This window comes from Schistocerca americana, chromosome 3, assembly GCF_021461395.2.
Source record: "Schistocerca americana isolate TAMUIC-IGC-003095 chromosome 3, iqSchAmer2.1, whole genome shotgun sequence".
In the NCBI taxonomy this organism is placed as follows: Eukaryota; Metazoa; Arthropoda; class Insecta; order Orthoptera; family Acrididae; genus Schistocerca; species Schistocerca americana.
This window is the reverse complement of record NC_060121.1, coordinates 872,171,703-873,325,135: the sequence shown is the minus strand read 5'-3', so window position 1 is coordinate 873,325,135 and position 1,153,433 is coordinate 872,171,703. Positions and strand designations below refer to the sequence as shown.

The following is a 1,153,433-nucleotide window of genomic DNA, read 5'->3' as shown; positions in this document are numbered from 1 at the left end:
GGACGTTTCCGGAATGAGATTTTCACTCTGCAGCGGAGTGTGCGCTGATATGAAACTTCCTGGCAGGTGAAAACTGTGTGCCGGACCGAGACTCGAACTCGGGACCTTTGCCTTTCGCGGGCAAGTCCTCTACCAACAAGTCGAATCTATGCCACGTAGAACTGCCTCTGTATTGTGTTCGAAACGCTATGAAACATCTGACCACAATATTCGGCTCACAGTGTGATTGGCAGGCAGTCAAAGAAGGTGCCGTACATCTGGCGAGAACGTGCTTGACAACCTCAATAACAAAAAATTCAAATGGCTCTGAGCACTATGCGACTTAACTTCTGAGGTCATCAGTCGCCTAGAACTTAGAACTAATTAAATCTAACTAATCTAAGGACATCACACACATCCATGCCCGAGGCAGGATTCGAACCTGAGACCGTAGCGGTCGCTCGGCCTCAAGAACAGGAGCTACCTGTGTAGTCCAGCGCCTATGCATCTGCCCCATACGCTCCGAGCTGATGACATACGACAGGTTTGGCCTCTTAGCCGCTGCGCTTTGACACTGAGTACTGACGTTACCGAGATGTCATCCCCATTCAGAACTGCAACTAGCAGCATTGCTCGACCCCGGCGACGTGCAGGCGAACGTTTTCTTGTCTTTCTCTTTTTTCTTCTCGCGCTCTATTCGTGAATGAAGCGAGAAAAGTCCTAGTACTTCACATAATTAAGGAATAAACTCTGCCGCACACTTCACAGCGATTCGCAGTGTGTAAATGGAAAGTGTAAATGCAAACGCTCTAGGTAAGGCACATAGATCGTTACTCTCAAGAATGCGACCGCCCGCGCTGCAGTACTGTTTCCTGCAGCTTATTCGCATCGTAACGATGACGAGACGGAGAGGAAGCACAGGTGGGGTGACGCAGTGTTCAGGGAACCGGACTGCTGCTTCGTTGGAGATCAGAGCACGAAGTTAAGCATCTCTTCTTCACTTGAGGCAGATGCCGGAACGGTTCCTTGAAGAAGGTACAGTGGAATTCGCTCCCCAACCTTATTCATCAGAGCTGGCCTCGATACTCTAATAACCTCGATGTCGGCATGACGTTAATCCAAAACCAGCGGTACAACACGCGCACCCAACAAGATTATCGGCAATTTGGCCGATGGAGGCATCTGTGACAAAAGAGATAGAATGACAGCGTTCACTTTTTATTGATTTCTCGTCGCTGCCAAGATTAACTAACAGACAACAGAGTACGCTGCTTCAGACCGTCCACGTCCACGTGAGTTGGTCAGTGCCGAACCATAACCTCCGAGTTCCAGACCGTTTTACTTATCGACGCGTTAGGCGCACTTCGGTGTCTGATAGCCTAAGGTGGTGGCGAAGGGAAAGCTCCCAACGCCAGGCAACGTTTTTGGATTTCAATCGATCCGTCCATCCCATTCGGGCACTTTTTCGAGCTGTAGTAGAGCCGTTCTTCCGGAGCACCAGTCTACCGCCAGCCAGGCAGACGCAGACGTAGACGGCCCCGGCGCCTCCTCGCTGCGGCTAGTGGGCACACTCTACGCGCCTCGCCTCGGCAGCTGCAGTTTGCTCGGAGCTCGGCTGTACCCGGAGAACAAGCAAACCCACTCCCGAATACCCCTAGGGCCGCTTTTTTTATTACTATTATCGCCGGTGGCCCCTCTTTCTCCTAATACTCGTTCCTTTTTATTTCAGTTTTTCCCTTTGTGCGTCCGTCCGCTGCAGTCGGGCGCGAGAGCTGCATAGCTAAGTTAACGGCGCTTTGTGCACGGCGGCCGTGGTGGGGACAAAGGCGGCGGCGGGCGCGCTAGTCCGCCCGCTCTCTCCTCTCCGCGCCGACGTCTACGCCGAGTCTTGCCGGCCTATTTGCATAGCGGACCGGCTCTCTAGCTTTGGCTGGAACCAGTTGTCGGCCGGCCCGGGCGGACGCCTTATTTTTGCAAAAGTTTCGCGACCGGCACCGGCGCGGCTGCAACATTTCGGCCGTTCGGTCAGCAGAGGGATGGGAAGGGGGGGAGGCGAGGCAGTTGCTAGGAGACGAGCTGCACCTCCCCACCCCCAAAACGCCTCCCTCCCCTCGACGCCGTGTTACTACTGCCTTATGGAGCGGCGAGCCGCGAGGCCACGGGTTCGAGCCCCGGTCTGGCTGACCTCTTGGCGTCCTCTGCCTTCTTTGTCGCCGCCCGGGCCGAGGTGTCCTGTCCTGTTCGGGGAAGGGCGAGGCTCTGATGCGTCCGTCCGGTCCATTGAAAAAGAACGATGGATTAGTAACGTTTCACTTGCCGTTGACCAACAGGTTACTACGCAGTTATAAACAGAGCGCAAACTCGGCCTGCTTAATGACTCGACCACATCCATTTCAAAGGAACCACCGCCTCGGGGGTAGCTTATCTAGAGCAACCGTAGAAAACGTGAATCTGAATGGCGGTTTGATTCCCCATCCATACGTCTCCACTATGATGTGTGCCCTGCCACTATGTCCTCCACCTCATCATATTGTACGTGAAAAATAGCTCGAGGCCCATTACCTATTGTGACACTTTTCGTTTTCAGTTTTTATAACTTTTCTCTCTCCAGTCATCAGTCCTCTGACTGGTTTCACGCAGTCCGGCCGGCTGCTATTTCTTCTCCTGTGCCAAACTCTTCATTTCAAAAAATGACTCTGAGCAATATGAGAGTTAACATCTGAGGTCATCTGCCCCCTAGAACTTAGAACTACTTAAACCTAACTAACTTAAGGACATCAAACACATCCATGCCCGAGGGAGGATTCGAACCTGCGAACGTAGCGGTCGCGCGGTTCCAGACTGGAGCGCCTAGAACCGCTCGGCCACTCAGGCCGGCTCTTCATCGCAGAACAGCCCCTACACCCACAACAACTTTTTCTCTCTCCTGCTCCCTCTACTTCTACAGAAGTTATTCTAGTAAAGTATATCACATCGTCGTGTCCCTTTTTCCACTAAGTGCTTGCCACATATTCCTAACGTTGTTTCTTCGTTTACCAAAGTACCACTCACTGATTCTACGGACCGTATAGATTACATTTTCTCGCATTTATATCACCGAGCTCTTTCATGCATGTCTCACCACGACTCGGCTGCGGTGTAGTCCACTTAGTCAGTGGCGGCCAATTCGTTTATCGAGCATTTGGAAACAAAGGTGCTGGACTTCGCATCTCGTAAACATAAGGTGTGGTAGAGGTTCGTCGACAGCACCTTCGTCGTGTGGAGCCATACTGACGAACAGCTCTGAGACTTCCTAAGACATCTGAACAGCCTACACGCCGACTTAAAATTTACTAAGGAGGTAGAAGAAGACAAACAGTGTTCTTTTCTAGATGCGCTGGTTACGAGAGATGGTGAGAACCTGGTACATAGAGTGTATGGAAAACCGACACACCGACCGATGCCTGCAAGAACTTTCGAAACACCACCAGAGCCTGAAAAGAGATATGATTAATTCGCTCTTAACGCACATAAGATGAGTATGTGAGCCGCAGTAAATTGGACGCCAGATGCAACACGTGGAATGCGTTCTGAGCAGCAACGTACACTCCACCAGTTGGAAGAGAAGTGACACGGAATCAAACACTCGGCAAAGTGGTGCGTCGGAAGAAGAAATATCTGTTATGGCCTTTTCTTGCCACACATCTCCAGGGTGGCGGGCAGAATATGTTGAATGAGCTTGTTTTGTATCAGTTCCTCCTCTTTATTTGTAATATCATACATAAGAAACTAAAGATTTGGTGTTTTCTGTTTGAGCAATCGTTGATGTAAGTTTCTAAAACCTGCGTCTGAAGTTTAGAATATTAACTAGACAAAACTAACTAGCGAAAGCTTTAATTCGTTTTTCTACTACCACTCTCTCTTCCGTCAGTGCTTTTCAATTTCATTAATATAAAGGGCTTATTTCAATAGTGTTACAAGTCCATTTTTGTTCATTGTCAGATACAGAGTCCTTTAGTTAAATGAACGCTGAAAAATCTGCCGTTGAGATACCAGAAATATTTAAGCATATGGCTTCTTGATAGAGATGAACCTTTCTTTCTGTTTGCTTGGATCAATAATTTCAGAAGCATTATAGGCAGAAAAGTGGAGGTAATGGACTTGTACCACTATTGAAATAAGCCCTTCATATGACAGTGATGCTGGGGGAATTGTAATAATAAGAACATGTGTTACAATTTGTGATTTCGGAGAAGACAGCAGGTACGGTCCGCAATAATGTTCACGAAGTCTACAGCCGTGACAGTACTTTCGATTACTGCCACAGGTCCCCCGTGAGTCCAGGCGAATGCCCCCCCCCCCCCCCCCCCCTAACGTAACGCCGCCCACCACTGGCTTGCGTTCGTGAAGTGGTGCGTAGCCTGCACGACAGTGCATACGGACGCGACCATAGATCTGGTGTAAATACCGTAAAAATGTCACTGAAGAATAACAGAAATCATCCGACCACGTTTTCATGGAATAATGGTCCAGTCGAAATGTTTCCGTGCCCACTGAAATCGCAATTGACGGTTGCGTCTGCTGCGGACTTCCATATTCCGCAATGTGCGCTGAATGAACGGTGCGCCACACCTGCCCCGGCCTTGTACTCCGTCATCAGATCTACCACAGACCACCATCCACCCCGCCTTCCAGAGCGGGTGACCGACCTGAAGGCACAGTGTGCTGAGGCCGGTATTACACTATCAAATTTCTTTGTCAAAGATTTGATCAAACATATGATCAAATATTCCGTCAAATATATTTAACAAGGATCTTTGACGTGGTGCTAGAAAGGGTATTACTCTGTCATCATATTTTTTGTCAAAGTTCAAGACGGCTGACAAAAACAACTTGTTATTAACCGCAGCAATTGCATGTACCACAATTGCACTGTGTGCACATGCGGAAAAGAAACGGGAAAAAAAGGAAACGTACCTGGGTGAAGCCGTGGGTTTTACGACGACACGATAAAAGCATTCAACAAAACTTGTTACGTGAGCTTATAGTGGAGGACGTCAAGTGGTACATCAATTACTTGAGAATGGATGAGCATACATTTCTATATGCGCTCAGTGAAGTGTATCCTCATATCACAAAGCACAATATTCACTTAAGAACTGCTACATCTGCAAAAGACAGCCTTACTGTAACACTCCGATTCCTTGCTACAGGGGAGGGTTAGGTTAGGTTAGGTCAGGTCTCCAATCTTCTTAATCTATTTTTGTATTCAGGGTGCCTCACGTTGTAAAGGGCCTCTTCAGCTTCATACATCTCTATTAATTTTGTAGTTGTCGGTACACACCAATTGTATTTACCGACAATGTTTAGAAAAACACTACAGTTGACAGAACGCTACAGCGATGCTACAGCTCCACGTGGTAACATATCACATTGCAGTGAACAGAAGACAAGTGACTTCTTTGTACAAATCTACAGCGAGGCCCTAGATTTGATCAAATGTTGGACGACATTTGACAAGTTCCCTATTACACCATCAAATATCTTTGACAAAGATATTTGACAAAGATATTCGACAAAGAAATTTGATAGTGTAATACCGGCCTAACACCCTGTCGCCAATTCGTGGTCTCACCATCCTTCAGCCACTATCTAAGCACGCTCACGACATTAGCACTCGAGCAATACAACAGCTTCGCCTTTCCAAAGTGCTCGTTCCCTAGAGGCGCCCCGTAACAGTCACTTGCCAGTGGATATCAGCCCACACCGTTGCTAGAAAGATATCTCGTCCGTCTCTGTTATGTTTATATACTTCCATTAACGTATCTCTCAAGTGATGAGAAGTCGTCATAATGTTTTGGCTGAACAGATTACACTAGGAGTACTGTGTAAGGGAAAGACAGTCACCTTCCTGTAATCAAAGTTATTTTGTTATATTTTTCCAGCCAATGTTTTTATTTATTTGATCGTGGCCCGTAAATATACAGTAAAAACTTTTCGCTCCATTGCGATCGAAATTTAAGCTGCTGACAATCTATTTCTTGCAGCTAATGTGTCACAGTTCGATACATACATCGGTCGACAGTACGTAACTTAATGCGAATAAAAGTCGATTTTAATTAGATGGTTCCTCCTGATTGGCCAGTTAAGTTACATACTCACATACTTTGATGCTGTACATTCAGGTGGCTCAGACTTCACATCCAGAACAGAAGGATTCGATACCGACCGGAAGGCAGTGACGCGTTGAGTCGCCACACGTGTGTAAAGTGCTCGTCTACACATAGTACAAGGAGAACAAAAAGACAAAGAACAGCTCCGATACTCTCATACACCAGAATCTGATGAGCACTAACCGCGTCAAATCCAGATTACCACAGAAGCACTATAGAAGAATGCTTGAAGATGTGGGCAATATCTAAACCTAGAAATCGTACAGTTGTTACTGACCAGACTTAACGATGGAAGGCTTCTACTTCAGTAGGCCGGGAGTAGACAGATGCGGGAAGATGACTATAATAAGATGGCTGTGGACAGCTGCAGTTCGTGGAATACCTGCTGGGATGCGACGTATGTGGACTGGGCAAGCATCTGTGAGTGCTGCACACCTGCCTAAGTGCAGCTATTTCTTAAACTATGTATTTCACACTTTGTGAACTACATGTAAGCTTTATGTATTAAGGATCGATTAAATAACGGAAAGATCTAATGTAGCTGTTAGGGCTGTGGACGCGTTTTTGGATTGTCACTCTGATTTGGGTCACTTCTCGTTTCCTCGACCACTTCCGGTCCGCACCGGCGAGCCTAATGTTGAGATCGGAGGGGCACGTCAAGTCACAACCTGAAACCGCGCTCTACAGTCGCTAACGCACGCTCTAGTGCTGCGGGGCTCCGCTTGAAAGGAGCTGCTTCGTATGCTGGCTATGGAACAAAGCTTGGTCAACAGTGCTGAACCATCGATGTGAGCTAGCTGTAAGCGCAGAATTCTTTATCACCCCGCCGTACGACAGAGCTCTGATTAAATCCGAAACCCAACTCGAGTGTTTCACGTGGTGAAGACATATGACACTGCTAACGATGAGCCATCCGTCACATGGGGCATTCAGCTCAATGCTCCTCCTCTTTTCAGTTCTCATGAGTAACACGATCGGTACAATTAAAAAAACTGACAATTGGCAACAATCAGACGATGAAAACAACAAAAATATTTCTCACCTCGGCAGCTAAACTCTTAGATGAGGTCTCTACCAATAACGCCACACAAGTAATTTTATTGTGTAAGTGTGAATGTGCACGTAAGTGTGTGGAGGGAGGTATGACGCTCTGCAGGGCGACAGATCCGCCTTACAGCTCCCGCCCCCCCCCCCCCCCCACCCAGCGGGCTGCAGCTGGTGACGGATTCTCACCTGTGGGACCTCTTGACAGAGTGGCGCCATTTAACTCGCACTGGCCGTCTCCGTCACGTTAGTGCGCAGGCCAGTGGCAAGCCGACGTATGCAGGGGAAACGGTGTGGATGTTTCGAGAACATATTGCGTGCACGATGAGAAGTGAATAAATCTTCAAGCACAGTAACCTGACCCGAGAATCTAACATTAATAAAAGTACGTAAGAGCGCAGTAAAGCATACTGTGCCAAAAACAAAAGCTTTACTTCGTAATGTATAACACACAGCTCACTACAAGGAGGCAAGCAGTAAGCGTTGGAATAAGACGGCCCATTTGTGTGGTAGTTTCAAATTAATTTTGGTAGAGCGGAAAGGGGTAAGCAAGTAACGGCGCGTAATAAGCTGGCTTCAAGTAGTAAGCAAACAGCTGTTGAATTGAAAAGACAGTATGTAACAACCCATTGGAGCACTTAACCTACTAACCACGAAATGTGTCAGCAACTGGCATGCTGACTGATTGCAGTAAGTTGGCTGACCGCTATGTACTGAGTACAAATAGTACCCTCTGCAGCTAAACTCCACCAGCCATCTTACGTGGTGTGGCGCAATGTTGCGTGTCGTGTAGTCGTTGTTGCGATGGCTTTTTGTCACTCGTTTACTCGACGTCGCAAGCTGTGTTATTTACGTCTTGCGCTCGCTAATACCGCACAAGGCGGGTGCTTCGTTTTCTGCATTAAATTTAAGAGGCTCTGGACAGCCAAGAAACAGAAGATATTACGGCGCACACCGAGAAACAAACACAGTAAAATGAGCCAAACGCACAAAGTGGAGCTGAGGGAAAAAATCACGATCCATCTCGAACAGTACTTCGCCACGAGTGCAGTGCGCGCACCCTTACCCACTCTCTTGAAATTTTTTCCTTACTAGACCGGCTGTATCCTATTCAACTCAAGTCGCTAAACTGTCAAGAGGTTCGCGCATTAGTCAAGGTTAAAGTAATGCACTGCATTGCTTTGTTAATGACAGTCAACCGTCCTTGAAAAGACCAAGACGAGCGTGCTGCATACTGAAGTGCTAATTACGCTCTTTATTTTGATATGTCAACATGATCGATTGATACGGTAGACACATGAAGCCATAAATTACGTTGTGTCTGGAGATAAAATTTATTTTAACGAATGTACCTATTAGCCTCCACTCGATAAAAACGTCGTCGTCGTATAATGTCAGGGATTACGCTGTAGCATTAAAGGTCCATCCCTTTGGAAACCTCCTCCCTATTACATTACCCCTTAATTTTATGAGAGAAACTGAAAAATTGGGACAGAATAAAAAAAATCATTTCAAGACACACGAAACGATTGATATTCAGATTCAGAGGAAACGATGGGTAGAAAAACAAGATTCCTTCTCAATGGTAAAGTACTTAGACATTTCGAGAGGAAACTTGTCTCGCTTTTTAACGCAGTTTGGATGGTTGCGCTGACGTCTAGTGCTGTTTACCGCCGCTCCGACTCTGAGCTGGAGCACGAGATGACCGGGGCGAAACTTTTCTCCAGCCTTCTGACAGGTCTGACACGGCCCACCAGGATTTTCTCTTCAGCTAGCACCTACAACCAACGTTCTCGATCATTTGTTGGGTTTATTCAAGTTTCCGTCTTCCCGTACAACTTTTGCACTCTACGATTTCCGCTAATACTATTGGAATTTATTATTACTATTGGAAGTTATCTTTATTCTGAACTACCACGTCTGAAAAAAGCGCTTTGCAGTTTTGCAGTTTTCCCACAGTAAACGATTATTTCTTCTCTTGGTGAAGAATCTCTCCCTTTCCAATGCTTATCTACTAATGTCCTTCAGCTATTATTTTGCTTCCGAGGTAGATGAACTGTTTCACATCGCCTACTAACAAGGGAACCTACCCATCGCACCCCCCTCAGATTTAGTTATAAGTTGGCACAGTGGATAGGCCTTGAAAAACTGGATCCAGATCAATCGAGAAAACAGGAAGAAGTTGTGTGGAACTATGAAAAAATAAGCAAAATATACAAACTGAGTAGTCAATGGGCAACATATGCAACATCAAGGAGAATAAGAGCTCAAGAGCGCCGTGGTCCCGTGGTTAGCGTGAGCGGCTGTGGAACGAGAAGTTCTTGGTTCAAGTCGTCCACCGACTGAAAAGTTTAATTTTTTTTATTTTCAGACAATTATTATCTGTCCGTCCGTCCGTCCGATGCAAGGTAACTGCGCCGTAGTATGGGGACGCCACACCTAAACAAACATCGAAACACACGACGTCAGTCGACTACAGCGCACGGAAGAGAGAGTATTCCTGCTAACGAGGCTCCCTGGCTGGCAGTTGACTGTTCACTACTTTGGACGAGAGTGCATTAAATACGTGAGATGTATTCCGTGGGCAATATGAATCCAGCAAATATAGCTCGGGCCTTCCATAACAATCGCACGATTTTGCGGTGCGGTCGCAAAACACAGGCGCTAAACTTATTACAGTGAACAGAGACGTCAGTGAACGAACGGACAGATTATAACTCTGCGAAAATAAAGAAAGTAAAATTTTCACTCGAGGGAAGACTTGAACCAAGGACCTCTAGTTCCACAGTGCGTCACGCTGACCACGGGACCACGGCACTCTTACGCTCTTAGAGTCCTTGGTGTTGCCTATCTTTCACATGGACTACTAAGTTTGTATATTTTGCTTACTTTTTTCCATAGTACCACACAACTTCTTCTTGTTTTCTCGATTGATCTGTGTTCAGTTTTTCAAGGCCTATCCACTGTGCCAACTTATAACTAAATCTGAGGAGGGTGCGATGGGGAGGTTCCCTTGTAAGTGTTCCCCAAATTTGATGTTGGCCACTAACCTCATTTCTACCCCTACTCGTACTGTTGTCTTTCTTCGGTTTAGCCTCAGACCGTGTCCTGTCCCGCGTAGATTGTTCGCTCAATTCAGAGGGTCCTGTAATTTTTCCTCAGTTTCACAGGGGTAGCAGTCCCGTCAGTGAGTCTTATTATTACTAGTATGTTTTCAACCAGAGCTGTAATCGCTATTCTGAACCTGAGGAACTACGGGAAGGGTAATAGCGTGTCGCCTCGCTGAAGATCTCGGAATTCGCCTCAAGTGCGTGGGAGCATCGGAAATGGCGTGGACTGGGCTGGAATTCTGTCGCTCGCTTGTAGCACACGCGTTTCAGTCCTCGGCTGCTGCGTCACTCCATTCGCTTAGTCACGGTAGCAGATTCGCTTCCTTTCTACTCATGTGGTTACTGCACTTCGTAATCGGGGAAGGTCTGTTTTTTGTTACGAAATTAATTTTGAATTGCTCTCATTGATAATACTTTTCTTTTAGTCTGTTTTACAATTTTCACTAAAAATTGTCACGATATTTCATTGATCGCTAATCAGATATGCTTATTCGAAGAAGAGAAACAATCTGAACCGACGAGTGCTTGCGATTTCCAATGCAATTCGAAGTGCAGAGACGCACTCGCGAAAATTGGGACGTGTCACAGTTAACTGGACTCACTGCTTCCAGATAAGGAAGCAACGGACAGGAACGAATGCTGCAGGCGGTGAGAAGTTCAAATGGCTTTGAGCACTATGAGACTTAACTTTTAAGGTCATCAGTCCCCTATAACTTGAAACTACTTAAACCTAACTAACCTAAGTACATCACACACATCCATGCCCGAGGCAGGATTCGAACCTGCGACCGTAGCGGTCGCGCGGTTCCAGACTGAAGCGCCTAGAACCCCTCGGCCCACCCCATCTTTCACACAAGTTGTGCCATAAAGATTGGTTCACACTAATTCGATTCATTACGTCCTCATCAGTTACGCGATCTACGCATCTAATCTTTTGCATTCTACAAATTAAAAGATTCTCTTCTCTTCTTGTCTGTTTCCATTTATAATCATGTCCCATTTCCACAGCTACTACCATCGGCCATATTCCTACAAAAGACTTCATAACAGTTAAATTTACATTAGATATTAAAGTACGCCTTTCAGAAACACATTGTTGCTATTACGAGTCTCAGTTTTACATCCTCTTTACTCCTGCCTACATCAGTTATTTTACTACCGAAATTGTAAAACTCATCAATTACTTTAAGGGCCTCATTTCCAAATCTGATTCCTTTAGCAATGTCTGATTTAAATGAATTACATACCATATTACCCGTGTTTTAGTTTCTTGATATTCATCTTACAACTTCTTTTCAAGACGCTGTCCATTCTCTTCTACGGCTCTTCGAAGTCCCTTGCCGTCTTTGAAAGAATTACAATAATGTCGGAAACCTTAGAAAGATTTTATTTCTTCTCCCTGAACTTAAAATTCCCCGTGCGAATTTCTCCTTGGTTTTCTTTACTGCTTCCTCAATGCAAAGAGGGATTAATATAAGGGTTGCACTACAGCCCTGTTCTCACTCCCCTCTAAACTACTGCCCCCAACCCCTCCCTCGATTACCTTCCACTCTTATAATTCTTGTCTGATTTCTGTACAAACTATAGAGAACCTTCAGCCCCGCGTGTATCTAATTCCTTTTACCTTCAGAATTGGAAACATTATATTCTAGTTAACAGTTTCAAAGTTTTCTTCTAAATCTACAAATGCTATAAATATGAGTTTTGTTCTTTTCAGTTTTATCAACTAAGGTAAGTCTTAGGGTCAGTATTGCCTCGTGTGTTTGCACATTTCTTCGGAATCCGTATTGAAGTCTCTCCAGGCGTAGTAGCGACAAGTTCTTAATCTGCGTCTGCATCAATACCCTGCAAACCAGAGTGAAGTGCATCACGAAGGGTACTGCCGACTGTACCAGTTTTCTCCATTCCATTCGCGTGTGGATCGCGGGAAGAATGACTAAATTTCTTTTACTTTACGCCTGTGGTCACAAATTTTTTCGTCATCAGACTACCGGTTTAGGTCTATGATGACCATCTTAAGATCTGCAGCAAAATATGGGAAAAACAGAAATACGCGAGCAGATTGTCTACAGCTTAAAACAGTAAAAGAGATCACAATGAAAAGTATTACTGACATACATGTGCATTTGTGCGATTTAAATATGAAGAGACTCTAACATTCTGCGTGGTGTCTGTCTGTTCTAAGTCGTGTCTCCCTACCACTTTCGCGCAACGACGCTCTGAGCGTATTTTTGGGGGAATTGGCTAGTTTGAACCTGGGACCTGTTGCTGGTATGGAGACGCCAGACCACACATGACATGTGGAGTTCAGTGAGACTAGCGATGATATAACCAAATACTTAATGATTTCAGCGTCAGCTCCACTGCACTCCCTGTAAAAGGATATTAATACTAACTAAATTTAGTGGAAGTGGTTCAAGGCTTTCCTATTTTTAGTTAGCTGGTAAAATAACGTCGACAAAGCAGTTAAGTTTACCATTGGAAATTTTATTCTACTCACAAAACATTGTTTATAAATTGCACTATTGATAAAAGGAAATATTTTAATACAGGATGATAAAAACCAACTGCGTTCAACAAAAATGTGAACGAATATTCCCTGAGTGGGTTTCCAAGTTCTACAATGGATCGAAGGATGACTTATGCCATATCACATCTATAATCTAGGTTTAAATTAAGTTTCACAAAAGAGAAAACTATCAAAATGGTCTACAGTGACCCTCAATTATCTTTACTTATCTAACTTGTCGTAAATTACAGTGGCTGATGTGGCTTCTCAATAATTATATAACAGAAAAATCATCGCGTTTCAGATTTTAACTTACGTAGCAAATGTGAATACCATGAGCTTCAATTGACAGTCGACACTAGTATTACGTAAAAAGGGGATGTAACAAATGAGACTTCTGCAGTTCTGAGTGAAGCCTTGTGCGCTCAAAAATGCGGCATCGCGTGCGTTCATTTCCTTGTCGGTGTTTGTCAGGGGGCGGCGGCCGGCGCAGCTCCATACAGCTCGCAGTCTCGGAAGCAACTCTCTCCTAACTTCTCCTTACTACAATTTACCGAAGTTGGTTTAAAGAAAAACTAGTTTGCAACGTAACAGAGACGCGAAAAAGTCTCACGCTAAAACTTGCAGCTGGTGTGGCTCTTTTAGTGTTATCGTCAGATCTACACTGTTCTTCTGGAGGGCTCTATCTTTTAACATGGGCGGGGGGAGGGGGGGGGGGGTAGTCCTGGCAGTTACTTTTCGTGGTGGGGCAATGTTTTTAACGTTTGCAACGTAACAGAGACGCGAAAAAGTCTCACGATAAAACTTGCGGCTGGTGTGGCCCTTTTAGTGTTATCGTAAGATCTATACTGTTCTTCTGGAGGTTAGCTGGCGACGTGGGTGTCCGTCCCTTATCGTAGGGCCTTCTAGCTTAACACGGTTCTGCCCTCGGCTTCTGCTCTCGTTTCTCCCCTCGGAACTGCGTCTGTCTCACGGTGGGAAGGTATGACATGCATTTAGGCAGTCTTGTGTTAGTCTGTGGTATTCCATTTGCTCACTCGTTACTCGTATTACTTTGGTTAATTTAATGTCACGATTTATTCGGAGCTATATGACATACTACTGGATTTGCTTATCATGTCAGGATTTTCACGGAAGGTGTTGGATTTGCCTGACACCTTACAAGACATACCTGTTTATGTCGTAATACACAGGAGCCATAGTGGCATCGTCAAATGCTAAACATAAAATCAGCACCAGCATCGTCAAATACATATAAATGACAGTATATACAAGAATCACCTTGTCAGCCGCACGACTGCACCAAACAGATTGCTGTACAGAAGTCACAAAATGTTTTTGCTGCAAGCTCGCCAGATGTCGCTACTGTAGGCGTTCACACATTCTTCAATGATTAGTTAGTGCTAACGGAGGGCGCTGATTACGTTAGACAGTCTGTCTTCATTCACTGGGCTTCTTTAGCTGTTTGTTCTGTAATTTTTATATTATTCTGTGTATTCTGAAGGCTGTTTATTGTTTATCTCATTATCTGTAATAGCCCCACTTGAGCGTAAGTCAATTTCTGTCTATTAACTTTTTCCTTTTTAACAATCTAACTTTTGTCCTCTTTTATTTAATTGCTTTTAATTACTGTTTTGCCTCTTACACTTTAAAAGCCCATTACAGACTTTACTTGTTGTATCCCTCTATATTTTACATTTTAAAGTTAATAATTGAAGAATATGTGTAGAGCTACAGCAGCGCCGCTTGCAGTGGCCGCGTGGTTAGAAGGCGGCCATGTCACGGATTGCGCGGCCCCTCCCGCCGGAGGTTCGAGTCTTCCCTCGGATATGGGTGTGTGTGTGTGTTGTTCTTAGCGTAAGTTAGTTTAAGTAGTGTGTAAGACTAGGGACCGATGCCCTCAGCAGTTTGGTCCGTTAGTAATTCACACACATTTCCTACAGTAGCAACATCTGGCGAATTTAGCAACACAAACATTTTGTGGCTAGTATGCTGTAGGTTGTTGTGAACGGTAGTGCTGCTGACAAGATGACTCTTGCATACACTATTATTTATAAATGTTGGACGATTGTGGCTCTGATTTTGTGTTTTAGCATTTGACGATGCCACTATGGCTCCAGTATATTACATGTTTTTATAAAACAGGTATGCCTCTTCACATTTGAAGCACACAAATGCACATGTTTGTCAGTAATACTTTACATTATGGTCTACTTTTGTTTTAAGCTGTAGATAAACTGCTAGTTTTTTGTATTTTTCCCATATTTTGCTGCAGATCTGTCGATGGCCTTTATAGACCGAAACCGGTAGCCTGATGATGAAAAACTTGTGACCATAGACCTGAAGTAAAGGAAATTTATTCTATATTCGGGTCACTGTCGTAGCTTGTGGAAGAATGATTGCTTGAACGCTGCAGTTAGTGTAATCAATGACTACGCCTGATGCTAAGCAAAGCGTCCTAGTTAGCAGCGGTCATCACTCGGTTAAGCAGATTTCCACGCCCATAGGAAGGCGCTGAGCAGTTCCGACGGCGGCGGCCAAATGTGGAGGGAACTGCCGCGTTAATCCCAGCATCGGAAAACCTGCCCCGCGGCTAGTCGTCCGGTTAACACACAACCTGTCACCCGTTAGTCGGTCAGCCAACATCGCAGCACTAGCCTCACCTTAATCTGTGGCCGAATCAGATACGTTTGTCTTTCTGTGCTGTAATCACCGTAGATGAGAACAACCCGCTTTTATTGGTCACATTTTCCATTTGTTTTCTGGATTGGAAAAAAATGTACTGTTAACTGTCTCGTTTCTATAGCAACCAGTTCAATGTGTGTTGCTATAAACTACGCCTAGGGTTTTGCTTTCGGGTGCAATGATGAATAATGCGTACGTCCAGGTCACAGTTGGGGTTTCTTAAGGGTTCCGAGGTAGAGAAAGCTATTTACGCGTACAGTAAGAATGTACTTAATTCAGTAGATAACAAATTAGAGACTAGTGGCATTTTCTGTGACCTGTCAGGAGCCTTTGACTGCGTGAATCACACTTTCTCTTAAGTGAATCAGAATGTTATGGTGCAACCGGCATTGCTGCGAAATAGTTGGAGTCTTATCTAACTAACAGGAAACAAAGGGTGTCGTTGCGAAATACTTGTGCAGTAAGAAGTCGGTCTTCATCTGATTGGGAATTAGTTACATGTCGTGTTTCTGAAGGTTCCATCTTGGGTCCGTTGCTTTGTCGTGCGTACATGAATGACCTCTCGTCTGTTACGTTGCCAGACGCTGTGTTTTGTTTGCAGATGCTAAAACCTTGCAATAATTAGCAAATCAAGCACAGATTTAGAAATGGCTGCCAATCAAATTTTCACTTACATTAATAAATGGTTTAAAACTAATTCACTGCCATTAAACTTTGAAAAGTCTCACTATACGCAGGTCCGAATCTGTAGGAGATTTCCTTCCAGAATGTGTATAACATACGAAGACATGAAGATCGAAGAGATTGACAGTGCTAAATTTCTGGGATTGCAACTTGATAATAAATATAGGCCACAAAAAAAAAAGTTTCAAATGGCTCTGCGCACAATGGGACTTAACATCTGAGGTCATCAGTCCCCTAGAACTTAGAGCTACTTAAAACTAACCTAAGGACATCACACACATTCATGCCCGAGGCAGGATTCGATCCTGCGACCGTAGCGGTGGCGCGGTTCAAGACTGAAGCACATAGAACCGCTCGGCCACACCGGCCGGCTATAGGTGACAAGGGCATACCACAGAATTGCTGAACCGTCTAAATAAATCTGTATTTGCAATGAGAATGATAACAGATATAGGAGGTGTAAATATAAAAAAACTTTACTTTCATTCTATTATGTCATACGCTTATCATATTCTGGGGTAACTCGTCAGACCGGGCAAAAGTTTTTATTATGTAAAAGCGTGTAATAAGACTCATTTGTGGTGTAAATTCAAGAACACCATGTAGAAACCCGTTCAAGGAATTGGGTACTCTAACCACTGCTTTTCAGTATATTTATTCCTTAGCGAAATTTGTTGCAAGTAATATATCTCTATTTCCAACCAATTGCTTAATACATAGTATCAGTATTAGGAGTAACAGCAATCTACATAAAGACCGAAAATCACTTACCTTGGTCCAGACAGGTGTCCAGTATTCAAGAGCACACATTTTAAACAAATTGCCAGCCACCATCAAAATTTGGTTTCAGATAAAGTGCAGTTGAAACAGAGTTTGAAAGACTTTTTGCTAGGCAACTCCTCCTGCTCTACAGATGAATATCTTAACGGGGATTGTTAGACCGGCTTAAGTAAAAGTGACTGTCAGATTTCAGTTTTGACAGCTCTTGGTCACAACAGCCATGATTAAGTATTTTGTTAAGTTTATTAAAAGTGCGTAACTTAACTGAAAGTGTATTAATTCTTTAAATGTTAGCAGTTCCAGTTTACTGTAATGTGTTCACCTATTTTGACAATCTCCTGACAAATGATCATGGTAGTAAGTATTATATTCAAATACTTTGTGTTTCTTATGTTATACTTTCTGACCTGTTCGATGCCTACGAGAATCATCTCATGTTCGTGTCTATGGAATGAAAATAGCATCTAATCTACCCTATGGTTGTCCGAGAAAACACGATTCTTTAAAATTAACTCCGTAAAATTGCAATGTTTGCTCTTGTGCTCTATCGATAGTCATACTGTAAGCTAAAATTATTGGAAATTGGAGGCTTTTAAAGTGGAAAGGTAAAATTAATTGGACGAATTTAGGAATTATGTTGGCAAGTTTACGCCTTCGTCTCGCTTTCTCATAATTTCAATGTATGTAAACACTTGTCCTTCCCCTGGTATCAGTCTGTATTCGTTGATTTCTTTCTTGGACTGCGTCATTTCTTTTTTCTAAAATTGTTCACTTACACAATCATTCCTTGTTTACGTAGTTTCTGTATATATATGTAGGTACAATTTCGTGATGAGTCGTTCCTCTTTCTGTAGCAGAATAACACCACATTCATTAAGATGGTTTTGCCGGCGTGTGGATGAATGGGATACGTGGCGTCCCTAAGTCGTGTTCTAGAACATTCGAGAATATTCTAAAAATTTGAAAACATTCGTTAACATTCGAGAATAACCGTAAAAGCTCGAGAGCATTGTAGAACAATCTAGAACTTTTTTTCTTCGAAAAACACGTAGAAGTGGCATGCAAGGAGTTGTCCAAGTATAAATAAACTCACTCATTATTGGGTTTTATTTGTTGAAACTTATTTGGGATAGCGAACAAAGCATGTGGTTGGCCGGGGCTCGAAGCCGCAGCATTGCTCTTTCGGGCAAGAGCTCCTGGAAGAAGGAATGATGCTGAGAAATGGCCAGTCAGCTGCATACTCAAACATTCATTCCAAAAACAGTTCCCCGAGCTGCAGCTGCGCCACTTCTCCGCAGAACCCATTCTGCCAGGAGCACTATCAACAGGCCCGCAAGCTACGAATGAAACCTCGTGTGAAGTCTAGGAAGTAGGAAGGAAGTCCCGATAGAAGGGAAGCTCCGAGGACGGTCGCGATAACACAAAAATGGTTCAAATGGATCTGAGCACTATGGGACTTAACTTCTGAGGTCATCAGTCCCCTAGAACTTAGAACTACTTAAACCTAACTAACCTAAGGACATCACATCCATGCCCGAGGCATGATTCGAACCTGCGACCGTAGCGTCGCTCGGTTCCAGACTGTAGCACCTAGAACCGCTCGACCACCCCGGCCGGCCGCGATAACACAGCCGGTACCAACCAGCATTGTACGTGGAAGGCGAGGTAAGGGGTTCGAGTCGCGAGTCCCGACGACAGGCATCTTCCACGCACCCAGTAGTGACTTCCAGAGTACGGAAGCGGACGGCGGGGAGACGCAGTGTCGTGGGAGCAGCACTCGAAGGCGTAAGGCGAGACGGGCTGCAGGCAGCTCGGTGCAGCGGAATATGCGACTCAGCGACTCGTTGCATTGTGTGGAAAAGTGCGCCGGTCGCACACAAGAGGCGCGTGCCTAGCTGCTGCCGGGCCAGCGCGTGCTGCTGCTTGCCACACATTCCGCGGAGTCCCTCGACCACTGTGCTCCCTCTCCGGGTTACCGTCCTCGCCCGCCACGATTCTTAACCAACGATCCTGCCGTCTCCGAACACTCAGTTTATCTACATCTACACATACAGTCCACAAGCTACCTAGTGGTGCGTGCGGAGGCTACCTCTGGAACCACTATCTTCCCACCCCCACCCCCCCACCCCCCGTGTGTTCAATTCCCGAATGGTGCGTAGGAAGAAAGACTGTCTATAAACTTCCGTAAGGGCTCCGATTTGTCTGGTTTTGTCACTGTGTCCACTTCGCGAGACATATCTGCGAAGAAGTAATACCTGCCAACGTAATAACCTTCTCCGTGATTCACAACGCATCTCTTAAAGCGACTGCCACGGGAGTTGTCCATTAGTCCATTAATCTCCGTGTAGCACTCTCGCCGAATAAACAATCCCCTGACGAAACGTGTCGCTCTTCGATGTATCTGCGCTGTCTGCTCTGTTAATCCCATTTGGCATGGGTCCCTGATGAACAATATTCAAGGATCGGTCGAAAAACCGTTTTGTAAGCCCTTTCTTTCGAGGATGAATTACATTTCGTAACACTGTAGCAACGAATCTCAAACCGGCATCAACATCTACATGGATACTGTGCAAATTACATGTAAGTGCCTGGCAGAGGGTTCATCGAACCACTTTCACAGTTCTATGTTATTGCAAACCACCTTCACAATTCTGTTATTCCAATCTCGTATAGCGCGTGGAAACACCTATATCTTTCTGTACGACCTCTGATTTGCCTTATTTTACCGTGGTGATCGTTCCTCCCTATGTAGGTCGGTGTCAACAAAATGTTGTCGCATTCGGAGGAGAAACTTGCTGATTGAAATTTCGTGAGAAGATTCCGTCGCAACGAAAAACGCCTTTCTTTTAATTATTTCCAGCCCAAATCCTGTATAATTTCTGTGGCACTCTCTCCCATATTTCGCGATAATACAAAACGTGCTGCCTTTCTTTGAACATTTTCGATGTACTCCGTTAATCCTGTCTGATAAGGATCCTACACCGCGCAGCAGTATTCTAAAAATTAGTAGGTCTGTTACATTTTCTAAGTGCCCTGCCAATAAAACGCAGTCTTTGATTAGCCTTCCCCACAACATTTTCTATGTGTTCCTTCCAATTTAAGTTGTTCGCAACTGTAATACCTAGGTATTTAGTTGAATTTACGGCTTTTATATTAGACTGATTTATCGTGTAAACGAAGTATAACGAGTTCCTTTCAGCACTCGTGTGGATGACCTCACACTTTTCGTTATTTTGGGTCAATTGCCACTTTTCGCACCATTCAGATATCTTTTCTAAATCGGTTTGCAGTTTGTTTTGATCTTCTGATAAATTTATTAGTCGGTAAACGACAGCGTCATCTGCAAACAACCGAAAACGGCTTCTCATATTGTCTCCCAAGTCGTTTATATAGATAAGTAACAGCAAAGGGCCTATAACACTGCCTTGGGGAACGCCAGAAATCACTTCTGTTTTACTCGATGATTTTCCGTCAGTTACTACGTACAAACTGTGACCTCTCTGACGGGAAATCACAAATCCAGTCACATAACTGAGACGGTATTCCATAAGCACGCAATTTCACTACGAATCGCTTGTGTGGTACAGTGTCAAAAGCCTTCCGGAAATCCAGAAATACGGAATATATATGAAATCCCTTGTCAATAGCACTCAAAACTTCATGTGAATGCCGGCGGGTGTGACCGAGCGAGTCTAGGCGCTTCAGTCTGGAACCGCGCGACCACTACGGTAGCAGGTTCGAATCTTGCCTCGGGCATGGATGTGTGTGATGTCCTTAGGTTAGTTAGTTTTAATTAGTTCTAAGTTCTAGGCGACTGATGACCTCAGAAGTTAAGTCGCATAGTGCTCAGAGCCATTTGAACCATATCTTCCCACCGCAACATTCCTCGCCACAGTGGTTACCTCCGGCTGTTACCGTTGGCATAGCTCAAGAAAAGTTGGACGGACTACAGTTCATCATACGAACATACTGTAGATCTGAATCACGCATCAGTCTACGTTTCAGGACTAGACGGTGACTGAGATATCTATGGCACAGCGAAAAAAATGTTCAAATGGCTCTAAGCGCTACGGGACTTACATCTGAGGTCATCAATCCCCTAGACTTAGAACTACTTAAACCTGACGTAACCTAATGACATCACACACATCCATGCCCGAGGCAGGATTCGAATCTGCGACCGTAGCAGCAGCGCGGTTCCAGACTGAGGCGCCTAGAACCGCTCGGCCACAGCGGCCGGGTAGCACAGTGAGCGGCGATGAACTCCACTCAGTAGTTTCTGTTGCCAGTTACGGGCAAGTGTCCCGGTAATGTCATTGCCGCGTCCTACGCGTCCCGCACATTACGTATTGTTAAGACTGCTTTCGACAATGCTAAATGTATACGTAGTAGTTACGTCTACCGGAATTTAAGTGGCACACCTTGTGAGTAGCGGCAACTTGTGCGATCTGAAAAGCAATTATAGTGGGACTAGTGTGTTTTGTGACTATAGTTCCTTAGTGGTAGATATAGTGTATTCCTTAGTGGTAGATATAGTGTATTTAACAGTGAGTATTTGACGTAATTAAAATAGCCTTAAAGAGAAATCCAGTGTAAATTTTTACTCAGAACCCATGCTCTTAATACTATTAACTGCCATAACTTTGATTTGCAATTACATCCCTCTTGTTTGGATGTGTGTAAATATGGAAAAAGAAACGGAACATAGTGAGTGCAGAAATTTTAAAGAGCAATGTGGACATCAACATTTCGTGACTGAGGCAAGTAACAAGGCAATGCTTGTAATCCGCAATGAAACTATGAGGGTTGGAACTTTAATAGTGGCAACTATTTATTTGCAGCTCGTACAAAATAGAAACGTAATTCAAAGTTTTACTGACCTTCAAAGTAGTAACCAGCATTGTGTATAACCCGTTGCCACCAGCGATGTGGAAGTCGTAGGATATTCTTACAAGGGAACCTCCCCATCGCACCCCCCTCAGATTTAGTTGTAAGTTAGCACAGTGGATAGGCCTTGAAAAACTGAACATAGGTCAATCGAGAAAACAGGAAGAAGTTGTGTGGAACTATGAAAAAAAATAAGCAAAATATACAAACTGAGTAGTCCATGGGAAAGATAGGCAACATCAGGGATAATGTGAGCTCAGGCGCGCCGTGGTCCCGTGGTTAGCGTGAGCAGCTGCGGAACGAGAGGTCCTTGATTCAAGTCTTCCCTCAAGTTTTCTTCATTTTTGCAAAGTTATGATCTGTCCGTTCGTTCATTGACATCTCTGTTCACTGTAATACGTTTAGTGTCTGTGTTTTGCGACGCACCGCAAAAGCGTGCTATTAGTAGACGAAAGGACGTGCCTCTCCAATGGGAACCGAAAACATTTGATCACAAGGTCATAGGTCAACCGATTCCTCCATAGGAAAACACGTCTGATATATTCTATACGACACTGGTGACGGCATGTGCGACACATGACAGGAATATGTTGTCGACGCACCTAACTTGTACACTTGGCGAATGGGTAAAAAGGTTTTCTTGTGGATGTGATAATCACTCCCAAAAAAGTGATGAAAACATAAGAGTTTGTCACATAAACTGCAACAAATGAATGCAACAGTTTCACAGTCGCACAGTTTTCCCTGAGCTCTGTCAAAACATATGTTTTTAACGTTTTCAAATTTTTCTGTGTGTAGACCGTCAAATCCTGCATATGTCCAAGCAAATCTGAACATGTCCTGGAATTTTGGAGAGCGAAGTTGATTATGTGTGAGTGCTTCAACTTTGATAACTGACACACGATCACGTAAACAATACTGCTCTGTGTACCCGTGCAGCTTCGCAAAATCATAGAATGTTTTCACAAAGTATTTCACTTGCCGAAAACCAAACATCTAACGGTTGTACAACAGGTGTACAACCTGGAGGAATGGTAATCACGTCTACTCCCACAGTAAAATTGTATAATGCCTGATCTTTCTGTCCTGTATATCTGTCAAGGAGTAAGGCAAAATCTTTGTCCTCGTAAGGAGCAATCACACGTTCATTAAAGTCGTCCACTAGTCTTTTCTCCGTTTTTCCTGACGCACTGCAGTTCACAATGACATTCGGCGGACAGATAATAACTGTCTGAAAATAAAAAAAATTAACTTTTACTCGAGGGAAAACTTGAACAAAGAACATCTCGTTCCGCAGCTGCTCACGCTAACCACGGGACCACGGCGGTCCCGAGCTCAAAGTATCACAGATGTTGTCTATCTTGCGCATGGACTACTCAGTTTGTATATTTTGCTTATTTTTTTCATAGTTCCGCACAACTTCTTCCTGTTTTCTCGATTTATCTGTGTTCAGTTTTTCAAGGCCTCCATTGTGCCAACTGAGAACTAAATCTGAGGGGGGTGCGATGGGGAGGTTCCCTCGTTAGCAGTGCCAGTTGTGTTGACGGTTGGAGCGGCGCCGTCTATTGCTCGATGCATTTGTAGCAGTTCTGAAGCGAATGCCGCGAAGTGTTTCCTTCAGTTTAGAAATCGAGTTGAACTTCCAAGGACTTAAGACAGGGGAGTGCAGTAGGTGGTATAGCACTTAGCAGCCCCATCAGTCGAACAAATCAGTAACAGCTTGCACTGTACGTGCTTGAGCATTGTCCTGCAAAATGGTCAGGTCCTGCAGAAAGTGTCATCACTTCCGTCTCTATGCTGTACATTTTTGGAACACAACCTACGACCAGCTTAGAGACAGAAGTGATGACACTTTCTGCAGGACGTGACATCATTTTGCAGGACAATGCACAAGCACGTACAGTGCTATACCAACTACTGCACTCCTCTGACTTAAACCCTCGTGAGTTCAACTCGATTTCTAAACTGAAGGAAACACTTCACGTCATTCGCTTCAGAACTGCTACAAATTCATCGGGCAATTGACCGCGCCGCTCGAACTGTCGATACAACTGGCACTGCTAAGAGTATCCTACGACTTCCACATCGCTGGCACGTGTTATACACAATGCTGGTGACTACTTTGAAGGCCAGTAAAACTTTGAAACACGTATCTATTTTGTATGAACTGTAAATAAGTAGTTGCCAATGTTAAATTTCCGCCGTCCGCTGTGACCGAGCGGTTCTAGGCCTTTCAGTCTGGAACAGCGCTGTTGCTACGGTCGCAGGTTCGAATCCTGCCTCGGGCATGGCTGTGTGTGATGTCCTTAGGTTAGTTAGGTTTAAGTAGGTTAGTTCTAGGGGACTGATGACCTCAGATGTTAAGTCCCATAGTGCTCAGAGCCATCTTTGAAAGAAGAGAACGTTACGCGTTTAACGTCCCATTACCGACGACGTCATTATAGCAGAGCATAAGCTCGGGTCACGGAAGGATGACGAAGGAAGTGAGTGGCTCGAAGACTTCTTAAGTAACAGAACAGTGTGTCGTCCTCGACGGTGTTCGTCAAAGACGAGGGCGTAGTCAGGCGTGTCCCAGGGAAGTGTGATAGGACCCCTACTTTCTTCATACGTAAATGATTTGGAGGGCAGAAATCTGTGGCTCTTTGCTGATGGTGCTGCTGTGTACAGCATTATCACGTGGTGTACGGGAAGGTGTTGAAGATAAGTCATTGTAGAAGGATACAAGATGACTTAGACAAAATTACTAGTTGGTATGATGAATGACAGCTGGTTCTAAATGTAGAAAGTTATTCCGGATGAATAGGAAAAACAAACCCGTAATGTTTGGATACAGCATTAGTAGTGATCTACTTGACACAGTCTCGTCGTTTAAATATCTGGGCGTAACGTAGCAAAGCGATATGAAATGGAACGAGCATGCGATCATTGTGGTGGGAAAGGCGAATGGGTGACTTCAGTTTATTGGGGGAATTTCGGGAAAGTGTGGTTCACGGTGGTGCGACCCGCTCTTGAGTACTGCTCGTGTGGTTGGGATCCGCAACATGTCGGACTGAAGAAAGACATCGAAGCAATTCAGAGGTAGGCTACTAGGTTTCTTACGTATAGGTTCGAACAACATGCAACTGTTACGGAGATGCCGGCCGGTGTGGCAGAGCGGTTCTAGGCGCTTCAGTCTGGAACCGCGCGACCACTACGGTCGCAGGTTCGAATCCTCCCTCGGGCATGGATGTGCGTGATGTCCTTAGGTTAGTTAGGTTTAAGTAGTTCTGAGTACTAGGGGACTGATGACCTCAGATGTTAAGTCCCATAGAGCTCAGGGCCATTTTTTTTGTTACGGAGATGCTTCGGGAACTCAAATGCGAATCTCTGGAAGGAAGGCAAGTCCTTCTTGAGGAACACCGCTGAGAAAATTTGGAGAACCGGGATTTGGGGCTGACTGCAGAATACATTTACTGCCGCCAACATACATTTCGCTTAAGAACCACGAAGACAAGATACGAGAAATTAGGGCTCATACGGAGACAGTCGGTTTTCCCTCGCTCTGTTTGCGAGTGGAACAGGAGGGAAATGACCAGCGGTGGTGCAGGGTATTCTCCGTCTCTTACAGTACGGTGGATTGTGGAGTGTGTATGCAGATGTAAAGCAAGCGACTACGTCCTTTTCGAAGTAATCAGCCCAAGATTTTCCTTATGCAAATCACGCAGAAACGAAATGTGCATGGGAACTGAATAACTGGCTCCAGCGTCTTACCATTGCCTGAGCCACATGCTTGGTTTTTGAATTCGGTATTCAATATAACACCAGTGTCGGAAAGTAATTAATCTGCGGCTCATACGCAAACAGAATGGAGGCTACCGGATACAAAATACTAACTAGAATATTATCGCAGTCAGTGAAACAATTGGGTTTTCGGCACAACTCGCTAATAAACATCACTCTCGGTGATACATAAAAGCTTTTTTATTTGCCTTCTTGTTCCACCGCTACCATGCAGCACTATACAGAAATAAATGAGACTTACACGGCCCTGAAAAGGCTCGAAAATTAGTTTATTGGAATAAGCAAATATTTCAAAAACTGACTGGTTGAAGTTATGTGTTGCCGGCCGTTGTGACCGAGCGGTTCTAGGCGCTTCAGTCTGGAACCGCGCGACCGCTACGGTCGCAGGTTCGAATCCTGCCTCGGGCATGGATGTGTGTGATGTCTTTAGGTTAGTTAGGTTTAAGTAGTTAGTTCTAGGGGACTGATGACCTCAGATGATAAGTCCCATAGTCCTTGGAGCCATTTGAACCATTTTTGAACTAAAGTTTCAAACTGTGTATATGTCTTGAGGCAGGTAACTCACGGGCATGCAGATTACCCACGTTATAATCGTCCAGTATTTGAGAATGAAAGCACGTGGCGATTTGCAACAAACTTTGCATATAATTTCAAAGCTTTTCTAAATTTCGTCTCGCGTTCACGCATCAACTCGTTTGTAATCACAAATAGGAAGCCGTTTTATAGATGTTGTAAGAGGTCCATAACTAAGGAATTTATTGCTAGCACAATCGAGCAGATGTAACCTCGATGGATTGCTCACGCGCTGCCTGTGATATGTAAGCTACAGTAGAATCGCAGACCAGAGAGCAGTGTCGGCAGCAGTAGAAGTAATTATACTACATCGCTCAGGCAACGCCATCGTTCCCCACGATCGGCCTTGGTAATTCCATACAGGACACAAGTGCTCTCTGTGAGCTATACAACTAGACAACCGTTCTCTATGAGCGATCTGACCCAACCGCCCGACTGCGAGCTACTAGTGCTGCCGACACTGCTCTTGGGTCTGCGATACTATTGTGGCTTATATATCGCAGGCAGTGCGTGAGCAATCCATCGAAGTTACATCTGCTCGATTGTGCTAGCAATAAATTCCTTAGTCATGGACCTCTTACAATGTGGGCTCGATTCTTTAAAGTACCGAAGGTTTGGTGATAGCTTACATAACGGGCCTTGTCCTAAGTCTCTGTAGTGGGTTGTACGTTATCTGAATGTCTTAATGTTACCCGGAACAGTTCGTAGATATTTTACATTGCTTCCCACTAGCAATACACTGTTGTCGAGTGACTATGGGTCAATCGCCACGCTCGATATTTCCTATGGGAATGTTCCCTTGTTGAAGATATACTACAAAAGCTGAGTAAAATATGACTTTCATAATATAAGCCTTGTAGCCTACGCTGTCTCTGTAAGTATAGTCAACAGACACCACATCCAAGAAGAACGAGATGAGAAGACGACCCTAGGCAGCGAGAACGAAACCCAACAGCCCTACTAGTCGTCTGGTCCAGTGTGGGAACAGTTAAGAGATGGCGTCACAAGCGTTCAGAATAAGAAGAACGAGGAGAGTGTCAGTGGAAGATAAGTGATACGCCCCGATCCGTCGCCGTGACGTCTGGAGGAAGCAAAACACTGCTGCACCTGACCTGGTAGAGAGCGTACAGAGAAACATTCCGACAGTAGTAAAGTGTACTCGTACGTGCCCTTGGTAGGCAACAGAGAAGAGAAATTAAGTGCAGCTGCATAGGAGATTACTCTACTGAGCTCTTCTCTGAGAGACATTGACCCTAACATTACCATAAGTCATCGTAGTAGAAATGTAACTATTAGTGTTTGTAACACACGTTTAAGCAGTGGTAGTTTCTGTACAAAAATCGAGGCGATAGTTGTCATAGGGCCTTCTTACATTTGTAATAGCTGTGTTGTTATTATATTACGTCTACAACTTTGCTTCCGCCGTTTTGCAATAGACGGCAGTAGCGGCAAGTGGGGTTCAGGTGGTTGGTCATAGGCGTAATACAATAAGCTTAGGCATCTGTAAACATAACACCATAAAAATATTCGTCGATTTGTGATTGCATCATAAGGCTATTCTCGATTAAGTACGTCAACTTACGTACCCATTTCTCGCCATTTTCGGGAAGTTTTAATTTTCTGCTTTAACATGAAGAAATCTGCGGCTGTGGCACTTAAAATGGTGGGTACGACCAATGGTGAGGGAACTATTAGTGGAAGACCGTGCAGAGAATGTTTTCAACGCCTTAAGAACAGTGATTTTGAAGTCGAAGACCGGCATGTCGGTAGAAGATAGAAAGTTTTCGTACCTACTGAAACGGACGAAGACAGTCACAGGATATCATTATCGAAAGCAATTGATGCGTTCGAGCCCAGCACTGAAACACAAACGGCCACAATACATCACACAACACCCAGTCATCACGAGGCAGAGAAAATCCCTGACCCCGCCGGGAATCGAACCCGGGAACCCGGGCGCGGGAAGCGAGAACGCTACCGCACGACCACGAGCTGCGGACCCACCTTTTTCGATCGGTGGCATACAGTCTGGCTGACCAGCGCTTCCGGTCATATGAACAAGTGCAAAACTGAATCGATTCATGGATCCCCACAATAGACGCCCAGTTCTTCCGCCACGGGATTCGTATGCTGTCCGAAAGATGGGAGAATGTAGTGGCCAGCGATGGGCAATACTATGAATCATAATTCATAAATGAGTTTTTCACAATGAAGCCCCGTACTTCGAGAAAAAAACGGCGGAAGCAAAGCTGTAGACCTAGTAGTAATATATGCAGCGCTTATAGCGACAGATGTTAAAGATAATTGTAAAATTTCTTGAAAAAGATTGAAATAATGAAAACCTATGACTCTTCTTTCTTGTCACAGTTAAGGCACGTCCGATTCAGCCAGGAGAAAGGTGCCATAGGATAACGACACGTACAGCAGCGTTTAGGCACCACCACTGCAGCAAAAACAGACAAGTAAAAGGAAAAGGACTATGCCAGATACTATAAAAATAAATTATTGCTATAATATTTCACTGAAATGTAATCTGATACACAACGGTGCAATGTTGTGTGTAGTAAGTGGACTGGAATGAAAAAATAGAAACGAATAAATAAAGTTTAGTCGAGTGCTATTGGACCTTGCTGATAACTAGTTCTTCCCTCCTAATAGACACGTAAACACAAACCACGACCGCAAGTTAAAAGGAGAAAATCCTGCAAATCGACATAACACCAAGAAATTTGTATTTCGAGAAGGAATTCGTTATCATATGAACAAGTGCAAAACTGAATCGATTCATGGATCCCCACAATAGACGCCCAGTTCTTCCGCCACGGGATATTCATCGTGAAACCTTGTAAACGAACATGCCGTTGCTACAGTAACAGACGCTTTATTACTGTGCGGACTATTGACGAATGGCTGAGCAACATATGGAAACCAGCGACTCCCATAAGCAGTTAACCACTCCAGTTAACCGTCGGATTCACTTTTTGCTCGCTCCTTATCGTCGTACAACACAGTTCTGGTCCACTGCGACACTACGTACCCCTTCTGACTGCCACACAGCACATAATACAGCCGTAATTCTCTGCCGCTAGTATGGCCGCTCCTTCAAGAACTTGTCCTAAATCAAAACAACTTCCGTTGGTTTCTCTCTCTCTCTCTCTCTCTCTCTCTCTCTCTCTCTCTCTGTGTGTGTGTGTGTGTGTGTGTGTGTGTGTGTGTGTGTGTGTGTGTGTGTCTGCACTTTGTTTACAAAGACTCTCGTAAAGATAGCTTCAGCGGGCGATAAGAATACCTCCAAGTGCTGTCATCTTCCAAATATACAGCGGGCGTCAAAGAACACGTTCTCACAAATCGACAGTGATGTGACAGACGCTGAGGCCTAACAAAAGAAGAGAGAACAAGAATGGGAAAACTTTATTTCACAAACCACCCTCTCCGTATATTTCCTCGTTGCACAGCGCGGACTGCTGTTGGCTGCGGAGTGAAGAGTTCAGCATTCAAACAACGCTCGTGCAAGAGGCATCATATATCCGACAGGCTGATTCCCCTAATTGTTATTGTCGTCATGACTAAAACACCTAACTTCATATCGAGGTTTAGTGCGCTTTTTGTCTGGCCGTGGTCCCAATCCAGTGAGTTTGCATCAAATGGGACAAAGGCCTATCCAGGCCGGCGAAAGTGTGCAGAGAAGGCCACACCAGAACGTGTTATTTTCGGTTGGCCAGTATACACACGAGTTGCCTCGGATGAGAGGCAAAACGTTAACACCAATAATGTGAATCTCAACTATAGAGATATTTAACATCATTAACTGACAAAACATCATTCCGTGTTCAGCTTTCCTTTTGTCCTTGTGATAATTACCTGTAACAAATTATGATAACAGGCAGTGGTTTCGCTGACAGTAACCACTGCCTAAGCCCCCGCAGTTAGGAACGGGCACTGAACCCTTCAAGTCTTACTAGGAGGCGGTCAGCCGATTCTAGAAATTATAACTGTAATTGTAAACCGAACCCACTGCACCATTAAAGTTATTATATTCTTATATTGTAATATTCAGTTTGTAAGGTCTGGTCTTTGTTAACTAGTTAACGGACAATTATGTACCTGTAACATGTTAAAAGAAAAATGGTTGTTTTGTCCATATAACACAGTAGGCTGTACCAGAACTCGTGCACAGTTTTGCCCTTTACATTCCTACACTTTTTATCTGTGAGTGATGAAATATAAGGTTTATAGTTTATATCTTCGTTGCGTATTTTATTATCCTTGTGTTTTTCATGTGCTTATATATTCGAGTAAGAGATCGCACCTCTTTGGGAAACCAACCTTAGTACAGCTATATGGTTCAAATGGCACTGAGCACTATGGGACTTAACATCTGAGGTAATCAGTCCCCTAGAGTTTAGAACTACTTAAACCTAACTAACCTAAGGACATCACACACATCCATGCCCGAGGCAGGATTCGAACCTGCGACAGTAGCGGTTGCGCGGTTCCAGACTGAAGCGCCTAGAACCGCTCGGTCACAGCGGCCGGCAGTACAGCTATGAAACAACTTTCAGAGGAGAGCAATAAAATAATAATTTCGTCGTTGCCAAAGTGTCTTTACTTCAACGAAGTTTTAAAATGATAATAAGTAGTGCAACAGTATTTTTTCGAACTACGAAACACAGCATGGTCAAATATTGTGTTGTGGAACTAGTTTCGCATTAGTACTAATATTCAGTTTATCAGAAATACAAGGTTTATGGACTGCAAGAAATCAAGTACTGACAGATACCCACGTACGACATACACGCAAAGTACATTAAAGTGCGATTTATTAAATGAATATATTGAATCTTATAATTTTCGATGGCGTCTTCTAATAGTTCATTTTTGGTTGACATCATAGCAACGCATAAGCAACTAATACAGAACTGATATCCTACGTCCCTGGGCAAATTGCACGATACCTGGACCCTAATAATAAATATTTCCTACAAGAACCTGTAATGAGAGAAACTGTACACGGTTGAATAACAAATACACTGTTTTCTCTGTTGATTGTTGTCAGTAGAACAAAAACAGTGTACTTGTTACTCAACCTTAAATATGCAATTCTTTTATCAAGAATTAACGGAAGAATCCATAAATATATAGATTCATACCAGTGTTTGAACTTAATATGGTGCATCAGACTCGTAGGAGCGACTTTAAGGCTAGATCGGTAGAAAAGTCACTTAGGAACAAAGAAAAAGTCTTGCTACTAGGGGGCAGTCACGGGAGAGATGTAGGTCAATTGCTACAAATAAAATTAGGCGTAGAATAGCAAGTCACAAGTATCGTGAAACCTAGCGCTGAGCTTAGCCATTGAGAGATAATGTAGGCGCTTTGTGCAGAGATTTTAATGGCGAGGATAAGGTACTTATTGTAGGAGGAGCAGGAAACAGCCTGGTGAACAACTTAGAATATAGCATTAAAGGTGGCCTGGAGCAAATTCGAGCAGCAACAGCACACACTCGTGTGGGGTTTCTCGAAGTTTTGCAGTGACGTGACCAGCCCTGGGATAACAAGGCTGTTAATCGTGTGAACAATGAGCTGATAGAGTTGCTTTTGACGGAAAAAAAATCTCGTATCTGTGCCGTGTCTGTTGATGCGACTGGGAGATAGAAATACACTAATCGTGGCCTGCAACTAAAGAAAGGGGGAGGAAAGATTAGCTGAGCATCTTGCAGAAAGTGTACGGGAAGCGACAAGCACACAAGAAGAAATCCCTCTAATTATTGAAACCAAAGGGGCACATTATTCAGTCTACAGTCAGGATTCAGAGAGAGAGTACTGGAAGATATTAGAGCAGTACAAGACCATAATAGGTGTAACAATTTCCAGAGAAATAAAATTAATTTGTTTCATCGGAACATCAGATGGTTGAAAAACAAGACACACTACTGGCCATTAAAATTGCTATACCAAGAAGAAATGCAGATGATAAACGGGTATTCATTGGACAAATATATTATACTAGAACTGACATGTGACTAAATTTTCACGCAATTTGGGTCCATAGATCCCGAGAAATCAGTACCCAGAACAACCACCTCTGGCCGTAATAACGGCCTTGATACACCTGGGCATTGAGTCAAACAGAGCTTAGATGGCGTGTACAGGTACAACTGCCCATGCAGCTTCAATATGATACCATTTTTCATCAAGAGTAGTGACTGGCATATTGTAACGAGCCAGTTGCTCGGCCACCATTGACCAGACGTTTTCAATTGGTGAGAGATCTGGAGAATGTGCTGGCCAGGGCAGCAGTCGAACATTTTCTGTATCCAGGAAGGCCCGTACAGGACCTGCAACATGCGATCGTGCATTATCCTGCTGAAATGTAGGGTTTCGCAGGGATCGAATGAAGTGTAGAGCCACGAGTCGTAACACATGTGAAATGTAACGTCCACTGTTCAAAGTGCCGTCAATGCGAACAAGAAGTGACCGAGGCGTGTAACCAATGGCCATACCAGCACGCCGGGTGATACGCCAGTATGGCGACGACGAATACAGGCTTCCAATGTGCGTTCACTGCGATGTCGCCAAACACGGATACGACCATCATGATGCTGTAAACAGAACCTGGATTCATCCGAAAAAATGACGTTTTGCCATTCGTGCACCCAGGTTCGTCGTTGAGCACACCATCGCAGGCGCTCCTGTCTGTGATGCAGCATCAAGAGTAACCGCGGCCATGGTCTCCAAGCTGATAGTCCATGCCGCTGCAAACGTCGTCGAACTGTTCGTGCAGATGGTTGTTGTCTTGCAAACATCCCCATCTGTTGACTCAGGGATCGAGACGTGGCTGCACGATCCGTTGCAGCCATGCAGATAAGATGCCTGTCATCTCGACCGCTAGTGATACGAGGCCGTTGGGATCCAACAGTCATTGGATCTCGACCAACGCGAGCAGCAATGTCGCGATACGATAAACTGCAATCGCGATAGGCTACAATCCGACCTTTATCAAAGTCGGAAACGCGATGGTACGCATTTCTCCTCCTTACACGAGGCATCACAACAACGTTTCACTAGGCAACGTCGGACAACTGCTGTTTGTGTATGAGAAATCGGTTGGAAACTTTCCTCATGTCAGCACGTTGTAGGTGTCGCCACCGGCGCCAACCTTTTGTGAGTGCTATGAAATGTTAATCATTTGCATATCACAGCATCTTCTTCCTGTCGATTAAATTTCGCGTATGTAGCACGTCATCTTCGTGGTGTAGGAATGGCTTTTTTCTGCACTGAAAACAAATTCACATAAGGATGAAATTTTAATCAAACATCCCACAGGATTTAGCAGCAGGTACCGCGATCAGCCGCACGCTCTACTTAAGCAGGCCCCAGCTGTGTCCTACTGCAAGCATGAGGTAAGCGTCACCTGTCCATACTTGCGATTGCGATACTCTGTCGACTCAAGAAAAGATCGTTGTGTTGTGATGTCTTCTGAAAAGAGATTCCTAGAGGGCACACCAGGACTCTCTGCCACCTAGACTGTAACGACTGTGTCCGCAGACACACCGCTACACCCTAACAGAGCTCTGCGTCTCACCTTGCAGCAGATGATATAACGTGTTTTGACACAACTGCCCTCCATAGAAAACATCGCATCGCCGCCACGTACTCGCAGAACCATTCACTATTTCATTTTCAGCAGAACATCTTGCCTGGTCACACTTCCACACTGCCGTACGCAGCATCTCCAGTATTACAGCGTCAAATCAAAACACAATAACACCCGGAGTGAAACAGAGACTTTCCTTACTCTCCTCACCTCCACATTCCTACACCTGAGTTGGAACAGCCTTAGTAGTAATGATAAAACGTTCCCTTGAGTTCAATAAATTCCATTCGGCAGCCTACACAGAGCTGACCATCAGGTCTCCAATCGTTACGCTGCAGGTGACCTACAAGAGAACCAACATCATAATCTAGTATAACATACACGTCACAACGCTCATATTGCAAATGATCGCCAGTTGATCATCTTATTTAGTAACACTGTAAGTAGGCTTTTCAGGTTTTTATGTTGGTAACGCCACGTAGTGCTCTGTACGAAAATCGCTGACTGCGCTGTGTGCAGTCTGTGACTGGTTGGACTCATTGTTGGAATATTTGCTTGCGTAGTGTTGGACTGTTGGATGTGAACGCGCGTAGCGTTGTGTGGTTGGAGGTGAGCCGCCAGCAGTGGTGGATGTGAGGAGAGAGATGCCAGAGTTTTGAGCGGACGCTCTGAACGTGTGTCCGTCAGAAAAAGGAAATTTGTGTAATTGTAAGTCACTATATACTTTTGAACGCAGTGCCTTCAGTAGATGGAATCTTTTATTTATCTGGCAGTATTGGCGCTCGCTGTATTCCAGTAGTTCGAGTAACGAAGATTTTCGTGAGGTAAGTGATTCATGAAAGGTATAGGTTATTGTTAGTCAGGGCCATTCTTTTGTACGGATTATTGAAAGTCAGATTGCGTTGCGCTAAAAATATTATGTGTCAGTTTAGTGATGATCAGAATAAATAAAGAGAAAACTGTTTGAGTACGTTGAGTTTTACTCAGCTATCTTTGTATCAAATAACGTAGAAGTTCACTAGCACAGTCATTCATAATTTTTCTAAGGGTACGTTTCAACATGATCTACGTTTCCTTCTCGTAATTCTGTTTTTAACTACACAATTGTGGAAGGAAACCTGTACGGTTGAAATGCGGTCAAACCGCTGACACCACTTCCCCAAAACGGTTTGTTGGAATGTCAAATAATAATAATAATTATAATAGTAATAAGATGAAACGTTAACCTTTTTCTGTCCCCACAGGTTTCTCGGTTTGAGGGACCCTGAATGACGACAGTTTTCCAAACGTTAGTCCTTGACAGCACGAACAAACTGGAAGATGCAAGCATTTCTAAGTACTCCTTAGAGCCGTGTCATCTTTGACAGGACTAACCTGGCTGGCTGGCGTAACAAATCCTTAACATGAAATCTGTTTTGAAATTTTTAGAGACGTAACCAGCACAATGAAGGAACGATACTGAGCAACAGTCTTCTCCAAATGGTTCAAACTGAAGACTCGACGGAGTTGCTTACGAGAATATCCGATCTGTTAAAACATTCAGTGGCTCTACTTTGCGTGTTGTTCCATCACTTTCAGTTATGTCTTACGTCTTGGGGCGCTCCAGTCGCGGAAGGGGCTGTACGTCGTATAACAAGTTTGCGATACACGATATTTTGTACAGTGCCCTCGCTGTTTTTGTGGAAGAGCGCGTGAAAAAGAGAGCTTTGTCACCTCTTATTTTCCTGCTTAAACGTAATGTTCAGATACAATAAACAACTTTAAAAAAGAGATTTGAGTATTTACTACACGCAGCCTCGCCCATAAATGTGTCTTTAGAAATAAGTTGAGCTCGATGTTACTCTCTGAGTTTCCCACTCTCGAAATCGTGTAGTGATACATTCCCCAAAGCGACTCCGTCGGCGTACTCAGACAAGACATACTTTCTCCGCATTTACACGTGGCGACATCTGCGAGCGGCATTGGCAAAGGTGCATGCGCCCGGCGCCCAGACATAGCGGCTTAGGGGGCGTCTTTGATGTGGCGTCAGGGGGAGGACACAAAGAACGGAGTGTTCTGCGGTCGTCCTGGACCATGAACTCAGGCTGCACGAAGACGGGAAGGAAATCGGCCTCGTCCTTTTCGGCGCACTGTCTCGGAATACGCCTCAAAAAGTTCAGGAGCACCACGGGAAACCTCAGTCTAGGTGGTCAGAGGGGGATCTGAACAGCCGTACAGAGCACACAGTCTTATTCGCCACATCCGATGATTGCTGAGCGAGATGTAGCATCGTCTGGCAGCAGGTCCGACACGAATAAACGCACAATTACACCAGGAAAACCTAATCTAAGAATGAATTCGCCAGCAGAGGACGAGCCGGAAACTTGTTGAAAAGTTGCTTCAAGAAAATCGTTCGTAATCTGAGAAGATTTCATCAATGAAGTACGCCGAAGAACCACTCACCATAGTAAGTTAAACAGCTTGTAAGCTGACTAGTTGAAGGCGTATTATGTACGGGATTCACGATTAGAGAGCAGCACTGAGTCTCACAGAGAGCGGGAATGAAGGCTGGTGGTGGGGTGCTACGTGAGAGAGGTACAAGTTGACGACTTTTTCGCTGTTTTCCGTAAGCAGCGGGTTGGCAGGTTCAACGTCACACCCTCCTCCCTCCTGTCACTGCACCGCTGCCCGCAACAAGGCGTATACAGCTGTCTACCACGACGCGCGCACCTGACACGCAGTGGTGAGACTGGGAGGAGTTGGCGGCAGGCCACGCCAGCCGAGAGCGGAGACAGGTTGTCCACGAGGTCCACTGGCGACTGGGGCAGACACGCGTGCGCGCACGCACACGCACACACGTGACAAGAGACACGCGGAAATCGCGGACAGGGAGACCTGAAGAGAGAGAGAGAGAGATGGACAGAGGGGGAGGGAGGCGGCCAGCCAGCTTCCCGTGTCACCATTCCAGTTCCGGAGTTCCAGCGCCGACCAGGGTCCGCTCCAGGCAGCTGCTCGCACGCACCACAAGACAACACCGGTTGTACCCCATTAAGGCACGCTCTAGTTCAACCTCTCTTTCCCGTCGTAAGTTAGGCCGGTATCACACTATCAAATTTCTTTGTCAAATATCTTTGTCCAATATCTTTGTCAAAGATATTTGATGGTGTAATAGGGAACTTTGTCAAATGTCGTCCAATATTTGATCAAATCTAGGGCCTCGCTGTAGATTTGATCAAAGAAGTCGCTTGTCTTCTGTTCAATGCAATGTGATATGTTACCACATGGAGCGCTAGCATCGCTGCAGCATTCTGTCATCTGTAGTATTTTTATAAACTTTTCCGGTAAATACAATTGGTGTGTGCCGACAACTACAAAATTAATAAAAACGTATGAAGCTGATGAGGCGCTTTACAACGTGAGGCACGCTGAATACAAAAATAGATTAAGAAGATTGGAGACCTGACCTAACCTAACCTAACCTAACCTAACCTAACCCTCTCCTGTAGCAAGGAATCGGAGTGTTACAGTGAGCCTGTCTTCCGCAAATGTAGCAGTTCTTAAGTGAATATTGTGCTTTGTGATATGAGGATACACTTCATTGAGCACATACAGAAATGTATGCTCATCCATTCTTAAGTAATTGATGTACGCCTTGACGTCCTCCACTATAAGCTCACGCAACAAGTTTTGTTGAGTGCTTTTATCGTGTCGTCGTAAAACCCACGGCTTCACCCAGGTATGTTTCCTTTTTTTTCCCTCGCTTCCCCTCCGCATGTGCACACAGTGCAATTGTGGTACATGCAACTGCTGCAGTTAATAACAAGTTGTTGTTGTCAGCCATCTTGAACTTTGATGAAAAATATGATGACAGTGTAATACCCCTTCTAGCACCACGTCAAAGATCTTTGTCAAATGTATTTGACGGAATATTTGATCACATATTTGATCAAATCTTTGACAATGAAATTTGATAGTGTAATACCGGCCTTAGACAGATACGAAGCACGAGGTCAGTCTCTGTCAATATGTTACTCATAATCTAGACTAGTGAATGCATTTCCAAAACAGATTTGCACAACTAAAGGGAACGTGATCACAAAATTTCTGACATACGGCAGGGTCCTAAATATGTAATTATAAATATCCTGATATACGTAAAATGGAAGTAAGAAGTCGTGAGACAGTATAGTTAGAAATATTTCAAAGCGACGATGCACGTATTGCATGAGGTGCTTCAAGAGCTGTAAGTTACATCTACGGGTCCGGCATAAAAAACTCCCCGATTACAAAGTAACGTGCAGCGGACAGTAGAAGGAGCAGAGTGGTGGGGGGCGCGTCGTTAAGTAGCTGCCTACGTGCCGTTTTCAGTGTACCCCATGGCGTGGTCTGGTGAACATCGTGCCTTCGTAGTGGAAGATTTTATTCAAAATGGCGAATCGCCTATTAATACTCAACGTGCTTTTCGCGTTCGCTTTGCGCTCGGACGACGGGACCCTGTTCCCGATAAGAAAACAATTTATTCTTGGGTTGCTAACTTTCGTGAGACAGGTTCCGCATTAAAAAGGAAACCACCTGGACGACCACGGACTGCAACAGGCTCCGGAAATGTTGATGCAGTTAGAGCTTCAGTTCAACAATCTCCTCGACGATCCGCTAAAAAGCATGCGGCAGCATTACGGATATCTGATCGAAGTGTGAGAAGAATCTTGCATCGAGATCTTAAAATGCATCCTTACAAAATTGTAACTACGCAGGAACTGAGTGAACGAGACTGTGGTGTCCGTGTAAGTTTGTGCCAAGACCTTCTTCGGAACATTTGTCCCAACGATATTGTGATTTTTTCTGATGAAGCACACTTTCACCTTCCCGGAACAGTGAACAGCCAAAATTGCAGGTACTGGTGTGAACACAATCCCCAAGAACTTCATCAACGACCACTTCATAGCCCTAAAGTAACAGTATGGTGTGCTGTTTACAATTCCGGAGTGATCGATCCTTACTTTTTCGAAGAAAATGACAGGAATTTAACCGTCAACAGTGAACGCTATTGTGCCATGCTCTGCGACTTTCTCCAACCGCAACTAAGGGAGCTTTTTGGTGAAATAGAGAACGTGTGGTTCCAGCAAGATGGTGCTACAGCCCACACAGCGCGGCAGTCACTGGCATTGGTGAAGGAAATGTTTCCTGGACATGTGATCTCGTTGCGTGGAGACATTGGCTGGCCCCCACGATCGCCGGACTTAACGCCCTGTGATTTCTTTCTTTGGGGCTATTTAAAAGCAAAAGTTTATGAACAACGTCCACAATCTTTACGAGCCCTGAAAGAAGCAATTACACAAGAGGTTGAAGCTATTCCACCTGAAATGACTCAAAGAGTAATGAATAACTTCAGGGAAAGACTCAAACAGTGTGTCGACAGTGCAGGAAGCCATTTAAGGGATGTTTTATTTAAAAAGTAAGACCATAAGAGTATTTTCTAAAATGGCATAATATGTACTTTTATTTAGTATAAATAAAATTGTTCTACCTTATTTGGTTTTGTTTTTATTAGCTTTCCTTAAAGGGGAGGTTTTTCTCCCGGACCTTGTACATTTATCCTCTGCACGCCACCTTACGGATTTTTCTGCCGGCATCACCGTCGTATCCCCAGTTAGATGTGGTGAGCAGACCAGCTGTAGATAAGCCTTAGTATCAGCTCTAATTTCTCTCATTTGCCACTCGCCTTCATTTTACGTTGCCCGACTCTTGTCGAATGAATGCTCTCTGATACTTATAACGCTTACCATTCCGAGACGCACAGCGCCAGTCTTGGTAGCGTCTGCCACTGGAGTTTAATGAGGCTCTCCGTAAGGCTCTCGTGCCTGCTAACCGAACCGGAGACGAGACACTCCGCTATTCTCTGTTTCTCGCCTGTGTCCTCCACTATCTCTAAATCGTATAGGTCCCACACTGACCAGGATTACTCTAGAATCGGTCGAACGAGTGCTTCGCAAGTCATATCATTCACGGAAGAGATATTTTACAACTAGTCTCTAATTCTATTATTAGTTTAATACCATTTCGCAATAAGTCGCTCCAGATGATTACTCCTATGCATTGATACTGTTCCAGTAATGTATCATCAGTGGTGTTACCCAGAAGTGAGGCGACTTTTGACGTAGTGCAGTTGTGACGAATGCATTACCCCTGGTCACTTGCCAGTCGTTGAACGAGTCACCGATGGTCCTGGCAGCAGCTGTGTGGAGGTCTTCAAGAGGGTCGGCGGTGGACGGCGGCCTGCATCTCGCGTTACAGGGGCCTGTAGGGTCAAAGTCCTGACACTTCTCTGGCCAGGCCACATCTTCATCGAGCAGCGACTATTATCAGCCATAAGGATCAACTCTGGGCCCACACTGTCGCTGGTGTGGTTGCAGTAGCACGTCTCTACAGCTCTGGCTGTTGAAAGTATAGTAGCTCCCCGTCGCCCTAACTAGGAGTTGCATTGAAGGCACTAGCAGTTTCACTGGCCCCCACTTCCCCACTATGCTAATCTGCAGTGTGAATCACTGTCCAGTTTAAAGTGACCTTAATTTATTGTTCTGCTAAGTGGATTATGAACCCCTGGGGATAATCTGTCTTCCAGAGAAACAACCCGCACCTCCCCCTCTCCATTCACTGCACACCTCCCAGCCCTCTCCCCTTTCTCTCACAGATACAAGCAAACTTTCAATGCCAAATTAATTGACTAATTAATTAAATCGATAAATTAATAACTCCTCTCCTCTGGGAAAAACCACAGCCCTCCCCTCCCCATCTGGAACTTTGCCGGAAAAGTACTCAGTCTGTGCTGGAGACGAAGGATATCATGACAGGAAATTCAGACACATTGCAAAGGGTATACTGCTTGTTTATAAAATTCGATTTGCACGAGTTTGTATCTCTATTTTGCGAGAAAAGCTCGCATCCAGCAACTACGTGACCTAATTACGTAATTACACTGCTGCAGATTGGAGGTGTCGTCTTGTTGGAAAATTTTCATGTGTGTGCTCACATTGACTTTCAGGGATCGACTGAGCTATGTACAATACCACCTCCAGAGGACATCACACCCCTACACACTCACGCCCTCTTTCTCCAACCTTCCCAGAAAGATTGGCGAAAAGAAGGCTCACTCTGGCTCCCTCTGTGCAGAAGAGGAAGGATCTCACGACACAAAATTCAAATCAAAGTCAATAATATATTGCATTTATATGATCAGTTTGCAAGAGATAGGGCTGACCCACTTGGGCAGAGTAATGTCTGCACCCCCACCCCACTTCCCATGACATAATGACTGTAATCATTAGGGAATAGAATGAAGTGCAGCATAGTAGCTACCACTTGGGGTCTCCTGTGGGAGTGTCTATCGTCAGGGTGCCAGTACGAAGGTCAAAACCACCCAATGTTATAATTACAGATCACTTTACTAAATACGACTGACCACGGACCCGATATAGGCCGCCTTTGATCTTGCAGCCCAAAACCAATTCCACCGGACATAGATCCCTCAGTTTAAAAAAGCCACTTTACCCAATCTGAGGCAGGGGTATTGTTGACCATACACCTCGAATTTCTAACATGAATTGTTATTTCTCCCTTTCACATGCGAGTTATTTTCGAAGACGAACAAATTGAGGCTTGCATGCGTTTTCACATCACTAAAAATTTGTTATGAAAACCCTGTAACAGTATGACATAGGCTATATTTCCTCTAAGTATTCTTCATCAGGTAAAAAAATCTGTTCTGATGTGCTTAGCATCCTGCTTTACAGGACTAGAATATTAAACTCATTTTGGCTCATGACGTAGTGCTAAGATCTACCTCTGCCACAGGATGTAAATCAGGCTTATATTATGTATCATTTTATAAATTTGATAATACATCTGTTTTTATTATGATGGTCATATCTCTCTGTGTAGATGGGAGAATAAAATTTCGTTAAAGATATCGCCACAACGAAAAAAACACCTGACTGCCGTTTCCACTCCTGAATCATATCCATGGTACCCTAGCCATCACTTCCACCCACCGGGTCGCACGTCATTGATGCCAAATTGATAGGTTAATTAATTAAATTGATCGAGAGAGTTACTTCTCATGGAAAGTAATTTTTTCTCAGCAGTCGGAGCATACTCACCAGGTAGCTGAAATGGTAATCCCTGGAGGGAAGACGATGTTCTTTTCGAGGAACACTATTGAGAACCGATATTTTAAGCTGACCAGAAAGATCCTACTGCCGCAAAATACATTTCAGGTAAGGACCGCACTATTGAAAACATTATCGCAATGACTATGTTATTGCCATCCTCCATAGAAGCTGTCTTGAGTCTACAGGGACACAGAGAGTTGCTGATATTATGCATGTTAAAAACTATATATGCTTTATAAACTGAGGTGTGGTATTGGTTCCAAATGAAATGGTCTTCCTCACGAATACCAAGACATTCAATATAGACCGTGATCGTGGGGTGTGTATTAACAGACCAAAAGTGCTAGTGTGTAAGCTCATCACCCTTATCACCAAATTTAGAAAGTGATTCGGCTAAGGAAAGTGGTATTAAGCCGATATCTGCAACTCCTTCTTGACACTGCTAGATATCTCCCATGCTAACAACAATGTTTGTAACACATTCTATCTTCATACAGAGATGATGTGCTATATTAGGAAGTGTAGATCTTTGGTGTGACGTCATAAGCGAGTGACTGCGTGTGAGATCGCTCTCTAAGTTTTCATATATTTTTAGGTTTCAGATACATATTTTAACGGTTTTTGTGATAATATTTACTATATAAGTGACGTATTAGTGGTTTCTTCATTCACCTCTGCCTTTCTTGTGTTGTGACCCGATATTTGTGAGTGTTTCGTATCGAGCAACTTAAGCTCTTGCCTGTGTTTACATTCCGCGCTGACCAGCTGTAGCTGTAGCGGCGCATCGAAAGCTAAGTACTAATTAATTGTTTGTGTATAGTGGTTTATTTAGGAACTTCAGTAGTCTTCAACCGGTGTTCTTGGTGTTTTCTGGTGAAATAATTTCAGAAGAACCTTTTGGGAACTGTTTTCAGTTTCGTTACTGTGTCATTAGACGTTTGATTCTCTTTCTGTATTAGTCTTTTGGGAACTGTTTTCAGTTTCGTTACTGTGTCATTAGACGTTTGATTCTCTTTCTGTATTAGTCTTTTGTTATATTCACATATGTTGTTTATTAATACTGTTAATAATAGTAGTTACTTCCCTTGTAGAGTAAGTTTGTGATTATTGTAGTCAGGTTTTTAACATCTTCTTATTGTAGTAGCGGAACTTAGAAAAAGTAAAATTTTACCATGAGTGAGAAGTGTGGGCTTTGCCGTAGGTTCGTGAGTAGTGGTTCAAAAAAATGGCTCTGAGCACTATGGGACTCAACTGCTGTGGTCATAAGTCCCCTAGAACTTAGAACTACTTAAACCTAACTAACCTAAGGACAGCACACAACACCCAGCCATCACGAGGCAGAGAAAATCCCTGACCCCGCCGGGAATCGAACCCGGGAACCCGGGCGTGGGAACGTGAGTAGTGGATTGCAGTGTGAGACTTGTTCGAAGTATTTTCACTGGGGGGAATGCAGTGGGGTAGCCAGTGGGCATTCTGGTGAGATCCTCTCCTGGAACTGCAGGTTATGTAGCAAGAGTAAGTTGATAGAGGAGCAGGAGCGTAAGATCTGTGCCCTTCACGTGCAGTTGAAAAACGCACAGGAGGAGCTAGATAGGATGAGGATGGAGAAGGGGGTTGGGGAATGGGAGCTGGCTGTTGGCAAGAGATCTGCTAGGAGAAGAAGATTTTCAGATAGTTTTACTATTGGTGTTTACAATAGATATGACCAACTGTCAGAGTCTAGTGGAGAGGAATCTCTAGTAGCTGTAGGTGTAGGAAGTATGCAGCAGACCTCAGTAGTTACTGTGCCTAGAACAGTTGCAAAGTCGAAGAGGAAGAAGAAGGTTCTGCTGTTAGGTAGTTCTCATGGCAGAGGTGTAGGCCAGCAGTTGGAGGAAGTGCTGGGGAGTGAGTACCAGGTCACCAGCATTGTGAAGCCTAATGCAGGGTTGGCTCAGGTGACTGTTAACATAGGGGGGTTATGTAGGGATTTTACTAAAGAGGATCAGGTAGTGATTGTGGGTGGGGCTGGTAATAGTATTGGTAGGGATGGGGAGTATAACAGTGACCTGGAAAAGATAGCCACTCAGACTGGCAACACGAATGTGCATTTCGTGGAACTGTTTCAGCGTCACGATCTGCCTCATCTTAATACAGCCGTCAGGCGTAATAACATGAGACTTGGGGGTGCGCTGATGACAGAAAGCATGGGTCACATTTCAGTGGTGTCGGTGGAGTCTATGAGCAGGACGGGTTTCACTAGACATGGCCTGCACCTCAACAGGTATGGGAAGGGGAGGTTGGCAAAGCTTATAGGTGACAGCATAGGTGGGGTTGGTGGGATCACTCATGGGAAAATTCCTGCAGTAGTGGGTGTTAGAGCTGCACCTTTTTTAGATTGAAGTCAGCTGATAGGTATTCCTGCTTAAGGGAAGTCTCTCTAACAAGGGAATCACTTTTGACAAAGCTTAGGTATCCGAGTAATGAGGGAATTAGTATATTTCATCAAAATATACAAGGTATTAGAGATAAAGTTAGTGAACTGCCTATTGATGTTGACTCTGAAATTATTGGTATATCTGAACACTTCTTAAATAAGGAGATAATTCAGAGGCTTCCTTTACCAGGATACAGGTTGGCTGGCAGCTTTTCGAGGAGCTCTTTGCGGTGTGGGGGAGTAGCCATGTATGTGAAAAACGGCATCCCATTTGAGTCAACTGATGTTTCAAAGTACTGCACTGAAAAGGTGTTTGAATGTTGTGCAGGTGTGGTTAAATTTAACGGAGCTAAACTTCTAACTGTTGTTATTTATAGATCCCCAGACTCCGATTTCACGACATTTTTGTTAAAGCTAGAGGAGGTTCTTGGTTCACTTTATAGGAAATACAAAAAGTTAGTTATATGTGGTGACTTCAATATTAATTATATAAGTGATTGTGCAAGGAAGAGGATGCTGGTAGACGTCTTTAATTCATATAATCTTATGCAAACCGTATTCTTTCCAACGAGAGTGCAAGGGAACAGTAGAAAAACCATAGACAACATTTTTGTTCATTCCTCATTACTAGAAGGGCATTCTGTTAGCAAAAAGGTGAGTGGCCTTTCAGATCATGATGCACAAATTTTAACTTTAAAAGATTTTTGTGCTGCAACACGTGTTAAATATAGTCATCAGCTGTTCAGGAAAGCTGATCCAGTTGCTGTAGAGACCTTTGTAAACCTTATAAAGGAACAAGAGTGGCAAGATGTTTATAGCGCTGATACAGTAGACGATAAATATAATGCTTTTCTCAAGACTTTTCTTATGCTCTTTGAAAGTTGCGTTCCGTTAGAACGTTTAAAACAGGGTACTAGCACAAACAGGCAGCCTGGGTGGCTGACTAAAGGGATAAGAATATCTTGTAGAACAAAGTGGCAATTATATGAAAACATTAGAAACAGTCAAAATCTAAATGCAGCAGCCCATTACAAACAGTATTGTAAGGTGCCTAAAATGTTATTAGGAAGGCAAAAAGTATGTGGTATGCAGATAGAATAGCTAAGTCTCAGGATAAAATTAAAACTATATGGTCAGTCGTAAAGGAAGTTGCTGGTCTGCAGAGACAGGTCGAGGATATAGAATCAGTGCGTAGTGGGAATGTCCGTGTTACTGATAAGTCGCATATATGTACAGTATTTAATAATCACTTTCTGAATATAGCAGGTGAACTAAATAGAAACCTAGTCCCAACAGGGAATCATATAGCGCTCTTAGAAAAAAGTGTTCCGAGACTGTTACCTGAAATGCTCCTCCATGATACTCACAAGAGGGAGATTCAGTTAATAATTAAATCACTAAAGACCAAGAACTCTCATGGATATGACGGGGTATCTAACAGAATACTGAAGTATTGTTCTATGTATGTTAGTCCAGTTCTCAGCCATATCTGTAACTTTTCCTTTAGGAGTGGTCGGTTTCCTGGCCGTTTAAAGTACTCGGTAGTGAAGCCACTTTATAAAAGGGGAGACATTGATAATGTTGACAATTTTAGACCTATTTCTATGCCATCGGTGTTTGCTAAAGTTATCGAGAAGGTTGTATATACAAGGTTACTGGAGCATTTAAATTCACATAATTTGCTGTCGAATGTTCAGTTTTGTTTTAGAAATGGTTTAACAACTGTAAATGCTATATTCTCTTTTCTCTATGAGGTTTTGGACGGATTAAATAAAAGGTTGCGAACGCTAGCTGTTTTCTTTGATTTAACGAAGGCTTTTGACTGTGTTGACCACAAAATATTACTGCAGAAGTTGGAACATTATGGAGTAATCTTAGCAGTAGCCCAAACTCTTTTAAGTCTAAACTGAAGAGTTTCCTCATGGCTCACTCCTTCTATTCTGTCGAGGAGCTCCTGGAAGAGCTAAAAAATTAAGCAAATTCCAGTGTTACATTGTTGATTTTCTTCATTTAAACTTACGACTTGTCACCTGAATATGGTTTTTTATATTTCATTTTATCTGTTTCTAATATCGTGCTATAATTCCATGTATTGACTCGTTCCATGACCATGGAGACTTCTCCTTAATTTGGTCGCACGGAACAATAAATAAATAAATAAATAAAAAACTTAAAAACTACAATGCTAGATGGAGATTGTAAGAAATGTATAAAACCCTAGGACCAACACACTGGCTTTTTAGACCTGTAGTGTTACGCTTTCTAGTAGAAATGCTGTCTGCAGTTTTGAATCAGTTCTCTCCATTCGACCACATACTTTCGTTGGATTCTATGGAGATGTCTTTATGATTACAGCTACTAGTGAGTCTTATCTCGAAACTAGTCACCTTTTTGGAACCTATCTACTAAGCACCACACATAGCAAAACTCCAGCATGGTTTTAGACAGCCCATCTGCATCTTGTAACTGTTTTTCAGTCTCTGCCCCTTCCTCCCTGCAGTTTTGTCCATGTGATTGCTCGAATTTAAGTTGGAACTGAGCGGAAGTCAGAGAGTGCTATATCTTAGACGCAGATCCCACAGAGAAACAGGGTCAGCTGAGTTAATGCAACAGGACCGTCTTTTGACCTCTCGGCAGAAATGGTGACTTGTTGTCATAGCCCCTCCACCTATGTACAATGTGTGTGGCCAGCGCCAAATGGAGCTTTCTCTTGCAACATGAGGCAGTATAAAAAACAATATGAGCAGTTACAATGATGTTTGCTGTTGGGATAATTAGGAGGACTCCACATCATACGGGACGATGATTTCGCTACTGCATTGTGGTGCACCTCCAAACTACGTACACGTACTGCAGGCCGAAGGAGACCTGAATCCCTCAGGATGCATTCATGTTCGTCACACTAACGATTTTCTTTATCATCACTACTTTGTACCATCCAAGAGAAAAAAATCACGAACTATAAAAACTCTGCTCACGTCACCAAGTAGGGAACTTGATAAGGTATTACTGCATCCCTCTATTCGAATACGTTGAAAACAAATACCATATGTGATGGTCCTATTAAATATACAGGTATTGGTCCACTGGAGCAGGTAGCCAGTAATCGAAGTCGCTTGCATAGACCAATGTGAAGTTTCGTCACCCGTACTGTTGGAGGACCAATCCTACAAACTGTCAGTTTGCAAGAGAGGAGCCATCTGTCGTACTTTCATAAGCAGTCTGATACAATGTTTTTTCTGCTGCAACACACCCGAGCAGTATATGACAACAACTTTGTACACTGTCACACATTCTGTTTTTCTACTACACCTCTAAGGTCTGTGTCAGGTACTTAACTGATATTAATAAATTTTGATCCATTGGCTCTCACAGAAAGCTGGACATTGCATGGTGTAAACTATGCTGCTCCCACAATACACAGAATGAAATGAAAGACAGAGGCGATGTTTTGTGGAATACATCACAAAATATGGAAACTGAAAGAGTAAGCAGCATTATGGGGAGTTTCCAAAGAGCTGTCTGAATGTGATGACCTCTACATTTAATCTCATCTTTCATAGTGACTTGGTAGCAGATGTCTAGGTGTTCCATTTTGAAGAGACCAAGAGCTTTGATTCCTTATATTGCAGTCATGTTCACAATCACAGCTTTGGTGGTGGCCATCGCCCAGACGGTGTTGCTTCCACCAGGACTCCCACAAACTCAAACAAGTGGTGTCAGTCGATCATTACATGGTAATCAACAGCATACCAGTGGACAGATGGGATGAAAAAAAGACACCATCGATATGGGACAATGTACTGTAATAAGCACCACAGATGATAGTGTGATCAATCTTAGCAATTTTAACATAATTTCAACACTGATCACTAACACGGCAGTATGCTTCTCAATTTCTATATCATTGCTAAATCAACCATTCACTCCTTGGTGTGTACCATATATTAGATTGCAAATGTAGATAGATGACTGCACAGTGCATCCATTCACAGTTAATTCTCAAACAAAGTACATACCAGGCTGCGTTCTGTACTGATGAAATTGGGTTACTACATATTTCTAGCACTTCGATCATAGTCTGTAATTTACGATTGCGATTGCCCATCTTTCTCTATTTGGATGGGAGTCTGAGTTTTCTCGCATTCTCAGGATAATGTTGGAGATTGAAAGATCTCCCCACATCATCTTTGACCAACCCTTCCTACTGCACTGTTGCCGATTTAATTTACAGCTGACCAAAAGTAGGAAGGTACTATACCCACAACATGCCACAACTCTTGAAGGAACAGAGCAGCTGAGTTCATAACTGCTGTTCAGTGAAGACTATAGTCCTATAGTCATGTGGAGTGCAATGCTCTTAATACTCTAATGTAGGACATATACACCCAACATCTGACCTACATACATCCTGTAAAAGTTCTCTATCCCACTCACTACAGTGACTAACTTTAACATGATGAAACTACTTCCCTCTACACCATAGAAAGACACAGATTCTTCGTGATACATATACAACATAGCTTTTTGGATAACCCACTTTTCACATTTGATTATGGTTTAGAAAATATACTATGCTCTCATCAGCCCTATGAAATGATCATCAGCAACGGAAAATGCCCCTCATAAGGAAATAGACAAACGCATAGCAGCAATGTGTAACATATGAAGTTACATGCTGTGCTGCACTTCTCTGTAAAGAAGATAACTGTCAAGCAAAAGTATACATGGGGTTTGCAGTACCTCAAAAACATGGTGTCACTAACTTTGAATCACTGCAGATATGAAACTAAAGAATCGATTTATGTCCAAGATGTGGCAGAGAAATGGGACCTTCACCGAGAGAAAGGTGTTGAAATAGGTTTTTCCATCGATGGACATGATTATGACATATGTTCCAAGCCGTCTTCTCACTGTGACATAGAGATGTTTGCTGTTAACGATTGCACGTAGATAGCACTTTGAGTCACTCACAGGACACACACCTGTATGTTTAATAGGACCATCAATAATATCAGCATAGATGGATGTGGTAATATCTTATCGAGTTCCCTACTGGGTGATGTTAGTGGAGCTTTTTTAGTTTGTAATTTTTCTCTGTTGGATGGTACCAATTGACAAAGATAGAGAAAATCGCTAATGTGACAGACATCAAAGCATCGTGAGGGACGCAGGTCTCCTTCAGACTGCAGTACCTGTATGTAGTTTGGAGATGCATCGTAATGCAGTAACAAAATCCTCGTCTTTCTTTCAGTTCCTGTATTATGTGGACTCCTCCTAATTTTCCCAATAAGGAACACCATTGTAACTGCTCATGCTGTCGTTTCTCCTACTTCGTGTTGCAGAAGAAAGCTCCTTTTGGTGCTGGCCTTACACATTGTACATAGTTGGTGGCGCTATGACAACATGTTTTCATTTCCGCCCAGTGGTCAAAACATGGTCCTCTCACATTAACTCAGCTTGCCCTGTTTCTCCAAGGATGCAGAAGGTCTTAGATACAGCATTCTCCAACTTCCACTCGGTTCTGACTTAAACTGGAACGATCACATGCACAAAGCTGCAGGGCAAGTTGGGCAGAGACTGAGGAACAGTTACAAGATTTAGAGGAACTGTCTAAAATCACAATGGAGTTTTGCTACATGGGGTCATCCGAAAAAGATGCCTCCTTTTGAGATATGAGAGTGACACAAATATGATTCACCAGTGGCTGTAATCATTAGACGACATCTCCATAGGATCCAAAGAAAGTATGTAGTTAAATGGAAAGACTTGGTTCCAAATCACAAACAACATTTCCACCAGAAAGCATAACAGTATAGATCTGAAAAGCCAGTGGATTTTGTACATTTCTTATGACCACAATCTAGCTTTGCACTTTTTAAGTGATTCCTCATATAGCACACCATCTACTGTATGTGATCATTCTCAGTCAACCATCATCTTCCCTCACCTATAAGCCCGTGGATATGTCACAGAACCTCTGTTACACTGTCTACCTGGTATCACGATTGAATGTGTTACAAATACTGTTTGTTAACATGGGAGATATCTAGCAGCGGCAAGAGGTAGTTGCAAATATCGGCTTAATACCATGTTTCTTAGCGGAATCACTTTCTAAATTCGGTGATAAGGGTGATTTTATTATGAGCTTACACCACTGGTAATTTTTTTTTTTAATGAGGTGGAGCCCCTCCACGCCCACACCGGCATGATGGCACACAAAAGGTCTACTGCCATCTCTGCATAAGGGTTAGTATTCACTAAAGTGAGGTGTCGCAGGATGTGGGTACTGCGATGTTTGCGTACGTCTGGTTAGGGTTAACCATTAATACGCGCTCATCTGGAGATAGATTGGTCGAAATCGGACGAAGGGTAGCGGTTTGAAGGGCAGAGGAAAAAAAGTGCCAAGGTGAGAGCCAAGGGAAAAAACCTCTGCGATAGTTAGGTCGGGTGGTAAGAGCAGTAGCGGTTGTCTTGCTGCCTGCGATAGGTCGTGCAAGGATAGGCTTTGTTAGTAGTGGGTATCATGCCTGTCGACACCTTGACGTTGTGTGTTTGTGCTGCTCGGCGGCTGGCGCTGGGTGCTGGTACAGAGTCCTCGTTCAGCGTCAGCAACCTGCAACAGTTAGGTTTATTATCGATCTTGTGTCCGATAGGTCATATACCGGAAGTACAGTGGGAGGGAATGTTGGCAGATTGTTTGTGCGTCTGTGGGCGAGCTCGTCGGTGTCCCTGCTGTGGCCTGCTGGTCGGCTCTAATAGCAGCTGGTAGTTGCCAATCAGTGTTGCTGATATGCAGGGGCTAGCCGACGTTTGTCGCTGTTTGCGTACGTTGGTTTACCATAGGTGGCTATGCCCTAGCTAGCAGTGTCTTTGGCCGCTTGTGCCACTGGAAATGTGCACCCGCACTTTTGGTCTGTTAATACACATCCCGTGATTACCAACTACGTCCAACATCACAGTATTTGCGTGGAAGACCCCTTCATTCAGAAGCAATACCATACCTCGATGTATAAAGCATATATACTTTTTAACATGCATGTCAGCAACTCTTGTGTCTGCCTGTAGAATCAAAACAGCGTTTAGGGAGGATGATAGTAATACAGTCATTGTCACCATGTTTGTAATGGCAGGGTCCTTACATGAAATGTATGTTGATGGTGCGAGAACCCTTCTGCAGTCAGCTTAAAATATCGGTTCTCAATAGTGTTTCTCGACAAGCACATAGTCTTCCCTCCAGGGGTTACCATTTCAGCTACCTGGGAAATGTACCCCGATCGCTGGAAAAAAAATTACTTACCATGTGAACTGACTCTCATGATCAACTTAACTAATTAACCTATCAATTTGGGATGAATGATGTGCAGGTTGGCGGGTGGCGGTGATGGCAAGGGCACCAAGGATATGATTCATGACTGGGAGTGGTAATCAGGCATTTTTTCATTGCGGCTATATCTTTTAACAAAATTTCAGTAGTGCACGTGCTCAGGGAGAGACGACCATCGCAATAAAATCAAAAATATTACCGAATTTATAAAGTGATATGTGGTATAAACCTGATATAACAACATCTCTGTGCTGTTACCTTAAGAGACTTTATATGTTGCGTAGCTTATGGTTACTTTAAAAGAGAGCTTGAGAGTGAGGTGGCGTCCTGTGACAGAGGTGGATCTTAGCACTCCATGAGCCAAAATGAGTTCAATATTCAAGTCCTGTGACGCATGACATAACAGATATTAAGCCGATTAGAACAGATTTTTTTACCTGATGGAGAATGCTTAGAGGAAATATAGCTTATGCCATACTGTTACAGGGTTTTCACAACAAGTAACGAAATTTTAGTGATGTGAAAACGCGTGTATGTTCCAATTTCTTCTGTCTTCGAATATAACTCACATAAAAGGGAGAAATCCACAATTCACGTGAGAACTTCGAGTGTATGGTCAACAACATCCCTGTTTCGGATTGGGTAAAGTGGATTTTTTAAATTGGGGGTCTATGTCAGGTGGAATTGGTTAGAGCTACTATGTACATCCAAGCTGCAGCTGTTTATTTCACAGGACACTATGACTGGTGGCAGGAGTAGCCGTGAGGCTTCAGCGACTGGAAGTTGCAGATTAACTCAGTCTGTGACAAGTGGTTGGGTACAAAGAATGTATTGACCTGTCTGATCTCGCCCATGGCAGATGGAGCTGGCGAACTGACCAGTGTGCTGGGTGAGCGGCGACATAAGTGAACGTGTGTGTTGCATGAGAAGATTTCATGAGACAGGAGTGCCCACTGGATGAGTATTCCCCCGTGTGAATTGATTGGTTGGCTGGTTGATGACAATAAACTCTGATCTCTGATCGTTCAGCACAGCAGGCATGTGGGTGCTAGGGGACGGATGTGCAGATGCTGGAATGGCCAGCATGGGTGCTGGTTTCTCCCGGCCAGTGCAGACGAGGCTACTTTGCAGTCAGCAGATGGCGCCCCTTTGCGATTGTGAGTTTGTGGATGGGTAGGATTTTTCTTCCATTAGATACATTGCGGTGGAGAAAGGACATACAAGCCCTTGAATATGTTTACCACTACGATCTATATGTGGCGGAAATTTCATTACTTGATTTGCACAATGCTTGCATGTGATACTCAAATGTTGAAAATCTCTTTTATTATGAAGGAGGATCGTCATAAGGTGGAGGTGAGTGTTTTAAGTGATCTACTTGACTCCTGTAAATTGTTATACCATTAATTTGGTAGGGTAGTGCAAATGGATTATTTCACTCTGCTTTTGATATCGAAACTGCGACAGTTCTCCCTTTGTCTCCAACATTAGCCAATACAAACGTAGTAATCTGAGGAGAGATGAGTGTTTGGAGACATTGTTTCACACAGACAAACAGGGAATGGCCTCTGAAGAGAGACAGAGACAGGAAGCGAGTCTGGAATTTCTTGATCAATAGAATGCCACCACTTGGTGCTTTGTTTGGGGGCACGAGATCAAAGGAGACCTGTATCCTGTCCTTGGTCGGTGGTATTTAGTAAAGTGATCTGTAATTATGACAATGGGCGCTTTTGACCTTCGTAGCGGCGCCTTGACGATGGACACACACTTGGGAGACCCCAAACGGTAGCTATTATATTGCACTTCATTCCGTTCCTCAGTAATTACAGATAATAAGTCATGGGAAGCGGGGCTGGGTGATGCAGACAATAGCTCTACCCAAGTGGGGAAGCCCTGTCTCTTGCTATCTGATTAAATAGAGAATATGCATGTAATATTGACATTGACTTGAATGTCATGTTGTGAGATCCTTTCTCTCCAGCACAGAGTGGTTCTTTTTCGCATCTATTATTTTCTGGGAGGGGTGGGGAAGAAGGGGGTGAGGAGTGGGGTGTGTGACGTCGTCTGTGGTATTGCTGACTAGCTCATTCGATCCCTGGCATGTCAAGGTGACCACACACAAGAACATTTTCCAACAAGACAACACCTCCAATCTTCAGCTGTGTAATTACGTAATTAGGACATGTAGTTACTGTATGTGAGCTTTTCTCACTGAATAAAAGAAAGCTCCAAGCCTTGTGAATCGAATTTTATAAATAAACAGTATATCATTCTGTGATTTCTCAGAGGGGATGGGTTAATTAATTGATCGATTTAATTAGTTGGTCAATTAATTTGATATCAAAAGTTTGGGTTGGGGTAGGTTGTGGAGGGGGAGGGGGAGATTTGGGGTGTTTCTCAGGAGGATTACCCCCAGGGGAGTCATAAACCACTTAGCAGAACAATAAAATAAATAAATCACATTTGTTCCTGAATGTATGGTTGCCCTTGAAAATATGCAACCTGCACTAACAATATGGCCCAGAAGATAGTTTGTCCCACTACTCAGGAGATACTTTGAACTGCATTCTGGGGAAGACAGTGGCTGAAACAACGACCCTTCATGGCTGCAGCATGTCTCGACTTTTTAACATAAATTATCGCTACATTTAAAAAAGCAACTTTTTACTGAACTGCTCTTTTCAAAAGTGCTCGAATGCTTTTAAAAAGTATGGAGCCTTTCTGTATCTCTCTAACTGTAAGGTAGTCAACTATATGACAAAATACTCATCCCTTCCTTTACTGTGATTTGCTGACAATCTGCCTTCGATAGGTTGGTCCATATGTGAAATATTAAGGCTGTACATGTCGCCGCACAGGGCGTTTCAGGCGAAATAATAAATATCGTAATTGATAATAAATTTTGTAGGTGATAGTAGGGACTAATCCGAATTAAACATTCCATTTTACATGTATCCAATTTTTGTAGATTACAGAGATACAGCTATTAAAGCTTAGCCTAAACACTCATACAACATGTTAAGCAAACGCAAATTATGAAGTTCAAAGATGATTTTGATAATTTCTACTCTTACGTCAATGCACTTTCCCGTTCTCTTGCCAGCACCTGGTGCAGCTCATCTGAGGTCTTCTTCACGTTCCCTTATGAGGCAGCACTGTTAGTAAATCGAACCGTGAATTCAACTCTTGTGTTTACTTTTTATTTGTAGACTTGCGTTCTAACCACACCCACTTGTAAAGGGGGAACGATTCTGTGACCTTGGTGCTATCTTTCGAAGAATATTAGGTTTAGACCATGGGTCAGCAGACGACTAGAATTAGCAGAGGTTCCCTGACGCAGGAAGCACATATCCATCCGTGTAGTCAAAGGAACTTCTTCCGGTAATACCTGAAACTCGTTTCCAAGAAAAGTCGAGACAGAGAGGCCCTGTAAGATGGTAGTGTAACACAACAGGGAGAGCCAGCCGACTGCCTTACCACACCAAGCATTTACGGAGAATCGATTTTGAAAACTGTCTTTGGAAAGGCATGTTGGTTTCCTTCAGAGAGCCGATGTTAGTGACAAGTGTTGCTGACACCGTCACGAGTGAACGTGGCTTCATCAGTAAACAATGTTAACGGGATTACTCGGCGATTTACAACTAGCCAACGACAAAATTCCAATTGCCTACCTTCATCTGCTTCTCGAAAATACTGAATCAGCTATAAATGGTAAACGAAAAAGCCGTGTATACTTGAAAATAAGTTTCCCCTGTCGACTGTGGGCAGAATTGTGTGGTGTGGGCGAAAGACGACACGGTAGGTGAACGCGCACGTGCAAGACACCAATACACCATTGGGTAGAGATCGACCGCGATCAAGCAGATGGCGCTGTCGCAGTGCCTGCGTAAAGCGGAGACCAGCCACTCAGTCTTTTCCCGGAGCTATGGAGAGAAGGTGCGTTTTGGAGTCGTGGTCAAAGGCCAAAGTTATCCGTTATCAATGAGCATGTGGAGTATCAGGCATAACCGCCTTGTTGAGGTGTATGGGTCAGGTGTGATGTCGAGACAGATGGTGTGGAGGTGGTGCCAGCAGTTTAGTGATGGCCGTCAGCAAGTGCAGGACATACCGAGACCTGGACGGACGTGCACGGACACTACAGATACAAATGTCAGGATTAAAGCGAGCCGACATATCACCATCGATGGAGTAGCGGCAGAACTTGGAATCGGACATGTGCGAACTCACAAGACTATCCACGACATTCTTCATTACAGGAAGGTATCAGCACGGTGGGTGCCCCGCCAACTGACCCCGACACGCATGGAACAACGCATGGCGTTCAGCCCGGGACAGCTCGTGCGTTACCATGAATCAGGCAATGACCTTCTGTTTCTGATTGTGACGGGAGATGAAATGTGGGTCCACCATTACACGCCTGAATCGAAGGCCGCATCCATGGAGTGGAAGCATCCGTCATCACCTGTCCGAAAGAAGTTCAAAAGCACTCCGTCTGTAGACAAAGTGCTACTCACGGTTTTCTGGCGTTTTCTGGGACGCCAAAGGAGTTTTGCTGCTGGACTTTCTGGAGGACGCAACCATCAATGCTGCACGGTACTGTGCCACTCTGTCGAAATTGAAAGAGGTGATTTGGAAAAAGCGGCCTGGCCTTCTCAGATCTGGCGTTCTGCTGTTGGATGACAACGCAAAACCATATTCCAACTCTTGGTTCGGAGCGCCTACACCATCCGCCTTACAGTCCGGATCTCGCACCAAGTGACTTCCATCCGTTTCCTGCTTTGAAGAAGACTCTCGGCGGAAGGCGCTTTAGCAGCAATGCTGACGTCAAACAAGCCGTTCAACGACCGAGCGAGGTGGCGCAGCGGTTAGACACTGCACTCGCATTCGGAAGGACGACGGTTCAATCCCGCGTCCGGCCATCCTGATTTATGTTTTCCGTGATTTCCCTAAATCACTCCAGGCAAATGCCGGGATGGTTCCTCCGAAAGGGCACGGCCGACTTCCTTCCCCTTCCTTCCCTATTCCGATGAGACCGATGACCACGCTGTCTGGTCTCCTTCCCCAAACCAACCAACCAACCAACCAAGCCGTTCAACGCTTCTTCCGTATGCAACGCCCTGATTTTTTCTGGAAGGCTTTTTGAAGCTTAAAGCGGCTTGACAAATGTCTCAATGAACTTGGAAATGATATACAAAAATAAGGATATGTCTTATCTTTAATGTCTCATTCTCTTTTTTTTTCCCTTTCACACACAACTCTGACCACAGTCGACAGGGGAAACTTATTTTCCAACTCCCCCTGGTAGAAATAGTGTCTTCTACACTGAGGTGACAAAAGTCATGGGATACCTCCTAATATCCAGAATGAGATTTTCACTCTGCAGCGGAGTGTGCGCTGATATGAAACTTCCTGGCGGATTAAAACTGTGTGCCCGACCGAGACTCGAACTCGGGACCTTTGCCTTTCGCGGCAACTGTTCTAGAGCCCGCGAAAGGCAAAGGTCCCGAGTTCGAGTCTCGGTCGGGCACACAGTTTTAATCTGCCAGGAAGTTTCACCTCCTAATATCGTCTCGCACCTCCTTTTGCCCGGTGTAGTTCAGCAACTCGCCGTGGCATGGACTCAACAAGTCATTGGAGATCCCCTTCAGTAATAGAGTCATGCTGCCCCTATAGCCGTCGACAATTGCAGAAATGTTTCCAGTGCAGGATGTTGTCCACAAAGTGTCCCATCGATTATGTCCGAAAAATGTTCGATGGAATTGGTGTTGGGCGATCTGGGTGGCCAAATCATTCGCTCGAATTGTCCAGAATATTCTTCAGACCGATCGAGAACAACTGTGGGCCGTCGACAAGGCGCATTGTCACCCATAAAAATTCTATCGTTGTTTGAATAGTATTGGTTAAAAACAGTCTTGGTTGCAATTTTAGTTTTTTATTTGTCAACGAGACGTTTCGCCTTATTTAGGCATCTTCAGGTTATCTTTTCTAGATGGACGCGAGAGGCACCAAGATCTGCATAACGCGTTCCCGTTCACAGGAGCGAGTAACAGAATAAGATGGGGACTCAGGTCGTAAGCATATGTCTATGAATGGCTGCAAATGGTCTTTAAGGAGCCTAACCTAACCATTTCGAGACAATGTTGGGTTCAGTAGGACCAGATAACCCAGTCCATTTCATATAAACACAGCCCACATCATTATGGAACCACCACCAGCTTGCCCAGTGCCTTGTTGACAACTTGAGTCCACAGATTCATGGGGTCTGCGCCACACTCTAAACCTTCTATGAGCTACTATCAACTGAAATCAGGACTTATCTCACCAGTCCACTGTTTTCGTATCGTCCAACCGATATAGAACGGGCTCAGGAGAGGCGCTGCGGGCAATGTCGTGCTGTCGTCAAAGATACTGCCACAGCCCAGAATGCCAAATTTCGCAGCACTGTCCTAACGGGCATCTTCGTCGAACGTCCCACTTTGATTTCTGCAGTTTTTTCACGCAGAGTTGCTTCCCCTGTTAACACTGACAACTCTATGCAAATGCCGCTGCTCCCGGCCGTTAAGTGGGGGCCGTCCGCCGCTGAACTTCCCATAGTAGCAGGTGATGCCTAAAATTTGGTGTCTGGAAGCACTCTTGACTCTGCAGATCGCGGAATATTGAATTCCCTAAGAATTTCCGAAATGGAATTCTCATGCGTGTAGCTCCAACTACCATTCCGCGTTAAAACTTTTTAATCATCATCATGTGGCCATGATCACGTCAGAAAACGTTTCACATAAATCACCGGCCTACGAATGACAGCTCCGCCAACGCGGAACTACTGCGATCTGTATATGGAGTTTTGTCACCCCAGGGTGCTTTGTTCACTTTCTGTTAATTGCACTTTGAGATGCGACTGATGGGCGCTGCACCATAGTCGTGCAGGGACTACTGAATCTGGTTATCCGCTGTTAGGAAGTAGTCTACCGTGCTCTCTACAAGCAGCAGCAGTATTTCCATTTTAAAGCCAGTACACAAATACCACGTCGGTATACTCCGCCCTTGTAAATACGTGCTGCATGCTTAAACGATACAGTACAATTGGTCGGCAAATGAAAATCACAACTGGAAACTTCAAAACAAATCTGACAATCGATGCGAAATGGAAACTTATGTCTGCAAGCAGCTGTGTATCTGCAATTAATATAAAATGAACACGAACACATTCAGTGCGGAATATTTTATTAGAATTTGTGTATACGAGCACCTGCCAAAATATTTACTGTGCACTAATGTATCAGTCCCTCACTGTGTAGTCCGAGCGAGCTCTTTCAGATCTGACCTATTTCAGACTTGGCAGCTTTCCATTCGAATTCCATGCAAGCCGGAACTGCAGCAACTCAGGGAAACATCCCAAAAACCTTGCTCTAAATCGAGAATTGAACTATTTTTATTTCTGGAACAATGTTGTCAATAAGTGCGTCTCACTTAACTGAAAATGTGAAATACTCGGCCGCCCACGGTAGCCGAACAGTTCCAGGCGCTTCAAAAAATGGTTCAAATGGCTCTGAGCACTATGGGACTTAACATCTGAGATCATCAGTCCCCTAGAACTTAGAACTACTTAAACCTAACTAACCTAAGGACATCACACACATCCATGCCCGAGACAGGATTCGAACCTGCGCTCGTAGCGGTCGCGCGGCTCCAGACTGTAGCGCCTACAACCGCTCGTCCACACAGGCCGGCCTCTAGGCGCTTCATTCCGGAACCGCGCGACTGCTACGTTCGCAGGTTCGAATCCTGCCTCGGGCATGGATGTGTGTGATGTCCTTAGGTTAATTAGGCTTAAGTAGTTCTATGTTCTAGGGGACTGATGACCTCAGATGTTAAGTCCCATAGTGCTCAGAGCCATTTGAACCATTTTTTGAAGCGCCTGGAACTGTTCGGCTACCGTGGGCGGCCGAGTATTTCACATTTTCAGTTAAGTGAGACGCACACAACACACAAATCGTTATTGACAACATTGTTCCAGAAATAAAAAAAGTCCCATAGTGCTTAGAGTCATTTGATTTTTTTTAAATACTCGCGGCAATTCGTTTACTGTTTAGAAAAGAAGCGAAAGCAGTTACAGTTCATTGGCTGGTTAGTGAAGTTTATTGGAAGAACACTATGAGCGACGGAAAGGTAAGAAAATAGAGGATTTAAATATGACCGTACTAATGTTCACGATCAAATGCGTCCCGGCGTCAATCTGTATTTGTCGGTGACCCATTGCAGAAAGTTGCGCGGAAGTTCAATAGAACACGCGCTTCACCATTCGTTCTCATGTAATGAGTTTTCTCAGCCATGAAGAATCTCTTTGTGAATCTAGTGCAGAAAATTTAAAATAACGTAGTTGCGTTCGGCCCAGGTACCAAGAATGCTACTGAAGTGCACAAAACCAGCCGAGTGAGCGGCGCATTGCTCTCGTGTGAGCGATTCCGTGACGGAGATGGCGGGCCGCGTGCTTCTCCCTGCTGCTCCCGGCCAGCGCCACAGTGGCAGTGACGTCCGAACGGCCGTTCGGCGGTGCTTCACAAACCGGGCGGCCCATTTTTATGAGAGTGTAATTCCGGTATCGGTTCTTCGTTTTGATAAGTTTCATAATGTTGGTGAAACTCGTATTGGAAAGCAGATTTTCGTGTAAGAAGAAAATTGTTTTAATAATTTGATTGTTCCCGTTTAATATGAAATCGTTATACAAAAACTGAGATGTTGTCGATGTTTCAGTCCGAAGACTGATTTGACGCAGCTCTACACACCTGTCTCTCTTGCGCGAGCCTCTTCGTCTCTCTGAACAATGTGGTTAAGGCAGTGGTCAGCCGGTTCAAATGGCTCTGAGCACTATGGGACTTAACAGCTGAGGTCATCAGTCCCCTAGAACTTAGAACTGCTTAAACCTAACTAACCTAAGGACATCACACACAGCCATGCCCGAGGCAGGATTCGAACCTGCGACCGTAGCGGTCGCGCGGTTCCAGGCTGAAGTGCCCGGCCGGTGTGGCCGACCTGGTCAGCCATAGCACTCGCACTCGGGAGAACGGCGGTTCAGATACCCGTCCGGCCATCCACATTTAAGTTTCCCGCGATTTCCCTACATCGCAGACGCCGCGGTGGATCCTTTGGAAAGAACACGGACGATTGCATTCCTTATCCTCTCGTAATCCCAGCTTGTGCTCCGACTATAACGACCTCGATGTCCGCGGGAGGTTAAACCCTAACTTCCTTGTAAATAGACTTCACGGGTTTGCCGCCGGACGACGTTGTGCAAATTCCATAATATTAACTCACGACAAGAAAATTAAAAGACTTCTTCGGTAACAGACCCGTCATAACTTTGGTCTAGTACAGTTTTTCAGTGAGTGGCCGCAGTGTTAGTAGACATAGCGTACGGCGCACGCGCAAGAGGGCTGCTCTGTTATTTTCGGCAGAGGGCGTTTTAGTATGGCGACAACTATCTGCAGATCATTGCGCATGCTTGATTTTCGCGCCTGCGCATTCTTCATGCGCGTGTTCTATATACAGGACGTCGACATATGGATATCGTCAGTTGGACCTAGCCACGAGCAAGGTTGAACCACTTCGAAGAAGCATCAACGCCAGGCTGATGCGTCACCGCCTGCAATCGGCTTGCGGCGTCCTTGGGGCTTGGGCCACCAAATGGCGGCTCAAGTCAACGCAGCCAAAAGTCTGGCGGTGATCTTCACCAGAAAGAAGATTCCTGTCGACTTCCAGCCACTCAGCATCATGGGAGGCCCCATGCCATGGTCGAGCACCGGACGCTACCTAGGCGTCACTCTGGACCGGCGCCTCACGCGGAAGGCGCACATTGGGGAAGTAAGAGGTAAAGCGCTTGGCAGATTGCGCTTGTTGTACCCCTTACTCAACCCAGCGACGACCCTGCCCCCACACTGTGGCATAACTTTGCACCTGACATTCATCAGGCCTGTGTTAGAGTACGCTGCTGTGGTGCGGGGCAACGCTGCCGACTCGTCCATCGCCAGGCTGCAGACGGTCCAGAACAAGGCGCTTAGGTTAGCGCTTCACCTGCCACGAGACTTCAGCACCTGAGAACTCCACAGAGTAGCAGGAGTCCCGCTGCTCGAGCACCGATTCCGGCAGGCGGCGCATCGTTTTTACGCGGCCGCCCGGTTGTCAGAGAACGAGCTTATTCGCAACTTGGGACACCAAGTGCACAGGCGCCCGTCTACAAGGTGGCCAGACCTGTTGCTGGAGTGAAGACACGCCGCAACACGAGCCAGATGCAGTAAAAAAGAAGAAACGCAACAGTGCGGAAGATTCCGAGAGGACTACTAGAAACTCACGCAGGCAGAAGTAGGAAAGTCGTGATCCGCTCACCCTACAACACACCGGAGTACGAAGCTCCGTGCAATTGCGTAGCGTAGCGTAACCACTTGAAGATGTCGGACAATTGCTCCGGGGAAATATTGTGGAAATTTGCACGTCGTGTTGTTGTTGTGGTCTTCAGTCCAGAGACTGGTTTGATGAAACTCTCCATGCTACTCTATCCTGTGCAAGCTTCATCTCCCAATACCTAATGCAACCTACATCCTTCTTAATCTGTTTGGTGTATTCATCTCTTGGTCTCCCTCTACGATTTTTACCCTCCACGCTGCCCTCCCGTACTAAATTGGTGATTCCTTGATGCCTCACAATATGTCCTGCCAACCGATCCCTTCTTCTGGTCAAGCCGGCCGCGGTGGTCTCGCGGTTCTAGGCGCGCAGTCCGGAACCGCGCGACTGCTACGGTCGCAGGTTCGAATCCTGCCTCGGGCATGGATGTGTGTGATGTCCTTAGGTTACTTAGATTTAAGTAGTTCTAAGTTCTAGGGGACTGATGACCACAGATGTTAAGTCCCATAGTGCTCAGAGCCATTTGAACCATTTGAATCTTCTGGTCAAGTTGTGCCACAAATTTCTCTTCAATTCTATTCAATATCCCCACATTAGTTATGTGATCTAACCACCTAATCTTCAGCATTCTTCTGTAGCACCACATTCCGAAAGCTTTTATTCTCTTCTTGTCTAAACCATTTATCGTCCACGTTTCACTTCCATACATGGCTACACTCCATACAAATACTTTCAGAAACGACTTCCTGACACTTAAATCTATACTCGATGTTAACAAAATTCTCTTCTTCAGAAACGCTTTCCTTGCCATTGCCAGTCTACATTTTATATCCTCTCTACTTCGACCATCATCAGTTATTTTGCTCCCCAAATAGCAAAACTCCTTTACTACTTTAAGTGTCTCATTTCCTAATCTAATTCCCTCAGCATCACCCGACTTAATTCGACTACATTCCATTATTCTCGTTTTGCTTTTGTTGATGTTCATCTTATGTCCTCCCTTCAAGATACTGTCCATTCCGTTCAGCTGCTCTTCCAGATCCTTTGCTGTCTCTGACAGAATTACAATGTCATCGGCGAACCTCAAAGTTTTTATTTCTTCTCCATGGACTTTAATACCTACTCAGAATTTTCTTTTGTTTCCTTTACTGCTTGCTCAGTATACAGAATGAATAACATTGAGGGTAGGCTACAGCCCTCTTTCACTCCCTTCCCAACCACTGCTTCCCTTTCATGCCCCTCGACTCTTATAACTGCCATCTGATTTCTGTACAAATTTTAAATAGCCTTTCGCTCCTTGTATTTTACCCCTGCCACCTTCCGAATTTGAAAGAGAATCATCCAGCGGCTAACCCGTGAAGACTATTTACAACATATCCGCCGGGAAAGCTTGAACAGTCATACGTAATTTCGTTGTTTACCTCTACATAACTGCTGCGCAACCTGCATACATTTTCACCTACATACTGTTTACAAGGCTCGATCTCCTTCTACAATTATCTCTCTTTTCCCCGCCCCCTCCGTCCACCACTTCTCTCCATTACCAAACTGACGATTGGTCGATATCTGAGGATGTGTGCTATCAAAAATACTCCTCGTATAGCTGGGAGCTACATATTCACACTCATTATTTCCTTCATAAGAAACACGCTTTTTTCGCTACGAACGCGTCTCCGCTTCTTCAGACAACGGAGGGCGCAAAGTGCTTTCTGGTGTTGCTGGAGAAATTCGGCACTTATATTTAGAAGTGCAGAAAACAGTTACAGAAAAGCTCCCAACTGATGGCTCTCAGTAACATAGCCTACCTTCTGGAGCGTTATGTTCACACTACAAAGTTTCCGTTCGTAGAGGAGAGAAGGTGCTATAGAACTGGTTCGCGGTCGCCGTGAACCGACTTGCCGGTAATCTGACCGGTTGGCCGCAGTCGGCGGGTCGACAGTAAGTGTGTCAGCAGGGCGCGTCTGCCGTCGTGTCGGAGGTCAAGGCCGTGCCGGTTCGAATTTCCCGCCACTGTGTTGGACTGAGGTCGCCTCCACTGCCCGGCAGCCGAGGTTCGCAGCGTGAATTTGAGGTTGAGGTTGACGTTGAGGTTGAGGCTGCGCCGGTCGCCGCTGGCCGTTGCGTTGCAACGCACGGATCCGCGTCACTCAGGAGCTGCAGTGGCCGGACAAAGCCGCGGCCTGGAGGGGAGGTACGGGAGAGGGGAGCTCTGGAATCTGAGTGCTGGACCGGGGCCTGCAGCAGGTCCAGGTCTGGACAGGGCTGGGTGGGAGGGGGGGGGGGGGGCAGATTTGTGGCCGTCCTGCACCCGACCCCACCTCGCGCTGCCATCTCCGCCGCGATTTCAGGTGTCGTAAACTTGGCGGCTGCGTGGGAATGCGGCTGACCGCCAAATAAGAAAAACCTGACGCACCATCATCGCCCGCCACATTTCGTTTTCCACGTCTCCAGCAGCAGTCCGCCAGTCACTGTCAAGTACGCGATCTGATATAATTCTACTCAACTCGCCGCTCTTTTCATAAATCCGAGAGCGACTGCGACAAGTGGATCTGTTCGAAAATACATAGTTTCACGCGAAAACTGCTTTGTCAGTTCTAACCCAAACTCTACGTATTATAGGCTATTTCCGATGTAACACTTTCGACTACTACACAAAATTCCTTCAAATTATCCGTCCCCCTCCATACCAATCTCCATCAGCTTCCTTGTCCGCCCCCGGTAGCTGAATGGTCAGCGTGACGGACTGTCAATCCTCTGGGCACGGGGTCGATGAATTTTCTCCGACCAGGGACTGTGTTGTGTTGCCCTCATCATCATCCTATCATCCTTATCGCTCATCAACTGCAGGTCGCCGAAGTGGCGTCAAATTGAAAGACCAGCCATACGATTAAATAAATAAAATTAGCTACTTTCGTGTGGTTACAGTTTTCCTATTAGGTTTCTGTTTTAGAAACTGTCCCAGAATTAATTAACATGGTCTAGAAATTATAACCACGTCGTATTCGCAAAGAAGAAACACGTTTCGTGGGAGATGATACACTACTGGCCATTAAAATTGCTACGCCAAGAAGAAATTGCAGATGATAAACAGGTATTAATTGGACAAATATATTATACTAGAACTGACATGTGATTTACATTTTCGAACAATTTGGGTGCATAGATCCTGATAAATCAGTACACAGAACAACCAACTCTGGCCATAATAACGGCCTTGATACGCCTGGGCATTGCGTCAAATAGAGCTTGGATGGCGTGTACAGGTACAGCTGCTCATGCAGCTTCAACACGATACCACAGTTCATCAAGAGTAGTGACTGGCGTATTGTGACGAGCCAGTTGCTCGGCCACCACTGACCAGACGTTTTCAATTGGTGAAAGATCTGCCCAGGGCAGCAGTCGAACATTTTCTGTATCCAGAAAGGCCCGTACACGACCTGCAACATGCGATCGTGCATTATCCTGCTGAAATGTAGGGTTTCGAGGGATCGAATGAAATGTAGAGCCACGGGTCGTAACACATCTGAAATGTAACGTCCACTGTTCAAAAGTGCCGTCAATGCGAACAAGAGGTGACCGAGACGTGTAACCAATGGCACCCCATACCATCACGCCGGGTGATACGCCAGTATGGCGATGACGAATACACGCTTCCAATGTGTGTTCACTGCGATGACGTTTTGCCATTCGTGCACCCAGGTTCGTCGTTGAGTACACCATCGCAGGCGCTCCTGTCTGTGATGCAGCGTCAAGCGTAACCGCAGCCATGGTCTCCGAGCTGATAGTCCATGCTGCTACAAACGTCGTCGAACTGTTCGTGCAGATGGTTGTTGTCTTGCAAACGTCCCCATCTTCTGACACAGGGATCGAGACGTAGCTGCACGATCCGTTACAGCCATGCGGATAAGATGCCTTTCATCTCGGCTGCTAGTGATACGAAGCCGTTGTGATCCAGCACGGCGTTCCGTATTACCCTCCTGAACCCACCGATTCCATATTCTGCTAACAGTCATTGGATCTCGACCAACGGGAGCAGCAATGTCGCGATACGATAAACCGCAATCACGATAGGCTACAATCCGACTTTATCAAAGTCGGAAACGTGATGGTACGCATTTCTCCTCCTTACACGAGGCATCACAACAACGTTTCACCAGACAACGCTGGTCAACTGCTTTTTGTGTATGAGAAATCGGTTGGAAACTTTCCTCGTGTCAGCACGTTGTAGGTGTCGCCACCAGCGCCAACTTTGTGTGAATGCTCTTGAAAGCTAATCATATGCATATCACAGCGTCTTCTTCCTGTCGGTTAAATTTTGCGTTTGTAGTTTGTCATCTTCGTGGTGTAGCGATTTTAATGGCCAGTAGGGTACATTCCCTCTGCCACGCTTGAAAGTGTGATATCTTATCGCCACTCATCTTAATTTTCAGACTCTTCTAAAAAAGTCTTTTGAAACAATCGGTGTATTTCAATCTAAGCAAGAGATGAAAATATCTTGAGTATGATACTTAAGTCTCATTTAAAGACAATGTTTTATTTACAAACAGGAACCTCAGAAAGTAAGTTACACGTTATTATGGCAGGCCAAGTAGCTTTCATTGAATGCTGCACTACACTTCGAAGTGACACGCGCACGTGGCATTGCTTTACACTATATCAGGTCTGATCAAAAAATCCCGGAACGTTCACAATTTCGCGTCAATGGTGCGTTGGAGCGAAATGAGGCTGGCATCCCTCCACACGCCCGTATTTAATGTGTAACTGTCGAAAGTTTCGTAGTTATATGTCTGCTACTGTTCAGTGGTCTATTGAGTAGAACGTTGTGTGGCACAGTTTGCAAATTCCGAGACGACAGAGTTAGAGGAGCAACGCATCTGCATTAAATTTTCCGCGAAACTCAAGAAAACCTATACAGAGACATACCAAATGATGTAGAAACAGTGATGAGTGCCCAAGCCGTGCTCGTTGTTACGAGTCGTTCACACTGTTTAAAAATGGCCGGACGAAAGCTAAAAATGACCCTCGTTCAGGACGCCCTTCAACGTCTACCGACGACGCTCATGTCAGAAGCGTAAATGGTGCCGTGAGTACTTATTGAAGTCTGATTTTCCCAGAGACTGCAGAAGAATGTAACGTTTCAGTTAGACCATTTCATGAAAAAACTTACATGGATATGGTGTCTGTTCTATCGGACATGTCCGAAAGAACACACACCATATCCATGTAAGTAAATAGTTCTGGCCATACCGGCCATGACCTTCTTCTTCTGTGCGGATGCACGCATATTCCCCGAACACTTACGGGACTTGGTAAGAATGTCTTCCACGAGTAATGAGTGTGTTGGGGTGGGACACTACGAATGTAGTGTGTGAACATACAAGGTGAGAATGTGGGTCTCGCGGGAGGCGTGCGCGAGATAGTCCCTGCAGTCACGCTATCCTCTGTGCCCTCGGTGGCTCCAAGAACGTCTACCATGTAAGCAGGAGATCCCGGGTTCGAGTCCCGTTGGCAGCTGAAGTATTAATATAATTCTTATTTCATGAAAACGTGAGAAGGAAACGACCTGAAATGTGGTGAGACAATTGATGGGTCTTACATCATGATAACGCACGCGCACATACATCTACATTTATACTCCGCAAGTCACCCAACGGTGTGCTCACTTCACGCGCCACTTGTCATTACCTCCCTTTCCTGTTCCAGTCGCGTATGGTTCGCGGGAAGAACGACTGCCGGAAAGCCTCCGTGCGCCCTCGAATCTCTCTAATTTTACATTCTGATCTTCTCGGGAGGTATAAGTAGGGGGAAGCAATATATTCGATACCTCATCCAGAAACGCACCCTCTCGAAACCTGGACAGCATGCTACACCGCGATGCAGAGCGCCTCTCTTGCAGAGTCTGCCATTGAGTTTGCTAAACATCTCCGTAACGCTATCACGCTTACCAAATAACCCTGTGACAAAACGCGCCGCTCTTCTTTGAATCTTCTCTATCTCCTCCGTCAACTCAACCTGGTACGGATCCCACATTGATGAGCAATACTCAAGTACAGGTCGAACGAATGTTTTGTAAGCCACCTCCTTCGTTGATGGACTACATTTTCGAAGGACTCTCCCAATGAACCTCAACCTGGTACCCGCCTTACCAACAATTAATTTTATATGATCATTCCGCTTCAAATCGTTCCGTACGCATACTCAAAGATATTTTACAGAAGTAACTGCTACCATTGTTTGTTCCGTTATCATATAATCATACAGTAAAGGATCCTTCTTTCTATGTATTCGCAATACATTACATTTGTCTATGTTAAGGGTCAGTTGCCAGTCCCTGCACCAAGTGCCTATCCGCTGCAGATCTTCCTGCATTTCGCTGCAATTTTCTAATGCTGCAACTTCTCTGTATACTACAGCATCATCCGCGAAAAGCCGCATGGAACTTCCGACACTATCTACTAGGTCATTTACATACATTGTGAAAAGCAATGGTCCCATAACACTCCCCTGTGGCACGCCAGAGGTTACTTTAACGTCTGTAGACGTCTCCCCATTGATAACAACATGCTGTGTTCTGTTTGCTAAAAACTCTTCAATCCAGCCACACAGCTGTTCTGATATTCCGTAGGCGCTTACTTTGTTTATCAGGCGACAGTGCGGAACTGTATCGAACGCCTTCCGGAAGCCAAGGATAACGGCTTCTACCTGGGAGCCTGTATCTAATATTTTCTGGGTCTCATGAACAAATAAAGCGAGTTGGGTCTCACACGATCGCTGTTTCCGGAATACATGTTGATTCCTACAGAGTAGTAGATTCTGGGTTTCCAGAAATGACATGATACGAGAGCAAAAACATGTTCTAAAATTCTACAACAGATCGATGTCAGAGATATAGATACATCCGTGTTGGTGCGTGACTATTGCACGAAAAACGAAATCACTGTGCTGCCTCAACCTCCGTACTCTCCAGACGTGTGTCATCTGCAGACTTTTTTTATTTCTAAATTTGGAAACCCCGTTGAAAGGACGAAGATTTGCAACGATGGACGAGATAAAAGAAAAATCGCAGACGGCACTTGGCGCGATCAAGCAAGAGGCTTCCGGGATTGGAAACGGCGTTGGAAGCGGTGTATCAACTGTGGAGGAGGCTATTTCCAAGGAGACCATGCACAATAAGTAAAAGGTAAGCGAAGAAAAATTTTGTGGACAATGTTAAGGAATTTTTTGAACAGATATCGTAGATAGTCAGCAAGCCTCTGTGAAGAACGGTCGGAATGCTCTGACGGTCATTCAGTTCGACGACGTTTCAGTTCCGCTCCTCGGACGCGCAGCCTCCGGCGGACTGCTTCGCGGACAACCTCATTGTTGGAAAATATCTTTTCTCTCAGGTATTCTCTCAGCTTGCCGAAAACTGCAAACTCCGTTTAACAAAATCTAGACTTCCCTTTCAGCACAGGCCACGACTATGCGGGTTCGGTCAAACTGCGGGCACCCCTTCGCTACGGCTGGACGGGAATGTGGACGTGGGCTACATGCCACTAGATTTTTGCGGCGAATCCCTGTGTAGTTTACGTTCCGCCCACACGAAACGTACCGCCACGCGTCCTTCACCTTTTGAACACGTTCCCAGCTGCCGTGCCATTTCATTCGCATACTACGAGGCACCTGTTACCCGTACCGCAGCAGAACTCTGTCTGTACGCAGGAAACTTGGAATATGAACCCTCTTCTGACAACGCGCCACTAATGTTTTGCAATAGTCTTGCTCTGGGACGAAAAGTGTAACTTACTTCCTGAAGCCCCAACGTGTTAATTAGTTAAAACATCGATAACTTTCGCAACACTTTGCTAAGTTGATGCTGTAGTCTACATGAAAGTAGTATCACACGAAAGTTGTGAACAAATCAATAAGGATTTGCAGAAAATAAATGCGTGGTGTAATGGCTGGCAGTTATCTGTCAATATTAGTAAGTGTAACCTACTGCGTATAACAAGGCGAAAATCCCCATTAATGTATGAGTACAAAATAAATGATCAGTCTTTGGAAGCGGTAACATCAGTCAAGTATCTGGGTGTGACTATTCGAAATGATCTCAAATGGAATGATCAGATTACACAAGTAACGGGTAAGGCGAACTCTAGATTGCGGTTTATTGGTAGAATCCTGAACCGATGCAGTCCTTCAACAAAGGAAATAGCTTACAGTACGTTAGTTCGTCCAGTCTTATTGTTCGTCTGTATGGGACCCTTAGCAGTTGGGTCTGATTCAAGATATTGAGAAGGTCCAAAGAAGAGCGGCAAGATTACCCACCGCGAGAGTGTTACAAATCTCATAGAAAGTTTGAAGTGGGACACACTTGCAGATTGACGAAGCGCTAAACGAAGGGGCTGCTCACTAAATTCCGAAATCCAATCTTCACCGAGGATGTAGAGCATATATTATTACCACCAACTTTCAAATCGCATAATGATCATAATTCAAAGATAAGGGAAATAAGAGCTCGTACTGAGGCGTTCAGACAGTCGTTCCTCCCTCGCGCGATCCGCGAGTGGAACAGAGGGGGGGAAATACGACTTTGGCGCGAATTGTGCCCTACGCCACAATGTTTTGTTAAATTCCAACTACATAGCGAGAAATGACCAGCGTAATACACTACTGACCATTAAAATTGGTACACCACGAAGATGACGTGCTACAGACGTGAAATTTAACCGACAGGAAGAAGATGTTGTGATAAGCAAATGATTAGCTTTTCAGAGCATTCACACAAGGTTGGCGCCGGTGGCGACACCTACACCGTGCTGACATGAGCAAAGTTTCCAACCGATATCTCATACACAAAGAGCAGCTGTGCTGAAACGTAGTTGTGATGCCTCGTGTCAGGAGAAGAAATGCGTACCATCACGTTTCCGGCTTTGAAAGGGTCGGATTCTAGCCTATCGCGATTGCGGTTTATCGTATCGCGACATTGCTGCTCGCGTTGGTCGAGATCCAATGACTGTTGGCAGAATATGGAATCAAAAATGGTTCAAATGGCTCTGGGCACTATGGGACAACTTCTGAGGTCATCAGTCCCCTAGAACTTACAACTACTTAAACTTAACTAACCCAACAACATCACATACACCTATTCCCAAGGCAGGATTCGAACCTGCGACCGTAGCGGTCGCGCGGTTCCAGACTGTAGCGCCTAGAACCGCTCGGCCACCACGGCCGGCAGAATATGGAATCGGTGAGTTCAGGAGGGTAATACGGAACGCCGTGCTGGATCCCAACGGCCTCGTATCACTAGCAGTCGAGATGACAGGCCATCTTATCCGCATAGATGTAACGGATCGTGCAGCCACGTCTCGATCCCTGAGTCAACAGATGGGGACGTTTGCAAGACAACAACCATATGCACGAACAGTTCGACGACGTTTGCAGCAGCATGGACTACCAGCTCGGAGACCGTGGCTGCGGTTACCCTTGACGCTGCATCACAGAAAGGAGCGCCTGCGATGGTGTACTCAACGACGAACCTGGGTGCACGAATGGCAAAACGTCATTTTTTCGGATGAATCCAGGTTCTGTTTACAGCATCATGATGCGGACACCTCTTGTTCGCATTGACGGCACTTTGAACAGTGGACGTTACATTTCAGATGTGTTACAACCCGTGGCGCTACCCTTCATTCGATCCCTGCGAAACCCTACATTTCAGCAGGATAATGCACGGCCGCATGCTGGAGGTCCCGTACGGGCCTCTCTGGATACATAAAATGTTCGACAGCTGCCCTGGCCAGCACATTCTCCAGATCTCTCACCAATTGAAAACGTCTGGACAATGGTGGCGGAGCAACTGGCTCGTCACAATACGCCAGTCACTACTCTTGATGAACTGTGGTATCGTGTTGAAGCTGCATGGGCAGCTGTACCTGTACACACCATCCAAGCTCTGTTTGACTCAATGCCCAGGCGTATCAAGGTGGTTATTACGGCCAGAGGTGGTTGATCTGGGTACTGATTTCTCAGGGTCTATACGCCCAAGTTGCTTGAAAATGTAATCACATGTCAGTTCTAGTATAACATATTTGTTCAATGAATACCCGTTTATCATCTGCATTTCTTCTTGTTGTAGCGATTTTAATGGCCAGGAGTGTAAAATAAGAGGAATCAGAGCTCTCACAGAACGATATACGTGTTTAGTTTTTGCGCGAGCAATTTGAGAATGGGACGGTCGATAAATAGTTTGGAAGTGGTTCTGTGAAGGTTTTGCCAAGCACTTAATTGTGAGCTCCTATCTAGTGATGCAGTGGATGTAGAAGAATAATAACGAACTAATTTATACGTTATTCCTCGTTATTTACAAAGTTAAAAGACACCTAATTACGAAGCCAGGGGCCTGTAAATCCGGACAACAAACGACTACAAGGTACGTATATCCACGAGAGTTGTGGATTTGGTAATGTTCCTTATTAGCCAGGGCTCATTTAAAATAAACTATCAGTAGGTCTCAGTGACAGAGAACAGTTTCCATTTACGTATATACATGGTGTCTCAGGAGGAATGAGGTGACAGTACAGACTAATTCGAACAAAGCGTTTCGTATAACTGTGTCCAGAGATACAGCCGATTAAAGAGATAAGGTTTCATTTCGCATATTGGTACTCTAGTTATTATAGTTTTATTTATCGGCGGAAATTTTTGTTTTGAAGTTCCGAAATCGTGCCTAAGTTAATAATGTAAATGTGTGACTAGGGCCTCCCGTCGGGTAGACCGTTCGACGGGTGCAAGTCTTTAGATTTGACTCCACTTCGGCGACTGGCGTGTGGATGGGGATGAAATGATGATGATTAGGAGAATACGACACCCAGTCCCTGAGCGGAGAAAAATCTCCGACCCAGCCGGGAATCGAACCCAGGCCCCTTCGGATTAACATTCTGTCGTGCCGACCACTCTTTCTTTTTATCTCCTTATGTTCGCTTTCGTTCGTTGCATCTGCTCGGGGCCGACGTCGCAAGACACCCGTTTCAGTTCGTCGTTGATCCACTAACCCAGTTTTTTTTATTACAGAGGGCAGCTAACCCTCTGACCGAACACGCTGAGCTACCGTGCCGGCGACCACTCAGTTACCGGTGGCGAACGTGGCTAAGTTTATGTAACTGAAATTTTCTAGTGTGACTATGATTGCGGTTTGTAATGCAGTTCTACTGTACCATTAAAGCGTGCTGCACGTATTTTCTAATAGAGAATATGCCGTTTCTTCTACACGTATAGGTGTTCCACAAACAGGAATGTGTCGCACATTGAGTATGCACGAACTGTTTGCTTACCACTCATAGCGGATTCAATACCTCTGAGAAGGAATTGAAGGTAGGCAATTGAAACTCGACGTTGACTAACAGTATATCACCGAGTAATCACATCATTACCGTTTACCGGTGGAGTCACTTCCACTGATGGCGGTATCAGTAACACTCGTAACTCATCACACCGCTGGTGCGACGAAAGCCAATACGACTCCGTCGAGACGCGTGTTCAAGAGCTCTCCTCTGAGGTGAGCGTGCGGTGCGGTGTGCTCTGCTGTGATAGCCTGTGCTGGCCGCTGGTGGCCGAGCGGTTCTGGCGCTACAGTCTTGAACCGCGCGACCGCTACGGTCGCAGGTTCGAATCCTGCCTCGGGCATGGATGTGTGTGTTGTCCTTAGGTTAGTTAGGTTTAAATCGTTCTAAGTTCTAGGGGACTTATGACCTCAGCAGTTGAGTCCCATAGTGCTCAGAGCCATTTGAACCATTTTTTGTGATAGCCTGTAGTGCCGGCTTAACGGCGCCCCATTATATCTAGCTTCCAGCATTACTGGGAGAGATTCCTTTTGTTACCATGAAGCATGCTGGGGCGTCTGCAAGTTCTGATCACAGGTAACGAATCATGTCAACCTAACATTCCCCGGAAAATGGTCACTGGAAACTTGCACAGGTCACACCAACATTCAAGAAAGGAAGTAGAAGTAATCCACTAAATTAGAGGCCCATATCATTAACGTCAATATGAAGCACAATTTTAATACAATACTGTGTTCGAACATTATGAATTATCTCGAAGAGAACGATCTATTAATACACAGTCAACGCTGATTTAGAAAACATCTTTCTTGTAAAACATAACTAGCTCTTTATTCACACAAAGTGTTGAGTGGTATTGACAAGGAATTTCAAATTGATTCCGTGTTTTCAGATTTCCCGAAGGCTTTTGGCACTGTACTACACAAGCGGCTTGTAGTGAAATTGCGTGTTTATGGGGTAACGTCTCAGTTATGTGGCTCGATTCGTGATTTCCTGTCAGAGGTCACAGTTCGTAGTTAAAAAAAATGGTTCAAATGGCTCTGAGCACTATGGGACTCAACTTCTGAGGTCATTAGTCCCCTAGAACTTAGAACTACTTAAACCTAACTAACCTAAGGACATCACACACATCCATGCCCGAGGCAGGATACGAACCTGTGACCGTAGCGGTCTCGCGGTTCCAGACTGTAGCGCCTAAAACCGCACGGCCACTTTGGCCGGCGCAGTTCGTCTGGCGTTCCCAGAGGTAGTATTAGAGGCTATATGCTGTTCCTCATCTACACTCCTGGAAATGGAAAAAAGAACACATTGACACCGGTGTGTCAGACCCACCATACTTGCTCCGGACACTGCGAGAGGGCTGTACAAGCAATGATCACACGCACGGCACAGCGGACACACCAGGAACCGCGGTGTTGGCCGTCGAATGGCGCTAGCTGCGCAGCATTTGTGCACCGCCCCCGTCAGTGTCAGCCAGTTTGCCGTGGCATACGGAGCTCCATCGCAGTCTTTAACACTGGTAGCATGCCGCGACAGCGTGGACGTGAACCGTATGTGCAGTTGACGGACTTTGAGCGAGGGCGTATAGTGGGCATGCGGGAGGCCGGGTGGACGTACCGCCGAATTGCTCAACACGTGGGGCGTGAGGTCTCCACAGTACATCGATGTTGTCGCCAGTGGTCGGCGGAAGGTGCACGTGCCCGTCGACCTGGGACCGGACCGCAGCGACGCACGGATGCACGCCAAGACCGTAGGATCCTACGCAGTGCCGTAGGGGACCGCACCGCCACTTCCCAGCAAATTAGGGACACTGTTGCTCCTGGGGTATCGGCGAGGACCATTCGCAACCGTCTCCATGAAGCTGGGCTACGGTCCCGCACACCGTTAGGCCGTCTTCCGCTCACGCCCCAACATCGTGCAGCCCGCCTCCAGTGGTGTCGCGACAGGCGTGAATGGAGGGACGAATGGAGACGTGTCGTCTTCAGCGATGAGAGTCGCTTCTGCCTTGGTGCCAATGATGGTCGTATGCGTGTTTGGCGCCGTGCAGGTGAGCGCCACAATCAGGACTGCATACGACCGAGGCACACAGGGCCAACACCCGGCATCATGGTGTGGGGAGCGATCTCCTACACTGGCCGTACACCACTGGTGATCGTCGAGGGGACACTGAATAGCGCACGGTACATCCAAACCGTCATCGAACCCATCGTTCTACCATTCCTAGACCGGCAAGGGAACTTGCTGTTCCAACAGGACAATGCACGTCCGCATGTATCCCGTGCCACCCAACGTGCTCTAGAAGGTGTAGGTCAACTACCCTGGCCAGCAAGATCTCCGGATCTGTCCCCCATTGAGCATGTTTGGCACTGGATGAAGCGTCGTCTCACGCGGTCTGCACGTCCAGCACGAACGCTGGTCCAACTGAGGCGCCAAGTGGAAATGGCCTGGCAAGCCGTTCCACAGGACTACATCCAGCATCTCTACGATCGTCTCCATGGGAGAATAGCAGCCTGCATTGCTGCGAAAGGTGGATATATACTGTACTAGTGCCGACATTGTGCATGCTCTGTTGCCTGTGTCTGTGTGCCTGTGGTTGTGTCAGTGTGATCATGTGATGTATCTGACCCCAGGAATGTGTCAATAAAGTTTCCCCTTCCTGGAACAATGAATTCACGGTGTTCTTATTTCAATTTCCAGGAGTGTATATAAACGATTTAGGAGACAATATGAGCAGCCGTATTAGGTTGTTCACAGATGCCGCTGTCGTTTATCGAGTATTAATGTCATCAGAAGATCGAAACAAATTGCAGAAAGATTTACAAAAGATATACGTATGGTGCGAAAATTGGCAATTGACGCTAATTAACGAAAAATGTGAGGTCATCCACATGAATGTTAAAAGGAATGCCTTGAAATGTCGCGTGACTAGGGCCTCCCGTCGGGATGACCGTTCGCCGAGTGTAAGTCTTTCGATTTGAAGGAATCCGTTAAACTTCGGTTACACGATAAATCAGTCAAATCTAAAGGCCGCAAGTTCAACTAAATACTTAAGAATTACATTTACGAACAACATAAATTGGAAGGAACACATAGAAAATGTTGTGGAGAAGGCTAACCAAAGAATGCGTTTTATTGGCAGGACAATTTGAAGATGTAACTGATCTACTAAGGAGACTGCCTACACTTCGCTTGTCCGTCCTCTTTTAGAATACTGATGCGCGGTGTGGGATCCTTACCAGATAGGATTGACGGAGTACATCGGAAAAGTTCAAAGAAGGGCAGCACGTTTTGTATTATCGCGAAATAGGGGAGAGAGTGTCACTGAAATGATACAGGATTTGGGGTGGACATCATTAAAACAAAGGAGTTTCTCGTTGCGGATAAATCTCACGAAATTACAATCACCAACTTTCTCCTCCGAATGCGAAAATATTTTGTTGACATCAACCTACATAGGGAGAAACGATCACAATGATAGAATAATGGAAATCAGAGCTCGTACGGAAAGATAAAGGTATTCGTTCTTTCCGCGCGCTATTCGAGATTGGAATAATAGAGAACTATGAAGGTGGTTCGATGTGCCATTTCCAGGCACTTAAATGTGATTTGCAGAGTATCCATGTAGATGCAGATGTAGATGTAGATGAACATAATCCGTTAGGACAGTGCTGCGAAATTTGGTGTTAATGGGCTGCGGAAACGGACGACCGACACGAGTTGCTATGCAGACAGCTCATCGCCCCCTGCGCCCCCCCTGGGCTCGTGACCATATCGGTTGGACCCTAGACGACTGGAAAACCGTGGCCTTGCTAGATTTCAGTTGGTAGAAGCTGATGGTGAGTTTCGAGTCTGGCACAGACTCCACGAAGCCATGGATTCTGTATCTCAACAAAGCACTGTGCAAGCTGGTGGTGGCTCCATAATGATGTGGCCTCTGTTTATGTGGAATGGACAGGGTTCTCTGGTCCCACTGAACCGATCATTGACTCGAAATGGTCATGTTAGGCTGCTTGAACGCCATCTGCATGTCACCTGTCCATAATTGTTCGCCGGCCGGTGTGGCCGTGCGGTTCTAAGCGCGTCAGTTTGGAACCGCGTGACCGCTACGGTCGCAGGTTCGAATCCTGCCTCGGGCATGGATGTGTGTGATGTCCTTAGGTTAGTTAGGTTTAAGTAGTTCTAAGTTCTAGGGGACTGATGACCTCAGTAGTTAAGTCCCATAGTGCTCAGAACCATTTGAACCATAATTGTTCGCGATTGGTCTGAAGAACATTCTGGACAATCGGAGCGAGTCAATTGGCCCCCCAGACCGCCCAATACGAATCCCATTGAACACTTATAGGACATAATCGAGAGGTCAGTTAGTGCACGAAATCCGTACCGGAAACACTTTTGCAATCGTCGATGGTTGTAGAGGCAGCGTGGCTCAGTATTTCTGCAGGGGACTTCCAACGACTTGTTGAGTCTATGCCACATCGAGTTGCCGAACTACACCGGGGCAAAAGGATATGCGAGACGATATTAGGAAGTACCCAATAACGTTTGTCACAATATTATGGTTGGTTCAAATGGCTCTGAACACTATGGGACTCAACTGCTGAGGTCATTAGTCCCCTAGAACTCAGAACTAGTTAAACCTAACTAACCTAAGGACATCACAAACATCGATGCCCGAGGCAGGATTCGAACCTGCGACCGTAGCGGTCTTTCGGTTCCAGACTGCAGCGCCTTTAACCGCACGGCCACTTCGGCCGGCTCACAACCTGACTGCAATCGTAAGCTTTACGAGGGTTAAGTAATCGACGGTTAATATCCTCAACTGCTTAAAGAGGTGCCTGGAAGATGTACACGTGTCAAACGGACACATAATTCGAATTACTTTTTTGTGCAATAAATACTTTTCTCCTAAGGAGTTGCACCAGAATATTATTCTGGAAGATATCACTGAATGACAAGGTGCAAAATACATCAGCTTACAGTCTCCTGTATCCCCGAAGCTGGCAATTATTCTTACGGCAAAAGTAGCAGAACTTAAACGTCGTGGCAGATGTACCATATTGTTTTTGCAGTTTAAGTTGCTATGAACGCTGATATAGCTAAATGTGCAGTGTTCAGATGTTTAGAGACGAACCCATTTAATGAATGCGCGCCAGATATCAGCTCGTCCATTCTGTGCTTGCCCTTGCTTTTTTAAGCTTTTTATGCGACTATGGCTGCGTGTCTCCCACGCCTAACTACTCCTGTTCTGTACGAAAAAAAAAAAATACCTGGGACAATTTGTGGAAACTATGAGCTGCGGTAAGCGAAACGTTTGTCGTTATCGGAATGGGAACTGAAGACAGGTTTGCGTATAGATAAGCGGAGTACGCGATTGTCTTGTGGAGCACGTGGCCTCACTAAACTAACCTTGTTACGGGCGATAGTTGGGGACAGCTGTTCAGGAGAGGACTGATAACGGATAACGTTACTGAAGAACTAGCGCCCGTCATTCGGTTGTTGACATTTGTCAGACCGGAAGGCGGGGAATCGCTGCTTGGAGACCTTGAAAACCAAACTATAAGTTACTTTTCGATACTCACGGAAAGCGCCATGTTTTCTGCGACAGCGCCATCTCAGTACCGTTGCATGCAAACTGTTGTCGATGTTCGAGCTGATACGAACTGATGTTCCGTTTTAGTCTTGTCTCTGCTATCCGCTGTAAAACTGTTGTGAAATAACATTTTACTTTATCGAATTATCAGGAACAAAAACCCACGCCTAAAACCCTGGAATATACTGTTTGTGGTCAAATGAATGAATCCTCGTGCAGATCCAACTTCTACGACAAATATCAATCCTTCTTTATTTTCTTATTTTTATAGGATATCATAAACGTTGCACAAATTAACATAACTCATGGCCTGGAATATGCCGTAGACAACCGCTAGGCGACCATACTGAGACTAGTATGAGCATAACATCTGATCCAGTCAACTTTGACATACTGCCCATAAAAATGCTGACAGATGAAAGTTCCAGACAGGGCTTTGAAGTGCTGTGGAAGGCACTTGAGACCATAAGCAGCGTGTTATCTGTGGCAATAAAAAGTCGTCTCTCACTCCTCGGGCCACTAATGTTCACCATTTGTGTCACGTCAGTTCCGCTCGCCTGTAAATTTCTATGCTGACGTCTAACATCATCCAAGAGCCGGACCTGTAGCTCGTCCAGATGAATGATCATCTTTGTTTACTGCTCAGATGGTTGCCAAATATTGCTCTTAAACTACCGGATGATCAGAAAGTCAGTATAAATTTGAAAACTTAATAAACCACGGAATAATGTAGATAGAGAGGTAAAAATTGACACACATGATTGGAATGACATGGGGTTTTACTAGAACCACCCCATATTGCTAGACGCGTGAGAGATCTCTTGCGCGCGTCGTTTGGTGATGATCGTGTGCTCAGCCGCCACTTTCGTCATGCTTGGCCTCCCAGGTCCCCAGTCCTCAGTCCGTGCGATTATTGACTTTGGGGTTACCTGAAGTCGCAAGTGTATCGTGATCGACCGACATCTCTAGGGATGCTGAAAGACAACATCCGACGCCAATGTCTCACCATAACTCCCGACATGGTTTACAGTGCTGTTCACAACATTATTCCTCGACTACAGCTATTGTTGAGGAATCATGGTGGTCATATTGAGCATTTCCTGTAAAGAACATCATCTTTGCTTTGTCTTACTTTGTTATGCTAATTATTGTTATTCTGATCAGGTGATGCGCTATCTGTCGGACATTTTTTGAACTTTTGTATTTTTTTGGTTCTAATAAAACCCCATGTCATTCCAAGCATGTGTGTCAATTTGTACCTCTCTATCTACATTATTCCGTGATTTATTCAGTTTTCAAATTTATACTGACTTTTTGATCACCCGGTATATGCAGTAAAGACCCAAGTAATTTTAGCGTCCCATCAAGAATTAATCAAATCTGAATTTCTATTCTTCTTGACGGTATTCCAACGACATATCAGAAAACGGGGAATGGTTTAAATGGCTCTGAGCACTATGGGACTTAACTGCTGTGGTCATCAGTCCCCTAGAACTTAGAACTATTTAAACCTAACTAACCTAAGGACATCACACACATCCATGCCCGAGGCAGGATTCGAACCTGCGACCGTAGCAGTCGCGTGGTTCCGGACTGAGTGCCTTAACCGCGAGGCCACCGCGGCCGAAAACGGGGAAGATCTTGGGTGTAACTTCGGATGGGCACCTGAAATGGGCGAAAAATACTATCGCCATCTGTTGGAAGACTTCCATTTGCCTCTATACCCTTCAGAAGTTACGGAAAATCTTTCCATAGACTGTGAAACGGAAGCCTTAGCAGTCACCCGTTTTGCCGAACCCCCACTACTCCGATGTACTTGGCGCAGGTAGCGGACTGTTAGAAGTAACCACGAACGCTTTTGTGGATTACACGAGGAACATCCCTCAGCCGAATCCATGAAAACTGCGCCCAATGAAATTTACGCCCAGCCAGAAATCTGTGAAATCTGCGCCCAATACCTGGTCCCTTTGTGTCACGGCTTACCTGCGCCGAGACTGTCGTAATTACTCTACCTGATTGCCAACCGCAGCCGAGCTACACCCCGATAGTCCTCCTCTACCACTGTGTGAACAAACACCTTACCACCGCTCTACCCGTCGTAGAGTTGACATCGTGCGACTTGTGTATTTCTGTCACAATAGTTCCGATATGGAAATTCAACGACCGTTCGCGGTCACTCATGTTGCCGCTGTGAAGATTATTTTGGAACGAAAGGAGATGGGACTGTGACGTGGCGCTGATCAAGACAGAAAACAAACTACTGCCGAGGAATGCTTAAAACCAACCATTCGACGGTGCTTTGTTTACTCGAGTGTCAAAGTGGAGCTCCGTTGGAAGTAAGAAAGACTTTGAACCAGGCAAAGAAAAGGGCACGCGAGCAAGAGACTTCTATTTCAAAAATATATTGGAAGGAGCTGGGTTGCCTGCATAATCGATGTTATGATTTTGCCACTGAAATGGCAGAGAATCAAGTAACCAAGGGAACTTTATACTACCAGCGGGCAAAATCACAAGGAAATGAGAGAGATCCGCAGACAACAGAAGAAACTAACCTCAAAGCATAATTACTAGCTATGAATTATGGAAGCACTTTTCTGTTAAGCGACGACAAATTACGAAAAAGGATAATAGCTTTTAGCGGAAGAGCAGAGAGAGAGGCTCTAAGAAGTCAAATGGCTCTGAGCACTATGAGACTTAACATCTGAGGTCATCAGTCCCCTAGAACTTAGAACTAGTTAAACCTAACTAACCTAAGGACATCACACACATCCATGCCCGAGGCAGGATTCGAACCTGCGACCGTAGCGGTCACGCGGTTCCAAACTGCAGCGCCTAGAACCGCACGGCCACTTCTCCCGGCCCTGTAAGAAGTAAACAAGACATTTTTATGGATGGTACGTTCAAGTGCTGTAACATACAGTTGTTTTTGCAAAATATACACCATTAACACCGACTTTGGGAGTACAAATAATGAGATAATCATGTGTCCAGTTGCCTTTACATTACAGCCAAATTAAAGAAAATATACATACATCCATTTTTTTCCGAAATTTGATGGAAACGTGCAAATGTAGCCGTAGATCTCGAATCAGCAGCGATTTCTGCGATGGACGTTGTACTACCGACAACCGAAGTGCATGGATGTAGTTTCCACATGAAAAAGTCTCTCTGGAGAAAAGTGCAAGATCTAGTACTGACTTTCATGAATACAAAGAAAAGGAAGAAGCAGGGTAACAAATTCGCTTGTGTGCTGAGCAGGCGTTTCTATGGCCTGAAGATGTATGCGGTGGCTGGCTCGAGATACATGCACACGCACCGGATATCCCCAGACTTTCTGAATTTTTTTAATAGTTTGTAAATAGACGATTGGAAAACGACCAACGATGTTGAAGGCGGGCACTACAAAAGTAATAACATAATTGCTAAACCAAATCCTAAAATCAATGACGTTATTAGGTGTACGGAAAGAGAAGCAGAAAATTCAGCGTGAACGTTAATGAGGGCAGAGTTGAGTATTGAAGGTAAACGAAAAAAACACTGGAAGGTTGGAAAAAATAATAAAACAGTACGAAGAAGATTGTAAGATCATTACTTGCTTGGAGGCTCTCTTCTATCTACCGAAGCTTGACTAAATTTATCAGAAGACGTATACAGCTAGAAAAATGCGAAAATTTTAAATACGAACTTATAAATAAAAAATTTAAAGCAGTGTATCGATGATGCTTATAAGCTGATTTTAAGCATGCCTAAATAACAATAATTTACTTTTGCCATTTAGCCAGTCCAAAGCCTGGATAAAGTGTGGTGGAAATCTATTTTTGAGTACCTGGGCTCAATTCTATGGCCGATCATACCGAGATCGGTTTCCCGTGGTTTCTGAGATCATTCAACGCAAATGCTGGGGTGGTTCTCTAAGGAGGCCGTGGTTGCTTCCTCCTCCTCCTCTTGTAACGCCAAACCTAAGCGAAAGCTAAGCCTCTAACAATAATAACAGTCGACGCGACGTAAAACACCAATCGGAAAATCTGTTTTCCATTGGTTGTTATGACGATGATTGAAGATATAGTGAGCTAAAGTTAAACCTATCAGTGGAATGTAATCTTTGTTTCTGTGAGTGAAATCGTTATTCACTTTATAAAGCTTCTAAGATACACATACACAATTTAATAAGGTAAAGATTAGACTCAAAAATATTTAAATAATATTGAATGCCTTGGCGACATCTGCTGTGATCAATTTCGAACATGTGCAGAACTGTACAACGATTTTCCTATGTGGTTACCTACACAGCATTTTACTCTGGTTCAGACAGACGTTTACGCAGTGGCGTAGCTAGGTGGTCTGGTGCAGGCGCCGGCCGCGGTGGTCTCGCGGTTAAGGCGCTCCGTCCGGAACCGCGCGACTGCTACGGTCGCAGGTTCGAATCCTGCCTCGGGCATGGATGTGTGTGATGTCCTAAGGTTAGTTAGGTTTAAGTAGTTCTAAGTTCTAGGGGACTGATGACCACAGAAGTTAAGTCCCATAGTGCTCAGAGCCATCTGGTGCAGGCTTTTAATTTGTCAGCCCCTTCAACCCCCCAAACTGTTAACTTCACAAAAGCATAAAATACAACATTATTTGTGTGTAGGTTTTTCTTTTCATATGTGTGATTAAGTAATTGATGTTGACTACTTCGCAAACAAAGTAAAACGCATTAAAACACACACACACACACACACACACACACACACACACACAGCTTAACTTATTGTTAAGGAAGCAGAACAAATAACTGAAGATCTCCTTAGTCAAAACCTGCCTACGACGTAGCTTCGAATTTCTTCCCTCTTTTTAGGCTGTAAATTTTGAAACTTCCTCATCAATATCGATAGCTTTAGCTAGCCCTTTTTTTGAGTAACTGTAAATTAGATAGTCTTCCTTGGCTCACAGTGGCCCCAAGGTAACCCTTAATTAATTTAACTTCTGAAAAAATAATTGTCTTACATAACACTATCGAGACAAACTTAGTTAAGAAAAATCTTAGCGCCAAAATAAAGTTGGGAATAGTTTCGGAAAAAATCTTTTTAGTCGTGAAATTTGTGCAAGAAACCGTCTCCAGCAATCTCATGATAATTGTATAATCGTGAGAAGTTTCGTTTCAGATGTTTTAATCAAATGACTCGGCAGGAGGAGCTGCAACGAATTGACGCATGTTGCAGGGAATGGCAATTGAATCTCAATGTAGACAAGTGTAATGTGCTGCGAATACATAGAAAGAAAGATCCTTAATTATTTAGCTACAATATCGGAGGTCAGCAACTGGAAGCAGTTAATTCTATAAACTATCTGGGAGTACGCATTAGGAGTGGTTTAAAATGGAATGACCATATAAAATTAATCGTCGGTAAAGCAGATGCCAGACTGAGATTCATTGGAAGAATCCTAAGGAAATGCACTCCGAAAACAAAGGAAGTATGTTACAGTACACTTGTTCGCCCACTGCTTGAATACTGCTCGCCGGTGTGGGATCCGTACCAGGTAGGGTTGATAGAAGAGGTAGAGAAGATCCAACGGGGAGCAGCGCGCTTCCTTACAGGATCATTTAGTAATCGCGAAAGCGTTACGGAGATGAGAGATAAACTCCAGTGGAAGACTCTACAAGAGAGACGCTCAGTAGCTCGGTACAGGCTTTTGTTGAAGTTTCGAGTACATACCTTCACGGAGGAGTCAAGCAGTATATTGCACCCTCCTATGCATATTTCGCGAAGAGACCATGAGGATAAAATTAGGGAGATTAGAGCCCACACAGAGGCATACCGACAATCTTTCTTTCCACGAACAATACGAGACTGGAATAGAAGGGAGAACCGATAGAGGTACTCAAGGTACCCTCCGCCTCGCGCTTGCGGAGTATGGATGTAGATGTAGACCTGAAAGAGCATCTGGTATACTGGTACGTTCCACGGTTTTGCAACGTGTATCGACGTCCCAGTTCGCAGCCTTCTGTGTAGTACGGCTTGAAAATGCGAGCTCGGAAACCACTAGGTAGCGCCCTTGTGCTCTTCTATTCGCCAGGCGAAGGGATTAGTGGACCCTTCCTCGACCCTTTCCGGGCGCAAATTTCAGTGGACCCTTCCTCGACCTGACCACGCCGGAGCTTCACACGCCCGCTTAGCCACACAGTTTACGAGACTAAACGCACGCCGCGCCTGCTTCATCGTCTTCTCAGCGCGCAGCAGACCCAGTGTCTCGCATTGGACATAGGCACTCAGCGTCCCCGTGGTGACTGCTACACGAAGCCTCCCCTACCCAGTATCGCAGCTGCTCTGCTGTTGGCCTCCCTGTATATAGTACGAGGTAGTTCTGGTTCGTAACATTTTATGTTTCTTTTCGAATTTTGTTTCGTATGGCATCTCTATTGCCTACTGAAGTAACTCAGTTAACTTGAAAGCATTGTAATCAAATTGTGTCCAAAGCGTAGCGATAATGAGGAACAAGAACGTATTTCCTGAGCAGAACATCGGACCAAACGATAAAGGAATCGTATGGGATGTCAGGTGTCTGAAGCGCGGTTTCATATTTGAAGTGATCACAGACTAGTAAGATGTACAGAAATAACATTTACAAAGCCGGATAGAAAGAAATTTTAGGCGGGAAATGAGAATTGTAGATTGTGTGGGTTTAGATGAATAGGACAATTTTTTGACAAAGATACTTAGACAAGCATCTAAAGAAGTCGAAGGTACGAAGAAGGTAACTATTAATTGGATAAAGAGACGTGGAAGCAAACGATAGTAGGAACACGATGGGATAGTATTAACTAAAGAAAACTATCCCGAAACGTCTTCAAGAGGATGACAGAAAATACGGTGAGTTTTGGTGAGAAAAGCTAGTGAAAACGATAAGAGTGCGAAGGAGACAAAACAGCAACTTATTTAGGGTAATTATCACATTTAATTTGTGAAGGTGGCAAATAACTTCTATCGGAGTCAACAGTTTCTAAAGAACATAAATATTTGCACAGCTCAAGAAATGAATCAGAAGCACAGATAGCAAATTGCGTTAACAATACCATTCTGGAAGTAACTCCAGGTAAGATGTTATAGCCATTTCAGACACAGGAAATTATGGTGTTTCGGTGGAAATGTTAATTAGGTAATTGACATTGTTCGCTGATATTAGTAACTTTCTGTGTTTATCAACATTTTGCTTGTAGGCTGGAGCTGCATGCCAATCGTAAGGTAAATGATTTAATCCTCCACACCACCTTCATCTTCTTCAGAATGTGATCCGTTATAGTTGACCTAGTGTAGCTGAACAGTCCGGAATATTCACTGGTTCCTTATCTCAAAATACTCAGTTTTGGATCGCCTACTGTGTGTACGACGTTGATTCCGGACAACTGGGGCCCTATACACGTCAACGGTACCTGCAGCTTCCAATGGAGTTCATCAGAAGTAAAACAGGTGCCAGACAGACAAATCCCGCATCAATAAAACTACTGTCAGCAAGGTCACAGAACGTTTTCAGATCCTTGCACTGTGAAAGCGAACAAATTTGAACGACCTCAGTTTTCATTGTGTCGTTGCAATGTCTGGGTCTCAACACAGCAAGTTTGAAAATAGACTCGAAAACTAATTATAATCAACTGTTTTATGTCCGGACCTGGTAGCTGAGTGGTGCCGGCACGGTAGCTCGGCGTGTTGGTCAGAGGAGGGCTGCGTGCTCTCTGTAATAAAAAAAAAAAACTGAGTCAAGGAATCAACGATCAACTTGAACGGATATCTTGTGACGTCCGCCCAGACCAAACGCAACGAACTATATGGAACAAAAATAAAAAAAAGTGTTCAGCGCGACAGAATGTCAATCGTAAGTGCCCGGGTTCGATTCCCGGCTGGGTCGGAGATTTTCTCCGCTCGGGTACTGGGAGTTGTGTTGTCCTCATCATCATCATAACTTCATCCCCATCGACGCGCAAGTCACCGAAGTGGCGTCAAATCGAAAGACTTGCGCGACTGAGTGAGTTGTTTTATGCAGATTGCCTGAAAGCAATGCAAGTGTTTTCGTAAATATCATTGAAGAAAAAGTTTTTGATCGAATGAGCTACTCGACTGCCTGGGCCCACCGTCAGATGCAGGGGGAAATCGCTGCCAGAGTCACAGGCTTGCTTTAAATGTTCGTTAATTTGTAACCGAGATTAACGCGCGCAGACAAGTAATTCTTCCAACGCTCGATATCTGAGTGGAACGGGAACAGGCCGCAAGACGCGGTACCCTGGCTATATCTCCTGTGGCTAGCAGAGTGTTGATTTGCATGCGTTGCACGAAGATGTCCCCTTGTTGTCCGTTGCGGAACTCTCCCTTCGAATGCTGCCCAATCGGCAGCCTGTGTCCGCCTGGTCAGTGAGTCGGCCGAGACTGCAGCAGCAGGTGTTGACGGGGAGAGGGAGGGGGGGGGGGGAGGGAGAGAGAGAGAGAGAGAGAGAGAGAGAGAGAGAGAGAGAGAGAGAGAGAGAGAGAGAGAGAGGAGACGCGTTTCGCAGGTCGGGAGCGGGCGGCAGTGCAGGATGGGGCAGGGCAGGGCAGGGCAGGGCAAGGAGGGCGGTGGGGCGACTCGCGCCGCATTCCTGCGCCTGCCTTCTTTTTGGCGTCTGGCTCGTCGCGGCCCGGGCCACCACACCACCGCACGCCACACGGCGTGAGGTGGCCACCCCTCACCCTCCCAGTCTGGCCGCGCCGCCTGCCCCGTTGCCACATCTGGTGGGACAGCAGCAGCTCCGCTGTAGATGCAGCCGCACACACGCACATATAGTCGCACAATTTTCGGTCGTACCACAGTCTAACATATAACAGTCGCAACACTCACTGCTGTAAAAGTTGTTACCGTTTGACAGATGGAGCGACACTCGCGCTCCAAGCGGCGAGTGAGATGAACGTCAGACGCGTCGTAAGCAAAATGTTTGTTTTGCAACCATTTCCTACGTAATTTACGAAATATTTGTGTTATTTTCTTGCCTCCAAAGGTTTGTGTAGTATCAGAAGGCATATACGTTACTAAAAATGATTGTAAAATAAGCGCAAGTATGGACAAAAACATGGATTGATTGGCAAGCTACAACACATCCGTGAAGAAACATTTGTGACGTTGGATAGAATTGCACCTTACCTCGTCGATATCAAAAGAATATAAACACACAGATTCACACGTAAGAAGCACAGACATGTACCTCTACATGCAAAAGCGATCGACAGCTCATTTATCGTTCTGTAGGCATACTGTGTTTGTCATAGTCGCCTGTTGCCCCAAGTACGGCCTTCATCGTTATGGACAAGCAACTGCCAAATACTGGGAGAAATATGTTGAAAACATTATAATGAGCTGATTACATTACATTTCACTCAAAACCAAATATCTGAATAATTTTCAAACGATCTGTCAGTGAACAAGGTGCCAACAAAATGTCTTCATAGGAAGGAAGCAACGAAAATTAAGTGACTAACAACAGAAGTGAATGAAATACATACCAAAGAAATCAGCAGCCCAAATGAGCCAACTTCTTCAGTTTCTTATTTGCTTTCTTGTTGTTAGAAACTATGTCTTGATACCAGTAAATATCGGGATCCTACAGTCTTCAACATTCGTTTGTCGTTGTTCACTTGATCCTTCTGATACAGTTTCTGTAGCTGTCTGTTGGCACTTTCCTTGTCCCGTAATAGTTTTGCTCGAAGTCTAGCGATCTGCACATTCTGACAGTTCACACGCTTTTGTAAGACACGAATAACTGCACTTAATCAAACCACTTCATTGTCAAAGCATGTCTGTGTTGACGATTCTCACGAATTTGGCACTGATACATGGACAGTTGAACTGGCTGCTTCTGTGTCATAGGACTGTTTTACAGCTTTAGATGGATTGTCGAATCTTTGTGGCAGTTTCCTCTTCATCGTCAGTTGAGGTTGCTTATTTGGGATGTCAAACAGTGTGGGTACTGCATTCCACACGAGTTTATTATTGTCTGCGTTCATGAACTGGTTTTGTTCGAAATGTAGCGAAGAAACCTAATATTATTATACAGGTAAACACGGTCTTTTTTCATAAGGTCTTCTCGTCTGCTACTAACTAACCATTTTCTGCTCCTAAAACGAAACATTAATCATTAATACACATGTAGTTTGCGAGTGAATCCTGGCGATACAGTTTAGTAACATGATGGTATGTACCTCTCAGGATCCTTAGGAAACGTAAAAAAGACAGCTGTGGTGTCTTCTTCCTATTGTTGCTGCAATTTATTGCGCTACAAACGCTCTAGCTTGTAAAAACCATTGTACAAATCAAAATAAACAACCACTATTCGCTTTCACGATCTCGTTATTTAGGGTCAACTGCCGCTTTTCGCACCATTCAGATATTTTTTCTAAATCGTTTTGCAGTTTGTTTTGATCTTCTGATGACTATTAGTCGATAAACGATAGCGTCATCTGCAAAAACCGAAGACGACTGCTCAGATTGTCTCCCAAATCGTTTATATAGATAAGGAACAGCAAAGGGCCTATAACACTACCTTGGGGAACGCCTGAAATCACTTCTGTTTTACTCGATGACTTTCCGTCTATTACTACGAACTGAGACCTCTATGACAGGAAATCGCAAATCCATTCACATAACTGAGACGATATTCCATATGCACGTAATTTCACTACGAACCGCTTGTGTGGTACAGTGTCAAAACCCTTCCGGATATCCAGGGATACGGAATCGATCTGAAATCCCTTGTCAATAGCACTCAGCACTCCATGTGAATAAAGAGCTAGTTGTGTTTCACAGGAACAGGTCCGACTGTGTTAGAAACCTGCGTAGTACCTATCTTTAAATCACTTTCTAGGCCACTGCCTAGCGAAACCATTACAGAAGAGGAACAGGAACACAGAATCAATGCACCGACGCCCCCGATTAATCCCCTCCGCTGTCATATCGTACGCGTCAACAACAATTAAATTAAACTACGTAAGTTTTTAGCAGCACATCCATTGTTTCAGTTTAGCTTTCTATTTACTTGTACACAGTTGAACGTGTTTACGACGTGTACTGTCTCCATGCCGCCCGAAGAAAGAAACGTCGATTCGTGGATAGCTGACCGTACTGGGACAGTTACGTATGACGGAATTGTTTTATATTGTCGCGTTTGCGAGAAAAACGTGTCGTGCAAAAAGAAGTTTCAAATAGACCAGCATCTCAAGACAAGTCTTCATATCTCAGGAATGCAGAAGAAAGGACATCGAGAACGACTTCTGACAACAAGTCCCAGTAGCAGGGATTTGTCCAAATATAACCAAAAAAGTCAGTTTATCATGGATCTATGTGAAGCAATATTTCTCTTCACAAACGTATAAACCGTATCCTCAAAGACTTCCTGCGCAAATATTGCTTAAATCAAAATATACCAGACGGCTCAACATTGCGTAAAAATCACAAACCGACAATTTACGTAAAGCCTGCCGCTGTGGCCGAGCGGTTCTAGGCGTTTGAGTCCGGAACCGCGCTGCTGCTACGGTCGCAGGTTCGAATCCTGCTTCGGGTCTGGATGTGTGTGATGCCCTTAGGTTGGTTAGGTTTTAGTAGTTCTAAGTCTAGGGGACTGATGACCTCAGATGTTAAGTCCCATAGTGCTCTGAGCTATTTGAACCAATTTACGTAAATGTTTTGGATGAAATACGCAATGAACTCGAGGACAGCGTTATCTGTTGACGAAGCTACAGAGACTTGTGGCCGTTACATTGCAAATTTAATTGTTGGTGCTTTAAAAAAAGAGGCTTCTTCCTCCTATTTAGCGGCCTGCAAAGAACTTGAAAAAGTAAATCATTCTACGATCGTCAGATTTGCGAATGGGAGTATTAGAAAAATATTTCCAGTGTCTTCTGCAGATGAAAGGGTTTTTGTGTTTATTTCAGATGCTTCTACCTTTATGATGAGAGCAGGAAAAGCCCTCCGAGTATTTTATCCGAATTTTATTCGTGTGACGTGCTTTGCTCATGGAGTACATCGCCTGCTGTAGAAGTACGTTCCACGTATGTGAATGTAAATAAACTAATTTCATCCATAAAGAAAGTGTTTCTGAAGGGTCCTGCTCGCATCAGGACCTAGAGAGAAAAACTAGCAAATGTGCCTTGCCTCCCGAACCAGTGGTAACTCGTTGGGGTACTTGGGTCGAAGCTGTGTTGTTTTACAATGAGCATTTCGAGGCCATTAGAGGGGTAGTAAACGACTTAGTGCAGAGGCTTTGGCAGTTTGCCAGTGCAAGGAAGCTTTTAATGATTCCTGTATTAAAAAATACATGGCTGTAATTAGCACTAATTTTTCCCATATATCTGGAAGTACTAAAAAGCTTGAAACTCAGTGTCTGAAGATGGCCTTGTAAGCTGAAAATCGGTTAATACAATAAAAATGAATACTGTAGAACAAAAGCAAACTGGTGCTTTTAATTTATGATAATGTTGTTCTAACAAGAACCGACGGAAGATTCTGTTAACTTGAATCTCAAGGTTTGGCGTTGAATGAATCTATTCAGTTAATGAATAAAATTATTCTAGTGAACTCCTCATTGCCGGAGAAAACTCGCAAGAAAACTTGAAGAAAACTTTGAAAACGTTTTAAACAATAACACAGGCTTTGAACCCTTGTGCCAAATTGATAGTTTTATTAATGGGATGGGGGAACTTTTACCAGAAACAATAAGTGCCAACATAGCACCCAAATTCAAATACTCCTAAATAGTTCATGTAGAACGGTCCTTCGCTACTTATAAAAATGTTTTGTGTGATCGAAGACACAATCTTACTACCGAACATTTGGAACAGTACTTGTTCTTTTATGTTTATAATAGTACTAAAATGTAAACTAAATTGTATATGATGCTTTGGTCCAATAGTATTAGTTAAAATTTAATGCTGAGCAAAAAAGTTCATCATTGTATGTTGTTTTTTAAATAAAATATTACGGAGTTTTTTGAGCGTCCCCCTCTGCGTGTGATATATCTCGAAATGGGATGCTGTATATATCGATTGTTTCGCTGCGACTCATTCGCATCGCATCCGCTTGTTACCGACAACAATAGTAAAGAAGGAACAATTCCTGAAACACGGCATGCGTCCCCATTTTGCCAATTTGTAGAAAATAATGCCAGAAAAGCCCCCTTCCTAAACTCTACCATAAAGCATCCAGAAAATGATACCAGCGTCCTAAATGTACCGATTTCTCGCGTGGCCGGCACCCTTCCTCCTAACTGATATGCACAGGTTCGACTTTGAGATATACTGCACGCAGTAACTACTATGTTTTTTTTTATTATTTGCACTTGCGTATTTCGACACTTTTCATGCATTTTTAAGCATTTTTCATGCATAATTAGCATATTTTAAGGTTTTTATGATACATATAATCCGGTCTCTCTAAGAACTATCAAATGTCTCAATACGGTAATAATAATTTTCATCGGTGCTAGGTACATCGCTTTACGCTAAGTAACTGGAATTTGGAGAAAGAGCAGCATTTCTTCTTCTTGTCCGCCAGCCTCTCACAGATTACGCGTATCGACCTGTTTTGGCCTCATTACCAGCTTTTAATTGGCCGTCCTACGTCACTACTTCCTTTAGATTTCTATTGTAGAGCGATCTTTGAAACCCTTCCTTTATCATTTTCGATTTCGTCGTTTACTACAATAATGTTTAGTTGTTCTCTAAGATTTTGGTTAGCAGTCCTGTCCAACGAATTACAACCTTTGACTACCCATGAAAGATTCCTGTCCACTTCACGACCAAGGTTTCATTGCCGTACAGATGAAGACATACAACCATCACGTATAGAATTTCATTTTCGTGAAACATGGAGTATTTTTTTAATATTCTGCTTACTGTCCCACACACTCAGATATCTCTGTTATTCAGTATCAGGACGCTTGTTTTCGTTATGGCCCCATAGGCAATTCAAATCCTGAACTTATTCCAAAGTCTGATAATAAGATACAGTTTAGCTTCGCACTGGGTATTTCCCGTGGAATGCTATCATCTTTTATTTATTATTGTCTGTCTAAAAAAAGATAGATAAATTTAAATGTTAGACAGTCTTTTCTGAAGATATTTGTCTGGAGTGAAGCATTTTTTGGAAGTCAAATGTGTGAATAATCCGTTCAGCCAATAAAAGAAAGTTTTAAGGTGTGGCGCTAAATGCGTAGATCGTTTGAGGAGACGCTGACCGAATAGCTGAAAATACAAGTTAGTGGCGCAACCTGACTAAAAGAAAGAATTAGTTGATGGGATACACCCTGAAACATCAAGGAATCATCCATTTGATGACGGAAAAAAGTGGGCGACGGGCAAAAATTTTACAGGGAACATCATCCCTTAGACGAGTAAGCAGGAGCAAATGGTTCAAATGCCTCTGAGCACTATGGGACTTAACTTCTGAGGTCATCAGTCCCCTAGAACTTAGAACTACTTAAACATAACTAACCTAAGGACATCACACACATCCATGCCCAAGGCAGCATTCGAACCTGCGACCGTGGCGGTCGCGCGGTTCCAGACTGTAGCGCCTAGAACCGCTCTGCCACTCCGGCCTGCGGAGCAAATGGTTGTAGGTTACAGCAGTTATGAATGTATAAAGAAATTTGTACATTATAGACCAATGCTGACAGTTCCATCACACCACTCTTTGAACTGAAGACAACAACGTGGTTTCAAAAGGATTCAGCTGAAAATTTGACAACTGATATAAGAGTTGTTGTACCAACAGACTGTGACAACATAGACAGCGTTATAGCCTACTTGATATAAAATCGATGTGTCCACTCAAGGTTATCTTCTGTATTTCGCTCAGCTCTGCGTCACTGAACACAGATGTTCGTAGAATGGCTCTGCGAGCATCTAGCTGGAGATGGGAGAGCAGGAGGGGTAGGGTGCTGTTTCTTCCAGCAGTTTCCGCTTCCCTTCGAGAAAGTCGGTCCTTTCATTACTTTTCCCTTAGAGCGCGGCCTTTCCTTTATGCTTCGCCCAATTCAGCTTTTCGTGGTTTGTCGGCTGCACAAGTGTTGCACAAGCAGCAGGTATGCTCTGCCTGATACTGTGTGGAATGTTTTCTACCGCTGGTGAGGCCGCGAGCTCTTACACACGGGCAATACAAAAGAATCCTCCGTTATATGCATTTTCTAATAGTCCGAAATACCTCGCCGTTATTAAGACGCTACCTTTCGTGCCACACTATTGTCGGTAAGTTAGCTGAAACGTATAGAAAATGATATAGTGAAATTACACTACTGGCCATTAAAATTGCTACACCACGAAGATTACGCGCTACAGACGCGAAATTTAACCGACAGGAAGAAGATACTGTGATACGCAAATGATTAGCTTCTCAGAGCATTCACAAAAGGTTGGCGCCGATGGTGACACCTACAACGTGCTGACATGAGGAAAGTTTCCAACCGATTTCTCATACACAAACAGCAGTTGACCGGCGTTGACTGGTGAAACGTTGTAGTGATGCCTCGTGTAAGGAGGTGAAATGCGTACCATCACGTTTCCGACTTTGGTAAAGGTCGGATTCTAGCGTATCGCGATTGCGGTTTATCGTATCGCGACATTGCTGCTCGCGTTGGTCGAGATCCAACGACCGTTAGCAGAATATGGAGTCGGTGGGTTCAGGAGGGTAATACGGAACGCCGTGTTGGATCCCAACGACCTCGTATCACTAGCAGTCGAGATGACAGGCATCTTATCCGCATGGCTGAAACGGATCATGCAGCCACGTCTCGATTCCTGAGCCAACAGATGGGGGACGTTTGCAAGACAACAACCATCTGCACGAACAGTTGGACGACGTTTGCAGCAGAACGGACTATCAGCTCGGAGACCATGGCTGCGGTTACCCTTGACGCTGCATCACAGACAGGAGCGCCTGCGATGGTGTACTCAACGACGAACCTGGATGCACGAATGGCAAAACGTCATTTTTCCGGATGAATCCATGTTGTGTCTATAGCATCATGATGGTCGTATCCGTATTTGGCGACATCGCGGTGAACGCACATTAGAAGCGTGTATACGTCATTGCCATTCTGGCGTATCACCCAGCGTGATGGTATCGGGTGCCATTGGTTACACGTCTCGGTCACCCCTTGTTCGCATTGACGGCACTTTGAACAGTGGACGTTACATTTCAGATGTGTTGCGACCCGTGGCTCTACCCTACATTCGATCCCTGCGAAACCCTACATTTCAGCACGATAAATCACGACCGCATGTTGCAGGTCTTGTACGGGCCTTTCTGGACACAGAAAATGTTCGACTGCTGCCCTGGCCAGCACATTCTCCAGATCTCTCACCAATTGAAAACGTCTGGTAAATGGTGGCCGAGCAACTGGTTCGTCATAATACGCCAGTCACTACTCTTGATGAATTGTGGTATCGTGTTGAAACTGTATGGGCAGCTGTACCTGTACACGCCATTCAAGCTCTGTTTGACTGAATGCCCAGGCGTAACAAGGCCGTTATTACAGCCGGAGGTGGTTGTTCTGGGTACTGATTTCTCAGGATCTATGCACCCCAACTGCGTGAAAATGTAATCACATGTCAGTTTTAGTATAATATATTTGTCCAATGAATACCCGTTTATCATCTGCATTTCTTCTTGGTGTAATGGCCAGTAGTGTATTAATGATCCGCAGTGAAACATTCGGAGGTCGCATAACCCCCCCGTCCTCACTCTCAGCACATGATGTCAGCCCGTGTCGCCCGTGCTCGTACATGCGACGTATTCTAGAGCGTAGTGTACTGCTGCTCCTGCAGCTGGATTCATAATAATACGCTGAAGTGCCAAATAAACTGGTATGGGCATGGGTATTCAAATACAGAGATAACTAAACAGGGAGAATACGGCGCTGCGGTCGGCAACGCCTGTATAAGACATGCGTCTGGTGTCGTTGTTAGATCGGTTACTGCTGCTACAATGGCAGGTTATCAAGATTTAAGTGAGTTTGAACGTCGTGTTATAGTCGGCGTACGAGCGATGGGCACAGCATCTCCGAGGCTGCGATGAAGTGGGGATTTTGTCGTACGAACAATTCACGAGTGTACCGTGAATATCAGGTAGCCGGTAACACATCAAATCTCCGATATCGCTGCGGCCGGGAACGGGACCAACAACGACTGAAGAGAATCGTTCAACGTGACAGAAGTGCAACCCTTCCGCAAGTTGATGCAGATTTCAATGCTGGGCCAACAACAAGTGTCAACGTGCGAACCATTCAACGAAAAATCATCGACATGGGCTTTCGGAGCCGAAGGCCTACTCGTGTAACCTGGATGAGTGCACCACACAAAGCTTTACGCCCCGCCTATTTTTTTTTTTTTTTTGGCCTGTCAACTGACTGGAAACATGCTGCTGGTGGCACGAGTCTCGCTTCAAATTGTATCGAGCGGATGGACGTTTATGGGTATGGAGACAACCTCATGAATCCATGGACACTCCATTTCAGCAGGGACTGTTCAAGCAGGTGGAGGCTCTGTAATGGTGTGAGGCGTGTGCAAGTGGAGTGATATGGGATCCCTGATAGGTGTAGGTACGACTCTGACAGGTGACACGTACGTTAACATCCTGTCTGATCACCTGCGTCCATTGTGGATTCTGACGGACTTGTGCAATTCCAGTAGGACAATGCGACACCCCACATTTCCAGAAGTGCTACAGATTGGCTCCTGGAATACTCTTCTGAGTTCAAACACCTCCGCCAGCCACCAAACGTACCAGGCATGAACATTATTGAGCATATCAGGGATGCCTTGCAACGTGCTGTTCAGACGAGAGCTTCACCCCCCTCGTACTCTTACGGATTTATGAGCAGCCCACTAGGATTCATGGTGTCAGTTCCCTCCAGCACTACTTCAGTCGAGTCCATGCCACGTCGTGTTGCGCCACTTCTGCGTGCTCGCGGGGGCTCTACACGATATTGTGCAGGTGTACCAGTTTCTCTGGTGGTGGTGGTTGTTGGGATGTTTAGGGGGAGTTTCTCTGGCTCTTCACTGTAAGAGAGATCAGGGCGCAGCTTAACCACGTAGCTGGCCTTAAATGGCGCGTCAGTGGAACAAAAAGTGCTGATAGACGACGGGGGAGGTGACATCGTTACGAAGTATATTACAATGGAACACCTACAGCCGTTCTTATTTATTATACGGCTATCAGTTTCGGTACTTCAGTACACCATTTTCAGGTCTTAAATGACGCTGACGAGGTCGACACTAGTGGCATACACGATTCATTAGTGACCAACATCTGTGAAGTAGTTTTCGCAGACTACGCATAAGAACGATGTTGTGCCTCCAACCGAAGAGTGTTGGCCACTGATTAATCGCGTGAACAGCCGAAGCCCCTTCGTCCAATCAAAAGGATGGACATACAAAAACTCGTTACGAAATGCAGAGGGGCTGGAAGACGATCAGTGCTTGGGGCAAAGACCACCCTCAACCGGACCGGCCGTGACGGAGCGTGCGTCAGTACAAGACGACGCGGCGCGGCCAGAACGCACGCACTGCCGGCGACGTGCGGCGCGCGGGACACGCTAAGCGACGCTCAATCGGCGGCTTCAGTCGCGCATAAACTGGAGGACGCAGTTGGATTTTCTGCTCCGCTCCACTACCGTATCGGTCTAAACAGGGGTCGCTTTGACCCACGACGCAGTGTTGGACTTCTTCCTGCTCCAGTGTCAATAAGCAAAGCCTCGCACCAAACCAACAGCTTTCGGAAAGATTCCCAGATCCGATCACCGCCACAGACTGGCTTCTGCCAACTTCCACCGATAAAAATAGAAATGAGCGTATGGCATACTTGGCCGGAGGAGGAGGAGGAGGAGATTAGTGTTTAACGTCCCGTCGACAACGAGGTCATTAGAGACAGAGCACAAGCTCGGATTAGGGAAGGATGGGGAAGGAAATCGGCCGTGCCCTTTCGAAGGAACCATCCCGGCATTTGCCTGAAGTGATCTAGGGAAATCACGGAAAACTTAAATCAGGATGGCCGGACGCGGGATTGAACCGTCGTCCTCCCGAATGCGAGTCCAGTGTGCTAACCACTGCGCCACCTCGCTCGGTCATACTTGGCCGGGGGGATGAGGATGAAATGATGATGAGAACAACACAACATCCAGCCCATGAGCGGAGAAATCTCCAACCCAGTCGGGAATCGAACCCGGGCCCTTCTTGCATGGGAGGCGAACACGTTACCACCCAGCTAAGCAGGCGGACATCTTCCACCGATAATCTCCGCATAACAAAACAGCAATACAGTTCGCAATACGGAAAAAGTAGCACAGAATTATCACTCTCAGACTTCCACGGAGACAAATAACCTCCAATCCACCAGAGACACCGAGATCCGTCTGCCCGCCGCCCAGTTGAGGCAACACTTGCCCGGAAAGCGTGGTCGTCAGGTCTGTATTGAGGCGAGAAAGTTAATTGGCTTGATTTTCGACCTCAGATCGTTATGAGACGCGAGTGACTGAAAATACCTGTGCCGTTGCGGGAAAACAGCTGAGTATATGAACGAATCACTCGAAATGAACATACTCCTACCTAGTATGTGCTGTTGACATAACATGCAAGCTGAAACAAGTAGAGTACTATTCTGAAAGCGGATTTTTTTTACATGACATTACGTTGCATACAGATTTAGTAATGTCTTAGTGGTGTCATAAATTGTTTACAATGTTTCCAATTTGTTAACAACAAATCTGCATATTTTTGATTCCCGTAAATAGATATTTGTAAAATGAACTCGTATGTTACTACTGTAATTAAGTGTCTATACCGGCGTCATTTGTTAAATAAAATTTTGTAAAAATAAAAGTGGACGAGCCCTGACTAACACCAAAGAAACGAGGATCGCCAATAGGTCCCGGTCGTTTTTCTTTCCTGTCTCGTATTCCAACTTTCGCATCTGGCAGTGATTTACTAAAACCAATGATGCCAAACTGTGCTCTGGACCAGAGTCCCTCCCCTACAATTAAAACGAAGGCGTAAGCATACAACGTTCAATACGACCGTATTCAGGAAATCATTGGCTGCAGTGTTCAAACGAACCTTCGCATTCACAACACCCTGGCTTTAACGCTATAAGGACTACGATGCACCGCACCTGGAGCATAAAGCCTGCCAGAAAGACAGCACGCTTCTCAGTAGAAAGTCAAATAACATAGGCAACACCTGGTCATGATATGGGTACAGCATTCCTTTACTCGATATGTTTTTGTTGATTTGTTCATTTTGTTCCACAGCTTCTGTAGACTTTACAGTTGTATTATACGACACTGTAAGCTGACAACTTAATTATTCTCCAATGTGCGAACTGCTTTGTCCAAAGACCATTATTCAGCATCTGCTGTAGAAACGTCACGAATAGAGAAAAATTCCTGCTCAAAATGATACTTCAAAATTATAGGAACAATTTTAACAAATTCGGCTAACCGCAATAAGAGTTACACATACACGTCAAAAAAGAACCCATTTTCAGTAAATATAATATTTATAAATGCCTTTTATCCATCAAGAGGTAGGTGTATTGAGTGTCAATTACGGACAACCGTCAAGGAACACCTAATATAGCGGCAAAGAATAATCGTTAGCGTAAAACACCCAACGAGGAATTGCCGTACTCCTAGTTCTAATTAATTGGAATGACTAACATTACCTTTATAACAATTCCGCAAATTTTGAGTGTTTTGGTTTTGAGATTGATTTGTTCGTTCAAAATGGAATTTGGTTATTTAGCATAACGTGAAACAATTTTCAGTTGTACATGGTAAGACAGCATATTTTGTTTTTGTTATTATTAACGCCGTTTCTCCCCTAGTTGCATTCTGTATTTTTCTTATCTCTCTACATTTCACTAAATGTTTAAGGATTGTGTCCATTATCCACGGCCATGTACCTCAACATATTCAGTTCTGTTTGGATGTTCTTACCAGCGGATTAACGGCTCTTTTACGTATTGTGGGATGATATGAGTTATTATTCTCTTAGACCTGTTAGGCTTTCGGAGAACATTAAATGTACGAGTTTTACTGTTAGTAGTACGACGCAGGAATAAGCGAGCGAGCAACCGCCCAATAAGAACGAGCCGCACGTGTGTTGGCGGAGTTGAAGCAGACCCTGAGAGATGTCCGTAGCCCTGAGTACTGTCAACCACATATCGTCAGGCACGGTTTCGTGGACTGCTCCGAAACCAGACTCCGGCAGCATAACCAGTGCTGCTCTCGATTTGACAAAAATGAAACGCTTCTATTTACTAGGTCACCGACGCAGGCAGGTACGAATAAAGAGAAGCTAAACTCAGTTGCGTAACTGTAAAAAAGTTTTTCTGACATCGGAAGCTCAGTGGACTACTCATTCCCATGTTCTTGTGGGTTTTAAATGAACAACAGCAACAGCAACACATAATAAAACCGATTGGTCGCAATTACAGCACGTAAACAGAATTTTTGTTTGCCAAGTTAAACGTAAAGGCTACAAAAATGGATGACACAGCAGCCGCGCAACGGCAGTATGACTTCACTTTATTCAGCCACTAGTTTCCATAGCTGTCTCGTATGTTCAGTCCTATTAACGCAACAAACTGTTTTAAAAACTACGTATTTCATAATATCTAAAGACATATGGATAGGTTGGTTGCCAGGTTGTATAAGTCACAAAAACTGAAAAATAGTCTGGCATCAGTCATCATCACCAGGTAGGCAGTCTTTGAATCCGACAAGTGGCGTGGTCCTAGTTCAATAGCTTGCTCACAGAGAGCGCTGAATCTTGTCACACTGAACGAAGCTGCTGGGAGCCTCGGCAATCGAAGGATGTACGTCCATATGCTCATGGGATCAGGTTGCCACCACCGCCTGACACCGTTCACATTTTCCGACATTTAAAGAACTTCAAGAGTGTGTCACGCAGACGGGAAAAAATGTTGCTGAAAATGCATCGTATCAAGTACGATAAAGCGGATGGAACCTCTGTTCTTTTATAAGTAAATCCGGAATGATGTTGAATTCCAGGAGATTGACCTGAGTTAAGAGCGTGCTTCTGAAAGCAGCGCTAGGCACCTGAAAATGCGGCTTTACTCGGCGTCATTTGCAACCAGCTTCCCCGATGGAATATTTGTCACAGAAGCAAAGAAAAAAAGAAAAAAAGTGCGTCCGACCTATCGCACTTTATACCGGATTGCCAGCATCATTTCTTTCTAGGTTTCCTGTAGGGTCCTGGCGACGTTTCGGGTGATAACCGTTTTCTACGTCGTAAATGTCCATCCCTGGTAGCTGAGTGATCAGTCTGCCTTCGGCAGGGCAACAGAGCGGACGCGTACGTGTTGACTTCGTGCGGCGCGCGAGCTCGCCTTGTTTACTTTCCGACGGCCGTTGCTTAAGTGCCGGCTTACCTTGTACGATCCATGGCGAACCGTTACCGTAAATCAACACTCCGATTTACTTTCTGCAACGATTATGCCCGACCCAAAGCACTTGAGGTGGAGCGTTTTCTGCGAGAGGAAGTGAAGATCTCGGCGACCGATATTATAGGCATACATTTGTCCATCGTGAGCAGCACGGTCTATGTGAAAATCATTAACGACGCGGCGTGCGAACGCATACTACGTGAGACCAAACAGGGGCTCCGCTTCTGTCACGCTGATGGCAATGTGGGAGAGGTAACCGTCGACCACGCAGGCTTAGGTATGCGAACGATACGCATTTTCGAATTGCCATTCGAACTTCCAGCTGAGGAAGTCGTCGCGGCACTACGCCCATACGGCACAGTCCACGGCCACACTGCGGAGAAGTGGACACAGTTTCGGACGTATCCTGTCCTAAACGGGGTCCGACAAGTCACCATAGATCTCCGAAGCCACGTCCCGTCCTACTTACAGATCGGCGGATGCCGTGCCATAATTATATACGATGGCCAGCCTCGGACCTGTTCCGGGTGCGGCAAAGAAGGCCACCTTAGATCCGAATGCCTACAACGGCGTATTACGCAACTTCCAGCTGCCGAAAAACCACCCACGTCGCAACCTACAGTGCTACCGGTGACCTATGCCGCTGCTCTGGCTTCTCCTACCACTTTGCAACGTCGCCCGGTCACCACAAACGACGCCACCAACGAGCCCGACCAGACACTGACGGAGAGCGCCTCGGACGACCCGCCGCCTCGGCCGGCCATTGACGCCGCTCCGAAGATGCCGACGCAACCAGACGCTGACCCTGATCTCGGAAACACGATGGAGATCGACTCGCTCATCGTTCCTACAGCGGCCTTTCTGCCAGAACGACGTGACTCCCTTCCGTCGTCGGACACGGAGGGTCGCACAAGGAAACAACGTTCCCCGAAACGTCGCAAGCGAAGACGTCGCACCGTTTCCGGCCAAGAAGAAACGTTACAAGTCGAGGAGGACGTACCCGTCGACCAGCACGAAGCCTCAGAACCCGCTACTGCTGACGAAGACGTCATGAGCGCGGAGACATCTATCGGTGTGCCTGCGCCCCGTGCTGACGCTGAACTAAATCATGAACGTCTCACAGGCGACACGACACCACGCACAATTACAACATCTTCTGAAGACAAAATGGACGATACACCAGTTTCCGCTTCCACGGCGTGGCACGAGGAGGAGGTCACGGAGCAGGAGCCGTTACGGGACCCTGCGCCGTCACGGCCGCACCACTAATCATACTCTCCCCAGACTCCCCTGCGGCCTAGCGGGATAACGTTCCGCTGCGACGCCCACACCCTTGCGCGGACGGCGGAGTGGACCAGCCACCAGCAATCCGACACCAGGCCTACCGGATAGCAACCATCAACACCAACAACATCCGTTCCAGGGTGAAAATCCGCCTTATGCAGGAGATGTTCTGGGCTTCGGATATTGATTTCGCCCTTCTGCAGGAAGTTCACTTGGCTAGTCTCCCGGATATTAATGGCTATACCGCCCACGCCTCCGCGAGTGATCCTATGGGCCGCGGGGTGGCCATCTACGTCCGCCACGGGATTTCTGTGACCGATGTCGCCTTCCTTCCATCAGCTCGGGGCATGGCACTCACTGCCATGGGGACACGCATCATTAATGTCTACGCTCCCTCAGGCACCGACCGACGGCATGAAAGAGCCCAGTTTTATTCCGAGGAAATCGCTCCCCTGTTTTTAGGGCGATATGACCATTGCCTACTAGGAGGTGACTTTAACAGCGTTCTGCATCCTAAAGATCAGATTCCCCACTATACTACATGCCAGGAGCTACGTATAGTGGTGCGAGACCTCCTGCTTCACGATACCTGGGAAGTACAACACGGCGACCTTCCTGGCCATACCTTTCTTACAAGTCATTCCGCAAGCCGACTAGACAGGATATATGTCTCACAAACTCTTAGATCTGCGATACGGGGCGCCGAACGCTGGCCGCTGGCCTTTTCCGACCATTGCGCTTACATCTGTACGGTCCTCCTTCCGCCGCAATCAGTATGGCGCAGCCGTGCGCCATGGAAACTCAATACCTCACACTTGCATGACCAGGCGTGTCGCCAACAAGTCACTGACACGTGGACAGCCTGCGAACGACGCCTTCCCCGCTACCGCTCGACATTGACATGGTGGTTGGACTGCGCCAAGCCGGCGATCCGGAGGACACTGATGAGATACGGGAAGGACATGGCCGACTGGCATCGCACCACTGTTGACTTCTATTACGCGATTCTCCGAGATCTGGATGCTCAACCGCTAACCCCGGACAACCAGTTGGAACGGCAAAGAACTAAGGCGAAGATAATTGCGCTGGCACGCCGGAAATTGCAAGGGGTCGTGATACGGACGCGGCGCCACGATCACGCGGATTTAGAAATTCCATCCATGCATGATATAGTGTCCGACAACCGAAGGCGTCGTCGGCAGATCATCAGCACTTTGACAACGCCTCATGGAACGCAGGTGACCACTCAGAATGACATCGTCCGCGCATTCGTCGAGCACTACCGTCGTAATTATAGTGATGACGACGCTGAAACTGCAGCAGACGACTCCATTTTGAATTACGTCACGCGCACCCTCCCCCACACGGAGGCGGATGCTTTGACAGTGGCGGTCACGCTAGACGAAGTCAACAACGCAATCGCCAAAGGTGCAGTCAACAGATCGCCCGGCATTGACGGCTTACCGATTGAGTTTTACCGTACCTTTCGGGACCTCATGGCCCCACGGTGGACGACTATGTATCAAGAACTGATAACATCTGACCAAGCAATCCCACCCGCCTTTGCTGAGGGCATCATTATACCAGTCCACAAACCAGCCCGTGGTTCGATGGTCACGAGTTACAGACCGCTCACCCTCCTCAATGCCGATTACAAGATTTTCGCGCGCTTACTGGCAATGCGGCTCCGAACTACTCTCCCTCATATCCTTTCGCCAGAACAAACGACGCCTGGCGGACAGATTAACATACAGACTGCCACAGGGGAATGCCGCGACTTAATTGCGATAGCGGCGGCCTGCAGGCTCCGGGCAGCGGTCGTCGCTATAGACTTCGACAGCGCCTTCGATAAAGTGCGTCATCGTTTCCTGTTTTCGGTGGCAGCCCGAATGGGCATCCCCCCTCCGTTTCTCGACGTCATCCGGCGTCTTTACGACAGTGCCAGTTCACGTGTCCAAGTCAATGGACGTATAGCAGGGCCGGTACCTATCTGCCGTTCGATACGGCAGGGGTGCCCCCTCTCTACCCTCCTGTATGCTATTGCCCTTGAGCCCCTTATTGGGGGCTTGACGACCAAGCTTTCTGGCCTCACCCTACGCCAACACACTTTTCGCTGTCGGGCATATGCTGATGACCTCCTCCTCCTCATTCGCTCCGGCTCTGAGATTCGGGATGTCCTCGACTTGATTACCCGTTATGGGGCTGCCGCTGGCAGTGCCATGAATGTCGCCAAATCTTCTGCAATGCACATTGGACGAGGCCTCCAGGAGGGTGAAGTGGCACCACTGCCGCTTGTGCGGACTTTCCGGTACCTGGGCATTACCTTTACCCCCACGATCACACGCACGGCGGCAACGAATTTCCGTCGCCTGTTACACGTCATCCGCAACGACGTCCGCCAGAACCTCTTGCGCCGCCAGGACACACTTCAAAGGGTTGCGTTTATTAATCTTTATGTGGCATCAAAATTGGTTCACATCGCGCCAGTTCTCCCTCTGCCAACTGCAATTGGGCGCAACCTTCAGGCGGCTTTTGGCTATTACCTCACGGCTGGTTCAATGTTTAAAGTCCGTTATGAGACACTTACCCTGCCCACACGGTATGGTGGCGTCGGGCTCGTCAATGTCCGTATGCGATCTGCAGCCTTGTACATGAGTACCATGACAAAACAGTGGATGGGCCAGGGTACATCTCTAACACGCAGCTTGCTTGAGGTCCTCCTACCAGCTTCCACCTCACCACCAGTGTCTGTCGGCCATATCGTGCCTCATTTGTCCCATCTTTCGACCTTTTTCGTCGACTACAGTTATATACATACCAGTCTCCCAGATACACGCCCACCTAGGACTAAGGATTTTTACAGCCTGTTGCTGCGCTGAGTTCCCCGGAATGTGATGGAGACCAAACACCCCTCCATTCAGTGGCCCATAGTGTGGACTACCGTCCACCAGCCCTTCCTCCCTACGAACGTCCGGGCGCTGTGGTATCACATAGTCAACAGGAAATTTGCCACGAAGCAGCGCCTGCACAACATTGGCTTGTCAGAATCCCCTCTTTGTCTCCTTTGCCAGCAACTGGACACTGATGAACACCGTCTGACATGCGCCGCATCGCAAGATGTATGGCGCTTCGTGCAGCAAATCATTGCCTGCTATCTCCGGGTGCCACCCGACACAGTCGAGCCTCGAATGTTTCTATACCCGGAGGACCGACATTTTCCCGCCGCCAAATGTCATGCTATTACGTGGGTCAAAGGGTGGGCGGTCGCTTATCTCTTTAATGAGGGACCTAAATCCCGCCTCGACTTCTGGACCTATTTACGAACAGCCCATGCAGCTCTCGAAAACACGCCACGTTACCGAACATTATTTGCTAACTATCTTCGAGCGGTCCTTGTTAGACCTCCACTGAGTTGGGGGGTGCCTGGCACAGAGGGCACCCACCCCTCCTCCCCCGGTGGTGTCTGAGTTTCAACCGCCTACGATCTATTCTACTTCTGACCTCCGCGGATGGGAGAGCGCGTCGCAGATTGCGCGGATTTTATTTCTTTTTGCTTTTCCTTTTTCCTTTCTTTTTCTTTACCTAGAATTTATATTTCTTTTATCTTTCGCATATGTGTTCCCATAATTTCGTGCTATTAGTGAATATTACAAAAACACATGCAAATAAATAAATAACAACGCCTTCCACTACTGTTGATTCCTGTTTCTCCCACTTCCCTAAGCACCACAGGCTCGGTGGTGGTGCGGGGGACACTGTGGCCAGGCCTCAGGTTTCGACCCCTGCCCACTTTGCCCCCCGAGCCCCCACCGGTCCACTAAAAAAAAAAAAAAAAAAAAAAAAGATGGTAGAGCACTTGCCTGCGAAAGGCGAAGTTCCCGAGTTCGAGTCTCGGTCGGGCACACTGTTTTAATCTGCCAGGAAGTTTCATATCAGCGCAAAAAAAAAAAAAAAAAAAAAAAAAAAAAAAAAAAAAAAAAGAAGTGATCAGCGCGACGGAATGTCAATCCTAAGGGCCCGGGTTCGATTCCCGGCGGGGTCGGAGATTTTATCCGCTTAGGGACTGGGCGTTGTGTTGTCCTAATCATCGCCGGCCGCGGTGGTCTCGCGGTTAAGGCGCTCAGTCCGGAACCGCGCGACTGCTACGGTCGCAGGTTCGAATCCTGCCTCGGGCATGGATGTGTGTGATGTCCTTAGGTTAGTTAGGTTTAAGTAGTTCTAAGTTCTAGGGGACTGATGACCACAGAAGTTAAGTCCCATAGTGCTCAGAGCCATTTGAACCATTTTTTTTGTCCTAATCATCATCCTTTCATCCCCATCAACGCGCAAGTCGCCGAAGTGACGTTAAATCGGGAGGCCCTAGTCACACGACATTTACATTTCTACCTCGTAAATTATAAAAGTTCAAGGTCATGCCGTTCAATGTCGGAGCGTAATTTCAGTCAACAAATATGTCAGAGACAAAAGGAGGATGTATACCCAATAAACAGCGGTACCGTGGGGTACAATGTTTGTACATCAACAGTCACCAAAAGGTTAAAAATAACAAGAGAACATACTGAGGCTCTTGGTGAGGAACCAAGTATTGGCTAGAAGCTGAGAATGGGCGCAAAAGGGTTGGGAAGGGAACTGGTGTGGTGAGAAGGGGGAGAGGGAACATGGGGGGCAGACGAGGGGGGCCGTGAAGGAGAAAACCGCCAAAGTAATAACCCCTACACAACCCCACGTCATGTAGTCCCCAGTAATAGGCAAATGATTTGAAGTCATCCTCAACAGACTCTTACAACAATACGCAGAATATCAAAAAATACAAGCCGAATTCCGAATGCAGCAATCAACCACAGAGCCAATTTTAAGGATTTGCAAGAGTATAACGAAGGTAGTAAGCATTACAACCGCGCATCAGCGATATGTTTAGATACAGAAAAAGTTTTTGATGGAGTCTGACATCCAGGCCTACATAACAAACTGAAGACCTATGGCATCCCTCTCCATCTTATACAGCTATTGAGAACCATCCTAGACAGCAGACATACACAACAGTATTGGTAGACGGTAAATTATCAGACATCTTCATCCCAGAAGCAGGGCTGTCCCAGGGAGCTTTATCGTTACCTTCGCTATAAAGCGGATATACTCCGTGACAAGGTGGCATGAAGACCTAGCATTGTACGCTGATGACATAGTATACTGATCTCAAGGAAAGACAAAAATGAACTGCAACACACAAACATGCAGTACATAACCAAATTAGAAATGGTTTAGCAAATGTCTATTCCATACGATAGAAACATTTCAGCGGCAGCAATCACTACAAAACGTAAAATTGAGACTCTGCGAACAAGGAACCGCGCCCGAAAACGAATGCCACTTAGACGGCACTATAAAAAAGCCAGAAGTCGACTTGGAAGAATAAAAATCATAAAAGAACTGATAAACGGGGCCTCGAGCTACAAGCTAGTGCACACATACAAAACACTAGTCAGATCTTTACTTGAATATGCAGCACCTGTATGGATGACAAACCAGTACCAAACAAGCAGAATCGTAAGCATAGAAAGGACAACCCTAGGAGTAGCCACAAGATCCAGCTCAAGAACAATAAACAAAGACATCTACGACATAGCAGATATACCACTACAATATATTCTCGTCGAGCTAACAAGCAAAATCATCAGAACCTTCAGCTTCCCCAAGTTCCAATATCTATGCCCTCCACACACGACAGTGCAGTGGATCAGAGCCACAGAAGAAAATGAAAACCCAGTAGACCTACGAACTGGACCTACCAACAACATCAATCATTTACTAATCTAAGAAAGAGAAAGAACCAAAACAAAAGTACACGGTATGAAGAAAATAAAAACTATTTGCCGCAAGAAATACTAGAAAACAAACAGAAAGGCATCAAGAAAAGAATAACAATAAACCACAAGAAAAACAAGAATACAAATGAAAAAGGAACAGAATTCAATGATCTCCTCACACAAAAACAAGAAAACTGGTACTGCAAATCAAATTAGACAAAGAAAGAAACGAAAAGCAGTAAGCAGAATCAAACATAACGCAACAAACCGTAGCAGAAAGGAATAAAATAAAGTGAAAAGATTTCTAAAGAACCAAGCAAAATGGAAATAATTCCCCTTCCCCAAAAACAGAATAACGAAAGGATGTAGCGACGTGAAGTACAGGGACCCATGGAAGACGGACCTCAACTTGTCCGGTAAGTATAAGGCATCATTTATATACGCCAAATTACAGAGCTTTACTTTTCTCTGTGGTGGACGTAGGTACAAAATGGTTCAAATGGCTCTAAGCACTATGGGACTTAACACCTGAGGTCCCCTAGACTTAGAACTACTTAAACCTACATCACATAACATCCATGCCCGAAACAGGATTCGAACCTGCGACCGTAGCAGCAGCACGGTTCCGGACTGAAGCGCCTAGAACCGTTCGACCACACCGGCTGGCAGACGAAGGTACAAATGGCTCTGAGCACTGTGGGACTTAACATCTATGGTCATCAGTCCCCTAGAACTGAGAACTACTTAAACATAACTAACCTAAAGACGTCACAGAACATCCAGTCATCACGAGGCAGAGAAAATCCCTGACACCGCCGGGAATCGAACCCGGGCGCGGGAAGCGAGAACGCTACCGCACGACCACGAGCTGCGGACTGACGTAGGTACACAACACGCTTAATGAGTCATGGCACATCTCAGTGCGACTACATTACGTAAGTTTCTGTTGTCAAGTTTCTACAGACGTTAGTTATGTAGTCTTTGTTCACTCTCTGTAACACAGAATAGGCTCATGAAGTAACAATGCTATCAAAATTTGTCGAATAAAAGTAGAATCAAACTGTAGACGCAAAAGCTGTGCCGCGTCATCTACACAAAACATGTTTGAGCTTTTGTGTTGAATATTTGTATGTCATGTAGGGTGATTCTGACTAACGTTTAAACATCCCAAAGCGACGCAGATGAAGCTGAGAAAAGTAATTTAAGACAAATGGGGCCGCAAATGTCGGGAAATGCCTCCAAAATGGGTGAACAACGTTGAACATGTGACTTCACCCAGATGACGTACCTCACTCCACCTGTAGCGACTGGACTTGACCCTACTCGCTGGTGGGGGACAGTGCTACACATTGCTCTGCTGGGTTGGTCTGTTTTCGTAGTCTTGTATTACCAATACCGCGAGCGCTACTGCTTCAGTCGGATAGTGCAAAAACGAAAACAGAGCAGCCTAGCTCAGAGTGATGTGTAGCCACTGCTGCCTCCCGGCAAAGGTGCGATCGACAAGCCGAAGTGCTGCACTAGTGGAAAGGTATGTCATCCAGTGGCGTCAAATGTTCCACTTTTCTTATCGACTTTTGGGAGATTTCCCGACATTTGCTCCCCCATCTGTTTTGTATTAAATTTTCGATCTCAGCGTCATCTACAGGGTTATTACAAATGATTGAAGTGATTTCACAGCTCTACAATAACTTTATTATTTGAGATATTTTCACAATGCTTTGCACACACATACACAAACTCAAAAAGTTTTTTTAGGCATTCACAAATGTTCGATATGTGCCCCTTTAGTGATTCGGCAGACATCAAGCCGATAATCAAGTTCCTCCCACACTCGGCGCAGCATGTCCCCATCAATGAGTTCGAAAGCATCGTTGATGCGAGCTCGCAGTTCTGGCACGTTTCTTGGTAGAGGCGGTTTAAACACTGAATCTTTCACATAACCCCACAGAAAGAAATCGCATGGGGTTAAGTCGGGAGAGCGTGGAGGCCATGACATGAATTGCTGATCATGATCTCCACCACGACCGATCCATCGGTTTTCCAATCTCCTGTTTAAGAAATGCCGAACATCATGATGGAAGTGCGGTGGAGCACCATCCTGCTGAAAGATGAAGTCGGCGCTGTCGGTCTCCAGTTGTGGCATGAGCCAATTTTCCAGCATGTCCAGATACACGTGTCCTGTAACGTTTTTTTCGCAGAAGAAAAAGGGGTCGTAAACTTTAAACCGTGAGACTGCACAAAACACGTTAACTTTTGGTGAATTGCGAATTTGCTGCACGAATGGGTGAGGATTCTCTACCGCCCAGATTCGCACATTGTGTCTGTTCACTTCACCATTAAGAAAAAATGTTGCTTCATCACTGAAAACAAGTTTCGCACTGAACGCATCCTCTTCCATGAGCTGTTGCAACCGCGCCGAAAATTCAAAGCGTTTGACTTTGTCATCGGGTGTCAGGGCTTGTAGCAATTGTAAACGGTAAGGCTTCTGCTTTAGCCTTTTCAGTAAGATTTTCCAAACCGTCGGCTGTGGTACGTTTAGCTCCCTGCTTGCTTTATTCGTCGACTTCCCCGGGCTACGCGTGAAACTTGCCCGCACGCGTTCAACCGTTTCTTCGCTCACTGCAGGCCGACCCGTTGATTTCCCCTTACAGAGGCATCCAGAAGCTTTAAACTGCGCATACCATCGCCGAATGGAGTTAGCAGTTGGTGGATCTTTGTTGAAATTCGTCCTGGAGTGTCGTTGCACTGTTATAACTGACTGATGTGAGTGCATTTCAAGCACGACATATGGTTTCTCGGCTCCTGTCGCCATTTTGTCTCACTGCGCTCTCGAGCGCTCTGGCGGCAGAAACCTGAAGTGCGGCTTCAGCCGAACAAAACTTTATGAGTTTTTCAACGTATCTGTAGTGTGTCGTGACCATATGTCAATGAATGGAGCTACAGTGAATTTATGAAATCGCTTCAATCATTTGTAATAGCCCTGTATCTCTCTTCAGCGGTTTTTAAACTTAAATAAGAATCACCCTGCATGTTAAATCGAATGGCTATAATGTATCATTTTAAAGTGACATATTCACAACTTCCGGGATAGTATGATGTCACAATCCCAACGGCTACATGCTTGTGAAGGTTCCTGGAAGTAAACAACATATGATGATCGGCATGCTAGTACTTAAAACATGACTAGTAGCACAGTGAAAAGATGCTGGAAAATTACAAACGTACCGGTCAGAGTATTCACACGAATCTTCCTAGAGCGAATACTCGACTGTAAAATAAATTTGATGACAATGGGAAACTGCCGAAATTTCGTTGTAACGCACTGTAGCAGTTTAATGCCTGCCATCTGAAGACAAACAGGTTAAGCCTCAGTTTTGAAAACCAAAACAAAACAAAAAAAATACGATAAAGAACAATGGCTAGTTGTATTTATTTCCAGTAAGAGACAAACTATTTTCAAACAGCTACGACTGGGATGTCGAGTTCCACAAGCACGTACAGAGAAGTGGTCCTTACACGGTTAGGTATAAGACACTCCCCGTTACATACTCTGTTGAGGCTGCACTTCTGTATGAAAGCTCTCCAATGTATTTGGCTACTCCCTGTATAACGACTACAGCGTTCACGAGATGGCTACTGAAATACAGAAACAACGTGAATACTCAATCATATGACTCACTCGCGCACTCAGAGCAGCAACTCGAGGCAAATACTACAACAGGCTGCTTTGTTCCGCTGCAAAGACTGTAGCGCCGGTTGGCCAAAAAATTCGAATGTCCAAATCCTCTGTGTCTTGTCGATCTAAAAATATCCACCCTGTGATAGCGGTATAATGCTCCGAACTGCGCAGTGGGAAGATCGAGCCGTTACAGTTATCTGCGTTTTTCAGTTGATTTTCGTGACGGCGACGGTTATGCCCGACCTAAAATGTCAGCGTTTAACGGTGACACGTCTGCCCCAAACTTGGAGCCGAACCTTGACCCGTGTTAGCCGAGGTTCGTTTGAGCAGTTACCAGACAGCGACAGACAACAGGCTGTGCTGCGCATGCGTAGCTACGATGACGTAGGCAGCCCGTGCTTTGTGCTTGCACTGCTCATACGCTTTTCGTCGCATTTCTGGTGGAATTTATTGTGTGGTGGGGCATCACGTGACCATGTGCAGCCCTGCGGCATGTTGTTGAGAGGACATACAGAGTTTTACTTACAAGGGAACCTCCCCATCGCACCCCCCCTCAGGTTTAGTTATAAGTTGGCACAGTGGATAGGCCTTGAAAAACTGAACACAGATCAATCGAGAAAACAGGAAGAAGTTGTGTGGAACTATGAAAAAAGTTAGTAAAATATACAAACTGAATAGTCCATGTCGAAGATAGGCAACATCAAGGTCCCGTGGTTAGCGTGAATAGCTGCGGAATGGGAGGTCCTTGGTTCAAGTCTTCCCTCGACTGAAAATTTTACTTTCTTTATTTTCGCAAAGTTATGCTCTGTCCCTTCGTTCATTGACGTCTCTGTTCACTGTAAAGTTTATTGTCTGTGTTTTGCGACCGCACCGCAAAACCGTGCGATTCCAATGGGAATCGAAAACATTTGATCGCGAGGTCATAGGTCAACCGATTCCTCCACAGGAAAACACATATTCTATACGACATTGGTGACGGCATGTGCGTCACATGACAGGAATATGTTGTCGACCCACCTAACTTGTACACTTAGCGAATGGGTAAAAAGATTCTTCTACCTTGCCCGATTTAGGTTTTCTTGTGGATGTGATAATCACTCCCAAAAAAGTGATGAAAACATAAGAGTTTGTCACATAAACTGAAAATAAAAAATTAAACTTTTCACTCGAGGGAAGACTTGAACCTAGGGCATCTCGTTCCATAGCTGCTCCCGCTAACCACGGGACCACGGCGCTCCTTGACTCCCATTGTCCTTGATGTGGCCTATGTTGCCATGGACTACTCAGTTTGTATATTTTACTAATTTTTTTCATAGTTCCACACAACTTCTTCCTGTTTTCTCGATTGATCTGTGTTCAGTTTTTCAAGGCCTATCCACTGTGCCAACTTATAACTAAATCTGAGGGCAGCAGTTTTATCATATCCCACCCAGATAAAGGATGCAAATAAGTAAGCGTTTCTTGGCAAAATATTATTTCAAAATTAGACTTCACAGCTCGAAGTACCATAACATTTTGCTAAGGGGTTACTTCGATAATTTTTTTTTTTTAATTCGTACTCTGCAATACTGTTATGTAGCATTTCCAACAGGTTTACATGTACACAGCATTGCAAAAATCTAGTAGGATGGAATACAAATCAAATTTGTTGGAAAAAAAACAGTTTCTTGTGTAGCTTACACCGGAATAAAGGACAATAAATGCCATGACTATTTCAAAATGTGTAAAAAATTAACAAGGTTGTCTGTGAGGCAAAGAAACTGTACAAATATAAAGCCATAAATATGAAGCTATGTGGGGAGTTAAAACGATAAAACACGGTATGCTGCCAGTCTATAATTTAGCATAGAATGGCATTCTATAAATTTAAGACGTAAACACAAATTAAGAAATAACTTCAGGCCTAGAGGACGTACTAGAAAAGTACTTGTTTTCGAAAAACACTTTCACAGAAGCAGATTTGTAAAATTCTGCTACAGCTGTCATTCTATTTGAAACAAAATATTTAGTTCAAAACTACTGACCAAATTTGCCTACTTAGTCAGCTTCAAGTAAATGTTTACATATGTTCGTACGTATATAGCATTAAGAGATCTTACGGTGTCATAAAAGGAACAGAACATCAAAGACTAAGCCAGGCAGCATTGGAATTTCATAAACCATACTAAGATGCCTCATTCCGCTCTAATTGCACATTTCTATGTCCAGATGGACTCTGAAATACCTGATATTCAGCTTTTCTTGTGGTTTTCGTGACGTCAGTTTTCTTGGAGGTCCAGTACCGTATTCTCATGTTTGGTTCTTTATTATGGTTTAATGTCATTCTTCCCAGAAAATGAAAATTTACACTTGAAATTGAAAGAAGTTGAAAGTAGCCGATAGTGCGGAATGAAACACTTCGTTTCAAATAAACTAACTGCCTCAGCGGAAAAAAATTAATACTAGCAAATTTGTCTATAAAACAGACAGAAATAGCTTCATTAAGACATTAATCGTTGATTGCTAATAACGTGGAAATAATATAAAAACAGAAAATTGAAACTACTAACTTATTTCGGTCTTTCGTGGTTATTAGAATGTATATTAATTCACTTGATGGCTCCCGGCCACAGAAATCTGTTTTGATTTCATTTGACGTGGGAGCTGTAAACGAAAAGACCAGCAATATTAGGAAGACACTAAACATATGCACGGGACACATGGGGCAGGACTCCCCACTATAACTCAGCTTGCTCTGCGCATGCGCGAATCTGGCAGCTTGGGCGAGCCAGAAAATTTTTTTCGGGTAGCATCTGGCTACTTGCTGCTACTGCTCATACGGCAAACAGCCACGTTTCAAGTAGCCAGAAGCGGGAGGAAGGCACTGCTCCTACGCGAATTCAGCTCTGCGCATGCGCACAAGCCCGCTGGCAACTGCTCATACAGGACTCTTACCTCGTGCGTAGCTAGGAGTTGGAGCACTCTTCTCGATGCGGACGTGGGCCAGGTGGTGCGAACACTGACGACGGGGGGAAGAAATCCTCTAGCGCAGGTAGACGGGCTGGGGCTTTGTGTAGCGGCTCCCTCTGCCCCACCCTGTCGGAAAAACCCCGAAAATAGGAGAGCGCGTCACTATAACATTCTTCTGGCTTGTGGACTGCAACGTGTTCTAAAAGATCGAACCAGAGGTTTGGAGGCCTCAATCACGATGTTTCAAATTGCGTTTACGCGGCTCGTACTTAGGCTAGGCGCAAATTGAGAAGCGTATAGCACGTGTGACGTGACACGACACTACAGCGCGACACGCACGTGCCGCACGGGTCGCGCGGGTCCAGCGCATATTGCGACGCGTACACCATACTTCGCACGCGCCGACTGGCGACGCTCTGCGCTGACTGAACCGAAGCGCGCGCAACATATTTTTCTCAAACGATTTTACAGAAACTATTCCCTGAAAATATATGATTTTTACCTTACTCGTAGCGTTATATGTCAGCTTCGTGACGAAGTGCCCATCACCTCGCTAATGACCATTCTTATTGAGATGTACACATTTTAGTAAGACACTACGCAAAGCTCAAAAAGTTTGCAAAGAAAATTAGTGATCGCTATGATTTTGCATTTGGTGCGTATTACACCATATGTTGCTGCATATGAAATTTAGCTAACATGCTGAATTTTTGTTTAGACTTGGGAGGATCTCTATCTGCCTCCGATCTCGAGAAAATGGATCCCATGTAGCGCGCTCACTTCCCATCTCACGCCCGCGAGAATGAAATACTCGAAACATCTCTCGTATCTCGTAAACCGCTCGAGACATCGAAACGACAGTTTGGCGAATGATAGCACACAAGGAGGAGAGTGCTTTGCCAATTACTTAACACACGGAACTTTCTTATCAATGGCGATATATCACTACTTATACTTCTTTTTTTATTCATTTCACTTCAGTGACTGTAATTTTTTTAAGAGTTATCGAGAGCTAGCGAAACAAGAGCTTCCTAGTATGAAAATAAACATGAAATTTATTCTTTTATGTTACTGCAAACCGATACAATCAGGTTTTTCGTAAGCTATTCAGCTCTGTGATTGCTAATTACTTGTTTAATGAGGCCCTCCGTTTCGGAATTCTGTCTCAATAGCTGCTGTGAGATGAGTTTGGCAAATTACATTGTGACAAAGGAAGTACAATTAAACCTGTCACCAAGAGAAATGTGGCCTTTACTCATAAATGGTGATGCTTCTTCGAATGAGAAAAGGTTAACAACTCACACAAAAACAGATTGGCAATTCTGTTGGATTTTGGTGGAATCCCCGTAAAACATCGTGTTTTTAGTACTGAGCGACTGGAATGGAAATCTAGCAAAGGATTTTATTCCCTCTCTTGATCTGAGCAGTATTAATACAATGACGAGCGTTCCTTCAGGCGGAATGATAGGCACATGCCAGATACTGTTTACTCACCTAGGGCTTGCCAAACTGACAATGCGTGATCGCGAATAAAATAGTTGTTATTGAGAAAAATAAACAATTGATATGTCGCACAACACAATGGACAGTGTATTGTCAGCAGCGAAGGATAATGCGCGCGACAGGAATGCACAAGCTAGCCATGTGTGCCTTGTGAGATGGAGTTCGAAAAACATTGTCATGAGAGTAGATCTCCCTTTGTCAGCAGCACATTTCAACAAATTAAATATATGTAATCATAACACTCTTTTAGGATATTCCTACTTTCGTAATAATACCGACCATTTTCTTCATTTGTGTAGCCTCTTGTTGTATAATTAGTTTATTAATGCTGATGATGTCCATGCAACAATTGAAATGCTTTTTCTCATCACGGCGAACCAATTAAAACATTGTTATTTGTGACTGGTTTTCGACTGTTTCTACCTTGCAGGGGAAATATGTTGTTCACATGCATGTAGTACAATGTGTCGTATTACATTATTATATCCATATCAGAGTAATCACAGTGAAACTTCTATACTTCAGATCTTGGACGCTTTTTACCAGAAGCACAAAGGGATCACACCTGTGGAGATTATCCCTTTCTAAATTTTTGTAACAGATCGTACAGATACGCTAGCTTACTAGGCAGCGAGAAGATAACCTTGCTTTACTTTCCTGCCTTGATTCTTAATCACATGATTTTATAATATTCCCTGCTTCCTTATTCACTACCCTCTGTCCATTCTTGCGATCTGAAAACATCACGGAGGCATATGGTGCAATTCCAGCGGCCAATGGCTCATCAGTTACTGAAGTATACATTTTTCTTGACAGAAGAAAAACAAAACAAAACTATGCAGATATACATAACAGAAAAGTATAACGTGCTAACGAAGAAAGTTGGAGCGTTTAAATGGCGAAAAACGAAACACTACCCAAAGGCAATAAAATTCAGTACACAGTAAGGCAAAATTTATCGTATGGGCAATGTTACCACTGCTCATATGAGCCGTTCCGATGTGAGCACATGGCCGGGCTACTTTTCCGCTCCCCGCCTCAACTTTCCCACGGTGCCAGCGAGGCAAGCGCGACGCGCGGCGCGAGGAACTGTGCCTCAACCATAGAGTTGGGCAACACGATTCTTTTTCCCGATTCGATTCCTACGATTCAATCTCACATTGCGAATCGATTACTACGATTCGTTCACGATTCTTCCACGATTCATTCTAGTCTTCGATGGCACGATTCTTACGGAATGCAAAAAATTCTACATCTTACTCACAGATGGCAGGACATGTCTAAAATTGTCAATGGGGTTAGAATCGAACTGTGTGATGATGAGATATGCCACAAATAGTTTATTTATGAGTAAACATGCAAATGACGTTGCAAGTGTGATTCTCGATTTATACGTGTAATGCCTTAATTGTTGAAAGGTCACGTTTGATTTGATTGCATCTATTGTTTTATTTCAGTATGCCAGAAAAGAGGCGTCGATTTGTGCGGAAGATGGTGCAAAATTACGTGGTATGCCAGTTTGGTTGTGTGGCTTGAACGTATTTAACTACAGACCTCTGTCTTATAGTAACAAAATCTAGCAGTGAGGCAGACGTGGTTTGCCTCATATCATCCTAAGTTTTCCTCTGCTAAATGTCTTTCCAAGTCCACATCACCCTTGTAATTCATAACGCAGCTAACAGCCCTCCCACACAGCAAATTTAGCTTAACTTTCATTTCTTCTAAATACAAAGTATAGGTATTTTGCTTTTAATTTGTCTGAGAACTTGCCGCTGTCACTGCTATTTACGTAAGAAGACGACATACTTCTAAACAATAGGATTCAATCATATACCGCGACGTTACTTCACTAACATTTAACATGAATCTGAACACGGTAACATTCGAAAACTAGAATTTTAAAGACGGTATTACACGGCGATCCGTCAAGAAAGGTATTGGTTAGAGAGCTTATACTCGCTCTGTAATATTGGTCTAGTGCGACAGCCATTTAGTGGCGGCACTTGTGGAACTAACAGAATTAGCAAATTAGCAGTGAAGTAATGTCGCTGTATACGATTGTATCCTACACTTTAGAAGTATGTCGTCTTCTCACATAAATAGTAGTGGCAGAAGCAAGTTCTCAGACAAATTAAAAGCAAAATACCTATGCTTTGTATTTCGACGAAACAAAAAGTTAAGCTACATTTGCAGTGTGTGAGGGCTGACAGTTGCTTTATTGTGAAATATAAGGTGCTGTGGAATTGGAAAGAGCACAGAAAAACGTAGGATGATATGAATCCGCCCATGTGCACTATATAGGGATAGTAAATGGGAAATGCCTTTACGCTCGTTCCCGTCAGCCACCGCCAAATGTCAGCTTGGTTTTCACGAGTAATATTACGGCCCACGAACTTCGTTTGTTCGTTCCGAGCTTCCTTTGTTCACACGCATCCTCCACTTGACTGCCACCTGGCGGTCGTAATCATTCGGCACGATTCGGAAGTTGCCTTCGAAGCATAGCGTACTAAGAATCGATGAATCGTTGGAACTTGGAATCGTCACGACTCGGAAACACGCAATCGTTCTTACGATTCTTTTGAACGACGATTCGTCCGTATCACGATTCGATTCTTACGACTCTTTGTTTAGAGTCGTTCAAATGAACGACTCATTCACGAATCGCCACAACTCTACTCAACCACAACGCCGCGCGACCTGGCGCAGGCGCGCGTCGCGTCCCAGTCGCGTTGCGTCTCAATTTGCGCCTAGCCTTACGGTAACGTTTGACCGCAATATTTTTGCCGTTAACGTTGCTGCAACGTGACTGGAGTACACGGCAATAGTGCTGGTGGCTCTCGCTTGTACCTGCCGAGGCACGGCCGACTTGTCGCCGGAGTTTTACACCAAGAGTGCAGAAGAATTGGTGCGCCCGAGCCGTATCTGCCTCTGTCCTTGTCTGCGAACGCTTCCCTCTGATTGCCCAGCCTAGCTTCTTCATTCTCAGTTCTACAGCGCTGTAGTGCAAAGTTACGTCGTCATACTGGCGAAACAGTATTTACCGAGTGAGTCCGAAAGATAGCGAGCGTACATATAAGCACTCGATTTGTTGTCTAGGGAAACGTCGATGTGGGCAAACGAGAGAACCATGTATTTCATAAATGCGATACGTACATCTATGACCGTAGTTGTGGAACACAGAAGGTAATACATGTAATATATACGTAGACCGCAGTGTGAGTATCTACACTCCTGGAAATTGAAATAAGAACACCGTGAATTCATTGTCCCAGGAAGGGGAAACTTTATTGACACATTCCTGGGGTCAGATACATCACATGATCACACTGACAGAACCACAGGCACATAGACACAGGCAACAGAGCATGCACAATGTCGGCACTAGAACAGTGTATATCCACCTTTCGCAGCAATGCAGGCTGCTATTCTCCCATGGAGACGATCGTAGAGATGCTGGATGTAGTCCTGAGGAACGGCTTGCCATGCCATTTCCACCTGGCGCCTCAGTTGGACCAGCGTTCGTGCTGGACGTGCAGACCGCGTGAGACGACGCTTCATCCAGTCCCAAACATGCTCAATGGGGGACAGATCCGGAGATCTTGCTGGCCAGGGTAGTTGACTTACACCTTCTAGAGCACGTTGGGTGGCACGGGATACATGCGGACGTGCATTGTCCTGTTGGAACAGCAAGTTCCCTTGCCGGTCTAGGAATGGTAGAACGATGGGTTCGATGACGGTTTGGATGTACCGTGCACTATTCAGTGTCCCCTCGACGATCACCAGTGGTGTACGCCCAGTGTAGGAGATCGCTCCCCACACCATGATGCCGGGTGTTGGCCCTGTGTGCCTCGGTCGTATGCAGTCCTGATTGTGGCGCTCACCTGCACGGCGCCAAACACGCATACGACCATCATTGGCACCAAGGCAGAAGCGACTCTCATCGCTGAAGACGACACGTCTCCATTCGTCCCTCCATTCACGCCTGTCGCGACACCACTGGAGGCGGGCTGCACGATGTTGGGGCGTGAGCGGAAGACGGCCTAACGGTGTGCGGGACCGTAGCCCAGCTTCATGGAGACGGTTGCGAATGGTCCTCGCCGATACCCCAGGAGCAACAGTGTCCCTAATTTGCTGGGAAGTGGCGGTGCGGTCCCCTATGGCACTGCGTAGGATCCTACGGTCTTGGCGTGCATCCGTGCGTCGCTGCGGTCCGGTCCCAGGTCGACGGGCACGTGCACCTTCCGCCGACCACTGGCGACAACATCGATGTACTGTGGAGACCTCACGCCCCACGTGTTGAGCAATTCGGCGGTACGTCCACCCGGCCTCCCGCATGCCCACTATACGCCCTCGCTCAAAGTCCGTCAACTGCACATACGATTCACGTCCACGCTGTCGCGGTATGCTACCAGTGTTAAAGACTGCGATGGAGCTCCGTATGCCACGGCAAACTGGCTGAAACTGACGGCGGCGGTGCACAAATGCTGCGCAGCTAGCGCCATTCGACCGCCAACACCGCGGTTCCTGGTGTGTCCGCTGTGCCGTGCGTGTGATCATTGCTTGTACAGCCCTCTCGCAGTGTCCGGAGCAAGTATGGTGGGTCTGACACACCGGTGTCAATGTGTTCTTTTTTCCATTTCCAGGAGTGTATATTCTTGTTACAATCGTCGTAACAGATCCGAAGTGGTGAGTCATAACTGTATTTAAATAGCTTCCTAACACTTAGTAAACTTTTTTGAAATTCATCACGTTTGTTTCCGTGATCATGGGTAGCAACTTGCTAAAATGTCCCTTTTTTTTTTTTTCAAACAGTCTCTGTATACAACACTCTTCCTGTCCCATAACTCTGGTCGTAGATGTATAGAGTTTACTGATTTCACAGTTCTCCCGCTGTGCTGGTGAACTAAAGTGACATATTAAAATAAACTTTCCATTGTTATTTCAAACTACCTTTCTGAACTCCTTGAGACCTTCTACCGAAACATTTTAAACATCTGGTACCAAGAGCTGTATCTATTGTAAGTGTACTTGAAAGGGATACATCACAGTTTTGTATGGATCACCAGTGGCCAAAAACTGAAGGGCGATCTACAATCAGATTGTAACTTATACAGTCTTTTATATTGGTATTCGTCTTACCAAACTGCTTTTGCGTTGTATTCGAAACTGTGTTTCCACATTCTGGAAAATATATGTATATCCAGCATCAGTTCGCGATACGTCCGAAGCAGCTCGTTTACTTTAAAAGAATCTCGTCAACACAGGCTGGTCCTGTCCTTTCTCACTAATTTTCTTCACCTTGTGGAATGCAAATGTAGTAGCCCCGCCCTCGCTTCAACTAGCTCACTTTTGTCCATTTCGCGGCCATACTGTGGTCCGCGTAAACACCTGCGGCACGGAAATGTATTGCCGCAGTCACAGTGACCGACGATGTCGCCAAACATATGGCTGCAATTCGAATGGCCCCAATGACGGTTCTCGAAGTTTTATAAACAGGTCCTCACGACATATATGGCGTCTTTCTGCCATTTTTTTATTTCTCGACATCTCTGTCTCATTGTCCGCCTGATTAGCTGAGTGGTTACGCGCTTGCCTCCCCTGCAGCGTGCTCGGGTTCGATTCCCGGCCGGGTTGGAGATTTTCTCCGCTCGTCGTCCTCGATCACTTCATCCTCACTGAGACTGAAGTCGCCCAACGTGGCCGTGGCGGCACCTGAAATCAGACATGCGACCCTGCGGCCAGACTTCTCCGGTTGGGGCCTTCCGGCCAACAATGACTGACACACAATCGTTTTCTCTGAAAACTCTCTCGCCAGTCGAACAGGACGGCGACCAGTCCCACAGCCTTCCTTTGTATACGCCGCAAGTCCTCTGCTAATCTGACTTCACACAGTACACAAATGTGGATCGAACAAGTGTTTTGTATGCAGTCTCTTTTGTACAGTAGATTTTTCACCCTTAGCAACATCTCGAAAATCACTACGCATTCCGAAAAATGCGGTCAAATATTACTAACAATCAAGGTTATAAGAGTTAGCGATTCTCATCGCCTACCATATGCTGTCAACACCAACGATAACCAATTACGAACAGCTAAATGCAACAAAAGAGCCACGTACACAGTAAGTGGAATTTTGCCTTTCTCGCGGCTAATTGCATCGTCTTCTAAACACCCTCGATTGCAACTGATACTACCCGCTAAGCTATTAACACTTACACCTACATGATTATTCTGCAATTCACAATTAAGTGCCTGACAGAGAGTACATCGGATCACCTTCATGTTGCGTCTCTACCGTTCCACTCTGGAAATGCACGCGGGAAAAATGAACACTTGAAACTTACCGTGCGAGCTCTGATTTTTCATATTTTACGACGACGTTGATTCATCCCTATGTAGCTGGGCGTCAACAAAATATTTTCACACTGTGTGGAGAAAGTTGGCGATTGAAATAACGCGAAAAGGTCTCTTCGCATCGAGGAACGCCTTTGTTTTAATGATTGCCACCCCATTTTGCGATCACGTACGCTTCGCCCTTTCCCCTGTTCCGCGGTAATACGTATACCATGAACAGTTACAATCCTATTATATTCGCACGGAGCGCATTAGATATTACTTCATATCTTCGGTAGTAGCTACTGTGTCGAAAGGAGACTATCGAAACCTGAATATGCAGAAAATGTTACATCCGCCACCACTAGCTAGATGTAGTTACAGTTAGCAAGCCGTATATGGCGTGTGGAGGTAAGGTCAGATTGAATCGGTACATTTCCACTTCCATTCCGCCCTTCCAGAAGAAAAGAAGGTACATCCTAGATGACGGGCGGGGACAAATGTTAGTGTAGCTTTCCTTAGTTTACAGACGTGGCCAGTACACGAGGTAGACGGAGAACGGCTCTCGGCGCGCCTCAGCAACGTGTGTGTCCCGGAAGTTACGTGGCGTGGCGCGGTGGTCCGCGCGCTGATAGGAGCCAAGTTTACACGACGACACTAGTTGCAGCCATTTGCGCTACCGGCCACTGCGCATGCGTGCCGCGCGTTCGTGCAACTCGTTGGTGAAACTAAACACTTTCGGCGTGTTCCAACTTTGGCGACACTAGTTGCATGAGTTTTTAGGTTATGTGTGTTTGCAGCTGTAGACAAACTGATATATGAAGTGGGGAACTGAGAATAATGTTCGATTTTTGGATATCCATGCTTTGATAGGTGTTTGTGGGATTTCAGTGATGCTGATTACCAGAATAAGCGACATATTGCTGCCGCTGAGACCGTCGTGTGCGCTCATAACATAGATGGTTTGACAATACCTTAGCTGCAGGGCAAAATTTATTGAGTTAGGAGCACATATACAACTGAATTAAGAAAAATACAAGCAAATGTAATTCTAGCTGTGTGGTCTACAAGACTAAAATCCCATCGTTTGAGTTGGCAAGCTCATTGTTAAGGAATATTGGTGACGGGAGGGAAGGTAATACAAATTCAAGAAGCTGCATTCTTTATTCAATATTCATCTATTTAAAACGTCGCTGCAGTGCTCTCCGTTCACATATGTTAGGATTTTGAAGTATTGCCACTGTACAGATCTATATTCTTAATGCGGCCTGCTTCGAATAATTATTGTTGTTAATGTTAATAATTATTACTGTTAATGTTAATAATTATTGGTGTTAATGAAATAGCGTCATCACCAACAAGAACCATATCATGCCGAGTGTTCTCGATTGTAATGCGCGCAATATGATATGTAATTTCAGTTCTGGCGACGGTACTTCATGCATTACAGTGCCATTATTCCTTATTGCATAATTAACTCTATTTAGAACAAACAAACAGTTCTGGTGACATTCTAACAAGGGAACCTCCCCATCGCAACCCCCTCAGATTTAGTTACAAATTGACACAGTGGATAGGCCTTGAAAAACTGAACACAGATCAATCGAGACAACAGGAAGAAGTTGTGTGGAACTATGAAAAAATAAGCAAAATATACAAACTGAGTAGTTTATGTGCAAGATATGCAACGTCAATGAGTATCTGAGTGTATGAGCGCCGTGGTCCCGTGGTTAGAGTGAGCAGCTGCAGAATGAGAGGTCCTTGGTTCTAGTCTTCACTCGAGTGAAAATTTTACTTTCTTTAGTTTCGCAAAGTTATGATCTGTCCGTTCGTTCATTGACGTCCCTGTTCACTGCAATAAGTTTAGTGTCTGTGTTTTGCGACCGCACCGCAAAACCGTGCGATTAGTAGACGAAAGGACGTGCCTCTCCAATAGGAACCGAAAACATTTGATCGCAAGGTCATAGGTCAACCGATTCCTTCACAGGAAAACACGTCTGATATATTCTATACGGCATGTGCGTCACATGACAGGAATACGTTGTCGACCCACCTAACTTGCACACTTGGCGAATAGGTAAAAAGATTCTTCTACCTTGCCCGATTTAGGTTTTCTTGTTCATGTGATAATCACTCCCAAAAAAGTGATGAAAACATAAGAGTTTGTCACATAAACTGCAACAAATGAATGCAACAGTTTCACAGTCGCACAGTTTTCCCTGTGCTCTGTCAAAACATATGTTTTTTACGTTTTCAAATGTTTCCGTGTGTAGACCGTCAAATCCTGCATATGTCCAAGCAAATCTGAACATGTCCTGGAATTTTGGAGAGCGAAGTTGATTATGTGTGAGTGCCAGAACTTTGATAACTGTCTGAAAATAAAAAAATTAAACTTTTCACTCGAGAGAAGACTTGAACCAAGGACTTCTCGTTCCGCAGCTTCTCACGGTAACCACGGGACCACGCCGCTCGCAAGCTCACAGTCTCCTTGATGTTGCCTACCTTACGCATGAACTACTCAGTTTGTATATTTTGCTTATTTTTTCATAGTTCCACATAACTTCTTCCTGTTTTCTCGATTGATCTGTGTTCAGTTTTTCAAGGCCTATCCCTGTGCCAACTTATAACTAAATCTGAGGGGGGTGCGATGGGGAGGTTCCCTTGTAAGATAATTAAAAGAACTTCTTGGATCTTCCGTTATAAATTATTTCAGCAGTGACGCTGAGAAACCGAGCTGGTATTGCCAGAACTATATACTTGTATGGATTTGGTATCTGTTCTTTCGGACATGTCTTACGGGACTTGGTAAGAATGTCTTGCACGAGTAATGAGTGTGTTGGGTAGGGACACTACGAATGTAGTATGTGGACGTAAGAGGTAAGAATGTGGGACTAGCTGGAGGCGTGCGCGAGATAGTCCCTGCAGTGGCGATATCCTCTGTGCTCTTGGTGGATCAGATGAATAGAGCGTCTGCCATGTAAGCAGTAGATCCCGGGTTCGAGTCCCGGGCGGGGCATACATTTTCACCTGTCCCCGTTGATGTATATCAACGCTTGTTTGCAGCTGAAGGTATTAATATAATTCTAATTTCGTTCTAGACGGCTGCAGGTCATCAGTGGTGTCCGAAAGAACAGACACCATATCCATATAAGTTAAACAAATGGTTCAAATGGCTCTGAACACTATGGGACATAACATCTGAGGTTATCAGTCCCCTAGAACTTAGAACTACTTAAACCTAACTAACCTAAGGACATCACATACATCCATGCCCGAGGCAGGATTCGAACCTGCGACCGTAGCAGTCGTGCGGTTCCGGATTAAAGCGCCTAGAACCCCTCGGCCAAAGCGGCCGGCTGATTGTTAAACCGTACAGCTGTTTCGGAGGTAATCCTCTACATATTTGGCAGTGGCGAATGAATCCACAAACTGATCAGTAAATCTAAAAGCAATTGCACTTCGTGGAGTTTGCTTTTGTCTACGTTCAGCAGCAAGTCATTGCAGTTACAGCATAAGATGTTTCTCCTACAATGCGCCACACCATATCGAAACAAAGAATGAAAGTACATAGTCAGAAAGTGCAGGTGCATTTGGGTGGCCCACGGAAATTGCTTTTTGGCGACAATATAGAACAGGAACTTCGCCGAACACACAGATTACAGCGACGCATTCGGCGGTACTGTTCGGCAATGACTGCGGCAATACGTTTCCGAGCCACAGGTGTTTACAGGGGCCACAATACGGCCACTAAATGGACGAAAGCGAGCTAGTAGTGGAAGTGAGCGCGGCGGCTCCACCGCATTTGCATTCCACACGGAGAAAAAGCGAGAAAAGAGAAATCGGGATTTGTGGATGTGTTCTTTCCGAAGTGAGCAAGCCAACTCGTGAACAAGCCTTTTCCAGAATGTCCAACCACGATTTTCAATACATCACAAAAGCAGCTCGAAAAAAATGGCTTTGAGTACTATGGGACTTAACATCTTAGGTCATCAGTCCCCCAGAACTTAGAACTACTTAAACCTAACTAACCTAAAGACATCACACACATCCATGCCCGAGGCAGGATTCGAACCTGCGACCGTAGCGGTAGTGCGGTTCCAGACTGTAGCGCCTAGAACCGCTCGGCCACCCCGGCCGGCAAAGCAGCTCGTCCGAGAATTTGTAAGACCAATATCAATGTACAGCAGTTACGACCAGATTGGCCATTACCCTTCACTACTTGACTGTCCATGATTCATACAGTAGTCTGAAGTAACTGATGTATTTCTCACCGATATGCATCTCGGTCTCAGTAATTGCCAGCGTAACAATCGAATGTTTACATTATTTTACTTTCGATCACCACCGCAATAGAGCTACGAGTTTCGTACAGGCGATACACCTGCTACCCCAGTTACGGGACGGAAAAAGTAGTTACCACGACGTAACAAACAAAATACAGTTGGCGAACTGTTGCTCACAAAAACGGCAACTGGTAACTAAGCTTCAGAAAAGTTCGCAAGTCTTCAGAATCTATACTGAATACAATTACAGCTTGATGCTGCACACTTTCTACTACGGCCGTAGTAGCCACAACCATTTTTTTTCAGATAGTGGCCTGTGTATGCATTAATTCCTGTGTTCCAAAGCTCAGCCGAAGGTGCACGTATCAGGCTGTTCTCTGGTTTTTGCACTTATAAATTCCTGTAGACCACAAATCTAGTGCCTGTACGAGGGGCGTTTGAAAAGTCCGTGCAAAGACCGAGAGTTGGCACCACCGGTACGTATCGAGGTCATGTTTAGTTAGTAGCATCTTTGGAAAGAACGCACACCAAGTTTCAGCCATATTGGTCTATTTCTTTGTGTTTGGCATTCGTGTGAATCAAGGAAGTCGAGTGATTGTCAAAAAATGGACGAAAAATTAATTTGTGTGGTGATTGAATATTACTTTATGAAAGGCAAAACGTCTCAGGAGACTAAAGAGAAGCTTGAGAAAAATTGCGGTGACTCTACACCTTCGATTAGAACAGTTTATAAGTGGTTCCAAAATTTTCGGAGTGGCCATGTGGGCACAAGTGATGCTGAACGTTCTGGACGCCCTGTGGAGGTCGCGGCTCCAGAAATCATTGATAAAGTCCATGATAAGGTGATGGATGACAGAAGAGTTATGGTGCGTGAGATTGATAGTGCTGTGGGCATCTCGAATGAACAGGTACATAATATTTTGCATAAACATTTGGACATGAGAAAGCTATCCGCAAGATGAGTTCCGCGATTGCTCACGCTTGACCAAAAATGGAATCGTGTGAAGTGTTGCAAGGATAGTTTGCAGCAATTCAGGAAGAATCCGCAGGACTTTAAGCGTCGTTTCATCACTGTGGATGAAACATGGATACATTACTATACTCCTGAGACCAAACAACAATCTAAACAATGGGCTGCCACGGGAGAATCTGCACCAAAAAAGGCGAAGGCCATTCCTTCGGCCGGAAAGGTTATGGCGACTGTCTTTTGGGATTCGCAAGGGCTAATCCTCATCAACTATCTGGAAAAGGGTAAAACTAAAAAAGCTTTGCCCAACCACGTAAGTAGTTTTTATTTTTGCACGGACTTTTCAAACGACCCTCGTACGTATGCGCGTCGTCTTCCGAAGACGACAGAGGCTTGTATGACTCCGCCGTTCCATTCTCGGTGGAGTACACGGACAGCCGCAACTACCTGCAACAGCTACTTTGTCAGCAACATTCCAGGGCATACGAAAATACTGCCGCACATTGCAATGATGTTCACGGCGGCACTACTGCTGCCACACACTGCCGCAAAAAAAAAGGACGATGTAAACGCACTTTAAGAAGACAATATTGCGCAAGTTACAAACAGCACACACAGAGTACTTCTGGGAAAACCAATCGCCAGATACGGAAATGACTTTCACAAACGTACAAAATCAGCCGCAGTGCCACAGTCTGTCAGTAACGAATATTAGCGTCTCAGGTTCTGTCGACGATGAAGTGGTTAGGGACGGGGTATAAGCTCACATTCGACAAGGATTGTCCTTTTTAAAGGCACCGTCTCGACATTTGTCTCGAGTGATTAAACCACGCAAAACGTAAATCTGGATGGCCAGACTGGGATTCGAACAGCAGCCTGTTCTGCCGAATGCGAATCCAGTTTCCTACCGCTCGGTCTGCGAGTAAAAGCGAGCGCCATTATTCAGCGGACAAGGTCAGAGAATTTGCTTCTTAGCTAGAGAAGAGACGGTGTGCGGACATTTGCCACGCCGGACATTCGCCACGATTTTACCTGCTCCGAAGGGTTGGGTCCCTTCTCTCCTCCTCATCCTCCCCCTCCTTCCCCTCCCCGTCGCTTACTGAGCCTTTCCGCTGGTTTACTTATCATAGAACCAGAATATCTTTGGATTTTCCGCCACATGTCTAGAGAGAGTTTCGTTGTGGAAACTATTAAGTGCATCTCGCATTGAAATCCGCACCAAATTTCGAGCCTCAGTAAAACTTCGCCAGTCTTGGAGATTTTGCGTTCGTCTAAATTATACTTGCTTTTTTCGGTGCTCCTGCAGCAGCTTTCTGTCGTGTTTTGTGTACCATGGGAATCAGTTCCGTCTCTTATTTATTTAGTGTGAATCTCTGGAGTGCTGTTGATACTATTTCTTTGAACTTAAGCCACATATGGTCTTCACTTACATAGTTTGGAAGGATTCTCTTAGAAAGACGTCAACCGAATTTTTAGATGCTTTTATAAATAGATATATTTCGCGTTTAGTTTTGGGGAATTTCTTTGTTACGGAATTGAGCCTCGCTACGACTGTGTGTTCACTAATCCCTGTGTCCGTCGTGATGCTCAGGATTATTTGTTGCTAAGGGGTCAAGTGTGTTTTCGTAACGATTTACAATTTAATGGGCTCGTGAACTAATTCTGCAAAATAATTAAAAAAACATTTAGAAGAATTACGGAAGTTGTTTTCTATCTACAATAGGGTCTGAAAATGTATTTTGTCGACATACGGAAGGTAAATTGAAGTCACTGCCAACTATAATTGTATGAGTAGGGTACTTATTTGTGATGAGACCTCTGCCCATACTAAGTCACAGGAACTATCTGTTTCAATGTCGCTTGTGAGCCGGAACACACATTACATTATTTTTGTGCTTCTTGTTTCTGTTGTAGTGCAGATCATTACAATTACGGCTTTTCCCTCCAAAACCTAGGATGCTTTCTCTGTGAGCCTGTAAATACCAGAGCTAAACAATGTAGAACAACAACGTACGTTACAAGCATAGCATTCTGTATTACTTCATTCCCTTATTTCTAACATTTTAAAATTGTACGTCGACTTAAGATGGCATGTCAATCATGTCTTCTTTCCTTGTTGTCTTTTGGGCATGCAGTTGTAGTAATTAAAGTAGGCACAAATGCAGAGATTAAAAAAGAAATGATTAGCGTACATTCGCATTCTCTTTACATCGTTCCTTTCTTGTTGCTCCCATGACGATGGACTGTTTCTATCGCAATCAGTCCGTGAAAGGAAGCTACCGTATAGACAGAGGAATCTATATTTATACTTGGCAGAACTAATTACATACTGACATAATCGTCGGTACTGCTTTCGTTTCTCAAGAGTTATAAATATTTCGATTTCGGAAAGGAAGCTCTGTATTTGGCCCAGATGTCGAAGAAGAGGTTGTATCGAGTAAGATGTGGAGACGGCGGTTTGAAAGCGGACAGAAGTAGTACGAGGAAGGGCGTCCCTTATCTGAGGAATCGCTACCTGGCGAAGGGGCAAGTGTGGCAAATATCCGGCGTGGCAAATGTCCGGCATTCGAAGAGACATCGCGAGAACTTTGGCGAAAGTGAAGTACGAAATATGTTTTATCAAGGAGATAAGACAGTCTGCAAATGATTTTGTTCGTAGCTGTAGTTCAGCAGCTGGAAAATATTTCAGGAAAGGTAAAAAGTCAGTCCTCGAGTGCACAAGATAACCTGTATATAGTTCACTCTAATGAATTCAACAGTTCAAACTGTCTTCTTCAGAAGTCAAACAGGCTCAAATCAGTGGTGAGCCAACGTCAAAATGAGGATCACCCTCTTTGGCGCAAAACGGCAGTCTTTCACACTATGATTTGCTGCATGTTTCAGGTACCTCTTACTCCCTCTGTTACTGCCACAGAGCTCCAACAGCCTGAAGCGCGTTGTTGTCTACAACGGGTATTCGGCTGGTCTTCTGCAAAAACTATATAACGCTGAAACTAGTAAGCACGTCAGTTCATCTTTACTTAATGAAGATGGTGTCACTGGAAAAAGAAATTATACAGTTCCTTTCCTTGGGGAATCTTCATATTGAACTGCCCAGTTGTTAAGAAGATATGACCTCAATGTGGCGTTTTCCACTAATACTGACACTAAGCTGCTTTTTACGCATAACGAGAGTCTTCAACCAACAACTATCTCAAATCTAGGATATATAAAATTCGTTGCAGTATGTGCCAGAGCTTTTATAAAGCACAAAGAGGGAGAGTTTTTAAAACGTGTTTTCGTGAGCGCTTACTCAACGAAGACGGTTAGAATCCTTGTAAGTCAACTTTCGCAGAACATCTTAAAATAAAATAAAAAACACGCTTACTGCCCCGTCATCTTTACTCGATATGGAAATTTTGCACGTAGTCGACAAAGAATGGCAAATGAATCTTTTATAAGAAACTGAAGTTTATAAACATTTTCGCCGTAACTCTAAGGACATGCTGAATGATAAACTTGCACTACAAAGAATAGTTTTTTGATTGTATAGCTTCCCTGTGAAATGATTTACAGTGACATAGTTGACGTCCAACTCTTGTTTATCTGTTTACATTTTCGGAATTGGTTGTTTCACAGATTGTAAAATAACTTTATTTTATTGTTTTATTGTTCAATATGTACTAGTGCCTTTACGTAACACAGTCTTAGATTGTTTGCAGATGATGTTGTCATTTACCGTCTTGTAAAGTCATCAGATGATCAAAATGACTTGCAAAATGATTTAGGTAAGATATCTGTATGGTGCGAAAAGTAGCAATTGACCCTGAAGAAAGAAAAGTGTGAAGTTATTCACATGAGTACTAAAAGAAATCAGCTAAATTTCGATTACGCGATAAGTCACACAAATCTGAGGGCTGTAAATTCAACTAAATACTTAGGGATTACAATTACAGGTAACCTAAATAGGAACGTTCACACAGATAATATTGTGGGTAGAGCAGACCAAAGACTGCGATTCATTGGCACGACACTTAGAAGGTGCAACAGGTCTACTAAAGAGACTGCTTACACTACGCTTGTCCGCCCTATTCTGGAGTATTGCTGTGCGGTGTGGGATCCGCATCAGGTGGGACTGACGGATGACATCGAAAAAGTACAAAGAAGGGCAGCTCGTTTTGTATTATCGCGAAATAGGGAAGATAGTGTCACAGACATGATACGTCAATTGGAGTGGCAATCATTAAAACAAAGGCTTTTTTAGTTGCGACAGTATCTTCTCACGAAATTTCAAACAGCCGTTTTCTCCTCCGATTGCGAAAACATTCTGTTGGCACCCACCTACATAGAGAGAAATTATTATCACGATAAAATAAGAAAAATCAGGGCTCGCACAGAAAAATTTAAGTGCTCGTTTTCCCGCGTGCCGTTCGAGAGTGGAACGGTAGAGAGACAGCATGAAGGTGGTTCATTGAACCCTCTGCCAGGCACTTTATTGTGAATAGGAGAGTAATCATGTGGATGTAGATGTAGAATCTTTTTTTTTTCCTGTTTTTACTTTCTGACGATGTCTGCTTAGTATAGCCACGAACTGTGTAACTGTCACACACTGACTTATTAAACCGCCTACTAAGGTTTGGTAGCTTCCACACACTAAGTTATACTAAGCATGTATCAGGTTGGTGCATAAGTTCGTAGTGTTTTTGTTTTGTGTGTTGATATTCCGGTTGCTATGGGTTTTATTATTGATTGTCACTTTTTATTTGTAGTTAACTCCTGCTATTTGAGTTTTTATATCGTCATTTTGTCATTTACAGACAATGAATGGAATTGTGGACGATAGAAAATGAAGTGCCAAGTGGAGAAATCGGAACAGTTGCGACATATTCTTCTGATCGAGTTCAGTAGAGGGGTGGCATCAGCAGAGACAGCCAGAAAACATTTGCGTAGTGTATGGGGATAATGCTATTGGACAGAGCATCACACACAAATGCTTTCCTCGTTTCAAGCGGGATGATTTTGACATTAGTGACTCTCCACAATTGAGGAAGACCGTCGGGATTTTATGGAGATCGTTCAAAAGCATTAATTCACAATGATCCTCGTCAGTATGCTCGAGAACTGGCACATTTGATGAACTGTAATGATTCCACCATCGTGCTGCATTTACACGCAGTGGGGAAAGTTTAAAAATCGGTTGTATGGGTACCACATGGTCTAAGCCGTCCGCTCCGATAGCTGGGTGATTGTCCGCCTCCGTAGCGTAGCAGTAGCGTTTCCCCCTACCACGCAGAGGGCTCGGGTTCGATTTCTGGCAGGCGACTGGGTGTTGTGTGTCCTTCATCATCATTTTTCGGTAGCTCAGCGTGTTCGGTCAGAGGGTTAACTAGCCTCTGTAATAAAAAACTGAGTCAACGGCTCAACACTGAACTAGCACGGATGTCATGGGACATCCGCAACGAACAACATCGAAAAAAAAGTGGTCAGCGTGACGGATTGCCGTCCTGCGGGCCCGGGTTCGATTCCCGGCTGGGTCGGGGATTTTCTCCGCTCAGGGAGTGGATGTTGTGCTATCTTCATCATATTTTCATCCCCATCCGGCGCGCAGGTCGCCCAATGTGGCGTCGAATGTAATAAGACCTGCACCAAGGCGGCCGGACCTGCACCGCAAGTCCCGGCCAATGACGCCAAACGCTCATTTCCATTTCCATTTCTCTGCTTGCTCGTCAGCAAGTGGTTCGTGAACGACCCCGACCATTCTTGTTTTATGTTGTTAATGGTGACGAGAAAAGGTGTCTTTATGCTAACATAAGGAAAAGAATGGAGTGGTTGACCCGAAACAAGCCAGCAGCTTCCCGTACGAAGACCAGCTCTGGTCCACAAAAGATAGTGTTATGCATCTCGCGGATCAGCGACGGTCTGGTGTACTACGAATTGCTCCGCCGGAATGTAACCATCACTGCTGACATTTATTGTCCACAACTGAGACATCTTGCAGACGCTGTCCCAGAAAACGACCAGGAAGACTGCCTGAAGTGATGCTACTCCACGATAACGTTTGCCCACACTCTGCTAGACTGACAAAAAATACTATATAGGACTTCGATCTGGAAGTCATTACGCACCCGCTTTATTCACATCACCTTACGCTCTCAAATTTTCATCTTTTCCGTTCTCTATCGAACAACCTTCATGGAACTTCCTCTGCGCACCGTACATTCGAGTTCTTCGCCTAAAAAGCACGTGATTTCTGCAGTGCAAATGATTCAAATGGCTCTGAGCACTATGGGACTTAACATATGAGATCATCAGTTCCCTAGAACTTAGAACGACTTAAACCTAACTAACCTAAGGACATCACACACATCCATGCCCGAGGAAGGATTCGAACCTGCTACTGTAGCGGTCACGCAGTTCCAGACTGAAGCTACTAGAACCTCTCGGCCACAGAGACCGGCTTTCTACAGTTGCGGAATCGAAAAGTTACCCTAGCGCTGGCAGACTGCTGAAAATAGTGAATGAGAATATATTACTGACAACTACAATCTCCGTTGTGTGTATCTGTCGCACGCCTTCGGGTGGGCGGCGTCCACTGCCTGCTATCGAAACTCTAATGCAACTCACTCGCTTGTTTCCTGATAACGCGCGTCCGAAGGCCGGCCTTCCTTTGTTTGGTTCCCTTTACATAGGAATGATATTATTTTTTATGTGTCTGCTTAGCACTTGCTTCATTGTTTATTGTCTGTGTAAATGCTTTTGTTCATAATTTTATATGGTTTTACGAGGTTTAATGCCTACTTGCGCTTCAACTGTTGCAGACTTTGTTACAGTTTGTATGTACACTAGCTCTCCCACTTTGCATATAGCTGTGTTCCGTGCTCTTCGTATCACCAATATGGGCCGGCCCGTGTGGCCGTGCGGTTCTAGGCGCTTCAGTCTGGAACCGCGTGACCGCTACGGTCGCAGGTTCGAATCCTGCCTCGGGCATGGATGTGTGTGATGTCCTTAGGTTAGTTAGGTTTAAGTAGTTCTAAGTTCTAGGGGACTGATGACCACAGATGTTAAGTCCGATAGTGCTCAGAGCCATTTGCACCATCACCAGTATGTTTACTGGCTTTCGTCGCGATACTATGAGCTATTTGGGATTTGACAATTCGTTGCTTGCTACTTACCGCAAGTATCATAAATTTTTACCGACGTCACTCTATTTTTTTCTTTATTCTGTAGCAGGGGAATGGCTCTCAAGCTTAGCTATTTTATATTTGTTTCAACTAACCTGTTGTATTTCTACTGTTCAATCGTTGTACGTACTTCCTTTACGCAACGTGGATCTGCTAAAACTTGCACTACAAATATTGTGGAAATTGAAAGTGCTATTGATGTGCGGTTTTCACAGAATGGACTGGTTGTCAGGGCTCGTATTGGTAGCCAATAAAGAGATTGTAATAATACTTAGAAAGTGTATTTTTTGTGCAAATGTACTTTTTTAAGTGGAACAATGCCCATTAACATTAACAGACTAAAAGTACGGTAAATTAGAATGTCAGTGGTGCTTGTTGCACGATTCTAGTGCGAGTCATTTACGAGATAACATATTTTGAAAAGTTTCCGCACCCACACTTGTTTGTACCATTCAACGTGCATAGTTGCTAAGTACGATTTTGTTATGCTTGCAAACAGTGTGCTTGTGTGTTCCTCGAGTGCACTGCGACTTGCTACTCAGTTAGTGTGTGACAGTCCAAACAGTGGGTCGCGAGTGGATGATGGGATTTACCAACGCAGAAAAAGCCGAAATACTCTTGGTGTACGGAGAGTGTAGGAAGAATTCAGTTCGTTCTTGTACGGTGTATGCTGCAAGATATCCCAACTGGCGTCAACCATCTTGACCGTCAATTATCAACTTCTTCACCCAGTTACGTGGAAGTGGTAACGTAACAACTAGAGAACGTAACAGAATGAAACAAGCGACGACAGAAGAGGGGGAAATTAATAAGCTTTTGCTGTTGTAGTTGAATCGCACGTCAGCTCCAGCACAGTTGCTCGAGGAACTGACATGAGTCAGGCAAGTGTCCTACGAATTCTCCATCGACATAAGTTGCACCCCTACCAGATATCTTTCCATCAAGAGCTGCATGGAAAGGATTATGAGAATCCTTTTAACTTCTGTAATTGGGCATCAAGGCAGGATACTCTGGAAGTTTGATGTATATTGTTTAGAGACGAGGCCACATTTACCAATAATGGTCAGGTAAACCGCGGAAACATGCACTACTGGTCTGTTGACAATTCCCGTTATCTTCGTCAGCTGAAGCGTCAGCGTCCATGGAGTAAACTTATGGTGCAGGATAGTGAACCATCAGCTCATATGACCATTTTTCGTAGCCAGAACATTGAACGTGCACAAATATCGCAGCCTCCTAAGAGACTCTGTTCCACGAATGCTAAAAGACCTTCCTCTGCAGACTAGGAGCAACCTGTGGTACCACCAACATGATGGCTGGTTCAGATGGTTCAAATGGCTCTGAGCACTGTGGGACTTAACATCTGAGGTCATCAGTCCCCTAGAACTTAGAACTACTTAAACCTAACTAACCTAAGGACATCACACACATCCATGTCAGAGGCAGGATTCGAACCTGCGACCGTAGCGGTCACGCGGTTCCAGACTGAAGCGCCTAGAACCGCACGGCCACATCGGCCGGCCCATACTGGTGATACGAAGAGCACTGAACACACCTATATGCAAAGTGGGAGAGCTAGTGTACATACAAACTGTAACAAAGCAGGCACATAACCAGGCTAAAAATAGGCGGTCCAACAACTTAAGCAACATGGACCAAGGGGATAATTTGATTTCGAATATTAACCTGTCGGACGGTTTCCAAAATGCATTGGGAAATACTTCAGAGGAAATGCAAAGCAGGTCGAATGGGCTCACAGCAGAGCCAGGAATTAATTTGCCTCCAACTAACCAAATTGATTTGGCAGAACTCATAAAAGCCTTATTGCATCAAAATAAAGAACATGCAGAGAAATCAGAAAAATTGTTCCGAGAACAAAAAGAATCATCCAAAAAATCAATCCGAGAGCTAGGCGAACAAATGACGCAGAAATCTGAAAAATTGATCCGCTAGCTAGGCGAACAAATAGACGAAAAACTAGTCCAGCAGACAAATAAAGTCGACAAGTCGATGCAGAGAGTGTCCGATCATATCTCACAAAGAAAAAACAATCTGGCAAGTGAAATAAAAAGTGATATTATGCAAGAATTAGGCCGTACATTTGAACAAATCGATGATCGTCTGCTAGCCTTAGAACAGGGCAAGCGGAGTCGCGATGCGGAATCGAAAGAGAGCGAGGAACAGCTACTTAGGAATTTCCAAGTGCTGAGAGAAGAATGCCAAAGGCAATACCAGCAGGTACTCTCCAGGGTCCAGGAGGCGGAAACGCATTGTCCCGCGTCCGTTAGCAACACAGTAGCGGACAACAGTCAAGCGATTCACGCACTCGAACAGCAAATAGAACAACTGAAGCAGACTGGGGCGGAGGACAACAGACAAATACATGATAAGATTGCAGCATTAGCGGACATCGTAGGCATGATGAAGGTGACGGAGAGCGATAACAATACTACACCGGTAGCGGTCGTAGAGACCGAAGAAGTGCATTCGCTTCTTAGATTTCAGAAGGGACAGTTCGAAGTGAACAGGCGGCACAAAGCTGTAACAGGCGAATTACAAGAACGCGTGGCGCATCTGGAAAGCCGCATGGGGTGTTATTCTGAACTCGTCTATAGCACTAAAAATAGCTGTACGAACAGTGCAGAGAGGGACTCCAGTCACGAGGGAGATTTAGACGACAGGGAAGAATGTATTTTGAGGGGCAGACATGAGAAAAATAGACGCATTCAAGGGCCTCACCAGGAGGAAATGCGGGGATTTGATTTCAAACATTTCCTTACGGTGAGAAAGTTTGAGATATTCCGAAATTCGCAAAAAGGAATACATCCACGAGCATGGGTCGAGCAATTTGAGTTCTGTCTTCCCCCGACTGGGCAACTTCACATAAGATAGAATATACACTCCTGGAAATTGAAATAAGAACACCGTGAATTCATTGTCCCAGGAAGGGGAAACTTTATTGACACATTCCTGGGGTCAGATACATCACATGATCACACAGACAGAACCACAGGCACATAGACACAGGCAACAGAGCATGCACAATGTCGGCACTAGTACAGTGTATATCCACCTTTCGCAGCAATGCAGGCTGCTATTCTCCCATGGAGACGATCGTAGAGATGCTGGATGTAGTCCTGTGGAACGGCTTGCCATGCCATTTCCACCTGGCGCCTCAGTTGGACCAGCGTTCGTGCTGGACGTGCAGACCGCGTGAGACGACGCTTCATCCAGTCCCAAACATGCTCAATGGGGGACAGATCCGGAGATCTTGCTGGCCAGGGTAGTTGACTTACACCTTCTAGAGCACGTTGGGTGGCACGGGATACATGCGGACGTGCATTGTCCTGTTGGAACAGCAAGTTCCCTTGCCGGTCTAGGAATGGTAGAACGATGGGTTCGATGACGGTTTGGATGTACCGTGCACTATTCAGTGTCCCCTCGACGATCACCAGTGGTGTACGCCCAGTGTAGGAGATCGCTCCCCACACCATGATGCCGGGTGTTGGCCTTGTGTGCCTCGGTCGTATGCAGTCCTGATTGTGGCGCTCACCTGCACGGCGCCAAACACGCATACGACCATCATTGGCACCAAGGCAGAAGCGACTCTCATCGCTGAAGACGACACGTCTCCATTCGTCCCTCCATTCACGCCTGTCGCGACACCACTGGAAGCGGGCTGTACGATGTTGGGGCGTGAGCGGAAGACGGCCTAACGGTGTGCGGGACCGTAGCCCAGCTTCATGGAGACGGTTGCGAATGGTCCTCGCCGATACCCCAGAAGCAACAGTGTCCCTAATTTGCTGGGAAGTGGTGGTGCGGTCCCCTACGGCACTGCGTAGGATCCTACAGTCTTGGCGTGCATCCGTGCGTCGCTGCGGTCCGGTCCCAGGTCGACGGGCACGTGCGCCTTCCGCCGACCACTGGCGACAACATCGATGTACTGTGGAGACCTCACGCCCCACGTGTTGAGCAATTCGGCGGTACGTCCACCCGGCCTCCCGCATGCCCACTATACGCCCTCGCTCAAAGTCCGTCAACTGCACATACGGTTCACGTCCACGCTGTCGCGGCATGCTACTAGTGTTAAAGACTGCGATGGAGCTCCGTATGCCACGGCAAACTGGCTGACACTGACGGCGGCGGTGCACAAATGCTGCGCAGCTAGCGCCATTCGACGGCCAACACCGCGGTTCCTGGTGTGTCCGCTGTGCCGTGCGTGTGATCATTGCTTGTACAGCCCTCTCGCAGTGTCCGGAGCAAGTATGGTGGGTCTGACACACCGGTGTCAATGTGTTCTTTTTTCCATTTCCAGGAGTGTATGTGTGGCTATTTGGAAGGCGAACCGGCGATTCGCATGAGGTCGGCAGCGCGTCACTGCACCCCACTCGGGAGTTTCGACAAGCCTTTCTGTCCGCCTATTGGTCGAAAGCGGCACAAGATAGGGTCAAGCATGGCATAATTATGCTGCCAAATTTGAACCAGTCTGGTTTCGGCAGCCCAGCACGCCTATTCGACCACATGCTGCAGGCAAATCAATTTCTATACGACCCATACGGGCCTGCGGAACTAATTAGGATATGCATCACCAAATTGCCGATGCACTTGCGCCACGTCATTCTTGCGGGACGATGCTAAGAGGACGTGGAAACGTTTAAGACACTTCTCCAAGAGTTGGAATATAATACAGCAGAATGCCCGCCTAAACAGGCACAAAGTTATTACGGGGCACAGCAGCGCGATCGCAGTCGTGGCCGTAGTACTAATCAACGGCGTGGCTGGTCGTCGCGACGCGAACGGAACAATAATCGGAACCGGCCGTATAGAAACTGGGGTAACACTCGCGAGCACAGGTGGAACAACGGAAATGATCGAGGACGTGGACAAGATCGTGAACGCTACAGGTACGGCAACCAGAATCGATACTATGATGAACACGGTGGGAATAGGATTGTAGGCGGAGCACCACATGATATTGGAATTCGGCCGGCCAACCCTAGACATAATCCAGCAAATGGAAATGAACAAAATCGGCAATGACAAATGATCAGCGTAGAAGGCGCCCAATCGGAACAAATGAGCGACATTGTAAATGAGTACGTAGGGTATATAGATAGGACAGTGAGGAGTAGAGAGGACAGTGAGGAGAAAAAATTGATTAGTTTACATTTGTGACATATGCATTTTGAATAATATGTCGGTAAAAATAATGATAAAGATGTTTCTATGTGATTGGTCGAAGTGATGTTTTTCTTTTTTTTTTCTTTCCTTGTGGAATTAGGATTGTTGGTTCAAATGTGAAGATAAAAGGTTTCTTTGTGAACGAGTGAAATGCTGTTTATGGTTTTTTTGTGTAAATTGAAAGGAGTAGCTCCTGAGGGAAGCAAGATCTGTGTTGAATTAATGCAAAACTCAGGGGAATATCCGATCTGTGGGTATTATGCGTCTGGCAAACCCAGGTCCCCAGCTGTTAGTAGCCTTGTTTCAGATTTTCTGCTTTCAGTGCTACTATCTATCTATTACTATTCTATATCTGTCAGTATAAATGAGGATCTCTTACTATGGGATGCGTGCTGTATGAATATTTTAAGATAGGAGAACTCTGAGAAAGGAATGAGTAAGTTTGGAATCTTGAAAACAGGATGCGATAATACGATTGTTTAAGCAATGGCTTCCCAATATATGCTAATATGTTAATATTGATGATATACGTCTTTTTTGTTCTTTATAGCTGAGTACGTAAAGTGCTGTCTGTGGATTTCGTAAGTAGATTGATTCCCTTCAAGTTGAAAGAAGAGTTGTGGTTTGTGTAATATACGTGGCTCTGAAATAGTATTATGGAAGTCAAATGACGAGCAGTTTTCCAGCAAATGGAGAATGTAACGGAAATATGAATCCTTTTTGTAGTCTTAACTGATGTTGAGCCAGAGCCTGAAAAATTATTCTGCTTTAATACTTGTCCTAGAAAAGTGACGTTCATGTGTTTTGCTGATGCTGTGAGCATTACAGCTTACTGTTTTCGCTGGTGCAGGATGCACTGCAGCCTATATGAGTTGAACTGAAGAAATGTCCCTCTTGAAGGTAGAGGAAGATTAAATAATTTTCATTGTGGGACCGAAGGAAAGCTTGGTTTAAGGTAATAAGGATGAAGCAAAATATTTGTCATTTAAACTACAGGAGGATTCGGATCTTTTGTGTCAGTTGTAAGTTCAATAGGATGTTAAGATGAAACTGTTTTACAGAATAGAGGAGACCACAATTTTGCCATTCATGAGAAATGAATCAAGAATAACCATCACAGGCGAAATAACGGATTTGGAGGTGAAAGGCAACTTAAAGAAGGGACGAAATTGGAGCAAAATGGGTAAGAAAATGTAGTATAACCTGGATGACGAAAATATTTTACCCTTCTCAGAGTCATCTGTGTGATTAATTCTTGTGATAACGTAATCTTACATGAAATTGTCTTACTGTTTTATGTATGAACATATGAGTATCATAAATGTATAATTGCGAGTCTCTTATCAGATGTGTCAACTGGTATAAATGTTTTGGCGTGTAAATAACCATTGTTCTTTTTACTGTGTATGTTTAAGGAAAGTTTCTCCATATTTATCATGCGACAAGACATATGCCGCGAGCGTCAGGGAGAGGACGAATTAGAACAATGTTGTAGTGGTATAAACACTGAAGTAGCATTGAAGTAGCTTGTTGGATTAACTAGTAGTGGATTGAAGTAAAATTTTGAGTAATTCATGTTTATGGGTAGTTAGTTTGTAGAATAGGCAACAGGTGTGCATGTGTGTGTGTAAATAACGTGTGAACCCTATGCTGTCCTGACCTATACTTGCACAAGGCATAATCCTATTCATTTTAGTGAATTAGCAAGTAGCATTTGATTTATTAAAACGCAAGTGAACCACGTTAGTGATGTGGATTTAGATATAATATTGTCAGTTAATTTAATTTTTATTTTTATACTGTCAAGTCATTTCACTTTTATTTTTTATATGGTCAAGTCATTTAACTTTTATTTTTATATTGTCGATTCATCTAACTTTTTTATTTAAAAAAAATTAAGTCTCACTTTTTTCTTCAAAATTGTGAAACACAATACTGAGTGTTATTATGTATGACATTTTGTAATCACACAACTATGATGAACAATTTCTGTGAATGCAGTTGAGAACGTGAAAGCGAACCGGCTAAACTCTTACGAGACAGTGGGAGCAGCGAGGAGGAGGACTAGTTGTAAACAGGCTGGTTTCCCAGCAGGACACACTGTCAACCGGGCCACTTCGGGAGCTCGGTCGACAACAAAAGAAGGGTACACGGCAAACACTTTCCCTTGCACCCAGAGCTAATGGCTGGCCCCACCAGTGCGACCCTTCGTGGAGGCGATGACCTGAGATGGCCGAGCGGTCCACCGCGCGGAAATCCATCTGCTGGCAACGCACCACATGCACGCAACCGTGACAAGATGGCCACGGTGAAACGACAGAAGACAGGGGATAATGGGGTGTGGAGCCTTTTGACAGGTACTGTCCAGAGAAAATTGCAGACGTCAACGACGACTATCAACATTTCCTGACGGATGCCCACTGTCAAGCGACAGTAAATCATAGTTCGATGTTCTCTGGTCGCTAAGGGTGGCACAAAGAAGAGCCATTAAGTGTCATTCTTGCCCAGGAACATCAACCTGGCGAGTCAAACGAGGATACCGCACAAATTGGACAACACAAACACGCAATCAAATCGAGATGTACACTAAGAGAAACTTCATGAGAGGGCAGAGACGGTGGGATTGCACGCAACAGATGGACAAAAAATCCCTAATGACAGCTGCGGCGACAATCCCCCCCCCCCTCCCCCCTTCTTATATTGTGCCTCAGAACAGTGGAACTACTGAGTGTGCCAGTGAACAGTGATTATACAGCTCTTAGTTCAATGTATATACGTGTGTTCTTTCAGATAAACTTTGACTCGTGTGTTTTGCAGGTGTTCTACTAATTGTTTTTTTAGACTTTGACTCTTGTATTTTGCAGGTGTTCTATTTATTGTTGTTTCTTTAGACGTTGACTATTGAACTTTCGGTGCTGTTTTATTTATCAATGTTTGTTTTTGTGTGATGTATTAGATTTGTGAATTTTTGTTTCGTAAATTAATTCCTGTGGCATTGCTTCGTTTATCCATCAGATAGCTATTCATTCTCATTGGACTGTGATCGATTAGCCTTTGCATGGGGAATATTTATAGTGAGGAACCCCATAAGGGTAACAATCACATAATGAATTGTAGTTTCGGTATAACGACACAATGATCATTGTTTGCTAACTAACTGAAATATAGTAGAGTGATTAAATTAGTGCCACAAATTATTAGTTTAATAAGATTTAGAATTTTTTTGCGATAACCACTTTGTAAAACATGTTTTTTCTCTTATCTTTTTTTGCTTTTGTGGATTGTGCATTGTAATGTTCTGCTTTATAATACTGATATTATTTTCATGTTTTTTTTTAAATTGCTGTGGCACCTTTGCTATTTTCCTGTTATCAGTTGGTTCTTGCAATGAGCAAATGCTGGTGAACTCCATAAGGGTAACAACCAGAAATTGTTTTCATATTAATGACATAGGAACCATTGTTTTTACTTGCTGACCGAATTAGGTCTACACTACCTTTTAAATAGGTGTCACAGATTGTTTTTTTCTTTAAAATTGGTGGATTGTAAAGATATGTTGAAATTATTGTGTTTTAGCAAGTAGCTGGTGACCTTTTGCCTTTTCTTTACATTTTTGGTTTAAGTTGGGTGTGAGAAGCCTGCTTGGGAATGTCCTAGCATGGCCAGAAAATTCCCTGCACAGTCTTTTCCCGGAGCGTTGGGGTTATGAAAGGCCTCTGTTGGATTCCTTTCATGTTAATTTCTTAAATCTGTTGTCATTTACGGCATAAATTCCTCTTCTAAATTTACTGTGGTGTTTCTGACTATCTGGGAGGAGACTGAGCAGTGAAACGTGTTACTTTTACACATAAACAAGAACGATCTGTCACAGTACTACACTTTAAAACACAGTTTATATGTAATTCATGTCACACAGTCTCATACGGAACCTACATCCGCTTTCTTTTATATACTGTATATGATAAGATACTGTCATACCCCTTCCCTTCTGTGTGAAAGAATGAATGAGCAAATGTATTTCTAGTTGCATGCTTGATGGTAGCAGACAAGCATGACTGCTAGAGAACAGTAGGACCAACGTCGTAACAGGTAGCTATGCTTCCTAGAAGCAAAGAGGTTTCTATTCTTAGTATGGTCCTGTCCGTCCCTTGTCATGTTGGTATAGGAAGCCGCCTCTCTGGTCACTTCCGTTTGTATTTGTGAGGCACCCCTCACGAGGGACACACGGCAGTCTGTCTGCGGCGAGCGTCTGAAGTGGTAAGATCTCCGGCTAAGCGCATGTCTGCTAAGTCCGTAGGACAATGGATTTCTTAAGTTCAGCCTTACTGAAAATTTAATCACCTTTATTTCAGGTTTAGCTCTAAAATATCTAATGTTATCTTAAATTGCAACGCAGTGTAATTTGAATGTGAAGTTCAGAATATCTTCCGGTAGTTGCTTTGTCACTACTTTGTGAGTAAAGTGGAACCACGTGTTGATCAGTAACTCTAACTAAGATCATCAATCTTAAATGCGAATGTGCGTGAGATTATATCATTTCGTCTTGACAATATTTTTCAATATAGCAACTTTTCTTTATGTTCAACCCATGTGAGGTGTACTTTGTGAGACCAGTACCACGTGCTTATACAATTGTTTGACCCATCAGGTTAATAGTAAGACGATAGTAACCAGTTCGAGGCTTTTCTTTTGTAAATTGCGTTTCGATGTAATTTATTTTAACTATCAAAATTATTGTGGAGTTACACTCTTTGTGTAAACCAAGTTGACCACGTGAAGCATGTGGTGTAAGCGTCAAAGTAGCCCCCAGCTATTCTGTTCGGGAAGATTTCACAGAGAGTTACTATGAATTTAGTATACCACTGTGCGGTAATTTCATGACAGACAGGATTGCGCTACGAACGTAACTTCTTTGGGTGAAAATTGAATCGGTTGGTTGTGGTTAATTTCCTCTTGCATATGTTTCAACGTTCTTCGTGTGTTATTTTATGAATGCAGTGTTGTATGTAGTCTCTCAATTTTGGCTCCCTATTTGATGTGTTCCGTAAGATTACAAACTCACATTTACACAATCCTAAATAAGGCACCAGTTTGGTTATGAATCAAGTTTGATATGCTGAAATTTTAACGGAACAATGATCAATATTAAAATAAATGTCCAAATATAAACTGATTTATTTCTTTTTATTTAAATTGTCTTATATATATATATATATATATATATATATATATATATATATATATATATATATATATATATATATATAATCACCGGTTATCGTAAGATGAGTACCAAAAGATTAGAATTAATGTTAGTCTGGTTGGGAATTTGGTAAGCTAGACTGGATACCTGGTGAAACAGTTGCGCAGTAATGCAAGGTTAACTTCCTCAGATAGCTCACAGCTTTTAACCCACTGTTTAACAACATTACATTTGGAACCAAACAGTACACATGTAGGAATGTTTTACAATGTTTTATAACAACCCACTGATGATGGTGATATCTGTCGCTGAAACTAGTTTGAGAATAAATACAATCCCATATTGTTGAGGTAGCATTGTTTTAAACAAGATGGCCTTGTACTCGGAACGCTGGAGGCTCTGGCCATCCTGATTTAGATTTTCCATGGGTTCCCTAAATTATTTCAGGCAAATGGCGGAGTAGTTCCTATTATAAGGCTCGTCTTTGTCTTGCTAGACCCGTGAGTATGCAAATGTATATGTGAACTACGTGTATGTGTGAACTACTTTATTTTGTTGTTTTTAAATTGCAGTACCAGACATATTCAATGTCCTTGTAAAAGAAATCTACCGATTAATAAAACTACTAACGTAGCCGGTCAGCCTAAATAACGGAACTCAGGCGTTTCCATTGGCCGTTTCCCGCTAACGCTAATTGCAGTTAAAGCACGGTGTTGCTCTCTACCATGGCTTGTAGGCATTCAGAAGTTTCTTTGCGACGGGAGACGAAAAACACCGGCCATTAGGGGAAAATTACTTACCCTTGAAACCAGTCCAGTTGGCTCTGACGACAGCCCTTTTAGGAGGATTGGGGGTAACGACCCATCAAGTTCTGGCCAAATAAATTCCCCTCTCCCTGCAAACGGAAACTTGAAGTGGCGACCACGACTAGTAAGCAACTGAGGCCAGCAAGTGGTACGTCGAGTGCTGTCGAACCACTGTGATGGGTGTTTGTTTTCACTCGACACGATAGCGGAAAACCTCCCCTTGTATTTGACAAGGGATTTCAGATCGATTCCGTAGTTCTGGATTTCCGGAAGGCTTTTGACGCTGTACCACACGAGCGGCTTGTAGTGAAATTGCGTGCTTATGGAATATCGTCTCTGCTATGGGACTGGATTTGTGGTTTCCTGTCAGAGAGGTCACAGTTCGTAGTAACCGACGGAAAGTCATCGAGTAAAACAGAAGTGATTTCTGGCGTTCCCCAAGGTAGTATTATAGACCCTATATAAACGATTTGGGAGACAATCTGAGCAGCCGTCTTAGGTTATTTGCAGTTGACGCTGTCGTTTATCGACGAATCAAGTAATCAGAAGATCAAAACAAATTGCGAAACGATTTAGAAAAGATATTCGTATGGTGCGAAAATTGACAATTGATCCTAAGTAATGAAAAGTGGGAAGTCATCCACGAGAGTGCTAAAAGGCATCTGTTAAATTTCGGTTACACCATAAATCAGTCAAATGTAAAGGCCGTAAATTCAACTAAATACATAGGAATTACAATTACGAACAACTTAAATTGGAACAAACACATAGAATATATTGTGGGGAAGGCTAACCAAAGGCTGCGTTTTACTGGTAGGACACTTAGAAAACGTAACAGATCTACTAAGGAGACTGCCTACACTACGCTTGTCCGTCTTCTTTTAGAATACTGCTACGTGATGTGGTATCCTTACCCGATAGGACTGACGGAGTACATCGAAAAAGTTCAAAGAAGGGCAGCACGTTCTGTATTATCGCGAAATATGGGAGAGAGTGTCACTGAAATCGTACAGGGATTGGGCTGGACGTAATTAAAAGAAAGGCGTTTTTCTTTGCGACGGAATCTTCTCACGGAATTCCAATCATCAACTTTCTCCTCCGAATGCGAAAATATTTTGTTGACACCGACCTACATAGGGAGAAACGATCACCACGATAAAATAAGGGAAATCAGAGCTTGTACGGAAAGATATAGGGGTTCGTTCTTTCTGCGTGCTATACGAGGTTGGAATAATAGAGAATTGTGAAGGTGGTTCGATGAAACCTCTGCCAGGCACTTAAATGTGATTTGCAGAGTATCCATGTAGATGTAGATGTAGATCGTTTTCAGCTACCTAAAGTCAGGCAAAATTAATCATACCAACTAGGGCGCAACCATGTCGCTTCTTCGTTCAGGGAACAGTTTCACAGCGAAACAAGAAAATGCTTTTCTCATAAAAATACGGCAACATCAGAGCTAGAAATGCACAATACGTAGACATGTGGCTTACATATAGTTCTGTGTCATCGCAATAGCAGCGTGTACCATCGAAATATCAGTCGTATCTTAAACGTAACTCCAGCTTCGAATTATGGAGTGTAGGACTGCGGCTCGTCGACGAATTGTAAAAATAATATTCCAACAGCCGTTATTTTTATAACTTTTTATTCAGGCTACCAGTTTTGACTCCTCAATAGTCATCCTCAGGCGTTGTAACATGCAGGACAAAAAGCATACATAACAGGGTTCCAATATTTGCGCCTGGTTTCCACAGAAGACTTCACGAGCAAAGTGTCTGTTTCATCTCAGCCGGAGCACTTCGAAGGGCTTGACGAATGCGTGTATATCAAAAGAACTTAGAGACGTGATAATCTCTACGAAATGAGAAAACATCAAAATGTACAGAGCTAGCTAAACATTAGATACAATGAATGAACCTAACGAAAAAAAAAAAAAACCAGAGAAAAAGAAAATGATGAGGTCGGGCATCCAGAAGATCGCAGTACTCACAGCTTTCGTACATCTAGGGTTAAATACCAACGGCGTTTCAGAAAACGTGAGAAACACGTTGCAGTAGGATTTTGGAGCATACACTTGCTCTAACATAATGAATCACCTTGAAGAAAATGACTTATTGATACATAACCGAAACGGATTCAGAAAATATCGTTCTTGTGCAACGCAGCTAGTTCTTTATTCCCATGAAGTAATGAGTGCTGTCGACAAGGGACCTCAGATCGATTCCATATTCCTGGATTTCCAGAGGGTTTTTGATACCGTTCCTCACAAGCGACTATTAATCAAATTGCGTGCATATGGAGTATCGTCTTAGTTGTGCGACTGTATTCGTGATTTCCTCTCAGAGAGGTCACAGTTCGTAGTGATAGACGGTAAATCAACGAGTAGAACAGAAGTGCCGCCCGGGGAGGCCGAGCGGTTCTAGGCGCTACAGTTGCAGGTTGCAGGTTCGAATCCTGCCTCGGGCATGGATGTGTGTGATGTCCTTACGTTAGATAGGTTTAAGTAGTTCTAAGTTCTAGGGGACTGATGACCTCAGATGTTAAGTCCCATAGTACTCAGAGCCATTTGAACCATTTGAAGAACAGAAGTGATATCTGGCGTTCTGCAAGGTAGTGTCATACGCCCTCTGCTGTTCCTGATTTACATGAATGATCTAGGTGATAATCTGAGCAGCCCCCTTAGTTTGTTTACAGATGAAAATGTAATTTACCGTCTAGTAAAATCATCAGACGATCAATTCCAATTACAAAATAATCTAGAGATAATTTCTGTACGGTGCGGAAAGGGGCAATTGGCATGAAACAAAGAAAAGTGCGAGGTCATCAACATGGGTACTAAGAGAAATCCGATAAATTTTGGGTATACGATAAATCGCACAAATCTAAGGGCTGTTAATTCGGCTAAATACCTCAGAATTACAGTTACGAGCAACTTAAATTGAAAAGACAACATAGATAATATTGTGGGGAAGGCGAAACAAAGACTGCGCTGTGTTGGCAGAACACTAAGAAGATGCGACAAACCCTCTAAAGAGACAGCCTACATTACACTTGTCCGCCCTCTGCTGGAATATTGCTGCGCGATGTGTGATCTTTACCAGGTAGGATTGACGGAGGACATCGAAAAAGTGCAAAAAAGGGCAGTTCATTTCGTGTTATCACGCAGTAGGGGTGAGAGTGTCACTGATATGATACACGAGATGGGGTGACAGTCACTGAAACAAAGGCGGTTTTCTTTGCGGCGAGATCTATTTACGAAATTTCAATCACCAACTTTCTCTTCCGAATTCGAAAATATTTTGTTGACATCCACCTACGTAGGGTGAAATGATCATCATAATAAAATACGTGAAATCAGAGTTCGAACGGAAAGATTTAGGTGTTACTTTCTCCCACGAGCCATTCGAGAGTGGAACTGTAGAGAAGTACACTACTGGCCATTAAAATTGCTACACCAAGAAGAAATGCATATGATAAACGGGTATTCATTGGACAAATATAGTATACTAGAACTGACATGTGATTACATTTTCACGCAATTTGGGTGCATAGATCCTGAGAAATCAGTACCCAGAACAACCACCTCTGGCCGTATTAACGGCCTTGATACGCCTGGACATTGAGTCAAACAGAGCTTGGATGGCGTGTACAGGTACAGCTGCCCATGCAGCTTCGACACGATACCACAGTTCATCAAGAGTAGTGACTGGCGTATTGTGACGAGCCAGTTTCTCAGCCACCACTGACCAGACGTTTTCAGTTGGTGAGAGATCTGGAGAATGTGCTGGCCAGGGCAGCAGTAGAACATTTTATGTATCGAGGAAGGCCCGTGCGGGACCTGCAGCATGCTGTCTTGCATTATCCTGCTGAAATGTAGGGATTCGCAGGGTTCGAATGAAGGGTAGAGCGACATCTGAAATGTAACGTCCACTGTTCAAAGTGCCGTCAATGTGAACAAGAGGTGACTGAGACGTGTAACCAATGGCACCCCATACCATCACGCCGGGTGATACGCCAGTATGGCGATGACGAATACACGCCTCCAATGTGCGTTCATCGCGATGTCGCCAAACACGGATGCGACAATCATGATGCTGTAAACGGAACCTGGATTCGTCCCAAACAATGACATTTTGCCATTAGTGCACCCAGGTTCGTCGTTGAGTACACCATCGCAGGCGCTCCTGTTTGTGATGCAGCGTCAGGGGTAACCGCAGCCATGGTCTCCGAGCTGATAGTCCATGCTGCTGCAAACATCGTCGAACGGTTCGTGCAGATGGTTGTTGCCTTGAAAACGTACCCATCTGTTGACTCAGGGATCGAGACGTGGCTGCACGATCCGTTAGAGCCATGCGGATAAGGTGCCTGTCATCTCGACTGCTAGTGATACGAGGCCGTTGGGATCCAGCACGGCGTTCCGTATTACCCTCCTGAACCCACGGATTCCATATTCTGCTAACAGTCTTGGATCTCGACCAACGGGAGCAACAATGTCGCGATTCGATAAACCGCAATCGCGATAGGCTACAATCCGACCTTTATCAAAGTCGTAAACGTGATGGTACGCATTTCTCCTCCTTACACGAGGCATCACAACAACGTTTCACCAGGCAACGCCGGTCAACTACTGTTTGTGTATGAGAAATCGGTTGGAAACTTTCCTCATGTCAGCACGTTGTAGGTGTCGCCACCGGCGCCAGCCTTGCGTGAATGCTCTGAAAACCAAATCATTTGCATATCACAGCATCTTCTTGCGGTCGGTTAAATTTCGAGTCAGTAGCGTCATCTTCGTGGTGTAGCAATTTTAATAGCCAGTAGTGTAGTATGAAAATAGTTCGATGCGCCCTCTGCCAAGCATTTAAGTGTGAATTGCAGAGTAACCATGTAGATGTAGATGTAGACACAAAGAGATGACAAAATTAATGCGACTTCAGCCGGAGTCAGTAAACGATGGCGCTTATATTAAGAAACATGTTCTCTGACGACGTGCTGGACTGGTTATGAGAGAACGAGGTGGTCACTTATGTGGGTCCAGCGTGGTTCGCCTCCCCACCCTCTCTCAGGGTTTATTGTCGTCCCCCTAAAACCCAGAGGTGAGTGCTGAGGCGGCCCCTAACACAAGGGGCTATCCTCGCCTAAACTGACCTGCACCTGATGGCCTCAATGTGAACTCTTCTAGGGGTCGCGCCGGCCGGAGTGGCCTAGCGGTTAAAGGCGCTACAGTCTGGAACCGCACGGCCGCTACGGTCGCAGGTTCGAATCCTGCCTCGGGCATGGATGTGTGTGATGTCCTTAGGTTAGTTAGGTTTAAGTAGTTCTAAGTTGTAGGGGACTTATGACCACAGCCGTTGAGTCCCATAGCGCTCAGAGCCATTTGAACCATTGTTTGTTGACTCGGGCGATGTCTAATCCGGTACGGGTTTTTTCATTGTCTTTGGAACCATGTTGCTTATATCGTGGCGAAGGACAAATCTTTCAGAAAGCAACAGGACGGCCATTAATTACATGTATCTGTCGACTTGTGTGGCAACTGCCAACAGAGGTGCATTTGACTGTCCAGTTAGACAGCTTCCTGGTCGCTGCACGCTCATCGTCAGGTTGTGGGTACTGGCAGACACTTCGAATTGTGTACCACGAGCAGCCAGCCGCTGGATTGTGTTGGCTTGTAAATAGTTGGATTTAGGTAGGTCCTATTGAATTATGTACATAAATAAATATAAGGTTGTTAGTTTATTACACGTTTTACAGTAGCAGAAGTTGTGACTACGGCACTTTAAAATGATCCACTATGTACAACAAAGGAACAATAGCACATGCACGTGGTTTAAAGTGTAGCAGTATAGCTTGCATACAATCAGTTTAAGGGGAAAACGTAGTATTAAAATCCGTCTTTGCCTTTATGTCACCGTCATTTCACAGCTTTATCGCCAGATCAAATGCTGACATCGGAATGAAGTAATCTTGCGGATGTTTAGACACATTGTAAATAAACAACATAGAATGCGTCAGGCCGGCCGCTGTGGCCGAGCGGTTTTAGGCGCTTCAGTCTGGTACCGCGCAATCGCTACTGTCGCAGGTTCGAATCCTGCCTCGGGCATGGATGTGTGTGATGTCCTTAGGTTAGTTAGGTTTAAGTAGTTCTAAGTTCCAGGGGCTGATGACCTCAGAAGTTAAGTCCCATAGTGCTCAGAGCCATTTGAAGCATTTTAGAATGCGTCAATTCGGTGGTACATGTCTCAACACTGTACTGCATTCAAGCCAATGTAAAAACATTTGACAACAGTCGCCCACGCTACAGATGTAATATTTTGTATTAAAAATTTCTTTAAAGTTTAATGTGTAACAATTTTGTAGGAGGAAAATAAACAAACTCACTGAAGATGGCACAAAAAGTGCTGAACCATGTGTGGGTGAAAACGAGTGGGTGAAAACGAATCTACGAAGGTTTCTTGCATAAGGCGGAATTCCTCTCCAGTCTCTAATCACAATGAAGGTCCTTACATAACAACAGAAACTGTGACATCGAAATGTACGCTGGCATTGCAAAAACGTTGTAAGAGAGATGGGCGGACTTCATCACTAAAGTGTCCGCCCCCGGTAACTGAATGGTCAGCGTGACGGGTTGTCAATCCTCTGGACCCAGGTTCGATTCCCGGCTAGGTCGGGGAATTTTCTCCGCCCAGGAACTGGGTGTTGTGCTGTCGTCATCATCATCCTCATCGACTGCAGGTCGCCGAAATGGCGTCAAATTGAAAGTCCAGCACCCGGCAAACGGGGGGCCCTAGCCATACGACCATTTTTTTTTTTTAAAAAAAACTTTATTTTCCGTTTCTTCGGCCTTCTCATTTTGCCAGGGACAGCAAGTTTGGTTAACAAGTGAAACGGCAGCGTCGGTGCCGTTTCATAAGATTCGTCACTTAACGCTTCCGATCCTGTTATTAGCAAGTGAATCACTCTCCTTTATAGTAGTGACGAGCCTCTGGTGGAAGGATGCACAGGAAACTGTGTTTAATTCTTACGAAATGGTACCTATTTGATCCACATACCTTCCTGTGTACCCTTCTGAGTCACTGAACGAATGGATGAAGCTGTTTTAAAAATTGCGTGGTGGAGCATACAGCCGACCTCTGTATGACTGAGCCTTGCCATCGAAACAGTATTTTGGCAGTCCGATAACAGTGAACATAGGGCGAGCCAGCTATCTACCGTTCCCTCCAAGTGCCCACGTGCTGTAGTTGGAACTGCTTCGTGATACTGTGCACCCGTCCACTTGGGCAGCCCAAATTCGCTAACGGCCAAACGTTCAAATGTGTGTGAAATTTTATGGGGCTTAACTGCTAAGGTCATCAGTCCCTAAGCTTACACACTACTTAACCTAAATTATCCTAAGGATAAACACAAACACCCATGCCCGAGGGAGGACTCGAACCTCCGCCGGGACCAGCCGCATAGTCCATGACTGCAGCGCCTGCGACCGCTCGGCTAATCCCGTGCGGCCGCTAACGGTCAGACACTCTGCTTCTGGGAGACATGAGTATAAGACCGTGCACCAAGTCTCCGTTATTTTGTACTCAGCGGGTAAAAATATGTTCCCTATTCTAATACAAGAAATTACAGAGAGAACGCGTACCAATACGCTTAAACAAACCTTTCTCATTTTTAATTTACAGATTGTGTAATGCACTTTTGTCACTGCGGTACTTGGCCGGTAACATGTTTGTGTTCTCCCCGTTCACCCTCCAGTGGCTTTATCAAAGTACCGTAGCATGTCTATTTCTGAGAGTTTGTGTGTACGATCCCTATAATCCTTGTTTCCATAAAATACTCCAAGTCGCCAAATCACTTGAGGCTAACCTTTTCTGTAACAACATCCCATGTCTGCAATCGCGGTCTATTAACTATCTTTGTTAATAGTGTATTTATATGTCGAAGACATTTCCATCTTTCCGTTCTGAACATTTGTGACAATTTCTTGCTTTTATTGTAAATAAACTGTCACCCAGTAATACTAGGATTTGTAACCCTTCATCTCGGATATTTACAAATTACACATTTGCTTATTTAGATGTAGAGTATAAGAAATTCTGAAAATTTTTTGGTCTCGGACAAAAATTTTCTTTTATACTGAATTTTCACTGTAGTGATGTTTGATAATTTGGCTATGCAAGAATGGTCATATAAAGTGGTACTCATCGGTACGCACGTGACATTATGTTCCAAAACAAAACGCATGAAATCGGGATTTTTGCGAAGCTCATACTTCGGGATCTGTTAGTGACATGAAGGCACGGTCACATGTTTTGCGACGGCCAGTGTGGCCGAGCGGTTCTAGGCGGTTCAGGTTGGAACCGCGCGACCGCTACAGTCGCAGGTTCGAAACCTGCCTCGGGCATGGATGTGTGTGATGTCCTTAGGTTAGTTAGGTTTAAGTAGTTCTAAGTTCTAGGGGACTGACGACCTCAGATATTAAGTCCCATAGCGCTCAGTGCCATTCACATGTTTTGCATACCCGAGGGCTATGGACCATTGTCTTACCGTAACTAGCCTGCAGTACAGGGTCAAAGTTTCAATATTACACTTTCTCCAGCTTAGGCAAACAGAGCAAATCGGTTGATTCTTTTTGCATAGGTGTGGCGTACGGTTCGCCTATAGAGGCTTTTGAAGGCACCATTTAATTCACGTGCAGTAGACAGATAATAACGACACGGCTTGTCGCATGGTAGATAAGAAAGGCGTGGCTTGTCACATGATAAGAGGAGCAGGAGGAGGAGGGCGTGGCTACCGCCATCTTACATTGTGACTTCATTGCCCCTGTATGTAGAGAAGCCCCTGCCCCTGTATATAGACAACCTGATAGAAGGTCAAATTGCACAAGAATGCTCATAGATATACTACTTAAACAAAGTATTATTATCATCATGGCAAAATATTTTAGAGATTTTATTCTGTTGTTGTTATTAGAATCGTAGTCATCTGAGAAGAGGCAGGAGAGAGTGCGAGGGAAGATGGGAAGGGGACAAGTAATAATAAACTATGACCATACTTCGGATCTGAGCCTGTGCATTTTGGGAACTGATAACAAGGCCGGGCGGTGTGGCCGTGCGGTTCTAGGCGCTTCAGTCCGGATCCGCGCTGCTGCAACGGTCGCAGGTTCGAATCCTGCCTCGGACATGGATGTATGTGATGTCCTTAGGTAAGTTAGATTTAAGTAGTTCTAAGTCTAGGGGACTGATGACCTCAGATGTTAAGTTCCATAGTGCTCGGGCCATTTGAACCATTTGGAACTGACAGCAAGGTTACGAGAAAAATCAGAATGTTGGTCGTGGAATACAGAGATAAAGACCGGCGCTCGAAGACTGGCGGTGAGCGCAAAGCAAGGGCGGCTGCGAGCCGCCTCAGTGTGTGTGTGTGTGTGTGTGTGTGTGTGTGTGTGTGTGGATGGCGGGGGGTGCGAGCTATACAAAGGCCCCTCTCTCTACCTGCGCCACTCCCTCGCCCTACCTGCATCTGCAGCAGACAGATTTCTGAATTTCTGCCGTCCCTCACACAACAAGGTTCGCTGAGCTACGTATTTACCATAACCCAGTACCGCCAAACAATGCCAAAGGTCGTGATTTTCTCATGTTCAGAGTTATTCTCGTCTCCAGTCGCACTATTAATAGACTCTGTCCGCAGGGTATTTCAAAATTATGTCGAATATTTTACAATAATATATAATAAGCTCAGAGAAGTGGACAAATAGATATAACGGTTTGGGAAGAACATTTCAGCAACATTCCCAACATAGTTAAAACCAACGCCGCATATGAACCGATCAGTATGTAGACAGACCTAGCGCCGGCCGGTGTGGCCGAACGGTTCTAGGCGCTTCAGTCTGGAACCGCGTGACAGCTAGGGTCGCAGGTTCGAATCCTGCCTCGGGCATGGATGTGTGTGATGTCCTTAGGTTAGTTAGGTTTAAGTAGTTCTAAGTTCTAGGGGACTGATGACCTCTGAAGTTAAGTCCCATAGTGCTCAGAGCCATTTGAACAGACCTATCGGAAACTAACCCCTTCACGAAGGAAGAGGTACACGAGATAATAACATCTCTAAAACACAATATGGCTCCAGGCCCCGACGGAATATGTAATGAACATATCAAAGGTTCATCTAGTCTACTACTCTAACCAATAACAGATATATTAAACTTATGTCTACAAGAGGGCAACATACCATAAATATGGAAGACGTCGACAATTATGACGCTATTTAAGGGGAAAGGCAATCAAATGGATCCGAACTCCTACTGGGGAATTGCTATGGAAAAGTTACGATACTAACAAGCGTTATCACAAAGCGAATTTCTGAAGACGTAGACCAGAAAATCCCGGAAGAACAATTCGGATTCCGGAATGGCAGGAGCACTTTACACGCCATTAGCAACCTAATAGATGACATAGCGGACGCATTAAGATATCCCCAAGGAAAATTTCACGCAGTCTTCGTAGATTATACAAAGACCTTCCATAAACTAAACTGGCCCATACTACGTGGTCATCGGATCGATCTCCAGACTCAACCTGCAAAGAGCAACTAACCAACTCGAGAAGTGGGCGCAGGAGAACAAAATGGAAATTAACACGGGAAAAACCGTAAAGATGACATTTCGCAACGAAGGTCGAGAAGCTGCGTAGGACAGAATATATCTTGGGACGGAACCTCTTATGATAGTCAGTAGCTTCAAATATCTGGTACTGACTGTGCAAACCACTGCCAGATCATTCCGAATGCATGTAAAATCTCGAGCAGTAGCTACCACAAAAGCCATGTTTGACGTCAGGGCAATATCCAGACTGTCAGTGAAAACAGCCATGGGTTTGTTCGCAGCAAAAATAGTTCCCATCGCAACCTATGGAATAGATCTCATTTGGGAAAAGTTGAGTCTAAAATACCTAAGGACTCTGGAAGCAGTTAAATCATGCTTCTTGAAAGTCGCCCTAGGTGTTTCACGACCCCGGCAGCAACTGTGTGTGTCAATTGTTCGAGCAACCCTGTGACCGTTACCTTGTGACCAGCTGTAAAAAACGAGTTAAATCACTGGTAGAAGTCGTAAATAATAAACTACGTGAACATTGAAATGTGCGAACAAGATGTGATATCACAAAGCTATTTAATTTATGTAACTTATGCACAGCCTGTGCGCATTTATTCTAATAACAATAATACTCCGTAATATAGACCAACAACCGGCTACCATTTGCATTCAGATCATTTTATTATAAAGAAAATCACTGTTACTGGTGTGAAAGTCGGGTTTTCTCGGCGTGACTGGTTAATGGCGAGTCTCACGTATTCAGCCGATTGTTGTTTCCATTTTATTCAAAATATAACGACGAACGACCCAGCCGTCTTGTTCAGGTGCTGCGAGTTGTGCTGTGTGGCCGCGGTGCATTGTTGGTCTCCTGCCGCATTTAACAGCTCAGTTCGACTCTGAATGGTTAGAGGGCATTAGTTAATGAAAAATGTACTCCAACACGTTAGACATCGTACTACGAGTAACTTTCGATCGGCCTATAGACGCCTGGTCATGTTGGAATATCTTTCTTGGATGTGGGTGGAATTATGCTTTGTTTCCATTGAGTGAGGTAAGTACCACCAACGAGAGATAGGCTGAAGAGTCTGTAAGACCTGGAATAATGATATCGGCAATGTTTTAAATATCTTTAATTATAGTCAATGATCAGAGACAAGTGTGACTATATTATTACCTCCTGCCTAAGAAGTGATTCTCAAGACTTCCTTCTGGGATGCGTGTACATCAACATGCTTCAACAAAAACGGCTTTCTCAATAAAATTCTTTTGGGCTGTTGACCGCATTGTCCGACGCTGAGCGCAGCAGAAAGCCCCGACGAAAGCCACTGTAATAATGGCCGGAACGACAGATAATTTTGTATTTCGACACTATGGTCAACAGTCCAGAGGAATTTTATTCGCAGTGACCACGGCCGTGGAGGCCAAGGCTTACAAAAACGGATTTGTCGCGAAGGTACTAATTCGTGGCTGATTATTTATTGCGTCTTGAGGGCTTACTTCTTTTGGAAAAAATGTACGTTAATAAACTTAATACGTCTGCAGAGACTTGAAACACAGCATCAGATTTTGTTTTTCTTATGCTGAAGCTGCGCAGAATTTTCGGCAGTGCTCCACCATTCGACTCGCTATTTACAATTGGAGGGGTACCGGTATACCTGATGTGATTGCACACGTTTTGCTTCAGTTTGCGCTCAGCAACTTCTTTCGAAGACGTTTCTGCACGTGCAGCCCAAATCTCAGTATGTTCGTCCAGGAAGACTCCACAACGCGTCAAAATTTTTCAGTGTCGATATGAAACATACAGCATATTTTCCCTTAAATTCCTCCCGTACGAAGACCGCCGCATATTCTAGAACGAAGCGACGTTCGGCAGCTATCGGTGTATATGAGTATAATACGGTGTTACATATCCTGACGGAAGCTAATTGTAGTGTCAAATGGTTCAAATGGCTCTGAGCACTATGGGACTTAACATCTGTGGTCATCAGTCCCCTAGAACTTAGAACTACTTAAACCTATCTAACCTACGGACATCACACACATCAATGCCCGAGGCAGGATTCGAACCTGCGACCGTAGCGGTCACGCGGTTCCAGACTGACGCGCCTAGAACCGCACGGCCACTCCGGCCGGCCAATTGTAGTGTCAATGCACCTTTAAGGTAGTGAGAAACCCAAAGCATTCACAAATTGTGGGGTACCCATTCATTTATATTTTCTCGTATGTTCTTTAAATGCGTTATTTTACTTTCACAGTATGTTAATGTAACGATTAACAAAATTTTGTTTAACTACTTTACGTAGTAACAGCTGCTAGGCAAACTGACTTTTGAACCGTTGTCTGCGCAACCTAGTCAACTTTACTCAGCAACACTGCCTGTCGCAGTTGTCTTTTATTCGATCAATTCAAATAGCAATGAAAAAACATTGTTCACATTGTTCTCTGCTTCCCTGCCTACTTCGTTCGTGTACGCACTGGAGCTGACAAAGTGACCGTACTGCTGCCACCCTTGTGTTCACTAAGTGGGAGGAGTATGGCGAGCACTGTTCCAGATTTTTGAGATCGTTCGAATTCCCGTCAAACAGAAGTGACAATAAGTAGCGCGCTGTCGCGTCAGTGACTAATACAGGGTGCCTCAAAACAGATTATAAACTATTAGAGCTCACGTTAAAAAAGCAAAATGCGTCAAACTACAAACGTATAAAGTTCAGAACTCTGTGCAGAACGAAATTTCGCAACACACTCCTTATCTCCGTGCAGAACTGTAAAACGTCTCTACGCAGTGGTTGGGAGACCTCAGTCTACGTCGTGATTAGTGATGGAAGCTGGAAATGTAATATTGCAGCACTCGGCGCGGAAGACCGAGAACACTGGTGTGTCTGAGTTAGTGAGAGATTAAAGTGTGCACGAAGGAAACATGAAACAGGATCGCAAAAACAACACACCAGTCAGCTAGATTATCACTAACGGTAACTGAAACGATTAGCTGTTAGACATTGAAAGTCTTGTGGTTGTTAGAATCTTTCGCTGAGTGGTGAGTAGTTTTTGGTGCACTGATGTACCAATTTTTAGGCGAATTGTGTTAAAAGTGTAGAGCAAATATCTATGTCGCTAATTTTGTGGCATGACTTCTAATAATGCACAGCAGATTGTACTGGAACAGAATATATAAACAAACTTCTTGATAATGTCTATTACGCCTAATGTATTGTTCAGACGTTCTAAACTAACACAGCATTCTATGTCAGTGTACCAAGGTTTTAAAAATACAGCATAATCACTAGCAGTATTGTAAATTACAATGTAAAATTGCTACCGGTTAATTCTCCCTCTTATTCTGTCCTCAAACAAAAAAGCGCTGTGCCACCAGTTTGAAAAGAAAAACATTATTAATACTTCCCTGTTTGTGAAATTTACAAGACTAAGACGCTAACTGCGTCTGAATTGGATTCGATTCATTGTGGTGTGGAAGTACTCACGCTTCCATCAAAGCGTCCAAACGTAATGAAAACAGGCAACCAGGGGTATACCTCTCTACAAAGGATCAACAGCTATTGCTACAGGGCCATCAAGAACAACAGAAAGCTAATACAGCCTAGATGTATGAAGTAACAAAACATGTCAAACCACAGCACCCTTATTTGATTTTAGTATTTACGGAATATGACTTCAATTCTGTGTTTAGCCTCAGTCTCCACTGTGAGCAAACAGCTTTGCTATTACCACAATAAATCACCAAGAACACTCCAGAGTCATTCACGTGGGTGCAGAAACCCAAAACCCATAGATAATTGATACGCACACAGAGGTGAATATGAAGGGCTTATTTCAATAGTGGTACAAGTCCACCACTATGAAATAAGCCCTTCATACGTAACTGTCATTCTGTTGTTACTTGTGCACTGTAGTCAGTAAACCTGAAATATGTTAAAATTCATTGACAGTGACGTAATCAAGCTTTTATTTTAGAGTATTATCATTTTCAGATTTTATTTATTTTATATATTTTCGTATTTTGGATAAGCATCTAATTTGATTGCATTATTGATAACAATGAGCAGTAAGATTTTACTTATATATATTGTCAGTACTTTGAGCTGCACGGGGAAAGAATGTAGTGCGTTAAACACTTTGTATTTCACTTCACACATGGCTCGTTTAAGAATGACAAAATTATTGAGTGTATACCATTAATGATCGTTATTTTCTATAAAACGTCAATTTTATTACTTTTCTCCAGGGTTTCAGAATCTACATTGCACCTTAATAATTATTTCATAGTAGGAATAAACAAATTCCGACGTCACAGTGTACGCTACGACGTAAATTTAAGCTGCTCACCTCCCATGTTGATAACCAAGGATGGCGAGTCGCAGGACTCTTGATATTAGGAAGCGGCATACATCTTGAATTTAACATAAAAGCAGATCTACCGATTAACTGAATAATTTATCAGATAATTACGATTTCACCAAAACGAAGTTCTTCTTCGAAAATTCGTTCCTGTTAAGTTCGTAGAAGTTTGCACAAGATAACTGGTCACGAAAGTTGTACTGCTGGGCGTAGAGTAAATATCAGGAATAACACAGCACCCACTGTTATATTCGGAGCAACATTACGAAATTTATTGAATGAAAAATCCGCACCCTGGAGGAAGTCGGCCTTACGAACTGTCCGGGTGAATTCTAGTGTCCGATTAAAGCCGTCGGCTTTGGTAAATGACGTCATACCTAAGGCAAAAACTTTACATAGAGCGACCTTTGAAAGTAACTGATCATACTCGTAAACGAACGAATGTAGCATACGATAGAGCATAGATCATATGTAACGTAGACCGCGCATGTCCCTATGTCTTTCATGTAAAGGCTTGAAACCAACATCTAAGTCACGTGGTTCGGGTCGGAAAGCCGAGTTCCTGTCTTTATGCGCTGTGTGAAGTGGAGCAGACACGTTACAGTTTTCTCCTATTTACAGTTGAAATCAAGCATTGATTTGGACAATTCAACGACTGTAGCACTAATGTTACACATGCAATAGTGCAGTTAACATAGTTTCTCCGAAATTCCTGATAATAAAGCAATGGTTGTCGTTTCTACACGGGGTCAAGAAGAAACGTATTGACAGTTCTTTTTAACAAACGACAGAATAATTGTTGTTTAGTGAATAATCTTTTTTGGCACTGTGAATTCTCGTAGTTCACCACTTCCACAGGAGTGGAAGACAATATAATAATTCCGCACGGAATATTAGACTTCAGACGATTGCACAAGAATGTATGTGAAATGTTATATGCTTCTGTAAGAAAGGAAATTCGTTTATGTGCATAATGTCAGGTATTTACACAAAATAAGCGCATATATTTTCTGACTTTTTCTCAATCTAGTACAGATACTGAAATGACATCAAGATAGGAAGCGGAATACATTACAAAACGTTGATCATACTTGTGAAGTGAGTTAGATATTAAGAATATGTAGCCTTAAAATCTTAGTCAATCATCAAGTTTTGCATGCAGGGACCAACAGCCATCCTAACTTTCGACTCATGGAAATAACCTCAACAAGTATTTTGAAATAGTTCCCTTTCACAATTGAGATTTCCATCCGTTTGTGAAGTGTGTAGGGTTAAATCAAGACTTCTCTGGGCATATATTCACTGAAGAACGGTAATTTTGTTGCTTGTAAACATAGCTATCAGTACGTTTCACCTAGCCACATGTAAAAACGATAATCATCGCATTAATGTTAGGAATTTCGGAGAAATCAGATTAACTGCACTACTACATGTGTAATAGCAATGAGGCAAATTATATTCTTGTTAAAATCAGTGCTTCATTTCAGTTACAAATGGGAAAAACTATGTCAGCTCCAACCCACACAGTGCGTAATAACAGAAACTCGGCGTCCTGCCCCGAGTCACGTGACTTATATGTTGGTATCAGTGTAATGACGTCACGCGCAGTCTATGTTATCTGAGGTCGGTGCGATAAAATTATAGTAACAGTTCACATGATTAATTACTTAGCCACGAATTTTATCGAAGATAATTGGAAGCAAGAAAAACAAATAAGAACAGAAAATGAGAAATGTACTTGTTTGAAATAAAATGTTATCGTACTTTATGCGAGTAAGAAAAACACAGAGAACTTTTAAATCCATTATAGTATAGCGCACGATAAAGTAACATAGCGAAATATCGTTAATAGTTAATAATGTGTAGTATCCTTAACAAATAGTTCTATTTTACCGCAGTATCGCTCCAACCAGCCAGCATATTTTAATGCGGACTGTCTCCATTACATCATACAGTCAATTGCAGCATCTGACTTGACTATGACCATCTTTGTTGCTTCCAGTCATCAGAAAAGTTTGTACTTGGAAACCAATTCACTTTCCGTAGGCTTTCTTGCACAAAAGAAACGTTTTTCTCACAACGTTTAACAGAGCTGTGCAATCATCACTAATCCACAGTAACAACGACGGTGCGCAGCAAGAAAAACAGAATGCTGCTGTCAGTTTAACTTTCATTTGTTTTACTCTGCGAGGTTGACTATGGCTGTATGATGTAGCCATGGATGTAGCAGCGCGAAGACAAAGATAAAAAAATAGTGACAGATTCTTCTTGGGCTAAATTCACAGTTTACATTACATTATTTTGATACAAACATCTACAAAGCTCAATTGACAAACACAGTTTCAGATTAACAAAAAAAATTGATTAACTTGCAATATTTTCTTTTAACCTATTATGCAGAAATCTACACTTGTCTCTTTTACACTGAATTGTATGATGGACTTTACGTCAAATTACGTACAAACACAGATTGTGCCTGATGGAGGATACAAATTAGAATGGTTGATATTTGAATTGCCCGTTACGTTACACAGGAATCAATCGCATTATACACTGTACTGACGCTCAGAACGAAGCATGTTCCCTCTAAAATATACAAGAAAATCTGTTCCGTGTCATTCATAGGATTTCAGACGTGGAAAAGTGCCTAAAGGTCGTGAGATGGAGTCGAGGACGGAACAATAGTAAGAAATATCTGAATATCTCAAGATCTGGTGCAGCGTCTTCAAAAATTATTTTCTTGTGGATAAAAACTGTATACTAGTATTGTCACGCGTTTTTTATATTGCTTACTTGATACAAATAATTTGCAGGATGTGTTGATAATGGTTAAGCTTTGTATTAATATTTGCACGACGTAGCCCGTTAGATTTCAGCACAGCGAAAAAACAAAAGTAGTTTGGAGGCGCAGTCGACAGATGATAAGCTACTACACGACGCCAGCATACGGTTCGAATTCTACTTTTGGCAATTATTTTTGTTTTACTGCTTTAGTTTATTTTCGCTAGAGAAAACGCCAAATTAACTGGATGAACAGTTTATGGCACTCAATAAGATATTTTCTTCTCTCAATAGCGCTCATTATCATTTAATAACATACCCAGAGACCTTCCGCTCAAATAACCATCTGTATCCTGCAAGGAATGCAGTCTGCGAGGAGAGCAATACCAAATCATTTTCTGCCACCTACTCCTATGGAGCTAGGGCGACGTTCCAAAAAGTCATCGTAGTGTCAACGCATTTTTTTTTTCGCGTTGTCCGTTGCGCCTCCACCCACACGCTTTCAGTAGGCCAGTCCAGAAGAGGAAACTCGTTCTGTTTTTGCAAACCACTCCTGCACCACAGCTGAAGTGGATTGGAGACTGACGCTCATCGAAACAGATTAATCCCTCAGGACATAGTTCTCGCAAAGTTCGAATCGTAACATTACCCATAATATCAGTATACTGAGTAGCATCAAGTCGGACATCTATCTCCACGAGAACACATCCAGCAGCGAAATGCAACAGACTGACGGCCAGATGAAGACTGAAGCGCCAAGGAAACTGCTATAGGCACGCGTTTTCAAATAGAGAGATATGTAAACAGACAGAATATGTCGATGCGGTCGGCAACGCCTATATAAGACAAGTGTCTCGCGCAGTTGTTACATCGGTTACTGCTGCTATAATTGCAGGTTATCAAGATTTAGGTGAGTTTGAACGTGGTGTTACAGTCAACGCACGAGCAATGGGACACAGCATTTCCGAGACAGCGATGAGGTGGGGATTTTCCATATGAACATGAATATCAGGAATCCGGTATAACATCAAATCTCCGACATTGCTGCGGCTGGAAATGGATCCCACAAGAACGGGACCTACGACGACTGAAGACAATCGTTGAGTCTGACAGAAGTGCAACCCTTCCGCAAATTGCTGCAAATTTCAATTCTGGCCATCAACAAGTGTCATCGATATGGACTTTCCGAGCTGAAGGCCTGCTCGTGTACCCTTGATGACTGCACGGCACTAAGCTTCATTCCTCTCCTGAGCCCATCAACGCCGACCTTGGCTGTTGATGACTGAAAACATGTTTTCAATTTGTATCAAGCGGAAGGACGTTTACGGGTGTGGATACAACCTCACGAATCCTTAGACCCTTCATGTCAGCAGGGGACTGTTCAAGCTGGTGGAGGTCTGTAATGGTGTGTGGCATGTGCAGTTGGAGTGGTATGGGACCCCTGATACATCTAGATATGAATCTGACAGATGACACGTACGTAAGTATCGTGTCTGATCACCTGCATCCATTCATGTCCATTGTCCATTCCAACAGACTTGAGCAGTTCCAACAGGACAATACGACACCCCACACGTCAGTGGTGGAACAAGGAGAGCATTGTCCCACTGTGTCATCTAAGATGGTAGCAGTGATGTCAGCTGGTGACGCGAGTACCGTTATCCGAGATGGTGGCCGTGATGTCAGCTGATAACGCGAGTATTGTTATCCAAGATGGCGGCTTTTGGCGGGAAATTGAATTATGTTCTTCTACATGTTCCCCCTTTCTGATTTTTTTATGATGGTGTGTCATCCTCTTGGAAAATGGGCGGGAATTTCGAATTTTCGAAGGAATTTTGCTCTAAGAGCTTACTCCTAAAGCTGAGGGGAGTTAGTATGGGGGGAATTTCGAATTTTGGAGGGAATTTTGCTCTAAGAGGTTACTCCTGCAGCTGCGGGGAGTTATAATGGTGTTGCCCCTACTAGAGACTGCTCATGATGTCATTCAATTCGAATATAATTTGTTTAAATTTGTATAAATTTGTTGTAATTTGTTTAGATTTATTATCTAACTACAGCATTATTAGCTTAGTTTGGTGTTACCACCACAAGAGGCTGAGATATCAATGCTTGTTGAGCTGTCGGTGTGGAAGGAGCATGAGGAAATGCTGATTCCAGACAGCGCGAGTTTTAATAGCTGTATTATATGCACTCATTCAGCCGAGGAGTGCATCCACAGCTCACTGCATGAAGAATGGAAGTGATCATTAATGCCTGAAGATGTGAAGAGGAAGAATGCAGTCCTGCAAATAAATGCCTTGCATTAAAAATGCATTACACAATGTATGGAAACATCTGCCTCTTCTGGAATTGTCTGTCATTTCTAAAACCTGCATATAAGCTCCCACCACGCAAGAGACAACGGCCTCTGATCCACCAGACCAAAGATATGACCTAGTTCGCGAGTTCACTTCTAGAGGGCGCCATGATAGGTTACGCGATTGGCTACACGTGATTTTATACAACCCAGTAATTGCTAAGGGGTGTCATGCGTCTTTCACTGATATTAAACACTCACTAACCTTTTTGGTGGGTCGAAAGATTGTTTCAACTTGAAACTGGGAACTTGGCCCAGTTCTGGCCAAGTTTCAAGTTGAAACAATCTTTAGACTCACCAAGAAGGTTAGTTGTAAATGTAGAAGTTACAAAATTATTGTCCTCACTGTAACCAAGTGAAAGCTGTTCTTCTTTTGTGACTCTTTCGTTTTGTCCTTTCTGTTTTGGTTTACAGACATTATTTTGTAAGGAAAATGTATGCCATTTACTGAAAAGAACGCTGTTCAGAAGCTCCTACTCATTTGTTTGTGACACATTGCGGCAGGTTTCTGATGTACTGTACTTTGCAGTGAACCAGTGACCGCCATGAGACCAGTAAATAAAATAATAAATCTTACCCGAAAGTAAACACAAGTGCCTAATACAATGAAAAAAAAAAATACAGCCTGCCACACGTAAGACTCGAACTCTGAGCCCCACGTGCTGAAGTCGAGCATGTAGGTCCACAGCCATACCATCGTGAATACTTCACTTTGGTTGGGGTGATCCGTGTGACAGATCGATAGGCTAGACTGCTACATATGCGGTGATGTACGTAATCTGGTGATGTCACATATATTTGTCATACACTTTTGGGGTATTCTCAGACATTTGCAACCCCATGTGTCTCATATTACATTACTTGTTTCAACATCATTCATGTCGCTTCGAAGGTCTTTAAACGTTCTTAAGAATCACCCTGTATAAAAATATATTCATTTTGTAGTTAGTGTTTTTTCATCTTTACATAAATGTTTCTGTTAACCGGTGAGAGCTGATGATCTAAGCTGTTGTTGTGGTCATCAGTCCAAAGGGTTTGATGCAATCTGACTGTCTTCTGTGTTCAAGTCATGGTCTCTCTCTACAAATTGTACCTCCCACTCTTCCCTCACTTGCCTCCATCACCAAATTATGATTTGTTGATGCCTCAGGATCTGTCCTGTCAAACGATCCCTTCTGTTAGGTTGTTACATAAATTTCTTTTCACCCCAACAGATTCAGTAACTTCTCATTATTTTGTCAATGGAGTCATCTGCTCTTCAGCATTTCTTGTACCACCACTGTTAAAAACATTTGTTCCTCATGTTGTCTGAACTGTTTATTGTCGACATTCTAGACAAAAACTTTCAGAAACTAATTCCTAATATTTAGCTTTACATTCAACATTAACAGATTTATCTTTTTTGGAAAGGTTTTTTTTTGTTATTGTGGGCTTGTGTGTTATATCCTCTCTCTTTCGCTATCATTAGTTATTTTGGTGCCCAAATATTGAACTACAGTAGATCTACAGTAAAATGTATGTTCTGAACCAATGTGAACAAAAAGCAAATACTCAATGTTTTTTCGCCATAAAAAACTATATTATCTCGACTACAGTGTTTGAATCCTAGTCAGATAAAAACTAATATTTAACAAAATAAATTTAGTCAGTTAAAATTTAATAGTTAACTAAATAAATTGATTCTACTAAAGTTTAAAAATGGAAGAATTCCAAAACTTATTCAGATTCAATAACATGAATCAAATGATCTTTAATATGTTTTTTAACTCGATAGATAAATTTTAAATCAATAATTTACTCCAGTTTATCATCTTCTGAAAATATGTTAGTAATAGATTTTGTAAAAGTAATTTTAAATTTAGTATCTAAAATTAACAAAACCTTTTGACCATATTTAATTCCTGAAAGTTCACTTTTTGATGTATTGTAACATCTATTTTTTTAATTCTGTTAATCTAGTAAACCCTTCTACATTACCATTAGTAAAACTATTAGTAATAGATTATCAGTGCTATCGCTTTGGTAATTTTCCCTGCATTATTTATATATAAAAATTTAGATTTCAAAAAATTAAACTTTTGCAATTGAAAAGACACAAAGATGAATCAACAGGTGCAATTCAACCGTAAACGTGTTAATTTTTAAAAATATAATTTTTTTATATAAATAAAACAAAAAATTCACGTACCAACACATATTTATAAATTACAAGACTTACATAATTTTTGCAAAACAAATAAACCAAAAGGTTTCTTGAAATTAAATTTAGATAAATGTCAATGGTTTAAGACATAAAATTATAAAATAACTTGAAAACATTTGGCAACAAAGAATTAAAAATAACATTCTAATCATAATAATCGAGGATTAATTGACCTTATTGAAAATTCAGGGGCCAATATTAATAATAACGGTAACAATGATAATGGATTGAGAAATAAAACCTTAAAACAACTTAATGCAATCTGTAAAACGACAAATTTAGAAAGATAAACTAAACTTACAAGGGAATGGTCCTGTAAGACATGTTGAAACATACCCTGAAATTTTTTACACAGGAAGAAGACACCGAAAGTAAGGCACTGTCAAAATTTTTGGGAGCTAAGAGGCACTGCAAATATTAAAAAATAGCTGAAACTTGCCAAATTCTACGAAACTGGGCCCCCTGAATTGCATCTGACATGAACTCTGCTAATTTGCAGGCTTCGTCAACCTGACTATGCAGGTTCAAGTAATCGTACAGAGTAAGAAGTCACAAAATTATCAAGTTTACATCATGTAAATGTGCAGAGCAGCTGTCAGTGATAGACAGTGCTATACAGAAATTTGTAGCTGACATAAAGACGAAACTTGCTGTTATCCCCGCAAACTCTGTTTATACTGCTGATGAGTCAGGTTTCGTAAACGAAATACATGCACACCACTCATTATTATTTTGGGGTTGAAAATAGACAGAATTGGTTGCCCAATCAATGAATGCAATGACACACTTATATTCGATAATACCCATGACAAGTGTGAGAGTTGTTTATTGTTTCTGCAGTTGTATATCTGTCTTCAATAACTGCAAGGCAAATTAAGACAAAAAACAAAAAATGTACAGTTTAGGTGCAAAAATCTTGTAATCGACACATCAAAATCTGGAAGAATGGAAAAGAATAATTTTCAACATTTTGTTCGAACAGTATTCCTTCCAGCTGCAAGACCTAATTCATTACATTTGTTGGACTTATGGTCTGGATATAACGATGCCTCAGTTTTTCTGGAGGAGACGAAAAATCTATACATTTAATGTGGATTCCGCCTGGAACTGTTATTGCAATTGAACGTATCGAATTTTTTCGACAATTGAAAGCATTTTTCAGGAAATTAGCTGACAATATAATTTCTGATACCTTTCTCTAATTTTAGGTGTATCAGTGCAACAGTATTCTTAAGCTGCAGTCATTTGTTCATTACCAGTTTCTTGGCCATGCTTTACGAATTTGATCAAATATGTCTGGTATGCAGCAAAATATGGAAAACAATGGCCAGGACCATTTACGTCTCCATCCCAGCCCTGTCTAAACAAAACTACTCCTTAGTGCAAAGTGCCTGACTGCATCAATTTTTCCTTTGTCCGGTGTGCCTGGTGCATGAAAAATGGTTGTTTTTGTTATTCAATAGACACTTTGCACTTTTGTGATGACTATAGGGAATAAACAGAGAACTGTTTCACTAACAGTTAAATATGCAACATTCAAACATTATTATAAGGAGTGGCCTACAGGAATTGTTATAGAATTTAGTACTGCAAGACTCATTTCATTTCAACAAATTACAAGTCCTTGTTGATGGAAGTCGTCAGTCACATCAAACACTGCCGCAGTTTTATTTAAGCCAGGTTTTCACCAGAGAAAACAAGCTAACAAGCATGACTGAAAGGGAATTCTGCCTGGTGTACCTGGTACACCACTTGCAGGCCTTTCAACTTCCCCAGTTATGTAATAGGAAAATGGAGACCTGCAGTTTAACGTGAAGTCTGAATCACATGTCTTTCACAGGTTTTCCTACATCTGTGATAAGTGAATGCTTGCTTAAAATCATAGTGAAAAAGATGTAGTGTGAACAGGTTTTGATCCCATGCTCTCTAGAATACGAAGTGTGCTCTTTGCCACTAGACCATTTTTGTTTTTTTAAAAAAAAACAAATAGAATATGATCATTAGACCTTACATACTTATTGGAAACACTAGCTGTGTCACGTCTTTGGATGATGCTTGACATCGGTACTTAGTGTTCTGTTTATAAATTTCCCCTCAATGGTAATGAGCAGCCAGGCAAAAATGGCATACAAGGAAAATTTTGGACCAGTGCGAAGGAGAGATGGAGATACAACTCTGTGTGAAGTGCATGATCCATACAAATCGATACACTCAAATTCTTTCTTCCTGCGCCATTTTGCATTGTGTGTCAAGAACAGTGCACAATTGTTTTCAGTGAATAGCAATCCTGTATGCCAAATATTAGATACAATAACGAGAAACTAATAACACAGCATTCATAGGCAATGTCCGCCACCTTGTATTCCCTTCCGTTCCCTCTAATATAAACAATTCTACCCATATACAAGCGAATGACAAGCGAATAGTAGTCAAATTTTTGCAAATGCTCTTTTGCACATGTTTGCTTCCATTCGCTCTATTTTAAACCAAGCTTTAGGTGTTTAAAACTGGTGTCTGTGAACTCCAGGTAATTCTGCTATGTGGCGCTGCTTGAGTGACTCGCCGAGTCGCGCGCTAGGCGGGCAGGGCTGTACAAAACGTTCTCATAAGCTCCTCTTCATGCTGCAAAGATGTGTAACTTCAACATTTTTTACAAAATACTTGCAGTGCTTCTTAGCAGGTAAAATTTTTGCAGTGCATTGCTTTCATTGTCTTCTTCCTGTGGAAAAATTTCAAGGTAGGTTTCGACATATCTTATTGGACCATTCCCTTGTTAGCAAAGAAGTAATCAAACTTATCGAAAAACCTGAGGGTAATATTAATAACATCGATGTTATTGTTGTTGTTGTTGTCTTCAGTCCTGAGACTGGTTTGATGCAGCTCTCCATGCTACTCTATCCTGTGCAAGCTTCTTCATGTCCCAGTACCTACTGCAACCTACATCCTTCTGAATCTGTTTAGTGTATTCATCTGTTGGTCTCCCTCTACGATTTTTACCCTCCACGCTGCACTCCAATACTAAACTGGTGATCCCTTGATGCCTCAGAACATGTCCTACCAACCGATCCCTTCTTCTAGTCAAGTTATGCCACAAACTCCTCTTCTCCCCAATCCTATTCAGTACCTCCTCATTAGTTATGTGATCTACCCATCTAATCTTCAGCATTCTTCTGTAGCACCACATTTCGAAAGCTTCTATTCTCTATTTGTCCAAACTATTTATCGTTCGTGTTTCACTTCCATACATGGCTACACTCCATACAAATACTTTCAGAAACGACTTCCTGACACTTAAATCTATACTCGATGTTAACAAATTTCTCTTCTTCAGAAATGCTTTCCTTGCCATTGCCAGTCTACATTTTATATCCTCTCTACTTCGACAATCATCAGTTATTTTGCTCCCCAAATAGCAAAATTCCTTTACTACTTTAAGTTTCTCATTTCCTAATCTAATTCCCTCAGCATCACCCAACTTAATTCGACTACATTCCATGATCCTCATTTTGCTTTTGTTGATGTTCATCTTATATCCTCCTTTCAAGACACTGTCCATTCCGTTCAGCTGCTCTTCCAAGTCCTTTGCTGTCTCTGACAGAATTATAATGTCATCGGCGAATCTCAACGTTTTTATTTCTTCTCCATGGACTTTAATACCTACTCCGAATTTTTCTTTTGTTTCCTTTACTGCTTGCTCAATATACAGATTGAACAACATCGGGGACAGGCTAAAACACTGTCTCACTCCTTTCCCAACAGCTGCTTCCCTTTCATGCCCCTCGACTCTTATAACTGCAGTCTGGTTTCTGTACAAATTGTAAATAGCCTTTCGCTCCCTGTATTTTACCTGTGCCACCTTTAGAATATGAAAGAGAGTATTCCAGTCAACATTGTCAAAAGCTTTCTCTAAGTCTACAAATGCTAGAAATGTAGGTTTGCCTTTCCTTAATCTATTTTCTAAGATAAGTTGTAGGGTCAGTATTGCCTCAAGTGTTCCAACATTTCTGTGGAATCCAAACTAATCTTCGACGAGGTCGGCCTCTACCATTTTTTCCATTCGTCTGTAAAGAATTTGCATTAGTATTTTGCCGCTGTGACTTATTAAACTGATAGTTCGGTAATTTTCACATCTGTTAACACCTGCTTTCTTTGGGATTGGAATTATTATATTCTTCTTGAAGTCTGAGGGTATTTCGCCTGTCTCATACATCATGCTCACCAGATGGTAGAGTTTTGTCAGGACTGGCTCTCCCAAGGCCGTCAGTAGTTCCAATGGTATGTTGTCTACTCCCGGGGCCTTGTTTCGACTCAGGTCTTTCAGTGCTGTGTCAAACTCTTCACGCAATATCGTATCTCCCATTTCATCTTCATTTACATCCTCTTCCATTTCCATAATATTGTCCTCAAGTACATCACCCTTGTAAACACCCTCTATATACTCCTACCACCTATCTGCTTTCCTTTCTTTGCTTAGAACTGGGTTTCCATCTGAGCTCTTGATATTCATACAAGTGGCTCTCTTTTCTCCAAAGTTCTCGTTAATTTTCCTGTAGGCAGTATCTATCTTACCCCTAGTGAGATAAGACTCTACATCCTTACATTTGTCCTCTAGCCATCCCTGCTTAGCCATTTTGTATTCCCTTTTGCCTGCTTCATTTACTGCATTTTTATATTTTCGCCTTTCATCAATTAAATTCAGTATCTCTTCTGTTACCCAAGGATTTCTATTAGCCCTCGTCTTTTTACCTAGTTGATCCTCTGCTGCCTTCACTATTTCATTCCTCAAAGCTACCCATTCTTCTTCTACTGTATTTCTTTCCCCCATTCCTGTCAATTGTTCCCTTATGCTCTCCCTGAAACTCTGTACAACCTCTAGTTTAGTTAGTTTATGCAGGTTCCATCTCCTTAAATTCCCACCTATTTGCAGTTTCTTCAGTTTTAATCTACAGTTCATAACCAGTAGATTGTGGTCAGACTCCACATCTGCCCCTGGAAATGTCTTACAATTTAAAACCTGATCCCTAAATCTCTGTCTTATCATTATATAATCTATGTGATACCTTCCAGTATCTCCAGGATTCTTCCATGTATATAATATCGATAATGAATTAAAAATAAAACTACTTTAGAACTTCTGGTAGATACATATGAAGAAATTCTATACAATGCCTATCAGAAAAATTATTCTGGTTATAACTTTCTAATTCTTGATGAGAATAATAACTTATGAAATTAATAATGCTGATGATATTTTAGAGCCGCAAGAATATTTTAATCATATTAAAGAAGAAGTAATCATTAAATTTTAGAATATTTGAATTAAAGGAAATCGGTTGAAGTTAATATTAAGTTTTATTGCATTTTTAGAAACAAGAAGAAATGAAGTAATTTAATTTTAAAAACAGTAACGATGTTTTATTAACAACGATAGGCTTAGAAGTCTATACCAAAGATCAACAAATAAAGTACTGATAGAAATGGAGAAAACAGTAAGAAAAAAATTTGGTGCCTTTATATTCTATAAATAATTTAGAATTATGTGTTAATAGGCACAATCCGATTTTTGGTTCTTCATGTATTGAGTTACAAAGTAATTAAAGACAAAAAAGCTATGATTAAATGTAAATATTTATCAAAAATATTTTCTTTACTCCATAAAATCGGCTTTATATCTTGCAAAACATCATGTTGAATGGATTAATAATTATAAAATATTGGATTAGAAATAGATGAAATTTTTAAAAAAGAAAAAATTAATTTCCCCAGGGAGTTAACAAATATTCCAAAATTTGAAAAACTCAAATAGTTCCATCAATGCTTACGCTTATGATGAAAAACTTATTGTATGTCTTCTTTAGCATACAAAAAAGAAGAAGAACATATTAATTTTCTTTCATCTGAGATGAGAATAATTCTCATTAGTGTTAGATGACAGATTTATCTAGATTAATTAGATTACAATCAACTAGACACACAGAAAAATTTCATCCTTGTAATAAATGTTTAAAATTTTTTATTCACAAGGAAAATTAGGCAATCATGAAAACGATTGTAAAGAATATGAAGAAGCAAAAATAAACATGCCTTATAAAGGTGAAAAAGTAAATTTAAAAATTCTAATATTTTATTACATATATCTTTAGCAATGTATACTGATTCTGAATCCTTTTTAAAAGATGTTAACACTTGTCAACCAAAATCCTGAAGAAGCTAATGTTAATAAATATAAAAAATTGCCATTACCTTTCAGATATTATATAAGATATTCTTATAGTCATTATAATCCACATATAATGTATACTGGTAATGATGCCTCACAAAAATTTGTTGAAATGTTTAAACAGGATACTATAAAAATTAAAGCCTTAAATGAAAAAAATGCTCCACTAAGAATGACTAATGAAGATATAAATTTCAAAAATGTAGACCTTGTTTTACTTGTGAAGAAAATTTACAACTGGAGAAAAAAGTAAGAGGTCATTGCCATTTAATGTGTAAATATTGAGGAACTGTGCATGAAAAATGGCATCTTAACTATCAAAAACTTCCACTTACTCCAGTTAGTATTCGAAATTTAGCAAATTATGACTATTCTGAATAGTGAACAAAAAGATATTTATTGTAGTAAAGTAGTTGAATTTGGATTAACTTTTAAATTTATGTCATGAAGTATGGATAAATTGCCCACAAATTTAAAAAAAGAAAAATTAAGGCAAATAAAATTGCCTGGAAAAGAAAGTTTTTGTTCAAAAGTTAATAAATTTCATCTAGAAACTAAATACCATCTCTATGTGAAATATAAAAATTTAGGTGAATATACAAAATTAGATAATACATCTGGTGTTTTAATATTAGCAGGTAGTTTCGAAAATTATGTAGATACTTGCATCAAATCTTAAAAATCGATTCAGCTTAGTATTATACTGCTTCAAGTTTATCATGGAACACCATGTTGAAAATGACAAAATTCAACTGGAAGTATTAAACATTTATCGTATTTCTTTACTTACTGTAAAAGGAATTTGAGAAGGTATTTGCTAAAGTATTCAAAGACACGTTAAAGCTAATAATAAATATATGAAAAATTTTGATCTGGGAAATGAATGACATTATTCAGCACATTTGTATGCAAACAATTTGTATGATTGGGCTATGTCTGAATTTTTATCATATAAATTTTCCAAGTGGTTAGATCCAATAAATTGTAATGTCAAAAAACACCGCAAACACTATCCAAGTATAAATTTATGAATTATTTTAGAATTCAGTTTAGAAGATTCAAAAGAATTACGGAATATTTCGCAAAGATTTACCTTTAGCCACAGAAGAAGGAAATAAATTATATACAACATTAAATAATAAATAAAAATATTCCCGGGGCAGGAAACAATGGATACTAGGAATGAAGAATCAGGTGGGAGAACATCTAAACACAAGAGAGGATATAATCGAATCAGCAACAGAATTCTATAAAACAATGTACGCAAGTTCTCTATCAAACAAAGCCATAGACCGCAACCCTGTCGATCCAGATCTAAACATCTTCATCTACATCTACATCCATACTTCGCAAGCCACCTGACGGCGTGTGGCGGAGGGTACCTTGAGTACCTCTATCGGTTCTCCCTTCTATTCCAGTCTTGTATTATTCGTGGAACGAAGGATTGTCGGTATGCCTCTGTGTGGGCTCTAATCTCTCCGATTTTATCCTCATGGTCTCTTTGCGTGATATACCTTGGAGGGAGCAATATGCTGCTTGACTCCTTGGTGAAGGTATGTTCTCGAAACTTCAACAAAAGGCCGTACTGAGCTACTGAGCGTCTCTCCTGCAGAGTCTTCCACTGGAGTTTATCTGTCATCTCTGTAACGCTTTCACGATTACTAAATGATCCTGTAACAAAGCGTGCTGCTCTCCATTGGATCTTTTCTATCTCTTCTATCAACCCTATCTGGTACGGATTCCACACTGGTCGGCAGTATTCAAGCAGTGGGCGAACAAGTGTATTGTAACCTACTTCCTTTGTTTTCGTATTGCATTTCCTTAGGATTCTTCCAATGAATCTCAGTCTGGTATCTGCTGTACCGACGATCAACTTTATATGATCATTCCATTTTAAATCACTCCTAATGCGTACTCCCAGATAATTTATGGAATTAACTGCTTCCAGTTGCTGACCTGCTATATTGTAGCTAAATGATAAGGGATCTTTCTTTCTATGTATTCGCAGCACATTACATTTGTCTACATTGAGATTCAATTGCCATTCCCTGCACCATGTGTCAGTTCGCTGCAGATCCTGTTGCATTTCAGTACAATTTTCCATTGTTACAACCTCTCGATATGCCACAGCATCATCCGCAAAAAGCCTCAGTGAACTTCCGATGTTATCCACAAGGTCATTTATGTATTTTGCGAATAGCAACGATCCTACGACACTCCCCTGTGGCACACCTGAAATCACTCTTACTTCGGAAGACTTCTCTCCATTGAGAATGACATGCTGCGTTCTGTTATCTAGGAACTCTTCAATCCAATCACACAATTGGTCTGATAGTCCATATGCTCTCACTTTGTTCATTAAGCGACTGTGGGGAACTGTATCGAACGCCTTGCGAAAGTCAAGAAACACGGCATCTACCTGGGAACTCGTGTCTAATGCCCTCTGAGTCTCGTGGACGAATAGCGCGAGCTGGATTTCACACGATCGTGTTTTTCGAAACGCACGCTGGTTCCTACATCGTAGATTTCTAGTCTCCAGAAAAGTCATTATACTCGAACATAATACGTGTTCCAAAATTCTACAACTGATCGACGTTAGAGATATAGGTCTATAGTTCTGCACATCTGTTCGACATCCCATCCTGAAAACGGGGATGACCTGTGCCCGTTTCCAATCCTTTGGAACGCTACGCTCTTCTAGAGACCTACGGTATGCTGCTGCAAAATGTGTAAAAGTGTGTAAAATCGAACTAGTATCCCATCAGGTCCAGCGGCCTTTCCTCATTCGAGCGATATTAATTGTTTCTCTATCCCTCTCTCGTCTATTTCTATATCTACCATTTTGTCATCTGTGCGACTATCAAGAGAAGAAACAACAGTGCAGTCTTCCTCTGTGAAACAGCTTTGGAAAAGGACATTTTTTATTGCGGCCTTTAGTCTGTCATCCTCTGTTTCAGTACCATTTTGGTCACAGAGTGTCTGGACATTTTGTTTTGATCCACCTACCGCTTTGACATAAGACCAAAATTTCTTAGGATTTTCTGCCAAGTCAGTACATAGAACGTTACTTCAAATTCATTGAATGTCTCTCGCATAACCCTCCTCACCTTACATTTCGCTTCCTGTAATTTTTGTTTGTCTGCAACGCTTTGACTATATTTATGTTTGCTGTGAAGTTCTTTTTGCTTCTGCAGCAGTTTTCTAACTCGGTTGTTGTACCACAGTGGCTCTTTTACATCTCTTACGATCTTGCTTGGCACATACTCACCACTCAAACCTTACCTGCTATAATACACAGCGAGGTTAGAGCAACCATCACTGAATTGAAAAATGGAGTCACATGGGGAAGACAACATGTACAATGAGCTCTTAAAAGAAGACCAGGATCTCCTTACACCAATCGTCACAATAGTGTTCAACAAAATCATACAAACAGAAGACATTCCCGATCAGTGGAAAACATGTACAGTTGTTCTTTTGCTCAAAAACGGTACAAAATATGACTTGAACAATTATAGACCCATAAGCCTGATGTCTAACCTATATAAACTGTTCACAAAAATTCTAATATTTTATTTTCAAACTACTAATATCACACACATAACTATGGAAGATTCTCTACCTTTGCCAAAATCCGACACCCAGCCTTTACGAAATTTATCTGATAGAACTCCCATGCAGCACCTTCATTTAACTAGAGACAAAATGATTTCTTCGATGCAAGCTCAGTTCGATTGTTTATTTCAGTTCTTAGGTGAAATGCAAAAACAAAATAATGAACATTTAGATGAAAACTCCACTCGTTTTGATGTACAATCCATTCGTTTTGACGACCTTAAAAACACTTACAAAGCAGTTTCATGAACATAATGATAAATATACTAAAAATCATGAGTCTCTTATGGAACGTTTTGATGCACAGGCTGCTCATTTGGAAGAGCTTAATCACAAATTCGAAGACCACAAAAATTTTTGGTGCGCTCTGTGACAATCAGAGCACTCTCTGATGAATTAAAAGACAGCCACAAAACTTTAAGATCCCGTATAAATGACATTACAACAGAGGTTACCAATGTCACATCTCGTTTAAGCGAACTAACTACATCTGATAACAACCCTAATCAATGTGTGCCAGACAGAGAAACAGCCATTTTTGAACAACTTAATACCATTTCTGAAAATCAATGGCAAGACAAAGCAATACTTATGGCTAAAATTAAAGTCGAAACCCAATGAAATTGTTGTTACTCTGAAAAAGAAAATGCATAGTCATGCTGTACAGTTACTGTCACTTAAAGATGATGCTACCAAAATTCACGAACAATACGACATCTGAAAGCTGAATATAATGAGCTCGCCGACACAGTAGCACAATTAAAATTAAATCGTGATAATCACTGCGAAGGTACACAACCGGTAAACATTGCTGACACTGAAGAATTTCAGTCACTTGAAAACTTTCGACAGGGACAGATGCAAATTAATCATGAAATGAAACAGGAGCTTAATAAATTTAATGCTCACTTATCTGACAATTATAATGATTCCATTTCTCAGGACTGCTCACACAACTTTCCCACACATTGTATCGATCAGAATATAGAACATTCTTCGCAACCTCAACTTACTGAACTGGTCAGAGAAAGAGACTTTTTGCAATCACATCACAACTTTCGCACATTTTTCAGTCTAAAGCATTCTTTTGATAATTTTAGAACCAATGAATTTGTTACAGGCATTTTGTATCCGTCATGAAATTCAAGATATATCACAATGGTCCTAACTGTCCGCATCCCTTGGACTGGATTCAGCAATTTACTTTTTCTTTGCCTCTAAACTGGCCTGTCTCTCATAAATTAGAATTTATTTGTAGCTTTTTGGAAGTTGAACCGTCAACTAGAATGCGATCTCTTGCATGCCAATGTTTTGCAGCTGAGGAATTTCAAAGCACTTTCCTCACAGCATACTGGTCTGATGCAACACAGCGTGCTGTGAAAGACAAATTGATAAATTCACTGAACGCCAACAACTCGAATTTTGAAAAGTTAACATAATACTTTCAATACATGATACAATAAAAGCAGCATTCACTTGAGCCATTCAGCCTATCAGGATGTCTAGTTTTCTGCCTTTTGGTTGGATGTGTAGGCTGCTGATACTTGTGTTGTTAACATGGTGTTTTGTTTCATGCAGGTGGGTGGCTATAGCTAATGTGTGGCATTTTTTGTTTTTTAGTGATGCCATGTGTTCTTTGAATCTAATCTCAAATGATCCACCTGTCTGACCTATGTAGAAGCAGTCACAGTCCAAACATTCAATTTTGTACACACCTGTGTGTTGAAGTGTGCTTATGTTATTGGGTAACTTCTGTCGAATCTTGTTGTCTGTGGTAAAGGATATGCTTATGCCTTTTTGTTTGAAGACATTGGCAGTCTGATATGAAATACTACCTAAAAAAAGGGATTGTGTGGAAGATGTTATTTCCTTTTTGTTTTTTGTATTGTGATTGATTTGCCGTTATTGAGTGTTTTAGGGTGTCTACTGTTATAAACATTTGCAATATCTGTTTGTTTTATTATTTCAATTTCTTGTTCACATTTGTCTTCAGAGACTGGTAGTTGGGTAGCTCTATTGATCATGCACCGAAATGCTACCATTTTGTGGGCTGTGGGGTGACAAGAGGAGTTATGGATTGTAGTATGTGTTGTGGTAGGCTTCGTATAAATTTCAAACTGATGACTATTATTCTTTATTCTAATGGTAAGGTCTAATAAATTTATACTGTCATCTGTTTGGTGTTCAACTGTGAATTTTATGTTTTCATGGGAGTTGTTGAATAACTGGTTCAACTCACTAATGTCATCTTTCGTCCCTTTGATTAAAATGATGGTATCATCTACATATCAGTGCTAGTAGATGACATTTTTGAGGAGGTAGTGATGGAATTCAGGATTTTATCTTCAAAGTTACTTATAAATATTTGAGGTATCAGTCCGGATAGATTCGAGCCCATTGTCAGGCCATCTGTTTGTTTGTAAATTTTACTGTTAAATTTAAAATAGTTGTGTGAAAGTTTGAATTCAAGCAGGTCCATTAGTTCAGTGATGTGAGTTGAAGGGATTTTTTTTGTGTTTTTGTAGGTTTTCATTGATTATCTGTAGTGTGGGACCTGTTGGGACAGAGGAATAAATGTTTTGTATGTCCAATGAGGTAAGTGTGGCCCCATCAGGTACTTCTATGTTTTTGACATCTTGTGTAAATTCTGTAGTATTTTTAGTGTTCTCTAATTATTGAATGTGTATGCTTCTGTGAGAATTTTGAAGAGTATTTTGTTGAGTTTGATGTTGGACTGTTCCTACAGTTCACTATAGGTATGATGGGGGTTCCATTTTTGTTTACCTTTGGTTGTGATCTAAGACAAGGTGGTTGTGGGCTCATTGTTACAATGCTTCTTGCTTCTTGGATGGTGAGTAGAAAGTTGATGTTGTTTGAAATGTGTTTAATCTCTTTTTGTATTCTGGCAGTTGGATCTTTATGTATTTCTGTTATGTTGTTGGTTTCGAAGAAGTCAACAGTTTTTTGTATGTATGTTGCTCTGTTCATTACAACAGTTGTGTTACCCTTGTCAGCTTTTACAGTTACTGAATTATTCATGTTTAATTTAGTCTTAATGGTATGTGTAAGGGCTTCTTCTCTTTTCTTGTATGCTGGGAATAGTTCTGCAATTTCCTTCTCAATAATTTCGTTAATATTGTGGCAGGCTGCTGTTCTGTCATTTTGCGATGGTTGAGATCTGTGTGATACTAGTGATGAGTTTTTTTGGTTCTTTTGGTCCAGTGGACCATGCACGTTGTGTTTTAAACCTTTGCAGATTAGTGCCTCTTCTTCTGCAGTAAATATTTTGTTCGCATTGTTGAGAAAAGGTGTGTAGAATGTGTGTTTCCTTTAGCTGTTTTGGTTCAGTTTGGGAGGTAACTGTTGTTTTATAAGATTGGCTAGTGTTGCCTTCTAAGTACCTTTCTTTTTCTGTACAATGAACTTCGTGTAATTTCTGACCTTTTCGGTTATGGAATCATATTCTAGTCTATGAAGCAACTATCCCAACTGTAATTCTACATTATACAGCAGTGTGTTGAACATTTGTTTTTTAGTGTAAAGTTCTTTCACTTTTCTTTCAGTTCGTTTTTCACCCAGAATTTTTGTGCGTTTTCCAATGTTTTCTTTGCAGTTGTCGTGTTTGTTTTTATGTCAGTCTTGACATAATTTGAAGTGACGTTAATTTTTAGACATTTTCTATTGAAGTGAATATGCTGTGTACTGGGAGATGAAGAAGCTTGCACAGGATAGAGTAGCATGGAGAGCTGCATCAAACCAGTCTCAGGACTGAAGACCACAACAACAACATGCTGTGTTGTCATTGCGAGCCATGTATGGAAGTGAAACATGGACGGTAAATAGTTTGGACAAGAAGAGAATAGAAGCTTTCGAAATGTGGTGCTACAGAAGAATGCTGAAGATTAGATGGGTAGATCACATAACTAATGAGGAGGTACTGAATAGGATTGGGGAGAAGAGGAGTTTGTGGCACAACTTGACCAGAAGAAGGGATCGGTTGGTAGGACATGTTCTAAGGCGTCAAGGGATCACCAATTTAGTATTGGAGGGCAGCGTGGAGGGTAAAAATCATAGGGGGAGACCAAGAGATGAATACACTAAACGGATTCAGAAGGATGTATGTTGCAGTAGGTACTGGGAGATGAAGAAGCTTGCACAGGATAGAGTAGCATGGAGAGCTGCATCAAACCAGTCTCAGGACTGAAGACCACAACAACAACATGCTGTGTTGTCATTGCGAGCTTTTATGAACTGTTTTTGTACTCGAAAATAGCCTTGGTTACTTGACTGGGCAGATTAACTTTAAATGCGAACATTTAGGTGAGGCTTTACCGTGACTGTTATTGACATTAAATGAAACAACAAGTTTACTGTTACCAGTCACTGTATATTTATCTCCACGACACGTTTCAAAGGTTTAAACCTCCATAATCAGGTGGATTTACATTTGTTAGTATGCCATGTGTGTGTGTTGCGTTACAATTTTTTTGGAGGAACTTGTGGCACTGTCTAGTGGACAAATGAAACACTAGCTCAGAACATGGTTTTGGGTTTTGTTTTGACCAAAAATTAAACGTATATCTGACATAAAATAAGTAAGATAGAGTACCTCCAGAATTCACAGGTTCCTTTCACTGTCGTAACACATCACATGTATACTGTCGTATTCTGTAAACAAATATGTCATCTGGAAAAAGAATATAAACTGTAACAACATTACTATGGAATAAATTTTTTAAAGGGATTTGGAGATATTTGTTTTGAGGTATCGAATACATGCGTTGGAATAAATACTTCAGGTGGTACATAAATCCGTTTTGACAAGTTAAAGTAGCTTAAACTTCATACTTGTTTATACAATCAAGTAAATATTACAAACTTTAAGTACAACAATCATATTGGCTACAGTGGTAAAATAATACACAAACGCTTTGTAAGGTTTGCTCCTATACAATCACTCTTTCCGCTTTCTCTTACTCTCCCTCTGCCTCCAGCCTTTCATATCTATCTGTGAACGGCAGCCAAAATTATTATTCATCTATTCTTCTGAAGTACAAATTATGTCAGAAACCCAAGACAACAACATCTTTCTTTTATGCTCAGTTGTATCCGATCATCCCTGTGAAATTACATCATGTGGTAGCTATTGACTTATATGGTCCTATTGTTACCAGCAGAAAAGGCTTCTCTTATATTTTCGTAGATGTAGAGCCCATGACGAAATTTGTTTCATTCACACCTTTGCATAAAGCTACTGGCAAAACTATGTCTGCCGTCTTTGTTAAGAATTTTTTAACAGAAGTTGGTGACGTTGACAAGGTCATTTCAGACAAAGGTCCGCAATTTATATCAATTTACTGGACTCGCACTCTCTCGAGCAGTAAAATCAACCCATTTACGATCCCCTCTATAATGCATCTTCAAATTCAGCTGAATGCATTGTGAAAGAGATAGGTAAACTATGCAGAATGTACTGCCACAAGAAACACAGAGAATGGGACAAATGCATTTACACATTTCAGGATGTTATCAACTCTATTCCCAACTCTTCTACCTTACTTTCTCCGTACCTTGTACTGAAAAACAAAGTACCACCAGACAGAATCAAAGAACTTGCAGCGATACCTAAGACACATTACTTATGACACCATCAAATTGTGGAAGTAGCTTTATGAAACATCAAACAAACTGCAGAAAAAGAGGATTCAGTGCCAGCAGCCTTCCAGACTCAAATGAACATTTCAGATAGGTCAAAAAGTTCTCGTCAGATCACACAGTAAATAGTAAGTGTTCAGCATTTGGTCATGTGGCAGACACCTTAGCAGATCATATACCATGGTTTTGCATCTGATGAATTTTCAAAGTCTGTACTAATGCAGTTTTAACAGGTCTTACCAGGTTGAGAATAGGTCAGGATCTGCCTTTGTCAGCTATTGGTATGATGTTTATGATACTCTGTTGGTATTTCTAGTATTACATAAAGTCTTTATGATGTATTTCTTTTGAAGATATTATATTAATGAGAGACTGTGTAGATGATGATGATATTTTCTTGGGATTTTGTGATGATGCTTTTTTTCCCTGGTATAGAAGGTAGAGATTAGAGTTACTTTTTAAGTGATTTGCTGCTTTGCTAGACTTGATTTCTTTTTCTCTTTGGTGATTTATGGTTGGATACCTAAATTCTTGTTGCCTGATGATTACTCTTTTTCTGCTATGTGATAATATTTATATGGTCAAGTCTGACATATATTCATTATTCTGGCCGAGTTCTTCTTGTTGCTAAGTTGACTGATGCATGACGAATGACTTCAAATTACTTCTTTCCACAGGTACAATAGGCCTAGTGCACTATGCAAACCTTCTTTTTTTCTCCTCATGTTCTATTTATTCCCGTAATTAGTGGACCTCTTTTTTTCCCTTGTGTGTGTTTGCTCAGAAGAGATAGTTAGCCTAGTTATTAGTATAAATATTTTTTATGGTAACAGAGAGATGTTCTAAAAATCACATAGAAAGTGTCTTGTCATAAAGCAACTATGGTATAGAAGGTAGAGATTAGAGTTACTTTTTAAGTGATTTGCTGCTTTGCTAGACTTGATTTCTTTTTCTCTTTGGTGATTTATGGTTGGATACCTAAATTCTTGTTGCCTGATGATTACTCTTTTTCTGCTATGTGATAATATTTATATGGTCAAGTCTGACATATATTCATTATTCTGGCCGAGTTCTTCTTGTTGCTAAGTTGACTGATGCATGACGAATGACTTCAAATTACTTCTTTCCACAGGTACAATAGGCCTAGTGCACTATGCAAACCTTCTTTTTTTCTCCTCATGTTCTATTTATTCCCGTAATTAGTGGACCTCTTTTTTTCCCTTGTGTGTGTTTGCTCAGAAGAGATAGTTAGCCTAGTTATTAGTATAAATATTTTTTATGGTAACAGAGAGATGTTCTAAAAATCACATAGAAAGTGTCTTGTCATAAAGCAACTATGTTTGCACACTTCTCTGTACGTATACAACAACTATTTTATTGAACTGTGTTACTCATGCTACCGAATGTGACATACTTTGCTCTTGATAATGGGGTGTTCCTATGCCATTTGTCTGTACTATGACATATTGGACTTTATGTGTACTTTTTTCTTGGTGCTATTGCTACCTTGATTATTTGCTTAATTTTAAGCAATTTTGTCAGTGTTCAGATATACTGTATTCTGGTATTTTTTTCTCATTTTGTTTCTCAATGTAATATGCCACTAGTTCACCATTGTATTTCATTGCCTGGACGTACCCTTGTGTTTTATGTGAAGCTTTTGTATTTTATCTGCTCTTTGCACAGATATTGAAGTATTTTCATTGGGAACCACTTTTAGCTCTCATATTTTATTTGATTATACCCAGGCTTGTAATCAGCCTGTACTGCACATCAGACTATACATACTGTGGATGTCTCATGGACACATGTTCGTAATGAGTGGTTAGGTTCTTGCTACAGTATGGATGGACTTTTTTTTTAATGGATGATCCAACCAAGTATGTTCGATTTGCAATTAACAGAGACCTCATTGCACCTGTCGAGTTCTCTGTGTTGATACAGTAATTTGCAGCTTAAACACAATGGTAAACAAGACACAACAGTACTTCAATGCATTATCCAGATTTGAACAGAATAGAGGTAAGGTGAAAAGATTTTTTATTTATTGATCAGGGTCAACTTATGTTTTTCAGGTACTGTTTTTGTGATCAAATTTTGCGAAGCCAATTACTCCATGTTTCAAGGCCAACTTAATTATTCAGCCAATTTATACTGTTCAAAATTCTTGTAGTCAGACTGCCAACTTTTACAGTATGAAAGGCTTCCCTTTTCATTATGACAATTAATTAGTTTGCTTTCACAATACTACAGTTGATATATTATTACAGCTCAGGCATACAGTCAGAAACAGAGTACATCAGTCCATATTTTTATTATTTAAAAAGTTTCACTATTTAATTGTTCATTATTTTGTTTAATTTTAATAGATTTCTGTTTAGTGTTGCCCCTATGTGACAAGTATAATCAGTGCTGAAGTTATTCATTTATGTAGATTAAAAAGTAATAAAGAATTTTATAAGCCCCAGCCATCCTCATCGAATTCGTAACCTATTCCAAATTTTCGTTTTCCATACATTATTCATCTAACTACTGTTGATACTAATTTCTCACCAAATGAATTCTTCTTTCTTTTGCTGTTAACTGAAGTTCTTTATCAGCATCATGTCTTCTTTTCTAAATGTTAATTATCTCTATAAGCAATATTGAGTTTTTTACAAGCTTTGTCTGATGGATTAATTCCTTGGTCACCTCTAGATAATTTTTCTTCTAATTTTGCTCCAGGTCCACAATAATTATAAACAGGGAAATGTATTTCAAGAGACAATTTATTAATTAAAGTATTAATTTATCCTTTTCCATATGTTTCCAATTCCCAAAACGAGTGAGGAAGGTATTTAAAAATTTACAGAAATATTGAATTCTTTCCAGATTATTAATAACAAAATCATTGAATTTATTTATTAAAAGTTTTGTTATTATAATTTTTCATTGTAATAATTTTTATTATCAGATAACTTTTCACTGTGAATTACTACCAGTCTATTGATTAATTGATGTACATCATTCATCCAAACATATTCAATTGGTTATTCCTTATATTTTTAATTGATTCTCTGCCTGTCCTTTTATCTGCATTCTGATTACTTTTTTATCTCATTCCACAAAGGACCCCTTTACATAACCAATTTATATCACTATTATCCTATTATTATCACCTTCATATTACTTGAAAAATTATTTTCTGTTCATTGCTATTTCTTTCAGTATCATACAATTTTGTTTTGTTAAAAGGTTTCACAATCCACCTTTAGCGAGGTACATTTGTCTTTAATAACTGATCATCACAATCAAATGTAACCGTTTTAATTCCAACAAAACAATCATTTTCACAGAGCTAATTCCAAATATGGTTTCTTTAGCACTCATGAGATATTTCCTTGAATTTTACCCAATATGTTAATATAGCAAGGAATCTTTTAATTACTCTTTTCTCATCATTTTTCTTTTTCCTGTTATTGAGTTTCTCCTAATTTATTTTTCAAATGTCTCTTAGTCAGAAATGGTATGAATCATAATCATCTATTGAAAATAAAGTTTCTCAAATGAAGTTTCCAATGGTGTTTTCAGAATAGGAAACATATCATCATAATTTTCATAGCTATAAGGATCCATTTGTTTTTCAACTTACCTGTTTTCTTCAATTGCTTGTAACACATTATTGCCATGTCCTTCAATTCCTTGTTTAATTTATTTTATTGCATAACAACAGGTTTTCCTTTTTTTCATATTCCATTCTAGGTTGTTTTTTCCATTTTTTTAATTCTTGATTTACTTTTCTGTTTAGTTTATCTTTTTTAACAATCTCTGGGTCATACTTTGTAAACATTTACTTAGGATAAAAAACAATAAACATTTACATTTACATTCTTGTTTAATTTTCTTGTTTCATTTTTATATTTAATGTTAAATGTTCCTATTCATTGTTAATGTTCGAAATTTGTTTTTCAGAAAATTCTTATTCTTTTCTCTGTACTTACTTTTATTAATTTTTCTTTTCATATCTATTGTAATACAACGGAATTCATCATTATTTCAACATTTGCTACAAATACTTTAAAATCACCAAATTTTAAATTACCTCCAAGAAATTCATGATAAATATGATTTAAATTTGTGTCGTCCTGTCTACAATTATTTCTTACAGGTGTTTAGGTTTTTTAAGTACATTTTGATGAAATAAAAAATATATGCCTTTATGTCTTCCCCAACTAATATATTGTATAACTACATCTTGATTTTCAAGAATGATATCTTAAAAAAACTGAATTATCTGCACATTCACCTAATGGAATGATTTTCTCGCTATTTTCAATAAAAGTTTCAGTCTTCTCATTATGTTTATCTTTAATTTTTTGTACCTTTCATAAATTTTTGATATTTTGGTTGTTGTAATTTGTAGAATAAACAAACAAATGATTAATTTTATTCCAATTCAACCAATCCAGAGGTAAAGCATAATTATCGATCATTAACGTCGTTTTGCCACATCCAGTTGAACCACTTACTGAATTTCGAATAGAATTTCACAAAAGCTTACTTCGCATATTTTTCGGATTCTTCTCTGGAATTCTTATTTTTGGTTCCCAATATGTCATTCATTTATGTAATTTTTTATTAATAATAGATGAGTAGATTATTTCAATTAAGGGGTAACTCATACAGTTCCTATAAGAAATACTTATAAAACTATAGCAGTAGTTGCCTTTTATGCTACTTTTTAACTCTGAATATTACACTGAAAAATAATGAAGTATATACTGATGGGGAATTAATAGAAATTACTGTCAGACAATATAGCTTGAAAAACTACAAAAAATTTATTCATTCAAAAAAGCTTAGAATATATATTAAAGCAGATGAGATTTCAAACACAGTTATTATGAGAATGATGTGAAATTATTCATCAATAAAAAAGATAATATTGGAAGTGAGTTAGGACTCAGAAACAAAATTTCTGAGATCAACCAAAAAACTATTACTAATGTTTTTCCTAAACTTATTCCATTTGAATTAAAAAATATAAATTTTAATCTAGCTGACGGAATATTTGTTGAACATACTGATCATTTACATTGAGAAACAAATATTATTGCCTCATTTAAGCCAAATGCAGTATTTGTAGGACAAATAATTTATGAGCCACATTATACTATAAATGTTCCACTTTTAATACTATACAGGATATAAAAAGTGCCATACATTTTGAAAATAGTAATTTGATTGACTTCAATGATGCAGATGTATCACTTGTATTTTAAAAATGTCTTAATACATTTTCTCGTTTATAAATGAATAATATTGAAGGTTATTAGTATTTACCAGACTAAAAACAATTTAATTCTTACCAACAAAGAAATGTAGATTAATATAAATATTGGAGACAGATGGATTCATTCTAATCATACATACTTTATAAGAATTTCAGTATTATTGAAGCTGACGGTATAGATTATCCAACATACAATGGAAAATCCAATAAAAAGTCAAGTAACAATTATGCAGCAAAACTGTTTGAAGTTATCAGAATTAAAGAGGAAACAATATTTTGTCTAGAAAAGAACATCTATTTATTTCCTCACCAACTCTTGTTTGGTAAATTTCGTCTCTAGCCAACAAATTAACTATGGAATGTTAAATTTTTAAGAATGGAAAAACAAAAAGTTAAAAAGGTTAAATACTTTATCTGTTAGAATTATTTGGTGAGTGTTTTTAAAGATTTTAAATAAAGAATTTAGGAAGGAGATTTAACAGTAATTTTTACTTGGAGTTCGAGTTCTGTAGATTCTCTTCTTAGATAGCCCAATAAAAATGATACAGACATCAAAATAAGGGATGCAGTTCAAAAGAAGGTAAAACTGTTGTGGAATCGATGGAAATTCGTGTTCCAGTCGTTAAATACGAGCTGGTATATTCGCTTGGACTAGAAGAGGAAAGCCTAAAAATTCCAAAAATTCCCGTATCTTACTCTGACTCACGAGGCATAGAGATTGTATGGTTAAATGGAAAGAAAAAGTTTAAACTAGATATCACTAATCATTATAGTTCTGCCAAATTTGATATAGCTTACTTTAATTTCATTGTATTCCAAACAAACCAAAACAGTAATCAGCTAACTGAATCCTCTTTATTTGATCATTTTAAATTACAAAATAACAATATAAAAATGGAAGAAATGAAGTTTTTCTTCAATAATTATGGAATATAGATCAACCAAGCAACCTTCTAAAAGCTTACAGCACTTTTGGACATTTTAAAAGAGTAACACAATTAAATAGCGATGTTGCTGTAGATCTATTCAATTTCATAGAAGATTATTTGTTCTATATTATAAATATGAATCGAGGAACGAATGTTTCAACCACACAAAAAACAATGATGAATTTATCTGCTACTTTTAACGATAATATTCCTAATAATACACTTGCATATGTAATTATGTATGGTTAAAAGAGTTTAACTTACAATTCAGAACATAGAATTTTTAATTATAATAACTTTGGGTGTTTGACAGGGATAGTCTTGCCCTTTTTGAGAATAAATTTAACCAAATAAATATATTTTGTTAAATATCAGATATTAATCAGATAAATTTATTTTGATAAATACTAAATTTTACCTGATTGGGCTTCAAGAAACTGTGGTCGAGAAAATGTAGTTTTTATGCTGAAAAAATATTAGATGCTTGCTTTTTGTTCACATTGGTCCAGAACATACATATCAGATCTACTAACTTCTTTTAAAGACTTATCTCCTAATCTAATTTCCTCAGCATCACCCATCTTGATTCGGCTGCAACTCATTTCACTTGTTTCACTTTTGTTGATGTTCATCTTATAGCCTCTTTTCAGATACGCTATCCATTTCGTTAAACTGCTCTTCCAAGTTTCTGACAGCACTACGATGTCCAAAATTTCGAAGACTTTTTTTGTCCTCATTGAACTATAATTCCGTTTCCAAATTACTACTTTATCTCCTTCACAACTTGCTCAGCGTACATACTGAATAACATTTGGGACTGGCTATAAATCCTGCATCGTCCCTTTGCAACTACTGCTTCCTTTTTCATATCCTTGCTAGCACCAAAATTTCAAAGACTACAGTCCATTGCCTATAGTAGTGCGTTGTATTCCTCAGATTTCAGTACAAAATATTGTTTTTATAATTACACGTAAATCTTTGGCGTGCAGTATATTTCACTTATCGAGTCAAATTCGGTATCGTAACGGTGCTGTCACGGCGGTATCGGCATTACTGTTCACCTGCATCTCCATACCGAGCGAGCTGCCGCAGTGGTTAGCGGACTGGAGACGTATTCGAGGTTCAGATTTCCCGCAAAGTCCCTAAATCGCTCCAGGCAAATGCCCGGATGGTTCCTTTGAAACGGCACGAATTATTTCCTTTCTCGTCCTTTGATCTTGTGCTCCATCTCTAATGTCCGCGCTGCCGACTGGACGTTAAATTCTTGATCTTCCCTCCTTGTTATATCTCCGTGACTAAACCTGATTAATCAATGTGTCGATTATTTTCGCCTGTAAGCAGGATTGAGTAGGATGCTTCAAGGCACACTTTACTGAAAGAGGTCGTTTCTCATCGTTCCCCACGTCAGAAGAGGTCGTTTCTCATCGTTCCCCACGTCAGATGATCTCTTGGGCGACGGCCATTATGACCGAGAGGTTCTAGGCGCTTCAGTCAGGAACCGCGCGACTGCCGCGGTTGCAGGTTCGACTCCTGCCTCGGGCAGGGATGTGTGTGATGTCCTTAGGTTTAAGTAGTTCTAAGTTCTAGGGGACTGATGACCTCAGATGTTAAGTCCCATAGTGCTCAGAGCCATTTGAACCATCTCTTGGGCAGGCTAGGTGTACTGGTACTGGATCTTTCCTAGGCTTGACTAATTGAGGACGTCAGTCGTAAACGTAAACTGACCTCAGCGTCTGTGTCATTCCTGACGCTACTCCAGCGCAGTTGTGTAACGATACGTATGATTTGACTGTGATATTGCCAAAGAATCCACCCGAGAATACATTTTAAATGACTGGGTGAGAGCTAGAAATATAAACCTTTTTTACTGGACGGGGGTTTCGACCCCACTCTTCCGAAAAGCGAGTCCGAAGTCTTAACCGCGGCAACTCCTCGCTCGTTAAGATTGTTTGACTGACGGCGGTGTGTCACAGAAGAGGCGAAAATTCTGATTGGACAATACTGGAAAAAAGCCGACCGCGTTCCTGCGGAAATCTTCTTGCTAAACTGGAAGACCTCGTTCAAGAAGGAACATTGGGATATGTTGCAGGCGCGATCATACCTCTCGGAGAGGGATCGCGGAAGATAAGACGAAACCAGTGGTAGGTCCCGCTGACGTTTCACAAACGTGCTTTCCACGGCCCATCCGTTAATGACCGCCAAGAGATAGCGTGACAGCGATTACGTAACCAGAGACAAGGTCGACCTCACTGATAAAATGGAACACGGGAGAACAAATCACCTCTCATAGGATATGAAGACCGTTCGCATTCAGCGTATAGTGACAGAAAACACCGTTTGCTTCACTGTAGTTATTGTTCTGATTATTGGTTCTATCTTATGGACAGATCATCTTCAGATCTAAAACTAATGCTACAATGCACAGTTTGTTTACACATTCGTATGTATCGGCTAAATGTACATTTAACTGAGAGTACGGTGTATCTTACACTACTGCACTGCCTACATCCGTTTGTTTCCGTCAGCGGGACACCCTCAACTGGTTCCCATGGCATATTATATTACTTATGGTTTTATCTAAGGAAGTGTAAAATCATCATGCATGTGGTATTCTGACCAGCTTTTTTGCAGTACGTGCAGTGCTCAGGATTCTATACCAATAAAGCGTTCTAAAAGGATACTAGATTCGCAAATATAGAAGATCGCCTCCTGCTTCACTGTCGATGTCAGGTAATCAGTATATTTAATTGATTTTACATGTGTTTTCCTTAGTTTCCGTTCTATCTCAGTTTAGCTCTCGTACCACGATGTTTGTATGTTAGCTCTGCACATTCTACGTCTACGTCTACGTGATTACTCTGCTATTCACAATAAAGTGCCTGGCAGAGGGTTCTATGAACCACCTTCAAGCTGTCTCTCTACCGTTCCACTCTGGAACGGCCCGCGGGAAAAACGAGCACGTGAATTTTTCTGTGCGAACCCTGATTTCTCTTATTTTATCGTGATGATCATTTCTCCCTAAGTAGGTGGTTGCCAACAGAATGTTTTCGCAATCGGAGGAGAAAACTGATGATTGAAATTTCATGAGAAGATCCTGTTGCAACGAAAAACGCCTTTGTTTGCCACTCCAATTCACGTATCATGTCTGTGACACTATCTCCCCTATTTCGCGATAATACAAAACGAACTGCCCTTCTTTGTACTTTTTCGATGTCATCCGTCAGTCTCACCTGATGCGGATCCCACACCGCACAGCAATATTCCAGAATAGGGTGGACAAGCGTGGTGTAAACAGTCTCTTTAGTAGACCTGTTGCACCTTCTAAGTGTCCTGCCAATGAATCGCAGGCTTTCGTTTGCTCTACCCACAATATTATCTATGTGATCGTTCCAGTTTAGGTTATTTGTAATTGTAATCCCTAAGTATTTAGTTGAGTTTGCAGCCTTCAGATTTGTGTGACTTATAGCGTAATCGAAATTTAGCTGATTTCTTTTCACGTAAATGTTTAACAATCGAGTTTTGTATTTTTACGTCAGGCGCAATGCGTTCACAGCGGGTTTCGTAAACTTGTTTTCGTTGTGTGAGAGGTCCCACTCTTGCTGATACGTTCATCGCTAAACATATCCGGCTGTTGATGAGTAAAACAATGGTTCGGGTATATGGTATGTGTGAATGCGATGTCATTTAGGTGGTGACGTACAGGGGATGGACAAAAATTTGGAAGCACCACAAACATAACGTATTACCGCGCATGATACCGAGTGGGAAACCCGTTGGCATTCAAAACAGCTTCCAGTCGTCTGAGAATGGTGCAGACCATTATTCCTGCAAAATAGTGGGAAGTTCAGGTACTGATGATCGATGTGGATAGCGATCTCCTAAATACTGTGATCTGTTGACCAGGGGAAATGCGACAATTCATCCTCGTGCTCACATGACGATGCGAGCTGTGTGTACAGGAATGGAAGAAGAGAGGGGCTGTCGCCTTGGAACACAGTATCGAAGTTAGGAAAAAGACACTGTGCCGTAGGGTGGACCTGATCAAGCAAAATGTTGAAATAATCCTTACCAGTAATGCGATCTTGCAGAGTAACCACATGGCTCACGGAATAGCACGATATGGCTGTCCAAATAATCATTGAGCCGCTGCCATGTTTCACTCGTGGGACGTAACTCAGACAGAAGGTGGAAAGAGTGCGAAACAAGACTTATCCGACCAACGACCAACTTTCTTGCATTGCTTCATGCTCCGTGTTTCACGGCCCCGGTACCACGTTTTCCTATTACAGGTGTCGGCATCACTCATGAGTCATTTTGGAATTCCAACTCGCCTTGAAATTCTCTGCTTCTGGTACTCCGTTCGTGTTGATCTGGCGCTGACAGGGTTCGGGAGTGACATGTGTTGCAGTCGTCCTCTTATTTTTCGTCTCCATTCTCTTCAATGACCGTTCGTCACCCCCACTCAACACATACTTCCGTCAGCGTAGTGACTTGGCTAATGATGTTTTTCCGCTTTCCCTGTGTGCGGTATAACTCTTGGATACGGTGTTTCTTGAAACACAAAACACTTTGGCTACCGTGGTCCCGGAAGCAACCGTCCTACGAGTACCAACCTTTTCCCCGCTTCAGAATTTACTTAGCTGCGACGTAACACACTCACAAATACACAGAACACTGCTGTGGTCACGACTGACACTTGCAACATATTCATGACCTTTCACGGGTGGCGTTCGTGATCACATACGCTGCAGGTAGGTTCGAGCATGGGTTTCTCTCAGTATTTCCATAATTTTGTCTAAACCCTGTATGTCAAAAGTGTGCATTAGTTTCAAGTCGACTGTTACGTCATCAACTACGACACTAGGTACAAAATACAGGGTGGTCCATTGATCGTGACCGGGTCAAATATCTCACGAAATAGGCGTCAAATGAAAAAACTACAAAGAACGAAACTTGTCTAGCTTGAAGGGGGAAGCCAGATGGCGCTACAGTTGGCCCGCTAGATGGCTCTGCTTTAGGTCAAACGGATATCAACTGCGTTTTTTTTAAAAAGGAACCCCCATTTTTATTACATATTAGTGTAGTACGCAAAGAAATATGAATGTTTTAATTGGACGACTTTTTTCGATTTGTGATAGATGACGCTGTAATAGTCACAAACATATGGCTCTCACTTTTAGACAAACAATTGGTAACAGGTAGGTTTAAATTAAAATACAGAACGTAGGTACGTTTGAACATTTTATTTCAGTTGTTCCTATGTGATACATGAACCTTTGTGAACTTATAATTTCTGAGAACGCACGCAGTTACAGCGTCATTACCTGTAAATACCACATTAATGTAATAAATGCTCAAAATGATGTCCGTCAACCTCAATGCATTTGGCAATACGTGTAACGACATTCCTCTCAATAGCGAGTAGTTCGCCTTCCGTAATGTTCGCACATGCATTGACAATGCGCTGACGCATATTGTCAGGCGTTGTCGGTGGATCACGGTAGTAAATATCCTTCAACTTTCTCCACAGAAAGAAATCCGGGGACGTCAGATCCGGTGAACGTGCGGGCCATGGTATGGTTCTTCGACGACCAATCCACCTGTCATGAAATATGCTAATCAATACCGCTTCAACCGCACACGAGCTATGTGCCGGTCATCCATCATGTTGGAAGCACATCGCCAGTCTGTCATGCAGTGAAACATCTTGTAGTAACATCGGTAGAACATTACGTAGGAAATCAGCATACATTGCACCATTTAGATTGCCATCGATAAAATGGGGGCTAATTATCCTTCCTCCCATAACGCCGCACCGTACATTAACTTGCCAAAGTCGCTGATGTTCCACTTGTCGCAGCCATCGTGGATTATCCGTCGCCCAATAGTGCATATTATGCCGGTTTACGTTACCGCTGTTGGTGAATGACGCTTCGTCGCTAAATAGAACGCGTGGAAAAAATCTGCCATCGTCCCGTAATTTCTCTTGTGCCCAGTGGCAGAACTGTACACGACGTTCAAAGTCGTCGCCATGCAATTCCTGGTGCATAGTAATATGGTACGGGTGCAATCGATGTTGATGTAGCACTCTCAACACCGACGTTTTTGAGATTCCCGATTCTCGCGCAGTTTGTCTGCTACTGACGTGCGGATTAACCACGACAGCAGCTAAAACACCTACTTTGGCATCATCATTTGTTGCAGGTCATGGTTAACGTTTCACATGTGGCTGAACACTTCCTGTTTCCTTAAATAACGTAACTATCTGGTGAACGGTCCGGACACTTGGATGATGTCGTCCAGGACAAAGAGCAGCATACATAGCACACGCCCGTTGGGCATTTTGATTACAATAGCCATACATCAACACGATATCGACATTTTCTGCAATTGGTAAACGGTCCATTTTAACACGGGTAATGTATCACGAAGCAAATACCGTCCGCACTGGCGGAATGTTACGTGATACCACGTACTTATACGTTTGTGACTATTACAGCGCCATCTATCACAAAGCGAAAAAAGTGGCCCAACTAAAACATTCATATTTCTTTACGTACTACACGAATATGTAATAAAAATAGGGGTTCCTATTTAAAAAAACGCAGTTGATATCCGTTTGACCTACGGCAGCGTCATCCAGCGGGCCAACCATAGCGCCATCTGGTTTCCCCCTTCAAGCTAGAAGAGTTTCGCTCTTTGTAATTTTTTCGTTTGATGCTTATTTCGTGAGATATTTGGCCCGGTCACGATCAATGGACCACCCTGTATAAGCGCAGAAACTCAGTCTTCCTGTAACACCCGTCGCAGAGTACTACGTACTGGTAAATCACTTCTTAATGGGCACACGTCGTACGGCTGGTAATATACAGAAATTAAACCGTACGAGCTTGCAACTGTACTCGGGCTCGTTCGCTATTTTACACGTGGCTCATCTGCAAAGGGGTATGGTAGTGAACGGTTGCATTTGCGCCCCTAATACTGAGTCATATATTGGCTAGCCTTTGAACAGCAGTGAATTGAATACACAATTGTCTATACCACAACCTTGCGCAAAATGAGGTACACTATACGAGTTCGAATTGAAACGTATATATATATACACTCCTGGAAATGGAAAAAAGAACACATTGACACCGGTGTGTCAGACCCACCATACTTGCTCCGGACACTGCGAGAGGGCTGTACAAGCAATGATCACACGCACGGCACAGCGGACACACCAGGAACCGCGGTGTTGGCCGTCGAATGGCGCTAGCTGCGCAGCATTTGTGCACCGCCGCCGTCAGTGTCAGCCAGTTTGCCGTGGCATACGGAGCTCCATCGCAGTCTTTAACACTGGTAGCATGCCGCGACAGCGTGGACGTGAACCGTATGTGCAGTTGACGGACTTTGAGCGAGGGCGTATAGTGGGCATGCGGGAGGCCGGGTGGACGTACCGCCGAATTGCTCAACACGTGGGGCGTGAGGTCTCCACAGTACATCGATGTTGTCGCCAGTGGTCGGCGGAAGGTGCACGTGCCCGTCGACCTGGGACCGGACCGCAGCGACGCACGGATGCACGCCAAGACCGTAGGATCCTACGCAGTGCCCTAGGGGACCGCACCGCCACTTCCCAGCAAATTAGGGACACTGTTGCTCCTGGGGTATCGGCGAGGACCATTCGCAACCGTCTCCATGAAGCTGGGCTACGGTCCCGCACACCGTTAGGCCGTCTTCCGCTCACGCCCCAACATCGTGCAGCCCGCCTCCAGTGGTGTCGCGACAGGCGTGAATGGAGGGACGAATGGAGACGTGTCGTCTTCAGTGATGAGAGTCGCTTCTGCCTTGGTGCCAATGATGGTCGTATGCGTGTTTGGCGCCGTGCAGGTGAGCGCCACAATCAGGACTGCATACGACCGAGGCACACAGGGCCAACACCCGGCATCATGGTGTGGGGAGCGATCTCCTACACTGGCCGTACACCACTGGTGATCGTCGAGGGGACACTGAATAGTGCACGGTACATCCAAACCGTCATCGAACCCATCGTTCTACCATTCCTAGACCGGCAAGGGAACTTGCTGTTCCAACAGGACAATGCACGTCCGCATGTATCCCGTGCCACCCAACGTGCTCTAGAAGGTGTAAGTCAACTACCCTGGCCAGCAATATCTCCGGATCTGTCCCCCATTGAGCATGTCCCTTCCTGGGACAATTAATTCACGGTGTTCTTATTTCAATTTCCAGGAATATATATATATATATATATATATATATATATATATATATATATATATATATATATATATATATATATAAACTTCTAACTTTGTGGCCATGCATATTAAAGTTCACAAATAAATCCGACTCGGATAAATAATAATCGGTGCAATTCGTACACATGGTTTATTGTCTCACACCTACGCACTTTCACGTTGTTCTTTCAGAGTTTATTCGCATAATGGCGTCCATGCTTACACTCGCGGCAACTTGCCGCTCCGAACTTACCACCACAATGGACAATGACCAAAGACCGCATTTTCCAGCTCATATTCCCGGTCCTGAGACGGGTCACGTGACACTACTTTAATAAAAATAATTCCTAAACATGGCCACAATTCATTTACAATTTTTATAAGAGTTAAATACTTAAACCTAAATACATTATATAATTTTACGCACATTTATCACCACATAATTTTATAATTCGTTGCAATTGAAAAAACAAAACACTATGCAACTGAACTAAGAACGCTCATCAAAACACAAAAGAAGTAATTTCATGTCCATTTTGCATTACACTATTTTCACTCTGCATTTAATACATAATTTTATTCTTAAGCACGGAAAATTAAAATCAGAACTAATTTATGACATGCTATCAAATTTACCTAACTAGGAATAACTCCGTGTTCTGGCACAGTTTCATTCTCTCCCTTCATTTAATGACGACTTTGCACGAAATATGAGACATACAAATACTTGTCTGGCACTACAAAACGGTGCCTTCATAATAAAATAATGACTTACTTTGCTGCTGTTCTAAACATCTTTATAACTTAATTCTACTATGAAATATTTTGATTAAAGTACACCAGCCCAACATATTTATGCTGCAACTTGGGAGAGCTCCTTTTCACATGACTTCTATTTCAATGACCCAAGGACAAGCGCACCCTACATTATTTACTTAAGTGCAAAGTTATGTAATAATTATATGCAATTATGTAACCAAGCAATTCAAACAATCTGAAACTGTTGAATGTTGCCTTCTCTTTATCGTGGAAAGATGAGTCTATAAATATATTGACTTCTCTTTGTGCTTTTCACATCCCATCCGTTTTTCCATAGTTGATATTTCCATTGCCAGCAAAGCTGTGTATGGCCAAAGTATCCCCCGTTACCTTACAAGGTAAGACGATGATTCGTATTTGAGAGGATAGTGGTTCAAGTCCCATTCCAGGCATCCGGATGTATCTTTTGCGTGGCTTCCCTAAATAGCTTAAGGCGAATGCCAGGGTGGTTCATTTGGAAAGGACACGACCAATTGTTTCCCCGTTCTTCGCCAATACGAGCTTGCGCTCCGTCTATAAAGACATCATCGTCGTCTGGACATTTATAATCTAATCGTCCTTCCTTCCTTTCTTTATACAAATTTCAAAAATTGTAAACTTACCTATTTGCTAATCCTTTCATAAATTAATCCGATACATGGATTTTGGAAAGAACACTGCTCGTAAGTAATCTAAAGATTTGCTATTGGAACAGAAATGTAATTCTTCGTCTGGTCTCAAGAAGTGTATTTTTGGAAGAAAGCTTATGGACGCTTAGAAGCTTCCCCGGTGGTTTTCTAATGCGGGAACTACCTGCAATTGATTTCTACCACGGAATGACCCTTGACACAGATCACCCTTAAGGTATGCTGCTGCAACCTGTGTCACGGGACTATCTAAACGCGTATTAATGATGTGTGGCCCCAGTAGTGAACCCTAAGTAGGTAAACTCGTCAAAAACAATACATAACATCAAATATACCGCAGAAAAGAAAACAAGAATTACTAAAGGTACAAGGTACGAGGGCTGTTCGCAAAGTAAGATACGATCGATCGCGAAATGAAAAGCACAGTGAAAATAAAATTTTTTTATTCCACACAGTTAGCCACACCTCCCAGCTACCTCTCTAAATAGTTTCCGCTCCGACTTAGACATTTGCCGTGGCGTTGTACAAACTTTTCAGTACCCTTGGCACAGAAAGCAGCCGCCTGTTCTTCCCGCCAATTCTCTACGCTGGTCTGCCTTTCGTTCTTTGTGCAAAAATGTCTTCGTAGCCAGCGGTTCATGTGAGCAGAGATGAACAACGGAGGGAGCCAGTTAATGGCTGTATTGTGGGTGATCAAACACTTCCCATCGAAAACGCTGCAGAAGCGTATTCACTGCGCCTGCATAATACGGCTGAAAATTATCATGACGTTTATGTTATGTGGGCTGCATAGCTTCAGGCGAACTTTCTCACCAGATCCATATACTTCGTGGGAGACACTGTCGTTTTAGGTATTTCTACGTGATCACTTTTCGATCTGAACTGAAAAGAGCGACGTGACACTAAAGACACTTCCCAACACATCTGTGCAAAGTTCCAAAGCATTTTCGCAGTGGTTTTCCATTTCGTTCCTAATCGGACCTTAGTTTCCGAATACGCCTCGTATATTCTCTACTGAAATGAGAAAAATTATTCATGGAAATGACGGATTTATTAAAAAATGTGTATGGAGTGTGGGTGATCAAACATAATATTATAAAAAGCAGATATAATTACAACAGCTATAAAGGACAATGATATAAGTAAGAAGCAAAGTTGACGGGAAGGGTTGGAATTCTCTGTGCAAAACCTCCCTCTTTGAGTAAGAACATTAACGGTGTCTGACTGATTCTGTCGTAAGTGATACCGATTCTGAACCGTTAAACTATATAGCTTGCTACATGCATTACTTGAACATCTGCTGCTGCGAATCAAAAGAACTCATCGGAGAGGGTGTAAAGCACCTCGGAATATTTCCTCTGTGTCGGAGCTGCAGAGATGTTCACCACAGACAACTGCCCGTCACGAGTGAACCCCGTCTCTGGTGCTGGAACTCTGCGACCAGGGCGTCCGAGATCAGACCTGAACGCTGGACTCCGTCTCGATCGCCACCCTTGGGCTAACTCTCTGATCTTCTCACCACACTGTCCCCACATGAACTATCTGAAACATTCTCCAAGAGAACTTCCTGCCCCAGAAACGCTCCACGTGGATAACTTCGAAAAATTATGTAAACTGCATGTGGCAGGATTTCTTCATGCCAATCACGTTATTATATATCAGTGCACAGCTTCCCTCAAGGAGAAAGGCAAAAGTCATTCTTACAAGAGCGTGGTTTGCCGTCAGAGATCAGTGATGGCTTCCAGGAAATAGTTTGGTGTGGTAACCTGTGGGACGGAGGCGCCGTCTTCTTGTCCAGCCCACTGAAAGAAATATTGGTATTCTCTATTTATCAGCGGAATCAGGAACTATGATTATAAATGAAAGCTGGCCCACAAAATACCTGCGAATTCCGAACAAGTTTTTTCTCCTGGCAGGGAACTATATGCAGGGTGCCAGACCATCGTGGGACAAGACTCCTATGGCTGGCATCTGGAACAGTGCAGAGCAGTGCTTCATCAGCAGGACGCCGCATGTGACTGACTTGAGTTACCAGCGACACGGATATTCCGCTCACCTCACCCGTAACGTGGAAGTGTCGACTGGCCCCCACGCCAGTCACGGCACTGAACCTGCAGGCCAGCCCAGCCTGGTGCTTCCACCCTCCCAGAAGTGTAAGGAGGCCCTGCGGTCACTCTCTCAGCTGCATGTCTCTTCCCACACAGCGCCAACACAAACAGTTCTCAACATTTTGATCAACAGGGAGAAACACCTGTCACCTCTAATTGCCCTGTGCAACTACACTGAAGCGCCACATAAACTGGAACAGACATGCGTATTCAAATACAAAGATATGTAAACAGGCAGAACACGGCGCTGCGCCGCGCGGGGTTAGCCGAGCTGTCTATGGCGCTGCAGTAATGGACTGTGCGGCTGGTCCCGGCGGAGGTTCGAGTGCTCCCTCGGGCATTGGTGTGTGTGTTTGTCCTTAGGATAGTTTAGGTTAAGTAGTGTGTCAGCTTTGGGACTGATGACCTTAGCAGTTAAGTCCCATAAGATTTCACCCACATTTGAATATTTGAACAATACGGCGCTGCGGTCGGCAACGCCTTAACAAGACATCGAGTGTCTGGCGCAGTTGTTAGGTCGGTTACTGCTGCTACAATGGCAGTGAGTTTGAACGTGGTGTTATAGTCGGCGCACGAGCGATGGGACACAGCATCTCCAAGGCAGCGATGAAGTGGGGATTTTCCCGTACGACGAATTCACGACTCTATCGCGAATATCAGGAATCGGTAAAACGTCAAATCTCCGATATCGCTGCGGCCGGAAAAAGATCCTACAAGAATTGGACCAACGACGACTGAAGACAATCTTTCAACGTAACAGAAGTGCAACCCTTCCGCAAACTACTGTAGATTTCAATGTTCGGCCATCAACAAGTGCAAACCATTCATCTATATGGGCTTTCGGAGCCGAAGGCCCACTCGTGTAGGCTTTGACTGCACGACACGAAGCTTTACGCCTCGCCTGGGCCCGTCAACACCGACATTGGACTGTTGATGACTGGATACATGATGCATGGTCGGACGAGTCTCATTTCAGACTGCACCGAGCGGATGGACGCGTACGGGTATGGAGACAACCTCATGAATCCATGGACCTTGCATGTCAGCAAGGGACTGTTCAAGCTGCTGGAGGCTCTGTAATGGTGTGGGATGTGTGCAGTTCTAGTGATACTGTAACGTTGCTATAATTTCGCACCTTACAAGCACTCGTCTACATACTTTACCGTGATTTACAACCGCAATTAGGTATCATTTGATAGGTTGTATATCGTATATACGAATATTTAAAGAAGACTGACATTGTCACGTACACCTTGTAAATAGTTGTTAATGCTTATTGCATGAAAGGTGACGGAGTGTCTATATTATCAAACGGCGTAATGAATGATTGCCGCCGGCCGCGGTGGCCGTGCGATTCTAGGCGCGTCAGTCCGGAACCGTGTGACTGCTACGGTCGCAGGTTCGAATCCTGCCTCGGGCATGGATGTGTGTGATGTGCTTAGGTTAGTTAGGTTTAAATAGTTCTAAGTTCTAGGGGACTGATGACCTCAGATGTTAAGTCCCATAGTGCTCAGAGCCATTTGCACCATTTGAATGATTGCCTATACTAGTAGAGGTTGGAACGCCAGTGGAAATGAAACGGTAGGCGTAAGTCAAGCCCTGGGTGGAAAAGCCCGCACAGGTGTGATGGTCCTTCTTCACACATGAAGTGCCAAGACGGACGGTCTGGGCACCTGAGCGTGGAAGCACTCTGCCTATACTCACTTTGAGATGTTTTCTGAACTCCGTCCCTGTGGCTGGGAGTTCGCGTTTCTCAGAACAGAGAGAGGAGTAAACATTAGAGTATACTAGTCAGAGGACCGCCTTCTGCCGTCCTAGTGTTTGAAAGAGTTTGTTTTGTGGCTACAGTTCTTCCATCGTCGCAGACGTGTATGAGAACCATCACTCCGACGCACCGGACGTAGTACATACGGTGATATTGCTTATTGCTTCGGCTTATTAGGGCTATAAAGCTAAACAGCTGTGATCACTTAAATTTTATTTCCATTGAGGTTGCACACCACCGTAGATCATATTTGAAAGTAGTGTCTTCTAGTGTTTGGTACGTAGATGATGTCAATGTTCATGCGTTATTTATATTAGATCGCGTAGCCATAAAGAGAGGCAGATTTGGGCAATTGATCAATCGTATTAGTTACGAAATTCATTTGTATCTCTTTATGTCCATTGGACATTGATATATAAACATTTGTAAGGAAGGGGGTTTAATCTACAATAAATGTATAGGCGGAAATAGGAGTTATCATTTGGTAGTCGGAAACAGGAGTTATCATTTGGTAGTTACTAGTTCCCTTAATCATTCATTTATGTTTATGTTGTAATTTATATGTCAAAGAGCAAGAAGGAGATAATCACAATTAAGAGATCCTAAGATATGCTAGTCAAACAGGGCCAAATCTTCATTTTTGCGTTCAGTATTTCCGTTGCACACATTCATTTTACACCCGCCTGGAGTAGCATTTTGGAATATGTGACCCTTGATGCGTCTAGATACGACTCTTGACAGGTGACACGTACGTAAGCATTCTGTCTGATCACACGCATCCATTCATGTCCATTGTGCATTCCGATAAACTTGCGCAATTTCAGCAGGACAATGCGACACCACACTCGCCAAGAATTGCTACAGAGTGGCACCAGGAACACTCTTGTGAGTTCAGACACTTACGCTGGGCGCCAAACTCCCCAGACATGAACATTATTGAGCATAAGTGGAATGCCTTGCAACGTGCTGTTCAGCAGAGATCTCCACCCTCTCGTGCCCTTACGGATATATGGACAGCCCTGCAGGACTCTTGGTGTCAATTCCCTCCAGCACTACTTCAGATACTAGTCGAGTCCATGGCACGTCGTGGTTCAAATGGCTCTGACAAGGGAACATCCCCATCGCACCCCCCTCAGATTTAGTTATAAGTTGGCACAGTGGATAGGCCTTGAAAAACTGAACACAGATCAATCGAGAAAACAGGAAGAAGTTGTGTGGAACTATGAAAAAATAAGCAAAATATACAAACTGGGTCGTCCACGTGTAAGATAGGCACTATTAAGGGGAACGTGAGGCGAGGAGCGCCGTGGTCCCGTGGTTAGCATGAACAGCTGCGGAACGAGAGGTCTTTAGTTCAAGTCTGCCCTCGACTCAAAATTTTGCTTTCTTTATTTTCGCAAAGTTATGATCCGTCCGTTCGTTCATTGACGTCTCTGTTCACTGCAATAAGTTTGGTGTCTGTGTTTTGCGACCGCACCGCAAAACCGTGCGATTAGTTGACGAAAGGACGTGCCTCTCCAATGGGAACCGAAAACATTTGATCGCAAGGTCATAGGTCAACCGATTCCTCCACAGGAAAACACGTCTGATATATTCTATACGACACTGTTGACAGCATGTGCGTCACATGACAGGAATATGTTGTCGACCCACCTAACTAGTACACTTGGCGAATGGGAAAAAAGATTCTTCTACCTTGCCCGATTTAGGGTTTCTTGTGGATGTAATAATCACTCCAAAAAAAGTGATGAAAACATAAGAGTTTGTCACATAAACTGAAAATAAAATGTTAAAATTTTCGGTCGAGGGAAGATTTGGACTTTTCTTTTTTTTTTTTTTTTTTTGTAACCAAAGACCTCTCGTTCCGCAGCTGTTCACACTAACCACGGGACCACTGCGCTCCTCATCTCACAGTTCCCTTAATATTGCCTATATTACACATGGACGACCCAGTTTGTATATTTTGCTTATTTTTTCACAGTTCCACACAACTTCTTCCTGTTTTCTCGATCGATCTGTGTTCAGTTTTTCAAGGCCTATCCACTGTGCCAACTTATAACTAAATCTGAGGGGGGTGCGATGGGGAGGTTCCCTTGTGAGCACTATGGTACTTAACATGTGAGGTCATCAGTCCCCTAGAACTTAGAACTACTTAAACCTAACTAACCTAAGGACAACACACACATCCATGCCGGAGGCAGGATTCGAATCCGCGACCGTAGCGGTCGCGCGGTTCCAGACTGTAGCGCCTAGAACCGCTCGGCCAGCTCGGCCGGCGGCACGTCGTGCTGCGGCACTTCTGCGTACTCGCGGGGATCCTTCACGATATTAGGAAGGTGTAGCAGTTTCTTTGGCTCTTCATTGTAGATACCAAAGCAAGCAGTACGCAGTCACTGTCGACCCCTCTTTACTGATTGTCGTAACAGCCAAAGTGCCTTCCTGTTTACATGATAGTGCATTAAACGAACTCAATTAATAAAAAAAATTATAAGAGGCAAGCGCACAGTTCTTGCCGTCTTTCAAGCTTAGTTTGCATTATGAAGTTCTTAGTACTACAGATTTCAGTACTGATTTCATCTTGGATAGAAATGATCGCGGGCTCTTAGTCACCGCTGTCTACCTTAAGACTTATTTCCACAGTAATGAGAGCAAAGACAGCAACAAGTATAGAAAGATACAGACCAACGGCAGTTGATAATTTATCCGTCTTTCCTGAAATGGTAGTAACCGTGCAATAAATGACGGTCTTGGCTTGATGACCACACTGCAGCCATAAAACACTTCCATCAGTTGCTTAGCTAATAAAGGAAGAAGTACAGCTACTGACTTTAAAAACTGTGATTCATTTACACTATTCAGAGAGAATTTGCTGTACGTACATGTTGAGTGGTTCACCAAGGGCTCACAGCAGTTGAGAACTTTAATTACTTCCTAAAAATTATTCTCAGAGCTTTAAGAATCTAGTTTTTCTTTACATGACACGGCCTGTTGCATTACAATCCGAAATCTGGGATGAAAATATCCTATGCCAGGAAGACATAAAGTAGCTGCCGAGAATTCTTCCGGGTTGTATGTTCGTGGTCCATGGAACTCTTGTATCCCTGACGTTTCGTCCAAAGCTACGTTGGACATCTTTGGAGGTGCTCCTGGTAGTGCTGAGCCTTGCCGACTGACGAGTCGGACGTCGAAGAGCGGCCGAAATACCGTGGAAAGTGGGCGTGGTCTGGATTTCACGTTATAGCAGAGATGAACCTTGTGAAGGATAAAATATAACTATCGATCATAGTACGTCAAAGATAAAAACTTCTCATCGATTCTGTAGCGCCACTGTCCATATATCGCTGAGTTCATAGCTACTTCATTTCTGTTAAAATTATCACCATGTTTATATATTTCGATGGCTACTCTAGATAGCCGTGGATAATAGTTCGTCATAGTACATAAAACTTTAGTTTCCGAAAAGTTCACTACGTGATCACCCGATCGAAGAGCATGTTCCACCACGGTTGACTTGTCTGTTTTCCCTAGTCGGCAAAGACTTTTATGTACCTTCAACCGTGTATTCACACTACTCTTTGTAGTTCCAGTGTAGACCCTACCACATGTACACGGAATCTTGTATACACCACTTGCAGACAGAGGGGGCCGTTTATCCTTAACGGAACGAAGTACTTGGCCCATTTTCTTAGATGGTCTGAAAATCGGTCGAACGTTATGATTCCTTAAAATCTTGCCGATTTGATCCGTTACTTTTTTGACGAAAGGTAGAGAAACCGTGTTCTTCTATCGCTGTGCTCTATCGTTGTCCTTAGACCATCTGTTATTCGGTCGCAAAACTCTATTTCCTTACTAGAGTACCCATGAAACTTCCTGACAGATTAAAACAGTGTGCCAGTCCGAGAGTCTAACTCGGGACCTTTGCCTTTCGCGGGCAAGTGCTCTACCAATCGAGCTACCCAAGCACGACTCACAACCCGTCCTCACGGCTTCAATTCTGCTAAAGTGCGCGTCATATATCTTGGCGGCCGAGTTTAGGTTCGTTCTGCGCATCTCACGTCACAAAACACAGTCAGCCAATGAACAGAGAACGACGTTGCCAGATCTCGACAGCAGTGCAGAGCACGGACGAGTGTCTTCAGTTTTGGAAACGTTCAGTCATAAATAAAGTAATAGAACAAAAGCAATGCCTTGATAGCAGACTTTCTTTTACAGAAAGTTTGGAAAAAGCATTCTTTATACCAATTGCTTCATATTCTATTAATTAATTAAACCAAACAAGCAATAAGACTCCTAATTCAGGCTATAGCAAGGAAAGGTGTTTGTTTCAATCTCACGAACTGCTTTTTCGCAATAAAGAACAGCGGTAATTGTTTATTTCCTATTGTACTTCGACGAAGCGTGAGTAATTCATAGTCATACCAACAGTGTCATAAGTAGCTGCGTGAGGTGTTAGAGTCGTTATGGAGTAACACTGTTCAATGAGCTGAGGTAGCGGAACGGTTAAGGTGTTAGGCTGCCAAGTGAAAGGTTATGAATTCAAACCTTGTGCGGTGCTTAATATTTTCTTTATTTAAAAACAATATTGGAGTGCCTTACTTCACGAATTTTATTCGTTTGAATGAAATTTCTAGTGCTTTGCCTCTTCATTAACTTTTTCGCTGCTGCAGACACGTGCTCCCCGCATTCCGCGCTGTGCGCGATTTTGTCATCACTGCACTTCTCGCCTGTGCAGACACATGGTGTTCCCACTGCTTTGACACACTTATCATTCGATTTCACAAAAACTATTTGGCCAAAAAATTTGATTTTTACACGTGTTCTTGCCTGATACCTTCCCCCCATAAATGACTTAATTTTGTTTTGACGTGCAGCATTAAATGTAGTAAACCATTGCACGAAATTTTGAAGAGTTTGCAGAGGTAAAAGTCCATAGCGTATACTTTCTGTATGGTCGATTTTAGTTGCCACAATGTTGAGAATGAAATGTGGACAAGATACCTAAATCTCATATAATATTTACTGTATAACAATATCTCATTTAATTTAAGTACCACATGGGTGTCGTATGTAATATTGAGAAATATTCCGTCTTTCACGACTGTAATAAAAGTTTTATATACACACGGCGCGTTTGGCTTTATTTTAAAGCACTTCCATCATACACAATGGTATTCATGTTCTATTTCTTGTTTTTGTTCCACAGTCGCAGTTTTACCAATGGTATTGAAATATATCCCTCTTCTGCAACTGTAATAAGCGACTTATTTAGACCTGACGCGTTTCTCTCTTTTGAAGCATCATAAGAGGACTGTATTTTGTGTCCTCCATTGCCAAGTCACCTTTCGTAGTTTTGTGCTGCGGTAGCACAATATTCAACGTTTGTGTTGGCTCATCAGTGTTTTAGCAAATAAATGCTGTTTGTGTGTGCCACACACAAAATTATATTTGACATAGCTCTGAGCACTTCACTGACAGACGGTATATTCAAGTCCTAATGTTTTTGTAAGTCCACAGTTTTGATTAATGTATTTTGTCTACTTCCTTTTGATTGATTGAAGCGCTTTAAAATAAAGCCAAACGTGCCCAGTGTAAGTAAAACTTTTGTTACAGTCGCGAAAGGTGGAATATTTCTCAATATTACATACGACACTTATGTGGTACTTAAATTAAATGAAATATATGGGTATCTTGTCCACATTTCATTCTCAACATTGTGGCAACTAAAGTCGACCATACGGAAAGTATACTCTATGGACTTTTACCTCTGCAAACTCTTCAAAATTTCGTGCAAAGGTTTACTATATTTAATGCTGCATAATAACTGCGTTGAACATCGAAACAAAATTAAGTCATTTATGGGGGGAAGGTATCAGTCAAGAAGATACGTAAAAATCTAATTTTTGAGCCAAATAGTTTTTGTGGAATCGAATGATAAAGAGTGTCAAAGCAGTCGGAACACCGTGTGTCTGCACAGGCGAGCAGTGCAGTGATGACAAAATCGCGGACAGCGCGGAATGCAGGGAGCACGTCTTTGTAGCAGCGAAAGGGTTAATGCGGCCGTGGTGGCTTTACTTCATGAACTGCGTGCTCCCCCCTACACGTAAGCTTGCGAACTATGCTATACTATGGCGCTGCTTCTATTGGCGCGTGCGTCGTGTGCAACTGTCAACGCAGCAATCTCCAGCGTCTAGGCGGGCATGCGCGAGCCGCCAAGATAAAAGAATTGAACTATAGTACCTCGTCTCCTACCTTCCAAACTTCACAAAACAAAGGTCACGAGTTCGAGTCTCGGTCCAGCACACAGTTTTAATCTGTCAGGAAGTTTCATATCAGCGCACACTGCGCTGCAGAGTGAAAATCTCATTCTAGATTACCCATTCTTCTCCAAAGCCTGTTTTAGATGTTTTAAGGGGCTCCAGAAAGGCTCAAAATCATGAAAAGTTCAATTTTTACTTTTTTGCGTTTTCTGAATCTGCAGACTATTACCTTTTAATAGATATATAATTTATTCAATTCCGAAGACTACAACTATTTTTAAATTTTTTTTGAAATGTGTTCTACATGGGCGTGACCCACTGTGGCGCTGTTAAACTGCTGTCAAATGGTGTTATTATTAACGTCCGTGTTCATCAGGTACATTTTAGTGATGTGAGATAAAGTATGTGTTGTGGCTAACCTGTGATGGTTCAATATATATCGCTGGTGTGATTGTCGATTGTTTCATGTTTATTTACTCTGTCGTTATCTCGAAAATATTCGTAATTAATTCTGTTTCTTGAGTCTCTGTTTTGTTGAAGTATAATAATGATTAAAAGTAAAGTTATTAGAAATCCTCTGAAGGCTTTTAAGAAAAGGAGAAATGTTGGAAAGCCAAAGGTATGCGTTATTACTGTAAACAATAAAGACGATAACCAAGTGAGTGAACCTAACCTCTCAAGTACACCTGCCCATAGCAGTCAAAGTGGGAAAGAAAATACTTCACAGAAGAAGCTTGGTTCAATGAGTGAAAACTATGAATGTTTTATGGACGAATCGGATGTGAATGAAATATTTGATATGTCGGTTCTCAAAGGAATTTTTTCAAAGTGTGTAAGATGTATTCATTGTAGTGAAGTTGGTCTGGAACTCTCCATAATAAAGCACGTAGGACTTGCTAGTGAAATACAACTGAAATGTGATAAGTGTTCATACATGATCACCTTTTGGAACAGTGTTGCAGTAACTGCAACTGAAGAAAATGGTAGCAAAATCTACGAACACAACAACGAGCGATGCTTGCTTTAGACAAGGAACGCCTTCGGGCTGCAGACAGGGCTGTAAAGAGTTTAGAAATGCAATCAAGAGTAAACAGGAGGAGGAACAAAGGAAGCTGGAGGAGGGGTTTGCAGAGGATGAAGATAATCCATCCTATGGACCTGGAATGCACTAAAACGTTAATCCAATCTTTGTCGCTCGATTCCCAAAACTTTTATTTTCTCATACTAATTACATGTTTTCTAAGGATCTTCCAATCATATTTGTTTCAAACTTTCAGTAAATGTTACACAGTACCTTCTGCATAATTTAACACAGCCTTTTTCCAAAAAACTGTATATTTTTGAATATATAAATAAAAAATTGCAAAAAAATGTTGTGACTTTTCATTAAAATTGAAAAAAAATCATCTTTAATAACTGAACTAAAATTTTGTAAAGTCCCTGTGTTAAGTTGTAGCCCATATTCCAATAAATAATCTGTAAAAAGTTCAACTTCCTACCTCAAATACTTTGTGAGGAAAGATGTAATTTATAAGCGCTATTTTAACATTGCAAGTATAGGGCGTTCCGGAGCCCCTTAACTCGGCGTCCAGGTATTTCGGCGCACAAATCCTGTTAGCTCTGTCCACTCGATTTGTAATTACACCTCTTTTTTGTTGTGGATGATGATAGGAATCCTTATGCAAGTATCTGGCGATGTGTGTAACCTTCCGAAAGACTTTAAGTTTCGAGCTGCCATCTAATTCCTCTAAAGCTTTTTTTGCCATGTGACCAAACCACAAATGTATCATCCACGTATCGATACCATCGACATGGTTTCTTATTCCCTCCGTGGACCACGGGCATACGACCCGGAAGAATTCTCGGCAGCTGAAACATCCGGTCGTGAAAGCCTTCATTGTATGATTAGACACAATGTAATTCGATATCCAGTTACATAATGTTTTCAGGTATTGATTATTTTCGTGACCATTAATGGATATATCGAGATCTAACCAATGGTTAAAGGTGTGCTGCAATATTCTTCACCGTAGTGTCAACAAAGGAAAAACCATTCACTAACCACAGAAAAGAAAATTCCAACAACAAGAAAAAGGCAATTAAGAGCGTTATTAACATGACGGTAGTAGTAGCTGAACACATGATGTTCAAAAATGTTCAAATGTGTGTGAAATCTTATGAGACTTAATTGCTACCGTCATCAGTCCCTACGCTTACACACTACTTAATCTAAATTATCCTAAGGACAAACACACACACCCATGCCTGAGGGAGGACTCGAACCTCCGCCGGGACCAGCCGCACAGTCCATGACTGCAGCGCCCTAGACCGCTCGGCTAACCCCACGCGGCGAACACATGATGTTAAGTCACGTTATTGTCACTAAGTTGAATGGCTTATTCCTACTGAAAACAAAAGAGTAAATAATAAGCCATCGAAACCCTATCCATTAAACTTAGTTGCTGACATAGTACTGTCCACCAGCAGAGAGTTTTACCAAATAAACTGTCATATAGGTCACAAAACTCATTAAGTCACTGAAAAATAGCAAATCCACAAATCTCTCAGATTTTCGCGACGCGACTGAGTAACAGTGTTCGGCCGGCTTATTGTTCCCATATTCTGCTACGCCCTGTGATGACTTTTGTTTTCCGGGGCTCGCACTGATATTGCACGAAACATACACTGTGGCCATTAAAATTGCTACACCAAGAAGAAATGCAGATGATAAACGGGTATTCTTTGGACAAATATATTATACTGGAACTGACATGTGATTACATTTTCACGCAATTTGGGTGCATAGATCCTGAGAAATCAGTACCCAGAATAACCACCTCTGGCCGTAATAACGGCCTTGATACGTCTGGGCATTGAGACAAACAGAGCTTGGATAGCGTGTACAGGTACAGCTGCCCATGCAGCTTCAACACGGTACCACAGTTCATCAAGAGTAGTGACTGGCATATTGTGACGAGCCAGTTGCTTGGCTACAATCGACCAGACGTTTTCAATTGGTGAGAGATCTGGAGAATGTGCTGGCCATGGCAGCAGTCGAACATTTTCTATATCCAGAAAGGCCCGTACAGGACCTGTAACATGCGATCGTGCATTATCCTGCTAAAATGTAGGGTTTCGCAGGGATCGAATGAAGGGTAGAGCGACAGGTCGTAACATATCTGAAATGTAACGTCCACTGTTCTAAGTGCCGTCAATGCGAATAAGAGGTGACCGAGTCCTTTAACCAATGGCACCCCATACCATCACGCCGGGTGATACGCCAGTATGGCGATGATGAATACACGCTTCCAATGTGCGTTCACCGCGATGTCGCCAAACACGAATGCGACCATCATGATGCTGTAAACAGAACCTGGATTCATCCGAAAAAATGACGTTTTGTCATTCGTGCACCCAGGTTCGTCGTTGAGTACACCATCGCAGGCGTTCCTGTCTGTGATGCAGCGTCAAAGGTAACCCCAGCCACTGTCTCCGAGCTGATAGTCCATGCTGCTGCAGACGTCGTCGAACTGTTCGTGCAGATGGTTGTTGTCTTGCAATTGTCCCAGTCTGTTGACTCACGGATCGAGACGTGGGTGCACGATCCGTTACAGTCATGCCCGTCATCTCGACTGCTAGTAATACGAGGCCGTTGGGATCCAGCACGGCGTTCCGTATTACCCTCCTGATCCACCGATTCCATATTCTGCAAACAGTCATTGGATCTCGACCAACGCGAGCAGCAATGTCACGATACGATAAACCGCAATCGCGATAGGCTACAATCCGTCCTTTATCAAAGTCGGAAACGTGATGGCACGCATTTCTGCTCCTTACACGAGGCACCACAACAACGTTTCACCAGGCAACGCCGGTCAACTGCTGTTTGTGTATGAGAAATCGGTTTGAAACTTTCCTCATGTCAGCACGTTGTAGGTGTCGCCACCGCCGCCAACCTTGTGTGAATGCTCTGAAAAGCTAATCATTTGCATATCACAGCATCTTCTTCCTGTCGGTTAAATTTCGCGTCTGTAGCACATCATCTTCGTGGTGTAGCAATTTTAATGGCCAGTAGCATAGATTTTCTGTCGTCGTCAAATCCGCTGGATGAGCCTTTAATAGAGTGAGTGCCAGAACCCAATCGTTATTTAAATTATTAGGTTATGTGGCACCATTATTTCGACAGACCCCATAATTACGCTGCCCCAGAAACCTCTCTGCTGGTCTCACTGTATTTCGTTTCATGATTGTATTCGAGGCAGTGCTGGGCGGCAACTGACCTGCTTGGGTGTTGCAGTCTGTTATGTTGCTCATGTCTCTTGCGTCTTTCTTCGACTTTTCATATAAACACCCTACTTTCGGTGACTTTTTTTATTATTATTTTTGGATCGTCACTAGTCTGACTGGTTTGATGCGGCCCGCAGTGCCTACCCCTTCATCTCAGAGTAGCACTTGGAACCTGTGCCTTTAATTAATTGCTGGGTGTACAGTTTTTACCTTCTGCAGCTCCCTCTAGTACCACGGAACTTATTTTCTGATGTCCTAACTTATATCATACTGTCCTTTCTTCTTGTCTGTGTTGTCCATATACTTCTTTCCCTGCCAGTTCTGCGGTGAACCTCCTTGTTCATTACCGTATCATCATGGCCTTTTCAGTAACCTTAGCAAACACCAATGGCATAGAAATACGTCTAAAATTGTCTACATTATCCCTTTCCCCGTTTTTATAAAGCAGCTTTACTACTGAGTACATTAATCATTCCAGAAACTGACCATTCCTAAAGGAAAAATTACGAATATGGCTAGGTACAGGTCTAACATGTGTAGCACATTACTTCAGGTTTCTGCTAGATGCTCCACCATATCTATGAGTAGTCCTTAGTCTTCAGTGACTTAATTATTGACTCAATCTCCCCCTTGTCAGTATCACGGAGGCGTATTTTAGATATCAGTCTCGGAAAGCCATTTCCCAAGAGAGTTATTTGATTTCCTGTAGAAACTAAGTTTTTATTTAACTCACCAACTATATTCAGAACGTGATTGTTAAATACTGTACATAAATGTGACTTATCAGTAACAGACATATTTTTACTGTGTACTGACTTTATATCCTAGACCTTGTATTGCTGACCAGAAGCATTCTTCACGACTGACCATATGCTTCTAATTGTATCTGTGAATTAACTGTTCTAATTGCGTACGACATACTCTTTGCCTTCCTAATAATATTTTTGAGCACCTTACAGTACTGTTTGTAATGGGAGTGTAGCTTGATTGTGGCTACTTCTAACATTCTGCGTGATATCCTTATCCCACTAGTCAGCCACCAGGCTGCCTTTCATTGCTAGCATCCTGTTTTGAACGTTCTAATGGAAAGCAACTTTCGAAGAGCATGAGAAATGTATTAAAGAAAGGATTATATTTGTCATCTGTGTTACGAACACTATAAACTTCCTGAAAAAAACTCTGGCTTTTCTACATAGTTTGTATTGACACATAACATTTGTTCGAGTACAAAAACCTTCCAATGTTTAAAATATGTGCGTTATGGTCTGAATGGCCATTCACCATTTCATTAACAGAATGCCCATCTACTATTAAAGAATGAATAAAAATATTGTTTGCGGTTGTGGAACTGTTCATCTTCCAACATCCTTTGTCTTGCGCAGTCACATAGAAAATTATATAGAACTCACCACATACAACTAACTTTTGATACTACTAATAAAGTGAGCCAATAACCCTCTCGAGCTTGAGCGGAAATATTCTGAAGTACGAGCCAGGGGACTTGTATAACTATAACTAAAAGTTTAGTTTCACTAATTATAATTGCCCCTGCGCAACATTCAAATGCCTCTTCAGTGCAGAGCCTTGAGACATCTACGGCCTAAAATGGAATACTGTTTTTTATGTACATGGCCACTTTCCCTCTCCGCAAACAACTCCTTGAAAAACAGCCATCTAATCCGTATCCTGGTGAAGGAATTCTCTGAATCGTCACATTATTTAAGTGGTGCTGTGATATACCAGTAATGTCAGAGTCAACGTCTATATGCAGTTCACTAACTTTATCTCTAATACCTGTTATATTTTGATGAAATATGCCAATTCCTTCACTTTTTGGATACCTGACCTTCTTTGAAGGTAGTTCCTTTATTAGAGAGACCTCCTTTAAGCAGGGATACCTATCACCTGACATCAGTCTAAAAACAGGTGCAGCTGTAACACTAACTACTACAGGAATTTTCCCGTGAGTAATCCCACCACCCACTACACTGACATCTATAAGGTTTGCCAGCCTCCCTTTCTCATACCTACTGAGTTGCAGGCCATGCCTAGTGAAACCCGATCTATTGAGAGACTCAACTGGCACCACTGAGATGTGAATCATGCCCTCTGCCGCCAGTGCCTTCTCCAGCCCCATATTAACACGCCTGACAGCAGCATTCAGATGAGGCCGATCATGACGTGAAACAGTTGCACGAAGTCATACAATGAAGGCTGTCACGACCGGATGGTACTGTTGTTGATAATTCTTCCAGGTCCATGGAATACTTCTATTCCTAACGTTTCGTCCAATACTACGTTGGACATCCTCAGAGGTATGACTGGTCCTGTTGAGTCCTGCCGACTGACGAAGTGTGGGCCCTTGCACGTGTGCTCATAGCGCTGATAGGTGGGACGACACCAGCCAATGTGTCCACAGACTGGTTCATTACCCCTGATCTTCAAACACAACCCCGACCAAGACGTAACGCCATGGTGTGGCTCTTGGGCCACACCATTTTCACGATCTACGACCTCTCCCTCACCGATGCTGTCTCTTTCATGGACTACCTGTGGAGCCAGCATCGCGTGGCGGAATCTGCTCGAAACTATACGACCACTTTTGCCCGGTTTTTGAAAGTTGCAATGATCCATGGATGTCAAACGGTGTTCCAGGTTGCCTAGGGCACCTTGTCAAGGCATTGCCTGGGCTTGCCCCTGGTTCTTTGCACCAATCTTTGACTTGACTCACCTCAGATTCGCAATTGGAACAATTATTGCAAAACACTTTATTGGAAAATTAGGAATCACGCAATCAATCTTAGGAGCTTATTCCTTCGTTAATTCTCTGGGCGATGGGATTATCTCGCCAGTTTCATTTTCACTTGTGTGTGCTGCCGTCCCTGTTTTTAATTTCCTTTCATTTCTATCTTTCTTTCATTCTTCCTTTTAGTTCTCAAATCACTATTTCTTCACACCTGCAGAGCGAGGTGTCTTTCTGCGTCAAGTGTCGTCGCCCGTTGCGGCATAGCAGAGTATGCCCCTCGTTTTTAATTTCGTTCCTGGCAACAAGTCTTGCAACTCAATGCACCCTGCTGTACGTGCTGCGTCGACACTCTAGGATGGCGGCAACTTTGGAGAGGACAAGGTAGGGCTGTAGGGGAGGAAGGAGGCCCAAAAAAAAAAAAAAAGTCGGGCGTCGGAGAGCGGCCTAAATACCGAGGAAAGCGGGCGTGGTCTAGCTTGCCACATAGTAGCAGAGAGAAAACTAGTCAACGATAAAATGTGACTATCGATAATAGTCCGTCATAGATAAAAATCACTTATCGATTCTGTAACGCCACTGTCCATATCTCGCTTAATTTCAAGGCATCTTCTTTTCTATTAAAATTATCTTCATGTTTATAAATTTCAATAGCCTCCCTTTACGGTCGGGGTTAATAGTTCGTGGTAGCACTTAAAACTGTAGTTTCAGAAAACTTAACTACATGGTCACCGGACTGAAGTGCATGTTCCGCAACGGCCGATTTATCTATTTTACCCAGTCGGCAAAGACTTTTATGCTCCTTTACCGTCGTATTCACACTTCTTTTCGTAGTACCGATATAGAACTTGCCACAGGTACAGGGAATTTTATACACACCGCTAGATGATAATGGTGGCCTTCTATCTTTAACAGAACGAAGTACTTGTCCTATTTTTCTGATAGGTTTGAATACCGGTTTCACTTTATGTTACAGGAAAATTTTGCCGATTTGATCTGTAACCTACTAATGAAAGGTAAAGACACCGTGTTCTTCCATTGTTGTGTACCATCCTTGTTCTTTGGCCTGCTGTAATTAGGTCTTAAAACTCTATTAATTTCTTTGTTTGAGTACCCATTCTTTTAGAAGGCCTGTTTCAGACGATTCAGTGTCGTATGCAGATGTTCCGGCGTGCAAACGTAGTATTGGACGAAACGTTAGAAATAGAGGAATTCCATGGACCACGGCCATATAACCCGGAAGAATTATCAACAGTTGCACGAAGTGCACACGAGTGCCACCAGTGTAAGTAGCTGTCTTTACCAGGTCCCACCTACACATACTCGCCGTCCCTATCTAGACTATTCCCAGCTCCACACACAATCACTACGTGATCCTGTACCATGAAATTCCTACATAACTCCCCTAACTTAACAGTCAACCTGAGCCAACCGTGCACTAGGCTTTACAATGGTGGTGACCGGGTACTTACTCCCCTACACTTCCTGCAACTGCTGGCCCACACCTCTCTCATGTGTATAACTTAACAACAGAACCTTCTTTTTTCTAAAATTTCTAGCTGATTTAGGATCCTTAACGACTCAGAGCTGTTGCCTGCTTCTACACCTACAGCTACAAGAGGCTCCTGTCCACTAAACTCTGAAAGCTGGTCAGATATACTGGTGATACGCAAAGTACAACTGCCTGAATATCTCTTCCTCCTATCCTCCTAGCGGCCTTCTGACCATGTGCCGGTTCCCAGCATTTCATTTTACGTAATTTGCTGTCATTTGTTGAGTTTGGTTTTTGAAGTGGTTTAAAAACTGAAAATGCTTTTCTCTTTGAGGTGCTGGATGGATTACACAAAGAGTTTCGAACGCTAGGCACCTTTTTTGATTTAACTACAGCGTTCGATCGTATTGATCACAAAATATTGCTCCAGGAGTTGGACCATTACGAAATACGGGGAGCATCTCACAACTGGTCCACCTCTTACTTTAAGAAGAGACATCAAAAGGTCGTTCTTCACAATGCTGAGGATGACTATGATGTTTGGTCCGAATGGGGCGTGGTTAAATGGGGGGGGGGGGGAGGGTGCATTAGGGATCAGTGATGGGGCCACTCCTGTTCCTTGTTTATATAAATGCCTTGCATTGTATTACAGACGATTCTAAAATATTTCTGCTTGCTGATCACACTAGCTTGGTAGTAAAGGGTTGTATCGTTCCCTGGCAGCACACACACTGTTAATAAACTGAAATGACGTTTAATTGTACTATGTACGCCGCTATGAAGCAATTCGTATGTACTGTAATTGTTTAACAAAAAATATTATTTAATTTTGTATAAAGGACGTTTGTTATTATTGTAATATTTTCTGTAATAATATTCTCGATGTATTTATGATTGTAATATTTCTATACTCATAATGTAATTACGAAAAATGTTAATATCTGCGATGAAAAAATGTAAAATATAGCCACAGAGGAAAATAATGTTGTAAGATTACAAACAGATATTAATAGTCAGCAATAGTATAAATAGCACTACATAATGTGCATTCTTTGTCGTCTTCCTCGAGAGCTGAGAGAGAGAGGAACCTGTGACGTAGCATTATATGCATGAGTAGACTTCTTTTGTCTGTATCTGTCTTTAGCCGCCATTGGAGGAGAAATTATAAAGGTGTGTAATTTTAATTATTGTTGTGGTCTAAATACATTATAATTTATCAAAATTGTGTATTACTAATGTAAATTAGCTTGCCCATGTCATCTATAATATTTCTTTAAAGAATTTTCAGCACTTTTAGCGATTATCGTTGGTGTTGCTGGGCTGTGCCTCGACCGAACGATTTGCAGCGGCGGCACATTTAAAAAATTGTTCCGCTATAAAATTAACCAAACCCGTAAATCGGGAGCAGGTAAAATTAGCAGTGAATTACGAAATATTTTTCTTTTACAGCGATCCTGAGGCTGACTGAATTTATTACTGGTTTTACATTTGTGCATTCATAGGCGGATAATTAACGTTGATGTTGTTAATCTGTTGGTTCTTTCAATTTCTAAAGCAAATAACTTAAACGTATAGTGAAGTGTGTTTTGTTAATGATAATTAAACGTTCAGGTCGGCTTGGCAATATTTAACCATTTTATGCTAACAGTCTTGTGTTCCATAGCTAACGCCGGGAAAGAATTCAGTAAATATTTAAAAACCCACTGCATTTAGAAAATGTGTGCCAAGGCCGAAATACGTAAAAAATTTAATTTAAATAATTTTCAAATTCATAAATGTTATTAATCAGTTAGTTTGAATTTATCAGCATGAGAGGGTTGCTAAAGTTCACGTAATTTTAAATGTGCTCAATTCTGTCTAAATGAATTTTTATTACTACACGTAAAAAAAAGGGTTCTACAACAAAGTTCGTACAGAAAGAGTAAATAACAAAAATATTTAAAGCCATTTCTTCCCCATTTTCATCCATTCATTATATATATATATATATATATATATATATATATATATATATATATATATATATATATATATTTCATTAAAGGGTGTTGTCCATGGGTGTGCAGTCCATGACCTAAGTTCATCGCTTGTAGAAAATAAAATAACGCTAAATCACTATAAGACACAGTTTTTACAGTTTCTAACACATGAGTCAACAAAACCAGCCGTTTTAATTCGCAGACTGGCCGTGCGATTAGTGAGAGTGAACAGTTAAAATTTCTATGTGTTCAGATAGACAGTAAATTGTCATGGAAAGCCCATGTTTAGGATCTTTTTCAAAATCTTAATGTTACCATTTTTGGTATTAGAAGAGATTCTGAAGTAAGTGATAGTTCGACACGAAAAGTATTCTACCCTGCTTATTTTCATTCGTTTATGACGTGTGGTAACGTATTTTGGGATAAGTCCTCCCATTCTCAAAGGATATTTTTGGCTCAGAAACAGGCAATAAGTGGTGTAATTTCCCGAACTTCTTGTCGACCCCTGTTCATTAGGCCGGCCGGTGTGGCCGAGCGGCTCTAGGCGCTTCAGTCTGGAACCGTACGACCGCTACGGTCGCAGGTTCGAATCCTGCCTCTAGCATGGATGTGTGTGATGTCCTTAGGTTAGTTAGGTTTAAGTAGTTCTAAGTTCTAGGGGACTGATGACCACAGATGTTGAGTCCCATAGTGCTTAGAGCCATCTGAACCATTTGAACCTGTTCATTAGTCTGGGTATTCTGACATTGGCCACTGAATATATTTATTCTTTAATAATGTTTCTTGTTAACAATATCATCGTATTCCCTAGAATTAGCACCTTTCACTCAAATAATACTACGCAGAAATCCAATTTGCACTTGAATCGCCCCTCCTTGACTCTTGTGTAGAAAGGTGTGCAGTATTCTGCTGCATCAATTTTCAGTAAGCTAATACAAGAAATCTAAATCTTAGCAGTAATCCACGCGCTTTCAAATCCACAGTGAAAAGTTTCCTCATGGGTCATTCCGTATATTCAGTCGAGGGGTTCCTTGAAAAATAAAGCTGTGTGTTAAATTGTTGATTACATTTATGTAAACCTATTTCTTGTCGTTTTTTAGGATTCATAAACATTTTATTTTGTCTGTCATAATTTTTCTGTTGCAATTTCATGTACCGACACGTTCCATGACCACGGAGATTTGCTCCTTAAGTAGGTCCTACGGAACTAAACTTGTAGAACACAATACAATAATTTTGTTACTGATATCCTTTAACCTTGAATTTTAATTCCATATTCGAACCTTTCTTTTATTTCAATCATTGCTTCCTCGATGTTTATATTGAACATCCTTTTTAAGCCGAACACTTTGTTCGTCGTCTGTAAGTTCCCTGTCTTTCAGAATTATGAACATCTTGCCCACTTTACATTATCGAACGCTGTTTTCATGTCGGCAAAACCTATGAACGTGTCTTGATTTTTCTTCAGCCTTACTTACTTTACCGACCGCAATGTCAGAACTGCCTCTCTGCTGCCTTTTTTCTTTCCCAAAACCAATCTGATCGTCATCTAACAGATTCTCAGTTCTGTTTTCCATTCTTCCGTATTTTATTCTCGTCAACAATTTGGGTGCATGAGCTGTTAAGCTGATACTGCGATAATTATCGCACGTGTCGGCTCTTGCAGTCTGGGGAACTGTATGGACGACGTTCTTCCGAAAGTCAGACAGTATGTCTCTAGACTCATACATTCTACTCATCGACGTGGATGGTCGTTTTGTTACCACTTCGTCAAATGATTTTAGCAACTCCGGTGGAATGTTATCTATCCCTTCTGCCTTATCTGATTTTAAGTCCTCCAAAGCTCTTCTAAATTCTTATTCTAATACTGGGTCCCCTACTTCTTCCCTATAGATCCCTGTTTCTTCTTGTACCACGTCTTCAGATAAGTCCTCTTCCTCCTAGAGGCTCTCAGTGTATGTGCCCTTTCCACCTATCCGCTCTCTCCTCTGCACTGAACAGTGGAATTCACATTGCACTCTTTCTACTACCGCCCTTGCTTTTGATTTCACCGAAGGTAGTTATGACTTTGCTACGTGCGGAGTCAGTCCTTCCCACACAATTATTTCTTTTTTGATTTCGCCACTTTTTTACGAAGCCATTTCGCCTTAGCTTTCCTGCACTTCCGATTTATTTCATCCGTATATGACTAGTATTTCTATATTCTTGAATTTCGCTAAACATCTTTGCACTTCTTCATTTCGTCGATCAAGTGAAGTATTCCTTTTGTTATGCATAGTTTCTCCGCAGTCATCTTTCTTGTTCCAATGTTTCTCTTTCCACCATTGTCCTTTTCAGAGACGTCCATTCCTCTTCAACTGAACTGCCTAGTGAGTTGTTCATTATCGCACTATCTACAGCCTCAAAGAACATCAACTATCTTTTCATTCCATAATACTTCCGTACCCTACTTCTTTGCCCATTCATTCTTTATGACTGGTCTCTTAATCTGCAGCCTGGTATTTGTCAATACTAAATTGCGACCTAAATCTGTATCTGCTTCTGGGCACGCCTTACAATCCAATATCTGATTTCATAATTCGTGTCTGACCATGATGTAATGTAACAGAAATCTTCATGCATCTCCCGGGCGTTTCCAAGTATACCGCATCCTCTTGTGATTCTTGAACTGAGTATTCGCTGTTACTAGCTGTACACGTCACCATATGACTTTACTGGTGTATAAAGTCATATGACAACGTGTACTGCTGCGAGTTTGTTGGGTTGTAACTCACGCAAATGCACTGAAGATGGCTATTTATAGCTGAAATCTGGATACGGAAGAATAATAAAAAACGAGTGGGATAGCGATTCTATTTTTTGCTGTTGTTCTGTCCTTCTTTATAAAAGGAGTATGACTTATACCTAAAAGCTAGCAGTCTGGAGCTTTCAATGTCGCGAGTCTATCCGCAATAGTGTTTTAATGCAGTACGGGCTCGTAGCTTTGGAGCCGGTGGCGGTGACAGCCGCTTGTAACTCGACGTGATTCACTCGCTCCTGTCGCTAGCACGGCCGTGGGAAGTGCTACTTGTGTCAGTTCCAGCGACAGAATATTCAAGCCCCTAAGAACGTAAATAAACGATACTAAATATTACTCAATTTTGATATAACTTAATATGTAGCCTTTTGTTATTAAGAAGAAGCTGGTTGCAAAATCTCAGCTTTCTGGCTGAGATATTTTTAAAATTAGAGAAAATTACCTATAATACCAAAAACCGACAGTTAGGGAATTAAATTCAGTTAGGAACTATAATGGTTTATCTTTTGGTATTATTTGAAAACATAAACAGAACTCTCAGTGTGCAGAATAATTAATTGAGATTTTCATGTTAAAACTTTAATTTTCAATTTCGTAACATAAAATTCAGACAAAATTATTATTTGTGCCTTATGTCGTTCTGGGAGTAAATGAGAGTGAGTGAGAGTGTGTATGTGGGACATACGTTAAATTTCAAGATTAATTTTATGTAATGCATTATGCAATCATAGCGCGGGAAAGATGTTTGTACCCACATTGCTGATGACGTATGTCCAAGCGTACTTGTTTTTGTAAGAAGTAGCCAGAATAGTTATTTGTAGAGTGATGTTTTCCTAACTTGTCGAAGTGATGCCAATGAATCTGATGTAGTGATTGGTTCAGAACAGTTTAGGCGCGAATATGATCTTGAAAAATTGATCTAATTGGCTGTTCATTTGATCAACCAGTCAGAGTGTAGTCTTTCCCGCGCTCTGTCAAGTAGTATATGCGCTGTGAGGAAAGGCATTGGGAGAGTCGTGGTCTAGCTTTTGGGACTCGCAAGGTCATGTTAAATGTGTAAGATGAAGAAACGTTCGGTCCTTCGCTTTCAGATGGATTTTTAATGGTCGCTTATATTGCTACGAACATTTCGTAAAAGTTTGAGGGTCGTGGGATATTTTGTTCGGGAGATATACGCGTGTGACTTGTTCGACTTAGAAAATTCCGCGTGGCGATGTTCTGTGTTCTACTACAGAACATATTTGGAGAGCAATCTTTGTGAAAGAAATCCACTGAATGACTTATGTAAGGAATCAACGTTATGTGTAGTAAGTGACTGTATATTCGCTTGATCGTTCTCGGAATGGACTTAGGAGAATTCTGCTGCTTTATGTGTGACATAAACTGGGAACTTATAATAGCAGTTTTGCATACTAAATGTGGGCTGATGACACAAGTTTAAGCAAAGAAAATAAAACCTACTTTTACCAGATTTCCGAACGTTCAATGAAGATCAGGACTCCGTTTTCTACCCGAAAATTTATTATGAATATTTACAGGAACAATCATATTGAGATTTACGCGGCCTCAGTAATTGTAGATGTTAGGTGCTGTTTTCATCAACGCTGCTGTTTCATCACCTTGTAAGTATCTACGTTGCAGAGTGAGGGGACACTGAGCAAACGCCGATCTGAGGTAGGTGAATATCAATTTGCAGCTTGCTTCAGTGACAGTGAAACTCAGAGACAGTTCCGTCGCAAGCTTATGCTGTACGGAAAGGTCGTGCACTTACATGTTCAGTAATATGACAGTTGCATAACGACAGTTTTAGATGCAGATTATGAAATTACGATCCGCAATCAATATCTACTGTGCTGACGATTTCAGTTGAACGATTTCAAGAGGCGTGCTTTAAAAATTTGAGATTATTTTTCTGACAAACAGGAATATTAAAGGAGCTAGTTAGCAGTTCAACTGATTAATTAGTATCAGACGAATGCAATAGGTGTTGGTATGAGAGTACGCAAACAATGAGACCTTATGACATTTATTGCTCATATGACTTATGTACCACATCTTGAACTTCTGGTACGATAAACCAGGAAGTTCAGGAATATGATAGTCATTGACACAAATGGAATCACACTATTTGCAAAAAATTGGTGGTGGAGAGCACACCGCACTACTGACAAAAACAGAACGCATATTTCAAATATGAACAGGAAAAGCTATACGTGATAGTCAGTTGGAGTCTTAATCATGTGTAATAGTTAGGAGAAACAATTATTTGTTTTCTGCTAAATAGTAGGGCCGCGTACAGAGCAGACTGTTTTGCACACACTAAAGTTACGAAACGTGTATTCGTATCCTGATATAGGCCACACTAAACTTCGACCATAAGGTTCAATGTAAAAGAAAGTGACATAAATTCGCTTAAATAAATCAAAATGTAGACGAAATCAATAATCAAAACGCTCTCACAATGTTTTGAACAACGAGGGGGACGTGAATAGGCTGACCTACCGTCCGTGATTCACTTCACGAAGGAAGGAGCATCAATTCACTTAATTAATACTGAATTTAGATGAAATCGATCTACAAAATAGTTCTGTAGTGTCACAATCATTAAACAGCGCTGCAGAGGGCAACTGCACCGGTGTGCAGTCCCGAGCGCCGCCAGAGAAGAGGCAGCGACCCCGCCCTCTCCCACCTGGCAGTTCCCGCCTCGTGAGATTATACGGTTAACATATTGTTGGGAACTTTGGCAGAAAAAGGCTTCTACAGACTCAAAAACTTGTCTGGTTAAGGTGTGTGTGCAAACACGAAAGAAACGATACCCTACGAAGTTCCGTTTCAAAACCGGCGGAATTGCTTCAAATCGCTAAGACAGGAACTCAACTGTTATTATCAGAATGGCACTAAAAAAATAAAAAAGGGGTCAACAAACCTGCAAGTCTACCAAATGTTAGCCACTTCTCCACAATGTGAATTTCCTCCGTCCTTTCGAGTCTCGGGAAGCTCAATGCTGCTCGAGTTACGTCAGCACGCTGGTGGCCAAGGTGTTTCAGAACAGCAGATAGAACAGATGCACCACCATGTTTGGTATTACAACCAAACTGTTCAAAACGTGTTTAGCTGTTTAGCACTACCCTCGTGACTTGTACAGATAGTACTTTTTATGGGAAACCTCTTTGTGAGTACTCTTTTAGCCACAGGAATTTGTTACATATAGGTACCTGTGTGATGCAGGCAAAAATGCTACATTCTCTCACTGGAGTTGGGTAGAGCTAACACAAATTTCCATTACCAAAATGGTCGAGCGATTCTAGGCGCTTCAGTCCAGAACCGCGCTGCTGCTACGGTCGCAGGTTCGAATCCTGCCTCGGGGATGGATGTGTGTGATGTCCTTAGGTTAGTTAGGATTAAGTAGTTCTACGCTCTAGGGGACTGATGACCTCAGATGTTAAGTCCCATTGTGCTCAGAGCCATTTGAACCATTACCAAAACAGCCAGAACTGTTACTACATCAAAGAAACTCACTTCACTTGCGAATATCACGTGCTCCACGATAGAAGACCTTCTTCTCTTTAAAGGTACGAGATGGTGCACGACTGACGAAGTGTGGCCTGACCGACCACACGTTGCGTGACAGAGGACCCTACCCATCAAAACTCAGTCATTAGGTCGAAACACCAACCAGGAACCATCACGTGTTCGCACGTACGCTACTCTATGTTGCGTTCGTAAAAAAAAAAAGTATACCGCCCACTTCTAGTGAGCCGTTTCACACGGTAGGCGGGAAGCAACTGGTTGGGATACCTTGCGGCGTGAGTCCGGTCGATCGGGCTGGGTACCTGTTGACACTCGGAGCGCGTCGTCGCGTTACACGCTGGATAACCGCTGACGGTCCCCCCCCCCCTCCCCCCCTCCCCCCCCCCCTCCCCCCCCCCCCCACCACCACCACGAGTGGAAAGGCCTGGACAGCAGCGTCTCCACCAGCTTCTGGGAAGCAGGATACGAGCTTGTTGCAACCCACGGCCTGGAGGAGCACCGTCTAGAATATTACTGGAAATTGGCGGCAACACCTTATTGGACAAAACTGCTGAGGTCATCGGTCCCTAAGCTTACACACTACTTAAACTAACTTACGCTAAGGACAACACACACACCCATGCCCGAGGGAGGACTCGAACCTCCGACGGCGGGAGCCGCGCGGACCGTGGCAAGGCGCCTGAGACCGCGCAGCTTGAATTACTCCGCAATAGATTTTGAACTGATAGGTATGCAAGGATGTGTAATTTCTAGCAGACAGTTTCTACACTACTGGCCATTAAAATTGCTACACCAGGAAGAAATGCAGATGATAAACGGGTATTCATTGGACAAATATTTTATACTAGAACTGACATGGGATTACATTTTCGCGCAATTTGGGTGCATAGATCCTGAGAAATCAGCACCCAGAACAACCACCACTGGCCGTAATAACAGCCTTAATACGCCTGGGCATTGAGTCAAACAGAGCTTGGATGGCGTGTACAGGTACAGCTGCCCATGCAGCTTCAACACGATACCACAGTTCATCAAGAGTAGTGACAGGAGTATTGTGACGAGCCAATTGCTCGGCCACCATTGACCAGACGTTTTCACTTGGTGAGATATCTGGGGAATGTGCTGGCTAGGGCAGTAGTCGAACATTTTCTGTATCCAGAAAGCCCCATATAGGACCTGCAACATGAGGTCGTGCATTATCCTGCTGAAGCGTAGGGTTTCGCAGGGATCGAATGAAGGGTAGAGCCACGGGTCGTAACACATCTGAAATGTAACGTCCACTGTTCAAAGTGCCGTCAATGGGAACAAGAGGTGACTGAGACGTGTAACCAATGGCACCCCATACCATCACGCCGGGTGATACGCCAGTATGGCGATGACGAATACACGATTCCAATGTGCGTTCACCGCGATATCGCCAAACACTGATGCGACCATCATGACGCTGTAAACATAACCTGGATTCATCCGAAAAAATGACGTTTTGCCATTCGTGCACCCAGATTCGTCGTTGAGTACACCATCGCAGGCGCTCCTGTCTGTGATGCAGCGTCAAGGATAACCGCAACCATGGTCTCCGAGCTGATAGTCCGTGCTGTTGCAAACGTCTTCTAACTGTTCGTGCGGATGGTTGTTGTCCTGCAAACGTCCCCATCTGTTGATTCAGGGATCGAGACGTGGCTGCACGATCCGTTACAGCCGTGCGGATAAGATGCCTGTCATCTCGACTGCTAGTGATACGAGGCCGTTGGGATCCAGCACGGCGTTCCGTATTACACTCCTGAACCCACCGATTCCATATTCTGCTAACAGTCATTGGATCTCGACCAACGCGAGCAGCAATGTCGCAATACGATAAACCGCATTCGCGATAGGATACAATCCGACCTTTATCAAAGTCGGAAACGTGATGGTACGCATTTCTGCTCCTTACACGGGGCATCACAACAACGTTTCTCCAGGCAACGCCGGTCAACTGCTGTTTGTGTATGAGAAATCGGTTTGAAACTTTCCTCATGTGAGTACGTTGTAGGTGTCGCCAACGGCGCCAACCTTGTGTGAATGCTCTGAAAAGGTAATCATTTGCATATCACAGCATCTTCTTCCTGTCGGTTAAATTTCGCGTCTGTAGCACGTCATCTTCGTGGTGTAGCAATTTATAATGGCTAGTAGTGTATTTGTTGTTGTTTCATTTACAGTAAAGTTATTTTTTGGTTTCATAAGCCTTATTTCTTCATCCCATGCTCCCGTTAAATAAAAGGTCACTCACGAATGGAGAGATACAGGTGACACATAAGTATTTTATCAGTACTTTACATTGGGAGTATCAAAAGTGCTAGCTAGTACCCTCGCTTATGGCGCTCCAGATGTAACTTTTTATTTCTGTTCAGTCTATGGGGAACTGCGTTACTTTTTTAAAAGAAAATCATTGAACGAGTCGCTTATCACTGAAGACTGTCTGCACTGTCCTGTGTAGGGTTGTCAGCACCCGCGTGGCGCAGTGGCGAACGCTGCCGTAAATCTAAGAGTAGCAGGTGCAAAAGCAATTGTGGTTTGCGCGGATTCGTTTCTAAGTGGCCGAGTTTGATGAGAGTGTTTTTAATTCGAGTGCTAGACATACTGTTTAAATGATGCACATTTCGACTGCAGGTGCACAAGTGGTACAACTCTTCTGGAAATCTGTGGCGTAGGTGGGGCGCGACCGCCGGTTAGTGTGACCCATTCCAGAGTACTGCTCTAGCGTTCGAAGTTCTTTTCAAGTGGGCCTGACAGCAAATATCGAACGGATTTAGAGCCACGCTGGCAGAATCGTAAGGGTCCTATATAGCGTATGCGTTAGTGTTACGTAAATGCTGGGGAAACGCAAATGTAACATTTGAAAGTAAGATGAATCTTTTCTTGAGGAAGTCCAATGGTAAATTTAAAGAACCGCTGGTCTGGAAAGTCGACACGAAATCCCAGCCACCACGATCGAATGTCGGGTTAGGGGTCACGAAAATAAGATGAGAGGTATCAGAGGACATGCTGTGGCTTACCGGCGGGTACTTTCCACCGCTCCACACGCGAATGGAATGCTGCTGATATTCCCTGGTAGTGCTACGAAGGCTGTAAAGTGGAGTGACTGCAGAGTGACGGCTCCCTCGTCCCCGTAGACAAGTGCGTGCCTGCATGGCTGCCGCGGAGGCCCCTCTCTGTTTTCACCGGGCAAAACAGTTCATGACGTGCGGGAGGTGTGCCTCCGCACACACGCACACACACGCACGGTGCGTTGCAGCTTCTTTAATCGCAGTGTAACGATAAGATTATACTTGCCGCAGTGCGTGCTCTTTTCGCCTGTGTAGATCACGTCCGATGTTGTTCTGCTCCAGTGGTTGTAACAGTCTGTTAGCACACCCGTCGTGGGCTTCCGCGAGATGCGCGCTGGTCCTATGTGGACTGACAAAAGCCTCAGGCAGCATTGCACACTACTAAATTCACTCTACCCTGACACAGATCAGTCTAGCATTCAACATATTAACGTTGCTACGTTTTATCGTTGATACGCCCGCTAAACCCGATGGGCAGAACAGGTAATTAGGATTGTGGAAAGGGCCAAATAAGGTTGGGGTCAATTTCACGTTCTAATTGTAATTTAATAACACTTTTACAACCAAAGCGGCACATAGCCGGACCTTTACCGAATGCAACTCTTTCACGGCTGAAGGCCTCCAAACAAGAAATCTTAACAAATCAACAAGATAACCATCCAATTGAGATAGCAATAAAATAATTACAAAAAACAAACATCGCAGCAAAGTAGATAGAACAAAAATTTGCAAGGTGCAATACAAATGGCTGAAGGCCACAATTAAGCTCAAAATTTAAGACTTTTAAAGGCAGAAGTCCACAATGTTTAAAAACAAGAAATCTTAAAAATCAACAAGATAAAAATGCAATTAAAGAGACAAATAAAATAAAAACAAAAATATGCCACGGCTAAGTGGAAAGCCTCAAGGCAAAGCAGACAGAACAAACATATGCAAGGTACAATACCAATGGCTGAAGGCCACAATTAAGTTCCAAAAATTGTAAAAGATATTACCATAATCTTATAAGGGCAGAAGACCGCAATGTTAAAGCTTGAAAGATAAATTTAAGAATTAATTTTGCAAAATTTTGAAGACAAAACGAAAATAACCATAAGCCTTAAATTTTAAGCAGCTGAAAACAGATAATTAAATACCGGCGGCACTCAGAAGCCTCCAGGGAGGTCGGTCTGCCCTCGTTCACTTAGGCGAGACAGGTGGTGGGTCCAACTACACTTGATGCGTCAGAACCCAACCAGGGGACAGACACGGACCGACCGACACAACGACTTGCTTCCCATCAATCAGTACATGAGAACTCAAACAGAAAAGGTTACAAACGTGATAAGCCACAATGGAGTATGTATTAGCAGTCAAAATTACACACCATGTTGGACAGTGACAACAGGTGAGGGAAGGATACTGCCTGAAATTACGTTAGTGGCCAGGGAAGGTAACCGGAACACTAACGGCCACAAGGCAGAAAATTCCACCGGCGTACTCGAATTGTAGTCAACCAAAATACTTAATTGCGCCGCATGGCGGCTAAATTTCGCAGTAGAAACACTCGGTGTTGCTCACAGGAAAATCTCCCCAACAGCAAACCACTGAAACAAACCACCACAATGAGATTTTCACTCTGCAGCGGAGTGTGCGCTGATATGAAACTTCCTGGCAGATTAAAACTGTGTGCCCGACCGAGACTTGAACTCGGGACCTTTGCCTTTCGCGGGCAAGTGCTCTACCATCTGAGCTAAAGTTTGGAAGGTAGGAGACGAGATACTGGCAGAAGTAAAGCTGTGAGTACCGGGCGTGAGTCGTGCTTCGGTAGCTCAGATGGTAGAGCACTTGCCCGCGAAAGGCAAAGGTCCCGAGTTCGAGTCTCGGTCGCGCACACAGTTTTAATCTGCCAGGAAGTTTCAAACCACCACAACATGAATGGACATGGCTTGGGTAGTTGAAACCACTACTCAACTTTGACGTCCCGGGTCGGTGAACCACGAAGCTCGTAGCGATCGGACAGCTCCACACACGCTCCGACACTGCGCAGGGGCTGCCAGCGGACCCAGCCGACTCCACCGCGCGGAGATAACTTAAGCTCGTTCGCAACAACCGACCAACTGCCTGCAGACCCCTTTGCCGGAAACTATATGAACCCAAACCAAAGATTGTACACGGCGCAAATATCGATACACATAACTGCTGCCATACGTAGAACGCAGAAGAACCACGACGTAACCGCAACAAGGGCGGGAAACCAAATACAGATAGACAGCGAAGTTCACGAAAACGCATTTTTGGGAGTGAGCACAGCTCAATCGTATTTCTTGTAAATACGCACATTGGACCAAAAAACAGTCACGCTAGTTTGGCATAGCACCACCTCTAGTCAAGATGATCGTTTCAATTCGTCAGCATCCTCAGGAGTAAGCTGCGCACACAGCGGGTGAAACACCTCACAGGGCCGCCAGGGCACGTCGCATCGTTCGAAAAGAAGTGAAATCGCAACTGGTCGGACGAACAGCCCCTGTCCAGTTTATGTCTTGTTTGGTCCACTGAAGGCGTGCAGCGCCACGTGCCGCTGCTGTGACGAATTGCCTTTTGCGACGTACACGACTCCAGGGTCAGTTGCATGCAGATCCTCTTGCAGTGTTCACTCGGAAGATGGCTGAGATCTTTTTCCGACCACTATGCTTCAGCCGTGTTAACGATGGTGTGAGGTTTACACATTCCTTGTAGACACCTTGAACATTCCGCATCGATGCACCAAAAAATCGTACACCTTCATTCCCGGTGTGGTCAAGCGCATGTCCAAGTACAACAGCTCCTTTCTGCGATTTTTTTTATGTCGATCTGTCTTAATGCGCTGATTCCATACAACCGACTGGTATACTGTGTATACACACTGCAATGGAGGATCGCGTCACCGCTTATTACCAGTTCTACACTATACGCGAGATGCACACAGGTGTTGTGTGGATACGGACTGCCCCAGGTAACGTTATAGGTTATAGAATTCCTTCTACCGGGGCAGCGTTCGGTCCAGTACTGACCACAGCCGTTAAAGTGGCTGCGTCGGCCGAAAGGTGACCACGTTAACGACCGAGCTCGGTGCTAGGTCCAGCCGTGTTTGGGTACAGGGCATTTTGTAACCTGTAACGTTGTCTGAAACTTTCCACGTCCACATCAGAATTTTGTCCATCTCCCAGAATGTTACATGTCTTCAGTCCGTGAGATTACACCCACCCGATTTCCACACACCCATCCCCTCCCACCCCGTCCCATCCCCACCCCCCTCCCACTGCTCATGCGACTGGTGAATTCGTTACGAACGATGTGACTCACATTTTGTCCCAGGAACTTACACGAATAACGTCAAATGGTTAGGCCTCAGATGTACATATTTCTTCATATTCTCAGACGGATGTTGCATAATAGTCATAATTTCTGTACGCATTTTGCGAGGTGCCGGGGCTAGCAGTGTATTTAATACTAAATTCTTCTACAATCTTCATATATAAATGATGCTCTAAGCCCCCACTTATTCTAACTTCAACTTTTGCTGTTCCACATGGATTAAAAAGAAACGCGAACTGACTGTAATCGACCCTGCAAGTGGAGTAGAAAAGAGTTTGGCACCTGCAATAATTTAATTTGATAAATAAGTTAAATAAAGGAAAGTTTCATTAACGTAGTGAGAAATGAAAGGTTTGCTCTACCGATTAACAGAATGAAAGTTCTGTCCAAAATAACAATTTGATTTATTACGAATAAACTCAAAATAATAAACAAAACACATGAAACATTTACAATACAGCAAATTGGATCAAATTGGATACTCAAATAAATGGTGTGAAGGTGAAGTTGTCCATAAACTAGATTGTGACATTTATGACGAAGTGGTATGTGGAGCCAATTCCTTGCAACTCAAATTTTAAGAGAAACACACAGCCAACCCAACATTAATTGCTGCTACAGTAGTGAGAACTCAGACAATGAACACCCAAGACAGAACAAAGTTAGAAAAGACGAACAGGTACGCTCTGCTGAGCTCCATCACCTAGCAAAATTCCCTAAGCTGCCGGTGCTGCGGACATACATTACCAAGCTGTCTTCTTAACTGCAAGAACACGATCTGGCATACCGGAAGCGATGGCTGGTTGCTTCGACGTCCCGTCGTGGTGACGATAATGTCGTGAGTATAGCCCGAAACAAATTATCCTGGTCTGGTTGTTCCAGACTAAAAACTTCCTAGCAATACGAATGCGCCTCTGAGGGAGACGAAGAAGGCTCGCCACACAATCACTGACAGTACAGTGATTGATTTTAACGAGCGAAGTCACACAGTAACTCTGATACAGTCAACTTCAGCCAAAACTGCCTAAGACAGACAACATAGGCCTCTTGTACGCAGAACGCTGAATTGCCAACTGTACTCGGAAAGTTACGTTGAAGTCGAAACTTCAGCAACTTCGTCAAAAAGTTACAATTAAATAAAAGTATATTAGACAGCCAACAGAAGGCAGGCTGTCCAGAGCAGCGAGAGCTCAGTCTTGTAACCTACTCGGACCGAAAGGCGAGAGCCGACCCTCTCAAGAGCGCCCGTACAAGCCGAACACAGAACATTCCCGCCCCCACGACAGTGGCCGTGGTTAACTGTTCCAATCAGCAACTCGAAAACCGGCGTGGAATTCCACTCTATTGCCGAAGCACTACCATTCCACCAATGGAGATTCTTGGCGCTAATTTCTGCGCCGATTTTGCTACGTCACGGAGCTATGCCCTGAGCAAGCCAATCACAGTTACAATTTTCCATACAACGCGGGAATTTGCCCGCCCAGACTCCCTGGGAACACAAGTCATTCCCCTGCCTCGTTGGTAGCCCGCCAGAAAGTGTGTTCGCTAAGTTTCTGCGAAGTAACGGAATCTCTAGCCCAGCAGCTCCTTCAGGCCCCTGCGGGCGTGTCTCCGCCGCTATTATGACAATGTCGGCGTCTGGAAAGCATTCACTTGACTCCCTCACACCCGTTAGCTTAACCCTTTGAAGATCAGCAGAGCCCGCCTGTCACCGGACCACCCGGGTGGCGAGAGACGCTGCGTGGGAAGTCCGCGTGTGAAGGAATAGCAACTTTTCACCCCATGCAATTAGAGAGGAAAATCGAATTACTCAGAGTAAGATAGAAATATGAGAGGGGGCTTCTGCCACCTCTCAATTTCTGTCTTTGTAAAGTGTGGTGGCACCTACATGACGAAATTCCCTTTTCATTCGGCGACAAGTTTTGGCGATCTTACCCACAGACTACTTTGTACCTAACAGCTTTTCGCTTGTTGTTGCAGTCTTCGGTAGGAAGATGGGTCTGATGCAGCTCTCCATGCTAGCCTATCCGGTTCGAGCCCCTTCCTTGCTCTGCAGCTACTGCAGCCTATATCCGTCTAGGCCCACTTACTGTACTCAGCTCTTTGTCTCCCTCAACAACGCGCGTTCCTCCCGTCTCCTCCCCCAAAAATTCAGCCATTATCAAATTAACTGTTTCGTGTTGCCTTAGGATGTGTCCATCGCCTAATCCCTTCTTTTACTCAACTTGTACCGTAAATCTCTTTTCCCCCCTTTTCGATTTATCACCTCTTCATTACTTGTGCCATGTACCCGTGTAATCTTCATCATTTCTCTGTAGCACCACATTTCAAAAGCCTCTATCGTCATCTAGTTTCTATTGTTTTTCGCCCATCTTAAGATAATCTTTCCTGCACTTAAATGCATATTTCACGGTGATACTTTTCTATTTTTCAGAAAAGATCAGACAGTAATATGCTTTCGTCACAAAAATGTTAGTCTTGGGTCCATCTTCTGATGTGAAATCATGACACTAATGATATTCAAAGCTTGACTCGTCGAAAAGTAACACAATTATAAATCGTAAAATTATACAGTGCACTGTCCAAATACCAATATCCGTTATACAAGAATTTTTTTGAATGTGAATTATATAGTTTTTGGATATTTCGAATCTTTTTAACTTTTCGACGAATCCTGTACAATTTCGGTTCTGCACTATTTAGCTAAATCATGGAACAGACAATGTTTCCTATACAAAACGCTTTACTGGGATAAATTTTAACAAAGAGATCTGGGTTTTGTTTATGGAACACAGTTGACCACCACCACTGACTGTTGTCTGTTTGTCATCTTTGGAACAAACTCGCCGGCCGAAGTGGCCGTGCGGTTAAAGGCGCTGCAGTCTGGAACCGCAAGACCGCTACTGTCGCAGGTTCGAATCCTGCCTCGGGCATGGATGTTTGTGATATCCTTAGGTTAGTTAGGTTTAAGTAGTTCTAAGTTCTAGGGGACTAATGACTTCAGCAGTTGAGTCCCATAGTGCTCAGAGCCATTTGAACCATTTTTTTTGAACAAATTCGGATCAGTTTTCGAAGTGCTGCGGTACGTCTAAAACAAATGACGTTCTGATACCTTCTACAATACGTGCACTTTTATCTCTCAGTTTTTTTTATTATTACTACAACGATAATCGGTTTTGTTCAGTTGCAGAACAACGTCAGATGGTAGTATAGCCGCAAAGCAGTCGGTGACTTTCAGATGTTGCCTGCAGCACGGATGACTCACCACGTCACCTAAATTCATCCAGTGACTCAGGTTTATTAGAGACTGCGCGAGAAAAATAACTAGTTACTCTGCAATTACTGCATTCTGAATTTTTCAGCAACTGATCGAAACCGCTTGTCATTGTAACGAATGAAGAGAAGTGCGACTTTGGACCGCAATGAGACACGTCGGTAACTCGGCTGCCACGGCTCTGTCTCTCCTTCAGAGCGTTAAGCCTCCACAGAATTATTTTCCGATAGTGGTTTGCAGTGTCGTCTAACTACAGCTGATTCAGAGTTTATTGAAGTGGTGTAGCGCCGGTGGAGCAGTAAAGAAAGACGTTAGTCGCATGGAAATGGAACTGGCTGGAAGGTGCAGCAAGACAGTTCAGGTCTCTGTCCCCCTCCCCTCCCCCCCCCCCCCCCCCCCTCACACCCTACTCCGCAACGGAAGAATTTTCTGCCCTTTGGAAGCATGACACTGTCGTCTCTTAAGTTTTTATTATTTATTTTATTTTACACGTCTAGTTCCGTAGGACCAAATCGAGGAGCAATTCCCCAAGGTCATGGAACGGGCCAATACATGAAACTACAACATAAAAGCAGTAACAGATAAAATAAAATGTTTATGAATCCAAAGAAAGACAAGCTGTAAGTTTATGTAAACGCAGTCAAAAATATAACACAGGAATCATCTTCATTTGTCAAAGACAGAATAGAAGGAGTGAGGCATGAGGAAACTCTTCAGGTTTGATTTGAAAGCGCCATTTGTTGTAGACAGTCTGATAACTGCAGGGAGAATGTTGGCAGTGCATTTTTGTGTTATTGAGAAAATTATAGAATTCCTTGTGCTTTCATTTTTTTAAGTCATTACTGCTATAACCGGTTTGATCGGTTTGATCCTGTCTTGTAACTTTCCGTCTCTTGTGCTAATCTTTTCATTTCTGCATAACTACTAGACTCAACATATTCAATTCTATTCTGAACTAGATTTTTTCTCTGCCCCTACTGTTTCTTCCAGCACCGGGTCAGTAATTCCTGCACGCCGTAATAGGTGCCCAATTAACGTGTCCTTTCTTCTCACAATGGTCTCCCATAGACTTCTCTCCTTATCTTTTTATCACTTCATCATTTCGTATTTTATCTATACACTTCATTATTTACGTTCTCACGAGCAGAACCTGCGAGGCTATGTGGATGTACCAGCGTCAGCAGCGATACATAGCCTCTACATACATCTACACCATACTCCGCAAGCCACATAATGGTGGCTGATCCCTCCAACCCTGTTCCACTCGCAAATAGTGTGTGGGAAGAATGATTGTCGGTAAGCCTCTGTACTAGCTATAATTTCTCGAATTTTCTCCTAGTGGTCAATACGCGACATGTATGTGGGGGGAAGTAATATGTTGTCTGACTCCTCCTGAAAAGTGCTGTCCCGAAATTTCAATAGTAAATCTTTCCGTGGTGGACAACGTCTCTCTTGTAACGTGTGCCAGTGGAGTTTGTTTAGCAACTCCGTAACGCTCTTTCGTCAACTAAACGATCCCGCGACGAAACGCGCCGCTCTTCGTTGGATCTTCTCTATCTTCTCTATCAGTCCTACCTGATAGGGTCCCAAATAGATGAACAATACTCAACAATCGGGCGAACAAGCGACTTATGAGGCACTTCTTTCGTGAATGAGTTACATTTGCTTAAGGTTCTTCCGAAGACCCTGAGTCTGGTATATGCTTTTCCCACTGTCTGTTTTAGGGTAAGCCAGGGTGATATGGTGAATCGGGTGAAATGGTGAATTGCTTTAATTCTTTACTGGTTAAGCAGATGTCTCTCTATGTCTGCATGCCAACAGTCTCTGATCATCTGTGCAATGTGCACGTGTTGAAAACCAGCTCCGTTTTAAAAACTGTAAGTACTTTGTACAAAACTGTTTTCGATGCTAAATAATTTTTATATGCTGCTTCCATTTGTAGATGTTACTTTAGGTAGCGTAACCCGTGGGGTATTTTTTGATATATTCTGCCTTCTTAGACTGCTTATGTACTACATAACCTAGAAATCGTTGCGACTAGTGTTTTGAACTTCTTGCCGTGCTATTCACCGTTTCATCCATAGCAAATGGGAGAAATGGTGAACTCGGGCAGGGGTGATACGGTGAAGGACTTCTCTTATGAGTAAAGTGGAAAGCTTTTATTTAGGTCCATCCCAACCAGGGTTTTTGACAAGTCATGAAATGTCAGCGTTTCCTATCCCGTGCGAGAGTTGTATTCTGTTTTATCCGGCATCTCAATACAATCATTAATTTAAAAATTAGTTTTTATGTGATTTTTTTGCGAGTGCAGTTTGGTTTGTCAGTGATTAAAAAAGTAAACGTTGCAACTACCACCATTGTTTCAGGCAAAGATGACTACATTTTACGAAAGACAGAAAGGATCCAGCCTTGCTGATTGGACAGAGGAGCAACTTAACGATGCCGTAAAAGCGGTGCAAAATGGAATGAGCCTGAATAAAGCCTCAAAGGAATTTCACGTTCCATGGTCAACGCTGAAGAGACGATTAGCAAACGGGTGCTGTACTAACACAAGAATGTGAGAAAAAGTTGGTAAAACATATCATAAAATTACAAAACTTCGGATTTGCACCGACAAGGACAGAAGTAGGTACCATGGCATATACACTAGCTGAGAAATATAACCAACATCACAAATTTAACAGAGAAAAGGAAATTGCAGGAATGGACTGGCTAATTTATTCTTAAAACGAAATCCGGAACTCTCAATCCGCAAATCGGAAGGAGTTTCACAAGCACGGACAAGGGGTTTAAGTACGAAAAACGTTTCAGACTACTTTTCATTGCTGCAGAACATCTTGGTAGGGCATAAGCTCCTTGATAAACCGGGAAATATATTCAACGTAGATGAGTCCGGACTTCAGCTGAATAATAGACTAGGTTACGTGTTGGCAGCAAAGGGGTCTAAGATTGTTCCAGCGATAACATCCGGTGAAAAGGGTGAAACCATATCTGTAATCGCTTGCTGCAATGGAGAGGGCATGTTTTTACCCCCGGCTTGTGTTTTGAAGGGAAAAAACGAAAAGACCGAGTACAAGGACTGTATGCTGCCGGGTTCCACGATTTTCATGTCACAAAAGTCGGCGTACGTAACAACTGATATTTTTCTTCTGTGGCTAAGGAACCATTTTGCACCGAGGAAGCCTCAAGGAACAGTCGTGCTTATTTTCGATGGACATAGCTCTCACTGCAGCAGCGTGGATACATTAGAGTTTGCAGAAGAAAAATACATAATTTTGCTCTGTCTGCCTGACCACACCACACACTATCTGCAGCCGCTAGACAGAGCATTTTTTAAAGCTCTGAAATCCTATTATTACAATGCTTGCAATTCGTAGATTAAAATGTACCCAAATAGAAAAATTTCCAGACTAGTGTTCGGAGGACTGCTTACAAAGGCATGGGTACAAGCAGCTACGACAGAGAACGCAATATCAGGGTTCAGAGGCACAGGAATCATCCCGTTTAATCCTGTTGTCACCCCCGAATACGCGTTTTTAACATCAACTTCAGATCAACATCAGGAAAACAACAAACAACATGAAAGCAGACGTACTTCACTTCGACCAACTTGTTCGCACGGGCAGGAGATACCTAATCCCTCGGAAGAAGCAACTGCAGACGTAGATAACGACCAGGGACTTGAATACATACAAGCTTCACCACAACAGGGCTGTTCGCAACGGGCGGAAAATCCACAGGAAAACATGCAGTTTTCATCAGAAGCAACAGATATGACCTCGACCGTGGCAACAGAAGAATCTCAAATAACCCCTGGCAAACTCTTGGACCATATTTCGCCGATACCTATCCTAGATAAAGTTGCATCTGCAAGGAAGAAATCCAGAGCTTTTGCTGAGGTTTTGACTTCTCCAGAAAACATCGACAACCTGCGAAACAGAAAACGACCAAATGAGTCAGTGAAGAGTAGAGCAAATGCTAAAAAGAGGACCAAAGGAGAAACCGTAACCAAAGAAAAAACCGTAACCAAAGGCAAAACCGTAACCAAAGGAAAAACCGTAACCAAAGAGACCACCAAAGGAATTATCAAAAAGAAGCCGCCTAAGAAACGAAAAGCGTCTACCACCGACACCGAATCCGACTCGTCGCTGGATATCCAATTGCAAGACGATGATGACGACGCGGATGATGGAGAGTGTTGTTGTGTAGGGTGCAGTGAACTCTACAGTTGCACTAAAAGGATGTGGATTGGATCAAATGTATTAGCTACCAACGTTGGCTGCATGAAGACTGTTCAAAGTATGAATCTATGTGTGACGTATGTGGCAAAAAGCAGGGGAAATAAGTTCACCTTTTCACCCAAAGGGCATTCGCCATTTCACACATATGTTGTTGATGGTCTGGTCTTCAGTCCTGAGACTGGTTTGATGCAGCTCTAAATGCTACTCTATCCTGTGCAAGCTTCTTCAACTCCCAGTACTGCAGCCTACATCCCTCTGAATCTGCTTAGTGTATTCATCTTTTGGTCTCCCTCTATGATTTCTACCCTCCACGCTGCGCTCCAATACTATATTGGTGATCCCTTGATACCTCAGAAAATGTCCTACCAACCGATCCCTTCTTCTAGTCAAGTTGTGCCACAAACTCCTCTTCTCCCCAATCCTATTCAGTACCTCCTCATTAGTTATGTGATCCACCCATCTAATCTTCAGCATTCTTCTGTAGCACCACATTTCGAAAACTTCTATTCTCTTCTTGTCCAAACTAGTTATCGTCCATGTTTCACTTCCATACATGGCTACACTCCATACATATACTTTCATAAACGACTTCCTGACACTTAAATCTATACTCGATGTTAACAAATTTCTCTTCTTCAGAAATGCTTTCCTTGCCATTGCCAGTCTACATTTTATATCCTCTCTACTTCGACCATCATCAGTTATTTTGCTCCCCAAATAGCAAAACTCCTTTACTACTTTAAGTGTCTCATTTTCTAATCTAATTCCCTCAGCATCACACGATTAATTCGACTACATTCCATTATCCTCGTTTTGCTTTTGTTGATGTTCATTTTATATCCTCCTTTGAAGACACTGTCCATTCCGTTCAACTGCTCTTTCAAGTCCTTTGCTGTCTCTGACAGAATTACAATGTCATCGGCGAACCTCAAAGTTTCTATTTCTTCTCCATGGATTTTAATACCTACTCCGAATATTTCTTTTGTTTCCTTTACTGCTTGCTTAATATACAGATTGAACAACATCGGGGAGAGGCTACAACCGTGTCTCACTCCCTTCCCAACCACTGCTTCCCTTTCATCTCCCTCGATTCTTATAACTGCCATCTGGTTTCTGTACAAATTGTAAATAGCCTTTCGCTCCCTGTGTTTTACCCCTACCACCTACAGAATTTGAAAGAGAGTATTCCAGTCAACATTGTCAAAAGCTTTCTCTAAGTCTACAAATGCTAGAAATGTAGGTTTGCCTTTTCTTAATCTAGCTTCTAAAATAAGTCGTAGGGTCAGTATTGCCTCACGTGTTCCCATATTTCTACAGAATCCAAATTGATATTCCCCAAGGTCGGCTTCTACTAGTTTTTCCATTCGTCTGTAAAGAATTCGCGTTAGTATTTTGCAGCCGTCACTTATTAAACTGATAGTTCGGTAATTTTCACATCTGTCAACGCCTGCTTTCTTTGGGATTGGAATTATTATATTCTTCTTGAAGTATGAGGGTATTTCGCCTGTCTCATACATTTTGCTCACCAGATGATAGAGTTTTGCCAGGACTGGCTCTCCCGAGGCTGTCAGTAGTTCTGATGGAATGTTGTCTACTCCCGGGGCCTTGTTTCGACTCAGGCCTTTCAGTGCTCTATCAAACTCGTCACGCAGTATCATATCCCCCATTTCATCTTCATCTACATCCTCTTCCATTTCTATAACATTGCCCTCATGTATATCGTCCTTGTATAGACCCTCTATATACTCCTTCCACCGCCGCCCGATGTGGCCGTGCGGTTCTAGGCGCTTCAGTCTGGAACCGCGTCACCGCTACGGTCGCGGGTTCGAATCCTGCCTCGGGCATGGATGTGTGTGTTGTCCTTAGGTTAGTTAGGTTTAAGTAGTTCTAAGTTCTAGGGGACTGATGACCACAGATGTTAAGTCCCATAGTGCTCAGAGCCATTTTTTTACTCCTTCCATCTTTCTGCTTTCCCTTCTTTGCTAAGAACTGGGTTCCCATCTGAGCTCTTGATATTCATACAAGTCGTTCTCTTTTCTCCGAAAGTCACTTTAATTTTCCTGTAGGCAGTATCTATCTTACCTCCAATGAGATAAGCCTCTACATCCTTGCATTTGTCCTTTACCCAGGCCTGCTTAGCCATTTTGCACTTCCTGTCGATCTCATTTTTGAGACGTTTGAATTTCTTTTTGCCTGCTTCATTTACTGCATTTTTATATTTTCTCTTTTCGTCAATTAAATTCAATATTTCTTCTGTCACCCAAGGATTTCTACTAGCCCTCGTCTTTTTACCTACTTGATCGTCTGCTGCCTTCACTACTTCATCCCTCAAAGCTACCCGTTCTTCTTCTACTGTATTTCTTTCCCCCATTCTTGTCAATGTTTCCCTTATGCTTTCCCTAAAACTCTGTACAACCTCCTTAAATTCCCACCTTTTTGCAGTTTCTTCAGTTTTAATCTACAGTTTATAACCAAAAGATTGTGGTCAGAGTCCACATCTGCCCCTGGAAATGTCTTACAATTTAAAACCTGGTTCCTAAATCTCTGTCTTACCATTATATAATCTATCTGATACCTTTTAGTATCTCGAGGCTTCTTCCATTTATACAACCTTCTTTTATGATTCTTGAACCAAGTGTTAGCTATGATGTGCTCTGTGCAAAATTCCACCAGGCGGATTCCTCTTTCATTTCTTACCCCCAATCCATATTCACCTACTATGTTTCCTTCTCTCCCTTTTCCTACTACCGAATTCCAGTCACCCATGACTATTAAATTTTCGTCTTCCTTCACTATCTGATTAATTTCTTTTATTTCATCATACATTTCTTCAATTTCTTCGTCATCTGCAGAGCTAGTTGGCATATAGACTTGTACTACTGTTGTAGGCATGGGCTTCGTGTCTATCTTGGCCACAACAATGCGTTCGCTGTGCTGTTTGTAGTAGCTTACTCGCATTCCTATTGTTTTATTCATTATTAAACCTACTCCTGCATTACCCCTATTTGATTTTGTATTTATAACCCTGTATTCACCTGACCAAAAGTCTTGTTCCTCCTGCCACCGAACTTCACTAATTCCTACTATATCCAACTTTCCCTTTTTAAATTTTCTAACCTACCTGCCCGATTTAGGGATCTGACATTCCACGCTCCGATCTATAGAATGGCAGTGTTCTTTCTCCTGATAACGACGTCCTCCTGAGTAGTCCCCGCCCGGACATCCGAATGGGGGACTATTTTACCTCCGGAATATTTTACCCAAGAGGACACCGTCATCATTTATTCACAAAGTGAAGCTGCATGCCCTCGGGAAAGATTATGGCCGTAGTTTCCCCTTGCTTTCAGCCGTTCGCAGTACCAGCACAGCAAGGCCGTTTTGGTTAGTGTTACAGGGCCAGATCAGTCAATCATCCAGACTGTTGCCCCTGCAACTACTGAAAAGGCTGCTGCCCCTCTTCACACATATACATGGCTGAAATGGTGAAATTGATAAAAAGAAGTATTTTTTTTAACTTTTGTTGTGCCTTAAAGAGGGTGTGGTACTGTTAATGTATTACTTATGTATTTTGTGAAAGGAGAGTGTTTTTATTTTGTTTAAATAAACAATTTCTTGTCTTTCACGAGGCCCAAATTTTTTGTTCACCATATCATCTTGATTTATCCCATATGATCATTCTACTTAAGGTCGCTCAGGATAGTTACTCCTAGCTATTTTACGGCAGACGCTGTCTCCAGCTGTTTGTGATCAATAGTATAGCTGAACAGTAGTGGATTTCTTTTCCTATGTATGGGCTATATGTTACATTTATTTACGTTCGGGGTCAACTGCCAGAGCCTGCATCAATCATGAATTCTCTCCAGGTGGTTCTGCAAATTCTTACTATCTTCTGGCGTTGCTACTTTGGTATCGTCAACTGTATCATCTGCGAATAGTCTTAAAGAGCATCCGACGCTCTCTACTGGATCATTTATATATATATATATATATATATATATATATATATATATATATATATATATATATTGTAAACAGCAACGGTCATATCGCACTTCCCTCTTTCACCGAGACACTGTTTCCAGATCAGGCAGCCGGCCGGTGTAGCCGTGCGGTTCTAGGCGCTTCAGTCTGGAAGCGCGCGACCGCTACGGTCGCAGGTTCGAATCCTGCCTCGGGCATTGATGTGTGTGATGTCCTTAGGTTAGTTAGGTTTAAGTAGTTCTATGTTCTAGGGGACTGATGACCATACATGTTAAGTCCCACAGTGCCTTTGAGCCATTTGAGCCAGATCTGGCACTTAATTCAGACACAGTCGGACGAGCAGCCGCGGCACGCCATCACCTGCTGTGCCCCTGCTACCGGCTACATTCCCATAATGCAGATCTCTTGCCTCGCACACGGACAGGATTCGAACCGGCTACCCGCGCGTCGAGCGTCAGCGACCTCAGACACAGAGTCTGTCGCTGGGGCAGCGACTGCCCGCGTTCTCCAGCTGGTTGATATGTAAATGTCGTCGCCTTCGCCAGTGAGGAGGGAACGACAGCTGCAGGCTCGCAAACACTGCCGGGCGGAAGCGACTCAGGTGTCTCGTCAGTGGATCTCCTGAGTACGGGATTCTTCTACAAGTCCTTATTATGTCTCCATGCTCGTCATCAAATGTGGAGTGCCTAGGAATCCTTCATACTCGGTTCGCTAGGCACCCAAATCAAACAAGTCGTATTAATGAGTTTTATTACAAAAAAAGATACAATACTTAACTTTGACAACTCACCGATCTGTCTCAAGCAAAGGGCGATATTCGAAATAGGCACTCTTCTTCAGTATAGACAATCTCAAGCTTGAGCGACATAGAGAATACAAGCGAAGTAAGTAGAGTCGACGGTCCTACACAAGTCGCTAACCTTGAAGCTGCTATTGAACTGGGCCGCGACCAGTCGGGCACGGCGTTATGTCTTCACACAGGGGACGCTGCTGTCGCGTTGTCATCCTGGAAAGAGGTCGGTCAGCGTGCGATTGGCTGGCGTCTTCTCACAGCCATGTCTTTTCTATTGTTCTCCACTGGCGTACCGACGCTTGACTTTACGCCGTAACAATCCTTTCTCTTCTTCTTCATGTACCCTGATCGCTCTTCCAAATGTAGGCAAGTTCTCGGGTGAGTACGTTTGTGTGTTCTGCAATTGTGAAGAGTACAACAGCTCTACGTATGTTTTTGGATAGGGTCCGTCTTTAGAAACATGTTTCACTGCAGTTGTAGCATCTTCAGTGGGCTTTAATTTTATGTCTGTTAAAGATAAAGAAGGTTCTTTCTGTTTGTATACATGTTGCTATTAGTTTTTAAGTCGTAATTACAGATATTTTAAAAAACACATAAAATTATGAATTCATACCTTTTTACCACATGGTGTGGTTTTTCTGATGTATTGTGTTTCTACAGTGACTGTTTTGTTCCACAGTTTGTCATTTGCAATCACTTACACCTTAAAGTAGATAAAGTGGTTGCAGATGACAAACAGTGTTATTTGCAACCACGTACACCCTAAAGTAGATAAAGTGGTTGTAGATGACAAACTGTGGAACAAAACAGTCACTGTAGAAACACAATGCATCATAAAAACTACACCATGTGGTAAAAAGGTATGAATTCATATTTTTATATGTTTTTTCAAATATCTGTAATTACGATTTAAAAACTAACAGTTATATGTATATAAACAGTAAAGAACATTCTTTATCTTTAACAGCCATAAAATAAAAGCCCACTGAAGATGCTGCAACTGCAGTGAAACATGTTTGAGATAAAAAAACAAAATTATGCCTTGCTAAAGGCGGACCCTATCCAAAAACATACGTATTGTTAAAGCAAACACGGAAAACACTACTTCAGCGCCAAGATGATTATTAGTACAACAGCTGTTTTAATTGCTGCTCATGTGTTCGTATTAAGAGGCAGAGTGCACAGATTTATTTCAGTTTCCATCAAGCATCCCGGTAAATTTAATCACTTACTAATTATAACCGATTGGATTTTTGCTCTTCAGGGCAAAGGGCACTGATCTGAAACTGACTGGTAGTCAAAAACGGTATACTGAACCGGGACTCCAACTTGGGACCTTTTGCTTCTGCAGACAAGTACTCTACAGACTGAGCTGTCCAGACACGACTCACAATCCGCCCTCACAGAAGTATTGGCGGCATTAAACATTTGAGTACGGGCCATGAGTCATGCTTGGGTAACTCAGTGGGTAAAACACTTATCCGCGAAATGGACACCTCCCAGGTTCGAGTCGCGGTCTGGAACATAGTTTAAATCTAACAGAAATTTCTCTTATCTCGTAGTTTGGCAAGATTCTGGAAGACTGCAGCAAAGAATTCTCGTGGAAGCTGTCGCATGAGATGAGTGGCCTTTGGGGTCATGGCCTTATCGTGTTCAAAGTCCCATTTACTCAGGCTGTTTTTTTGAGGCCTCAAACAGATGTCACTGGGAGCCGAGTCGGTATTGTGCTTTCTATGTTCCAAACACTGCCACTGAAATGCCCGGAATGACGCCTGCGTCGGCCTGGCTGCGTGGCGTCACCCGGGGTGGTGCCAATCCAGGCGCACTGCCCGCCGCTCCCCTCGCACAGCGGTGTTCGGCATGCAGGGTGCGTCACACCGCGAGGCTGGCATCCCGGCACTGCACGGGTGAGCCACAGACAGCACTGTCGCTACCTGCTCAGTAGCGGGTTTGCTCGACGTCTGGAACGCGATGCTGCAGCGATCCTGCGTGGTACGCGTTTGACAAGTCCTTGGTAGGTTTCCGGAAGTATGTGGCATCATATATCTGTAGACAGGTCACCAAGTTCCCGTAAATTACGAAGAGGTGGTTTTTGGGTGTGCAAATGCCACCTGATAGCGTCCTAGATATGTTACATCGGATTCAGCTGTGCCGGATTTGGAGGTCGAGACAACACCGTAGTCGACTATCATGTTCATCAGATCAACGTAGCACGATTCTGGCCTTGTGACATAGATAATTATTTAATAGAATTGCAGCCAAATAGCCATATACAGTTAATTTGCTTAACATTTTACATTTACATTTTATATTTTTGCATATTCATTTATCGATTTCACTCTTTTACTGCACAGTTCTATGTGATATCGTTCACAGGCTTCGTTACACAGTTCACATACACATGTTGTGGTTGGGTCGTGATAAGCTTTGTTTTTGCAAATTAGATGATGAAAGCCGTGAATAGAAAGTCTAGTTACGAAATGTCGCAGCTCGAAGTTTGGTGCTGTCCATGAGCGGTTCGTCATTACTTCGGTGCCATAGAACTCCGGCCATACTTTTCCTCGTTTGTCCTCCATGATCTTCAGTTGATTTCTGGAAGCCCTAGTGTGTGGCATCATATATCGAAGTTTGATCTCTTCAATTAGGAATCTCTCTCTCGCTAACAGGTACACTAGTCTAGATCTTGTTGTCTTTGAGAAACCTAGTGCTCTTTTTAGATAAGTCGATTTTACCTTTTCTAGTGTTTATAGATTTTTTTCTGTCAGGTGGTCCCATATAACCTCCATCCCATAGGCCAGGATTGGCAAGATTTTTCGTTGAATAATTTCATGGCTGTTTCTAGACTGAGTAAGCAGATGTTTTTGATTTCCTGTATTGCTATTATTGCTTGGGCTGCACGTTCTGTTGTATGTTTTGTGAAAAATTTGGCTGTTGGTTGCAATGTCACCCCTATGTATTTAAAGTCTGATGAGATTTTTATTTCTTGTCCTCTGATGTCGATTTCCGCATTCTTGGGCGTTTTGCCTCCTTTTCTGAAAATCACAATTTCTGTCTTTGTTATGTTTATGTGTAGTTTGTGTTCACTGCACCATTTGTCTATTTTCTCAATGATTTTCTGCAGCTTCTGTACATCTGTTGAACCTACGGCTATGTCGTTAGCGTATGCATATACATATACATCTTCTTCATTTTCTCCAATTCGGAGTACTTCTTCAGTGGCAAGAATGTACAGCAAAGGGCTCATTGGGTCACCCTGCAAGACTCCGTTTGATTGCAGAATGAGGTTCGAAAAAGAGAGGTTGTCTGATATTGTGATTAAGTTGTATTCGTGGATTGACTTGATTATTTTTGCCCATACGCTATCTTCTCCCGCAGATAATTGTCGTGCTGCGAGGTGCCACCTCTGCTTGAAGGGAAGCAGGCGATCCGGAATAACATTCACGTAGTCCGCAGCTTTCATGGTGCCTCCGACCACTCACACAGATCGGATGGAAGCCCAGAGCATAATACTGCCCCCATCTGCCTATCTCTCTGGCATGGTGCATGTTTTGAGCAGCCGTTCGCCGGAATGATGGCATTTCCGTATACGATCATCGACCAGGTGTAACAAGAAATGATGTCCGTACCACCAGGGGACGCGTTCAGATTGACCCACAGTCCGATGTCGATGACAACTGCATTCGTGACTGTCGATGTCATTGGATCAGCATGAGAACACGTCGGGCTCGCCTGCTATGGCACCCCATGTTCAATGAAGTGTGCCGAAATGTGTGTCTCAACACACTTGTGCCTACACCAGCGTTGAACTACGCCGCCAGATCTGCCACAGATCACTGCCTATCGCATTTTATAACGCACGCAAGCCTCCAACCTGTACGGTTTGTATTCAGATGTGGACGTCCAACATTTTGTGACGTAATCGGCGTTTCATCGACCTTCAGCGACATGTTGTAGATACTGACGATACCAGCACGGGAACAGCCGACCATCTTCGTCGTGTCAGAGAACCTCGCTCCCAGCCTCCAGGCCATGACTATCTGCCCTCTCTCAAAGTCGCATATGTCAGTACATTTCCCCATTTGCATCTCTCATCGTGTCCGTAACTCGTGGTCTCGCGGTAGCGTTCTCGCTTCCCGAGCACGGGGTCCCGGGTTCGATTCCCGGCGGAGTCAAGGATTTTCACCAGCCTCGAGATGACTGGGTGTTGTTGTGTCGTCTTCATCATCATCATTCATCCCCACTACGGTCGGAGGAAGGCAATGGCAAACCACCTCCGCTAGGACCTTATCTCCCGCATCGTCCCCAATGCTCTGTCGAGGAGTATGGGACTTCATCATCATCTCTCATCGTCGCCAGAATGATTCCCCATTCCTCTCTGCTCTGTTTACATACTTTCCTTACCGCATCACCTGCCCACAGCGTCCCCATTGTCTCCTAGTGGGCAGTGCTCCTAATGTTTTGGCTCATCAGTGCAAGACATACCCTCTATCTCCCAAAATCACCTTTTCCTTGCAAACCGATAGAATCGCCTGGAATTTTTTCCTTCCTCTTCTGAGTAGTAGGAATGCTTCCATGGCATAGAGAATCATTTCGACTGGCCGGCCGGAGTGGCCGTGCGGTTCTAGCCGCTACAATCTGGAACCGAGCGACCGCTACGGTCGCAGGTTCGAATCCTGCCTCGGGCGTGGATGTGTGTGATGTCCTTAGGTTAGTTAGGTTTAAGTAGTTCTCAGTTCTAGGCGACTGATGACCTCAGAAGTTAAGTCGCATAGTGGTCAGAGCCATTTGAACCATTTTTTCGACTGAGGCGCACCTATAATGATCCGAATTAATCTATCAGCGTAATTCACGAAGTACTGCTTGGAGAGGCCTATTCCGTTGCGTTTATGTTCCAGAGTCAATTGTTGGGGAGTCAAATGCACAAACTCTACGAAAATTCAACTGATTTGGAATTACGTTGTACACACTTATGTGGAAACAAGTCAGGGCACGTGACACATCATCAATTCTCACAAGACGGTCTTCATGGACCATTCCTTCGAGATTTTGCAATGTGGTACCAATATAAAACTTCATGGAGCTACCAGGATGCTCTCAGTTTGTAATTCTTTTACTTCTTTTGTTGTTCTGCTGGATCCAGCTGAACACAGCGTGGGGTGTGGGTTGAGCATTTGGAACATCCCTGAGATGCTACGAGATTGGAAACCAGTTGTCTATACAGTGAACCAATCATTTAAATAACTTGAAATTAAATAAATATTCCTACGGCTGGACCCCTAACACACATTATTAAATACATCAACAAATTAAATAAACATATATCAAAGGAATAGCAACAAAAGTAGGCCAGTAGCCTAATGTCTCTGTGCTTTCTAAAACACAGTAAATATCTAACCAATTTCTTCAGGAATAATATATATCAGATATAAACAAAGATATAGATGAATAAATATATTTATAAGCATGCTGCTACCGTTTTCTCGTGTAACTGTGGAGTACTTAAGGGTTGACGCGATTGATAGTAATTGGCCAATTTGACCTCCAATAACTCATGTACTATTCAAGTTATATGCCTGTAATTTATTCCAATTTAGGTTCACACTAATAGCTTTCTAAAGACACATCGATCGACGAAATCGGACAAAGCATGTAGATTCTGGAAATTCGTTGCTGGGTGTTACTTGTATAATTTACTGTCAGATACTAAACTTTAAACTAATAAAGATATTGAAAATCTGATTACACCATCAGAATTGTCGTGCAAATAATAGTAATGTACATGTTTCTTTTTGAGGTATCATGATTCATCTGGCTACTACTAATTTCTGTATGAACTGTGAAATGTCTGCCATGATGGTTTCACAAAGTCCGCCATCTTTGGCACTCCCGGTGTGTCTCCTTCATCGATGCAGCGTCACCATGGAATTCCCAGCCACGCGGCTGGACCCCTCTTGCTTCGGCCAGTCTGGCACCACGTGGTCGGCCTGCCGAGTGGCCCTCGCCGCCGAACTGCCCGTGCGGCCACACTAACTCCGAACTTAGAATATTTTCAGGTTGCCGAAACTCGCCTGTTACCTCACAAAGTGTTGTTTGCTTTCCTCTTCAAAATATAACTGGTTCTGTCACCGCCAGAATCGCAGTAGCCAACCGCAGTACACATTCTGAGTTTTCACCAATGAGAAGTTTATAATAACGACAAAAATTTCTCTTCTTCTAATAAAATCTAAATGTCGTGTGATTATGGACTCCCGTTAGGTAGACATTTCGCCGGGTGCGAGTCTTTCGATTTGATGCCACTTTAACGGCTTGCACGTCGAGGGGGATGATATGATGATGATTAGGACAACACAACACCCAGTCCCTGAGCAGAGAAAATCTTCGACCCAGGCATAAATGGATCCCAGGCGCTTAGGACTGACATTCTGTCATGCTGACCACTGAGCTACCGGGGGCGGACTCTTCTTCTAGTGAAACTGGCTTGGTTAACCAACAGTACTCAGTTCTCTCTCAGATTTGCGCAGAAGACAAATCCGCTCCAACTATGTGTGTGTTTTCACCCATCCTTCAATGAAAACTGTCCCACTTGTGCACTCACAAGCTTTCATCCCTGTTACCAAAATAATTACTATGAACCTGTTGGGGGCTTCCTTTAAAACATCTACATCTGTGACCTTCTCTGGCCCACATGACTGTCTCCCAAACTGCTTTTCTAAATGGCATTCCTTAAGCTCCTCGCTTTTCGAAAGTTCACCGTGTGCTGTGCACTTTCCCTCGGCCTGCCGCCCCCTTGCCGACCTCCTGGTCTTTCCTCGCCTGTCAAGGAAACAGCACTCTGTTCCCAGCCCGCACCTACCTGACTCCTGGCTTTCAGCAGAAATATTATTATTGTCTGCGTGCCACACTCCTCTTTGGGGTCCTTGTACATTCTCATAGCTCTCTGGTCATTTGAAGTTGCAGTAAAACACAAGGACAGGTCACTGTGCAGGGTTAAATAAAAGATAACAACTTATATCTTAGATTTAACCGTGTGCATATTTTCATGCAGAATTAAAAAATTGAATGCATTTGGTATCCTCATCTCAATAATGGTTCATTAGAAAGGTTATGGAACTGTTTTGGAAAGACTGTACTGTAGCAATAACTTTCTGTGAAACAACACACAGGGCACACGTTCCAGACGGAACGACCTCTGTCTCCAGGCCCACAAAACGTGGACAGCTGTGTGCTGTGCTGATCGAGTGCACTCTTCCACCCTGCACAGCCCACGTTCACCAACTGTTGGCCACTGTTATTGACTCTCTTCCGCCCGACGTATACGTCCATATTCGTCCATCCTTTGATACATGAGATATAACAACTTCTTGTTTTCTATTTAATTGGATAAAACTTAGGGCTTTAAACAATTTTTGGATGTGGATTAATGCACTGTAGCAGTACTGTTATGCTACGACAGTATTGTTATACTGGATGAGCGGTTGCAACCAATGGTGATGCAAGGATTGCAGGTGAAGTCAACCAGGACGGCAGTGCGTGGTGGAAGGTTGTTTGCACCGATTCTAGACGTTTCCTTTCCTGTTCCATCTGTAAATGGACTGAGAGAAAGCTGATTATTATATGCATCTTTATGACCCCTAATCTCCTTTACTTTGCCCTTATAGTCTTCAGGCGAAATGAACTTTGGAGCCAGTAGAATAGTTCTGCAGTGTGTCGCATATGTTGGCTCCCTAATTTTTCACAGCAGCGTTTCGCGAAAATAACGTTTTATTCCCTGCTAGTATTCCTACGTAAGCCGACAGAGTACTTCCGCAAGTCTCTCGCACTGCTCAACCAGACCTGTAACACATCTAGCAGCACGCCTCTTGACTGCTTCGACGTCTTCGCTGAATACAACCTGGTGACGAGTCCAAACGCTGGACCAATACAAATGAGTGAATCGCACGAGCATTCTTCAGGGGCTGTCCTTGACCGTGAGGCGAAAGAAACGCTGTATCATTGTGAGAGGCACAGAGGCGAGCGAGTGCGCCGGGGCTTACCCCAGATCACTGCTACCAGCTACATGTCATCATAATGCACCTGTGCTCAACATAAAAAGGATTGGACCATAATCTGAGACTGAAATTAAAAATTAAAATAACTTTACAACACCGTCAGTGTATGCTTCAGTATATTAATGTTAACACTGTAAGGTCGCAGAATGGTCAAATGAATATACACACATAAAAAGAAGTTTTGCATCACCCCGGTTCCCAGAACTCCTGAAGATAGACGTTGACTGTGGGTATTGTATCACAGACACGGTCCCTTTGACTGTTCAGAGATGTCACTAAAACCGCCCAAAGATGTAAACAACCATGCATGAGCAGCGCCTATTAGACGGATGGGGTCCGATAGCCGATCAGTTCCAGTCATTCAACCAGGAAGGAGGTACATGGCTCATGTTGTCTGTAGTTCAACCATGCCTAAACGGTCAATACCGCGGTTCGATTGCGTCCGTATTGTTACTTTGTGCCAGGAAGGGCTCTCAACAAGGGAAGTGTCCAGGCGTCTCGGGGTGAACCAAAGCGATGTAGTTCGGACATGGAGGACATACAGAGAGAAAGGAACTGTCGATGACATGCCTCACTCAAGCTACACAAAGGCTACTACTGCAGTGGATGACCGCTACCTACGGATTATGGCTCGGAGGAACCCTGACAGCAACGCCACCATGTTGAATAATGCTTTTCGTGCAGCCACAGGACGTCGTATTACGACTCAAACTGTGCGCAATAGGCTGCATGATGCGCAACTTCACTCCCGACGTCCATAGCGAGGTTCATCTTTGCAACCACGAGACCATGCAGCGCGGTACGGATGGACCCAACAACATACCGAACGGAGAGCTCAGCATTGGCATCACGTTCTCTTCAACGATGGGTGTCGCATATGCCTTCAACCAGACAATCGTCGGAGACGTGTTTGGAGGCAACTTGGTCAGGCTGAACGTCTTAGACACAGTGTCCAGCGAGTGCAGCAAGGTAAAGGTTCCCTGATGTTTTGGGGTGGCATTATGTGGGCCCGACGTACGCCGCTGGTGGACATGGAAGGCGCCGTAATGGCTGTACGATACATGAATGCCACTCTCCGACCGATAGTGCAATCATATCGGCAGTATATTGGCGTGGCATTCGTCTTCATGGACGACAATACGCGTCCCCATCGTGCACATCTTGTGAATGACTTCCTTCAGGATAACAACATCGCTCGACTAGAGTGGCCAGCATGTTCTCCAGACATGCCTGGGACAGATTGAAAACGGCTGTTTATGGACTAGACCCACCAACCACTCTGAGAGATCTACGCCGAATCACCGTTGAGGAGTGGGACAATCTGGACCAACAGTGCCTTGATGAACTTGTGGATAGTATGCCACAACGAATAAAGGCATGCAACAATGCTAGAGGACGTGCTGCTGGGTATTAGAGGTACCGGTGTGTACAGCAATCCGGACCGCCACCTCTGAAGGTCTCACTGTATGGTGGTACAACATGCAATGTGTGGTTTTCATGAGCAATAAAAACGGCGGAAATGATGTTTATGTTGATCTCTATTCCAATCTTCTGTACAGGTTCGGGAACTCTTGGAACCGAGGTGATGCAATACTTTTTTTATGTGTATCAGGTAAAATATATGAACTTAAGAAAAAAATAAGTGGCGCTGAAAAATAAGACTACAAAACTAAAAATTGATCAGAATATGCAAAAATGTATGCCACAATCAGAAGTTATAAGTCTCAGCTTGATCAGAGCAATGATTTGGTTAAAACTGGCGTTTTTACGAAAAATTGAAGGTGCTGAATATGAGGCTCGGAAAGATGACAGTTCATCTGTAACCTCAGTTCGATGTAAAAACCTTATACATGTGACACCAATAAGCTACCTCTATTACTTTTCAAGTTATTTACTGAAAACCGAACTTGGAACGAAAATGTCATCATTTGTAATAGTTTAACTATCATTTGTGTTTGTAAATAGAAAGTTCTACATACAACACTCGATTACATTTATGCTATAACACAGAAGTGCCAAGTTTTAAGTCTATATTGTAACTAATAATAATTACAAGGTATCTTAAAGATGCAGTTCAGAGTTAATGTTCTACTGTAGGTTCCGTTCTAAAAATTCTAGCCGGAAAAATTTAAATGCAGTAACTAAAGGAAACTTAACTCTGTTTATACAAAAATTTAGAAGACTGTAAAACTGTTAAACGACAGAAATATTAATTAATACGTGTCCGAGAAACGGGCCATTTTGATGCTGCTACCGGTGCCTAAGGCGGATGATAGCAGGTGGTCCGTTTGGCGGTCTGCTGCGCCCTTGTAAAGTACGGCCACAGAGGCAACAGTAAGGAGACACTTCGCATCGAAATATCAAAGTGTCCGCGCCAATCAAGTGCCCGCGTGCGTTGGAGCTTGGATGACTTCAAAGGTGGGAAAACCCGAATACGTTTTCAGTAAAAGGAGGAAGTGAACTCGAGAGGACTGTACAGCGTCCTGGATCGCTTAGATGCCACGGAAATAGCTATTTGTGCGCCACGTGTAATTCTGACGAAACCACGTGGCAAGTGGCGAGATTATTTTCCACTTTTAAGGCAAGCAGTTAACTTTTGGTGAGTAGAAGCCTGGCCGATAGACCAGTTTACTTGGAATTTCCCACAGAGGTCGCCTCTGAACTGTTAATAGTGCTGTTTCGCATTATTATTATTACTAGGGGATTGCGAAGTGTAGATCAAAATGGTTCAAATGGCTCTGAGCACTATGGGACTCAACTGCTGAGGTCATTAGTCCCCTAGAACTTAGAACTAGTTAAACCTAACTAACCTAAGGACATCACAAACATCCATGCCCGAGGCAGGATTCGAACCTGCGACCGGAGCGGTCTTGCGGTTCCAGACTGCAGCGCCTTTAACCGCACGGCCACTTCGGCCGGCGAAGTGTAGATCACCTCCCCGATGGCGCACCCTGGACAATGCTGTGTCATGACTCAGTGGCGAAGAATCTGCCAGAAACGGCGTCCGAACGCACGGTGCCTCCCGGTCCAACAAAGGCGAACGAGAAGCAGGAGAGCCCGCTCCGGCGGGAAATAGCGGAACATTAAGAGATTATGTACATACCATCTCAATATAGGAGGAAGGAAACGGAAGGAGAAATCCTGGAAAAAATCTTAGAAAGGGGAGGAGTAAATGTAGTATTTTTACAAGAAACCCGTATCACGAATGAAACGATTTCGAAACTTTAAATCTCTGATTTTACTTTGGTTGAATATAAGGGATATGACAAACATGGCCTAGCAGCCCTGGTCCAACAAAATCGTACAGGAAATGTGAATACAGACCTAGAACAACCAGTAGGTGCCATAGGAATCAAAGTGAAAGAACTAACTCTTTGAAATGTGTAAAAATCTCTATCTGAACTTTGGCCACTGGAGATACTGCCAAAAGCCGAACACCCAACTGTGTAAGCAGGCGATTTCATTTCGCATCACACTGAATGGGGTTATTCAGAGTGCAATACAGAAGGTGAAAGACTGAGTAACTGGACTGAGGGGAAAGATCTCCACCTTCTGTACGACCCAAAGACTGAGCGACCTTTTCATCAGGAGCATGGTGGTCACAACCAACACCCGACTTGACCTTCATTACAGGGGGAGCAATAGGAGACGTGCTCCATGCGGAAGGAAGGGTATTACCGAAGTTCTCTAGAAGCCAACACCGACCTGTGATCGTCGAAGTGTGACTGTCAATTCCTGTCATACAAAGCCCTCCAATCCCACGATGGAATATAAAACAGGCTGACTGGGAGACATTTAGAACTCTCACAGAGAGAACAGTGAACCGTATCCCTCCCCTACCAGAGAACTATGAGCTGCTCACTATTCTGATATGTAAATCGGCACTGAAAAGTATTCCACGCGGTGCGAGGAAAAAATATATTTCGTGCTGGGCGATAGAGTGTGAATCGTTATTGGAAGAATACAAGGAGACGGAACGAACAACTGGTTCAAACAATGAACTAAGAACGCAGGTGTAGATGGATGGAAACGATGGAGAGCATGGATTTCACCCATTCTAGCCGCAAGAGCTGGAGTCTGCTAACAAGGGAACATCCCCATCGCACCCCCCTCAGATTTAGCTATAAGTTTGCACACTGGATAGGCCTTGAAAAACTGAACACAGATCAGTCGAGAAAACAGGAAGAAGTTGCGTGGAACTATGAAAAAAAAAAAGCAAAATAAAACTGAGTAGTCCATGCAGAACACAGGCAACATCAGGGATAGTGTGAGCTCAGGAGCGCCGTGGTCGCGTGGTTAGCGTGAGCAGCTGCGGGACGAGAGGTCCTTGGTTCAAGTCTTCCCTCGAGTGAATAGTTTAATTTTTTATTTTCATACAATCAACACCACACGGGACCACGGCGCTCCTGAGCTCACACTATCCTTGATGTTGCCTATCTTGTGCATGGACTACTCAGTTTGTATATTTTGCTTATTTTTTTCACAGTTCCACACAACTTCTTCCTGTTTTCTCGATTGATCTGTGTTCAGTTTCTCAAGGCCTATCCACTGTGCCAACTTATAACTAAATCTGAGGGGGCTGCGACGGGGAGGTTCCCTTGTAAGTACGTTAACATCAAGTAAAGCAACGGGTATAGGGCATATCCCTGCAGAGCTCCTACAAAATAGTGGGAACAACATCAAAAGCAAATTATTTACTGTGGTGTCTAAGTGTTATGAAGTGGGTGTCACCATTTAACTTCACAAAAAATGGAACTACCGCATTACGGTTGGTTGACTGATTTGGGGGAGAGGGGACCAAACGGCGGTCCCATCGGATTATCGAAGGAGTTCCGCCGTGCCCTATCAAAGGAACCATCACAGCATTTCCCTGAAGCGATTTAGGGAAATCACGGAAAACCTAAATCAGGATGGCCGGGCGCGGGTTTGAAACGTTGTCCTCTCAACTGCGAGTCCAGTGTCCTAAGCACTGCACCACCTCGCTCGCTTGCATTACGCAAGAGGGCAAACGCAAAGGACTGTACAGATCATAGAACACAACCTGTTCTATCACATCCACCAAAAATATTACCACCAATAGTTGAAAGACAGGATTAAACAGAAAATAGACTGGAATGTAGCCAGTGATCAGTTTGGCTTCAGATCACGGAAAGGAACGAGAGAAGCTTACTGGCATCATGTCAGATTTTTAAAAGAAGTATAGAAGTAAACAGAGAAACATGAACAGCATTTAATGTTTTAGAAAAGTTATTTGATATAGTTAACTGAAAGTTATTATTTGAAGAAATGCAAGAACTGGTACTCGAGTATCTTGAGTATACAATTAATCCAGATTACTCTCGAGTATATGCAATTATCAGAGTATTGAACTGGACATTAACGATAGCAACTGAGATGTGGAGTAAGACAGGGATGCCCTCTATCACTTAAGTTATCAATATTTTCATGGAGAAGGCAATAACAACTATGAAAGAAGAGAAATCTGGAGTCAAAATTAATGCTACTTATATTCACTGTGTCTGATTTAACGATGACTTTAGAATAGTGGCAGACTCAGAACTGAATAAAACCCTAAAGGTTCTAAATCAAGGGATAAAAAACTAAAAGTACCACGACGAAAACAAAAGTAATTGATATAGGGAAGAAAGAAGATGGCGTTAAGACTGACATAAAAATAGGCAGTGAGCGACTAGAGGTAGTTGCCGATTTCCACTATCTCGGTAACCTTGTGGAGGAAAACAGTATCTCAAGGAAATCAAGAGAGGAATTAGCACTGGCCAAGAGGGCCTTCCGAAATAAGAAGAACCATTTACTGAAGAGGCACTTCATCTTCCACACTACGAGAAGGTTTGTAAAGACCTATATGTGGTGTGTCCTGACATACTGGAGTGAGATCGCCCCGAAGCTGCGAAACTGACGTTCTGGAAGAGAACATCAAGAATGCGAGGTAACTGCGCCGTAGTATGGGGACGCTACACCTAAACAAACATCGAAACACCTAAATCGGGCGAGGTAGAAGAATCTTTTTTCCCATTCGCCAAGTGTACAAGTTAGGTTTGTCGACAACATATTCCTGTCATGTGACGCACGTGCCGTCACCAGTGTCGTATAGAACATATCAGACGTGTTTTCCTGTGGAGGAATCGGTTGACCTATGACCTTGCGATCAAATGATTTCGGTTCCCAGTGGAGAGGCACGTTCTTTCGTCAACTAATCGCACGGTTTTGCGGTGCGGTCGCAAAACACAGACACTGAACTTATTACAGTGGACAGAGACATCAATGAACGAACGGACACATCATAAATTTGCGAAAATAAAGAAAGTAAATTTTTCACTCGAGGGTCCTGAGCTCATATTATCCTTGATGTTGCATATCTTGCGCATGGACTACTCAGTTTGTATATTTTGCTTATTTTTTTCATAGTTCCTCACAACTTCTTCCTGTTTTCTCGATTGATCTGTGTTCAGTTTTTCAAGGCCTATCGACTGTGCCAACTTGTAACTAAATCTGAGGGGGGTGCGATGGGGAGGTTCCCTTGTTAGTGGAAGGAAGAACTCTTCTTTTGTTATCTGTGGCCTCTTATTGTTTTCATCAATTAGTTTTTCAAAATCAAATGGTTCTGAGCACTATGGGACTTAACATCTATGGTCATCAGTCCCCTACAACTTAGAACTACTTAAACCTAACCAACCGAAGGACATCACACAACACCCAGTAATCACGAGGCAGAGAAAATTCCTGACCCCGCCGGGAATCGAACCCGGGAACCCCAGCGCGGGAAGCGAGAACGCTACCACACGACCACGAGCTGTGGACAATTAGTTTTTCATCTACAATTAACCCACTGAAACTTCTAATTCCAGCACTTCTGTATAGGTCTTCTAGATACTCTTTATATCTGTCACTTACATCTTCTTGTGTCAAATAGCAGCTTTCGGTTTTATCTCTCACTGTGTTACTCTTGATTCTCTCTCTGCGTTGCAACAGTTTAATCTTGGAGTGTGATTCATCCTGTACCCCATATTTAAAACCATCCACTAGTTCTTTACTTATTTTTCCAGCCATTTCTCTTTCTCTAAAAGACACATTGTTGTTATCTTGTTTTTGATTGCTTTATATTGATCACGGTTATTTCTTTTAGTACGTTCCTTTTGTCAGTGAGTTCCAGTATTTACGTGGTAATCCAGGACTTGCTTACCAGGATCCTCATACGTATGTGGCTGCATTCGTTACGTTTGACTTGATAACATTCCAACTGCTTCCTTCCCTGTCTGATTACGTTCACACACATTTAAAGCACGTTGTCGCTCGTCACACCAAACAGAAATTCAGTCCAAATCCCCCCTTCAGTTACTCAACGACAAAATGGCGTCATCATCCAACAGTCTCAGGTTGGTTTGTGCCCAGGGATGACTGCAGCGGTCCTCTCACACTTGCCGACGTCAGCCTTGTCCGTGTTGGACACGCACAGTACAGGACGACGTACATCTACATCTACACTCCGCAAGCCACCCAACGGTGTGTGGCGGAGGGCACTTTACGTGCCACTGTCATTACCTCCTTTTTCTGTTCTAGTCGGGTACGGTTCGCGGGAAGAACGACTGCCGGAAAGCCTCTGTGTGCGCTCGAATCTCTCTAATTTTACATTCGTGATCTCCTCGGGAGGTATAAGTAGGGGGAAGTAATATATTCGAAACCTCATCCAGAAACGCACCCTCTCGAAACCTGACGAGCAAGCTACACCGCGATGCAGAGCGCCTCTCTTGCAGAGTCTGCCATTGAGTTTGCTAAACATCTTCGTAACGCTATCACTGTTACCAAATAACCCTGTGACGAAAAGCGCCGCTCTTCTATGGATCTTCTCTATCTCCTCCGTCAACCCGATCTGGTACGGATCCCACACTGATGAGCAATACTCAAGTATAGGTCGAACGAGTGTTTTGTAAGCCACCTCCTTTGTTGATGGACTACATTTTCTAAGGACTTTCCCAATGAATCTCAACCTGGTACCCGCCTTACCAACAATTAATTTTATATGATCATTCCACTTCAAATCGTTCTGCACGTATACTCCCAGATATTTTACAGAAGTAACTGCTACCAGTGTTTGTTCCGCTATCATATAATCACACAATAAAGGATCCTTCTTTCTATGTATTCGCAATACATTACATTTGTCTATGTTAAGGGTCAGTTGCCACTCCCTGCGCCAAGTGCCTATCCACTGCAGATCTTCCTGCATTTCGCTGCAATTTTCTAATGCTGCAACTTCTCTGTATACTACAGCATCATCCGCGAAAAGCCGCATGGAACTTCCGACACTATCTACTAGGTCATTTATATATATTGTGAAAAGCAATGGTCCCATAACACTCCCCTGTGGCACGCCAGAGGTTACTTTAACGTCTGTAGACGTCTCTCCATTGATAACAACATGCTGTGTTCTGTTTGCTAAAAACTTTTCAATCCAGCCACACAGCTCTTGCGATCACTTAGAAGACAGAGCTGCAGCTGATTTCAGCGTTTCACCCATACAGCTTCAGCGAGTGCACCTGCGGACGTACGAATTTGCGGCCACTATGCGTGGGATAACCACGAGGGTGCTCCAACTGTCATACGAAATTGCACCCCCAGACCGTAACTCCAAGTGGTCGGTTACATACCCTCAATTGGCCTCCTTCTGACCAACACACGGCCATCACTGGCAGAACCAGCGTTTATCAGAAAACACAGCAGACCCCCACTCTGCCCTCCAATGAGTTTGACACCACTGAAGTCCCAAATGGCTGTCGTTTGGGGCCAGTGGAATGCACGCTACAGGGCGTCTGGCTCAGAGCTGTCCTTGTGTAACCTCCCCCTCACTTATCGACCTTAATGACAGTGAAAAATTAAACCGCGTGCACCTAAAAAGCAATCGTCACTGAAGTTAATTTGTCGGCAAAGAGGGAGGAAAGGGTTACATCTAAATGAAAGGAAAAATGCAAATGAAATTGGTGGAAATTAATTTTGAGAAAAGGGGTAAAGTAAATAAAGAAAGTGAATGTGCGGTCGTTACGTTAGCAATTAATTGGCGTTCATTAGGTATTTGAGGTTTGGGGAAAATTACGGTCGCCAGTCCCATGGACAACTACTATAATAACTGAAAATGAAAGATTAATGCACATATATTTAGCACTAAAAGCGTGGCAACTGAAGGTTGACACGTGTTGTGTGAAAACTGAATGTTTGTCAGAAGTAATAAATCTCGCTACACTCTGACTTAATTTAGCAAAAGAATGAATAAAACCGGAAAATTGAAAGTTAATTTAGTGACTGAAATTAATAGTGAACTTTGTTTCTGAAGCACTACGAAATTGAATAAAATAAGGTTAGTCTTGGGCTACCTCAACAATCATTTCAAAAGCTACTTGAATCTACGCAATTTAGAAATAAGTGATTTAACTTTGAACTTGAATTAAATGATTCTGGACAATTAACAATAGTAAAATTTAGTACGTACCAAGCTGAGCTGCAGTCACAGGTAAGCTAAAATATGGTAGCAAAACTCGCACTCTTAATTTGTGCTCGTGTAATCTAAATATTGTAGCCAGCTATGAATACTTTAACTGAACTTTGAAATTAAAGCAGTGAAATCGAATTATATTACTTTAATGCTGGCGTTTGAATTTCAACGACACTCGGGTTCATTCCGGAAAGGAAGGGACCCTGCTTGGTAATGCAATTGGGAGAATGAGCAACAAAGAATCATGCTAAGTTGCTGTTCAAATGGTTCAAATGGCTCTGAGCACTATGGGACTTAACATCTATGGTCATCAGTCCCCTAGAACTTAGAACTACTTAAACCTAACTAACCTAAGGACAGCACACAACACCCAGTCATCACGAGGCAGAGAAATTCCCTGATCCCGCCGGGAATCGAACCCGGGAACCCGACCGTGGGAAGCGAGAACGCTACCGCACGACCACGAGCTGCGGACTAAGTTGCTGTAATGACGTGAGGCAAATGGAACAATTTTAAAAGCTGAGGTCTGCCATACAGTTCTAAAACTTTACGTGCTTCCAGTCTTGCTTGTTGGTTGATTGAAGGTTTGAAGTCGTCGGTCGAGGAGGTGGCGACAGTCACTCGTTGTCGACAGTCGCTGTTGCAGAAGCTGGATGCTGGCGCGCCTCCTTCTCGACACTGTCACCAGGCGGAACGGGCTCTTGATGTGCACCAGCTAATCCTTCCCGTCCGCGACACCGTGCCAGAAACTAACATAGCAGGCCGAGCGCAATTACATGCTGACAAATCCCGAAAGCGCGGCAACTCGCGGGAGCGTCACACAACACACCTGCTCCACCGCCCTCCTCCAGCCAGACTCCGCTCTGCCCGCGCTCCACGCGGCAGAGTTAACACTACCAAAGATCCTAAACACTTTGGTTCTCCACACGACCTATCGATGTAGTCGTTCGATAGCATAGTTTTCCCTAGGCCAGACCCAGCGTAAAAATACAAATAATATTTACAAAACAAACCATTATACATCGACATAAATGCATATATATACAAATAGTAAAACAAATACAATATACAAAGACACAGGAACGTCATATCTTCAGGTAACAAAATAAGGAAAAAAATTTATAGTACAATAGATGGAAATAGGAGGATATGCATTTCCGGCGTTACACCTGAAGTAACCGATTTGTAACGGTTTGTTGTGTCTCTGTGGTGCCAACTACTGTTCAAACTGCCGGTGCAGATGCAGTACGATGCGCCAGAGCCATACGCCGAAAACAATGGTCTTCCTTCAAGTGGCCGTCTGGAGCCCGGTCTTCTTGCGACCGTACATTCTCGTGACCGCCGTTGCCAGCAGTCATGTACAGTGGCTACATTCCTGCCAAGTCTTTCTGCAACATCGCAGAAGGAACATCCAGCTTCTGTTGCCTCTATTGCACGACCTCCTTCAAACTCAGTGAGGTGATTATAATTGTGTCTTTGTCGCCTTAAAGGTATTCCTGACTAACATCACCTCACCACGTCCAGTCTCAAAGCTAACTGAGGCTCACGACAGCTACAGGGTGTGTTTAAAGAAAAACCTGATTTGTATCCTCGTAGTGGCGCTATTAGCGCCACTCTTATGCGGCTGGGTGAAATTTGAAGAGACACCATCTATCAGTTGTAGAAACACGCCTACCAAATTTGGGTTACGTCGTACAACTCCTTATTTGTGGTGACGTTGATGTTTGGTTTGTGGGGTGCCCAGCTGCGAAGTCATAAGGGCCCGCACAAAGTCCCAATCTTCACACAGCCCAATGTAGCCACTTTCCCGATGGAGATGAAATGCTGAGGACAACACAAACACCTAGCGCTCGGGCAGAGAAAACCCCCAACCCGGACGGAAATCGAACCTGGTACCCGGTGATCCAGAGGCAGCAACGCCAGCCACTAGACCACGAGCTGCGGACTCCTTCTTGGTGTTATTCCATTTTGAAATGGCAGAATTCACATTTTTTGTGCTGAACCGTTTCCTAAAATTACAAAAATTACTTCGAAAAAAATAGATTTTTCTTAATGTGAAAAACGGTTCCAAGGGACAACGTGGTGAAGTACCTACAAAAATTATTTACATATTTAATCAGCTCAGGTTAGCGCATTTAGGTCCTGTCTCATATCGAACTTTTCTTTTTTGCATCGAAGTAATTTAAGAAATAATAATAATTTTGATGAGAGACAGTAATAGAACAGTATTAATAGTGTGTAGAGAGGATGTGCGGAAACAGTACTAAGAATGAAGTTAATACAAGCAGTGGTACTAGTACTGCTTCTACTGCAGCCTCTCTAAGAGTAAAAACAATAATTATAGTGATACTAGCACATGCAAATTGTGCTTATGGATATACATAATTTTTTTCTAACATGACGAGTTCTGAGGGAAAGAAATGTAGGTAGACAGCACCAGCTAAGAGCATTGGGAAATGGGGAAGATCTGCCTGGAAGGACGAATGGAAAGGAGTAACGACTGCGTACGGGGACAGAGGCAGACATAACTGTCGCTTCAGAAGATATGTCATTACCTGTCTTCTGAAGCTGGAGATGTTATTCAGTTCTCTAATAAAACGCGGAAGATTATTCCAATGTTGGGTTCCTGCAACTAGCTTCGAGGAAGCGGCTCAGTGATGGACTGGGGCAGAAAGGGTATTGCTCTGTAGGGAACGAGCATTTCTGCCTTGTTGTTCAGGGAAGAGCGTTAAGGTCTAGGAGAGATGTGGGGGCAGCGAACGTTGATAAGACAATAGAGGAGGCAGAACGTATGGAAATCTCTGCGCCCGTCTGCTCGTAGCCACTATAGCTCTGCATTTGACGGTGACCGTATTCATATAAGTACCGGGTGATCAAAAAGTCAGTATAAATTTGAAAACTGAATAAATCACGGAATAATGTAGATAAAGAGGTACAAATTGACACACACGCTTGGAATGACATGGGGTTTTATTAGAACCAAAAAAATTCAAAAGTTCAAAAATGCCCGACAGATGGTGCTTCATCTGATCAGAATAGCAATAATTAGCATAACAAAGTAAGACAAAGCAAAGATGATGTTCTTTACGGGAAATGTTCAATATGTCCACCATCATTCCTCAACAATAGCTGTAGTCGAGGAATAATGTTGTGAACAGCACTGTAAAGCATGTCCGCAGAATAATACAGCGTCTGCCATGAATGCGGCAGATCCCGGGTTCGAGTCCCGGTTGGGGCACACATTTTCACCTGTTCCAGTTGATATATATAAACGCCCGTTAGCAGCTGAAGGTATTAATATCATTCTAATTTCGTTCTAGACAGCTGCAGGTCATCAATGGTGTCTGTGCGAAAGAGCAGACACCATATTCATATAAGTATAATGTGGAGAATGTCTCGTTCGAGAAACGGAAATTTTCACTGAAACCACTGAAGAGAAGGTTCAGTACGAACTAAAATGTGCGCTACTGATACCCAGGGCAGAAAAAGAGCTGTCAATACGGCAGAAGCTGCTGAGTGTACAGGGGCTACAAAACTATGTAAACACTAAAATCACAACATATTAGTATGCCTAACACGGTGTAGGAAGCCCGTTGGAATTCGAAATACACTACTGGCCATTAAAATTGCTGCACCGAGAAGAAATACAGATGATAAACGGGTATTCATTGGACAAATAAATTATACTAGAACTGACATGTGATTACATTTTCACGCAATTTGGGTGCATAGATCCTGAGAAATCAGTACCCAGAACAACCACCTCTGGCCGTAATAACGGCCTTGATACGCCTGGGCATTGAGTCAAACACAGCTTGGATGGCGTGTACAGGTACAGCTGCCCATGCAGCTCAACACGATATCACAGTTCATCAAGAGTGGTGACTGGCGTATTGTGACGAGCCATTTGCTCGTCCACCATTGACCAGACGTTTTCAATTGGTGAGAGATGTGGAGAATGTACTAGCCACAGCAGCAGAAAGGCCAGGGAAGCAGTCGAACATTTTCTGTATCCAGAAAGGCCCGTACAGGACCTGCAACATGCGGTCGTGCGTTATCCTGCTGAAATGTAGGGTTTTGCAGGGATCGAATGAAGGGTAGAGTCACAGGTCGCAACACATCTGAAATGTAACGCCCACTGTTCAAAGTGCCGTCAATGCGAGCAAGAGGTGACCGAGACGTGTAACCAATGGCACCCCATACCACCACGCCGGGTGATACGCCAGTATGGCGATGACGAATACACACTTCAATGTGCGTTCACCTCAATATCGCCAATCACGGATGCGACCACCATGGTGCTGTAAACAAAACCTCGACTCATCCGAAAAAATGACGTTTTGCCATTCGTGCACGCAGGTTCGTCGTTGAGTACACCATCGCAGGCGCTCCTGTCTGTGATGCAGCGTCAAGGGTAACCGCAGCCATGGTTTCCGAGCTGATAGTCCATGCTGCTGCAAACATCGTCGAACTGTTCGTGCAGATGGTTGTTGTCTTGCAAACGTCCACATCTGTTGACTCAGGGATCGAGACGTGGCTGCACGGTCCGTTACGGCCATGCGGATAAGATGCCTGTCATCTCGACTGCTAGTGATACGAGGCCGTTGGGATCCAGCACGGCGTTCCGTATTACCCTCCTGAACCCACCGATTGCATATCCTGCTAACAGTCATTGGATCTCGTCCAACGCGAACAGCGATATCGCGATACGATAAACCGCAATTGCGATAGGCTACAATCCGACCTTTAGCAAAGTCGGAAACGTGATGGTACGCATTTCTCCTCCTTACACGAGGCATCACAATAACGTTTCACCAGGCAACGCCGGTCAACTGCTGTTTGTTGCATGAGAAATCGGTTGGAAACTTTCCTCACGTCGGCACGTTGTCGGTGTCGCCACCGGCGCCAACCTTGTGTGAATGCCTCGAAAAGCTTATCATTTGAATATCACAGCATCTTCTTCCTGTCAGTTAAATTTCGCGTCTGTAACACGTCATCTTCGTGGTGTAGGAAGTTTAATGGCCAGTAGTGTAGCTTCCAGTCGTCTCGTAATGGATAAATACAGGTCATATATCGGTTGCAAGTGAATCATATACTACTTTTCCTGCACAATAGTGACAAGTTCGAGTAACGATGATGGAAGAGGATAGCGATCGAGCACCTTTCTCTCCAAAGAAGACCACAAACGCTCAGTATTGAAGACCACAAAGGCTCAGCATTGCTGAGATATGATGACCAGGGGAGATTCGACACTTCTCCCGGTTCTCAGAGAACCAGTCCTGTATAATGGTAGCTGTGCGTAACGGGTGCCCTGTCATCTTGGAAAACACAGTCGCCATTTGGGAACAAAAACCGTACCATGGGATGGACGTGATTAGCTAAAATGGTCACATAGTCGGTGGTAGTAATGAGACGACACAGAGCGCCCATGAGGACCACGGAATATCACGATATAGCTGCTCAAATAACCACCGAATTATCTTCGTATTGCGCTCTCGGGGCTTATACTCGGCCAGAAAAACACTAAACTAAACACGACCCGAACAGGCCATGAAGGGCCAACGATACCGACCGGCCGCCGTGTCATCCTCAGTCCGCAGGCGACACTGGATGCGGATATGAAGGGGGGCATGTGGTCAGCACACCGCTCTCCCGGCCGAATGTCAGTTTACGAGAGCGGAGTCGCTACTTCTTAATCAAGAAGCTTCTCAGTTTGACTCACAAGGGCTGAGTGCACGCCGCTTGGCCACAGCGCTAGGCAGATCGTATGGTCACCCATCCAAGTGCTAGCCCAGCCCGTCAGCGCTTAACTTCGGTGGTCTGACGGGAACCGGTGTTACCCCTTCGTTACTCGGCCAGAAATTGGAAAGAATGTGGAACAAGACCAAATGACTTTCTTGGATTGTGCCACAGGTCAGGCTTTATGGCTTAGGCGCTACGTTTTCGTGTTACGGCCATTTGCATCACTGGTGAGTGGTTTTGGAATTGCTGCTTGCGCTGCAATTCCCTGCTTGCGGAGTTGCCTTGGTGTTGTTGTGGTGCTGGCAGTGTTCATGAGTCCAAATTTAAATGGCTCTAAGCACTATGAGACTTAACATCTGAGGTCATCAGTCTCCTAGACTTAGAACTACGTAAACCTAACTAACCTAAGGACATCACACACATCCATACCCGAGGCAGGATTCGAACCTGCAACCGTAGCAACAGCGTGGTTCCGGACTGAAGCGCCTAGAACCACTCGATCACAGCGGCCGGCTGTTCGTGAGTGCAGTATTCAGTTTTGTAGTGGCTTTTGCACCTGTCGTCCTTTTATTTTTCGATACAATTCTCTTTAATGACCGTCTGTCACGACCCCTCAACACACACTTCCGTCCTCATTTCGGCTTGGCGGGTGGCGTTCTTCCGCATTCCCCTGTATGCGGTATAAATCGTCGATATGCGTATTGGGACACCAAAAACTTCGACTACCTTGGTTACCTAAACACCCAACATAGACGCACCAACAATTTGGCCACGTTTGAATTCACTTAGCTCCGACGTAATGGACTCACAACTGCACAGAATGCCGTTCTGACCGTGTCTGACACTTGGAAGGTTTTGACGACATTGCACAGGTGACGTTGGCTGCCACATACAACAACGCAAGCATCAGGGTAGGCCGGCACCTCCATATATATTCGAGCATGCATTTCTCGCTGTGTTTTCGTATTTTTGTCTCCAGCCCTTTTTCCACTTCTTCTGCAACTGTGGCAGAAAACTGATGACCAATGTTTGTTATCGGATATTGTAGTGAGGTTTCTCTGTGAGGATAATGGCGACAGCTCTACAACTGAGGGTCTTTTTGTCGCTCAGCTCCTTGTGAGGTGAAGCTGGGTAGTCCCCCCGCCCCGTCCAGCCGGCTTCTTGGCGGTCCTGCCAGGCCAGGCTGGCGGCGGTGTGCGGGACGCGAGACTCGGTGCTGAACGTCTGTCAGTTTTCTGTACTGCTAAGTTATTAAAAACCGGCCTCCATAGGAGTCGCCAGTCTTGCACTGACCCTGGAGAGGGGGTTAAACTTTTCAGTGCCCCAAAACCACTTACAAGTGTCCTATAGCTACAGAGTCGTTTTCAGAAAGATCCCGTGTTCAACGAGTGGGCTGAAAATGAACACAGCTAACTGTCAGGACAGCGCCTTGTGGTGCTTTTTTTTTTTTTAAATTGTATTTTGATCAAATTGTTATTCTCTTGTGAAGATTCAGAAATCAGTTGTTGTGAGTTTTGCACCACTTCTTGGCGGGAAGAGCAAAGACTTTTCAAAAAACTTAAGTACTGTAAGTTATAGTTTATCTATATTTCACCTGAAATCGTTTGCAGAAGGCGTAGCGTTCTCAAGATTAAGAACGCAGTTCGCATTGCCACTTAATTTATTTGTGTCGTGATCATATTCGATCACGACCGGATATGAGACATAGCAACTACGAACAGAGAAACCTAAGGGACCAGACAGAACTGGAAATTTTCTTTGCTATACTACACCACACATTAAAAGAAGTTGGATTTAAATCACTAACAAGGTAAATAGCAATGCGTCTTCTGCCTTAACTATGACGTTTGCCGACATGCAGTCGGTCCCTGGTAGCTGTATGAAAACTATAAAAACACCGTTATTTCTGTTGCTATTAATAGGAGATGGATAGCATAGAAATACTTTAAGTAATAAGCAGGCACGACAGCATTTGAGAGCACAATAACCAATTTAATTACCTTAGTCAGTATTTCTAAGAATAGGCTCCGTACATTTCAATTTTATATCTTGCTGGCTGTTTCTTTAAATAAAGTCCTTTAACATTTTCGACATTTCATCTTAGCTGCACACATAAATTCTTACATAGCACTGCACAATAGTAATATTTTATAATAACTAATTGGTGATTGCGGACCACGCCATATACGCGTCCGCCGTCTTTAAAAAATATCACGACTGTGTTAACAGAAGAGGATTACAATTCTTCAGCTGTCAAAAAATAAGAAACACAAAATATCTCTATCGATACAATTTATGAACAATTCGTATTCCGCACCGTGGCGCGTAAGGCATTCTTTGAAATATCAGGTGGTCGCTGCCCAGCGACGATCTGAGAAATTTTTACACAGATGGGTTTTATGAACCTGCATGGTTAGATTATCGAATGTAAGTTTATTTAAGCTGTCGAGGCAGATACTAATATTACAACCTGAAGCTAGTTCCCGGCCACCTCCGCCGATAATGTCCACATCGAGAAGACACGATGGGAATTCCAAACGAGTGTGTCAAAAGGTGCATAAGAACACGACAGTTCACGTCTTCATTCAAGCAAATGTAATTTATTGACCTGACTTAGACATTGTGAAGTCGCCTCTTTCATTCAACACCACCTCTAACTCCACTCTTTCGTATGCTTTATGCACTTATCCACTATACTGGGCTATAAAATCAGAAGTAACCTATCAGAGCTCCACGCTAACCTATGGGAAATCAGTTTCCGAGTCTTTTAACCATTTCAGACTGCCTGATCGAGTTTATTGGTAACTGAAGATGAGTCACTCCCGAATGGATGCACACGACTCTCTCAAGACGTCGCCTCCGCTCCAAACAGCCTACGCCTTGCCTTCGACACCCAGGAGCGCTGCAGGCTGCCTCTTACATTCTCTGAGCTCCGAGACACTCCACGACAGTGTTTCTACATTGAAGTGTCGAAGACTCAAGCGTAAGGAAGCCATTTCCAGTGGTCGTTCCCTGTTCCCACCAGTAGCACGCTTCTAGAAAGTAATGCTTCTCTCAAGTTTATTTCCAACATGTGCTGGAAAACACCAGCAAGTCACTAACCAATAGACAGCCAGCTAGGTTCCGACTACGAATAGCTTCAGGTGGATTAATTTGGAAATTTGTGGTAAGGTCTTATGGGACCAAACTGCTGAGGTCATTGGTCCCTAAGCCTACACACTACTTAATCTAACTTAAACTAACTTACGCTACGGACAACACATACGCCCACGCCCGAGGGAGGACTCGAACCTCCGATGGGGGGAGACGCACGGATCGTGACAGGGTGCCTCAGGTGACGCGGCTGCACCGCGCGTCTCAGGTGGATTACGGGAAGACGCAACCATGAACTCCAGCCTGGACAAATCCCCTGACATCAGGTTCCGGAAACTGCCTGTAGGTCACTAGCGCGATGCAGTGGATTGGCTAGGAATGATATATACAAATATTAAAACCTATAATCATCTCTCACACTCTTTCACAGTGGGAAAGTAAACACAAATGTCCATAAATTCCATAGCACAATACGACTGTATTTCTCTCCTCCTCTTGGTTCAATGGCCATTAATCAAATTTTTAATGGAGCAGGGTTTCTATAAAACACATTAAGCAAACGTATCACACTACTGGCCATTAAAATTGCTACAACAAGAAGAAATGCAGATGATAAACGGGAATTTCTTGGAGAAATATATTATACTAGAACTGACATGTGATTACATTTTCACGCAATTTGGTTGCATAGATCCTGAGAAATCAGTACCCAGAACAACCACCTCTGGCCGTAATAACGGCCTTGATACGCCTGGCCATTAAGTCAAACAGAGCTTGGATGGCGTGTACAGGTACAGCTGCCCATGCAGCTTCAACACGATACCCCGGTTCATCAAGAGTAGTGACTGGCGTATTGTGACGAGCCAGTTGCTCGGCCACCATTGACCATACGTTTTCAATTGGTGAGAGATCTGGAGAATGTGCTGGCCAGGACAGCAGTCGAACATTTCCTGTACCCAGAAAGGCCCGTACAGGACCTGCAACATGCGGTCGTGCGCTATCCTGCTGAAATGTAGGGTTTCGCAGGGATCGAATGAAGGGTAGAGCCACGTGTCGTAACACATCTGATATGTAACGTCCACTGTTCAAAGTGCCGTCAATCCGAACAAGAGGTGACCGAAACGTGTAACCAATGGCACCCCATACCATCCCGCCGGGTGATACGCCAGTATGGCGATGACGAATACACGCTTCCAATGTACGTTCACAGAGATGTCGACAAACACGGATGCGACCATGATGATGCCGTAAAGAGAACCTGGATTCATTCGAAAAAAATGACGTTTTTTCATTCGTGCACGCAGGTTCGTCTTTGAGTACGCCATCGCAGTTGCTCCTCTCTCTGATGCAGCGTCAAGGGTAACCGCAGCCATGGTCTCCGAGCTGATAGTCCATGCCACTGCAAACGTCGTCGAACTGTTCGTGCAGATGGTTGTTGCCTTGCAAATGTCCCCATCTGTTGACTCAGGAATCGAGACGTAGCTGCACGATCCGTTACAGCCATGCGGATAAGACGCCTGTCATCTCGCCTGTTGGTGATACGAGGCCGTTGGGATCCAGCACGGCGTTCCGTATTATCGTCCTGAAGCCACCAGTTCCATATTCTGCTAACACGTCATCTTCCTTGTGTACCAATTTTAATGGCCAGTAGCGTAACCGCAAAGCGTCAGTGTTACTGATTATTTCAGTGCCTAAAAAAAATGAGACTCCAGAGGGACTGTGTTCCGTGGCAGCAGGGTGTAATATGTGCATAGAGGAGGATTGTAGTATTTGTGATTCATTTATCAGAATCATCGGCGATTAGATAGCGCTCATTAGATCTTTCTGGGCACCTTCTGTTTTGGTTCTGCTGGCAACCACTGTGCTTAATTTACAAGTGGACAGTGTTTTCAGCAGTCATTCTTGAGTACAACCTTGCCACATCGACGACGAAGTACTCCTGTTGAACAGTTTCAGCCATTCGAACGGCATCGGATTTTGGGCCTGCGGGAAGCTTGATCGGCGTATTGACCGACTGCTGCTAATGTTGAGCACAATGTATCGGTTGTGTTGTAACACTGAAAATGCACCATCCAAAATTTGCGCCGTTTAATATCCATTGATAACTTGCACTGTACTTTTGATTCTGAAGCTGTAAGCTCTATTACAGAAACTACACTCCTGGAAATTGAAATAAGAACACCGTGAATTCATTGTCCCAGGAAGGGGAAACTTTATTGACACATTCCTGGGGTCAGATACATCACATGATCACACTGACAGAACCACAGGCACATAGACACAGGCAACAGAGCATGCACAATGTCGGCACTAGTACAGTGTATATCCACCTTTCGCAGCAATGCAGGCTGCTATTCTCCCATGGAGACGATCGTAGAGATGCTGGATGTAGTCCTGTGGAACGGCTTGCCATGCCATTTCCACCTGGCGCCTCAGTTGGACCAGCGTTCGTGCTGGACGTGCAGACCGCGTGAGACGACGCTTCATCCAGTCCCAAACATGCTCAACGGGGGACAGATCCGGAGATCTTGCTGGCCAGGGTAGTTGACTTACACCTTCTAGAGCACGTTGGGTGGCACGGGATACATGCGGACGTGCATTGTCCTGTTGGAATAGCAAGTTCCCTTGCCGGTCTAGGAATGGTAGAACGATGGGTTCGATGACGGTTTGGCTGTACCGTGCACTATTCAGTGTTCCCTCGACGATCACCAGTGGTGTACGGCCAGTGTAGGAGATCGCTCCCCACACCATGATGCCGGGTGTTGGCCCTGTGTGCCTCGGTCGTATGCATTCCTGATTGTGGCGCTCACCTGCACGGCGCCAAACACGCATACGACCATCATTGGCACCAAGGCAGAAGCGACTCTCATCGCTGAAGACGACACGTCTCCATTCGTCCCTCCAATCACGCCTGTCGCGACACCACTGGAGGCGGGCTGCACGATGTTGGGGCGTGAGCGGAAGACGGCCTAACGGTGTGCGGGACCGTAGCCCAGCTTCATGGAGACGGTTGCGAATGGTCCTCGCCGATACCCCAGGAGCAACAGTGTCCCTAATTTGCTGGGAAGTGGCGGTGCGGTCCCCTACGGCACTGCGTAGGATCCTACGGTCTTGGCGTGCATCCGTGCGTCGCTGCGGTCCGGTCCCAGGTCGACGGGCACGTGCACCTTCCGCCGACCACTGGCGACAACATCGATGTACTGTGGAGACCTCACGCCCCACGTGTTGAGCAATTGGGCGGTACGTCCACCCGGCCTCCCGCATGCCCACTATACGCCCTCGCTCAAAGTCCGTCAACTGCACATACGGTTCACGTCCACGCTGTCGCGGCATGCTACGAGTGTAAAAGACTGCGATGGAGCTCCGTATGCCACGACAAACTGGCTGACACTGACGGCGGCGGTGCACAAATGCTGCGCAGCTAGCGCCATTCGAGGGCCAACACCGCGGTTCCTGGTGTGTCCGCTGTGCCGTGCGTGTGATCATTGCTTGTACAGCCCTCTCGCAGTGTCCGGAGCAAGTATGGTGGGTCTGACACACCGGTGTCAATGTGTTCTTTTTTCCACTTCCAGGAGTGTATATTTAATACGTAATCTATGTACTAGTGTATTTAATTGTGACTGTATATAATTGATTGTAATTATGATGAAAATATTTTAAATTGCTACGTAACAGCCAAGGGAACTGTATCGATAGCAACCACAAAATGGCAGTAGCTGTGCTCAAATGGTTCAAATGGCTCTGAGCACTATGGGACTTAGCATCTGAGGTCATCAGTCCCCTAGACTTAGAACTACTTAAACTTAACTAACCTAAGGACGTCACACACATCCATGCCAGAGGCAGGAATCGAACCTGCGACCGTAGCAGCAGCGCGTTTCCGAACTGAGGCGCCTAGAATCGCTCGTCCACAACGGCCGGCTAGTAGCTGTGCCGTTGTTTGCTTATGGAGAGTCTCTGTAGCGTTGCGAGCAGACAGGAGGCAGAGCAGCTTGACTCATGGAACAGTGCGGAAGTGTTCGTTGGGCGCTCCCGCCGCCGCGGTGTGCAGCTATGACAGCGCCAGCGTGGACGCGCCTGATTCGCTGACCCGCGCGTATTGAGAACACGTTAGGAGTGGACAGGCGGAGGAAGCTGCAGTTCCAACTGTTGCCTGTCCCATAATTATCCGTGGCTCTGGAGATAACTCGGCGTTCTCATCGAACAGGAGCAGCAGCAACAACGGCAGCTCAGCATTGTCGTCGACTACATTCTTCGTCGTCCGCACAGCTACAACATGGTAAGACTGTTAAGGCATTGCCGAGCATCATTACTTTAAAATAGTATGAATAACTTGAATAATAACTTGCAGTAGTTAAAATATGTGTGGCACCTGTATTGTCATTGTCCTCTTAGACACTATTACCAACCAGGGTCCCTTTCCTTTCCCTGTAATCACCGAGTGTCGTAAGAATATGAAAAGTGATTAACAAAGAGGATGAATCGAGACATTAATCGTTCTCCGAGGCCTGCAGGAACCATTGCCGAATTGCAGAAAAACGCGCAAGATGGTTGCGACAATGTCACTGGATCTCATTCGGCGCCTTTATGATCGTTTGGGTGCGGGGATACTTGCTTGCGTTGAGGCGTCAAGGGGGGGGGGGGGGCGTGGAAATACTTTGTATTTTGTTGCGACTGTCTGGGGACCCTGTACTGGGACAAATGTATTTAATCTAGTCCGAGCCAGCCGCTGTGGCCGAGGGGTTCTAGGTGCTTCAGTGCGGAACCGCGCGACTGCTACGGTCGCAGGTTCGAATCCTGCCTCGGGCATGGATGTGTGTGATGTCCTTAGTTTAGTTAGGTTTTTAGATTTAAAATTACAATGAAATGAACACCCTTAGCTGCTTACAGGCGTTGACATACGTCAACGGGGACAGATGAAAATGTGTGCCCCGACCTCGGTGGCTCAGATGGATAGAGCGTCTGCCATGTAAGCAGGAGATCCCGGGTTCGAGTCCCGGTCGGGGCACACTTTTTCATCTGTCCCCGTTGACGTATGTCAACGCCTGTAAGCAGCGAAGGGTGTTCATTTCATGGTAATTTCAGACATGTCCGAAAGAACAGATACCATCTTAGTATGTATATATAGTTAAGGCTCACGGGCCACTTGACCATCTTCTTCTTCTGTGCGAATGCACAAACAGTGCCCGAACTCTTACGGGAATCGGCAACGCGCCGCGAGTAATGAGTATAATGGGCTGGGCACTGCGAATGTAGTGCGGGACAATACGTTGAGAAGGTGGGTTTCGCGGGAGGCGTGCCAGGGATAAATCCCTGCAGTTGCGCCATCCTCTGTGTCCTCGGTGGCTCAGATGGATAGAGCGTCTGCCATGTAAGCAGGAGATCCCGGGTTCGAGTCCCGGTCGGGGCACACATTTTCACCTGTCCCCGTTGACGTATGTCAACGCCTGTAAGCAGCGAAGGGTGTTCATTTCACTGTAATTTCATTCTAACGAGCTGCATGGTCACCGATGGTATCTGTTTTTTCAGAAAAACAGATACCATCTTCGTATATGTATAGTTAGGTTTAAGTGGTTCTACGTTCTAGGGGACTGATGACCTCAGATGTTAAGTCCCATAGTGCTCAGAGCCATTTGAACCATCTGGTCCGAATGTGTTACCATATACTCGTACAGTGATGGACGACACGTGACCTCACCTGTCAATGAGACGACGTTCTCTTCAAATGTGTTTTTTTTTCGCTTCAGTGTGGCTACAGGTTAACAGTTTTTGAAGCAGGTGATTTAACTCGTTCCTGCTACATGTTGTAATCTGTAATCCTCCTTCTTGCTCCAGAAGTAATTTAAACAAAAGTAATTTAGTCATATAAATGCGTTGCTATTGAGAAACGGTAAGAAAACAGTGCCCACGCCACTGAGGTGGACCTCGACAAAGTAGCGTGTGACTGAGACTGTGGTTGCAGCCAGGCGTCCCCCCACGAGAAGAAGGCTGACTGGACAACTGCGTCCAGTCTCCGGACCTGCTGGAGCTCCGCCGGACAGACAGCTGCCCAGCGCGGCTGGACACGTCGGTCGGACCAGATTGCGGTGACCCAGCGCAGGGCACGGTAGGGCAGGGCAGGGCAGGCGTCGCCACGCGACACACTCGGCGACTGGGTCCGGCTGACCGCGCCACGCGACTCACCCCGCCCCGCCTCGGGACCCGCTGCCGTTCTCAGGGCCGCTCATCGACACCGGCACTCGTCTGTCACAGGTGGTCGTCCCCACTAGTTTCTCGGCGACAAGACTGCGAGTCTTGTGGGTGCCACCTGCTGCGCTATTTGGCGGCTGAGTGATGAAAGCGACGTACTCCCTACAAAAAGTCGGAATGTCACGATTAAGGAAATAGCAATAACAGTAGAGTTTATTAGCCCTCAGAGTTAGGTTCTTCGTGGATATTGTTGACAAAGCCACACTACTGAGGACTAAAAGAACACGGAAAGCGTATTCCAAGCATTTCAACACATCGACATTTATCTAATCGAGAAAATTCCTTCAAAAATGTAACTCTTCAGGCTTTCCCGGCGATCTAATGACATCTTGGGTTGTCGGGTGTTCTGCCGGATATCAGCGTCGTACTTGCACGATATTTCGGTCACGTAGCTCGAGACCTTCATCAGGTGCGACCTGAGACTGCTCCTCGAGTGTTTTTTTTTTTTTTTTTTTTTTTTTTTTTTTTTTTTTTTTTTTTTTTTTTTTTTTTTTTTTGCACTTTTCATTCCCTTCTCGGATGGAGAAGGGCGGGCTGTTATAGAGCATGCGTTGTACTCTTTTCAGCCATGGGTTTTTGTAATTCTGTTTGGTCACCATTTATTATTTTTCTTGCTGGGGTGCGGGGAAGGGGGTGGATATCTCCCAATTGGGAATTTATTTGCAGGAGTTTGTAGGGGACAGTTCCGGTATTTACCTTAGCGGCCAAGGAAAACCTGCAAAACCCGGCCAGAACTGCTTGTCTTGCCTTCTCTTTATTTTCCGTGTTGCCAGTGTTGACGCTGGCGTTCACGGCGGGCAGTGGCGGCTTCGCGTCTCCTGTCACGCTCCGCCTCTTGCTCCTCTCTCTGTCTTCTGTACTGCTCGTTCAGGGCTTCCTCCTTTCTTCTTCTGAGCTCCCTGCTTTGCAGGAAGCTCATCTGGTGCACGTCTCTTGGGCTGGCGTCGTCCAGGCGTTCGCTGTCCACCAGTTCCGCGTGGTGGTTGACGAACTCCTTGGTTTGGACGCTTGAGTCCTGTCGTTCAACCGCTTCTCCCTTGCCTTCTAACGAGGCCTGTGCGGCTCGACTAATTGTCATCTTCTTAGGCCAGGCCGTTTGTGTGGCCTGGTCGCGACTGGGCTGTGCTGCTGTTGCTGCCATCCTGTCGTCTTGGTGCTGCGCTTCCTTCTTGTTGGTGTTACGGCTAAGGGATTCACGTAGAGTGAGGCAGGCGGCCTCCATCTCCGCATGGAGAACCATGCGGAACCGAGCTTCCGCCTCCTGGAGGGCCGACTCGATGTCAGGACCGGCTGTCGTCGCCGTCTTCCCACTCGCTGCGTCGCGCCGCCGCCTCCCTCCTCCGCCCTTGCCACAGGCGGCGGGGGGAGGCGGCCGCACGTGAGCGGTGGCCGCCGTCGAATCACCTCCGGGCGCCGCCGTTGTTCCCGCGGCGTGGATCTGGTCCAGTATTTATGCCTATGGACTTCCCCCTCCACCAACGGCTGCAGGCGCTTCCTCTGTGGTCCGCGCCCATTCCCTGTGACCTGCTGGAGCGTTGCTGCTCCGTTTTCCGTCCGCTGCGGTTCTAGGTGTTCCCTCTGCGGTCCGCGCCCACCAAACCCGCTCCTGGGGGTTTCATCTACGGTCTGGGGTACCAGGCGTTCCCCCTGCGGTCCGCGCCCGCTCACCACGACCTGTTGGAGCGTTGCCGCTCCGTTTTTCATCTGCTGCGGCTCTGGATGTTCCCTCTGCGGTCCGCGCCCACCAGTCCCACTTCTGGGTGTTCCACCTTCGGTCTGGTGCTCCTGGCAGTCCGTCAGGGGCTCGTTTACCATCTCCATGTCTCTGGTTCTTCTGTTTGTGTAGTGTTGCAGCTGGCCCCGTTGCTCCTTTAACAATTCCAGAGCCGGATCCCAGGCTCTGCTTAGCTGGTACCCTGTGTCACGATTCATAAGATCGTCAGCCATTTTAATCTCAATCGATTCTCTTATGACACTGTCCCAAACTCTGGGTGTTTGTGCTAGAATCTTGGTATCCTCAAACTTCATGGCATGATCTAGCTCTAGACAGTGTTCAGCAATGGCTGACTTAGTCACCTGTCTTAATCTAGTGTGCCTCTGATGTTCTTTGCACCTGATCTCCACAGTTCTTGTCGTCTGGCCAATGTAGGACATGCCACATTGGCAAGGTATATTGTAAATCCCTGGTTTTCGTAACCCCAGGTCGTCTTTGACACTCCCCAGCAGTCCCCCGATCTTGTTGGATGGACAGAAAACACACTTGATATTGTGTTTACGCAGGATCCTACTGATTCTGGCAGAAATAGAGCCAGCATAGGGCAGATATGCCACCTTCCTTGCTTCATCTTGGTCTTCTTCAGGAACCTGTGGTATAGTGGCTGGTCGGAGTGCCCTCTCAATTTGTCTGTCCATGTATCCATTCTTGGAGAAAACTGTTTTGAGACGTTCTATCTCTATGGGTAGATTCTCTTGGTCTGATAGGGGTTCTGAAGACTTTGGTCCACAGAGCACGTGCCCTATCAGACCAAGAGAATCTACCCATAGAGATAGAACGTCTCAAAACAGTTTTCTCCAAGAATTACTTTTGTAAGTAATTTATTCGGCGTGTCCCTGGTTTCACAATTCTACTCATTAATAAAGCAAAGAAATAGAAAAAAGGAAACATAATCAGATTGTCTTCAATGAGTCGCAGTACGGCCCTTTCCCATTCGGGTGTGCGGCGTCTGCTTAGAGCGCCACAGTCACGCATGCTGACGGTGAAGGTACCGCTTTCACGAAGTCGCTGCGTAATTGTGGCGAAAATGGTAGGCAATGGAGTCGGACGTTGTGGATGAAGATCTTCATAAAGGCGACAGCAGCTCTTCCATTACCGTGAGCTTCGCGATACAGAAGGATTCTCCAAACGTTACTCAACAATGTTGCTCCAACACTCTCAGGTACGTGATTGAGGCTCAAACCAGGTCAGAGAGGTAGACAAGCGTCAAATACATCAGCCGATCTGACGTAAGAACCCCCCCCCCTCCCCACACCATGAATACTCTTTTGCATACCTACGTACCAATATGTTTTCAAACGGCTGTACTACGGAACAGAGGTTCCAGTTCAAAATATTGTCTACTCAGTCCCCTTTACAAGTGCTAGAAGTATGTAAGGGGAATTATAGAGCACCTTGTAGCGAGTTTTGGGCAAAGAAAATTTAAGGATAATAGAGCCAAAAAAAGGAAGATCTGATTGGGAAGAAGGATTACAAGAGTAACGAGTACGTACACGAAAGATGGCGATCATTATTACTGCTTCACCAAATATGCCATTAACTATCTTCTGAAGCTAGAGATGTCATTCAGTTCTCTAATGTAATGCCGGTGATTATTCCAGAGTCGGGTTCCTGCTACCGAAAAGGAGTTCGAGAAATCTCCGCACTTGTCTGCACGCAGCCGGGACAGCTGTGCATATGGTGATGAAATACGAGAGATGCCCAGAAAGTAATGCAGCGCTTATTTTTCTTCAAGAATTCTTTATTGAACACAATGAGAATTACACGCACAAAAAATGGTGTTTTATCTACACACCCTATTTTTCCACGTAATCTCCATCCCGTTCTATGCCCTGTCGGTACCAATCCTTGTCCTGGTGGCGGAGCCAGTGCTTCACTGTGTGAATCACCTCTTCGTCGTCCTCTAAATGTCTTGCACGAATGGCTTCCTTTAATGGCGAATGACAACATCAGCTCGCTGCAACATGTCAGGTGTGACAGCCGTGGATGGTCTCCCCGACCGCTGCAAACCGTGGAGCTCTGCCGAACCGCCTTCTGATGGCCTCACCCTCCGTGCCCAGCGACTAGGTGTGCTTCTGTCGACAGCAGATGCTCCATAGACTTTGCACAAGCGTTTGTGAATATTCCCCTCAGTTTCTTTCTCTGGAGTGCGACATGTAATGACGGCGCGTTGCTTGTAACGTACATCACCAACAGACGCCATTTTGAAACTGTCCTGCATCTACGCTATCTGTCGAAAGTGCCGGAAACTTGGCGCGCTCACTCAGGAGACTTCACATAATACATACGTAACGTTTCGCATTCGTACCATTGTTTTTCTGGGAAAAAAATGCGGTGCATTTCTTTCTGGGCAACCTTCGAATGATCAAAGAGTCTAACATCAAGGACTCAACGAACACAGGCATTCGTAACCAGTTCCAGACGCCATGAGCTTGCCTGAGAACTGCCTTATAGGTTGAAATCGCTGTAATCAATAGTTGGAAGTATTAATTTTTTTACAAGTTTCTTTTTCCGGCCAGGAGGGAAGACATTTTTATATCTTTGTAGGGAATGGAGAGATGCTGAGGCCTTCTTGCGTATTGCAATTACGTGCTCACTCCAATTTAGCTTTTCATCTACTATTACTCCTAGAGTCTTGCTCTTTACTGCGGGAGAGAAGGTGATATTGGTCTCATTTAGAGTTGAAGATGGTAGGGATTCCCGTTATTTCGGGATAATGAGCCTAGAATGATCAACTAATACCGCTCTAATTTTTGGTGGGTTGAGCTTTAACCCTGTAGCCTGCGCTCATTTTGATAGCGCACATGCACTGCACTTGGCGAGAAATTTAGGCTGCTAAGTTTGGCAAGTGAATGTATCCACACCGAGATTCGGGTCATCTGTTATCTTTATTAAGGCGGAAGTTGTGCTGCGATATTTACAGACACCTGGTTGGCATTCGTGTAGAAGGTTGTTTGTGGTTACATAGTCTGTCAGCTGTATATTCTCAGGTGCTGGAGAGTGCAGGAAGAATGTAAATAGGTAGTCAGGTAGTCAGGTAGTCGGTAGTCAAAATGGTTCAAATGGCTCTGAGCACTATGGGACTCAACTGCTGAGGTCATTAGTCCCCTAGAACTTAGAACTAGTTAAACCTAACTAACCTAAGGACATCACAAACATCCATGCCCGAGGCAGGATTCGAACCTGCGACCGTAGCGGTCTCGCGGTTCCAGAATGCAGCGCCTTTAACCGCACGGCCACTTCGGCCGGCAGTCGGTAGTCAGGGGGTGCTGTGGCAACGTTCTTTTTAGGTAGTGGCTTAACCAGTCACTGTTTCCAGGCCTCAGGAAAAACACTTGTGGTTAAGGAATGGATGAAGATATCTGTTATAGTGCGCAGTAGTGGGTCAATAATAAGTTATATCATTTGGACTGTGATGCCGTCGTGTCCAGTACATGCCGATCTGATACACATGATGGCCTTTTCGACGGAATTGTAAGCAAAATGCTTTTGATAGAATTTTTCGTCGCTACTGTCGTTTATCCTCATGTATCTGTGTTTCGTTTGAGGTTCAGTTGTGGTCGTAGGTAGTGATATGTACCGGTTGTTCTTCAGTTGCGAGTTCAGGTAAACGAAAAGCGTCTGAAGTCGCGGTATGTCGCCAGTTCTGCTTTCTTTCTGGGACATTCTAACGAGTGCGCCATGGAAATTATGTAATAGGCGGACATGCCACGTACAGATATTTGAGAGGTGTGAGTTACTCTGTTTTGGGAATTTAATTGCAAATGTATATATGGGCGTGTGACTATCGTACGTATGATGGGTAGGAAAAAGATGAAACAGCGACACGTTTGAAGACGAAAGCATCCGCTTAAATTTCACTCTGGAAGGACACGTTTGAAGAAGAAGGCATCCGTTTAAATTTCACGCTGGAAGGACTACTGTACAGAACATTTTTGTTTGTGACACCATGTACAGTTACATGCTCGTGTGTCAATCAAGATTTGAAACAGCAGCTTCGAAGCTGGTAAACCTGCCTACTATAGTAGAGGACACACATCAGGCACTTTCTGTTTCTGATCTCTGTGAATACGCATTCCACTTGTTTACCTTCATTATTGTTCTATGTGTGTAGCACAGCAGGTGATAAATCAGAGCGTATGTACGCCCCTACTCCATCCCCTCGTCTGTTACATTTGTCGTTACTTAGAAACATGTAGCCGTCTGTATTGACCGAACTTGTGGGAATGCTTTTTTGTGAACAGTGTCGGCTTTTCATTTGTCCAGATATTGCAAAACCTAAATAACTTTTCGGTTTTCGAATTTGGTCTGTTTTGTGTGACTCATAGAGAAAAAATATATTGCGGACACAAAGCAATAAATAAAGTAAGGTTCAAAATGGTTCAAATGGCTCTGAGCACTATGGGACTTAACATCTATGGTCATCAGTCCCCTAGAACTTAGAACTACTTAAACCTAACTAACCTATGGACATCACACACATCCATGCCCGAGGCAGGATTCGAACCTGCGACTGTAGCAGTCGCGCAGTTGCGGACTGAAGCGTCTAGAATATTCCGCAACCCACCATATTGTTAACAGCGGAGGGTACCTTGTACCACTAGTCATTTCCTTTCCTGTTTCCCTTGCGAGTAGAGTGAGGGAAAAAACAACCGTCTACAGATCTTCGTATGAGCCCTAATGTTTCTTATCTTTTTGGCTCTCAACGCAAAATGTAGGTTGACGACAGCAGAATCGTTCTGAAGTCATCCTCGAATGAAGGTTCTCTAAATTTACTCAGTAGTACCTCACGAAAAGAACGTCGTCTTCCTTTCAGGGATTCCCATTTGTGTTCCCGAAGCATCTCCGCAATATCTGCATACTGATACTGATCGAACCTACCGGTAACAAATTTAGCAGCCGGCCACTGAATGACCTAGATGTCTTCCTTTAATCCGACCGGCTGAGTATCCCACACACTCGAGCAGTACTCAAGAAAGGGACGCACCAGTGTCCTACACGCGATATCCTTTACAGATAGGGAGTGCTCCCCTGAAATTCTCCCAATAAACCGAAGTCGACCGTACGGCTTCTCTACTGCTGTCCTTACGTGCTCGTTCCGTTTCACAGCTCTTTGCAACTTTACGTGCAGATATTTAATCGAGGTGACTGTGTCAAGCACTAGACAACTAAAGCTGGATTCGAATATTACGGGATTATTTTTCCTACTCATGTGCACCAGCTTACATTTTTCTACGTTTAGAGCAAGCTATCATTCATTACACCAACTAAAAATTTCGCCTAAATCGTCTTGTTTCGTCCTACAGCCTCTCAACGACGACATATTCCTGTACATCAGGTCGTCATCAGCAAACAGCCGCAGACTGCTGCTCAGTACTATGATGCGAGTCGGTGTCCGCTACGTTCTGAGGAGCGAAATGCTGTGTCCTCGTTGATAATGATATTAGGTTGGTGCATAAGTTCATAAAGATTTCCCATGAGTTTAGCAAACACCACAGATACACATAACAGAGACTTTATTCATCAACAATATATACACTTAAAGAGGCAAAGAAACTGGTATACCCGCCTAATATCGTGTAGGGCCCCCACGAGTACGCAGAAGTGCCGCAACACGATGTGGCATGGATTCGCCTAAAGTCTGAAGTAGTGCTGGAGGGAACTGACACCATGAACCCTGCAGGGCTGTCCATAAATTCGTAACAGTACGAGGAGGTGGAGATCTCTTCTGAACAGCACGTTGCAAGGCATCCCGGGTATGCTCAGCAATGTTCATGTTTGGGGAGTTTGGTGGCCAGCGGAAGTGTTTATATTAGAAGTGTTTCTGGAGCCACTCTGTAGCAATTCTGTATGTGTGAGGTGTCAAATTGTCCTGCTGGAGCTGCCCAAGTCCGTCGGAATGCACAGTGGACATGAATGGATGTAGGAGATGATAGAGGACGCTTACGTACGTGTCACCTGTCAGAGTCGTATCTAGACGTATCAGGGGTCCCGTATCACTCCACCTGCACACGCCGCACACCATTACAGGGCCTCCACCAGCTTGCACAGCCCTACTCCCATGCGCGCCTCATGGATTCGTGAGGTTGTCTCCATACACGTACAAGCCGTTCCGCTCGGTACAATTTGAAACGAAACTCAGTGTTGACGGGTCCAGGCGAGGCGTAAAGCTTTGTGTCGTGCAGTCATCAAGCGTACAACAGTGGGCCTAAGGCTCCGAAAGCCTATATAGATGAAGTTTCGTTGAATGGTTCGCACGCTGACACTTGTTGACGGCTCAGCACTGAAATCTGCAGCAATTTGCGGTAGTGTTGCACTCCTGTCACGTTGTACGATTCTCTTCTGTCGTCGTTGGCCCCGCTCTTGCAGGATCATTTTCCAGTCGCAGCGATGTCGGAGATTTGATGTTTTATCGGATTCTCGATACTCACGGAACACTCTTGAAATGGTCGTACGGGAAAATCACCACTTAATCGCTACCTCGGAGATGCTGTGTCCCATCGCTCGTACGCCGACTATAACACGACGGTCATGCTCACTAAAATCTTGATAATCTGCCATTGTAGCAGCAGTAACAGATCCCACAACTACACCAGAGACTTGTTGTCTTACATAGGCGTTGCCGACGGCAGTCCCGTATTCTGCCTGTTTACATACTCTGTATTTGAATAATCATGCTTATACCAGTTTCTTTGTCGCTTCAGTCTATATTCTCCTTCATTATTTACAACAAACAGTCTGTCAACATGGGGGGAACTTTTCGATTTCCCGACTGTAAAAATCAAGAGCTTTTGAGGCGAAGAACTCTCGTCGGATCAAGTTAGGCACCCATTTTCATCCGGAAGGGAAGTTTCTAGAAGGTTTTTCGATGATGATGATGATGAGTCCCATAATTCTTTACAGAGCGTAGGGGAGCGACGCGGGAGACCCGCGCGGCCTTACTAGGCAAGGTCCTAGTGGAGGTGGTTTGCCATTGCTTTCCTCCGACCGTAATGGGGATGAATGATGATGATGAAGACGACATAACAACACCCAGTCATCTCGAGGCAGGAAAAATCCCTGACCCCGCCGGGAATCGAACCCGGGACCCCGTGCTCGGCAAGCGAGACCACGAGCTTTTCGATAGAAAGCGGAAAAGGTGAAAATCTGAGGGCGCAGTATCAGGTGGATAAGGTAGGTATGGAGTGACTTCCCAACCCAGCTCCCGTACAATGTTTTTTGTCAGTCTAAGAGGAGTTCTCGTGGAGTAGCATCACTTCACGCTGTCTTCCTGGTTTTTATTTTTTTAATTTTTTTTTAACCCAAGATCTTTATTAGTGTTCTTGAAAATTACGTATTGGACATTTCTTTTATGAAATTAATGTTTTAATGTTCTTTGCAACTGTGCTTCACATATAGGCACTAATAGAAAATGTGACAATACATTGGTGCTTTACACAAAATATTACATGTTAAAATTTAACAGTCATATATTCAGTAACCCATGGTTTATCTCTTTCGCCATATGGTGTAGGTGGAACATCGAATGGTAGAGGAAATGAAGGTGCTGATCTATTCCCCAGAGTATTACCAACACGAAACTCTGACTTCCCAATCAGTAATTGTGGCAGAAACAGTACACCCAGTTCATAGGACATAATGTAGTGCCCAGAACCAGATGTCTTTCCTTTGCTGGCCATACCCCAAGCTGCTTTTGACAAGTTGGCACTGCTCAAATGAAACCAAGCTAGGCTGGTCCAGTCTGGTGATGCTCGGCCATATGTCTTGATATGTGGCATAGCCTCTGAACGGTAGCGGCTGTCACTCTTCCATTCATGTAGGTATCCTGTAAACCAAGCCTGCTTCCCATGAGTTCTTACGGAATATGGTAGACAGTCACCACCCAAAAGACCATGTATACTTTGGGCCACATTACGAAAACAGGGATAGATCACTTTCACTGATGGCTGCTGTGAGAGGGGCTGCTTGTTGACGGACTGAGCGAGACTAGCTCGAAATTCTCCACACATCCAGGAATCTGGAGTTGTGCCTAGGCTGCCAATAGAGGAACACTGGAAGAATAGAGGCCACCACGTACTTGGAACCTCAGCAAAGCGCTTAAGGTGGGCTGCCATTCGACGGTGACCCCATCTATCTACATCTGCTCCACGATGTGTCCCTAGCACAGAGCCCACAAGACAAACTCTGAGTTTGGAGAAATCGGCACAACGTATTCTTGTAATCCATTCCTGCAGAACTGGCATCTGGTAGGCGGATAGATATCGCATCAAGTCAGCACGGAATTCTGTTATTGAGTCGCCCGCTTTAGTGTCTGCATTCAGTGGAATCCTTGGACATCTTGGACTTACCCATAACCCTTGAGTTCTGTTCTCGAAGTCAGATGCAATGAGGTTAGCTGTACTGCTAACAACTCTCACACTGTCATCATCATAACAGAAGATGGACATTTTCGTGTGATGATGTCCAAATGCATGTCCTGGCTTTACTCGATAACCCTTCACATTATCTGGGATGCTCTTGCACTTTTTGAAATCATCACCATCATCTTCATAAAGAATGAGTAACGGTTTTTTCTTGTAGCTATGGGAGTCATACTGCTCCAACAGCCATTCCAGTTCAACCATAAAATTCACTTCCAATGATGCTTTCAATTCACCAAGCGAAGGATGTAGTAAATCAGCAAATGTAATCGATGTCATCTCTGAATGAGTTGGCCTAGAATCGAGCTCTGTTGTAAGGAAAAAATTATACGGCGTACCAGCTGCTAGCTTCTCCAGTACATTGTCACTGACTGGTACCACTGATGAGATGTTGTCCCATTGTTCCTTGATCTTCCTTTTCATCTCCAAGCGGGATTCCTTACTCGGTCTCTCAGCACCTTTATCATGTGTTGCTTGGTTATTTGAATAATTACTTGAAGAGGATGCTTCCGAAACACGTTCTTTCAATTTTTCTGTGGATGTCTTCTGTTGGACATTCCTCTTAGATTCTCTGGAATCTGAACTGGAAGTTCTCGATCCAACAGATGTACTTGGGCTATTTACTGTTGTATGAGCTTGTTTCTTAGGAGCTTGAGATTACTTGTAGACATCCCTCATAAATGTGCTGGAACTAGCAGCTTCCTGCACTGCAGGTTTATTTTTAGGCACATTCCCTTTTCCTTTTATTCCATTTTTGGCATTAAGGTCCTGTAGTATCATCAACTGTGCCAAAACAATGGATGGTGTAGTCTTTGGCTTATAATCTGGAGGCAGTTTAGGTTCTGCATCTTCTTGTTGCTCTAGTAGCTTATCCAAGAGAGGGTGCTCATACTCTGAGAAATGATTTGGATTTCTTCTGTAGCAACTTTCACCAAAAGTACATGCCCTTGACTTTTTTTGTGGCACTGGGCTTGAACTGGCACTCCCACTATCGTAAGGCCGTTTTTGTGCAGAACTTGATGAAGACATGTCCAATGACGTGATTACTTGCTGGAACCACAAAACGTTCTGACGACCACCTGAGCAATGTTTATTGTAAACATAATTTTTTGAAGTCCTTTCTTTTACTTCTCACGGCGCATTTTACAGCTCCAGCCGGATGAATGCACAAAGATCTGTATTGTTTGATGCTTTACTTGAGAGAAACACATCACTTACATTGCACGCTGCTCCATTTGATCTTTTGACTGCGTCTGCAAGACGTCTCAGTTGTTGACAATAAATGTAGTAATGGCTACAGATCGTGGAAGCAATTTGTAGTGAATCTCACCTTCCCTCTTCCACCAGATGCATAATAGTATCTTTTATAGATGCGCACAGGTCTTTGTATGGACAACTGCTGGTTTTTTTGGGCTGAACCATTCCTTTCTTTTCCTTATGCTAGCATCGAGACACTATTTCTTGTTATCAATAACGGTACAGGATAGGAACAGTAGTAGTTGCTCACGAGCCAATTTGAAGATGAGCAAACAGAGATGCTTTTATGGTCACCCGCTGATTTTTGTGATTTAGCCTTAGAGCATGGGGTAAACAATACACGCGATTTTTGAGGGTTCCCACTGCATGTAAATGTAGGGTGTTCGCAGTGATGACCATTGGTATCAATGCAGTGCTGCAATCTTCTTATCATGGACTGAGTTGTATTCCTTATCACATCGGCACTTATTTAAGCACATGCTCTGACAATTCTCTCTCGCATATCTTCAGGTGTAGTTGAAACGTCTTTATAGACAATGTATTTTACGAATCCCTACAAGAAAAAATCCAGAGGCGTGAAGTCTGGCGAACGAGCCGGCCACGACACATCTATTCCGCGTCCAATCCAACGATTTGGGAATTGTCTCTGCAACTCATTCCTAGATATCAGCGAAAAATGTGTCGTGTTGATACCACATTCTGTTCTTTTCTCCTAAAGACATTTCTTCCAATTAGTTCTAATGTTTCTTGCAGGAATGTAGTGTACTTCCTACCATTAAGATTTCCTTCTATGAAATAGGGGCCTACAATTCTGTCCTCCAGAATCCCACACCATACATTCAGCGGCCACGGTTTTTTGTGTGCAACTTGCCGCAGCCAACATGGATTTTCAGTTGCCCAATAAATCCTGTTATGCAAATTAACATTTACATGGTTCGTGAATGTAGCCTCGTTAGTAAATAAAATCGAATTAATAAATGTGTCATCCCTCTGAATCTGAAGTTGAGCCCGTCGGCAGAATTGAGTGCGACACATACAATCTGTACTAGTTAATTCTTGGTGGAGACTGATATGGTAAGGATGATATTTACGGCGATGCAGAACATGAACAACACTACTCCGGCTCATGCCAGATTCCCTTGCGATTTGGCGTGAACTAACACAAGGATCTCGAACCACAGTGGCAAGAGTACCAATTTCCGTTTCCTAGTTAGTAACCTTTATTTTCCGGATATGTTTCCGATGCTTTAAAGAGCGAGTTGTTCTTAATTTCTCATAGACATATTTAAATGTGCGGCGTGTAGGGTGAGTACGTTGAGGATACCTTTCAGCGTATAAGCCTCTAGCTCTCACTGAATTTTGTTGGCATTCTCCGTAAATGAGAAGCATATCGACTTGTTCTTCGAAGGAATACATCATTCACATTCGCTCGATTCGACGATACTAGTCTTACCGTTCCTATTAGTGTTGTATTGCGAAACCGTCTAATGGTGTTTACATGTAAATGGCATGTTAGATGAATACGCCGTATTCGGCGAATATTTACTATTTGTACGATACACGAGAGAGAATTGTCAGAGCATGTGCTTCGATAAGTACCGATGTGATAAGGAATACCACTCAATCCATGATAAGAAGGTTGCAGCACTGCATTGATACCAATGGTCATAATTTCGAACACCTTCTGTAAATGGGCGTTCATGCAACTTTTGTGATCTTCGTTGACCTTCAAAGACCTTACTGTTACACATCATCGGATTCGCCTCGATAGCCGCTATCAGAAAATAAGTACCACACTATAGCATCCCATTTAAAAAAAAAACAAAGTTGACCTTCATTCCTCCGATGCGACCCACCTAGCAACAAAAAACCAACGTCATAATATGGCCCCCGATGTCACATGCAGTATTTGTCTCACAAACGTTTCAGCTACTATCATACTTTCGGAGTTATTCTAGGTGGCAATAGTTAGTGACTCATCCTGTATATGTTCCAATAAACATATCTATGTATATATCTACATATATATGTTCCAATATATGTTCCAGTTTTGCCTTTTATCTTTGCAAACTACAAAATTATTTCTTAGATTTACAGTGATTTTCGTTTTTATTTTTTTAATTATACATTGTCACCCGAAAAGACACAAACATATCAAACCTCTCACTTTTCCTTAAGAAGTGGTTTTTGTGTTTTTGAATTTGTCTGATACTGTAGTTTTATCAAGGTCCAATCGTCACTATGCTGGGGTGTACAGAGAGGCCATAGAATGTCAATTGCACAAAAAAACAACTTCAAGGAAAAGAAGGAGGAGGACTGAAGTTAGACATGTTGTGGAGCTTAGCGTCAACTGAAGTAAACAACAACAGCTCTCCTGCGGTATGGGGTCCACAGCCGACGTCGGCGCGACCGCCATCTTAATAAGCACGGTCGTGGTAGCCTACAAACACATCTGTTTGCCGAGCTTGTCTGGGTACGATCAGCAATTAACGATGTCTACATGTCCACTGGTGACCTTCCCAGCATTAGGAGACGAAACCTTACTCACAGAGAGACGCCTCAGACCACGGCCTTAGGCCCAACTGAGGTATCTCCGTCGAAGCACGAATTCACAATCCTTCGCTTAAGGTAACTAGTTTCTTCTAAAAAATGGTTCAAATGGCTCTGAGCACTATGGGACTCAACTGCTGCGGTCATTAGTCCCCTAGAACTTAGAACTAGTTAAACCTAACTAACCTAAGGACATCACAAACATCCATGCCCGAGGCAGGATTCGAACCTGCGACCGTAGCGGTCTTGCGGTTCCAGACTGCAGCGCCTTTAACCGCACGGCCACTTCGGCCGGCTCTAGTTTCTTCTCAAAAATGCTCCAGTTAATATTAATGCATCAATAGCTTTCTAAATACTTAGTCTTAAAATTTTTTCCGATTTGTTTTCTTAATTAAATACAATCATTTGTTATACGTGTTGTATGTTTAATTTAATTTTTTTTAGTGACTTATTTGCGTGCTTTAGCCCTTGCATCCCTATGTTGATCTGGTACTGTCAACATACCATGCACGTGAATTGCGTGGAAAAGTGTGAGGGTGTCCAGTTTTTATTTTGATACAGAGAATATGTCAAGAAATTAGTCTCCAGTGTAAATAGAAATTGTAGAATAGAGAGTTTGAATTAAAAGTTATTTTAAATTAGAGCCGGCCGAAGTGGCCGTGCGGTTATAGGCGCTTAAGTCCGGAACCACACGGCTGCTACGGTCGCAGGTTCGAATCCTGCCTCGGTCATGGATGTGTGTGATGTCCTTATGTTAGTTAGGTTTAAGTAGTTGTAAGTCCATGGGACTGATGACCTCAAATGTTAAGTCCCATAGTCCTTAGAGCCGTTTGAGCCATTAGCCAATTCAGCCACGAGGACCTAAAATGTGAGAATTTCAGCTTCAAGAATCAGACCCCTAGACAGGATGAACTGGAGCCAATTCTGCGTGAAAAGGTAAGTAAAGTAGAGAATTTATTGTAATCTTCGCTCCTCTCGAATCTTCATAAAGACTAATGTGGCCAAGAGCTGCAAGTAGGAAGGAGGGGTAGATTACAAGGTGCATCTTAACCCTTCCTGTGGGCAACGCTGCCGACTTCCGCTCTGATGCAGCGGGTGCCCAGCCTCGCTCAGCGACTTATGTTGCGATGAGACCGCCGTCGTGTTGTCGCTGCGAGGCGAGAGGCGAGTCCCGCGGACGGCGGAGAGCAAACCGGCAGCCGGTAGACCCGCCGCGGAGGCAACCGCCGAAAAGTTGCGTGGGCCCCGGCCGCGGCAGCCGGCTGTGTACCGCACAGGGTAACGGGACCCGAGGCGGCGCGGCGCTCTAGCGCTGCCCGGACCGCCGCATTCCGACTGCTAATCAGCTGGCTGCTACCACTTGGCAGGCAGGCAGGCTGGGGTCACGTCACAGCCGCCGGCGCTCGTCTCCAGGCGGCGGCTGGCGGCTGGCGGCTGTGACGCAGTTTCCAGAGAACCGACAACGAATTTCGGAAACTGAGTGTAGGCTTGAATCGACTGTGATAGGCCCATCGAATACCGATTTTCTGAGCGCCAGTCGTTTTACACGAGTGGTGTCTGCAAATAAACTGTCCGTTTTCATCTGCTCGACGTAGTGAGGTTGTCAGGACATCCGTAACACTTTTGATTAAGAGAATCACTTCCGTACGTACGAGTAGGAGGATCAGCAGAAGGAGATTGTATAAGAAGAGATGTTTAAAATTCTTATCTACACCACTTCGAGCGTTCCGAAAAAAAAAAAAAATGGTTCAAATGGCTCTGAGCACTATGGGACTTAACATCTACGGTCATCAGTCCCCTAGAACTTAGAACTACTTAAACCTAACTAACCTAAGGACATCACACAACACCCAGTCATCACGGGGCAGAGAAAGAGAGTTCCGAACTGTTCTGTTAACCAACGACACGCGTTGTGCGTGAAAACGCAATGCGATCACTGTTGGAAGATTATTGTACAGCAAAGCTTTGGAGAACTGGGATGGCCAAAAAACTTCCGAATGAGTAGAGACACATTCATTTTACTGCACCCAGTGTTAAACAATATTTTCTCAAAAAATGGCTCTGAGCACTATGGGACTTAACATCTGAGGTCATCAGTCCCCTAGTCTTAGAACTTTCATTTCACTGACGAGAAGCAGTTTCTCATCTTTGTTGGATGGAAAGAGATACATTAAAGATAGCCGGCCGCGGTAGTCTAGTGGTTCTAGGCACGCAGTCCGGAACCGCGGGGCTGCTAAGGTCGCAGGTTCGAATCCTGCCTCGGGCATGGATGTGTGCGATGTCCTTAGGTTAGTTAGGTTTAAGTAGTTCTAAGTTCTAGGGGACTGATGACCACAGCAGTTAAGTCCCATAGTGCTCAGAGCCATTTTTTTTTTACATTAAAGATAAGAAGTTACGCATTTTCGCTTTTACCAGCAAGGCCCTCGGACTCATTGAGTGATAGGAGCCGGCCGCTGTGGACGAGCGGCTCTAGGCGCTTCAGTCCGGAACGGCGCTGCTGCTACGGTCGCAGGTTCGAATCCTGCCTTGGGCGTGGGTGTGTGTGATGTCCTTAGGTTAGTTAGGTTTAAAGAGTTCTAAGTCTAGGGGACTGATGACCTCAGATGTTAAGTCCCATAGTGCTCAGCTGACCCACGTCGTTGACAAACAACCGACACACGATCTTCCACTTCATGCGAGTGCCTCAGATACTTGACTAAGAGAAGCCAGTATATTACTCGAGGGTTAACGTCCAACGTAAATGAAAGTAATATTGGGCGTACCTCACGGGTGAAGCTCTAATACTTCCCATACACAAAATCTATCTCTCAGAAAGCATCAGCTGCACTGTCTCAGTGTTAGTTGACGATGCTGCTGTCTACATCTACATGCCAGTATGGTCGTCGCAAGGTGACAAGCAAATACTGCAAAGCCTTGACAGAGTTTATACGCACACTAATGAATGGCAGTCTCCTTAACCCTAGGTTACTAAATCCTTGTAAAATTACGATTGTAGTTGGTACCTCTTCGTGGTTCCTGCCAATCAGTATACACGAGCAGCAAGTGATTCTGAGAACATTTGTTGCAAGCATTGTTGTTACTATGACAGAATTATTTATTATCTGACTTCGGTAGTTTCCTGACACTGGTGCTGTTGTCGTGAATATTACGAATGTGTACTAATGGTGTGCCTACTTTCTAGTAGTCGCTATATTTGTTTTATTGCGTAAAATTAATCTTAGTGCGGCCGTAAGGTGATATATCTAGCAGTTACAGTTAGAATTTGATTTTGACACCGACCTAGTGGGTGATTAGTCTGGGGAAGTCGACCTGAGCAGCAGCAACAGCAGTAGCAGAACTTACAGCCGCCGCAATCGTGAAACGTATGCTCATTTTGTCCTTCGATCTAACGAAGAATGACGATATTTTGTTGTCACTCCTTAAGAGCAGTTTGAGCAGATCACTAAGCTAGGTCTTGTTTAGATTGTACTAATAGTGTCTAAGGCAGAAAACTCTACTCATTTTGCTTGTAAAACACTCTTGGACTTACAATGATTACAATAATAATTTAGACTAGTGCATAACATAAATTACGACTTCTTTTACAACAACAGTTTGCTATGTAACAAGTTATAAATTACGAATACTTTTGAATAAAATATGGAGCAGTAACATTTGCGATGGTTTAGTAGCAATGTAACGTTTTCCACCATTTAGTGCTCTAGGGTTAAATGTGGACAAATACAAGAAAACGCCCAATCGAAAGAAAAATAACTCTATAGTATACGATTATAAGATTTGTGGTGAACATCCATAGCTCACCGCGTGACTATTTAGGGTAATCCAAAGAAACAGCATCAAATGGTACACAGACACATAAAGAGAGTATTAGTAGTGGTGAATGGAACACTTGGACTCGTTGGGACGCAATCAGTGAAGGAAATCGGATAGAAGACATGCGATAACTGTAGATATTAACCCAGCGTCTCGAATCGTTAACAACGAGAAGTAACAACAGACATTTAGGGAGTTGCTGCTTGGGTCTTAGCAGGTCGCTGTAGTACAGTAGGTTTGAAAGTGTAAGATATATGCTCTATCAAACGTCTTTGACGGAAGTACCTCACTACTATTGTGAGATTTTTCATTACAGTAGTTCGAGACTGAATGCTGAATACTTGAACATTAGTTGTATTTCATGCAATGATGGCGGTAAGTACGTTGCTCGAAATGAAAGAGAAAAGGAAGCAACTGAGGGTGAAACTGTGATTAGCGAGGATAGAAGCTCGAAGTTCAAAAATGGTTCAAATGGCTCTGAGCACTACGGGACTTAACATCTGTGGTCATCAGTCCCCTAGAACTTGTAACTACTTAAACCTAACTAACCTAAGGACATCACACACATCCATGCCCGAGGCAGGATTCGAACCTGCGACCGTAGCGGTCACGCGGTTCCGGACTGAAGCGCCTAGAAGCTCGAAGTGTTCTCCAGAATTTGCTTCGTGAGCCACAGTGACAGGCGGTAAAGTGCTGCGAGAATTATTTGAGGATGACCCAACAAACATTTCTATTTGTGCTTATCAAATAGCCTCTCATATTTTCAGATAAAATCCCATTTAGGCAATTCCATTACTGCTGCACAGTTACACTGAGATATTTAGCGATGAGAGAAAGCTATTCCAGCTAACAATATAGTACTTGCGTCCCACAGTTTACCTTGCATGCATCACTCCAGAAACATGTCAATCCATGTCTTGATCAATGTGTAAGAACTTTATGAAGGAAAACGCAACATATTTAAAGGAGTAAGGACAAATGTATTAATCGTTACAGCTCGGAAGCGTTATGACAGATATACACAGAAGCGCCAAAGAAGTTGGTATCAGCATGCATATTCAAATACAGAGATATGTAAACAGGCAGAATCCGGCGCTGCAGTCGGCAACGCCTATATAAGACAACAAGTATCTGGCGCAGTTGTTACATCGGTTACTGCTGCTACAATGGCAGATCATCAAGATTTAAGTGAATTTGAACCTGCTGTTATAGTCGGCGCACGACCGATGCGACACAGCGTCTCCGAGGTAGCGATGAAGTGATGATTCTCCCGTACGGCCATTTCACGCGTGTACAGCGAATAATATCAGGAATCCGGCAAAATATAAATCTTCGACAACCTTGCGGCCGGAAAATGATCCTGCAAGAACGGGACAAACGACGATGGAAGAGAATCTTTCAAACCTTCCGGCAAATTGCTGCAGATTTAAATGCTGGGCCATCAATAAGTGTCAGCGTGCGAACCACACAACGAAACATCATTGATATGGGCTTTCGGAGCCGAAGACCCACTCGTGTACGCTTGACGACTGCACGACACAAAGCTTTACGCCTCGCCTGCGCCCGTCAACACCGACACTGGACTGTTGATGACTGGAAACATGTTACCTGATTGAATGAATCCTATTTCAAATTGTATCGAGCGGATAGACGTGTACGGATATGGAGACAACCTCATGAACCCATGGACCCCGCCGGCCGCGGTGGTCTCGCGGTTCTAGGCGCGCAGTCCGGAACCGCGCTGCTGCTACGGTCGCAGGTTCGAATCCTGCCTCGGGCATGGGTGTGTGTGATGTCCTTAGGTTAGTTAGGTTTAAGTAGTTCTAAGTTCTAGGGGACTGATGACCTCAGGAATTAAGTCCCATAGTGCTCAGAGCCATTTGAACCATTGTTTGTTGACTCGGGCGATGTCTAATCCGGTACGGGTTTTTTCATTGTCTTTGGAACCATGTTGCTTATATCGTGGCGAAGGACAAATCTTTCAGAAAGCAACAGGACGGCCATTAATTACATGTATCTGTCTAACTTCTTACAAAATTTGAATCGATATGCACAAGTTTGGAACATAGAAACGTGGCGCGAAGAAAAGACTCAGAAAAAACCTTTTTGACCATAAATCACGAAAAAAGCTAGATTTTTGAAAGATTGTTTTCAGTTTTATTGTAAGAACACATTTTTTATGTTTTTGATTCACATTAAACCGTTTCCACGTATTCAGTGCACGTAAGAACAGATTTTACGTGCCATACTTATTTCGCTTTTAAACCATTGTTTCTTGAGAACAAATTAAGATTATTGGATTAAAAAAAATTCCTTGTAATTTTATACATTTATCTACCTTCGTGAAAAGTTTGAACCGATTCGCAGAGGTTTAAAGTATATAAGCGACACGCTTCAAAAACCTCCCAGAAAAACTGTATTTTGTGCGTAAAATCCACGCAAAGCAAGGTTTTCTTCAAACGGTTAAATCTTGTCTTAGACCAAGGTCCGATACACCTGTGGACCAAATTTCAACCATGAGTCTCGCTCCAGTCGGGCGTTACTTAACTGTGACTGTTTTTGCACGCAAAATCCGAACGGTGCACATACAAGTAGTGCCATTAGGTGAGCAATAAATTCAGGCCAATTAATATCTTTGGGAAAAGGAATTACTCAATTCGCACAATTTGCATGGGTGCCAGCTCCGGTTCTTCGTTCAAACTTTGCTTAATATACTGTAACATACGTGCAGTGAGACAGATGTTCGAATGGCTATAGAAATGGCAGCTGGTCCAGGCTGAACCAAAAACGTTTTACCCCATGTTTCAAGTTCAAACAGGAACCGGACACCAAGACACCCTGCCCCCTTCCTCCCCCCCCCCCCCCCCACCCCCCCACCCAGCCAAACCGCGGTTCTGAGCGCGATACTTTCATATATACTGTAAAGCCAAAGAAACTGGTACATCTTCCTAATATCGTGTAGGGTCTCCGCGAGCACGCAGAAGTGCCGCATCATGACGTGACACGGGCTCGACTAATGTCTGAAGTAGTGCTGGAGGGAACTGACACCATTAATCCTGTCCAGAAATCCGTAAGAGTACGAGGGGATGGAGATCTCTTCTGAACAGCACGTTGCAAGGCACCGCAGATATGCTCAATAATGTTCATGCCTGAGCAGTTTGGTGGCCAGCGGAAGTGTTTAAATTCAGAAGAGTGTTCCTGGAGCCACGCTGTTGCAATTCTGGATGTATGGGGTGTCGCATTCTCCTGCTGGAGTAGCCCGAGTCCGTTGGCGTGCACAATCGAGGTAAATGGATGCACGTGATCAGACTTGATGCTTACGTACGTGTCACCTGTCAGAGTTGTATCTAGGTGTATCAGGGTTCCCATACCACTCCAACTGCATGCACCCCACTCCATTACAGGGCTTCCACCAGCTTTAACAGTCCCCTGCTGACATTCGGGGTCCATGGTTCAAAAATGGTTCAAATGGCTCTGAGCACTATGGGACTGAACTGCTGTGGTCATCAGTCCCCTAGAACTTAGAACTACTTAAACCTAACTAACCTAAGGACATCACACACATCCATGCCCGAGGCAGGATTCGAACCTGCGACCGTAGCAGCAGCGCGGTTCCGGACTGCGCGCCTAGAACCGCGAGACCACCGCGGCCGGCGGGGTCCATGGGTTCATGAGGTTGTCTCCATATCCGTACACGTCTATCCGCTCGATACAATTTGAAATAGGATTCATTCAATCAGGTAACATGTTGAGTACCAAAGAGCGCGAATATGTCTTTGTAGCTCCTAGAAAAGTCGAAAAGCAAGTTTCCTTCGTTTACATTCCTAACGCTGTCTAGGACACATTCGCCTTTTGATAGTGCTGCGCTAGGAGAATTTTTCATTCCGATTTTCGGTATGTACATTTATTGAATGTTATATCTTCATGTTCTGTTGCATTTGCTTTATGATTTACACCATTTCTCATTGATCAATGCATTGTGTAATGGGTTCACCACCCTGCTGGAGCAAAAGTAATCTCGATGTATTGCTCACTTGCTAGAACGACAATTCACAGGCGCTGCCTGAGACATAAAATCTCTTTGGCCCTGTCAAAAGAGAGCTGCAATAGAGTCACAGGTCAGAACAGTCTCTGCCGCAGTTGAAGTCGCTCTCTGCTACAGTGTAGTTGTAGTCTGTCGCTGGTACAGCGCATTTTTACAGTTAGTAGTGAAAGTCACAGTGCAGAACAAATTGTAAAATTTTATTATATGGAACTGAATAATAATTGTGATCACCGCAGAACTAAAGATACCATGGAATGAGATGACGAGGAACGAATGAATAATTTAATTTAAGTCAACCATCAATTGTGAGGTAAATTTTATTATTTTTATTGGCATGCGCGTAGTTAAGTCACTTGTCAGAGATGTTAATATGAATTTGTTTCAATCTTTTCTTTTGTGATTCGTCAGCAGCATTGACCCAGATTTCTAATACACTCCTGGAAATTGAAATAAGAACACCGTGAATTCATTGTCCCAGGAAACTTTATTGACACATTCCTGGGGTCAGATACATCACATGATCACACTGACAGAACCACAGGCACATAGACACAGGCAACAGAGCATGCACAATGTCGGCACTAGTACAGTGTATATCCACCTTTCGCAGCAATGCAGGCTGCTATTCTCCCATGGAGACGATCGTAGAGATGCTGGATGTAGTCCTGTGGAACGGCTTGCCATGCCATTTCCACCTGGCGCCTCAGTTGGACCAGCGTTCGTGCTGGACGTGCAGACCGCGTGAGACGACGCTTCATCCAGTCCCAAACATGCTCAATGGGGGCAGATCCGGAGATCTTGCTGGCCAAGGTAGTTGACTTACACCTTGTAGAGCACGTTGGGTGGCACGGGATACATGCGGACGTGCATTGTCCTGTTGGAACAGCAAGTTCTCTTGCCGGTCTAGGAATGGTAGAACGATGGGTTCGATGACGGTTTGGATGTACCGTGCACTATTCAGTGTCCCCTCGACGATCACCAGTGGTGTACGGCCAGTGTAGGAGATCGCTCCCCACACCATGATGCCGGGTGTTGGCCCTGTGTGCCTCGGTCGTATGCAGTCCTGATTGTGGCGCTCACCTGCACGGCGCCAAACACGCATACGACCATCATTGGCACCAAGGCAGAAGCGACTCTCATCGCTGAAGACGACACGTCTCCATTCGTCCCTCCATTCACGCCTGTCGCGACACCACTGGAGGCGGGCTGCACGATGTTGGGGCGTGAGCGGAAGACGGCCTAACGGTGTGCGGGACCGTAGCCCAGCTTCATGGAGACGGTTGCGAATGGTCCTCGCCGATACCCCAGGAGCAACAGTGTCCCTAATTTGCTGGGAAGTGGCGGTGCGGTCCCCTACGGCACTGCGTAGGATCCTACGGTCTTGGCGTGCATCCGTGCGTCGCTGCGGTCCGGTCCCAGGTCGACGGGCACGTGCACCTTCCGCCGACCACTGGCGACAACATCGATGTACTGTGGAGACCTCACGCCCCACGTGTTGAGCAATTCAGCGGTACGTCCACCCGGCCTCCCGCATGCGCACTATACGCCCTCGCTCAAAGTCCGTCAACTGCACATACGGTTCACGTCCACGCTGTCGCGGCATGCTACCAGTGTTAAAGACTGCGATGGAGCTCCGTATGCCACGGCAAACTGGCTGACACTGACGGCGGCGGTGCACAAATGCTGCGCAGCTAGCGCCATTCGACGGCCAACACCGCGGTTCCTGGTGTGTCCGCTGTGCCGTGCGTGTGATCATTGCTTGTACAGCCCTCTCGCAGTGTCCGGAGCAAGTATGGTGGGTCTGACACACCGGTGTCAATGTGTTCTTTTTTCCATTTCCAGGAGTGTATATTCCATTTTCCCGTGTAATAGATTGTAGATCTTTATCAAATAACGTAAACAATTTCAGAATATAATTGTTTTTACCAGTCAACTATAAAAGTATAATTTACCCTTAAGTGATTGGCAGTCCCAATCCAGTCATTTATCTAAATTAAAATATTCCAGAATTTTTGTCAGATCATAGTCATGTGCTCTTTAGTAATCAGACGACCAGCTGTGCAGCTGTGTCACTAAGTAAAGTCAGTTTTTCTCGTAATTCAGATCTCAGACAAATGTTATCCAGTATTAGTAGATAGGCCAGCATTGCACTAAGCTGTGCCATTTGCGAGCAGATATATACACAGCGTTATCCAGCGACACCATCACGAGGTAAGAATTTTTCAGTTTATTTCTCACGGACAGATTCAGATTGATTTCACAGGGCCATGGCGTAGCGCTGCTTACGTCAAAATTTATCAGTTTTTCATGAGTTAAGATTTATCAGTTTTCATATGTCAGAATTTAATTATCCAAATTTAATTATTTTTATTTTTTATTTTTCTCTTCGGGAAGGTTACACATAATTATTTTATATTTTCTTTTATTTATTCGGTCAGGTTAAAAACTGTATCATTTATATCTCCATCTATTCGCCTAACGGCCGCCTCTCTCCGCTTTTGCTGTATGCGATTTAATATACTCATCTCACATAGCCGATAGGCCTCTGTTGTACTTCTTATGTTCTACGCATAAACATCAGTATAATACATAAGATGCATACTGTATGTAGAACATGTGTTCTTGTTTCTTAAATAAATTTACTTAAAAGTAATTGGAGTTCTGTATCGCTGCTCGCAATTTCTCAGCCAAACACTGAGTTCTTAAGGGAGGCATTTAACTTTTTCCCTCTCGTCGTCCTCCGTGCAACTGCTTCTAATGCAGATGCTTTCTCCCCTCCTACCAAACGTCTGTTTCCACTAGTTTTTTCGTTGTATCTTTTGTTTTCCTGTTGTCACATTAATCAGTGAAACAGTTAACTTACCTATATCTGCTGTCACTTATTACTAAACGTAATGAACTTTACACGGCAACAGATACCTACTGCTTCATACTTCCTCTACATTATTAATTCGTGATTTACTTTGCGTTTAAATAGCTTTCTTAATTCTTAGATTTAACACCCCAGTTCATAATTCAGTACAGGGTGGTCGGAAATTCCCGTTACAGACTTCTAGGACTTGTAGAGGGGAGTGGGTACATCGTATTTTGAGTAGGAACCCATGTCCGGAAACGTCATCCAACGAGACTACAGAGCGACAAAGTTGTAGGCACGGGCGTCTGTAAATGTACGTATACACGGGTTGATTCCGTGATGATGTTACAGACTTTCTAGGATGATGGAGAACGATAAATGTGTTCATCTGAAGTAAGGATCCCTGTACCGGAAACGAACGAGTCGAAAGCTACAAACGAAAACCGTTCTGACACCTCTGAATGTTGAATGCATGTACCGGTTCTTGTGTTGCGATGAGTGTAGGGCCGGTAACTTTCAGTGGTGGTACTGTGGACAAAGACCAGAAAAAATGTCCAATAAAAGTTTGCTCTAAATTGCATATCTGAGGAGCTATGACCATTCGTTCATGTTCGCTAATGTGAAATACATCTCCTCTACTGAGCAAGTTTTCACAGCTGTTAAGGTAGGCACTTTAGAACCCACGTTTATTGGACTTTTTTCTCGTTTTTGTCCACGCTACCACCACTGAAAGTTACCAGCCCTACACTCTTCGCAACACAAGATCCGGTACATGTATTCAACTGTCAGAGGTATCAGAACCGTTTTAGTTTATAACCTTCGACTCGTTCGTTTCCGGTACAGGGATCCTTACTTTAAATTAATACATTTATCGTTGTCCATCATCCTAGAAAGTCTGTAACATCATCACGGAATCACCCGTGTATACGTACATTAACAGACGCCCGCGCCAATGACTTTGACGCTCTGCAGTCTCGTTGGATAACGTTTCCGCACATGAGTTCCTATTCAAAATACGATTACTCACTCCCCTCTACAAGTCCTAGAAGTCTGTAACGGGAATTTCCGACCACCCTGTATACACTTTCCGGTCACACTGAGGTAAGCACCCATCAAAAGCCCGAGTAGCCGCCTTTTGCGGAAGAGCATCAGTGAGGTTATGGAACGTGCCGACAGCGCTGTGAGCCACACTAGCTGCAGTTGCCGGGGCCATAGGCGGTATGTTTCTCGTCGCGAACAGCCCGATAGAGGCGGTCCCACACTTTCTCGGCTGGGTTTTAATCCGGGGAGTCTGGTGGCGAGGATAGGGCGATAATCTTAGCCTGGTGCTCTTCGAACCACACACGTACACTGCAAGCTGTGTGACATGTTACGTTGTCCTGCCGGTAGCCGCGCGGGATAGCTGCGCGGTCTTAGGCGCTTTGTCACGGTTCGCGCGGCTCCCCCATCGCAGGTTCGGGTCCTCCCTCCGGCATGGGTATGTGTGTGTGTGTGCTGTCCTTAGCGTAAGTTAGTTTAATTCGTGTGTAAGCCTAGGGACAAATGACAACAGCATTTTGGTGCCATAGGACCTTACCATCAATGTCCAATTTCCTGCTGATAGATGCCATCAAGCCGGCCGGTCGGAGTGGCCGTGCGGTTCTAGGCGCTGCAGTCTGGAGCCGGGCGACCGCTACGATCGCAGGTTCGAATCCTGCCTCGGACATGGATGTGTGTGATGTCCTTAGGTTAGTTAGGTTTAATTAGTTCTAAGTTCTAGGCGACTGATGACCTCAGAAGTTAAGTCGCATAGTGCTCAGAGTCATTTGAACCATCAAGCCGAGGAGAAACAAACAGTATGTAGGGGTGGAGTGGTACCGAAACATAGATGTGTACTTTTGTTGATCCACAGTGCCTGCCAGAATGACTAGATCAGCCAGGGAATGGCAAGGTATTTGCTTTCAGGCGTTACACACCGTACACGCCAATGGTCATCTGTCCAATGGAACATAAGACGTGACTGACCTGAAAATCCCAGCTGTCGCCAATCGGTGGACGTCCAGTTGTGGATCTGACAGTTGTGGAACTTACGTGCAAATTCCAGCCTGCGTCGCTGATAAACAGCACTCAGCATGGGCGCATGAACCAGGCACGATTATTCACCTGTTCACACTTTCGCAACTGTCATCTGTGGTCCGCGGTGAACCACAGTTGCCCTGACGTCGGTTTTGGATAATGCCATTTCGCCATACGCAGTATACTTTATCCACGGTGGGACACGAAAAGTTCATGAAGTTAACCATTTAGGAAATGCTTCGAACTTTGGTCTGAAAGCCAATGGACGTCAGATAAATCACTCCGTTTCCGCATTACCACGACTACTGCACTGTTTTCCGCGTCCCCCAGACACGCTTTATATACTCTCCACTGCTTGTGTTGCCACCTGCCGCCTGTGAGTGGTTACGGTACGTTGACACCGAGCGTAGACGGTGGTCACGTTAATGTGACTGGACCGTGTATATTACTTACTTACTTACTCCTCGGCTCTACAGCCCTCGAAGGGCCTTGGCCTGCATCACAATATCCTGCCATTCTATCCGATCCATGGCTTTCCCGTCCCATCCTCTGACACCCAGCTTTTTCATGTCTTCTTCAACTCCATCCACCCATCTCTTCCTGGGGCGTTCCCTCCGCCGTCTGCCTCCAGCCTTGCCATCAAAAAACCTCTTACATGCTCTGTCTTCTTCCATTCTGACCACGCGCCCTGCTCACCACAGTCTTTTTATTTTAATGGTAGTAACAATGTCAGGTTCTTCAGAAAGGTGTTGTAGTTCTGCATTCGTACGAATGCGCCAACCTTCTTGCTCATATACTGGGCCATACATTTTACGTAGCACCTTTCTCCCCCATATGCTACGGATCCTTTCCTCATTTACAATCATGGTCCATGTTTCGGCACCATACATAACAACTGGTCTTATAATTGTTTTGTAAATGAGGATTTTGGATTTTCGTGATAGAAGCGAACTCCTAAGCATGGGTAATGCGGCAAAGTAGCATCTGTTACCTGCTGCTATTCTGGCTTTCACCTCACTACCAATGTCTTTTGCCTCAGTGATAGTCGACCCAAGGTACTTGAAGTCTCTCACCCTTTCAAACTCCCTGTCGGCTATCCTGAGACTTGGTAGGTTTTGTTGGTTGGTCATTGCCATTGCCATATACTTGCACCTTTCTCCAGTTGTTGATAGGCTTCGACTAGCACAGCAGTGTTTCGTGCGAGTAATGTCACATCGTCTGCATAGGCTAGATACTGTAGTGAACGATGTATGTAGTAGGTTCCTCCTTTATTTAACTCCATCTGACTTATGACTTTTTCTAGGCAAAGGTTGAATAGCAATGAGGAGATATTGTCACCCTGTCTAAGTCCCTTCTTCACTTCCACTTCTCTCGAGATTTCGCTCTGTATTTTTACTTTAGAGTTGGTTTCGCTGAGGATCATCATAGAAAGTTTAATGAGCTTCTTAGGTATTCCAGCCTCTTCCATTACATTCTTCAATACTACTCTTGAGATGCTATCATAGGCTTGTTTAAAGTCGATATAAAGCTGGTGTATGTTAATTTGATGTTCGTAACATTTTTCAAGTAGTATGCGCAATGTGAATATCTGGTCAGTTGCTGACCTATTTCTTCTAAAGCCACTCTGATAGTCTCCAACTCTCTCTTCCACAGATGGAGTAAGCCTGCTGGTTAGAATGTTGGAGAAAACTTTATATGTAGTATTTAGTAGGGAGATTTCTCAATAGTTCTGGCAGTTTAATTTATCTCCTTTTGTATATATGGGGCACATTATACCTGTTTCAACTTCTTTGGCATGCTCTCCTCTTGCCAGATATTCAGTATTATTTTATGAATTGTTTTCCACAGCGTTTCCCCACCTACTTGAGAAGTTCGGCCTGGATCTGATCTTCTCCAGGTGCCATATTGTTTTTTGAGGTCAATGGCTTGCATCACTTCCCCCAGTGTAGGTTCTGGTGTTAAAACCTCTGGTCCATACTAAGTTGGTTCCACCTGTTCTTCTCGTTCTAACCCTTCTACTTCTGGATTCAGTAACTCTTGGAAGTATTCTGCCCACCTGTCAAGTATTTTATTACACTCCCTTATCAAATCCCCTTCTTTGTTCCTACACATATTTGTTCTGGCTTGGAACCCGGTTTTCCTTCTTTAATCTTTTGGTACATTTCACGACTTTGCTTCTCTTCTCCTAGCTGTTCAATTTCTTCTAGTTTTTTCTTTTCTAGTGCTCTTTTCTTCAGTCTGCAGACCCTCTTCGCTATACGGCGCTTTTCATTATATTCATTCAGATTTGCTCGAGTTCTTCTCTACAATAATTTCATTCGTGCTATATTACGTTCCTCAATTCTTCTCATACATTCTTCGTCGAACCAATCTTCCTTTCTTTGAGCCCGTTCATCTCCTAAAACCTCTCCAGCTGCCTTGAGGATTGCAGTCTTACATCGTTTCCACATTACTTTTATATGTTCATTTGATGTGTCGGTCTCATTCTTAATCCTCTCTTTTATTTTCATCTGATATGATCTCCGTATTTCTTCTAACTTCAGTTCCTTAATGTCAAACTTCTTTTGTTTGTGGCCTTTTTGTTTACTCAATAGTGAGATCCTTTGTCTATATTTAATTGTCACTAGATGGTGGTCTGAATTGAAGTCAGCGCCACATTGGTTCCTAACATCCATTATATTTGATCCGTGTCTCTGATCAATCAATATATGGTCTATCTGATTTCTGGTTTTTCCATCTGGTGAAATCCATGTTTCTTTGTGTATTTTTTTTATGTGGGAAACATGTACTGCCGACAGTCATGTGTTTGCTTATAGCAAAATCTACAGCCCTAAGTCCATTGTCGTTTGATATTTCATGGAGGCTATGTCTTCCTATGGTTGGATGAAAGGCCTCTTCGTTTCCTATTTTTGCAGTCAGGTCTCCTATTAATATCCTGACATCATGTTTGGGAGCCTGATCATAAAGCTGTTCTACCTTGCTGTAAAACTCGTCCTTTTGTTGTTCATTTGCCTCCTCTGTGGGTGCATGTACATTTATCATTGTAGTGTTGAAAAATTTTCCCCTTAATCTTAATATGGACATCCGTTCACTGATTGGTTCGAAGCACATCACCGCAGGTTTCAGTTTTTTAGCTACCACAAAACCTGTTCCCAAGGTATTCATCTTCCCACCACTATGGAAGATAGTGAAATTTCCTGCATCCATTATGTCACTCCCCTTCCACCTAATTTCTTGGAGAGCCAATATTTTTATACTGTAGTTGTTTACTTGTGTTAGCAGCTGACGTAGGGCTCCAGCTTGGTATAGGCTCCGCACATTTCATGTTCCTATGTACATATCTCTTATCCTTTCTTTGTTTGCTGGGGTCATCATCGAAATATCTGTCCGGCTTATTCCTTTGCTAGCATTCGCAACAATTGATGTTTTACAGGGGGAGATTGTTAATCTTCCGCCCACTCGCAGGGTAGCTGGCTCCATGTTCAGGGGAGCATCCTTAGCCTTTGTAGATCCCTCTACCAACTGCAAGGCAGCAGGTGATTTGTATTGGGTTCACTCCCTTAGGGAGACTGGCTTCACCACGCGGCGAGAGCCCTCCGTGCCCTATGTTATAGGATGTTAAGAACGATAAGGGAGAGGGACAGGCTTAGGATAGGATCGGACAGGAGACAGGAGATAGGTCGTCGTGGGACACACTTCGTCTGGCTCCTCTCCACTGGCCTGTCCGTCATGGGTGGCTACCGCCGGCATAGCCCTCTGGATCGAGGACCGTGTATATTACATTAATAAAAATTCTGAAACTCTATTTCGACAGTGCTGTTCAAGTAGTATTTATAGGTGCTTGTGGATCCTTGTGGCGTTTAGGAATTATTAACTTCTTATGTCAAAAAGTATTTTTTTTTTTTCTTTATTGTATTTCAATTCCCCATCGGGGCGGGCTGGCAGCAGCATATGCGCTGATCTTCAGCCGAAAGACATAGAACAAAACAATAGAAGACACTTAAAAACAGCAAAGGAGAGAAGAAGGCTAACATAGATATAAAAAAGGGAGAACATCATGGAAGGCAATATACAAAAAAACGGGGTGACTGTAAAATGGAGATAAAAAAACTGTTTAAAAGTAGCACACACAAAAAGCCACACACTGCGACGATTAAAAGAACACAAGGCACAGTATGACTGGAGCATAAAGGTGTTGACGGATGGCATAGCACACAACGTAACACTGACGGCGAACCTCAAGGCAGTACACAATTAAAATCACACCTCTGGACGCACACGAGAAACAGCACGAAACACAACACTGTCGTGGCACACTGATGATGATCAATACAGAGGATCTGCCAGGTTCAAGGAGATGAGGGAGACCTGAAGAAGGGAGGGAGGGGAAGAGATGGGGGAGGGGAATGGGGGGCGCGCGGAAGAGGGCCAGGTAGGGAGGGATGTGGGAAGGAGAGAGGCAAGTATGGGGTGCAGGGTCTCAGGGGAGGGGGGGATGGAGGAAAATCCGCTCTGGGAGAAGGAGGAAAGAGGAGAAGGGGGCCCTGGGGAGGGGGGGGGAACAAGGCCGGGTTATAGTTGGAAGGAAGGGTATATGTCACGGCGAAGTTCGTCATCCGGGAGGGGGAGGCGTTGGAAATTGCCCTGATGAAGGAGATGGAGGGTGTGGAGGTGGAGAGAGGGAGGGATACAGCGATAGGGGCGCGGCAACGGGCGGGGGGTGGAGAGGAAGGAGGAAACCAGAGGGTGGGGGGGATCAACCCTGCGAACAATGTAAAGGATGCGGAGATGTTGGAGGAACAAGAGGAGGTGGGGGAAAGGGATCAGTTCATACAGGAGCCGTGCGGGGGAAGGAAGGCGGATACGGAAGGCAAGGCGGAGTGCATGGCGTTCAAGGATTTGGAGGGCCTTGTAAAAGCGGGTGGGGGCGGAGATCCAGGCAACGCTGGCATAACAGAGGATAGGACGGATGAGGGATTTGTAGGTGTGGAGGATGGTAGAAGGATGCAATCCCCATGTCCGGCCGGACAGGAGTTTTAGCAGGCGGAGGCGGGAATGGGCTTTCTGCTGGATGGTCAGGAGATGAGGGGTCCAGGTGAGGTGTCGGTCAAGGGTGAGGCCAAGGTATTTCAGGGTGGGGGTGAGTTGGATAGGACGACCATAAAGGGTGAGGTAGAAATCATGGAGGCGAAAGGAGCGAGTGGTGCAGCCTATGATGATTGCCTGGGTTTTGGAGGGGTTGAGACGGAGGAGCCACTGGTTACACCAAGTGGTGAACTGGTTAAGGTGGGTTTGGAGGGTGCGTTGAGACCGTTGAAGGGTAGGATAGAGAGCCAGGAAGGCGGTGTCATCAGCATATTGGAGAAGGTGGACTGGTGGGGGTGGCTTGGGCATATCAGCTGTATACAAGAGATAAAGGAGAGGGGAGAGGACAGAACCCTGGGGGACGTCAGCCGTGGGATAAAAGATATGGGAGTTGGTGTTGTGGAGGGTGACATACGAAGGACGGTGCGAGAGGAAGGAAGCGACCAGACGGACAAAATTGATAGGCAGGGCGTAGGTTTGGAGTTTAAAGAGGAGACCGGGATGCCATACACGGTCATAGGCATTTTGGAGGTCAAGGGAAACAAAAATGGCGGAGCGACGGGAGTTGAGCTGGAGGGGTAGAAGGTGAACAAGGTTGAGGAGTTGGTCGTCAGCAGAGAAGGAGGGTCGGAAGCCACACTGGGTAAGAGGGAGGAGGTGGTGTTGAGCAAGGTGCCGATGGATACGGTGGGAGAGGATGGATTCAAAGACCTTACTGAAGACGGAGGTGAGGCAGATGGGACGATAGCAGGAGGCGGCAGAAGGGGGTTTGTTGGGTTTGAGGAATAGGAGGACGCGGGAGGTCTTCCACAGGTCAGGGTAGAAGCCAGTAGAGAGGATGACATTATAGAGATGGGCCAGGACAGTTAGGAAGGAATAGGGGCTTTCTCGAAGGTGACGGTAGGTGACACAGTCGTGACCAGGGGCCGTGTTGCGTTTGGACTGGAGGAGAAGTTTAATGTCTTGTGCTGTGATGGGAGTGTTGATGTCGGAAGGGGGCAACTGCCCCAAGTACTGGAGACTAGGAGCAAGTGGAGCGACTGAGGTATCAACACGTGCCATGACGGTGGGGAAAAGAGAATAATCAAAGTGGGGATCATCGGGGATGGAGAAGACCTCAGAAAGGTGGGAAGCGAAGTGGTTGGCCTTACTGAGGTTGTCTGGAAGGGGGCGATCGTTATGGAGAAGGGGGTAGTGGGGAGCGGAAAGGGAACCAGTAAGACGATGGAAGGCGGACCAGTACTTGGAGGAGTTGATAGGGAGGGTGGCATTGAGTCGTGTGCAGGTCTGGCGCCAGTCCCGGCGTTTCGTTGCTGTAATAAGGTTCCGTACGTGTCGCTGTATTTGCCGGTGGCGTTGGAGTGTATCCCTGTCACGAGTGCGGAGGAAGGAGCGATAGAGGCGGCGGGATTCACGGAGGAGGAGGACAGCCCGCGGAGGGAGAGTGGGACGGTGTGGGTGGATGGTTTTAGTAGGAACATGGGCCTCCACGGCGTCAGTAATTACCGTCTGAAGGAAGGACGAGGCGCGGATGATGTCGTCAGGATGGCGATAGGTAAGAGGGTGGCTTTCGACCAGGGTGGAGATGGAGTCCCGGTAGGCATCCCAGTTGGCACGGCGATAGTCATGGACGACCTTGGGAGGGGGTGCAGGTTGCGGAGCCGGAGGGGGGCGGTTTGCAGACGTTATGGTGAGAAGGACAGGGAGGTGATCGCTACCTGAAAAAGTATTTTGAAACAATTCCTCTTTATCGTTTTAGTGGTGTGCTCTCTACCGAGTGGGCGTTTAGACGAACTTCTTCGTCTCGCTTTTATATTTGAACTGGAGTCACTGCCTGTCTTTTAACTTTGTTAGTTTTCCTTTCACATATTTTGTGGTCGCGAAATGAGTTCTGTGCCTCTGCCTCGGCGCTATGACGGTACGTCGCAGCACTAGCGGCGCCGTGCAACGGCCAGTGGCCACTCGCGCGCCCTGGACACACAGAGGCGCCGCCTGCAACTATTTGGGCCACGCGCCGCCTTCCTGCTAGCCGGCCAACTTGGTGAGTTTCTTCTTTTCTTTCCAACACCAGAGGCCGAAGCGTCTAGCAGAAGACATCTCCAGCCTCCAGATCCTGTGCTACCTAATACCTGTGCTGCTGTCCTGCCCGTGTCAGGAGTCGAGAGAAAGGCTCTAAGCACTATGGGACTTAACATATGAGGTCATCAGTCCCCTAGGCTTAGAACTACTTAAACCTAACGAACCTAAGGACATCACACACATCCATGCCCGAGGCAGGATTCGAACCTGCGACCGTAGCAGCAGCGCGGTTCCGGACTGAAGCGCCTAGAACCGCTTGGCCACAACGGACGGCTCGCTAGAAAGCAGCGTGCGTCTCGCCACAGCTCTCTGTAATCTCTCAGCTGTGACTGTTTACAGAAGCACCAAGCGTGCAACGGCGAAATTGTATGAAAATACATTATTTATTTAATCACCTGCACCACAACGTCAAAAATCTTATGAAATGATTTTTATCAAAGGCCATTCTCAACAGAAAGTAAAACTTTTATCCATTAGGGATGAAGATCACCGCGGCTATGATGAATAAAAGTTACTTGACATTATTGCAACCAGTCGCCTTTTGTTTTGTTTTTCAATTTTTACTATCCCACTACCCAGCGATTCATCATCAGGTGCTACATATTTATTGATTGTCTGCAGCAGTGTGGGAGTCGTATAGAATTATCAGTATCCGTTGGTTGGATGTTGGCGTACACAGTATTCTGGAAAATGTAATGAATGTCTTCCAGTGACGTTAACTACACTGCATTTTACACACTGAAGTGCCACGCGGGATTAGCCGAGTGGTCTGCAGTCATGGACTGTGCGGCTGGTCCCAGTGGAGGTTCGAGTCATTCCTCGGGCATGGGTGTGTGTGTGTTTGTCATTAGGATAATTTAGGTTAAGTAGTATGTAAGCTCAGGGACTGATGACTTTAGCAGTTAAGTCCCATAAGATTTCACACACACACACACACACACACACACACACACTCACACACACACTGAAGTGTGTTGGGAAACATTATGTTTCCCAGAATACTGTGTACACCAACATCCAGCCAACGGATACTAATAACTCCAATGTACTATCTGATGACGAATAGGCTGTTCGAAACCGCTAATTGGATAATAAAAGAATTGAAGAACAGAACAAGAGGCGACTGGTTACAATAATTTCAAGAACCCTTCATTCTCAAAAGATATTTTGCAGCATAATACGGGCCTAAATCAGATAGTCTGTGTATAGGTGGCCTGCCACACAGTTTTGGTTTTTCACATCGAGGCTTGTTATCGCTTCTGTACTGATCAGTGCTGTGCTACTTTCGTGTATTTAAGACGGCTGCGTGCTACGTTTTCCTTCTAAGAGGAACCCTCCTACTCATACACGTCGCAGACGGCGCCTTGGTGATTAGGCTGTCCTGGAGTGGATTCAAATTAAATACCTTGCAGCCTCAATTTTCAACCTTATTTTATCTGGCAACCAGTTTCAGCGTTTTATTACGCCATGTTCGGGCCCCTGACGACGTGTAGGAAGAACCTACCTTGACTGTGATCAAAACAAGGGCCAGCAATACTGGTATTAGTGTATATCTGCCGGCCGCTGTGGCCGAGTGGCTCTTGGCACTTCCGTCTGGAACCGCGCGACCGCTACGGTCACAGGTTCGAATACTGCCATGGGCATGGATGAGTGTAATGTCCTTAGGTTAGTTAGGTTTAAGCAGTGCTAAGTTCTAGGGAACTGATGACCTCAGATGTTAAGTCCCATAGTGCTCAGAGCCATATTTTTTGTAGCTATCTACTTTCTACAGTGATCACTGTTCAGTCGGCAGGTGATGGTTGAAGTGATCACTGTAGCAAGTAGATATGTATTAATGGCAGTATTGCTGGCCCCTGTTTTGATCACAAACGAGGTAGATTCTTCCTGCACGCCGGTCAGGGGCCTGAAGATGGCGTAGTAAAACGCTGAATCTGGTTGCCAAATAAAATGAGGTTGAAAATTGACGGCTGTAAGGTATTTAATTTTTTATACTATCGAAGAGCCGAGTCCCGCAACCATCTCTAAAAAGATGGACATACAGAGACTTGTCCAGGAGTGCGTCACGAACCGTCCAGTGTTCCGCTGCAGGTGGTGCGTCCTTGCGTTTCGGTGTTCCTGGCTCGAATCCTGTTACGGCACACTTTTTTAATCTGCCAGGAAGTTTCAAATGACGATCCACTCTACTGTAGGTTGATAATGTATTCGTGAAGCAACACATTTGTGCGTGCCCATTACCGTTCGTTAAACACTTCGCTCAGTAGAGGGTAGCTTCGAGATCTTCAGAGGTAACTGCGAATAGCATTAGAATGTAATTATCCGTCTCTCTTTTCCAAAAATCCGTTACTGCTCAAAACTGCCTCTACATCAATCAGCACCTGTATTCACACTCCGCGGGCCACTGTGGACTGTATGCTGAAGGGCACATCACAACAGTACTGACGACTCGCTGACGTATCCCGTTCCCGTATTCGGCGAAAGAAAAGTGATTGGCTACCCTCTACATCTGCAGGTGTCCGAATCTCTCTCATCTTACTGTGATGGCCTCAAAGCGAGATGCACTCCGTCAATGAAGAAAGTTTCCAGACTGGCCTGATAAAAAGTAGAGAAAAATGAAGATGGTGGTTTTAATGCTTCGCTTCTGCGTAGTCTCACCTCACTTGAGTAAAATCCACAGAAAGTTCATACAACGACGTGTAACTGTCAGGGAAGTCCTTCTGCGGGACGTTGTTCAACTGGCGCGTCAAATGGTCCAAATGGCTCTGAGCACCATGGGTCTTAACTTCTGAGGTCATCAGTAACCTAACTAACCTAAGGACATCACACACATCCATGCCCGAGGCAGGATTCGAACCTGCGACCGGAGCTGTCGCGCGGTTCCAGACTGTAGCGCCTAGAACCGCCCGGCCACAGCGGCCGGCAACTGGCGCGTCACATTGGCTCAAATGTCATTCATGCCGCCTAAGCGTTGACCCTTCATGCGAATTTCTGCAGTTCATCGTTTTGTGTTAGGTTCGTATCGATAACACCAAGTCTCATCATCCGTGCCAATTTTTCCCGGAAAGAATAGTCGGTGTTTTGTACTTCAGTGAAGTCGCGGCAGGCGTTCGGGCTTTGTTGTTTTTGTTCGGGAGTGACGGTAAGCGGAGAAAACGTTGCACACACTTTCCCCTTGTTTAAAATATTCTGGAGGATGTAGTGAACACTTGGTGTAGAGTCGTCGCTACACAGTGATCCGAGACACATTAGAACCGCGCGCAACTGACTGGTCGAATTCGGATTTGGTTTTTTGCAGTTGTTAATTCAATCTGCCGTCGGAGCTACTGTGTTGATACCGCTTGTACGCCAGGAGTGAAATCATTGGCGGGAATGTCTGAACGTAACAGCGGTGACAGCACAATTTTCTTGCTATAGTACCTGGACACATGTTCTCTACATTATTCCAACAGGTTTTCTTCCAAGGATTCCCATTTAAGTATGCACTCGCACGCTCCCAGTGGGCAGGGGGCACTACGAATGTAGTGTGTGGACATTAAGTTGGGAATGTGGGTCTCACGGGGAGCGTGCAAGGGATAAATCCCTGCAGTCGCACTATCCTCTGTTTCCTCGGTGGCTCAGATGGATAGAGCGTCTGCCATGTAAGCAGGCGATTCCAGGTTCGAGTCTCGGTCGGGGCACACATTTTCAGCTGTCCCCGTTGCTGTATATCAATGCCTGTTGACAGCTTAGGGTCTTGATTTAATTATCATTTCGTCCGATACTGTTTTGCCTACTTGATGACGGATCCAAACCTGGGAACAGTACTCTATAACTGGTCTCACCGGTGGCTGCTCAATGATGTCTTTTACAGTTACACAACACTTTCGTAGAACGCTTCCAACAAATCCAAATCTCCCGTTCGCCGTTACATACTCATACCAGTCCACACTTCTTCTTACAGTTACCCCTAAACACTTATACGACGTGATGAGATAAAGACGTTCACCCTCAGTATTAACTCGCATTTACACACATTTAAAGAGAGCCGCCATTCATTAAAGCGAGTAAAAATTTATGTCATGCTGCTTTTTGCATCTCCTCAAGATCGTCTTCAGACTATACTTCCCTGTAGGCAACTCAACTGGCAGTGAACACTCTCAGAGCGCTGCCGCTTCTCCTACCTGATGATCGTTTATCTGTACTGAGAACATCGGAGGTATGTCTACCCCTCCTTGGGGCACATCCGAGGCCGCTGTCATTTCTGTTGAACTTTCGCCGTGTATGAAAGCTTACTGAGCTTTATTATTTAAACATTCGTCGAGGCAACCGCGTATCTGTCAAGATACCGTGTATGGTACATAGCACAGTGTAAAACGCGTTTCTAAAAATCAGGAAGCCTGGATCTACCTGTTCAACTCCATCTACAAGATACTGTGTATGTGTAAAGCGAGCTGCGGTTCACACGAGTGGGTTTTTCCTGAATTCGTGCCCACTCTTTGCTAGGGAAATGTTCATGGCGATAGACACAGTGGCCTCTCGAGGGATACCACGGCGACACGTCCGAAACGAGCTCACCGCGGAATGGTTCAAAGCCGAACTGAGTGACTGCGACAGAATTACTCTGTCGCAGCCAACATGGCTAAACACCACAAAGCGGCAAGACGTGTCATGTATCTGTCTCGTTCGTGCCGTGCGCGCGTAAGTTGTGCGTTCTTTACGACATAACACCTGGCATGCAATTGCAGTGCCTCGATTTTTTATGCATATTGTATAAATCCTCATGTGGCAGACTGGAGCAAGCATTGTACGATGTAGCTATTAAAAAAAAAGTTCAAATGTGTGTGAAGTCTTATGGTAATTAACTGCTAAGGTCATCAGTCCCTAAGCTTACACAGTACTTAACCATAATTATCCTAAGGACAAACACACACACCCATGCCCGAGGGAGGATTCGAACCTCCGCCGGGACCAGCCGCACAGTCCATGACTGCAGCGCCTGGGACCGCTCGGCTAATGCCGCGCGGCCGATGTAGCTATCACTGCCCTGTTTTACAGATCTGAGGATGGTGACACGTATTGCCGAAAGTAGTAATCCAGTAACTGTTTTGACATAGCGACCTTGGCAAATAAACTGCTTTTCGAAAGAAGACTACAGTACACAAAATTTTCAGTCTACGGAGTACTGTGCGGTGTGGCATCAGCTGCAGCCGCTGACCGCTGACGCGGGAGTCTGCTGTGCCACAGCATCCCGCCCCCGCCGCCGCCCCCGCACTGTACAGCTAGCCGCTTGCCCGCCTGTCCTTGAGGACGCGACCGCACACCGGGTCAGCTGCCACGCCCACCCGCTCGGCGTGACGTCACGTGGAAGCGCCGCGGGCAAGGACGCGACGGAGAGCCGCCAGCCGCCGGCCGTCAGCTGTGTGTGCGTGTTTGTGTGTCTGCGTGTGTGTATGTGTGCGCGCGTGCCCCAGTGGCCGAGGCGCGGGCGTGTCCGCAGCACGCCTCCAACAAGAAGAGGAAGGGGGGAAGGGAGGTGTGAGATCACTGAACGAAAGAACAAACAATTCCGATCCGCTTGCCGACTTTACGTTAGACTGAAAGTAATTAGGATTTTCACTCAGATCGACTGCCAAAATTTTACGTTCAGATTCACTGACACCTTCTCCCATTATTCTCTTTACGTACATTTTCGATTGCTTCAGTTTTTATTTGTCAACTAGGCTTTGACTTCACTTAAATCTGTCATCAAGTTCTCTCTGTTTACGTAGCGTCTTTCCAATACGGTTATTAAACCACGATGTGTCATGCCATCACTTAAAACCTTGGTGCGACATTATTGCCGGCCGCTGTGGCCGAGCGGTTCTAGGCGCTTCAGTCCGGAACTGCGCTGCTGCCACGGCCACAGATTCGAATCCTGTCTTGGGCATGGATGTGTGTGATGTCCTTAGGTTAGATAGGTTTAAGTAGTTCTAAGTCTAGGGGACTGATGACCGCAGATGTTAAGTCCCACAGTCCTTAGAGCCATTTGAACCATTTGAAGAGCCACATTCTGATCCAAGTGGTAGTGAACAGAAATTTTGAGTTTTATCGGCTTGTGTTCCACGTCTTCGTTTTCAGGGCTGAATATTTGAATATTTGAGTTACCTTGCGGTTTGTACCCTGCCATTCTTGCTAAGTAGGAAGATTTTTCCATTGCTCTGTTTCTTTATGTGTTTGTGAAAAAATTGTTATAGTTGGCATAATATGTAAAGTACAGTTTTCATTTTCCATATTTTATCCGTATTTTATTTACAGTTACAAATTGTTGCCATATAGCGCTGAAGATTAGATGGGTAGATCACATAACTAATAAGGAGGGTTTTTTTTCTTTTTTTATTTACTATCAAAAACAGTCTTGATCACAATTTATTTATTACGGTGACCATCTTCAGACCAATGAGCAAGATCCTCCTTCTGCGGGAGAATCACTACTCAATTTTCACTGCCACAATGTATTCAAAAATAATTAATGAGGAGGTATTGAATAGAATTGAGAGAAAAGAAATTTGTGGCACAAATTGACTAGAAGAAGGGATCGGTTGGTAGGACACATTCTGAGGCATCAAGGGATCATCAATTTAGTATAGGAGGGCAGCGTGGAGAGTAAAAACCGTAGAGGGAGACCAAGAAATGAATACACTACGCAGATTCGGAAGGATGTAGGTTGTAGTAGGTATTGGGAGATGAAGAAGCTTGCACAGGATAGAATAGCATGGAGAGCTGCATCAAACCAATCCCTGGACTGAAGACCACAACAAACATAGTGATACATACACTTTTGGAAATTGAAATAAGAACACCGTGAATTCATTGTCCCAGGAAGGGGAAACTTTATTGACACATTCCTGGGGTCAGATACATCACATGATCACACTGACAGAACCACAGGCACATAGACACAGGCAACAGAGCATGCACAATGTCGGCACTAGTACAGTGTATATCCACCTTTCGCAGCAATGCAGGCTGCTATTCTCCCATGGAGACGATCGTAGAGACGCTGGATGTAGTCCTGTGGAACGGCTTGCCATGCCATTTCCACCTGGCGCCTCAGTTGGACCAGCGTTCGTGCTGGACGTGCAGACCGCGTGAGACGACGCTTCATCCAGTCCCAAACATGCTCAATGGGGGACAGATCCGGAGATCTTGCTGGCCAGGGTAGTTGACTTACACCTTCTAGAGCACGTTGGGTGGCACGGGATACATGCGGACGTGCATTGTCCTGTTGGAACAGCAAGTTCCCTTGCCGGTCTATGAATGGTAGAATGATGGGTTCGATGACGGTTTGGATGTACCGTGCACTATTCAGTGTCCCCTCGACGATCACCAGTGGTGTACGGCCAGTGTAGGAGATCGCTCCCCAGACCATGATGCCGGGTGTTGGCCCTGTGTGCCTCGGTCGTATGCAGTCCTGATTGTGGCGCTCACCTGCACGGCGCCAAACACGCATACGACCATCATTGGCACCAAGGCAGAAGCGACTCTCATCGCTGAAGACGACACGTCTCCATTCGTCCCTCCATTCACGCTTGTCGCGACACCACTGGAGGCGGGCTGCACGATGTTGGGGCGTGAGCGGAAGACGGCCTAACGGTGTGCGGGACCGTAGCCCAGCTTCATGGAGACGGTTGCGAATGGTCCTCGCCGATACCCCAGGAGCAACAGTGTCCCTAATTTGCTGGGAAGTGGCGGTGCGGTCCCCTACGGCACTGCGTAGGATCCTACGGTCTTGGCGTGCATCCGTGCGTCGCTGCGGTCCGGTCCCAGGTCGACGGGCACGTGCACCTTCCGCCGACCACTGGCGACAACATCGATGTACTGTGGAGACCTCACGCCCCACGTGTTGAGCAATTCGGCGGTACGTCCACCCGGCCTCCCGCATGCCCACTATAGGCCCTCGCTCAAAGTCCGTCAACTGCACATACGGTTCACGTCCACGCTGTCGCGGCATGCTACCAGTGTTAAAGACTGCGATGGAGCTCCGTATGCCACGGCAAACTGGCTGACACTGACAGCGGCGGTGCACAAATACTGCGCAGCTAGCGCCATTCGACGGCCAACACCGCGGTTCCTGGTGTGTCCGCTGGGCCGTGCGTGTGATCATTGCTTGTACAGCCCTCTCGCAGTGTCCGGAGCAAGTATGGTGGGTCTGACACACCGGTGTCAATGTGTTCTTTTTTCCATTTCCAGGAGTGTATGTTCTTAATTTTTTAGGGCTCTTATCGAAGTACTGCACAAAGAAGAAACCTTTCGCTATTTTGTAGACACCTCATTGCCTAATATCACTACAACAAAAAGAGAATGACTGACGTAGTACAGTATGATGATTGGGATTGTATCGCACGTCTATATACTGCTGGATTCAAAGTAGAGGTAGAAGTGGGCATCTGCATTTGTGAGGAGCTGTGAACTCTTGTCATGTGATCTATACCAGTGTTGCGGACAAATGGGTGGTTGCAGTGTAGGCAAAAAACAGCGTGATTTTCAATACAATTTTGGGGGCTGAATATTCGTTTTTGTAGCAGATAAAATTCACGTCTCCAGGTCCGAAGCGCACGTGGACAAGACATCAGCATCTTAAACAAGTAACTGTGAAAAGTATTCATTCCTTTCTCTAGTGGCCGAGGACACCATTCGGTAAAATATTATAAAATGATGCTGAGTTTATTTCATAGTAATGCGTGTCTCGCTGGAGGATACGTACGAGCAAATACGTGTGTAGGACGAGTAATTAGGTAGCAGTTAGTGTAAACCCACTTGCAGTCAGCTCACGAGTGTGCCAATCGCAGGCTGGGAAATCACGGAGTCCTGGAAAGTCGCATTACTGTGCAGATTTGGCAGCTCGCAGCCTGGACCTTTCACGACTGTATGGAACATCGCCTACCTGAGCCTGCTCGGCACGGCCCGTCTAGCAGTTACGAACTATTTTTTTTCTGTTTCTCGGGGCATCATGAGTGCTGCCGTGTGTCTGCCTGTGACGGAACTCGTTCGCAGTCCGCAGCGCCGGCGTGCCGTGTAGTCGGCAGGTGGCGGTGGGGCGGGGGGGGGGGGGGGGCGGCGGGGGGGGGGGGGACAGCCACTGGCTGGCTGGACCTGCCGGTACCTCGCTGCGTACCGTTCACCTGCAGCTCCGTGTCACGTCCGGTACGTGTGGCGCCGCGTGCGTAACTCGCTCTGTCAGGGCTTCGTGACGAGGACGTCAGCTGCAGCACGAGCGCAGCCGTTCGTGGCCGAAGTCACTCAAGATGAAACCCTTTAGATTCTTAGGCCGTGTTATATCCAGATTTCTTCCTCACAAATCGATGTTTCGACTGCCCTGCTGGGATCTCCTTCAGAATATTGTGGTGTGCCTGGCTAGCCTAAGACTCGAGCAGGGACATCACAAGATCCTGAAGGAGAATCCAGCAGAGGGACCGAAACTTCGATTTGTGAGGAAGAATTTGGAGAAGAACATAGGGCGTTCCAGCTACCCGGAAGATTTTACTTTCAAGGCCATCTGCCCACTGCTGCCCGTTGGTACTCCTCGAGATTGTGTCCACAGCGCTGGGTTTCGGCAGCTGGGGAACTAGGATTTTTGCTCGTCATAGAGATGATGTGCTTTTCCTTGCGTAATCTCGCTTGATGCTTTATGGATGGAGCCGACATGGCTGCTTCCATTGATGTTTTCCAACACCTGTAGGAAATGGACAACAAAAAATGGTTCAAATCGCTCTGAGCACTATGGCACTTAACATCTGAGGTCATCAGTCCCCTAGAACTTAGAACTAATTAAACCTAACTAACCTAAGGACATCACAAACATCCATGCTCGAGGCAGGATTCGAACCTGCGACCGTAGCGGTCGCGCTCTTCCAGACTGAAGCACCTAGAACCGCTCGGCCACACTGGCCGGCTGAAATGGACAACAGAACTGGCTATACGTCCTGATTCTGGTCGAATCCAATGACTTAATGTTAAATAATTCCGTGGGGACGTTATGAAACTCGCGAAATCGGAAATCGGCCTGCAGCCCTCGTGGGTTCTACGAGTCATATGCCCTGTGGGGTGGAGGCAGTGTTTTCCTAATGTACTTCTGAAGTCCGAAGTAGAACATCTTCGTGATCTACCGAGGTAGTTATTGTAGCAAGGAAAACTGAGGGAATCCGCAGTGAGCTCTGACGAGCGTGGTCGAGTGACTTCAAATTCTTTTAGGCGGGTGTTGCATCACACTAAGCGTGCACATGTTCATTAGGGACAAGGCTTATAATAGACTGCGTATCCACTAAATAGCTAGCTTGTGAATAAAGTGAACATGGTGAAAGTTACTCCAACCCGATGAATTCCATTTATTTCCGTGGTAATTTGAGTGTGGTGTTTTTGTGCCACTTTTTCCTCGTATATATGAAGATGGTATCTGCCCGAAAGAACATATACCATCTTCATATATATATAGTTAAGGCTCACCGGCCATTTGACCATCTTCTGTGCGGATGCACAGACATTGCCCGAACTCTTACGAGAATCGGTAAAGCCGCGAGTAATGAGTGTAATGGGAAGGGGCACTACGAATATAGTGTGGGACAAGTTGGAAACGTGGGTCTCACGGGAGGCGTGCCAGAGATAAGTCCCTGAAGTCGCTCTATCCTCTGTGTCCTCGGTGACTCAGATGGATAGAGCGTCTGCCATGTAAGTAGGAGATCCCGGGTTCGAGTCCCGATCGGGGCACACATATTTAACTGCCCCGTTGACGTATATCAACGTCTGTATGCAGATAAGGGTATTCATTTCACTGTATTGATTTATTGATTGATTTATTCATGGCTCAAATGGCTCTGAGCACTATGGGACTCAACTGCTGAGGTCATTAGTCCCCTAGAACTTAGAACTAGTTAAACCTAACTAACCTAAGGACATCACAAACATCCATGCCCGAGGCAGGATTCGAACCTGCGACCGTAGCGGTCTTGCGGTTCCAGACTGCAGCGCCTTTAACCGCACGGCCACTTCGGCCGGCGATTTATTCATTTTAGACAGTTATCCCGTTTTGTTGTTGTGAAGGAATTGGCCAAAGTAACTAGGAACTATGTGTAGACTGTTAGCGGTGTGTCTTTTCCACTGCAGTGGTCGGATCTTGGAATCATTCCTGAAGTAGAGCTTTTAATTCTTGACTTTCGAATGGTGAGTTCAGGCATAACCCTCCGAGGTTGGCGACCCTTATTTAGACTGATTTAACAGTCTGGCAGTGCAGAGAATTAATACAGATCCGCCATTCAATATTTCAGCTTTAGCCTGCAGGTCAGTGCGTCGCTTGATATTCGCCTCGCGAGCCTCCCAGTGGCGAGAATGGATTCTGGCTGTCGCAACGAATGTAACTTTGCTTGACGCCGCGGCAACTCCTAGGACTGAGGAAAAGAATGCTCCTCTCTGTCTTCCAAACTCGCGCGTTACCTGGCATTGTGCGCCGAGACCGACCTGCTCCAGGCTAAGCCAGAGCGCGTCAGCTTCATCAGAGGGCTTAGCGAGCGGCGACCGCTGGCGGCGTACCGTTAGCTAGTTTGTTTACTGGGCTGGGCAGCGATATCCCTGTGGCATTCTACGCACGAATCTCGCAGTGCGGTCTGCCAGCACCGCCCTACTACTTTCCAAACTATACAGAAACCCCCCTCCATACATTTTTGAACTAGCTCTCCTGGAAGAAATGGCTTAACCACACAGCTCAGTGGATGTTTCCACTCTGAATCGTTCCCTCAAAATGGTTCAAATGGCTCTGAGCACTATGGGACTTAACTTCTGAGGTCATCAGTCCCCTAGAACTTAGAACTACTTAAACCTAACGAACCGAAAGACATCACACACATACATGCCCGAGGCAGGATTCGAACCTGCGACCGGAGCTGTCGCGCGGTTGCAGACTGTAGCGCCTAGAACCGCTCGGCCACCACGACCGGTAATCGTTCCCTCTGTAGCGGAGTATGCGCTATTACGGAACTTCCTCGTGGGTTAGAATTTTAGCCACAGCCGGCACACTTTTTATCTCACAGAATGTTTCAAAATAGCGCATATTCCGCTGCAGACGAAACTGGTAGAAACGACTGTTTGAAAAAGTTTTCAAACATTAGCATGTCGGATATTGAAAACAATGTGCTGCCTCTAGGCGACAATATAAAAGCAAATTTTATGGTACAAGAAGCAAAATCCTCCTTCCATCTTCAGGCATCTGACCGTGGACAGTTGGAAACATATAGCATAGGATAATGTCAGTCCATCTAGATAAGGACTTAATCAGAAACGTTATGAAACACACATGGAAAATATTTCGTACAGAAGTCAATGGCAGCTCGTAATTATCTCACGTTTTACATCGTTTTCATGGCTATCATAGTCAGCTGTTTTGCTACTATTTTGCTAGATTAAAACTCTGAACCCGTGATAATTGGTACTTTCTTCTATCATCGTGCACTTCCATCAGTGCCAATTTCGCTATTGAGTATGATATGTATTAATAGGGACATCAAAGTACGACGAATAACAAGTACTTCGGCAGAGACTACAAAGTGCAACACCAGAATGCGATTGACAGGGCAGACACCGTAATAATCCCAGTACCAAAGAAGGCAGGTGCTCATAGATATGGATATTACCGAACCATTAGAGTAAAAAACGCATTTGTTGAATACTCACAGCTGTTGTCTATAGAGGGATAGAGAAACTGATCGCAGCCGACCTCGGGGAGGAACAGTTTAGGATTCGGAGAAGTACGGCAACACAAGGCGTACCAACACTGACCTTCCGACTTATCTTCGAAAATATTATATTGTCTGAAGATTTAGAAAAAGCTTTTGACAAATACACTGTTTGAAATTCTGAAGTTATCAGGGACAAAATACAGACAATCCCAGGGATTTCCATGCAGACAAGCGCAGAGGTTTCCATACCCTCTGCCTTCTTTACTGTCTTATCAATGGACACTGTCTCCTACATCTCTCTTCGACGTCAACGCTCTTGCCTGAACAACACGGCAGAAACACCCGCCCTCATCAGAGCTAAATCCTTTCTATCTCGCTTCATCGTTCAGCCACTTACTCGGAGTCCCTCTCGGTAGCAGGAACGCGACTCTGGAATAATTGTATTATAGAACTGAATAACATCTCCAGCTTCAGAAAACAGTTAATGACGTATCTACTAAAGCAACAATAAGCATTACCATTTCCCTGTACACACTCGTTACCCTTGCACATACCTGTTTTGAATCTGATCTTTCTCATTTCCCAGTATCCTTAGGCGATGCAGTCTCCTTAAATTTCCTTTCTCCAGAACACGCTATTTCAGAAAACATTTCTTTTGTACACCTGTAAATTCTTTTTATATTTGCCACTATCATTATTGTTATTGTTGTCGTTATTATTGTTATTTTTTTTTACAATCGTATTGACCAACTAGGATCACGTTAACAACTTCAGTTCCTCTTCTTCCTTTGTTGTTGTTTCCTATTTTTCCAGTATTCCCTCATTTTCTGCCCATGAAGTCTCTTCCTTTCTTCTGTCCATGTTGTTCCCGATTTTTATTTCTTCTGCTTTGAAAGCCTTCCAAATTTAGTATTTTGTTTTTAAAACGGTTTCTTTCTGCTATTTCTGATTCTTTGATGTTGATTCTTTCAAGATCTTTTATTACTTCTGTAATCCATGCTATTGTCGATTTCTTCTTCCAGAAATATAGGAGTATTTGTTTTGTTAGTCTATTTCCATCCATTCGGTAGAGGTGTCCAAAAAAGGTTAATCTTCGTTTGGCCATTACTTCAGATATTTTCTCTATTTTTTTTGTAGATCTCCTCATTACTTCTTATTTTCCAACCATCTGCAGTTTTCATTGCACCCATTTTTTTTCTAATAATCCTTCTTTCCAGTACCTCTAGTTTGTCCATCTTATAGTTCATCGTTAGGCATTCAGATCCATATAAGCATTCTGGTCGTACCACTGTGGTGTAGTGTTTTAGTTTTGTTTTTCTAGATATACATTTCTTGTTGTAAATATTTTTGGTCAAACCATATGCTCTTTCCATTTTGTTAATTCTTACATCTATTGCAGATTTTTCTAGTCCATTCTGTTGTATAGTTTCTCCGAGATATTTAAATTTATTTGCTCGCTCTATTTTACCAATTTGTGTTCCTATATATTTTGGTGCATTTTTTATATTTGTCATGAATTTTGTTTTTTCAGCTGAAATTTTGCGACCAGTTCTGTTTGATAATTTTTCCACAATGTTTATTTGAGGAACTGCTTGTCAGGTTTTCTGAAAGTATTGCGAAATCATCCGCAAAAGCCAAGCAGTTTACCTTAATTCCATTTGTTTTCCTTCCCAGAGTTATTTCTAGAACACAGTTAAACAGTAAAGGTGATAAACCATCACCTTGTCTAACACTAGTTTTTATTTCAAAAGGCTGAGATACTTTTCCCATAAATTTGACTTTAGATACTGTACCTGTTAATGTTTCACGAATTATGTTTGCTAGTTTTTAATTAACACCAAATTCTCTAATGACCTTATCTATCGTTTCTCTATCTATATAATCAAATAATTTCTTGAAATCTGTAAATGACACTAGTATTGGTTTGCTGGTTAACATTCTATGGCGAATTATTGACTTTAAGTTAAAAATTTGTTCTGCACAGGGCCTTCCCTTTCGAAAACCACCCTGATATTCTCCTAGTTGTTTGTCTAAAGTATCTACCACTCTGTTGAGGAGAATCTTTGATAATATTTTGTCGTTATTATTATTATTATTATTATGACTATTATCACTGTTAGTGGGAGCGGCAGCAGCACTAGTACAGGTATTGCCGGTATCAAGTGTATTAGTTCACAGTCAGTATTATCTACTGTGTGGTACATATATATATAAAATGACGACTGGAAAAAGCGTGAATAGCTTCTCTGAAAAAGGGAAGTTTCTTAATTTCTAATATCCACTGAGGTGATCGAATTCATGGCATAGCGAAATGCCCATATATCGATCGCGGCGGTATCGCGTACACAAGGTACAAAAGGGCAGTACATTGGTGAAGCCGTCATTTGCAGTCAGGTGATTCATATGAAAAGGTTTCCGACGTGATTATGGCCGCACGATGGGAGTTAACAGACTCTGAACCTCATCATGGTAGTTGGAACTAGACGCGTGGGGCATTCCATTAAGGACCTCGTTAGGAAAGTCAATACCCCAAGATCCACAGTGTCAAGAGTGTGCCAAGAATACCAAATTTCAGGCATTACCTCTCACCATGGACAACTCAGTGATCAATGTGGGTTGTACGACGAATGTATCCGTTAGGACAGTGAGGCCAAATTTGGCGTCAATGGGCTACGGCAGCAGAAGACCGACGCGACTGTCTCTGCTAACAGCACGACATCACTTGCGGTGCCTCTTCTAGGCTCGTGATCATATTGGTTGGATCCTAGATGGCTGGAAAACTGGTGTGGTCAGATGATTCCCGATTTCAGTTGGCAAGAGCTGACGGTACGGTTCGAACGTAGTGCAGATCCCATGAAGCCATGGACGCAAGTTGTCAACAATGCACTGTGCAGGCTGGTGGTGGCTCCATAATGGTGTGTGATGTGTTTATGTGGAATGGAATGGGTCTTCTACTCAAACTGAACTGATCATTGATTGGAAATAGTTATGTTCGGCTACTTGGAGAGGTCCCGAGTAGGAGTCTCGGTCGGGCACACAGTTTTAATCTGCCAGGAAGTTTCATATCAGCGCACACTCCGCTGCAGAGTGAAAATCTCATTCTGGATACTTGGAGACGATTTGCAGCCATACATGGACTTCATGTTCCCTAACAACGACGGCTTTTTTTCTAGGGATGACATGCGCGATGTCACCGAGCCATAATTGTTCGCGGTTGGTTTGAAGAACATTCTGAACAATTCGAGCGAATGATCTGGGCACTCATATCTCCCGACATGAATCCCATCGTACATTTACGGAACAAAATTGAGAGGTCAGTTAGTGCTCAAAATCTTGCACCGGCAACACTTTCCCAATTATGGACGGTACAGAACCAGCATGGCTCAATATTTCCGCAGGGCGCTGCCTTCCAACGACTTGTAGAGTCCATGCCACGTCGAGTTGCTGGACTGTGACTGACAAAAGGAGGTCCGACACGATATTACCAGGTGCCCCATGACTTTGGTCTCTTCAGTGCAAATTTAAGTGTTTCCAAATTTTTTCTGAAATTACACTACTGACTATTAAAATTGCTACTCCAAGAAGAAATGCAGATGATAAATGGATATTCATTGGACAAATATATTATACTAGAACTGACATGTGATTACATTTTCACGCAATTTGGGTGCATAGATCCTGAGAAATCAGTACCCAGAACAATCACCTCTGGCCGTAATAACGGCCTTGATACGCCTGGGCATTGAGTCAAACAGAGCTTGGATGGCGTGTACAGGTACAGCTGCCCATGCAGCTTCAACACGATACCACAGTTCATCAAGACTAGTGACTGGCGTATTGTGACGAGCCAGTTGCTCGGCCACCATTGACCGGACGTTTTCAATTGGTGAGACATCTGGAGAATGTGCTGGCCAGGGCAGCAGTGCAACAGTTTCTGTATCCAGAAAGGTCCGTACAGGACCTTCAACATGCGGTCCTGCATTATCCTGCTGAAATGTAGGGTTTCGTAGAGATCGAATGAAGGGTAGAGCCACGGGTCGTAACACATCTGAAATATAACGTCCACTGTTCAAAGTGCCGTCAATGAGAACAAGAGGTGACCGAGACGTGTAACCAATGGCACCCCATACTATCACGCAGGGGGATACGCCAGTATGGCGATGACGAATACACGCTGCCAATGTGCGTTCATCGCGATGTCGCCAAACACGGATGCGACCATCATGCTGCTGTAAACAGAACCTGGATTCATCCGAAAAAATGACGTTTTGCCATTCGTGCACCCAGGTTCGTCGTCGAGTAAACCATCGGTAGCGCTCCTGTCTGTGATGCAGCGTCAAGGGTATTCGCAGTCATGGTCTCCAAGCTGACAGTCCATGCTGCTGCAAACGTCGTCGAACTGTTCGTGTAGATGGTTGTTGTCTTGCAAACGTCCCCATCTGTTGACTCAGGGATCGAGACGTGGCTGCACGATGCGTTACAGCCATGCGGATAAGGTGCCTGTCATCTCGAGTGCTAGTGATACGAGGCCGTTGGGATCCAGCACGGCGTTCCGTATTACCCTCCTGAACCCACCGATTCCATATTCTGCTAACAGTCACTGGATCTCGACCAACGCGAGCAGCAATGTCGCGATACGATAAACCGCAATCGCGATAGGCTACAATCCGACCTTCATCAAAGTCGGAAACGTGATGGTACGCATTTCTTCTCCTTACACGAGGCATAACAACAACGTTTCACCAGGCTACGCCGGTCAACTGCTGTTTGTGTATGAGAAATCGGTTGGAAACTTTCCTCATGTCAGCACGTTGTAGGTGTCGCCACCGACGCCAACCTTATGTGAATGCTCTGAAAAGCTAATCATTTGCATATTACAGCATCTTCTTACAGTCGGTTAAATTTCGCGTCTGCAGCGCGTCATCTTCGTGGTGTAGCAGTTTTAATGGCCAGTAGTGTATTTATCTGGAGTGGACTCTTGTACAGAAATGATATATATACGGCAAGCGGTGCGGGAAATAAGAGAACAGAAGCACGTGAAAGCTACAGAAGAATGCTGAAGATCAGATATGTAGTTCGAGTAACTGACGTAGAGGTACTACGTGAAATCACAGAGAATGGGGATTTACAGAACAAATTGGCTAAAAGAGGGAGTGAGTTGACAGGGCGTACCATGCGCCATCAGAGAATTGTAAATTCTGTAATGGAAGTACTGGGTGTAGCAATCGTAGACTCTCCCTCTACGATTCCTACAACGCTTGAATACGGTACGTAGGGTCAAACTGAAATTGGGTGCAGTGGCCGTGCATGGGTGAACACAATTCCGCAGGATAGACTACTATGGAGAGCTGCATATGAATATTCTGCAGACTGAACACCACAACTACAACAATGAACAAGAAATAATAAACATGGTAGAAAGTCGCAAGTTATGATTCTGCCTGTTGGTGACATATTAAGTTGTAAAAACCAGTAAGTAGACCTGCTAAAACATTTAGGTTCAACTTCTTTTGCCAACTTTGGGAAAGTAGAAGTCAGTAAGTTAACATATTTCTATTCACTAATCTCCTAGGGGTTAATATTGTGGGATACACTGGAGAAAAAGGTATTCACTGAACAAAAGAAAGCAGTTAGGATTATCTGTGGGATTCACACACGTACACCTTGTAACCGTCCATTCAAATAATTGTGGATGTTAGCCACAGCCGCACAGTACCTTTCTTGACGGACGGAAATTTCTGCTCAACAATGCATTGCATTTTGAGAGTAGTGGAGGTATTCCTTCATACAATGCTAGAAGGAAAAGTGAGCCTGTCTCTAGTGAAATGCACAGCTACAAAGCTGACCATCTGCCCATGGAAATGAAATGTCTTACGGAGAGCGAAAGTGTTTTCAAGTGAATATTAGAGTTGTTTCTCATTAAGAAGTCATTCTCTACCATAGACGAGTACCTAAACAGAAATAAGTCGTCAGTTACCAACATGGGCATGTCAAGGGTAGTCTCTCCTATGAGTCGTCAGGTGCGTTTTCACTGGTCTTTGGACAGATATTTCCAGTCTACTATTTGTATCGCACCTCTCATGTTCATCTTCATGCACTTCGTCTACCCTTTCCACAATAACGACTCTTTCGTCCAAGAATTTCTTTAATTTTCCTGTAGACAGCATCTGTCTTTCCCCTAGTCATGCACGCATGTATAGATTTGTGTTTTTCCGCTTAGTCATTTTTCGCTTCCTGTCGTTCTCATTTTTAGTCGTGTGTGTTTCGTTTTGCCTGTTTCATTGAGTTCTTTTTATATTTTCTATCTTTCTGATTTATTTTTGATATCTCTTGTATTATTCAAGGACATAGTTGTTCTTCTGCTGCCTTCACTATTTCACCTCGCAAAGATAACCATTCATTTTCCGCGCTGAGGTGTCATTAGCCATGGGATACCTCCCACTATCGTGTCGGACCTACCTTTGCCCGGCGTAGCGCAGCAACACGACGTGGCATGGACTCAACAAGTCGTTGGAAGTCAGTCCCCTGCAGAAATGTTGAGCCACGCTGCCTCTGTAGGTTTCCATAAATCAGAAATTGTTGCCGGTGCAGGATTTTGTGCACGAAACGACCTCTCGATTATTGTCCCAAAAATCTTCGGTGGGATTCATGCCGGGTTATCGAATTGTGCGGAATGTTCTTCAAGCCAATAGCGAACAATTGTGGTCCGGTGTCGTGACGCATTGCCATCCATAAGAGTTACATAGTAGTCTGGGAACATGAAGTCCATGAATGGCTGCAGATCGAGTAGCCTTACATAAACATTTTCAGTCAATGATCGTCTCAGTTGGACCAAAGGATAGAGTCTACACCATTATGGAGCTGCAACCACCACCTTGCACAGTTCCTTGTTGGCAACGTGGGTCCACGACTTCGTCGGGTCTACGAAACACTCAAACCCTAGGATCAGCTCTTACCAACTGAAATCGGGACTCACCTGACCAGGCCACCGTTTTCCAGTCGTCTAGGGTCCAACTGATATGGTCACGAGGCCAGGAGAGGCGCTGCAGGCGACGTCGTGCTCTTAACAAAGGCACTCACGTACGTCGTCTGCTGCCATAGCCCATTAACGCCAAATTGAGCCGCGTTGTCCTAATGGATACGTACGTCCTACGTCCCACGTTGATTTCTGTGGTTATTTAATGTTGCTGCTCTCGATCGTTAAGCGAAGGCCGTCGGCCACTGCGTTGTTTGCGGTGAGAGGTAATGCCTGAAATTTGGTATTCTAGGTACACTGTTCATACTGTGGATGTCTGGATATTCAAATCCCTAACGATTTCCAAAACGGAATTGAAATGCCCGGGGTAGTAGGCCAGAGCGGGTGAAGATGTGTAAAGGGGCCAAAATAGGATGTCGTCAATTGCACTCGACATACAAACTTTATTGTCCACACACAATATTACACAAGAATGGAAAACACTCAAAGTTGTAATGGATCTTCTTTGATTGACTTTAGATCGGCTGAAGGAAACACTCAAAATCCCAGACGCAAGGCCTAAGTAAGAAATTGACATAGAAGGTTCTTCTGGAGATGTCACCCAAAAATATTTTCTACATCTTCAATCTAAACAGGCTGAAGGCCTTAGCACTTTAATCTTAATGAAACTCGACTGGAGGCTTCATGTTAAGCAATAAGAAGTGTTTCAATTCAACGGCAGAAGGCCTAATCTTAGAACAAATCAAGCAAATTCGGCTGAAGGGCTCATACAAAACATCACAACCGTATGCCTTGAGGGCAAGACAATAACATTAATTTAAGAGATATTAAAACTCGGCTGAAGGCCACACATCAACACAATAATTTAATGGCTTAAAGTTTAAAAAGAGTTGATGTAAAATTCGGCTGAAGGCACCTATAAGAACAACAATCTCACGCCTTAAGGGCGAGACAATAACATTAATTCTGGAGATATAAAACTCGGCCGAGAGGTTCTAGGCGCTTCATACGGAACCGCGCTGCTGCTATGGTCACAGGTTCGAATCCTGCCTCGGGCATGGGTGTGTGTGATGTCCTTAGATTAGTTAGGTTTAAGTAGTTCTAAGTCTAGGGGACTGATGACCTCAGATGTCAAGTCCCATAGTGGTTGGAGTCATTTCAATTTATAAAACTCGCCTGAGGGTCACACATCAACCAAATAACTAACACTCAAACAGGGAAGTTACTATGTAACAGACACGGAACGGCGCTCAGAAGTTCCGAGGGTCGGCCAGGTATTGTAACACCAACGCCCGTTTAGGCGAGACAGGCAGCCTGACCAACAATCTCTTAATCGGAAGGCAACCCAACCGACAGACAGCCGGCCGACCGAACAACCATATCAGTTCCGCTCGACGCAACCAGCAAAACGACTACAAGATTTCAATACAACGACACACAGAATATTGGCGCCCACTACGACCAACAACACCTTTTTTTTTGTTTTACAAGATCTGTGGGGGACGAACTTCGCAGCACTGCAAGCAGCACCTCACTCTCCAACATAGCGTGCACGCCGCCAGCGGCTCCAGCCCGACTCTGCGCGACGGTGGCTTGCTTGCCACTCCACGCCAACTGACCGACTGGACTGCTGGTCGATCCGCGACTGCTGCTCCGTCGCGACTGCACTGCTGGTGCATCTCCAACCGATCTCGCTTCAGACGGACGACGCCCCGGAGACATTGGCTCTTGCCCAACCATGCAGAGCGAACACAGCCGACATCTCTGCACAGGAAGGAACCGACCCCAATACACGTCGCCGATGAGACGACCGACCGAACGACCAACCAACGGTCGTGCCCGCTGCTACTGGCTGTGCGGACCTCACTGGGGCTCCGTTCCCGACTGCACTGCTGCTGCGTCCCGACCGCCCTGCTGGTCCGTCTCCAACCCACTGCCAGACACACGGCGACCCGGAAATACTATAGGTGGCCCAGAGGTAGTACGACAGTGCACTTATCGATACGCGCTGCTGCTGCCACTCACGGGCAGACAAGAAAGCAATTCAGTGACACCAATAATTGAAATTAAAATGACGAAGCGGCCGTACGGTCAAAACAAGATGTCAAATAAAGATGGCACTAACATGAGCCACACACGGATCAGGAATGTCCCACGCATCTAGCTCCAACTACCATTCTGCGTTCAATGTCTGTAAATTCCCGTCTTGCGGCCATATTCACGTTGAAAATCCTTTCATGTGAATCACCTGAGTGCAAATGACACCTACGCCAACGCACTGTCCCTCTATATCTAGGTGCTACAGCCTGGAACCGCGCGACCGCTACGGTCGCAGTTTCGAATCCTGCCTCGGGCATGGATGTGTGTGATGTCCTTAGGTTAGTTAGGTTTAAGTAGTTCTAAGTTCTAGGGGACCGATGACCTCAGATGTTAAGTCCCATAGTCCTCAGAGCCATTTGAACCTCTATATTTTGCGTACGCGGTACTGCCGCCAAGTGTATATTTGCATGTCACTGTCGCACGACGTTTTTCACCTTAGTGTATTATATTTCTTTGTCTACTACAGTTAGTCAGTACCTAACGCACTCTTGTCCAGGTTCTATCTCCTAAATTTGCTTTATGACCATTACATGCAGTCATAGGAGTAAGAACGTAATATACTAACTAATAGCTTTTAGCAAGTTCGCATCTTCTCCTGGAAATCTTTTTTAACTTAAAATGTGTTCGCATCATATTATCGTAGCGACTTGCCGCTGCTTAGCACGGGCAGCGGCAAGTGTCCACCCGCTCGTTTCGCGAGATGTACGCGTCAGCCATCAGTATGTCGCCCGAGCCTTTCCGGGACATTGCCAATGGTAAACACTTCCGTGGCCCACCCGGGTGGCCGTGCGGTCTAACGCACGGCTTTCCGGGCGAGAAGGCGCGCCTGGTCCCCGGCACGAATCCGCCCGGCGGAATTGTGTCGAGGTCCGGTGAACCGGCCAGTCTCTGGATGGTTTTTATGCGGTTTTCCTTCTGCCTCGGCGAATACGGGCTGATTCCCCTTATTCCGCCTCAGTTACACTATGTCGACGATTGCTCCGCAAACAAGTTCTCCGCGTACGCGTACACCACCATTACTCTACCACGGAAACATAGGGGTTACACTCGTCTGGTGTGAGACGTTCCCTGGGGGGGGGCGTCCGGCCGAACTGCACAATAACCCTGGGTTCGGTGTGGGGCGGCGGAGAGGTGAAGTGGACTGCGGTAGTCGTCGTGGGGTTGTGGACCACTGCGGCGGGGACGAAGCCTATCCACCGTTTCTAGGTCCCCGGTTAACATACAATACAATGCAATATAAACACCTCCGTGATGTGCAGCGACTCTCTTGAAGCGTCTGCCATTTCAGTTTGTTGAGTATCTTCGAAATGCACTCACGCCGACTAAACGATCCTGTGGACGGATGCACCGCTCTTAGATGAATCTTGTCTATCAATCTCTTCCAGGAATCGAACCTCGTGAGGTTCCTCGTGTCATGACCAATATTCAAGAATCGGTCGAACAAGTGTCTGGTAAGACACTTCTGTTATGGACGAATTACGTTTCCTTAAGAAACATACAACGAATCTCAGTCTCGCACCTCCTTTTCCTACAGCTAATTTTATGTGATCAATTCTCCTCTGGTCGCTGTGAATGGTTGCTAATAGGCATTTTATGGTAACTATTGTTTCCAGCAATTTGCCGCCAGTGGTGTAATTGTACAACAGTGGTATTGTTCTCCCCCAATAGCATTTATTTATGTTTAGGGTTAACAGCCAGTCCCCGCGCCACTCATCGATCCTGTCCAGGTCTACCCATGATTCGCTGACGTTCTGGGGTCGCTACCAACCGCATCATTTGCGGCATTCTCCACTAGCTCACTTAGTGTACAGGGCGTTTCAGAACCTTTGCATCAAAAGTGTAGGTGTAACCACGTCATGGGGAACAACTATTTTTTTTTAGGAAGAAAATATTCGCTGACGGTTCCGAGCGATGCAAGGGCCTTTTATTACTGGTTACGCTCCTGAGAGCGAACAGGGCGTAGGCACTCTGTGGCGCGTGCATGCAGGGTGTGTTGCCTACAATCCAGGCATCTGCTTTACGTGACAGGGCAAAATAACACTCCCAGCACCGGCCCAACACTTGTTCGTGTTCGCAGAATCCGGGCAAATTTAGTTGTATTCAAAAATGTGTATCTTGGAAAATTCCAGCACATAAATACAAAATTGAATATATTTTAAACACGTTCGGTCTTCTTTAATATGCAATTGTGAAGAAAATCCTGTCTAGCGTAACATGGACAAATTATATTATTATATATCACACTGTTTTAGTAAAATTAAAAATCTCATGCATTGATATAGGTGGAGTAAATGATTTCACAAATACATAATGATCAATGCTGAATATCGTATTTAAATACTATAGCAATTTATACTTGGATTTATACCGCATTTACGTATGAAGTATTTTAAAACAGGGTTCCATACACAACGCCACAAAGCAGTGTTCGCAACGATAACACGTCTCCTTGCGAGATGCTTTTACAGTTTCTTTCTCTGATTTTGAAGAATAAATGCACTGGAGGCAAATTTTCTGCTTGTGAGTGGGAAATGTAACAGGTCCGTTTTGGTTATTGGGAGCTGTTGGCAAGATTGGTATTGAAATCAGTTATCGTCATTTTCTTAGTCTGAAATGAACCGTGTAACAAAAATATAGTCGATACTCCTAGTAATAACAAATGAAAAAACGGTTTCTACCACCATTTTACAGTTGTGTGCCTGAACACACTATACTACAGTCACCTTCAAATACACCTGTGTCGTCCAAATCATCTTCACTATCTAGAGCATCGACAATGTCTCCAAAATTCATCAAATAAGCAATTTCTTCATCAGATGAACCACGCCACGCCATTTCTTTTACACGGATAACCAGTATTGTGCTCTATCCCCAGGCGAAAACAATGCTTCATAAATAATGAAATTCATCAAAAACAAGACGCACATCGACGCCATCTGTCCATACTACTAATAAATAACAGTATAAACATCGTATATCGATAATTAGAGGTGTGAAAACAGCTCGCAGAGCTTTTTAATCAACAAAATACGCTGACCCGTATAACATGGCCATTTGCCGGCCGCGGTGGCCGAGCGGTCTAGGCGCTTCAGTCCGGAACAGCGCTGTTGCTACGGTCGCAGGTTCGAATCCTGCCTCGGGCATGGATGTGTGTAATGTCCTTAGGTTAGCTAGGTTTAAGTAGTTCTAAGTCTAGGGGACTGATGACCTCAGATGTAAAGTCCCACAGTGCTCAGAGCCATTTGAACCATTTGACATAGCCATTTTGGAAGGGAGAACGGCCCGTAGAATCTACGGACTTAGCGCTGAGAGAATTAAAGTTGCCCATTCTCTTCTGAAACATGTCTCTCGTCTTGGAGACATACAGTATATTTGAATCAGTAACGGTCGTACCAAAATCCCTCAGGTATACCTGAAAGTACACCACTGGCCATTAAAATTGCTACACCAAGAAGAAATGCAGATGATAAACGGGTATTCATTGGACAAACATATTATACTAGAACTGACATTTGATTACATATTCACGCAATTTGGGTGCATAGATCCTGAGAAATCAGTACCCAGAACAACCACCTCTGGCCGTCATAACGGCCTTGATACGCCTGGGTATCGAGTCAAACAGAGCTTGGATGGCGTGTACAGTTACAGCTGCCCATGCAGCTTCAACACGATACCACAGTTCATCAACAGTAGTGACTGGCTTATTGTGACGAGCCAGTTGCTCGGCCACCATTGACCAGACGTTTTCAGTTGGTGAGAGATCTGGAGAATGTGTTGGCCCGGGCAGCAGTCGAACGTTTTCTGTATCCAGAAAGGCCCGTACAGGACCTGGAACATGCGGTCGTGCATTATCCTGCTGAAATGTAGGATTTCGCAGGAATCAAATGAAGGGTAGAGCCACGGGTCGTAACACATCTGAAATGTAACGTCCACTGTTCAAAGTGCCGTCAATACGAACAAGAGATGACCGAGACGTGTAACCAATGGCACCCCATACTATCACACTGGGTGATACGCCAGTATGGCGATGACGAATACGCTCTTCCAATGAGCGTTCACCGCGATGTCGCCAAACACGGATGCCACTACCATGATGCTGTAAACAGAACCTGGATTCATCCGAAAAAATGACGTTTTGCCATTCGTGCACCCGGGTTCGTCGTTGAGTACACCAGCGCAGGCGCCCCTGTCTGTGATGCAGCGCCAAGGGTAACCGCAGCCACGGTCTCCGAGCTGACAGTCCATGCTGCTGCAAACGTCGTCGAACTGATCGTGCAGATGGTTGTTGTCTTGCAAACGTCCCATATGTTGACTCAGGGATCGAGACGTGGGTGCACGATCCGTATAGCCATGCGGATAAGATGCCTGTCATCTCGACTGCTAGTGATACGAGGCCGTTGGCATCCAGCACGGCGTTCCGTATTACACTCCTGAACCCACCGATTCGATATTCTGCTAACAGCGCTTGGATCTCGACCAACGCGAGCAGCAATGTCGCGATACGATAAACCGCAATCGCGATAGGCTACAATCCGACCTTTATCAAAGTCGGAAACGTGATGGTACGCATTTCTCCTCCTTACACGAGGCATCACAACAACGTTTCACCAGACACCGCAGGTCAACTGCTGTTTGTGTATGAGAAACCGGTTGGAAACTTTCCTCATGTCAGCACGTTGTAGGTGTCGCCACCAGCGCCAACCTTGTGTGAATGCTCTGAAAAGCTAATCATTTGCACATCACAGCATCTTCTTCCTGTCGGTTAAATTTCGTGTCTGTAGCACGTTATCTTCGTGTTGTAGCAATTTTAATGGCCAGTAGTGTAGCTTTACAGCTGTCGACTTTGTTCTGTTAAGAGTGGCGTGTCGAGTTCCTTCTGCAAGAAATTCTTGAATCCAGTCGTCATTGTGTTTCGCTACTCACTATTGTGCGTCGTACGATGACCTACCGGCATGCGAATGCGTGCCGTCTGCTACGACACCCCCGGCGGACGTGTATCTGCAGACAGAGCGCTTCGCCACTGTGGTGTCACCGCCAGACACCACACTTGCTAGGTGGTAGCCTTTAAATCGGCCGCGGTCCGTTAGTATACGTCGGACCCGTGTGTCGCCACTATCAGTGATTGCAGACCGAGCGCCGCCACACGGCAGGTCTGGTCTAGACAGACTCCCTAGCACTCGCCCCAGTTGTACAGCCGACTTTGCTAGCGATAGTTCACTGTCTACATACGCTCTCATTTGCAGAAACGGCAGTTTAGCATAGCCTTCAGCTACGTCATTTACTACGACCTAGCAAGGCGCCGTATTCAGTTACTATTCTGAACAGATAATCATGTACCGTCAAGAGCGACGTTCATCATTAATGGATTAAAGTTAAGTATGAAACTAATTACGTCCGCTTTCTGAAATCTCATTCCTTGTCATGTTCCAGACCTCACATCACTATAGTCCTTCCCTCCTCACGCCAGCCTGCGTGAGCTAAAACGCGTGCATTTCGGCCTCCTCTAGTAACACGGTGATGGCTCTTCTGCCAACACAACAGCCACCGTCAGCACGCCGGCTGTGGCTCTTACTGCAGGCCGCGCGTGCGGCCGGCTGTCAACTGTGTGTCCCGTGCAGCGGCGCTGACGCAACCCGGCGGGCGCGGCGGCAGCGGCAGCGGCCCAGCCACAGCGACGGCAGCCGCAGCCCGGGACCAGGGGCCCGCCTGCCTGACCTGCGCCACATTTTCGGCAGCCGGCCCGGCCTCGTGCCGTGTCCCGCTCTGCTAGGTCCTGCTGGGCCGGTTTGGGCGGCGGCCCACGTCCGCGACCTACTGCCTGCTAGTGGCTGCTGCTAGGGGCTGCAGCCAGCTGCCGGCTGCTACCTCGTGTCCGCCGCCGCCTCTCCACACCACAGCCGGGCCACCACCAGTTCGCAGATCGCGCCTGCTGGCCTCACTACGCGTGGAGGACGCGCGGCAGGTGCCGGGCAGCGCCCGCCGCAGGCAGTCTGGCTGCCGGTGGCGAATGGCAGGCGTACGGCGCAGGCGCTTCAGACAGACGAACCACCCAGTGTCAGTCAGGCGCGAACAAAGACAACGTCCTCATTTCGAGTTCGGTACATTCATTCGGTTCCTAAGCATTTAAATAGGAAGTATTAAGCCTGCCAAATTTTCCTAAACATGCGACTTAGCTACAGGCATTCAAACCAAAACACCAGAAGAAGGGTAAGCTGTTCTTTCTAGGGACTCACAAAGACTGAACCGATACCATAAAACTGCCTAAATCCGCCTAAGACACGAGCATGTGCGTTCCACTTCAATAATCGAGTAAATGACGAATGGACGGTCATCAGGCTTTACTGAAAAGTCTTGTCAGGAGCGGGGTTGCTATTCTGTCATTCTGCGCAACGGATTAATCTGAGATGTACCCTTTACCCTGTGGCTCCAGCAAGATGCAATTTCCACCCCCGCACTACTACAGAAGTCAGACAGACGCTCTTAACGTTCTAAAGAGAAATGCCTGAAAAACTTTCAGCAATAAATATCTTCTGGAGTCGTCCGCCATAAGGAAATGACACAAAAATTCACAAAATTTCTTACGTAACTAGTGGGATACTTGGGTTCTGGAGCAGTGCTAATATGTGTAAGAAAAACATGAAACTAACGAAAATTATTATTTATTTTTGCTAAAATTCTGAGAAATCACACTTTTAGTTATGAACTTAACACGTTATTTCCGGGTTCTTTTCGGAATATGAAGTTACCTCTCAAGGATAGGATCCGCTAATGAAATTTCTATACAAAGTTTAAGATTGTTATCGACTCGGCAGAATGGCTGAGAGCCGCGCCTACTCAACTTGAACAATTATCGGTTAGAATGTTGCTAGGTACGGTCGAGGCTGTCGCGTGTGAAATGCAGTGAAGTGTACTGTTGTGGAGGAAATATGGGGCTCGCAAGAGCTGTAGCGCACAATACCGTAACTTGCGATGCCTGCTGTCTGCGCCGCTCGCTGCTGACAAGTAAGATAACTCTCGTTCTATCTGGATTGACCTTCGCCAGTCAAACTCTCCCTCCGCCTTGTTGAAGTCAAGGACTCCTATTCGCCCATAGTCTAACTATTGACGTGGTACACCGGTCAGATAACCAGTCCACCATGATGCCACTCAAAAATTCACTCACAGGCGTTTAACTATAACTCTGTCCTTTCACACCGCACAACAAGTGTGTCGACCAGCACAGTGAACAACGCTTAATCGCAAGGACTCAATATAGAGAGTCGCACTTCGATTCGCTCTCGACAGAGGTGCTCTCCCAGTGAAGTACTGAGGAGAGACTTGTTCCTCGCTCGAAGAGCGACAACAGAACGGCGCCTCTCCACGCCAGACGTGAAGGGGTATATCTTTTGGTCTCTTCCATTACTCCTTCAGCTCAAGGCGTCAGAAATATCGTCTGCCAATCAGCATTGCTCTTCTAAAACGGAAGAACGACGTTTCGTTTAAGGCGACCATTCTGGAAATCTGTAGTATCGGCGTTTGGCGTTTGCTGTCTCCCTGAAACTGCATGTTATGTGTAAAGAATGCGTAGGCTGGCCGCTCCCACACAATGTAGCGGAATTTGCTTTTAAGCCGAACACGGGGTCGTCCTTTCACTCGGGCTAACGCTGTCTGCTCTACAGGCAGTCACTGGCCGACGTAGATAGCTTGGGACCAGCCTCCTGGCGTGCGGTTGCCTCTCTCGAACTAAAAGCTTTTGTGACCATCGTGTCTGGAATATATGTGTGTATGCCAGCCTCGAGTATTTCAACCACAGTGTACACTTGCGATTTATTAGTTATTTGCATATCGTTTACATGAATTCATACAACATTGACTTTATCTTATCGAGTTTGGGTTCGAATGGAGCATCTTGATGTGCGGAATATGAATGTGAGGGCGGAATATGTAAGCAATGAAGGTCAGGAGACCACAACGTCTTACAGTCTAAGTCATAATTCCTACTTCAAATACGCCAATATTACTAGACGCACCTGTACAACACTAGTAGAAAGTCAACTGGTAGTAATATGATAAGGAAGGTTGCTGGTACCTCACAGGGAGCTGGCGCGTCCAGTGCAGCTCCAGCACTGGCGTATCCAGTGCCTAAATACAGTTCCAGCTGAGTGCCTGTACCATTGAGATTGTCCACCTGAACGCCTGCGTAAGGTTCTTCAGGGGTACATTGAGATCCACATCTATCCTCTGGCTACATACTATCAGTGATTCTCCAACACCAGAAGTATGAGGGATCAATGTTACTCTAAAGAACTGGACGAAGCTACTCACACGACCTCCAAATCAACAAGATCCTAAATGACTCTCCTCCCAACTGACTTAAATCCTGCGAGCCCTTCAGGTCACCGAACACAACTTTCACATTGAAGAATACTGGCAACGAAAACTGGAATGCAATAACAATACATGAATATGCTATGCTAGATCCAAGAGTTGCTCTATCAGGATGTGATCTGAAGATGGGCACCTGTACCAGCCTCATCATGTTGCATATCTGGGAACTACACCACAGCCAAGGCTGTGACTGCAGAGTCAGTACCCAAACTGTGCAGCACGTTGCCCAGGAATACCCTTTAAGGAAGTAAAAAGGTCCTTTCAGAGACATTATCAATGCCACTCCTTTTGCACCGGAATGGCTGCAGTCCCTGAATTCTGAACGTTGGTGGAGGCCCAAATGTGCCACAACAGATACTGTTCTTATCTGTATTGTGCTTATTTTATACTAGCTGACTATCCAGCGTTGCCCACGTACGCATTTATTTCAGTTCTATTGATCCTATTGATCCTCCTCCGGCCGGCCGGTGTGGCCGTGCGGTTCTAGGCGCTTCAGTCTGGAACCGAGTGACCGCTACGGTCGCAGGTTGGAATCCTGCCTCGGGCATGGATGTGTGTGATGTCCTTAGGTTAGTTAAGTTTAAGTAGTTCTAAGTTCTAGGTGACTGATGACCACAGATGTTGTCCCATAGTGCTCAGAGCCATTTGAACCATTTGATCCTCCTCCCTCCGCTTCCCTCTCTGTCCATCACCTCCCCCCCTCCTATGTCTGTATCCTGCTCCCCTTTCTCTCTGTCCACCTCCTCCACCCTCTATTCTCTATTCATTTCCTCCTGCCAATCTCTCTGGCCATTTCCTACTCTCTGGTCTCTCTGTCCATTTGCTCCTTCCCCTTCTCTCTGTCCACCTCCTCCACCCTCCATTCTTTGTCCATCTCCTCCTGCCGATCTCTCTCGCCATCTCCTACTCTCTTGTCTCTCTGTCCATCTTCTTCTCCTCCTCTTTTTATCCATCACCTCCTCTTTGCTTTCTACATCATCACCTTTCCCACCTCTGCATGCATGCCCTTCTCCTCCTCTTTCCTTTCTCTGTCCATCTCCTCTGTCCATCTCCTCTCCTGGCCATCCCGATTTAGGTTTTCAGTGATTTCTCTAAATCGCTTCATGCAAATGCCAGGATGGTTCTTTAGAAAGGGTATGGCCGACTTCCTTCCCCAGCCTTCCCTAATTTGATGTTTGGTGCCCTCCTCTAAATCAACGAAATAACCATCTCCTCCTTCCCCTCTGTCCGTGCCATACAATGATATAATTTTTTAGGTACTTTCAGCAGAATATGTGGAGACTCTCTCCTAAATCTGTTGGGAATAGAGTTAGTATTAAAGAAGTAATAAATTGAAACGGCCAACGAAGCCAGACGGACTAGAGAAGAAAAGCTGCAAGGCGGCGAGGAAAATAAAAAGATAAAGAAACAAAGAAACATATACATAAAAAAGAAGAAACTTAAGAAAAATTAAAAAAAACATTGAAAAATGTGGGTATGTGTGAGATTATCGGTGTTTTCCTGCCACATTTCACTATCCACTCCAAGAAGCCGAGTAAGCCGTTCTAGATGCGGCCAGCTAGAGTCGCAGGTCTTTTCGGCCAAACAGCAGGCGAGCTGATCGTGGGACAGTCAGGAGGGGGTTTCAGTTGGGAACAAACGGAATAAAGGGAATAAACAGTTCTGGTATCTGACTGCCAAGGAAAACCTCCCAAAAAAACCTGGTCGGCACCGGGGGATTGGAACTATTTTAATTTATTTTTGGGAAAAAGTCCTCCATTCCCCCTGAAAAAAATGGATATTTTGTGTTTGTGTATTGTACGTCGTCTGCTGCATTTGTGCATGTGTGGCATCACGTGTGTGATCTAGATCGTCAGTCGAGCCTTGCATATTTTCAATAACTTATGGTTTCTTTCATCAATGACGATCATTTGTACGTGTGGAAACGATGCCAGGTTCCACCATCTTTTGCAGTCCACATTAAACCGCAGTTTTCCCTACAGTTGTATAGTCCATGGAAAGCACCTTCCATAGCACGGTGCCTGCTGATGTAGTGGCCAAACGAACCTTCGCTCTGAGGTCAGCATTACGTGTTGACTTACATCTCGTCAATAGCATTCATATCATTGCCTGACGTTAATACTTTTACCTTTCGTTCGAAACCTGACGGAGAAATTGCCGCATGAAATCGCTACGGCTGCACTGTCTGGAGAAACCTTAAGAAACTAAGTTTGGTTGGTTGGTTGGTTTTGGGGAAGGAGACCAGACAGCGTGGTCATCGGTCTCATCGGATTAGGGAAGGATGGGGAAGGAAGTCGGCCGTGCCCTTTCAGAGGAACCATCCCGGCATTTGCCTGGAGTGATTTAGGGAAATCACGGAAAACCTAAATCAGGATGGCCGGACGCGGGATTGAACCGTCGTCCTCCCGAATGCGAGTCCAGTGTCTTACCACTGCGCCACCTCGCTCGGTTAAGAAACTAAGTATTAAAGTGGACATGTCTAAGGACAATATGCTAGAAGACGGCTATGCGTTGTGTGAAGTTATAGGTTTCCCGTGATCTCTCTAAGTCTTTTAAGGCAAGTGCCGGGATAATTCCTATGGAAAGGGCACCGCCTTCCTTTAAGCAGAGCTTGTGTTCTTTCTCTAGTGTCCTCGTCGTCGACTGGTCGATATAGAATGATCTACGTCTACATATTCCACTTGTTCGTTCCTAGAGTGAGTCGCAAGAGGGTCGGATAAAGGATGAAGAAAAATTCGCGCAATCTGACTTCACAGCGCGATTCCGCACATACTGGCAATATAAAAATGTTTTCGTCTGGCGCGTATTTCGGGCAGTAAATGTACGTTAAAAATTGTCATATGCACGGTAACTGTCTGTCTTAGGAGATCGAACAGTAGTGTGCCGTTTGCTCCGTGGACAGAGTTTTGGGTAAGCGTGCAGGAGGTCGAGGCTTCTTTGTTTCTATTTGCATCTTAATTGTCATACAGCGGTTACAGTGGGTCTCCTACAACGCATTTGCAGTTACGTGCTGTTGTTGAAGTTGTATTCTTCAGTCCAAAGACTGGTTTGATGCATCTCTCCTTGATACTCTATCCTGTGCAAGCCTATCTCCGTATAATTACTGCAACCTACATCCTTCCGAATCTGCTTAGCGTATTCATCTCTTGGTCTCCCTCTACGATTTTTACCCTCCATGTCTCCCTCCAGTAATAAATTCCTGATTCCTTGACACCTCAGAATGTGTCCTTCCAACCGATCCCTTCTTCTAGCCAAGCTGCGCCACAAGTTCCTCTTCTCCCCAGTTATATGCAGTACCTCCTCATTAGTTACGTGATCTACCCACCGAATCTTCAGCGTTCTTCTGAAACACCACATTTCAAAAGGTTCTATTCTTTTATTGTGTACTCTGTTTATCGTCCATGTTTCACTTCCACACATGGCTAACCTCCATGGAAATACTTTCAGAAAAGAAAATCTATGCTCGATGGTAGCAAACTTCTCTTCTTCAGGAACGCTTTCCTTACGTACTATGGACACAAAAATGGAAATACAATCGTTTTCATTGGACGGGTTTTAAAGAACCCTTTTGCACGTCGTGGACGCCAACTGTTTCGCGCCACTGCATGTACTACATTCCAGACGTGTTTTCTGTGTACCCTCCCCCAATGGTCCCAACGAAATTATTTGCAAAGCAAGTTTCAAGCCCTACTAGTGACGCAAGGTCCTAACGAAATGCATTGTACCTGAACGTGGCAAGAATAATAGTTGGTATTAATCGATCGGACCGTTGAGGGAGCATACAAACAAAACAACTTTGGAATTTAGTAGATGCAGTGGTGCGAAACCATTCGCGTCCACCACGTGCAAAAGGTTTCTTTAAAAGCTGACGAATGAAAACGATTGTATTTCCATTTCTGTGTTCGTAGTACGTAACTGCAAATGTTTTGCAGAAGACCCACTGTAATCGCTGTATGACGATTAAGACGCAGAGTGCTTTTAGTAAGTAAAATCAAATAAATTCGACCCAGAATCGAACCCTCGACCTCCTACATGCTATCTCAAAACGCTACCCATCGCGCCAGTGGCACAGCGCTGCACAATCTCCTGACAGAGATAGTTACCGTGCATGTGATTACAATGTTGTCAGACTGTCAATCTTTAACTTCCATTTACTGCCCGATATACGTGCAGTATGACGTTTTGTGAGAGACATTTTTGTATTGCCAGTATGTGAGGAATCGCGCTGCGAAATCAATGAGAGCGAATTTTTCTTCGCCCTTTATACCTTACCAGTAACGTACTTTACGGAGTGTATAACTAGCATTTCTTGATGTTCCGTTCGTCCACGGTGCTCGAAAATAGCGAGTGGGTAACAATACACGATACTTTATGAGCCGGAAACTCTCTCATTCCAGGCATGTGGTCGGGCAGTGATGTGTTCGATGAGTGGAGGTGGAAGGCCCCTTCTGGGAATTTTGAGCGCAGCCTTCCTCGTGGTGCGAAGTCTCCAGTGTTCCAGCGAGCGCCCGCTGGGACACTTCCGTAAGAGTCAAACTCTGAGTGGACGCAGCCACGCCGGGCGGGGCAGCTCCGCTTGACACACTACGGCTGGATTCCCAGTCGGCTGGACAGCAGGCACTGGAGAACACGTATCGGTGAGAGGTTCGTTAGCCGCAGACTTAGTGTCGAGCAATCGTTTAGAAGAACTCGTAAGACGAAATTCCGCATGGCACCTATTTTTTCCGAGAGTCAGATTTATGTGTTAGTTTCTACATCTACATCTACATGGTTACTCTGCAATTCACACTTAAGAGCCTGGCAGAGAGTTCATCGAACCATTTTCACACTACTTCTCTACCATTCCACTCTCGAATGGCTCGTGGGAAAAAGGAACACCTAAATCTTTCCGTTCGAGCTGTGATTTCTCTTATTTTATTATGATGATCATTTTTCCCTACGTAGGTGGATGTCAACAAAATATTTACGCATTCGGAAGATATAGTTGGTGATTGAAATTTCGTAAATAGATCTCGCCGCAAAGAAAACCGCCTTTGTTTCAGTGACTGCCACCCTAATTCGTGTATCATATCATTTACACTCTCACCCCTATTGCGCGATAACACGAAACGGGCTGCCCTTCTTTGCACTTTTACGATGTCCACCATCAATCCTATCTGGCCAGGATCCCATACCGCTCAGGAACATTCCAGCTGAGGACGGACAAGTGTAATGTAGGCTGTCTCTTTAGTCAGCTTGTCGCATCTTCTAAGTGTTCTGCCAACAAAGCGCAGTGTTTGTTTCGCCTTCCCCACAATATTATCTATGTGGTCTTTCCAATTTAAGTTGCTCGTAATTGAAATTCCTAGGTATTTAGTCGAATTGACAGCCCTTAGATTTGTGCGATTTATCGTATACCCAAAATTTATCGGATTCCTTTTAGTACCCATGTGGATGACCTCGCACTTTTCTTTGTTTAGTGCCAATTGCCACTTTTCGCACCATACAGAAATTCTCTCTAGACCATTTTGTAATTGGAACTGGTCGTCTGATGATTTTACTAGACGGTAAATTACAGCGTCATCTGCAAACTATCCAAGATTATCACCTAGATCATTTATATAAATCAGGAACAGCAGAGGGCCTATGACACTACCTTGTGGAACGCCAGATATCATTTCTGTTCTACTCGATGATTTACCGTCTATCACTACGTACTGTGACCTCTCTGAGAGGAAATCACAAACCTAGTCACACAACTGAGACGATACCTCATATGCACGCAATATGATTAATAGTCGCTTGTGAGGAACGGTATCAAAAGCCTTCTGGAAATCTAGGAATATGGAGTCGATCTGAGATCCCATGTCGACGGCACTCATTACCTCATGGGAATAAAGAGCTAGCTGTGTTGCACAAGAACGGTTTTTTCTGAATCCGTGTTGGCTATGTATCAATAATTCATTTCCTTAAAGGTGATTCATAATGTTCGAGTACAGTATATGCTCCAAAATCCTACTGCAAATTAAGGTCAGTGATATGGGCCTGTAATTCAATGGGTTACTCCTATTTCCTTTCTTGAATACTGGTGTGACCTGTGCTACTTTCCATTCTTTAGGAACAGTGGTTGTATATGATTGCTAAGAAAGGCGCTATTGTGTCTGCATACTCTGAGAGGAACGTGATTGGTATACCATCTGGACCGGAAGACTTGCCTTTCTTAAGTGATCTGAGTTGTTTCGCAACGCCTAAGATATCTACTTTTATATCACTCATGCTAACAGTTGTTCTGGTTTCGAATTCTGGAATATTTACTTTCATAGAAGTCTCGGCGATAACCTTAAAATTTGTAATGTGGGACTCCACCGATATTAGAATATGAACAGCTCATCTCCGATATTATTCACTTGTCAGTGTTTAGAAAATTTATTTATCACTAACAAACGTGTTCTCTATGATCATAAATCCAAATACGATCGATTTCGGAGTCGCTAAACTCCATTTCTTACTTGCTACTCAAGTGAGCAACTTAATCCCCATTGGGGCTCTGCCAGCGAACCTGTTGCGTACGACGGTGCTTCTGAGCGAGAACTTGCTGCATCTGGATTTTCGTGACGTCTGCTAAGAGTCCTGATGATGGACTTTTGCAACTTACAAACGATCACGTTTTTGTATGTGACTATCAAAAACAGAGATGTTGAAGGGAAATAAATTTTGTGAATAAAGAGAAAAGCCTGAACAGTCGATTTTTGTGCGCCCACTCTCTACTCGCATGAGTCTGACTTCTGTAGACACTGTTACACACTTTATTTGTTTAAAGAATGGCGTCGTGAAACCACCGAAAGCCGTTGTGATGTGTGTCTGCGGAGAATTGGCTTGGCTCGAGGGTACAGCACCGAGTCACGGATTAACACCGCATCACGTTAAAAGCTTTCCACGGTGTCAAGTAGATACTTTTTTTAGTTGCTGCGCCTGCGATATACACGTGCATCTACAGTCTCATCTGATGTATCTTCCAGCTGCGATGATGATACCACACACGCACGAGTATGGCTTTCTACTGCCATACTGTCGATACAGCTATCGGATGTGTTTAGGCCGGGTCTATAAAGGACGCGATTTTCTGTGCACACGCTACAAATTACGGAGCAAAATACTTCTTAACTACTTTCAGCGTCGAGTCATCAATAGTAACCGACGTTTTGGTGCTGAATGGATTTCCCAGCTTTCCGATACGACATTAATGTTCGGTGTTCTGCCTGCTAGCATCGCTCAGGTTTTGCGGTGTGTCTGCAAGCTGACCTGTTTCCGTTCTCAGGCGGTCCTGCTAGCTGCCAACTCATTCATTATAAGGACCATCTGATAAAGGCAGCAAGCCAGCTTTCTGGAGAATTCAAAATCTAGGCGACAGCGACGCTTCCTGGTTGGAAGACGCCGGGAAAGCCTAACATGGCACTGTGACTAAATCATCAAGATCCACCGAGATCGGGAGATGCTTTCCTCACGTCCGACCGTCGCCGTGGAAGCTTGCGCTCCCGGCCGCAGTTGCGACTGCCCCAGTCTACATTGCCCCGCTTCCTCGGGTGAGACCCTCTCCTCAGGAGCTGACTTCAAGATATGGCGGTTTCACTTCTCCGTTGGGGCACCATGCCGCCCTGCCGGTTTATAGGTGAAGAGGCGTTTTCCTTCCTTCGCAATTCGTGTGTGGTTTCAGCACCTGCGACGCAGAGCCTACAACGCCAAATAATAGTAGCTTCAGAATCTTCCTACTTTGGTATTTTATTCTGGGATCTACTTCAAGTCCGATTCCTAAAACCAGTTAGTCCTTGGGACCCACTGTGAAACTTGTTCAAACATTCAGGTTTGGCAGAATGATCGGAGAAAAACTGTGATGTTAACGTATCTCTACCGCTACACTCGACTCGAAACTGTATGGTGGGTGGCAGAGGGTACTTTGTGTAGCACTGTCACTTTTCCCATTCCACATCCAGTCGCGTCCGCCTCTGGTAGCTGAGTAGTCAGCGCGACGGAATATCATACCTAACGGCCCGTGTTCGATTCTCGGCTGGGTCGGAGATTTTCTCCGCTCAGGGACAGGGTGCGGTGTTGTCCTTACCATCATCATTTCATCCCCATCGACACACAAGTCGCCGACGTGGCGTCAACTCGAAAGACTTGTACCAGGCGTACGGTCTACCCGACGGTAGGCCCCAGCCACCCGGCATTTCCGTTTTCCATCCAGTCGCGAAAACAGCGTAGGAAGATCAGCTGTCGGTAAGCCCCAGTTTAACCACAAAATTCTCTAATTCGTGATCTTTTCGCGAGATCTACACAGCAGGAAGCAATACACCGACTCAGTCTTCTAAGAAGCTGCGCTCTCGGAATTTCAACAGTGAAACACAAGCAGTGATTCACAAAGCCTGTCTCGCAGCGCCTACCATTGGAGTCGGTCGTGCATCTGCGTGACGCTTTGCCGCTCAGCAGATGAACCCGTGACGAACTGCACTGACTTTGTCTTATCTTCTCCACCTCATGTGTCAATCCCACCTGGAAAGAGTCCCAGACTAACGAACATTACTCGTGTATCAGTCGTACAAGGATTTTAGAAGCTGTCTCCTTTGTGCGAGGACTAATTTCCCAATGATGCCTGCATTGAATCACGACTGGCATCTACTTTCCCTCAATTAGTTTTTGTGGTCACTCCATGGCGAACTATTGCGTGCACATATTTTAAGATATTCAATAGGTGTGACAGTTCTGGTGAACTGTTCTTTAATTGCTTAATGAAACAAAAACTGACTTTTCCGTCTATTTGCGAGAATACGTTACATTATTTTATGTTGAAAGTCAGCTAACGATTCTTACACCAAGTGTGATTTCCCTGCAAGTGTGCGTGCATTTCGCTACAAAGTTTTTTGCCGCTGACTTCTCTAAATAGCATGACTCATAGAGTTTCCGACGTCATGCACAAGGTCCTCACGCATTTTGTCAACAGTAGGAGCTCCTCTATCTCGGGGTATGGCCGAAGCTACTTTGCCGATGGAAAATTTCCCTCTCTCTTACACCTGATATAAATCTTCAACCCAATTGAAAAACGATCCGATATACCGTATTTTATTCATTGGACGATAGTGCAGAACTGTATCGAACACGTTCCGGAAGTCAAAAGGAACGGCATCAACTGTGAGGGCCAGCATCTGCTGCCTCCTGTGTCTCGTGGACGCAGATCGAGCTGGGCTTCGCAAGATCGTTGTTTCCGGAATCCTTGCTGTAAGCGGCCCAGCTCTCTGGGACGTCAGCATGGAGCCGCTGCTCACAAACTTGTCTGTCCTGGGGTCGGTCAAGTATGCGGACGACTTGCTGCTCCTGGTTCAGGAAAACTAAAGAAAACAACCTGAAGAACTCGCTGCTGTTGCATTAGCACGTTTGACCGACTGGTGCAGAAGATCCAGGTCGAATGTTGTACCAGCTAAATCTAACTGTATAAGGTTCAGAAAATTACTACAGATCCTAGTTTTAAGATCAGTGGGGAAATAATTGTAAAATTGTAGCAAGATATCTGGGAGTCTACCTCGACTAAGTAGCATGCCTTGTACAATAAAATAATAAGAATTGCACAACAGGGGTTCCATATTCCTGCTAATGGAGTTAAAAGATATCACAACAGCTTACTTGCATCGATCTTTGGGTCTCGTATGGCTGTACGCTGCCCTTCGAGCAGTGCAGAAGAACTTCAGTGATAAGACCCAGTACTGGGTTTTGGTACAACGGATGGACTGGAGGTGATCATGGTACTAACTGCGTGCCAAACAGCAGATATTTATTGGTTATAAAAACAGCAGTTTATGAAAGTAGAAAACACAAAGGGAAAGCCGGCCGGGGTGGCCGAGCTGTTCTAGGCGCTGCAGTCTGGAACCGCGCGACCGCTACGGTTGAGAGTTGGCATGAGCCCCCTCTCATATTTCTATCTTACTCTGAGTACTTCTATTTTCCTCTCTAATTGCATGCGGTGAAAAGTCGCTATTCCTTCACACGTGGACTTCCCAAGCAGCGTCTCTCGCCACCCGGGTGGTCCGGTGACAGGCGGGTTTCTGCTGATCTTGAAAAGATTAAGCCGACGGGTGTGAGGGAATTGAGTGGATGCTTTCCAGACGCTGACATTGTCATAAGAGCGGCGGCGACACGTCCACGGGGGCCTGACGGAGCGGCTGACTAGAGATTCCGTTACTTCGCAGAAACTTAGTGAAAACACTTTCTGGCGGGCTACCAGCGAGGCGTGGGAATGACTTGTGTTCTCAGGCAGTCTTGGCGGGCAAATTCCCGCGTTTTCTGCAAAATCATAACTGTGATTCGCTTACTTAGGGAATAGCTCCGTGACGTAGCAAAATCGGCGCAGAAATTGGCGCCAAGTATCTCCATTGGTGGAATAGTACTGCGTCAGCAATAGAGTGGAATTTTCTGCCGGTTTTCGAGTTGCGGATTGAAACGTTTAACCACGACCACTGTCGTGGGGGTGGGAATGTTCTGTGTTCGGTTTGTACGGGTGCTCTTGAGAGAGTCGGCTCTCGCCTTTCTGTCCGAGTAGGTTACAAGACTGAGCTCTCGCTGCTCTGGACAGCCTGCTTCCGTTGGCTGTCTAATATACTTTCATTTAATTGTAACTGTTTGACGAAGTTGCTGACGTTTCGACTTCAACGTAACTTTCCGAGTACAGTTGGCAATTGAGCGCTCTGTGTACAAGCGGCTTATGTTGTCTGTCTTGATCAGTTTTGGCTAAAGTTGACTGTACCGGAGTTACTAGTGTGACTTCTCTTGTTAAAATCACTCACTGTACCGTCAGTGATTGTGTAGCGAGCCTTCTTCGTCTCCCTCAGAGGCGTATTTGTGTTGCTAGGAAGTCTTTAGTCTGGAACAACCAGACCAGGAGAATTTATTTCGGGCTATACTCACGACATTATCATCACCACGACGGGACGTCGAAGCAACCAGCCATCGCCTCTGGTCTGCCAGATCGTGTCCTTGCAGTTAAGAAGACAGCTTGGTAATGTACGTCCGCAGCACCGGCAAATCAAAGAATTTTGCTAGGTGATAATCAGAGCTCAGCAGAGCGCGCCTGTTCGTGTTTTCTAACTTTGTTCTGTCTTGGGTGTTCATTGTCTGAGTTATCACTACTGTAGCAGCAATTAATGTTGGGTTGGCTGGGTGTTTCTCTTAAGATTTGAGTTGCAAGGAAATGGCTCCACATACCACTTGGTCATAAATGTCACAATCTAGTTTATGGACAACTTCACCTTCACAGCATTTATTTGAGTATCCAGTTTGATGTATTGTAAATGTCTCTTGTGTTTTGATTATTATTTTGAGTTTAGTCATAATAAATCAAATTGTTATTTTGGACAGAACTTTCATTCTGTTAATCGCTAGAGCAACCCTTTCATTACACACTACGGTAATGAAACTTTCCTTTATCTAATTAATTTCTATCTAATTACATTATTGCAGGTGCCAAACTCTTTTCTACTCCACTTGCAGGGTCGATTACAGTCAGTTCGCGTTTCTTCTTAATCCACGTGCAACAGAAAAAGTCGGACTTAGAAAAAGGGAGGGGGAGGGGGGGCTTAGAGCATCATTTCCATAAGAAGATTCTAGAAGAATTTAGTGCTGAATACACTGCTAGCCCCAAGTACCTCACACGGTAGCAGGTTCGAATCCTGCCTCGGGCATGGATGTGTGTGATGTCCTTAGGTTAGTTAGGTTTAAGTAGTTCTAGGGGACTGATGACCTCAGATGTTGAGCCCCATAGCGCTCAGCGCCATTTGAACCATAATGGGAAGAATATGTGAAAATCAAATATTCTGAGCAGTTCAAAGAAAATTTGAGTCTCATTTCAAATAGGTATTCCACTCATACATTTATAGTTGGTGATGACTTCAGTCTACCCTCGATATATTGGAACAATACGTGTTTAAAGCCATCGGTAGGCATGGAACGTCGCCCTAAATTGCGCTCAATGTTTTCTCAGAAAATTATTTTGAACAGCTACTTCAGGAGCCCACTGGAAGTGTAAATTGTTGCGAAAACATACTTAATCTCTTAGCAACATACACTGAAGCGTCAAAGAAACTGGTGTAGGCATGCGTATTCAGATACAGAACTATGTAAACGGGCAGATTACGGCGCTGCGGGCGGCAACGCCTATGTAAGACAACAAGTGTCTGGCGCAGTTGTTATATCGGTTACTGCTGCTACAATGGCGGGTTATTAAGATTTAAGTGAGTTTGAACGTGATGTTATAGTCGGCGTACGAGCGATGGGACACAGCCTCTCCGAGGTAGCGGTGAAGTGGGGATTTTCCCGTACGACCGTTTCACGAGTGTACCGTGAATATCAGGAATTCGGTAAAACATAAAATCTCCGACATCACCGCAGCCGGTAAAAGATCCTGCAAGAACGGGACCAACGACGACTGAAAAAAATCATTCAACTTGGCAGAAGTGCAAACCTTCCGCATATTGCTGCAGATTTCAATGCTGGGCCATCGAGAAGTGTCAGCGTGCGTACCATTCAACGAAACATAATCGATATGAGCTTTCGGAACCGCAGGCCCACTCGTGTACCCGTGATGACTGCACCGACATAGGACCGTTGATGGCTGAAAACATGTTGCTTGGTCGGACGAGTCTCGTTACAAATTGTATCGAGTGGATGGACGTTTACGAGTATGGAGACAACCTCATGAATTCTTGGACCCTGCATGTCAGCAGGGGACTGTTCAAGATTGTGGAGGCTCTGTAACGGTGTATGGCGTGTGCAGTCCGAGTGATGTGGGACCCCTGATATGTCTAGATACGACTCTGACGGGTATGACACGTTGGCACGTACGTAAGCATCCTGTCTGATCACCTGCATCCATTCGTGACCACTGTGCATTCCGACGGACTTTGGCAATTCCAGCAGGAGCCCACACGCCCAGAATTGCTACAGAGTGGCTCCAGGAAACTCTTCTGAGTTTAAACGCTTCCGCTGGCCACCAAACTATCCAGACATGAACATTATTGAGCATATCTGGGATGGCTTGCAACGGGGTGTTCTGTAAGTTCTCCACCCCCTTGTACTCTTATGGATTTATGGATGACCTTGCAGGATTCATGATATCGGGTCCCCACATTACTACTTCAGACATTAGTCGAGTCTATGCCGCGTCGTGTTGCGGCACTTCTGCGTGCTCGCGGGGGCCCTACACGATATTAGGCAGGTGTACCAGTTTCTTTGGCTATTCAGTGCATAATCCTGAGAAAAAAGGGAGGATCGTAATGGGTGCAAGGGTCAGTCACCACAAGGCAGTTGTAGCGAGACTGAATACCGTAAGATCCAAACCCACCAAAAATAAACGCAAAGTACTTCTATTTAAAAAAAAACGTATAAAAATTCGCTTGACGCCTTTCTAAAAGACAATGTTCACTTCTTCCTGTCTGACTATGTAGGGGTAGAACAAATGTGGTTTCAATTCAAAGAAATAGTACCGACTGCAATCGATCCCGCATGGAGCACAAAACTGGTCAGAACACTGTTGCAGAAGCAACTAAAACAGCATGTGAAATTTATGTATATGTATATGTATGTACTTTTGGTGGAAACAGTTAAATGGCCACTATACATAGTTTGTTGTAAATCAAATGGTTCAAATGGCTCTGAGCACTATGGGACTCAACTGCTGAAGTCATTAGTCCCCTAGAACTTAGAACTAGTTAAACCTAACTAACCTAAGGACATCACAAACATCCATGCCCGAGGCAGGATTCGAACCTGCGACCGTAGCGGTCTTGCGATTCCAGACTGCAGTGCCTTTAACCGCACGGCCACTTCGGCCGGCCTGTTGTAAATCAAATTAATTTGTATGTGTTACGTAAATAAAAAAGATATAAGAGAATTATATGACAGTGGTTTGTGCTAGACAGTAGTGCCCCGCTCACTTCCACCTAAACAGGGGCGGGTACTGCCCTGTTGAGGGGGAGAGGTGGAGTTGTAAAAAGGGCATTATAACACTGTAACTTGGTAGAATCACTGTTAACCAAGTTTGTAATATCGAGAACTGCGAAGTAATTACATAGAGGTCTGTACTTTGTAATCTAGAATGCAATTCAGTCTCACTGTAATGTTAACCGTAAATAAAAAATCCTTATTGAATAGTAAAGAGTACACTTTAGAACTCCAGGTAGAAAGTGAAATGCGAGAGTAAAACATGTTCAGGCAGTTTACTTACGGCTGACGTCACTGATATGGTCCCAGACTGGTGTACATCTGCTCGATGATCCTTCTCGACACGGGAAAGGAGTGGACCTTTTTCCAGCGGTTCGGAACTCTTCGTTCCTCCTGCAGCCCACGGTAGACTGCTGCTGGATATGATGCAAGCTCTTTCCCATTCTCTATGTACAATTGTTCCCTGGAATTATTCCATCTCGAGTCGCGTGGGAAATATAGGACTGTCACTCCAAAAAACGTGCCCAAAAACCCCTTCCCCCCACCCTTTCTTAGAAAAAGCCGGCTTTGGTTCGTCATCTCTGCTACTGACGGAGGTCATGGAAACATTTTCCAAGAAACTTCGCCGGCCGGTGTGGCCGAGCGGTTCTAGGCGCTTCAGTCGGGAACCGAGCGACCGCTACGGTCGCATGTTAGAATCCTGCCTCGGGGATGGATGTGTGTAATGTTCTTAGGCTAGTTAGGTTTAAGTAGTTCTAAGTTCTAGGGGACTGATGACCTCAGATGTTAAGTCCCATAGTGCTCAGAGCCATTTGAACCATGAAACTTCCTGGCAGGTTAAAACTGTGTGCCGGGCCGAGACGCGAACTCGGAACCTTTGCCTTTTGCGGGCAAGTGGTCTAACCATCTGAGCTACACAAGCACGACTCACGCCCCGTCCTCACAGGTTTACTTCCGCCAGTACCAGTTCTGCAAGGTTCGCAAGAGAGCTTGTGTGAAGTTTGGAAAGTAGGAGACAAGGTACTGGTAGAAGTAAAGCTGTGAGGATGGGGTTTGAGTCGTGCTTGGGTAGCTCAGTTGGTAGAGCACTTGCCCACGAAATGCAAAGGTCCCGAGTTCGAGTCTCTGTCCAGCACACAGTTTTAACCTGCCAGGATGTTTCATATCAGCGCACACTCCGCTGCAGGGTGAAAATTTCATTCTGAGAACATTTTATATACTTAAATTAAAAGCACTCCGACAAGATGGCTGCTGGACGTGGTGATCGTCTGAAACAACATGCTGTTGTAGTGTTCCCATCTTGTGAGAGCGAGACAGTAACAAACATTCGCAGGGGATTGGACAAGGTGTTATGGGGACTGGGCTGCTGGTGGCAGTGCTGTTGACCGCCGTTCCAGCAGGCTGCCTGTCTGGTGAGGGTGGGCGAGCTCGCCGGCGCTCGGGAGCTCCGGTGCAATGGAGGACCGACCGCTGCGCAGACTGCTGACGAAGAGCGGCGTGCTCGCGGTCTGGTTTTGGCTGAGAAACGCCAAACAGTGGACCAGCCGTCAGTCCGAGTGAGAGTGGGAGAAGCGAGTGTGTGCGGAGTATTCAGACATTTGTAAATGAAAAAGGTTTGCACCAGGTAGGTTGACTAGCAGTCCATGGAATGTCGTCATGAGAGCTCGCAGAAGAAGAAATTCACAACTGCTCCTTCAGCAGTAAAAATGGTGGTCACTGTGTTTTTTTATTCAGGAGGACTGTTGCTTATGGACGTGAAGCCACACGGAACCACCATCACTTCTGACGTGTACACGGGCAATCCCAAGGTACAAAAACACCCAAAGTACGTTTGAAAAAGTAAAAGGGGGAAAAGGAATGAGGAACCACACCTAAAAAGAAAACGAATGGAACGAACAAACAATGGGGAAAACATACACCACAAGGAAAAGTAGAAGAAGGTATTAAAACCATAGAGCAGATGGTCTGGGCTGGCTGATCACAGTAATAAAAGAATATGGGCTTGCCAATGCAACACATTAAAATGTCCACCCCAAAAAGACAAGGCTGGATGAACACATGTTGGGAAAAGACGACCACCAAGACAAACAAATGCAATGAAAGTGCGGCACAGTTAAAATGTATGGAAGGTGGTGCCCTTGGAGAGAAGGCTAAATGCCCACCCGTAGATGGTACGATAAAAAACCTCCTCACGACTAAAACGTAAAACTAAACCTGCTGTTGAGGCATTGTCGCCCAACACCGAAGGTAGGGTGCTGGGAAGGTTAAAAGTCCGCCACAGAGCGGCTAAAAGTGGGCAGTCCAGCAAGATGTGGACGACAGTCATATGTGAGCCACAGTGAACAGAGGTGGATCCTCGCGACAGACGAGGTAGCCATGTGTTAGCCATTTATGACCAATGCGGAGCTGGCAGAGAACCACAGAGTCCCTGTGAGAGGCCCGCATGGAGGACTTCCACACATTCGTAGTCTCCTTAATGGCACACAGTTTGTTGTGCGTACTGAGATTATCCCATCTGTCTCCCAAAGCTGAAACACCTTGCGGCGTAATAATGGTCACGGGTCAGTTACGGGGAAGCTGATCTCCAGAAGCAGTTTCTGTGTAGACTGTTTGGCCAGTCTGTTCGCAAGTTCATTTCCTGGGATTCCGACGTGGCCTGGGGTCCACACAAACACCATAGAACCACTGGACCGTTGCAGGGCATAGATGGACCCCTGGATGGTCGCTACCAAAGGATGGCGGGGGTAGCACTGGTTGATAGCTTGTAGGCCGTTCAAGGAGTTAGTACAGAGAAGAAACGATTCGACAGGGCATGAACGGACGCCCTCAAGAGCACGAGAAATGGCCGCCAGCACTGCAGTGAAAACACTGCAGCCATCTGGCAAGGAGTACTGTTCAATATGTCCTCCATGAACATATGCGAAGCCAACGTGACCATTAACCATCGAGCCGTCAGTGTAAACCACTTCATGGTCCCAGTACATGTCAAGAATCAAGAGGAAGTGATAGCAGAGAACCGCGAGATTAACTAAGTCCTTAGGACCATATGAAAGGTCCAGAAAGTTTGACCTAAGTGTACACCATGAAGGTGTACGTGAATGGACCTCGAGTACAGGTGGTGAAGGCAAGGACCCCACTTCAGACAGAAGAGATCGGACATGAACCTCAGTCGTAAGCCCTGACCTGGGCCTCCGGTGAAGGAGATGAACTGCCGTGGGTGGGAAAAGGAGACAGTAATTCGGATGCTCAGGAGAACTACGTACGTGTGAAACGTAAGTGGCGAGTAGTTGTGAAAGCCTAACCTTCACCCAGGATGCTGGTCAGCAGACTCGTCCTCAAAGCTCCTGTTGAAAGTCGAACACCACAGTTGTGCACTGGGTCGAGTAAAGGCAATTCTGAGGGCGCCGCCGAACCACAAACGAGACTTCCATAGTCAAGGCGGGATTGAACAAGGGCTCTGTAGAGCCGCAGCAGCATAGAGCGATCTGCAGCCCAATTGGTGTTGCTCAGGCAGCGGATGGCATTGAGGTGCTGCCAGCACTTCCGCTTCGACTGGAAAAGATGAGGAAGCCACGTCAATCGGACGTCGAAAACCAGTCCTAAGAATTGATATGTCTCCACTACAGTGAGTTGATTGTCATTAAGGTAAAGTTCTGGTTCCAGATAAACGGTACGACGCCGACAGAAGTGCATTACACACGACTTCGTGGCTGAAAACTGGAAGCCGTGGGCTAGAGCCCATGACTGCGCCTTGTGGATTGCTCCCTGTGGGCGCCGCTCGGCAACACCAGTACTGGAGGAGCAGTACATAATTCAGAAGTCGTCTGCACACAGAGAAGTTGTTGGGTTGTTTGGGGGGAAGAGACCAAACAGCGAGGTCATCGGTCTCATCGGATTAGGGGAGGATGGGAAAGGAAGTCGGCCGTGCCCTTTCAAAGGAACCATCCCGGCATTTGCCTGGAGCTATGTAGGGAAATCACGGAAAACCTAAATTAGGATGGCCGGACGCGGGATTGAACCGTCGTCCTCCCTAATGCGAGTCCAGTGTGCTAACTACTGCGCCACCTCGCTCGGTTGCATAGAGAGAAGGTGAGACAGGCTACCCTACAGCTGCTACTAGACAGTTAATGGCTACTACGGATAGAGATATACGGATAGAGCCCTGTGGGACCCCATTGCCTGGATATGGGGGGAAACTATGGAAGGCACCAACTTGGCCAGCTCGTGTCATAAGCTTTTCGTAAATAAAAAAGGACGGCATCCAGGTGTTGGCGTCTGGAAAAGGCTGTTTGGATGGCAGGTTCGAGTGAAACTAGATTATCAGTGGTACAGCGACCCTGGCGGAAACCGCTCTGGCATGGAGCCAGTAGACCACATGACTCCAAGACCCAACACAACCGCCGACTTACCATACGTTCTAACAGCTTACAAAGAACGTTGATGAGTCTGATGGGCCGATAGCTATCACATAAAGCGGATATTTGCCGGGTTTGAGCACTAGAATGATGGTGCTCTCTCGCCAATGCGATGGAAAGATGCCATCGCACCAGATTTGGTTGAAGATGACGAGGAGATGTCGCTTATAGTCGGACGAGAGATGTTTCATCATATGACTGTGGATCCGATCTGGCCCAGGAGCTGTTTCAGGGCAATGTGCAAGAACGCTGAGGAGCTCCCACTCTGTAAATGGAGCATTATAGGGTTCACTGTGCCGTTCAGTGAACGAGATGGCTTTCCTTTCCATCCGCCATTTGAGGGTGCGAAATGCTGGGGGATAACTCTCTGACATGGAGGCTCGAGCATAGTGCTCAGCAAAGTGCTCGGCAGTTGCGTTTGCGTCGATAGATAACACGACATTGATGTTAATGTCAGTGACACCTGTCAGGGTTTGGTATCCACAAACACGTCTGATCTTCGTCCAGACTTGGGAATGTGACGTATGGCACCCAATAGTCGAGACGTACCTCTCCCAACATTCCTATTTCCATCTTTTTATAAGCTGGCATACGCGGGCACAGAGCGGTTTAAAAGCTATTAGGTGCTCTAGGGAAGGGTGCCACTTATCTCGCTGTAGAGCTCGCCGACGCTCTTTAATGGCCTCAGCGATTTCCGGCGACCACCAAGATACTGACTTTCGTCGGGGGGCACCCTAAAGAACATGGGATCGTGTTTTCCGCCGCAGAAACGATCGTTCTAGTGGCCCACTCAACTACCACATCGATGGTACCATGTGAGGGAGATTCAACGATGACAGCAGAGGTGAAAGCTTCCCAGTCTGCCTTGTTTAGAGCCCATCTTGGTAGACGTCTGGGAGAATATTTCTGGGGGAGTGACAGGAAGATAGGGAAATGGTCACTACCACACAAGTCATCGTGGGCTTTCCAGTGGACGGATGAAACAAGGCCTTGGCTGCAGAGGGATAAATCAATGGCCGAGTAAGTGCCACGAGCCACACTGAAATGTGTGGAGACCCCAGTGTTTAAGAGGCACAGGTCGAGGTAAGACAGGAAAGTTTCGACATCTCTACCTCAGCCAGCAAGCACAAGGGGTTATGGGCCTTAAAATCTTCCAAAAGTAGGAAAGGTGTAGGGAGTTTATGAATCAGTACAGCCAATGTGTTCAGGGGTACTGCACCATCTGGAGGAAGAAAAATGGTTCAAATGGCTCTGAGCACTATGGGAGGCAGGTTACATCTCGGGGTCACCTGCTACCACTGACTTTTTTATCCATTCCTATTGCGGATAAGGCATCAGTGAGATCCAGGTCCTCAGAGGATGCTCAGATCTCCACTTCATGGTCAGGTGCAGAACTGGTAGGTAGTGGTGGTATTGGGTCCACTGGAGGGTCCTTTTCCTTAACAGACTTCTTTGTTTCCTTGCCCTCTCACCTTTCTTTAGGCGCTTACTGGAGGAGTTGTGCGAAGTAACTTCAAGCACAGAGGAAGACCTTGAAGCTCTTCGTCCAGCAGCTTTTGGCCCCTTTAGCCACTGGCGAGTGTCTGCCATGGCATGAGTGGTGACCTTGGGAGAGAGAGTCCCAAGGGACCCCTTCTGCACGAGAGGAGCCAGAGGAGGCTGTTGCTTCTCTGGCTGCGGCGAGGGGACCGATGTCCCCTGCATTTGGGGGGGGGGGGGGCGCTTGCTCCCAAAGCAGCTACTTCGTGAGCAGTGGAAGGAAATTTTCCCCCTACCACCAAGGGGGCAGATGTACTCTGGTGGCCCAGAGGGCACTCTGTTCGTGGCACAGAGTGTGGTATGACTGGTATTTGTGACGGTAATGGTAATGTAGCTGCAGCATATGTGGACATCAACCGAATGGGGTGTAATTGTTGAAATCTACGTTTAGCCTCTTGGTAAGTCAACCAGTCCAGCGTCTTGTACTCCATTATTTTCAGCTCCTTTTGGGATACTGTGCAGTCTGGCGAGCAGGGGCAGTGTTGCTGTCCACAGAAGATGCAAATGGGAGGAGGCGCACATGGAGTATCTGGATGCAGTGGACGTCTGAGGTCTCGACATGTGGCGCTGGAAATGCAGTGGGAAGACATGTGCCCGAATTTACAGCACTTAAAGCACCGCACAGGGGAGGGACGCACGGTTTAACGTCACAGTGGCAAACCATCATCTTGACCTGTTCAGGCAGTGAATCACCCTCAAAGGCCAAGGTGAAGGCACGAGTAGCAACCCTGTTGTCTTTGGGTCCCTTGTAAATGCGCCGGATGGAATGAACACCCTGCCGTTCTAGATTGGCGCGGAGCTCATCGTCAGACTGCAAGAGGAGGTTGCGATGGAAAATAATCCCCTGGACTATGTTGAGGCTTTTATGGGGAGTGATAGAAACAGGAATATCATCCAGCCGGTCGCAAGCGGGTAACGCTCGGGATTGGGGTGGGGATGCTGTCTGAATCAAGACTGCACAGCTTCTCATCTTGGACAGCGCTGTCACTTCCCCAAACTTATCCTCAAGATGTTCAACAAAAAAATTGAGGCATCGTAGGTAGAAAGGAGTCCCTGTCGATTCTGCTACAAAGTAAATACCAAGGCGAATATGGCTTTCTTCTTTCTGTGGCCCTACGTTCCGTCCATGGTGTAGCGAGCGAGGGAAACGATTGTCAGCATTGTACTCGATCTTGCCTTTCTTAGAGACTGCTAGCGCCGTACGGTCACATGCAAGAGATGACTTAGTCCGCTTCATTGCAGGTCATCCGCCATGGTGCCACCCACTCCGATCGGGGGCTCTCCCCACGGGCGCTACCCAGCCACAGCAAAGACCACCGGGCGTGATGGCCATTACCTGGAGTCCTGATGCCCCAGGAAGACAGGCATCTACTCCTTGGCATACGTGGGGAGTTCACAGCTTAGGCATCAGCAGTGCGTCCCTGTGTTCTCAGGGGGCTACCACCAAATGGGTACATTACCGCCGCACCGTGCTGGATATTTGGCGCAGAGAAATCCAGTACTGTCATGGTGACAAAAAAGGACAGGAGACAACGGAAGACGATGACACACCACGGAAAGTGTCCTCACCCAAACAGTTGAATCGTAGGCGGAGATGCAAAATCATGACAAGAGGTTCAGATGATCGAATCTAAGGGCACTATGGATAACTCATGCACCACGTAAGGCGTCCTTCTGCATATGAATCGCCCCTGAACTTATAGGGCCGAAACGTATGAGACTCCTTTTAGTCGCCTCTTACGACAGGCAGGGATACCTCAGGCCTATTCTAAGCCCTGGACCCGTAGGGGGTACTGTCACTGGAACCGCAGTCAGGAGTAGCAGAGTTCGAATCTGCGTCCAGTATTTTATGACTTTGCTAAATTACGAAGTGGTCCTTTCAGTAAGAATATTTACTCATCTATTGATAGATTTGTATAATTTTACAGATAAGCCACAATACGTGGAATGGCGATTCATATAGAAACACACATGTGTCTCAACTGCGTACAAAAACAATGAAAATCTTCCTCTATGAATCTTCTACAGTCATTACACGAGTAAAACCGGACCTCTGCCCTGAGAGTCTCGTTTTCTCTCGCATTTCTACAGGTATTTCCTGTTTAGTTTTTTCAGTGTTGCAGTAGCATGTTCACCATTTGACACATAGGACGTCCAGAGTCAACGGAAAGCGTCAGTTTGTGTCTCGTCAGAAACAAAATGTTTTCTAGAGCGAAATTTTGTCTGATAGTGTTATACAGCGTGTAACAAAGAGGCATAACTAATCTTTCACACGCAGGAATAATGTGTTCTAGATTGTGTTATATGGGTCTGGAAACTCTTCGTTTTCGTGTTAAGAGGTCATTTTCCATTTCTCTTCATAATCACATTACACCTGGGAAAAACACGGAAACGGAATGCACCACCATTACATGAAAGTTGTCGCAATGTTCAAAATACCTTCTCGATATTGGTTAGAATGTAGAGTAAGTTGTATTTCGTAGATTCGGCGACCAGTGTCTGTTTTTTTTTCGCAGCTCAACGATGGCAAAATTGCCATGTGGCGCACTTCATTGCTTGTGTTAATTACGATTGACTTCCTTGCTCTACTAGCATCAAGCATGTAGCATCAACTGTTCAGTGTTCATCAGAGACTGTGTAACCCCATAACGTGAAGTGTTTTGGGTGCAGTGCGATGGCAGTGTACTGAAATGAGAGGTTGGTAGATGCCCATTTGTTGTACGCATTATCAGGTAGCAGGTGGTAACGGCCGTGGTGCTCAATGTTTGTACAGAGAGAGATTTCCAGAACGACGGTGTCCCTGCAGGAGGATGTTTGAACCAACTGATCGTCGTCTTAGGAAGCACGGGACGTTTAAGCCTACTACTCACAACTGAGGGAGACCTAAATAAACGAGGACACCTCGATTGGAGGCGCATCAGACTGCTATCTGTAACAAGTAAAGTTGACTGCATGACTATATGAAGAGTGCGAAACGAGAACCTGCTATATCCATATCATGTGTAGAAACTGCGCTCTAACCTGGAAATGAAGTGTTCCCGGACATATGTCCATAAAAATATAACATACTTTCAAATGGTTCAAATAGTTGTAAGCACTGTGGGACTTAACATCTGAGGTCATTACTCCCCTAGACTTAGAACTACTTAAACCTAACTAACCTAAGGACATCACACACATCCATGCCCGAGGCAGGATTCGAACCTGCAACCGTAGCAGCAGCGCGGTTCCGCACTGAAGCGCCTAGAACTGCTCGGCCACAGCGGCCGGCACATACTTCTTACTTGTGAGGAATCTTTCCTGAAAGTTTGACCATACCTTTTCGTTACAACCTGTAGAACAGCCCCAAAGCGGTATAGTTTAGGATTTCGCTTATCGATACGATCCATGTGCATTCCGAATAAAATGCTACTGAAGATAGGACACTTATCACCGAAACTGGACTGAGGTTAACAGAGTGTTATCAAGAAGGATCCGTAGTGCGTATCTGCCGACACGGGCTAATCACGGCAAGAGTAAGTAGTTTCTGTGCGTCTGTGTATGCTGGTGTAAACATACAGAAAAGTCATTGAAAGGAGAAGGCGATGTGTTATTTAGTGTTACTAGCTTTCTCCAGTTAGGTGACTGAGCGTTTTCTGGGACATACCGTACAGTTTATGTGTCTAGGTCTAGTAGTTACTTAAAGAACCGGTCGCAGTGGACAGAGACCCCTTGGACTAGCAGCAACATTACATCATCGGCACCAGAGCCACTGGAATTCCAATAAAGTAAACACCGCTTCCGCCTCTACGTGTAGCAAGTTCACACCACGAACCAGTGTGTGTGTGTGTGCGTGTATTTCTCGAATGAGTTTGTGTTTATAAATGATGTCTTTCGCAGTTGAAGCCCAGACTAAACCAGTGTGTGTGTGTGTGCGTGTATTTCTCGAATGAGTTTGTGTTTATAAATGATGTCTTTCGCAGTTGAAGCCTAGACTAAACCAGTGTGTGTGTGTGTGTGTGTGCGTGTATTTCTCGAATGAGTTTGTGTTTATAAATGATGTCTTTCGCAGTTGAAGCCTAGACTAAACCAGTATGTGTGTGTGCGTGTATTTCTCGAATGAGTTTGTGTTTATAAATGATGTCTTTCGCAGTTGAAGCCTAGACTAAACCAGTGTGTGTGTGTGCGTGTATTTCTCGAATGAGTTTGTGTTTATAAATGATGTCTTTCGCAGTTGAAGCCTAGACTAAACCAGTGTGTGTGTGTGTGCGTGTATTTCTCGAATGAGTTTGTGTTTATAAATGATGTCTTTCACAGTTGAAGCCTAGACTAAACCAGTGTGTGTGTGTGTGTGTGTGTGCGTGTATTTCTCGAATGAGTTTGTGTTTATAAATGATGTCTTTCGCAGTTGAAGCCTAGACTAAACCAGTGTGTGTGTGTGTGCGTGTATTTCTCGAATGAGTTTGTGTTTATAAATGATGTCTTTCGCAGTTGAAGCCTAGACTAAACCAGTATGTGTGTGTGCGTGTATTTCTCGAATGAGTTTGTGTTTATAAATGATGTCTTTCGCAGTTGAAGCCTAGACTAAACCAGTGTGTGTGTGTGCGTGTATTTCTCGAATGAGTTTGTGTTTATAAATGATGTCTTTCGCAGTTGAAGCCTAGACTAAACCAGTGTGTGTGTGTGTGTGCGTGTATTTCTCGAATGAGTTTGTGTTTATAAATGATGTCTTTCACAGTTGAAGCCTAGACTAAACCAGTGTGTGTGTGTGTGTGTGTGCGTGTATTTCTCGAATGAGTTTGTGTTTATAAATGATGTCTTTCGCAGTTGCATCCTAGACTAAACGTTCCTTTACGTCGTCTTGCGAGGTTCCGCGACGTCACAGGAAGCCTCACTTGCCCGCCGAGGCCGGAATGGTCGCACTGGTAGCGAGCGACGCGCAGCGCGCGAGGTTCAACACACGCTGACGCACCGCACCGCTGAGTAGCAACGAAACGTTTCCCTGCGCAGCAGGATCTGTTACGTCACTATTACATTGCTGAAACAGTTTCAGAAAGATTTCTTAGAAGACATTATAGTCGCCGTTGACTGTGTAAAATATATATTATTACAATGTTACTTAAAATCCGTCTTGATTGCAAATTTTTTTTTTTTTTATTCATATGACCGGTTTCGGTTCATTCAGAACCATCTTCAGATCTGTAAAAATAATGATACTAATTTACTATTTCACGGAAGCAAATCTTTTTCATACTATCTAATCAACATCAAATGTACCAGAATATACCTGATATTTCAGTTACAGGAGTAACCCGTCCAGATCCAGCAACTTTCACATGCTACGTCACATAAAATTGGTTGGCAGAGTGCACGTCATTTATATTAATTATAACACTATAACCGACAGGTGGTGTCTGATACATTTGTTACATTCCATTTGCACAAACTGGATTCAGTAGATCTTTTTTTATATTAAAAATACTTTATTAAAATATGTAAATGTCAAGTTTAAAATCTGTACTTCTCAAAATTAAAAAACAGTAAATTACAATTTTTATACGATCTAAAAAACATAGGGCGATTTATATATCTATGGTGCTGGTGTGAACTTGTTTTCCTCTACGGTCTGCTTCCGTGGTTGCCACCATTTCGGTGTTGTGCCGCGGTCCGCTCGGTCGTCTGATGTCCATCGCTGCGGGCAAGAGGGCCGCGCAGGAGGGCCCCGTCAACGACGCCAGGCGCTGCACGCATCTTCCGGCTTCTCCAGCGCGCACCATCTCTCATCCCTCGGCCTGGATCTCCACACGCAACAGTTGTCATCTTAGTAGGTCGTCATAAATGCTAAAATAGGCGTTATGATTGAATTCGCTTTGCTCGTTGAGGATTAAATCCGGTTCCCTATTTTTGTGGGTGTATATTTCAATCTCTTCCAAAATGTTAAGAAACCGTCCCTTATGAGCTCTATGCAGGATGTCTAAATTGTGTTCAATGTTCGTGACTGAGTGCTTTGTCGCAGCCATATGCGCCCCAAAAGCTGTTTTGTTTTGAGAGTAGCTGTGCTCCCTGAATCTGGTTTCAAAGTTCCTACCAGTCTGCCCTATATATTGTTTACAGCAGTCATTACATTTGATCTTATATACACCTGAATCCTGAAATTTATTCCTACTATTACATATTCTATGCCGGAGCTTCATTTTGACGTGTTATTTGTTCGGAACCCTATTTTAACGTCGGATTTACGAAAGCATCTTTCAATTTTGTCTGTAATTCTTCCATTGTAAGTGAGAGCTACATATTTTTTCTTGTTGTTCCTCTTAACTGCTACTTGACTTCCTATAAATATTCATCACCTGCTTACACGTATATCCGTTCGCTACGGCCACTTGTTTCAAAATACTTAACTCATTTTCTAGTTCCTGTTGGTTTAGTGGCAATCTTAGTAGCCTGTAATACCATCGAAGTAAAATATGCCCATTTGTGTCGCGGTGGGTGACAAGAGCGCTCATTGATAACTAGATCTGTACACATAGGTTTTCTGAATATGCTAAATTCATGCTTCCCATCTTTCTTTACTAGTGTTAAATGTAAGTAATCTATACGGTTGTTTTCTTCAAATTCCATGGTGAATCTAATTTTCGGGTGTTGAGAGCTCATTTTTTGCGCTAAGTTTTCGATATCATTTTTATCTCCTCTGTATAATAAAATGGAGTCGTCAACATATCTCCTGTAATATACAAATATCTCAGCGATATTAGGATTTTCATCAAAGAATTTGTTTTCTAAGTGATTTACAAAAATTTCAGCCAGCGTCCCAGCTAAACTGTTCCCCATTGCCAGCCCGTCTTTCTGTTGATAAATTTTACCATTGAAAGTAAAGTAATTGAACGACAAGACTTGTTCCAACATTTCCACTAGTTCAGTCACTTCCCCCAGTGCCAATTTACCATGAGTGAGGAGATTGTTCTTAATGATCTCAATCGTTTCTTGTACGGGAATGTTTGTGTGCAGATTAGTGATATCCAATGAAGCTAGTGACGCATTCTGAGGTATAAGTACGTCTTTAATTTGCTCGGCAAATTCGTAGCTGTTGCTAATGTTGAAAGTCCGACGATATGTATATGCCGCCTTCAATCTGTTGTTTAGCTCTTTATTTAATTTATAACTTGGGCTGCTGGTGTTATTAACGATTGGGCGAATCGATTTTTCAACTTTATGGAGCTTTATTTGTGACCGTAATTCGGGGATTCGCGGATTCATTACTTTCAGTTTAAACTTTTCCTCCTCTGTGAATAGAAACACACTGTTATCTATTTGTTTCCTTATTTCTGTTTGAACTTTCTTGGTTGGATCTTTCTTGACGTCTACTATTCCGTTTTCCATAAAGAACTTTTCAGTTTTCTCTATATAGTCTGTATCATGTATTAAAACCATAGTGCCGCCCTTATCTGCCTTTGTGACGATAGCCTTACGTGATTCTAACTTCTTATTCAAGCCCTTAAGAGTTAGTAGTTCGTTTCTGTTCTTGTGAGCAGAATGCATTTCATCTATAATCGACTTCTTTACTTTAACTGCCGTGTTTGTCTGTTCGTATCTATTCATATCTGCGATATCACATGCAATTTTCACTTCTGCGACACTTTTTTATTGTATTTGAGTTAATTGCGGGATTTAGGTTATATTGCAGCCCTTTATTTAAAAGGTTCTGCTCATCCTTTGTTAATCCTATCTCAGTTAAGTTCACGACCCTCTCACAAAAAGTATGCAACTTTTTATACACCGTTTCGTTATCAATATTAAAATCTACACCTAGGTTAAAAAGCTTCTTCTGATGTCTGTGTAGAGTTGATTCTTGCTCCCTGTCAATTCTATTTTCAATCTCTCTGCTTACGTATGTGAACTGTAATGGAGATAAAATGTCACCTAAAATCAACTGAAGATTAAAAGCTTCTCTATTTAACTTGTCTTTCATTTTGTATGCTTCTCGAATTTGAGTTTTAACCCATAATACTTCACTTTTACGTTTTACTATTTGTGCTATGTTTGACATATTCCGGATTTTTACTTTGGCGTAATTAGGAGTAATCCCTGCGTCTAAGCATGTTTTGTTAAATTTTATTTTCAAGTTTTCTTTCATTATCTTTGTCCTAATACGTAAGAACTTCGTAATGTATCCCGAAGCCTGACGTGGCACAAAGTTTGCAAAAATAGACATAATGTCTTATGGGATAACAGCAATCAGTGATTTTATAATGTTACTTAAAATCCGTCTTGATTGCAAATTTTTTTTTTTATTCATATGACCGGTTTCGGTTCATTCAGAACCATCTTTAGATCTGATATTTCAGTTACAGGAGTAACCCGTCCAAATCCAGCAACTTTCACATGCTACGTCACATAAAAAATTTTTTTTCTTTTTTTTTATGTGAAGTAGCATGTGAAAGTTGCTGGATTTGGACGGGTTACTCCTGTAACTGAAATATCAGATCTGAAGATGGTTCTGAATGAACCGAAACCGGTCATATGACTAAAAAAAAAAAATTGCAATCAAGACGGATTTTAAATAACATTATAAAATCACTGATTGCTGTTATCCCATAAGACATTATGTCTATTTTTGCAAAATATATTATTACGATTGCAATTTCGGCCTTTAGGGCCATTTTCAAGTAACACTGCAAAAGTTAGATTCTGTCAGAATATAAGACTACCTGACATGAGTACACGTCGTCGTCAAAATGTAGCCTTCTGACAGCGAGAGTCCGACAAGGTTCGATGAGTACGACACTTATTGCATCGTAAAATGCTGTTAAATATGTGCTGTATTGTCAATGTTACCATGATTCTAATAATCTATCACAGGGGCAAGACAAGGCTGCAACCTGTCTCCACCGTTGTTCATAGTATTTATGGATCATATGTTGAAAACAATAGACTGGCTGGTTGAGATTAAGATATGTGACCACAAAATAAGCAGTCTCGCATATGCGGATGACTTAGTTGTGATTCGATTGAAAGTTTTCAAAGCAATATTTCAGAGCTAGATCAGAAATGTAAGATTAGGATCTCCAAAACGAAAGTAATGTCAGTGGGAAAAGAGATATAAACGGATTGAGTGCCAAATAGGAGGAACAAAGTTAGAGCAGGTGAACGGTTTCAAGTACTTAGGATGCATATTCTCACAGGATGGCAACATAGCGAAAGAACTGGAAGCGAGGTGTAGCAAAGCTAATGCAGTGAGCGCTCAGCTACGATCTACTCTCTTCTGCAAGAAGGAAGTCCGTACCAAGACCAAGTTATCTGTGCCGGCCGGTGTGGCCGTGCGGTTCTAGGCGAGTCAGTCTGGAACTGCGAGACCGCTACGGTCGCAGGTTCGAATCCTGTCTCGGGCACAGATGTGTGTGATGTCCTTAGGTTAGTTAAGTTTAAGTAGTTGTAAGTTCAAGGGGACTGATGACCTCAGCTGATAAATCCCATAGTGCTCAGAGCCATTTGAACCATTTTTAAGTTATCTGTGCACCGTTCAATCTTTCGACCAACTTTGTTGTATGGGAGCGAAAGCTGGGTGGATTCAGGTTACCTTATCAACAAGATTGAGGTTACGGATTTGAAAGTAGCTAGGATGATTGCAGGTACTAGTAGATGGGAACAATGGCAGGAGGGTGTCCACAATGAGGGAATCAAAGAAAAACTGGGAATGAACTCTATAGATGTAGCAGTCAGGGTGAACGGGCTTAGATGGTGGGCTCATGTTACACGCATGGAAGAAGCAAGGTTACCCAAGAGACTCATGGGTTCAGCAGTAAAGGGTAGGAGGAGTCGGGGTAGACCAAGGAGAAGGTACCTGGATTCGGTTAAGAATGATTTTGTAGTAATAGGCTTAACATAAGAAGAGGCACCAATGTTAGCACTGAATAGGGGATCATGGAGGAATTTTATAAGGGGGACTATGCTCCAGACTGAACGCTGAAAGGCATAATCAGTCTTAAATGATGATGATGATGATGAAATAAAAGCTCAGGTGCACTGATGGTAACATTGACAATACAGCACATATTTAACAGCATTTTACGATGTAATAAGTGTCGTACTCATCGGACCTTGTGGGACTCTCGCAATCAAAAGGATACATTTTGACGACATGCTACACCCTTCATCTCCTTTCCCAAGGTGGCTTCCGTCAACTCCTCCTCCTGGATGATGACCTCTCTCCCTCCATTTATCCCTCCTAACAACTCTGATCGTCACCTCCCCCTCCCCCCCCAGGGGGTCCACAACTCTTTTGTGGACACGTGCGTAGCGAGCATGGGACCCCGAGCTAATGTAGCCCTCCTTCCTTTCCGGGCTGCATACCTTCCCTTCCCTTTCCGCATCCCTCCCCGTCCCCCATCTTCGCCCCCCCCCTCACCTCTGGCTCTTTCCTTCCCTTTCTCCCCCTCTGGGAGTATGGTTTGTGCCTACGTCCGGAGACGGACGCTCGAAACTGTTCCAAATTCCTTGCTTTTACACTTGCAAGTCCTCGTCCTTCCTCTGTCCTTCTCTTTTCCTTCCCTCTTCTCCTTGCCCTTTTCTCCGCTGCGGCGTTTGAGACCCCCTTTTCTTTCCTTTCCCTTTCTCTTTTTTCCTCCCTGTGCGTGTCTGAAGGCCGACCCACGCACTTCCATGCGTAGCCGGTGACGGGGTAACGCGTAATTCCCCGCCCCGGGTAGACAGGTAGGACACGTACGTACCCCCTGGTAACGGCCAGGCCCAGGGAGGGGTGATTACCCGAGCTGATACCTTCCGAAAGTGCCGATTGGTCCCTCCGTCCGTTTGTCGGGAGGTGTGACCTGAGGTGTGAACAATCACCTAAGGCGGGTGTGCCCTCGGTGAGGGCCCGCACAAGGGAGGAGCGCGCCATCGGAGACGCCGGTAATCATGGGGGATTCTTCCGCAATGGTTTCCTCACCTTCCACTATGTCTGCTCACAAACGTAAGTTCACTGAGTCTCAGCCACAGGCGGTTCTTCCATCGTTGCCACAGTTCCTTGTTGTTTCTCGGTCTGACGAAGGTCACGACTTTTCCACGGTCAACCCTTTCATTATTCAGAAAGGTGTCGACGCAATTGCGGGTCCTGTAAAGTCTTGTTCCAGATTACGGAATGGCACCCTGTTGTTAGAAACACACAGTGCCCTCCAGGCTCAAAAATTGCTGCGTACTTCTCTGCTCCACACCTTCCCTGTCCGGGTGGAACCGCACCGTACCTTAAATTCCTCGCGTGGAGTCGTCTATACACGCTCCCTCGATGGATTGTCTGACGAAGAAATTCAGCACTATCTGTCTGACCAAGTCGTCACGGCTGTTCATCGGGTTATGAAAAGGGTTGACTCGAACATCATTCCAACCCGCACTGTCTTCTTGACATTTGACAAAGTTCAACTCCCATCAAAAATCAAAGCAGGCTATGAGATAATTTCCGTTCGCTCTTATGTCCCAAACCCTACGCGTTGCTATCACTGTCAGCGGTTCAATCACACCAGCCAGTCCTGTTCCAATCCGGCCAAATGTGTTACGTGTGGCAGGGATGCCCATGAGGGTGCTTGTCCACCTCCATCCCCTCGCTGCATCAACTGTATGGGTGACCACGCTGCTTCCTCTCGAGATTGCCCTGTTTTTAACGACGAAAAGCTGATCCAGGAAATAAGAGTGAAGGAAAAGGTGTCGACCTTTGCTGCTCGAAAGTTACTCGCCAGTCGACAGCCCACCGTGCCTCAGAAAGGAAAATACAGCACTGTCCTTGCTTCTCCTCGGCCAACAAAGGAGGCGGCCACGCAGACTTGCGACCTCACATTTAGTACCACGATCGTCAGATCGGCCAGCGCAAAGATCGCCCGTTCAACCTCACCTCTTTCGCCTGCCCACTCTATGGCTCACCCTTCGTCGGGTTCTGCTAAATCTCGAGCCCAAAAGTCAGACGCCAAGTCTTCAAAAAAAGAGCATTCTCGTGAAGAGTTTTTACGTACTGCAACTTCACAACCATCGGTTCTTCCTTCATCTAAACATACCTCCAAGAAGGCTACGAAGAAACACAGTTCCTCTCCTTCTCCGCCAAGGCGTGTCCCATCTACAGCACCACCTGGCGGAAATCGCCCTCGGCCATCTTCTGTGTCGCCGAGGCGCACTGTTGGTGGCCGGTCAACTGGCCGATCGTTGGTGGTAGGAGCTGCTCCTGACCAACCTATGGATCAGGATCTTCTGCCTTCGACTGAATGCCATTCCATGCTGTCGGTCGCAAGCTCTGAGCAGTCGTTGAGTTGACAGCACCCTTGGTCACGTTCCTCCATTTTCTGTTCACCCCATGTCCATTATCCACTGGAATATCCGCGGCATTCGCGCCAATCGGGAGGAATTGTCGATCCTCTTACGATCCTACTCGCCGGTCATCTTCTGTCTTCAGGAAACAAAGCTGCGTCCCTATGACCGCTTTGTTCTCCCTCATTTTCAGTCCGTCCGATATGACCTCCCCTCTGTTGAAGGCACTCCAGCCCATGGAGGACTCATGATTCTGCTCCATGATACTCTCCATTATCACCCAATCCCCTTAAACACTTCCTTTCAAGCTGTCGCCGTCCGTCTTTCCCTTTCTGGATACACGTTCTCTCTTTGTACGGTATACATTCCATCGTCTACACCACTGGCACGAGCTGATCTCCTTCATCTTCTTGATCAGCTTCCACCCCCCTATTTGCTGGTTGGGGACTTCAATGCCCACCACCCGCTTTGGGGATCTCCACATCCTTGTCCACGTGGCTCACTATTGCTAGACGTCTTCCACCAAGCGGATCTAGTCTGCCTCAACACTGGGGTCCCCACATTTTTGTCTGCCTCCACGGCAAATTTATCCCATTTGGACCTTGCGGTCGGTACTGTTCCGCTAGCTCGGCGCTTCGAATGGTTCGCCCTTGATGATACACACTCGAGTGACCACTTTCCATGTGTTCTTCGACTGCAGCCTCAACTGCCATATATGCGCTCGCGACGCTGGAAGTTTGCCCAAGCCGATTGGACACTTTTTTCGTCTCTAGCGACATTCGATGACCGTCGCTTTCCCAGCGTCGACGATGAGGTCACACATTTTACCGCCGTTATTCTCACAGCTGCGGAACGTTCAATACCACGCACCTCCGAATTGCCCCGGCGCCCTCCAGTTCCTTGGTGGAACGAGGCATGCCGTGACGCAATACGTGAGCGGCGACGTGCTCTTCGCATTTTCCGTCACCATCCAACTTTGTCCAATTGTATCCGATATAAGCAGCTCCGTGCGCGATGCCGTCGCGTCATCCGCGATAGCAAGAAGGCAAGCTGGAAATTCTTTACTAGCTCATTTAACAACTTCACTCCCTCCTCGGAAGTTTGGAGTCGGCTTCGACGGTTCTCAGGCGCGCCTAGTTTCTCCCTGGTCTCTGGGCTCACTGTCGCGCATGATACCTTAGTGGACCCCGTCGCAATTTCTAACTCATTGGGTCAGCACTTTGCTGAGATTTCGAGCTCTTCAAATTACCCGCCAGCGTTTCTCCCGAAGAAACGTGCAGCGGAAGTGCGACATCTTGCTTTCTCCTCTCAAAATCGCGAAAGCTACAATACTGTTTTCTCCATGCGCGAACTTCAACATGCACTCTCTTCTTCTCGCTCCTCCGCCCCAGGACCGGATGGTATCCACGTCCAAATGTTGCTGCATTTATCAACCCATAGCCTGCGTTACCTCCTTCGCCTTTATAATCGAATTTGGACCGACAGTACCTTTCCCAGGCGATGGCGGGAAGCTATTGTCGTTCCCGTTCCGAAACCTGGAAAGGACAAACATCTCCCCTCTAGCTATCGCCCCATTTCTCTCACGAGTAGTGTCTGTAAGGTTTTGGAGCGTATGGTGAATTACCGTTTAGCTTGGTGGCTGGAGTCCCGCAGTCTTTTAACACCAACCCAATGCGGATTCCGAAAGCATCGTTCTGCTGTTGACCATCTTGTTGCTCTCTCCACTTATATCATGAACAATTTTCTCCGGAAACGCCAAACGGTAGCAATATTTTTTGATCTGGAGAGAGCGTACGATACCTGTTGGAGGACAGGCATCCTCCGCACACTGTTCTCTTGGGGCTTTAGAGGCCGGCTGCCCCTTTTTCTTCGCGAATTTATGGCAGAGCGCACATTTAGGGTGCGGGTGAACACTACTCTCTCCCGTACTTTCTCCCAAGAAAACGGGGTACCCCAGGGCTCCGTGCTGAGTGTTGTACTGTTTGCCATCGCCATTAATCCAATTATGGATTGTCTCCTTCCTGATGTCTCGGGCTCCCTCTTTGTGGACGATTTTGCGATCTACTACAGCTCTCAACGGACCAGCCTTCTTGAAAGACGTCTTCAAGGATGTCTCGATCGCCTCCACTCGTGGAGCATCGAAACCGGCTTCCGTTTCTCACCCAGTAAGACCGTTTGTGTTAATTTTTGGCGACGTAAGGAGTTTCTTCCGCCCTCCTTACATCTAGGTCCTGTCAACCTTCCGTTTTCCGACGTCGCTAAATTCTTGGGTCTTATGTTTGACAGAAAACTGTGCTGGTCCTCCCACGTTTCCTATCTTTCGGCTCGCTCTCTGCGTTCCCTTAACACCCTCCGTGTCCTGAATAGTACCTCTTGGGGAGCGGACCGAGTGGTCCTTCTCCGCCTCTATCGCGCCTTAGTGCGCTCGAAATTGGATTATGGAAGCATAGTCTACTCCTCTGCTCGGCCGTCTATTCTTCGGCGTCTCGACTCTATCCACCACCGTGGATTACGTTTAGTGTCTGGAGCTTTTTACACCAGCCCTGTGGAAAGCCTTTATGCTGAGACTGCTGAACCTCCGCTGTCCAATCGGCGGGCAGTCCTTCTGAGTCGTTATGCTAGCCATCTGTCTTCCATGCCTGCTAATCCAGCCCATAACCTTTTTTTCGACGCCTCCTTTGATGTCGGGTATGCAGGCCGCTCCTCCTCCCTACTACCCCCGGGAGTCCGCTTCCGTCAACTGCTCCATTCTCTTTCCTTCCGCTTTCCTAAAACCTTCTTGACAACTTGGGGTACAGCACCGCCTTGGCTCCGTCCCCGGATTGACTTGCTCAGAGACCTATGTCAATTTCCCAAGGATGGTACCCCTACACTTGTTTACCGTCGGGCATTTGCTGCTCTATGTGCACAAATGACGGAAGCCGCGTTTATTTACACCGATGGCTCGAAAACATCGTTAGGTGTAGGGAGTGCCTATATTGTTGGCGACACCCCAAATCACTTTCGGCTTCCCGACCAGTGTTCGGTTTATACTGCGGAGCTTTACGCTGTTCTCCAGGCTGTCCACTACATCCGCCGCCATCAGCGGATACAGTACGTAATCTGCTCAGATTCTCTCAGCTCTCTCCTAAGTCTCCAAGCTCTTTACCCTGTGCACCCTCTGGTCCACCGGATTCAGGACTGTCTGCGCTTGCTCCACCTGGGGGGCGTCTCAGTGGCGTTCCTCTGGCTCCCGGGACACGCTGGTATCTGTGGAAATGAGGCGGCCGATGTAGCGGCCAAGGCTGCAGTCTCTCTTCCTCGGCCAGCTCTTCAGTCTCTTCCGTTTAGCGATCTACGGAGCGGTTTATGTCGCCAAGTTACTCATTTATGGCATGCGCATTGGTCAACACTTCCCCACAATAAATTGCGGGAAGTGAAAGCCCTTCCTTGCGCTTGGACCTCTTCCTCCCGAACGCGTCGTCGGGAGGAGGTAATTTTAGCTCGACTCCGGATAGGGCACTGTCTTTTTAGTCATAGACATCTTTTAAGCGGTGATCCTCCCCCACTCTGTCCCCACTGCTCTCAGCTGTGGACGGTCAGACACCTTTTAATTGAATGCCCCTATTTTAATCCGTTACGATCCCGTCTACAGCTATCGCCTGATCTATCGTCGATTTTAGCAGATGACACGCGCTCAGCTGACCGCGTTCTACAGTTTATTAGTGACAGTGAAATGACGTCAGTCATTTGAAGCTTTTTTTGGGGGGACAACCAACCCCTTTCTATAGTGCACTTTTAAGCATTCCTTCTGCCTTTAGTTTCTCAAATTTTCTGACTTTGTTTCCATTGCTGCTGATTTTAAATTTCGTTTTTTTCCTGTTTTCTACGTCACGGGCTGGGCGCTAATGACCATAGTAGTTTTGCGCCCTAAAACCACAAAAAAAAAAAAAAAAAACCTCCCCCTCCCTTCATCTGTCCTTTTCCTGGGCTCCCTGTCCCCTCCATCCTTCCATCCTGTTTTTTCCCTGCCGACCTTCTCTCTGCCTTCCTTCTCTTCCCTGAGTCCTTTTGCATTTCCCTCCACTTCCTTTCCTCATTCCCTCTCGCGTCTGCCCTGCGCCCCCCCCCCCCCCTATTTGAGTCCTCTCCCTATGTCGGTTCCCCCCCTTTCGTTCTTTCCTCTCCCGCCCCCTTTTTTTCGTTCATCTGTGCAGGTCCCTCCCCCCATCCCCATCTGCCCTTGGCTGTGGTGTGTCATCTTCGTGCCGACTTTTTAGTGTTCAAATGGCTCTGAGCACTATGGGACTTAACTCCTATGGTCATCAGTCCCCTAGAACTTAGAACTACTTAAACCTAACTAACCTAAGGACATCACACAACACCCAGCCATCACGAGGCAGAGAAAATCCCTGACCCCGCCGGGAATCGAACCCGGGAACCCGGGCGTGGGAAGCGAGAACGCTACCGCACGACCACGAGATGCGGGCGACTTTTTAGTGCTGTGTTTCCAGCGATTGTTAGGAATTGTGCGTCTTTTCCAAAGTGTTACGAACGGACATCATACTGTCGCTGGGTGTGATTTTTATATATCTTGCGAACTGAAACCAGACTGTCGCCATATTTTTAATTGTCTGTCTACTATTTTACCTGTCTGCTTCCTGTGTGTTTTATTAGCATCGTCTACCCTTTGTTCTTATGTTTTAACTTTCCATAATTTTCCGCCGTTTTACAATTTACGTCACCGTTTTATCGCCTGCTTTTGTTGTTTCTTCTCTTCTTATGTTTTAAGAAGTCTGTAGGCTGTAGAGCAGCGTACTAAGCTGCTGTCAGCCCGCCCCCTTCGGGGGCAATCGAAATTCAATAAAGAAAAAAACGACGACATGTACTCATGTCAGATAGTCTTATATTCTGACAGAATGTAACTTTTGCAGTGTTACTTGAAAATGGCCCTAAGGCCGAAATTGCAATCGTAATAATAAATATTTTATACAGTCAACGGCTACTATGACGTCTTTTAAGAAATATTATATGACTGTGAATCCCAACCATGAGAAGTTAGTCTCAGAAAGAGTTACCAGCTGCACGGCACGGGGTAGCCGCGCGGTCTGAGGCGTCTTGTCACGGTCCGCGCGGCTCCTCCCGCCGGAGGTTCGGATCCTACCTGGGGCATGGGTGCGCGTGTGTCGTCCTTAGCGTAAGTTAATTTAAGTTAGGTTAAGTAGTGTGTGAGCTTAAGCACCGATGACCTCAGCAGTTTGGTCCCATAAGACCTTACCACCAAGATTTGCCAGCGTCGCTTTGATGAATTAAGACAGCGTCTACTCGAGTGCCAAAGATTATTGCCCTGTAGGAATGAGACAGGTAACAGTTCAGCCAAAACGAGGACGTTGCAAATATCCAAAGAAAAAAACGCGGGGTATTAACGCTAATTATCCCTCACCAAGTCCGTCTCACCCACCACGTAATAACTCCAGCTTCTAATAACACGGGCACTCACTAAGCTACTGGCCTATAAAAACGTGAGACTTGTTGCAAGCTGTCTGCGTCACACGAGTAACTTTGCCCACTTCCGTGGATCACCAGCTCCCTGCAGCAGTATCCAGCGACTCCACGACTGGCCTAGCAAGGCTGCCGGCCGACTCATCAGTTTCACGATCTCGAAACAACCCTCGAAAGAATTTAGACGTTGAGGCTTTTCAGCTTATCAGCTCTGACATGCTGAATGATAGAAATTCCATCCCAGTGCGGGCATTCTTATCTGCCATCTCCTTCTACCACTAAAAGCGCATCCAGGACTTGTCGATATTTTATTTCCCATGGTACTGAAGGAGAGTTCCTGTCGTTATTGGATACTCTATAAAGCTTCATTGAGTACAGCCGATTCGAATCACAGCATTCAGCCTGTCCTCTAAATCTTTCTTTTAAGGCGCTGCAGTCATGGATTGTGTGGCTGATCCCGGCGGAGGTTCGAGTCCTCCCTCGGGCATGGGTTGTGTGTTTGTCCTTAGGATAGTTTAGGTTAAGTAGTGTGTAAGCTTAGGAACTGATGACCTTAGCAGTTAAGTCCCATAAGATTTCACACACATTTGAACATGTTTGAATCTTTCTTTTGGAGACTAAAGAAACTCCATCCTGTTAGATCCAGGAAGCGGGGTGAAGTGGAACCTTTATCTTGCTGCACTTGCAGAAACTACGATGGACACGAGGCTAGATGACCGCTGTACGGTGATGTCTGACGAGCGAGACTCAAGTAGGTAAATTGCTGAGTCAAAACATTAGGACCACTGCCCGCAGGATGTGACGCGATAACGGAAGTGGAGCAGAGAGACCGATGACAAATCGTTAAAGGGACGATGGGGGCCTCAAATGGGCAGATGAATTGATTTAAACGTCTACGACAAAGAGCGGAGTGTTATTGCCGACGACTGGGTACGAGCATCTCGCAAACGGCGAAGGTATTCCGCTGTTGGCGTGCCGCTGTCCTGAGCGCGTGTACTGGGACGCTGAGACCACGAGGGGGCGACCAGGTGCCTGCCGGTGGTCCGCGCCCCACCACAAGAGAGTGGAAGTCGCAGGCTTGCCCGCTCTGTAAAGCAGGGCAGTCGGCGATCCGTGTGCAGACCTGGCGACAGAGTACAATATACTGGTGCAGGCGCCAGAGCGTCGGAACACACCTGTAGTTCCAATGTTGACCCAACGACATCGTCAGTTACGATTGCAGTTGACACGATATTATCGAGACTGGACGGCGGATCGATGGAAAAGTGTCACACTACCGGGTGAATCGCGCTTCTGGTCACATCAGGTGGATAGGCGCTCGCGGATACACCTTCGTCCAAGCGAACGGCTGCTCAAAACAGCTCCGCATCACGGATGCAGGACGGTGGGGGCAGTTTTATGATCTGACGGACATCAACTTGAGCTTCCGTGAGACCTGTGGTAGTAAGCGAAGGCAGCACGGTAACTCTGTGGACTACGTGGACATTGTGTTGTTGCTGTGGTCTTCAGTCCTGAGACTGGTTTGATGCAGCTCTCCATGCTACTCTTGAAACGTCCCCTTTGAACAATTGTACATGACTGTGCTTAAACTGACACACAATATTTTCAAGCTACTGCAATACAGCGAGCGCCACTACTGCCAGCTAAATAAAAGAATCAAACTATGGAAGGCACTAACTACTGATAGGGATAGTTAGCAAATGAAAGATATCAATAGAGAACAAACAATGTATTTACCTTGATATCATCATATATAAATATAGCAGTTCATGACAAATTTCAAAACTCCGCCATCTCTCTCCCCACATCCACCACTGCTGGCGGCTCACCTCCAACTGCGCAACGCTACGCGCTGTTCACATCCAGCTGCCGCTGCCCAACACTACAATGGCGAGCATTATAACAATGCAAAGCAGCCACAGACTGCACACAGCACAGCCAGTGATTTTCATACAGAGGTGGCGTTACCAATAAAAAAAACCTAAACAGCCTACGACTGCACACAGCACAGCCAGTGATTTTCATACAGAGGTGGCGTTACCAATAAAAAAAACCTAAACAGCCTACTTACACTCTATCCTGTGCAAGCTTCTTCATCTCCCAGTACCTACTGCAACCTACATCCTTCTGAATCTGTTTAGTGTATTGATGTCTTTGTCTCCCTCTACGATTTTTACCCTCCACGCTGCCCTCCAACGCTAAATTTGTGATCCCTTGATGCTTCAAAACATGTCCTACCAACCGATCCCTTCTTCTAGTCAAGTTGTGCCACAAACTTCTCTTGTCTCCAATTCTATTCAATACATCCTCATTAGTTATGTGATCTACCCATCTAATCTTCAGCATTCTTCTGTAGCACCACATTTCGAAAGCTTCTATTCTCTTCTTGTCTAAGCTATTTATCGTCCACGTTTCACTTCCATACATGGCTACACACCATACAAATACTTTCAGAAACGACTACCTGACATTTAAATCTATACTCGATGTTAACAAATTTTTATTCTTCAGAAATGCTTTCCTTGCCATTACTAGTCTACATTTTATATCCTCTCTACTTCGACCATCATCAGTTATTTTGCTCCCCAAATAGCAAACCTCCTTTACTACTTTAAGTGTCTCATTTCCTAATCTAATTCCCTCAGCATCACACGACTTAATTTGACTACATTCCATTATCCTCGTTTTACTTTTGTTGATGTTCATCTTATATCCTCCTTTCAAGACACTGTCCATTCCGTTCAACTGCTCTTCCAAGTCCTTTGCTGTCTCTGGCAGAATTACAATGTCATCGGCGAACCTCAAAGTTTTTATTTCTTCTCCATGGATTTTAATACTTTCTCCGAACTTTTCTTTTGTTTTCTTTATTGGTTGCTCAATATACAGATTGAATAACATCGGGGATAGGCTACAACTCTGTCTCACTCCCTTCCCAACCACTGCTTCCCTTTCATACCCCTCGACTCTTATAACTGCCATCTGCTTTCTGTACAAATTGTAAATAGCCTTTCGCTCTCTGTATTTTACCCCTGCCACCTTCAGAATTTGAATGAGAGTATTCCAGTCAACATTGTCAAAAGCTTTCTCTACGTCTACAAATGCTAGAAACGTAGGTTTGCCTTTCCTTAATCTTTCTTCTAAGATAAGTCGTAGGGTCAGTATTGCCTCACGTGTTCCAACATTTCTACGGAATCCAAACTGATCTTCCCCGAGGTCGGCACTGCCGATTTTTCCATTCGTCTGTAAAGAATTCCTGTTAGTATTTTGCAGCTGTGACTTATTAAACTGATAGTTCGGTAATTTTCACATCTGTCAACACCTGCTTTCTTTGGGATTGGGATTATTATATTCTTCTTCAAGTCTGAGGGTATTTCGCCTGTCTCATACATCTTGCTCACCAGATGGTAGAGTTTTGTCAGGACTGGCTCTCCCAAGGCTGTCAGTAGTTCTAATGGAATGTTGTCTACTCCGGGGGCCTTGTTTCGACTCAGGTCTTTCAATGCTCTGTCAAACTCTTGAAGCAGTATCGTATCTCCCATTTCATCTTCATCTACATCCTCCTCCATTTCCATAATATTGTCCGCAAGCACATCGCCCTTGTATAGACCCTCTATATACTCCTTCCACCTTTCTGCTTTCCCTTCTTTGCTTAGAACTGAGTTTCCATCAAAGTTCTTGATATTCATGCAAGTGGTTCTCCTTCCTCCAAAGGTCTGTTTAATTTTCCTGTAGGGAGTATCTATCTTACCCCTGGTGAGATAAGCCTCTACGTCCTTACATTTGTCCTCAAGCCATCCCTGCTTAGCCATTTTGCCCTTCCTTTCGATCTCATTTTTGAGACGTTTGTATTTCTTTTTGCCTGCTTCGTTTACTGCATTTTTATATTTTCTCCTTTCATCAATTAAATTCAATATTTATTCTGTTACCCAAGGGTTTCTACCAGTCCTCGTGTCTTTACCTGTTAGATCCTCTGCTGCCTTCACTATTTCATCCCTCAAAGCCACCCATACTTCTTCTACTGTATTTCTTTCCCCCATTCCTGGCAACTGTTCCCTTATGCTCTCCCTGAAATTCTGTACAACCTCTGGTTCTTTCAGTTTATCCAGGTTCCATCTCCTTAAATTCCCATTTTTTTGCAGTTTCTTCAATTTTAATCTACAGTTCATAACCAATAGATTGTGTTCAGAGTCCACATCTGCCCATGGAAATGTCTTACAATTTAAAACCTGGTTCCTAAATCTCTGTCTTACCATTATATAATCTATCTGATACCATTTAGTATTTCCAGGGTTCTTCCAAGCATACAACCTTCTTTCATTATTCTTAAACCAAGTGTTAGCTATGGACATTACAGATGCCCGCTAAACCCACAGGGCACAACAGGTGATTAGGATTGTGGAAAGGGCCAAATAAGGTGTTGGTCAGGTTCACTCAAAATTGTAATTTATTATAATTTAATAACACCTTTAAACTAAAACGGCGCATAGCCGAATATTTAGAACTACGAGTTTCAAAAAGGCAACAATATCATGGCTGAGGGTCTCCAAACAAGAAATCTTAAAAGTAAAAAAAATAAAAAATGCAGTTAAAATAGCAAATAAAATAATTAAAATATATATGGTATCACAAATAGGCTGGAAAGCCTCAAGGCAAAAGTAGATAGAACAAACATATGGAAGGTGCAATATAAGTGGCTGAGGGTCACAATTAAATTTTAAAATTTTAAAATATACACTCCTGGAAATTGAAATAAGAACACTGTGAATTCATTGTCCCAGGAAGGGGAAACTTTATTGACACATTCCTGGGGTCAGATACATCACATGATCACACTGACAGAACCACAGGCACATAGACACAGGCAACAGAGCATGCACAATGTCGGCACTAGTACAGTGTATATCCACCTTTCGCAGCAATGCAGGCTGCTATTCTCCCATGGAGACGATAGTAGAGATGCTGGATGTAGTCCTGTGGAACGGCTTGCCATGCCATTTCCACCTGGCGCCTCAGTTGGACCAGCGTTCGTGCTGGACGTGCAGACCGCGTGAGACGACGCTTCATCCAGTCCCAAACATGCTCAATGGGGGACAGATCCGGAGATCTTGCTGGCCAGGGTAGTTGACTTACACCTTCTAGAGCACGTTGGGTGGCACGGGATACATGCGGACGTGCATTGTCCTGTTGGAACAGCAAGTTCCCTTGCCGGTCTAGGAATGGTAGAACGATGGGTTCGATGACGGTTTGGATGTACCGTGCACTGTTCAGTGTCCCCTCGACGATCACCAGTGGTTTACGGCCAGTGTAGGAGATCGCTCCCCACACCATGATGCCGGGTGTTGGCCCTGTGTGCCTCGGTCGTATGCAGTCCTGATTGTGGCGCTCACCTGCACGGCGCCAAACACGCATACGACCATCATTGGCACCAAGGCAGAAGCGACTCTCATCGCTGAAGACGACACGTCTCCATTCGTCCCTCCATTCACGCCTGTCGCGATACCACTGGAGGCGGGCTGCACAATGTTGGGGCGTGAGCGGAAGACGGCCTAACGGTGTGCGGGACCGTAGCCCAGCTTCATGGAGACGGTTGCGAATGGTCCTCGCCGATACCCCAGGAGCAACAGTGTCCCTAATTTGCTGGGAAGTGGTGGTGCGGTCCCCTACGGCACTGTGTAGGATCCTACGGTCTTAGCGTGCATCCGTGCGTCGCTGCGGTCCGGTCCCAGGTCGACGGGCACGTGCACCTTCCGCCGACCACTGGCGACAACATCGATGTACTGTGGAGACCTCACGCCCCACGTGTTGAGCAATTCGGCGGTACGTCCACCCGGCCTCCCGCATGCCCACTGTACGCCCTCGCTCAAAGTCCGTCAACTGCACATACGGTTCACGTCCACGCTGTCGCGGCATGCTACCAGTGTTAAAGACTGCGATGGAGCTCCGTATGCCACGGCAAACTGGCTGACACTGACGGCGGCGGTGCACAAATGCTGCGCAGCTAGCGCCATTCGACGGCCAACACCGCGGTTCCTGGTGTGTCCGCTGTGCCGTGCGTGTGATCATTGCTTGTACAGCCCTCTCGCAGTGTCCGGAGCAAGTATGGTGGGTCTGACACACCGGTGTCAATGTGTTCTTTTTTCCATTTCCAGGAGTGTATTACCACAATCTTTTAAGGCAGAAGACCGCAATGTTTTTGCTTAAAGGGTAACTTCAAGAATAAGGTTTTAAACGGCTTAAGGCCCACAATTGATTTTCTAAAATTCAAAAATACGTAAAGTCCAGTAAAAACACGATTCATTAAATCATTGGCTATGATAGATTATAAACAGACAATTAAACACCGGTGAGAAGGACAATAAAGAAAACGGCACTCAGAAGTCTCCAGGGAGGTCGGTCTGCCCTCGTTCACTTAGGTATTGAGCCCAATTACACTTGATTCATTGGAACCAGAGGGCAGCCACTGACCGAACAACACAACGACTTGCTTCCCACCAATCAGTACAGGAGAACTCAAACACAAAAGGTTACGAACGCGATAATCCATAATGAAGTATGTATTAGCTGTGAAAACTACACACCATGTTGGACAGCGACAACAGGTGAGGAAAGGACAAGGTTTAAGCAGTTCTAAGTTCTAGGGGACTGATGACCTCAGAAGTTAAGTCCCATAGTGCTCAGAGCCATTTGAACCATTTGCCAAGCTCACAAGAAAACCTCCCCAACAGCGAACCACCTCAACACGAATGGACGTGGCTTGGGTAGTTGAAACCACTACTCAACTTTGACGTCGTGGGTCAGTGAACCGCGAAGCTCGTAGCGATCGGAGAGCTCCACACACGGTCCGACACTGCGCAGGGACCACCAGTGGACCCAGCCGACTGCACCGCTCGGAGATAACTTCCCTGGTCCGCAGCAACCGAACGACTCCTTTCAGAATGCCAACAACATCCAAAATAGTCGTCAGTTGAATTAACGCCACTTACACACACACAACCTGACAAACACTTGCACGAAGATCTGAACGATACCCAACAGTAACTAAGCACGCTCGAAGACAAATTGGGAGTCGATGCACACACACACACACACACACACACACACACACACACACACACACACACACACACACACAGCCGACTCATGCACGATCGGCGAGACAAAACGTGTCGTCCGGTAGACGACCGACCGACGATCCACCAAGACTGTCGCCCGGCTCAAGTGATGCATGGCGGCAATGATCGGGCGAGCCATGTCGACGCAGACCTCACTGCCGCTCCAAACCGACTGCACTAGTGCCGCATTGCAACTCCCCGACTGGCAGGTCCGGACTGCGCTCCAGACGCGATCCAACTGACTGGCCGCCCGAACTCGCGACCCGAACTCGTTTACGCCAGACAACGACCGGGAAGTAATAGCAGTCGAGTAAAGATACTACGAGAGGGATATATCGATACGAGCTGCTAGCGCCGCCCACGGTCAGGCAAAGCAGCAACTCAGTGACACTAGTAATTTAAATTGACGTAGTGATGTGCAAGTACGTTAAAAACAGGGTGTAAAATAAGTGATGGCCGGAACACTAGCCACACATGGCTCAATTCACTTGCATCCCTGATGCTTGACTTCTTCCCCGATGGACGATGGCACCTCGCGGCGGGACTACTCACCACGTCACGACGCCTGAATCGTGGTTGTGTGGTTTTACGACCGTGACAGCGAGCACTCGGTGGCGTGTTTGCCACTAAATCTGCCTGATCTGAACGCGGTGGAACGCACGCGGGACACCATCGTCTGCTCTGCGCCCACGAACCGCCGGCCCGTAATTCACAGGAACTGCCGGAGCTCCGCGTAAACGTCTGGAGCCACACACCTCCGGAAACCTACTGAGGGCTTGTGTAATTCATGCCGCGCAGAAAAGCTGCATTGCTGCGTTCCAGAGGTGGATCAACGCGCTATTAAGCAGGTGGTGACAGTCATTTGACTCGCCAGTGTATAAAGCGACCGTCCAACTGAAGTTGGTTCAAATGGCTCTGAGCACTATGGCACTTAACATCTGAGGTCATCAGTCCCCTAAAACTTGGAACTACTTCTACATCTACATCTACATGATTACTCTGCAGTTCACATTTAAGTGCTTGGCAAAGGGTTCATCGAACCACAATCATACTATCTCTCTACCATTCCACTCCCGAACATCGCGCGGGAAAAACGAACACCTAAACCTTTCTGTTCGAGCTCTAATTTCTCTTATTTTATTTTGATGATCATTCCTACCTATGTAGGTTGGGCTCAACAAAATATTTTCGCATTCGGAAGAGAAAGTTGGTGACTGAAATTTCGTAAATAGATCTCGCCACGACGAAAAACGTCTTTGCTTTAATGACTTCCATCCCAGCTCGCGTATCATATCTGCCACACTCTCTCCCCTATTACGTGATAATACAAAACGAGCTGCCCTTTTTTGCACCCTTTCGATGTCCTCCGTCAATCCCACCTGGTAAGGATCCAACACCGCGCAGCAGTATTCTAACAGAGGACGAACGAGTGTAGTGTAAGCTGTCTCTTTAGTGGACTTGTTGCATCTTCTAAGTGTCCTGCCAATGAAACGCAACCTTTGGCTCGCCTTCCCCACAATATTATCTATGTGGTCTTTCCAACTGAAGTTGTTCGTAATTTTAACACCCAGGTACTTAGTTGAATTGACAGCCTTGAGAATTGTACTATTTATCGAGTAATCGAATTCCAACGGATTTCTTTTGGAACTCATGTGGATCACCTCACACTTTTCGTTATTTAGCGTCAACTGCCACCTGCCACACCATACAGCAATCTTTTCTAAATCGCTTTGCAACTGATACTGGTCTTCGGGTGACCTTACTAGACGGTAAATTACAGCATCATCTGCGAACTAACGTAAGGACATCACACACATCCATGCCCGAGGCAGGATTCGAACCTGCGACCGTAGCGGTCGCGCGGTTCCAGACTGAAGCGCCTAGAACCGCTCGGCCACACCGGCCGGCACTAACTGAATTCCCCGAAACATTCCCCGCCGCTATCTTCGATATGATATCTCTCAACGGATATACAGCGATAGCAGCAGGGATGGTATTTCGTCTCTGTTTTGAAACAATGCTTCACGGCCTGATGAACGTTCTATCAGATTCTGTATGCAATTTGCTGTTGTGTGAACACGTCTATTAACCTTAATATACAGTAAAAAAAAAAAAAAAAAAACAAAGAAAAATGTCCATGTGGACGCAGTACTTCTACACTTCCTAGAAGGATTGAACTCACGCCTACACAAAAACGAAGGAACTATCCGAATGGGACGGAAATCGGTAGATGTGACGTACATGTACAGACAAACAAACTATAATTTCAGAAAAATTTGATGATTTTTTCAAGAGAAAGGGCTTCATACCGACCGCGGTGGCCGAGCGGTTTTAGGCGATTCAGTCCGGAACCGCGCTGCTGCAACGGTCGCAGGTTCGAAACCTGCCTCGGGCATGGATGTGTGTGATGTCCTTAGGTTAGTTAGGTTTAAGTAGTTCTAAGTTCTAGGGGACTGATGACCTCAGTTGTTAAGTCCCATAGTGCTCAGAGCCATTTGAACCATTTGAAAGGGCTTCACAAATTGACCAAATTAATAAAGTTTTTAGTGAAATGATACACACTGCCTGCAAAATACCTAACTCTAAATATGGGAAAATGTAAGTTAATGAGGATGAGTAGGAAGATGAAACCTGTAATGTTCGTGTACAGTATTACTAGTGTCCTGCTCGACACAGTCGAGTCGTTTAAATTCCAGGGCGCAACGTTGCAAAGCGATACGAGGTGCAACGAGCAACTATGGTAGTTAGGGCGAATGGTCGTCTTCGGTGCATTGGGAGAATTTTAGGAAACAGTGGTTGGTTGGTTGGTTTGGGGAAGGAGACCAGACAGCGAGGTCACCGGTCTCATCGGATTGGGGAAGGACGGTGAAGGAAGTCGGCCGTGCCCTTTCAAAGGAACCATCCCGGCATTTGCCTGGAGCGATTTAGGGAAATCACGGAAAACCTAAATCAGGATGGCCGGACGCGGGATTGAACCGTCGTCCTCCCGAATGCGAGGAAACAGTGGTTCATCTGTAAAGAAGACCGCATGTAGGACGCTGGTGCGACCTATTCTTAAGTACTGCTCGAGTATTTGAGATCCGTACCACGTCAGATCGAAGGAAGACATTGAAACAATTCAGAGGCAGGCTGCTAGATTTGTTAACAGTAGATTCGAACAACACGTAAGTGTTAAGGAGGTACTTCGGGAACTCAAATGGGAATGCCTGGAGGGAAAGCGACATTATTTTCGAGAAACACTGTTGAGAACATTTAGAGAACCGGCATTTGAAGTTGACTGCCGAACGATTCCACTGCTGCCGACTCACATTGCACGTAAGAGCGACGAAGATAAGATAAGAGAAATTAGGTGTCATACAGAGGGGCACAGACAGTCATTTTTCCCTTGCTCTGTTTGTGACTGGAACAGGAAAGGAAATGACAAGTAGCGGTACAGGGTACCCTCCGTCACGCACCGTACGGTGGCTTACGGTGTATCTATGTAGATGTAGCTGTAGATGGAGATAGCGGAAAGGAAGCTGCCATAGAGGCACTCCCCATCATTCACGTCAAACTGTAAACAAATCGCGCGCTAGAAGAGATAGTCTACATTTAAAACGAAAGCGGTAGCAGACTTAATAAAAATAAAACGTAGATAAAAACTGACGGGGCAAAGAAAGCTGTAGGCCAGTAAGGCAGCTGAGCAGTTTCAGAATGTGAACCCAGTAAACGAGAGGAGGCTTACCTTGCCGTGTCACGTGGTGGAAGGCGGCTGAGCGACGCGGAATGTGTTCACAAGTGGAGTCAGAGGTGACGGAAACAAAAGCGTCGCTACAGAGGGCATGAAGGGTGGAGGGGTGGGGGGGTAAACTACTTTAAAAATATCTAAAAAGATAGAGTTCCGTTTGTAAAAGTATTGAAGGTGGACAGTTAAAATGCAGCACATTAATAAAACCTGAGTGATAATATAAATTATAAAAATCCTGAAGTGCTTAATTAAAATATTAACAAAGTCCGAGTGCTAGCACAAATTTCCCCTTTCACGACGACAATACCATATTAGTGGACAAAAGCAAATGGGTAATTTGGGAAGCTAAAGACCGATGATAAATAGTGGACTATAGCAGTAATGCCTCTCTGTCTAGGCAGTCAAAATTTGGTACATCTACATCTACATGGTTACTACGCAATTCACACTTAAGAGCCTAGCAGAGGGTTCATCGAACCATTTTCATACTACTTCTGTACCATTCCACTCTCGAACGGCGCGTGGGAAAAAGGAACATCTAAATCTTTCCGTTCGAGCTCTGGTTTCTCTTATTTTATTGTGATGATCATTTCTCCCTACGTAGGTGGGTGTCAAAAAAATATTTTCGCATTCGGAAGAGAACGTTTGTGATTGAAAATGAAATGTCGTGTGATTAGGGCCTCCGGTCGGGTAGACCGTTCGCCGGATGCAAGCCTTTCGATTTGACGCCACCTCCGCGACTTGCGCGTCGATGGGGAAGAAATGATAATGATTAGGACAACACAACACCCAATCCCTGATCGGAGAAAATCTCCGACCCATCCAGGAATCGAACCCGGGCCCTTAGGAATGACATTCTGTCGCGCTGACCACTCAGCTAGTTGGTTATTAAAATTTCGTAAATAGATCTCGCCGCAAAGAAAACCGCCTTTGTTTCAGTGACTGCCACACCAAATCACGTGTCATATCAGTGACACTCTCACCCCTATTGCGCCGTAACACGAAACGAGCTGCTCTTCTTTGCACTTTTTCGATGTCCTCCGTCAATCCTACCTGGTAAGGATCCCATACGGCGCAGCAATATTCCAGCACAGGACGGACAAGTGTAATGTAGGCTGTCTCTTTAGTGGGTTTGTCGCATCTTCTAAGTGTTCAGCCAACAAAGCGCAGTCTTTGTTTCGCCTTCCCCACAATATTATTTATATGGTCTTTCCAAATTAAGTTGCTCGTAATTGTAATTCCTAGGTATTTAGTCGAATTGACACCCTTAGATTTGTGCGATATATCGTATACCCAAAATTTATCGGATTTCTTTTAGTACCCATGTGGATGACCTCGCACTTTTCTTTGTTTCGTGCTAATTGCCACCTTTCGCACCATACAGAAATTCTCTCTAGGAAAAAGACCCTCGTGTCGCAGATCTGTTTGCGTATTCAAGGTAGAATCAGGGAATCTTTTCAGAGCACGGTAAATATCGACTTCTTCTAAAATATCAAGCCTATTGCCTATGCTTTCGAAATGCACTACCTACATTTTCTTTCGGATATCGGTAATAAGGTGACCAGTTTCGAGCTGCAATCATTGATGTGCTCTCTAAAGTGGGTTCCGAAGTTTCTTCCCTTCTGACCTATATAATTAGCGTTACAGTCATCACATATCCCTGATGACTTAAATTTGCCCCGTGTTTCAGTCTGCCTATGCCTGAATTTTTGCCCATTATTCCTTGGAATGTAAAACGCCAGAGTTACATCTTTAAAAATTAAACAGTTACCGATTGTACAGGTAATATTACCGTAGAATGGTATTCTACGGAATTTATTATCTGCTAATGAGTCGCTATTTAGTGGGAGTAAGTAGGGTCAAAGCTCCGGATGTCAGCGGAGCGTGATCAGTATTACGCTTCGTATTCAACTTCCGTAATATATTTTTGTTAATACGCTTGTAGACTGATGCCAACTATCGCCAGAAAGCGTGCTTACAAAGTCCCAGAAACCAGCTGTGTAAGTGAGAAATCTAGGACTATATCACCACCAGACACGTATACCTTTCGTAGGGGCTGCTGCAACGAATTAATTCCGGATCGTACCTATTAGCTCGTATCTGCAGCTAATGTTTCCACCAGGAAACTGGTATTTTGTTCGGCCTAAAGATCTTTCCCCAGTCCACCCTCTGCAGACAATGTTCCGAGAGTACAGCCTGAAAGAGACACCCTACGGAACTGCTCTGAGCAGGCGAAGCAATGGCTAATGAAGATGCTTACGTTCTGCCCCTCACTCTCACTGTGAAATGATTTTTCGGCGCAGTTTGGAGCTCGCGAGTTCGTAAAGTCGGGCAGTAGCCATCGACGGGCTGAGATTCCAACACTTCTGTAGCCAGTGATCCACAGTGATTAAACGAAGTTATTTCCCAAATACGGAAAGCGATGACAGTCAGAAGTACTCCCCATGTGCAGCTGTGGAGGCAAGTAGCCAGTCGGACGGAGGTCTTGTAGTGGACGAGAGGAGGCCGTGGCCAGTAAATTGTTTTTCGTAGCCGTGTTAATTCAAGTGTGATATTTCTGTGTGACTTCCCACTTGTTACATTTTAAATGAATTTCTCTTTTGTCGGATGGCTCAAATGGCTCTGAGCACTATGGGACCTAACATCTGAGGTCATCACTCCCCTAGAACTAGAACTACTTAAACCAAACTAACCTAAGGACATCACACACATCCATGCCCGGGGTAGGATTCGAATCTGCGACCGTAGCGGTCGCGCGGTTCCAGACTGAAGCGCCTAGAACCGCTCGGCCACACCGGCCGGCTCTTTTGTCGACAGGCAGATAATGAGCTGGAGCTATCAGGACCGAGCTGCCAGCAGCGAGTGAACTGTGTAAGTAGACTGTTTAGGTTTTTATGTTGGTAACGCCACGTAGTGCTCTGTATGAAAATCACTGACTGTGTTGTGTGCGGTCTGTGGCTGGTTGGACTCATTGTTGGGGTATTCGCTTGTGTAGTGTTGGGCTGTTGGATGTTTACAGCGCGTAGAGTTGTGCAGTTGGAGGTGAGCCGCCAGCAGTGGTGGATGTGGAGAGAGAGATGCCAGAGTTTTGTGAGGTTTCTATAAGCGGACGACCTGGAAGTGTGTCCTCCAGAAAAAGGAAATTTGTAAACATGGATGTCATTAATTGATATATATATCCAGATATATATTGATATATGTATATAAATGGTTCAAATGGCTCTGAGCACTATGGTACTTAACATCTATGGTCATCAGTCCCCTAGAACTACAACAGCCAGTCATATATATATATATATCAATATAATGGAAGGAAACATTCCACGTGGGAAAAATTATATATAAAAACAAAGATGAGGTGACTTACCGAACAAAAGCGCTGGCAGGTCGATAGACACACAAACAAACACAAACACACACACACAAAATTCAAGCTTTCGCAACAAACTGTTGCCTCATCAGGAAAGAGGGAAGGAGAGGGGAAGACAAAGGGAAGTGGGTTTTAAGGGAGAGGGTAAGGAGTCATTCCAATCCCGGGAGCGGAAAGACTTACCTTAGGGGGAAAAAAGGACAGGTATACACTCGCACACACGCACATATCCATCCACACATACAGACACAAGCAGACATATTTAAAGACCAATATATATATATATATATATATATATATATATATATATATATTTAAAGACCAATATATTAAATATGTCTGCTTGTGTCTGTATGTGTGGATGGATATGTGCGTGTGTGCGAGTGTATACCTGTCCTTTTTTCCCCCTAAGGTAAGTCTTTCCGCTCCCGGGATTGGAATGACTCCTTACCCTCTCCCTTAAAACCCACTTCCTTTTGTCTTCCCCTCTCCTTCCCTCTTTCCTGATGAGGCAACAGTTTGTTGCGAAAGCTTGAATTTTGTGTGTGTGTGTTTGTGTTTGTTTGTGTGTCTATCGACCTGCCAGCGCTTTTGTTCGGTAAGTCACCTCATCTTTGTTTTTATATATATATATATATATATATATATATATATATATATATATATGATGACTTTTGAACATTATTAAGGTAAATACATTGTTTGTTCTCTATCAAAATCTTTCATTTGCTAACTATTCCTATCAGTAGTTAGTGCTTTCAGTAGTTAGAATCTTTTATTTATCTGGCAGTATTGGCGCTCGCTGTATTACAGTAGTTCGAGTAATGAAGATTTTTGTGAGGTAAGTGATTCATGAAAGGTATAGGTTATTGTTATTCAGGGCCCTTCTTTTGTAGGGATTATTGAAAGTCAGATTGCGTTGCGCTAAAAATATTGTGTCAGTTTAGTGTTGATCAGAATAAGTAAACAGAGAAATGTCTGAGTACGTTCAGTTCTGCTCAGCTGTTTGAAGATCAAATAACGTAAGAGGTTTATCAGCACAGTCATTTATAATTTTCCAAAGAGGACGTTTCAACTGTTGAGTTCGCGCTTCTGGAGTGTGGCAAGAATGTCTGCTTGTGCTCCCCCGCCAGTTTCTTTTTTTTCCACCCCTGGCCCCCGTAGGTGACTGGAATCCTGTGACAGCCAGTCCCTCCTGGTGATTCTGTAAAGTCAGCGTGACTTCGTTTGTGAGTAGATTATCACCGCACTTCTACTGTGTGGAAGTGGCGACCAAGGCTTTCAGAACAACGTTCTGAAATACTTCGTCCTCTCACGTTGTTCAGGTCCACACCTTGAAGATTTCAAACACTTGAGCATCGCGCGACACTCCAGACGTGCACCATTGTCGCGAGCTCGGGTCGAAGGCGGCCGGCTGGAATCCTGGCGCTGGAAGACATTTTCATCAAAATAAAATAAATAAATGAATAAATGGTTCAAATGACTCTGAGCACTATGGGACTTAAGTTCTCGGGTCATCAGTCCCCTAGAAAGCGATGAGAGTCAGAAGTGCTCCCCATGTGCAGCTGTGGAGGCAAGAAGCCAGTCGGACGGAGGTCTTGTAGTGGACGAGAGGAGGCCGTGGCCAGTAAATTGTTTTTCGTAGCCGTGTTAATTCAAGTGGATATTTCTGTGTGACTTCCTACTTGTTACATTTTAAATGAATTTCTCTTTCGTCGAATGGCTCAAATGGCTCTGAGCACTATGGGACCTAACATCTGAGGTCATCACTCCCCTAGAACTAAAACTACTTAAACCAAACTAACCTAAGGACATCACACACATCCATGCCCGGTGTAGGATTCGAATCTGCGACCGTAGCGGTCGCGCGGTTCCAGACTGAAGCGCCTAGAACCGCTCGGCCACACCGGCCGGCTCTTTTGTCGACAGGCAGATAATGAGCTGGAGCTATCAGGACCGAGCTGCCAGCAGCGAGTGAACTGTGTAAGTAGACTGTTTAGGTTTTTATGTTGGTAACGCCACGTAGTGCTCTGTATGAAAATCACTGACTGTGTTGTGTGCGGTCTGTGGCTGGTTGGACTCATTGTTGGAGTATTCGCTTGTGTAGTGTTGGGCTGTTGGATGTTTACAGCGCGTAGAGCTGTGCAGTTGGAGGTGAGCCGCCAGCAGTGGTGGATGTGGAGAGAGAGATGCCAGAGTTTTGTGAGGTTTCTATAAGCGGACGACCTGGAAGTGTGTCCTCCAGAAAAAGGAAATTTGTAAACATGGATGTCATTAATTGATATATATATCCAGATATATATTGATATATGTATATAAATGGTTCAAATGGCTCTGAGCACTATGGTACTTAACATCTATGGTCATCAGTCCCCTAGAACTACAACAGCCAGTCATATATATATATATATATATATATATATATATATATATATATATGATGACTTTTGAACATTATTAAGGAAAATACATTGTTTGTTCTCTATCAAAATCTTTCATTTGCTAACTATTCCTATCAGTAGTTAGTGCTTTCAGTAGTTAGAATCTTTTATTTATCTGGCAGTATTGGCGCTCGCTGTATTACAGTAGTTCGAGTAATGAAGATTTTTGTGAGGTAAGTGATTCATGAAAGGTATAGGTTATTGTTATTCAGGGCCATTCTTTTGTAGGGATTATTGAAAGTCAGATTGCGTTGCGCTAAAAATATTGTGTCAGTTTAGTGTTGATCAGAATAAGTAAAGAGAGAAATGTCTGAGTACGTTCAGTTCTGCTCGGCTGTTTGAAGATCAAATAACGTAAGAGGTTTATCAGCACAGTCATTTATAATTTTCCAAAGAGGACGTTTCAACTGTTGAGTTCGCGCTTCTGGAGTGTGGCAAGAATGTCGGCTTGTGCTCCCCAGGCAGTTTCTTTTTTTTCCACCCCTGGCCCCCGTAGGTGACTGGAATCCTGTGACAGCCAGTCCCTCCTGGTGATTCTGTAAAGTCAGCGTGACTTCGTTTGTGAGTAGATTATCACCGCAATTCTACTGTGTGGAAGTGACGACTAAGGCTTTCAGAACAACGCTCTGAAATACTTCGCCCTCTCACGTTGTTCAGGTCCACACCTTGAAGATTTCAAACACTTGAGCATCGCGCGACACTCCAGACGTGCACCATTGTCGCGAGCTCGGGTCGAAGGCGGCCGGCTGGAATCCTGGCGCTGGAAGACATTTTCATCAAAATAAAATAAATAAATGAATAAATGGTTCAAATGACTCTGAGCACTATGGGACTTAACTTCTCGGGTCATCAGTCCCCTAGAAAGCGATGAGAGTCAGAAGTGCTCCTCATGTGCAGCTGTGGAGGCAAGAAGCCAGTCGGACGGAGGTCTTGTAGTGGACGAGAGGAGGCCGTGGCCAGTAAATTGTTTTTCGTGACCGTGTCAATTCAAGTGTGATATTTCTGTGTGACTTCCCACTTGTTACATTATAAATGAATTTCTCTTTTGCCGAATGGCTCAAATAACTCTGAGCACTATGGGACTTAACTTCTGAGGTCATGAGTCCCCTAGAACTTAGAACTACTTAAAACAAACTAACCTAAGGACATCACACACATCCATGCCCGGGGCAGGATTCGAACCTGCGACCGTAGCCTTCGCGCGGTTCCAGACTGTAGCTCCTAGAACCGCTCGGCCACACTGGCCGGCACATTTTCATCGCGAGTGCTTGACCAGCAAGGGGATGACGCGTGTTAGCGTACCGCTGCCCGTTGACAGACAATGCATCCATGCTGCTGAGCCGAATAATATACGAAACAATGCAAAGGGAAGTTGAGCGTGCGGTAGATGACAGTTTGTTTTCAGAGAAAGCAAAAGCATCAGACTTGCCGTTCTGGAGCTACACATGGTAACTGGATTAAGGTTTACAAGGAACCCCTTGTGTGTGAGATCACAAGTTCAATTTGACCCGACACGTGTATCAGGAGGGCGACATAAAATGGGCGTTCGGGAGGTGCAGAGGTCAAACTTTTATGGAATGTACTTATTATACTTCACAAAATGGACATCGCTGACATTCAAGTAATGTTCAAAACAAGCCATTAACTTGCACCACGAACACCGAGTGAAAAATGGCGCGTCACGTGATCACATAGGAGGCGAACTCCTTGGTTGTCACAGACCGTGCAGGACCTTTTACTAGCTATCCACTCTTAAAGAATGCATGTAGAATTGTATTGATGTACCGGGGTGATGAGAACTGATGCAAAATGATGGCATGCAACCGAATGCGAAACAGTCTGTCTTGCAGCTTATCGTGAAACTTGCTATTCCTTTTAAGGCGTAGTTGCAGATAGTACGACAATATGTTTTATAGGCACCGAAAAAACCGACATCCAGTCGCTGAATTCATTCAAGGGTTCCAGCTGGCATGAATTGCAATGTCACACACATTTCGGGACGGATAGTTTTCTCTAAAAGACTGGTTTTTATATGCAGAGATCAAGCAGAGGCAAGATATTTTGTCCAACTATTGACCAAAAGAAATGCTCATACCATAGTTGTAGTTCTCTTATGCCCATTTTCCCACTCTTGCTTGCTGTGACGTAAATATTCCCTACTGACCTTGCAGGATCACGCTTACGAGAAAGAATCTTAGGGGGCAGAGCACCTCCAACATCTCGCAGCACAATAAATAACTTTCGAGTCAATTTACCATTCAGATTAACAGTTGGCACAATTGTAAACGAATCCGTTAAGGCATTGATAGCACTTCATATTGATACAACTCTCTTGGTACGTCTAATTTTGGCCGTGCGGTTAAAGGCGCTGCAATCTGGAACCGCAAGACCGCTACGGTCGCAGGTTCGAATCCTGCCTCGGGCATGGATGTTTGTGCTGTCCTTAGGTTAGTTAGGTTTAACTAGTTCTAAGTTCTAGGGGACTAATGACCTCAGCAGTTGAGTCCCATAGTGCTCAGAGCCAACCACATCTAATTTCCAGGGTTCCTTTCATATGCATTTCCTATTCAAATCCCGGTTGGTTGGAGTTGAAAACAAATTCCACACTGAGCGATGGGATGAGTTTGTTTACCTTATCTACAAATTTTCGGGCCGAGTTCGTAGTTTGCTGTGCATCGTCAAGGTGACGCTTTACTTGAAAATTCGATCTTACGTCTTCCAATTCTGTAGCACTGTCTGCAGTTATGCAACTATCCACTGCTTCTCTTGAAATTACTGTAATCTATGTCGCGCGATAATTTGATGTTCATGACGTAGCAGGTCACGATCGAGCACATCTTGTAAATTGTATCGAGCATCCTTCAAACGCCGGCCGCGGCGGTCTAGCGGTTCTAGGCGCTCAGTCCGGAACCGCGCGACTGCTACGGTCGCAGGTTCGAATCCTGCCTCGGGCATGGATGTGTGTGATGTCCTTAGGTTAGTTAGGTTTAAGTAGTTCTAAGTTCTAGGGGACTGATGACCACAGATGTTAAGTCCCATAGTGCTCAGAGCCATCCTTCAAACGCGCAAACACCAGTTTTTATAACAAGTGCGTCTTGTCCTTTATCCGTAGTTTTTCTTATTCACTACTCGGTCATACTGCTGCGGGCTTATTCCAAATCTTTTCATAACTGTTTCTTTACTATGCAGAAGATGATCTCTCATGTACGTAACTATGCTTAGTGCCCGCGCCTTGGACAACGATTGTCGTTTACTACGTTTCACTGGAGACGGGATTTGTTGATCCCTGTCCGACAAGGATGATGAACTACACGGCTCCGTCCTTGTTTTAGCATCACTTTCACTTGTTAAGCACGTATCGCCGTCATTGTACTCCTCATGTACGTTGTCCGCACAGTTGACCGTATACGACACCACACACTCCACTGACTCATCTTGCAGAAACGCTAATATTTCATCTGTCACTTCTTTCTCACCCTGCGAAGTTCCTTGGGTTCCTTTCTGACGAAATGTCAACTCGGCATCTGCTGTACGTATAATGCAATGTTTGTTTTGTTCATCGTTGCCACTGATCTGCTTTGCATCAACACCGCTAGCACTGTAGCACCGTTGTGAATTACTTGTCGACTAAACAGTTCAACGACGCTTCGTAACATCATCCAGTGCTCACCATTGGATACCTCCAGTACCTCTATTTGTTGTCATTAGCAGCCGATATTGTGGCTGCACGATAGATAATATGTGGGCGTCGAATGTCGTAAACATCATCGGCGTTTTGCAACCTCGCACTGGAGGGATTCCTTGCAATGTTCAATATCCTAGAAAAATCGTTCAACAACGTAAACTGGTGCAAGATGTTTGAAATACTCAGAAAAATAAACAAGTTACACGCTGCAGGGATAGAGGAGTATTACAAGTATGTCCAAGAAGCAAAAGGGAGGAGTAAGAATACCAATCGAAACAATAAGGAGAGCAGAGTCTCAAGGGACGGATGCAGTCTTTGTCCTGCACTGTTTAACCTAACTGTCGAAGAAGTAATGAAGAACATCAAGGAACTGCTTAGAAATGTGATTAAATTTCAAGATGAAAACACGCTAGCGATAAGATTAGCTAATGACATTGCTATTCTTAGTGACAATAGCGAATAATTAGTGCAGCTGTTGAATGGAATCGATAGTCAACTAAGCAAGGAAAATTGATTGAGAGTAAACCAAAGGAAGTCGAAAGAAATGAGGGGTAACAGTAGGGAGAAACTTAGCTTTAAGATTGGGGGGCCCCGTAGTAAACAAAGTATTGGACATCTCCAAGATAACGCATGATGGACGGTATAAGAAAGACATAAGAAGCAGACTAGCACAGACAAACAGAATATTCCTTGCCAAGAGATTTCTGCTAGTATGAAATATTGGCCTCAATTTGAGAAAGAAATTTCTGAGAATGCTCTTCTGGAAGGCAAAATTTTACCGAAGTAGACCGTGGAATGAGTGAAAACGGGAAAAGAAGACAATCGGAAGATGGTGAGAATGAAGCAGACATTAAAAAATGATGTCGTCTTCCACAAATTCGACATGGAAAGTAATGAACGGTGTGCCGGTCCCATTATTAAGCACAATATTTCGACGACCGACTCAGTGGTCTTCTCCGGATGCTGCGACCTGTGGTTGCAAGCGCCCTCACCGCCTGGCAGACGGTGAAGTAATGCCGGCGTGGCGCCGCTGTTTACGACCGAGTTCGATCCCCGGCGCCCGCTACGCCCTTCGATGCTCATTCGTTTTTCAGAACCCATACCGTTATCCTAAGAAACGCGCATTCACTCAGCGTTTCGCAGCTCTGATGGATGTGACGGCTGGTGCGGTGTTAATAAATGGGCTACCATACCCAAGCCTTGTTTAAATTGAATCCCTCGTCCCTGTATTTTGCATTTTCTGACGTCTCTGCTTCAATAGACCGTGCAAGAGATCTTATGTTTTTGATGTTTGTTAGAGTAAGCTAAACCCAACGTGTCCTGCCTTGAAATAAGTAAGCCTTATTAAAGATCAGGTTCCATAGAAAAAATTAATGTACATAATCTAGCTATAGGAAGACAAGTGAAATGTAGTTGAGCAGAATACATATTAATACCGCAATGTAAAAATACTAAGCATAGTGTCAGTAACTGAACATGAGTGAACCTAAAAAATGAATTACAAGATTTCAGCAAAAGTAACTTTTCTACCAACATAATTTGAAGTTGGTTGAATGATATATAGTACGAAATGTTTGGGTATTCATGATTTATGAAAATGTGCTAAAAACAGAAGGAAAAACATTTCGTCCGTGATTGCTTGTTTAACACAGGATAAGTAAATTTCTGCTGACTCACATACTGCGTCAGAATCTCCCTCAGTAGCTGGAAAAGTCATGCAAATAACGTGAGTACTTGATGCCTAGAACAGCGGACGTTACCTGTGATGGGAAACACTAGACGAAATTTACCAGATGTATCTGTTAAGTGAGACACAGACAGCGTCTCGAAATCGCTGTCATGTAGTGGCGGCAGAATTAAAGTTATACCCAAACACAAAGTACAAGGTCAATGAACAAGGAGGTTTATATGGAAAAAATACGATTTCCATATTGTATAATCGATTCAAAAACTGTTTGGTGGAATAACACACAACCTTAGGCACGTGGCAACTAAACCAGATAAGCGAACATCAGAGGATCGAGTCATATGCATAATATAAAGTGTTTATATGCAAAGTGAGTGTAAGAGTGAATTACCTGGCTGAATTACTATTCGGGTTGACTGACCGGATTCTGATTCTGTAGCTACGTTCGTGACTGCAGACCTCGTAGTAAGACAATGAACTCGCCACGACACGCCGAGCATACTTCCGCTCGCGGCTTTCGCAGCAACTATGCTGCGTAAATCAGTGAAAACCTGACCATGACTTATAAGAACCCTGCGAACGCTTAATTTATTTTTATTTTTTATTTATTCATCTATTCGTCCTTTGACCATTCAGCACAAATTTTCATTACGTTACAAAATGAACATATACGTTTGTTGTTGTTGTTGTTGTGGTATTCAGTCTAGAGAGTGGTTTGATGCAGCCGTCCATGCTACTCTATCCTGTGCAAGCCTCTTCATCTCTGAATAACTGCTACACCCTACATTCTTCTTTATCTGCTTAGTGTATTCATCTTTTGGTCTCCCTCTATGATTTTTGCCCTCCACGCTTCCCTTCAATCCGTTGATGCCTCAGAACGTGTCCTACCAGCCGATCCCTTCTTCTAGTCAAGCTGTGCCACAAATTCCTCTTCTCCCCAATTATATTCAGTACCGCCTCATCAGTTACGTGATCTACCCATCTAATCTTCAACATTTTTCTGTATCACCACATTTAAAAATATTCTATTCTCTTCTTGTCTAAACTGTTTATCGTCCATGTTTCACATCCGTGCATGGCTACGCTCCATACAGATCTTTCCTGACACGAATTTCTCTTCTTTAGAAACGCTTTCCTTGCCATAACAAGTCTACACTTTATATACTGTCTACTTCGGACATCATCAGTTATTTTGCTGCCCAAATAACAAACCTCATCTACAACTTTAAGTGTCTGATTTGTTAATATAATTCCCTCAGCATCACCTGATTTAATTCGACTGGATTCCATTATCCTCATTTTGCTTTTGTTGATGTTCATCTTGTATCCTACTTTCACCACACTGTCCATTACGTTCAGCTGCTTTTCCAGGTCCTTTGCTGTCTCCCAAAGAATTACAATGTCGTCGGCAAACCCCAAAGTTTTTATTTCTTCACCATGGATTTTAATTTCTACTCTACATTTTTTCATTGGTTTCTTTTACCGCTTGTTCAATATACAGATTCAATAACGTCGGGGACAGGCTACAACTCTGTCTCACTCACGTTTCAACCACTGCTTCCTTTTTGTGCCCTTCGACTCTTATAACTGCCTTCTGGTTTCTGTACAAATTGTAAATATCCTTTCGCTCCCTGTATTTGACTCCTGCCACCTTCAGAATTCGAAAGGGAGTATTCGTCAACATTGTCCAACGCTTTCTCTAAGTCTATGAATGCTAGAAACGAAGGTTTGCCTTTCCTTACTCTATCTTCTAAGATAAGTCAGTATTGCCTCGCGCGTTCCAACGTTTCTACGGAACCCGAGGTCAGTTTCAACCAGTTTCTATCAGTTTTTCCATTCGTCTGTAAAGAATTAGTGTTCGCATTTTGCATCCGTGACTAATTAAACTGATAGTTCGACAATTTTCACACCTGTCAACACCTGCTTTCCTTGAGATTGGAATTATTATATTCTTCTTGAAGCCTGAAGGCATTTCGCCTGTCTCATAGATCTTGCTCGCCAGACGGAAGAGTTTTGTCATAGCTGCTCTTCCAAGGCTGTCAGTTTATACGTTTATAAATATACAAACTAGGATAGGATCAGGCAAGGACAGAACAGGAAGACGGCCATGACCCTATCAAACGAACTGTCCCAGCATTCATCCTTGCAACTTGGGAAAGCAATGGAAACCGAAGTCAGGTTGGCCGGACGTGGCATGAAGCCCGCTCTTCCAGATTACGAGCTCAGTGCCCTAACACTATCTTCATCTTCATCTACATCTACATCCACGTGATTACCCTACTATTCAATATAAAGTGCCTGGCAGAGGGTTCAATTAACCACGTTCATGCTGTCTCTCTACCGTTCCACTCTCGATCGGCACGCGGGAAAAACCAGCACTTAAATTTTTCAAAAATGGTTCAAATGGCTCTGAGCACTATGGGACTCAACTGCTGTGGTCATCAGTCCCCTAGAACTTAGAACTACTTAAACCTAACTAACCTAAGGACATCACACACATCCATGCCCGAGGCAGGATTCGAACCTGCGACCGTAGCAGTCGCACGGTTCCGGACTGCACGCCTAGAACCGCGAGACCACCGCGGCCGGCTCTTAAATTTTTCCGTGCGAGCCCTGATTTCTCTTATTTTATCGTGATGATCATTTCTCCCTATGTAGGTGGGTGCCAACAGAATGTTTTCGCAATCGGGGGAGAAAATTGGTGATTGAAATTTCATGAGAAGATCCCGTCAAACGAAAAACGCCTTTGTTTTAATGATTGCCACTCCATTTCACGTATCATGTCTGTGACACTATCTCCCCTATTTCGCGATAATACAAAACGAGCTGCCATTCTTTGTACTTTTTCGATGGCATCCTGATGCGGATCCCACTCCGCACAGCAGTACTCCAGAATAGGGCGGACAAGCGTAGTGTAAGCAGTCTCTTTGGTAGACCTGCTGCACCTTCTAAGTGTTCTGCCAATGAATCGCAGTCTTTGGTTTGCTCTACCCACGATATTATCTATGTGATCGTTCCAATTTAGGTTATTTGTAATTGTAATCCCTAAGTATTTAGTTGAATTTACAGCCCTCAGATTTGTGTGACTTATCGCGTAATCGAAATTTAGCTGATTTCTTTTAGTACTCATGTGAAAAACTTCACACTTTTCTTTATTCAGGGTCAATTGCCGCTTTTCGCACCATACAAATGTGGTGTCACCGCCAGACACCACACTTGCTAGGTGGTAGCCTTTAAATCGGCCGCGGTCCATTAGTATACGTCGGACCCGCGTGTCGCCACTATCAGAGATTGCAGACCGAGCGCCGCCACACGGCAGGTTTAGAGAGACTTCCTAGCACTCGCCCAGTTGTACCACCCACTTTGCTAGCGATGGTTCACAGACAAAGTACGTTCTCATTTGCCGAGACGATAGTTAGCATAGCCTTCAGCTACGTCATTTGGTACGACCTAGCAAGGCGCCATTATCAGTTACTATTGATATTGTAAAGAATGTATAGACAAGACCAATGTTCAACATTAATGGATTAAAGTTGAGTATTCCACCAGTTACATCCTTTTTTTCTAGTCTAACTACCTTGTCCTGTTCCAGACCTCCCGCCAGCCTGCGTGAGCTTAAACGCGTGCCTTTCGGCTTCCTCCAAACCCCGTGGGTTGGCTCCTGCCAATCCACAACAACAGATATCTTATCTAAATCATTTTGCAAGTCGTTTTGCTCATCTGATGACTTTACAAGACGGTAAATGACAGCATCATCTGCAAACAATCTAAGACGGCTACTCAGATTGTCTCCCATGTCGTTAATATAGATCAGGAACAATAGGGACCTGTAACACTTCCTTGGGGAACGCCGGATATTGCTTCTGTTTTACTCGATGACTTTCCGTCTATTACTATTAACTGCACCTTTGTGACAGGAAATCACGAATCCAGTTGCACAACTAAGGTGATATTCCGTAGGCAAGCAGTTTGGTTAGAAGACGCTTGTGAGGAACGGTGTCGAAAGCCTTCTGGAAATCTAAAAATATGGAATCAATTTGACATCCCCTGTCGATAGCACTTATTATTTCATGAGCGTAAAGAGCTAGTTGTGTTTCACAAGAACGATATTTTATGAATCCGTGATGACTATTTGTCAATAAATCGTTTTCTTCGAGGTACTTCATAATGTTCAAATACAGTATACGTGCTAAAACTCTACTGCAAATCGATGTTAGTGATATAGGCCTGTAATTCAGCGGATTACTCCTACTTCCCTTTTTGGGTAATAGTGTGACATGAGCAGTCTTCCAGTCTTTAGGTACGTATCCTTCTGTGAGAGAGTGGTTGTATATAATTGCTAAATATGGAGCTATTTTATCAGCATACTCGGAGAGGAACCTGACTGGTATACAATCCGCACCGGAAGCATGCCCGGAAGCTACTTTGTTACACCGAGGATCTCTACGTTTATGTTTCTCATCTTGGCAGCTGTTCTTGATTGGTATTCAGGAATATTTACTTCGTCTTCTTTGGTGAAGGAGTTTCGGAAAACCATGTTTAATAACTCTGCTTTAGTTGCACTGTCATCAGTGACTTCACCGCTGTTATCGCGCAGTGAAGGTATTGATTGCGTCTTGCCACTGGTGTGCTTTGTGTATGACCAGAAGCTCTTTAGGTTTTCTGCCAGATTTCAAGACAGAATTTCGTTGTGGAAATTACTGAAAGCATCTCGCATTGACTTACGCGCCATATTACGAACTTCTGCAAAACTTTGCCAATCTTGAGGATTTTGCGTTCTTTTAAATTTTGCATGCTTTTTTCGTTGCTTCTGCAATCCGTTTTGTGTACCATGGGGGATCAGTACCATCACTTATTAATTTATGTGGTATACATCTCTGAATTGCTGTCGATACTATCTCTCTGAAAACATTCTACAACTTTTCTACACTTACATGATCAGATCGGAAGGAGTGAAGACTGTCTCTTGAAAAGCCTCGCTCCTTACGTGATGTGGAAAGAAAAGATATCACTCTGCAAATAGGCAACATCTACAGGTAACTCCAATAACATGAATGTCCTCGCCAAGAAGGTGACAAAGGTAGAAGTATTCGAGCCCGTATGAAGGCTTACGGCAATTGTTTTCCCCGCGAAGCATTCGCGACGGGAATAGAAAAAAAGGTAGTGCGGAGGGGGGAGACACACACAAAGCAGCCTCCGCAACACCCGGCAAGGTGGCTTGCGGAGTACAGGGTAGACGCTGACGTAGACCAGGCAGCGAGCACAGCGAACGGACGGCTGCGTTTAGCAGGACACGCGTCACCTTCTCAACAAGCAGCGTGACACACTTCTTGTCGAACGCGTAAATGAGAGCGCCCTGCCCGGCGGGCATCACCGCGATTGGCCCGCCGCACCGGAACAAAAGCACGTGACTTCCCTGTATGTGAGCTTCGAAGAGTAGACCAGCTGACTGAACTGCCTGTACTCGGCCCTTGGTACAGAATACCATCTTCGCATAGCTCAGCAATAACTGATTCGTGAACTAAAGTGATAAAATAGTGGAAAATGAAAGTAGCTGTCTTGCAGGCAACTTTCGACTGCTTAATTACGCTGCTCCAGAAACGCGTCGTTTGCTACGCGACACTGGTCTCGCCGTATTTCACAGCGTGATTATACTCGACCGGAGGCGGCGCTCGGCGACGGGTCATCTGCAATATACTTTTAATTCTGTTTTACTCTATGGACTTCCCAACTATTTGTGATGGTATTTTGTCTTTTTAGTCCGTTTAATTTCAAGGCATAGACTTTACAACCTGATGATGAGAGCATTGTCTCTTGAAACGCGTTGTTAAAATATATGTATAAGAATCGCGGTTGAATGCTGACAGTGATAACCAGTATAACGACCACTGCTACCTCGAGTCCATAATGGATTATATTAAATTGTCTTCGTTTATTGTAAATCTAGTGTGGTGTGCGTACTGTAAGACCTTCGGTACACACACCATCAGATTATTTGACTTGTCACTCTATGCGAGTGCCAGCAATATGTCTCGTGGTCTTATCGTGGCGTGTTTATCTTCTGCCGTTAGGTCAGACGATAGAAATGCCACTTGCACGCTTAGAGTAGCAGATTGACGGTGACCCACTTTAAACAGAACTTGATTAATTTTCACACGCATTTGTTAAAATAATAACCAGCATAAAAATTACTTAACTTGGTTCTGGATGCTGTTTACAATTGACAATCTGAAGTTCCTTTGGTCTTGGTACGTTAATCTTGTTCTCACATATCTCTGATACTTGACAAAGTGCCTATTCATTTATCTTCACGGCTATGTACAGGAATATGACAATCTTATTTGGTACAGACTGGTGCAGACAAATGCAGACTAATGCCGACTGACTAATCGGAGGTCTGTACACTCGTTATAATACCTCGAGCGTTCAGGTATCACTGCGCGAGTGTGATCCGCGAGGAGAAAAGGTTCTACGTTAGCAGCAATCTCATTGGCTGCGTTACATATTAATACGCGGATCGGCGGAAGCAGAATCTGGTCCGTCTCTAAGACAGCGCCATCTCGTAGTGCGGAGACGGACGAGCGCTGCGCCTGCGCTGTTGTTCTTGGCGAGGCGCGCTCTAGTGGGAAAGTGGTGTATGCGCTGACTACGTGGAACTATGTACACAACATCTAGTAAGGTTTCTATTACTTTCTAAATTAAATTAAAGGTCTGATGATGGTCATGTGATATGACCGAAACTGGTCACCTATGTTCTTGTAACATATGTGGTCTGATTAACCCTGAATTTAAAAAAAATTTAATCACTGTTCCAAAAATGTTTATTAAAATCGTTTCACGATAATGTTCTTTTGCCGTCAGGGGGACATCAATCAGCATGATTGCCTTCATTGTAGTTTTGTTTCTTACAAATATATGAACAGCAGTATGACTTTTTTAAATGGCACCCTGTATTTTTTATTCGGTAATTCATTTCCTCTCCTAAATACCTATTCACAAATGCATCACAGTGTACCATTCTCTGAAACACAACGTTATTAATTACATAACACAACATTGACTTTGCGCCCTGGATCACAAACTCGTACACTTGCTGGAGTTGTCAGAAAGCAAGTGAAAACCGAGTAAAAACATAACACAAAAATTACTTTGACTCTCCTGTACCATTGCCCAGGAGTGGAACGTTCAAAGATGCTCGAAGTGGTGACCCTGGACACCGATACACTGGTGCACTCGTTGAAAGAAAGATTTATTTACTGCTTCCAGTGTTGCCTGCTGAAGAGAATTACAAGCAAGTATGATACGTTCCTGCTTGTCCTCTGGAGTTGTTGGAATATCGCGATAGACAACGTCTTTAATGCATCCCCCAAGAAAAAAGTTCAGAGGATTTAAATCAGGAGACCTAGCAAGCCAAGTAACTGTTCCTCCTCGACCAATTAATTCATCTGACACGTTATCATCCAGAAGAGGAGGGAGAATTCGTCTGAGGAAGTTGGCATACGCTGATGAAATAAGTGCCAATAATTGTAGTACCGAGCACCCACACCAGATGTTAACTCTCCATTGACGCTGATGTTCCACCTGTCTAAGCCATCGTGGGTTGCCGCTGGACCAGTAACGCATGTTCCTTGTATTTATCTGTTCTTTGTTTGAGAAGGAACATTCATCGGTAAATAGAACACTGGAGAAGAAGTTCGGGTTGGCGAGGATTTGCTGCTGTGCCCACTGACAGAACTGTACACGATTCTGGAAATCATTCCCATGCAATTCTTGATGTAGGTGTACATGGTAAGGATGGAACCGGGACGTGTAAGAATACGATGTTCACTGGTTTCAGGAATGCCAATCTCGTGTTCAAGCTGTCGTGTGCTCATATGTAGGTTTATAGCAACGGAAGCGAGAACCGTATTTTCGGCAGCTTCGTCTGTGCGAGTGCTATGACGACTGCGTTGTCGTAGGTGAAACTTCCCGTTTCCTGAAGCGTCGCAACAAGATGAGAAAACATCCGTCGGGAAGGTGGGTTCTTGATAGGATATCTCTCTCTGTACAGTTCCGCTGCCTGCGTAGCATTTCGCCTACCTTCAACAACAACAACAACAACAACAACAATAAAAGAAACGGTATGTCGAAGCATTTTGTAGGAAGGACAAAAAATGGTTCAAATGGCTCTGAGCACTATGGGACTTAACTTCTGAGGTCATCAGTCCCCTAGAACTTAGAACAACTTAAACCTAACTAACCTAATGACATCACACACATCCATGCCCGAGGCAGGATTCGAACCTGCGACTTAGCGGTAGCGCGGTTCCAGACTGTTGCGCCTAGAACCGCTCGGCCACTCCGGCCGGCTGTAGGAAGGACAGCCTTTACTGTGCGCCTACTCTACACAACAGTATTTAAAAGGACTAAGCTATTGTACTAAATGCACCCGTGCATAAGAAAACAGTATTGCAATTACGGTTCTGCTAACTCACATTGCCCATAGATGAGTAGCATTTCTACACTCCTGGAAATTGAAATAAGAATGGTCCTCGCCGATACCCCAGGAGCAACAGCGTCCCTAATTTGCTGGGAAGTGGCGGTGCGGTCCCCTACGGCACTGCGTAGGATCCTACGGTCTTGGCGTGCATCCGTGCGTCGCTGCGGTCCGGTCCCAGGTCGACGGGCACGTGCACCTTCCGCCGACCACTGGCGACAACATCGATGTACTGTGGAGATCTCACGCCCCACGTGTTGAGCAATTCGGCGGTACGTCCACCTGGCCTCCCGCATGCCCACTATACGCCCTCGCTCAAAGTCCGTCAACTGCACATACGGTTCACGTCCACGCTGTCGCGGCATGCTACCAGTGTTAAAGACTGCGATGGAGCTCCGTATGCCACGGCAAACTGGCTGACACTGACGGCGGCGGTGCACAAATGCTGCGCAGCTACGCCATTCGACGGCCAACACCGCGGTTCCTCGTGTGTCCGCTGTGCCGTGCGTGTGATCATTGCTTGTACAGCCCTCTCGCAGTGTCCGGAGCAAGTATGGTGGGTCTGACACACCGGTGTCAATGTGTTCTTTTTTCCATTTCCAGGACTGTATCTTCTCTTCGTTGGTGTACATTCTGCTCACACAACTTTTCAACTGACGATGGTTGACGGAATGACGGGTGTGCATTCTACTTGTTTACATTTCTCCTCTATCAACGTCAACACGTGGATGTGTTCCATTACCCCGAGTACCTGCACTAAGTACTGGGAGCGTCAAAGTCAAAGTTGTGTTATGTAATTAAATAACGCTGTGTTTCAGCGAATGGTACGATATATTTTTGAATAGGTCTTTAGGAGAGGAAATGAATTACCGAATAAAAAATACAGGGTGCCATTTAAAAAAGTCATACCGCTGTTCATATCTTTGTAAAAAACAAAACTACAATGAAGACAATCATGCTCATTGATGTCCCCCTGACGGCTAAAGAACATTTGCTTGAAATATTTTGTAATTTGTATCTGGACAAACAGTTATGTAGGGTGGTCGAGATAAATGGGACTCCCTGTGAGCTGGTGCGTTTCTGGCGACAGTTTTCATCGATCGTCAGTTTGATCTTTAAGTCGATTTCGATGCTTATTTGTCTGCTGCTCATCTTTCGGGGCTAGGATTTAACGGCCGCGCGTGCATTCTGCTGGGGAGGTGTGTCGGGATCGGCGGTGAGCGAGAGTCACGCGGGACTGTGTACATAGGCATGACGGCAAGAGGACGAGTCGGACAACGAAGGAGCGGGGCAGTTGCTACGGCGTGTTGAGTCGTGAGTGCAGATCCACCGTCCACGGTGATTTGGTTTTCCTAGAGGTCGGAAGGACAAGCTCCTTCGAGTCTGTTATAAGCTAAGCCGGCCGATTGAATTGGAGTCGCCGAGTTGCTTCGTTGGGTTGCGTGCGGCTTAATTGAATATGCCAGTGTACTAAAAATCCTTTGGAATTGTTTTAGTTGTTTATCACTTACCTCGGTGTCGTGACCATCTTGACGGCAGTTGAGGAAGTGTGGCTACACCCAACCAGCCGACATGAAGCGTGGTTAAAGACGTAGCTAGAAGTGCAACGAGTAGTGAGCAAGTCCGGCTCTGGCGTTTCAAGACACGCCGAGAGACGTCCTCTATTCTACCTTGTAGTTCATTTGGTAGTTTGGCGTGTTAATGTGCACCAAGATAATTCTTGTCATCTTAACTTGAGGGCGTGATTTTTAGCGAACTTATTAATCAAAGTTTAAGGGCTAGCACTGGCCAAGTAACGCACGGAGGCTAATTTGTTTCTAATCAGTTGTATTGATCACCTGTTCTTTAGATAAGATTGTGTAGTTTATGTCTCAGAATATTGTCTGCCGTTGGTGAGTGTTGTGTTACAGATAATTGGCAGCGGTCGACGCGAGCATACTGGGGGCAGAGATATATTTAAGGCCCTGTCCTCTCCTTTACATCTTGGGTTATGTTGTCAGTTTTGCGTGATTTCATCTTTCCGGTGGAGAACTATAGCATCCGAAGTTCAATTGCAGTGCAAAGTTGAGTACATTTCTATGTCATTTCCTGTCTCGTGCATCTCTCGTATTGATTTGAACCCTTGGTCTGCTCGCGTCTATCGCTAATTCACACGCAATATTGAAGCAACCTCATTTTAGGAGTATTGTCATATGGTCTAGTTCCAGTTGTAATCATTCTAAGAATATTGTTGAATAATCAAATGAGTAAGTACATTCGAAGATTGCTTTGGTCAAAATTAAAGCACCTCCTTAATTGGCTCTGAGCACTATGGGACTTAACATCTATGGTCATCAGTCCCCTAGAACTTAGAACTACTTAAACCTAACTAACCTAAGGACATCACACAACACCCAGCCATCACGAGGCAGAGAAAATCCCTGACCCCGCCGGGAATCGAACCCGGGAACCCGGGCGTGGGAAGCGAGAACGCTACCGCACGACCACGAGATGTGGGCACCTCCTTAATTGTTTTAGTCTTTTATATGTAGCTTTGTTTAGGAAAGTTGGCTAGCCAAACCTTAAAAGATCTGATGTCTTATCCTTAATCTGTTCCTCAGCTGATTGGAAGCAATGAGAGTTCTGATGAGAATTGTATGGACATTTGTACTATTTAAGTAAAGCTTTACCTGAGTATATTTACCTAGTCATATTCAAATTTCAAGTTTTATGGGTCTTGTTCCAGTTAAAGAAATTTATTTGTTTGGCGTTGTAAGGCAGTCTCCTGTATTATTGTGATTGTGATTTTATAATGCTTTTGATTGTAATAAAATATTTAGCAACTACAACGGATTATTATTGTCATTTTGGTGTGTCACTACCATTACACATTTCACCCTGTATATATCTACACTCCATGTGCATCTTGTAAATAGAATAATAGCTTTTAAGTTTTTCACCTGCTGCTAGCCATCCAAGTCAGAATAGTTTTTAAGTGTAGGTGTATCTATATAGCTTGTAGTCCATCAGAATTGTTATTGTAAAAACCTTGTCTACTGGAGCTGCTGAAATTGGATTCTAAGCGTGTACAGTCCATCAGAATTATTCTAAAAGCTATGCTACTAGGGCTGTGGAATATAGTTGTAGTAAAGAAAGTATCTGAGCATTAGTTTTTAGCGCAGATTTGTAAACAAATAATTTCTACCAGTGTAACTGTTGTAGCGAGGAAGTAAAAAGTACTTCTGCATTGGAATAGCAGACTCAAATTATGCCTCAAGAATACTATATTGTACCTCAAAAACTACATTGTACCTTAAGAATTGTACTGTATTTGTGTGAACTGAATAAACGACGAAAAAAAACTTCACCATAAGTCTTTGATTTTGTTATTTAAAAAAGCCCTATCCTGTGTTGCATTATGTATGTATATGTATATAAAGGATGTGCAGGTCATAAATGAAATAAGTTTTGCTGAAGGTGAGTGCTATTAAGGAGGTGAAGTTTAAGATGGAAGATAACAAAATATATAGAATGGTTGCATAGAATTACGCCTATCGTGCAGCACAAATTGGGTTATGGGAGCAGGAGGCACATGAAAATGTGGGCTTCCAAGGACATGCCTAAAATTAAATCTCCTGTGCTTGAAGGAAACCACAGACATAGCATGTGGTTAAAATTGTACACTGTCAAAACGGGAACAGGGTTGGGAAAAAAAGAACATGGTTGTGAGGTAAAAATTCATTTATTTCTCATCCAACTTAAAAGTAATTTTACATTTTCTTAATCAGACGTAGCAACATTATTTTCACACATTTTCCTCTTCTTCTTGAATCGATGGAGAGGTCGAATAATCGAAGTGACATCACCATATCTTTATAGGGTATGCCAGGATCATTTCAGTGAATTCCATGATGGAAATTTGTCAACTACTTGCACTCTTCCATGTTTTATCACTCTTCACATACTTGAAAGACCTCAGTGGTGCAATTTAGATTAGATTAGATTAATTATTCATTCCATAGATCCATAAAAGAGGGAATCCTCCTGGATGTGGAACATGTCAGATAAACACATTACAAAAATGTAATTAGAAAACTTGAGTTTCATTAATTTTAATGATCCTCAGTCAATAAACAGTAAAACTATATACATGAATTAAATTTAAACTTCTATTATTTACAGGTTTAATACTTACATCTGCTTTCATTAAATACATCATTCAGACATTTGCTTGTTTCTTGGCTATTACAACCAAGTATTGTCAAAAATTAAAGTAAATTATTCATTTCAGTGATCTTCAGTTAAGAACAGTAAGATTATGTACAAAATTTAAAATTAAACTTCCACTATTTACAGACTTAAGACTTACATCTGCTTTCCACACATCCATCATTCACACAGCAGGTAGTTACTTGGCTGTTACAACCAAGTATTGTCAAAAATTAAAGTATACTATTCATTAGAATGGTCTAGTGCACTTGTTGAGAAACTCATGGATGGAATAGAAGGAGTTGGCCACCAGAAATTCTTTTAAATTGTGTTTAAATTGTGCCTTGTCTGAAACTAAACTCTTAATAGTTGCTGGTAACTTATTGAAAATATGTGTTGCAGAATACTGGACTCCTTTCTGGGCAAGAGTAAGTGATTTTATATCTTTATGTATATTGTTCTTATTCCTAGTATTTATACTGTGTACTAAGCAGTTAGTTGGAAAAAGAGATGTAATGTTTACATCAAACTTCATTAAGGAATAAATATACTGAGAAGCTGTGGTTGATATGCCCCATTCTTTGAATAGGTTTCGACATGATGTTCTTGGATTTACCCTACTCATTACTCTTATTGTACGCTTCTGTACTCTGCAAATTTTTTCTCTGTTTGTGGAGTTACCCAAAAATATGATACCATATGACATAATGGAGTGAAAATAAGCAAAATATTCCAGTTTTTTTATATTTATATCTCCTATGTCTGGCATCATTCGAATTGCAAACACAGACTTGTTTAGGCGCTTTAGCAGTTCGTTAGTATGTTGCTCCCAACTGAATTTATTAAATTGTAATCCAAACAATTTTACACTCTCATTTTCTCCTATTTCCATGTCATCATATTTTACACACACACCAGAAGGAAATCTCTTGGAAGTTCTGAACTGTATGTAGTGGGTCTTTTCAAAGTTTAATGACAGTGAATTGGCTATGAACCACTTATTAATGTCAGTAAAAATTTGATTAACTGCCCTTTCTAAATTTATATTTGATTTACTATTTATTGCAATGTTTGTAACATCTGCAAAAAGGACAAACGTGGCATCTGGTAATGTAAAGAAGACAGGTCATTAACATTCACTAGAAACAGTAGTGGACCTAGTATGGAACCTTGCAGAACATCACATGTAATTTCTTCCCAGTCATATGATGTCTGATTGCCTACTGCTGAAGTGTTACATAATGACACCCTTTGTTTTCTATTAATAAGATATGACTGAAACCACTTTGCAGCACAACCAGTGATGCCATAATATTTTAATTTACTTAAAAGAATGCTGTGATTCACACAGTCAAACGTCTTTGACAGGTCACAGAATATGCCAGTTGCCAATGAAGTAAGGACATTTTTGTTCTAAGTGTAAATAGCTTTTTCAATATCAGAACCATGTTTGCTGAGATTGTCTCTATTGCTCTTGCATCTTCTGTGTATACTGTGAATGCAACATATTTCAATATGAACTGTCTATGCTCATCATCTTAGAAACCATGAAGTAAAGAAATAAGCCATAAAAAAGTAACAGTGTCTTAGTTGGCTACGCAACACACATTATTATTATTGATCTTTTCAGCTATACACCCAATACAATAAATTTTAATTGATGCTGGACCATCAGTGTGATATCGCGCATTCGAGTCATAATGCTTAAAGTAGGGCTCGTACTTTGAAATATGTCAGGTGGCAAATAAAATACGTACCACATAGTAGTGGTACCAGTTGTGTAGGGAACATGTAGTAATCAAAAGCGTTCACCTGGCGGCGGTTCTATGCTCAAAACACACTGTAAGCAGTAACATTCTCTTTTCCCACCAATACATAGTCCTCAAGGTTAATTGTCGTAACATATTAAGGAAGTAAGAGCTATGGAATATTTTTTCTAATGTGTGGCTACAGCTCTGTTGTTGAACAAGCATACTTGCACAGTCACAGAAAACAATGGCGGACGGTGCTCCCACACCAGCAGCAGCAGCAGTTTGACAGGTAAATTCAGTGACGAACAGGCTGTTCTGTTAGGATTGCTAGGAAGAATGCAACCTGTGTTATTCTGGGAAGCATTCCAACAGATTTCCATAGCATGTCCAGGGGGGGACTTGGCTGGCATTATCACTTCACGGGGGCCGCCGGTACACCCCAAGTCCAGGGGGAGTAAGTGGAGTCGGTGTCGAGCGTCAGGTAGCGGGATGTACTTTTTATTAGCGATCTTTCGTTTAATCCATATTCCATCGATTTCACTGACCAATAGGATGCTCCAAATTAAAAAAAAAACTACCCCATGCATGTGAAGAATATCGATTTAATTAATTTGCATTAATTTTTTATATCAACATGGTGTTAGTGGTACAGTAGTTAAGGGGAGGGTGGGCGTGTGTAGGTGACATGGAACAGAACAGCTGGTTAAATGCAGAACACAAGGTTAATCTGCATAATTTTTACGTAAAATGCAGTACAATAGTTTAAGGGGGTGGTTGACAATGAAGAATGCACCAGAAATGGCGCTCAAAAGTAAGTGAAATTCGAAAAGTGTACCAGAAAATAGTGGGAGGACATAACTAATTACTTAATTTGGCATCAAAGGTGGTACAATAGCTTAAGAAAATGGGGGTGACATGGTAAACCACTTAACAGAACAATAGGTTAAGTGCCGACAAAGGGCCGAACATTAAATTAAGACACCCAGAATATAGTGCCAAACATTAGGTTATGCAACATGTTTTCCCCATGTAATTACTTCTTGCAAGACCTACCTGTTTAAATAAACAATATTCCATACATTGTCTAGATTGTTTAAATAATATTCCATACACAGCAATCTATTTCTGGACAAATTATTTAACTAAATAAATAAACTATATTCCATACATTGCCATAAATAATTAAATAATATTCTATACATTGTCTAAAGTGTTTAAACAATATTCCACACACTGCAACCGAATTCCCTCCAAATGACTGATCAACTGAGTCTTTTTCCTGCCAATTTCTGGGAGGGAGGGTGGGGGTAGGGAGTTTACAAGAGGGGGAGACGTTAATTAATTGATCAATTTAATTAAGTAGTCAGTCAAACTGATAAGAGTGAGAGGGGCTATTCCAATAACTCAGACCTGGTAGTGTACCTGTAGCAGTGAAGGGGGGGGAGGTTTTCTGAGGGGTACTGGGCGAGGGAACAATAGGTTAAGGACCTGTCAATCAAATGGAAGGATCCTTTTAGCAGAACAGTAGGTTAAGGACATGTAAATCAAAGGAGAACAATAGGTTTGCCCCTGAGTGCGTACCTGCCCCTGATGTAGACAACCCACACTAACAAAATGCACTGGCACAAGGTTTTTCCCACTACTAACAGTGTACAGTAGGCTTTGGCGGGGTAGTGCTACTAGATGTAGCCAAAGCCTTTGATTCAGTATGGCATAGAGGGCTACTCTACAAGTTGTACACACAAGGGTTTCCCGGGAGCATAGTTCAGCTCATCAAGAGCTATCTCACGAATAGGACTTTCTCTGTCAAAGTAGAAACTGCCACCTCCACCAGAAGGCGTATTCGTGCTGGGGTGCCACAGGGATCGGTCCTGGGGCCCGTATTGTACAGTTTGTACACCGCGGACACTCCAACGGCCCCTCTGGTGCACACCGCACAGTACGCTGACGATACAGCCTTCTACACGAGAAACGCGAATAAGGACCTGGTCATCCGTAGGCTACAAAAGGTTTTAGATGACACAGAAACTTGGGCCCGTCGCTGGCGCGTCACCATCAACTCTGAGAAGACGCAGGCAATGCTGATTACCCGCAGGATCGGAAGGCGCGATCCTCCTCAACGTCCCCCCCTCCACCTTCACCTAAATGGAACCCAACTCCCCTGGCGCAGAACCGCCAAGTACCTTGGCGTAACCTTGGACTCTCGTCTTACGTGGAAACCCCACATAGACGAGGTCCACAGGAAGGCCTGCGCCAGAATGTCCATCCTATATCCTATCCTTAACACAACCAGCTCCCTTCCCTCCCCAGTAGCAGTAAATGTGTACCAGGCCCTGATCCGGCCAGTAATGGAGTATGCGTGCCCTGTCTGGGGATACGCGGCAAAGCAGCACCTGGACAAACTCCAGAGGCTGCAGAACCGCGCCCTCAGAAGGGCACTGCACTTACCTCTTGGATTCCCTACAGACGACTTGCACGCCGCAGCCGAAATCCCACTCCTGAGAGAGCGTTTCCAGGATCTGGCAAGGGCCTTCTATGAGGGTTCTTCCAGATCCGGAAACGCACTCATCCACTCCCTAGGTCGGTATGACATGTCCCGCGATAAGCACAAGCGCCCTATGACGATCTTCGACGACTAAGTCGAAGAGAAAATCCCAACACCCAATCCATCATCCTGTTCCTTCCCATATAACATCAAACTTCTCGCCTACCTCAGGCAAGTACCAGACACACTCACAACAATCATCACAAATCACAGACACCAAAAACTATAGAAAAATCACACACACACGTTCACAGGGGAGTAAAAGCCGAAAGGCTACAGACTCCCCCTCACACTTCCCCAAAGAGGGGAAAGCAACAGATGAGAGCAGCAGTTTGGCGGGGTGGCCTTTATTCTCAGAGACCTGCTGTATGTGTACCTCTGACACATCTTCACAGAAGGGAATGTCTGGAGTGGAGTGGTCAATATGTCACCTGGACAGTCGAACAGTGGACGAATGTTCTTTTCACAGATGAGTGTCAATTTCGTCTTGAGAGTCTCACTCTGTTCTTGAGACTGAAAATTCCGTTTTATCCTCTGAACGTAATTTCTTCTTCGTTTTCGGACGTGCAACAAGCGATCCGTGTATTCCCGATGCACATGCAGTGTCCATACGAACTGCTGGAAAGGATTTACTTTTAAACGAAGCAAGCGATTTGGGCCATAACAGATGAAGCAAGAAACAAGGTGAAATGCGTATCTCTGCTGTGAGAGGTTGCGTAGCCGGAAGTCCACACGTTCGGATGCCGTGGACTTTGCGACCTTGGTCTTTGCAATCCGTGACGCCAGCGTCAAGTTTCCGACCACAGATATTTTCCTCGTGGATTTTTCGACCCTAAAAAGGAAGCCGCAACAGTGGGCTGATCGGAAATGCCGCTGTGCAAAACTGGTAGATGTGAAGTGCCGTGGTACCTGCGGCGCCTACCAAATGGCTAGGAAATTCCGTGGTCGGAAGCATGGAACTTCAAGTGTAATATGTACTCACAAGAGCAATGTTGCTCGCCCCCTGTTTGTTCTCTGCTTTTCGCCTGTTTGTTCTCTCTCTCCTGTGTATAGATGTATGTATAACTAGCTGTCTGTATGAGCTTTAAGGTTATAATATATTGTTAATTGAAAGTATCCAAGATTTCCTGATGACCATAGATGTTAAGTCCCATAGTGCTCAGAGCCATTTCTCCCTCAGGGTTCAAGCTAGAGATGGGCAAACTCGTTCATCCTTGGGAACTAGTTCACTGCTGATCGTTCTTTTTTGGGAACCGTTCATTTTTACTCGTTCATCGTTCATTTGTGCTTGGTATATGGTTCTTATGAAAAACTGAAAACTAGTAGTGTAGGTGACTGAAGGATGGAGGGCACCAAGAGGGGGCACTTGCCTCCCCCCTGGAGTATAGAGGTTTTATTCATTACAGAATTCTTACACACTTTTAGAAGTAATTTATGTGATTCTGCAGATCCTCTCGTTTAGCCAACTGTAGCATTGCGTGGCTGATCGCAGGGAAATAATATAGGGTGGCGCACGGAAAACCGGCCCCGAGTACAGGCTGATCGCCAATTACGGACGATATGTTGCCCGTTACGAGCAGATACAACAAACAGACAAACATGTAAAAATTAGGCAGTGAAGAGATAACAAGCTAATGCAAGCAACAATTGCGAAACAATCGATGACGATGTGTAGAGAGCTGGAGAAGAGAACATGAAAATCTCACGCGACGCGCATAGGCTATATAGCTCATGTAGTCTTGTAAACCTGTTGGTGGCTGTTTCCCAGCTTAATAGACCACAAGTGTCTTGTATAAAATTCTTCGAATTCCACTACATAGCTATGCTACGTTGTAAACAATAATCGTTTACACCTTATATATACTTCACGTTGTCTCTGAGTTCGTAGGCGAGAAGTAGAGACTTTATGGAAGCATAAAATAAAATGTGGTTTTCTCATCATACTTGCGTTACACGCTTCGTAAAAATTACGTTTTTATGTTGCATTATTAAAGTTAATGCACCAATAATAATAATAATTAAGTTCGCAGTAGTAAAGTTTTTGGTTTGAAAGCTCCTTCTGAACAAATGTTTTTGAGATAATGAGTAAATACGATTTTATGGCAATCTATGTCTTTTCAAATGGAGATGCACCGCTTTTCCTCCTGAGCCAAAATGACCCACAACCCACTTTTTTTTTTTCAAAGAAGCCAAACTAGCGGGTAATGCAAATTGGAAACAACCAAACTTAAAAATAATTAGAGCTTTCCTAAATGTAATGTTTTGTATATGAAAGATACACGAAAATCTTTTTATATGAATTTTCTTACACTAAAAATTAAGCAAATTATTGAAAGTTAGTTGCTAAATCAAATCGATGAAACCAAAAAATATATGAATAACAGAAAGAACTTGCCTTAATACAAGTATGTTTTCTGCTGTTCATCGATATAATGAAGTGAGCTGATATGCCCTTTTGTTACCTGAAAAGACGTACCTATTAGATACAACGTAATTTTTATGTAATTTACGTAACTATAAAATAGTTTTTGATTACCGGTCGTGGACGCTGAATAGCCAGAGCCAAGTGCAAGAACAGTTTGGAACACATGTAAAATGGGCGAGCGCAGTGAACGAAACGAACAACTGGATACTGAACTAACTAGGAGCAGTCGGCAGTGGAACTGAGACAGGTGGTCAAGCGAAGAACGACGAGTGCGACCGAGGGAGACCGAGACTGCGACGAGCACGCGACCGAGGCTGGAACGAGAACTGCTGAAGTGACCGCCGCGACCGAAGTGAACTATTGAACTATGAACCGATTGTTCCTCGTTCCCGGGAACTATAAGTAGACCGCCGCGACCGAAGTGAACTATGAACCGATCGTTCCTTGGAATTCGTTCCTCGGTCCTTTCGTTCATCTTGGTGAACCGTTCCTTTGCACACGTTCGTTCGCGAACTACTCATCTCTAGTTCAAGTTATTCCCATGTCAAATTTAATCGAAGTCGATTCTGCGGTTTAGTTGTCAAAGCGTAACAAACAAAGCCACCTTCGCAATTATAATATTAGCATGGACTGTGGCTAACCCTGCAATGTCATTACCTAAAGCAGATTGTATAAAAAAAAAATTGTAGTTGTACAAATATTAAAACATGCATTACGATCGTTGTTCTGTGTTGGATAAATCTGCTAGAGCTAGAGTAATTCTTCGAGAGGCGAATCATTCCAGCGACGAGACGGACCGCAAACGGGGAAGTCCGCTACCACGAGCGGCTTTGACAAAGTGGAAAGCGCCACTGTCTACATCACGAGACCAAAATCACGCTATGGTGGTTTGAGGAACATGACAGCGAAGTCACGTCGATGCCTTTGCCATCAGATTAGCTTGATCTGAATCCTACGGCACGCGGCTGTTGCTGTGCGGCTGTCACAGTCCACAGGTCCCCTGGTTTACGGGCACTGCGGTACTCGTGACACACAGCTACTGATAGCTGCCGAGGACGTGCTGTGTCAATGTCTCGCAGAGCTGCTGCTATACGGCAGTCCAAAGATTGAGGAATAATGTGGTGGCCGTGATGTTTCGGCTCATCTGTATCTGACTTCAGATCAAACAATTATCTAATTCGGATTTTAATTGGAGCAGTGATTTTATTGCTTTCGAATCTCACCCACTAGGAGAGAATGGCTTGGTTTTCCCTTAATGTGCTGAGTGCTGAGGTCCGAGCACGCAAAGGTCGTTTAGGGGTCAGTGTCCTTGAGCAACACGTTTACCAAAACAGCGAGAGGTCCTGGGAGGAGGCAGCGCTTCCCAGGTTAGGGCTACCCGCGGCAGAGGGAAATGACCAGTGCGAGTGCCTGCACTCTGCTCCTTAGCCTGACCAGCTCGACGTGTACACAAAAAAATGGCTCAAAGCACTATCTGAGGTCATCAGTCCCCTAGACTTAGAACTACTTAAACCTAACTAACCTAAGGACATCACACACATCCATGCCCGAGGCAGGATTCGAACCTACGACCGTAGCAGCAGTGCGGTTCCGGATTAAAGCGCCTAGAACCGATCGGTCACAGCGGCCGTCCGTGTACACAACTTGTGACTCGCAGCTCACAGTCCGGCTGTTATTCTGCGGTGTTCGACAGGGTCGTTTCGCCGGCCCGGGAGGCTGGGAACAATTCGCAAGTAAGTTCCCGTCTGCGCGCGTGGAATTCTGCTTTTATGGTATCTGTGGACGAGAGTAGCGGGATTCAGTGCGTGCGAGCGTGACCGCTGGGCAAAGGCCAATTACGTGGCGGACTGGGTACAACCATGTCTCTCTCGCTGCCCAGTTACTGCTTCCACTTTCATACCCTTTGACTCTTACAACTGCAGTGTGGTCTTTGTACACGTCATTCAACTACACATAAACATAACATTAATATTACGATTAACCATATTCCCAATTGTCCAATTACACAGAATTTCTATCGCTTACATTATTAAGAGAAAGGAATAAATGCAGGCAACTGACGCGAAACACGGTTGAGAAAAAAGCAAACATAAATATGTTTTACTAACATGTGGTTCCGTTAAATCATTTCTTATACGAGCACGGGCGCAGACTTCAAAGAAATCGAAGATGTTCGGGATTTGCCTTTGGAAAGATCACGGTCGACCCCTTCGCCTATCCATCCCCTGTCAGAGTTCATTCTCCTCCACCCTCTCCACCCCCAATTCTCAGATGGTGTTCGATACAACGTAGTCTTTATCCCTTCGCCTATCCATCCCCTGCTAGAGATCATTCTTCCCCACCCTCTTCCACCTCCAGTTCTCAGATGGTGTTCGATACGACGTAGTCTTTACCCCATCCTTTCATGAGATGATAGTACGACGGACACTTGTAACGGGACATCCTCCTCTAGAATTCCTTTCCCTCAATCGTAGCTGTCGGTACCAGTACTATTTTTCGAATTTTGAACAGGTCAGTATTATCACAGTTGCTTTTCTGAAAACTTCCATATAATTTCATACACAGTATATTATATTTAAAGGAATTACTTTATAAAAAATTTCAGTTTCGATATTACAATCGGTAAGTACTAGCTCTGAATGTACAGTTAAAATGATTTTTTTTAGAAACATTTGAAATTACGAATTTTTGGCACACTTAAAATTTCTATTATTAATTAAATGGTTCTGAGCACTATGGGACTTAACATCTATGGTCATCAGTCCCCTAGTACTTAGAACTACTTAAACCTAACTAACCTAAGGACAGCACACAACACCCAGTCATCACGAGGCAGGGAAAATCCCTGACCCCGCCGGGAATCGAACTCGGGTATTATTAATTACGCAATCCTGTACTGCTTACTATATTTAAGTCTGGGTCCATTTCTGAAATAATAATCGAAATTAATAACGCAAATAAAACTAGTAGGAAGTCATTTGTTAAGAAATATTGTAAACGTTTTGGAATATGGTTGTTTCCGCAAAGTGTGAGAGTCGTAAGCATGCCTCTGATGTGATCGGACGTATTTTTATATTTTTGTGCGAACAATGTAATTTCGGCTTTGTTAATGTGAAAAGTTAAAAGAGAGTATGATATACTAAAATGTGAGAAAATATATTTACGTAAAAACAAAAATTTTGCAAAGAAACTCATAGAATCTGTTTAGTTCAATCGAACCGTGAGGACCTATAATGTGAGATTTTGAACTTCAAGAATCATCCCCTAGGCAAGAAGAGCTGGAGCCATCTCGACATGACAAACTAAGTAAACTTGAAATTTTATTGTGATCTTCGCTCCTCACAAATCTTCATAAAAGATATTAATGTGGACCATAGATGGAAATAGTAAGGAGGGGGTAGATTACACACTGTACTCGCATTCTGTATTATGGCGGTTCAATTCCCCGCCTGGCCGTCGACGTTCGGGTTCGCCGCTGTTTCCCTGAACCGCGTAAAGTGAACGCCGGGGTGGTCCGCTTGAAATGACACTGCCGATTGCCGATTTCATCCTCACCCTCTCAAAATGACACAGCGTCCTTCCTCCCACAAGACGAGCCGGCCGCTGGTGGCCGAACTATTCTAGGCGCTACAGACTGGAACCGCGCGACCGCTACGGTCGCAGGTTCGAATCCTGCCTCGGGCATGGATGTGTGTGATGTCCTTAGGTTAGTTAGGTTTAAGTCGTTCTAAGTTCTAGGCGACTGATGACCTCAGATGTTAAGTCCCATAGTGCTCAGAGCCATTTGAACCCACAAGACGAGAGGCCGCGCCACAGCGTCGCCTCTAGAAGTGCGCAGGAGAAGAAGGGCGATGGGGCTGTCGTCGGGCATCGAACCCATGACCGGGGCGACAGCATCCGCGTCCCCATCGCGACGCCGCCGGATTTATGGGCCAATTACCGCCGCCGTCTGGCCTCGCACAGAAATCCGCGCACCCACTTTTAGCCGCCCACGGGTGGCTTTCGCAGAAACCGCGGCGAGAAAAAGGCAGCCGCAGCCGACTTCCCGAATCTCGATCGGCCCGACCGGATCGCGTGGTTCTGCCGGACACGGCGCTTCCAGGAAGAGCAGAGGGGGCTTCCGGGTCGGCGTCTCGGCTCTGGGGGCGGTTCCCTCCCTCTCCCTCCCACCCTCTATCCGACAGCCCAATAGGCGAGCTCCTGTCGTAAGGAATGTCTCCAGGAGCCGCAAAATACGTCGCTATACCTCTTGCCTGTCACCACTTATCTCCTACTATTTCCTGGTCACCTCCAGGAACGGGTAGCCCGATTAGGCGACGGTCACTGAATTATCGAAGGTAATGAAACGTCCCCTTAGAAAAATTTATGAATTATTGTGCTGATAAAACTCTTACGCTATTTGATTTTCAAACTGAGCAAAACTGAACGTACTCAGACATTTCGCTCTTTACCTATTCTGATCAACACTAAACTGACACACAATATTTTTAGCGCCCTGACTAACATTAACCTATACCTTTCACAAATCACCCACCTCACAAAAATCTTCGTTACTCGAACTACTGCAATCCAGCGAGAGCCACTACTGCCAGCTAAATAAAAGATTCTAACTACTGAAGGGACTAACTACTGATAGGCATAGTTAGCAAATGAAATATTTTGATAAAGAACAAACAATGTATTTACCTTAACAGTGTTCAAAAGTCATAATATATCAGTTCATGACATCCAGTCTTACAAATTTACTGTCTCTGATGAACACACGTCCAGATCATCTGCTCTCAAGACTCCGCCATTTCTCTCCCCACATCCACCACTGCTGGCGGCTCACCTCCAACTGCGCAACGCTACGCGCTGTTCACATCCAGCTGTCCAGCACTACAATAGCAAACAACAATGCAAACCAGCCACAGACTGCACACAGCACAGCCAGTGATTTTCATACAGAGCGCTACGTGGCGTTACCAATAAAAATCCTAAACGGCCTACTTACAATAAGGCCTCCACCTCCAGTACACACCGGGACTGTATTAAAAGGTACGATGCATTTCGAGCCGTAAATGACCATTTCCAGACGCTTAACATCATTATGCCGTCTTCATCTGTACACAGGAATTCTCACTGGTGAAATTACACAGCTAGAGTTTAGCTTTATTATGAAATAACTGCGACTATATAAGTGTACAAACTCTACTTACACCTTCAATTATCAAATGTTTAAACATCACACACGGATAATTTACCTCTTGAAACAGACATTTTGCTCATTATATCTGAAGGTGGGTTGTTCTGGACTCGAAACGCATCGTGTTTTTTGGTAAAATTTCAACTGTAGGTGGAGTGGTTTACGAATGAAAATCAGTAACAGCTTCAACAATAATCAGAAAGGATAAAGTGGAGTTCGCTTTTATAAAAAAAAAAAAAAAGAAAAAAGTAAAATAGAATGATGGATATGTACTTTTGGTGTCGTTGGTGACTTCACTGCTGGGCGTTTATGTGATTAAACCACTCACATTACGTCACAAACTAAGAAAACTAGGCTCGTCTCTGTTGGCGATCGACATGCTTCAGAATTATGGAGAAAACGTTCAATCTCTGGAGCTTCCTGAACAAATTCATGGAACATTGAGTCTGTGGCTCGTTAAATACAGGTTTAAAGGGTTCTCTTTGAATGCAAAAATTCTTCCGAGTACTTGCAGAGGCTATATCCACGGGAATTCAGTCAATGTCGATTAAATTTTGCCTAAGTTATGGAGCCTGTGACAGACAACGAGTTTGGGGTTCATCCGATGATGTACCACATATGCTTCACTGGAGACAGATCTAGTGATCAAGCAGGCGAAGACAGCATCTCCACACTCTGTGGAACATGTTGGGTCGCAACAGCGGTGTTGGAAACAACCGCTGGAATGCACTTCTTGGATGGTAGCACAACAGGTCGAATCAGCAGATTTACTTACAAATTTGCAGTCAAATGGTTCAAATAGCTTTGAGCACTATGTGACTTAACTTCTCAGGTCATCAGTCCCTTAGAACTTAGAAATACTTAAACCTAACTAACCTAAGGACATCACACACATCCATGCCCGAGGCAGGATTCGAACCTGCGACCGTAGCGGTCGCGCGGTTCCAGACTGTAGCGCCTAGAACCGCTCGGCCACCCTTTGCAGTCAGGCTGCATGAGATAATCACGAGAGTTATACGAAATCACACCCCAAACGATAACTCCACGTGGAGGTCCAGTGTGTCTTGCACGCAGACAGGTTGCTTGCTGGTCCCCAACTTACCACCTTCTAACCAACACGCGTCCGCCACTGCCACCAACACGGATCCAGCTTTTATCAGAAAACAAAAAAAGACCTCCATCTTGCCCTCCAGTTATCTCTCGCTTGACACTACTGAAGTTGCAAATGGCGGTGGTTTGAGGTCACTGGAATGCCCGTTACAGGGCGTCTGGCTCGGAGCTGCCCTCTAAATAACCGATCTGCAACAATGATAATTAATTGAAACCCTCAGCTGCCGAGAGGTGTTGTTAATATACCTCGACGGGGGCAGCTGAAACTGTGTGTCCCGACCGGGACTCGAACCCGGGATCTCCTGTTTACATGGCAGACGCTCTATCCATCTCAACCACCGAGGATACAGATGAATTGCACGACAACAGGGACTTATCCATTGCACACTTCCCGTGAGACCCACATTCCCAACAGTCCACAATCTACACACGTAATGTACCTAATAGATATTTGCCCATCCCATTCAGATCCCGGGTTCGAGTCCCGGTCGGAGCACACAGTTTCAGCTGCCCCCATCGAGGTATATCAACAACACCTGTCGGCAGCTGAGGGTTTCAGTTAATTATCATTTATTTTAGAGAAGCTGCACAGTCGTCAATGGTATCTGTTCTTTCGAGAGCAGTTACTATCTTTATATATGATTCGAAACAGTTCCTAGCGTTACTGTGGCACCAACTGCTGCTCAAATTGCTGTTGCAGTATAAAAGCCAAAGCTATACGCCGAACACGATGATCCTCTCTATCGGTAGTGCCACGTGGCCGTCTCGAATCCGACCTTCTTGCGACCGTATATTCTGGTGACCACCACTGCCAGTAGCCATGTACAGTGGCTACATTAGTGCAAAGTCTTTCTGGAATATCGCAGAAGGAAGATCCAGCTCCTCGTAACCATTTTACACACCTCGTTCAAACTCAGTGAGGTGTTGATAAATGCTTCTTTGTCACCTTGAAGGAATTCTTGACTAACGTCAACGCACCAAGTGCAGTCTCAGAAGTACCTAACTTGGACGGCCTTAACAGCTTGCATTTAAGGCAAACGTGATTTGCGTCCTCACAGTGGAGATACTAGGTCCACTCTTAGGCAACTGGCGCGAAGTTTGAATAGACATCATCTTTCAGATGTAGAAACATGTCTACCAACATTCGTTTATGTCGCACAACTCCTTCTTGATGTAATGTTTTTTCCCGTCTGTATATATTTCTTGTTGCCAATTCCTTGTTTTTGTGGAGCAAATCCTCAAACTTGCATTAAAAAAAGCTCCCAAAAGATACGCATTGCGCGAAGTATCTATGAACGTTCACATTTCGTGCAGTTTTCGTGCAGTTATTACGAGTGTCATTATCTCATTCTTCGAGAAATATTGCCAAAGTCGACGACTTTCCTTTTCATTATTGTGGCTACCGTAGCTAAATTTGCTTACGATCAATAATGAACAGAATAGTCGGAAGTAATGAAGTTTTGTTTATATGTCATTTGTTATTGTTTTGATACAAACAATACAGCCATTCGCAAGAGCAAAGTAACATTGACATTGTAGGACTACATGGTTAAAGTGAACAACAGAATTATTTCTATCTAATATGTTTGTACACATGCAGAAATTTAATTATCTCAGTATTAGATGTGCCTCAGATTTATGTCGTATTCCTACAGGAAACATCGCTTTGTAATGGACCTAGCAAGTACAAAGCAAAAAATTCTATGTTCGCGACTAATTGAATTAAGTCGGCTTCCAGCCTCACAAGCTAACGCGCCTCGTGCTATGTTATATGAGTCGGTGATAGGACCCGGTGTCAGAGCCTGTACAGCTACCTATCGACATCGGTTGTAGCAGCGACCTATTATCAAATGGAACGACCTGGATGGATAGTTTAGTTTTGTCGAAATTTGGCGATCGTGCAACTAGCATCATGCTACATTATTACTACATTTAATAATCTCAACTAATTGATATTAGCACGTACGGAACACATAGTACCTGATAACTTACAAGGTCCGTATTTGTTCTCTACATGGTAGCGATTTCTGTTGCGAGGATACTCGTGACATTAGCGAGGTACTGGTGGTTGCCGTACCACGCACACGAAAATATGTAATTGGTATGGTCTTTTCAGGAGGACGTCGTTATCAGGAGAAGGAAACCTGGCGTTCTACGGATCGGAGCGTGGAATGCCAGATCTCTTAATCGGGTGCGTGGGGGTGTGGTGGAGGTGGTTTCAGCGGCAACAGCCAGTAACTGCACTACTGGCGGCCCGTTTGCCATCGCGTGCCTTCCCACTTCCTTTCTTTACATCGTACGCCATCGCCGTACGTTCGATAACGTTTTCAAATTGTGAAAAGCAAGTCGGGAAGCAGTCGTTACGCACTGCGTATTTCACCGAAGTTCCGTAGCGCCACAGCTCCGCTGCCTTCTGCGTTATGTTGACATGGTGGACGTCGGTATCCCCCAACTTTGCTGGGGTGTTGGGAGCTGACAGTACAGCTAGCGATTCCAGACATAACGGGCATCTCGTCCAGTACCAGCAGGCTGGACACTTGGATGTTTGTTTGCTCGTTTCATTTTAGGGCGCAAAAACAAAAGGGGTCATACGCTCGTAGTCAAAACTCTAGAACACGAAGACAGAAGAGTTAAAAAATGACTACACATCAATCCCAATCGACATAAGAGACAGCTAAAAACAGGGACGTGGAGAAAGGGCTATAAAATACACCAAAGAGAAACGGAGATCCGGAATTAAAAACTAAATGGCCTTCACCATATTGCTACGATGGACAAAAAGTGAAACGCAGTCGACACCTCGCGTCTCGTTCGCTAAAACGGCAGATAACTCACACTGAAAACCCAAGCGGAAACGTAAATGGTTAAAAAATGGGCATTCCGTCAGGAAATGGCGGACAGTTGAAACTTGGACTCAATGTGCACAAAGTGGTGGGGCAGCGCCACTTAACAAACGGCGATGGCTAAAAAGGCAGTGCCCGATACGCAGCCTAGTTAATATGACCTCCTCCCGGCGGGAGAGGCTTAATAAGCCAAAACCTGTTCCCGTGTAAGGAGGACCATTGGCGATGCCAAAGGGACACCACCTCCTGCCAGACGGGAACACAGAGATCATCGGAGGGAATATAGCAACTACTGGGCTGAGGTTCGAAGACTGCAGCTTTGGCGGCAGCATCAGCAGCTTCGTTTCCTTGGAGACCGACATGATTAGGAACCCGCAGAAACATCAAACCAAGAGTGAGCAGGTGACAGTTTTCCTAGACCCGCTGCACTAAGAGGTGGCAGGGTACAGCACACATAGACTCTGAAAGGTGGTGATTGAGTCCGAGAAGAGGAGAAAATTAAAAAGGCCGTGTCGCCGGATGTACTCGGTGGCCAGATACAGGGCGAAGAGCTCGGCTGTAGATACTGAGGTACCGAAAAACGTCGCCGCCAATGACGAAGGCACACGCGACAGCACGGTCAGCCCGAGAGCCATCAGTGTACACAAAGGTACACTACTGGCCATTAAAATTGCTACACCAAGAAGAAATGCAGGTGATAAACAGGTATTCGTTGGACAAATGTTTTATACTACAACTGACATGTGATTACATTTTCATGGAATTTGGGTGCATAGATCCTGAGAAATCAGTACCCAGAACAACCACCTCCGGCCGTAATAACGTCCTTGATACGCCTGGGCATTGAGTCAAACAGAGCTTGGATGGCGTGTACACGTACAGCTGCCCATGCAGCTTCAACACGATACCACAGCTCATTAAGAGTAGTGACTGGCGTATTTTGACGAGCTAGTTGTTCGGCCACCATTGACCAGAAGTTTTCAATTGGTGAGAGATCTGGAGACTGTGCTGGCCAGGGCAGCGGTCCAACATTTTCTGTATCCAGAAAGGCCCATACAGGACCTGCAACATGCGGTCGTGCGTAATCCTGCTCAAAGGTAGGGTTTCGCAGGGATCGAATGAAGGGTAGAGCCACGGGTCGTAACACATCTGAAGTGTAACGTCCACTGTTCAAAGTGCCGTTAATGCGAACAAGAGGTGACCGAGACGTGTAACCAACGGCACCCCATACCGTCACGCCGGGTGATACGCCAGTATGACGATGACGAATACACGCTTCCAATGTCCGTTCATCGCGATGTCGCCAAACACGGATGCGACCATCATGATGCTGTAAACAGAACCTGGATTCATCCGAAAAAATGACGTTTTGTCATTCGTGCACCCAGGTTCGTCGTTGAGTACACCAGCGCAGGCACTCCTGTCTGTGATGTAGCGTCGAGGGTAACCGCAGCCATGGTCTCCGAGCTGACAGTTCATGCTGCTGCAAACGTCGTCGAACTGTTCGAGCAGATGGTTGTTGTCTTGCAAACGTCCCCATCTGTTGACTCAGGGATCGAGACGTGGCCGCACGATCCGTTACAGCCATGCGGATAAGATGCCTGTCATCTCGACTGCTAGTGATACGAGGCCGTTGGGATCCGGCACGGCGTTCCATATTACCCTCCGGAACCCACCGATTCCATATTCTGCTAACAGTCATTGGATTTCGACCAACGCGAGCAGCAATGTCGCGGTAAGATAAACCGCAATCACGATAGGCTTCAATCCGACATTTGTCAAAGTCGGTAACGTGATGGTACGCATTTCTCCTCCTTACACGAGGCATCACAACAACGTTTCACCAGGCATCGCCGGTGAACTGCTGTTTGTGTATGAGAAATCGGTTGGAAACTTTCCTCATGTCAGCACGTTGTAGATGTCGCGAACGGCGCCAACCTTGTGTGAATGCTCTGAAAAGCTAATCATTTGCATATCACAGCGTCTTCTGCCCATCGGTTAAATTTCGCGTCTGTGGCAGGGCATCTTCGTGGTGTAGCATTTTAATGGCCAGTAGTGCTCTAAGATACCGAAAAACGACGGCGCAAGTGACGGTGCGAGCCGGTCGCGGTGGTCTCGCGGTTCTAGGCGCGCAGTCCGGAGCCGCGCGACTGCTACGGTCGCAGGTTCGAATCCTGCCTCGGGCATGGATGTGAGTGATGTCCTTAGGTTAGTTAGGTTTAAGTAGTTCTAAGTTCTAGGGGACTTATGACCTAAGATGTTGAGTCCCATAGTGCCATTTTTTTGACGGTGCGAGAGCCATCAAATGGTTCAAATGGCTCTGAGCACTATGGGACTCAACTGCTGTGGTCATAAGTCCCCTAGAACTTAGAACTACTTAAACCTAACTAACCTAAGGACATCACACACATCCATGCCCGAGGCAGGATTCGAACCTGCGACCGCAGCGGTCGTGCGGTTCCAGACTGTAGCGCCTTTAACCGCTCGGCCACTCCGGCCGACCGAGAGCCATCAGTGTGCACAAAGATATTACGGCGAAGTTTCCCGCGAAGGCTGTGAAAAAAATGGCTTTGAGCACTATTGGACTTAACTTCTGAGGTCATCAGTCCCCTAGAACTTAGAACTACTTAAACCTAATTAAACTAAGGACATCACAAACATCCATACCCGAGGCAGAATTCGAAACTACGACCGTAGCGGTCGCGCGGTTCCAAACTGAAGCGCCTAGAACCGCTCGGCCACCCCGGCCGGCGAAGGCTGTGAAACTGAAGGCGATAGAGCGAATCGGGATTAGTGTCCTTAGGAAGCGAATGTAGGCCAAGATGAAAACCGGCCGCCGCACGGAGCCAAGGTGGTTAAGGGTTCATACCCACTGGGAAAGTTCAGGTAGTGTGAAGTCAAGCTGCCGGTGCATGTGCCGAAAGCGGACGCCAGGATGTAAGAGAAGAGGGAAGCACCCCATACTGCCGATCAAAGGAGTGATCGATGGATGAGGCATAGGATGGGTGGCCACGCATGGCAGACAACCGGCATGCGTACCTTCTGAGGAGAAAGTAGTGGCGGTAGGACAGTGGTAGTCCAGCAGATTCGGAAGGCGTAAGAGGGGCGGACGTGCAGGTAGGTGGACAGTTCGCACGGAGACCGCTGCCTCCGTCGTAAAAGACGGCTTGTCCAGAGGGGAGCCACTGTACGGGGCGGGGTCCAGTGGTGCGAGACGTAACCCCCGGCGCTTAGTTGGCGCTATCTAAGACGCAGAGAGGGCCGGCCGCTAGCCGAGTGCTGGCGACGTGACGTGCTGGAGTAGGCTAGGTGCGGGGCCGCACGTGCTCCACCAGAGCGAGACGGGCCTGGCTGGCTTCCTCTCCCACGCAAGTAGGCCGGCCTGTGGCTGTGCCGATTCTGCTGTCTGCTGGTTGGGCTGTGTGGCTGGCGCGTGTCGGGTCTGCCCAACTGCAGAGAAGCCAGCGGGCTAGCGGCCGGCTCTAGCGGCGCTCCACACCACAGTCTCGCAACGACTGACGCAGTGCCATTTCCAAGTCCTGCTGTCGAATTTGTCTCTTGTTATCTCATTTATATTTAGTCAGGATCGAGAATAAGTAAAAAAAAAAAAAAGTGTTCTCGCATCCAGATTCAGCTGAAGCGTTATTCTCAGCTCTGGCCGAAACTGCAAGTCGTTTTATAGCTGGATCAGTTAGTTGACTTACAGGTTGGAGGGCAAGGATATACCACTCCCAACACGAGCAGACACTCTGGTGTTCAGTGTACCTCCAATACTGAGCGCAGCTTTACCTTAGACATCAGTAACGGTACACACCTTGTAATACTCGTATTCCAGTTTATATTGCTCTTGTTCGTCATGTTGTGTACTTCTTACAATCGTATCAGTCGAAGTTATTAACTCTGAAGAAAAAAAGGAACACTTCGTAACTAACATTTGTGTACTAAAAGGAAAAGAGAATCTGAAACCAGCAAGGAACACATTTTATTTCATCAATACACTACTGGCCATTAAAATTGCTACACCAAGAAGAAATGCATATGACAAACGGGTATACATTGGACAAATATAGTATACTAGAACTGACATGTGATAACATTTTCACGCAATTTGGGTGCATAGATACTGAGAAATCAGTGCCCAGAAAACCCACCTCTGGCCGTAATAACAACCTTGATACGCCTGGGCATTTAGTCAAACAGAGCTAGGATGGCGTGTACAGGTAGGGCTGCCCATGCAGCTTCAACACGATACCACAGTTCATCAAGAGTAGTGACTGGCTATTGTGACGAGCCAGTTGCTCGGCCACCATTGACCAGACATTTTCAATTCGTGAGAGATTTGGAGAATATGCTGGCCAGGGCAGCAGATGAACATTTTATGTGTCCATAAAGACCCGTACAGGACCTGCAACATGCGGTCGTGCATTATCCTGCTGAAATGTAGGGTTTCGCAGGGATCGAATGAAGGGTAGAGCCACAGGTCGTAACACATCTGAAATGTAACGTCCACTTTTCAAAGTGACGTCAATGCGACGAGGAGGTGACCTAGACGTATAACCAATGGCACCGTATACCATCACGCCGGGTGATACGCCAGTATGGCGATGACGAATACACGCTTCCAATGTGCGTTCACCGCGATGTCGCCAAACACGGATGCGACCATCATGATGCTGTAAACAGAACCTGGATTCATCCGAAACAATGAGGTTTTGCCATTCGTGTACACAGGTTCGTCATTGAGTACACCATCGCAGGCGCTCCTGTCTGTGATACAACGTCAAGGGTAACCGCAGCCATGGTCTCCGAGCTGATAGTCCATGCTGATGCAAACGTCGTCGAACTGTTCTTGCAGATGGTTGTTGTCTTGCAAACGTCTCCACTCAGGGATCGAGACGTGGTTGCACGATCCGTTACAGCCATGCGGATAAGATGCCTGTTATCTCGAGTGCTAGTGATACGAGGCCGTTGGGATCCAACAGTCACTGGATCTCGACCAACGCGAGCAGCAAAGTCGCGATACTATAAACCGGAATCGCGATAGGCTACAATCCGCCCTTGATCAAAGTCGGAAACGTGATGGTACGCATTTCTCCTCCTTACACGAGGCATCATAACAACGTTTCACCAGGCAACGCCGGTGAACTGCTGTTTGTGTATGAGAAATCGGTTGGAAACTTTCCTCATATCAGCACGTTGTAGGTGTCGCCACCGGCGCCAACCTTGTGTGAATGCTCTGAAAAGCTAATCATTTGCACATCACAGCATCTTCTTCCTGTCGGTGAAATTTCGCGTCTGTAGCACGTCATCTTCGTAGTGTAGCAATTTTAATGGCCAGCAGTGTATTATACTAGGGTAAGTCAATTATTATCCGCAGTTTAGTTATATTTTTGTTTATTTTGGTAGTACTGTCGTTTTACGGTGATGACGCATGCTTTGTTTATTTGTTGTTATATCTTTGCAATTTTCAAGCAGTTATTTTAGTTTTGTTATCGCTGCCGTGCTCTTAATCATGGCTGCTCCGCTGTCTATTTGCTCCAAAGAAGAGCAATGTTCAGTGATCTGTTTTTTTCTTGTTGGAAGGCATATCACTTGACGAAATTCATCGAAGACTTTCGGTACAGTGCGGGAGCAGTGTTTTGCCACAACGGAGTGTCGACGAATGAACTGCAAAATTCCGAAAAATGAAGGAGCCGGACGACCGTTTACCACCACAAATGAAGAAACCATTGAGCGTTCACGTGAAATGGTTCCCTTAGAAAGACGATTAACTATTGACGAAGTGGCACATCGTCTGCAAATTAGTCAAGGCTCTGCCTACGAAATCATCCACAATGGCCTTGGGTTTCATAAAGTTTGTGTAAGATGTGTCTCAAAACAACTCACGCAGTTGCTTAAACAAACACTCTTGGACATCTGCAAAAAAACATTTGGATCGCTATGGTAACGAAGCGGACAACTTCTTAGACAGGATCATTGCTGGTGACGAAACATGGAAACATCCAAATTCGCCGTGCAAGAAAAAGTTCAAGACACAACCTTCCGAAGGAAAACTGATGCTACGGTTTTTTGAGACGCTCAAGGTCCAGTACTGGAGCATTATGGGGAAAGGGGCACAACAATAAACAGTGTACGTTACAGTAAGATGCTTACTGCCAGCCTAAAGCCTACAATTCGAAGCAAATGCCGAGGATTTCTGTCAAAAGGTGTTGTGTTGTTGCACAACAGTGCCCGTCCGCATACTGCTGCCCACACTGCTGAAATGCTCCAGAAACTCAAATTTGAAATACTGTATCATCGTCCATATAGTCCCGATCTTGCCCCTTCTGACTATCACTTGCTTGGTCCACTCATTCAGGCATTAAGGGGCCGTCGATTTGCCTCGGAGGAAGCAGTGAAAGAAGTGGTGCATTCCTGGCTCGCAGATCAACCGAGAATGAGGGCATCAGGAAGCTTGTACAACGATGGCCCAAGTGCGATGAAATGCAAGGAGACTATGTCGAAAAACGACGTTCTTGTAAGTTTCTTATTTGATTACAATAAAATTTTATAACTACTTTGACGATAATAATTGACTTACGCTCTCATTTGAATACACGCTAAAATTTATGATGTTTCTTCGTTCTACGAGGACAATATTGCTTTCCGTCATCAGTCACCTGACTTATTTGATGCGGCCCGCTTCGATTTTGTCTCCTGTGTCTGTCTCTTCATCTCAGTCTACTTCGTAGGCTCACCTACATCAAGTACGTATTCCAAAGTCTGCCATCTAGTGTATGACTTGGTATTATTCCCTGATGTCTCACCACATGTCCTGTCAACCTGACCCTTGTAGTCAGTTTACTACACACTCGGCTATTCTGTGGAGGACATCCTCATTCCTTGCATTCTTCTTCATAGCTCTCGCTTTTGCCTGGGTGACTGTTTGCCTTCTCCATATCCCCCACCAATCATTTCTGTCCATGGCTTTCGTGGACCATTCTTCTTTTCTCAGGTCCTTCGTCTCCCCGTCAATCGACTTCCAGCAACGTTCTGTGACACCACGTTCAGTCATTTAGATTTCGTTGTTTTCCGGTTCTGACATCGGATGGAGACACCCAACACCGAGACGTCACGTCGTCAGTGAAACTAATGTGCAAAGTACACACTCAAACACCAACCGCCATGTACATGATTCCTCTAATTAAAGTGGCCAGTCTGGACACTGGTTCTCGCCTCCTTCCACACTGGTCTACTCAGTGCAGTTCTTTCTTTACCTGCACAACTATTCCGGCACACGTAAACTGTAACCAGACTGCCGTACTCAGTCCTTGACCAGTCTCTACAGTTCCCACTCCCCGATGGTTCTCCCTGTCAGCAGTTTTGGTGTTCCTTGATGGTTCACGATGTTACCTGTTAATCTATTCGTTCAGTAACTCAAATTCTGTCACGAATTCCTTGTCCCACAAATTCAGTTCAGCATCTTTTCGTCAGCTGTCTGACCTACCCACAAAATCTTCAACAGTGTTCTGTAACACTACATGTCAAGAGCTTATTATTCTTTTCTTACCTGTGCTACTTATTTTCCACGTTTCTGTTCCATGTCAGGCTAGCCGACCGGAGTGGCCGAGCGGTTCTAGGCGCTGCAGTATGGAACCGCGCGACCGCTCCGGTCGCCGGTTCGAATCCTGCCTCGGGCATGGATGTGTGTGATATCCTTAGGTTAGTTAGGTTTAAGTAGTTTTAAGTTCTAGGGGACTGATGACCTCAGAAGTTAAGTCCCATAATGCTCAGAGCCATTTGAACCGTGTCAGGCTACATTCCAGATAAAGACTTCCAGAGAAGACTTCCTAACACTTGAATTTCTATTCGATGTTAAACGTGTGACTACTCGAGCCGAGTGCTGGGTAATTTATGTGTGGGGAGGATAGAAGGAGGAGAAGAGAGGGAGAGAGGGAGAGGCGCGTGCCCACCCGCAGCGCGCAGATGAGCCTCTGACACAGACAACCCCGCGTCCACTGCCGGCGCTGCCGCTTCGGCGCGGCCACGCGGTGCTCAGAAACCAGGGCCGGCTGGCCGCAGTGAGGGGAGCGTAGTATCGATGAATTGCGGAGCCCTTTTCAACAGTGCGTACTCACATGTTTTTAATGATTAATTTACTTCCATACAACAGGTAAAAGTAAGGGATTACAAAATTTTATTTCAGTAATCTAAGAACCAACAGCTGTTATGCACCCTGATTGCTGAACCATTATCTCAGCAACGTAATCACAACTCAGAACGCTACAACTGCAGCTGACTCTCCTCGCCTCCATTCACACAGCAAGGAGGAATCGTTGTTCAGCAATAATAAATGCTTTTTCGTAGAACTGAAATATTATTTTCGGACCACTATCTGGTTAGCCTGTGTATATACCTACACTGAAACTGACGAATTGATCAGGGTGCCCTCACTCTTGTTTTCACTTTTGCTCGGTTTACACTAGCAAGTTATTGCAGCAATTTACTTGTGTGGAGGAACTTGCCGCGCGAGTTGCGAGTGTAAACATATCGCCAAGTCGACTTGCGACTGCAGCAGTTCATTGCGGAAGTGACTTGCTGCACGTCTTCCGCTTCCAGTGTGAACACCACGCAAGAAGTATCTGCAAGTAACTTGCAGCTTTTAGGATTTATTTCTATTTCCTCCAAGTAGGAATCGCAAGTTACAGTATGTCGTCTGCACAACACTCATATTTAATATTTTACTTAATGTTGTGACATAATTTTATGCAACCATCTTGCGTATTATATGCAAAAAAATTTCAGAAACGGAGGAGAAATGGGAATGGATGAAGCAGGATACAGAACATTTTATTGAAGCCGTGAAGAGCTACCCCGAACTATGGAACGTGAATAACTGGGACTTTAAGGATAGAATGAAGAAGATGAACGCATTAAATGAAATCTCGTCGACATTCGACACATCTGTGAAAGAAATACAGAGAAAGTAGCATAACTTGAAGACTGAACCCCTTTGCCACCTGCATCCACTCGCTTGTTGTTTTAGGAGTCTAGAAAAAAACGATGTGTAATTATTACATGTTCTATTTAATTTGCTTGTCACTTTCCATTTTATGGGCATTAGAAAAAAAACATCTTTATAAGCATATTCTGTAAAATGCAGTTTATTTCAATAAAAATTTAATTTCATTGTGTGTTTTCACATACCTTCAAATAATATTCCCTTTTCAAGACGTCAAAAATGGCTCTACATACATCGGGTACGATCAAAGAAATTGCGCTGACGGGAATATGAAACAAGTACATTAGGGACTTGTATGAGTCTCCTACAAAGAAAATATTTCAAAATTTAAAGTTTTTTTGGTTGTATGTTTCACATAAATAAATGAAACGGCCTATTTAATTCGTAACACACCAGTAGCTATAAATCTTAGAGTGACTAGCAAACGTTGCTTTGCTGAAATAGCAGTACGGAAGTTTGTGTCTCGTTTTGATATGACGGGCGCTATTAACGTCAACAAACACTCCAGATCATTCGGGGACATTCTACAAAAGTTTTCAAAAGTATCCATGCTCTCCATACTACGTTCTTGCGAAAGGTTTTATAGGCACCATTTTGCGATCTTCTCATTGTCCACTCTCTAACCCAAATACTTCTCTTTTCTTTTTCACGTTTTTCATTACAGCTACAAGAGCTGCAGCATATCTCACCCGCCTACTTGTCATTTTACACTTAGGCCGACACTCGTAATGGTACTGAAAGCACATGTAAACAGTATCAGCAAGTTGTTGATGCAAGTTTCTTGCCAAAGAACTTGCGGAAGAATCTTGCTTAATTCTTGCGCTGCTGTGTAAACACAGCTGCAAGTGGCTCGCAATAACTTGCAGCAATAACGTCTGCAAGCGACTTGCTAGTGTAAACCCAGCTTTAGGGTAAGGTGAGAAATGTGTATGTGAAATGTTATGGGACTTAACTGCTAAGGTCATCAGTCCCTAAGCTTACACACTACTTAGCCTAAATTATCTTAAGCACAAACACACATAACCATGCCCGAGGGAGGACCCGAACCTCCGCCGGGACCAGCCGCACAGTCCATGACTGCAGCGCCTGAGATCGCTCGGCTAATCCCGCGCGGCTGGTAACGTGAGTAAACTGTGCCAGTTTCCTACCATGGCTCGAACCACCGGTAAGCGTAAGTGACAGCTGCAAGCAATTACTAATGCAGACTGTCTCGGGACTGATGAGTTAAAACATCTTATGTTAAAAAGCAAACTGCCTCGTATTATGAACTCATAAAGCTCATAGCTGTGGGAAGAGCAATGTTTCTCAACACACTTCACAGTTACGCACCACACATTAAAATGTCGAAACGGTGTGATTGGGAAAGCCTAATGTATTTTGTGCTTCCTGGTGAGTGCTGCAATTTACACTACGACATTCACAACACAGAATGGGAACAGAGGCGTACGTGAACGGGTTATACAACGAAACGTACATGAGAAATGCACGCAAGTGCTTTGTAACGTGGTAAAGAAAAACTCTCTGAACATTCGCTGTACCTAAACTCGAAAGTAGTGGAAGGAACATGAGACGACGCTAATTTAAAGGTGTAGATGACGGAGTCTGGAATAGTTGTGGTTGTCCTGCCCTTTCGCGGAGCGGCCTGTTTCGTTTTATGCGACCATTTCTCGACAGACCGATTTTAACCGTACTTTATTACCATTGTAAAGCAAACAATCTCCGTCAGCAATATTGCGACGCAAGTTCGTTACAAAGCACAGCATATCATAATGGAACACAACATGCAAATAAAACTTTCGTGCTAATTTGTACAACTTAAAACATGTATTTCGACATGTGATCAAGGAGTGTGGCTGAATAAGATTTAAAATGTTTATTTGACACACTGGGCTTGCTACACGTCTTAAGATTATGACGTGTGAGCCTTTGTTTGCAAAATAATCGTTGCATCATTGCACGACATAATAGAAGACCATATAATATCTTTTGCCGGCCGAAGTGGCCGTGCGGTTAAAGGCGCTGCAGTCTGGAACCGCAAGACCGCTACGGTTGCAGGTTCGAATCCTGCCTCGGGCATGGATGTTTGTGATGTCCTTAGGTTAGTTAGGTTTAACTAGTTCTAAGTTCTAGGGGACTAATGACCTCAGCAGTTGAGTCCCATAGTGCTCAGAGCCATTTGAACCATATAATATCTTTCTTCCCGATGCAGTTTCCATCTACACTGCATTAAGGAGAGAAATGACTGATCAACCAAAAATTGTCATGACGTCTTGTGACCCGTTTCCGCTGCCTTTGCTTTAGTTTGCTGCTTTTAGCACATTTTTCGTAATATTTGAAAGAAGTATGGTTGCAATTTTCCGCGTTTGCAATTGCATTTGAAAATGACGACTCAGTGCGTCGCAACTAGAAACGTAACCTTTTAAAAATTTTATTGTTTTAGTGAGTATAGCTTGACGACCTTTTGTGGTGTCAAAAACATTTTAAACTTAAAATATTATTTAACGAAATATATTTGCATCGAATGTATTCTTCGAGAGTTCGAAAGTTATGATTTATTATTTCCAGTGCTTAGAAAATACTGTACAACCATGCCCAGATAATCCTAAACTGTACAGAATATACGTAACGTATTTCTCTAATTACAAAAAATCGTTTCTAAGTAACTATGTTAGATACAGGTATGCGGATTATCGCAAATGGTACCTATGTTTCTAAAGTTTCTTGTGGATGCGTTTTCACGTGCCAATGCCCTGTTTTCCAGATGTTAGCTCAGCTCACGAAGTTTTGATGGGTACACTTGTACATGTTCTCTGACAGCATCTGGTTTCGTCTCTGCCCAGGGAAGCGTCCTGGGACCTCGGCTGTTCCTGATCTATATAAATGACCTGGGTGACAATCTGAGCAGTCCTCTTAGGTTGTTCGCAGATGATGCTGTAATTTACTGTCTAGTAAGGTCATCCAAAGACCAGTATCAGTTGCAAAGCGATTTAGAAAAGTTTGCTGTATGGTGTGGCAGGTGGCAGTTGACACTAAATAACGAAAAGTGTGAGGTGATCCACATGAGTTCCAAAAGAAATCCGTTGGAATTCGATTACTCGATAAATAGTACAATTCTCAAGCCTATCAATTCAACTAAGTACCTGGGTGTAAAAATTACGAACAACTTCAGTTGGAAAGACCACATAGATAATATTGTGGGGAAGGCGAGCCAAAGGTTGCGTTTCATTGGCAGGACACTTAGAAGATGCAACAAGTCCACTAAAGAGACAGCTTACACTACACTCGTTCGTCCTCTGTTAGAATATTGCTGCGCGGTGTGGGATCCTTACCAGGTGGGATTGACGGAGGACATCGAAAGGGTGCAAAAAAGGGCAGCTCGTTTTGTATTATCACGTAATAGGGGAGAGAGTGTGGCAGATATGATTCGTGAATTGGGATGGAAGTCATTAAAGCAAAGACGTTTTTCGTCGCGGCGAGATCTATTTACGAAATTTCAGTCACCAACTTTCTCTTCCGAATGCGAAAATATTTTGTTGAGCCCAGCCTACATAGGTAGGAATGATCATCAAAATAAAATAAGAGAAATTAGAGCTCGAACAGAAAGGTTTAGGTGTTCGTTTTTCCCGCGCGATGTTCGGGAGTGGAATGGCAGGGATATAGTATGATTGTGGTTCGATGAACCCTCTGCCAAGCACTTAAATGTGAATTGCAGAGTAGTCATGTAGATGTAGATGCCTGTTTTGTGAAGGGACGCGTAGTTTAGTAGTGCTGCTGTCACAGTGGCGTGAAACGCAGGGTCGACTATTACACTTCAGCGATAGTTCCAAAGTGCGTGCGACTGTGAGATCCGCCGTTGGTGGACGAGCGTCAAGGGATGGCATGAAAAGTTTAAAGGGACTGGCAGGGTTGTTGGTGAGAGGGAAGAAGTGGTAGACTTGGAGTGAGTGGAGTGGCGACACCGTTGATACCTTGCGCCCGCCCACCTCTTTCGCCAAACGTAAGTCTCTCGGCTCTTTTTCGTGAGGTTTGGTTAGAAATAAAGTGTTCAGTTCGCCATTTCCTGATGTCAAAACTATTGTTGTCGTTGTGGTCTTCAGTCCAGAAACTGGCTTGATGCAGCTCTCCATGCTATTCTATCCTGTGCAAGCCTCTTCATCTCAGAGTAACTACGGCAACCTATATCCTTCTGAATCTGCATAGTGTATTAATCCCTTGGTCCTCCTTTACCATATTTACCCTCCACACTTCCCTCCAGCACTAAACTGGTGATACCTTGATGCCCCAGAATGTGTCCTGCCAGCCGATCCCTTCTTCTAGTCAAAAAAATGGCTCTGAGCACTATGGGACTTAACTTCTGTGGTCATGAGTCCCCTAGAACTTAGAACTACTTAAACCTAACTAACCGAAGGACATCACACACATCCATGCCCGAGGCAGGATTCGAACCTGCGACCGTAGCAGTCCCGCGGTTCCGGACTGCGCGCCTAGAACCACGAGACCACCGCGGCCGGCTTCTAGTCAAGTTGTGCCACAAATTCCTCTTCTCCCCAATTCTATTCAGTACCTCCTCATTAGTTACGTGATCTACCAATTAAATCTTCAGCATTCTTCTAAAGCTTGTAGTGTAACGACGTAAGTTTCTTATAAATGATTTTCTTTTGACATATGACCATGTGCAGACTTCGTCACCTACGTCAGTTACAACCCACTTCAAAATTATTTATATTCTTTTTAAATTATCTCAGAATGGTTCTTGAACGAAACTGTAAAACATCATTTGAGTCGTATGCACAGAATTACGTCACTCGGGCCAATTGGTTTTCGTAAACATTTTCAGTTTAGATGTTGTTTGTTTCTCCTCAGAAATTATGTTGATACACGTTATCTGATTTAATTGATATTAGAACCACATTGAATAAACTTTTGAGATTCAAAGTCGCGATGAACGCTGTCAAAATTCAATAATCTTGTCAAATATATTATTAATTCATTCACATAATTTTTCATAAATAAATCCTCGGAACACGTATTTCAACTTTAGTAGCATCCACTAGTTTATTATCTTCCTACATACAGACGTGAACCTGAGCCTTGACGAGACAAAACTAACATTTTCAATAAGATTAAACTTCCTATGATATCATTGTTGTACAAAACATTACAAATTCTCGATTATTTGGTTTTTTAGAAGCACGACGCAACAACTCAGTTTCAGGATATTCTGTTGCTCCTTGGCTGTCGACCCGCGACGTATAGTGGCCAGCAATTTTCTCTCCGGTCCCGGCAACGAAGATTCTGTCTCCGTTCGTTGCGCCGCCCTCTCCGTACATGAAACATAAAAAAATACAAAAACTTTAGACACTTCACAACCATTACAAATATTACAAAAATACATAAACAAAACTAAATTAAACTTATATTCACCTGCAAACTGGGCTGACACTGGTGGATGTGTGACGCTTCAATTTCGCGTCCCACTACAAGCTTCTATTCTCTTCTTGTCTACACTGTTTATCGTCCTTGTTTCACATCCATACAGGGCTACACTCCATACTACTACTTTCAGAAAAGACTTCCTGACAATTAAATCTATACTCGATGTTAACAAACTCCTCTTCTTCAGAAGCGCTTTCCTTGCCATTGCCAGCCTACATTTTATATCCTCTCTACTTCGACCATCGTCAGTTATTTTGCTTCCCAAATAGCAAAACTCCTTTACTACTTTAAGTGTCTCATTTCCTAATCTAATTCCCTCAGCATCACCCGACTTAATTCGACTACATTCCATTATCCTCGTTTTGCTTTTGTTGATGTTCATCTTATATCCTTTCAAGACACTGTCCATTCCGTTCAACTGATCTTCCAAGTCCTTTGCTGTCTCTGACAGAATTACAATGTCATCGGCGAACCTCAAAGTTTTTATTTCTTCTCCATGGACTTTAATACCTACTCTGAATTTTTCTTTCGTTTCCTTTACTGCTTGCTGAATATACAGATTGAATAACATCGGGGACAGGCTACAACCCTGTCTCACTCCCTTCCCAACCGCTGCTTCCCTTTCATGCCCCTCGACTCTTATAACTGCCATCTGGTTTCTGTACAAATTGTAAATATCCTTTCGCTCCCTGTATTTTACCCTTGCCACCTTTAGAATTTAAAAGAGAGTATTCCAGTCAACATTGTCAAAAGCTTTCTCCAAGTCTACAAGCGCTGTAAACGTAGATTTGCCTTTCCTTAACCTAGTTTCTAAGATAAGTCGTACGGTCAGTATTGCCTCGCGCTTTCCAACATTTCTACGGAATCCAAACTGATCTTCCCCAAGGTCGGCCTCTACCAGTTTTTCCATTCGTCTGTAAAGAATTCGTGTTAGTATTCTGCAACCGTGACTTGTTAAACATTTCTTGTTTTTAAAAAAAGGATGCAAACTCTGTACAGTTGGCGACGGAAGAGATGCTGACAAAGAGGCGGAGAGTATCTAGAATGAAATTTTCACTCTACAGCGGAGTGTGGGCTGATAGGAAACTTCCTAGTAGATTAAAACTGTGTGCCGGGCCGAGACTCGAACTCGGAAACTTTGCCTTTCGCGGGCAAGTGCTCTACCAACTGAGCTATCCAAGCACCACTCACGCCCCGTCCTCACAGCTTTAATTCCGCCAGCACGTCGTCTCCAACCTTCCAAACTTCACAGAAGGCAAAATTCCCGAGTTCGAGTCTCGGTCCAGCACACAGTATTAATCTGCCAGGAAGTTTCAGGCGGAGAGTAGCTGAGCGTCGGCGAGAAGTTCTACGGCCAACAAACGGAGCTCACGTGGAAGTGTATTCGTATAAAACTTTACGGGTTAGGTGGCACTATTTGCAGCAAGCGCCATAGATGCATTTGGCGCAGTTCTTTGGAAATAAACTTCTGTGATCGGGGAGAGACTCTGTGCTATTATTTTGTGCTGCCGGCTAGGTTCCCGCTCCTCCAGCCGCCACCGCGCCGCTACTCGCCGCCCTCTGCCGACGCTACGCTGCCTCCCAGTCCCCCGGCCTGCAGCAGAGCTGTGGCGGAGCCCGTTCTGCGAGCGGGGCCAGCGCGGAAAGCGGGTCAGTGCCTACCAGCTGCCTCCGTAGAGGTTCGCTAGTCCACATAGAGCTGCTCTGCCGGTTTTCTGGGTCGCCCAGGGCCGCGGTGTCGCGGGCGTGCCAAATTCTCCGTACCGTTCCCCGCTAGAGGCCGCGCACTATTTTCACTTTGTAGCCACGCACTTTACACCGCCGTCGCTGCGGTCTCCTGGCCCAAGACTGCTTCGATGCGGCGCGTTAGACGATCTGTTTTGTTTGTAACATTCAAATAGAGGTCCGGCTGCAGTTTACGTCAGTGCTTCAACCAAATGTTACGAATTACACCACTGGCCATTAAAATTGCTACACCAAGAAGAAATGCAGATGACAAACGTGTATTCGTTGGACAAATATATTATACTAGAACTGACATGTGATTACATTTTCACGCAATTTTACTGCATAGATCCTGAGAAATCAGCACCCAGAACAACCACCTCTGGCCGTAATAACGGCCTTCATACGCCTGGGCATTGCGTCAAATAGAGCTTGGAAGGCGCGTACAGGTACAGCTGCCCATGCAGCCTCAACACGATACGCCAGTTCATCAAGAGTAGTGATTGGCGTATTGTGACGAGCCAGTTGCTCGGCCACCATTGATCAGACGTTTTCAATTGGTGAGAGATCTGGAGAATGTGCTGGCCAGGGCAGCATATGAACATTTTATGTGTCCGGAAAGGCCGGTACAGGACCTGCAACATGTGTTCGTGCATTATCCTGCTGAAATGTAGGGTTACATAGGGATCGATTGAAGGGTAGAGCCACGGGTCGTAACAGATCGGAAAATGTAACGTCCACTGTTCAGACGTTTTGCCATTCGTGCACCCAAGTTCGTCGTTGAGTACACCAACGCAGGCGCTCCTGCCTGTGATGCAGCGTCAATGGTAACCGCAGCCATGGTCTCCGTGCTGATAGTCCATGCTGCTGCAAACGTCGTCGAACTATTCGTGTAGATGGTTGTTGTCTTGCAATCGTCCCCATCTGTTGACTCAGGGATCGAGACGTGGCTGCACGATCCGTTACAGCCATGCCGATAAGATGCCTGTCATCTCGACTGCTTGTGATACGAGGCCGTTGGGATCCAGCACGGCGTTCCGTATTACACTCTTGAACCCACCGATTCCATATTCTACTAACAGTCATTGGATCTCGAGCAACGGGACCAGCCATGTCGCAATACGATAAACCGCAATCGCGATAGGCTACAATCCAACCTTTATCAAAGTCGGAAACGTGATGGTACCCATTTCTCCTCAATACTAGAGGCATCACATCAACGTTTCACCAGGCAACGCCGGTCAACTACTGTTTGTGTATGAGAAATCGGTTGGAAACTGTCCTCATGTCAGTACGTTGTAGGTGTCGCCACCGGTGCCAACCTTGTGTGAATGCTCTGAAAAGCTAATCATTTGCATATCACAGCATCTTCTTCTTGTCGGTTAAATGTCGGGTCTGTAGCACATCATCTTCGTGGTGTAGCAATTTTAATGGCCAATAGTGTATTTAGCAATAAAATCTTTCAAAAGAGTCGCATAAACCATTCGATCGAACCCACACTGTTTAAAATATTGCTTCCGTGGTGTGTAGTCAATAATACGACTTTCACCCACAAAATTTTGTAGGTAAAATTGATGGGCGATATCTCCCATTCGTTTGAAATGAAAACAGGCGTTAGTCAATACGATGGTTTGTGGCTCAAATGGGGCTTAACATGTGAAGTCATCAGTCCCCTAGACTTAGAACTACTTAAAGCTAACTAACCTAAGGACATCACACACACCCGTGCCCTAGGCAGAATTCGAACCTCCGACTGTAGCGGTCGCGCGGTTCCAGACTGAAGTGCCTAGAACCACTCGGCCACAACGGCCGGCGCCATGGTTTATCTCCATTTCTTTCCGGCCTGCTACTAGATAGAGGAAAGCCAACAATGATGTGCTAGGATTAAAACTTACCTCAGGCAGCCTTTCCTGTCTAATGTTCAACACGTACATCGCAGAAGCAATGAAAGAAATAAGAGAGGCTCAGAAGTTCGATCAAAAGTGTAGGGTGAAATGGTATCAGTGACAAGACTCGCATGTAATTGATATCCTCGATTAGACTGAGGCAGATTGTCGTAGCCGGTCGATGTGGCCGAGCGGTTCTGACGCTTCAGTCCGGAACCGCGCTGCTGCTACGGTCGCAGGTTCGAATCCTGCCTCGGGCATGGATGTGTGTGATGGCCTTAGGTTAGTTAGGTTTAAGTAGTACTAAGTCTAGGGGACTGATGACCTCAGATGTTAAGTCACACAGTGCTTAGAGCCATTTGAACCATATACTTTCGTACGGGACGTTCTGAATTGAGTAAAGCGTCTACTGAGCGCATAGAATGAATTTAAAGTAAGTGAAAGAAACGTCAAGGTACTGAGGAACGTCAGAAATGAGACGGACAACAAACTTAACATAAAAATTCGGGGCCGTCTATAAGAGTAGTTGTTTATTTACTGATGGTGAGGAGAGTCATCGGTCTAGTGACTGGTTTAACGTGGCACGACACGACTTCACCTTCTGTGCCAAGGTCCTGATCTCGCAACGGCGTTCGGTCCCCGCCTTCTTCTAGAACAGGATGTAACGTACCCTCTCTGTTATGCTATTGTTGTTTTGTATTATTGTAGTTGTAGAGATACGAAATTATTGTAGCGGTTTGCTTAGTCAGCCGTACATCGGAGTTTTGACATTAAATGGAGCCTAAAACTTGCGTAATAAATACTTTGCGTGAAGTGCGATTTGCGGCATAAACAAAAATTAATTGCGCAGATGCAATCCACTGAATATTAACAGAAAAGCTTTAGAACAATGCGCACGACCGACTAGACACATTCAGATGGTACGTACGTTCGCCTGCGAGTGGTTGCGATCTGATGAGGAAGATCTATCTTAATTTTTTTTTTCGTAAAATAATTATGTCGTAACACACTCGGAGATTGCGAACGTACAATCAGGGTAGAGTCACGTACGTTTTATCATTCCCCGTGGCCTGGGTAAAAGAATTGTAATTATTTAAATTTATGAATATTTCTTTTTCTATCGGACTCCTATTTTTATACGAATAGGAAGATTGCAGGTTCTGAATGTCTCGGCAAAAACACATCGGAATTAGTCTTAGCGCCCACCAAAGGAAAGTAGTGAGCACAATCACGTACCTCTATTGTTGAGCAGCGTCGTCGTGAAGATCATCGGCTCCATCTAAATTTCGCTTTCTCGAATTAACAGAATAATTTGTACTCCATTGGTACGGGATTTAGGCTTGATCTTGACAGAAATTATAAAACACGTTTTTCATCATTTAACACCTTCATTTAACACACACATAGACATGAAATTATGTACGTCTTTACGCCAGCACATCAGAACAAAAAGGTAGTTAATACTCGAAGTAATAAAAGAATCTCGAAATTAGTCGTTTGTCTATCAAGGATAAAACAGTTTTTCAGAGTATTCCTCTGGTATGACACTCGAACAGATTTTCTTCTTGTATCTTTGAGATTAAATTACAACATTTCTTAGGTCCTTTTCAAGGGCTCTCCGAGAACCTGTAGGGCCTATGGGCCGCATCCGGCCGTGAAGAGGTTTAATCGAGACCGTGCTCGAGCGAAAGTTTTGCAACAATTTGGCAAGGTTAGTGGTGGAGGGTGGCTGTACACCCTTCTTGTCGCCACTCTACTTGTCTCTACTACTCGTCATTTATCAAATCAGTTACGAGAAAAGTCTGTTTGGTACTCAATCAGGAGTGGCAAATATGCAGATTTCGTTGGAAGACTGAACTCACAATTTGGGTCAAGTGGCGTTACCAAATCCTTGGCACTACACTGCGTTCCTTATCCGGAAGGACTTTGTGCATAGTCAGTGGTTGTGTCCTCTGTAACGAAGTCTTAATTATAGTTGTAAATTTCATTCTATGTCATGGACTCAAACATCGTCAATTCGTCTTTCTATGCATGTCCGAAGGAACGGGCACTGCGGCGACTACAGCTGTTACGAAATACATGAAATGTATTCGTAGTTACGAACATGGATAACCATCAGGTGTAAAATGCAACGGCCACTATGAATATTTGTGCTGGACCGGGACTTGAACCCGGATTTCCCGCTTGCCTCGAGCGATCGCTTTACCCTTTTTTTAATCACATTTTTTTTCGTATTGTTCGTTGCATTTGTTGAAGGTGAACGTTTCGTGACACCCGTTCAAGTTCGCCGTTAACACATACACACAGTTGTATCTTTTATTTTTTATTAATTTATTTTTTTGTTTTTTATTACAGTGGGCAGCTAACCCGCTGTCCGAACATGCTGAGTTACCGCGCCGGCATTCACCAGATTATCCGAGCACGACTAACGGGCCGGCCGGTGTGACCGAGCGGTTCGAATCCTGCCTCGGGCATGGATGTGTGTGATGTCCTTAGTTAGGCTTAAGTAGTTGTAAGTTCTAGGGGACTGATGACCTCAGCTGTTAAGTCCCATAGTGCTCAGAACCGTTTGGACCATTTGAACGACTAACGGCTACAACCAAACTTTCATATGCCATCAACCATGTGTCCACAACCTATACTCGTCATTCACTGCGCCGTACATGCACGCATGTCCGAAGGAGAATTGCGTCGTACTTGTGAACAACACAGGCGCTGCAGTATCGTATTCACCAACCGACACAGGGAAAGCGACTTTCATGTAAAATGTCTCGCCTTTACGGGAATATATATAATGAATGTAGGAGTGCAGCTGGTTGACGACATACAGAAGTCTGTGTCTGGTAGTGAGGCGTGCTCGGGTAGCCTCATGGTGAGGCGACCTCTCGCGATAAGCGAGAAATCCGGGTTCGAGTCATGGTCGAGCTCAAACTTCCATAGTCGTTATTCCGCTACACAGCTGATAGTTGTCCATATTCGCAACTGCGAGTACATTTCGTGTGTTAGGAAGTCCTGTTGGACAAACAATGCCATTGGAGACTAGCTTTCTTGACTGACGATGCTCTCCATTTGAATTAACTGACTAACAAACTCCGACGAAAGGGCAATTTTATTTTTGACCTTCACGCACTTGTTAAAGATTTCAGGCAGAACCTAACACAACGTCGGACACAAAATTTTGTCTGACATGGTCAATTGCTAGTCGTTGAAGTGTGAACACGGTTTCCAGTAGTCAAGTTTCTCGCTCTTGTTTGCAGTGGAACTTCTAAAGACAGAGTCCTCTTCCAGGCTTCCATATTTAGCTGATAATTCCGAGGGGATCCAGATTTTTCGCATCCCCTCTTCCTGAGAAGTGGGAGATGTTTAGGTAGGACTGCAAATTGAAATAATTGATTTTTAAAATGATGACAGCATGAAGGACAGATTTGTTCAGTTTCACAAGTGTCTTCTAGAAGGAAGCTGCCCCGAGATCAAAGACTTTGCACAAGGTTTGTGATCTGTATTTAGCACTACCTAAAGGTGTCAACAAACATTTTATTTGCTAAAATTTACCAAACCTAAATACAGAAGTAATGTGAATGACTGACATTTACGAGATATTTCACTCACACACCAGACTAAGTCAGAACCATTGTTTGAGAAAATCTTGGGTTCAACAGACAAATTTGATACCTCTCGTTAAGTGTTCTAGACAGCACGGAAGTATGCCTGAGTTTTTCGCTGAATATTTTATATTTGTTTAAACGACAATAAATTTCGTTATAATTTTCTTCTTTGATTTCTCTGAAAATCTTTTATCCAACTCCCACTGAGGCTTAAAACTTGATATGTGGTCGTCATGGTCTAGTAATTTGGAGACCAATGCTCTAGAATTTTTGTTTTCTGCTCGTGGTCCAGTGGTTATCATTGCTACCTTTAGATTGCGGTCCCGGGTTCGATTCGTGGCTGGGTCGGACATTTTCTTCCATCGAGGACTGGGTGCTTCTTCTGTACTGATCATTTCATATCACCTTCATCGAGGCGCAGGTTCCAGAAGTGGAGTCAAGTAGACAGGAAATGACACAATTTCAGAGACTTAACTGGTCTCATACAGATATGACTTTATGTATATAGACTGAAGCGGAGAGTCAAAATTTATACCCAGGTCAGGGATCGTACGCCGATGTCCTGCTTACTAGGAAGGTGCATTAGCCACTAGGCCACGGCGCAAAACAGTTCAGAGAACTGCAGTGATTAATCTCGCACGTCTCCCTCCTCTGTTCAAATTCTCGCTTTAAATTCCCCCTTACCCCTTTCAGACTGGATCCCGCATTTACGTTGTTGCTCAGGTGCTGTTCCAGAACATGGAGAGCATCGGCAATCCTTTTCGTGTGTAACGGGGAATTGAAAATAGACAGGGGTGGCAGCGAAAATTTGAACAGAGGAGGGAGGCGTGCCGGGGTAATCCATGCAGTTGTGTGAACCGGTGTGCCAAGGTGGCTTAGTGGCTGACGCACCTGCCTCAGAAGCAGAACACCTCGGTTCGATTCCTGGCCTTGGTACAAATTTTGCCTCGCCACTTCAGTCTGTACACACAAAATCAAGTAGAAAGACCTCTACCACGCAGATAAACTACCACAGTTGGGCACTTCCTGCCAGTAATGTTATACCGTCTCCTCATTCCATTTCTTGCCCTGTACACCTCCCCCTACCAACACAGATGTCATTCCCCGACCTCTTGACACACGTCCTGTATTCCTGTACCTTAACGTAATCAGCGTTTTGCACATATTACCCTCCTCCATTCTACGGAGAATCTTCTCACTTCTTACCAGTCCACTCAGTTCCCAGCAGACTTCTGGACACCACATCTCTGCTGTTCCTGATTTACATAAATGATCTAACTGATTATCTGAGCAGCCCCCTTAGATTCTTTGCAGATGACGCTGTAATTTACCGTGTAGTAAAATCATTGGACGATCAGTTCCAAATACAGAACGATCTAGAGAAAATTTCTGTATGGTGTGAAATGTGGTAATTGGCGCTAAACACAGAAAAGTGCGAGGTCATCCACATGGGTACTAAAAGAAATCCGATAAATTTTGGGTATACGATAAATCGCACAAATCTAAGGGCTGTTAATTCGACTAAATACCTAGGAATTACAATTACGTGCAACTTATATAGGAAAGACCACATAGATAATATTGTGGGGAAGGCGACACAAAGACTGCGCTTTGTTGGCAGAACACTTAGAAGATGCGACAAACTCGCTAAAGAGACAGCCTACATAACACTTGTCCGTCCTCTGCTAGAATATAGCTGTGCGGTGTGTGATCCTTACCGGGTAGGATTGACGGAGGATATCGAAAAAGTGCAAGGAAGGGCAGCTCGTTTCGTGTTATAGCGCAATAGAGGTGAGAATGACGTGGTACGCGAGTTGGGGGCAGTCACTGAAACAAAGACGGTTTTCTTTGTGGCGAGATCTATTTATGAAATTTCAGTCACCAACTTTCTCTTCCGAAAGCGAAAATATTTTGTTGACACCCACCCACGTAGGAAGAAATGATCATCATAATAAAATAAGAGAAATCAGAGCTCGAACGGAAAGATTTAGGTGTTCCTTTTTCCCATGCGCCTTTCGAGAGTGGAATGGTAGAGAAGTAGTATGAAAATGGTTCGATGAACCCTCTGCCAGGCACTTAAGTGTGAATTGCAGAGTAACCATGTAGATGTAAATGTAGAAGGTATCAGAATTTTATCTCTTCTTCTACTACGTGATGATGTTAATTTTATTGCTAATCTCATTTCTCCTCACAAACTTTGTCTTTTATTAGTTTACTGTCAGTTCACTTCATGTCCTTATTCCATTCAGAAGGACCTCTAATTCTTTCTTAGAGGATAGTAATAGCAAGCATGCTAGCTCGCGCAAAGAGAGTATTCCTCACCATCAGAAGTCAACACATAGCCCTTAACTTGAGGAAGGAATTTCTGAGAATACATGTCTTGAGCAGAGCACCGTGTGGAAGTAGATCACGGATTGCAAAAAAACAGGATAAGAAGGTTAGCAAAACGTTTGAGGCAGGATTCTCCGAGCAGAATGTACAAAATTAAGGGGACTGATACAACAAATGACATGGTTCTCCGCAAAGTCGCCGAGGAAAGTATGCAAAACACTAACTGCAAAGGAGACAACGATAAGATATGTTTTCAGACATGATGTGTAACTTCCCTCGTCCTAGAGGGAACCGTAGAGGGCCAAATTGTCTGTGAATCAGAGATTGAAAGATATACAAGTCATGGAGGGCGATGTTTGAAAGAGATGCTCTGTGATGAGCTGACCACAATGAGAAAGAAAGAAATACATGGCCGAAAGAAGTACTTGTAATATATTAAAAGCTCTGTCTTAGCCAATGATCTGCCGATAATTACCAGGCACGCCCTATAGAAGATTCATATCACTGTCGCAAGTATCCTTCACATTTCTTAAGAGAAAAGAAAGTACATGGAGCCGATTTACGCAATGGCAACGCCACACACTTCAAACACTTGAAGTCCTTACGTGAAATAATCGGCAACAATGGCATTGATGGCACATTAAATCTGCGTAAGGTTTACACCATTTTTCATAACACCTGTAACAAAAAATCCCGTTCACCAAATCCAAAATTCGCTACAGACAGTCTTTCTTCCAGAAACATACACTCCTGGAAATTGAAATAAGAACACCGTGAATTCATTGTCCCAGGAAGGGGAAACTTTATTGACACATTCCTGGGGTCAGATACATCACATGATCACACTGACAGAACCACAGGCACATAGACACAGGCAACAGAGCATGCACAATGTCGGCACTAGTACAGTGTATATCCACCTTTCGCAGCAATGCAGGCTGCTATTCTCCCATGGAGACGATCGTAGAGATGCTGGATGTAGTCCTGTGGAACGGCTTGCCATGCCATTTCCACCTGGCGCCTCAGTTGGACCAGCGTTCGTGCTGGACGTGCAGACCGCGTAAGACGGCGCTTCATCCAGTCCCAAACATGCTCAATGGGGGACAGATCCGGAGATCTTGCTGGCCAGGGTAGTTGACTTACACCTTCTAGAGCACGTTGGGTTGCACGGGATACATGCGGACGTGCATTGTCCTGTTGGAACAGCAAGTTGCCTTGCCGGTCTAGGAATGGTAGAACGATGGGTTCGATGACGGTTTGGATGTACCGTGCACTATTCAGTGTCCCCTCGACGATCACCAGTGGTGTACGGCCAGTGTAGGAGATCGCTCCCCACACCATGATGCCGGGTGTTGGCCCTGTGTGCCTCGGTCGTATGCAGTCCTGATTGTGGCGCTCACCTGCACGGTGCCAAACACGCATACGACCATCATTGGCACCAAGGCAGAAGCGACTCTCATCGCTGAAGACGACACGTCTCCATTCGTCCCTCCATTCACGCCTGTCGCGACACCACTGGAGGCGGGCTGCACGATGTTGGGGCGTGAGCGGAAGACGGCCTAACGGTGTGCGGAACCGTAGCCCAGCTTCATGGAGACGGTTGCGAATGGTCCTCGCCGATACCCCAGGAGCAACAGTGTCCCTAATTTGCTGGGAAGTGGCGGTGCGGTCCCCTACGGCACTGCGTAGGGTCCTACGGTCTTGGCGTGCATCCGTGCGTCGCTGCGGTCCGGTCCCAGGTCTACGGGCACGTGCACCTTCCGCGACCACTGGCGACAACATCGATGTACTGTGGAGACCTCACACTCCACGTGTTGAGCAATTCGGCGGTACGTCCACCCGGCCTCCCGCATGCCCACTATACGCCCTCGCTCAAAGTCCGTCAACTGCACATACGGTTCACGTCCACGCTGTCGCGGCATGCTACCAGTGTTAAAGACTGTGATGGAGCTCCGTATGCCACCGCAAACTGGCTGACACTGACGGCGGCGGTGCACAAATGCTGCGCAGCTAGCGCCATTCGACGGCCAACACCACGGTTCCTGGTGTGTCCGCTGTGCCGTGCGTGTGATCATTGCTTGTACAGCCCTCTCGCAGTGTCCGGAGCAAGTATGGTGGGTCTGACACACCGGTGTCAATGTGTTCTTTTTTCCATTTCCAGGAGTGTAGTACGGTTGTTGACATCGTCATTAATCACTGTAAGTAGACTGTTTAGGTTTTTATGTTGGTAACGCCAAGTAGTGCTCTGCATGAAAATCGCTGACTGCGCTGTGTGCAATCTGTGGCTGGTTGGACTCACTGTTGGAATATTCGCTTGTGTAGTGTTGGGCAGTTGGATGTGAACAGCGCGTAGCGTTGGGCAGTTGGAGGTGAGTCGCCAGCAGCTGTGGATGTGGGGACAGAGATGCCAGAGCTTTCAGTGGACGATCTGGACGTGCGTCCGTCAGGAAAAGGAAATTTGTTTAATTAAATGTCACAAAATTACATATATATTATGACTTTTGAACGCTATTGTTTGTTCCTCTATAAAAATCTTTCATTTGCTAACTATGCCTATCAGTAGTTAGTGCCTTCAGTAGTTAGAATCTTTTATTTAGCTGGCAGTATTGGCGCTCGCTGTATTGCAGAAGTTCGAATAACGAAGATTTTTGTGAGGTAAGTGATTCATGAAACATATAGGTTATTGTTAGCCAGGACCATTCTTTTAGTAGGGATTATTGAAAGTCAGCCGGCCGGAGTGGCCGTGCGGTTCTAGGCGCTTCAGTCCGGAACCGCGTGACCTCTACGTTCGCAGGTTCGAATCCTGCCTCGGGCATGGATGTGTGTGATGTCCTTAGGTTAGTTAGGTTTAAGTAGTTCTAAGTTCTAGGGGACTTATGACCTCAGCAGTTGAGTCCCATACTGCTCAGAGCCATTATTGAAAGTCAGATTGCGTTGCGCTAAAAATATTGTGTCAGTTGAGTGGTGATCAGAATAAGTAAAGAGACAAATGTCTGAGTACGTTCAGTTTTGCTCAGCTGTTCGAAAATCAAATAACGTTGAAGTTTACCAGCACAGTCATTCTTAATTTTTCAAAGGGGACGTTTCACATGGAATTCATTTCAGAAATCTGTAACCTTTCCACATGGCTAAGACCCACAGTGGGCTGAGGGCTGCTACTCTGCTCTGAAGAGATCCAGGTATGTTTAAGAAGCACAGTGATTGGAACTAGGGTGAAGGCATTGGCAACGCTCATGGTAGTAAAAGACATAACATATCCAATTTCAAATGGTTAAAATGCCTCTAAGGACTATGGGACTTAACATCTGAGGTCATCAGTCCCGTAGACTTAGAACTACTTAAACCTAACTAACCTAAGGACATCACACACATCCATGCCCGAGGCAGGATTCGAACCTGCGACCGTAGCAGCAGCGCGGTTAAGGACTGAAGTGCCTAGAACCGCTCGGCCACAGCGGTCGGCTACCTAATTTCAATGAATAGGTCACTGACTTGTTTGCTTGAAAGAAAAACTGAAAAATGGATTTTGTGTACTATAATACCACTTAGGTAGGCTTCTTGGTTATGTATAGCTGTAACTAATGTTACTTTTAGCGAATGTACTGAGTTTGTTTCATACAAAGTTTTCAATAATTCTGATTTTTGTAGACAACAGTGAATCAGCATGTGATCGCCCCCCGCCCCCCCCCCCCTCCCCCCCCCCCCCCGCCCAGTTGTATTAGGGCAAACCACCACTGACTGATCCTTAACAATAAAACGAATGAGGTGCTCTACACAATTACTGAGACAATAACGCAGGATTTCTTTTACACACAAATGACACTTACTTAGAGGTTGTCACTCAACTAAGTATCTAGGTTTTACCTTTGAGAATACATTAAACTGTGAGACATGGCAGTGATATGTACAATTACTCACAGCTGATATTCTTGTTGTTATGAGCATAAGGATTGAGCAACAGTTGAAAGATGTTGGAACAGGAGGTGTATGGCTGCGGTCGTTTATTTAAGAGCGTTCCTTGCAAACCATGTGGCGATCAGAGTTGCAGGTGACGAGATACTTCGGTTTTAATCAAATATTGGAACCAGAATTCGTGCTAGCGGGTGGCGGCAGGAGTGGACCCACGCCGTGCTGGTGGGGCGGCCGAACCCCGGGGCCGGGGCATCTATGTGGCGCGCTGCAGGGCGTGTCGGCAGAAAGTGTTCCGAAAGCCAGTGTAAGAATACGTGAGGCGCAGCAAGATGAGGGCGAGATCACGGACTGGATGACCGAGGAAAGAAAAGTTCATCACAAAAACACATTTTCTAAGAGTAAGATATTAAGGGAGAAGTACTGCAGTGTGTTCCGGAACCGTTTGCACCGGACAAACTGATGTAGGACACTACAACTTGGTTTGGAAAATAATTGGTAACTTGGCTTGTCTGACGACACAGACGCAACAAAACTTATAAGTACAAACGACAGTCTATTGTCTGGAGGGGATTGCGTCGGGACTTGACAGAGACGCATGTTAGATGGCAGGCCACCTTAGTTACGTCAAAAGTTTGTGTTTAGACTCTGACAGCGCCAGGATAATTGAACATAGTTTATGGCGCATCATATCCTATCACTCAATAAAATGTCGGTAAGTTTGACTCTGCTGATTGTCTAGCTGTGTACTGGCTCAGTCTTGCAATCAACTATCGCTGATGGCCGTCTGGTCACGACCGTGGGGGTGACGTATTTTGTGCTTTGGGGAAAACGCATGACTTACTGCCAGGAGATTCCTAAACTGTTCTGGCGATTCGCACCAAAGTTTCGAGTGGCAAAGCAGTGAAACGACTGTAATGTTCTGTGCGAGTAGCTAATGAACTGTGTTGTCAATAAGAACTGACAGTTTCGTGGAGTAGTGGTTAGGAGCTCGCGAAGTCGACAAGTCGAAAAGTCGGTGGATAGGAGACTAGTCATTTGCCTTCAGCGGCGGATGTAGTGATTTCATAGTATATTTCCCTAGTCGGGAGTAGATGATCATCCAACTTTTTCCTTCGAGTACTGGAAAATTGCGAAATTGCGCTCGCGTGTGCGGGAGTGCGTTTTTGGTCTAGTAATTTTCGGTTGTGTAGGCGACTGTTGCCGTTAAACGAGTGTGCACACGCTCAGTAGGTACAGACCTCTAATTATACTGCAGGGGCAAGTAGCTGGGTGGACGGTGGTCTTACGTGAGCGAAGCAGACTTGGCGAAGTTTAACTGGAGGCAATAAGTTCTATTTGTTTGCTGTGGAAACTTTTCCTTTAGTGATCTTGAACTGTTAAAAAACTTAACTTCGCCCGAACAGGCCGTGCTGACCGAACGGCACCGACCGGCCGCCGTGTCATCCTGAACGCACAGGGTCCGCACTGCTCTCCTCCCTCGGGCATGGGTTTGTGTGTTGTTCTTAGCATAGTTTAAGTAGTGTGTAAGTCTAGGGACCGATGACCTTAGCAGTTTGGTCCGTTTGGAATTCACACACATTAGAACACTTAGAACAGGCGTCACCGGATGCAGATATGGAGGGGCATGTGGTCAACACCACACTCTCCCGGCCGTATGTCAGTTTCCGAGACGAGAGCCGCTACTTCTCAATCAAGTAGCCTCGCAAGGGCTGAGTCCACCCCGCTTGACAACAGCGCTGAGCAGACCGGATGATAACGCATCCAAGTGCTAGCCCAGCCCGACAACGCTTAACTTCGGTGATCTGACGGGAACCGGTGTTACCATTGCGGCAAGGCCATTGGCTCCTTGAACTGTTACTCTGCTTTGTTTTGGTGGAGATGATAAGCGGGGCCATCAGAAACAAGCTGGAGACCGTCTATGAACAATAAGTTTCCTTTAATATAAGTCTATGGTCACAAACTTTTTGTTAACAGATTGCCGGTTTCAGTCTAAAATGACCATCATCAGGTCTGTTTTATAAAAACAAAGACTTAATGTACTGCAGCCATAGTGGCATCGACAAATGTTAAATGCAAAATCAGCACCACCATCGTCAAATATATATAAATAGCATGATATGCACGAGTCATGTTGTCAGTAGCAATACTCAATGTCGCAGCTCGCAGCTTGGGGGTCTGTGAACAGTTACCAGTCCAGTCGTCGGATCGTGGATTCTTTCTGAAGGTACTCTGACTCTCAAATGGTTCAAATGGCTCCGAGCACTATGGGATTTAACATCTGAGGTCATCAGTCCTCTAGACCTTAGAACTACTTAAACCTAAATAACCTAAGGACATCACACAAACCCATGCCCGAGGCAGGATTCGAACCTGCGACCGTCGCAGTCGCGCGGTTCCAGATTGAAGCGCCTAGAACCGCTCGGCCACAGCGGCCAGCTCAGACTGCGAGAGGACATTTATTAGTAGTGTGGGAGTAGTGTAAATACTAACCCATTGTGTCGGGTCAGCGTCGACTGGACAATGTAGCAATGCAGAGAATTGCAGGGGACTTCTCCATCTACACCTGTACTCCGCAAGTCACATGCGGTGTGTGGTAGCGGGTACTTTTCTTCGCACTGTCCCCGCGCGTCTTTTATTTTTGCAGCTACATTCACGAATGCCGCTTGGGTACGAAGATCGCGCGGTTGAAGCTTTGTACCAGATTTAGTTTCTCTGATTTCCTCGTCATGATCGTTAGATCCGCTACCTCCAGTAGAATTCCCCTCCCCTCCTCCCCCTCCTTTCCCCGCCTCACATACACACACACACACACACACACACACACACACACACACACACACACACGGCACAATGTGGGCAACAGCAGCAGAATACACCCCCCCCCCTCCCCCCCGTCACCGAGCAATGCACCACGTGCTCTGGCCGTGAGTCCAGGACTGGGTTCCCACTGCGCCAGGTAATCTAATCACCCAACTCCCATGGCGGGCGAGAGGAACGTTTGACGTTTGAGCTTACTTAAAAATACCTCATTCTTCCGTAACCGGGAAAAGAATAAGTAATCACATCAGTCATTTTCCTACCAAACATAAATACGCGGATGAACGCCTAAGGTGCAGGACTCCTTTTACTTGTACTCAGCCAAGAATCAAGGTATATCTCAGGTGCAGATTCATCGAAATATGCTAAACTGAAGAGTAATAGTTTCTTTCATGCAAAATTACGGTACTAGTTTGTAATGTGCACTGCTTGTGAAGTAAGAAGCAGCAGGTTTGCACTCTTTTCGCCAAATGCGGTTCCTCCAGCAAGACACGAATACGACTCTTCCTAAAATTGCGATTACAACGGAATGAACGATGACTGTTCCCCTTACAATGTGTTTTAACAATGTTACACTACTGGCCATTAAAATTGCTACACCACGAAGGTGACGTGTTACAGACGCGAAATTTAACCGAAAGGAAGAAGATGCTGTGATATGCAAATGATTAGCTTTTCAGAGCATTCACACAACGTTGGCGCCGGTGGCGACACCTACAACGTGCTGACATGAGGAAAGTTTCCAACCGATTCCTAATACACAAACAGCACTTGACCGGCGTTGCCTGGTGAAACGTTGTTGTGATGCCTCGTGTAAGGAGGAGAAATGCGTACCATCACGCTTCCGACATTGATAAATGTCGTAGTGTAGCCTATCACGATTGCGGTTTATCTTATCGCGACATTGCTGCTCGCGTTGGTCGAGATCCAATGACTGTTAGCAGAATATGGAATCGGTGGGTTCCGGAGGGTAATACGGAACGCCGTGCCGGATCCCAACGGCCTCGTATCACTAGCACTCGAGATGACAGGCATCTTATCCGCATGGCTGTAACGGATCGTGCAGCCACGCCTCAATCCCTGAGTCAACATATGGGGACGTCTGCAAGACAACAACCATCTGCACGAACAGTTCGACGACGTTGCAGCAGCATGGACTATCAGCTCGGAGACTATGGCTGCGGTTACCCTTGACGGTGCATCACAGACTGGAGCGCCTGCGATGGTGTACTCAACGACGAACCTGGGTGCACGAATGGCAAAACATCATTTTTTCGGATGAATCCAGGTTCTGTTTACACCATTATGATGGTCGCATCCGTGTTTGTCGACATCGCGGTGAACGCACATTGGAAGCGTGTATTAGTCATCGCCATGCTGGCGTATCACCCGACGTGATGGAATGGGGTACCATTGGTTACACGTCTCGGTCACCTCTTGTTCACATTGACGGCACTTTGAACAGTGGACGTTACATTTCAGCTGTGTTACGACCCGTGGCTCTACCCTTCATTCGATTCCTGCGAAATCCTACATTTTAGCACGATAATGCACGACCGCATGTTGAAGGTCCTATAGGGGCCTTTCTGGACACAGAAAATGTTCATCTGCTGCCCTGGCCAGCACATTCTCCAGATCTCTCACAAATTAAAAACGTCTGTTCAATGATGGCCGAGTAACTGGGTCGTCACAATGCGCCAGTCACTACTCTTGATGAATTGTGGTATGGTGTTGAAGCTGCATGGGCAGCTGTACCTGTGCACGTCATCCAAGCTCTGTTTGACTCAATGCCCAGGCGTATCAAGGCCGTTACTACGGCCAGAGTTGGTTGTTCTTGGTACTGATTTCTCAGGATCTATGCACCCCAATTGCCTGAAAATGTAATCACATGTCAGTTCTAGTATAATATATTTGTCCAATGAATATCCGTTCATCATCTGCATTTCTTCTTGGTGTAGCGATTTTAATGGCCAGTAGTGTACATTGACGGTGGGTGACTGCAGAGAGGACAGCTTTCGCCCGCAACTTCCGGCGTGCCTGTCCGTCCGCTACTGTGCACTCGCCGAGGTCGGCAGCTGGCGCAGTGCCACCAGACACACGCTGGCAGCAGCAGCAGCAGCACCAGCCGTCGACCCACCGCTAGCGGCGCACTCCCGCTCAGTGTACCTGTCCCCGTATCGTCTGCCAATCGTCAGGAAGCGCATCGGACGAAATATTTGTCGATCCTCTTAAAAAAGCACAGTGTTCGCTTTGTAGGCCTGGAACCATGCGCCCACGTGACCCTCCGCCAGTGACGTAAGCCACGGTAGTGAAACTGCGTGGTCTACTTTATGCAATCATCAGAGATAGATCGGCCGACGTGCAGCCGTGACTGAATGGCAGTTCTGAGGGAGCTGTCGTGTTTGGTCGTCCTCACGACCACGTAGTGAATGAAATTGCTCGATATGGCTGAACCCGCAGGACAGGACAGGTAGTGGGAATTGTGGAAGGGGGGGGGGGGGCAGAATGAGCGGCTGTCAGTTACACTCGAAAGATAACACTTTATTTAGTTGTCCAAACATACAGCGCGCAACTTCTGAGCTTGACTATCGACAGAAAAAGTCTTTAATTCCAATAGCGGCTGAAGGCCGATAAATTTAAAACAAGATAACTACAATAACCTTTCAATGCGCAGAAGGCCCAAGCTTTATGACCAATAAGAAACCTTACTTCAAAACAGCTAAAGGCCTTTGTTAAAAAAAAAAAAAAAAAAAAAAAAAAAAACTGCAACCAATTTTTCAAGATACAAAGCCCAAGGGCTTTAACCTTAAATAGTATTTAAGCCCAAGTGATGTAAGACTTCATAAGTAAGAACCTTAAAACTTGAAGTGGCTGATGGCCGATGCTTTTAAAAACAATACACTACAATAACTTTTCAACAGGCAGAACGCCCACAGCTTCATCTTACAAACGGTAAGATTTGCCCAATTTAGAAAACTTACTTTTAAAACGGCTAAAGGCCTTTGATTTTAAAAACACAAGCATACAAATCCCAACCATCGGCTATAAGCCATTAAAAATACATAATTAAACGCCAATAAGAAAGGCAGTAAGGCAACGGTGCTGAGAAGTTTCCAGGGGGCTCGGTCTGCCCTTGAAATCTTACATTCGCTTAGGTGAGACAAGAAGTCGGAACAACTATACTCTATCCGCCGGCAACACAACCGAGAGACAGTCAGGGACCCACCGACAAGACGACTTGCTAACCACCGAGGAATATACAAGGATTCCAAAGCCGAAACGTTACAGACACAGCCACCCACAACCAAATATACATCAAGCTGTCGAAACTACACACCATGTTGGACAGCGACAACAGGCGAGGAAAGGACACTGCTTGAGTTTATGTCAGCGACCAGGGCAGGTTATCGGAATACTAACGGCCACAAGGCAGAAAATTCCGCTGGTGTACTTGAATTTCAAATCGACAAATATATTTAGTTCCACCACACAGCAGCTAAATCTTCACCAACTCGAACACTCGCTGTTGCTCCTAGGAATACCACTAACAGCAAACCACCAACCAAAGGGACAACGTGAACAGACTTGGCTTCTGTAATTAAATCACCACTCAACTTTCTTGTCCTGGGTCGGTGAGCCACGGACCCCGCAGGACTCGGAACAGCCCCCACACGCTACGACACTGCACAGAGACCGCCAGCAGGCCCAGCCGACTGCGCCGCTCGGAGACTTGCTTGCTGATCCGCTCCAACCGACCGACTGGCTGCACACCGCCAAGCCGGAACTATAAGCACCAGACCAAAGATGGTATACGGTGCAAATATCGATACACACCTCTGATGCCACACGTAGAAAGAGGAGGAACCACGGCATAACCGCAATAACCGCGGGAAACCAAACGCAGAGTAACAGCCAAGTTTTAAAGCAACGCATAAACCGGGGTCAGCACGGCTCAACCTGTGTAAAACACGGAAGCTCCAAAGTGTCTACGAGGAATGGAAAATCAATTCCAACCATCTATCAAGGTGTACGACAAGTAGTCCTAAAAACATTTTCACCTACAGGAACAACAGACAGGTGACATACACTCCTGGAAATTGAAATACGAACACCGTGAATTCATTGTCCCAGGAAGGGGAAACTTTATTGACACATTCCTGGGGTCAGATACATCACATGATCACACTGACAGAACCACAGGCACATAGACACAGGCAACAGAGCATGCACAATGTCGGCACTAGTACAGTGTATATCCACCTTTCGCAGCAATGCAGGCTGCTATTCTCCCATGGAGACGATCGTAGAGATGCTGGATGTAGTCCTGTGGAACGGCTTGCCATGCCATTTCCACCTGGCTCCTCAGTTGGACCAGCGTTCGTGCTAGACGTGCAGACCGCGTGAGACGACGCTTCATCCAGTCCCAAACATGCTCAATGGGGGACAGATCCGGAGATCTTGCTGGCCAGGGTAGTTGACTTACACCTTCTAGAGCACGTTGGGTGGCACGGGATACATGCGGACGTGCATTGTCCTGTTGGAACAGCAAGTTCCCTTGCCGGTCTAGGAATGGTAGAACGATGGGTCGATGACGGTTTGGATATACCGTGCACTATTCAGTGTCCCCTCGACGATCACCAGTGGTGTAAGGCCAGTGTAGGAGATCGCTCCCCACACCATGATGCCGGGTGTTGGCCCTGTGTGCCTCGGTCGTATGCAGTCCTGATTGTGGCGCTCACCTGCACGGCGCCAAACACGCATACGACCATCATTGGCACCAAGGCAGAAGCGACTCTCATCGCTGAAGACGACACGTCTCCATTCGTCCCTCCATTCACGCCTGTCGCGACACCACTGGAGGCGGGCTGCACGATGTTGGGGCGTGAGCGGAAGACGGCCTAACGGTGTGCGGGACCGTAGCCCAGCTTCATGGAGACGGTTGCGAATGGTCCTCGCCGATACCCCAGAAGCAACAGTGTCCCTAATTTGCTGGGAAGTGGCGGTGCGGTCCCCTACGGCACTGCGTAGGATCCTACGGTCTTGGCGTGCATCCGTGCGTCGCTGCGGTCCGGTCCCAGGTCGACGGGCACGTGCACCTTCCGCCGACCACTGGCCCCAACATCGATGTACTGTGGAGACCTCACGCCCCACGTGTTGAGCAATTCGGCGGTACGTCCACCCGGCCTCCCGCATGCCCACTATACGCCCTCGCTTAAAGTCCGTCAACTGCACATACGGTTCACGTCCACACTGTCGCGGCATGCTACCAGTGTTAAAGACTGCGATGGAGCTCCGTATGCCACGGCAAACTGGCTGACACTGACGGCGGCGGTGCACAAATGCTGCGCAGCTAGCGCCATTCGACGGCCAACACCGCGGGCCCTGGTGTGTCCGCTGTGCCGTGCGTGTGATCATTGCTTGTACAGCCCTCTCGCAGTGTCCGGAGCAAGTATGGTGGGTCTGACACACCGGTGTCAATGTGTTCTTTTTTCCATTTCCAGTAGTGTATATCGTCTCTAACAACTGGCTTCAAGCCCGGCAGCAGTTGCTGCTGTTCCATGCCAACCAGTTTCGGGGGGAACACCGCGGAGGGAAATGCGTGACGCAACACACATTTAGTTTGTGGTGCGTGGCAAAAAATGGTTAAAATGGCTCTAAGCGCTATGGGACTTACCATCTGAGGTCATCAGTCCCCTAGACTTAGAACTACTTAAACCTAACTAACCTAAGAACATCGCACATATCCATGAACGAGGCTGGATTCGAACCTGTGAGCGTAGGAGCAGCGCGGTTCCGGACTGAAGCGCCTAGAACCGCTCGGCCACAGTGGCCGGGGGTGAGCGGCAAGAGGCTGCAGGTGAAGCTGCTCGCCGTCATAGGACCATACAACACAGAAACTGGACAACAGCGACTTTGTTGTCCGATGAGTCGCCGTTTTACGGACGAATGAGGCGTTCAATCCGCAGTGTTCCACACTGGAGGCGCTCAGGGGGCACCACACCGGCTTCCCGCGCAGCCTGCCGGCGAAACGGCGTGACGTCCTTAGGGATCCGGAAAGCGAAAAGCGACAACACTACACGTGCACTGTTAATGCAAGTAATTCCCAATCTCTCCGTTGAAATAAGTAGAATGCAGTCCGTCGTTAGCTGTTCTTGTTGCTGGCCGATTATAGTACTGCGAGCAAAAGTAGAGATCGTTTGTGCTACTGTCGAATGCAAAAATGCTTCAAGTATAACTGTGGATGTCACTTATCGTCATTTCCGAAAGGCAGAAAAAAACAGTGCAAATGGGTGTCACGCTGTAAAACAGCTGTTCTTGCTAACGTGAATAAACCAAGGATTGTTCAGATTATTTCCTACCCAAAGATCATGAATGGGACTTAAAAATGACCTTCTGGTGTCGTCTTTGAGAAAAAAATTACAGGGTGACGTTGTGACGTTACAAAAAATTCCACATTGTCGTGGCGATGCTTTCAAGCTAGTCAGTGTTCAAATGTGTGTGAATTCCGAAGGGACCAAACTACTGAGGTCATCGGTCCCTAGACTTACACACTACTTAAACTAACTTATGCTATGTACAACATACACACCCATGCCCGAGGGCGGACTCGAACCTCCGGCGGGAGGGGTCACGCTAGGCATAAGTACCAGCACGGACAACGTACAGTTAACTGCCAGATATTCATTTTCTTTAGAAACGAGTTACTATGCATAGATTTCTTTTCTTAAAAGGTAACATTAGAAAGAGATCATCGATGTGAAAAGAGAAGACTACAAAGGACCGTGCTATCTACTTTAGAAGTTTTGTTTTCTCCGAAGGAAAAGTAAACCTGACCAGTCCACCAGAACAGAGGTAGTTCTTGATCTAGACGTTATTTTTAAACAGGAAATAGACTAAAAACTGAAGTGCAACTGCTGAGGACAGAAAACTGCGCTTTGAAAAGAAATATCAAGGTCCTGAAAGCGATGTGTTCTAAGTATGCTGTGGCAGTATATGGATGTGCTTCTTCTGCAGTACACCAACAAATTGGGGATAATCTAAATAACCGCGTATCTCAGCGTTTCACATCAGGCGAAGTTCATTCTTCAGTTGGTAAAAAAATAAGGGGAAGAGGGGCCCTAAAGACACTGCTCTCATCCTAAGAACCTTCTCACCCAAAGCTTACATTTAATTGCGGAAAAAGAACTACCTTTTTAATTGCCGGTCAAAACTTCAGAAACGGGCCGAACAATTCCAGTCAAGGCCTGTAATTCTGAAAGAAGCGCTGAATGTTTTGAAAGCTAAGGCAGAAGTATACAAACGTCTAGAGAAAATAGGAGTCCTCTATTTTGACGAGGTGAATACTGATGGTCACGTGTGCTTTCAGTTACCAGATGATGGGATTTTAGGACCAAACAAGAAACCTCGAACCCTTGGTTTTTTGTCATCGTGGAAACAGCCTGCATATTTCGACTTCGATAGTACCATGAATAGTGAGTTACTCTCGAAGCCGCAATTAGAAGCAACTGGAACCAAAACTGCAGCAGTAATTTGTGATATGGGAGGCAAGAACTCAAGGGTCTGGAAAAGATCCTGCGAAACTCAGCTCGCCCTGTTCTTCCATGAGACCCACAGCGCAGTGGACAACGGCGCTCAGGCTGATGCCGCGCTCCTTGACTCCAGTAAGACACTTGACAGCATCCCGCATTGCCGTTTAATGAAAAAAAAATACGAGCTTACGGAGTATCGGAGCAGACCTGCGATTGGATTTAAGACTTTCTTGTAGATAGAACTCAACACGTCGCTCTTAACGGAACTAAATCGACAGTGATAAAGGTAGTATCCGGACTACCACAGGGAAGTGTGATAGGACTGTTGCTGTTCACAATATATATAAATGCTCTAGTAGAAAGCGGCGGATGCTCTTTAAGGCTATTCGCAGATGATGCAGTTGTTTATACCAGAGTCGCAACGCCAGAAGATAGTACGAAGTTACAGAACGACCTGCCGAGAATTGATGAATGGTGCAGACTCTGGTAGTTGACCCCGAACGTAAATAAATGTAATATACTGCGCATACATAGGAAAAGAAATCCACTATTGTACAGCTACACTATTGATGATAAACAGCAGGAGACAGCGTCTCCCGTAAAATATCTAGGGTAACTATCCCGAGCGACCTTAAGTGTAATGACCATATAAAACAGATAGTGGGAAAAGCAGACATAAGACTCAGATTCATCGGAAGAATCTGAAGGAAATGTAACTCATCCACGAAAGAAGTGGCATATAAGGCGCTTGTTCACCCGATTATTGAGTATTGTTCATCTATCTGGGAACCCTATCAGATAGGACTGATAGAGGAGATAGGGAAGATCCAACGAAGAGCGGCGCGTTTCGTCACGGGATCGTTTAGCTGGCGAGAGAGCGTTACGGAGACGCTAAACAAACTCAACTGGCAGACGTTACAAGAGAGACGTTGTGCATCACGGAGAAATCTACTATTGAAATTCTGGGACAGCACTTTTCAGGAGGAGTCAGATAACGTATTACTTCCACCCACACACATCTCACGTATTGACCACGAGGAGAAAATTCGAGAATTTTGAGCCAGTACAGAGGCTTACCGACAATCATTCTTCCCATGCACTATTCGCGAGTGGAACAGGGTTGGGGGGATCAGATTGTGGTACAGAAAGCACCCTCCGCCACACACTATTAGGTGGTTCGCGGAGTATGATGTAGATGTAGATGTAGAGGAGCCTGGAGTTTCCACAACAAAACCCTACTTTTCAAACCCTATGGATCTAGCGAGAAGAGTCTGGGTTTTCTGTGATGTCCCGCATTTGCTTAAATTGCATAGGAACCACGTTTTAGATGACGGAGAACTGTACCCAACACCACAGCCTTGAACAAGAAGATTCTTGAAAATCTGTTAGCAACACAAAGCAGCGACTTAAGCGTCATACATCACATTTCGGAGGCTCACGTGAGAGGACGAACCATACCGTGTGTAGGAATGGCAGCGCGGCTGCTTTCACACCATTGTGCCCAAACTGTTAAACATCTGCTAAACAAAGAACAGGAAGGAAAGTTAAGTGAACTGATCAATGACATCTCTGATGTTTTAAAATCAAGGTTTGCTAAGGATACAAGACACCACTTCGAAGTACCTATGACCCTGATTTTCAAAGACAGGAGAGAAGAACAAACTAAAACGCTTCCTCGAGGTTTGTTCTAACATGCGTTGTGAAAGAAAGCAATGCCTGGTGAAATTCCAAATGGTTCAAATGGCTCTGAGCACTATGGGTCTTAACTTCTGAGGTCATCAGCCCCTAGAACTTAGAACTACTTAAACCTAACTAAGGACATCACACACATCCATGCCCGAGGCAGGATTCGAACCTGCAACCGTAGTGGTCGCGCGGTTCCAGACTGTAGCGCCTAGAACCGCTCAGCCACCCCGGCCGGCTGTTGAAGTTCCGGAAGGGTTTCATGTTGTTGTTGTTGTGGTCTTCAGTCCTGAGACTGGTTTGATGCAGCTCTCCATGCTACTCTATCCTGTGCAAGCTTCTTCATCTCCCAGTACTTACTGCAACCTACGTCCTTCTGGATCTGCTTAGTGTATTCATCTCTTGGTCTCCCTCTATGATTTTTACCCTCCACACTGCCCTCCAATGCTAAATTTGTGATCCCTTGATGCCTCAGAACATGTCCTACCAACCGGTCCCTTCTTCTTGTCAAGTTGTGCCACAAACTCCTCTTCTCCCCAATTCTGCTCAATACCTCCTCATTAGTTATGTGATCTACCCATCTAATCTTCAGCATTCTTGTGTAGCACCACATTTCGAAAGCTTCTATTCTCTTCTTGTCTAAACTATTTATTGTCCACGTTTCACATCCATACATGGCTGCACTCCATACAAATACTTTCAGAAACGACTTCCTGACACTTAAACCTATACTCGCTGTTCACAAATTTCTCTTCTTCAGAAACACTTTCCTTGCCATTGCCAGTCTACATTTTATATCCTCTCTACTTCGACCATTATCGGTTATTTTGCTCCCCAAATAGCAAAATTCAATTACTACTTTAAGCCTCTCATTTCCTAATCTAATTCCCGCAGCATCACTCGATTTAATTCGACTACGTTCCATTATCCTCGTTTTGTTTCTGTTGATGTTAATCTTATATCTTTCTTTCAAGACACTGTCCATTCCGTTCAGCTCCTCTTCCAAGTCTTTTGCTGTCTCTGACAGAATTACAATGTCATCGGCGAACCTCAAAGTTTTTATTTATTCTCCATGGATTTTAATTCCTACTCCGAATTTTTCTTTCGTTTCCTTTATTGCTTGCTCAATATACAGATTGAATAACATCGGGGATAGGCTACAACCCTGTCTCACTCCCTTCCCAACCACTGCTTCCCTTTCATGCCCCTCGACTCTAATAACTGCCATCTGGTTTCTGTACAAATTGTGAATAGCCTTTCGCTCCATGTATTTTACCCCTGCTACCTTCAGAATTTGAAAGAGAGTATTCCAATCAACATCGTCAAAAGCGTCAACCGTAATGACTCAATTTCCACAGTCGGCAGAGTCGAGTTCACTTCTCCTTCAGCTGGCTGGTTCAACAAAATAAAGGAGTTCGAAGTGACATTTTGCACTTTTCATGGGCGACATGCTGCCAAGTGAGATGGAGAGATACAAATGTTAGTATTTACAACGTCGAAGTTTTTCGAAGTGATTCGCAAATGGTTTCTCTATAAGCAAAGACAAGAGCTTTCATCAGGATAAGACATCTGAACACAAAATCTACAACAGGAAACATAGAAAAACTTGCTGCGAAGAAATATCTTCAGTGAGCTGCATCGTCATCTTCCTGAACTACGGTGAATAGCTACTTAGTGTTAAGTCTCTGAATGTGGCTATCATTATGACATACAAGTGTTTATTTCTTGTAATTTTAGACTTAGGAGATGCTTAATAACGAGTGTCAGCATTTAGCATCACACATTTCATGAGGCTGGTGAATTCTCGCGGTAGAACCGTATTCCAGATGAGGTCACACGCATCCCTCGGAATTGCCTACCTCGTTGTTTCTAGTTGCGTTGGGAGGTAGATCTGTCACGTTCTCGAGGTGTTTTTTGCTTCATGCCTGAGGCCCATCGTTCAGACGAACCAGCGTGTCTGTTTCAGCATTCTCGGCGACCAGGCGTTACGCCTTCATGAAGAGCGTACAGCGGAGCCTCTAGCAGTCCAAGGCGACAGCAGGCTGCGCGCATACGTCACAGGTTTGGCGAACAATTAGCGATCCAGTCGCGCCTCGGATGCCTCGCTAAATCAGCTAACGAAACTAAAAGTGTCTCCGACTGTTTCCAACAACTTGTGAAACGTAGCGATCAACACCCCCGCGGTCTGGTATCTTTAGGGGATATAATCGTTAATGAATGGTCTTAGCTCGGTACGGGACACGTGCAGAAGCCGGACTGGACTGACACCGTTAACGAGGCTGGAGGTAATGTACGGTATTAGAATGATGTGTCCTGCAGGTAACTTTTCTTTTGTCCGATGTCCTTTCGACCAAGTCTTAATAAAAAAAAAATATTTAAATGACAAATGCACTTATCAGGATTAATAAATTCAATCTACAAAGAAAAAAAATATCGTTCAAACACCGTTGCTACCAATATGAGCTAATGCGAAGATCTAAGAAACATCATAAAAGGTGACTTTTCAAGAACCAAAGAACGACGGCGTTTTCATAAACCTGGAGATGTTCGTCATTAGTAAAGAAAACACTGTTATTAGGGCAATCTAGCATTTAGTCGTCATTTTTACTGTATACAACCATGACTAAGTATTAGATGTTAATGTTTTTGTTATAGCCATCGTTGAAAAGTTGAAACTGTCTTTGTAGCAGTTGTAAGATGGCAAGAACAATGCCCCTTACATAAAGTCATTAAAGATCACCTAACTCACTTTGAGCGAACAGTAGGGCTGAAAAAAATGACTGACAAGGCACAATCCATCTTGTAGACGGTATAGTATGGACATATTGGAATAATCATTGTCGGGTGATGGTTTTAAAGTAATTCACACGACATGAAAACTTTGTGGAAACGCGTCGATTTACTGGAGGCTAGTTTATCCCAGGGAAGTATCCAGAAATGACCGTGGCGTGCGGCTGGGGAGCGGCAAAGGGAAGCGACAATAGGCAGCTTAGGGCAGCTCAAGCTCTGAGAAAGCGGTAGCGGGGTGCGGCCTCCAGGCGCCTTAAGATGAGTGACAGCATGGCTGGTTGACCCTGATCCCATGCTGGTGTACCGGGAAGCAGACGGAGAACTTGTACGCCTGTTGATAAATGTCCGTCGTCCCGTTTTCAGTGAAACATGCGAGAAAGCCGTGCAAAGCTAGGGTGGAGCGGTCAACAGAGGTCAAAATATGTGTGTTCGTGACTATAGCAACTTCACGCTGGATTCATGGTCCGCAGAGTCTGAAGTAAATCAGGTGAAGAGCGACAGAATGAAATAAGCCAGCCTCTGATGGGAATGTAGGACCGAGGAATTTGAAGTACTCTCCTGGGAGTCAGAATTCCAGAAAAATTGGTGTTTGTGCAGACGGTAACCTTGATGGGTGGCCTGGCAGGAGTTAAATAACAGAAGTTGAGAGGAAGGGAAATTTTGTGGGAATTTGTTTACTTCCCAGAGCAGGGGACGCATAATTAATGCGACTTGTGCTGCAATTGGCGTAAGTGATTTTGCTGGATGGGAAACCAAGGCGAAGAGTGGGCTGTGAGAAGTCTCCGTAGAGGTCTTCCATTCCCAGCTTGCCTAGAGTGCGGAAGTGGCGTTCTTTACTGAGCTTGCCTGAGAAAGAATGAGAATCTCTGCAGTTTAGGACTTAGCAAATGGAACGATTGAGCTTGGAGATAGAATGTTTTGGTTCAGCTATGTACTGAGCAAGATAGCTAGGGGTGAACAGATGAGCGCAGCCTTCAGCACCACGGCCGACATGCACACAACGACGCCGCTCCGCCATGCTGCATTCGGTGATATTGCGCCCGCTCCAGCCACTGATTAATTTGTTGGATCACGTCTGCAAAGTTTCCATGAGGATTTCATGGGCCGCGTATTGTAGAATTCTTCTCGCACTTCGCATTACGCCTGGGTCAGTCGATAGGAATTACTTTTGAGTTGTCGCACTTTACTCCACGCAAACGCAATCTATTACCACTGCCTGATAGGAGAATCTTGTAATGTGATGATTGAAGGTCGGGAGTTAAAAAATAAATTTGTGCTAATCGACTGCATCTATTTTTCAATCAAATGGTTGAAATCCCAAGTCACTTTCTTAATTAATTTTATGTTCAACATTTGCATCTGGTGTTCAGTAGCTGAATATAACATCAATGTGCACCCCTTTTTAATTAAAAGTGATCAATTCTGAATAAATTATTCTCAACACTGCCACCGCAGTTCAATCAGGAGTCACAGGGCCATATTACTTTTTTACGTTATCCGATATTGCGGCAGTTTTGCACTTTCTGTTGATCTGTTAGTCAGTTAGTTGGGGTGAACACACACCAAAACCAGCTAAGTGACGGGTGGGGTGTTACATATGGCGACCCTGCCAGGATACGATACTTCGGGATTTGCTAGGAAGTAATCTTAAAAAAGGGAAATTTTTCCACGTGATCCATTGCTTAGCCATTTTAAATTGAAAAACGGGTAGCATTAGTTATAATAAGTTACATTGTCTTCTTCATGTGCTGTCCTTTCAAATTGACATTTATACTTGCCTCTGCATTGTATTTGTGAATTGTTGGAGTACTTATGATGTGCAGTGCCACAATCAGCCGATGCTGAGCACACAGAACACAATCATTGGTACTAGCCTTTTTGGGGGAATTCTTTATGAACTGTTTGTCGGGTCATTGGTCACACCCAGTGTATCAATTTGTGTCCTGATATATGTTCTGTGTTATCTAATTGTTGAGTGTAAGGGGTACCTGTGTTTTAAGTTCTCGTGTAACATAGAAGTGCAAGTGATAACGAGGGGAAAAGCCAAGACAACGGCAGAATATAATCAGGCTGTTACTCGGGAGAACATGGGTGATACTAGGGAAAGCTCTACCGATGAGCGTGACGAACGCGAGCTGCAACTTGCTGAAACAGCGTCTCACGACTGGTTTAGTCCGCTGAATAGCAAGGACGTTGATTCAGGCAGTGATACTGAGGGCTCGGGGGACGCAGGGAGTACAGGAGTAATCCATAAGTATTGAAAATCCAGCCTAAGAAGCCAGAGTGTGTTGGAACAAAACGGGGTCCGTCCATTATCAAACGATTCATTCACAAGTGATCCGACGGGGGCGTGGAGACGGTACTTGTCTAGATATCGAAGGGTTCCTCAGAACAGAGGAGAAGAGTCGCATTTTCAACCACAAAAAAACGAGGATCAAAATGCGGCTACTCTCAAAAATATTACGGACCTGTTCCAACAGATGCAAACGGTGGACTTAGAGCAGAGCGCCAACCGTAATGCCGAAATTAAAAAGGCGAATTCGGAGTTGAAAGAGCAACTAAAAGAGGAGGTAAAGAATCTCGGGGTCAAAATAGAGAAAGAGATTGCCATCATGAAACTAACGGCAATTGAAGCCAAATTAATTGCGGAAGGTGCAAGGAAAATAGCGAGAGAAACTCGGGACTCCACGCAAAGCACGGCAAAAGTAGGAAAGGTCATGTTATCAAGGCTACAAAGCCGGATAAAACGTGTTGAAGAAAAGCAGCAAGAGCCACCGGACATAGGGCCTAACGAGATGTTGAAGCCGGCCGCGGTGGTCTAGCGGTTCTAGGCGCGCAGTCCGGAACCGCGTGACTGCTGCGGTCGCAGGTTCGAATCCTGCCTCGGGCATGGATGTGTGTGATGTCCTTAGGTTAGTTAGGTTTAAGTAGTTCTAAGTTCTAGGGGACTGATGACCACAGTAGTTAAGTCCCATAGTGCTCAGAGCCATTTGAACCATTTTGAGATGTTGAAAGAGGAGGTGGCGATATTAAAAAGAAATTTAGAGGACGAGGTAAAACGTCTCATTACAGAGACATCAGGAAAGGAGAAGGGTGTAATTACTGCGTCGACTGAACCGTCACTTGGCGGAACACAGATAACCGCTTCACGGTGTGATAAAGTTGACACTATAAGCAACGGGAGCCATGCCTTCATTCACAGCTCTGAGGCAACGACCGAGGTAAACACGGACAGCGCGCAGCAGTCCAGTGAGCACAATTGCTGTCACCTGATTAGATGTACCGAACAACTGTCGAACATACAGAGGGGGAGAGATGACGATAGGGTGTCGTAACGAATTAGTCCACGTCCCGAAGTTCATACGAATCGTAAGAACGGTCGAAATGACAACTTGAATGATGACCGGTTTGACTACAAGCATTTTGTATCAGTCCGAAAGTTCCATCACTACAAGGACGAAGGTAATAGCTTGCATCCAAAAACTTTTATGGGACAATTCGAGTTATCTTTGCCTCCACACAGGCCATTGATGTACCAGCTGGATTTTGTGTGCTCCCATATGGAGGGCGCGACCGCTGAGTACATGAGAAATGTAGCGAAGACGAGCGTCTCGTTCGAAGAATTCAAAAATGCCTTCTTGGGCAAGTATTGGTCTAAAGAAACCCAAGAAAGGATCAAACAAGAAATTATGATGTCCAGAGATATGGAAGGGGCAGGGTACCGGAGTCCGGTCAAATTTTTTGAAAATATGACAAAAAGGAACCAGTACCTAGACAACCCATGTAGCTGTGCGGAAATGGTTCAAAATGGCTCTGAGCACTATGGGACTCAACTGCTGAGGTCATTAGTCCCCTAGAACTTAGAACTAGTTAAACCTAACTAACCTAAGGACATCACAAACATCCAAGCCCGAGGCAGGATTCGAACCTGCGACCGTAGCGGTCTCGCGGTTCCAGACTGCAGCGCCTTTAACCGCACGGCCACTTCGGCCGGCAGGTGCGGAAATCATCAGATTATGCTACATGAAACTTCCCATCTCGTATCAACAATCACTTGCCGGTCGTTGTGGTAGTGATACTGAGGTATTTAAGGCCATTTTGCGCGAACTGGAATTCGCATTTCAAGAAGAACAGGCGCGGGAGAAACGCCGACAGCGTGAACAAAACCACAACCGTCGCAATAATGGACCCCAGTGGGATAGTAGGCCAGCACCGAACTACAACGGCCACAATCAAAATAAGAGTAATGACAACTCGAAAAGAAGGTACACGGAAGAAGAGCGACACTCTCCGGTGCAACATAGTAAATCACAAAGGACCTGGGGTGATAATCAGCAATCGGGAAGGTACAGGAATTATGGTTACCAAAATAACAACCAGGAAGAGGTCGAAGTCCGCCCTCCGAAGCCTGGTACGTCCCACCTTAACGGGCAGGATTACGAATGACTAGTCCAGAGCGCGGACAGGAGTTGCAAAACGTCCGTATCCTCGGAACTAGTCAGTAACATAAACATTATCGAATACGAGGATGTCACCGAGTTACTCCTCGAAGAAAAGGAAGGTCAACAAAATAAAGAAATATACCCAGTAGTCAAAATCAAAATAGGTGACTTAACGGTGGCCACTATAATTGATAGTGGAAGCCAGCTTCCAGCGATCTCAGAAGAGGTATTTAAGACATGTAAGAATGTGCTGAACCCACCGACTCTTGCCACACAAAAGACGAAGGTCAGGGGTGCATTACTTGGAAAGAGTATAGAAATATCTCAACAGACACGTTTAGAATTCGAATGTCAGGGACATCAGTTGACTACTAATCTTTTTGTCATTCATAAACTGTCCACCGATATTATCATTGGTATGGATTTCCTATCAACGAACAAAGCCATAATCGATTTGGGTCGAGGAGAAGTCACATTAGGAGAGGGTGACAAAATCCATCTTCGTGTGATGAACAGGCAATCCCAGGGCAGGTACAAAAGAGCTGTCTCAGACTCCAGTTTCCAAACCAGGAGGGGTCAACAGGTGAAGCCGACGGCGGACAGGACAATCGAGATAGTACTTCGAAAGAAGCACAGTTAGTAGAAATACATAAGGAAATAAGCGAGAAATTGCAGGGCATAAAGGTCATAAGAGACGCAAAGAAGGATTAGACAATGTGCTTCTCCCCAAGACGGGCTCCATAAACGGCTATCAACATAAATTTGAGGTAAAGAGGCACAAACCGTTTCGAGTACCGCCGTACCCGATTCCGTGGGCGTACCGAGATCGTGTTTTTATCGAACTTCAGCGGATGCAGAGGGAGGATGTGGTAGAGCCAGCAAAGTCACAATACAACAGCCCCCTCAGGATCGTAGACAAAAGGAACGGGGAAATTCGACTTGTGTTAGATTCCCGGCAGATCAAAACGATCATAGTTCCGGAAACCGACAGAGCCGAGAGGCTCGATGAGTTGCTGCAGAAATTCCATGGAGTTTCGGTGTTTTCCTCTCTGGATTTGAAATCCAGCTTCTGGCAAATCGAGTTGGATCCAGGATGTAGAAGATACACGGCGTTCATCGCATTTGGTAGATGCTATCAATGTAAGAGCCTCCCCTTTGGCCTGAATATTTCGTCTGCAGCATTTATAAGAGGATTAGGAACAATTTTGGGTGAGGGGTTAAGGGAGAGAATAACATGTTACGTTGATGATATCCTCATTGCGGAAAAGACATGGGGATCTCACAACAATCTTCTAGGAGAAGTGATGTCCAAATTAAGAAAACATGGGGTGACGGTAAATATAAAAAAGTCCTGTTTTGGAGGAAGACAAGTTCATTTTTTGGGTCATGTCATCTCAGGGGAAGGAATTATGCCAGATCCAGAGCAGATGAGGGAAATCGCAGAATTTGCAACGCCTACCACAAGGAAACAGCTGAGAGGCTTTCTCGGTGTCGTGAATTTTTACAAAAAATTCATATGTATAGAGGCATTGGCGACACCACGACTGTGTCAATTAACCGGAAAGAATGCGGTGTGCGTATGGGACAATGATGCAGAAAGCGAATTCAGTATGCTAAAATCAGCTCTGGTAAGGGCTCCGATTCTGTCGCATCCTGATCTGGCGCATGACTTCTGTATGGCCACGGATAGCGCGAAAACCGGGCTAGGCGTAATGGTCTTCCAAGAATATGGAGAAGATGGAGTAAAAATACACAAAACGATCGCGTTCGGGAGTCGGGTGCTGAATAAAAGCGAAAGGAACTACTCAGTAAGCGAACTGGAGGCCCTCGCGATAGTGTGGGGGTTCCAGAAGTTCAAGTACTTTTTATTCGGACGTAAGACACATCTCTATACCGATCATAGAGCTCTGGAGTTCTTACTTACGGCCAAATTAACGCATGGGTGGCTTGCGAGATGGGTTGCTGTCCTCCAGGAATTCAATTTCACAATAGTCTACGTGCCGGGACCCACAAATGTGATAGCGGATGCACTATCCCGTTCCCCTCTGCGGATAAGCGATTATCAGGCTGAAGAACTGGAACAAGAACATTTCTCCTTGCTCTCTCTACGAATAGTGGCATTTGAAAATTATATCACAGTGACAATGCGTGATATTGGGCGAGAACAAGGCAAAGATCCTATGCTGAGAGGAATAAAAAAAATGGTTCAAATGGCTCTGAGCACTATGGGACTTAACATCTGTGGTCATCAGTCCCCTAGAACTTAGAACAACTACTTAAACCTAACTAACCTAAGGACATCACACACATCCATGCCCGAGGCAGGATTCGAACCTGCGACCGTAGCAGTCGAGCGGTTCCGGACTGCGCGCCTAGAACCGCTAGACCACCGCGGCCGGCAGAGGAATAAAAGAAAAGTGGAAAGATAGAACGCATGCCACGCTTAGGCAGCATTATCTGTTAAGAAAGGGGGTCGTGTTTTACAGAAGAAATCCGGGTGAGACGTTGTGGGTTGTGTGTGTGCCAGAGGAAGTAATAAACAAACTCATCTGGTATACACATCTCAGTTATGCTCACTTCGGACCCAGGAAGTGCTTCTTGAAACTAAAAAGCGTCTGTCACTTCAAAAACATGGAGAGACGAATACGCAAGGTTCTCACGGTATGTAAGAAGTGTCAGAAGGCGAAAACAAGTACTGTAGCCATGCAGCCGCCGCTGTACCCCATTATTCCGGAGAAATGAAGACAAACAGCGGCGACGGACTAGATGGGTCCGTTACCAACCAAGGGGTTATAGATACATCATGGTGGTCTTAGAATTAACGTCTAAGTACGTCACTCTGACACCATTGAAAAGAGCAACCGGGACAACGGTGAGGGGCGCTACGTAAAGATTTCCTGGCACAGGTAGGGCTAGTAGAGTATATTTTGTCAGACAATGGGCCACAGTACAGGACGGAGGTATGGAAGGGAACACTTGAAAGTCATGGAATTAAACCAGTTATCATATCCCGCTTCCACCCCAGTTCTAATCCCTCTGAAAGAACAATGAAGGATTTACGAAACCTTTGCAGATTGTACTGCAGTAAGAAGCACGCCACGTGGGACATCTTCATCAAAGATTTCCAGGAAGTAATTAATAAGATACCCAACAGCACCACACTGTTAGCTCCAATTACGGTACTAAAGAACTGGGACCCGCCGGACAGGCTCCGTCAGTTAGTGGAGTTTCCTCCAAGAACACGTCAGCGACATGGGACCGTCGTGGAGGAAGCCCTACAAAATATCCGACGTGCAGGCGAGAAGCGCAAAGCACGAGCGGATAAAAGGGCGCGAGTACGACAATTTGTGGTTGGGGAAAAGGTACTCATTAAGACACACCGGCTGTCAAACAAGCAAAAAGAAGTTGTGCCACAAATTCTTCGCCGCGTATAGTGGGCCTGTGCGCGTGCGGAGAATAGCGCATGCCAACGCATTGGAAGTAGAATCCATAAAAACAGGAAAATCACTGGGAGTGCATCCGATAGCACATGTAAAGGCATTAGTGGAATGATGAACTGCAGACTTTGTACATGTAATTGTAGTAAATATAGGCTTAGAATAAGGATTTTTGTTAAACTGTCTTGTTTGTTTGTGTATATACTGATCTTAATGGTAGGATGTCTCGTTTTTATTATTAGTAATGATATCTCGCCTCTCGATGTTGTGAAAGTAAAGTGCACTAGAGTATTTTGTAAAAACACATGATTAAAGAATGGAAAACAAGTATTTCTGGGCGTACCCCTAGAAAAAGATTGGTTAGGAACTCTGTAAATTACAGAAAAGTTCCCCGTAATTGTATCTCCGTCATTGGAGAACATATTTAAGGTGGCCAGTCCCGTCAGTCCCGTAGGTCGTTACGAGGACGCACCGACGCATCTCGTATGCCCCTGAATACGTAAGGGGTGGACAGTTATGCGCAGTTGCGTGAATTAGCGCACCCAGTGGAGGTTAAAATGAACCGGATGTAATCATCTACAGAGCGAACAGCAGCATTGATACGCCAGAAATACTTGTTGATGATGTCCTCCTCGCCGTGTCCGGCGACAGCGACTCCGTCAGTCTTCTCTGTCCTTGTTGTGGTAGGCTCGGATGTGGCTCGCGAATCCGAATTTCGCTTTGAATATCCTGTTGCATGAAGCACAGTGAAGTTGACCAGCAGAGTTGTAAGTATACGTGTAGACAGGCTTGAGCTGAGATTTTCGGAGCTCTCTTTTAGCATCCAGGGTCATTAGACGCTTTTGCTCGCATTGTTCGATGCTCTTATGTACAGTTGATCGCCACTCCGATCGGCGCAATGCTAGCTCCTCCCAACGGTTGCTTGGAATGCCACAGGCTGCAAGGTGGCGTTTAATGGTGTCTTTATATCGCAGGTGTTGACCACCTTTCCTCCTCTTCCCGCACGAGAGCTGCGAGTAGAACACCGCTTTAGGTAGCCTACTGTCATCCATGCGTACTATGTGACCACTCCATCTCAGTTGATGTTTCATTATTAAAGCTTCAATACCAGCCAGTTTCACGCGGCGCAAAATCTCCGTGTTTGGGACACGGTCTTTCCATTTGATGCGCAGAACTGATCTCAGACATCGAAGATGAAATTTATTTAGCTTCTTAATGTCAGCTTTGTAACAGCACCAGGTTTCCGAGGCATAGAGTAAGGTGGATAATACTACTGCTTTGTAGACTGCAATTTTTGTTTGTAGTTTGAGATCATGTGATTTCCATACTCGGTCACTAAGCTTACCGAAGGCTAAAGCTGCGCTGGCTATACGCGCTGCGATTTCCGTTGTCACTTCTAATTTGGCTTCCCAGGTATTTGAAATTTGACACATTTTGCACGGGTTTGTTATTTATCTCAATACTCGAGTCATCTGCATTAAGACCTCTAAGTGGCTGTTTGAGAACTTGCGTCTTAGTGATGCTAATGGCTAAGCCAAATCTTCTGCAGGAGGCATTTAGCAGATTTATGTAAGTCTGAAGAGTTTCGCAAGAATTAGCCATCATGCATACATCATCCGCGTAGAGAATCTCTAAGATGGCTAGTTTGGTTACGCGCCTTTTTGTTCTGAGGCGAGAGATGTTGAAGACACTTTTGTCTGTCCTTGTGTCGAGACTAATTTGATTACTACAGGCTTTGGTCGCGTCTCTCATAACAACTGCGAAGTAAAGTGAGAAGAGTGTGGGAGCCAGAACACAGCCTTGTTTTACACCACATGTCACGGGAAACTGTTCTGAGAGCTTGTCCTCATGCCGGATTTTTGCCATCATGTTTTCATGAAACTGCCGAATCAAACTGACAATTTTGTCAGGGCACCCAGTTTTCTTTAGTATGATCCAGAGAGCTTCCCGTGGGACACGATCAAAAGCTTTTTCCAGGTCTACAAAGCACATGAACAAAGGCCGATGTTGCTCTAAGCTTTTCTCTTGCGTTTGTTTGACAACAGATATGGCATCCACTGTGCCTCTGTTTGGGCGAAAGCCACACTGGGTCCCTGGTAGCAGTTTTTCTGCAAAGTGTGTTAACCGGGTGTTAATTATGTGGGCAAGGACTTTTCCCGCTGCTGAGAGAAGAGAAATGCCCCTGTGGGAGCTGCAGTCTGATATGTCACCCTTGCCTTTATAGATCTTGGAAATAGAAGCATCTTTCCAGTCTTGTGGAATCATTTCATACTCCCAAATCCTTAAGATCAGAGCAAACAATGGTTTCTTGATGTTTGGCCCCCCATATTTATATAGCTCTGATGGCAAGTTGTCTAATCCTGCTGTTTTGTCATTTTTCAGCTTAGCCAGTGCTGAAATGAATTCATCGTAGGAAGGGGCATCCGCAAGTTGTTCCTCAACTGGCAGGTCTTCAAGTGCTTCTATGTATGGAATATCGGTTGTCTGATGGTCGGGATTAAGAACGTCATTAAAATGTTCCGCCCACCGAGACAGGATGTCACTCTGTTGCGTCAGCCGACAACTTTTATCTTTGTTATAGACTGGTGATATCTTCCCAACTCTTGGACCAAAGATAGTTTTCAGGGACTCAAAGAATCTGCCCGTTTGGTGTGTGTCGGCATATAACTGTATTTCATTTGCTTTATTTGCCCACCAACTGTCTTTGAGAGCACGTACCTTCACTTTCAGATTGTAATGCGCTGCTCTACGCTTGTTATCATCAGGGGTGCGAAGAGAAGTTCTGAAATCATTAATTAGCTTTCTGATCTCTGGATCTGAGTCGTCAAACCAGTCCTGGTGCTTCTTCTGAGGCTTTCCCAAGACTTCTGAAGCACAGCCACGCAGTCTGCTAGCGTATGCACTCCACTGTTCATCTACAGGGGCAGATTCAGATATCAAAAGGCCATCGACACCAAATTTTTCATCCAGTTTCGCTCTCATAGTCTGATCATTGGCCAAGATTTTGCAGGACAATTTTGTTGGTATTTTGTGTGAAGCTCGGCGTGGTGCCTTCAAAGTTATCTTTAATTTGGACTTCACGAGTCGATGGTCTGTCCATCCCTGAGCGCCTCTCATTGCACGTGTGACCAGTACGTCACCAAGATCTTTTTTCCGTACTATCACATAATCCAGAAGGTGCCAGTGTTTAGATCGCGGATGCATCCATGTCGTTTTATATTTTTCAGGCAGACGAAAATATGTACTTGTCAGACAGAGTTCAAACTCGGCACATAGAGTTAGAAGATCCAAAACATTCGAGTTGCATTTTCCAATCCCAAGGCGACCGAGGACTCCATTCCAAGCACTGAAATCATTCCCAACACGAGCATTAAAATCACCAAGTATCAGAAGTTTATCTGCAGAAGGAATATCCCTAAGGACATGTCGGAGGTCTTGGTAGAACTTGTTCTTCTCTTCATCCGGAGATGGCAATGTAGGTGCGTATACATTGATCAAGTGAAGATATTTCTTGGATGCCAGGTGAAGTCTGAGTGCTATTATTCTGTCACTGATACCTTTTGGGAGTTCTGTTAGTGAACATGCCAATTTATTGCGTATGGCAAAGTCTACCCCACTTTCCGCCCTTTCAGTGGATGATTTTCCACTCCAGTAGTAGGTATAACTTCCAAGCGGTTCACATAACTGTCCAGAGTGACTAAGATGTGTTTCACTCATGGCGCTAATGTCGATGTTATATCTAGCCAATTCCCTTGCGATAAGTCCTGTCTTTCTCTCTGGGCACTGATTATGATCGTTATCCTGTAAAGTACGGACGTTCCAGACTCCAATCATTAGATATTTAAGGTAACTGTTTATTTTATTATTTTTTTGACCGCATATGTTAGTGAACTAGTGACCGCAGTTTGCCACTTGTGCTGGGTTGAGACGGGCTATGTTTAGGCCACCTTTTCTAGGCCCCTCCCTGGATTAGGGAAAGCAGAGCGATCCTAAATAGGGCTGCTTTGTCGTCTGACGAGTTGCCGAACCAGTCCTCCCGTCTCTCACGAGTACCAGAACGACCATCACCGTCTGACCGCCTAACGTGCAGAGCACCAACTAAGGTTCAGGTACACCAAACCCTTGCCTCACCATCAGTACTCCATCGCCGCAGGACTTTCAAAGCTCATAGTCCATTGAAACTTTGCCGGAGTCATCTGCGCGTGAAGGTATTTAAAGTGGACAAGCAGTTGCGCAGATGCAGATCCACTCTCTCGTCCTCTGCCTCTGGTTGGCAGTGGATCGTAGGGCCGATACGACTGGCAAGAGGCAGGGGATGCAGTGAATGGCCATATGCCACTGGAAGTATCCTGACATAGGCCCTTAAGGCACATCACAGGTGCCTTGCTTCGTCGGTACAGAAGCCGTGAGTGTTTACCTATCGATATTACCCGCCTCCTACACCGATGAAGAGACTGACAGAAGGGAAGAAGGAAAGGGAAGGGACTCGAAGGGAAAGGGAGGAAAGGACGGTAGGTCGTTGTGAGGCACACTTAGTCTGGCTCCTCTGCTGAGACCTGACCGGCTAGGTTGAACCTGCCAGTAGCTACGGGACCACCGGTATAGCTCTCAGCATCACAGGAACACGAAAACTCTCCCACCCGCACGGACAGTGCTACGATAAGGGAGGCCAAGATAGTGTAACAACTGCGAGTGTGAGCAGTGAGCTATACTTGTGTTGTGCCATTATGACATTGCTAATCCGAAACATGTTCACAGGCCTTATAAAACCATTCGTGACAAAAGGAGAAAACGGGAAGAAAATAGAGGAGAGAAGAAGTGTCACAATAGAACATGATAAAGGACGCTATCCAAACTTCCAACAAAAATCTTGGTAAGACTGACACATATCTAAGTTTGTTGTGTTTTATACATGTTCGCAGGCACAATAAGAGGGACGTCTGCTACATAGGGAATTCAGAGGAAAAAACGAGATTAGAGATAAAAAGTAGTAAATAGTAGATATGTAGTCGGGTTGGCCAACACAGTGTTAGACGTAGGAATTAGTAGTTAGAAATGGTGATGGGATCCTGTCCAGATAATCTTGATTCCCTATCCCTTGATTGTGAGTGTCTGTGTGAACGACTGTGAAGGAAGTTGTCTTGTACATTTTTGTGTTTATGCATTAAAAAAAGTTCTGTTACGTTTCTATTTTAATTGATCCTGAAGTTCCTTTTGTAATGAAACAAGTTCATTATCGTAAAGCAAATGTAAAAAAAATAAAAATGTATGGTACTGATGGCTAAACATGAGCACTTTCCATGTACTAAAATTAGTTGTCTTAGCGTGTTAAGGTGGCGTAACTGAGCGAGAGGGAGTTGAAGCTACGACACCTGACACACCCCACACGAGCTGACAAGGAACGAGAACGACAGCAAGGAGGGGAGCACACAGCTGACGATATAGATGGCATGCAGACCACGCCCTGAATCGACGGGGACGGTAATCAACTCAGCAGCCAAGGAGAGGTGACATCCAGCACCTCTGTGTACGACAAAGATGTCGGTCCTGGTCTCTGTACACAGTGCGGATCTGGGGCAGCAAGAAGGTTTCTATATTTGTTGCTCGCCACGTCAGGTGGAGCGACAGCCCAGCTGACCTTTTGTGCCTAATGACACCAACTTTGAGGGCCTGAGCAAAAAATAGGCTCTTGTCTTATCACGGTCCCTCCCTTGCCCTAAAACGTCTATAGAACGAGCAATGACCTGTGGCTGAGCCGCGAGAGGTCACCGATCATACATGCGCCGATGGGGTCTTGTGCCTGTCGGACAAGATGTCAACAACGAGCTCTTGGGTGAGAGCCATCCTGCCTCAAGAAGATGCGAGTGCCTATGGCGCCATCTCGGTAATCGACTTTGCTCTCTTCTCAGCCGTTAGCCATCCCTCAATTGCTAGTCAGAACTAATGTCACTTCCGTTCCTGCAAGAAACTTGTGCCGTGTGTGTTAGTGTGTCAGTGTGGATTCAAATGAATAACATACACCTCAAAAATACGTAAAGTACTCATTTGTTCTGTTTATGAATTATGTTATAAGAAGGTTATAAATGTTATAAATGTGCCATTTGTTAATACGTCATACATTTGTCATGCCACATCTCTTTGTGTTAGAATAAGATTTCATACTTATACCTTGTTACAAATACACAACAGTGGTTGCTCAATACGCGATGATTCTTGATATTTTGGTTGTGTTTTATAAATATGTATATAAAAAAACGGTACATGTGTGTACACAATCCCAGACACTGGACTGGGCCAGAACTTGTTGAATTGTGTAAAGATGACACTTACACCATGCACAATATAAACGTCCAGAGACAGTGAGACACAAAAAAAACCTTTATTTATAAAATATCAAATGGGCGTTCACATATAATTGAATGAGAGCAACCACTATCAACATCACAAAATGTTACACGAATATTGTTCATGTATGTTTTTGGTAATTTAAGTCGAGTAGGGATGGATAACTGAGAGTGAATGGACCTTAAGTTATAATTGCGGGTCTTGCCACTCCAATGACAAGCATAGAGGTGCTTCAACATGTGTATTTGCCCTTTTCGACAAGTGTCCTTATAATATAATGTAGTTTTCTTTTGAGTACTCTGACCAATAATTGTCTCAGGAATCGGCAGAGATTAAAGTAAAATTAGACTAAATAATGACCACGTCTTTAACAGTAAATCCAGTCATTGAAGGCAGGTACCCTAGGAATGAGTGGGATTGTGCATCAGAGAGGAGGCAGTGGTAATCAATCGCCCATAACTACTCACGCGAACGGATTAAAAATACCAGTTATGGAGATATTAATTTTGTACCACAGGTGGTAACACCATAGGAGTCATCACCTGTACTACAAAATTGATTTGAAGAGAGGGGCTATGTAAGATGGCAAGAACCATGCCCCTTACATGAAGTCAAAAAAAAAGGTTCAAATGGCTCTCAGCACTATGGGACTTAACATCTGAGGTCATCAGTCCCCTAGAAGTTAGAACTACTTAAACCTAACTAACCTAAGGACATCACACACATCCATACCCTAGGCAGGATTCGAACCTGCGACCGTAGCAGTCGTGCGGTTCTGGGCTGAAGCGCCTAGAACCGTTCAGCCACTGTGGCTGGCCTACATGAAGTCATTAAAGATCACTTAACTCACGTTGAGCGAACAGTAGGGTAGAACAAAATGACTGACAAGGCACAATGCATCTTGTAGATGGAATAGTATGGACATATTGGAATACTCATTGTCGGGTGATGGTGTACTGGGAAGCAGACAGAGAACTTGTATGCTTGTTGATAAATGTCTGTCGTCCCATTTTCAGTGAAACATGCGAGAAAGCAGCGCAAAGCTGCGGTGGAGCAGTCAACAGAGGTCAAAATATGTGTGTTTGTGACTATAGCAACTTCACGCTGAATTCACGGTCTGCAGAGTCTGAAGTAAAACAGGTGTAGAGCGACAGAATGAAATACGCCGGCCTCTGATGGGAATGTAGGACCGAGGAATTTGAAGTACTCTCCCGGGAGTCAGAATTCCGGAAAAATTGGTGTTTGTGCAGACGCTAACATTGATGGGTGGCCTGGGAGGAGCTAAATAACAGAAGTTGAGAGGAAGGGAAATTTTGTGGGAATTTGTTCACTTCCCAGAGCAGGCATTGGTCGGTGCTGGGAAGCGACGCATAATTAACGCAACTTGTGCTGCAATTGGCGTAAGTGATTTTGCTGGAGGGGAAACCGAGGCGAAGAGCAGACTGTGAGAAGTCTCCATAGAGGTCTTCTGTTCCCAGCTTGCCTAGAGTGTGGACGTGGCGTTCTTTACTCCGCTTGTCTGAGAAAGAGTGAGCATCTCTGCAGTTTAGGACTTAGCAAATGTAACGATTGAGCTTGGAGATAGAAAGTTTTGGTTCAGCTATGTACTGAGCAAGATAGCTAGGAGTGAATAGACGAGTGCAGCCTTGCAGCAGCACGAGGTCGGCCGACGTCCGCACAACGACGCTGCTCCGCCACGCTGTATTCTGTGATATTGCGCCCGCTCCGGCCACTGATTAATTTGTTGGATCACGTCGGCAAAGTTTCCACGAGGATTTCATGAGCCATGTATTGTAGAATTCTTCTCGCACTTCGCATTATGCCTGGGTCAGTCGATAGGAATTACTTTTAAGTTGTCGCGCTTTACTCCATGCAAACGCAATTTATTACCACTGCCTGATAGGAGAGTCTTGTAATGTGATGATGGAAGGTCGGGAGTTAAAAAATAAATTTGTGCTAATCAACTGCATCTGTTTTCAATCAAGTAGTTGAAATCCCAAGTCACTTTGTAATGTTGTTGCATTAATTTGTTCTGAAAGTGGTGCTGATGTTCAAGGCCATAAAAGTGGGTTAAAAGATGTGAGCTATCTGAGGTAGTTAACCTTGCATTACTGAGCAACTGTTTCACCAGATACCCAGTCTAGCTTACCAAATTCCCAACCAGACTAACATTGATTATAATCTTTTGGTATATTTGGACATTTATTTTAATGTTGATCATTGTTCTGTTAAAATTTCAGTATATCAAACTTGATTCATAACTAAACTGGTGCCTTATTTAGGATTGTGTAAATGTGAGTCTGTAATCTTACGGAACACATCAAATAGGGAGCCAAGATTGGGAGACTACATACAACACTGCATTCATAAAATTGAAAGGGTACAGTGCCGCCTGACATTGAAAATAGGTACAACATACTTCATTATTTTTGTCAGAACAACACATGTTTTTTTTTGTAAAATAACTCAATTTCAATTAATACAGCGAAGCCGGATACCAGTGTGGGAAAGAATGACAATTTATTTATTTAAGTGATCACATGTGCACTCCCACAAAATAAATCCCTACATCCAGGTTGGTGAGATCTGTCAAATGAATGAATGTATGGTCGTCTGCTAACCGCAGATAGTGATGTGAATATATGATCATCTTTGAGACGATCCTTTGGCCACCTTTGGTGGGACCAAAGAGATGAAATTTACCTGAGCTTTGAGCGCCTGAAATGTGGCTGACCAATACTGTAGCAAGGTGCTCCCCCACTTCAGCAGAGGTGCGAGAGGACCTGGAGAACGGCCATGTTTCGACACTCTGCCGCTGGATCTTGTGCTGTTAAGACCTGTCTTGGGTGTGCTCCGTAAAGACAAAAGAGTAGAGACATAGTATGCATGTGGAATATTTAAGAGTAGTTTGAAATAATAATTTCTCTATTTCAGGAACTTTTGTGGGGAGAATTAAATGTCAGGCAGGTAATATTAATGGGAACGTAGTAATCTTCGGAAGTGACCAACGGTCACAATGAAACCACATGTAGCAATAAGTTGAAATACTTCCGTGTGCTTAAGTTAAGCAGAATTACTAGCGTGTGTACAATAAGTTGAAATATTTAAGAAATAGCGTGTGTACCATAAGTTGAAATATTTAAGAAATGGCGTGTGCAGGACTTGAAATTAGAGACGAGTACTTCCACATGGTGAGTACTGTGTGAGTCTCAATCTGTGTATGAGACAAAGGATAAAGAGAAGTACTCGCCCATGGTATCAGTTGAGGACTCACGTGTGTGATGAATATGTTCTTAATATTACTTTGCGTGATATGATTCCGTGTGACGCTAGATTCAAACTCTGAGAGAGAAGCAAGGTGAGTCGGCCGTCTATCCAGGAACGCCACTTGGCTTGCATTGCACAGGAAGACGTGCATATATCTCCAGAGTTCATAGTAGGAAAGTAGAATTACAAAGTGGGGCAGTGTCGTGTGAAACTGGGATAAATACTAATGGAAGTGGGAAAGCTGAAAGCGATAGTGTTGTGACTATTTATTGTATTGTATTCCATGTTGTAGTGTGGTGTATGTCATGTAATTTGGATATGTGTGGTTTGCATGGGAGAGTAGCAAGTTAGTTTCAAAAGATTAGTGGGTTATGCTTGTTCCTTCTGTACCGCTCGATATGGAGGAAAGTTTCGTGATGATGATTGTGAGAGTCGAAGTGTGTGATATAATAAAATATCCACCATCCTATCCAGAAAGTGCACTGTAGCGTTAAATAATTACGAGACCATAAGATTGAGAATCACCAATGTAAAGCCATGCCCACTGGGCGGAATTTCTCATGTGTTATTGTTGTAGGTTATAGAATTTGTGTGTTTAGGTTATAGAATTTATCGGAATAAATAAGATAGTGAAAAGAAAAAGATTGGTGGACTTTTCCTTCGAATTGTATGTTGTCATGATATCCAGAATTTATAATGTGTGCGCCATTCATATTCAGTGCGTTGGCCACGTGTTGATAAAAGCCGTTAAATAAAAGAAAAAAGAAAATGTGGTATTGCCAGTGCGTAGTGAACAGTCAGAGTTCTGTAAATTACTGGTAGTCATATGTGCGTTTCCGTTGTGTATCATTCATACAGGAGGTTGATTAGTGACTTAATTGTGAGTACGAGAGTTCATGTTACTCGATAAATAAGAATGAATCCACTCGCTTGGCAGACCACTCATCTTGCAGGCGTGACTGCTTGATGCCACAGTATGAGAAAGGCACGTGGGTGCCTCTCAAAATAACACACAAAGAACGTTGTAACATATCCAAGAGGAAATTAACTACAACCAACCGATTCAATTTTCACCCAAAGAAGTTACGTTCGTAGCACAATCCTGTCCGTCATGAGATTACCACACACTGGTATACTAAATTCATACTAACTGTCTGTGAAATCTTCCCTAAAAGAATAGCTGAGGGCTACTTTGATGCTTACACCACATGCTTCACGTGATCAACTTGGTTTACACAAAGAGTGTAACTCCACAATGATTTTGATAATTATAATAAATTACATTGAAACGCAATTTACAAAAGAAAAATCTCGAACTATCGTCTTACTATTAACCTGATGGGTCAAACAATTGTATAAGCACGTGATAATGGTCTCACAAAGTACACCCCACGTGGGTTGAACATAAAGAAAAGTTGCTATACTGAAAAATATTGTCAAGACGAGACGTTATAATCTCACGCACATTCGCATTTAAGATTGATGATCTTAGTTAGAGTTACTGATCAACACGTGGTTCCACTTTACTCACAAAGTAGTGACAAAGCAACTACCGGAAGATATTCTGAATTTCACTCTCGAATTACACTGCGTTGCAATTTAAGATAACATTAGATATTTTATAGCTAAACCTGAAATAAAGGTGATTAAATTTTCAGTTAGGCTGATCTTAAGCAATCCATTGTCCCACGGACTTAGCAGACACGCACTTAGCCGGAGATCTTACCACTTCAGACGCTCGCCGCGGACAGACTGACCTGGCCCCTACCGAGTGTGCTTAACAGACACAAACGGAAGTGACCTGAGAGGCAGCTTCCGATACCAACATGACAAGGGACGGACAGGACCATACTAAGAATAGAAACCTGTCTGCTTTTAGAAAGTGTAGCTACCTGTTCCGACGTTGATCCTACTGTTCTCTAGCAGACAGGCTTGTCTGCTACCATCAAGCATGCAACTAGAAATACATTTGCTCATTCATCCTCTCACACAGAAGGGAAGGGGGATGACAGTATCTTATCATATACAGCATATAAAAGAAAGCGGATGTAGGTTCCGTATGAGACTGTGTGACGTGAATTACGTGTAAACTGTGTTTTAAAGTGTAGTAGTGCGACAGATCTTTCTTGTTTATGTGTAAAAGTAACACGTTTCACGGCTCAGTCTCCTCCCAGATAGTCAGAAACACCACAGTAAATTTAGAAGAGGAATTTATGCCGTAAATGACAACAGATTTAAGAAATTAACATGAAAGGAATCCAACAGAGACCTTTCAACTTTCTTAATTAATTTTATGTTCAACATTTGCATCTGGTGTTCAGTAGCTGAATATAACATCAATGTGCACCCCTTTTTAATTAAAAGTGATCAATTCTGAATAGATTAATGTCAACACTGCGACCGCAGTTCAATCAGGAGTCACAGGGCCATATTACTTTCTTTGCGTTATCCGATATTGCGGCAGTTTTGCACTCTCTGTTGATCTGTTAGTCAATTAGTTGGGGTGAACGCACGCCAAAGCCAGTTAAGTGACGGGTGGGGTGTTACATAGTAATAACAGCACTTACATTGTCAGTAAATGATAAACTGTAATGGAACTTCACTGGACCGACACAGTGCCACGATGCAATTATCTAGTTCCTTTTACGGAGCAGGAAGTGACACCCAAATGTAAATCGAAACTGATAAAACGTAGCGCTATAACGGAATTTGCTGCAATAATGATACGAATGTCGTCATCATCATCTTCACCATTATCACCATCATCATCAGTATCCTGTTAGGGATTAGACGCTTTGGCCTGTTCTGGCCTCAATCCACCTTTGCCTCGGTCTTCCTGGGCCTCTACGGCCATAGCTCTGTACGACAGTGCCATTTTAGAAATGCTTGTATTATCCCTTCTTTCTAAATGCTCTTTCTAACTGATTACTTTTCTCCGTATTGCAAAGGTTTTTAATTAATTCCATATATCCTGGTTTCTTACTGTATCAAGGGGTATGTGCCCTAGTAATCCCCCAAGGAATTACATTCCTGTGGCCTGTAATATGGCAACGGTCCTTTGCCTTGATGCCCACGTTTCATTACCGTATGGAATAACCGGGGCTGACTTCAGTTTGTTCAGCTTCAGCTGTATTTTGGTCCTCCCTTTTTTCACTGATCTTCAAATGGTTCCACACGCTCCCTGGTAACTTCCTATATTATAGTGTATTGTAATTATATGACGTATCAAAACCTAAGTACCGTTGTTAAAGTGTGGAACCTTTCTCAAATTCTGGCATCGAAAATAATTTTTGCTCTTATTGGGTGTTTGTCCTGGAATGCCATGGTTACTGATTTCGAAGTAAAAATTTTTAATTTGTGTCTTTACAAATCTTATTTAATAAATAAATAGCTCTTTCGCATAATCAATAAGTCATCAGCATACTCTGGCACATTTAAAGTGATCTCCTTAACTTAATGTCAGTTAGTGACTATTGCTTCCATCCATATAGGATATCGTTGATATAGACTTAAAAAGTCACACACCCTTATCTTATTCCCTGATTAATAACTATGTTTCCCCCATTGTAATTAGATAAATTGAGTCTGAAGCAGTTGCTGTTACATAAACGTTATACACACATTATTATGTGTTGAGGATGGCTCCGTTTTGTCATTATAATCCATAATTACAATCTCATAAAGGCATGCTCTCAAAGTAGAAACGCAATATAGGTGGGCAAATTGTATTCCTTTCTTTTCGCTATTAGCTGTTTCATTGTAAATACATTGTCCATACAAGCTCTCCCTTTTCGAAACCCATTCTGTTCGTCCTGCGGGAGTTACTTTGCTATTGGCTTTGTTCTGTTATTTAACATACCAGCGCATAGCTTACACGTTGAATTTAATATACTTATACCTTTGTAGTTTGATGGTTTATCAATTCCCCCTTTTTAAAAAAAATTGACTGTAACTATGTATCAGGGATTCCCATTGTAAGTCAACACGTGATTAATTGGTGAAGATTGTTTATAAGTTTGATATTTGTGCCCTCTGGTCATGGTCATTTTTCTTTCCTTTTTGTTTCCTTATTATTGCCTCTAACTCTCCTAAAATATGTAAGTCAATTTTTTTTACTAATTTTCTGGTACTGTATTCAGGATTAATAGAGATTTCTGCCTCAGAGTCAAACAAGTGCTTTCATAGCGTTGTATCCATTTTTCATGTGTTATCACGTGCACCTGTGAATTTTCTGTTTCTGGTTTATCTAAATTCTATAATAATACCAAAGATGCAATATAAAAAAAAATCGGACAAGTGTCAGTAGGACTCTCGATCTAAGAGTTCCATAAGAACTTAGTATGTCCATACGTAATGATAATAATAATAATAATAAATAATAATAATAATATCGAGAAGCTCATTTCCCTGGTGCAGGCCTTTCTACTGGATGCCACTTCAACGACCTGCATGTCTCTAATCTATCCCAGTTATACAACCGGGGAAACGGAGGACTTACAGTTTACCGCGGAATCCAAATCTTATGTTGTTGCTGGTGACTCCTCGCATCTTTGAGAGATGACCACTGTGTTACAAGGAAGACTGAAAAGTCCGTGGTCCCACCGAGATTCGATGGCATAAGTGCTTTGATATTAGACTACCAGGTGCGACGTGTATCTAGATGCTTCATCGGTAGGTTTGTGATGAATGAGTTTTCGACTGTCAAAATATGTAACATATATGGCCTTATACAGCCAAGGTACCGTAACCTTAGCATCTGACATAAATTTCAACTAGATACCTCTACCAGTTATTGAGAAAACAATGTAGTCCTACAAGGGTTTGCTTTTACCTACTGAGATACGGAAACTTAAAAACAGAATTTTAAAATCATACATTAAATATTTAGTGAAGAATTGTAAAGTGTAAGTGTAGATTGTAAATCTATTGTAGTCATGAAGAATACGGACAAACAGTGAAATCTAAATAAACTAAAATATCATCATTGTCAGTTTTTTACTGTGTTATCAGGCCCTTTGCGCCTCAGTTTCTGGAGGCCCATCGCTTCGTTCTTAATACTCGTCTTTGCGACAGCGACAGTACATTATGGTTATTGCCAAGTCTAGTTACTCTTCCTAATAGTATCCCACACTAACAAACCAATTCTGTCTTTACATGTGGTTACTCGTGTTTTAGGTATCTGGGCTATGTACGGCTCTGTTTAAAAATAATAGCTCTATGCAGTCATTACATCGAGTCGCGCACATCTCCTTTCATGCCCTACAGCTAACTCACTGCCAACAACAATCTACAACTGTGATCCTTCAGTCAAATAGTGTATGCATTGGCTAGAATTGCGAGTTAATAAAATACACAGAAAAACAAAATAAAAGTTAAATGATTCATTTAATAACAAGGTTTATATTCTAACACCTGTAATCGATGTGGATTACAGAGAATTACGTTGAATAACGTTTATTTTGGAAAGGACTTCTCAAATAAACGGGAAACAGTCCTACGATATTCATTTAAATGTAGACAGAAAATACCCTTATCAAATGCCATAAAGTTAGTAGAGCGTGATACAAGAATGGTAGCAAAATCCCCGGACTAATTAGCCATCGAAGTTATGCGAAAACTAAATCCATTTCGCAATCACAGCACACAAAATACTGTCTAACTCAAAACATTTCAGAATTCAACATGATGATTTAGAAATTAACATATGCGAGATGACGAGTAGAAGTCCAACTCTATCTATTTTCAATTCGGCAATAGAAGCGGAAACGGTGGAGTCCCTCTCTGGAGAACATCCGAACCTCTCGACATATACAGTCCCTTGAGATGTGAAAGTATGGTAGCAGCTGTTCCGGGATCAACACTGCTAGCCATTAAAATTGCTACACCAATAAGAAATGCAGATGATAAACGGATATTCATTGGACAAATATATTATACTAGAACTGACATGTGATTACATTTTCATGCAATTTGGGTGCATAGATCCTGAGAAATCAGTACCCAGAACAACCACCTCAGGCCGTAATAACGACCTTGATACGCCTGGCGCCTGGGCGTTGTGTCAAACAGAGCTTTCATGGCGTATACAGGTACAGCTGCCCATGCGGCTTCAACACGATACCACAGTTCATCAAGAGTAGTGACTGGCGTATTGTGAAGAGCCAGTTGCTCGGCCACCATTGACCAGACGTCTTCAATTGGTGACAGATCTGGAGAATGTGCTGGCCACGGCAGCAGTCGAACATTTTCTGTGTGGAGAAAGGCCCGTACAGGACCTGCAACATGCGGTCGTGCATTATCCAGCTAAAATGTAGGGTTTCGCAGGGATCGAATGAAGGGCAGAGCCACGGGTCGTAACCCATCTGAAATGTAACGTCCACTGTTCAAAGTGCCGTCAATGCGAACAAGAGGTGTCCGAGACGTGTAACCAATGGCACCCCATACCATCACGCCGGGTGATACGGCAGTATGGCGATGACGAATACACGCTTCCAATGTGCGTTCACCGCGATATCGCCAAACACGGATTCTGCCATCATGATGCTGTAAACAGAATCTGGATTCATCAGAAAAAATAATGTTTTACCATTCGTGCATCCAGGTTCGTCGTTGAGTACACCATCGCAGGCGCTCCTGTCTGTGATGCAGCGTCAAGGGTAACCGCAGCCATGGTCTCCGAGCTGATAGTCCATGCTGCTGCACACGTCGTAGAACTGTTCGTGCAGATGGTCGTTGTCTTGCAGACGTCCCCATCTGCTAACTCAGTGATCGAGAGATGGTTGCACGATCCGTTACAGCCATGCGTATAAGATGCCTGTCATGCTAGTGATACGAGGCCGTTGGGATCCAGCACGGCGTTCCGTATTACCCTCCTGAACCCACCGATTCCATATTCTGCTAACAGTCATTGGATCTCGACCAACGCGAGCAGCAATGTCGCGATACGATAAACCGCAATCACGATAGGCTACAATCCGACCTTTATCAAAGTCGGAAACGTGATGGTACGCATTTCACCTCCTTACACGAGGCATCACAACTACGTTTCACCAGGCAACGCCGGTCAACTGCTGTCTGTGCATGAGAAATCGGTTTGAAACTTTCCTCATGTCAGCACGTTGTAGGTGTCGCCACCGGCGCCAACGTTGTGTGAATGCTCTGAAAAGCTAATCATTTGCATATCACAGCATCTTCTTCCTGTCGGTTAAATTTCGCGTGTGTAGCACGTCTTCTTCATGGTGTAGCAATTTTAATGGCCAGTAGTGTATCACCCAGTCCATCAGAAACCAGATAATACCACAGTTAGGGTTGCCTCGACAGTACCCGTGGTCTAGGGGTAGCGTCTTTGATTCATAATCAACTGCCTAAATTTTGATAAATAATCAGCATTGGCGGCCGAAGACTTCCGGCATAAGAAGTCAGCCTCATTCTGCCAACGGCCTTGTCAAAGAGGGCGGAGGAGCGAATAGAGGTTCAGGACACTCTCTTGACCTAGGGGTGGGAAATTGCCCCTAAAGGCGGAAGAATCAGCAAAGATCAACGACATGAGGATGCAGAAGGCAATGGAAACCACTGCATTAAAGACACGTAGCGTGTATCCACAGGACATTTGGCCTGTAATTGAAGAAGTGTCATGATGATCTCTCCATTGGCAAAAGATTCCGGAATAGTCCCCCATTCGGATCTCCGGGAGGGGAGTGCCAAGGGGGAGGTTACCATGAGAAAAAGATTGAATAATCAACGAAAGGATAACGTTCTGCGAGTCGGGGCGTGGAATGTCAGAAGCTTGAACGTGGTAGGGAAACTAGAAAGTCTGAAAAGGGAAATGCAAAGGCTCAATCTAGATATAGTAGGGGTCAGTGAAGTGAAGTGGAAGGAAGACAAGGATTTCTGGTCAGATGAGTATCGGGAAATATCAACAGCAGCAGAAAATGGTATAACAGGTGTAGGATTCGTTATGAATAGGAAGGTAGGGCAGAGGGTGTGTTACTGTGAACAGTTCAGTGACCTGGTTGTTCTAATCAGAATCGACAGCAGACCAACACCGACAACGATAGTTCAGGTATACATGCCGACGTCGCAAGCTGAAGATGAACAGATAGAGAAAGTGTATGAGGATATTGAAAGGGTAATGCAGTATGTAAAGGGGGACGAAAATCTAATAGTCATGGGCGACTGGAATGCAATTGTCGGGGAAGGAGTAGAAGGAAAGGTTACAGGAGAATATGGGCTTGGGACAAGGAATGAAAGAGGAGAAAGACTAATTGAGTTCTGTAACAAGTTTCAGCTAGTAATAGCGAATACCCTGTTCAAGAATCACAAGAGGAGGAGGTATACTTGGAAAAGGCCGGGAGATGGATGAAGATTTCTGTTACATTACATCATGGTCAGACAGAGATTCCGAAATCAGATACTGGATTGTAAGGCGTACCCAGGAGCAGATATAGACTCAGATCACAATATAGTAGTGATGAAGAGTAGGCTGAAGTTCAAGACATTAGTCGGGAAGAATCGATACGCAAAGAAGTGGGATACGGAAGTACTAAGGAATGAAGAGATACGTTTGAAGTTCTCTAACGCTATAGATACAGCAATAAGGAATAGCGCAGTAGGTAGTACAGTTGAAGAGGAATGGAAATCTCTAAAAAGGGCCATCACAGAAGTTGGTAAGGAAAACATAGGTACAAAGAAGGTAGCTGCGAAGAAACCATGGGTAACAGAAGAAATGCTTCAGTTGATTGATGAAAGGAGGAAGTACAAACATTTTCCGGGAAAATCAGGAATACAGAAATACAAGTCGCTGAGGAATGAAATAAATAGGAAGTGCAGGGAAGCTAAGACGAAATGGCTGCAGGAAAAATGTGAAGACATCGAAAAAGATATGATTGTCGGAAGGACAGACTCAGCATACAGGAAAGTCAAAACAACCTTTGGTGACATTAAAAGCAACTGTGGTAACATTAAGAGTGCAACGGGAATTCCACTGTTAAATGCAGAGGAGAGAGCAGATAGGTGGAAAGAATACATTGAAAGCCTCTATGAGGGTGAAGATTTGTCTGATGTGATAGAAGAAGAAACAGGAGTCGATTTAGAAGAGATGGGGTATCCAGTATTAGAATCGGAATTTAAAAGAGCTTTGGAGGTCTTACGGTCAAATAAGGCAGAAGGGATAGATAACATTCCATCAGAATTTCTAAAATCATTGGGGGAATATATGAGTCTGGCGACATACCATCTGACTTTCGGAAAAGCATCATCCACACAATTCCGAAGACGACAAGAGCTGACAAGTGCGAGAATTATCGCACAATCAGCTTAACAGCTCATGCATCGAAGCTGCTTACAAGAATAATATACAGAAGAATGGAAAAGAAAATTGAGAATGTGCTAGGTGACGATCAGTTTGGCTTTAGGAAAAGTAAAGGGACGAGAGAGGCAATTCTGACGTTACGGCTAATAATGGAAGCAAGGCTAAAGAAAAATCAAGACACTTTCATAGGATTTGTCGACCTGGAAAAAGCGTTCGACAATATAAAATGGTGCAAGCTGTTCGAGATTCTGAAAAAAGTAGGGGTAAGCTATAGGGAGAGACGGGTCATATACAATATGTACAACAACCAAGAGGGAATAATAAGAGTGGACGATCAAGAACGAAGTGCTCGTATTAAGAAGGGTGTAAGACAAGGCTGTAGCCTTTCGCCCCTACTCTTCAATCTGTACATTGAGGAAGCAATGATGGAAATAAAAGAAAGGTTCAGGAGCGGAATTAAAATACGAGGTGAAAGGATATCAATGATACGATTCGCTGATGACATTGCTATCCTGAGTGAAAGTGAAGAAGAATTAAATGATCTGCTGAACGGAATGAACAGTCTAATGAGTACACAGTATGGTTTAAGAGTAAATCGGAGAAAGACGAAGGTAATGAGAAGTAGTAGAAATGAGAACAGCGAGAAACTTAACATCAGGATTGATGGTTACGAGGTCAATGAAGTTAAGGAATTCTGCTACCTAGGCAGTAAAATAACCAATGACAGACGGAGCAAGGAGGACATCAAAAGCAGACTCGCTATGGCAAAAAAGGCATTTCTGGCCAAGAGAAGTCTACTAATATCAAATACCAGCCTTAATTTGAGGAAGAAATTTCTGAGGATGTACGTCTGGAGTACAGCATTGTATGTGGTAGTGAAACATGGACTGTGGGAGAACCGGAACAGAAGAGAATCGAAGCATTTGAGATGTGGTGTTATAGACGAATGTTGAAAATTAGGTGGACTGATAAGGTAAGGAATGAGGAGGTTCCACGCAGAATCGGAGAGGAAAGGAATATGTGGAAAACACTGATAAGGAGAAGGGACAGGATGATAGGACATCTGCTAAGACATGAGGGAATGACTTCCATGGTACTAGAGGTAGCTGTAGAGGGCAAAAACTGTAGAGGAAGACAGAGATTGGAATACGTGAAGCAAATAATTGAGGACCTAGGTTGCAGGTGCTACTCTGAGATGAAGAGGTTAGCACAGGAAAGGAATTCGTGGCGGGCCGCATCAAACCAGTCAGTAGACTGATGACCAAAAAAAAAAAAGGGTTGCCTCCTTACAGGACGAACATACAAGTACGCAGAATTCTCCCTTGACCTCTTCACATGAAAAGTTCCCATTTTACACTTGACTCCCACAGTGTTCCGCTACTATCTGCTTTTCCATTGGGTGAAGACCATCCCCACCAAAAATACATCGTCCTCTAATTCTACAGACATAATCTGATACAAGTTGACCACTTCCAAGGCTTAAATAATATTTTACAACAATATTTAAATAAAGAAATGTTATAAACATTCTGCCACAGTCAGATAATTTACAATAATTATAAATGAAGCTTTGTTCATAAGTAAATATGCCAGTTTTCTTTCACAAGTGCGCTCACGTTAAATGACAACGCATTGTCCTTGAAAATGATTTAAATATTTATTTATGTCTTCTTGACAGTTAACACCTTCCCATGAACTATAGACCTTGGCGTTGGTGGGGGGGTTTGCGTGCCTCAGAGATACAGATAGCCATACCACAGGTGCAACCACAACAGACAAAGGAGGGATGTCTGTTGAGAGTCCAGACAAACGTGTGGTTCCTGAAAAGGGGCAGCAGCGTTTTCAGTATTTGCAGGGGCAACAGTCTGGATGATTGACTGACCTGGCCTTGTAACATTAACCAAAACGGCCTTGCTTTGGTGGTACTGCGAGTGGCTGAAAGCAAGGGGAAAGAACAGCCGCAATTTTTTCCGAGGGCATGCAGCTTTGCTGATGATGACGTCCTCTTGGATAAAATATTCCGAAGGTAAAATAGTCTTCCATTCGGATCTCGGGGCGGGGGCTACTCAGTAGGACGTCGTTATCAGGCGAAACAAAACTGGCGTTCTACGGAGCGGATCGTGGAAGGTCAGATACCTTAATCGGGCAGATGGGCTAGAAAATTTAGAAAGGGAAATGAACAGGTTAAAGTTCGATATAGTGGGAGTTAATGAAGTTCGGTGGCAGGAGGAACAAGACTTCTGGTCAGGTGAATACGGGGCTATAAATACAAAATTAGATAGTTGTAATGCAGGAGGAGGTCTAATAATGAACAAAAAAAAAAAATAGGAACGAAGGTAAGCTACTACGAACAGCATAGTGAACATATTATTGTAGCCAAGATAGACACGATGCCCACGCCTAACACAGTAGTACATGTTTATTTGCCAACTAGCTCCGCAGATGACGAAGAGATTGAAGAAATGTACGATGAGATAAAAGAAACTATTCAGATACTGAAGGGTGATGAAAATTTAATAGTTATGGGGGACTGGAATTCGACAGTAGGAAAAGGAAGAGAAGGAAATGTAGTCGGTGAATATGGAATGGAGGTACGGAAGGAAAGAGGAAGACACATGGTAGAATTTGCACAGAGCATAACTTAATCATAGCTATCACTTGGTTTAAAAATAATGAAAGAGGGGAGAGGCCTGGAGACACTGGAAGATTTCAGATCGATTACATAATAGTAAGACAGAGATTTAGTAACTAGGTTTTAAATTGTAAGACATTTCCAGGGGCAGATGTGGACTCTACCACAATCTGTTGGTTATGAGCTGTAGATTAAAACTGAAGAAACTGCAAAAAGGTGTGAATTTAAGGAAATGGGACGTGGATAAACTGAAAGAACCAAGGGTTGTAGTGAGTATCACAGAGAGCATTAGCGAACAATTGACAATTGCGGCGGAAAGAAATACAGTACAAGAAGAATGGGTAGCTTTGAGAGATGATATAGTGAAGGCAGCAGAGGATCAAGTAGGTAAAAAGACGAGGGCTAGTAGAAATCCTTGAGTAACAGCGGACATATTGAATTTAATTGATGAAAGGAGAAAATATAAAAATGCAGTAAATGAAACAGGCAGAAAAGAGTAAATACGTCTCAAAAATGAGATCGACAGGAAGAGCAAAATGTCTAAGCAGGAATGGCTACAGGACAAATGTAAGAATGTAGAGGCATATATCACTATGGGTAAGATAGATACTGCCTACAGGAAAATTAAAGAGACCTTTGGAGAAAGGAGAACCACCTGTATGAATATCAAGAGCTCAGATGGAAAACCAGTCCTCAGCGAATAAGGGAAAGCAGAAAGGTTGGAGGAGTATATAGACGGTTTTTACAAGGACGATGTAGTCGAGGGCAGTATTATGGAAATGGAAGAGGACGTAGATGAAGATGAAATGGGAGATATGATAATGGTCTGACAGAGCACTGAAAGACTTACGTTGAAACAAGTCCCCGGCAGTAGACAACATTCCGTTAGAGCTACTGATAGCGCTGGCAGAGCTAGCCATGACAAATCTCCTTCATCTGGTGAGTACGATGTATGAGACAGGTGAAATACTTTCGGATTTCAAGAAGGATATAATAATTCCAATCCCAAAGAAAGCAGGTGCTGACAGGTCTGAAAATTACGGAACTATCAGTTTAACAAGTCACGGTTGCAAAATACTAACACGAATTACTTACAGACTAATGGAAAAACTGGTAGAAGCCGACCTTGAGGAAGATCAGTTTGGATTCCGTAGAAATGTTGGAACACGTGAGGCAATACTGACCCTAAGACTCACCTTAGAAGATAGATTAATGAAAGGCAAACCTACGTTTCTAGCATTTGTAGACTTAGATATTTTGAAAATGTGGACTCCAATACTCTCCTTCAAATTCTGAAGGTGGCAGGTGTGAAATACAGGGAGCGAAAGGGTGTTTACAATTTGTACAGAAACCAGATGGCAGTTACAATAGCCGAGGGGCATGGAAGAGGAGCAGTGGTTGGGAAGAAAGTGAGACAGGGTTTTAGCTTATCCTCAATGTTATTCAATCTGTATATTGAGCAAGCAGCAAAGGAAAAAAAAAAAAGAAAAATTAGGAATAGGCCCTGGAGAAGAAATAAAAACTTCGAGGTTTGCCGACAACAATGTAATTTTGTCAGAGACAGCAAAAGACTTGGAAGAGCAGTTGAACGGAATGGACAGTGTCTTCTAAGGAGGCTCTAAGGCGAACATCAACAAAAGCAAAACGAGGATAACGGAATGTATTCGAATTGAATCGGGTGATTCTGTGGGAATTAGATTAGGAAATGAGTCATTTAAAGTAGATTTAGGGAGCAAAATAACCGATGATGGTCGAAATAGAGAGGATATAAAATGCAGACTGGCAGTGGCAAGGAAAGCGTTTCTGAAGAAGAGAAATTTGTTAACATCGACTATAGATTTAGCTGTCAGGAAGTCGTTTCTGAAAGTATTTGTATGGAGTGTAGCCGTGCATGGATGTGAAACATGAACGATAAACAGTTCAGATAAGAAGAGAATAGAAGCTTTCGAAATGTGGTGCTACACAAGAATGCTGAAGATTAGATGGGTTGATCACGCACTGAATGGAACTGGAGGAAGAAAAATTTGTGGCACAACTTGTCTAGAAGAAGGGGTCGGTTGATAGGACATTTTCTGAGGCATCAAGGTATCACCAATTTAGTATTAGGGGGCAGCGTGTAGGGTAAAAATCGTAGAGGGAGACCAAGAGATGAATACACTAAGCAGATTCAGAAGGATTTAGGTTGCAGTAGGTACTTGGAGATGAAGGAGCTTGCACAGGATAGAGTAGCATGGAGTGCTGCATCAAACCAGTCTCTGGACTGAAGACCACAACAACAACGACAGAAAACAAAGTTCCTTAATAGGAGAAAGGCAGAATATGAGGTATTGATGCTGTGTTCATTTACTGCGCAAATGTGGTGAATACGAATTTCTGACAAACATTTGCATAAAGAAAAAGATATAAAAGACGTAAGAAATCAATAAATATAATAGATACAGTTACGTAGCTTTCATGGATGATAGCTATTGTCCAATCCTATCACCTGAGATATCGATTATGGTAAGCATATGAAGCGATTAAAAAGTTGTTAATTCAGAGGTTCGCCGGCCTGTGTGGCCGAGCGGTTCTAGGCACTTCAGTCTGGAGCCGCGCGATCGCTACGGTCGCAGGTAGAATCCTGCCTCGGGCATGGATGGGTGTGATGTCCTTAGGTTAGTTAGGTTTAAGTAGTTCGACGTTATAGGGGACTGATGACCTCAGATGTTAAGTCCCATAGTGCTCAGAGCCATTTGAACCAATTCAGAGGTTCGTTGTGTAAATATCTGTTCACTGTAAAATATTAACTTCTGTAATTTTAAAGATTATTGCTGTGTCATTGGATGTGCCTAATTTTTCTGAGATCGCAGACGTATTCAGATTCGCTTTAATATGTAACCTCGACTTATTGTCGAAGTTCAGGGAGCTATAACTTAGCCATCTTTAAGTCTATCTGACACTCCGCCATTTCTTGGAGCGTCATCCATCCTCCTAAGTGACTATCCGTCCGCAAAATTACCTATGCTAGGATTAACCCACATCCGGTCCTTTGCTGCTGTACTCGACCCTACCGGTCACTTAGCTGGAAGTCGGAACTGCTGCGGGGTGCCTGGGACGGGGCGCGCTAGCATTCAGCCGTACACCAAATTCACCTCACCTCCGCCGATTTGGCTCACCTAAATATCCTTAACGTTAGACGCCTCCACTTAATGTGGCACATTAACTGCTAATTTGGCGCATTAAGTCACGCCAAATTTGACGTACATATGTAACATAATAAATGCATACATAACATAACAAACAGAATACCATACTTGCTTGTCAGAACAATAGTGTAAGTACTTCGTGGTAGTGTACGAAACAGCATGTAAGTCCTAGGATACGTCATATTATCAGCTTAAATTTTCTAAAAGTAACACAAACTATAAAATTATGCCATATTAATTAACTGCGAAAATAAACACTTAAATTTAAATAAATTCTAGAGTCATCTTTATCTTTTCAAACGTCTTTAGCGCTTTTGCGCCCTTTTTATAGCACTTGTTTGCTTTGATCACATCATAGCACTTCACTAGCACAAACACGGCACGTGACTGGCTTTCTAGCGTCGAACTTTTGATGGTTCGCAGTCCAGCATCTCTGCAGAATTACTTGACGACCTTGGCCACGTACTGTGCCAAACATGCGTTAATCCACAAACGCAGCCAGTACTGAAGGACGATAGGCATCGAAAAGCGACTGTGGTGTAGTTAACGATAATCATAAAACTTCTCAAATCCACATAGATCGGGCACTGAATGCCCTCCCCAGTGCAATCGACACGTTCTCGAACAGGACAGCAAGCAAACACTGATTTATAGCACTGGCAAAACACTTGGTTCAGTTCGACATTTCGAAAATTCTGTCTATATCCCACTAGAAAACGTCTTTCATTCCATGAAATTTGTTCGACACCATAAATCAACTAACATTTTATCACTTCTGTACAATTTTACCACTTCTAATTAGAAATTATAAAACTAATACTACCCTTTGCAGAAATTGCCCATTTACCTTTCCTGTCAACACAGCAGATATGCGCATCATAAATTCAGCAAATGTTCACTCTAATCTACATTGAAATATGATTCGTCCCAAACTTACTCCCGTAATTTTACATGCATAAATCTATTCAAAACCCTTCCAAAATAACAAAAATGGTTCAAATGGATCTGAGCACTGTGAGACTTAACATCTGAGGTCATCAGTCCCCTAGACTTAGAACTACTTAAACCTAACTAATCTAAGGACATCATACACATCCATGCCTGAGGCAGGATTCGAACCAAAATATCATAAATTATATAATTAACCGACATATATATTATATATATATATATAATATTAATATAATATAATAATATTATTTTAATTAACCTTATATTTTGCATACAACCTCCACGAACCAAATTTTGTGTGAATGATAACTACTAATAAACTACATATATCACACGAAAAACCGATCAAACATACTACTAGTAACACCTTTAAATAGCCCCGCGAAATTTCTCCCTAAATCTTACGTACAGTACGATTTATACTCTTACGTAAATAATACAACTAACTGTGTTTTGCAGAGCTTCCCGCTTCATGGGTCGTGCGGGCAGTGTCAACGCCCTCCATAGAAACCACCATCATTAACTCATTCAACCTCCGGCTATACAGCATACAGACTGCCGCTGTTGCATTTCTCCACATTAGAAGTCACACTACACCTGGATTGCGCCATACAAGGGTCTAACCCTTTCTCCTTCATATTTTCTTCTGTACAAGACGCCTCCGCTACTTTATGCATTAACATACCGTCCAACACATCTTCATATTTATCCTTCAACATTTACTCATAACTGATGTTTTCATCAGGAGCAAACGGCTCACTTCCATCAACAGAAATAGATTCACAAACTCCTTCCTTCCAGACATCTAGAGCAATAGCTTCAACCTTCGCTACATCAGCACCTAAAATATCACCTTTACTTCTCTTTCACAATATATCACCCACGTCCACCGATGCATAACAAAATTCACCACCGGCTGACGAGACTATTGCTGCGCTGCCCTCAAAATAGCTTCAAGTACTTCCTTTGATACAACAGAAAATTCATCTCTGGCTGGCGAGGCTACAGCTTCGCCGCCTTCACTGATAGCTTCACCTGCTTCCTCCAACACAAACTCATAAATATTACTTTCATCTACATTACTGGAAATTGTTGCTACTTGTTCAAATGTTCAAATGTGTGTGAATTCCTAAGGGACCAAACTGCTGAAGTCATCGGTCCCTAGAGTTACACACTACTTAAACTAACTTAAACGAAGAAAAACACACACACCCATACCCGAGGGAGAACTCGAACCTCCAGTGGGAGGGCCCTGCAATCCGTGACATGGCGCCTCAAACCACGCTGCCACACCGCACGGCAATTCTTGCTACTTCCTAGTGCCTCGTCAGAATACGTCATAAATTCCACCTCCACCAAATTCAGATCCACTTCAGATTCTCTTCTGATCACCTAATCTTTCAGCAAACAAACATTCGTTTTATTATTCACTTCCCTTTCAAAAAATAAATTTTTCACACCGACATCATCATTATCAAACACCTCTACACATTTTATCATACTGCTTGCTTTGCTTAAAATCATCGCAAATTTAATTTTTATTTCTTATAACCTCCAACATTTGTGGCTGCTTTGCCAAATTTTTGACAACCACAGAATTTTTAAAATAATGTTGTGGCGATTTCTGCCACCAAATGTACCAGGATGACCAAATGTAGAGGTAAGACACCAAATGTAGTGGATGGGTGCCAGGAGCCATCGTATTAAAGCTTGGCGAGAACTTTCCAAATGATTTATTTATTGCCACTACAGTGCTCTGTTCATCTCGGTGTGCATCACAGGCCCCGCAATGCTGAGGAAGCACCCCATCAGTCTGTGCAACGCAACCCTGTGTCGTGCTGGCCTTGTATGCCAGCTGCAGAGTTCTGATTATGTCAGGATGGCTGCACCAGCAGCCGACTCAGTGGCCACCATCCCTGTTGAATCCGCACTGCTCCACCAGAAGCCGTAGGCTGTCCCCGCTGCTGCTTCTCCCCGCTGGCGTAGCTGAGAACGTGGTGGCAATGACCACTCGCGATTCGGTGTCCGAATCTGCGACCCTCGCCTCGGAAGTCTCTGGCGTGTGTCGGGAGCCGAGACGAATGCCCGCGGTAGTGAGCTGAAGACTGGCCCACTGCTGGCTGGCTGTGCTCCCCACGTCGGCCTCAGAGGGTCGAACCAACTACCCATTGTGGACTGGGACGCTGTCGCCCCATCTGTTGCTGCATTTAGGTCAGTGGTGACACACACTCCACCGTCTAGGAGAGCTGCCACACTCGAATGAATCTCATTAGAAAATGGTGAAAGATCTCTGTTGGATTCCTTTCATGTTTAATTTCTTAAATCTGTTGTCATTTGTGGAGTAAATTCCTCTCCTAAATTTACTGTGGCGTTTCTGACTATCTGGGAGGAGACTGAGTAGTGGAACGTGTTACTTTTACACATAAACAAGAACGATCTGTCACACTACTACACTTTAAAACACAGTTTATATGTAATTCATGTCACACAGTCTCATACGGAGCCTACATCCGCTTTCTTTTATATACTGTATATGATAAGATACTGTCATCCCCCTTCCCTTCTGTGTGAGAATATGAATGAGCAAATGTATTTGTAGTTGCATGCTTGAGGGTAGCAGACAATCCTGTCTGCTGGAGAACAGTAGGACCAACATCGGAACAGGTAGCTACGCTTCCTAAAAGCAAAGAGGTTTCTATCCTTAGTATGGTTCTGTCCGTCCGTTGTCATGTTGGTATAGGAAGCTGCCCCTCTGGCCACTTCCGTTTGTCTTTGTGAGCCACCCTCAGGAAGCACGCTCGGCAGTAGGCAGTTGCTGTGGGACCGTGGCGAGCGTCTGAAGTGGTAAGATCTCCGGCTAAGCGCGTGTCTGCTAAGTCCGTAGGACAATGGATTTCTTAAGTTCAGCCTAACTGAAAACTTAATACCTTGATTTCAGATTTAGCTCTAAAATATCTAATGCTATCTTAAATTGCAGCGTAGTGTAATTCTCGTGTGAAGTTCATATTATTTTCCGGTTGTTGCTTTGTTACTACTTTGTGAGTAAAGTGGAACCACGTGTTGATCAGTAACTCTAACTAAGATCAATCTTAAATGCGAATGCTTGTGTGATTATAACGTCTCGTCTTGACAATATTTTCAATATAGCAACTTTTCTTTATGTTCAACCCACGTGGGGTGTACTTTGCGAGACCAGTACCACGTGCTTATATAACTGTTTGACCCATCAGGTTAATAGTAAGACGTTAGTAACCAGTTCAAGGTTTTTCTTTTGTCAATTGCTTTTCGATCGAATTTATTTTAATTATCAAAATTGCTGTGGAGTTATACGCTTTCTGTAAACCAAGTTGACCACGTGGAGCATGTGGTGTAATCATCAAAGTAGCCTTCAGCTATTCTTTTTGGGAAGATTTCACAAAGAGTTAATATGAATTTAGTATACCAGTGTGTGGTAATTACATGACGGACAGGATTGTGTTACGAACGTAATTTCTTTGGGTGAAAACTGAATCTGTTGGTTGTGTTTATTTCTTCTTGCTTATGTTTCAACGTTCTTTGGGTGTTGTTTTGTGAATGCAGTGTTGTAGGCAGTCTCCCAATCTTGGCTCCATATTTGATGTGTTCCGTAAGACTAAAATCTCACATTTTTACAATTCTTAAACAAGGCACCAGCTCAGTTATAACTCACATATAATATGCTGATATTTCAATGAACAATCTTAAAATAAATTTCCAAATATAAACTGATTTCTTTCTTTTTATTTAAATTCTCCTTTTTATATATAGATATATTACCGGTTGTTGTATGACTGTAAAAGATTATAATCAATGTTAGTCTGATTGGTAATGTGGTAAACCTAGACTAGTTACCTGGTGAAACAGTTGCGCAGTAATGCACGGTTAACTTCTCCCCAGACAGCTCACAGCTTTTAACCCGCTTTTATTCTACTATTAGCACCCGATTTCAGCATAGCAAATTCTTGTAGCAATATTACAATGGCACCTATTTATACTCGGCTGTGTTGCTCTGTTTTGCTAACGCGATGCTTTGCGTCACGTATGCATAACACTTAGGTTGGTCAGTGGCTCTCTTCCGCCTGTGACTTGCGCCATTGAAACTGCTGTGTGCGTCCTCTCTGGCAGTTCTACTCCCCAGTGGCCTCTATTCGCCTTCGCAACTGCTGGAATGCGTAACTTACTGCAATCCGGCTCGCTCGTGCTCCGAATATTGCACAAAACTAACATTCCATATTCTAAATGGTGGTAGCACTACAATAACTTGTCCTTTTGATCGCCGGTTTACTTCATCTGCTCCAGACCTGAGATGTGGCTATCTCTAATTTCCTGACCTTGTGTTCTGACACTGCACTTCATGAGGCTGCTGCTTCTCAAATCTTCGTTCCCAGTTTTGAATTCCATTATGAAATTTTCCGTTTCCTTTTCCCCCTTGAAAATTATTATTACGACGATAATTATTTCTGTTATGGCCATTATAATTATTATGGATATGACTATTGCGCCTGTTCTCGTTCCCATTTCCCTGCCTGCTGTTCTCTCTATGAGGACTGAATTTCAATGCCTGTTCATGTTTTTCAATAATATCTAAAAACTCATCAGAGGTATTTTTTGGGCTGTGGACAAGATCCCACTGTAAATATTCCAGTAAACGTCTCTCGAGCGTCGTGATTTCATTCAGCACTCTTAGCGGACGATTTATATGCGACTCGCTCGTACCGGTCACCCAGCCCTGACACGTGGGCCCTCTAGCGTTCACCGTGAGAGGCACCCACATGCTTTGCTCATACTGTGGCATCAAGCAGTCACGCCTGCAAGATGAGTGGTCTGCCAAGCGAGTGGATTCATTCTTATTTATCGAGTAACATGAACTCTCGTACTCACAATTAAGTCACTAATCAACCTCCTGTATGAATAATACGCAACGGAAACGCACATCTGGCTATCAGTAATTTACAGAACTCTGACTGTTCACTACGCACTGGCAATACCACATTTTCTTTTTTTATTTAACGGCTTTTATCAACACCTGGCCATCGCACTGAATATGAGTGGCGCACACATTATAAATTGTGGATATCATGACAACATACAATTCGAAGGAAAAGGCCAACAATCTTTTTCTTTTCACTATCTTATTTATTCCGATAAATTCTATAACCTAAACACACAAATTCTATAACCTACAACAATAACACGTGAGAAATTCCGCCCAGTGGGCATGGCTTTACATTGGTGATTCTCTACCTTATGGTCTCGTAATTATTTAACGCTACAGTGCACTTTCTGGATAGGATGGTGGATCTTTTATTATATCTCACACTTCGACTCTCACAGTCATCATCACGAAACTTTCCTCCAGACCGAGTGGTACAGAAGGAACAAGCATAACCCACTACCTCTGAAACTACCTAGCCACTCTCCCATGCAAACCACACATACTTAAATTACAAGACATACACCACACTACAACATGAAATACAACACAGGGAATAGTCACAACATTATCACTTTCAGCTTTCCCACTTCAATTAATATTTATCCCAGTTTCACACGACACTGCCCCACTCTGTAATTCTATTTTCCTACTATGAACTCTGGAGATATATGCACGTCTTCCTGTGCAATGCAAGCCAAGTGGCGTTGCTGGATAGACGGCTGACTCACCTTGTTTTTCTCTCAGAGTATTATAGTTTGAATCAAGTGTCACACGGAAACATATCACGCAAAGTAATATTAAGAACATATTCATCACACACACGAGTCCTCAACTGATACCATGGACGAGTACTTCTCTTTATCCTTTGTCTCATACACAGATTGAGACTCACACAGTGCTCACCACGTGGAAGTATTCGCCTCTAATTTCAAGTCCTGCACACGCTATTTCTTAAATATTTCAACTTATAGTACACATGCTAGTAATTCAGCTTAACTTAAGCACACGGAAGTATTTCAACTTACTGCTGCACGTGGTTTCATTGCGACCATTGGTCACTTCTGAAGATTACTACGATCCCATTAATATTACCTGCCTGACATTTAATTCTTCCCACAAAAGTTCAGAAATAGATAAATTATTATTTCAAACTACTCTTAAATACTCCACATGCAGACCATGTCTCTACTCTTTTGTCTTTACAGAGCACACCTGAGACAGGTCTTAACAGCACAAGATCCAGCGGCAGAGTGCCAAAACATGGCCGTTCTTCAGGTCCTCTCGCACCTCTGCCGAAGTGGGGGAGCACCTTGCTACTGTATTGGTCAGCCACATTTCAGGCGCTCAAAGCTCAGGTAAATTTCATCTCTTTGGTCCCACCAAAGGTGGCCAAAGGATCATCTCAAAGATGATCATATATTCACATTCACTATCTGCAGTTAGCAGACGACCATACATTCAGTCATTTGACAGATCTCACCAAACTGGATGTAGGGATTTATTTTGTGGGAGTGCATATGTGATCAATTAAATAAATACATTGTCATTCTTTCCCACACTGGTATCCGGCTTCGCTGTATTAATTGAAATTGAGTTATTTTACAAAAAAATGTGTTGTTCTGACAAAAATAATGAAGTATGTTGTACCTATTTTCAATGTCAGGCGGTACTGTACCCTTTCACCACCGGCTACCCATGCAGAAAAAAATGGCACGGTACTATCCTTGCAATGCGAGGGTAGTTCCGAACATTTTTTTAAGAAAGCTGTATTAGAACAAACGTAGCAAGTCATCAAAATAACCAGGAGGAGACCTTCGCCCCTGGTGACCTCAAATAGACGACCAAATGCTGTTACTTTACCAAATTATTGGCACAGTTGTTGCATTATTGTACTCTCCACAATCTGGAGTAACATACACATACAAATTTACAACAGTCCACATGACAAATAAAACATTACATCATACAACTAAAAAATAATGTTGAGATAAAAATTTGCTTAGTTACTGGGATCTTCGTTATTTTTGTGAGTAATCCAAACTACACTAATTCTATGACAAATAAAAAAAATACTAATTGTTCTCATGAAATTTTAAATACCTCACTGTCCAAACACAGAACAAGTAATCCGACATTCATAAATTGCGTTGTAATAATCTTTTACACGGCAATGTCTAAATACAAAACAAAATCAACAAAAGAAAAAATTGTGTACACTAGTTCCATGTGTAATGTCACGCTCCATACCATTACTCTAAAATATACATCAAATGTACAGAGAAATAAAACTGAGAAGAAAAACAATGATATATACCACAAGTTACATACTGCTTACGCAATATAGTTCATCTAAGACATCATGTCATACCTCATTAACTATCATCACTTAAGCAATTGCCACCACTACTCGAGGGCCGGCCGAAGTGGCCGTGCAGTTAAAGGCGCTGCAGTCTGGAATCTCAAGACCGCTACGGTCGCAGTTTCGAATCCTGCCTCGGGCATGGATGTTTGTGATGTCCTTAGGTTAGTTAGGTTTAACTAGTTCTAAGTTCTAGGGGACTAATGACCTCAGCAGTTGAGTCCCATAGTGCTCAGAGCCATTTAGAAGAACCACTACTCGACTGTGAGTTTAACCTTATCCTTGTCCACCAGTACAAATACCTGCTGCTGAGCTAGCCAGTCCATCAAATTTGATCAATACACGCAATAAATCGTTAGCAAAAAGTGCTTGAATCCACCAGTAGCTCTCGTATCTTACTCTACTGCTCATTTCTCTGTTGTTACACATTTAGACGACAAGAACTTGCATTTCGACTAGCCTTCGTTACACTTTAATGTGAAATATCACCACTGTGATAATGAAAATAAGTGGCTTCAGTCAACACACCAACAAGATCATTACTGTCCACGACATCAAAATGCATCAGTTGATTCCGATATTTGTTGTGCAATGCAAACTCTTGTCCCCTGTGACAACCTTACTGACCAATGCAACAAGAGCTGCTACGTTAGTATTACGCCACTGGCTAATAATTAAAGCATCATTGTACCAAATATTCTAATATACATGCTACGTGAACTAGTAACCCAGAACAAAAAAAAAAAAAAAAAAAAAACACTAACTATTCTAAACACAAATGTTAATGAAATACAATTACACTTGCTGTCCCTTCTGGAATGAAACATATAAAAAAAATTTACACAATTACAAGTACAAATACATTACTCCCTATCTTGCGAGTCACATGGAATCATTTCATTCTGTGATTTTCTTGGGGTCAAAAAAGTTGGTGACAGGTTCCCTAGAAACACTGTCTCGGTGTCAAAGCTCTCCCATGGTTACTCGGACGAAAGTCTTTAGGTCAATCAAATCGGCATTTTGAACACGCAGTGAACAGTAAACTGTATCTCACATTAAACACAAATGTCATAGTCACTCTCAGAGTACCATCCGCACGAATCTGGTAGTCCAGAAATAGCCCTACAACTACTATTACCCACGGTTCTGTCCTTTCAGTTCATGGTGTAATTAAAAGTCGTAAGTTCCAACAAACAGAACTTATTCTTGCACCAATTAAATCAATGTCTCCTACTACAAACGCAAATGTCAATGTCCCACTCTAGTTTCTTGCGTTCATACAATAATTAGTCACCAAACGACAACAGTCCTCTTTAAGTATACCAAGCGCCCTACATGCAATTCACAAAGCACACTTAACAAGTCACTGCCAAAAGTTTATGGATCCCACCGTTCAGTGGTCAAGACAAAACAAAACAATCGTCCTGTCTGCTAAAGACAAAATCTTTTCCACCACTCACAACGTGGAAACACCAGTCCCTCACTTTCCACCTTATGGAGACATACGAGCAGTCATCTTGTTTCATGGCTCCACGGTCCTGTACTAGTTAATAGTTGCTGGTAAAAAATGCCCGCCGGACTCTGCCCCGCGTCGTTGACCTGTTGTAGCAGGCGCGTGGAGTGTACCCCGACCGAAAGTGGAGTGAGGAGTGCAGCGGCTTTGTCACCTCTCCCATGGTGACGTCAGCTTGGCCTCCCGGTAGCCGTAAGGGCCCGTACTGCATAGCACCTCAGCACTACGACACCCAATCAGTCAGACCCTTCCGTGCATCTCGCAACATTACAGACAAAAGGATATTCTTACAGTATTTAAATACTGATTGATTACATGTATGATCTATTAGATACATTGGTAATAAAAGAATCTTTGTTCCAAAAAACGTAAAATCATACACCCTAGTTTTCTACATGTACAACATCAACATTTATTCCTTTTCTATATACGGCCCACACTTGTGCTATTGATTGTACCCGTCGTCCCTCATACAAAACATGAAAGTGTAAAAAAAAAAAGGAATAAGAAACAATCTATACAGCTCATAATTACAATATCAAATAGTTTGACTACTCTAACATCCTATCACAGTGAAAATATTAGAAACTGTTGATTCTAAATCTACAATATACAGTGAACCTTTGTGCTTGTGACAGACAGAAATTAATACCCCTTGAAAGTGTTCTAACAAACACATAAGAAATAATCTACACAGTTCACAATTACCTACCACATGTTATTAAATAGTAAACTACTTATACATCCTAACACAATAAACATTTTAGAAACTGATGACTCTAAATCTACAACATACAATACACCTTTGTGCTTGTGACAGACTGAAATTAGTATCTCTTTATATATTTTACCTTTTTATTATATATATAACAACATTTCTAGGACATGTATGTACCATCCACATGATGTCAGATTCTGACCTGCCATCGAGGTTCATCCAAATCAAATAATAAAGCACAATAATGTTTTAGTTATGGATCGGTAGCATCCCCTTTACAGGAGTGTGCGCATTGATCACACTACTCTACGACTCTCACTCACCAGACATCACATTTTCCTTCTCATTCAATCCATTAATACACTAACAGAATAGGTCTAGAAGTCAGCTAACCTTAACACCACCACACTCACGACAACATACCATACCTTTGCTCCCTTATACTCAACCACATAACACATGAAGCTGTTTTGGAGATAGCATTCCAGTCTCCGAATTCGTCCTTTCACTCTGGCACCTCTCTCCATCGGCTTACCTCTGCATTCACTTTACCGATTATTCATCCTACTAAATATCAACTTAGAATTGCGACATTTCATCTAAGAACAAAAAATACACAAATTATTCATCCTGCAAAATAACTGTACACATTCTTGGTACCGTTTGGATTAGTTATACTGGCACCAGGCTTCAACAACAACAACAAAAAGTACTTTTTTTCATGTTGCAAATGTTATGGTAAGAATTAGATTTACACTTATATTACATCTTATGTCAGTATTCCACAACGTTCACCATCTGGATCTCATACTCCCTTTATGTCCCTTCACGTTGTGCAGTTGTCCTCATCTCTTCATTCGTATTTCGGCTCTCCGTCCGTCGATTACTCCATCATTTCCTGGTCTTCCTTCGCCATTCGCATCAATCTCGCTTGCAGCATACACAGGCCTCTCTGTAACAAACCCCTAAGACATCTCCACATTATTAGTTCTACTCACCTTTATTTACCACTGTTTCATCACGTCGAATCTCTCTTTATTAATCACCCTGCTTCACGTCGCTTCTATCCTTAACTATCACCTTCATCCACTACTACACTCCTGGAAATGGAAAAAAGAACACATTGACACCGGTGTGTCAGACCCACCATACTTGCTCCGGACACTGCGAGAGGGCTGTACAAGCAATGATCACACGCACGGCACAGCGGACACACCAGGAACCGCGGTGTTGGCCGTCGAATGGCGCTAGCTGCGCAGCATTTGTGCACCGCCGCCGTCAGTGTCAGCCAGTTTGCCGTGGCATACGGAGCTCCTTCGCAGTCTTTAACACTGGTAGCATGCCGCGACAGCGTGGACGTGAACCGTATGTGCAGTTGACGGACTTTGAGCGAGGGCGTATAGTGGGCATGCGGGAGGCCGGGTGGACGTACCGCCGAATTGCTCAACACGTGGAGTGTGAGGTCTCCACAGTACATCGATGTTGTCGCCAGTGGTCGGCGGAAGGTGCACGTGCCCGTCGACCTGGGATCGGACCGCTGCGACGCACGGATGCAGGCCAAGACCGTAGGATCCTACGCAGTGCCGTAGGGGACCGCACCGCTGCTTTCCAGCAAATTAGGGACACTGTTGCTCCTGGGGTATCGGCGAGGACCATTCGCAACCGTCTCCATGAAGCTGGGCTACGGTCCCGCACACCGTTAGGCCGTCTTCCGCTCACGCCCCAACATCGTGCAGCCCGCCTCCAGTGGTGTCGCGACAGGCGCGAATGGAGGGACGAATGGAGACGTGTCGTCTTCAGCGATGAGAGTCGCTTCTGCCTTGGTGCCAATGATGGTCGTATGCGTGTTTGGCGCCGTTCAGGGGAGCGCCACAATCAGGACTGCATACGACCGAGGCACACAGGGCCAACACCCGGCATCATGGTGTGGGGAGCGATCTCCTACACTGGCCGTACACCACTGGTGATCGTCGAGGGGACACTGAATAGTGCACAGTACATCCAAACCGTCATCGAACCCATCGTTCTACCATTCCTAGACCGGCAAGGGAACTTGCTGTTCCAACAGGACAATGCACGTCCGCATGTATCCCGTGCCACCCAACGTGCTCCAGAAGGTGTAAGTCAACTACCCTGGCCAGCAAGATCTCCGGATCTGTCCCCCATTGAGCATGTTTGGGACTGGATGAAGCGTCGTCTCACGCGGTCTGCACGTCCAGCACGAACGCTGGTCCAACTGAGGCGCCAGGTGGAAATGGCATGGCAAGCCGTTCCACAGGACTACATCCAGCATCTCTACGATCGTCTCCATGAGAGAATAGCAGCCTGCATTGCTGCGAAAGGTGGATATACACTGTACTAGTGCCGACATTGTGCATGCTCTGTTGCCTGTGTCTATGTGCCTGTGGTTCTGTCAGTGTCATCATGTGATGTGTCTGACCCCAGGAATGTGTCAATAAAGTTTCCCCTTCCTGGGACAATGAATTCACGGTGTTCTTATTTCAATTTCCAGGAGTGTATTTATCTCGTTGCTTCTCTATCTACCATCTTTATCCACTCATTAATCATCACGTCGTTTCTGCTTGATCCTTATGCAAATGACAAAAAATACGTACATATACCACTCTGTCGTCTCCTGTTCATGACTCATTCGACCAGTCTATTCCGTCATACTTCCTGACATCCCGCCTGAAAATTCTTATGTTCGATTTGCCCCTGCACAACGTTACACACCACAAATAAATACACTGACTATCTACCATAAATTGCCTACTTTCGATTTATCCTTAACTTTTCCATAATTTGATGTTAGAAATGTGATGAAGCCCACGAGATTGTTTTCCCTTGATCGTCTCAATCAGTACAGCATTTTCATGGACAATCCGCCTCACTCTGAATGGTTCACTGTACACAGCAAATGATTTGCTAGTTAGGAATCTGAGCTTACATGAAAATTAAATGTGTGCAGAGAATATACAAGCTGGGAGAAATGGGCAGCCCAAGTGTTAGAAACTTAGGTGCTAGTGGCCTCTTTCCCTGACACCAGATTCCGAAAACCATACGCAGCACCTCATTATAACTGTCACCACGACAATGACATACTATATATCAGATAGCAGCTAATCTAAAAACTTCGATCACATTGCTGATATTACCTGTAACAGCAGTGTAAATGTACCCCATGCCATACAGATCACAATGTTGACTTTTTACATTACGTGTTAAGTACCTGCAATAGTCAAATCGCACTAATTAAACTGGACTCTTTGGCATTATTACATAACATTTTTAGCAACTGGTTTTTTTGAGGAAACAGTCCTTTTACTTTACTGTTCCAAATAAAAAAATTGCAAATTTTTTTGCCTAACAGATTCCATTACTGGCGTTTTATTCTATGATCAGATGCATGGTATATGCATTCCTACATATCAGCAGAGTATGTCTGCTACATAGACAATTTTCAGTGCCAGCGGCATGTGTTTTAAAGTAAGATGTTAAGGGCTGATATGTTGGATTAGTTGCTCCTACCCTACAATCCATTATGACAAGAACGAAATGCCAGGATTCCATGCTCTCCTGTCATTCTGGTAGTTTCTGCCGTTCCTATCCTCGACACTGTCTGACATATGAGTCGTGTCTCCGTTCACGATATTGCTCTCATTACCCAATTCTTGTAACAAGTGCTGAAATGACGCAGAATCGTCTAAGCCTCTGCCTGCTATCGCTATATCTCTGCGCAATCTTACTGGCAACTTCGTTATACAGATCCTAATGAGCTCCCCAGTTTCGTATGGCACATCCAAATACCTATTTCGTCTCAGCATTTCCTGATAACACGACACTGGATCTCTTATACCACCTTAGTTACAATTTGGCATCATCAATATGCTTTGCTTAACCTGGTCCTGCTTACTTTTCGACCAGAATTCATTTAAAAACTTGTCACAAAATATCTTGTAGCTACTACAGTCTTTAATAACTTCCTGCATTTTCGCTCTAGCCTCGTCCCTCAAATGGTTACACACAATCTTCATTTTGAGTAGCATCCCCCACGATGAAGGTAATGAATCTTGAAATTGAGACAGCCTTGGACTATACCCAGTTGGGTTTGCCACCTGTTTTATCCGACACAACCTTTCTTCTGACTCTCTGAATTCGTCTTCCTCTTTCTGCTTATTTTCGTTTTTTGAATTTATCTCACTTTCCCTCTGCAATCTACCTGGTGGTGTGTCAGCTTCACTACTGCACGCTAATTGCAACTGTGCTAGTTCTTCCCTATCTTTCCTACTTATTTCTGATTGCGCCTCTTTAAGCTGCAGTTGTGATTGTATCTCCCCCTGGTTGGCATAAACCTCTTGCTGCATACTGTCAGAGCCTGTCTCGCCTCTTATACTGATCTTTTCTACATCTGTGCTAATCGTATTCATTCTGACCACTACCTCCACAACTTCATTCCTGTGTTTATTTAGCGCAACTTCCTGCCAGGTGACTTGAGCTTCCACTCTGTCTAATGCCCCTTGTTTATCTGCAAGTAAGTCCTCCACTATCTCTTTGATTCGCTTATCCGGCAACACGTCCCTACGTTCTGTAATATCGCTCTCTATTGCACTTATTTGTACCTCCAAATTATTGGCTTTTTCTTTCATGGCATCACATAATTGCTTCAACGCATCCAGATTCTTGTCCCCCTCATCTAACCGATTATTAACTGCGGACAGACGCTCATCGATAACTGTATGTAGCTTCCTCATTGCCTCTTTATTTCCCTTATCCATTGCCTCCAATCTTTCCTTATTTGCTTCCAATCTTTCCTAAGTCACCCTATCTCTCTCCTTATTATCTCTATCCATCGCTTCCAATCTTTCCTTATTATCTCTATTCATCGCTTCCAATCTTTCCTTATTATCTCTATCCATCCATGTAAAAACTGCAGTAGCACATTGTCATTTGCTACTTTCAGTGCGCTCACCTCTTTCGCCTGAGAAACCGTAGCTTCCCCAAGGGTAGCTTCACTTTCACTGCATACCTGACCTAATCCCGGCTCGCCCGCGTCGTCGGGAAAAGCCCCCAGTTGTGGACAAAGCCCGCCGCTTAAAGGATCACCTACCCGCGGTCCGCTGAACGATTCAGCCCCTTCTGAGTGTTTGCCATTCTCGCTCATTAACCCAAGGTCGACACCTACTTCCTGCTGCACTACTACGTTCACCCCAGAATCACTATTCTCCATGGTGACTACACTTTTTGACAGCAACCTAGTCACTACGGACATTACGCAAAAAAAATTATGCAACGATCTTCCAGCCTTGGACGATATAGCAATTAATTACATAAAAAAATAAAGGATCCTCACCAAACCAGAAAGAAATTGCAAACAAAAAATGTATTCCATCAAATTAAAAAAACTTAACAGCAAACCCTAACAGCAAAATATCCTGGCAGGGTCGAAATTATGAGAGGCAACCACATGCCTTGCTCATACTGTGGCATCAAGCAGTCAGGCCTGCAAGATGAGTGGTCTGCCAAGCAAGTGGATTCATTCTTATTTATCGAGTAACATGAACTCTCGTCCTCACAATTAAGTTACAAATTATCCTCCTATATGAATAATACGCAACGGAAATGTACTTCTGACTATCAGTAATTTACAGAACTCTGACTGTTCACTACGCACTGGCAATACCACATTTTCTTTTTTTATTTAACGGCTTTTATCAACACCTGGCCATCGCACTGAATATGAGTGGCGCACATATTATAAATTGTGGATATAATGACAACATACAATTCGAAGGAAAAGGCCATCAATCTTTTTCTTTTCACTATCTTATTTATTCCGATAAATTCTATAACCTAAACACACAAATTCTATAACCTACAACAATAACACATGAGAAATTCCGCCCAGTGGGCATGGCTTTACATTGGTGATTATCTACCTTATGGTCTCATAATTATTTAACGCTACAGTGCACTTTCTGGATAGGATGGTGGATCTTTTATTATATCTCACACTTTGACTCTCACAATCATCATCACGAAACTTTCCTCCAGACCGAGTGGTACAGAAGGAACAAGCATAACCCACTACCTCTGAAACTACCTAGCCACTCTCCCATGCAAACCACACATACTTAAATTACATGACATACACCACACTACAGCCGGCCGAAGTGGCCGTGCGGTTAAAGGCGCTGCAGTCTGGAACCGCAAGACCGCTACGGACGCAGGTTCGAATCCTGCCTCGGGCATGGATGTTTGTGATGTCCTTAGGTTAGTTAGGTTTAACTAGTTCTAAGTTCTAGGGGACTAATGACCTCAGCAGGTGAGTCCCATAGTGCTCAGAGCCATTTGAACCATTTTGAACACCACACTACAACATGAAATACAACACAGGGAATAGTCACAACATTATCACTTTCAGCTTTCCCACTTCAATCAATATTTATCCCAGTTTCACATGACACTGCTCCACTTCGTAATTCTACTTTCCTACTATGAACTCTGGAGACATATGCACATCTTCCTGTGCAATGCAAGCCAAGTGGCGTTGCTGGATAGACGGCTGACTCACCTTGTTTCTCTCTTAGAGTATTATAGTTTGAATCAAGTGTCACACGGAAACATATCACGCAAAGTAATATTAAGAACATATTCATCACACACACGAGTCCTCAACTGATACCATGGACGAGTACTTCTCTTTATCCTTTGTCTCATACACAGATTGAGACTCACACAGTGCTCATCACGTGGAAGTACTCGCCTCTAATTTCAAGTCCTGCACACGCTATTTCTTAAATATTTCAACTTATAGTACACACGCTAGTAATTCAGCTTAACTTAAGCACACAGAAGTATTTCAACTTATTGCTACACGTGGTTTCATTGCGACCGTTGGTCACTTCTGAAGATTACTATGATCCCATTAATATTACCTGCCTGACATTTAATTCTCCCCATAAAAGTTCCTGAAATAGAGAAATTATTATTTCAAACTACTCTTAAATATTCCACATGCCTACCATGTCTCCACTCTTTTGTCTTTACGGAGCACACCTAAGACAGGTCTTAACAGCACAAGATCCAGCGGCAGAGTGCCAAAACATGGCCGTTCATCAGGTCCTCTCGCACCTCTGCCGAAGTGGGGGAGCACCTTGCTACTGTATTAGTCAGCCACATTTCAGGCGCTCAAAGCTCAGGTAAATTTCATCTCTTTGGTCCCACCAAAGGTGGCCAAAGGATCGTCTCAAAGATGATCATATACTCACAGTCACTATCTGTGCTTAGCAGACGACCATACATTCATTCATTTCACAGATCTCACCAAACTGGATGTAGGGATTTATTTTGTGGGAGTGCACATGTGATCAATTAAATAAATACATTGTCATTCTTTCCCACACTGGTATCTGGCTTCACTGTATTAATTGAAATGGAGTTATTTTATAAAAAAATGTGTTGTTCTGACAGAAATAATGAAGTATGTTGTAGCTATTTTCAATGTCGGGCGGTACTGTACCCTTTCAACTGTACAACAAATTCACCTCACCTCGTGCCAGTACTGGGGGCCGACTAGCTCGCCTACATAGGCGTAACGCTACACATTGCCGAAGAGCACGTAATGTAGAATCAGAAAACTCTTCCTCCCTCGCCGCTTCTTCTGTCACAGATACCCTTTTAAGACCATTTTCTATAAGACCCTCCTTCTGTCTTAATGTAGGTCCAGTTCTTATTACAGCCAGTAACTGCCTGGCCTCTCCCACTCTTTCCAGTACCTCCTCACTTTTCTCCATTCGCCGGCCGCGGTGGTCTAGCGGTTCTAGGCGCGCAGTCCGGAACCGCGCGGCTGCTACGGTCGCAGGTTCGAATCCTGCCTTGGGCATGGATGTGTGTGATGTCCTTAGGTTAGTTAGGTTTAAGTAGTTCTAAGTTCTAGGGGACTGATGACCACAGTAGTCAAGTCCCATAGTGCTCAGAGCCATTTTTTTTTCTCCATTCCCATCCAACTTAGTATTCCCATCCTCTGCCACGACCACATATCAAAAGCTTCTAGTCTCGTTCTTTCGTCCTCATTGGCCACTTTTCAGCACCGCATGGAACCATGGCGGAGAACGAAAATGCGGTGATGATGCTGGGGTTATGCAAGATAGTGAGACATGCTACTGACGTGGCGAGTCTTATGATCTGGAACACAGGCGTCGATTATGGACGGCGTGTGGACAGACTTTGCCGTGCTGTGACTAACAGTCAGTGGGGGCTGTGCTGTACATTAAACCACGTGTGGTACGGTAGATTATGTAAACAATCTGGTGTCGGGAAGGCGTGTTACGCCGAGTGGCGAGTCAGTAGAAGACGACATGTCATTAAACATGTGAGTAGCTAAGATTTACATTCAAACAGTTAACACTGATCGCCCAGCAAGGGCTAAATGTGCAAAATACTCGTAATACAGCAAATGGCGTAGATATCAAATAAAAGGTAAGAGTTCATGACCGTGATGGTATGTGAACGAGTTGGTTTCGATTATGTGACATGATGTTGTAACTGAGCTGACGAACAGTGACGAAGTTGCTGGCATTGGAAACGTTTCCCGTTATTGTATACCAGACAGAGTTTCCGATACTTCAGTTGCTTGACCTCCACTTTATATCGTACCATATATTCTACGCGTCCCACACACGGGTGGAGTGTCGGAAGAATGGGTGCTTGTACGCCTGCGTGCTGCTTGTCCTTTGCTTGCTCTGAAACACTCTCTTTCGTGCTGTCTGCAAGTGTGTCGCGGGCAGATCGCGGGGGCAGAGATTTTCTCGTAGGGTTTTGTATGGGATTAGCGGGTTAATTGAGTCATCAATTTTGTTACGTTTCTTCTAGCCGCTATTATTTTGTGATTTCCCCCTAGTTTATAGGTACAAGAATCGTATTCCCAGTCAGTTTATGGAATGGGAAGAGTATCTTTGTGTGTATTGGTTTCACCCAAGCAGAACCACCCAACATCTCATTTTCTTTGTCAGTATGGCTAGACAAAAAGCTTCTATGAGAAAATAACTTCCATGCCACATTTTGAGACCTCATTTTGCGATTTTCTCGTAGTTTGTGAATACAAGCATCGCACTTCAAATGAATTTACGAAATGGGAACAAAATCTAAAAGAGTATTTCGCCACGCCTACATCTTCTTGAGCAACGCACAAACATTCAACGCGGGCTGCTAGGTTTGTTACCGTTCGGTTCGAACAAACGCAAGTATGACGGAGATGGTTCTGGAACTCAAATAGAAATCACTGGAGGAAGGCGACGTTCTTTTCGAGGAACACTGTTGAGAAAGTTTAGAAAACGACATTTGAAGCTGAGTGTAGAACGATTCTACTGCCACCAACGTACATTACGTGTAAAGAACATAAAGATAAGATAGGAGAAATTATGGCTCGGAGCCTTTTTCTCTCGCTCCACTTCCAAGTAGAACAGGAAAGGAAAAAGACTGGTGGTCGTGGCAGCGGCGGTTTATGGAGTAGGTACGTAGATGTAGATGTAGATCTAGACGGATACCATCGATTCGCTTTAAGTATCAGCGGTTGGTGCAAACGAAAATTATTCTCTGGAGCCCGTAAGCCTTAACGTGACCTGGAAGCCAATTGCACGAATTCATTCGCCAGCTGCAGGACACGGCAATATCACATGCAAATGCCCAGTTTCCTCGTCGATCCACTACAGCCCATAGTAACGGACCATTCTTTGAACTTCAGTATCTTCTCAACGCTGGAAGCTGTAACTCGCAAAGCCTCCACCCAAAAAGGAACCTGCCAAAGATCCTTCTGACTACAGTCGCATTTCCATTCTGACAGCGTCGTCTAAGGCTCTGGAATAAATAGTTCACAATCAGATTATAAATTACGTAACACCAAATAGCCTTCTAGATGAACACCAGTCTGGTTTCCGTACAAACTGCTGCGCGACGGTTGCTCTTATAAAAGTGACTTTCATGTTGAAACAAGACATGGACAGACAAAAGGCGACTATTATATGCTTTTTGGATTCCAACAAAACTTTTCAACAGAGGGGAATTATCGGGACGAAGAGGTGACAATGGTACAATGTAGTATCAGGGGTCCCGTAAGAACCAGTACTGGTCCCTTTACTTTTCTTATCGTATTTAATGATGTGTAGGGTATTATCTCCCATTGCCAATATTATTTACACGCTGACGACATTCAGTTATAACTAAGTGCAAGGCCCACAGACCTGCTCGCACCCATCCAGCCCGTAAATGCTGACCTACTTGCACTATTAGAATGGGCGGAGATCATACGTATGAAAATTGTCTAGAACGTAAACTGCCTTAGAATCTCACAAAAGACTTATTAATCCTTAGATCAGAGAATCTCATCCACACTTAATCCTAAACAGCACAGAAATGTGAGTACTCATACCGGCTGGGACTGGCGACGAATGCTCGTGTGCGATACTCTTATGACGCACACTACTTCGATCACACCACTCCTGCCTACGAACTATTATCAATTACGTGGCGATAAGCGCAGAGATTATCATACCCTGTGTTTGCTCTATCGTCTTTTCAGCCATTCCACTCCCTCTTATCTATCTTCAACAACCATCTGAACAACACAGCAGAAAAACTCGTTCTGAACAAAATAAATTCCTCTCTATACAACAACACAACACTGCCATGTTCTTTAAATCATTTTCTGTATCAAGAACCCGACTATCGAGCAGTCTTCCTCAAAAAATTGGTAAAATTAGCCTTTTCCCCCCGGTTTTGCCCACATGTACTGAACACGCCTCCTCCCCCTCCTCCTCCTTTCGTGTGTGGGTGTGTGTGTGGTCTGGGATCTTATGGGCGCCCAACGGCGAGGTTATCAGCGCCCTGACATCGATGAAAACAAACGAATGTGGATAAGAACAAAAACTGTCGTACACGCAAGCACACGAAACGACCACACAATGACTATCACACAGGCACTCTCACATGCACTAAAACCAAAGAGGAGGCAAGATAGCCAATCAAGAAATTAAAAGAGGGAAAACAAACCACAAAAGAGCTAAAAGGACAGCAACTGGAAATGTGTCTGGCTGACCAGTTACGAAAAAATTTGGGTGAGCCAGCCACCCATTTGACACGTTAAAAACATCTCCCCAAAGTCTTGTTAAAAATGTGGGACAATTCACAGAACTTTAAAACGCGAACCACTTTCGTTTGAGCATTGCATGAAGTAGACTGCAGATCCGCCGGCAAATCCGCTGCAGTCCGCTGGTCAGCAAATAAAATGCAGTCCAACAAAATGTGGTGCACCGTGTTCTGCACGCCACAAGCACCACACATCGGAGGGTCCTCTCGCCGGAGTAAAAATCCATGCGTCATAGGGCTGTGGTCGATGCAAAGACGAGTAAGGATGACCTCGTCCCGTCGACGTGGCTGGAAGGAAGTACGCCACGGCCGAGTTGTGGGCTTGATGACACGGAGCTTGGTGTCGATCATTTCTAGCTACTCATGTTCCCAACGACACGGGACTTTATACTTCAGCAGTGAGATGAGGGCATGCGGTGGGGTAGCACACTGAAAGACCTGACGGTCACGACACGCCTCCTTGGCTGCTCGATCAGCCCTTTCATCCCCCAGAATTCCCGCGTCCCTGGTACTCAGCAGAAAGACACTTGCTTCCTCAGTCGCTGTAGTTGGAGGAGGGTGTCGTGGGTTCCTTTATCGGCTGGATACAATCGTTGGAGACAGTAAAGGGCGCTCAAAGGATCTGAACAGACGAGAAATCTAACACCAGGTGAAAGTCTCATCTGCTCCAGTGTCCGCAAGATGGCATATAATTCTGCGTCAAAGATTCGGGAGCCAGTCTGACTTTGAGGACACGTCCTCCTCTCGTATCCACTTCTTCCTCCCTATGTCTGTCCACCCCATCCTCCCGCCTCCGTCTCCTCTGTCTCTTATCTCTTGCTTCCCCTCTCTGTCTGTTTCCTCCACCCCCTCTTTCTGATCATATCTTGTTCCCTCCTCCCTCTGACCGTACCCTCCTCGCACTCTCTCTTTCCATCTCCGTCTCCACCTCCCCCTTTTTCACGTGCGCGCCACTATACCTTCCACCTGCCTCCTGCATCTTTCCCTCCACCCCTCTATCCGTCTATTTCCTCCTCCCCCTTGCTCTGTGCATCCTCTGCTCTGCTGTCCCTACCATGTTCATCGGCACGTGTAGTTCCTACAGTATACTTCAATAAAGCAGCAAAACTCAGGAATACAGAAATATGGTACAAGTAACAGGAATGAAATAGATAGGAAGTGCAGGGAAGCTAAGACAAAAAATTAGAAGAAATCGAAAAAGAAATGATTATCGGAAGGACTGACTCCGCACATACAAAACTCAAAACAGCCTTCGGTGAAATTAAAAGCAAGGGTTGTACATTAAGTGTGCAATCGAAATTCCACTGTTAAATGCAGAGAAGAGCGCCGATAGGTGGAATGAGTACGTTGATCGAATCTTTGAGTGGAGGGGGGGGGGGGGGGGACTTGTCTGAAGACGCTATAGAGAAAGAGACAGGAGTCGATAGGGAAGAGATGCGAGATCCTGCATCTGAATCATAATTTAAAAGAGCTTGGGATGACTTAAGATCAAATGAGGCAGAGGGGGTCGTTAACATCCTAATATCATTGGGGAACGTGTCAACAAAACAACTGTTCACGCTGATGTGTAGAATGTATGAGACTTGCAATATACCAGCAGAGTTTCGGAAAAACATCATTCACACAATTTTGAAGATAGCAAGAGCCGACAAGTGTGAGAATTATCGCACATTCAGCTTAACAGCTCATACATCGAAGTTACTGACATGAATTATAGACAGAAGAATGCAAAAGAAAATTGAGGACCAGTTACTGACTGTAAGTTCGACTTTAGGAACGGTGAAGGAACCAGAGAGGCAGTTCTGACAATGCGTTTGATAATGGAAGCCAGACTGAAGGATAATCAAGCCATGTTCATAGGGTTTGTCGATATGTAAAAAGCGTATAACAATGTAAAATGGTGTAAGATGATTGAAATTCTGAGAAAAAAAGAATAAGCTGTAGGGAAAAACAAGTAATGCGTAATATCTACAAGAACGAAGAGGAACAGTGACACTGGTGGACCAAGAATGAAGTGCTCGGACTAAAAGGGGTGTAAAACAGGAATATAATCTTTCGCCCCTACTCTTCAATTTATACATCGAAGATTCAATGACGGCAATAAAAGGAGGGTCCTAGAATCGGATTAAAATTCAAAATAAGATTTTCTGATGACATTCTTCTCCTCAGCAAAAGTGAAAAAGAATTACAAAAAGCGTTGAATGAAATGCACAGTATATGAGAAATAAATTTCTGGGAGAGTATGTCTGGAGCAGAGCATTGTATGGTAATGAAGCATGGACTGTGGGAAAACCAGAATAGAAGAGAATCAAAGCATCTGAGATGTGGTGCTACAGAAGAATGTTGAAAATTATGTGTACTGATAAGGTAAGGAATGAGAAGGTTCTCCACAGAATTGGCGAGGAAAGGAATACATGGAAAATAATAAGAACAAGAAGGGCAGGACGATAGGGCATCTAAAACATCAGCCAATAACTTCCATAGTACTAGAGGAGGCTGTAGAGGAAAACGCTGTAAAGGAAGACACAAATTTGAATACATTGAGCAAATAATAGGTTGCAAGTGCTGCCCTGAGATTGAAAGGTTGGCATAGGGGAGGAATTCATAGTGGGCCATATCAACCAAGTCAGAAGACTAATGAATTAAAAAAGAAAATACAGGTGGTCTGATACTACTTCCACAACATGCCTGTCATGAAAGGCAGGCTACATATCTGGTGCTTGAGAATCATTTATTTGCCCCTGATATACAGGCTGACATGTAAAGCAAGCCAACACAAGTTCAACACAACACACCAGTCATGCAGGGCAGTCTGTATATCGGGACACAGGAAAATGTTTCTTGTCCCTGAGATGTAAGCTGCCTCACAAAACATGTTGATTTGGCGGTCTGATACTGTTCCCACACACCATGCCTTTTCTGCAGGGCAGCCTATATGCCAGCAGCTGGAAAACACATGTATTTGCCCGTATCTCTGCTGCTATTGGAATTATGCAGTTATAAACCCCATGGCAGTGATACTTGCAAGGCCTGCTGTTTCTGTGCCAAATTTGGCTGAAATAAATTCATCAGTTTGGGAGGAGATCACAGGCACATGTACATACATGCACGCGCACACACACACACACACACACACACACACACACACACACTGCTTTGTACACATAACAGACTAGCATTTCCCTAGGTCCTCACTTGCTTAAACATTCGCTACATATACTGCACACATTGCCTCCTCCAGCCCTCTCTGTATCCACTACTTCCTGCCCCCATCTCTCTGTCCATCTCATGTTCCTATCTCTACCTGTTCATCTCGTCCTCCATGCCCTCTCTGTCTTCCTACATTCTCACTTTCACTTCAGTCTCCTTCTCTTATATTGTCCATTTCACTTCTTCTAATAGCGAACTAGGCTTTAAATGTGCCAAAATAATGAATATAATTCTTAATGCCTCCATTATTTTATTATTATTATTAACATTTCTATTATTATTATTGCCAATTATAATTTTTATTAATAATGAAAATTATTGTTATTGAGAGTGTTATGTAATAATCAATATCGTTATTGATGCCAACATTACTTTATCATTGTTATTAGATTTACTATTGTTATCATAGTCAGTTATTATTTTTACTAATTATTGCAAATTATTATTATTGTGCCTGTTGCATAATATTTTTGTATGTGTTGTTCCTGCTCAGAGTGAGAGAGTGCCTTAAGGGCCTAATCCAATCAGGCTAATAATCGATAAATAAATATCTTTATTGTTTTCACCAAAGCAGAGGCACCCAACATCTTGTCTTCATTCTTAGTGTGCTCAGACAAAAAACTTATAGGGATAAAGAAAAACTTCCAAGCTGCGTTTTTATATCTGAAGGAGCCATTCAGAAAGGTATTAAGAGCTGGTGGTCTATAGGGGAAAACAGAGTTAGACAGGTTTTGTGTTCGTACATCAGGAGCCTGTACACACGCCGCAGGAAAAACGTGAGAACAGGAAATTAGAGATCTGCTGAATTCCTTAAAAGACATGAAGATCCGGGGCAGACATTAAGCTGAGTATGGGGACAATATCGGGGGAAATTATATTTAAAAACAAGTTTTATGGAACATGTGACCAGGGTGAATAGGGACAGTACGGCGAAAACAGTATGCGAGGCAATGGGAGGGACAAAAGGGAAGAATGACAGCAAGAGGGTTGATTAACTGAGGATGAACTGTGTGGAGATGGGGATCAAGGTGGAAGGAGAGAAAACTGTGCACTCCGAACAATACCCCAGAGATAGATGTGAGAGATGGATACACGAAGGGGATAGAGGGTGGCTAATGTAGCACAGAAGGTAAGAGCATACTGATGATCTCTGAGGAAGAGCGAAAGAGAGGAGGAAAATCCAGTCAACGAATGTGCTACCCGTGGTCCTGCAGAGGCCGTAACGAAAGAAAAAGAAGAAGGCTTGGAGTCCAGCACGGCTGCAGCCTCAGCTCCCTGCTTTCTGTAACGTACATTGACTAGATAATGGAGCAACGTAGCTGCAAGTTTGAAAGCCGGACGTCGGCAATTAACAGACGAAAACGATTCACTCGATCAGCCTGAGGACATCGTAATAGCTGCCTCTAGTGAACAAAACGTCTCAGCCGAAATCAGTCTGTCTGTATGGAACAACAGAGGAGGAGCATGGAGATAAATGGCCGTTCACGTTAAATGGAAGGGAAGACAAATGTGATATCACGGCTGAAGGGAAGTTCCTACAACCGGTTTACAGATTTAAATTCTTGGACTCTCTCGAGTTTGGGAAAGAGCAGTAGGGCAACAGTCAGATGGAAATTTGTCATACTTCCTCGAGAGGATATCGAATGGGGCAAAGATACCTGTATTCAGAGGGTGAAAAGATTAGAAGGATATAGCGACAAACTTCGACGAGTTTCAGAGAGTGTCTCGAGGAACAAACTGAGTGTAGGAACCTATTTTTGGAAACGTCACGTATCGAGGCAGCAGAGTCAGAGGTGCGGACAGACGCCTGTCTGCCCGCTGGGACGCCTCTTCGGCAGCAGACGCGACCCTGCAGTGCTGCCTGCCGCCTCGCGGTCTCCGCGAGGGGGCGTGGTCCGCGCCGCGTAACGTCCTGAGCGGCAGAGGTGGCTGCTCCTGGCCTATAGCCCAGCGGCAGGCTTCTGTTGCCTCTCCGACCAACTAACTCGCAGTGTCCATCAACGACGCTTCCGGATGTCGGTTTCTACACTCAGTTTGTTCCTCAAGATAGCCTGCAACAACACCTCAAATTTTTCTAGCTAATTTTTGTTTCATACTGTCTGCATGTATTCACACTGGTTTGATGTTGTTGTCTTCAGTGCTAAGACTGGTTTCATTCAACTGCTCACGATACTCTCGATACTCTATCCTGTGCAGGTCCTTCCACCACTGAGTAACTGCTGCAACCTACACCCATTTGAAGCTGCTCACGGCAAAAAAAAAAAAAGGCTCTGAGCAATATGGGACTTAACATCTGTGGTCATCAGTCCCCTAGAACTTAGAACTACTTAAACCTAACTAACCTAAGGACATCACACACATACATGCCCGAGGCAGGATTCGAACCTGCGACGGTAGCGGTCACGCGGTTCCAGACTGAAGCGCCTAGAACCGCACGGCCACAAGGCGGGCTGCTCACTGCAGTCAAGTCTCGGTCCCCTCTACACTTCTCACCCCTTACGCTTCCACTACGAAACTGACTAAACCCCGATGCCTCATGGTGTGACCTGTGAAGGAGTGGCCGAGCGGTTCTAGGCGCTACAGTCAGGAACAGCGCGACCGCAACGGTCGCAGGTTCGAATCCTACCTCGGGCATGGATGTGTGTGATGTTCTTAGGTTAGTTAGGTTTAAGTAGTTCTAAGTTCTAGGGGACTGATGACCTCAGAAGTTAAGTCCCATAGTGCTCAGAGCCATTTGAACCATTTGGCCTGTCAAATGTTCCCTTATTTTAGTCATAAATTTATATCCTCCACGATTAAATTTAGTACCTCCTCATTAGCTAACTAACTAATCTTTAACAAACTGCCTATTGGCTTCTGTCTCGGGTTCTTCTGCCGACGTTCATCTAATGATTTTACTGACGTTTCGCCAGCACGAGTGGCTGGCATTGTCAAAGCTTCACCCTCCATTGCCGGTGGTGAACTGGAGCCGAGCTCGCGGTCGCAGACTATATGTACCTGGCACGCCAACGTCCGAGGGCATCTCCGCGCTCATTTCCGGTGCGGTTCTCCTCTTGCTACGTGCGACGGTCAGTTGTTCTACTCCCAAAGTAGCAAAACTCAACTTACTACAACTGGTGTCTCATTTTTTAATCTAATTCTCTCTCAGTTGACCGACTTCCTTTTGTTGACTTTCATCTTATAACCTCTTTTGAAGACTTTATCCACTCAGTTCATTTAATAGAAGGGACTGTGTACATTGGTCGGACAGTAACGCAGACACATAGTGGGACGCCGCGAGGGATTAGCCGAGCGGTCAGGGCGCTGCAGTCATGGACTGTGCGGCCGGTCGCGGCGGAGGTTCGAGTCCTCCCTCGGGCATGGGTGTGTGTGTTTGTTCTTAGGATAATTTAGGTTAAGTAGTGTCTAAGCTTAGGCACTGATGACCTTAGCAGTTAAGTCCCATAAGATTTCACACACATTTGAACATAGACAGTTGTAAGATGGTAGAAAACTATCAGAATGGCCAACTTGATACATACAAATCGCATACAGAAGGTCATCACGAACTCCTGGTGCAGAGCTCTGCTGTAAGCGGGGAAAGGCCTCACGCGGCCACAGGCATTGTCCGCCGCCTCACTTAAGTTCACACCGTGAACAGAGCTCGCTGTGTTCGCGCTTGCTATTTTTCTTTAGTTGACTCTCGGCCCCCTTCGCAGAGTCGCCGCTGCCCTACAAGACGCGGCCGTCCCCCGGTTAGTAGGAGAGCAGGGAGCTAGCCGGCCCCCAGATGCGCAACCCGTGACACACATTTGCGGGGGCGGCGCCCTTTTGCGCGCCACGTGCCTGAACTCGCCGCCCCGCTGCCGCCCCCACCTCTAGCCTCCGCTAGTCCACCCTCACCCCCACCCCCGCTCTGCCGCTGCTACAGCGCCTAACGCTCACCTCTGAAATCAGCAACGTCAGAGGAAGAGCTTTCCTCCATTCTCCTTGCAGCAACATGTTATTTCTCAACGGATGCGAAAGTAACAGGTATCGAAATAAATGAGCACGAAACTGAAAAAAAGTAGGCCAGTTCTTGTTCCTCTATGGAGGAAAGGAAACGATGGGTGTTGGTGACGTGCCCTCTGTCCCAGCGTCACTCTACCGTATGTCGTAGGAACATGACACGTGGCACCCACCTCCAAGAAGGCCGAGTTCCTCCCATAGATGCCGTAATGCCTGTATTATTAAAATGGCCGATGCGCCGTTCTTCTTAACAACACAGGCAATGCAATATCGTATTTATCTGCCGATACCAAGCAACAACTTTTAGTTAAAATATCCTCCCCCTGTTCGGAAATTACATAATGTGCGTACAAGCTGCGACGCAGGAACGACGATGTATAGGAGTTTGGATCTGGCCATGAGTTGTGCAGGGATAGTCGAAGCGATTACATTGACCGCTCGCTTAAATCGGGATGTCCGGGTCAGAGTACCGCTTTGGTACAAATTTCCATTGTCCTCATTCACTCCTACAGTTTGATGGTTCAAACTTCTTGGCAGATTAAAACTGTGTGCCGGACCGAGACTCGAACTCGGGACCTTTGCCTTTCGTGGGCAGCTGCTCAATCATCTGAGCTACCCAAGCACGACTCACGACCCGTCTTCACAGCTTTAATTTCACTAGTACCTCGTCTCTTACCTTCCAAACTTCACAGAATCTCTCCTGCAGACCTTGCAGAACTAGCACTCCTGGAATAAAGGATACTGCGAAGACATGGCTTAGCCACAGCTTGGGGGATGTTACCAGAATGAAATTTTCACTCTGCAGCGGAGTGTGCGCTGATATGAAATTTCCTGGCATATTAAAACTCTGTGAGGGACCGAGACTCGAACTCGGGACCTTTGCCTTTCGCGGGCAAGTGCTCTACCATCTGAGATACCCAACCCACATCCTTTCTTCCAGGAGTGCTAATTCTGCAAGGTCTGCAGGAGAGCTTCTGTAAAGTATGGAAGGTAGGAGACTAGGTACTGGTGGAATTAAAGCTGTGAGGACGGGTCGTGAGTCGTGCTTGGGTAGCTCAAATGGTAGAGCACTTGCCCGCAAAAGGCAAAGGTCCCGAATTCGAGTCTCAGTCCGGCATACAGTTTTAATCTGCCAGGAAGTTTCATATCAGCGCACACTCCGCTGCAGAGTTAAAATTTCATTCCAGTTTTATGGTTTTTTGTATTCGCAACTACCAATACGTTTCATACAAGTTCCTTCCAGTCTGTAAGTACCGTCGCCAGGCCGACACCCTAAACTGCACATCCGTCTCACTGATGTCTGTACCTTTCACAATTGTGTAACATATACTATGCCCCTGTATAACGTATTTTCTGCTGATCGAACGGCTCCAGCCGGCCGAAGTGGCCGAGCGGTTAAAGGCGCTACTGTCTGGAACCGCACGACCGCTACAGTCGCAGGTTCGAATCCTGCCTCGGGCATGGATGTGTGTGATGTCCTTAGGTTAGTTAGGTTTAAGTAGTTCTAAGTTCTAGGGGACTTATGACCACAGCAGTTGAGTCCCATAGTGCTCAGAGCCATTTGAACCATCGAACAGCTCCCGTGTAGTAATCGACATGCGAAACCGAGCTCGGTTCTTGCGTTGAAAATCTGCAGAAGGAAGCAGACAGCGGAGCTCAGGTTCACACTGCGCCTCTGGACTTCCAGAAAGCCCCCGACAGAGTCGAGGGTCGTAGTCTAACAAAGAACCCACTGTACATCCCAACCGATATACGACTGGATTCGAGCCTTAATTGGAAAGGCAGTCCAGCACAAAGCACGGAAATACACAACTACAAAACTCTAATGAACACTTAAAAAGACTTCTGCTCTCTTCCTTAATGACCGACTCAGCACATTACCAGTCTTGAATAACAATTACTAATCAGCTACAAAGCTGTATGTGGTTAGCATTTAGTCACAAAAATAGACTTTTATTTTCAACTGTGTATGATTAGATGTGCTTCACATCATAATGTTTATCACGAATATCATTCATGAAACACGAAATTAATCACGTGAGTCACTATGTATATCTCACACAACCACACCATACTCTGCAGATTTCGATGTCGCCCCAAGTCACTCTAGTAAACCCCATTCTCTGGCACAATCCAAATCCAAACGACACCAGCTGCATGGCACGCCACACACCATAACTTACAATGCCACAAAATCTGTTGCCAATACCATTACTTACAACTCCACCAAATCTATTGCCACACCTCTTAACTTACAATGCCACAAAATCTATTGCCACACCCACAAACTACAATGCTACAAAATCTATTGCCACACACCATAAACTACAACACCACAAAATTTATTGCCACACACCATAACTTACAACACCACAAAATCTATTGCCACATACCATTATATACCACTCCCCAAAATCTACTGCCACACATCATAACTTACAATGGCACAAAATCTACTGCCACACACCATAACCTACAATGCGACAGAATCTATTGCCACACATCATAACCTACAACGCCACAAAATCTATTGCCACACACCATAACTTACAACACCACAAAATCTATTGCCACATACCATTACTTACTTACCCACAAAATCTATTGCCACACATCTTAATTTACAATGCCACAAAATATATTCCCACACACCATAACCTACATAGCTGCAAAGTATATTGCCACACACCATAACTTACATACACCACAAAATCTATTGCCACATACCATTACTTAGAACTCTACCAAATCTATTGCCACACATCATAAATGACAATGCCACAAAATATATTGCCAAGCACCATAACTTACAATGGCACAAAATCTATTGTCTATTGCCACACACCATGACCTACAACGCCACAAAATCTATTGCCACACACCATAGCTTATAACACCACAAAATCTATTGCACATACCATTACTTACTACTACACAAAATCTATCGCCACACATCATAACTTACAATGCAACAAAATCTATTGCCACACACCATAACCTACAACACCACAAAATCTACTGCCACACACCATAAATTATAACACCACAAAATCTATTGCCACACATCATAACTTACAATGCCACAAAATCTATTGCCACATACCATTACTACAACTCCACCAAATCTATTGCCACATATCATAACTTACAATGCCACAAAATCTTTTGCCACACACCATAACTTACAATGCCAAAAAATCGATTGCCACATACCATAACCTACAATGCCACAGAATCTATTGCCACACATCATAACCTACAACACCACAAAATCTATTGCCACACATTGTAACGTACAACACCACAAAATCTATTGCCACATACCATATCTTACTACTCCACAAAATCTATTGACACACATCTTCACTTACAATGCCACAAAATCTATTGCCACACACCATAACCTACATAGCCGCAAAATTTATTGCCACACACCATAACTTATAACACCACAAAATCTGTTGCCACATACCATTACTTAGAACTCCACCAAATCTATTGCCACACATCATAACTTACAATGCCACAAAACCTATTGCCACACACCAAAACCTACAATGCCACAAAATTGGTTGCCACACACCATCACCTACAATGTCATCAAATCTATTGCCACACGTCATAAATTACGAGGCCACAAAATCTATTGCCAAGCACCGTAACTTACAATGGCACAAAATGTATTGTCTATTGCCACACACCATGACCTACAACACCACAAAATCTATTGGCACACACCATAACTTACAACGCCACAAAATCTATTGCCACATACCATTACATACAACTCCCCAAAATCTATTGCCACACATCATAACTTACAATGGCATAAAATCTATTGCCACACACCATAAACTACAATGCCACAAAATATATTGCCACACACCACAAACTACAATACCACAAAATCTATTGCCACACACCATAAACTACAAAACCACAAAATCTATTGCCACACACCATAACTTACAACACCACAAAATCTATTGCCACACACCATCACCTACAATGTCATCAAATCTATTGCCACACATCATAAATTACAATGCCACAAAATCTATTGCCAAGCACTTTAACTTGCAATGGCACAAAATCTATTGTCTATTGCCACACACCATGACCTACAATACCACAGAGTCTATTGCCATACATGATAGCCTACAATGCCACAAAATCTATTGCCACACACCATAACTTACAATGCCAAAAAATCTATTGCCACATACCATAACCTACAATGCCACAGAATCTATTACCACACATCATAACCTACAACACCACAAAATCTATTGCCACATACCATTAGTTACTACTCCACAAAGTCTATTGACACACATCTTCACTTACAATGCCACAATATCTATTGCCACACACCATAATCTACATAGCCGCAAAATCTATTGCCACACACCATAACTTACAACGCCACAAAATCTATTGCCACATACCATTACTTAGAACTCCACCAAATCTATTGCCACATCATAACTTACAATGCCACAAAATCTATTGCCACACACCAAAACCTACAATGCCACAAAATTGGTTGCCACACACTATCACCTATAATGTCATCAAATCTATTGCCACACGTCATAAATTACAATGCCACAAAATCTTTTGCCACACCCACAAACTACAATGCTACAAAATCTATTGCCACACACCATAAACTACAACACCACAAAATTTATTGCCACACACCATAACTTGCAACACCACAAAATCTATTGCCACATACTATTACTTACTTCCCCACAAAATTTATTGCCACACATCTTAACTTACAATGACACAAAATATATTCCCACACACCATAACCTACATAGCTGCAAAGTATATTGCCACACACCATAACTTACATACACCACAAAATCTATTGCCACATACCATTACTTAGAACTCTACCAAATCTATTGCCACACATCATAACTCACAATGCCACAAAATCTATTGCCACACACCATAACCTACAATGCCACAAAATCGGTTGCCACACACCATCCCCTACAGTGTTATTAAATTTATTGCCATACACCGTAAATGGCAATGCCACAAAATATATTGCCAAGCACCATAACGTACAATGGCACAAAATCTATTGTCTATTGCCACACACCATGACCTACAATGCCACAGAATCTATTGCCATACGTCATAACCTACAACACCACAAAATCTATTGCCACACACTGTAACGTACAACACCACAAAAATCTATTGCCACATACCATTACTTAGAACTCCACCAAATCTATTGCCACACATCATAACTTACAATGCCACAAAATCTATTGCCACACACCAAAACCTACAATGCCACAAAATCGGTTGCCACACATCATCACCTGCAATGTCATCAAATCTATTGCTACACGTCATAAATTACAATGCCACAAAATCTATTGCCAAGCACCGTAACTTACAATGGCACAAAATGTATTGTCTATTGCCACACACCATGACCTACAACACCACAAAATCTATTGCCACACACCATGACCTACAACACCACAAAATCTATTGCCACACACCATAACTTACAACGCCACAAAATCTATTGCCACATACCATTACATACAACTCCCCAAAATCTATTGCCACACATCATAACTTACAATGGCATAAAATCTATTGCCACACACCATAAACTACAATGCCACAAAATATATTGCCACACACCACAAACTACAATACCACAAAATCTATTGCCACACACCCTAAACTACAAAACCACAAAATCTATTGCCACACACCATAACTTACAACACCATAAAATCTATTGCCACACACTATCATCTACAATGTCATCAAATCTATTGCCACACATCATAAATTACAATGCCACAAAATCTATTGCCAAGCACTTATCTTGCAATGGCACAATATCTATTGTCTATTGCCACACACCATGACCTACAATACCACAGAATCTATTGCCATACATCATAACCTACAATGCCACAAAATCTATTGCCACACACCATAACTTATAACACCACAAAATCTATTGCCACATGTCATTACTTACTACTCCACAAAATCTATTGCCACACATCATAACTTACAATGCCACAAAATCTATTGCCACACACCATAACCCACAACACCACAAAATCTACTGCCACACACCATAAATTATAACAGCACAAAATCTATTGCCACACATCATAACTTACAATGCCACAAAATCTATTGCCACATACTATTACTTACAACTCCACCAAAACTATTGCCACATATCATAACTTACAATGTCACAAAATCTATTGCCACACACCATAACTTACAATGCCAAAAAATCTATTGCCGCAACCATAACCTACAATGCCACAGAATCTATTGCCACACATCATAACCTACAACGCCACAAAATCTATTGCCACACACCATAACTTACAACACCACAAAATCTATTGCCACATACCATTACTTACTACTCCACAAAATCTATTGCCACGCACCATAACCTACATAGCCGCAAAATCTATTGCCACACACCATAACTTACAACACCACAAAATCTATTGCCACATACCATTACTTAGAACTCCACCAAATCTATTGCCACACATCATAACTTACAATGCCACAAAATCTATTGCCACACACCATAACTTACAATGCCAAAAAATCTATTGCCACACACCATAACCTACAATGCCACAGAATCTATTGCCACACATCATAACCTACAACGCCACAAAATCTATTGCCACACACCATAACTTACAACACCACAAAATATATTGCCACGTACCATTCCTTACTACTCCACAAAATCTATTGCCACGCACCATAACCTACATAGCCGCAAAATCTGTTGCCACACACCATAACTAACAACACCACAAAATCTATTGCCACATACCATTACTTAGAACTCCACCAAATCTATTGCCACACATCATAACTTACAATGCCACAAAATCTATTGCCACACACCATAACCTACAATGCCACAAAATCGGTTGCCACACATCATAACCTGCAACGCCACAAAATCTGTTGCCACACACCATAACTTACAACACCACAAAAGTTATTGCCACACATCATAACTCACACTGCTACAAAATCTATTGCCAGACATTATAACTTACAATGCCACAAAATCTGTTGCCACACACCATAACCTACAACGCCACAAAACCTGTTGCCTCACATCGTAACCTACAATGTCACAATATCTATTGCCACACACCATAACCCACAACACCACAAAAGCCATTGCCACACACCATAACTTATAACACCACAAAATCTATTGTCACACACCGTAAGTCACAACACCACAAAATCTGTTGCCACACACCATAACTTACAACGCCACAAAATCTATTGCCACACACCATAACTTACAATGCCACAAATCTATTGCCACACACCATTACTTACAACTCCACAAAACCTGCTGCAATTCTGACTGCGCTGTGCTGCACGTCCTATCCTCGCAGCTCGCCCATCGGCAGAGGCTCCTTTTGCCACTGAGCTCCAACGCAAGTCCTCTGTGGCAGCTGACGAGGTCATCTGATGGTTGGTTCCCGTACAACGCTTTACACCTGGGCAGTCTCTCGGGAGGGACCTGCTTGATTCTGTGGCCACACTAGGCCTGCTGCTAATAGCAGACACTTTGGACAAGAGAACCCTACAAAGCCGATGAACAGTGCAACACAAGTTCTGTATTGCTTTGTATCGAGAATACGAAAACAGGAATTCTTAAAGGCTCTAGAGTAGACTAAATTCCGCCAGAATAACTGAGTTCCTTGCGAGAGCCAGACATGTCAAAACGTTCCACCAGATGTGAAAGACGTGCACAAGCTGGCCAAGCATATGGAAAATCGGGAGAAATACATGCTTCAACAAAAAATTTTCATTTGTGTGGCCATACTGTCCTTAATTACTATACAGTTATTGAGGGTACTTTAATGCAGTATTTGCAACTAAAAATGCGTGTTTTTTTTGTCACCAAACACGATCCGTTTTGTTGAATATTACGTCATCCGCAGTGGTATTTCATGCCTGGTTTTTCCACTCACGTCAGGAAATGCACATTTTTAAATTATTTCTTCCTTTTGCACTGTTGATTCTGGGTTATTTCCACACTGTTTTGCAGAACTGCAAGTTTTTTAATGTTACAGATAACACAGTATGGTAATACCGCTGTTTATTTGCTCTTCTGGGTAAATAAATAAGTAAAAGACCACCAATGACGATGTTTTATTTCAATAAAATAAAATGCTTTTGGTGACAAAAACACACAATTCTTTCTAATTGCAGAATCGGAATTAAAATACCTTTAATAATGAAACATAAATGCAGATGGCAAGCTTTCAATTTGTGCTGCTTTATTTGTCCACGAACAGCACCCGTGCAGCGTCTTAAGTTCTGTGCGAGAGACAGCCATGGTCAGAACAGTGTCCTGTTTACTTGAAAGTGCGCTATGTCGGAGCTGAGTGAATTCCGATATGAAGCTTTCGATATCGTATGGTGTGTATTTCTTATCGAAGGTAGCTGAAAGATTCAGTCTTTGAAGACGCGCCGTATCAGAGATTTATACTGCTTGCAGGGACAGCAGACAAACATCACCCGCTAGGTCACAACGCAGACGAAAGTGTGTGCTGAGTGATCGCGACAGTTTTTTTTTAGAGAACAACAGCTAGCAAGAGTCATGCAGAACAGAAAGTTGTTCTTGTGAACCCTGCCAGCACCAAAACAACATGACGGGAGCTCCACAAAGATGTAACTGCCCGGCGACCTGGAATTTCAAAATCACTCACTAGTGATGCGAATGGCCGTAGCAGGAAAACATGGTGTTATAAAACCAAGACTGTGGAGCAATGGAGGCACGTCAGCTGGCCGAATGAGACGTGCTTCACACTGCTTCCAACTTCTGGCTGGGCTTACGTCCAAAGTGCGAAAAATGACGGGAGTTCGGTGATTATTTGGGCAGCCATGTTGTGGTATTCTTTGGATCCGACTGTTTCTCGCCAGGGTCGCATTACTGCCAAGCATTATGTGACCATCTTGGCTGATCAGGTTCATCCCCATGTTAGAATGTTTGTTCCCTGAGGGCGATGCTGTGTTCCAAGATGCCATGGCACAGCTCGCGTCATGTAGGACTGTTTCTGTGCGCACGACGAAGGATTTTCGTATTTCCACTGGCCACCAGTCAACAGATCTCAATACTATTGAGCTTTTGTGGTCATCTTTGGAGAGAAGACTGCGTGATCGTCATCTATCTCCAGCGTCGTTACCTGAACTTTCAGTAAGAATGGTATAATGAGTCCCTTGAAAACCATACAGGACCTGTATTTATCCATTCCGAGACTGCTGGAAGCTGTTTTGAGTGCCCATAAGATTTCTCCGTCGTTTTAGGCATATTAATGTGTTGTATTTTTGGCGTTTCCATATTTTTGTGCAGTCCCTGTATGAGACACTCGAAATATCCTCATACTTAAGGAAGAAAGTAATAATTCTAATTTTAAATTAGGCAGATGCTGACAGGTGTCAACAGTACTGAACCGTCAGTTTAATCAGTCGTGGTTGCAAAACCGTGACACGATATACTCCTGGAACAACGGAAAAACTGGTGGAAGCCGACTTTGGGGAAGTTGAGCTTGGATACTGGAGAAATACAGGAACATGCAAGATAATACTGACGGACTCCACGACTTATCTTAGGAGACAGGTTGAAGAGAGACATGTACAACATTTGTGCATTTACAGAAAACTTTTGACAATGTTGATCCGACTAGAGTCTTTGAAATTTTGAAGGTTCCAGGGATAAAATTTAGGGAGCAAAAGTTTATTTACAGCTTGTATAGCTGCCAGAGATCAGTTACAAGAGTCGAAGGACGTGAAAGGGAAGCAGTGGCTGAGAAGGGTTGTAGCCTATCCCAGACGTTACTCAATCTGTACCTTGAGCATTCTGTCAAGGAAACAAACCAGAAATTTGGAACGAGAATTATAGTTGAGGGAGAAGATGGCACTGTAATTCTGTCAGAGACGGTAAAGCAATGGAAGGAAGTCGATCGAGCTTTCAAAAGAGGTTACGAGATCACCATTAACAAAAGAAAAGCAAGGGCGATGTGATGTAGACGAAGTAAATCAGTCGATGCCGCGGGAATTAGAGTAGGAAATGAGGCATTAAAATTAGTGAATGAATTTTAGTGTTACGGCAGCCAAATAACTGATGATCGACCAAGAACAGAAGATTTAAAATACAGACTGGAAATAGCAGAAAAACATTTCTGAGCAAAACATTTTTGGTGATTTTTAATGTACATTTACACTACTGGCCTTTAAAAATGCTGCACTATGAAGATGACGTGCTAGAGACGCGAAATTTAACCGACAGGAAGAGGATGCTGTGGTATATAAATGATTAGCTTTTCAGAGCATTCACACAAGGCTGGCGCCGGTGGCGACACATACAACGTGCTGACATGAGGAAAGTTTCCAACCGATTTCTCATACACAAATAGCAGTTGACAGGCGTTGCCTGGTGAAACGTTATTGTGATGCCTCGTGTAAGGAGAAGAAATGCGTACCATTACGATTCCGAGTTTGATAAAGGTCGGATTGTAGCCTATTGGGATTGCGGTTTATCGTATCGCGACATTGCTACTCGTGTTGGTCGAGATCCAATGACTGTTAGCAGAATATGGAATCGGTGGGTTCAGGAGGGTAATACGGAACGCAGTGCTGGATCCCAACGGCCTCGTATCACTAGCAGTCGAGATGACAGGCATCTTATCCGCATGGCTGTAACGGATCGTGCAGCCACGTCTCGATCCCTGACTCAACAGATGGGGACGTTTGCAAGACAACAACCATCTGCACGAACGGTTCGACGACGTTTGCAGCTGGATGGACTATCAGCTTGGAGACTACGACTGCGGTTACCCTTGACGCTGCATCACACACAGGAACACCTGAGATGGTGTACTCAACGACGAACCTGGGTGCACGAATGGCAAAACGTCATTTTTTCGGATGAATCCAGGTTCTGTTTACAGCATCATGATGGTCGCATCCGTGTTTGGCGACATCGCGGTGAACGCACATTGGAAGAGTGTACTCGTCATCGCCATACTGGCGTATCACCCGGCTTGGTGGTACGGGGTGCCATTGGTTACACGTCTCGGTCACCTCTTGTTCGCATTGACGGCACTTTGAACAGTGGACGATACGTTTCAGATGTGTTACGACCCGTGTCTGTACACGTCATTCGATCCCTGCGAAACCCTACATTTCAGCAGGATAATGCACAATCGCATGTTGCAGGTCCTGTACGGGCCTTTCTGAATACAGATTGCTGACGTGGCCAGCACATTCTCCAGATCTCTCACCAATGGAAAACGTCTGGTCAATGGTGGCCGAGTAACTGGCTCGTCACAATACGTCAGTCACTACTCTTGATGAACTGTGATATTGTGTTGAAGCTGCATGGGCAGCTGTACCTGTACACGCCATCCAAGCTCTTTTTGACTCAATGCCCAGGCGTATCAAGGCCGTTATTACGGCAAGAGGTGGTTGTTCTGGGTACTGGTTTCTCAGCATCTATGCACCCAAATTGCGTGAAAATGTAATCATATGTCAGTTCTAGTATAATATTTTTGTCCAGTGAATACCCGTTTATCATCTGCATTTCCTCTTGGTGTAGCAATTGTAATGGCCAGTAGTGTAGTTGTTATGAAGTCCTTTTGAAGGGTATATGTCTGGAATACAGTCTTGTGAGGAAGTGAAATGTAGCCGATAATCAGTTCAGACAAGAAGAGTATGTGTGCTATAGAAGATTGCTGAAGATTAGATGGGTAAATCGAATAATGAATGAGGAGGTAGTGAGTGAGATTGTGGAGTAAGGAAATTTGCTACGTATTTTCACCAGAGGCAGAGACCGGTTGATGGGACGCATTCTGAGTCTTCGAGGAAACGTCAGTCTGATAACGGAGTGAATATTGGAGGGGAAAGGGAGGGGGGAGGGGGTAGAAATTGTAGATGAGGAGCAAAACTCCAATACGGTAACGAGGTTCGAGAGGATGTGGGCTGCAGGAGTTACGCAGAGATGGAGGGAGTTGCGCAGGATAGGCTAGTACAGACGGAACACAATAATTGTCATTAAATTAAGTATTAGGCTATGAAATAAAATAAAATCATACAAGATTCTGAGCTTAACGAAACCGTCGAATTCTCAGGCTCCAGCAAGAAAACGTCTCTAGTTTCCAGAGCACCAGGATCCGCGAATACAAGTCTTCCTCTCTGCATCGGGGGAAGCATTTGTAATTGGACAATCAGCGCTCTCCCGAGCTTGGTTATATTTAACAGTTGCAACACCAAAAGGCTGAGGGGGGGGATACTTTGTGCCCACCTTTTGAAAAATTTTAAAATTTTGAAAAAAAAAATTTATTGTTTCTAATGAGTTCTTCTACGTTATTCTGTAATTGTTTTAAATTTTCGAGCTAAACTTAACCAAAAAATGTAAGTCAGTAGTAGATTTAACTTTCTTCAGTGAACATTACATTCAGTTTTTCGGAATGAGGACCTTACTGTCACATCAGTATCTCTTTTAAAAGTATGTTATGAGTAAACGTCAATGACAATTAACGGTATTTGCATTTTTCAATTTTATTTTTTAGGTTGAGCATAGATTACCCCTCTTTCCTTGGTACTGAAAGTGTATTGACGTCGCTAAGAGTGTGCTAAAAGGTATTTTAATGTTCTCGACTCTACTACCACCTCAGTACCTCTTTAAGAAGTATGTTCTTTTTGTAAGTCAACAATAGTTTTTTAAATCTTTTAAGGTGCGCCTAAAGTACCGTGTTACGGAAAATGCGTTGTTATTTTTAGGGTTAATAAAGAAGCTAAGCTTACCATCTCCAACAAGTGCTTTGAGAATGGTAGTTTTATTCACAGCGATCTAGTTTGACTGCTATTAACATTGCAACGGCTGGAGCCTGCTACCAGGACACAGAGAGTAGTGTTTGAACGGAACATGGCGTCTGTGCGAGTGGGCGGGGGGAGAGATCGACCCCCTGTTAACAAAAGGCATCCCCGCAGCAGTAGGGAGTCAACTAGCGATTCTCATTCCGACACAGAATTAGCGTCGTTTCTAACGGACACCACAAATGTGGTTGGGTTTTCGCCTGACAGTGTGATCGCTGAAGGTTTAGCAGTAACTCCCGTGGATTTACTGTCGCTGGACGCATGAACCCTTCCCTGGTGTCCAACAGTCGTGTGCATATCGTAATGTTTCACAAACTGTATCTGCATAACTCCGTGACATACAGCAGTGGCGTCAGACAAATGAACGAGGCAACAGGACGCAGATTGAGGTGTGAGCAAAGTGAGAAGTACTAAAGCTAACACAGGAGTTCTGTAGGAAAGGGGCATTATTAGCTAACGTGTCCTTGCTTTAGCGCACGAAAAAGACGGTGGGAAATACGCAACAGCAAACAAAAATTGGTAACAATTAATTTAACTGGTGCGAGGAAGCGTCTGAGCTGATCAGTCAGATGCACAGCCGCGCCCGCAGCAAGCGTCACAGAACACATCTAGTGCGGGACACGTGGCTACTAGCCTTGGCGTGGACACCTGAAATGCTGTCCTCAAGTCTGTCGTGACTTTGGCCCTGACAGCAGGGGCAGACAAACAGACAAACAGTGTGGGGCGGTCGCTGCCTCTAAGGCGAGAAGTCCGGCCAGCGCAGGGCTGCAATCCACAACCCGCAAACGGAACCCTGAAACCCGAAATCCGGAACCTGCAACACGCAACCTGAAACCCGAAACCCGCAACCCGCGGTCTGTGGCCTGGCCGTCTGAGGGCTGCCGCCTTCACGGCTTCCATATGTTGGGGATGGCGGTTATCACTTAAAGAACCGGTTTTCCGTTATATCGGTTTTTTCCTGACAGTTACAACCGCTCAAAATAACAGTTTCTGAAAAATCGGATTTCCGGTTTTTTATTCCTATTACCTACAATAACCGTAGCAATCGAAAAAAGGTTGAAAAATTTTCTTCCTCTCAGTTTCGAGGTACATGGAATCAAAATATTAAATTAAATAGGCAAACAAAATAAAACTTTGTCCATCCACTGTTAATTGCTTTTCTCCAAATGTGGCAAGTGATCGAATACCACAAGAAATCTCCGGTATTGTCCTGCTGATTGTAATTTTTTGAGACCCACCTCAAAAATCGTGTTAATCGGGGATCATACCTCCATTTTGGCACGAATATATCAATAACAGTCAAGCGGAGGAAGAGTTACTAGACCTGTTAAACTGAATGAAGAATATAATACACTAGGAGCGAACCAAAGAAAGACGAAAGTAGCGAGAAGTAGACGAAACGAGTTTAGTGATAAAAGAAATATCAAAAATTTTGGAACATCTGCTAGCCGAAGCGAGGGGATTCTGCTATCTTGGAAAAAATGAAGTTATACGAAGTAGGGACGATGTAAGAAGCAGATTACCACAAGCAAACGAGCCCTACTGGGTAAAACGTGTCTACAAGTAGCGAATATAAAGTCTTACTCGGAGGATGGAATTTCTGAGGACTCAGGTCTGTGGGGAAAAAAAAAGAAAAACCCAATAAGAAGGGAATGGCAGCACCTGAGATGTGGCGTTGCAGCAAAGCGCTGACACCGCTGTGGAGCGACAAGAAGCTAAAATCTTGTGCGTAGTGTGGACGAGGAAAGGAATGCCTGGAAAATGTTAACTAGAAGAACGGACATGACGATGGATCATCTAAATCTAAACTCCGCAAGCCACTTTATCCGTAAGACATCACGAAATGTCTTCCATGCCACCAAACAGGGCCACTACCTTTAAGAGAAAACGGAGTTTGGAATTATACAACAAAGAATTGGGTGTAAGTGTTACTCAAAGATAAAGAGGTTGGCCCAGGACGGGAAATCGTGGTTGGTCGCATCAAAAAAGTCTGAAGATTGATGATGGAAAACACTACAATCAGTTTAACCGTGGTCCAGAAAAGGTGTGAGTCGTGGAAATAAGATGATTGGAGTACTCTATTTTAAATTACTGTAGCTGGGTCATCTGATATTTTTATTTGCTAATAATTGCACTCAGGACAGAATGCCTTTTCATTAATAACATAATCCATCACTACTAATTGCTCTCGAACGTTGTCCTGTACTTCATCCAGTGTACACTGCTGGCCACGATCAAACATTTGTTTAGGCGTGAGGGAGCCAGAACAATGATGTGCTTAACGCACCACTCCAGAAGCCCTTAATCAGTTAAATTAAAAAAGACACCGAATCCACGTTTACTGTATCAATCTCTGAGAGGTTGAAATGTTCAATATTAAGGCAATTTTGCAAGGTAAGCTATTATTAACTTTCTGTAGTAAGTCCACTTGAAGAAACTTAAATCCAGAGCTTCACCCATGTTGCTGGTGGCACTTTTCCTTGTAGATTAAAAGGTTGTGCTCTATTAGAAAAAAGATTCGTTTTTGAATGAATCAAGTTGGCACCGAGCAAGAGTCTTCCTCTATGCAAACATCACATTTCTGTTGTGTGAGAACTGATATCAATCACAAAAAGACTGATACGTAGAAATAAAATCACAGCTTTTGAACGACTACGTAGGTGCATTAGTAGATCGTTCAGTAGAAGGCCTTGCTACGTCAAGAACAAAAGACTACAATATTATGGCGCCACCATATTTGACAAGCGCTGTACATGAATTAATTCACTGAAAAGAGGGCTTCAACGAAATTGCAAGAGTGATTAGGATGTTTCTGCTAAACATCAGTAGATCTCTTAGGCTCTGTATCATGTGAAAGAAGGAGATCTAAAATAAATATCCTTTGGTAAAAACGATAAAAATTTTCTGGGTTTGTGACCGCATTGTCAATATGTAAAACCACCGACGTTTCGGTCGCTATTGCAAGTGACCTTCGTAATGGTGACCTGAAGAAGGTCATTTGCAACAGCGACCGAAACTTCGGCAGTTTTATATATTGACAATGCAATCACAAATATAGAAGAATTTTGTTGACTGTGGCAATGGACGCTGAAACCTACGCTTGTATCCCTTGGTAAAGCTGTAAATATAACATTTTCGTCCAGATCTGACAGGTTTTAACGTCGAAGTGTATATCTAGGTAAAGAAGTGGGACTACGTCCATCTTCACATTACTTACGTAGTACTCGAATGCGTTGAGCGCGCTTCGAATGCCCTCGGATTCGCTGCTTGTAGTATTACTTGTCTATTTGACGTTACGTCACTGACGTAAAGCAGCACTGTGTTTCCTGCACGTTTGCTTGTTACACAAAGACAACATCACGCTAGGAGCACAAGGTAACACGGCTATGGATAACGTGTTGGCGAGCTGAGATATTTGAAGAAGCTGTCTGGCAGAAAGCGCGGCGACAGCGGGCACAGTCCTTGCAAAAGTTCACCAGGAAGTGTCTCTCCTGTCTGAAGCTGTTCTGTTTGAAGACAGCGCCGTCCACAGAAGTCAGTCATGAGTGGGAAGGAATTTACCTACCATTACTGCTGACCGAACAGTAGATGCAAACGTTAACGGAATAGAATACAATTTTAAGTGATGTATCCTTGCAGAATGCGAATAGGTTGATATAGCCGAGACAATATGGATGAAATACAAAAATAATCAACTACTGCTTGTGAATTGAGATATTTATTTATTTGTCTGTTTAACTTTATGTGATTAGGGTTATTAGGGGCTCTCTTACATCGGACTAGTGTTTCACACGTTCAGTACCTTTCTTTTGTCATAGTTACCTAAGAAATAACAATTTTAATATGAGAGCTGGTATTAAAATGATATGAGTGACTGACGTGACGGTGTTAAATTATACTGACAGTGAACAAATAAAGTTATTACTGGCAGTACTTGTACTACAGATACTGCTACTGCCACTAACAGCGATAATGGTAACAATGAAAATAGTAATAATAATAATGACAGTGATTGTGACTTTAATAACAATAATGATAGCTGCAGATACAAGAAGAATTTGCAGGTGAACAAAATAGATGGTTCCTGAAACAGCGAGTTCTGGGGAAATGAAATTTAAGGAGACTACACCGACTGAGAACGCTGGGAAATGAGCAAGGTCAGGTTGGAACGAGGAATGTACAAGGGTAACCAGTGCGTCAAAGGAGAATGGTAATTTTGTTATTGCTTTAGTAGACGTGTCATTAACTGTCTTCTCAAGCTGGCGATATTATTTAGTTCTCAAAATTGGAAAAATAATTTCCTTCTACATGCCATTCACTTGCCTTTTGAGCATAATGGTTATTTCTGGCATTAAAATCTTCTTGTGAGTAAGGTATGTTCATAAAGTAGTTAAAGAGTTAATGTCACTGTATTAATTAATTAATAATTAAAATTTAGGCTTTTATTTGAAGCGGATTGCCGGTACCATGGTAGTTTGACAAGCTACATTCTCTGGAATAGAATACTCACTCTGATATGAGACGTAATCAAAATTATGCATTAAAACCTGTCTAAAGCACCGTGAATCAGGTCTGAGGTGTTAATGAAGAAGTCCTCTATAAATCCTATTATGTCAGTATCAGTTTTATTTCGCGTGGACTGAAAACTGAGAACTATGCGTGTATACATTGGTTTCATTCGCACATATTTACACGACTAAACGTATTTAGTGTGTCTGGTATGAAATATTATCAGTGAACTTAAAGCCTTGTAAGAACGGGGTTGTGTTCAATAAAAACCTAACTCAAATATAACGTGAAATTAATTACGCTACACAGATATTCCAGTAGACAGGATTCTGTCAGTTATCGAACTTTTACAGTGTGATCGGTCTGTCATCAGTTTTAAAAAAATGGTTCAAATGGCTCTGAGCACTATGGGACTTAACATCTGAGGTCATCAGTCCCCTAGAACATAGCTAACCTAAGGACAGCACACACATCCATGCCAGAAGCAGGATTCGAACCTGTGACCGTAGCAGTCACGCGGTTCTAGACTGAAGCGCCTAGAACCGCTTGGCCACAGCGGCCGGCATTGTCAGTTAAAGTCACAAGATAACTGGAGTTGTATCACAAGACGAAAATAGCAAAAATAGAGATACCGTGCCAACAGACTGTAAAAGCACATACACTGAAATGTGAAAACATTACGATCAGTGCCCACCGCAATATTGAAGGTCACCTGGTAAGAAAATTATATAAGCGGAACAGAAACGAAATGGAAATCGTTCTAGTGACGATATAGGCCAAAAATGGGTAATCCAGTGACGTAAACGACTTTGACTACCGGCAGATGTTTGCGTCCCCGTGCCCCGGAAAGAGCACCACCAAGCTTCGGAGTCGGGACCGAGCGTTGCGGCCAAGGCAGCCAGTCAGCGCATCAGTGAGCGCGCTGGACTCGCGTTCGGGAGGGCGGCCATTCAAACTCGCATCCCGCCATCCAAATCTAGCATTTCCGTGCTTTTCCTAAATCACTCCAGGCAAATTCCGGGGTGGTTCCTACGGAAGTGCACGGCCGATTCCTCTTCCCATCCCCGAATCCGAGCTTGTGCTCTGTCTCTAATGACCTCGATGTGAATGGGATGTTAAACCCTAATCTTCCACAAGGTGCTACATGGTCGGGAATAAAACAGTGACTCGAATGTAGAATAACTTTCTATGCTTTGAAAGGGTACAGTACCGCCCGACATTGAAAATAGGTACAACATACTTCATTATTCTTGTCAGAACAACATATTTTTTCTAATAATAACTCAATTTCAATTAATACAGCGAAGCCGGATACCAGTGTGGGAAAGAATGACAATTTATTTATTTAATTGATCACATGTGCACTCCCACAAAATAAATCCCTACATCCAGTTTGGTGAGATCTGTGAAATGAATGAATGTATGGTCGTCTGCTAACCGCAGATAGCGAATGTGAATATATGATCATCTTTGAGACGATCCTTTGGCCACCTTTGGTGGAACCAAAGAGATGAAACTTACCGGAGCTTTGAGCGCCTGAAATGTGGTAGCATGGTCTTCCCCCACCTCGACAGAGATGCAAGATGACCTGAAGAACGGCCATGTTTCAGCACTCTGCCGCTGGATCTAGTGTTGGTAAGACCTGTCTTAGGCGTACTCCGTAAGGACAAAAGAGTGGAGACATAGTATGCTTGTGAAATATATAAGAGTAGTTTAGAATAATAATTTCTCTATTTCAGGAACTTTTGTGGGGAGAATGTCAGGCAGGTAATATTAATGGGATCGTAGTAATCTTCGGAAGTGACCAACGGTCACAATGAAACCACGTGTAGCAATAAGTTGAAATACTTCCGAGTGCTTAAGTCAAGCTGAATTACTAGCGTGTGTAGTATAAGTTGGAAATATTTAAGAAATGGCGTGTGCAGGACTTGGAAATTAGAGACGAGTACTTCCACGTGGTGAGTACTGTGTGAGTCTCAATCTGTGTATGAGACAAAGGATAAAGAGAAGTACTCGTCCATGGTATCAGTTGAGGACTCGCGTGTGTGATGAATGTGTTCTTAATATTACTTTGCGTGTTGTGTTTCCGTGTGACGCTTGATTCAAGCTATAATACTCTGAGAGAGAAGCAAGGTGAGTCAGCCGTCTATCCAGCAACCCCACTTGGCTTGAATTGCACAGGAAGACGTGCATATATCGTCCAGAGTTCGTAGTAAGAAAGAAAAGTTACGAAGTGGGGCAGTGTCGTGTGAAACTGGGATGAATACTAATTGAAGTGGGAAAGCTGAAAGTGATGTGATTATAACGTTGTGACTATTCCTTATGTTGCATTCCATGTTGCAGTGTGGTGTATGTCATGTAATTTCAGTATGTGTGGTTTGCATGGGAGAGTAGCAAGGTAGTTTCAGAGGTAGTGGGTTATGCATGTTCCTTTTTGTACCGCTCGGTCTGGAGGAAAGTTTCGTGATGATGGTTGTGAGAGTCGAAGTGTGAGATATAGCAAAAGATCCACCATCCTATCCAGAAAGTGCACTGTAGCATTAAATAATTACGAGACCATAAGATAGAGAATCACCAATGTAAAGCCATGCCCAGTGGGCGGAATTTCTAATGTGTTATTGTTGTAGATTATGGAATTTGTGTGTTTAGGTTATAGAATTTATCGGAATAAATAAGATACTGAAAAGAAAAAGATTGGTGGCCTTTTCCTTCGAATTGTATGTTGTCATGATATCCAGAATTTATAATGTGTGCGTCATTCATATTCAGTGCGATGGCCATGTGTTGATCAAAGCCGTTAAATAAGAAAGAAAATGTGGTATTGCCAGTGCGTAGTGAACAATCAGAGTTCTGTAAATTACTGATAGTCAGGAATGCGTTCCCGTTGCGTAATATTCATACAGGAGGGTAATATGTAACTTAATTGTGAGTACGAGAGTTCATGTTACTCGATAAATAAGAAATAATCCACTCGCTTGGCAGACCACTCATCTTGAAGGCCAGACTGCTTGATGCCACAGTATGAGCAAGGCATGTGGGTGCCTCTCAACTTCAAGTCAATGGTCACAATTCTTTTTTGTTTTCAGACTGCCGGTTTCGGTCCATAATGACCATCATCAGATCTGTTTTATAAAAACATGTCCTAACATACTGCAGCCATAGTGGCATCGTCAAAAGTGGAACACAAAATCAGCACCAGCGTCGTAAAATACACTCATGCTCATAAATTAAGGATAATTGTAGAATGTGGTGCCACACGACGTAGCACTACACAAAACTGGCACTAATAGCATAGGCACATAGGGAACACACACGACACAGCTCTGTAAGTCCATGGCATTGGTGATAAGTTGAGAAAACCGTCCCGAAACGCATGTGGTACAAAACGCCACTGTTTGCTGTGCATGTACCCCGACATTAATATGGGATATGATCACCATTCACACGTGCACAGGCCGCACAACGGGTTGGCATACTCTGCATCAGGTGGTCGAGCAGCTGCTTCGGTATAGCCCCCCATTCTTGCAACAGTACCTTTCGGTGCCCCTGAAGTGTCGTAGGGGTTTGAAGACGTGCAGCGATACGTCGACCGAGAGCATCCTAGACGCACCACTCCATTCGCCTAATATCTTCTGTTTCAAGGTACTCATCCACGATGGCGGCACGATGGGGCCGTGCGTTACCACCCATCTGGAGGAAGGTGGGACCCACTGCACCCCTGAAAAAGCGGACATACTGGTGCAAAATGACGTCCCGATACACCTGACGTGTTACAGTTCCTCTGTCAAATACATGTACGGGTGTACGTGCACCAATCATAATCCCACCCCACACCATCAGATCACGACCTCCATACAGGTCACTTTCAAGGATATGAAGGGGTTCGTTTCTGGCTCCTGGTTCACACCAGATGAAAACCCGGCGAGAATCACTGTTCAGACTTTACCCGGACTCGTCCGTGAACATAACCTGGGACCACTGTTCCAATGACCATGTACTGTGTTCTTGACACCAGGATTTACAGGCTCTCCTGTGACCAGGGGTCAGTGGAACGCACCTTGCAGGTCTCCGGGCGAATAAACCATGTCTGTTCAGTCGTCTGTAAACTGTGTGTCTGGAGACAACTGTTCCAGTGGTTGCGGTAAGATCCCGAGCAAGGCTACCTGCAGTACTCCGTGGACGTCTGCGGGCACTGATGGTGAGATATCGGTCTTCTCGTGGTGTTGTACACTGTGGACGTCCTGTACTGTAGCGCCTGGACACGTTTCCTGTCTACTGGAACTGTTGGCATGATCTTGAGATCACACTTTGTGGCAGACGGAGGGCCCGTGCTACGACCTGCTGTGTTTGACCAGCGTCCAGTCGCTCTAGTATTCTACCCCTCATAACGTCATCAATATGTGTTCTTTGAGCCATTTTCAACACACAGTCACGATTAGCACACCTGAAAACGTCTGCACACTTACTCGCTGCACTGTACTCTGACATGCACCAACACACCTCTGCGTATGTGGACTGCTGTCAGCGCCACCGCGCGACGACCGCATGTCAAATGCACCGCATGGTCATACCCCGAGATGATTTAAACCCGCAAACCGCCCACCAGAGTGTTGTTTCACCTTGTATCAGCATTATCATTAATTTATGAGCTTGAGTGTATATATAAATAACAGCGTATGCAAGAGTCATCTTGTGAGCAGCACTACTGCTCAAAACAAACTGCCATACAGTAGCCACAAAATGTTTGTATTGCAGGTTCACCAGACGTCGCTACTCATGTTTTTATAAAACATGATCTGATCGTGGTCATTATGGACCAAAACTGGTAATCTGATGTCAAAAAATTTGTGACTATGGACGTGAATAGAGAAATTTACCCTAATCTTCCTTCCTTCGTAACAGAACTTGGTGGTCGAACACTTTCTCGCTTTGTACAGATCAGTAGGCGGCGACCTGTGGCAGAGCACAACGCTGGTGCAGGCGCGAGTGTACTGGAGAACACCAGTCAACCATCGTCACAATACACTCTCATCTCTGCCTTCCGCTACCCGTCATGCCCCCTATGAGTCCCACTAAAGCTATGGAAGCTGTTCACCAATATCCTAGCACACGTCCTGCCACGCTGTCCATACCTACAGTCGGTGTTCACCGAACGTTCGTTTTTCCATCGATTCTGCTCAGAACCTCCTCCTCCTCTTTTCTTATCTCATCAGTTCACTTCATTTGCAGCTTCCTCCTGTAACGTCACACCTCAAATGTTAGATTCTCAGTTGTGGAAAGTAGATGGTTCATTTCCACACGGAACTGTGCTCCGGACGAAGACTCCCAGAAGTTTCGACATCTTTTGGCGACAAAAGTGTCCTAGTCTCCTTCTCACGTCCTCTTTGCTTTGTGCGTCGACCGTTATTTTGCTTATAAAGTAGCAGAATACCTTCACTTCGTTTACTATCTGATTTGAAGGTAAATTCGTCGCCAATTCCATTTCTGCTTCTCCCGCCGGCCGCTGTGACCGAGCGGTTCTAGGCGCTTCGGTCCAGAACCGCCTGCTGCTACGGTCGCAGGTTCGAATCCTGCCTCGGGCTTGGATGTGTGTGATGTCCTTAGGTTAGTTAGGTTTAATTAGTTCTAAGTTTAGGGGACTGATGACCTCAGATGTTAAGTCCCATAGTGCTCAGAGCCATTTGAACCATCTAGGGGACTGATGACCTCAGACGTCAAGTCCCATAGTGCTTAGAGCCATTTGAACCATCTGCTTCTTCCAAATACTTTCGCCTCCCTCTGGTTCACTCTCAGGTTTTTTTCTGTTTGCACTGGACCGTTCATTCCATCCACTACGTGCCGTAATTTTCCACAGAGGACAGCTATACCATCAGCGAATCTTATCTTTGATATATTTTATTTTTTTAACTTCATTTATTGGATATTTAAAGATCTGCTGCCTGATGTTTTAAAACACCAACTCGTACATTACGTGTATGACTACGAAGTCTTTCGCGACGGAGTCCTTGCATAAAAAGTTCTCGGTTTACTTGTCGCGTCAAATTTGGATAAAATCCCAAACTTTCGATGACTACCTCCGCCATCTTCGTCAGGGGTAAAAACGGCTGTCGTGGACCGGTGAGGCTTCCGCTTTTATAAGAAGTGGACGGCTTCTTACGTGTAATTGTACATTTTTCCACTTTACTAGCAAAATTTGTTTTGAACAATAAAACTATAATAATAACAATGAGTTACAAAGAGAATTAAATCAGCTGTAGTAGACGGAATGTTAAAAAATACATGTTAGTAATTTAGAAGAAAATAATGGAAAGACAGGAAACGAACGATTTCTAAATTTTATTTATTGTTAAAACTAAATATAATCTGTAAATTATGATTCGTGTTTTTGCTGTTTCAGGTGGGAGGGCCTCGGCAGAAACATCGAGCATGTCCCACCAGAAGTAGCGAGCAAAATTGTCTCTTCTTATATTACTGGATGACATACATTAGGAGTGACTGTGTGTGTATTTATTTCTTTAATATGCCTTAACCTTAAGTTTTACTTCCTTCATTGCTTCTTCGACTTAGAGCTTACACTATAGAGGAGGAAGATGACAATCCTGCCTTACGCAATGTTCAATCCGAGTACTCCTGCCTTGGTCGTATAATCTTAATTGTTCCCCCTAAGTTCTTCCATACACTGTCTTTTACCCGTCTTTCTCATAGAGTATAACTGTTTTTCAGAACATCTCAAAACCTTACATTGTCGAATGCCTTATGTAGGCCGTCAGTTGGTGTGAAATTGTCTTGATTTTTCTTGTCTTGGTTTTACTATCAAAATTAACGCCAGCAATACCTCTGAGTTTCATAAAGCCAGAATCATCGTCCTCTAACAAATCCCGAATTTTCTTCCCCGATATGATTCTTTTGCCTATGGAAAGCAGTTCAGGTGAGGACGATGGCGCTTAGCGAATTCTGTCACCTACGGCGGGCTCCCACCACTGTCGCACAGCAGGCGGCTCAAGTCGCGGCGCGCTCTGTCGCGGTGATCGCGTGACAGGGGGTCCCTAGCGGTATGACTCCGCTTTTCTTCCCCGTGACTCAGTTAGGCCGTGGGAGAACACTCAAGCCACGCGACACTCTCCACCCGACGACAGATCAATATCCGTAGCTAGAGCTGCCTATTGTTCCGTCCGTGCGCGATGTGGGTGTCTAGACGAGTCTGCGTCGGATTTCGCCCTGACGGCTGTTCGAGTGATAATATGACGTTTCGCCACCACGGCTGTCTGCCATTCTGACATAATTATCCTCTAATGGCTGTAATTGATCTCCCGGGCGCACTTACCAAAATTTTTTTTCAGCACCTGCATTTCGGCGAGTCTGTGTGATCACGTTACGCTGTGACTGTCTCCTTCCGTCGGATGGTGACGTAAAACTCGACGGCGGTCTCAGCACGATTCCGAAACTGTAGACCCATGCGGACGTTGGGTTTCCCACTTTATGTTTCTTTCATTTCAACAATAATCCTTTGTAACACAGTAAGGGGCCTCCTCTCAGTACTATATCTAACACTTGACACACACTAGAAGTTGTTGTGAAGGGGGGGGGGGGGGGGGGGTGTTCGTCAGTCATCTGATGCGGCCGCCACGACTTTCTCTCCTGTGCCAGTCTTTTCCTCTCAGAGTTGCACTTGCACCCTCAGTCCTCAATTACTTGCTGTATAGCTTCCAATCTCTGTCAGATTTTTACTCTCCGCTCCAGTACCATGGAAGTTATTCCCTGATGCTTTAACACATGTCCCACCATCCTGTCCCTTCTTCTCGACAATGTTTTCCACATGTTTCTAACTTCCACAGTTCTGCGGAGAATCTCGTCATTCCTTATCAGTCAACCTATCTTTCAGCATCTTGCCGTTGCTCTACATCTTGTAAGACGTGTATATTTCTATTGTCTATTGTCAAACTACAATTTATGAAAGATGTTTATATTTTATTAATAGGATTAAGTAGGAATGTTTAATATTTGTCATGTTGCAAATAATTGTGGTAGCAGGGAATGTCTGCACCAAAGTATTGTTGGCAGGAGAGACCGCACATTGATATAATTTTAAAAAGGGTGGGAGAGACCGCGTATGGATACATTTTAAGAAAAGAGCGGGAAAGACCGCGCATTGATACATTTTGTAATGGTAGCAGCGATTGCCTGCACCAGAAAGCATTGTTGACGGGAGAGACCGCACTTTAGCTTTCGTAGGAAGACAGTAGTAAGCGAAATGTGAAGTGAGTCGGTAGCAGGTCTGAAGCGAGAGGTTGAGAGGAGCGGTGTACCTGCCAGCCACCAGCTATGATTTACGAGAGATTATAAACGGATGTACAGAGACATCAGCTAACTATTATCATAAGAGGAACTAATATTATTGAATTATTTTTTTGAAAAACTGAAGACTACTGAAGGTATGTTTGCGCAATGCTAGTTGTAAGATTATTGTAAAAAGCAAGTCCCATTTGAACGTTTGTAAAGTCTGCATTAGTGATTATAATCCATCCCAAAAACCATCAACGTAAAACTTTGCAAAATTGTATTGCCGTCAAAAAATAAGTTTAACTATGAATTACGCAACTTCAGTCACTTTAATTAAAGAATAACGTCAGCTTTGCTATTAAAGAATAACGTCAGCTTTGGTAATAAATACAGCCACTTAGTATGACAGCCCACCAGCAGCTAATAGAGTATAGTAAAACGGAGTAAGTGTATTCATGACGCAGTTCGATGTAGCAGTCAGGTGGCGATCCAGTAACAGCAAAAAAGGTAAGGAATAGTTTTGGGTTATTGCAGGTAACGACTGAGGGCCACGACGACGACAAATTCTATGTTTCGTCGAAATAATCAGAAAATCACTTTTAATAAGCAGCATTTAAATTTGTATGCGAAGATTGAGGAAGAGAATTAATTTCAAAGGGAAGATTTCATTTGCTATTATTAAGCAAGAGATAAAAATCCTAAGGGAAGGTTTCATAGGTTATTGTAGAAGGGAAGGTTGCGTAACAAAAGAGATATAGAGGAGACGGGAAGGTTTCACTAGGCGACCCTAGAAGAGACGGGAAGGTTTCAATCTCAAAAGCTTCGATTCTCTTCGTCTTAGATTCGTTCACTGTCCATAATTATCTCTAATGCTGTGTTCCGGACGTATATTCTCAGAAATTTATTTCTCAAAATGAAGTCAGTATTTGTTACTAGAACACTTCTTTTGACTAGGAACGCCCTCTTTTCCTGTGCTAGTCTGCTATCTATGTCCTCCTTTCTTAGGTCGCCACGGGTTATTTTGCTTCCCCAGGTAGCATAATTTATTCACTTCGTCTACTTCGCGGTCACCAAATTTGATGTTTTTATTATCAGTAATCTCATTTCTGCCGCTCTTTCTCACTTTCGTCTTTTTTTAGGTTTACTCTCAGTCCATATTGTATACTTAATAGGCTATTTCGCTTGGTATTCTTTCTCGCTCCCACTAAGGATAGGAATATCCCCAGTGAATCTTATCGTTGATAGCCTTTCACCTTGAATTTAATTCCACTCCTCAAACTATCTTTTATTTCCGTCATTGTTTCGATGTACAGACTGAACAGCAGCGTGAAGAAGCTGCATCATTGCCTTGTACCCTTTCTAATTGGAGCACTTCCTTCTTCGTCTTCCATTCTTATTCTTCTTTCTTGTTTCTTTTACATACTGCATATTACTCGTCTTACATTTTAATTTACACCTATTTTTCTATGAATTTCGAAAGTGTTGCGCCATTTTAAATTGTCAAACAATTTCTCTGGGTCATCGAATACTATTCATATGCCTTGATTTTTCTTGTCTCGCTATCATTATCAAGCGCAGCATCAGGACTGCCAAACTGATCGTCATGTAACACATCCTTAGTTTTCTTCTCCATTCTGCTATATCCACTACTGGCCATTAAAATTGCTACACGACGAAGATGACGCGCTACATACGTGAAATTCAACCGACAGGAAGAAGATGCTGTGATATGCAAATGATTAGCTTTTCAGAGCATTCATACAAGGTTGGCGCCGGTGGTGACACCTACAACGTGCTGACATGAGGAAAGTTTCCAACCGATTTCTCATACACAAACATCAGTTGGCCTGCGTTGCCAGGAGAAACGTTGTTGTGATGCCTCGTGTAAGGAGGATGAATGCGTACCATCACGTTTACGACTTTGATAACGGTCGGATTGTAGCCTATCACGATTGTCGCTTATCGTATCGCGACATTGCTGCTCGCGTCGGTTGAGATTCAATGACTGTTAGCAGAATATGGAATCGGTAGGTTCAGGAGGGTAATACGGAACGCCGTAATGGTTTTCAACGGCCTCGTATCACTAGCAGTCGAGATGACAGACATCTTAGTGGCTGTAACGGATCGTGCAGCCACATCTCGATCCCCGAGTCAATAGATGGATACGTTTGCAAGACAACAACCATCTGCACGAACAGTTTGGCGACGTTTGTAGCAGCATGGACTATCAGCTCGGAGACCATGGCTGCGGTTACCCTTGACGCTGCACCACAGACAGGGGCGCCTGCGATGGTGTACTCAACGACGAACCTGGGTGCATGAATGGCAAAACGTAATTTTTTCGGATGAATCCAGGTTCTGTTTACAGCATCATGATGGTCGCATCCGTGTTTGGCGACATCACGGTTAACGCACATTGGAAGCGTGTATTCGTCATCGCCATACTGGCGTATCACCCGGCGTGATGGTATGGGGTGCCATTGGTTACACGTCTCGGTTACCTCTTGTTTGCATTGACGGCACTTGTCTTCTATACACCAACTCGAATAGTCGTTTGATTACCACTTCCCCTAATGATTTCAGAAATTTGAAAGGAATGCGTTACGCCCCATTTGATCGCAAGTCTTCCAAAACTCTGTTAAACTCTGATCGTAATACTGATGTACATCGTCTGTGTCATCCATATCGACTCCCAGTTCTTCTACCTCGTCGTCAGTCACTCCCTCTACTTCGTAGAGACCTTCAACGTACTATTTCCAAGTGTCCGGTCGCTCCTCTGCGTTTAACAGTGTAATTCCTCTTGCAGTCTCTGATCGAAATACTGATGTACATCGTCTGTGTCATCCATATCGACTCCCAGTTCTTCTACCTCGTCGTCAGTCACTTCCTCTACTTCGTAGAGACCTTCAACGTACTATTTCCAAGTGTCCGCTCGCCTCTCTGCGTTTAACAGTGTAATTCAACTTGCAGTCTTCAAGTCGACTCCGTTGCTTTCAGTTTCGCCAAAGATTGTTTTGACTTTTCTAGGTGCTGAATCAGTTCTTCCAACTACCATTACTCCATTTCGTCACATTTCTCCTGCAACCATGTCTCCTTAGCTTCCCTGCACTTACTATTTCATTCGTTCCTTAGCGATTTAAAGTGTTGTATTCCTGTCTTCTCCTAAATATCTTTGTACTTTCTCCTTTTGTCAGTCTATTTGAGCTTGCTGTTTAATTCAGTCCTAAGTGATTTATGCTGCTGTATTCCTATCTTCTCCTGAACATTTTTGCACTTATTTTCTTCGACTCTCATTTTAAGTACAAGGGGCAGTCAAATGAGAATGACACAGATCAGAAAAATGTAGGTAAACTGCTTATTGTTTAAAAAAAAATCGCCATAACTGCTCATACATTTGTCCCTCTGTGAGAGGGCCGGCCAGTGTCTTCACGGAAAAATGTTTGCGGTTGTTAAGGAACCACGACCGTACCCAGGCGCGCACCTGTTCTTCCGAAGCAAATCGAAGGCCTCGAAGGTCTTTCTTCAGGCCTCCAAAAATAAGGAAATATCATGGGAAGAGATCGGGACTGTACGGAGGATGTGTAAGGGCCTCCCAGCCAACTTTAACAGCGTACTCGAAATAACCTTGCCAACACGTGGGCTGCAGAATTTTCGCTGGGAAGCGATTACACGTCCACCATACACTTCCGATCTCTCCCCGAGTGATTTCCATATTTTTGGAGCGCTGAAGAGAGACATTCGTGGTCGTCGATTCTCTTCGGACGAAGCTTTGCACGCCTCGGTACAATCATGATTCCGCACACAACTGCAAACATTTTTTCATGAAGGTATGACCGTCTTGTCTCACAGTGGGATAAATGTATTAAGCGTTATGGCGGTTACTTTTGAAAGAATAAACAGTTTACTTACTTCTTCTATCTGTCTCATTTTCATTTGACTGCCCCTTATATATTTGCTCTTCTTCAACCTACCTTCCAAGCTAAGACGTAGTGTCAGGATTGCCTCGGGTGTTCCTTCCTTTCTCCGAAACGCCGACTGATTTTCCCCAAGGTAGGCTTCTATCAGTTTTTCCTATTCTTCTGTGAAGAATTCGTGTAACCATTTTGCAACCATTACCTATTAAACTGAGAGCTCGGTAGTCTTCACTAAGGTCAGCACCTGCCTTCTTTGGGATTCGAATTATTACATTTTCCCTGTCTCATATATGTTTGTTACATTTGGCTCTCGGAAGGATCTCAGTGAATCTGAGGGAATGCCATCTGCACTGCTCCAGAGGCCTCTTCCCACTTAGACCTGTCACTGCTTGTAGCGGTTCCACCTGCTTTTAATTCTTCATTTGTTGGTTGTTGTCCTCGGTGTCGACGTACTGCGTTGCTACACTGGCTGCTAATTATGGGCTGTGGATTCTGACAATGACTATGGTAAATTATGTAACCGACAGGTGCACAGTTGCGTTTCACAGTACTTTGATTTTCAATTTGCACAATCCCCAGTGTTACACAGGTATATGTGTATGGCCAGTGCACTATTGGTTAAACTTTCCATACGCCTCATTAATAGTTTGCAGGCGAAAGTCTGTTACAATAGTTTCTTGTTGAACATCTACGAGCAGTAAAACCTAACCACCAAGTTCACAGTTCTTGAAGAATAATCAGATACTTATGGAGCAGTCAATGTCATAGGTTTTTACACACGGCTTAATTGTTTAACAGTTATTTCACAGTTAATTTGAAGCATTGCTGTTGTTCTGACCAGCACAGGTCACTCGTTAGAAACTCAGCCGTGGACTGACAGTCTCGGGACTAAAAGTTGGGCCCTTATACAGGGTGTTACAAAAAGGTACGGCCAAACATTCAGGAAGCATTCCTCACACACAAAGAAAGAAAATATGTTATGTGGACATGTGTCCGGAAACGCTTACTTTCCATGTTAGAGCTCATTTTATTACTTCTCTTCAAATCACATTAATCATGGAATGGAAACACACAGCAACAGAACGTACCAGCGTGACTTCAGACACTTTGTTACAGGAAATGTTCAAAATGTCCTCCGTTAGCGAGGATACATGCATCTACCCTCCGTCGCAAGGAATCCCTGATGCGCTGATGCAGCCCTGGAGAATGGCGTATTGTATCACAGCCGTCCACAATACGAGCACGAAGAGTCTCTACATTTGGTACCGGGGTTGCGTAGACAAGAGCTTTCAAATGCCCCCATAAATGAAAGTCAAGAGGGTTGAGGTCAGGAGAGCGTGGAGGCCAGGAATTGGTCCGCCTCTACCAATCCATCGGTCACCGAATCTGTTGTTGAGAAGCGTACGAACACTTCGACTGAAATGTGCAGGAGCTCCATCGTGCATGAACCACATGTTGTGTCGTACTTGTAAAGGCACATGTTCGAGCAGCACAGGTAGAGTATCCCGTATGAAATCATGATAACGTGCGGTGAATCGAGGAAGTACAGTACATACTGACGAAACTAACATGAGCTCTAACATGGAAATTAAGCGTTTCCGGACACATGTCCACATAACATCTTTTCTTTATTTGTGTGTGAGGAATGTTTCCTGAAAGTTTGGCCGTACCTTTTTGTAACACCCTGTATATCATCACAATAAAAGGTGCTGAAACTACACATTGTTCGAAGTTAAATTTACAGAAATTGCAATTAAAACTTGACTCATTAAATTAACTGAATATATTGCTCACTATGGACCTTTCAACAACCTCTGGTTCTTTTAGTTTATCCTGGATCCATCTATGTAAATTCATACGTTTTTGCAGTTCCTTCAGTTTTAATCTACATTTCGTGACTAATAAATCACGGTCAGAGTCCACATTTACTCCCGGAAGGGTTTTACAGTTTAAAATCTGCCCAGCTACATATTCTGGTTCTATTTTACCTTTTCTTCGTTTTCCTGCTATCGAATTCTAGTCACCAGTAACAATCAAATTTTGTTCTCACCCAATGGCATGAATAATGTCCCTTATCTCATCATCTTTATATGCAGAGCTAGTTGGCATATAAACTTGTACTACTGTCATACATGTTGTTTCATGTCTATTTTGACTGTGATAATACTCTTGCTATGCTATTCACATTAGCTTACCTGCATTCCTGTTTTCTTATTTAGTATTAGGCCTATTCCTGCATAGCCCTATACAGTCTTTGCCGGACTGTTGTAAGTTACTGTGACTGTTTATGACAACAAAAGTTCAAATAAAAATCTGCGTCAGCCACTCTTTTTGTTTCAAGAGCTTATAATCTCATCTTCAGATGGAACAATGATATTGTGTTGCATATTTACTAGACGGATGAAGCTAATTGTTTGTTGTGGTTTCATTTTGCTACAAAACATATAACAAGCACTTGTGAAAGTCTTCAAGTTGTAGAGCACAGCAATCAGTTGTTCTTTTCTTCCAGGTTTTATTTGTCAAATCTATATTGCGGCTAGTGCCTAGCCATCATTTTACCATTTCATAGTGTCAATGCATGTTCTATGGCATCAGTCCCCTGTTGTTTGGGCTTTTCTCACAGTTCTTTCAGAAATATAGATTTGGCAAATAAAACCTGCGAGAAAACGATAACTAATTGCTGTGCTCTATCATTTGAATGTCATATTACAGTCACTGAGCGTAACCATGTTCCTAATGAAAGGTAACCTGATTCATTAACAAATCTGGATGATACTCTTTAATATTAAAATCCAAGAAAGAAGAAGCAAGCTATTTTAAAAAATGGGTTACTCATTATGTTTTAGCTTCAATAAAAAAATGCAGACAATATAAAGTAAAGATTCATGTAAAACATCTCTATAAAGGTAAAATAAATTATTTAAAAGATCTCAATAAAATTAAGGATAATTATAAAAAAACTCAGATGAAATATATGATAGAACTATAGTAATTTTACATGAAAAAATAAATAAACAGTTTATTACCACATGTTGTTCCTCAAACAACTGATGAAAATTTCAGACCTACTTTTGTTGTTTTTAGGTCTATTATTATAATTGTGATTTCTGCATTATTCGAACACCATTTAAAAACGATCAAAAATAAACAAATATTATTAGAAATAGACATCAGGGATGTGAAGAATTTTTAAGAATCAATTCTGTACTAAATTCAGTAAATATATTCCTCCCACAATAGATCTTGGTCGATCATAATGTCGCCCTAAGACATCTCCTTTTCCTGAAAATCGTCTATATCAGGTGGCCTCTTCGGTTTCTGGTGTTCAAAGTTTTTAATTACTTTGTTGAAATGGTACCCTATCAACATGTGGTTCTTCCCTGTTTTGTTTAGTAATGACGTCAGGATTTTGTTTGGAAACATCGTCATTGGTTGGTACAACATTGCAGTTAGTTGCATCTTCATTGCTTTCAGGTATACCGAAATTTTCGTCACCCAAGCAGTCGTCCGAATCTAGCCATTCTATTTCGCTTTCTGGATCTAACATTTAAGCTTTTCTAAGACAGGCCTTAAGTTCGTTTTCCGATTTCTCGCCAGACCTTAATGCAGGCTCGCAGTTTTCTTCTGATGGGCTATCATCCTCATCAGCTCTAATAATGTCCAATGTTACTTCATATAATCTTCATGGTCTTCAAGAACACATAGACGTCTATACGAGTATATACATTATCTTCAAATTCGTACCTTTTGGTAGCATTTTGCACTGTTTGTGAATCGTTGACATATGTTATTTTATCATTAATGCTGAGGATTTCATCCTCCAACATCCTTCTATCCATAACGACTTTTTATTGGCTGCAAGCGAACGTTGCGCGGCACTTTTTATTTCCCCCTCCTTATTTTCGGGCCACGTCACCATACTGTCATCCCTATTATCTCTACTACTTTCAATTAACATTTTGGTTGCATATGATTTCTTAAAATCCTCCCATTCGCATTGTGTGAGGTCCCTGTCCAGATCGTCTATCCGCACATTTCAGTCTGTCGCCTCTGAACACTCATTTTTGCCAGTTACTCTACTATCTGTACTGCCACTTGCACTTTCTCTTACGTCTAAGAATCCGCCCACTCTTTCCTCGACTATGGAACTATTATTTGCCATAGCGGTTTCATTTCTATCTGCTGTGATGTTTACATTCTGTCCCACTGCTTCGCACATGGCTTATCTTGGAATAGCTGGAACATTCGCGCCTGTCGTTACTCTCTGATTGCTTATAACCTTGCTAAGTCCAGACCCGCTGCTTGTTATCGGGAATCGCCCGAGAGTGCACTTGTCGCTGTACATGTGGCTTCGCACTGTGCCACACGACCGCTATCCTGCTTCATTATTCCGTGACTATTTCGGTAAAAGTTACTCCATCTGGGCTGATAAATTCTGTCCACGTCAGTTTGACCCTCAACATCTGCGGTATTCAGTTTTCCATATCACTTTGGTGTGCATTTCGCATGCGAAAACCTCTCCCGTGACCAGCAGAGTTTCCTCTTCCTCTGCCCCTACCTCTACCTCTGAATCGGATTGATGCGATAACCATCGAAGTCATTTTGTTCGTCATGATTGTGGTTCTTTCTTTTAGCATTATTCTGGTGGTTATCCCTGTTTCCTCGCCAGTGATCATCGTCTTCCGCCCTTTCTAAGAACACTAAGAAGTTCCAGTGGTTGCTTCCTATGTATCTTTTAGAATCTCCTGGGAGCTTCTTCTTTAGTCCCCAAATACTTTCGGATTCTGATCGGCTACTTCTGAAGTATGTCAACTTCTGGTACCAGTATTCGCAGGAACATTTTACAGAATTCCTCTCCCTATTATCATGGAGTTTAGCCATGATAAATTCCCGCCATAAGCAATCATGCTTTCGTTCAGACCAGTATTCTTCTGTGAATTTTTGTTTAAATTCGTCATAAGTCATTGTAAGGTGTCAGGCAAATCCAACATCTTCCATGAAAACCCTGACATGATAAGCAAATCCAGTAGTATGTCACATAGCTCCGAATAAATCGTGACATTAAATTAACCAAAGTAATACGAGTAACGAGTGAGCAAATGGAATACCACAGACTAACACAAGAATGCCTAAATGCATGTCATACCTTCCCACCGTGAGACAGACACAGTTCCGAGGGGAGAAACGAGAACAGAAGCCGAGAGCAGAACCGTGTTAAGCGAGAAGGCCCTACGATAAGGGACGAACACCCTCGTCGCCAGCTAACCGCTAGGACCACCCCAGACGCAAGTTTTAGCGTGATACTTTTTCGCGTCACTGTTACGTCAAGACCACCCCCCAGCCCATGTTAAAAGCTAGAGCCCTCCAGAAGAACAGTATAGATCTTACGATAACACAAAAAGGGCCACCCCCAGCCGCAAGTTTTAGCGTGAGACTTTTTCGCGTCTCTGTTACGTTGCAAACTTTAAAAACATTGCCCCACCACGAAAAGTATAACGTTTCTCATTGGATAGACAGAATTTTTGTAGGCGGAGCTTAAGGTTAACATTGAGACCCTGATTGGTCAGATGAAAACACAGCCAGGTAGTTTTTCTTTTAAACCAACTTCGGTAAATTGTAGTAAGGAGAAGTTAGGAGGAGAGTTGCTTCCGAGACGGCGAGGTGAGCGGAGCTGCGCCGGCCGCCGCCCCCTGACGAAGACCGACAAGATAATGAACGCACACGATGCCGCATTTTTGAGCGCATAAGGCTTCACTCAGAACTGCAGAAGTCTCATCTGTTACATCCCCTTTTTACGTAATACTAGTGTCGATTGTCAATTGAAGCTCATGGTATTCACATTTGCTACGTAAGTTAAAATCTGAAACACGATGATTTTTCTGTTATGTAGTTATTGAGAAGCCACATCAGCCACTGTAATTTACGACAAGTTAGATAAGTAATTAAAGATAATTGAGGGTCACTGTAGACCATTTTGATAGTTTTATCTCTTGTGAAACTTAATTTAAACCTAGATTATAGATGTGATATGGCATAGGTCGATCCATCGTAGAACCTGGAAACCCACTCAGGGAATATTCGTTCACATTTTTGTTGAACGCAGTTGGTTTTTACCATCCTGTATTAAAACATTTCCTTTTATCAATAGTGCAATTTATAAACAATGTTTTGTGAGTAGAATAAAATTTCCAATGGTAAACTTAACTGCTTTGTCGACGTTATTTTACCAGCTAACTAAAAATAGGAAAGCCTTGAACCCCTTCCACTAAATTTAGTCAGTATTAAGATTCTTTTACAGGAAGTGCAGTGGAGCTGACACTGAAATCATTAAGTACTTGGTTATATCATCGCTAGTCTCACTGAACTCTTCTGAATTCTACATGTCATGTGTGGTCTGGCGTCTCCTTACCAGCAACAGGTCCCAGGTTCAAACTAGTCAATTCCCTAAAAAACACGCTCAGAGCGTTGTTGCGCGAAAGTGGTAGGGAGACACGATATAGAACAAAAAGACACCACGCAGAATGTTAGATCATTTGCTCAGTATTCAGGTTAAGCCCCCAGCGCTTGGCATCACCTGCCAAAGCGCTGACCATCATATTTATCTTTTCCTGATCGGATAAATAACCAGGAAAAATTCTTTCGCAATTCTTTATGAAATATAATGGATGCCATGCATTAAGTTTCTTTGCAAGATAGAACCTTTCCTCACTTTCCAACAACTTGTTAAGTGGTGTTCCATTACTAATAACACCAGGACTGTCTCGTATTTTACATTCAAGGTCAGAAATTTTTCCTTGAATTTTTGAAGTGTTTGGATCACACTTCTGTCTGCATTCAACAACTTGTTTACTTAAAGCTTTTTCGCTATCTGTAACTGTTCTTCTCAAATGTGAGATTTCGTTCTTGCACTTGTAAGTAGGCTGTTTAGGTTTTCTTATTGGCAACGTTACGTAGCGCTCTGTATGAAAATCACTGGCTGTGCTGTGGGCAGTCAGTAGCCAGTTTGCATTGTTGTCTGCCATTGTAGTGTTGGGCAGTTGGATGTTAACAGCGTGTAGCGCTGTGCAGTTGGAGGTGAGCCGCCAGCAGTGGTGGATGTGGGGAGAGAGATGGCGGAGTTTTGAAATTTGTAAGACTGGATGTCATGAACTGCTATATATATTATGGCTATTAAGGTAAATACATTGTTTGTTCTCTATCAAAATCTTTCATTTGCTAACTATTCCTATCAGTAGCTAGTGCCTTCCGTAGTTTGAATCTTTTATTTAGCTGGCAGTAGTGGCGCTCGCTGTATTGCAGTAGTTCGAGTAAGGTAAATACTATTAAGGTAAATACATTGTTTGTTCTCTATCAAAATCTTTCATTTGCTAACTATTCCTATAGTATCTAGTGCCTTCCGTAGTTCGAATCTTTTATTTAGCTGGCAGTAGTGGCGCTCGCTGTATTGCAGTAGTTCGAGTAAGGTAAGTGATTTGTGAAAGGTATAGGTTAATGTTAGTCAGGGCCATTCTTTTGTAGGGATTTTTGAAAGTCAGATTGCGTTGCGCTAAAAATACTGTGTGTCAGTTTAAACACAGTCATGTATAATTGTTCTAAGGGGACGTTTCATGCACTCACCTACTATTTCGTTTTTCAGACCAAACTTTTTTTGTCACTACCAAAGGCTCTATTTTTTCCTGGATGTTAATGATTTCAACATCGAAACTTTCATTAATATCTTTAATTTGTTCCTGCATATTAGCCATGTTTTCATTTATGGAATTAACTTCATTTTTTATTAAGTGACATCAGAACTTAAAGTACATACTTTTTCGTTCATCTGTTCAATCTGCAGACTTATTTTTGTGTTTTCAAACTTCATTTCACTTCTGAGAACGCCAGCCTGTCTTTTAAGCTGGCTATCAAGATTGCTACCTTGAGTTGCAATTCAGTTGTCAAGAGCACTGATTTGTGTTTTCATTTGTTCAGACACCATCTTTTAAAAGTCGGTCACACTCAGTCTACTTTCTTGTTGTATGGAATTTTCGTGCTCTGACTCTACCTCATATGCTTCTTTCGGTTCTTTCTTTGATTGTGGCTAATCAAACATGTGAACTGATTCGTTCACATAACCAGTATCATCTACAAAGTCGTCATCATTTGCGTGCTCTATTTTTTCTTGTTTGATTTCAGACAGTCTCAACATCTCGATCTGTTCATTTGCATGTTCGTGATGTTGTGTGTAGGCCAACTGCCTATCACTAGCGCCATCTTTTATCTGCTCGCACGAACTACTACTTCAGCAGGCAGCATTTTCCATGATGCACAGCACTATTTCTTTCGTTCACTTGTTGTAGTTATGGCATTCACACTTTTGTCCACTCTGAATGTATATTAGAATTTACTTTGGTGTGCAACATCTGGTGTTGTTCACTCTACTGGATGTGTTTGCACCTTTGCGCCACTGGACATTCACTGCTTGAACCACACTAGCTTTTCACTAGATACTTATGGTAGCTTATGATCGGAAACAACAAATGTCCTTTCACACAGCGCCAAATGTAACGGTAACACCACCCACCTTAAACAGCAATTGATGCTAACGTTAAACATCTGTGAGGAATTATATTTTTACAGGGTCAAAAACCATGCCAAGATAATAGTGTCACCAAATGCAGCATCTGTTCTTAAGCTCCTCTGGCCTCAAAACTGCAAGAATATGGGACACAGTCATCCACTACTGCGGGGGGTTCCCCACATTTTTACATTCAAACCTACATTCCCCAACTATGGACCAAGTCATTTACAATACATTATATAACAATCATTCCAGTAATTATTCAAATCCACAAGCCCAGTTTAAACAACATCATTGAAAAACTTCACATAACTGAAATATGTATCCATTGTTGTGGCCACATGTAGTAAACATTGCTTCAAGCAGTGGAGAATGGCAAAACAGATTCACACTGGCGACCAAGGCGTTGTGAAGGCGTGTGACACAGATAGCCTTGCTAACAGCGGTCTACCAACAAGCTGACGCAAGGACACAAACAGACTGAGCACCGAGCGAAGCCTGGAGAGTGCTGAGTAAGGGGAAGTGAGGCCAGCACGCTAAGTTACGCTGCAATATACTGCTGGTGTAATAACAAAAAGCTACCACCATGGGTAAAAAACGTCCTCCTGCCAGATATAAATAGTGGAGCACAGGCAGCAACAGACAGAAGCCATTAGGAAGCAGTTCGGATCTGAGGACGGATGAAGTCCGTGTCCAAATGTTCAATCTTTGTAGGTGACGATTCCGGAAGTCTGCTCCAGCTCGCAGGAGTCATCCGTTCGACGCCAGATGTCTAGTTCAGCTCTGGAGGTCGGCCTGGGTTTGGTTGGCACCATGTCCGACTAACTACAGCGAGAACGTCCAGCAGGACCGGCCGCAGAGTGGTGTTGGTCACAGACACCGCCGAGGACTGACGCCCGGACTTCACAGCAAACGGGCCCCATTACGCATGGGCCGGCCATAATGGGACCTCGTGGACATCACAACTGACAGCTTTCCAGCCGCCGATACAACAGGCGTTGGAATCTGACCTCACGGCGACTGATATATACTTTCATTCTTTTGTGGTTAATTAAAGGTTTTTATCAGCTTCATATCTTTCTTCTAATTATTATCTCTGTTACCATGTTCTTTACAAGCTTTGTCTAATGGATTAATTCCTTTATCACCTCTAACTAACCATTCTTCTAATTTTGTTCCAGGATCACAATAATTATAAAAAGGAATATATAATTCATATGGTAATTTGTTAATTAATGTATTAATTAATCCTGTTCTATGTTTTACACTTTTCCAAAGCATGTATGCTAAATTATTCAAAAATGTAATTAAATAAGGAATCAATGAATAATTAATAATAAAATCACAAATTTTATTTGTTAATATTTGACTCAATCCCATTATCTCATTATGATAATTTTTGTTTCCAGATGATTCTTTTCCATGTATTACTGTTAATGTAGTAATTGAATGATGAACATCATTCATCCAAATATATCTGACTGGTTTTTCTGTACATTTTTAATTACACCTAAACTTGTACACAACTTTACTTGTAATTTTTAGGAAAGATAAAGAATAACAATTTATTTTAACAAATATTAATATTTATTGCTTTTACTTGATTTTATTTTATTTGGATTATTATCAGAATATAATGCTCCTAAACGAATCAACATATCTGCATAATTTTATAAATCAGAACTTGTAAATAATGTATTCATATCACCCATAGTTATTTGTGTTTAGTTAAAAGGTTCATTAATACATCTGCACCTTCATATATGTTATCACCAACAACAAAATCATCACCATCAAATTTTACTAATAATTTCATCACTTTTATTAGAACATTTAAACATCCTATCACTTATTTTTATTTTTTTAACATTCAAAGGTACTACTACATTTTTAATTTTTTTGAAAATTTTAATTTCTTTTTCATATTTCTTCAATAAATTATTTACTTCTGAGTCATTTAATGCATTATCTCTTTTATCACTATCATAATGTTGAATTGTTGAAATATCATTTAATTTTTCTGCATTACATTGATAATGAGTAATTATTTGTTTCTCCATTTTTCTATTTTCTTAAATCGCTTTTATCACATTATCATCTAATCCTTGGACTCCTTGTTTAATTTGACCAATTGCATCATTAATTGGCTGCTTTTCTTTTTTAAATGTTTCATAATCCTCTCTTAGTTGATTTTTCCATTTTGTAAACTCTTCTTTCAATTCTTCTTGCATATTTTTATTGTGTTTGACTTTTTAACAGTGTCTGGGTTGTATTTTGAAAACATTTATTAAGGATAAAGATATAATAATAATTTTTATTTTATGTTCAACAATTACTTTTAATGTTTGAAAATACTTAATCTTTTCTCCATATTTACCATTATTAATTTTTCCTGCTATACTTATTGTAACAAAACTAAATTCATCTTGGTTCCAACATTACACATTTCTTTAAAATTATCAAATTTCAAATGACAACCAAGACGTTGATGATAAATATGATTTAAATTTATGTCATCATTTCAAAAATATTTAAAAAAATTATTTCTAATTGATAATTTTGGTGTTTTTGAAGACGTTTCAGCGAAGTAAAAGAATCTGATTCTTTGTGACTAACTCAAGTAAAATATTCTCTAACTATATCTTGATTTTCAAGAATGAAATCGTCAGAAACAACTGAATTATTTTCACATTCATCTAATGAAGTACATTCACCATTGTTTTCAATAAAACAAGTAATTTTTCATTATTTTTATCTTCAATATTTTCACATCTTTCACATTTTGTTTGATCTAAAGTTTTTGAATAAATTTACAAATAAATAATTTTTTACAGTTTCACCATCCAGGTGCTAAAATATAATTGTCAATCATTAGTATTGTTTTTCCACAACCAGTTGGTCCTACTACTGAACACTGAATTGAATTTGGTAAAGGTTTAACGTCTTTAATTTTTATTCTCTTCAGGAACACTTATATTAGGTTCCCAATCTGTCATTTATTTACATAAATTTTATTATTATGAATGATCAGATTATTTCAATTGAGTGACAGTTCATGTGTTCTTAGAAAAGATTAACTATTCAAATAACATAAACTTATAAAAATGATTTGCTAGATGGTTTTTAATAACTTTTTTAACTACAAACAATAAATTATACTCTAACAAAGAAATGACCGAAAATCTTGTTGATCAATATAGTTTTAAAGACTAGGAAAATTATTATCTTAGAAAAACCTAATATACACATTTAAGAAGATAAAATTTTAAATGAATTTGTTATTGAAAATGGTGGTAAATTTATCTAAGGATAAAGATGATTGTAGTGATGAAATTTTAGGATTTAGTAATTAAATTATTAAATCCAATGAAAAAGCAAATGTTAATAATGTTCTTTAATTGATTACATTTGAATTAATAAACAGTGATTTTAATCTATCTGAAGGATTGTTTGTCAAATATAATGATAATTTTCATGGAGAAACTAATATTAATTCTTCATTTAAACTAAATGCTGAATTTGGAAGACCAATAATTTATGAACTAAATAATGCAATACTATTCACAATTTAATAATTAATATCAATGATGAAAACGACAATTTTTTTGATTTCAAGGCTGCTACTGTAAGAGTAAATCTAAAAACGAAGTAATAAACTTTTTACTTAATAAATCATGAAGAAAATCGACAGTTATCAATTTTGCTCATTTCCCATTAATGAGAAAGAAAAAGTAATTAAAAAATTTCTCACAAAGAAACAGAAATTAATATCATCATTGGTAATGGATGGTTTCATCCTAATTCTTCGCAAGTTATGCGACATTTGATGTTATTCACACTAATGGATTATATTTTTCAGCATGCTGTGGTAATTCAAATATTACACCAACTGATAACTGTGTGTTGAAATCGTTTGATGTTAACAATTAAAAACTGAAACAATATTTTATCTAGAATAGAACATTTATTTATATCTCCATCAACTCTTATTTATTTAACTTCATATCTATGAACTGAATTAACTATGGAGAATCATTTTTTACAGTGATAAAATTAAAAACTAACCAAATGAAGTACTTTATCAATAAGATTTAATTGGTGGATTTTTAAGGGTTTTCAGGGTATCATTTGGCAACGATTTTTAACAGTAATGCTCACTTGGAGTTAAGAAAAGATTAAGAGGTTCTATTATTCAATGAACTACTAATACTGGTAATAGCATACTTCAAAAAGAAGGTAAAATTGTTGTAAAAAGTACAGAAATTCTTGTTCCAGTTGTCAGATAGAACCTGAATGTTCACTTGAACTAGAACAAGAAAGACTGAAAATTCCTTTTTTTGCACTATAGACAATTGAAATTTCTGAATTAAATGTAAAAAAACTGAGATCTAGATATCACTAATTACTTAACTTCTGCTGAATTTGATATGCCTTTCTTTACTTCCATTGATTTACAAAATAATCGAAAAAATAACCAGTTGGACTATTCTTCCTTATTTGATCACGATAAATTGCAAAATATCTGTGTAAAAATTGGAAGAAATGTAATTTTTCAACAAGAATTAAAGTTTACAATGCTTTTAGAGATTTTAAAAAGAGTAACACAGTTTAATAATGATGAAAACGTAATTCCATTCAATTTTATTCAATATTATCTTATCCACATAAGAAACATGTATGGAACAATGAATGTTATAACTACTCCTAAAGATCAATGAAATTATCTGCCTTTCTTAATGAAAATTTGCCAAATAATATAACTGCATGTATAATTATGTGTGGTGAGAAGAATTTAACTTAATATTCACAACTTAAAATATTAACTGAAAAAATTAATTACTTAAATGAATAAAAAGTTAGAAAAAGTTGTAGAAGTTATAACTTCATGTTTACATTTCCTTTTGAAGTGTTTCCAGAAAAATAGAAAAACAAAAATTTCAGAATTTAGATTTTAAAAAAATTTAATGTTGTTTATTGCCTGAAAAATATTAAAAAATAATATATAAGCACAATTATAATTCTTTTGGAAATTTATAACTTTCATAACTCTCCACTATATGCGTTTCATAATAATAATAATAATCTGGTATATTTCTTGCAGTAATAGATAAAGGAGAGTTCAATTTTTGAATTTCTATCAAAACATCTATATTTTTATAGTAATAATTAGCAATTTCTATTTCACTTATATAAAATAGAGATTTTGTTTTGTTAATTTCATCATAAATATCTATACCTTTTTCTGATAAATATAAAATGTCCATCTGTAACATTTTTGAGAATATAGTGCCTTTAAATGACCAATAGCTTCACTGTGTTGTTCATTTTTCTAATGTTCTGTATTTTGTGATGGTTTAAAATTTTTCAAACTTTATATTTGACTTTTTCTGCTCTTGTTTTATTATAAATGTTTTCATCAAATTTAAATACATCCTACACATTAGACATATTCTTGTTTTAATTTATAAAGAAAAAAATAATATTTTTTTACATTTTTAAATAAAAAATCGTTTGTGGGAATACATAAATATTGGTTTTTTGGATACAGGAAAACTAAAATTTTATTTTTTAATCGAGAATTTTTTAAAAAAATATGCTCTTGGTCCAGAATTCTCATAAACAAATACTATCACGTCCGATAAATGTTCGATAGGATTCATGTCAGGTGATCTGGGTGGCGAATTCATTCTCTTGAATTATCGAGAATGTACTTCAAACCAATAGTGAACAATTGCAGCCCAGTGGCTTGGCGAATTCCATCGTTTCTGGGAACATGATGTCTACGAATCACTGCACATGGTCTTCATGTAGCCGAATATAACCATTTCCAGTCAGTGATCCATTCAGTTGGACCAAAGGACCCAGTCCACATTATTATGGAACCAGCACCAGCTTGCACAGTGCCTTGTTAACAGCCTTGGTCCATGGGTTTGTGGGGTCTATGCAGCACTCAAACCCTACCATTAGCTCTTGTCAACTGAAATAGGAACTCATCTGACCAGGCCACGGTTTTCCAGTCGTTTGGGGTTCAACTGATATCGTCAGGAGCCCAGAAGAGGAGCTGCAGGCAATGTGCTGTTAGCAAAAGCACTTGAGTCAGTCGTCTGCTGCCATAGCCAATTAACACCAGATACCGCTGTACTATCCTGACGTATACGTTGTCGTAGTCCCATATTCATTTCTGCAGTTATTTCACGCAGTATTGCTCGTCTGTTAGCACTGACAACTTTACCCAAACGTCGCTGCTCTCGGTCGTTAAGTGAAGGCCGTCTTCCACTGCGTTGTCCATGGTAAGAGGTAATGTCTGGAAATTGGTATTTTTGAGAATGTGGATCCCGCATCACTAAATTCCGTAACGATTAGCGAAACGGAATATGTCATATGTCTTGCTTCAACTACCATTCCACGCTTAATGTCTGTTAATTGCCATCCATTTCATGTGTATCACCTGAGACAAATGACAGCACCATTAATGCTTTCTTGTCATACCTTGTGTATGCAATAGAATCACATCTGTGTGTGTACATAATGCTATCCCATGACTTTTATACAAGGCACTTAGATAATAAATAAACAGAAGCTGAGGAAGCAAATGCGAAACAGCTGCATGAAAAATGTGAATCGAAAAAGAAATTATTATCGGGAGGACTGAATCAGCATACAGGAAAGTCAAAACAACCTTTTGTGAAATTTAAAACAATGGTAATTCCACTGTTAAATACTGCGGACAGAGTGAATAGGTGGAAAGAGTGCATTGAAGGCCTCTATGAGGGAGTGGGGAGTTGTCTGGTGACGTGATAGAACAAGAAATAGGAGTGGACACAGAGGAGATAGGGGGTCCAGTGTTAGAATCAGAATTTAAAAGAACTTTGGACGATGTAATATTAAACAATCCTGATTCATCGGAGTTTCTAAAATCATTTGGCAAAATAGGAAAAGAAAGTCTGTTCACGTCTGTGTATAGAATGTGTGAGACTGGCGATATACCATTAGACTTTCGAAAAACATCATCCACACAGTTCCGAAGAGAGAAAGAGCCGACAAGTGCGAGAATTATCGCACAAACAGCTTATCAGCTCACACAGCTAACACGAATTGAGTCAAAATAACACAAAACTATGGCGGCTAAAGTGACTGCAGAGATCCCGTACCTATCGGCACTGTCCTCCGAGAAATCCATTAAGCGAATATTCCTGGACGAGCTGCTATTCCGAAACCATTAGTAATGACAACCAACGCAAAGAAGCATAAAACATGGTGCCAGGTGCATACACTCTGGGCGGCTGATCAGTGAAAACGCGTCATATAGTCCGACGAGTCAACGTTTTCTTTATTTCCAACATCGGTCGGGGTTTACGTCTGGAGAACACATTAGAAGCCTACAATCCTGATTACTTAATTCTAACGCTAAGAATGGTGGTTTAAGTGTGATGGTGTGGGCAGCCACATCATGGTATTCTGCTGGTCCCGTCATTACTTTCAAAGGCTGTGTTACAACAAACGATTATGTAAGCACATTAGGTGATCAGGTGCATCCCTTATTCCCCAACAGTGATGCCATATTTCAGGACGACAATGCACCCATTCACACAGCCAGGACGGTGCAATCGTGGTGTGAGGAGCATGCAACTTAATTGCAGCGTCTTTCCTGCCCAGCACAGTCCCAAGACTTGAGCGTTATCGAGCTCTTGTGGGCGGTATTGCAGCACAGACTCCGGAGCAGACTTCCGTCTCCCGCGTCCCTACAGGAGTTGGAAGACGTTCTGATCGAATAGTGGCACAACATTCCACTGGAGACTATACAATCATTATATGCCAGTATTCCAAGAAGAATCGCAGCTGTATTACGAACAATCGGGAGTCCAAATCCTTATTAATAAACCATTCCCAAGTAAATACTGGTGTTCACATTATTTTGCCTGTCTCTAGTATGTATGGACCAGAAAAAATTAGTTACGCATGTCGACCAAAGCAAAGACCATTGCGCTACAACAATGGCGCGTTGTCGCAAGAGATTACATGTTCCGGGTTCCCTGTCGACACGTCTCTGCTGCAGTACGGATAACAAATGCATCACCGTGTGTGAATGAAATGGGGCAGCAACTGGAAATATAGGTACTCCAAAGTAGAAATACGGGGGACGTACCATTACTGAGGGCAGAACGTCTAAACCCCCCATAAGATTCACTGTGAAATTCTAACTGTATATGTACCACCGCGCGACTGCTACGGTCGCAGGTTCGAATCCTGCCTCGGGCATGGATGTGTGTGGTGTCCTTAGGTTAGTTAGGTTTAAGTAGTTCTAAGTTCTAGGGGACTGATGACCACAGATGTTAAGTCCCATAGTGCTCAGAGCCATATGTGTACCAAATGGAACGTCGCGTCCAACCACAGTGAAATGGTCCCAAAAATTTGACCAGTGGTGCAGAGCCGTGAGTGGTGCTATTCGAGAAGTTGGCCCTCGACACCATAATCGACGACAGTGCACGATATCCAGGCAGTCGAGGAACTGATTCGCAATAATCGTACAGTTTCCGACGATGAAGACGCATCGTACACAAAACGGGTCTCTAATGGCTGCGTGACCGAGTAGCGGATTTGTATGGTCGAGGAATTCAACAACTCGCAGAATGCCCCAGCGCTGTTGACAAAGACTTGGTGACTGAACCGGACAATCGAGACTTAAGGAAAACGGGAAGTACTGGGCTCACAAAGCAACTGGTTATTTCATGCAAACAACAAGTTATTGATAAGTTAAATTTTATCTTAAAATCAGAGAAATAAATACTGCAATTTATATCTCAAGGCCACATTTTAAAAGAAATATAACATGCTCTTAATAATAATAAAGATAATAAAGGAAATAATAATAAAAGGGCCAGCTACGCAAAAGTTCAGATCAAATTTGCAATTTATATCTTAAGGCCAGAGTTTGAGCAATGTAACGTAAAAGCTACGTAAAGGTTCAGGTGAAATTTCCAATGTTAATCTTAAGGCCACAGTTTGGAGACATATGAATACAAGGTTACGCTTTTCAGACTATTGTAGTCAAATGAAGCCACACTTAATACTAATCCTGTGTTAGGTGTCGGCGCTGTATGGATCCAAGAGGTGCCTTGAGATGGTAATTTTTAAACAATAAAACAATAAACTGGTAGCCGAGATCACAGGAATTCTTTTTATTCCACGATTGCCGGTTTCGGCGAAACTAAGGCCGCCATCATCGGATCTTTTAAACAATAGTCGGGTGGCGTATCTGGCAGATCGGTCCAGGGTGAAGCAGAAGAACTAGGGAGGGAGCAACGTGAAGTGGCAGTCCATACAACCCGATGAATTGCGGTGTCACTAACCAACGCCTGGACGGCCACAAAGTTGTCCCTTTCCACAGTCGGAGGCCCGCACTAGGTTGCGGACGCGAGGAAGGCAGACCCCACCAGAGATGCCCCACACATCACTCGTCCAGCAGCCAGTTTCCTGTGTCGGACGGATGCAGCTTTCACAGACCAACTTGGCTCAAACCGCCCAACTCAGCTCTCACTTCGGAACCCGACGTCACAAACAACTCGACTCTAACGTGCACACTGCACACCACCAGAACTTCTACCTCGGCCGACTTCGACCAAAGACGGTTACTGAACAAAGAGTAAATCGATAGCAAACTCGAGCCAGTAGTGCCAGACAAGACTTCGCTTATCATAATCACGTGAAACTTTTTTTTCGAAGTCCCGTCGTAGGGGAAATTTCGTGAGTGTTTTCAGATGTAATAATAAAATAGCAATTTACAAAGGCAAAAATTGACGTAACAAACACATCAGTCAGGGATACATTCAGAGGCAAAATTTATAAGTGAAAGTTTACTCCAGAGATGGAAACAAAACCATACCCACCAAAGTGGACCGCAGAAAGAGAAAAGGCCTTCGGGGAGAAAATGAAGAAATATTGTTAAAATAAGAACCCTAAGGAAGCTTGAAAATTACATCCTTATCGTTCTCCAATGGAGACATTCGCTAGTAATAACAATAATAAAATAACATTTTGTGGTACTTGTATAGTTGTGTATTTCAGTTGTCAGTTTATAAATAAAATTAATCAAAGTAATGAATGAAAACAGGACATTACCAGAAGCTTCCTGGCAGATTAAAACTATGTGCCGGACCGAGACTCGAACTCGGCACCTTTGCCTTTCGTGGGCAAGGGCTCTGCCATCTGAGCTACCCAAGCACGACTCACGGCCCATTCTCACAGCTTCTCATAGAACACTTGCCCGCGAAAGGCAAAGGTCCGGAGTTCGAGTCTCGGACCGGCACACAGTTTTAATCTGCCAGGAAGTTTCATATCAGAGCACACTCCTCTGCAGAGTGAAAATCTCATTCAGGCCATTACTGGGATAAAAAACGTGTTGGAGTCCAGCATGTGCCAATATTTTGGCGAAGGCGGAGGCGCGCGATTGGCCCAGCCGTTGCAGATTGCAGACGAGGCAGGGCAGCCAGAGATATAGCGTCTGGACAGGAACCGACATTTCGCCTGAAGATGACGAGTAAGAAACTTGTCGAAACGTTGCCACAGAAAGACGCTTTGCTTCGGTTGGTAACCAGAATAGACTTCGTCAAAAACTTTTTCGATTTAATGTTTTAGTTTTATTTTGTTCGAGAATGACCGATTGAGTCTGTGGCGTGCGCGTGTCTGCCCGCAGCGGAAAGCGGCGGCCGGCGGAAACCGCGGTCAGCCGATGTGCTTCCCGGGCGTCCCCGGCGCGGCGTGGCACTGGGAAGCGTCTCTTGGGACGCGCGGTGCCACTTGGATCCAGCGCCGCGCGGATCACCGTCTACGAAATTGAAACGCGCGTGTTTTACAACAGACCATGTGTCTGGCGTAACAACGAGGATTTCTTCTGCCCGTCCTTGCTCCCGGGCGTCAATACGGGAACGACCGTGTTTTTCATCAGCTGCTTTTAGACAGCGCGGCTACTGGACTTTACATGCTCTGGACGGGCGAACTTTGTGAATCATTTGTGAATAGAACCTGTTGGGTAAGCCAAGCCTGCTAGTGAGAAATCGTGGCAACGTTTTGATGAAAGAATGCTGTTTGAAACATGCGTCAGGGGTAATAAGCCGGGCTGCACATTTCACAGATTATATCCCGCTGTACATAATTTTACAACTATACACAGTTGTTGTAAGTACACTACTGGCCATTAAAATTGCTACCCGACGAAGATGACGTGCTACAGATGCGAAATTTAACCGGCAGGAAGAAGATGCTGTGATATACAAATGATTAGCTTTTCAGAGCATTCACACAAGGTTGGCGCCGGTAGTAACACCTACAACGTGCTGACATGAGGAAAGTTTCCAACCGATTTCTCATACACAAACAGCAGTTGACCGACGTTGCCTGGTGAAACGTTGTTGTGATGCCTCGTGTAAGGAGAAGAAAAGCGTACCCTCACATTTCCGACTTTGATAAAGGTCGGATTGTGGCCTATCGCGATTGCGGTTTATCGTATCGCGACATTGCTGCTCGAACAGTTCGACGACGTTTGCAGCAGCATGGACTACGAGCTCGGAGACCGTGGCTGCGGTTTCCCTTGACGCTGCATCACAGACAGGAGCGCCTGCGATTGTGTACTCAACGACGAACCTGGGTGCACGAATGGCAAAACAGCATTTTTTCGGACGAATCCAGGTTCTGTTTACAGCATCATGATGGTCGCATCCGTGTTTGGCGACATCGCAGTGAACGCACATTGGAAGCGTGTATTCGTCATTGCGATACTGGCATATCACCCGGCGTGATGGTATGCGGTGCCATTGGTTACACGTCTCGGTCACGTCTTTTTCGCATTGACGGCACTTTGAACAGTGGACGTTACATTTCAGATGTGTTACGACCCGTGGCTCTACCCTTTATTCGATCCCTGCGAAACCCTACATTTCAGCAGGATAATGCACGACCGCATGTTACAGGTCCTGTATGGGCCTTTCTGGATACAGAAAATGTTCGACTGCTGCCCTGGCCAGCGTATTCTCCAGATCTCTCACGAATTGAAAACGTCTGGTCAATGGTGGCCGAACAAGTGGGTCGTAACATACGCCAGTCACTACTCTTGATGAACTGTGGTATCGTGTTGTAGCTGAGTGGGGAGCTGTACCTGTACACACCATTCAAGCTCTGTTTGACTCGATGCCCAGGCGTATCAACGCCGTTATTACAGCCAGAGGTGGTTGTTCTTGTTGCTGCACCCAAATTCCGTGAAAATGTAATCACATGTCAGTTCTAGTATAATATATTTGTCCAATGAATACCCGTTTATCATCTGCATTTCTTCTTGGTGTAGCAATTTTAATGGCCAGTAGTGTACATATCGCCTGATAGAAGAAAGGTCTCAGATCCTGACGTGGCGCCCGCTCAAGTCTACACTGAAACTGCGAAGCAACTAGTCGCTCTTGGGGCATCAGTTCGCTGTAACTCGCTAGAGAAACAGACCCGCGTGGCGGAGAAACGGCGCACGTTGTAACAGTCTACAGGGAGGTCCACACGGCACACGCTCTACACTGTTGACGTCAGGCATTGACGCCGATTTCCAGAAGAATTGTGGAACACGTACTGCGCTCACGAATGGTGGTTATATGGAGAACGAAGTACTGCTGTGTAGGGATCCACACGGTTTCCACACGCAGCGCGCAGCGATCGTGCGAAACCGAGCTTGTTCCTGTCGTTCGTAAGATCCGGAAGGCAGCAGATACTGGAGTTGAAATGGTTCAAATGGCTCTGAGCACTATGGGACTCAACTGCTGTGGTCATAAGTCCCCTAGAACTTAGAACTACTTAAACCTAACTAACCTAAGGACAGCACACAACACCCAGTCATCACGAGGCAGAGAAAATCCCTGACCCCGCCGGGAATCGATACTGGAGTTGAGGTTGGTCCCGTATTTCTTGACTTCCAGAAAGCCGTCGATACAATTCCGCACCGCGACGTAGCAAACAAAACAAGTGTGTACGAAATATACGAACAGGCGCGCGACTGGCTTGAAGACTTGCTAGTAGACAGAAGTAGCTATGTCGTTATTAATGTGGAGGCGACGTCAGAGCGAAGGCTGCGGCTGGAGAACGTGAATGTAGCGGGACAGGACCGCTGGCTGCTGCCCACGATAATACGCGCGTCACCTGTCGCATAGCGGCGGCAGTTGTTTTCAGGGAGATGGCGCCGTTAGAAAATCTAGGTACGAAATGCAGAGAGACTAGCAGATGACAGCGCTCGGTGCAAGGGTTGACAGCTGATGCTAAACACAGAAAAAGTTCGTGTACAGTAAGCGTAATGCTTTTAAACAGACAGAAAGATCTGAAATCGTTTGACTCCACTTGCTGGAGTTACCCAGAACCATCACGTATCCGCAATTTTCTGTGTGGAGCGATCCAAGTCGACCGCGCGGAGTGACCGCGCGGTTTAAGGCATCCTGTCACGGATTGCGCGGCCCCTCCCGTCGGAGGTTCGAGTCCTCCCTCGGGCATGGGTGTGTGTGTTGTTGTTAGCATAAGTTAGTTTAATTAGTGTGTAAGTCTAGGGACCGATCGATGACCTTAGCAGTTTGGTCCCTTAGGAATTCACACACATTTGAACATTTTTGATTTAAGACGTAACGGCAATGGGATTTCAGTCTCGGTTTTCTGTCAGAATCCAAAGGAGTTGAAATTGACGCACGGAAAGAAGCCGCTTACACAATGAACGTTCAACCCATTCTGGAGCATTATTCGTCGATTTGGGACCATTACCGACGTAGATTACCGGAAGAGTTGGAAAAGATTCATAGAAGAGCTGCAAGATTCGTCTTGACTTATTTTAGTCACCTGATCATAGTTACCGCAACGCACATCCATTTGAACATGTTAACCGCAGCCATTCCTTCGAAACGAGACGAGACTGTCCCGTCCCGCACACCAGGGACACGAGTACTCCCAGCCACGAATAACTGTGGATCGCTGTCTAAAACTGTAGACATGCGGTGTTCACAACGAAAAAAATGTTTGAAACTTCTGCCAGATTACGGCGTCAAGCAATAAAATAGCTGGATAAGAATTTAAAATAAGAACTCTTAGCAGTTTGTGGCGGTTATTTGTAGCAAAATAATTTAATTAACATTTGATACATACTGAAGTTCAGGTGTGAGTACCGATTTTTTAAAAACTTAATCCAAGCGGTGGGAGCAACCATGTAAATGTAACGACAAACTGATTTGCTAAGCCGAGCGGCTCTAGGCGCTTCAGTCTGGAACGACGCTGCTGCTACGGTCGCAGGTTCGAATCCTGCCTCGGGCGTGGATGTGTGGGATGTCCTTAGGTTAGTTAGGTTTATGTAGTTCTAAGTCGAGGGGACTGATGACCTCAGATGTTAATTCCCATAGTGCTTAGAGCCATTTATGTGAGATACCAGCAGTTTTCGTTCACAAGACAGGAGGTGAAAGTAAAATAAGAGAGCCCGGCACCAGAGGTGCCGGCGTTCCAGTCCCTCATACCCCTACCCTCCACCTCCCCGCAGGCCTTGCCCAGTGTCGGCACCAGCGTGCACCGGAGACTCCAGCGCGGCGTTAATTACCGCCAGCCGGCTTCTGCTGCTGAGGGGGAAAGAGTTAACAGCGGCCAGCGACGCCGGAGAACAGGAGACGACAGAACGGGACGAGACGCACGTGCGTGTGCTTGTGCTTGGGCGTGTGCGTGGGCGTGTGCGAAGGGGTGCGACTGCCGCTGCTGGAATCAATAACACGGCGTCAGCGGCGGCCGCAGCCACAGGTGAAACCGAAAGCGAAAGCTGCAGCCAGCCTCCGGTCTATTTTTTCCCCCTCCACGGCGGCTCTACGCGCTGCCACCGGCGGCAGATCGATAGTCGAGTCGCTAGTTGCGGCGCGGCCTCCGCTATGCGCAGAACACAGGCCTACCGCCCGCGCCTACGCCGTCCGCCCCCACCCCTGCCCTTCCCCACCACCACCGCTAGCCTCCGCATAGAGGGCGGCAGACATTTTGCCACACGCGAAAAATATTCGCCCCGTTATGGCGACAACTCCCAATCCTCCGACTACTGTACAATCTTCTAACATATAACGGAAAATTTAATTTAAAAAAAAAAATGTAAAGATGCTGTGTCAAGATTTTAGGAGCAACTTTGTTCGCGGCCATATATTGCGCAGTTCATTCGTAACTTTATTCTCCCGGACTGACAGGCAGATGTTACATACGTGATAAAAAGAATGGAGTACCCAGGAGATGTGGTCGTACTTCGGTATAACATTTCACACGTGCACATTCTCGGCGGGTATGTAAATGACTAGAATGGCAATTGGTCAATAACAGGCAGACGGGTCACCACAGAGGATTAGCGCTGTTCATGTTTAGTGCTCTTATTGGGGATGGTATAGAATACACAGGGAGTTGCAAAATTACACCGACTTCGAGGTGAGGCAGAAGGTGTCTTGAACAACAAAATGAGGACAGGAACCCGCGAGCGGAAACGTTATCCAAAGGCGCTACAAAGCGTCGAAGCTGTGGGCCCCGGCGCCTGTATGTTTATGTAAATACACGGTTCTTCTGCGATGATGTTACAAACTTTCAGGGATGACCAAGAAGGATAAAAGTTTCGGGTTCAGTTATAGGACCCCAGTCCTTAATGAGTCGAATGTTGTAAGCGAAAACCGTTCTGATACTTCTGACAGTGGAATGCATGTCCCGGTACACTAGTCGCTAAGACTATAGAGTAGGCAACTTCCGGAGGTGGTAGCACGGAAGAAAACAAGAAAAAAATGTCCAGTAAAGGTGGGGTCTTAACTGCACAGGTGAAAGGTGAGAGCACATCTTCAATAGAGGAGATGTGTTTCCCAGTAGCGAAGATCAACAAGTGCTCGTAGCTTCTCAGGTATGAAGTTTAGAGCCCATGTTTGCTGCACATTTTTTACTTCTTCCACTTCTGGAAGTTGCTATCCCACAATCTTAGCAACAACAAAAAAATGGCTCTGAGCACTATGGGACTTAACTGCTACGGTCATCAGTCCCCTAGAACTTAGAACTACTTAAACCTAACTAACCTAAGGACAGCACACAACACCCAGCCATCACGAGGCAGAGAAAATCCCTGACCCCGCCGGGAATCGAACCCGGGAACCCGGGCGTGGGGAGCGAGAACGCTACCGCACGACCGCGAGATGCGGGCTCTTGGCAACAGTAGGACACCTTTGTTCAAATGGTTCAAATGGCTCTGAGCACTATGGCACTTAACTTCTGAGGTCATCAGTCCCCTAGAACTTAGGACTACTTTAAACCTAACTAACCTAAGGACATCATACACATCCATGACCGAGGCAGAATTCGAACCTGCGACCGTAATGGTCGCGCGGTTCCAGCCTGTAGCGCCTAGAACCGCTCCGTCACCCTGGCAAAGACACCTTGTACATTTCGTCGAAGTTTGTCGGTGTAATTTTGAAACACCCTTTATAAAGAGCGCGAACAGCGTCAAGCTGTTGAGTGAGCACTGTGAAGGATACGGAGATACGGCGTACTGGTGTGAGATAGCGTTATCGACTCCTGGCAGTAACTGAAACGGGCCTCACTGTGGGTATCTATTTGGGCGGCTGGTGGACGAGTACAGTGTCCAAATTTGTGGGGCATTCACGTGCGACAGTGGCGATATATGAGAATGCATTGGAACGTGAAGACGGGCGTACTCGTCGCCAAGGTTCCGACAGGAAGCGAGCATCGCTGTGTTGTGCACTAAGGAGGTCGTAAAGCCTCCACATCTGCAAGTGCTTCAGATCAATCTAAAATGTTATTCAGTGCGTGACACACAGTACACATTGTCGTATTTTTAAGTTAAGTTGGTTAAACAAAAAATCCTAAAGCGAAAATCTTAGTTGATTCTGTAAACTCAGTTATATTGACCTGAAGATGGCTCGGTAACGAGCCGAAACCCGCAATCAATAACGAAAATTTGCGACCTTGACGTAGGGTTTAATCCGCACATTTTTTAAATCAATAGATCGCCATCTCTCCCCATTGACAATGTTAAAGAATAACATGAAAGACTTTTGCTGAATATTAGAATAACAAAAGCTGAGGAAGGCCTGCTGTAGTGTGTTTGTTTCGCTTTCCATAAGATCACGGGGTCCCGGGTTCGATTCCCGGCCGGATTGGGGATTTTCTCTGCCCGGGTCTGGGTGTTTGTGTTGTCCCCTTCATATCATCATCAACATTCGTGAATGTGGCTAAAATTGGACAGTGTAACGATTGGGACATTCTACGGGTAATGATGACCGCGCAGTTGAGCGCCCCACAAACCAAACATCATCATCATCATCATCATCATCATCGTTTTCCTTAGTCAGCGCTTATCGTATAAGAAAAGTTAAGTAAGACTTTTATGATTGTCGGTAGCTTTTTGCTCATGCTACGCATTTCGATTCTGGTGATGTCTAATTGACTAGATTTTCGGAGCACTTTTCTGTGTTACGTTATCATTTGGCTCAGGCCAGGTATTACTCCTTAGGATTTCGAAAGCCACCGAAACAAACTTAGTTAAGATTTGATAAGAAGAAAACATTAGTATCGTGAAAGACCACAACGTAAAGATCAAGAAATTACAGCTAATACAGAGATTTGCAGACAGTCGTTCTTCCCACGCGCCATTCGCGAACGGAAAAGGGAAGGGGGATATGGTAGCGGTACCAGAGTAACATTCGTCGCACACCGCCAGGTGGGTTGCAGAGTATCGATGTGGATGGAGAATTTCAGCTAAGAAGGCGAAAAATATGTACAGGACATCGATGCAGGTAAGTAACAGATACGAGGGTTGGAACTTGAATAGTGGCAACTATCTATTTCAGCTCATACAAAATAGATACGTGTTTCAAAGTTTTACTGACCTTCAAAGTAGTTACCAGCATTGTGTATAACCCGTTGTCAGCGATGTGGAAGTCGTAGTATACTCATAGCAGTGCCAGTTGTGTTGATAATTCGAGCAGCGCGGTCTATTGCCCGACGAATTTGTAGCAGTTCTGAAGCGAATGCCGTGAAGTGTTTCCTTCAGTTTATAAATCGAGTTGAACTCACGAGGATTTAAGTCGGGGGAGTGCAGTAGGTGGTATAGCACTTAGCAGCCCCATGAGTCAAACAAATCAGTAACAGCTTTCACTGTGCGTGCTTTTGTCCTGCAAAACGATGGTCAGGTCCTGCAGAAAGTGTCATCGCTTCTGTCTCTAAGCTGGTCGTAGGTTGTGTTCCAAATATCAACAGCATAGAGACAGAAGTTATGACACTTTCTACAGGACCGGACCATCGTATTGCAGGACAATGCTCAAGCACGCACAGTGAAAGCTGTTACTGATTTGTTTGACTGATGGGGCTACTAAGTGCTATACCACCTACTGTATTCCCCTGATTTAAGCCCTCATGAGTTCAACTCGATTTATAAACTGAAGAAAACGCTTCGCGGCATTCGCTTCAGAACTGCTAAAAATTCGTCGGGCAATAGACCGCGGCGCTCGAACTGTCAACACAACTGGCGCTGCTAAGAGTATTCTACGACTTCCACATAGCTGGCAACGGGTTATACACAATACTAGTGACTACTTTGAAGGTCAGTAAAACTTTGGAACAAGCATCTATTTTGTACGAGCTGGCCACTATTAAAGCAGCAACCCCCGTATTTAATGCAGCACACACACACACACACACACACACACACACTTGAATGTTCAGTCAGTTGTGTAGATGTTCTTTCTGTTAACTAGTTGGTCTCGATCACACGAGACAAATGGTCTGTATTGTCGAAAACGAGTAATGGAAAAATGGTTCAAATGGCTCTGAGCACTATGGGACTCAACTGCTGAGGTCATTAGTCCCCTAGAACTTAGAACTAGTCAAACCTAACTAACCTAAGGACATCACACACATCCATGCCCGAGACAGGATTCGAACCTGCGACCGTAGCGGTCTCGCGGTTCCAGACTGCAGCGCCAGAACCGCGCGGCCACTTCGGCCGGCCGAGTAATGGAGTCCCTGCAATATTGTGCGTCGTCTCGCGCTAGTGGTCGGAGATTAGGAGCAGTCGGCCCAGGGGACTACTGTGCCAGGCGCAGGCTGCCGTTAGCACCACAAAACAGAGGGAGCATGGCAAGCGTGGACTCCTGGTGAGAGGCATCGCACTGTGCTAATGCAGGCTGAACGTCGTCGCCGAATATGGCGGCGACCTGGAGAGCAGCGCCACACTACCGATGTTTCAAAGAGGCACAGCGGTGTTTGTTACTCAAGGGGTCGCGATGCGAGAACCATCACGAATGATTTCAGGTCACGGTTGGCTGTGATTAAAGGAGTTCTGAAGGCACGACGTGTGTCGCGCGCACCCTGTCTCTTCAGGCGTTAACTCCCGTGCGACACTGCTCCATGGCCGGCCGAAGTGGCCGTGCGGTTAAAGGCGCTGCAGTCTGGAACCGCAAGACCGCTACGGTCGCAGGTTCGAATCCTGCCTCGGGCATGGATGTTTGTGATGTCCTTAGGTTAGTTAGGTTTAACTAGTTCTCAGTTCTAGGGGACTAATGACCTCAGCAGTTGAGTCCCATAGTGCTCAGAGCCATTTGAACCATTTTTGAACTGCTCCATGTTTTGGGAGTTGGGTGGTTAGTGCAAGTGTTTAAACTCAGAAGAGTATTCCTCTGGAGCAATTCTGGGGGTGTGGGGTGTCGCGTTGTCCTGCTGGAATTGCCCAAGTTCGTCGGAATGCACAATGGACGTGAATGGATGCAGGTGATCAGACAGGATGCTTACGTACGTATAACTTGTCGGAGGTGTATCTAGACGTATCAGCAGTCCCACATCACTCCAACTGCACACGCCGCACACCATTACAGAGCCTCCACCAGCTTGAACAGTACGCTGCTGACATCCAGGGTCCATTGATTTATGAGGTTTTCTCTATACCCGTAAACGTCCATCCGCTCGATACAACTTGAAACGAGACTCGTCCGACTAGGCATCATGTTTCCAGCCATCAACAGTCCAACGTCGGCGTTGTCGGGCCCAAGCGAGACATAAAGCTTAGTGTCGTGCAGTCATAAAGGGTACACGAGTGGGCCTTAGGCTCCGAAAGCCCATACCGGTTATGTTTCGCTGAATGGTATGCACGTTGACACTTGTTCATGGCCAAGCAGTGACATTTGCAGTAATGTGCGGAAGGGCTGCACTTCTGTCACGTTGAACGATTCTCTTCAGCCGTCGTTGGTCGCGTTCTTTCAGGGTGTTTTTCCGGCTGCAGCGATGTGGGAGATTTGATGTCTTACCGGATTCGTGATATTCACGGTACACTCGTAAAATGGTCGTACGGGAAAATCCCCACTTAATCGCTGTCTCTGTAATACTCATTGACGAATTCGTAATACTTCTGTCTGAAATTTACACCAGAGCAGGTGATCGGCACGAAGCCATGAGTCGTTAGAACTGGAAGACGAACCGTAAGACACAACACTCCCAATCGCACATTCTGTGACACCTCGATACCCGCGCTGCTTTTACACCTCTTCTCCTGAGAGAAGGGGCAGACTTTGCATAGCTCACGGCCGAACTCACAGTCGGCAATTAAAAGTAAGCTCATCTTAAAATATTAGTGTTTCTGTAACTGTTTTATTTGCTACTGAGCAGGAAACCTACACTCTTGAGTAGCTTTTACTGTTAGCTGAGGTTTCTAAGAGCGGCTGTTAGTGACTGGAGGCACATCATTATAAAAGGCGGCCGAGAACCGCGGGCCGCGGTTTCGAGAGAATAAAGTGAAAAACGTTTTTTTTTCACGTTTCTCCGCTACGTCTTTGAAGATTTTAACGCTAGTGACGTCCGGAGATGATGTTTAAACTGATGTGCGATGAATATTGTTTTTGAGATGTTACAGAAAATGTCATCCGTTTACTTTAACGCACTGCTGGCATCTGTGTGCTAAAGTTCGTGAAACACGCAAAAAACAACCCAGTGTGAAATGCGTCAGTGTAACTCTGGAGTGATTCGTCTTACTTTTGTTTTACTTCTTTAATTCATTATCAAATCTGAGACATTCTGCTACCGACGAAATATACCAGTGCTGACTGAAATGAGCACCGTCAGTGATCGCAAGAATTAAGCCGTTATTTCCCGTTTTAATATTCTCTCCATAAGGGGTAGCGTCTGCTCGTGAGTTTACTGAACCTGCAGGTCTGGCACATCTGGAAGGGACAGGCACAGTTCTGTGGCTCCAAGGTAGTCCCTGGAGAGGTGGATCCCATTCTAATAGGTGTGCCACCGAGTGTCACTGAATCATGTGAGGGCCACGTGGGCCGCTGGCTGTTTTGATTAGGCGGGGCGCCGACCTGCCAACGGATGCAGTGGTCAGCCCAGCACGATGGTTCATCGACTCTGTCTGAAAACGGCTGTGGTATAATGAGCCGTGACGATATGCTGCTCCTGTGCAGAGTACTGTCCAAGTTTGCAAACGGTCAGAGCTCCGTTCTGCGGAATTTGTTTTCTTTGGCTTTTCCGGAAACCAAGAGAGTGGGTCGCCGCTCGCAGTTCAGATCTCTGTCTGTTCCGTGGGAAAAGGGTCTGCAGGGATCGTTTTAGAATTTCTTTTCTCCCTTTGTAGGGCGAGGTGCCACCACCCGGATGTTGTCTCCACACAGGGTGAACGGCGTCTCCAGCCGTAGAAAACGTGGCAAGTGACTCCATTGGCCGCTCCTGCAGAATTATCAGCGAGTGGGAGGTAGTAGGCCGCTTTCTGAGAATTACAGACACGGGAGAATCGCGAACTGACTATAGTTATTGTTACTGTGAAGAGTGGGAATTTCGCGGCTAACTTTTAGGAACTGCACTCGCATAGACACAAGCCGTTCTCTGGGTGATTAACTCTTTCCTAAGCGAGGAGTTCAACGGTTTTGATACGGACATTTTCTTGGGCCAGAATTTAATGGAACCTCGGTATTGGCAAAAGGTAGTTTTATGTGGACTTCAGGAAGAGCAGGGAGGAGACCACTCTGTCGCCGACAGACGGGTTCTAGTTTATGGAGAGGGCACTTGGGAGTCCGCTCTGGATGGAGACTTGGACTCAGCTCTGCGAGGGGCTGCGGCGTGAACGTACAGCGGTCAGTGGCAGCCTACTTCACCCTGCAGCTTCAGTGACAGCGAAGTTTAGAGGACATACCTTCACCGAGGAGTCAAGCAGTATATTGCTCCCTCCTACGTATACCTCGCGAAGAGACCATGATGATAAAGTCAGAGAGATTAGAGCCCTCACAGAGGCTTACCGACAATCTTTCTTTCCACGAACAATACGAGACTAGAATAGAAAGGAGAACCGATAGAGGTACTCAAGGTACCCTCCGCCACACACCGTCAGGTGGCTTGCGGAGTATGGATGTAGATGTAGGTGTACAGTAGCCCACAACACAAGTAGAGAATCCCGGACCTTGCCCCCACCACGGAACCCCTAACCCGAGAAATCCCATTCCCCTCTCACCTGGACCGAAGACAGAACGACTGACTACACCAAACACACACCACAGAGAAACCATCAGCACATTAAAACCACACACACAACCAGCGGGCGCGCGCACCCACGCCCACCCACACAAACACCCTAGCATTAAGTTGATTAGACGAAATAGTTTTTAAACACCACGCGAGGATATCGGTGGCAAATGTGAAAGAGAGGGAGAATGTAAAGTTCAAATGCAAATGACACCATTACCAAACGTAATGTATGTAAACTACCCTCAAAAACTTCAACAAAACTGTATGCTATGACATAGCGGAAACATGAAACAGACGTCAGCAATAGCCACCATTACTATTCAGCTATTGTACTATCATTATTCTGTTATTCTATTATCATATTATTTTTTTACTTTATAATCACTTTTATTCTTACTATCATACTACAACCAATTCAAGTTATGAATATGTACTAATAATAATTGTTCAATCTGAAATAATGAACAACGTAAGACTAAGTCCCCAACAAAGACACACACACCTCAAAGTTGCGAACAAGGAACTATTACTCCTAATATACATAGTTATAATACGCAATATGACCTGTTTGGTTTAATATATTTTACTATATGTCATCCTAAACAAATTAATGTAACCTTCAATTTTTCTCTCATTCAACGTAGAATAAGTAAAATATGTAAAACAAGTAAAACTGTAAATCTAGTTATCAGTAATGGCATATTTTCACTGATACAAGAAATAAAATGTAATAAAGTAATGAAATGTATCCCACATCGACAAAGGGTGAAAAGGGTGTTGCAGGCCCTCAAACAGCCCGCCCTTCCCCCTCAGGGATGGGAATGAAAAGTGAAAAAAAAAAAAAAATAAATAAAAACTCATGGACTCCTATCAGGGAAATGACGCATCAGATAAAAAGTGTTGCGTTTCATATTCTCTAAATACTCTAAAATTTCGTATACGTAACATATTTAAGACGTATATATATCTTGACCAGCTCTCACCTGATTAATCTTCTATGCCCTGAAGGAATAAACTGTGACCATACCAGGTGATCTTTCCAGAGAACAGAGACTCATTAATAGTGATGAGTATTTGTGGGATATAGGCTGACTGAATGTGAACCTGAGATGCTCCACATTCGGCTGTCCTTCGAAAAGCTTTCTGTTCGCATTACCTAAGGGGCAATTGTCTACAAAGTTGAGAAATTTTGAAAAAATATCAAATTTCGTTTCATTCGTAGGTTTCCTAAAGAATGTTGTTACAAGTGACTCCCTGTTCGAAAAGTACAATTTCTGTTCTGGGATGTGCAGAATTTCTTGAAGACTAGAACTTCCAATCAGTGTCTTTAATTCATCACCTTTTGTGCCTTGTACAATAGTTCTTGCTACTGAAGTAGTATCAGAAGCTATGCGCAGAAGTGCAAATAACTATCTTTCGTCAGCTATAGTTTTGTACAAGAATCACCTGAAAAACACTGAAATGAATTCACCACATCAATCTGCGTTAGTAGTACATTCATACTACTCTCACCGGAAAACTAAAACAAACTGAACTAACACTCATCACGTAATTTGGTGACGTCTGTTACAGTGGTTTATGGTCATCAGATGAGTCTGAATGAATGCCATTTGCACTTCCCTCATAGTACGTGTCTTGCTACCTACCTCTCAGATCTACCTGTAGATGTAAATCCACACCGCACAAACCTCCGTGAACTGCATGCGAGAGTGCACTCAGCACTGTGCCTCTCATTAGCACTTCTCTCCGGTCCACTGGCGTACAGAGCCCAGGAAGACCTACTTCCCAAACGGCCCCGTGCGCGCTGGCGCGCCGCCAGATGCCACATTCTTTGTCTTCCCAAAGGCTTTACAGTTCATCAGGGCCTTCTAATAAAGAAAATACAAGAATATAGTATATCTGACCAACTGGGTGACTGGACTGAAATGTTTATAGCAAACAGAACCCAGTAAGTCGTCCTGAACGGGGAGAAGTCTTCAGACGTAAAAGTAACATCGGACGTGCACCAGAGCAATGTTACAGGACCATTACTTTTCGCAACGTATACGCTGGAAAGCCAAAGAAACTAGTACACCTGCCTAATATCGTGTAGGACCCCCGCGAGCACCCAGTGCCGCAACACGATGTGGCATGGACTCAACTAATGTCTGAAGTAATGCTGGAGGGAACTGACACCATAAATCCGTAATACTAGGGAGTGGAGATCTCTTCTGATCAGCACGTTGCAAGGTATCCCAGATATGTTCAATGATGTTCATTTCCGCCGAGTTTGGTGGCCAGCGGAAGTATTTAAACTCAGAAGAGTGTACCTCCAGCCATTCTGTAGCAATATGCGTGTGGCATGTCGCATTGTCCTGCTGGAATTTCCCAAGTGCGACGGAATGCACAATCGCCCTGAATGGATACAGGTGATCATACAGGATGCTTACGAACGTGTCACCTGTCAGAGTCGTATCTAGACGTATCAGGGATCCCATATCATGCCAACTGCACACGCCCCACACCATTACAGAGCCTCCAGTAGATTGAACAGTCCCCTGCGGACATACAAGGTCCATGGATTCATGAGGTTGCCTCGGTACCCGTACAAGTCCATTGGCTCGCTACGATTTGAAAGGAGACTCGTCCGACTAGGAAACATGTTTCCAGTCATCAACAGTCCAGCGTCATTGTTGACTGGTTCAGGCGAAGTCTAAAGCTTTGTGTCGTGCAATTATGAAGAGTACACGAGTGGGCCTTCGGCTCCAAAAGCCCATATATATGATGTTTCGTTGAATGGTTCGCACGCTGACACTTTTTGATGGCCCAGCATTGAAATATGCAGCAATTTGTGGAAGGGTTGCACTTCTGTCACATTGAACGATTCTCCTCAGTCGTCGTTGGTCCAGCACTCGCAGGATCTTTTTCCAGCTGCAGCGATGTCGCAGATCCGATGTTTTACCCGATTCCTGATATTCACGGTACACTCGTGAAATGGTCATAGGGGAAAACACCCACTTCAATGATGTCTCGGAGATGCTGTGTGCCATCGCTCGCGGGCCGACTATAACACCAAGTTCAAACTCACTTAAATATTGACAACCTGCCATTGTAGCAGAAGTAGCCGATCTTACAACTGCGCCGGACCCTTGTCGTCTTATATCGGCGTTGCCGACCGGAGAGCCGTATTCTGCCTGTTTACATATCTCTGTGTTTTAATACACATGCCAATACCAGTTTCTTTGGCATTTCAGTGTATAAATGACTTAGTAGATAACGTCGTAAATTCTATGATGCTTCTCGTGGATTATGCTGGTGTATACAGGTAAGTCACGAAGCTAAAAAATTGTAGCGAAATTCAGGAAGACCTGGAGAGGATCGAAGCTTGATACAGGGTGTAGCAATTCAGCCTGAACATAAACAAATTTAATGTATTGCGGATACATAGGCAGTAAGATCTTTTATTGTGCGATTACAAAGTTGCAGAAAATATCTGGAATCAGTTACTTGCATAAACTATTAGGAGTATGCATACGGAGCGGTTTGAAGTGGAACGACCACGTACCATTAATCGCGAGTAAGGTAGACGTCAGACTGGGTCTCATTGCAAGAATGTTCAGGCAATGTAGTCCATCAACACAGGAGGTAGCTTACAAAATGCTCATTCGACCAATACTTGAATATTACTCGTCAGTCTGGGATCCTTACCAGACAGTACTGATAGAGGAAGTACAGAAAATTCAAAGAAGAGCAACGCTTCTCCCTACAGGTTCATTTAGAAAGCGCGGAAGATTCACGGAGGTGCTCTGTTAACTTCAGTGGCAGGCGCTGTAAGAGAGGCGTTCTGCATCACGTTATGGTCTACTGTTAAAAGTTCCAAGAGCACCCATTCCTAGAAGAGTCAACCTACTAATATGTCACGATAAGACGATGACGATAAAATTAGAGAGATCTGACCACACACGGAGGCTTACCAACAATCGCTCTTCCCGCTAACAACACGCAACTGTAACAGGAAAATGGGAAAATGACTCTGGTACAGCCACACACTTTAAGGTGGCTTGTGAAATGTAGATGTAGCTGTAATTTGCCACACCTTGTCTTCACGCCCCCTACGATAGCGGTAAGTAGGAAGCTGTTGGATTTCTCACATAATAAGGTTTCTTGAAACTTGACGAGGAGGCTTCCTCGGTATAGTTTGCTCCTGTTTCCAGACGTCTGCAAGTTTAGATTCGAGAGCGTCTCTGTGGTCCTTTCCCGTGGTTCAGTCTAACCTGTGATCGTTCATGTTCAGTATCCCCATTTAGTTCATTTGGTATGGGCCATACACACTTCGGAAATATTCTAGTATGAGCCGTGGTAGTACGTACTTTGTAAGGGATTTCCTTTGTAGACTAACTGTATTTTGCTATTTTTCTACCAGTCAACATTTACGTACGAACGAGATCCGTCACTAAACTGATAGCTGCTTTCTTAAAAACAGCCGTTCTGTTTCACATTCTGACAAACGATCCGGTTTTGCCTCTGCAAAAGGTCACCCAATTGTAAACACAAATCAAACGGAACTGAAAGTATGCTTTTTGACTGTCATTTGACTCACAGAGCACGATCGTGCAGGAATATTAGCACTAGTCGCGAGCAAGTTCGCTTGAGTGATAGGAGGTACCATTTAGGAAAATAAGCTTTGAGCAGAAAATTAGTCAGCCTCTAACTCGTCACTGCCGTAAACTACCAGCCACAGAATCTACATCTATATTTACATCTACATACATACTCCGCATGTTACCGTACGGTGAATGGCAGAGGGTTCCTTGAACCACTTCGCCGGTCAGAGTGACCGAGCGGTTCTAGGCGCTTCAGTCTGGAACCGCGTGACCGCTACGGTCACAGGTTCGAATCCTGCCTTGGGCATGGATGTGTGTGATGTCCTTAGGTTAGTTAGGTTTAAGTAGTTCTAAGTTCTAGGGGACTGTTGACCTCAGAAGTTAAGTCCCATAGTGCTGAGAGCCATTTTTTATACCACTTCGTTGTTACACTTGAAAGTCGATCGAGGAGAAAACGACTGTCTGTATGCCCCCGTACGAACCCTAATTTCTCGAAATGTAGAGAGATCTTCAATGCTAGATGTTTTTAATGGTTTCCACAGCGAAACTCTGTCTCGAAATCTGACAGAAAACATAGATTCTGTTCGTATATCAAGCACACCAGCGCTAAGACGCAACCGTTACCTTCACTGCTCGATAGCAATGCTAATGTTACCTATAACGGTGCCACTAAAGCAGAGTTACTAAACACGATTTTCCAAAACTCCTTCAGAAAATAAGACGATGTGAATATTCCAGAATTCGAACCCAGAACAACTGCCAACCTGAGAAATTTAGAAGTAGAGATCCTCGGTGCAGCTAAACAGCTTAAATCACTTAATAAAGGCAAGGCCTTCGGTCCATATTAGATACGATTCGGGTTCGTTTCAGAGTGTACTGACACAGTAGCTCCATACTTGGCAATCATGCTAACCACTCGCTCGTCTGAAGACCCGTACCGAACACAGGAGAACTGCACAGGTCACACCGGTACCCAAGAAAGAAAATAGGAGTAATCCGCTGCATTACAGGCGCATATCGCTAACGTTGATTTGCAGTAGGATTTTGGAATATATACTGTGTTCAAAAACAATGAACTATCCCGAAGAAAACGATTTATTGACAAGTAGCCATGGATGATTCATGAAATATCGTTCTTGTGAAACACAAGTAGCTCTTAATTCTTACGAAGTAATGAGTGTTGTCGACAGGTAATGTCAAACTGATTCCGTGTTTCTAGACTTTCGTAAGGCTTTTGACACCGTTTGTCACAAGCGTTTTCTAATCAAAGTTCGTGCGCATGGAGTATCGTCTCAGTTATATGACTGAATTCCTGTCAGAAAGGTCACAGTAACTGACTGAAAATCATCGAGTAAGACAGAAGAAATATCTGGGGCTTCCCAAGGATGTGTTATAGCCCCTCTGCTGTCCCTTATCTACATAAACGATTTAGGAGGCACTCTAAGCAGCCCTCTTTTAATGTTTGCCGATCATTCTGTCGTTCACGGTCTTGTAATGTCATCAGAGGATCAAAACCAATTGCTAAAAGTTTTACACAAGATTTCTGTATGGTACAAAAAGTGGCAATTACCTCTAAATAACGAAAAGTGTGATCTCATCCAAACGAGAGAAAAAAAAGTTAAATTTCAATTACAGGAAAAATCACACAGATTTAAAGCCTGTCAATTTCACTAAATACCTAAGAACTTCAATTAAGCAAAACTTAAGTTGGAACGATCCCATATATAATGTTGCGGGAAAGCAAAGACTGCGCTTAATCGGCACGACACTTACACGATGCAACAAGTCTACTAAAGATAGTGTGTGCACTATGCTTGTCCGCCCTCTCTCTAGACTGTTGTTGTATGGCGTGGGATCCTCACCAGATAAGATTGACAAAGGACATCGAAAAACTCCAGAGAAGGGCTGCTCGTACTATCGCGAAATTGCGTAGAGAGCATCGTGGTAGTATTGGAACAAATGGGGTGCTACCCCAAAGTACCGTTATCCAAGATGGCAGCTATGACTTCATCCAATATGGCGGCGATGACGTCAATCAAGGTGGCAGATTTTGGCGGGAAGTTTGAATTTTGTTGGGAAAGTGCGACGCGTCCCTCCCACAGAAAAATGGCGCGAAGTTAGAATTCCAGCAGGATAATGCACCATACCACGCTTATCACTACTAGGCAAAGAAAATGGCGGGAAATAGGGACTTGTCTTTATTATTTAACCAATTTCAAGCAGATGTGTTCACCACTAGGTCTGGACTCTAACTACCTTAGTCCATATCGGTGCCACCAGAGGGCGCTCTCCAGACGTCAGATCATGACGAAAGTAGCGTTATTCAAGATGGCGGCACCCAGTGTGTTCACCACGAGCTCCAGAGCCCAGCTGACTTAGTTCATATTGTGGCTACCAGAGGGCGCTACCGTGACGTCGTGTGATGATACAAGATCGTCTGCTCTCTCTCTCGCGCGCGTTATAACCGGACACGCGCCACGCGAGCGAGCGGCCGCTGATGCCACAGCCTCCAGGCTAGACCTTTATGCTCGCGCCGGACATAGTCTTCTCTAAATAATTTAACTAAAGTAACACCCAGATCACCCATCTAACGTATTAATTAGCTAAGTACTTAATTCCATTTTAATTTTAATCATATTCAATAAGTGAATTTACAATTTCAATATTCAATGATCAAATGAGAAGTTTCACATTTTCCCACTATGAGCGCTGTGTTCATTCATGACCTAGCACCCCCCACCCTCAGAATGCTGCACTCCTATTGGCTACTGCATTAGTCACGTCATTCGACTTCATAGAACCTAGGACTTGGAATCAATTTTCGCCAATGCCGCACCCTCCTTGACTTGGAATCAAATAGTTAAAGTCTCCACCACGATCCTCAACCCAGCACCACGTCCCCTTACCGACCCATGTTGGCGGGCTAACGTGCACTAACGTGTACGAACGTGCACAGAGCATCACGCCATCTAAAATGACGGCGCCTGTTTGCGAATTACAGAGTAATCACGTAGAAGTAGATGTAGGTCTTGTCTTCAAGGTATGTGCGTTGGCAGCAGTTGAATCGTTCTACAGCCGGCCGCAAAAGCCGGTTCCATATATTTTGTGAACAGCTTATCGCGAAAGGCCGTCGTTTCTCCTTCAGAGATTCCCATTTGGGTTCAAGAAGGAAACGTGCAGGAGGTAGGCAAAATAATGTGAACGTGTTAGTGTTGGGGTGGTTGTGTTTGACCCTCAACAACGCAGGTAAGGCACGTGTCGCGTTAGACTGTGCGTGTTCAGTAAGGACTAGGCATCAGTGCAGGTTGTTTACGAGTAGTGCACCCTCCGTATCTGAATTCAGAGGTCCAGGTCGGCGTGCAATGAAAGACCGAACAGAGTCACAAAGAGGGCAGATTGTGGAGACCCGATTAGCTGGAGCATTAGTAACCAAGACAGCATACTTACTGAATGTCTCAAGAGCAACTGTTTCAACGGTCATGGCAGTCTAAACGAAACATGGATCGACATAGTTGTGTAAACTTAAAAATGGGTGCAAATCAAAACTAAATGACATCGTCGTGAGCTAACACGAACTGTGTCAAAACAACGAAAAACTATGGCGACTGAAGTGACTTCAGAGCTCAATAGCCACTTTCGAGACCCCATATCTATCGATACTGTCCGCCGAAAACTCCATAACGCGACTATTCATGGACGAGCTGCTATACCGAGACCATTAGTGATGACAACCAATGCAAACAAGCGTAAAACATGGTGTCGGGAGCAAAAATCCTGGACGGCTGATCAGTGGAAACACGTCATATATCCCGACGAGTCAACGTTTTCGATATTTCCAACATCAGTCGGGCTTTACGTCTGGAGAACACTGAAAGAAGCCTACAATCCTGATTGCTTGATTCCAACGGTTAAGCATGGAGGTGAAAGTGTGATGGTGTGGGCAGCCACATCATGATATTCTGCTGGTCCCATCGTTACTCTCAAAGGCCGTGTTACAGCCAACGATTATGTGAACATTTTAGGTGATCAGGTGCACCGCATGATTCAAGTGTTGTTCTCCAACAACGATGCCATATTTCATTATGTTCAAAAATGTTCAAACGTGTGTGAAATCTTATGGGACTTAACTGCTAAGGTCACCAGTCCGTAAGCTTACACACTACTTAACCCAAATTATCCTAAGGACAAACACACACACCCATGCCCGAGGGAGGACTCGAACCTCCGCCGGGACCAGCCGCACAGTCCATGACTGCAGCGCCTTAGACCGCTCGGCTATATTTCAGTATGATAATGCACCCATCCACACAGGCAGGACAGTACAGTCGTGGTATGAGGAGCATGCAACTGAACTGCAGCGCCTTCCCTGGCCAGCACAGTCCTCTAACTTGAACATTGTCGAACTCTTGTGGGCGGTATTGGAGTGTAGACTTCAGAACAGATTTCCGCCTCCCTCATCACTACAGGAATCAGAAGAGGTTCTGATCGAAGAGTGACAAAACATTCCAGTGGAGACTATACACTCATAATGTGCCAGTATTCTAAGAAGAATCGCAGGTGTATAACGGGAGAATGTGGGTCCAACCCCTTATTAATAAACCATGTTCAACACTCGCGTGTTGATCGAACCTACAGGTAACTTACCTAGCGGCATGCCTCTGAATTGCTTCGATGTCTTCCATTAATTCTACCTATTTGTGACGCCAAACACTAGACCAGTGCTTAAGAAGTGGTCGCTCTAGTATTATACAGATGAGTCGTATTTTCCTAGACTTGTCACATTCGTACTCCGACGGTCAGATGCGTGCAATGGGAAATGGTCACCTACGGACATATCCGCCAGCATACTGCTCGTCTCACACTTTGCAGTGATCCAAAGTACGCAGGGACAGTTGCCAGAACACCTGTTCCTTCTGAATAAGTGTGTTCAATTGTCTTGAAATAAATTTTCCTTCGGAACGTGGAGGACACACGGAATACGAACAAAACAGCCGAGGTGGAGGAGAATGTGTGTGTGTGGGTGTGTGCGTGTGTGGCTGCCGGCAGCAGCGTGGGTGTGGGGGAGGTAATCGGTGGCCGAGTCAACCCGCCCCCCCCCCGCCCCCTCACCTCCAGAGAGCGGGCGTCGGGCAACAGGTGACGCCAGTCGTGCCGGGGGCGCAACACCCCCCCCCCTCCCGCCCCTCCCAGTCGCTTCTCACTCCTCCCCACCCCTCTCCTCACCCCGGAGTCGTTTGGCCAGCAGCCTTTGTGGCCGGCAGCTGAGCCGAGGCAGCCAAAACGCCGCCACCGAAACGGACCGACCGAGACGGGAAGTTGCGAGGCGGGGGAGGGGCGTGTGCGTTGGTTCCGACCTCTCCGTTCACACCTGCTGGAGCCAGGAAATACAGCACAGAGTTCAGCCTTTACTTAAAAAGCGTAAAGGACTTTTCCTTTAGCGAATGCCTTCCATAACGTATTTATAGAATAAAGAATCGCTTCAGTTGCTAGTAATATTCTAAATTTATTCTACGACCGGTTTCGAAGCTTAAAGCTTCTCTTCAGGTGAAACAGTTATGAAAACATAAAGGTGTGGCTGTCGGGCCAGTCAGTCTCTGGGGATCACAGCCACGTCAAACAAACCAAACGCGTGGGTGGGTAGGACGAGCGACGGCAGCGCCGACCTGGGCGGCACGACACGCAAGTGAGCGACTGTATGGTGCAGTCGGCGTAGAAGCCAGCAGACGGAGGCGGCGGAAGCAGCCTACGAGGTGGGAACCGAAGTAAACGGCCGCAACAGAGCGGGAAACGGGGGCCGACAGGTCCGCCCGCTTACACAAGTGTGGTTCACAATATCGATTCAAAATAGAGCTACAAATATAAGAATAAAGACATACACCAAAAAAGGTTTAGCATCACCCGAGTTCCTAAAACTTCTGAAGATAGACGTAGACTGTGGATATTTTATCACAGACACAGTTCCTTTGACGATTCGGAGATGTCACTAAACCCGCCCAAAGATATAAACAACCATGCATAACTAGCGCCTATTAGACGGAGGGGTCCAACAGCCGAACAGTTCCAGTCAATCCACCAGGAAGGAGGTACACGGCTCGTGTTGTCTGTAGTTCAACCATGTCTAGACGGTCAATAACGCGTCCGCATTGTTACTTTGTGCCAGGAAGGGCTCTCAACAAGGGAAGTGTCCAGGCGTCTCGGACTGAACCAAAGCGATGTTGTTCGAACGTGGAGGAGATACAGAGAGAGAAAGGAACTGTCGATGACATGACTCGCTCAGACCGCCCCAGGGCTACTACTGCAGTGGATGACCACTACCTACGGATTATGGCTCGGAGAAACCCTGACAGCAGCGCCACCATGTTGAATAATGCTTTTTGTGTAGCCACAGGACATCGTGTTAGGACTCAAACTGTCCGCAATAGGCTGCGTGATGGGCAACTTTACTCCTGACGTCCATGGCGAGGCCCATCTTTGCAACCAAGACACCATGCAGCGCGGTACAGATGGTCGTAACAACATGCCAAATGGATAGCTCAGGATTGGCATCACGTTCTCTTCACCGATGAGTGACGCATATGCCTTCAACCAGGCAATCGTCTGAGATGTGTTTGGAGGCAACCCGGTCAGGCTGAACGGTCCAGCGAGTGCAGCAAGGGGGTGTGGGGGTGGGGAGGGTGTTCCCTGCTGTTTTGGGTTGGCATTATGTGAGGCCGACTTACGTCGCTGGTGGTCATGGAAGGCGCCATAACGGCTGTACGCTACGTGAATACCATCCTCCGACGATATCGGCAGCATATTGGCAAACCATTCGTCTTCATGGACGACAATTCGCTTCCCCATCGTGCACATCTTATGAATGACTTCCTTCAGGATAACGACGTCGCTCGACTAGAGTGGGCAGCATGTTCTCCAGACATGAACTCTATCGAACATGGCTGGTGTAGATAGAAAAAGGGCTGTTTACGGACGACGTAACCCTTGAACCTCTCTGAGTTATCTACTCCGAATTGCCGTCGTGTAGTGGGACTATCTGGACCAACAGTGCCTTGATGACCTTGTGCATAGTATGCCACATGCATGCAACAATGCAAGAGGACGTGCTACTGGGTATTAGAGGTGCCGGTGTGTACAGCAATCCGGACCACAACCTGTGAAAGTCTCACTGTATGGTGGTACAACGTGCAATGTGTGATTTTCATGAGCAATAAAAAAGGCAGAAATGAGGTTTATGTTGATCTTATTCCAATTTTCTGTACAGGTTCTCAAACTCTAGGAACCGAGCTGATGCAAAACTTTTTTTGATGTGTGTACATAGCCAACCTCGCGCGCCGTAGGTTTGTCCGTAGGGCGCCTTATACACTTAAACGTCATTATATCGCTAGTACAAACAGATTCTCTTCGTAGGTGCTGTAGATTTGTTTTATACACTTCGTAAACAGCTTAACAATTTGAATTTGATAGCTGAAATAAACCGGACTCTTTATCTTTGAAAAGAAAAACGATGAGGCTTCTTTGTGACAAGTGTGACAGCGCAGACGCACTCGGTTTTTTGATACCTGGTACAGCCACCACTATCTTTGGGTTTTATCCGGAACTTTATTGTATTGCCGAGTGTGTTGTGGGAAATTTTTACTGTGATAGCATTGCAGAACGGCTCAATTGGAAGCCAGTGCCTTTGAAATTTGTCGCACATTAGCAATTAAACTAGCTGCTTCTTCATTGTTTTATAAATTAATTTTTCCTCTTTCCTGTAGGCTAGAGAACAAATTTGCTTACTGGTAACATTTTGACGTATTTATTAGCGCACTTAATGTACGTAGCCTCACTACATTACAGACTAAGTAGAAGTGAATTCCGGTCGTTGTTTAAATGTACTACGAAGCCAAATGTAACACAAATATTGAAAATACATACGACAAGTTTCACTCTCCCCTCGCTCTCCTCCCCCTCTCCCCTCCTCCCACCACAAACACAGAAGATTGCATGTCTCAATAACATTTATTTTAGATTCTAACTGTCATCTGTTGATGCTAGATCATGTAACAGCGTGTAGGGGAGTGGACAGTGATACACATGAAGGAGTCTTGTGGCGTTTTATGTACTAATATTTTACCCTTGTTAATCAGATGGTAAAGATAATAAGTTGAAGGTATTTCCAAAATGGTACCTGATTTTAACTGTGTGTGTGTGTGTGTGTGTGTGTGTGTGTGTGTGAGTGAGTGAGTGTGTGAGTGCGCCTAGCTAGGAACCGATTACCTCGGCAGTTTGGTCCCATAGGAAATTACCACAAATTTTCAAATTATTTGTGTGTGTGTGATTTTAGTTTCCCATTATTATGATTCAAATTCAGTCTATTGATTTCTTATTGACTTACTTGCAAACCAGAACATACAACGAGGCGTGCGGGTGCCAGTGCAATGATCAAAATAACTACACAAAGTGTTCTGTAGACTTGAGCAGAAAATGTATTTAAGAAATGCAAAAATTTCATACAGTACAGCATGGAATATTTTCCAGCTTTTATACACTACTGGCCATTAAAATTGCTACACCAGGAAGAAGACGTGTTACAGACGCGAAATTTAACCGACAGGAAGAAGATGCTCTGATATGCAAATGATTGGCTTCTCAGAGCATTCACACAAGTTTGGCGCCGGTGGCGACACCTACAACGTGCTGACATGAGGAAAGTTTCCAACTGATTTCTCATACACAAACAGCAGTTGACCGGCGTTGCCTGGTGAAACGTTGTTGTGGTGCTTCGTGTAGGGAGGAGAATTGCATACCATCACGTTTCCGACTTTGATAAAGGTCGGATTGTAGCCTATCGCGATTGCGGTTTATCGTATCGCGACATTGCTGCTCGCGTTGAGTGAGATCCAATGACTGATAGCAGAATATGGAATCGGTGGGTTCAGGAGGGTAATACGGGACGCCGTGCTGGATCCCAACGGCCTCGTATCACTAGCAGTCGAGATGAGAGGCATCTTATCCGCATGGCTGTAACGGATCGTGCAACCACGTCTCGATCCCTGAGTCAACTGATGGGGACGTTTGCAAGACAACAACCATCTGCACGAACAGTTAGACGACATTTGCAGCAGCATGGACTATCAGCTCGGAGACCATGGCTCCAGTTACCCTTGACGCTACATCACAGACAGGAGTGCCTGCGATGGTATACTCAACGGCCGTGTTTGGCGATATCGCGGTGAACGCACATTGGAAGCGTGTATTCATCATCGCCATACTGGCGTATCACCCGGTGTGATGGTATGGGATGCCATTGGTTACACGTCTCGGTCACCTCTTTTTTGCATTGACGGCACTTTGAACAGTGGACGTTACATTTCAGATGTGTTACGACCCGTGGCTGTACCCTTCATTCGATCCCTGCGAAACCCTACATTTCAGCAGGATAATGCTCGACCTCATGTTGCAGGTCCTGTACGGGCCTTTCTGGATACAGAAAATGTTCGACTGCTGCCCTGACCAGCTCAATCTCCAGATCTCTCACCAATCGAAAACGTCTGGTCAATGGTGGCCGAGCAACTGGTTCGTCACAATACCCCAGTCACTACTCATGATGAACTGTGGTATCGTGTTGAAGCTGCAGGGGCAGCTGTACCTGTACACACCATACAAGCGCTGTTTGACTCAAGGCCGTTATTACGGCCAGATGTGTTTGTTCTGGTTACTGATTTCTCAAGATCTAAGCACCCAAATTGCGTGAAAATGTAATCACGTGTCATTTCTAGTGTAATATATTTGTCCAATGAATACACGTTTATCACCTGCCTTTTTTTTTGGTGTAGCAATTTTAATGGCCGGTAGTGTATGTTCCACAGATCTTCATTTCACATTGCTATTTGTATTTACCGGTTGGTTATATTTCACACGTCATAACACAGAAATTAATTGCCGCACGCACTTGGTAGCATTAATGTCCAGAGTATGGGGTGCATGAGTTCCATGCGTCACAGCACACCGTCCAGTTTCAACTATGGCCACCAGGTGCCGTGATCAGTCATCGTGACTCATAGTCTCACCGGACCGGTCGCAGAGCACTTGTTGACGTGTCAAAATGATCTCCGACAAAGGGAGCAGAGCATTATTGGTGAAGCTCTATTATCAAAACAACATTAATGCTGCAGCAGCACTTGGATAATATACGCCGGAGAGAATTAGGGAAGGGTCTTCTTCCTCCACCTGCTGTGCGGAGCATGATGAAGAAGTTCGAGTCAGCTGGAGAACTGGGCATCGCTCCGGGAGGGGGCCGACGACCTGTTGCACCATAGGTGGTTGATGAAATCGCCGTTGCTATAGCAGCCAAAGCTGCGCGCAATTCCCGATCGTCAGGCAGTGCACGTGCTGTGTCGCGAAGTTGCTTCGAGCCATTCCCAAATGGTATCCTTACAAGATCCATATCGTACAGTAGCTAGCGCCACAGGACGCACAACGACGTATTTATTCTCCACTTTCACGCAAGGTTTGGAGTTGACGAGGGCTGGCCCTGAACCATCCTATGGTCAGACGAAGCTAATTTTTCTCCGACGGGTGAGGTGAACACACAGAATTGGCGAGTGTGGGTGTCTTCATCTCCAGTCACTGTGCATGAACTTCTTCTATATGATGAACGTGTCACCGTATGATGTGGCTTCACAGGTACGTTCATCATTGCCCCATTCCTTTTTGGACAGGTTGGCGCTCAAGGACCAAAGGCGTTGAGTGTGACTGGCCAGCGTTACTGCGATACGCTTCGGCAGCATGTCATACCCGCCCAACAGGAGAGAGACGCATCGAACTCAACAGTTTTCATGCAAGATGGAGCCCCACCACACATCACCTGCTTCTTCGACACATATTTGGAAACGATCGAATTATCAGACAATCGTTTCCAAATGCTTGGCAGGTACGATCATCTAAGGTCACTCCATGTGATTTCTGGTTGTGGGGACTACCTAAAGGATAGGGTTAATCAGGGGAACATTCACACATGTGTTGATCTGAAGCACAGCATATCCTGAGAGGCAGACAGCATTCCTACGGACATGCTTCCTTCTGCTGTGCAGACTGCAATCCTGCGCTTTCAGACTCTTCTGGACACTGATGGGCGCCATGTTGAGCCCCTTTTGTAGCAGTAATGGTACCGGTATGTGATGGTATGATGTGCGGCAGAAGCACATTAAAAGTGTTTCAGTTCAACAAATTGTGTATTATTTTTCTTCCTCATGTCCTTGAAGTTAATGCTACCAAGTTTGATAATTAGTTTTCGTGTTATGTATGACGTGTTGAATAGGGAAACTTTGGTTATAGCCACCCGGTGTGTAACTTCCTGTTTCCTTTCAATTATCTCTGTCGCTCACCCACACACACTTACGTACGTATTCAGTTACTGTTCTCTATTCTGCAAAACATCGTATTCTACCAAGAGTGGAATATTTCACGAACATTTTATTTTGAATACAACACGAAACTGTTTAAATTGTTTCTTCGTGTTACATAGTACCATATGGAAAACATACGGAAAAAAATGGTTCAAATGGCTCTGAGCACTATAGGACTCAACTGGTGAGGTCATTAGTCCCCTAGAACTTAGAACTAGTTAAACCTAACTAACCTAAGGACATCACAAACATCCATGCCCGAGGCAGGATTCGAACCTGCGACCGTAGCGGTCTTGCGGTTCCAGACTGCAGCGCCTTTAACCGCACGGCCACTTCGGCCGGCACATACGGAAAAAAGATCATAAATTACGCAGGTGTCAGATCCACCACTGTCAAAAGAAAAGATCATTTTTCCAGCTGTGGGTCTCTTGCCTTTTATGTGTAATAATACCAGGACATGACTGCTGCAGATGGCCAAAGACTTTGCTCAACAATAGTGCACATATTGCACGCATGATAACAGATTTAAAACATTTACTCAAAATACAGTCAAAATAGCACATTACGTTATCGTTACGTCATAGTAATCATATAACACCAACTTTTTCTCCTTTCGTGTATGAACCGGTAGCAGCTACAATTATCCTCCACTGATGTTACGAATAAATAGGTGGTGAAAACGCAACAAGTACGTGTAATACGAGGAGTTTCGAACTACGTCGGAGGCACAAAGAGACGACGTCGTCTCGAGATCACGTGATCCTCGCAGTTTAATGCTGGCAACACGCGCAGAGCGCAATGCCCGCTCCGGAGGTATTTCTGCTCTGTGTATTAGGACCCACAGCACCCTGCCGCGTCCACGCGTCGGCTCTGCCGGCAGGCCCTCCCCCAACCCCCACGTGAACGCTACGGGTAGCTTCGACACTACTTACAATAACGCGGCTGCAGATCGTGGAAATTATCGATCCTCAATTTCCTCACAGCCTGTTTCTGATGCTCCACTCCAGTCACAAGAACTTTATTACACCACAGACAAAGCGCATTTTACTATCCGGGCTGTTTCCTCAAAACCTAGTTGCGGACCGAAACAGCACAGCCACATCTCTTGCTGCAGAATCTGATGCTAATGGTTCCATTATATAAGACACAGTAGAATTATTTCAAGAATAAGGTATGTAAACAAATAAGGCAGGTTTCTTACTTTTTGTCTAAAATATTTGTACAGTGAATAATAGTTTATGGTAACTGAGCCGTGGCGTCATTGAGTAGAGTGTTCTGTCTGGCGACACAGGCTCAAGGTTGGTTGGTTGGTTGTTTTGGGGAAGGAGACCTGACAGCGAGATCATCGGTCTCATCGGATTAGGGAAGGACGGGGAAGGAAGTCGGCCGTGCCCTTTGAAAGGAACCATCCCGGCATTTGCCTGGAGCGATTTAGGGAAATCACGGAAAACCTAAATCAGGATAGCCGGACGCGGGATTGAACCGTCGTCCTCCCGAATGCGAGTCCAGTGTCTAACCACTGCGCCACCTCGCTCGGTACAGGCTCAAGGGTAGTATCGACTATCCCTCTTGCGGCACCATTGCCAATATCTATGAGGAAGAGTTGGTATCTGTGGGTTGTGTCCATAGAAGGTCTTTGCTTGCCGATATACATACGGGGTTCGCTGGCCCGATGGGGCACGAAGTAGGGGGATTGGCGGCAGCGTCGCGACAAGAGGCGGTCACGAGGTCCGAGCGGCCGAAGCAACGAGCTACGCAAGGAGGGCCTGCGCAGAGCGAAGATACCGGACTACTTCACCGGGGTCAGCGTCGACTACGAACAGCAGGCCCTCATCCCGTCGGTTGGTTGGCAACATTCGTGTCGGAAGACCGCTCGTGGCCTGGCTGCCCCCTTCTGTCTGGTTGTCATCGCCACCACCCAGTAACCGCCGCGACGCACCGTGAATCCATGGGACTGCTTGCTGGTAAAGGGGAGTAACATTCTGTGATTCTCGTGGTGACTGGTGTCATTGTCTACCCGACCTCGTAATTATTTTCTGATTTGTACCCGACCCTCAGAGCTTTACTCGGTCGGCTCTTTGGCCATAAATATAGGCTGTAGTATTGTACTGAGACACTAGTTCTCGCTTGAAAATTTGTTCCGCTATTATACTACCTTTCCTTTGTGGTTTAGACCCGATCATTAATGTTCTAATGAATCAGCTCCCGGTCGTAAATACAGCCGGAATAATTGTACTACGGCACAGGTAGCCGTTAAACAAAACAGGGGTCTTGTGGTTAGATTTAGATGTTAACCGATTCAATTCTTTGATTGTAATTTTATTACTTATAATCTGAACTACCTGTTATACTAAGTTGCGCGTTGGTGTCTTTGAATGACCGGGTCATTATTGATGTATTTTTAACTGGATATTGTGGTTCCGCCGAGTGATTTCTCCTGTAATAAGTGCTTACAAGTAATGTTTGAAGACGTTCCTTCAGAGCGATCTTAATAACTGACAATCAGTTTAACTTGGAAAATATTAACAGCCAACTGTCATCACGGCTTTAGTCAAAATAAGATTGTCAAAAGGGACGGGTTGTGATACAGTCGCATCTTGGTTGGGTTGTGTGGGGGAGGAGACCAGACAGCGAGGTCACCGGTCTCATCGGATTAGGGAAGGACGGGGAAGTAAGTCGACCATCCCGGCATTGGCCTGGAGCGATTTAGGGAAATAACAGAAAACCTAAATCAGGATGGCCGCTAACCATTGCGCCACCTCGCTCAGTAGGTCGCATCTTGGTTGTCGATTGAAATTAAGAGGTTGCTTGCTTCGAAGTAACCCTTATCATTGTCATATTGTTTCCTTATCTGTTTAACCTTTAAGCACAGGTGCGCATCTTAACCCCGAACCTATCGACATACAGCTTTCAAATTAAAAGTGACTTCATTCGTTTTGAGTAATTGAATCCCTCTTGTCATCAATGGTGCTTGTATAGTTTTCGTGTGTTGCAGAACGGCTTGTAATAAGAGAAACTGTGTCCAGCGCGGTAGTAACCACCGCTGTCTCACCCGATAACAGGCGCGCTGCAGGTCCGGTCGTCTTGTAATTATTGAAATATTGTTTACTGTTTTCATTTCTCTTGCAAAAGCTTATTCATTTTGCCGGCCGCTATGGCCGAGCGGTTCTAGGTGCTTCAGTCTGGAACCGCGCGACCGCTACGGTCGCAGGTTCGAATCCTGCCTCGGGCATGGATGTGTGTGATGTCCTTAGGTTAGTTAGGTTTGGAACCATTTGAAATTATTCATTTTGCGAATTTGATCATTTCGTAAAGAAACAAAAAAAAATTATGGTTATGATATTGTTAAATAAACAGGTTGTGTGACAAGAAAGTTATATTGGTGGGTCCTCCCTTCCACGATTTCTTTAATTCCAGTGAATACCACGTTTCAGTAACGCACTTTTCAAATAAAAACGGAAAAATCAGTTGTATGTATACTTTACAGTTACAGCTACACCGGTAAATACCACTGCAGACAACAAAATAGGTCACGAAAATCTTTTCTTCTTGTTAGACTACTTTCCTTAAAGCAGCATCCTTTTTCGTCAGTTAATTTCGGGAGATCTTGACTCACTCGTCAAATCAACGTAATGACAGTCTCACTAAACTGGAAGATTTAGCACTGTAATTTCTTAAACCATGATACAGCGAGTGGATTAACCCTTTTATTTCATGATCAGCAATGAAGGGATGTACTTACAACGTCTTTTTCTGCATTCCCTTTTCATATCCAGCTTGCACACAAGGCCACTAGCTTTTGTACTGAGCGGACTCCTCGAGGCGCCTCTGCCAGACCTCAGCGACGCCAGCAGCGCAGCCAGCAGACATGCCATGGGGTCCCAGTGTGGCAGAGCCCTTAGGAGGTGGCCAGTTAGTCTTACCTCCTCACTGTACGTGACAGATATCGGAAAAGAGCTGGGCTCTACCATTTCGATATTGTTATCAAATACCAGAAAGTGTGGTAGAGCAAGAAGTATGTCTTAATTTGTGATGATTTATGCTCGATTCAGTGATCAGCACCACACTGTTCATCATTGAGAGTATTTCACCTTACATGTTTCAAACTCGAGACTTAATGATCTTTACGGAAATCATGATGGGGTATACATACATAACGTTACGGTGATATATTTTCAGGAAACGTGTTACTCCTATAAAAATATTGCGAAATGCAATGATGAGATGAAAAACTTGCCAACCTTCGCTCTTCCCAAGTACCATTAGCGCGTGTAAGACGAAAAACAGGGGGAGAGGAGAATTTACACTACTGGCCATTAAAATTGCTACACCAAGAAGAAATGCAGATGATAAACGGGTATTCATTGGACAAATATATTATACTAGAACTGACATGTGATTATATTTTCACGCAGTTTGGGTGCACAGATCCTGAGAAATCAGTACCCAGAGCAACTACCTCTGGCCGTAATAACGGCCTTGTTGCGCCTGGGCACTGAGTCAAACAGAGCTTGTATGGTGTGTACAGGTACAGCTGCCCATGCAGCTTCAACAGGATACCACAGATCATCAAGAGTAGTGACTGACGTATTCTGACGAGTCAGTTGTTCGGCTACCATTGACCAGATGTTTTCAGTTGGTGAGCGATCTGGAGAATGTGCTGGTCAGGGCAGCAGTCGAACATTTTCTGTATCCAGAAAAGCCTGTACAGGACCTGCAACATGCGGTCGTGCATTGTACTGCTGAAATGTAGGGTTTCGCAGGGATCGAATGAAGGGTAGAGCCACGGGTCGTAACACATCTGAAATGTAACGTCCACTGTTCAAAGTGCCCTCAATGCGAACAAGAGGTAACCGAGACGTTTTAACAATGGAACCCCATACCATCACGCCGGGTGATACGCCAGTATGTCGATGACGAATACACGCTTCCAATGTGCGCTCACCGCGATGTCTCCAAACACGGATGCGACCACCATCATGCTCTAAACAGAACCTGGATTCATCCGAAAAAATGACGTTTTGCGATCCGTGCACCCAGGTTCGTCGTTGAATACACCATCGCAGGCGCTCCTGCCTGTGACGCAGCGTCAAGGTTAACCGCAGCCATCGTCTCTGAGCTGATAGTCCATGCTGCTGCTAACGTCGTCGAACTGTTCGTGCAGATAGTTGTTGTCTTGCAAACGTCTCCATCTGTTGGCTCAGGGATCGAGACGTGGCTGCACGATCCGTTACAGCCACGCGGATAAGATGCCTGTCATCTCGACTGCTAGTGATACGAGGCCGTTGGGATCCAACACGGCGTTTCGTATTACGCTCCTGAACCCACCGATACCATATTCTGCTAACAGTCATTCGATATCGACCAACGCGAGCAGCAGTGTCGCAATACGATAAACCGCAATCGCGACAGGCTACAGTCCGACCTTTATCAAAGTCGGAAGCGTGATGATACGCATTTCTCCTCCTTACACGAGGCATCACAACAACGTTTCACCAGGGAACGCCGGTCAACTGCTGTTTGTGAATGAGAAAACATTTTGGAAACTTTCCTCATGTCATCACGTTGTAGGTGTCACCACCGGCGCCAACCTTGTGTGAATGCTCTGAAAAGCTAATCATTTGCATATCACAGCATCTTCTTGCTGTCGGTTAAATTTCGCGTCTGTAGCACGTCATCTTCGTGATGTGGCAATTTTAATGGCCAGTACTGTAGATGGTGTTTCCTATGACTAGCCCAGTGACCCTCTCTCATTATTCCACATGTACGCGATTTCAATGAATCATCACTTACAAATTGTTAAAATAACATTGCCAGATTCTCTTCTCTTGACGAATTCTTTAGCACTTATTTAACGTAACAGGGCGCGCACTTATAATTCCTCATTCTCAGTATTTCCATCGCACTGTCTGGTAGCACCTCAAGTAATCCTTACTTAACCAACCATTATGTGCTGCAGTAACCCAGTCCACTGGCACTTAATGTACAATGGCAGTTAATGCATCCATCATGCGTTACTATGCGTCTGCTGAATTTCCCATAGGTTCCACCCGCAGACATGGCTACACTAAACCATCACGCAGAAAAAGTTACAAAACAGTGATGCAAAATTCTTTCTTCCTAACCAGTTATCCTTAAGGAATTATATGTAGCATGTTCTACTCTATTGATCTCTCATGCTAGGTATTTCTTTTCGTCTATTCGGTTGTTTCCTAGCTCACTGCTTAGGCACATCGTTCAGAATTTTATGTACGCTTCAAAACCTTCTCTTACATCTTCTCAGAAAACTCATCCCGAAAACCATGCAAAATCAATACGGTACTACAACACATGGTGGCAGATACATGTCTTACTTGCTTCCTGCCCGCATCTCGTGGTCGTGCGGTAGCGTTCTCGCTTCCCACGCCCGGGTTCCCGGGTTCGATTCCCGGCGGGGTCAGGGATTTTCTCTGCCTCGTGATGGCTGGGTGTTGTGTGTTGTCCTTAGGTTAGTTAGGTTTAAGTAGTTCTAAGTTCTAGGGGACTGATGACCATCGATGTAAAGTCCCATAGTGCTCAGAGCCATTTGAACCATTTGCTTCCTGTTATGTTGTTGTATGTTTTGTGTTAACCGTGGACCTAGAAACGACGGAGAGGCACCGTTCCCGCAGTGCTCCACAACCCCACGACAACTACCGCAGTCCACGTCACCCCTTCGCCGCCCCACTCCGAACCCAGGGTTATTGTGCGGTTCGGCCCCCGGCGGAGCCCCCCCCCCCCCCCCCCCCCCAGGGAACGTCTCAAATGGTTCAAATGGCTCTGAGCACTATGGGACTTAACATCTCAGGTCATCAGCCCCCTAGAACTTAGAACTACTTAAACCTAACTAACCTAAGGACATCACACACATCCATGCCCGAGGCAGGATTCGAACCTGCGACCGTAGCGGTCGCGCGGTTCCAGACTGAAGCGCCTAGAACCGCTCGGCCACACCGGCCGGCGAACGTCTCACACCAGACGAGTGTAACCAATGTGTTTGCGTGGTAGAGTAATGTTGGTGTACGCGTACGTGGAGAACTTGTTTGTGCAGCAATCGCCGACATAGTGTAGCTGAGGCGGAATAAGGGGAACCAGCCCGCATTCGCCGAGGCAGACGGAAAACCGCCTAAAAATCATCCACAGACTGGCCGGCTCATCGGACCTCGACACAAGTCCTCCGGGCTGATTCGTTCTGGGGCCAGGCGCTCCTTCCCACTCCGGAAAGCCGTGCGATAGACCGCTCGGCTAACTGGGCGGGCTTTCTTGTAATGTTACGTTTATTTGTGGCTTGCAGTATTACACCAAGCGAATTGAGTCTCAGTGACTTTACCTACTGTTTCATTAGATTGTTCCTTATAGCTGTTCTTTATAACCCTGCGACAGTACATCACTGTCGACAACCTTCCCCAGCTGGAACAATATTCCTCCGAGTCCCATCGTGCTTCACTGACTGCGTGACGCTTCCTCTTACCTCCATTACGCTGCAAGTGTCGTCACTTCCGTGCACCTTCTGACCCTCAGGCACACATTCCTGAAATGATTCATTCTTATCAGCCCAATTTGCAGTCTTACAAGCACTTTTCCTCTTCCTTCTCCTGCCACCTTCTCTCGCCTAAGGAGGTGGCAGCAGGAATCTATGTCCATTGGAAATAGGTGCGTCTGTGCCGCTTCATTACCGAGAACGTTCACAACCGTAATAGGTTCCTGTACATCTTCTGCAATATCGACAGCAAAATTACCGTCTGCACTTCCGCTCTGCATGACACAAACTTCATTGGAACATATACATCTAGATACTGTGACGCTGCCTTATGGTTTTGTCCTGAGTGTAGTGGCTCTTATAAGCAGCATTCCATACGGGCAAATCAGTTGCGTCTTTAACTGATGTTGCTCGTACTTTATGTATCTGGGCTATGCACAGCTCTGTTTGAAAAAGAATAACTCGATGGAGTCATACGACCGAACCGCGCACGTCTGCTTTCGTACCCATCAGCTAATCCGCTGTAAATAATAATTAGTGGCTGTGGTCCTGCAGTCAAATAGTCTATGCATTGGCTACAATTTCGAATTGATAAAAACACGTATGTATAAATAAAAGATAAATGAGTAATTTAACAAAAAGTTGTAGACGGCATAAAATTATATTGAATAGTGTTTATTCATGAAACAATACCTCAACTAAACAGATATCTATTTAAAATGCGAACAGAAAAAAAATATTATCAAAAGCAGAAAAGTTACATTCAGAGCGTTTCGAGAATGTAGCAAAATCCCCAAGCAAAATAATTATGAATAACTCACGAAAACTAGACTATTTCGTGACCACAATACATGAGATATTCGCCGGCGCAAATAATTCAGAGTTCAGCATTTGCAATACAGACGAAATACAAAAAGTAGTACATCAAACCTGTCTGTTCTCAATTCCATAATGCAAGCTGGAAAGTGCCCAGACTCGCTCTCTAGAGTCTCAACCTCCACTTGACTCACGTAGTGTTCCGCTACTGTCAGCTTTTGCATTGGCTGAAGGCCATCCCCATCAAAAATGCATCGTTCTTACGTTCTACAGACATGATTTGATTTAATTTACCACCTCCCACGTTAAACAAAATGTTAAAAGTCCATCCAAATATAGAAACGTTGCAAATATTCAGTTAACCTTAAATCATTTACAATAAATATAAATGAAGATTGGTTCGTAAATAAATAAGCCAGCATTCTTGTCCAAGTGCGCTTACGTTAAGTGACGACAGGTTGTCGCAAAATGTTGCTTAAACAATTACTTATCCCTGCTTGACAGAGGCATCTTTTGGCACTGTTTATAATAGCGATGTCAGCTAACACAAGCGATAGACCACTTTTAAATTGTCATAGCTTTTAACAGCACTTGCAGTCAACATCTAAATAAAGTTACTGGCAAAATAATAAACTGTTCATTGAATAAATACACAAATATGACAAATGTGAGGTATTCATGCTGCATTCATTTGATGCGTTATTGTGGAGAATACGACATTCTGACTGAGAAAGAAAAGATATAAAAGATATGGTAAATCAATAAATAAAATAGATACTGATACATGATAGCTGTAGATATTATCTGAGGTATGGTTTAATGAAATCGCATGAAGCAATTAAAAGTTGTTAACTCAGAGGTTCATTGTGAAACGTTTATTCACTGTGAAATGTTAGCTTCTGTATTTTTAAAGATGTTGATATACTGTTGTATCGTTAGACGCACCTCATTTATCTGTTGTATTCAGAACTGCTTTAATGCTTGACTGTGAATTATTATAGATTCAAAAAAAGAGTTGTAACTTAGTCATCTTTCAGCTTGTCTCACACTCCGGCATTTTTGATGCGTCTCCTGTACAGAGGCCATGCGAGCAACAGCGATCGGAATTCCACGTACCGGCATTTACCCACGTCCGGTAGCCCTGCTCATCTTTGTACGAGGCGTATTCGGAAAGGAAGGTTCGATTAGGACCGAAATGGAAACAACCTCTGCACATGTGTGGTGGGCAGTGTCTTTAATGTTCCTGTCGATCGCTTCACGTCGCTCTTTTCAGTTCAGAACGCAAAAATGATCACGTAGAAACGCCTAAAACAACAGTGTCTCCCGCCAGGTATGTGTATCTGATGAGAGATTTCGCCTGAAGCTATGCATTCCAAATAACATAAATGACATGCGTTTCTTTCTTGCAGACAGTTCTTAGGCTCATCATGCAGGGGCAATGAAGACGCTCCTGCAGCGTTTTCGGTGGGAAGTGTTTGACCACCTACAATTTAATTCGCCCCCTCTGTTATTCATCTCTGCTCACATGAGCCGCTGGCTACTAACACAGCATTTTGGCACAAACAACGCAGGACAGACCAGCGTAGTGAATTGGCGGAAAGCATAGGTATCTACTTTCTGTGACGAGGGTACTGGCTAGTCTGTGCAACGCAACAAACGTCTAAGTCAGAGCGGCGACTATTTAGAGAGGTGGCTTGGAGGGTGTGAGTAACTGCAGCGAATAAAAAATTTTTGATTTTCACTGTGGTTTTCATTTCGTGACCGATCGGACCTTACTTTCCGAATAGCCCTTGTTCCTGGATCGCATAGGCAGGCTGGGCAAGAGGCAGTGTGCGATTTGCAGGGGGGGGGGGGGGGGGGATGGGGGAGATTTCCCCCCCTCTGCATCAGACCATCCCTTCCTCTGGTTTTAGTTTATGCATCCCAACCTGGGATGTTTATTTCCCATGCACTGGAGTAAAACTTTACATATAATTTAAATTTGTGGAGCCGAGCACTGAAAGTTTTTAATACAGTCTTACTATTAATACTATTATTATGCTCGGTTATTAATTTTGAAAAAGTGTTAATGTAGTAGGTAAGCATTTCAAAACATTTAGAACTAAATGACAAGCCGACGCACGCCACATTTCCGTAGCATGCCACGATGTTACAAGACGCCGCCCCAGCGTAAACGAGGCTTTTTAAGCCACGTCTGTATTGCATGGTGGATGTGATGTGTTGCGTACGAAACTAAAACCTGCAATCAGATCCAAACGACGTGGAAAGCTGTGAAGAGGTGTCATCCTTCGCCCACATTCTGCCAAATGGACAGCCGACGCAATAAAGGAGTTGAGATTCGAGGTGCTGGAACACCCACCATACAGTCCAGACCTGGCTCCAAGCGATTTTCACATGTTTGGACCCCTAACGGAAGCACTACAGGGAAGAAGATTTGAAAGTGATGAAGACGTCATTGCTGCGGTGCAAAATTGGTTACAGATGCAACTGATGAACGTATTTTCTGATGAAATAAAAAAACTCGTAAAACGTCGGGAAAACTGCATTGAAGTCCAGGGAGGTTACGTAGAGAAATAACGCATGTTTCAGTTTTCTGTCATCAGAATAAGTACAGCTTTTCACAAATGTGCCTTTACTTTTTGAATTCCTCTCGTATACCTGTATGTCGATGATTTTGTAAATAAGCTTCACCTATAATGTACTTTTAAAAATATAACAAGGGGTGGCTTTTCTGATAGTGCATACGCGTGAATAGTGGGTTTCGCCATTAACATCTATTTATAAGTAACTGTTTAACCATGGGTAACGCCACGGTCAAAGCTAGTAACGTATATAATTTTATTAACCCCCTAAGACATCCCCCCCCCCCCCACTGGTAAAAGCACAAATCGCACACTGGCAAGAGGTGTCCTCAGCCCAGGGGCCTTACAGCTAGGCCTCAGCTGCACGAGCAAGTTCACCTCCCCTCGTACCAAACACAGACAACTAAATCCCTCGTCTAATTACGTTAACGTTACTGTACATTCTACAACAGCCACTGCACGGTTTGTGGAAGAGGCCACCCTGTACCACCACTACTAGTCATTTCTGTCCCTGTTCCACTCGCAAACTTAGCGAGGGAAAACCAGCTGTCTATATATCTCTGTGAAGGTGGCAGGGGTCAAATACACGGAGCGAAAGGCTATTTACAATTTGTACAGAAACCAGATGGCAGTTATAAGAGTCAAGGAGCACGAAAGGGAAGCAGCGGTTGAGAAGGTAGTGAGACAGGGTTGTAGCCTATCTCCGATGTTATTCAATCTGTATATCGGGTAAGAAGCAAAGGAAACAAAAGAAAATTTTGGAGTAGGAATTAAAATCCATGGAGAAGAAATAAAAACTTTGAGGCTTGCCGACGACATTGTAATTCTGTCAGAGACAGTAAAGGACCTGGAAGAACTGTTGAACGGAATGGACAGTTCAAATGGTTCAAATGGCTCTGACCACTATGGGACTTAACATCTGTGGTCATCAGTCCCCTAGAACTTAGAACTACTTAAACCTAACTAACCTAAGGACATCACACACATCCATGCCCAAGGCAGGATTCGAACCTGCGACCGTAGCGGTCGCGCGGTTCCGGACTGAGCGCCTAGAACCGCTAGACCACCGCGGCCGACAGGAATGGACAGTGTCTTGAAAAGAGGATATAAGATGAACATCAACAAAAGCAAAACGAGGATAATGGAATGTAATCGATTTCAATTAGGCGATGCTGAGGCAATTAGATTAGCAAATGTAAGTTAAATCGGATCAGTAGGAGAAACAAACCCGTAATGTCTTGCTTAAGACAGTCACGTTATTTAAATATAATGTATAAAGACGAAACCGAGTGTAATGTTCTGAAGATGTGTATAAGCCTGAAGCCGGTCCTGATTTAAATAAACTACCTTCCGTTATGACTGGGAGCGGCTTTCCTTCAGCATTTCCCGTTAAAGGAAAGTTACGTATTTCAACAGCATCCATTATGTATAAGCTTAATCTTCAGAACACATACATCGCAGTCGGTCAAAGCGTTCGCTACAGCACATCTCGTGAACGCTTGGTTCACCAAGAGGCACGTATATCGTATTGATTCTGAAGACTGCCAACGTACGGTCGAAAACAGTGACGTACGTAATGATATTTTGTGATTGTGATTCAAATAAAGCAAAGTGAGTACTAGATGTAACTTCAGACTTTACGCAAATGATGCGAGTATCTCTGAGGAAGAGTTATTTGTAAAAGAAAGGACACACATGGGGAGGTTGTTACCTGCTGTGGTAGACTGGCGCTTCTCTCACCCCTTTCGGCATGGTGTGACCCCTCCCTCCCCCTCACCCCCCCCCCCCCCCTCCACCCACCTACCTCTAACCACAACCGCCCACGACGTTCTCCCTGGCACACGGCATTACGTTCTGTCCTCTCTCCCGTGCCTTCATTTCCCCTCCCGTGGTTGCTGCCTGCCGTCATTAAATACGAAAACAATGCCGCGCGAGAGAATAAAGAGGAGGTTTTATTTCACAACCGCATTATACGATGTGTTACGAGTTCGAGAGACAGTAATGCTAACATCAGATGGAAATTGTATACATTGAGTCACGTGGAAGAAATCTGGAGGTACTTTTCTTCACAAAGGTGTTTATATTATATTGAAATTCGGAAAACGAAAGATATTTTCACAGGCGGTGAACGAATTGCAGATACTTGTATATGTCCGTGGCTAGCGGACTCATACGTATTTGGATTTTTCGTGCTTTTTTCTCAGTAAGCTCTACATTTGATAATAGCTGCAAGTGAATTACCTCTGTTCACGCCCCCGGCCCCTCGCATCTTATTGTCTTGATCTGTACACGTGACGTCATCACAACCGTTGCTCGGTATTCCTGTAGTACTGGCTCTCTGAATTTGCCGAGTAGGGTTTGACAGGCACGTCGATGTCGTTCTTACGAAGCTTCCCACTAAAGTTCACCGAGCATCTGTGTCGCAGTTCGATGTGCGTAACTCCTGCCTGTTACGACGCCAGCAGCGAACCGTTGAAATCGTTCGATGCCTGTGGTCACTCACACTTGACGAGGACTCCAAAAACAGCAGCAGTACTCTAGATTCGCTGGCACCAGCATTCATCGGGATTAGCCGAGCGGTCTTAGGCGCTGCAGTCATGGAATGTGCGGCTGGTCCCGGCGGAGGTTCGCGTCCTCCCTCGGGCATGAGTGTGTGTGTTTGTCCTTTGGATAATTTTGGATAAGTAGTGTGTAAGCTTAGGGACTGATGACCTTAGCAGTCAAGTCCCATAAGATTTCACACACACACGCACCAGCATTCCTTTGTGCGATTCCGTTTACAAATACACTACATTCTTCCAAAACGCATCTAACAATTCTGGGGTGCCATTCGCTCGTCGTACTGCTCATTTTATGTACTCATCTCACTACACATCGCTTCTTATTTGGAAATTTCTTGGTAAGTTCTTACTGGACCAAACTGCTAAGGTCAGCAGTCCCTAAACTTACACACTACTTAATCTAGCTTACACTAAGGACAACACACACACCCATGCCCGCGGGAGGACTCGAACCTCCAACGGGGAAAGTCGCGCGAGCCGTGACAAAACGCCCCAGACCCCGCGGCTATCCCGCCCAGCGCTTCTTATTTGAACTATGTGAGGCACACCAGATTTTCACAACAAATGGATTAATCGTATATTATCGGGTTACTTCTCTTTGTTATGGCGTTATCTTGCATTAATCAACACCAAAAGAGGGCTTCCTTACTCTACAAGAAGTGGTAACATCGTCCAAGTCATCCCGCCCTCACACACGAGCGTTCATCGACGATACATCCGTGTAGATAACAACATCGCGAGCGAACGTTTTGATATATGTTTGTTAAGCGTATCTGATAACTAGTTTTTAGTAGATGAAGAGGAAGGAATATTTGGGAGGGACTCCAAATTCAGATTGGGGAAGGACCGGGCAGTAAACTTGTGGCGTCCGTTCGAAGGAACCATCCTGGCATTCTGCTGAAGCAAATTGCGAAAATCTTGGAGAAACTAAACGTGGATGGTCAGGGGGAGACTTGAACGGCCGCTCTCCCGCATCGCGTCATCAAGTACGCTGAAGTATTAGAAGTGCTGTTACGTTTTCTTGGGACAAATCTGATGTTCCCTTCGATTCTGCAAAAAATACACTGTATCAATACAACGCGCTAAGCTGTGTTAGTGAAAAATCGTTGCACCGATTACAAATCTGTCAAGGCATGGCGCTAATAATCAAGATATGATACACTGAAGAGCCAAAGAAACTGGTACACCTTCCTAATATTGTGTAGGATCCCTGCGAGCATGGCAGAAGTGCCGCAGCACGATGTGACATGGCCGCGACTATTGTCTGAAGTAGTGTTGGAGAGAACTGCCATGAATCCTGTAGGGTAAGATTGGTTGGTTGGTTGTTTTGGGGAAGGAGACCAGACAGCGAGGTCATCGGTCTCATCGGATTAGGGAAGGACGGGGAAGGAAGTCGGCCGTGCCCTTTGAAAGGAACCATCCCGGCATTTGCCTGGAGCGATTTAGGGAAATCACGGAAAACCTAAATCTGGATGGCCGGACGCGGGATTGAACCGTCGTCCTCCCGAATGCGAGTCCAGTGTCTAACCACTGCGCCACCTCGCTCGGTGTGTAGGGTAAGAGTACGAGGGGGTTGAGATCTCTTTTGAACAACGCGTTGCAAGGCATCCCAGGTATGCTCAATGATGTTCATATATGGAGAGTTAGGTGGCCAGCGGAAGTGTTTGAACTCAGAAAAGTGTTCCTGGAACTACTCTGTAGCAATTCTGGACGTGTGGGGTGTCGCATTGTCCTGCTGGAATTGCCCAAGTCCGTCAGAATGCACACTGGACATGAATGGATGCAAGTGATCAGACAGGGTGCTTACGTACGTGTCACTTGTCAGACGCGTATCTAGACGTATCAGGGGTCCCATATCACGCCAAATGCAGCGCCCCACACCATTACACAGCCTCCACCAGCTTGAACAGTCCCCTGCTGAGATGCAGGGTCCATGGATTCATGAGGTTGTCTCCATATCCGTACACGTCCATTCACTCGATAGAATTTGAAGCGAGACTCGTCCGACCAGGCAACATGTTTCCAGTCGTCAACAGACCAATGTCGGTGTTGACGGGTCCAGGCAAGGCGTAGAGCTTTGTGCCGCGCAGTCATAAAGGGTGCACGAGTGGGCCTTCGGCCCGAAAGCCCATATCGATGATGTTTAGTTGAATGGTTCGCTCGCACACTGACACTTGTTGATGGCCCAGCATTGAAATCTGTAGCAATTTGCGGAAGGGCTGCACTTCCGTCACATTGGACGATTCAGTCGTCGTTGGTCCCCTTCTTGCAGTATCTTTTTCCGGCCGCAGCGACGTCGGCGATTTGATGTTTTACCGGATTCCTGATATTGATGGTGCACTTGTGAAATGGTCGTAGGGGAAAATACCCACTTCATCGCTAGCTCGCAGATGCTGTGTCCCATCGCTCGTGCGCCGACTCTAACATTACGTTCAAATTCACTTAAACCTTGATAACCTGCCAGTGTTGCAGCAGTAACCGATTGAACAACTGCGCCAGACACTTGTCTTACATAGGCGTTGCCGACCGCAGTGGCGTATTCTGCCTGTTTACATATCTCTGCACTTGAATACGCATACTTATACCAGTTTCTTTGGCGCTTCAGTGTAGTATCTTCGGCGGCGATATGGCACAGTGTCAAAAGTCTTTCGTAAATGTAAGAAGACTGACGTACCGTGACATCTGTGTCTGTAGTTTGAGACACGTCCTGTATGGATAAGGCAAACTGCGTACTGTCTTCCTAGAATCAGTCCTGATACTCTGAGGTGAGCTTTCTTCCCTGCAATAGTTTCACAGTGTTCGATCTCGGAATATGCTCTAGGGTCCTAGTGCAGACGGATGTTGGCGACCGTGGGTGCAGGTGTGTGCCTCAGCGCGTTTAGCCGGGGTGGCCTGTGTTCTCTGCCACACAGCTTAGGATGTCACAAGCATGCAGGGGAAGTGGACAGTGTAAGTGCGATTCGGTCCAGTGGCGGAAGCAAGAGTTATCTCCGATGTAACGAGAGGCTTTTGGCGTTAATGCGGGGAAGTTCACAGATGTGAATGGTGGTGGCCGTCCGGTGAAATATGTCGCCTACCGGCCTCGAGGTCGGACAGCTGTACACCGCCTGCAGACTCCAGGGCGACGGTAGCCGGCGCCCTCCCGACCTGCTGGGTTACTGGGGGATACTGCGATGGGAGCTGTCTGGAATAATGGTTAGTTTAGTTGCCTAGTTGCATTACGTGTCCCAAGCATCACTTCAACGATCCTTCCATCGAAATTGTGTGAAACGAGTCAGTTTACGCGTATGCGCGGCACACCATTAGTTTTAACTCGAACATTATTTTTTTAGTCCTGCTCACGTTACTACACTTAAAAACAAGTTCTGTTTTTTACAAGCTGCCAGTTTTTAAATAGAAATTCGTCCTTATAACAGATAGATTTGTACAGAAGAAATGATTTCAGTTTAGATTTAAAGTTTGGTTTGTTAACTTTTAGGCATTTTAAGTTGTTGAGAAAAGGATCAAAGATTTTTCGTTGCTGCACATTGAATTCGTTTCTAAGCCACTGACACCTCCAATAATCAGTAATAAAGGCTATTTTTCTTGCTCTAGTGTCCTTCTTCTCAAACTGTGATGGGTTATTTACGACAAATTTCACTAGCGAATGTATTGTGACGGTACAGTTAAAATGCCCCACTCCTTCCAGAGGTACCTAGGTGACGACCGCGCGAGCACACCACACATTATTCTTAGTGCTCACATTTGTGCTGTTCGTATTTTCTTTCTAAGTGATGAGTAAACCCAGAAAATTGTTCCAAAAGATCTCATTGCGTCGTAATATGCTAAATATGTCAGGAGGTTGACCTGTCTCTTACGAAGAATAGAAATTATACGAAGAGCAAAAGCAGCTGAAATTAACGGTTTGAGAAATTCAGCAATATGCTTCTTCTCGTTGAAATTTCCATCAATGTGTAGAGCCAGTAATCTGCTGCATTCTATCCCACTTACTGACTCCTGCTCCTGTGCTACATCAATCGTTGGTAGGATTCCATTTGTTGTACAGAACTCAATATAGTGTTTTTTTTTTCAAAATTTGGGGTGAGTCCATTCTCAGAAAACCATTTCATAATTCTTAAGAACGTCGTTTACCATCTCTCCTCTAGCTTTCTTTCTAAATGGTTCAAATGGCTCTGAGCACTATGGGACTTAACTTCTGAGGTCATCAGTCCCCTAGAAGTTAGAAAAAAATGGCTCTGAGCACTATGGGACTCAACTGCTGTGGTCATAAGTCCCCTAGAACTTAGAACTACTTAAACCTAACTAACCTAAGGACAGCACACAACACCCAGCCATCACGAGGCAGAGAAAATTCCTGACCCCCGGGAATCGAACCCGGGAACCCGGGCGTGGGAAGCGAGAACGCTACCGCACGACCACGAGATGCGGGCTAGAAGTTAGAACTACTTAAACCTAACTAACCTAAGGAAATCACACACATCCATGCCCGAGGCAGGATTCGAACCTGCGACCGTAGCGGTCGCGCGGTTCCAGACTGTAGCGCCTAGAACCACTCGGCCACCCCGGCCGGCGTTTTCTTTCTAATGGGATTTATTATAACACTAGTGTCGTCTGCGTACAAAGTAACAACTTTGCTCGCTGATGTTAAGCGTCAGGTCATTCAGGTATATAAGGAACAGCAGTGGACCCAGAATTGAATCCTGCTGGAGTTTCTTTGTGATTTATCCCCAGCCGGTAAAATTTTCTACCTTTTGAACATTGAATTATTCAGCAGTACTTTTTGCCCTCTGTTTGTGAAGTACGATTCAAAACAGTCGTACATAAAGCCATCAGTTCCATAAAACCCTATGTTTTTCTAAGAGTGGAACATATTCTACACTATTAAATGCCTTCGAAAGATCACAAGAAATACCAAATGCCGATATGTTCTTATTTAAAGTTCTTAACAGTTGATGGTGGAATGGAATAAATGTGCACGATGTAAATCTCTTGTTCTATAGACGCACCCTAAGAACACTCTCGACCAAGTGGCTGATGGGAATGGCAGATGAGTAACAGAGTCTGAAATCGTCTTGTTTATAGATGTTGCAGACCCATTAAGCAAAGTGCTGTGCGCTGGCGTAAGTTCGTTGCCAATTGATGTTGGATGTCAAATTCAACACCTTTCAGCCGTCTAGTTTCCAACCTTATTTTATTTGGCAACCAGTTTCAGCTTTTTACTACGTCATCTTCGGGCCCCTGACCGATGTGTAGGAACATTTTACCTCGGTTGTGATCGAAACAGGGGCCACTAATACTGGTATTAGCAATTTTTTGCTAAAGCGATCACTGCAAGCATCATTTGCCGAGTGATAGCTATAGCAAAACAATGCTAATACCAGTACTGCTGACCCTGTTTTGATCACAACTGAGGTAGAATGTTCCTGCACGTCGGTCAGGGGCCTGAAGATGGCGTAGTAAAATGCTGAAACTGGTTTCCAAATAAAATAAGGTTGGAAACTAGACGGCTGACAGGTGTTTAACTTAACATCCTGTACCGAACAGCAGAGTCCCACAACCATCTCTGAAAAGATGGACGTACAGACCCAGTGGATCTTTGTTAGTTCTGCTGCTTCGTCCATCAGCGACCTCGCCCAGAATCTTCTTTGGAGGCCTGTGTAGGGCCACAGTGGCACGGTGCTGGGTTCGAGCCCCCTTCGCAGACAGAGCTTCGTCGCTAGGTAGGCCCAGCCGGCCGCCGCCCTGCCACACCGCCCCCCCCCCTCTGTACCCGCCCCTCTCCGCAGCCCTAGCTTCCGGCCGCCTTGCGTAGGCGTAGCGCAGGCAGGGAGTAGGCGGGCCCCTGCCGTATTGTATCGATTCCGTCAGCGAGCAGTCAGCCGGCCCGGCGAGGCGAGGCGACGTACGGCACGGCACGGCAGTGGCGGCGTCCTGAGAGCAGCGCCGCGCTACCTAGCGACCCCCCGCGGGCGGGCCGCGAACTTGCGCGGATCCATACGGCGCTTCGCTTTCATCTGCGCCCCCACCCCTCCCCCCTGCTGTGCCTCTGTACCTTTCACTCTCACTGTTCGCCGCCAGCAGCAGCGAAGCCGGGGAGGAGGCGTTTCCGCCGACGCCTCGCGCAGCGAGCGCCCCTGGGGAGCGAGCGAGCGAGATACGAAACGATACTCTCTTCCCCACTTTCCTACCCGCCGTTAATCTCCCTATGACCTGCAGTTGTTTTTTGAATAATTTAAATAGTATGTTGAGTCCGACGAGTTGGTATGGTTAAGGCACTGGAGTCTTATTCCAGAGGACCTCGGTTCAGTTCCCTGTGCGCCAGCCGGCCGAAGTGGCCGCGCGGTTCTGGCGCTGCAGTCTGGAACCGCGAGACCGCTACGGTCGCAGGTTCGAATCCTGCCTCGGGCATGGATGTGTGTGATGTCCTTAGGTTAGTTAGGTTTAAGTAGTTCTAAGTTGTAGGGGACTAATGACCTCAGCAGTTGAGTCCCATAGTGCTCAGAGCCATTTGAACCCTGTGCGCCCATCTCGTTTCCAGCGCCGGCGGCAAGTTGCCAGGACGAATTATTCAAAATTATTTAAATGATACCACATTCATACTTGTGAGGAATGCTTTACAAACTTCTATTTCACGCACCGAACATAATCCATACTGAAGTCCGTTTACACCAGCCGTCCTATCCTAGCCGTGGGAACACAGTATCGGAGTAAACAAGTTACAACCATACATCCATATGCAGACAGACTCGGAGAGTAAGGGCGACATGGTTTCCAAGGCGTAAAGTTCCTCGTTTAGGCAGCTGCTGTTCCGGGCCGGCCGCTCTGACCGAGCGGTTCTAAGCGCTTCAGTCCGGAACCGCGCTGCTGCTACGGTCGCAGGTTCGAATCCTGCCTCGGGCATGGTTGTGTGTGATGTCCTTAGGTTAGTTAGGTTCAAGTAGTTCTAAGTCTAGGGGACTGATGACCTCAGATGTTGAGTCCCATAGAGCTTAGAGCCATCTGCACCATTTTGCTCTTCCGGAGGTCGCGGCAAACCGGTCATAACGCGTGTGGCTCTGTACAGAGCTACACTGAAGCACGAAAGAAACTGGCATAGGCATGTGTATTCAAATACAGAGATATGTAAACAGGCAGAATATGGCGCAGCGGTCGGCAACGTCTATATAAGACAACAAGTGTCTGGTGCAATTGTTCCATCGGTTACTGCTGCCATAATGTCAGGTTATCAAGGTTTAAGTGAGTTTGAAAGTGGTGTTTGAAAGTGGCGATGGACACAGGATCTCTGAGATAGCGATAAAGTGGGATTTTGCCGTACGACCATTTCACGAGTGTACCGCGAATATCAGGAATCAGATAAAACATCAAATCTCCGACATCGCTGCGGAAGGAAAAAGATACTGCAAGAACGGGACCAAAGGCGATTGAAGATAATCGTTCGACGTGATAGAAGATTAACCCTTCCGCATATTGCTGCAGGCTTCAATGCTCCGCCATCAATGCCGGCCTGGGTGGCTGAGCGGTTCTAGGCCCTACAGTTTGGAACCGCGCGACCGCTACGGTCGCAGGTTGGAATCCTGCCTCGGGCATGGATGTGTGTGATATCCTTAGGTTAATTAGGTTTAAGTAGTTCTAAGTTCTATGGGACTGATGACCTCAGAAGTTAAGTGCCATAGTGCTCAGAGCCATTTGAACCATTTTTGCGCCATCAACAAGTGTCAGTGTGCGAACCATTCAACGAAACATAATCGATATGGGTTTTCGGAGCCGAAGGCCCACTCGTGTGCTCTTGATGACAGCACGACCCAAAACCACACGCCTCGCCTAGGTCTGTCAGCATCGACATTGGACTGTTGATGACTGGAAAATATGTTGCCTGGTCGATGAGTCTCGTTTCACACTTTATCGAGCGGATGGACGTGTTCGTGTATGGAGACAGCCTCATGAATCCATGGACCCTGCATGTCAGCAGGGGATACTTCAAGCTGGTGGAGGCTCTGTAACGGTGTGGGGCGTATGCAGTTGGAGTGATATGACAATCCCGGTACGTCTGGATACGACTCTGACAGATGACACGTACGTGAGCATCCTCTCTGATCACCTGCATCCAATCATGTCCATTGTGCATTCCGACGGACTTGGCAATTCCCTCAGGACATACCACGCATCCAGAATCGCTACAGAGTGGCTCCAGGAACACTCCTCTGAGTTTAAACACTTCCACTGACCATCAGACTCCACTGACATGAACATTATTGAACATATCTGGGTCGCCTTGCAAAGTGCTGTTCAGAAGAGATCTGTACCCTTCGTACTCTTCTGGATTTATAGACAGCCCTGCAGGATTGATGGTGTCGGTATCCTCCAGCACTACTTCAGACATTATTCGAGTATATGCCACATCGTCTTGCGGGGGCGCTACACGATTTTAGGCAGGTCCACCAGATTCTTGGCTCTTCAGTGTGAGTACCTGACCAGTGAGCGAACTGATAGTCCGTATTTCTCGTAATCTATTGCTATCTCGCTTTCCTGGGCCTGAACTTGATTTGGAACTGTCTGACTGTTATTGTTGTGTATTTGTGTACGACGACTCGGGTTTTGTTGATTAGTACTGATTTGGGCTCATGTCACTTGTCATTCTAACATTTGCTCGTTCCCGTATTTTTCGGCCGTCGACTTAACGCTGGCATTTGTTTTCCACTCAGTACCAACCCTACGCCAGTGAACTGCCTAGTTAGCGTCAGTTTAAGATACAAAACACAAATGGCACAAAATTTATGCTATTAAAGGAAGGTAGGAGACCATATTCTGGTGACACTACCCAGTAAAAGCGTGCATTTAACTACCTCTAGTCGGAGATTTGTGTTATCAGTTTTCGGAACCATTTTTACGCCGACCGTTAAAAAAGTATCTCGTATTCTTACATAACATACTAATGGTCAAAACAACAAGAGGAAGACCTTTACAGATATGTTCGGAAATCAGTTCTTGTTGAGATGAAGGACATGGCACTTACGTGGAAAACATTGACTATTCAGTGGTGTGGAGTCTCTTCCTGTAGACGGTGTTTGCTCTTTTCTTATTGGTTGTATCTGTCCCTCGTAACGGTCCAGTAATACACGTTTCTTTATTCCACACTAAAATATTAACTTGAAACTTAAAGCTAATGAATATTAAGCTGTTGCCGAGTGATGGGAAAGGGGCGAGAGTTTGAAAAAAAAAGTCGTTTTATTAAGAACTTTGGATTGCAAAAAAAAGTGTTACGTGTTGATCGCTCAGAACGTCCGAGCCGCGACGCGGTTTTGCACTGCACGGAACGCAGTGATGGGGAAAAGTGATGCAAATGTGGTCGAGACGCCGGATAATGCCCTGAGAGGCGCAGCGAAGGAAGCTGCAGGGCTACGAGACCGTAACAGCTGTACTTTGTACATTCTCGACTGTCCAGTTTGTAATTGCACTATGTCAGTTCTCATTAATATTTTTAAAGACTGGTAGGAAATTATTTGTACAAGGCGTAACGCCTGTAATGTTATTGGAAGAATACGTTGTGATTTTACTTACGAGATCACTGGTTTGATTTACAGAGTGAATTCAGATGACAGTGCCATTATTTACTTTCGGAAACTTGGCTTAGCCTGCAGTTTTTAAACTGCTGCGTGAAGACGGACAAACTTTTACACTCTGATATATCAAACTGAATTGAATTGTTTTAGGAGAGGCGTCCATATTGGGGAAGCAATTTTTAATGCACTCAGATACTTAAATCTAGGGGCTCAATTACGATTTTTATACTGATAACTAAATTTTCCAGGTTTTTTTATATAAATTATGGACCACTGATTGAGGTGCATAGACGGAGACAAACTATGAGACGTGAATTATTATTGAACTTCAGGTGCTCTGAATCGAAGAGCATTACATTTAATTAAATTCAAAACCTCACTTTGAAGATAGGGAGCTGCCACAGTCTGTACCTAGAGTTATTCCCGTGACTGTGATTCTGCTTGTCAGCCATAGCATTTGCAACCGTCTGCTGGCCTGCCCGGCTAGCCTCACAGTCTAACGTGCTGCTTGCCGAGAGGGAAGGCGTCCGGCGGACTAGTGTCCAGGTCCGCTGTGCCTACCAGCGTGTGGATGGTTTTTAAGGCGGTTTTCCATCTGCCTCGGGCTGGTTCCCCTTATCCCGCCTCAGTTACACTATGTCGGCATTTGCTGCGTAAACACTGTCTCCACGTAAGCGTACACCATAATTACTCTCCCATGCAAACATTTGGAGTTACACTCGTCTGGTACGAGACGCTCCCTCGGTGTGGGGCGGCGGTGGGGCCGGTGGACTGCTGTGGCCTATGAATCGCTGAGGGCTATGGCGGGACGAAGCCTCTCCGTCGTTACTAGCTCCCCGGTTCGATACATAATACACAATACACAACCGTCTGCTGTTTCAAATGGTTCAAATGGCTCTGAACACTATGGGACTTAACATCTATGGTCATCAGTACCCTACAACTTAGAACTACTGAAACCTAACTAACCTAAGGACATCACACAACACCCAGTCATCACGCGGCAGAGAAAATCCCTGACCCCGCCGGGAATCGAACCCGGGCGCAACCGTCTGCTGACTCAGCCTTTCTCCACGTACCGTTTTTAGGCAGTAATGACATCTACAACTGCATGGATACTCTGCGAATCACATATCACATTTAAGTGCCTGGCAGAGAGTTCATCGAACCACCTTCACAATTATCTGTTATTCCAATCTCGCACAGCGCGCGGAAAGAACGAAAACCTGTATTTTTTCGTACGAGCTCTGACTTCCCTTATTTTATAGTGGTGATCGTTTCTCCCTATGTAGGTCGGTGTCAACAAAATATTTTCGCATTCGGCGGAGGAATTTGGCGATTGGAATTTCATGAGAAGATGCCGTTGCAACGAAAAACGCCTTTCTTTTATTAATGTCCAGCCCAAATCCTGTATCATTTTTGTGACACTCTCTCCCATACTTCGCGATAATACAAAACGTGCTGATCTTCTTTGTACTTTTTTCGATGTACTCTGTCAGTCCTATCTGCTAAGGACCTCACACCGCGCAACAGTATTCTAAATGAGGACGCACAAGCTTAGTGTAGGTAGTCTCTTTGGTAGATCTGTTACATTTTCTAAGCGTCCCGCCAAGAAAACGCATCTTTGGTTAGCCTTCCCCACAACATTTTATATGTGTTCCTTCCAATTTAAGTTTTTCGTAATTGTAATTCGTAGGTAGTTAGTTGGATTTATGGGCTTTAGATTAGGCTGATTTATCGTGTAACCGAAGTTTAAGGAATTCCTTTTAGCAGTCATGTGGATGTCGTCACACTTTTCGTTGTTTAGGGTCAACTGCCACTTTTCGCACCATTCACATATTTTCTAATTTATTTTGAAATTTGTTTTGATCTTCTAATGACTTTATTAATCGATAAACGACAGCTTCATCTGCAAACAACCTAAGACGGCTGCTCAGACTGTCACCCAAATCGGTTATATAGGGCCTACAACACAACCTTGGGGAACGCCAGAAATTACTTCTGTTTTACTCGATGACTTTCCGTCAATTAATACGGACTGTGACCCCTCTGAGAGGAAATCACAAATCCAGTCACATAACTGAGACGATATTCCATAAGCATGCAATTTCACTACAAGCCGCTTGTGTGGTACAGTGTCAAAAGCTTTTCGGAAATCGAGAAATACGGAATCGATCTGAAATCCCTTGTCAATAACACTCAACACTTCATGAGAGTAAAGACCAAGTAGTGCTTCACAAGAACGATGTTTCCTAAACCCATGTTGACTGTGCGTCAACAGCTCGTTTTCTTCGAGGTTATTCATAATGTCCGAACACAATATATGTTCCAGAATCCTGCTGCATATCGACGTTAATGATATGGGCCTGTAATTTAGTGGATTACTCCTACTACTTTTCTTGAATATTGGTGTGACCTGTGCAATTTTCCAGTCTTTTGAGTACGAATCTTTCGTCGAGGGAACGGTTGTATATGATTGTTAAGTATGGAGCTAAAGCATTAGCACACTCTGAAAGGGATCAAATTGTTATACAGTCTGGACCAGAAGACTTGCTTTTATTAAGTGATTTTAGGTGCATCAGTACTCCAGGATATGTTCTTCTACACATAAAAAGTGAGTCCACCCAGTAAATGGCAGACATGTGTTTGTGTATGTGTATAGATCCTTGGGACCTAGAAACGACGGAGCTGCTTCGTCCCGCCGTAGCCCTCAGTGTTTCACAACCCCACGACAGGCCACAGCAGTCCACCCGCCCCACCACCGCCCCACACCGAAACCAGGGTTATTGTGCGGTGCCCCCCCCCCTCACGCCTTCTCTCCCTGCCCCGGGAACGTCTCCTACCAGACGAGTGTAGCCCCAAATATTTCAGTGGTACAGTAATTATGGTTCACGCGTACGTGGAGAAAGTGTTTGCGCAGCAATCGCGTACGTGGAGAAAGTGTTTGCGCAGCAATCGCCGACATAGTGTAACTGAAGCGGAATAAGGGGAACCAGCCCGCCTCGACAGTAATCCGCCGGGCGGATTCGTGCCGGGAACCGGTACGCCTTCCCGCTCGGGAAGCAGCCCGTTAGACCACGAAGTTAGCCGGACGGGCTTATGGCAGACACAGTATTTTGTTACGGATGAGCCAACGATGTTATTTGACATCCATGCACACTAAGCGAAGTCCTCAGCGCCGCATTTCAGCTGAAAAATTTATATTCAGTGGGTTGCTGCAGCGACTTGCAGGCACCGAATGATTCTCGACAAGGATACCTCACGGCGGTAGACGTGGTGCAGTGGTCGCACCGGGTTTGGCGGCTAGTCGAAGGCGAATCCTGAAACGAGTGTGTCTGAACAGCGGGAGTTGCCCTCGCGTGGTGAGTTCTGCACGAGCGATAATTTCAGCCGTAGCGCTCAGAGCGCATATGGGCGAGGTCGCAGCTCTGCCAGTGGGCTGAAAGGCGTGGCGCTGAAGATGCCCACCTCGCGGTTTTCACTTTGTTTTCGGACGAGACGCGTTTCTCAAGAACTGAGAATAAGTTACCGGAGTAACCGCGTGCAGACAGATGCAAACCCTCGAGCTGTCGTCAAGGAAGACACCGGGTAATCTTTAGCACCAGTGTGTGGGCAGGAACTCTCTGTGGCAGACTCCTAGGCACACGTACTTCACTGGACAAATTAACAGGTATTGTTTATTACCGACTTCTGCGTGACAAATTACCTGCACTATTTAAGAACGGTACCCGCGTGAAAAGAAAACGGGTGTGGTTTATGCAGCCTACTGTGTGTGCCTCGTTCGACCGTACCCTATACAGACATCCAGAGAGGAGGCCCAGTGGCGTGGTCTCCTAATTCACTTGAGCTTAACCCCTTAGATTTCCGGCTTGCAAACATTTAAAGACGTGTAGCTGTTACAGGAACCTCAGTGCCATGCATGCGTGTGGCCAAATCCGACGAAAATCATTAAGTCATTCGCATAATAACGTCGAGCAACAGAGAAGTGAAATGAAATGATCGTATGTCATTGTTGGCCGGGAGGCCCCATTCGGGGGAGTCCGGCCGCCGTATTCCAAGTCTCTTTAGTTGACGCCACTTCGGCGACTTGCGAGCCAATGATGATGCGTGGTAGGCGGTAACGCTACCGCTACGCTACGGAGGAGCTACAGAGAGATGTCTATTGAAGGACAGTCTTCCCCACATTCCAACTAGTATTTGTTCCTCGACCTATCTTTCCAGACTTGAAGTTTTATTGTTGAAACGTGGGTCTCCGAAAGTTCTCCGCTGATTGCTTTTAAATTTTGACACAACACTGCGTTCAAATACACGTATGCTTTTATACATCTACTGACACGCCACATACAATACTCGTACATATATACCTACAGCAACTTCCCTCGCCAACAAGATCTCTGGACTGGTCTCCAAAGGAGCACATGTGAGATACGGTGGGACGACAAGTGACTTGTGCGTCTCTCCAACCGACAACTCCTACAGAACTACGTGAATATAATATTTATAGGGCATATCTGTCTAACAATGTAAATGGTCCTCGGTCCTTCGTTCAAAATCTTAAATCTCCGAATATTCCTCACAAATTCAAAAAATGGCTCTGAGCACTATGGGACTCAACTGCTGAGGTCATTAGTCCCCTAGAACTTAGAACTAGTTAAACCTAACTAACCTAAGGACATCACAAACATCCATGCCCGAGGCAGGATTCGAACCTGCGACCGTAGCGGTCTTGCGGTTCCAGACTGCAGCGCCTTTAACCGCACGGCCACTTCGGCCGGCTCCTCACAAATTGCTTCGAAATTTTGACACAACGTTGCGTTAGAAGATATGTGAGTTTTTACATATCTGTTTTTTAAATACATACAATATACATTCGCAGCGGAAATATTTCGGACACAGAAGGTGCTATCGAAACGAATTCACGGAATTGAGTTGTAGGCAACGACACTTACTTGCAACCAGTACACAGATTTTGAGACGTTGACAAAAGAGCAGTTTTTTACAACAGTTACAAATTTTTAAATGGGACAATGCATATTGACAGTAAAATACTAAAAGTAGCGTAAATGGGAATGTCAGTGGTGTTTGTTAAAGGAAGCTAGTGCAACTAGTTTACGAGTTATGGTGTTGTGAACATTGTAAACAACGACAGCTCTTTGTTCCATCCTATTGCTTAGATACTAGGACACGACGCTATGTTTGTTTACACTGTGTTGTGTGTCCGCTGCGAATGCACCCGACGAACTTGTCACTTACTGGGTGCGCTGGCGATGGAATTTTCCAATGCGAAGAAAGCGAACACGCTTACGTTTATGGTGAATGTAGGAAGTATGCCGTTCGTTCGTGTACCGTGTACGCCGAAAGATATCTCAATAGGCATCCACCTCTTCAGCCTTTTCAGATAAATGCAGATCTACATCTACATCTACATGACTACTCTGCAATTCACATTTAAGTGCTTGGCAGAGGGTTCATCGAACCACAATCATACTATGTCTCTACCATTCCACTCCCGAACAGCGCGCGGGAAAAACGAACACCTAAACCTTTCTGTTCGAGCTCTGATTTCTCTTATTTTATTTTGATGATCATTCCTACCTATCAAGGTTGGGCTCAACAAAATATTTTCGCATTCGGAAGAGAAAGTTGGTGACTGAAATTTCGTAAATAGATCTCGCCGCGACGAAAAATGTCTTTGCTTTAATGACTTCCATCCTAACTCGCGTATCATATCTGCCACACTCTCTCCCCTATTACGTGATAATACAAAACGATCTGCCCTTTTTTGCACCCTTTAGATGTCCTCCGTCAGTCCCACCTGGTAAGGATCCCACACCGCGCAGCAATATTCTAACAGAGGACGAACGAGTGTAGTGTAAGCTGTCTCTTTAGTGGACTTGTTGCATCTTCTAAGTGTCCTGCCAATGAAACGCAACCTTTGGCTCGAAACGAAACGGCGTGTTACTGCCACCTACCCCGCAATTTCACTTGGAACACTAGAACGCATGCAGCAGTCGTTCCATGGCAGACTGCAGGCCTCTACTGACGGTGGTGCTGGTCGTTTTGAGCAGGGGCTTCGAGGGTGAACTCTCGTTCACCTATGGTGTTTCTGGAGAGGGCCCTAACCAGCGTTCGGTACGTGCAGGATGTAATTATACCTGCTCTTTCCCCATTATTGCATTGGAGGGTGAAGTATTTTTCCAACAGGATAATGCTCGTCCACACTATGCCTGTGAAACTCAACGTGCTCTGCAAGACCTTCAGCAGCTTCCCTCGCCAACAAGATCTCTGGACTGGTCTCCAAAGGAGCACATGTGAGATACGGTGGGACGACAAGTGACTTGTGCGTCTCTCCAACCGACAACTCCTACAGAACTACGTGAATAGATCGAGCAGGTGTGGCGTAACGTATCACAGGGCAGTATACGTTATCTGTACTATCGACTTGATGCCGAAGTCAGCGCCTGCATTGCTGCCGGTGGAGCCTACGCTACGTACTAATACGGGCGTTTCAACATGGGTGCTGTTGATCTGTAGATGCAGTCATTTCATGTACTCCATATGTACTGACGCAACAATCGTGACTGACTTGGAAACCTATAAAAGGGTGTACTATTTTTTTCCGGCAGACGGATTATGGACCGTTTAGAACCTAAGATTGAGGTACCTTCTCTGGCGTTGAGATTAATATCTTCATTCGACTCAGACGCCATTCATCCTGTTAACCTCATCTCCGACGTTGCTCACCAACTGGCTTCCTCTCTCCTCTTACCAAGCGACCAGCTATTAGAAATGGACTGTTCCGCATTGGTCGCCTGGATCATTCAATACTGATTCCCCCCCCATCACATCAAGGCTTAGTCCAAATATAGTTATACATTTGTACAGAAATTTGAAAGGTTAATCGTGTATATAAATCACCTTGTGGATAACATCGGAAGTTAACTGAGGCTTTTTGCGGATGATGCTGTAGTATATCGAGACGTTGTAACAATGGAAAATTGTACAGAAATGCAGGAGGATCTGCAACGAATTTACGCATGGCGCAGGGAATGGCAACTGAATCTCAATGTAGACAAGTGTAATGTGCTGCGAATACATAGAAAGAAAGATCCCTTATCATTTGGCTACAATATAGCAGGTCAGCAACTAGAAGCAGTTAATTCAATAAATTTTCTGGGAGCAGGCATTAGGAGTGATTTAAAATGGAATGACCATATAAAATTAATCGTCGGGAAAGCAGATGCCAGACTGAGATTCATTGGAAGGATCCTGAGGAAATACAGTCCGAAAACAAAGGAAGTAGGTTACAGTACACTTGATCGCCCACTGCTTGAATACTGCTCACCGATGTGAGTTCAGTACCAGATAGGGTTGATAGAAGAGATAGAGACGATCCAACGGAGAGCAGCACGCTTCGTTACAGGATCATTTAGTGATCGCGAAAGCGTTACGGAGATGATAGATAAACTCCAGTGGAAGACTCTGCAGGAGAGACGCTCAGTAGCTCGGTACGGGCTTTTGTTGAAGTTTCGAGAACATACCTTCACCGAGGAGTCAAGCAGTATATTGCTCCCTCCTACGGATATCTCGCGAAGAGACCATGAGGATAAAATCAGAGAGATTAGAGCCCACAAAGAGGCATACCGACAATCTTTCTTTCCAAGAACAATACGAGACTGGAATAGAAGGGAGAACCAATAGAGATACTCAAGGTACCCTCCGCCACACACCGTCAGGTGGCTTGCGGGGTATGGGTGTAGATGTAGATGTAATTCAACCCTGGGATGACTTGACCGTAATTGCCATCGAGTTTAGAGATGGGTGTGGGCCTGTAGTCTTGTATTGGTCAGAAGCGTGGAAGAGTTTGCAATTATTGTATCCAACATCTGCTAGGCGTCCTGCAGTTTCCCTAAACCACTTGTGCTGAACGCTAAGAGGTTATACGTATGTTTAAAATCGATTGTGCAACACTCAGCGCGCTCCCGCCTCGCACAGTGTGCCCGGTGCTGTTCCGTTTCAAAGGAACCATCCAGGCATTAGAAGAAAGCGGCCATTGAACACCAGGGAAAACCTATATCTGAATGGGTGTCTCCTTCCCGAATCCGAATCCGATGCCTTACCCCTCCCTCAGCCCCCACGAATGCTGAACTACACTACTGGCCATTAAAATTGCTACACCACGAAGATGACGTGCTACAGACGCGAAATATAACCAACAGGAAGAAGATGCTGTGATATACAAATGAACAGCTTTTCAGAGCATTCACACAAGGTTGGCGCCGGTGGCGACACCTACAACGTGCTGACATGAGGAAAGTTTCTAACCGATTTCTCATACACAAACAGCAGTTGACCAGCGTTGCAGGGTGAAACGTTGTTGTGATGCCTCGTGTAAGAAGGAGAAATGCGTACCATCACGTTTCCGACTTTGGTAAAGGTCGGATTGTAGCGTATCGCGATTGCGGTTTATCGTATCGCGACATTGCTGCTCGCGTTGGTCGAGATCCAACGACTGTTAGCAGAATATGGAGTCGGTGGGTTCAGGAGGATAATACGGAACGCCGTGCTGGATCCCAACGGCCTCGTATCACTAGCAGTCGAGATGACAGGCATCTTATCCGCACGGCTGTAACGGATCGTGCAGCCACGTCTCGATCCCTGAGTCAACAGATGGGGGCGTTTGCAAGACAACAACCATCTGCACGAACAGTTCGACGACGTTTGCAACAGCATGGACTATCAGCTCGGAGACCATGACTGCGGTTACCCTTGACTTTTCATCACAGACAGGAGCGCCTGCGATGACCTACTCAACGACGAACCTGGGTGCACGAATGGCAAAACGTCATTTTTTCGGATGAATCCAGGTTCTGTTTACAGCATCATGATGGTCGCATCCGTGTTTGGCGACATCGCGGTGAACGCACATTGGAAGCGTGTATTCGTCATCGCCATACTGGCACATCACCCGGCGTGATGGTATGGGGTGCCATTAGTTACGCGTCTCCGTCACCTCTTGTTCGCATTGACGGCACTTTGAACAGTGGACGTTACATTTCAGATGTGTTACGACCCGTGGCTCTACCCTTCATTCGATCCCTGCGAAACCCTACATTTCAGCAGGACAATGCACGACCGCATGTTGTAGGTCCTGTACGGGCCTTTCTGGATACAGAAATGTTCGACTGCTGCCCTGGCCAGCACATTCTCCAGATCTCTCACCAATTGAAAATGTCTGGTCAATGGTGGCCGGGCAACTGGCTCCTCACAATACGCCAGACACTACTCTTGATGAACTGTGGTATCGTGTTGAAGCTGCATGGGCAGCTGTACCTGTACTCGCTATCCAAGCTCTGTTTGACTGAATGCCCAGGCGTATCAAGGCCGTTATGACGGCCAGAGGTGGTTGTTCTGGCTACTGATTTTTCAGGACCGATGCACCCAAATTGCGTGAAAATGTAATCAAATGTCAGTTCTAGTATAATATGAATACCCGTTTATCATCTGCATTTCTTCTTGGCGTAGCAGTTTTAATGGCCAGTAGTGTAGAACCAGATATGCCCCAGGGGACTGTACACGTGATACAGCCGCTACTGCTCACGTTACGCACTGTTGAGTCTGTGTATAATATAAGTTGCGGTAGCGGGACTTTCGCTGGTGACGCAGTTATCTGTGAGGAAATTCCATCCTCTAAAAGTTGAAGTAGTATTCAGGTATACCCTATCTTATCAGAAGCGTCAGGATAGCTCTATGTAATGCGGAATTGATCATCAGACGTGGGGAGGGTCGGATCCGCCTGTATAAGAGGAGGTGTGGGCAGTACTGTGCTGTGCTGTGCAGTAGCAGCGGAACGGGTCGGTAGGGAGAGCACAGCGACCTGACAGGTTCAAGTGGTTCAAATGACTCTAAGCACTATGGTACTTAACATCTGAGGTCATCAGTCTCCTAGACATTGAACTACTTAAACACAACTAACCTAAGTACATCACACACATCCATGCCCGAGGCAGATTTCGAGCCTGCGGCCGTAGCAGCAGCGTGGTTCCGGACTGAAACGCCTAGAACCGCTCGGCCACAGCGGCGGGATAGACCTGACCGGTGGACTCCGGTGATTTCGTATCAACTGAGTGACAGACTTGTCAGGGATGTTTCAACTCTTGTAAAGCCGCCCAGTTTAACTATAAGTGAGCTGACTGTGAAGAGGGAACGCGAAGGAACAACCGCTGCTAAACCACAACCAGGGAAACCTCATGTGCTCGATGGACAGGGTCGCTGGAACGTATCGCAGGGAGGTTGTAAAAAATCGCATGAAACCATTGGAAGGAATCACTAGTGAGTTCCAAAGTGCTACCACCAGTCAAGCTAGAATAACAACTGTTCGTTGGGGAACGGTTGGTGGGGGGGGGGGGGGGGGGGTCAAAGAGATCGGGATGCAGTTGTCAAGCAGCTCGTCATGGGCCACACATTTCTATAGTCGGTGTTGGCGGCGCCACTAGAAATTGAATGACTGGAAACGAGTGATCTGGAGTGACGAATCTACATCTACATCTACATTTATACTCCGCAAGCCACCCAGCGGTGTGTGACGGAGGCCACTTTACGTGCCACTGTCATTACCTCCCTTTCCTGTTCCAGTCGCGTATGGTTCGCTGGAAGAGCGACTGCCGGAAAGCCTCCGTGTGCGCTCGAATCTGTCTAATTTTGCATTCGTCATCTCATCGGGAGGTATAAGTATGGGGAAGCAATATATTCGATACCTCATCGAGAAACGCACCCTCTCGAAACCTGGACAGCAAGCTACACCGCGATGCAGAGCGCCTCTCTTGCAGAGTCTGCCACTTGAGTTTGCTAAACATCTCCGTAACGCTATCACGCTTCCCAAATAACCCTGTGACGAAACGCGCCGCTCTTCTTTGGATCTTCTCTATCTCCTCTGTCGACCCGACGTGGTACGGATCCCAGACTGATGAGTAATACTCAATTATAGGTCGAACGAGTGTTTTGTAAGCCACCTCTTTTGTGGATGGACTACATTTTCTAAAGACTCTCCCAATGAATCTCAACCTGGCACCCGACTTACCAACAATTAATTTTATATGATCATTCCGCTTCAAATCGTTCCGTACGCATACTCCCAGATATTTTACAGAAGTAACTGCTACCAGTGTTTGTTCCGCTATCATATAATCATACAATAAAGGTTCCTTATTTCTATGTATTCGCAATACATTCCTTTTGTCTATGTTAAGGGTCAGTTGCCACTTCCTCCACCAAGTGCCTATCCGCTGCAGATCTTCCTGCATTTCGCTGCAATTTTCTAATGCTGCAACTTCTCTGTATACTACAGCATCATCCGCGAAAAGCCGCATGGAACTTCCGACACTATCTACTAGATCATTTATATATATTGTGAAAAGCAATGGTCCCATAACACTCCCCTGTGGCACGCCAGAGGTTACTTTAACGTCTGTAGACGTCTCTCCATTGAGAACAACATGCTGTGTTATGTTTGCTAAAAATTCTTCAATCCAGCCACACAACTGGTCTGATATTCCATAGGCTCTTGCATTGCTTATCAGGCGACAGTGCGGAACTGTATCGAACGCCTTCCGGAAGTCAAGAAAAATGGCACAAAATGTCAGTGAAGCTCGCAATCTGCAGCATTGTCTCCAAAGTTAATCGTGGCTCCCTGGCTGTGAGGTGAGCGGCTGGCTAGTATCCAACGAAATTAGGGTCGAAGGAGTCAGGTCGCTCCCTCGCCAATCCCCACCAGCAAAAATCAGTGGAAGTGTTCATATTTTTACATGCATCACTTGGCAGTACGACAGGAGACTTTGGGTTTGGTGGATGCCTGGAGAACGTCACGTACCATCGTATTAGTGCCAGCAGCGAAGCACGAAGGAGATGGCGTTTCGGTGTGGTGGTATTTTACGTGGTTTAGCGTGTGGTTCCCTTAGTGCGCTTAAGAAAACGCTAAATGCGGACGGATATGAACACGTTTTACAGGATTTTGTATCGCCTACAGTAGAGCAACAGTTGGGTGACGGTGACTGTTTACATCAGCACGGCGATGCTCAGTGTCATAAAGCAGTATGTGTGAGGCATTGGTCAGCGGACACTAATGTTCCTGAAATGGACTGGCCTGCCCAGAGTCCTGATCTGAACCCAATGGAACACCTTTGGGACGACTTCGTTCTAGACGCCGGAGACCAACTTTTTTCACATTCCATCCCCTGATGAAGAACTGGCGGCGACTCTTCCACAGATACTTAGACACCTCACTGACAGTGTCCACACCAGAGTTCAAGCCGCCATAACGGCGGAGAGTGGACACAGCCCACATATTAGTGTATACTAACAGGTCTCCGGGTACTTTAGATCGAATGACGTAGATGAAGCACCAGCTTTGTGATACGCCCGGCAACTAGCTGCTAATGTAGAAAACTACAAGGCCGAGCCCGTGACTAGCGCGGCAGGCTGATTACTGTTGCATAAGTGAATGATAACTACTCTGGAGTACCAATAAGTGCGGATATGAGGACAACGACCACACTGGCGTCGTAGTGAGTCTCACTCTGGTCAGCCCCACAACATAGACAAGCCATTCCGTTTCTGTCTCCGCCCACTCCAACCATTATAGCTCGCCATACAGACACCCCTCTTAACCACACCCAACAGCTACATTGCACAGTCGTAACTCTGTCTGTTCCCAGAGCAGCTGCTTCCTTTTTCAATGCATCGATAATGTTATTTCATGGCTTTCCTCACACCAGCACAATCTTTTTTTTTTTCAGTAACGAAACAGAGTCAACAGGTCTATTTAGGATTCTATTAGTGTAAGCCATCATTTTAATGTCTTAAACTCTGATAACATTTTCGGTTTTTTAATTATAATGTATCTACGAGGCATATTTTTTAAGTAAGTACCGTTTTGAAATTTAAAAACGACGTGCTAAGATATCTCAATAATTTTATTTTTACATGAAAGCCTGTTCCTTAATCTACTTTTCTACATAATTTTCGTCAATATTGAGGCACTTGTCATAACGTTGTACCAGTTTTTGAATACTCTCCTCATAGAGGTCTGCCGCCTGACTTGTTAACCAATGCATCACCACTGTTTTGACTTCGTCATCGTCTTGAAGACGCTGACCGCCCAGGTGTTTCTTCAAATGCAGGAACAGATGGTAGTCACTGGGCGCAAGACCATCGAAAAGATGTGATGAGATCTTTGGTCTGATTCGCCACATGCGGACGGGCATTGTCTTGCAGCAAAACGATGCCCTTGGTCAACTTCCATGGACTGTTGCTTTGATTCTGATGTGACGTAGGCCAACCAGGTTTCATCGCCCGTAACAATTTGGCTTAAGAAATCATCACCGGCGTTGTGGTACCGTTCAAGGAAAGTCAATGCACTGTCTAAACGTTTGGTTTTGTGCACATCCGCCAACATTTTCGGTACCCAACGTGCGCACAATTTTCGGTAGTTGAAGTGTTCGGTCACAATGCCATACAAAACACTACGAGAAACATTAGGAAAGTCATCCCGCAAGGAGGAAATCGTAAAGCGTCTGTTTTCTCTCGCCTTATTGTCCACTTCCTCCACCAAACTTTCATTAACTGTCGAAGGACGCCCACTCCGTTGTTCATCATGCACATTTGTGCGGCCATCTGTAAATGCTCTCACCCAATTTCTTACCATTCCATCACTCTTAATATTTTCTCCGTAAACTGCACAGATCTCACGATGTACATCGGTCGCTTTTAGGCCTTTAGCACTAAGAAATCTTATAACAGCCTGTGCTTCACAGTCGGCGGGACTCACGATTATCGGAGGCATCTTAAATATTCAGTACACGACGTAAACCAGGAAGAATCAGACTGTAATGGCGTCAATGCGTAGATTAGGGTACAGGCTTTCATGTAAAAATAAAATTATTGAGATATCTTAGCAGGCCTTTTCTTTAATTTCAAAACGGTACTTACTTACAAAACACGCCTCGTATCTTTCTATCAGTTAAGCAAAAAAAATGGTTCAAATGGCTCTGAGCACTATGGGACTTAACAGCTGTGGTCATTAGTCCCCTAGAACTTAGAACTACTTAAACCTAACTAACCTAAGGACATCACACACATCCATGCCCGAGGCAGGATTCGAACCTGCGACCGGAGCGGTCACGCGGTTCCAGACCGAAGCGCCTAGACCGCACGGCCACACCGGCCAGCTATCAGTTAAGCAATTGGGAACAATGAGTAAGAAAGATCATCTTGTCCGTCGAGTGTGTACGACTGGAAGGTCATTAGACAAGCTGAAGATTCTGCTCCTGCAGCAAACGAGACAGCAGGGAGCTCAGGCAGCTGACCGCCTCCCGTCCCTACGTCGTCTGGGCTCCGGGATCACACTCGGATTCCAGCGAGTGGCACAGAAAGTTGAGAAGGCTGGTCGTGCTCACAAAATGTCAGTGAAGCTCGCAATCTGCAGCATTGTCTCCAGAGTTGATCGTGGCCCCCTTGTTGTGAGGTGAGCGGCCGGCTAGTATCCAACGGAATTGGGATCGAAGGAGTCATGTCGCGCCCTCGCCCACCCACACCCGCAAAAATCAGCGGAAGCGTACATATTTTTACATGCATCTCTTTATTTACTTCACAGCCAACTTTCGCAGAACGCAGCGAATTGAAAAGTAAAAGTCTCGAAAATGTCAAGGATTCGCAGAACTTCCAAGGTACGTTTGACACAAGATACTGTTCAACTGCTTGCATTAGGTTCGGCTGGCGTGGATGGGCCTGCAGCCTGCTCGGTGGCATCCCAGCCAAGGAAAACGCTGACTGTGTCTGCTTAGCTAACAACCAACCCGACACGGCTCCTGATTGCACGACAGCTGTGTAAATTTCTGGAGTACTCGAAGGCAGTGTTACCAAGCAGAAAGCTTCGGATGCCCTTTTAGACTGTCCGCAGATGTTGCGGTTGCCCATAACAAAGCAACAAAGCCAGAAGACACTATCGATTTGCAGACTAACCCGCAGAGGACTGATGAATGTTGCAGGCTCTGGGAGTTGACCCTCAATGTAAATAGATGTAACATATTGCGCATACTTATGAAAAGAAACTCACTACTGTACAATTACATTATTGATGATAAATTGCAGGAAACATTATCTACCATAAAATATCTCAGAGTAACTATCCGGAGTGACCGTAAATGACCACATAAAACAAATAGTAGAGAAGCAGATGGCAGACTCAGATTCATGCGAAGGACCATCAGAAATTGGATCTCATTCCAAGATGCCACTCCTGGCGGGTGTACAATGAATGTGCGCAACGGAAAATAATAAATGCTAAAGTGAAGATTTGGCCCTGTCTGACTACCCTCTGAAACAGATCTTAGGATCTCCTAATTCTATAAATTACAATCTAAACATAAATGAATAATGAAGGCAACTAATCCTACTAAATGATGAACGTTGTTCCTGCTTACATACACTACTAGCCATTAAAATGCAGATGATAAACGGGTATTCATTGGACAAATATATTATACTACAACTGACATGCGATTAGATTTTCACGCAATTTGGGTGCATAGGTCCTGAGAAATCAGTACCCAGAACAACCACCTCTGGCTGTAATAACGGCCTTCATACGCCTGGGCATTGAGGCAAACAGAGCTTGGATGACGTGCACAGGTACAGCTGCCCATGCAGCTTCAACACGATACCACAGTTCATCAAGAGTAGTGACTGGCGTATTGTGACGAGCCACTTGCTCGGCCACCATTGACCAGACGTTTTCAATTGGTGAGAGATGTGGAGAATGTGCTGACCAGGGCAGCAGTCGAACATTTTCTGTATCCAGAAAGGCCCGTACAGGACATGCAACATGCGGTCGAGCTTTATCCTGCTGAAATGTAGGGTTTCGCAGGGATCGAATGAAGGGTAGAACCACGGGTCGTAACACATCTGAAATGTAACGCCCACTGTTCAAAGTGCCGTCAATGCGAACAAGAGATGACCGAGACGTGTAACCAATGGCACCCCATACCATCAGGCCGGGTGATACGCCAGTATGGCGATGACGAATACACGCTTCCAATGTGCGTTCACCGAGATGTCGCCAATCAAGGATGCGACCATCATGATGCTGTAAACAGAACCTGGATTCATCCGAAAAAATGATGTTTTGCCATTCGTGCTCCCAGGTTCGTCGTTGAGTACACCATCGCAGGCGCTCCTGTCTGCGATGCAGCGTCAAGGGTAAACGCAGCCATGGTCTCCGAGCTGATAGTCCATGCTGCTGCAAACGTCGTCGAACTGTTCGTGCAGATGGCTGTTGTCTTGCAAACGTACCCATCTGTTGACTCAAGGATCGAGATGTGGCTGCACGATCCGTTACAGCCATGCGGATAAGATGCCTGTCATCTCGACTGCTAGTAATACGAGGCCGTTGGGATCCAGCACGGCGTTCCGTATTACCCTCCTGAACCAACCGATTCCATATTCTGCTAACAGTCATTGTATCTCGACCAACGCGAGCAGCAATACCGCGATATGATAAACCGCAATCGCGATAGGCTACAATCCGACCTTTATCAAAGTCGGAAACGTGATGGTACGCATTTCTCCTCCTTACACGAGACATCACAACAAAGTTTCCCCAGGCAACGCCGGTCAACTGCTGTTTGTGTATGAGAAATCGGTTAGAAACTTTCCTCATGTCAGCACGTTGTAGGTGTCGCCACCGGCGCCATCCATGTGTGAATGCTCTGAAAAGCCAATCAGTTGCATATCACAGCATCATCTTCCTGTCGGTTAAATTTCGCATCTGTAGCGCGGCATCTTCATGGTGTAGCAATTTTAATGGCCAGTAGTGTGTTTATTGTAGATTAAAAAAACTTTTAGATTACAAAGTTTACATTTTTTAAGTAAAATTACTAATCAATTGCCCAACTCTGTCCCTTATTGTGAATGCGCAGTCGAATATCAATAACTCGAAATGACTGACATCATCTACGTACCAAACACTAGAATACGCTACTTTCAGAGATTATCTACGGTGGTGTGGAACCTCAGTGGAAATAAACTAACGTGATAACAGCTGTTTAGCTTTTATAGCCCTAATAAGCTGAAGCAATTTGCGATATCACCGTATGTACTGCGTCCGGTGCGTCGGAGTGGTGGTTCTCGTACTCGTCTGCGACGATAGAAGAACTCCAGCCATAATTAAATTCTTTTGGTTCAAATGGCTCTGAGCACAATGGGATTTAACATCTGATCGTCATCAGTCCCCTAGAACTTAGAACTACTTAAACCTAACTAACCTAAGGACATCACACACATCCATGCCCGAGGCAGGATTCGAACGTGCGACCATAGCAGTCGCGCGGTTCCAGACTAAAGTGCCTAGAACCGCTCGGCCACAGCGGCCGGCATTAAACTCTTTCAAAGACTAGGAAAGCAGAAGGCGTTCCTCTGACTAATATACTCTAATACTGTCTTCTCCTCTCTGTGTTGTACAGACGAGAAACGCGAACTCCCAACCACAAGGACGGAGTTCAGATGTCTCAACGTAAGTATAGGCAGAGGAAGTACTCTCTATTACTGAACGCTGCATACTCATCGACGACTTCCAACCCAGAGGTGAAGACCAGACACGAATAGGTTCGCAACAGTACAGTTCCTAACTGTTCTAACTACAAACTCTCCTGAGAGCAAAGATTGGTTGGTTGGTTGTTTCGGGGAAGGAGACCAGACAGCAAGGTCATCGGTCTCATCGGATTAGGGAAGGACGGGGAAGGAAGTCGGCCGTGCCCTTTGAAAGGAACCATCTCGGCATTTGCCTGGAGCGATTTAGGGAAATCACGGAAAACCTAAATCAGGATGGCCGGACGCGGGATTGAACCGTCGTCCTCCCGAATGCGAGTCCAGTATCTAACCACTGCGCCACCTCGCTCGGTGAGAGCAAAGACAGCAAGTCCGTCGGTACCAACAAAAGCTGACGTCGAGCGACCGTCACACACGGGCGTTCACAACGGAAGACCACGTCTCTCCAGCTCTGGCTTCCCAGCACGGCTTGGCTCCCTACCATCGTAATTCCGAAAACGAATCATATTCCCGAAACCACGGAATATTATCCCTCTCTACAGATTCTTCCGAACGCCGACCAACCATATTTTAGACTTTTGTCGTCCAGAAGTTTGCGAGGAAAAACCTGTACTCGCACAATGGCACGTGTCTGAGTAAAAATCCTTGGAAATAACCCAGCCTGCGTGGTTTCCGAGGTGACGCTTCGTCGTTCCTCTCAGCTGGTCCAAGATTTTCGTAGCTGCGGAAGTATAATCCCTTCCGTCCGGCTACAAAACCGGCCGGTCGCGAGTCTATTGTGCTCCAGCGCGTAGGTGCTACGACGTCCGTCTTGCTATTCCCTGTGTTTAAGCCGGACCAAAACACCTGTGTGGGCCTTCCACGCAGGGCTTGAGTTCCTCTGCCGTTTCATTTCCACTGTCGTTACAACCTCTAGTAGTATGGTAATAAAGACACTCCGTCACCTTTCGTGCAATCGGTGTTAACAATTATTTACAAGGCGTACGTGACAATGTCAGTCTCCTTTAAATAGTAATATATACCTATCAAATAATACCTATCAAATAATACCTAATGTGGCTGTAGATCATGGCAAAGTATGTGGATGAGTGCTCGTAAGGTGCGAAATTACAGCCACCTTACATCATTCACAAACGAAACGGCTTGTAGCGCGCTTGTTCGACCGATTCTTGAGTACTGTTGATCAACATGGGATCCTCCTAACCAGGTAGGACTGATAGAATAGATACAGAAGTTACAACCAAGAGCGGAGCGTTTCGTCATGGGATCATTTAGTCGGCGCGAGAGCGTTACGGAGATTCCGAACAAACTCCAGTGAAAGACGTTACAAGTTGGGTTTACTGTTCAAATTTCGAGACAGCACTTTTCGGGAAGAGTCGGACAACATATTGCTACATCTCGCGTAATGACCACGACAGAGAAAATTAGAGAAATTGGAGCTAACACAGAGGCTTACCGATGATCATGTTTCCCACGCGCCATTCGCGATTGGAACAGAGATAGTCGGAGAGGAGGGATGAGTTAGTGCTGCCAGAAGTGCCCTTCACCACACAGCGTCAAGGGGCTTGCTAACTGTTGATGCAGATGTAGATGTAGATGTAAACAAGACAGAAAGTGAAAGACCCTTCACAAAGACGAAAAATAACAGAGAAACTGATTTCCCGAAAGCAGGTAGAAAGGACTGAAGGTACACCAGCGCCATTACCTGCACACTAGTATATCCGCGATTTGCTGACCAGCGTTCAAAACGTGGTGCTTAATGAAATACTGATAACTGTGTATGCGCACTTCGATTTTGTTTTTCATAAATTATGACGTTACCGATGTCGTGAGTTTGTTGTTATTATAGAACTTAAATCAGTTGTGTGATGTATGTACTTCTTAAATTTTCGGACGTGTGTTTTTCAAGCGCTGCGTTGGTCTCAACTGCAATTTTCTGGATACAATGGTAAAGCAATGAGCTATTCGCTAATGTAAATTCTCATTATTCCTTTCAAATGATTTATATATTTCATGGATTTAAACACATTATTATTACGGTAAAGCAGTTCGCATATTTTATTGGAATTATTATGAAGACTCGCCCGTACAGCCGTGAGCGTTAGCACGTCTCTTCTAGGATCCGGGGAGGCGCGCTGTCCCCGGACCGAACCCACCCGGCAGACTGCCAACGAGGACCTGTGTGCCCGCCAGTCTGGACGCGGGTTTTCAGGCGGTTTTCCGCAGCCGGCTTTGTAGATGCCGGTCTGGTAGCTACCCATGTCGCGTCTCAGCTACACGATTCTCGAACACTGAGAGAAATCTCTCACACTTTGACACGGGACAACACCAGACGCAGAGAGCCAGCGTATACAAATTCCGTTTCGGGAGACAAACGCGGTGTGTGGGAGGAGGGGGGGGGGGGGTAACACAGGAAGGGCATAGGGCCATCCTCTGCTACTAACTACTAACATTGCCAAATCCAATTTCACATGCTGACTCCGTGAAAATACGGGACAGTGACTAGGAAAAAGGAGGAGAAGAAAGATAGTAGTTAGTACACTACCGGCCATTAAAATTGCTACACCACGAGCATGACGTGCTACAGACGCGAAATTTAACCGGCAGGAAGAAGGTGCTGTGATACGCAAATGATTAGCTTTTCAGAGCATTCACACATGGATGGCGCCGGTGGCGACACCTACAACGTGCTGACATGAGGAAAGTTTCTAACCGATTTCTCATACACAGACAGCAGTTGACCGGCGTTTCCTGGTGAAACGTTGTTGTGATGCATCGTGTAAGGAGGAGAAATGCGTACCATCACGTTTCCGACTTTGATAAAGGTCGGATTGTAGCCTATCGCGACTGCGGTTTATCGTATCACGACATTGCTGCTCGCGTTGGTCGATATCCAATGACTGTTAGCAGAATATGGAATCGGTGGGTTCAGGAGGGTCATACGGAACGCCGTGCTGGATCCCAACGACCTCGTATCACTAGCAGTCGAGATGACAGGCATCTTATCCGCATGACTGTAACGGATCGTGCAGCCACATCTCGATCCCTGAGTCAACAGATGGGGACGTTTGCAAGACAACAACCATCCGCACGAACAGTTCGACGACGTTTGCAGCAGTATGGACTATCAGCTCGGAGACCATGGCTGCGGCTACCCTCGACGTTGCATCACAGACAGGAGCGCCTGCGATGGTGTACTCAACGACGAACCTGGGTGCTCGAATGGCAAAACGTCATTTTTTCGGATGAATACAGGTTCTGTTTACGTCATCATGATGGTCGCGTTCCGTGTTTGGCGACATCGCTGTGAACGCACATTGGAAGCGTGTATTCGTCATCGCCACACTGGCGTATTGTATGGGGTGCCATTGGTTACACGTCACCTCCTGTTCGCATTGACGACACTTTGAACAGTGGACGTTACATTTAAGATGGGTTACAACCCGTGACTCTACCCTTCATTCGATCCCTGCGAAACCCTATATTTCAGCAGGATCATGCACGACCGCATGTTGCAAGTCCTGGATACAGAAAAAGTTCGACTGCTGCCCTGGCCAGCACATTCTCCAGATCTCTCACCAATTGAAAACGTCTGGTCAGTGGTGGTCGAGCAACTGGCTCGTCACAATACGCCATTCACTACTCTTGATGAACTGTGGTATCGTGTTGAAGCTGCATGGGCAGCTGTACCTGTACACGCCATCCAAGCTGTGTTTCACTCTATGCTCAGGTCTATTAAGGCCGTTATTACGGCCAGAGGTGGTTGTTCTGGGTACTGATTTCTCAGGATCTATGTACCCAAATTGGATGAAAATGTAATCCCATGTTAGTTCTAGTATAATATATTAGTCCAATGAATACCCGTTTATCATCTGCATTTCTTCTTGGTGTAGCAATTTTAATGGCCAGTAGTGTATTAGAGACACGTATTTGTGACATGTTACAACTGGGGGCCAAGGCAAAGATACATTTTGGTGGTACCGTTGACTCGCATCCTGCCGTATGATTTACCTGCAACTGAGCCACTGTGCTCATCACATTTCGCATTTCTTCACACTGTTCCTCCCAGTCATTTCTTTGACACGATTGGTTCAAGGTTCGACTAGGTAACCCTTGTCAGTGCATACCACGGTTCGACGTTGCATAAACTGCTACACTTCGCGTTGCGCTATATTAAGAAGATCTTTACAGCAGGCTGTTATTTTGTTTAGACCTAACTGGATATTACTGCAGTGTTTCCGGACAGAATTTTCTCAGATAGCTGCGTGCCCTGCGAGAAGTTTGGGACCGCAGTTAGTACTTTTCGCCTCAGCGTACAGGGAAAGCACGCAGAGTATCTCCGTGCCATCTCGCTGGGCCAAGACTTATATATTCTGCAACAAGTCTGTCATTACACTTCGCATTTCTTCACACTGTTCCTCCCAGTGATCTCTGTGACATGACTGGCTCAAGTTTTGACTACGTAACCATTCAGTCAGAGCATACCACGGTTCGATGTTGAATAAACTGCTGGACTTCGCGTTGCTCTATATTAAGAAGATCTTTACAGCAGGCTGTTATTTTGTTTAGACCTAACTGGATATTACTGCAGTGTTTCCGGACAGAATTTTCTCAAAAAAAATGGTTCAAATGGCTCTGAGCACTATGGGACTCAACTGCTGAGGTCATTAGTCCCCTAGAACTTAGAACTAGTTAAACCTAACTAACCTAAGGACATCACACACATCCATGCCCGAGGCAGGATTCGAACCTGCGACCGTAGCGGTCTCGCGGTTCCAGACTGCAGCGCCAGAACCGCGCGGCCACTTCGGCCGGCGAATTTTCTCAGATAGCTGCTTGACCTGCGAGAAGTTTGGGACCGCAACTAGTACTTTTCCCCTCAGCGTACAGGGAAAGCACGCAGAGTGTCTCCGTGCCACCTCGCTGGACCAAGACTTATGCAAGAAGTCGGTTCTGGGGTGGAACACGTGAACTGGGCAGCACGAGGCGCAGCTCTGCTGACGTCATTGTGTTCGGACCGCGGGAGATACGGCACGGCGCTCTCGCATTCTGGAGGACGTCCGATCGTCCAGATTAAGTAAGGTTTTCCGTGGCTTACTTTAATCACTTGAGGTGACTACCGAGGTGGTTCCCTGAAAGGGCACCATCGATATCCTTCCCTAGTGTTCCGCCGCTAATGAAGTCGTCGACGACACGTTAAGTCCTAATTACGCGCCATCCTGTCTTCTCGGACAGGAAGGAAGAGAGCTGTCTCGGGTTCTCGCCGCGGGCCGCGTACGGAGGCGTTCGGCGGTTGCGGCAGAGCGCGCGGTGGGGCGGAAGCGCCGGGCAGTGATTACAAGGGAAGAGAGCGCGGCGCAAACGTGAAAAGGCGAGTGCGGGCGGCGGCAATTAGAGGCGGCGCATGTGTCGACCCGGCCAGAGTAAATCAGGCTGGCGGCGGGGGCGGGGGGCGGGGGCGACACTCATCGACCCGCGCGCCGCCCCCACTTGTTGGCGCTGTCAACCGCCGCCCCCTCGCTCTGACCTCTGCAAACAGCGCGCGCCCTGCCGCTCTGATTTCCTCGCACACGCACACGTACGCGCACGTCCTCCTTTTTATGCCAGCCGACAGGTAGGAAGCCTTCTGCAGGCCTGTTGCATAGGACTGTATGTGTGTGAGTGTGTACACGTAATGGTACATGTGAGTGAGAAGGTGTGTGTTTGCCCCTAAGCCATACTCCTTTCATCCATCTCCACACGGCCACGGCAGTTAACTAGCCGACGGCTGGAAAGGAAGAAAGATTACAAAAAATGGCTCTGAGCACTATGGGACTCAAGTGCTGTGGTCAAAAGTCCCCTAGAACTTAGAACTACTTAAACCTAACTAACCTAAGGACATCACACACATCCATGCCCGAGGCAGGATTCGAACCTGCGACCGTAACGGTCGTGCGGTTCCAGACTGTAGCGCCTTTAACCGCTCGGCCATAAGAAAGATTACACTTTAACGTCCCGTCGATAGCTAGATCATTAGAAATGGAGCACAGCACAGGTAGTTCCAGTATTCAAGAAGAGTCGTCGAGCAGATGCGCAAAACTATATCGATCTGTTGTACAATTTTAGGACATGTTTTTTGCTCGCGTATCATGTCATTTCTAGAAACCCCAGAATCTACTCTGTAGGAATCAACATGGATTCCGGAAACAGTGATCGTGTGAGACCCAACTCGCTTTATTTGTTCATGAGACCCAGAAAATGTTAGATACAGGCTCCCAGGTAGATGCCATTTTCCTTGACTTCCGGAATGCGTTCGATACAGTTCCACACTGTCGCCTGATGAACAAAGTAAAAGCCCACGGAATATCTGACCAGCTGTGTGGCTGGATTGTACAGTTTTTAGCAAACAACACAGCATGTTGTTCTCAATGGAGAGACGTCTACAGACGTTAAAGTAACCTCTGGCGTGCCACAGGGGAGTGTAGTGGGACCATTGCTATTCACAATATATATAAATGACCTAGTAGATAGCGTCGGAAGTTCCATGCGGCTTTTCGCGGATGATGCTGTAGTATACAGAGAAGTTGCAGCATTAGAAAATTGTAGCGAAATGCAGGAAGATCTGCAGCGGATAGGCACTTGGTGGCGGGAGTGGCAACTGACCCGTAACATAGACAAATGGAATGTATTGCGAATACATAGAAAGAAGGATCCTTTATTTATGATTATATAATAGCGGAACAAACACTGGTAGCAGTTACTTCTGTAAAATATCTGGGAGTACGCGTACGGAACGATTTGAAGTGGAATGATCATATAAAATTAATTGTTGGTAAGGCGGGTGCCAGGTTGAGATTCATTGGGAGAGTCCTTCGAAAATGCAGTCCATCAGCAAAGGAGGTGGCTTACAAAACACTCGTTCGACCTATACTTGAGTATTGCTCATCAGTGTGGGATCCGTACCAGGTCGGGTTGAGAGGAGATAGAGAAGATCCAAAGAAGAGCGGCGCGTTTCGTCGCAGGGTTATTTTGTAACCATGATGGCGTCACGGAGATGTGTAGCAGACTCTGGTGGCTGACTCTGGAAGAGAGGCGCTCTGCATCGCGGTGTAGCTTGCTGTCCAGGTTTCGGGAGGCTGCGTTTCTGGATGAGGTATCGAATATATTGCTTCCCCATACTTATACCTCTCGATGAGATCACGAATGTAAAATTAGAGAGATTCGAACGCGCACGGAGGCTTTCCGGCAGTCGTTCTTCCCGCGAACCATACGCGACTGGAACAGGAAAGGGAGGTAATGACAGTGGCACGTAAAGTGCACTCCGATACACACCGTTGGGTGGCTTGCGGAGTATAAATGTAGATGTAGATGTAGACGTAGATTGGGAAAGGATAGCGAAGGAAATCGACCGTACCCTTTTCTAAGGAGCCACCCTGGCATCTGCCTGGAGTGATTTAGGGGAGTCACCAAAAACCTAAATCTGGATGTCTGGACAGGGATTTGAACCGTCGTCCTCCCGAATGCCAGTCCACAGTGCTCACGGTTGTCTTAGCCACTTCGGTCGGTCGCTGGTTGGAGGTGAGAGGAAGTGATCCCTCGGATTTATCAAGTGGTGCCCAGTGAACTTGTATCGCGAAATATATGGGGAGCAAATCTAAGAAGGTGGAAGTCGGGAGGAGGGAGGCAAATAGGTGGCGGACGAAGTTCACTACGAGGTGAATCTGGTGGTGCTGTGGTACGGTACTGGGCGTGACGCGTACAGCTGTCATTTTTCTTTCCTTGCGGGCTGCATAAGGACCTCGTTTATGTCACGAAGGCCTGGCCACGTCTTACTTTTCTTTCTGTCTTTTGTTCTGCCATTAATTTCTTTTTTTGTTGTACCAGTTTCTTCTACACATTCGTTTACTATTCTGTCAAATACGTTGGACAACAACTGCTACAATTCTGTCTGGATTTATACTTTTTGAACGTATATAAAACATTCTTTCGGTGATTTCATCTGTAAGTTCGTCCTTGTTTGTGAACTTTCGTCTCAAACTCTCAATTTAAACGTTTTTGCTTTTCTTGTATTTTCTAATTATCTTGTTTTGAATCCTTTTTTACTCTTCCCGATTTCTCCATTTTCTCTTACTGATACTTAAACAAGCGTTTCTGATTCATAAGTCCATTCTGGTAATTACTTTTACTGTTGTTCCTGCATGGGAACACAAGCATTATAGGTAGCTGCCTCGTTGGCAAGCGACTTTAGACGTTGGTATAGAAGTAATAATACCTCCATAAGAGGCTCAAAGCAACAGCAACGGTCGCTTGCACTACTGAGTAATCGTAAGCATTGGTTCACGTCGGTGCCCCGGTAAGATTTCGTGGAAAATTCATAGTATTTTCTATTGTAATCATTTACGTAATAATAGATTTGTCTAAACATGCGGGTTACACGCATAGTAAATTCTTCAAGTGTATAAAAACTATGTAGTCTAATTGAAATGGGGGAGGGGGAGGGGTGGATGGCGGTGTATACAAACGCCTCTTCCTTGCCGGTCCCCTAATCCCTATGCTGACGCCTATGGCTCGGGCACCTGCAAGTAAGTACAGAAATGTGAAGGAATTCATTAGCCTGTGGCTGACGTCAAAGGCTGCATGAGCTGAATGCTTGATTGGAGGCGAATTTCTTCGGTCTGAAATCGACAGCCTACCCAAAATTGTTGAGTAACGCCGTTTTTCCTTCGTCTGTCAGTAAGAACTACGCGTAAGTCTGTACGCGGTCCGCCAGCCGGAGTGGCTGAGCGGTTCTAGGCGCTACAGTCTGGAATCGCGCGACCGCTACGGTCGCAGGTTCGAATCCTGCCTCGGGCATGGATGTGTGTGATGTCCTTAGGTTAGTTAGGTTTAAGTAGTTCTAAGTTCTAGGGAACTGATGACCTCAGAAGTTAAGTCCCATAGTGCTCAGAGCCTATTGAACCATTTTTGTACGCGGTCCACCGTCAGCTGCCTTGGCCATTTTCAAGCGATTATTAAATAAAGACAACTCGGACAAATGTGGAAGGAGTCTAGACAGCGTCGTCAGTACCTGTGCACGAACGTAAAACGACCATAAGTGTCGAAATCAGTTGAGTGTGCGGAACTCCTTGAAGAGCACCGTGCTTTGAAAATAAATGAAATGTTACGGTAGAAAGTTAAAAGCTTGTCTGCGTCCTGTGGATGACTGTGATGGTGTTTACGTGTGTCTGCGTTGTTATGCAAATGTGGAAAGTCAAGAGGCTAAACAGCGTGCCCTGACACGCGTCCTCCCGAGTATCGATGGGGAGGGGGGCGGGGGGGGGCGGGGGGGGGGGGGGCGCTGAGCCGAGCTTGGCGTCCCCACGTGTCCCTACGCGTGTCCTCACTGCCGCACGACACACTGCCGAGACGTTTTGCAGAACACAGAACAGCGGAGGCACCGAGAAAAATAACTTTTCCTTCTCCTGTTTTACCGCTTTAAAAATATCATATACGAACGATTGACATCGCATAAGTTTCACGATCTCTATGCAACTTTGCTTGATCAAATACAGACCGGAACTCACGCAGCACTAGACGTATGTCTCACATCTCAGTCCCGCGGCTTCGTCCGTAGCTGGGACGTCGACCAATCCGAGGACATGTGCCTCATTATGATGCGGCGTTTGATCTTCCAAAACTTTCAAATAGTTTTTCAAGAAATGTATTCGCAATTGTGAATGAGATTCCAGCTGTACAATTTATTGGTGACATAGGAAAATTTGTACCGAGCCGGGACTCGAATCAGGATTTCCGATTTTACACGAGCAGTCGCCTAACCCACTTGAAAAATTGATTCAAATGGCTCTGAGCACTATGGGACTTAACGGCTGAGGTCATCAGTCCCCTAAACTTAGAACTACTTAAACCTAAGTAACCTAAGGACATCACACGCAGCCATGCCCGAGGCAGGATTCGAACCTGCGACCGTAGCAGCCACGTGGTCCCGGACTGAAGTGCCTAGAACCGCTCGGACTCCGCTGCTCATGACCGACCCATAGCTTCACACGTCACCGCGTGTCCGCCTCCTGCGCTCGCACTACCACTCAGGTTCTCGCACAGGAAGACACCTAGTTATCACTGTCCTGGCTTTTGTGCCGTCTCGTTGCCACTGTAGAGTGTGGTACCATGGGAGGCAAGGAGAGGATGTTGTTTGGTGGTCGGTAACCTCTTTCACAACTGCACTGTATTAACAGGGAGCTCCAATGTAATATGGGTCAAGGAGCCCCTCACGAACATAGCGGCTAGGGCGGGGAAGTCCAACGTTCACTCGGTGTGCTTGCCGGGGTGGTGGTGGGGGGGGTGGTGGGGGGGGGGGGGTTGGGGGGGGGTAGTGAGGGGGGGGGACGTTGTCCGGGATGTGGAAGAGGGTCTTCCGGCGGCTATCGAGAGTGCGGGGTGCAGCCAGCTGCAGATTGTTGCACATGTCGGCACCAACGATGCCAGTCGTCGGGGTTCCGAGGAAATCCTTGGATCCTTTCGATGGCTGGCTAAATTGGCGAAGGCAGCCTCCATCTCTCGAGGAGTAGAAGCCAAGCTGACGATTTGCAACATCACACCCAGGGTGGACCGGTGTCCACTGGTTTGCAGTCGAGTCTAAACCAGAGGCTACGTTGACTCTGTGACGGTTGTAGATTCCTTGACCTACGCTACGGAGTGGAAATTTGCAGGACTACCCTCGATAGATTAGGGGTGCACTACACACAGGAAGCAGCTACATGGGTCACAGCCCATATGGCCCGTAATTCAATGACTACACTGAGGCGCCGCTTTCCACATCCGTTACTCTCACAATTCCGCGATATTCCATGGCTGGCGACATCTCCTGGTCTTTCAGCCCCTGATTTTTTTTGTGGGGCCATTGTTGTGTCCTGCCCACCCATCTAATATTGGGTGCCTAGGAAACCTGCTTTCTCGAATCGCTAGACAACAATTCAAGCAAATCGTATTAAATGAGCTTTTATTACAGTAAGATAATTGACAATACTTTACTTTTGTGCAGTAGAGAAGTGTCGCAAGCAATGGGTGACAGACAAATAAGAAGTTTCTTCAGTATATACAATTCGCAATACAAGCGAAATAACACATTTCCTAAGTCACTGGTGTAGCGTTCGTGGAACGACTATTCTTGAACTCGAGCCACGGCTGGGCGGCGCGAAGCATGTATTCTCTTCGTATAGAAGGCGCTACTGTCTCGTTGTCGTCCTAGAGAGGGATCGGTCAGCATACTATTGGCTGACGATACCTCGAAGTCCTCTCTGGTCTAACGTTATTGCCCATCGTGCCGGCGCTTGACATTACGCCGGACCCATCTCACGGCGACCACTTCAAAGCCGCATTCGGAGAAAGGATAGTGGCCATTGCTGAAAAAAAAAATGGTGCAATTCATTGGTCGCACATTCGTTTTAAGAAATAAACTTGCACTTGACTTTTCAGTTATGGCAGTATATGTAGAAGACACATCTGTAATACAGTGCCGCACAGGATTAGCCAAGCGATCTAAGGCGCTGCAGTCATGGACTGTGCGGCTGATTCCGGTGGAGGTTAGAGTCCTCCCTCGGGCATGGGTGTGTGTGTTTGTCCTTAGGATAATTTAGGTTAAGTAGTGGGTAAGCTTAGGGACTGATGACCTTAGCAGTTAAGTCCCATAAGATTTCACTCACATTTGAACATTGTTTTTTGTATTGTGTGTAAATACTCGGTAAAACTCATAACAATCAAATGAAGATTTACTACTCCCCATGGGACACTCAGTAGATAGCACTGAAAGGATAGCTTAAAGGGAAATGAAAGTGGTGTTGTAAGATGGCAAGAACTATGCCCCTTACATGAAGTCATTAAAGATAACCTAACTCTTAAGCGAATAGTAGGGCTGAACAAAATGACTGACAAGGCACAATGCACCTTGTAGAAGGTATAGTATGGACGTATTGGAATAATTAATGTCGGGTGATGGTTTTAAAGTAATTCACACATCATGAAAACTTTGTGGAAACGAGTCGATTTACTGGATGCTAGTTTACCCCAGGGAAGTATTTAGAGTTGACTGTGGCTGGCTGGGGAACGGCGAAGGGAAGTGACAATAGGCAGTTCAGGGCGGCTCAAGCTCTGAGAAAGCGGTAACGCGGCACGGCCTCCAGCCGCCTTAAGATGAGTGACAGCATTGGTGGTTGACCCCGACCCCATGCTGATGTACTGGGAAGGAGACGGAGAACTTGTACACCTGAAGATAAATGTCCGTCGTCCCGTTTTCAGGGAAACATACGAGATAGCTGCGCAAAGCTACGGTGGAGTGGTCAACAGAGGTCAAAATATGTGTGTTCGTGACTATAGCAACTTCACGCTGAATTCACGGTCCGCAGAGTCTGAAGTAAATCAGGTGAAGAGCGACAGAATGAAATACGCCGGCCTCCGATGGGAATGTAGGACCGAGGAATTTGAAGTACTCTCCTGGGAGTCAGAATTCCGGAAAAATTGGTGTTTGTGCAGACGCTAACCTTGATGGGTGGCCTGGGAGGGGCGAAATAGAAGCTGAGAGGAAGGGAAATTTTGTGGGAATTTGTTCACTTCCCAGAGCAGGCATTGCTCGGCGCTGGGAAGCGACGCATAATTAACGCGACTTGCACTGCAATTGGCGTAAGTGATTTTGCTGGAGGGGAAACCAAGGCAAAAAGCGGACTGGGAGAAGTCCTCGTAGAGGTCTTCTGTTCCCAGCTTGCCTTGAGTGCGAATGCGGCGTTCTTTACTCAGCTTGCCTGAGAAAAAGTGAGCATCTCTGCAGTTTAAGACTTAGCAAATGGAACGATTGAGCTTGGAGATAGAAAGTTTTGGTTCAGCTATGTACTGAGCAAGATAGCTAGGAGTGAATAGACGAGCGCAGCCTTGCAGCACCACGAGGTCGGCCGACGTCCACTCAATGACGCCGCTCCGCCACCGCCACGCTGTATTCGGTGATATTGCGCCCACTCCGGCCACTGATTAATTTGTCGGATCACGTCGGCAAAGTTTCCACGAGGGTTTCATGGGCCGTATATTGTAGAATTCTTATCGCACTTCGCATTACGCCTGGGTCAGTCGATAGGAATTACTTTTGAGTTATCGCGCCTTACTGCACGCAAACGCAATTTATTACCACTGCCTGATAGGAGAGTCTTGTAATGTCGGGAGTCTTGTAATGTGCTAATCGACTGTATCTGTTTTCAATCAAGTAGTTGAAATCCCAAGTCACTTTCTTAATTAATTTTATGTTCAACATTTGCATCTGGTGTTCAATAGCTGAATATAACATCAATGTGATTTGATTGAAAGTGATGAATTCTGAATAAATTAATGTCAACACTGCCACCGCAGTTCAATCAGGAGTCACAGGGCCATATTACTTTTTTGCGTTATCCGATATTGCGGCAGTTTTGCACTCTCTGTTGATCTGTTAGTTGGGGTGAACACACGCTAAAACCAGCTAAGTGACGGGAGGAGGGGGGGGGGGTTACAGTGTATTTATTGTAGTAGATAAGTTTCTAAAATCGAGTGAGATAGAAATTGAAGCTGAAAGTGTGATTGTTTGGGCAAGACGCTCCACGAAGGACAGGCGTGTTATCTTGGATGGAGAGTAATCGATAGACATAGACGTAACTTCAGATGTGCCCCAGGGAAGCGTGTTGTGTCCCTCCCTGTTCTTGTTAAACACTATGCACACCATACTAATTGTAACTTCGGAATTTTCGAATATGATTCAGTTATCTATGATGACCCCAGGTGAAACATGGACCTTGCCATTGGTGGGGAGGCTTGCGTGCCTCAGCGATACAGATAGCCGTACCGTAGATGCAACCACAACGGAGTGGTATCTGTTGAAAGGCCAGGCAAACGTGTGGTTCCTGAAGAGGGGCAGCAGCCTTTTCAGTAGTTGCAGGGGCAACAGTCTGGATGATTGACTGATCTGGCCTTGTAAAACTAATCAAAACAGCCTTGCTGTCCTGGTACTGCGAATGGCTGAAAGCAATTGGAAAATACAGCCGTAATTTTTCCAGATGGCATGCAGCTTTACTGTATGAGTATGGAGAGCTGCATCAAACCGGTCTGTGGACTGAAGACCACAACAACAACATCTATGATGAACTACTATCTGAAAAAAACCTGCACAAATATTCAATCAGACTTTCATAATATTTCAAAGTGGCCCAAAGGTTGCAACTTGCTTTAAATGTTCAGAAATGTAAAACCGAGCATTTCTCAGCATCCTCTCACTAAAATACTAGTGAGCCACACCTGGAATCGATCAACTCATCCAAATACTTGTCCAAACAAGGCCCCGGGAATACACAACATTCCGTTAGAACTACTGATAGACAGGGGAGAGCCAGCCAAGACAAAACTCTCTATGTGATGAGCAAGATGTATGAAACAGGCGATATACCCCTAGATTTCAAAAAGAATGTAACAATTCCATTTCCAAAGACAGCAGGTGCTAACAGGTATGAATATTAGGGAACTGTAAGTTTAATAAGTCACTGTTGCAAAATATTATCAAGAATTGTTTATACAAGAATGGAAAAGCTGGTAGAAGCCGACCTCTGGGAAGATCCGGGAGAAATGTAGCAACACGCTATGCGATACTAACACCACGATGTATCTTATAAGATAGGTTGAGAAAAGGCAGACCTACGTTTATAGCATTTGTAGACTTAGAGACCGCTTTTGACAATATTGACTGAAATAGTCTCTTTGAAATTGTGTTGGTACAAGGGGTACAACACGAGGAGCGAAATGTCGAGGGACATGAAAGGGCTGTAGCCTATCCCCGATGTTATTCAATCTGTAAATTCAACAAGCAGTAAAGGAAAACAAAGAAAAATTTGGTATAGAAATTACAGTCCAGGGAGAAGAAATAAAAAGTTTGAGGTTTGCCGATGACACTGTCATTCTCTCAGAGACAGCAAAGGATTTGGAAGAGCAGCTGAACGGAATGGAGAAGGCCTTGAAGCGAGAATATAAGATGAAAATCATCAAAATGAAAACGAGGATAATGGAATGCATTCGAATTATGTCAGATTGTGCTGCGGGAATTAGATTAGGAAACGAGACACTAGAAGTGGTAGGTAAGTTTTCCTATTTGGGCAGCAAAATAACTGATGATGGTCTAAGTGGAAATGAAGTCCAATGTTTCTTGACAGAGCGTAGGGGAACTATGCGGTAGATACCCACCGCTGTACTAGGAAAGGTCCTAATGGAGGTGGTTTGGTGTTGCCTTCCTCCGACCGTAATGGGGATGAATGATGATGATGAAGACGACACAGTAACACCCAGTCATCTCGGGGCAGGTGTAAATCCCTGACCTCGCGTGCAATCGAACCCGGAACCCCGTGTTCGGGAAGCGAGAACGCCACCGCGATACCACGAGCGGTGGACAGAGGTCGAGGTAGAGGGGATATAAAACGTAGACTGGCAATGGCAAGTAAAGCTTTTCTGAGGAAGATAAATTTGTTAACATCAAATATAGATTTAAGTGTCAGGAAGTCTTTACTGAAAGTATTTTTATGGAGTGTAGCCATGTGTGGAAGTGAAATATCGACGATAAACAGTTGAGACGAAGAGCGAATAGAAGCTTTCGAAATGTTGTGCTCGAGAAAAATGTTGAAGATGAGATGGATAGATCACGTAACTAATGTCGAAGTACTGAATAGGAATGGGGAGACAAGAAATATGTGGCACACCTTGACCAAAAGAAGGGATCGGTTGATAGGACAAATGTGTAAGACATCAAGGTTCACCAGTTTAGTACTGGAGGGGAATGTGGGGGTAAAAATCGTAGAGGGAGACCAAGAGATGAATGCAGTAAGCAGATTCAGAAGGATGTAGGTTGCTACAGTTGCTCGGAAGTGAGGAACCTAGAAACGTACTGCAGCTCCCTGCCTATCGCTCCCGTGAAGATGGCGAAGAAAAGATTAGATTAAGAACAGCTTGCATTGAGGCGTTTCTTTAACCGTCTTCCCGTCTCCGCCCGCAAATGTCACGGGCAGAAGTCGTAACGAGTGCAGAATTCCCTCTGCCATGCACTTCATCGTGGTTTGTATAGATATAGGCGTACACGTGAACAGTACGGCTGTTGTTTGACCCTTCCTGTTCAGATACATTCCAGCGACAAACCTCGCTTAATCGCCATACCACCTTACTGCTTGACTCACGCCTGCGAGCGGGAGCTTCCGAGGTTAAGCAGAGAAACCCTTCCGTAGGGGTTCCACCTGTCAGTAGACCTCGAGGGCAAGTTACGTGTAGCGCCACATCGTCCGTCTTTTTTTAACGTAAAACAGTTGTGCTGTAAGTGGTGATATTTATTCAGGCAACATACGGCGTCTTTCGTGATATTATCTGGTTGTGTTACACATAATAACATCTCACTTGCGACTGAGACCTACTTCGCTCCGTCCGGTCGTATTTTTGTACATTGCTGCGATAAGAAAAGCAGGAAGCCTTACAATTAATAAAACTTACACTTAATACTCTAGTTTTTGTGTTCACCTTGAAGTTTTTCTTCCAATTCCAAGTTCTGAATGAGTGCACACCGAACTTTTATCCGCGATTTGATGCCGTGCGTCGTTTTTGTATGGAAAGCTAATGAGGTACCGTGACAGTGAGCTTCCGTCGGCAGCACAATATCTTGCTCCGAACGCGGTAAGACTGCCACCCGCTTCTTCTTTCTAGATTGCATCGGACAATAGGTGTAGTCTTGACTGAAGGTTGACGTCTGAAAAATTATGTCACCAGCGGGCTGGTGCAAAAACACAATATTAGCCGTACTAAAGTTTTAAATTCACTGTTCCCGAATACTCTCGTAGTCCGCAAGTGAAAGTTGTCATCACTGCATTTAAGTAATTTATTCCACTGAACAGTTTAAGCTGGGATAGGCCACCATCACTTTATACAGAAAATGGTCCACTAAAAGATAATTTATACATGAAACGTATTCATATCTGCGGATATGAACAAGCATCAGCTGTATAAGGGAATGCCGGCAATGATAATTCCTGCCGGAGCGGGACTCGAACCCGTATTTCCCCCATTACGCGAGCGGTCGTCTCATACTCTTTGGCTGTCCGCGGTAGATTGACGGCCACACCCACACTTCCACATGTCGTCGATGCTACGTCACAACCTTCACTCGCACACACATTATGTAATTCCCGTGTAGGGGAGGACGTATTAGTTGCTGCCTGGTATCGGCGGATAAACACGATGCTGCAGTCTCTACACTGCCCCTCGCAAGTATGTCTGGGTATGAAAGAATTTATGATGGTTAATACGGAAATAAAGACGTACGTCTGCAAGTTGTACATGTAATTATGGGCGATGAAAAATGTCATCACGTATGTTTGGTTGTTTAAAACAGAAAAAGACCCATTTCTTACTGCAAGATATGAAACTCTGCACTTCAAAAGTTTTGAGACAAATGGCAACAGCGTCAGTCTGCATTTCTCTGTTATTCCTTACTTGCTACGATGTCAGTCATTACCTGTCGCGAGCTCAAAGGAAACACAAGCGTGTTTTTGTACAAATAGAGGTGTATAGAGGTAAAAACAGCGCTTTTGAACAGTTACAATATTCCACCACGAAAAGGAAAGAACATGCCGAGAAATAGCAACGTTACTGAATATGGAGAAAAGTACTGTACGGAACATCTTCCATCGATATAAATATGAAGACAGCATAGAAAGTCTACCACAGACAGGCCTTCCAAGTATATCCGTGAAGAGAGAAGAGAGAGCAATAGTACAAAAGGTCAAGAAAGATCCACGAATCACAACTGCACGAAAGGAAGAGTTTGGGATGGAGGGCAGTCCACAATCAGACGAGTACTGCACAGAGAAAATTACCATGGGCGAACTGCAAGAAGGAAGCCTTACATCAGTCCTGCCAATACGAAGAAGAGGCTGCTATTCGCAAGGGAACACATAAACAAGAACATGGACTGGTAGAATGAAGTATTTTTTCGGATGAATCAAAATTTAACATCTCAGGACCGGATAGACGAATAACGGTCAGGCGGCAGCGCAATAAAGGGCTGGAAGAAAAAAAAAGTGCGAGCTAAAGTGAAACATGGCAGGAGCCATGTTATGGTTTGGGATTATGGCCGGCCAGTGTGGCTGTGCGGTTCTAGGCGCTTCAGTTTGGAACCGCGTGACCGCGTGACGGTCGCAGGTTTGAATCCTGCCTCGGGCATGGATGTGTGTGATGTCCTTAGGTTAGTTAGGTTTAAGTAGTTCTAAGTTCTAGGGGACTGATGACCACAGATGCTAAGTCCCATAGTGCTCAGAGCCATTTGAACCATTTTTTTAGGGGTTATATGTCGGCCCCAGGAGTGGGTGAGCTGGTCTTCATTGACGAAACAATGGATAAAAATTTATACCTGCAGAGTCTAAGGAACAATTTGAAGAAGACCGCAGAAAATATAGGGATTGGTGACTGTTTCAAATTTTATCAGGACAACGACCCTAAACATACCACCTATATTGTACGGTTGTGGTTGCTGTGCAACTGTCCAAAAGTTGTCGATCCCCTCCACAAAGTCCGGACATGAACCCCACAGAAAATTTATGGGATGCGTTAGAAATAAATATTCGAAAAGTCCCCATACATTCCAAACGAGACGTCGGGAGACGATTGCAAGAAGAATGGAAAGATCTAAGTATTTCATACTTACAGAAGTCTGTACAAAGTATGCCAAAACGACTGACACAAGGGTTACAACGTACGATAGAAGTACAAAGCACTAATTCTTCATTATTCCCTAGTTTTGGGTTATATCTGCACTTTGTCCCAAAACTTTTGAGAAGGTACATACTTACTATTTCGCATAAATATGAAATTATTTGTATTTTGTCTGTCATTAAATGAAGTAAAATGTTCAATTTATTGCTCTGTGAATATCATTCTCTCTGTTGGAATAAAAAACATAATACGTTTAACTGTTTATCTGTTATTTCTCAAAGTAAATACAAAACTATTCTGTTCGTCCAAAAACTTATGAAAGGCACTGTATATCGTTTAAGACAATTTGCTTCCGCTGCCTTATTACTATCCGCGTTCCGAGCGGCGCGTGTTGATGACTCGACGCGCTCCGTGGTCCCTGGCGAGGGAGCGCAGGCAGTTTCTCCAGGAGGCGTCCTTTGTCCAGGCGGCTCCAGACGCAGACGCAGCCGGCGCGCTTTGTTTTTTGGCAGCAAAAACTGGCCGGTCCCACGCCGGGGCCCGAACCCTGGACCGGCGGCCAGGGGCCGTTGCCCCGCCGGGACAGCGGCGTACAGTCCGCGCCCCGCGCAAACTGCGCACCGTCTGCGGGGAGCGAGGCGTGTCCGACCAACTACCGACGGCTCGCCTCTGAAATTTAGCGTAACATCTTCAGCATGTACCCGTGAAATATGGCAGCCTCATATCTGGTACAATTCTAACTGCTGTTTTCCAATTTTTCATCAGTTATGAGCGTGCAAGGGGAACAGATTTCAATACCGAGCTTCGTACACCACATTGGAAACAACAAGCACTCTTAGCCCAGACTATGGGTTCATCATCATCACCATAAAGCGTTCCTCCTGTTGACTGACTCCTGCCATCATCGCCGTCTCCAACTGATCCTGATCCAGACCAACTGTTTCGCAGTCTCCTATCTTCCTCTTTTCACTTCATCCAACTTTTTTTGTTCTTCTTTGTCTTCCAATTCTTCGACAGTTGTTGGAATTCTTTTTCCTCTCTGTGTATATCCTTTCCTTTTCTTAGTCACATTGGGGAGAGTTATTCGTTCCTTTACCCTTTCCATCACTTTATCCACCAATTTTTCCCCATTTTCCTTCAAACCCATCAATCAAATGCTTAGATCTTACCTTTTCTCTTTTCATCAACTTCCAACTCTCACAGCTGCACAGGAAAAACACTCCACATGAAACATTTAATCACCCTTTTTCTCAACTGCTGCATAACAAGCGCATTTTTTTTGTGTTTGTGGGGGGGGAAGCCTCCTTTGTCATTGTAATTCTTGATCTTATTTCTTTTCCACTCGTTTGGTTATCAGTTAGCATGCTCCCCAGATATCTGCACTCAGTTTGATCTTCTGTTGTTCTTCTACATCTACATCTACATCTACATGGATACTCTGCAAATCACATTTAAGTGCCTGGCAGAGGGTTCATCGAACCAACTTCACAATCCTCTTTTATTCCAATCACGTATAGCGCGCGGAAGAAACGAACACCTATATCTTCCCGTGCGAGCTCTGATTCCCTCATTTTATCATGGTGATGGTTTCTCCCTATGTAGGTCGGCCTCAGCAAAGTATTTTCACATTCGGAGGAGAAAGCTGGTGACTGAAATTTCGTGAGAAGTCTCCTCCCCAACGAAAAAGGCCTTTCTTTCATATCTTCTTTGTCATTTGCTCTCATCACCTAACTTATCTTTGTGTCGATTTTTATTCCGTACTCTTGCAACCATTGGACACGTCTGCTTAGAATTCCTTGAAGAGATGTTGTTTTATCACCACGCAGTACCATATCATCAGAAAATCTGAAACAGTTCATCTTCCAACCTCGTACGCTTCCTCCTTTCTTCTCTACTTCCGTGGCTTAAGCTTGAAAAAGTAAAGATAAAGATGATAAAGGATAGTAACAAGAACGGCAAAGAGTTGCTTAAGATCATAATTTGAACGACACAGAAGTGGAAGAGTTCTCCTACGTACAAAACAATACGTACAGAATAGCCGAAATAAGGAACGTAGTACCACGCTACGCCAGAAAAGCAGTATCACTTGTGCTAGTATCTGGCGTTCAGTAGATGTCACTGCTGAAAGTTGACGACGAGAAACAATGGAGAAAGAGCACGCAAGGAGGTTTCTCACGTCGAGAGGCTGGGCGTGTCATCGCTTTCGGGAGTTACCAGGTGTAGAAGTATGAAATTGGAATTTCGCTATAGATGGTGCTAGCCGTCAGACCCCGTCTGCAGCGCCATTTACCTCCTCTAACGACTGACGACGAATGTAATCCAAGTTCTATACATCGGTATCTGTTTCAAACCCGTAAACACGTCGAGTTTCGTGCCTACGAACCACGATTTGTGGAGAGCATTGGTTTTCTGTTATCATTTGAAGGAAACTGATGCAGAATAACATCGAATGCTTGTCGAAGCTTTCGGCGAACGTGCTCGTGGGAAAACACAGTGTTTCAACTGGTTCAAAAAATTCAAAAGTGGGATTTTGACGCCAGAAACGATGAGCGCGGGAAGCCACCGAAAAAGTTCGAAGCAAACGAATTTCAGGCCTTATTGGATGAAGCTGATACTCAAACTAAACAGGAACTCGCAGAACAATTGAATGTGATGCAGGAAGCCGTTTCTCTTCGGTTGAAAGCTATGGGAGAGGTGCAGAAAGTGGGAAAATGGGTTCCGCATAAATTGAATGAAAGACAGCAAGCAAATCGAAAAACCATTGATGAAATGCTGCTCGCCAGATACAAAAGAAAGTCGTTTTTTTCCATTGAATAGTGACAGGTGATGATAAATGGATCGTAAGCGTCGTAAATTATGGGTGAATCCAGGCAAACCATCGATACCCCCTGCAAGGCCAAATCGCTTTGGAAAGAAGATAATGCTCTGCGTTTGGTGGGATCAGAAGAGTGTCGTCTATTATGAGCTGCTAAAACCTGGTGAAACCGTTAACGCTGATCACTACCAACAGCAAATGATCCATTTAAATCGAGCATTACGTGGAAAACGCCGGGAATATGGAAAAAGGGAACACAAAGTCATATTGCTCCATGATAACGCCCCATCGCACACAGCAAAACGATCAGGGAAACGATAGAGGAGTTCTGTTGGGAAATACTAGGGCATCCAGCTTATTCTCGAGACTTGGCTCCGTCCAGTTATTATCTATTTGCATCACTGGGACACGCGCTCGCTGAACAACGCTTCAGTTCGTATGAAAATGTTAAAACATTGCTCACTGACTGGTTCGATTCAAAAGAAGGACTGTTTTTTTGCCGTGGCGTTCATAGCCTGCAGGAGAGGTGGGAGAAATGTATAAATATCAATCGAGATTATTTTGAACAACAGACGTTCCGGTTTCATACTTCTACATGTGGTAAACGAGGGTAGTTCAGTCGACGAGAAGGGAGCGCTGCACAGTACTGCGCGGAGGTTGGCAGCAGTGTGCCGAAACGTCTGGACGTGCGCCGATTTGAGAGGAAGGGTTAGGAGGAGGGAGGGGGGGGGGCACGTGGGGTGCTGCATGCCCGTCCCCCTCAGCACATGTCAAGAAGAAAGCAAAGGGAGACCACCAGATGTAGTGGAAATCGCGATTCTAGCAGAACGCGTCAGCGGGTTGATTATCTGTTTCCATCTCGTATTATTGTTGGAAAACAATGAAATACAGCTAGAGTGTAGTTTTAACAGGATACTTTGGCTCATCTACACTCACAATGTCATTCTGCTTAAAACCTGAACACGTTAAAAGTGACGTATTTCGCTAGAGCAAGCTCCGGTCCTGAGGCGCACCCATCACAAGAATGCGAATACACACTCGAATAAAAGATGACAAATCGGATCGTGAACAAAAGCATTTCAGACTGTGTTGCCTTGATTGACTACTGTAATTTATCTACTGGACATCTCCTCCTTCGTGATCTCACAGTATTCTAAACTACGTGTACTGTGTCAATCGCATGCATTACTTATGAACCGAATTATTTTGGTTTTCATCCCAGAGACTTTCGGTTTCCTGTGATGGTGTGTCTGAAGATAGAAGCTTGCACTTCCGAAGCGCGTCACTTTTAATGTGATCGGATGTTAAAGTGATCAACGTTGTAAGCGTGGCTGAGCCGACATATTCTCTTATGTTATTAAACCAAAACTGCAACCTCGTTTCTGTTTAGCTGTGGGAGGGGGGGGGGGGGGGCGGGGCGAAGCTCAGTTTAACTATACATCACTCCCTCCTGGGCCTGGTATCATACGGCATCGAAAACTATAGATTCGAATTTGTATATCGTCTGTTTTCGCCCATTTTTACAAGTTACACTCCACAGTAAAAAACTACGTGTACAAAATTTAGAGTCCTTAAAAGAGACAAAAAGAATCAATTTCTTGTCCATGAAGGTTTTGACGCTACTGGAGCAAAAAGACTGTGCCCAAACTGCCGTCTGATGGATATTCTTTTACAGATGCTGCTGAAAATGTTGTCCATTTAAATTAATGCACAACTGGAATATGCGTGTTAATAATTGTACATCACGCTCCAAACTGCCAGGTATTTAACGGATAATGGCTGTAGCTGCAACCAAACGGGCAACAGCTCTTCTAGAGCGTCTGTCGGTGCCTCGTACAGCAAACAATTTTCTCCCACAAAAAGAAATCGATAGGTCAGCAACATCCCTAAAACAATAATCGTCACCTGGGACATTCTTGTCACATGAAAAGTATTTCTTTTACCTCCTGTAAAACACTACAAAGATTTGTAAAAAATAATTAATGTAGAGTAATGAAATTTCCGGAATACATTCGTCTAGGCAACATACAGGGTGTCCATATAGTCCCTTTACAACTTAAAAATTTTATTACAGCGGCACTTGTTGAAATATTTTAACAACATTTCTTTTATTGTAATTAGTGTTTATAAAAGTATTTTTTGACAGTTTTTAATAGACCTCTATATGGGCGCCTTTAGTTGCACGAACCACATGAAGACTGTATTAGATTTCTTGCCATGTTCGCTGTAGCACAGCGTCATCAATGGTAGCAATGGCATTACGAATCCTTTGCTTCACGTCAGCAGTGTCCCGTATATGTGTTTAATACACGATATCTTTTACATAGCCACATAAAAAAAGTCCAAGGGAGTGATATCTGGCGAACGTGGTGGCCAAGGAATAGGCCCATCTCTCCCAACTCATCTGCCTGGAAATGTTTCATTGAGGAACCAATGTGGTGGTGCACCATCTTGCTGAAAAATGATAGTTGGTTGTAGCTCAATCAATTATGGCTACATACTCGGTCAGCAGGTCGAGGCAAACATCTACAGTAATTGTTGACTCGTTGAAGAAGAATGGACCAATTATTCGGTTGCACATGATTCCACACCACACATTCACTTTTGGACTATCCCGTTGAAGCTCCCTAGTCACATGGGGGTGTTCAGATCCCCAGATTCTCACATTGTGTCTGTTTAATGTCCCAGAAACATGAAAAGTTTGCCTCGTCATTGAAACAAACTCGCTTGACGAATGCTTCATCCTCCGAAAGGCGTTCCAGCATGTTGAGTGCAAACTCTGTCCGTTTTGGCTTGTCATTTGGCTCAAGTGTCTGTAAACAGTTGCACTTTGTAAGCGTACAACCATAAGTTCTTGTGGAGGACCTTATGCACAGCTGAACGTGGCAGTTGCAACTGTCTGGCAGCAGTGCGGATGGACTTCGTAGGTGAGCGAGTGAAGAAGTTCAAAACGCGATCGATGTTTTCCTCGGATGATCTTGGTCGCCCGCTCCTCCCTTTATCCAGAACTGTCCCTATCTCCATAGATTTTTTGTTCCATGCACGGACGAAGGGGCGCGATGGTGGATCTCTTCCATATTTCGTTCTGAAGTTTCGTTGAGTCTGAACATCTGATTTTGTCTCAATAAACCAGGACACACTTGTGCCTTCTCTTGAGGAGTTGCCATTTTATAGAGGTTCAGTTCCTTCCATCAACAGAGTATCTGAAACAAAAAATTTTAGTATATATAAAAAGTTTTGTAAACAGTGGTTACAATAAAAGAAATTTTGTTAAAATATTTCAACAACTGCCGTTGTAATAAAATTTTGAAGTTGTAACGGGACTTTATCGACACCCTGTATTGAAGTGACTGACATTGCTGGATCACAGGATAATGTAAGTTCCAGGTAAGCTATTGCAAATGTGAAATTCTAGTACATTAATAAATGTTATAAACACCAGAATGTTGAATGCAAGCATTGAAACGTGCATGCATTGTGTTATACAGGCGCCGAATGTCAGTTTGTGTGCTGGAGTTCGATGCGTGTTGCACTTGGTCGGTCAATATCGTTGTCCGACGATGTCCCTTATGTACTCACTTGGAGAAAGGTCTGGTGATAGAGCAGGCCCATGCAACATTTACATCTACGTGGATACTCTGCAAATCACATTTAACTGCCTGGCAGAGGGTTCATCGAACCACCTTCACAATTCTCTATTATTCCAATTTCGTAAAGTGCGCGGAAAGAATGAACACCTATATCTTTCTGTTATTTTATCGTGGTGATCGTTCCTCCCTATGTAGGTTGATGTCAACAAAATATTTTCGCATTCGGAGGAGATAGTTGGTGATTGGAATTTCGTGAGAAGATTCCATCGCAACGAAAAACGTCTTTCTTTTAATGATGTCCAGCGAAATCCTGTATCATTTCTGTGACACTCTCTCCCATATTTCGCGATAATACAAAACGTGCTGCCTTTCTTTGAACTTTTTCGATGTAATCCGTCAGTCCTATCTGGTAAGGATCCCACACTGCGCAACAGTATTCTAAAAGAGGACGGGCAAGCGTAGTGTAGGTAGTCTCTTTGGTAGAACTGTTACATTTTCTAAGTGTCCTGCCAATAAAACGCAAATATGGTTAGCCTTCCCCACAACATTATCTATTTGTTCCTTCCAGTTTAAGTTATTCGTAATTGTAATACCTAGGTATTTAGGTGAATTTACTGCTTTTAGATTAGACTGATTTATCGTGCAACCGAAGTTTAACGAGTTCTCTTTAGCACTCATGTGGATGAATTCACACTTTTCGTTGTTTAGGGTCAACTGCCACTTTTCGCTCCATTCAGATATCTTTTCTAAATCGTTCTGCAATTTGTTTTGATCTTCTGATGACTTTATTAGTCGATAAACGACAGCGTCATCTGCAAACAACCGAAGACGTTTCCCAAATTGTTTGTATAGATAAGGAACAGCAAAGGGCCTATAACACTACCTTTGGGAACGCCAGAAATCACTTCTGTTTTACTCGATGACTTTACGTCAATTACTACAAACTGTGACCTGTCTGAGAGGAAATCACAAATCCAGTCACATAACTGAGACGATATTCCATAAGCAAGCAATTTCACTACGAGCCGCTTGTTTGGTACAGTGTCAAAAGCCTTCCGTAAATCCAGAAATACGGAATCGATCTGAAATCCCTTGTCAATAGGACTCAACACGTCATGTGAATGAAGAGCTAGTTGTGTTTCACAGGAGCGATGTTTTCTAAACCCATGTTGACTGTGTGTCAGTAGACACACAATAATGTTCGAACACAATATATGTTCAAATATCCTGCTGCACATCGACGTTAACGATTTGGGCCAGTAATTTAGTGCATTACTCCTACTACTTTTCTTGAATATTGGTGTGATCTGTGCAATTTTCCAGTTTTTGGGTACGGATCTTTCGTCGAGGGAACGATTGTATATGATTGTTAAGTATGGAGCTAATGCATCAGCATACTCTAAAAGGAACCTAATTGGTACACAGTCTGGACCAGAAGACTTGCTTTTATTAAGTGATTTAAGTTGCTTCACTACTCCAGGGATATTTACTTCTACGTTACTCATGTTGGCAGCTGCTCTCGAGTCGAATTCTGGAATATTTACTTTTTCGACAGTCTGTAGAGCAGGTTGAGCCACAACAGTGGAAGTGGACGAGTGTTATCCTGTTAGAAAACACACCCTGGGATGCTGTTCCTGAACGACAGCGCAACAGGTCGAAACATGAGAGTCATGTACAGTTTTGCAGTCGGGGAAAGTGGGGTACTCACGAGAGTGCTCCTGTCGTCATACGGAATCGCACCCTAGACCATAACTCCAGGTGTAGGTCCAGTGTGTCCAGCACACAGTCAGGTTGGTTGCAGGCTCTCAACTGGCCTCCTTCTAACCAACACATGGCCATCGCCGACACCTAGGCGGAACCAGCTTTCATCAGAAAACACAAGAGACCTCCCCACCTTCCTCCTATGAGCTCTCGGGGTTGGTTTTTTTTTTTTTTTTTTTTTTTTTTTTTTTTTTTTTTTTTTTTTTTTTTTTTGGTGAGGAGCCCAGACAACGAGGTCATCGGTCTCATCGGATTAGGGTAAGATGGAGAAGGAAGTCGGTCGTGCCATTTAGAAGGAACCATCCCGGCATTTGCCTGGAGCGATTTAGAGAAAACCTAAATCAGGAAGGCCGGACGCGGGGTTGAACCGTCGTCCTCCCGAATGCGAGTCCAGTGTGCTCGCCACTGCGCCACCTCGCTCGACATACACTCCTGGAAATTGAAATAAGAACACCGTGAATTCATTGTCCCAGGAAGGGGAAACTCTATTGACACATTCCTGGGGTCAGATACATCACATGATCACACTGACAGAACCACAGGCACATAGACACAGGCAACAGAGCATGCACAATGTCGGCACTAGTACAGTGTATATCCACCTTTCGCAGCAATGCAGGCTGCTATTCTCCCATGGAGACGATCGTAGAGATGCTGGATGTAGTCCTGTGGAACGGCTTGCCATGCCATTTCCACCTGGCGCCTCAGTTGGACCAGCGTTCGTGTTGGACGTGCAGACCGCGTGAGACGACGCTTCATCCAGTCCCAAACATGCTCAATGGGGGACAGATCCGGAGATCTTGCTGCCGAGGGTAGTTGACTTACACCTTCTAGAGCACGTTGGGTGGCACGGGATACATGCGGGCGTGCATTGTCCTGTTGGAACAGCAAGTTCCCTTGCCGGTCTAGGAATGGTAGAACGATGGGTTCGATGACGGTTTGGATGTACCGTGCACTATTCAGTGTCCCCTCGACGATCACCAGTGGTGTACGGCCAGTGTAGGAGATCGCTCCCCACACCATGATGCCGGGTGTTGGCCCTGTGTGCCTCGGTCGTATGCAGTTCTGATTGTGGCGCTCACCTGCACGGCGCCAAACACGCATACGACCATCATTGGCACCAAGGCAGAAGCGACTCTCATCGCTGAAGACGACACGTCTCCATTCGTCCCTCCATTCACGCCTGTCGCGACACCACTGGAGGCGGGCTGCACGATGTTGGGGCGTGAGCGGAAGACGGCCTAACGGTGTGCGGGACCGTAGCCCAGCTTCATGGAGACGGTTGCGAATGGTCCTCGCCGATACCCCAGGAGCAACAGTGTCCCTAATTTGCTGGGAAGTGGCGGTGCGGTCCCCTAAGGCACTGCGTAGGATCCTACGGTCTTGGCGTGCATCCGTGCGTCGCTGCGGTCCGGTCCCAGGTCGACGGGCACGTGCACCTTCCGCCGACCACTGGCGACAACATCGATGTACTGTGGAGACCTCACGCCCCATGTGTTGAGCAATTCGGTGGTACGTCCACCCGGCCTCCCGCATGCCCACTATACGCCCTGCTCAAAGTCCGTCAACTGCACATACGGTTCACGTCCACGCTGTCGCGGCATGCTACCAGTGTTAAAGACTGCGATGGAGCTCCGTATGCCACGACAAACTGGCTGACACTGACGGCGGCGGTGCACAAATGCTGCGCAGCTAGCGCCATTCGACGGCCAACACCGCGGTTCCTGGTGTGTCCGCTGTGCCGTGCGTGTGATCATTGCTTGTACAGCCCTCTCGCAGTGTCCGGAGCAAGTATGGTGGGTCTGACACACCGGTGTCAATGTGTTCTTTTTTCCATTTCCAGGAGTGTATGAGCTCTCGCTTGACATCACTGAAGTCATAAATGGCGGTGATTTGGGATGAGTGGAATGCTCGCAACAGGGCACGTGTTTCGGAGCTGTCTAAGTAACCGATTTGTAGCAGTTTGTTGTGTCGCTGCAGTACTAACTGCTGCTGGAATTGCTGCTGCTGATGCAGTACGATGCGACAGGACATACGCCGAACACGATGGTCTTCCCTCTCGGTAGTGACACGAGGCCGTCCGGAGACGTCTTCTTGTGAGCGTACATTCTGGTGATCGCCGCTGCCAGCAATCATGTACGGTGCCTACGTTACTGCGAAGACTTTCTGTAGTATCGCAGAAGGAACATCCAACTCCTCGTAACCCTTTTATACGACCTCGTTCAAACTCGGTGGGATGTTGATAATGGTATCTTTGTTGCCTCAGAAGCATTGTTGACTGACGTCAACTCACCACGGCCAATCTGAAAGTTAACTGACACTCACGACCGTTACAGAGTTTCCTTAAAGCAAACCTGATTTGCGTCCCCATAATGGTGCTCCTAACGCCACTCTTATGCGACTGGCAAGAAAGCAGCTTCTGCCTTTTCTACAGTTTTTGATGTTATGCTTATCACGCCATTATAAATATTTCACAGACTATACATTGAAGTAATACATAATATATTGAAGCTATTTGGGATATATAGTTTATTCTTGAGGTTAAGTTATACTTCCTCCGTTTTGAAACACAAAAAGGTGTGTTACCAAGGAACTGGTGATACTTCCAGTTGATCTGAGTTTTTTAAATTTTTTCAATAGTTTTACATGTCTTCAAAATGGAAATTTTTCTTAATTTCCAATACTTTCTATTTCAAACCGTACTTAACTTGTAACTGATTTTGATACTACTTCTGCATAATTCGATTCACTTATACTGATTATTGGTGTGTAATAGAGTAATAATATAGCAGAGCATTAAATGCTGTATTAAATGAATTATCTTAGAGGTAGGTTAAGGAAGGGCAAACCTACGTTTCCAGCATTTGTAGACTTAGAGAAAGCTTTTGAGAATGTTGACTGGAATACTCTCTTCCAAATTCTGAAGATGGCAGGGGTCAAATACAGGGAGTGAAAGGCTATTTGCAATTTGTACGGAAACCAGATGGCAGTTATAAGAGTCGAGGAGCACGAAAGGGAAGCAGTGGTTTAGAAGGGAGTGAGACAGGGTTGTACCTTACCTACGATGTTATTCAATCTGTGTATTGAGCAAGCAGTAAAGTAAAAACAAAAGAAAAATTTGGAGTGTTTGTGAATTCCTAAGGGACCAAACTGCTGAGGTCACCGGTCCTTTGGACTGAGATTACAATCCATTGAGAAGAAATAAAAACTTTGAGGTTTGCCCACGACATTGTAATTCTGTCAGAGACAGCAAAGGACCTGGAAGAGCAGTTGAACGGAATGGACAGTGTCTTGAAAGGAGGATATAAGATGAACATCAACAAAAGCAAAACGAGGGTAATGTAGTGCAGTGGAATTAAATCAGGTGATGCTGAGTGAATTAGGTTAGGAAATGAGACACTTAAAGTAATAGACGAGTTTCGCTATTTGGGGAGCAAAATAACTGATGATGGTCGAAGTAGAGAGAATGTAAAATGTAGTCTGGCAATGACAAAGAGAGCGTTTTTGAAGAAGAGAAAGTTGTTAACATCGAGCATAGATTTAAGTGTCAGTAACTCTTTTCTGAAAGTATTTGTATGGAGTGTAGCCACGTATGGACGTGAAACATGGACGACAGATAATTAGTGTAGACAAGAAGAGAATAGAAATGTGGTGCTACAGAAGAATGCTGAAGATTCGATGGATAGATCACGTAACTAATGAAGGAGGTACTGAATAGAATTGTGGGGAAGAGGGATTTGTGGCACAACTTGACTAGAAGGAGGGATCGGTTGGTTGGACACGTTCTGAGGCATCAAGGGATCACCAGTTGGGTACTGGAGAGAAGCGCGGAGGGTGAAAATCGTTAAGGGGGATCAAGAGATGAATACACTAACCAGATTCAGGTGGATGTAGGTTGCAGTAGTTACTCGGAGATGAATAAGGTTGCCCGGGACAGAGTAGCATGGAGAGCTGCATCAAACAAGTCTATGGAGTGAAGACCACAACAATAATAAATGCAGTATTTTCTCGACTGCAGTGTTTTTAAAATTTATTCGAATATCTGTTCCTAGGTATATGACTATGTTGTACATTGGAACATGATATGACTATTGGAGAAACCTTAATTTACTGGAGTATTTTATGTAATTTCAGAAGAAAAATGTAACACATCAAAAGTGAATGCCACCATTTAAAAATGGAAGAACAGCAGCAACCGAGCCGAGAGGACGCGCAGCAGAGCAGCAGCAGCACTTGTCTGATAAGCTGTAAATTAATTTAGTCTTTGTGTTTTGTTCACGTACATCTGCAGAGAAGTGAACTGTTCGTGTGTATTTTACTGAGTAGACTAATGGTTAGAAAATTAATCGTAATCCTAGTGTAAATTTTCCGTGTAGAGAAATTTATTTCTGTTTAATAGCTTGCGGTCTCAGAGTTCAGTGAGAAAACTGCACACCAACTTTTAGTGTTACTTTATTCTCCTTTGGTATATTTTTTAAAACTCAGTGCGCCATTTGAGACCTTATATCTATTTTATACACAATACGATATGCCTAGGATCTGTGTTTACTGTGAGCGGACACAGGGAGGGTTGACTGCTGTCCATAAACAGCTGGAAGCTACGTTGGCTGCCGTCGACAAGCTTCTAGCTAATGCTCGAAGTTGCGGTGACGTCGAGGCGCCAGTGACGAGACCTGCGACACCTTTGGAGCCACTGGAATCCTCTGGCGACCCGGACGTCGTGGAGGCTTCCGATACGCAACATCTGACCGGTCCGTCCTCACTCCAAAGTGGGTGGCAGACAGCGGTGGGTTTCCGTGTCACAGGACGGATGGCGAAAGAAGGAGCAGGCCGTGCGGGTGGCTCCCTAAGTCTTAGTAAGAGGAACGAGGTGCTTCCCAGAGTTGATGATAACTCTGAGCCAGCACGGGATGCCGCTCCTGTTGGGCCAGCGGTCGATTTTCTCGCCCAGTCCGGACAAGTACAGAGAGTAGGTATGCTAGTCATTGGGAGCTCCAATGTTAGGCGGGTGATGGAAACCCTCAGGGAGATAGCAGGCAAGGCGAGAAAGAATTACAGTGTGCATTCGGTATGTTGCCGCGAGGTCTCATCCGTGATGTGGAGGATGCCCTGCAGGCGGTTATCGAGCGCACTGGGTGCAACCGGCTGCATGTAGTGGCACATGTTGGCACGATTCACGCCTGCCGCTTGGGTTCTGAGGCCATCCTCAGCTCCTTTCGGCGGCTGGCTGATTTGGTGAAGGCAACTAGCAAAGCACGCGGGGTGCAGGCTAAGCTGTCTATTTGTAGCATCGTACCCAGGGTTGATCGCGGTCCTCTGGTTTGGAGCAGAGTGGAAGGTCTCAACCAGAGGCTCAGACGGCTCTGTGACGGTATCGGATGCAAATTTCTCGACCTCCGTTATCGGGAGCAGAATTGTAGGGTTCCCCTTAATAGGTCAATCGTGCACTACACGCAGGAAGCGGTTACTAGGGTAGGGGAGTAAGTCTCGCGTGCACATGGGGCTCTTTTAGGTTAGAGAACCCCTCCCTTTGGGGCAAAGACGATTTGCCTATTAAATCAGCCACAGTGACCTCAGAGAATCTTGGTCTTCGCAGATCAGAGATAGAAAAAATTAATATGATTTTAGTAAACTGCAGGAGCACCCAAGGAAAGGTCCCAGAATTAGTATCGCTTATTGAAAATTATAATGCACAGATAGTATTGGGAACAAGAGCTGGTTGAAGCCAAACGTCAATGACAACGAAATCCTAAGTTCAGACTGGAATGTTTATCTTAAGGATGGGTTAGTCACCAATGGCGGCCGCGTTTTTATTGCAGTAAAAATTCCTTAAAATCTAGCGAGGTTATCACGGATTCCGAATGTGAATTAATCTGGGTGAAATTGAGTATCAAAGAACGGTCAAAAATGATCGGATGCTTTTATAGACCACCTGGGTCAGGATCTGTAGTTGCAGAGCGCTTCACACAGAGCTTGCAAATATCATTAGGAATTTTCCTGATCATGCCGTTGTAATAGGGGGTGACTTCAACTTGCCAGGTATAAATTGAGAGTGTTATGCCATCAAAACTGGTGCCAGAGACAGGGAACCGTGTGGCATTGTTCTGAATGTCTTGTCCGAAAATTACCTTGAGCAGACAATTAGAGAACCAACTCGTGAGGTTGAATTTACCGAATCAGTTAACGTAGGGGAAGGTAGCAGTGATCATAAGGCTACGACAGCATCTATGACGAAGGTTCCTACAAAGAATGTTAAGAAAGGTAGGAAGATATATTTTCTCAGCAAAGGTGAAAGGATATCAATTTCAGAATATCTCAGCAATCAGCATCAAATATTCGGTGATGGGGACGAAGATGTGAAGAACAAATGGAAAAAAAATTCAAAGGCATCGTTCAATATGCCCTAGACAAGTACGTTCCGAGTAATGTTTTAAGGGGTGGGAAGGATCCACAGTGGTTTCATAGCCGTGTTAGAAAAGCGCTACGTAAACAAAGAGCACTTCATCTCAGATTAAAGGGAAAGAAGCGCAAATGAGCGTAAGGAGAGCAATGAGAGAAGCGTTCAATGATTTCGAAAGTAAGACGTTGTCAAGCGACCTGACCAAAAACCCTAAGAAATTTTGGTCATATCTAAAATCAGTAAGTGGGCCAAAATCATATATTCATTCTCTCAGCGACCACACCGGTACCAAAACGGAAGATAACACGGAGCTGGCCGAAATACTGAATTTGGTCCTCCGAAGTTGTTTCACCGCGGAGTATCGTAACACTCTCCGTCCTTTCAAACGTCGTGCGAACATTGAAATGGTAGATATTGAGATAATCGATCGCCGAATTGAAAAGCAGTTACAATCGCTTAATACTGGCGAGGCTTCAGGACCAGATAAGATACCTATAAGATTCTACAAAGATTATGCGAAAGAACTTGCTCCCCTTCTAGCAGTCATTTATCGTAGATCGCTTGAGCAACGATCGGTACCTAACGACTGGAAAAAAGTGCAGGTCATTCCCGTTTTTAAGAAAGGGCGTTCGACACATCCACAAAATTATAGACCTATATTGTTGACGTCAATCTGTTGTAGAATTATGGAACATGTTTTACGCTCAAGAATTATGACGTTCTTGGAAAATGAACAGCTCCTCTACAAAAATCAACACGGCTTCCCCAAGCAGAGATCCTGCGAAACTCAGCTCGCTCTGTTCCTGCATGAGATTCACAGCACGGTGGACAACGGCGCTCAGGTTCATGCCATGTTCCTTGATTTTAGTAAGGCACATTGTAATGTCCCCACAGAAAATACCCTCTACCACGCATTGTCAATCAAACCATCCACATTCATTCACTTTAGAAAAGTATCTGATCTAATTTTCTCGTAACATATGCGGCGACAGCTAGAGGACGCAAAAGTATTTTCTAGCGCGCTTATTCTTTGAAATAACAGAGATGCATATATGCATTCTCCATGGTTGTTAGAGTGGTAACTAAGACAGTATCTGGAGTAGGGATTGAGGGTTGACGTATTTCTGAGAATTACATATTCTGATTTTCTTCTCGCTAAATCGAGCGAATTAACTTTTGTGCCACTAGCGGTTTGTTGGAATAGAAAGAGAGTGGAAACGGAAAATAATTAAGACGTGGAATCACCGGATATCTGGACATGTAATGGAGATGGATTTAATACACAATTTCCTTCATAAATAAGGTTTGTGACTTTTTGTTCCGGAGTGAATGAACGAATGAGTTTTTTTCTGAACCATATGATGATCACGTTGGCCCTGTAATTAGTGGGGAAGTTTCAGCTGTGTCGAAGAGAGCCTGCAATCACTGAGTCTGTGTTAAATCGTCCAAAAAGGCTTCGTACACATCTGGAATTCGCAATCTTTCGTAAAAGGAACAAATTGTCCACACGATTGATTCTCCCGACTGAATACAGTGTTTAACAGTAATAATAAATGTAAAGATCTCTTACAGCGAGCCAGCCGCTGATTACCAAGACGAAGGACTCCACCAAAGATCCTATTTGGCTGATTTCACGTAATGAAATATTATAATAAAAACTGTAGATAGATAAAGGAGAGAAAGAGAGAGAGCGAATGAAAATAGAGATAATATTAATAATCCTCCATTAGTATAACTTTTCGCCTGTCTTATCACGGATCAGCCCAGACACGGGAGGCCTTTACATTACTGTATAGATTTATGTGTGAAGGTGAAAGGGTCTTAAAGACAACAGATACACGTCTATACAGACAAGACATTACACAAAGTTAGCGGCTAGCTGCATTCATCATCTATTCATAGAGGAAGAGACAACTTATTATTATCTTGTTAAAACTTGACACCGTCCCGCATTCCCGCATTGCCATTGAATGAAAAAAATACGAGTTTACAGAGTATCGGCGCAGACCTGCGATTGGATTCAAGACTTTCTTGCAAATAGAACTCAACACGTCGCTCTTAAAGGAACTAAATCGACGGATGTAAAGGTAATATCCGGAATACCACAGGAAAATCTGACAGGACCGTTGCTGTTCACAATATATATAGATGACCTAGTAGAAAGCTTCGGATGCTCTTTAAGGCTATTCGCAAATGATGCAGTTGTTTATACCAAAGTAGCGACGCCAGAAGATAGTAAGGATTTGTAGAACGATCTGCAGAGAATTGATGAATGGTGCAGACTCTGAAAGCTGACCCTGAACGTAAATAAATCTAACACATGGCGCATACATAGGAAAAGAAACCCCCTACTGTACAGCTACACTATTGATGAGAAACAGCTGGAGACAGCGTCTGCCGTAAAATATCTAGGCGTAACTATCCAGAGTGACCTTAAGTGGGATGACCACATAAAATAGACAGTGGGAAAAGCAGATACCAGACTCAGATTCATCGGAAGAATCTTAAGGAAATGTAACTCATCCACGAAAGAAGTGGCTTTAAGGCGCTTGTTCCCCCGATTCTTGAGTATTGTTCATCTATCGGGGATCCCTATCACGTAGATGAGATAGAAAAGATCCAACGAAAAGCGGCGCGTTTCGTCACAGGATCTTCTAGCTGACGAGAGAGCGTTACGGAGATGTTAAACAAACTCCACTGGCAGACGTTACAAGAGAGACGTTGTGCATCACGGAGAGATTTAATACTAAAATTTCGGGACAGCACTTTTCAGGAGAAGTCAGACAACATATTACTTCCCCCACATACATATCGCGTATTGACCACGAGGAGAAAATTCGAGAAATTAGAGCCAATACAGAGGATTACCGACAGTCATTCTTCCCACGCACTATTAGCGAGTGGAACGGGGTTGGAGGGATCATATAGTGGTACCGAAAGTACCCTCCGCCATACACCATTAGGTGGCTTGCGGAGTATGATGTAGATGTAGAAGAGGGAAATATCTTAGACTTCTGTTAAAGAGCTAGCTAGAAGCGAAAGTGTAAAAAGTGTAGTCAGTTGCAGAAGGCTCCCCCAGTGATGAGCCACAGCGATACGACGCCTTTCTAGTAGCGTGTTGGTCCTACTTTGGAAGGCAATCGATCAGCAATGGGGTGGACTGCACAAGTGCTTGGGAGGTCTTTGTGGCGCCAGGTGTCTGTCCATACATAGATCGCCGTATTCTCGTAAATTAAGAGCCGGTCTTTTGTGGTCGCACAGCTGGTGCTCGATAGCGTTCCACACGCGTTCCGTCCAGTTCGGATCAGGTGAATCTGGTAGCCAACGCGTGAACGTGAGGCCACTGTCGCGGCCCTGAAACAGTCGTGGCAGGACTGTGAGCCTGCGAGACGGACAGCTATCCTGCTTGAAGCTATCATCGCTGCCAGGTGAAGGATGCACCTGGTACTCAGTATCGTTCACTCAGTCCATCGCCGTCAAGGTGCCTTGGATTACTATCACAGATGCCACGGAAGCCCAGATGAATGGCTCCCATAGCGAAACACTGTCCGCAGTGGACTGATTCCGTAGAGCGGTGGATGTTGCGAGCAGCAGCCGCTTGCCAGCTTGCCTGGGTGGTGCCGTATCCGATCACGACCGCCGACATGGCTCTAACAAAAAATGTGAATCACCTGTTCAGATGACTCTCTTCCATCGATCCACGGTCGAATCTCAACGAACCCGTCCCCACTGCAGATATAATGGATAGTATGGTTGAATCAACATGCGACCACTGAGGGGTCGTCTGCTACTACGCCGCACGTACGACAAAGTGCGCTGGACGGTGTGCTCCGAAACGCCAGCACTGTACTCTGCCGTCGGACCCTGCCACGTATCGACATCTGTCTCACTTTACAGAGCGGACAGACTTCCAACTTGCACGATCTGTGACGAGCCACGGACATCCAAAACCTTGTCGTCCACACGTGGTTTCACCTTCCATTCCACAAATGCCCCCCCGACAGTAGCGCAGGCTTCGCCGTTTCCACAAAGCTAGTACCCTGGTGCCGGGCCACAACAATCCGGGCTTTGCCAGCGTCTGTTAGGTCGGCGCATTTTCGATTTACGTCCCGCATCATGATTAGAGTGATTCTCCTTTCGACTCTGTTCTGCTTTACCTATTACTCTTACTACGTCACCACGTGCCCGCAGTTCAACCAGGCGGTGTTCAGTCTCGTAGTTGCCAACAGTTTCTCTCTCTCTCTCATTCACATCTTCTTCAGCGTCCTTTGTTGGAGGCAATCCGCCATCTTAAGGCATTTGAGCACGTACACTTACAGCCACAAGGTAAAGGTTAGGTTACCAGGCTCCAATTGTATGTCCGTTGCGCTAGGATGATCTGTGACGTGTAGCTGCAGCTGGCCACGCTCAAACGCGTGGATTTATCTGCAGAAACGATACCCTTTAATGGAGGTCATTGTGGCAGACGTATTTACTGTATCACGTTTATCGTTTTGCACAACATGTGATCACCGTTGGATAGCTATTCTTCTCACTTACAGTTTTAACATGGGTTCCGCTGCGCACTTCGTTAGCGACAGAAACTCACAAAATGCGACAAATGTCGAGAGTGAACACGATCGTGGCCTTTCAAGAAACATTCGGCTGGTGTTGTTTGGGAACACCATGGGGAACTTACGCGCGGATTTTAATATCATCCCCTTCCCTCCTTCTCCCGACCAACGCCTCGAGAACGAGTCGGATGCATGTCTTAACCAATGCGTCACCTCGCCAGGTCTGTAGGAAGACAACGATTAAAAAAAGATTAATATGAGCATTAGCAGGCATATAGTTTATGATCGCTTCCCGTGCACACTCAACGGACTTCATCGCCTAGCTGAATAATGTGACCATTTTGTATATGCTTGACGTTTACTTTTAGATGGACCTGATATGTAACCCATGCGCTTGAAGCACTCAAGTGAGGGTCTGTTTTGTGGTCGCATTGGAACGTGACTAAGACACAGGTCTAGTATCTCGCCTGTGCTGTTTAGTCTGTACATCGTAAAAGCAATGATGGAGAAATGTAATGGTTTACGAGTGGCCTTAAAGCACAGAGTGATAGGATATAAATGACAAATCCACTGGTGACGCTTTATCATCCGTGAAATTGAGGAAGAATTGCAGGACGTATTGAATGGAATGAACAGCCCAGTGTGCAAAAAATACGGAATGACAGTAAACCGACGAGAGTAATGAGACATAAAATCAGTATCAGAATTCGGACCACAAAGTGGAAGAAGTAATGAAATTCTGCTGTCACAAAAGCAGTGTAGATCATGATAGACAAAGCACAGAGGAAATAAACAGAGGCGAAGAGAGGGCGCTGAGGACCTCGCCATTGGGTTCAAATGGTTCAAATGGCTCTGAGCACTATGGGACTTGACATATATGGTCATCAGTCCCCTAGAACTTAGAACTACTTAAACCGAACTAACCTAAGGACAGCACACAACACCCAGTCATCGCCATTGGGCGCCCATAAGGTCCAAACACACACACAAGTAGGGGGACAAGGTGGGCATCAGTTCATTTTGTTAGTGCGGGTTGCCTACATCAGGGGCGTGCCCGACTTGCCCCCCTACTCTCACACACACACACACACACACACACACACACACTACACTAACAAGTGAAGAGAGCATTTCTGACTATATAAATCGACGAGTATCAAACACTGGCCTTAATTTGAAGAAGTTTTTGAGACTGTACACCAAGAGCACAGCGCTGTGTGGAAGAGAGTTACGAAGTGTGCAAAAACAGGAAGAGAAGAGAACTGAAGCGTTTGAGATGTGCTGCTACATAAGAATGTTGAAAATTAGGTGGACTGCTGAGGTAAGGAATGAAGAGGTTCTCCGCAGAAGCGGCGATGAGAAGAACATGTGGAAAACACGCTATGTGATCAAAAGTATCCGGGCACTTGGCTGAAAATGACTTACACGTTTGTGGCGCCCTCCATCGGCAGTGTTGGAATTTAATGTGGTGTTGGCCCACCCTTAGGCTAAGCGCAAATTGAGACGCGTATAGCACGTGTGACGTGACACGACACTACAGCGCAACCCGAACGTTCCGCACTTGCGCTGGTCCAACGCATATTGGAACGCGTACACCATACTTCGCACGCGCCGGTTGACGATGCTCTGCGCTGACAGAACCAGAGCGCGTGCACCCTGTTATTTTTCTCAAACGATTTTACAGTAACTGTTCATTGAAAATATTTTATTTTTGCCTTACTTGTAGCGTTATATGTCTTCTTCGTGGTGAAGTGTTCATCATCTCACTAATGGTCATGCTTATTGTGATATAAACATTTTAGTAAGACACAACGCAAAGCTCAAAGAGTTTGCAGTGAAGTTTGACAAGGCGTTGCGTTCATTCTGCCTGAAGGATACCCTCCTCATTACTTTAATACTGCTCAGATGAAGAAAATGAAGAAAAGGAATAACATCCTTTGGTAAGATTCCATTCCAGTCGCTCGGTGTTAAAAATACGATGGGTTATGGGATTCAACCAAAATTCCAACAGAGTTGGCGATTTATTTTTGTGTGAATTGTTAACCTTTTCTCATTCGAAGAAGCATCACCATTTACGAGTAACGGCTACATTTCTCTTGTTGACAGGTTTGAGAGTACTTCTTTTGCCAAAACACAATATAATTTGCTCAAACTCATTTTTGCAGCAGCTATTGTGACAGAATTCTAAAACAGTGTCTTGTTAAACAAGTAATTGGCGACCAGAGAGCTCAATAGCTTACGAAAAACCTCATTGTGCCCTTTGTGGTCACATAAGGGGAAAAAAATTCATGTTTGTTTTCATACTAGGAAACTCTTGTCTCACTAGCTGTCGATAACTCTTAAAGAATTACAGTCACTGGAATGAAAAAAATAAAATAGAAATTACAACTTCTGATACATCGCCATAGGTAAGAAAGTTCATTGTGTTTACGAACTGGCAAAGTACTCTCCTCCCTGTGTACCATCGTTCGCCACAATCTCGTTTCGATGTCTCGAGCGGTTTAGGAGATGCGAGGGATGTAAGAATATTTCATGCCCCTGGGCGTGAGGTCGGGAGTGAACGCGCTACATGTGATCCATTTTCTCAGGATCGGAGACCTCTTCGTAAGTCTACAGAAAAATTCGATATTTTAGCTAAATTTCATACGCAGCAACATATGGTTTAATACGCGCGTGCAGAGTATGTGTACGCGTCTCAAAATGCCCAGGACCCGCGCGACATGTGCGGAACATACGCGTCGCGCTGTAGTGTCGTGTTACGTCACACGTGCTATACGCGTCTGAATTTGCGCTTAGCCTTAGCCTTGATGACAGCTTCCACTCTCACAAGCATACGTTCAATCAGGTGCTGAAGGTTTCATGGTGAATGGCAGCCCAATCTTCACGGAGTACTGCACTGGGGAGAGGTATCGACGTCGGTCGGTGAGGCCTGGCACGAAGTCGGCGTTCCAAAACATCCCAAAGGTGTTCTGTTAGATTCAGGTCAGGACTCTGTGCAGGCCAGTCCATTACAGGGATGTTACTGTTGTGTAACCACTCCGTCACAGGACGTGCATTATGAACAGGTGCTCGATCGTGTTGAAAGATGCAATCACCATCACCGAATTTCTCTTCAACCGTGAAATCCATGTTTTCTCACCTCCCGCCTAACTGTCATAGTACTTGCAGTGGATCCTGATGCAGTTTGGAATTCCTGTGTGATGGTCTGGTTAGATGTCTGTCTATTACACATTACGACCCTCTTCAACTGTCGGCAGTCTCTGTCAGTCAACAGACGAGGTCGGTCTGTACGCTTTTGTGCTGTACGTTTCCCTTGACGTTTGTACCTTGCTACCACATCGGAAACAGTGGACCTAGGGATGTTTAGGAGTGTGGAAATTTCGTGTACAAACGTATGACACAAGTGACACCCAATCACCTGATCACGTTCGAAGCCCGTGAGTTCCGCGGAGCGCCGCATTCTGCTCTCTCACGATTTCTAATGACTACTGAGGTCGCTGATATGAAGTACCTGGCAGTAGGTGGCAGCACAATACGAAAAACGTGTGGTTTTGAGAGTATCTGGATACTTCTGATCACATAGTGTATCGATCAGAAGAAGAGATAACATGATAGAACATGTTGTTAAGGTATCAAGGAATAACAATTAGGTAGTAGACGGAGCTGTAGAGGATAAAAACTATAGCGGTAGAAAGAGATTTGAGCAACTGAAACATCCCCTTAGAAAAATTAAGAATGACTGTGCTGGTGAACCTCTACGTTATTTGATTTTCAAACAGCTGAGCAAAACTGAACGTACTCAGACATTTCTCTCTTTACTTAATTTGTCAACACTAAACTGACACACAATATTTTTAGCGAAACGCAATCTGACTTTCAATAATCCCTACAAAAGAATGGCCCTGACTAACAATAACCTATACCTTTCATGAAGCACTTACCCCACAAAAACCTTCGTTACTCGAACTACTGCAATACAGCGAGCGCCAATATGCCAGCTAAATAAAACATTCTAACTGTTGAAGGCACTAACTACTGATAGACATAGCAAATGAAAGATTTTGATGGAGAACAAACAATTTATTTACCTTAATAGTGTTCGAAAATCATTATCTATATCAGTTCATGACATTCAGTCTTACAAAATCCATTTTTCTGGCGGACACACGTCCAGATCGTCCGCTCTCAAAACTCTGCCATCTCTCTCCCTACATCCACCACTGCTGGCGGCTCACCTCCAACTGCGCAACGCTACGCGCTGTTCACATCCAACTGCCCAACACTACAATAGCAAATATTCCAACAATGCCAACCAGCCACAGACTGCACACAGCACAGTCAGTGATTTTCATACAGAGTGCTACGTGGCGAGTGATTTTCATACAGAGTGCTACGTGGCGTTACCAACATAAAAACCTAAACAGCCTACTTACACAACAAAGAACTGAGGAAGTTGAGTGTAAGTGCTGCTCTGAAATGAAAGGTTAGCACAGAAGAAGCACTTGTGGTGAACAGCATCAAACCAGTCAGAAGACTGATGACACAGAAAAGAGAAGTGATCCACACACCTGAGGAGTGTTCAGATATGGGCAGTACACCGGTTGTGTGCGCTATCTCTTCTCCAGACGAACTGCAGTTCGCCAGTAGTCTACTAATGAATCGTAACCTGCCATTTAATACGGTACGATTTTTTAAATTTTCATTTCACGTCGTAGCAACAGCGCAGGTTTTTATGCTGCTTTCTATATATGATGTGTGACGATCATTTATGGAATTATTATTTTTCATTTTTTGCTGTTCTGTGTTTATGTGTTGCTACTTTTGAACTCAATATTTCTGTGTGTATAAAATTGTACGAGTGTACGAATATATACCCGTGAAAAATTTAAAACGTTGTAATTAATGTAAGTTTTTGCGAAGAAGGAAAGCTATGGAAAGTATCTACAGGTTGCCACGTGAGGCCTGGAGAGTAGTAAAGAGACTTGACTGTTGTGTGTAAGCGAAGGGATGGTTTGTTCATAGCGGCAATTTTACAGAATATTTGTTTCAACGAATAGCGTGAACTGTGTACGTAATGGTCTTGTTGATTAAAGTGATTCACGTTTTAAACTATTATCTCAGAAAATAATAATGTGCAGTAATGAGGTGGAAACATCCAGAGCATCAAAAGGCAAATCACATACAATCATTGTGAAACTAGGACTCCGAACCCTACAAACTGAGACCACAGAATCCGAACATATCCGTCCCTCCACTTTCGAAAAGGTCGCAACGGCGCTTAGACGAATCAGGCCAGCAAAAGCTCAATGGTTGGTCAAAATCCACCCGGAATTTCAAATAAACTGCTGTAAATACACAAAGCTATGGATGGTTCAAAAGGCTCTAAGCACTGTGGGACTTAACATCTGAGGCTATCTGTCCCCTAGACTGAAATACTTAAACCAAACTAACCTAAGGACATCACACACATCCATGACGGAGGCAGGATTCGAACAACCTGCCACCGTAGCAGCAGCGCGGTTCCGGACTGAAGCGCCTATGGATGATTCATTTATTCATAGACATTATGTAAACCGGTAGTATACGAGAAGAATTTGAACCCTCAGAATCAATCGCTGTATTAGAACCTGGCAAACCACAGCCATAGGAGGTAAAGACCAGCACGCTTCTGTCTGAACCCTCAAGTTAGTACTACGGCTTATCCAACTTTTCCGTAACAGAATCATTACAAGAGTGCTCCTATATGAAGCAATCGCGACTGAACGAAAAGGCCTCCATCCAAAACGAAGCTGCACAGATCAAGTTTCTCTCTCTCTTTTTTTTTTCAAAATGGCCGATTGTTCCAAGTAGTCATGGCATCCGGCATCAGCTACCGAAGAAAACTGAAGAACGGACTACCATAAGAATCAGCTCTTCCTATATTACATTTCAGATTATACACTGCATCGATGCCAACAACAAAATTTACTAAGTTTGGCTACGTCCACGACTGGGTACTTGGAACAAGGTATAGCTCAACTGAACAGTCAGAAGAAATCTTAACGCTGAACGCAAAAGTAGTGGGAAAGTATTTTCGCAAAGGAGTACTTCAAACAAACGCCACCAAAATGGACGTTCCTTGCTTCCACCCTAAATCATAAACTCGCTACAAGAAAACTCAACGCGTTGAAAAGACTGCAGTTCCCCAAAAATGAAACAACAAAGTACTTGGGGCTAGACATTGACAGAACTGTGTGTTTCAGAGGTTACCTAACAAGAACAGCCAAAAAACTGAAAACAGGAAACATCATAATCCAAAAGCTGTGTACTACAGTTTGGGGAGCATTGGCACCCACCTTGCAACCTTCTTCCCCGTGTCTCGTCTTGTCAGCCGCTGAATACTGTGCACCTGTTTGGCCGAAGTGCGCACATTACTAATGTAATCAGTAAGACGACAGCTTTACGACAGTACTGCAAATCAAGGTGTCAAGAGCTACAGTTCTCGCCAGTGTTTTCGGAGGTCTACCCTGGTCTTAAGGCGAGGATCGCAGTTGTTCACAACGACTTGCATCAAACAAATTCCCAAGGGGGCAATGTAAGAATCCACCGAGCATCACAAATATAATAATAAAGATGCAATCAGAATAACAAAAGACACTGGGTCAAAAGCGTAACGTGTAGTAAAAGGCTGTAATAGCACCATCCGTTCCCTAACGAGGGGGGGGGGGGGAATGTAAACCAATAAAAAAGATTAAAAAACTAATTTATCCTGTAGTCAAAGGACACCTCGCTTTTACTTTCTTTGAAGTGTGCAGCTTTGCATTATATACATTGAGAGCAAGTAGCCAGTATTGCAGCAGTTTGGCATTTTGTTGGTATCTGACTGGATGGTAACGCAGTTATGAGGTTTTCCTGACAGGTGACTGACAAGGGGAGGGGCCACAACGTTTGGAACGCGGATTTACTGTAAACTTCGTACACTCGTAGTACTCCATGAGGACAACAAAACGTGTAAGCAGTAGCGCGTACTTCTCAAGCGTTACTGAGAAAATCGCAAGATAATTCCGGTTGTCAAATATACAGGGTGATTCAAAAAGAATGCCACAACTTTAGGAATTTAAAACTCTGCAACGACAAAAGGCAGAGCTAAGCACTATCTGTCGGCGAATTAAGGGAGCTATAAAGTTTCATTTAGTTGTACATTTGTTTGCTTGAGGCGCTGTTGACTAGGCGTCAGCGTCAGTTGATGCTAAGATGGCGACCGCTCAACAGAAAGCTTTTTGTGTTATTGAGTACGGCAGAAGTGAATCGACGACAGTTGTTCAGCGTGCATTTCGAACGAAGTATGGTGTTAAACCTCCTGATAGGTGGTGTATTAAACGTTGGTATAAACAGTTTACAGAGAATGGGTGTTTGTGCAAAGGGAAAAGTTCTGGACGGCCGAGAACGAGTGATGAAAATGTAGCACGCATCCAGCAAGCATTTGTCCGCAGCCCAGGAATATCGACTCGCAGAGCTAGCAGAGAGGATGGAGCGCCACCACATTGGCACTTATCTGTCCGTAACTACCTGAACGTCAACTACCCGAGGCGACGGATCGGCCGCCAGGCAGCCCGTGACAGAGCACTTCATCACTGGCCTCCAAGAAGCCCTGATCTTACCCCCTGCGATTTTTTCTTATGGGGGTATGTTAAGGATATGGTGTTTCGGCCACCTCTCCCAGCCACCATTGATGATTTGAAACGAGAAGTAACAGCAGCTATCCAAACTGTTACGCCTGATATGCTACAGAGAGTGTGCAACGAGTTGGAGTATCGGGTTGATATTGCTCGAGTGTCTGGAGGGGGCCATATTGAACATCTCTGAACTTGTTTTTGAGTGAAAAAAAAACCTTTTTAAATACTCTTTGTAATGATGTATAACAGAAGGTTATATTATGTTTCTTTCATTAAATAGTTGTGGTATTCTTTTTGAATCACCCTGTATATCCGTGCGTGGCCATTTTTATCATGAAGAGGCTACAACCGAGTGGTGCCGACACGGCAGCTCAGCGTGTTCAGTCAGAACGTTAGCTACCCTTTCCCCAGAAAAACAGTGCTACTGCCGATAGGGAATCAACGACTCAAACCAGACAGCCAGTGGTATAAAACAGCAGAAAGCCATAAAGTTCTTGGAATATATATGCAGTCTTGTCCACTTGGAATGGCCGCATACAACTGGAGGGACGTGCTACACACCCTAAGAGGTCTCTCCAGGCAGCACGCGAACCGGAAGCTAGCAATCCACCAGAAAACAGAACTGATAAACAAGACGATCCTGTCGAAAGCATGGTACCTGGCGCAAATCTTAAGCATCCCGACTGAAATTGCGCGAGCACTAACGAGCGCAGTGTACTACCTGTTGTGGCGTCGAAATATATTCAAAGTGGAGCAAGCAACGTGCTCGCTGCCAACGAAAGAAGGGGGACTAGGTCTAGTTGATATAAAGACCAAATGTGCAGCCCGTCTACTAAAACGAACGCTCGCCACCCAGGACAAAAACCCTGACAGCGTCACAGCCAAGATAATTGGAAGATACAAGCCCGCATCCCAAGAAGCGCCGGTCGACACGAGGCACATTCCCTGCAGAATGCGACACGTCAGGCTGCACTACGCCAACAAAATTTGCGTTCTGGACACCGTGGCGAACCCCAGCCACAGAACGGCCAAGAGAATATACTGGGCCCTCAGGGGGAAGCCGGCAAAAAACAAAATTGAACACAAACTCCCGCAATACAATTGGAAACAAATATGGGGAAACGTCTCGGAAAACGTGTTGCCTAAACATGCGAAGGAGACATGGTACAAAATAGTTAACAGAACGGTACCAACCAACCAAAGACTGGCGGAGATAAAACTCGTCGCAAGTGACAAGTGTGACGTATGTGGCATGACCGACACCCTCGAGCACCGTTTCACCTGCGGGAATGCCATCAAGATCTGGGAAGCGTGCCAGCAGATGGTGGCCCACATCAACAGAACGGCGCCGGGAAGCATCACAGTGGAAGCAGTCACCGCCCCAGACTGCAACCCATTTCCACGACCCAAGCGACTGGCGACCCTCTGGATCCTCGCCATGACGACACGCGCCATCGTAGCGCGGAGGCAGATCGACCAGCTGGCCTTCCTGACGGACTTCTGGGAGGAGAACAAGACGGCCCAGCAGCACAGGCGCTACCGCGAGAACTTCAAAAACTTCCTGCAGATTCCACTGCAGACAGCAATCGCCAGAGTCCTCCCCAGCCTGTGACCTCAGCACCGCCACCAGACACCTCACCACACTCGCCACGAGAATAACCTGTGCAGTGATAGTGAATAAGTGCAACAAAAAAGATAAAGTGCTTTCTCCTCTCGCATCAAATAGTGAAGTATAGTAGTATAAAGTGTTTCTTCTTAGTGAAATCAGTGATACAAAGTGCTTCTCACCAAACATCTGTCATGCTCACAGCCGAAACAGTGTCAAAAGTATGCCCAGTAGTACTACCAGTTTTTTTTCAATTAATTTTTTTTATTATTTGACCTATACTGTCTAGGAGACAAGCATTACTTAGTGGAAAGTGCCAACTACTCATAATAATAATAATAATTATTATTTTTTAAATGATCTGCTTTACTTTGTGCCTATAAAATTCTATTGTTTACTCACACTCTCCTTTCTACTTCTCTTACATAATATGACAAAATTTTCTCTCTTCTTCAAATTGGGTATAATCTGTAGTATATGTAAAAAAAATTTCTTCCACTTCTGCTCCATCTATCATGGTGATGTTTCCCGCATACTGTCCCACCTAACAGTGTAAACTAGAGGAAGAGATCAAACCAGAATACACAATGTGCCTGTGGCATCACAAGTGCATCACATACAGAAACATGAACTCAAAATCAATGCATCGATGCTAAATCTAAACTGTTATGCGAGTCCTGCAATGTATACCCATAAAAAAAAAGATGACATATGGCCATATAAAAGGGTTTAAGGAACAACAATAAGAGAAAAACGAAAAAGGGAAAATATAAAAACGAAAACCTATAAAAAGACAGTAATGTTAACCAACACTAGGAGTATAATAGGTTAATACAATAAAATGTGTTTTTTAAAATGTATCGTTGTTAATATATTTAAATAAATATATATGGTTACAAAAAAAAAAAAAAAAAAAAAAAAACGCTCAACGAACGGATCAGGGACCAAACTGAACGGGTGTCATCGGACGTCCGCCCTGAACAAATTCAACGAATAATATAGAACAAATTTTTTTTTATTATTAGTTGGCGTTCAAGCCGCTGGATCGAGTTCCAGTCATCAGTTTTTTTTTTTTTTAATTTTCAACACAGTCATTTTCTTTACTAGTTATATTACAATTGATATAATGGGAAAAAATACGTGTAATCGGATGAACTTTTATTAAATTTACAATGTTATTTGGCAGTCTACTAATTTTTATTATCACAAACAATATAATATTCATAACTGTCGACTAGTAAAGGACCGAACGCATAAAGTGATACTGAAAATGTATGCTTGTCCGCGTCTTCAAAAGTCTTCGTATTTAATCGAAAGAGAACGAGAAATTGCTTCTCGGAAGACGCTATTAAAATACACTCGATACTGCATAACCAATTATCAGCGCCAATTTTTAAGGAAATACTGCGTTATGCATGACTTGCTTCCAAATTATCGTCTGAAAGTGAGGTTTTTGAAAATGTTAGCGAGGTTTGTTTTTCCACGGAAAACGTCAAAAGACCTTGCGTATGCAGAAACACAGCATTAATTCTATGCAACTGGTGCCGTTTAACTTTATGTTTTCCATGTTTTTACGAAAAATACCTTTCTGCAACTTGTACTCGTAATGTCGAAAGCGACGATTAATTTGTACATCTTTCGAAAGCCGTCTGTGCCGGTCAAAACTTGGAGGTAACAAGTCGTTTCGGGCTCCTTCCAGGTATAAGGGGTTTCTCAAATCACGGACAAGCATACATTTTCAGTATCACTTTATGCGTTTGGTCGTTTACTAGTCGATAGTTATGAATATTACATTATTTGTGATAATAAAAATTAGTAGACTGTCAAATAACATTGTACATTTATTAAAAGTTCCTCCGATTACACGTATTTTCCCCATTATATCAATTGTAATATAAATAGTAAAGAAAATGACTGTGTTGAAAATAAAAAATAAAAAAAAAACGCACGGAACTCGATCCAGTGATTGCGGGGCTTGAACGCTAACCACTTTTTTCCCCAATTTATTGGTCATAACATTCCATAGTAGTACATAATGTTCAACTGACATTTAAAAGTCATAAAACAAACTAAAATTAATTACAGGTTCCTTGACATTTTAGAAAAAATGCAAATCTAAACCGGATTGAGATATTCGTCACTTGATCGTATTTGTTTTTGTTTTTCAGAGATCAAATTGTCCCTCGTTTCTTCATTTTCTGAATCGCATCCTCGAAAGTGGAATTCACATGACTGTTCTTCTGAGGAAGTTGGCGTATGTATCATAATAATTATTCATGCGTAGTAGCTTGTGATGCTGGTCGGAGATGTACGTCCAAAAATCTCCTTCGCTCCTTTCTTTACTGGACAGCAGGTAAAATACCGCGTGTCCCTTCAACCAGTTGACGGCATTTTTCTTCCAGGTGGGGTATAGTTCTTCTTCCGGGTATAAAAGGCACGCTGGCGTTATCAAATACGGCGGTTTTCTCTGCATAGTTGCTAATTTTTTTCTGATTGACAACCATATATTATTTGCATCTCCTCAGACAAATTGATGTTTATCTGTGTCAATCAGGTTGCGAGTGGTACACAAAGGGGAATCAGCCAGATGAATGGAGTGTAGTCTGGAGTTCGTTGGAAATTTCCTATTCACAAAATAGTACCACAATGACTGCACTTTTGTTGGTAAACACGGGTGGTGTATGTTCCTCCAGATATCATGCCAAGAGTGACCGACGTATTTTTGTTCTATGATGATCTTGGTCTGAAAGTTCATGAAGTTTTGGTATATTTTCTTGAGTTTGATGACATCTTTCTCGGGTGTTCCCAGTCTAATGTAGCTATATTCTACGAGGAAATGTTTTAGGTGGTAAAGCTCATTTGGGATGTGGTGAACGTCTATTGGGGCGTCCTGGCTCGCCGGCGCTATTTCATTTAACAGAAATGCGGCAACACTGTTGACTGACCGCTTCCACAGTTTATATGTTTTACAGACGTACAATGCTTGTGCTTTATTGTACACGTCTGTGAGATTCAATCCACCGTTGTCAGTCGGTAGAGTCAACGTTTGGTACTTGACTTTGAAGATGTGGCCGCGGCTGACGAAGTGGCCAAAAGCAGCCAAAATCCTGTTCGCCACTTCGCTCGGCATTGGCAGGGCTTGCGCCATGTAATTTAATTTAGAGGATAAATAGATGTTGACGAGAGCCACTCTTTGTATCTCATCAAGAGTACGGAGATTGTGCTGACGCATACAAGCACGGATGGTGTTGAGGATTCTTCTGTAATTAACTGCGATGGTCTGCCGAATATTCCTTGTATACTCCACCCCAAGACATGTCATGGTGACAATGTCCTTTATTGGTCCATGAATGGGAACTCCTAATCCGCTTCCTATATTCATTATGCCAGACTTATTTCTATTCAGTTTCGCACCAGATACTTGTTCATATTTGTTTATTATGTCGAGAGCTTTCTCTATCTCGTCGTTGTCTTTGACAATAAATGTAACGTCATCGGCATATGCCCTGCAGACAATCCTACGGTCGCGTGCAGTGAATCCTTGTAGGTTGTGGCTCAGGCGAAAAAGTAATGGCTCGATTACTATTGCAAATAGTGACATAGACATCGGGCACCCTTGTCGCACCGAACTTTTCATTACAATGGGCCTACTGGACTGACCGTTTACCATAATTGTCGATGTTGACTTCTGCAGAAGATTTGTAATAATGTTGATAAAACCTTGCGGAAAGTTCATGGCACGCATGGTGTGAAAAAGGTAAGCATGATCGACTCTATCGAACGCTTTCTCAAAGTCCAGTGGGCTGCCACCGCTTCATGGTAAAAATGGCCACGCACAGGTATATATTTGACGACCGAAATTATCTTGCGATTTTCTCAATAACGCTTGAGAAGTACGCGCTACTGCTTACATATTTTGTTGACCTCATGGAGTACTACGAGTGTACGAAGTTTGCAGTAAATCCGCGTTCCAAACGTCGTGGCCTCGCCTTGTGAGTCACGTGCAGGAAACAGCCGCCTCCGCCTGGCGCCGTCGGTACGACTGGACTTAAGTCATGCTGCCGGCGCTGTGGAACGTGTCCAGACAGAGACCAGCCCAGAGCGGTCGCCGGCTGTCGCGCAGACCACACAGAGAGACACAGCACGGCGCGCCCTCCCCTCTCCGTTATCTCACATCCGGGCAGGCGGCTGCTTCCCTATCTCTGGCAGTGTGTACACTGCACCACGCCACGCCAGGGTGTCGGCTACCTGATGCATTCCCAGCTGCAACTCTCGCAACGCCAGAGCTCATTCATTCGCGCGTCGGTGGATCCCAGAACAGAGGTCACAGTAGCTTTGTCGTCACACTGGAAACGTCCTGAACTTTTACAGGTACCAATACTGCTTTCTTTTGTACCTCCCCTCATCGCATTAGGGTCTTAAGGATCTAAGATCAACCAAAGATTTACTTAAATCATGATACGAGGGTCACTCCAAAAGAAATGCACACTATTTTTTTTTTTAAATCCATCTTTTATTCTACATGTTTCAATGTTTTACAGTGTGTAGATACATCCTTTAGGAACAATATTTTCATTTCTCCACATAATTTCCATCTCTCTCAACTGCCTTACGCCATCTTGGAACCAGCGCCTGTATACCCGCACGGTAAAATTCTGGACCAGCCTGTTGGAGCCACTGTTTGGCAGCGTGCACAAGGGAGTCATCAGCTTCAAACCTTGTTCCACGAAGAGAGTCTTTCAGATTGCCAAAGAGATGATAGTCACATGGTGCCAGGTCAGGACTGTAAGGCGGGTGTTTTAGTGTTGTCCATCCGAGTTTTGTGATTGCTTCCGTGGTTTTTCACTGACATGTGGCTGTGCACTGTCGTACAACAGCAGAACATCCTGCTTTCGCCGATGTGGTTGAACACGACTCAGTCGAGTTTGATGTTTCTTCAGTGTCGTCATACATGCATTAGGATTTATGGTGGTTCCACGTGGCATGATGTCCACAAGCAAGAGTCCTTCGGAATCGAAAACCACCGTAGCCATAATTTTTCCAGCAGAAGGTGTGGTTTTGAATTTTTTTTCCTTGGGTGAATTTGCATGGAGCCACTCCATTGATTGCCTCTTCGTCTCTGGTTAAAAATGATGGAGCCATGTTTCATCACCTGTCACAATTCTTCCAAGATATTCATGTCCATTCTCGTACTGTTCCAAAAGTTCGCTGCATACCGTTTTTCTTGTTTCTTTGTGAGCCACTGTCAACATCCCGGGAACCCACCTGGCACAAACCCTTTTTAACGCCAACACCTTCAGTATTCTGCAAACACTTCCTTCCCCTATCCCAACGTAGCGTGACAATTTGTTCACTGTGATGCGTCTGTCAGCAGTCACCAATTCTTTAACTCTCTGCACATTGTCTGGAGTGTGTGCATTACGAGGCCTGCCGCTGCGAGGACAATCTTCAATAATGCCGTGCCCGCTTTCATCACGTAACCTGTTTGCCCACCGACTAACTGTTCTGCGATAGACAGAAGCGTCTCCATATACCTTTCTCAGCCTCTTGTGGATGTTTCCCACTGTCTCGTTTTCACAGCACGTTGCTTCTGACGAACGTCAAGTGTAGCAGCCATCTTGAAGACATGCTGTGACGGCGCCACTCACGGGAAGAGGTTGAACTTAGTTTGAAAACAAGCGGGAAGGATGTATCTACACACTGCAAAACTTTCACACATGCAGAATGAAAACGGTATTTTTACAAAAATAGTGTGCGTTTCTTTTGGAGTGACCCTCGTAATATATAATACAATAATATAAAATCATACGCTGAAGAACCAAAAAAGCTGGTATATCTGCCGGATATCGCGTAGCACCCCCGCGAGAATGCAGAAGTGACGCAACACGATGTGGCATGGATTCGCCTAACGTCTGAAGTTGGAGGGAATTGGCACCATGAATCCTGCAGGGCTATCCATAAATCCGTAACAGTACGAGGGGCTGGAGATCTCTTCTGAACAGCACGTTGCAAGGCATCCCGGGTATGCTCAGCAATGTTCATGTCTGGTGAGTTTGGTGGCCAGCGGAAGTCTTTAGAATCGGAAGAGTGTTCCTGGAGCCACTCTGTAGAAATTCTGGACGTGTGGGGTGTCGCACTGTCCTGCTGGAATTGCGCAAGTCCGTCGGAATGCATAATGAACATAAATGGATGTAGGTGACCAGACAGGATGTTTACGTACGTGTCGCCTGTCAGAGTCGTATGTAGATATATCAGGGATCCCATATCACTCTAACTGCACACATCCCACACCATTACCGAGCCTCCTCCAGCTTTAACAGCCCCTGCTGACATGAAGGGTCCATGGATTCATGAGGTTGCCTCCTTACCCGTACCCGTTGTAACGTTGTTGCTTTAATTTGCTATGAAATCGGTGCTGATAGACAATAAAAGCGGATTAAAAGCTGTGAGCTGTCTGGGGAAGTTAACCTTGCATTACTGCGCAACTGTTTCACCAGGTATCCAGTCTAGCTTACCAAATTCCCAACCACACTAACATTAATTATAATCTTTTAATAGTCATACGACAACCGGTGATATATATATATATATATATATATATAAAAGAGAATTTACATAAAAAGAAATAAATCAGTTTATATTTGGAAATTTATTTTAACATTGATCATTGCAATTTCAGCATATTAAACTTGATTCATAACTAAACAGGTGCCTTATTTAGGATTGTGAAAATGTGAGATTGTAATCTTCGGAACACATCAAATATGGAGCCAAGGTTGGGAGACTGCATACAACACTGCATTCATAAAATAACACACGAAGAACGTTGAAACATATGCAAGAGGAAATTAACCACAACCAACCGATTCAATTTTCAGCCAAAGAAGTTACGTTCGTAGCACAATCCTGTCCGTCATGTAATTACCACACACTGGTATACTAAATTCATACTAACTCTCTGTGAAATCTTCCCGAAAAGAAGAGCTGAGGGCTACTTTGATGATTACACCACATGCTTCACGTGGTCAACTTGGTTTACACAAAGAGTGTAACTCCACAATAATTTTGATAATTAAAATAAATTAGATCGAAAAGCAATTTACAAACGAAAAACCTCGAACTGGTTACTATCGTCTTACTATTAACCTGATGGGTGAAACAATTGTATAAGCACGTGGTACTGGTCTCACAAAGTACACCCCACGTGGGTTGAACATAAAGAAAAGTTGCTATATTGAAAAATATTGTCAAGACGAGACGTTATAATCTCACGCACATTCGCATTTAAGATTGATGATCTTAGTTAGAGTTACTGATCAACACGTGGTTCCACTTTACCCACAAAGTAGTGACCAAGCTACTACTGGAAAATATTCTGAACTTCACACTCGAATTACACTGCGTTGCAATTTAAGATAACATTAGATATTTTAGAGCTAAACCTGAAATAAAGGTGATTAAATTTTCAGTTACGCTGATCTTAAGAAATCCATTGTCCTACGGACTTAGCAGACACGCGCTTAGCCGGAGATCTTACCACTTCAGACGCTCGCCGCGGACAGACTGACCTGGTCCCGTCCTGAGGGTGGCTCACAAATACAAACGGAAGTGGCCAGAGGGGCAGCTTCCTATACCAACATGACAAGGGACGGACAGGACCATACTAAGGATAGAAACCTCTTTGCTTTTAGAAAGCGTAGCTACCTGTTCCGACGTTGGTCCTACTGTTCTCTAGCAGACAGGCTTGTCTGCTACCCTCAAGCATGCAACTAGAAATACATTTGCTCATTCATCCTCTCACACAGAAGGGAAGGGGGATGACAGTACCTTATCATATACAGTATATAAAAGAAAGTGGATGTAGGTTCCGTATGAGACTGTGTGACATGAATTACATATATGAATTACATATAAACTGTGCTTTAAAGTGTAGTAGTGTGACAGATCGTTCTTGTTTATGTGTAAAAGTAACACGTTCCACTGCTCAGTCTCCTCCCAGATAGTCAGAAACAGCACAGTAAATTTAGAAGAGGAATTTATGCCGTAAATGACAACATGTTTAAGAAATTAACATGAAAGGAATCCAACAGAGACCTTTCACCGTCCATCGCTCGAAACAATTCGAAACGAGACTCGTCTAACCAGAAACATGTTTGCAGCCATCAACGGTCCAGTGTCGGTGTTGACGGGCCCACGCGATGCATAAAGCTCTGTGTCGTTGCAATCATCAAGGGTACGTGAGTGAGCCTTCGGCACCGAAAACCCATATTGGTGATGTTTCGTTGAATGCTTCACACATTCTCACGTGTTGATGGCCCAGCTTTGAAATCTGCAGCAATCTGCGGAAGGGCTGCACTTCTGTCACGTTGAACGAGTCTCTTCAGTCGTCGTCGGTCCCGTTGTTGCAGGATCTTTTTCCGGCCGCAGCGATATCGGAGATTTGATGTTTTACTGGGTTCCTGATATTCACGGTACGCTCGTGAAATGGTCGTAGGGGAAAATCCCCACTTCATCATTACCTCGGAGATGGTGTGTCCCATCGCTCGTGCGCCGAGTGTAACACGACGCTCAAACTCACTCAAATCTTGATAACACGACATTGCAGCAGCAGTAACGGATCTAACAACTGCGGCAGACGCCTGTTGTCTTATATAGGCGTTGCCGACCGCAGCGCCGTTTTCTCACTGTTTACGTATCTCTGTATTTGAATACGCTCGCCAATACCAAATTCTTTGGCGCTTCAGAGTATAATAATTTGCATACCACATAGACATCTACAATAAAACAGTTTTAAAATGTATCTCAAAAATAGTCCTCACAACAATAAAGATGGCGTGTCTATATTACTCATCTGAGTATGGTACCTTGTCTTACACATGTTTCCCAGCGGAATTAGAAGTAGATGGCACAAAGATCGAAATACAAGGTACTGGCTCCAGCTTATCAAAGCAGAACCTATATTTAAAAAACCTAGGCAACGAGTAATTTCTAAAATAAATAAAAATATTAATGACACAGCGTGAAAACGCAGCATCCATCGTTACAGCCACACGAGCAGAAGAGTGAGGATAAAAAGTCTCGGATTCGACCCGCGGACGGGGCTAGGATTTGTATGTTTCACTTGTCACTTCTCTCACCTGTGACAAAGTTTATTCATGTGGAAAACGCAGGGCTGCGCCATGATCTGGAAGCTGGCTGGACAACTCAGCTCAGGAGTCGGAGCGCAGTAACGGCATTGCGCCTCCAGGAGCATCGCTGCCAACGTGGCATTGTGCTGTTCATACCGAGCCTTCTCACTGAGGACGGCTTTGTTTACCTTCAGTACAACGAAGAATCAGGTAACTGAAATGGACAAAACGCATCGTAAAAACCTTTCACTCTAAACCAGAAAACAAAAATGCTGTGGTACATGAACGTCAAGAAAGCTGCACAAGAAGTGGACAAACAACCAGATCACCCAGAAAAATCAGACGTCCTCACAGCAGTTTTTCCGAGAAGAGACCGAGCAGCTGGTGCCAATGGGTAAGATGGACAGCGTTAAAAATGGTTCAAATGGCTCTGAGCTCTATGGGACTTAACTTTAAGGTGATCATTCCCCTAGAACTTGGAACTACTTAAATCTAACTAACCTGAGGACATCACACACATTCATGCCCGAGGCAGGATTCGAACCTGCGACCGTAGCGGTCGCTCGGTTCCAGACAGTAGCGCCTAGAACCGCCCAGCCACTCCGGCCAGCACGGACAGCGTACTGCAACTCTGCACCGATAAACATATACAGATTAAACTAAATAAAAAAACAATAAATGCAAATAGCTTATCACTGTCCTAAATTTGTCGCCTAACTAAATAAATGAAAGAAAGTAAAATTATAAATAGTAATGCTGGATGACGGCCATGAAACACCGCTCTGCCATCACTCTCTGGATAAGCAAATGTACATTTAATTGCCTACTATCACCCCAAGTCAACTAAAAATGATAGTTCACCCCCAAGTAACGATCATGCTACTTGATAAAGTTCAACTGTTCCGCATTACAGAAACACATAAAAAAAGTTCCTGATGTCAGAGAGATCTTACCTACTGTATGTAGTAGAAGTACTTGAGTCCGCAATATACTCTGTACTCCGGAACAAAGTTAAAGGATCACTTTTTCTACATCCCGTAATTATCTATGAGGTGCGACAATAAAGTAATGAGGCTGATTTTCTTTGCAAGATGTGGCAACCCTGCATGCTTGCGTAGGCACAATATCTTTGACCTTGGTCTGTAATCTGCTTCTAGTCCAAGTGGCACAACGATGCAAATGCTCAGTCGTAAGTTGTGCTGTAATAAGTTAACACGTGTTTGTGTCTCCTGTTACGAAAATGGAACCGCATAATAATGCGCAATGGTATGCCATTTTTTGCGTTAAACTGGGTGAAAACGCGACGACAACTTTCGGTAAGCTTCAGGAGGCATTTGGAGAGGAGTTTATGTCAAGAGCTCAAGTTTTTCCTTGGCATGAAATGTTTAGTGAAGGCAGAAAGAATGTTGAAGATGAAGACCGCAGTGGACGACCATCAATCTCACAGACAGATGTCAGCTTGGCCGGGGTGTGCGCCCTGATCGAAGATTATCCGTGAAAATGATTGCAGAAGAACTGAATATCAATCGAGAAACGGTTCGTGTAGTAAAAACTGAAGATCTTGGTTTGAGAAGGATTTGTGCAAAAATGGTCCCCAAAAATCTCACACCACAACCGCGAGAAACACGGAAAAATGTGGCAACCGATCTGTTAGAGCAAATCACAGCCATCTTATTCACCAGATATCGCTCCGTGCGACTTTTTTCTATTTCCAAGAGTCAGAACGGTGGTCAAGGGACACCATTTTGCCGGCCATGGTGACCGAGCGGTTCTAGGCGCTACAGTCTGGAACCGTGCGACCGCTACGGTCGCAGGTTCGAATCCTGCCTCGGGCATGGATGTGTGTGATGTCCTTAGGTTAGTTAAGTTTAAGTAGTTCTAAGTTCTAGGGGACTGATGACCTCAGAAGTTAAGTCCCATAGTGCTCAGAGAAATTTGAACAATTTTTTTGACACCATTTTCAAACAACACAAGATGTCCAACAAGCTGTGCGAGGATCTTGGGGGATATTACACAAGATGAGTTCCAGAAATGTTACCATAAATGGCGGAAGCGCTGGAAAAAGTGCGTACAATCAGAAGGGAACTATTTTGAAGGAGACACACTAAACTTGACTAAAACGGTAAGCAACATTTTTTTCACATCAGTCTCATTACTTTATTGTCGCACCTCGTACTACTCCTACGCGTAAGTTCGACATTTGGCTCATAGGGGCCCGCCACCGCCCTCTGGAGAGGAGCAAACGCGTGCGCCGAGCCCCTTCACCCTGGGGCGTGGCGACGCTTCAGACAGCAACACATCGCAAACAAATGCTACAGCTCGGTAGTTCACGTGAGGTGTCACATTGGCACCAGATTTCACCGCAACATGGCCCAAGGCCACCATGCACGTGTCATAAATGGGGAAGGTCGTCACATCCCATCTTACCCATACTTCAAACCTTCTTTCGAAGCCTCTACGGTGGTCAGGACTGTGACATCCAGCACTGAAATCACGTCGTTTTATTTTGAGTTTGCAACGAAAGCATTTCAGACATATCGCCGTCAGAATCGACTCGAGAGCGCCTCAGAGTGTGGTATAAACGGCGTCCATGACAGCGCCGCTTCCTTCGGGGCGTTGGTCTCCACACATCTGGCGGTCGAAAACGACAGTTCGCAGAGTGATTAGGAACAGGACGACGTTCTGGACGACGCTCCTGCCACCCTCTGGGCGTTCCACCTTTACTCTAAACACTCCACAGGGCTGCAACACCGTTGTACGTGATCTGACGCCTTTGGAGCGCAGCAATTTTAAGTCTGCTGTAGCGCAGCCATAAGATGAAATCTGAACGTGATCCGAAGCGGCAAAGGGTTCATACGAACTTTCATTCATGTTTCTTCGCACCCTCCTAAGGAATGATCAAAAGGGGTGTAACATTAAGATGTGCGTGAATAAAACGGCAAAGGGTGACCCTAAGACGCCCAAGTTCGGCAACACCCTTAGTGCCACCCACGCAGCTCAGTTGAGCGCGTTGCAAGTGATATAGGCAAGCCCTTCGACACTCCTCACGTGGTGTTTGCCTACGTTCAGGCGGTAAACCAGCCGCAAGGCAGATTGTGCGTCGAAGTTTTCACTGCTACTTACAGGGTGACAATTATTGAACTATATGAAGAAAAATGGAAGAACTGGTAGAAGCTGACTTCGGGGAAGATCAGTTTGGATTCCGTACAAATATTGGAACACGTGAGGCAATACTGACCCTACGACTTATCTTAGAAAATAGGTTAAGGAAAGACAAACCTACATTTCTAGCATTTGTAGACTTAGAGAAAGCTTTTGACAATGTTGACTGGAATACTCTCTTTCAAATTCTGAAGGTGGCAGGGGCCAAATACAGTGAGCGAAAGGCTATTTATAATTTGTACAGAAGCCAGATCGCGCGACCGCTACGGTCGCAGGTTCGAATCCTGCCTCGGGCATGGATGTGTGTGATGTCCTTAGGTTAGTTAGGTTTAAGTAGTTCTAAGTTCTAGGGGACTGATGACCTGAGAAGTTAAGTCCCATAGTGCTCAGAGCCATTTGAACCATTTTGAAGAAGCCAGATAGCAGTTATAAGAGTCGGGAGACATGAAAGGGAAGCAGTGGTTGGGAAGGGAGACAGTGTTGTAGCCTTTCCCCGATGTTATTCAATCTGTATATTGAGGAAGCAGTAAAGGAAACAAAAGAAAAATTCGGAGTAGGTATTAAAATCCACGGAGAAGAAATAAAACTTTGAGGTTTGCCGATGACATTGTAATTTTGTCAGAGACAGCAAAGGACTTGGAAGAGCAGTTGAACGGAATGGACAGGAGGATATAAGATGAACATCAACAAAAGCAAAACGAGGATAATGGAATGTAGTGGAATTGACTCGAGTGATGCTGAGGGAATTAGATTAGGAAATGAGACACTTAAAGTAGTAAAGGAGTTTTGCTGTTTGGGGAGCAAAATAACTGATGATGGTCGAAGTGGAGAAGATATAAAATGTAGACTGGCAATGGCAAGGAAAACGTTTCTGAATAAGAGAAATTTGTTAACATCGAGTATAGATTTAAGTGCCAGGAAGTCGTTTCGGAGAGTATTTGTATGGAGTGTAGACATGTATGGAAGTGAAACATGGACGATAAATAGTTTGAACAAGAAGATAATAGAAGCTTTCGAAATGTGGTGCTACATAAGAATGCTGAAGATTAGATGGGTAGATCGCATAACTAATGAGTAGGTATTGAATATTATTGGAGAGAAGAGTTTGTGGCACAACTTGACCAGAAGAAGGGATCGGTTGGTGGGACAAGTTCTGAGGCATCAAGCGATCACCAATTTAGTATTGGAGGGCAGCGCGGAGGGTATAAATCGTAGAGGGAGACAAGGAGAGGAATACACTAAGCAGATTCAGAAGGATGTAGGTTGCAGTGGGTACTGGGAGATGAAGAAGCTTGCACAGGATAGAGTAGCATGGAGAGCTGCATCAAACCAGTCTCTGGACCACAACAACAACAATATGACGAAAAACGTAAATTAGGTACACAGTACGGCGTGCCCGTACTTCACTCAACATGTCAAAGTGATATTCGTATTTAGGTTATGACATGTTCTATACGACTGCCATCATTGGTGATGATACGGCGTAGACGAATAGCGAAATTCTGCATGACCCGCTGAAGTGTCGGAACATCGATGCTTTCGGTGACCTCCTGAATGGCTTTTTGCACCTCAGCAATGGTTTTGGGGTTATTGCTGTACACCTTGTCTTCAATATAGTATCACAAATTGCATGTGTTCAGATCAGAGAATATGGTGACCAATCGAGGCCCCAGAGTCAGAATGCGGTCCCCAAAGTGGTCCTCCAGGACATGCAACACTCTCCTGATTCGATGGAGTCGTGCTCCGTCTTGCATGAACTGCATCTTGTCGAAATCAGAGTCACTTTGGATAATGGGGATGAAATCATATTCCAAAACCTTCACGTGCTGTTGGGTAGTCACCGTGAAATCAAGGAATATCGCACCAGTTATTCCGTGACTGGTCGCTGCACACCACACAGTCACCCGTTGAGGTTGAAGGGACTACTCGAACACGAAATGAGGATTCTCAGTCCCCCAAATGCGCGAATTTTGATTATTCACCATGAGGTGAGTGGATGGTACCGAAAGCGTTTCGGACCTGGCGGGTCTTAGACGGACGCTTTGCCGTTTTATTCACGTACTTCTTAATGTTCCTCTCCTCCCCCCCCCCCCCCCCTCACCGCTCCGCGATCAGGCGATCGTAGGGCGCGAAGAAGGAGGGATGAAAAATCATATGCAGTCTTTGCTGCTTCGAATCCCGTTGAGATTTCGTCGAATGGTTTTTCACAGTCCCTAGTGAATGCAAGCCGTACAGCAAAGAACAAATTGCGACCGCGCTGCACTCCTCAGATCACGTACAATGGGGTTGCAGCCCTCCGATGTAATTAGAGTAGGTTTGCTGATCGCTTTGTGAACTGTCGGTTTCGACAGCGAAATGTGCACTGACCAACGATTCAAGGTGAGGTGTGGATTCACTGACGCCGTTTATGCCCCCCTCTGAGGCGTTTCGGTGTCGACTCTGAGCTGCGGTTGAGTGTCTGAAATGCTTTCGTTGACAACGCATAAGAAAACGACGTGATTTCAACGCGGAATGTCACAGTCCTGACCTCCACCGCAGAGGCGTCAAAAGAAGGTGTGAAGTACGGGTAAGATGGGATGTGACGACCTTCCCATGTCTGACACGTGCATGGTGGTCTTGGGCCAAGTTGCGGTCAAATCTGGTGCCATTGTGACATCATTAACCAACTTTACACCTCACGTGAACTTCTGAGCCGTTGCATTTGTCTGCAATGTGTTGCTGTTTCAAGCGTCACCGAACTCGACGGTGATACGGCAGGGTGCCATGCGTTTGCACTGCTACTTTGGGCCAAATTTCAAACTTACGCGCAGGAATAGAAGATAGTTACGGGATGCCGAAAAAGTGATCCTTTAACTATGGTTGAGCAGTGTATTAACTGCTTTTTGTTGTTGTTGTTGTGCTCTTCACACCGAAGACAGGTTTGATGCAGTTCTCCATGCTATTCCACACTGTGATAAGCTCTTCATCTACGAATAGCTACTGCAGCCTATATCCTTCTGAATCTGCTTGCTGTATTCATGTCTTGCTCTCCCTCTACGATTTTTACCGCCCACACTTCCGTCCAATATTAAATTGGTCATCCCTTGACGTCTCAGAATGTGCCCTGTCAATCGATCCTTGCTTTTGGTCAGGTTGTGCCACAAACTTCTTCTCTTCCCAATTCTGTTCAGTACTTCCTTATTAGTCAAGTGATCTACCCACTTTTTTTCTAAACTATTTATCATCCATGTTTCGCTTCTATACCTGGTTACACTCCAGGCAAATGCCTTCAGAAAAGACTTTCATAACACTTGAATTTATATGCGATATTACCAAATTTCTCTCATTCAGAAATGCTTTTCTTGCCATCGCCAGTCTACATTTTATATCCTCTCTACTTACGCCTTCCTCGGTGCCTATGTAACAAAACTCATCTACTGCTTTAACTGTCTCTATTCCTGCTTTAATTCCCTCAGCATCACCTGGTTGAATTCGACTACATTCAATTACCCTTGTTTTGATTTTATTGATGTTAATCTTATAGCCTCCTTTCAAGACACTGTCCATTCCGTTCAACTGCTCTTCCAAGCCCTTTGATATCTCTGATAGAACTTCAACGTCATCGGCAAACCTAAAAAAAATTATTTCTTCTCCCTCGACTTTAATTCCTACGCCACATTTTTCTATTGTTTCCTTTAGTGCTTGCTCAGTGTACAGACTGAATGACATCGGTGATACGCTACAACCCTGCCTCACTCCCTTATCAACCACTGCTTCCCTTTGATGCCCTTCGACTCCTTTAACTGCCATCTGGTTTCTGGACAAATTATAAATAGCCTTTCGCTCCCCGTATTTTACCACTGCCACTTTGAGAATTTAAAAGACATTATTCCGGTCAACATGGTCAAAAGCTTTCTCAAAGTATACAGACGCTATAAACATACGTTTGACTTTCTTTGACCTACCTTCTAAGAGACGTATTAGGGTCAATATTGCCTTCCGTGTTCCTGCAGTTCTCCAGAATCAATACTGACCTTCCCTAAGGTTCAATTACGCTCTGTACAAAATTATAGCAAATGGCTTCCTCTTTCATTCCTTTTTTCCACTCCTGAAGAACCTACTAATTTTCCTTCACTTCCTTTTCCCACTATCAAATTTCAGTCCCCTATCACAATTAAATTTTAGTTTCCTTTAACTATCTAAATAATTTCTTCTGTCTCATCGTACACTTCTTCAATCCCTTCATCATCTGCGGAACTAGCTGGCATTTAAACTAGTAGTACAGAGGTACACGTGATCTTCTTGTCTATGTTCGCTACGATCATGTTCTCACTATGCCGTTCAGGGGAGCTTATCCGCATTCCTGCTTTCTTATTCATTATTAAACCCATGTATTACTCCTACTTGACTTCGTATTTATAACCCTGTATTCACTTGATCAGAAGTCCTGTTCTTCCTGCCAAAGAAATTCACTAATTCCCATTATATCTAACTTCAGTCTATCCAGTTCTTTTTTAAATTTTCTAACCTACCTGCCCAGCTAATGGATCTGACATTCCAAGCACCGAACCGTAGAACGCCATTTTTTTGTTTCTCCTGATGACGTATTTCTCCTGAGTAGTCCCCGCCAAGAAATCTGAATGGGAGACTATTTTACCTCTGGAATATTTTACCCAAGAGGATGCCATCTTCATTTAACAATGCAGCAGAGCATTATGCCGGCAGGAAAAATTACGGCAGTAGTTTGCCCTTGCTTTCAGCCGCTCGCAGTACCAGAAGAGCAAGGCCTGTTTGGTTGATGTTAGAACGTCGGATCAATCATCCAGACTGTTGCCCTGTAACTACTGAAACGGCTCCTCTTCAGGAGTCACACGTTTGTCTGGCCTCTCAACAGATACCCCTCCGTTGTGGCTGCACGTACGATACATCTATCTGTATCGCCGAGGCACGCAAGCCACCCTACCGACGGAATGGGTCATGGTTCACGGGAGGGTGGGGGGTGGGGGGAGGGGCGGGTATGTATCAACTATGAAATAAAAATATTGAACTGGTAAATACAAGACACATTCATATAAAAAAGAAATTTGTGAGAAGTACAAGTGAACATGAATCTGATTGCAGATTAAAACATCGCAATGAATTCTTGACTTTTGCCATATTGTCTTAGTTGCTTTACAATTCTTGAGGATATTTCGTTCTGTCGTTGCAACTACAAGAAATGCGTGTTTTTTCACCAGACGCCTTTCGCTTTATTGAGGTAAAGCATCTTTAGTGGTCTGTAATTAAGGTATTTACATTCTGATTTACTTTAAGCTCGAAAAACAGTTCGTTAACAATATTCTGGTTTTTACTTACGGTGATTTCCGCTTGATTTATCGCCTACGTCGGGAAATGACGCCTGCTAGCGCGTCGCTGATGTTTTTCTTCTTTAGACACTAATAGTTGTGGTCTAGTTTATAGTTTCTCTCCAGCACTACGCATTTTTTATGTTTTACACCGCACAGTTCTTCGCACACAACTGTTTTCTGTTTCTTTTCATGCTTCTAAGTATGTGTTGTGTTTTTTTTTTGTAGTGTTGCCAACATATGCTTGCCACTAGTTTGACTTATACTTTTTCGTTTCTTGTATGTGTGTAATTGTGTGTAACAGGACACTGTTTCTCACGCACCGACCGAGTTGCGTTACACTCTGCCGTGTTACACGCTACAATTCGAAGTCAATAGCAGCAGAGGGCTGCAAAAATGAAGACAGGGAGAATAAAGATGAAAAATGTTAATAACGTTTGTCTTATTTAAAAAGATACAACACTTTTCACATAAAAAAATTCGGAGGCATTTTGTACGTGGTGTCAGCCAGTCAAAGAATATTTTTGGGAAATGGTTTAAAATATTTATTACAAAGGGCCAGTCAAACCTTTGCAAGTTTTCTCCCAGAGCAACTTCGGCTATATGTACGTGGCACAAGTTCCCTTTCTTTCAGAACCGAGGCAGTTCTGTCCATGCAGTCATGGACTGTGGGGCTGATCCCCATGAACCGCCTCCCCGTCCGTTGCCCAATTATTTAGTTGTTCGACCTCCTAGACTGGCCTGTACCTGGTAACTTCCTCCCTAGGCGCGCCCCTCTTATTTCGTACACTGAAATGTATTCTCTTTATTTTACCTAATTTTCTGTTCTGTCACATAACGGCAACCCTAGATGCCCACTCACAAGTCCTGACCGCTCGAGCGGTACTCTCCTCCTCGGCCTCTACACCGCTCCATACGAATTTTCCACTGTTCATAGCAATGCTGCAGATCATTTTTGGTAAGTCCATACATTACTTCCGTCGCTTTTTCTTTTACTGCTTCAACAGTCTCAAATCTAGTTCCTTTCAAAGCTGACTTGACTTTAGGGAAAAGAAAAAAGTCACAGGGGGCCAAATCAGGTGAGTAGGGTGGATGATCTAAGATGGGAATGTTGTGTTTTGCCAAAAACGTCTTCACTGACAACGCACTGTGAGCTGGGGCATTGTCTTGGTGAAGGATCCATGACTTTTTTCTCCACAAATCGTTCCGTTTTCTCCGTACTCGCTCACGTAGGGTAGCCAGGACGCTAATGTAGTAATGCTGATTCACTGTTTGTCCCTCTGGTACCCAATCAATGTGCACAATCCCTTTGATGTCAAAAAAAATAATCATCATTGCCTTGAATTTCGATTTTGACATTCGTGCTTTTTTTTTTTTTTTGTCGTGGAGAACCAGGAGTTTTCCAATGCATCGATTGGCGTTAGTTTCGGGATCGTAAGTAAAAAACCACGATTCATCGCAAGTAATAACATTTTGTAAGAAGGTGGGATCACTTTCAATGTTTTCCAGGATGTCAGAACAAATCATTCTTCGGTGTTCCTTCTGTTCAATTGTGAGACACTTTGGAACCATTTTTGAACACACTTTGTTCATGTTGAAACTTTCATGAAGAATCTGCCTAACACTTTCCTTGTCAACTCCTGTTAACTCAGACACTGCTCTGATTGTTAAACGGCGATCTTGTCGAACAAGTTTACCGATTTTTTCAATGTTTACATCAGTTTTTGCTGACAATGGTCTGCCAGTGCGAGTGTCATCACTGGTGTCTTCGCGGCCATCTTTAAATCGTTTAAACCACTCAAACACTTGTGTTCGCGATAAACAATCATCGCCGTACGCTTGTTGTAACATTACAAACGTTTCACTTGCAGATTTTCCTAGTTTGAAACAAAATTTGATGTTAACACGCTGTTCTTTCTGTACACTCAACATTTTCCGACGCACAGACAAAACGTCAACTACTTAAAACAGACGCCACGGGCAGACTGAGTGCAGGAGGCAGATGAAACTCGAGCAGTAGGCGGAGCGAGAGTCACGTGACAGGCCACGCGACTTTCAGCCTTATTGCATTCGTTTTATTGTTTCACCAGTACTAGTCCGGTTTTTTTCTAGCCACACCTCGTATTAATTGTTAATAATCAACGGTACAGCTGTCTATCATTTTCATTGACGTGAATTAAGTTTTCCGATCAAATGGGAGTTTCATTACGAATCTGCATATATAATGTGACTGTTTCCGAAAAAAAAATTGTCCCATAACAAGATTACCGCATATAAGACACGTACTGGGTATCCACAGGACGCGTGACATGTACCTGAAAAAGCGTCATGATCATCTCTTCACTGGAAAACAGCTCCGCACTTGTAAAATTTGAAATATTCCCGGCGAATCAACTGTTCAAAAGGTTTCGGGATTGCAGCCTGTAGTCGTAAACTTCATTCCACGATATTTCGGCTGGACAACTGCCAACCATCTTCAGGTGAGCCGAAGAGGACTAACGAAGACGTTCTCCGCTCCGTCTTATATAGAGCTCTGATGGTACTGCCGCACATGCCTTGAAGTCGCGGAGACAGAAGGAGCAACCGCCCAGCGGCAGCGCCCTCGCTGGTGGAACTGTAAGACTCAGCTGACGTCATTATTGTCGCTGGCCGCAGCTATCGGAGTCTTCTGGCGTCCTCGTCTCGAGCACATTTCGGAGATGACGGGATTCCACGCGTTATTCAGTTGGTAGCCACTGTCCGGTTCATTAGATTTTCCGCAATGCCTATTTCAACGGATTCTTTTATAATGGAGTCCCGAAAGGTTGTTGCTGTGGACAGAATCGAAGTTTTGTCATACTCCATTGAATGTCCGTTGGAAGTACAACTGCAGACTTACTGGTTGAAGTAGACGAAGTACAAATAATATTTACAAAACAAACCAATTATACATCGATATATATATATATATATATGAGGCTCTTAGTGTACTTCTCTGCGTTTTCTAGTGAAATTCTCACTGAACTCTTAATGTTACCACCCTTATTTTAAATTTCACGAATGGCTCTTTGACTTTTCTGTATGTTTTTCTATACTCTTGTTAGTATTACCTGTGAATAATTATAGGATTTTCAACACGTTGATCACTTATCTTATAATCAAACGCTACTGACAGCTTTCTTTCTTCAGTATGGTGACACACCGAGCAAGGTTGCTAAGGCAGTGGTCAGGCAGATGGTTCAAATCCCCGTGTTGTCATCCAAATTCAGGTTTTCCATGATTTGCCTAAATCGCTCAGGCAAATACCGGGATGGTTTCTTTATACAGGGCACAACCGATTTCATTCACAACTCTTTCGTAATGCGAGATTTCGTTCCGTCTCTAATGACATCGATGTGGACGGGACGTTAAAGCCAATTTTCCTGCCTTCCTTCCTTTCTTCCTTCGTATACATCTACATCTACAAGACTGCTCTGCAACTCACACTTCAGTGCCTGGCAGAGGGATCATCGAACCACCTTCACACTAATTCTCTATTATTGCACTCTCAAATAGCGCGCGGACAAAACGAACAACTACATCTTCCCCCGCGAGCTCTGACTTAGCATATTTTGTTATGACGATCGTTTCTGCCTATGTACGTCAGCGGCAACAAAATATTTTCGCATTCGAAGGAGAGAGTTGGTGACTGAAATTTCGTGAGAAGATCCTGCGGCAGCGAGAAATGTCTTTGATTCAATGATGTCCACCCTGAAATCCAGTATCATTTCAGTGATACTCTCTCCTCTGTTACTCGAAATACAAAAGGTGCTGTCCTTCTTTGAACTTTTTGGATGCACTCCATTAATCCGACCTGGAAAGGGTCCCTCACTGCGCAACAGTACTCCAAAATAAGGCGGACAAGCGTCGTGAAGGCAATCTTGCATCTTCTTGTAAGTCTTATCCAAATAAAACGCAGTCTTTGGTTCTCTTCCCCAAAACATTTTCTATGTGTGCTTTCCAATTTAAGTTGTTCAAAAAATGGTTCAAATGGCTCTGAGTACTATGGGACTTAACATCTGAGGTCATCAGTCCCCTAGAACTTAGAACTACTTAAACCTGACTAACCTAAGGACATCACACACATCCATGCCCGAGGCAGGATTCGGACCTGCGACTGTAGCATTCGCGCCTAGAACCGCTCGGCCACCGCTGCCGGCCATTTAATTTGTCCGTAATTGTAATTGATAGGCATTTAGTGGACAACATTATCGTCAGCGAAGAATCTTTAGTGGTGCTCACCCTTGGTGATACATGGGTTATGTGTACTGAGAACAATAGAAGTTTGAAACTTCCTGGCAGATTAAAACTGTGTGCCGGAGCGAGATTCGAACTCGGGAACTTTGACTTTATCGGGAAAGTGCTCTACCAAGTCGTGTTTTTTTTGTTTTTTTGTTTTTTTGTACAGCCCCGATATTGCTGTTGTTTCTGTAGAAAGGTTCGTCGTCGAGTGCAGCACAGTGGGTTCTTTTAGCCAAACACTAATGAGACAAATCGGATACCTGTAAGGATACGTCGTACGCCGGTAACTTGGTTATTTCTAGGACAGTTAGTGCAGATTCTGTTGAGTCAGAGGCTTTCTCGGTGTTTAACAATGCCATAGACACTGGTGAAACAGGCTCATCACTCTGTTCTGATTTACCTCACTACGTGCAGACAGCCCTCCGTGGCGCTGAGTATTCGCTTCTAAGGCTAGTCTTTTCCAGATCGTCGAGTATCGTGGTCAGTACACAGAAGATGTCAGTGTTTTACATGCGACACCTCGTGTTCTGTTCTGTGCAGGAGGCGGCCAGCGTGTACGGGCAGCACAGCGGCGAATAGCGGGCAGCCAAGGCCGCGGGATTCGGCAGGCGGGCGTTTCGCAACTGCAGATACCGCCAAGGCTGGCCGGCTGCTGTGCTGGCGCGCTGCTAGGCTGCTGCTAGGCCGCAGATTAGCGCAGGCCTCGATATACAGGGTGTTTATAAATGAATATAGGGGTTTTAACGCTTTATAATGTTTATTACATTAAATTTGCAGTTATAAATGATATGTCAAATGAAAGAGCAACTCAAACAGTTTTACCAAGAACCTTATAAATGTTCAATGTGAGCATCATTTGTCACATCAAGCCTATAGCCAAGCGCTGGATAGGCCGCAAGGGGCCCAATGACAGGGCTTGATTTGCATGGCCTCCACGTTCACCCGACTTAACGTCATGCGATTTTTTTCCTTTGGGGTTTCATCAAAGATCGTGTGTACGTGCCTCCGCTACCAGCAGACCTCCCTGAATTAAGGAACCGTATTGAAGCAGCTGTTGCTACAATCACTGAAGACACACTTATCAACGTTTGGGAAGAACCTGGCTATAGACTTGATGTGTGCCTTGTGACAAATGTTACTTACGTTGAACATTTATAAGATTCTTGGTAAAGCTGCTCGAGTTGCTGTTTCATTTGATATATCATTAATACTGAAGGTTTAATATAATAAATATTGTAAAGCGTTAAAACCCCGATATTCATTTGTAAACACCCTGTTCATCAACACGTCTTGTCCATGTCCTATTTTTCTAAGTAGTCTACATCACGTTCTATGCCCGTACGCCAACGTTGTAGAAGAGCATGTATTTCCTGCTGGCAAAAGCTCTCGTCCTGTAGGCGCAGCCATGTTTTCACTGCACGATTGACACTCTAGTCATTTTCAAAGTGTGGTCCCCGTAGAGAATCTTTAAGCGGCCCAAAGAGATGGAAATCAGAGGGTGCCAGGTCTGGATTGTAGGGTGGATGAGGCAATGATGTCGAACCCAATTTGCCGATGTGGCTCCAGGATCTCAGACTTGTGTGTGGGTGTGCATTATCGTGTTGGAGCAAGTTTTTTGCGGGGTTCACCGACCGAACACATTGTAAACGGTTCTTGAGTTTATTCAGAGTCTTCACGCATGCCTCTGAATTGATGGATGACCCTCTCGGCATCACATCCGCGAGAATGACGCCATCCCGGAAGACTGTCAGTGTGACTTTTCCGGTAGAGGGGGTTGTCTTGAATTTCTTCTTTTGTGGTGAATGAGGATGATGCCACTCAAAGGACTGCCTTTTTTTCGGAGCAAAGTGGCGCACCCAGCTTTCGTCCCCCATAACGATACGTGACAGAAAGGCCTCTCCATCAGTGTCAAAACGGTCCAAAAATTCAGATGAAATGGCTTTTCTTTGAATCTTGTGGTCCGCTGTGAGCATTCGTGGAATCCATCGAGAGCACCTCTTTCAATATCCGAGAGTCTCGATCACTGCAGACGCACTTCCAACGCTGACCGACAACTGTAGAGCCACTCGTCGAGTTGTGATGCGCCGGTCGGCACGAATAATGGCATCCGTACGATTCAGCATGTTTGGAGCAGTGGTTGTGACAGGACGTCCCGAACGTGGTTGATCGTGGAGCTCTGTTTCTGCATTTCCTGAGACTGTAACTTCCTTTACCCATCGCCCAACTGTAGTCCTATCAACTGCAGCATCGCCATACACTGCACACCAAGGTTTCGTTTTCTGCATACTAGAATTCAATAACAGCACGCTGCTTGTGACGTGAGTCGTATGTAGACGCCACTTTGACGCTGTGCCATATTACAGTACGATTCGGAACTTTACCGGCCCACAGAACAAACATCATATGTGAAGCACCAACGAGGACGTTCGTCTATGTATATGAATGGCTTTTTAAAAAATGTGGGGCATTAGTTATTGAACAACCCTCGTATGATGGAGAATCAGGGGCGCGTGAGGAACATTTGTCTACTTCGCTGTCACATCCAGTTACCGATATTTTCCAAATAAATTTTCACTTTCGCTTTCCAAGAGGCTGGTAACCTGTGGACCTACTCTCACATTGCCGCAGTTTTTGTTGGGCATCACCGCCTCTTGTTTTTGACTACGTCATCTAACAAAAGGTCGTGACTGCGAGTAATACTACCTGCTAAGTCATCAATATGTTACACGCAACTTTCATGTACCTATCAAGCTACGATGGAAATCACCTCTTTGTCTGTGGATGGCTCCCTACCTGCTCCTTATCGATTACAGGGCAGGAAATACGTACTACACGTACAAGACATAAGAGTCATAGAGTGATTGCACAACATATGCAGTGTGGCGTATATAGGCCGGCTGAGCGAGAAAGGAATGTCCGCACTGAGTCTCTGGCAGGTGTCGAGCCTACACGACTGAAGACTCACCCAGTTTGAGAGGCGTTCAGACGACTGAGCGTTCGTTGATCTTTTAAGTAACATGAGGCAGTCGCCTACAGTGACTTGGAGAAGCCATGGGAAACGACCAAATGACCAGGAAGCCAGTTGAATCTCATTTTTCTTTCATATGTGTCCCTGGTGTAAACACCGAAAACTGTACCGCTGTGATTTTTAGCGCATGAAGCCACGACTGTCAATAGAAATTAGATCACGGAAAACTAATAGCGACTGCACCAGACCTATCTTACACCCTTCCTAACACGAATCTGTCTCCATTCCAACTTTCATTCTTGTTCCTTCGCCATTTCATTTACCCACCTGGGGACCATCTCTGCAATCAACATGACTTTTTTCTCAACATACAGGTAAAATAGGTTACAATGACAGCACGTCACGAAACTCTACAGCCAAAATTATAGAGGGTGGCAAAGAATCCTACACTAAACATTCTGAGATTAGTAATGGATGGTGTAGTGTCGCAAACATTTTTCGCAGCAGCCGACGTAATGTATGTTCAGCGCATTTAATTCAAGTTTTTATTAAGTTTTGAAGTACATCTACATGTCACCACAGGAATTGTATTTCTGTCTTGTCACGTAACGGCTGACCACGGGGAGAACGTGCAGTGCCTTCGAACACGGGCGGTGCTGTAGAATATCTGCTCACAAGCTGCAATGTGCCGAAGGCCCTCCTCCCTCACAGCAACGATCACGTATTGTCGTTTTTCCATAGTTTTTCCGTGACAATTTTATCGTCATTCATAATTTGATGTTAACTGAATTGACTTGCGTTGAGTTTAGTTTATCAGATAGACTCGTTCATTTTAATGTAAAAGCTTATAACAACAGTAAATATTTACTGAGGCAGCGCGGGATTAGCCGAGCGGTCTAGGGCGCTGCAGTTATGGACTGTGCGGCTGATCCCGCCGGAGGTTCGAGTCCTCCCTCGGGCGTCGGTGTGTGTGTTCGTCCTTAGGATAATTTAGTGTCTAAGCTTAGGGACTGATGACCTTAGCAGTTAAGTCCCATAAGATTTCAGACACATTTGAACTGTTTGTTTATTTACTGAGGACTGAAAATCGAGAGGAATATTTGTCTTGGATCTGAATGTATTGAATTTTATGGAAGATACGGAAAATAATTCTATTTGGAGCTTATATTTTAATTTAAGGTACAGCATCCAGGGGAGTTTGTGACGTATACGACAAAAATTATATAAAGACAGTTTTGGGAGAGAAGAATTGCAGTTAACATTTTTGAATCGTATGTGAAAGTTCTCTGCCGCTCAGTGGCGGCTTGGCAAATGTTGCTGACAACAGATGTATTACAACTTTATCACAGTCCTCATGTCAGCATTACGTATCGTTATATTTTTTCCCTCTCATGCTCCATAAAGCGGAACCTGAAATGTAAAAATTGAAATCAGTATTATCAGTGAGTAAAGATTCTTGGTTTCAGCCGAGAACGTGAAACTTTCATTGAGATTTCTTCCTCTTTGAATTGTTATATGGTGTTGAATAAACTTGGAGGAGATAGAATGTAATAAGTGTGTAATCAGTGACCACGCTACTAAAAAGGTCAGAAACCATTATCTCAGGCGCTACGACCTCTCTAATAACCAATGTGTGTCAACAAGCTTTTGCTGAAAGCTTACGTCTCGTAACAAAGAAGTGCCCTAAAAACTAATACACAAGTGTCTGTGATGTGTCTATGGTGGAATTTACCACTGACTACGGTCCATGACTGTAAAATGAGGCCGTACTTGTTACAGGAACTTTTCAAATTTGCATTTAAGCGTATAGCGCCTGGGAGGAAAGAAAATACGTTAGTAAGTTTCACAACAGGCCTCTTACTAGTTCATCGCGGTGGAGTGAAGCTTGCGACAAAATTGGGTAGTTAAAGCCAGAAAGAGCGGGCAGTGCTTCTCGAGAAGTTTCGAGAATAATTTATTTCAAAGAGATTTATTGCTTTTTAACGTACTGTATAAAACCTTCAAAAGCTTCGGATTACATTCGTCTGGCATCTGTGTGTCGCTGCCACCGCTTCGCCCAGTCGCATAGGTTCACTGGAAGGCATCGTCTGATGCCTCCTTAAGATCCCCTCCAACTGACGTGATTCAGGATCGTACTCGAAAATCAACGTCTCGTCACCCGTCGCTACTCTTACCAAAACATCGAGGCTACTTTCATGGCGTCCCAGCAACTCGCGACACTGCAGCACCGCCATGTCCTGTTGTTCAGCGACCACCACTTTAGAGACCATCTTTGTGCGCTCCTCCCTCATCCCTAATTCGATTCTCAAAGTGCTATAAACATTCGATTTTTCCGTATTGCATTTCACTGGTGCCATTCTTGCTTCTACATGATTACTCTGCAGTTCACAGTTGAGTGCCTGGTGGAGGGTTCACACAACCACTTTCAGACCGTTTCTCGACCGCTCCACTTTCTTACACACACACGTGGCTAAGTAAGGCCTAATCGACCATACACCTGCTCTACGAGCCTCTTCCAATTATTTCTATCCAGGGAAATTGTTGTCCAATCAGAGTTGATGCCCATCCTAGCTGCATCTTCCCGGATATTCTCCATCCACCTAATTCGAGGTCTTCCTCTTCTTCTCTTTCCTTCTAATTTCTTAGTGGATGCTATTTTGGGTAGTCTGTTCTCCGGCATCCTTGCTACATGACCAGCCCAGTTCAGTCTTCTCTTCTTTAACATTTCCACAATGGTACTACGTTTGTACAGCTCCCGTAGTTCTTCATTTTTCCTTATCCTCCACTCCATGACATTTTCATCGAAGATTGGTCTAAATCTTTTTCTTAGTATTTTTCTTTCAAATATCAACAGTTTTTCTTCATCTTTTTTCCTGAATGTAATAGCTTCACATCCATATAATGCTACTGGTACAATAGTTGACTGATAAAAACGGATTTTGAATTCAGTACTAAGTGATCTCATCCTTAAAATTTTGATACAGCTGTAAAAAGTTCTATTAGCTGCTGCTAGACGGACGTCTATTTCTATTTCTGCTCTATTGTCTCTGCTAAAAAGACTCCCTAAGTACTTGAAGTGGTCAACTGCCTTGAAAGTGAGACCATTTACGGTCAGTGGTGTATTCTTTTGGAGTTTTTTACTTATGACAAGATATTCTGTCTTTTCTTCATTCACATGAAGTCCAGCTTTCTCAGCTATTTTGTAATAATTTTGCATCATCCTGATTAATTCAGCTTTTGAAGTGCTTATTAAGGCTACATCATCTGCATAAGCAAGTCTAGTAATGTTCTGTCCCTGCAGTTGGATCCCTTGTGGATTAGTTTTGGTGAATTCTCTATCAATCTTCTCTAAGGTAATATTAAATAGAATAGGTGAGATGGCATCCCCTTGTCTCAGTCCAGTGTACACCTTAAAATTTTCAGTCTCTCCTGCAGGTGTCTTAACTTTGCATATGGTTTCTTCCAAACACATTTTAACTAATTTGATTAATTTTAATGGTATTTCAAATTCTTTCATGGTGTTTAAGAGTGTCTGTCGGTGTATGCTATCATAGGCCTTCTTGAAGTCTATAAATAGAATATGGATATCTACATTAAATTCCCATGCCTTCTCATTTATTTGTCTCAATGTGAATAAGTGATCCAAAGTGGATCTGTTAGTGCGAAAACCGCTCCACACGAGGGATAAATGAACACCTAAACATTCCGCCCTAGGTCCGATTGCTCTCATTTTTTTACGATGATAATTTTTCTCTATGTAGGTGAAAGTTAACAAAATGTCAACATATTCGGAGGAGAAAATTTGTCGTTAAATACTGAGAAAAGATTTCGCCGCAACGAAGACGCCAGTGTTGTAATGACTCCACTGCAACTCGCTTATCATATCCGTGACTGTACCCCTGTTTCGAGCTGTCCTTGTTTGAACTTTTTCGATGTTTTCCCTCTATTCTGTCTGGTAAGGATCCCATGTCGCGCTGCAATAATCTTCACTCGTGCTCATAAATTAAGGATAACCGCAGAATGTGGCGCCACACAACGTGGCACTACACAACAGTGGCGGTAATAGCATAAGCACATAGGGAACGCACACGACACAGATCTGTAAGTCCACGGTACTGGTGATTAGTAGAGGAAACCGTCCCGAAACACATGTGCTACAAAACGCCACTGTTTCCTGCGCATGTACCCCGAAATCAGTACGAATATGATCACCATGCACACGTACACGGGCCGTAAAACGGGTTGGCGCACTCTGGATCAGGTGGTCGAGCAGCTGCTGGGGTATAGCCTCCCATTCTTGCACCAGTGCCTGTCGGAGCTTCTAAAGAGTCGTAGGGGTTTGTAGGCGTGCAGCGATACGTCGACCGAGAGCATCCCATACGTGCTCGATGGGGGTTAGGTCTGGAGAACAGGCAGGCCACTCCATTCGCCTGATATCTTCTGTTTCAAGGTACTCCTCCACGATGGCAGCTCGGTGGGGCCGTGCGTTATCATCCATCAGGAGGAAGGTGGGACCCACTGCACACCTGAAAAGGCTGACATTCTTGTGCAAATGACGTCCTGATACAGCTGACCTGTTACAGTTCCTCTGTGAAAGACATGCAGGGGTGTATGTGCACCAATCATAGTCCCATCCCACACCATCAAACCAAAACCTCTATACAGGTTCCTTTCAAGGACATTAAGGGGTTGGTATCTGGTTCCTTGTTCACGCCAGATGAAAACACGGCGAGAATCACTGTTCAGACAACACCTGGACTCGTCCGTGAACATAACCTGGGACGACTGTTACAATGACACCAGGCTTTACAGGCTCTCCTGTGATCAGGGGTCAGTGGAATCTACCTTGTAGGTCTCCGAGCGAATAAATCATGTCTGTTCAGTCGTCTGTAGACTGTGTGACTGCAGACAACTGTCCAAGTGGCTGCGGTAAGTCCCGAGCAAAGCTACTTGCAGTACTCCGTGGCCGTCTGCGGGCACTGATGGTGAGATATCGGTCTTCTTGTGGTGTTGTGCACTGTGAACGTCTCGTATTGTAGCACCTGGACACGTTTCCTGTCAGCTGGAATCGTTGCCATGATCTTGAGATCACACTTTGTGGCACACGGAGGGCCCGTGCTACTACCTGCTGTGTTTGACCAGCCTCCAATCGCCCTAGTATTCTACCCCTCTAACGTCATCAATATGCCTTCTTTTAGCCATTTTCAACACACAGTCACCATTAGCACACTTGAAAACGCCTGCACTCGCTGCATCGTACTCTGACATGCAACAACACACCTCTGCGTATGTGGACTGCTGCCAGCGCCACCGTGCGACGACCGCAGGTCAAATGCACCGCAAGGTCATACCCCGAGGTGATTTAAACCCGCAAACCGCCCACCAGAGCGTTGTTTCACCATGTATCAGCATTATCCTTAATTTATGAGCAGGAGTGTAGCAGAGGACTGACAAACGTACTGTAGGTAGTGTCTTTATCGTATTTGTAGCATCTTCAAAGTGTCCTGCCAATAGAATGAAATCTTTGGTTTGCCTTCCCCTCAACATTTTCTCTTTGACGGCTGTAGTTTAAGTTGTTCGTAACATAACCCCTAGATAGTTAGTTCAATCGACAGTCTTTAAGTTGAATTATTTATCGCGTAACCGAAATTTAACGGAATCCTTTTAGGGCCCATGTGAAGGATTTCAAACTTTTTATTGTTCAGGGACAGTTGCCTCTTGTCGCACATCGCAGATATTTTGTCTGAATCATTTTTTAATTTGTATTGACTTCCCGATGACTGTGTTAGACGGTAAGTGATAGCATCATTTCCTAACGCTCTCAGAGGGCTGTGTTTATTCTCGTTTATAACTTTTTGCATTCCACATTTTGGTGCGTCTGGGAGAATGGCGGACGCCCGATGCCCTCGTTGCATTAGACGTTTCCTCGGTCTTTGCAGATCATCTCGTGCCACGCCTGAGTTGCTGGGTGGGCTTCCTCCCCGTGCTCTTCCCGAGTCAGCGCCGTCGTCCCACAGCCCGATGTTTCAATTTTAACGCGAAATTTGAGTGCATATCGCTGCTCGATTAACCTCTCTACCTGGAATCTCGACACTACGCGCAATACGCCGTCCCCAGTGTGTCGCACTCGTAGGCCAAGGCGCCTCATCAGTTTTCCTGCCGAAACCCACATTGCCCTAGCCCTTTTGCTTCGCTGGAGAATCTTATTCTTGAAACTTTTGGACAAACTTACAAATTTAATATAACCACCCTCCATAATAACGAACTACTAAATGAGAAAAGAACTGCACCTACATTGATTTATTCCGATAAATTGTGCATAAACAATTGACAAACTGTGCCAATACTAATATAAAATACCTTGGCATATCTGACAAAGGGCTTCGAGGAAAGATTCTAATAACCACAAAAGTGAATTTGCAGTTGCCAAATGCTAAGTGACGGTCGTGATGTTAACTGAAAGGGAAATAGTGCTACGGAAGTTAATACATCGTACCTGTGGTCGGAGTTGGAAGCAGTCTGTTCACTGCATTAAAAATTCAGCCCTTCAGAGTGTAGCGTGAAGCGGCAAAAATATTATGTACTCACTTTATAGTTTCTCCACAAATCGCCTTGCGGTTGCAGCCTCACCTCACCATGGTGTTAAGGTGGACGGTCAAGTGGTTGCAGAACCAGTCATTGGCTCCACCTACGACCATCCGCAAAGGCAAATGACCAATCAGCCCGAACTTCTCCATATCAACTCTGGCAACGGTGCCAGTTGATGCAGTCGCTGGAGAAAACCCCGATGAGGAAGCAGAAGGTGAAGTGATTTTTTATCCAACGTTTTCTACAAGGAAGCTTCCCATTGCCGCATTTTGCGTCTCGTACTGAGTTCAAATTGGCTGGGCTTCCGATCTTCTGAACACTGACCGACCAAACTGCTCCTCAGAACATGGCTAGTCCCCTTCCCTGGGCTGTCCTCTCTCCGTTTAACCAAAAATGTGTTCTAAAATTTACACAGAAAAAAATCGTCTCACCTCTCTCCGTCTGTCTGTCTACGACCAATGAGGCGGTCGTCTTCAGAACAGCTGAACTTTTCCGTCTAAGCTCTTGTTTATTTATCTAAACTAACCCCTGTGATTCTTATATCGAATAAACATTTAGTGTTTTGTTAAGTCATCATGTCCAGCGGCGGCTCACACTTCCAAAGGCTCAAAACAGTGGTTCCCCCATCCAGTTTTCGAGAAGTCTATCTGTGGTGACTGGCGCTTTAATGGAGAAAAAACTTAAATTTATACTTTCGTCGACAATAGTGCCTTCTTCTGAAACATTTCTCCCACTACCACTCGCAATGTTTGTAAACTGTTTTGTGGCAGGGGCTCCTGTGTTACAGGAGATCCCATCTGTGGTTGCCCACAATACCTGACGCCCCGGTGCAGCAAATACAAACAGCTGTCAGGGCGGTGGGCTATTGACCCGCGCCTACCTCGGGTATCCTTCTGTGAAATGGCTCGGTGTGAGGTTGCCTGCTTTCACTTCCCTGGCAACCTAAGTACTGCCCATAATGCTTTCAACGTCCTCTCATTTAATGTAAGTCGTGCAAATATGAATCAAGCGTAAATGAAGAGTAAGTTTACATTAGTCAATTGTTGACAAACACTATCATATCCTTTGATGTCGATTAAATGTTCTGATCAAGAGGGTCTTTCATTGTGAGTTTACCTATGTTATATGGCTGTTTCCGGAAAAAATGGTCGCGTAATACCTGTAGAGTTGCTTGCCCCGTACAATTTGAGAAGATGTCTCGGAATCGTGAGGGAGAATATTCAGCCACGAGCGTCTTCCAGCAGCTTTATGAAATGCACAGTGCAATGTGGGAAGTTCTGATGGGGCAGCAAATCACAGCCCCGTCTGTCGTAAAAAGCCTGTGCGGGCAGTGGGGCCAATCCAAATTTGAGCCCTGTCAGTGGGTAACATTATAATGTATGCAGTGAGACCTGTTGTCTCACACTAGAATGGCTGCTAAGTCAATAAATATGTAGCTATTCATACATAATCATCAGGTCCGTACCTCAAAGTACTACACCAGTTGTTTAAGTTTGACCACAGAATATTCGGACACCCTGTATAAAAAGTGATGACTTAGGAGATTCGGCTGTTTACAGTGAGCTGACTGCGAGTACTGCATCTCATCTTTAAATTTAAGTGGTTGATTCAGAGTTACGTGATGAAGGGCATGGCTGTAATGAGCTTAATGTGAATGGTATGGGAGGGTATTCGTGGATGTGATATGGTTCAAATGGCGCTAAGCACTATGGGCCTTAACATCTGAGGTCATCAGTCACCTATACTTAGAACTACTTAAACCTAACTAACCTAAGGATATCACACATCCATTCCCGAGGCAGGATTCGAACCTGTGACCATAGCAGCAGCGCGGTTCCGGGCTGAAGCGCCTAGAACCGCTCGGCCACAGCGGCCGGCGATGTGATATGGTACGAGGGTTTGAAACACAGCGAATTTTAAATGAAATCGAAAGTATAATTTAATTGTTGCAATATTACATGTGCTACACAAGAAAGGAGGTATATCGGATCCAAATAATTTTAGCGGTATATCTTTGCTGGATATCACATACAAAATTTTCTCTAAGGTTCTGTATTTCAGATTTCATGAACAGCTTCGTGCTGAATTAGGTGAATATCAAGTTAGGTGAATATCAAGTTGACTTCGTAGCAGCTGAGGAGAGCTTCGCCTACCATCCTCTAAGGATGCCATGGGTCTGAAGATGGTTACATAAATATAACTAAAACCGGTCACCTATGTTATTGAGACATAAGTGTTGTGATCAAGACTGAACTTTAGTTAAAATAGAATATCAAGGAGGTTTTCGTCCAGTGCGAATCTGTCCTGACCAAATTATTAGTCTCAAATCGATAATGAAACACCAAAGCAGCAGGAAGAACAAGCTAGTGACCACCTACGTCTATTTAAAAAAAAAATACCATGGTGAATCTCTCCTGTCTGTTCGTACAGAATTTAGTTTACATCAGAAATTTGTCAACCTCATTGCGGTCACTCTTAGAAATGCTAAATCTAGAGTATTTCAGAAATAAATTCTCTGATCCTTTTGAGATTCGAACTGACCTTCCACAATGTGACCGATTGTCTCCATTACTGCTTAACTGTTTGCTGGAGCAAATCATGTGCGAATGGAACAAGATATGTCCACCGTTTGTTAAGACTGAAAGAAAGATTGGACGTAAGTGTCTTGCATTTCCAAATGATTTAACATTTTTAGCAAATAGTATCGATGAAGCAAAGTTTCAGGTAGAAGAACTAGAATGATAAGCGGCAAAATTTGGGTTGCAAATTTCTTTTGAGAAAACTCATATGATGCCCACGTTCCCAACTGACACATCCTACATTATACTTCACAATGCTTAAAAAGATTAACGTGGTAAAAATGTTTCAGGATCTGGTTGAGATTACTACTTAGAATGCCAACGAAAGAGAATCAACAGATATTACAACATTAAAATTACAAAGCGCATAGGGATCTACGTGCCCAATTTAGCAAAAACGATATCTTTCAATAAATGCTAAACTTTGGCATTATTCCTTCGTCGTTAAACCGGAGGCAACATATGCAAGCAAAACACTATTGAAACCAAACAGTCAAAGGACAACTGACGAACTCTAGCAAGTTGATAGAAGATACTCCGAACGATTTTCAATAAGAAAACAACACCAAAGAAATTGTCAGCGGAGACTCTACCGCAATTCGGTGGTTTATCAAGAAAGTGAATCCACTGCAGATACGAAGGACTACAATTTTTTGGCCACATTTCTCGCTTACCGGATACTAGACCCCTGAACAACCTTTTCACTACATTTGGCACACTAAGACAAAGAAACAACTGATTTAAAGAAGTACAAATAGATCTAAATGAACTGAACATTACCAAACATCAAATTGAACCTAGAAGAGAGAAACTGCTGCTGAAGAACAATACATACGACTGACATCCAAAACATCACAATGGAAGAAGTACGTCATATCTGCAGATCACTCCGAATGAACAAGGCTGGACAGGAAGAAATTGTTGACTGCTAAGATCTAAACTTTTTCGTTGTAGACTCTGTTGTATAATGTTTGACTGTAGTGCTCCAATGTGGGCATAGTCTATGCAAATAAATAAATGAACAGCCAAGTGAGCATTAAAGTACTATATTTCCGTGCTAAAATAGTTATCACCGACCTGAGAGAAGGCGTGTGGAGGTAATTAATGATGTTTCTTTATGCCACCGAGTGCTGTACTTTAAAAATTAGGCCGCACGGGGTAGCCGCGCAGTCTCAGGCATCTTGTCACGGTCCGTGCGGCTCCCCCCGTCGGAGGTTCGAGTCCTCCCTCGGGTACGTGTGTGTGTGTTGTCCTTAGCGTAAGTTAGTTTAAGTAATACGTAAGCTTAGGGACCGATGACCTCAGCAGTTTGGTCCCATACGACCTTACCACAAATTTCCAAAAATTAAAAAAATTAAAAAAGAGAAACTTAAATAAGAATTCTTAGCTTGATACTGAAGTGAGACACACGTCACTTCCAATTTAACAGCAGACTTGCATCTTTCTGGTCAGATTACACAATAGTTAAACGCTCCTTCCGCCGTCAGACAGGGAGTGGGTCACAAATACTTGACCAGTGCAACCATTCTTCGCCGTGGCTTCAGGAGGGGCAGGATGGCAGGCCTATGGCCCCACTGGACGCCGTCTACCACCTGGTACTCATTTGATAGATATACGGGTGGTGGAAGACAAAGAATGAAATATCCACCCACACATACAAACAGATTAGCCAGTCACGTGACAACAATTCAGTCGATGAGGGTATTCAGTAAGGTAAGTATCGGGTTGCGTTTTACGAAGTGAGGCATCAGAAGAAGAAAGGAGAGCTAGGAAGGATAGGTTCCTGAAGAATTTCCGGATCAGCACCTGGTAGCCGACTGAATCTGCTGCAGACCAGGCTGGCTGCCGATAGAGAGCCGAAACCCGTCGGGGGGGGGGGGGGGGGGGGGGGGGAGGGGGGGGGGGAGAGGCGAGCTTTAGCAAGAGCTGGGCAGGCAACGAGATTTAGCGGCTCGGCTTTAAGGAGGCGTCCTCCGGATTTCAGGAAAGGCGGGAATGTAGTTAGTTGCTAATGGACGCATGTGGGAAGCAGTAAGCGAAGTAGAGAGGAACGTTGGAGAACTTTCTGGCAATGTTAGGATCTGCGGCGAGTGCGAATGGATTACTCGGTCGTCTTCCTACTTGATTCAGAGTCTTCTGAGGACAATTTACGGCAGCAGCGTCAGTTTCTAGCTGTTGTTGACCTGATCGTAAGGTGAACACTCGAGAGTGGAAAGGAGAACCGGCGATATGTTAGACGAAGATCGATTTTCCTTTTCAGAAGGTAAACCAGTTACAACGTTGTTTTTGATAGTGGGAGGAAGACCTTAGAAAAATACTTTTCACAGGATTTATGCACTCAGAATATGCGCCAGAGGACGTAAAATGGAGCAAGATGTTTGAAGTGGTCAGAACAAATGGGTATTGTACATTTTCATCTACGTAGATACCAGCAAGGCACCACACAGTTCATGGCGGAGGGTACCTTGCACCAGTGCTAGTCATTTCATTCCCTGCTGCACTCGCAAATGGAGCGAGGGGAAAACGACTGTCTATTGGTACACCACTGCGTAAGAGCGCTTATTTGTCTCGTCTTCGTGGTGTTTACGCTAGATGACAGGGTGTGAGTAAAATAATATGAACACCTCACAATATTTACTTGTTAATAAAGATTTGGGCCACCGTTGGCTTTGTGAATAGCTGCAACTCTTCGCGGAATAGCTTATCTCATTCTTGTACTAAAATACGCGCCAGTGGCTTAAACGATGTTGGGGCTGCAAATCTCGTCCTCAGTCTGTGCTCTGAAACTCCCTGTAACTTTTCACTGATGTTGAGGTCTGGCGATTATGCTGGCCAGGGAAGTTTGATGATATTGTGATGCTCCGCAAATGATACCTGAACATTTTTGGCTATGTTTGTTGGTGCATTATCATCTTGGAATATGGGAATGTTCGGCAGTAATATGCTAGTCATACTAAGCGCTTCATTCTCGAGGATGTCGAGATATTCATTCGCACTAATCCGGACAGTGAGAGTAATGGTAGGACAAGTTGAATACCACGACGTAGCCGGCCAAATCGTAACGGAATCTCCCCTAAATTTGACTGTAGGAAGCGGGCAGGCCACGTCGTAGGCGTCTTTTGGTGCACTCCATAGATAAAACGAGCCGTTTGTGGGAAACAACATAAACGATGAACCTCCCTGGAAGATTAAAACTATGTGCCGGACCGAGACTTGAACTGGGGACGTCTGCCTTCCGCGGGCAACTGCTCTGCCAACTGAGCTACCCAAGCACGACTCACGACCCGTCCTCACAGCTTAAATTCTGCCAGTACCTGGTCCTGAGTTCGAGTCTCGGTCCGGTACAGAGTTTTACTCTGCTAAGAAGTTTCAGCGCACACTCAGCTGCAGAGTGAACATCTCTTTCTGGAATGTAAACAATGATTCAGAGGACCATACCACATTCTTCTTGCCATCAAGTATCCAGGTTTTATGATCGTGGCGCTACTTCCATCGCAGCATTTCTTAGGCTTCCGACGGTAAGGATTTCGCAATTGTAGCCCTTCCATGAATGCTCCCGCCGTACTGCTTTTGTTGACACAGTATATCACTCGAGTGAGTGTTGAGTTCTACAGTCACTTTTGCCGCATTACTTTTGTGTTGTCTGGTCACAATACTTTTGAATTCTCGTGGGTCACAGGCAGTTACTTTCGACTTTCGTGCACTATTTCTCTTCGCCCACGATGCTTTACCATGTTTCGTGTGTCCTGTCATTACCGTGGATACTGTCGCTCGTGAAATGTTAAACAGTTTAGCCGCTTTCGTTCTTAGATTCTACCGCTAACAATACACCAAAGTGTTGCCCTATTTGGAAGTCTGAGAGATCACACGTTTCACTCACCGCTTATGTTAACTGTTGCAGAACAAAGAGTAAATTACGCTGGAAGCTAACCTCCAAGACTTGTCACGTCAGCTGTGCACTGCAGCCGTGTCACGGTATTTACACGTATGCAGCGGTGTGAACTTACAACAAGATATTTCATAGTGTTCACATTATTTTGTCCACGTTGGTGACAGCAGAATCAATCTGCAGTCATCGCAGATGTCAGTTTTCTGAATTTTCTCGATAGCGCTTCGGGAAAAGAACGTCGCCTTTTCTCCATGGATTGCAACTTGAGTTCACGGGGCGCCGTTTCCGTAATACGCACGTGCTGACGAGACTATAACGGGGTGAGTAGCGTGGCTTTCTGTACCGGAGACAGATGTGCGTGCAGCAGCAGAAGGCAGGTCGTGTATACAAGGAACTCTTTGCCGTTGTTCATATACATTCGTTCAGTCTTTGAGGTTGCTAGTGTTTATTCCTGGCGAATGCGGGAAACACATGGAGACGGCGCCTGCAAATGTTCAAAAGTGTGTGAATTCCTAAGGGACCAAATTACTGAGAACATCGGTCCCTAGACTTACACACTACTTAAACTAACTTATGCTAAGAACAACACACACACCCATGCCCTACGGATGACTCGAACCTTCGGCGAAAGGGGCCTCGCAGTCCGTAACATGGCGCCTCAAACCGCGCGGCCACTCCGCGCCGCACGGCGTCTGCCGATGTGTCGAGCCTTCGGGCAGACCTCGTTGCCGGGAGCGGAGTGTGTGTGTGGAAGATGATGCGTTTCTGTGCCACGCGGAAGCGTGTTGAAAAGCGGGCAGCGACGTACCTAGACACGGTTGTTGCGGTGGGTGGAACCGCGGAAGCGGCTCGTCGCTAGCTGGCAGCTGCGTCAGCGGGTGAGCGCTGCTATAGCCCTAGACACGCTGGACACGTTTGTTAGCTGTGGCTGTGGTCCATGCCAATATACAAGCTACTGGTAACAATGCGAGCAGCACATCTGCTTCGTTGTCTTCCTTTAACGTGACGTGGTTGGTTGGAGCAGTACTGAACTGTGGGTCGCAATAGTGTCCTACAAGCGTTGTCCTTTATAGATGAGCTACACTTTCCTAGAATTCTCAAGAGCTGACATATTAGTTCGATTTCTCATCGCTTAGGAGCGTTATGTCTAGATATTTAATTGAAGTGACTGTGTCAAAGAGCACAGCACCAATACTGTAACCTTTTTTTCCTACTCATCTGCATTAACTCACACATTTGTACATTTATAGCAAGCTGCCATCCATCACACGAAATAGAAATTGTGTCTAATACATCTTGAACCCTCCTACAGTCACTCAATGACCTCAGTTTGCCATACACCACAGCGTCATCAGCAGACAGCTGCAGATTGCTGCTCATCCGATCCGCCTGGTCTTGTTATGTATTGAGAAACATAGGAAACGACATCAGTGACAGACTTAACATCAGAACTCGGGACCAATTAGTAGACAAAGTGTAGGAACTGTATTAGCTTCGAAGCAAAACAATGCATGACAGACGGAGCAACGAAGAGATGAGTAGCAGACTAGCACACAAGACAAAGCGACCACACCTCGCAAAAAGAAGTCTTCTGGCATCAATCGCACGCCTTAGAGACAGAAGTTTCTTACTAGATGACAGCACTGTGTGGAAGTAAACCAGAGGCTGTGGGAAAACCGGAATAGGACAGAATCGATGTGTTTGAGAGATGGTGTCACAGAAGACACACTAAACTATGTTGACTGATGAGGAGTCAGGAGGCTCTACGCAGAATCGGCGAGGAAAGTAACGTTTGGAGGACACCAACTAGAGGACTGGACAGGGTGAATGTGAATATCGTGTGACTAGGGCCTCCCGTCAGGTAGACCACTCGCCAGGTGCAAGTCTTTCGATTTGACTCAACTTCGGCGACTTGCGCGTCGATGGGGATGAAATGATGATGAGTAGGACAATACAACACCCAGTCCCTGAGCGAAAAAAATCACCGACTCAGCCGGCAATCGAACCCGGGCCCTAGGATTGACATATGTCGCGCTGACCTCTCAGCTCCCGGGGGCGGACACTGGACAGGGTGACGGGACGTGTGTTGAGAAACCAAGAAATAACGTCCAGGTTACTAGGGCGACCCTTAGACAGCAAAGCTAGAGAGAGAGATGGGCTGCTCAAAACAGATCAGCAAGCGACACGAAAAATTTGTTTCTGTGAGGAGTTGCCACGATAGTAGCGCGTAGTAAGCAACGCCCCCCTGTTCGACAAGTTTCTTCAAGTGTATCGTACCCAGCTGAAGTCATTTGTTTCTTATTACACTACTAGCCATTAAAATTGCTACACCAAGAAGAAATGCAGATGATGACCGGGTATTCATTGGACAAATATATTATACTAGAACTGACATCTGATTTCATTTTCACGCAATTTGAGTGCACAGATCCTGAGAAATCAGTACCCAGAACAACCACCTCTGACTGTAATAACGGCCTTGATACGCCTGGGCATTGAGTCAAACAGAGCTTGGATGGCGTGTACAGGTACAGCTGCACATGCAGCTTCAACACGATACCACTGTTCATCAAGAGTAGTGACACACGTACTGTGACGAGCCAGTTGCTCGGCCACCATTGACCAGACGTTTTCAATTGGTGAGAGATCTGGAGAATGTGCTGGCCAGGGCAGCAGTCGAACATTTTCTGTATCCAGAAAGGCCCGTACAGGACGTGCAACATGCGGTCGTGCACTATCCTGCTGAAATGTAGGGTTTCGCAGGGATCGAATGAAGGGAAGAGCCACAGGTCGTAACACATCTGAAATGTAACCTGTTCAAAGTGCCGTCAATGCTAACAAGAGATGACCAAGACGTGTAACCAATGGCACACCATACCATAACGCCGGGTGATACGCCAGTATGGCGATGACGAAGACACGCTTCCAATGTGAGTTCACCGCGATGTCGCCAAACACGGATGCAACCATCATGATGCTGTAAACAGAACCTGGATTCATCCGAAAAGATGACGTTTTGCCATTCGTGCACCCAGGTTCGTCGTTGAGTACACCACCGCAGGCGCTCCTGTCTGTGATGCAGCGTCAAGTGTAACCGCAACCACGGTCTCCGAGCTGATAGTCCATGCTGCTGCAAAGGTCGCAAACTGTTCGTGAACATGATTGTTGTCTTGCAAACGTCCCCATCTGTTGACTCAGGGATCGAGACGTGGCTGCACGATCCGTTACAGCCATGCGGATAAGATGCCTGTCATCTCGACTGATAGTGATACGAGCCCGTTGGGATCCAGCACGGCGTTCCGTACTACCTTCCTGAACCCACCGATTCCATATTCTGCTAACAGTCATTGGATCTCGGCCAAGGCGACCAGCAATGTCGCGATACGATAAACCGCAATCGCGATAGGCTGCAATCCGACCTTTATCAGTCGGAAACGTGATGGTACGAATTTCTCCTCCTTACACGAGGTATCACAACAACGTTTGCCGCCCGGTGTGGCCGTGCGGTTCTAGGCGCTTCAGTCTGGAACCGCGTGACCGCTACGGTCGCAGGTTCGAATCCTGCCTCGGGCATGGATGTGTGTGATGTCCTTAGGTTGGTTAGGTTTAAGTAGTTCTCAGTTCTAGGGGACTGATGAGCACAGATGTAAAGTCCCATAGTGCTCAGAGCCATTTTTTGAACCAACAACGTTTCACCAGGCAACACCGGTCAACTGCGGTTTCTGTATGAGGAATCGGTTGGAAACTTTCCTCATGTCAGCACGTTGTAGGTGTCGCCACCGGCTTCAACCTTGTGTGTATGCTCTGAAAAGCTAATCATTTGCATATGACAGCATCTTCTTCCTACAGGTTAAATTTCGCGTCTGTAGCACGTCATCTTCGTGGTGTAGCAATTTTAATGACCAGTTGTGTAGATTCTGTAGGACTAGCAAACTGCGGGGATTTTGATCTCTCTGCGCTCGCTCTTCCAACCAGTCCCAAATATTTTCTGTGCGATTAAGATCGGGTGATTGAGTTGGCCTGTCTAGGCTGAGAAGGCTGGTCGAGTGTTCGTCACACCCGGGAAGCGTGCTTCCAGACCAGTGAAAACGGCCGTCGTCATCCCGAAGGCAGGGGTGTGCAGAGGACGAAGACGTAGATGACTGGCCGACGAGAGTGCTGTGCGCTGCAGGGCGGGCGCCAAGTCAGGGCGCGAGAATCGCCCTCTAGATATCGCAGCAGTACTCACGGACTGCGTGTCAAACGACGCACCGTGCCGCTGCATCCCACAGCTCGCACAGTCTGCAAACACAGAGGCGGGCGCAGTGGCAACCCGTCGCTCAACCTGCAGCCGGTGCCCGGCGGACAGCCGGTCGCCTCCCCAGTCGCCCGGCCCACTGGAGGCGCGGAGATCAGCTCCACCTGTCGCTGCCAGCGTTCCGCTTCTGGGAGGAGCCCACTCCAAACGACGACTGCTTGCACTACAATGTTCGCTCGGCAGCTGGCTGAGATGCACATCCATTCACTAACAATAGCAACGCTGGCTTTGAAACCGGTTGTCGTCGACAGGGCCTGAAAATCATATGGTTCAAATGGCTCTGAGCACTACGGGACTTAACATCTGAGGTCCTCAGTCCCCTAGAACTTAGAACTACTTAAACCTAAGCAAACCCAAGGACATCACACACATCCATGCCCGAGGCAGGATTCGAACCTGCGACCGTAGTGGTCGCGCGGTTCCAGACTGAAGCGTCTAAAACCGCTCGGCCATACCGGCCAGCGCCTGTAAATCGTCTCTGGTTTGTTTCTCGGGGTATTTTGTGTGGCAGCGAGTAGTAGACCGTTACGTGTAGAAACATCCGGCACTGTGCGTTGGTACACCAACTTCGTCCACGGTGTGGTCACGGACACGTCTAAACACTGTAGCTCATTTCCGCCATTCCGTCACGTCTCGGCGTCGAAGCAACCTTCTGCGGTGATTCCGTACCACCGATTACAATCACATAAACCCCACTCCATTGCTGTGGCTTACGTGCATGGCGGATGGTCACGTGACCTCCCGCTACCAGTTCCATACCAGCTGCAGTGATCAAAAGCGGTCTCTGTGACGTTTTTAGGCGCTCACTAGTATTTTTTCTGATGAGTTTAACTTGGGGGCAGAGATGTGAATGGGAGAGGAAATCATGATGTGGGTGGCATCAGATCAATAGGTAGAATGACGGGGAAAAGAAAAGCCCGGTTTGAGGAGGTCGTCACGCAAGTATAGTTCCAGTTCCAGAATGAGATTTTCACTTTGCAGCGGAGTGTGCGCTGATATTAAACTTCCTGGCAGATTAAAACTGTGTGCCGGACCGAGACTCGAACTCGGGACCTTTGAAGTTTCACACCGCACACTCCGCTACAAAGTGAAAATCTCATTCTGGAAATTTCCCCCAGGCTGTGGCTAAGCCATGTCTCCGCAATATCCTTTCTTTCAGGAGTGCTAGTTCTGCAAGGTTCGCAGGAGAACTTCTGTAAAGTTTGGAAGGTAGGAGACGAGGTACTGGCGGAACTAAAGCTGTGAGGACGGGGCGTGAGTCGTGCTTGGGTAGCTCAGGTGGTAGAGCACTTGCCCGCGAAAGGCAAAGGTCCGGAGGTCGAGTCTCGGTCCGGCACACAGATTTAATCTGCCAAGAAATTTCATAGTTTCAGTTATCTTCCAGTCCGCAGGTGCCAATCAGTTATCGCCGTTGAATATACCTTCCGACTTTCAGTTGGCCTTTCATTTGCACTAGGTGATGGCCTCCCTTAACGTCAGCCCCTGGATAAATCCTGCAGTCCTGAATCTTTGTTTTACCAAAACATACTCAATGTCATACCTTTTTCGATTCCACGGCATCTTCCATGTACACTTCATAGTGAAATGTTTTTCGGCGGATGGGTCACAGTGACTAATTCGGGCGCCTTATTTCGCTTGCGAGACCGGATTCCTCCACCATCTTCTGCTCCTGACTTTAGCAACGACTTTGCTCCAGTGTGTCACAGAGCGGGGTGCCTGAGGAAACGGTCGGCACATTGCTGTCGCATTCGGCAGGACGACGATCCATATCCCCGTCCAGCTATCCAGATTTAGGTCTACCGTGATCACCCTAAATCGCTCCAGACAGACATCGGATGCTTCCTTTGAAAAGGACACACGTCCCATTCTCCTTTCCCATCGTTCCCCAGCCCGAGATTCTGCTCTGTCTGGACGGCCGCGCTGTCAACAGGACTTTAGAATCTCCTCTTGCTTTCTCCTTTCCTTCTTTCCACTGTTCAAGTTCTCGCCGTTTTTGGCATATTTTACGAGTTCATGATTGTTGTTATACAGTTCTTCAGTTTAATTTACATCTGCATCCTTGTTTGATGCGTATGCTTCAGTGTTTACGATGTCTGTAGGACAGCCATATAATTTCATACTCTAAATTCTCTCTGTTCAGTGCAGGTAACCCTTCACACTCTTGCCATTGCCCATATTCATTATTATTCCTACGCCTCCTCTGACCCCGTATGAATAATTCTATGAGCCTTATTCCAAAAATCTCCCTCTCCTGTCCACTAAATCTCACTGATTCCAAATATAATCTTTGTCCGTTCTTTCCTTTTCTACGTTTAAACCAGTTCATAAGGAAAGACAAGATGACAGTGGAAAGATGTACATCACGCTTCGAAAAACAGTAAAGGGAAGTGTTACGTAAAATTCCATGGCACAGTCCTCCCAAGCACATGTGCCACAAAGTTAAAGCTCCATAATGCTCATGATATTTAGTGATGAATCATCATCCACTTACATCCAAGTACAAAATAACTCTTACTGTCAATGTCTCGGCGTAAAAATACGCTGGTGTCCAAAATTAATGCGACAAACGGAAATTTTGCAAGGTCGCTTTTATTTTGCCACAGAATGGTGTAAAAACGTGATAGTAAAGTAGAAACAAAGTAAAAAATTCACGACGTAAACAACAAGCATAACGAGAGACAAAAATGTTCTGTTTTTTTTTTTTCAACTTAACGGATTTACACACATATTCCGGCGACTGGTTAATGTGCTCAGCATGGGATGTGACCACCTTTGGCAGCAGTACAGGCCTGACAACGACGGAGCATTCTGTGAGAGATGTCATCGACCTCATGTTGAGGCAATAACGTCCATTCTTCTGCAGAGCTGCTCGCAGACTTGGAGATTGGTTGATGGATGCTGACGCCATGCAAGCTGTCTCCCTAGTGCATTCCAAACATGCTCTATGGGGCTCAAATCTGGAGAGCAAGCAGGCTTCGCCATGCATGCAATATCTTCCGTTTCCAAGAAAACATGAACCACCCGTGCTCTACGAGGTCGAACATTATTTACATCTACATCTACATTTATACTCCGCAAGCCACACAACGGTGTGTGGCGGAGGGCACTTTACGTGCCACTGTCATTACCTCCCTTTCCTGTTCCAGTCGCGTATGGTTCGCGGGAAGAACGACTGTCTGAAAGCCTCCGTGCGTGATCTCCACGGGAGGTATAAGTAGGGGGAAGCAATATATTCGATACCTCATCCAGAAACGCACCCTCTCGAAACCTGGCGAGCAAGCTACACCGCGATGCAGAGCGCCTCTCTTGCAAAGTCTGCCACTTGAGTTTGTTAAACATCTCCGTAACGCTATCACGGTTACCAAATAACCCTGTGACGAAACGCGCCGCTCTTCTTTGGATCTTCTCTATCTCCTCCGTCAACCCGATCTGGTACGGATCCCACACTGATGAGCAATACTCAAGTATAGGTCGAACGAGTGTTTTGTAAGCCACCTCCTTTGTTGATGGACTACATTCTCTAAGGACTCTCCCAATGAATCTCAACCTGCTACCCGCCTTACCAACAATTAATTTTATATGATCATTCCACTTCAAATCGTTCCGAACGCATACTCCCAGGTATTTTACAGAAGTAACTGCTACCAGTGTTTGTTCCGCTATCATATAATCATACAATAAAGGATCCTTCTTTCTATGTATTCGCAATACATTACATTTGTCTGTGTTAAGGGTCACTCCCTGCACCAAGTGCCTATCCGCTGCAGATCTTCCTGCATTTCGCTACAATTTTCTAATGCTGCAACTTCTCTGTATACTACAGCATCATCCGCGAAAAGCCACATGGGGCTTCCGACACTATCTACTAGGTCATTTATATATATTGTGAAAAGCAATGGTCCCATAACACTCCCCTGTGGCACGCCAGAGGTTACTTTAACGTCTGTAGACGTCTCTCCATTGATAACAACATGCTGTGTTATCATCCATGTGTTATCGCCCATCAATACGATGTCTGCGCCCGCAGCACCTCGCAACAACCGCACATGAGGTCCACAACGCTTCCCGATACCAAACAGCAGTTAAACCTCGAGATTCACCCCTACAAATTCATGAAGATGGGTTCGAGTGGTAAACATAATCCCTGCCCACAAATGGCTCTGAGCACTATGCGACTTAACTTGTGAGGTCATTAGTCTCCTAGAACTTAGAACTAATTAAACCTAACTAACCTAAGGACATGACACACATCCATGCCCGAGGCAGGATTCGAATCTGCGACCGTAGCGGTCGCTCGGCTCCAGACTGTAGCGCCTAGAACCGCACGGCCACTCCGGCCGGCCCTGCCCACACCATTAGGGATCCTCCTCGATATCGGTCTCTTTCCACAATGTTAGGGGCTCGAAATCGTGTTCCAGGTTCCCTCCAGATGGGAATTCATCGACAATCACTCTCCAGATCAAATCTGGACTCATCTGTGGAAACAACATTGACCCACTGTTCGCCTGTCAAGGTGGCATATTGACGACTTCACTCTAGATGGTCCCTTCCGTGAACACGTGTCAGAGGTACACAGACAACAAGTCTCCGACAATAAAGGTCACTCTGGCGAAGCCTTCTGCACACCGTTTGCCTGGATACAACACGAGCTCACATGCCAATTCTATCCTGGTACCGTCGTGCCCTTACAGCCAAATAACGGTCCTCTCTTTCTGATGATACACGTGGTCGGCTCTGCCCTGGTCTTTGGGATACAGTTTCGGTCTCTATATAAACTGTCATCCGCGAAACAACAGAACGATTCACAGTAAGCCACCGGCCACATCAGTTTGCGACTGTCCTGCTTCCATTCTTCCTATGGCCCTCCACAGCAGAGAGTCTGGTAGGCGTCATCTCTGTGCCATACTGCACCGTCTGTGACTGTCTGCACAGCGATTGTGAATGTGGGGCTACCCAGCAAACGCTGCCTCGTTTCATAGGTGCCCTGAAGCCGTGGTTGGCATGGTTGCCCATTGACCAGAACCCGATTTTCCGTGCAGAGCACATCCGTACCGACATGTGGTTGACAGGTGGTATAACTACATCGTAGACACAGGCCGGGAAAATAGCGATCTGTTGCTTTATTTTGGACACCAGTGTATGCAATACCAATCTTTCGCACGTTGTTCTAATGAAACTAGCAAAGACTGTTTTCACCAAAGTTATCTGGATAAAATCAACCTTTTTTTAATAATATGACAGTTTTCCTTCACCAAAATGGTAAATTAATATGAAAATAATGATTCAATTTTTAAATAATTGTAAGCTTTACTATTATGCTCTAGGAAGTTACTAAAATGCCTAGAGATGCTGCGAGGATCACAGATAAAATTAGGAAACAAAAAATAAAACCAAAAGGAAAACCGAATGCTGCGACCTCAAATTACAAGTCACCCACGAGAATAACCGCATCAAAACCGTTACCCACGTCCTAGTAGCTTCTCTTACGTCTCAACTCAAGCTGAAAGTAGTATCCTTCCAGAAACTACGTAATAATGAATCTGTAACAGAAACATGATTATAAAAAAGGATAAACAGTGCTAGAAGTACAAGAAAGATGACTGTTTACAATATACGCAAAGATAAAGCCTCATGCGCTAAAAGTAAAAACTGGAATGTTCACTGTTAAAATTAAATAGCCTTACGAAATAAACGGAAAAACTGAAACACTGCAAATTAGCATTGCGCATGTTTTCATAGCATTAATTATTTAAATACATGAATATACATTTTTGCGCAATGACGCGCGTAACTGGTATCATGTTAAAAATAAACAACAACAGCAAACATTAATGAAAATTTCAATCATAATAATTATGAGCAGGTTCTCAATATAAAATGTGATAATTTGCGACTGTGGAGGAAAGTTTCAATTTTTCAGATCTCTTCCTGCTTATTCCGATATACTGTAGGTACACGGTAAATAGTAAAACGCCACAAGAGAGGCAAAAGACGTGCAGCAACCTACAGCGTGAGAAGCCGACACTGGCCTCCATCGCAAAAATATTCGCCTGTGTTGGAGGGCATCTAAATAGAAGAAAACAAAATACTTAGAAGACTTGAATACACTGTTATACTTAGCACAGAACATGCTTCGCAGATATGACACAAGCAAGGGAGACACCAGGTGTACAATGGCATAGGCGAAAGAGGCTTTCTTCAATAAAGTATACTGATAACGGAAATGAGCAAGCGAACGGACCCAGTCGGCAAACTGGAGAAAAAGAAACGGGAAGAAATTGATGCCGTCTAATTATTTAAGGAAAATATGTTGACAGGTAAAATACGAAATGAAGAACTAGTAAGGAGAACAGCCAGGGTGGAAGAAGGGGTAGGTTAGTGGGGGCCTCTGCCACGGCATCGAGGAGTGGTTCATCAGTTGGGGGGGGGGGGGGGGGAGTGTATCACCAGGGCAAGAATCATAGAGGCAGCACACAGACCAGAATATGCAAAGCAGATTATATAGGATATTTTTTAACTTCTGTTGTCTTATCGTCTTCATTTCCTTGTAATATTATGTTCGTAATTATTGCTTTAGCTCCGTCTAATTACGACTAACCAAAACAAATTTTTCGTGCCATCAGGGTTTCGCCTTTCTTATGTGCAGGGCATCTTCAGTGGGAAATATCGTAGCTGCTGCTGTTCAAGTGTTCTTTTCCTGTTTTACAGATATTCGTCTGCTTAACGCAATACGATATTTGGTTTGCACACTATTAGGCGATAAACACTCATTTACTTGACGATATGCTTCGGATAGGTAAATTAATGTTCATTTCCCAGTGCTGAACAAACGAATTTTCGTACGCCGTTAGCCAGATGAACAGCTGTGAAACAGGAAAAAGAAAATCTGAGGAAGAGCATTAACGACAGCTACCACTGACGTTGACATGCAAGTAATAACGGCAAAAGGCTTATACCAAGAAACATTTATTTTATTCAGTTGTAATTAGACGGATAGAAACAAATAATTATCATGATTATACACGACGTTGGTTGTGCAAGTTTGGTAGAGATGAGGAGATTCGTGCAAGACAGGAGAAGATGGAGCAGAAAATCAAACGAGTTAGAGAGTGGTGACCAAAAAATGTAAGAATAAATGTGTGGATCCCATTAGTTACTGAACTGCAGACAGTGTTGTTCTTACTGTTGCTGTTGGTTTGGTCCTCGATTCGAAGACTGGTTTGACTCACCTCTCCACGCTAGTCCACCTCGGACAAGCTGCTCCATCTCCGCTCAGGTACCACACTCTACACCCAGCTGCAGCTGTTTACTGCGATCAAGCCTTGGTATTCCTCTATACTTTGTACTTCCCTTCCCCTTCGTTCTCCACACACACACACACACACACACACACATACAGGGTGGACCATTGTTGTGACCGGGCCAAATATCTCAAACTACAAAGAACGAAACTCGACTAGCTTGAAGGGGGAAACCAGATGGCGCTATGGTTGGCCCGCTAGATGGCGCTGCCATAGGTCAAACGGATATCAACTGAGTTTTTTTTAAATAGGAACTCTCATTTTTATTACATATTCGTGTAGTTCGTAAAGAAGTATGAATGTTTTAGTTGGACTACTTTTTTCGCTTTGTGATAGATGGCGCTGTAATAGTCACAAACGTATAAGTACGTGGTATCACGTAACATTCCGCCAGTGCGGCCGGTATTTGCTTCGTCATACATTACCCGTGTTAAAATGGACCGTTTACCAATTGTGGAAAAGGTCGATATCGTGTTGATCTATGGCTATTGTAATCAAAATGCCCAACGGGCGTGTGGTATGTATGCCGCATCATCCAAGTGTCCGGACCGTTCACCAGATAGTTACGTTATTTAAGGAAACAGGAAGTGTTCAGCCACATGTGAAACGTCAACCACGACCTGCAACAAATGATGATGCCCAAGTAGGTGTTTTAGCTGCTGTCGCGGCTAATCCGCACATCATTAGCAGACAAACTGCGCGAGAATCGGGAATTTCAAAAACGTCGGTGTTGAGAATGCTACATCAACATCTATTGCACCCGTACCATATTTCTATGCAGCGGGAATTGCATTGCGACGACTTTGAACGTCGTGTACAGTTCTGCCACTGGGCAAAAGAGAAATTACGGGACGATGACAGATTTTTTTCACGCGTTCTATTTAGCGACGAAGCGTCAGTCACCAACAGCGGTAGCGTAAACCGGTATAATATGCACTACTGGGCAACGGAAAATCCACGATGGCTGCGACAAGTGGAACATCAGCGACCTTGGCGGGTTAATGTACGGTGCGGCATTATGGGAGGAACGATAATTGACCCCCATTTTATCGATGGCAGTCTAAATGGTGCAATGTATGCTGATTTCCTACGTAATGTTCTACCGATGTTACTACAAGATTTTTCAATGCATGACAGAATGGCGATGTACTTCCAACATGACGGATGTCCGGAACATAGCTCGCGTGCGGTTGAAGCGGTATTGAATAGCATATTTTATGACAGGTGGATTGGTCGTCGAAGTACCATACCGTGGCCCGCACGTTCACCGGATCTGACGTCCCCGGATTTCTTTCTGTGAGGAAAGTTGAAGGATATTTGCTATCGTGATCCACCGACAACGCCTGACAACATGCGTCAGCGCATTTTCAATGCATGCGCGAACATTACGGAAGGCGAACTACTCGCTGTTGAGAGGAATGTCGTTACACGTATTGCCAAATGCATTGAGGTTGACGGACATCATTTTGAGCATTTATTGCATTAATGTGGTATTTACAGGTAATCACGCTGTAACAGCATGCGTTCTCAGAAAAGATACAAAGGTACATGTATCACATTGGAACAACCGAAATAAAATGTTCAAACGTACCTACGTTCTGTATTTTAATTTAAAAAACCGACCTGTTACCAACTGTTCGTCTAAAATTGTGAACCGTATGTTTGTGACTATTACAGCGCCATCTATCAGAAAGCGAAAAAAGTGATCCAACTAAAACATTCATATTTCTTTACGTACTACACGAATATGTAATAAAAATGGGGGTGGTTCCTTCCATTAACAAAAAGTGCTAAAGTCAGCTACTCGTGTTTCATAAGGTTAACCGTTGTCGCTGCGATGTGCGTTGTGACAGTGTGGCTCTCAACTTGATGTGCCGTAAGTCAATACCGACGTCAGTGAGACGATTACTGTCATGCTCTGCCGGTTGCTTGTGGATATCAGAGTGTGGAGCATTCATTGAAGAGTTTACCAGTGGGACGCCAATTCAGCTCCAAGGGTCGTTCGATTTGCCGAGGTTAACGTCCTGTAGGGGAGCAAATGTCTGCTAGGCAGAGTGTAGAGCGTAAGGTGGGGCCGCTGTACTCCAGGAATTAAATGGCGAGGGACTGTCTGACATGCCACAGAGAAAGTTGAAAGCATTAAGAAGCGCCCTACTGGCATGTCTACCTGTGGCCAGCTAGCGCCTACACAACAGAGCTGGAAATACGAGTATCTTCGTACAATGATGAGCAAACATTATGAGGAAATGGTTAACGGCGTGTCGGAACTCAGTACACATGGATCAGACAAGTCCTAGGTAGGTTCCCGGAGGTGAGGTGTTTGGCGCCAGGTGTCTTGGGCAGAGGTCAGGCAATGTAATTAAATTACAGGCAGGTGGTTTGCGGTCGCGGATCTGGCATGCTACAGCGCCGGTGGTGCGTTCTATTGGTCCGGATCAGGCGAGTATGATGACCAGCGCATGAGTTGGCTGTCATGCTCCTAAACGCACTGTATCACGATTCTGCCCCGTGATGCCATCAGGGAAGACATCAAGAATGAAGGGCTGTAGCTAGTCACAGTAATCCAGAGTGAGATTAACACTCTGCAGCGGAGTGTGCGCTGATATGAAACTTCCTGGCACATTAAAACTGTGTGCCGGACCGAGACTCGAACTCGGAACCTTTGTCTTTCTCGGGCAAGTGCTCTACCAACTTTTTGTTCTTTTTCAATTTCTTCCTTTTTTTAAGCCTCTTAATAAAATGCCACTTTTCATCCTATAACAAAAAAATCTGGTCCACTTCAGGCGTTGGCTTCTGACTAAACCTACCCCAGAGAGCTGTCTATATACCAGGGGAAATATGGGAATTCAAGGTTAGGGCTATCCTTACAAACAAAACAATTTTCATTCGAGGAAGACTTGAACCAAGGACCTCTCGTTTCGCAGCTGCTCACGCTAACCACGGGACCACAGCGCTCCTGCCAACTGAGCTACCCAAGCACGATTCACGCCCCGTCCTCACAGCTTTACTTCCGCCAGTACCTCGCCTCCTACCTTCCAAACTTTACAGAAGCTCTCCAGCGATCCTTGGAGAACTACCACTCCTGAAAGAAAGGATATTGCGGAGACATGGCTTTGTCACAGCCTGGGAGATGTTTCCAGAATGAGATTTTCACTCTGCAGCGGAGTGTGCGCTGATATGAAACTTCCTGACAGATTAAAACTGTGTGCTGGACCGAGGCTCGAACTCGGGACTTTTGCCGTTTCATGTCGGCGCACACTCCGCTGCAGAGTGAAAATCTCATTCTGGAAACATCCCCCAGCCTGTGGCAAAACCATGTCTCCGCAATATCCTTTCTTTCAGGAGTGCTAGTTCTGCAAGGTTCGCAGGAGAGCTTTTGTAAATTTTGGAAGGTAGTAGGCGAGGTACTGGCGGAAGTAAAGCTGTGAGGATGGGGCGTGAATTGTGCTTGGGTAGCTCAGCTGGTAGAGCACTTGCCCGCAAAAGGCAAGGGTCCCGAATTCGAGTCTCAGTCTGACACACAGTTTTAATCTGCCAGGAAGTTTCAGTCACAGTAATATTTACATGGACCACAGCTGTAGTGGCAACTTCTGAAACCAAATGTAACAGCAACACCAAATGTAGCGGGAAGAGGTAGAAGGCACCATATTAAGACTCGTCAGAGCTTTCCAAGTGATTTATTATTTCCAACTACAGTGCTGCGTTCTCTTCGGTCAGTGTCACTGGGTCCCGCAATGCTGAGGACACCACTTCACTGTCTACAAAATGGCTTGGCGAGGAATGGATGCCTCAGTGAGCCGTACACGCACTGCTGTGTGTCGGCGTTGTATGGCTGCAGAGTTGTGACGTCATCAGGACGCGCCGGCAGCTGACTCAGCAGTCTCCATCCCCATTGCATCTGCACTGCTCCACTGGGAGGCGCATGGCGCCCACTGCGTGCTTCTTCACCGTCATGGTTAAGATCGCGGCAACAACAAGGGCCCGCGATCTGGTGTCCGAATCTGTTGCCCTCGTCTCGGGATGCCTCCGGTGCACGTTGGGAGCCAAGACGCCTGCCTGCGGTAGGGAACCATGGCGTGGCCCACCACTGCGGACCCCGCATTGGCCTCAGAGGTTCGAACCAGCGACCCGCTGTGGACTGGAATGCTGGCGCCCCATCTGCTGCTGTGTGTAGCCCGTGGTGTGACACACCCTGCCGTCCAGGAGAGTTGTAACACTTGAATGGTTTGTTAGTGAACCGGTACCTATTTATATGTGGCTGTGTGCCTCTGTTTTGCCAAACGTGCTAATCCACGTCACATACTCATAACACTTAGGTTGGCCTGTGGGCCCTTTCTGCCTGGACTTGCGCAACGCAAACCGCTGCGTTTACTCTTTTCAGCGGGTCTACAGCTCTGTGGCCTCCATTCTGCTTCGCAAACGCCGATAGTGTAACTTACTGTCAACAGGCCCGCGCCTGGCTGTAATTTGTGCGCTCAGAAATATTGCACCAAAACTGACTTTTCCTATCCCAAACGGTAGTGCCGCTACACAGCTCTTAAAAGGCTTCGATTATTATTACAAGTCTCATGGGAACGAAGGAAATGTCGCCCACAGCCTAATATTGCCTCACCGGCCTGCACGTTTCGAGCAGCGGTACCGAGTACCGAGTGGGGTAGTGCAGTGGTCAGCACGCAGGACAATGGTTCAAATCCACATCCGGCCGTCCTGATTTAGGTTTCGCGTGATTTCCCTAAATCGCTTCAGGCAAAAGCCAGGTTGATTTCTTTGAAAGGGCACGGCCGATTTCCTTCTCAATCTGTTCCTAATCTGACCCTGTGCTCGGCCTCTAATGACCTCGTTGTCGATGGGACATTAAACACGAATCTCCTCCTCCTCCTCGAGCAGCTATTCGCCTGGACGACGGCGTATCTGGACACGACCTTTGACCTGGTGTCACAAGTAACGTGATTCATGATACCAGTCTATACGTTTCTGCTGATCTATGTCCAGTCTCCGTGGGGCCGTGTTGATTGCAGTAATTGTAATTGACACTGTCGATTTCCCCATGATGACCCGTATCGTTACTACTACGCTTCCTCATTCGTCTCACCTCTGCTCTGCAAAACATAAGGACGAAAATAAGTTTCAGATGATCCTCACTGCCAAGTAACATAGCTCAATGAAACTTGCCCATTGTGAGACAACAGGCGAGTTGTGGCGCCCTGGAAATATTAAATGTTCGGAGTTGGGGCGGCCGCACGTGGTGCCGGACGTTGGCCGAAGCATCCAGCCGCTTTGGTGGGAGTGCCAAAGATGGCGGACTTCGTGAAACCTTAACGGCAGACATTTCGCAGTTCGTATAGAAATTAATAGTAGCCAGGTGAATCATGGTACCTTAAAAAAAAACATGTACATTACCATTATTTGCACATTGACGTAATCAGATTTTCAATATCGTTATTAGTTTAAAATTTAGTGTCTGACGGTAAATTATACAAGTAACACGCAGCAACGAATTTCCAAAATATAAACGCTTAATCCGAGTGCCGACTTGTGCACTTGTGAGATTTCCGTGGCTTCTACAGTGAAGCTTGTCGATCTACGTGTCTTTAGAAAGCTATTAGTGTAAACCTAAATTGGTATAAATTACAGGCATGTAACTTGAATAGCACATGAGTTATTGGAGGTCAAAGTGGCCGATTACTATCGATCGCGTCAGGCCATAAGTACTCCACATGACACGAGAAAACGGTAGCAGCATGCTTATAAATACAGGGCTATTACAAATGATTGAAGCGCTTTCATAAATTCACTGTAGCTCCATTCATTGACATATGGTCACGACACACTACAGATACGTAGAAAGACTCATAAAGTTTTGTTCGGCTGAAGCCGCACTTCAGGTTTCTGCCGCCAGAGCGCTCGAGAGCGCAGTGAGATAAAACGGCGACAGGAGCCGAGAAAGCGTATGTCGTGCTTGAAATGCACTCACATCAGTCAGTCATAACAGTGCAACGACACTTCAGGACGAAGTTCAACAAAGATCCACCAACTGCTAACTCCATTCGGCGATGGTATGCACAGTTTAAAGCTTCTGGATGCCTCTGTAAGCGGAAATCAACGGGTCGGCCTGCAGTGAGCGAAGAAACGGTTGAACGCGTGCGGGCAAGTTTCACGCGTAGCCCGCGGAAATCGACGAATAAAGCAAGCAGGGAGCTAAACGTACCACAGCTGACGGTTTGGAAAATCTTACGGAAAAGGCTAAAGCAGAAGCCTTACCGTTTACAATTGCTACAAGCCCTGACACCCGATGACAAAGTCAAACGCTTTGAATTTTCGGCGCGGTTGCAACAGCTCATGGAAGAGGATGCGTTCAGTGCGAAACTTGTTTTCAGCGATGAAGCAACATTTTTTCTTAATGGTGAAGTGAACAGACACAATGTGCGAATCTAGGCGGTAGAGAATCCTCACGCATTCGGGCAGCAAATTCGCAATTCACCAAAAGTTAACGTGTTTTGTGCAATATCACGGTTTAAAGTTTATGGCCCCTTTTTCTTCTGCGAAAAAAAACATTACAGGACACGTGTATCTGGACATGCTGGAAAATTGGATCATGCCACAACTGGAGACCGACAGCGCCGACTTCATCTTTCAGCAGGATGGTGCTGGTTGGTTGTTTTTGGGGAAGGAGACCAGACAGCGAGGTCATCGGTCTCATCGGATTAGGGAAGGACGGGGAAGGAAGTCGGCCGTGCCCTTTGAAAGGAACCATCCCGGAATTTGCCTGGAGCGATTTAGGGAAATCACGGAAAACCTAAATTAGGATGGCCAGACGCGGGATTGAACCGACGTCCTCCCGAATGCGAGTCCAGTGTCTAACCACTGCGCCACCTCGCTCGGTAGGATGGTGCTCCACCGCACTTCCATCATGATGTTCGGCATTTCTTAAACAGGAGATTGGAAAACCGATGGATCGGTCGTGGTGGAGATCATGATCAGCAATTCATGTCACGGCCTCCACGCTCTCCCGACTTAACCACATGCGATTTCTTTCTGTGGGGTTATGTGAAAGATTCAGTGTTTAAACCTCCTCTACCAAGAAACGTGCCAGAACTGCGAGCTTGCATCAACGATGCTTTCGAACTCATTGATGGGGACATGCTGCGCCGAGTGTGGGAGGAACTTGATTATCGGCTTGATGTCTGCCGAATCACTAAAGAGGCAGATATCGAACATTTGTGAATGCCTAAAAAAACTTTTTGAGTTTTTGTGTGTGTGTGGAAAGCATTGTGAAAATATCTCAAATAATAAAGTTATTGTAGAGCTGTGAAATCGCTTCAATCATTTGTAATAACCCTGTATATTTACTCGTCTATGTCTTTGTTTACATTCGATATATACTATTCATGAACAAGCTGGTTAAATATTTACTGTGTTTTAGAAAGCACAGAGACATTAGGCTACTAGCCTACCTTTTGTTTTATTCCTTTGATATATGTTTCATTAATTTGTTTATGTATCTAATAATGTGTGTTAGAGCGTGTTTTTGGTCCAGCTGCAGGAACATTTATTTAATTTCAAGTTATTTAAATGTAAATCCAGTATTTCGAATGTGTTCCATTATGTTTGTGTGGGTGCGTTAGCTTGAAGACATGGCGCGAGTGCTCTAGCCAGTCACAGCGCTCGTGAGTGGGGAGACTGGATGGAAGCGGGAGAAGAGTATCGTTTCGAGAGAGGACAGGGGAGTTCTGGAGAGTGCGGGGTGAGGGACAGTCGCACAGGACACGAGAAGTGCTGGACGCGACGACGCGACGGACGCACAGTCGCGGGAAGGACTTGGAGAGTGGAGCGGTTTGCGCGTGGTCGCGGCAGAGGAAATAATTCGGAGTGCCGACTTGTGCATTTGTGAGATTTCCGTGGCTTCTACAGTGAAGACGTAGTGTGCGTTTTGAAGTGAATATCTCGCGAGCTATGTTGTTGTTCATAGCTAATTACGTGCAGTAGGAATCTATTGTATCCCTGTTATTCAACTTATATTATATTTAATTGCTGGACCATCGACACCAATGTTTTGCAGAAATATACCGCATTCTCAAAAGTACTTCTACTATCGTACTCATCATTTAAAATCGTTAAGATAGTACCTGCAGATTTTATTTAATTGCAATCTTTCATTTATAAATTTATATGTTACTTTCATAATTCGCAATATCCGAGTGATAGAAACCTTCGACCATTCGATTCATGTGTGTATCCTTATCGTACACTGTAGACTCAGCAGTAAGTGGCTTGTAATCCGGCGACTACGTATCCCAGCCCCTAGACAACGAAACCAGCCAAAACTTTTAATATTGCAACTCTTGGTCTTAGGGTGTGTAGTTGAGGACCACCGCAGCACATCATTTCATATTGTTTGAAAGCCCGCACCATACACAGAAAGAACTGCTATAGACCGAGCGAGGTGGCGCAGTGGTTAGACACTGGACTCGCATTCGGGAGGACGACGGTTCAATCCCGCGTCCGACCATCCTGATTTAGGTTTTCCGTGATTTCCCTAAATCGCTCCAGGCAAATTCCGGGATGGTTCCTTTGAAAGGGCACGGCCGACTTCCTTCCCCGTCCTCCCCTACTCCGATGAGACCGATGACCTCGCCGTCTGGTCTCCTTCCCCGAAACAACCAACCAACCAACTGCTACAGTATATTATAGAAGGTGACTGCAGGAAATACGCAATGTCACGAACAGACACTAACTTCTTTTCAAAGTCAATAATTATACAGAAATCACCGCGATTCATGGTGGTCCAGTGGACGTTACAAAAGGCGTGACGTGCCACTTGATAGGGTGGCCGATCACCACGGACGACAGTGTGTCTTGTACAACGTCCTTCGATGCCGACCGTAACGTTGGTGAGGAGTTCCCGTGGCAGGGCATTACGTTCCGCCGCCAGCGTCGTTGACATCTGCTCACTGGACATCGGTGAATGTTGACGTACTACAGCACGTCTCGCCAACACACGCCACACTTGCTGGATGTTTAAGTCGGGGGAAGGGGCAGGCCGCCCCATTCACCGAACATCCTCTCGTCCCAAGAGCTGCTCGATGCGGTCGCGGTTTGTCATCCACCAGCATGAAGTGAGGGACAAATCCACCCTAGAAAGGAAGCGCATGGGGAAACAGTACAGTGTCACAATACGTTTACCAGCGAGTGTAAAGTGTTCAGAGATTTGGAGGTCAGTACGCCCATGCAACATTGTGTATCTCCACACCATAGCACCTGGTCCAGCAAAACGATCATGCTCAACACTTTCTACGGGTGCATTACACGTTCCCACGATTCGCCAAATGGGGGTACGTCTAGCAAAATGGCTCTGAGCACTATGCGACTTAACTTCTGATGTCATCAGTCGCCTAGAACTTAGAACTAATTAAACCTAACTAACCTAAGGACATCACACACATCCATGCCCGAGGCAGGATTTGAACCTGCGACCGTAGCGGTCGCTCGGCTCCAGACTGTAGCGCCTAGAGCCACACGGCCACTCCGGCCGGCGGTACGTCTAGCATTTGTCTATATTTAGCTGTGGTTATTCCGTGACGTTTCCGCCTGACAATCACATCACCAACAGTCGATTTGGACAGCTGAAATGCCCCTGATGGATTTGTTGTTCAGTTGACATCCAGTGACTACTTCCACGTTTGACTGATCTCTCCTGACCCACCCATTAAGCTGTAACTGACAACACAGCTCTCCCGGCCTCATTTTACACCGGTGGTTTCCCATTTCGTGACACCGAGTAGCCGATTCCGCATACTTGTGACCAGACAGCGTATGGGCACAAACGCAGGAAGCTGGGAGCGGACTGGCAATGGAAGCAGTGCGCCCTTGGGAGAGAGGGCGCGTGAAGATTGCTAGCTCTGCTCCATGTGTACACGTCTTCCCTCATACGCCCGTTTCGCAGCTCGGTACAGCAATACGGCACGCGCTGGCGACAGTGGTTAGAGACTGCGCACTTCAAATCTGCAGCGGCTAAAACTGAGTAAAAAGTGCAATCTGAGCTGTATACTTTCTCACGACCCTCAGGTGCCATGGTCCTATTAACAAAGAAGTGAGGTATAAAACATCCTGGCAGGTTAAAAGTGTGCACCTGACTGACACTCGAAATCGGGACCTTGGCCATTCGTGGACAAGTGCTCTACCATCTGAGCTAGCCAAGCACGACTCACAATCCGTCGTCTCGGCTTTAATTTCGCCAGTACCTGGTCTCCTACCTTCCCAACTTCACAGAAGCTCTACTGCAGACCTTGCAAAACTAGAACTCCTCGAAGAAAGGATAATGCGGAGACACGGCGTTGCCGCTGTGGCCGAGCTGTTCTAGGCGCTTCAGTCCGGAACCACGCGGCTTCTACGGTCGCAGGTTCGAATCCTGCCTCGAGCATTGATGTGTGTGATGTCCTTAGGTTAGTTAGGTTTAAGTTGTTCTAAGTCTAGGGGACTGATGACCTCAGATGCTAAATCCCACAGTGCTTACAGCCATTTGAACCCAGCCGGGGGCACGTTTCCAGAACGAAATTTTCACTCTGTAGCGGAGTGTGCTCTGATATGAAACTTCCTGACAGATTAAAACTGTGTGCCGGACCGAGACTCGACCACGGGACCTTTGTAGTGAGGTCGGGTCTTGAGTCGTGCTTGGGTAGCTCAGCTGGACGCCGGGACGGTAGTTCAGCGTGTTCGGTCAGGGGGTTAGCTGCTCTCTCTAATAAAAAAAAAAAAAATGGAGTTAATGTATCAACGATGAGCTTCAACAAGTATCACAGGACGTCCGCCCTGAACAAATACGATCAATTACGAACACAATGAGATTAACAAAAAATAAGAAAAATAAAGAAGGTAGAGCATTTGCCCGCGAAAGGCAAACGTCCCGAGTTCGAGTCTCGGGCCGGCACACAGTTTTAATCTGTCAGGAAGTTTCATAACAGCGCACACTCCGCTGCACAGCAAAAATTTCATTCTGCAAATGAGGTACAATAATACTACGAAATACGCTACTGGCCATTAAAATTGCTGCACCAAGAAGAAATGAAGATGATAAATGGGTATTCATTGGACAAATATATTATATTAGAACTGACATGTGATTACATTTTCACGCAATTTGGGTGCGTAGATCCTGAGAAATTAGTACCCAGAACAACCATCCCTGGTCGTAATAACGGCCTTGATACGCCTGGGCATTGAGTCTAACGAGCTTGGATGGCGTGTACAGGTACAGCTGCCCATGCAGCTTGAACACGATACCACAGTTCATCAAGAGTAGTGACTGGCGTATTGTGACGAGCCAGTTGTTCGGCCACCATTCACCAGACATTTTCAATTGGTGAGAGATCTGGAGAATGTGCTGGCCAGGGCAGCAGTCGAACATTTTCTGCATCCAGAAAGACCCGTACAGGACCTGCAACATGGGGTCGTGCATTATCCTACTGAAATGTAGGGTTTCGCAGGGATCGAATGAAAGGTAGAGCCACGGGTCGTAACACATCTGAAATGTAACGTCCACTGTTCAAAGTGCCGCCAATGCGGACAAGAGGTGACCGAGACGTGTAACCAATGGCACCCCATACGATCACGCCGGGTGATACGCCAGTATGGCGATGACGAATACACGCTTCCAATGTGCGTTCACCGCGATGTCGCCAAACACGGATGCGACCATCATGATGCTGTAAACAGAACCTGGATTCATCCGAAAAGATGACATTTTGCCATTCGTGCACCCAGGTTGGTCGTTGAGTACACCATCGCAGGCGCTCCTGTCTGTGATGCAGCGTCAAGGGTAACCGCAACCATGGCCTCCGAGCTGATAGCCCATGTTGCTGCAAACGTCGTCGAACTGTTCGTGCAGATGGTTGTTGTCTTGCAAACGTCCCCATCTGTTGACTCAGGGATCGAGACGAGGCTGCACGATCCATTACAGCCATGCAGATAAGATGCCTGTCATCTGGACTGCTAGTGATATGAGGCCGTTGGGATCCAGCAGGGCGTTCCGTATTACGCTCCTCAACCCACCGATTCCATATTCTGCTAACAGTCATTGGATCTCGACCAACGCGAGCATCAATGTCGAGATACGAAAAACCGCAGTCGAGATAGGCTACTATCAAAGCGGAAACGTGATGATACGCATGTCTCCTCCTTACACAAGGAATTACAACAACGTTTCACCAGGCAACGCCGGTCAACTACTGTTTGTGTATGAGAAATCAGTTGGAAACTTTCCTCATGTCAGCATGTTGTAGGTGTCGCCACCGGCGCCAACCTTGTGTGAATGTTCTGAAAAGCTAATAATTTGCATATCACAGCATCTTCTTCCTGTCGGTTAAATTTCGCGTCTGTAGCACGTCATCTTCGTGGTGTAGCAATTTTAATGGCCAGTAGTGTAACTGGTGAAGAATTTTATATCGTCATAAACATATACAACTGAGCATACACAACAGAATTATGTTAACACTTGTCTAGCTTATACTGTACTTGTGACTCAGTTTTAGTGAACGAACACAATATTCCTAACCTGTTATCCCTTAGACCAGTAGCAGTTTCAGTTTGCCTGTCCAGCTTCTTCCAAGGGCAAAATAAATTTGATCCTGAATATTTTGAGCAATATTTGACCGACTTTAAAACTAAAATGCTCTCATAATCTAGTCTTTAAAAGGTACACTTTTATGTTAAAAGCATTTCATACTAAGACACGTGTTACAGTAAGAGACTCAGCGTTTGTCTTCAGGCAACGTGACTGGTGGGACGCAAGTACCCAGGCTACGTTCGCCCAGGATTTAACAATCAGAGTCTCGGCGGCTTCCGACAAATTTTACACATAGTTCCAATCTTTTCTCTCTCATACTAACAACTATAAGAGGAAAAAGTTTCTCCATTATCACATTTTGATTGCTGATGCAGTCAAACTTCAGCGTAAGGCGGGCTGTTCTAATTTTTCACTTCTTTAGTGCTGATTCTCTTCACAACACCGTTTTCAGAAAGCTTCCACATATACCGCTGAATGTACATGCAAAATTATGTCACTGTACGAAAAGTAGTTCAGGAAATGCGACATCATGGTTAATGAGAGGCGTGACTACACACACAGTGTTTGATAATGAGAGTACTTCGCAAGTGCCAACAAACTTTAAACATAATTTTAATCCTTTGCTAAGCTTTTTCTCGCTTATATTTTTAAAGTAAAATACCTAACACATTATCTAATTTGTGATCAGAAGTTGGGACCTGTTTTATACATGGAAGTTCAATTTTTTAAAGAATCGGGAATTTAGTGGTATAACTTAAGAAACGTAGTTGTAATATACTAGCATATTAACATAACGTAGCTGGATACTATCGTCATTTTGTTGAGCTGAATTCATGCGTGATCAATTAAAAATTTGTAATAGTAGACATGCTATTATAACTAGGGATTTCGGAACCAGATCTTAAACTGCAAGGCATATCAAGGGACTCCGGTCACAATTTATTGGTTATGAACTGTAGATTAAAACCGAAGAAATCGCAAAAAGGTAAGAAATTAAGGATATGAGACTTGGATAAGTTGAAAGAACCGGACTTAGATGAGAGTTTCAGAGGGAGTATTAGACAACGATCGACTGAAACGGGAGAAAGGAATAAAGTAGAAGATGAAACGGTGAAGGCGGCAGAGGATCAAATAGGGAAAAAGACAAAGCCTAGTAGGAATACCTGGATATCGCGGGAGATATTGAATTTAATAGATGAAAGAGGAAAAGTCAATACAAAGGTCTGAAAAAACGTGACTGACAAGAAGTGCAAAACGCCTAACCAGGAATGACTAGAGAACAAATGCAACGATGTAGAAGCATTTATAAGCAAGGAGAAGACAGATACCGCCTACAGGAAAATTAAGAGACCTTTGGAGAAAAGAGAACCACCTGTACGAATATCAGGGTCTCAGATGCAAAGCAGCTCTAAGCAAAGAAGAGAAAGCTCATAGGTGGCTCATATAGAGTGGCTACGCAAGGGAAATGTACTTGAAGGCAATATTATGGAAGCGAATGAGGCGTAAAGGAACATGGGATAGGAGATGAGATACTTCGAGAATAATATGACAGAGCACTGAAACACCTAAGTCGAGGCAAGGCTCCTGGAGTAGACGGCATTCACTCAGATATCCTTGGGAGAACTAGCCATAATAAAACTGTGTCCACTTGATGTGCAAGATGTATGAGACAGGCGAACTACCTTGAAAACGAACGTAATAATTCCAATCCCAAAGAGAAAGCAGATGCTGACACGTGTGATTATTACCCAACTACCAGTTTAATAAGCATGGGTGCAAAATACTAACGCGAATTATTTACAGGTAAGTGAAAAAACTGACAGAAGCCGACCTCAGGGAAGATCAGTTTGGATTCTGGACAAACATGTGAGGCAATATTGATCTTGCGACCTATATAGGATGACAGGTTAAGGAAAGGTGAACCTACGTTCATAGCTTTTGTAGATTTGGAGAAAGCTCTTCTTGAGTGAAATACACTGTTTTAATCTCTGAATGTGGCATGGGTAAAATATAAGGAGCTGAAGTTTATTTATAACTTGTACAGAAACGAGATGGCAATTATAAAAGTCGAAGGGCGAGAAAGGGAAGCTCTGGTTGAGAAGAGAGCGAGACAGGGTTGTAGTCTACCACCGTTGTTACTTGATCTGCACACAGAGCAAGCTGTAAAGGAACCAAAGGAAAATTTGGAGAAGAAATTAAAGTTCAGGGAGAAGAAATAAAATCTTTGAGGTTTGCGGATGACACTGCAATTCAGTTCGAGACAGCAAAGAAATTGGAAGAGCATTTGAGCGGAATGGACAGTGTTATGAAGGGAGAATATAAGATGAATATCAACAAATGCTAAACGAGGATAATGGAATGTAGTGGAAAGAAGTCAGGCGTTGCTGAAGGAATTAGGTTAGGAAACGAGACACTTGAAAACTACTTTAACCTAACAAACCGAAAGACATCCTTGCCCGAGGCAGGATTCGAACCTGCGACCGTAGCAGCACCGCGGTTCCGGACTGAAGTGGGACGAAAAGAGAATAGAAGCTTTCGAAATGTGGTGCTACAGAAGAAGGGCGAAGATTAGGTGGGTCGATCACGTAACTAATGAGGAGGTACTGAATAGAATTGGGGAGAAGAGGAATTTGTGGCAGAGTTTGGCTAGAAGAAGGGATCGGTAGGTAGGCCACTTTCTGAGGTATCAATGGATCACCGATGTAGTACTGGAGGGAAGCGTGGAGGGTAAAAATCATAGAGGGAGACCGAGAAACGAATACAATAAGCAGATTCAGAAGGATGTAGGTTGCAGTAGATACTTGGAGATGAAGTTTGCACCGGATAGTGTAGCAAGGAGAGCTACATGAAACCAGTCTCTCGACTGAAGATCGCAACAACAACAACAACGCGTTCTTCTGCCCCCCCCCCCCCCCCCCTCACCCTGCAGTGGCTGCGACACGGCCGGCGCGGCGCAGCGCCTACCGGTTCCTCGCGGCTCGCCCGCCGCCCGCCAAACACGCGCGCGTCCTTCGGGCAGCGCGAATTTCCCGCCCGCCGTTTACGCAACGCGCGAATTCTGACCGGTTTTCTCTTCTATCGCGACGCGCGCTGTCCTACTCGCCATTTTCGCAAAACCGGCCAGAAATGAAACCGCCTGTCCTACTTTGTCACTCACAGCAGCCATTCTTCGATTACGTCAAACAGTACAGAGCGAAGACGCGTTTGACGTCCCTCGACGACACTCCTAGGCGTTTTGCCTGTATCCGAAACAGCTGGGAGTCTACGAATTATTCGCGAATTGTTGATGAAGGCAGCCCGTCTCCGCTAAATCGCTGTCCTCGTGACTGTTTTAAGATAGGGTCCACCTGCCAAGGTTGGTATCCTGTTCCCAGCCACTCATTACCTCGTTCATAGATTGCACGCTAAATCACACTCGTAGAAGGTTACTTCCCGCTCAGGGTCTCAGGACAACTCAATAGTCTTTTCTTCATCTCAGTCTCCAAATCAGTATAAAAAACGAAAAACGTCGGCCAATGCTAGTAACAATATTGCCGATGTGTAAGCAAAAAATGTACAGAAACATTAAGAATGAATGTGTTAGCCTTTTGCGAAAAGACTATTAATAACTTCACCTGTATCTACTCTCACCGAATCAGCATGAAGTGCGTGGCTGCGGGTACGTTCTACTGTAACACATACGAGGATCGTTCAATAAGTAATACCCCACATTTTTTTCTCAGAACATATTTATTGTTAAGGGTCAGAATTTGGTGAACAGGCTCCTCGTCTTTCATGCTCTCCTCAGCATTGCTCCCTCTCAACCTCTGCCTGTCAGTGATATCTTGATTCTTTTCCTTCAGTAGCCATTTTCATGTGGAATCTCTCATTTGTAAATCTGAGTTTGATACAAATGTAACAAGTGTGTATGCAAACAGTTTCTGTGATGAGTGGTACTCTGAAATCCTCGCAGATGTCATACGTGGAAACAGAACGACGAAAGCAACACAAGAAGAAGCTGTCTATGGAGGCCGTAGAGAATCTGGGGAAGTGGTCCAGAATAAGATGGTCTCAATAAATCAGCTGCGCAAGTTGGAAACAAATTTCTCAATCAGTCTTGAAGAGCAGATTTTTGAGTACTCGTACTTAAGGTGAGAGCCTTGGATAGTCTTTGGGTCGTTAAGGATTCGAACCGCACGTTATCTGATATTTACTCCAGTGAACAAATGGTTCAAACGGACTTAACATCTGATGTCATCAGTCCCCTAGACTTGTTGTGGTTGTTGTTGTCTTCAGTCCTGAGACTGGTTTGATGCAGTTCTCCATGCTACTCTATCCTGTGCAAGCTTCTTCATCTCCCAGTACTTTCTGCAACCTACATCCTTCTGAATTTGCTTAGTGTATTCATCTCTTGGTCTCCCTCTACGATTTTTACCTTCCTCGCTGCCCTCCAGTGCTAAATTTGTGATCCCTTGATGCCTCAGAACATGTCCTACCAACCGGTCCCTTCTTCTTGTCAAGTTGTACCACAAACTCTTCTTCTCCCCAATTCTATTCAATACCTCCTCATTAGTTATGTGATCTACACATCTAATCTTCAGCATTCTTCTGTAGCACCACATTTCGAAAGCTTTTGTTCTCTTCTTGTCCAAACTACTTATCGTCCATGCTTCACTTCCATACATGGCTACACTCCATACAAATACTTTCAGAAACGACTTCCTGTCACTTAAATCTATACTCGATGTTAACAAATTTCTCTTCTTCAGAAACGCTTTCCTTGCCATTGCCAGTCTACATTTTATATCCTCTCTACATCGACCATCGTCAGTTATTTTGCTTCCCAAATAGCAAAACTCCTTTACTACTTTAAGTGTCTCATTTCCTAATCTAATTCCCTCAGCATCACGCGACTTAATTCGACTACATTCCATTATCCTCGTTTTGCTTTTGTTGACGTTCATCTTATATCCTTTCAAGACACTGTCCATTCCGTTCAACTGATCTTCCAAGTCCTTTGCTGTCTCTGACAGAATTACAATGTCATCGGCGAACCTCAACGTTTTTATTTCTTCTCCATGGACTTTAATACCTACTCTAAATTTTTCTTTTGTTTCCTTTACTGCTTGCTGAATATACAGATTGAATAACATCGGGGACAGGCTACAACCCTGTCTCACTCCCTTCCCAACCGCTGCTTCCCTTTCATGCCCCTCGACTCTTGTAACTACCATCTGGTTTCTGTACAAATTATAAATAGCCTTTCGCTCCCTGTATTTTACCCTTGCCACCTTTAGAATTTGAAAGAGAGTTTTCCAGTCAACATTGTCAAAAGCTTTTTCTAAGTCCACAAATGCTAGAAATGTTGGTTTGCCTTTCCTTAATCTATTTTCTAAGATAAGTCGTAGGGTCAGTATTGCCTCACGTGTTCCAACATTTTTGCGGAATCCTAACTGATCTTCGCTGAGGTTGGCTTCTACCAGTTTTTCCATTCGTCTGTAAAGAATTCGCGTTAGTGTTTTGCAGCTGTGACTTATTAAACTGATAGTTCGGTAATTTTCACATCTGTCAACACTTGCTTTCTTTGGGATTGGAATTATTATATTCTTCTTGAAGTCTGAGGGTATTTCGCCTGTCTCATACATCTTGCTCACCAGATGGTAGAGTTTTGTCAGGATTGGCTAAACCAAGGCCGTCAGTAGTTACAATGGAATGTTGTCTACTCCCGGGGCCTTGTTTCGACTCAGGTCTTTCAGTGCTCTGTCAAACTCTTCACGCAGTATCGTATCTCCCATTTCATCTTCATCTACCTCCTCTTCCATTTCCAAAATATTGTCCTCAAGTACATCGCCCTTGTATAGGCCCTCTATATACTCCTTCCACCTTTCTGCTTTCCTTTCTTTGCTTGGAACTGGGTTTCCATCAAAGCTCTTGATATTCATGCAAGTGGTTCTCCTTTCTCCAAAGGTCTCTTTAATTTACCTGTAGGCAGTATCTATCTTACCCCTAGTGAGATAAGCCTCTACATCCTTACATTTGTCCTCTAGCCATCCCTGCTAAGCCATTTTGTACTTCCTGTCGATATCATTTTTGAGACGTTTGTATTCCTTTTTGCCTGCTTCATTTACTGCATTTTTATATTTTCTCCTTTCATCAATTAATTTCAATATTTCTTCTGTTACCCAAGGGTTTCTACTAGCCCTCGTCTTTTTACCTATTTGATCCTCTGCTGCCTTCACTATTTCATCCCTCAAAGCCACCCATTCATCTTCTACTGTATTTATTTCCCCCATTCCTGTCAATTGTTCCCTTATTCTCTCCCTGTAACTCTGTGCAACCCCTGGTTTAGTCAGTTTATCCAGGTCCCATCTCCTTAAATTCCCACCTTTTTGGAGTTTCTTCAGTTTTAATCTACAGTTCACAACCAATTGATTGTGGCCAGAGTCCACATCTGCCTGGAAATGTCTTACAGTTTAAAACCTGGTTCCTAAATATCTGTCTTACCATTATATAATCTATCTGATACCTTCTAGTAACTCCAGGATTCTTCCATGTATACAACCTTCTTTTATGATTCTTGAACCAAGTTTTAGCTATGATTAAGTTGTGCTCTGTGCAAAATCCTACCAGATGGCTTCCTCTTTCATTTCTCTCCCCCAATCTATATTCACCCACTATGTTTCCTTCTCTCCCTTTTCCTACTCTCGAATTCTAGTCACCCATGACAATTAAATTTTCGTCTCCCTTCACTACCTTAATAATTTCTTTTATCTCATCATACATCTCATCAATTTCTTCATCATCTGCAGAGCTAGTTGGCATATAAACTTGTACTACTGTAGTAGGCATGGGCTTCGTGTCTATCTTGGCCACAATAATGCGTTCACTATGCTGTTGGTAGTAGCTTACCCGCACTCCTATTTTTTTTATTCATTATTAAACCTACTCCTGCATTACCCCTTTTTGATTTTGTATTTATATCCCTGTATTCACCTGACCAAAAGTTTTGTTCCTCCTGCCACCGAACTTCACTAATTCCCACTATATCTAACTTCAACCTATCCATTTCCCTTTTTAAATTTTCTAAACTACTGCCCCATTAAGGGATCTAACATTCCACGCTCCGATCCGTAGAATGCTAGTTTTCTTTCTCCCGATAACGACGTCCTCTTGAGTAGTCCTCGCCCGGAGATCCGAATGGGGGACTATTTTACATCCGGAATAATTTACCCAAGAGGACTCCATCATCATTTAAGCATACAGTAAAGCTGCATGCCCTCGGGAAAAAGTACGGCTGTAGTTTCCCCTTGCTTTCAGCCGTTCGCAGTACCAGCACAGCAAGGCCGTTTTGGTTAGTGTTGCAAGGCCAGATCAGTCAATCATCCAGACTGTTGCCCCTGCAACTACTGAAAAGGCTGCTGCCCCTCTTCAGGAACCACACGTTTATCTGGCCTCTCAACATATACCCCTCCGTTGTGGTTGCACCTACGGTACGGCCATCTGTATCGCTGAGGCACGCAAGCCGCCCCACCAACGGCAAGGTCCATGGTTCATAGGGGTAGACTAGACTTAGAACTACTGAAACCTAACTAACCTAAGGACATCACACGCATCCATGCCCGAGGTAGGTTACGAACCTGGGACCGCAGCGGCAGCGCGTTTCCAGACTGAAGCGCCTAGAACCGCTCGGTCACAGCGGCCGGCCTCCGGTGAACACCGAGGCGGTACTCACGCCCGTGCAATGGGAGCGATTTGCAGACGCGAGAAGCTCCGTGCATTGATGATGGCGACTAGCGGTTGTCTGTTTCCTAGCATTAATCTCAACATTCGCGCTTAGTCTCTGAGAAGAATGCAGTGCTGAGCCGAAACGTCACGATCACCTGCTTAGCGCAGTCCATGTCTGGGAAGGCAGTACGGCGGCGAGTCTGCGTGGCACGGATTACAGATGTCCTCGCTAGGTTTCCAGAAGTGCCCCTCTTCAGGAACCACACGTTTGTCTGGCCTCTCAACAATCTTGCACACACAAACAGATCATAGATATCTCAAAAATTACACCTTAAAGTTGGCAATAACATTCGATCTCTGGCAATAACATCCGACAGTCGGCAACACAAACCTAAACATAGCATCAAATCAAGTGTTCAGTTCCAAGCGCTGTGAAGTGTGGAAAACAAAAGAATGTTAGAAGAAGAAGAACAGAGCCGAAAATGGAACAAAAATACAACATGTAGAACATCATCCATGGATCCTGTAAGTAGGATTTAAAATATTACTACGCCATAGAGAAGCCAACCACCAGAACTGTTTATAACCTATACATACATGCTCCAAAATGTAAACTAAATAGTATAAATATGTACATATTCAATGCCACTGAAGATGCCTTGCAAAGAATAAAGGCGAAATGCGTATGACAGGAAAATTTCATACAGTCGTAGTTATACGATCCAAAAATAAAAATTATCAACATACCGTAATTTTGTCGCTGACGTTAGTGGTGGAGGGGGTGGGCGGTGTCGCCATGTGTTAACGCCGGAAGTTAACATGTTTTGTGTCAATCTCTCTAATGTTACGGTATTAGATTGCGTACTTTTGCGTCTTGTTAGTTTACTTTTTGTTATTTCGTTTTGCTTTCGCGGCACATCGCATTTGTTGCATTACGTCTTGGATACTATATCCAATGAGCCTTCTTCCAGAAGAGATGTCAGATACCTGAAAGTAGACAATGATTTACGTTCTACTGTAGGTGATCAGTGAAGAAGCCTGCACCCTGTATAAATTAGACTATAAACTGTTTTCATTACAGCGCCATCTATCACAAAGCGAAAAAAGTGGTCAAACTAAAACATTCATATTTCTTTACGTACTACACGAATATGTAATAAAAAATGGGGGTTCCTATTTAAAAAAAACGCAGTTGATATCCGTTTGATCTGTGGCAGCACCATATAGCGGGCCAACCATAGCGTCATCTGGTTTCCCCCTAGAAGCTAGACGAGTTACGTTCTTTGTAGTTTTTTCGTTTGTTGCTTATTTCATGAGATATTTGGCCGGGTCACTATCAGTGGACCACCACGTATACATACAAACACATCAACCTCATTTATAGGACCATACATTGAGCTGATTTTTATTTTTTCGTTGCTCTTTTTCTTTTTAAGTATCAAATAATGACAAAAAGAACTCCATTTTTCTCCTTCAATAGGCCTAAGTTCTTCAGAGTTAAGAAAAAAAAGAAATGAAGACACGTAATGAAAACGGTTTATAGCCTAATTTATGCAGAGTGTAGGCTTCTCTGTTCAGTTACAGTACACCACCCTGTATATTTTCTCTAGCAAATAAATGTCGATGTTTCGAAATGTCTGGAGAGCACTTTTCTCGTTTCCACGTTTCAGCAGTTTACCAAACAAACTTTATCGATAGCATCCATGGTGAACCTTGCTTTGGCAGCCGGCCGTTGTGGCCGAGCGGTTCTAGGCGCTACAGTCTGGAACCGCGCGACCGCTACGGTCGCAGGTTCGAATCCTGCCTCGGGCATGGATGTGTGTGATGTCCTTAGGTTACTTAGGTTTAAGTAGTTCTAAGTTCTAGGGGACTGATGACCTCAGCTGTTAAGTCCCATAGTGCTCAGAGCCATTTGAACCTTTCTTTGGTCTTAAATAAACTTTATTTCCGTTACTATATTCTGACTTATTGCATCACGGTTGGTGTCGCATAATGTAACTTTTACCATCCGGTACTGGGCTAAGCAATTTGACGTGGTGTTGACGTTGTGTCCAACGTGAACCCTCGACCATTTGATGGTGACGTCGCCTGACGTCCGTTCCCTTGCGTTCTGTTGATGTCCAGTGTGAGTCGGCCAAGAGGCGATTGGCTCCAGAGCTAGCGGTGCCTGTCCAGGGCATGAACGCAGAATAAGGGGAGATGGCACTGTAAGTTGTTTTGAAGTCAGTGGGCGAGGCCTGTAGTCATCTTGGACCCCCCAAAACATTAGCAGACGAGTGTTTACAATTGCTTCGTGTTCGTTATTTCTGTCTGGTGCACGCGATATTTATTTTACATAGTAACTGTTACACTGTTTTAGTGAACAACACAGCATAATGAACGCAAATTCAAACGTTCTTCTGGTCTTAAATGCGTATTCGGTACAATAATACGGCACGAAAATATGACGCTTCTGGTCTCAGTACTGTAATTCCTTTTTGTTTATACACTTAGAATAAACGAGAAGAGAAGTATGTGCTATGAAAAGCGTGCTTTCGTAATCCATTTCTATTCACTTTCATTGTGTTTGTGTCGATAATTGATAAAGCCAGAACTCCAAAAGCAATGATTGATAGTTTAGAGGCACCGATTTGTATTCGTTGCATTTTCAAGTCAAATGCAAATTTTAAATGTTCAAGTTTGCAAGAAACTCACTTTATTTCCTTTGATGTCCCATAGATGTATGCAGGGATGATATAAACAAGACAGCTGTTATGTCAACAAAGTGAAAGATTCGTTAAATTACGAAGGAAAAGAATGGGATTTAAGATTGTCAGGCCCATTGTAGTTTACACATCTGCTTTGTTCATAAATTGTACCTACCAAGCGACATTCAGTGTGGCAAATAACAGCAGTTTACAGGGTAACACGACAATACAGTGATTAATGTAATGATCTAAATAGCCTGGACTTAGGTAGGGAACTTTGCTTTAATAAATATGTAACCCTTTAAGTACTTATAATTTAACCACTGTAACAGGTGTTCCACACATTTTACTGAAGATTTAACTGACTACATGTAATTACATTACTTTTATATTAAATTATCGCATTTTAAAACGTTAGTCCCCATTTCCAGGATATTTCTTGCCAGAACTTTTCAGTTAATTGGGAATAACGAAACACTGAAAACCACGTGTATTGCTCACCTCCATAGAGCTCTTCGTGTTGGATTGATAGGAAATCTAAAGTCAAATCACAGAAATAAAACAATACTGTAAAACTTTACAGTGCATCAGAATTTCAAGTATATGTAAGAAAGTAGCGCTTAAATAAGTCCACTTACGAATGAGATGTGATTTGTTTAAACTTTAGACTACAATGAGAACGATTAGTACACCCGTAAGGCTGGTCCCGGTGCAGATCCGAGTCCTCTCTCGGGCATGTGTGTGTGTGTGTATTTGTCCTTAGGATAATTTAGGTTCAGTAGGGTGTAAGCTTAGGGACTGATGACCTTAGCAGTTAAATCCCATAAGATTTCACACACGTTTTTAGTACACCCGTAAGCGACGCATGCCGGCATTTTTTATCAAAACACTTCACAACTACACGGAATCAAACCACCAGAAGCGAATGTTTTGGGGTAGCTAACATGGCGGATCTTCACTTGAGTCGGCTTCAAGTTTGTGACGTCATGACAACTCCTCTTATTTTTACCTCCATGGTCCGGAACCTGGAGCCGCAGGCCGCCCCAGCCTCAACTGTGCGTCCGGGCAGCGAGCGATGCTGCTATGAGTCGGCACGTCACGGCGTTCTTGCAGGGACACAGCCAACAAAAGCGTTTACAGGCACACACCAAGGCGGACTGAGAGTCGGTGACGTCATGGGATTTCCCCATCTCGTCTGAGAAAGGCCAGTTGCCCTGTGTGTAAAATGGCGGAATTAAATTTTGGCGGAAAATTCCAAAATAGCCAATTGCACTAGTGTGGGGGTAGGGATGTTGTCCTAAGTATGAATTGACGAAAATTCAAACTGGTGCTTTGTCATGCTGGCTGACAAAGAATACTGGAACAGGCTCCATGACGTCACGATCCAACTCTTGATCTCAGAATACAAGACGGAAATGCAAGATGGCCGACCTGGATAAAATAGGGTCGACTCGGGTAAACCACGGCCGACGAGGAATTCTGGTGGAGTCTTGGTATGGCGTCACAGCACAGGACTTGGAATACTGGCACAGTCTTGTTATACTACGAGGCGTGTTCAGAAAGTAAGCTCCGATTGATTGCCAAATTGAAACCACAGTGAACATCAGAAATGTTTTGCTTGTAACAATTAGCTACACCTTTCAGCTACTTCTCTACGTAGTCGCCGTTCTGACTTAGACTTTTGTCATAGCGTTGTACCAACTTTCCAATAGCCTCATCATAGAAGGCAGCCGCCAGTGCTTTCCGCCAATTCTCCACGCTGGCCTACACCTCGTTGTCTGTGTCAAAATGTTGTCTTCAAAGACAGCGGTTCATGTGACCAGAGATGAAACTCAGGGGGAGACAATTGCGGACTGTATTGTGGGTAATCTCACATTTCCATTTGAAAACGATGCAGGAGAATCTTCATTGTCCCTGCAGAATGCGGCTGAGAATTGTCTTGAAGAAGAAACAGCACGACAGTTATGTAATGTTAGCTGCATAGCTTCAGGCGAAATTTCTCACCAGGCCCTCGTACTTGGCGGCAGACACTATTTTCTAGACATCTTTACGCACTCACTGCGAGCTGAGAAATGAGAAGAGCGACGTGATGCTAACTGGGGCTATACTAGAGACACTACCCAACACATCTGTGCAAAGCTTTATCGGATTTTCATAGTCGTTTCCATTTCGCGACCAATCGGAGCTTACTTTCTGAACGCCCCTCGTAGATGGCGATGCAAGATGGATGACTTGGAATACTGGTAGAGGAAATCCAAGACTCTATACTACGACAGGCTCTGTGACGTCAGAACCCAAGGTCCGAAATACTGGTACTGTACTACGACGTCTGAGACGAATGATGTCCGTGCGGGTCCACCCCTGCGTGCTAACCTACCCACCTGGCTACTATTCACAAATATTTAGGTGAGCTAATCGGCCGCCCAGTATTGGTACGAAGTAGGATGAATTTGCTTCTAAGGCTGAACGCTAGCAGACTCAGGGGTGACTGTGTGCCTTGGCAGTTCCGACTAGCCGACTAGCTGACCGGTACGGGCGGGTTTAGGTACGGAGACTCGCAGCGTCACCGGAAATGGGTAAAATCCCGCAGCTGGGAGTTTGGACGGCTGTTCCTCGCGTGGACTTTGTGCGGGAGATACTCCAAGAAATGGCGGAATGTTAGCGAATCTTAAAGATGACTGAGTTACAACTCTTTGAGATTCGACAGTAACTCACAATAAAGAATTAATGAAAACCCCAATACATCAACGATCTGAGATAGGTGAGGCACACCTAGTGACAACAATATTTCAATATCTTTAGAACTACGGATGTTAATACATCACAGAGAATAAACATTTACACAACTAACCTTAGAATTAAAAACTTGTTATCACTTCATGAGATTTCAACAAACAATATCTCAGACGATAGCATTGCATAACTGTCATCCCTGAAAGCTATGTATCTGTATCTACTTTATTTACTGACTTACGGCGTATTTTATATCTTTTCATTATGCACACACACTGCTGGCCATCAATATTGCTACACCACGAAGATGACGTAATACAGACGCGAAATTTAACCGACAGGAAGAAGATGCTGTGAAATGCAAATGATTAGCTTTTCAGAGCATTCACACAAGGTTGGTGCCGGTGGCGACACCTACAACGGGCTGACATTAGGAAAGTTTCCAACCGATTTCTCATACACAAACAGCAGTTGACCGGCGTTGCCTGGTGAAACGTTGTTGTGATGCCTCGTGTAAGGAGGAGACATTCGTACCAACACGTTTCCGACTTTGATAAAGGTCGGATTGTAGCCTATCGCGAATGCGGTTTATCGTATCGCGACATTGCTGCTCGCGTTGGTCGAGATCCAATGACTGTTAGCAGAATATGGAATCGGTGGGTTCAGGAGGGTAATACGGAACGCCGTGCTGGATCCCAACGGCCTCGTATCACTCGCTGTCGAGATGACAGGCATCTTATCCGCATGGCTATAACGGATCGTACAGCCACGTTTCGATCCCTGAGTCAAGAGATGGGGACGTTTGCAAGGCAACAACCATCTGCACGAACAGTTCGATGACGTTTGCAGCAGCATGGACTATCAGCTCGGAGACAATGGCTGCGGTTCCCCTTGACACTGCATAACAGACAGGAGCGCCTGCGATGGTGTTCTCAACGACGAACCTGAGCGCACGAAAGGCAAAACGTCATTTTTTTGGATGAATCGAGGTTCTGTTCACAGCATCATGATGGTCGCATCCGTGTTTGGTGACATTGCGGCGAACGTCCATTGGAAGCGTGTATTCGTCATCGCCATACTGGCGTATGTCCCGGCGTGATGGTATGGCGGGCCATTGGTTACACGTCTCGGTCACTTCTTGTTCGCGTTGACGGCACTTTGAACAGTGCGCGTAGCATTTCAGATGTGTTACGACCCGTGGCTCTACCCTTCATTCGATCCTTGCGAAACCTTACATTTCAGCAGGATAATGCACGACCGCATGTTGCAGGTCCAGTACGGGCCTTTGTGGATACAGAAAATGTTCGACTGCTGCCCTGGCCAGCACATTCTCCAGATCTCTCACCAATTGAAAACGTCTAGTGAATGTTGGCCGTGCAACTGGCTCGTCAAAATACGCCAGTCACTGCTCTTGATGAACTGTGGTATCGTGTTGAAGCTGCATGGGCAGCTGTACCTGTACACGCCATCCAAGCTCTCTTTGACTCAACGCCCAGGCGTATCAAGGCCGTTCTTACGGCCAGAGGTGGTTGTTCTGGGCACTGCTTTCTCAGGATCTATGCACCCAAATTGCGTGAAAATGTAATCCCATGTCAGTTCTAGTATAATATATTTGTCCAATGAATACCCGTTTATCATGTGCATTTCTTCTTGGTGTAGCAATTTTAATGGTCAGTAGCGTATTTGTCAGAAAATTGTATTCTCCGTAAGAACACAGCAAATGAATGCAGCATGAATACCTCACATTTTGTCATACTTGTGTTTTTGAGTAATGAACAGTTTACTGTTTTGCCAGCAAGTTTATTTAAATGTTGATTGCAAGTGCTATTAACAGAACCTGTGCTAACTGAAAATGGTCACTCTCATGTATTAGAAGACACCACAGTTGAAAAGGGTGCCAGAAGACGCTTCTGTCAACCAGTCATAAACAACTGTTTAAGCAATTTTAGCGACAATCTGTTGCCATTTAATGTAGAGTGCTGCCTTATTTATGAATTAACGAACCTTTATCTATAACATTGTTAATAATCTGATTGAAAGCGAATGTTTATGATATTTCGTTATTAACATATTGTTGTAACATATTAATTTAGACCAGCAAGTGGTCATATTCAGTCAAATCATGTGTTTAGATCTCAAGAATGATGTATTTTTGGTGGGCACAGCCTTCAGCCAATGGAGAAGCAGACTGTAGTAGGACGCTGAGGGAGTCAAATCGAGACCGGGACTTTTCGAGTGAAGAGCTCAAGGGAGCGATTCAGAATTTTATGGCGAGTTCTGGAAGGAGGCACACCTGCCTGTAGTAACGAGTAGTACTCGATCGTGAAGGCGTTTGATTCTTGGTAGTGAGAGTCAGTTCCGATATTTTAACTTCTGAAGGAACTTAAATTTTGAGAGGTCTGAATGTGCTTCAGTTTAGGATTATAGTTTTCGTCACTTGACTTACAGAATTGAGAATAGACAGAGTATGAATTGCAATGGTTCGTATCATGTACGATAGTTTGTGAATCATCATGCTGAACTCTGTACTATTTTGAGCTGGAGAATCTTTCGTGTATTGTGAGCATGAAATGTACTTAGTTCTCGCGAGTCTTTGATGACTACTTAGTTCGTGGATTTTGCTACCATTCTCATAATGCTCTCAACGTATCTTTCCTGCATTTTACAAGGGTGTTGCCTGTCTCCATTTTAACTGAATCTCGTAGGACCACTTCCCTTTTATTTGAGATGTGCTTTCTTGAATGAACGCTATTCGAGATAATTGTATGTGGACTACAACAATTACTGAAGTTAAAATAGAACCATTTTTATAAAATTATCCATTTAACTTTTACTTTCTGTTCCTGTGTATTTCATTAAGTCGCAGTTCTAGACCATGCGTAGACTATTCGACTGCAGGATCACACCTACAGTTCATCATTTGCAGCGAATTAGTTGCGGGGCATGAAAGCAAACATGTGCGGCTCGACCCTACGACTAAAACGAACAGTTCGTTTTAAATAGAGCCATGCATAGCCCAGGTACCTGTAGTACGAGTAACCACGGGTAAAGACGCAACTGGTTTGCTCCTATCGACAGTTTTTTGAAAGATCAAATGCACTCAGTAGTAATCGTTTGGTACAGTCGCACGACGACAGTGCTACTAAAGCACAGTTGCTAAACTGAGCCTCCAGAAATTCATTCACCAAGGAAGACAAAGTAAATACTCTAGAATTCGAATCAAGGACACCTGCCACAGAAGTGGCTTCAATTCAAAGAAATAATATTGAGAGCAATTGAGAGATTTGTACCAAATAAATAAACAAACGATGGAGATGACCCCAAAAGGTACACAAAACAGGTCAGAACACTGTTGCAGAAACAACGAAAAACGCGTGCCAGATTTGACGAATGCAAAACCCACAAGATTGGAGAAAATATTTGATGACAATCTGTTGTCATTTACCTTGAGCACATTTGTACAAGAATGCTGGTTTATTTATTTATGAACCAACTATTACTCATATTTATCGTAAATCGTCTGAGTGTAGTTGAATGTTTATGACATTTCTTTATTGCAGTCTTGTTGTAATGTATTATTTTAGTCCAGTAAGTGGTCATGTTGAGTCAAATGATGTCTGTAGAACTTAAGAACGACACATTTTTGTAGGGAATCGCCTTCAGCCAATCGACAAGAAGACAGCAGCGGAACACGAAGGGTGTCAACAGGAGACTAGGACTTTTCGAATGAAGAGCTCAGTGGAGTGATTCTGGACTTGGGTGTTCCTTGTGAGATAAGAAAGATCTGCCTGTGGTATCGAGTGATATTTGATCAAGAGGGTGGTTGATTCTGGGAGGTGAATGGCCGGGATAAGACTTTAATTTTTGAGGATGCATCTGTGAGTCAGACCTGCATTCGGTAAAGAGTGGTATTTGATTGTGGAGGTGACTGATTCTGAGCAGTGAATGGGTGCTGCCATACGTTAACTTATGAAGGAAGTTTTGAGAGGTCTGAATGTGCTCCAGTGTAGGACTCTAACTTTTTCTGCTTCTTTTACGGAACTGTGGATAGACAGAGTATAAGTATAGTAACTCATACTATACTTTGTATTGCCTTTGTCAGTTTGTGAATAGTCACGTTGAACTCTTCACTCTTTTGAGCTGATGAATATTTCGTGTATTGTGATTACGAAATGGACTTTGTTTTCACGTATCTTTGATGAGTATTTAGTTTGGAAATTTTGCTCCCATTCTTGTAACGTTCTCAATGTAACTTTACTGCATTTGATAGGAATATTTCCTGTTTGTATTTTAAATTAATTTTTAGGGCCACTTCCCGTTTATTTGGGATGTTCTTTCTTGAATAAACGTCATTCAGCAGAATTCTTCGCCACCTACATCAATTACAAGCATTAGAATAGAACCCTTGTTATTAAATTATTCATCTAAAATGTATTTCACATATTTATGTGTATTTCATTAACTCGTAATTCTAGCCATTGCATAGGCTAGCTGACTGCTACATCACAGCTGCATCGAGTTAGCTCCGGGGAATGAAAACAGATGTGCGCAACTCGACCCTATAATTACAATCAGCTACTTTTTTTAAAGAGAGCTATGCTATGATAATGCCTTGCATCTTTAAATCTGGTTATTCGTACTTTGCAGTGTTCCTTTGAGTAGTATATAAACTGTTTTGTTTAGAGGTATCTGAGGTTTATTATGTTTGCACCGCTGGCTGATGCTTGCGGGTAGCTGTACTGACCAGTGTTCGAGTTGAGGTCTTGAGTCCGCGGAGACCACCACCAGAAGGTATTGTGCGTATGCTAGAGCCCCGTTCGCACCGTTATCCCCATCCAGTTGATGGAGGAGGGGTTCAAAGGTGATATCCCAGAAGACGGGGCCGCAGATTTATCGTGCGGGCAACCTTTGGCTACTGCAGGAGGCTCGCAGTGGTGTTCACATAGTCCACAGTCGTCTGTGATTACTACAGTAGCACGTGTCCCACGAGAGCCCGCACGCATATCACTCATACTACAGTGCTGTCCCCACCGGTCAACGTCAGTGGTGTGGTGCGTTCGCCCGGGTGCTCGTACCCGGCCCCCGACGTTGATCCGGTGTAGAAGGAAACGTAATTCTTTCGACAAAGCGATGCATTGGCACTGATTCACGACACAGTCCTGTTCAATCAGTTCCCACTGTAGTCGTAATTCAGGACATCATTGGGCCAGCTTGGGGACAGGTTCGTGTCGCCTTGTGGGAAGGCTCACGTCCAACAACGTGCTCTGAACAGTGTGCTCCGGAACACTTGTTCCCGCAGCAGCACTGTACTGTGACGTGAGATCTGCCACAGGTTGCCGCGTACCCTGTTTTACAGGGCGGACAGAACGCCTTCTGTGATGAGCCTACTCAGCCACATTCCACAGGCGCTCACGGCGGTAGAACGCGAACAGCTTCCCAGCTCCACAGGCCCTTCTTTGCAAAACCCTTATGATAGTCTATTTTCCCATCCGCGGCCCGTATCGGCGCTAGCAACGATTCCTCATTGGTCTCTACTCCGCTTGCACAAATCTGAGACCTATTTCGTATTCTTGGACCTTTACTTACAGTCTGCTGGGCGGTACACAGTTCGACGCTTTCTGGAAACAAAGATTATGGAATCTGCCTGTTGCCTCTCATCAATGGTTCGCAGGATATGCCGCGAGAAAAGGACGAGCTGAGTTTCGCACGGGTGATGCCTCCTAAGTCTGTACCGATTTGTGGACAGCGCGGCAGTTGCAGCTCGCCACCTTTTTTTGTTTTTTCTCCAGGGATCGAGGTTTGTTAAGTTGACACCTGCCAGGCAGCGTACAGCAGCGGCAAGTACTTCGGCGCCCCCGCCGCCACCTCCGCCCACGCCTAATTGTCGCCAGGTGCTGCGACCCCGTGGCGACCTCTATCCTTTTCGCTTTTATTTTCGGCCGCGGCCTACGACGTCATAAATAATGCAATAACAGCGAACATCTGAAAACATCAATACAGCCGCCCTGCTCTCTGCCTGCCCCCACCGCCGCCCCCGCCGCCACCCCCACCGCCGGCGGCCACGCCCTGCCGCCCACGCGACCGCGCGCCTCTCCAAAAAGTGAGAGTAATATGTCGCGGAGCGCGCGCGCGCTCTGCCGCCGCGGAAAAAAAAGTAACCGGGAAAAGTAAAGCGTGTCCACCAAAGAAGCCACGGTAGCGGCGGCCTCCACACCCCTGCTCGCAGTGCTCCAAGCTGCTTGAACAAGAAGGGCGTAAAAATCACAGCGATATGTCGAAGGCAGCCATTAAATACGCAGGTTGGGAAACATGGGCAAACAAAATCTCAGGAAGAGTTCCTAACAGAGAGCGATGCTAAATGAAAAAAATAGCACGACAATATTTCATCCGAACTTTTCTACTTTTTCTATTTACGCCACTATTTTACAAGTTTATTTAGCAACATTTTGTGTACCTCTGTAGTTATAAAAATGTATGTTTGTGTGTTTTCCATTACATACCCTAGAAAGCGTGTAGTATTTTCAACCATACTTGCTACAGGTATGACTCAGTAAAACAGGACTGAAATACCATGAGCGTAAGATATTCCTACCAGCTCTATTCCTAGGCGTGATGAGGTGGGAAAGTATCTGCATTATAAGCTTAACTCTTGGGTATGACACTCAAAATAAAATTTTTTGAGGTGTGGGGGTGGCGAATACGAATACCTCTGCAAGGCTTGGGACAACTTTAGCCAAACATTGAAGAGATATGACTTGCTCTCTGAAAAAAATACTTTATAACGCAGACATCTGTAGCAGTCCTCCCCATGGCAGCGGGTGCGGCAGAGGTAGGGGGGTTACATGGAAGCCTATTTTACACCCAGACTTCGAGCGAATATGGTGCATATACGACATTTTATTCTTATTATTATTAATGTTAACAAAGTACACAATCTTTGATAGATCCAAGCTGCTGATCTCATAACATTTTACAAGGTAGCTCTGTCTTGGCACGTTTCAGTTCGTCACAGGTAAGATTTTCGTATCTTCTTTGATGTCACAATAATGTAGTCTTGGTCGTCCGAGAATTCTTCGTGGTTCAAAGTCTTCTGTACACATCTGGCGCATTTTTCTTTCATCCGCAGCTCCAATTTCGTTCCCACTCCCACTACGTATTCTTATTTTAAGTTTCCACGTCATACCTGGCTCTCCATATAAATCATACACTTTTGAGTTTTCTGTTTTCTTCCATTCTTCTGTGGTTTGACTTGGATTCCTCCTGATCTCTTTCCCAGAACTTTCCTTTCAATGATTTTGGGTTTCATCTCTTCTACATTAGTGAATGTTTATGTTCTACAACTATACGTTAGAACAGGTGTGCCAAGAGGTTTTCATTCGCACGCCTTTGAAGCTATTTTCATTACACATAGCAGTGAAAAATAACGACTATATGTTGTTTGTATTCTACCATTATTTATTCTTTGACGTTGATGCCTGTAGATAACAGCCGGCCGTTGTGGCCGAGCGGTTCTAGGCGCTTCAGCCCGGAGCCGCGCTGCTGCTACGGTCGCAGGTTCGAATCCTGCCTCGGGCATGGATATGTGTGATGTCCTTAGGTTAGTTAGGCTTAAGCAGTTCTAAGTTCTAAGGGACTGATGATCTCAGATGTTAAGTCCCATAGAGCTTAGAGCCATTTGAACGATTTGCAGGTAACATCATTCACAGATAAGTGAACTCAATTACTTTTTCAGTGTTTCTTGAATAATTTTTAATGAATATTCCGCGTTAGTTTGCCGTAGTACAACGAAGTACTTGATTTCATCGGTACTACTTTTTCAAAGCTGTTCCAAGAAAGATATTGTGTAATACTGTGATGAGTGAATGAGTGATTTTTCTTCTAGGAGCATTGTATTATCTACGTATGGATGATAATCCTATGTTCTAGTTTTGTTCCAATGGATGATCAGTTTATTTTCCTGATGATCTGCTCCATAACAAGGTAGAGAATTGGGGGAGACGTAACATACGTTATTTGACTCCAGAAGTAGCAAAGAACATTTGTGATAGACTGCTTTATACCTTCACTCTAAAGTAGGTCCGTATTTTTACAATTTGTATTAACTTTTTTCGGGGTACAAAATTATTCCATTTTCACACACAGGTATTTCTGTAAATTATATCAAAGCTTTCTCAGAGTCAGTAAAAACCAAAGTGGATATCATATCTAGCGTTTATCTGTTTCTTCTACACTGTAAAGCGAAAGAAACTGGTACACCTGCCTAATATCATGTAGGGCCAACGCGAACACGAAGAAGTGACGCAACACGACGTGGCATGGACTCGACTAATGTCTGAAGCAGGGCTGGAGGGAACTACACCATGAATCCTCCAGGGCTGTCCATAAATCCGTACGAGGGGTGGAGATCTCTTCTCGACAACACGTTGCAAGGCATCCCAAATATGCTCAATAATGTTCATGTCAGCGGAGGTGATTAAACTCAAAGAGTGTTCCTGGAGCCACTCTGTACCAATTCTGGACGTGTGGGGTGTCGTATTGTCTTGCCGGAATTGCCCAAGTCCGTGTGAATGCACAATGGACATGAACGGATGCAAGTGATCAGACAGGATCCTTATGTACGTGTCACCTGTCAGAGTCCTATCTAGACATATGAGCGGTCCAATCACTCCAACTGCAAGCGCCCCACACCATTACAGAGCCTCCACCAACTTGAGTAGTCCACTGCTAACTCGCTCGATACAATTTGAAACGAGACTCGTCTGACCAGGCAACATGTTCCCAGATATCAACAGCCCAATGGCGGTGCTGATGGGCCCAGGCGAGGCTTAGAGTTTTGTATTGTGCAGTCATCAATGGTACACGATTGGGACTGCGGCACCGAAAGCCCATGTCGATGAAGTTTCGTTAAATGGTTTACACGCTGACACTTGTTGATAGTCCAGCATCGAAATCTGCAGCAATTTGCGGAAGGGTTGCACTTCGGTCACGTTGAACGATTCTCTTCAGTCGTCGTAGGTCCCGTTCTTGCAGGATCTTTTTCCGGCCGCAGCAATGTCGGAGGATTAATGTTTTACCTAATTCCTGATACTCACGGTCCACTCATGAAATGGTGGTACAGGAAATTCCCCACTTCATCGCTACTTCGGAGATGCTATCCCCCATCGCTCGTGCGCTGATTGCAACACCACGTTCAAACTCACTTAAATCTTGATAACATGGCGTTGTAGCAGCAGTAACCGATCTAACAACTGCGCCAGGCACTTGATGTCTTATATAGACGCTGACTACCGCGGCGCCGTATTCTGCCTTTTTACGTATTCCAGTTTGTTTGGCGTTTCGGTGCAAAACCAGATTGTGGAACTTGAAGAATTTCTTCCAGATGTGGTTGTCCTCTTGATAGACTTGAGTTTGCAAATATTGCACGTACATACACTGACGGAAAAAATCGCACCACCAAAAATTAAATAAGTAGTGTAGACTAACGAAATTTCGGGATGCATTTGTCCAGGTAACATATTTAAGTGATTAACGTTGCAAGACTACAGGTTAATCTAAGCGCGAGATAAGCATTTGAAAATGTGAAATCCTAGTACTTTAATAAATGGTGTAATCACACGAGTCCCGGCCTGTGTGGCCGAGCGGTTCTAGGCGCTTCAGTCTGGAACCGCGCGACCGCTACGGTCGCAGGTTCGAATCCTGCCTCGGGCATGGATGTCTGTGATGTCCTTAGGTTAGTTAGGTTTAAGTATTTTGTAAAGTTGATGCATTAATTTGTTCTGAAAGCGGTGCTGATATTCAAGACAATAAAAGCGGGTTAAACGCTGTGAGCTATCTGGGGAAGTTAACCTTGCATTACTGAGCAACTGTTTCACCAGGTATCCAGTCTAGCTTACCAAATTCCCAACCAGATTAACATTAATTATAATCTTTTAATAGTCATCTTACGACAACCGGTGATATATATATATATATATATATATGGAGACAAGACTGGGAGACTGCACACAACACTGCATTCATAAAATAATACACGAAGAACGTTGAAACATATGCAAGAGAAAATTAATCACAACCAACCGATTCAATTTTCACCCAAAGAAGTCACGTTCGTAGCGCAATCCTGTCCATCATGAAATTACCACACACTGGTATATTAAATTCATACTAACTCTCTGTGAAATCTTCCCGAAAAAGAATAGCTGAGGGCTACTTCGATGATTACACCACATGCTTTACATGGTCAACTTGGTTTACACAAAGAGTGTAACTCCACAATAATTTTGATAATTAAAATAAATTACATAGAAACGCAATTTACAATAGAAAAACCACGAACTGGTTTCTATCATCTTACTATTAACATGATAGGGTCAACGTGGTACTGGTCTCACAAAGTACATCCCACGTGGGTTAAACATAAAGAAAAAGTCGCTATATTGAAAAATATTGTCAGGACGAGATGTTATTATCTCACGAACATTCGCATTTAAGATTGATGATCTTAGTTAGAGTTACAGATCCTCAACATCTAGTTCCACTTTACTCACAAAGTAGTGACCAAGCTACTACTGTGACATATTCTGAACTTCACACTCGAATTACACTGTGTTGCAATTTAGGATAACATTAGATATTTTAGATCTAAACCTGAAATAAAGGTGATTAAATTTTCAGTTAGGCTGAACTTAAGAAATCCATTGTCCTATGGACTTAGCAGAGATGCGCTTAGCCAAAGATCTTACCACTTCAGACGCTCGCTGCGGACAGCCTGCCGTGGGCCCCTACCGAGGGTGCTTCACAGATACAAAACGGAAGTGACCAGAGAGGCAGCTTCCTATACCAACATGACAAGGGACGAATAGGACCATACTAAGAATAGAAACCTCTTTGCTTTTAGAAAGCGTAGCTACCTGTTCCGACATTGGTCCTACTGTTCTCTAGCAGACAGGCTTGTCTGCTACCATCGAGCATGCAACTAGAAACACATTTGCTCATTCATCCTTTCACACAGTAGGGAAGGGGGATGACAGTATCTTATCATATACGGTATATAAAAGAAAGCAGATGTAGGTTCCGTATGAGACTGTGTGACATGAATTACATATAAACTGTGTTTTAAAGTGTAGTAGTGCGACAGATCATTCTTGTTTATGTGTAAAAGTAACACGTTCCACCGCTCAGCCTCCTCCCAGATAGAAAAACCACAGTAAATTTAGAAGTGGAATGTACGCTGCAAATGACAACATATTTAAGAAATTAACATGAAAGGAATCCAACAGAGACCTTTCATAACCCCAACGCTGCGGGAAAAGACTGTGCAGGGAATTTTCTGGCCATGCTAGGACATTCCCAAGCAGGCTTCTCACACCCAACTTAAACCAAAAATGTAAAGAAAACGTAAAAGGTCACCAGCTATTTGCTAAAACAAAATAATTTCAACACATCTTTAGACTCTACCAATTTCAAAGAGAAAAAGAAAACAATCTGTGACACCTATTTAAAAGATAGTGTAGACCTAATTCGGTTAGCAAGTAAAAACAATGATCCCTGTGTCATTAATATGAAAACGATTTCTGGTTGTACCCCTTATGGAGCTCACCAGTATTTGTTTACTGCAAGAGCTAACTGATCACAGGAAAATTTATGACTGTTTATTAAGAAGTAAAATTTGAAAAAAACATCAGTATTATAAAGCAGAACTTTACAATGCACAATATCGTGGTTATCACAAAAAAATTCTACATCTTATAAAACTAATAATTTGTAGAATTAAAATAACTTTGTGGCACTAATTTAGTCACTCTACTATATTTCAGTTAGTTAGCAAACAATTATCACTGTGTCATTATACTGAAACTACAATTAATTATGTGATTGTTACCCTTATGGGGTTCCTCACTATAAATATGCCCCATGCAAAGGCTAATCGATCACAGTCCAATGAGAATGAATAGCTATCTGACTGATAAACGAAGCAATGCCACAGGAATGAATTTACGAAACAAAATATCACAAATCTAATACATCACACAAAAACAAACATTGAGAAATAAAACAGCTCTGAAAGTACAGCAGTCAACTTATAAAAAAAAAGAAAAACCAATAAATAAAACACCTGCAAAATACAAGAGTCAATGTCTAAAAAAACAATAAATAGAACACCTGAAAAATACACGAGTCAGAATAATAAAAAAAACACCGATAAATTGAACCCCTGCAAAATACACGAGTCAAGGTTTCTCTGAAAGAAACACACATATATGCATTGGCCGAAGAACCAAATAATCACTGTTCACTGGCACACTCAGAAGTTGCACTGTTGCGAGGCACAATATAAGGAGGGCGGGGGGGGGGGGGGGGGGGGGGGCGGGGGCGGCGGGACTCGTAGCCGCAGCTGTCAGTAGGCATTTTTGTCCATCTGTTGCATGCAATCCCATCGTCTCTGCCCTCTCATGAAGCTTCTCTTAGTGGCCCGTGTCACGTACATCTCGATTTGTTTCCATGTTTGTGTTGTCAAATTTGTGCGGTATCCTCGTTTGACTCGCCAGGTTGATATTCCTGGGCAAGGATGACACTTAATGGCTCTTCCTTGTGCCACCCTTTGCTACCAGAGACATTGAACCATGATTTACTGTCGCTTGACAGTGGGCATCCGCCAGGCAATGTTGATAGGCGTCGTTGAAGTCTGCCAGTTTCTCTGGACAATACATGTCAAAAGGCTCCAAGCCCCTTGGTTTTGTTAAATTCTTGAGTTATCCTAAACTGGCTCGTCAGTTTGATATTCCTGGGCAAGGATGACACTTAGTGGCTCTTCTTTGTGCCACTCTTAGCAACCAGACAACACCGAACCATGATTTACTGTCGCTTGACAATGGGCTTCCGCCAGGAAATGTTGACAGGCGTCGTTGAAGTCTGCCAGTTTCTCTGGACAGTACATGTCAAAAGGATCCACGCCACTTGTGTCGATAAATTCTTTAATTATCCTCAATTGGCTCACAGGTTTGATATTCCTGGGAAAGGATGACACTTAGTCGCTCTTCTTTGTGCCACCCTTAGCAACCAGAGAACACCGAACCATGATTTACTGTCGCCTGACAATGGGCTTCCACCAGGAAATGTTGATAGGCGTCGTTGACGTCTGCAAGTTTCTCTAGCAGTACCTGTCAAAAGGCTCCACGCCTCTTTATTCCCTGTCTTCTGTCGTTTCACTGCGGCCGTCTGCGTGTGGTGCGTTGCCAGCAGATGGATTTCCGCGCGGTAGACTGTTCGGCCATCTCAGGTCATCGCCTCCACGAAAGGTCGCACTGGTGTGGCCGCCCGTTAGCTCTGGGTGCAAGGGAAAGTGTTTGCCCCGCACCCTTCTTTTGTTGTCAAGCGCCCTCCAGAAGTGGCCCGGCTAACAGTGTGTCCTGCTGGGAAACCCACCTGTTTACAACTAGTCCTCCTCGCTGCTCCCGCTGTCTCGTAAGAGTTTAGCCGGTTCGCTTTCACGTTCTCAACTGCATTCACAGAAATTGTTCATCATAGTTATGTGATTACAAAATATCAGACATAATGCCACAATTTTTAAGAATAAAAGTGAGACTTAATTTTTATTAATAAAAAAGTTACATGAATCGACAATATAAAAATTAAAGTTAAATGACTTGGCAATATAAAAAAATAAAAGTGAAATGATTTGACAGTATAAAAATAAAAATTAAATGGACTGACAATATAATATCTAAATCCACATCACTAATGTGGTATGCTTCAAATTTAAACAATTCACTTGCGTTTTATTAAATCAAACGCTACTTATTAATTCACTAAAATGAATAGGATTATGCCTTGTGCAAGTATAAGTCAGGACAGCATAGGGTTCACATGTTATTTACACATACACATGCACACCTATTATCTATTCTACAAACTAACTACCCACAAACATGAATTACTCAAAATTTTACTTCAGTCCACTACTAGTTAATCCAACAAGCTACCTCAATGCTACTTCAACACAGTGTTTATACCACTACAACATTGTTCTAATTCGTCCTCTTCTTGACGCTCGCAGCATATATCTTGTCACATGATAAATATGGAGAAACTTTCCTTAAACATACACAGTAAAAAGAACAATGGTTATTTAGACGCCAAAACATTTATACCAGTTCACACACCTGATAAGAGACTCGCAATTATACATTTATCATACTCATATGTTTATACATAAAACAGTAAGACAATTTCATCTAAAATTACGTTATCACAAGAATTAATCACACAGATGACTCTGAGAAGGGTAAAAATATTTTCATCATACAGGTTATACTACATTTTCTTACCCAATTTGCTCCAATATCATTCCTTCTTTAAGTTACCTTTCGCTTCCAAATCAGTTATTTCGCCTATGGTGGTTATTCTGGATTCATTTCTCATGAATGGCAAAATTGTGGTCTCCTCTGTTCTGTTAAACAGTTTCATCTTAACATATTGAACTTACAACTGACACAAAAGATCCGAATCCTCCTGTAGTTTAAATGACAAATGTTTTGCTTCATCCTTATGACATTAAACCAAGCTTTCCTTCGATCCCATAATCTAAATTATTTAATCTTCCTTTAACTTCAAGAGGGAAATTTCTTCAGTTCAACTCATATAGGCTGCAGTGCATCCCGCTGTTTGTGAATGATGCAGGGGTTGTCGTCCTATGATGCTTCACGTGTGCTCGATTGCAGATATATCTGGTGATCGAGGAGGCCAAGGCAACATGTCGACATCATATTGCGTTACAACAGCGGTGTGTGGGCTAGTGTTATCCTGTTGGAAATCATCCTTGTTCATAAATGGCAGCACAGCAAGTCGAATCACTAGACTGACGTACTAATTTGCAGTCAGGCTGCTAGCGATTGTCACGAGAGTGCTCCTGCTGTCATACGTAATCGTACCCCAGACCATAGCGCCAGATGTAGGTCCAATGTGTCTAGCACAGAGGCAGGTTGTTTGCAGGCCCTCAACTGACCTGCTCCTAACTAACACAAGGCCATCACTAGCAGCGAGACAGAAACAGCTTTCATCAGAAACAGACCTCCACCCTGCCATCCAGCGAGCTCTCGCTTGACACCACTGAAGTCGCAAATGATTGTGGTTTGGGGTCTGGTTCGGACCTTTCCTCGAAGTAACCGAAATGTAACAGCTCATAGTGTCATTGTGGTACCAACTACAGCTCAAATTGCTGCTGCAGACGCAGTCTGATGCGGAAGAGCCATATGCGAAACACAATGGTCTTCTCTTTCAGTAGCCGCGCGGTATTAGCCGAGCGGTCTAGGGCGCTGCAGTCATGGACTGTGCGGCTGGTCCCGGCGGAGGTTCGAGTCCTCCCTCGGGCATGGGTGTGTGTGTTTGTCCTTAGGATACTTTAGTTTAAGTAGTGTGTAAGCTTAGGGACTGATGACCTTAGCAGTTAAGTCCCGTAATATTTCACACACATGTTTTTCTTTTTTTTCTCTTTCAGTAGTGGCCGTCCGGTACCCGGTTTTCTTGTGTCCATACATTCCTGTGACACTTCTGCCAGTGGCTATGTTCTCGCCAAGTCTTTCTGCAATATCGCAGAAGGAGCAGCCAGCTTATCTATTACACGACCTTGTTCAAACTCAGGGAGATGTTGATAATAGCTTCTTTGTCGGGTTAATGCATCCTTGACTAACATCGACTCACCATGTCTTTGAAGCGTTGGATGCCTTCTGGTGGCGTTTTGGGCACTTGACATGGTAACAGAAGTGTGTAAGCTGAGCAGACATGGTCAGGGAATGATCCTAGCTAGAAATAGGCTGCAGATAGGGAAATCCACTGAGATTAGAGACTTTGACAAGGGGCAGATTATTCTTGCGCAGTGTCTCTGAACGAGTGGCTCGAAAACGATGAAGCTGGTCGAATGTTGACGTGCTACCGTCGTGAGCATCTACGGAAAGAGGTGGAAGGATAGTAAAACTACCACTAGGCGCTAAATGGTTGGACCTCATTGACTCTTCACTGAACGTGGGGTTCGAAGGCTTACCTGCTATGCAAAGTAGGATAGACGGTCACCTGTGGCTTCTCTGCCGAAAGAGCACAATACTGGTGCACGTACAAGGACACCGTTCAGTGAACATTGTTGGAGGTCCGCAGCGCAATACCCCTGCCGGCCGCGGTGGCCGAGCCGTTCTAGGCGCTTCAGTTTGGAACAGCGCGATTGCTACGGTCGCAGGTTCGAATCCTGCCTCGGGCATGGATGTGTGTGCTGTCCTTAGGCTAGTTAGGTTTAAGTAGTTCCAAGTTCTAGGGGACTGATGACCTCAGATGTTAAGTCCCATAGTGCTCAGAGCCATTTGAACCACATCACCCCTAAATGTTAACATGCTGACCCATCGACATCATTAATTACGACTGCAGCGGGCACGGGACGATCGGAATTCGACCGTCGATCAATGGAAAGATGTCGGCTGTTCGTGTGAATAACATTTTTGCTACACTGGGTCGAAGGTCGCCTCCACAAACGCCGTCATCGCGGTGAACGGCGACTCGAGACGTGCAACGCGCCACGGGCGCAATCTGGTGGGAGCCGTATTGCGCTGTGGGATACATTCTCCTGCGCTTGCATGGGACCTGTGATAGTAATCGAAGACACGCTCACAGCTGCGAACCACCTGCATCCTTTCACGCTTGATGTCTTCCCCGGCGATGTCATTTTTCAATAGTATAATTGTCCGTGTCTCGGAGGCATAACCGTGCTACAGTGGTTTGAGGAGCATAAATGTGAACTCACGTTGATGTCCAGGCGGTCAAAATCGTCTGGCGTAAATCGTATGGAACCCATCTGGGTCACAATCGGGCGCCATCAAGACGAGCGCAAATCAGCGACCCATTATTAATGTAAATTACGTGACTTATGCATAGACTTCTAATGCCATATACCTCCACAAACCTATCAAGATACTGTCGGATCCACGATACGCAGAATCAGTGATGTATTTCGCTTCAAAGGCGGACAAGCAGTTATTATGCAGGTGCTCATGATGTTTTGGCACTTCAGTGAATTGAAGGCAAATCTGATTTGTATCCTTATAGTGGCACTACTAGCGCCACTTTTACATGACTGGCGCGAAATCTGAATAGATATCATCTTTCAGCTGTGGAAACACGCTTACCGAGTTTCGTTTATGTCACATACCTCTTTTTTGGTGTTGTTAATTTTTTTCCTTCAATGTATTGAGTAATGAGAGTCCCATTATTAGATAAATGTCCTTTTGTATATAGTGAGTGAGTTGAAACACTTCCCAGTCTTCTGGAATTTCTCTTCTATGTAACTTTTGACAATCAGATTATGAAGATCTGCAAATATACATAGATTCCTTTTTCCTCCAAATATTAGCTGCTGTTTGGAAACTGGAAATTTGTGGTAAGTTCCTATGGGACCAAGACTAACTTACGCTAAGGACTCGAACCTCCGACCTCCGACGGGGGGGAGGGGGGGAGGGGGAGGGGGGGAGGCGGGGGGTAGGGTGCGGCGCACGAGCCCTGGCAAGGCGCCCGAGACCGCGCGGCTACCCCGTGCGGCACTAGCTGCTGGTAACTCACTGCCACGTAATATATACCTCTTTAAGTCTCGTTTAGTTTCTTTCCCAGAGGGCTCCGTAACGATTATTTCAGTAGTGTGTGACTGTATATTACTGTTTTTTTGTGTTACTGTCACTGTAATTATTTAAGAGTTCTTTACAATGAGACGTATATCTTAATACCTGGAAGAAATAACTGTTAGGGTACGATATGTGTAACACCATTAAGGGCTGTATGGGGGTCTAAACATGTTGATATGTAAAAATAATGGGAAAGAACACATGTCAGTGCCAAATCCACAATTTTCTACGGTGGTCAGAGACAGTTACGATGACATTTTACGGTTAGGTGTTAGTATTATAAGAAATTTGTGAAAGATGAAATTGCATAGTTCTTAATACCGTATTTATATTGTTAAAAACAAAAATATCAACTAAGTTTCTTTCTTCACCACAGACGAATTACACTGAAGAGCCAAAGCAAGTGGTATAGGCATGTGTATTCAAATACGGAGATATGTAAACAGACAGAACACGGCAAGTGGTCGACAACGCCTATATAAGACAATAAATATCTGGGGCAGTTGTTAGATCGGTTACTGCTATTATCAAGATTTAAGTGAACTTTAACTTGTCGTTATAGTCGGCCCACGGGCGATGGGACACATCTCCGAGGTAGTGATGAAGCGGGGATTCACCGATACGATCATTTCACGAGTGTACCGCGAATATCAGGAATCCGGTAAAACAGTAAATCTCCAACATCGCTGCGGCCGGAAAAAGATCCTGCAAGAAAGGGACGACTGAAGAGAATCGTTCAGCGTGACAGAAGTGCAAGTCTTCCGCAAAATGCTGTAGATTTCAATAGTGGACTATCAACAAGTGTCAGCGGAAACCATTGTTCAAATGGCTCTGAGCACTATGGGACTTAACTTCTGAGGTCATCAGCCTTCTAGAACTTAGAACTACTTAAACCTAACTAACCTAAGGACATCACACACACCCATGCCCCAGGCAGGATTCGAACCTGCGACCGTAGCGGTCGCCCGGTTCCAGGCTGTAGCACCTAGAACCGCTCGGCCAAGCCGGCCGGCGGGAACCATTCAGTGAAATATCATCGACATGGGCTTTCGCAGCCGAAGGCTCACTCTTGTACTCTTGCTGACTGCACGACACAAAGCTTTACAACTCGTCTGAGCCCGTTAACACCGACATTGGACTGTTGATGACTGGAAAGATGTTGCCTTGTCGGATGGGTCTTGTTTGAAATTGTATTGACTGGGTGGACGTGTACGGGTATGGAGACAACCTCATTAATCCATGGACCCTGCATGTCAGCAAAAAAATGGTTCAAATGGCTCTGAGCACTATGGGACTTAACGTCTGAGGTCATCAGTCCCCTAGAACTTAGAACTTCTTAAACCTAACTATCCTAAGGACATCACATACATCCATGTCGGCCGCGGTGGCCGAGCGGTTCTAGGCGCTTCAGTGCGGAATAGCGAGACTGCTACAGTGGCATGTTCGAATCCTGTCTAGGGCATGGATGTGCGTGATGTCCTTAGTTTAGTTAGGTTTAAGTAGTTCTAAGTTCTAGGGGACTGATGACCTCAGATGTTAAGTTCCATAGTGCTCAGAGCCATTTGAACCATTTGAACACACATCCATGCCCGAGGCAGGATTCGAACTTGCGACCGCAGCGGTCGCGCGGTTCCAGACTGTAGCGCCTAGAACCGCTCGGCTACCACGACCGGCGTATGTCAGCAGGAGACTGTTGAATCTAGTGGAGGCTCTATAATGGTGTGGGGCGCGTGCAGTTGGAGTGATATCGACTCCTGATATGTCTAGATACGACTCTGACAGGTCACACGTACGTAAGCCTCTTCTCTGATCACCTGCATCTGTTCATGTCCATTGTGCATTCCGACAGACTTGAGCGTTTCCAACAAGACAATACGATACCCACACGTCCAGAATTGCTACAGAGTGGCTCCAGGAACACTCTTCTGAGTTTAAACACTTCCGCTGGCTACCAGACTCCACAGACATTAATATTAATGAGCATATCTGGGATGCCTTGCAACGTGCTGTTCAGAAGAGACCTCCACCCCATCGTACCCTTACGGATTTGCGGACAGCCCTGCAGGATTCACGGTATCAGTTCCCTCCAGCACTACTTCAGACATTAGTCGGGTCCATGCCACGTCGTGTTGCGGCACTTCTGCGTGCAGGATATTACACAGTTGTATCTGTTCCTTTGGCTCTTGAGTGTACATTGATTTTCCAGTCCAGGGATGGAATAGATAAGACACATGGCAACGCTGGATAATGAGCTAGTCCTTGCATACATGACTGCCAGTCGCAACCTGTCTTTTCAACGGCGATGCCTGTAGATGTTGTTGGTCGGTTAGAGCACACAGCAATTACTAAAGCAACGTGTAGGGCATGTGCACTTGCCCGCGAAAGGCAAACGTCCCGAGTTAGAGTCTCGGTTCAGTACACAGTTTTAATCTGCCAGGAAGTTTCATATCGGCGCACATTCCGCTGCAGAGTGAAAATCTCATTCTGGAAACGTGTAGGGCAGTTACTGGCATGTCAGTGTTGGTTGAAAACAGTCTTGGTTGCAATTTTATTTCTTTTATTTTTCAACGACGCGTTTCGCCTTATTTAGGCATCTTCAGGTTATCTACATAGAAAACAGAGAACAAATACATCTATTTAAGAATCGCGATCGCGTTGTGTAGCCTTGGATAACCCATAGGCATGTATAAACAGATCACCCACCTATTGAAAGAGCAGATACCTTAGTTTGGTGTTTCTTAGAAGAATCCATTAGTCAGTGTAGCCAAAGGGCATCGTGAAATATATCAGGCCAACATCGCCTTCGTTAAACTCAGTAAAGACTAGAAATATAAAATAGTAAAATCAGTACCTTTTCTAGATGGGCGCGAGAGGCACCAAGATCTGCATAACGCGTTCCCGTTCACAGGAGCGAGTCACAGTAAGATGGGGGCTCAGGTAGTAAGCATAATGCGCCACAGCGTCGTGTGCCAGTACTGAAACCTAACACAGAATCACCTCAAGAGGTGGAGCTGCGACGCAGCAGTGATTAAAAATGAGAGATCGTAAACTGGACATACATACCCCCTAAAACTCTATAAATGTAATGCACATAAAACATTGATAAGATGGAATTACTAGGGCAACACCTGTGCTTAACTTACCCTAAAATTTTGACGAAGTAAAATATAAATGAAGGTGGTAAATTTAAAATGAGAAAACAAGTTGTATAATACAACGATCTCTCATTTTTAATCACTGCTGAGTCGCAGCTCCACCTCTTGAGGTGCTTCTGTATTAGGCTTCAGTACTGGCACGCGACGCTTACTACCTGAGCCCCCATCTTACTGTGAGTCGCTCCTGTGAACGGGAACGCGTTATGCAGATCTTGGTGCCTCTCGCGTCCATCTAGAAAAGGTAATGATTTTACTATTTTATATTTCTAGTTTTTACTGACAAGGGGAGGCCGCCAATTGTGAAATTCAGATTCGATTCATACTGCGCATAATAAAAGCTCATGGCCAGAGGTGTAATGTGGCAAAGCACCAAGATGCACTTCTCAGCCGTTGTCGAGAAAATCGACAGTTAAAAGAAACCGTTGCGGTGAAATACCATCTACGATTAATGATTTTCTGCAGCGTCGTGGCGCAGCGGTAAGCGCTGGAGTTCGTAATCCGAAGGTCGCCGGATCGAATCTCGCGCCATGCAATTTTTTAATTATATATATATATATATATATATATATAAACTATTAATGAATTGCTTATGCATGTTGGTGAAAGCGGATCGCTCTCCAATTGTACCGCCTCCATTTTTCCGTTTGTTTGATAGGGTGTACCAAAGCTCTCCCGTCCGCACTCATTTTCGACGATGTTATAAGTTGCGCTAGGGACCGCATCTACCTTCTTTCGAAGTTAGCAGGCAACTACGCTGTTATGCGGCGGCTCGTTTCGGCCCATTCAACATCTGTCCTTCAAGTGTAACGAGCGAGTAACGGAGTTTATATTTCATACCTGCCACAGCAAGTTTGTGTTCATGGGGTCTCTATTCTAATTTGACTTACGCTATACGTATTCGTTTCGGAATATCGTTTCTACGTCTTCCGTTAACTATACGTGGTTAACCTTATGAAGACAATTAATAACATTTGTGAAATACAACTTTGTTTGCGGAAAACATAATGATGTTCGAAGTCGCCAGTTTTTCCACGACAAGCGACTTTCAACAACTTATTATATGCATAATTGTTGCAACTGATTGCCGGGAATATATATATATATATATATATATATATATATATATATATATATATATATATTTGAACTACAAAAAACAAATACTAATAAAAAAAAGTTGAATGGCGCGAGATTCGATCCGGCGACCTTCAGATTACGAACCCGAGCGCTTACCGCTGCACCACGACGCTGTAGAAAATTACTAATCGTAGAGAGTATTTCACCGCAACGGTTTCTTTTAACCGTCGATTTTCTCGACAACGGGTGAGAAGTGCATGTTGGTGCTTTGGCACAGTACACCTCTGGCCATGAGATTTTATTATGCGCAGTATGAATCGAATCTGAATTTCACAATTGGCGGTCTCCCCTTGTGAGTTTAACTAAGGTGATGTTGGCCTGATATATTCGACGATGCCCTTTGGCTACAGTTACCAAAGGATTCTTCTAAGAAATACCAAATTAAGGTATTTGCTCTTTCAGTAGGTGATCTGTTTATACTTTCTACATCTACATCGACATACATACTCCGCAATCCACCATACGGTGCGTGGCGGAGGGTACCTCGTTCCACAACTAGCATCTTCTCTCCCTGTTCCACTCCCAAACAGAACGAGGGAAAAATACTGCTTATATGCCTCTGTACGAGCCCTAACCTCTCTTATCTTATCTTTGTGGTCTTTCCGTGAAATGTAAGTTGGCGGCAGTAAAATTGTACTGCAGTCAGCCTCAAATGCTGGTTTTCTAAATTTCCTCAGTAGCAATTCACGAAAAGAACGCCTCCTTTCCTCTAGAGACTCTCACCCAAATTCCTGAAGCATTTCCGTAACACTCGCGTAATGATCAAACCTATCAGGAACAAATCTAGCAGCCCGCCTCTGAATTGCTTCTATGTCCTCCCTCAATCCGACCTGATAGGGATCCCAAACGCTCGAGCATTACTCAAGAATAGGTCGTATTAGTGTTTTATAAGCGGTCTCCTTTACAGATGAACTACATCTTCCCAAAATTCTACCAACGAACCAAAGACGACTATCCGCCTTCCCCACAACTACCATTACATGCTTGTCCCACTTCATATCGCTCTGCAATGTTACGCCCAAATATTTAATAGACGTGACTGTGTCAAGCGCTACACTACTAATGGAGTATTCAAACATTACAGGATTCTTTTTCCTATTCATCTGCGTTAATTTACATTTATCTATATTTAGAGTTAGCTGCCATTCTTTACACCAATCACAAATCCTGTCCAATTCATCTTGTATCCTCCTACAGTCACTCAACGACGACACCTTCCCGTACACGACAGCGTCATCAGCAAACAGCCGCACACTGCTATCCACCCTATCCAAAAGATCATTTATGTAGATAGAAAACAACAGCGGACCTACCACACTTCCCTGGGGCACTCCAGATGATAAGCCGGCCGAAGTGGCCGTGCGGTTCTAGGCGCTGCAGTCTGGAACGGCGAGACCGCTACGGTTGCAGGTCCGAATCCTGCCTCGGGCATGGATGTGTGTGATGGCTCAAAATGGTTCAAATGGCTCTGAGCACTACGGGACTCAACTGCTGTGGTTATAAGTCCCCTAGAACTTAGAACTACTTAAACCTAACTAACCTAAGGACAGCACACAACACCCAGCCATCACGAGGCAGAGAAAATCCCTGACCCCGCCGGGAATCGAACCCGGGAACCCGGGCGTGGGAAGCGAGAACGATGTGTGTGATGTCCTTAGGTTAGTTAGGTTTAACTAGTTCTAAGGTCTAGGCGACTAATGACCTCAGAAGTTGAGTCCCATAGTGCTCAGAGCCATTTGAACTCCAGATGATACCCTCACCTCCGATGAACACTCACCATCGAGGAAAACGTACTGGGTTCTTTCAATAGGTGATCTCTTTATACATGCCTATAGATTATCCAAGCCTGCACAACGCGATCGCGATTCTGAAATAGATGTATTTGTTCTCTGTTTTCTATGTCGATAACCTGAAGATGCCTAAATAAGGCGAAACGCGGCGCTGAAAAACAAAAAAAAACTAAAATTGCAACCAAGACTGTTTTTAACCAATACTGTTAAGCACTGGTTTGCTGTATGCCACATATGGATTGGAAGAATTTCTACTGGTATATCAATGTGTAGATTTGCGGAGGTGGCGAAGAAGTAGGTTTCGGGCAGAACGGGTTTCCGTCACGCGGATGCTGTAGTTGACCGGTTTCCTGCAACACTCAGTACGAGTGCCGGGACAGCGTTAAGTGTGTGACGACACGAGTTGCCCAGAGCGACTGAGGTGCGGGGTGGCCGTCGGTACGCTGACGGCGTGCCGAGTGCGATCGCCCGTCCCCGCTCCATTCTCCTTCACCTTCACCTACACTTGCTGTCGCTACAGTCAGTCCGGAGGCTGGCCGCACTGTTCCGCCCTGTTCTCTCCATTTCTGCTACCGCAACCCGAAGGCACTCAAACTGTAAAACTGCTCGCTGCATTCAATCCTTGGCCTACCTCTACAACCGCCCGCCCCTCCCACCCGCCAGCTCACTCCCACAATAGCCTCCATTACAACACTGATGATTCCGTCGGGGTTGCGACACTTGTGAGGTGCGACAGTTGTGAGGAGCGACATTTGTGAGGAGGCCCGGCCGAACAGGTAGCGGGCTGTCTACAGGGACACCAAACAGGTAGCGCAAGGCAGTTCAGTGGTGCATCGTCACACCATTGCCGCCACACAGGAGTGCAAAACGACCGCTGCAAAGCATCAGGCAAAAAGCATGGGATCTACACAAGATCCGACAGATACTGCAGGAATATTTCTGCAAGAACATCATTTGCTAGTGAATGACGGGAGCAAATTTTTACTTGCAGATGACGACTGAGGACCAAATGATAGACTATTGGTGTTCGACAACGAAAGGGGAAAATCCTGTTTAACAGACTGCAATTCGTTTTTTGTCGGTGGAACGTTCAAAAGATCCAGCAAGCAGTTTGGACAGTTACTTATTGTTCATGCCGATATTTCTAGTTCTGAGGAGGAAACAAACACCGTTCCAACCGTATACGCCTTGCTACCTAATAAAAAGCGAGAAACGTACGATCGCTTTTTCACAGCTGTTGAGAGCAACGTACCTGAATGGAATCCTACAGCTATCATGATGGATTTGGAAGCTGCAATCATCCAATCAGTAACACATTTGTTTCCTGATGCAGAGATTAATGGCTGCAACTACCATTTCAATCAGTGCTTGTGGAGGCAAGTGCAGAATTGCGGCCTTGTTGCTACCTACAAGGAAAACGAACAAATTCGTTTTCACATAAGATTGTGTTCCGCTTTGGCTCACATTCCCTTGCACATGTTAGATGATGAGTGGCTATGCATTCAGGAGAGCACGCCACGTAATGAAAAACTGCAGGATTTTTACGACTATTTTGTTGAACAATGGCTGTATAATGAAGACATGCCAAGAGATATATGGAACTGCACAGGAAGGCGTCACCGCCCCAACAATGTTTCAGAAGGATGGAATCGGAGGATAAATACATTAATTTTGAAGGCTCATCCAAAATTTTACTCCTTAGTAAAAATTCTCAGATAAGATGCAGAATATCATGGGCACCGACTAGTTTTAAATCTAGGTGGGAAAAGAAGAAAGAAGTCCGCAATTAAAAAAGATGAGATAGTTTCCAAAACCCTTACAAGACTCCAAGTTGACGGCAATATAAAATGATTTCTTACTTGCGTGGCTTATGCACAGAAATTACAATGAAAAGGAAATGGCTGAAGCTACAGCAACACTTGCAAATATTTAAAAGGGGATCAGTTCACGCCGATAGCCCTATTGTAAAAATTTTAAATAAATAATCATCTTGTAAATATCGTAAATAAATATAATGCGGGACGAAGAGAGACTACCTCCTCGTGGTGTTCCCTGGAAACGACACAAAGTCGGCTAAATGTCTGTTGCAAATTGTAAAAGATTCACTAATGAAGTCTGGAAAGTCATAGCTATTCTAACAATCACAATCAGCATTTTTGTGTAGGGAATTTTAGAAACAGTGTCTGTTTGAGTTGACGATGAATACATCTTGTTTCAATACATAAATTGCATTCCTTAACGCTAATTGCTAGCGGGACTCACATTAGACATCAGTAGACTTCCATGCGTGGTACGGAAAAATTAAGGTTTATTTCGAAATAATTAAAGATAAAGTTTCTATCTAGAACCAAATTCTTTAGTTGGGTCCTCTTAATATATGGTGAAAGGTTGCCACTCCTATCATATCAAATTTTGGGTGATGGGTTGAAAGATGAAAACATTTTCGGTTTCTATAGTTTCTGTCCTACCCCCATGAACCATGGACCTTGCCGTTGGTGGGGAGGCTTGCATGCCTCAACGATACAGATAGCCGTACTGTAGGTGCAACCACAACGGAGGGGTATCTGTTGAGAGGCCAGACAAACGTGTGGTTCCTGAAGAGGGGCAGCGGCCTTTTCAGTAGTTGCAGGGGCAACAGTCTGGATGATTGGCTGATCTGGAACTGTAACACTAACAAAACGGCCTTGCTGTGATGGTACTGCGAACGGCTGAAGGCAAGGGGAAACTACAGCCGTAATTTTTCCCGAGGGCATGCAGCTTTACTGTATAGTTAAATGATGATGGCGTCCTCTTGGGTAAAATATTCCGGAGGTAAAATCGGAGCGTGGAATGTCAGATCCCTGAATCGGGCAGGTAGGTTAGAAAATTTAAAAAGGGAAATTGATAGGTTAAAGTTAGATATAGTGGGAATTAGTGAAGTTCGGGGGCAGGAGGAACAAGACTTCTGGTCAGGTGAATACAGGGTTATAAATACGAAATCAAATAGGGGTAATGCAGGAGTAGGTTTAATAATAAATAAAAAAATAGAAGTGCGGGTAAGCTACTACAAACAGAATAGTGAACGTATTATTGTGGCTAAGATAGACACGAAGCCCATGCCTACTACAGTAGTACAAGTTTATATGCCAACTAGCTCTGCAGATGATGAAGAAATCGATGAAATGTATGATGAGATAAAAGAAATTATTCAGATAGTGAAGGGAGATGAAAATTTAATAGTCATGGGTGACTGGAATTGGAGAGTAGGAAAAGGGAGAGAAGGAAACACAATAGGTGAATATGGATTGGGGGTAAGAAATGAAAGAGGAAGCTGTCTGGTAGAATTTTGCACAGAGCATAACTTAATCATAGCTAACACTTGGTTCAAGAATCATAAAAGAAGGTTGTATACATGGAAGAATCCTGGAGATACTAAAAGGCATCAGATAGATTATATAATGGTAAGACAGAGATTTAGGAACCAGGTTTTAAATTGTAAGAAATTTCCAGGGGCAGATGTGGACTCTGACCACAATCTATTGGTTATGAACTGTAGATTAAAACTGAATAAATTGCAAAAAGGTGGGAATTTAAGGAGATGGGACCTGGATAAACTGAAAGAACCAGAGGTTGTACAGAGTTTCAGGGAGAGCATAAGGGAACAATTGACAGGAATGGGGGAAATAAATACAGTAGAAGATGAATGGGTAGCTCTGAGGGATGAAGTAGTGATGGCAGCAGAGGATCAAGCAGGTAAAAAGACGAGGGATAGTAGAAATCCTTGCGTAACAGAAGAAATATTGAATTTAATTGATGAATGAAGAAAATATAAAAATGCAGTTAATGAAATAGGCAAAAAGAAATACAAACGTCTCAAAAATGAGTTCGACAGGAAGTGCAAAATGGCTAAGCAGGGATGGCTAGAAGACAAATGTAAGGATGTAGAGGCTTATCTCAGTAGGGGTAAGATAGATACTGCCTACAGGAAAATTAAAGTGACCTTTGGAGAAAAGAGAGCCACTTGTATGAACATCAAGAGCTCAGATGGAAACCCAGTGCTAAGCAAAGAAGGGAAAGCAGAGGTGGAAGGAGTATATAGAGGGTCTATACAAGGGTGATGTACTTGAGAACAATATTATGGAAATGGAAGAGGATGTAGATGAAGATAAAATGGGAGATACGATACTGCGTGAAGAGTTTGACAGAGCACTGAAAGACCTGAGTCGAAACAAGGCCCCGGGAGTAGACAACATTCCATTACAACTACTGACGGCCTTGGGATAGCCAGTCCTGACAAAACTCTGCCATCTGGTGAGCAAGATGTACGAGACAGGCGAAATACCCTCAGACTTCAAGAAGAATATAATAATTCCAATCCCAAAGAAAGCTGGTGTTGACAGACGTGAAAATTGTCGAACTATCAGTTTAATAAGTCACAGCTGCAAAATACCAACGCGAATTCTTTACAGACGAATGGAAAAACGGGTAGATGCCGACCTCGGAGAAGATCAGTTTGGATTCCGTAGAAATGTCGGAACACGTGAGGCAATACTGACCTTACGACTTATCTTAGAAGAAAGATTAAGGAAAGGCAAACCTACGTTTCTAGCATTTGTAGACTTAGAGAAAGCTTTTGACAATGTTGACTGGAATACTCTCTTTCAAATTCTGAATATGGCAGGGGTACAATACAGGGAGCGAGAGGCTATTTACAATTTGTACAGAAACCAGATGGCAGTTATAAGAGTCGAGGGACGTGAAATGGAAGCAGTGGTTGGGAAGGAAGTGAGACAGGGTTGTAGCATCTCCCCGATGCTATTCAATCTGTATATTGAGCAAGCAGTAAAAGTAACAAAAGAAAAGTTCCGAGTAGGTTTTAAAATCCATGGAGAAGAAATAAAAGCTTTGAGTTTCGCCGATGACATTGTAATTCTGTCAGAGACAGCAAAGGACTTGGAAGAGCAGTTGAATGGGACGGACAGTGTCTTGAAAGGAGGATATAAGATGAACATCAACAAAAGCAAAACGAGGATAATGGAATGTAGTCGAATTAAATCGGGTGATGCTGAGGGAATTAGATTAGAAAATGAGACACTTAAAGTAGTGAAGGAATTTTGCTATTTGGGGAGCAAAATAACTGATGATGGTCAAAGTAGAGAGGATATAAAATGTAGACTGGCAATGGCATGGAAAACGTTTCTGAAGAAGAAAAATTTGTTAACATCGAGTATAGATTTAAGTGTCAGGAAGTCGTTTCTGAAAGTATTTGTATGGAGTGTAGCCATGTATGGAAGTGAAACATGGACGATAAATAATTTGGACAAGAAGAGAAAAGAAGCTTTCGAAATGTGGTGCTACAGAAGAACGTTGAAGATTAGATGGGTAGATCACGTAACTAATGAGGAGGTATTGAATAGGATTGGGGAGAAGAGAAGTTTGTGGCACAACTTGACTAGAAGAAGGGATCGGTTGGTAGGACACGTTCTGAGGCAAATCAAGGGATCATAAATTTAGCATTGGAGGGCATCGTGGAGGGTAAAAATCGTAGAGGGAGACCAAGAGATGCATACACTAAGCAGATTCAGAAGGATGTAGGTTGCAGTAGGTACTGGGAGATGAAGGAGCTTGCACAGGATAGAGTAGCATGGAGAGCTGCATCAAACCAGTCTCAGGACTAAGACCACAATAACAATAACATAGTTTCTGTAAAATACATCGTTAAGTATGAGGTTGAGCCAAAATTATGCCCTATGTAAGATTAATCAGAACAATAATTCCAATGAAAAAGGTATTACGCATAACCGTGCTGCAACTAATGGTTGACATGATGTCGTGGAGGCAAAATCAGCTCCGATTTCTAATTTGATTAAGGCTACTCTTCCTTGCCCAAAAAAAATTCTGAAATAATGCAACCTGGCTGCACTGGAGGCGTGTGAATATCCCTCGGCAGCTGCCCGGGCCGGCACAAGCCGATCGCTCAGCCACAACAAGCGGCAGCAGGTAGTGGTCGAGCAGGTAGTGGCGCAGCATTTGCGACACACCCTATGCGATCCCTTAGCATCCCGGATTTCTCACAAGTGTCCCCACATTCCAGTTTCTCACAGGTGTCGCTTCTCACAAGTGTCTACAACTCGATTCCGTCACACCTCAGAATTTATCCTGTCAACTTATTTCTTCTATTGTCCAGGTTGTGCCTTTATTTTTTTCCCCTCAGTTCCGTTCAGTACCTCCCTATAACTGTGCTCCTTACGCTTCTATTTCTCAGTAGTCTTGTGTAGCTCTTCTCTTCTTGTTTGTTCCGTTTATCGCCCACGTTTCACTTCCGTACAAGACTACACTCCAGCCAAATAAGTTAAAAATATACTTCCTACATTTATCGTTTATTAGAGTTTAACGAATTCATCATATTCAGAAGCGCTTCTCTTGCTGTGCTCTTTATGCATTTGACAGCCTCTGTACTTCGGTCGTCGTCGCTTATTTTGCTGCCCAAACAGCAAAACTCATTAACTGCTTTGAGTTTCTTATTTGATAGTCTTAGTCCTCTCATCGTTATCAGATTTTATTCGTCTACAGCCCGTGGCACTACTTTTACGTTTTTGTTGATGCTCGTCCTATAAGGACTTTTCAAGGGATTATCCACTCCTTGTTAGCTGTCTTGCAGGTCCTTCGCCGTCTCTGGCGGAATTACAGTGTAATAGGGCAATCATATAGTTGCTTGAACTTCAACTGCTTTTCCAAATTTCTGCTTAGTTTCTTTTACTGCTTGACATTTACCTCTATAATTTTCGAATCATTTTGAAGAGTAGAAGGTTCGTTCTATCGCACCACACATTCCCGTTTCACTCGCGGAGGTAGCGTGGGAAGAACGACTGCTCGTAGACCTCAGTGCGAACGTCTCCCTAGCTCTGTCCGCTCGATCACGACCTCTGCCGGACAGATGTGTAGGTGGCTCAAGGACACTGCTAGCTGCTGCGCTGAATAATAGTACTTGAACTTTTGTATGCAAATCCTCCTGAGACGAACGGCACTTTTTCGAGTGTCTGCCACGTAAGATTTTTTAACATATCTGTTACACTCTTTCGCCAGTCTACCAGACCCTTGAACATTCGCAAGTCAGACTGCAGCGCCTAGAACTGCTCGGCCACTCCGGCCGGCTGTTATTAGCAAATTATTATCCTTACGATCCTTAGAGCCCTCCACCACTGCTCTCCGAAAGCCGTCTCTTTTAATCAGTCGTGCTGAGTTCTGAGTTTTATGTCAACTGTTTGTGCAATGTGTTACGGACTGCATAAATTCCGGAATTATTTCACTGCAAGTGATGCTAGCGTTTAATAACAAATATTTTCTTGTTGTTGTGGTCTTCAGTCCAGAGACTGGTTTGAAGCAGCTCTCCATGTTACTCTATCCTGTGCAAGGTTCCTCATCACCGAGTAACTACTGCAACCTACATCCTTCTGAATCTGCTTAGTGTAATAGTGTATTCATCTCCTGGTGCCCCTCTACGATTTTTACCCTCCACACTTCCCTCCAGTACTAAATTGGTGATCCGTTGATGCCTCAGAAGGTGTGCTACCAACCGATCCTTTCTTTTAGTCAGCTCGTGCCATAAAGTCCTCTTCTCGCCAATTCTATTCAGTACCTTGTCATTAGTTACGTGATCTATACATCTAATCTTCAGCATTCTTTTGTAGCACCACATTTCGAAAGCTTCTATTCTCTTCTTGTGTAAAATATTTATCGTCCATGTTTCGCTTCCATACATGGCTACACTTCATAGAAATACTTTCAGTGAAAACTTCCTGACAAGTATCTTACACAGACAGAAATGCGTTTCTTTCAGCGAACTTGAAGGAAAAATAAAGATTAGAGAGTGATGTTCCGTGTAGGCCGAAATACCAACTGCGTCGCTCGTAGTCGGGAAAAGTAAACAGGTCGTAGCGCTAGTCGAGAAGGCGTAATCCTGACGGCGGTGGTGTGGCGAAACCACTGACGGGCGCTGAGGACTACAACACCGGAGGCTCCCGTTTCATCTCCTGCGCGTCTGTCGCACTGGGGAACACGCTGCCCTGTAGAGTGCGAGGTGAGAAAAATAGCTCCTATGGTAACCTAGATGTGGGAGCACACCATCTGAAGACGAAAGAGACTCAAAGTACCGCCCAGCTCCTCGCTGTCGGATGGCAAGTTGCAGTGTATTAGGAGTTGGCTGCCCAGGAGCGAATGGCCAATGTTTATCCGAGGTACTCTCTTTGACAGCATCGGCGTTCACAGTCTACAAATCTAAACTCTTTTCTGTCTCCTTCATACATAAACTATTAATTTCAAGAATTCCCGTTTTCTACTGTGTTTTAAGATTCCAAGCACATAAAGATGTCACTTTGTGATGCAAATTATAGCAGACTCAAAAAACTTGCTAAACGGAGGATCAAAGAGAGTTATAGAAGCTTCGACCGAGAAACAATGCACTAAAATTGAAGAAAGTCTGAAGAGAAAGTTACGTAGAAAAATCCCACCCGATAGACAATGCACAATTTTGAAAGTGAAAAGATCGAGCAACCACGGTCAGGAAATCGAGCGAGTTGGCGCAGTCGTTAGTCAGCACACTGGACTCGCATTCGGGAGGGCGACAGTTCGAATCCGCGTCCGGCCATTCTGGTTTTTGTTTTCTGTGATTTCCCTTAAAGCGCCCCATTCAAACGCCGAGATGGTTCTCTTGAAAGGGCACGGCCAATCTCCTTGCCTATCCTTGACACAATACGAACTTGTCCTCCATCCTTAAGGAGCTCGACGACGACTGGAAGTTAAACCCTTTTTAAAAACAAAGACGGAGTGCTCAACTCAGACGATAACGATTTAGCAGAACAGTGGAGGCGTTGTGTGACGCACCTAAGGTAGAGGATGAGTTAATGGAAAAGGCAACACATGCATTATAGGATGAACTTTGACTAAAAGTACTCAGAGAAGAATTCTATAAAGCAGTTAAAGAACTAAAGCGCTAGACTGACAAAATAAAAAGTTTCTATATGAGTGCGTCAATCAGATTTATGAAAACGGAGAAATTCCAGAAGATTTGTAAAGGTTATTCCTTGTACCAGTACCTAAGGAAACCAAGACAAGTGTGAAGACCATCGGATACTTAGCTTGCTGATCTATGCTTTCAAATTATTAGACTAACAAAGATCATAAAGACAGAAAATCAAACAAAATTAATCAAAACCATGCTGAAGTTCAATTTGGATCCAGGAAAGATAGAGGAGCTAGAGAAGCAATAATGAGCTTATGAATACTGTGTGGAAAAAATTCTCAGAATTTATAAACCACTGTTTATAGTCTTTATTGATTTAGATAAGGCTTTCGGCCATGTAGACTGGTCTAAAATGATGCAAGTTTTATTGCTCACTAAGTTGGATGCTATAAACGAATTTCAAGATATACAGGATGTTACAAAAAGGTACGGCCAAACTTTCAGGAAACATTCCTCACACACAAAGAAAGAAAATATGTTATGTGGACATGTGTCCGGGAAACGCTTACTTTCCATGTTAAAGCTCATTTTATTACTTCTCTTCAAATCACATTAATCATGAAATGGAAACACACAGCAACGGAACGTACCAGCGTGACTTCAAACACTTTGTTGCAGGAAATGTTCAAAATGTCCTCCGTTAGCGAGGATACATGCATCCACCCTCCGTCGCATGGAATTCCTGATGCGCTGATGCGGCCCTGGAGAATGGCGTATTGTATCACAGCCGTCCACAATACGAGCACGAAGAGTCTCTACATTTGGTACCGGGGTTGCGTAGACAAGAGCTTTCAAATGCTCCCATAAATGAAAGTCAAGAGGGTTGAGGTCAGGAGAGCGTGGAGGCCATGGAATTGGTCCGCCTCTACCAATCCATCGGTCACCGAATCTGTTGTTGAGAAGCGTACGAACAGTTCGACTGAAATGTGCAGGAGCTCCATCGTGCATGAACCACATGTTGTGTCGTACTTGTAAAGGCACATGTTCTAGCAGCACGGGTAGAGTATCCCGTGTGAAATCATGATAACGTGTCCCATCGAGCGTAGGTGGAAGAACATGGGGCCCAATCGAGACATCACCAACAATGTCTGCCCAAACGTTCACAGAAAATCTGTGTTGATGACGTGTTTGCACAATTGCGTGCGGATTCTCGTCAACCCACACATGTTGATTGTGAAAATTTACATTTTGATCACATTGGAATGAAGCCTCATCCGTAAAGAGAACATTTGCACTGAAATGAGGATTGACACATTGTTGGATGAACGATTCGCAGAAGTGTACTCGTGGAGGTCAATCAGCAGCTGATAGTGCCTGCACACGTTGTACATGGTACGGAAACAACTGGTTCTCCCGTAGCACTCTCCATACAGTGACGTGGTCAACGTTACCTTGTACAGCAGCAACTTCTCTGACGCTGACATTAGGGTTATCGTCAACTGCACAAAGAATTGCCTCGTCCATTGCAGGTGTCCTCGTCGTTCTAGGTCTTTCCCAGTCGCGAGTCATAGGCTGGAATGTTCCGTGCTCCCTAAGACGCCGATCAATTGCTTCGAACGTCTTCCTGTCGGGACACCTTTGTTCTGGAAATCTGTCTCGATACAAACGTACCGCGCCACGGCTATTGCCCCGTGCTAATCCATACATCAAACGGGCATCTGCCAACTCCGCATTTGTAAATATTGCACTGACTGCAAAACCACGTTCGTGATGAAGACTAACCTGTTGATGCTACGTACTGATGTGCTTGATGCTAGTACTGTAGAGCAATGAGTCGCATGTCAACACAAGCACCGAAGTCAACATTACCTTCCTTCAATTGGGCCAACTGGTGGTGAATCGAGGAAGTACAGTACATACTGACGAAACTAAAATGAGCTCTAACATGGAAATTAAGCGTTTCCGGACACAAGTCCACATAACATCTTTTCTTTATTTGTGTTTGAGGAATGTTTCCTGAAAGTTTGGCCGTACCTTTTTGTAACACCCTGTATATGTTGAAAGAATACATGGACAAAACATAAAATTCTTAAGGTTTGTAGGTGACATATCAGTGGTAGCCGAATCTGAAATCTGTCTCCAGAATGCCATGGAAGGCATGAACAAGATATTTTCAGAAATACGTATTATGAAAATAAGCAAGAAGAACACCAAAATCTTTGTACGTAGTATGGTTCCAATTGTAGCAAACGTACGTCATGATAGTGAGAATCTGAAGGTTTAAGTACGTGGCTAGTAGTCTTCTGACATGACCTAGCATCCTCTGTTATTCTAAATGTAGAACTGCTGTAGCTAAAATGGCATTCAACAAGAAGAAAAAGCTAATAACATCGAAAAATATTAAATGTCAGGAAACAACGTATAAAAACTATTGTTTGGGGCGTTCCTCTATATAGCTCGCGGACATGGACAATAGAGAAGCCAGAACAAAGAAGGCTACAGGCTTTTGAGGCACCGTTTTGGAGTAGAGCCCTATAGAGCTCATGGACAGAGATAATAATCAATGAAGAAGTTTTCAGCAACACAGGACAGAAAATATTGTTGTGGAGGTCCGTCAAGGAACTAAGCGTCCTAGTGCTTGGACACCTATGTAGACAGCGTCCGTTCAAAGTGAAATTAACAGAAGGAAAAATGCATGGGAAGATTGACCCAGGAGGAGCAAGACTTCAGTAGATCAGCCAGATAAAACGAGAGCTGTTGGGCTGAAGAGACTTGCAGAAGAGAGGGAAAAAATGGAGAACGAGAATTGTTGCCGACCAGTCTACCAATTGAGAAGAAAATAAGTAAAATAATTAATATTGATAAAATATGGCCTGTCGTTATCATTAGGTGGTAGCCTAAATGTAAACGGCAGCAAATAAAAACGCTAACAAAAAATTAAAATGTCGGACTGGCGTAGGCTGAAGTGTCAGGGCAAACATCATTTACCTGTGTGACCCACGGTGAAAGACGTGGTGTCCTACGTGAATCACTTTCAAATACTTGATGGGTAACAATAGCTTGTGGACTACAGAAACGTTCTGAATGGGAACATTTTAGGTTAGGCCAAATCGTGACCGTTGTGAATAGCTATTGATATGCACAAATAGCTATAATTTCTCTCTTTTACTAATTTTCTCACTACTCGTTTCTGTGGAGTATACCTCTATCATCAAACGCATTTTTTTCAAGTTAACAAGACGTTCACAACTTGTATACAAGACTTTTCTGAGAAACTATTGCGCTGTCTCTCAGGGGGCACAAACTGCCTTTCGACTCTTATTTACGTCGCACGCACCTTCTTACAAACTGATATGAGCATAAGACGTATATGATAAACGTCCTTGTATTATCAGTTTTAATAAACGCACCTGATGAGAGAAGTGTAATCCGTAAGCGCTGTGGGGGCATCAATAAATGACTGGCTAAAGTTATTTATGTGAATACTGCGAATGTCGTTTTCTACTTTTTATTTCGCCGCTAATAACAACAGTCAACGTAAATTCTTCACTTGTGTAACCATATTGTCCGTAGTTGCTTTACAGTTCCTCAGGCTATTTTCATTCCGTCGTTACAATCACAAGAAAATGTGTGTTTTTCTCACCAGACGCGTTTCCCTTTGTTGAGGTAAAGTATCATCAGTGGTGGCGATTTTTACTCGGTTTCTCACCTACATCAGGAAATGCCGTCGCCTGCCATGTCTTTAGCATCTTTCTTTAATAGACACTGCGACTTGTAGTCTAATTTTTCGTTGCTCTGCAGACCTATGCATTTCTTACGGTTACGCAACACCCTTTCTCGTACATCACCATGTGGAACGGTTGTAATGGTAACTTGCATTAAAAGTTGGTGCATAATTATTAACAAAAACGTTATCAGAAACAAATGTAAGAGCATAAAATAACAGTAAATCTGTAAAGTAAAACTAAAAATTACAGTTTAAAGTGTACAGACCAAAGTACATTATTAAATCACGTGGTTCAAGCTGGGGGCGGTGGGAGGAGGAGGAGGGGAGGAGAGAGGGGACGTGCAGGGGTTCACAGAACCAGTCCTGTCTCGTAAATACGAGAGACGCCTCAAATTTGCAACCAAACTACGGGAAAAGACCGACTGTAACAGGTTTCGCGCATGCACTATGAAGGGTGGTGGGGGGGGGGGGGGGGAGGGGGGGCATTGGGTACAGAAAGAAACATACTTATTGACTTACAGTGCTACTGCACTAAAGAAATATACTATACGGTAAATGATCTTAAAATTTTCTAAAGAGTGCAGTAAATTAACTTAATTTTTTTGTAAAAACAAAGAAACAGTGAAGAACAGCATCAATATTTAAAAGGCCTTATGAAAGAGCGTTTACACCAGATTACATTAACACAAATAAATGACTCGCTTTACAAATATTATTCAAATAATTCTATCGCTTTAAATCGATAACTAAAGCACAGAGGAGGGAGCCTCTGTGCCAACACATATATGAGATAAAAATGTAATTTCTCTGTTCTCAGGACAGGAAGAGGCACGTGCGAACATGCACTAGAATGGGGAAAGGGAGAGGCGGCTGAAGACACAGGGAGAAATGGTGTTACAGATTTAAACGCCACTGCACCAATAAATTTGCTGTGCAATAAATTAACTTTCATATATTTATAAACAACAAAGCTTCAATGAACAAAGACAATACTCGTGAGGCTCTGTAAGAGGCAGCCGCTTCGAGAAGAGATAAGCACAGGGAAATTACATTCATTCACAGTAACCAATGCTAATATTTTAAACAATCTCATGTTTGGCTGGGCACGCAAGAGCTCGTGACATTTCAACAGTAATCTAAGAAACTAAAGGCACAAGGAACATGTCATAGTTATTTATACAAAGCAGCAGATCAACGAAAGAATGGAGCATGACTGTGTATGCGCCGGACGCAGAGGCTTAACAAGAGATAACAGAAACAAAGAAAAATCTTGTTATTAAATAATCTTCACATTAATTAACCTTGCATTAATAATAATAAGAAACGAAGAGTGTCTTCGGATGGCAGTATGCATCTTTAAGATCAAAGGGATCTGCAAGAGTGTGTTACATAACGAAAGCAAATGCTCTGTATTCAAATAATGTATTTTATTTTGTAAGCTATACTTCTGTTCATACAAAATGATGAACACAATTTATGCCCTGTTATACACCCCTAGTCAACTAGTGTGCCCAATGATAACGCATTCTGATTCTTTACTAGAAACTGGAAATAGTACGTTCACTAAAAACGCAACGAGAACGGGAGAAATTACTTGGATATAACATAGTCAAATACCGAAAATGTGCGTGAACTGGAAACCGCACACTATGCAGCTTCAACGTATAATGCAGGTCTGATATGTGCAAGGACAAACGTAATCTGAAAACAAAAGAGATTGTGTGTGGTGAAAATAATGGTTTCCAATTACGTAGTTGTGCCACGGGAAATGTCAGAGAAACTGCAACAACGTCAGCGTTCCTGGTTTACTGCAAATCAGTTACAAAACAATAAATGCTATCCAGGAACGCATATCCAATGTAGTCCTTGATGCAACACAAGTGTAAGAAACAAGCCACCCCCTGAAAATACCTAAATCTTTCGTCACCTACATCTGCATCTACACAGGTAGTCTGCAATTCACAATGAAGTGCCTGGCAGGAGGTTCATCGAATCATCTTCCCTATCATTCCACTCTCGAACAACGTGAACGAAAAACGTACATTTAAATCTTTCCGTGCGAGTCCTAATTTCTCTTATTTCATTACGACGATCATTTCTCTTCCTATGTAGGTGGGCTACAACGTAATACTTCCACACTGTGAGGATAAAGTTAGTGATTGAAGTTTCATGAGAAGGCCCGGCCGCAGCGAAAAACACCTTTGTTTTAATGACTGCCACCCCACTTCGTGTATCATATCCTCGTCACTCTCTCTCCTGTTTCACGATAATACAAAACGAGCTGCCCATCTTTGAACTGTTTCGACGTCTTTTATCTGACACGGATACCACTCCACACAGCTGTACTCCAGAAATCGGCGGACAAGCGTAGTGTCAGCAGCCTCTTTAGTAGACCTGTTACTTTATTTTCTAAGTGTTCAACCAATAAATCGCACCTTTGGTTTCCATTCCCCATACTATTGTCTATGTGATAGTCCCAATTTTATTCGTAACAGTAATTCCTTAGTGTTTAGTTGCTTGCCCTTAGATTTGGGTCATTTATCGTGTAACCGAAATTTAGTGGGTTTCCTTCAGTACTCCTATGGATGACTACACGCTTCTCATTATCGAGAGTCAGTTGACATTTTTAGCACCATTTAGATATCTTGCCTAGATCAGTTTGCAATTCGTTTTGATCATTGATGACTTTACAAGACGGTAAATGACAGAATCATCTGCAAACATTCTACGATGTCTGCTCAGATCGTCTCCTATTCTTCTTTGTGTAGATCACGTGTAGCAGAGGATCTGTAACAATTTCTTGGGAAACGCCAGATATTACTTCTATTTTACTCGATGATTTTCCGTCAGTTATGGCGAACTCTGACATTTTAGACAGGAAATCACGAATCCAGTCACACAGCTGAGACGATACTCCTTAGAATCACAATTTAATTAGAAGTCGCTTGTGAGGAACGGTGACAAAAGCCTTATGGAAATACAAAAATATGGAATCAGTTTGACGTTCCCTGTCGATAGCATGCCTTACTTTGTGAGAATAAAGAGCTAGTTGTGTTTCACAACGACGAGTTAATTTATAATATTCGAGCACAGGATACTTTCCAAAATCCCACTGCAAATCGACGTTAGTGATGTGGGTGTGTAATTCAGAGGATTAGTCCTATTCCCTTTCTTGTGTATTGGTATGACTACTGCAACTTTCCAAGCTTTTGGTACAGATCCTTCTACGAGCCAGCTGTTCTATATCATTGATGGAGCTATTGTATAAGCAGACTCCGAGAGGAACCTAACTCGTATTCTGTCGGACCAGAGGCCATGCCTTCATTAAACGGTTTAAGCTGCTTCGCTACACTGTGAATATGTGTGCTAGCGTAAGCTGTCGCCAGCACACCAGTCAGCAAAGATGAAGAGCGAAGATCGATTAGCAGGCGCTGGATCAAACGCTCCTGTCACGAGAGAGGCCAGAGACACACCCACAAGCAACACGCCGCCAACACCCCATCGACAGCATGTATTTAGACCGCCGTCGCTGAACAGAGGGTACGACTCCATTGTGGCGTCTGTCAGTTTACTCGCAGAGTGGGTTTAGTTCGTCTCAGGCTGTGACAGTACATGGCGAGCAAATTAGTGACTGTAGTGTGACTGGTTTACCTCAACCAGAATTGCACTTTACTAGAAATGAGAAACTAAAGTTTGTAATAGTAAGATCACCGGTATTGACATTACATCAGTCTGAAAGACGACTGTTACTGAAGAGCTTGTACTACAAAACATGGACTCTATTCAGGTTAAGTAAATGTTTGTAGTTCATGTAAATAAAGAACCATATTAATCCACGTGTGCATTTGTGTTGTAGAAAAATGATAACGACCACCCATAACAACATATTCTCTCTTGCTTCCTTGCGTTACAAGACTCTATCTGTTTCTAAGTTACTCATGTTGACAGCTGTTCTTAATTCGGATTCTGGAGTATTTATTTCACCTCCTTTTGTGAACGAACTTCGGAAAACCGTGTTTAGTAAGACTGCCTTAGTGGCACTCTCAACAATAATATCATCGTTACTATAGCACAGTGAAGGCATTGATTACGTGTTGTCACTGGTGTACTTTAGATGCAACCAGAATCTCTTTGGGTTTTCTCCCAGATTTCAAGGGACGATGTTGTTGTGGAAACTATTAAAAGCATCTCTCATTGAAGTTTGCACTAAATCTCGTGCTTCTGTAATATTTCGTTAATCTTGGGGATTTTGCATTTTTTAAATTTGGCATGCTTTTTGTGTTGCTTCTGAAACAGTGTTCTGACTTGTTTTGTGCACCAGGGGGATCAGTACCATGTGTTATTAATATAGCTCTCCACTGTCGGCAACACTATTTCTTTGAATTTAAACCACATCTGGTCTACGCTTACATAGTTGTATTGGAAGGAGTGGAGACACTCTCGTAGGAAGGTGTTAAATGGCAGAGGCAAATACGCGTGGCGAAAATTGGTAACTAGAAAAGAAAAGTGTGACATATCGATTCCGCCAAATAGAAATGTGTCAGAGAATCAGTGTAATTTACAGGTAGATTATCCATAAAGCTTCGTGAAGGTCGCTGGGAATAAGTACCGAATCGAGGTGTGTAACATCCCTTCCGAGCAGCATCACAGAATCACAAAATAAATAACAGTACAAAGCACTTGAACTCATCGTCGCGAGAAGGGAAAAGCTGCTTGTAGGTCACCTAAACTTACAGGTGCCTAACTTACGGATTGATTCAGATTGGCACGTGTTCTGAAGCAAATGAAAATGTGGACAGATGCCTGCACTCAAAATTCACATGTAAAAGACAAGACAAAAAAGACACGACTTAACCTAGTTTGAATAATATCATGGAACCCAATCACATGAAATCGAGAGCGATCTTCACAGCTTGCTGTGGTCTCGCCTTCACTCGGAAGCTTGCAGGCCGAATGGACAAACGTCTGAAATATTGCTTGCCACAGCGTTCTGGCTAGGGTGAAGAACGAGGGCAGAGTGCCATTGTCCGCCAAACCATGACAGAACTCGGCCGAATTCCGGCGCCTAACTTTCCCACTGATCAGATCGAGTCAAAGCTTTTGGCCTTGGAGTAAAATACACTAGTACTTCCTCGTTTATAGCAAGGGTGACGCCTCCTCGTGGCTAGAGGTAGCTCGTGACTGACTGAGTTTCTGTAAACAGTTAGTGACTTATGCCGAGCGTGGAGCAGTACTGCAATATATGAAAGGCGCTCGTTGCGAAATGGCTGCTTCCAAACTGAGAAAATAGTTTGTTCATAAACCGGTGGCTACTGTGACAGCCTGAGAACAAGCAGTGATAAAATTTAACCCCTCGCAGTGTGGATTAGTTTATTCACCACACTACAAGCAGTGAGGCCAGATTCCATTGGTGCCAGATGTCCGATGATGTCACGCAATATTGTCAGATTTAACCCACCACCTCCACCCAGTCTTTCTCTGAAGTGACAGGATACATAGTCTATTGTGCTAAGTATAGAATCCAAGATGACAGTCAAAAACCACTTGTCGTAAGTTAAAAATGATGGGAAATTCACACTATCCAAGATGGTGGAACTAGTGCAGTTTTCCAAAGTTTAAAATAGTGGGAAACTCAAAAAAATCAAACATGTACTTGTCCTAAGTTTCCGTGTTTTCGCCTCTCCTCCGATGTCAGAGCTCACTTGCTCTACAGCTGGCAATGTCTGTATGGTTTTCGGATTTATGTCACTCGTCCTTAGTTTAACACTATGACGTTACACCTCACTGGCCCAGCCTCCACTGTTTCCACTGGTGTTGTCTGTAGCAGGTTACGATGGGGTCGTTTATTTATTTGTTTAAATAACTGACTCTTCTACCAGCCCATACCTCTGCCGCAGTTATACCTCTCCACCATAGTCTGCACAGCAAGAAATCACCTGCACCAATACTACTACACTAGGCTGTGTCACTATCCCTAGCACTTCAAGTTTAGATCGAAGGTATCACTTTCCATTAGAACAGACGTATTTCTAAAGCTACACGGTTTTACACTTAAGTGTGCTCCAAATTTAGAACTGTATAACAGTGTTCCCACACAAGTGGCAGGCTCTGTGCTGGAGGATTGCAATTTCCAAACATAAAATCAATTCGAAGTTTCTGAAGACGTGTAACTGTTACAGCTGAACCAGTAAGGTAACTCAATAATTAAAATCATAGCCAGTGTAACCATTTTTTGAGGAATTTGTGATCTTTGTTGAAAATTGGTCAATTTACTTCTTACCTCTTAAATGTCCCTCCATAATAATATATTGTTGAGACATTCCTCATCCTTCTTGCTGACGACAGCATATTCTACTAGAATTTTTCATTTTCATTGGAGTATGGTTAACAATTTCCACATATAAATCCTCCCAATCTACGGTCATGGTACAGCAACCGTCATATACTTTCAGACGGAAAAAGCAGTCTACGTTGCAATGAGGGCAGGCGCTTTATTGAGGCCTTTTGCCTTTTAAAGGCATTTTCAGAGTTTGTGAAGGAACTGTGGGTAAAACACTAGTCCGAAGTAGCCAAAACTTTCGGTGTGCACCTTCGGCGAAGGCAAGCAGCTATGCTTAGATAGGGTCACTCTTCTAATCTTGACACAAATATTAGTATACAAATTTAGTGGTTGTCAATATGTGACCGTATGCGCACATACGGTCATGTATTCAGCTCCTAAACAATTTTCGCCTCAAAAACGCGCAATGCGTCAATAGAGCATCTGCCGCTATTACAAAAATGGTTCCAATGGCTCTGAGCACTATGGGACTTAACATCCGAGGTCATCAGCCCCCTAGAACTTAGAACTACTTAAACCTAACTAACCTAAGTACATCACACACATCCATGCCCGAGGCAGGATTTGCACCTGCGACCGTAGCAGTCGCACGGTTCCGGACTGAAGCGCCTAGAACCGCTTGGCCACAGTGGCCGGCGCCGCCATTACAACCTCGATTGTTTTTTCCTACTGACGTACCATATAGTTTACAGGTAAATAATTACATAATAGGCAGACATAACATACACCTTCCTGGATGACTGAACTTCAAAAGTTTAACAAACGAATGGTTGTTAAACTTAGTACACCCCACAACACCACGAACCTACTATGCTGTCATAGTAGGAGGAGAGGTGATACTCCTACGTGGCGCGTCCCAGGTGGCGGATAGGGAAGTCCTCACCGGTTTACTGGCGGACTTGAGTGAAATAAAATAGCTCTCGCGGACCAAACACACCCTCTGCGGTTAACAACCGGAGTTGTAAATCGGAGCTTGCTCCAACTAAGGTTGACAACCTTCGACAGTCAAAAATGGAAAGGTCTTTTAGGAAAAAAATTCCACCGTCCTGCTCAAAAAGGCAGGAAAAGGCTACATCGGATTCGGTGGGTAGTCAACTAGAAGACAGCAACAAATCGGAGCGTTTGCAACCATCCAAATGCACACTAAAACACAAATAGAAAATTAAACATGAGCAAATAAATTATATAGCAACACACAACATAAACTCACTACTTCAGACCGGAAAACTCAAGGAGCTCACAGATGAACTAAATAAACAAAAAATTTTAATAACAGGGATCCAAGAAATGAGAAACACCACAGAGGACCCATTCGAATCACAAGGATACAGAATTTATAATGGGAAACCAGGACCGAGGGCAATGAAACAATGTCCCCAGTTTGGAATAGGGTTTTTAGTAAACATAAAAATAATAGATTCAGTAACGGATTTCCAAGCAGTATCACCAAGAATTGCGACTCTAAGCTTTAAAACAATGAATAAAACCTATACAATAAAAAATGCTCATGCCCCAACAAATGAAAAAAATTGTCTAACAAAAACAAAGGAAGAGGTAGATAAATTTTGGGACCTTCTAGAACAAACAGTGAACACAGTAAATAAAAAGAATGTAAAAATCTTATTGGGAGATTTCAATGCTCAGTTGGGAAAAGAAAGGAAATATAAAGATATAATTGGAAAATGGAGTCCACATAAATTTACAAACAAAAACGGTCAAAGACTTGTAGAACTCTGCAGAGAACACAACCTTATATCCAAATCAACATACTTTAAGAGGAAGCCAAGTAAACTTAAAACATGGATACATCCAGACTGGAGGAAGGGTGAGTGGCAGCTAGACCATGTCTGTACGGTCAAAAATTTTCATAAGGAGATCCACAATGTTAAAGTACTGAGAGGAGTAGACACAGGCTCACACCATTATATGGTTAAAATTAAAATCAAATTCACACCGTTAAAGAAGAGGACCGGAAAAACTAATAAAATAAAAAGGAGGTTTGACCCACATCAGCTAATTAAAAATAATAAGTACCAACAAATAACACAAACCATCAAATTAACAGATGATCTAGAACAACTAGTGCCTAATCTTAAAAAAGAAGCAGAGAATCTAGCTCCCTTGAACCCACGAAGGAAACATGCATGGTGGACATCAGAATGTGACAAATTCCATGAAGATAGACACCAAGCATGGTTAAAGTTTCAAAAACATAAAACTGAAGAAAATGCCATCAACCTTAAAAATGAAAGAAAAAAATTCACTCAAAATATTAGAAGAATCAAGAGGGGATTTCATAAAGATTTTATAAAGTCTATATAAGGTAATTATCATAAAACCAACTCCAGGAACTACTACAAAATCTTTGGGAAACAACTACAACAATATGAGGCCCCTACACTAATACTGAAAGATGAAGATGGAAGAATGACACACAGTAACAAAGAAAATGCAGAAATCATGGCAAAAGCATTTTACAAACTTCTGAATTGCGAGGAACCCAAAGAAACCTTGCAAATCAACGTAAATACCCCAATAAAAACCAAACCTAACAAACTAGACCCTCCAACTTTCCAAGAAGTAGAAGAAATTCTTAAAGAACAAAAAAATTATAAGGCATGTGGAGAAGATCAGGTTTTTGTTGAAATGTGGAAATATGCAAGTGACACAGTCAAGACCCCCTTACACATGGCTCTAACAAAAATTTGGGTAACAGAACAATTTCCCGAACATTGGACCACAGCTATCATCCACCCACTACACAAAAAGGGAGATAAGAGCAACCCAGACAACTGCAGAGGACTCTCTCTCCTAGATTGCACATATAAAATTCTGTCCAAGATCCTATATGAAAGAATCAAGGAGCAATTAGAACAGGAGTTAGGGGAATATCAGGGAGGTTTCAGACCATGGAGAAGCTGTGCAGAGAAGATAATTAGTTTAAAATTGATTATGGCATACTACAAGAAACGGAACAAACCTCTGGCAATAACATTTGTAGATTTTAAGAAGGCATATGACTGTCTCTACAGACCTTCAGTATTAAAAATTTTAAGAAATCTAGGACTCCATCCAAAACTAATTAAAATAATACAACTCACTCTAACCAACACCAAATCAAAAGTGAAGTTTAGAGGAGAAATTTCGGAACCATTCCTCATAAAAACAGGCTTAAGACAAGGTGACTGCCTATCACCATTACTTTTCAACTGTGCACTGGAATACATAATGAGAGAATGGTACAAGGACAATCCAAAGAGGATAAGAATTGGAAGTGCAAAAGATGATATTAGCTTAAACTGCTTGGGATTCGCTGATGATCTTGCTCTCCTAGCCAACACCGTTCAAGAAGCCAGGCAACAAGTGAAATCACTACAAGAAATAGCAGAGAAAGTAGGCCTTAGAATATCATTTGAAAAAACGGAGATTATGCTAACTGATCCACCATTTGCAAACAAAATTACAATAGGAGAACAGGAAATCAAAATTGTGATAAATTTAAATATTTAGGCGAAATAATAACATACAATCTAAATGAGAAGCCATCATGGCAAAATAGAATAAAAAAACTGAACTATGCAAATTACATTACCAAAACTACATACAACAAAAAAAGCCTATCTATAGATGCAAAATTAAAACACTATAAAACAGTTACACAACCAGAAATAACGTATGCAGCTGAAAATATCTTCAAAACAACTAATACAGCAGAAATTGACAGAATACTAAAAATAGAAAGAAGAATAATTAGGACATGTATAAATAAACAGTGTAAAATAAATGGACATTGGAGAATAGCATCAAATGAAACAGTATATAAGAAAATAGAACCAGTCATGAGCACAATCAGGAAGAAACGCATCTCATTCTTTGGACATCTGATGAGAACTCCAGAAAACAGAATTAGTAATAAAATAATACAAAAATTGTGGAATAGCAAGAGCGACATTAAATGGATCACAGAAATTAAGGAAGATATAAAAGAACTTCAAATTACAGTAGATGACCTAAAAAACAAGACAGAGAAAACCAGAATACTGCAAGACCCGAAAACCAGACTACAAATGAAAATCAATAAAAGGAGTACAGGAAGAGTTGTCTCAGATGAAGAAAGAAAGAAAATATCTGAAGGAATGAAGAAATATTGGGCAGACAGAAGAGCAAAACACCTTTCATATAAGAATAGCCTCTAATAATTATATTACCTAAATATATTAAGTTATTGTCGAACCAAATTGTATCCATGTGTAACAACTTGTTTCGAACTTTGTATTTTTGACTACAGTGGTCCAATGAAGGCCATAAAATAAATAATAATAATAAATAATAAACACCCCACAACACTGCAACCGTTCTTCAGTTTATGCCACACAGAAGTATCTGGCATGAAGTGCATTGTTAATACTGTTCACGTGATCAGGGTCAAGGACAGCAGTTATAAATCGTAGTTTCCGGTCTAATAATACCGCGTTCTTTATTCAGAATGACGTAAATCAGGTCACTTTGTAGAACTGATAAGATGGCTACCGAACTGTAACTGGAGTTGGAGCCTGTGTTATCAATTTCTACGTAGGTTACAAGTAATTTTATCAGTTTATCAAATGAATGGTCAACAACTGTAGTCATTCCATTGGTTCTGAACTCTGCAAACAGCTTTTCAGTTGCTACATGCAAACTGTCGTATCTTTATGGCCCGTGTGGACGCCCTGCGGGACGCTGTTAAACACAACACAGCAACTGCTCTTTATTTTACGCCACATAGAAGCATTGAGTGTCTCGTAAATATTGTTTATGTCTGTACAGTCAAACACAATAGTTGTAAATTGTAGCTTCCAGTCCCGCAATACCATGTTCTTCACACAGGAAGAAGCATATCACAGCACCGTATAAAATGGATAAGATGGATACCAAATCATAAATAGTCTTCGAGTTTATGGTATCGATTTCCACGTATAATTTGAGGTTTCTTTATAATACTTTCTGTATTTAGTGTACAGCAGCCTCTTAAGATGGTTGAAGTCTCAGGCATAAGCGTTGCTGTTGGCGATGTTCTCGTAGATTCTGTGTGTGAAGTGCACCGTGTCTCCCCTCTTTTACTCCTGCAAATTCTTGTATAGGTCCAAAGAGTCTGATATTACGCAACTGTACATCTCTATAACTAGGGCCGGTGATAAAGCTGCGAAGAACAGGTGTCTTGACTCTACCCATCCTCGCTTCTTTACTGCGGAATACCCGCTGCCATTCTGTCTTAACTTAAATGTTTGTCCTGAAATGACAAGAATGTCAAACATAATGAAATATTAAAAAGTTCTGCCATGCACTGAATAGCTATATAGTATTTTGAACAAACATAGAGACCTCAACATGTGCGTGAGTAACAAGTGTTTTAAGTTTTCGACGTCCATGAACGTGACGTCCTGATAGCACAGACACGTAATATAACCTGCCAGGAATGTGTCAAAATCTATTTCTACAACCATATTTTGCTCAAACAGGCACCTGGATACATGTTAACCGATGAATGTAAAATTCTCAAAGTACAAGCATGTAAATATAAACTGGTCAAAATGCAGCGGTTGTGTTTTCACACGATCTTGCTACAGTTGTGCAGTTTGTTACAATTTTGCTAGCGTGATGTATGAAGGAGGAGGACATTTTATTTCAATTTTGCTGTAAAATGGTGTGTTGGATGAAGTGAAATATAGTCAGTAGTGTGTGATTTCATGAATTGGCGTTATCAACAGAACATGACTCTAGTTTTTTACTGCAAGATAAACTTAATACTCTAACGGGGAGTCTCTCTAATGTTTGGATAACAATGAGAAATTGTTGAAAGTGGATAGCTAAAAATATTGCAGCCCCCGTTGCTTACTTACACAAATGTGTATTTCTAATGTACAGTCACCAAAACCAGTGGATGAAGTGCATGCGGACGTGGTCTGGTAGCAGGAACCCTACACCAGGAACGGCAGACTAGTAGGTTTTGACCACAAACAAATCGCTGTACAGGTTGCGATTGTTGTCACAAATCGAAACTTTATAGCTACACAGATAGCTCGTCTATGTGCCGAGCACCTCGCAACAGTGGAAATAGTGCACGAAGGCAAGAAGTACATTATTGCATCGTTACACTCGCAGTACTCGCACGACATTGAACGATATCTCAGCTACATTACAGACGCTGTCGAATATACCAATAACAGAAATTTACTAATTGCTGCAGACATAAATGCTAGGTCTACGCAACGGTCGAGTTCCATCAGATGCTAACTGAACACAACCCATGTATCGTCAAAAGTGCAAATCAGTCTCCCACCTACAAAGCGCTTCGAGAGCCAGCAGTAGGGTTGACATTTTACAATTGCAAATGCAAATGCACTTCTACTTACAACGGGGTGGGAGGTATGGATGGCGCTAATCACAGCAACCACAGCACTATCGTCATGAACACAGACACACCTACACAGGACGGACATCAGCGATTGTTATTTCTAGGCGCAACAGTCTGGAACCGCGAGACCGCTACGGTCGCAGGTTCGAATCCTGCCTCGGGCATGGATGTGTGTGTGATGTCCTTAGGTTAGTTAGGTTTAAGTAGTTCTAAGTTCTAGGGGACTGATGACCTCAGAAGTTGAGTCCCATAGTGCTCAGAGCCATTTGAACCATTTTTTTGATTGTTATTTGGTAAGGCGCACTCAGCAAAACTAAGATAAATGATTGAGACCTTCACACCACAAGCAGTTGAGCGGTCAGTGGATTATAAAGCACAAATTTTGACTGACTTACTAAAAAGAAGCACAAAGGGCTGCAATTCCGACCGCTGACACACGACGAAAGCTAAACATCCCATTGACTAGAAGACTAAGAAGGTTGGGCAAAGAAGCAAGAAACAAACAGAAATGGTATCAAAGAGTAACAGCAGCAAGGGACAGAGATGCCAGACCCATACAGTTCAGGAAAGCGAAACAACGCTACAAACAAGGGTTACAAAAATCACGAGAAGAACATCGGAACACCCATGTGCAGAAACAGCTCCAAACCAACATTTGGGGGGAACCCTTCAAAATACAGACGGAGCGTCTGAAGATGTCACTAGACTTAGCAACGCTGAGACGAGATGGCTGTACCAAAACATAGGGATGGGGAAGTTCTGCGGAATTCATGCTAAAGAAACTCCTCCCTGATGACGAGCGACAGTCGGGTGAACAGGTTCAAACTGGACAACGAACCTCAATGAACTCTTGCTATAAAAATGGTACCGTTATTATTCACTTTTATGAGAGGAGGTCGCGCTTGCGATGCCGAACCAAAGAACAAAAAAGCCCTTGGGCTAGATGGTATACATTCCGAGAAGCTGAAAATTGTCGTACCACAGGTTGTTGCATACCTGACGGATGTACTCGACGAAGCGCTACGGCTGGGGCGTGTACCTGCGGTCTGAAAAACAGCAAATGCCGTCATAATGAAAAAATCAGAGAACAAGGATCCTTCAGATCAAAAACCGTATACACCTATATGCTTAATTAACGCCTTGGTCAAGGTCCAGGAACGACTTCTGTGCGATCGCTTGCAAACGCACAGGGAGCTCCTTGGCCTTACTCCGCACCAATTCGGTTTCAGGGCGGGAAAATGTATAACTGACGCACAAAATAAGGTACTAACCACTGTTAATAACATATAAAACAAATACGCAGTTGCTATTCTTATAGACATTTCGGGCGCCTTTTATAATCTCTGGTGGTCCGCAGTGTTTGCAAGACTCAGACAGACGCAGGCACCTAAGGACCTCTACGACAGCGGCTCGTACTAATTTAGAAACAGGGTGGTTGAATGGCGCGAAGGAAATCAGAAAGTGATTGAAAGAATCACCAAAGGTTGCCTGCGAAGCTCAATCTGCGGCCCCGTCTTTTGAGATACCGCCTTTAAACCCCTCCTCCATCAACTGGATGGGGATAACCGTGCCAACGGTGCAATAGCACACGCAGATGACCCTCTGATAGTGGTCTCTGCTGACTCAAGAGGGCAACTCGAACACCAGTCAACACAGCTACTAAGAAGCATCAGCCAGTGGTGCAAACGTAATATACTTCAGATGGCTCTACACAGAACAGTTTATATACTACTCACAGGGACACTACAAAATATTCCAGTCATAAAACTACACGACATCAGCACACGAAGGCAACGGAAAACACGATATCTTGGTGTGGAACTCGACGAACGACTGTCCTTTGACGAACACATCAGAACAACGACTGACAGGCTGCCAAGATCATGCACAAGTTAGGCAGACTCAACATAACACACTTCAGGGCACCATTACACGCACTGAGAACTTACCATTGTGCGCTCTTTGAGTCTGTGGTCTGTTTTGCAGCCAGTGCGTGGGTCCACTGAGTACGTCTGGTGACGAATCGGGACATCCTGCGGTAAGGGCAGAGAAATGTCCTGGTAAGGCTGTCCGGAGCTTGCAAGACCACATCAGTGGAATCACTCTGCGTGTTGCCTGGAACCTTCCCTATCGACATAAACATTCGGTTTCGGACTGTAATGTACTGGCTGAGGAGGGGCAGACAGGAGAAGGTAATCGAGAGGTCGTACATATTACAATTTTCGCTTTTCATCTTTTTACAGTTTTCTTTTCTTTTGTTTTATCTACAACATTTACAAAGAAAAATACTTTTCAAAATAACAGTAATTTAAGGTTGAAATATAAATAATATTTTGTTGTTTTTTTAAGAAGAATATAAAAAGGTGATAGGATAGAGGAGAGATTTGATGGTACCATCACCGAATGTGACTGACGGTGAATACCTCGGAATGGTTGGATCGAGCCGTTGACCGCCAGTGTCACACACACACACACACACATACACACACACGAATGGTTATTAGTAGAGAGATAGTATTGCTTATCCTATTTATCTCAGTAGCCGTCTCAGATTGTTTGCACATCATGCTGTTATTTACCGTCTTGTAAAGTCATCAGATGATCAAAACGAATTACAAAATGACTTAGATAAGATATATGTATGGTGCGAAAAGTGGTAATTGACCCCGAATAAAGAAAAATGTGAAATTATTCAGATAGGAGCTAAAAGAAATCCGCTAAATTTCGATTATGCGATAAGTCACACAAACCTGAAGGCTGTAAATTCACCTAAATACTTAGGGATTATAATTACAAATACCCTAAATTGTGATGATCACATACATAATGTTGTGGGTAGAGCCAACCAAAGACTGCGATTCATTGGCAGAACACTTAAAAGGAGCAACAGGTCTGGTAAAGAGACTGCTTACACTACGCTTGTCCGCCCTATCCTGGAGTATTGCTGTGCGGTGTGGGATCCGCATCAGATGGGACTGATGGATGACATCGAAAAAGTACAAAGAAGGGCAGCTCGTTTTGTATTATCGCGAAGAAGGGGAGATAGTGTCACAGACATGATACGTGAATTGGAGTGGCAATCATTAAAACAAAAGCGTTTTTCGTTGCGGCGGGATCTTGTCATGAAATTTCAATCAGCAGTTTTCTCCTTTGATTGAGAAAACATTCTGTCGGCACCCACCTACATAGGGAGAAATGATCATCACGATAAAATAAGAGAAATCGGGGCTCGCACAGAAAAATTTAAGTGGTCGTTTTTAGCGTACGCCGTTCGAGAGTGAAACGGTAGGGAGACAGCTTGAAGGTGGTTCATAGAACCCTCTGCCAGGTACTTTATTGTGAATAGCAGAGTGATCGCGTAGCTGTAGATGTATTACTAATCCTATGTATTAATTTCAGGTGCCGATCTATGTACAACATTTGATGATTTCTTGACTAGGTCGTCAGCACCTTACGCTCATTTACCGTCACATCTCGTCTTCGTCCTCCTGTTCCTCCTCATTGTCACTGTTTTCTCTGTCACTGTGGGTAACGCTGTCCACCCTCTGGAGATTGTTGTTACGCAATCGAGATTACCAGTCAGGACATTTCCGAGAAGCGCCAACTCGTTAAATGGCGGGTGGATACCTGGCAAAGGGAATGGGAATTAAGTGATAAGAGCCGTAGGGTATATCAGTTTCTCCCGGACGTCATGGAACGTCTGAGACTGAGCCATGTCAATCTCATCCGGGGTATGGTTCACTTTCTGACAGGTCACGGCCCTCAGTCTAAGCACTTACACCGCGTAGGCCGCAACCAGACTGCTGTTTGTACATGTGGGGAACGCGGATCCCCAGAACACTTACTTTTTCATTGTCAGCGATACAGAGCAGCAAACCAGACATCAACGCACTACGACAATGACATAAGGGCAATAAGAGACAAAGACTAATGGGAAATAGTAAATTAAGCCGCTGACGACGTCTCAAGGAAATTACATGACGAATACGGACAGACACGGGCGTATAATGGAACACTGCAACACACACGAAGACATCAGTTCCAGTTCGTGCACCAACAGACACAGCAGTACCGAAAGAAACACTCACTCAATCAGCGAACATTTTCACCAATACATACCACAGACAACCTTACACAACATCTAAAATAACTAAATTGTTTCAGAATAAACAGTGTAACGCAATCAACCTTCTGAACCTGTTCCAACTTAATTATAAACAGCAGGCATAGCAATCCCGCCGTCATGATACCGCTGTTGGGTTGTAACATTTGTAACTGAACACTTAGTGTATAGGCAACGTAACGGGTAAAATTCAAGACACATAATATGGGAACTGGACGTTAATTAATAACCCCAAAGAATAACATACTTTGTCCGGCCGATGTGGCCGAGCGGTTCTAGGCGCTTCAGTCTGGAACCGCGCGACCGCTACGGTCTCAGGTTCGAATCCTGCCTGGGGCATGGATGTGTGTGATGTCTTTAGGTTAGTTAGGTTTAAGTAGTTCTAAGTTCTAGAGAACTGATGACCTCAGATGTTAAGTCCCATAGTGCTCAGAGCCATTGGAAACATTTGAACCAATAACGTACTTTACACTCACAAACCACTGCGCTTTCCGCAATGTACATAATAGTTATAGTGTTTTTGTAAATAGAGTTTGGAAATATTAATAGGTAAATTAAACTGCAGCGAACTGGGTCTGCAAGGCTCGAAGTAGTTCCGAAACTTTCAGACCAGGCTGGCTCAGACAGAGTAATATTTCTCTCTCTCTTTCTCGTTATTACTTCCATTGTAATTGCTGAAAACAATAATTGCTGTTTGTAATATGGAATATGTTTTGTAATCTACATGAAATTAAAATGAACGACCTGTTATATAATGTAAGGCAAGAAGTCTCTAAATGAGTAATAACTCAAATCAAATCAGCATTCTTCTCATTGTTTGGCGGCATAAGTAAGTCCTACACAAGTGCATTAAACCTGTAAATTTGATTAATAATAATGCCTCTCGACATCTAAAACGGAACAGCTATAGCAAACACATTAAATAATAAATTTTTCAAAATAATTATCGATACAACTCTCGATGAATTAATATCAATATGAGTACGTTGGAAATGGAGATATCTTGGTAACGACTGAAATGTATTGACCTGATATGCATGTTACTTTGAAAAGATAAAAAGGTCTAAAATTTCACTTCATAAATATAGAAATCAGCATGCCTTTCCACTAACCTCGTGTTTTGATTGTGTTCGTTTCCTTAAAAAGTTACCATTTTAACTGGCTCGAATCTTTGTACATAATCTGAGAATGGGATAATTTCATTTAGCATCCATCTCTGAGGTATGCCGTTTTTCTTCCTTCCTTTTCTTTAATGTCGTCAGAGCCTCCTTCAGGGCACTATCATCTGCATTTTCCTATTCTCGAAATATGTCATACATATGATCGAGTTTATTCACAAATACCTCCTCCCCTTCTGACTCGCCCATTTTTCAGCACTCTAATGCGGAACGACATCATGGTTTCCTTCTAGTACTACCAGTCTATCCTCACACAGATCCCTTATTTCAGTTCACTCATCACCAGTTGTTTCAAACTGCGACTGCTTGTGCTTTCTTTAAACTTTTTCTTGTATCACCAATTATGTTCTTATTTCCAATGTTTTCACTCCTGGTGAATTCCGATTAGAGCTCCTTTTTTGATACAGATTTCCATTCTGACAACGCTTTGACCTCCTGCCGCTAACCTCATCTTGAAAAAATATTTATTTCCTGTCGTTTCTGGACTAACAACTTGTATGTGCGAAGGCCAGGACATCGAGCTGTGCGAAACTAGATTTCCATTCATGATGCATTTTGTTGTTACTGTATGGAAGCTACCTCGCCCATGACCAGCAGAACTGCCTCAGCCGCGTCCTCTCATCATGCTAGTTTGTGGTGCCTTCAGACCACCCCAGTCGGACACATTCACTTATCTGAAGTTTCGTTGTGGTTTTCATTCTGTATTTTTTTCAGAAATTCTTCGAACGTTTCATGGTGACTCCCGACGTATTGTTTTGATTCCTCTGGAAGCTTTTTCCAGAGCTCTCCTGCAGCCTCAGTTTCTGACCTTCTGTCCTTTAGGTACCATAGATAACTCTCAAACGTCTGTCTAGCTATTCCATCCAGATTGTCTGACATTCGTGTGACGACTAATTCGCGCCACAGGTTATCTTGTTTTTGAATGGATCAGAATTCTTGAATAAATCAGAATTCTTCCAAAAACTTATCTTTAAATTTTGCAAAAGTTAGATTAGCTAGGTCTGGATTCAAACACCACCCTTTTCGTCACCCGCTAGGAGTTCTGCCACAGTGTCGATTTCCTTCGTATTTGTCATATGATTCCATAGTATTCGTTCATAATTCTTTATAAACCCCCCTGTTTCTTTAACGCCTCATATTTTTCTTCTTAACAATTCAGATTTCTGTACAACCAGTGCTCGCCCTATTCTGTAACTGTAACTGACGGAATAACTCAGCTTATCTACCATGAGCGCAATGAAGAAAGATATATCACCCTTTCTGACGCAGCTTGCTGATATAACATTAGATTCGATTCCGATACACAGCGAATGGAATAGTGTGTTCAGCCAACGGTAGGTGGAAAGATACGAGCACTAGTTCCGGTATTAAAAATCGAAATTCTGCAGAAACAAATGCAGATATGTAGGAGTTAAGAAACTCAGTTTCATCTGCTCAAAATATAGTATTACTGGTCACATTACGTACGTCAGGAAATACTGCCTCTAAAATTCACAGCGGAATGGTTGCATCCACAACTTTATAATTTCAGAGACGACTTAATAGCGTGTAAACAACACCACGCCACTTTAAGAATCTTTTAATGCGCACTTCACCACCAAATTAATTTTATATTTGTGAACATTGGCAGCGGATTCGCCAGGCCAGTCGATCAATCGAAACGCTTGACTTTCACAGCAACATAATTACTTTTAATTAAGTACTATTTAAGCACTTGGGGCAGTGCACTTAAAGCACAAACATTCGAAGGAAACGAACACGATCCAAGCATGAGGACAGTGGAAACCACGTTTATTTCGATATTTATGAAGTGAAAGCAGAAAATTACGTTAACAAGTGCGATTTTGGTGGTACTGGTGATGAAAAATTTGAATTCCCCGAAACAGCAACACAACAGCAATAGTGATTCATCGAATAACGAAAGAGAAGAAGATGATGGAGTAACAACTTTGCCCCGAAGTACGTATGTAGAAGCTGATGTGAAGCAGGAAGTTATAGTAATTACGTGCGTAGTTGATGAAGTAGTTTATGATTCTGATGGTTTTGTGATAGAAGCGAGTGGATTTGAGAAAGAGACATATGGATTCACATAAAATTTTGTGTTATCTCGTTGGAAACGAATTAGGATGGCAACTATAGTGAAAGTGAAACAGTGGTTAGTGAGCAGCTCAGGAAAAACAGAAAAACAGAAAATCGAGAAGATGGAAATGTTCAACAAAAAGATAAGGCTGTGAAAGATGTAGAGGATAGGAGGGAGAAGAAACCAGCAGACAAGGAACAAACAGGTCAGGAGAATTTTATGAAGAGATCTTGCAGTAGAAAAGAATTTGTTGTTGGAAGATAACTAAAACGGAGAAACGAATACCTGGACTCTGTAATTCCTATAGAAATCTATGGGAATCATTTATTTGTTTTCCTAGATACAGGAGTACAAATAAGTGCTGTATTTAATGCGTTTTTTGAAATGATCAAAAATAATTCTGATTTAGAAGGTGCGCCACTAAACGATGTGAATTTAATGAGGTCGACCGCTAAGGTGAGCAAGGCCGTCAGGTACCAGATCCTATTCGATTTTAAAATTCAAGGATAATTATTTACCCAAGAGTTTTTGGCTGTGCCGCAATGGAATGCAGAAGTTCTAATGGACGCTAACTGGTTGCTAAACAAATGAGCCATCTTTGATTGTGACAGAACAGTAACAGTGCGCCAAGTTCAAAATCAGAGATTACAAGTGCTCTTTGAATCACTGAATGAAACTGAAGAGCCTTCAATGGAATCAAGAGAGTTTATTAGGTCAGCTTATAACGACGGTTTTGGAAATCGTTCAGAGGATTACCACGTTCAGAATTACGGACTCGAAGGAAGAAGAGCACAACTTAGGCAAATTGCAGCACAAACCGACCATTTGTCATCGGAACAAAATGACGAATTAGATAAGGTATTGGCGAAGAAGGTGATCTCAGACACACAGGCTCGCAGAAATGGGTTGGATAACTCGACTGTCTTGCTGTCTTCGCAATTTCTGAACAGCTTGATCACGGGGGGGTAGATCGTGCGCAAAAAAATCGCGGCTGTGCATTGTCCTTCACCACTGTGTGCGCTTCGTCCTTACAGCCTCCTACACCTGGTTCAAGTACTTCCTCGTACTTACTACAGAAGTCAGAAACGTTAGTATGAGGCACAGAAAAACAAATCTGTAACACATTGTTCTGAATGCATGAACTAATCAAACAAATCTAACCCAAAATTACTTGCATTGTTTTCATAATTGAGTATATGAAAAGGACCAAACTTTGTCACCGCCTCAAAAGTTGCTGGCAAACTGCACATGCCAAGCCCTGGAATTTCACGTACATTGTAAAAAATGGTTCAAATGGCTCTGAGCACTATGCGACTTAACTTCTGAGGTCATCAGTCGCCTAGAACTTAGTACTAATTAAACCTAACTAACCTAAGGACATCACACACATCCATGCCCGAGGCAGGATTCAAACCTGCGACCGTAGTGGTCGCTTGGTTCCAGACTGTAGCGCCTAGAACCGCACAGCCACTCCGGCCGGCCGTACATTGTAGATGGACAAAATGGAAGTAGGATGCTGTCGTAAGTGTCTTTATTTATCAGGGAAAAGAAGCAGCAGTGTCCAAGTGTAACGTAACTGTCTTTTGTCCCACATCTAAATGAACAAAAAGTGTGATCGCGAAAGGCAGCGGCTCGCACCGCGGCGCTTGCCTGCCGCCCTGGCCTCCGCTGACTGAATGTAGCTTCACGTCCACGTCTACTATCATTACGACAAGGTCAATGTTTCCGGTCACGCCTAGAAAAGCACGCTGGACATGATTTTCTCCCAGAGCGTTTCAACACACGACATGTACCATCAGACTGGAAGTTTTTACTTCCGCTGTTCTTACAGTTTGTCTGAGCTCTACTCGTAACTACTTGGAATCTATTCTGTACTTGAGACTAAGTGTCTGATGCACTACGAACAAAAGAAACACGTGGAGGCTCAATATCAACCTCTGTTGAGTCTGGAATTGCTTGAGATTCCGTTACAGATAGAACTGTTTGTAAATCAGGGTCTGGCAGTATTAGAATTGCACCAGAGTCCGGGTAATAGGTCACCTAACATGACTTCACTGTAGTTAATTCCTCGCGAACGATTAAACTCGCAACGTCTGGTGAGACCTCTGAGTTTGACTGTTTGACTGACTGACCAGACTGCTGCTTCAGACGAAAAAAGTTAAACCGTGCAGCTGCTAAAGGGACTTCATCGTCAAAATGATCTTCCAACAGTTTCACAAGATCATCGTACATGACTTTAACGGGAACAGTTTCGGCACATGATCTGACACAGTGGCGGTACAGGTCGGGACCGACGGTGGACTACAACTAAGCATTGTGCTCCGTACTTGTAACCTACATTCCAATAAGTTTTCGTCTTGGTTGTGGTATGGGGCAGATTTTGCAGCAGCTGTCGGCGGCAGTGCTGTTTGTTTCTGTAGTAATGACGTCAGATGGCTAACATTGAGCAGCAGGCTTTGCATCTGCGGTGGCTGGAACTGTGCAAGACCGGTTGGAGACATCTCGTGTGGCGGCTCAGACATGGTGGAATGCAGTAGGGCACACACTAATATAACAGAAGCAAAACGGAGCAACAGACAGAAAAACATGCGCAACTTGTGGACAGGGCAGGCGGCTGGCATGAAAGACGAGCAGTTAAATCCCAATCTCGGCGCGAGTTATTATGACCAGAAGAAACTACAGTCGTACGGCCATAACTGTGGGTTTTTTGATTGCTCTGGTACGTGGCTCAACTGGACAACACATGAAATATCGCTTCACTTTATTACGTGACTTAACTTGATACAATTCTTTACACAGGAGTGTTTGACAATTTACAGTTGTCACTGACTATTAAAACACCACTTGCTGCACTAATTAACAAACTGTTCTCTTGAAGTACAATGTTCAGCATTTACAAAAGCAAATTTCCATCTGAGAGTTGAATAACACTTTAATCCTATTAGATGATGTCGACAGCTTCAGGTGACGTCATGAACTGGCGCGGAGCTCTTCCGAGCTCGGCTCTATACTGACCTCCGTGTGAGGACGCTGCTGAATTGAGAGAGACGGAGGGCACGTCTTCTTCAGCCTCTCCCACTCGCCGTTCAGATTGCAGCGAGAATCGCTAATGCCTGTGGCACCGATGCCCTCTGCCGACTGTGGTGCGGCACCACAATCGTTCCACAATACAACAGACCTGTTCTCTAAATTTATAAAATTGTATCAGTTGCATAAACCAACAACCCAATCAGTTCGTAAAAGATGACTAAGAAATATTTCATAAATGTGAGGAAACCTCAAATGATATTATCTAGTGTCTGATCCCAATTTTGCTCAAAATTACAAAGAGAAGGGCCGGGTCAAAATCAGACACAAGTAGTTCGTTTATCCGCATATCACTCGTCCAGCAATCCGGCTGTGAGGTATATGTGTGAAATGCGTGTTTTCACGAGAACCACCAATCCGGGGGCGGATATGTATCAATGTTTGAGAAAAACACCTGGAAATATTTTTCTAGAAATGAGATCCAAAAGTTTGATGGATGATTGATACAGTTTCCTCCACATACAGAAAATACGACGGATAAAAAGTGAAGCTACTTAAAGCTAATATGTTACGTTGTTTAGTGTATATGGCAATTTGTTATTATGACAGAGAAAAGCGTAGTTGTTGAGAGAATATATTCTCTTGTGATTATCTTTTTGTGGCTAACTCAAGAAGCTATGAGGCATTTATAACGGAACGACTATACCAAACACATTAAATAATAATTTTTCAAAATTTTGTATATGGCTGCACGTTCAGAGACCGTGAATAATTACAACTGAAAGAAAAACAGCCCTCGGTCACTATTTTTAACAAATAAACCTGATTTCAACAATGCTAGGAGTATCTTCCTCAGAACTTAAATCAAACAGTGATCTATATTCTATAACATGATCATAGAATTATGACTAAAAACATATGATAGTGTATAAGTACGCCTGCACCTGCACCACGCAAGTAACGAGCAGCCGTTAGTGGCTCGCCATCACAGTTTTCTTTATCTTTGTAACTAATGCCCTTTTGGCATATTCATTATTTTATAAATGACATATAAGCACTGCCAGTCTTTCACGATGATTCCGTACTTATACCCTATCATATGTTTTTAGTCATAATTCTGTGACCACGTTATAGAACATAGACCATTCTTTGATTTAAATTCTGAGGAACACACTCCTAGCAGTGTTGAAACCAGGTTAATTTGTTAAAAGTAGTGACCGAGGGCTGTTTTTCTTTCAGTTGTAATAATTTTTCAAAATACTTTTCGATGCAACGATCGATCGATTAATATCGATATGTGTATTTTGAATGTGGAGAGACATCTTTATAATTCATGAAGGGTATTAATTTTACAGACGTATTACTTTGAAAAGATGAAAAGGTGTAAAACTTATATCTATAATTTTAAATGACTGCCCTACTGCAAGGGGTAAATAGTCATTTAATGAAAGGTAAAAATGTTGCCACAGAAGTGAAGCATTTTGATTGAACGGCTGGCTTGGTGCAGTCCGTGGTCACGTGCACAACAGCAGGGGGAAGCAGAATGCAGCGAGGCCTCGAAGTGAGCGGATCCATCGTTAGACGTAAAATTAATTTTGTGGTAAAGTGTAGATCAAAACATTAGCTTCCTTAGAAAATCGACGGCACTCAGAACCACTGCTGAAAAAGCTAAGTTAGCTGGTAAGTATAAGGGGGTCACGGCCTGTTTTCCCTCGGGCGGGAACAGAATTTCAGAAACTCCACGTCCTGGCTATGATGGGAAATGGACGACTTGGAAGTCCCCGAACAGACTGAGACCTGGAGATGCAGATCAGAGGTTAATCTGGCCAGACGCGGCTACGCCAGCCAGACTGTTCATCATATGCTGTGTCCAGACCCTCCTCCACAGAAGATGAACTTTATCAAGGAACAGAAAATGAGTTAGAAGTGGCCAAGTTTTGGGCAAAACTAATATACCTGTAAGTGTGTATAATTTGTATTATTCTGGCAGGAGACATAAAAATGTAAATAAAATAAAAGGTCCTCTAAAACGTTCGGCACAAGGAGCGGCAGTACAGCGGGTCAACAACATGCAGCTGGCGCTAAATCTGCGTCAGAGCTCATTATCTCCGGCTAAACACCAGGCACTGTTTGACCACAGCGATTTATTAATTTAACGCTCGTGTGACTATTCGTACAGAAAACTAAAAATTTTATGTACCGTAAAACACGCACTGTGATTTTAAGCCCGCGATTCTTTCCTCAGAGTAATTCTGCCAGTTGAACATCAACACTCCTGTAGTTGATGAATATTCGCTTTTCGTAACTGAAGGGCGCCAAACGTCTCCTATGGCTTCTAATGGGTCTATGGTGTACTGCCTATCTGCTCGATAAAGTTTGTCCTTACAGCATAGAAATTCCTTTTGCGAACGTTACACGTACCCGAAAACGCGACAACGTCTTTCTTAGTGCGGTATATTATTAAACCGAAATGGCAGGGAACGGTAAGTTTTATTAAGACTGAAGATCAGAAGTCAATAATACTTCAGATGCAGCATTCGTAATTTTTAGCAAAGACATTTAAACACATTATAGACTAAGGTTATTCGAGTTTCTTGAAGCAGTTTATTGCAATCGACGTATTTGTGAAATTAACTTGTGTTTTTTGTCAAGTAAATTATTCAGTACAGTATTTATACAAAAATATGGTTAGCTTATTTTGCAGGGTATTAAACTGCAGAACAACTGAAGTAACAAAACAAAAAGTTACGAGTTTAGTGGATCACATATTCCAAAACCGGCTTTAACCAATACTACGAACCAGAAAGTGAGACTTTTACTATTCAGAGTGAGTTGGATTTCACAGTTTCCAGCTGCAGTGGAAACAGGTTCTTACAACCCAATGAATGTTATCAAACACTAATGTGAAGAGTGCCACGCATGTTAAAAACCGTTATTTTGTTGCAGTGCTCGAGGTTAACTGGCTAAGCAGTTTCAACCAGTGACGACATCGCACTTCACTGAAATGTTACTGCAGCGTCTCGGTACGTCTGACGAAATGAGAAATATGTCAGACGTGGTGAATAGGCGTACCGTAGAGAAATTTAGCTAAATAATTTGAATGCATCTGAGTAGAAGGGCAAATTTCGTTGCATTGTTGTCAAATTTATTCAAGATGGCGGATCCAAGATACAGCAACATCGCAATGATGTCATGGTGGAAAGTTCACATTTTGTGGGATACCTCCACTAAGCTAAACCCCTCCCCTCTCCCCGTCCCCCCTCCCCATCACTCCCCCAGAAAATGATGAGAAGTTCAAATTCCAGCAGGACAATGCAACACACCATGGCTACGTCCACTAACCTGAGAAAATGGCGGGAAAAAAGATCACTTGGGCTACCTCCTCTAACCTAAGTCATCCGACCGCCACCTCTTCCTAGGAATTGGCAAGGAAAGGACTCAGCGTGTGATTGATAGGATGTACGTAAGTCTTTATTTTGAATGCAGTGTTTATTTAAACAATTTGAGGCAGTAGCTCCATCCAGTGTGTCCACCATGAGGTCCAGAGTCCAGCTGACCTAGTACACAGTACTGCCACCAAAGGGCACTGTCGTCCCTTCCATCACATAATCCAAGATGGCGGTCTGTGAGAAAAATGGTGGAAAAAGGACTCAGCCTGTTCTAGGCTGTTGGAGAGAGGAAGGAGTGCATTTATTTTGGAGTAATTTATTTAGGGATGGATTTCACATAGTTTATTTGTTACACTGATACAAAACACTCGCTCTGATGTGCTTGGGGTCACAATATATAGCCAACAGACCTGCAAACTACTCGTAAATCACCGAAATAATCCAGTACACTGATGTACAGACACGAAAACAACTCGAAAATTGTCAAAATAATGCATGTAAGACTCTCTGCAGACATGCTCACTACCCGTAAACTGTCCAAATAATACAGTACACAGCATACAGGCCTGCATAAAACTCGTAAATTATTGAAATAATGCCTACAGCCTACATACCTGCTCATAAAATAATGCAACAGACACGCAAACGACTCGTAAGTTGTCAAAAAATAATACATATAAATGGCTCTGCAAACACGCTCACAAAGCTTAAACAGCCGAAACTCATGCAGTTCGCAAACATTCAGTGCCAGTAAAAAACACTTTCGAACTATCGTCAACTGCGGCATATCAGCAAACTGTTCCAATGTGCACACCCACCGACGCCACTGCAAGCCACCGCTGGACAGACGAATGCAGGGGCACGAGCTATTGCTGTCAGGCCGTTACCACATACATCCATTAGGTGAAAGTTGCCTCTGTATTCAGGTATACAGTTAGAATCCTGCGAGTGCTATACTGACGTCACATGTCTATGTAAATAAGAGCCAAGTCACCCTCTAGACATGCACGTTTTTACCGTTGCTGGCGCGATGCCTCTCTAACTGAGTTCCAGCGAAGACCTAATTGCCGAGCAACTCACCCTCGCAGATGCAGCTAAAAGGTTCTCAATGCCATACTGACTTTACAGGTCGCGCTACAAAAATATGTTCCAATACTTCCCAGAATAGCACAGAGTGTATTGTTCCTAGTGATCCTAATGGGACATGTGAGATGCCTCCGTCCGTGCAAGTGTTTACTGTGACTGACGCGTACCTGTAAGTCCAGTGTCAAGCAAGAGGTGTCTGCATAGCGGCTCACCCACGCAAGCACATGTAAAAGCTTCTCAGTATTACACTGACATCATATGGCTATGTAAATAAGAGCCAAGTCGACCTCTCAGAAATTGTAAAGTGTCGCAGAAATAGTTAACGGTCGCTTTTGCAGGAACTTTTGTGATGTCTCAGCTTGTCCGCAAGAAAATTCTTGTCCTAACAGAACCTATTTACGAAAATAGCCCAGAATAAAGCGGAATGCATTCCTCCTGATGGTTCTAAAGTAGTACCCCATCCATCACGTGTTACCCTTGCTGGAAATCGTTAAGTCCTGCTTTCAACAAACATGTCCAAAACGCAAACGTTCTCACCACTATATAGAGGCTCCTATGCCCCCCCAGCCCAAAGGATGTCTTTGAATGGAGCATTATGACCGGCTCTTACTGAATTTACCCGCAAAATTACTGATGCTGCTGGTGTGCAAGCACTGTTCGTCTTTTTCTTTCTGCAGACAAGACTTGCAGCGACAAAACTAGTTTGTACACATCGCCATATTGCACTGAAAGTTAAAGCTTGCAAAATTGGCCTACAAATCGTCTATACTGAATCATCTGAAATTTCCACACGATCACATAAGCTGTCCAACACAGGCTTAGTTCGCTATTGAACCGTCTAGAGAACGACACGGTTAAGTCAGCTGTATTCCTGCATCCCAACAGGCCTCTCCAATCAGACAGCTCCTACTATTAGCCGGAAACGTGAATCATTCCCACCAAAGGGCAAAGGCGCTGCACGCCAAGCACACGTAGACAGAATCATCCTAGGAAACCTGTCACATATATATTTTATCACTGAACTTACAATTAAATATTATAATTGCGGTCTCAATTGGATGACAATCGACAATGAGCGAAGTATTGGAAATGTACGCTGCTGACGGCTGTGGCTCTGGAAATAGAGATATCTGTACCATTCTTATGACCTACTCATTCCTTTGCTGCCACAGTGTTCTACATCAAATCCATACCTTCCTTACTACTGGATATAGTCATTTCCTTTGCACATGTTGGAACACACACATACTTTATAACCCTGATGCTCAAGGTGAACCTATCATGCATCCCCGACTACTACGTGTAATACTTCGCCAATAACTGATTCCTAGCGATACCAAATCATACTGAGAGAAAATCAGCGATGGGTGGACATGTCTCATAAGTTTTTCTTGTGAGTGATACGACTGTGTCTTAGAAAGAGAGGCATAATCATCTTGGATACCGCTAGATGTTAAAAAAAACTGGATCGCAACGGCCATATTACTATCACAATTGGTCTTGGTTCTACACATGCACACAAGTATGCATGTTATAAGCTATACCGGCTTTATAAATCGAGGTATGGCATTACCTCCAAATGAACTGGTTTTTCCAGACAAATACCGCGACAATGAATATACAGGGTGGTCCATTGTTAGTGACCGGGCCAAATATCTCACGAAATAAGCATGAAACGAAAAAACTACAAAGAACGAAACTCGTCTAGCTTGAAGGGGGAAACCAGATGGCGCTATGGTTGGCCCGCTAGATGGCGCTGCCATAGGCCAAACGGATATCAACTGCGTTTTTTTAAATAGGAACCCCCATTTTTTATTACATATTCGTGTAGTACGTAAAGAAATATGAATGTTTCAGTTGGACCACTTTTTTCGCTTTGTGACAGATGGCGCTGTAACAGACACAAACGTATAAGTACGTGGTATCACGTAACATTCCGCCAGTGCGAACGGTATTTGCTTCGTGATACATTACCCGTATTAAAATGGACCGTCTACCAATTGCGGAAAAGGTCGATATCGTGTTGATGTATGGCTATTCTGATCAAAATTCCCAACGGGCGTGTGCTGTGAATGCTGGTCGGTATCCTGGACGACCTCATCCAAGTGTCCGGACCGTTCGCCGGATAGTTACGTTATTTAAAGAAACAGGAAGTGTTCAGCCACATGTGAAACGTCAACCACGACCTGCAACAAATGATGATGCCCAAGTAGGTGTTTTAGATGCTGTCGCGGCTAATCCGCACAGCAGTAGCAGACAAATTGCGCGAGAATCGGGAATCTCAAAAACGTCGGTGTTGAGAATGCTACATCAACATCGATTGCACCCGTACCATATTTCTATGCACCAGGAATTGCATGGCGACGACTTTGAACGTCGTGTACAGTTCTACCTCTGGGCACAAGAGAAATTACGGGACACTGATAGATATTTTGCACGCGTTCCATTTAGCAACGAAGCGGCATAATATGCACTATTGCGCAACAGAAAATCCACGATGGCTGCGACCTTGGCGGGTTAATGTAGGGTGCGGCATTATGGGAGAAAGGATAAATGGCCCCCATTTTATCGATGGCAATCTAAATGGTGCAATGCAGGCTGATTCCCTACATAATGTTCTACTGATGTTACTACAAGATGTTTCACTGCATGACAGAATGGTGATGTACTTCCAAGATGATGGATGTCCGGAACATAGCTCATGTGCGGTTGAAGCGGTATTGAACAGCATAATTCATGACAGGTGACAGGTCGTCGAAGCACTTTCGCCGGATCTGACGTCCCCGGATTTCTTTCTGTGGGGAAAGTTGAAGGATATTTGCTATCGTGATCCACCGACAACGCCTGACAACATGCGTCAGCGCATAGTCAATGCATGTGCGAACATAATGGAAGGCGAACTACTCACTGTTGAGAGGAATGTCGTTATACGTAATGCCAAATGCATTGCGGTTGACGTATATCATTTTGAGTATTTATTGCACTTATGTGGTATTTACAGGTAATCACGCTGTAACACTATGCGTTCTCAGAAATGATAAGTTCACAAAGGTACATGTATCACGCTGGAACAACTGGAATAAAATGTTCAAACGTAGCTACGTTCTGTATTTTAATTTAACCTACATGTTACCAACTGTTAGTCTAAAATTGTGAGCCACAAGTTTGTGACTATTACAGCGCCATCTATCACAAAGCGAAAAAAGTGGTCCAACTGAAACATTCATATTTCTTTACGTACTACAGGAATATGTAATAAAAATGGGGGTTCCTATTTTAAAAAAACGCAGCTGATATCCGTTTGACCTATGGCAGCGGCATCTAGCGGGCCAACCATAGCGCCATCTGGTTTCCCCCTTCAAGCTAGACAAGTTTCGTTCTTTGTAGTTTTTTCGTTTGACGCTTATTTCGTGAGATATTTGGCCCAGTCACGATCAATAGGCCACCCTGTAGATGGTGATCGCTGGAGTGTATGTTATCAGACCGACAGTTTGGTTCCATGTCGCCAATGGTGCATCCTCATAATAAAATTACCTAACTTTGAAAGTAATTCGGCTAAGGAACGTGGTATGAAACCGGTATTTGCAACCCTCTTATGCCACTGCTAGTTATTTATAAACAATTTATGATGCATACTGTCCCGATGCCACGTCAGAGGTTCAGTGATATATCGACTGAATTATAGGTGATGGTTGACTGAGAATAATCACGAACAGTAGATGGTGTGCTGATTCAGGGCGTAAGAAATGTACATTAGCTTTTCAGATGTGTAGTGCAACGCCTGCCGGTAGAAATGATGTCTATGATTTGGAATCGGTTCTTTCCATTCAACAACATACCTGCGTCGTATCTACATCTATATCTACATTTATACTCCGCAAGCCACCCAACGGTGTGTGGCGGAGGGCACTTTACGTGCCACTGTCATTACCTCCCTTTTCTGTTCCAGTCGCATATGGTTCGCGGGAAGGACGACTGTCTGAAAGCCTCCGTGCGTGCTCGAATCTCTCTAATTTTACGTTCGTGATCTCCTCGGGAGGTAAAAGTAGGGGGAAGCAATATATTCGATACCTCATCCGGAAACGCACCCCCTCGAAACCTGGACAGCAAGCTAAACCGCGATGCAGAGCGCCTCTCTTGCAGAGTCTGCCACTTGAGTTTGCTGAACATCTCCGTAACGCTACCACGCCTACCAAATAACCCTGTGACGAAACGCGCCGCTCTTCTTTGGATATTCTCTATCTCCTCCGTCAACCCGATCTGGTACGGATCCCACACTGATGAGCAATACTCAAGTATAGATCGAACGAGTGTTTTGTAAGCCATCTCCTTTGTTGATGGACTACATTTTCTAAGGTCTCTCCCAATGAATCTCAATCCGGTACCCGCCTTACCAACAATTAATTTTATATGATCATTCCACTTCAAATCGTTCCGTACGCATACTCCCAGATATTTTACAGAAGTAACTGCTACCAGTGTTTGTTCCGCTATCATATGATCATACAATAAAGGATCCTTCTTTCTATGCATTCGCAATACATTACATTTGACTATGTTAAGGGTCAGTTGCCACTCCCTGCACCAAGTGCCTATCCGCTGCAGATCTTTCTGCATTTCGCTACAATTTTCTAATGCTGCAACTTCTGTGTATACTACAGCATCATCCGGGAAAAGCCGCATGGAACTTCCGACAGTATCTACTAGGTCATTTATATATATTGTGAAAAGCAATGGTCCCATAACACTCCCCTGTGGCACGCCAGAGGTTACTTTAACGTCTGTAGACGTCTCTCCATTGATAACAACATGTTGTGTTCTGTTTGCTAAAAACTCTTCAATCCAGCCACAAAGCTGGTCTGATATTCCGTAGGCTCTTACTTTGTTTATCAGGCGACAGTGCGGAACTGTACCGAACGCCTTCCGGAAGTCAAGGAAAATAGCATCTGCCTGGGAGCCTGTATCTAATATTTTCTGGGTCTCATGAACAAATAAAGCGAGTTCGGTCTCACACGATCGCTGTTTCCGGAATCCATGTTGATTCCTACAAGTAGATTCTGGGTTTCCAAAAACGACATGATACTAGAGCAAAAAACATGTTCTAAAATTCTGCAACAGATCGACGTCAAAGATATAGGTCTATAGTTTTGCGCATGTGCTCGACGACCCTTCTTGAAGACTGGGACTACCTGTGCTCTTTTCCAATCATTTGGAACCTTCCGTTCCGCTAGAGACTTGCGGTACACGGCTGCTAGAAGGGGGGGGGGGGGGGGGGCAAGTTCTTTCGGGTACTCTGTGAGGAATCGAATTGATATCCCTTCAGGTCCAGTGGACTTTCCTCTGTTGAGTGATTCCAGTTCCTTTTCTATTCCTTAGACACTTATTTCGATGTCAGCCATTTTTTCCTTTGTGCGAGGATTTAGAGAAGGAACTGCAGTGCGGTCATCCTCTGTGAAACAGCTTTGGAAAAAGGTGTTTAGTATTTCAGCTTTACGCGTGTCATCCTCTGTTTCAATGCCATCATCATCCTGGAGTGTCTGGATATGCTGTTTGGTGCCACTTACTGATTTAACGTAAGACCAGAACCTCCTAGGATTTTCTGTCAAGTCGGTATATAGATTTTACTTTCGAATTCACTGAACGCTTCACGCATAGCCCTCCTTACGCTAACTTTGACATCATTTAGCTTCTGTTTGTCTGAGAGGTTTTGGCTGCGTTTAAACTTGGAGTGAAGCTCTCTTTGCTTTCGCAGTAGTTTCCTAACTTTGTTGTTGAACCACGGTGGGTTTTTCCCGTCCCTCACAGTTTTACTCGGCACGTACCTGTCTAAAATGCGTTTTACGATTGCCTTGAACTTTTTCCATAAACACTCAACATTGTCAGTGTCGGAACAGAAATTTTCGTTTTGATCTGTTAGGTAGTCTGAAATCTGCCTTCTATTACTCTTGCTAAACAGATAAACCTTCCTCCCTTTTTTTTATATTCCTATTAACTTCCATATTTAGGGATGCTGCAACGGCCTTATGATCACTGATTCCCTGTTCTGCACTTACAAAGTCGAAAAGTTCTGGTCTGTTTGTTATCAGTAGGTCCAAGATGTTATCTCCACGAGTCGGTTCTCTGTTTAATTGCTCGAGGTAATTTTCAGATAGTATACTCAGTATAATGTCACTCGATGCTCTGTCCCTACCACCCGTCCTAAGCATCTGAGTGTCCCAGCCTATATCTGGTAAATTGAAATCTCCACCTAAGACTATAACATGCTGAGAAAATTTATGTGAAATGTATTCCAAATTTTCTCTCAGTTGTTCTGTCACTAATGCTGCTGAGTCGGGAGGTCGGTAAAAGGAGCCAATTAGTAACCTAGCTCGGTTGTTGAGTGTAACCTCCACCCATAATAATTCACAGGAACTATCCACTTCTACTTCACTACTGGATAAACTACTACTAACAGCGACAAACACGCCACCACCGGTTGCATGCAATCTATCCTTTCTAAACACCGTCTGTGCCTTTGTAAAAATTTCGGCAGAACTTATCTCTGGCTACAGCCAGCTTTCTGTAGAAGAAGTCCTTTAATGATTACAGCCACTAGTGAACCATATTTCTGCCACTCTCATATCTCGAAACGAGTCACCTTTAAACTATCTGCTAAAATTTGAGATAGTCCCTATGCCTCTTACAACTCCTACCATTTCTGCAGCTTTGTGCATGTGATCATTCCAATTTATGTCGGAACTGAGCAGAAGTCGGAGAGAGCTATATCCACCACCTTCTGCAACCTGTGTACAAACACAGTGACCTGAGTTAGTGCGACAGGACCATGTTTTGACCATTCTCATGTCATTTTTCGCAATTCTGTCGATTTTTTGTCAGTTCTACCCACGCGATCATAACATACCCTATCGTTCCGTGTTCTAAAATTGCTTATAAATGCAGTACAGCTACCAAAACCTAGCAGAAATGCGCTATTTTTCTGATCAGGAGGCATAGCATAGCACTGTACTAGATTGCATCCAGTATACGTATAAATTGAGGGAATATACACCAAAATGCAGGGAAACCGAGGAAGTACTTGCGTGTCTTCTGGTTGGCGAAGAACAATTTGTACATAGGAACAAGTATGTGGCAGCAAGAGGAATCTGAGAAAACGTCGACATGAAAGCGAAGGGAACCAGGGAAACAGTCACTTTTTTCCGTCGAGGCAGCATTATTCCAAATGTCTATTGAGATAACAGTGATACGCGCATGTTGACTACTGTATTTGACGCTTTTCAGGAAGACAGAGAACCATCTGTCTCTAACCTTGTAATCTGAGAAAACGTCGACATGAAAGCGAAGGGAACCAGGGAAACAGTCACTTTTTTCCGTCGAGGCAGCATTATTCCAAATGTCTATTGAGATAACAGTGATACGCGCATGTTGACTACTGTATTTGACGCTTTTCAGGAAGACAGAGAACCATCTGTCTCTAACCTTGTATGAATCTGAGTTAAAGGATAACAGAGAGTGGACGGGGAGAGCGATTGAGATGGTGCTATAACGAGGTACAATTTAATGTTAGACTGATGATGCATTCTGGGGAGGGAGATGTTGTTGCAGGTCATTTGACCATTTTTTGCGCTGTTCTGTCAGGATGCATCAGTCGCATGGCATAGCCTGTGCTCCACTCTTATACAACCACGTGTTCTGGATGTGATTTAGAGCACTGTCTACTTGCGATCGTTAACGGCAAGCCTCTCGCTCATCAGAGGACCTCCATCTCATGTGTGATAAAACGTGACACATTCCTCTGAACGAACTATGATTTATGCGATGTACTCCATCCACCTGACGCATCTTGGGTGTAACTCAAGACTTCAGATTCATAACTAAGTTAGCGATAGGTGGTTGTGAGGTACTGCAATGCGCGTGTATTCATTTGCATGACTGATGTGCTGTTTCCAGAGTTAGTGGCGGAATGACTTGTTATTTTCACATGTCGGACGCTGCTGCTATGCGTTTATCTCTTTCCTTGTAAGACATATTTCCCGTTACTAACCATAATTTTGTATAGGTCTGATGCAGGCATAGTATAATTTCTGAACCATGATCGGATGTGAGCAGTGGACACTATACATCTCTAAAAAGCTATATTGTGCATGTATCACATAGAGCCAATGTTTTAAGGAAGTAGTTTTTTCGTTTTACAATTTGTTACCATAGTTTATCGTAGTGAAATCTGCAAGAAGGATGTGTGTCATGCGCTGGAAATATATTTCTTATACTGGAATATTAAGAGCACCACATTCCACGCTACTGATAGGTTGGAAACTCAAACGATCTAACATTATAGCCTGCTTTAAGAGCAGAACTGTGCAATCTTAGGTGTGCATGTTTTTATGTTCTCTCTTACCAATACCCTCCTGGTACTGATCCCAGACACTAGAACAATAGTTTAAAATTGATAGTGTAGTTGATTTACCTAAAATACTTCGAACTCCATCCATCTGGTGCTCCATCGCACATAAAAATCATCCATTTTTTGTTTCTCTTAACCGTCTGCTACTATACCACAACATTTTCAAATCTGTTACTATACACCGATAAGGAGTGCTAACCTCCTCGACATGGGCGCGTCTGGAGAAATCTTGTGCACTTGGATGGGCGAGGACTCGGCAAGCACCATTCATTCACGAGACATGGGATGTAGTGGTCTACTTCTGGTCGGCTGCAGATTAAATCGGTAATGGGGCTGCAGGGCTGATTTGTCAAAGACTGTGCAAGGGGGGCTTTCCAGTCTTTAATTTTATCCTAAGACTGCAGGAATGCTCTGACTCCCATCCACATATAGATCGTAAATTAAGCACTATGCCTGAGGCGCTAGAAATATGTAGAGTGCTGTCTGGTATACTTTGATGATGTATATGTTCAAGAATTAGCAATTAATGGACGCACTACACAGTCGTCTACCTACATGCGCAATCATAGTCCCAAGAAGGGGCGGTTTAACGATGATACTGAAACTGGGAAACATACTGTTGTATCATTGGGCGGCGTTGAAATTACTGTAAAATTGCTAAAATTGTTCACACTATCAACTGTGATGCTTATTATTACAGTACATCAACGGTGTCTTTTCCATCGCATCTGTCCACTGTTATGATGTTGGGAACCACATAATTATTGACTGACGTCGCTTGTTCGAGATGGGGAAAGAGTTTTGGTGGAGGGGCAACACCTTCTGGGGATGGCTAGCACCGAAACAGTAATCGCGTACATGAGTGCAATATGAGGAGTCAATCGAAATGGAACACAGAGCCATCAGCTATTCTATCACTGTGACAGATGAGTTTAAATGTAGAGGTGGTCAATAACCTTTGGACTGCAGTTTGGAAACGCTCCACGTCACCGCCAAACTCTTCCAGGTTCCTTATGTTGTAACTATCTTTTATTTAAAATCACCGAGTGTGTTTGGTTTGTTATGGCAGCAGCAGTAACAACATGATTTACACCATGCGACGTCATTAACATGAGCTCTAGTACTCACAATTAAGTTACAAATTATTCTCCTGTTTGAATATTACGCAACGGAAACGGATAACGCACATCTGACTATTAGTAATTTACACAACTGTGACTGTTCACTACGCACTGGCAATACCACATTTTCTTTCTCACCCAACGGCTTTGATCAACACGTGGCCATCGCACTGAGTATGAATGGCGCACACATTATAAATTCTGGATATCATGACAACATACTATTCGAAGGAAAGTGCCACCAATGTTTTTCTTTTCACTATCCTTTTTATTCTGATAAATTCTATAACCTAAACACACCATTACATTTTCTACAACACACGTGAGAAACTCCGCCCAGTGGGCATGGCTTTACATCGGTGATTCTCTATCTTATGGTCTCGTAATTATCTAACACTAGAGTGCACTTTCTGGATAGGATGGTGGATCTTTTGCTATATCTCACACTTCGACTCTCACACCCATCATCACGAAAATTTCCTCCAGACCGAGCGGTACAAAAAGGAACATGCATAACCCACTGCCTCTGAAACTATCTTGCTACTTTCTCACGCAAACCACACATACTTAAATTACATGAAATACACCACACTGGCAACATGGAATACAACACAAGGAATAGTCATAACGTTATAATCACATCACTTTTAGCTTTCCCACTTCAATTAGTATTCATCCCAGTTTCACACGACACTGCCCCACTTCGTAACTTTTCTTTCCTACTATGAACTCTGGAGGATATATGCACGTCTTCCTGTGCAATGCAAGCCAAGTGCCGTTGCTGGATAGACGGCTGACTCACCTTCCTTCACTCTCAGAGTATTATAGTTTGAATCATGCGTCACACGGAAACATAACTCGCAAATTAATATTAAGAACATATTCATCACACACGCGAGTCCTCAACTGATACCATGGACGAGTACTTCTCCTTATCCTTTGTCTCATACACAGATTGAGACTCACACAGTACTCACCACGTGAAAGCACTCGTCTCTAATTTCAAGTCCTGCACACGCCATTTCTTAAATATTTCCAACTTACAGTACACACGCCAGTAATTCAGCTTAACTTATGCACTCGGAAGTATTTCAACTTATTGCTACACGTGGTTTCATTGTGACCGTTGGTCACTTCCGAAGATTACTACGATCCCCTTAATATTACCTGCCTGCCATTTAATTCTCCCCCACGAAAGCTCCTGAAATAGAGAAATTATTATTCCAAACTACTCTTAAGTATTCCACATGCATACCATTCTATCCACTCTTTTGTCTTTACGGAGCACACCTAAGACAGGTCTAACCAACACAAGATCCAGCGCCAGAATGCTGACACATGGCCGTTCTTCAGGTCACTTCGCACCTCTGTCGAAGTGGGGGAGCACCTTGCTACCGTATTGGTCAGCCACATTTCAGGCGCTCAAAGCTCAGGTAAATTTCATCTCTTTGGTAAGGACCGTCTCAAAGATGATCATATATTCACATTCACTATCTGTGGTTAGCAGACGACCACACATTCATTCATTACACAGATCTCACCAAATTGGATGTAGGGATTTATTTTGTGGGAGTGCACATGTGATCAATTAAATAAATAAACTGTCATTCTTTCCTACACTGGTATCCGGCTTCGGTGTATTAAGTGAAATTGAGTTATTACTACAAAAAATATGTTGTTCTGACAAGAATACCGAAGAATGTTGTACCTATTTTCAATGTCGGGCGGTACTGTACCCTTTCAGAGTTAATGTCAGTTTAGAACCTGACACAGATCTCGAAGTCATCGTGGTAAAAAAAATGTATGACAGTGTACAAAGCGTGTTACAGCATTAAAAAAAACAATGACACAGGGTCACAGGGAGTATCTCTTGCGACTTACAGTATAGTTTGTGGGATACGGTCACCCTCCTACAGTACAGGTGATGCAACTTTATACTGGTCTGTGCAATGAATCAATATCTGTATATTTAATGCACATATGCTCAGTGCCAGCATGCATACGGTATTTGTTTTTGATACACGGGAAGAGAGAGATGCAGTAAAAATATTATCGAGTTCTCTATCAGATGAAGTTAGTGGAGCTTTTATAGTTCGTAATTTTTCTCTGTTTGGTGGTACAGAATAATGATGATAGCATGTTGGTGTGATAGACGTGAATGGGTCCTGATGGACGCAGATCTGCTTAGGACTGCAGTATATATACGTAGTTTGGTGACACACCACAATCCAGTAGCAAAATCCTCAACCTTATCCCAGTTCCCGTATTTTCTTTTATACTATCTCGTGTTGCAGTAGCATGCTTCGTTTGGCGCTGACCTTACACGTCGTACACTGCTGACAGAGCTACGACAACTTGTTCCCATTTTCACCAAATGGTCAAGCACAAACTCAGTCACTCTTTTTCTACGTGGGTTGCGGAAGGTGATGGTTATAGCTCTCTCCAACTTCTCCTCAGTTCCGACCTAAATTGGAACGATTACATGCCCAGAGCTGCAAAAATGGTAGGAGTTGCAAGAGGCGTAGGGACTATCTGAAATTTTGCTGTAGCAGATATTTTCGAAAAAGGTGACTCATTTCAAGATATGAGAGTGCCAGAAATAAGATTCACTACTGGCTGTAATCATTAAAGAACTTATACATCAAGTACAACGCAGGTATGAGATTGAATGGAAGGATGTGATTCCATATCATTGACAGCATTTCTACTGGAAAGTATAGCACTAGTGATATGAAAAGCTTGTGTATATTTCTTACGACCTGCTCCATGATCCATGCTCCATTCATTCATAAGACATCCTTTGTGCCGAGGCATAGAATCCTCTATACAGCAGTGAGAATGTTTGCGTTTCAGAGATGTTTGTTGAAAGCAGGACTTAACGATTTCCAGGAATGGTAACAAGTGATGGATGGGGTGCCACTTTAGGACCATCAGGAGGAATGCATTCCGCATTATTCTGGGCTACTTTCGTAAATAGGTTCTGTTAGGACAAGAATTTCGTTGCAGACAAGCTGAGACATCACAAAAGTTCCTGCAAAAGCGACTGTTAACTATTTTTGGACACTTTACAATCTCTGAGAGATCGACTTGGATCTTATTTACATAATCATGTTATGTCAGTATAACATTGAGAACCTTTTACATGCACCTGTGTGTGAGAGCCACTATCTCTCACTTGATGCTGGACTTGCAAGTAGACATTAGTCACAGTAAACACATGCATGGCTGGAGGCATCTCACATGTCCTGCTAGGATCACTAGGAACAATGCACCCTATGCTATTCTGGGAAGCATTGGAACATATTTCTTTAGTGCGACCTGTGACATCAGTATAGCATTGAGAACCTTTTAGCTGCATCTACATGGGTGAGTCGATCGGCAATTAGGTCTGTGCTGTGATGCAGGTAGAGAGGCATCATGCGATCAATGGTAATCACATGTACGTCCAGAGGGTGACTTGGATCTTATTTATATAGACATGTAACGTCAGTATAACACTCGTGAATTCTAACTGTATACCCTGAAAACAGACGTGACTTTCACCTACTGGATGTATGTGGTAGCGGCCTGAGAGCAATAGCTTGTGCCCCTGCATTTGTTTGTCTAGTGGTGGCTCGCAGCGGCGAATGCACGCATTGGAACAGTTTGCTGATATGTCGCAGTTGACAATCTATGAGTTGATTGCGTGTCTTGTGCTTTATTTTTCGAGCAGGTTTGTAGGCTGTGCTATGCATTATTTCAGTGATTTACAAGTTTTATGCAGGTCTGTATGCTGTGTACTGTATTATTTGGAGAGTTTACGAGCAGTGAGCGTGTCTGCAGAGTGTTTTACATGGATTATTTTGACAATTTTCGAGTTGTTTTCGTGTCTACACATCAGTGTACTGCATTATTTCGATAATTTAGGAATAGTTTGCAAGTCTGTTGGCTGTATATTGTGACCCCAAGAACGTCAGAGTGAGTGTATTGTATCAATGTAATAAATAAACTACGTGAAATCCATGCCTAAATAAATTGCTCCAAAACAAATAAAGTACACTCCTTCCTCTCTCCAGCAGCCCAGATCAGGCTGAGTCCTTCTCCCGCCATTTTTCCCACACATCGCCATCTTGGATTATGCCACAGAAGAGATGACAGTGTCCTCTAGTGGCAGTACTGTGTACTGGGTCGGTTGGACTCTGGGCATCATGGTGGACATACTGGATGGAGCTACTGCCTCAAATTGTTTAAACAAACACTGTATACAAAATAAAGACTTACGTTCATCCTATCCAGCGCAGGCTGAGTCCTTACCCTGCCAATTCCCATGACACCTGCTCAAGTTCAGTGTTGAAGCATTCACGCAGTTTATTTCATTACAGAGGGCAGCTAACCCTCTGACCGAGCTCGCTGAGCTACCGTACCGGCATTCAGCTATGGTGGCGGACACTTCCATGAGGCTTTTCGTGGATGGTGCTGTTGTATTCGGAGAAGTCGCTACGATACAAACTTGTAGGGAAATGCCGGAAAACCCGTAGAGGATCGACGCTTGGTGCAGGGAGTAGCAATATTGGCCCTCAACGTAAAGAAATGTAACGTATTGCATATACATAAACAGAAATACCGTTTATTGTACGATTAGAAAATTACAGAACATCAATGGAAGCAGTTACTTCCATAAATTATGTAGGAGTATGCGTACGGAGCGATCTGCAACCACCTAAAACTAATTGCGGGTAATGCAGACGCCAGAGTCAGATTCATCAGAAGACTCACCAGGAAATATTTCCCATCAACAAAGGAAGTAACTCACAAAACATTCGTTCCACCAATACTCAAATGTTGCTCGTCACTCTGGTATCCGTACCAGATGGGACTAATGGAGGAAAGAGGGAAGATCCAGAGGAGGGCAGCTTGTTTCGTTAGAGATTCGTTTAGCGAGCGCAAAAGCGTTACGTAAATGCTCTGTCAACTCCAGTGGCAGACAGTGCAAGAGAGGCATCCTGCATCACGGTTTGGTTTAGTGTTGAAGTTGCGAGAGTGTACGTTCGTTTGCAGGTCTTGTACTGGTATGGACAAAGGCCGATCACACTTTGCGTGACGGTACGAGAAAGAGTGCGGCGTGAGTACGGAAATGGTGACATTAGAACCTGGTGCGTACCTGGCGATTCCGTCAGCTGATTTGCAGCGCCCCCACTGTTGGGATTCTCGACCAATTTTAGGGGGCGTCATATCGCGCAGCTGTCGTAGAAGAGTCGACCAATATAGCGTTCCCTCATGTGGATATCTCGCGAAAAAAGCATAAAGATAAAATTAGAGAGCTGAGATTCCACGAGGAGCTTTACCAAAATCGCTCTTCCCGCGTTCCATTCGCAACTGGAACGGGAGAAGGACGAGGGGGTGGTGGGGGTGGGGTGGTGGGGTGGTGGGGGGGGGGGGGTGGCGCATTGACAGTGGTGCAGAAAGTAGCCTCCGCCGCACACCGTGATCCGGCTTGTGGGTTATCGATGCAGACGCAGACGTAGACGCCTCTCTCGCAGCACCAGCCACGGCAGTCTGAGTGCCAGTACCCGTGTGTGTGAGTGGCGCTGTCGCGATTGCTAAACGATCTCGTGGCGAAACGCGCCGCTCTTCTCTCCGTCTCGTCTGCGATCTCAGCTGGTGAGCGCCTCGGATTGTGGAACAAGTTTTCCAACGAATCTGAGACTGGCATCTGCTTTCTCTGCAACTGGTTTATGTTGTCGCTCCAGTTTAGGTCGGCCTGGTTCAAATGGATCTGAGCTCTATGGGACTTAACTTCTGAGGTCATCAGTCCCCTAGAACTTAGACTACTCAAACCTAACTGACTTAAGGACATCATACACATCCATGCCCGAGGCAGGATTCGAACCTGCGACCGTAGCGGTCGCGCGGTTCCAGACGGTAGCGCCTAGAACCGCTCGTCCACCCCGGCCGGCTAGGCCGGCCTGCACGGGTACTCAGCTAGCTGTTTGCCGATAGTGCTTTTTCTAGAGATTCGTCGGGGATGATGTAATCGAACAGTTATGTATCTTAACGCCTATTTTTACGCGATACGTGGCATTTATTTACGATGAACAAAGGTACCAGTTATTGAAACTGCCATTGATCCTCACCTGGTCTTCCTGCATTTTGCTGCACACTACTGATTTTACGAGTTTCCTACTGTCAACAACATTATCACAAAGTAGCGTCGTGGAACGTAATTTCCCTGAAGTAGAGTGGCAACTATCTTGCTAAAGTCAGTTAAGACCTACAGCAACATACACTCAGCCACCGTAAGATGTGCAGCGGGAATACCTTGTACAACTACGAGCCATTTCCTTTTCTGATCAACTCGCAAATACAGCGAGGGAAAAACGACTGTTTATGTGTCTCCGTGCGAGCCGCAATTTCTCTTATCTTCGCGGTCAGTAAGCGAAATGTGCGTCGAGTTCACCCCTGTTGTAGGGGCGGCGTCTTTGATGACTGATCAAACATCCTCGGTCCCGAGTTCTACTCCGCCACTGTTTAATTTTAATCAAAAATCATCAGCAATGGTGGCCGAAAACGCCCGGCATAAGAAGTCACCCCTTGGGGTGGGAGACTGCCCCTAAAAGGCGGAAGAATCAGCAATGGTCAACGGCATGAGGATTCAGAACGTAATGGAAACCACTGCATTAAATACACGTACTGTGAATCCATAAGTCGTGGCACCTGTAATGGAAAAACTGTCATGATGATCTCTCCATTGGCAAAAGATCCCGGAATAGACCCCCATTCGCATCTCCAGGAGGGTGCTTCCAAGGTGGACGTGACCACGAGAAAAAAATTGAATAACCACTGAAACGACAACGTTCTACTAGTCGGGCGTGGAATTGTAAGGAGTTTGAACGTGGTAGGGAAGCTAGAAAATCTGAAAAGGGAAATGGTAAGGCTATATCTAGATATAGCGGGGTGTCAGTGAGGTAAAATGGAAAGTAGATGAGGATTTCTTCTTCAAAAATGTTCAAATGTGTGTGAAATCTTATGGAACTTAACTGCTAAGGTCATCAGTCCCTAAGCTTACACACTACTTAACCTAAATTATCCTAAGGACAAACACATACACCCATGCCCGAGGGAGGACTCGAACCTCCGCCGGGACCTGCCGCACAGTCCATGACTGCAGCGCCCCTGACCGCTCGGCTAATCCCGCGCGGCGAGGATTTCTTGTCAGATGAGTTTAGGGTAATACCAACAGCAGCAGAAATTGGTATAACGGGAGTAGGTTTAGTTATGAATGGTAAGGTAGGGCAGAGAGTGAGTGACTGTGAACAAAATTGTTAAGGCTTTCGTGGCCAATTGTTGACAAACTGCCTATAGACTTCTGTCTCGGGTTCTTCGGCCGACGTTTATCTAATGATTTTACTGACGCTTCGCCAGCACGAGTGGCTGGCATTGTTAAGGCTTCACCCTCCATTGCCGGTGGTGAACTGGAGCCGAGCTCGCGGCCGCAGACTATATGTACCTAGCGCGCCAACGTCCGAGGGCTTCTCTGGGGTCATTTCCGGTGTGGTTCTCCTGTTGCTGCCTGCGGCGGTCGTTCGCTGGAGTGCCGGACATTTGCCACGCCGGAAATTTGCCGCGCTGGACATTTGCCACACTTGCCCCTTCGCCAGGTAGCGATCCCTCACGTAAGGGACGCCCTTTCTCGTACTTCTTCTGTCCGCTTTCAAACTGCCGTCTCCACATCTTACTCGTTACCACCAGTACGTAAGGGACCTTCTTCTCCGACATCTTGGCGAAATACAGTGCTTCTTTACCGAAATAGAAATATTCATATCTTTTGGCAAACGAAAGCAATTCCGACGATTATGTCAGTATGTAATTAGTTCTGCCAAGTATAAATATAGATCCCTCTGTCTGTACGGTAGCTTTCTTTCACGCTTACTGATTGCAATAGAAACAGTCCATCGCCATTGGAGCAACAAGAAAGAGAATGCGAATGTACGCTAATCATCTCTTTTTGATCGCTGCATTTGTGCCTACTTTAATTACTACAACTGCATGCCCAAAAGACAATAAGGAAAGAAGAAATGGGTATGTGAAAGTTTGAAAAGAAGAACGACATATTCCATATTAATTTACTCTCTAAAATCCGATATCCCTTCCGGCGAAACATTAGTTAATAAAGTGTAGCGGGACAATGTTCAAAACATGGTTGAAAGTACGTTCATAAACAGAGATAAGAACATCTATGATTGACATGTCATCTAAAGTCGACGTACAATTTTAAAATGTTAGAAATAAGGAAATGAAGTTGTTGTTGTTGTGTTGGGGCTTATGGGCGCTCGGAAATGAAGTAATACAGAATACTATGCTTGTAACGTACTTTGTTGTTCTACATTGTTTAGCTCTGGTATTAACAGGATCACGGAGAAAGTATCCTAGGTTTTGGAGGGAAAAGCCGTAATTTTAATGATCTCCACTAGTACAGAAACAAGAAGCACAACTTAAGGAAAATAATTTAATGTGTGTTTCATCTCACAAGCGACATTGAAGTAGGTAGTTCCTGTGACTTAGTATGGACGGAGGTTATATTCGACAACCAGAATAAATTAATAACTTGCTCCTTTTACCGACCCCCCGGTCTCAGATGAAACAGTTGCTGAACATTTCAAAGAAAACTCGAGTCTCATCGCAAATAGGTACCCTACTCATACAATTATAGCTGGCAGTGACTTCAATCTACCTTCCGTATGTTGACAAAAATACATTTTCAGGCCCTACTGTAGACAGAAAACGAATTCCACAATTGCTCTAAATACTTTTTATAAAATTATTTTGAACAATTATTTCACGAGGCCATTCAAATTGTAAATGGTTACGAAAACGCACTTGACCTCTTAGCCACAAATAATCCTGAGCATCACGACGGGTACAGGAATTAGTGAACACACAGCCGTAGCGAGACTCAGTTCCATAACAACGAAATTCACCAAAACTAATATAATATAAAAGCAACTAAAATTCGGTTGACGTCTTTCTAAGAGACAGTCTCCAATCCTTCCAAACTATGTAAGTGAAGACCAGATATGGCTTAAGTTTAATGAAATACACTCCTGGAAATGGAAAAAAGAACACATTGACACCGGTGTGTCAGACCCACCATACTTGCTCCGGACACTGCGAGAGGGCTGTACAAGCAATGATCACACGCACGTCACAGCGGACACACCAGGAACCGCGGTGTTGGCCGTCGAATGGCGCTAGCTGTGCAGCATTTGTGCACCGCCGCCGTCAGTGTCAGCCAGTTTGCCGTGGCATATGGAGCTCCATCGCAGTCTTTAACACTGGTAGCATGCCGCGACAGCGTGGACGTGAACCGTATGTGCAGTTGACGGACTTTGAGCGAGGGCGTATAGTGGGCATGCGGGAGGCCAGGTGGACGTACCGCCGAATTGCTCAACACGTGGGGCGTGAGGTCTCCACAGTACATCGATGTTGTCGCCAGTGGTCGGCGGAAGGTGCACGTGCCCGTCGACCTGGGACCGGACCGCAGCGACGCACGGATGCACGCCAAGACCGTAGGATCCTACGCAGTGCCTTAGGGGACCGCACCGCCACTTCCCAGCAAATTAGGGACACTGTTGCTCCTGGGGTATCGGCGAGGATCATTCGCAACCGTCTCCATGAAGCTGGGCTACGGTCCCGCACACCGTTAGGCCGTCTTCCGCTCACGCCCCAACATCGTGCAGCCCGCCTCCAGTGGTGTCGCGACAGGCGTGAATGGAGGGACGAATGGAGACGTGTCGTCTTCAGCGATGAGAGTCGCTTCTGCCTTGGTGCCAATGATGGTCGTATGCGTGTTTGGCGCCGTGCAGGTGAGCGCCACAATCAGGACTGCATACGACCGAGGCACACAGGGCCAACACCCGGCATCATGGTGTGGGGAGCGATCTCCTACACTGGCCGTACACCACTGGTGATCGTCGAGGGGACACTGAATAGTGCACGGTACATCCAAACCGTCATCGAACCCATCGTTCTACCATTCCTAGACCGGCAAGGGAACTTGCTGTTCCAACAGGACAATGCACGTCCGCATGTATCCCGTGCCACCCAACGTGCTCTAGAAGGTGTAAGTCAACTACCCTGGCCAGCAAGATCTCCGGATCTGTCCCCCATTGAGCATGTTTGGGACTGGATGAAGCGTCGTCTCACGCGGTCTGCACGTCCAGCACGAACGCTGGTCCAACTGAGGCGCCAGGTGGAAATGGCATGGCAAGCCATTCCACAGGACTGCATCCAGCATCTCTACGATCGTCTCCATGGGAGAATAGCAGCCTGCATTGCTGCGAAAGGTGGATATACACTGTACTAGTGCCGACATTGTGCATGCTCTGTCGCCTGTGTCTATGTGCCTGTGGTTCTGTCAGTGTGATCATGTGATGTATCTGACCCCAGGAATGTGTCAATAAAGTTTCCCCTTCCTGGGACAGTGAATTCACGGTGTTCTTATTTCAATTTCCAGGAGTGTAGTATCAACAGCACTCGAGAGATTCATACCAAATAAATTAATATGAGACGGAACTGATCCCCCATGGTACACAAAACACGACAGAAAGCTGCTGCAGGAGCACCGAAAAAGGAGCGTATAATTTAGACGAGATTGGCGAAGTCTTACTGTGGCTCGAAATTTGGTGCGGAGATCAATGCGAGATGCATTTAATAGTTTCCACAACGAAACTCTCTCTAGAAATCCATAGAGATTCTGGTCCTATGTTAAGTAAACCAGCGGAAAGGCTCAGTAAGTACCTTTACTGCGGGTCGGGCGGCGAGAGAGGAGGAGGAGCAGGAGGAGGGGGAGACAAGAGACCCAACTCTTCGGAGCAGGTAAAATCGTGGCAAATGTCTGCTGTGGCAAATGTCCGCACCCCGTTCGCTGCAGTACGGGAAGCCAGGATCCGTTTACCTTAAGGCTTTCCTCTTTCTTGTTGAAGTTGTTCACAGCTGCAGAGAAGCACTATCACACGCGCTTGTTCAGAGAAGCTGTAGAAATACAAAAACACGTGAACAGCTTCAACAAGATAGGAGAAAGCCTGAAGGTAAGCGGATCCTTGCTTCCCGTATTGCAACGAACGACCGTCACAGGTAGCAAAAGGAGAACCGGGAAATGACTCCGGAGAAGCCCTCGGACGTTGGCGCGCCAGGCACATATAGTCTGCGGCCGCGATCTCGGCTCCCCAGTGGCCGCGAGCTCGGCTCCCCAGTGGCAACTGTGTGGGGAGACGTTGACTAGAGTGGAGCGCTTGCTGCTGTTGCTGCCATCGCTGTTCCTGCCCAGATGCCGCCCAGAAGAGATGGGAGGCCGGGCCGCCGTCTTGTTGCTGCCGTAATGGAGCGTGTCTTCACTGAGGCGCTCGGTTCCGGTGGCGGCAAACCACGCCGAGATGTGCAGTGCTTCCGCTGCCAGCAGATTGGCCATGTGGCTAGATACTGCCGGCACGACCGCGCGGTGTGCATGAAGTGCGCAGAGTCGCACGACACCCGCGACTGCAAAAAGCCGCGCGACGTTGCGCCAAAGTGCGCAAACTGCGGAGGAAAGCACGTCGCGAGCTTTCGTGGCTGCAGTTACATTGCTAACTGGGGTCGCGGGGGCAACAAGAAGAAGAAGAAGAGACGGCGGATAAATTCCGTCCGCGGGCCAGCGCCTGCGGCAGGATTTGAGCAGCAGGAGGAGGTGGCTCCTCCGCCCCCCGAAAGACGCCGCCATGACCACGCTGTGCCTCGCCGCACAAGCTCCGTGCGGCCACAGAAGACGCAATAGCGGACCTCAAAGCCGCATTCGCGGCAGAGAGGACCGCCCTACGGGACGAACTGGTCACGGCACACAGGGAAATCCAGCGGCTGCGGGCTGAAGTGGCTTCTGCCACTAAAGCATTGCGGCTCACCCCACCTGCTCCACCCTCATCGGGGTGGGAGCCCATAGAGGCAATGGATACAACGGAATCGGATCCAGATCCCGCCCCGCCGCCTCCCAAGAAGAAATTGATGGCGCGGGTCTCCAAGGACTTGGAAGGGTTGCTTGAATTGTCCGCCTCCGAAAAGGTTGAGGCAGCCACCAAGCCAAAGGCAGCCCTGGTCTCCGATGAAGAACAGAAGAAGGCTGTTTCACGACAGCCAACAGTCGTCCAAATTTTATCACAAGACGCCGGGAACGATCTCACTGCCCTCCTCAAGGGGGATGCTCGTTCGCCGAGCCACAACGCAGTTGGGGCGAAAGAAGTCAAGAAGACGTCGACATCCGACATTATCCCAATCCTAGACCAATCCACACCTTAAATCATCCCAGAAATATCTTCAAGATCATTCTACCAACTAACCAAGAAACACTACTCACTACGCATTCCCGAACCCATCATTCCAAACCCCCCCATCATCAGACAAAAGGTATGGGCTCGAGCAGTCCCGGTCCTTCGAAACAAACCGAGGGATCCAGAAATCCCATCCGACACTCCATACCATACGGCTCCCCAGTAGTTCCGCTTGTGCAGCCGTGGCGAGAGGGTCGCTGTAGGCGAGCGCTCGCTACTGCAGAGGCAGAGCAGTAGAATTGCTTGGTAAAGAGTGCGCGCACACTGCAAATTGTCGTGTTGTCGTTCTAACGGCAAGAGAAAAATTGTTGTGTAAAGCGCGCACTGCACCATGGGCAGAAAATCGAGTAAGAATAGGAACGCAGAAAGAAGGAGTCCGTCGATCCAAGTATCCGCCGTAGAGGATAACCTGGCAAACGACGGAGAAGATACGACATGTGAAGAAGAACAAGCCGTCAACGACCTCACGCTGCCGCCACCACCGACCTATATCCGATGCAGGGATGATTGGTGGGATTTATACGGCAAACTGAAGAACGTCGCGACAGGCCCACTGAAGGTGGGGTGTCAGGATAATGACACCTTACTGGAAGTACAACCGAGCAGCATCTATGACTCCAAGGTGTTCACACCCATGCTGGAGACATACAGAGCGCCGGCGCAAGAGAAGCTCCAGCCAAAAGAGAAGAAAGAAACCATCAAGGCCCTCCTTAGAGGGCTTCCCTGGCTGTGCTCCGAGGATATGGTCCGGAGAGCACTACGAGAAGACGGGTTCCGAGGCGTAGCGATAAAGCTACACAACCGAACCTACAGGAGAAGACCTCCACTATTCATCCTGGCCGTGAACACACCAGGATTGACCCCAGTGGATCAAATACTCGGGATCAACAGCATCCTGGGATTCGACGTGACGATGGAACCTCTGCCTAAGGGATACCAGGCCTCAGTGCTTCAAGTGCCAACAAGGGGGCCCTGTGGCAAAATACTGCCGCAACTAGTCAACCCGTGTCAAGTGCGCTGGCAATCATGACAGCGACACACGCACAGGACCCGAGACGAAGCACCGATGGGCGTCCGCTGTCGCGGGCCGCACGTGGCCAGCTGGCGTGGCTGCAAGGCTTTTGCGGACCGTGCCAAATACGACAAGGCGCAGCGAGCTGCACCTGGAAAACATGACAAGACCAAAACAAGAGACGACGGAGAAGAAGACGCAAGAAATCCTCACGCTCTTCCCCAGCGCAGAGGAACAACGAGATGGCAACAAGCTGTACACCAGAGCGGACAGCCGCCCCCACCGCCAGTGAGAGTGGCACAGGGGCGGGCCTGACGACCGCGAACAGGCGACGTCGGAAGGCGCCAGACCGCCTAGAAGCCGAAGACGCCGCAGTGGCAGCAGGCGGCTCACGAGAGGACAGCAGCAGAGAAGAACCGCACGCATCCATCGAGGCCGCGCTGATAGAAGCGGAAACGCGTTTCAAGATCGCGCTGCATGCGGAGATGGAAGCTGCTTGCCACATGCTGCGGGAGGCATTCGAGAGCAAGCTGCGAAGGACGACGGTGGCGATACAAACGGAATCACAACCGTTTGCTGCAAGAGACCAAGCCGTGCAGACAAACCGAGCCACGCTGATCGACCAAGAAGTGATGACGAAACAAGTCATCACAGACGCCAGAGACGTCATTGACTTCGAGATCATGGAAGAAGTATGTCCAAATCATGAAGAGCCAAAATGGGATCAGGTAAGCTGGCTGGTATACCGAACGATCAAGAAAAGAACAATGGCTTGGTTCAAATGGCTCTGAGCACTATGCGACTTAACTTCTGAGGTCATCAGTCGCCTAGAACTTAGAATTAATTAAACCTAACCAACCTAACGACATCACACACATCCATGCCCGAGGCAGGATTCGAACCTGCTACCGTAGCGGTCAGAAAAGAATAGACGAAGAAGTTCGCTACTGGGACGAGGAGGAGGAGGAGCGACGGCGAAGAAACGGAAACTACTCCAAATTCCGCCGCAACTACCGATACTGACTCGTAGTGGAACACAAGGGATGAGAAGAAACAACAACCAAAGGTGGCAACACCAGCAGCTCTGGCCGAGTTTTGCAGGTTTTCCTTAGGCCGTTAGGCGAATACCGGAGCTGTCCCCCGAACTTCCTGCAAATAAATTCCCAACTGAGAGATATAAATACCCCCCCCCCCCCCCAATTTCCATTAGCACACATGCAAACATATAAAATAAAATAACCAAATGATGTCCCCTGTACACCCTCGGCCGAAAAAGAGCCTTCCCTTCTCCCTATGGGAAGAAATGAAATGTGCTTAAAAAAAAAAAAAAAATAGAGCTCGGCTCCAGTTTTCACCACCGGCAATGGAGGGTGAAGCTTTGACAATGCCAGCCACTCGTGCTGGCGAAACGTCAGTAAAATCATTAGATGAACGTCGGCCGAAGAACCCGGGACAGAAGCCAATAGGCAGTTACTGTGAACAGTTCACTGACAGCTTTGTTCTCATCAGAATCGACAGGAAACCAACACCGACAACGATAGTTTAGGTGTATATGCCGATGACGAAAGCTAAGGATCAAGGATGAAGAGACAGAGAAAGTATACGAGGATACTGAATGGATACTTCAGTATGTAAAGGGAGACGAAAATCTAATAGACATGGGGGCTTGGAATGAAGTTTTAGAAGAAGGAGAAAAAGAAAGGGTTACGGAAGAATATTTGCTTGGTACTAGGAATGACAGAGAACGAAGGCTAACTGTGTTCTACAATAAATTTTGGAAGGTAATAAGAATGCTGTGTTCAAAAATCACAAGAGGAGGAGTTATACTTGGAAAAGGCCCTGTTATACAGTAAGATTTCCGTTACATTACATCATGGTCAGGCAGAGATTTCGAAATCAGATATTTACTGCAAGATTTCAGGACCACTAGAAGTTATTATTTTCTGAGTAACAGTCATCAGTTTAGTACTGGAGGGCAGCGAGGAGGGTAAAAATCGTAGAGGGAGACCAAGAGACGAATACGCTAAGTAGATTCAGAAGGATGTAGGTTGCAGTAGTTAGTTGGAGATGAACAAGCTTGCACAGGATAGAGTAGTATGGAGAGCTGCCTCAAACCGGTCTCTGAACTGAAGACCACAACAACAACAACAACAACAATAACATCGAAATATGTCGTACAGAGTAGTATTAGTATATACTCTGTAGGCATACATACCTGCTAGCGTGGGGCGGCGGCCAATTTACAAGTATCAAATGAGACCCGGGTTCCCAGGTTCGATTCCCTGCGGGGTCAGGGATTTTCTCTACCTCGTGATGGCTGGGTGTTGTGTGCTGTCCTTAGGTTAGTTAGGTTTAAGTAGTTCTAAGTTCTAGGGGACTGATGACCATAGATGTTAAGTCCCATAGTGCTCAGAGCCATTTGAACCATTTGAACCAAATGAGAAAGGTACATAAAAACATTTGTGACTTTTCTTAAAGTCTGAGAGCTGACTTTTTAAAATAAGCTAGACAATATCATTAAAAATTAGTAATCAGTGATGCCAAACAGTTCCCGTCGGCGGTAATTGCCACCAGACACTTCCAAGTTCGCGAAAAAGTACCGTAAGTTTACCTACAGCCTGAGTGTAAATTTTCATATATATGATACTTAGCAAACTATGGCAATACCATTTGCAAGCAGGCCGACAAATCGTAGGGGCCAAACATCCCCCAGACACGTTTAATATGTCGTCATCAGCATGAGCGCGAGATCATTGTTCATACGTCTAAGCGCGAGCGAGATGTCGATGCGCGTCACGCGTCAATTTCCCGTTCTTTTGGTCAGTATTCAGTCGTATTGAGTGTGCTAAGCGCAGCTGTTACTGCGCTTACAACGTGTGTGTGTGATATACAAATATTTGCAATGTTTTTTAAAAAAAATTATGGGTGAGTCATTGAACTGTGTTTCTTGTAATGATTCTGATGAGCATCTAACACTGTTTACGGAAGAGACGTTACGAAAGTGTCGAACAATGTTAAAACATAGGAATGAACAAAATCTAAAATTTAAGGTTTTTTTTTTGCATGTTGATTTGTTTGAAAGTGGGTATCATAGACAGTGTTATAAGTCACTTCCAGGAGTAATGAAAAAAATATTTTTTGCCGAAATCAACAAGGCCCTTCGAAAGACAAGTAGGCAAATAATACATGGAATCCATCGACAGCGTGTTCAACAAGAAATGGGTTAGTACACAGTGCACTGAGCCACAGTCATCTAATTCATAGCCTTGAAGTTCAGTAACTTCTCTTATACCTGAATTCAATACAATACCTGAGCCAACGAATACACTTAAGGTAGACGAACCAGTCCCAATAAATTCACAAGAAAATAATGTAGACCTAGCAAATATTGCTTACCACTATGACATTAATATCTCTGCTGAAAATGATATTAGTACTACTCCAAATAATGCTACTTGTATATTTTGTGAACAACAGACCAAAAGACATCGTTCAAAAAGATGCCATTATTTTCATTAACCAAAAAATATTTTATTTCTGAAGTCAATCAATAGGAGGAATATGGAGTTAATTAGTGAAATAACAAATTATCGGGTTTAAAACTGCACTACCATCATATAAGTTAGTTGAAGTTTTCTTATAAAGCAACTTAAAATAAAATAATAACTAAATGTCATTGACATGATCTTCGAGAGAATCATCAATAAAATTGAATAAATGTGTGCTTTTATGGAAGAAAACGTAATGAAAAAGGGACGGCGTTTTTTTACTAATCTTCATAGATATTAAATGGAGTTATTAGAAGAAAATGAAAATGAAAATTCTTCGGAAGTCAAAGGGAATTTCACACCACATAAAATATAAATTGGATAATAAAATCATTTGATAATGAGATTAAATTTCTTATCATACAAAATAAAAAGTTATTAGATCCAAAACATATAATAAATATTGATGAACGATCATATAAACATCTGAAGGATGAAGGCGTTCTACACAAGGTTGCTTTGTTACTAAGAAAATCCGTTTTGCAAAACGAGAAGACAAAGGTACCACAGCGTGTATCAGTGCAGAATTTAAAAAAAGGAGAAGCATCAGTCCCACAAGAATTAATGGATTTTTATTACATTTTGAAAGCCAGTAGCAATCGAAAAGGCAAAGAAAATCCTAAATGTCTTTGTCAAGTCAAATCTTATTGCAAAGTGTAATGTTGTTGCTTTAATTTGCTATGAAAGCGGTGCTGATGGACAATAAAAGCAGGTTAAAAGCTGTGAGTTGTCTGGGTAGTTAACCTTGCATTACTGAGCAACTGTTTCACCAGGTATCCAGTCTAGCTTACCAAATTCCCAACCAGACTAACATTAATTATAATCTTTTAATAGTCATACGACAACTGGACGCGAAAATATATATATATATATAAAAGAGAATTTAAATAAAAAGAAATAAATCAGTTTATATTTGGAAATTTATTTTAACATTGATCATTGAAATTTCAGCATATTAAACTTGAGTCATAACTAAGCTGGTGCCTTATTTACGACTGCGAAAATGTGAGTTTGTAATCTTACGGAACACATCAAATATGGAGCCAAGATTGGGAGACTGCATACAACACTGCATTCATAAAATAACACACGAAGAACGTTGAAACATACGCAAGAGGAAATTAACCACAACCAACCGATTCAATTTTCACCCAAAGAAGTCACGTTCATAGCGCAATCCTGTCCGTCATGTAATTACCACACACTGGTATACTAAATTCATACTAACTCTCTGTGAAATCTTCCCAAAAAGAATAGCTGAGGGCTACTTTTATGATTATACCACATGCTTCACGTGGTCAACTTGGTTTACACAAAGAGTGTAACTCCACAATAATTTTGATAGTTAAAATCAATTAGATCGAAAAGCAATTTACAAAAGAAAAACCTCGAACTGGTTACTATCGTCTTACTATTAACCTGATGGGTCAAACAATTGTATAAGCACGTGGTACTGGTTTCACAAAGTACACCTCACGTGGGTTGAACATAAAGAAAAGTTGCTATACAAACGGAAGAGGCCAGAGGAGCAGCTTCCTATATCAACATGACAAGGGATGGACAGGACCATACTAAGAATAGAAACCACTCTGCTTTTAGAAAGCGTAGCAATCTGTTCCGAGGTTGGTCGTACTGTTCTCCAGCAGATAGGCTTGTCTGCTACCCACAAGCATGCAACTAGAAATACATTTGCTCATTCATCCTCTCACACAGAAGGGAAGGGGGATGACAGTATCTTATCATATACAGTATATAAAAGAAAGCGGATGTAGGTTCCATATGAGACTGTGTGACATGAATTACATATAAACTGTGTTTTAATGTGTAGTAGTGTGACCGGTTGTTCTTGTTTATGTGTACAAGTAACACGTTCCACTACTCAGTCTCCTCCCAGATAGTCAGAAACGCCACAGTAAATATAGAAGAGGAATTTATGCTGTAAATGACAACATATTTAAGAAATTAACATGAAAGGTATCCAACAGAGACCTTTCATAACCCCACCGCTCCAGGAAAAGACTGTACAGGGAATTTCCTAGCCATGCTAGGACATTCCCAAGCAGGCTTCTCACACCCAACTTAAACCAAAAATGTAAAGAAAAGGCAAAAGGTCATCAGCTACTTGTTAAAACACAATAATTTCTACACATCTTTAGAATCTACCAATTTCAAAGAAAAAAAAACAATCTGTGACACCTATTTAAAAGATAGTGTATACCTAATTCGGTCAGCAAGTAAAAACAATGGTTCCTGTGTCATTACTATTAAAACAATTTCTGGTTGTTACCCTTATGGAGTTCACCAGTATTTGCTCACTGCAAGAGCCAACTGATCACAGAAAAATAGCAAAGGTGCCACAGCAATTAAAGAAACATGAAAATAATATCAGTATTTTAAAACAGAACATTACAATGCACAATCCACAAAAGCAAAAAAATGATAAGAGAAAAAACATGTTTTACAAAGTGGTTATCACAAAAAAATTATAAATCTTATTAAACTAATAATTTGTAGAATTAAAATAACATTGTGGCACAAATTTAATCACTCTACTATATTTCAGTTAGTTAGCAAACAATGATCATTGTGTCATTATACCAAAACTACAATTAATTATGTGATTGTTACCCTTGTGGGGTTCCTCACTATAAATATGCCCCATGCAAAGGCTAATCGATCACGGTCCAATCAGAATGAATAGCTATCTGGCTGATAAACGAAGCAATGCCACAGGAATGAATTTACGAAACATAATATCACAAATCTAATACATCACACAAGAACAAACATTGATCAATAAAACGGCTCTGAAAGTACAATAGTCAACGTCTAAAAAAAAACACCAATAAATAAAACATCTGCAAAATACAAGAGTCAAAGTCTAAAAAAAAAAAAAAAAAAAAAAAACAATAAATAGAACACCTGCAAAATACAAGAGTCAGTCTAATAAACACCAATAAATCGAACCCCTGCAAAACACATGAGTCAAAGTTTCTCTGACAGAAACACACGTATATGCATTGAACTAAGAACCGTATAATCACTGTTCACTGACACACTCAGTAGTTCCACTGTTCGGAGGCATAATACAAGGGGTGGGGGGGGGGGGGAGGAGTTCGTCGCCGCAGCTGTCAGTAGGGATTTTTGTCCATCTGTTGCATGCAATCCCGCCGTCTCTCCCCTGTCATGAAGTTTCTCTTGGTGGCCCGTGTCACGTACATCTCGATTTGGTTCCATGTTTGTGTTGTCAAATTCGTGCGATGTCCTCGTGTGACACACCAGGTTGATATTCCTGGGCAAGGATGACACTTAATGGCTCTTCTTTCTGCCACCCTTAGCTACCAGCGAACATCGAACTATGATTTACTGTCGCCTGACAGTGGGCATCCGCCAGGAAATGTTGATAGGCGTCGTTGAAGTCTGTCAGTTTCTCTGGACAGTATGTGTCAAAAGGCTCCACGCTCCTTGTGTTGTTACATTCTTAAGTTATCCTCAATTGGCTCGCCGGTTTGACATTCCTGAGCAAGGATGACACTTAATGGCTCTTCTTTGTGCCACCCTTAGCTACCAGGGAACATCGAACTATGATTTACTGTCACTTGACAGTGGGCATCTGCCAGGAAATGTTGATAGGCGTCGTTGAAGTCCGCCAGTTTCTCTGGACAGTATGTGTCAAAAGGCTCTACACCCCTTGTGTTGTTACATACTTGAGTTATCCTCAATTGGCTCGCCGGTTTGACATTCTTGAGCAAGGATGACACTTAATGCTCTTCTTTGTGCCACCCTTAGCGACCAGAGAACTTCGAACCATGATTTACTGTCGCTTGACAGTAGGCATCCGCCTGGAAATGTCGATAGGCGTCGTTGACGTCTGCAAGTTTCTCTGGACAGTACCTGTTAAAAGGCTCCACGCCCCTTTATCCCCTGTCTTTTGTCGTTACACCGCGGCCGTCTCGTCACGGTCGCGTGCGTGTGGTGCGTTGCCAGCAGATGGATTTCCGTGCGGTGGACCGCTCGGCCATCTCAGGCCATCGCCTCCACGGAGGGTTGCACTGGTGCGGCCGGCCATTAGCTCTGGGTGCAAGGGAAAGTGTTTGCCGCGTACCCTTATTTTGTGGTCGACCGCGCTCCCGCAGTGGCCCGGTTAACAGTGTGTCCTGCTGGGAAACTCGCCATTTTACAACTAGCCCTCCTCCTCACTGCTCCCACTGTCTCGTAAGAGTTTAGCCGGTTCGCTTTCACGTTCTCAACTGCATTCACAGAAATTGTTCATCATAGTTATGTGATTACAAAATGTCATACATAATACCACTTAGTATTTTCTTTCACAATTTTTAAGAACAAAAGTGAGACTTAATTTTTTTCAATAAAAAAGTTAATTGAATCGACAATACAAAAATAAAAGTTAAATGACTTGTCAATATAAAAAAATAAAAGTGAAATGACTTGACAGTATAAAAATAAAAATTAAATGAACTGACAATATAACATCTAAATCCACATCACTAATGTGATTCACTTGCGTTTTAATAAATCAAATGCTACTTATTAATTCACTAAAATGAATAGGATTATGCCTTGTACAAGTATAGGTCAGGACAGCATAGGGTTCACATGTTATTTACACACACACACACATGCACACCTGTTGTCTATACTACAAACTAACTACCCATAAACATGTATTACTCAAAATTCTACTTCAATCCACTACTAGTTAATCCAACAAGCTACTTCAATGCTACTGCAACACAATGTTTATACCACTACAACATTGTTCTAATTCGTCCTCTTCCTGACGCTCGCCTCATATGTCTTGTCACATGATAAATATGGAGAAACTTTCCTTAAACATACACAGTAAAAAGAACAATGGTTATTTACACGCCAAAACATTTATACCAGTTGACACATCTGATAAGAGACTTGCAGTTATACATTTATCATACTCATATATTCACACATAAAACAGTGAGAAAATTTCATCTAAAATTACGTTATCACAAGAATTAATCACATAGATGACTCTGAGCAGGGTAAAAATATTTTCCTTATACAGGTTATACTACATTTTCTTACCCATTTCGTTCCTTCTTTAAGTTACCTTTCGCTTCCAAATCAGTTATTTCGTCTGTGGTGGTTATTCTGGATTCATTTCTCATGAATGGCAAAATTGTGGTCTCCTCTATTCTGTAAAACAGTTTCATCTTAATATATTGAACTTACAACAGACACAAAAGATCCGAATCCTCCTGTAGTTTAAATGACAAATGTTTTGCTTCATCCTTATTACCTTAAACCAAGCTTTCCTTCGGTCCCATAATCAAAATTATTTAATCTTCCTCTACCTTCAAGAGGGAAGTTTCCTCAGTACAAATCATATAGGCTGCAGTGCATCCCGCACCTGCGAAAACAGTAAGCTGTAATGCTCACAGCATCAGCAAAACACATAAACGTCGCTTTTCTAGGACAAGTATTAACGCAGAATAATTTTTCAGGCTCTGCCTCAACATCAATCAAGACTACAGAAAGGATCCATATTTCTGTTCCATTCTCCATTTGCTGAAGAATTGCTCGTATTTGACTCCCACAATAATATTTCAGGGCCACGTAAATTACACAAACCACAATTCTTCTTTCAGCTTGAAGGGAATCAATATACTGACAAAATCCACAGACAGCACTTTACCTACTCAGCTATAGAGAACAAAAAACATATATCATCAATATTAACATATTAGCGTATATTGGGAAGTCATTGGTTAAACAATCGTATTATCGCATCCTGTTTTCAAGATTCCAAACTTACTCATTCCTTTCTCAGAGTTCTCCTATCTTAAAATATTCATACAGCACGCATACTATAGTAAGAGATCCTCATTTATACTGACAGATATGGAATAGTAATAGATAGATAGTAGCACTGAAAGTAGAAAATCGGAAACAAGGCTACTAATAGCTGGGGACCTGGTTTTGCCAGACCCATAATACCCACAGATAGGATGTTCCCCTGAGTTCTGCATTAATTCAACACAGATCTTGCTTCTCTCAGGAGCGACTCTTTTCAATTTACACAAAGAAAACCGTAAACAGCATTTCACTCGTTCACAAAGGAACCTTTTATCTTCACATTTGAACCAACCTAAATCCTAATTGCACAAGGAAAGAAAAAAAACTAAAAACATCACTTTAATCAATCACATAGCAACATCTTTATCATTATTTTTACCAACATATTATTCAAAATGCATACATCACAAATTTAAACTAATCAATTCTTTCTCCTCACCGTCCTCTCTACTTCTCACTATTCTTTCTACTCATTTGCCATGTCGCTCAATTGTTCCGATTGGGCGCCTTCTGCGCTGATCGTTTGTCATTGCCGGTTTTGTTCATTTTCATTTGCTGGATTATGTCTAGGGTTAGCCGGCCGAATTTCAACATCATGTGGTGCTCCGCTAACAATCCTATTCCCACCGTGTTCATCGTAGTATCGATTCTGGTTGTCGTACCTGTAGCGTTCACGATCCTGTCCACGTCCTCGAACATTTCCATTGTTTCACTTGTGTTCGCGACTGTTACCCCAGTTTCTATACGGCCGGTCCCGATTATTGTTCCGTTCGCGTCGCGACGACCAGTCACGCCGTTGATTAGTACTACGGCCACGACTGCGATCGCGCTGCTGTGCCCCGTAATAACTTTGTGCCTGATTACGCGGGCATTCTGCTGTATTATATTCCAACTCTTGGAGAAGTGTCTTAAACGTTTCCACGTCCTCTTTGCATCGTCCCGCAAGAATGACGTGGCGCAAGTGCATCGGCAATTTGGTGATGCATATCCTAATTAGTTCCGCAGGCCCGTATGCTTCGTATAGAAATTGATTTGCCTCCAGCATGTGGTCGAATAGGCGTGCTGGGCTGCCGAAACCAGACTGGTTCAAATTTGGCAGCATAATTATGCCATGCTTGACCCTATCGTGTGCCGCTTCCGACCAATAGGCGGACAGAAAGGCTTGTCGAAACTCCCAAGTGGAGTTGCAGTGACGCGCTGCCGACCTCATGTGAATCGCCGGTGCGCCTTCCAAATAGCCACACAATTATTCTATCTTATGTGAAGTTGCCCAGTCGGGGGAAGACAGAACTCAAATTGCTCGAGCCATGCTCGTGGATGTATTCCTTTTCGCGAATTTAGGAATATCTCAAACTTTCTCACCGTAAGGAAATGTTTGAAATCAAATCCCCGCATTTCCTCCCGGCGAGGCCCTTGAATGTGTCTATTTTTCTCATGTCTGCCCCTCAAAATACATTCTTCCCTGTCGTCAAAATCTCCCTCGTCGCCGGAGTCCCTCTCTGCACTGTTCGTATGTCTATTTTTAGTGCTATTGGCGAGTTCGGAATCACACGCCATGCGGTTTTCCAGATCCTCCACGCGTTCTTGTAATTCGCCTGTTACAGCATTGTGCCGCCTGTTCACTTCGAACTGTCCCTTCTGAAATCTAAGAAGCGAATGCGCTTCTTCGGTCTCTGCAACCGCTACCGGTGTACTATTGTTCTTGCTTTCCATCACCTTCATCGTGCCTACAATGTCCGCTACTGCCGCAATCTTATCATGTATTTGTTTGTTGTCCTCCGCCCCAGTCTGCTTCAATTGTTCTACTTGCTGTTCGAGTGCATGAATCGCTTGACTGTTGTCTGCTACTGTGTTGCTAACGGACGTGGGACAATGCGTTTCCGCCTCCTGGACCCTTGAGAGTACCTGCTGGCGTTCCCTTTGGCATTCTTCTCTCAGCGCTTGGAAATTCCTAAGTAGCTGTTCTTCACGCTCTTTCGATTCTGCATCGCGACTCCGCTTGCCCTGTTCTAAGGCTTGCAGACGATCATTGATTTGTTCAAGTGTATGGTCTAATTCTTTCATAATATCACTTTTTATTTCACTTGCCAGATTGTTTATTCTTTGTGAGATATCATTGGAGACTCTCTGCATCGACTTGACGACTTTATTTGTCTGCTGGATTAGTTTTTCGTCTATTTGTTCGCCTAGCTTGTGGATCGATTTTTCAGATTTCTGTGTCATTTGTTCGCCTAGCTCTCGGATCCATTTTTCGGATGAATCTTTTTGTTCTCGGAACGATTTTTCTGATTTCTCTGCGTTTTCTTTATCTTGTTGCAATAAGGTTTTCATGAGTTCTGCCAAATCAATTTGGTTAGTTGGAGGCAAATTAATTTCTGGGTTTGATGTGAGCCCGTTCGTCCTGTTTTGCATTTCCTCTGAAGTATTCCCCAATGCATTTTCGGAACCGTCCGACGCGTTAATATTCGAAATAAAAATTACCCCCTTGGTCCATGTTGCTTAAGGTTTTGGACCGCCTACTTTTAGCTTGGTTATGTGTCTGCATTAGTTCAATTTATTCCCGGTATGCAACACACTAATCAGAATAAACGCATCCCCCAAAAATTACGACAGTCACACGGAAGGTACCCAACCTAGTACGCACTTTTTCACACGCAAAACAAATTTCTATCTTTGATCGAAACAGTGCAATTTACAAGCGAGAAAAAAACACACACACATATAAAACACACAAATATAGAAAACAAAACAACAAGACAAACAACACAACGCCGCTCAACAATGCCGTGAATCATTTGAAAGACTGCTCAGAAACAACGCAGAAGTTGTTTGAGCGCTGCAGGGAAAAAAAATTTAAGATTATACAACACTCGGAATCTAACGTTTCAGAGATTCCAGAATCTAGCGGAATCACAGACCAGGGTCGCCATGTGTAACGTTGTTGCATTAATTTGCTATGAAAGCGGTGCTGATAGACAAAAAAGCGGTTTAAAAGCTGTGAGTTGTCTGGGGAAGTTACCCTTGCATTACTGAGCAACTGTTTCACCAGGTATCCAGTCTAGCTTACCAAATTCCCAACCAGACTAACATTAATTATAATCTTTTAATAGTCATACGACAACCAGTGATATATATATAAAAAAGAGAATTTACATAAAAAGAAATAAATCAGTTTATATTTGGAAATTTATTTTAACATTGATCATTGAAATTTCAGCATATTAAACTTGAGTCATAACTAAGCTGGTGCCTTATTTATGACTGTGAAAATGTGAGTTTGTAATCTTACGGAACACATCAAATATGGAGCCAAGATTAAGAGACTGCATACAACACTGCATTCATAAAATAACACACGAGGAACGTTGAAACGTATGCAAGAGGATATTAACCACAACCAACCGATTCAATTTTCACCCAAAGAAGTTACGTTTGTAGCACAATCCTGTCCGTCATGTAATTACCACATGCTGGTATACTAAATTCATACTAACTCTCTGTGAAATCTTCCCGAAAAGAATAGCTGGGGGCTACTTTTATGATTACACCACATGCTTCACGTGTTCAACTTGGTTTACACAAAGAGTGTAACTCCACAATAATTTTGATAATTAAAATAAATTAGATAGAAAAGCAATTTACAAACGAAAAACCTCGAACTGGTTACTATCGTCTTACTATTAACCTGATGGGTCAAACAATTGTATAAGCAAGTGGTACTGGTCTCACAAAGTACAGCCCACATGGGTTGAACATAAGGAAAAGTTGCTAAATTGAAAAATATTGTCAACGCAAGACGTTATAATCTCACGCACATTCACATTTAAGATCAATGATCTTAGTTAGAGTTACTGATCAACACGTGGTTCCACTTTACTCACAAAGTAGTGACAAAGCAACTACTGGAAGACATTCTCAACTTCACACTCGAAATACACTGCATTGCAATCTAAGATAACATTAGATGTTTTAGAGCTAAACCTGAAATAAAGGTTATTAAATTTTCAGTTAGGCTGAAATTAAGAAATCCATTGTCCTACAGACTTAGCAGACACGCGCTTAGCCAGAGATCTTACCACTTCAGACGCTCGCCACGGACAGACTGCCGTGGTCCCTTCCTGAGGGTAGCTCACAAATACAAACGGAAGTGGCCAGAGGGTCAGCTTCCTATACCAACATGACAAGGAATGGACAGGACCATACTAATAATAGAAACCTTTCTGCTTTTAGAAAGCGTAGCTACCTGTTCCAAGGTTGGTCCTAAAGTTCTCTAGCAAACAGGCTTGTCTGCTACTCGCAAGCATGCAACTAGAAATACATTTGCTCATTCATCCTCTCACACAGAAGGGAAGGGGGATGACAGTATCTTATCATATACAGTACATAAAAGAAAGCAGATGTAGGTTCCGTATGAGACTGTTTGTCATGAATTACATATAAACTGTGTTTTAAAGTGTAGTAGTGCGACAGATCGTTCTTGTTTATGTGTAAAAGTAACATGTTCCACTACTCAGTCTCCTCCCAGATAGTCAGAAACGCCACAGTAAATTTAGAAGAGGAATTTATGCTGTAAATGACAACATATTTAAGAAATTAACATGAAAGGAATCCAACAGAGACCTTTCAAAAGAAATAGTATGTATTGTCAATAATAAAGTCAAAACTCGAGAACATGTTAAGCTTGGAATGAATTTGAAGAGTTTAACAAGCAGTCGCAAAATTATTGATATTATTCATAGATGTGGCCATTGCATTAGTCACAAAGGAGTGTAAGGGCTGAAAATAGAAGCGATATATACTTCATTGCAGAAGTCAATTGTATGTCCTAAAACAATTAAAAAATCACCACATCATTTAATCGCTGTTGATTTGACAATGATCAATTCATAGAAATCAATTGTGCAAAAGATGCATTACGTAGTGCCGGCCGGAGTGGCCGAGCGGTTCTAGGCACTACAGTCTGGAACCGCGCGACCGCTGTGGTCGCAGGTTCGAATCCTGCCTCGGGCATGGGTGTTTGTGCTGACCTTAGGTTAGTTAGGTTTACGTAGTTCTAAGTTCTAGGGGACTGATGACCACAGCAGTTAAGTCCCATAGTGCTCCGAGCCATTTGAACCATTTGCATTACGTAGTATCGTTAGCACTTCACAGTTGACAGATGTATCCGCTGCTAAAAGCTTGATTCCCTCAAACACGAAAAAACGAAAATGTATAACACTTGAGGTTATATCTTTAGAGGTGGAAGGACAACCAATGCCAAAAAAAGATACAGAAATGAATAATTTAGGCTTGTCGACCCATGAAAGTGAAAATACAGAAGCTATAAATTTAGAATTACACAGAATTATTGTTGCGATATGGATGTTAGGCTTCTTGTTAGGCTCTTCAGTTACCAAATGTTCCAATGTTAGTTGGTTTCAATAGCTTACTGAGTGATAATTCAAATCAAACAGTTTAGTATCTGCATCCAGTTAATGAACTACCAACAGATAAATCAGTTTTGGAAACTGTGAAACGATGCCCAGGAACTTGTAAAAAAGTCCAACAGTCTTCCATTCAAGTCATATACAAATTCAAGCCAGCAGCAAATCTAAATGATTTATTCATATATCTGGGGCCTTTTCATATCGTGAGGGTTTATTTCAAACCTATATGCAAAATCATAGTAGATTATGGTTTAACCGGTATTGTGTTAGAGAGTAATTTGTTAGCTTTGAGCACCGCAAATGGGTTTCTTGAAGCAAAACAGTTGAACGGATGTAAGAAACTTCATCTTTTTATGGCTGTAGGGTTGGAAATTTTAGTTTTCAGATCATTTGTAGACGTAAATAATACCATGATCACAGATCGAATGGCCACAGAAATTGAGAGACTGAGAACATCTTCATTATCTTGACTTACGACAGAGTATGAGGACCTAATTAAACTATTACATAATTACAATAATTGCAAGCAGCGATCTCTCAACGGCTAATTCGGAGAAATTTTATTTATGTTATCTTAAACTATTTCATTATTATTTAAATCTACCAAGAAGACTGTACACGAGAGATTTTGATTTATTTAAATCTGTACCACCAAAAATCATCTACATATTTTTCATATGAATCAACAAAATTATGCTCGCTGGACAGTTAAATTCAGTGAAAATTTGAAAAGGTGCCAAAACTCACTGTGGTTTTAAAGTTTTAAATAAAGAAAAAGTTACCATGTCTGCTGCTGTCAAACAAAACTTTACCTGTTAGTTCATGTACTGAATATTGTGCATCTGAACATTCAGCTGTCTATATATTAAATGTTAAGTAGCCTACTTGTATTTATGGCTATTAGGTGGCAATCTTGGTGTAATGTTCACCTGCCCGCAGTTGCTAATGCGGGCACCTCAGTCTGTTGCTACCTGTGGTTTTATATGTATGAGCAGCCCATAGTGGCTCGCCTTCCATGTATTCTTTTTTAAATTTTTGCGACTAAAGCCTTTATCGCTTGATATTTGTCTTATACGTGACGTGAAAGTACTGCTTCTTTCTTGTACTGTTAGTCAGTACTTAAAGCTTTATAAAAATATTTTCCCATAATTTTATACTTATGTTATAGGCCAATTTGAACATTTAATTTCTGATCAACGCACTCATAGAAGTGTCGAAACCTGGTCAAAAGACTTAAATTTTGTAACTGAGGGCTGTAACTGCTTTAACTTCACCGTGGTTTGTTTGAACATTTTCCACGAGGTTACTTCAGTATTCTGAGAACCAATAAATCGTTTCCAAAACAACCAGTCGATTGAGTTCTCGAACAAACAATCAACTCCGATTCAGCTCAGAGGCTCTGTAATGGAACATTCTCCCCTAGAATTACTTTTCCTCAAGAGTAGCTGTCGATACCAGTATTATTTTTCTAATTTTGTACAGATCAGTCACTTATCTACAACTTTCATATAATTTTATAAAAAGTTTGTTATATTTGAAGCTAAAATTTATGAAAAGGAATTACTTTACAAACAATTTCAGTTTCGATGCTATAATCGATAAGTACATGTTCTGGATGTACAATTAAATTTTTTTGTAGAAATATTTGTAATTACGAATTATTTACACACTTGAAATTTCTATTATTAATTACGCAATGTAGTACTGTTTACTACCTGGATTCATTTATGAAATAATAATCTATAATAATAGTGTAACGAAGACTAGTACGAATTCATTTGTCAAGAAAAATTGTAAACCCTTTGGAATACTGTTATTTCCGCAGAGTGTGAGAGTCGTAAGCTTGGCTCTGATGTGATCGGACGTATTTTTGTATAATAGGGCAAATAATGTAATTTAGGCTTCGTTAATGTGAAAAATCAAAATGCTGCATAAAATACTAAAATGTGAGAAAATCAGTGCAAAATATATTTATGTTAAAAAATCTGCAACAGCAATCTTCCAATTTATTTAGTTCAGACCAACCGTCAAGACCTGATGTTAGATTTTCAGCTTCAAGAATCAGTCCCCTCGACAAGAAGAACTGAAGCCATCGGCAACATGACAAGCTAAGTAAACTTGAATGTTTATTGTAATCTTCGCTCCTCTCAAATCTTCATAAAAGACATTGCTTATTAATTACTTGGACTGGGAGAGGGGAGGTTACAGCTCACAGGTATAACACAACTCACCAACGCAATCTCAACACATAAACGATGGGCTCTCAGCCATCGTATACGATCAACCATAATTAGTTATATTTATCACAATTTAGGTTTGCATAAAGAACAAGATGTTACAGCAGAGTTAGCAAATCACAATATGAAAATTAATAGCAAGCAGTTACTAAAGTTTTGTAAAGGATGAGCCAGAAGGTAGGAAAATTTTAATTTATTTTATTAGCTGCCAGCGGTAACTACATTTTTCCATTACAGCTAACCCACAGCCGGCAGTGTTGGCTGCCTGTAAATTCTTTCGTCCCACGGTCTAGCAGCAGGAAGTCAGCACCGAGGATGGTCACCTTGACCACGCGCCGCCCTCATGTGCTGAAGAGGGTACAATATGCGCTCTGCAAACTTTCATGCCGCCCGCACTGTTTTCTCGGTCCCAATCAATCAGGGCGGAGGAAGCCGCATGGTGCATCGAATATACCCGGCCGCCCGTCGCCGGGCCTGCTCTCTTGTCATCTCCCTCTCTTGGACGCGCGCCCTGTAGCACTGAACATCTCCCGCTTCTCCCGGTGCTGCGGCGCCGGGGACTTAGTTTTAGCAGCCGACATGCCGCTCGGACTAGCCCGATTGGCCGACGTCAACTTTCGTTAGCTTCGTGAACTGTTTCGCCAAACTCTACACACTGGCTCACCCTCGCCTCCCTAGGCCGGGCTATGTGACCCCTTTTTAACATGCTTTCGCCAATAAATGGCCTTTGTCTAAATATTATCCTGATTAATTAATGTCGCCCACCACCTTCCCATACGCCCGTCCTGTACAGTTTATCAGTTTATTAAGTTATTTGGCGCTGAAGTATGACACGGGCGGTTTTCCTGCTGGAAGAGGTCAGCCAGCCGCTGGCGGTGGTGGTCAGTAGGGTGCGACCGGTCTGCAGCAGTCGTGGTGCCTTCGAGGCCAGCAGCTGCGCCGTTTGCTAGACGCTCGCCGCCAGGGCGCCGAGCCACCCACGTAGTCCGTCGCCCACGTCACGTGTGTGGACTCCTGCACTCGCGGCCCGTATCGTCGCCAGAATGATTCCCCAGTTGTCTTCGACCCATTTATACGCTTTCCTTAACACGTCACGTGTCCGACGCCCCAGCACGCAGCATTCAGTGCCGCCGTGGTCACTCGTCATAATGGCTTGGTCCGTCATTGCATATGTATTGTCAGCGGTGAAATTTACTAACGGAAAGGATTGCGGAGAACATGAAAGAGTCCGCAGCTCGTGGTCGTGCGGTAGCGTTCTCGCTTCCCACGCCCGGGTTCCCGGGTTCGTCTCCCGGCGGGGTCAGGGATTTTCTCTGCCTCGTGATGACTGGGTGTTGTGTGCTGTCCTTAGGTTAGTTAGGTTTAAGTAGTTCTAAGTTCTAGGGGACTGATGACCATAGATGCTAAGTCCCATGGTGCTCATAGCCATTTGAACATGAAAGAGGAACCTGCTGCGGGCTTACATTTCCAGTATATGACACGATAGGCGCTAAACCAACAGAGGAGAGGGGATGTATGGCGAACGTCAGGAAGTGGGATGTCACGACTGAAGATAGTCCAGTGAGTGTGGTGTTCTGCAGGATCCAGAACATCTATTGGTCTGTAGAAAGCAGCCCGATGCTTGCGCCACAGAAGATGTATATGCAGCAAGTCATTAGGCCGTCAAGAGAGAGGAATTCTGGAGCTTACTGTCCATCTACCAGAAATGATCAGTGCCTGTCTGAATTTTCTCATTATTTTCAATATTTTGCATTATCAAAGCCCTGGACACTTAAAATAAATAAATAAATATCACGGTGCTATAACACATCCATGCGATGTGCCCGAAACTAGTTGAAAGTTCGATGATTCCTATGCTTTTAGGAAGACGTTGTAACGGAACATTCTCCTCTAGCATTACTTTTCGTCAACAGTATGTTATATTTCAAGCTAAATTTATGAAAAGGAATTACTTTATTTTGGACGTTATGACTGATAAGCACTAGTTACGAATACAGTTAAAATTATCTTTTTTAGAAGCATTTGAAATTATGAATTATTTGGCACACTTAAAATTTCTATTACTAATTACGCAATCTAGCACTGTTTACTATGTTTATTTCTAGATTCATTTATGAAACAGTAACCGAAACTAACAGAAATTCATTTGCCAAGAAAAATTGTAAACCCTTGGGAATATTGTTATTTCCGCTGAGTGAGAGGGTAGTAAGCATGCCTCTGATGTGATCGGACGTATTTTTGTATTTTGTGCGAACAATGTAATTTCGGCTTTGTTACTTTGAAAAATCAAAAGACTGTCTGAAAGACTAAAATGTGACAAAATGTATTACCGCAACAGCGAAAATTCTGTAACAATAATCTTCAAATTTATTTAGATCGGTTCAACTATGAGGACCTAAAATGTGAGAATTTCAGCTTCAAGAATTAGACCCATAGACAAGAGGAACTGGAGCCAACTCTACACCAAAAGCTAAGTAAAGTGGGAAGTTTAGTGTAATCTTCGCCCCTCTCAAATTTTTCATAAAAGGCTTTGCTTATTGTGGACAACAGCAGGAATTAGGAAGGAGGGGACAGATTACAACGTGTTTATATCAATACTGATTGTTCGTCAGCCTCAGGGACCTTTGTACAAGATACAGAATGGGAAGCTGGGGAGGTGTGTCAGTTTTATGTTGCAAAGGAAAGCCTGGAAACCACTGCTGATTTCTACTCTAACAGCCTGCTATTTTTCTTATAGCATGGGACCACCGCTTTCAGCATTCGAACCTCATGCAACCTGATACAGAAGCGATTTCCTTCCGAAAGCCGAAATGTTAGACGGAACTTTTTTTTCTGGTGACTCTTAATTGCGCGCACGTGCGTGGGGTGCCGCTCGCGGAGGGCCGCGAGGAGTCAGGCAGGCAAACAGCCGTCATCGACCGACGGACGAGGTTAGTGCGTGGGGGAAGATGGCGGCCTGGGCTAGCTAGCACTCTCCTAAGGCTAGGCGGCGCCCGCGGCCGCTGCTGGGGGTCGATAGCGCGGGCCGCACTTTCGCTCTCTTCTCGCAACTTTTCCCTCCCCGCCCGCCGCACTGACTGCGAATAGAAAATTCGATACAGGGCCGCCGCGCTGACAGCTAATTCGCGAGCGGGCAATGCGCGCGCAACTCACTCGCAGCGGCGCGGCCGTCCTCTGCCGCTCCTGACACGTGTCGCAGGCCCGGTTCACTGGCAGAACACACACGTGTACACACGTGCGCGCGCGCGCGACCGCATCCACCCTCCACTCTTCCGTGCGCCCCGAAACACCGCTATTGCCTGCTCCTATCGCTGCGTCTGTCAGTCCTACGCAATCGTTGACTTCTGCGTCTGTTCTCCACGTAGTTTCTCTAAACCAGCACGGGCGAATGCTCGGATAGCTCGTTTAGATAGCCTGCGGACTGGTCCAGTTCGAGATGGTGGTTCCTGTCAATAACTTGACGGAATCACGAACTCTTACCTTTCTTCGATGTTTTCACTTTTGTTTTGCATGTTGTTGTTATTATTGAGGCCTTTAAACAATGTGGTGGAACTCTCTGGGAATGCAGCTGCCATTTCCATTGTACATCGAAACGAACCGTCCGCCTCGATAGCTGAGTGTTAGCCGGCAGAGTAACACAGCGTGGAAAGAAAACAAAAACTAAGTGACCTTATCAACGATGAACCTTAACAGGTGTCATAAGACGTCCGCCCCGACCATATCCAACGAACAGTTACCAATTACGAAGAAAATGAAATCAATACAAAAAAAAAGAAAAGCGTGGTCAGCGCGATGGAATGGCATGCTAAGGGGCCGGGCTCGATTCCCGGCTGGGTTGGACATTTTCTCCGCTCCATCACCATCATCTCATCCCCTTCGACACGCAAGTCGCCGAAGTGCCGTCAACTCAAAAGACTGGCACCAGTCGACAGGTCTACCCGACTGGAGGCTCTAGTCACATGACTTTTCCGTTTCATCTAAACGAACTCACTGCGCAGCTACTAAATATGTTTACCCGCCAAAAGAAAAAAAAGGTACGCGACGACACAGGCACATACAGTGCGTCTCACCTAAGACGCGAGTAGTAGGAGTCTCAGGCGCGCCGAGGAAAACAGTGCTGGATGGGCGGGCTACCACCTCCACACAAATGCTACGGCCCGTTCCTCCCGCCTGACATGCGGCACTTCGACTATAGCTGAACTACGCGAGATAGGACAGGACTCTGAAGTCGTTGCGACGTTCAGTAGTTCAGTAACGGGTCGCGGTGACGTCTGAACGCGAGCCAGTACACAAACTGAAACGATGATGGAACCATTGACCAGTTAGGATACGACGTGTTTTTTTAACGCCAGGATTGTCCATATCATCCCAAACTCCCCTTAATAGTGTCACAGGAACAATGGTGGGGTGTGCTCTTGCTTTGTTGTACACTACTGGCCATTAAAATTGCTACACCATGAAGATGACGTGCTACAGGCGCGAAATTTAACCGACAGGAAGAAGATGCTGTGATATGCAAATGATTAGCTTTTCAGAGCATTCACACAAGGTTGGCGCCGGTGGCGACACCTACAACGTGCTGACATGAGGAACGTTTCCAAACAATTTCTCATACACAAACAGCAGTTGACCGGCGTTTCCAGGTGAAACGTTGTTGTGATGCCTCGTGTAAGGAGGAGAAATGCGTACCATCACGTTTCCGACTTTGATGAGGGTCGGATTGTAGCCTATCGCGATTGCGGTTTTGCGTCATTGCTGCTCGCGTTGGTCAAGATCCAAGGACTGTTTGCAGAATATGGACTCGGTGGGTTCAGGAGGGTAATACGGAACGCCGAGCTGGAACCCAACGGCCTCGTATCACTAGCAGTCGAGATGACAGGCATCTTATCCGCATGGCTGTAAGGATCGTGCAGCCACGTCTCGATCCCTGAGTCAACAGATGGTAACGTTTGCAAGACAATAACCATCTGCACGAACAGTTCGACGACGTTTGCAGCAGCATGGACTATCAGCTCGGAGACCATGGCTACGGTTACCCTTGAGGCTGCAGCACAGACAGGAGCGCCTGCGATGGTGTACTCAACGACGAACCTGGGTGCACGAATGACAAAACGTCTTTTTTTTTTCAGATGAATCCAGGTTCTGTTTACAGCATCATGATGGTCGCATCCATGTTTGGCGACATCGCGGTGAACGCACATTCGAAGTGTGTATTTGTCACCGCCGTACTGGCATATCACCCGGCGTGATGGTATGGGGTGCCATTGGTTACACATCTCGGTCACCTCTTGTTCGCATTGACGGCACTTTGAGCAGTGGACGTTACATTTCAGATGTGTTACGACCCGTGGCTCTACCCTTCATTCTATCCCTGCGAAACCCTACATTTCAGCAGGATAATGCACGACCGCTTGTTGCAGGTCCTGTACGAGCCTTTCTGGATACAAAAAATGTTCGACTGCTGCCGTGGCCAGCACATTCTCCAGATCTCTCACCAATTGAAAACGTCTGGTCAATGGTGGCCAAGCAACTGGCTCGTCGCAATACGCCAGTCACTACTCTTGATGAACTGTCGTACCGTGTTGAAGCTGCATGGGCAGCTGTACCCAAGCTCTGTTTGACTCAATGCCCAGGCGTATGAAGGCCGTTATTACGGCCAGAGGTGGTTGTTCTGGGTACTAATTTCTCAGGATCTATGTACCCAAATTGCATTTCTTTTTGGTGTAGCAATTTTAATGGCCAGTAGTGTATATTAAGTGATCATACACCTTTCCCTGAGTTCTCAGTTTTCTGAAAAAATAGTTACAGTGTGTTGTACACCTATCAGAGCTGTCGTTTGGCGGAAAAAGATCGCTCCGATAATTCTTGTCGACACATCTCATTCATGTCTTGACACCACGAAGAGGCTCTTCACGGATGAGGACTTGCAGAACCCCAACGTCGACTGTACCACGAGTTCAAATACCCCTATAAATGCAACCCCTAGAATCTAACGGTATCTGAATTGGTCATTCGATGCACCGCCGCTACTTCGTGTTTTTCCGCTTTGACAGCTTGCGCAGTTCTCTGACGAGTTGCTACCGAGGCAAAAGACCGAAACGGTAAGTCACAAAAAAAGAAGGAAATAAGATTAGCAAAAACGTAAACGACTACAGCCGGATGCCGATTGAAACGCCCGCTAAACCTGCTGGGCAGAACAGGTAACTAGGACTGTGGAAAGGTCCAAATAAGGTCGGGGTCAGTTTCACTTTCTGATTGCAATTTATTGTAATTTAATAACACATTTACAACTAAAGCGGAACATAGCCGAACCTTTACCAAATGCGACTCTTTCACGGCTGAAGGCCTCCAAACAAGAAATCTTAAAAATCAACAAGATAAAAAATGCCGTTCAAATATATGCAAGGTGCAATACAAATGGCTGAAGGCCACAATTAAATTTCAAAAATTTTAAAATATATTACCGTAATCTTTTAAAGGCAGAAGGGTGCAATGTTTAAGCTTGAAAGAAATTTTAAGAACAAGTTGCAAGGCTGAAGGCCCACAATTAATCTAGCAATTAAAAAAAAAAAAAAAAAAAAACCATAAGTCTTGAATTTTAAGTAGCTGAAAACAGATAATTAAAACCGATCGGAAAGACAATAAAGACAACGGCACTCAGAAGCCTCCAGGGAGGTCGGTCTGCCCTCTTTCACTTAGGTGAGACACGTGGTGGGCCCAACTACACTGGATCCGTCTGAGCCCAATCAGGGGACAGCCACGGACGACCGACACTACGACTTGTTTGCCATCAATCAGTATAGGAGAACTCAAACACCAAACGTACGAACGTGATAATCCACAATGAAGTATGTATTAGCCGTCAAAATTACACACCATGTTGGATAGCGACAACAGGTGAGGAAAGGACGCTGCCTGAAATTGCTTTAGTGGCCAGGGCAGGTAACCAAAACACTAACGGCCACAAGGCAGAAAATTCCGCTAGTGCAACCGAATTGTAGTCAACCAATATAGTTAATTGCACAGCATGGCGTCTAAATGTCAGCAATGGAAACACTCGGTGTTGCTCACAGGAAAACCTCCCCAACAGCGAACTACCGAAACGAACAGCACAAGATGGATGGCCGTGGCTTGTGTAGTTGAAACCACTACTAAACATTGACGTTCTGGGTCGGTGAACCAAGAAGCTCGTAGCGATCGAACAGCTCCACACACGCTCCGACACTGCAAGGGACCGGCAGCGGACCCAGCCGATTGCATCGCACGGATATCCTCCCTCGTCCGCACCAACCGACCGACTCCTGTTGGTCCGTCCGCGACTGCTGCTCCGTCGAGACTGCACCGCTGGTCCGTCTCCCAATCACTTCGAGACACACGACGGCGGAAATATTGGCTCGTACCCAATCATGCAAACACGCCCACTGGCTAAGCGACATCCCTGCACCAGGAAAGGACCGACCAAAGTTCCATATGACGGTAATTCAAGGGGCCCAGAAGCGCTCAGAGAACCAGTTACACGTCGCCCCATGAGACGACCGACCTCTCAGAGCCAGTACGCCGACAACATTTAAAACAGGTTGTCAGTAAAAATCACACCAACTACACACACAGTTTGACAAACACTTGCACGAAGACTTGAACGGTGCCCAACAATAAGCACGCACGAAGACAAATCGGGAGTCGATGCACACACACACACACACAGCCGACTTATGAACGAACGGCGAGCCAAAACACGTCGTCCGGTAGGACGATCGACCGACGATTCACCAAGACCGTGGCCCGGGTCAAGTAATGCGTGGCGGCAATGGTCGGGCGAGCCATGTCGCCGCAGACCTCACTGCTGCTCCAACCCGACTGCACTAGTGCCGCATTGCAACTCCCCGACTGGCAGGTCCGGCCTGCGCTCCACACGCGTTCCAACTCACTGGCAGCCCGAACTCGCGACCCGCACTAGCCATCCGAACTGGTTTACGACAGACAACGACCGGGAAGAAATAGCAGTCGAGCAAAGATACTACGACAGGGGATATATCGATACGCACTGCTAGCGCCGGTCGCGGTCAGGCAAAGCAGTAACTCAGTGACAGTAGAAATTTTAAATTAACGTATTGGGGTGGAAGTACATTAAAAACAGGGTGTAAAATATGTGATGGCGGGAACACGAGACACACACGGCTCACCGATTCCGATAGTCGTCCTCACGAATGCGACTTGAGTGTGCTAACCACCGCGCTACCTCGTTCGCCGCCACACAACTCCGAGCGACCGTTTCTAGCCTGTCTGGTGACTGGAGATTGCCCCTCCCCGCTGGTATTGGTCACGAGACGCCACACTTGCGCCATACGTAAAACACGCACGCTGTATCTTTGTTTGGCAGAAAAGGCTCATCGTGATGCAGGTACTATCATGGCTGGAAAACTCTAGTGCCTCACTATCTACTGCAAACCTCTTTCCAATTAATGTCTCGTATCTTAGGGGGTCTGAAGCGTAACTGCGTCGCCTAGATGACTGCAAGTGCGTATAATTTGGTGATATTTTGCAGCTGTACGATGGTGAGAGAAGGGAGAGATTCACATCTAGTGCCTCTTCCTCTCGAACGGGACCAGCGAGCCACCGGTATTAACGCCCGCTCTGGACGGACCGGTCGCCATCAACAGTGCAGCAGGCCCTCATCCCATCAGCGTTGGGACTGGAGCAGAGTCAACTGCTCAGAAATGTTAGGCCACCCCCTGACTTTGCTCCATGTCCTGTGTCGAATCTTAAAACTGTCCGGTTAAATGCCGGCAACGAAAACTTCTTCCACTAACACCATTCGAACAAGATATCTCGGAGTCTAACACAACCGAACAAGCGTGCGTTAGCGATCTCGGCTGCGGAGGCCTGTGGTACACAGCTAAAAGAATAGGAGTAAGAAACACTGATGGCCAATTCCAAGATTCTGAAGACAGATGCTGTTTACAGAAGCACACATGAACAGCAACGAACGTCCAACTTTGCTGTTCACTGTCGGTGAGGCAAGTCAGGTGGCGATGCTGAGGAGGGTTACTAGGACGCCTTCTGTTGTCCTTATGAACTCATGTAACAAGGTTTTACTAGGCGTGCGGAAAAGCAATTCTCCGATTTTTTTTTTTTTTGAAAACTCTTAAAGCTTTTAAAATAGAACAAAATTTATTAACATTCTTCATGTTTAGCCTTCGTGCTGTGAGTGTGTGGGTTTTATTTTGTCAAGTTGAGCAATGGATTGATCCAACAAGTACCCTTTGGCTCCTGCAAGAAACAATTTCCACCTCACACTACTACGGAAGTCAGACAGACGCTCCTAATGTAATAACAAGAACTGCTTGAAAAACATTCAGCAACAAAAATCTTCTGGAGTCGTCCACTGTAAGGAAAAGACACAAAAATATTCTACATTCTTATGTAACTAGTGGAATACTTGGGTACTGGAGTATTGCTAGTTAGTGTAAGAAAAACATTAAACGAACGGAAAATATTATTTATTGCAAAAAAATTCTGAGAAATCAAGTGAAACTTTTTCTTATAAATTAATAAATTTCCGAGTTCTTTTCGGAACAGTATATTGCCTCTTATGGATAGGAATGCTATTATTTTACAAAGTATGGAAAGGTTCTTTTCTCCCTTTTCTTTAAAAATGTTATTTACTCGGCAGAAAGGCTGAGAGCTGCGCCTACACAACTTGAATAACTTTTCTAGGTACGGTCAAGGCTGTCATGTGAGAAATTTAATGGAGTGTACTGTTAGGGAGGGAAGATGGGGCTTGCATACGCTGTAGCGCACAATACCATGAGCCTACGACAACTGCTGCCTTCGTTGCTCGCTGCTGACAAATAACACAACTATCTCTTTATGTCTGGATTCACCTTCTCCAATCAAACTCTCCCTACGCCTTGATGAAGTCAAGGACACCTATCCGCCCCTAATCTAACTATTGGCGCGGTACACCGGCCAGATAACCAGTCCACTGCGATGCCACTCAATATTCACTTGCAGACATTTAGCTAGTACTCTGTCCATGTTCACACCACACAATAAGTGTGGCGGCCAACACAGTGAACAATGCTTACTCGCAAACGACTCAATATACAGAATGTCCCAGCTATCTTGTCCACCCAAAATATCTCTGGAACAATAACAGCTATTGGAAAACGACTTTCACCGGTATCAATGTAGGGCTGGGGCCCATGAATGTACATATTTGGAAACATTCTAAAACGAAAGCATATCTGTTTTTTAACACAAACTTAAGTTTTTTTAAATGGATCTCCTATATTTTTTCTTCAGCAATCCATAGCATGACAAAGCACATACACAATGGCGTTGATTGCATCGCAATATTCCCATTACATCCCGAGATATTAAGACGCGAAGTTGACGCTTGAAACACCCGACATGCGCTGTTAGCGCACGTCCTGAGGCTCAGGCGTGAACCCCATGCTGCCCGTAATCGCGATGTGATTGACATGCGTAATCACACTTCCATACTTATCAAGAGGTCCGAAACGAATAATACGGTCTGCTGCCATCCTACTGGGATTACGGGCAGCATGGGGTTCACGCCTGAGCCTCAGGACGTGCGCTAGCAGCGCATGTCGGGTGTTTCAAGCGTCAACTTCGCGTCTCAATATCTCGGGATGTAATGGGAATATTGCGATGCAATCAACGCCATTGTGTATGTGCTTTGTCATGTTATGGATTGCTGAAGAAAAAATATAGGCGGTCCATTTAAAAAAACATACGTTTGTGTTACAAAACAGACATGCTTTCGTTTTAGAATGTTTCCAAATATGTACATTCATGGGCCCCAGCCCTACATTGATACCGGTGAAAGTCGTTTTCCAATAGCTGTTATTGTTCCAGAGATATTTTGGGTGGACAAGATAGCTGGGACACCCTGTAGAGTGTCACTCCGATTCGCTAACGACAGAGGTGCTCTCCTCGTGAAGTACTGAGGAGATATTTTGTTCCTCGCTCTTTGCGTACACGTACGAGCGCACTCGCTCTCGTTATGTGTTCCCACTCCAAGAGCAACAACAAAATGGCCCCTTTTTCTGGAAAAATTGCAAGGGTATATCATTCGCTGTCTTCTCTCACTCCTCTGGATCTTTGTGTCAGAAATATTCCGCCAATCAGCGTTGCTCTTTTAAACGAGATAGTGACGTTTCGTTTAAGTCTACCAATGTGGAAATATGTAGCATCTCCATTAGGCATATACCGTCCTCCTGTGAGAACTCCGTAACTATGCAGTCGATCCGTCAAAAAATGCATCTACTGGGTGCTCCCACACAATGTAGCGGAATTTGAGTTTAAGTCTTTATCCCTTCACTCTGGCAAAAGCTGTCCTCTCTCTGGGCGGTCGCTCCTGCCAAAGTAGGTGTGTGTTGACTCACCCCTCCAAGGGGACGGGCCTCCCAGGAGGCTGGTTGCCTCTTCAGAACGAAAAAACGAAAATTCATTTGGCCGTCATGTTGTGTACGCCAGCCTCGACTTTTTCTACCTCGGTGTGCACATGTGATTTGCTTATTAGATTTGCATATCGCTTACATGAATTCATACAAAATTGACTCTACCTTATCGAGTTTGGGTTCGAATGAAGCATCTTGATGTGCAGAATACGATTGTGAGGACGGAATATGTAAGAAATGAAGGTCAGAAGACCACGCTACCTTACAGTGCCTACACATTTACTTGTCAACACAGTCACCCTGATGACGAACACATTTCTCCCAATAAGAGACCAGTTCTTCGATACCGTTGACTTTGTTGATGGAGTCACAACGTCACCTTCTTTTGGAAACAGATGAAAATCGGATGGGGCCATGCTGTGACTGCATGGAGGATGATCGCTGTCAGTGAACCCAAGGAGTCGTGTTGCTGCAGATGTCGCAGCGCTCATGTGTGGTCTGGTATTCTCATTCTGGAGCAGGGCATGCTCCACAAGTACTTCCAGTTTTCCAAGGTGTTTCTACATCTACATGGATACTCTGCACATCACATTTATGTGGCTGGCAGACGGTTCATCAAACGACCTTCACAATTCTCTATTATTCCAATCTCGTATAGCGCGCGGAAAGAACGAACACCTACATCTTTCCATACCAGCTCTGATCTCCCTTATTTTATCATGTTGATCGTTTCTCCCTACGCAGGTCGGCGTCAACACAATATTCTCGCCTTTGGAGGAGAAAGTTGGTGATTTGAATTTCGTGAGAAATTTGCTCCCCAACGAAAAACTCCTTTGTTTTAATTATGTCTGTCCCAAATCCTGTATCCTTGCAGTGACACTCTCTCCCATATTTCGCTATAATACAAAACGTGCTGCCGTTCTTTGTACTTTTTCGATGTACTCCGTCAGTCCTATCTGGTAAGGATCCCACACCGCGTAGCAGTATTAAAAAAAAGGACAAACGTAGTGTAGGCAGTCTCCTTAGTAGATCTGTTATATTTTTAAGTGCCCTGCCTATAAAACATTTTCAATGTGTTCCTCCCAATTTAAGATGTTCTTAATTGTAATTCGTAGGTACGTAGCTGAATTTATGGCCTCTAGATCTGACTGATTTATCGTGCAACGGAAGTTTAACGTGTTTCTTTTTAGCACTCATGTGGATGAGCTCAAACTTTTCGTTATGTAGGGTGAACTGCCAATTTTAGCACCATTCAGATATCTTTTCTAAATCATTTTTCAATTTGTTTTGATCTCCTGATGACTTTACTAGTTGATAAACGACAGCTTCATCTGCAAACAACCTAACACGGCTGCTCAGGTTGTTTAATATGTACAGACATAATTGCCTAACAAGCAGCCACGTTGCACGCTGCAATTCGGAGCCCTCTAGCGGCAGAGGTTTGCAACTCGCGTCAGCGGAGCGGGAATGTCGACCGTGTAATATGCGTGACATGTAACACCTCAACTCAATCGATGCTGAGAACAGGATAAAAAAAATTCGGAGACGTTACTCTTCAGCACGCCCTTATGTCTTCAGATTTTTGGGACTAGTCTTCACTGTTTCATTTTTTACGTTCTTTCCTCTGTGTACTTGGATTTTCTGTCGTCGTTTCTCAAGAACGTTTTTACTTTTTCTCATGATTGTCAGTGAGTTATTTATCTCACCTGGCATATGGACACTACTTGTACCACTGACGCCGTCATCGCCCGCCTCCAACGACAGGTGGACGCCACTATCACCTGGTGCCGGACAAATAAAATCGCTCTTAATGCCGCCAAAACTACGGCGGTCTATTTCACGAAACGGCGCCCAGTGCTCCGCCGCAATATTTCGATTGCAGGCGTGCGGGTGCTCTGGCCCCCGACGACCGCCTATCTCGGGGTCCGGATGGACCACAAGCTGCTGTTCCACTGTCATGCAGAGTACGTCGCCAACAAGGGGCAAAAGCTGACCAGGGTCTCGTGCTCCCTCTTCCGCAGTAGGGAACTTAATCTGCCTACAAAGCTCCGTATCTACCGGGCAGTTATCCTGTCTGCCCTGACGTATGGCTCCACTGCATGGGTCACCAGGATGCGGACGTTGCAGCGCCTGCAGAACAAGGTTCTCAGGTGGAGCCTGCACGCCCCGCCCTCAAGGAGACCATAGGGCCAATTCTAGTGTCCGATACTACCCGTCGGCTTTGACCAATGACGTAATGTGCTATGTTACTTTGTTTGTGCCACAGATTGCTGTCAATGAAAGTTAAATGATTTCCTTGGATTTCCTCGTTACGCGCGTATATTAAAACTTCGATGTAGATTGTTTTGTTTTGATCTCGTAATTTGTTTTCAGCATCTTTTGTTAATGAAAGTAGTCGTCATTTATAAGTAGTAGTGATTTATAAGGGCTTGATTTCGCACACTGTTCGTTATGGATGAGTCGGTTGTTTTTACTGCGAAAATTCTGCTTCAGAAAATGAATGACCATACATCAACTATAAAATTTTTACAATCATTGGGCGTTATTACTGAATTTTGCAAGTGCAGTGTCTGTTGAAATTATATGGTTTTGACGAAGGTTGCGCCTTCACGAACTTCCGACAAATACATGTGGAGGTGCAGAAAAAATAACATATGGAGATCCACACGCAGGGGGACGTGGTTCGAGAGATCGAGGCTGAATTTAGAAGTAATTATCATGCTAACCTACTATTTTTGCGATGAATATTCCTGTAAATCTGTCATGCACGAAGCAGTTGTTTCTTGTGGCACTGTAGTCGACTGGTTTTCATTTTGTAGAGAAGTCTGCGGGGAATTTATAAAGTATAGAGGGTCATTGAGGGGGTGGGGAGGGGGCAGGGGTTATAATTGAAGTAGATGAGTCACATTTTGTAAAGGGAAAGTACGAAAGGGGGCACGAGGTTGTTGGGCTATAGGTTTTTGGAGTAGTAGTTTCTGGAGGGGATTGTGCTGACGTTGTGTTTAGGGTTGTACCAAATCGGACAAAGGAAGTTTTGACATCTTTAATAGAAGAATATGTGGAAGAAGGTTCTGTAGTCATGTCGGATGGGTTTCCTTCGTACAAGGGGTTGGGTGAAAGGGGTTATCATCATTTGGTCGTGAATCACAATATTCAGTTTAAAGATTATAAGACGGGGGCATGTACTAATACTATCGAGGGGTATTGGGGGGCAGTGAAATCTGTTGTCAGGCGGGAAAAGAGAAGGATTTCAGTTTTGCAAGGCCATTTAGATGAATACTGCTGGAGGAAGAGTGTTCTTGAAGGTTATTGTTTATTTCTTGCATTTATGAAAGTTGTCAGTAACATGTACAAGCCTCGTTTTGTTAGTTAGGTGTTAGTGGGCCTCATACTTTCCTCTTGTTTTGCGTTGCGTTTTTTTTTGTTACTGTATTTTGCGAGTTCTAATTTTTTGGTTTTTATGGAGGGAAGTTTTTCTGTCCTTTTAATATTTTCTGGTTACAATGGTTTGGCCGAGGGGTATGGCTGTTTCTTTGCCGGAGGGTTTGTCATTGACTCGTGGTTTCATTTTTTTTACTATTTTAAAATTTTGCTTCTGATTGAGGGCGGGTGGTAGGTAAGAACTGATTTGGGTGGTACCCCATTCGTGCGAGACAGTTTGAGTTTTTTATTATTTTCTTCATTTGTTTTCTGGATTTTGCTTCTTTCGTTACAGTTTCACCTTGTAACATTATTATTTTCTGTTATGTCCTTATTTCGTTCTTGTCAGCCTCGATCTTTAACTCCTTTGGAAGTTCATATGCGGTAAGTTTCTTTTTATGTAGCCACTTTTATGTTTTCCTTACCGATGTTTCTGCTACACTTTTCTTATTTTCACTGTCACTCCTGCTGTATCGATTTTATTGAGTGTTATTTGGAGCTACTGTACTTGGTGTGACTTTCGTGTAGTATAGTTATCGGTTACAAGGTTTGGTCATTTTTGCGTTTTATTTCCTTGCGTGCGCAGTAATGTGCGTAAAGATTTTCATTTCTTGAAAGTCTAGTCTTATTCTGTAGTTCACTAACAAGACCATTTTTAAGCACGTTTCGGATATGTTTTAAGATTTTTGCGCAACAAACAGCAGTATTGGAATCGATAACTAGAAACGACTCCCTGCATAGGTTGCTTCCAGTTACCGATTCCAAATATTCGACGGTTCATTATTTACACCGTTCTTGCAGTACGTGCGGATAATATAAAATATGCACTCGTAATTGCTCTCGTGTTCTTCGTTATTTCAGTCATCTTCCACTCGTTTAACTGACATTCGCTCGTAAATAATAGTCGCGTTAAATGTATTATTTTATGGCATGTTACATTCGTTTGTTTATGACTACGATCCGTTCCATTCATAGATACTTTGCCTTACCTATGACGTCATTGGTCAAAGCCGACGGGTGGTACCGGACACTAGAATTTATCCAGACCATACGCAACAACGCGCGGCGGCTCTATGAGAAAGTGGCTACCCTACGGGACACCGTCCATGGGCTACGCCACGTTGGGACTACACATCCACCTCGCTGGCACCGCCATCCGGTTCCGCTGACCATCCTCGAGGAATCGGCTTCCGAACAGGACTAGCGCTGGCCCTGGCACGTCCACCATGGCTGCCTCCTTTACCAGGACCAGCCCTCCATTCCACGTCCACGGCTTTCCAATTTTACCTGCCCGTGTCGGACTAGTTTTTATACCTCTGAGTGGTCAGCGTGACAGAATGTAAATCCTAAGGTCCCGGGTTCGATTCCCGGCTGGGTCGGAGATTTTCTCCGCTCAGGGACTGGGTGTCGTGTTGTCCTAATCATCATCATTTCATCCCCATCGACACGCAGATAGCCGAAGTGGCGTCAACTCGAAAGACCTGCACCAGGCGAACGGTCTACCCGACGGGAGGCCCTAGCCACACGACATTTCATACCGGACAGAAGAGCACTGTCACCGTTTCAGGGTGGTATGGGACTCCAAGTCCCACTGCCACACCTCACCTCCGAAGTGTATTGCAGTGACGCACTGTCACTGCCCTATGGTTTATATTTACTGGCTCACCAACAGAGTTAGACCGCGGAAGGCGGGTGATCGGGTGATGCTATTCAGAATCCTGCAGTGCCTTAACTCTCACAATATTTAATTTTGTGTTACACAGACGGGTCGCAAGCAAAAGGCGACAGACAAAATAACAAGTCTCTTCAGTATAACAATTCTCAGATCCGTGCAAGCAAGTGATTAGAGTTGACGCTTCTATGCAAGTCGCTAGTCTTGAAGCTGCTGTAGAACTGGGCCTCGACAATTCTGGCGAGGCGCTTGTGTCCTCTTCGCATAGAGGCCACTGTTGTGTTGTCGTCCTGGAGAAGGGTGGCTGCGGTTTTCTCACAGCCCTCTCAGGTCTACCTTTCCCGCCTGGGCTGCCGGCGCTTGACTTTACGCCGTAACAACTTGAATAACCTAAACTGGATTGTTTATGTTCAAAATGGAGGTATAGTTCTCTGAGACAGCGTTGCTTAAAAACTGAGTTGCCACATAGTCATTTAAATTAAAGTGAAAATAACAGTAATAAATTAACGAAATGCTAAAATACAGGACAATCTCGCAAATAATTCTACGACACTGAAAATCAAGAGAGGATTTTTTTCCACCTCTTCGATCTCCTAGTCGGCAAACCACTGTACAGTGTTTGGGGATAGGTCCTGAGTACCATTGTTAGCAATTTTTTGTCCTACTCCATTCTAGAACGTATCCAGTGACAATGTCTTAATTTCCTGGCACACACACTAATCACTCTTATCTTACTCCCGTGACGTCTTCCTGAGGTATACCGTACTACGCACTGACTTGTTTTCGCGGCCGGCATTGCGGGCGCCCCGCCCCAGCGCCTCTGAACGGCGGATCGCTCCCGCATCCACTGCCACTTATAGATACCACGTCCTTTTTTTTCATTTCTTTGTCGCGATTGCAGCAGCGGCTCTCCTTGAGCGGATAGTCGCGAATTTTGTTTTACCACCGGCGCTGTTAGGCACTCACCAAAACAAGTACCGCCTGGAATTCTCGGAGGCTACGTCGCGAGCCATTTGCATTCCGGCCGCCGCTGCAGGAGGTGTAAATTCTTCGGTTCGACACCCGCCCGTAAATCATGAGCAGCTCAGAGCCCGCAGCGCTGCACCAGCGGCCGCTGCGCCACAAACAGCTCCCGCGACATCCGGTCGCCATTCGTTTCATGTAGCGACCGACCGAATTAATCGTGTGTTATCATGAATTGGCACCGTGGTCTAGGATAGCATCTTCGAATACCAATGAGAATGTCGCGAGTCCCAGATTGAACCTAATTACTGTTTGTATTTCTGACAAAAATTATCACCTATGACAGCCGAAAACTCGCGGTACAATAGTCACCCACGTTCTTCTTACAGGCTTGTCGAAAGATGGCTGACAAGTTGATTCAGGACACCCTATTGTTCTTGTAGTGGGAAACCGCTCCAGAAAAACGTAGAATTAGCAATTATCGACGGCACGAGGATGAAGAAGGCAATGAAAACCAATGATGCAGAACGCAATGGAAAACACTGAATTTAAGATACATAATGTGTATCCACAGCAAATGTGGTCTGTACCTGGAAAAGCCGTCGTGAAGATCTCTCCATTAACAAAATATACAAAATTACTCCCCATTTCAGATCTGGAGGGTGGAACTGCCAAAGTGAAAAAGGTTGACAAACCAACGAGTCACAAGGTGGAATATAAGAAAATCTGATAGGGGGAATGCATAGACGAAATATAGATCTAGTAGGACCAGAAAAATAAAATGCGAAGAAGATAAGAATTTCTGCTCATACGAATATTGGGTTAAACTGGCAGTAACAGAAAATGACATAACGACAGAATAGGAAGATGGGAGTTAAAGCGAACAGTTCAGCGGTAGGATTGTTCTCGTCAGTATCGAAAACAAACCAACAAAACATCTATAATTATGGTCCACGTGCCAACATCACAAGTAGAAGATGAATGAATAAAGAGAATGTGTGGCGGAATTGCGTGGGTAAATCGGTATGTGAAGGGAGATGAAAATCTAATAATCCTGAGGGGCTGGAACGTTATAGTAGAGCAAGGACTGTAACAGAGACTTAGGAAAAATACAAGCCCGCTAACACCGTTGAAAAAAAAAAAAAAAAAAAAGACTAATTCATTGAGTTGTGCAGTAAATTTCAGCTACATACACTGTTGAGAAATCCATTCTACGATGGAGAGGAACTGCTACCCGCACGATAGGGAAATAATTGAGTATCATTTTGAAGGGCACAAGCGATCCAAAGTTAGACTGAAGTTTGGAACTCTCGTGAACAACAAAGCAGAAGTGATAAGTGAGATTCCTTCGGAATTTATGAAAGAAATTGCAAAAAGGCGTTCATTCAAATTATTTATTATTCGAGGTAATGTATACACAGGAGACATGAAATCGGACTTTCGGAAGAATATTATCCACACAGAAATGAAGATAGCAAGGCCAGATAAATACGAGGGCTGTCGATGTGTCAGTCTGAGTGCTGATGCAACCAAGTTGCTGAGCAGGGTACTACACAGGATTTACATTGTAATAACGATCACTTTGGCTTCAGGAAATGATAATGGAAGTAAGTTTTAAGAAAAATCAAGACAGTTATCGCCCTAAAAAAGCCTTTCGACAATGTCACATGCTGTAAGATGAAATACACTTATAAATAAGTGTATGATGTAGGCAAAGGTACACGAAATACAACCTGTACAAAAACCAAGAGGGGACAGCAAGAACGCAGGACAAAGAGGTAAGTGATCAGATCAAAAAGATCACAAGGCAGGATTGCAGTCTTTCTCCTGTTCCATCTGTCTGTCGAAGAAGCGATGACGGAAATGAAGAAATGGTTCAGTGCAGGGATCAAAATTTAGAATTAAAGAATATCAGTGATAAAATTCGCTGATAAAATTGCTATCCTCTGTAGAAGTGAAGAATAATTACTGGAGATCTCGAATGGGGCGAAAGTTCTTCTGAGGAAGCACTCAGATTTACAGTAAAACAAAAAAAGAAGAAGATGGCGTTCTTAACTAAAAGAATTTCACTGGCGTCAAACATAGGCGTTAACGTGATGAATAAATTTCTGAGGCTCTGGGCAATTGGCCTGTAAGAAAGTGGAACATCGGAAAAGAAGAGAACCGAAGCGTTCAGGTGCGGTGTCACAGACTGAAGCCGAAAATTAAGTAAGCTGATAAGACAAGAAATGAGGATCTTCGTACATCCATATTTAAACTGGATGAAGGTGGGACACAGCTGGTATAAGTTTTATTAAAAATTAAATTCCTCCAGCTGTACTTAAGATTTTTTATTTACTGCGCTACTAGTTTCGACGTTGCGTCCGCGCCATCTTCAGGCCATAGAGGGAGCGGGTTCCTTAAAAGCACGTCGTTTGCATAACCATGATCGTAGCAAACGTCAAACACGTGAACTTCTAGCCTACAAGGAATCTAAGTCCTTCCGAAAGTGACGTGACAGTGCCACATTGTATACAAGTAGAAACACCATGTGGTACTGTCACATCACTTTCGGAAGGACTTAGATTCCTTGTAGGCTAGAAGTTCACGTGTTTGACGTTTGCTACGGCCATGGTTATGTAAACGACGTGCTTATGAGGAACCCGCTCCCTCTGCGATCTGAAGATGGCGTTGACGCAACGCCGAAACTAATAGCAAAGTAAATAAGAAATCTTAAGTACAGCTGGAGGAATTTCTTTTTTAATAAAAAGAAATGAAGAGGTGCCCCGGAGACGTGATGATGAATAACGCTGACTTGATTAAGGCACGGGATGGGAAGACTTGTGTTGGGACTTCCGCGGGACAGGGCAAATAATTCGGGCGTAGGAGAAGAGACAAGTCGGAAGACGTTCACCATATAATTGAGGTCATTGGGTGTGACTACAGCTCTGAGATGATGGGGTCGGTGCAAGAGAGTAAATCGCTGCAAGCTGCAAGACTGGGCAAATGAAGTAGTGGTAAAGGACTCGTTCAAGCACTAGGCCTTCTTGCTTGCTCCAAACTTCAGACTGAATTTGTGATCGGTTTTCTATTATTTATTCAACTTCCCACCATTCCTCAGATTTCTAGGACAGCTCCGGTAATTCAGTACCTCCCATAATTTAGAGTGTCATTATCTTTAACTGAGTGGTCAGTGCGACTGACTGCAATGCAGATGACCCGGGGGTCGATTCGCGGTACTGCCTGGAAGTTTTTCTTGGTAGGAAGACTCAGCCTTGAGATGCCAATTGAAGAGCTGCCTGAGTGAGAGGCAGCGTGGTCCAAGTCACGAAAACTGACAACGGCCGGGAGAGCAATGAGTTGACTGCACGCCCCTTCATATAGGGTCCAATGACCTCACTGGTGGAGGATGAAACGGTGGTCGGTAGGTACCAACGGAGATGCCAGCACCTGTGGACGAAGTTTACGTTCTACACAATTCAGAGTCCTGTAGTGTCTTGAGTCTCTCAATACCTGACTTGCTCCATCCACAATCCTATGAGCCACCTTCTCGTCAACTCCACACGTCCTGTTTGAGTCAGCTCCATCAGATTCGTTTGTTCCAAACCGAGTTGCAGCCCCGCCGTACCGTGCCCTCATCACATGCAGAGTCTTACTTTGCTCTCAGCTGCTGACTGCACAGTTCATCCCTTCAACTTCCCACAGTAGACACATCCATTCGAATAATTCCACAGTTTCAGCACTGACCACCCAATATACTTGTACCTGCACATCGTCTCCTGTACCAATAGTAATCTTACAAACTAGATGTCTCTCCTAGGGGGCCTACCTCTATCTGCCACAAGCGAGGATAAATCGAGAGTGACAGGGAGTGACACCTCTTTAAGAATTCTTGATCCAATTGGCCCAGCTGTTGGTGCCTCGAAGGGCCTCTTGCCAGAGTTAAAAAAGAGACTGCAGTAGTGTCTGATGTGAATGTGACCAGACGGTCACCAAAAAGGGTCTCTTCACACGGGGCAGCAGCCCCCTCTGCTGGGATAGGTACACACAGAAGCTTCGTGCTCGATAGGAGGCAGGCGTTCCTCCAGCGGCGGATGTCGAGAGACAGGCAGTTACAGTGACAGAGGCGCCGTGTAGCGGCGGATCGGGGCGGCTTTTATGGCTCCAGTACCGCAGTGTAGAAGGCAATGGGAAGCCTGCAAGTTAACTTTTCCCATTACATGCAGTCCTCGTCTACAAATTCCGCTTTCAGGCTTTAGCTCTTTCTTGATCCACTGTTGGTATAACCCGCAAGTGCAATGGCAGAATATGTGAGTTAAGAGCGCTGTATATAGGTTGCAGTATGTTTGCATTTCATGCGACTGGAACTGCTTCAGTAAATTGAGGCGAAATGCATACGGCGTAACACAACTTTCTTTTTTCATCATTTTGATTTGCAGCTCCTTGTATTGGCAGTGTCTGCAGTTAAAATTGTTGGATGTGAGGTCCGCCAGTTGTGCAAAACACCGTTTTTCTCAGTAACCAAACATGTCTCGGCACCACAATCACACTGTGTTCTGGTGGAGTGAAAAGTGTTTTACTACGTAATTTGTGAAAAATACTTGTTATAGTTAATGTGTACATCACAACACCTCAGCATTGTGCGGAGAATGGAAGTACTTGCCACACGAAAACATGACAAGCTACCTGTAGTAATTAACACACAAGTGATCCAGAAATTTCGGCACCACTGTGCCAAAAGTAAAGAATAAATATACTACTGGCCATTAAAACTGCTACACCACGAAGATGACGTGCTACAGACGCGAAATTCAACCGACAGGAAGACGATGCTGTGATATGCAAATGATTAGCTCTTCAGAGCATTCACACAAGGTTGACACCAGTGGCGACACCTACAACGTGCTGACATAAGAAAAGTTACCAACCGATTTCTCATACACAATCAGCAGTTGACCGGCGTTGCCTGGTGAAACGTTGTTATTATACCTCGTGTAAGGAGGAGAAATGCCATTTCTTACAACTAAGAACATTACTGTCACTTGTATGTAACTCAGTACCACAGAAGAACTTAACAGTATTCAAACGTAATTCAGTCATCAAGTGTACATCGTGTAAATAAACATATTAATTTTAGTAGATGATGTATTTACCTGCCACCGCATCTACCGGTTCAAAAGTTTTTTCTCCTCGTTGTGAGCACTCCTCTTAAGTACGCAGCAGATATTGAAATTCCAACACAACGAAAGAAAGCATGAAATAAAATATTACTTACCATGGGTACACAGTATGCTAACAAAAATGTGGTCTTCAGTCCGAAGACAGGTTTGATGCGCCCTCCTAGCTACTCTATCCTGCGTAAGCATCTTCATCTCCAAGTAACTACTGCAACCTACATCCTTCTGAATCTGTTTACTGTATTCACCTCTTGGCCTCCCTCTAAAATTTTTACCACCCACGCTTCGCTATAATACTAAATTGATGATCCTTTGATTTCTCAAAAAGTGCCTTATCAACTGATCCCTCCTTTTAGTCAAGTTGTGCCACAATTTTTTTTTTCGCCCCAATTCTATTCAGTAGGCCCTCGTCAGTTACGCGATCCACCCGTCTAATCTTAAGCATTCTTCTGCAGCACCACATTTCTACAGCTTCTACTCTCTTCTTGTCTAAACTGTTAATTCTCCATGTTTCACTTTCATACTTGGCTACACTCCATACAAGTACTTTCAGAAATGACTTCCTGACATCTACATCTACGTGATTACTCTGCTATTCACAATAAAGTGCCTGGTAGAGGGTTCAATGAACCATCTTCATGCTGTCTCTCTACCGTTCCACTCTCGAACGGCACGCGGGAAAAACGAGCACTTAATTTTTTCCGTGCGAGCCCCGATTTCTCTTATTTTATCGTGATGATCATATCTCCCTATGTAGGTGGGTGCCAACAGAATGTTTTCGCAATCGGAGGAGAAAACTGGTGATTGAAATTTCATGAGAAGATCCCGTCGCAACGAAAATCGCCTTTGTTTTAATGATTGCCACTCCAATTCACGTATCATGTCTGTGACACTATCTCCCCTATTTCGCCATAATACAAAACGAGCTGCCCTTCTTCGTACTTTTCGATGTCATCCGTCAGTCCCACCTGATACGGATCCCACACCGCACAGCAGTACTCCACAATAGGGCAGACAAGCGTAGTGAACGCAGTCTCTTTGGTAGACCTGTTGCACCTTCTAAGTGTTCTGACAATGAATCGCAGGCTTTGGTTTGCTCTACCCACAATATTATCTCTGTGATAGTTCCAATTTAGGTTATTTGCAATTGTAATCCCTAAGTATTTAGTTGAATTTACAGCCCACAGATTTGTGTGACTTATCACGTAATCGAATTTAGCTGATCAATTTCTTTTAGTACTCTTGGGAATAACTTCACACTTTTCTTTATTCAGGGTCAATTGCCACTTTTCGCGCCATACAGATATCTTATCTAAATCATTTTGCACGTCGTTTTGATCATCTGAAGACTTTACAAGACGGTAAATGACAGCATCATCTGCAAACTGTCTAAGACGGCTACTCAGATTGTCTCCTATGTCGTTAATATAGATCAAGAACAATAAAGGGCCTATAACACTTCCTTGGGGAACGCCGGATATTACTTCTGTTTTACTCGATAACTTTTCGTCTATTACTACGAAGTGCGACCTTTCTGACAGGAAATCACGAATCCAGTCGCACAACTGAGGCGATACTCCATAGGCACGCAGTTTGGTTAGAAGACGTTTGTGAGGAACGGTGTCGAAAGCCTTCTGGAAATCTAAAAATATGGAATCAATTTGACATCCCCTGTCGATAGCACTTATTGCTTCATGAATATAAAGAGCTAGTTGTGTTTCACAAAAACGCAATTTTCTGAATCCGTGCTGACTATATGTTAATAAATCGTTTTCTTCGAGGTACTTCACAATGTTCGAATACAGTATATGTTCTAAAAACCTACTGCAAATCGATGTTAGTGATATAGGCCTGTAACTCAGCGGATTACTCCTACTTCCCTTTTTGGGTATTGGTGTGACTGGAACAATTTTCCAGTCTTTCGGCACGGTTCTTTCTGTGAGCGAGATGTTGTATAGAATTGCTAAATGTGGAGCTATTTTATCAGCATACTCTGAGAGGAACCTGACTGGTATACAGTCTGGACCGGAGGCCTTGCCTTTATTAAGTGATTCAAGCTGCTTTGTTACACTGAGGATATCTACTTCTATGTTTCTCATCTTGGCAGTTGTTCTTGATTGGAATTCAGGAATATTTATTTCGTCTTCTTTGGTGAAGGAGTTTCGGAAACAGAGTTTAATAACTCTGCTTTAGTGGCACTGTCATCAGTGACTTCACCGTTGTTATCGCCCAGTGAAGGTATTGATTGCGTCTTGCCACTGGTGTGCTTTATGTATGACCAGAATCTCTTTCGGTTTTCTGCTAGATTTCGAGACAGAATTTCGTTGTGGAAATTATTAAAAGCATCTCGCACTTTTGTACGCGCTTTATTTCGAACTTCTCTAAAACTTTCCCAATGTTGCGGATTTTGCGTTCTTTTAAATTTGACATGCTTTTTTCGTTGCTTCTGCAACAACGATCTGACCCGTTTTGTGTACCATGGGGGATCAGTACGATCACTTATTAATTTATGTGATATATAACTGCTGTTGATATTATATCTTTGAAAACATTCCACAACTTTTCTACGCTTTGTAAGACGTCGTGGTCTCCTGACCTTCATTGCTTACATATTCCGCCCTCACAATCATATTCCGCACATCAAGACGCTTCGTTCGAACCCAAACTAGATAAGATAAAGTCTATGTTGTATGAATTCATGTAAACGATATGGAAATAACAAGTAAGCACACCGTGGTTGAAATACTCGAGGCTGGCGTACACACACACATTCCAGACACGACGGTCACAGGAGCTTTTAGTTCGGGAGAGCAACCGCACGCCAAGAGGCCAGTCCCAACCCATCTACGTCGGCCGGTGGCCGCCCGTGGAGCGGACAGCGTTTGCCCAAGTGAAAGGAGGAACGACCCCGTGTTCGGCTTAAAAGCAAATTCCGCTACATTGTGTGGAAGCGCCCAGCCTACGCATTCTTTACAAATATGGCACGCAGTTTCAGAGATTTTCACACGGAAACAGCAAACGCCAAGCGCCAATGCTACAGATTTCCGGATTGGTCGCCTTAAAAGAAACGTCATTCTCCCGTTTTAGAAGAGCAATGCTGATTGGCAGACGATATTTCTGACGCCTTGAGCTGAAGGAGTAATGGAAGAGACCGAAAGATATACCCCTTCACGTCTGGCGTGGAGCGGGGGCCGTTCCGTAGTCGCTCTTGGAGTGAGAACACGTAACGAGAGCGTGCGTGCTCGTACGTATACTCAAAGAGCAAGGAACAAGTCTCTCCTCAATACTTCACTGGGAGAGCACCTCTGTCGAGAGCGAATCGAAGTGCGACTCTATATTGAGTCCCTGTGATTAAGTGTTGTTCACTGTGTTGGCCGCCACACTTACGGTGCAGTGTGAACGGACAGAGTTATAGTTAAACGCCTGCGAGCGAATTTTTGAGTGGCATCGCGGTGGACTGGTTATCTGGCTAGTGTACCACGCCAATAGTTAGACTAGGGGCGAATAGCAGTCCTCGATTTCATCAAGGCGTAAGGAGAGTTTGATTGGCGAAGGTCAATCCAGATAGAACGAGAGTTACCTTATTTGTCAGCAGCGAGCGGCGCAGACAGCAGTCATCGCAGATAGGTATTGTGCGCTACAGCTCTTGCGAGCCACATATTTCCCCCGTAACAGTACACTTCACTTCATATCTCACGCAACAGCCTCGACTGTGCCTAGCAACATTCTAACGGATAATTATTCAAGTTGAGTAGGCGTGGCTCCCAGCCATTCTGCCAAGTCAATAACAATCTTAAACTTTGTATAGAAATTTCATTAGCGAATCCTATTCTTAAGAGGTAACTTCACATTCCGAAAAGAACCCGGAAATAACATGTTCAATTCATAACTAAAAGTGCCATTGTGATTTCTCAGAATGTTTGCAAAAATAAATAATAATTTTCGTTAGCATCCCACTAGTTACGTAAGAAATTTTGTGAATTTTTGCGTTATTTCCTTACAGCGGACGACTCCAGAAGATATTGATTGCTGAAAGTTTTTTAAGGCATTTCTCTTTAGAACGTTAGGAGCGTCTGTCTGACTTCTGTAGTAGTGTGGGGGTGGAAATTGCATCTCACAGGAGCCACAGGGTAAAGGATACATCTCAGATAAATCCGTTGTGTAGAATGACAGAGTAAGACCCACACGCTCACAACTTACATGATCAGATCGGAAGGAGTGAAGACTGTCTCTTAAAAAGGCGTTACGAGCATTTTCAAAAATGGTTCAAATGGCTCTGAGCACTATGGGACTCAACATCTTAGGTCATAAGTCCCCTAGAACTTAGAACTAGTTAAACCTAACTAACCTAAGGACATCACACACACCCATGCCCGAGGCAGGACTCGAACCTGCGACCGTAGCAGTCCCGACGAGCATTTTCATCAGCTTTTTTAAATAGATATACTTTGCGTTTCTTTTTGATGGTTGTAGGTGTTATGGTATTCAGCCTAGCAGCAACTGCCTTGTGGTCGCTAATCTCTGTATTCGTCACAACACTCACTATTTGTACAGGATTATTTGTTGCTAAAAGGTCAAGTATGCTTTCGCGACCATTTATAATTCGAGTGGGCTCATGAACTAATCGTTCAAAATAATTTTCTGAGAAATTTTTATGCCTGCCGCCAGCATACAGTTTTTCCAGCATACCCAGGGTAGATAGAAGTCACCACCGACTATAATTGTATGAGTACTTATTTGAAATGAGACTAAGTTTTCTTTGAGCTGTTCAGCAACTATGTCTTCTGAGTCGGGGGTCGGTAAAACGATCCAGTTAATAGTTTAGTCCGATTGTGAGGTATAACCTCTACCCATACTATTTCACACGAACTGTCTACTGCAATTTCGCTACAAGGCAAACTACCTCTGACAGCAATAAATACTCCACCACCAACTGTATTTAATCTATCCTTTCTGAACGCTGTTAGATCATTTGAAAAAATTTTGGCTGTACCTACAGCTATTTGAACTTCAGTGCTTTCTATTAGGGCTTGGAGCTCTGGTTCTTTCCCAACACAGCTACGACAATTTACAACTACAATACCAATCGTTTCTACAATTACCTTACTGTGTTTTACCCGCCCACATTTAGACGGACGCCACTTCTGTGGTTCCCTGAGATCCTCTAACCTGAAAAACCGCCCAGTCGCTTCCACACAACCCCCGCTACCCGTATAGCCGCCTCCTGTCTGTAGTGGACTCCTGACCTATTAAGCGGAACCCAGAAACCCACCACCCGATGGCGCAAGTCAAGGAATCTGCAGCCTACACGGTCACAGAACCGCCTTAGCCTCTGATTCAGACCCTTCACTCGGCTCTGCACCAAAGGACCACAGGCGGTTCTATCGACGATGCTGCAGATGGTGAGCCCTGCCCTAATCTCGGAAGCAAGACTGACAGTCTTTACCATTTCCGCAAGCCGCCCGAAACCAGACAGAATCTGCTCCGATCCAAATCGACACACGTCATTGGTACCGACATGAGCCACCACCTGCAGTTGGCTGCACCCTGTACTCTTTATGGCGTCCGGAAGAACCCTCTCCACATCCGGAATGACTCCCCACAGAATGCACACGGAGTGCACACTGGCTTCCTTCCCCTCCTTGGCAGCCATGTTCCTAAGGGGCCCCATTACACGCCTAATGTTGGAACTCCCAACTACCAGAAAACCCACCCTCTATGAATGCCCAGACCTTGCGGTCCGAGAAGCTTCCTCTGGAACAGGGTGGACGACTGCATCCGGCTCAGAGACATCGCCAGCCACAGATGATGCCCGAAACCTGTTCGTCAAACGAATCGGGGAGGCCCTACGATCAGCCCCTCGGAAAGTTTTTCGCTGCCTGCCAGACTTTGGAATGATCTCCCACTAGACCACGGGTGAGGGGTCAACCTCAGTGCAGGCAGTACCCGGGCAGGTTACAGCAGTGGACCGATCGGAGGACACGTGGGGCGTGCTCGACGTCCATCGCATCCCCGCGTCCAATCCCCCGCAGTGACGCCCCCTGGCAGCAGCCTCAAGCTGTGTGACGGAAGCCAACGCAGCCTGAAGCTGTGAGCGAAGGGTCGCCAGCTCAGCTCGCATCTGTACACAACAATCACAGTTCCTATCCATTACTGCAGTCGCTCCTGTTTGAAGCTCGTAAAAATATGTAACAAGGTCGCCTTATTAGTAGCAGGAACTAACGGTGCGCTCTCGCTGACGGTCTAATTGACACTTAAATCTATAACCGATGTTAACAAATTCCTCAGAAAGGCTTTTCTTTTCTCTCTTCTTCGGCCTTCATCAGTTGTTTCACTATCCAAATAGCAAAACCTATCTACTACTTCAAGTGTCTCGTTTCCTAATCTAATTCCCATTTCATCACTTCATTTAATTCGACTACATTTCATTATCACTATTCGGCTTTTGTTGATGCTCACCTTATACCAACCTTTCGAGACACAGGCCATTCTGTTCAGCTGCTCTTCCAACTCCTCTGCTGTCTCTGACAGGATTACGATGTCATCGGCAAACCTCAAGGTTTTCATTTCTTCTCCCTGAACTTTAATTTCTACTCCAAATCATTCTTTGGCTTCCCTTAATGCTTGGCCAGGGTGCAGATTGAATAATATTGGGGACAGGCTACAATCCTGTCTCATTCCCTTCTCGATCACTGCTCTCCTTCCATACTCTTAGACTCCCTTCACTGCCGTTTGCTTTATATACAAGTTTTAAACAGCATTTCGTTCCTCGTACTTGTACCCTCGTAATTTCAAAGAGACTATTCCACTCACTATTGTCAAAAGCTTTCTCCAAGTCTACAAATTCTATAAATGTAGGTTTGCCTTTCCTTAACCTACCATCTAAGACGCGTCGACGCGTCAGTACTGCATCGCGTGTTCCTACATTTCTCGGCAATGAAAACTGATCTTTCCCGAGGCCGGCTTCTATCAGTTTTCCTTTCTTCTGTAAATAATTCGTGTTAGTATTTTGCAATGGTGACTTATTAACCTGATAGTTCGGTAATACTCGCACCGCCGGCCGGAGTGGCCGAGCGGTTAAAGGCGCTACAATCTGGAACCGCACGACCGCTACGGTCGCAGGTTCGAATCCTGCCTCGGGGATGGATGTGTGTGATGTCCTTAGGTTAGTTAGGTTTAAGTAGTTCTAAGTTCAAGGGGACTTATGACCACAGCAGTTGAGTCCTATAGTGCTCAGAGCCATTTGAACCATTTGAATACTCGCACCTGTCAGCAAGTGCTCCCTCTGGAATTGGAATTATTACTTTCTTCTTCAAGTTGGAGGATATTTCGCTTGCCTCATATATTTTTCACACCAGATGAATGGCACTCCCAAGGCTATCACTAGTTCTAACGTAATGTCGTTTGCTACACAGGCGTTGTTTCGACATAAGTCTTTCAGTGCTCTGTCAATTTCACCTCGCAGTATAATATTAATTTCCCATCTCATCATCATCTCTGACCTCTTCCATTTCTATAATTTTCCTTTAAGTTCATCTCCCTTTTATAGACCAACCATAAACTCCTTCTGCCTGTTAGCTTCCCCTTCTTTGCTTAGGACTGGTTTCCCGTCAGAGCTTTCGATATTCATGCAGCTGCTTCTCTGTTCTCCAAACGCGTCTTTAATTTTCGTGTAGCTGGTATCTATCTTTCCTCGGACGTGGGTGTATGTGTTGTCCTCAGCGTAAGTTAGTTTAATTAGTGTGTAAGCCTAGGGAATGATGACCTCAGCAGTTTCGTCCCATGGAACCTTACCAAAACTTTCACAGTTACAGTTGGAATTTTGAGCAGGCCGGAACTTGTACCCGGATTAGGCATTAGGCTGTCTGAGCATACCTCCAGGCTCGACTCAATCTTCTATTGCCACTGCGGTTCCAAAACGGTTCACATGGCCCTAAGCACTATGGGACTTAACATCTGAGGTCATCAGTCCCCTATACTGAGAACTATTTAAACCTAACTAACCTAAGGACATCACACACATCCATGTCTGAGGCAGGATTCGAACCTGCGACCGTAGCAGTTGCGCGGTTCTGGACTGAAGCGCCTAGAACCGTTCTGCCACCCCGTCGCCCGATTTACTTCCATTCATTGGTCGTGTAGTTCTCAGTTTTAGGGGGAATAGGAACGTCATCAGCGAATCTTGCCATTGATAGCCTTAGTTTTAATTCCACTTACAAACCTTTCTTTCATTTCCGCCATTGTTTTTCAATGTACAGGCTGAACAGAAAGGCAGAGATATCGTACGACCTTTTTAATCTGAGCACACCTCGCTTGACCTTCTATTCTTATTGTTCCCAGTTACACTCCTGGAAATTGAAATAAGAACACCGTGAATTCATTGTCCCAGGAAGGGGAAACTTTATTGACACATTCCTGGGGTCAGATACATCACATGATCACACTGAGAGAACCACAGGCACATAGACACAGGCAACAGAGCATGCACAATGTCGGCACTAGTACAGTGTATATCCACCTTTCGCAGCAATGCAGGCTGCTATTCTCCCATGGAGACGATCGTAGAGATGCTGGATGTAGTCCTGTGGAACGGCTTGCCATGCCATTTCCACCTGGCGCATCAGTTGGACCAGCGTTCGTGCTGGACGTGCAGACCGCGTGAGACGACGCTTCATCCAGTCCCAAACATGCTCAATGGGGGACAGATCCGGAGATCTTGCTGGCCAGGGTAGTTGACTTACACCTTCTAGAGCACGTTGGGTGGCACGGGATACATGCGGACGTGCATTGTCCTGTTGGAACAGCAAGTTCTCTTGCCGGTCTAGGAATGGTAGAACGATGGGTTCGATGACGGTTTGGATGTACCGTGCACTATTCAGTGTCCCCTCGACGATCACCAGTGGTGTACGGCCAGTGTAGGAGATCGCTCCCCACACCATGATGCCGGGTGTTGGCCCTGTGTGCCTCGGTCGTATGCAGTCCTGATTGTGGCGCTCACCTGCACGGCGCCAAACACGCATACGACCATCATTGGCACCAAGGCAGAAGCGACTCTCATCGCTGAAGACGACACGTCTCCATTCGTCCCTCCATTCACGCCTGTCGCGACACCACTGGAGGCGGGCTGCACGATGTTGGGGCGTGAGCGGAAGACGGCCTAACGGTGTGCGGGACCGTAGCCCAGCTTCATGGAGACGGTTGCGAATGGTACTCGCCGATACCCCAGGAGCAACAGTGTCCCTAATTTGTTGGGAAGTGGCGGTGCGGTCCCCTACGGCACTGCGTAGGATCCTACGGTCTTGGTGTGCATCCGTGCGTCGCTGCGGTCCGGTCCCAGGTCGACGGGCACGTGCACCTTCCGCCGACCACTGGCGACAACATCGATGTACTGTGGAGACCTCACGCCCCACGTGTTGAGCAATTCGGCGGTACGTCCACCCGGCCTCCCGCATGCCCACTATACGCCCTCGCTCAAAGTCCGTCAATTGCACATACGGTTCACGTCCACGCTGTCGCGGCATGCTACCAGTGTTAAAGACTGCGATGGAGCTCCGTATGCCACGGCAAACTGGCTGACACTGACGGCGGCGGTGCACAAATGCTGCGCAGCTAGCGCCATTCGACGGCCAACACCGCGGTTCCTGGTGTGTCCGCTGTGCTGTGCGTGTGATCATTGCTTGTACAGCCCTCTCGCAGTGTCCGGAGCTAGTATGGTGGGTCTGACACACCGGTGTCAATGTGTTCTTTTTTCCATTTCCAGGAGTGTATTTGTAGCTACATTTCGCTACATTACACGTATTTCCTACACCATATACTAAGTTTTGTGAGCATTTCATGTATCTTTCACCTCTTTAAGTAGTCGGTCGCTTTTCATGATCCGGCAAATTACGTGTAAATGTCTCGATTTTCATAATGCTGAAATGTTCAAATGTGTGTGAATTTCTAAGCGACCAAACTGCTGCAGTCAGCCCCCGGTAGCTGAGTGGTCCGCGCGACAGACTGTCAATCCTAAGGGCCCGGGTTTGATTCCCGGCTGTGTCAGAGATTTTCTCCGTTCAGGGACTGGGTGTTGTGTTGTCCTAATCATCATCATTTCATCCCCATCGACGCGCAAGTCGCCGAAGTGGCGTCAAATCGAAAGACTTGCACCAGGCGAGCGGTCTACCCGACGGGAGGCCCTCGTCACACGCTATTTATTTATCGGTCCCTAGAGTTACACTCTAAAAATGTTCAAATGTGTGTGAAATCTTATGGGACTTAACTGCTAAGGTCATCAGTCCCTAAGCTTACACACTACTTAACCTAAATTATCCTAAGGACAAACACACACACCCATGCCCGAGGGAGGACTCGAACCTCCGTCGGGACCAGTCGCCTTACACACTATTTAAACTGACTTATGCTAAGAACAAGACACACACCCTTGCCCGAGGGAGGAATCGAACCTCGGGCGGGAGGGGCCGCGCAATCCGTGAAATGGCGCCTCTAACCGCGTGGTCACTCCGCGTGGCTTGATTATGTTTCTTACCATTATGCAATAGGCACGTCCGTCGGATGTTGCAGGGACGGGGTTACAGAGGCTGTACTGTGGTGTGTAGGCTGTACGAGCGTCAGCGTTCTCTGGCCTAGGACCGAGCAGTACTGATGTGGAGACGTGAGCAGGCACGGCTGTCCATGCGGCGACTAGCCACCGCAGGCGTTCTGCAGCTTGAGGTGCCGCAGGCCGCGCACTAACCTGGCGTCCCACAGGGGCGAATTCTAGTCCCAGCGTTTCTGGTAACAGGCTGCCGCTCGGGTAGAGGTAGCCTAGGGAAGGAAAGGGAAAAACGGGACAGGAAGGAAAGCCCACGTCTGGTGTGCTTGTGGAGCTGCTGGCCCGGTAGCGGGCCGCGCGCGTTTCGTAATATGCAGGTGGCCCGGCCAGCGTTTCCAAATTGCTGGTAGGATGAATAATTCGCGTTGCTCGCGCCCAGGCTGGTTTGCTAATGCACCACGAGGACGGAGAAAGTGCGGCCCGGCCACGGCGACCTCCACGCGCGGCGAGCGGCGTCAGCGGCCGGCGGGCGTGCGACTAGGGACAGAGAGAGAGGGAGATAGAGGGATGGCCTCAGCCAGCCGCCCAGCCCAGCGTGGGCACTGCCTACCTGCTACCTGCCGCTTGCCTACCTCCCCCCGTTGTCACTTCTTCTACATCTACATCCACACCTAACAGTGTGTGGCGGAGGGTACGTTGACTACCTCCATCGGTTCTCCCTTCTATTCCAGTCTCGTATTGTTCGTGGAAAGAAGGATTATCGGTATGCCTCTGTGTGGGCTCTAATCTCTCTGATTTTATGCTCATGGCCTCTTCGCGAGATATACGTAGGAGGGAGCAATATACTGGTTGCCTCGTCGTTGAAGATATGTTCTCGAAACTTAAAAAAAAAGCCCCTACCGAGCTACTGAGCGTCTCTCGTGCAGAGTCTTCCACTGGAGATTATCTTTCTTAAATTCTGTCCCTTTCTCCCGTTTAATTTAACAGAGTCGCTTCCCTGCCCGGTACAGCGTTTCAGTCTGCCAGAAGGTTTCCGCCGCTGAGTGGAAGATTCATTCTGGTATTTCTCGTTGCGTCAGCCGTTAGCGGACTGTGGTGTATTAACAGGTACTTTCCGCCTTCCTGGAATTCGGGAGGCGGTTCATCACTGCTCCACGTCGGCGACTACTCACCGAGACACGGTCGTACGGAGTCACCGTCATAGCCACTAGCCCAGTTATCGCCCGCAGGTGGACACAGGCCGATTCCAGGCTGCGCCGCACACTACGATCATCAGCTCTCCTCACCGCTAGTATGTCCTCCTTGTTTCCACGCCGTCACCTGCCTTCTTCCGTCAGGTGGTCCGTCCCCTCGGTACTTCTGGTCACGAGCAGTCTCAACGCAGAATCTGATTCGTCCTTCGCCCAGCATTTCACCTCGCTGCGTGCTCAGACCTGCATTTCAGTTCCGTAAAGTACACTATCCTTGACTGCATTTTCTCTTATCTATTTGCTTTATTCTGTCCATTCTTCATATACCAACATCACTCATTTGCTTTGAAGCCATTTTGGCTGTTTTTCGACCGCGACTGTCTCAAAACACATGTTAATCTTTTTTTACAATTACCGCTACCAGTCACAAACTTTGTCAACTATTGTATTACACTACTGGCCATTAAAATTGCTACACCACGAAGATGACGTGCTACAGACGCGAAATTTAACCGACAGGGAAGAAGATGCTATGATATGGAAATGATTAGCTTTTCAGAGCATTCACAGAAGGTTGACGCCGGTGGTGACACCTACAACGTGCTGACATGAGGAAAGTTTCCAACCGATTTCTCATACACAAACAGCAGTTGACCGGCGTGGCCTGGTGAAACGTTGTTGTCATACCTCGTGTAAGGAGGAGAAATGCGTACCATCACGTTTCCGACTTTGATAAAGGTCGGATTGTAGCCTATCGCGATTGCGGTTTATCATATCGCGTCATTGCTGCTCGCGTTGGTCGAGATCCAATGACTGTTAGCAGAATATGGAATCGGTGGGTTCAGGAGGGTAATACGGAACGCCGTGCTGGATCCCAACGGCCTCGTATCACTAGCAGTCGACATGACAGGCATCTTATCCGCATGGCTGTAACGGATCGTGCAGCCACGTATCGATCCCTGAGTCAACAGATGGGGACGTTTGCAAGACAACAACCATCTGCGCGAACAGTTCGACGACGTTTGCAGCAGCATGGACTATAAGCTCGGAGACCGTGGCTGCGGTTACCCTTGACGCTGCATTCAGACAGGAGGCCTCGTGATGACTGGGTGTTGTGTGATATCCTTCGGTTAGTTAGGTTTAAGTAGTTCTAAGTTCTAGGGGACTGATGACCATAGATGTTAAGTCCCATAGTGCTCAGAGCCATTTGACCATTTGAACAGACAGGAGCGCCTGCGATGGTGTACTCAACGACGAACCTGGGTGCACGAATGGCAAAACGTCGTTTTTTCGGATGAATCCAGGTTCTGTTATAGCACCATCATGATGGTCGCATCCGTGTTTGGCGACATCGCGGTGAACATACATTGGAAGCGTGTATTCGTCATCGCCATACTGGCGTATCACCCGGCGTGATGGTATGGGATGCCATTGGTTACACGTCTCGGTCACCTCTTGTTCGCATTGATGGCACTTTGAACAGTGGACAATACATTTCAGATGTGTTATGACCCGTGGCTCTACCCTTCATTCGATCCCTGCGAAACCCTACATTTCAGCTGGATAATGCACGACGGCATGTTGCTGGTCCTGTACGGGCCTTTCTGGATACAGAAAATGTTGGACTGCTTCCCTGCCCAGCACATTCTCCAGATCTCTCACCAATTGAAAACGTCTGGTCAATGGTGGCCGAGCAACTGGCCCGTCACAATACGCCAGTCTCTACTCTCGATGAACTGTGGTATCGTGTTGAAGCTGCTTGGGTAGCTGTACCTGTACACGCCATCCAAGCTCTGTTTGACTCAATGCCCAGGCGTAACAAGGCCGTCATTACGGCCAGAGGTGGTTGTTCTGGGTACTGATTTCTCAGGGTCTATGCACCCAAATTGCGTGAAAATGTAATCACATGTCAGTTCTAGTATAATATATTTGTCCAATGAATGCCTGTTTATCATCTGCATTTCTTCTTGGTGTAGCAATTTTGATGGCCAGTAGTGTACTTATTTATTTAGCGACATCTTTTGAATGTTATACCTTATCTTCAGGTTAAATGACACAACAAAAACAACTTTACAATAAGGTCATACTGATGTTACATCATCCACAGGATGACCACAGCATTTACGAAAAGATTATGCAACATCGGTATGACCTTATTGTAAAGTTGTTTTTGTAATGACATTTAGCCTGAAGATGAGGTATAGCCCTTGAAAGATGTCGCTAAATAAATAAGTAATACAATAGTTGACAAAGTCTGTGATTGGTAGCTGTAATTTAAGAAAACCTTTACTCATTTGCTTATTACAAAACTCTCAATTTTCGTAGTATTTTCGAATTTAACGTCGGTGTTTCATTTCCGTCACTTAGCACGGGCTGTGTACACAGCCTACAAGCTCTCCGATTGGGGTGAATTAGGAATTTGCCTGTGAACAAAGAACTCATTTTTCGAAACGGTATCTGAGCTATTTATGTTATCCTTTTCATGTATACAAGTGACAGTCCACTTGTTTCCTTTTCTTTGTTTTTTTTCAGTTGTCCTAACATGATAAATCGGTCAACTGTTTCTAAATATTCGTTAATCTTTACGATTCTCCTATTGACAAACTTACTGTGTAATGTAAATAAGTTACACAAAACTGCAACTAGTCACTTTTTCGAATAATTATGTTTTATTCCACGAACCGGATTTCGAACCTTTTCAGGGTCATCTTCAGATGGTTTCTGGAACCTACATCATTATTTCTAGCATAATGATGTAATTTCCAGAAACTATATGAAGATGAAATTGAAAAGATTGTAAAACCGGTTCGTGGAATAAAATATAATTATCCGAAAATGTAACTGGTTGCTGTCTTATGTAAATTATTTACATTCAATTAACAGTCAGAGGCTCTAAAATATCCGCAGTTGGTAAGGTTAATCGATGGCTGTAAAATGTTAACGTTGTTAGTTTGTCAAATTCAGCTATTAGTAATGTTATGTTAACGATTTGTAGATTATGTCTCCCTTTGGGTAGCTCAATATAGGCAAAATTCGTTATTCCAGACGGATTACGCCTTCATTTACTGAGGGTCTTCAGTGGCAGTAAATATTGGTGTCGTCCACACCTATGCTTTTTTTTCTCCTGGTTAAGTTATTCTTCTGTTTACGTCACTCAAAAATCATACGGAATTTGCTTTTATTCGGCTGCACGCAGAGAGACATACTAAGAATTGTAAATGTACGTCATCTACAGCCGTACTTGTCCTCTTCAGCTCTTCCACTGTTTGGTGAAGAAATGGCTCTGAGCACTATGCGACTTAACGTCTGAGGTCATCAGCCGTCTAGAACTTAGAACTACTTAAGCCTAACTAACCTAAGGACATCACACACATCCATGCCCCAGGCAGGATTCGAACCTGCGGCCATAGCGGTCGCTCGGTTCCAGACAGTAGCGCCCAGAACCGCACGGCCACTCCGACCGGCGTTTGGTGAAGAAACATCTTTCTCAAATCGAAGGTGATTAACGTATGTTTAGTTTAGTTATGTCATGTTCCGTAGATCATTTTTACGATTATTTTATAGATATGGAACAAGTAGGATTACAAGATATACAGGGTGTTACAAAAAGGTACGCCCAAACTTTCAGGAAACATTCCTCACACACAAAGAAAGAAAATATGTTATGTGGACATGTGTCCGGAAACGCTTACTTTCCATGTTAGAGCTCATTTTATTACTTCTCTTCAAATCACATTAATCATAGAATGGAAACACACAGCAACAGAACGTACCAGCGTGACTTCAAACACTTTGTTGCAGGAAATGTTCAAAATGTCCTCCGTTAGCGAGGATACATGCATCCACCCTCCGTCGCATGGAATCCCTGATGCGCTGATGCAGCCCTGGAGAATGGCGTATTGTATCACAGCCGTCCACAATACGAGCACGAAGAGTCTCTACATTTGGTACCGGGGTTGCGTAGACAAGAGCTTTCAAATGCTCCCATAAACGAAAGTCAAGAGGGTTGAGGTCAGGAGAGCGTGGAGGCCATGGAGTTGGTCCGCCTCTACCAATCCATCGGTCACCGAATCTGTTGTTGAGAAGCGTACGAACACTTCGACTGAAATGTGCAGGAGCTCCGTCGTGCATGAACCACATGTTGTGTCGTACTTGTAAAGGCACATACATGTTCTAGCAGCACAGGTAGAGGCTCCCGTATGAAATCATGGCGGTGAATCGAGGAAGTACAGTACATACTGACGAAACTAAAATGAGCTCTAACATGGAAGTTAAGCGTTTCCGGACACATGTCCACATGACATCTTTTCTTTATTTGTGTGTGAGGAATGTTCCTGAAAGTTTGGCCGTACCTTTTTGTAACACCCTGTATATACACACATTAACAGTGCTAACATTAATATTATTGAAATTTTTAGTTCTACACATGCAACTACATCTAGAGGTACAATTTTTTTTACCAGTTATGAGACAGAAACTCGTCCATGGAATAGAAGGGAATTGTCCAAAAGAAATGATTTTAAGCTAGATTTAGACACTTTATGTTGTTGGGAAAATGATCAAAGATTTTTGTTGCTGAATAACGTCTCCTTTTTGAGCAACTGACAGCTTCAATAATGGATATGCCTTTAATAATTTAAAACCACTTGGGAGGCTGCGGAAGTAGTTTTGATGAAATTGAGTGGCCCCACTAGCTCCTTTATCAGTTGTGAACTTTCCAGAACTGAAGCTGTAGCACTGTTGTCTTTTTTCTTCAATAAACTCATTTAGGTACAGTGTATTCCTTGGTTTCATCTGCTGCCAGTGCAGATGGTGAAAGACAGTCTCATAGACAACAAACTGCTGACACAGTGGCAGCCGGTAGCCCACTGGTTCCATTTATAACTTTGTGGATGCACAGAACATGCTCACTTGAGCTACAGGCGTACGATTGGTTGCGGGAAACACTAATCGTGGTAAGTACAGCTTGCTTTACACGCAGACGATATTTTGGAAAGAGTTGCTCCAGGTGCTCAAGTAGACTCCGTCTTCCTACATGTCTGAAAGACATTCCACATCGTGTACGTTACGCAAACGACTAGTAAGTTAAATACAGACATACGGAATATCTTTCCAGGTGTGCGAAGGGCTGGATGAATATTTGAGTGACCCAACACAATACGTTATTTTGGAACAACGAATGTTAAGACCGTATGCAGAGAAGTTTAGTTAGCAACCAGTGTTACTGTAGTGATTACTGGATTAAATGGAAAATATTACTCAATAATTGTTATTAAATACTACTGTAGAATAATATTTGTTACAAGTAAATGAAAATTATAGTGTACTTTAGCTTTTAGTGGCGGCTTTAAATAACGAAAATAAATTCTCGTTTGAGATTTTCGCAGTGCCTCTGTAGAAAATCGATGGAAAGCCGCACTTCTTGTGTAGAGTCACTGAATTTCTTAACGTTACATCAATCCGTTAGCCGTTGTCGATCTCTCAGGTGAAGTAATGCTATTTTATGAAATTACTGTGACTCCAGTCGAAAAGTGGGACTTTCAGCCGGTTTTACACATGGAGGGAGAGCTGAATGATCCTCAGGCAATGTTTTAGTAACGCCCTCTGACGATACGTTGTTAAGAAAGGGAAGCGCGTCCGGATAAATAAACAAAAATTGACATGTGATTCTTGAGTTTCTCCCGGCGTATTTGATAGTCAAAATATCCACGGGTGTGCTGCCGGTCTATAGTGTCCAACGGGCCCGTTGGACACAATAGACCGGCAGCACACCCGTGGATATTTTGACTAAAAATTGACATGCCTGCATGCAAAAGGCTTACTCTCGATAACTTCTACAACGTTTCATTTATGTATTCGCCATATGTGTTACGTATTTGATAGATCAATTGTGGATAAAAATAGAGGGTCTGCCTGCTGAAATAGCATCCTGCCCTTAACAGCGTCTTCCAGAACATTGCGGATGGTTAGGAACTCACGCCCTTTTGACGACGCAGTCGTTAGAGATGGTGAACAAGCTCGCAGCGGATAAGAGCAGCGTGTAGTACGGCATTCTGCTGTGTGAGGGACGAGGCAATCGGTTGTTCTGGAAATCGGGAAGGATCGGTCAGCGAGAAGCAGGAGGGAGATAGATGGATGGTGCAGTTGGTCGGTGCTGGCGGCCAGTAGCTCCCCAGCACGCAGGCTGATGTTCCCCCTGACTGTGGGTCAATACACCTGCAAAATTATATCATTGTGCGCAACATACCCCTGGAGTTGTTATGTCAGAAACACTAAGAGGCGTGAAAAACTTACTCTTTCTTAAAATGGAGCGCGTAGTACCCAGACTACATACGTACTGAGTTTCATCATGACAGCAGCGATTTCTAACAATGTTTAAAGGGGGACATCTACATTTACGCGATGACTCTGCTATTCACAATAAAGTGTCTGGCAGAGGGTTCAATGAACCACCTTCAAGCTCTCTCTCTACCGTTCCACTCTCGAACGCACGCGCGAAAAACGAGCACTTAAATTTTTCCGTGAGAGCCCTGATTTCTCTTATTTTATCGTGATGATCATTTCTCCCTATGGAGGTGGGTGCCAACAGAATGTTTGCGCAATCGGAGGAGAAAACTGGTGATTGAAATTTAATGAGAAGATCCCGTCGCAACGAAAATCGCCTTTGATTTAATGATTGCCACTCCAATTCACGTATCATGTCTGTGACACTATCTCCCCTATTTCGCCATAATACAAAAAGAGTTGCCCTTCTTTGTACTTTTTCGATGTCATCCGTCGGCCCCAACTGTTGCGGATCCCACACCGTACAGCAATACTCCAGAATAAGGCGGACAAATGGTTCAAATGGCTCTGAGCACTATGGGACTCAACTGCTGAGGTCATTAGTCCCCTAGAACTTAGAACTAGTTAAACCTAACTAACCTAAGGACATTACACACATCCATGCCCGAGGCAGGATTCGAACCTGCGACCGGAGCGGTCTCGCGGTTCCAGACTGCAGCGCCAGAACCGCGCGTAAGGCGGACAAGCGTAGTGTACGCAGTCTTTGGTTTGCTCTACCCACAATATTATCTATGTGATCGTTCCAATTTAGGTTATTTGTAATTGTAATCCCTAAGTATTTAGTTGAATTTACAGCCCACAGATTTGTGTGACTTATCACGTAATCGAATTTTAGCTGATTTCTTTTAGTACTCATGTGAATAACTTCGCACTTTTCTTTACTCCGGGTCAATTGCCACTTATCGCACCATACAGAAATCTTATCTAAATCATTTTGCCAGTCGTTTTCAACATCTGAAGACTTTACAAGACGGTAAATGACAGCATCATCTGCATACAATCTAAGACGGCCACTCAGATGTCTCCTATGTCGATAATATAGATCAGGAACAATAGAGGGCCTATAACACTTCCTTGGGGAACGCCGGATATTTCTTCTGTTTTACTCGATGACTTTCGGTCTATTAGTATGAACTGTGATCTTTCTGACAGGAAACCACGAATCCAGTCTCACAACTGAGGCGATACTCCGTAGGCACGCAGTTTGATTAGACGACGCTTGTGAGGAACGGTGTCGAAAGCCTTCTGGAGATCTAAAAATATGGAATCAATTTGACATCCCCCGTCAATAGCACTTATTACTTCATGAGTATAAAGTAATGTGTGTTTCACAAGAACGATATTTTTCTGAATCCGTGCTATGTGTCAATAAACCGTTTTCTTCGAGGTAATTCATAATGTTCAATCACAGTGTGTGTTCCAAAAGCCAACTGCAAATCGATGTTAGTGGTATGGGCCTCTAATTCAGCGGATTACTTCTATTTCCCTTGTTGGGTATTGGTGTGACTTGAGTAATTTTCCAGTCTTTAGGTACAGAACTTTCTGTGAGAGAGTGATTGTATATGATTGCTAAATATGGACTTATTGCATCAGCATACTCTGAAAGGAATCTGAGTGGTGTACGGTGTGGACCAGAGGCACTGCGTTTATTAAGTGATTTAGGCTGCTTTGTGACACCGAGGATATTTACTTCTATGTTTCTCATCTTGGCAGTTGTTCTTGATTGGAATTCAGGAATATCTTTGATGGAAGAGTTTCAGAAAACCGTGTTTAATAACTCTGCTTTAGTGACACTGTCATCAGTGACTCCAATTCTTCAAATTGACCGATTTATTTTATCTATTGGTAGAACTCATGGAAAATAAGTTCCCAAAGTTTCAATGATGAAACGGCATCCAAAGTGGCTCAGAAATAATTAAATATCTGAACCAAGCTTCCTGCCACATCCACATTTTGAGCCAACACTTCAATACTAGCTCGCTGAACAACGATTCCGTGGATTATCTTAAAGTAAATTGACACGGGATGCATCTGGAAGGTTGCGATACATACTCTTTCGTTCTCTTTCATTTTATAGATCATCTGTACTCTTTTCAGTGATATGAAGGGCAAAACGTTGGAGGATGAAGAGTGCATTGGTGGATAAAACAGACTCAGAAAGAAGATGATAGCACTCTTCAAGTTTATTACGACAACGCTGTCAGATAGAACCTATGAAGTGTAAGTGACATGAAAGGTGCAGTATGGGCTACATATTTCGACGTGGTGTCAACAGATCGACATCCCATTCATTATCTGGGCCACATTAGTTGTTGTAAATATCTACGAGGTCAGAGCGATAACAACCCCTACATTCACAAGGAGAGCCTTCCAGATTGTATTCTGGGTGTTGTCAAGACCACTTGCAGATTTCTGGCCGATCTTGAACTTCTAAAAATAGTGCGTTCACGGCAAAATCCAGAATCAAATGAGTCCCTAAATTAACTCACATTTAATCGATGACCTGCTACAGTTGTCAGAACTGCAGCTTATAATGCAATTCTTGTATTTAATTATGGGAACGTCTGGAGGATATACGTATTAGAGAGAATGGGCTTTAAGACAGGAAATTTCATTCAAAACATCTTTTAAAAAAAGATTTACAACGCCACGCCTCCCTGCAGATAAAGGAAAGAAGGCAGAAAATAAGAAACCAGCAGAGAAACCTTGAAGGGAAAGAGGACCCTGACCACAAATATGGTGCCCTCTGAAAAGGTCTCATAAAAAAATTTTAGGTTAAAATTTAAACTGCATTTCCTGAAAACTATGTATTTTAAAGTTTATGTATCGTCTTCTCAGAATCTATGAAGGCCAGAATTTCGAAATTTTGTACACTTATTTCTATAGACCCAATAAATGTTGTCTCAAGAGCAAATTTTGAAATTCTGAGTGTAATCTGAGAAACGGGGCAAAGTGCTCGTAATTTTGCATGAATTTCATATTATACTTACAGAATTATAACTAAAAATTATTGAAATTCTCCTATTCTATATATTCAAAAAAACCTCATTAGACGAGGTTACTACACACAAAGAGATTAAACAGAGAAAACTTTGTAGAAATCTCTTGAACAGTTTCTGAGAAAAGGGTATATACGAGGCACTTTGGAAAGTAAGATCCGATAGGTCGCGAAATAGAAACCACAGTGAGACTCGATAAAGCTTTGCACAGATATGTTGACCAGTGTCAATCGCGTCTTGTCGCCGCTCTTTTGAGCTGTGTGTGCACAGTGAACACGTAAAGATCCCCAGAACAATAGTGTCTCCCGCCAAATATGGGTGACTGCTGTGAGGTTTCGCCTGATTTCCTGCAAATCCACATAACATATCTGTCATGTATTTCCTTCTTCATGGCAGTTCTCGACCGCACGCTACTGAGGCAATGAGGACACTCCCGCAGCGTTTTCGATGGTAAGTGTTTGATCGCCCACCACACAGACCGGGCTTGGCTCCCTCTGCTCACATGAACAGCTGGCTATGAAGACAACGTTTTGGCATAGACAACGAAGTGCAGACCAGCGTAGATAAGCGTCAGAAAACACAGGCAGCTGCCTTCTGTGACGAGGATATTGGAAAGTTTGTTCAACGCTTCGACAGATGTCTCAGTCGGATAGGAGACTATGTAGGGAAGTAGCTGGAAGGTGTAGCAAACTTTTGCAAAGAAAAAATTTTTGATTTTCGCTGTGTGTTCCAATTCGTGACGCATCGAACCTTGCTTCCCAAATAGCTTTCATACATTATTTTTTGAGAATAATTTTTTTATTCCATAAATAAGTTAAGCATAATTTCTAAAGTTTTCTAAACTTTCCCTCACTTAGATACTTAACATCAAATATTTAAAACATTAACTCAGTTGTAAAGTAATCAGACGTTTGAATTCGTTTTACACATGGGAGTTCGACTCTTTAAATAAAAGGCAGTTCACTAGTTCTTTAAGAAAAGAGTTCCTAATACTTTGCCTACATTAGGCAAGTGTCTGGCGCAATTGTGGTACCGGTTAGCTACAATGGCAGGTTATCAAGATTGAAGTGAGTTTGAACACTGTGTTACAGTCGGCGCACGAGCGATGGGACACAGCACCTCCGAGATAGTGATGAAGTGGGGATTTTCCCGCACGGCCATTTCACAAGTGTACCGTGAATATCAGGGATTCGGTAAAACATCAAATCTCCGACATCCCTGCGGCCGGATAAAGATCCCCCAAGAACAGGACTAACGACGACTGAAGAGAACCATTCAGCGTGACAAAAGTGCAACCCTTCCACAAATTGCTGCAGATTTCAATCCTGGGCCATCAACAAGTGTCAATGTGCGAACCATTCAATGAAACATCGTCGATATGGGCTTTCGGAGCCGAAGGCCCACTCATGTACCCTTGATGACTGCATGACACACAGCTTTACGCCTCGCCTGGGCCTGTCAACATCTAAATTGGACTGCTGATGACTGGCGACATGTTGTCTGGTCGGACGAGTCTCGTTTGAAATTGTATCGAGTGGATGGACGTGTACGGGTATGGAGACAACTTCTTTAATCCATGGACCCTGCATGTCAGCAGGGGACTGTACAAGCCGGTGGAGGCTCTGTAATGATTTGGAGCGTGTGCAGTTGGAGTGATATTGGACCCCTGATACGTTAAGATTCGACTCTCACAGGTAACACGTACGTAAGTATCCTGTCTGATCACCTGCATCCATTCATGTCCGTTGTGCATTCCGACGGATTTGGGCAATTCCAGCAGAACAACGCGACACCGCATACTTCCAGAACTGCTACAAAGTCCTCCATGAACACTCCCCTGAGCTTTAACACTTCCGCTGGCCACCAAACTCCCCAGACGTGAACATTATTGAGCGTATCTGGGATGTCTTGCAATGTGCTGATCAGAAGAGATCTCCACCCCCGCCCCCCCCCCCCCCCCCCAACAGTACTCTTACGGATTTATGGACAGCCCAGTAGGATTCATGGTGTCAATTCCCTCGAGAATTACTTCAGACAGTAGTCGAGTCCATGCCACATCGTGTTGCGCACTTCTGTGTGCTCCCGGGGCCTCTACAAGATATTAGGCAGGTGTAGCAGTTTCTTTGGCTCTTCAGTGTACTTTCATTAATTTTTTTTCATATAACTGTAATATCCTTTTCAATTGGGAACACCTTATGCGACAGCATCAGTAAACTTAAAAAATATTGTTTTCTCTCCCTAAACTTTAATTCGTTTTTGGAAGTATCCCACAGCCGTGTGTCATTCCTCACATTTTCTGTCTCCTTTTCATATGCTTCGACTCTTGTTAGTATAGTCTCGTCTCTGTACAAGTCGTCGATAATCTATGCAGCGATGTTTAGAGGAAAAATGTTTCAGTCGAGAAGTAAGTTCTTCTCAGAACAGATTCTGTGCCTTCAGACACAATCCTTCATGTGAGACTGTCTGCCGTCTCGAATGTTTGATGCAGAACGGACGGCTTAACGCACGGCGAATCGCAAAGCACGCGTTTGGGTGGCGTCCAAAGCGAGCCGCCGGCCCTGGCTGGCGCGGATGCGCCGGACGTGTGGGCAGCGGCCGGAAAACCGCAGCCGCAGCCGCAGCCGCGGCCGCCCCATGCCGTATCCTCGGCCCGATCCCCAGGTTCTGCTGTGAAACATTCCTCACTAACGAAGGCAGCACTGAGTGAAACAAACAGAGCAGCAACGCCAACAAATGTGAGCTTCTCTCTGAAAACCGGTATGGATTCCGAGAATTTCAATCACGCAAATGTCAGCTCGCTGTCTTCAAACACGAGACCAGCAGTGCCCTGAATAGAAGCAATGGAACCGCTTCGTTGTTTCTAGACTTTCGAAAAGGTTCCGAGAGTAACGTGATGCTGGAGCCACAAAGTTCGACCTTCTCGAAGGCTATAGTTGGAGTCATGAACAATGGCGGTCGAGTCTAGCCTACTTCTGCGCATCTACATCTACATCCATACTCCGCAAGCCACCTGACGGTGTGTGGCGGAGGGTACTTTGAGTACCTCCCCGGTTCTCTCTTCTATTCCAGTCTCGTATTGTTCGTGGAAAGAAAGATTGTCGATATACCTCTGTGTGGGCTCTAATCTCTCTGATTTTATCCTCATGGTCTCTTCCCGAGGGAGCAATATACTGCTTGACTCCTCGGTGAAGGTATGTTCTCGAAACTTGAACAAAAGCCAGTACCGAGCTACTGAGCGTCTCTCCTGCAGAGTCTTCCACTGGAGTTTATCTATCATCTCCGAAACGCTTTCGCGATTACTAAATGATCCTGTAACGAAGCGCGCTGCTCTCAGTTGGATCTTCTCTATCTCCTCTATCAACCCCACCTGGTACGGATCCCACACTGCTGAGCAGTATTCAAGCAGTGGACGGACAAGTGTACTGTAACCTTCTTCCTTTGTTTTCGGATTGCGATTCCTTAGGATTCTTCCAATGAATCCCAGTCTGACATCTGCTTTACCGACGATCAACTTTATCTGATCATTCCATTTTAAACCACTCCTAATGCGTACTCCCAGATAATTTATGGAATTAACTGCTTCCAGTTGCTGACCTGCTTTATTGTAGCTAAATGATCCTTCTATGTATTCGTAGCACATTACACTTGTCTACATTGAGATTCAATTGCCATTCCCTGCACCATGCGTCAATTCGTTGCAGATCCTCCTGCACTTCAGTACAATTTTCCATTGTTACAACCTCTCGATATACTGCGGCATCATCCGCAAAAAGCCTCAGTGAACTTCCGATGTTATCCACAAGGTCATTTACGTATATTGTGAATAGCAACGGTCCTACGACACTCCCCTGCGGCACACCCGAAATCACTCTTACTTCGGAAGACTTCTCTCCATTGAGAATGACATGCTGCGTTCTGTGCGCACCTAGGTCACGTATTCTCAGACAGCCAATGAGCGTTCAATAGTGTTCTGGGCGCTCTGCTGTGAATGCCGTAGCTAAAGCGAGCATTAGACGTGATCCTAGCGAGTTGTTTAGTGAATTTCGATTCTATTTGTCGCGAGTTGTCATCGCCGATTGTGATGGTGAGTGATAAATTCTGCATAAGCGAGCGACGAACGTAATTTTCAGTATATACGCTTTCTTCAAGCGGAAAGCAAGTGCACGCGCGTACCGTAACTGTCGCTTGGAATCGTGAACAATGCCATTCTCGTCCGTGCCTCGACATGCGCGAAACGCCATCCTTCGTCGATCAGACTTTAACATCTTCAAGCAATGATGGCAAGTTAGTCCCCCAGCAAGTCTGCTCTATTTTAATCAGTCAAAACGCCCCCATGAAATAAGGAGCAACCGAAACTGATTTCGTTCGTATTTGGAGCATCTCTGGATCTGAAGAATACGAACGTTTGTTCGCGGAATGTCTACCACTGTTGTTGGATGATAATCTCCGTGACGCTCTTCTTCAGCTCTTACGTACCCTGCCACATTTACCCAGACTCTGGAAACATACTTTCTTACTGAGTCGACTGTACTTGGCCGGCCGGTGTGGCCCCGCGATTCTAGGCGCTTAAGTCTGGAACCGCGCGACCGCTACGGTCGCAGGTTCGAATCCTGCCTCGGGCATGGATGTGTGTGATGTCCTTAGGATAGTTAGGTTTAAGTAGTTCTAAGTTCTAGGGGACTGATGACCTCAGATATTAAGTCCCACAGTGCTCAGAGCCATTTGAATCAAGACTGTACTTGTTCAGCAATTGAAGAATAAAACAATAACGTGTCTATATTGAAGAATACATTACGTTCTCTTACGTTGAGTGATAACTGCCGATCGTTCCACCAACTGTCAGCCGCGCGTGATTAGCCGAGCGGTCTCAGGCGCTGCAGTCATGGAATGTGCGGATGGTCCCGGCGGAGGTTCGAATCCTCCCTCGGGCATGGGTGTGTGTGTGCTGCCAAAAGGTTGGCAGCATCAAAGTCCGGACGCCGTCCGCATAAGCAGCGCCAGCGAGACAGGAAATCGCCGCAAGTCTGCGCGCGCCACCGCTGGCTTCTGGGTTCTTAAGCGCTGGAGTCGCGAGCGCTAGGACAGTTCTGTATTCGCCGCTCAGTTGTATACTCGCCACCGAATTGTGTACTTGCTAGTCAGTCGTGTATTCATCGCAGCAGAGTTGTTGTTTGTCGTCAGCCGACGCTGACCTAGCCGCTCCGACTCGAACTAGACAGATCTCTGTAGACACGGAGTTCACTACTGTGTTTCTGTATCTTCGTTAATAAAGATAAGTACCGACTTTATTTAATCAGAGTGTTTGGGTTTTCATCTTTCTGTTCACTGTTCCAGCGGACCGGTCGGCCCGCTATTAAAAGTGTGGCGGTGACTTCGTAAGCCGTTTCTACAGCGAATTGCTTGTCGCTACGAACGCCGCCACAAAATAGGGGCCGGCCGAAGTGGCCGTGCGGTTAAAGGCGCTGCAGTCTGGAACCGCAAGACCGCTACGGTCGCAGGTTCGAATCCTGCCTCGGGCATGGATGTTTGTGATGTCCTTAGGTTAGTTAGGTTTAACTAGTTCTAAGTTCTAGGGGACTAATGACCTCAGCAGTTGAGTCCCATAGTGCTCAGAGCCATTTGAACCATTTGAACAAAATAGGGTAATTTAGGTTAAGTAGTGTGTAAGTTTAGGGACTGATGACCTTAGCAGTTAAGTCCCATAAGATTTCACACATATTTGAACATTTTTGAACCAACTGTCAATCTTCTGCAGGTCTACCCGAATTTCACTGTAATTTTCCTGCGCAGAACTCCACTACGTAAATCAATATCATTCGCGAACAGCTTCATGGACCTTCCGACTGTTCACTAGGTCATATATATACACAGATAGTAGTGGTTTTACAATACTCTGACTTAGCGCGTGTCGAATGCTACTTTAACGACTATTGAGTCCTCTCCGTTAAGAAATTGGATATTTGTGGTAAGGTCTTATGGGACAAAACTGCTGACGTCATCGGCCCCTAAGCTTACGCACTACTTAATCTATTTTAAACTAACTTACGCTAAGGGCAACATACACACCCATGCCCGAAGGAGGATTCGATCCTCCGACGGGGAGAGCCGCACGGACCGTGACAAGGCGCCCTAGACAGCGCTGCTCACTCCGTCCGGCTCTCTGTTAAGATTGACACGCTCCGTTCAGTAGTTTAATACTAACTCTCGAGTCCAGTCACAATGCTATTCTGATGTTCTGTACAAACGTATTTTGTTCATTTGGCCACAGCTTAAAATTGTATCAAACTGTACCGATCACCTTTCGGAACTCAGGAACATACTGCCCACCTGAATGAGATTTTCACTCTGCACCGGAGTGTGCGCTGGTATGAAACTTCCTGGTAGACTTGAAGCCGTAGGGACGGGTCGGAAGTCGTGCCTGGGTAGCTCAGATGGTAGAGCACTTAACCGCGAAAGGCAAAGGTCCCGAGTTCGAGTATCCGTTCGGCACACAGTTTTAATCTGCCAGGAAGTTTCATACTGTCCACCTGCTTTCTGAGTCTCGGGGTGGAACAAACAAGGTGGGTTTCACATGGTCGTTATCTGGAAAAGCCACATTGATCGTACGGTGGAGATTTTCTGCCCTCTGGAAGGTCGTGAACAACGAGCATAAAATGTGTTCCAAAACTCTGCAGCACAGTGATATTAGTGATATGGACCTATATTTCTGTGTATTTGTTAGACGTCCCTTCCTGCAAATTGGAATGACCTGCGCTTTTTTCCAATCACTACGAACACTTCTTTACTTAAGCGTCGTACGATAGACTACTGCTGGAAGAAGTGTAAGTTCTTTCGCGTATTGTATATGTGTACAATTGTACAGGTACCCCATCACACCAGTCGCCCCTCATCTGCTGAGCGGTTTCCGTTGATTTTCTACCAAGCAGGCATTTATCTCGACATGCGTCATTTTGGTGCTGGTGTGTCGAGGAGCAGGCGGGACCGCAGTGGGACCTTGTCGAAACTGTAGGAGCCACACGAGATGACGTGGGTTCCCAGCCGGTGTGCAGATGCTAACAAGTGCGGTCCAACTAATGATGAACTCGCATACGAACTGTGCAACGCAGCATTGTGGGTAGGGCTACAGGGAAGGCACACTCCTCGCCGAGAACTGCTGGTATCAGGTATTGTTACAGCAATGCGGAAGAAGTAGCTGATGGTCTTCATCTGGAGCGCAACATTGCATGTACAGTCGTGGTCAAAACGAGCGAGACCCTGTAACCTCCCCCTCACTTATCGACCTTAATGACAGTGAAAAATGAAACCGCGTGTACCTAATGGGAATTTTGGAAAAGCAATCGTCACCGAAGTTAACCTGTCGGTAAAGAGGGAGGAAAGGTTTACATCTAAATGAAAGGAAAAATGCAAGTGAAACTGGTGGAAATTAATTTTGAAATAGGGATAAAGTTAATAAAGAAAGTAAATGTGCGGCCGTTACGTTAACAATCAACTAGCGGTAATTAGATATTTGAGATTTGAGGGAAATTACGGTCGCCAGTCCTATGGACAATTACTATAATAACTGAAAAAGAATAACATATAATTAGCACCCGAAGCGTGGCAACTGAAGGTTGACACGTGTAGTGTGAAAACTGAAAGTTTGTCAGAAGTAATAAATTTCGCTACACTTAATTTAGCAAAAGAATTAATGAAACCGGAAAATCGAAAGTTAATTTAGTGACTGAAGTTAATAGTGAGCTTTCTTTCTGAAGCACATCGAAATACAGTTAGTCTTGGACTACCTCAACAATCATTTCTAAAGCTACTTGAATCTACGCAATTTAGAAAGAAGAGATTTAACTTTGAACTTGAATTAAACGATTCTGAACAATTAACAATAGTAAAATTTAGTACGTACCAAGCTGAGCTGCAGTCACAGGTAAGCTAAAATACGGTAACAAAACTCGCACTCTTAATTTGTGCTTGTGTAATCTAACTATTGTAGCCAGCTATGAATACTTAAATTGAACTTTGAAATTAAAGCAGTGAAATGGAATTATGCTGGCGTTTGAATTCCAACGACACTCGGGTTCATTTCGGAAAAGGTAGGGACCCTGCTTGGCAATGCAATTGGGACAATGAGCAACAAAGGTTCATGCTAAGTTGCTGTAATTTTGTGATGCCAAAATTTTAAAAGTTTGAAAGCTGAGGTCTGCCATACAGTTCTGAAACTTTACGTGCTTTTAGTCTTCCTTGTTGGTTGATTGAAGGTTTGAAGCCGTCGATCGAGGAGGTGGCGACAGTCACTCATTGTCGGCCGTCGCTGTTGCAGAAGCTGGATGTTGGCGCGCCTTCTTCTCGACACGGTCACCAGGCGAAACGGGCTCTTGATGTTCGCCAGCTAATGCTTCCCGTCCGCGACACCATGTCAGAAACTATCATCGCGAGTCGAGCGCAATTACATGCTGCCAAACCCCGAAAGCGCGGCAACTCGCGGGAGCGTCACACAACACACCTGCTCCACTCGCTACTCCAGCCAGACCCCGACAGCTCTGCCAGCGCTCCACGCGGCAGAGTTAACACTACCAAAGATCCTACACACTTTGAGTCTTCACACGACCTATCGATGTAATCGTTCGATAGCAGTTTTCCCTAGGCAAGACCCAGCGTAAAAATACAAATAATATTTACGAAACAAACCAATTATACATCGACATAAATGCATAAATATATATATATATACAAATAGTAAAACAATTACAATATGTAAAGACACAGAAATGTCATATATTCAGGTAACAAAAATAAGGAAAACAAATTATAGTACAATAGATGGAAATAGGAGGATATGCATTTCCGGTGTTACAACCCCTCGCCTTTTCGTTTTGCTGAACCGCACAGCTTTAAAGTCTGCTACACAGCATAACAGGTAAGGCGACGAAGTGCTACCAACATACTATGCAAGTTCGCTCAGCTGATGTGCTGAGATAGCTAGCACTGGAGAAACTCGCGCTTCGAAGACGCCACAGCATCGCCTGCCACCACTTCGTGGGAAACGAAATACCTCAAGTATAAGCCAATGTGTTGTATTCGCATATCTATGACTATGACTTGGATCTAAAGTATGGTTATGGATAGTACGTATGCTCAGATTGCGAATCTAGCATCATGAATAAAGACAAGGGGAAATGAATTAGGCGTTCTTCCGTAACATCAAATATATTTTAGTTATTCTTTCTTAAATGGACTGCGCAGAAAATCATTCACCAGAAGTGAATAACTTTTCAGCAACACCAGATGACGTTAACAGCTTGCCGGCGCGGATTAGGCGTGCGCTCAACGGCGTCATATTGCGGACCGCGCGACTCCTTGCCCCGTCAGTTCGAATCCTTCCGCGGGCATGGATGTGTGTTAGGTTAGGTAGGTTTAAGTAGTTCTAGATTTAGGGACTGATGATCTAAGCAGTTTGGTGGCATAGTTCTTAGAGCCATTTTTTGACCTTTCGCGTAAATTTTCTTTATATAAACTGCCGTATCTTTAGATTACGTTGACATAGCTCACTTTTTTACACCACCAAGGGACCATATACTGCAGGAAGTGTGATACATTTCCGCTTATTATGTCCACCCGTGTTAGAGGCAAACGGGTTTTAAAGTTTGGGTAGACAGATAGACGGTCAAGAAAGTAAGACTAGTAGGGTTCCATTTTTACCGATTTACGTGACGAAATCCTAACAACGAAAATAGCTACCACAGTTACTGAAGATGAGGACCGCATAATAATTTCCCCTAATGTTTATTCGAAATGTTCTAGTTGCAGTCGATACATCAGCATATTAATCGTAGCTACGCTTTCGATTCAAATCACGTTTACAGGAATGCAAATAAAATCCATTTGCCTATACACATGGTAATTCAGATCCCACTATTAATGCCACCGCGTTTTAGATGTGCGGGCATTTCCATTGCTAGCTGCCTTAAGGAACACTTCGGCTAATGAACGTTCTCTGGCTGTGGCACGTCTAATGGAGAATTCGAAACATTGTAGAATACGTTTGGCAGCTACGTCGCCGTTTATTTCCTGTGGTGGTGCAGAATTATCCTACTAAATTTACTCGCTAATTACAGTTTTTTGTTATTTCGATAAACATCCCGAATGACTGTCACATAAGCGGTAACATAAAGGTAGACAATTCATGTTTTTGAGTCCAGAAAGCTCTATGCAACAGAAACTGCAGACCATTTTCCCATTTTCGTTGCGAAATTGCTGGCTTATTTATGTCTGGGGTAATAATAGAGGGCTGTTTGCCTGGGTTGTCTGCTAGCGTAGTGAAAGGTGTTTGCTACTGCTAGGGAGGTCTGGTTTGTTTTCGGTTCTAATCTCGATGGAGGCAGATAGACTATCAGTAAAGGAATTTTAAGAAATTCTCGCGCCCCCAATACGTTTTATTACTACCTTTATTCTGTACCGGCGCCCTGTGGATGTCGATATGAAACTCTTGTAGAATTTCATACTTGTTACTGCCTACTTTTTCCGCTTCTGTGAATAATTGAATTGACTTAAGTGTGGCACTGAATGATTTTTAACTGAATTTCGTTATGAATCTTCACGTATTGCTAAATTTGTACACTTTCATGGTAGGTCAGCAACGGTGATCCAGTATGACAGGTCTGAACGTGGACACAGACAATTTCGCGGCCGAATGCGCATAATATTTTGCTAATTCGTAACGTTCTGGGGTACTTTGTCTTACTAAAACAGTTATGTTATCTCGATAAGCTGAAATTCATTTTTATTTGTACAGTTCATATTAATTAGAGTTTCTTCTCTCATTTATATCTTATATTTAGGTGTTGTTGTTAACACACTAATCAGCATTAATATAGTCTTACGCATGATTGAAAACAGTCTGACAAATTTCGGATAGTTTTTCAATTTCACGCCTGTGCATAGTATGTTGGTAGCACTTCGTCGCCTTGCCTGTTATGCTGTGTAGCAGACTTTAAAGCTGTGCGGATCAGCATAACGAAAAGGCGAGGGGTCTCACTTGTTTTGTCCACGACTGTACATGAAACTCTGACCATCAGAAATGTAGAGAAGAAGAAACTGGGAGAATTTGTGCTCTGTAGGTAGCCATGTGGTACACAGCACTATCTTTATTAATTTTATTATACACGTCTAGTTTCGTAGGACCAAACTGAGCAGCAAATGTCCATGGTCACGGAACTAGTCAGTATATAAAATTAACATCAGAAAGTTATCCCAAATAAAAACCGAAATTTAAATGAATCCTATCAGGAAACAAGCTACTGAGTATATACCAACATAATCAACTACGTAACACACGAATTTGCTTAATTTTTTTGCAGGAACTCTCCGACAGAATAGAAGGCTTTAGTCATGAGAAAATTCTTCAGTTTAGACTTGAGAAGTGCGTGGATTACTGCTAAGGTTTTTTAATTCTTGCGGAAGTTTATTGGAAATAGGGGCAGCAAAATACTGCACGCCTTTCTGCACAAGAGTGAAGGAGGTGCGATTGTAACGTTGTACTTAGCTGAGTTAGCACCTACTTGGGCCTGCTACTGAACAGAGCTGAGTTTGCTTCTTTGGCTGAGTGCAAGTCGGCAGGCCGAGGGTGTCGAGAGACAAGGAGCGCCCGGCCGGGAAACGGATGAATTCCGGTGTGGGGAATTTGACTCTTTAAGAGCGCAGGGATTGCTGCCAAGAAGTGGCGGCGGGTCGGACAAGCTGAAAGATGACTTCTTGTGGTTCTTTGAAAATCTATATGAATTCACAGAAGAAAACCTGAATACGTCTGCAAATTCGGAGAAATGAGGTGCTTTCCGTGACATAACGATATTTTCAATATTTTTAAAACTATGAATATGTCACGAGAGTATCCATTTTCACAATGGACATCGGAATTAACTTTTAAACACTCCACGCGAGTTCAACAACCGATATCTCAGCGGACACCATTGCACGATATCCATCATTCCAGAAAACCACTCATCCGCATCTATTTTATTTATAGACTTTTGACGTCCTTTATACCTTTTTTTATTACGAAAATGTTTGCCAGAACATCATATTCTCCAGTATTTACACAGCAAATGAATACAGCGTGAATACCTCACGTATTGTCATACTTGTGTAGTTACTGAACATTCAACTACTTTGCCATTTAAATACTGTTTGCAAGTCTTTTAAAAAAACTGTGCTAATTTAAGGTGGTCAATCGCATGTGTTAGTGGACACCACAACTGAAAAGAGTACCAAAAGACCCTTCTGTGAAGAAGGCATGAATAACTGTTTAAACAACATTTAACGGCAATTCGTTGTCATTTAACGTAAGTCACTTGTACAAGAGTACTGGTTCGCTTATTTATGAACAAACCTTTATCTGTAATTATTGTGAATGATCTGCATGTGACAGAATGTTCATAACATTTTTTTATTTAAATATTGTTGTAATGTATTAGATTAGTCCAGGAAATGGTCAAGCTGATTCAAATCATGTCAGTAGAGCCAAAGGACAATGTGATTTTTTGTGAGGATGGACTTCAGCCAGTGGAAGAGCAGGCACTAGCAGAGCACTACAGGAGTCAAGTGAAGTCTGGAATTTTTCCAGTGAACAGCTCAAGGGAGAATTATGGACACTTGGATGTTCATCCTGGAAGAAGGCAGCCCTACCTGTGGTATTGTCTGGTTTTTGATGGAGTGGACGGTATATAGCTGCTACCATACCTCCGCATCTGAAGGGACTTTATATTTCGAGCGGTCCTAACAAATGTTCTCCATAGGGACTCTAACGTTTCCGTTATTATTACCGAATAGAGGACAGATAGGGTATGAATTTGTACTCGCCATGTCGCATGTGTTAATTTGTAAATCATCATGCTGAACTCTGAAATTTTTGAGCTGGTCAGCTTTTCGTATGCTGTGATTGCGAAATGGATTTAGTTTTCGTGTTACTTTGATGACTATTTAGTTTGGGGATTTTGCTATCTTTCTCGTAGCGCTCTGAACTTAACTTTATCGCATTTGATAAGGGCATTTTCTGTCTGTATTTTAAGGGCATATCGTAGGACCACTTCCCGATTATTTGATATGTCCTTTCTTGAATAAAGATTTTTCAACATATTTCTCTGTCGTCAACATCAATTACAGATGTTTGAATAGACTCCTTGTTATTAAATAATTCATTTAATTTTTATTTCGTATTTCTGTGTATTTCACTAACTGCCAGTTCTAGCAAATGCAGACACTATTTGACTGCGGTTTCACAGCGAATTACCTGCAGGGCATGAAAGCTGATGTGCGTGGCTCGATCCTGTAACTACAACGAGCTATTCTTTTTAAACAGAGCCGTGCATAGCGCAAGTATCTAAGTACGAGTAACCCCAAGTAAAGTTGCAACTGATTAACTCGTATAGGACATTGTTTGGAAGAGACATTACACCAGCAGTAATTGTTAGGTAATGTCACATGATGCAAATGCAGACTGATTTTTGCCTATTGTTAAGAGTGAAAGCTGCTAATTCTGGGAAATATACTGTTAACAACAAACGACATTAAAAATATATACTCAGAGGCCAATGTGAGAATTCCCAGATTCCTGTACAGGGGGTGACAAGAGGTTCGAGCATTTACACAACGCATTTCTCCAACTGCCGCTTCTGAAGCAAAAATACCCTCTGTGAATGGGAAACGTTACCGCATAATATAACGCCATGTGCCACATGCGAATGGACATAAGCAAATCAGACTAATTTCCGTGCTGGATTATCACTTACTACAGATACTATTCTAATGGCAAATACAGTAGCATTTAGTTCTCGAACAGGATCCTGAACTTGTGCTCTCTATGACATCTTACCATGTATCTGAACAGGTGGCAGTTTGGGTTGTTCAGACTCACTAATCCTATGCCCCTTCTGTGTAATAAAAATATCAGTGTTAGTTGAACTGTGTGTTATAAGCAGTGGTTTAGCATCCAATTTATTTTCTACAGTCCTTGAACTTATGTCTCGAACTGCACTGTCTGATACATAACCTATTTTTCACTCACAAGGAGTTCCTCCATACTGTAAATCACGGATTTTGATGCGCTTCAAATATGTTGTAGAGGCACTTACTGTGAGTACCTGGCTAGCCGGTTGTTTAGCAACCGGCGTTGGTTTTTGAGAAAATCGATTTTCAACTTGATTGCGCACTTTGTACATCCGCAACATTACACATGTTTCGAGCTAATCAGCGTATCGCAGCCGTAAAGGTTTATGGCTACCGCGCCAGAGATACCGTGTTCGAATCCTATATGGGTACTTTTTTTTTTTCAAAATCGACCGAATTTTACAATTTTATTTCAAATACTATCAACAGTGTAAGGTGTGCGAAACTATAAAGATGTGTTCAGTTATTAATTTTTTTCAAATATTCATTCAGTTTGTGGTTCGCAGTTGGAGTTCCAAATGTTCGTACAACGGTCGCTTCTTGTGTTACCTGAAATCGATCTCCGCCCATTCTCGCCCCCTCTCCCGTGAATACCGTTAGCCCTAATGGGAACCCCAGCTCATAGGCCAATGAGGATGCGAGTTGTATTCCTTTACGTTCGCATCTTACTACAGATTCGGTTGCTCGCAAAGCGTCTCTATTGCCGTGTGTTAGAAAAATTCTGTGAAATGGAAGAACCAAGTGTTCCGCAGTAATGCAGCCAGAAGAAGATCCACAAGTAGAGGAGTTGAACGAAGAATCGAAAGGCGAAATCACAAATGCCATTAAATACGCCGAACTCCGAGATTTGAATTTCGCAACGAATACACCGCCTGGCGTGATCTCTGCCAGTTCCGTTGCAATTGGCGATGAGATATGTATGGCAATACAGGATCTCTTGGTCGAAAGACAGATCATTATTGATGATGCATTGATAGATTTCACCGGAGAAGATGAATTGGGAGAATATGATGCGAATCACAAACGGAATGAATATTTGAAAAAATTAATAAGTGAATATATCACTAAAATTTCGCACACCTTAAACTGTTCGTCGATATTCTTTGAAATAAAATTTAAAAATTCGGTCGATTTCGAAAAAAAGTACATTACCAGGATTCAAACATGGTAGCCACAGCGCGGTAGCCGTGAACTTTTCCGCTGCGCTACGTAATGCGCTATGTAATGCTACGGATATATAAAGCACGCAATGAACTTCAAAATCCATTTTCTCAAAAACCACGGCCCGTCGCTAAGAAACCGGATAGCCAGGTACTCAGCGTAAGTGCCTCTACAACATATTCGAAGCGCATCAAAATCCGTGATTTACAGTATGGTTCAAATGGCTCTGAGCACTAGGTCATCAGTCCCCTAGAACTTAGAACTACTTAAACCTAACGACATCACACACATCCACGCGACCGTAGCAGTCGCGCGGTTCCGGACTGAGGCGCCTAGAACCGCTCGGCCACCGGCTGTTTTACGGTATGGAGGGTCCCCTTGTCAGCATCCTTCACTACCAAGCTGGTGTCGACAGCAATATTTTAGAATCGCCTGTCGTGTCACAACGAGTGTCATTTACACACTGCCCAGGCACATTAATACGACGTGTATCACGGATCGCTGCGAGGCGTGCAGGAAACGAGCCAGTGAGATTCTGGAAGGTGCCGACAGGGATGTGGAGTCATGGAGACCCCAGTGCCGTTGCCAGCTGCGATAGGTTTCTCGGTTGAGGATCCGTGGCGCGAACGGCTCAATCCAGGTGGTCTCACAGATTGTCGAATGAGTTTAAATCCAGGGAGTTTACTGGTAATAGGAGTATCGTAAGCTCATCCTGGTGCTCTTTGAACAATGCACGTACATTGCTAACTGTATGACATATTGCATCGTCCTGCTGGTAGAAGCCATCCTGCTGAGGAAAAACAAACTGCATGAACGGGTGGACGTGGTCCGCAAGGATGTAAGCATACGTGTGTTGATGCGCTGTGCTTTCCAGAGTGGCTAAATCACACTCGGAATGCCACGAAATCAATCCCCAGACAATAACGCTCTCCCCTCTGGCCATGGAACCTTGCAACCCTGTTGCAGGTTGTTTGCTTTCAGACGTTCCACGGCCATGGAACATAACATGTGATTGACCTGAAAATGCCAGCTGGCGCCAATCAGTGGACGTCCAATTTGGACGTCCAGTTTCGGTACTGACGTACAAATTCCAGCTTTTGTCGCTGATGAACAGCAGTCAGCGTGGGTGCACGAACCAGGCGCCTGCTGCGGAGGCCAATTGCACTGATATCACTGAGGAGCAGCCATTTTGTTGTCCTAGATCCTGACTTGTTCTCAACTAATTTTTGGCCTCTGTATTCAAACTGTTAGCAGTTTTTCTGTATTACGTTCAGTTTTTAAGCTACAGGATACTCTCTCTTTACCATAAAAGTTATTAAAACTGGGCATACAAAGGAAAATAAAGTAGGTACTAACCAAGCGTAGCAGAATATTAGAATATTTTATTCATTCAAATGTTGTTATAATATTCAAAGTTACATTGTGTTTATACAAATAATAAAAACAAAGATATTAGGGCACAAATTTTCGCTTATAAGTTTTCCTACAATGTTCCATCTGGGGACACTCCCGCTTGATGCTCCAAGAGTAGTCAGCCACCATACAGACATCCCATCTACCTCGATACTTTGCTTCAAAAAATGTTCAAATGTGTGTGAAATCTTATGAGACTTAACTGCTACGGTTATCAGTCCCTAAGCTTACACACTACTTAACCATAATTATCCTAAGGACAAAAACACACACACCCATGCCCGAGGGAGGACTCGAACCTCCGCCGGGACCAGCCTCACAGTCCATGACTGCAGCGCCTGAGACCGCTCGGCTAATCCCGGGCGGCATACCTTGTTTCCATGACCTTTAAATCTTGGTGGAATCACTCGCCCTGTTCATCGCTAACAGTACCAAGATTTTCTGGAAAGTTAGCAAGATGGATATGTAAGAAATGCAGTTTGATACTCATGTTACGGCCAAGCTTTTTAAAGCTCCCTAAGAGTTGTTGAACAATTTCGACTTAATTGTGGGCTCGTGTATTTCCTAGAAAGTTCTTGACAATACTTTTGAATGCCAACCAAGCATTCTTTTCAAGTTCGGTCATTGTTTCTATGAAACGTACATCTATAATAAGTTGGTGAGTCTGTGGCCCATCAACGACACCAGCCTTCATCTTCTCAAATGACAAGCTAGGAAATGCCGAAATGATATATTTAAAACAGTCCCCTTCAGTTGATGGAGTATAACAAATTGCTTCATGATACCTAGTTTTATGTGCAAAGACGGAAATTTAACGTTTTTTTCTGTCGACAAGTGCATGATTTACAACGTTTGGATCACCAGGTTTCAGGTCAGATCTTGGCGGCCACTATGACTGCACCCAATGTTTCTCACGAGCTCTGCTGCCCCACATACCTGTACACACAAAACACGGATACTTGGTATATCCACGTTGTTGGCCAAGAAGGAAAGAAACCATTTTAAGAATAACACAGATGATCCATTGATGCAAGTTATATTGCAACACGTCAATGACCTTCTTTATGTCTTCGTATTTTTCATGCAAGAAAACTGAATGGCCTATTGGGACTAAACCGTATAAATTTCCATTGTAGAGGAGAGCACACTTCAAGCTACGTTTTGAGCTATCTATAAACAATCGCCATTCGGTTCCGTTATAGTCTGAAATTCCCAATTCCTTCATTAAACCAGGTATGTTATGGCAATACACAAATCCATCAGCGCTCCGAAAGAACTGCAGAAATGCACTTTCTCTCGATCGGAGGTAGGTGATTTTAGCTCCTTTTACTAACAAGTTTTTTTCGTGCAGTGTTGATGCTAGAAGTTCTGATGCTTTTTTGGATAGTACCAAGACGTTTAACTCATGCTGATTAAATCCTTTACGAACAGAATCATCGTCACCTTTAAAATAGTCGTCGCTAGGCTCACTTCGATCTTTGCCCGACGCATCTTCTTGTATTTCCAAAGAGGGTAATTCCTTAAACACTGGCACTGGAATTTCAGCTGAATGCAGCACAGGGCGTGTAGCTGACTTTAAAGTAGGGTAATCTATTTTATATTTGTTTTCTTTTTGTTATATCCTGACGTTTTTACTACACAGAAGTAACAATCACTGGAGTGATCTTTGGGTTCTCGCCAAATCGTTGGTATACCAAACGGAAGTTTATCGCGTGTTCCCTTTGTCCACATTCACAAACCTTCCACACACAGCTTGCAGACTTTGTGAGGGGCCCATGATTTATCTTAGTCGCCAATTTTTGCTTTAACATAAGCAAAATAGGCTTCCCTGACAAAATTACTGATGTTTGTCCGTTGACTGGGAATGGTAAAACTGCCACATATATAACAAAACGAATCAGGGCTGTTACTTACTACCCGAACTACCAGCAGCAGACATAAAGAAACTGTTTCGTTTGTATATAAATAAGAAGTAAATACTGCTAATCTTGTGTAAATACAAATTCTTGCACTACGCGTCGGAAACCGGTTTCACTATATCAGAGCGACAAATACACCTGTTTACTGCAGCGTCTCATGCGTAACTGACCACATTAGTCGAGACAATATGAAACTAAACCTGCCGCGCGGCGCCACTGTCCCCTCCTGTCGTCACTGGTTTAAGGTTCGCCGACAGAGTGCAGCACTGCTTTCTGTAACAAACAAGTTACCTATCAAGCGTAATCGCAGGCGCAACAACTGTAGAAACAAAACTTGACGTGATAGGAAAAACTAATTAGGCTACAGTTTTGCAATCAGCATGTCCATTTACCTCTAAAGCAGCCTAAGAAACGAAGAGAACAGAAATTAAGTTACAAATTGTTCCGCAGTGATATTCGCTGAACGGTCGTTGTGGAGACACTGTTGGTAGCCCCTCGGTTCATCTGGGCGGTCAGTTGCTCAACAGATGCACAACTATTCGCCCGCACACAACTCCACAGCGTCATTCACCACTGTCATATGTGGCCCGAGGGGCAGCAGAGCGACCTTGGCGTCGGTTTTACACAGCGCCATTTCGCCATACACGGTATAGTTTAAAGCTGCCACCCTTGGCCCGAAAGCCAATGATCATGCTCTCCTAGACGTCAGATACATCGCTCCATTTCCGTATTACGACAACGTCTGCTCTGTTTCCCCCCTCCCCTTCCTTCCCTGGTAAAAATTTGTATACCCTCCACTGCCAGTGCTGATACCTGCAGTGTGTAAGTGGTTGTTGTACACTGGCGCCGAACATAGGCGGTGTGGTGTCACCGCCAGACACCACGCTTGCTAGGTGGTAGCTTTAAATCGGCCGCGGTCCATTAGTACATGTCGGACCCGCGTGTCGCCACTGTCAGGGATCGCAGACCGAGCGCCACCACAAGGCAGGTCTCGAGAGACTGACTAGCACTCGCCCCAGTTGTACGGACGACTTTGCTAGCGACTACATGGACGAAGCATTGCTCATTAGCCGAGCCAATAGTTAGAACAGCCTTCAGCTAAGTCAATGGCTACGACCTAGCAAGGCGCCATTAGTAACATTGCATGTATCTAAAGAGTCTCACTTATATCGCCAAAATCTCCAGATGTACCAAAAGGATGGATTAAAGTTAAGTATTCCAGAAGCTACGTACTTTTCTTTATAGCATTCATTACGTATCCTGTTTCAGACCTCCTGCTTTAGCTTTGCGCGTGCCTTTCGGCTTCCTCTCATTGTGTCTAGGCTGTCTTGCCTAGACACAACAGGCGGTGGTCACGTTAACGTGACTGGACCGCGTATATGTAAGAAACAGCTGCGGTCTCACAGGAGGGCGCCACCACTCAGACCATTTTTACAGCAGACGCCGCTCAATTCCGACATGTCGCCAATCGGCCGGTGTTCGCATACTGAAACTCTCCTATGCTTCCGCCACAGGTCCTTCGAAGAGTGAAATTCATCCGATGCTAGTTTTGCCAGCCGTCACAAAGAGCGCTGATAGCTGGAACTACCTCTCTCTAGCGGAAAGTAGAGCGCGGACGGAAATCATTGTACATATCGCCGGTAAATGGGACACATTCACCCAGCTGCTGATCCATCTCTTAGTTCGTGCAGTTTCTGTCTACACTTGCCACCAGCCGACATCAACAATTACCGCAGTAACAGCAAACCGCTATTTGCGAATGGTCGTTGGCCAGTTGAACACCGAGCGTCTGGTGAAATTCAGATTCAAACGCCTGAACTTAATGACTTTCACAATAAGCAGTCCAAACAGAACCCTACAGATTAGGTAGTTCCTTTCACCCTGTTAGACTACTTAGTGAACAGATGTGTCTTGTGTATTGAGCTGGGAACCTAGAAACGACGGAGAGACTTCGTCCCGCCATAGCCCTCAGTGGTCCGCAACTTGACAGCAGGACACAGCAGCCCACTCACCTCATTGCCGCCCCACACCGAACCCAGGGTTATTGTGCGGTTCAGCTCCCAGTGGAGAGGAGAAGAGACAAGATTAATTACAGCGAGCACAGAGTCATTTAAGCATTCATTCTTCCCGAATTCTAAATGTTAGCGGCACAGGAAGAAACTCTAATGCGTGAGTCACTGTCCATGAAATTCAAAGCGTTTTGCAGAGTTTAGATGTGGAGCAGAAATGCACTAATTCGCAAAATAAATGCACCAACGTAGTCACAAATACTACCAAAACACAAAAACGTCAGAGCCTTACGGAAAAACGTACTCAAAGTTATACACCTGCACTCTGCACTTTGATATGAGTGAATATCGTAAGTCTGTTTTTACAGAAAACAGAGCAAAGCAATATTGCCTTGGAACAATAATACCATCCTGACAGTTGCAGACGAACACGTCTTACCAAACAAGGAGCTATGGACCAATCAGAGCGTTACCCCCACACGTATTCTCCGCAAGTCACTGCGCAATGTGTGCTCGAGGCTACTTCGTACCAGTCTTATCTAGTTTCTGTCCTATTCAGTTCGCGTATTGAGTGTCTACATGTTTCTCCACCTGCTGTAATCTCTCTTATCTAATTCTCGTAATCCCTGAGTGAGACATACGATGCTGGCAGCAGAACTTTCGATCAGTCCTTGTCGCATAACGGTTCTCTAAATTTAGCCAACGGAGTCTCGCGACAACAGCTTTGTCTTTCTTCCCAAGATTCCCTCTACCTGTCCAGTAATATCGTTTTATTTATCTCAGTTACTTACAGAAAAGAAAAGCAACAAAAATTTAAAAAAATGTTTTTGTCAGAAGAGAAAAAGCCATTACTTAATTTTAAAACGTATGGATTGATTTTAATTTTTGATCGAGAAAATGAAAAAGAATTTTATTACTATTACTATTGCTATTATTATTATTAATACTATTCTGATACCTGTGGAAAACAACACATTTACTTTTTATAATACAAAGGAGGAAAGCAACCTTTCTTTCTATTTTACATGTACATTCTTATTTTATAAATTTTAATTTTATGTTTGAGGCCTTGGAACGACATCGATGTTTATTGTCACAAAACGTAGCAGACAGCAAGAAAAACTTTTATGTCGGAAAAGGAATATCCGAGATGAAAAAAATGTGGTTAAGTCCCGTACTACAGATCCAAAGGTCTCAGGTCCATACTCGGTCAGTCCTTCTTATGTCTTGCTTATCACTTCTCTCGCCTCTGGCAATGCTCGTTAACTTGAAAAATTCCACGTTACATCGTGGTTCTCACTCCACGACATGCTGTACCTTAGGCTCTCTGTTACAACTGGCTGGACGAGTCAGTTCAGAGACTGGATGGAGGTAAAGGCCAACCACCTCCTACAGGTCCATACCTACTAAAGCACTGTGACGTTTAACCAACTTTCTGGTTGATAACAGCTTCTACTATCTCTTTGGTATCAGCAATACCGATCCATTCCGATACTCAGGATTTGTTCAGTGTCTAGTATCATGCCTTCCCAAGGATTTCAAAGGGTGGAGCAGTTCTCTAGAATCGGCCTCAGTAGCGTCTTGTGAAATGGATAGAAGATAGGCATAATAACTTCTGGGCAGACGAATAGACGGGAATGTCAACAGCAGCAGTAAATGGCATAACTTGGAGTAGGATACATTATGAATAGGAAAGTAAACCAGGGAGTGAGTGCTTGTGAACAGTTCAGTGATAGATTTATACTTTTCAGAATAGACAGCAAACCATCGCCAACAACATAGTTCAGGTATACACGCTGGCGTTACAAACAGAATCTGAAGAGATAGAGACAGTTTATGTGCATATCGAATGGATAGTTTGGTACATGAAAGAAGATGGTAATCTTATAATTGCTGTGTACAACTTTATACACAAGGATAAGGAGAGATGGACTGCAGAGTGGTGTGACAACTGTCCTCTTGGAAAACGTGGACAGGAGCAGAAATGTTTAGCGAACGAGTTAACACAGTAAATAGAAGATTTGCATAACTTGTATTTCTCCGAGTGTACGAAGATGCATAACAAATAATGCAGCAAGAATTAGAGTTCAGCTCGTACGATAGCAACAAGGATGAGGCTCACTGTACTAAACCATGAAGTCGGAGCCGAGACTATGTGGCGTCTCCGTTACTATCATGTAGTGGAGAGAGGTGGCTGGCTGCCGGCGGCCCTCCTGTGCTGTGGCAGCAGGCGGCTCACGCGGTACGGAGCCACGGGGGGGTATGGCTCAGCAGGCGCGCACCACTGGTTCCACCAGAACCAGCACGACAACTGTCGCCGTCTGACGGAAAATAGCAATTCCGTTGCCAACTTTGACGCACGAGGTGTGGTATCGATATGTGACACCACACTAACCGTGGGGGAGTGGAACATGGTAGTAAGGAAAGAAAATAATAGAAGAAGGAGTTACGGGAGAATATGTGATTTCATTCCCCTGCCCCATGTGGGCAGGGGAGGGCTGTCAGCGGCACAATCCGCCAGTATTCAGCCAAGTGACATGACAACTAAAACAAGAATAAAATGTTACATATATAAGTTGATAAAAAAGGGGAACATAAAACAGAGTAAGGGGAGAAAATGGAGGTAAAAATACACTGATATGGAGACGTTCAAGGGGGACAATTAAAAAATTCACCAGCAAGTTAAAAAACACAGTTGGCGATTCTTAAAACAAAAAGAAGACAATGAATGCACATGCACAGGTTAAAAGTCGGCCATAGTATTAAAAACACTCCAGAACAACACACTTAAAACCCACTTGGAGCACACACGATGAAGAATAAAACTGCCAGGTGTGACCTGCCGAGGGAAAGGTCAGAGTGGACGGAAAAGGAGGGGAGAGCAAGGGGCAGCAGGGGAGGCGGCGGGGTGAAGAGAGTAGGGGTGTCAGCGGGTACACTAAGAGGCAGGAGACACGTGGGGCAGGAGATGAAGAGGGAAGACATGGCAGGAGGGAGTGTAGAGACACTGAAAGGGAGCACAAAAGAGGGAGGGGGAGTAGGAGGGGGAAGCCACTCAGGAGAAGGGAGGGGAAGGAGAGGGAGCCCTGAGGAGGAGGCGGGAAGATGGGGTTAGAGTTGGTAGGAAGGGTAGATGTCAGGGCAAAGCTCATCATCCGGGAGGGGTAGATGGTGGAAGTTGCATTGGAAAAGGAGATGGAGGATGTAGAGATGGAGAGAGGGTGGGACACAACGGTAAAGGCGTGGCAACGGGTTGGGGGTGGAGAGGAAGGGAGACACCAGGGGGTGAGGGGAATGAATGCGGCGGATAATATACAGTGTGCGGATGTGTTCAAGGAAAAGGAGAAGGTGAGGGAAGGGGATGAGGTCGTAGTGAATCCGACTGGCGAGCTCATAGTGCCCCTTCAATGCACGTGAACAGGCAACCTTTCCCCTTTCCCACCAGAGGGAGACACCAAAGCTGCAATTGCCACAGCAGCATCACCGCCAGAAACGGAGGGCGACTGCTTCACACTACGCACTGCGGCTTGCTCTTCCAAACAGCAATTTTTACCATGGCTCATTCGTGACCACCACTGCCAGCAGTCATGTACACTGGCTACATTCCTTTCAAGTCTTTCTGCAATATCGCAGAAGAAAGATCCAGCTTCTTGTAGCCCTATTACACGACCTCGTTCAAACTCAGTGAGGTGTTGATAATGGCGTCTTTGTCGTCTTAAAGGCATTCTTGACTAACATCAACTCACCTCGTCCAGTCTCAAAGGTAACTTACGCTCGCTACCACTACAGCGCTTAAAGCAAACCTAATTTGATCATCACAGTGGCGCTACTATCGCCATTCTTAGGCGACTGGCATGAAATTTGAACAGACATCATCTTTCAGATATAGAAACACGCCTACTAACTTTCGTTTATGTCGCACAACTCCTTCTTGATGTTGTGATTTTTTTCTGTCAGTGCAATACTGGAGAGAAGTGTAGGGGGTAAAAAAATGCAGAGAGACCAAGAGATGAAGACAGTAGGCAAGTTCGAGTGGATGCAGGTTATGATAGTTATTCTGAGATGGAGAAGCTTCTACAGGATAGAGTAACGTGGGAAGAACACAACAGTAATAACGGTGGATCCGTTATTGGAGTCAGAGTTTAACAGAGATTGGGTAGACTTGCAATTACACACAGCAGGAACGATAGATTACATTTCTTCAAAATTTCTGAAACCATTAGGAGAAGTGGTAAAAAAACGACTATTAATGCTGGTGTGCAGAATATGTGAGACTGGCGATATACCATCAGACTTTCGAAAATGCGTCACCCACACAGTCCAGGATATACCAAAGGCAGACAAGTGCGAGAGCTATCGCACAGTCAGCTTTCTGGCTCATGCAGTCAAGTTACTGACAAGAATTATAGACAGAAGAGTGGAAGAGAAAACGATCAGTTTGGCTTTCGAAAAGGTAACAGGTACCACAGAAGTAGTCCTGACGTTGCGCTTGATGATGGAAGAAGGTCTTGAGAAAAATCAAGTTCATATGATTTGTCAACCAGGAAGAAACGCTCGACAATGTGAAATGGTGTGACATGTCCGCAATTATCAGAAAAATCGAGTAATCTGTAGGGAAAGATGGAAAATATGCAATACGTACATGAATCATGAGCGAACAATAAGAATGGAAGGCCAGAAAGGAAGTGCCTCAGATTAAGAAGACTAAAACAGGGATGTAGTGTCTCGCTCCTATTGTTCAATCTATACATTTAAGAATCAATGATGGAAATAAGATTCTCTGATGACACTGCTGTCTTCAGAACAAGTAGAAAATAATTACAGGATCTGCTGAATGGAATGACAGTCTAACGAGTACACAGTGTGGATTGAGAGTAAACTGGAAAAAGAAAAAAGTAATAAGTAGTAGCAGAAATCAGATTTGTGATAAACTTAACTACAAAATTAGGGATCACGAAGTAGACAAAATTAAGGACTTCAGTTGCCTTCGAAGCAAAATAACCCATGGCGGACGAAGCAACGAGGATGTGAACAGCAGACTAGCACAGGGAAAGAATTGAGGAAGAAAATTTGAGGAAGAAATCTCTGAGAATTTACGTTTGGCACAACACTGTAAGGTAGTGAATCATGGACAGCAGGAAATCCGGAACCGAACAGAATCCAAGCGTTCGAGATATGGTGCTACAGAAGAAAGTAGAAAAGCAGGTGGACTGATAAGACAAGAAATGAGGACATTCCCGCAAAATCTGCAAAAATGAGGAACATACAAAAGACACTGTCAAAAAAAGCGACATGTTTGTAGGACATTTGTTAAGACTCACAAAACCGCGGGACTGCTACGGTCACAGGTTTGAATCCTGCCTCGGGCATGGATGTGTGTGATGTCCTTAGTTTAGTTAGGTTTAAGTAGTTCTAAGTTCTGGGGGACTGATGACCTAAGATGTTAAGTCCCATAGTGCTCAGAGCCAGCCAAGACTCACAAAACGATTTCCTTATTACTAGTGGTAGCTGCAGAGAGTAATATTGTAGTGAAAGACAGAGACTTGAATACATCCAATAAATAATCGAGGACCTAGGTTGACAGCAGTAGTAGGGCAAAGCCAGTATAACCCCACATTGCATTGTTGCCAGATTTATTCAAGGTGGTGGATCCAAGGTGGCGGCCATAGATGTGGCAATATCGTAGTGACGTCATGGTGGAAGTTTCAATTTTGATGAGAAGGTAGGTCAATAGGGCTACCTCCACTTATCTAACTCCCTCCCCCACCCCCCTCCCATTTGGAAATTGGCAGGAAAAGGACTCAGTCTGTGCTAGGCTGCTGGATAGGATGAACTTAAATCTTTATTTTGCATGCATTGTTTATTTAAACAGTTTGAATTGTCACAGGCAGTAGCTCCATCCAGTGTGTTCACCATGAGGTGCAGAGTCCAACTAATGTCGTTCACAGTACTGCCACCAGAGCGTGCTGTCGCCTCTCCCGCTCTCTCCTCCCATGAGGTAATCCATGATGGCAGTCTGGGGGAAAAATTGGCAGGGAAAGGACTCAGTCTGTGTCTAGCTGCTGGACTGGGAGGATGGACAGTGCATGGATACCCTTTGTTGTTGAACACGAACTGCTTCAGGAGTTATTACATCTTGTAATCTTATCCTCCGACACATGACCTGTAAATTTTTCAGTCTCTTCATTAGTTTAAAAAGCTTCGAGAGGTGTAAGATACTAAAAAAAAACTTTTTTACTTATTCACATTTTCTTGTTGTTGGCTGCAGTCATGTCTGGGGGTAGATTCTTAAGGCTGAATATTTTTTTGCCTTGTGGGTTCCAGATGACTAGATAATGTTTGAAGATTTGCCTGTCTTACTACTGAATTTAATTTTTGTCGCATTTTTCAGTATCACACGGTCTTTACAATTTCCACTTCTAGAACACCACAAATTACATTGTTATTGACAAAATTAAAAAACATGTCTGATTCCATCAGAGGCATGCCCACTACTACTAACTCATTCTGCGGTACTAACACATTCTGAAGGGTTAACAAAACAAAAGAGTTTACAAACTTTCTTGACAAAAGAAGAATCGTCACAAAGTTATATCATTATTTTGTAAATTAATCCAAAAATAAATTTAATAATTAGTATTCGACTGTGCAATTAATAATATGAATTTTAAGAGAGCCAGATATTTCGTAATTTCAAATATTTCTAAAAGAAGAAGTATTAGGTATACTAACAGAGCTAATAAATAACGATTGTAACAAATTAATTTCTTTTTATACATATTCGCCTGAAATCCAACACATCATATACAAAATCACATGAAATTCTTTCAGTGAAACAGCCGAGATAGTGTTGACCTATACGAGATTGGAAAATATCCCTGGTATCTATAAAGAAAGGTATCTGTAAAGAAAGGTAATGTCAGAGGAGGGTGTTCCATTACAATCTGGTGTTGCGGAATATTGTCACATACATAGCTTCAAGATCTCACAGGAATTAAATGTATCACTGCACAAAGGGAGGGTGAGAGAGAGAGAGAGAGAGAGACAGAGAGAGAACTTTGCAAATCTACATCTACATCTACATTTATACTCCGCAAGCCACCCAACAGTGTGTGGCGGAGGGCACTTTACGTGCCACTGTCATTACCTCCCTTTCCTGTTCCAGTCGCGTATGGTTCACGGGAAGACCGACTGTCTGAAAGCCTCCGTGCGCGCTCTAATCTCTCTAATTTTACATTCGTGATCTCCTCGGGAGGTATAAGTAGGGGGAAGCAATATATTCGATACCTCATCCAGAAACGCACCCTCTCGAAACCTGGTCAGCAAGCTAAACCGCGATGCAGAGCGCCTCTCTTGCAGAGCCTGCCACTTGAGTTTGTTAAACATCTCCGTAACGCTATCACGGTTACCAAATAACCCTGTAACGAAACGCGCCACTCTTCTTTGGATTTTCTCTATCTCCTCCATCAACCCGATCTGGTACGGATCCCACACTGATGAGCAATACTCAAGTATAGGTCGAACGAGTGTTTTGTAATCCACCTCCTTTGTTGATGGACTACATTTTCGAAGGACTCTCCCAATGAATCTCAACCTGGTACCCCCCTTACCAACAATTAATTTTATGTGATCATTCCACTTCAAATCGTTCCGCATGCATACTCCCAGATATTTTACAGAAGTAACTGCTACCAGTGTTTGTTCCGCTATCATATAATCATACAATAAAGGATCCTTCTTTCTATGCATTCGCAATACATTAAATTTGTCTATGTTAAGGGTCAGTTTCCACTCCCTGCACCAAGAGCCTATCCGCTGCAGATCTTCCTGCATTTCGCTACGATTTTCTAATGCTGCAACTTCTCTGTATAGTGCAGCATCATCTGCGAAAAGCCGCATGGAACTTCCGACGCTATCTACTAGGTCATTTATATATATTGTGAAAAGCAATGGTCCCATAACACTCCCCTGTAGCACGCCAGAGGTTACTTTAACGTCTGTAGACGTCTCTCCATTGAGAACAACATGCTGTGTTCTGTTTGCTATAAACTCTTCAATCCAGCCACACAGCTGGTCTGATATTCCGTAAGCTCTTACTTTGTTTATCAGGCAACAGTGCGGAACTGTATCGAACGCCTTCCGGAAGTCAAGAAAAATAGCATCCACCTGGAGCCTGTATCTAATATTTTCTGGGTCACATGAACAAATAAAGCGAGTTGGGTCCCACACGATCGCTGTTTCCGGAATCCATGTTGATTCCTACATAGTAGATTCTGGGTTTCCAAAAACGACATGATACTCGAGCAAAAAACGTGTTCTAAAATTCTACAACAGATCGACGTCAAAGATATAGGTCTATAGTTTCGCGCATCTGCTCGACGACCCTTCTTGAAGACTGGGACTACCTGTGCTCTTTTCCAATCATTTGGAACCTTCCGTTCCTCTAGAGACTTGCAGTACACGGCTGTTAGAAGGGGTGGGGGGGCAAGTTCTTTCGCGTACTCTGTGTAGAATCGAATTATTATCCCGTAAGGTCCAGTGGACTTTCCTCTGTTGAGTGATTCCAGTTGCTTTTCTATTCCTTGGACACTTATTTCGATGTCAGCCATTTTTTCCTTTGTGCGAGGATTTAGAGAAGGAACTGCAGTGCGGTCTTCCTCTGTGGAACAGCTTTGGAAAAAGGTGTTTAGTATTTCAGCTTTACGCGTGTCATCCTCTGTTTCAATGCCATCATCATCCCGGAGTGTCTGGATATGCTGTTTCGAGCCACTTACTGATTTAACGTAAGACCAGAACTTCCTAGGATTTTCTGTCAAGTCGGTACATAGAATTTTACTTTAGAATTCACTGAACGCTTCACGCATGGCCCTCCTTACGCTAACTTTGACATCGTTTAGCTTCTGTTTGTCTGAGAGGTTTTGGCTGCGTTTAAACTTGAAGTGAAGCTCTCTTTGTTTTCTCAGTGGTTTCCTAACTTTGTTGTTATACCACGGTGGGTTTTTCCCGTCCCTCACAGTTTTACTCGGCACGTACCTGTCTAAAACGCATTTTACGATTGCCTTGAACACTCAACATTGTCTGCGTCGGAACAGAAATTTTCGTTTTGATCTGTTAGGTAGTCTAATGGTTCAAATGGCTCTGAGCATTATGGGACTCAACTGCTGTGGTCATCAGTCCCCTAGAACTTAGAACTACTTAAACCTAACTAACCTAAGGACATCACACACATCCAGGCCCGAGGCAGGATTCGAACCTGCTACCGTAGCAGTCGCACGGTTCCGGACTGCGCGCCTAGAACCGCGAGACCACCGCGGCCGGCTAGGTAGTCTAAAATCTGCCTTCTATTACTCTTGCTAAACAGATAAACCTTCCTCCCTTTTTTTATGTTCCTACTAACTTCCATATTCAGGGCGGCTGGAACGGCCTTATGATCACTGATTCCCTGTTCTGCACATACAGAGTCGAAAAGTTCGGGTCTGTTTGTTATCAGGAGGTCCAAGATGTTATCTCCACGAGTCGGTTCTCTGTTTAATTGCTCGAGGTAATTTTCGGATAGTGCACTCAGTATAATGTCACTCGATGCTCTGTCCCTACCACCCGTCCTAAACATCTGAGTGTCCCAGTCTGTATCTGGTAAATTGAAATCTCCACCTACGACTATAACATGCTGAGAAAATTTATGTGAAATGTATTCCAAATTTTCTCTCAGTTGTTCTGCCACTAATGCTGCTGAATCGGGAGGTCGGTAAAAGGAGCCAGTTATTAACCTAGCTCGGTTGTTGAGTGTAACCTCCAGCCATAATAATTCACAGGAACTATCCACTTCTACTTCACTACAGGATAAACTACTACTAACAGCGACGAACACTCCACCACCGGTTGCATGCAATCTATCCTTTCTAAACACCGTCTGTACCTTTGTAAAAATTTCGGCAGAACTTATCTCTGGCTTCAGCCAGCTTTCTGTACCTATAACGATTTCAGCTTCGGTGCTTTCTATCAGCGCTTGAAGTTCCGGTACTTTACCAACGCAGCTTCGACAGTTTACAATTACAATACCGATTGCTGCTTGGTCCCCGCATGTCCTGACTTTGCCCCGCACCCGTTGAGGCTGTTGCCCTTTCTGTACTTGCCCAAGGCCATCTAACCTAAAAAAACCGCCCAGTCCACGCCACACAACCCCCGCTACCCGTGTAGCCGCTTGTTGCGTGTAGTGGACTCCTGACCTATCCAGCGGAACCCGAAACCCCACCACCCTATGGCGCAGGTCGAGGAATCTGCAGCCCACACGGTCGCAGAACCGTCTCAGCCTCTGATTCAGACCCTCCACTCGGCTCTGTACCAAAGGTCCGCAGTCAGTCGTGTCGACGATGCTGCAGATGGTGAGCTCTGCTATCATCCCGCTAGCGAGACTGGCAGTCTTCACCAAATCAGATAGCCGCCGGAAGCCAGAGAGGATTTCCTCCGATCCATAGCGACACACATCGTTGGTGCCGACATGAGCGACCACCTGCAGATGGGTGCATCCTGTACCCTTCATGGCATCCAGAAGGACCCTTTCCACATTTGGAATGACTCCCCCCGGTATGCACTCGGAGTGCACATTGGTTTTCTTCCCCTCTCTTGCTGCCATATCCCTAAGGGGCCCCATTACGCGCCTGACTTTGGAGCTCGCAACTACCAGTAAGCCCACCCTCTGCGACCGCCCGGATCTTGCAGACTGAGGGGCAACCTCTGGAACAGGACAAGCAGCCATGTCAGGCCGAAGATCAGTATCAGCCTGAGACAGAGCCTGAAACCGGTTCGTCAGACAAACTGGAGAGGCCTTCCGTTCAGCCCTCCGGAATGTCTTTCGCCCGCTGCCACACCTTGAGACGACCTCCCACTCTACCACAGGTGAGGGATCAGCCTCAATGCAGGCAGTATCCTGGGCAACCACAGTCGTAGTCCGATCGGGGGATGCGTGGGACGAGCTGACCGTCCCTGACAAACCCCCATCCGGACCCCCACAGTGATGCCCATTGGCAACAGCCTCAAGCTGCGTGACCGAAGCCAACACTGCCTGAAGCTGGGAGCGAAGGGATGCCAACTCAGCCTGGATCCGAACACAGCAGTTGCAGTCCCTATCCATGCTAAAAACTGTTGTGCAAAGAACGTCTGAACTAATCTACAGAGAGCGCAAACAAATCGACACAAAATTTAAACGGTTATTAAAATACAAGATTGCCTAGTAAATGCAGTAATGCTGCTACTGGCGCACTGCTGACACACTGCTCGGCGGCGGAAGGAGACTACGCGATTTTACACTATTCAGGTACTAAAACGCGATGCTACAACTCTCAAATACTATAATACGCCCAAAATTTATGAATTAAACAATGCAAGTACCAAAAACACGCAAAGAAATTAAGAATTAAACTATGTAGCAAATGAGTGAGCTAGGAGTATACGACTTGCCGCTGCAGCTGCATATCCAACGACGGCAGGGAGCACACACACTGACAGTGACCAACCGACACTGGCCGTTCAAAACAAAAATGTCGCGAGAACATTTAAAGAATTACACGTTTTATTCTGAGTAATACCGCCGCACTTGAACACGAACTAAAAAGATCGCGACACAGTTGTGAAACCGTCCCTGAAACGATTCAAGAGCTTTTGTGGGAAATACACTTGTCTTTGAGAACAAGCTGCCTCAGGAGTTACTAAATCTAACTGAAATGTCTCTAAACGCACTTTCAAAAAGATCCATGCTCAGCAGATTACCTCAATTTTGCGATGTATACTGCCACACCCGAACATGGACTCTAAAAAAAGATTGCAGCACAGTTGTAAAGCCTTTCAGTCTTCCTCCAGTACTGCGGAATACTTGCATGCACAAACAAATTAGGTAAAGTGTTTAACGCCTCAACACGTTTTCAGATGTTGCTTTAAACAATTTGTTTCGAATACACTCTCGCACGAAACACTGCACTGTCCTCCCAGGTGTACGTGGAATGGAAATACATGATGGCAAAATACACTCGAAAAAATTCATCGCTAAAATAAATGAGTGCAAATAAACTGAGTTGGAACTCTGTGACGATCCTGCAAAATATTGTTAAATACGCTGTCACAGTGGTTTGCTACACGAGACATGGTCGTAACTGGCGGACTTGTAAAGAGGCGCCCGCATCTCGTGGTCGTGCGGTAGCGTTCTCGCTTCACACGCCCGGGTTCCCGGGTTCGATTCCCGGCGGGGTCAGGGATTTTCTCTGCCTCGTGATGGCTGGGTGTTGTGTGCTGTCCTTAGGTTAGTTAGGTTTAAGTAGTTCTAAGTTCTAGGGGACTGATGACCATAGATGTTAAGTCCCATAGTGCTCAGAGCCATTTAAACCATTTTTTTGTAAAGAGGCAACGCGTCCGTCTGCAGCCTCATTTGACCACAGAGTGTCGTGCAGACCGGAAGCCTGGGGTTTTCTGGATGGATCCAAGTGTGCGCGTAAACCATGGCTGGCACCAACTTGTCACACGTGCTCTGACCAGCATTCATCTGCAGGTAAGGTAGAATGTCGCACTCCTGTGAAACCTCCCTGAGACACTTCACACGCTTTTGTGGGAAACAGTTCCGGAAACCGATGTCAGCTATGATACCTGATTTTACACACCAAAATGATAATATTTGGAAGTCGAAATAAATATCTCTGTAACTCTAAACCAGACACTCACCACTTTTCGAGCTTTTGCTGCTTGTTTGAAGGCGTTGCCAGAGAGAGAGAGAGAGAAAATTTTCTGAGTCTTACAACTGCTGTGGTGTTCATCACTTTTCTGAAACGGTGGGTGGGCTTAGTTTTATATTTGATGCTATTGGAGCCGGGGATGTTTTTTTCCTCACTTCTCGAAGCAGACACTGATGTCTAAGCACAGACAGAGAAATCAGAGCAATTACGCAAACAGAATTCGAAGCACTGTCCTACAGACGAGAAAAATGGGGGGAATTTTCGGTGAATTTTCGATGTCCTACAGCTGCTGGTCTGGAGATGCTCTAAAGCCACAATGGCAGGTGAGGGACAGTATCCCACCAGAGATGGATGATCTGCTTGGATGGGTCTCTGAACACTCGAACAAAGAAGACATGACGTTACTGTTAGACTTTATTGACATTGCAGTAGACACCTTACTCCTGTCGTGTTGGAACCAATCTGTAGAGGCTCCTATACTCCTCACAAAGGATGTCTTGTGAATGGAGCATTCGGATTGGCTGTTAATCAGTTTACCCAACGAAATGCTGCAGCTGTTGCCGGTGTGGGAGCACTATCCGCCATTTTCTGCAGACGGGACTTTCAGCAGCAAAACTATTTTGTACAGACTGAAAAAAAAAAAAAATGAAAAACATATAGCAGTCGTATTGCACTTGTAAGGTGGCTATAATTTCGTTCCTTACAAGCACCCATCCACATACTGTGCCGTGACCTACAAACACAATTAGGTATCATGTGATAGGTTGTACATCGTATATATGAATATATAAAGGAGACTGACATTGTCACGTACGCCTTGTAAATAATTGTTAACGCTTGTTGCATGAAAGGTGACGAAGTGTCTTTATTATCATACTATTAGAGGTTGTAACGACAGTGGAAATGAAACGGCAAGCTGAACTCAAGCCCTGGATGGCAGGCCAGCACAGGTGTTGGTCCTGCTTAAACACAGGAAGTAGCTAGACGGACGTCGTGACACCTGAGCACTGGGTCTCAATAGAGTCGCGACGGCCGGATTGTAGCCGGATGGGAAGGATTATACTTCAGAAACTACGAAAATCTTGGATGCAGCTGAAAGGAACGAGGAAGCGTCACCTCGGAAACCATGCAGGCTGGGTTATTTCCAAGGATTTTTACTCAGAAGCGTAGCATTGTACGAGTACAGGTTTTTCCTCGCAAACTTCCCGCAGTGGAGGACAAAAGACTGAAATATGGTTGGTTGGCGTTCGCAAGAATTTGCAGAGGGGGAGAATATTCCGTGGTTTCGGGAATATGATTCGTTTACGGAATTACGAGGATGGGGAGTTGAGCTTTGCTGGGAGGCCAGTGGTGGAGAGATGAGGTCTTCTGTTGTGAGTGCGCTTGTGTGACAGTAGCTCGGTATCAGCTTTGCTGATACAGACGGACTTGCTGTCTTTGCTCTCAGGAGAGTTTATAGTTAGAACAGTAAGACACTGAACTGTTGCCAACCTATACGATTTTGGACTTCATCTCCGGGTTGGAAGTCGTCGTTGAGTACGCAGCGTTCAGTAATTGAGAGCACTTCCTCTGCCTATACTTACGTTGAGACTTTATCTGAACTCAGTCCTTGTGGGTGGGAGGTCGCGTTTCTCGTCTGTAGAACACAAAGAGGAGAAGACAGTATTAGAGTATACTAGTCAGATGACCGCCTTTTGCCGTCCTAGTGTTTGACAGAGTTTATTTGTGGCTGGAGTTCTTCCATTGTCGCAGACGAGTACGAGAACCATCACTTCGACGCACCGGACGCAGTACATACGGTGATATCGCATATTGCTTCGGCTTATTAGGGCTATAAAAGCTAAACAGCTGTGATGACGTTAGTTTATTTCCACTGAGATTCCACACCACCGTAGATCGTCTTTGAAAATAGTGTCTTCTAGTGTTTGGTATGTAGATGATGTCAGTCATTTCGCGTTATTGATATTAGACCACACAGTCATAATAAGGGGCAGAGTTGGGCAGTTGATTAGTAATTTTACTTAGGAAATGTAAACTTTGTAATATAAAGGTTTTTTTAACTACAATAAATACATAAGCAAGAACAACGTTTATCATTTAGTAGGATTAGTTGCGTCATCATTCACTTACGTTTGGATTGTGATTTATAGAATTAAGAGATCGTAAGATCTGCCTCAGGGGGTAGTCAGAAAGGCCCAAATCTTCTTTTTAGCGTTTATTATTTTTCTTTGCGCACATTCATTTTACACCCGCCTGGAGTAGCATCATGGACACTGACAGTTAAACCCCGCAAAAGTGGTCTACCGATCATAATATATGGAAACTTCCGTCGAAGACACTTTCTCAGTTACACTGCTTTGATACTGTAAAGGAAGGTTTGAATATTTCGGCGTGAAACCGAACTATTGTACAAAGGCTGGGCTGGTCCCCCCTGCCGCAAAGACGTTACTGTTTCTGGCCCCGACAGGCTCTCTTGCTTGCTTTCTACACACATCTCCAGACTCTGGGATTACAAGAACTCATGCATTTTTACATGGTTTGCCAGAATATCACACCATTTACGCCATAGTTCCCGATATCAAGCACATAGCAGTATGATACCGGTCGCTTGCAAAGTATAATTCTGAAGATAAAGATTGGAAATCATTTCTCTAGAAACTTTAGCGAGGTGCAGCGAGGTAGAACATGCTGCAAACCACTGAGTAACTAGTAACTTAGCTCGCCTGCGAAGATCTTTACATGAAGACACAAAAAAATTGAGGAAACTGATATTATCACTCGCGAATACCGATGTCAAATTCCAAATCACCCTTCTACTTTACAAAGTCAACTAAGGTGTTTCTCATGTCTAGAGAAGCAGCAAACGTGTCTTCCACCCGTGTTTCACCATCTAGGTGCACACAACAGACAACACAAATTTCCACGGAGAACACACGCGATCACAAAGGCTGCCCACCACGTACTGATTGTTAGTTTGATATTCAGCCGTCTAGAGGGCGACACTGTTAGGTCAGCTACATTCCTGTACCCCAGTCAGCCTCTCCATTCGGACGGCATTTGCTCTATTCTTGGTATGTGTTTGTATCACGGGTGGTTCAGGGAGGAAGGCAGAGTGGCTTCAGGCCTGCTGCCGGCTTCACACGGTCACAAAGAAGGAAGGCTGAGGTAGTTCCCGAGGTACAGGAATTGTGGCTAGGATTAGCGCCCGCCCAAGCACGCACCATGACCAGTGTCGCGCGGCCCACAAAAAGACGCGTGTTGCAAGAAGGCAGACGGCGGGACGCTGTGTGTCCTTAGCTAAAGAGCGTTGTATTACGAGCTGGGGCGGCTGCAATATACAACTACAGAATGGAGTGCAGGACTGAACAGGTGTTTTAAATTCTAACAAACAGAATTTACATATTTTTTGAAGGACATCATCTTTCCACTAGTGACTGTTATAAGTTTTTATTACACTATTGCAATTTCGGCCATAGGCCATTATCAAGTGCTGATATTACGGCTTTACGCCATGTCAACGTAATGTAAGCTGACACATTTGTGTAACTTTTTTTTTTCTTTTATTGGATTTCGATTCCCCCCGAAGGGCAGACGCGAGAGGGAGTGGGGAAAGGCAGAGGAGGGTTTGTGTGTCGTTGTCAATACTGTTAAATAGACTCGTGACACTGTTACACAGTGTGAGCACACGTATTCAAACATCGTAAAACAACATAATCTGTAAGTGCACGTGTTCGCTAAACCATCACTAGTCACAAATGCATCTACAACACGTTTATTCAGTATTTACATAGTGCTTCTCTGTACTCTCCGCCAATCGCAACCTTGTGATGTCAGCTAACAAACAGTTGCCGTATGGTAACATTCTACAGCATTTCTGTTGAGGTAACAGTGATACACGCGAGTTGACTGCTGTGTTTAATGCTTTCCTGGACAAAAGAGAACCGTCTGCCTCTAAACTTATTTGCATCTACATTGAAGAGTGACAGAGAGTGGATGGAATCGTCGGTTGAGACGGAGTTGTAACGAGGCATGATTTAATGGTAGACTGACGATGCATTCTAGAGAGAGAGGATGATGTTGCTGCAGGCCCTCTAAACATCTTTTTTCTCTTTTTCTGTCGGGGTGCATCAGTTATGCGGCATAACCTGCGTTCGACGCGTATACAACTGCGCGTTCTGTGTGTGACTTAAGAGCACTAGCTACTCGTGATCTTTAACAGCAAACCTCTCAGTCATCAGAGGACTTCCATCTCATGTGTGATGATCTGATGGGAAGTGTGCTAGGGTAGTCCATGCATTGGTGATGATCACTGTGTCCGGACGGCGTAGTGGTCAGTGTATCTGCCTATTAGGGAGGAGGTTCAAATTCCAGTATGGTAGAAATTTTCAAATTGCCCCACGTATCTAAATCACTGCCCACTGGCGGCTAATCCCTTTAATTCATTTGGGTCTCAATTCATAGTGGCTGTAGACGTGTCCAAGAGAACAGACACCACATAAATCAGAAAATAAATTTTGAACAACAAACATAATTATGATCATCTATTCAAACGTCTGAAACACGTACTGAACTGTGAACATCCTGAAAATAATCTGACTGAAGTTCTAATTAAGCCTCGCGGCTGAATAGTACCAGATAAGACGACAAGAAAAAAAACACAAAGAGTGAAAACATAACAAAATATCTGTGCAAGGGCTGAATAGTTGCAGAGCTTCTTAAATATGTTGGGAACGAGTTACAGGGAGATTCTTTCAACAGATGTGATATACCGAAAGTATCCAAGTTGCCCTCTTTCATTTTGTTCTTACATCGCAAGTTCATCCATCCCATGTTCTTGTAATGTATCCCCATAAAATTGTCTCAAAACGTTGATAGCATTTAGTGTCACACACAGATGTCTTTTGTTATAAATCAGCATATGTAAAGGACTTTTTTTAAAATTACCGCTACAAGTCACAAACTTTTTCAACTATTGTATTACTTGTTTATTTAGCGACATGTTTCGAGGTAAACCTCATCTTCAGGCTAAATGGCACTGCAAAAACTACTTTAAAATAAGGCCATACTGATGTTACATAGTCATTTCGTAAATGCTGTGGTCATCTTTTTTCTTCTGCCGTGACAGTCTCGTAGTGATGCGCTGGAGTGCCTCCATTTCCGTGCCTCTCCTGGTCGCTGTTCACAAATTGTCACTAACATAACAGGAACTTGGAAACACGATCACAAACAGTTCTGTAGTGCAGTAGGCGACTAATGGAGGTGCGTTCCAAGCAGGGAGTTGTCATTGACTTTCTTTTGGTGTGAAACCAGGGTGTCGCTAATGTTCACGGCTGCTTGCAGCGTGTCTACAGAGACCTGGCAGTGAACAAAAGCACAGTGAATCGTTGGGCGAGACGTCTCCTCATCATCCCAACAAGGTGGCGCAAACCTACCCACGTGCTAGCAAGCCGAACATAGCTGTCACCCTTCCGTGTTGTAACGTGCGGCCACTCTCGTTCAATGTGATCGACGGACCATAATCGATCACCTTGCTGCACAACTGAACGTCTCTGTCGATAGTGCTGAAACACTGAGTTCCTCGCGTCTAACGGAAGACCATATGTCTGTGGAGAATTTCTTGTGCGTTACGAAGCTGTTCGTGACAATTTTTTGTCGAACATCGTCACAGGCCATGAAACGTGGGTTTATCCCATCGAACCAGAATCAAATCAGCTATCCACAGAGTGGCGCCACACCACGTCTCCTCTGAAGAAAATGTTCGAAGCCGCACCTTCAGCCGGTAAGGTCAAGGCGACAGTATTCTGGAACTCTGAAAGGGTTATTCTGTTTGACATCTTCCGTAATGGCCCAACGATCAACTCTGAAATGTATTTTCCTATCCTCAGGAAACGGAAGAAGCGTCGCCACAAAAAGCAAACGAACTTCTCCTTCTCCATGACAACACACGGCCTCACACAAGTCTGCGCACCCGAGAGGAGCGCACAAAACTTCATTGGACTTTTCTTCGACCTACAGGCCAGATCTCGCACCTTCCCACATGTGGCCCAGTGAAGGATGCGCTTCGAGGGAAGCCGTACGTGGATGATGGAGAAGTTGCTGAGGCAGCAAGACGTTGGCTCCGGCTTCGACCAGCAGAGTGCTACCAGGCGGGCAAAGAGGGTCTCCCGGTAAGGTGGCGTAATGCAGTCCCATTGAATGGAGATTACGTTGAAAAATAGGGTATTGTAGCAATAGAGTAGGGAATAATATGATGTATTGGACTCCTGGATAAACCCAACCCGCTTTCAAAAAAACATTTGTCGCATTACTTGTTCAATGGTCCTCAAATATTAATCTACATGAAGTTTTATTCACGGCTTTCGCAAAGTTTTTTGCATCCCGAGAAGAATTCCAGTTACCTCGAGGTCTCCACTTATACACTTTTTGTATTTCCCGTAGTATGTAAATGTGAGTAACAGTTTAAAGTTTTTCGTATGAGTCCATCTGATTAACTACAAGAGCAAACGGAACAGAACGCAATTTGTTCGCATTGCGAACATGTACTGCTTTCACACTTACTTTACAAGCGTCCATGAATAAGTCGCAGTCATTTATAAGAAACTGATGGCCAAGAGTCTCCATAATAAACACAATATCACCACAAAAACACATGCCGTCTTCCTTGGAGAGGAAAAAAACTCACTTTCGTATCTGTGTTCGTTAGTTGTGTGAGCTGCGCCACTTACTGTCTTCAGCATCACACCACGTAGTTAGTTACAGACTCCATAGGGGGAACTTACCAAACAGCGATTGACTGTATCGGAGCTTTGAACAGAATGCACGTGGATTCTGGGAGGGCTAGAATCGGAGTGTGAGCCTGTCGCGGCGTATTTGGGTGCTGACAGGAGTGTGTGTGTGGGTCTGTCTGTCTGTTTACATATGCATAGCGATATTACAGTACGCAGGCTGTTCGTCATTTCACTTAGTGTCCTTGGTTACGTAACAAGTTCCGTAAGGAATTACGTAATACGAGATGAGAGCTTATGCCTCCGTGTTCCCCTTGGCAGCAGTGATAACCTCGCCCCTCCCTGAAACAGTTAATCAGTCCCACTGTAACGGCCAACTGCAGAATGGCAGTGAATAAGAAGATAGCTTGACATGCACGTTGTTTGTTTATTCACCCACGAGCTGCTTCAAGCGTCAACAAAGCCATTTTTAAGAGGTCACAAATTTGCATATCACGCACGGAACAACAACATAGAATATTAGAGGACACTTCATAGCTTACAGTCAAACAAACTAAGGACATGTAAACGTAGGCTTCCGCGGCAGCTCTCACAGTGAATACTGACTGAAACTAAGGACATGTGCAAATTGGACGTAATTCCGTTAAAAGACCACACATAAATTCCAATACATTTGATAGTTGTATGTATCAACAGAAAAATTTATACAGCTATGCAGGGTGGTCCATTGATAGTGACAGAGCCAAATATCTCACGAATTAAGCATCAAACGAAAAAACTACAGAGAACGAAACTCGTCTAGCTTGAAGGGGGAAACCAGATGGCGCTATGGTGGCCCGCTAGATGGTGCTGCCATAGGTCAAACGGATATCAACTGCGTTTTTTTAAATAGGAACCCCTATTTTGTATTACATATTCGTGTAGTACGTAAAGTTGGACCGCTTTTTTCGTTTTGTGACAGATGGCGCTGTAATAGTCACAAACGTATAAGTACGCGGTATCACGTAACATTCCGCCAGTGCTGACGGTATTTTCTTCGTGATACATTACCCGTGTTAAAATGGACCGTTTACGAATTGCGGAAAAGGTCGATATCATGTTCATGTATGGCTATTGTGATCAAAATGCCCAACGGGCGTGTGGTATGTATGCAGCTGCCGGCCGCGGTGGTCTAGCGGTTCTAGTCGCTCAGTCCGGAACCGCGCGACCGCTACGGTCGCAGGTTCGAATCCTGCTTCGGCCATGGATGTGTGTGATGTCCTTAGGTTAGTTAGGTTTAAGTAGTTCTAAGCTCTAGGGGACTGATGACCGCAGATGTTAAGTCCCATAGTGCTCAGAGCCATTTGAACCATTTGTATGCTGCTCGGTATCCTGGATGACATCATCGAAGTGTCCGGACCGTTCGCCGGATAGTTACGTTATTTAAGGAAACAGGAAGTGTTCAGTCACATGTGAAACGTCAACCACGACTTGCAATACATGATGATGCCCAAGTAGATGTTTTCGCTGCTGTCGCGGCTAATGCGCACATCAGTAGCAGACAAACTGCGCGAGAATCGGGAATCTCAAAAACGTCGGTGTTGAGAATGCTGTATCAACATCGACGGCACCCGTAACATATTCCTATGCACCAGAAATTGCATGGCGGCGACTTTGAACGTCGCCACTGGGCACAAGAGATATTACGGGATGATGACAGATTTTTTGCACGCGTTCTATTTAGCGACGAAGCGTCATTCACCAACAGCGGTAACGTAAACCGGCATAATATACACTATTGGGCAACGCAAAATCCACGATGGTTGCGACAAGTGGAACATCAGCGACCTTGGCGGGTTAATGTATGGTGCGGCATTGTGGGAGGAAGGATAATTGACCCCCATTTTATCGATGGCAATCTTAATGATGCAATGTATGCTGATTTCCTACGTAATGTTCTACCGATGTTACTACAAGATGTTTCACTGCACGACAGAATGGCAATGTACTTCCAGCGTGATGGATGTCCGGCACATAGCTCGCGTGCGGTTGAAGCGGTATTAAAAGTATATTTCATGACAGGTGGATTGGTCGTCGAAGCCCCATACCATGGCCCGCACGTTCACCGGATCTGACGTCCCCGGATTTCTTGCTGTGGGGAAAGTTGAAGGATATTTGCTAGCGTGATCCACTGACAACGTCTGACAACATGCGTCAGCGCATTGTCAATGCATGTGCGAACATTACGGAAGGCGAAGTACTCGCTGTTGAGAGGAATGTCGTTACACGTATTGCCAAATGCACTGAGATTGACGGACATCATTTTGAGCATTTGTTGCAATACTGTTGTATTTGCAGGTAATTACGCTGTAACAGGATGCGTTCTCAGAAATGAAAAGTTCACAAAGGTACATGTATCACATTGGAACAACCGAAATAAAATGTTCAAACGTACCTACGTTCCGTATTTTAATTTAAAAAACCTATCTGTTACCAAATGTTCGTCTAAAATTGTGGGCCATATTTTTGTGACTATTACGGCGCTATCTATCACAAAGCGAAAAAAGTGGTCCAACTAAAACATTCATATTTCTTTACGTACTACACGAATATGTAATAAAAAATTGAGGTTCCTATTTAACAAACGCAGTTGATACCCGTTTGACCTATGGCTGCGCGATCTAGCGGGCCAATCATAACGCCATCTGGTTTCCCCCTTCAAGCTAGACAAGTTTCGTGCTTTGTAGTTTTTTCGTTTGACGCTTATTTCGTGAGATATTTGGCCCGGTCACGATCAATGGACCACCCTGTATAAAAACCGATTTATGTATGCCTACATGCGTTCCAGTGTAGCTCTATGATGCTGCAAGCAGTTTAAACCGTTCTTCATATAGAGGGCCGTTCAAAAACATGGACCCAATTTATTTAATGTTTATTTTATAATATACAGACTGAACAGACAATCTTTATACATATCAAAGCAAAAGATTACGAAGTTAGCAAACAAGGATTATAAACTTTTATTTGTGTCCTTCCTTCTGCGTGGCAAACATCTACGCGATAGCCGAACTTGTACCAGACGCAAAGGATCATCTCTCGCGTTACCGAGCTTTTTGCGAGTAATTTGCAGGATTTGCTTGACGGTACCAAGTACCTCAATTTTTTGCTCGCGTGTCATGTCGTTTTTGGAAACCCAGAATCTACTATGTAGGAATCAACATGGATTCCGGAAACAGCGATCGTGTGAGACCGAATTCGCTTTATTTGTTCATGAGACCCAGAAAATATTAGATACAGGCTCCCAGGTAGATGCTATTTTTCTTGACTTCCGGAAGGCGTTCGATACAGTTCCGCACTGTCGCCTGATAAACAAAGTAAGAGCCTACGGAATATCAGACCAGCTGTGTGGCTGGATTGAAGAGATTTTAGCAAACAGAACACAGCATGTTGTTATCAGTGGGGAGACGTCTACAGACGTTAAAGTAACCTCTGGCGTGCCACAGGGGAGTGTTATGGGACAATTGCTTTTCACAATATATATAAATGACCTAGTAGATAGTGTCGGAAGTTCCATGCGGCTTTTCGCGGATGATGCTGTAGTATACAGAGAAGTTGCAGCATTAGAAAATTGTAGCGAAATGCAGGAAGATCTGCAGCGGATAGGCACTTGGTGCAGGGAGTGGCAACTGGCCCTTAACATAGACAAATGTAATGTATTGCGAATACATCGAAAGAAGGATCCTTTATTGTATGATTATATGATAGCGGAACAAACACTGGTAGCAGTTACTTCTGTAAAATATCTGGGAGTATGCATGCGAAATTATTTGAAGTGGAATGATCATATAAAATTAATTGTTGGCAAGGCGGGTGCCAGGTTGAGATTCATTGGGAGAGTGCTTAGAAAATGTAGCCCATCAACAAAGGAGGTGGCTTACAAAACACTCGTTCGGCCTATACTTGAGTATTGCTCATCAGTGTGGGCTCCTTACCAGATCGGGTTGACGGAGGAGATAGAGATGATCCAAAGAAGGGCGGCGCGTTTCGTCACACGGGTATTTGGTAACCCTGATAGCGTTACGGAGATGTTTAGCAAACTCAAGTGGCAGACTCTGCAAGAGAGGCGCTCTGCATCGCGGTTTAGCTTGCTCGCCAGGTTTCGAGAGGGTGCGTTTCTGGATGAGGTATCGAATATATTGCTTCCCCCTACTTATACCTCCCGAGGAGATCACGAATGTAAAATTAGAGAGATTCGAGCGTGTTCGGAGGCTTTCAGACAGTCGTTCTTCCTGCGAACCATACGCGACTGGAACAGGAAAGGGAGATAATGACAGTGGCACGTAAAGTGCCCTCCGCCACACACCGTTGGGTGGCTTGCGGAGTTTAAATGTAAATGTAGATGTAGAATAAATCTATCGAGGACACGTCGAATCCGTGCCAGTGCTGTAGCGCGTTCTAAAGGTGGACGGATTCGCTATCAAGCAGGCGGTTATACACTGAAGATCCAAAGAAACTGGCACACCTGTCTGACAACGGGTAGGGCTCTCGCGAGCGCGCGAAAGTGCCGCAGCACGATGCGGCGTGGACTCGAATATTGTCTGAAGTTGTGCTGGAGGTAACTGATACCACAAATTCTGTAGGGCTGCATTTTCCTGCTGCAATCGACCGTCAGAATACACAATTGATGTGAATGGATGCAGGTGATCAGACAGGATGCTTACGTGTGTGTCACCTGTCAGAGTCGTATCTAGACGTATCAGAGTTCCCATAGCACTTCAACTGCACACTGCCTACACCGATGTGAATGGATGCAGGTGATCAGACAGGATGCTTACATATGTGTCACCTGTCAGAGTCGTATCTAGACGTATCAGGGGTCCCATATCACTCCAACTGCACACTGCCTACACCATTACAGAGCCCCCACCAGCTTGAGCAGTCCACTGGTGATATGCGCGGTCCCTGGATTCATGAGGTTGTCTCGATACCCATACAAGTCCACCCGCTCGATACAATTTGAAACGAGACTCTTCCGACCAGGCAACGTGTTTCCAGTCATCAACAGACCGATGTCGGTGTTGACGGGCCCATGCGAGGTGTAAAGGTTTTGTGTCGTGCAGCCAGTCATCAAGGGTACATTGGCTTTTACAGTTGCCAGTCGGCAGTCGTCCAGTCGAGTGAAAGTCGCAGACATTTCCTTTTACACATCCCCAACGTACTGTCAACACAAATGACAAAGTCTCCCGCATGTCTTCTTGTTCCTACACCCTCATGCAGCTACCTGTTTTGCACATCATTAGTTTCAGAAGTTCGTTCCTGCAGACGTTAAACTTTGATGTGCATTATTGAGTAAACTGTTATATTCATACTTGTCGATTATTGATGGTGTTAGGACAGCAACCAGCCACAAATTTACTATCAGTTCCTTTATTCAAAGGGTACCGTTACTGGTTTCGAATCGTTGTGATTCATCCTCAGACAGTTTACATGCTTTCTTTATGACATGTGGTGCGTTTTTTACAGATTAATTGTCCTAAAATATAAATAATACATAATTATAAACACGCCACACACAGATGGTTGCGTTATAGATTTTCGTTGCATGTGACTTACGTGAAATGTTGGCTTGGAGTGTTTGTTTTCATAATATTCGTCCAACGGATGTGAATACATTCCCACTGTATTCTTATTGTTGCACACGTAAATAATTATGTATTATTTATCTTTTATGACAATTAATCTGTAAAAAAACACACCACATGTCATAAAGAAACCGTGTAAACCGTGCGAGGATGAATCACAACGATTCAAAACCAGTAATTGTACCCTTTGAATAAAGGAACTGAAAGTAAATTTGTGGCTGGTTGCTGTCCATCAACATTTGTCTTCAAACAATAGCCACAGTCTCCATCATGTCATCACATGTCAAAATTGCATTGTTGATTATTACTTTTATCCAGATGTTCTTCATAAATTTCACAAATAAATACAGCCAGATTTCCTTTACACCAATTATCGAACACAATAGTTTATATTTCATGTGTTTTACTTCCAATCTTCAGTTGTACTAACACTTCTTGTTCAGTAAAAATCGTATGAAACTCTATAGGTTGTACAGTTCTTATACACAAATATATTTTACTTCTATGAGAATTTATTAAATCAACAAACTTGTTTGTATCTTCACAGAATAATTTGATATAATGTTTTAGATCATTAAAATATTTTCTCTATGTTATTTTTATGTATATCTAAATATTTTTCAACTATGCTTTCAACAAGCATAACACATAAAACACATAAAATAATTTATCATCATCCAGTCAGTTGCTATTACACTTAGAAAATCTACCTTTTAAATATAATTTAGATTGAACACCAAATACATTAAAATAGTTTTTTTGGCATAATGTTTAGATGTAGCAATATAGTTAAACTATTCTTTCTTCATTTCTCCCAAATTATCTACTACATCTTTTAAATGTAAACATTCTTTTTTTCTTTTTCTTGTAGTTGTAGTTGTTGTGTTTGTTCTTCTATTTTTGATTCATTTTCCAGTAGATGAGATTTGTTTTGTTCTGTACTCCTTGTATATTCAGATAATTAAATAGTATATATTCAAGTTTTATATACTAATCTTTAATTTCATCAATTACTTTTATTTTTGAACTCATTACAAATTTCTTAAAATTTTTTGTTGTTAGAAGTATTCAAGTTTTCTTATATAAATTATTAGGTGTTATATTTTTATTTCATTCTGTATGTATTCATATTCTAAAGCAAGTGAATTATCATTTGTATTTATTGTTATTAGTCAAGATCATGATTATTTAAAGACTGAGTAAAGTTTGGCTTTATTTTTCTAATTTTTTCACAGCCTGTCTTCATGGGATCTGCGTTATAAGTCACACCATAATGAATAAAACAAGTATCATCTGTAATCAACACATTTTCCCTGAAACAATAGAAACCAAATACCTTTGAAACAACTTCCTAAATAAACCTGATAGTTATTCTTTTGAATACATTCAAATATACTCATCATAAATGATTCAATATTAGATGTACTTGCTATAGCTGCCATTTAAGGAAAATAATTCTTATTACATTTTTTAATATTCTAATTTCTTCAGAAGATAAACTGTTATCCATTGAAGTATTAAATTTTTGTAGGTTGTCAAATTCTTGGCACCTTGAAAATCTTTGTTATTTTTTTTATGGTGATGAAATCTATATTATCATAAACAGCTAAAAATTTAGCCCCCTGGATACGTAAAGCATAAAATAACCTTTATGATCAATACATTATTCTCTTCAAATAAAGAAAACCAGCAATTCTAAAGCGGTTTTTTACTGCATCAAATATCTTTAAACTAATTTCCCAAATTTAGTTGACAATCATTTTTCTGAATAAATTCAAAAATATTCAACACAGATGATTCTGAATTGCAAACAGAATTAGGTGTACCTGCTGGAGGTGCCATTAAATGAAAATCTTTTTTATTTAGAAAATTATTTTTTAATAATTATTCTCTTTAAGAAATTTAACATAAACATTTTATATTGTTCAATTTTCCAAGTATAGCATCCACCAAACCAGTATCGTTTAATTTCTAGGGTGTATGCTCATACACTCTGAAATTCCATAATGAATAAAGCTTAAAATCTTCGTAATTACAGGTGTCTGGAAATAGTTTCCATTTTCCAATGAAAATAATTCTTATAGATGGAGAGCCTAAAAGTCAACGATTTAAAGGTGGAGCAAAACATCTAAGAATAAAAGATTATTCTAAACTGAGAAAGCAACAACTTATTGATCATCTCCCTGGCACAAATGTAGTTTCAGTGCTTGTTCTTATTAACAATAGCAAAAATGATATTAACAAAAATGATGAGACAGATGAACTAAAAACAAATCAACAGCAATTTATTCAAATGATTCATCTTATGTGTAGAAAATTAAGTTTTTGGCAATAACATGCATTTATTTAACAAATTATATTAATGGAAAAGAGCTGTTGATTATGTTAAAAATGAAAATCCACTTCATGGAATGGCACGGAAATATCTGAGATCACTATGTTGTATATTATTTGAAACCTTTATGAGAGAATTTCATTATAAATTAAATTGGGAAGATACAATAAAATATTGTGAAATAACTGAAAACTTCAAAACAGAATTTCAAAATAAGTTTGACTGGTTGTGCATATCAAAGTATCACAAAGCATCTGACGATTTTATAAGAGAATTTCCATTTAAAGTCAACTGGCTACGTATATCAAGATATCACATATTATCTGAAGATTTTATAGGAGAATTTCAAAACAAAAAAGATTGGTTCCAGAATGAGATTTTCACTCTGCAGCGGAGTGTGCACTGATATGAAACTTCCTGGCAGATTAAAACTGTGTGCCCAACCGAGACTCGAACTCGGGACCTTTGCCTTTCGCGGGCAAGTGCTCTACCATCTGAGCTACCGAAGCATGACTCACGCCCAGTACTCACAGCTTTACTTCTGCCAGTACCTCGTCTCCTACCTTCCAAACTTTACAGAAGCTCTCCTGCGAACCTTGCAGAACTGTGGCTAAGCCATGTCTCCGCAATATCCTTTCTTTCAGGAGTGCTAGTTCTGCAAGGTTCGCAGGAGAGCTTCTGTAAAGGTTGGAAGGTAGGAGACGAGGTACTGGCAGAAGTAAAGCTGTGAGTACCGGGCGTGAGTCGTGCTTCGGTAGCTCAAATGGTAGAGCACTTGCCTGCGAAAGGCAAAGGTCCCGAGTTCGAATCTCGGTCGGACACACAGTTTTTAATCTACCAGGAAGTTTCAAAAAAGATAGGGTTAGCATGCCATATAATCCAAAATTGTCTAAAAATTTCATTACAGAATTTCAGGATAAAATAAGTTGGAAGGATATTTCATATGATCGAGAATTAGCTGAAGATTTTATGCAAGAATTTCAAGATACATTATATTGGGAATATGTATTAGTTGATCAAGAGTTGACTGATGAAGGTATGCAAGAATTTCAAGACAAATTGTTTTGGGATATTACAGTATTTGATCATGAATTGTCTGAACATTTTTTTAAGGGAATTTCAGGACAAATCAATTTGGAATGATATATCCATACACAAATATTGCCTGAAGATTTTATTATAGAATTTAAAGAAAAGGTTAATTAGGGATCTGTTTTGAAATATTAACAACTATCAGCTCTTTCATACTAAAAATAACAAAACTTTATGAAACAATGCAGCAGGCTGAAGGTAGTGAATACATAGCCAGGAGGTTGCTGAAGCAGCCACTTGTTCTCTATGCTTAACTTATTAAAATTATCAATTTTAAAAAATAGATATAATCATATGTTTCATAAAGAATGCATGGACTGGGAACATGTTTCTTGTGCAATGTATAGAAATATTATTAAAAGAATATAATTAAAAATTTGTTGAACAAAATCAAATATGTCATTAATCGACTATTCTTAAGTATAATCATTCAATATATTAAAATATTTACAATAGCAAGTAGTATGTAAATTTTCTCTCTATGTCTGATATAAATTTTTAGAATTAGGATCATAATTAATTCTTAATATTTTTCAAAAACTGGATCTCTATTTTGAATAATGTATAGTTGGTTTTGGAAATTTTTCTTTGTGTTCTATAACATAATAATTATATTCATAGGCAAATAATCTTAAAAGAATGAAGTTGGTCTTAAATTGTAATCCAATGTTTGAGGATCAGCATATGTTAATAATGTATCTATTTCTCTGTTTCTTTTGCTTATTATTCCTACCACATCATGAACTATTCCACTGAGGCCTTGTAGATTTTCATCTTTGATTTTGTTTAAATTTTTCAAGTGCGTTACTTCCTCTTTAATTTTATATTCTCCATTTTTATGAAACGATGGCAAAAATTCATGTGTAACCTATTTGTTAAACTATTTAGCTTCTTCTTTTTGTAGTTTAAAAATTAAAGAATAGAGTCCTCCCCCATTGATGAATAGTGTAAATTTTTCATTATATGTTTGACCTCGAAAAATTAGAGGGCCTTAAATTTTGTAAAATTGTTTTGTCATCTTCATTTATGTGTTTGAAAGCTTTATATACTCTTTTGTATTCTAGAATTAAAGCAAAATCTTTAGCTTTAATCTATGGATTATTTTACTCACCAATAATCATAATAACTTGTTCATTATTACATAGAAGGTTGTTGTGGATGATGTCAATCATTCATTCCAGTTAATTAAGATAATTTTTAATATATTTTTTGTTTATTAATAAAATTTCATATATAGGTAATTACTGCCCACCATCCATGTGGAGTACAATTTGGTCTCACTGCAAACTTCTAGTACTCAGCCACACACAATTGATTTCATCAAAGTGTATGGGCCTGAAGATGGCATTAATGCAATGTCAAAACTAGTAGCCAAATAAATCTAAAATCTTAAGTACAGCTGGAGGAATTGCATTTTTAATAAAAAATTATACCAGCTGTGTCCCAACATAATCCATTTTAAATATGGATGTACAAAGATTGATCAATTATTCTACATACTGCAGGTTCAGTGGATAATTTCATGTCATGAGGTTGGGGAATTCTCAATGGTAGCTCCCCATCATTTAGGTCTGGGAAAATCTGGTAGTTAAAGAGCTGTCATGAAAAAGATAGAAAAAAACCAGTTGCAAATTTCCCTAATCAAAAAGTCCAAATTTCTTGGAAGACATTTTGTAGTTGCTGCAGAGGTTGCCAACTGAATGGAATGACAGACAGACCTTATAAGTATTGAATGTGGAATCTCCCTTTTAAGTATTTCATATACTCCATTATTAATACTGACCAACACACTATCATTATCTGTTACTACTTCCTGCAATTCCTTTAAACCTAAATTAACTTCTTATGCCTCTTTAATAGCTCATAAAACAGACTCAGCATTACATTTTTCAAGCTTCATTAGTGTGAGAAATGTCGACACAGTCTTGTGAAATGTTTTGCTATGATAAATTATAGCTGCTGCTAGAAGTTCAGTGATACTGATATCAGTTGGTTTGCCAATTAAAATACTGTACATAATGTCATCAAAAACATTTCTCAGATGTTTTGCAAAGGAACATTCTTGATAATAGCACTACACACTGTACAATGTAAATTAATCTGGCTTTATCTTTGAACCTGTTTTTATACATTTCTCATGAGTGATAACTCAACAGTATAGCACAATGCCCGAACACAAAAAGGAGAAGTGACCATTCAGCTCTTTTATGTCCTACAAATCCTCCACGGCTTTGAATGAGAAGCACGAGCACATCTACTACTAACACGAACTGAACAATAAGTGATTTATATGAATAATAGCAAGCAGTATTCGTGAATTTGTACACTGGTTCAACCGTTCAGTCCTCGACAATGGAAATCCAATAATTATAATGGAATTATACATTGTACCAACATTTGAAGTTAGTTAACTCATCATGCCATTGTTTCAAGCCTTTAAAGCACTTTTACCTTTTTGTTAATTTGAATATTACGCTTACATCTTTAAACAATACAAAACGAAGTATAATAGTTCCCTACTTACATACATCTTGCAGCCATTATTTACATTATTGCGTATCCATAACAATTAAGCTTATGTCTCTCAACTGATTTTGTAATATAACCAGTTGCAGGAAAGTAATTTTTTTATAACCTGTTAAAAGCAAGTTGAAGATACTGAATCACAACACTAATCTTAAGGAATGAACAAAACACATTTTTCGAAGAATTTAATATTAAAAAGACTAAAATTCAGCAGGATAATGTTGTAAGAAGACTAAATTTCCCATTGGCAACAAGATCTTAAATTTTTCAACCAGATGGTCTATCAAAAAATTAGATCTTGTTCGAAAACAACTAAGTTGGCGACACTGAATACCAGTATTAGTCTTCCACAAAAGCCTTTAGAACAGCCAGCTTGCATTTACATGTATTCATTGACTCGGCCTAATATTCAGCATCAAAGGATAGTGTGCTTAATCCATCCAACACTTCTCGTACTCGATCCTGGGAGTATTTTGCTTCTGCTACTCACGTGCAGATGTCAAACGTATTAATCTGACTTACAAAACTTTTAGAATTTGAATCTAAAGTGTGTCGTTCACACTTTATTCGAAATAATCGCTTCTGTCTTAATTATAACACATAATTTTGACAACTGCTGCGCTTAGATTGTCTGTTATGGACTAACTATGCTGAAGTGGTATTACTTCCAAGAATCAGCTCAGCAATAGCAGGTCTATGTATACATATATAGACATACGTGGACCAGAATAAGAATAAACCTGATGAAAACATTACGCCATGTATTCTTCCGCGATTGGATTTCTTTTCACGTGGAGCGGAAGCCAAGCTGTATCCAGTACAGTCAAGTACCATCATAAGGATACGTTTTATGCTGTGTCACACGTACACAGACTGAGTGGTAATGCGGGATTACAGCTCTACCGGCGCATTAAACTTAGACAGCACTGGCCAGCCAGCTGGTCGAAGTAATCTGCAATTATGTGAGCAGTTGCAGTTCAGACATAAAAAGAGACAAACAAAGAAACAAAATAGTTTGGAATGTTATTTAATTTTTAAAGGGAATGAAATAATTTTCGGTAACACTCCTGCATTCTTCTTAGGTGACCAGACGGAAAGCACAAAATGCTCCTGCTATCACCTAACGTAATATTCTAAGTACAAACGAGTGATAAAAAATTCCTAACTTAAACACAGGTTAATTTTTCTGAGCGATCTATGTGTGATACAAAAGCATACTACAGGGATTTCACTGTACTGTTGAATACTGAAGCCACTGAAGGTGATTACAGTCAGTCGTATGATAATCTGTTAGGTCCTTCCGTATCTGAATCCGAGAAAAACATTTCAGTTTTGGAACTGTCATTTACTACGTCGATAAAGAGTCGATAATGAATAGAACCCACGTAGCCATCCAGGCGCCGCATTTCCTCTTTTTATGACGCGCCGTTGCATAACCTACCAGTGTCTGCAGTGACACGTGAAAAAGCTGCGCACGTTAGTTCTAATTCGTCTGGCAGCTAAATAGTCATGTTATTTCCTGGGCCAAATTCCTTTGGCTCCAAATCAGTTATGTTTGGCTCATATCGTAATAGTACAGCGGCAAATGTAAAATGTAAGCATTTGTATGGTGTGCTCGATGCTGTGAAAATGTTTTTTTTCATGTTTCTACGACAATTATCTACATCTGTGGTATAAAACGATGGACATAGTCTGAATAAAGTTATTTGGTTTTCCATTTTTGCCCAGAAAATTACATTGTTACATTTTCTTAACTTAAGCAACCTTTATTAACGATCTTTCATAAAATATCGGTACTTAAGAATTTATATTTGAAATGAAAACGGGAATTTCCTTTCAATATGTAATTATAAACAAGACGTGCATTATTCATTAAAAATAATTAATTTTACAGTTACATAATATATTTCAAATCGAACGAAGAAAATGGTAACTATGGAGAGACATGACCTAGCAATCCACGAGCCACACTAGTTTAGTAAGCCAATTTGATACCTATTCCGCTATAGATGCACTATGTGCTTGCATGTTAACTGTATCAAATACAATGCCTCGGAAAACTTCATAACCGGTTTTTTTTTTTAAATTTAAGGAAAACTTTAAGAACAACCTATTTCTCGGCACTTTTTGAGTGTGTAGCTGGTCGTAGGTTGTGTTCCAAAAATGAACAGCATAGAGACAGAAGTGATGACACACTCTGCAGGACCTGACAATCATTTTGCGGGGCAATGCTGAAGCACGTACAGTGCAAGCTGTTACTGATTTGACTGATGGGGCTGCTAAGTGGTATACCACCTACTACACTCCCCTGACTTAAGCCCTCGTGAGTTCAACTCGATTTCTAAACTGAAGGAAACACTTCACAGCATTCGCTACAGAACTGCTACAAATTCGTCGGCAATAGACCGCGCCGCTCGAACTGTCAACACAACTGGCACTGCTAAGAGTATCCTACGACTTCCAAATCGCTGGCAACGGGTTATACAAAATGCTGGTGAATAGTTTGAAGGTCAGTAAAACTTTGAAACACGTATCTATTATGTACGAGCTGTAAATAAATAGTTGCCACTATTAATGTTCCAGCCAACGTACATAGCTAAAGTGTGATTAAGAAAAACGTTTATGGCTGTTAATACATTAGATAATCTTAAAGTTTCGTATAACGTAACTTAGTAATATGATACCTAATACATAAGTAGGATCTACTTCCAAGCGCGTAACAACACCTGTGTATGTGTGCTACGGCTTCTGACCAACCATCGCGTTTGTGTTTGTTTACTTCAGGTTTATTCTTATGATGAACAGAATATAGTCTGCGGTCAGAAATGGTGTTGCGAAAGATGCGACTTACGCTTTGCTGAGTATAGAATGATGAGTTCGTAATTTTCGAGTTTGAACTCTAGAAAATCTTCAAGATGAACTTAAATCCTCTTTCCCTTCTCTTGTGGTCTCGGAATCATCTCGAAATTTTAATATTGCTGATTATTACCCTCAGAAACAGCAACATGAAGAGAGATTCTTAACGCTTTTAGTTCTCAGAAGGAACTGTACTGAATAACTAACAAAGATTTTATGAACACGAATTCTCCTTTCTCTGTGACTGCAATACATCGTCTGGCCGGAGGTGCAGTCCAACGCATGCGGTCACGACTCTTCTCTTTTTGTTAAAAATCGCAGCAACAACGCTCCAAACGATTTCGGATAAGTGTGAATAGTATCGTTTATTTTGATCTGTGACATAATTCTTACAAAAGGGAGAGTATGTAGTGCAATAAAAATCACCAATAATTAAAAAATCATAGTTGTCTTTCTTTGAATTCCTATGAACCCTAGGAGGTATGAAATGGTACGTTACAGGGCAGTTTATTTACGATTATCTTGTAACGTACAGATATTTTTTTTTTCAGTAACAAAAAATGGCTAGTAAACTTCAGAAGATCTTCTGCATAAAAGACGTGTACCTACCCAACTAAATAAAGATCTGTTCGCTACATTTCCAGAAAATAAAGCGAATGTGGAACGTAGGAAACTTGTATGGAACACAATACCTACATAATTTAACATGCCAGATAAGTCAGCGCGTTTTTATTGGAGAGAAACCCACTAGATGTGATACTAAAACGTCGAAAGCCATTAAACTATTTCCCAACACAGAAGAAGCCAATTCTATGATTGTCTGCTACCCGTGAGTCCCAATCGGCAAGAATCTTCAACACAGTCTTCTCTTAAAGAAGAAGCAATTACATTTACAAAAAGATTCGCATATAAGATTTTCGAGTGAAGAATATGTGAATCATTAGACAGTATACAAAATTCTTATGTGTCAAGAAGGGTACCTATCATAATAAGAACTGATAACAACAGAAATATATGCTTCTCATGGTGAAATACTGTGAGTATATTCTTTCGCTTTCAGAGGAGTAAGCTACAACTATACACGTAATCGAAAGTATTCCTTTGTGAATAAGTTGTAGCTTATGTTGCTGAATCAGAGCGATTCAGTTCTTATTACATTTATTTCGCTGTGCCTCTTGATAATTTACTGGTACTTGAAATGCAAAACTATAACAGATTTTTCTTTAATTAACGTGGATGACGTTGTCTGTCTTCTCTTCTTTCCTCAACAAGTTGTACTTCGCACCAATATAGAAATACGAGTATGTTCTCAGATACTTGAGTGGCTCGAAGACTCCTTAAGTAATAGAACCCAGTACGTTGTCCTGGATGAGTATTCGTCAGAGCCGACTAGACAAGGATATCGTTGGGAGTGCCCATCGGAAAGGTGACTGGACCACTCTTGTTCTTTATATTATAATAATGGCGTGTGACGAGGGCCTCCCGTCGGGTAGACCATTCGCCTGGTGCAAGTCTTTCGATCTGACGCCACTTCGGCGACTTGCGCGTCGATGGGGATGAAATGATGATGATTAGGACAACACAACACCCAGTCCCTGAGCGGATAAAATCTCCGACTCAGCCGGGAATCGAACCCGGGACCTCAGGATTGATACCCTGTCGCGCTGACCACTCAGCTACCGGGCGCGGACTGTTCTTTATATTAGGTAAATGATGTGACGGTTAGGGTAAATAGCAGTCTGGGGCTGTCTGGTCATGACCCTGTAGAGTGCAGAAAAGCGTCGTCGTTGAGTGACTGTAGAAGAATACAGGATGACTTAAGACAGAATTTCTAATCGGTGTGATCAATGGCAGTTTAAAAGTGTAAGTTTATGCAGATGAGTAAGATGATCAGTCATGTAATATGTGGATACAGTAGTAGTGTTCGCTGCTTGACAATCACGTCGATTACACACTGTCAAAGAAACTGGTACAACTGCCTAATATCGTGCAGGGCCCCAGCGAGCACGTAGACGTGACATGGAATCGACTAATGTCTGAAGTAGTACTGGAGGGAACTGACATCACGATGAATCCTGCAGGGCTGTCCACAAATCCGTAAGAGTACCAGGGGGTGCAGATCTCTTCTGAATAGCATGTTGCAAGGCATCCCAGAAATGCTCAATACACGTCTGGGGAGTATGGTGGCCAGCGAAAGTGTTTAAACTCATAAGAGTGTTCCTGGAGCCACTCTATAGAAACTGAGCACGTGTGGGGTGTCGCATTGTCCATCTGGAATTTCCCAAGTCCGACGGAATGCGCAATGGACATGAATGGATGCAGGCGATCAGACAGGGTGCTTACGTACGTGTCACCTGTGAGAGTCGTATGGAGACGTATTAGGGGCTCAAATCACTCCAACTGCACACGCTCCACACCATGACAGAACCTCCACCAGCCTGAACAGTCCCCTGCTGACATGCAGGGTCCATGGATCCGTGATGTTGTCTCCATACCCATACAAATGCACCAGGTCGATACAATTTGAAACGGAACTCGTCCGACCAGGCAACATGTTTCCAATCATCAACAGTCAAATGTCGACGTTGACGGGCCCAGGTGAGGCGTAAAGCTTTGTGCCGTGCAGTCATCAAGTGTACACGAGTGGGCCTTCGGCTCCGAAAGCCCATATCGATGATGTTCCGTTGAATGGTTCGCACGCTGACACTTGTTGATGGCCCAGCGTAAATCTGCAGCAATTTGCGAAAGGGTTGTACTTCTGTCACGTTGAACTATTCTCTTCAGTCGTCGTTCGTCCCGTTCTTGCAGGATCTTTTTCCAGCCGCAGTGATGGGAGGGATTTGATGTTTTACCGCAGTCCTGATATTCACGGTACACTCGTCAATGGTCGTACGGGAAAATACTACTACGCCAGACACTTGTTGTCTTACATAGGTGTTGCCGACCGCAGCGCTGTATTCTTCCTGTTTACATATGTGTGTATTTGAATACGCATGCCTATACCAGTATACCAGTTCTTTGGCGCTTCAGTGGATATTAAAGGGCCCCGGACACGTATCAACCGACCGACCGCCAATTTCAGGCCCGGATCGACTTCAGTCAGCGATTACAGCGCCGCCCAGTTCCTTTCGCTGGTTGTGAACTGCTTATAGTAAGCTCACTGAGGTTCGTTCGACGGGATGCCGCTTGGTCTGACAGAAACAAAAACTGGGATTTGCGTTGGCTATTGCAGAGGTAACAAGGCCAAGAAAAGGCGAGAGGAAGCTGTGGGCAAGCAAGTGGCTAGTGCAAAGAAAGAAATTCACCCGCGCTCTGTTACTTGAAGAGCTGGGAGGCGATGATTCTCCTAGTCACCTAGGTATGGATGGAACATGCTTTTTGGAGCTGCTGAATCGCGAAACCATTCTTAACGAAAAGGAGTACAGTCACGAGAGAGGCCGTAACCTGCGAGGAGAGGCTGTCAGCTACATTATGATTTCTAGCCACTGCCATAAGTTACAGGGCTCTCAAATTCGGTGGAGTTGTGTTCCCACAAGTAAAATGATTCCTGAAACCTGCGAAGTGATTTATATTTGCCTGAGGAAAGTCACCATGATAAAGTGAAATAAATGGTACCGACAGGACATACACGCACTTGTTTCGCGCCGGAGGAAGACCATAGAACGGGACGATTACTTGGAAAAACAGGGTGTGTTTATGAAACACCACTCTTTCGTGCGTGTAGTTCTCATTATGTTCAATAAATAATTGTTGAAGAAAAAAGGTGGTACATTACTTTCTGGGCAACCCTCGAAGAATGTAACGCCTCATACTTTGTTCTCTTCTGTAATAGTCACACACTGACTGGGTTTCGTCCGCTGCTCGTGGTTGTGCGGTAGCGTTCTCGCTTCCCACGCCTGGGTTCCCGGGTTCGATTCCTGGCGGGGTTAGGGATTTTCTCTTCCTCGTGATGACTGGGTGTTGTGTGATATCCTTAGGTTAGTTAGGTTTAAGTAGTTCTAAGTTATAGGGGACTCATGGCCATAGATGTTAAGTCCCATAGTGCTCAGAGCCATATTTGAATGGGTTTCATTTTGTTGTATTCATTGGTTCTTATTTAATAGATGCTGTTAAAGTCAAAATCATTTATGTTTCAATTAAAAAAACTAAGATCTAGCTATAGTAATATTCTGCGAGAGCGAAAATTTAGATGTGTGTCGATAGGCAGCAACAGAAGATATAACAGTGTGTGGGCAGCAGTTAGACAAGGTGGCGCATTGTCGAACAGCACGCTAGCGTGGTTAGCGACTTCATAACCGCGGACATACAGCCTGTTTGCCATTGTCTTGTGAAATGAAAAAATTCTGGAAAAGGTGTACTTAAATGTTACGGGTCTTGGGTTACTCTTCCACAGAACAGTATAAAGACTGTGACACGACTAGTGCAGAGAGACGTTCGCTACTGCGACGGTGTACGAAGCGCCACGCGAATTGCCGAGTGTGTAGATGGGTCGGTTATCATGGAGAAATATGAAAGCGGTGACTAAAAGAATAGTGAACTGATTACAGTAGAAGTAATTACGGTATTGAGCGTGTACAGTACTGAGAACCGCGTACCACCGTGTACCAGTGACAACGTGCTCTTTATCGTAGGTGTATTGTATAGCGTACAAAAGCGTCTCCGAAAGGACAAGTTTACCGACTGAACCGGTTTTAAAATTGAACACATACTCCGAACTGTGTAACTTATACAAAACTGCTACATACGAGCACTTGTTACAAGTGTTTATTATATGCGGCGACGTTGGCAAACATTGCGTCGTTCAGTACGGTTGACATTGTTTTCCATTGACAACCATCAGTGCTTCTGCCAACAAGAGGTGATACGCATCTTTTACTGCATTTTCACACTAACTATCTTTTTCAAGAGGGAAGCTGTAGTGGCGTCACTGAACGAGGGTTAGTCACCGGAATATGTTTGAGTACCGGAAACGTGGCACAACTATTCGCCGTTCCTCACAGCAGAGTTTCTTTCGCCGAACTTTGTAATAGTTAGTCAGCTCTCCACCCCTGATTTATATATGTTCTAGAATGGTTTCTTTAACAAAAAATTAATTTAGGTTTGCTTAATTCAAATGTAGCATCTCTCGTTATTGTTAGCCACCTCACATAATTTAAATAATTTTTCCAGTAATTTAGAGCACTGAACTAAAACAGAATTGACCATTAAGCCTTTCACAGTAAGATGTTAATTAAAGGGTATATGTTTTCGTTAAATTCTTTTAGCACTTAACTGCATTACACCTTGAGATCCTACAGTAATAACAGACATTCTATTTTATTTTTTGTAACAAGTTTCCTGTGGTGGCAATTTTCGCAGCATCTGTATAAAAATTGCAGTAGTTCAAATGAAAAACGCCGTTTGCATTTACTTATGCATCCAGACGCGTTTCGTCCTAGTTACGAAGCATCTTCAGTGAGTGTCCTGAAATTACAAGATTTTTCATTTGCACATAAAGTTTATCGTTTGCACATAAAGGTAAGCAATTTAAAACAATTCATTGAATTTTTATAGTTAAATGGAAACGTACTTACAGATTATCATCTAATTCATTATTTGTAAGACAAACAACTTTCTCTTATGTGGCAAACAAGTTTGCAGTTTCCCTTGTGGTCACTGTTTTCGAAATGTGGCTCTGTAACTACCATTTTCTTTGTCTAAAGTGTCATTCATTCTTGTAAGTGTTGCCAACTTTCTCAGATTTTGCTTTCAACTATTTTTTTTCTGTAACTATATGTGTGCTGATGTAAACTCTGTCTGTGTGAGTTGTGTGTGTGAATGTGTGTATGTCTATGTTACTTTTTCATTTTTTATTTTATTATTCATTTCGACTTTTTCTCCATTAATGTACTTGGGAGACAAATGAGATTTGTGATTTTCTGTTGGGATTACTGTCTGTTATATGATCAATCAGTGTTAACAGTAAGTGAATAGTCGTAATCAATTGGCCATTTAGTAGTAGCTTCTCTTCATACTAAAATGTAGACTTTTACGGCCGGAAATGTCATGTCCATTATAATACAGTCAGCAGCGAGCTAGTGCGTGTATTGGACCTTCCATCGAGCTATAGACCCCCTTGAAGATGTCCTCCGCAGACGGGGACGAAACGTTGAGAATTGACACAGAATTCATCAACCGACCACAGCATAACCGCCCGGATAATTATAATGGACTTAGCTTCTTTTCAGTCTTTGTTTTGTGTATGTGGTAATTTCCTTGTAAGGTCAGGAGGCCTCTTCCTGTATTTTTTTCGAACTATGTTCATCTCTTCCTCTCTTGTAATAGGTTTGTGATTATTTTCCCTTAAATGTTCCTCAAAAGTTTTTTTTCCATATTTCCATGCTCGGGTATGTTCTTTGTGCTGGGTGTCAAATGTTCTGCTGGTTTGTCTTACATATCTTCCATCACCCGTGTTGCTTTGTAGTTGGTATATTCCTGCGTTCTGGCAGATGTCTGTTTCTTTTGTTACTTTTGGAATGTACTTTTGGATTGAACTGTCTGTTTTGAAAGCTGTATTTACGCCTTGTCTTTTGAAAATGTTTGCTATTTTATGTGTGAAGTTGTGCTTTAGGTCATTGTTATCATCTTGAACCTTGTTCCTTGTTTTCATGTATTCTTTGTGTCGTAGCTGTTCTACTGCCATGTGTGCCTGCTAGTGTGGTGTTGTTGTTCTGTCGTTTTTCGTTGACTATGTGTCGTGTTTATTGACTGTATTTGTAGTTTAATTCTTTTGTTTGATTTTTTGACTAGATTACTATTGTACCAATTGTCTGCTGCTGTTTGTGTGATGATGTCTAGTTCTTTCTGGTAGTTTTCTGTGATCAACACAATAACGCTCACCACAGAAAACGAAAAAAGAATATATTAGAGCATGGAAATATAGGACAAGCCAATCAACTTTTACGAAGAATTTACGAGAAAATAATCACAAAATAATATAAGAGAGAAAGATGTAAAAATAAATAATGAAAGACAGCTCCTAAACTTACAAGAAAATTACCACACATAGAAAGCAAAGGCTGAAAAGAAGCTACTGCTAAGTGAGCAAGCGAATATGACTAACCACTTACTATTTACAATGACATCATATAATTAACAGTAATCCCACTAGATGATCACAAATCACATTCCTCTCCCAAGCACCTAAATGGAGAAAAAAGTGAAAGTAAATGAACAAATAATAAAATAAAAAATAAAAGAGATGCGCTCACACACATACAGCTCACACAGACAGAACTTACAACAACACACATACAGTCACATAAAAAACAATTGAAAACTAAACCTGAGAAAGTTGGCAACGAATGACAATCTAGACACACAAAATGGCAGTTACATTACTGTGTTTCGAAAACAATGACCACAAGGAAAACTTCAAACTTTCAATCAGAAATCTAAGAGAAAGCTGTTTGTGTTACACATAATGAATTAGACGCTGATCTGTAAGTCTTCTCGCTTGCGTAGAGTTGTCACTGCTAAGAGACAAGCAACTCTGCGTGGTATAACAGCGGAAATCAATATAGGACGTGTCTGTTAGAACAGTGCGGTGAGATTTGGCTTTAATGGGCTGTGGCAGCAGACGACTGACTTGATTGCCTCTGCTAACAGCAGGGCATGGCCTGCAGTGCCTGCCTCTCCGTGGCTCACGACCATTTCAGCTGGACCCTAATCGACTGGAAAGGCATCACCTGGTGAGATGAGTCCCGATTTCTGTTGGTAAGAGATGCTGATAAGGTTCGAGTGTGGCGCAGACCCCACAAAGCCATTGACTCAAGTTGTTAACAAGGCACTGTACAAGCTGGTGAGGCTCCATAATGGTGTAGGCTGTGTTTGCATGGAATGGACTGGGTCCTCTGGTCCAACTGAACCGATCATTCACTGGAAATGAAAGTATGTTCTGCTACTTGAAGACCATTTGCAGCCTTTCGTAGACTTCATGTTCCCCAACAATGATGGTATTTTCACCGGTCCACAATAGTTTGTGATTGATTTGAAGATCATTCTCAACAATTCGAGCAAATGATTGGGCCTTCCAGATTGCCCGACATGAATCCCATGGAACATGGAACATAATCAAGAGGTGCATTCGTGAATAAAATCCTGCACTGGCAATATTTTCGCAATTATAGAAGGCTGTAGAGGCAGCATGTCTTAGTGTTTCTACAAGGGACTTCCAGTGGCATGTTGAATCCATGCCCTGTCGAGTTGCTCCGCTGTGCCGTGCAAAAGGAGATCTGGCACAGTGTTAGGATGTATCAAATGGTTCAAATGGGTTGAGCACTATGGGACTTAACTTCTGAGGTCATCAGCCCCCCAGAACTTATAACTACTTAAACCTAACTAACCTAAGGACATCACACACATCCATGTCCGAGGTAGAATTCGAACCTGCGGCCGTAGCGGTCGCGCGGTTCCAGACTGTAGCGCCTAGAACCGCTCGGCCACTCCGGCCGGCATGTCACTTCAGTATATTTCATTCAAAGTGTTAATCAAATACGAGCGTACGAAAGTGTCCACTTTGAACTAGAGAACTTCGACCAGTCATGGCGAAATAGCTAAATTTCTCTTGGTAGAATGTTTAGACAACGGAAAGCTTTAAACTGTACAGTGTCTTGCTGAATAGAGTTTGTGTACATGTAAGAACTTATCATATTCCAGTATTCCAGAGCCATTTAGCGGAATTATTAATTACCTTCACGGATATTAATGATTAATCTAATACCAATGACTACTATTTGGTAAATTTTGGTAAAAGTCCAATTTAATATTTTTCAATTATTCCAATATTAAATACAACTGACTTTTCACTCGTTTCATTAGTGAACAATAAGGCCTTTTCCCCATCCTTTAGTGTTATTCAACAGATTTAATTTTTATTTAAGAGATCGATTAAAAGTTCGTCACATGTTCTATGAAGATGGGTCATTAGTGATATGAAGGGTAATTAATGGAGTGGGGAAATATTGGTTTTGCTGTATGAGGAAGCCGGCCGCGGTGGCCGAGGAGTTCTAGGCGCTTCAGTCCGGAACCGCGCGACTGCTACGGTCGTAGGTTCAAATCCTGCCTCGGGCATGGATGTGTGTGATATCCTTAGGTTAGTTAGGTTTAAGTAGTTCTAAATTCTAGGAGACTGATGACCTCAGATGTTAAGTCCCATAGTGCTCAGAGCCATTTGATTTTTGTATGTGGAAGTCAATGTAGTGTTGGGTGTGTCTTACGGTAGACTGACAGAGCCGCTACTGTTCACAGCATATATGGGGTGTTAAAAGTTAAAAAAGTAAATGTTCCACGTTCCTACAAGGCATACACTATGTGATGGAAAGTATCCGGACATCCCCGACAACATACTTTTTCATCTTAGGTGCATTGTGCTGCCACCTACTGCCAGGTACTCCATATCGAGGACCTCAGTAGTCATTAGACATCGTGAGAGAGCAGAATGGGGCGCTCCGTGGAACTCACGGACTTCGAACGTGCTCAGCTGATTGAGTGTCACTTGTGTCATACTTCTGTATCCCTAGGTCCACTGTTTCCGATGTGATAGTGAAATGGAAACGTGAAGGGACACGTACAGCACAAAAGCATACAGGCCGACCTTGTCTGTTGACTGACAGAGACCGCCGACAGTTGAAGAAGGTCGTAATGTGTAATAGGCAGACATCTATCCAGACCATCACACAGGAATTCAAAACTGCATCAGGATCCACTGCAAGTACTGTGACAGTTGGGTAGGAGGTGAGAAAACTTGGATTTCATGTTCGGGCAGCTGCTCATAAGCCACACATCACGCCAGTAAATGACAAACGACGCCTCGCTTGGTGTAAGGAGCGTAAACATAGGAATACATTGTGTGGAGTGACGAATCATGGTACACAATGTGAGGATCCGATGGCAGGGTGTGGGTATGGTGAATGCCCGATGAACGTCATCTGCCAGTGTGTGTAGTGCCAACAGTAAAATTCGGTGGCGGTGGTGTTATGGTGTGGTCGTGTTTTTCATGGAGGGGGCTTGCACCCCTTGTTGATTTACGTGGCACCATCACAGCACAGGCCTGCATTCATATTTTAAGCAGCTTGTTGTTTCCCACTGTTGAAGAGCAAGTCGGGGACGGCGATTGCATCTTTCAACACGATCGAGCACATGTTCATAATGCACGGCCTGTGACGGAGTGGTTCATCCCTGTAATGGTCTGGCCTGCACAGTGTCCTGACCTGAATCCAACAGAACACCTTTGGGATGTTTTGGAACGCCGCCTTCGTGCCAGGCCTCACCGACCGCTATCGATACCTCTCCTCGGTGCAGCACTCCGTGAAGAAGGTGCTGTCATTCCCCAAAAAACCTTCCAGCACCTGATTGAACGTATGCCTGCGAGAATGGAAGCTGTCATCAAGGCTAATGGTGGGTCAACACCATACTGAATTCCATCATTACCGATGGCGGGCACCACGGGCTTGTAAGTTATTTTCAGTCAGATGTCGGACACTTTTGATCACATAGTGTAGTACTGGTCACAATGACAGAAAGTTTCAAAATCATACAGATGGAAACAAACACGTATTGAGATACTGGCCATTCTTCTCGTGTAGATAGTGCTTAGTACTGGATCGTGTGGGCCGCCTTCCTCTTGACGACCTCTGCTCACAGTGCGCTTAAATCAGGCAGCGACTGCTGCTGCTGTGAGTGGTTGTTGGTGCAGTGAGTGAAATTCGCTCTAAAGGTTCATGGTGCCCGAGCAGCAAAATGCTCACTGTGCACATGTAGGAATCTCTGTTTCACACTGAACGGTGGACGTCCATTTCCTCCCGTTCTCTGGATCCGGCTTCACGTCCAGACAGCACGTCTTAAGCTAAAATCGACTTCCCTCCTCGATGGCGCAAAACCGAAGGCACTTCTCTGCTCCACGGCACCTGACCGAATTTTTCTGTGTTCCACAGCACCCAACCGAATTCCTCTCTTCCTCACATTTCACGCAAGCCTGTGAAACAAAAAGACAAGAAGCTAAAAACCACCGATCGATAATATTTGAACTCTCTTCCCCAGTTGTATATCACCTTGTGTATGATACAGTCTCTCTCCATCTACATCTACATGGATACTCTGCAAATCACATTAGTGGCTGGCAGAGGGTTCGTCGAACCATCTTCACAATTCCCTGTTATTCCAATCTCGTGTAGTGCACGGAAAGACCAAACACCTGCATCTTTCCGTACGAGCTCTGATTTCCCTTATTTTATCATGGTGATTATTTCTTCCTACGTAGGTCAGCGTCAATGAAATATTTTCGCATTTGGGGGGGGGGGGGGCTGACTGGAATTTCGTGAGAAGATATCTCTGCAACGAAAAACGTCTTTGTTTTATTTATGTCCATCCCAAGTCCTGTATCATTTCAGTGTTCACTCTCTCCCCTATTTCGCGATAATACAAAACGTGCTGCACTTCTTTGAACTTTTCCGATGTATTCCGTGGATTCCATCTGGTAAGGATCCCACACCACGCAGCAGTATTCGAAAAGAGGGCGGACAAACGTAGTGTAGGCAGTCCCCCTAGTAGATGTGTTACATTTTCTAAGTGTTCTGCTAATAAAAGTAATTCTTTGATTAGCCTTCCCCACAACATTTTCTGTGTGTTCCTTCCCATTTAAGTTGTTCATAATTGTAATTCCTAGGTATTTAGTTGACTTTACGGCCTCTAGATTTCACTGATTTATCGTGTAACCGAAGTTTAACGGATTCCTTTTAGCACTCATGTGAATGACCTCACACTTTTCGTAATTTAGGGTCAATTTTCAACTTTCGAGCAATAAAAATATCTTTTGAAAATCGTTTTGTTATTTTTTTATCTTTTGATAACTTTACTAATTGATAAACGACAGCGTCATCTAAAACAACCTAAGCTGGCTGCTCAGATTGTCTCCCAAATTGTTTATATAGATGAGGGACAGCAAAGGGCCTGTCACACTACCGTGAGAAAGGCCAGAGATCAGTTCTGTTTTACTCGATGACTTTCCGTCAGTTACTACGAACTGTGACCTCTCTGACAGGAAATAACTTATCCAGTCACATAACTGAGACGATATTCCATAAGCATACAATTTCACCACTTGTGTGGTACAGTGCCAAAAGCCTTCCAGAAATACGGAATGCATTTGAGATCCCTGGTCAATAGCACTCAACTCTTCGTGAAAGTAAAGAGCTAGTTGTGTTTTACAGGAACGATGCTTTCTAAATCCGTGTTGGCTGTGTATCAATAGACTGTTATCTTCGAGGTAATTCATAATGATCGAACACAATATATGTTCCAAAATTCTGCTGCATATCAACGTTAGTGATATGGGGCTGTAAGTTAGTGAATTACTTTATAAAAGCCGGGTTAAACCATTGCTCCGATCCTAACAAGGCTCGAGTTATCCAACAGGCATCCACTGTTACGTTTTTGGAGATGACAGTCGGCGTCCCAATCAGGACACTGATATTTTGCATGCAGGGGAGACAACGTGACTTTTGTACCTATGTAGCCTCGAATAAAACATAACAGTTCTCTCAACTACACAGCTTTGGGTGTCCTGCAGTGCCGCCCCATTTCGGTCACATTAGCGAAATGTTTTCACAGGCCTAACTGATGCTAATCGTACAGGAAGGTTCCCCCAGGAGTATATGTGAGCATCCTTGCCGAAACGACAGAATGCGTTTCTCCTCGGCCGAAAACAAATATCAGTGGCCGATCAGTCGCAACTCGGCAACAGGAGCCTCTGTGGGCTCGCCACTTCTTGTGGCCGTCGGCCCCCTATGGCTTCGGCCGCATCCTCTGCCTCCCTTGCCAGATCTGTGGCTATCTGACAAAACAAGCTTCCAGCTCCACCACCTCCAATAACTTCCTGCATCTAGCTACCACTGGTTTTAGTATTACAACCACTGTCAACCCTCTTCATAATCTCACTGGCCGTAGGCCCTTCGCCACCCAATGACAGTAAACCATTTGTCTCTGTCCGCTCAATTAAATAAATGAAGTGGAATAAATGCGGGTAAAAAGGACTTTCCACCTTTCACAAGCCTCCATTCACAGTAAATGTTTGCATGGGACATACGAGGAGGTACGTAGTGGTACGTTCTTATCGGACCAAACTGCTGAGGTCATTGGCCTGTACGCTTACACATTACTTAATCTAACTTAAACTAACTCACGCTAAGGACAATACACACACCAGTCCCCGAGGGAGGACTCGAAACTCCCACGGAGGCAGCCAGACATACGAGGGCTGTTCAAAAAGTAAGGTGCTTTTTCGAATTGCGCGGGCAACGTACATTGGATTATTGATCTTTCTTTGTTATGTTGGTGCACATGTCCCGAACATATATTCACAATTTCAAGTGTACAGCATACTTCGTTTGTTTTTGACAGATAGAAAGGTTTGACGTGTTTTAGTGTACTCGGCGATTTTCGATTATTACAGAGAATGGAGCAAAGAATTTGTATCAAATTTTGTGTGAAAAATGGAATCAAGTGCTCTAAAACACTTGAAATGTTGACAGTGGCATACGGTGAGTCTGCACTAAGTAAAAACATCTGTTTACAAGTGATACAAGCTCTTCCACGATGGCCGAGAAGAAGCGAATGACGAACCTTGTTCTGGACGCCAAAGCACATCAACAACAGTAGATAAAGTCGAAGCTGTGAAAGGAATTGTTTTGGAAAATCGTTGAAATACCGCAAGAGATGTTGCTGAGGATGCTGGCATATCGGTCGGCTAGTTTCATGCAATTTTTTCGGATGTTTTGGATATGAGATGGGTGTCAGCAAAGTTTGTTCCGAAACTTCTCAATGCGAATCGCTCACGAGCTCTTGAATGACGTCAATGATGATCTTGATTTGCTCAAAAGGGACGTGGCTGGTGACAAAACATGGGTTTACTATTATGACGTCGAAACCAAAGCCCAATCTTCCCAATGGAAGCATGCCGGAGAGCTAAGACCGAAAAAAGCACGCCAAATTCGATCAAATGTCAAAGTTTTGCTCACTGTTATTCTCAATTACCGTGGCATAGTGCATCATCAATTTTTGCCTCAATCCGGAATTACCTTGACGTTATGCGCCATTTGCGAGAAGCAAAACGCAATAAACGTCCAGAATTGTGTAAAAACAATTCATGGCTTCTGCATCACGACACTGCATCTGCTGATTCATCATTGCTTGTGAGAGATTTTTTGGCCAAAAGCAACACGACAATCGTGCCTCAGCCACCATATTCACCGGGTTTGGCCTCCTGCAACTTCTCCTGTTCCCAAAGCTGAAGAGACTTATGAAAGGACGAAGATTTTAAACGACTGAGGAAATAAAAACTGCATCGCTGGAAGTACTTAAGGCTGTACCAAAAGGTGCTTATGAGAAGTGCTTTGAGGGTTGGAAGAAGCGTTGGTACAAGTGTATTGTATCGGAGGGGGATTACTTTGAAGGGAAAGCATGAATATTGATGAATACATTAAATTTTTTTCAAAACTAGGAAGTCACTTTACTTTTTTGAGCACACTTCGTATTCCGCTTAAATTATGACAGTGGGCATCGTGAAGCAAAAGTCTTAATTTTAAAATTTACTCATATATCAATTAATCTCAACAAAAGTTAAGAAGGAAGGCGGACTACTTTTCCAGCCATAAGGAAGATGAAACAAAATTTATCAAGAACCAATACAACAAATATACTCAGGGATTGCTGCAGATATCAGTATGTGTACTTTACAGCTGAATACCGCGCTGAAGGCCATGTTGGAAGCTGCTGACATCTGATAGGACCGTATGGTCTCTGCAGACATCACAGTCACCCAGTTACACAATGGGCACTTTGACACATTCACTGAGGCCAAAGAAGAAATGTCAAAAACAATTCAAAGATATTAAAGAACCTCTGCACCTCAACAAAAATAAGGTAATCCTGATTGCATTTTCAAGAGACAGGACTTGTAATTGAGTTAGGATCCAAATATTTATTAATATCTACCTGTCAACACTCATTCACTTATGACAGATGCAATAACTGGTAATACAAGGGATGTGTGACATGTTTAAATAATACTATCATGTGTAAGTGCGTATGGTGAAACATGATGTCATTGGAAATTGGATATATTAGTAAATACGAATGTAACGTAATATGAAATGTGTCAGATAAGACTTGTGACAGTAATAAGCTCAAGTTCAAATGGCTCTGAGCACTATGGGACTCAACATCTTAGGTCATAAGTCCCCTAGAACTTAGAACTACTTAAACCTAACTAACCTAAGGACATCACACACATCCATGCCCGAGGCAGGATTCGAACCTGCGACCGTAGCAGTCCCGCGGTTCCGGACTGCAGCGCCAGAACCGCTAGACCACCGCGGCCGGCGAGCTCAAGTCTACAACTGAGTAAGTGCATACTGTAAGTTATAGTTTGTAGACAGGAAGCTAAACATTAAACTTGTAAATACATACAAACAAAATAGTTGTGTTACATATGAGTCACTGTAAATGCTATCACTGAATAGAAACATATTAACTTTGTTATGATTAACCCAAGAAATGGTGTATGGATTAAACGCAAATATTAAATACATATGAGAATATCAACGACAAATGCATGATGTCAGTGACGACATTGTTAACAAAATCAGTACGCAGAGAATATGTGTTGCACGTGGTCATGAAGTGCAGGCCTAAGAACGGTGTACAACATTAAAATGAGAATAAGATATTACAAGAAAAATACAAATTATTACACATAATTGTTCACAAACGTAGTGGAAAAAGATTTTTTTCAGTGGCATTTGGCCAAAGTGAGAAATCTTTGACAACCTCATAAATTAGTAGTCGGAGCACTGAATGCATCACACGACTTTACAATAACCCTCAGAGTTGGTTTCTCAGGATGGGGCAGGATAGGTTTACGATTGTGGATGGGACCGTAATCAGTTACTCTCGGATGCACAACAAATACGTAAACTTAATTGAAAGAAATTAAGAAATTAAAATTTTAAAACAGTCTCTCAAAAAAAAAAAAAAAAAAAATACTGTAATGCGCCTGAAGGCCTTATCACGAGAGAAGTGAAATTATTGCTCAGCTTAAGGCCACACACAACTTCAAATCACAAACGGCTGAACGCCTGAATTAGAAGTCAGAAGAACAATTCCAAATAGCACGTATTAAGATAAATACTTCGTTTTAAAACAAGCTGTAACACGGCTCGGCCGAGGGCCACAAATAATTTCAAATAACAAATGGCTGAAGGCCTGAATTAGAAGTCAGGAATAGCACTTTTAAAATAAATCCCTTTGTTTTAAAACAAGTTTGCTTAAAAAAAACTTATTATAACACGACTGAAGGCCTTATCACCAAAGAAGTGAAATTATTGCTCCGCTGAAGGCCACACCAACAATAATGGACAAGCGATGCTCAGCAAGTGTTCCAAGGGTCGGCCTGGGAGGCTAACTCAACATAAGGTAAGGTGAGACAGGCAGCCAAGAGTTGTACTCACGTAACAGGATGGCAACTCAAACTAGGAGCAGCTTAAGTGCCGACCGACCGACTAACCAATCCGCCTAACGACCGATCACTGGTACAACGATGGAATATTTTTAGGCAAAGGCGAAGAGACAGACAGCACTACGTCATCAAAAAACACCCAAGGCCATAGGAAACGCTAGACCCAAGGTAGACCCGACAAGAAAATATGCACAGTACAATACAAGAGGTTGTTGAACTACACGCCATGCTGGATAGTATCAACTCGACGAGGAAAGGTACACTGCTGGAAAAGTACGCTAACCTCCAGGGCAGGTAACTGGGGCGTTAGCGGCCACAAGGCAGAAAAGACCGCTGGTTGTACTTCACTAATAAGAATAATACTAAATTCAATGATAAATAACAAATAGAGAAAAACGGCTGCAATATTTCACCGCCTCAAAACACTTCACTCGTTGCCGCCAGGCTCAGCTGCCCTGGGAGCAACAACCCGCCGACAAAAGGCGATATCTCAGAAAAGTCGAGGTTGCATTAGCAGTTAACTCTTCACTCAACTTAAACGTCCAGGGTTCGGTTTGCAACTAAGTCATCGCTCTCGCAGCTGCCAGTCCTCGATCCGGCAGTGGCAGCACGCCACCAGTGGCCCCGGCTTCCCCTGGCGCTGCACGGACCTCCTCGCTGCTGTGCCCCCAACCAACCTGATGTCCGTTCGCAAACCCCCCCCCCCCCCCCCACTACACACAACGCGACCTGGAGGAAATACTAGCGGTAGCTCCAAAGATAGTACCACAGTATTCGTATCGATAAGTGCTGCTGCTGCCACTCACGGGCAGGCAAGCCAGCAACTTAGTGACACCAGTAAATAGAATAAGAAACGAGATGCCATAACCGCAATGACAGGATACCAAGCAATAAACGGCATGAACACAAGTTGCGCACGGCTCAGACCCTTTATTACACTTTGCATGACAATAATAACACTTGAAGCTGAGTGGTTAATTGTGGATGGAGCTGTTGGGTAAGCATATTATTCTAGGCTCGGCAGGTGGGGGCTAGGACCTCCGTACAGTAGTGTCTATGGGTGTGGAACAGCTGTTGGCAGCACTGGATATCCTTCCCTCCTGTCAAAGACAGCATAGCACGGAACAGTAGACTCTTGTTGACATGCTGGCAGCACAGTGTGATGGATTGGCAGTTAAGACAATTTAGAAAGACAGTCATATTGACTCCACTAAAGTGTTCCGTGACACAACCCATCCATGATGTGTCCCCTCCAGTTTATCTTCTTGGTTGTGACTGGCTGACAACATTGACAGTGCATGAAGCATGGCTCTATGATGAGCAAGATATGTACAGAGAAAGAGGAGTATCACAACAGGCGCGCTGTTGCTATCCAAATGCCAGTTGATATAAGTCAGACCTGATTGGTTCCATTTTCTCGTTCGATAGAAGATGGCTATTGTCGCTCGGAGAAAAAAATATACTTGCACGTTGTATGTAATCTCATAGTACACAGCTGCTTTTGGTTACAACCTGGCTGTAGGAAATGAGTCACCGGTATATAATCATCGAGAAGGAATGTGTGCAAGTTGTGAGATCTGATTATAGAAAGATATGACTGTAGGGGGTCATGATAAATGGTCTGCCAAGGAGGTGTTAATCTTTTCAGGAACCATCCAGTCGTAGTTGTACCCAGGGCACTTTGTGAATGCACTGCCCCAGGCGCCATGCTATCTGCTTCCTCTAGGAGTTTGTCAAGAGTTGGCCCATCCTCCTGGGACGCCTACTGTCATGCCTGCTTTGCCTTACTATGTCTGCTCACACAGGCGAGGCCACATGCCTCAGAGATCCCAATGTGTCAGGCTGCCAGCAGCCTCAGGAATGCCCCATCACCTGTCCACCATTAATTGCGTCACCTCCAGTCCCTGCTGACCAGTTGCCATTTGGGCTGACACTGTGTGTTGTGTGTATGATCCATGCCAAGTCCAACTCTGCATTCACCTCATACATGCCATCAGTAATCGACTAGTGGTGATTTGTTTACCGTAATAATTTACAATAGAAAGGATACTGAGTATTTGGATACAAAAATGAACTCCATAATATCTAATATCAAAATTAGTATTAGAGTTGCTTATCTACTACTTATAATATGTACATGATGGGTCACAAGTGCAAAAAAGGTGGACATATGGAGCGTAGTGTGTGTGACTGTCCACGATGTAGTGTGCAGTTAGGAAATTACCAAATCCTATTATCTGCCTTGTGGCATGCTATTAATCATGCATCACCCGTAACCTATTACTTCTTAATATTATGTCTAACTATTTCCTTCACTATTAAGCTAATTCTTTTTATTCTGACATGCACTTACCAATAGATCTGAAGATATAATTGCAAAACAAATGTGGATCTGCGCAGATATTCTACTGGTAGTTCAATAATTTAATTTGAACGTTCGCTGCGGTGGTGCACACGGTTGAACAACAGGCAGCGGACAAGCTCACCCACAAAACAACAGACAATAGTAGCAAACTTTTGTACTTTTATTTCAAGCTGACTTAAACATATAATATATGGTCTTGGTCACACCAAAGTGATGCTATGGACTAAAAGCTTATGGTAAGCTATATGTCCTCTTACCTTATAACAACAAACACAATCTTCCGTGGGTCTAGATTACCCTGGTGATGATAGGCTCGGTTTTGTATAGGAGACTCCTTGCTTAATATTGTTGTGGTGCATAACGAACACAGTCCATTTCAGTATAATTCTTCACGTATTTCCCGCTCCCTGAAGCTCATGGTTGTATGTGAATGACATGCTACAAACTCTCTCACATGCAAAATTACAAGGGGTGGGACTTAAATAGTGGCAACTTTTTATTCACAACCGATACAAAAGAGTTACATGTTTGCACCTGCTACTGTCCTTCACAGTAGTCACCAGCGTTGTGTAGAACCCGTTGCCAGTGATGTGGAAGGCGTAGTACACCGTTAGCAGAGCCTGTTCTGTTGATGGTGCGAGTGGAGCGGTCCACTGCATGTCGAATCTCTGGAACATTTCTGAAGCGAATGCCACGAAGTGGTTCCTTCATCTTAGGAATAAATCAAAGTCACAAGGACTTAAGTCCAGGGAGTATGGTGGATGGTACAGTATGCGCCCGCGCATTGTCGTACAAAATGATCTACATCTACATCCATACTCCGCAAGCCACCTGACGGTGTGTGGCGGAGGGTACCTTGAATACCTCTATCGGTTCTCCCTTCTATTCCAGACTCGTATTGTTCGTGGAAAGAAGGATTGTCGGTATGCCTCTGTGTGGACTCTAATCTCTCTGATTTTATCCTCATGGTCTCTTCGCGAGATATACGTAGGAGGGAGCAATATACTGCTTGACTACTCGGTGAAGGTATGTTCTCGAAACTTCAACAGAAGCCCGTACCAAGCTACTGAGCGTCTCTCCTGCAGAATCTTCCACTGGAGTTTATCTATCATCTCCGTAACGCTTTCGCGATTACTAAATGATCCTGTAACGAAGCGCGCTGCTCTCCGTTGGATCTTCTCAATCTCTTCTATCAACCCTATCTGGTATGGATCCCACACAGCTGAGCAGTATTCAAGCAGTGGGCAAACAAGCGTACTGTAACCTACTTCCTTTGTTTTCGGATTGCATTTCCTTAGGATTCTTCCAATGAATCTCAGTCTGGCATCCGCTTTACCGACGATCAACTTTATATGATCATTCCATTTTAAATCACTCCTAATGCCTACTCCCAGATAATTTATGGAATTAACTGCTTCCAGTTGCTGACCTGCTATATTGTAGCTAAATGATAAGGGATCTTTCTTTCTATGTATTCGCAGCACATTACACTTGTCTACATTGAGATTCAATTGCCATTCCCTGCACCATGCGTCAATTCGCTGCAGATCCTCCTGCATTTCAGTCCAATTTTTCATTGTTGCAACCTCTCAATATACCACAGCATCATCCGCAAAAAGCCTCAGTGAACTTCCGATGTCATCCACAAGGTCATTTATGTATATTGTGAATAGCAACGGTCCTACGACACTTCCCAGCAGCACATCTGAAATCACTCTTACTTCGGAAAACTTCTCTCCATTGAGAATGACATGCTGCGTTCTGTTATCTAGGAACTCTTCAATCCAATCACACAATTGGTCTTATAGTCCATATGCTCTTACTTTGTTCATTAAACGACTGTGGGGAACTGTATCGAACGCCTTGCGGAAGTCAAGAAAGACGGCATGTACCTGGGAACCCGTGTCTATGGCCCTCTGAGTCTCGTGGACGAATAGCGCGAGCTGGGTTTCACCCGAACGTCTTTTTCGAAACCCATACTCATTCCTACAGAGTAGATTTCTAGTCTCCAGAAAAGTCATTATACTCGAACATAATACGTGTTCCAAAATTCTACAACTGATAGACGTTAGAGATATAGGTCTATAGTTCTGCACATCTGTTCGACGTCCCTTCTTGAAAACTGGGATGACCTTTGCCCTTTTCCAATCCTTTGGAACGCTACGCTCTTCTAGAGACCTACGGTACACCGCTGCAAGAAGGGGGGCAAGTTCCTTCGCGTACTCTGTGTAAAATCGAACTGGTATCCCATCAGGTCCAGCGGCCTTTCCTCTATTGAGCGATTTTAATTGTTTCTCTATCCCTCTGTCGTCTATTTCTGTATCTACCATTTTCTCATCTGTGCGACAATCTAGAGAAGGAACCTGATGGGTGGGTTGCGTAGAAAGTGTCGCCGCTTCTTTCGCAAAACTGGTCACAGGCGATGCTCCAAAAACGATCTCTGGCACATTCAACTCCGTTGTTCCTGTTTCGAAAACATAGTGACACCGCTACGTTAGATCGCTCGCTCAAAAGTGACTGTTTTCCCCTCCAGTGTGAGTACGCCGGTGACGTGGGACGGGCAAGTCCATTTGTTCGGAGGTAAGGTAGGTATGTCAACAACGTGTGCTATCAGCGACAATAGTAGATTCCATTGCATAGTGTCTCCACAGCAGTGTTGCCACTATTTAAGTTTCAACCTACGTATATTGTGGTGTGCTCAGGTCTCCTTTGTTTGCAGGTACAAAATAAATAGAAACTCCTGTTGTTCGTGGTGTCGTTTGTAAGATCCTCAGTCATTTGATGCTTGATGTGTCTCCTAGCACGGTCTGTGCTATCAATTAACCTTCTTTTAAAAAAAGAAGGAAACCACAACCTGACCACCTCACACATGTACTGCGACGAAGACCATTAACAAGAAACACTCAACAAACAAAAGGGTCCCTAAGCTACACTGGCGTGGACCAAGCTCAGTAACTGAAATTGCATCAGACATCCATACACAGGGTAGCCACAATACTGACTCCAGCGAAAACACAGGCAAACACATAGCTCCAGTGACGCCAACAATAAGCGAATAGATGACGAAGTTTATGAGAGAGAACAACATACGCTACGGTCGCAGGTTCGAATCCTGCCTCGGGCATGGATGTGTGTGATGTCCTTAGATTGGTTAGGTTTAAGTAGTTCTAAGTTCTAGGGGACTGATAACCCCAGATGTTAAGTCCCATAGCGAAAAAAAAAGAACAATACAAATACAGTCAAGGTGGGATGACAAGCATTCTGACTCTGTCAGACAAAGGAGAACGACAGAAGACAGCAAAGCACACCTCTGCATAATCTCGTCACTTATTATTTGTGACAAAATTGCTCCGTTTGAGTCTGTAGCACAATTTCGCGCCCTCTGTCTCAACGCAGGGGTCAAAAAACAAGCACATATGAAGATATGCACCATACTTCGATTGTTTCGAGTGGAATGAGGCCACAATAATTACTGCGTCCATGAGTTGACACAAAGTACTAGTAAAAGGTAACCACCTACTGATACTAATTTCCTATACAGGAACAGTCTAAACTTAACCAAAGTAATCCTAACCTAATTTGAATCTCTATTGTCTCCCTCTGTTAATCACAGAACTAGTGTCCATTACCGCCTTCAGCTGCTGTTTCAGAGACCGCACCTCCACATTTTTGACTTCTTGTTGTCTGCTGTCTAGTTCTTTCCAGTTGAGTTAAAAAAAAAACTGTGCAACCGAAGAGCTGTATTTTCAAGTAATATTATAAAAAACACTGATTGGTATTTGTGGGGTCCTACCCACTCGTCTCTTATAGGGTGCCTAAAGGATGCTGCTTTCAAGCGAATCACATTAATGGTTTTTATTACAATAAAGTAGAGTGACAATACCTAACTCTGGTTTACAACGAGTAGTCGCAAGTGATGGGCGACATGCAAATAATCAATGTCCTTCGCTATATAACCAATTAGTATAAGGTGCTTATCTCTGTATAACAGTTAGGATGGACGGCTCTGCTAGTGTGCGTCTCCTACTCCCTGCTTTCTAGTCCGGGTCTGCTAGTGCCGGTCTATTACTGTCCGGCCGAAGTTGGCAGGAGCGGCGCTTGTATTCTCTTTGTGTAGAGGCCGCTCCTGTCGTGGTGATGTCCTAGTCTGCATGCTATTGGTTGACGTCGTCTCACTGCCTTCTCTGCTCTTTTTTTTCATCTTCATGCCGGCGATTGTGGTTACGCTGGAACAGTACTTCCTTTATGAAATTTATTTCCGTTATTCTATCTGCAGGGATACCTCTACTTGTTGACGCCCATTATCACTTTCTCTCAAAAATCCGTTTCTATTATTATTATTCCTTATCCTGTTCTTCCTCTTCTGCAGGTCGTGGAACTTTCTGTCATAATTCCTCCTCTTCTTTTGTGAGTTTCCGATGCGAACTTCATTTCACGAAGAATGCTTTTAAATGCTTCAATATTGTCTCCACCCCTTCCTGTGAGTATCTATTGATAACTAAGGCAGTTTTATGTATCAGAAACGAATAAATTCACTGGTGCTGCGCTGCTCTTCCAGAAACTTGCCCTTCTCGAGATGTGACTGGTAAAAGCCTCTAAGGACTCTTGAACCTTGATGATTCGAGGTCTTGACACATCATGACTTCCTGTTTTATCCTGTCTTGCATTTCTTGTGACCAATAGCCGGCAAGGAACCCATCTCCGAATTCTTTTGCAGGTGGCTATAATACGACGCAACTTCTCCGCTACCAAACCCTCCAAATGTCCACAGACAAATTCCGATTTGTATGCTAATGGCCAAGAAATTGCATCGACCAATCAAACTGCACAATCCAAGGGTTGAGGTTCAGTGTACAGGGGGACGAAAAGGCCGGATACACCTCTACGAAGTTCTAATAGTGTGAGGAACCGTAATGGCATCTGTTATGGGGTGGTTGTGGATTGGTGCAATTATAGGACCTATGGTGACAGTGGCGGCATCTTGAAAGCCATCATCTTGGATTTGGGTTATGTGTGTCACATGGGAAGGGGGTCATGTGACACATTATTCTGAACTGCCTCTTTCTCAGGAACACAAATGTCAAACCTGTTTTAAGGTATCTTTATTTGTGTAGGAGTTATGAGCTGTAAACATCTGAAATTGCAAGGAGGTGATCAATTCTGATTATTGTTGCAGGAGATCCACAATGGCACGTACACAGCAGGAACACATTGGAATTTTGTTAATGAGTGGCGGTCGAAATACCAGGATGATTACTGCTGACTTCAATGCCCAGCATCCTGAGAGAAACGACATTTCACGTATGACGGTATCCAAATTATTGGACAAATTTCGTGCAACGGGTTCTGTGGTGGACAAGCCGTGCAGTGGACGTCCAAGAATCGTGGCATCGTTTGTGAAAAATCCACATCGCAGTACTTGCTGGTTATCAGTAATATCGGATGTCAGTCAGTGTTCAATCTTGTGTCTTGCACACAAACCAATGGTACCCATACAGGTTACAGTTGCAACACCATATCCAGGAGGATGGATCTAATCAGTCGGTGTAGTTTGCAGAATGGGCTGTGGATCAGTGTAACAGAAAATAAACTTCATACAAGTGTTGCTCAGTGATGAAGCTAATTTTTATGTGCAAGGAGAAGTAAACAAACAGAATCATCGTTATTGATCAGATGCAAACCCTTCATGGGTGGATCCCTGTAAAGATGTTGATGGTAAAAAGCTGATGTTTGCTGTGGGATTTGGGACACAAAAAATCGTCGGTCTGGTGTTTATTGATGGAACCTTAAATGGGGAGAGGTATCTTAACATGCTCCATGATTATGTGCTTCTAATGCTGTTGAACCCGCCTCCCCACCATGCTGCTGAAGTCAGGTAGTTTCTGGAGGAACAGCTTGGAGATCACTGGATAAGTAGGAGGGGTCCATCGAATGTACAGTTTTTATCTGTCAGGAAGTTCCAATAGTAGAATTATTCAAAACCACTTGGGTTTTCCTGGCTCCTAAAGTGCTAGTGCATTTCCAGGGGAAATCTTTGGACGTTACATTTTCATGAATCAGTAGAAAAATTAATATTTGAAGACATAATAATAAAGAAAATGTACAACGTCATCTACTGGTACAGATACATGGATGACATAATATGCATGGTAGATGAACCTAAAAACAGAACACAGCAACTACACAAAGACATAAATACAGTACACATAAACATAAAGTTCACAATAGAAGAACAAGAAAACATATTCAACTTTTTAGACAAAACTATAAGAAAAGACAATAATAAACACACATTCGACATACACAGAAAACCTACAACAAGTGACATATTCTTAAATGCAACTTGAAACCACCCACAGAACCACAAACAAGCAGCAGTCAGATACATGTTAAACAGGCTGAACAGGATCCTCCTAAACACTTCTAAGTACCAGAAAGAGTTAGCAATTATAAAAAAATAGCTATACAAATGGAACAAAGAAACAATGTTAGTGAAAGGTCCTGTTGGATTCCTTTCATGTTAATTTCTTAAATCTGTTGTCATTTACGGCATAAATTCCTCGTCTAAATTTACTGTGGCGTTTCTGACTATCTGGGAGGAGTCTGAGTAGTGGAACGTGTTACTTTTACACATAAACAAGAACGATCTGTCACACTACTACACTTTAAAGCACAGTTTATATGTAATTCATGTCACACAGTCTCATACGGAACCTACATCCGCTTTCTTTTATATACTGTATATGATAAGATACTGTCATCCCCCTTCCCTTCTGTGTGAGAGGATGAATGAGCAAATGTATTTCTAGTTGCATGCTTTATGGCAGCAGACAAGCCTGTCTGCTAGAGAACAGCAGGACCAACGTCGGAACAGGTAGCTAAGCTTTCTAAAAGCAGAGAGGTTTCTATGCTTAGTAGGGTCCTTTCCGTACCTTGTCATGTTGTTATAGGAAGCTGCCTCTCTGGTCACTTCCGTTTGTATTTGGGAAGCACGCTCGGTAGGAGCGCAGGTCAGTCTGTCCGCGGCGAGTGTCTGAAGTGGTAAGATCTCCGGCTAAGCGCGTGTCTGCTAAGTCCGTAGGACAATGGATTTCTTAAGTTCAGCCTAACTGAAAATTTAATCACCTTTATTTCAGGTTTAGCTCTAAAATATCTAATGTTATCTTAAATTGCAACGCAGTATATTTCGAGTGTGAAGTTCAGAATATATTCCGGTAGTTGCTTTGTCACTACTTTGTGAGTAAAATGGAACCATGTGTTGATCAGTAACTCTAACTAGCATCATCAATCTTAAATGCGAATGTGCCTGAGATTATAAAGTCTCGTCTTGACAATATTTTTCAATATAGCAACTTTTCTTTATGTTCAACCCACGTGGGGTGTACTTTGTGAGACCAGTACCACATGCTTATACAATAGTTTGACCCATCAGGTTAATAGTAAGACGATAGTAACCAGTTCGAGGTTTTTCGTTTGTAAATTGGTTTTCGATCTAATTGATTTTAATTATCAAAATTATTGTGGAGTTACACTCTTTATGTAAACCAAGTTGACCACGTGAAGCATGTGGTGTAATCATCAAAGTAGCCCTCAGCTATTCTTTTCGGGAAGATTTCACAGAGAGTTAGTATGAATTTAGTATACCAGTGTGTGGTAATTACATGACGGACAGGATTGTGCTACGAACGTAACTTCTTTGGTTGAAAATTGAATCGGTTGGTTTTGGTTAATTTCCTCTTGCATATGTTGCAACGTTCTTCGTGTGTTATTTTATGAACGCAGTGTTGTATGCAGTCTCCCAATCTGGCTCCATATTTGATGTGTTTCGTAAGATTACAATCTCACATTTTCACAATCCTAAATAAGGCACCAGCTTAGTTATGACTCAAGTTTAATATGCTGAAATTTCAATGATCAATGTTAAAATAAATGTCCAAATATAAACTGATTTATTTCTTTTTATTTAAATTGTCTTTTTACATATATATCACTGGTTATCGTAAGATGAGTACTAAAAGATCATAATAAATGTTAGTCTGGTTGGGAATTTGGTAAGCTAGACTGGATACCTGGTGAAATAGTTGCTCAGTAATGCAAGGTTAACTTCCCCAGACAGCTCACAGCTTTTAACCCGCTTTTATTGTCTATCAGTACCGCTTTCATTGCAAATTAAAGTAACAACATTACACAGACAAACTACACAAAAAAATAAAGAGACAAATAATGGAAAAAACTAACCAAACCACAATACCACAAACAACTTCCACTACAACAAAAAAATGGCATACAGTGACCTACCACAGCAAATTCTCTAATAAAACAGAAACATATGCAAAAAAACAAGGCATAAACATTTCTTACAAAACAAACAATTCCATACAAAAGCACACCCCAAAACTGAAATCAAAACCAGACAGATGCCAACAATGTGGTATCTATCAGCTCAATTGCAGAGATTGTGAGACGATATACATTGGAATGACCGGCAGGACATTCGACACAAGAGCATTTAAATACAATACAAATCATTCAACATTTGCGGGTCATTTAAAAGAAGAATACCATAGACCAGGAAATATTGAAATCGATATGAATATCATAAAATTCAGTGAAGACAGACACCTCATACTTTTCCAAGAAAATTTCCACGTACAAACAGCATTAACACAAAACAAACAGTTGCTCAATGACCAGATAAATATTGGAAACCAGACTCAATATAGAATAACTGATGCAATTACATGAAAAAGGAAAGAGCCTTTTCCGTCCTTCACCCCCTCCCACTCTCCCACAACTCCCTCCCCCCACCTGACCCACAGTTTCATATCACTTCTCGCTCCTTACCCCTCCTCTAACTCACACTCCATCACACTGCTATATACTTATGTCCACAGATAAAAAAAAATAAAAAAAACCTCCAGCGCTATTCCTTCTCTACTCTTACACAGTAAATGAATACTCAGGAAAATAATGAAATAGAATTACACATATACAACAATCTAATTGTAAAAAAATTTTGTACTTCAAAGACAAAGTAGCGGAAAGGTTATGTTGGCAACACTACAAAACACAAGCAACAACACATACTTGAAGTACAATTAAAGCACAAAAACAAAATGGTTCAAATGGCTCTGAGCACTATGCGACTTAATATCTGAGATCATCAGCCCCCTAGAACTTAGAACTACTTAAACCTAACTAACCTAACAACATCACACACATCCATGCCCGAGGCAGGATTCGAACCTGCAACCGTAGCGGTCGCGCGGTTCCGGATTGAAGCGCCTAGAACCGCTCGGCCACAATGGCCGGCGTACAAAAACAGACAGATTACAGTGGTTTGCATAAAAGTGTGTTGTGAAAAACATAGGAAGTGCATAGTGCTGCAGAACATGTAAATATTAGACGAAAATTATCAATGTCGAAAACAGAAAAACATAGATGTGCTAGCAAACCGCATTTCCGGATGTAAGCGAGAAATCAGCCGAAAAGTCACCGTAAATACAAATCCACCTATTCTTAACGAACTGTTTTTCGATCTAAAAGCAAATCGAAATATGTTGTTGTTGTGGTCTTCAGTCCTGAGACTGGTTTGATGCAGCTCTCCATGCTACTCTATCCTGTGCAAGCTTCTTCATTTCCCGGTACCTACTGCAACCTACATCCTTCTGAATCTGCTTAGTGATTCATCTCTTGGTCTCCCTCTACGATTTTTACCCTCCACGCTGCCCTCCAATACTAAATTGGTGATCCCTTGATGCCTCAACACATGTCCTACCAACCGATCCCTTCTTCTAGTCAAGTTGTGCCACAAACTTCTCTTCTCCCCAATCCTATTCAATACTTCCTCATTAGTTATGTGATCTACCCATATAATCGTTAGCATTCTTCTGTAGCACCACATTTCAACAGCTTCTATTCTCTTCTTGTCCAAACTATTTATCATCCATGTTTCACTTCCATACATGGCTACACTCCATACAAATACTTTCAGAAATGACTTCCTGACACTTAAATCTATACTCGATGTTAACAAATTTCTCTTCTTCAGAAACACTTTCCTTGCCATTGCCAGTCTACATTTTATATCCTCTCTACTTCGACCATCATCAGTTATTTTGCTCCCCAAATAGCAAAATTCCTTTACTACTTTAAGTGTCTCATTTCCTAATCTAATTCGCTAAGCATTACCCGACTTAATTCGACTACATCCTCGTTTCGCTTTTGTTGATGTTCATCATATACCCTCCTTTCAAGACACTATCCATTCCATTCAACTGCTCTTCCAAGTCCTTTGCTGTCTCTGACAGAATTACAATGTCATTGGCGAACCTCAAAGTTTTTATTTCTTCTCCATGGATTTTAATACCTACTTTGAACTTTTCTTTTGTTTCCTTCACTGCTTGCTCAATATACAGATTGAACAACATTGGGGATAGGCTACAACCCTGTCTCACTCCGTTCCCAATCACTGCTTCCCTTTCGTGTCCCTCCACTATTATAACTGCCATCTGGTTTCTGTACAAATTGTAAATAGCCTTTCGCTTCCTGTATTTTACCCCTCCCACCTTCAGAATTTGAAAGAGCGTATTCCAGTCAACATTGTCAAAAGCTTTCTCTAAGTCTACAAATGCTAGAAACGTAGGTTTGCCTTTCCTTAATCTACCTTCTAAGATAAGTCGTGGGGTCAGTATTGCCTCACGTGTTCCAACATTTCTACGGAATCCAAACTGATCTTCCCCGAGGTCGGCTTCTACTAGTTTTTCCATTCGTCTGTAAAGAATCCGCGTTAGTATTTTGCAGCCGTGACTTACTAAACTGATAGTTCGGTGATTTTCACATTTGTTAGCACCTGCTTTCTTTGGGATTGGAATTATTATATTCTTCTTGAAGTCTGGGGGTATTTCGCTTGTTTCATACATATTGCTCACCAGATGGTAGAGTTTCGTCAGGACAGGCTCTCCCAAAGCTGTCAGTAGCTCTAATGGAAAGCTGTCTACTCCCGAGGCCTTGATTCCACTAAAGTCTTTCAGTGCTCTGTGAAACTCTTCACGCAGTATTACATCTCCCATTTCATCTTCATCTACATCCTCTTCCATTTCCATAATATAGTCCGCAAGTATATCGCCCTTGTATAGACCCTCTATATACTCCTTCCACCTTCCTGCTTTCCCTTCTTTGTTTAGAACTAGGTTTCCATCTGAGCTTTTGATATTCATAGAAGTGGTTCTCTTTTCTCTGAAGGTGTCTTTAATTTTCCTGTAGGCTGTATCTATCTTACCCCTAGTGAGATAAGCCTCTACATCCTTACATTTATCCTCTAGCCATGCCTGCTTAGCCACGTTGCACTTCCTGTCGATCTCATTTTTGAGACGTTTGTATTCCTTTTTGCCTGCTTCATTTACTGCATTTTTATATTTTCTCCTTTCGTCAATTAAATTCAGTATTTCTTCTGTCATCCAAGGATTTCTACTAGCCCTCGTCTTTTTAGCTACTTGATCGTCTGCTGTCTTCACTACTACATCCTTCAAAGCTACCCATTCTTCTCTACTGTATTTCTTTCCCCCATTCCTGTCAATTGTTCCCTTATGCTCTCCCTGAAACTCTGTACAACCTCTGGTTCTTTCAGTTTATCCAGGTCCTATCTCCTTAAATTCCCACCTTTTTGCAGTTTCTTCAGTTTTTATTTACAGGTCATAAACAATAGATTGTGGTCAGAATCCACATCTGCCCCTGGAAATGTCTTACAATTTCAAATCTGGTTCCTAAATCTCTGTCTTACCATTATATAATCTATCTGATACCTTTTAGTATCTCCAGGGTTCTTCCATGTATACAATCTTCTTTTATGATTGTTGAACCAAGTGTTAGCTATGATTAAGTTGTGCTCTGTGCAAAATTCTACCAGGCGGTTTCCTCTTTCATTTCTTACCCCCAATCCATATTCACCTACTACCTTTCCTTATCTGCCTTTTCCTACTGCCGAATTCCAGTCACCTATGACTATTAAATTTTCGTCTCCCTTCACAATCTGAATGATTTCTTTTATTTCATCATACATTTCTTCAATTTCTTCGTCATCTGCAGAGCTAGTTGGCATATAAACTTGCACTACTGTAGTAGGCGTGGGCTTCGTATCTATCTTGGCCACAATAATGCGTTCACTATGCTGTTTGTAGTAGCTTATCCGCATTCCTATTATTGTTGTTGTGGTCTTCAGTCCTGACACTGGTTTGATGCAGCTCTCCATGCCACTCTATCCTGTGCAAGATTCTTCATCTCCCAGTACCTACTGCAGCCTACATCCTTCTGAATCTGCTTAGTGTATTCATCTCTTGGTCTCCCTCTACGATTTTTACCCTCCACGCTGCCCTCCTATACTAAATTGGTGATCCCTTGATGCCTCAACACATGTCCTACCAACCGATCCCTTCTTCTAGTCAAGTTGTGCCACAAGCTCCTCTTCTCCCCAATTCTGTTCAATACCTCCTCATTAGTTATGTGATCTACCCATATAATCTTTAGCATTCTTCTGTAGCACCACATTTCAACAGCTTCTATTCTCTTCTTGTCCAAACTATTTATCATCCATGTTTCACTTCCATACATGGCTACACTCCATACAAATACTTTCAGAAATGACTTCCTGACACTTAAATCTATACTCGATGTTAACAAATTTCTCTTCTTCAGAAACGCTTTCCTTGCCATTGCCAGTCTACATTTTATATCCTCTCTACTTCGACCATCGTCAGTTATTTTGCACACCAAATAGCAAAATTCCTTTACTACTTTATGTGTCTCATTTCCTAATCTAATTCCCTAAGCATCACCCGACTTAATTCGACTACATTCCATTATCCTCGTTTTGCTTTTGTTGATGTTCATCTTATACCCTTCTTTCAAGGCACTGTCCATTCCGTTTAACTGCTCTTCCAAGTCCTTTTGCTGTCTCTGACAGAATTACAATGTCATCGGCGAACCTCAAAGTTTTTATTTCTTCTCCATGAATTTTAATACCTACTTTGAACTTTTCTTTTGTTTCCTTTATTGCTTGCTCAATATACAGATTGAATAACATCGGGGAGAGGCTACAACCCTGTCTCACTCCCTTCCCAACCGCTGCTTCCCTTTCATACCCCTCGACTCTTATGACTGCAATCTGCTTTCCTATTTTCCTATTCATTATTAAACCTACTCCTGCATTACCCCTGTAGTCACCTGACCAGAAGTCTTGCTCCTCCTTCCACCGAACTTCACTAATTCCCACTATATCTAACTTTAACCTATCCATTTCCCTTTTTAAATTTTCTAACCTCCCTGCCCGATTAAGGGATCTGACATTCCACGCTCCGATCCGTAGAACGCCAGTTTTCTTTCTCCTGATAACGACATCCTCTTGAGTAGTCCCCGCCCAGAGATCCGAATGGGGGACTATTTTACCTCCGGAATATTTTACCCAAGAGGACGCCATCATCATTTAACCATGCAGTAAAGCTGTAAGCCCTCGGGAAAAATTACGACCGTAGTTTCCCCTTGCTTTCAGCCGTTCGCAGTACCAGCACAGCAAGGCCGTTTTGGTTAGTGTTACAAGGCCAGATCAGTCAATCATCCAGACTGTTGCCCTTGCAACTACTGAAAAGGCTGCTGCCCCTCTTCAGGAACCACACGTTTGTCTGGCCTCTCAGCACATACCCCTCCGTTGTGATTGCACCTACGGTACCGCTATCTGTATCGCTGAGGCACGCAAGCCTCCCCACCAACGGCAAGGTCCATAGTTCATGGGGGGAATCGAAATGTAAATAACTTAATTACAGACCACAGATGATGCTTTACCGGTACCTAAATAAAGCGAAAGGCGCCTGGTGAAAAAATCACGCATTTTTCTAATTGCAACAACAAAATAAAAATACCATCGTGAGTCAGATTATCCACGCACGAAGGCAAAATATTGAGGAAATAACGTTATTCGTTTAATGGATATTTTAAGCGAAGAAGATTAAGTTGTTCATATTATCATATGTTGGGATCCTTACTTAACTAAGACTGGCGAAGCTGTGTACGACCATATTAATTTTGTGAACATTCTGTGAAACAATTGGAAAAACTTCATGATGGATTAGTTCCTTGAAAAAAGTGGACTTCTCTACATGATTTCGTCCGTTACTTAAAATCTTTCGACAAGTTGCAACAAACTCAGCAGTTGCTGTAACAACACCAGATCTATTATATCTGCCTCTCTAAAAAGCCAGAGGGAAAAAGAAAGGAGAAACAACAAGAACGGGAGAGCGGAATGCGATACCACACGCAAGTTACGTGCAGATCTGACTTTCCAAGAAATTCCTGTGCCTACGACATTTGCTCTGCATGCAAAGGCTAAGACATAGAAACGCGAAGAGAAACATTCACCGGTGTTATACTCTCTTTTGCGTGAAATCTGAGACTAAAGGACTCTAGGGCCAATACTGCAAACAAATAATGAACATACACTCTATAGTCGCCAAACTAAAGAAAATGAACCGGTATTTCCTACGTATTTGATGCGGGCATAATTAAACCCAAAGTTTTAAACGGGAAAAGATATCCTGCGCAAAAGGTAGAATCAAGCAACTTACGTCGAACTGCGACAGCCATGCTACAACAGCTAACAAAATCAGAACAAGGGCTTCCAATTTCATCTACTTACAGACTGGTGAAGCGAGAATCCTAGGACCAAAATCAGAAGTAAATTGACACGCTTTCTTTTGGTTACAGGAAGCTAATCAAGTTTCATCTGTCACTCGCCTTTATAGACTTGAATACTCGACGCACAGAAAGTAGGTCTTTGGAAGTAACGATCTGCAAGTAAGCCTTCAGTTCATGTTTCGCTCGCAGAAAGAACCGTTTGTGCGTGGTAGCGCACTCGAACGACTCTCAAGTAAAGCTTACCGCGCTCGGCACTCGTGCTGGATTTGCCCGTCAACAAACAGCGCCGCAAGAAGTCGCGGTTCGGGCTTCGCTGGCAGAAACAAAGCTCGTGGGTCCGAAAGACGAACTGCGACATCTCAGTGCTGAAACACTTCTTGGGACCAGTCGCTATCGGATGAGCGTTACTATTGGAAAGACCAATTAGGGCTTCACCTTCATTCGCTCTTCTATGAACTATTTTCGGCGATGCAGTCAGAACGGTCATCACCGCCGAAGACGCAGCGATCCGCGTAACTCAAAGCGACAACCAGATATCTGGTCGAGCATGGACGAAGAGCTGTATGTTTCGCATGAAGAAAGACGTTAACTTATCAATTTATTTCTCTTATGTACCAGACAGTATGCAAAAGAAAAAAGAATTAAGGAATATTTATCAAGAAAAAAAAGTGCCGAGACAGAAAGTCCCCAAGTGACTAAACCGATAGAAAAGCATTCTATTTACGATTCAAGAGTTTGTAAGGTGGCATATTTTAGCGCCTTACATGATATTTATTCAGAAAATAATATATGACAAATACCACGCGGACAGAGATAGCCATTTGACAGAACGATACTAGCCCGCATCTCGTGGTCGTGCGGTATCGTTCTCGCTTCCCACGCCCGGGTTCCCGGGTTCGATTCCCGGCGGGGTCAGGGGTTTTCTCTGCCTCGTGATGGCTGGGTGTTGTGTGCTGTCCTTAGGTTAGTTAGGTTTAAGTAGTTCTAAGTTCTAGGGGACTTATGACCACAGCAGTTGAGTCCCATAGTGCTCAGAGCCATTTGAACCATTTGAACAGAACGATACTAGTATCAACATATCAAGGTTAATGCTAGTAACTCGAATGTGCTCTGTTTAGGATGTTTGCTGGTGATACTGCTTCAGTCCACATAATACCTTTTCAATCATTCAATAAATGTAAATGCACATTACGTAGGAAAATGCCATGTACAGTTGTTACCAGTTTGTGATGTTGCTTGTTTGACGATTTAATACCGCTCCAGAAAAGGTATGCAAATCACCGTAGAATCATTGTTTTAAGTTAACTCGAGTGATACTGCTAGTTTGGGTGTAAAGTTCCGTGTCTTTAAAATTAACAGTAAATGTGCAGGCCACAAGAATTGAACAGAGAGTGGTCATGTTTCATCTTTGCATTTTATTTGGGATTAATAATTTTGCATATTTAAATTTTGAGTCACATTCCATATCAAAACGATAAATTTAAGGGTGGACGGCCACAGTTAATATGTAGTTATGGGTTTTAAGATAAGTGAATGAGTGTGGTAGTTGTTATGTATGAGGTACGTCTGAGGCCTCATATAAGTAGGTGGAGGCTGCCATTGCAGTACAGACAGACAGCTACACTGTTTACTATTAGTTCAAATGTTCAAATGTGTGTGAAATCTTATGGGACTTAACTGCTAAGGTCATCAGTCCCGAAGCTTACACACTACTTAACCTAAATCATCCTAAGTACAAACATACATACCCATGCCCGAGGGGGGACTCGAACCTCCGCTGGGACCAGCCGTTACTATTAGTCTGATCTGTTTTAAATATTTTTTATACTTTAGTGCTCTGGGTCATCTGGTTGGACATGTATCCATGACGAGCCACGGAACAAGAAGTTCTATCAAGAGGTGACCAGTAGACAAGTAATTGATGACCACAGTTTAAGTTTTTGATTGTAGAATCTTTTTGAGGTACTCTCCATGCAAATCTGGATGATTGTGGCAGATTGGCACAATAGAAGTCAGTAAAAAATAAATAAATAAAATAAAAATAGAGTAACTTCGAGCTTGATCAGTCAATACTACCGGTATTTGCCAGATATAAGTCGAAATTTGTTTGCTGACTGGTATATTAAGTAAGGTGGCATATTTTAGCACCTTACATGGTATTTATTCAGAAAATAATATATGACAAATACCACGCGGACAGAGATAGCCATTTGACAGAACGACGCTAGTATCAACATATCAAGGTTAGTACCGGTACGTAAAATTTAGAACCGTGCATATTATCATTGGGAAAGTGGTTTGGACGGACACAGGAAAGAGTTGTTTGTGATGTCGAACAAGCGAGGTGGCCAGCAGCTGGCCGGTGTTTCACACGGCGGCTGCTTTGTCGGTTGAGTGGCACTTGTGACCACAGGGAGTATTAGGGGAGCCTGAGACCGCACAGGTGGAAGAAGAGAGAGAGGGCGTACGTGCGAAACAGAGAGAGATTGTTTCCCGCCGTTGCGGCTAACGGGACGCAACTACGGCGCGCCCATGAAAGGTGGGAGATCCGCGCGAAATTTTAGAGTCCTAATTGGCCGAAAAGCGTAGGAATACATGTGAGAGGAACGGCAAAGTTTGGCGGCAACAAGAGCCGCGTGAAAATTCGGAGTCCTGATTGGCCAAAAAACGCGTATGGATACATGTGCGAGGAACGGCACAGTTTGGCGTCAACAAGATCGGTACTCTGGTGTCGGCGGTGGTGCTATGAGGACGCTGAGGGTCTGCTTCGCAAGAGCTCTCACAGGGGAAAGGCGATATCACACTGGTGCCTGGGACTGTCGTAGTCTACGTGCGGAATTATGGTGATATTAGAGCAAACAGCTGGCAAAGTAGGGCATTGTAATTGAAAGTGCGTACGCGTTCCACTAGCTCTTTGCTTTAGCTCTCTGATTCTGTGTCCGTCTAGGTGGAACTTCAGTAAAACCACTTGCGTGGCCAGTATTAACCTAAGTAAGGGAAAGGAACGATTAGGGGTCGTGTCCCCATTGTGCAGATGGTAGAATAGTTAGTTTAGGGAATTAATTTGATTGTAATGTTTTAGGTTAGGAATATTGCTCATCCTGTTTTTTAATGAATAAATATAAGATTTAATAACAGACCATAATCAACGCATTATCACTTCCGTAGGTAGCAAACTACTGATGGAATAAGGGTTTTATTAATAAAATAAATTATCATATTAATTCGATGCAAACGATACTGAGGGTATATTCGCGCATTTAAACAGAGCGGAGGTCAGATAGCAGTAATGAAGCAAGAAGTTTCATAGTCATTATACCCACGTACGTTGCACGTTTACCGTTCTGACTTGCACCTGGCCCATTTTTATTTTATCAACTTTTATAAGGGAGCAATCATTTTCTTCATATGGCGTACTGCACCTGCTAAGTTAGTGAATGTTAGAACATAATTCTACCACGGCTGTTACTTTTTGATTTGCAGGTATTTGTGCACGTTACGCACTGTACCACGAGTGAGCGATCCAGGGTTTCGTTGTGGAGGAGGGAAGGAGAGTTTTCAAGATTTTTTTATTGTATCTCTCCCCTCTACTTCACCCCCCTCCCCAACCAACCCAAATACAATGCCGACACCCCCACTTAACACACATCCAATTTTAATACTGGGTCTACAACTTTGGTTCCGTCGTTTTATAGTAGATGGCAATAGTGGTAAACCGTGGTGTAGGTCTAAGTTGCAAGTGTCGCACAATAAGTTTAAGCATTTGAAACCATAATGCCATCAAAATATTATTCGATTTGTGATTGCATCGTAAAGTTATTTCCGACTGAATACGTCAACTTAGGAGTCAAATTCTCGTCATTTTGGGGAATTTTTAACTTTCTGCTATAACACGAAAAAATATACTGCTGGGGCTTATAAAGTGCTGGGTAACACCTGTGATGAGGCACCTGTTGCTGAAAGAAAGTGCAGATAATGGTTTGAACGCTTCAAGAACGGTGACTTTGACGTCGGAGAACGACATGGCGGTGGAAGAGGTTTTCGAAGCTACTGAAACAGACAGAAACACTCACAGATCGTTGTCGAAGGCAACTGATGCGTTTGAACCGAGCACTAAGACAAACGTCCACAATAAAGTGACAGACATGAAAAGGCGATCTTGCAGCACAACAGTGCTCGAACCCTTGTCGTAAAGTCCGTCAAAACACTCTTGGGAACGCTGAAATGGGAAGTCCTGCCCCACGCACAGTATTCTCCAGACATAGCTCCCTCTGACCGCCACACGGCCTGGCTGATAAGCATATGAACAAGTGCAAAATTGGATCGATTCATAGACCTCCTCAAAAGATGCCCAGTTATTCCGCCACGGGATTCGTATGCTGCCCGAAATATACGAGAAAGTAGTGACTAGGGACGGCCAATACTTTGAATCGTAAATTGTTTGTAAGTTTTTCACGATATATTCTGGAAATTCGAGAAAAAATGACGGAAGCGAAGTTACAGACATAATAACAACAACAATAAAAATGTGAATGTTTTAATATAATAATAAAGAATTGTTTAATTTGAACAAAATGTTTTAATGTAAATAATACACGTCTTTAGCATAACTTACCAGACATTACAAATCAGAGAAACACAACATTTGAAAAGGATTCGTCCGAAAATTTGAGAATGACATGTGTCATACAGTTCGTTTACGAACAATAATAGCAATAAGCTCTCAAAACTTTGAAGACATACGCAACAGAAAATCGTAGTGTGGACTCAGCATTATCACGGATCACGGACTATGCCTACGTGTACGTGTGCGAACGCTGGTTCATCACTTTTTTTTCCTGCCTTCCATAGCTCAGCTGCCCGTGTTTTGCCAGTTCTACCTGTGCACTTATAAACTGTGCTGCATCCGTTGTCAACAACAGGCATGGGTCAGGCTGTGCGCCTTTCTCGTGGCTGGAAAGCTTCAGGTCAGGCTGCAAGCACGTCCACGTGGGCTGGCTGTCACGCTAGCAACTGGGAAGTGTCCTATACTAAACGTAGCCGTAGCTTCTAGAATTCCTTGGCATTTCTGAGACTTTAAATTTTCATCCCATTTTATTCCCCTAAAGTTAGGAGGCGAGTTTTGAAATTTACACACACAAATGCTTTGGCTCTGAGCACTATGGGACCTAACTGCTGTGGTCGTCAGTCCCCTAGAGCTTAGAACTACTTATACCTAACCAACCTAAGGACATCACAAACATCCATGCCCGAGGCAGGATTCGAACCTGCGACCGTAGCGGTCGCGCGGTTCCAGACTGTAGCACCTAGAACCGCACACAAATGCTTTTAATGAAATGTTTTTTCGTAGGTTTGTCATGGTCTCCCCCCTCCCCCCCCCCCCCTCCCCCGCACTTGGAATCCCACTTGCAGTGAGAACCACAATCCGTGAAACTGCTAATTAGGCTGCTGGTTATGTTCTACTTAAAGCTCTCCTTAGTAGCTAAACTATGACAATAGATTTTAAAAACTGGTTTTCGCTGATGCAATTTTAGGGTTTAACGGCCCGTCGGGATGAGGTCATTAGAGAGAGCGAGAGGACAACAAGTTTGAGTTAGGGAAACACGTGGAAGGAAGTCGGCCTTGTCGGAAAACGAGGTATGGAGGGGCGGACGGGGATTTGAACCGGCGCGCTCCTGTCTGAGACTCACGTGCCTTACTATCGGTTTCACTGTGTTGTGAGTGCGTCTCGCTGCATTGTCCTGGGTGGAGAGTCCTGAACAGACATTGAAATGACGTCTGCTGTGTCCTAGGGGCCGCATATTTTCATACGCTTATGTCATATGGTATTATTTTTTGGGGTAATTCTTCTGATTCAAAAAGGGTATTTTTGGCTCAAAAACGGGCTGTTCGAGCTATGTATGGTGTAAGTTCGAAAACCTCTTGTCGACCCCTATTCAATAGTCTGGGAATTTTGACATTGCCCTCACAGTATGTATTTTCTTTAATGTCGTTTGTTGTTAGCAATATTAGCTTATTCCCAAGAGTTAGCAGCTTTCACTCAGTTAACACTAGGCAGAAATCAAATCTGCATGTGGAATGCACTTCCTTGACTCTTGTGCAGAAAGGAGTGCAGTATTCTGCTGCGTCCATTTTCAATAAGCTACCACAAGAACTCAAAAATCTTAGCAGTAGCCCAAACACTTTTAAGTCTAAACTGAAGAGTTTCCTCATGGCTCACTCCTTCTGTTCTGTCGAGGAGCTCCTGGAAGAGCTAAAAAATTAAGCAAATTCCAGTGTTACATTCTTGATTTTCTTTATTTAAACTAACGACTTGTCGCCTGAATATGTTTCTTATATTTCATTTTATCTGTTTCTACAATCGTGTTGTAATTTCATGTATTGACTCGTTCCATGACCATGTAGACTTCTCCTAAATGTGGTCCCACGGAACAATAAATAAATAAAAAAATAAAATAAAATAAAATAAAAGAAAAGGTCCGTTATTGTTTATTCTCCACAGTAATGACATAGCGGACAGTTATTAGTAGCAATCAGAGGGTTTTCAGATGATGCAAAGTCTATAAGAAAAGTCGATCAGGTAAAAACTACAGTAAAATGTAGATACATATGTCGACAAAATATCAGCTTGGTGTAATTGTTTGACTCTACGATTAATGAGTCGCACCCAGGACCAGTGACGTTCTACAAATATCTAGGAGTAACAGTGTGGAGCCGGCCGGGGTGGCCGAGCGGTTCTAGGCACTACAGTCCGGAACCGTGCGACCGCTCCGGTCGCAGGTTCGAATCCTGCCTCGGGCATGGATGTGTGTGCTGTCCTTAGGTTAGTTAGGTTTAAGTAGTTCTAAGTTATAGGGGACTGATGACCTCAGCAGTTGAGTCCCATAGTGCTCAGAGCCATTTGAAGCATTTTAACAGTGTGGAGAGGTATGATCGCATACACTTAGTTGTGGGTAGAGCAAGCAGCAGACTGCGATTCGTTGGTACGGTACCGGAACACTGCAAGTTTGTAAACAAAACACTTATACTGGCTATACCTAAATACTGCTCAAGTCTGTAGGACTCAATTCAGGTCAGACTAGTTTGGGATATCGAGAGTGGACACAGGCGTCTTTGGCTGGCTAGACAGTAGAACAGAAATGCTTGAAAATCTTACGTGGCAGACGCTGCAAGAAAGACGCGACATCCTGCTTGGAAAACTTCGTAAACCATTTCTCAGAGAGGAAATTACCAATGAGTGTGAGTGCCCTGTGTATCTGTACTGTAGAGCTCGTGCAGCAGGAATCAGGTAAACAACAATTCGCCACAGAGTCATACGTGCGGTCATTCTTACCACACCCCATCTTTGACCTGACCGGAAAGATATCTTGATATGAGGCCGAGTAAAAAGAAAACCCGCCACAGTCACTCGCAGAGCGTAACGTAGCCGCAGATACAGATCGAACACAGCAATTTCACGCCAAAGATACACCGGTGGAGGGAGGGTTGACAGCCACCTGGTTCTAGCAGCTGTGGTGTACAGCCGCTCCACGGCGTGACTCGGTGCGGCGGACACGAGACACGCTGGCACGAGTGTGGCTCTCTGGCCGGCTAGACAGACGCAAGCCGAAGGCCGCGGCGCCTGGGGCAGGCCTCCCTAACCTAACCTCTTGAGTGGCCGAGCCAAACACGCGCGTACCGTCGCTGCCACGGGTATTCCAGCCACCGCTGCCCGCCACACACGTAGCAAGTGTCGGCTGCACTAAAAGCCAAAGGGGGGCTCTCCACTTGTTCGCACTGCTTAGCATCCACCTCTACGTACAGTGTCTGATCGAAGGTACGCCGACACCACTGCGTAACGCAGAATCGACCGGTAGATGTCACGAGAGGAGCACTGGCCAGTGAAAAAGGAAGCAGCGAATACTGTGTTGTTAAGGTGGGTTTACACTAGCAAGTCACTTGCAGAAGTTATTGCTGCAAGTTATTGCTAGGCGCTTGCAGCTGTGTTTACACAGCAGCGCAAGAATTAAGCAAGATTCCTCCGCAAGTTCTTTGGCAAGAAACTTGCGTCGACAACTTGCTGATACTGTTTATATACGCTTTCAGTACCACTACGAGTGTCAGCCGAAGTGTAAAATGACAAGTAGGCGGGTGAGATATGCTGCAGCTCTTGTAATTGTAATGCAAAACTTGAAAAAGAGAAGTATTTGGGTTAGAGAGTAGATAATGAGAAAATCGCAAAATGGTGCCTAAAATAATCTTTCGCAAGAACTTAGTATCGAGAGCATGGATACTTTTGAAAACTTTTGCAGAATGTCCCCAAATGATCTGGAGTATTTGTTGATGTTAATAGCGCCCGTCATATCAAAACAAGACACAAACTTCCATACTGCTATTTCAGCAAAGGAACGTTTGTTAGTCACTCTATAATTTATAGCTACCGGTGAACTACGAATAAAATAGGCATTTCATTTATTTGTGTGAAACATACAACCAAAAAAAGTTTGAATTTTTAAATCTTTTCTTTGTAGGAGACTCATACAAGTCCCTAATGTACTTGTTTCATATTCCCGTCCGCACGATTTCTCTGATCGTACCTGATGTATGTAGAGCCATTTTTAACGTGTTGAAAAGGGAAAATTATTTGAAGGTATGTGAAAACACAACAATGAAATTAAATTTTTATTGAAATAAACTGCATTTTACAGAATGATATGCTTATAAAAATGTTTTTTTTTCTAATGCTCATAAAATTGCAAGTGACTAGCTAATTAAATAGAACATGTAATAATTACACATCGTCTTTTTCTAAATTCCTAAAACAACAAGCGAGTGGATGCAGGTGGCAAAGGGGTTGTGTCTTCAAGTTATGCTACTTTCTATGTACTTCTTTTACAGATGTGTCGAATATTGACGAGATTTCATTTAATGCGCTTATCTTCTTCACTCTATCCTTAAAGTCTCGGTTATACACGTTCCATATTTCGGGGTAGCTCTCCACGGCTTCAATAAAATGTTCTGTACCCTGCTTCATCCATTTCTGGAATTTGTTTGCATATAATACGCAAGATGGTTGCATAAAATTAAGTCACCACATTAAGTAAAATGTTAAATATGAGTGTTATGCAGACGACATACTTACTATAACTTGCGCTTCCTACTTGCAGGAAATAGAAATAAATCCTAAAAGCTGCAAGTTACTTGCAGATACTTCTTGCGTGGTGTTCACACTGGAAGCGGAAAACGTGCAGCAAGTCACTTCCGCAATAAATTGCTACGGTCGCAAGTCGACTTGGCGATATGTTTACACTGGCAAATCGCGCGGCAAGTTCCTCCGCGCAAGTAAATTGCTGCAATAACTTGCTAGTGTAAACCGAGCATTAGTATAGAAGCAGTGACGGCACGTGACTTGGCACGTGAACTAGTCCTCGTATCTCACCTGAGTGACAAATTCATCATGGACATTTCAAGCCTTCCAAGGCTGTCCTAGTAGGGCAGACCTCGTGCACTGATGCACAGGGACCGTCGAGCGTTGCGGTTTGCGAGCGTTTTAAACGCCAGAGAATTTCCGACTCTTTAACGGTCCAACTCCTCTGGCTAAAACAGCTTCAAATGTCTCGCTTATCTACAAATGAGGTAACGCGTTAAATAGTTGACGTTAAGCATGAAAACGAGAAAAAGGTTTGAAATTATGCGTAAATTTGTTGGAAGTTGCTAAGTGCTCTCATTACGAAGCAGTTGATTAACACAGTCTGAGAAATTTGCGCTGCATTTGAAGCAAAAACTAATTTTCCCGCATCTCAACTGTGTATTGTACGATGATACAATTTCGGAGGTATGTTCAGTGGTGTATGGGATACTGGCTGCACACTGTATTGCGAATAGAGTCAATAGTAAAGAAGTAACAAATTGTCGTGCCTGATGCTCAGGCTGGTCTGCGTGAACAGCGAAAAATGTCGTAAGCGATAAACGTTTTTCGTTTCATCATTTTGTGGGAGGTATAAACGAAAGAAAGATTCGTAATGTTTGAAATTATATATAAAGCTTGTTCGCAGTCGCTAAGCGCTCTCATTCCCACATACAAAACATAGTGAATAAAGTCCGAGAATTTGTGGGCCGTTGCTTACGCAGCCTCAAGGCAAACACGCAGGTTGGTTCGTTGATTTGGGGGAGCGGACGTAACACCGAGATCATCCGTCCCGTCGGATTAGGGGAGGATGGGAAATGAAGTCGGTCGTGCTCCTTCAACGAAACCATCCCGGTATTTGCCTGAAGGAAATCACGGTAAATCTAAATCAGAATGGTCGGGCTCGGGTTTGAACCGTTGTCCTCCCGAATGCGAGTCCAGTGTGCTAACCACTGCGCCACCTCGCTCGGTCACATAGTTTGTAAGTATAAACTTGTCCTACTGTGTGAAACATACGATTACACGTCTTAATGAGTAGATTATGACAGCATTTTAAAGTTTTAAATTTAGTCAATAATTGCACACACTAGTGAAAATCAAATTATTGTCACAGTTGGAAGCCGTTAGATACCCCGATACCAGATTTCGGGATAGCGGTTTACTGATATACAATGACAAATCTGGAGAGTGAGAACCTCAAAGTATTAGTTGTTGACTACCAGGGTACTTGCAATAAACCGCCAGATCTCACTCTCTCGCAGAAAATAGGAGCCCCCACTTCATACTGCGAAGTGACAGCAGATTGAAACCTGAGGTAGAGAGTAGCGAAATTTTCGACATGTGGAGTGTGCATCGCTAAGGCAGATTAGGCTCTACACGGGAGGATTGATCAACACGACGAGCAGAAATGGTACATCCATTGAGGTCCAAAAGAAATCCTTCTGTGAAGTAATACGGACAAGAGTACACTGGTCGACTTAGATTAATGACACTATGTTTCTGCCGAGCACCAGATGCAGACACATTGGTCGTAGGATGATTCAAAGATAACCTAAACTCAGTGGCATGGTAACACCCCAGCATACAGTCCTGGCGTTAGGTGATGACTTTAACCTGGTCAGTATCGACTAGGAAGAGTAAGTACACATATCGGCTGTAAGGACAAACACTACCGCGAAGTTATAGTGCATATATTGTCTGAAAACTCTCACGAACTACGCTAAATAAATATTCTAAGCCTCCTAGTAGCAAATTGGCCCGATCTTTTCGACTACGTCACCAACGAGAGAGGGTTTAGCGACCATGACTCTGTTACAGGAACATTGGTCACCAAAGGCTAAACAGTCATAAAGTAAACTAGGTGAATGTTTGTGTTTGGTCCAACAGGTAGTCCTATCAATTTGTTTAAAGGGCAAACTGAGAACATTTCGTTCAGATCTGCCAGACGCAAAACAGCTATGGTTAAAAGCTAGATAACTTTATAGACCTACTTCTGGATAAATACAATCCGAGTAAAGACGACAAAGGCTCATCCTGGTTTAATGGTATGATTCGGAGGATATAGCAAGAACAGAGACTACCGACTCTCGATACAAAGAAGTCAGCAGGGAAAAGGATAGAGAAAATATAGTAGCGGCTGGTGCATGCATAAGGAGAATCACACACTCAGTTTTAACCGTCAGATCCTGGCGAAAGATCTGTCAAATCCCAGGAAGTTCTCGTCAACATAAAGGCACTGAAATGATCAAACCTTGCGATTCATCTCTCGCGAATTTGTCTGGTGTTGACATTGAAGGCGGAAATTTTAAATTCCGCGGCTAAAAATGTATCCACGCAAGATGTTAGAGTCCTGGAGGGGAAAAAAAGGTTCTGCCAAAGAACTAGAAGGATCTAGGAAAAAACACTCGTGTGGAACGCAACTTACTCTACTCACACTCGATTCTCGCAAACAACAGGTGCAGGTGAACGGATAGCTCCCGTCTTTGGCTTCCTCGCATTCTGGAAGGCGTTCGCCACTGTGCCGCATTGTCGACTACTAACGATCATAGGATGTTACGGAGTGTCATCACATATGTGCGGTGGCCCGATGCATATTCGACTGAAAGGAATGCAGTACGTTGTGCTGGACGGTGAATGCTGTACAGGGACGAGCGAGTATCGCGCGTGACCCAGCCAGGTGGAAAACGGAGCTCCACTGTTATCAGTGCACATAAACAATGGCAGATGAGCAGAATTATAAGACTGTTCCTGACGACGTTGGTGTGTTCTGAGACGCTATTAAGAAAATGCAGAAAGACTTGGGCAAAATTTGCACTTGATATAATGAATGGCAACTATCTTTGAATGTGGATGGATGTAAGATAATGCCCATAACGGAGCGAAGGGACTCGACAGTATCTGATTACGAGGTTACTGGTGAGCGTCTTGAGCATCTCGCGTCTTGTAAGTGTTTACGGATAACAGGAAGAACCAATGTGAACATTATTAGGGAATCCCCATGGAACACTTACGGCCAGACACGTTGCGATAGTACTGAGAAATTGCATTGCACGTGTAAAGGAAATCGCACACGAGAACCATTCCCAGAACACTGTTCTACTGTCGCGAGTCCTCATCAAGTAGGCGTAGCAACAAACAACGCATGAATTAAGACACACTGCTAGGGTCATCAAAGGCAGGGGCAGAGGAACAGAAATGCCGGGCTACTTAAGTGGGCTTCCTGTGGGGAAATACGACGTACTTCTCGCGAAAGCATTTAGGGTAAATTCAGGGAACCTGCATTCGAAGAAGAGTGTGCGAATATTGTTCTGCCACTGTGGTGTATCTAGCAAGGCGACCCTGAGGGTGAGATGAGAGAAGTTGGTGCGTGTAGAGAGGTGGACAAGCAGCCATTTCACCCTCACTCAGCACGTGAACGGCACAGCACAGAGAATCGGTAATACTGGTAGGATATACCCTCCGCCATGCAATGTACAAAGCTTACGGAATCTGCAGGTCGATGTAGAGATGTAGACAGTTGGGAGAGAAGGGAATTTGAGAACAGACTAAAATCAGCGAAATGCCTTCTGCTACGTGTTGCTCGGACCTTGAAACTCAAAAGATACGAAAAGCGATACCGTCACACTTCCATCGAATAAACGAATCGACGCGCCAGAGGGCTGAATCCGCAGCCAGCAAAGTGCCGAGGCGGCCGGCAGCCCTGGGAACCGCAGTAGGCAATAGCCGCTCGTCTGGCATAGAGGTCACCTTTTACCACTGGTTTGCTGCACACACAGCGGTCTCAACCGATTGTTTGAGACAGTTAACTTGCGTTCAGGCCAAACATGATTTAAATAATCACGTTGTCCATGTTTTTCCGAATGAAAATTAAAACAGATAACGACGATTCATACGATCTTTTTAAGTAGATGCCTGACTGGTTTCGCTCTATTTCGTGACATTTAGCATCAGTGGGGCCATATAAATGTGGGGGCGGCAGCCACTCGTCACTGGGATACCGACGAACCCCGGTTTGTTTACAGTAGAGACTGCACGCAGAACACTTGTGCGGCCCATACCTGAATACTGCTCAAGTGCACGGGACCCGTATCAGGTGAGAGTAACAGCGAGCATCCAACCTATAATTAGGTGAATGCAAGATCGCAGCACTGTTTGCTTGTCGAGAAGGTGTAACAGAAATGTCTAGAAGTTTTAAATGGCTGCCGATCGAAGAAAGACGCTATACATCTCGCGAGAACCTACCTTGGAAACTTCGAGAGCTGTCTTCCAGGACAAAACCTACAGATCTTCAGCCTCCTTCCGGTCTGATATGTACAGGTTCCGCAAGTAAGTCGGCCGAGTAAGAGTTGGCACTGAGGCGTACAAGCAGCCATTCTCACGGGTACCCATGCGTGGGTGGAAAAGGTAGTAAACGTGATATATGGTTCGATAGAAAGCGTCCCCTCTCACACACTTCACGGTGATTTCTAAGAGTACAGATTTGGTACTTGGACAGTCGCGCTATTCCACACCTTCATTACGAACCGAAGGTTTACCCAGTCGCCTCAGACTGAAGCTCGGACCCAGAAGACGCCGACGTTGATATGCGACACTCCCTGGATCTTGGGGGCAGTCATTTCTGGCGCAACGCTCCGGTCGGCGCTCTGCTTGCATTCGGAATTATTGAAGTTCAACTCCCTCCAGCCATCTTGATTTACGTAGCACACGAAGTCCCTAAGTAACTTCCTGCAAATTTTGCCATCTCTGTCTTTTTCTGCCTCCAACCTACCAATAAATCATATCGAAATCTGAATATTAAATAGATTTTACTACCTACGATAAAGCAGAGCAAAGATTCGTATTACTCTCTACGCATTGTCTCTTTTCAAAGATGGAGACACTGGCGCAGAAGTTAGCTCTTGTTCGTCACTGAAAACAGTAAGACGGTTTGTCTAAACTGATCTGCCATCATCACATACTCGCAATTGAAGAATGCATATGAAAGCGGCGGAGTACTTAACATTACTGCAACGAAGATAATTAAAATGCTTGCTCGATATAATTTTCTGAACCAAGGAAAATTAAGGCATCAAGGTAATTTGAAAAGTTATTGTATGTCTTCTATGTATTAATAATGCAAAAGAATTTTATGTTTCCAGAACCACATGTACAGAATACGAACCCAATATTTTATTGTTATACTATTTATAGTCATAAGACAGAGCCTACACGGCACATAACTATGTAATTTATATGGGACAGATAAGGAAGTGAAACACCAAAAGAATACAAAACAATAAGAAGACAAAATAAGAAGGATAAACGAACACTACAAAATACTACGAGAATGTTGCAGATTCCGCAGCAAGACGGCATTGTAGCAGGTCAACTGTTGCATCTGACTTCCTTTTATTAAGTTCACTTTTCCACACGAACGTGCTCTGTTAAAATCTATTCCGCACATGCAGTGTATTTCGTTGTACTCAGATCGTCTCCTGAAGCACCCTAGCCAGCCCAGAACACGAAGCCGCGACGGCCACCAGCCATCAAAGCGACCAGTGAGTGAGGTACCCGAGGACGGGATTCAAGGACCCTCAAATCGACTCAAAAACAGCTGCCAACATGAGTAATAGAGAAATAGATATCCTCGGAATAGTGAAACAACTTAAATCACTTAATAAAAGTAAGTCTTCTGGTGTAGACTATACCAATTAGGTCCCTTTCAGCGTATACTCAAACAATAGCTCCATACCTAACAACTATATACTACCGTTAGCTCAACGAAAGATACGTACCCAAAGACTGGAAAGTTGCACAGGTCACACCAATATTGAAGAAAGGTAGTAGGAATAATCCGCTAAATTACAGGCCCATATGCCGCAGGATTTTGAAACATACACTGCGTTCAAACATTATGAATTATCTCGAAGAAAACGGTTGATTGACACACAGTCAACACGGATTTAGAAAACATCGTTCTTGTGAAACACAACTAGCTCTTTACACGGACGAAGCGTTGAGTGCTATCGACAAGGGATTTCAAATAGATTCCGTGTTTCTGGCTTTCCGGAGGGCCTTTGACACTATGCCACACAAACGGCTTGTAGTGAAATTGCCTGCTTATGGAATATCGCCTCAGTTATGTGACTCGATTCGTGATTTCCTGTCAGAGAGGTCAGAAAATCTTAGAAAATGTAACAGATCTCCTAAGGAAACTGACTACACTACGCTTGTCCGTTCTCTTTTGGAGTACTGCTGCGCGGTGTGGGATCCCTACCAGTCAAGATTAACGGAGTACATCGAAAAAGTTCAAAGAAGGACAGCACGTTTTGTATTATCTCGAAATAGGGGAGAGAGTGTCACTGAAGTGGTACAGGATTTGGGATGAACATCATTAAAACAAAGGCGTTTTTTGCTGCGGAGGAATCTTCTCACGAAATTCCAATCACCAACTTTCTGCTACGAATACGAAAATATTTTTCTACATAGGGAGAAAGGATCACCATGATAAAATAAGAGAAATCAGAGCTCGCACGGAAAGCTATAGGTGTTAGTTTTTTTCTTTTCTCCGCGCTCCACGAGATTGGAATAATAGAGAATTGTGAAGATGGTTCGACGAACGCTCTACCAGGCTTTTAAATGTGATTTACATGGTATCCATGTAGATGCAGATGTAGATGTAGATTTCCTGTTTCGTGATAAATTTTCACCAGTTGTGTGTAGAAGCAAATTGAATAAATAGAAGCCAGTACCATAATGGTTCGGTGAATGACGTCACATAAGATTGTTCGCACTATCGTCTTCCATCTGAGGTGTGGAACTTAAAAACGAAGAAGGAAGAAACATTCCGCCATCGGACCTAGAGTGCCTCGTTATGCAGACGGCTCGCCGTGCCCTCCTCTACCATATAGCGCATTCGCCTGGCGTATGCAGCTCGACGGCTCGCTGGTAAACTGCCGGAGTACAAAGCCAGAGATCTTGGGTTCGGTTTACGGTCAATCGTAGGATTTTTGCCACTTCTTTTGCCTCTGGAAATGTTTGTTAATGTGAAAATGGCGAGTTGCACCGTTGTTCGGATTTGATGTTAAACTGTGGGTAACAAGCTGGGTAAGGCAACGCAAGAGCTGGAAAGAGGGTGGAGACGGCATACCACCTCGAAGAGCACTGTGGTGCTCTAAACTATGTTCCGATTGATGACTACTTTACTTATGGAGGGGCATTGCGTCAGTACATCAGGGTCGTTGTCAGCTTCAAGTGGGATCACGAGGCTACATTTCTCCCACCAAGGAAAAATCAGTGACTCTGACGGGAGTTGAACCAGGGTCTTCCACGTGGCAGGCATAGGCGCTGGCCACTCACCTACTGAGGCGCACATTGAACTAAGTGAACAAAATGAAAAAGTGTTAACGGAGTGCACATCGAGTGGAATTTTAGACGTCCACGTCTAAAAGTCAAACTTCGACAAGAGACTCTGTAAGGGCTGGACGAATTTTGGTACCTAGGAAGCAGAATAGTGTAAGTAGACTGTTTAGGTTTTTATGTTGGTAACGCCACGTAGCGCTCTGTATGAAAATCACTGGCCGTGCTGTGTGCAGTCTGTGGCTGGTTGGCATTGTTGGAATATTCGCTATTGTAGTGTTTGGCAGTTGGATGTGAACGGCGCGTAGCGTTGCGCAGTTGGAGGTGAGCCGCCAGCAGTGGTGGATGTGGGGAGAGAGATGGCGGAGTTTTGAGAGCGGATGATCTGGACGTGTGTCCATCAGAGACAGTAAATTTGTAAGACTGGATGCCATGATGACTTTTGAACATTATTAAGGTAAATTCATTGTTTGTTCTCTATCAAAATCTTTTATTTGCCAAGTATGCCTATCAGTAGTTAGTGCCTTCAGTAGTTAGAATCTTTTATTTAGCTGGCAGTATTGGCGCTCGTTGTATTGCAGTAGTTCGGGTAACGAAGATTTTTGTGAGGTAAGTGATTCATGAAAGGTATAGGTTATTGTTAGTCAGGGCCATTCTTTTGTATGGATTATTGAAAGTCAGATTGCGTTGCGCTAAAAATATTGTGTGTCAGTTTAGTGATGATCAGAATAAGTAAAGAGAGAACTGTCGGAGTACGTTCAGTTTTGCTCAGCTGTTTGAGAATCAAATAACGTAAGGGGTATCGAAGCACAGTAATTCACAAATTTTTCTAAGGGAAGGTTTCAATAGATAAAAAAGGAAGATCCGAGAAAGACACAAGAGCACGAATTGCGCAGAGGAAAAGAGCTTTATGTAAAAAGAAACAGACATACATCTTGAGACCAGAAAAATACGTGAAATAAAATTTGGGTGATAATTTTCTGTGAGTGTGAAATGTGAAGAGCTGCAAAGACAGAAATAAAACGATTAGAAGTCTTTAACATGTGGTGTTACAGGTGGCTGTTGAAGATCAGACGTATTGATCGAGTAAGGAACGAAGTCATCCTGCACAGGATTAATGAGGAAAAGCAATAAATATGTAACGTACTAAACGAGGAAAGACAATGACCAGGCACGTATTACGACACGAGACTGTTGCTGAATGGTGGCGGAAGGAAATCAATCGCAGCGGCAGCCCTACATGTGAGTGGACGGGGCGAGTGGTAAGCATTTCGTGCCTCGTCACATGTATTGAAGTACAAGCACTAAATAGTTTTCCTCCTTTTCTTGTGGCAATAAATAGTAATGCAATTAAAGTTGATAAAATAGTAAAGTGTGAAGGGAACCTTTCGAGTATTCCTGTTCGGCTACACAAGCCAGGAGCAAACAGGGGAAAGAATGCACAATTTGCCCACAATGTGAACAGCGTTATTCCTGCAGCTATCGGCCGCTCTTTCCGTCCGCAGTTGTAATTCCACGTGCCACGACACCGCCACTAGAGCCTCTGTCGCTTTCGGCAACATGTGGGTCACAAATTGTAACACAGTTACTTGTACTCTGCTGCGAGCCGTTCCCAGCGCCGTCTGGTACAAATTGGGACTTTTCTAGCAGATTTGACACACGAGTGGGAGAACGACATGTGCGAAGTGTCTCGTTAAATAATTTTTCTTATTCAAGTTAGTGAACAATAAGCCCAGCAGGGAAAAAAGAGATAAAGGTTCTTCACTTGCGCATAACACTAGCAGCCATCGTTATATTTTGAGGCATTTGTGGCCTACCCTGTATAAGAGAGGTCTCCGACGATGTGGGATACGGCAGTTAAGCCCTCTTCACGTGGTAGGACGCAATTAACATAGAGGTGCGAAACACAGCGCCGCCGACACACGGGACGTGAGGGTTAGCGTGATTTTCCGCAGCTGCAGTTATCGGTTTTATCTGACTCGCAAATCACACAGACTGATTAGGAAAATGGACGCATGTGCAATTCCTACATTAGCCCTAATGAAACGCACATTTCCTCCCCTTTGTCCATATGCTAGTAATGTTGTTCTATCTGTTGCATATGTAAATGAAAACTTCGGTTGGCTGGTTGAAATGGCTCTGAGCACTATGGGACTTAACAGCTGTGGTCATCAGTCCCCTCGAACTTAGAACTACTTAAACCTAACTAACCTAAGGACATCACACACATCCATGCCCGAGGCTGGATTCGAACCTGCGACCGTAGCAGTCTCGCGGTTCCAGACTGAAGAGCCTAGAACCTCTCGGCCACTGCGGCCGGCGCCACTGAAGCCAGGAGTTAAGAACAGCAGTATGGTGGCGAGAGCAAAGGACGTGTAAACACCTGTTTATTAAGCGATTAAACACTCGTAAGAAACGGGAATAAACTGGTGTAGCTACGTTGCCTTTATACTTTTCACATAATGGTCAATAGAAGCGTCGTGTTTGGCTGTAATTTTTCGTGCAGCAGATGGAAGACAAAAACTAAAGACATGTCTCAATACAACCGCAACTAGAAACATCTTACTTACTTTCTGCTTTTGTACTTTATGTAAGCCTAAATAATTACATTAAAGTTTGTCTTATCCGAAATACTGGCACAATTTAAATAGTTTATGTATATTTTAAGGGGTTTAATAAATCTAGTATTAACAGACATAGCTTAATGATGTGCTTTCAAGCAGTTTTGATGAAATTTGGCTTTTCTTCGAATAATATGCTCGTTATGAAAGTGCTCCTATAAGTAGAACGTGGTATTTATCGTTGACAACAAGTGTCTTTCTTCATTTGAATGTTCAGGTGAAAAGTGTAGTCTGCTTTACAGGTGTATATATGTATCTTGACGATTTTCTTATTACACGATTCTACATTTACGTTGTTTGTGTTGGACTCGACTAGTACGCAAATATTTGTTCAACTGCAGAAATTCTTTAAATCACCTCGTAAAGCTTAGAACGCCATTTCGTTTCAGAAAATCGTGTTAGGACTTCTTGATGCCGACCATCTTCCCTCACCAAACGTCGTGCTTCAGTAAAAGCGACGTCTTTTGCATTCTAATAATGTGTGTCTGTGGTTTCAGCTGAGAACGGTTAATACAGCATGGCGTCTCGCAAGTTTTGCCCCTGACATAGAGGGCGTTTTCGATTCTTATTGGCTGTGCTTTACGTGGCACGTTTCCGAAATATGCGAAGCGTATTTTGTGTTTCACGCGACGAAATGGCTCCTCAACGTGAAACAGCGGGAGGTGACGTCAGAAAAGCAGTAGAGCGCCACGTCAGCGCTAGCTAAGTCGTGACGCCGGCTCTAGGCTGAGGCGAGCTGCGGCCGGCGCGACGGAGGAACGCACAACTGCGACAGAGCGACCCGAGGTCTGGTGTCCAAAACGACAGCCGGCGGGCGACAGCTCGCCGGCCAGACGTTGACCCCTCGACCTTCCCCGTGAGACAGCAGCCCGCGGGGTCCCGCACTCGCGCTGCGGCCTGCTCGCGGAGGCAAATGGCACGGCGGGCGCCGAGGCACGCCGTCTGCGCCGAGCTGCTCGTTTTTTGGGGCGTCCCGTCTGGAGCGGGCCAGAGCTCGGGCGCCCGTGTGGTCCGGCGCGCGGCTGCGGTTCTCTTGCGCGGCGCTGTAGCGGGCCCGCCAGAACCGCGCGGAGACAAGTTTGGGGCGAGTGCGCAAGGCCCGGCCCGCCGGCTTTGTGAGAGAGGGGAACGGGCCGTCTGGTCGCCGGGAGTGGGATGGGGGGGGGGGGGATGGCGGAGGGTGGGGCGGGGCGGGTGTGTGGGGGGCGACCTTCACTTTCGGGAGGCGACGCGTGAGCAATGAACCCAGCAGACGGCGCGCACTTTTTGGGGCCCCGTCCGGCCCGGCCCCGCTGCTACCATCTGCCGGCGAGGCCCGGAGTCTAGCGTCCACTCCAGCCTAGGCGACCGCGTGGGAAGGAAAGAGCAGACAGGCAGCCGGCGGGCAGGGGCTGACGCGGCGCGGCACGGACCCACCATCACGTGCTCGCGGCAGCCCGCCGAGCGGCGCCATCTTGAGTCCGCGGCCGCCAGAGAGGCTCCTCGAGCAGCCAGAGAGGCGCGCTGCGCCGGTCGCCAGCCTGCGTTATCGATCTGCAGAATATCGACCGGGCAGTCGCACCACATGCACCATACGTTATTAAAGCTGGGGCTCCCCACACAGCAACCACAAGTGGGAAGACGGTTCGACGTGCAGCTGCGGCGAGACCTGCTGTTTCCACGAGCCACGGTGAATCTTCCCGCAGCTCGGTTTTCGATAATCATTCAACTGAAATAGTATGGGCGGGCACGATTTTGTCACAGTGCAGGTTTTGACAGTACAGCTGTTCCGAGAACTAATGAAAAGGAATAAAGAAAGAACTTTTGAGCCCAAAGTTGGATGACGCGCAGAAGCAACTGGCACGTATCGAACACGCAGATGAACATCAAAATTCACTGTAACCAAATTACAAGTCGTCGTGGTCACGGTTTATGCAAATTAATAACTCATTCGTCCCGGTGTTATTTACCCACTAATAAATTACTTAACAATAACAGGAATAACTTCGAATTAAACCACATTTATCGAGCCTGTGAGGTTCGCGGATGACACTGTAACTCTGTCAGAGACAGGAAACGGCCTGTAAGAGCAGCTGAAGGGAATAATCAGTGTCTTGAAAGGAGGAGCAAAACGAGGATAATGGAATGTAATCGAATTAAATTAGTGATACTGAGGGAAATAGATGAGTTTTGCTATTTGCGGAGCAAAATAACTGACGATGGTCGAAGTAGAGAGGATATAAAATGTAGACTGGCAATAGCAAGGAAAGCATTTCTGAAGAAGAAAAATTTGTTAGCATCGAGTATAGATTTAAGTGTCAGGAAGTCTTTTCTGAAAGTATATGTATGGAGTTTAGCCATGTATGGAAGTGAAACATGGACGATAAATAGTTTACACAAAAAGAGAAGCTTTCGAAATGTGATGCTACATAAGAATGGTGAAGATTAGAAGGGTAGATCACATAAATAATGAGAAGCTCCTGAATAGAATTGGGAAGAAGAGGAATTTGTGGCAAAAACTGACTAGAAGAAGGGATCAGTTGATAGGGCACGTTCTGAGGCATCAAGGGATCACCAATTTAGACCAAGAGATGAATACACTAAGCAGGTTCAGAAGGATGTAGGTTGTGCCGGCCAGAGTGGCCGAGCGGTTCTAGGCGCTTAAGTCTGGAACCGCGCGACCGCAGGTTCGAATCCTGCCTCGGGCATGGATGTGTGTGATGTCCTTAGGTTAGTTAGGTTTAAGTAGTTCTAAGTTCTAGGGGACTGATGACCTCAGATGTTGAGTCCCATAGTGCTCAGAGCCATTTGAACCATTTATTTGGATGTAGGTTGCAGTAGTTACTCGGAGATGAAGAGGCTTGCACAGAATAGAGTTTGATGGAGAGCTGCATCAAACCAGTCTATGGATTGAAGACCACAACAACAGCAACCTACAGTAATTTCTCTTCCGACTTCAGTTGTAGGCATTTAAGTACATTTACAAATAGAACGCGATGTCATTTCAGAATTTCAGTAAACCACCTGTAGGAATGACAGACTGTCATTAACGGGAGATCTTTCGTTTTCTCTGTTTCAGGATTGCAGTGATTTGCTGGGAACTAAAACTATATAATTAGTTAATCTATTACACATTTTTTTAACTCCGACACGTTTTGTAATTATAACACATTCAAAGTCTACATACCTTTTTAAGCATAAAATCTGCCCGTTTTTATCACCGAGCAGTAAATGAACGACACATCCTTAGTTTTACGAGAAATATGTCCTAGCTTATTTTCACTTGGCCACAATATGTTCATCTGCAATAGTGAAAACACACTCATTTGGACTTGTACGTCCAATAATTTGACTTGTTTGTGACTGTACAACGTGACTCGAATGACAAAATTTAATTATTATCCAAAGATGTATTAAGGTAGGAAATGTCATATGTCTATAAAGTCTGCTGGAAGGAGCAGATAAGCAGTTGCTCAACCTCCTACTTAGACAATGATGGGTATCACTCAGCTCCGATATGAGGCACTTAAATGGATTATGGGCAACTTTCAAACTGATTGAAAATCGCCCACTGGAGAAGTATGTGCAGACTAAGTGAGGCAACGGCAGTAAAAACTCACCTTGGTAATAGCAAAATTTGGTTCAAAAAACAATACGGAACTGTCGACGGCAAAATTTACTAGTAATTCGCCCGTCTACTAAAGGACTGATGCGCGAACCATAAACAACTTCTACCGTCATACCTTAGCGTATGATCTTGTCGAGAGCCCCTAGAAAATTCCGGTCCATCACAAAATCGTTAAGCGGGTCGAAGGATTCTAGCTAGTCACTCGGCGACCAGTCTGGCGAGGCAATAGAAGACAGCAAAAGGAAAACCAAAGTTTTGAATTTCACTTTTAAAAAATAATTCGCACAGGAGGATTGTAGAGAATTACCATCATTTAACAGTAGCACAGACTGCTGTATGGGGGACATAGTAATTGGCACCCCAGACGTAGAGAAACATCTGAAAGACTTGAAAACAAATAAGTCGCCAGGTTCGGTTGGAATTCCACTTCGATTTTACAGAGAGTTCTCTTCGGCACTCATTACATAGCCTGCATTTATCGCGAATCTCTCGCCCAACGCAAAGTTCTGAGCGACTGGGAAAAGCACAGGTGACACCTATAAAGAGGGTGAATCACCTAAAAAATGCTTAAATGTGTGTGAAATCCGTAAGGGACCAAACTGCTGAGGTCATCGGTCCCTAGACTTATACGCTACTTAAACTTATGCTAAGAACAACACACACACCCAGGCTCGAGGGAGGACTCGAACCTCCGGCGGGAGGGGTCGCGCAATCCGTGACATGGCGCCTCAAACCGCACAGCCACTCCGGAATCAGCTAAAACTTGCACCACAAATATTACGTAAATGGAAAGTGCTGTTTTCACAGAATGGATTGTTAGCCAATAAAGAGACTAAGTGTATTTTTCGTGCAAACATACATCTTTTTAAATTGAACAATACATACCGAAAACTTTGAACATAGCTGCTAAGGTTCAGTGACCGTGTCAGAATTATATTAGAATAAATAAGCCCTCGGTCACAAATAGCAAGTCAAAATTGACCAGGTTTCGACGCTACTATGAGCGTCGTCTTCAGAATTAAACTAACTGTTCTAAAACATATTAGGTGTATAATAAATTAATAAAATTAAAGTTTGTACTGCTTGGGAAGAGTTACAGTACTTACAAGTCACATTTTAAAAAATCTAAGCCGGAAAGGCGACGTCATGAATAGTTGTAAATAAGATGGCGAGCCGCTAAGGGCTGCTCGTACTTGAGTGAACAAGGGTTGCAACCTGGTCAATTTTGACTTAATATTTGTGACCGAGGGCTTATGTATTCTAATATACTACATACTGACATTAACAAACTTAAAGCAGGGTAAATCAGAATGTCAGTGGTGTTTGTTGCAGGATTCTAGTTCAAAATGGTTCAAGTGGCTCTGAGCACTATGGGACTTAACATCTGATGCCATCAGTCCCCTAGAACTTAGAACTACTTAAACAAACTAACCTAAGGACATCACACGCATACATGCCCGAGGCAGGATTCGAACCTGCGACTGTAGCGGTCGCGCAGTTCCAGACTGAAAGCGCCTAGAACCGCTCGGCCACTTTGGCCGGCAGGATTCTAGTGCTAGTCATTTACAAGATATCGTATTTTGAAAAGTTGCACACCGACCCTTTTACAATACACGTGGTAGCATACACTAAAGAACAACACAAGTGCATACACTATGTCGATTCTAGTAAAAAGACAACTGACCATCACAGGTTGTGTTGAAAACGACCACCGGCAGCGGCAATAAACACTTCCAGTCTGGTAAGTCCTTGAAGCGTCTTTCAGCTTTCCCCACATAACAAAGTCTACAGGTGTCAAATCTGGCGAACGGGCCGAACAAGGTACAGGTCCTCTGCCTCCAGTCCAACGATTTGGAATAATTCGTGAAGACATATGCGGTAGTACTTCATGCACTATGGGCGTGACAGCCATCATGTTGGAAGCATACGTTCCTGCGCTGATCGTTCTCTATCCAAAAAAATGGTTCAAATGGCTCTGAGCACTATGAGACTTAACATCTGAGGTCATCAGTCCCCTAGAACTTAGAACTACTTAAACCCAACTAACCTAAGGACATCACACACATCCATGTCCGAGGCAGGATTCGAACCTGCGACCGTAGCGGTCGCGCGGTTCCAGACTGTAGCGCCTAGAACCGCTCGGCCACTCCGACAGGCTCTCTATCCCACACCACCCGTTTACTGTATGGACGCTAACGTTTCACCTGCCGAAGCCAACGGAGTCGTCAACAGATCAACAGTACATGTTTCGGCGCTTCATCTGGCCATGGTTGGCAAATGTGGCTTCATCTCTAAACAAGGTACATGAAACATATGGAACATCCCATCTTAAAGCCCATGTATGGAAGTTAACACGATTCTTAAAATCGTTTCCTTGCTGCACTTGATCGAGAGAGATGTAGTAGGGATGGAACCTATGTCGCTGGAGAATGCGAAGGACACTTGCCTGACTCGAGCTGCTTCCTCGTGCGACTCTGCGGGAGCTAACGTGCGGATCAGCTACTTGTTTCCTTCCGTTACGTTTTCTTGTGTTACACTACCACTTTCACGTAACTGGTTGGAGAGACTGGTAAATAATTGTCGAGATAGTTGACGTCAGTTGGGATATATTCCAGCACACACAGTACAAAAACGAATTGCATTCTTCCTGCGCTATCCATACACCACGAGCTTGTCGCCTTTATCTGGATTGCTAAATCCCATCGTCCACTCACCACCTACTGATTGGACCATCACACACTAACTGGCTAGCAAGTCCCAATGCACTCAACGGAGATACAAGCACACGGTAAGGAAATATAACAACATTGTACCTAGAAACTACGCAAGTTGAATGGCACAAACATGTGTTGATGTGGAAACCTTGAACAATACGATATCTCCTAAACGACTGGCACTCGATTCCTGTAATGAACAACACTGACATTCTATCTAAGGCGCTGCAGTCTTGGACTGTGCGGCTGGTCCCGGCGGAGGTTCGCGTCCTCCCTCGGGCACGGATGTGTGTGTTTGTCCATAGGATAATTTAGCTTAAGTAGTGTGTACTTGAGGACAATATTATGGAAATAGAAGAGGTTGTAGATGAAGATGAAATGGGAGATACGATACTGCGTGAAGAGCTTGACAGAGCACTGAAAGACCTGAGTCGAAACAAGGCCCCGGGAGTAGACAACATTCCATTGGAACTACTAACGGCCTTGGGAGAGCCAGTCCTGACAAAACTCTACCATGTGGTGAGCAATATGTATGAGAAAGGCGAAATACCCTCAGACTTCAAGAAGAATATAATAATTCCAATACCAAAGACAGCAGGTGTTGACAGATGTGAAAATTACTGAACTATCAGTTTAATAATTCACGGATGCAAAATACTAACGCGTATTCTCTACAGACGAATGGAAAAACTAGTAGAAGCTGACCTCGGGGAAGATCAGTTTGGATTCCGCAGAAATACTGGAGCACGTGAGGCAATACTGACCCTACGACTTATCTTAGAAAATAGATTAAGGAAAGGCAAACCTACATTTCTAGCATTTGTAAAGAAAGCTTTTGACAATGTTGACTGGAATACTCTCTTTCAAATTCTAAAGGGGGCAGGGGTAAAATACAGGGAGCGAAAGGCTATTTACAATTTGTACAGAAACCAGATGGCAGTTATAAGAATCGAGGGACGTGAAAGGGAAGCAGCGGTTGGGAAGGGAGTGCGACAGCGTTGTAGCCTCTCCCCGATGTTATTCAATCTGTATATTGAGCAAGCAGTAAAGGAAACAAAAGAAAAATTCGGAGTCGGTATTAAAGTCCATGGAGAAGAAATAAAAACGTTGAGGTTCGCCGATGACATTGTAATTCTGTCAGAGACAGCAAAGGACTTGGAAGAGCAGTTGAACGGAATGGGCAGTGTCTTGAAAGGAGGATGTAAGATGAACATCAACAAAAGCAAAACGAGGATAATGGAATGTAGTCGAAGTAAGTCGGTTGATGCTGAGGGAATTACATTAGGAAATGAGACACTTAAAGTAGTAAAGGAGTTTTGCTATTTGGGGAGCAAAATAACTGATGATGGTCGAAGTAGAGAGGGTATAAAATGTAGACTGGCAATGGCAAGGAAAGCGTTTCTGAAGAAGAGAAATTTGTTAACATCGAATATAGTTTTAAGTGTTAGGAAGTCGTTTCTGAAAGTATTTGTATGGAGTGTAGCCATGTGTGGAAGTGAAACGTGGACGTTAAATAGTTTAGACAAGAAGAGACTAGTAGCTTTCGAAATGTGGTGCTACAGAAGAATGCTGAAGATTGGATGGGTAGATCACATAACTAATGAGGAGGTATTGAATAGAATTGGGGCACAACTTGACAAGAAGAAGTGACCGGTTGGTAGGACATGTTCTGAGGCATCAAGGGATCACAAATTTAGCATTGGAGGGCAGCGTGGAGGGTAAAAATCGTAGAGGGAGACCAAGAGATGAATACACTAAGCAGATTCAGAAGGGTGTAGGTTGGAGTAAGTACTGGGAGATGAAGAAGCTTGCACAGGATAGAGTAGCATGGAGAGCTGCATCAAACCAGTCTCAGGACTGAAGACAACAACAACAACAGTGTGTAAGCTTAGGGACTGATGACCTTAGCAGTTAAGTCCCATAAGGTTTCAAACACATTTGAATATTTTTGAACATTCTAATTTAACCTGCTTTTGGGTTCTTAATTTCAATAGGCATTGTTCCATTTTAAAAAGTGTATTTCTGCAGAAAAATACACTTTCTAAGTACTATTACAAGCTGTTTATTAGCTAACAACGGAGCACCTGACTGCCAATCTGTTCTGTGAAAACCGCACATCAGTAGCACTTACCATTTCAACAATATTTGCGGTGCAAGTTTTAGGTGATTATCCCTGTATAAGAAGAGTAAAAGAATGGTCCCGCAAAATTATACCCCAATATCCTAAATATCGGTTTGCTGCAGAACCCTTGAGCATATTGTTGTATGCCAACCTTGTGTAGGTCAGTAAAACCGGTAAAATTTTGAGAGTCCTAGAGCGAAGCTATCTCACCACATTACGCCAAGTTCAGTCGCGACAACACGGCTTGGATTTAAAATAGGAAACTCAAGGTTTCATGAGCAAATGGAAGTGTTGCCAGCTGTGGGATAAAGTGTCGCTTTGATACTTGGGTCACATTTTCTGGTTAGGCATCGTGCTAGATCAATCTTTGGCACCGGACTATTGAATTCGATCGCAATTTATTTCCGTTCGATACAACAGTTGCAAATGTTTCCGTATCACAAGATGCACCCATTGCAAAGATGGAATCGAATAAACTGTGTATAAGTGCCTTAAAAGTTGTTTTGGATGACAAAATACCAGCCGGTGCAGGAAAACAAATCTGGTTACCAGGAGGCAGAACATTCCAACAGGGGGTCGTGTGCTTGCTGGAGCCAGTAACGAGTAATGACATGCTGGATGAGCAACATTGATTTGAACGTAGTTGTATAATGCGTTCAAGGGATATTGATGGTCAGATTATGGGGCCAATAAGCCTGGATGTTTTTGGGAGAGATGAAGCGAGTCTTCCAAAAGGATTACTGATAACCACGTTAGAGGTTCTCGAAGAGGAAGACATTGAGGATTCTAAAGACCGTCAACGTACCTGCAATGCGAGAAAAAGTCAAACAACTTAAGGGTGAAAACAGGTCATTAATGGAATCAGTGTTAATACGGTATAAGCATTTGTCCATCCACAAAGAGTGTTACCTGCTACACCAGTCACACAACATAGAATGCCAACAGGCAATCATTTGGCAGTATTTAGGAAACAGTATCGGCTACCTGATCATTTACAGCCGTTAGTAGAGGAAATGGTGAATCAGCAGTTATCAGGTGGGATTATAGAACATTGTAAAAGCCCGTGGTCACCGAGCATCATGATTGTGGATAAGAAGTCACACAATGGAACAAGGAAATATCGGCTTTGTTGTGGCTACAGAAAAAAAAAAGAAGAAAGAAAGGAACAATAACAGATGTGTACCCGATCCCTAATATTACTGACGCATAAGGTAATTTGGGTCAGTGCAAGTTCTTTTCAACCCTATATTTAAGAAATGTATATCATCAAATTGATGTACACCCTGAAGATAGACCTAAAACAGCATTTACCACAACTTACGACCACTACCAATTTTGTAGGATACCTTTTGGGCTGAAAAACGCACCAGCTACGCTTCAGCGTTTATTAGATGGAGTTCTCAGCGGTTTAAAATCAAACAAATGAATGGTGTATCTCGAAAATATAATTATATTCGCAAAAAGCCTGGAAGAGCATGCTTAGCATTTGGAGTTGATATTTGACAGGTTGAGAAAGGATCGGCTTGCGCTTAACATTGATAAATGTCACTTTGGACAATCACAAGTAAACTATTTGGGGCAAATAATAAGCCAAGAGGGAGTACGGACAGATCCACGCCTTACATCAGCAGTACATGACTTTCTGGGCCCTCAGACAGTAAAATAATAACAATCTTTCCTTGGAGTACCAAAATACTATAGAAAATTCGTGAAGGGGTTTGCTGAAATGGCACAACCCATAACAAAATTATTGCGGAAAGATATTACGTTTAGTTGGACACCCGAGTGTCAGACAGCATTTCAGACTTTAAAAGATATATGAACTTCAGATCCAGTTTTGATTTTTCCGGATTTCACAAAAGAATTTTTATTTTAATGTTTTGGGAGCAGTTTTAGGGCAAATCATTGATGGGGAAAAACACCCAGTTGCATATGCATCTCGTCAGCTTAATAAGGCCACACAAAATTATTCTACCACTGAAAAGCAGATGTCAGCATTAATATACGGTACTTCTTATTTTAGATGCTATTTGTATGGACTAAGTCCACAGTGATTGCCGGTCATGCAGCTTTAAAATGACTACTAGGGCTACGAGATCCTTCAAGTTGTTTAATGAGGTGGACTTTTAAACTAAATGAATTTCAGTGCGATGAAAATCACAAATCAATCACAAATCGCGTGTTAAACACACAAATGCAGACACAGTTAGTAGGAACATTGGTGCATTGCAAATCTCTGATTCGATCTAAAAGATCTACAGAAAGCACAAGCAAATGATAAAGAGTATCAGGTGTATTGCAAACAGCCACAGTTCGTCATACAAGAAGATTTTTGGTTTAGATCAACCAAGTGCTGAGTGCGTGTTGTTGTTCCAGCAGCTTTGCAAATAGAAGTACCACAGCAACCACATGATCATATCTCATTTGGTCGTGGAGGTAAGATAACACCAGATGGAAGAGTAGCAGAAATGTTCTGGTAGAGAACAAGACACGCTGATGTTTAACAATACGTCAAGAACTGTATTCAGTGTGCACAATGTGCTGATTTATGACATCAAAAGATACAATTACAGAAAGTACCAGAGTCTGACTATCCATTAAAAACAATAGGAGCAGATACTTTGAGCCCGTTTTACAGGAATCAATCGCGTAACAAATATGTGTTAAAAGTTATCGATCACTTCTGAAGGTATCTGGTAATGGTACTGATACGAGATCAGAAAGCAAACACAGTAGCTCACGATATGGTAAATCATTGGATAATTAAATTTGGGGTGCCGAAAACTATTATTTCGGACCAGTGGACAAATTTCATGTCCGATCTCATTAAGCAGTTGTGCTGCTTAGCGAAAGTTAAGAAATTACGTGCAGATACATTCCACCCACAGCCAAATGGTGGTACAAAAAGAGTTCAAGAGACTATATCTAAGATGCTAAGCCATTGCGCGAATTCTCAACGCCCAGACAGGAATGTAAATTTAGATTTTGTAATTTGTGCCTACATTCAAAACCTCATACAGCAACAGCGTTATCACCTTACGTGGTGGTATATGGACGCAAAATGCCTTCTCCATTTGCTGCGAATCAACCAAAGGTGGGAAAAGAAGGTGAACTCTTCAAGGTATTAGCAAAAACTCTACAGGAAGTCTGGCAAAAGATAAAACGAGCTAACACAAAAGCGCTTGAACGTCAAGAGCCTGTGGAGTTAAGTTATACGAATTCACCGCAGTATTGGATACGTCAGTGGGTATTACTTACAAACCCTTACCCTCTCAAAGGTAAGACAAAAAAAATTTTACGAAGTTTCGGAGTTCTTACTAGGTGGTCGAGATAAAGTGACCTGTAAATGGAAAGTTACAATTACCAGGACGAACTTCAGTAGTCCATATCAGTAGAATTAAGCCTTTTCAAAGCGCCATAGATTCCTTTCCTCAAGTACCAGCGGTGATGGCTGGTTCAAATGGCTAGGAGCACTATGCGACTTAACTTCTGAGGTCATCAGTCGCCTAGAACTTAGAACTAATTAAACCTAACTAACCTAAGGACATCACACACATCCATGCCCAAGCCAGGATTCGAACCTGCGACCGTAGCGGTCGCTCGGCTCCAGACTGTAGCGCCTAGAACCGCGCGGCCACTTCGGCCGGCCCCAGCGGTGATGCCACATATGAGAATTAAGAAGCAAAAGAGTAAACACCGCCAAATAGTCCATATCGGTTGAGACCAAGGAGTATGTAGTTGTGGATGTAGAGATGCATGGTAACAGTAGGATTTTTTATTATTATTTGTTTTCATTGATTTACGTAGTTTATTTAGGAATAAAGGTATCTTTGTTATATTCTAACTTTTTTATAAGGAAGAAGGGAGTACACAAAAAGTATTTCCTCTAGGTGATGGCGAGGATGACGCATAGATGGAATGAAGCGAGTGTTGTGATCATGCTCACCGCTGAAGCAGAAGGAATTGTCAACCAGTCTTTACAGAACAGAGTTTTGTTCGCGCAGCAGCTGGATGTAATCCTCACGAATCGCAAGTAGTCGTTGAGATTTACATTAGACATCTGGGAGGTAAAGACCGAAGTGAGAAGCTTGCAAGATATGTTCTTAGAAGTACTAAAGGAGGCGAAACGGGGCAGTATGATAGGGGATATACGAAATGACTATTATGAACTTAAGTTCTCGTAGAGCAGTTGCAGCAAGTGACAGGTACTATTCCATATTCCGTTGCACAGAAGGAGACGGGATGGCTGAATGCTGGTTGGAAAAACTACTAAAAACCGTGTTTGGCACAGCAGATAGTGAAGATATTTCAAGTTTGAATAGTTCAGTAGGCCAAGTGCAAAAAGTAGCGAGACATACAGAAAGAACAATGAACTGGCACACGACCCAAGTTGTGGGTATGAAGCAAGGGTTGTTAATCATAACTAAAAGAATGCATAAAATAATTACAACAGTATGCTAATGATACAACGATAAGGATTTAGGAATAATACAGAATCATCTAAAAACGTTGGACAGCAAAGTAGCCAAAGATAAGCTACTGAGGGAATGAGCAAACAGTGTAAGTGACGCTAGAACGGAATTGGAAAGAATTCAATAAACTATCCAGCACGCTACGCATAAAAATTAAGCATTACACTGCTACCCCCGGAAAAACTGTAGCAAGGGCTATTGCAAGCGAAAAAGGAATTTTCCGCTGGTATGTAGCATGTTATTTCCCTAAATGAAAGCAGTATAGCTTTTTACTATCATGTTTCCATAGTTAAAGTTTATTCTGATAAAGCATGTACGTATATTAATATACAGTTCCCTGTAACTAGCTTTAAGTCACAATCTGAGTGTTATACGATTCAAGCGCATCCACTTGGATGGAGTCTTATTAACAGATGGATTAAATTGTCGGTTAATAAAGTATTACTTGTGTCTATACAACTCGAGATGCACGTAGCTCTGTCAGTAGAAGATCTTGGTACGTCTATTAATGAAATTATTACTATTTGTCCCGCATGAGCAGTTCAAACGTATAACTGATCGTTTGAAGTGCAATCGTTCTTGGGAAATATGAATGCGTCAGAGTGTAAGAAGGGAGTTAGGAAGTCATGGAAAAATTTTCAGCGAGTCAGAAATCACTGGATTTATTCTGTCTACAAACCACAAGCGGTAACAGTGAACTATTATAAAATCAAGACTTTTACAGGAATAACAAGAGTAGAATTACAGCTTGTTGTTGTTGTCGTCTTCAGTCCAGAGACTGGTTTGATGCAGCTCTCCATGCTACTCTATCCTGTGTAAGCCTCTCCACCTCTGAATAACTATTGCAACCTACATCCTTTCTAATCTACTGGTCTTCCTCTATGATGTTTATCCTCCCCGCTTCCCTCTAAACTAAACTGGTGATACCTAGATGCCTCATAATGTGTCCTAACAACAATCCTTTCTTTTAGACAGGTTGTGCCACAAATTCCCCTTCTCCCAAGTTCTATTCAGTACCTCCTCATTAGTTACGTGATCTACCCATCTAATCTTCAGCATTCTTCTGTAGCACCACATTTCTCATCTTGTCTAAAGTACTTATCGTCCATATTTCACTTCCATACATGGCTACACTCAACACAAATACTTTCAGAAAAGACTTCCTGAAACCTAAATCTATACTCGACGTTCTTTCTTCTTCAGAAACGCTTTCCTTTGCCATCGCCAGTCTACATTTTATACCCTCTCTGCCCAAATAGCAAAACTCATCTACTTCTTTAAGTGACTCATTTCCTAATCTAATTCCCTTAGCATCATCTCATTTAATCTGAGTACATTCCGTTACCCTCGTTTTAGTTTCGTTGGTGTTCATCTTATATCCTCCTTTCAAGACACTGTCCAATCCGTTCCGCTACTCTTCCAGGTCGTTTGCTGCCTCTCACAGAATTACAAAGTCGTCGGTAAACCTCAAAGATTTATTTCTTCTCCATGTATTTTAACTCCTACTCCAAAATTTTGTTTCCTTTACTGCTTGCTCAGTATGTAGATTGAATAACATCAGGGATAGGCTGCAGCCCAGTCTCACTCACTTCTCAAGCATTACTTCCGTTTCGTGCCCCTCTAATCTTACGACTGCTGTCTGGTTTCGGTACAAATTGTTAATAGTCTTTCGCTCCCTGTATTTGGAACCTACCACCTTCAGAATTTGAAAGAGAGTATTCCAGTCAACGTTGTCGAAAGCTTTCTCTAAGTCTATCATTACCAGAAACGTAGGTTTGCCTCTCCTTAATCTTTCTTCTAAGTTAAGTCGTAGGATCAGTATTTCCTCACGTGTTCCAACATCCCTACCGAATCCAAACTGATCTTCCCCGAGGTCGGCTTCTACCAGTTTTTCCATCCGTCTGTAAGGAATTACAGAATTAGTATTTTGCAACCGTGACTTATTAAACTGATAGTTCAGTAATTTTCACAATTGCTTTCTTTGGGGTTAGAATTATTGTATTTTTATTGAAGTCTATGGGTATTGCGCCTATGTCATACATCTTTCTCACCGGGTGGTAGAGTTTTGTCATGGCTGGCTCCCCCAAGGCTATCAGTAGTTCTAGTGGAATGTTGTCTACTCCCGTTGCATTTTTTGACTTAGGTCTTTCTGTGCTCTGTCAAATTCTTCACGTAGTATCATATCTCCCATTTTATCTTCATCTACGTCGTTTTCCCCTTCCATAATATTGCCCTGAAGGACATTACCCTGTTATAAACCCTCTATATACTCCTTCCACCTTTCTGCTTTCCTTTCTTTGCTTAGGACTGGTTTTCCAGACGAGATCATGATATTTATACTGGGTGTTCTCTTTTCTATAAAGGTCTCTTTAATTTTCCTGCAGGCAGTATTTACCTAATCCCTAGCGATATATCCCTCTACATCCTTACATTTCTCCTCTTGCCATTCTTGCTTAGCCAATTTGCGCTTCCTGTCGATCTCTTTTTTGAGACGTTTGTATTCCTTTTCACCTCCTTCATTTACTGCATTTCAATATTTTCTCCTTTCCTCAATTATATTCAGTAACCCTTCTGTTACCCAAGGATTTCTACTAGCCCTCGTCCCTCGTCTTTTTACCTATTTGATTCTCTGCTGCCTTCACTATTTCATCTCTCAAAGATACCCATTCTGTAAGATGGCAAGAACTATGCCCCTTACATGAAGTCATTAAAGATCACCTAGGTCACGTTGAGCGAACAGTAGGGCTGAACAAAATGACTGACAAGGCGCAATGCATCTTGTAGAGGGTATAGTATGGACGTAGTGGAATAATTAGTGTCGGGTGATGGTTTTAAAGTAATTCGCACAACATGAAAACTTTGTGGAAACGAGTCGACCTGCTGGACGCTAGTTTACCCCGGGGTAGTATTTAGAATTGACCGTGGCCGGATGGGGAACGGTGAAGGGAAGCAACAATAGGCAGCTTAGGGCGGCTCAAGCTCTGAGAAAGCGGTAACACGGCGCGGCCTCCTCCAGCCGCCTTAAGATGAGTGACAGCATGGGTGGTTGACCCCGACCCCATGCTGATGTACTGGGAAACAGACAGAGAACTTTACGCTTGTTGATAAATGTCCGTCATCCCGTTTTCTGTGAAACATGCGAGAAAGCTGCGCAAAGCTATGGTGGAGCGGTCAACAGAGGTCAAAATATGCGTGGTCGTGACTATAGCAACTTCACGGTGAATTCACGGTCCGCAGAGCCTGAAGTAAATCAGGTGAAGAGCGACAGTATGAAATACACCAGCCTCTGATGGAAACGTAGGACCAAGGAATTTGAAGTACTCTCCTGGGAGTCAGAATTCCGGAAAACTTGGTGTTTGTGCAGACACTAACCTTGATGGGTGGCCTGGGAGGAGCTATATAGCAGAAGTTGAGAAGAAGGGAAATTTTGTGGGAATTTGTTCACTTCCCAGAGCAGGCATTGGTCGGCGCTGGGAAGCGACGCATAATTAACGCGACTTGCGCTGCAATTGGCTAAGTGATTTTGCTGGAGGGGAAACCAAGGCGAAAAGCGGACTGTGAGAAGTCTCCATAGAGGTCTTCTGTTCCCAGCTTGCCTAGAGTGCAGACGTGGCGTTCTTGACTCAGCTTGCCTGAGAAAGAGTGAGCATCTCTGCAGTTTAGGACTTAGCAAATGGGACGATTGAGCTTGGAGATAGAAAGTTTTGGTTCAGCTATGTACTGAGCAAGTTCTTTACTCAGCTTGCCTGAGAACTAGTGAGCATTTCTGCAGTTTAGGACTTAGCAAATGGGACGATTGAGCTTGGAGATAGAAAGTTTTGGTTCAGCTATGTACTGAGCAAGATAGCTAGGAGTGAATAGACGAGCGCAGCCTTGCAGCACCACGAGGTCGGCCGATGTCCACACAACGCCGCCGCTCCGCCACACTGTATTCGGTGATATTGCACCCGCTCCGGCCACTGATTAATTTGTCGGATCACGTCTGCAAAGTTTCCACGAGGGTTTCATGGGCTGTGTTCTGTAGAATTCTTCTCGCACTTTGCATTACACCTCGGTCAGTCGATAGGAATTACTTTTGAGTTATCGAGCTTTACTCCACGCAAACGCCTGGTAGGAGAGTCATGTAATGTGATGATTGAAGGTCGTGAGTTAAAATAAATTTGTGATATTCGACTGCATCTATTTTCAATCAAGTAGTTGAAATCCCAAGTCACTTTCTTAATTAATTTTATGTTCAACATTTGCATCTGGTGTTCAATAGCTGCATATAACATCAATGTGCACCCCTTTTTAATTAAAAGTGATCAATTCTGAATCAATTAATGTCAACACTGCCACCGCAGTTCAATCAGGAGTCACAGGGCCTTATTATTTTCTTTGCGTTATCCGATATTGCGGCAGTTTTGCACTCTCTGTTGATCTGTTAGTCAATTAGCTTGGGGTGAATACACGCCAAAACCAGATAAGTGACGGGTGGGGTGTTACAATTCTTCTTCTACTGCATTTCTTTCCCCTGTTCTTGTCAATCGTTCCCTAATGCTCTCTCTGAAACTCTCTACAACCTCTGGTCCTTTCAGTTTATCCAGACCCCATCTCCTTAAATTCCTACTTTTTTACAGTTTCTTCAGTTTTAATCTATAGTACATGACCAATAAATTTAGGTCAGGGTCCACGTCTGCCCCTGGAAACGTCTTACAAATTAAAACGTGGTTCCTAAATCTCTGTCTTACCATTATATAATCTCTCTGAAATCTTCCAGTGTCTCCAGGCCTCTTCCACATACATAACCTTTTTTCATGATTCTTAAACCGTTAGGTATGATTAAGTTATGCTCTGCGAAGAATTCTACCAGGCGGCTTGCTCTGTCATTCCTTACCTCCTGTCCATATTCACCTACTACCTTTTCTTCTCTTCCTTTTCCTACTATCGAATTCCACTCCTCCATGACTATTAAATTTTCGACTTCCTTGACTATCTCAATAATTTCTTTCATCACATCAAACATTTCTTCAATCTTTTCATCTGCGGAGCTAGTCGGCATATAAACTTGTTCTATTGTGGTAGGCATGGGCTTCGTTTCTCCCTTGGCTACAATAATGCGTTCACTATGCTGTTCATAGTAGCTCATCCGCGCCCCCATTTTTTAAATTCATTATTAAACCTACTCCTGCGTTACCCTTATATGATTTTGTATTCAGAATACTGTATTCACCTGACCACAAGTCTTGTTCCTCCTGCCACCGAACTTCTCTAATTCCTACTATATCTAACTTTAATGTATTCATTTCCCTTTTTAAATTTTGTAACCTACCTGCCCGATTAAGGGATCTGACATTCCACGCTGCGATCCGTAGAACACAGTTTTTTTTATTCCGCGCGGAGTGGCATCGTGGTTTGAGGCGCCATGTCACGGATTGAGCGACCCCTGCCGTCGGAGGTTCGAGCCCTCCCTTGGGCATGAGTGTGTACGTTGTTCTTAGCATAAGTTAGTTTAAGTAGTGTGTAAGTCTAGGGACTGATGACCTCAGCAGTTCGGTTCCTTAGGAATTCACATACATTTGAACATCTTTCTTCTGATAATGACGTCCTTCTGAGTAGTCCCGCCCAGACATCTGAATGGGGGACTATTTTACCTGCGGAATGTTTTACCGAAGAGGACACCATCATCATTTAACCACACAGTAAAGCTGCATGCCCTCGGGAAAAATTACGGCTGTAATTGCCCCTTTCTTTGGGCCGTTCGCTGTACCAACACATCAAGGCCGTTTTAATGAATGTTACAATGCCAGATCAGTCAATCATCTAGACTGTTGCTCCTACAACCACTGAAAAGGCTGCTGTCCCTCTTCGGGAACCACACATTTGTCTGGCCTCTCAACAGATACACCTCCATTGTGGTGGCACCTACGGTACAGCTGACTTTATCGCTGAGGTACGCAAGCCTCCCCACCAAAGGCAAGGTCCATGGTTCATGGGACTGAATGTGATATAGCTGGAGAAGACTTTCATCTACCATCAACCATCGTGGGCACTACAGTGATTACTAGTGTACAGCTGACATTGTATTGGCCATAAAATCTCTTCACATTTTTATCTGTTCAGAATATTTCTTTCGAAATTACACATAAGGTTCTATGGTAGTACAGAACTGATCGGTGCAGAAAAGGGGGAAATTTCTGTCGATCAGTTGTTAAGATACGTTCAGGAATGTCATCTGGGGCGAAAGCAGAACACAGTTATCATCAGTATAGCAACAACTAGTATAATCGCGGTACTAGCAGTTCTTTCTGAAGTTTATCTTTTCCTAAGGAGTAAAATGAGGAAAACAGAGTTACAACTCACACACGAGATCCCTCTGGAGTGGGGTGCATCAGAAAGGAATAGAGAAGTTGTAACACAGGCTACGGTGATAAAGAATTTTGTAAGTGGAGTAAGATTAATGTATTAAAAGTTAAGTATTTTTTCCCCAAAATTCAGGATGAATTTTCCTCAGACAAGAGGCATATGTAGCATGCCAGATTTGTACGAGGTAGTAAAATGAGTAAAATTTTCCAAGTTCCATAGCGAAGCTATCTCGCTACATTACACCTATGTCAACATGAGGCTGCCGCAATGAAACTATTTCCCCATAAAGACTGGGTCAGAGGAAAACACGACATCGGCTTTTCTTGCAGCAGACTTCAGCAGAGTGTAGAGGGTCAGAGCAGGCACACATTGTCCCGTCACCTTCGTTATGTGACGACAGAAAGGCTAAGGTGAATGCAGCAAACGGTACCAAGAGTTTTTACGAACCAGGTCTGTACTATAACAAATTCGTTAAGCAAGCAGGGCAGAAGGAAAACCGCTATCACCTTCGTAAAAGCAAGCCCTATGTGGTCATGACGAATGACCTCGGGTAAACATTAGGTACCACTTTTCTCCATAAATACCGCAGCGGTTGATTCCCTGACTGCAGTGAAGTAAAAAAATGAAATGAAATGTCGTGTGGCTAGGGCCTCCCGTCGGGTAGACCGTTCGCCTGGTGCAGGTCTTTCGATTTGACGCCACTTCGGCGACCTGCGCGTCGATGGGGATGAAATGATGATGATTAGGACAACACAACACCCAGTCCCTGAGCGGAGAAAATCTCCGCAGTGAAGTGACATCTGGCACAAGTCTGTTGTAGATTTCCTGCACTCCATAGACAGAGGCTGGTAACATACAATATGTACAAGAGCCAAGAGGGAATAATAAGAATGGACGACCAAGAACGAAATGCTCGGATTAAAAAGGGTGTAAGAGAGGAATAGAGTCTTTTGCCCCTATTGTTCAATCTGTATATCGAAAAAACAATGATGGAAATAAAAGAAAGGTTCAGGAGTGGAATTAAAATTCAAGGTGAAAGGGTATCAATGATTCGATTCGCTGGTGACATTGCTATGCTGAGTGAAAGTGAAGGGAAATTACATGACCTGCTGAATGGAATGGACAGTCTAATGAGCACAGAATATGGATTGATAGTAAATCGAAGAAAGACGAAAGTAATGAGAAGTAGCAGAAACGAAAACAGTGAGAAACTTAACATCATGACTGATGGTCACGAAGTAGATGAAGTTAAGGAATTCTGCTACCTATGCAGCAAAATAACCCATGACGGACGGAGGAAGGTGGACATTAAAAGCAAACGAGCATTGGCAAAAATGGCATTCCTGGCCAAGAGATGTCTACTAGTATCAAACATAGGCCTTAATTTGAGGAAGAAATTTCTGAGAATATGCGTTTGGAGCACAGAATTGTAAGATAGTCAAACATGGACTGTGGGAAAACCTGAACAGAAGAGAATCGAACCATTTGAGATGTAGTGCTACAGACGAATGTTGAAAATTGGTTGGACTGATAAGGTAAGGAATGAGGAGGTTCTGCGCAGAATCGGAGATGAAAGGAATATGTTGAAAACACAGCAAGGAGAAGGGACAGTACAATAGGAGATCTATTAAGCCATCAGAGACTGACTTCCATGGTACTAGAGGGAGCTGTTGAGGGCAAAACCTGTAGAGCAAGACAGAGATTGGAATACATCCGCCAGATAATTGAGGGCGTAGGTTGCAACTACTACTCTGAGATGAAGGGGTTGGGACAGGAGAGAAATTCGAGGCGGCCATAGAAAAAAAAAAAAAAAAAAGGCCACGACTGGGAGAGATGGCTACCTCTCCATAATCACCAGTATTGTGCAGGAAGGTGTTGTCGTTGAGTGGCTGTAGGAACACACAGGATGGTAGACAAAATTTCTTTTTGATCGCTCTACGTATAGAAAAACGTAAGTTAATGTGAATGAGTAGGAAAAGCAATCCTGTCAAGACCAAATACAGTACGAGTGGTACACTGCTTGACACAGACACGTCAGATGACTATTTAGAAGTACACTGCAAATCAATATGAAATGGATCGAACAGTTAAGCTCGGTAGTAGGAAAGGCGAATGGTCCACTTCATTCTAGTGGTCGAATTCTAGGAAAGTGTAGCCCATCTATGAAGGAGACCTTATACGGAACGGTTGTGTGACCCATTCTCAAGAAATGTTCTAGTGTTTGGGATTTTCACCAGGTCGGATTAAGGGAAGACATCGAAGCAATTCAGAGGCGACCTACTGGATTTGTTACTGGTTAGTATTACCAAGATGCTTCTAGAACTCAAATGGGAATCCCTGGAGGAAAGACGTCATTCTCTGCACGAAACACTATTGAGAAAATGTAGGGAACCAGCATTTAAAGCTGACTGCAGAACGATTCTACTCCAGCCAACGTACATTGCGCATCAGGACCACAAAGATACTAGAAATTATGGCTCGTATGGAGGTATACAGACAGTCGCTTTTGCCTCGCTATATCTGGAAGTGGAAGAAGGAAGAGAATGTCTAGCAATGTACAAGGCACCCTCCGCCACGTACTGTACGGTAGCATGCCGAGTATTGTAGATGTAGATGTAGATGTAGATGTAGACGTAGTTGTAGATGCACTCCTTGGATGTGGAGTTGTAGCTGCGAAAGGTGTTGGACTGAAACAGAAACAGAAAATACTGTCACTAAAGACCGAACATTGCACGTGAAAATATGCCTATCCTAAATTACTGCATGAACATGGGTTCCTAAACCCTCTTTTCCATAAACTCATTTTCCAAACACTATTTTCGGTTGATCATCGTTCATCATATTTCGATCATACATGGAGCATGAAAATCAAATTTTAGAATCTATTTTTCACTGTCATGTTGTATGTTACACCTGAATTGAATCGGAAGTCTGATCATGTATAGCTTTCCAGAATATCAATGCTTTTAGATAAAGGCATCTGTAAATGCTGATTCTTATTAGAACTCAATGGACCGTCATGTGATGGAATGTAATAACACCGTGCTCAAATTAGGAACAACAACGTAACATCTCATCACTCAGTCCATTACCATTTGTGAAAATTAGATTATGAGGGACAATCTGTCTTACAGCAGTTCTGAAAATATTATCAGCATTAAAATTAGCAATTCTAGGATACTTTATTATAAATGGAAACAAAATTCATAAAGCGTGTCTTTTACAAACGTTATGTGATGAATTTTACACTTTGCAGAGAAACTGCAAGGACTGGAATAATGTAACAAGAACGTTTCGAAACAACAACACTTATTTTCGCGATAAAATACACACATACAAATGTAACAAACCGCACCAGTATATACAAGTCATAACTTTTCAGCTTTCTCGCTTTATCCTTAGTGTCTTGTTTTCATTCTAATTGACAAATGGTGACCAAAAAATCTGGAGTTGACAGTTACACTCTTAAAAAAATTTCCTTTTTAAAAAAAATTTGTCTAAGTTCTTATGTTTGCACAGTTACAGCTTTATCTCTGTCTAAGTATGTAAAACCTAAATTTGTTTTTCCTCTCATGTACTTGGTTTCTTTTGCAAGCGAGAATGCGTAGGAAAAATAGCAATCATATGCAGCCTATTGAATGTCTCATGATAACAAGACAAGCAATAAAATAAAGATTAAGAAGAGTCATAAACACAAAATGCTAAAGTGGTAAAAATGAGTCAGTTTACATGCCTTGTAGGAGACAATATCTTAGAAACACTGCCTCAGTTACAAACATTAGCCACTAAGAGAATCTAGCCACTTTGTCCCAATCTGAATATCAGCAGTTATAGGGCCAGACACTGCACCATGTTGAAACTGTGAGTACAGCCATTGCGAGAGATGCTCCTTGATCACCCATCAGTCTGCGAAATATGTGTGTCGAGCCATAGCTTTACCAACATGCATTCCCAAATCCAGTTTCCCACAAACTGATTTACCTGACTACTTTTAGTTGGTCGTATAAAAAAAAGTTACTTGTATATTTTATAACAAAGCATCATAAATAAAAAAATATAAAAACATTATCTACATTGCCCTATAATTTAAGAGGTCATCTGATCTTGGTTTGTTGTTACAGTGTAAGGGAGATTGTAGAATGTAGTATTCAACATTGTCACACTATTCAAATAATAAACTGAAATAAGAATACATTAACCTCCTTGCTCTTTTATCAGCCACCAAATAATATCACACAAAGACATTTTTTTCATATATACAACTGTATACAGGATATTAAAAAAATGTATGGCACAAATTGTGGGACACATTCCTCATACATAGAGGAAGAGATTATGTTATATGAACATGGGTCTATGTTGCAACTCATTTTCTCCAACTTATTAATCATGAGATATACACAAGAATAGAACGTTAGAATCATGGAGAACATGCACTCTTGGTGATGTCTGGTTATGTTTTGGACTCCATTTTAGTGTTAATGCCCATCAGCTTCTAAATAGCAGATTTGCTGACAGATGGATAATTAGAAATGGACCATGCTCTCAGGACCTAAGCCAACTCGACTTTTGTTTGAAATCTCTTATGTGTGGAATTTATGTACAAGATGTTCAGAGTCTCCATGCCCATGTTATGGAAGTCTTTGAAACCATATGCAGTACTCCAGGGATATATCAGCACATCTGAGATTCATTTTGATGGCGGGTTGATGCATGTATCAGTGCCCACAGAGGGCATATTGAACATATCCTGTGAGAATGAGTTGCATGTGGTATGCTGGTCCACTCCATTCAGTGTGTTTCCCATGATTAATGAGTTGGAGAAAATGAGTTGTGACATGGAAACAAACCATTTCCAGACGCATGTTCATGTACTTGTGAGGAATGTGTCCTGCAATTTGTGCTGTACATTTTTGTTGCATCCTGTACAGTACACTTTACTTCAAATTTGAGATTTATGTAAATTGGGAGAACAATTTATTTCAGGTACATACTTGTGTGTGTGTGTGCAAATAATGTAATCAGTGGATGAAAAATAAACAAAAAGTCAAAATTTTATTCATGTGTTAGTTAAAAAGCTTACCACAAACCCTGAAATGTAGCTATATAAGAGTGCATAGCACAATACCTACCATAATATAGAGAAGTATCTGAAGATTATAATACACATATGCAAGGCTTATTTAAGAAGACTATATTAAAGCACTGAAGCTCAACTGGAGAAAGAAGTTACACAGCATTCTTCATAAGTGACATTAGTTAATAATAAGTATGACAAGTGGTTCTACTTAGAAATTTATGAGTAGAGTATAAAATGGCCATCAACAACCCATGTTGGCTTCTCTGCACTTTATTGAAAGCCAAACATTTTATAGGTGCTGGTAAGCTGTTGAAGATACGTGTTAATGAATAGTGGCAATTTTCTGGACCAAAATGAATGTCTTAAAATTTTCACGGAAATTGTTCTTGTTGCTGTTACTGATTCTATGGACTGATCTGTTGGTTTGAGAAAGAGATGTATTGCTCAGGACCAATCTCATTGATAAATAAATAGACGAAAAAGAATTACTAAGAATTTTCAGTTCTTTGCACAGGCTTATGCGAAACACTCTTGAATTATGAATTTTTCCTGCATCTCTGGTGTAAGTTTTCTGCTGCATAAAATGGAAGCGTCAGCTGTTTGCCACATCTCCAAAATACCCGAAAAGACAATGAACTGCTGCTACACTATCAGTCCGAAATGGCACGTATCAACACTTAATTAATAAGATTCTATACTCACCTTTTTTAGGATTTTCTTAACCTAAAATTTACGTTTACACTTGACTGGCGGTTGATCATTTATATCTAATGTACACTTTTCGTTTTATATGTCTTAGTACCCATTTTGTATATCTTTGTATGTTGTAGTGGGCTGGGGGCAGGACGCTATGGTCAGTGGTGCCCTGAGGCAAGGTCGAGATCAGGAGGCTGGGTTCACCAACTCAGAAGGTAGATGCCCGTCTCATGCCTTCAACATTTATTGTCCATAAAATACGACAGTTGATACTACGACTTCCAGGCAGTCAGGGTGGGCAGAGCTGGTGGTATTGTACCACCATGGAATATCCTGGTCACCACTCGACACACAGATGGCAGCATGTCAACTCAGCAGTCATGATGTCATGAGGCCTATCAGCACACGTGAGTTATTGCTTTGCGCGTCAAATACGGCTGTACACAGCTTCAGGGATTCGATGGCAAGGATACCCATGGCCCCGTCATAGACTGCACATAGGGTAGGCATCTACCAGCTCTGCTGGGAGTATGTCAAGTGATGCATAGAAGTGCCATCGCCTCCCATCGAGAGAGAGAGTCTAGCACCATCGAAGTCTGCTACAGGATTCGAGGTGGGCAGCAGGAGTGGCTCATCTACACGATGACGGATGATGATCAGCTTCCAAGCCCTGCTGGTTAATCCTCCAGGTCTGCCAAATTGTGAAAACCATAGCTTCCCATCAGCCTTGACTCTGTAGTTCATGCTGTTCCTCACGGCGACCAAGGCCCTCCACACAGGACTTGCTGCTCCTTGAAAGATCCAAGGCGATTAGATGAGTAGGCCTCTCCTTTTGATATGATGCCTACAAACTGAATAGAACTCCACCTGATCAGGTGTATTAGGGGCAGTCAAATAAAAGCGAGACAGATGGGGAAAAAAACATAAGTAAAGTGTTTATTATTTCGAAAGCAATTACCAATACACATTTACTCCACTATCGGACAAGCTGTGCCATAATAGAAAAACGATTGTGGTTGCGTATGGAATGATGATTGTACTGTGCGTGTACCTCTTTGTCCAAAGCAAATCGATGGTCACAAATGTGTTTCTTCAGGACTCCAAAAACATGGTAGTCATATAGGGAGACATCGGGACTGTATGGAAAAGCTTCCCGAGACAACTTCTGGAGTGTTGTCGAAACAACCTCGGCAACATTTCTTTCCGAGCGTTTCGTTTCCATTCGACTGCCCCTTAAAGCATTCATACAGGACAAGCCGATGTGGCCTACTATGGTGGGGTGGCAATGACATCTTTCGTTCTGGTTTTAGCATTTGGTCACTTCTCTTTTTCGCTTCAGGATTTAGTAACTGTGCCTTTCTGACGCTCTTTTCTGCCTTCTTAGTAACCTGCTTAATTACTCTTGCATCTGACGTAAGCTCTTTGTGACATTTTGTGCAGCCTCCATTATAACAGTATCATGATATCATTTTCCAGTATTGCTTGCTCAGGTGCTCAGACAATTCAGGGTGTCACAATAGCTTCCGTGTTTGTTGCAGCGTCAACAGCGATTCTTCCTCGTTGGAATTCAGCATGGCAATTGACCCACTTAGCTCTGCCTCTAGCATTGGGAAAGAACTTTGAAACTTCTCTGTCTGCACCAAGTATACCATTATGCTGTGCAGCATATCCACAACCTTTAAGAAATCTACCTTAGTTTTCACTGCGGTGCCTCCGAAACAGTTTCGACATCTCATTTTCTTAAACTCAGTCTAGGAAAGCCATATTATTAAAAACACATTTTGTCTAAATTACTTTTTTACTAGTGCAATTAGTTTTCAAATTCCACTCATAATCTTGTTATTATTACTATCTCACTCACTTCTCCATACTTAGCAGGTAATTCGTTCTCTAGTTCTATATTAACTATCCTCACTTGTATTAATGTACCTTTCCATTGGCATTTGGTGCACAGATGGTTGGCAAGGGGTTACAGTTTTTGTGTTATGACGGCTATAGGTCACGCAAAGCATAACCAGAACCAGTACAGCGCTAGGGTCTGTGACGCTTCCGGTGAATAAAGTATGGTGTTGCTTTAGGTGATAATGTTTTTTATGAAGTGAAACGTCTACTCCACAGTGATTTGTCTCTTTTGCGATGATCTGAATTTGTTCAAGAATGTAGAAGGTCTGGTTTTAAGGTCTCATTTGGAAATATTAGGTTTTGGGATGGCAATACATCTAGCGGCTTCCCTGGCCAATACAACGTAGATTGTGTCAGATTTATGACAATCGTCCCACTTGAAAGTGGCTGGGAGACAGAATGTTGTACCAGCTATCTCGCAAGTCATACCATTAATTAACATCCCACTACCTCGTGATTGCATCCTTCTCATACTTCTTGGATTCCCTTGTTCATAACAGTTTACCAAAAAAACTTCTGCAGAGAATACTGAGTAAAATCAATGCATGCCCACTTTCTGAAAATAAGAGTGCGGCGACAACACTTCCTTCTGACGTTATCTTATCTCAAAACAGTTGTACATCGCATGCCTGCATAATAGTCTGAACCATCCTAGTTGGGCAGCTCATAATACTCTCCCTGGCAACCATTTAACTCTTCTGCTGATATTATCATATACGTTTCTTTTTTTTCTGACACCAACAGTACTTCTTATGTTGTTACCCGCACTCATTAACCCATATATTTCCACTCCACTGAATAAGGATGTTTCATAAACCATTGATAGTGTGCATCCATGCTAGTCACTTGGGAAAGAGGAGTTTATGTCACTTTCATCTGCCTTTCAAAATTGTTGTTGTTGTTGTGGTCTTCAGTCCGGAGACTGGTTTGATGCAGCTTTGTATGCATTCAAATTTCTGTTCTAGGCACACAGCTTGAAGTATCCTACGTCATATCATTATAACATGTAACACCATTAACAAAGAAAAAAAGAAAAGTCACCAAAATATAACAATCCATAGTAACAAAATAAACATGTGGTATAACCCAGATACATCAAAACAATGACAGTCAAAATAAACTATTCAGATATTAACGACGAAACGTTTCACAGACCTATGTCATTCAGTTACTCTGCAATGTGGTCTAAGTGGATATGACACGTTTTGTATTCCTTTATTGTTGAATTTTGCTCTCTTTCTTTTCTTCTTGGACATGGGGAACTGCACTCGCGATGACACTTGCACTTTTGGTAGTGCATATACAGCGTCTTTAAATGGCTGGACACATCCAACTGGCACAATAGAGGTCATCACTGGTAGTTGCAACTTCATGTTGGCAGGTGATGTCATCTCAATGATTTGATACGGTCCTTGATACCAGCTTATGAATTTCTTGGGATTCATCAGTAGAATCCAGTGTCCATTCTATATCGAAGTAACTGACATGGTGTTCCATCCATTCTTGTGACTCGAGTACTTTCGTATCTGCTTTTCCACTTTCTGCCAAACGTTAAGGCAACAGCTTCACAAATTTCTTAACTGAGTCCATTTTTCCCAGTTTGGGCTTTATAAGTCATAAAGTTATGGCATCTTCCTACCATTTACTACCTTGTAGATAGTGAATTTTAGAGTAATACGGGGACATGATCAATGGAAGATAGACGCCCCATCGTTACGATGTGTGTTTACACAGTAGCTCAATATTTTTGAAATTGTATGATGAATGTTTTCCATTCTTCCATTTAATTGAGGGTGGAAATGGCTAGCCACAAGCTTATGAATTCATAGTATATGATATAGTTGTTTCACCAGATCAGAAATGAGATTAGTTCCTTATCTGTGATTGTTGTGTCAGAAACACCGATTTTTTAAAGCCAGTTGTTAGACATGACGTGAGTCACTGTATTTATCTGTTGATCTGGAACTGCAATCAGTTCAAGATAACATGAAAAGTGGCCTATCACAGGTAATATGTAACGATACCCAATGGTGGTCAGTTAAATGGTCTGAGAATATTGAGACCTACCATTTCAAATGGTTTGGAGTCTTACAGCAATCTTTGTAGTGGGACATGTTGATGGCTAAGATCTGGATGCTGCAGGCACGATATACACTTTACAAAGTATTGTTCTGCAAATTGTTTCTTTATTCTGCACTAAAATTTTTGCTCTCCTCCATGATCTGACAGAACATAGTAATGTGCTTGCCCAAGTACTTCGTCTTTAAAGGCTGCAGGTTGCAAGATCACTTAATTTCACATCCTAGCGTGTCAGTGTAGTTGACAGGTCTCTTAATCTATGTAATCACTTCAGTATAGCGTGGTCTGTTACTACCTTAAGTTTTATTTCGTAGAGTTAACAACAGAAGTATGTAATACCACAGATGACAGCCAGCATCTCTTTTTCCATACCAATATAATTCTGCTTTTTATTTAACTGTCTTGATGAATATGCCACTGGGTGTTCCTTACCAACCACACTTTGACTTAGAATACTTCCAATCGCCATATTACTTACATCTCAAGATAAAATAAACTCTTTTTCAAACTTCAGAATCACCAATACTGGGCTAGACGTAAGTGCCTGTTTTAACTTATCGAATACATTCTGACAATCAGTAGACCACTGAAACTTCGCTCCTTCTCTGACAAATGGCTGAACAGCTCAGCAATTTATGCAAAGCCTTTGACGAATTTTAGAGTCCTAGAGTCCTAGAAATGACTGAGGGAGTTTTGTTGTCTGTGGTGGTAAGAAATCACCCACTGCAAAGAAATTACAGTTGGATCAGTTGCACACCTTATTGACTAAATACATGCACCAGATTATTTAGTTCCATCATTGTAAAGTGACATTTATTCACACCCAGTGTCAAATATGCTGCACATAGCCTCTTGAAAATCGCTGCCAATCTTTGTACATGTTATTCCATCTTTTTAGAAAACACAGTTATGTTATCAAGATAAGCTATGCACTGTTTCAGTTTTAACCCTTTAAGTACTCCATCTAACAACCTTTGGAAAGTGACTGGTGCCTTCTTTTAAGACCAAACAGCAGTCTGCTATACTGGTAACCACCCTGTGGTACCTTAAATGTGGTACTGGACTGGTCTTCTGGAACTATTTCTGACTGGTGATAATTACTTTTTAAAACAATTGAACAAAGTTATTTACATTGATCTAACATGTTGAAAGACTCCATTATGTTTGGTAGAGGATATGCATCGGTGATATTTTTGTATTCAAGTTCCCGTATTTGCAGCAAAACCTGTACTTGTTTGTACCATCTTGTGGTTTGTTTGGGACAATTATGATTGGTGCTACGCAGGGGCTACCACTATGTTCACTAATGCCATAAGCCAACTGCTGGTCGAAAAATTCTTCCATTATCGATTAGAGGTGCTTAGAGACGCCGTATGGTTACCTGTGTACTGAAGTGTTACTTCCAGGGCCAGATTAAAGCTACTGTAAGAACAACACCCATGGAAGGCCATGAACTTGAGAAGGCCATGCCATGGTCCTTGTCAAAATTCGTCTTTACTTAGTGAACAGTCTCGTTTCCTGACAAAAGAAAAAAAACTTCAAATTCAGAATGTTAATAGGCTGGATTCACACGAGTCCCACTGTCGAAAGCACCTTCATTGTTGATTTTATTTTTCCTTCACCCAGCCAGCGTTGATGAATACCATGACAGGTGTTCTCTGCATGAACTGGTGACACTACAGATTTTCATTTTACACCCAGTCAGCGGCCTGCCTGTGCATATAATACCATAAGTATTTGATGTTACTGACTGATGTGATATGCCTTTTTACTTACAATTCTAGACAAAGCGTAGCATGTAGCCCAAGATCGACAGGTAGCCTGTATTGAAAGCTCTCAACCCTTGTGACTATCAAGCTATTTGCAATTTCCACTGCCTATCAGTGTGTTGGGTGCGTTTTAGTAAACAGTCCTAACGTCTTGATCGAACATAGCAGTCAGGCAAGAAGCACAGACACAGTCTTTGTGTCCATCTCCGGTGCTATCAGAGCATGCGATTCGTTTTACGCAAGAGTGTAGAATGGATCGTAAGTACTCGTCAGGTGCCACAAGAAAAAGATATAGGTGTGACATCCTGAAAGAACAGCTGCAGCAAAAGGGTTCAAATCATCTGAGGCGGTAACAGGCTTCAAGCTGTCGATCTCAGCGATCCAGGAACCGGCTGCGTATTATAAATGATAATTTTAGGATAAGAAAGATTAAGGAAGGTCTGGAATATATTAGTAAAGAAAATGTAAAATGTCCTATTTATAGCTGGACAAGAAGGTGTTTTACTGTTTTTCATTCCTTCTTTCATCTTTGAAATGACGAAAAACTTAAGCGAACGTGGCTTGTATGTTCTCCAACAAAAGATGGTGTGTATTTCTTTTGTTGCAAGTTGTTCGATTCGAGTGTTGGCTCTCTCACAAGAGATGGTTTAAAAAACTACCAAGCGTGTCAAAAGTTCTCTCTCGGCGTGAATTGTCCTGTAACCATATTACTGTTATGTGCAAGAGAGAATTAAAAACTCAAAATTAATGGATCAGGCTACTCAAGATCAAATTTATCAGGAAGAGAACAGTTGGAGATCTGTTTTGTTAAGGTTATTTTCCATAGTATATCTTTTGCGAAAGAAATCTGCCATTAAGAGGCAACACTGAAAAGTTGGGAAATCCAGGTGATGGAAACTTTTAGTGCCAGTAGAAATAATGGCCCAGTTCGATCCCATATTAAATGATCACATTAATAGTGTGGCTAAGCCAGGAAGATTGATTACTTACTTAAGTAAGAGCATATAAAATGAAATTATTGCCATAACTTCTGATGAGAGAGTATCTATCATGAACAATACCACACCCAAAAATAAATGCATTGAACTGTAAGCCAGATGTAAGTAACAAGGAGCAACAACTGAGCGTGCTTTTAAGAGTTGTAGATGTGTTTTTCAAATTACTGTAGTTGCAACTCAAGAAGACTTTTTTCTTAAGCGAGTGACGCTACTGAAAAAAGGAGTAAAATAATAGTTGCTTCAGATACTTCATAAGCATAGCATAATGCTAGGAGATTATCAGGGACAATCTTACATCAACAGAAGCAACACAAAGGGGAAGAAGAATGGTACTCAAGCTCATATCATCGAAGAAACTCCAACGGCTCATTATAACCCTTGCTGTGATCACAGCTTGAAGTTAGTTGTTAGTGATGCAGTTAAGTCATCTACACTTGCACTACATTTTTTGGTGTACTTCAAAGATGGTTCACATTATTTTATTTTCTCTGTGAAGCCACCGTGTGATACAAGATGGGACACTAAGATTTAAAGTGTCTGGGTGGTGATATCTGAGCTTAAAAAAAAAGACTTGCATTACCAGTGTTAAAGAACACTTACGAAAATCATCGATGTGTTTCAGTGAAGTATCTAGTCTCTGAAAAAAAATCACAAAATTCACGTTTTCTTTGTGTGCTGTGATATTGCTCAGCGTCCTTTACTGTGCCAACGGCGTCAGTGAAGCAGTTCAGCAAGAATGTCTGCAATTGGACACTACAATAAAGTTAATAAACTCGACGCTTAGTTTTATTGAAGAATATAAAGTCAATAGTTATAATAAGGCTAAGAAAGAAGCAGAGGAATTGGTTGCTGCTTTAGGAAATGTTGAATTAACAGAATGCAGATCTGCAGCTGTTAAAAGGAAGTCTTGGTACGAAAGTAAGATTGAACCCATTCCAGGGGAAGAGGGCTGCTTTATGGAAAACTTCGTCTATGTTGTGGAGAACGCTGTTATGTCTTTGAAGGGAAGGTTTCAATAGCTCAGTAAGTGCTATGACATGATGAGTGTCATCCGTGGCATCAAGGACTTGGAAACAAGGAAATGGGATCTCAGCAGAGTATTCATAAATCTTGTAGATCCTACAAATGAAATAAAGTCCCCTATACTTCCACAAACTATCTACACATGTTTAAAAGCACTTTAGTATATCTTCGAAAAGAACTTCCGTTTTCCCAAATGTAACAATTACGTTAAGAACATTTTTGTTCATGCCAGTGTTTCTAGCCTGTGTATAACATAGCTTTTGCAAGTTAAAGAGCATTAAGCAACGAACAACGAGCAACGGGCAGTGAAGATATCCTGCCATAATAGCAGTGACAAGACAGGTTGCACGTTCGCTCGATATAGACAAGTTTCTGAAGGTCTCCACTGCTCAAAAAGCAAATAAAGTGGATGTTTAGGTGAGTAATATTTAAAATTATCATTGTACAATTTAGAAGACTTTTCATTCTTTTATTTATTATTACACAGACTATAATTCACTAGGTGCCTAATTTTGTATGGTTGTAGTGGTGCATGTAAAAGTTACTACTATTGTAGTCAACTTTTACTAACGTGTGGTCAACAGTTATAAAAGATCACGAAAACAAAATATAAGAATGCATATCAATCGAGTTTATTTCTGTGACAGTTATCACTGGCTAGTTGTCTTGGTAGCGGAAACAGGTCAACGTATCACATTAACTTGTATCACAGCTGAATCAGCCATTTTTTGCTTCTTAAAAAATAAAAAAATACAGTAAAACGCTGAATCGCTACAGTCGTTGCAATTTCTGTAGTAATCTGTAGTTCTCTCAATTTTTAATACATTACAAAACAGACATACGCTTGCTTGCTGTTACATGTGCGTATTGAGGAAAAATATTACGTCAGGCTTTATGATTCTGGACGTACTTTTCGAGGATTATTTTGCAAATAACATTGCAACAATGAATTTCGACCTCCTGACATAATGTGATACAGTGGGGACATTTCCGAATGTGAGAACTATTTTGACAGATGTAAGGAAGGCCTTTCTAATATATTTGGAAAAGCATTCAATAATTTACTGTAACAGACACACCTAAATCATTTTAATTAAATCAACTGTGGATATTCGGTGAAACATTGCAAATTAACTAAACAAACGTTTTTTTTGCCTTGCTTTACAAATTTTATTATTGTTACTACAGAACCTAGGTTTCAAGTTACAACCCAAAATCTAGGATGTGCGGTAACAATAATAAAATTTGTGAAACCAGGCAAAAAACAGTATTTGCTTAGTTAAGACACACCTAAAATCAATTCAGAATTGGTTTATTATTACTGTAATGTTAGAAACGCTTAACACGTTGTTAAGTTGTTAGTTTTTCTAATTCTAATATGTGTTGGTTGTGGTTGGTTGTAAATAAGGTTCGTTTATTTTAACTGCGTATTTGTATTCGTCTGTCGCATATTTTCCTTGTTTTAGTGTATATTTCCAATATTTTTGTGCGTATTTAGTTGATACATGCAAACATTTAACACGGCAAAGCCAACTGACAATCTAGTTGTGGTGACAGCACCGTCGTTTTTACATTAGGAAAAAAAAAGATAAAGAGGTGTATTATGAAATCTACACTGTCTTGTTTACGTAGAGCTCGAGCATAACAAGTTACACTCCATATAAAAAATCACTGAATTTAAATGCGTTTTAATCTGTATAGGGTGGTCCATTGATAGTGGCTGGAACAAATATCTCACGAAATTAGCATCAAATGAAAAAATAAGACGAACAAATCTGCTCGAACGTGGCTGGGGAAAACAGATGACCCTATAGATGGTCCACTAGATGGCGCTGCCATAGGTCAAATCAATAGAAACTGCATTTTTTTTTTAATTGTACACGCATAAAGAAAAGTTTTGGATCACCGCAGTTCCCAGAACTCCTGAAGGTAGACGTTGACTGTGGATACTGTATCACAGACACACTCCCTTTGACTGTTCAGAGATGTCACTAAACCCGCCCAAAGATGTAAACAACCATGTATGAGCAACGCCTATTGGACGGAGGGGTCCGACAGCCGATCAGTTCCAGTCATTCCACCAGGAAGGAGGTACACGGCTCGTGTTTTCTGTAGTTCAACCATGCCTACACGGTCAATACCGCGGTTCGATCACGTCCGCATTGTTACTTAGTGCCAGAAAGGGCTCTCAACAAGGGAAGTGCACAGGCGTCTCGGAGTGAAACAAAGCAATATTGTTCGAAGATATAGAGAGACGGGAACTGTCGATGACATGCCTCACTGAGGCAAGGGCTACTACTGCAGTGGATGACCGCTATCTACGGATTATGGCCCAGAGGAACCCTGACAGCAGTGTCACCATGTTGAATAATGCTTTTCGTGCAGCCACAGGACGTCGTGTTACGACTCCAACTGTGCGCAATAGGCTGCAACTTCACTCCCGACGTCCATGGCGAGGTCCATCTTTGCAACCACGACACCATGCAGCGCGGTACAGATGGGCCCAACAACCTGCTGAATGGACCACTCAGGATTGGCATCACGTTCTCTTCACCGATGAGTGTCGCTTATGTCCTCAACCAGACAATCGTCGGAGACGTGTTTGGAGGCAACCCGGTCAGGTTGAACGCCTTAGATACACTGTCCAGCGAGTGCAGCAAGGTGGAGGTTGGAGGTTCCCTGCTATTTTGGGTTGGCATTATGTGGGGCCGACGTACGCCGCTGGTGGTCATGGAAGGAGCCGTAACGGCTGTACCATACGTGAATGCCATCCTCCGAACGACAGTGCAACCATAAGGGCTGCGTATTGGCGAGGCATTCGTCTTCATGGGTGACAATTCGCGCCCCCATCGTGCACATCTTGTGAATTACTTCCTTCAGGATAACGACATCGCTCGACTAGAGTGGCTAGCTTGTTCTCCAAACATGAACCCTATAGGACATGCCTGGGCTAGATTAAAAAGGGCTGTTTATGGACGACGTGACCCACCAACCACTCTGAGGGATCTTTGGCGAATCGCCGTTGGGGAGTGGGACAATCTGCACCAACAGTGCCTTGATGAACTTGTGGGTAATATGCCACGACGAATACAGGCATGTATCAATGCAAGAGGACGTGCTACTGGGTATTAGAGGTCCCAGTGTGTACAGCAGTCTGGACCACCACCTCTGAATGCCTCGCTGTATGGTGGTACAACATGCAATGTGTGGTTTTCATGAGCAATAAAAAGGTTGGAAATGATTTTTATGTTGATCTGTATGTGTCTTCCACTGGGTATGTGAGTTTTCTGCTACTTGAATGTGAGAGTGCATTGCACTTTGTTTCTCATAACAATGGACCAGAGGTTTTTGGCGAGTCTCAGTGCACTGCGGTAGTACACAGGAGTGTGTGCATGAGCGCAGAGGCGTGGACTGGTCGGGCGCATAATACGTTTATATGTTTTAGGTATAATAGTGGCACACTGTTATAGATGATCCAATAACTGGCAGGATAAATGTTGCATGGAATTGATGAATAAATGTGGCCTTTGTTCCACGCTCGTTGAGTTATATGTTCACCTACATCTTTCCAATGAAGTTTGTAAGCGCACTCCGTAACGGACAATGACTGTGGAGGAGCTTACAATGTGGCTACCGCGCCTGGATGACGAGTGAGGTGCGGCGGATACAGATCGTAACAGTTATGCGGTGAGTCTGTTCGCGAAATGAAATGTGGAGCAGCGTCTCACAAGAAACTCTACGTGCAACGTTGGATAGCGATATGGGAAGAATAGACCGTGAATTTTAAATTTCAGTGAGAATCGTTACAAACTATTTGTACTTTTTATGTTGTTGGACGTAATTGGATGTGATAGGCAGTGACTAAAGGTACAGAGAACAGTGACTCTGAATTGGCAGCAAACGCAGTTAATTATTCTAAACCAGAATAAATTACACAAAATCTTGATAGCTGTACAAATTAGTGAAAACTATAATGTGAATTTGACCACAACAACATCGGTTTTGAGCCTGAAACCATGCTTGAAGACATATTGGTGGGACACAGCTTCAGGCATTATTTGAATTCCTTCACAGTTTAAAGAAAGAACTCTTGCAGCAAGTAATCTAGTCGAGGGAGTACAGGATGAATTAAGAAACGTAAAGAGTGAATTTCTTCACTTAATTTCGTAAAAGCATGATGCCGTTAAGGCCAAATTCCAGGGTAAATGCGATAATCTCGGAGGTGAAACCATTGCAGAGTAACAGATTTCGAAGTGTAAACGGTTGAGTTCAAAAATCTGCAACTGAAATTCTGATTTGCTCATACAGCACAATCAAATAATTGCTACAGTAAAGTAAACACGAATGCTGTGACGGAAATGATTCGTGGTGTACAGGTCCAGTATAAAGAACTTCATACAAAGCTTAATGACATTAATGAAGTGGCATGCAATTGCATCGACAATATAGCAAAATTTGGTTGCTAAATTTTGGAAACTGAGATTAATACAGTATTCAATGAGCAGGGTAGTGAACCTACTGCTATGACACCGGGACTATGACACCGGGACTTATTATGGATCGCAGTTGAAATTTCAAAAGCCTTGAAGAACTCAAACCAGCTAATGGCGCAGATACAGTCATTCTTATCAAACAATATCAAAATGCTTTCTCTAAAATACAAGAAGAAAGACAGAAAACTGACACATGAGTCACCTACTTAAAAGATGAAGCTCATTTTGCGGTAGTAAAGTGTCAGAAAAATGTGAAGCAGTTAAAGAATTTGAAACAGCCTTATGGAACAAATACTGTTCATCAAAGCACTGGGCCATTAAAGCACTGCTGCCACCACCAAATTCTACATGGAATGATGAAATCATGTTAGGATACTGACAAAAAGAATGGGATAAAATGAGTAATTAGATAACCTTATAAAGCATCAGAAGTTAACTGAAACTTTACTTCGAAAGTTACCTTTTGTGGTGAGAGAAAAATTGTCTTTCTCCTTGCACCATAAAATTGAAGAGGCGAATGTCATATTATACCGCATGGAAAATACTGATCAAGAAAGTAGACAATGTGAGCGCGGAAATTTTGACAGAAGAAATCTCAAGGCACGTTTTTCACCACATTAAGATAGGTTTCACCGAAATTACTGGGCACCAGATCGCTTTGATAGAAGAGAAGATGGTCCACGCAAAAACATGCATTACAGGCAACTTAGAGGACATTTAATCTTTATGAAGAGAGCGATCAGCTATACAATGATAAACTCAAGACAGATGAGTCGATCGGGAATGACGGCCATGTGCCATCCCGACCTTTACAGTCAAACTATATGACATTTTGCATGAGCCTTGGTCCAAAACCATAACTGCAATTAACAAATCAACACTTACCATTAATAATATTCAGTGTGGTATGATTTAGGATGTAAGACGTGACCTGATGCGATAGTGAGAAATGATTGCTGAAGATGTGTTAATGTTCATTATTGATATTAATGTTTGAGGTATTAATATTGATGGACTTGTGGACAACAGTGGTCAGGCCTGTGCACAGATGAATAAATTGTATCTACACTTAACTGAGGTTGCACAAACCCCATATTGCCTATGAGTAGTGTATGTACACTACTGGCCATTAAAATTGCTACACCAAAAAGAAATGCAGATGATAAACGGGTATTCATTGGACAAATGTATTATACTAGAACTGACATGTGATTACATTTTCACGCAATTTGGGTGCATAGATCCCGAGAAATCAGTACCCAGAACAACCATCTCTGGCCGTAATAACGGCATTGATAGGACTGGGCATTGAGTCAAACATAGCTTGGATGGCATGTACAGGTACAGCAGCCCATGCAGCTTCAACACGATACCACAGTTCATCAAGAGTAGTGACTTGCGTATTATGATGAGCCAGTTGCGCGGCCATCATTAACCAGACGTTTGCAATTGGTGAGAGATCTGAAGAATGTGCTTGCCAGGGCAGCAGTCGAACATTTTCTGTATCCAGAAAGGACCGTACAGGACCTACATGCTGCTGCAAACGTCGTCGAACTGTTCGTGAAGATTGTTGTTATCCTACAAACGTCCCCATCTGTTGACTCAGGGATCGAAACGTGGCTGCACGATCCGTTACAGCCATGCGGATAATATGCCTGTCGTCTCGACTGCTAGTGATACAAGGCCGTTGGGATCCAGCACGGCGTTCCGTATTACCCTCCTGAACCCACCGATTCCATATTCTGCTAACAGTCATTGGATCTCGACCAACGTGAGCAGCAATGTCGCGATGCGATAAACCACAATCGCGATAGGCTACAATCCAACCTTTATTAAAGTCGGAAACGTCATGGTACGTATTTCCCCTCCTTACACGAGGCATCACAACAACGTTTCACCAAGCAACGCCGGTCAACTGCTGTACGTATGAGAAATCGGTTGGAAACCTTCCTCATGTCAGCACGTTGTAGGTGTCGCCACCTTGTGTGAATGCTCTAAAAAGCTAATCATTTGCATATCACAGCAACTTCTTCAAATGGTTCAAATGGCTCTGAGCACTATGGGACTCAACTGCTGAGGTCATTAGTCCCCTAGAACTTAGAACTAGTTAAACCTAACTAACCTAAGGACATCACAAACATCCATGCCCGAGGCAGGATTCGAACCTGCGACCGTAGCGGTCTTGCGGTTCCAGACTGCAGCGCCTTTAACCGCACGGCCACTTCGGCCGGCAACTTCTTCCCGTCGGTTAAATTTCGCGTCTGTAGCACTTCATCTTCGTGGTGTAGCAATTTTAATGGCCAGTAGCGTATTATCAGCGCTGTGTGAAACAGGTGCAACTTGATTATGAATCAGACATTACTGAAGTTTTACAGTGATGGCAAGGAATGTGAAGAAACTTTCTTGATGATTAAATCATCATCTGTTGGGTTTAATTTGGGGACGAATTGGTTGATGGCAAAAAAATATAAATCGGATTTTGCTGCAGGCAAGTTATACACTCAGAAGGATAATGAAGAAAGAAACGTTGCAGTTTGGGGGTATTTTACTAAGGGAGAGATGAGTGCTGGGTGCTTGAATTTACAGCATATTGTTAATGTTGATAATGGGGGACATGTGCCTCGGATTACTTAAAGCAGCAAACCATCTTCCCTGATTGCGAAATGCTCGCTGCTAGGCGCCAGACCTGGTCGATTTCCCTTTTGTCACAGTCACTTATGTCGATGGATTTCCCATTGTCGTAACTACAATGGTTCCCCATTCATCTCTACTCCTCTTATGTACTTCCATTATAATCAGTCCGCAACGCCAAACGGCAGTATTCGATGTTCTGGCTTGTTAGAGTGCAGTATTTCTACTACTATTACGATGCTTAGCCACAGAATACTTTCCGTATACTGCATCAATTTTTGCATCAGAGACTCACCTCTTTCTTTCAATGTCACTTCGGTTCATTAATTCACTGTGGATACAGGGACATTTAAGGTAACATAGACTGTTAGTTGTCCTTGGAGAGCAATAGGTAGGTAAGTGTATGTTACTACAAGACGTGTAATTGCTGCCAAACGTGGCAAAGAAGAAAACGAAAGAAAAATAGCGTTTAACGACGAACCGGTTATCCGTTCATTAGACGGAGCACTAGGTTGCATTGGAGAAGTGTGTGGAAGGATATTGGCCATACCTTTCAAAGGAAAACCTAAACCTGGATAGGTGGGTGAGGATTCGAGCTGCTACCATCCAAAGCATGAACCCAGTGTTTCAGTACCTTGCCACAGCGACTGGTTCAAAGTTGGTCAACATATATACCAGTATATTACACTTCAGCATTAATTAGGGATACGAAAGCACTGGTATCCATTAGAAAACCCCTCATCCACAATGTCGATGACAAGCTGAGTTGCTTGTGATAGCAGAAACACTATGCAGAACTTCCTTAGTTTTGCAACACTTTGCAAACTATCACTACACTAACAACCACAACTACGATTAGAACTTTTATCTATCTGGCGTCACATTTTAGCTTGAGCTGACGTTGAGGAGGAATTTCTAATAACATTGCTAATCGCTTACTTGCGACGTTGTGTGACAGACGCCTGGAATCTGCAGAGACGACGTTGTAATTTCTTCATTTGTTAGTAGGAAATGATGTCATCTAGGACCCAGTTTTGGCAGACCAAAGACAACATCGGTCAAATGGCTCTGAGCACTATGGGACTTAACTTCGGAGGTCATCAGTCCCCTAGAACTTAGAACTACTTAAACCTAACTAACCTAAGGACATCACACACATCCATGCCCGAGGTAGGATTCGAACCTGCGACCGTAGCAGTCGCGCGGCTCCAGACTGTAGCGTCTGCAACCGCTCGGCCACACAGGCCGGCAAAGACATCAGATCAACGTTGTGTATCTGGCAAATAAAAGTCGGACGCATTTTGTGCCGCTGATACAACTACAAATAACTGAGTCGTGTGAAGAACCTCATTTAAGCCAGGATAAGATCTTCTAATAGCGTCAGCCTGAATTTTCTGGTCGAGAAGTCGACGCACTTCCCTAATTGAAGATTCCATAGCAGACATGTTACACAGTGACCACAGAAAATTACTCTGTTGACTGAAACCCTGCTAGTCGGCCAACCAGCACTATTTCACTTTTTCCTACTCCCTATTTGTGAGTGGAACAGGCTAGGTAATGACTAGCAACGGTACACAAAACCCTCCGCCACGCATTGCGCAATGACTTGTGGAGTGCGTATGTAGCTGTAGAAACGCAGGAAAGAATGTCTGCCCTTAGCCTGTGTCGAGCTGCTGACAGCGTGGTTTTACTTGCGTGCTTCCTATGAGATTATCTTGTAAGAACACTACGAAAAAATCAGCTCACACAGCTTTCTAGGAAGTGTTTAACGCGATACTCGACGCCTGTTTTCAGGTGTATGTCAACTGAGATTCCTGTTATACATTCTCGCCAACAAAACAAACTTTTTATTATTCAACTGCCCTTCTTTATATACGTATAAACACACTACTGGCCATTAAAATTGCTACACCTAGAAGAAATGCAGATGATAAACGAGTTTTCATTGGACAAATATATTATACTAGAACTGACATGTGATTACATTTTCACGCAATTTGGGTGCATAGATCCTGAGAAATCAGTACCCAGAACAACCACCTCTGGCCGTAATAACGGCCTTGATACGCCTGGTCATTGAATCAAACAGAGCTTGGATGGCGTGTACAGGTACAGCTGGCCATGCAGCTTCAACACGATATCACAGTTCATCAAGAGTAGTGACTGGCGTATTGTGACGAGCCAGCTGCTCGGCCACCATTGACCAGACGTTTTCAATTGGTGAGAGATCTGTAGAATATGCTGGCCAGGGCAGCAGTCGAACATTTTCTGTATCCAGAAAGGCCAGTACAGGACCTGCAACATGCGGTCATGCATTATCCTGCTGAAATGTAGGGTTTCGCAGGGACTGAATGAAGGGTAGAGCCACGGGTCGTAACAGATCTGAAATGTAACGTCCACTGCTCAAAGTGCCGTCAATGCAAGTGCCGTCAATGCGAACAAGAAGTGACCGAGACGTGAAACCAGTGGCACCCCATACCATCACGCCGGGTGATACGGTAGTATGGCGATGACGAATACACGCTCCCAATGTGCGTTCACCGCGATGTCAACCATGGTCTCCGAGCTGATAGTCCATGCTGCTGCAAACGTCGTCGAACTGTTCGTGAAGATGGTTGTTGTCTTGCAAACGTCCCCATCTGTTGACTCAGGGATCGGGACGTGACTACACGATCCGTTACAGCCATGCGGATAATATGCCTGTCCTTTCGACTGCTAGTGATACGAGGCCGTTGGGATCCAGCACGGCGTTTCGTATTACCCTCCTGAACCCACCGATTCCATATTCTTATAACAGTCATTGTATCTCGACCAACGCGTGCAGCAGTGTCGCGATACGTTAAACCGCAATCGCGATAGGCTACAATCCGACGTTTATCAAAGTCGGAAACGTGATTGTACGCATTTCTCCTCCTCACACGAGGTATCACAACAGCGTTTCACCAGGCAACGCTGGTCGATTGCTGTTTGTGTATGAGAAATCGGTTGGAAACTTTCCTCATGTCAGCACGTTGTAGGTGTCGCCACCGGCGCCAACCTTGTGTGAATGCTCTGAGAAGCTAATCATTTGCATATCATAGCATATTCTTCCTGTCGGTTAAATTTCGCGTCTATAACACGTCACATTCGTGGTGTGTCAATTTTAATGGCCAGTAGTGTATACATGAATCCATTGTCAATGCAACGGAATACGGATACCACGGAGTTCAGTAGTATTCCGGCATAAAGGCACTCTAGTGTCCTGTATGCAGTTGTTTTGTAGACAAACTGCAGGCTCTCGTTATACCACTAATGACCCGTACCCTGCCAGTTGCCACAGGTGTACCTAAGTATGTGCAGTGCTCCCACCTTATGTGCTCATACATTGTTGTCTGACGATAATGCAGACTGCAGACCTGACTCGCTTCGCGAAGCGTGCCAGTGTACATTCGCATGCATTATGAGCCAGTCGTTGCTAACATTTGCCTGCGATATGAGCTAGTTGTTGTCAACATTCTCACAAGCAGGGCCACATTAAAGCATGTTACCAAACCACAGCCTAGAGTCCTGCATGACAAAAATGTAAAGCTGTGAAATATCTCCTACTGTGACGCAGTCCACCTTGCAATTGTAGAAAACATTCAAATAAATATTTTGTATGGGTTTATTTGACTGAATTTTGCAGTGGACAGCTAATGTGCTTGTATACAATACGACCAAAAGTATCCAGACACCGATGTGTAATATGTGGAGCCGGCCATAGTGGCCGAGCGGTTCTAGACGCTACAGTCTGGAACCGCGAGTCCCCTACGGCGCAGGTTCGAATCCTGCCTCGGGCATGGATGAGTATGATGTCCTTAGGTTAGTTAGGTTTAAGTAGTTCTAAGTTCTAGGGGACTGATGACCTCAGAAGTTAAGTCCCATAGTGCTCAGAGGCATTTGAACCATTTGTAATGTGGAACTGACCACTTGATATCATAAAATGAGGACCTGCCAATATAAAAGGAGGTGGACAGTACTGTGTTGTCAGTAGTGAAGCAGTAGCAGCGCATTGGATCACTCAGGACAGCTCATTGACTCCGAACATGGACTACTGAAGTGGGAACGCAAAGGAACAACCGCAACTAAATCGAGACCAGGCAGAGCTCATGTACTGACGAACAGGAACCGTCGAGCACTACGGAGAGTGGTTGTAAAAAAATCGTGTGAAGTCAATGTGAGGAATCGCTCGTGTATTACAAAGTGCTACCATCAGTTCATCCAACACAATGAATGTGTGGGAGTTTCAAAGAATGAGATACATAGGGTGAGCAGCCCCTCATAAATCACACATTTAGGTAGGCAACGCTAAGCGACACTTGACTAAACAGTGGTGCCACTGGATAGTGGATGATTGGAAACAAGTGATTTGGAGTAGTGAATCGCGATATACCCTGTGGCAATGTGATGAAAGGGTCTGAGTTTGGTGAGTACCTAGAGAACGTTACCGTCATGTATAATGCCTAGAATAAAGTATGAGTGTTGTGATATGAGGGTGCGTTTCGTGTTTATGGTGTGATCTTCTCATCGTCCTCAAGAAAATGCCAAATGTGGAGTGATATGAAATGTAACACTACTATATATAAACACACTACTGGCCATTAAAATTGCTACACCTAGAAGAAATGCAGATGATAAACGAGTTTTCATTGGACAAATATATTATACTAGAACAGACATGTGATTACATTTTCACGCAATTTGGGTGCATAGATCCCGAGAAATCAGTACCCAGAACAACCACCTCTGGCCGTAATACATTTTAGAGTACTGTGTGCTCCGTACCGTACTGGTTCAGAGACGAAGACTATCAGTATGACAAAGCACCCTGTCACAACCGGCATCTGTGACGTCCTGGTCTGTGGACTGTAACGTTACAAAAATGGAATGGCGAGTTCCAAGTCCCGAGCTGAGCCCAATGGCACACGTTTGGGATGGGTTACAACGTTGACTCCACTTCAGACTCCCGTGTCCAAAATCACTACCTCCTCTTGCTTCGCCTCTTGAAGAAGAATGGGCTGCCATTCCTCCAGAGACATCAGGTACCTCACTGAAAGTATCCCCAGCAGAAGTCAAGCCATCACAAATGCTAAGGACTGACACAGCCCATGTTATCGTGCACATCTACACCTACATCTACGTAGATACTCAGCGAACCACCGCATGGTGCGTTGTGAAGACTACCCTGTACCACTACTAGTCATTTCCTTTCCTGTTCCACTCGCAAATAGCTCGAGGGAAAAACGACTGTCTTTGTGCCTCTCTATTGTTGTTGTTGTGGTCTTCAGTGCAGAGACTGGTTTGATGCCGCTCTCCATGTACAGAACAGCTGCATGCCCTCGGGAAAAATTACGGCTGTAGTTTCCCCTTGCTTTCAGCCGCTCGCAGTACCAGCACAGCAAGGCCGTTTTGGTTAGTGTTACAAGGCCAGATTAGTCAATCATCCACACTGTTGCCGCTGCAACTATTGAAAAGGCTGCTGCCCCTCTTCAGGAACCACACGTTTTTCTGGTCTCTCGGAAGATACCCCTCTATGACCTCTAATTTCTCGTATCCTTTCTTCCTGGTCCTTTCGTGCAATGTATGTTGACAGCAGTAGAATCGTTCGGCAGTCAGCTTCAAATTCCGGTTCTCTAAATTTTCTCAATATTGTTTCTCGAAAAGAACATTGCCGTCCCTACACGGATTCCCATTTGAGTTCCTGAAGCATCTCCATAACACTTACATGTTGTTCGAACCTACTGGTAACAATTGTTCCGACGTCTTCCTTCTATCTGACCTGGTACGGATCCCAGACAATCGAGCAGCACTCAAGAATAGGTCGCACTAGCGTCATATGTCCGATCTCCTTTACAGATGAACCACTCTTTCCTAAAGTTCTCTCAATAAACGGATGTCGACCATTCGTCTTCCCTACCACTGTTCACACATGCTCGTTCCATTTCATTTCGCTTTGCAACGTTACACGCAGACATTTAAACGTCTTGACTGTGTCAAGCAGGACACTACTAATACTGTAACCTATCATTACAGGTTTGTTCTTCCTACTCATCCTCATTAACTTACATTTTTCCACATTTAGAGCTAGCTGCCATTCAACCCACCAACTAGAATTTTTTTCTAAATCGTCTTGCATCTTCCTACAGTCACTGAATTTCGACATCTTACCGTGCCTCACGACATCATCAGCAAACAAGAGCAAGCTCATTTCCGCCAAATAATATATGCATACATAGAACAATAGCGGTCCTATCACAGTTACCTGGGGCGCTCCTGACGATATCCTTGTCTCTGATAAACACTCGCAATTAAGGACAACATACTGGGTTTATTACTTAAAATGTCTTCGAGGCACTCACATATCTGTGAACTTATCCCAAATGCTCGTACCTTTGTTGACAGCCTGTAATGGGGCACCATGCCAAATATTTTCCAGAAATCAAAAATATGGAAACTGCTTGTTGCCCTTCATCCATAATTCACAGTATGTTAAGTCAGAAAAGGGTAAGCTGAGTTCTGCAGGAGCAGTGCTTTCTAAAACCATGCTGATTCGTGGACATAGGCTTCTCAGTCCCAAGAAACTGTATTATATTCGAACTCAGAATGAGTTCAAGAATTCTGCAGTAAACCGAAGTTGGGGATGGTAGTGGGGTGGCACGAGAGCGTTTTGCTAATGTGGGTTGCCTACATTCAGCGGAAAGTATACACTCTGGGGCAAACATATTGTTATCTTTTGATTGACAGGTCTATTGACAGGTAAACAGACCTGTGAAATTAGTGAAATCTTGCACTAGATGTTTTGCTTGCCATAAAAGACAGGATTGCCCATCACTTAACGCAATGTATTACACGTGAGGAAAAAAAGTCCATGTCCAAGCAGATTGGTTTGCAACGGCACAACACCGGCAATTTTGCCCGCTCCCAGAAGAAACAGGCTCATGTAATGTAGTGAGTCTTGTGTTTTCCAAACTTACAACAGGCTCTGACAAAAGTAAAATTAAGGTTGTACCTCCTTCTCTCCATAGTGCTGTGCAACGATGTTCTAACAAACTATTTATCTCAGTCCGAATTTCTGGCCGTCGTGTGAACTTTCAGTTAGACAAGGTGCCTCAATAACTTTGCTTAATCGTGTCACATACAAACAGTTAGGCTAACTAAGCCTGTCTAAATCTAGCAAACACCTCACTGCTTACAACGTACAGGAAATTTCAGTACTTGGACAGTGTAGTTTGCCTGCCATTTACAAGTCCTACATTATGACAGTGAATTTCACTGTACTGAAATCAAGAGACAATGGGAACATTCTCGGTTTCGATGCCTTTGATTTTTCTAGCATTAGCATCGAAGATAATGTACTTTCACTATCGGCTTTCGATCCAAAAGGTAAAGCTTGCTTAAAGAATTTCCTGAACTATTTTCAGAAGGAATGGAAAAAGCCAATAACTTCGTAGCACACGTTACATTGAAAGACAATGCACAGCCTAAGTTTTTCCGGGCTTTAAGAGACAAAGTAGCCAGTGAATTGGAAGAATTGCAAGATAATGATGTAATTGGCCCCATTCAAGCTAGTCAGTGGGCAAGTCCTCACGTTTGGTTGCCTAAGCCTTCTGGTTGCATTCTCATTTGTTTTGACTTCAGGTCTACAGTCAACCCACAGACAGCAGTTGACAAAAAAATGGCTCTGAGCACTATGGGACTTAACTTCTGAGGTCATCAGTCCCCTAGAACTTAGAACTACTTAAACCTAAGGACATCACACACATCCATGCCCGAGGCAGGATTCGAACCTGCGACCGTAGCGGTCGCGCGGTGCCAGACCGTAGCGCCTAGAATCGCTCGGCCACCCCGGCCGGCAGCAGTTGACACTTATCCTTTATCTTGCCCTGAGGAACTCATAGACAGGCTTGGTGCAGGACGCTAGTTTTCCAAGGCAGATTTGCGTGATGCCTACTTGCAAATTCCATTGGATGAAGAATCATAGAAAGTGTTTGTTGTCAATACAGAGTTAGGACTGTTCAAGTATTTACGTTTGCCCTTCAGCAGTGCTTCTGCACCCGCCATTTTTCAACGTTACTTGGAACAGCTGACTGCAAAAGTGCCATTTTGTTCAAACTACCTTGACGATATTGTCGTCTCAGGCCGTGCTTCAGAGGAACATATTGCCAATTTGCGCACTTTTTTCCGAGTGTTGTCAGAAGCAGGACTCAAGTGTCATCTCGAAACGCGTGACTTTTTTTCAAACTAACTCCAGTACTTAGGTCATGTGATAAACAATTAGGGTGTGCACATCCTCCAGTCCCAATTGCTTGCAATCCGTGACCTGCCTGTTTCTCGCAATGTATCTGAACTTCAATCAGTACTAGGCAAGATGGCGTACTACATTCGGTTCATACCGAATACCGCTCATATCGCGGCTCCATCGTATCGATCGTGTCGCAAAAATGTACCTTTCGTGTTGACTTAAGACTGTCAAGGCACATTTCAGAAACTCAAAAATACCATGCTCGGTGACAAATGTTTGGTACATTTTGACCCTGCCAAGCCAGCATTTTTGCAAGTCGACGCTTTTTCCTATGGAATCAGCGCTGTGCTTTTGCACAGAATTGGTGCACAAGACAGATCTATTGCTTTTGCCTCAAAGTTGTTAACTCAAACTCAGTGCAATTATTCAGAACTTAAAAAAGAGGCTCCTCATATTGTGTGTGGTGTGAACTAATTGCGTCACTATTTGTATGGTCGCAAGTTCTATTTAGTGACAGATCACAATCCTTTGCACTCGTTGTTTCATCCGTCAAAGCTGGTTCTTACACGCCCTGCTCAAAAAGTACTGCGCTGGGTTTTGTTGCTTTCGCAGTATTTGTACAGACCTACGGCAAAACAATGCAATGTAGACACCCTATCTCGCCTTCCGATTGGCCCAGACTCTGATTCTGATGCATCTGCCGCATCTTGCCGAATCCTTGCGCAGGACTCTGAATTGCTGGAATCTTTTCCCTTCCACGACAGACAAATTGCACAGGCCACGGAAGCAGACCCAGATCTCAAGATTTTGTTGCATTATATTCGCACGTCTTGGCCTCGTTCTTTCAGCGCCGATACTTTGCACGTCGGCATAACCTTTCAGTTCAACAGGATATGATTCTAGTACAAAACGACAGTGGACAATCGCCTGTGCTTATTCCCAAAGAGTTGCAAAAGGATTTTTTGCGACTGCTCCAACAAGGGCTTTGGGGAATTGTTCGTAGTAAACAGCTAGCGCGACGGCACTGCACTTGACAGGGCCCACATTGAACAGATGACATCGCAGTTCGCACATGCTCGGAAAACCAATCCGCTCCGGCACAGACATTCTCGGCTTGGCCTAAGAGTCAATCGCCATGGCAACAAGAGCACATAAATTTTGCAGGACCATTTTGGAACACTCGTTGGCTCATAGTGGTAGACTCTTTTAGCAAATCCCCATTTTCGGGCGCCGGCCGAAGTGGCCGTGCGGTTAAAGGCGCTGCAGTCTGGAACCGCAAGACCGCTACGGTCGCAGGTTCGAATCCTGTCTCGGGCATGGATGTTTGTGATGTCCTTAGGTTAGTTAGGTTTAACTAGTTCTAAGTTCTAGGGGACTAATGACCTCAGCAGTTGAGTCCCATAGTGCTCAGAGCCATTTGAACCATTTGAACCCATTTTCGGTGTCTATGGCTTCTACCATATCACGTAGTACTATTCAAGCGTTGTCCTCCATGTTTTGCAGGGAAGGTCTGCCAGAAGTACTTGTGTCGGACAATGGACCACAGTGCACTTCATGTGATTTTTAACAGTTTTGTGCTCCGTTTCATTCGCAGCCCGGCGGAGAAGTAGAACGCTTCGTACTCACTTTCAAACAACCGATGGCCAAGCTTCGCACCACCCACACATGGGACCAGGCGCTGCAACTCTTTCTCGCCTCCTATCACTCCCACCCACGAGACGGACCATCACCGGCGGAACTTCCGGATGGCCGCCGCCATCGGACTCTGCTGCACTTGCTACACCTATTGCAGCATCCTGCATCGTCAATGGTCCGCAAGTATCGCTCTGCACCACGCGATCTTGTTATTTTCAGGGTTTATGGCAACCTTGGGGTCTGGGAAAGAGGCGTGATACAGGAACGCATTGGTTCTTCTATGTATTTGAATACAGGTCCTGATGGTTTGCAGCACCGCCACCAGAACCAAATTCATGCGTGTCATTTGCCCCATGATTCTGCTGCTTTTCTTCCCCCAGATTCACGGCCTCACGGGAGCGCATGACCTTCGCAGCCGCCCGCTGGTGCCACCAGGGTACCCCAGAAGGAGCGGATGAACGATGCGCCCTCGCCCCCGCCATTCCCTCTCGCCGACCCAATGGACCTGGATCCGCCATCGCCGTCGCCGTCATCTCCCCATGAAACGCCCTCAGCCCTGGACAAGTGCCCTGGCAGCAGTTTTCTGGAGGGTGTTTCTGGCCTCGCAAGCCAGATAGCGGGGTACAGTTGGGAGTACGCTGTCCTCCACTGTCACGGCTTCCGGTTCATCTCTATGTCCAGTGTCCTACCTCTCTCCCAATTATTGTTCGCAACCTACGTACATGACAACGATGGGGCATTTATGGGGGAAGGAATGTTCTGGCGTAAGCTGTGACCAGCACACCAGTCGGCAAAGAGGTTGCAAGAAGATCGATACTAGAGTGCTGAATCGATTGCGGCTATCAGGAGAAAGGCCAATGACAGACTCATAAGCAACGCGCCGCCAACGCCTTCTCAACCGTCAGTATTTAGATCACCACAGCAGACCAGAGGCCCAGACAGTCAGCCAGTCATTCACAGTTCCAGTCACCGACTATGAGAGAGTAGTGTACATAGTGGGACTTGTACTTCATCAGCAGTTTGGTTAACGTGGACTACTACGGAAGAGCTTGTACCACAATACATGGACTAGTTTCTTGTTCTTATGAATAAAAAAGCGTGTTAATACATGTGTGCAGTTGTGTTGTAGTGAGTGGATACCAGCCACCAAAAAAAACGACATCCCCTACCTTGTTTCACCTGGTACAAGACTCTATAGTGTCAATGACAACACAAAACTTGTTGTGAAAATCCTATACAGAACTATGCCATAGGCAATATTCCTCTAGGTATTCTCTCATCAGGCAGAAAAATATCTTTTCTTATCCGCCGTATTCATCACAGGACTGGAATATTAACCTCAATTTTTGGCTCATGATGGAGTGCTAAGATCCACCACTGTCACAGGACGCCTTCTCGTTTTCAGAATCTATCTACATCTACATCCATACTCCGCAAGCCACCTGACGGTGTGTGGCGGAGGGTGCCCTGAGTACCTCTATCGGTTCTCCCTTCTATTCCAGTCTCGTATTGTTCGTGGAATGAAAGATTGTCGGTATGCTTCTGTGTGGGCTCTAATCTCTCTGATTTTATCCTCATGGTCTCTTCGTGAGATATACGTAGGAGGGAGCAATATACTGCTTGACTCTTCGGTGAAGGTATGCTCTCGAAACATTAACAAAAGCCCGTAGCGAGCTACTGAGCGTCTCTCCTGCAGGGTCTTCCACTGGAGGTTATCTATCATTTCCGTAACGCTTTCGCGATTACTAAATGATCCTGTAATGAAGCGCGCTGCTCTCCGTTGGACCTTCTCTATCTCTTCTATCAACCCTATCTGGTACGGATCCCACATTGCTGAGCAGTATTCAAGCAGTGGGCGAACAAGCGTACTGTAACCTACTTCCTTTGTTTTCGGATTGCATTTCCTTAGGATTCTTCCAATGAATCTCAGTCTGGCATCTGCTTTACCGACGATCAACTTTATACAATCATTCCATTTTAAATCACTCCTAATGCCTACTCCCAGATAATTTATGGAATTAACTGCTTCCAGTTGCTGACCTGCTATTTTTAGCTAAATGATAAGGGATCTATCTTTCTATGTATTCGCAGCACATTACACTTGTCTACATTGAGATTCAATTGCCATTCCCTGCACCATGCGTCAATTCGTTGCAGATCCTCCTGCATTTCAGTACAATTTTCCATTGTTACAACCTCTCGATACACCACAGCATCATCTGCAAAAAGCCTCAGTGAACTTCCGATGTCATCCACCAGGTCATTTATGTATATTGTGAATAGCAACGGTCCCATGACACTCCCCTGTGGCACACCTGAAATCACTCTTACTTCGGAAGACTTCTCTCCATTGAGAATGACATGCTGCGTTCTGTTATCTAGGAACTCCTCAATCCAATCACACAATTGGTCTGATAGTCCATATGCTCTTACTTTGTTCATTAAACGACTGTGGGGAACTGTATCGAACGCCTTGCGGAAGTCAAGAAACACAGCATCTACCTGGGAACCCATGTCAATGGCCCTCTGAGTCTCGTGGACGAATAGCGCGAGCTGGGTTTCACACGACCGTCTTTTTCGAAACCCACGCTGATTCCTACAGAGTAGATTTCTAGTCTCCAGAAAAGTCATTATACTCGAACATAACACGTGTTCCAAAATTCTTAAGGTAACAGCATAGCGAAGTTGTAAATATGAGGTTTATGCTATGTATCACTCTATATATTCGATAATACGAGTATTACGATGGTCGTCTCTGCGTGTGTAGGTGAGAGATTCAAATATCGTTAAAAGATATTGTCCCAACGAACGTAACGCCAAGTGAAGAGTCATATCCATGGTACCCTAGCCATCGCCTGCACCTGCGAGGTGGTATGTCACTGATATAAAATTGATAGGCTAATTAATTAAATTGATCATGAGAGTCATTTCGCATGGTGAGAAATTTGTCTTCTACAGTAGCCAGATTTCACTCACGAGGTAGTTCAAATGGGAATCCCTGGAGGGGAGACGTTGTTTTTTTTCGAGGAACACTGTTCTGTGTTCGAAGTTGGATTTACCAGCTCGACGACCGGGTCATGGGAGCCATCCACGACGCGTGCGCAGACACAGACATACAGTAAAGAGAACGAATGCACTGGAAATGTAGAATATGTGGTTGAAGATGACTGGATACATTCGAGTATAGTGCACAATATACGGTCTGAGATCTCCTTCAGAGCGCAGTATCTGAATGTAGTTTGGAGACACACTTCATTTACTGTCTTTTAAACTACCTTGTGTTGCAGGAGAAAGCTTCGTTTTAGCGCTGACCTTACACATCTTCCAGCATTGGCGGAGCTACGACAAAATGTCCCCATTTCCACCGAATGGTCAAAACAGACGGACCTGTCATATTTACCCAGCTCAACCCATTCCTCCACGGGATGCAGAAGGTGGTAGATAGAGGGTCTTTGGCTTCTGGTCATTTCCAAGTTAAATTGGGACGATCATATTGACTAAGCCGCAGGGAGAGTGGGGCACACACTGAGGAACAGTTAAAAGATGCAGAGGGGCTGTCGTTGGAGTTTTGCTGTAGCAGATAATTCGAAAAAGGTGACTCGTTTCGGGATATGAGTGTGGCACAAATATGGTTCATTAAAAGTAAATGGTTGAATGGAGAGATTTGATTCCAAATTGCAGACAGTATTTCTACCAGAGAGCGTTAACGCCATCAGCGACTCTTGTGTGTGCCTGTTGAGCGACTACCGCTTTTTATACAGGGTGATGGTAACAAAGTCATTGTGATTCTGTTTTTAATAGGGCGGTCCGTACGGGAAATGTACGTTGCCGGCGGTAGAATCCATCTATGGTCAGTTTCAAGTGTCAGTTCTCAATATTGTTCCTCGAAAATAACATCGTTTTCCCTCCAAGCTGCGCGGGGTAGCCGAGCGGTCTATGGCACCCAGTCACGGTTCGTGCGGCTCCCCCTGTCGGAGGTTTGAGTCCTCCCTCGGGCATGGGTGTGTGTGTTGTCTTTAGCGTAAGTTAGTTTAAGTTAGATTAAGTAGTGTGTAAGTTTAGAGACCGATGGCCTCAGCAGTTTGATCCCATAAGACCTGACCACAAATTTCCAAATTTCCCTCCAAGGATTCCCATTTGAACTACCTGGTGAGTGTAATCTGGATACTGAAAAAGAAAAATTTCTCGCCATGCGTAGTGACTCTGATGGTCAATTTAATTAATTAGCCTACCAATTTGATATCAGTCACATTCTGCCTGGTGGGTGTAGGCGATGGCTAGGGCACCATAGATATGATTCTTCACTTGGCGCTATTTTCACTGGGACTTTCTCACATACACAGGGAGAGACGACCATCGTAATAAAATCAGATGTATTACCAAATTTACAAAGTGATATGTAGCGTAAACCTTATATTTACAACTTCTCAGTCTGAAAGCGAGAAGGCGTCCTGTGACAGTGGTGGATCTTAGCACTCCATCACGAGCCAAAAATGAGTTTAATATTCTAGTCCTGTGATGCAGGACATGACAAATAAGAAAATATATTTTTCTATCTGATGAGAGACTACTTAAAGGGAATATAGTCTATGCCTTAGTCGTGTACAGAATTTTCATAACAAATAACGATACTTTAGCGATTTCAAAACCCGCGTGTGGTCCGACTTATTCTATCTTCGAAAATAACTTACATAAAAAAGAGAAATCTACATGTCGCGTGAGAAATTCGAGGTGTATGGTCAACAACATCGCTACCTCGGATTGAGTAAAGTAGGTTTTTTAAATTGGTGGATCTATATCGGCGTGGAATTGTATAGAACTGCTACACACGTCCAAGCTGCAGCTGCTTGTTTCACAGGGCACCACATCTGGCTGAAAGGGCAGTCACCAGGCTCCGGTGACTGGAAGTAACGGATTAGCTCACCCTGTGATGTGTACAAAGATTGCGCCGACCTGTCTGATCTTGTCCATGGCAGCGAGGGCTGGCGAAGTGACCAGTGTGCTGGGTGAGCGCGACAGAAGCGGATGTGTGTGTGTTGCGTGAGAGAAGATTCAAAATGATGGGTGTTTGCGCTGGGTGTATTGAAAACATCTGAATTCCTGCCACTCCGATCGTCCCCGGACGCCTTCCACGACCAGCTGTGGTGCACTCTAGCATACATGCGCGTCCACGACCGCAGCTGCGATCGCAGCAGTAATTTTCACCAACCTCTGCTCCTGAACGTCGGCGCTGGCAGTGTACGAGGGGACGCGAGCTGCTGTGTGTGGACCTCGGGACATGAGCGCACAGGATGTGTGAGTGTTTTTCAGCTATCTCCGACATCTAGCCCCGACACCTACTGCTACAGACTGAATTGTGGTTTAAGTGTGTCGTGTTTAGCACTTCTCAGTACATGGCAGTGGACTCTGTCTTGCAGTGGTTTTTGCTGTTGTCCCTATCATATCATGCAGTAGACATCCCTCCTTCCGAATGTAGTGGAGAGAACCAATTTAGAAATGCTATAGTGCTTGAAAAAACCAGTCACCATACTAAATTCCTGATTGATAGCGATCTCCGACAACTAGCCATGACAAGTACTACTACTATGGATTGGATCACGGTTTGAGTGTTTCGTGTTTAGTGCTTCTCAATACTTCACAGTGGACTCTGTCTTGAAGTGGTATTTGTTGTTATCTCTGTCCTATCACGCATTAGAACCTTCCCCCTTCTCCTTCTTCAGAATGTAGCGGAGAGAACCGATTTAGGAAATCTATAGAACATCAGATTCCCAATTCATAGCCATTATGAATAGGAAGGTAGGGCAGAGGGTGTGTTACTGTGAACAGTTCAGTGACCGGGTTGTTCTAATCAGAATCGACAGCAGACCAACACCGACAACGATAGTTCAGGTATACACGCCGACGTCGCAAGCTGAAGATGAACAGATGGAGAAAGTGCATGAGGATATTGAAAGGGTAATGCAGTATGTAAAGGGGGACGAAAATCTAATAGTCATGGGCGACTGGAATGCAGTTGTAGGGGAAGGAGTAGAAGAAAAGGTTACAGGAGAATATGGGCTTGGGACAAGGAATGAAAGAGGAGAAAGACTAATTGAGTTCTGTAACAAGTTTCAGCTAGTAATAGCGAATACCCTGTTCAAGAATCACAAGAGGAGGAGGTATACTTGGAAAAGGCCGGGAGATACGGGAAGATTTCAATTAGATTACATCATGGTCAGACAGAGATTCCGAAATCAGATACTGGACTGTAAGGCGTACCCAGGAGCAGATATAGACTCAGATCACAATATAGTAGTGATGAAGAGTAAGCTGAAGTTCAAGACATTAGTCAGGAAGAATCAATACGCAAAGAAGTGGGATACGGAAGTACTAAGGAATGACGAGATACGTTTGAAGTTCTCTAACGCTATAGATACAGCAATAGGGAATAGCGCAGTAGGCAGTACAGTTGAAGAGGAATGGACATCTCTAAAAAGGGCCATCACAGAAGTTGGGAAGGAAAACATAGGTACAAAGAAGGTAGCTGCGAAGAAACCATGGGTAACAGAAGAAATACTTCAGTTGATTGATGAAAGGAGCAAGTACAAACATGTTCCGGGAAAATCAGGAATACAGAAATACAAGTCTTTGAGGAATGAAATAAATAGGAAGTGCAGGGAAGCTAAGACGAAATGGCTGCAGGAAAAATGTGAAGACATCGAAAAAGATATGATTGTCGGAAGGACTGACTCAGCATACAGGAAATTCGAAACAACCTTTGGTGACATTAAAAGCAACGGTGGTAACATTAAGAGTGCAACGGGAAGTCCACTGTTAAATGCAGAGGAGAGAGCAGATAGGTGTAAAGAATACATTGAAAGCCTCTATGAGGGTGAAGATTTGTCTGATGTGATAGAAGAAGAAACATGAGTCGATTTAGAAGAGATAGGGGATCCAGTATTAGAATCGGAATTTAAAAGAGGTTTGGAGGACTTACGGTCAAATAAGGCAAAGGGATAGATAACATTCCTTCAGAATTTCTAAAATCATTGGGGGAAGTGGCAACAAAACGACTATCCACGTTGGTGTGTAGAATATATGAGTCTGGCGATATACCATCTGACTTTCGGAAAAGCATCATACACACAATTCCGGCAAGAGCTGACAAGTGCGAGAATTATCGCACAATCAGCTTAACAGCTCATGCATCGAAGCTGCTTACAAGAATAATATACAGAAGAATGGAAAAGAAAATTGAGAATGCTCTAGGTGACGACCAGTTTGGCTTTAGGAAAAGTAAAGGGACGAGAGAGGCAATTCTGACGTTAAGGCTAATAATGGAAGCAAGGCTAAAGAAAAATCAAGACACTTTCATAGGATTTGTCGACCTGGAAAAAGCGTTCGACAATATAAAATGATGCAAGCTGTGCGAGATTCTGAAAAAAGTAGGGGTAAGCTATAGGGAGGAACGGGTCATATGCAATATGTACAACAACCAAGAGGGAATAATAAGAGTGGACGATCAAGAACAAAGTGCTCGTATTAAGAAGGGTGTAAGACAAGGCTGTAGCCTTTCGCCCCTACTCTTCAATCTGTACGTCGAGGAAGCAATGATGGAAATAAAAGAAAGGTTCAGGAGTGGAATTAAACTACAAGGTGAAAGGATATCAATGATACGATTCGCTGATGACATTGCTATCCTGAGTGAAAGTGAAGAAGAATTAAATGATCTGCTGAACGGAATGAACAGTCTAATGAGTACACAGTATGGTTTGAGAGTAAATCGGAGAAAGACGAAGGTAATGAGAAGTAGTAGAAATGAGAACAGCGAGAAACTTAACATCAGGATTGATGGTTACGAGGTCAATGAAGTTAAGGAATTCTGCTACCTAGGCAGTAAAATAACCAATGACAGACGGAGCAAGGAGGACATCAAAAGCAGACTCGCTATGGCAAAAAAGGCATTTCTGGCCAAGAGAAGTCTACTAATATCAAATACCAGCCTTAATTTGAGGAAGAAATTTCTGAGGATGTACGTCTGGAGTACAGCATTGTATGGTAATGAAACATTGACTGTGGGAAAACCGGAACAGAAGAGAATCGAAGAATTTGAGATGTGGTGCTATAGACGAATGTTGAAAATTAGGTGGACTGATAAGGTAAGGAATGAGGAGGTTCTATGCAGAATCGGAGAGGAAAGGAATCTGTGGAAAACACTGATAAGGAGGAGGGACAGGATGTTAGGACATCTGCTAAGACATGAGGGAATGACTTCCATGGTACTAGAGGGAGCTGTAGAGGGCAAAAACTGTAGAGGAAGACGGAGATTGGAATACGTCAAGCAAATAATTGAGGACGTAGGTTGCAAGTGCTACTCTGAGATGAAGAGGTTAGCACAGGAAAGGAATTCGTGGCGGGCCGCATCAAACCAGTCAGTAGACTGATGACCAAAAAAAAAAAAAAAAGCCATCTCTGACAACTAGCTGCGAGGGCTTACTGCTACAGACTGGATAGTGGTTTAAGTGTGTCGTCTTTAGTGCTCCTCAATACATCACAGTGGACTCTGCCTTCCAGTGGCATTTGCTATTGTTTCTGTTCCATCATGCAGTAGAACTTTCCTCCCTCCTTTCTAGCAGAGAACCAGTATAGGAAGTCTATAGTACTTTTAAAAACCCAATCACGACATCAGATTCCTGATTGTTTAATTCATTGTTTCCAATAGTTGTAATGCGTGCACGCATGCGTTTGATATGGGAGGGAATGGTGTGTGTCGTTGTGGGTTCTCTCTCTCTCCGAGCCGGCGCGGACTGGGTTACCTTTCAGTTGGCGGATGGCGCGCTTCGTGTGATCGTCAGGACTCTTTTTCAACAGATATGTTTAGTGGAAACGTTGTGTTGGAGGAGGGTGTTTATGCTCTCAAAACTTCGGTGCTTACAAGACCTCAGATACATTTAGTGCTACGATATACTTGAGGCGGAAATTTCATTACTGGATTCGTGTAATGTCTGCATGTGATACCGAAACGTTGAAAATATGTTTTATTATGAAGAAGGATCACTGTAGGTGAAAGAAGTGAGTGTTTTAAGCGATCTATTTTACTTCTGTAAATTGTTAAATAATTAATTTGACAGGGTAGTACAAATGTATTATTTCACTCTACTTTTGATATCGAAATTGCATCAGCTTTCTCTTTGTCTCCAGCATTAGCCAGAATGAATGCAGTATTCTGAAGAGGGATGAAAACCTCCATCTTCTTGTTTGGAGGCGTTAATTCACACAGACAAGTAGCGAGTGGCCTCTTGCGAGAGAGAGAGAGAGAGAGAGAGAGAGAGAGAGAGAGAGGAAGCGAGTCTGGAATTTGCCCATCAACAGAATGCAACCACTTCATGCCTTTTTGGGGGCCGCATGATCAACGGTGGCCGATATCCGGCTCATGGTCAGTAGCATTTAGTAACGTGATCTGTAATTAGGACCCTGGGTTGATTTGACCTTTGTGGCGGCGCCCTAGCGATAGACACATATGTGGGAGACCCCACACGGTGGCTGCTGTACCACACTTCATTCCACTCCCTGGTGATTACAGTTGTTACGTCATGGGGAGCAAGGGTGGGGGGTGTAGTCATGATGTCTATCCAAGTGGGGAAATTCTGTCGGCCGGCCGGAGTGGCCGAGCGGTTCTAGACGCATCAGTCAGGAACCGCACCACCGCTACAGTCGCAGGTTCGAATCCTGCCTCGGGCATGGATGTGTGTGCTGTCCTTAGGTTAGTTAGGTTTAAATAGTTCTAAGTTCTAGGGGACTGATGACCTCAGAAGTTAAGTCCCTTAGTGCTCAGAGCCATTTGAACCATTTTATTGAAATTATGTCTCCCGCAAGATGATTAAATAAAGAATATGTATCAAAATATTACTGACTCTGATTTGAATTTCGTGTCATGAGATCCTTCCACTCCAGCACAGAGTGAGTCTTTTTCCCACAAATTTTTTCTGTGATGTTTGGGGGGGGGGCAGGGTGGGGGGGAGGGGGGGCACGTCCTGTGGTGGTGGCACCGTGCACTAGCTCAGTCGGTCCCTGCATCTCACAGTGAGTGCACACACGAAAATTTTCCGAGAAGATGACACCTTGAATCTGCAGCAGTGTAATTACGTACTTAGGACATGTAGTTGCTGGATGCAAGCTTTTCACACCATATAAAAGTGAGAACCAGCTCGTGTGAACTGAATTTTATAAATAAACAGTATATCCTATGCCATATAATTGAATTTCGTGTCGTGAGATCCTTCCTCCCCAGCACAGACTGAGTTCTTTTGCTACCAATTTCCAGATGGGGGATGGGAGGGGAAGGGCTGGGGGATTTACCAGAGGGGGAGGGGTTAATTCTCCTAGCATATCAATAGGTTAAGGACCTGTCAATCAAAAGAGAACAATAGGTTTGCCCCTGAACTTATACTTGCCTCTGAATGTAGGCAACCCACATGAGTAAAACGTCCTTGTGCTGCCCTCGTCCCACTACTGGGGATATTGGTCTGTAAGTTTTCAGGTCCATTCTTTTACCCTTCTTATATACTGGACTCACTTACGCTTTTTTTCAGTCACTTGGAACTTTGTCCTCACGATAAATGCAAGTTAGGTAAGGGGCCAATACTGTAGAGTACTCTTTGTAAAACCAAACTGGGATTCCATCCAGAGCTAGTCATTATTTGCTTTCAAATCTTTCAGTTGTTTCTTTACGCCAGAGATGCTTATTACTATGCCGTCCATACAGGAGTCTGTCTGATGGTCAAATGATGGTACGTTTGTACGATTTCCTGTATGAACGATTTCTTGAACGTGGAATTTAAAACTTCAGCTTTCTTTTTGCTATCTTCAGTTGCCACACCAGATTGGTCAACATTGGACTGAATGACAGCCTCAGACCAGCTTAGCTATTTTACATAGGACCATAATTTTCTCGGGTTCTCTGCCAGATCTTTTGCTAAGGTGTGGCGATGGTAGTTTTTGTATGCTTAGATGTGCATAGCTCTTTTCACACACGCACGAATCTCTTAATCTCTGCTGATCTTTGCTTGTCGTCATTTGTCCATTCTCTTTTGAACTGGGAGTGCAACAGCCTTCTGCTTCCTCAGCATCTTCCGAATTCCGTTATTAAATCATAGTGGGTCTTTTCCATCCTTTATCCACTTACAAGACACATAGCTCTCCAGACCACGATTAACAATCTCATTAAACTTTGCCCATACTTCATCTACATCCATCTTACTGGAACTAAGTGATTCAGTTCACTGTCTAAACGAGATCTCAACAACCGCTTATCCGCTCCATCTAGCAGAAATATTCTTCTAGCCTTCTTCAGTGATTTATTAACTTTTGTAACGATAGTCGCTATAATGACATCATTTTCGGAGAGATTAGTATTTAACGTCCCGCCAACGAGATCAGCCGGCCTCTCTGACCCAGCGGTTCTAGGCTCTTCAGTCCGGAACCGCGCTGCTGCTACGGTAGCAGGTTCGAATCCTGCCTCCGGCATTGATGTGTGTGATGTCCTTAGGCTAGTTAGATTTAATCAGTTCTAAGTCTAGGGGGCTGATGACCTCAGATGTTAAGTCCCATAGTGCTCAGAGCCATTTTTTTGACAACAAGGTCATTAGAGACGGAGCACAAGCTCGGATTAGGGAAGGATGTGGAAGGAAATCGGTTGTGCCCTTTCACAGGAACCATCCCGGCAATTGCCTGAAGCGATTTAGGAAAATCACGGAACACTTAAATCAGGGTGGCCCGAATTCGAGTCTAGTGTGCTAATCACTGCGCCACCTCGCTCGGTATACATCAAGAGCTAACCAACTTTTCTGTATCGACATTGTCGATAAGGTCCTGCCTATCTGTAGCTACACGATCTAAAATATTTCCATTGTGTGTGGGCTGCCGAGGTAACAGCTCAAGACAGTTTTCAGAAAACGTGTTCACAATTATTTCGCATGACTGTCTCTCTATATCCCCCGCAATGAATCCATAGATATCTAGCCTATACTCGGTAGGTTAAAGTCGCCTCCAGCCAGTAGGTTAAATGAAATTACAATGAAACGAACACCCTTAGCTGCTTACAGGCGTTGACATACGTCAACGGGAACAGATGAAAATGTGTGCCCCGACCGGGACTCGAGCCCAGAATCTCCTGCTTACATGGCAGAAGCTCTGTCCATCTGAGCCACCGAGGACACAGAGGATAGCGTGACTGCAGGGATTTATCTCTGGCACGCCTCCCGCAAAACCCACATTCTCAACGTATTGTCCTGCCCATTATACTCATTACTCGCGGCGCGTTGCCGATTCCCGTAAGAGTTCGGGCACTGTTTGTGCATTCGCACAGAAGAAGAAGATGGTCAAGTGGCCCGTGAGCCTTATACAGGGTGTTACAAAAAGGTACGACCAAACTTTCAGGAAACATTCCTCACATACAAATAAAGAAAAGATGTTACGTGGACATGTGTCCGGAAACGCTTAATTTCCATGTTAGAGCTCAGTTTAGTTTCGTCAGTATGCACTATACTTCTCGATTCACCGCCAGTTGGCCCAATTGAAGGAAGGTAATGTTGACTTCGGTGCTTGTGTTGACATGCGACTCATTGCTCTACAGTACTAGCATCAAGCACATCAGTACGTAGCATCAACAGGTTAGTGTTCATCACGAACGTGGTTTTGCAGTCAGTGCATTGTTTACAAATGCGGTGTTGGCAGATGCCCATTTGATGTATGGATTAGCACGGGGCAATAGCCGTGGCGCGGTACGTTTGTATCGAGACAGATTTCCAGAACGAAGGTGTCCCGACAGTAAGACGTTCGAAACAATTGATCGGCGTCTTAGGGAGCACGGAACATTCCAGCCTATGACTCGCGACTGGGGAAGACCCAGAACGACGAGGACACCTGCAATGGACGAGGCAATTCTTCGTGCAGTTGACTATAACCCTAATGTCAGCGTCAGAGACGTTGCTGCTGTACGAGGTAACGTTGACCACGTCACTGTATGGAGAGTGCTACGGGAGAACCAGTTGTTTCCGTACCATGTACAGCGTGTGCAGGCACTATCAGCAGCTGATTGGCCTCCACAGGTACACTTCTGCGAATGGTTCATCCAACAATGTGTCAATCCTCATTTCAGTGCAAATGTTCTCTTTACGGATGAGGCTTCATTCCAACGCGATCAAATTGTTAATCTTCGCAATCAACATGTGTGGGTTGACGAGAATGCGCACGCAATTGTGCAAACACGTCATCAACACAGATTTTCTGTGAACGTTTGGGCAGGCATTGTTGGTGATGTCTTGATTGGGCCCCATGTTCTTCCACCTACGCTCAGTGGAGCACGTTATCATGATTTCATACGGGATACTCTACCTGTGCTGCTAGAACATGTGCCTTTACAAGTACGACACAACATGTGGTTCATGCACGATGGAGCTCCTGCACATTTCAGTCGAAGTGTTTGTACGCTTCTCAACAACAGATTCGGTGACCGATGGATTGGTAGAGGCGGACCAATTCCATGGCCTCCACGCTCTCCTGACCTCAACCCTCTTGACTTTCATTTATCGGGGCATTTGAAAGCTCTTGTCTACGCAACCCCGGTACCAAATGTAGAGACTCCTCGTGCTCGTATTGTGGACGGCTGTGATACAATACGCCATTCTCCAGGGCTGCATCAGCGCATCGGGAATTCCATGCGACGGAGGGTGGATGCATGTATCCTCGCTAATGGAGGACATTTTGAACATTTCCTGTAACAAAGTGTTTGAAGTCACGCTGGTACGTTCTGTTGCTGTGTGTTTCCATTCCATGATTAATGTGATTTGAAGAGAAGTAATAAAATGAGCTCTAACATGGAAATTAAGCGTTTCCTGACACATATCCACATAACATATTTTCTTTATTTTTGTGTGAGGAATGTTTCCTGAAAGTTTGGCCGTACCTTTTTGTAACACCCTGTATATTTACTAAGATGGTATCTGTTCTTTCGAGCATGTAGTGCGGGACAATACGTTGAGAATGTGGCTTTCGCGGTAGGCGTGCCAGAGATAAATCCCTGCAGTCGCGCTTTCCTCTGTGTCCTCGGTGGGTCAGATGGATAGAGCGTCTGCCATGTAAGTAGGAGATCCCAGGTTCGAGTCCCGGTCGGGGCACATATTTTCATATGTTCCCGTTGACATATGTCAACGCCTGCAAGCAGCTAAGGGTGTTCATTTGATTGTAATTTCATTCTAACGAGCTGCTTGGTCACCGATGGTATCTGTTCATTCGGACATGCCCGAAAGAACAGATACTATCTTAGTAAATATATAGTAGGTTAAAGTCGCCTACAACCAGTATTGCGTAATTTCGGTATTTCCGCGCTACTGACCGTAGACTTTCTTTGAATATCTCTAGAACTGTCACAGTAGAGTCGGATGGCCAGTAAAAACACCCGACAATTAACTTGTTTTCACCTATGCCTGTTTTACACGACCTGATAACTTCTCTGTCACACTCAACTTCGACCTCAACAGACATAACATTTATGTCAACTGCAATGAACAATCCCCCTCCTATGGCCTCTAATCTGTCTTTACGATATACATTCCATGACTCGCTAAATATCTCAGGGCTTTTCACTTTGGGTTTCAGCCAGCGGTCCCAAGAATAATTTGAGTGCGAGAACTTTAGGTCAGCTAGTGTACGTCAGAATTCATCATTCCAGTCCCATGCTCTCTGACGTCAGACTCCCAGTGCATCGGGTCAAAAGCTTGATACTTCAGCTGGAAAAATCACTTCCTTTTAATAGAATGGTTAACGGAATTTTGGCCCTATTAAGCGAGTACGATGGCATGAAAGCCAGCTTCCTCCTTACCTCACCATACTGCATCCCAATCAAGACCCTCAAAACTTTTTACTTACTGTCGCCTCATGCACATCTGATTTCTTGAAACTAGGCAACACCATGAGTACTTAAGTGAAAAGTTCAGCACTCAAATAAACTGCACAGTTTTTTAAAACATTATCAATATATTTAAACAAACTATATTTATTTTTCATAATAATCCTACTACTGTCAAGTGGAAACAGCCTTAATAATTTGCCAAAGTCCCTATTTCAGCAGCGGTGTACCGTAGGTCTCTAGAAGAGCGTAGCGTTGCAAAAGATTGGAAAAGGGTACATGTCATCCCCGTTTTCAAGAAGGGACATCGAACAGATGTGCAGAACTATAGACCTGTATCTCTAACGTCGATCAGTTGTAGTTTTGAAACACTTATTATGTTCGAGAAAAATGACTTTTTCTGGAGACTAGAAATCTAGTCTGTAAGAATCAGCATGGGTTTCGAAAAAGACGATCGTGTGAAACCTAACTCGCGCTATTCGCCCACGAGACTCAGAGGGCCATAGACACGGGTTCCCAGGTAGATGCCGTGTTTCTTGACTTCCGCAAGGCATTTGATACAGTTCCCCACAGACGTTTAATGAACAAAGTAAGAGCATATGGACTATCAGACCAATTGTGTGATTGGATTGAAGAGATCCTAGATAACAGAACGCAACATGTCATTCTCAATGGAGAGAAGTCTTCCGAAGTAAGAGTGATTTCAGGTGTGCCGCAGGGGAGTGTCGTAGGACCGTTGCTATTTCCAATATATATGAATGACCTTGTGGATAACATTGGAAGTTCACTGAGGCTTTTGCGGATGATGCTGCGGTATATCGATAGGTTGTAACAATGGAAAATAGTATTGAAATGCAGGAGGATCTGCAACGAATTGACGCATGGTGCAGGGAATGGCAATTGAATCTCAATGTAGACAAGTGTAATGTGCTGCGAATACATAGAAAGAATGATCCTTTATCATTTAGCTGCAATATAGCAGGTCAGCAACTGAAAGCAGTTAATTCCATAAATTATCTGGGAGTAGGCATTAGGAGTGATTTAAAATGGAATGAACATATAAAATTAATCGTTGGTAAAGCGGATGCCAGACTGAGATTCATTGGAAGAATCCTAAGGAAATGCAGTCCGAAAACAAAAGGAAGTAGGTTACAGTACACTTGTTCGCCCACTGCTTGAGTGCTGCTCACCGGTGTGGGATCCGTACCAGATGGGGTTGACAGAGGACATAGAGAAGATCCAACGGAGAGCAGCACGCTTCGTTACAGGATCATTTAGTAATCGCGAAAGCTTTACGGAGATGACGGATAAACTCCAGTGGAAGACTCTGCAAGAGAGACGCTCAGTAGCTCGGTACGGGCTTTTGTTGAAGTTTCGAGAACATACCTTCACCTAGGAGTCAAGCAGTATATTGCTCCGTCCTACGTATATCTCGCGAGGAGACCATGAGGATAAAATAAGAGAGATTAGAGCCCACACAGAGGCATACCGACAATCTTTCATTCCACGAACAATACGAGACTGGAATAGAAGGGTGAACCGATAGAGGTACTCAAGGTACCCTCCGCCACGCACCGTAGGGTGGCTTGCGGAGTGTGGCTGTAGATGTGGATGTTGATAATGGCTGTTCCCGTTCTTGTAGCACAATACACAGAATTACCGTGGCGACTGTACCGTACCATTGTAGAGGGTTAACAACCGTGTAACAGCAAAGCAAAGCCAGCACTGTGAACATAAATTATAAAGTACAATTTTACGGAATTAATAAATAAACCATAAATACTATATTATAGATTTTAATTCGACAACTGCTCTGAATTGCTATTTTTGCACGTTAGTCATCAAAAACCACAGGTTCAGCCTGAACTATATCCTTAATACGGTCCTGAACACAAAGCTGACATTTTGCCGAGATGTAACCGGCTATAACTACAGTTTTTATCAGATAATACATCCCTGAACATAACCACATGATTTGCCTAAATTCTGACATTGTACTTAACATTTTTTGGCAGTCGTAACAATCCTCATCAGCAGCCATTCGATATCCACTTGTAAGTGTATCCTACGTCCCAGCGCCCATCTGCTTTGGGATGCGTTCATTCGTTGTCCATTCTCACGCTGACGATGCGAATCTTTTCAATTTGAGCGCTGGTGCGTTCAGTAGTAATCAAGAGAGGAAGTAGGGGGAATTTAGAGTGGAACACAGTTATAGTGAATATTATTGAAGATGTACGTGAAATAAATGTCTGTGATAGGTAAGAAGAGGGACAGTTATGAGAGAAAGGATATTATTTAAAGAATTCAGAGGAGAAGATAATCATAAGAAGTCAGTTAAGGAAGTTGAGCTTGGGTTCCAACGGCACAAGTGTTGGAAGTCAACAATCACGTGTGATTGATGAGAAACAGTAATTCTCCTATACAAGGTTTCATCTAAACTCTACTAATTTTTAAGAGGAAATTTCAAGGATGGAGCCAGCCGCGGTGGTCTAGCGGTTCTAGGCGCTCAGTCCGGAACCGCGGGACTGCTACTGTCGGAGGTTCGAATCTTGCCTTGGGCATGGATGTGTGTGATGTCCTTAGGTCAGTTAGGTTTAAGTAGTTCTAAGTTCTAGGGGACTGATGACCCATAGTGCTCAGAGCCATTTTTTTTCAAGGATGGAGCTAACGGAAGTAGAAATGGTTCAAAAAATGGTTCAAATGGCTCTGAGCACTATGCGACTTAACTTCTGAGGTCATCAGTCGCGTAGAACTTAGAGCTAATTAAACCTAACTAACCTAAGGACATCACACACATCCATGCCCGAGGCAGGATTCGAACCTGCGACCGTATCGGTCGCTCGGTTCCAGACTGTAGCGCCTAGAACCGCACGGCCACTACGGCCGGCTAGAAATGGTGTCGTAAAAGTTGTGATGAGCGAGAATGTGGACTGAAACTTATTGCGATCAAAAATTTTGCCTTACAAACAGTGGCTACAACTACAAGTGCTCTTTCGTACTAACCAGTATACACTTCACCCCTAGTTCTTTAAAGAATCAAAGTCGCATTTGAAAAACAGATTCAGAAGTTTGGTTACTTGCCAAATTAGTTAATGTGTTAAATATTTGATGTTAAACTTGTAGGCGAGAAGAAATATAGAAAAGGTTTTAAAGTATGTTTAAAGTTGGTTGGAGTTCGCAAAGTACTCTCATTGTCAAACGCCGGATGAGTAGGCCTATAGTCTGGAAAATTTGTTCTCCGTTTTAAACAAAAGCTAGTTTTTCATGTCTGCCAATGACATATCTCTTGAAGTATGTGACATACATTTACTAAGTTTTCGTGTACATTCAGGGTGTATCTGGATACTGTGTGCAACATGTGTTGCAAATAGAGGTGCACTAAAGAAGCAATAAATTAAAACGTTGCGTCTGATGTTGAAGTTTTACTGCATGAATAACGAAAATGTAGTAAGTGATTATCTTTTTCTCCTTTCATCATTTCAAGAAGGGAAGGGGGGCGTGTCAGCGAGAAAAAGTCTTGTGAAGATTTCAGAGTACGAGTAAAGTTTAAAAGAAATTACAATGAAATGAATATCCATAGCTGGATACAGGCGTTGATATAAGTCAACGGGGTCAGTTGAAAATGTGGGCCTCGGCCGGGACTCAAACCTGGGATCTCCTGCTTACATGGCAGACACTCTATCCACCTTTTTTTTTTTTTTTTTTTAAAAAAAAAAAAAAAAAGAAAGTCTCATTTTGTTCGTTTCAGTTCGTTGCATCTGCTCGGGGCGGACGTCGCAAGACACCCGTTTCAGTTCGTCGTTGATCCATTAACTCAGTTTTTTTATTACAGAGGGCAGCTAACCCTCTGATCCATTTGAGCCACTGAGGAGACAGAAGGTAGTGCGAATGCAGGGACTTATCTCTGGCACGCCTTCCGTGAGACCAACATTCGCAACGTATTGTCCCGCACTATATTCATAGTGCTAATGCCCATTATAGTCATTACTCGCGGCTTTACTGCCGATTACCGCAAGAGTTCGGGCACTATTTGTGCATCCGCACAGAAGAAGATGGTCAAATGGCTGATGAGCCTTAACTATATACATATATATAAAGTTTGTAAGAGGGCGCTAAATGCACTCATTCTCAGATACGGGTTGCATATAGCCCGGGTAAATGCGTGCTGTCACTCACGATTCCTCACGACATAAACACAGTTTCTAACTGTACTACTTGTCTTTCTGAGTTAAATCTTTAGCGTAATATTATGCCTCCTAATGAGTAGATTATGACAGTATTATAAATTTGATCAGTAGTTATTTGAAATACAGTAAATCAAACTTTTTTTGTCCCAAGGAGACGTTAGAGAGGCAACCAGCAGCTGAGACCGACGAACCCTTTTAGTGATATACAGTAGATGATAGCTGAATATAAACATGACACATTCTGCTGTCTATTTAAAACAAAAAGTTCGTCAAACAGTTACTACAGATCGAATCCAGGACATGTGATTACTACCAGGCACAGAGTCACAACTCTGAAACTTCCCTTGTTCAATTTTGGTGAGTTGTTTACTCTCAGCTAAACTTTGCATCACAATTAAAGAGTAACTTTTTAGAAACCCCGTAATTGTCTCCCACTGCGACGCACTAGTTTGAAATTTGGCTCAAAAGGTGCCTATAAACTACCCCTGTAATCACGCGGAAGCTTGGCGCCCTATGACGTCACTTGGGTTCGGCGACACATCAAACATCGAGGTGTAGACACAACAGCTCAGAAGTCCATCTGACGTGTAAGGTGGTTTAATGACGTCGCATTGGTACCAAATGTCACTGCAATTCTGCCCAACGCCACGATAGACGTGTCACACGGTGGGAAGGTCGTCACAGCCGCTCTTACGCGCGTTTCACGCCTTCATTTGAAGCCTCTGCGACGGAGGTGAGAACCGCGACGCCCAGCGTTGAAATCACGCAGTTTTCCTATGTGCGGCCGACGAAAACATCTCAGACATACCACCGCTCAAAATCGACACGAAAAGGCCCCAGTGAATGACATAAAGGGCGTCAATTGAAGCATCCTTTACTTCGGGCATCGTTTCCCACATATTCCGCGTTCGAAAACGGCAGTTCACAGTGCGACGAGCAACGGGACGACGTGCTTTGTCGCTGCTGGACCGGGCGGTTCAACCCTCCTCTAAGGACACCGTGCTCCTACACTGAACACGATCGCTCCCCTTTGGACTGTAGCGCGACCGCAATTTGTAGTCTGGTTTACAGGGTAGAACCACTATGGACCATTCAAAACCATTCGATGAGAACGTGATTCAAAGCACCAAATGGTGCTTATTCTTCTTCACACCTTCTGTTTCGCACCCTGCTGTGGCGTGATCACAGGGGGGGGGGGGGGGGGGAATGACCTTGACACATGCGTCAACGAAGTGCCCCTCTCAGATACCCCGGTTCGTCAGAGCCCTCAGTGTCACCCACACACCTTTGCTGAGCACAAAATAATGTACGTGTACGAAGACAACCCGTGGAGGGGGCCTAAGCCTTTTTTGTATCGATTCTCAGCGTCAATGTGACCTCCAACGCAGAGCCGTTAAAAGAAGGGGTGAAAAGTGGAGGAGTGCCGCCTTTCCCGTCGTGTGAGACGTCCACGGTGACGTTGGGCAGAATTGTGATGAAATTTGGTGCCAGTGTGACACCATCAACCAACCTTACACGTCACATGAACTTCCTTTTTTTTTCGCATGTGTCGACACGTCGCTTTTGAAGTGCTGCCGAACATGAGTAGATTTTCGCTTATATCTTTCGACTCGGTCGTTTCCAGACAAGGGGCCTTACCTCTAATTTACACTTTTACCCTTCTCCATCGCCGGCCGGAGTGACCGTGCGGTTCTAGGCGCTACAGTCTGGAACCGCGCGACCGCTACGGTTGCAGGTTCAAATCCTGCCTCGGGCATGGATGTGTGTGATGTCCTTAGGTTAGTTAGGTTTAAGTAGTTCTAAGTTCTGGGGGACTGATGACCTCAGAAGATAAGTCCCATAGTGCTCAGAGCCATTTGAACCTTCTCCATCATCTTTGCAAGTTTATAACATCGTCACGCTGTAGACTGTGTGATCTTGTGCACCACGTTTGTACCTTTTCTTTCTGTCTCCTCTGTACGATGTGCGAAATTATTATATTCGTCCAGGAATACTTCAAGAAATCTTATTAGTATGCTTCTTCTAATCATCCATCACGTCGTTTAATTTTATTTTAGGATTTCTTGCTAGGTTCCCTTTCTTCAGATGGTACGTAGTTTTGTGAGATGCTGCTGGTACTTTGACACTTCGACACCAACCTTCAATTTCGTGGAATGCTGCATTACATTTGGCTTCAGTAATTCTTCTGCAGTCACCGCTTAAGATGAGCAACACGTCATCTGCAAATGCCACCAGTCCGCTTATGTTACTGCTGTCATCTAACTTCCGTAGTATGGGCTCCAATGCTATATCCCAAAATTCCACACCATACACTAATCCCTGTGGAAAAGTCGTTTGATATGGTCTTTGTCATTATCTCTCCACATTACAGATGCATGTCTTCCATGGCAATAGTCTCTCTGGTGGCTGTCCAGCACCTGGTCACTCCAGCTCCCTAAGGCGACCAAAGAAAGGTCACAGTAGGTTGTGGAAAGTACCAGTATACTCGCAGGGCGTACGTAGAATGGGTGTCTGTCGTTAGCGAATATGCTTTATTGACTGCGTATTCAGCTGATTTGTCTCTTCTATATCTGTACTGGTATGTGCTCATCCCGTGTCAGTCTATGAAAGTGTAATCTGTAGCATAATAGTTTTTCAAACATGTTACTAAGGAAGTTCAGTGTCTGTAGCACATTGTGACAATTCTAGAAGTGATGCTAACGTCCACACCTTTAACGAAGCTGCATTGGGAGGCCAACGTTTCAAATCCCCGTCAGCCCTCGAGATTTAAGTTTTACGTTGTGTCCCTAAGTCGCTCCAGGCAAATGCCGGGATGATTCCCTCAAAAGGGCACGGCCGATTTCCTTCTTAATCCTTCCCTAATATAAGCTTCTGCTCCGTCTTTCGACGGGACATTGAACAGTCATATTCCTTCAATGAATCTACTAATGTATTTATTTTCTAATTTCGTTAGTTAAATTTAAAACGAAAATTTGTTATCTACAGCTTACCTGCTATAAATTTTAATTGATATCATGTAAATAAACATTTTAGTGGGCAACGTGGAGGCTGTTCTTGTGTGGATTTATTGACCAACTTCCAGTGCCCAATATGACAAAATAGGCCGAGTATGCAACTTCACAAGATGGCTGTTTGAACGCCATTTTAGCTTCCTGGAGTCTTTTCTGGACCCCACCCCTGCCCTCAGTGGAAGGACATTCACTGGAGAGAGAGGAACTGCGTAGTTCCTCTGTGAGATCACTCCTTTTAAAGTACCGCCTCCATAGGAGCAGAGTTTGGATACGCTACAACAGCAGAATGAAAAAGCTGACAAAGGGCCGAGGAGGCCGTCTATAAGTTCCCAAACCAAAACACATACACGCACCAGTATTCCGGAGAAAACAGCTGAGGGTGGACACGACGGTACGTTTGTGCGGGACTACGGTACATACCGTACACCGTACACTGTCTGGACGCCCTGCTCTGTTCTACCGTCGTCGACCCAGGCCTCCAGCTCCAGGCAGGGAGGCAGTTGGACAACACAGCTGCTGATACAACCGACAACTGGTGACGATCTGCCATTCTGCTCGTCTAACTCACAGACGACGCTTTCCATTGTCGCTTTAAAGGAGTGTGGCTATGTCAAAGAACCCTGAATTGTGTAAGCAAATGGGCGCAGTCTAGATACGGTTAGCACTACCTCCTGCTGCCATTTAGAGCTAAATACACATGGCAACAAGTTACGGTTAGCACTACCTCCTGCTGGCATTTAGAGCTAAATACACATGGCAACAAGTTAATAAGAGAATACTTTGACGTGTAGGATATCTCTCTTTTAGTATGAAGGTGAACTGAACACTCCTGTCGTTAACGTTTGCACTGGTAATTGATAGCCTAATGCAGGCATCTCTGCTAGTAAGGCCACACAAAAATCAGGAAATATTTGTTTCTTCGTGTCAAATAAATAACTGTTTATAAGGAATGTCAACTTTTATGCCCTTTGTCCCCCGTTTGTAGGAATTCTTCCTACTTTTAAGTACCCGGAGACACAATTGCTGTAATGACCGTCTAGCGGCGCCTGGCACGTCAGCAACAGCCGGCTGAGGGCAGAGGGAATCTCGCACCTCTTCCTGATATTCAGCGGCGCGGCGACAATCTTACAGGCAGACGAGGCTTAGAAGAGGTCAGTGAGCAGCGCATACGATACAATGGTAACTGTCTCCCAAACAGGCCGAGTAATCAGCTTCACAAGATGGGTATTTGAAGGCCATTTTAGGTTCCTGGAGCAGCTGTACATGCAGTAAACTCAGCGGAAACCACTCATTTGTTCGCTGTGCTCCGTAAATCCCATCAGTAATGAGAATGTACAAGAACGTGGAACAATTCAGGCTGGTTGGGAGTCCCCATTTCTGAATACCTTTGGGCGAGAGTGAATTACTCCAATCCCAGCCGTAGACAAGGAGACAAAGCCTACACGAAAGTAATTTTTTGCACCTTATACTATGATGGCGCAATTCGTAGCTCAGCTGGGGCTCATTTTTATTGTCAGCAACAGAAACCATTAAGGAACGAATGTGTTGGAAAGTGAGTACATGAATTACAAAATGTTTATGCAGGGTTCTATAAAACTTACGTACGGTTACCTACTTTTGACACTATCTCACTGTTCACTTGTGCGGAATAAACGCTTTTGCTGCGCGGGGTAGCTGTGCAATCTAGGGCGCCTTGACACGGTTCGCGCGGCTTCCCCCGTCGGAGGTTCGAGTCCTCCCTCAGGCATGGGTGCGTGCGTATTGTCCTTAGCGTAAGTTAGTTTACATTAGATTAAGAAGTGTGTAAGTCGAGGGACCGATGACCTCAACAGTTTGGTCCCACAGGAACTTACCACAAATTTCCAAAATTCCAACTAAACACTTTATTTACTTAACAGGTGCACCATTTCAGAAGTTACGTCCATAAGACGACAGGGATATGCAAAACAAGCAACTTTCTTCTTTTTAGGTTAACACAATGTGAGATGCTCCTAAGGACAAAACATACTGGAGTGGGTTTCTTTATTGGTTCGTCTATGTGTTGACTCCATTTCAACTTGTCATTCAATAATGGCCGCAGCGAAATTTTACACAGGGCTTTTCACTTAGTTTGTGCCCATTAATGTATGCTAGGAGGTCGTTTTTGGATGTTTGACGTCACGTCATATGAATGCTTGTGGGATTAAGTAACTGTTGGCCGCAAGCACCTTGTAGGATTGCTCAGATATCACATGAACCGTGTTTGTTTGTTGTCGAGTCTGGGCTCTTCATTACTACGCCTGTGACATCGTGACAGACGTTACAGATTTCGAGCTTCCCGTCATGTCATTGGAAGATCATTTATGTACACTACTGGCCATTAAAGTTGCTACACCAAGAAGAAATGCAGATGATAAACGGGGAATCATTGGACAAGTATATTATACTAGAACTGACATGTGATTACATTTTCACGCAATTTGGGTGCATAGATCCTGAGAAATCAGTACCCAGAACAACCACCTCTGGCCGTAATAACGGCCTTGATACGCCTGGGCATTGAGCCAAACACAGCTTAGATGGCGTGTACAGCCCATGCAGCTTCAACATGATACCACAGTTCATCAAGGGCAGTGACTGGCGTATTGTGACGAGTCAGTTGCTCGGCCACCATTGACCAGACGTTTTCGATTGGTGAGAGATCTGGAGAATGTGTTCGTCAGAGCAGCAGTCGAATATTTTCTGTATCCAGAAAGGCCCGTACAGGACCTGCAACATGCGGTCGTGCATTATCCTGCTGGAATGTAGGGTTTGGCAGATATCGAATGAAGGGTAGAGCCACGGGTCGTAACACATCTGAAATGTAACGTCAACTGTTCACAGTGCCGTCAGTGCGAACAAGAGGTGGCCGAGACGTATAACCAATGGCACCCTATACCACAACGCCGGGTGATACGCCAGTATGGCGATTACGAATACACGCTTCCAATGTGCGTTCACCGCGATGTCGCCAAACACGGATGCAACCATCGTGATGCTGTAAACGGAATCTGAATTCATCCGAAAAAATGACGTTTTGCCATTCGTGCACCCAGGTTCGTCGTTGAGTACATCATCGCAGACGCTCCTGTCTGTGATGCAGCGTCAAGGGTAACCGCAGCCATGGTGTCCGAGCCGATAGTCCATGCTGCTGCAAACGTCGTCAAGCTGTTCGTGCAGATGGTTGTTGTTTGCAAACGTCCCCATCTGTTGACGCAGGAATCGAGACGTGGCTGCACGATGCGTTACAGCCTTGTGTATAAGATGCCTGTCATCTCTACTGCTAGTGATACGAGGTCGTTGGGATCAAGCAGGGCGTTCCGTATTACCCTCCTGAACCCACCGATTCCGTATTCTGCTAACAGTCATTGGATCTCGACCAACGCGAGGAGCAATGTCGCGATACGATAAACCGGAATCGCGATTGGCTACAATACGACCTTTATCAAAGTCGCAAACGTGATGGTACACATATCTCTTCCTTACACAAGGCGTCACAACAACGTTTCACCAAGTAACGCCCGTCAACTGCTGTATGTGTATCAGAAATCGGTTGGAAACTATGCTCATGTCAGCACGCTGTAGACGCCAACCTTGTGTGAATGCTCTGAAAAGCTAATCATTTGCATATCACAGCATCTTTTTCCAGTCGGTTAAATTTCGCGTCTGTAGCACGTCATCTTCGTGGTGTAGCAATTTTAATGGCCAGTAGTGTACATTAAGAACGCGAGTAGGAGCAGTGAGAGATGCTGCCTCAAACTCCGCGCAGGACCCGGCAGCGGCCACTGTCGAGGGGACCGCAGGTACGCCGTAATAAGTTGTCCGACTGTCGGTGTTCCTTCCCCCTGGCCGGCGACCTTGACGGACCGCCGGCAGTGTGTCGCCGGCGCCGGCGCGGCTCGGCGCGGCGGGGTCACCGCCTGTCTGCAGTCCGCGGCAGGACCGCCGAAAATTCCCGCCGTCGCCGGCCGTGCAGCGGCGGGCGGCCTGCAGAAAACAAAGAATGTGTGCAAACCGGTTGCTTCCCGTGCAGCCCGCGCCTGCTGCGGCTGTGGCTGCGGCTCGCACAGTTCGGTGGCCCGCGGGGGGACGTTGCACTGTCTGCGCCGCGCCGCCGTGCCCTTTGTCCGCGACACCTCGCCCTCGCCCTCGCCCTCGCCCTCGCCCTCGACGTCAGCCCGTCTGCACCGGCGCCGCATCCACCTGGCAGTGCCTGCGCGCTGTTACGCAACCTGGCGACAGGGCCCTACTCTACGTCGCGATACCGCAGCTGTTTTTCGATGGGGTCTACATCTACATCTGTCAGTCAGATGGCAGGCAGTACGCGTATTGCGCGTATTGCGCCAGATATGAAGGTACGACGTTCCGTCTGGTTCCTTTGAAGGCCGAATCGCGGTAAACGCGACTGCTCGTGCGTCACTGCGAGCCCGTGCTCGTCTGATCCCAAGCGTACCACGTCTACAGGGGCTCGACATACTTCGCAGTGTCCCATCTGACAGTCGGTTCTCGAAGTTTTCTAACAAGGGAACCTCCCCACCGCACCCTCCTCAGATTTAGTTATAAGTTGGCACAGTGGTTAGGCCTTGAAAACCTGAACACAGATCAATCGAGAAAACAGGAAGAAGTTGTGTGGAACTATGAAAAAAATAAGCAAAATTTACAATCTGAGTAGTCCATGAGCCAGATAACCGACATCAAGGATGCTGGGAGCTGAGGAGTGCCGTGGTCCCGTGGTTACCGTGAGCAACTGCGGAACGAGAGGTCCTAGGTCCAAGTCCTTCCTCGCGTGAAAATTTTAATTTTTTATTTTCACACAATTATTATCTGTCCGTCCGTTCGTCCGATGCGATGTAACTGCGCCGTAGTATGGGGACGCTACACCGAAACAAACATCGAAACACATGACGTCAGTCGACTACAGCGCACGGAAGAGAGAGGAATCGGTTGACCTATGACCTTGCGATAAAATGTTTTCGGTTCCCATTGGAGAGGCAGTCCTTTCGTCTACTAATCGCACGGTTTTGCGGTGCGGTCGCAAAACACAGACACTAAACTTATTACAGTGAACAGAGACGTCAATGAACGAACGGACAGATCATAACTTTGCGAAAATAAAGAAAGTTAACTTTTCACTCGAGGGAAGACTTGAACCAAGGACCCCTCGTTCCGCAGCTGCTCACGCTAACCACGGTACCACGGAGCTCCTGAGCTCACAGAGCTCCTGAGCTCACACTCTCCTTGATGTTGCATATCTTGTGCATGGACTACTCAGTTTGCATATTTTGCTTACTTTTTTCATAGTTCCACACAACTTCTTCCTATTTTCTCAATTCGTCTGTGTTCAGTTTTTCAAGGCCTATCCACTGTGCCAATTTATAACTAAATCTGAGGGGGGGTGCGATGGAGAGGTTCGCTTGTAAGAATTTCCTCGCGACGAGTACTCTTTTTTCCCGAGTGTCTGCAGTCGATCACCACACTCAGCCAAACAATCCCGTGGCGACGTGCATCACACTTTTTTTTTCTTTTTTTTTCTTTTTGCGCTGAGTCCCCACCTGGTCCACTCTGGAGTGTGCCGCACGCAGTAGAGTAGTATTCCAGTACACGCTGTACGAGTCTTTTGTGCGCAGTCACTTTTGCAGCCCAACTTTAGTTTTTCAGTACAGTGTGAGTACCTTTTTAACGAGTTGTGGCCAGCAGTAAGCTTTACCCGCAACTGAGCCTATGCCGTCGTTTCACTTCACGTCTCTACACGTTATTACCCTCAAATATTAGCTCACCTCTGACTCATTAATACTATTGCCAAACGTTACCACGCTTTTACACTACTGGCCATTAAAATTGCTGCACCGCCAAGATGACGTGCTACAAACGCGAAATTTAACCGACTGGAAGAAGATGCTGTGATATGCAAATGATTAGCTTTTCAGAGCATTCACACAAGGTTGGCGCCGATGGCGACACCTACAACGTGATGACATGATTACTCATACACAAACAGCAGTTGACCGGCGTTGCCTGGTGAAACGTTGTTGTGGTGCCTCGTGCAAGGAGGAGAAATGCGTACCATCACGTTTGCGACTTTGATAAAGGTTTATCGTATCGTGACATTGCTCCTCGCGTTGGTTGAGATCCAATGACTGTTAGGACAATATGGAATCGGTGGGTTCAGGAGGGTAATACGGAACGCCCTGCTTGATCCCAACGACCTCGTATCACTAGCGGCCGAGATGACAGGCATCTTATACACAAGGCTATAACGGATCGTGCAGCCACGTCTCGATTCCTGAGTCAACAGATGGGGACGTTTGCGAACAACAACCATCTGCACGAACAGTTTGACGATGTTTGCAGCAGCATGGACTATCGGCTCGGAGACCATGGCTGCAGTTACCCTTGATGCTGCATCACAGACAGGAGCGCCTGGGATAGTGTACTCACCGACGAACCTGGGTGAACTAGTGACAAAACGTCATTTTTTCGGATGAATCAAGGTTCTGTTTACAGCATCATGATGGTCGCATGCCGGCCGAAGTGGCCGCGCGGTTCTGGCGCTGCAGTCTGGAACCGCGAGACCGCTACGGTCGCAGGTTCGAATCCTGCCTCGGGCATGGATGTGTGTGATGTCCTTAGGTTAGTTAGGTTTAACTAGTTCTAAGTTCTAGGGGACTAATGACCTCAGCAGTTGAGTCCCATAGTGCTCAGAGCCATTTTTGATGGTCGCATCCGTGTTTGGCGACATCGCGGTGAACACACATTGGAAGCATGTATTCGTCATCGCCATACTGGCATATCACCCGGCGTGATAGTATGTGGTGCCATTGGTTACACATCTCGGTCACCTCTTGTTCGCATTGACTGCACTTTGAACAGTGGACGTTACATTTCAGGTATATTACGACCCGTGGCTCTACCCTTCATTCGATCCCTGCGAAACCCTACATTTCAGTAGGATAATGCACGACAGCGTGTTGCAGGCCCTGTACGGGCCTTTCTGGATACAGAAAATGTTCTACTGCTGCCCTGCCCATCGTATTCTCCAGATCTCTTACCAATTGGAAACGTCTGGTCAATGGTGGCCGAGCAACTGGCTCGTCACAATACGCCAGTCACTACTCTTGATGAACTGTGGTATCGTGTTGAAGCTGCATGGGCAGCTGTACCTGTACACGCCATCCAAGCTCTGTTTGACTCAATGCCCAGGCGTATCAAGGCCGTTATTACGGCCAGAGGTGGTTGTTCTGGGTACTGATTTCTCAGGATCTATGCAACCAAACTGCGTGAAAAAGTAATCACATGTCAGTTCTAGTATAATATACTTGTCCAATGATTCCCCGTTTATCATCTGCATTTCTTCTTGGTGTAGCAATTTTAATGACCAGTAGTGTACATTTATCAATGGGCAGAACCGCACATTTCTCTTTATAAAGATCCAGTTGCCGCCTTAGCACCAAAATGATATTTTGTCAGCGCATAACTGCATATTCCTTCAGTTTTTGCCGAACACTATTTTCTCATACGTGATTGCATCATCCGGAATAACATGCCATTCCAAACAATACTATCCACTAACTCATTAACGTTCAAGATGAACAGCGCCAAAAATATTACACTCCTCCCTAAGACACATATATTATCTGACTGCCTCTAGATGACTCTCGATTCAGGCTAACAGCTGGCTGTGGTGGCCGAGCGGTTCTAGGCGCTACAGTCTGGAACCGCGCGACCGCTACGGTCGCAGGTTCGAATCCTGCCTCGGGCATGGATGTGTGTGATGTCGTTAGGTTAGTTAGGTTTAAGTAGTTCTAAGTTCTAGGGGACTGATGACCTCAGAAGTTAAGTCCCATAGTGCTCAGAGCCATTTGAACCATTTTTTCAGGCTAACATTCTGCGTCTTGCCTGTCACGAAATGTTCAAAATGGTTCAAATGGCTCTGAGCACTATGGGACTTAACTTCTGTCATCAGTCCCCTAGAACTGAGAACTACTTAAACCTAACTAACCTAAGGACATCACACACATCCATGCCCGAGGCAGGATTCGAATCTGCGACCGTAGCGGTCGCACGGTTCTGGACTGAAGCGCCTAGAACCACTTGGCCACTCCGGCCGGCCACGAAATGTTCGATCTGCTCGCAAACCTGGCTATATATCTTATAGGAACTTATTTTGTGCAGTAGGTGACGACGTGGTGCTGGATGGGAAGCTTATAGACACATAATTAACTTGGCTCTCTCTGTCCACGACCTGTAAGAATCTACTGGCCTGAAGCTTTGTGGCGAAAGCTCAATTGTTGCACTCTATAACAGAAAATTTAGCAGAGTGTAAGAAGTGCTTTTGTCATCGTCGGATTGCAATTCACCCGTGAAGTCATCAGAAAGTAGTGGAGTCAGCTATAGCTACATTAACAAAGCAGAAACGGCAGGAAAGGTTATTTCTCTTCTGGAGATTGCAGGGTTTAGAAGTCTGCATGGCCGCATTACAGTGTGGTGCAGGTCCAGGTCTTTGTGAAAAGATGTCTACTCCATTTTCAGTAGAATGAAGTGACTGCAGTGCCATTCGCAGTCTACATTAACACGTGGCAGACTGTGTTAGTTATGGTATTATGACAAACTTTCCCATGTAAGGGTAAAACAAAATGTTTTGAACCACCCGTACTTTACAAGATAAAGGGGTCAAAACCATACAGACGGTAGATGGTTATATACTAATTTATTCTGAGATGAGGAACCAATGGCAGGAAATGAAACATATTTGGTATTCATGTATTAGGATTTGTCTCGAGATCGACCAACTCATATCTAGGAGCACTGATAGTGTAAACCCAGTTTGCTCTCTTCACTTGAGAGATCCAGATGACAGCTGGTAGCAGAGCTCAAGCTGATGTCATGATTACTGAATTCCAGAAACCCGTCAATCCAATTCCGCACTGTCACTACTTATACATAATTAGCGAACCTGTACAGAATATTCAACCAATTTTTTGAATGTGTTCAAAAATTTCTACCAGTCTGAGCTCAACATGCTGTGCTTTATGGGGCAAAATTATCAGATGTAAAATACATTCAAATTACTCTGAGTGGGCAACGACCTTGCCGCAGTGGATCCACCAGTTCCGTGAGATCACCGAAGTTAAGCGCTGTCGGGCGTGGTCGGCACTTGGATGGGTGACCATCCAGGCCGCCATGTACTGTTGCCATTTTTCGGGGTGCACTCAGCCTCGTGATGCCAACAACTGAGGTGCTAATCGACCAAATAGTAGTGGCTTTGGTCAAGAATACCATCATAACGACCGGGAGAGTGGTGTGCTGACCCCACTCCCTTCCTATCCACATCCTCCTCTGAGGATGACATGGCAGTCGGATGGTCCCGGTAGGCTACTCGTGACCTGAAGACAGAGTGCTATATTACTCTGAGTGAATGTTGCAGTAGCTGTTTACACTGTACATAAAAGATATAGTGGATAACACTAGTAACTCATCAAGACTGTTATCTATAGGACGGTTGAAACACCAGTAGACTGCAGTGAGATGCAGGAAAAGCTGCAGAGGACCGATTCTTGGTGCAGGGTGGGCAGTTGACCCTCAAATAGCATTTTACATTTACAACACCCATTCCTCATCAATTATATTGTTCACAATGAAACACTGGAAACAATAACAATGGCAAAACATCTACAAGTAAAAGTCTGGAGCAATGGAATGACTACGTAAAACTAGTTGCAGGAGTAGTAGATGACAAGATGACACTTATTGAAAGAAGCTTAAAGAAATGTATGTCAGACACAAAAGAAATGGCTTAAAAACACTAGTTTAGCTGCTTCTTGAGTACTGCTCATCAGTCTCAGAAACGAAGAACATGCAATGTAGAACAGCACATTTCATCATGAATTCATTGAAACATGAGAGCATCACAGAGTTTCTCGGTGAATTCGAGTGTCAGATACACCAAGATAGGCATTCTGCATCATGGAGAGGCTTACTACCAAAATTCCATGCACATACTTTCCAAGAAGAGCAAGGTAAAATATTAATTTGTCCCTCACATATTTCACAAAATCATGACATGGGAAAAATCAGAGAGATTAAGGTTCACACAGGGGCTTACCAACTGTTGGTCTTCCTGTGCACCATTCACAATTAGAACAAAGATGGGGGAAAACAATAACGGTGCATTATAGATGTAGGTGTTTTCGTGACACACAATGACTTCTGCACAGGTATTAACCATAAGGAACATGTTGTGTGTCATTGCTAGTTCTAATACCTTTTGAGGGCACTTTGCAACCCCGAGGGCAAGAGGATCCCCCAAAATTATTCCAGAAGCTGCCCTGCCTTCTTGTAGGCAATTGACTCTATATATGAATTATGTTACTTTTCTTGTTCTTAAATTGTAGCACCATAGCAACTTAGAGTTGCAGACTGCTGTCCAGCTCACACATGTGAAAAGCATTAATGTGCTTTAAGAGTGTAAAAACACAAATTAGCCCAACTGAAAACACTCAGGAATTCCAAGTACTTTACTGAGTGAAGCAGCACAGAGGTTAGCGCACTGGACTCATATTTGGGAGGATGATGGTTCATAACCACATTTGGCCATCCAGATTTAGGTCTTCTGTGATTTCCCTAAATCGCTCCAGGCAAATGCCGGGATGGCATTTTTGAAAGGGCATGGCCCCCATCCTTCAAACAATCTGAGCTTGTGCTCCATCCCTAATGACCTCAATGTCAACATGACATAGTTGTGAAATTTTTCTGAGATTATTTGTACCAAAGTGAAACATGGATGATAAATAATGAAGTGTAGTGCTACAGAAGACTGCAACAGAGTAGATAGGAAATCAGGTAACAAATGAAGAAGTAGTGAATTGATTAGGTGAGAAAAGAAATTTTTAAACAACTTGGTAAAAAAGGGATAAATTGACAAGAGATATGCTGAGGTATCAAAGAATAATCAATATGCCAATGGAGTGAAATGCTGGGGGTAGGAACTGTAAAGGAAGGTGAAAGCACAACTGCAGTGAGCTTATTCAGATGCATGTAGGTTTCACTAGTTATGGAGAAATGAAGAGACTTGTAAAGGATAGATCAATGTGGAAAGCTACATGAAAGCAATCTTTGGACAGAGGACCACAACAACATGACTAACATGACTAACTAATTAAACTTTTTCTAGCATAAACTGTATGAAATAAGCCTGTTTAGATGGTTTTTGTACTACAATTGGTATAAAAGTTCTTCAGCTTAGCCTATATAAGCCTATATATATATACTCATGAAAGAAGGCAGAGTGGGGTTTCTCATACAGTATTGTTAGTAACACCAAGTAATAAACAATACAGTAGAAGCAGCAATTTTATTTTAGAGTAGTAGGATACTGGACATGCCATGGTGCTACAATTTAAGAACAAGAAAAGTAACATAATTCATATATACAGGCAATTACGTACTTACAGGTCTAGTTGGACAAGTATGGGACAGGTAGTTGGCTGTAGCTTTAAAGTAAGAACCAGCCTAGTATTTACCTCAAGTAATTTAAAGAAACTTTAATCAGGATGGCCTGATGAAGACTGAAGCCTCCACCCTCCTAAGTACAAGGCAGTCTGTTTAAAATAGTGCTACCTCATTCAGTTTATCCTCAGTATGCATGTAGGTTTTACAAAGAAGTTTTACAAAGAAGTTATTTAATGGTCTAAAAGGCTGGTGTTACAGTGTCCGTTCATTTCTTGCACCCATTCACTGCTACATTACACACAATACACACATTATTTCATAATTAAACACTACACACACTATAAGCTGACATCAAGAACATAGTGACTATGTTCATTTTCCATTTTATGTAATGCTACTTTCCATTTGATAGCCTGGAAAACTGAGTTAGTGTCCCTCAATAATTAGTGAGGAGTTGAACTCCTAGAGAGGGTAAGATTTTAGTATTATATGATGCATAGCTTTTCGAATTAGCTGTCCAGAAAAGAATAAAAAGAAGAAAACAAAAGAAAGAAAGAACATAGTGTGAAAGTGTTATGTGAAATTACAGATTTTTATTAGCATTATTATTGTTTATTTGGGTTGCATTTTTATCAAACCTTACTCTGCATCATATAAGAATTCCTTCACTGTGTCTAGTATACTGCTTAATAGGAACTGTCTTTTTAAATAAGTTCATTTTAGTAATCTCTTTACTCTTGGACAGTTTGTTGTACAGTCCTATTCCTTGGTAAAAAAATGCTGTTTTGAGTTTTATGTTTATTCTTTCTTGGTAAATGTAAGTTCAGTCTATAATTGTCTGAGGAATGGTTGCCTGGTTATTCATTTTATTTTATTTTATTTTATTTATTTATTTTAAGTTCTGTAGATCCATATGATAATGTATCTCTGGATATAGAATGAGTCAAATTTTTACAAATTATTGTTTAGTGCACAAGTACAGTGTTCTTATCATATAAATAACAGAACAGATAAGCTAACATATAACCTTACGTATGAGTCACCATACTTGACTTCTGAATGAATATACAGTTATACATACATTCCAGTTTTAAATTAGACTGTAGATAGGCAAAGAATGATGAGAACGTATTTATTACATTTTTCCAGCAATCACTGTTCTATATCTTTATCTACATCTATACTCTGATAATAATTTTAACTGAACTGCAGAGGGTCTCCACAATGACCCACATATCAGGATTTATTTCCATTCTGTTCACATATTGAGTGCAGAAAGAATATGTAATTGTGTGTGGTTTTGTGTATGTGTGTGTTTGCGTGCATGCATATATGTGTGTGTGTGTGTGTGTGTGTGTGTGTGTGTGTGTGTGTGTGTCAGCTGTAATTAGTATAATCTGGTGTTCACATTCCCTTCATGTACGATACATAAGGTGCTGTAGCATATCTCTAGATTCCTCATTCAATACTGCTCCCTGAAAGAAGACTTTAAAGGCTAGTTGAAATCTCCCTGGAGTTCAGTTCTTTCAGCATTTCCGTGATGTTCTCCAATGGGTAAAAAAAATCTGTGACCATTTTTGCTGCCCTTCTTTGCATACATCCAGGAGGGGGAGGAGGAGATCAGTGTTTAACATCCCACCGACAATGAGATCATTAGAGAAAGAGCACAAGCTCTGATTAGTCAGATTAGAGAACAATAAAGACAGAAAGTGGCCATGCCCTTTTGAAACAAACCATCCTGATATTTGCCTTAAGGAGTTTAGGGAAATCACAGAAAATCTAAGTCACAGGATGGCTGGAAGCCATCGTCCTCCTGAATGTGAGTACAGTGTGCTAACTACTGTGCTAAGTTGCTCAGTGCATATGTACAATACCCACTGTTAGTCCTATTTGGTATGATTCTCATTCACTTGAACAATATTGTAGGATGGGACACATTAGTGTTCTATAAGCAATAATACAATTGGATGGTTTGTGTTGAGTTTGCAGAAAATGTAGAAAATCTGAAGGTATCAATATTATGACAGCGAAGTGCTGAGTCACAGATAGGCACAACAAAAAGACTGTCACAAATAAGCTTTTGGCCAACAAGGCCTTTGTTGAAAATAGACAACACACACACACAAACACACACACACACACACACACACACACACACACACACACACACACACACACACACACACAAACTCATGCAAACACATCACACATACACATAACTGCAGTCTCTGGCAGTCGAAGCCACACTGCAAGGAGCAGCAGCAGTGCATGATGGAGTGGTAACTGAGTGGGAGTAAGGAGGAGGCTGGGGCAGGGAGGGGAAGGGATAGTAGGGTATGGGTGGGGAAAAGTGAAGTGCTGCTGGGGAGCACACAGGGATGAGGTGGAGAAAGGGAAGGCAGCTAGGTGCAGTTGGGAGGTTAGACAGAGAGCAGGAAAGAGGAGGGCGGGGGGAGGAGGGTAGTGGAAAAGGAGAGAAGTAAAAAGACTAGGGTTGTGTTGTGCTGGAATGGGAACAGGAAAGGGGCTGGGTGGGTGAGGACAATGACTAACAAAGGTTCAGGACAGGAGGGTTACGGGAACGTAAAATATATTGCAGGGAGAATTCCCACTTGTGCACTTCATAAAAGGTGTGGGAAGGATCCATTTAGCACAGGCTGTGAAGCGGTCATTGATATGGAGGATGTCATGTTGGGCAGCATGCTCAGCAACAGGATGGTCCACTTGTTTCTTAGGGAGGGGTGGGAAGAATGGTGGGCAGGACATTTCTCATTTCAGGGTACGACAAGAGGTCTTCCCACCCCTCCCACAGTGGTATTCTGCCTTCCATCAAACCTACACAATATACTCATCCATCCCAACACAACCCCTGCTACCTACTCCTTACCTCATGGCCTAGATGCAAGACCTGTCCCATACATCCTCCCACCACCACTTATTCGAGTCCAGACATGAACATCACCATGAAAGGCAGGGCTACCTGTGAAATCAGTCATGTGATCTACAAGCTAATCTGCAACCACTGTGCTGCATTCTATGTGGGCATGACAACCAACAAGTTGTCTGTCCAGATGAATGGCCACTGACAAACTGTGGCCAAGAAACAAGTGGACCACCGTGTTTCTAAGCACGCTGCCCAACATAACATCCCTCATTTCAATGACTGCTTCATAGTCTGTGCCATATGGATCCTTTCCACCAACATCAGCTTTTCTCAAATGAGCAGAAGGGAACTCCCCTTCAGTATATCCTACATTCCCATAACCCTCCTGCCCTCAACCTTCGTTAGTCATTGTCCTCACACATCCAACACTGTCCTGACTGCATCTAGCTTCTCTACCCTTCCTCCACCTCCTCCCTTTATGCTCCTACAAGCAGCAGTTTACTGTCCCCCAACCCGACTGTGCTATTCCTCCTCCTTATCCCCACCACTGGGCTGCTTCTCCCATCATGCACTGCTGCTTGCAGTCTGGCCTCAGCAGCAAGAGATTGTGGCCATGTGTGTGTGAGTTGCATTTGCGTGAGTGTATGTGTGTGTGTATGTTGTCTATTTCTGACGAAGGCCATATTGGCCAAAAGTTCACTTTCTCACAGTCTGTTTGTTGCGCCTTTCTGCAGCTCAGCATCTCCACTATATGATTAGTAGCAACTATCCTTTTTGTAATGCTGTTACATTCCATCCTGAATTTTCCATTGTCTAGCTGTTATTTTAGATATAACTGGCATTCTAAAACAGTGTGTGTGTATGTGTGTGTGTGTGTGTGTGTGTGTGTGTGTGTGTGTGTGTGTTTGAGCTTACAGGCACTCAACATCGAGGTCATCAGAGCCGTAACACATATTAGATGAAACGAATGTGGACAAACTTAGCAAAATGGAAGCATACATGCAAAGAAAGCAGGAAAAGAAAAAAAATGCTGTATAAGAAATTAAAACGAAAACAGAGCATCAAGAATGCCACAGGAAATTGTCACTGGCTGGCCACTTACATAAAATATGGGTGAGCCAGTCACCCTGTGAACAAATTATGACCCTCTCACTAAAATCTTGGTAAAAACATTGGACAATTCACAGAACTTAAAAACTTTAACCACATTCAGTTGAGTGTTTCCTAAAAGAGATGGCAGATCTGTCAGCAAGTCAGCTGTGGCCCACTGGTCAGAAAATAAAATGCAATCCAATGAAACGTAGCACACAGTGACCTGGACGCCACAAGCACCACACAGTGGTGGGTCCTCTCACTGGAGCAGGAAGCCATGCGTCATAGGACTGTGGCCTATCCAAAGCCGAGTGTGGAGAACCTCATCCTGTCTATGGGTTCAAAAATGGCTCTGAGTACTACGGGACTTAACATATGAGGTCATCAGCCCCCTAGAATGTAGAACAACTTAAACCTAACTAACCTAAGGACATCACACACATCCATGCCCAAGGCAGGATATGAACCTGCGACCGTAGCGGTCGCGCCATTCCAGACTGAAGTGCCTCAAACCACTTGGCCACACCTGCCAGCCTCTGTTCTATGGGGCTGGAAGGAAGTACACCACACATGCATTGTGGGCTTGACTAAATGGAGCTTATTGTCAGTCATTGCCAGCAACTCATCTTCCCACCGATGCATGACTTGTGAGCTCAACAGCGAGGTGAGTGCATGCAGGGGGATGGCACACTGAAATACTTGCAGATCGAGACACAGCTCCTTGGCTGTGAGATCTACCCTTTCATTCCCAGCAATGCAGATGTGCCCTGGAACCCAGCAGAAAGCCACCTCCTTCCCCAGTTGTTGTAGTTGGAGGAGAGCAATCTGGATGGTCTGGACTATTTTATCCGCTGGATGCAAATGGTGCAATGTGTGAAGGGCACTTAGTGAATCAAAACAGAGAAGAAATTTAGGATGGGAAGAACGTCTCATCTGCTCCAGTGACCGCAAGATCGCAGACAATTGTGCATCAAAGACAGTAACGCTGGAGGCAGTCGGACCTTGAGGACATGACCTGGAAAAACAACAGAGCAACCAATGGAATCCCCCTGTTTGGACCCACCCATAAAAACAGAGACATAGTTGTGGTACTCACATGACATGGCAGAAAATGTTGCATGAAAAACGGTGGCAGGAGTGCTATCTCTCTTGTACCGCACCAAGTCCAAAACCACTCTGGGCCTCTCCAGTAACCAGGATGGCAGGCAGATAAAACCCTGGATTTGGTGTCATACTGACTCTACACTGAGGGACTCCAGCACACGTTGTACACAGATCCCAAACGGCATCGTGGGCCAGGGACAGTAGGAAAAAAGGCGGTCCAGAGACAGATGAGCAACAATATGGTGAGCAGGCGAGGTTGGGGGTGCAAGAAACTTACAAGCCTGGCGCACTAGTAGGAGATGCTGCCAGATGGTAAGTGGCAGTTCCCTGGCCTCAGCACAGAGGCTGGGTATGGGACAGGCCCATTAAGCACTCGTGGCCAGTCGAATCTCCGCATGGTGGACAGCATCAAGGATCTGCAAATAAAAGGGTCTAGCTGACCCATACACCATGCACCCATAGTCCAGCCACAAATGCACAAAAGCCCAATCAAACTGGAGGAGATGTGCCCTGTCTGCTCCCCAAGATGTGTGGCTAAGGCACTTGAGGATGTTCAGCGCCTTCAGGGTTCAGGCTTTTAAGTCTCGCAGGTGTGGCAACCACGACAATCTGGAGTCAAAAATGAGGCCCAGAAACCACACTGTGTCTCTAAAATGTAGGATAGTGTCCCCCATATGCAAGGCAGGCAAATTAAAAAAACGACGAGAATGATTAAAATGAAGACAAACACACTTACTGGCAGAAAATTGAAAACCCATGTTTGTAGCCCACTCTTCTAACTGCTGCACTGTAAATTGCAGCTGATGGCTCACCATTGCAGCACTGGAGGAGGAACAGAAAACAGCAAAGTCGCCCACAAATAAGGAGCACTGTACTGGACTTTTTACTGTAGACGTTATGCTGTTGATGGCTATGGCAAAGAGGGTAACACTTGAAACATTGCCCTGGGGAGCACCATTCTCCTGCTCAAATTGATCAGACAGTGTGTGACAAACTCGGGTCTGAAAAAACTGCTGGGATAGGAAAGACCGAATGAAAATGGGGAAGTGGCCACGAAAGCCCCATTGATGCAGTTGTCTCAGAATACAGTGACTCCAAGTAGTATCGTATGTCTTCTGATATCGAAGAATATGCTGATACAGTGATGCTGATGGAGGAAAGCCTGCTGAATAGCCACCTCTAGGAGGGTCAGGTTGTCGACCATGGACCGAAATTTTCAGAATCCACACCGAGAGCGGCTAAGTAGTTGACTGGTCTCTAACAGCCAGACCAGACAACGGTTAACCACCTGTTCCAGGGTCTTTCTGACAGCTCGTCAAGGTGATACTCCGATAACTACTGAGACATGTGCAGTCCTTTCCTGGTTTGAGTAGAGGGATGAGAATTGCCTCCCTCCACAAGGTGGGGAACATGCCTGTCTGCCATATGAGATTAAAACATTCGAGGAGGATTTCCTTTGATGCCACTGGCAGATGTTGAAGAATGGAATACCGGATGTGGTCGTTACCTGGTGCAGTGTCAGAAGTCTCAATCAGTGCCAATTCGAGCTCCCACATGGTGAAAGAGGAGTCGTATGCCTCAGAACTGTTTGACTGAAAGCCCAATTTTGCTCTTTGAACAGTCACACGGTAGCGACAAAATGCTGGATCCTGGCTTGCATTGGCAGTAGTTTGTGCAAAATGCTCTTCCAGCGTCTGAGCAATGTCTGTGGGCGTTGTGTGGAGGCAACCCATGGTTCAGGACTGCAGCTATTGGTAAATGGCTATGTTTACTGGTAATCCTCCTGATAGCTGGCCCAGTTGGCCATGCGGTCTAATGGCTTTCCGGGCAGGAAGGAGCGCCTGGTTCCCGGCACGAATCTGCCCGGCGGATTTTTGTCAAGGTCCAGTGAAACAGCCAGTCTGTGGATGGTTTTTAGGCGGTTTTCCATCTGCCTAGGCGAATGTGGGCTGGTTCCCCTTATTCCGCCTCAGTTACACTATGTCGGCAATTGCTGCACAAACAAGTTCTCCACGTACACTACCATTACTCTACCATGCAAATATAGGGCTTACACTTGTCTGGTGTGAGACGTTCCCTGTGGGGTCCACCGTGGGCCGAACTGCACAATAACCCTGGGTTCAGTGTGGGGCGATGGAGGGGTGATGTGGACTGTGGTGGTCATCGTGGGGTTGTGGACCACTGTGGCTGCGGTGGGGACGGAGCCTCTCTGTTGTTTCTAGGCCCCGGTTAACATACAATACAATACAATCCTCCCGATGGCTGCTCATACTATTGAAGAACAAGTGGAATGATTTATTGAATTCAGGAACTCATGCCATGACCGCTTTTTGCTCTCTTTAATGACACGGTGAGCCTTGGCTCTTGCGATTTGAAAGGTTGAAAGAGTGTCCTCCGTCGGGAGGCATTTAAACTGTCGAAGAGCCACACACCTGTCCCGGATAGCTAAATGGCATTCTTCTGTCCACCAAGGGACAGGTCGCCTCTGGAGGGAGCTGAAGGACTTTGGGATGGAGAGATCAGTAGCGTGATGGATCGCATATGTGATGTTATCCACCCATTCCTGGATGCTATTACTGTGTTCAAACACAGCCAACTGGCTGAACAATGTCCAGTTAGCCTTGCCAATCATCCATGTTTGTGGCTTCTGTTTCGTGATATTAAATGTCAGGATAAAGGAGTTGGACTTCACAAGAACCCCATATTTTGCACGTCAACTACTCCTACTGGACCCTACTCATCTTTCAGTTCCTCTTGGGGAATGTCCACCAGATCCCTGCATGTCACAACACCTTTGCTGTAATTCAAGGTGGTGTGCAGCCCAGTTTCGATGGCATATTCCCCAAGGGAGTGTGCGTTCTGGAGAGTCTTAGCTTGCTGGGAACTAGTGGGGTACAAGTAATGGATGCGAAAGCTGTCATTGGATCATCCTACAGTTATTGGCTGTACCTTGGAAGGATTGATGGTGGTGTTTGGAAGCCACTCATTGTACCAGAATAAAAACTAGTTCAGATGGAGTTTGAAGATGTTGTTGGGTTTCCTAGAGGGCAAGGTGGTGGGGCAGGAAGTAGGCAAGAAAATGCAAACTGCAGCTAAACATATATGTTTGAATAATGTACTATGAATAGCTTGTGATGTCATAGTAATAACATGGTAAAGTGGAACAAATGAAAAGTTGATCTGCAACGAAATGTTAGGTGAGTACTGGAGGGGTACAAGAGAGTATAGTGACATCTGACAAAGGTTATAATTATAAATCCAAATAATATTTTTAGTGTAGGTGTTGGAATGGTACACAATTTTCAAAGGAGGAAGAGAGATTAAAAGTCTCATTCAGCTTAGTCCTTATATGGATCTGTTGTAATTTTTAATATAATTTTATTTACATTTTATAGCCTTCATTGGACCATTCTAGCTAACTTTAAACAAAGAATTTTTCAGTTTCCTGTTATCCTAGTACTTCTTCATTCTCTCAGATCTCATCCTTCTTTCTTCATCGGAAATCATCCTTCCTATTGTCTGTTTGTGGATTCTCATTCGCAGTCTGGTTTGTTTGTCTGTGAGTTTCCTGATTTTGTTAGTTTTGTTTCGTAGGTCTTCCAATGTGATCTGTAGCTATTCCATATTTTCCTCAATTTCTGTTAGCCACTTGATGTTGCACTTACTATTCCACAATTTTTCTAATATTCTCCTGATGATCCTGTCCTCTGGTGTTCTGATTAGATGTCCGAAAAATGAAATGCATTTCTTCCTGACTGTACTCATTACCGGTTCTATTTCATTTAGACTGTTTCATTTGTAGCTACTCTCCAGTGTCCATCTTTCAGGTAATTTTTAATATATGTAAGGTATAGAAATGTTTAGTTACAATGTGTTAATGATGTAACTAGTAGCTTCATGGTATGCTCATCTTAAGTACAATCAGTCATATATCTGATAACATCAATGAATGAAGAAACATTAATTATTTTAATTTACCATGATTAGCTGAATTTTCCACATTCTCTCTCGTAATGGAAGAAAGAATAATTTATATTAATATTTTGTTAATATAACTGCCTTATCATGTAGATAGACAAGAATCAAGAATCAATATATACTTGTATACATAATGACAATATCTATTGCATGAAAATGATAAAAGATAAATGAATTAAATAAAGGAACATGTAAGCTGTGCTGTCTTCTTTGCAAAATGTGGTAATAGTGGCATCTTCTCTATTAACAGACAAAATTTTGGTCCTGTGACTACACATAAATTTGCACACTACATGTATTGCAACCAATTCCTCTGTGGGAATACTGTTCACTATAAAACCAGGATGTACACTGACATTGTGAATAAAAGTAATTTATTGCACCAGCATGAGAAATAAAACACCTAACAGTACAAAAGCTACTCACTACTGAGATGTATCAGTCCACTGAAACCCATTTAAAACACATATTTTTTTATCCAGTTTGAAATAAACAGTAATAACTCATGTAAACAAAAAGTGGATCTGTGCGTTTAGAATTATTGCAGTTATAATTGTATTGAAGTGTATAGGTCCTGTAATTGGTAGGAACATTTTCCGAACCAAGTATCTTTTGTATTTTATAAAAATAATAAAAGTATTGTCAATATTTCATATTTTGAGTATTTGCACACTCCTAAAATGTCAAATGCTTGAAAATCCATGTATGCATTTGCTCTATAATAACCAGTGCAACTGTTCAAATATGTCATTAATTTTGAGGCAACAGTTTTAATTGTAATTTTATTAAAAAAAACCTTTATAACAATACCAAGGATTGTTCGGAATTACATATAAAGGGGCAGCCATGTTGCATTTTATGTCAGTGTCTTATGAGATTTTGTGTAAGAAGCATGTAATTGCTTAAGAAAGATGTACCTCAGTGTTGTAAGCATGTCAGCATTTTTGCATTTTGTCAATGTAACATAATAATTATGACATGATATAGAATAAAGGCTCTGAAACATAATGTTAAGATTGGTCATTATTGGTGTAAAAACCAAGTTACAGTGGACATGAAGGAACACAGTGCTTGTGGCAGCATCAGATAAAAAAAAGCAGTTGGATGAGTACACCCTACAAAATTATAAGAATTTTAATAATAATTTCACATGTGGTGAATGGAGCTGGAATATGTCATGATTCTGTAAATTAATCTTACACTTTGTTTCAGTAAAAGTTTGTCATTCTATATTGTATTTGAAAGTTATGAGACGGTAATCAGCAGCACTACAATACAAAGAATGTAATGAAGAATGCCAAAAATGAGGTAAACTTAAATAATCAAAAAGCATAGAAGAAGAAGAGTACTGTACGTACAATTTATTTATTTATTTATTTTTTTTTTTTTTGAAAATTTTTTCCTAGCTTTGTTAATATGGAAGACAACAGAGAGGTTGACATAAATAATCAGAATGGTGTAAATGTTAGTGGGGAGGAAATAAATGATAATGACGCAAGTATTTGCTCATCGATCCGTGATGAAGATAATGTAGCTAATCAAAACAATGGAATTGGGGAGAACAGTGACCACAATAATGTAAGTGTATGTTCACCTTTTCCTGGGTTCAAGTCAAGCGTGTCTGTTTTGGATAGATTAGTTCAACTAATGGAGGAACAGAAAAAGTCGATTGATGAACATAAAATTTCTCTTGATCAAAAACTTTACTCAATGGGAACCAAACGTGTGAAACAAAAGATAGCTTAGAAAAATTTTGGTTACAAGTAGACAAAAATACCAAAAATGTGTCAGTTATAGAGGGGGAAATTTCTACTTTAAAACAAGGACAGCAGAATTTTGAAGGAAGGTTAGATTCTGTAGAAAGAAAAGATGATAGTTTCAAAAACTTTTCAACCTCAGAATTTCAGCATTTAAAAAAGTTTAACAAAGATGGATAAAAGTATTCAAAACTTTACCAAAATTGCAAATGATAATTTTACAGAACTAAAAGAAGATTAGGGCAAATTTCAAATTTCTGTTCAAAAATTCAGGAAATTGAGGACACTGTTACTATAAAATCTTTCAGCAACTACAATCAATTTTGGAACAATATGAATATTAAAACCTTTTCGGGGGAAGGGAATTTACATCCTGTCGACTTGATGTTTCAAATTAAAGACAATTTTGAAAGTATCATGAGTGGCAATTTAAAAATTAAATTCATTAAAAAATTCTTGGATGGTGAGGCTCTCTCATGGGCTAACCAGACATTCAAACCTGACATGACTTTTTGTGAAGTTGAACGTGCTTTTATGAATACATTTTGGTCAGAAACCAGACAAGCCAGAATCAAGTCTGAGTTCTTAAATGGTCCAAATTTCAAGCAATGTAGTGGTCGAATGAAAATACTTTGTGAACAGCAGTTAAAAACATTAGTGCATTTAGATAAGCCACTAGATGAGATGATTCAAATTGATGTTTTGAAAAGACGTTTGCCATAAAGAGTACAGTGGAGTCTGGTCTATGGACCTGATGGCACTATTGAGGAATTTTTGAGATATGGTGACAGATTAGACTTAGCCTGGGAAAGAAATGAAAGGTATAATGACAGGCAAGATGACAGTAGAAATAGAAACAACAGAGCTTTCAATAATCATTTTGAACATAGGGATAGGAGGGGAGATTTAAGAAATGAAAAACAGTAGATTCAGAAATGATGACAGAAGAAATGGGGAAAGAAATGATAAGCAGAGACCAGAGAAGAAAAATTTTGAATCAAGAAATAGGCAGTGTGGACATCATGGAAATAATGGTAACAATTTTGATAACAGAAGGAATGATCCAGGAAACTAAGGCCTGCCTCTTTTGGAGCCTGGCAGAGTGAGGCAAATACAAATGGTGTTTATAATCAGGCACATTGTGGGGATTTCAGAAAGGGAACGGGTAGAGCAAATAAGGTATACCAAAACTATGTATCCAGAAGACAACCTGAAATGAACAGAATGAATTTTGATAGGGAATTTTGGGAGCATTTTTTATCTGAAAACAAAAATGAACAAAAAAGGAAAAGAAAATCTGAATTTAAAATAGAGGAAAACATTTTGGCAAATTTATTTGATAGTAGTAATGTAATAGTAGTTACTGATAGTCATAAGAACAGATCTGATGAGGATGGTTTAGTAAAATGTGGAGTGATTGTGAAATGAATGAAAGAACTGATATGGTGTTGTATGTATGGAAGCTGATGATCATGTACTTAGAAATGAAAGTGAAGATGACAGTGTTATTCCAGATAAAATTTCAGTAAGCAATAAACAGGAAAAAGATGATGATGTGGTAGAACAAAATCATCATAGTGCTGAAGATGTTGGTGTATTTGAAAAAGTGTGTGAAGATGGAAATGAATTTAGTGGTGAGAATGATATTAAGTGTGATGATAATGTTTCTAATGCTGATTATGATGATGAGGTTGGTGATACTGTATTGCTCACAGAATTGGATGGAATGGTATATGCAGAAGTTAAGGTTGATGATTGTATGCTGAATGATCCTGGAAACTCTGATGTAAGCTTGAGTGATGATTTTAAAACAAGTAAAAAAGTACATGATAGGTTAATTTTGCCAGTAGATGTTAGTGATATTGTGTCTGACTGTATTAATGAAAACGAGAGAGAAAATTTGATCAGTGATAAAATAGTGAAAGTAGTTAGTGACTACGATAACAAATGTAACCATAGTGACCAATTTTTCAATTGGTCAAAATGTGTATTTAGGAAAGGAAAGTTGTTTTGAAAATCTAAAACAGTTATCTAATAGAAAAATAATCAGTGGATGTGTAGAAACAGAAGAAAGACATAATTGTGACAAAGGGGCGAATTTCTGGGATATAGAGGAAGATCTGTTATTTGAAAATGAAGTCAATGAAATTGGTAAAGAACTTGTAAGTCCATATATTGTAGTACAGATTTCTGATTGGAAACTGTCTTCTGGACACAGGTAGCCCAATTACAGGATTATCAAAGAAGCTAAGAGACAGGATTAAAAATAATGAGAATTTTGCAGAATTTCTAGTAACAGGGGTAAGGGTAATGAGTGCAACAGGAAAAAGTAGTAAACTGATTACCAGACAAGTCTTACATCTTACTAGATTTTAAAATTAATGATGTGCAATTTGTACAGGGATGTTTAATGATTGATGATTTGAATGAAAACTTGATATTGGTTATGAACTGGATAGCTAAGGCAAAAGTAAATTTTATCTAGGGTGACATGAAAATAACATTTGTTGAACCAAAGAATGGAATTCATGGGGAAGCTAGTATTGTAATGGAAGATCATGGCCAAAGTAATCTGATTAGAGGGGTGCAAGAGACTAACGGTGATGGTTATTGTGAGGAAGGGGAAGAATTTTGCATTAATGATAACAGTGTTGACTCCTAAAGTGAACTGATAGCTAAAAAAGTGTCTGAAATTGAAAGCCTTAATGTAGAGAACAGAAGAGAACTTGAGGATTTTTTGTAGGATTATAATAACATATTTGATGTAAAACCTGGGAGAGTAAAAGGGTATTGATATAAAATGAAATTAAAAGTGCATGATCCATATTTCATTAAACCATATGCTATTCCCATCTGCAAAAGAAAAGAAGTGGAAAGAGAGCTTCAGACAAGGGAAAGGTGGAAAATAATAGAAAGAAGTTGTAGGTCATACAATAACCCATTATTGGTGGTTTCAAAATGAGATGGGGATATCCGATTATTTCTTGATTCAAGACATTTAAATAGATACTTAAAGAGAGAAACTGACTATGCGGAAAGTATAGATGAACTGCTTAACAAGTTTGAAAAGCCTTGACTTAACTTCTGGATTTCATCAGATTGAACTGGAGAGAGATTCTAGAATGTACACTGTATTTTTGTTTAATGAAAAAAGTTTTCAGTACTGTCTTGTACCATTTGGTTTAAATGTATCTGTAGCAGAATTCATTAGGGGATTAGACTTTGTTTTGGGTAAAGAACTCTTGGAAAAATTGATCATATATGTGGATGACATTTTAGTATCAAGCAAGACCAGGGAAGAGCATACACAAATTTTGAAGGAAATTGGAGAGAAAATGAGACATGGAGGTTTGACACTAACATTAGAAAAATGTAAATTTGCAATGAAACAATTAAAATTTCTTGGCCATGGCATAAGTTAAAGAGGGTTTTTGCTTGATGGAGAAAAGATTGAGGCCATCACAAAATTCCCAAAACCTAGGAACTGTGGCATTGATCAGTCACATCGACCACACAGATTACTATCTTTGGAACATTAACTGCATGGCATGTGACTTTCATGCTGCCTTTTCCCACTATCGCTAACGGCTACACCTCATCGTGCCCCAGTCATCCCAAAACTCCATGTCAGAATGTTACTCAGCCTCTTGTGCAGTTCTCAGTCTCTTCCATCACTGACAGAATGACATACAAGATAATTACCACTGCCGGCCCTCCTATTAGACACAAGGTTAGATGCCTCAACCCCATTAAGTTGCACGTGGCACAGCAGCAAATTAACAAACTTCTAGAGGCAGGCATCCTACAGCCATCGGACAGCAATTGGTTTTCACCAATTCACCTCATCACCAAACACGATGGTTCTTTTTGAATGTGTGGTGATTACAGACGTTTAAATCCTCTCACTGTCATGGACAATTTCCCCATGCCAAACATAAAATATTTCACTCATATTTCCCTGAAGAGGCTAAAAGCACTTCATTACACTGAACAGATAAGAAAAACTAGTAACATTAGCAAAACAGCCTATCATATTGTAAACAAAGAATGTAATCATAGAGAAAAACTAGGCTCCAGCAACATTGCATTAGAAGAAAATTGAATACTGTTGAATGAACCAAAGTCTGTATGTGAGGCCTTCATTAAACATTTTAGTAAGACATGCAGAGAAGAAAAAGATGAATCAGCCCTGAAAATAAACACAGTTAAAATGAGTAATTCATTTTTCCTAAGGAGTATAACAGAGTTTGAGGTCATGAATATAATCTCAAAACTCACAGTAATATCATCTAGCGTCTGGGATGACATATCGTCCACACTACTTAAAGAATGCAAAAATGAGTTAATAAAACCAATAACACATCTAATTAACAGTTCAATTGGCCAGGGGAGCTTTCCAGAGCTTTTAAAAATCACTGAGATACAACCAGTGTATAAAAAGGGGGCTATCACAGACATAAATAACTACCAGCCAATCTCTTTGACTTCAACACTTGGTAAGCTGCTTGAAAGAATAATCCTGGATCAAATGGAATCCTTCTTCTGTAAATACAAACTATTAAACAAAACACAACATGGGTTTCGAAAAGGACAATTTACAATAACAGCATTAGCAACTTTTTTCCATGAACTACTGAACAGGCTGGATGAAGGAAACAAAGTTATAGGGACTTTCCTAGATCTGTCTAAAGCATTCGATTCTGTGAATCATGCAGTACTGTTATACAAATTAGAAAATTACAGGATAAGAGGAGTAGCTCTAAAATTACTAAGTTCTTATCTCTGTGATAGAAGACAGTGCACAAAACTAATTTATAAGAATGAAGGTAAGATCCAAACAGTAAAGTCAGCATACAGAACTCTCAATTGTGGAGGTCCCCAAGGAAGTATACTTGGACCATTCTTGTTTATAGTATATATTAATGATATAACACAGCCACAAAACTCCAAACTAGTGAACTATGCTGATGATACATCTATTATTAGCTGGGACTGTACAGAGTGGGCAGCATTCCAAAGCAACAAAGAGAACTTTGAAATGATCACAGAATATCTAACAGTGAACAAGCTTACACTGAATAAGGACAAGACTGCAGTAATAAAGTTCTTGCTACATTTTAATAATGCTCATACTCAATCACTTTCTACAGTTGAAACATCTGACAAACATAAGTTTTTAGGCATATTGATTCATGAACATCTCACTTAGAAAGAACATATTGGCTCCACCTGTAAAAAGGTTTCTAGTAATATTTACTTACTAAAATGTCTTGCAAATATAATAGCTCCCCTTGTTCTTAAACAAGTGTATTATGAGTTAATACACTCACATCTGCATATGGGACCGAGGTCTGGGGTGGGGCACCCACTGTCTATATGGATCGCAGTTTCAGGCTTCAAAAGAGAGCAGTTAGGATAATTGCTAATGTAAGCAAACGCCAGTCCTGTAGAGATAATTGCTAATGTAAGCAAACGCCAGTCCTGTAGGGACTATTTCAAAAATTATAAATTACTGACTGTGTACTCATTGTATGTATTTAAGAACATAATGTTTGTAAAAGAGAACGAGGAAAATAGTGTAAAGAACAGTGACACCCATAATTACAATACTCGAGCCAAAAGTGAGTATCATATGTTACGGACTAACAAGAAAGCTACAGACCACAGTCCATATGTAACTGGGAGACTTGCCAAAAAATATAAAGCAACTCCAAGGCAATCTTTTCAAGGGCAAGTTGAAAAATTTCTTAATAGAAAGATGTTTATACTCATTAAAAGAATTCTGAGCTGCAGTACTGTTAGTTTATTCTTTTACATACTGCAGTATATTAGTGGTGGTATTGTTATAATTGGCTAATTGATGTATATAATCATTATATGTATGGAGTGATATATAATGTGCTAATGTGTTTATAACATCATTGCATGGAATGATGTACAATGTGCTACTTGATGTATATATTCATTCTTGAAATGACATGATATTGATATAATTGTACAAAAAACGATGATGTCCAAGACTGTGAAGTTAACATGGACAAATAAACATTATTATTATTATTATCGGGTGCCACAATCTTCATTGTGATTGACTGCAAACATGCTTATCACCAGATTCCCGTAGCACAGGAAGACATTCCAAAGACTGAAATCATCACATCGCTCGGTTTGTTCCAGTACAACTTCATGCCATTTGGTTTAAAGAACGCGGTACAAACATGGCAACATTTCATTGACTCAATCTTACGACGATTCGAGTTCTGCTTCGCATACCTGGATATCATACTCATTTTCAGCGAATCGACTGAAGACCACACTGTCTCTGCAGATGGAATACAGCCTCCCAAATCCCACATGTAGGCTATCATGTCATTGCCACCCCCAGCTATGTACAAAGAACTCAGATGTTTCCTAGGTACTAAAATTACTACTGCCATCATCTGTCTTCTGCTGCCGCCGTGCAGGCTCCGCTGACGGACTCGCTCTCTGGCAAACAAACTTCAGGCATTAAACCAGTCGGTTGGACTGAACCCATACTAGAGGCCTTCAGGGCTCTTAAAACAGCTTTAGCTCACGCAGTCGTATTCACCGACCCTGATCCGTCTGCTGATTTGTTCATCACTACAGACGCCAGTGACATCGCGGCTGGGGCAGTATTACAGCAGAGCAAAGGCGGCATGGTTTCACCACTTCTTTTCTTCTCCAAACAACTGTCTACAGCACAGAAGAAATATTCTGCTTTTGATAGAGAGCTTCTGGCAGTGTATGAGGCTGTCAAACATTTCTGCCCTGACATCGAGGGCCGTCCTTACTGATCACAAACCGCTGGCAGACACCTTCTGCAACCCTCCAGAGGATCCCCCCCCCCCCCCCCCCCCAACGTTTCTGCCACTTCGACCTGGTCTCTCAATCTACTACAGACATACGCTACATCAAAGGCACAGAGAACATCCCCACTGATTTCCACTCATGGATCAATGCTGTTTCAAGCATCGTCAATTTATCTGACCTCGCTGCTCTACAGGCTTTGGATGAGGACACCGAGGGTCTGCTCATGGACCTGTAGTCTTTGTTTGTGTTTACTAAGGCTAAGTTCCCTGGCATTTTGGATGAAATGTGGTGTGACTCTTCTACGGGCATTCTGCAGCCTTTGCACCCGCCCAAGCTGCGTCGACAGGTTTTCTACGCCTTGCATAATCTCGCCCACCCTGGTGTCCGAACCACCAATCACCTTGTCACTGAGTGTCTTGTGTGGAAAGATGTGAAACGGGACTGTCAAACATGGGCACACAGCTGCATTTCCTGTCAACAAAACAAAATAGGACGTCACACCTTTCCACCACTTGGCAAGTTTGATGTCCCTAAGGGACATTTCTGTCATGTACATATCGACCTTATCAGTCACCTGTCTCTGTCAGAGGGCCACAGGTATATCCTGTCCACAATAGACCAAATTTCTCATTGGTTGGAAGCTGTCCCCTTATTCAACATCACAGCAGACTTTGGCCAAAGGATTCGTTTCTTCTTGGATCACTAGGTTCAGCTGCCCGTCCACCATCACAACCGATTCAAATCTGTACTTTTTACAATTCTCTGTAATCTTTGCAGTATTAAAAAGATCCATATGACAGCCTACCACCCACAAAGCAACGGGTTGGGGAACAATGGCACCGCACCCTTACAACTGCACTCAAGTGCCATGACTGTCTCTGATCCGAGGCACTTCCTTGGGTGTTGCTGGGCCTGCATTCTACATTTAAATCAGATTTAATATAATCGATTATGGAGTCGAGGTAGCAGTTGTTGTTATACTGGTTATCACTGTTAGCATTCAACCGTGATTCTTATACATATATTTTAACAATGCGTTTCAAGAGACAATGCTCTCATCATCAGGGTGTAAAGTCTATGTCATGAAATTAAATGGACTAAAAGGACAAAATACCATCACAAGTAGTTGGGAAGTCCATAGAGTAAAAAAAAATTAAAAGTATATTGGACTGTGAGTCCTCGTCTTACATTGAAGTTGTTGACACAAGTCGATGGCCGTCCCATAGCTACCAAGTATGCTGTCGCACTGTGCCGGCTCGGGAGCTGTTGTGGACTGATGTGCCTAGGTGTTGTGGCGTGGTTACAGCCGTGTGCTTGACAGTAACGCTATGCTATTGGGTGCCTTATTTCCTTTTTGCGTTGGTCTGCCATCGTTAGCCTCTCGCAACTCCGTCAGTGACATGATACAACTTTAAAGTCGCATATCTACCCTAAAATAATTCTAAAAACCCGCCAAAAAATCTTATTTCTTTAAAATTATCTTGTGCATTGAGAATATTGCTTTGTTTCTTTTCGTGGATAGCTATCTCAAATTCCTCTAGTAAATCAAGTTTCCTCCCTTTCTTTACTACATGCAATATTTCTACGTTATCTTCTATGCTATTAAGGTGATGGCATGTTTCATATATATGGTTTGCAACAGCTGATTTGTCATAATTTCCTAACCTGAACGCATCTTTATGTTCTTTATACCAGATCGTGAATGATCTTCCTGTCTGCCCTATATATTCTGCACTGAATCTTATAAACTCCCGATCTTTCAAACTTATTTCTCTTCTCGCCAATATCATGCTTATGGCTATACCTCACTAGGTTATTAGTCTGAAAAGCTATTTTAACATCGTATGGCTTAAAAATATTTGCTATCTTTTGTGAGACTGTTCCGTAGTATGGCATCGTGATAATTTTCACTTTCTCTCCATCAGGTTTTTTCTTTTTGCGCTTATTACTTTTCCGTAACTCTGTTTTACTCTATGGACTTCCCAACTACTTGTGATGGTATTTTGTCCTTTTAGTCTGTTTAATTTCATAACATAGACTTTACAACCTGATGATGAGAGCATTGTCTCTTGAAACGCGTTGTTAAAATATATGTATAAGAATCGCGGTTAAATGCTAACAGTGATAACCAGTAAACCAGATTTACATGGAACAATTTCCGAATTCGTTTTTGGCGAAAACCCGGTTTTACCTGGGGAACTAATTCTCCCCCAAGATCCTGAGGATTCCCCCTCCTTCCCAGACTTTATCGGAAGGATGCGTGCACACTTTAGAAACACCCGGCTACACCCACCTGTCAGCCATTCCCCACCTGACACTTACTTGCCGACGGCACTCAGCACTTGCTCACACGTCATGCTCAGGGACGAGTCTATCAGACCACCCTTACCACCCCCTTACCTGGGCCATTTCAAAGTACTCTGGAGGGGCGAGATGACGTTCAACATTATGATAAAACATCGCCCGCAAATCATTTCTCTACACAGGCTAAAGCCTGCCTCCATAGACTCTGACACCCCTCTGCCGTCCCAGTCGGACTGCTCGAGCACGTGTTGTTTTGACAAACCCGCTAATGAGTCCGTTCAACCTACGGTTGGGTTTTCTCCTTCCAACGAGTCACCAACACAGTTCGTGGGTTCCTCAGGCACGTCATCATCATCCCCATTCATAGGTTTTGAAGACATTTCAGGTACTAGAGACGCAGACGCCCCATCCTTCATTTTGCACTGCAACGTACCACCTGACCATGTCGATGACATGTTGATTATGGTGTTAGATAATCATGTGCTTGTACTGCTCACCGACAGCACAGACTGGACCCTCACCGAGGAACTCAACATCAAGATAGTGCACAGCTTGTCCCTCCCACAAGAGTGAGACCTGTCATGTGCTCGAGCTTACATTTCTTCGAATGGCTCAGTATGCATTCGGGGAAGGCATGCTCACATGCCGCCTCCTCTCCTATACCACTACTCCCGAGTTGGCTGATGCATCATTCCCCCTGGCTCGTTTTCGGATTGTTAGTTGCACCAGCAGCCGCCTGCCGTACCTTTGCACGCTGACCTGACAGAGATGGAGCTTCCGGCCATGTGCCTACCACCTAGCACCACTCATGCCAATGCTGACACCCACACGACCTCCCCTCAGGGCTCATAGGCCATACTCTGTACTGCGTGGGAGGGGGGGTGGTGTCGATCGGTCACATCGACCACACAAATTACAATCTTTGGAACATTTACTGCTTTGACGAGCTGCCACATTTAATTCAGTCTGCCTTTGTACTTCATGCAGTGTTCATGTGTATCAGTCTTTATGGTAAAATATATGTGTATATAGGGAACTGTTTATTACATATATTATGATCTGTATCCAGAATCCCATAGAACAAAAGATTTGAACTTATATTTTGGATTAGCAAACTTTTATCGAAAATATGTGAAAACACAGGCACTTAAAGCACCATGTTTAAATAACCTGTTAAGAAAAAGTGAAGTGTGGGATTGGTCTGATGAATGTCAATTAGCTTTTGAGGAAATTAAGAAAGAGTTGATAAAAAGTGAAATCCTTTATAGGCCTGATTTATCATTACCATTTTGCTTGATGACTGACAGTTGTGATTATGGTTTGGGGGTACATCTGTTCCAAGAAAAGGAAATCAGTGGGGAAATAGAACATCATTCTATAGCATTTGCAAGTAAAACCTTACAAAAACATGAGAGAAATTATATGATTACAGAAAAGGATCTTTTGGCAATAGTATGGGGATTCAAAAAAATTTAAAAATTATTTGTTTGGGCATGAAGTCAAAGTCTATACAGATGATAAAGCATTAACTTACATACAGGAATGTAAATTGTATCATGGGAGAATTGCCAGGTGGTCAATGTTCTTACAGCAGTTTAGATATACAGTTCATTTCATAAAAGGAAAGGGAAATGTAATTGCTGATGCCCTTTCAAGAATGTCAATGGGAAATGTAAATGATAGGGAAAATGACAGTCAAGGAAAGTATTTCAAAATTATGTACTTTAAAGATGTGGAAGAAGGAAATGAAATTAGGAAAATCTGTAATCAATTGAGAAGACACCAAAATGGTGATGATCATTGGAAGCTTGTTAAAAGTTATTTAGGGATGAAAGATCATGAGAAGGTATAAAGGTACTACCAAGTCTTCAAAGGTATTCTGTTTTATAGACAAAACCCATAAAGTGATATACAGAAAGTGTGCTGGCCAGATTCTCACATCAGTTCTTTGATAAAATATACACATGAAAGTTTTGAAAACTGAGGTGTATTGAAATGTATTCAAAAAATCCAAGAATGTATATATTTTCATTACATGTCTAGGAGGGTTAGGACTTTACTTACCAGTTGTGATCAATGTCAAAGAACAAAAGTTAGTAACAAAACCAACAAGGGTCTTTTACAAAATGTGATACCTCATAAACAGTTGGATTTAGTGGGAACAGATTTGTATGGCCAACTTCTGAGAGCTAAAGGAGGGTTTCAATATATTTTTGTTATTGCAGATTTATTTTCAAAACATGTAAAATTTTATCCTTTAAAGAAAGCAACTAGCAAGAAAATAGCAACCAAATTTGTGAAAGACTACTTTATTAAAGTGAGTATACCAAAAGCAATTTTGTCAGACAATGGGAGTCAGTTTACTTCCAAGCTTTGGAAGAAATTTGCAGAAGAATATAATATCAGACATATCCTAATTTCATCTTATTCACCAAAATGTAACCTGGCTGAGCATTATATGAGGGAAATTGTATGATTATGTAGAACTTACTGCCAGAAAGATCATACCAACTGGTTAAATTATATCAATGATTCTGAAGATATTATGAATAGCCTACAACATACTACCACAGGATACTGTCCTTATGAGATCATGAAACTTTCTGGCAGATTAAAACTGTGTGCCCAACCGAGACTCGAACTCGGGACCTTTGCCTTTCGTGGGCAAGTGCTCTACCATCTGACCTACCGAAGCACGACTCACGCCCAGTACTCACAGCTTTACTTCTGCCAGTATCTCGTCTCCTACCTTTCATATCAGCACACACTCCACTGCAGAGTGAAAATCTCATTCTGGAAACATCCCCCAGGCTGTGGCTAAGCCATGTCTCCGCAATATCCTTTCTTTCAGGAGTGTTAGTTCTGCAAGGTTCGCAGGAGAGCTTCTGTAAAGTTTGGAAGGTAGGAGACGAGATACTGGCAGAAGTAAAGCTGTGAGTACCGGGCGTGAGTCATGCTTCGGTAGCTCAGATGGTAGAGCACTTGCCCGCGAAAGGCAAAGGTCCCGAGTTTGAGTCTCTGTCAGGCACACAGTTTTAATCTGCCAGGAAGTTTCATATCAGCGCACACTCCGCTGCAGAGTGAAAATCTCATTCTTATGAGATCATGTTTGATAAAAAGCCACCTTACTTAATTAAAGAACTTATAGAGTTTCCAGCATGTAAAAGTATAACAGTAGCTGAAAGAGAGGAAGTACTTAGAAGAACGATGAATGACTATTATGAAAAAAGAAAGAAATGGCATGACAAACACATAAAAAACACAGAATTCAAAGTTAGAGATCTAGTTCTGACAAAAAGTTACATCATATCTAAAGGTCTACATAATGAAATTAAAAAATTTTTTGATATTTATGTAGGACCATTTGAAATTGTTGAAAATCCACATCCAAATGCATACAGACTTGTATATCCAAAGTCCAAAAGGTTATTTGGACTTAGGGATGTTACACAGCTAAAATTGTACAGACAATCTTAATTACCCATTTAGCATCATGATATTTGTTCTTTGATATCTGACACACCATTGGAAATTTATTTGAAATGCATCTTACATTACACAGTCAAGATCATACTATATACTTTAGCAAACCCTACAGTGAGTACTTTAACCCAGTGAAAGCGAAACAACTAATAGAAAGAAATTTATTCTCATCTGTTATCACTGAATATCTGAAAATTTTTTTGAATTCTTGTATCCATCATGAATTATGAATTAGAAAGTGATGTGAGGAGTTGAAATAGTTAAGACTGCATTCTGTGCACTGTACAGTCAAGGCAAAATCTGGGGGTGAAAATCGTCTCAGAAACATTTTTTTCAATAATTTTGCAGTGAAATTTAACAGGTAGGGGATCTGTGGTACTTCCATAGATACACCATGTGGCATATGGTGCCTTGCCTCAGCCAGTGACTTCATATTTATTTTCTGGAATCACTCCTCTTCTACTATCCTATCTAGATAGTAAGAGCAGTTAGGTTTCTTCTACTATCCTAGGGTATACAGTGTGCAACATGTAAGACACAAGACAATATTTTGACCAGTCACTTAACTTACAGTGTGGGAAATGAAAACAACACAGTTTCATATTTTAGTAACCAGTATTTTCAAAAATGATATCCATTTTTCTTATTAAGATTCAACGTGTAGTAGTTTGCCACTGTGTATGAGTAAAATATAACAGAGTGAGAAAGATTTTTGTGGTAAGAGGTGGTAAGATTTTATGCTGATTTTGTAAGCCATGCCTATGAAATGTAAGACAAGGGGACTTATTTTTTAAATGAACTGATGTTAGATTACGACTAGAGATGTTTTTCTTATGGAGATAAGTGCATGATAACTATGTATGTTACTGTAGAAATTATTGAAATTCCGTAAGTCTGTGAGAGATGATGATGTTGTTGTGGTAGCAAATTTGCAATGAAGTGGATTATACATTGATATTTGAAATTTTGGTTTGATGATGATGATGATGCATATATGAATGTATTGGATGTTTAGGTAGGTTAGGGCTTGATATTGGGACACTGTTTTCTGCTGGAGTTTAATTTCTTTGACTAAGGAACATCTCATACAAGTTGCTTGGCAACTACCTTTGTGTGATATGATGCACACTGTAATCATCTGTTTAACTTGATCCATTTGAATTTCAGCAACTGTTGATGTACTGTTACATGTCTACACATTCTCAGACTTACAGCTGTTTATTTATATGCTCTACTGCTTTTACCACTACTATATACACTATTACTTGAAGCTGATTTTCTCACATGAAATATGTCATTGGACTTATACTTTACATATGCCTTGTACACTGGAAGGAGAACATATGTGATGCGTGGACCAGAATTCTGTAACTTGATTTTGTATCTCTAAGACCTGCCTCCTGAAAGAAAATACTGACCAGAAATGATACATACTCATAAGGGAAACAAAAGCATAACAAACTCAATAAGGTGAAATGTGGTGACAACTCATGCCCATATTTAAACTTTAAGGTGTCTAGCAATTATGTGAAAGTTTATGAATACTCAGTGACACATATTGCTAATTCTGACAAAGTGATATTCATCAGATGTTGTTTCTTGTGGTAAACACACTATTCATTTTTAAAAAAATTAAATAAGTTTGTCTTACCTAATTATGCATGAGAAACTTCTTCTCAAAATGAGAGCATTTTTCGCACTTGGATGATCAGCCCAAAGTGGCATTCCACTTTATTTGATTATTGATATGAAACTTATAGTGATTTGATATGATATTTGTGTACCTTATTTCTATATTTTCAAGTTTATGTATTAATTATGTTTGATCTGAACCAGATATCGGAGGAACTGCTTCCAAGTTAGCTGGTTATATCTAGCATGTGATATGTGTATTAACTAATACAAAGTTAAATATTTCAATTACTCTGTCTAGCAGAATGCTATTGTTTACCCTTCGTCAGTCAGTTAATAGGGAGTGTTGGGATTAATTTTCAGGGACTGGGAAGGTGAAGCTGTGGCAAGTCCATTCTGTAGGGAATGCCGAACACACTTCTCCCTCCAGTACCACAGTGAAGCACTCGAACAGTGGGGGTGCTGGGTAGGGGGGTTGGGGGATTTCCTATCTTAGGGGTCTGTCATCTTTTCTTCTTCAGCACCAACACTCCGAATCTTCAGTTTAATTTCTTACTTCTCACCAGAGTACCAAGCTGTCCTTCCCTGTGTCCACATGCATATGTCTTCATTGCTAAAGCCTATTGTATAGGAGGACCTGGGAAACAAGCCAGCATTTCTGAATTATTAAATATACTGAGTTTCAAAGATGTCACATGTATAGATAATCTTTGATATAATTGATGATACACTTTTGCTAATTTGAGAGCAAGTATACAGTTTTCAACTTGATGTACTGGTGGTTTTTGATAAGGATGATTTAAACATGTATTATGTATAGATGCATAATCATATTCTGTCATGATATATTACTCATGTTTCATTTTGTTGTGTGTGGGAACCCAAATGGTGAACACATACTGATGTATAAACATATTCTGTCGTGATATATTACTCAGTTATGTTTTAATTTGTTGTGTGTTAGCACTCACTGTGAAGGAAAAAGCAACAACTGCATTATGTTAATGTTACTTATGTAATCCATTAATTAATGTTTGAATAATTGTTAAGGTGGGAAAGAAGTGTTGAAAGTGTCTTGACAAATGAAATATATAGAAACTGGTCATTGGTCAGACATTTCATTCTGTGTGTATAGGGTATGTTAACTGTTGAAAAACCAAATTTCAAGAAATTTCTTGTATTATACAGTGTAGTAAAGGACAGGGTGTGAGTTGTGCTTGGGTAGCTCAGATGGTAGAGCACTTGCCTGCAAAAGGCAAATGTCTCAAGTTTGAGTCTCAGTCTGGCATACCCTTTTAATCTGCCAGGAAGTTTCATATCAGTGCACACTCCACTGCAGGGTGAAAATCTCATTCTGCGCAAATTAGTTTTCCAACAGATGATAGTGGAAGCATTTAGAATACAACCGTATCAGTTATTCTTATTTTGTGAAGTGGTTTTCTACTGTTCAAGGCAACTGTGAGCTTTATGTTTTTATTGATTTAATAATGAATATCAGATCAAATTAACAACATAACACAAAAGCTGTAACTTTAGAAATATTTATCTTATTTTGATATCTCTGTCAATGTTTGTCATATTCACAACTATCTAAAATAATTTACATTTTTGAATTATAGCCATCAATTTGAAACTGTATTAAAACTAAAAAAAAAAAGAGTCTTGCTACTAACTTGATTTATCGAACAGCCTAGAAGCTTCTACAACAAAGTGGAGTGCATAGACTATCTGTTTTTGGCACCAAGAGTGGCTTTCTTGTTTTGTAGCTATAACCATGATCAGTACATAAGGGTCTTTGCCATGTATGTACCACTAGGCAGTATGTGTGTTTTCAAAATGTTTGTGATATTTTATGAAAATGAACATCATTTGTTAATCTGTGGCACGTGATATGGATTTGAAATAAATATCCAATATGTGGAAGCAAGTTGTAATACTTCTGCCCTGTCCATTCAACAAACCTGAATCTGATTATTTTTATTAACACCATGCAGTCATCACAACTTCTAGATGCTGGTGCTATTTGCAGTTTTAGTACATGATTATAAATATTTTTAAAGGTTCCTTCCTAAAAAGTTATGTATTGCATCTAAAGTGGTTACTACTTGGAAGTAATGATATTTAAAATTAACATTTGCAACATGGTAAATTAAGAGAGGCTCTTTATAAAGGACACAAAAAGGTATCACTGCCACATCCACATTGCAAGATCCAACACAGTATTTTATACACCATCATCATACTCAATAGCCTTAAAAATAAAGTATACAGAGAAGGGCAGCATGATGGGCACAGGTTTGTTTAACCCATGGGAGAGTGTCACAGTGATACTTAAGAAACTGAACTCCTGAAGACAGACGTAAACTATCCTGAGAAAGTCTATTAACAAAGTTTCATGAAACAAGCTTTAAATGATTACTCTAGGGATATACTACAGCCCCCTACGTATCGCTCACACAGGGACTTTGAGGATCTACATCTATATCTACATTTATACTCTGCAAGCCACCCAACAGTGTGTGGCGGTGGGCACTTTACATGCCACTGTCATTACCTCCCTTTTCTGTTCCAGTCGCGTATGGTTCACGGGAAGAACGACTGTCTGAAAGCCTCCGTACACGCTTGAATCTCTCTAATTTTATGTTCATGATCTCCTCAGGAAGTATAAGTAGGGGGAAGCAATATATTCGGTACCTCATCCAAAAACGCACCCTCTCGAAACCTGGCAAGCAAGCTACACCGCGATGCAGAGCGCCTCTCTTGCAGAGTCTGCCACTTGAGTTTGCTAAACATCTCCATAACGCTATCATGGTTACCAAATAACCCTGTGACGAAACGCGCCGCTCTTCTTTGGATCTTCTCTATCTCCTCCGTCAACCCGATCTGGTACGGATCCCACACTGATGAGCAATACTCAAGTATAGGTCAAATGAGTGTTTTGTAAGCCACCTCGTTTGTTGATGGACTACATTTTCTAAGGACTCTCCCAATGAATCTCAACCTGGTACCCACCTTACCAACAATTAATTTTATATGATCATTCCACTTCAAATCGTTCTGCACGCATACTCCCAGCTATTTTACAGAAGTAACTGCTACCAGTGTTTGTTCCGCTATCATATAATCATACAATAAAGGATCTTTCTTTCTATGTATTCACAATACATTACATTTGTCTACGTTAAGGGTCAGTTGCCACTCCCTGCACCAAGTGCCTATCCGCTGCAGATCTTCCTGCATTTCGCAGCAATTTTCTAATGCTGCAACTTCTCTGTATACTACAGCATCATCCGCGAAAAGCTGCATGGAACTTCCGATACTATCTACTAGGTCATTTATATATATTGTGAAAAGCAATGGTCCCATAACGCTCCCCTGTGGCACGCCAGAGGTTACTTTAACGTCTGTAGACATCTCTCCAGTGATAACAACATGCTGTGTTCTGTTTGCTAAAAACTCTTCAATCCAGCCACACAGCTGGTCTGATATTCCATAGGCTCTTACTTTGTTTATCAGGCAATAGCGCAGAACTGTATCGAATGCCTACCAGAAATCTAGGAAAATAGCATCTACCTGGGAGCCTGTATCTAATATTTTCTGGGTCTCATGAACAAATAAAGCGAGTTGGGTCTCACACGATCGCTGCTTCCAGAATCCATGTTGATTCCTACAGAGTAGATTCTGGGTTTCCAAGAATGACATGATACTCGATCAAAAAACATGTTCTAAAATTCTACAACAGGTTGACGTCAGAGATATAGGTCTATAGTTTTGTGCATCTGCTCGACGACCCTTCTTGAAGACTGGGACTACCTGTGCTCTTTTCCAATCATTTGGAACCTTCCGTTCCTCTAGAGACTTGTGGTACACGGCTGTTAGAAGGGGGGCAAGTTCTTTCACGTACTCTGTGTAGAAATGAATTGGTATCCTGTCAGCTCCAGTGGACTTTCCTCTGTTGAGTGATTCCAGTTGTTTTTCTATTCCTTGGACACTTATTTCGATGTCAGCCATTTTTTCGTTTGTGTGAGGATTTAGAGAAGGAACTGCAGTGCGGTCTTCCTCTGTGAAACAGCTTTGCAAAAAGGTGTTTAGTATTTCAGCGTGTCATCCTCTGTTTCAATGCCATCATCATCCCGGAGTGTCTGGATATGCTGTTTTGAGCCACTTACTGATTTAACGTAAGACCAGAACTTCCTAGGATTTTCTGTCAAGTCGGTACATAGAATTTTACTTTTGAATTCACTGAATGCTTCACGCATAGCCCTCCTTACACTAACTTTGACATTGTTTAGGTTCTGTTTGTCTGAGAGGTTTCGGCTGCGTTTAAACTTGGAGTGAAACTCTCTTTGCTTTCGCAGTAGTTTCCTAACTTTGTTGTTGAACCACTGTGGGTTTTTCCTGTCCCTCACAGTTTTACTCAGCACGTACCTGTCTAAAACGCATTTTACAATTGCCTTGAACTTTTTCCATAAACACTCAACATTGTCAGTGTCGGAACAGAAATTTTCGTTTTGATCTGTTAGGTAGTCTGAAATCTGCATTCTATTACTCTTGCTAAACAGATAAACCTTCCTCCCTTTTTTTATATTCCTATTAACTTCCATATTCAGGGATGCTGCAACGGCCTTATAATCACTGATTCCCTGTTCTGCACTTACAGAGTCGAAAAGTTTGGGTCTGTTTGTTATCAGTAGGTCCAAGATGTTATCTCCATGAGTCGGTTCTCTGTTTAATTGCTCGAGGTAATTTTCGGATAGTGCACTCAGTATAATGTCACTCGATGCTCTGTCCCTACCACCCATCCTAAACATCTGAGTGTCCCAGTCTATATCTATAAGATTATAATAATTACTGCACATACAGAGGCATTCAAACGAATCATTCTTCCTGTGCTTCATATGTGAATGGAACAGGAAGACTCCTAATAATGGTGATGTCATGTACAATATATCTGCGGTGACCATCAACTTCCAGTAATTGCCACCTGCCAAGTGCAGAGTAAATTGTCTTGTATTCAGTGTTTTTTAAGACTTTGTGTGCTTTTGACTCTGGTGTAGATGTGTTGAGTTGTTATTGTCTGTAATGTTTTTCCTGTGTCTGGTGTAATTATATGAGCTGTAATAAAAGTGCCTGATCATAATAAGTTGACTTTTCTGAGCACAATCAGTCACCATTTCTAGAAAACCCACATTGGTGACTCCAAGACATGACAGTATGTTGCATTCAGTTGCTGTGTATCACTGGTTTCATGTCAATAGACAATGTCGCAACCTCCAGTTTTTCCGGGAGTGCAGGACACCACAACCCATGAATGGAATTTCGACTGCAAAGTGCAATGCTTTACCCTGTGTGCTACTAATACACTGGGAATGTTCATGTCACCACTGTTTGCTTCAACAGGCCAGACGATCCTAACCTCGGCCAGAACACCACACCGGGCACTGTACACATCAGTGCAGATGGCTTCTAGGGCATTCTACACTTGACAGGATGCTTCTCCAGCAAAAGATTCTGGATTCCCCTAGCCCAAGTTTCTACCACACTCCAATACAAACCATTTGGCTGTCTAGTTTTGGGGTCCACACGTATGGCTGCCCTCTCCTCAGAGCAGCCCTTCGTTTAATGTGTCCCCATCCATGCCAGTCGAAGGGACACTAGTGTCAACTGTGCTGGGCCACATGTCACATATCCATCCTGCTGCCCTGTGCACACCTCAGGCAACACACCTGCTGTGGTTCCACCCTGTCACTCGGCACTCAATCGCGATTTCACCCCTCTGCTCGAGATTTCGTCTGCATTGGCCATCAACCCTTCCACACCTGCTGCACCATGCTTGTCATGTGACTGTACAGATTTCCTTCCTACAAAGACTGAATACCACGTCTCACCTGCACAGTGACCACACTTTCAACACACATCACCTGTCACCGAGGCACAGTTAATATCAGCGAAAACTATGCAGAATCCCACATGATTCACGCATTTCCTACACTCCCACAAGCACTGGCCCCAGGTCATTTTCCAATGCTGCCGCCATTACAACTGGACAACCCAATGACGTGGTTTACCTTGATAGACAACGTGTTGGATATTCTTGGCATTGTGGACAATGACATTCGTTTTGTGTGTTTAGTGAACCACCTGCATGACTAACCTGATCTTATCAGTGACTTTTTGCTGAACCCACCCAAGAGCAACCAATATGCCTTTGCGCATCACTACTCATCGATCACTTTACTCGTCCACCAGCCGATACTATTCACAACATTACTTATGGCGAGACTTTAGGTGATGGAACCCTTCCCAGCAGTGGTGACACTTGTGTGCACATGTCACTACTGAGATCTTGCTGAACTTAGCACTGTGGGCATTGTGGTTGGTGAAGCTGCCACAGGAACTACAATTACATTTAGTTCCCCATGCCACAGCACCACTCGAAGACAAACTACAGCTGGCAGACCAGGCATATGCCATTATCTGGCACCGCCACCTCCCTTCAAGTAGCACAGCACCTAATACTGCCGAGGTTGGTAACAGTCTGACTATACTTCCACCATCAGGTGGTAGAAGCCAGGCACACGCAAATTGCAGACAGCACATGGAACAGCAGTCAACCAGTGGCCAAGACCAGGAATTGCCAGTGGTTCAGAGCCAGCCGCTTCCAACCCCAACCAGGCTAGTGCCTGCCCTCCCTGCCTTCCTTTCGCCAGGTCCTTTGGATGGTGGGACAAGTACAGCTGACTCACACATACGATGGTTCCACTCCACTTATGGAAACACTGCTCACAACTGTTGCCTGCCCTGTGCATTTCCAAACGACACATGGGGGCTGAAGTAGGTGCCACAGCTCATGAATACATGGAAGGGCACCCACAGATGATGCATTCTGTCAGATCCTCCACCTCACAAGGATTCCTGTAGGCCATGGATTTAGGTTCACACCTGTATTTTCTCATCGACACCAGAGCAGATGTTAGCCTCATACCTCCCTCATTTACTGTAAAGGACACAATATCAGCCAAATAAATCATCACTTTGTGTTGATAGTTTTTCTGAGTTACCTATTGATCTCACATCTGGCAAACATCGCACTTGGTCCTTGTACATGGATGACATAGAAGACCCAGTATTAGGCACTGCTTGCTAAGGCCGTAGTGGAGATACTTTTCCGGTCAGGGTTTGTTCATCTGTTGGACAGTAACTGGTCTTTGCCCAAACATTTAGTTCCCAAAAAGGACAACACAGTGTGCCTCTGTGGTGATTATCACTACCTCAACACACAGTCTGTATTAGACAATTACCCTGTACCTCAAATACAAAACTTCACGTAAGGGCTTAGCAGTGTCTTGGCCTGCTGCAAGGTATATTTACAGATACCCATGGAACAGAGTGAAATACCAAACACAGGTGTTGATCACACTCTTCAGCCTCTACAAATTTTGTTACATGCCTTATGGTCTCAAAAATGCTGCCCAAACTTGGCAAAGTTTTATAGACTCATTTCTTTTTTAACTACTCATATTGTTACGCAGACCTTGAGGACATAAGAATGTTTTCCTCCTCTGACAGAGAACATGAACTCCACCTGGCCATGATACAGGACCTATCGACACGCAATGGAATCAATAACAAGTCACAACTTTGATGCACCACTGTCACTTTCTGAGGTACACTGTCTCCTCTGAAGGTATATGCCTCCTTGGGAGTGGGTTGACTGCATTCGTGATCTACCTCTCCAAGTATCATTTTCAGAACTACACTTGTTTTTAGGAACCATCAATTTCTACCATTGTAACCTAATGATAGAGGCAGCCATTCAAGCCCTGCATTGGATGGTAAACAAACCACTGTTTTTTGCCAATACACAACAGACATCTGTTACATCTGAGGTTCAGAAAATGTTGGGGCCAACTACTTATCACTTATCAATGCAATTTGGTCCCCCATTAATTTTGACGAACTGGTCTTCTTACAGGACAATGATTCTGAACTGCACAACCTCTGACAGGACCCTGCTACTTCCCTCCAGATTGTTTCCTGCAACCTAATGAGCTCAGTCAGGCCACTATGATGTGATACATCCAGGGGCATTGCCCGGTCTATTGTTCTGTCCATGCTGCACCACCACACACCACACGACGGCTCTGATCTCACTCATATTGCCCACTTCCCTGCGCCCCACCCTGATCATATGTGAACTGACCCTACACCTTTAGGCAGCTCAGTTGTTGTGTATGATGATGTTCTACTCTCACTTCACTCAGGCATTTTGTGTGACGATTACAACCTCAGGCCCAACTTAATTTTGCGGGTGACATTACCCCATTGTTAGTGTTGGCATCCAGTGCCTCCACAGAGTGTCCTACTGCTTCCCCCAAACTATGCTATTTCCTCCTCCTCCCCCTCCCCCCCCCCCCTCCCTGCCCCACTACATCCCACATCACATATTACCCAACGCATACAGTCCCTACCCAATGTGGGGTGGATACAGCTGGCACAGCAGCAACGTTCAGCACTGTTGGGGACACTCAAGATTTGCATTCCCCTCTCCACCTGTACTCCAATGCCAACATCTTTGGTGCCAGTCCAGTTCATGCATGCAGGTCGACCAGTCCATCATCCCCACTGGATGGCGGACTATACCATCATCAGTCTAACCTGCACAGACAGCATGGACTCTTCACACGTGCCTCTAATCAACCAGTGAGGATTCCACAACCCCACTACACAGGAAGACACACACATCCTCCCACCCAATGCTCCGCACTCTCCAAGGGGGGGGGGGGGGGAGGAGGGGGGGTGGGGAGGTTGTCTCTGTGGCAACCATCGACTGCCAGTAACTGCTGCCTGCCAAGTGCAGAGTAAATTGTCTTTGGACTCTGTGGTTTTTAGGATTTTGTGTACTTTTGACTCTGGTGTAAATGTTTGAGTTGTTACTGTCTGTAAGGTTTTTTCTGTGTCTGGTGTTATTATATGAGCTGTAATAAAAGTGCTCATTCATAATAAGTTGGAATTTTCTGTGTGCGGTCAGTTGCTATAGCTAGGAAACCCACATATTAATGGTGTACTGTCTAGTGCAATTTATTTGTTAAAGTATCTTATAAACTGTGTACCTGAAGTCCGCTTTATAACATTTTATTTTGAATTTTTTTCAGCATTTGTTCATATGGTATAATCTTGTGGGGTAACCCTCCTGCTGTTGACAGATTTTACTTCAAAATAAGGTTGTAAGAGTACTTTCTGGATCATATAATACAAACCCTAAACCACTGTTTGCCAATTTAAAATTCACAACTATAAAATATGTACATATGTTCTCTGTTTTAACTCATATGAACAAGAAGTTGCCAAAGTAAAACACAAGGAAAACATGTATTGTTCCATTGTGTGAAAGAGCAGATATAAGATCATGCAACATTGTAGACCATCAACATGAATTACCATCTATGTTGTCACAGTGCTAAGAAGCTTTCTTTAGTTGTGTAAGATCTTTCTAAACATTTGTTTGAACAAACAATATATGAGTGACTACCTGCACATCCATTGTATGACATGAAGGAATGCATTAACTGTAATAGAGTAAAACACCATAAAAATGCTCCAATCTAAAATGTTTTCCATGCATAACACACCTGGACCCCCACCCTGCAAAAACTTCCATAAGAACATGATCTGTACATAGTATCTCTCATTTGAAGCTTCTGTCACCAGTACAAGAAACACTGTATTTATGTATTTTTTTGAAGCTTGAGAGGCTAGAACAAGCCTGTCAGCAACTGAGGGGTGGCTTACTAGCTAACACAAGGAAAGGGGCAGACCATTGTTAACAACCAGACATGGGATGCCTTCCTCCTAACTGCATCCCTCATTTCCAGCTGTGGACTGCGTTTATCTCTCAGGTAAAGTTGCTTAAGGATTTCCAAACACAGCTACATACGACAAGGAGCATGTTCAGGGAACAATGTTTTCATTTCTGTACAGTAAAATGTTTTCCATAATGGAAAAAACCTGTAATCTATAATCCATTGGGCTGCCATCTTTGATGTACTGAATTACTGTTAGCAGATGGAAGGAGCTCAAAAAAAATAGTTTGCAAAGGGGTAAAGAACTGCCAGAAAGTGAAAGCTGGGAGGTAGGATGAACTGGAAAATGTTTAAATTCAGGGGCTACATCAAGGTAGGACTGTATCAGTATCTCTAAGTGGATTATGTAATGGATCTGGGAGATGTGTTATTTTCTACTGGATTTGTCGATACCAAATTTAATGTGGGAAGTTGGTAATGTTTTCTTATATTTTTGTCAGAATATTTTTTTAATTGTAATTTGCCTTATTTTATGCTAATTTACCTATATTTTTGTGAGTGACAGCATATTGATTACTATTAGTAGATGTGATGAAGAATATCAAAGAGACTGATTACAAGTGGAAGCTTGTGTGTTGTGTAAAATGTCTTTAACGCTGGAGTCGTCTTTGACTGTAGTCAGTCGGCAGTGAACTCTTGGTGTGTGTTGACGGTAAAACAATGTGCAGGTCGCCGTTATAAATATTTGCTAGTGAACAGGAAAAAACGAATTATGTTACTATTTTTTTATATAAATTTCAAGAAGAAACCACATTCGAAGAAATGGTATTTGAAGCACAAAAAATGAGGCAAACGCATTGAACCAGGTCATTTCTGCAGCCGACGAAACTGCATTGTGGAATCATACTTCCACTAGACGACTGAAGCCAAGACAAATATCATCTTGTAAACATTTCACGGAAAAGGTACTGTCACGAAATATGCCAAATTTAAGTAAATAAAAATAGTGAGCATATTTCAATTAGTCATCAATGCAAAGCACTAGACATTGTAAGCAAGATAGAAATAGAAAATTTTACTAGATCTAATGGTTGGCTTGATAAGTTTAAAGGAAATGCTGGAATCATTTACTGAAAAATGACTGGTGAGTTTTGCAGTGTGTTTAAAAGAGATTCTTCTGGTCATACAAAACTATAACTTCTACATGATGAAGCTAAAAACTTGGGGTAACTTTTAACTTGACCCTAAAAAAGAAGTGTTGACCTCAATGCCATTTGTGCATTACCGGTTCATGTAAAGGCCTGTAGAAGATTTACTGGTGCAGTTATCTTGTTTGGAATCATATATCTAGATATTTTGGAAGAAAGAGAGGAAGGCTAGAGTTTAACATCCTACCAATATCATGTTTATTGGAGATGGAGCACAAGCTCAGACTATGAGAAGGTAGGGAAGGAAATCAGCTATATGCTTTTCAGAGCAATCATCCCAGCACTTGCCTGGAGTGATTTATGAAAACCACAGAAAAGCTGAGCCTCAATGGCTGGATGCGAGTCCAGTGTGTTGACCACCATGCCACCTCACTTGGTGATATGTTGGAGATTGAATTTTTTTCAAAATTACAAGAACTTGCCAATTACATTTTACAGCAGGACAGAATACCAACACACTGGTGGCTGTACGTTGTAGCATATATTAACAATGAGGATCCTCAAAAATGGATTGGCCAGAAGGGATGTGCATATGTTGCATTGCATCAAAGGCCTCACTGATAATCTGTTTTCATTGTACGTTGGTGTTTTTTGGTGGGGTTGTGAAAGACTCTGTCTATTTAACTTTCCTGCTGACAACTATGAGTGAACAGGTTTCAAAAGTATGGGCTGAGTTTGATTACCACATGAATGCTCATCACACATTCAGTGGTGGGCACACTGAACATGTTTGAAACGTAAATCAAAACTTTTATTGAGAACTTAATTGCAGGAAGTATCCAAAAATTGCATATGCATGCATGTTATAGTATCTGGCCTCATGCCTGGCCACATACCAATGTGAAATGCGTCTGTTGCTGGCACATTGCCGTACCCTAGGTGCCATCTACTGAAGCCAGACCCATGGGGCAATCCCAGTTCTGGTCGTACATACCACTTCATGTACATGACAAATGATGGTAGCAACACATTTCAATGCACACGCCAGAGGACAATAGGAGGATAAGCAGCCCCCCTGTGTAAACGTCAGATCCAGTGGGCTACACGAGAGGCACCAGCATTGCCCACTGGCAGCACATGAAGCTGATCATGGCACTGAAAACATGTCTCTACATTTAGTCAGTGTGACATGTGATTGTATCACACATGACTGTCATGAAAATCCTACCACCAGAGTACTTAAGATGCTGCACTACCAGTAGCCTAAGCATTTGCTCTTGCTCTGAGCTCGTCAGCTGCTCCTTGCAGTTCATCTGTCGGTATTGATCCTCAGCATCAGTCTTCAGCACCAACCTGTTCTCTGACTGGACACTGACCCAGTGAAGTGGAGGACTCCAGCAAACATGCCAACCTACCTGCATCTGACCGAGCTGGACACCAACCCAGACATTGGCCAGATCATCGCCTTGGACCTCAATTGGGTATTGACCAGACACTGTCATGGGACATCAAACTGAACTACAGTGAGAACTCTACATTTCTACCAGAAGTGCTCTTATTTTCTATTTTACATCAGAACTGTGAAATGTTCATATGTATGTTACCAGTAAAAGTGTTCTTTCATTGTAACCTGTGGACCGACTTTATTACGTGCTGTCCTATCCACCTTGTAAAGACCAAGACATAAAACATGTAAAAGATATACCCTTGCAAAATCACATAGTCAGAGAAAAAGAGAGAGACAATAGAACAATCCCTTTTGTAGTCCTATGCATAAGTTAAAATTACCTGAAGTTTCCATATTCATTCATGCAAAAGCTGTGCTCTTTGTAAAATTTGATTAATGAAAAAAACTGTATTTCAGCTGTGTTTGTGATCTGGAATCTTATGTAATTGAAAACTTACCTGAAGGCTAAAGTTTTTTAGATGAATTTATTAACATCTTGATGTGGACACACACACACACACACACACACACACACACACACACACACACACAAACACACACACACACATACATACACACAGTCACAGAGAGAGAGAAAATCAAAGTAGAAGATGAGATAGGAAAAAAGTATGGATGACATGAGGTAACAGGGAGGAAGAGAGGCATGTAGCAAAATAAATTTGGGAAGAAAAAGCCCTTCACAGAATATAAATAATGGAAATACTAAACATGTAGGTGAGGTGCTGAGTTAATTGTCTGTCCATATTTTTCCCTACATTTTCCTTCTCACTTTTCTTATGCACACACATAACTGACCATCAGTATTGTAGTTGTGCTGGATGTCTGTGGCATCCTGCAGCATTAGGATGAGGGCAACTCAGAAAGTCTTTGTTCTTATGTTTTAGTAGCTGAAGTAAGGTACACACAGGTAATGACATACATACATCATATTCTATGTATCTTACACTATTTTTCCACAGTCCCCAAACCAGTTCACACATTTGTCCCATCACAGCACTAAATTTGAGATGCCCCTTTGGTAGAATTCATCTGGCTGACTATGGAACCACCATCAGACTGCTATCTCAGCTTCATCATTACACGTGAATCGCTGTCCTGCCAGGAACTTCTTCAATGGCCCAAAAACATGAAAATCACTAGGGGTGAGGTCTGTACTGTATGGTGGGTGGTCCAGAATCTCCCAGTAAAATGCCTGGAGCTTTTTGGCAGTTCTGATTGCCACATGCAGTCATGCATTGTCTTGGAGCAGAATCACATTGTCCAAATCGAGAATACCTTGGTCCCTTCACCTGATAGCAGCCCTCAGATGTGACAGTGTGGAATAATAACTATCGACATTGATGGTTGCACCTTGTGGCATAAAATCGAGCAGGAGCAGCCCATGGCTGTCGCAGAAGGCTGTTAACATCACAACATCACTTTCCCAACAGATGACACTGAATGATTTTTTAAATTATTATTATTATTATTATTCCCCCCCCCCCCCCACCCCCACAGCCCCCCCCCCACCCCCACCCCTACGGGTGAACCTGGATGTTTTACATCATGTTCTGCTGACGTGAAATGCAGTATCCACACTTCATCACCAGCAACAGTGTGGTTCAGGAAACCTTCACCCACCTTGGAGTATCATTCCAAGTGATTCAATGAAGACATCATTTGCTTGCCTTTCATCATCTCATCCAACTGTTTAGGCATCCACTGACATGAAATCTTCCAGTACCCTAAGGACCCATGAATGATGTCGTAAGCACTCTCATATGATATGCCAAGCTCCAGGGAAATGAGCTCAATGTGCTCATGCTGATCTGGTTTCACCATTGCATCCACACAGAAATGTTGTTGTCAGTCAGTGACGAACATGGCCTCCCTAACCACTCACTGTCATGAGAGACTTCACAGCCTTTGTCAAATGCACAACACCACCACCTCACATTTATCAAAGTGAGACAGTTTTCCCCACATGTAGGCTGCATATCCCTGTAGATCTTGGTGGGCATTTGCCCTTGCTTCATAGAAAATGAATTGCACTTTGTTGTTCTAACGCTGTGGGCATGTGAAGCACAACCGCCACCTCTAACAACTGACAGGAGTGCCAAGTGGCAGAACTACTGGCAGATAAAGCCAGTATGAGCCAAGGAATGTCCAATGCTGGGAATTGATATGTTGAATTCACATTTCCAGCCTTAATTTGGCTAAAAAAAGTAGGGACAAAGACTTTTTGATTTGCCCTCATAATACACACTTCAATTACAATGCACTTTTAGGTATGCATACACTGAAGAGTAATGTAACCACTTGAGGAAAAAACTGGTGTGGAGAGCCCTGCGTGAGAATTCTGCACACCAAATTGCATTTGAGCACATAGTCCATGCAACAGTAGTATTCACACTGAGACGGAGCAGCCCTTTCAGCTTGCTGGAAAAACTGACAGCAGCTGGCTCACACTAAGCTGCTCATGAGTAAAGGAATCACTTGCCAGCAATCAGGTGATGAGTAGCTCATGAGCAGATCTGCTTGCAATTTTAACTGTCGCCTTTTACAGCCTCTCACTTCAGTCAAGCTGCAGTGCCATTGCAGTGTAGCTCACTGGGAGGCAAATAGCATGTTTATTCAGGAGAAGCAAGTAGAATAATTCACATGTAAAATAGATGACTGTACATCTCACAGAAGCCTTCTTAAGGGTCTCTGCCCATTATGTTTGCTCCTTAATGGTTTTCCTTGTTAATGTTAAAAATCAATTTCCACTTAAATTTTCTTTGCACAGTCACAATACAGGGCACAAAAATTATTTTCAGGTCAACTTTACCTCCTTGGTGAGGAATGGGTTTGGAGTTATGTACTCCGATGTGAAGATATTGAAAAGCTCCCATCTGTGATAAAGGAATCGAAAACAACTGACTACATGATAAACTTAGAAGTAGATATCCTCAGTGTAGCAAAGCAGCTTAAAATACTTAAGAAGGCAAGGCTTCTAGTCCAGACAAGTTACACCAGTATCCAAGAAAGGAAATAGGAGCAATCCACTGTATTATAGACCCTTATCACTAACACTGATTTTCAGTAGAATTTTGGAACATATACTGTGCTTAAA

At 43.9% G+C, this 1,153,433-nt stretch overlaps 2 non-coding genes across 2 annotated transcripts; both read left to right on the top strand.

Moving 5' to 3' along the window:
* Positions 1-277,208: 277,208 nt before the first annotated feature.
* Trnat-ugu lies at positions 277,209-277,288 on the top strand. Its single transcript has one exon. It is a non-coding gene; the product is annotated as a tRNA-Thr (tRNA).
* A 328-nt stretch (positions 277,289-277,616) lies between these two features.
* On the top strand, positions 277,617-277,690 carry Trnat-ugu. The gene has a single exon. It is a non-coding gene; the product is annotated as a tRNA-Thr (tRNA).
* Positions 277,691-1,153,433: the final 875,743 nt, after the last annotated feature.